The sequence below is a fragment of the Phyllostomus discolor genome, chromosome 12 (genome assembly GCF_004126475.2).
Source record: "Phyllostomus discolor isolate MPI-MPIP mPhyDis1 chromosome 12, mPhyDis1.pri.v3, whole genome shotgun sequence".
NCBI lineage: Eukaryota > Metazoa > Chordata > Mammalia > Chiroptera > Phyllostomidae > Phyllostomus > Phyllostomus discolor.
Window position 1 is genome coordinate 33756495 of NC_040914.2, and position 1043833 is coordinate 34800327.

Consider the following 1043833-nt stretch of genomic DNA (forward strand, 5'->3'; position numbering starts at 1 on the left):
CTGAGTGATCTTCTGATAGGATGACACCGAGTTTCCATTTCGGTGATGTGTACCCAGAAAATGTAAATCCGAATTCACGGCAACCATGCCAAAAACGCTCATCCCCAAGCCTGCGCCTCCCGCTGGGCACGCGTGCATCACGTGGAGAGCAGGGCTGTGCTGGGTGGCCCTCCTGCGTGCGGAGGTCCTGAAATGGCAGCTTGTGGAGGAGTGGCAGCGACCAGACCACTGGAACTGAGATTGATTTTTGATTTGTCCTTTTTGAAGAGAGTGGATACTCCTTCAGTTATAATACGTGTGGTCAAGTGTCCGGGCCGTGAGCGCGAATGAGAAAAAGCTGGGTCCCGGATCCACTCAGGGCGCCTCCGATTTTGTGCCTTGATGGTTTTTAGAGTGCTCACCTTGGCGGTTCTCATTCACATGCATCATAAGACGCTGAAAATTAAAAAAAAAAATTAATTCAGCAATATGGGGAGAATAGCCAGAATCTCACAAGGCAAGAAGACAAAACAAAACAAAGCAAAACAAAACAAAAAACACAAGAGACCACATGCTCCGTGAGGGACACAGGCCGCCCTGGAAATGAGCACAATGCCTCAATGTGCCCCCTCCTTTCTCATGCGCTCCGCCCCACGGACAGCACGGAACGGGAAGCCTGGCGGCTGTACTTGACCCCGGTTCTTTGCCCAGCCGCCGGGCACCAATCCAGGGAGGAGACCTCACTGGCTGGGTCACCCCATCAGAGTCCCCCCCGGCTGTCCGGCCAGGGGTGGCGGTGGTGGTTGAGAGCCGTGCTGTCAGACAAGCGGGGGGCGGGGCGCGGGGAGCTCCCCGTGCGAGGCCACGCCTGCTGATGCCACGGCGCGTCCTGGGTGGGCAGAAGCAGGGCCGGAGGTGGTCCTGGTTCAGCCCCCTGCCCTTCCTTCCCCGACGTTCCGTGACACACCGCCGTGAACCTTCTCCGTTTTCCATCGACGTTGTTTTGCTTCCTGTTTGCCTGTTCATTGTAAGACTGATCGGGAAACCGCATCACCGCGCACGCAGAGGCTAGTGAGTTGCGATTATAAGGCAAACGCCCCAGTGGCAGCCACCCAGGTCAAGAAGCAGGTCCCGGTGGTCACCCCAAAAGCTCTCCCTCAAGCCCCGTGCAAACACAGCCCCTCCGCTCCCCCACTCGAAGGGTCACGGGGCTGATTTTTGTACCAGGCACGGCCTGGCCTTGCTTCACGGTTTCACCGTCCAGCAGTGGATCCCAGGTACTGTGGTGTCACGGTGTGTGTTTGGTCATCTTGCTCTGTTACTTCTCTGTTGGTCTGGAGACACAGTTCCAGCCCTTCCCCCTGCCCCCCACCCTCTGGACCTAGTTCGTCTGTTGGAGAGCCTGGGCTCTTTTCCCTGTGGAGGTTTCTCCTGCTCAGATTTCAGACTCACTGTGCAACTCAGCAGGTTGCCCTGCCCTGTTCTCTGCACACTGGCCACTGGGCCCCGAGCCCCTTGAGACTCGGGTCCAGTCCCTTCGACGGGACCACAGGTGCATCATGGCCTTTCACCAGGAGGCACATGCTGGCCAATTGCTGTCGCCAGGGAATCCCAGCCCCCAGGTCTCTTCCCTGAGTGTTAGAACTCGCTAGTATGCTGTTTGGTCCCTTTGTTTTCACTGGTCCTTTTACATTTGTTAGGCAGTGTTTGGGGGCCCAGGATGTGGTCTCTCATGGTGGGCGTTCGTTCTGTGCACACCTGAGGGTCCGTGCATTCTGGCGCTGCGGGAACAGGTACTCCGCCCTTCTCGGTACTGTGCAGCTGACAGGTGCCGCTGCTGGGTCCGCCCACTTCCTCTCCGGCTCTCTGCCCACCGCACAGGTCAGGGACCGAGGGGGATCGCAGAAGTCTCCAGCTGCAGCAGTGGGGTCTCTGTCTCTCCCTGTAGTTCGAGCCGTCCCTGCCTCCTGCATTTTCACTCTGTCCTCAGGCGCGTGCACACAAAGCGTTGGCCCTTGGTGACTCGATCTCTTTATCGCGATGTGATGCCTCTGTTATTGGTACAGAAGTCTGCTCTGTCCGAAACGGATGTCGCTGCCCCAGCTTTCCTCCAATTAGCGTTAGCGTGGTGTATCTCTCCCTGTCCACTTATATTTAATTTCTCTGTCTGTATATTTAAAATTCGGGTTTTCGTAGATAACACACAATCAGTGTTGGTTTTGATCTGCTGCTGTATTGTCTTTTAACCGGTGTATTGACATTTAATGTGATTACTGACATCGTTGGATTAATACATGCCATATTTGTCATGTTTTTCTACTTATTGTCTTGCTTTTATTTCTGTTTTCTGTCTTTTTCTGCCTCCTCCACTTTTGGTTGAGCATTCCATACACTTCAATACTCTTCCCTTAGCTTATCGATTATATTTCTTTTTGAACGTTGTTTAGCAGCTGTGCTGGGCTTTGCAATATGCATTTGTGAGCAATCCCTTGCACCCACAATGCACCATGTTCTCTGCCGTCCACTCCACGTAGACTCCGGAAACCGGCGGCATCGCCTGCTGGTCTCCCCCAGAGGCCAAGCAGACACCAACACACACCAGACGCGCTGCAAAATCACTGGTTCAGTGTCAAGGTCACGGCAGTGCCCGGCATGCAGCAGGGACTGAAAAGGTCGGCAGTCGGTTGTCACTGGGCTCATTCTCATCCAGGAGGGCGTGAGGAACCCGAGCGCCGCTGACCGTCACTCCACACGAAGATGGGGACCGAGCCCAGGCTAGCGCGTCACAGTGTGAAAGAGCAGGCAGACCACCGGAGAGGATGCCCAGATGGACAAGGGGCTGTCTGGAGACCCGCTCCCTGTGTCTGTCCCGGTGCAGACCTCAGCACTGATGGCCCCTGTCCTCACACACGTTCCCTCAAAGTCCCAGTCCCCCCACCTGCTGAGTCTCCGCCCAGAGCACCTGGGGGACCCGAGGGCTGGCCGCAGCGACCCTGTCACAGGCCAGACCGCTGTCACTGTCTCAGGTGGCACGGCCCCCCGTGCACCGGCCCTTCGCCCTCCTGTCTTAGAATGCACATGTTTAGGGCCTGACCTACAAGTTCAGAAATCAGACAACTACTTTTAAATGTAAACGTAAGAAAAAATCCAGTTTTCTCGTAGCCCTGGCCAGGTGGCTCGGTTGGTTGGAGCATTGTCCTGGACGCTGAAAAGCTGTGGGTTGGATCCCTGCTCAGGGCATGTGTGGGAGGCGACCAATCGATCTTTCTCCCTTTCTCTCCTTTCCTGTCTCTCTCTGTAAAATCAATAAAACTATATCCTCAGGTGAGATTTAAAAAAAAAGTTTTCTGAGGTTTCTGACCCCGGTGTTTATGGCCACCAGTGCAGTCACCAGGAGCACCCTGGGGCTACAGTGACTCTGGGGACGTGGGTCCTTCCAGCGGAACCATGTGAAGGCGCCGAGTGGCAACAGCGAGCTGCAGATGCAACGTGAGGTTTAACTCTGCACATGCCCAAGCTGGTTGTGCCCAGACACGCCAGCCCCCGTCCTGGCTCTCTGCCAGAGTCGCCATCACGGGCCCCACAAGGCCAAAGGCAGCCATGTGCAGAGAGGTGCAGCTCCTGGGCTCAGAGGTCAGCAGGGTCACCAGGGCCACCTCCGTGAGGGGGTGTGGGGTTCCATGGAGGAGAGGGCGCCACACGGGGCCTGCAGAAGACGGTCCTGGCACACATCCCTGGCTGCCCCTCAGGCTGTGTTTCAGAAACGGGAAGAAAATACATATGTTATGGCACCGAAAAACAAAATAGCATCGGCGTGTTGGGAATTTTCAGGGACCTGGGGAAGGCAGAACAATGCACAGCGGGACGCTGTCCTGGGCCCCAGGATCAAGCGGTGTGGGCGCTGAGGATGGGCAGGACCGGGCCGTGAGCGTGTGGGCCCCCACACAGCGGCACCTGTGCCAGCTGGGCCCTCCCGCCTGTGCTCTCCTGGGGACTCAGGAGGGTCTCTCTCTGGGTCGCTGCCTTTAGGTAGAAGAGTCTCAGACATTGCAGATCCCGGAGCCCCTTCCCGTCCTGTCCCTCTCGGGGGGCGATGACAGAGGCCAGAAGATGGGTGTCCCAGCTGCCAGTGGGAAACGAGAAAAGTCCTGATTTAAAACATTAGGGAGGAAAGTGCCGAACAGCCCAGTTAGGGGTTTTGCTCTCTGACCCCTGAGAGCACCGGGAAACCGTAGACGGCGTGTGAGTGCCCTTGCACCATCGGTCCCTGCTCATCTCTGCCTTTTCAAACCCTCCGAGCTTTGAATGAACTGCCCCTTCTGTTTGTACAGAGGTGCGGATTCCTGGCTCACCCCTGCATGCGCACCCCGTCTCCATAGGGAGTTCCATCCCAGGGAGCCCACATGTGACAGGCGAGGGTCCCTCTGGCTGTTGAACTGGGTGACTGGCGCCATTTCCCTGGACAGAGAGAGCTCGCCACCTGGTGGCTGCATCAGGAGCTGGTCACACTCAGCCAGGCCACGACCCTCAGGCAGCGGGCTGGGTTCAAGGTGCTGGAACACGGAGGGCCCTGTGCCTGCTGGGAGATGAGCAATCACAGCATGTCCCTGGTCGTGGAGTTGGGTTCCGGCGCCGTCCCAGGGCTGGGCCTGCACAGCTGGGTGTGCCGTGGCTCCCGCAGGCCCCATGAGCTCGAGAAGGGTGGGCACCCTTCATCCACAGCTTCCAGAGGGCACGGCCGCCCTCTGGAACACATGTCTCGTGCATGACAGGGACATGTGCTGGGTGGATGGGCAGGAACAGTGAGCACACAGAGTGGGACACACAGTGCCCGGTGCTCAGTGCCAGGGATGCAGCGTGGGGCCGGGCGCACAGGCCAGGCACGAGGCAGGAGCTGGGCACAGATGCCAGGCACAGGACGCTGGGCACACAGTGCTGCTTTGAGGAAGGAACTGGGAGCACCCTCAGCCCAGGGCACCCCTGTCTCTCTGCTCCCCGACCCTGAGCAGCCGGGCTGCAGATAGGGGCCTGGGTGTCACCACTGCTGCTGCTGCCGCCGCAGAGCCCAGAACACCCAGCGCAGCTCCCCTGTGGGTGTCTGAGAGCCTCACCTTCAGGCCCCGTGACGGACGGCGGAGGTGCTGAGCCCTTCACTGCAGCACAACCCTGCCATGCACGGCATGTCTGCACAGGGCCCCTGAACCCCACGCTGGGCCGGTTTCCCCGTAAGCATCTTGGAAGCGGTTTAGGAGACGTCCTGACCACCTGGAAGCGATCGTGTCGGTCGCACCAGGCCACCATGAAGCAACCAGGTCACTTCTCCGTGACCCGTGCCTGGCCCACTGTTCCTGTGAGTGAGCGTGAGCATCTCTTCACTGGTGACGGCCACCGTCAGTCACACGTGTGTCATCTCAGCGTTTCATACCCTCTGAGACCGCCGTGTGAGCCAGCAGTGTGCACTCTGGGTGTTGATGAGCACAGCGTAGTACCCAGGTGGGTTTTCTCTTCCCTGGGGTTTTCTTCATGACCTTTCCTTTTCCCTGCATTCTCTATTGTGAGAATCCAGTGTGCGGTACACACAACATGCTGGGTTAACTGGCTGTGTAATCAGTGAGGCTCGCAGTGCACAGAAAGCTACCCGTTGTTAAGCTAGATTTCAGCTGGGCAGGGCTCAGCCCCCAAACTCGGTGTTGCTCAAGGGTCCCCGGCACCTCACCTGATATTTTTTGTCCTTGGTATTTTGGGCATGGCTTCCTAGAATGCCGGGTCAGAGGACAAGGCATCTGTGACTTGACTAGTTATTGCCGATTCTCTCCATCGGGCGGCGGCGGCACTTTGGGTCTCCACCAGCGATGTTGGAACGTGACACGTATGATGGCCGTAAGCAGGGTAGGTCGGGGTGGGATCGGCGGGGGCTCCTAGGGCTTCACTGACGTTCTGCGCACTAGCTCTTCTCCTGTCTTAAAGCCAAGAAAGCCAGACACCAACTCCCCTCCGGCCTCTCTGCCTCCCCCTTCACCATCCCTCCTTCCACCCCTGTTAACTCCGCGGGACTTGAAGACAAGCAGTTTGAACCTTTAGCCATTAGGTGGCGCTACAAAACAATCTTTTAAAGCTCAGTGACTTTGACCTTCTTCCCCGAGGCGATTTCTCCTCTTCCTGAAGGAAAAGATATTTAGTCCAAATAAATATTGAAAATCACAGCTCCAGAAACTGGCAAAGGTGGTAGCATCTTCATAATTAATCAAAAAATTAATACTATACTGATTCAAAGGCAGGTGATGGTTTGCCCTTCAGGACACCCCAGGCACCCTGGCAGGGGAAAACCGGTGCTTGTAACCGCGAAAGCCAGGAGCACACGAGGGGCCCGTGCCCTTTGAGCAGCTCCCTTCCTGGCCGTGGCCCCTCCCTGCTCACCCCCCTCGGTGTCAGAATAGCAACAAGACTCTCCGCACTGGAGGGAAACCGGAGCGAAGCCGGAAGTGTAGAGAGTACACCCAGGTCCGGCGCCCTTACCCAGTGTCCGTTCCCAGTCCTGCGTCTGCCGCCCCCTGAGCTTGTACCATCAACCTTGGGGCGCGATTCTGCATAATTTTATGTATTCGATCACTTGTCCTGAGGAAGTTCTGCTGGGTTCACTGGGACGGGGGCAGGGCTTGGGGGAACGCTGGATTCATCCCTACTGGCTGCGAGGCTGCGGAGTCCAGCTGCCCACACCCCCGGTCCCTGACCAGCCCCTCCAGGACCAGGAGCAACTTTGCCTTGAGGCTCGGACAAGGCATATTGCAGGGGCAAGACATACTCACCTGTCCAGTGACAGTCCAAGGAGTGTCACCCCCGGAGATGCTGAGTGGCCGGCAGGGTGCTGAGAGGGTGAGGGTGAGAAATTGAATCTTATCTAAATCTTTTGTTGTAGCAGGCTCCCCTGACCCCCACCCCATGGATGAGGGGAGCTCCACCTCATTATTGCCAGGGAACCCCACTTGGCCTCTCTCAACACCCAGGGGAGCAGGGCTCCTCGTTTCTGCTGGGCCAGAGTGGCAGTTTCAGCTCCCCACCCTGCCTGCGGATACCACCTGGCGGAGGGAGGCAGGGTACTTGGTTACGGCTCCCCCTTGTGGCCTCTACTGGCACTGCAGGGGACCCGGCCTCCAGGCGCTGGTCAGGGATCAGCCCTGGCCTTCCACTTGGCTTTCTCCGACACCGCCCAAGTGTTGGGGCGCAGGGGGTCCTCTGGTTACAGCTTGGGACAGGGGGTAGTCCAGGCTCAGCAGTAGGCCGGTGCTATTGGGGCTCAGTGGCGTTTGGCTGAAGGAGGGCGGTTGTTGTCTAAACATTTCCTGTCTCACGAGGCTGCTGCCCTCCCGGTTCTCTGGGTCCAGAAAGCAGGTTGGGGATTTCGTTCGATTCTTCGTCTGTGTTTTGTCTGCGCCTTCCTGTTGGCGTCATCCGGTTCCCCACTTCTCCAGCGCTCAGTAGGGGGTACTTGGGGCAAAAAGAAAAGTCCAAGGAACTGACCACCATCTTGTTCCCCCAGACCCAAGGCCCCCACAGACCTGTCTTCCTCCCTCCACCTTTACAGTGCCCTTCTGCTAGTTTATATACAGTGCTGGGAATTTTTAGCTGCGCTTAGTGGGAGGAATAGGGAAAAAGCACATCTACTCCATCTTTCTGGAAGCAGACGCTTCTGTGTTGTATTTTCATTCAGTTCATTGTATTTTTTAAATTTTTTGATGCTTTTTGAGCCACGCACTGATTAGAAGTGTATTATTGGTTTCCAAGTGTTTAGAGATTTTCCTGTTACTTTTTTTCATTACAGATTCCCAGTTTGAATCCGCTGTGGCCATAGAAAAAACTTCTGTGTGATTTCCACTGTTTGACCTTGGTTGGAGTTTGGTGGGTGGCCCACGAGATGGGCTGCGTTGGTAAATGTACCGCGGATGCTTTAAGAAAGGTCTGTTCTGCTGGCACTGGGCGGAACGTTCTCCAAATGTTGATTCGATCCTGGATCCTGCTGGTTGATGCAGACATTCTGTCAGTTGTTGAGAGAGGAGCCTTGAGGTGTCCAGCCATGACTGCGTTCATTTCTCCTTTCGATTTGGTCGGGTTTTTTCTCCACCTGTTTTGGAGCTCTGTTGTTTGGTGCCTACCTATTTAGTATCATTACGCCTTCTTGATGGATTGAATCTTTTATCATTTTGTAATGTCCACCCCCATCCCTGGTAATTATCTTTACCCTAAAGTCTGCTCTATGTGATAATGGATTCACTTCAGTCTTGTTCTGATTAGTGTTTACAACTGATCTGTTTTCCCATCACTTTCGTTCAGTCTACAGCATTATATTTGAACTGAGGTTTTTTTGTGTTTTTTTTTTTTGTAGTTGGTATATAGTTAGGTCACTTTTTTAAAAAATGTATTGATCTCTCTTTTTAAATTTATATATTTAAACCATGTATATTTAATGTAATTACTGATATTTAGGGCTTACATCTACTGATTTATTTTTGTTCTTTCTTTATTCCCCTTGTTTATTTGTTTCTCTGTTTTTATCCTGCCTTCCTATGGGTGACTTGAACATTATTTAGAACTCCATTTTGATTTTTCTCTAATTTTTTAAAATTTAAAAAAAAATCCTCACCCAGGGATATACGTGAGAGAGAGAAAGAAAGAGAAACCCCGATGTGAGAGAGAAGCATTGACTGGTTGCCTCTCACAGGCTCCCTGACTGGGGATCGAACCCACAACTTAAGTATGTGCCCTGACCGGGAATCAAACCTGCAACCTTTCGATGTATAGAACAATGCTCCAACCAACTGAGCCACCTGCCAAAGGCATGATTTTTCTATACTTTTTGAGTGTATCTCATATAGATGCCTCTTTGGTTGCCAGATGTTACACCCCAGCGTAGATGTTCAATAACAAACAGGAGGAAATGTCAGCAGGTATATGCTTCCGATTCCTCATGACCATGAGTGACTTGGCCCTTTACTCCCACTGTTATCTTGATTGGCAGGATGGTCCCTGAGAAAGGCTGTATCCCCCGCTTGGCGAGAAGACTCAGGTTTTGTGTGGCGGTCAGCATCCTGAGCTGCATGCGCTTCTGAGGGAAGCAGCTCTCCTTCCCTGGCCACTGTCCACCTCACTGGGCTCTTTCTTCCATGTGTGGACCCAGAGTCCTCCCTCACCGTGTCATCTAGGCAGGGTGCTGGCCCCAGTGGAGGCCTCAGGTTTCCGTGTTCAAACTGCCAAGCCGACAGGAACCATGTGGTTTCCGTGGGAAATACCAGCATTGGCTTTCCTGCGGCTGGAAGGAAATTAGCATCGTGGTGTCGTAATGCCACCGCGAGTACCAGATCAATTCTGGTGTGCCACACTGCCTGCAGGCAGCAGGCAAACTCTGTCCAGATCAGACCGACGGCCCAGCACAGCCGGCCTGGTGCTTTGTAATCCGCACGGTGACAGAAGGAAGGAGCAAAGATTTGTGGAGCTCTGCTCTTCTCAGCGGAGAACAGGAAGGAACGGACGCAGTGTGTTTTGTTTGTTTGCGTGTTTGTTCAGACACATTCTGGACAAACCGCAAAGGAATCCAGTTTTTGTGAGCTCGGAAAATATTTTCTAGCTGTTGGTGCTGGTTTTCCTAAAACGTGTAAGAGACGGGGTGGAACAGGATGGCAGTTCAAAACTTCTCCATAGAGTGTACATTTTACAGAATGCTATGACTCATCCTGTCGACTTTGTTAAAAATCAAACTGGTTGTTTTTTTTTTTAAACGTGTGGGAGAAGGAGTCAGCATCTGTCACTAGAAAAAAAGCGTCAGAAAAATAGAATAGGAAGGATCGATGGAGCAGCACAGCCAGGCTGAACATTTAGAAACACCCAGGCATTACGTCTTTTTTATAAACCAGGGGCCGTGAGACGCAAGCCACCAGGCATTTCAAGAAAACCCAGCAGCGGCCAAGGCAGCCAGCAGGTCCTGCTGTAGGTGCTGCTTACGGTGTGCCGTTCCTTGCAGGATTATCAGAACTCGGGGGGAAGCCCTGAACACATAGGGGAAACACTTACACATAGGGGAAGGGCTTCCTAATAAATGAGTCAAGATATCGCGACATTCTGATCCTTTGCATTGGGGTTATCGGTCCCCTTGTAACCAAGGTCTGCAAATCCTAGTGGTTAGAACCCAGCAGCCACCCCTGGTGCTGGTGAACGTGTGGCTTGAGGGGACAGGGCAGGATCAGCCAACCCGCCTACTGTGCGGCCTCAGCCGAGACGGCTCTTTGGGGGCTGGGGCTCTTCGGGGGCTGAGACAGGGGCCTCTTTCCGGAGCACGTGGCTGCAGAGTGATGGCGGCTGTCAGTGACTTTGCTTAACCAGGGCCTGGCTGGGGAGCTTCGGCTCTTTCCTCACGCTTCCCCCAGCAGCGCCCCCTGCAGGTGAGTGGGAAGCACATTGAATAAGCCTTTCCGCACGGTGACCCGCTGCACTCGTCTAAATCTTCCGCGGTGGGATAAAACACCGGGCTCTCTTCCCAGAGGTCTTTGCTGCTTCTCTCCCGTCGGGCTGTGCCCGGAGAGATGGACACATCCCCAGCTGTGGTCTCATAAGCCCTGCTGGGAGAGGGGTTTTCATTGCATGTTGCTATGTTTCACACATCTCTGCCGCACAGCAAGAGTGCTCTTGGAGCGCAATGTCTGTGTGGTGTGTGCGTGTCCCTGGATACCTCAGTGTGCAAAACGCATTGGATACTGCATAGAAACGTTTGAAGTAGGTAAACAAGGATGAAGGGACACAGGAAAGGAAGAGTGAAGGATGGAATAATGTGCTACCATCTAAAGAAATTCCCAAGCCAGAAAACTGGCATTGTTTTTATCTGTCTATTTTTCCACCTCGCCCCCCCTCCTCCCTCCCCTTCTGTAACCATCACCTTGTTCTCTGTACTTATGAGTCTGTTTCTGTTTTGTTCACTTGTTTAACCTGTTCTTAGATTCCACGCATAAGTGTGCTTTCGATTCCACAGACAGCGATTGTCTTCCTCTGACTCATTTTAAATGGGCATTTTGTTTAGCGTCACCCACCCGAACGCCAAATCCTGGCCATTCCAGGTTCTGCTCTATCGTCCAATCTGTTTACACGTCTCCACTCTCCGGCCGGTGTCCCCAGCCTCGGTCTTCTCATTGAGCATCCAGCCTCTGGTCTCACATCCGGAACCAGCCTCAGGGAGCTGGATGAAACGGAGATCTCATGGTTTTCCTTTCCTGCTGAAACTCCCTCATCCGCTGCCCTTGGGCCTCCGGGTAAAGCTTCACCCTGTGGCTGTGGCCCCCAAGGCGGTCTGCAGTCTCGCGGTCCCGATGGTCCATCTCATCGCTGGCGTGGGCACTTCCTGCCCCAGGCATTCAGCCATACCTTCTCCGTGACTTTCCTGGGGCTCTTGTACAAACGGCCAAAATGGCGAGGCTTAAAACCACGTAGATTTATGACCTCAGTTCAGAAGGCCAGGACTCCATGACTGAGGTGTCCGCAGGGCTGGCTGCCGCTGGAAGCTCCGAGGGAGAGTCCACTCCAATGCCTGGAGGCTGCTGGCCATGCTTGACTCTCCTTGGCTTGCAGCTATGCCACTGCAGTCTCTGCCTCCACCCTCACATGCCTTCTGCCCTGGTGTGGGTCTGCTGGTCTCTTTGGCTCCCTCCCCAGATAAGGATGCCCGTCATGGGAGTTGGGGTCCACCCTGATACAGTGGGGCCTCGTCTTATATCACAACCAATGATACCCATAAAGCCTCTGTTTCCAAACAAGGTCACTTCTGAGCTGCTGGATGCATGTGCACTTTGGCAGATACTGTTCACACCGCTGCGCTTTCTTTTCACCTAAGAGATTATGTTCACTCCGCCTTCAGGTTATTTCCATTAGTGATTCGCTCCCTTATTCCTTTTGGCCTTCAGCTTTTTTTTTTTTTTTCACTTCTATTCATCCTCCAGATTCTACTTGTTTTAGAGTGGATTTTCCTGCTCTGATCATTCATTGTACGGTCAGCTTCGCTGGGCCACAAAGTGCCCAGATAGATGGTCAAACAGCGTCCTGTGGAAGTGTCTCTGGATGAGGTTCATACTTGCACTGGTAGACCAAGTAAAGCAGAGGGCCCTCCCTAAGGGAGGTGGGCCTCACCTCATCAGTTGAAGGCCTGAGTAGCGCAAACAGGCTGGCCTTCTCTCTAGTGAGAGGGAGCTCCTCCTGCAGGACCACCTGGGGCTGGCACATCAGTCTGTTCCCTGTCTTCAGACTTGAGCTGAAGCGTCAGGTCTTGGAACCACACCGTTGGATCTCCTGGGTCTCCAGCTTGCCTACTGCAGATGTCGGGACTTACAGCCTTCATAATTGTGTGAGTCAACTCCTTGTAATAGATGGACATATAGACATAGACATAGATTATATGGAGATATAGATATATAGATTATAGCTATAGGCATATCTTTTATTGGTCCCATTTCTCTGGAGAGACCTGACTAATCCACCTGAGAAAAGTCTTTCTAGCCCTGGCTGGTGTAGCTCAGTGGATTGAGCACGGGCTTGTGAACCAAAGTGTTGCAGGTTCGATTCCCAGTCAGGGCACATTCCTGGGTTGCAGGCCATAACCCTCAGCAACTGCACATTGATGTTTCTCTCTCTCTCTCTCTTCCTCCCTTCCCTCTCCAAAAATAAATAAATAAATAAAATCTTTAAAACAAAGTCTTTCTTACTCCCCAGAATTGCCTGGGTGTCCTTTCTGAGGACAGATCTGTCCTGAGAGAAGCTCGCATCCTACGCTGTCACTCTGACCGCGGTCACCCTCCAGACTGTGAGTTCCTGCCTGTGGTGACTTTCTCAGTCACTGTCGTATCTGCAGTTCTCAGTGCCACCTGTACGCACTTAATAAAGGTTTCTTTTTAATATGACGGGCTGGGCATGTGGAACAGTTCTCCCAGCCCACCCTTCTAAAAGTTAACAAGTGTAAAAAGCACTTTATACAAGTGTACGAAAGCAGGAATGTTTGCTAGTTCTGTTGGTAATAATAAAATAGGTAATTTTTGGATTGGTACTTTTGCTGAAGAAAAACTATAAGAAAAATATATATTTTTTATTTTGCACTGTAAGAAAAATTTTATATATTTTTTATCTTGCATCATAAGAAAAATTTTATATATTTATATCTATGCTTCTCGAGGCTTCTGCCTCTGGGAGGATAGTGTGCACACACTTTTCCAGCCCTTCCCACTGAGTACAACTTCAAACCCCGGACTTTCCATGTTGGGCAAACATAAGGAGGCCCGGAAAAGCGGAGAGAAAGAGCATGTATTTGGAACCTCAGGCTCAAGAGAACAACGTGATTGCGAATCCTCCAAGACTTTTTTAAGCCTCGTCTATCCAAGGTCTGGAGCTAAAAGAAAAAGGTGGCAACCCCAAAACACCAAAAGGTGAACAGAGAAAAAATACAACAAATAGCCAAGGGTTTGGGAAAGAACCCGCCTAGCAAGGCAGAGAAGTCTGAGATAGCCATCACTCAACTCCAGGCGAAGGCTAAGGAGGAAGCTGCAGGCTGCCCAGGTCCACACCGGTAAAGGCGGGGGTGCGGAGTCTAGACTTCCCCAGGCTGCGCGAGGTGCGCAAGTTTGGGACTTGCCCCTGCCCCCGGGGGTGTCCATGGAGGCTTCCTGGGGGAGGGGGGCACAGGGAGGAGGCACACACCCCTGCTACCCTATGGGGTTTCCGTGGAGGCCAGTCAGGGAGCCGGAAATCCTGTCTCAGGGGTGAGGAGCCTCTGCCTCCGGGAGTGTTCGCCGAGGCCAAGTACAGGGCTGGGACTGCCCCGCCCACCGGCTGCGGCAGGGCCAATCCCCGCCCTTCCTCTGCCGACGCTGTCCATCAATCAAAGCCTTCTAAAACTGACATGCGAATGAGACCTAGCCTCTCATCGTACCCACAATGTTTAGTTTTCAATAAAAAAAAAAAAAACAGTTATACCAAGAATCAGAAAAATAGAAACTTGAGTGGCAAGTGACAACCAATACATGCTAACGCTTACAAAACAGATGTTAAGATTACCTGACAAAGATCTTAAGGCAGGTGTCATACTAATGCTTCAACGAACACTTCCAACATGACTGAAACAAAACAAAACAAAATAAAATAAGTAAAATAAAATAATAAATAAAATAAAAAATAAAGTATAGAATTAGGATGTGTCAGCAAATAGAAGCTATGACAGAGAACCAAACGATATTTAGCAAACAAAAATGCGATACCCAGGTGAGAAAGACACGACTCAGGAGGCAGACCCAACACCAGACCAGAGCGAGCAGAAGCAAGAGCTGGCAAATTTGAAGACTGGCCTGAGCCTGGCTCGTCTCTGGCACAAACTGTATCAAGTCAGTTCTGCCACACGTTTCCCCACACCTTACCCTGGGCGTCCCTGTGAGTGACCTCCCATCCGCTGCCCCCACCCCGCTCCTGGCTGTGGACTGTGACCGCCTTGTCTCATTGAGTCCATGGTGGTCAGCCCTATACCGACCACAGGTGTCCCGATAAAGCCTGCCTTACCGTTTTGTCACGTGTCACGACTGGTTTTCTGTGACAACTGAAACTGGGACCTAGGTCAGACCCCGGACCGGTGCGGGCTTTCACTCTCTGCACCTGTCTGCCCCTCGCTGAGGGGTGTCCCCTGAATGTAGGAGCAGGGTGGGTGCCCGCTGTCATAGAGCCACGGCGACGGCCAAAGGGATCCCAACAGGATGGAGCAGCAACGGTCCAGCCTCATGGATGCCACCTGGGCCGGCCAGGTGAGCACGCAGCCCCCCAGGCTCCTTGGTTCAGTACCCTCCTGCCTGGTCCAGCACTGCGCCCTTGGAAGGAAAAACCTAACCTCTTGCTACATCCGCCCCTCCCCCTCCCCCACCCCAGCTGTGCAGAGAGGACGCTCAGCAGGCGGAGGGCTGAAGACAGGATCACACTCAGAGCTCTGTCTGCAGAGTGGGGACCTCTCCCCGGCACCTCCGCCCCTGGAGAGGAAACATGCTTTGAGGCTGGTCCTCAGGGGCGTCTCCAGGGGCTTGGAGCTGGCTTGTCCAGGCCGGAACAGTGCACGGTGGGGCTGAGCGAGCCGGAGAATTAAGCTTTATTAGAGAAATCTTAGAGAAATGTCCCGAAGCAGATGAGTCATCCAAACACCCCCACTCACAGCTACTCTAACTTAGCTTCGCCCCCAAACATCACAACACAGAAACCGTTATCCCTGCCAATGTCCATGGTTTTCTTTTAATTGCTTTTCTAATAATCTGTTAAGTGCTTGCTGTGTGCCAGGAATGGGGCTGAGTCCCTGACGTAGCGAGTCCCGGACGAGCCGGGAAAGGCGCTGGTGTTGCCCTCCGCTGCCGGCCTCCTAGCCCTGGCCGGAGGGAGCGCAGGTAGACCCGGCTCAGCCCGCAGCTTCCGCCGCCTTCCTCCGGCCCCCTCACCACTCCTGCCCCCGCGTCCCGGCTCCTGTCATCTCCTGCTCAGACCGCCTTCCTCCTGGAGCTCACCCGAGCTCTGCCTGCACGGGGGGGGGGGGGGGGGGGGGGGGGGGGGGGGGGGGGGCGGCACCTCAAGCCCCCCCCCCCCAGCCCCATGAAACCTTCTTGGAGTCCAGCCAGAGGCGTGTCTGCCTTCTTCTGAGTGCAGCCGCCACAGCCTGGACTGGCCGTTTGGGCTCGGCCTCCCCGGCCGGTTGCGACCAAGTTCAACGGCCACGCTCACTGGGAGCTTGTTTCCCAGTCCCCGGGAGGTGCAGCGCGGCGCTGGGCGGGCAGACACTCGGCAACACAACACGGAGGCGCGGCGGGAGCAAGGCGCTGGGACTCGGGCCTTGGACGCTCACCAGCGGGCTCCCTGCAGAGGGCCGAGGCCTCATATGCAGCAGCCATGTGCCGTGGGAAGCGTTTCCTGGGGGAGGGCTTAGTAAAAGCCAGAAGACGCCTTTGATATCCACAATTGTGTCAATATTAAAAGTAAAAAAAATACATAATAGCGTCTGCAGGGTGTGAATGCTTTTCTATTCACGTTTTGTCTTTTCATCAAGCCATCTGCTTGCATGATCGCCGCAGACGCCCACGAGCAACCCTCGCGGCGAACCACACTGCTGGCTAGTCTGCCCTGCTTCTCGGGAAAGATCAAGCGGAAGGAGGCCTGCCGCCCTTGCCCGGTTCCTGGACGCCTTTGAGGCTGTTCTGTGATGTACCGGGAGATGCTCCGCCGTCACGCGGCTGGCTGGGACCCTCAGCGCTGCCGCCCTCTCCTCGGTCCGCACCCCTGGCCTCGCCGAGGCCTCTGGGTCCTGCGTCCACCTGCCCCGCGGGCGTTCCTGCCTCACTGGGTTACGGCGACAAATCTGTGAGCCCCGGAAATTCCCCGGGAAGTTGCCATAGAAACGGCCGCTGTGGGTGTGCAGGAGGCTGCGGGTGGCTCTCACGGGACCTGTGCGGTCCCCGAGGGCGGAGGACAAAGCCACCCTGCTCCTGTTCCATGTGTGTGTCCGGGCTCGCGGAGCCCTGTCACTGATGCTCAGAGCTCGTGGAGCCGAGGCCCGCAGGGCCACCAGATGTCCCGGGTGTCGGGGATGACTCACAGCCACAGACGGAGGGAGCGCCACCAGCCCACAGCCCCTCCAGCAGGTTGGCGTGTGGGTGGCAGGAGCCTGCCCCCTGCCTGGCTTTTGGCTGGTAACCCCGACCTCCCGCCTCCCCACAAAGACTGCCAGTCTTTGCCTCTCCGAGCGGTCGGCCGCAGCAACCTCAGACTCAGTGGAGACTCACTGCAGCTCAGGGCAGGTCAGCAGCCTCCGCCCCGCCGCCCAGACCTGCTCCGTGAGGGGGACAGAGGAGCCTCCCACGTGCAGACCCCCAGATGAGCTCCCACCTCCTTGCTGCAAGCCCTCCGCCGTCCTCTCTGCAGAGGCTGCACCATGCGTGACCCACACGGTGACCCGAGGTGCTGTCTGCCACCCCGCCCGGAGATCCCCCAGCCTGCTGCAGCCAGGAGCCCTGCGGAGCGAGGGGCACGCAGGCGCCCCCTGGACGTGCAGTTCCAGGGCAGGTTGAGGACCCGCGGCCTCAGGGCCCACCCGTGAGAACCTCGCCGCAGAGGGGCCCCGGGGTGGGCGGGGCCAGCGGCTGCCTGCCCGCCTCCCCCGGCACTCGGGGCCAGGGATCCCACGTGTTGACAAAGGACCGGATTTTCACAGGGCTGCCAGTGACACGTTCTCTTTTCGCACAGTTCTTAAAATAAATCTTGCTGAAGGGAGGGTTTCACAGTGGAGAAGTGACAGATATATCCTGTTCTACATAAGATGACTAATAGCCCACAAATGTTCCCAAGAAGCATCAGCTGGGGGGAGTCAGAGACAGAAGAGGCCCCGGAGACGCGGGGCCTGGCGGCCAGGGTGAGGAACGGGAGGCCGGGCACGTGCGGAGTCTGAAGTTCCGCTTACCCGCCTGCGTACCAAGCACCCAGGGCGGGGGAGAGTTTGTGCCGGGGAGGGGCGGGCTCCGAGTGTAAGGACGGGCTTGTCCCCTGTTCCATGGGGGCACCCTAGGGGGTCACGACACAAGTGAGTATAGTGCTGGGCAGAATGGGAAGAAATAACCAAAAGACCGCCAGAATTCTGGAGGGCTGCGTCCCCTACTCTAATGGGGGGAAGACAGGGCCAGGAGGCAAGTTCTGGAAAGGGGTCACTGCAGCTGATAGTTTCTGAGATGGAACAAATCAGTAGTATATTCAGGAGAATCTAGGTGGTGTTTTTTTTTTTTTTAAGGCAAATAGAAATCAAGTTTTAAAAGGAAGAAAGCCTGCCTGTCTGAACATTACTTAAAAGATTGAAAATTGAGAGAGAAATTTGAAAAAGAATAAATATGTCATGCAAGATTGCAAATCCATGTCTTTGGGAAATAACTAATGAATTAATGTATTTTTTTAAAAGATTTTATTTATTTTTAGAGAGGGTAGAAGGGAAGAAGACAGGGAGACAAACATCAATGTGTAGTTGCCTCTCGTGCGCCCCCTACTGGGGACCTGGCCTGTAACCCAGGCACATGGCCTGACTGGGAATCGAACCTGTGACCCTTTGATTTGCGGACTGGCACTCAGTCCACTGAGCCACACCAGCCAGGGCAAATTAATGTATTTCTTTATAAAAGAAAAGAGTCAGACTGGACCTGGGTTCAGCAACCTCAGTGTTTGAGTTCTGGCTAAGAAAGGATTCAGAGCCAAGGCTCTAACTGTAAGAGATTGTTTACTTAGGAAGTCACAGAGTCAGAAAAAGTGAGTGGCAGAAGGGATGGGCTCAGGAAACAAGTTATAGATCCCCCCAAAAGGGGGGGAGGGTCCTAGAGCTTAGGAGAGGAGATGGTAATGGCGATGTTAGTGTGTTAACTAAGAGACAGTTATAAATATGTCCAAAGACCTAAGGGAAACTACGTTTAAGAATAGAGGGAATCCCTGGCTGGTTCTCAGCTGTTTGGAGCGTCATCCTGCACACCAAAAAGTTGTGGGTTTGATTCCTGATCAGGGCACATGCCTGGGTATCGGGTTCAGTCCTGGGAGGGGCGCATGTGAGAGGCAACCGATTGTTCTTTCTCCCTCCCATTAATGTTCTCTCTTTGTGTTTCTCTCTCTGTCTAAAATCAATAAACATATCCTCAGGTGAGGCTATAAAAAGAATAGAGGGAAAAGTATGATGGCTTATCAAATAGATAATATAAATAAAAGACACAGAAATTATGTAAAAAAGAACCAGATGGTGATTTCAGAGTTGGAAAGCATAGCATCTTTGAACTGGCAGAAGAAACAATAAGACACTTGAGATTATACAAAGATAATTTGTGGATAAATTGAACACAGCCCTAGAGAAGAATCGAAAGGGGGCATAAAAGTAGTGGAAGGAACAGTAGCCCCCAACATCCCAAATTCGCCTTAGAAGAAAAGTTTAACAAACTCTAAGATGAACTCCAAAGGTTCACACCTAGACCAACCACCATCACACCTTCTGAAAGGGAATGTCTTGACAACTGTGAGGGAGAAATGATTCATCACGCACAGGAAAAGCACAATTAGATGAACAGCCCATTCTGAGGAGAATTCTCATCAGAAACGACGGAGTCTAGAAAGCAGTGGAATGACGTATTCAAAGCACCGAAAGAAGCAGAAGCCGACGTGAATGTGAAGTAAAGACATTCCAGATGAACAGTGACAGGAGATGTGCGTGGAAGATCTGTCTCAGAAGAAACACACACACACGTACACACGCGTGTGTACACACAATCCTTCAGGCTGAAGAGAAATGATCTCAGAGAATGACTTGAATCCATGTGAAGAAATAAAAGCCCAGGTAAAGGTAATTACATAGGGAAATAGAGATGACAGCATAAATACACCCCTTTCTTGTTTTATTTCATTCACCTTTGTATAAAAATGATTTTAACTGTACTGATTGTTGAATGTTAACATATGTGGATGTGGATGTAATATAAATGGTAATTACACAGAGGGAAGGAAATGGAGTTTTATGAGAAAAAAATTTATATTTTACCGCATGTTAATATTGATCTCAAGTAGATTGTGAAAAAATTGAGATGTATGTTGAACCCCCATAAAAAGGAGACCCTAAAAATAGAGTAAAACCGACAAAGGTATAACAAAGGAATGAAAATGGTACAATAGAAAGTATCTACTTAATGCCAAAAGTGCAATAAAGAAGCGCCAGAGGAAATTTTTAAAAAGACGAGACACAAAAATTAAGCAGCATAGCAGAAGATGTAAATGCAATCATACCAGTGATTACGTGGAATGGAACGGCGGTTATCAGCGAGAAAAGCACCGACAAGCGGCGGAGAGGGTGTGGGGAAGGAGCTGCTGGTGGGGATGCAGATGGGGGTGGGGCGGGGGCAGCCGCTGTGGAAGAGTCTGGAGGTTCCTCAGACAGTCACGAACAGAGCTACCCTATCGCCCAGCAATCCCTCTTCTGGGTGTCCCCCCCAAAACTTTGAGACCGTTTACATGTGAAGACCCACGCACCGCTGCATTCACTGCGGCATTGCTCGCGGTGGCCAGCATGTGGACACAACCGAAGGGCCCGGCCAGGAAGGCGTGGCTCATGTGACGCGCAATGGAACATCACCCAAGTCTGCAGGGCTCCTGCCTAAGGATAGAGGGTCGCGACGGAAAGCGCTTCAGGACACAGGCATTATTTTAAAATAAGTCTCCAGGGAAATGCCCTCCCCCCGCCACCACCAAAAAAAGACATGAGATGTATAAACAAGGACAGGAGAGCAAATTCTGGCCTCCATCGCCCACAGCGGCAGCGAACAGTAACTGCCATCTAACTCCCTACCAGATGGACACAAAACTTCACAGCAGGGTCTGCTCACCCCAGTTCTTTTTGCCCAGTACCTCATGCCTGACTTTCAACAAAAAAATTACATGGCCCAGGAAAGGGTCGGGCCAGACCCCCCACCCCCAGCCTGCTGATGACCCCGTCAGGCCAGTTTCCAACCAGCTGGACTGCCTATGACTCAGTCGTGCCTCTCGCTTTGTAGCCGGAGGCCCAATCAAAACTCTCTCCCACCTTGTATCACAGACACCTGGCGCCAGTGGCCAGACTGACCCTGTATCTGGGGAGAGCCCGGCCCTTTACCTAATCTGTTGTCTCAGCTCACATCCTGGAGCCCTGAGGCACCCCGCCTGGAAGAACACAAGGCTAACCCCTCCCCTATCCTGTCACAAACCCCACTCCTGCCTCCCCCCCCCCGCCCCCCCCATGCAGCCCACCACTCAGCACAGCATGCAATAAAGGCACTGGGATCAGATCACCTGGTTCCTCCCACCTCTATTTCTCACACATTTCTAACAGCCTACTAAAGAAAAAAAAGCAGTATAAAGAGACAGAGCAAGCACCAGACCCCGATTCAGATGTGGTGGAGATTTTGTCATTGTCAGAACAAGAATTTAAAACAACTATAATGCATATGCTAAGGGAGCTAATGGAAAAGGCAGGCAACAGGGAGGAGCAGGTAAGTGATACAACCAGAGAGGTGCAAACTCCCAGAAAAAATAAAACAGGAGTGCTGGAGATGGAGACACGGAAACAGAAATAAAAAATGCTTTTGTTGGGCTCATCGGTAGACTGGATGTGGCTAAGAAGAAAATCAGTGAATTCTTGGAAATAATAGGAACTTCTAAAACTGAAGTTCAAACAGAGAAGGGAGATTTAAAAGATGAAATAGAACACCCATGAATTTTTGGACAATTACCAAAGGGTATATAATAAATGCATAAGGGGAAATATCAGAAGGAGAATAAAGAGATAAAAACGCAGAATTTTGAAGCGATGACTGTCTTTTCCAAAATTAAACACAAAAGGCAAACCACAGTTCTAGGGAGCTCAGAGAACAAAAATAAATAAATACCAAAAAAATCTATACCTAGGCATTTTGTATTCAAACTGCAGGAAATTGAAAATAATCTTGAAAAGGTGTCACAAAAAAACTTACCTATGGAGGAGCGAGGAGTGAGGGAATTAACATCAGAAATGTCTTCAGAAACCATCAGAGCAAGAAGAGAGTGGAGCGAACTCTTAAAATTGTTGAAAGATAATTAACCAAGAATTCTGTGCCCCGTGAAATTATCCTTCAAAAAAAGGTGTGAGGAGAAATAAAGACTTTCTCAGGGAAGCAGAAATGGAAGGAATTTATAGACTTGCCTTTAAAAAGTGTTGAAAGAAAGTCCTCAGAGAGAAGAAAGTGTTATAGTGAGAAATTCTGAACCACATTAAGAAGGGAAAGTACATTAGAGAAATGAATGAGGGAAAATAATTCATTGTTTACAATGGCTAAACCATTATTAACTTTTGTGTATCTAGCTTGAATCCATCAATGGCTAACCTGAACTCTCTTAACAGTTATAAATGTATCATCTTTATATTCTGTTGGATTTTTTATTTAGCAAATAAACTTGCCTATGAATAGCATCAGTTTTACTTCCAAACTATATAACTATTCTTTTTCTTTTCTTATTGCATTTGCTAAGATCTCTAGGGCATTGTTAAATTCTTGTTTGGTCCTGAATGTAAAGGACTACTTCTGAAATTTAGCCACTAGGTATAGTGCTTGTGCTCATTTTTATTATAAAATAATACTCTGACATACTATCAATTTTATTACCTAAGTCAGGATAACATGCCTACTATTCTAATAAACTTTTATCAGAAATTCCATTTCACATACTTCAAAAACTATTAAAATAAAGAAATCTTTTGTTCTTGTCATCTTTTAGTGCAGTAAGTTACACTAATCAATGTTTTCAGGTTCAGTCATTTCTGGGATGAACCCTGTATTATCATAATGTGAGTTTTTTCTTCGTATTACTGGATCTAAATGAAATTAGTATTCTACCTTTGTCAGGTTTTGGAACCTGGGTAATATTAATCTCATGATTTGATTTAGTCACCTTTGCTCCTGCATGTATTCTATGGAGTAATTTAATTAAAATGATGAACATTTGTTATCTGAACGTTCAGCAAAGCCCCCTTGAAACACCGTAAGCCTTGGGCACTTTGGGAGAGAATATAGGAAAGGCCTGGATTCAATTTCTTTAATGCTAATTAAATTATTCAAATTTCCTATTTTTTTTTTTATTGTTAGTGGCCAGTTTGGTAATTTACATATTTTCTGGGAAGCAACACATTTTATTTAATTTTTCAAGGGGGATGGTAAAACAGTATGCTTAATTTTCTCTTAAGATGTGGCTAATTAATGTTAATATTATTTATTGGTACCTTTTCTCTTTCACCCGATGAATCTTCCCAGTGTCTGGTCTTTCGGGGGTCCTTTCCGGCACAGCCAGCTCTCAGTTTGGCCGGCCATGCCCACGGCATCCTCGAGTCCTCATTTGGTGGTATCTGGGCGTTCCTTCGCTTTCCGTGCAATGACTCTCTTCTCAGAGTCATTGTTTTGAAAACCTAGTTCAATCGTGGTCAACGTTTCTTCTGTTCTAATGGACCCACTTAAAGTTGAATTTTCCCCTTAATTACCATGTTAGCAGCATCCCTCGGTACCGACCTTCTGCCATTCTTTACCCATCCCTAATATGTGTTTTATGGCCTCCCCGCTCCTGAATTATTCAGCAATGCGTTGTTTTCATTTCCAAAGGAATACGGCATGGGGGCTATGTTTTATGGTTGATTTTTGGTTTTGAATAGTTATTAGATATTATTATCTGATCTCCATGAAGTAGATTACCTGGCGTTCATTGAAGTTTCCCCTGTGCTCTAGTACCTTCTGACTTGGGTGAAATTCTGTGTCATCTTTACTGGGGTACAGGGTGATACGCACAGTAATTCACACTTGCTGGTTATGCTGTTCAACATTGTTTCTTCCGGTTCTTTGAAAATATTTGTAACAGTTGCGTTGAGGATTGACATCCGGCCCCCCTAAGAAACAGTTTCTTCTTCTGTGTTTATGGGTAACTTTCCTGTTTCTTTGCAAGGCTCCTCATCTTTCCGTTGCAAATTGGGCACTTGAAGGAATATGCGGTATCCACTCTGCATCCTGAGCCCACCTCTCTCTGGGGTGGCGGTTTCTGCCTTGTAAATTTTTCTCCTGAGTGACAAGTGACAGGAATTTGTCTGGATCGATTCTCTAGGTAGTCTCCCCACCCCCAGAGTGTGCAGCCGATGATGTCTCTGCCCAGGTTGGTTTGTTTTAATTCTTGTTTCAGTTTCTAACTGTGGCCTCCTAAGGATGCCCCCTTGGTCAGCATCACTTAGGGAATCAAAGCCCATGACTGACCGGAAGTTCATGCTGAAATGTCTAGACCCAGTGAGGCTGACAGTGTGTGTGTGGGTTGGGGGGCTTCACTTCCCACCTGGCATTCTCATTTCTCCTCCAAGAGTCCCGCTCGGCTGGAGGGGAGCGAACACCCTGGGTTCTGCTTGGTCTCTCTAGAGCCGCTGGGTGGGGGCACCATGGGGACCAGAAAGCTGCCTGTCCCACACCCTCAGGGACCCACGTCGGAGGTCCAGTGGGTGACACGTCTGTCTTTATGAGCCTGAGCCCTGTGTGAGACCTCGCAGAGACGACAAAGGCAGGGTTGCGGTGCTTGCTCTAAGGCGGGCAGGGGAAGGCCACTGAGGTCTCTGGCTCTCAAGGAGCCTCTGGGAACAGAGGCTAGGCAGACCTCCCTCAGTAGGATCTCAGACTGGAGCAGTCCGGGCGGGGAGACTGGAGAAACCCCTGGATGCTTACGCCCAGGAGAGCGAATTACATGGAAAATGTGTCTTCTTCTCAAGAGGGACTCAAGGTGCTGGGAGAGCGGATCGGCACCTGCTTTCTCCCTCCCCACCCCTCCCTGCAAAACGCGTGTGCAAGCTCCTGCATGCTCACGGGCATGGACACACACACACACCCATACACTCACATGCACACACTCCACACTGATGGGCTGTTTTCCACTTCAGGTGCATCTATCAGCTTCCGATAAACACACTTGGCATCTATTTTTGGATCCTCGCCCTGATGAAAGGAATGCCAAAGGCTTCGCAGCCAATTACCGCGCTCGAGATAAATGCGTGCATTTATTCATCCTCGATAGCGATGATTAAGAGGGAGCTCATTTCACCGTAGCCTAGCAGATGTTTAAAATACAAATGAACTGATGGCAATAAAGACTACCTTTCTCGCCCAGCCCAGTCTGAGAAAAGTGCTAACCTAGAGCAGGCTTGCCGCTCCTGTGAGCAGGAAATCTCTCTTCGGTCCCTTCCCACGCTGGGAGGAGGCGATAAAGCAGGTACCAGACAGATACCACTCAGAGCAGGGGCCGGGCCCACCCTTTTTATCTGAGGAGCCCGAACCCCAAACCTATTCTCCATTCTGGGCCCCCCTTTCCCTAATGGTTCGTTCCCCACTGCGGTTCCATTAGGTGCATTTGGCATTTATTTCTCTGCAGCAGAAGGAATAGATTCATCCCGAAAAGACTTCACTAAATAAATCAACTTTCAAAGTTCTCTACTAAGAGATGAATTTTGAGCAGCGATGGGTAGTTATGGACATATGTGCCTGTAGCCTTACCCCTGTCGAGGCCTGTTGGCAATTCCCAGAGCACTCAGCACCAAAAAGTCTTCCTTTTGGTTTTTTGTTTGTTTGTTTGTTTGTTTATTTTTAGAGAAGGAAGGGAGGGGGAGAGAGAGAGAGAGAGAGAGACATCAACATGCAGTTGCTGGGTGACATGGCCTGCAACCCAGGAATGTGCCCTGACTAGGAATTGAACCTGCGACACTTTGGTTCACAGTCCGTGCTCAATCCACTGAGCTATGCCAGCCAGGGCTTTTTTTTGTGATTTTAAAAAATATTTTATTTATTGTTCTTGGAGAGGGGAAGGGTTAGGAGAGAGAGAGAGATGGAGAGAGGAGAGAGAGAGAAACATCGATTTGTTGTTCCCCTTACTGATACATTCATTGGTTGATTCCTGTACGTGCCCTGACCCGGGATCAAACCCACAACCTTGGCATATCAGGACAGCCCTCTAGCTCACTGAGCTGCCCAGCCAAGGCAAGTTCTCCTTTAGTGGTGCCCTGATCGTCTATTTGACGTAGGTCTGAGTGAGCAGCCCAGTCTCCTGGGTGCTGTGTGTTGCTTTGCAGGTGGCTGGCGGTCTAGCAGGCTGGTCCATCCTGCCTGGGCAAGCAGCATCCTCACCACACCCATGAAGTGTCCTCACAGCAGAGCCTGGGCACAGTCCAGTGTCAGAAATGTGCACTTTTAAATGGAAATAGAAACTGCACTCACCCTCGGCCTCAGCATTAATGTTTCGAGGACACAGGGTTTGAGCCTTTCTCAGTGGCTGAGTGACCCGGGAGGCCTTTGGGGGTCCTCGAGGCTCCAGCAGGGCCGTCCTCACATCGTGCTGTCGGGGGCCCCATTCTGGAAACCTCACTTCCCGCAGCCAGTAGGCTCTCCCTGACTCCGGTTTCCCTGTGCCTGGGCCCTGCAGTGCTCCGGAAGACTCTCAGAGAGAGGAAGGTAATGAAAGGCCATGGACAAAATCCTTAATGTGTGCGTATGATGCAGCCAAAACATTCCCATATTGTGGCCATGAAAGGTGGTGTTGGAGCTCCTTCTTTTCCTTTCTCTCCTTTGCAAACCATCATGAATAATGGACTTTGCCATCAACTCCATCATCAAGGAGAGAACACGGGAGGAGGTCAGTTAGTTAGACGGTTGTCCCGATGTGCCAAGGTTGTGAGTTTGATCCCCAGTCAGGGCACATACAGGAATCAACCGGTGAATGCATCAATAAGTGGAATGACAAACCAATGTTTCTCTCTTTCTCCCTCTCTCAGTTTTTACACACATATATCTGTTTGTTGAATAGTATTTCATTATAAATTAAATTAAGTGAGTGCCTTTTAATTACAATGCAAAATCAGGAGCACATCAAGTCCATGCAGCAAAACAATTCTAACACCGATGGAAAGTTCTGGCTTCTCCTTGTTTAGACCCCAGCTACTGTCTGGCCCATTCTTCAAGCTGCTCTGGAAGCAGAGGCACCCTGCCCGCTGTGCAAACCTACAGGAACCCCATGCTCCTGCGAAAGTGGGCAGCCCAGTGTTGGAACCAGACACAGCACATACACAGCCTGTCAGGCCTGCTCGGTGCAGACCACAACCCGAGTGGCTGCTGATTACCATACCCATAACGTAGCTCCTTCGAGCAAAAAACTGGAACCTCCCCCACGATCTTATCTTTTCAGAGATCTCCATTTTAAGAGCCTTTTGAGCTTACATTCTATCTTCTCCACTTCTCTGCTGTGCTAGAAATTCATTGATGTCACTGGCAGACGGACACATGTCCTCTTTTGGAATTAGCTTAGGGCCGAGGAGAGGGGCAGGCCTGGGAGCCCTTTGCTGGGGGGCAGCCAAAAGCTCACTTGCTTCACTTCCCCCTGAGATGCACCTCTCCCTGAGATGCATTTCCTCCTCACACACCCGCTCTCGCTCTGTGGTTTCTCTTTGCACATCTCAAGCTCCTCAGTTCCCGAACAATGGCCTCCTTGTGGTGTCCGGGCTGGGAGCAGCCCTGCGCCGGAACAGCCAAACCAAACATAAGGGAGCTACCGCTTGCTTGAGGAGCCACGGGGCAAAGTGAGACTGTTCGTCTAATTCACCTTGAACTACAACTGGCCCACAGAGTGGAGGAGGGATGGGGGTGGTGGGAACCGTGGTGGGAGCACGTCTGCAAACCTGGGTGCCTTCAGGGATGACATCAGACTCCAGGGTTTTACCGGCTTCAGCTTCGGCCAGTAAGGTGGGCCTGCGGAGGCGGGCCTCCCCACAGCCCAGGGCCCAGGGGAGAATATTCAGGGCAGAGGCCTGAGTCTCCCAAAGCAGAGAGAGGGTCGCTGGGGGCGGAGCCGGAGTCTGCTCAGAGGAAGGAAGCCTGCTATTGGGGAAGGGAGAGATACAAGGAACAGAAAGTGAGATCCCTAAGGAAGCCCACACAAATTGGGTTTTGACCAAGGTGCAAGGATGATTCAGTGCAGAAAGGGTAGAATTTTCAATGACGGTGTTAGAAAAATTAGATATCTATGTGGCACCTTGTCCCAAGCTTCACGCCTATTATGAAAATTAACTCAGGGAGGTCTAGATATAAAATGGAAAGCTATAAAACTTTTCAAAGAAACCATAAAAATGATATTTGTGGACTGGAGTTAGGCAGGGAGTACTTGCATATGTCACCCCCGCAAAAAAAGTGGGCTATAAAATAAAATTTTAAAAAAAATTATCAATAGGACCATCAAAATTTAACAGGTTTGCTTTATGAAAGAAACTCTTAACACAGTGACTGGACAGGCTACAGAATGGCAGAAAAAAATTGCAAATTACATATACGATAAAAGAACTTGTATTCAGAATATATAAAGAACCCCCAAAACTCAACAGTAAGAAAATGGCCCCATAAACATGACATTAAGACATGAACAGAACATTCACCAAAAACAACGTAAGCGTGGCAGATAAGCCCGGGAATAGAGGGTCCACACCACACTCCGGGGGGAAATGTGCACTACACCCCAGTGAGAGGGAGACTTCCGGTTTGAGCCCCATGTGGAAAGAGCTCATGGGTCATACCTCTCTTCACAATACGCAAAGCCGGGCACATGGAAACACCATGACTTTCCCTGCACCCATCAGAGAATGGAGGCTGCGGGACAAATTGCCACCCGGAAATCTGCAAAGACGGGTGACTCTGGAGAGTCACACGGAGACCTGCTGACCTGGCACAGCTGTGGGAGTCAGACACGGGTGGGGACACGGCAGTGGTCACTTTGACAAGTGACCAGTGGCTGAGTGTGAGCTGGCTGGGAAGTGAGGAACGCCTGGGGCCTGATCTTGGGAGAACCCCAACATGCCCAGGGGTATCACCTCCAAGGACCCTGCCAGGTTCTCACGGCGAAGATCCCAGGAAGGCCAACCCTTGTGAAGGTCACAGGGCAGAGACGCGTGACCGCCCAACAGGCTGATGTAATTGGAAAGTTACATGACATGCCCCTCTGCCACGCCTGCCCACCACCCCAGGGAGGGTCAGGACACTAACAGTGGGTGACAGACAGAGGGTCGCCCAATGCAGACGCTCTATGAGGAAAAGGAGAGGCGTCAGGAAGGGCTGAAGTTGAGAGAGGAGACCCAAACAAGGACAATAGAGAGGACGAAGCCCCTGGGACCCACGGCTTCCACGGATGTTACACGAAGCCCAGGTCTCAGCCAGATGAACGTCAGTCCTCACGCTACTCGTACGAGTTCCTGCTGCCCAGTCCAGTGCACATGGGTTTCAACAAGAAGTTACAAGAGATAAAAAAAAAATGCAGTCTAAAGAGGCAAATCAAGCAGCGGAACAAACCCAGGTATGGTAGAGATTTTGGAATTGTAAGACCAAGAATTTAAAAGCATTACAATTAATGTGTTAAGCGCTCCATACAGTTAGTTTATGTAGCAACCCGGCTCAGCTACAAGATGCAGTTGTTCAGTTACATACTAACATAGGTGGTTTCATGAAGGTGTTTCCTAGATGTAGCTACTATGAACGATCAGTTCACTTTAAGTAAAGGGTGTTTTCCTTAATCATGTGGGCAGGCCTCCTCCGATCAACTCAAAGGCCTTCACAGCAAGATTGAAATTTCCCCCAAAAAGGAGAAATTCTGCCCAGGACCACGGCACCAGCCCTCACCGCTGAGCTCCAGCCTGCAGGCCTGCAGGGCCACACTATGGACACAGACTTGCCAGCCCGACCGCCTGGCCGAGTCCTTGAACTAAACCCATCTATCCATCTCCCATCTACTTCTCTGATGAACCCAGCCACACACACTTCTCCTAAGAACCCGAACTGACATAGTCTCTGGTGGAAAAACACGTGGGTAATGTAAGCAGAGAATGGAAGTTCTAAGAAAAAACAGCAGGCGTGCTAGAAATAAAACACGCTGAACACTCGGTAAGAGAGGCGAGGGATGGGTGGCAGGTTCCCAGTGAGCTCAGTGTGGCTGAGGAAACGTCACAATAGAGGTGATTGCAGGTGAATTTCCAAATCTGCAATGCAAAAAGAAAACAATAAAGGAAAATGTACAGAACGTCCGAGAATTGTGGGATAATTTTAAGATTGGTAACAAATGTGTATTGGGAGTACCAGGAGTCAAAGGCAGTGAGAGAAGGGTGGAATCAGTACTTGGATAATGGCTGAGAACTTTCCAAAATTAATAACAGACACCAGAGCACGGATCCCTGTAGCTCCAAGAACAACAAACAGGATAAAACACAACAAAATTATACCTGAGTGTATCATATTTAAATTTCAAAGTTCAGAAAAAGAGAACACCTGGAAGGAAGTCAAACCAGGGGCCAGTGGTGGGGTTAGGGAGTTACCTACAGAGGGGAAAAAAGATAAAGGGTAAGAATTGTAGCAGATTTCTCATCAGATAGCACATAAGCAAGAAGAGAATGGAGTGAAATACTTAAGGGTTGAAAAACCAAAATACCCAACCTGGAATTCTATACCCAGCAAAATTAGCCTTCCAAAGGGAAGGAGAACTGAAGACTTTCTCAGGCAAACAAAAGCTGAGGCAATTCACCATCAGACCTGTCCTTCCAGAAATGTTAACAGATTTTCTTCAGCCCTGGCTGGTGTAGCTCAAGCCTGGCTTGAGCGTGGGCTGCAAACCAAAGGTCACTGGTTCAATTCCCAGTCAGGACATATGCCTAGGTTGCAGGCCAGATTGCCAGTGTGGACCACGTGAGAGGCAACCACACATTCATGTTTCTGTCCCTCTCTTTCTCCCTCCCTTGCCCTCTCTCTAAAAATAAATAAATAAAACCTTAATAAAAAGATTTTCTTCAGATAGGAGATGATATAGGTCAAAAACTGGGATCTAAACAAAGAAGGGAAGAGTGTTGGATAAGGAATGAATGAAGGTAAAATAAAATGTTTTGCCTTCATTGAACTACAAGGTACCTGTTTGTTTAAAGCAATTAATAGTGACAAGGTATTGGGAGATTATGACAATGTCACAAGGAGTGGGAGAAGGGATGGGGAACCGCACTCACTGTGAAGCTAAGTAGCATTATTTGAAGGTGGGCATAATTAATGAAGAATGTATACCATACACTCTAGAACAACCACTGAAAATGCTTAGAAGAAATACAGCTAATACTTTGAAAGAAGATAAAGTGGGATAACAAAAACACTCAAAACCAGAGAGGAAAGAAAAATATGCCACGGGCAACAGATTGGAAGCAGATACAAACGTGGTTGATGGTAATCTGAATAGAGCAGTAATTGTGTTGAATGTGAATTGTCTAAACATATCAATGAAAAGATACTGCCAGAGTCAGTAACAAAACAAGACCCAACTGTATCTTGTCTGCTGGTAGCTCACATGAATTTTGAAGTCTCTGCTTAGTTAAAAGTAAAGGCATGGAGAGAGATATACCGTGTTGAACTCCACCAACAGAAAATCGGGAGTGGCTAAACCAGGAGTGGCTGAATGAATCAGACAAAACAGCCTTGAGAACAAGGGGAATCGTCGGGGGCTGAAGGTGGGAGAACTAGATGATAAACAGACCAACTCCCCAGGAAGACGACACAATTCTAATCATGCTAGTGAGGCAAAAGCTGATCAGCTGAAAAAAAGAAACAGACAATCCACCATCACAGTCAGGGACTTCCACACTCCTCTCTCATAACCGGCAGCCCGAGGAGGCAGCAAATCAGGACAGCACGACCACCTTGGTCTAACCGATAATTATAGAGCATCCTGTCCAAAGACAGCGCAACGCGTGTTCTTCTCAACCATGCACGAAACGCTCACCAACCCAGACCATATGCTGGGCCGTAAAGCACTTCTTATCCAGTGAAAAATAGAAACCGCACCAAGCATGTCCTTAAACCACAACTGAACTGACCTAGAAATAAAGAAGAGAAAGCTGAAAATCCCCATTTATCTGGAGACTAAACAATATATTTCTTTTTTAAAAGATTTTATTTATTTATTCTTAGAGGGGCAGGGAGGGAGAAAGAGAGGGAGGGAAACATCAATGGGTGGTTGCCTCTCGCACGCCCCCCCACAGGGGAGCCAGCCTACAACCCAGGCATGTGCCCTGACTGGGAATCGAACTGGTGACCCTTTGGTTCAGAGGCTGGGATTCAATCCACTGAGCCACACCAGCCAGGGCTAAATGATATATTTCTAAATAATACTTTAATCAAAAAGGAAATGTCAAGAGTAATTAAAATACATGGGACAAAATGAAAATATAGCCCTAAAATTTGTAGTATGTAGAGAGAGCAAAGCTTAGAGGGAAATTTTAGCATTAAATGGAGAAGAAGAAAAATGAAAGATCATCCACTCGGCTTCCACGTTAGTATACTAGAAAAAGAAGAACAATTTAGCCTAAAGCAAGTAGAAAGAAATACTAAAAATTAGAGAAGAAACAAATAAAATTGAAAACAGGAAAATAATAGAGAAAAGTAACAAACCCAAAAGCTGGTTCTTTGGCAAAGAATCATTAAAATTGAGAAAATCATACCAGAGCAACCAAGAAAAACATATTGGACATGGTTTACTAATTTCAGAACTGAAAGATTTATCCTTCCTGATTTCATAGACATTAAAAGGATACCGTGATAAGGCATCACAACCCTGGTCAGGAGGCTCAGTTGGTTGAAGCATCATCTCTTACACCCGTAAGGCTGTGGGTTCAATTCCTGGTCAGGGCACAGACAAGAATCAATCAATGAATGCATAAATAAGTGGAACAAAAAATCTCTCAAATTAATAAATAAAATGTTTTAAATACCAGCTTCACACTGGAAGAAAATATTTGCAAGATACATATTATATAAAATACTTCTATCCAAAATATATAAACAAGTCTTAAAACTCAACCAGAAGAAAACAGGGGGGGAAAAAAACAATGAAAAAAATGAGCCCAAGGTGTGAACAGACACCTCAGCAAAGAAGATCAACAGATAGCAATGAGAATGTGAAAAGATGCTCGATCTTCTTTTTAATTAGGGAACTGAAAACTAAAACAACAATGAAATATCATTACACACCCATGAGAATGTCTAAAATAAAACATATGTCGTGTGTTGCAAACACCCAGTGCTGGCAAGAATGCAGGAAAGCAGGACCTCCATACATTGCTGGTGGCTAGGAAAATAATGGAGACATTCTAGAAAACTGTTCGCAGGTTCCTGTGAAGTTTAAACAATTTTACCTTGAGACCTAGCCATGGCACTCGAGGGTATTTACCCAACTGATTTGAAGATTTTTGTCTATGCAAAGCCCTGTGCACAAATGTTTATAGAATATCTAGCCACGATCATCCAAAACCGGAAACCACCCGAATAACCTTCAGTGAGTGGATAAACAAAATGTGGATAATGGGAGGGTACCCCACAATAAAATGAACCACTGCTATATGCAACATGAATGAAACTCAGAGACGTGTGGCAGGGGAATAAAGCCAGTCCCAAAATGTAGGATATTGCAGAATTCCATGAAGATGATGTTCTCAAAAGGATACAAACACAGCGTTGGAGAGCATACCAGTGGCCACCATATCTCAGGCGGTGATCGGGTTTGGGGCGAGTGTGATTATGGAGTTCCAGGGGGTTCTTTTGAGAGATGCACCCTGATGTCTCTCCCGCGTGCTGGTGGTCACAGGAATCCAAACACGTGTTTAAAAAAACTCACAGGGCTGTACATTTAAAAAGGTCACCTTTACTACATATTAAGAAGTCAAATAACTTACTAAATTGTATTACACATATGTAATGTTTAAAACCTTGCAAATGTCCTTAGTTAGGATTCGCATAGTGATTGTTAAGAAACCCACGAGGATGGCGTTAGTTATCTGAAATACAAAGTACCGTTTGCAGTAGGGGGGCGTGGTTACACAGAGAGGCAGAAGCGAGCGTAGGCAGAAAACAGTGGGCAGCCCCTGACATCAGCCAGGGGAACCATGCGAAGTGGTGGCGTGAAAAAGTATTAAGAGAAAGGCAAGCAATGGACGAGGGTCGGAGAAGCGGTTTAAGAGGCAGAAGCACCAACTCTGGATTAGATGTGATGCGTTGGCCCGGAGCAGGGCTTAGAAATGGAGCCGAGACAGCATGGGTGGGAGAAAGTTTGGGACGCTCAGGAAGGGCGAGTGAGCGGGGAGGAAGAAACGAGGAAGGTAGACGCAAACAGTGCGAGGCAGGCTGTTCACGCGGCGCCTCCCGCTGGCTCCCAGGCGGGTGCCCAGGGGCAAGGGGAAGGGCGAGCGTGGGAGCGCGGGTGCGGGGCGCGGGCTCAGGGGCGCCGTGCGCTCTCCCGGGTCCCACCGCGAGCACGCGCGCTCCGAGGCCGGCGAGGCCGGGCGGGGGTGCGGCGTGAGGCGCGCACGTCCGCGGGAGGCGGGGGCGCGGCTGAGGCCGGTGACGTCAGGCGAGGGCGCGCGCCGAGCGGCAGAGGGCGGAGCCGGGAGGCGGGCACTGCGCGCGGCCGCGGGCGGAGCGGACCGGCGCGAGGGGCGGAGCGGCGCGCGGGAGGAGGCGGGGGAGGAGAGGCCCCCGGGACCGCGAGCGGCAGCTGGGGAGGGGGCCGCGGAGCCGGAGCGCGAGCGAAACAGCTGATCTGATTTTCCTTTAAAGAGAGAGAAAATGGAAGTCGGGTAGCGGCGACTGCGGCGCTGCGGACTGGCGGAGCGGAGCGGCGCGCGCGGCAGGTGAGACGGCGCTGGCCGCGGTGCTGACGGCGGCGGCGGGGTCGGGGCCGCGGACCAGGCAGGTGCTCCGTGGGAGCGCGGGCGCCGGGTCCCTCCGTGGGGAGGTGGCGAAGCGGGTGGGCGAAGAGGCCGGGTGGCCCTGGAGCGGCGAGGGCGCGGGGGCGCAGGGGGCGCGGGGGTCGTGGGCTCCGCGCAGGGCTCGCAGGCGCGTCTGCATTGCGGGCTCCGCTCTGGACCCCGCGGGCTCCGTGGCCACCGGCTCCGGCCCGGAGAGGCGCACGTCTCCCAGGCAGGGTGCGGCGCTCGCGCTGGATCGGGGCCGGTGTCTCCTCCGGGCCGCTTAGCTGTCCGCACTGGAACGTGATGACAGGCATGGGGGCACCGGCCCTTCGGTCGGTGTGGACGCGCCGGGGGTCCCGCGGCGTCGGCCGACTCCCAAGCACGGCCCGGCCCAGCCCCGGAGCAGCGCGTGAGGCCGCTAGCCGGGCGCCCGGGCTGTGGCTGCGTGGGTCCCCGCGGTCCGAAGCTCCGCTCGTTCGCTCCGCTGGGTCTGGCTGGACAGCAGGCAAACCCTTAATGCAATTTGGCTATGGACCCGGAGGCCTTCCCTAGTATCTTCTCACTGGAGGGGAAAAATTGCATCTGCCGAGCTTTAAGTGCTCCTTTAAATTTGGGAAATGTCAGTGATGTCATCATTAACAAAAACTTTCCTTCATTGGACACGACCGCTCGAGTGCACCCTCCTCCCCGTGTGGCTTTTGCAGCCGTTCGAGCGTCTTTGCAATCAACCGGATTTGCCTTTGCTCCCAGAACTCAAGCCCCTCGCACAAGTGAAACGGTTCTTATTTCCACTGGTTTGAGAATTTATCGATTGGAGTGTGGCTGCAGGGGAAAAAAAAACTTGTAAGATCCGGTGGGTCTGGGAATTGCTTCGTCCACGGCACCAGGACCCAGGCAAAGTCATGCCTGGCCCTTATGTGCCTCGTGGATGCCTTATCTTTGTAAATGAGCGTGAGTCGTGAGCCGGAGACAAATTTTAAAGCTGTTCTGTTTGACGTGGCAGGCGATGTGTCAGGAAAAGGTGGGCCGTGCCGCCTAAATCTTCACAGGCCTCGGTGAGAAGCTGCAGCTCTCCTTCCTTCTCCATCACCCTCCCCCACTCCGGGAGGTGTCGGGGAGCGGCCCGCCCTGCAGACAGGGGAGGCAGCTTTGCTGGGGTCCTCCTGGGCTTTCATTTCCTTACCTTCGTAGCTGTGTGTCCCGCCAGCCACTGAGACAGACTCAATCCCCAGAGAGGGCGGAGAGAGGGCAGAGGCTGGAGACGCCCCCCACCCCCCCCCACCCCCCACAGCACACCAGGTCCTGGGGAATTGGCCCCTCAGTGCGAGCAGCGTGCCGTCTCCGCTATGTTTGCGAGCATTCCATTAGTGCCCACTATCATGGGAAGAAAACAGAGTAAGTTCCCAAGACAGCTGGAATACCTACTTAAGCCTATCCTATCGAAAGGATATTCAATAAGGGACAAAAGTATTGACATTTTGGCATTTAATAATTAATGACTCCCTCTAATTGGTTAAAATATGCATGCCCTCAGTTATGAGTGTATGGTGTCGGGTCTGTAAGGAATGCAATATACCACATGCCCCGCAGAAGTTAGAGCCTGCTCAGGAACACGACACTCGTGAACCCCGGGTGGGTGTGAAGGAAGCAGGGAGGCTGTGGTCTGCGTCAGCCCGTGGGGACACCCAGGACAGAAGCCACTGCCTCACGGAGTCTTGCCAGGTGTGGTTCTCAGCCTGGGTTCCATGTGGCAGGTGTCCCCTGAGGAAGTAACTGTGAGGTGAGGCCCTCGGCCCTAGTGGGCGCCGGCACTGGAGTCGTGGGGACTCGGGGCTGTCTGTCGTCACCCTGTGGGGAAGGGGAGAGGCGGCACCTCCCGCTGCAGCAAGCGGGGCCTCCAGGGCGCCACACCTCTTAGAGGTGCCAAAGTTATTTATAACGGGCAAGGCGGCGTGAGGCAGGGGGCCTTGCGGCAGAATTGTCTCCGACGTGCGCGTTTGTGGTGACTTTGTCCCACTGTGTATAATTGCTTTAAAACTTGAGCTCCTGAGTCACAGCTGAGATGTTCCTGCCACTGAGTATGAAAATTGGTTTTTAAGGCTCTGGATTGTGAGCCCTTTAGCAATTGAGTCTGTGGAAGCACTCTGGCCGCATCCATTTCGGTTTTCACCTGTGAACTTGTGGAAATGCTTGCCGTGATGTTTTCGATTTAACTCACTGTAGTGCTTGTGAAAATACAGAGGCAGTGTTCCCACTAGATTTTTAGATGTCCTTCACTTACTTCCTAAAGCACTTCAAACACCATCACTTTAAAACCTCTTCACACCTTTTTTTGTGCTTAGAGGATTGTGTCTTCCGTTTCTGAGAAGCCAACATTGCCTCAGCCTTTCTTTTCCTTCCCTCTGGACCTTAAGGTCATGCCTTTCCTTCTTGTCTTAGGCCCAGAGAAGAAAGGCTGAGTCAGCTCCCGCGGGCCGGCAGGGGGCGTGCTAAACGCAGCTGGTGGGGCTCCTACCTGAGCCACCTGGGGAGGGACCGTCGGGTTGGGGGGGAGTGTGTGTGTGCAGGTGTGCGCGCTTGCTTGCTTGCTTGTTCCCTCTGTGCCTTCGTGTGCCCGTCGCCCAAGGGATGAAACTGATAGAAGCACGGCCACCCACCTGAGTAGCCAGAGGTGTGGCTCCCTGTCTTGGGAGAGGGGCGGTTGCTTGTAGGGGCGGTTGGTTGTAGCGTGGAGATGCCGGGCCTCCCGGACCGCGGAAGGGGCAGTGCTGGCTGCGGAGGGAGAGTGCGCGCCTTGGCCTAGTGGGAGCGCATCTTGGTCCTGGTAAGGCCCAACAGTGCCAGGGCCCTAGGGGTCTGCTTGTGGTTTGACTCCTACGGACTTACACCCTCTCGACTCAGTGTCAGTTCCCGGCCTCAGGGTGTCTCTGATGGAGACAAGCAAGTGCTTAATCCCTGTGTGGCTCTTTCTGCCAAAGGAAATGAAAACACAGGGAAAGAGGCAACTGTGCCTGCCACCTCGATGCATTTGATCTGACCGTAGGTATGCGCCTGCAGCGAGTTGCCTCCGGGGCTTCTCCTCGCGGGCACTGAGCCTGGGGAGAGGGGGTCCTCCGTGAAGGGTCCCTCTGCTGAGCTGGGACGGGTGTTTCCTGGGGTGTGGGTGGTCACGCAGCCTGGGGATGTGGTCTGAACATCAGACTCCTCTCTCTTCGCCGTGGAGCCTGCACGCTGCAGGGAAACCGTCCCACCCAGCAGCGCAATAATTTTCCTCCTAGTTACTCTGTCGGAAATGCATGAAATGCCAAATGATCGATTTCAAGAGGGCAAATGGGAATAATGTGGGGTTGTTGTGTTGGGGTTTTTTTTTTTTTTTTTTCAGTTTGGTGCTTCACTTGGAGCACTTTAAATGGCTACAGGGGAAGGTGCCACTAGATTTAAAAAAAAAAAAAACAGGTGGCCCCGGGTCCTCCAGAAGATGTCCTTCCCTGGGGGTGACCCCAGACCATGCTGGTCAGAGGGAATCCTGGGAGCCTCAGGCACTTGCACAGAAGCCAGGCGTGCTGGCTCCTTTGTGTAATACATGTAACTGGAAAAATATTTACCCTTGAAAGTTGGGAGTGGAGTTTTGTCCGCTGTGGAGCCAGACCAAGGATAAGGTGGCCTTTGCCGACCAGATGGAGTGGGCGAGGGATGAAGCACCTTCACCACGCTTTGGGGGCAGGGTTTCTTGGTATCCGTGGTGATGGACCGGAGACTCGGGTTGAAAATAAGTCTTTTAGCCCTGGCTGGCGTAGCTCAGCGGATTGAGTGCGGGCTGCAAACCAAAGTGTCGCAGGTTTGATTCCCAGTCAGGCCACATACCGGGGTTGCAGGCCATGGCCCCCAGCAACCGCACATTGATGTTTCTCTCTCTCTTTCTCTTTCTCCCTCCCTTCCCTCTCTAAAAATAAATAAATAAAATCTTTAAAAAAAAAGAAAAGAAAAGAAGTCTTTAAATTCTGAGCTTGAGAGGGGGGTGCCGCCCTACAACCTGCACGTGGCGAGGAGGCAAGTTTAGCCGGCTGGTTTGCATGTGGCGTCTCTGGACCAGGGGAGGGGGGGAAGGGGTGGGTGAAGACTGGGGTGGGAAAGGAGCTGACCCTGTGTGTTTGCTCCTCCTTCAGCTATCACTGGTCTCCCTGGACAAGGTCTGGCCCTGTCCTGCTCTGGGCTCCTTGTGGGGAAAGGAGAGCGGTGGCCTCCCAGGTCCCCGAGGCCTGATCTAGTCAAATTGCACAACACTGCAAGACTCTAGCCCCTGTCCGTGGAGATTGCCGCTGTCCACCCTCTCACGTTCCGAGGGGGCCAGTGGGCCTGCATGCTCCAGCCAGTTCCTAGTGCGTCTCTCCTGGTTTAAGCTGCTCAGTGCGCAGTGAACACGCTCATTTTCTGAGTTTGGAGGGTGTTGAGTGTCTCCTTCCCAGGGAACACTTTCTCGTTTGAGCTGGGTTTCCTCTTACATAATATTCCTTGTAACTACAATGGAAATGTGGTGTCTGAATGAATATACATAAGTAAGATGCTGTATTGACTTTTATGAAGTGTAACAGCAGAACCTTTCAAAGCCATTTCCTTTAGTGCTCTGCATTTCATTCGATGATTTTATTAGATTACTGCATTTCCACGTGGTGCTGGGGATTGGTGTGAACGCCCCCACCCTGGGGGGGATCAGACTGTTTCTCAGTCGCTGAGATGGGAGTTTGGGAACTCGGCCCAGGGAAGGCGGCTGCTCGGAGCGGGAGCAGTGTCCTGGCTGCTGCCCCTGCCAGCCTGGGCTGAGATACCTCTGAGAACCTCTGAGAAGACCCCAACTCTGCCGTCCTGGCGCTGACACCCCACGATTTACCCAGATCATCATCTCTGTACTTCCATTTTAGGAGCTGTCTATGACCTGGGCTCTCCTGTTCCTTTCCTTTTCTTTCTTTCTTTTTATTGATTTAGAGAATGAAAGCAAAAGAGAGAGAGAGAGAGAGACAGAGAGAGGGAGAGAGAGACATTAATTTGCTGTTCCACTTACTGAAGCATTCATTGGTTGATTCCCGTATGTGCCTGACTGAGGATCGAACCCACAACCTTGGTGTATTGGGAGGATGCTCTAACCCAGTGAGCTACCTGGCCAGGGCTCCTGTTTCTTAAATTAAGCTCAGGGTGGGCGTGGCATGTTCTTCTTGTGGAAGAGACCTCACATGGCCGTGTCCTAGGACACCGCCAGCTGGCGCTGCCTTCCACCGCCCGCCCCCACCCTGAAAGCTGAGTCAGCACCTTTTTATCTTGGGGGTTCCAAGACCAGAGCTACCATCCGTTTCCCCGATATTTCCCTAATGATGATTTCAAGCTTGGACAGAAATGTGTATTATTGAAGTGTAGGCAATACATTTGCACATGGAATTCTTCACGCCTTTAAATAAAGATCAGCCTCCACGATACACATAGTTAACTTTTCCTCTTTAAATTTTATAAATCGGAATATTGGTTTCTTCCAGTCTTCTGAACAGCATCACACTGTGTCTTGAAGGAACCACCACTGACCAGTAAAAATAAGTGGGACGTGTCACCAGCCGAAGAGGACGGGGTGACCAGCTCCGAGACCTTAGGCGCAGCCGGGGATTCCCTGGGGAGCACGTGTTCTCCGCCCTCCCGCAGGCCTGGGGGAGGGGCGTGCCTGCGTGCGTGCGTGCAGTGAGCGCTCTGACTCTGAGAGAGATGGGTCGTCCCCACGAAAGGAGTCCAAGACCAAGCCTGTCTCCTCGCCACCAGCCCCATTCTATGCCCTCCTCCCTGTCACTAGATGGGTCGATAGTTTGCACTTGTAACTCAGGGGCAGCCCGGATGGACCTCCTTGGGCGTTTCTGGCAGAGAAAGAAGATGGTCTAGGGAAGAAGGATGGATGACTTTCTGTGGCTTAGTGGTTCTTGTGATGTATCTAGACTCCTTAGCCAAGTACTTTTTTTTTAAGGATGTGCCTCTAAATCCGCGTGGACCACAGACTCCTGAGAACAGGGCCGCATCTCCTACATGATGGTGCCACTGCTGGTCACGCGAGTGGCAGCCCCGGGGGGCTCCCTGTGTGGGATGGTGATGCAACACATTTGCTCTCTCGCTGGAGTTGATGAAAGATCAGTTGTTCCCACGGGCGACTTGGGGGATGGGGGAGACGGGGGAGCACAGTGACCCAGTGGTGGGGCCCTGCCATCTGTGGGACGCTCCCCCGCAGGGCCTGCTGGCCTTCTCACAGAGCATCCCATCCGTGGGTGCTGAGCCCACAGGGCACCCGTCGTCCTTGGCACTGACTGCGGGGAAGGGTGCAGGGGTCTCGGTGCCGCCTCAGGCAGGTGTGAGGCGAGCCCACGCACCTGCAAGCATGTGGCTCGTTTGCAGGCCCTGCCGCGTATCAGGCTGAGAGGGAGCTCCCCGGCCGTCCACAGGAGCCGGCACCGGGGTGCACAGTTACTGGCAGGCAGGTCGGGAGGCGGGGTCTCTGGGGCAAGCGGCCGGAACTTGCTCGTCAGGTTGTAGTGCATGCGCGCCTCTCGATTAGCTTGTCCAGTGTGTCTGTCCATAGCACCGATGGCGAACTGAGCCCGTGGGACCACGTGGCTGGGCACGAAGTTGGCCCTGGATGGTCAGGCACTGTGTGTGCTGCCAGTCAGCCACGTCCCCCGGGTCACCTGCCGGCGCTGGGCGAGCTGGCAGGGCTTCCCTGTGTCTCTACTACCGAGGCTGACTTGCCGTACCCTGCCCGCAGTCCGGCAGGCGGTGAGCTCAGAAACTCGGCCTGATGCGGGTGTCTCCCAGGGGCCCCCTGGGAGGGGTCGGCACAGGCACGATTCCACTGCTCAGCATGGGGGGTCTACTAGTCCAAGGGCCGTGCGTCCTTGCATTGAAATTCGACCCCTCTGTGTCTGCGGTGACGGAGGGCCAGGCCAGGAACACGGGGGAGCACCCACGTGTGGCCGTGCTGTGCCCCGTGGAGGAGGGGCCGGGCCTGCCGGGGACACAGGTCCCAGCCCAGAGGGGTGGGCCCCTTCCTGACTCTGGCCCTCACTTCCGGCGCACCCTCTAATTAGCGGTGTCTCTGGGCCACACTGGAAGAAGAAGAGTTGTCTTGGGCCACGCATTCAGTACCCTGCAACACGTAATCACAGAAAAAAAAAATCTCATCAGGTTTTAAGTGAGTTGGCAGTTTTGTGTTGGGCCACGCTCCTAGCCATCACGGGACACCCCTGCCTTGGTCTTAACTTCACGTGTGAAACACGGACACGTAGCTGCCTGACCCCTGGCGTTCCATCTTACCCCGTGGGTAAGACCTGTCCTAGGGGTCTGCACAGAATAACCCCTTCGTTTCCTCCAAGTGCCAGCTGGTCGTCTCTGAGGGAGAACAGTGAGCACAACTGAGGTGTCTCTGGAAGATACCTGCGCGCATCTCCCTGGTGGAGGAGAGCACAGTGGCGTCCCCGGGGTTTGTCATTAGAGACGAGTCCTTCGGGGGATGTCACTCCTCCTGACGGTTGGGCTCCTGGAGGAAAAGTCCTCATTGCCCTCGGAGGGACCTGGCGCAGCCCAGACGCTGCACGTGTGTGTGCTAAATGCACTGAATAGTCCTGCGGGACTTACATGAGAGACTGAGTTATTCTTCCCAGACTTGGTCAGCTCCCAGGAGTTCACACTAGTGTGGTAGGGAGTTCAGTTTCCGTGACATCTGAAACCTGTCCAAGCGTCAGCCCCGAGTTTGCTAGTGTGCAAGGTAAACGAAACCCGGACTGGGTGGTGGATCACAGTCATGGGACTTGGTTGTCCTGCAGCCCAGGGCACGTCATAGTCTCGCAGTTCATCACACACGTCCCTGGCCCCGTCCACCCAGGGCACGTTGTAGCTTCTCAGTTCCGTTACACACATCTCTACATCAGTCCAGTCCCTGCACGCAGTCTTAGAGACTACCAGCTACATCTGCTTCCTAGACAAAGTATTGCCTACTAGGTATGTGTAAAGATTTTATTTATTTCTTTATAGAAAGGAAGGAAGGGAGAGAGAGAGGGAGAGAAACATCGATCAGTTACCCCTGGTGCACCCCTGTCTGGGGACCGTCTGCAACCCCGGCATGTGCTCTGACCGGGAATCAAACCAGTGACCTTTCGCTTTGGGGGACGACACCCAACCCACTGAGCCACAGCAGTCAGGGCTGCACACACATTGTTTTCTTTTGTTTTGTTTTTAAAGATTTTATTTATTTATTTTTAGAGAGGGAAGGGAGGGAGAAAGAGAGAGAGAGAGGAACATCAATGTGCGGTGCTGGGAGCCGTGGCCTGCAACCCAGGCATGTACCCTGACTGGGAATCGAGCCTGCGATGCTTTGGTTCACAGCCCGTGCTCAATCCACTGAGCTATGCCAACCAGGGCTAGGGCTGCACACACATTGTTAAAAGCTCTTCTCCCTGCCTCCCTTCTCCCCGTCTGGGTTTGGAGAGGGGTCTGGAAGAAGGAAGCTTTCTGCGCTGTCCGCACTGTCCAGCGAGGGGTGTGGGATCTCGGGGTCTCCCTCCACATGCCGACAACATGGCCAAGACGGAACTGTCCACTCGGTACCCTGCCCTCGAGCCCCCTACGAGACCTGACCCATGGGCTCACCTGTATGCTCTACGGTGCCCCCACCCCCCATCTGCCACTGAGTGAGATTCCTCCTCACTTACCTGCAACGGCGGGAGAGTAAGCTCCACCCAGCGTCTGTAACAGAGGGAACATGGTGCCACCGTGAGTGCAGGCCAGTCCCCCTGGTGCTGAGTGGGAAACAGCTTTCTGGAGAAAGTGCTGCTGGGAAATCGTTCTGTTTAGTAATTGAGCTTCTCTGTCGTTCTCATCTTTCAATATCCTCAGTCCTGCAGAAGTTGCGTGGGAAGGAGCAGGACCCCTGCCCCGCAGTGATGAAGCAAGGGCTGTAGGTCGGACGCTGCACTCCCAGCGGGAAAGGTCTTGCTCAGAATGCAGAGCTGCGGCCCTCGCTGCCCCAGCCCCTCCTGGCTCTGGGGGCACTGGCTACCCTGTGGGGAGCAGAGGGAGGTGCCAGGCACTGAGAAAAGGGGTGCGGTCAAGAATTAACCCTCTGTGGTACAGGAGGTGCCCAGGGCACCAGAGAGAGGGAAAGGCAGGTGTTTTTAAGGGTACAGTGGAACATTCTAGAATCGAACCTGGCCCCCTCACACACACCTCCCCCGACTCCGGAGCCGTGCAGGTCACAGCTTTCCTGACAGGGAGGAAGAGCAGCTGATGTTTTCTGAGCAGGAGGCCGCCTGGCCGCCTCCTCCTCCGGTCCAAGCCCACGGAGCTGCCAAGCCTACTGAGGGCAGGACCCTTACTTGCTGCTGTGGCCCCAGAATCCTGGGGGCATTTCACGAGACGGTGGAGAAGGGCATGAGGAAGCACCCCAGGAATGAACATCCAGCTGCCCCAGCAACAGGGGCTTGGCGGGGGTCAGGCCCCCCCTGGCCCAGCCCATCTTGCGGGGGGTGGCGGGGGACAGCACCCCCCACAGCCCAGCTTCCGTTTCCTCATCCGGCCGCCGGCTGCCCTGTGCAAACTGAACAAGAGGACACAAAGGGAAGACACTATATTTTCTCAACATTTTCATTGCAGTTACTTCTCCAAAGTAACCACCAAGACCCCAGGAGGAAAGGGCGGGAGAGCAGAAGTCACTTGCAGACATGCAGAATGGGGCAAGAGGCTGCTGGGAGATGCTCTGTGGCTCCCAGGGAAGGGACCCCCTGATGTGTGTTGCTGGCCCGAGGTGGGTGCCGGACTTGCGGGCTGCAAGCAGGCAGGGGCAGCCGTAATCAGGCGGTGGGCCGTTCCTGCAGGGCTGCGGGGGCATAAGGCCGCCCCCCACCCTCCCATGGTTACTGTTCCCCCCAGATCCCTGGGCGGCTGGGACTTGGGGGGGCCTGTTCTTGACCCCTCTGCTCATCCTGAGTGTTGCCAGGCCCTCAGTCCAGCTGGACCCTCGCTCTCAGGGAGCTGAGTGGACGGGGTCTGCGTTAGGCCTCCCCTCGACTGCCCAGTGGCCTCGCACTGGGTCTCCCTAGCCACTCCCGGGGGGCCCCGTGTCCCAGCGTGCTCTGCATCCAGTGTGCACAGAAGGCACTGTGGACACTGAGTGTCTGCAGATCAGCCTCTGGGTGCCCCGGCGGGCCTGGGCGGCACAGCTCCAGCCCTGGGCCCCTGGGGGTAGGGGGTCCTGGGACAGGCTGTGCTTTAGGCACACCAGGTTCAGCTCCCGCTGGGGCTGCCCCCTGTGGTGAGCCCCTGGCGATATCAGGACATCTTGGAGCCCCAGTGTCCCTGTGAGTGACACCTGCCTCACAGGTGAGCATGTCCACGGCACCTGTGGCTCCCTCCCCCCACCCCCGCTTGTCTTTCCCTCACACAGAACCCAGACCCCCGGGCTTTTGTTCCTTCCCAGCAGGGCTGGGGCGAGGCCTATCCCATCTCTGGGGTCTTGGGACACGGGCGAAGGGTCTCGCTGCTCTGAGCCTCCACGTCATCCTCACAGAACGTGGGTGACACCAGGCGTCGTGTTGTGGTTTGTGTCCACCTCTGGTGTGGCCAGGGCTGGTCCCATCTGCCCTCTCACAGGTGACCTCAGTGCCATGGTCCCTCAGCCTCGGTGCGGATTTGAATGGATTCCAAGGCTGGTGCAGGGTCCTAGCCTTTGTCCGCTGTTCCTGCAGACTCCCCCGGGGCTTCCTCCCAAAGCCCTCCTTCATTCTCCAGCTGCCCGCTGTGGAGCGTGTTTGTTTGGGTCTCCTGTTCTCTTCCTGCGTGGCTCAGGGCATCAACCTGGAGAATTCCCGCACGCTTCAAAACGTCACTTGAAAATTAAAAAAATTAAAATTCTGCTGCCTGACGGCCCTGTCTGTGGGGATGTCACAGCAGTAACGGGAAAGGAAAGTACGCAGCAGGGGGAGGACCTGGTGGCCCCTGCCCCTCCCCCGTGCCCACGCCGCCTTCCCCTGCTCCTTGCCCTGTGATTTTTGTCACGTTTGACAGGGTCGGCGTTTTGCTAAGGGGTGGGGGTCAGGGTGGGGGGAAGCTGAGCGGGCGTGTCCTTGATTCACATCTGTGGTCTCGAACCCAGCTTCTCCAAATGCATTTCCTGTGATCAGCAGGGCTGCAACACCCCCCCCCCCACCCCGGGTTTTGGCGTGGAAGTCGGGCATGGCCGGTGTTCCCATCTGGGGTTTGCTGCCTGCCTTCCTCCCTGTAGGAGGCCAAGCCCACAGGCCAGGGTCATGTCCCCGTGAGTTGTCACATCAGGGCCAGGCCACTCCTCCCAGCAGAGTCCATCTCTCCCTGGGGGTCAGCCGGTGGGCACTGGCTGGCTGGGCCTGTTCTGATGAAATGGGTCTCCTGGAAGGAATTATATTTCCTTCTAGATCTCAGCAGCTTCTCACTGTTTCGGGGGCTTTCAAAGAGCGTGTGGAGGAGGCAACCATTCACCAGAAGCGGCTGGTGAGTGGTGGGTGGCCGTGTGGACACCGAGGGATCTGGGGACTCCACGTGCTCTGAGAAACAGGTCGGCCTTCTGCCTCTGAGCTGGGCACTGGTTCGCATCTGCGGCTTCGAGGTTCCTCTTCCGAGCAGAGTTGTTGTTTTGCTCCAGAACACTTTTTCACAAAGGCCCTTCTGTTGGATTAGATGAGCTATTGTGTTAGAAATTGGGCATCGCCCAGGCCCCCAGCCCCCAGCCGGCACAGCAGCCTGGGGACAGAGGCAGGCAGGTACCACGCGGGACCTCTGGCCCGGGGCCCCCTCGGCCGCCAAGGCCTGATCCCTGCCCCCACCGGTCCCGCCAGCCTCAGGCTGACCGACCGCCAGTATCTCGGAAATCTCTGTGGCCTTTTAGACGTTAATCAATGAAACCCTGAATGAGCATTTCCCGCTTTGGTCACTGACGAATATTAAATGGATGCCATCACCCCTCTGCAGAAAGCGCAGCCAGCACTGACGCCCTGTGTCCTACCGACGCTACCTCATTTGCAATCCCTCAGCTGCCCCGTGAAGCAGGCACCGCTGTTCAGGCGGCCGGGGCAGGGGGCATGCTGGCTGCCAGGTGTGGGTCTCACGAAGCCCAAGCCGTCTTCCCAAACACCCCATCAGTCCTTGACCTGCCAAAGGCAAGCACTTACTTTGTCGGCTGAGCTGAGGCTGGTGGACGTTTTGCATTTCCTTCCACATGCCTCGTGTGTGCAAACGTATTGGCCCAAACGGTGTTTTGGAACAGCTTACTTGCAGGGATCTGAGTGTACTTGTTTGTTTTAAACACGCAGCCCTGGCTGATGTAGCTCTGTAGATTGAGCACAGGCCTGGGAACCAAAGGGTCCCTGGTTCGATTCCCAGTCAGGGCACATGCCTGGGTTGCAGGCCAGGTCCCCAGTAGGGGGCACACAAGAGGCAACTGATCAATGTGTGGCAACCACACATTGATGTTTCTCTCCCTCTCTTTCTCCCTCCCTTCCCCTCGCTCCAAAAATAAATGAATAAAATCTTTAAAAAATAATAAAATAAACATGCAGTTTTCACTAGTTACATGTGTACCACCCTCAGTTTTGCAGAGTTTCTTGGACTTTCAGAGACCATCGCAACTCACAGGTAGGACGTAGAAGGAGAGGAAGGAGAGCTGGGGAGGATTGCGGCCCAGCCTGGCCCTCTGCGGGCTGTCCTGGGGGCAGCTCATTCAGCCTTTGGGCCTGCAGTGCCTGCCAGCCAGGTTGCTTAGCCGGGAAATCCACCCGGCACTACCAGGCAGGAAGCTGAAGTCCCGGAGTAGCTTTCTTCTTTGTCTGCCGGCCTGTCTGTAGGGTCCACAGGGGCTGTCAGTTATGGTGGAGCAGGGCTCAGCCCCACATCCCCGCAGACAGGAAGTCGGCGCACCCAGGTCTCGGTGGAAATGATACCACCACCACCGTGCTACAGCAAGTGTGAGAAACGGGTAAAATCCAGCTGGTGTTAGGGAAGGACTACATCTGGGGTCACCTGTGCAGCAAGACGTGTGCGCCCTTGGAGAGTGCGGCCTCTGGAAGCTTCTCTGGGTACCGCGAAGGCACCAGAATGAGCCGCCCCCACCCAGAACGTCTGGCGTCAGTTCCAGGACCCGAGCAGCGGCCAGCGCGCCAGGATCGCCTGTTCCCATTTCCCACTTTCCTTTGCTTTTGCAGCTGCTCCTTTATCGGCCCCGCGGTCCTGCGCGCATGCGCATGCGTTTCAGCATGGTCTCACGGTGTGCTTTCTGCTCGCTCCCTGTACTGTCCACGCATCCTGCTCGGCTCCCTCGGGGCTGCCTTTCGCTGGGCTCCTCTGCCCTTCAGCCAAGCCACCTGGGGAATCCACTAGAAAACCCAGCCACTGGGGGTTCGATGCCCGTGATTACACTATTCATTTCCTCTAATGCTCTTTATTTTTCGTTATCTTTGGTCTTCTTTAAAGTGTCATCCTGATCACTCAGGGCTTTGATCTCTTTTTTTTAAAAAAATGCTTGAATTCATCACGTAAAACTCTATGTTATCGTCTGTGAGAAATAATCGGTGACTGGAGTGTAGGGGTGGGGGTGGGAGTTGCTGGTCCCCCTGCTGCTGGTGGCTGGGTCCCCAGGCCCCTATTCTTGGGGGGTCGCTGCTTTTGTGTTTTCTCACTTGATGGCAGCCTCCCCTTGGGCTTGGCCCCCGGGCGGGTGCACCTGGCCAGTGAAGTTGCACTGGCTTCTGTCGGGTGCCCAGGGTGCTGTGAGCAGAGGGCCACCTTGCGTGTCCCCTCTTGGGTGGGTGGTTTTGGAGACTGGGGGAGGCTGTCTGAGCTGTGGGCCCTCTGAGCCTGGGCCCACTCTCTGCGTGCCGGGCGGGGCTTTGCGGGGCTTTGCACAGGACAGGGGGGCCAGTGGCAGTGGGTGGACCTGTTGACGTGGGGAGGGAGGGCTCGCTCTGGAGTGGGGAACAGCTCGGAATGTGGAGCCAATGAAGGGCAGGGCAGCGGCCAGCACGTGTGTGGGCGGCCTGGGGGTGTGCAGGGAGAAGCCCCCCGGCGGAGGGCCCAGATGCAGCCGGGGCAGCCGTGGGCCCGTTGGGAGCTCTGTTGGCTGTGCAGAGACAGCGGACTGGCCAGCCCCTCACCACCGAGAGTGCTGTGCTTTCCGGACGTTTACCTGTACGGTTCTTTCAATGATATCCCCACGACAGAAAATACTCAGCACTGGGTGTGGACGAGCGTGTGCCTCGGGGGATGGGTGCTGAGTCCTAGGGGGCGGGGGAAGGGAGGGAGGCGGTCGGCTCCCCGCAGGTGGAACACACCCGAGCCTGTTCTGTGGCTGAGACCTACAGGCCTTTCTTTCACAGTGAGCTTAGCTATCCAAAACTTTTTTTAAAAAGCACAGAACATTTTGGAGTATTACCTACTCCAAACAGTTCCAAACTGGGGGACCGTTACTTAAAGTTCAGGGTTAGGTACCCCATCCCCCCAGGCAACCTGGTCTTCGCTGCCTACCCTGCCCTCCCTAGCGCCCAAGAGCCTCCCCACCCCCTTCTTGCCCCCTCCCCTGCAACACCGTTTCTGGTGTCCCTTCTGGAAGCCCTTCTCTGCTCGCCCCTCCCTCACTGCGACTTCAGCCCTGTCCTCACATCACAGAGTGTGTGGTCCCCCGGGAACTCCACAGCCAGGTCCTAGCTCTCCAAGGGCGGGCTCTGAGTCTTCCCACATTCACGCCTCTCACCCCTGGGCTGCCTCCCCTGACATGACTTTGTTGACGTGATGGAGACACTGGCAGAACTCGTTAGATTCCCAGAGGAAGATCTACGGCCATACCACCCCGAACGCGCCCTATCTCATCTGGTCTCGGAAGCTAAGCAGGGTCGGGCCTGGTTGGGACATGAGTGGGAGATTTCCAGAGGAAGGGACTTACCTGTGTTGCAACCCCGTGCACTCTGGCACCCCCAGAAAGCCTTGCACTAACATCCCCCCCAAACACACACACTCACAGAAAGGAGACTTGGGAGTCTGCAGTCATTTTATCACTTCCCCGGAGGGTAGTTCTCGTTACCAAGTCACCGTGATGTGGGGTCATCTGTGATGTGGGGTTGTCTCGAGTACCCCCTTGTCCTGGTAACAAAGCGTGGAGCGTCATCAGTGGCACCCCTAGCCGGGGAGGGCACCTGTGGGGCTCTGCGATGTGTCGCCCAGCCCCTGTGTTCATGTCTGTCACACACTTGGCGTCGGGCATGTGGGTGCCAGGGTCGCACTCCTGGCCCCGCTCTCCTGCGTGCAGGGAATGAGGTGCGCTTGCCTCGTGGCCCCCGAGTTTATTCCTGGAAGCGAGCTGAAGCAGCCATGCGTTTATGTGAAAGGTCCCCAAGGGTCCCCTCTTACACCTTGACCTTCCTCTACAGTCCGGTGCACCTCTGGCTGGCCCTGACATGCAGCCCCACCCCCTGGGAAGGAGCCCAGGGGGGGCAGCCCCGCTGGGCACCCTGTGCTTTGGCACAGCCTGCGGGGTAGACGGGGGTCTTCCCTGCTCCCCCAGCCAAGGGCCAGCAGGTGTCTCTGGGCACTGCCCTGGCTCTGCCTCTACACTTGACCATCTACTAAATCGTGCTGCCCTTGGCTCTGTGTCCTCCCAGTCACTCGACAGAGGTGGCTTCTGCACATGTCCTTCCTCATGAAAGTGGCAAATGCCCTTTAGGAAAGTCCCCCCCGGATCGGACGCAATCAGGGGCCCAAAGACCGCCCCATCTGGCTTGTTTCCCTCCCCGTCTGGCGTGGTTTCTCGAGCCTTTTCCACGTTATTAAATGTCCTTCCTCAGCCGAGGTTTCTGCGGCCGCGCAGCACTGCACGGGCTGAATGTGCTGCAGCCGCTGGACTGAGTATTGATCGTGGGTTCCCCGAGGGCCGGGTGGGTGCCCTGTGGGTGTGCCCCAGGCCAGCCGGGTGGCTGCTGGAAGCTCAGCGTGGAGGCCACGGAAGACGAGAGGGCCGTGGCTTTGCCCGTGGTTGGGGTTTCTCTCCCTCTCTGACCCTGTCCTTCGGGGTGTTACTCTGCAATTTTCCTCGGAGCTATCACCTGCTCTTCCAGCTTCCTTCTCCTCATCGGGGATGGCGTGTACAGAGTTTGTGACTCCATGTCCTTCCACCACAGGAAACCAAACCGCAGTCTGGGCCCCAGACGGCAGCCTGGCCCCTTGTGGCGTGGTGAGAAGGCCAGGCCCGCGTGGGGACCGAGGCTGCAGGGCAGTGGGACGACATCGGACTGGAGACCCGGGGCAGGGCCTCTGCAGCTCCTCACCTGTGTCCTCAGGCCTCGCCTTCCAGCGCCCCAGGCGTTAACTATGACACGCATCTGGTCAGCGTCTGGGATCGCCGGGCTGAGTCGGGCACCTAAACTGTCTCCCGGAACGCAGTGGATCTGGGGTTTTCTCCGGCTCTACCCTGGCCTGAGTCAGGAGCCACGCGTGAACCGGGGAAGCGGCGGTGCCTTTCCCAGCTTCCCCAGCCCTAAGTAGGTCAGGGTTTGTCACAGTTTTGACGAGATCACAGGTGAGTCACCGTACATTTGGAGAGTCACGCATCTTGCGGGCATTTGCAGTCTGGTTAAATGGCATGCCTTAGTGCCCAGCAGGCTGTCCTGCGGCCCCTCTGCCCCCCGACGCAGGGCACAGCCCCGGCTGGAAATGGCCTTTGGGAGAGACTCACCCTTGAGGCCGGCTGGGGATACCCGCCCTCTGACCCATTTGAGTGACAGGGAAGCCACGTCCCGGGGGTGGCCTGAGGGAGCCATCCCCTCTCCCTGATGCTTTTCCTAAGAGCATAACCTCGCAGAGAAAGGTGCACAGCATAAGGGCGCAGCTTGATAAGTGTCCACGGTGACCCCACTGTGCAGCCCATACCCAGGTCAGGCGCAGAGCATGCTTGGATCCCACCCGGGGACTCTGCCGTGACCTCCCGCCCACAGACTGGGAGACCTGTCTGCACTGCCCACCACCCTCGGGAGCCACCCACGTGCATGTGGCTCCTTCCTCTCCCCGTGATGCTGGCAGGGCCCGTCCAGGTCCTTGCGTGTGGTTTCGGCTCGTTAGCTCTGCATGTTGACAGGCATTCATGTGGTTCCCAGTCTCTTGGGAGCCGTGTGGCTGTGGAACTTTCGGGTGCATGTCCTGCGGGTGCACACCCAGCAGCGGGGTGGCTGGGCCATGCAGATTCAGACCTGCGGCTCAGGAGGTGCCTGAGTGGCCCACCCATGCGCACTCCCTCCCAGCAGGTGGAAGCCAGGCCGAGGTGTTTCAGGGAGAGTAAACAGAGCGTGCTCTGGGTCAGGGGAGTGTCTAAAAGCCCTTCAGGAAGGAATTGTTCTCAGAAACCTCAGGGGACAGAACAGGTCTTTCCAGAGGCCAATCCTGCAGTTGAACAGGGGATTTCATCCCAGCGTCTGCTTGTGTGGGCCAGGTGGCTTTTTCTCACTATGCTCAGGTGATGCCAGCCCCCCACGGAGCCTGTGAGGGGAGGGCGTGAGGGCAGGGCTCCCACAGCTGGGCAGAGGCAGAGGGGACCCCCAGGTTGTCACTGTGCGCTTGTCACATGTGCCGCAGGCTGTGTTACATTAATAAAGGCGTGCCCCAAGGGATGGCCCTCGGGTGCCAAGCTCCCGACATATCGCCTCTCACACCCTCTGAGATGCGGGAGCAAGGACCACTTTACCCCCTTGTCTCAGGTGACAAAACTCAAGTTCAAGGTAAGTACCTGGCCTGTGTCTCCTGGCCACAAACCAACAGCCTCGACAGCCCCATCCCCTGTTTGCCAAGCAGATGCATTGCATTGAAGCTGGTGGTTTGTTCTGAGGGATTAGGAATTGGTTGACAGAAGTGACCAGCTCCTTTGCCTCTGGGGGGGTTTCCCTTAACCACCTCTCACCTACACAGGTGACAGGTAGAAGGCAGCAGGAGGGGCTATGGCCCAGGGTCCTTCCCACCTGAAACTGACCCAGCCCGGGGAGTCCCTCTGACGTGCTTGTCTGTCTGGACGGATTCGAAAACATTATTATAGGAAATTCGGGTAACGGGACGTCATTGTTCAAATAACATGAACTCTAATTCTTCAAAAAGACCATTTGGGCCGCAGTGTAGGCTGTAATGTTCCCTGTTCTTGTTGGTATTTCCTGAAACCCGAGCGTTAACCTAAAAAGCATATTTTCCAAAGCTACTGATGTCCATTACAGGGAAAAAATAGACCAAACAACAATTTGGTTCACCACACAGAATTGGTGTCATTACGGGGAGTTCGATGGAGCCCCAAGGGCTCTGGGCTCCCTTTAATAGTTCTGGTAGAAGACGCACTTCCCGGCGCTTGGACGGCGAGCTCTGGGCCTCGGCGCTCTGATAGCCTGTAACGTTAGTTCAGAAACGACTGCCTGTGTCTCGAGGTCGTCCGTGGGGACTACCAGCTACAACAGGTTACGTTTATTATCAGAAGAGATTTTATTTTGTGCAGAGGTGAGTTCCAGCCCGACCAAGTTAAAGAGCTGAAAGCAAGTCACAAAAAATGGCAACAATAACAACAAGAACAAAACCCTAAGCGTATTTTTTTATTATTATTTTTAATCCTCCCCCAAGGATATGTTTATTGGTTTTAGAGAGAGAGGAAGGGAGAGGGAGAGAGGGAAACATCATTGTGTCGGAGAAACATTGGTCGATTGCCTTTTCGTATGTGACCCGACTGACCGGGAACTGAACCCACAAGCTCTCTGTGCACAGGACGACGCTCCAACCAGCTGAGCCACCTGGCCAGCGCCTAAGTTCAGTGTTTAAGCAAATACAGCCACTTGCTAACAATGAAGTCTTTATAGTGTACAAAAATTAATGTGTTTAGCTCTGGCTGGTGTAGCTCAGTGGATTGAGCAAGAGATGTGAACCACAGGGTCATCGGTTCAATTCCCAGTGAGGACACATGCCTGGGTTGTGGGCCAGGTCCCCAGTAGGGGGCGCGCAAGAGGCAGCCACACATTGATGTTTCTCTTTCTCTCTCCCTTCCCCCTCTCTAAAAATAAATAAATAAAATCTTTTTAAAAAATTAATGTATTTTGTATTAAAATTCACTTTCTGAGGAGATCCCTTACAGTATCTCCCAGGAAAAGGACCGAGATATTTAATGTGGTTTAAGAATCTCAGCCTCCAGGGGAGGGCTTCCATCCCAAGTCAGCCCCAAGCGTGGCGAGCACACCTGGCATGTCCCACTGGGGAGGAGGCGCCCGCCTTGCCATGTGCCAGCCTCAAGCCCCACACCTGCCGGCACACACGTCCGAGCAGAGGCTGCCTCTGTGGACGGCTGTGTCTGCTGCTTCCACTGCATCAGAGCCCGGAATCAGGGGGCACGGCCTTTGGAGATCAAATTAGCATCTCATGCTGGTGGTCAGTGCCAGCCGCCTCTGGCTCACCGTTTGCAGCGACAGCTCAGTGCACGTTCGCCTTGGTCCCTGTGGCTCGCCCATCCGGCATGGTGACCAGCAGAGAGGGTTTGAAGAGGGTAAAACCAGTCCACACTTCCTTAACAGCTGCCAGACACAGCAAGCAGATATACCGGATGCCTGTTAGAGTTGAATTTCAGCTAAATAACGGGCAATGTTTTAGCACAGGACACACTTACAGAAATCCTTTGTTGTTTATCTGAAATTCAGATGTGACCAGACGTCCTATATTTTGTCTGACAAGCCTCGCTTGCTAAATTTCTTTTTCTCTGCTTTGAACCCGGCCCATTTTCACTGAAGTCAAAAACAAAAGTTATAAAGCATGTCCAGTTGTGTTGCAATTGTTTTATTTAGGGTGAGAGAGTGGCGTGAACGTGGCGGCAGGGCTTGTGATATTTCATCTTTCCTTCTTGTGCAGGCGCCTTCGGAGGGGTGTGCAGCCCCAGGTGGGGGTCCCACCCCTCCCGGAACTGGCCTGGGCCTGAACCCCGATGCCCACTCACACTTCCTGTTTGCAAGCATCACATGTCAGTCACCTTCACCTTGCCGGTGTCTAATTATTCCAAAAGGTTCTTGCTCATCCACAGCCACACCTCACGCCTGCCTGTGATGAGCCTTTTAGGATGCTGCCTAAATTAATGTGCCTACACTCCAGATACCCCTTATTTTTTACATACTTCAGGGGTCAGGTAGACAAGTAGAAACAGGTTTTACCTACCACATTCTTTGCTTAAATGGCCCACCGCGGTGAGCTTTGTTCTGGCATCGTCTGTGGTGCCTGGGTTAGGTGGCTGGCTAAAGGAGATGGAACAGGACTTCCCTGTCACCCACCCCCCAGATCTCAGACATCAGCACGGGGAGCCTGCCTGGGAGAGGGCTCCTAGTGGTCGTGCTGCCCTCCTTCTCTCTCTTCACGGCAGCCTGGGGCCTCTGAGCCAGCCCCCTCTTCTGTTCCCTTTCACTTTCATTCTGTTCCATGCAGCCAGTAAAACCATACTGTGAACTCGAATCACCTTGCTGTGGATACCGTTCTTACATTGTTAGAATTTGTTTCAACCAAGGAAGGCAATGAATGCCCTGACTCTTGTTGGTGTTATTGGCTGGTTTTAGGGCACCCGAGGCCATTAGAATGACCAGTCCACTGCGACAAAGCCTAGGAGTCTGACTTGTGTGAGAGCCAAATAGCCTTTCACGCCAAGTCTGAAAAAAACGTTGTAGCGGATTCACCAGCCGCTAAAACGGAGGCTGTCTGTGGCCCTCCTGTTTCATTTGTGAGATCCCAAAGAATGTGGGGCTCTGGGTAGGGATGAGTTGGGGAGCCCCCTGCCCCAAAAGCAAAGAGGCAGCTTCTAGGGTCATTTCCTGCATGCCTTGTGAAAACTGAACTCTTCCACTTTGTGATCAGTTCTCAGGTTTCCACAGTTTCCGACTATACTCACTTAAAATATCAGGTGAAATGTTTTTTGTGCCCTAGCTAGACAGCTCAGGTGGTTAAGAGCATCCTCCCCGTACACCAAGGCTACGGGTTCAATCCCCGGTCAGGGCACATATAAGAATCACCAGTGAATGCATCAATAAGTGGAACAACAAATTGATGTTTCTTTCTTTCCCTTCCTCTGCCTCTCTAAAATCAGTTTTTAAAATCCCTAATAGCTCACATTATTCTCATTAAAAATTTTTTTGTGATGGGCTATTTTATTTACTCAAAATACAGATGGAAGAGATTTGATGATTGTTAATATCTCTGGAAATTCTGAGGCTATTTAAGTCTGGCCTGGCTCTACAAGTACCAGGAAATTGTAAACGTACCATTTTGGTATTGACCGTAATGTTTTTATTGGTTAATGTGCATATATATATATATATATATATATATTTGCTAAGAATTGTTCTTTCAGGGCTCAGAATGAATATTTTCCTAAATTTTGATGCTATTAGAGCAAGGAAAAAAATTGCTGCAATTCTATTACCATTTTGGGGGATGCTTCTGCAGCTGTTAAATTGGAATAAAGATTTTTTAGATATAAATTTCTTCTTTTGTAAGTATTTCTCTTTCTTGACTTTAATGCTTGCACATAAAAAATCTCTTTGGGCCCTGGCAAGTGTGGCTCAGTGGGTCAGAGCATCATCCCATAGATCAAAATGTCACAGGTTCAGTTCCCGGTCAGGGCACATACCTAGGTTGTAGGTTCAATCCCCAGTCAGGGGGCCTGTGAGAGGCAACTGATCAATGTTTCCCTCTCATATGGACTTATCTCTCTCTCTCTCTCTCTCTCTCTCTCTCTCTCTCTCAACAATGGGGGGAAAATGCCCTCGGGTGAGGATTTAAAAAAGAAAAAGTGGACCTCTCTGGAGCTTGAGGCACCGCCCATTCCTTCCTGTGGAAAGTTCTGTTTCAGGTGCCACACCCCGACCCTCCTCAGGTTTGTCCAACTCCCCACCCCCCAACACCAGTGGAGAAGGAGCACCTCAGGGAGGTCCAGATTTCTCAGCCCACAGCCCACCTTTCGTACTGAAGTGAACTGAAACACATACCTTCTAAGCGTACTTTTAGATGAGCCCTGAGCAATAATACACGTGCCCGTGTCATCCGAACTCACACCGACCATGCACCAGGAAGTGCTCACGTCCTGACCTAGAACTTCCTGTGACGGGAACCGGGCACGCCCCACTCTTTGACACTCACCCCAGCGTTGCTGTGACCATCGCTGGTGATGCTTTATCAGGGGCTCGTTCTTGGCTTTGCTGTCCACATCCCACCCATGTCTCCCTTATTGCTGATCCTCTGGGCTGTGCCCAGGTGGGGCTCTCGGGAGTAAGGCTGCCGTGGACATTGCTATGCAAGGCTTTCTGTGGGCAGACGCTTCCATCTCTCATAGAGTAACGCCCAGGAATGGAATTACTGGGTCACGGGGCAACTTTGTAAAAGACCATGAGAGCATTTTATACTCCTGCCCACAAGGACAAGGGTTCTGGGTGTACCACATGCGGCAGTTGGTATCATCAGCTTTATGTCTCTTTAAGGCATTCCAGTGGGCGTGTAGTGGTATGTCCCCATAGTTATATTATTGTTCAATCCTCCCCTGAGGGTACGTTTTTATTGATTTTAGAGAGGGAGGAAGGGGGAGAGAGAGAAAGAGAGACAGAGACATTAATCAGTTTCTCCTGTATGCACCCCTACTGGGGACTTAACCTGAAACCTAGGTATGTGCCCTCCCTGGGAATCGAACCTGCAACCATTTGGTGCACAGGACAACACTGCAACCAACTGAGCCCCCAGCCAGGGCATATGATTATACTTTTAGTTTGCATTTCCCTGGTGACTGATGGTGCTGAAGTGTCTGTCCAGATCTCTTATTCACTTTTTACTAGGCCACTGGTCTTTATGTTATGGAGTTGCAGTTGTGACTTTTGATATGCAGAATTTAAGAAGTTTTTATAATGTTAACTTATCATTTTTCATGTATAATTATTATTTTCTGTGTCATTTAAAAAAATGTTTGCCCAAGCCATGAAGATATTGTCCTATATTTCTTCTCTTTTTTAAAAAGGTTTTATTTATTTATTTTTAGAGAGAGGGGAAAGGAAGGAGGAAGAGAGGGAGAGAAACATCAAAGTGTGGTTGCCTCTCTCATGCCCCCTACTGGGGACCTGGCCCACAACCCAGGCATGTGCCCTGACTGGGAATTGAACTGGCATTCACAGGCCAGCACTCAATCCCCTGAGCCACCAGCCAGGGCTCTATTTCTTCTTGAAGTTTTACAGTTAAGCTTTTACACTGAGGTTTGTGATTTGTCTTGAACCAACTTTGAGTGTGGAGTGAGGCAGTGGTTGAAGTTCACTTCCTTCCCATGCCGGCATCCGATATCCCAGCACCGTTTGGTGGAAAGACCATCCTATCCGTGTGGCATTGTCAGGGCACCTTGGCCAAAAATCCAGTGCTCAAGTAGGCGGGCGTCTCTTTCCAAGCTGTTTATTCCGTTCCGCTGACCGGTCTGTCTGTTGTCATAACAGGGTCACCCCACCTTGCTCACTGCACCACCTGTACAGCGACACCCCAAACTCCAGTCTGTCTCAGGTCTGCGGCTGCGCTCCGTTGTGAAACAGCAGCTAATACTAATCCTGTGTGTTCACGCGCTCCATCCTCATGCATGAACTAGGGAGGCCGTCCCCTGAGTGCCGCGGAGGACGTGCGCGTTGCCGCGGAGGACGTGCGCGTCGCCTTCGGCGCCCCCACGGGCACACACGGGACATGCCCGGTCAGCGTCTGCCTCCCTGGGTGCGTCTGCGGGCGGCTCACCCCCACTCTGAGGTGCAGGCGGCAGCGCGGCAGTGGGGACAGCAGGATGAAGTCACTCCAATCACAATCTTTGGTTCTGTGGCAGAGGACAAACTAAGCGGCCCTCTCCTTAGTTCCCGTCTTGACCTTGGCTTTCATTTCTCGGCATCCTCCCATCTTTTCAAGTCTCATCGGTGAAGAACATAGTCCCCCTCGAGGTCGTGGTCAGGCACAGGGGCATCAAGGCGTGTGAAGGCACTTTGTGGGATCTAAAACGTTAAACGAGCACAGGTCGCCCCCGTGTCCCATTGGGAATGCAGGCAGTCAGCAGCAGGGGGGTTGCTGTTTCATGTGAGTGGCTGACATCATCGATCTGGCGTCTATTTGGTTGTTTTCGCCATCCTTAAAGTCACCGCTTCCCTCAGGGTCTGCTCCAGGACCCGCGTTGGCGTCCCTGCTGGTGTTTGCTTCACGCTTGCTGGGCAGCACAGTCAAAGCCATTCGCTACAAGTGTTTGCAGACTTGAAGACCCAGCTCTTGTCCTCCTGCAGGTTTTGATTTAAGACCCCCAAGCAAGGCGGGCCGAACAAGAACCAGCAAGTGAGAAGTGCAGACCCAGGCCTGAGTCACTGCTGGAGGTGGCCGGCTGTCCTCTCTGGAGCCATCTGTGCCTGGAGGGACAGGTCTGTAATGTCTCTTAGTCCTCTACCCCCAAGCAAGTGCGAGAGCCCCAGGCGTGGGGTGGCATGGGTGGGGAGGAGAATGAAGACAGGGGCAAGAAGCAGGTCCCTGGAGGCAGAGGTCATGGGGGTCACTGTGAGCCACAGCAGTGGCTTTGAGGACAACCTCAGCCTGCGTGTGTCCATCTCAGCCCTTCCCTGTCGGCTTAGATTCCGCTCCCAAGCAGATTCCTTCCACCAGGCTGTCGGGCCCTGCGCCACAGCTGTGGTGGGGGTCTCCTGCCCCACCCCAGGATGTTGCAGAGACGGGATCCTGGGAACCGAAAGGGTGTGGCCTGCATGTGCGAACGCCAGGGGGCGCTGGCCCCCACAGGGGTCCTCCAAGGCCCGCAGGCTCTGGCCTGCCTGCCTGCCTGCCTGACGCTTACCACCAGCTTGCGTACCTGGCTGCGACAGTGGGGATCATCAGGCCCCCTTGGGGTGACGTGCGGACTTGCGGCATCCTCAGTTTACTTGATGGTGTCCATCCCCTGGAGCTGTCACCCTGCAGGGGCAGAAGCCTAGGGAAGTAAGAGTGAAGATGGCGGGAGCCTGCCTTCATCTGCTCAGGGTGTCATTTCCGGAACAGAACTGGCACGGACGAGGGAGCCTCCCCTTACTGGGCCGCTGACGCTGCCTGAGGAGTTGCTGGAGCCAAAGGGCACGCCCCGCCCACCCCGGGGACTGTGGGGGACTGGGGGGGACTGCGCTCACTGGAGGGGATGGGGGAGACTTCCTGCCTCCAGACTCAACTCGCAGGCCTGCCGGCTGCTGTCTCCCAGCGTGCCGTGCTCCCTGGCCCACGCCAGTCATTCACTGCTGGTCTCTGGTTTTGTCCATCTGGCTCATTTGTTGGTGCAATCATGTATTCATTTAATGGACATTTACTGAGCATGTGCTATGGACCAGGGACAGCCAGTGTGAAGTAAATGAGCCCCTTCTCTGCTGGGGTACAGCCACTTCCACGCCACAGGCCTCGCTCCACAGAGGGGAGCGTGCCCTGCCCTGTCGCATTGTATGCAACCTGGCTCCTGGCTTAGGAGCCTGTCAGGGGCCTGTCTCCAGCAGCCTCAGACAATAGATGCCTGGTTATTCGCCACCCCACGCCTGGGGCCTGAAACATGGAGACAGGTTCCCAGGACAGAAGGAAGTACGGGCGGGTGAGAAAATAGTCCAGACAAATTTCAGTCAAGGTCTTACACGTTCTCAGCTTAATCCAACCCGCCCCCCCCCAACACCACCCTCCACCCTGTCTACTCCACACTATTTCTTGATCAATAGCTGGTTTCATTCAGAGGTGACACAGACCATGAAAACACTAGCATCTGAGTGCACTGGAAATAGATCAAGACAAAGAAGAATAGTCAAAAGACTGAGGCAGCCCTGGCTGGTGTAGCTCAGTAGACTGAGTGCCGGCCTGCAGACCAAAGAGCCGCCAGTTCGATTCCCAATCAGGGCACATGCCTGGGTTGCGGGTCAGGTCCCTAGTAGGGGGCACGCAAGAGGCAACCACACATGGATGTTTCTATCCCTCTCTTTCTCCCTCCCTTTCCCTCTCTCTAAAAATAAATAAGACTGAGGAAGAAGCTGGACCCTTCAGAGACCAGCTCGGGACTTTAGAAAAGTATGTTTCCATTCTGTCCAAGAAAATGCTGGAAATAGGATCTCTCCACAGCAGAATCTGAGCCCAGAGAAGAGATTCAGAGGAGCGAGCCAGACAGAAGAAAACGAGGGCCAAGCCGACCGACTTCAGGGGGAAAGCTCACGGTGGAAGGAAAAAATGATACCGACACAAAGACCAGTTCAGAAGCCACCAAGCAGGAAGCCTCATTGGGAAGCTGTCGCTGTGGACAGGCTGGAGGCAACGTCACCAAAGGAACCGGCTGTCACTACAATTTGATTTCCTAAGAAAGAGTCGTAGGAAAAAAGAAAAAACTGAAGTATAAGAAAAAGAAAACTGTATAAAAATATCCAGGCCAGACTTTGTCATCCAAAAGGCATTTTGCATTTAGGTAAGCATCACAAAGACAGCCAGAAAGGGTTGTCTCTGCCTTACCCCGTGCACAAAAATCAACTCAAAATGAATTAAAGTCTTGAATGGAAGGCCCCAAGCCATAAAACTCCAAGAAGAAAATATAGGGTGTGAACTCCTGGGCATCGGTCTTGACCATGATTTTTTAGATGTGACCCTGAAAACAGAGACAACAAAAGTAAAACTAAGCCCGTGGGATGACGTTAAAACCGAAAGCTTCCTCCCAGCAAAGGAAACGCGAACGAAATGTAAGGGCGACCTTTGGGAGGGGAGAGCGTAGTTTCAAATCGCATATCCCATAAGGGGCTCATGTCCAAAATATTTCATACACACTACTCTATAGCCAAAAAAAAAAAAAAGAAAAGCATTACAAAACAGGTGGAGAAGCTGAATAGACATTTGTCCAAAGAGGACATCCCGCTGGCCAGCAGGTGCAGGAAAAGGCCCTCAGCCTCACTAGGCATCAGGGAAATGCGAATCAAAACCACAGCGAGACGTCATCACCTCACACCTGTCAGAACGGCCACCGTCAAAGAGACGAGAGGTAACAAGTGCTGGCGAGGACAATGATAAAGGGGACCCTCATGCACTGGTGGGTCCCCGAAAAATGAAAAATGGATCTGTCGTTGAGTATACCCAGCCATTCCACTGCTGGGTGTTTACCCAGAGGGAATGAAAATGGGATCTTGAAGTGTCATCCCCACACCCACGTTCATTACTGCCTCCTTCGCAGAAGCCAGGACTCGGAAACAAACGACCCATGTGCCTGTCGGCAGAGGAAAGGGTGAGGAAGACGTGGTGCGTGCACACGCAGGTAGGGCCGAGTACTGGTGACCGCCTGCCTTTCTTGGTGGCCCTCGCCTGGCACAAGGAGAGGGTTGGATGCGGGTGGCACCTCGAGGGGCCCACCTCTGCCACGCTGCGCTTTCTGAAACGTGCTGAGAGATTCCGAGTGGAGCAGTCGACGCCCCGATGTTTTCTGATGCAGCCCAACTGCCCGCTGAGCGTGAAGACAGAGACAGCGGACAGGTATCCCCACGCGTGCCAGAAATCAGACCACTGAGCAGCCGGGGCCCTGGTGGGAAAGGGTTTTCAATGAAACTACGGAATGTCAAAACTCCAGCCAAAACAGAGTGCATGGAAGTACAGCACTGGGTAGAAGATGGATGGTGAGCCTGAAATCCATTCCAATATAAAAATAAGGAAGGGAGCCCTGGCTGGCGAAGTTCAGTGGATTGAGCGTGAGCTGCGAACCGAAGCATCGCAGGTTCGATTCCCAGTCAGGGCACATGCCTGGGTTGCAGGCCACAGCCCCCAGCAACCGCACATTGATGTTTCTCTCTCTCTTTCTCCCTCCCTTCCCTCTCTAAAAATAAATAAATAAAATTTAAAAAAAATAAGGAAGGTGGGCCACCTGTGTGCACGAGAGTGGTGGCCCGTGGTATGAATGATGTGACCCCACAAAGAGTACTGTGACCTGGGGGACTCACTGGGCAGGGGAGGGGGGAAGTCATGCAAATCGACGAAGTTTTCCTCTTTCTTAGCAGCAGAGTTTTGTGTCACCACGTTGAAAATGCCGACTTAAAAAACGAGGGCTCCCCCTTCGAGGCGTCTCATAGTACTTGTGTCACCTTTAGAGCAGCCTTCTGGGACACCGTCTCCAACAGTGAAGGGGCGTTTCTCAGAACTTCAGTAGTTTTTGTCCCTTCGCTGTCTTACTGTCACGTCTCTCCTTCCCTCCCTTTGTCCTTAATGAAAAACGCTGCCAACCCAACCCCGCCAGCGCATGCTGTTGTCAGGGAGTGGGGACACCTGGCGAGCTGGCTCCCGGAAAGGTGAGGAGCGTTGCTATGGAAACGAAGCAGGTGAAGGGGTGCAGACTCTGAGGTGAGATGTGGCTGAGGAGGGCCTTGGGTGGGTGGGTGGGGGTGCTGGGCTGCGGCCAGGCTGCCAGGCTGGAGGCAGCGGACCAGGGCGCAGGCGGCAGGCTCCGGAGCAGCGAGGACAGGTTCCGGAGACAGGGAGCAAAGGCCTGGTTCTGGCGTCCTGCTGGGTTGGCACTCGAGCAGATGTCATGTCTACTGCATCACCCCGTCCCCACGGGACTCTCCGTACCTTGGACTGTGTCTCAGGTTTTTCTGTTTTGTTTTGTTTCGTTTTTGCCTACCTCACCAGCTTTGAGGACCGTTCAGAAGATGCTCAGTGAATGTGCAAAGCTAGATGAATGGATGAATGAATGAATGGATGGATGAATGGGTGGACGGATGAATGAATAAATGAATAGAGAAGTGAAGGAAGGAATGGATTTTTTGAGGGTTTCAGGTTAATGACATAGCACCGTTTACCCCATGAGCTGCTTTTTATGTTTAAGTTTAGTATTTACAAAGCAGACGGCCATTTGGAAACTATGCAGTGGACGTTTTCTTAGCACATGACTCAGGCTGCTGGTGAACACCCAGGAGCAGCCAGTGTGGCATTCTGGTGCCCTCCCTCAAACTGCGAGAACTTGCCCTCTAGGCGGTTGGGGTTCTAAGGTGCCTGTGCCATCAGAGAAATCAAATGTGGCTCAAACTCATGGCCAGTGGCTCAAGCTGGACACCTGCAAAGAGCTGCCACCACCGCCAGTGTCACAGCTGCCCCAGCAGAGGGTGTTGGGAGGGGCGTTTCCACGTTGTGTGGAGATGGGCCCCTCCAGGCTTGGGGAGGCAGTCGAAAGACTGGGAGGCCCTGTGCCAGCCTCCGGTTAGGGACCCAGAGCAGATGCTGGGGCCAGCCAGCCACAGACAGGCCTCCAGAGTCGGGCGGCTCGGAGGACCCACAGGCTCAGCACAGACTCGGGGAGGCCGGCCCGTCTCGCAGCGCTGCTGTGTAACAAATGCACGGCCCCTGTGCGCTCGGGTGTGAACCTTCCCCACTCAGGGAACACAGATGGAACTCAGCGTAGTTTGTAAAAATCTGTTTTCGTAAACGTTAGGGCCCATCTTTACATTTTGGTGTGACCGAGGCTGAGACGTGGCCGTCCATCAGGGTCACAGCAGCCCTGCCTTCACACGTGCCCCCGGCAGGGCTGCCTCCCGCGCCGCTGGTGGGGGTGGGCCCCAGGATTTGTTGAGTGGGAGGGGGCGTGTCACCTCCAGGCTGTGACATGCTCCGTGTATGGACATGAGCACCGTTCCAAGGGTGGGGGGCTGCCCCATCAGCCTACAGCCCGGAGTGGGGGGCCACGGAGCACAGCTGACCCACAGTGACCGCACAGCCAGAGAGAGAAACCAGACTGGAGGGCTGGATGCTCCCCCCGCTCACTTGCTTCTCTCTCCCCCTGGCAAGCTGCTCCCAGACTGATCCTGTGGCTTCGAATCAAGGTGATATAACCGCCCCCCCCGAAGTTGCTCCCCAGTGTTCCCGGTTCAGGAAGCCTCCAGGCTGAGCGTGGGTTTTCCAGAAGGCCACACATGCAGCAGCACCTTGAAAATCAGAAAGCTCTGATTCCCCAGTGTCACTGGGGAAGCCAGAGGGCTCCCATGTAAGCGGCACGATGCTAAAACACACGCCACTGGGAAATAAAAGAAGGTCCTTTGCTCCAACGAGTTCGGGAAATGCTACGCACTCGAGTTTGTGTGAGGGTTTCCTGATTGTGTGGAGACGTCCTGACCACCTGGAGGTGATCGTGTCGGTCACACCAGGCCACCATGAAGCGACCGGGTCGCTGCTTCTCCGTGACCCGTGTCCGTCCCATTGTTCCTGTGAGTGAGCATGAGCGTCTCTTCACTGGTGACAGCCACCGTCAGTCACACGTGTGTCATCTCAGTGTTTTGTACCTTCTGAGACCGCCGTGTGAGCCAGCAGTGTGCACTCCGGGGGCTGATGAGCGCAGCATAGTACCCAGATGGGTTTTCTCTCCCTGAGGGCTTTCTTCATGACCTTTCCTTTCCCCTGCGTTCTCTATTGTGAGAATCCAGTGTGCGGTACACACAACACAACAGAATGTGCGTTAACTATTTGTGTTATCGGTAAGGCTCGTGGGCAATCGGCTATTAGTCATTGAATGTGGGGAGGCAAAGTTATACGTGGATTCTCAACTGTGTGGGGTCAGCACCCCGAGCACCGCATTGCTCCAAGGTCAAGTCTAGTTCCTTTCCCACCGAAAGCCCTGGGGCTGGGCCCCAGCATCACTCCCAGCGTCACTCACAGGCTGCCTCCCGTGGGCCACCTGTCCCGTGGTCCACCAGTCCCACACACACACAGTCCCCTCCCACACACACAGTACACCACACACACACACACAAAGTACACACAGGTCCTCAGGCTGCTCTCCAGGCCTGTACCCCCCCAGCACTGTGGGAAGGGGCGTCACCCACTCAGAGGACCCACTGAAGTCCTTTGCCCACCCATCAGTGCCCATAGCTGCTGTTGGGGCTCCTATTTGTTGGGTTTTGGCCTGTCTCCCCCACCGGAACACTGGCTCCAGGCAGGTGCTGTTGCCCATCGGCCCCTGGAAAGGCCGGAGCAGGCTTGTCGTTGGAATGAATGAGTGAGCAAGTGAGTGAGCGAGTGAGTGAGTGGGTGAGGCCACGGGCAGCAGAAGCACGCTGCCTCGTCCAGGGCAGGCGCAGTGTGCGCCGGCTGGGCCTGGCTGCTGCAGGCGGGCCCTGGCCGCTGACAGCACTGGGCAGGTGGCCGGCCCTCGCTGAGTCCCAGCGTCCTGGCTCTACAGTGAGGACAGTGCGGCCATTGTCCTGAGGGCAGATCTGGTGCCGCGTGGCTCAGATCAGTGCGGAGACTCTGGGTACGCCCACCGCTCCGCCTCTGTCCCCTGGTTCTCTGCGTGGGCACACGCAGTGTACCACACACACACACAGTACACCACACACAGTCCCCCCAACAAACAGTGTACGACACACACACAGTACACCACACACAGTCCCCCCAACAAACAGTGTACGACACACACACAGTACACCATACACAGTCACACATACACACAGTACACACAGTGTACCCCCCACACACACAGTACACCACACACAGCCCCCACACACACAGTGTATGACACACACAGCGTACCACACACACACACAGTACACCATACACAGTCACACACACACACAGTACACCATACACAGTCACACACACACACAGTACACCATACACAGTCACACACACACACAGTACACCATACACAGTCATACACACACATAGTACACCACACACAGCCCACACACACACAGTATACCACACACACAGTACACCGCATACATAGTCACACACACACCACCTAACACACAACATCCCACACACATACAGTACACCACACACACATTGTACTACACACACACACAGTGCACCACACACACACACAGTACATCACACACACAGTCCCACACACAGCCCCCCACATGGTGTACTACACACACAGTCACACACACACAGAGTCCACACACATACACACACACAGTACACGACACATACACTGTACCACACACACACAGTACACCACACACACAGCACCCACACACACACACAGTCCCCCCCACACACACACCCCATCTAACACACACACACACACACACCACCCCACAGACACACCCAGTCCATGGAAAGACCCGTTTCCCAAGCGTCTCTCACTCGGAATGCTCCTCTCGCGTCTGCGGCCCCGGCTGCAGCCAGCACTGTCTCTCCCTGGCCTGAAACACCATTATCTCTCCCACCAAATGCAATTTAAATTGCTCTTAATGGTGGGGACCGAGACAGGAGGTCAGACCCACGCGCCCCTCCGCCCCCCCGCAGGGCCTGCTCTGTGTCTAATGTGTGTCCAGCTGGCTCTGGCCCTCGCTCCTCACCAGGCTCCCCTCGGGCCCTGCCCTGGAGGCTGGCACAGGGCAGCTCACGGGTCCCCAGGCACGCCATGTGGGCTCGCGGCAGCATGGTCTGCGCCTGATTGGGTTGGGGCTTCCTCGTCGGGAGCCTCCGGGCCTCACCCCACTGGGTTCAGAGCCTCCTGGGCCCGGATGTCTGAGCCGGCTGACACCCCCGAGCGCAGGGAGGCTGGCCCTCAGGAGCTACGCCAGCAGGACAGTGAGTCCTCGGAGCTGCCGCCCCCCAAGGTCAGTCTGGAACCGGGTGGGATGTGGCTCATTTCAGCAGAACGTAGTCTCCGAAATGACACGCCCTGGCGAGGCGGCGGTGGTCTTCGTCTGTTCGGGCCCTCACTCCCCTGGGGGCTGAAGGTCCGAGATCAAGGTGCTGGCAAGGTGGCGTCTGCTGAGGCCTCTCTCCTTGGCTCGGAGACGGCCGCCTTCCCACCGCCTTCCCGTGGCCTCTCCTCGGGGCACGCGGCGGGAGCTAGCACAGTCTCCCGTGTCTCTGCCTCTCTGTATAAGGACACTAGTCTTGTCGGATCAGGGCCCCACCTCAGACCACACTGTACCTTCATTACCTCCCAAGGGCCCCCACAAGGTGAGCTCAAGGTCAGACCAGCATGCCATGTTTGGAGGGATTCCCTGCCTCTTGGAATGACCTTGACCTGGCTGCTGGATATGATTCCATGGAGAGGCCAGAAGGGGCTGGCTGGGAGGTCCTGGGTTTGTCACTTTACCCTTCCGAGGGTGTGTTCTGGTCTCAGAAAGGGCAGAACACACTCACCTAGGCAGCGGGTCCAGTCACTACACTGTGTGGAGGTCTTTAGTAGTTCAAACAATGCTCATACCCAGGAAAGGAATTATGATCGCTGTCATCACTGATAAATAAAAGTTCTCCAATGTGTATCAGTTAGGACTCTGTTCAGGTGTAAAGCAGAACACTAACCAATTAAGGGTTTGCTTTTCACATCTAAGAAGGTGTCCCAAGGTTCCTAGCTTTGGTTCAGAGGCTTCACCCATCAGTTGACATCTCTGTAATTCTCCAGGCTGCCTGGCCACAAGGTGGCTGCTGAAGCACCGGCCATCAAGTCCTAGCTCACGGTCTTGATTTCCTTTTCTTGGGATTGCAGTGGTTTCCTGAAAATCTGCCAGGGAGGTTTCTACTTAGGTTTAATTGGCCACACTGGGTCACGTGGCTAAAATACCACTAGTTTAAAGGGGTGCAGGGAAAGTGGGAAACAGAATTGGCTTTCACCAGTGGAGACCCATGGCCTGAGGCCAGGCATGTAAACCCACTGCCAGCACCCAACCAGGTTCTGACCCGAAGGCCGAGGAGGCCTGCGCACGTGGAAGGGCCCCGGGAGACCTGTGGCCGGGGTGCACCCGCCCGTGAGCGCTGGCCTCCAGGCCAGGAGTCGGCTGAGAGCTCGGCCACCCAACTTGTCAGGAGGCTCAGAGAAGGTCAAAGAAACCCCGGGCCTGGTTTTTGTCATCCGACAAGCACACATCTTCCCTCGGAAGTTGGAATATTTGTGATTCCCATTAGGGAATCAAATGCTTCCCTGCTGTTTCCTGGATGAACCCAGTTTCCAGGCAGCTCTCAGCCCCCCTGGCTCAGCCACAAGTACGTGCAGTTGTCCTGCTCCTTCCCTCAGCACCGCCCAGTGAGGGGACCCCACCCCGCTCAGGAAACCGGTGTCCCACGCTGAGATCCAGCCCCTAGTTCCCTGTGACCGAGTGGCGTCCAGCTCCGGGGAAGCAGGGCCCAGATGGCCCCAGCGTCCCTGGGAGACACAGGTGGCCACGTCTCCGAGCGCCATCAGTCGTGACTTTCAGCCCACAAGGTCTGACTGACTGGCCCTCCTTGGGTCTCCCCACCAGAGAAGTGCCCCAAGAGCCCTCTCCTTTGAGGCCCTCCTCTTGGAGAGCCGAAGGCCTCCCACGCACCGTGTGGCAGAACAAGGAGGCGGCTGGAGTCACAGGTCAGGGCTCTGGAGAGGCTGTGACTCAGAGCCACAGAGCTGCCGCCTCGGGGCTCCTGATGGGGTGGGGGGCACCCTCCAAGACCCGGACTCACCCCCAGAGTGAGTAGGCTGTGCCCTCCTGCTAGAAGCTTCGCTCCAAGCTCACCACCTGACTTTCTTCTTGGGCGCATTTCTCAGCAGCTGTACCCTCTGTGGCTGTGGCTGTGGCTGTGGCAGGGGAAGCAGCCAGGCCCTGCGGAGCCCAGTGACACATGGCTCAGTCACAGAGAGAGGCGCACCGGTCCCTCGAGTTCCGTCCACAGCGCACTCCTCACACTCAGCCCCGGAGACACGCCCCAGCCCGGGCACAGGCCTCCTGCCGTGCCCTCTCCCTCCCACACACCCACCACCCTCTGTCTGGCTCACGTGCCGAAGAGGGGGTCTCCACCCCCGCTGGCGGCTCCATGGGCAGCAGCGTCGTTTCATGCACCAAAAGGCTGCGGGTTCGATCCCCAGTTGGGGAGTGTGTGGAAGGGAACTGACTGGTGTTGCTTTCTCACAGTGATGTCCATCTGTCTGTCTGTCTGTCTCCCTCTCCCCTCTTCCTCTCTCTCTAAAATCAGTGGTTACATCCTCCAGTGAGGAGTTAAGAAAACAGGAGTTTCCAGAGCCATTTGTGCTCCAGCCGCACGGCCTCAGCTGCCCGGGCGGATCAGAGAGCAGTGCCGCTGGCCCCTGCGCAGAGAGCCGCCCGTGCCACCTAAGGGACGGCATTTGTTACAAACGGTGACAGAGCTCCCCCCCCCCCCCCGCCCCACCCCAGTGCTTGTCATAGAGACCCAGGCCTGCTGTACAGACAGCGTCTGTTAATCTTCCCGTCAACCTCACGAAGGAGGTCCTGCTCCCTCCTCCCCCCGCCACTGCACAGGCGGGAAGCTGAGGCACCGTGCAGCCGTGTCGCTGTCCCTGAGTCACACAGCTGACGAGCGCAGACCCAGACAGGGCGGGCGGACACGGTCCCGCACGGCTGTTCTCAGGTTGATTTGTTTTCTGTCTGTGCGCGGCTCTCATCTCGCTAACCCTGTTTGCAGGAGGAGGATACAGAGACGGCGGGTCCACTTTGGTGTCGCCGAGTTGATTTGTGCGAAAGCGACAGTGCTTCTACCCCCCATGGGTGTCGCACAGTGAGGGTGGACGTGCGGTGGGGGTCCAGGCAGTGTGGGCACCGGGTCCCAGGCCGCAGTGGGGACCAGTGTGACGGTCAGTACTGAGGGGAGGGCCCAGGACAGACCCGGGCGTGACTTGCCTCTGAAGATGGACATGTGGACATGGGCAGGCTAAAAACCATGTTTGCATGAGCGAGACTGCAAAACCTTGCCTTTCGGGGGAGGCAGCTGGCCACCAAGTGTGATCTCCCAACATCGGGGGGCCTCACAGGGCCACGGGTAGGGCACAGCTGTCAGCTCTGCATCGCCCCAACTCCAACCAACCCGAGCTGATCTGGGTCAGGGTTTTCCAGTTGCTGCTGCTTCACGACACACGACCCCCAGACTTTGCAGTTCATGCCACCTTTTGTATCACCCCCCGGTTCCAGACGGGGCTCATGGGTGGCCTGTCTCCGCTCCATGAAGTCCAGGAGCCCGGCTGGGCAGGTCTGCAGATGGAGTGCCAGGGCCATCGGAAGGCTCACTGCGGGGGCCCGGTTTTGGGGGCCCGGCTGTCGGAGGCGCGGAGACCAGCACTGCCAGCTGAGCGCCTCCACGTGGCCCCTCCACGTGGCCTGGCTCCCTGTCAGCGTGGAGGCCTCGGGTCCTGGTCACTTGGAGTCACAGAGCTCTAGGCACAGATTCCACCTGTGAGGACCTACCCTCGGAGCTCACATCGAGGCCGTCGGCTGGGTCCTATTCATCCTGAGGTCACAAGGCCACCGGGAATCAAGGACACACAACATAGACCCCCTCCTCTCGGCGGGTGGGGTGGCAGGAGAGCAACCATAATGGGGACGTCGCTGTGACACTAGAAATGCCTCCTCCTGTTCAAAACTGCAATTTGCCGCCAGGGGTGCTGTCAACTGTCACCACGCGAGAGGCCAGTGTATAACCTTGTTTTTTAAGCTTGCCATGAAAAATGTGCATGCTGAGGACATGCAGAGTATCCTGTGGTCCAGGCGCCTTCCCCTGGAATGCTCACAGGAGATGCTGGCGTCTCAGAAGACGGGGCACGCAAGGACCTGCAGGGTGGTGGCTGGCATCTGCAGCCCCCCGGCCTGAGGCCGGCCCGCCTTCTGCAGAGGTACACTTGGCCTCGAACTTGGTGGGACACTCCTACAGGCTCCCTGGCCCTTCCTGCGACCCGAGAGGCCTTGCGAGGTGCTCTTCTGTGACTTTCTTAAGTCACCGGGAGGCCTGCGAGGAAGCCCTCGCTTCATCCCCTGTCCCAGGCCTGTGGCCGTCACCGCCCAGGACACAGAGAGCTGGGGCTCCAGAGTCACAGGCCCGGTTCACAGTCTCCCTCTCCGAGCTCCATGTGGCTCCCGCGGCATCTCCCCCGTCCCGGCGAGAGTCTCCGCCTGCAGTGGGGCTTGGTTTACCTTTCCTTCGCTTGTGAGTTTAATTCAGGGATTGAATCCACGGTGGGTTGATGTACGCATTTCCAGAAGACGGCTAACTGTTTCTTCGCATTTCAGAAGCCGCCTTTAGAACATGTATCAAAATGAAAGCCAGGAGCTGCTTTGCTTTGCATGTTAAGTGCTCATGTGTGTGTTATTAGAAGTGAGGAAAACAGCGGGAAGTCTCGTGGGGCAAACTAAACTGACGCAAGGAAGCTTTGTTTTTAAGTGATTCCATAAAGCAGAGGGACAGATATGCAGGAGGAGTCCTTTTAATTACAGCTACCCCAGGTTGCCTGCATCTGCCACGGTTGTTCCATCACGCCAGGCGCCCCTGCCGCTCTGCCCTGGCTGGGCTGGGGTACACCAGGCGCCCCTGCCGCTCTGCCTGGCTGGGCTGGAGTGACCCCAGTGCAGCACTAAGAGGACTTCAAGGATGCTATCCCCGCCCATCTTGGCAGGAAGACCAGCTTGGAGAGTGTGAATTCCAAGCCCTCATCCTCCTTTCCCACTGTGTCTCTGCATTGCAGCCCCACCTCCACGTCCCCTCCATGACCCTCTCAACTACTCCCCTGGACCCCCACTGTGGTCCAGGGGAAGGGCTCTGGGGGCCAGAGGGTGACAGCGACCACTGGGATGGGTGTCCCCGAAGCTTCCCCAGGAGCCCAAGTCTGTGCTCTGGAAAGTGTGACGCTGCACTGAGGGTGCTTTTTGGAGCCTCAGACCCAATCACACATCTGTTTTATTTAATACAGAGGCCGGGCAAGGAGCGGCACACCTCCCCTACCTGCTTCTTGTACACATAGGGACGGCCCACAGTTTTCCTCATAGGATAAACGCTACCTATGTGACATATTTTTACAAATACTTTATTTTATTTTATTTTATTTTATTTTATTTTATTTTAATTCCATCACCATGAATCCCCACCAGGCTCCTTTCCACCCCCATTGCCCCCACCCCTGCAGTGACCATACTCTTGTCCGTGTCCATGAGTTTCTCTCTCTCTCTCTCTCTCTCTCTCTCTCTCTCTTCGCTCAATCCCTCCACGCCTCCCAGCCTGCCCAGCCCATAGCTGTCGGCCTGCTCTCTGGGAGTCTGTCTCTATTTTGCTTATTAGTTCAGTTTGCTTATTAGATTCCACATGTGAATGAAATCATGTGGCATTCGTCTTTCTCTGACTGGCGTATTTCACCCGGCAGAATGTTCTCCAGGTCCCTCCATATAACCGGCCTTTTTTTTTTTTTTTTTCAGAATACATTAAAAAATGCACATGCCCCAGAGGGCACTGAGGGTCATTTTGCTTCATATAAAATGCATTTTTCATCGTTGATTGTGAGTTTTAAAAGCGTGAAAAGCCTTGAATCCATGGAAAGGTGAGGTGGGCACCACTTCTTAAGGAGGGTCTCTGGAGACCCCCGGGGAAGGAGAGAGGGGTGAGAGGGTCCCCCAGCCTCCTCAGTCACCCACACCCTGCCCTGTGCTGGGGAGAACCAGCCCACCTGACCCACGCCGTCCTTCCCAAGGTGGTCCAGGCAGCCGCACCCTGTGGGTACAGCTGGGGCTGTCAGACTCTGAGCGCCACCCACCAGAAAGTGCTCCAAGCTGGGGCATCAGGTGCCAGAGGAGCCCTGGCCGCCAGCTGCTTTGAACAGTGGCGAGCGGAGGAAGGGCTGTGCAGGGCGCTCAGGCCCAGCCCGCTCCAGCCTGAGAGTAGGTGCACGCCTGTGTGTGCCGGCATGTCCGTGCATGGATGTGTGTGTGCCTCCCCACTTGTGTGAGCACATGTGTGTGTGTGTCTTGGCTTTTAAATTTCCAGAGTGGCCGGACTGGCCGGGACGCTTCTCCTGGGAACGTCGACCTTCTCTGCCTCCCCATGCACACTGTCCCACCACGGACACGGCCCCTGTGCCATGCGGTTAGGAAGTCGGTTTGTCGCTGTCCCGGTACACCTCGGAGGGACGTGCTCCAGGGAATACGCTGCAGCTTCGCCCGGGGTGGGGCGTGTGCATGGGGAGGCCAGAGAAGGCCTGCCCAGGGCCGAGGCCCCAGCACTCGGCTGCAGCTCCAGGCAGCGGGCAGCAGCTGTATGAGTGGCAGTGTCACCTGTCTGTGTCCACTCCGGTGCGCGTTTTTCCCCGGAAACGTTCTTCAGTTGGTTTTCAATTTTTTAACCTCTAATATTAATTGTGGGAATCCTGGGCTACAGTGAAACTTTTAATGCACCACTGCTGGGGTGCAAACAACCCCCTTGACAGCCGAGATGCTCCCCGCCCACACCCACCCCTCCCTGCAGCACGTCCCTGTCCCGCTGCCCATTGTGAGGCCCCTCCCAGGGCAGGCCTCATCCCTGAGTCACGGTCTGTCCTTAGCACTGAGCTCGGGAGTGGTGTGCCCCGCTCAGAGAATCACACTGAGCTGCTTAGGAAATCAGCTTGCACCCTGGCCGGGTGGCTCAGTGGGTGGAGCGCCGCCCGTAAACTGAAAGGTCGCAGGTTCGATTCCTAGTCAGGGCACGTGCCTGCGTTGAGGGTTCAATCCCTGGTTGGGGCACATATGGGAGGCAACCAATCGATGTTTCTCTCTGTCCCTCTCTGTCCCTACCTCTTGGTGGAAAAGCCCTGAAAAAAAAAATGTCCTCAGGTGAGGATAGAGAGGTCTGTTTCCACCCAGCTTCCCTCCCAGAGTCTGCACAGCCAACCACGCCGCCTTCCAGCCTCTGTACACGTCGTCCTCTCGGGGAAGCTGTGCAGGTTTTGTGGGGTTTATTTTTTACCCTTTAAAACACTTAAATTCTTTTAATCTTTAAATCACAGTTGATATACACTATGGCATCACTTTCAGGTGTACCATGTTGTAACCAGACATTTGTACAACTTCCGCAGGGACCCCTCCCCCCCAAGTTCATGGGCACCCGTCTGCACTGTGCTTGGTTGCCACAGCATTACCGACTGAGATGTTTGGTTTTGGACCTGCTGTCCCTCACCCCACCCCTCCTGCCCGGTACCCCCAGTCCTCTGTTTTATCTGCAGCATTTTTTTAAGATTTTTTAAAAATTTTTATTTATTTATTTTTAGAGAGAAAAGGGAGGGAGAAAGAGACAGAGAGAGAAACATCAATGTGTGGTTGCTGGGGGCCATGGCCTGCAACCCAGGCATGTGCCCTGACTGGGAATCGAACCTGCGATGCTTTGGTTTGAAGCCTGTGCTCAATCCACTGAGCTACACCAGCCAGGGCTATCTGTAGCATTTAAAGGCTCATAGGCTGTTGTTTAATGAACTTATTTTTGTGCCAACTGTTCCCCTGCCTCCCCAGCTGATATGGGTCCCAGCGGCAGGGTCTGGCTGAAACGTTTCACTGCAAGCAAAGCGCCATCCGTTTAGCTTCCAGGCTGGCCTGGGTTCTACCCTCCTCCTCCTCAGCTCGCCGTGGTGGTAAAGTCTAAAGCAGAGGTGAAAACCAGGGCGGCAGAGGCTCCTGGGAGCAGGTGGGCAGCCGGGGTGCAGGCCAGCTGTAGAGCTGGTTAAGGAGGGCCGGCTGCAGCCCAGCGGACAGCCAGCAGCCTCGCTCAGCCTGTGCCCGGCCGGCCGCTGAGGGCCCCTGTGCTCCCCTGAGCTTCCTGCTGACGCCCAGTTTTCTGTGAGTCCAGGAGAGCCCCTGGGCCACCTTCAGCTGAGCTGGCACCTGTGTGACGCCAGCTCCAGGACTGCTCTGCGGGGTGTCCTGGGAAGGGCTTCCTCATAGCATATGGCTCTCAGGGCTCATCTCTTTGGGGGGTGGGGGGAGAGAGAGAGACAGAGAGAGAGCGCAATGTGAGAACTATGGACCAGCTGCCTCCTGTACGCGCCCCTACCAGACATCCAGGGATCGGAAAGTTAGCAGGGATCAAACCAAAAACCTTTTCACTTCTGGGACGATGCTCTAACCAGCTGAGCCACCCGGCCCCGGGCTGGTTCATCTCTGAATAGCTGTGTTTTGCGTCTTTCCACCTACTGGGCTATCGCTCTCGTTTCCACTTATCAGTGGCTGATAATCCGTTCTTTTCATTGCTGGTTTTTGAGGTGCAGGCAGTCGAGCTTTGACGGACTGTGGGTTGCTCCTCCCACCTCCCCCTGCCGTGTACTAGTGCTGCCAGCAGCTGGGCTGCAGAGGTGGGTGCCGGGCTCGAGATACACGCATCGGACCGGAAGTCAGTCCGGACTTCGAGTCCCGGCTCTTCTTCCTTGAGACGGTTCTAATGCCGTCTGTTCTCAGAGCCTTCATGATGCTATTTGGCTCTTTCCAGCACATGCACTCCCTAGCAGCAGGTCCGGGACTTGGGCAGTGGTTCATTCTGCATCGTTAATACTGTAGCTCTCGAAGTCCACACTGTGCTCTTCCGGGTGCTCTGGGCATGCGCGACTTGGGGTTGAGCCGGCAGTTCATACATAGATCATGTTCTGGGGCCACGCTCTTGTGCACCTCCTCTTTACCACCTTCCTGACCCCGTCTGGGTCTCGGCCCCGTCAGGGTCCTCTGATCAGAAAGGCGGGGCTTTAGGATCTCCGCACTGCTTTGCACATCCCCTAACTTCACCTGTGTCTGAGGTCAAGTGCAAGGGCGGGGGGAGGGGACAGGTCATAGAAAGAAGCAATGAGTATCTGCTCCAAACCCTGAGACCCCAGCCACGGTATCTCAGAGAGCAGGGCCGCCCTCCTGGAGACGTTAGGTGGGCGCCTGGACCGCCCCCTTGGATTTTACTGTTATTTTCTTTTTTAAAAAAAATTGTGGAGCTGTCATTCACATGGCGTAAAATTAATGCATTTATTCACAGATTTGTGCCATCAGCAACACGAAAGAAAGCCCATACCTCTTAGCAGTAACGCCCTAGTTGCCCAGTTCCATTCATCTGTTTTTTGGTTTTTATACATTTACCTACTCTGGACATTTCGTATGAATAGAACCATGTAATATATTGCCTGTTATGCCTAGCTTATTTCACGTAGAATAATGTTTCTATGGCTCATTGATATGTGGCATGTATCAGTGCTTCAGTCCTTTTATTGCTGATAACATTTCATTGTATGGCTGTACTATGTATTTATCTATGAATCAGTTTGTGGATGTTTGGATATTTCTACCTTTGGCTATTATGAATAATCCTGCTGTGGAAATTCACATTGAGTATGTTTTTATCTCCCTTGGGTTTGTATAGGATTGCTGGATCACTTGGCAACTCTGTGTTTAACCTTCTGAGGAACCACTAAACTGTTTTCCGAAAGGGCTGTATCGTGTTACATTCTCACCAGCGGTGTATAAGGGTTCCAATTTCTCCTCGTCCTTATCAACATTTGTCACCATGTCTTTTGTGTTATAGGCAGCCTAGTAAGTGCGAGGTGGTATCTCATAGTAGTCTGCATTTGTATTTCCATAATGACTGGTGATACTGAGTATCTGTGTGTGTGTGTGTTTGTTGGCCATTTGTATATGTTCTTTGGTGAAGGGTCTATTCAAATGATTTACTATTTCTTGCTAATTATTTGTCTTTTTATTATCGAGCAGCAAAGGTTGTTTATATGTTCTGGATATAAGCCCCTCGTCAGATACATGATTTACAAATATTCTCCTCCATTTCATGGGTTGTCTTTTCACATTCTTTATGGTGTCCTCTGAATCAAAAACACTTTTAATTTTGATGAAGTTCAATTTATCTGATTTTTTTTGGTTGCTTGTGTTTTTAGGATTGCACATTAAAAATATATATATTGCCTAGCCATGGCTAGGTGGCTCAGTTGGTTGGAGTATCACCCCATACACCAAGAGGTTGCAGGTTCAATTCCTGGTCAGGGCACAGTTGTGGATTTAATCCCAGGTCGGGGAGTGTATGGGAGACAACCGATTGATGTTTCTCTCTCATATCAATGTTTCTCTCTCTCTCCCCTTTCCCCTCTTTCTAAAATCAATAACCATGTCCTCAGGTGAGAATTTTTTTTAAATTGCCTAACCCAGATCACAACAGTTTACTCCTACATTTTCTCCAAAGAATTTTTTAGTATTATTCCTTGCTTTCAGGAAATCCATGCTCCATTTCAGGTTAATTTTTGTGAGCAGTGTGAGGCCGGGATCCAAGCTTATTCTTTGGATGTTGTCATCCATTGCCCAACCCTTGTTAGTTGAAAAGAGTTTTTCCTCCACAGAATTGTCTTAACACCCTTGTCAAAAATCAGTTCCCCACAAATGTAAGGGTTTATGCAAATACAATACTATCCTAATATTTGTGGTAAAATTTAAAATCAGTAAATGTGAGCTCTCTCTTTTTTCAAGTTTGTTTTGGCTATTCCCAGTCTCTTGAACTTCCGTATTAATCTCGCGATCAGCTTATCAGCTTCTGCAGAAAGCCAGTCGGGGTTCAGATGGACACTGCCGTGAATCTGTGCATCCATTCGAGCGATCTTACGCTCTCCGCAATGTCACACCTTTCAATCTGAAAGCCTGTGATGGCCGAGAGCAGCGCTGGAAGCTAGAAGACAATGGATGGATGACTTTGACGTATTTAATGCAAATCTAAAATTCCATTCCCATCATGAGCATCTTTACAAAGTGAAGAGAAAAGAAGTGAGCATTCGGTGACAGAGAATGTAGATAGATCTTCAAAGTTCGTTGCTGCCAAGGAGCGCGACAAAGGAGTGGCTGCTGGAGGAGGTGGGAAGCCTGGGTGTGGGGGGCGCACTGTGAAAGGGTGATCGAATAGAGAAGGAGAAGTCTACGGGTGACTGGAGGTGCAGTCACCTCCCGAAGGGGAAGAGGGTAGGTAGTACAGGGTGGCCGTGTGAGGGAAAAGTGAAGGGTAAGGGTATCAGGCTGGCGAGTGCGTGGTGGGGAGACCGGGAGGTCCTCCGCAGACCACAGTGTGAGGCAGGTGGCAAGGTCCCCGGGTGAGCCTGGGGGCGGGGAGAGGTTGTTGGAGATTTGACGGGAAATTGAAAAGCAGGAGCTAGTCATCCTGGAGAACGGGAACACGAGTTCTGCAAGGAAATAGAACCATTCGGCAGTTTTGAGTGCGTTTTGGAAGTACGGGCTATAAATCTGAAGAGTCCAATTGTCAGGGCTACAGGACGATTTCCCAGCAATGTTCCGATACTTCAGCACCAGCGTGGATTGAGTGGGTGGCGGGGAGGGAAGCCGGGGGGCGGGGTGCTGACACTGCTTGTAAAAGCACGGCTGTCTGTAGGCTGGGCAGTCAGGGGAGCAGGGACTCAAGGAGGAGGATGAAGGACAAAAGGCGACAGGATCAGCAGGTTGGCGGTCCTGACAAGTGGCAGGCACTTGGGTGCACGTGGCCACTGGGTGCCATGCAGAAATTACGAGTGCCCCTCAGGCTGGGAGCCCACTGTGGAATGAGTGGTACTTGACTCCTGCTGCTCATCAGGTCTCCCAGGGAACATTTAACAATATGTGTGGGCTCCAGCCACACTGGTTCAGAATCTCTGGACACTGGTGTCTTTTTTTTAAGCCCAGATGACTAGCATATGCTGATGGAGCCGGTCACCACTATAGCAGGGCCTGGGGAGGTGGGGGACCTCTGGACCAGAGGGGCAGATAAATGCCCAGCCCCTGGCAGCTCCACATTTGAAGAAGCCACAGAGACCCCATTTTTGGGAGGTGGGAGCTGGTGACAGCCTGCTAAGATTGAAGACCCATTTGAAGAGAAATAGAGCCACGATAGTATCAGGGTTTTAAAATAGCTGGAGCAGCCCTGGCTGAGTGGCTCAGTCAGTTAGAGCATCGTCCCAGTACACCAAGGTTGTGGGTTCAATCCCCGGTCAGAGCACATATAAGAGTCAACCAATGAATGCATCAATATGTGAAACAACAAATCAATTGATAAACATTTAAATACGAAATACCTGGAGCAGTGATTTCCAATTTTTCAAAAATCTAAATACAGCTGTGGCTGGTGTGGCTCAGTGGATTGAGTACTGGCCTGTGAACTAAAGTGTCACCAGTTTGATTCCCAGTCAGGGCACATGCCTGGGTTGTAGGCTGGCTCCCCTGTGGGGTCCTGTGAGAGGCAACCACACATTAATGTCTCCCTCTCTCTCTCTTTCCCTCTCTCTCTCCTGCCTTCTTGCACTTCTCTAAAAATAAATAAATAAAATCTTTAAAAAAACCACAAAAGTAAAACCAAAAATCTAAATACCAAGACAGTATCTCAGAATCACAGGGGGTGAAGCCCAGGCTAAACTGGGCCTCCTAACATCTCCCCAGATAATTCAATTGTTTACTCAGAAGCCTTGTGGGAAGGGCCGCAACTTTCTAAATTTAGATGAGGGACACTGGCCACGGTGCCAGTTGGAAAGAGAGGCCATGATCTCTGTCGGGGCCACGCTGAGCTGCAGGTGGCCGAGCTCCATCAGGCAGCGGCACCACCAAAGAGGCCGTTAGCCCCAGCTCTGGCGCTCGGGAGAGAAGACCGGAACCGAAGCAAGAACACTCTCCAAGTCTGCGAGAATTGTCGGTTGCTGCCTATTTTTAGAACACATGAGTTGTGTGACGTTCCATTGAAGTGTCCCATCTTTGTAAAGCCACATACCTGCACCCTTCTCTGAGCAGCATTTATATAACCAGAGAGAGGACACGGGCAGTTCTGGGGCAGATGCAGGATGCTTGTGAAACACAGTCCTCAGAGCGAGCACATCAGGGAGCTCGTAGAGCCGTCTGACTGTACATTCTGACTCCACAGAGTCGGGGCCCAGGGCAGTCAGAGACTCGGGTCCCACGGAAGTCAGTGCTGAGTCAGACTGGCCAGCTGGCGCAGCGGCCCCATCCCGGGCCACGTGCATGGGCAGGAAGCGAGCTGTTGTTTCCTGTTTTGGTGTGTGTGTGTGTGTGTGTGTGTGTGTGGTTTTATTTTTCTGTCCAACAAACACATTGGCATTTCTCTTTATCCAAATGATGCTCTGCCGTTTGCACATTTCTAGACAGATTTCAGAGGAAGTTGCTACATTGAAGTAGTTTTTGAACTTGACAACGTGACCTTTGGGGCCCCTCAGTCCCGTTTGATGATTTACCCACATGGGAAGTGAACAGAGACCTGCATTTCTGGATTTATAGAAAATGAAAGTCTGAAGTGTGTATTTATGTGGGTTCCATTAAAAGACTTCCGAGCACGTGGCGGTGTGGGCGTTTGCAGTGTGTCCGGCGAGCATCTGGCCATCATTCTGGGGTCAGGCACATGGATGACCCCCCCCCCAAGGGTCATCAGGGGGTCAGCTGTGTTTGTAGTAACTGTTCCACATCCTCATATGTATGGGCTATGTCTTTACATCATAGAGGCTCAAAGCAGGCTAAGAATTAGTTTCAAAACCTTCCTCATTCAATGCCAATGCATCACATAAAATGATATTTTGCCAGACTGTGGCAACGTGTAAGTGCATGCAGACTCTGAGTTGACATGTGGCGGTGACTTTCAGTGTATGCCTAGGGGCAGAGGCTGTCTCTTTGGGGCCGGGGAACATGGCACGATCAATCCCAGGGACATGTTGAAACAGGCCGGCAATGCCTGGAGGCTGGGTCCCCAAACTCCATCTTGCATTACTGGTTAGTCTGTTTCTGGCTCATGTTCCTATGTATCCCCCGGGTTGTTTGAAATGAGATCGCAAGTGTCCCCAGGACCACGGCATGTTCCAGCGCAGCAGGGACAGTTGTCTAAGATGTTTTTATTGTTATTCTATGACAGTTATGTTCTCTTATTCCATCTCCTCCATAACCCTGTAAGGAAGGTGTCATTTCTATCCCCCACTTGCAGAAGTAGAAGTCAAAGAACGTGCCCAGGCTTTGGTGCGGAAGAATTGGAACCCTGGCCATAGCGGCGCCAAGTTGAGTCACAGAGTTCAGCACCTGGGACAGTGCCTGAGGATTCAGCACCTGGGACAGTGCCCGGAGGTGCCTCCTTCCTCAGCTGGCTCCTAGGCCGGAGCTGCGGGTGGGGTGTGGGCGGGGAAGATGATATCTCGGTGAGCTTCCCTTTGCAGCGACAAAGGCACGAGGGTGAAGACCCTCCCTTAGATGCCCCCTCTGTCTCCTACCTCTGCTCCGTCGTCCTCTGTTCCGGCATGACAGCTGCTCCTTGAGGCGAGCAGTACCCCCACCCACCTGCCTTGCTACCTGGCTGTCGGCCTGTCACCCACTGGCCCGGGGACAGAGCGAAGCCCTCCCTGGGCAGAACACAAGCGAGCGGGTCAGACCAAAGCTTGAGGATAAAGAAGCATTTGGATGAAAACATCCTTCTCACTCGAACATTTCTGTGGCACTGAAGACCAGTGCTGTTGCTTAGAGACTCCAGATCTTAGGTTTTCCTTTAACTGATGCCTCACATCCAAGACTGACTTATAGGGGAGGCCCAGTTGCCTGTCCGTGCCCTGTAGCATTCTAGCCCGCCTTCAGAGGGAACAAGAGCCTCCCTCTTACTCTGGGGCTCGGGAACCATCGGGCGAATCGGAAGCAAATACGCCACATGTTGCCTCTCATATCATCTGAGTTGTGATTTCTTCTTACGCTCTCGGGAGATGTGTTGTCTTCTGTTTTTCACAGCAGTTCACTCCTGCCGGATTTGTTTGCTTTTACTTACATTTTGAACATGTAACTCTAGAAAATATTAAATATCAATAAATATACTCAGAGTAGGATAAAGAATTCCCACGTACCCCCCACCCAGCTTCTATAATCACCGAGTTATGGCCAGCTGTGTCTCATCTATACCTGTGTTATCCCTTCCTGTATCTACTGCTACCCCAAGCCCCTGTATTCTTTTTTAAGATTTTATCTATTTTTAGAGAAAGGGGAAGAGAGGGAGAAAGAGAGGGAGAGAACGTCAATGTGTGGTTGCCCTTGCATGCCCCCTACTGGGGACCTGGCCCACAACCCAGGCATGTGCTCTGGCTGGGAATCGAACCCACAACCCTTTGGTTCACAGGCTGGCACTCAATCCACTGAGCCACACCAGCCAGGGCCCTGTATTCTTCTGAAGCAAAGCCTACGACTTCTTCACAAGGGTGTGTTAAGTGTTCTAAGTGTACGGGGATTTGCTAGTTATCTGCCTAACCTAACTCTAGTATGGCCAGAGAACATCTTCTCTGGGTGCTTTAATCCTTTGAATTTTGGGTGGGGGGGGACATGCTTCACATCCCAAAATACGATAAATATTTTTGTCAGTGTTCCATGTACACCGAAAATATTTTGTAGTTGTCAGCTCCTGGGAGCGTCGTTCTGTTTGTCCTTTAGGTAAAGTGTGTCAGTGACTTGTTCTCACCTTCTGTGTCCCTGCTGTTACTGTGTGTGACTTCGTTACTGTGAACCGGTCCTCTCCACCCCTCGCGGAGGCCCTTGCTCTCGAAGTCTGACATTGATCCAGCTGCAGCGGTTTCCTGCTGATTGTAATTTGCATGGTGAATTCCTTACCTGCCTTTTTCATTTTGTCTTTCCTGTGTCTTTACATGGTGGACACCCTCTCTGAAACAGCGCGTTGTTGACTTTTCTTAGTCTGCCTGCCAATGTATGGCTTTTCACGGGAGCAGCTGGTATCTTTGCATTTAATTTAATTAGTGGCACATTTAGGTTGAATCCACCCATCTCATCCTGGGCTTGCTGCTTGTCTCACATCTGCTTTCCTCCCCTCTTGTTTATTGCCTCCCTCCGGATCCCTTTTAAAATCGGTCTTTTGAGCGACGTCGAGAATTCTGCCACTTCTCACCACCCCCACCGCTGCCATCCTCGCCGCCCCGGCCGGCCCCTCCTTCCTCGGGAGAAGCCAGGGGCCTCCCGACTCATCTCTCCGCTCCACTCTTCCTCCCACGCCCCACCCACCCTCAGACCATCTGCTCCGAAGCAGCAGCAGCCAAAGCCGGCTCCTTACCGCGGAAGCTCCCTCCTGTCACGCCGAGGCTCGGGAGGCTGCACAGCCTTTCCTGTCTTACAGAGAGTGGCTGTGGGCACCACAGGGGTCCCCTGACCTCATGGGGGTCTCAGCTCTGACCGGCCCAGACACACTCGCTCACCTGCAGCCTTCCTGGGGGGGAGAGACACCCACACCCTGGCCACGGGCCGCTCACCACGCACCCCTTCCACACCCTTGCTCCAGAACCACGCTCCCAGGGCGGCTCACCCACCCTGGCTGTCCCCCGTAACAGGTCCCCAAACACCTGCTCTGCCCCCCTTCTGGCCCTGTGCCCGTCCTGTCCCCCACGAAGTGCACTCCTTATGGTGCCCCGTGCGCTTGTCTCCCTGCTGCCATCAGACGGAAGCCCCAGGAGGAGCCGGCCTGCTGTATTCACAGACCGCCCCACCGACCTGCCACCCAGGCCTGCCCCACCGCCAGCACTCAGGGGTGCGAGCCATCAAAGCGAGGGGTGTCTTTCTTCCCCCCACAGCTGCTTGGAAGTCAGATGCTCTGCGCCTCTTGTTTCAGTGTTGCCGTGGAAGTGACAACATGCACCTCTGACGAATCAGAGTCTGAAGTGAGATGTGCCACACTCTGGGCTTCCTCCTGGAGCGCACAGTGGCCGGCGAACCCTTGAAGATAGTCCTTTTACTGAAGTTTTTTTCATGGTGCTGTTTTGTTGTTTGTTTGTAGAGAGGTTTCTTTGTGTGTGTGTGTGTGTGTGTGTGTGTGTGTGTGTTAGAAAGGTTCCCTGCAGGGGTGACACATCAGTCGTTCTGGGAGGGAATCGAGTGCCACATTTTCCCCGTTAGGCCGGATGGCAGAGTGTGACTGACAGACGGGACCTGGAACTGTCTCCTTTTAGACATCAGCCTGCCCGCAGGCCTGCTAATCCCCCCCGCGTTTATGTCATTCCACCCTCCCTCCGCCAGCGCCCGCAGGCGGGCCAGCCAGCCAGCACGTAAGGGAAGCAGAGCTCAGACAAATCATCCGAGGGCCACAGGTTCGCAGCCCGCAGGGCGGGGAGTCAGAATGCGGCTGCGGTAGGCGGAGCTGTGACAGACGGGCCAGGGGGTGCCGGAGGCCACCGGTGCTGCAGTTTGCATAGATTTATAGCAACAGGAGCACAACACGTACATAGATACCCAAAGGAAAACACAGCAAGGGTGGGGCTGAAAGCTAAAGTTTCCTAGGAGAAGGAGCGCCAGGAAAAAACACTTAGAGGTGAGGAACACAAAGAGAGACAAGAGGCGGGCATCGGGGTGAATCCACCGGTACCAACGCCGGGCTCTCCACGGTACCGCGCAGGGCCATCAGCTGCCCTTACAGCGCCCCCAAGCGTACAGTTCCGGTACGTTTGTCTGATGCGCTGCGGGTATTTGCACTGAAACTCTTTTAGGTAACTAGACATGGGTGCTGACAGTGGCCTCAATGCAGAGAGTGTGAGTGAGTAAGACAGAGAGCTCAGGGCGAGGCCCTCGGGCAATGATGGTGTCACTTCCAGATGGCACAGCCAGGGAGGAGCCGGCAGGGTTGAGAAGGCGCTGCGTTGCCACAGCGCCCAGGCGCAGTGCTGGCCTGGGAGAACCGTGGCGCCGGGCCAGCCTGGCCAGGCGGGCACAGCCGGTGGTGCAGGCTGAGGAAGGCTTGGGAGGAAGTTCGGGTTTTATTTCAGTGCACTGAGAAGCCACGGATGGGTTTCAAGCAGGGAATGCCGTGATATAATTTGCCTCCTTTAAAGATCTTTCCGGCTCTGTGGAGGGATCGGTTTGCCGATGTGAGTAACAGCGTTCACACCACGTGAAGGGACCCGTAGCATCCTAGCAAATGCCCAGCCACATGCCAGTAAGGCTGTCTTCAAAAACGTGTGTAGACGGGAGTTGGATTGGAAAAGTCCTTTATGAGCCTGTTTATTAGCTTTACATAAAGGGCGTTCACAGTTCATAGAATTATATTGCTCATCCTTTTCACTGGGGTATATCACACACCTGCAGAGAAACACCCGTCGATGTCCACACAGCCTTCTGAGTTTTAAAAATGCAAACATTGCTATGAAATACCTCCCATGCGTCTTGTGCCCATGGAGACATACGTGGTGGGCACACACCATGTACTGAAACGCCTGGTCATCAGGCATCATGTGTATGATCGGTGCCAAGATCCTGCCAAGCAATTTTCTCAAGTCGTTGAGCCAGTTACGTGCTCGCCAGCCTCGGAGGAAGGCTGCACTCGCTGCCCGTCCCCGCCGACACCCGGTACTTTCTGTTTCAGTGAGTGCAGACACTCAGAGCGATACGAGTCGGGCTTTGCTGTGATTTCTCTGATAACTACTGAGGTTCTGAAACTTTTTTTGATCCTTGGCCTTTCAGCTGTCCTCCTATGAAGTATGTGTTCAGATGGCTTTCCATGTTTCTATTGGATTAGCTATTTTCCCTTTCACCCTCACCCAAGGACATACATATTGATTTTAGAGAGAGAGGAAGGGAGGGAGAGAAGCATCGATCAGTTGCCTCTCATACATGCCCTGACTGGGGATCGAACCCACAACCCAGGCATGTGCCCCAACCAGGAATCGAACCAGAACCCTTCCGTTTGTGGGATGCTGCTCCAACCCACTGAGCTACACCGGCCAGGCCTGATCAGCCAATTCTTATTAAGGGTTTCTGCATGTATTCTGGTATGGGGTGCAAAGAGTGACTTCCTCCCACTCTCCGAAGTTCTTCTGGTTGGGATAATAGTCAAATGAATATGACAGGGACCGATAAAGCATTCAAATTTAATATGTAAGCACGTGCAGGATGTCACAAGACTATGAGACCCGGGCACAGAACAGGCAGTTGAAGCTTTTATGCCACTTTGAGCTAAGGAGAAGGGCCTTCGAAAGGCAAGGGGACAATTCACGTGGTCGTAGAAAAGCAAATGTCTGGTAAGCAAGTGCTTGCTGGGCCGCCCTTGACCACGGGACACAGAGAGGGGTTTACATATGCAGCCTCATCAGACCCCCGCCCCCCATCCACCCCTCCAAGTTCATGTTAAACCACTGTCTTCTGTGATGGCAGGTCCCTTCCCGGAGCAGGTCCTCCGTCTAAATGACCTTTAGGCAGTGGGGGAAAGGTCAGCGTTTTCTCCTGAGTCTTTCACTTCTTCACACTAACCAGCTTCAAATAATTACTATCTCAAGGCAGCATGTTGGGAGAGGGGGCTGTAGACTCTGGTCCCCCTCACTGGGTGCTAGCCCTTTTTTGATTTGATGGATTTCGATGATCTTTTCTCTCTCTGCCATTCGCCTTTTCACTGCCTGACTGATGCTTTCCCAGCAAAAAGATGTTCTTGATGGCTACTTCGCCTGTGTTTCCGGTTGGCAGTTGGGGTGTCCTATTTCAGAAGTCTCTGTCCAACTCCACTTCAGGGAGATGTCCCTCCGCGTAGCTTCCTGGAGGCTTTCTCATTTCGCCTTTCCCACTCAGAGATGCCATCAGCCTGGAGTTGGGGCTCCCGTATGCGCCGTGAGGGAGGGGACACATAGGTCCGGGTGGCCACCCCTCGACCCGGTGCGCCTGCTGTGGAAACACATCCTCTCTCAAATGCTCTGCCATGGCGCTTAGTCAAACACGGTGTCCTTTGGAAAAGCCACGCGCAGCAGGGTGTCCGCATTGAAATTTAGACGCAGGTGCTGCCGCCCAAAGGGGGCGCCAGACCAACGCACACAGTGACCATGGCAACAAGCAGGGATCACTCCGCTGGTGTTTGGACGCCCCTGGTCGGGCTAGAAGGGAAGGGATTGTGTGTGGGAGGAGAAGGATTCTGTGATGATGTTTTTGAAAAGGCCACTCCATTGCCGCTGTCAGCGCCTCTTTGTAATGGGCTAATGGGCGGAGGGGGGGGGGGGGGCGCTCCGCCTCTCACCCAGGACATTGAGGAACTAGGTGCCGTGTCCTAGCCGGGAGTTTATCTGGGCATCTAGGAGGCGGGGAAACGGGCCAGGGCCCACCCCTCAGGACTGTCAGGGTGGGGTGCATGAGTCATGTTGGGCCCTGTCATTGGGCCACTGGAGGGGCAGAGGGACCCCAGCAGCAGGAAGCCAGAGAGGTGCACGAGGCTCCTAAGGAGGCTGGAATTGCCAAAAATGACCACACAGACAGGCGTTCAGCCCCAAGGGTCCCAGAAGCTGCAAGTGAGTCACCCTGTGGCAGGGATCTTCCAGGAATTAGAAGACCGCCCACAAGGGCTAGTGACCCTCAGCATCAGCCGGGCCTGGGCACAAGGCCACATGTGGAGTGCCCTCGGGCCCAGCTGCCCTCCTCCTGCCTCCACACAGCAACACATGCCCAGCCTCACCCTTTTGAGGTGGATGGGGAGGTTCCCACCCACTGGGCTGGGGGTGCAAGGACACCACCTGCGAGATGATGGCAGAAGGGCTGGGCTGTGGGTTGGCACCAGGGACAGAGTGTGTTCCATTGATGCTGCGGTTGCTTTTGTAAGTCAGGCTCCCATCTGGTGGGAGGCACTGCCCTTCTGAGTCCGCCCAACTGAAAAAATTTTAAAGAAGTCGGAGGGAGACAAACATAAAGTCGCCCTTTGATTGTGGGAATCTGCACCTGGGCAGAGAGCTCCCGACCCGGCCCCACTCTGGGCAGAGATGCCTGATGGTGGGGGCCCATCACACCTGCGTGGGGTGCTGTCTCCCGCAGACCCAGAAGCGCCTCCCGGGATGGGGGCCCTTCCTTGAGCCCCAGGGGTATAGCTGTGCCTCTTTGCTGCATCCTTGTAGGAACTCCAGCAACCTTTGCTGAGGAAATGGAGAAAGACAATGACCTTGGGCTGAAGGAGGGAGGAGAAGTGCCCTTACCGACCACTCTGACCTTACCCACTAGGAAAGCCTCGAATGCACACGATGCGTCTCAACCTCAGACAACCAGCAAAGCACATCCCTTCCCCCTCATTTCCTCTGTGTCTGATGTGGGTTGTTCTCCTCTGTTACTGGAACCTCAGTGCAAACCCTGGACCTGGCTCTCCAGCGCAACCCCCGGGGGGCTAGGCAGCTTTGGTAGGAAGAGCATCTTGCTGTAAGAGGGGTGAGAAGCCTTGCACCTTCCCGAGTTTGTATTTTTCCATTTTTCGAGGCTTCTGAGGCGTTTTAGATAGCATCATGCCACAGAGGATTTATTCCTGCTAGAGAGTCGGGTGCTTCAAGGTGACTTATACAGGTGAGGCTTGCAGGATGATGGTGAGCGGCGATAAGAAGTAAGGAAGGCGAGAGAGAGAGGGAGGAGAGGGAAGGAAACCCATTTGGAGCAGGGGATTGAAGACCAGGGCAGGCGGTTTAAAGTGCAAGGAGGAGAGTCAGCCGCCTGCTCACAGCGGCACGTCCCAGCAGGAGGCTCTGCATGACCTTCGGGAGCTGCTCCCAGGGGACGGGCTGAGGGCTGAGGTGGGACGTGTAGACGGAGTCAGAACAGCACCCTGGTCTACGGCCCAGAGGGCTGACCAAGAGCCTGCAGCCCAGTACACGTCCCCTCTCGGCCCAGGGCCTGCGGGACAGCCAGCCTTTGTGATCCCTCACACCTTGTCACAATGGACAGTCCCCATTACTGGTTAGGGGGTCCTGGCTGGGCAGCTCAGTTGAGTAGAACATCATCCCGATACACCAAGGTTGCAGGTTCGATCCCCCATCAGGGCACATACAAGAATCAACCAATGAATGCATGAATAAGTGGAACAAATCAATTTCCCCCTCTCTCTCTCTGCCTCCCCAAATTAATCAGTTAATTACTAAGAAAGCGTAGAGACTCAGAAAACCCAGCAGCCCGTGACTGGTGGGGAAAGTCAAGCTTTCGGAGGTGCCCATCTCATCACCAACTCATTCTCATTCTCCGTCAGCCCTGCTCACGTCGACGCTGCCGGCCTGTGTGTGACGCTGTCTGAGTCACCGGCAGGATGGAGTGGACGAGTGCCCAGTGTCCCCAGACTCCGGCCCGGACTCGGCACAGCCCCGCCTGGCTGCCGGGGCTGCTGGGCGCGCCCTGCGGGCTGTGTCTGCTGACTCAGTTCTTATATGAGATGTGAGGTCGACTTTTTTTCTTTGTTTTGTTTGGAGTTTTTGTTGATGGGGATCCAATTTGCAAAGGATCTCCCTTTGTTGCAAAGGTTGCCCTTCCCCTGTTGAATTACTTTACCAGCTTTGTCACAAGTAAGTTGGCCAGTGCTCCCTTTGGCAGCCCAGATGCTAAGACAGAAGCGAGGCAGAGGAAATCACTGCGCAGGGACGATGTGCGGACCCGTGGAGTGTGCGTGCTTCTCGATGCTGCGGAATCATATACTGGGAACAGAGAACATGACAAACTTTGTTGTGTATATCTTACCACAGTTTTTGTCAAGCTTACTAATGTAATTTCACAACCACCACTGAATGGCACACTGTAAACAGATTAATTGTATGGCATATGGATTACATTTCAATGAGGCTGTTACACAATGCAGCCAAAGCAGAAACAAACTCACTTGGCAATATCGTGAAGATCTAGCTCTGGATTCTCTATTCTGTGACTTTGATGTGTGCAGCCATGTAATAAGCTGTAGTTATATAAAATCTTAAATTCAGAGTGATTAATCCACCTTACTTTTTTTAAAAAAATTATTTATTTTTAGAGAGGGAAAGGCAGAGAGAAAGAGAGGGAGAGAAACAGCAATGTGTGCTTACTTCTCGAGCGCCCCCTACTGGGGTCCTGGCCTGCAACCCAGGCATGTGCCCTGACTGGGAATCGAACCGGCGACCCTTTGGTTCGAAGGCTCGCTCTCAATCCACTGAGCCACAGCAGCCACGGTGATAACTTTTAATATACTGTATTACTTAGATGTTGGTATTAAGGTAATACTGGCCTCATACACTTAATTGAAAAATTACCTCCTTCAGTTTTCTGGGAGAGCTTTTGTAGAATCGTTATTCATTCTTCCTTAAACACGTGGTTGCATTCTTCAAAATTCTTTGTGAATAAAGTGAGCCTGGAGATGTCTCTTTGGGGAGAGTGGAGATTACAGATTATATTTCTGTATTGAATAGTCGTAGGAATAGTCCCGTAATCTGCTTCCCACCGACTGAGTTCCGGCAGTGTGCACCCTTCCAGGATGCGGTCCCTTTCCTCCGAGTGACCCAGTTTGCGAGTCAGAGCCGTTTGTCATATTTCCTTGCCGTGCTCTCGGTGTCGGAGAATCTGTAACTGCTTCCTCTTTCGATCCTGTCGTAGGTAATTCACATCCTCTCTTTCCTTCTTTCTCAGTCTTGCCGGAGGTTTGTCCATTTCATTCACGTTTTCACAAAACCAGCTTTTTGTTCTATTGATTTTCTCTGTTGTGGTGCTGTTTCCGATTTCATTGGTTTCTGCTCTTGTCTTTGTTGTTTCCTTCCTTTCGTTGCCTGCGGGCTGATTTAGCTCGATTCATGAAGTGTGAGCGTGGGTTATCGATTGGAGGCTTTTACTCTTTCCTAGCGGAAGCATTCAGTGCCGTAAAACTTCCTCTCCGCTGTGCTTTACCCACGTCCCACAAACTTGGATGTGTTCTGTTTTTGTTTCCTTTCCCTTCTATATATACATATATTTTTTTAATTTCCCTTGAGATCTCCTTTTTGACCTGTGGATTACTGAGAAGTGTGTTGTTCAGTTTGCAGGTGATGGCAGATTTCCCTCCCGTCTTCCCCTCCCCCTTTGCTCTCTCTGTCTCCCCCTCCCCCTCCTGAAGATCCTCACCCCGATGCTGCTGCCTTCTGCCTGGGTTCTGATGGGCCTCCTCCCACCATCCCTGAGAACCAGAGGGTAATTCTTTCCTCTGCTTTTTAAAAAAAATTATTATTATTATCATTTTTATCCTGACTCAAGGACATGCTTAAAGAGAGGGGAAGGGAGGGAAACCGAGAAGGAGAGAAACATCAATCAGTTGCCTCTCTCTCACACCCTGACTGGGAACCGAACCTGCAACCCAGGTATGTGCCCTGACCAGGAATCGAACCCATAACCTTGCCGTGTACAGGGTGATGCTCCAGCCAACTCTGCCACACCAGCCAGGGCTCCTCTACATTTTCACTTCCTAATTCATCCTCCCTGACCTTCCTCCCCACCTGGCCCTCTGGCCCAGAAAGAGCACAGGACACCGGTGCCTGTCGTCACCTCCCTCCCTCACTTTCTCTCTCCCGGAGTCACCAGGAACGACGGGCTCTCCATTGGTCAGGCGTGAAGTCTTAAGCTCACCCTGTCCCTGCAAGGCGGTGCGATTCCCGACCTCATCGCCTACCCAGGTCTCTCTCAAAGAGCCTTCAAAAGCTCCACGACTGGAACTCAGAACACTGCCTAACTGCTCTTTCCACCTGCCCTGAGCCTGGATTTCAGGGCCACGGTCCTCCGAAGAGGGTGGTGCGGCTGCCCCACGCGTGCGCTGAGCCCACCGCCCCCCTGCGGCTGGCGCTGGACCATTCACAGGGCCGGGCGGGGTGGGCGGGGCCTGCTCTTGGTAGCTTTTCTTCTGTGTAAGTCTGTAAGACACGATTTTAACAGTGTGATTCACAGGGGGTGTGCATTTCACTGTTGTGTACATGCTGACACACCCATCGCCGATTCACCCTCCCACCGGCCATGTGCGAGGGGCACATCTTCCTGCACCCCTGGAGGTGGGAGATTTAAGTTTTATGAATCTCCTCAGATTCAAAAGCGAAAGCGTTTCAGTTTGCCTTGTATTTGTTTGATTGATGTGGGGGGCTGGGGGGTGCGTTTCTCCTTCCGTCAGCAGCTGTCCCCGCTGCTTCTTTGACCAGCAAGCATGGCTTTTCCCACGGCCCTCCCTCTGGTCCCTTTTTCTCTGGAGTGACCGAGCACTGGTCCGCAGACAGCACTGCATTCCTTCAACAGCTGCAGCGTGATGGTTTGGCTTATGTGTATTATGAAATGATCGTCGCAGTAAGTTTAGTTAACAACCCACCATCTCTTATAGGTATAAAAAAAAAAGGAGAGAAGTGCCTTTATTTTCTCGTGGTGAGAACCCTCAGGATTCGCTCTCTTCCCAGCTTTCACACACACCCCTCGGCCGTGTTCACTGAGGGCATCATGCGGGGCGTGGCATCCCGGCGCCCACTGAGGTCACAGCCAGGAGTCTGTGGCTGCGGCCCCCCTGCTCCCGGTCCCCCTCCTCCCAGCCACACCTCTGCCAACCACAAATCTCATCTCTGTTTTCTGTGAATTTGTGTGTCTTGTTCTGTTTGGTTTGATTATTTTAGAGTCCACCTAGAAGGGCGTTCACACAGCATGTGTCTTTCTCTGTCTGATTTAGCTTACTTAGCATAACACCCCCAATCCAGCCCTGTTGCCACACATGGTGGGATTGCCTTATTTTTCATGGCTGCGTAATATCCCGCCGTGCATGTGCGCAAACACCCACACACCACCGCATCTTCATCCATGGATTTGAGGGTGGAACTCAGGTCATTTCCAAGTCCTGGCTGTGGGCAATAACGCTGCTATGAATTTGGGGGCGCAGATATCTGTCCAACAGAGTGTTTTCACTTCCTTCGGACATATTTGCGGGAATGGGATGGCTGTATCGTAGGGTCGCTCCAGTTCTGATTTTTTTGAGAAGCCTCCACGCTGTTTCCCACCGTGGCTGCACCCGCTTACAATTATGACTGTCTTTCTTTATCAGCTGTGTAAGCTGTTCGTCCATCGGGAAGTTTAATTTGCAGCTGAAGCGTTGGAAATGACTTTTCCCAGTCTCTCTCTTTTTTTAAAGATTTTATTTATTTATTTATTTATTTATTTATTTATTTATTTATTTTTTAGAGAGGGAAGGGAGGGAGATAGAGAGAGAAAAAAAAACATCAATGTGCGGTTGCTGGGTGTCATGGCCTGAACCCAGGTATGTACCCTGACTGGGAATCGAACCTGCGACACTTTGGTTTGCAACCTGCACTCAATCCACTGAGCTATGCCAGCCAGGGCTTCCCAGTCTCTTTTTATTTTGTGTATGTATATTGGTATTTTTCCGTGGGCATGCATACTGAAAGCAACAAGTATAAAAAGGATGCATTTATAATATACAACAATCTAAATAACGGAGCAGTATACTAATTTCCCTGGTGGGGAAACTAAACTGAAGGACATCCATCCTCTTGGAGTTAGGTACGTGCAGGCAGGGTTCATTGCGCTGCCCTTGGCCTTACCGAGCTTTGCAGAGACTGTTTCATCAGCGTCCAGGCAGGACCCTCCACTGGCAAAAAGGCTGCGACTTGCTGACGGCCCAGGTGATGGCTAGCATGGTTTAGCAACCAAGTGATTTTAAGGAAGGTATGCACATTTGCAGACATGATTCTACTGCACATTTAGTGGACTCTAGCATGGCATAAACAGAACTCTTACATACACTGTAAAACAAAACAAAAAAAATGGTATGACTCTCTGTATTGTGCTATTTACCTTATTTCTGTGGTCTGGCACCGACCCTGAGATATTGCCAAGGATGCCTGCACGTACAGTACGTACAGTTTCCTGGGTTCTTGTTTTCACTGAGCCCAGATTCACAAACATCAGCAAGAAATGCTTGAAAAAGACTAGTAAGACCAAAGGTATATAGACAAGAGAGTCCATAGCCTTGGCACCAAAATGAAAAATCAAATAAAATTCGCTGAAAGAAAATGGAGATTTCACAAACAGCTTGACTGGTGGATGTATTTTAACTGAACGAGAAAGCGTGGGATCTTTAGTAAGTATCTTGTCTTAATCAATACCATTGAAATAAACTAAAACTAGATGCCAGCAATATGGCATATAAATGAGTTGGTTCCAGGTGGGTGTTAAATCTGAATGTGGGGGGGCAGGAATCAGATTATACAAATATCAGAGTAAGTTTCAAAGACCACCCAGGGAGGCCCTCTTCAGTGAGGCGGCAACCCCAGGATGACAAGAGACAAGATTAGCCATTTGGCTACCTGGCTGTCCCTTAGCGTATTTCCTTTGGGTCTTTTCTATAAGCACATGCATTCTTTTTATGGCAGTTTTGTAGTTTTATTTGACCATGGGCAGTTCGTTCTCATCCACATCAACTGTTTGTAGATTTTTTTAAGTGGTGGCAGGTATGTAGGTGATCAGTGTACAGAGCTCATTCAGTGAATCTTCACCCTGGTTATGTTTTCTGGACAACCTCACCTGGACAGGGTATGGGGCATTCCTTATTTTATATATAAGGTACTAAACAAGACACAGCTGAAATAAAATGACCCCAAAAAGGTGAAAACATAAAGGCATAGACCTGGCTGGGTAGCTCACTGGATTGAGCTCAGGCCTATGAAGCAAAGGGTCACAGGTTTGATTCCCAGTCAGGGCACATGTCTGGGTTGTGGGCCAGGTCCCCAGTAGGGGGCGTGCAAGGGGAAACCACACATTGATGTTTCTTGCCCTCTCTCCTTCCCTTCCCCTCTCTCTAAAAATGGAATAAAATATTTTTAAAAAACAAAACATAAAACAAAGGTATAGCCACAACCGTGACAAGCAGTAGTAAAAAGAAAGGGAAGAGACAACACATGTGGCAGACAGAGTCCAGTTCAAGGTGGGAAGGGGTACAGAAGAGCGAGATACTGTGCGCTGATGAGAGAGCCTGACCTCCAACCAGAGAGCGCGATCCCACTCACTTTGGAACGTTGCAGGCCCCTGCCCCCCGCCCTGCCCCCACCGCACCCGGCTGTGCTCAGGGAGGCTGTGGTTCATCTGTCTGGGAGGGAGGTGTCGGCTGGAGGTCTGCAGCCCTCAGCCACTTTGGAGGGTGGGACAGGCTCTACCGTTGCAGCCTCAGGGCACAGGGCCGACAGGTGTGTGCCACAGGTGCAGGCGGGAACCTCAGGTGTGGTCATGCAGGGGAGCAGCCCAGTGCCCCCACGGGGTGTGTGCGGTCTGCGCAGCGTGCACGCGTGTGACCGGACTTCCTCCTGTTAGCCAGGCGCTCGGCCCTGCTAGCTCAAGCCCCACATGGCCGGCAGGGGAGGGACCTCGGGAGTCAGGACGCTGTTCCTGATGCTCCAGGGCGCTCCCCACTGGGACACGGAGGGGCACTGTCCTGGACAGCGGGGCGGCCCCCAGTGCCCTCCGGCTCCCCACGGTGGAGCACAGCACACCCCACGGGGACCAAGGCACGCCATCGCCCTGGACTCTGTTCCCTGCAACCATGGCAGGTCCAGGTGGGTGCTCTGGGTGCCACGGCTGAGATGAGGAGTGGCCCGGACTCTGAGACCCCACATGGGCGGCCCCAGCGGGGTGTGTGGCAGGCGGTCAGAGTCAGGGTTCCAGCCACCTGCACCCAGCAGCTAGCACATTCTCTCCCCGCCATCGCCTCCCTCAGTGACACTGATGAGACTTTTCCCGCTGATCCTAACCGAGCCCCCCACCCGCCACCCCTGACGCCTGTGTCTGTTCAAAATTACAGGAGAGGGTGGGGTCATGCATTAGGGAAGGAGATTCTGGGGTTTGGGATCCACTCTCAAGACCATCATAAGTCGCTATTAAATAGTTAAAATCATTTAGGAATTTCCAAGGTTAATGTTTAGAGCTAAAGTATAAAAAAATGAACTCTTCAAATGGAGCTATTAAGTTGTCACTTTCAAGAAAATGTGAACCTTCTCTTTCGTTCTGGTGGCCTTTTCCAGAATTCTCGGGCCGGCGTCTCACACCTTCCACCGGGCGACCATGGGCCACGTCCAGCAGGGGCACAGTGGTGCAGGCCGGGACGCCTGACAGCCCCAAGCCTCTGGGAAGTCGCCTCATCTGAACGTAAGTGGACGACAGAACAGATGATACGGTTGTGCAACGCAGCCTGTTCACCGCCATGTGTCAAGGCTCCAGCCCCCAGGTCCGCCCAAGGCAGAGGCCACGGCTCCCTGGGGTGGCGTCCCTGGCCTGCAACACAGGAGCAGCCGTGGATTCTGGAAACAGGAAGGAAGGAAGGAAGGAAGGAAGGAACATGACTGGGAGAGGAGAGATAAATGATCATTTATTGAGGCTCTATTCTTTGTCAATCAATGTGTCAGGGTAGAGGCAGAGAGACAGGTGGGCCGGTAGGTAAAAATTAGATGGACAGAAAGATGGACTGCGACGTGAGAGAGACACAGACACACAGATAGAAGGAGCAAGGAAGGAGGAGAATAGATACAGATGGATGGGTGGAGGGATGGATGGATGGACAGACAAAGGCAGATCGCCAGGTAGCTACTCTGACAGACAAAGAGGTTGAAAGATTGATATACACACAGACAATAGCAAGACAGACAGAAAACAAGACAGACAGACACAGACACAAAACAGGGAAAAGGGACGGAGAATGACAGTGAGAAAAGCAGATATTAATACCAATAGTGAGCTAGACAAACATACAATCAGATGGATGGACAGCCAGACAGACCAGAAAGAAAGATAGGCGGGCAGGTAGGCAGGCAAGCAGGAAGGTGAGCAGGCAGAGATGCAGGTAGTAGAACTAGAAAGGGGGAGATAAAAATGGACTAGATGATAGATAGTAGATTATATTTTTATTTGGCTTTAGCTAAGTTTAACAAAATTCTAAGAAAGACAGGGTATAGTCCCCACGTGTAGGTGAGGAAGTAGAGTGAAAGGGGTCAAGTGACTTCCCGAAGCCTGGGGCTCCATCACCTGAGGACACGGCAGGGAGTCAGCTGTCACACGCCAGGAGCGGGCCCTCCCCGGACCCGAGTCCTCGGCCCCTCCACCTCAGACTTTCAGCCCCACTGCCGTGGGCAAGAAGCTTCCAGTCTGTGGGGTTGTGTTGTAGCAACGCGAGCAGAGCCAGATAAGCCTTGAAAAGAAAAGAAGCCCTGGCAGGCACTGCACCACCCAGAGGAGGCGTGAAGACTCTGTGCAGAGCTGGAAAAGCCAGTCACGAAGGGACAAATGTGATGTGCTCCCCTCCTAAGAGGCTGCCAGAGCTGTCTGGCCCAGACCCAGAGGGCAGGAGGGTGGGTGCGGGGGGGGAGGGGGCAGGGGCAGGGGAGGGATGGGAGACCGTGCTGAGTGGGGATGGCGATTCGCTTTGGGAGGCTGAGAAAGTTCTGGGAACGGATGGCGGGGATGGCTGTACAGCAGTCTGCATGCACTTGGTGCCACTGTATTGTGCACCGAAAAAAGTTAAAACGGCACATTGCATGTTGGGTATATGTTACCACAGGTTTTACACACGTGTTGGCATGGCGTTTCGTGGTACAGCTCAGTGGCGAGGGCCACAGCTCTGTACTGTGACAGAGACACTCGCTGAAATATGTTTGCTAAAATGAGGACAGTTGAAACACCCTGCCCACCTCACAGAGCCCCCTGGAGGAAGGAGCTGGTGGCCGGCTGGGGGGCAGGGGTCTGTGGGCAGCCGTGTGCCGGGGGCGGTGGGCTCTGCCCCCGTGTAGCCTCCTGTCACGAGAAGCCAAGCCTTCGGCCTCTGTCCAGGGGTGCGGAGAATAACGCGTTTTCATTCTCTGATGTGCCCCCAGGTGGACGTGACCCAAGGAGAGGCTCCTGGCAGACACCCTGGTGCGTGGAGAGAAGGAAGAAGGCAGTCTCCTAGTTGGTGCCTCTAACATCAGGTCCAGCAACATTCTTTTTTTTTTAAAGATTTTATGTATTTATTTTTAGAGAGGGAAAGGGAGGGAGAGAGGGAGAGAAACATCAGTGTGTGGTTGCCTCTTGAGTGCCTCCTACTGGGCACCTGGCCTGCAACCCAGGCATGTGCCCTGACTGGGAATCAAACCGGCCACCCTTTGGTTCACAGTCCAGTGCTCAATCCACTGAGCCACACCAGCCAGGGCCAGTAACATTCTTATTTTCTAGCCACCCTGAGCAGCCATGACCCCCAAGTAGGAACCTGGTGCAGGACGGTGCATGAACAATGAACATCTCGCAGGTCACCGACCTCCCCAGCTGGTTCCTGTCCCCAACACCTGCCCTCCCTGTCTCACCCAGGCACAGATGGGCTCTGAGAGGTTAGCTAGCATGTCTCAGCTCATCAGAGTGGCAGCTCTGGGCTGCGATGACACCAGCATCCTGGCTCTGAAGCAGGAGCGACAGCCCAAGGGTTATCTCGAAAGAAAAGGGCAGGACCCTCGTGAATAGGATGGATTTAAATCCCCCCTGCAGCACCTAAATTAACTACATAGTTACTTCGCACCAGTGTAAGCTGTCTGTCATCTGGACTGGGCTCTGCACGCTCTGTAAAGGTCCAGATGGTAAACATTTGGGGATCTCTGGGCCTCATGGCATCTGTTCTAACTGCTCCGCTCAGCTGCATGCAAAGGTGAGAAGCAATATGTAAATAAGGGGGCGTGGCTGTGTCCAGTATGACTTCGGTTACAAAAGCAGATGCCACCAATCTGCGCCCTTACCTCTGCAAACACAGGGACACATTTGCACTTTCTCAGCCATGACCGATGTCCACCAGTGGCCAGCCAAGTGCTAGGTCACCGGTGGGTCACCCTCCCCACCCTGCGCTGGGTTCTCCTCCCTGGCCATCGGCTGGACAGCCTGTGACCTGACGGCAGGATGCCTGTCATATCTTTCCAGCCGGGATTGTCCGGCCCGGGACATGGGGCATCCTTGTGAGTCTTGTCAGATGGTTGGGCTGTGACTAGGACAATTCTCGGAGAGATGGCAGACAGGGCATCCTGGTCCGTGGCAGTGCGGCATTTCAGCCGACTCGGGGCTGACAGACGGCGAGCCTTCCCTAGGAGCTGTGGGCGGGCTCACCGATGAAAGTGAACTGGGGCAGAGCGGGCAGCGCACGTACTCTGTAGCCGAGGTCCATGCCTATGCAGCCAGGAGAGGGTTAGAAACCCCGTGGCCCATAACAAACCGCTCCAAATGTGCTCAGATGTTGATTTTTTAAGAAAATCTGGTCCACCTTTTCCATGGGCCACCATTGGAATCGACAGAATGTCGGGTCAGATGTGCTGGACTTGGTCACAGCGCTGCAGACGAATGTTTGACTTTGACTTCTAGCCCTTGGTGTCTCACAGGGAGAATCAGGCAGTTGTCCCAAACCAGCTCAAAAGCATGTCACAGCAAGCCAAAGGGGCCTCTCCCGCCCCTGGGTCTCTGCCAGGTCCCGCCCCCACCCCGGGCGCACCGTGACCTCTGCCTCTCTGGTCCTCCCTGCAGATGGATGGTTTCTAGCCTGCTCCCCAACCCCACCTCGGCCGAGTGTTGGGCGGCCCTTCTACATGGTCATATGACTCTTGATATGGACGCGGTCCTGTCCGACTTTGTTCGGTCCACGGGGGCAGAACCTGGTCTGGCCAGAGACCTGCTGGAAGGTAAGCGTCCCCCTCGTCCCCACGCCGCCCTCCTCGGAGCCACCCCAGTGACAAAGGATACGATTCCTGTCACCTGACAACAGGGTGGCACTTGGGCTCTTCAAAAAGTAAAGGAAGTCATGGGGGATGACATTATTTTTGTTATTCTTGACTTCATGTTGGGATCCCTCAGCTCTCTGCAGGAAAAGGGCAGAAGGCACTAACCCGGCTGTGCTTTGTGTTAGCATGGAGAGATAAGGAGTCAAAACTGAGCAGTGATGACTTTTTTAGAGAAAATGTATTCAGTGGAGCAGAAATTAGAACATTCCAGAAACACTTTTTTGGAAACTTATGTTGCTCACCTCTATCTTAACTGAGACGAAAATACTTTAGGCCGAAGTTTTTGGTTGGGGGGAAAAACCCAGTAACCAGTGAAAAAGAAGGCAATAATTCACAAGAAAAAGAAGGTAATAATTCACAAAGAGAAGGTAATAATAATTCACAAGTAAGGCAAAATTATTCATCCTTGAGCTTTTGGAGTCAATATCATTTGCTACATGAAAATGTGCACATCTGTATGTAGATTACTCAGCTATAATCACAATGGACTAAAGATCAAAGTTTAATTCCTGTCCCCATCTCTTAAATGGATTTATTTTATGTAGTTTTGAAATGGTTTTTTTTTTAATGGCAAAGAGAGGCGCTGAGAAGAGCCAGTTACAACTTCTCAGGACAATGAAATGCATAAAAAGAAAAAAAAATGTTTCATGATTGCTCTTCACTTCAGACCTATAAACTGTCATTCGTGGAATGATTTACTCCTCGGCCAAGCATTTTAAGTCACAACGATTCCTTCATTCTCTGAGGAAAAGTCTGAATCATCGTGCTTGTGTGTGGACCGTGGAGGTAGCTGTTCAACCCCACTGAAAATCAGGAGCCACCCAGGATTCTGAGAAAACAGCAGCGAGAATAGCACAGTCATCACATTTCCCTGAACCTCCCAGAATTTCAAACAAACTCGGGGCTAAGCAGGTGCTTAGAGACTGCCGGTGAGGCATGGGAATCAAAGTCAGGTCCTCACGTCCTAAGCATCCCACTGCGTGGTGCTTCCCCAACAGCATCCCCGGCCCTTCTCATTCTCAGTGCATGTGGGCACGCGGGTTCGGAATGCGTTGGCGGTTAAGGGTGGGGTCTGGTCCGGACTCCAATATGCACCTGCTCTGAGACACAGAGCAAATTATTTTACTTCTCTTAACCTGTTTTTTTTTTTCCTGTATCTCGAGCCTCGCCCACCTTCCAGGGGGTTAAAAAACCAAAGTTCATTCCCATAAACTGGAAAATCAAATTGGTCTTACCGAGATCCATGAATCAGGCAACATCCCCTCTAGGATCGTGCTTTGGGGGTCCAGGCTAAGAACCTTTGTACAACTCAGGTCGTGAAGATTTCGTCCCACGTGGTCTCTTTAAAAGCTTTGTACTTTGGTGTCTTACACTTAGATCTCTGGCCGACTTTGAGGTGATTTTGTTAGAACAGGTAAGATTCGGGTCAAGGTTCATGTTAATACATGTAGGGCGGGGCCAGAGTTGTGAGTTCATGAGACACAGAGTTCATTCTTGTGTTATTATTGTCTCATTATTGTATTATTTTTCCATGCGGACAACTTTAAACCTGCTCTGCCCTCCCCTTCCATCTATATGTCCCATCAGCACCATTTGTTGAATATATTATTGCTCCTTCTTTCAAGGGCCTTTGTTCATTGGTCAGAAACCAACCGAGTATGTATCTGTGGGGATCCAGTTCTTGATGTGGGTTCCGTTCCATTGGTCCGTATGCTCATTGCTTTGCTGGTACTACACCATCTTCATGACTGTAGCTTTGTGGTGTGTCTTAAAACCAGTTAGTGTGATTCTCCCAACGCTCTTCTTTTTCAACTGTTCTGTTTCCTGTGCCTTTCTGTATAAACTTGAGGATCAGCTTACCTGTATCTGTAAAATTGTGTGTTGAGATTTAGATTGAAAATATGTTAAATTTACAAATAAATCATAGCCGTGTTTTGTTTTCTTGTCTGTGAAGTCAGTACAGCCATACTTTCCATTTCTTAAGGGCTTTTGTGAGTTCCTTCTCAAGCAGTTTATAGTTTTTTGCATGTAGATCCTATACACGGTGTGTTGGATTCATAGCTCTGGGATTTTTTGAGCTATTATAAATAGCATTATTTTTAAATTTTAGTTTCTACTTGTTCATTGCTAGTACAGAGAAATGTAATTCATGATTTTTCTGTGTTGCCCATGTACCCCGACATCTCGCTAAACTCGATCATTTATTTGTTGTGTGGGGGCCGTGTGCATATATAACCACATGCATGCATGTGTGTGCATTTCCTGGGATTTTCCACACAGACAATCATGTTTTCTGTGGATATGGGGAGTTTTAGTTCTCCTTTTTTAATATGTATGGCTTTTATTTTTCTTGACTTATTGCATTGGCTAGGACTTCACTAAGAGATTGACTGGGACAGTGAAAGTGAACGTCTCTGCCTTTTTCCTGACCTGGGGGAGGTATCTGGTTTCTCACCGCTGTGTAGGACATGAGCCGTAGGTTTTTGTAGGTGCCCTTTCTAAGGAAGAGAAAATTTCCTTCTGTTCCTGGTTTATTGAGAGATTTATCACAAATACATATGAAGTTTGTCAAATGCACTTTCTACCTCAATTGATATAATCAAGTATTTTTTCTTCTTTAAACTGCTAATACAAAAATTACATTGATTGCTTTCTAATAATAAACCTGCCTTCAGCCACTATTTATTTAAATTTTTTCTCCTCCTTCTGGGACTCAGATGACATGCCTTCCACAGGTTGGTACTGTCTTACAGGTTCCTACACACTGTTCACCTTCTTCTTCACTCTCCTCTCTGTGTGTTGCTCAGACTGGGTAATCTCTACTGATCTATTTATAAACGTAGGGACTCCTCCCTTTGTCCTCTCTGTTCTGTCGTTGACCCCACCCACTGAGTTTTTTACTCTGGTTCTTGAATTTTTTTTTCATTTCTAACATTTCCACATGCTTCTTCTTCATCTCTTCTGTTTCTCTGCTGAGACTTTCTATATTTGTCAAGAGTGTTCTCTCGTACATGTTGGGAAAGATTTAGAGTAACTGCTTTAAGTTAAGTCTTCGTCAGATAATCCCACTATCACTTTCATCCCAGCATTGCTGTGAAGATTCCTCTGGTTTTTGGATGCCGAGGGAATTTGGATTGTATCCGAAACACTTTGAATATGATGTTTTGAGACTGGTGGCTATTTAAATCTTCCGGCAAAGACTGTTATTTTTGCTCTAGACAGTAACTGCCCCTGTTGGGTTCAGACCCCAAGCTCCATGTTCCCCGAAACCTCTGTGGTCTGTGGTTCCCAGGCGGGGGCCTCCCATGAGCACCACCCAGTGGCTGGGCTGGGGCCTGCGCGGTGGTCAGTCCCATCATTCACTCCTCCAAGCCTCTACTATCTGTTCAGGGTCCGAGCCACCCATGAGCAGCCCGAGTCCATGAACAATGTTAAGGGGTTGGGTTCCCAAACTCCTGTCTCTACGAAGCCCCCTCAGTAGCTCCGGGTCTCGGAGATGCAGCCCTCAGCCTGCAGTGGCTGCGTTGACCCCGGGCCGCTGCACCGTCCAACCTGGCCACGCCCAGCTGGAGCCGAGCAGCCCGGACCTGGAGAGAGAGAAGCAGCAGCGTGGCTCACCCCCGGGGACCACAGCCCCTCTGCAGGGGGATCAAAGTTCCCCTGCCTCTCGGTTTTAATTTCCTGCCTCCACAGAACTGCTGGAGGTCTGGGACCCTAGAGAACTGGAAAAAAAAATGCTTAACAGATAAAAGATAGATGCGGCCACTCGACACTCTCTCTGGACACCGAGCCTGGCAGCTTCTCCCGGAGCAGACGCTCGTGTCTGTGCACGGTCAGGGAGACGGGAAAGGAAAAGCGATCCTTGCCACCAGTTCTGTGGCACTTGGAATCGTGGTCTTGCTCCCCCAGTGCCTGCTCACGGTTATTTTTCTCGGTCCCAGGAGCTGCCCCCTGCGTTCAGGCTGGGTGGGGCAGATGCTTTCTTTCCGTGGGAGCCGGGGTGGAGTGTCCTTACTCGGCACTACACAGCCGGGAACCCACCCTCCGCTTTCACCAGCAGGAGACCCCGCTGACACGTGTACGGTGGGCCCTGTCGGTTGCCACAGTTACCTGGGTCAGGATTTTGCTAAAAGCCAGCGTTTCAAAGAATGAAATTTTGTCCTCATGACCTTTCTAAGCGTAACCAAAAATCGCAATGATCCCAGAAGGGAGGTGAGAGGTATGAGGGCCCTCTCCGTGCTGGTTTTTAGGCTTTTTATGAGTGTTTTAAGTAGTTTACTGAATTCGAAAGGAAACGTTCCATGCTTTAAACTCAGCGTTTATATACAAAGTGTATGTGTTTGCATACAATGACGGGAAGGACCGCACAGCGGCAAGGGACCAGAGGGGAGCCTGGGCAGATGAAGGCCCTGGCTGAAGAGGCGGGGCAGCAGGACACAGAGAGGCGATGACCGAGCCGGTGGACCCCGGTCTGCCCCCAGGGGAGCAGGGGTGGAGGCAGAGTGCCCCACAGCCCTGCAGCCTTTGTGCTGGACGACCTGACGCTTTAATGTGCTTCTCTTATTCCCCGAGACGGTACCAAAACGCTTCTGTGGTGTCTTTGCTCCTGACCATGGAGGAAAAAAATGTGGTTACATTGTAAATGATGCCATGCTGCCATGCAACTATCATGATCGACAGATTCAAGTCTGCCCTAGAAAAAGGCAGAAAGAAAGGGATAGACCAAAGGAAGCTGTTCGGGTATACCTCACCCCTTCAAAGCCTCACCCTGCTCTCTGCAGCAAGCAGTTCCGCCTCTCATTAGTCAGCACGGTTTTTCCCTGCCATTCGAAGGGGACATCACCGGGACAGGCTACGATTTCTTTCGCTCTTTCAGATTCAAGCAAGGGGTTGAATTCTTTGTCTTCCAAACAGGCTGGTGTGAGGCCTGATTCACTCAGGGGCAGGGTGGGGTGCCTGGTCGCTCCCGAGAGGAGTCAGGAGATCCAGCCTCACAGTAGCTTCCGTGGTGCTGCGAACACTCTGCTGCAATGCTGGGTCCCAGGCCCCTGCTGGGCGCTCCTGCGGGCCCCTCACCCAGTGCGGGGCCGGAGCCCTGAAGTCCGCCTCCAACCGAGGCCGTGGCACCGAGTCCCTCCCGAGTGTCTGGTTTTCCCATATGGAGCTAAAAAAAAAAAAAAAAGGCTCTGAGCAAAATTAGGGAATTCTTTTTATTCACTTTGTGACTTCCCTTTTTGGTCCTCCCCAGAGGAAGCTCAACAGCTTGATTTCTGAAAGGGGCATGATAATTAGGAATGTCACGTATGGGTGTGTGTGTGTGTGTGTTAACCTGAAGGCTATGGGTTATAGCCTGGATATAACCACACATTTCGGGTGCACAACTGCCGTGGTGGTGAAATTCAATGCTTAGAGGTTATGTGTGAAGTCACTGCATCCCTCTGAAAACAGAGACCTAGTGTTGGAAAGTTCATCGGTCAAATGCTGACGAGAAACCCTCCTTTGCACACTTATGTTCTACAGCGAGGCTGTCTCACGTGCCTTAACGCTGTCCTCTCTCGTCACTCCTTGTCCGCAGGCAAAAACTGGGACCTGACAGCCGCTCTGAGTGACTATGAGCAGCTGCGACAGGTGCACACAGCCAACCTGCCGCATGTGTTCAACGAGGGCAGGTGCCCCAAGCAGCCGGAGCGAGAGCCAGCGCAGCCCGGGCACAAGGTGGAGCGGCCCTGCCTGCAGAGACAGGACGACATCGCCCAAGGTACGGTCGCAGGGTCCCCTGGGCCAGCATGCCGCATTCTACGGGGGGGCTGGGGACACGAACAGTGGCCTCCCGGTGGCCGGCAAGTCCGGCTCGTCACTCCTCACGCTAAGCTGACGCGTCCTCGGAAAAGCAGGAGAGTCGGCCTGGGGGATGACAGGCCGGCCTTCCTCTGTGAACCCTGGGTTTCCCAGGCCCATGGTCTCGAGTTCCTTCAGTTCTTCCCCAAGCCATTCGGTCTCCCCATCTGTTCAGCACTGGCATTTACTGTCCCCTTTGCTCACAGGCTCCATTCTTCTCTGCATTCCACAAGTAAGATCGGCCCATTGTGACAAAGGACACAATGCAAAGATGTGGAAAGCAAATCATTTCCATCTTCCCACCACCCCCGCCCCGGTCTCACGAGAGCCCCGACCAGCGATCGGCCCCGGCCGCCTTCCCCTGCGCCTCTCTCCGTGCGTGCAGAACTCCGACACCACCGCGGAAGCAGACGCTCACTGCACTTTGCAAATAGCCCCTTTCTCTGACCAAAGAAAGAATCATGCACCTGTTCTCCGAGTAGTTGACTCCACAGTGTGCCATAATTTTTATTTCTTTTTATTCATTTTTATGGTATTTTTTTCATTCCCATCTGTGCATACAGTGACTTTTAAACCACTCCTTTAGGAATGGTTATTCTGTCTTTTTTCTTGGCTTTTGTAGTGGTTGCATGTTTTTTGACTCTGCAAGCAAGGCTAAAATAAACTTTCCTGCCGTAGTCTGGCCAGCCAGGGCTTTCACCTCCACAGAGCGGCGTTCCCAACGGGGTTTGCTCTGCCGGCACGGGGATTTTTCATCTAATAATTTAAGGAATGACTTCCCAAACACAGTTCTGCTCGCCACGTGTGAAACGGGGTGTTGTTCTTCCTTCTTGCCCTCGCGATGGTTTTATGCTGCTTGTTTCAACGTCCACTTGTCCTCTGCTCACTAGCCACTTGGGTTTCCCCTTCTGCTGCGCGCTTGGTCACACACGTGGCTTGTTTTTCTACAGATGCATTTGCCTTTTTCTGATCAATTTGTAGCATTCAAGCTTCCTTCTATTCTTGTAAAGATTTTATTTATTTATCTTTAAAGAGAAGGGAAAGTAGAGAGAAAGAGGGAAAGTGAAACATCAATGTGTGTTTGCCTCTCCTGCGCCCCCTACTGGGGACCTGGCTAGTGACCCAGGCATGTGCCCTGACTGGGAATCGAACCTGTGACCCTTTGGTTCTCAGGCTGGCGCTCAATCCACTGAGTTACACAATTCAGAGCTATTTTTTATTTAAATTATGTTTTATTGTTTAGGCTATTACAGTTGTCCCAATTTTTCTCCCTTTGCCCCCCTCCACTCAGCAACCCCCAACTCCCTTGGGCCATCTCCACACCACGTCCATGTCCATGGGTCATACATACACGTTCTTAGGCTACTCCCTTCCCTTTCTGTCAGGCAGTCTCCCCTCCCCCTCCCCTCTGACCGCTGTCAGTCTGCTCCCTGTGTCCATGCCTCTGGTGCCGTTTTGCTGGTTCGTTTCTTTGGTTCATTAGATTCCACAATTAAGTGAGATCATATGGTATTTGTCTTTCTCTGACTGCAAACTTCATTCTGTTGTATACACAACACAATTCAGCCTGTAGTTCATGATGTATTGTGTGTGTGTGTGTGTCTGTGTGTGTGTCGTCCCACTGTGTGGTGGGCCTTACAACCTTATTCGCAGACTACTCTGCTGCACAAAATGTTTGCACCTCTGTGCATCGGGGCTGGTGGGCGTCTGCTCGTGCCTTAGCTGGTCTCCTGGGCTACAGAATCACTGGCATATTTTCCTGTATTTGTGTTTCAGTTTTGTCCTTAGGTCTTTTAACTGATCTGAAATTTTTATAAGTAGTTGCTCAGGGTCTAGGTTTGCCTCTTCTGGATCAAGAGTGAGTTACTCTAGCACTAAAGATTGCTTTTCCCATTGAGTGAAAATGCCAACTTGGCTATATGTTAAATTGCCAAATAGAGCCCTGGCCGGGTAGCTCAGCTGGTTAGAGCATCACACGCATACCCCAAGGCTGCGGGTTCAATCTCCAGTTAGGACACACACAAGAATCAACCCATGAACGTGTAAATAAGTGGGACAACAAATTCCCAAATGCATCTGGATCTGTCCCTGGACTCTGCCCGTCTGTGTAGCTGCCCGTCTTGTTCTGCTTAACTGAAGCAGTTTCCTATAGTATTTCTCTCAGCTTAGGCCAACTCCCTTGGAAAAGATTCTTTCCCAAAAATCTTTCACTATTTTGGGGTACTTATTCCGCCATATAAGCCTCAGAGTTAGAATTCCAATTGCCATTGGATCGGGTTTTTATTTTATTTTAGAATAATTTGCATATTGTAATACTGTGTTCCTGTGTCAGAACGCCACGTGCACCTCTCTGTTTACGCAGATTCCATTTAGACTTTCAGCCTCGAGAAGAGTAACTCATTTTGTGCATCTTCATCTTTTATCTAGCCATTACACAAATTTTCTTATTAATACCTCTCTCGCTAATTCTCTTATTAAGACTATTCACATCGCTGGGGCCCTGTAAATGTATCATCACAGCATCTGCAGTAATTTAAGATTCTCAGTATTTACACAGTCAAGTCCATCTGCCTCCTGCTGCCCCGGGTGACCCCCCTGAACTGTTGGGAGTGACCGTTGTCCTTCCGTCTGTCCGCCCAGCCCCCTTAGCCCAGCTGTGCCTGAACCTCTGTCTCCCCCCCCCCCCCCCCCCCCCCGCAGAGAAGCGCCTGTCGCGTGGCATCTCGCACGCCAGCTCCGCCATCGTCTCCCTGGCCCGGTCCCACGTGGCGGGCGAGTGCAGCAGCGAGCAGTTCCCCCTGGAGATGCCCATCTACACCTTCCAGCTGCCCGACCTGAGCGTGTACAGCGAGGACTTCCGGAGCTTCATCGAGCGGGACCTGATCGAGCAGGCCACCATGGTGGCTTTGGAGCAGGCGGGTGAGTGGCGGCTGCCCCGGGCCCCAGGCCCCCGAGGCTCAGGGACCCAGCGAGACTTCCCAGAGGGACTCTGGGTGCTGGGACCAGCCGCCTGCTTTGGAGGCAGGCTCTGCACCAGCCCAGCGCTGGCCGCTCTGGACATAGGGGTGCTGAGGTCTCCTGAATTTTCGCTGTTCCCGTACCCTGCCACACCCACCCATAGAAAACTCTGTGATGCTGCTCCTCCTGGCTTTTCCAGCCGCCAGGGGAGCTCAGCACACACAGACCAAGGACTTTGAGAAGAATGGGGACCTACTGCGCGTCCTGCGCACGCGCACAGGTCATGTGACTTCCCGAGGTTCAGTCTCCCGTCTGCGAAGGTGGGAAGATGGGGGCCAGCCTGGTGGGGCTGAGCGCTCAGTGGCCCACCCGTGTAGCTAACAGTCTCTTGCCCTCCCCAGCCTCCGCTCTCCTCCTCCTCCCCCAACATCCTGACAAGGAAGGGGTACAGGGAGCAAGCCCAACTGTTCTCCTTTGGGTAAAATAATTTGTGCAAAACCGACGTCTAAAACAGAGGGCGGTTCGCCCTGAGACACACAGCACACCCGTCTCTCTCTCTCGGAGTTGTTCGCATTATAAATCCTGACAACATCACGTGGCAGGGGGTGGGGGCGTCTCAGACACACACGAGGAAGACCGTGCATCCCCTGGGGGGTCCCCCAAGTCAGCCTCGGTGGCGGGGGGCTGTCAGTGTATGTGGGGAGCAGAGGGGGAGCCTCTGGCTGAGCCCAGGGAGAGAGGGGGTGTGAGGCCTGCAGCCAGCGAGTGCTGCCCTGTGGGGGGTGGGGCGCAGGCACAGCTGGAATTGCCCGGCACTCCCGCTGCTGCCTCTGGAGACCAGAGAGGGGGATCTCGTGGTGCTATGCTCTTGACCTTGGTGGGCAGACCAGTCCTTCCCTACCAGCCCTGCCAGGGAAGAAAACTAGGGAGATGAGGGGACCCCCGTGAGGGGGCAGTCAGCAGAGGAACAGGCAAGGTGGAAGGACACCAGCAAAGGACAGTCACGCCTGGAACTGGCCCCGTGGGGACATTGCCACTCTGGGGCTTCAAAAAGGGGCAAAAGGCCAGGGCTGTGGGGGAGCAGTGGGAGTGACCGGAGGTAGCTAGATAACCCAGGTAGACCCAAGTGCTGCTGGGAGGGGCCAGGGTGGGAGGGGCACGACCCCAAGAATGTCCCCATGCACACAGAGCCCTGTGCCAGGGGCAGGCGTGGGGGCGGTGGAGAGGCCAGAAGGGCAGGCAGAGTCTGGGGCCTAGAGACTGTTATAAAGTTGCCGGCCCATGGTATGCATGAGTCTGGGGTTCCGGAGCAGCCTGGGCAGTGTGGGGTGACTCCCTGGCAGCCATGAGCTCCTCATGGGGCCTCCCAGCAGGCTCCCCACCCCCACCCTGACACAGCAGCAGTGAGCAGTCAAGCCAAGGGTCACAATCCTGTGGTGGAGGCAGGGGACATGCAGAGACACACACAAGGCACGGGGGTGCCCAGAGGAGGGGGGCCCATGGCCCTGGGTGGGTGGGGTCTCTCCAAGAGGGTCACCTTCAGGGAAAGAAGTCACGTGTCTTTCTCACAGGGAATGGTCGTGTTTTATTTCCTCTTCCCTCCAAGAGCCTGAGTGGGTGACAGGCAGAATGGCACCTTATTTTAAACCATGTGGCAACCATATGTTACCAAAGCTCGAGCTCCCGGCCCCATGATCACATGCGAATCAGAAGAAAAGGCGGGGTGACTAAGAGCTCCTCCCCAGGAGCCCGCCAGCCTCCCTTCGGGTCCGTCTCATTTCTCATCTTCTCCTTGGCGGGAGCTCAGGTTTCTGCTTGTCGTCTAAATATTCTCAGCACCAGTTTCCACGTCTTTTCCCAGCTTCTCAGGGGCCTCGTTGGGCAGGGAGCTGGAACGACCACCTTCCCAAAGACAGGCCCTGGAGCTCTGAACTGTGTCCCCTGCCACGCTGCTTGCTCCCATGAGGAATGCCTCACCTCGGGCATTCCATTCTGGGCTCGGCTACAGATGTCAGAATGGCCCTGGGCCATTCAGGCTCTCGGAGGCCTCAGGGTGCTGGGCTGTCCTCCCAGGGTGGGCACCCAATCACAGCCCCAGGGTGCTCCACAGCCAACTCAGGCCACTGAGCCTTGTGGACCCTGCCCCCGACCCCGACCCCGCCCTACCCCCGCCATATCATCAGGTGTTGTGATCATTATACAGTTACCTTCCAACCGCGGCTGCGTGTGTAGGCTGGACTGAGACTTCGGAAATGATAAATTCCCCTCAAGAAATCTGAATGAGAGAAAGAAATGCTTGGGGAAGATGCGCTGGTTAAAACGGCACTAACTCACAGGCCTAGAGAGACTCACTAGGTGTGCGCCATCCCTTGCAGAGGAAAGGTGGCATTTGGCCGCGCCACTGAGTTTTAACCCCGCGCGGGGCTCCTCTCCTGGGCTGCAACCACTTCTGTTTTTACATTTTTACGACAGTTTGTTTGAGCCGAGCTGATGGCATGTGCTGGGGAGCAAGATCACAAGTGCTTCCTCTTTTTAGTTTTTTTTCCAACTTTTGTCTTTTAACAAATGCATTTCTTTTCTCAGTGTAACCCCTGTTGGGCTCTCTTTGACACAGGGGATTTCTCCCCTTACAAGCCTGCTGTTAAGTCCAGTGGGTATTTTTAAATCACTTTTTCTACTGGTTTGAAAGTTATACACTCTTTCCATTTCTGAGAGGTTCCCCCCGAAAATAGAAAATGCATATGAAGCACATTTCAACTTAATACCTGAGCCTACCCCCAGACAATACAGGGACCCTCATCTATTTAATTTCGCTCGCCTTTCCCTCCTGATTTATGTTGTCATTTATTTTAGCTCTGTACTTTCGATCAAGTCAGACATTATTACTATTTAACACAGATGATGTTCATACAGATGTATGAACACATACATTTACCAGTTTTGTTTCTCCTCATTTCTTCCCATACATCAGACCCTCCTTCTGTTTGAAGTTCATCTTTTACAGTTCCCTTGGGTGAGTCTTCCTGATTTTACTGTCTCAATTTTTTTTAAGATTGTATTTATTTTATTTTTAGAAAGAGGGGCAGGGAAAGAGAAAGAGAGGGAGAGAAACATCAATGTGTGGTTGGCTCTCATGCACCCCCTACTGGGGACCTGGCCAGCAACCCAGGCATGTGCCCTGACTGGGAATCGAACCTGCAACCCTGTGGTTCGAAGGCTGGCACTCAACCCACTGAGCCACACTGGTCAGGGCTCTGGTAGAATTTGGTTTTGTTTCTATTCCTCTGCTGAGCTCTGTCTAGAAGAGTCCAGTTTCCCTCTCGATTTCTTTGCCAGTATGACAATTTTTTCTAACCCTCTCTCTCAGGGGGTAGTTTTTGAGAGTCTAAACTATATGTGGAGGGGAAAGGGATCCCCGGTTCCGATGTCCCACATCACACGTTCTCGGGGCCTTTTTTGTTGTTTCCTGGGAGGAACAGGAGAGAGCAGGAACTCACACGGGGTCAGTGTGGAGACTGAGGCGGAGGAATAAGCCCTGTGCACAACCCCAGTCCTTCAGCATTGAATAGTAGAAACGATCCCTCTGTGTCCACGTTACATGAAGGGAAAGCTATAAACTCCTGAGGGTGTCCCTGTGGGCAGGGGGCACTGAAAGGGAATTTCAATGTGCTCTCTAGTTTTGGGGGATTTTTTTACATTGAAAGGAACCAGCCGAAGCGACTATGACAGAGGGGTGACATTTGCTTGGTGTTACATTATAAGGCTCTGGATCCAACTTAAATCTTACATTTTGGTACGCTTTGTCTGACAGCTGGCTGTTAGGTGCAGGGAGTGGGGGCACTGACCCGTACCTGCCAGACGGAGGCGGAATGACGGGTTTCCCACTCCGCCTGTGGACAAAGGTTGTAGAATGATTGGCACTGCTGGGCGGGGCGGGGGGCGTGGCCTCATCACCCTCAGACCCCTGCGGTGCACTCTCGGTTGCTAGGCCTGGCTCTGCCCTCAGCCCCTCTGATACCGCCTGGCAGAGGGGGCCCGGGCCAGGAGGGACTCCCTGCAGCCTGGCAAGGACAGAAGTCTCTGGTCCCCACTCGGCCTTTGCAGGAGTGGCGATAGGGTTCCAGCTTTTCTGTGCTGTTTGGCCAGAATCAAGCAGGTTCCATCTAAGCCGTTACTGCCTGGCTACGCTGCCCCTTTTCGTGGAGTTCTGTTTGTCTGCCCTCATGGGCATTTGGGAGTTTCTAGCTTCTACAGTATCTGGCCTGAGATTTGTGCAGCAAAGAGAAACTCCAGCCCTGACCCGTGTGGCTCAGTGGGTTGTAGCATCGTCCGGCAAAGCAAAAAGTCACTGGTTCAATTCCCGGTCAGAGCACATGCCTGGGTTTCGGGCCAGGGCCTGGGGTTGGGCACCAAGAAGCCGTTGATTGGTATTTCTCTCCCTCTCTTTCTCCCTCCCTTGCCCTCTCTCTAAAAATAAATAAATAAAATATTTTAGAAGAAGAAGAAAGAAAGAAAGAAAAGAAACTCCAGGGAGCACGCCACCCACAAACTGCTCAGGCCCCGAGGTTCCCGCCCAGGCTGACTTCTCCCCACTGCTCAGTCTCCTGCACCCTTTTTTTTTAAAGATTTTATTTATTTATTTTTAGAGAGGGGAAGGGAGGGAGAAAGAGAGAGAGAGAGAATCAATGTGTGGTTGCCTCTCACATGGTCCCCACTGGGGACCTGACCTGCAACCCAGGCATGTGCCCTGACTGGGAATCGAACCTGCGATGCTTTGGTTCGCAGCCCACGCTCAATCCACTGAGCTACGCCAGCCAGGGCTCCTGTACCCTTTTATACACACTGCCCGAGATGTTTAGTTGCGCCGAGTTGAGAGAACAGGGGAAACTATGTCCATCTTACCAGAAAGGGCCGTCCCAAGACGTGTGAACGAGATTTATCCCGACTCCACCTAAGTAGCTGTAACGGCTGGGTGTATGAAATCAAACGCAAACCATACTTTCAAAGGTGTATGTGCATCAACAAAGAAGGGTGATTCAAGGAAAAAATAACTCTCAGGAGGGGGAACTGTGTGGAAGGCAATGACACACGAGAAATTTTACATTTTGTATAAAGTACGTCCCCAGCTCCAGAGAGAGAAGGCTTTGGGGTTGAGTTGTTTGACCCTCTTGCTAATCAATGGGAGGATATGACCATCTGGTTTCTCGGAAAGAAAAGAAAGTCTACATGTTATTTAAGAAAACGTAGCCGTAATGCTCTGCCTGCCCCCTGAGGTTCCCAAACGCCCCCCAGAAAGCCGCCCGCTGATGCCTGTGCTGACTTCGCAAACCCACGGCGGCCCTGCCCGCCGAGGGACTGTCCTGAAGTGACCTTCCGTTCCAGGTCGCCTGAACTGGTGGTCTGCCGTGTGCACGAGCTGCAAGCGGCTCCTTCCTCTGGCCACGACGGGGGACGGAAACTGCCTTCTCCATGCTGCCTCACTGGGTAAGCTCCACGGCGGCATAGATGGAGGGTGGTTGTGCCCCAGGCCTGCTCTGGGTGTCAGGAAAGGACAGACACATACTGAGTAGAGCCACACGCTTCACTATCATCTGGAAGAGTTCCCAGCAATCCCAGCTCTCCTTGTCAAGCACCGGCAGGCTTGGGGGAGGGGTGGGCATAGAAAACACATGAGAAAAAGCCTATCACAATAGAAGGAGGCCTGGGTGGGGCTGCAGGGATGGGGAATAGCAATGGTGATCTAGAGAAATCCAAGGGGACTTCCTGGAGGAGGTGACTTTTTTGTTTTGGGTTTTTTTTTTTTACTGAGACTTGAAGAACTTGGAAGAGTATAAACAAGGGCAGTCCAGGCAGGGAGGCCACATTGGCAGGAATTCACAGGGCACACGGAGACAGGGCTGAGCTCAGTCAGGCTCACACAGGAAGTCTGGGGAGCAGCACACGAAATTGGATAGGTTTGGGGCCACTATACCAACTGCAGTCGATGCACTTGCACTGACAGACAGACAGACAAAGGCGCTGCAGGATAATCCACACCGTCAGAATACACAGGGGAGAGGTCGGCGGCCTCTTCTGGCAGAGGTGTGAGCTTCCTGGTCTCCAAGAGCCACACCAGCAGGCGCACACAATGACACCCCGGCCAGAAGCTCAGGGATCCCTTGCAGGCCCAGCCGTACATGTACAAGGGCCAATCAGTGTTGACAGGCAGTGCTGGCTGTGCCAGGGATGCTGGCGTCAGGGCTGGTTGTACCCAGCAGTCCTGAAGTGCAGCATCTCTCTCTCTGAGGACAGGGGCCCTCAGACAGGAAGAGCGTCCTTGTTGGTCAGACTCACCTGCCCAGGTAACCACGGGCCCCAGAACCTCCCATCACCTGTAGACAGGCCTGTTCAGCAGGAGGAGGCTGCAATGACACCTGAGAAGACTCAGAGGGGACACTCGGGGTCTGGAGGGGCTGTGGGAGTCTCAGGGGAGCAGGGGCGCCAGGACCGGGGGAGCAGCCCACATCCCCTGGGCTTCCGGGGGGCGGTGCTCTGGGGAGGCTAAGGCACCACCTACCTGCTCAGTTCCCACTCAGAACCAACCCACCTCTATCTGCCTGCTGCCGTTGTAAAGGGATTCCACACTCATCGTGGGAACAGCAAACAAAATGCAAAAATCAACACCCCCACCGCTCGGCAACGGCCACCGTTACCATGTTGCTCTACCGCCTAATAGTCTTTTTTCCATCTTTCCAGTGGAATTACAATCACTCTGTGTTCACAGCTTGGAACCACATTTTCCCCTTAAAATTCTATTGTGCCTTTCCCATATTCTCATTCTTCAAAAACATGTGGTATTTCATCCTAATGTATTCACATCCTCCTGCTAGGGGGCCCGTTTCCCTTTGTCCCGCACAAAACCCGGGGAAAGAACATAAACAGAAACGTCCCCTCTGTGTCCACCCTCGGCCTCGCTGCCGAGTCCCAGGTGGGTGGGTGGGCCGATGCCTTTGTCCTTCAGCAGCCACAGCGTGCGCAGGCCCTGTCCCCAGCAGCAGCCCGGGGGCCACACGCTGCTGCGGTGTGACCTTGTCTGACCTGTCCCCATCACCCTCCCCGCCTGGGGAGCAGGCTGCCTCCCAGGCCCACGCCGCGTGCAGGGTGTCCGCTCTGCTCCTTGGGAGGCTCCGCCAGGCCGGGGCTGCAGGCTGGCCCCAGAGGAAGCCGAGGTCTGACTATGAACCTAACTCGGCGTCCTACACGAGCCATGTCACCCACCTGTCCCCACAGGCTACCTCGGTCCCTAACCCGACACTTGCACGGTGGACGTTAAGTCCCTCAAAGTAAACCTGAGGGACCGAGAGTGTCTGGTCAAGGGTCCGGGAGAGGCCTCACCCGATGTCACTCGCTTTTGTTTCGCTGAGAAGGGGACGTGCTGCTTCATCACCCTGCTCTCCAGGACAGGGAACATCAGGACAAGGGCCGAGGGCTGCTGGGGGCTGGGCGCGAGAACTGCGGGGGGCCGAGGAGTCAGCTGTGGGTGGGCAGACTTGGGAGGTCCGCCCAAAAGGCGCGGGGGCCTGAGTCACCTCCCATGCGCCCCTCACCCTCAGTCCCGTCTCTTCTGCCCTGCCCCCCCCCCCCCCCCCCCCCGCAGGGATGTGGGGCTTCCACGACCGGGACCTGGTGTTGCGGAAAGCTCTCTACACCATGATGAGGACGGGGGCCGAGAGGGAGGCCCTGAAGCGGCGGTGGAGGTGGCAGCAGACGCAGCAGAACAAGGAGGTGGGTACCTGCCTGCACGCCCAGGCGGGGGGGACCCCCACCAGGCGCAACTGGGGGCCCCAGGGAGTCTGGATGGAGCCCCGCCCCAAGGCCGAGTCCACCTGGGAGGTCTGGCAAAGGAGCTCAGACCCCAGCGCCCAGCGACCATGCGTCCACAGGACGCATGGCTTATGAAAACCCACCACCTTCACCCGCAAAGGTCACCCATGTCAGGTCCCTCTGGGCGGTGGCGTGAAGGTCAGGTGCAGCCACAGGGGGGCGCCACCCAGCCCACAGCCCCAGCCCCATGTGCACTCAGTCAGAGACTCCTGGTCGTCCTGGCCACGTGAACATGGGCACTCGGCTGTGGCTGGAAGGAGGACCTGCCGGCCATCTGATGGGAGTCCTGCAGATTTCCCAGTGGTTGGCCCAGGCCCGGTGTTGTATGGGGCGCCCCTGGGGATGACCCTCAGTGCTGGGTGCACGGCCAACAGCATGGAAATCAGAGATGGAGGGCTCAGGAACATATCACCCATAGCAAACGGCGGACAGGCCACTAACGGGCGTGCCCGGCCTGGGTCCCGCCGGGGGGCTCGCACCAAGCCGGGAGGCTGACTCAGCCGGGGAGGGTGCGGGGCCCCGAGCCTGACCCCGCGCCCCCTGTGCCAGTCAGGGCTGGTGTACACGGAGGAGGAGTGGGAGCGGGAGTGGACGGAGCTGCTGAAGCTGGCCTCCAGCGAGCCGCGCACGCACTTCAGCAAGAACAGCGGCACGAGCGGGGGGTGAGTGCCGCCCCAGCCCCTCGGGGGTGGTGTCGGGGAGCATGGGGCCTCCCTGGGATCAGGGACACGGGAACTCCGGCCTCTGGGTGGTCAATCCAACTCGGGGACACAGGGCAGGGCTGTGGGCCATGGCCAGGCGCCTTCTAGACACTCGGGGGGTGCGCCCCGCCCCACACATGCCTGTCGCCCCGAGCTCCACTCACTGTCCCCCCGCCCCGTGTTCCTCAGACCTCGTCACACCACATCACAGGCGTCGGCAGGGAGGGCCCCTGGGACTCAGCCGGGCTCTGGATGTGGCACGCGGCCATGGCCCTGCCCACTCACCGGGCCCTGGCACCTCAGGCTGCCCAATGTCAGGGTTGTCCCAACTAAATATCTCATGTCTGGCTTGGAGCAGGCACCTAGAGAGCAGAAGCTGGTGCAGCGAGCCCAGCGTCTCCCTGAGGGGCCCCAGGCAGGCCAGGGGCGTTCCCGGCAGAGAGGGGGTGCCATGGTGCCGGCATGGCCAACAGCTCAGGGGGCCAGGAGCTCGTCTCTGCAGACTCAGCTGGAACGCCCCAGTGCTGGAACGGGTGTGGCCAGAGGGCGGCCTTTGGGTTGAACCTTTTTTTAAAATTTTTGTTTTATTGATTTTTAGAGAGGGGGGGAAGGTGGGGAGAAGAGAGAGAAACTGAGAGAGCAACATCTCTGCTTTGTTGTTCTACTAATTGATGCATTCACTGGTGGATTCTCGTAAGTGCCCTGACCGGGGATCGAACCTGCGACCTTGGCGTATCAGGACGATGCTCTAACCAGCTGAGCTGCCCGGCCAGGGCTGGTTTATACGTTTTGAAGCTGAGGCCCAAGTTGTCGACCCTGGATGACGTCTCAGCTGACCGCAGGAGAGCATGAGTTCCGACACCGAGGAGCCCCCAGAAATGACAGGTGCCCGAGGACAGCCGCGGCCTGCAGTGTGGCCTGGCTGGCTCCCGGGCCTTCCCTCGGAGGAATTAAAGTCCTTGGCCTTGGGCTGGGTGTGCAGGGCTGTGCCCCCCACCCCGTCACCCCACCCCATACTCTCAAGCAGGGTCATACCTGCTGCCTCCCGCCCCCGCCCCCAGGCCTCAAAGACTTCCATCGGTTCATTCTGAGTAACCACCCCCCCCCCCAACACACACACACACCAGAACGCCCGGGAGAAAGCCTGGTGCCACCCAGGACAGCGCTGCGGGTGCACGGAGGCCCCAGCGCGCTGTGAGCATGAGCTCCCTCTAGCCTCTTGATGTTTCCTTCCCTTTGGGGTGCCTGGTTGTGGGGGGCACTAAGGCTGCAGCCCTCTGCCCACATGTCATGGCATCTCAGCGACAGCAGCCCGTGGAGCCTGCTCTCTCCCGGAGCCGGGGACTCGATACAAGGGCAGGGGCTGGGGACCATCCGTCCGAGCAGCCTGGGGTGGACAACCAGCCGTGTCCCTGCCCTCCTGCTCTGGGGACTGAAATCCAGCCAGGCAGCCTTCTCACCGCCCTCTCCCATGGGGGCAGGGATTTAGGAAGCCCCTCAGACTTTGGTGGCCAGGATCCCCACCGACCCATGGGAGGTACCCGGGCTTACCAGCGTGCCCTGACCGGTGAGGCTTCCAGAGATGTGCTAGGACCACAAGGGAGCCTCCCTCCCTCCAGCCCCTGCTGCGTGCTTGCTCGTCACCCCAGGGAGCCGGCCCCCACAGTCTGCTCGCTCCACGTGGGCTGCTTCTGCCTCCAGCAGGGCCCCCTCTGCTGAGACCACCCCCCAGACTGGGGGCCTGTGCGTTCGTCCTCAGCAGGGTGTGGGAGGCAGGCGGCCTCAGGGGCGGGGGTCCTGCCGGCCAGGGTCCGTGGAGGAAGGTGTCCTGTCTTCAAGCCCCGCCCCCTTTCAACCAGCGCAGTGACAGCGCCCCCTTGCTTTGCCCTGCCCGCAGCGCGGACAACCCTGAGGACCCGGTGTACGAGAGCCTCGAGGAGTTCCATGTCTTCGTGCTGGCCCACATCCTGAGGAGGCCCATCGTCGTGGTGGCCGATACGATGCTGCGGGACTCGGGCGGGGAAGGTGGGTTTGCACAGAGTGAAACAGACGAAAGCGCAGAGTCCTCGCGGAGGGAGACCCGCAGGCAGGGCGGAGCGCCCAGGAGGCCAGCGGCCTTGCTCTGCGTGGACCAGGGTCGTGTCACTTCTCCCCATGTCTCCCCCACGCAGCTCGCTCACGCCCCCTCCCGGAGGACAGGGCGATGGCCCTGGGCCCTGCGTTCACCCAGCGTGTGGCCAGGTCACGCCTGGCCCAGTGAGGACAGTGACTAAACCCGGGGTGCTCCTGCTCCCCGCCTGCGCCCCCACCTGTCCAGCTAGTGCGGGCCTGGCACCAGGGCCCTCGGCCTCTCCCGGCACCTCCCGCCCCACTCAGGCTGCTGCATTAAAGAGCAAAGAGGGAGACAGAAAGCCAGCAGTCAGCCGGCAGCACTGGGGCGGGAAAGACAGGAAGGGCTGCCCCCAGCACCTACTTCCACAGTCCCTCCCCGTGAGCCTCTCCCTCGGCCCTCACCGCAGCCCACCCCAAGCCCAACCCTGGGGTGGCCACTGCCCTTTCGCCAGACAGACAGGAAGCTGAAGCCCCCCCCCCCCCCACCACCACCACCAGCACAGGGCCTGGGAGGAACGGGTCCGCCCGGCCCCACCAGCTCCACGCGCCCTCGCCCTTGTTTGTGTCCGCAGCCTTCGCGCCCATCCCGTTTGGCGGGATTTACCTGCCGTTGGAGGTGCCTCCCAACAGGTGCCACTGCTCGCCTCTGGTTCTCGCCTACGACCAAGCGCACTTTTCTGCCCTCGTGTCCATGGAGCAGAGAGACCAGCAAAGGGAACAAGGTAGGATGCCCACCGCCTCCGCAGCAGGAGACGGACAGCGCTCGGGGGCGGGGTGGGCGCAGCAGGCGCGGCCAGCGGACCAGGAACCTCCCTGGGAAGCACGCCGTGCGCATGCGCACTCAGCAGCGACGAGTTGTGCACGGAACTACCATAGATGCGCGTAAAGGTCGTCACTGAAAATAACAACATTCACGGGGGCGGGGGAGGGGCAAGGCTCGGCTCAGTGATTGTGTGTGAAACACCTTGGCGTCCGGGTTTTAGGGACCAAGAGATGTGAGCGTCCCTGCCTTGGGGGGTCCTTACCCCCTTGAGAGGGGCACAGGCCGCCCCTGTATCGGGCAGGGTGCGCCGCCCCAGGTAGGCATGAGCTCCATCCAGGAGGGGAGCGATTATTCCGATTCAGAAGAACAGACAGACAAGCAGACGCAACAGAGAAGCAGCGTAGAGGTGGTTGCGGAGGCCGTCCGCGATGTCCAGAGACTGGTTCCAGGGGCCAGAGCTGGCTGAGCCCAGCAAGGGGCTGCTGAGGGGGTGTGGCCTGCGTGGCTGCCTGAGCCAGGCACCCTGTGACCTCCCAGCGTGTCCGTCTGTCTGTCAGCAGGCACAGCAGCACTTACTACCTGGGTGCGGAGCCCTTCCTCCTTGTCCCCCTCCCCCCTCCCTCTCCCCCCTTCTGTCCCTTTCCTCCCTACCTGCCCAGTGTCCCCATGGGGCCCCTCCTCATTTGACATGCTCAAGGACCTCACCCCTTCATTATAGAGTGATAGTCCCTGGGACCGGCCTCCGGGCAACCAGCGACCTGGGCGTCCCTTAGGTCAGGCAAGGTGACACTTAAAATTAACCCTGAGTGTCTCCTGGGAGCAGTCCGTCGGGTTCTGTGTCCTCCCCCTGGGCCACCCTCTTTCTTCGCCGATTTGGTAACAACTTGAGCTGAGCTCTCACCGGTGCCCCGCTGAGCCCGCCCTGACTGAGGTCATGTCCATCTCCCCTCGGCTGGCTGGTTGCCTTGTGACGTCAGCGCTCGGAGGGTCACCGGGGATTCGTGCACATGCAGGTCGTCTGGCCTCTACTGGTGGTTGTCGTGATAGTTCAGCACTCTCCCAGCCCGTCACATCCCCAAGCAGAAACCAGAAATCTCCACTCTTTGTCTGGAAAAGGAGCACTTGCAATGTGCCCAGACTAGTTTCAGATGGGCCTGTATATTTCCTGGTTAAAAGATAGGAGCCTTTCCAAATTTAAAAAAAAAAAAAATGAGCTCTGGACGGTGTGGCTTCATTGGTTGCATTGGTTGGAGTGTCGTCCCGTAAACCGAAAGGTCGCCAGTTCAATTCCTGCTCAGGGCACATGCCTGGGTTGCAGGTTCGATCCGCAACGACTGAGCGATGTTTCTCTCTCACATAGATGCTTCTCTCCCTCTATCTCTCCCTCCCTTCTCCTCCCTAAAAAAGTGAAACTAATATAACCAATGTAAGATTGTATACCAGCTATACTTACACTAAAAAGTTTGCAATCATATTTAGAAAGGCATCTGCTATGCCCAAGTTTTGCCAGCAGAGGGCGAGCTACCGCCTCACCTCTTAGCAGAGAGGCCCAGTATCCCGTGGGGAACAGTGGGTGTGTGCTGGGAGAGGTAGAGGCAGAGGCCCCCGCAGCTGCCCTTGCTGGCGGGAAGGACTGTTGTGGAAGCCTCCCTCGTGTGTCCTGTGGCCCCAGCCCTCAGCACCAGCTGCACTGCACCCTCAGCGGAAAAGACGCCTGACTTGAGCCTGCAGGTGTCTCTCGTGCTTGCCTTGCTCAGCTCCTGGCCTTCCCCTCCCTGAGATCCAGGCTGCGAGGCTGCGGGGACCCACTAGGGTGTCAGGGCCTGGCCCCTTAGGTGACTGCCATCTTCTGCTCAGTGTGTGGGGGAGGGGGGGCAGCCCAGGAGGCCATGGTAGGGAGGTGAGGCTGAGGGGTGCATCTCCTCCAAGGGAGAGGTCAGGACCCCACCCCTGCCATCCTCAGCAGGCACACAATTGAGGGGAGCGGGGAGGCCACCCACCCCTAACCACATGGCACAGCGTGTCTGCTCGCGCTCCAGGGGGCACCTCTTCTGCCCTCCGTGCTGGGGGCTGCCAACCGCTCCCCTGGCAAGGGGGTGGACAGCAGGGCCCAGACTGCCCGGGGAGGGGCCCTCAGAAACTACTTTGGACAGATTATTGCTCTAGAACAACCGTTTCCAGATTTCCCTGCTTTTAAGAACCAGGAGGGGTGCTTGCTTACAATGTATGTGGTCCTTGGGTCCTTTTCCTGGACACTGGTCTGGCCATCTGGGGGGGGGGGGGTGGCATCAGGGCCTTTGCCCAGGCTTCCTGAGCTGCCCTAGCAAGTGCCCGGGGAGGGGACCTCTATGGCCCTTAACCCCCCCTGAGGGTGGGGAGCCAGGCCAACACCCCCGCCCCCCACCCCACCCCCAGCCCGACCCGGTGATGCATGGACCCACCGACCACCTCCTGGGAGGCCAGTCAGAGCCAGCCAGCAGCCCAGGAAGGGCCATGTGCGTGGCGGCCAGATCAAGGCAGCCCCAGCCACCCGGGGCCTCCCAGCCGGAGCTCAGCGCTGCCGGGTCCAGCCGCATTGAACGGGGAAGACCCAAGCAAAGCCGTTCCCTTTTCACGGGTGACGGTGCGGGGCTGCGGGCGACTGGCGCTCCCGTTTCCTCCTGAGCAACAGCGGAGGGCAGCGCTGAGTCAGTCTGATGGGAACTGAAGGGGCGTTGAGACCTCCGTTCTGCTTGTTTGCCTTTGTTCTTGGGCCGGCTTGTGCCCCAACTCAAGGGAAGGGGAGCGGCCCCTGGCTCAGGGCCGGCCCCTGCAGAGAGGGGAGTGAGGAGGGGGAGGAGGCGGCAGGCCCGGGGCAGGAGTGGAGCTCGGGGGCTCCCTGGCCCCACCGGCTCGTGGTGCCCAAGGAGAGCAGCCTGCAGGAAGCAAGCGCCGTGCGCCTGGCCCAGGGGAGGGCAGGAGAGGGGCCGCCCAGTGTGGTGCTTGGCCTCGGAGCAGGGCGAGAGAGGCACAGCCTCCGCCCAGGACTGGCGGCCTCAGCCCGCTTCCCTTCCGTGCGGGGCAGCTGCTGCATCGGCCTCCCAGGCGGGTGGGGCAGCAGGGCTGGGCGGAGGCCCCAGGACTACAGGCTGCACCGCAAGAGGGCGCGCCGGCTTTCTGCCTGCGCCCGGGCGGGCTCCCTGCGGCGCGGTCCCCACCGGACAGACACAGACGTGGACTCGGAGCCAGGAAGCCCTCCCCAGCCGGAGCCGCAGCTGGCGGGGCCCCAGCCCCTGGCTGTGCTGCTCCAAGGGGGGCCCCGTGGGGGAGGGGGGTCTGTCTGCCCCACTTCCTGCCCTGGCGGAGGTCCCTGCTCCCTGACAACGGGAGTGCAGCGCACGTGTCGCCAGGGAGCGGCCCTCACTGGGTCCCGCGGCTCCTCGCAGATCCCAGGCAAAGCTGCACGCACCCTGCTCCGCCCCAGCCTTTTTCTTGGGGGTCAACACTCACCCCAGCTTCGGGGCGGTTCGGAACTGTTCCTGAGGAATCTGTCCCTCCCCCTGCTCCCCGCCCCCACCCCGTCTGTCTGTCTCCACTGGGTCTCCACCCACCTGTCACCTCCGCCCAGGTCCCCGCCCCGCCCGCCTCCCACGGCCTGCTGCTGTTCACCCTGCCGGGCGCTGGGCGCTCCCTGACACGCGGTGACGTGTCCCTCCCGGCTCATCCTGCGCCGACAGGCACGTGCGCCCCTGCAGGCGGGGACGGGGCCCACAGCCGGCAGCTCCCTGTGGGCAGCCACCACCGCGGAGCCCCGCACTGACGCGGCCACGAATGAAACCACACGGGGCGCCCCGGCAGCCTGGGACCGTCTCCGGGAGGAAAGGGCAGGGCCGGGCACCGGGCCACCCCGACCTGCTGGGCGGCCTTGCACAGGGCGCTGAGCCCACCGGGGTCTTTCCTCGGAAGGAGCAGAAACAGTGACCGCGTTTTCCCGTCTGCTGACAGACCCGAACCCTCCGAGGAGTCCCGGCGACGGCTGCGACTCTCCCCTCCAAATCCACCCCAAGTCACGAAATCCCCCTCGGCAGTGGCACACGCGTGTCTGTGTGAAGGGTTTGTCACTCCTGCTGAGGGATTCTTTTTTCTCCCGATTCCTCCCAGGAGAGGAATAAACACGCCCCCTCGGAAAACAAACCGAGGGCAAGCCGCAACACGAACTATCTCGTGGAGATCGGGACACCGTGTGCCCCGGGGGAAAGGAATTCATTACGAGCCACGTGCGGGCGGGCGCGGGGGTTCCGTGGTCTCGACGCTCCTCCTGGCGCAGGTGTCGCGCGGGTCCCCGTGGGTTTCCTTAACCTCTGAGTTCCCGCCCCTGCTCCCCCTCCCCCCAGGGGGGCTGCTCAGGAGGTTTCCATGGGCCACCTGGCACCACGCCTGTCTCTTCCGTTCCAGCCGTGATCCCGCTGACGGACTCCGAGCACAGGCTGCTGCCGCTGCACTTCGCGGTGGACCCCGGCAAGGACTGGGAGTGGGGCAAAGACGACAAGGACAACGCCCGGCTGGCCCAGTAAGCCCCCGCCCCGCCGCCCCGCCGCCCCTCCCCCAGCGCTAGCCCCTGCCCCAGTGCCCGCCCCTGCCCCTGCCGGTGGCCCGCCGAGGGCCGGCGGGTCTCACCGGCGGCTTCTTTCTGCAGCCTCATCCTGTCACTGGAGGCCAAGCTGAACCTCCTGCACAGCTACATGAACGTGACGTGGATCCGGATCCCCTCGGAGACCCGGGTGAGCTCGGCGCCCGGGAACGCGACGGGCGCCTCGCCGGAACAAGGGGGCCCAGCCCCGCTCCCGCCCCGGGTCCCAACCCTGCATGCAGCCTGGCCCCGAGGCTCCGGGGTCCTCATGGCTCCGGGGTCCTCGTGGCTCCGAGGTCCCCCTGCCTGTGTGCGCGGGGATGCACCTTCCTGCCTGGGGCTCTTGCCCCCTGTTTTCTCCAGGAGAGGGGTAAACGCACCCGCTGAAAGCAAACCGCGAGCAAGTCAGACGCACAACCGATCTCCCAGGAGATCGGAACAGCCTGAGCCGCCGCCGCCACTGCGGCCGCGCGGAGTTAGTTATGAGCCACGTGCGGCCCCTGGAAAAGCCAGGCGCCCGCGCTGCGGCCCTCGGCGCCTCTCCACCTCGCCCCTTGCTTCCCGATGCAAAGACCTGACAGCCGTTTGGTCTGCCCAGTGGTGAATTCCCAGAGAAAGGCAATTGTGTTTTGTGCTATTTTTTTTTTTAATGTGGAAGCTCACAAATCATGGGCCCTCCCCAGACATGGCTGTACTTGGCCGTGAAGTGGGCCCCATGTGGAAGGCGGAGTCAGACCCAGCGCTTTCAGGCTGCAGCCTCTGCTGGTCCAGGCCAAACCGATGTCCCACCGATGTCCCAGGGTGCTGATGGCGCGAGCCACGGCCAGTGCCTGCCCTGCAGGTGCCCTGGGCTGTGGAAGTTCCTTCCCAGCACCCAGGAGGAGGGGGTGACGGCAGCAGCTGTAGACCCAGAATCGAGCAGCCCTTGGGCTATGACACAGGTCCCTTCTGTAGTGAGTAGGCCCCGGGCCCGACCTTGGAGACATCAGACGTCAGATGTGGGGCCCGGGGCAGACAGCACTGGCCCTGCCAGCCTTCCAGTGCTTAGACCAGGGCGCCTTGCTTGCTGCACCCCCAGTGGGGGCCACCAGCACTAAGCACCCCCCTTCTACCCTCGGAGTGAGACCCCCAGGCCCCAGACAGGATGGGAGGGGAGCAGTGAGGGCCGGCTCCACCACCCTCAGCCTCAGAGACCTGGCTACAGGAGGGCCGCCCCTCTCTCAGACCTGCTCTGTTGGGGGGGGAGCAAAAATAAATGGGGAGCAATGGTCCTTCTCCCAGGCCGCACCCCCGGAGCCAGGAAAGCCAGGAGCGCTGGTTCCCGCACACCCGCCTGCGGGCGTGAGGTCTCCACCCGGCAATGCCCGGCAGAGTTCCCCCCTCACCGGGGAAGGAGCGTCTGAAAGGCAGCGGGTGGTGCCACCCCACCTGGGCACCCACTCTCCTCCTCTCCAAGGCTCCCACCTACCCCGGGCTCCGGCCCGGCCACGTGTCCACACGCTGGCTGCCCGTGGGCCTCCTCCAGGGCCCCCTCGGGGATGCTTCCTCCCCGCTCCGAGCCTGGCTGCACCCAGATGCCTTTCCGGGGAAAGGCACCGTCTTCCCTGTTGAGCCCAGGTCCAAGTTCAAAAGCCTTCTCAACTCAGCTCTCCACCCGCTTGTCTGAGAAAGAGCCCCTCAAGCCACTGGGCATCGCTGAGCGGGGGGGACGTTTGTCCCAAGCCCCAGAGAATGAGGTTCTGAGGGCAAGGTGTCAGCCCCCTTCCTGGAGGGAACAGGAAAGATGCCGTGGTGGGAGGGACACCTACTGGTGCAGGTGAAGTGTCACCCTCACAGGAAGGCCTCTGTCTGCACAAAGAGGGTGGCCTGGGACCCGCTGCCCTGGTGTCTCTCGGGCAGCAGCGTGGCCAAGGCTGCAAGGCCAGAGTCTGGGCGGGGAACCCTCTCAAGTGTGCAGAAGCTCTGGGGCTCCGAGCCAGGGGGGTACCTTGCCCAAAGCAACCGGCTCAGGGTTCCAGGCTACCAGCGGCCTGAGTTCTCTCAAGAGGCCATCAGGCTCCCACCGGGACTGGGAGAGGAGGGCCGCAGCGGAGCAGCGCAGGGCAGGGCGGGGTGAGTCTTCGCGACCCCGCATGGCAACAGCTCCCTTCTGATCCCCCTCCCTCCCCGCCCTCCCTGTCCCCTGACAGGCCCCTCTGGCGCAGCCAGAATCGCCAACGGCCTCCGCAGGGGAGGACGTGCAGTCCCTGGCGGACTCCCTGGACTCGGACCGCGACTCGGTGTGCAGCAACTCCAACAGCAATAACGGCAAGAGCGGCAAGGACAAGGACAAGGAGAAGCAGCGCAAGGAGAAGGACAAGACGCGCGCGGACTCTGTGGCCAACAAGCTGGGCAGCTTCAGCAAGACGCTGGGCATCAAGCTGAAGAAAAACATGGGCGGCCTGGGAGGCCTGGTGCACGGCAAGATGGGCCGCGCCAACTCCGCCAACGGCAAGAACGGCGACGCGCCCGAGCGCGCCAAGGACAAGAAGGCCAAGTCGCGGAAGGGCAGCAAAGAGGAGTCGGGCGCGTCGGCGAGCACGTCGCCGTCGGAGAAGACCACGCCGTCGCCCACGGACAAGGCGGTGGGTGCGTCGCCGGCGGACAAGGGCGGCGGGCCGCGGGGCGACTCCTGGAAGTACAGCACGGACGTGAAGCTGAGCCTCAACATCCTGCGCGCCGCCATGCAGGGCGAGCGCAAGTTCATCTTCGCCGGCCTGCTGCTCACCAGCCACCGGCACCAGTTCCACGAGGAGATGATCGGCTACTATCTGACCAGCGCGCAGGAGCGCTTCAGTGCGGAGCAGGAGCAGCGGCGCCGTGACGCCGCCACCGCGGCCGCCGCGGCCGCCGCTGCCACGGCCAAGCGGCCACCACGCAGGCCTGAGGCTGAGGGCGCACCAGGCTCCGAGCGCGCCTCCCCGGGCCCTCCGGCCGGGCCACCCACGCAGCTGGTGCTCAAGTTCAAGGAGCGCCCGAGCCCAGGTCCAGCGGCGGGTACGCGGGCGGCACGGGCAGCGGCGGGCGGTTCAGCCTCCCCAGGCCCGGGTGGCGGGGGTGCGCGGCGCGCTGGTGCCAGCGGACCGGCCCCCGGGCGCAGCCCCCCGGCGCGCCAGAGCATCATCCACGTGCAGACAGCGGGCGCGCGGGACGAGGCGTGCGCTCCGGCCGTGGGCGCACTGCGGCCGTGCGCCACGTACCCGCAGCAGAACCGCTCGCTGTCGTCACAGAGCTACAGCCCGGCACGTGCCGCCGCCCTGCGCACGGTCAACACGGTGGAGTCGCTGGCGCGCGCCGTGCCCGGAGCCCTGGTGAGCGCAGCAGGGGCGGCCGGCGCGGCCGAGCCCAAGTCGCAGACCTACACCAACGGCTTCGGGGCCACGCGCGACGGCTTGGAGTTTGCCGACGCCGACGTGCCGGCCACGCGCTGGAACGGTGAGTGTGGCCGTGGCGGGCCGGGCCCCGCGCAGCGGCGCTGCCAGCGCGAGAACTGCGCCTTCTACGGGCGCGCCGAGACGGAGCACTTCTGCTCCTACTGCTACCGCGAGGAGCTGCGGCGGCGGCGCGAGGCGCGCGGGGCCCGGCCCTGAGCCGCACGCCCAGCGGCTCGCCTAGGAAAGGACTGCTTTCCATTCTGTCGGTGTCTTTTTTTACGTGCCCTGGTCACTCGGAAGGCCGGCGACCCCTGTGTCAGTGCCGTGTGCGTGTTCGGTCTAACGTTCCTACTGGTGCCTGAACACTGACGCCACTCAGGTAGTAGAAGGATAGGAGACAAGTCATACCGTCGGCAGTGGGTGTGCTAGCTAGCGTCTGCCTCGTTCCGTGGAATCTCATAGCCATTGCAAGAGTATTTTTGTTCCGAAATAAAGAAATTTGCAGCCCTTTGTTTTTAGAAGGGAGTGTTTTACATGCTTTTTTTCCCCCTCCCCCTAACCCAGCGACTGACCTCTTCCGTGCAGCGGTCCCCCGTGTGTGCGCTCGGTACCACCCAGGACGACGGCGGCGGCCCCTCTGCCGTGGGCGCCACCTGCTTCCCCTCCCGGGTCCCTGGAGGAGGGGAGGCACGTGGCCTCCCGCTGACTCCCTGGTGGTCCCTGAGGCCCGTTAGGAACACACACGGCTCCATCTCCATACGCAAAGCCGCCTCCCAGAGCGCCCCCTCCACCCCGCCTTGAGCGACTCTCACACTGCCATCCAAGCCGCGGGCGTCGGTAGGCCGGGCACCGGACAACCTACCTCGCAGGGCGCAGTGAGGGGTAGCGACCGCCCCGATGCCGGGCAGCTCCAGTGACAGCAGCTTTCCAAAGACACCTGGGGCCCACACCGCAAAGTCCTGAACTCCCTAATCCGAGCCGCCCCTATACGAGCAAAGATGCCAGCCTGCTCACACTTCTCCTTTGAAGGCACTTCCGACTGTGGACTGTCGCCACAGGGCCCCCAGGAAGTGGTGACCGGTGCCAGCCCTCCCCCCCCTGCGAGAGGTGAGGAATTGACCCTTTGGTCACTGTGTAAGCCCCCCCTAGGCTGCTTCCAAACCCAGCTGCGCCTCTTTCCGAAGGGGAGGAAGCCCACCCCGACCCCACCCGCATCTGTCTGGGTTCAGCCAGGTACAGGGGCGCCACACGCCCATCGGGGGTCCCCTCCACAGGCCGGGGACCACCCTGCCGGTGACCCCATCCCACACGGAGGGGGGGGGGCAGCCCCCTCCCTGAGCGGTCTCTCTTTTTGGTGCCTCCTACATTTCTTGAGGAAAAACAAAATGTGTCCTTAGCCACCCCGTTTTGCGCAGCAATAGGCAGCCTCTCCTTTCCAAGATTACCTCCGGAGATCACGGTTCTGGGTCCAGGGCACGGACGGGTTAACCCCGCCTCGCTGAGGAGCGCGCTGGTTTCCAAGGGAACGCGGAGAAGATGGGGCAAATCCTCGCTAGCAAAAGAGTAACCTAAACCCCCAGAGGAGAGCCTTAGGGGCGCCCCGAATGACCCCCAAACAGGAGGAAGCGCCCAGCTCCGCTGAGCGCACGCCCCCGGGAAGGGCCGCGAGCAGAACATCTCTCTCTTCACCGGAGCTCCTCCCACGGAAGGGCGCTCCCTCCCGGGACACAAAGAGCAGCAAAAAATAATAAATAATAATAATAATTATTATATATATATATATACACATGGGGAGGGGAATTTTTTTACTTGTTTGAAGAATTATAATAAACTAATTTGAGTATCTCCTGTGAGTAATTGCTTTTTGTTTCTTATTCATTCCACAGCGCGCGGCGTTTTTCGGTGACTCATTCCCGTTTTGCATAAGCACTTCCTGAAACCAAGAAAAATTATTTATGAAATAGAATCTCTTAAGAAACGGCGTGGAAGGTTTACTTTTCATGCCGAACGATGCTTCCTATGTGTGGTCATTACCAACATGCACGTCCCTGATGCCGCGGGGGTTTCTTTTGTTACGCAGAACAACAAAAAAAGAGTCCTTTGAGAAAAAAAAAAAAAAGCCTCTCATCGAGAAGGCCTGTGGCACAGCTTTGGGGGCTGGCTGTTCGCATGGCGCTTTGCCACCCAAAGCCGCGGGGCCGCAAGCGGTGTTGCTTCGCATGCAGGCGCTGCCCACGCCCCTCATCCTTGGAAGGCCGGAGCCGCCGACCTCGCAGCACGGAGCTGCGCATTCCGGGGCCAGACCCGTCCGCGCACAACGCCAAAGAGGCGTAGAGTAAATGCTTGCTCGTTTTTAATTTTTTTTAAATGTAAAAGCAGCCAACCAGAAATTTCCAAAACTAGCTGTGCAAATATTGTATCTTTCTCGTGCTGAAAAAAAAAACGAACAGGTTTTTTAAGTAGGTAAATTGAGAATAAAGTCTGTTCAGTGTAATAAGAGAGGAAACCCTCCAAAATCAGGCGGTGCCATTTGTAGGTATCAGCAAACAATGGTCGCCTGGCTGATCGATTGCCTTAAACGTCAATGTCACCTCCACTCGGACCTTGTCTTACAGGAGTGTGGTAAATAAGAACCACAGAAGCAGCCACTGGCTACCCCGTAGGCTCCGCCTGCTCTGTGGGCTCCTCCCATCCCACAGGCCCCGCCTACTTTGTGGGCTCCTCCCACCATGTGGGCTCCTCCCATCCACAATCAGCTTCCACCCGGTGGGAGGTCCCTGACTGCTCAGCGTGGTCCCCAATTGGCTCCACGTACCAGGGCACCCCTGGGTACTGCTCCTAGCTGATGCGCTAGGACTCAGTCCACTTGTTTACAAAGAGCTGCTGCTTCCTTTTGTGAGGGGTCTGGGTCTGTCTTCTCTCCAACAAGTATTAATGCGTGAGAAAGCCCGCGGTTCTGATAGGTCACAAGTCCCCTGTAGGAATAGCCCCCTCCCTGTGGCTTGGAAACCCCCTGTAGACTGGTCCCTGGCCAGGGGTCTCCTGGACCAAATTAGTTATCAGGCTGGGCAGGAATTAGTAGAAACTGCGTTGTTTACATGTGGGCCAAGAGGCTCCCCCCCCCCCCCCAATGTCCTCCTGTGACTTGGGGACCCTTTGTGGAGCGGGGGAGGGGAAGTGGATTGTGGGTGCTGGAGAACAGAAAGGAAACCAGTCCCAGTCCAGAAAGGTCACGAGCCTCACCTTCTGGCACATTCTGGACTATGCTGTGTGGCCGGCCCTGCAGGTGGCCAACCTTCCTGGAATCTGATCTGGCCACACGTCCCTGCCCAGGAAGGTCGGATGTCTCCAAGGGTGGCAGCAAGTTCCCGAAGGAGCCCAGGTACCTCTAACCCTGAGTGGAGATTACCCACATAACTTAGTTCCCATTTCCTGAGTATAAGACTTATTTTAATTCTATGTTATTAGAGAAAGGTGTTTTTAAGTGTATGCGGTCTGTAGGTTTTACGCTACATTATGCTGAAATTTTATAAGCCAAGTTGAAACTGTACGATAGAAATTATTTTTCTATAACTTTCAGAAGATGCCACAGAGCGCTATTTTGTGCCCTGACCTTGTCACAGCGCTGTCCCCTCAGAAAGGTGACTTTTGGGCGGTTGGGGCTGCTTTGCGGGCTCGTGGGGTTGACCTGCTTTTTGCTATTTGTTCAGATCCCCCCGGGACTCGAGAACGTGTAAGTGTCTTTTCTTTCTTCATGGAGAGCACAATTTCTTTATCAGTCACGGATTTCTGTACTACACCCCTTCCTCATCAATGAATACTTTATATCCACCAAGGTCCTGTAGACTTTCCCTCACTGGAGAAGCTCTGAAACGTTTGAGTCTGTTCCCTTACAAAGCTGCTGTTTTCCAAAGTGATTGAACTGACTAATTCCAGTAGCCACCACAGGGCTCTCCACGCCCCCAGGGACACACCTCTGGGTGTGAACATCCCAGAGCCGCACCCACCGTGGCTCTGGGGTGGGACCCTGGGTACCCGGCCCTCACCACCTCCCATCCCCCACCCCCAAGCATCCACAAGATTATTTTGCAAGCTGCTTCACAAAAAGAAACGGGACCAACCAAACACCAGGCGTGGCAAGAGTAGGATTCCAGTCGTTCGTATGGAAAAGAACACAAGAAGAAATAACAATACAAGAATCAACTGTTTTGTGTGCTCACAGCTGGAAACCTACTTTTCCCCACCCTCTATCACCCTTGCTAGTTCAGAAACAAGGGCTGTAACTGCTGGTGGGGGGGCGTCTGTCTGAGGGAGGACGAGGGTTTTGCCAAACCCCCGTGTGTGAGTTCTGCGCTCCGTGATCCCAGGAGCCCCGCAGCTGGAGGGGACGGCAGCCACCCACACTCGGGGCGTCTTCCTTTGCGACGGGCGCCCTTCCTCCTCAGTATAGTGTGGGCTTTCACAAATGGAGTTCCTCCAGGGTCCCCCCCCCCGCCCCCCCCCCGCCCCCTTTGAAATTCTTCTGATACACTGAGAAGAAAGCAGGCTCCCGCGGCTGAGCCAGCCCTGCCTCGTCAGGACTCAGCGGCAGAGGTGGCCTGGTTCTACTGTCGCCAGAGGGCAGGCGCACCACCGGGGACAGGGCCCAGCAGAGGCGGTGGCACACTTGGCACCAGGAAGCAGCCCCCTCCTTCCAAAAAGCCTGAACGTGGTGGGTCTGCGGGGTCCTCTGAGCACTGCCCTCCGTTCAGGCCTGCCTGTAGATTCCCCTTTCTGCTCCGAGTGGCCGGTTCCGAGGTGCCGTCCCGGGCGGCGGTGAGAGGCAGACACACTCAGCTTCCTTCCCAGTTCATCCACGCCCTCCCCGCCCCACGCCCAGGCCGCAGCGTGTTTCAGAGCCACGCTGACCTGGGGCTGGCCAGGCAGGGCCATCCCTGCAGGCAGGATGGCAAGGGCCCCCCATTCGCCCCAGCAGGCCCCCCAGGCAGTATGGAGGGCTTCCAGGGCACGAGCTTTGGAAGATTGTTATGACGGTTGCAAGAGGCATCCAAAATGCTCTTTTAGTAGGGGCTCAGGCTGGGGCTTCCGTCCCCCAAAGCAGCCTTCACTCCCACTCTGCACCTGGCAGAGGAGAGATGGGGGGACAGCCTGCAAGGGACCCTCAGGGACAACTGGGTGTGTCGTCTGTGTGGCATGAACACAGGTCACCTGACGATCCAGCCGGACGCGCACACACACGCCCTGGCACACACACACGCGCACACACTCCCGGGCACAGCACGGAAGCACGGAGCTCCCTCCGGGCTCGGCCTGCAGGGTCGCAGTTGCTGTTCGCTGAGCACAGCCGTGCGTTCATATGGGCCTTTTCACTGTTTGGTCTTGTACAAAGTAGTAGTAGTAATAATAATAATAATAAATTAAAGTAGCAAAGGATTTAAAAAGGCATTTCTTCAAAAATAGAGGTTTTCCACGAACCCATACTAGGTATATATAAAGTGATACCCTTTGCCTATACTTTTTAAAAAGATTTTATTTATTTTTAGAGAGCGGGGAAGGGAGGGAGAGAGAGAGAAACATCAATCCGTTGCCTCCTGTACGCACCTCGACCTGGGACTGAACCCACAACCCGGGCATGTGTCCTGACTGGGAATCGAATCAGCAACCTTGCGCTTTGTGAACCGACATCCAACTGACTAGGCTGCCCAGCCAGGGCCATGAGTCACCTTGTAACTTTGCTTATAGGAATGTATTCACTTTGTTCCTTTAAACAGGCATTTGGCCTCTGGGAGTCGATGGCTATTGTTGCTCTGTTTCCTTTCTTTTTCTTTTATTGGTTCATGTGGCTGCTTTGGGGATGACACACCTATACGTGGCTTTGTGTTTCAACTTACTTGATGACAGTGGACCACGGAGAACATGTAGGCAAAGGGGGTCATAAATCAAAAGCTCTTTTCCATTCTGACTCCGTGCAAATACTGCCCCCGACCTTGGAGGCGGAGCCCGTTGGGAGACCCGTCTGTGGTGGTTGTAGAGTGTTACAGCACTAAAGCCAGTGTTTGAAATACATAGCATCGCTTCCATGGTGGGGGACTTCCAGGAGTGACGGCTGAACAATTTATAGAAAACTGTTGTAATACTTTCTTTTATGCAAGAGGATTTCAAGTCCAAATAGCTCCATCATCTGTAACACTTGGCTTCTCTGTCACTCGATCCACAGGGAAACTGATGAAATTAACACATTTGGCCCTGGCTGGTGTGGCTCAGTGGACTGAGCGCTGGCTTAGGAACCAAAGAGTCACTGGTTCGATTCCCAGTCACAGCCCATGCCTGGGTTGTGGGCCAGGTCCCCAGTAGGGGGCACCGGAGAGGCAGCCACACACTGGCTCTCCCTCTCTTTCTCCCTCTCTTTCTCCCTCTCTTCCCCCTCTAAAAATAAAATCTTTAAAAAATAAAATAAAATTTACTGTGAAAAGAAGAAATTAACACATTTGTAAGTATTTGATGGACTTTTCACTCGTGGATTGGCTGTGGATTTCCACTCATGCAGGTTAATCTGTGGAGGAGCTGCACTTGTCCGTAACAAAGGTAAGAGGCTCTCTCAGGGGGCTGAGGGTGTCATCCTGGGCCACAGGCCTGTCTCAAGCAGGTGACGCAACCAGGACTTGGTCACAACCGTGCGGAGCGCCTACCCCCAGGGCATCACCCTGCTGGGCACCACATGTGTCACCCCCCATCGGGGATGTGCTGAGCGTTGTGGAATTCAACTCATGCAAAAATTCAACTCGGCTTAGACGCCGAGGTTCCCATTATGTAGAAAAGAAAAGTCAAGTTTAGGGAGGAAAGTGGCAGAACCGAGGTTCCCGCTCCGGTTTGCCTGACGTCCCAGCCTGTGCCCCCGGCTGCAGGGGCAGCTCAGAGCCTGGTGGGAGTCCACACAGTGGTCTTCGTGTCCTCAACAGGACGTGGGGTAAACTAGCCCCGCTGGGCCTTGCTGGGGGGTGGGGCCTTGCGGGGGGCGGTGCCTTGCTGGGGGCGGGGCCTCTGCACAGTCCTCGGCGACGCGTCTTGACGCATCCGCCACCTTCCGTGTCTGGACCTGCTGGCCTTCTGCTCTGGAAATTGTGACGCTGTTCTTAGTCCTTTCAGGACGGGCAGAGAATCCCGCAGAAAACACCGAATGCTCCGTTGGAAGCTTTGAAAGGTGCTTTTAACGGCTGGATAAGGTCGTGGCCGGAACCTGGCATCTAGAGCCAGAAAATCTGGCCCCTGAATGGCAATGACCTTGACAACGGCATCTCACCTCCCCAGGCCCCAATTTTCTGTAAAGTTTCAGCATATTCTGTGAGCCATGGCCCAGGTCGAGGGATCCATGTATCAGCAGAAGTCACACCAGTTATTGTAACAGATTTAATCTGGGGTCCTGGTCGGGCGGGTATGAGAAGCTCACCAGAAGGAGCAGAGAAGTCACCCGCAGGCGTCGCCTGGGGGAGGCAGGGTGGGAACTAAGCCAGGAGGGGTTGTTAACCGCCCCCAGACTTCATTCCAGAAGGGCCTGAAACCTCGCGAGTCCTTGTCTCGGCTGCGCGAGTTCACTCGTATTTGGGGACATGGAAATCAACAAAGGCACCTCAAAGAGTCCCCTGGATTGCAAACTGACCCCTTGGCCCCTGTGTGTAAAAGCTTGTAGCCTGTAGCCAGTAGCTTGAGGAGCCGCAAGTAGAGACGCTTTTTCCCGAGGAACTAAGACCTGCAAACCCGACTGCTGGCTCGGGGTCTCTGTTAGGAAGACAACGGTGTGAGAGCCCCTTCCATCCAGGCCTAACCTTGCGGCGTCCCAGACGGCGTGCTGCGGCCACGGAGAGTCACCACCAGATGGCGCTGGCTGAGCCCGATCAGAACCGCCATCCGGGAGACACAGAAGGCTCTCGGCCTTCCCGGGTGCGGCCTGCCGGCGGGCCTCCTCCCTAGCTCGCCCTGCGCGGGGCTGCTCTCCAGCGAGGCCCCGCCAGCTGCTGCTGGGTCTGCGGGTGCGGCAGGGGAGAGCTCGGCACGCACCATGCGCTCACCGGGAAACCGGGGTTCTTCATCCAAAGCCACACAAAGGACAGCGACTCCAGGAATGGTGGTTTGGGGCAGAAGCACCGTACTCAGGAAAAGCAAATCAAGACCCATCCCAGGGGGGAAGATGGCTTCCCAAGTCATGGAAGAGGCCCGGTGGGACAGCCAACCACTGGGGTCCCCAGGATGAGCCACCCGCCAGGCTCCGTGCGCGTCTCTGCTGCCCAAGGCCACTCAGGCTCAGCCGTGGCAGTCTGTGGGCTGACCTCCGAGACTGGAAATTCGCAGGGGTGCGCACGCCCACAGACCCCAGCCCTGCAACCGGGGTCTCTTTGTCCTGGGGCATGTGGGGCAAACACCGGCCTGACATCCTGGCCCTGCCCTATCAAGAATCATGAGTATAGCACTGGCCGGGGGCTCACTTGGTTGATTCCCAGTTGGGGCACATGCCTGGGTTGTGGGCCAGGTCCTCCGTAGGGGGCGCACGAGAGGCAACCACACATTGATGTTTCTCTCCCTCTCTTTCTCCCTCCATTCTCCTTTAAAAATAAATAAATAAAATCTTTTTTAAAAAAGGAAAAACAGCCCATAGGTTGCCTTCCAAATCTAGAAAGTGTCTGCGGGTCTCAGGCCTCTTTTACAGATGTAATGATGGATCCTTCGCTCATTTGGTGGTCCCGAAATTCTCCACTGCCCCCTGCCACCCCTACAGCAACTCCACCTACGTGGCCCAGATTCTACGTGAGAATCTGGGTTTTCTGCCACTGGCGTCTCACTGAGACCTCACGGTCAGCACAATGACATCGGGGGCCCAGGACGCAGTTAACTGATAATTGCTAAAATTCTACAGTCGCGACGGCATTAATTCTGCCCTTCACACTCAATCCAGTTCGAGACCACTTGTGTTTTTTCTGTTTGCCTACTGGGGTGAAGGGTAGAAAAACCGCTGCCTCCGGAGGGACAGACGGGTGGGGCAGCAGGGGAGTCAATGTCAGCCCAGTGCTGCCCCCTGGTGGTCAGGCCGCTGCACTGGGCCTGAGGCTGAGGGAAGCGGGTGCAGGACAAAACGGTGGTAGGCACTGTCCCCCCGAGGCTCCCCTCTCCTTAGATGTCAGGAGTGTGTCAGAAAATCCATGACAGCACTTTCAATGTTTTATTCTCATACGGGGGCGAAGGGGGCACTCAGTAACCTTGACTTTAGCAAACCGACGATTTAATTCGTTCAAATCTAATAACAAGTTGATTTTGTAGTTCTAAGTTTTTTGCAGTTAGAGATCACTTGAAACTTGTAACCTATTGCAGTGCACCCAACAACCATTGCCTCATAAGGTTGGGCTTAACACTGCGTTTATTATAAAGTAAAGCCCATGTGGCTGGTGTGGCTCAGTGGATTCAGTGCCAGCCTGTGAACTGGTTGCCGGTTCGATTCCTGGCCAGGGCACCTGCCTGAGTTACGGACCAGGTCCCCAGTAGGGAACTCGAGAGAGGCAACCACACATCGATGTTTGGCTCCCTCTTTCTCCCTCCCCCTCTCTCTAAAAAGAAATAAAATCTTTAAAAATTTTTAAATAAAATAAAATAAAGCCCAGAAGGTTTGCCACCAACATGCCATATGTGGCAACACCCAATCCATACATTTCCCTGCTGAAAAAATGCAAATGGAGAATGATACCAAACACATCGACTTCAAAAACAACTTTCTTTTAAAATAATCAACTCTATTAGATTTTTTTTTTCTGTACCAGGTTTTTAACAAATTCTTTTCTGGGTGCCTCAGCACTGCCCCCATCAAGAGTATTTCTACCAAAGAGAAATGAAACAGAGACTTTACCGACACATAAGGCTCAGCTGATTGGACGCGTCCCACAAAGGAAAATGTCTCGGGTTCAATTCCCAGTCAAGGCACAGGCCTGGGCTGTGGGTTCGGTCCCTGGATGCGGCACAGATGAGAGGCAACAGATCAATGTTTCTCTCTCACATTGATGTTTCTCCCTCCTTTCCCCTCTGTCTAAAAAGAAAATCTTAAAAAAAATTTTTTTTTAATTTATTTTTAGAGAGAAGGAAAAGAAGAAAGAGAGGGAGAGAAACATCAATGTGTGGTTGCCTCTTGCATGCCCCCTACCGGGAACCTGGCCCACAACCCAGGCATGTGCCCTGACTGGGAATCATCAATCAATGAATGCATCAGTAAGTGGAACAACAAATTGATGATTCTCTCTCTCCTTTCCTCTCTCTTTAAAATCAGTCAATGGACACATAAAATGTAAATGAAATAGAGGAGAAAAATATCAAGCCTGGATAAATAAAATTAAGGCCTGTTCTATAGGACAGACTCTTCACCCTGCAGGACCCCGCAGACCTCAGATTGGGGGTGGGGGGAGTGTTGGGGGGGATTGGAGGGGCTGAATTCTCCTCCAAGATGTTGACCTCTGAGCCTCTCTTGAGCCTGGGCTCTTCCTCCACTTGAGGTTGCGTGTAAATTAGACCCTGCTGACAGGCCCTTGGAGTCCCTGGTGCCAACTCGTCCCCTAAATGGGCCCTCCATCTGATTTAACTGCTGAGTCATTGGGGGTGACTTGGACTGTGCCAATTTCTCATTGTGCGCCTCTGTCTCCCAGTCTCAGATCCCTCCAGGGCACAGAATGACCCAACACAGCGTGGCTCCGCGGGCCGGCGGAGCCAGCGCCACCCGCAGAGAGGGCCCAAGCTGGCCCAACACAGAGGAAGGTTTCTGGGCAGCAAGTGTCTTGCAAACAGCGCCCCCTGCTGGGCGCCTGCAGAAATGCAGACTCATGAGCAAAACAAATATTAGTCTTAAGCCACCGTGTTTGGGGCGGTTTGCTGCACAGTCCTAGTGCCTGGGAAGGTGCCTTAAAGATGGAACTGAAGACCGGTAAGTCTAAATCTCCTGCTGGGACGTATGTTACACTTGGCTACAAAGGGGGCTGTTAGGATAATAATGTGTACCTCTGGAGTGGTTGTCAGGATAGAAACTGTGTGTCGCGTGGTTGGAAAGGACCCTGCAAATAGTAGGTGTTTTAGCACCAAAACTGTCTCGGCCAGGGCTCTCCAGGACAGGTGAGTGATCGGCAAGCGTTGTCACCTGGGCACTAGCTGCTCTGGAACCATTAAGAAGGCACCCGCGTGTGGCCGAGACCAACCTCAGTGCTACTGTGCTGCGGTCCCTTGCTTTTTCTTTCACTCGTGCATCTCTTTAAAAAATAAAATTAAAGGTTCTCTTTTGCCATCTGGTCTCCAGCCAACTTCCAAGTTTGAAGATAGGTTCTGAGCCAAGGGGAGATGGGGTGCTTCCGGGCCCGCGCTGCGGGGAAGCGGTGCGAGGCGGGAGGCGCGCGCTGGGTGGGCGGGGACTGCAGGATGATGCCCTGCGCCCTAGGAGTGGGGTGGGGTGTCCCTCCCTCCCCCCTCCATGTTGGCCAGCAGGGGCTGCTCTCCCTGGAAGGTCACCGCGACCTCATCCTCGCTGTGACCCGAGCTTTCCAATTGCTCCGCGGGGGCAGTTCCTGAGTCCCGGCTCCCTAAGCAGCAAGGGACAGTGGGGTCAGCACCCGCCACCCCTCCTGCTGCCTGTGGGGAGAGCCGCGCCTCTCCCTGGAGGGATGACTGCGTGGGCGGGGGACTTCAGGGAGCCCTCTGGGGCATTCGCCCCCCCCCCACACACACACACATCCACACAAAGACCGGGAGAGGTGTCCTGGTCCTGAGTGAGTCACCCAGGGGCGTAAGGTATCAGAGTTCTGCTGAAACTGGGTTTTCCGCTGGCGAAAGCCCCCAGGCGTGGGCCAGGGTGGCCCCCAGACCTGTCTGTCCTCCAGGAGCCCCCAGGCTGCTGGGAGGCAGAGGGGTCAGAAGTGATTCTGAGATGAAGTAGGAATGCCCTGAGGGTCTAGTCTGGGTCCTGAAGATGAGTAAAGGCCCTCTGGGAGCTGGAATTCCAGCCCAGGTAAAGGGATTGGTGTAGCTGCCTAGATGCACTGGGGACCAAGGCCCCATCCAGCTGGGGACAGGACCACAAATGTTCAAGACAGCCAAGGCCCAGAGGAGTGGCCCCAGGAAGAAGCTCAGTTTGATTAGAGTTTACAGATTAAAGAATGGTGGGCAAGGTTAGCCCACATCGGCCATTCACACATTAGACAAAATTAGTGCCCATGTCAGCCATTCACACCTTAGCTAAAATTAGCACCCTCATCAGCCAGCCCAGGCATGCTTGATAGAGAAGGCAGGCGGGGGTCCAGAGCCCAAGGGACTGAGAGGGTGAGCAAGCCTGTTTTTGCCAAGCTCTAGTTGTCGGGCACCCGGCTACAGTGATTGGCTTCCCCAAACCCCAGAGTCTGACCCCAACACAGGCTGTTTCCCCCCACACACACGGAACACTGCAGATCCAGGTGACTCAGGGAAGCCATTGATGCAGTGGCCCTGGCTATTCTAGCTGTTTCCACGGAGACCTTTTGCCTGCCCATCATGATCGGGAAAGAGAGGGCCTGCAGAACCGAGCTGGCCAAAAAATGCCCCCCACCCTGCCGGATGTGACCCTTCTGATCACAGTTCACTGCCAGAACCAGGTCTGTGACCCCACTATGAGAACCCGGAGGTGGCCTCTCCCACCAGCCTGGGAGCAGGGAGAGCCAAGATGGGGTTGGTCCTAGAAATTTCCATCAGCAAAGGGCCTGAACCGCCCTCCCCCCACCCCGCCCAGGGCCAGCTCTGCCCAGCCTGTCTGCTTTGGCGGGAGGCTGGCTCGTTGCCCAAGGCCATGCCCTGGTCACCTGGCAACTACACAGCCACACAGCCTCCCGATGGGTTAGAAGTCACATGAAGGAAGTGCGGGGTGAATCCACCGGCACACAAGTCACCCCATCCCTGTGGGGTCCGAGTTAGAAACCCTTGCCCTGGGGCCGCAGAGAATTTAGCGTGGGAGGGGACTGTGCGCCCGATTTCCCCTTTCCTCCACCGTCACAGGATGGCGCGCGTGACCAGGGCTGGCCAGAGCTCCGTGTCCCAGCCACCGGGACCTGTGCAGGATGACCCAAGGCAGGGGCCAGTCGGAGTGGCCTCGGGGACTTCAGGATTTTGTCCTGAGCTCTCTGCTCTGGAGGCTGTCTAAACGTGGAGCTGTTTTCCTGGCTGGGTAGCTCAGTTGGTTGAAGTATCATCTGGTAGACCAAAGGGTCATGGGTTCGATTCCCAGTCAGGGCACATACCTAGGCTGTGGGTTCAATCTCCTGTCAGGGCACATACAGGAGGCAGCTGATCAATGTTTCTTTCTCACGTCAACATTTCTGTCTCTCCCTGTCTACCCCTCTCTTTAAAATCAGTGAGCATGTTCTCGGGCGAGGATAAAATAATAATGATAATAATAATTATTATTATTATTATTAAAAACTTAGAGCTGTTGATGGTTAGCTTACCACCAAGGGGGGGGAGCTGGCCTAGAAGGAAGTCAAAGGGGGAGAACAAAATAGAATTATGGACAGAGAGAGGAGTTAACTATGGATACAATTTGAGTTCCTAGATCGAACTATGCCTGAAGCCAGCTACCCAGTCTCACAGCCAGTATTTTTCCACTTTCTCTTTAAGCCTGACCTGCATGTTCAAGCAATTACAAATGAAACACTGCAGAGCAATACAATTACTTAAAGGGCTTCTTGCTGCAAACCCCAGCCCAGAATTCTTCAAAGTGGAGCCGTCCCACCGGGATCCCTCCTTCCGCCACACCTAGGACCTGATGGGCCCCTGTCTCCTCAGGCCAACCTGTTAGCGACAAAAACAAGCTATCTGACCTCGGTGTGGGAGCGAGAGAGGCACAGGCCTTCCTCTGGGGGCTGTGTCTCCCCCCCCCCCACTTCCCTCTCCAGCCCAATCTTCCTCTTTCCCTTGAATCTCATGTCTTGTGGCTCCAGAGGTCAGGATGTGACAAACAGGAGGTGGCCTCAGGACTGCTAGAGATGTGGGGTGCACAGGGGGCAGCGGCATGGGCCCCCCCTGCTTCCTGCAGAGGGCACCTGGTGACCCCGGCAGGGCAAGGATGCCAGAGGGGGTTGGGGAGCCAGCCTGTGGGGGACAGACACCTTCCGCCCCGACTCTGGGTAGAAGGGGGTTTCCTAGAGGTCCACATGAGCTCACTGCCCGCCCACACGAGGGTTTGCAGTCCCCACACGGCACGCACAGCTTCTCTCTACAGGCTGTGGCCCCCTGGCCCACTCTCCACTGCCTGGTGGACCATCCTCGTGCCCTCCCCGGACACCTCCTGCAGCCTCCAACCCGCCCCCAGCCCCCCCAGCCCCTGCAGACTTTAAGTGGAAAGGCCCAAGGTCAAAGACAGAGGGCGGCCAGATAAAATTCAGGATGCGTGCTTACACGAAAAATTCACTCGTGGCTTCTGTGAAGTTCAGATATAATGGGGCGTCTTTATTTTCATTTCCTAACCCTGACGCCCCCTTGGGGGAGGAAGTCCAGCAGGGGGGAGGGCTGAGGTGGAAAGGGGGATCCCAGGGTGTGTCTTGTACTGGCTCTTTCTGGGGGTGCACCACTGCCTGCCCCCCACTCCACTAACTCTGGGGCGCTGAGCAGCTCTGAGGCCAGGAGCAACCCTTCCCTCTCTGGGGGGTTCTCTAGGTGGCTGCAGGGGACCCTCTGACCAGCACCCCAAGATCCTGCCTTGTGCCAGGCAGCCACGCAGGGAAAGGACCCCACAAAACCTCACATCAGCCCTGATGTCAGGGTGGGGGTGGGCACTACACTGCAGGAAGGATCTCTAACCCGGGCCAGTGACTGTCCCCATGGAAAGATGACCAAATTTACCCCCCACCCCGGCCCTTGCCACACTCCACCAGAGGGTCCAAGGGAAGACCCGTCCCCCTGGGAAGCAGGGCTGGTGACCCCCAGCCTGGCTGAGCTGGGCTGCACCCCACACCCCCAGCCCCACCTCCCCCCACAGGAGGCCGGCCTGAGGGGGGCTCGGAGCCAAAGCCCCGCAGCCTGGACAGTGGCATGGGGTATTTTCTCCTCACTGCCCCAGGGGACCCGCGGCACAGTGACCATCAGAACGGGCTCCTCGGGTTTTCCCAGAGGGGCAACATGGTCCCCGACATGAAATAGGGCACCCTGCCCCCAACTGGAGGAGCTGGCCACAGCCCAGGGCCTTTCCTCTCTGAGCCACAGGTCCCCCGGCCCCTGCCCAGGTCACAGCCCCACCTTCCGTTTCTCCACCAGCTGTGCCCCCAGGTGCACCTGGCCCGGGGGGCGGGGTCACCAGGCCTGCAGTCCCTGCATGAATTAAACACAGGCACCTGCACCCCCGCCCCTGCCCCAAAGGCTTCGAGATAACCTCCATCCTCGAGCTGTGAATGGAGCCGGCCATGTGCCCATTATCATCGCGATCACTCGTGTGACCTCGAGTTCCTCCCCCCGGGGACCCCCAAACCGCTTTGCCCCTTGAGTAACCCGGGGTCCAGGGCTCGGCTGGGTGGAGAGCAGGCACCGGCACCCAAGACCGGCTGCGGGACCCCCAGGGCCGCACACGTGACTGCTTCCTTTCCAGTGCCAGCGTGACCTCGCACTGGGGCCCCGGAAGGTGTGGACACAGGCTCAGCCACAGGAGATGGGTGGCGTGTGGCCGCTCGCTCCTTGTCCGGCATGTCACAGGTAGACACGTATGTAGTATTCGTCTCTAGGCGCGCGCACATAAACACACAGAAAATCTGAGTGCGTCACACACAGGCTGAGCGTTTTTCGTGAAAATTGTTATAGATATACGTGTGCATATACTGTTCTAGATCTATGTATGTTGGCGTGTGCACGCACCCGAACCTATACGTGTGTGTGTGTGTGGGGCTGGCATGTAAACCGTGTCTTCCGTGAGTCACAGCCCAACAGACGGAGAAACCCTCTCGCACGCTGTTTACCTAAAGAGGAAGAAAAACTAACATGGCCAAAGGTCCCCTGGTGTCTCAGGAAACAGGCTCTGACGGCCGAGGGGTGGAGACGCGGCCCTGGCCGGCCACCAGCACCGGAGGGCGTGTGGCTGTTACTGCCTGTGTGCATCCAGGAAAGAGCTGGGACATTGTGGGGGGTGGGGGGGGTGCTCAGGGGACCTTGGCACGTCCCCAGCACCCTCTGCACCCTCCACCTGCCTTCCGTGCCTCTGTTTGGAGATTAACCCCGATATTGTCACCCGTGACGAAGGGCCCTACTTGTGTCACTAAGGAGACCTCCCTTCCCACTCCTACAGCCCGGGATTTTGAAGTCGCAGAGAAAACCCAAGTCACCCCTGTATCTTGTGTGATCTCCAAGGCCCCTCCAAACAGCCCCGCCCTCGAGCCTCCAACCCCCAAAGAAACAAAACACAGACAGAAACTTAAAAGAAGCAACAACACTCACACCGACCCGCCCACTCCCCCGAGCGTGCATGAGATACCCACAGGAAGGAAGTGGCCTGGTGATTCAAAGAGGCAGAGCCCAGAGGTCTCCAGGAAAAGGGATATTTTCCAGCAAGTCCGCCCCGACTGTGGTTTTGAGCAAGATTGCAGACGGAGCCCCGGCCAGCCTCCCCCGGCCCGACCCACTTCCAGCACTTGTGCCGTCTGCTGTCCAGCCCGGCAAACACTCCCCCGCCCCCCCCTGCCCCCCGGCCCCGGTCAGCCAGGCCCAGCTGTGGTCCCACAGGGATGCATGGGTGGGCGGCTGCCCAGTCTGCAGGGAAGGCACCGACCTCCAGAGCTCGGACGCGCGGGGTGTTCCAGCAACTGACTCAGCGGCAGACCTGTTTCTGATCTCTGCCCAGAGCTGGCCTTGGAGGCCCCCGGCGGGTCCAGCTCTGTGCAACCAGGGCAGCCCCGAGCACATCACTCCCTAACTCAGAAGTCCCTCCCGGGTTCTGTCACCCCTGATGGCTTATCCACATGGGACCCGGCTCGGAACCCACCACCCCCTGCCAGCAGCCGCCAGCCCCCCAAGTCCAGGTGAGGCCCTGTGTTTGCAGCTCCCCTGGTCTGTGCCATTGGTGCCCTGCCCTTCCTCCCCGTCCTCCGGCCAAGCCCAGCCCGCCCCCAGGGCGCAGTGGAGGGCCACCTCCCCCGCACGTGGTCCCACCTCCCCCACGCTGTCACTGACCCGTCCCTGCGCGTCCTCCCCATCTGCACAATGGGTACGATCCGAGTTCCCGGACGAGGCAGTAATGGGTCAGAGCACTGAGCTGGGACACGGTTCCACTGGCTCCGCCAGCATCATGGCCACTGAGTACCAGTGCCCACCACGAGAACAGGCCTTTGTGCCCTGCTCCACGGTTACGTCTCTTGTGTAAGACTAGCTGGTCCTCCCACCCCCCGCACCCCATCTTCCCTCAGTGCTAATAGAATCTTCCCTGTATACAGCAGGGGCTCAACAAAGGAATGTGATTGCTGTGTCTCCTGGTGGTCTGAGTGTGGCCAGCAGCACCCCACCCAAGGGCCAGGAGCAGCAGGGGGCAGCTGGCCGAAGCTGCCAGGGACTTGTCTGGGACCGATGTCCCCCCAGCACCGGAGCCCAAGATGATAGCACTGTTTGGCCCAGAGCCAGGCCAGGGCAGGGCTGCGTCCTGACCCAGAGCTCAGCGAGACCTTGCCAGCGGAGCGCCCGGTCTGGTGTGCCTTTGAGGTGACCTCCCCTGGACCTTCAGAGGCTCTGTTGTTCAAGCCACAGGCTGGACGGGTGTCCCAGGTCCGGACTTGCAGCAGAAAGAAGCCGAGACCAGGCGCCAGACCCGGCTGCGCCCACCTGGAGCAGGGTAGGGAGTGGCCAACGGCAGGCTGACGCCATGGAAGATTCTCTCCCGCCACTCACCGCCCCCGGGCAGAGGCAGCGAGGGAAAGGGATGGAGCCCCACCCCATGCCCCCCTGCCTTGTGCTCAGGCGGAGGGACACCCAGTGAGGACGGTGGTGTCGGCCTGGCAAGGGGTGACTGGGCCTCCTTTGTGGTCTAAGGAGACCTGTGGCCCAGACACATGGACAGATGGAAAGAAGGGGCAGGATCCTGGGACACGATCTGGGCCCTGTCCTGTGTCATGGGAGCACTGAGTCACAAGAAGCCAGGCCACCTCCAGCAGTGAGGCCAGACCGTCAGTCCCCTGGGTTCTACACAAACAGTCCTGATGAAGCCCAGAGAGGAAGGGGCTGTCCAAGTGGGTCATTTGCATATTCTGTTTATTTGCATATCTGCTCATTTGAATATTCTGCTGAAGTTGCTTAGATTTTCTGTGCATAGGCAGAGAGGCTCCTGTTCTTTGGTCAAGCAGACACATTCCCTGAGGCTTTCTGGCTTTTCCCAAACAAAGGCCAGTTCCAGGTCATGGGCCTGCGAAAGACAGAGGCCTGCGGGAGCCAGGTGGGGGCACACCGGCCAGGCTGGCCTGGTCCCTGGTCCCTGACAGAGGTGTTAGGAAGGTCAATGTTGGCGGGGTGAGCCCAGGACACCAGTGTTCAAGGCGGTGACCACAGCTCCCGCTGCTCCCTGCCGTCCCACTCCCTCCCCTCACCGATCCAGGACACCACGCCCCGAATCCTCGATGTTTCTTTCATTCCTACCTGATGCGGATCCTGCTGACATGGCCCCCACTTTAAAACCGACCGTATCAGCGCCCCCTGCCACCAGGACGGCGCAGCAGAAGCAGGTGCCCCCCCCCCCCCAAGCTGTGACAGTCTGAGCAGCACAGGAAACAGTAGGACGTCAAGTGAGGGTGTGGTCAAACTGTGGGTCCTGGGACTCGGATTCGCTGAGCCCTGCAGCAGCCCCTCATGGCCTGAAAGCAGGCCAGGAACCTGGGGGAATAAAGAAGGCTCCCCAGGCCTGGCTGGTGTAGCTCAGTGGATTGAGTGTGGGCTGCGAACCAAAGTGTCGCAGGTTCGATTCCCAGTCAGGGCACATGCCTGGGTTGCAGGCCAGGTCCCCAGTAGGGGGCGCACAAGAGGCAGCCACACACTGGAGTTTCTCTCCCTCCCTTCCCCTTCTGTCTAAAAATAAATAAATAAAATCTTTTTTTAAAAGGTCAATAAACATATCCTTGGGTGAGGGTATAAAAAAAGAAGCACATCCCCCCTCCCAAAAGATCAAAGGACTTCTAAATCCCTTAATGGCATTTAAAAGTCAGCTCAAGAATACATATGTATAAGAAAAAAAACACCAAGCACCCAACATGGTCACATTCCCAATACCTGGCAGCCAGTTCAAATGTCCTTGTGCCTTGTACACAAAGCAGCAGGGAGACACGTCCCCACAGAGGACTGGGCCTGGCCCAGCTAGCTGGCACAGTGGCCGTGTCTGCCCAGGAAGCCCTGATAAGCCAGCAGGGGTCAGCAGGGGCCTCCTCTGCCTGGCCCGAGGGCCGCGCAGGACACAGGGACCAGGCAGGCAGGGAGAAGAAGGGAGAGCTGATGAAATCCTCAAAAGAACCAGGAAAAAAAAAGTCTCAACTCCACACCCCACTCCAGGGACCCTCTTTTTTTAGCAAAACTACATGAAAGGGTTTTCATGCCTGCTCTCATTTCTTCCTCCTTTCTATTTTTTTCTCTTTATTGAGTAATCTCCTAGATATCCCAAACAATGTTGAAAATAGAAACACTCAGCTCAGCAGGTTACTGTAAAGCAAAGCCCCATGTAGCTACCTCTCAGGTGCTTCCCAGTCACACGCCCCCCCTCCCTGTCCCCTCCAAGGGTCTCTGTCACCTGACAGCCTGGCCAGCATGTCCTTGAACTGCTTTGTAGTTTGTCTCATAAAACAACATCCTTCGAGGATAAAGGCGAGGCCCTGGCTGGCGTGGCTCAGTGGATTGAGCTCTGACCTGTGAACCATAAGGGTCGCCGGTTCGATTCCCAGTCAGGGCACATGCCTGGGCTGTGGGCCAGGTCCCCAGTAGGGGGCATGGGAAAGGCAACCACACATTGATGTTTCTCTCCTTCTCTTTCTCCCTCTCTTCCCTCCTCTTTAAAAATAAATAAATTAAATTTTTTAAAAGGATAAGGGCCAGAGCTGCATGTCTGTCTAATACATGGAACCATGTAACATTTGCTCCTTCAGCTTAATTTTTTTTATTGATTTGAGAAACATTGGTTTGTTGTTCCACTTATTCATGCATTTGTTGGTTGATTCTTATACGTGCCCTGACTAGGGATCAAACCTGCAACCTTGGTGTATCAGGACAACGCTGTAACCACTGAGCAAGCCGGCCAGGACCTTCAACTTACTAACGTGGACTATCTCATAGCAGATTCCCTGACACTGAGTCTTTTGCACGTTCCCGGTCCAGCACCTCTTCTCACCGCGGTGTGACTTAGTGCCCCAGCTTGGGGACACCCTTATTTTCCTTTGCCTGCAGGTCCATTTTTGTGTGATCTTAGTACCTGCTCAGAAAAAGCCCACGGGAGGTTAACTGGCAGAACCCTTTTTCCTATTAAAGAAGTTATTTCTTTTCTGCATCGTCAAGTCCAAGGAATTTTCCCTCCTGCCGGAAGGAAGTCTATTTCCTCTAAGACACCATGGCCACGGGGCAGGCTCCTCCCTCTCCAGGCAGCCCTCAGGATTTTCTCCTGTTTCCCCTAAATATGCAGGTCAGAGGGCCCTCTTTCAATCATGAAGTAACTCAAGAATTTTTTTAAAATCCTCACCTGGGGATATGTCTATTGATTTTAGAGAGGAAGGGGGAGAGGGAGAGAGAGACAGAGACATTGGCTGGTTGCCTTCCATACGCACCGGGGCAGGGCACCAAACCTGCAACCTAGGTATGTGCCCTGACTGGGGATCGAACCAACAACCTTTTGGTGCATGGGACGACACTCCAACCAACTTAGCCACCAACCAGGGCTAACTCAGGAATTTTTCATTGTAAACCCTCCCCGCTGCCGTGTTTAGGTCTGCGATGATTCCCGCCACCGTCTCACAATTTCCCACTGTGATCCACAGAATAAGCCCCGCCCCCATCCCGACAATGGCCACGCCCTGATTCCTGCAACCTGTGAACGGGTTGGTTTACACATAAAAGGGGGCTTTGGGGATGTGATTAAGTGAAGGATCTTAAGATGGGCCTCTTCGTGGGTTGTCCGATGTTGTCACAAGGGCCTTCCTAAGAGGGAGGTGGTGGGGTCGCAGTCAGAGGAGGGGATGTGACTGGTGAGGGAGGGAGAGAGCGAGGCGACGGTGGGAGCAGGGGTCGCGGTCAGGGAGTGGCTAGGAGACGCTGACAGCTGTCCTGGGAGATGGGGGAAGGGCCGCCAGCCCGGGAATGCCGGCAGCCTCTGGAATCCAGAGAGGACCAGGAGAGGGTCTCATCCAGAGCCTCCGGGGGTCGCCTGCCCTGCGGATACCTGGATTTCAGGCCTTCCGACCTCCTGACAATTATTCCGTGTCCTGGTAAGTCACTACGTTGGTTTCGTCCGCAGCAGTGGGGACCGATGCACGCACGTACCTTCCGTTTTCTCCCTGCTCTCGCCTTCTCCTAAAGACACATTCGGTCGCCCTGCGCTGACGCTACCGCGCATCTTTCCCCTCCCGTCCTTCGTATCTTTCCCCTCCCGTCCTTCGTCTTGTCTGCACGGGAAGGTTCCCTCACTCCGTTTTCCAAGGCTTTCCTGATCGCTTTCCACCGGCCCGTGTTCATCTCTATGAGGAGTTTTCCTTCCTTTCGCTTCCCGTTTCTGTTTTGTGAACGCGACCCCCACCCCAAATACCCCTGGGGTGTTCATTTCGGATTTCGGGGCCCCCTTGCTGCCTTGACAAGCTGCATCTTCTCGGGACGGCTGTCACCTTGGTTCACCGGGGCGCCTCCCCGCGGAGGCAGTGACTTCGCCTCGGCCGCCTGTGGACACGTCCGAACGAAAGGCCAGACCAGACCAAGGGCTGCAGACGGCTGGCAGAGGCTCGCGCTGTGGTTCCCGGGCCTGTTTACTCAGCAGGCCTTGCCTTTTCCTGGGAAGGCTGGCGTGGGTCCTGTGCACACGGTGACTCAGAGAGGCCGGCAGCCTGCGCTAGCGAGTGCCCGGCCTCCTCGCCCCACGAAAACACCCAACTAATGAGGGCTTTGCGCACGTGGCTCGCTTCCAAGTGCAAACGCAGCACCCGCCGGCCCCGCGGTGGAGCCAGGCCGACCGCCCACCTGCTGTTCAATGGACAACCCGTCTGCCAACCCCCCTCCCCCACCCCAGAAAGGCCTTGACCTTCTCCTGTTCTCCAGCTTCAGAATCAGAGCTCATGGCCTCTCGGGAGACCAGGGGAGCTAACACTTCACCTGCACACGGACAGGGCTGCAGTCTGCCTGGCCTTGGTGCATAAACCAGTAAGGACATGCCTGGCTCTTATCTTCTGGAGGCCCCTACAAGGCGCCTGGGCCCACCCGTACCCCCATCCTGTTCTCGGGTCTGCTGACAGTTCTGCTGTGTGGTGGCCTCTGTAGGGGTTGGAGAGAGAGGGAAGTAAAAGGGGTACTTGCTGTGCCCTCTAACCACCTGGCTGGGAGCCACCCCAGTGTGGCGGGAAGTCCCAGGCACACGTGGTCGTCACCAGAGTCGTGTGCAGAGTCGTGTGCGGAGGCCACTTCCCTGTCAAGGCCGGGGTCCTCCTGCCGGCAAACTGCCTTAGCTCAGCTTCGGTGCCCCATCCAGTGAGATCACCTGTAACGACAGGCTAACTTTCCACATGAGAAACGTACCTGACTGCACATTTCCCAGGAGGGGTACATACGCTAGGACGGTCTTTGGCTGCGGGTAAAAGATACTCGAAAACAAGAAGGACTTCAACAAGACAGCAGTGAGAGGAAGAAGTCCGGGTCTGCTAGGGAGGCTAGAGCATGTCGGGGCTCAGGGTGCAGCCATCCTGGGCTCTGCTGTGTGTGGCTTCCATTCCCAAAATCGCCTCATGGCCCAAGATGGCAGCTTGGGCTCCGGACATCAAGACCATATTCCATCCCTGGCTGGGTAGTCAGTTGGTTAGAGCATTGTCCCTATATGCCAAGGTTGTAGGTTTAAACCCCTGTCGGGAGGCATGCAAGAGACAACCAATTGATGTTTCTCCAGTCCCCAGGACTATGGGAGATAAACTTCTGTTGTTCCTAAGCCTGTTTTGTTATAGCAGCCAGAATGGACAGAAACACCCTTTCTGGGCTGTCGAGACCTGTGCACTTTTTCTCAGTCTGGAGAGAAGAACTATAGGGCCAGAGTTCAAGGTCCCTTATTTGCTAGAAACTCAGTTTCATTACAGTCTTTTCTATTTTTTATTTATTGATTTTAAGGAGAGAGAGAGAAGAAGGAAGAGAGAGAAAGGGAGATGAATTTATTGTTCCACTTATGCATTCATTGGCTTCTTGTATGTGCCCTGACTGGGAATCGAACCTGCAACCTTGATGTGTGGGGATGATATTCTAACTACCTGGCCGGTGCCATTGCAGCCTTTGGTTTTAAATCCATTGCCCAGACCAGCATGACAGCTCTTGCCCCAAACTGGTTCAGAGCAGAGGAACCTCTGCACCCAAATCAGGGGTGTCAGCGGCTGGATCTGCCCCCTCACTTTGTGGGGGCTCAGGGGAGATCGTCCATTTGAATCAGCAACAGCGCTGCTGAGCAAAGTAAATGGAGAACAGCGGTCTTGTTTCCCAAGACCTTCGTATAAGCCTGTCCTTCCTGCCACCCGAGTTCCTGCTGTGTCCCTCGGGACCTGCGCCCCGCACATTGGTGCTGCTGGGACCAGTTATGCTCAGAGGGCGGCTAGGAGAGACAGAACCGGGGAGGACCCCCGCCTGCCCCTCCAGCCCGGACCTGTCTGCCGCTTTAGCATCTCGAGCCTGGATAAGCCCCACGCGAGGCTGTTGGCTGAGCCGATAGCCCGCACATCCCCGGGGAGGGCCAGCGGAGACAGAATCCCAGACTAAGGAGCTGAGGAACCCAGCGCTCGCTGAGTCCTGAGACGCCGTGCCAGGCGCCACCCTGGCCTCCTGCGGCAGCCGCTGCTGGGAGACAGCTCCGCAGCCGCGGTGGCAGCGTGAGAGCGTGACAGCGTGACAGCGTGACAGCGTGACAGCGTGGGCGCGGTGCCTGCGCAAGGGCAGGGCCCTGCTGCAGATGGGGCCTTGGAGGCGCGGTCCCCTCTCCGCCTGCACGAAGCCTGCGCTCCTGCCTCTCGGGGCCTCGGGGCCTCGGTGTCTGGGGCCACGTGGGGGATGAGGCCTGCAGTCTCGGCCCAGCCTCGTCTCCATGGTGAATGAATGAGGCGGGGCTGGTTTCAGTTCCGCCACCCCCTCTCCGCAGCGCCTCTGTGGGCAGGTCCCCGCTAGGCTCCCTGCCACGTCAACGTCCGCCTCTCGGAATCCCCCGCAGGGACAAGCACCTGGGGGGACAGGGTCCAGAGGCTGGGGAGCAGCGTCCAGAATTGGAACCCAGTGTCTGTGGCTCAGAGGCCAGAGTCTGTGTCTGAACCGAAAGGGTGTCCCCGCCCCCCAGGGGGAGACACTGGCCCTGCCCACCCGCCTTCCCCTTCTCCTCCGAGCAGAGTGCCTTTTCCGCAGTCAGAGACCAAAGGATTTCTCCTGACACGCGGCTCTGAGCACCCCCCCTGCACACAGGCAGGGCTGCGTCCCCTCCTCCCGAGTCCAGGCAGGGTGCCCCCCGGGGGTCCGAGCTGCTATCTGACTTCTGAGGCTGGGTCACAGCTGAAGAGACAGCGTCCTCCTGGCTCTCTGGGGACAGTCCCCTTGGAGGCACCGCCATCCTGCTGTCAGGAAGCCAGAGACGCACACAGGCCACCAGGTGACGTGTGACGAGGGGAGTGTGCAGAGGACTCCGGCCCCAAGCCCGGGGTCCCCGAAGCCTTGGGGACCTCCCAGGGAGGCCCCGGCGGCCTGGGCTGATTATGGTGATCCTGTACTCCTGTCGCTGGGGAACTGCCAAGGGGTTGAGGAGCTCTGTACCCGAGAGGAGGGGAAAAGACCAAATATATTTCTTATTGCACCCCAGAGCCAGTCACCCCAATTCAAGAAGCCCCCCCGGGGCCTGCCATACTGGCTGCACACCTGCTCCTCCTCCAGAACCCCTCCCCCCTCCGGGCCTTGTCTCTGCCTGGAAACTCCTCGCCCAGGCGGCTGCACATCTCATTAACGTTATTCATTCATTCATTCATTCCTCACCCAAAGGCCTTTGTTCATTGCTTTTTAGAGACAGGGGAAGGGAGAGAGAGAGACAAAAATATTGGTGCAAGAGAGAAGCATCCACTGGTTGCCGCCTATATACGCCCCGACGGGGGATTGTTAGTTCCTGGACCGGGGACCCTACAGGCCTGGATCAGGGACCAAACCTGCAATGCAGGCGTGTGCCCCGACTGGGAATCGAACCCACAGACTTTCAGTTCCAGGATATGCTCCAACCAACTGAACCTCGCTGTCAGCTACTCAAGAAGAGCTTCCCAATCAACGTTTAAACCTGCAGACCACTCCCCACGTGGGGTCTCCTGCCCCTCGCTGCTGTTTCTCACAATCACTGCCAGACACACACGCGTGTGCGTGCTCACATGCGTTGACTGTCCCTCCCCCCGCCGCCGCAAGGACAGCAGAGCCCCAGGTGAGGGCGGGGCTCCCTTTGCGTCAGCTCCGCTGCCCCGCCCCGCAGGGCGTGCCCTCTCCAACGAGGAATGAACGCCAGGCAGAGCGTGAGGATGGCCGGAGAGGGTGGGCCCCGCGCCTGGAAGGCCGGAGGAAATGGCTAGGGACTCTTAGGCAAGCCTGGGGACCGAGTCATCCGCCCCCCGGGGTGAGCCCGGTGGAAAGCCCCATGGTGCAGGGAGGAAGCACAGCAGGAAGGTCCTGGAAGCTGGCAAGAGTCTTCAGCTAAGGGGCCTTGGAAAAGGCAAGGCCCTGAGAGGCAGGACTCAGTGCAGCGGAAGCTGAGAGGCCAGCGGAAGCCGAGAGCCCAGCGCCAGGCTCTGAGCGTCTCCCTGCCCCGCTGCGGGGCAGGACTCACCTGAGGCAGGTCAGGCACGGGCGCCACGTGGGCACAGAGATTCCTGCGCCACACGTCCTGCCTCAGTGGCTGGTGCCCCTCGGGCCTGCAGCGACCCCACCCTGGCACCTCCGCCCGACGCGAGCCAGCTCTGATTCAGGCGGCACCTCGGCCTCGGGCCCGGCCCAGGGTTCTTGGCATGCTCGGCTGGGTCTGGGCATAGAGGCGGCAGGCCTGGGCCTGGACCAGAGCAGTGGGTGTCCTGGAAGCCCCAGGCCTAGCACCTGCGTGAGTGGGAGGGAATTATTTGATTGCTTGGCACAGGGGACCCCAGAAAATGCGGGGTGCATAGAACCTGCTAGGGGAGTTTTTCCCGTTTCCTCAGGAGCTGAGGGGCCCCTTCTGTTCCCAGAAGGAGCCCAGCACCCCTCAGATGGGCTCTGGGCAAGCTGGTGGTCCAGGCGCTCTCTCCGAGAGGCACTGAACCCTCCAGGGCCTCCATGAGAGCCCCAACCGGGGATCGAACCTGCAACCCTTTGGCATTCTGGATGATGCTCCAACCCACTGACCTGCCCAGCCAGGGGCGTAACTTCTTTACTGAAAGGTTTTCTCACCAGCCCTGTTCATTGTTCTTGTGCATCTCATTAACACACCTTCGAAATGACAGAATACCACCTCTCTCCCAGACCCCTGAAAGGTGGAACCACCCTCCAAGGAGCACAACATCTAGTTTGGAAATCTTGACTCCACACTCGCTGGAGAACAGCAGGGTCCCCACCCCCACCTGGAGCCCCAGCCCCGTCGGGAGACCTGCCCGGGCAAAGGCCGTATCCCACAGATCTTGCAAATTACTGGGTAGCCCTCGGCACGGAGCCTCAGCACCGACCGTGTGCGGCGGGCACCTTGTGAGGTTAATCACGGGCTCCTCCGCCCACCGATACCGTGCCCAACGCCAGATAAACTCTGGGTTGGCCCAGAGAGCGGCTCCCAGGTGCTGTTTGCCTTGGGAGGGGAGTTTGGAGAAGGTGATGGGGAAAACTATGGGGTGGGGGGCCCCTGAAAGAGCAGAGGAGCCTGCAGACCCCACACCAGCTCCCCCAGACTCTGCCCCCCCATCCTCCTCTGTAAAGTTCATCCCCAGCCCCCACCCGTCACACGATGCCCTAGGGACTGCTGGTTCTGGGTTTGGGTGACAATGACATTAAAGCTGCCACTGATAAAACTGGCTTCCCCCTGCACGCTGATCAGCTCATTTCATCCTTGAAACAAACCCTTTTCACAGGTAGGGAAACTGAGGCCCGGGGATTTTCAGCGACTTGCTGCAGCTAGGAGGGCTGGGAACCAAGAAGTGGCCCCGGTCCCTAAAGGGGAGCCAGGCCCGGGAACTTCCCAGGACAAGCTTGTGGGCGGTGGTGCTAACCCCAGCGCCTCTCCCTGAGGGCTGGGCTCCAAAGCAGTGGGGGCTCTCGGCTGGCAGCCCCTGTGACCAGTCCCTGGGGAGGGAAGAGCGCTTGCCCGGGGCCCTGGGGAGTCACAGCGCAGGGTAGGCTGGTGGGCGGATCCGCTGCTTCCCGCCCCGAGAGACGCTCTGCCCGCCCAGGCCCCGCCCACCCCGTCCTGCCCCTGCCCCTCTGCCCTCCCAGGGGTGCCTCACTCACCCCCATCCATGTGTCCATTTCAAGGTGCAGGGAGACGACCCCTGGGGACGTCCCCACCACCACAACGTCAAAGGGAATGCAAGCTGGGGAGCCCGGAGGATGGGTGCGCTGCTGTGCCTGCGGAGGGGCCCTGCTGGCTGACACAGGGACAAAGGCAGGGAAAGACAACGGGTCCCTCTCTTGGGGGGCCACCGGGAGTCACTCAGAAACTCGGAGTCCTTTCTCGAGGTCCCCGTGTCTCCAACACCTCATGCCCCCCACCCCCCGCCCTCCACCAGGCCTGGGGTTCTTTAAGACAAAAAGGGAGCCCATCAAGTTCTAGGTTGGACCCACGGGCTTCACGGCCTGATCCGCCTCCTTTGGCTCCTCCCCTCTTTGTTAAATGAACGGGGGAGAGGATGCAGACCGGCTCCACTGCATCATCCTCAGAGTGGAGGCGGGTGGCCCAGGAAACCCCCAGGCACAGGTCAGAAGCTCTGGGGGTCTGGGCAGCTCCAGTGTGAGGCCTCCAGAGTGTTCCTCTCCCACCCAGGGATGAGACCCCCACCACCGAGTCCCGCCTGACCCAGCAGCCCCTGCAGCTTCCCTGCCCTGACAGCTTCTCCGGGGCCCCTCCCAGCCCTTGTGTCTAGAATCCACGCCCTGGCGGCTGTCTGGAACTCCTGCTGCTGTCCGCTTGCTCGCTAAGTCTCAGTGTCTGATGGGATTGGCTTGCAGGGAGCTCAAGGGACAGATGCCCCTCCCGGTCTCCCAGCTGGAAACCCTTGCCCCACGGACATCACCTGCTGGTCGGGTGGGTCACAGAAGTGCCTCAGTGCCTGGTTTCCTCTCTCCGGAGGCAGTGCCCAGCAACTGAGTGGGGACCGAATAGGGCACTCTGCAGTACTGGCCTGCCTGAGAGAGAGATGGTGTGGCTGGCGGTGCTGGTAGCAACATCGGACCTCAATCCTTGGGTTCGGGGCAAAGAAAGACTTCAGAGCCAAGAGCTCCAGTTATAAGAGAAAATTCATTTCGAAAGGCACAGAGGTAGTAGAAGCCAGCTGGGCTGGGCTGCATGGGCTCAGGAAAAAAGTTACAGGAGCAGAAGGGTCCTCGGAGCTCAGGAGAGGGGAGGGTGGAGGTAATGCACCTGGGGGGGGGCGGTTGGCAGAGAAGGGGGGAAAAGAGACCGGCAGGTATGCTCCGGGGTGAGAGCAACTTGGGTCCCTTTCCTTGAGGGTTTTAAAGGCTGAGAGTTTAGGGGAGGTCTTAGGGGAGGGTCATAGTAGACCACTCATCAGCTTTCTGCCGCTGTGCCAAAATGAGATTCATTCCCCCCTCGACTTCACTGGCCTTGGGCATGGTTAGTACAAATGGAGCTTGCTGGATTTCCGTTGTTGTCTCTCTCCCTGAGCAGGGCCATTGACACCGTCCAGCCCCTGGCTTGGGAGCCCTCCCCTGCCCTCGGTCAGGGAAGCAGAGTTTTGCCATTCACTGGATGGCTGTAATCGCTGGGCTATTTAACTCTCGGCTGTTTCCCTACTCCACTTGTCCCCGCTCGGTAGGAACAGGAAGACCACGGAGATGGGGGAACTGGCTGTTACTGTGAGTGGCTGTCACTGTGGGGTGCCCAGTCCTGTTCTCCAAGAAGCTGCTGTTCCCTGCCTGGGTGCCCTGCCTGGTTCGTGTTAACAGGGATTCCCTTTCATGGCTCAATCCGGCCACTGCCCAGCAGTGGGGGGAGGGGGGTGTGCTCACTGGGTCTCCCCACAGCCAGGACAAGCCTGCACAACAGAGCTGGGTTCCATGGGGTACAAGAGCCCGCGGGGGCTGCTTCCCCCTAGTCCCCAAATCCCAGGCCCATGCCACCTCACCCAGCTCAGCCACCAGCAGAACACATCTGGCTGGTGTGGCTCAGTGGGTTGAGCACCAGCCTGTGAACCAAAGAGTCACCGGTTCGATTCCCAGTCGGGGCATATGCCTGGGTCGTGGGCCAGGTCCCCAGTAGGGGGCGTGTGAGAGGCAACCACACATTGATGTTTCTCTCCCTCTCTTTCTCCCTCCCTTCCCCTCTCTCTAAAAATAAATAAATAAAATATTTAAAGAAGAAGAAGGAGGAGGAGGAGGAGGAGCCTGTTCCATCCAGCCCAGGGAGCAGACCAGAAGGAAAAAAGAAAGAGAAACACCAGGATAACCCCAACGGACAGAAAAAAATAAAAGATAAGAAGATTCCATGACTCTACCTTCAACTAATAAGAAGCAAAAAAAGGGAGAGAACGTGGAGAGAGGAAAATCAGCAACAAAATATTACAACATTTCCAGCCTTTGAGAGACAGGGAGTCCTCAGGTTGTTACAGGGTGCAGCCAAGAGGGGGGGGGCCCAAATAGGCATTTGAAATGGGGTCCAGAACTTAAGGTGTCCAGGAGATTTTGGGATGTCTCCATCCCCCCACCCCAGGGTGTGGGTTGGGGGAAGGGACAAATGAAGCAGGGCCATTGAGAGCTGTTTTGCATAGCAACAGCCTTGCAGCTAACCTCTGGGTTGGTCATTTAGCATATCTATAGCCTTTGGCTGGTTGCATAGATATGTTAAGTAGCTGTGATCAGCTCTAAGCCAGGGGAATGGAAGTAACTTCCCCACCCAGATGTAACTGGGGGGGGGTGGGTCCCCTGCATTACAGCGCCTGCATGGGAGCTCAGAGAGGATTGGCTCCAGGACATGGGGCCACACCTGCCCAGACTCATGATGGCAGCCCAGTAAAGCTGGAAGGATACGAGTTCTGGCATGTGAAGCCGAGTGTGGGAGGAGTCGGAAATGAGGCTGCAGAGGAAGATTGGCCTCGAGGATTTAAACACGGACACAGCAGCCATTGAGGGAAAAACCATGCGGCCTTGACGGAGTGGAGACTCCTGCAGCCCTGAGAGAGGGAGAACCACGCAGCAGCCCTGGAGGTGAGAACCATGCAGTTTTGGCAGAGTGGGGACTCTCCCTTCCGGCAGCCCTGAGAGAGAGGACCACGTGCCTGGCAGAGTGGGGACCCCCACAGCTTTAGAAGGGGGAACCACCACCTGGTTTTAGCAGAGATCCTGGTGACTCAGCTGAGGGTGCCGGGAATCCAGGGAGGTCTCCCAGTCGAGATGGAGTTCTAACTGGGAAGAACCAGAAGACTACCTAAGTCATGGACTTCTATTTCCTTTCCTGAGATACGGTACTCTGGACTGGGCAAAGGGGGAAGGAAGGACTGTGTGTTGGTGGGTGTTTTAAGGGACTTTGGGATTTTGGTGAAGACATTAGGTCACTACTTTAAGTTAGTATAGCATTCAATAAACATTTCCTTTCCTTTTCACGAATCTCTGGCATTGAGAGACATCTTTCCTCTGGCAGCGGACATAGCGGACCCGGGGCCTTCTTTCAATAATAGTATATTATCCCAGGCCCCCCTTGTTGTGTGTTCTGTAACAAGGTGGAAGGGCTCCTAGAACACACATTGAGGGGAAAATGGCCCGCCCTTACAGGGGGGCTGCATTGGTCGGAACATCCTCCGTATGCCAAAAGTTGAGGGTTCGACCCCCGGTTGGGGGCGAGTCCAGGGAGGAGCACGAAACTGTGAGATGTTCCTCACATTGGTGTTTCTCCCCCCCCCCCCCCGCCCTCTCTCTCCAAAAAAATCAGTTAAGACTTGGGTGAGGATAAAAAAATATTTGCATGAACCTGCAGCCCAACAGGGAATGGGAAAAGGTTGCAAGCTTTCAAAGATGATTAAAAGCAAACTGTCAGCTGCCGAGAAGTGAGAACCGCAGAGATGTCAGCCTGCCCATCAGTAGGACGGACGTGAGGCCCTGGGGGAGTCCTGTTGAACCTGGTTTTCTGTGCTTGGCTGAATCACCCACCAAGGGTGGGGCAGAATAAAGACGTTGTCACACCTTCAAGGACTCAAAAACATAGACGCAGCCTCAAGAACGTAACTTTCTTGAACGGTTACTTAAGGATGTATTCCAGCAAAGTGAGAGAAGAAACTAAAAAAGAGAAAGACATGGCATTTGGACTGTAGACTGACCCTCCCGGGGCCAACAAAGGGAGTCGCAGGGAGACAAGGGAGCAAGGAGCTCCGTCTGGTGGCAGCAGGGAGGGGGTGGGAGGAGGTTTGGGGACAACACGGTGGCAACATTGAGGCTATCAGCTTGTTAAAGAGAAGGAAGAAAGGCACAACGACAGAGAAAAAAATGTGTATCGTAAAACTACGTTTCACATCTAAAGCCAAGGGCAGTGAGGTTTGACTTTCAGCTACTAATGGGGTGTAAAATGTGTTCAACCAACTGGGGCTTGATGCTGAGACTTCTCCTCCCGGAGTGGCCCACAGAAAGGGAAGTGTCCCCTAGCCCAGGGCCTCGGTGACACGTCACTGTGGGTGCTGAGAGCCCAGCTTCAGTGGAGGGTCCCACTGCGGCATCTCGGGGACCCGCCTTTCCTCCAGACCCAGTCTGCAGGCCTGAACCCTCAGAGGGGACCTGCGGGACACCCCCTGCCAGGTGAAGGCAGGTCACAGGGACTGGAGTTAATGATTCACCTTCCCTATGAGGAAGCTGGTACATTTTGTCAGACGCTCATAAATCACAACAATGGGAGGATGAACTAAGCGAGTGCTACATTGAGGCCTAAGGGCATAAGTAACCCAGCTATTTAAAGACAGTGGTGGTCAAGAAAGGGGTGGGACTTGGGTGGGCCTCAGGGCTGGGAGGGGGAGGAGATATTATTTTATCGGTCGATCTTGCAGTATCATTTGATTTTTTAACCTGGTTCCCACGTATCACTGAGATTTCAAAATTCGTTAAGGGTTTAAAAATGAAACCACAGATGAGGAATTCGTTGCAAAGTCCTTGAACGTTATCACTCCACGTAAAGCAAAGTAAACATGTCTGGGCTGCTTTCCTTTGTCCAGCATTTTCACTGGGTCTTTCTCCCTCCCTTTTACCACCATCCCCAAATGTATGCACAGTGTCCTCCTCTTACTCTGTTGTGGGTACCACCCCTGCCTCCAGGGAGCAGAGCAGGAGACAGGGGCCCGGGTGTCATCGCTCCCTGAGGGGCTTTGCCCCCATCCCCTCCCCTCGGGCCAGTTCTATTTTTATTTTTTGTCTTTGCTCAGGCTAGGTTCCAGTCGGTGGCCATGCTCCGGGATTCGGATTCGCATCCTCTGGCCACGCCCCTCTGTCGGGAGCCAAACTCCGTGCAGACAGGGACCACCCACAGCCATCCCAGCATGCTTCGGGCTGCCCAGATGCCACGCAGGGGTCCCGTCCGCGGATGTGGTCTGGCATTCCCCACCTACAGCAGCTGCACAGAAAGCAAAATGCCAGCCCCGAGGCTCCCACTCCCTAGCAGGGCCAGGGGGAGCCCCTGGGCCCCCTCCTTCCTGGAGTGTGGCGGGTTTGTGCTCTCTTAGCCCAGGTTCACGCACCAACGACTGGTCTTCCTAGAGTGGGATTCCCTTGACCTTGACCGCGGCTGGCAGAGAGCCGCAGGGTTCGCTGCTCTGGGCGTCCGGTGTGCTGGGCGTCCCTCTCCCTCCGGAGGCTGCTTCTGGTCAGCAAGAGCAAGAAACAGACCAAGAGGGGGAGTAGCTCCCGCTCCCTGGAACCAGCATCCAGTACCTATTCTCCAAACGCAAGATTGGACCAATGAGCAGCCCTTGGTGGCCGGTGTGAGTGCGGAGACTCCTCTCAGCAGAAGCCTGTTGAATCTGCAGCCACGTGGGTATTCGCTGATACTCACCCGTTGCTCGTGAAGAACTGATGCATTCACTGCATGTGACGTTGGGAATAAATAACTGTGATGACAAGGACAGGGGTGGAGACGCAGGTTCCGCCACCCAGCACAGCCTCACCAGGAAGACGGATTGCTTGAGTATTTCCTTCCTGGTCCGTGACTGGGGGAGGGGGGGGTCTCTCGAGGTCTCGGGAACCCCCTGGTTCCTGAGTTGGGGCTGTCTGAAGGCCAGGCCGGCGGGCTGCGGCAGGAACACGCACCCTCTTTGAAGCCTCACCATCGACGTAGTCACAACGGTCACACCCTGCTGTTTGTTTTTTTCCATCGGTGTTTGAACCCTCTGGGCCCCTGTCAGGCTGGCCTGGCTGTGGGCCGTGGCTTCCAAGGGATGTAGAAGCCACTCCCAGTGGCTGCCCCGGGGACACCCTCGGACCAGGAGGACCTCCAAGTGTCTGGGCATCAAAAGGGCGTGGGTTTGAAAGGGTGTGCTTGCAGGCATATCCATTCAGCCCTGGGCTTGGGTGCATGGCCCTCGTCCTCATCTAGGGTAAGAAAACACGCCTGTATCATCAAGGGTCTTCGATCCAGCGCGATGCCTTCTGGTGTTGTTACTAGTTTGCATTTCTGCATAGTAAAGACATGACCTGCTGCCCTGGCCGGGTGGCTCAGTGGGTTGGAGCGTCGTCCCATAAAATGCTGTGGGTTTGATCTCTGCTCTCGAGGCGCATCCGGGAGGCAGCTGATCGATATTTCTCTCTCTCTGTCTCTCTCCCTGTCTCTTTTCCCCTCCTTCCTTCCTCTCAAATCAATAGACATATCCTTGGGTGAGAACTATTTTAAAAAAAACAAACACAAAAAAGCGACATGACCTCCCGGCATAGCAAAGGCCAGTGGAACGTGCTGAACCATGAGTCCATTTCTCCCTGTGAGTCCATTTCATCAGAGAGGACTCTCACCCGGGGACCCCCACAGTCTCAGACTCAGGTCTCACTGGAGGACAGGTCACCAGCCCCCCCCCCCCCAGGGGAATGAGGGCGGACTGGCTGGTCATGACCCATCATCGGGGAAAGGAGAGAGCGGGCTACCCAAAATCAAAATAGGCCTCCAACAGAGAGAAAGACACAGGAGACACCAGCCATGTTGCTCTTAGGGGCGGGGCCAAGAGGGAGGTCCTGGCTCTGTGTCACAGTGCACCCTTGGCTGGGCCACCCCGCAGCCCCATTCTGTGCTTTGGGGCCAAGGCCCTGGGAACCCTGGACAAGGAGAAGGAACCACTGACAGAGACTCAGGGGGAGTCAGGCCCCAGGCGCTGGGCAGACCCCAGCAGGAGCCCAGATTGAGCAGCCTGGGTGAGAGGTCCCCTCTCGCTGGACAGCTCTGTGCTCGCTCCTGTCCCCGTGTCCCCACCCCCCACCCCCACCCGGTGCCTGGCCAGGCTCCCACTGCGAGGAGTCAGGTGCAAGCCTGCAGAGCCCGGGCCAGGAGGCAGGCGGCGGGGCACGGCCAGCGGCCACACACCACCCACCCTCAGCCGTCACATGCCTGCCCGCCGGGCGGAGGCCCACAATGCAGCTTTGTGCAGCAGCTGGCTCCGAGCTCTCACGTGTCTGGGGCAGCCCCGGCTGGCCGGCGGTGCCAGCCCTGGAGGCCAGAGATGCCAGGCTGGGGCGGGGGGTGCGCCCCGCCCAGCCCTCCGGGCCCTGGGCCAGGCACTCTCCAGGAAACACCTGGACGGGGCCGGGACGAGGGGAGAGGGCAGCCTTCCGCAGAGGCCTGGCCATCGGTCCCCCGGCTAGCAGGGCCTGCAGCTGGCCTGGCGCCACCAGGCCACGCAGCCTGCTGCGGGGCTCCCAACAAAGCCCCTAGGCTCAGGTAAAGTGAGAAAATCAGGGCAGTCCTGGCCTGGTGGCTTGGTCTGTTGGAGTGTCGTCCTGCACACCAAAAGGTTGTGGGTTCGATTCCCGTCAGGGCACATACCTGGATTTCGGGTTCAGTGCCCAGTCGGGGCACATACGGGAGGCAGCTCATTGATGTTTCTCTCTCCCTGTCTCTCAGTCAAATCAATAGATATATCCTCAGGTGAGGATTTAGGGAGAAAGAGGGAGAAAGAGACAGAGACAGAGAGAGAGAGAGAGAGACAGCCTGGTCAATTTCTATCAAGCCAAATGTATTTTTTTAATGTGACTTTTCTCAGATGTGAAAACATCCTGCTTACATGAAAGGACACTATGGTAGACGGAAGTCTTTGTGACCATGCCCTTCATTCACGGAATGAAAGCCTGGCAACTCTATTTTCATCTCATAAAACAGGTTCAGGTGCATGACGCCTGAATGCTGACACCGCGGTGCTGGCCGGGCCAGCCGGGCCTCAGCCGTGAGCAGCTGGGGAGCCGGGGAGGCCCTGGGGCGTGAAGCTGCAACATTTCCAGCAGCTGGCTCTGGGGTTCAGGTGGGGGGCCCTCTGTGGCCTGGGGACACTGTCCCCTCTCGACCAGAAAGAGCCTGGACTGAGTCACCAAGCAAGGCTGGGCAGAGAGGAAGTCCCGCCTTCCTTGGCCTCCAGAATGCAGCCTACGTGGGGCAAGGTCTGTGAGCCGAGCCAGAGTCAGGGACCCAGGTGTCCAGCCGGGCCTTCGGGAGCACCCCCTGTGACCCTGGGCCAGAGGACCCATCCTCGGTTCTTGCCTTGGGGACTGAGCCAGGTGCTGCTAGGCCCTGAGCAGCTGCCTGAGCGTCCTTTTTAATTAGACCATCGGGAAGAAGGGACGTGCTTCCCACCTGAGCAACCCAGCCTGGGTGTGAGAGAAACAGCTGTCCCTCCTCCAGTGGACACCTACCATCCCCTGCCCAGTGGGGTGCCCACCCTGTGTGCATGGGAGGGGACAGCCCACATGCTACAGCCCCCCAGCTGTGGGGTCATCCTGGGAGCTTGCAGCCATGTGGGTCTACGGGGACTCAAGGGACCTCTGAGCCCATCGGGATGGGCTCTTGATCAGGCCGGAAGCTGGTCCCCACGGATGGGGCCACCTGGAGGGAGGGTCCGGAGCTCGGACTTTTCCCGAAAGGCCCAGCAGACAAAGTGCTTGTTATTCGCTGAAGTGTGCAGGGAACCGAGCAGGGCCACGTGTGCGTTGGTTCTTCTTTCCGTCAAATGTCCTCGAAGACGGGATGCTCTCCGACACGTTTGTCCACTTGTGACGTGGGATTTGTCGTACGTTTTAAGAATGCTTTTATTGATTTTAGAGAGGGCAGAAGGAAGGAGAGATAGAGAGAGAAAGAGAGAGGTTTGTTGTTCCACTTATGGATGCACTCATTGGTTGCTTCTTGCATGTGCCCTGAGTGGGGATCGAACCTGCAACCTTGGCGTATCAGGGGTGATGCTCCAGCCAACTGAGCTACCTCAGCTGGGAAGCCTCCAGCACCTGGTCCCTTCACAAGGACAAAGTCAGAAGCACAGAGACCCTGAGGCCCTCAGGGTCTTGGAGGAAGGTGGGATCCGAGGAGGGGTAAAGAGACCGGGAAATGGAGGAGATTCCCCGGGAGTGGCTGGGCCTGCCGCGCTGTGCGCCTCTCGCTGAGCAGGGCCCTGAGCGCACGCACCCCCAGGATCTCAGACAGAGCCCCGAGGCCCAGGGAGGTGGAGAGCTTGTCCCAAAAGCCACAGTGTGCCCACAGGAGCGCCCTGAAAGGCAGTGCCTGGGGTGGAAGAAACCATCTTTCAACAGGTTCAACCTAAAATAGAGTCTAATATGTAAATGAGAGATGCTGGATTTCTCACAATGTTTCTGCCGTTAGGCTGGGCCAGACCATCCTGGTTCCACAGGGTTTTTTGTTTTGTTTTTGTTTGTTTGGAATTTTACATGAGGAAGAGACCACACCCCGAACTCGGCTGTGGCAGCCTGGTGCCCTGAGCCGGGCCCAAGGGAATCACGGTGTCCAGGGGCGGGGGGCTGTTGCCCACAGCCCAGAGCCCGCCCCTTGCAGGCCTCCGGGGCTGGGAGACAGCTGTGGGGGGTCTGACTCCGCCGGGGGGCGTGCACTGGGGCAGGGGCTCCAAGCTCCTGAAAAACCTTGCTACTCAAAACCATGCCCCCGCCCCGCCCCCCAAATCCCTCCGCAGGAGATAAAACTCTTCCTGCGGCGATTAGTGACGGATTCGCTTCGCTAGCACAGGGCTCTGCTAAAGGCCGAGGAACCCCGTTCACGCTGAGCGGAGGTCTCACGCGTTTCTCCAGACTCCCTCCCCACAAACAACTGAGAGCGCAGGACACCCACGAGGGCATCTTACAAAACCACCTGCAGAAAAACAAACAAACAACAAATAAAACAAAAAAACTGAAACAAGCCCAAGAAGAGTTTTTTTAAAAAGGTGCCGCCTGCACAAATGTCCTTATATCTGGAACGCCCTAATCCCTAATACTCCTGTATTTATTTTTTTAAAAGGTGCTTTAAGGTGGTCACTGTTGATCTCGAGTGGGGTCCGCCCTCCCTGCTTCCCTCCAGCACAGACTTTCAGAAGGAAGCCGCAGAGGGCCCCGAGCTGGGTCCCTCCTCGCAACAGCCCCTGGCCCTCATCTGAGTGGGGGCGGGGGGTGGCCGGGAGCTTGAGGTCCCAGGAGTGGGGGACAGATGCAGAGGTCCCTACTGGGGCTGATGAGCAGGTTTGGGGTGTTGGCAGGATAGGGGGAACCTTCAGAAAGAAGGAGGTTTAGACGGCAGCTCTTTGAGACCCCTCTCCTCCATGAGGACCCCAATATCCTGGCCTGCTCCTGAACCCTGTTTGACCTTCAAGGCCATTCTCGGGGGCAATGGAGCCCCGTGGGCCCTGGGCCGATTGGGGTCACTGAAACCAGAGCTCAAAGGTCATGTGCTGCCCTTCCCAAGTGGGGTCAGGCCTGGGAGGTGCCGAGTGACGCTATACTGTCCCCCAAGAGGTTGGCTTCAGGTCCTGTGGCAAGGCCAGGAGTCCAGGGGGTCCCCTCCTGGAGTGACTGGTCGGTAGAATGACTCTGCAACCAGTTTCGAAACCGGAAGGGCTGGGGTGGGGGTGGGGCTTGGAAAGCAGGTGGAGAGCGGCAGGTGGGACTCACACCTGCCTTCAAGCGCGGGCCCCCGAGGGCAGCAAGGCGGGGCCGCCCTCCCGCCCAAAGGAAATGCAATCCGCCTTCTTCGTCTTCCCAGGTCATTATTTATTTATCGGGAAGATGCTTCAGTGACAGACATTCAGGGCTGCACAGAGCCATCCGTAATGGGGACAAGGAAAGGACAAAGCTGGCCCTCTGCTGTGCCCGCTCTGCAGCGTGTGACCTCCACCTTTTTCTCACCCGATCTCTCCCACTGACAGGCACCGAGGCTCGGAGGCACCCCAGGTCAGACACCCATTTTACAGGTGGGGAGACTGAGGCCGGGGAGTCGCTGTGCCCACCTGCACACCCAGGGCTCCGGAGGTGCCACCCCAAGGCCGCCCTGCTGGGGCCCCGCAGCCTCCTCCTTGGCTCTGGACGCCACCCACCTTCTGAAAATTACAGCTGCCAGCTGTTGCCATGGTGACTGGTTGTGTTATTCCATCCCTGGAGAGCTGCGTGTCAAGGAGCCCCAAACGGTCCTTTTCTGTGGGAGACAATTTCCACCTCCAGGTGTGTGAATGTGATAGCTGGCACCCTGGCCCCCGAACACGGCCCCGCTTGGCACACGCTCCCTGCGCCCTGGGGCCCCCGGGGTCCCGTGGTGCTGGGTCCCCATAGGGGCACGGGCTTGGCTGCACAGGAAGTAGTTCCGCCCTCCCCGCCCCCTGCAGTGCAGTCGGTCCCCGGGACTGGTGCGCGCGAGCACCTTCCTTCTGCTTTCTGCCGACCAGTGCTGTGCCTTGAACAGACGGCCCGTAACCTCATTGACCGGCCCGTGCAGGTGGACACTGAAGCCACGTCCAGGCCTCACGGCTACAGACAAATCTACAAAGAAGCACCTTCGCCTGGCCCATGCGCGAATATTTACGGGATCCATTGCTAGAAGTGGCGTGCCTGGGAAATGGGTGTTTGCATTTCTGAGTTTCACAGACGAGGAAATGGAGGCTCAGAGCAGCTTGGGAATTGGCCAAATCACCGTCCAGGCCAGTGGACAGTGGGGCTGGAAGGGCCCCTGAGCATGTTGGTCCTGGGCACAGGCCCGTCTCTCTGGTCACACAAGCCCAGGAGCCCTTGGACGGGTCCTCGGCCACCAGCCAGTGTCCACCTGGCACCGGCCACCACACGTTGGGGCCTCAGCACACACAGTCCCTCTGCCCCTGAGGCTGTTCACCGCAGGTGCCGTCTCCAGCCCTGGGGGCTCAGAGGGCCCCTCCCAGCTGCCTGCCTCATGCTTCCTGGTCAGCTGCACGATTTGAGGTGACATCTGTCCGCCTCTGGTTCTCTCCTTTGGTCCTGCCACCGCCTGGCTGAACTGAGAGGCCCCCACAGCCAGATCCCTGCCGGGCCTGGAGCGGGGCTGTGCCCAGGAAGCCCGGCTAGGCCAGCCGAGGGTGACAGTGTCTACCGGCCTGGCCAGCTCTGGGGACTGGGCACCGCCCATCGTGGGAGGCCCTGCGCTATTTGCATCATAAAACGATTAGCAGGCGAGGGCAACACGCTGGGAGCCGCCCCTTCGTTTGCATAACAAAAGCCATCACCCAAAGCCTCCAGGCCACCGCTCCCGGTAGCTTTGTTGAGGTACCTTTGTTGAGTCACGGTAACACTCCCACAAGCTTTGAGAACTGTGCTCCAGCGCTGGTCAGCCCCAGCTCCAGAGCCACCCTGGCTGACAAAAGCCACATTGTGGGGCGGGTGGCAGCTGCCAGCCTCTGCTCCCTGAACTGGCCCCCAGGAGCCTCGAGGCTCCACTGGGCAAACTCTGTATTAGGGACATGGCCAAGGCCAGGGGACAGGTCTCACCCAGAACCAGGACCAAGGGACAGACCTGACCTCCCCTGGTGAAACGAGGTCTCCAGGTCACCTGGTGACTACTACCAGTGACCCTGAACTTGAAGAAGAAAAGAAAACCGCCGTGGTACACACCCCTGCCACGTGGTAGACACCATACCTACACGGGAGCACTCCATTACTGGATGCTCCACTGACGGCAGGTTCCCCACACTTTAAAAGTGGGGAGGCAGGCTCAGAGAGGTTGATTAGCTGGCCCAGCGTCACACAGCAGAGCCAAGGTTTGAAGGACTCATCCCTTCGGGGTACGCTCCTCTCAGCCATCCCTGAGGCTCCTCCCTGTCCTTCCTGTCTCCTTCTCTGAGCTTCTCGACCTTCTCTGTCCCTCTGTCGTCGCCCCTCCTTCCCTGTGCCACTCAGCTGCCGGGCCAGCAAGCCCACTCCCTCTGCACGTGACCCTCTGCCCTTATCCAGCCCCTTGGGGCCGCCTCTGCCACTGTACCCCAAATGCCCTTCGGTCCTGGTCGGGCCCACAAACTCCCGTCCACCCACCCCGCTTCTGCACTCACCTCACCTGCCCTGCATGCTCCACACGACTCTCACAGGGCTCTGCTGCCTCGACTCTGCTCAAGGTGTGGTGTCCCATGTCCATCTGCATTTTGGGGGGATGCTCAGTCCTCACCCTGGAAGCCACAGCTCAGTGCCTCCAGTCAGAGGGCGTCCATGGAGCAAGATGCACTTCACTGCACTCCAAATAAGGATGGTTACTGGGGTTCGGGGGGTGGGGGGGGGGACGTCAAACTCTGTGTGTGTCCTGTAGGCTGCAGATGCAAATGCACCCCCGTACCTGCAGGGAGGGGCCTGTGAGGCCTTGCCTGATGCACAGTGCAGGGGAACCTCGGGGACAGGGCGTCCCCTTGGGTGGAAAGAGCACCCCCAAAGGACCAGTTACCGCCCAGGGTCCCCTGGGGTGAGCAGACAGTGCCTGGGACCGGAAAACAGGCGTGTGCAAAGGGGTTCCCTCAAAGCCAGGGCCTGCTCCCGAGGGACACAGCCAGTCCACAGAAACCCCTGGGGAGGGTCCCTCCTTCTCTCTCCGGTGATTTCCTGCTGGGGCTCCCCATTGCCCCAAACCACCCGGAAACTGTGAAAGTCCGGGCAGGCTGTGATGCCCAGTGAGCACCGTGGAGGGGGGACCCAGTGTGGCCAGTGCTGCCCCCTATGAAAGCCAGGCCCCAGCACAAACTAGAGGACAAGGTCAAGGTCATGGGAAAGGTAACACCCATGGCTGGGCTGGGCTGGGGCCTGGGAAAGAGAAATGGGTCACCTTGATCAAGCTCACAGTGACCTTGAAAATCCCATACGCAACCTGGGCTCTAGCAGACAAGCCAGCAACCTGCCCGGGAGAGCCCCGGAATACCTCAGAGTCAGGCTGCAGGTGTGGCCTTCGGTATGCTCCACCCTCTGCCCCTCCTACCAGGAAAGTAAAAAAAAACAAAACAAAACCAAAAACATGCTTTGCGCATGCTCGTTGGCTAGGTGTCCGACGGACCATCACAGGGTGATGGGAACTGGAATGAGTCCCCGACTGTCCCAAGCTGACAAACGACCTGAGTTAGCAGGACCGGCCCGTCATGAGACGCTAGGGGTGGGCCACACGGGGGCGTGCCCAGCCCCTGCCCCTTCGGAGGGCCTGCCCAGGGTCACCCACCAGACCCCACGCTGACCACGCGGAGGGCCCTAGCGGCTTCCAGGGGGAACCATTTCTGCACTTTTGGGAAATGACTTCTGGTCCCAGATGGCGGCCTCTGGGGTGCTCGCGGGTTCCCGGTCCTGTGATCTAACGTGAATTCCTTTTCAACCCCTCCCTTCCTTTTCCTCGGAGGAACACTTATTTTTTTTTTTTCCTCCCAGAATACCAATAGCCCGGGTGGTGCTTGCTTCTCTCCGCTCCACACAGGAAGGAAGCTTCATCCCAAGCGCCAAAACCAAACACCAAACCCGGAGGCCCCAGCGCCAAGAGGCTGGGCTAGAAAGAACCCGTTCACACGGCATCTGGAAAGTGCTTCCCAGCAACAACAAAATCGGGACTTAGAGCTACTGGCTCTCCCGACATCCTGCTCTACACAGAAGCCCAGAAAGTCAGCGGAACAGGAGGAGGGAGTGACCGATGGCTGGCCCCCTGAAGGCAATGATGGACACGGTGTGCACGTGAATGGGGAGACCCAGCAGGGCGTTTCCAGCCTCCCTTCGGGGGATTTGATGACGCCTAACTGACATTCTCAGGGGCTCGCTTCAGAGCAAACGAAAGTACTGCTCCATCGATATCCTATCAGCTAATCTGCCCCACCCGCCCCGCCCACCCCGCCCATCCCGCCCATCCCCCCTGTGCTAAATTCTACCTGCAACTAGCCAGGAATTCCAGGGGGTCTTGATTCTCCCTCTCAGCAATCCTTCCAATCCCATTAACACAATTACTCATTAGTCCCAGGAGAGCCTGGAATGGCCCGACCTGGCTCTTATTTAATTGATTTGATAAATCCCCACATTAATTAGTTAGCTTCCTGTAGGCGGAGGGTGAGGCACCGTGGAGAGGCTGAGGGGACTTGGGCGGAGACTCTGGACTCTGCATCTTTTTCTGCCTGGTCTCGGGGTCTTCCTGAGGTCAGGGTTCTTTGCTGGAACCTGAGAAGGCATGGTGGCCCCTTCCGGCAGGGCTGAGGTCTGAAGGATTCCCCAAGGGTGGGGGTTGCTGTGATCGACCTGGCCTGGTCCAGGATCTCGGTGAATCAAAAGGATGGAACACAGCCTTTGAGCCTGCACCCCCACCCAGGGAAAGGATTATAGTCACAGGGGCAGAACACGAACCCTTGTGGGGGAGGGGATGTGCCACAGAAGGGACAATTTTATCACCCAGAGTGGACAGACCCCCCAAAGGGTCACAGAGGCGGGTGGGGTCCCCTGTCAGTTGTCACATTTGGAGAGGGAGCCGTCTGCCTCATCCAGGCAGGAAGGGACCACCCATCCCCTTAACGTGTCTCCCTCGGGTGCTCGTGGCAGACCCTGTAAATGCCTCTCCGGCCTCTGGCTGGAACGGATGGTCTCGGAAGCCTTGCTGGCTTTAACCTTTTCCCGGGCAGATGTGCACCAGAGGTGAAATCAGCTGTCCGCACGCAGGGCCACCACCGGGAGACGGACCCAGAGACGAGAGCGTGCCGCCCCACCCCCGAGTCACACGACGGAGAAGGGCTCACTCTCTCCGTTCACACATGGAACCACCAGCGCCCGTGACGGAGGCTTCGATCAGAAGTCCACCCCACATCCGGTTCTGAAATGGCCAGCAGCCACCCACCTGAGGGTCCCAGCCCTCTTGGGTGCGAACAGTTTTCTCTGCTATTGTGACTGAGTCAGGAGACAGGTAGAAGCAGGTGAGGGAGACTCGGGGGGCTTCCAGGGACCCTGGGCTCAGAGCTGGTGCCCTGCAGCCTGGCTGCCACCAGGAGGCCAAGCCCAGAGAGCACCACCAGAGAAGAAAGCACAACCTCCTTTCCAGCCCCCCATCCCCTCCAACCCCTGGTACCAGTTAAAGTAGGCTCAGTTCCAGTAACAAGCAGCCCCTGGTGGACTGTCGCTCGCACCCAGGGACTGTTTGAGGCAGTGCTCTGGGCCAGATTTCTGCATCCCAGCCTCTCTGGTCTGGTGGCTTCGACATCCCCTAGGACTTTGTTGCCACGAGCACCCAGCTGGCAGACAGAGAAAGAGAACATTTAGGGTAAACGAAGACCCACTCCCTTAAAAGCCCACAGCTCCTCCTCAGTTCATATTCCCAGGCCGGGAACTCGGTCAGTCACGTGGTCACGTTTAACGACCAGCTACGTGGACAGTGTGGTCGGTCAGTCGTCACTATGGAAATGGGGGTGGACTTGGTTGGTATCTGAGTCCATTCAGGCCGCTTGAAGAGAAGACCACAGACTGGGTGGTTTATAAACAACAGGCGTTTATTCCTCACAGTTCTGGGGGCTGGAAGTTCAAGATCAAAGTGTCAGCTGACTCAGTGCCCAGTGAGGGCAGCTTCCTGCTCCGAGTTGGCTGCTGCCTTCTTGCTGTCTCCTCACGTGGCAGAAGGGGCCCGGAGCTCTGTGGGGTCTCCTTTATAATAAGGGTGCTAATCCCACTCACGAGGGCTGTAGCCTCCTGACCTAATTATCTGCTAATGACTCCCCCCTGCTAATACCAAACACACTGCTCAGCCCCCAGAGGGTACACGTTCCTGATGCCCTGCCCCCACTCCCACCCCAGTGCCGCCAAGGAGGACACTGGCAGTGGGAGAACCTGCCAAGGGTGGGGAGGGTCCCATAGGACGGTGGACTGGCCAGGACTTACCAGGCAGCAGGACCGGGATTATTTAAGAACACTCTCGCCCTGGCCAGTGTGGCCCACCTGGTTGCAGCGTCCTCCTGTGTCATAGGTGGAAAGGTCGCTGCTTTGATTCCTGGTCAGGACCCGTACCCAGGCTGTGGTTTGATCCTCCTCCGTTGGGTCGTGTGCGAGAAGGGAACAAATCGGCATTTCTCTCACGTTGATGCCTCTCTCTCTCTCTCTCTCTCTCTCCCCGCCCCCCCACCCCTCTCTCAAAACAATGGAAAAAAAATGTCTTCAGGAAAAATGTTCTCAGGTGGGGATTTAAAAAAAAAGAAGAAAAAAAAATTTTTTTTTATTTCAATCATTGTTCAAGTACAGTTTTCTCCCCCCTACTCCCGTTCCAGCCCCTCCACCCAACCCTCCCCCCAAGAAAAATTAATAAATTTAAAAAAAAAAGAACACTCTCACTCCAGGACTGGGGGCAATCCTGCCCAGCGGGGTTTCAGGGTTGCTATGGCCACTGTACGGCCAGCCCCCCACCTCTGAATAGGGCTATTATGTCATTCTGTCTCATCCACCATCATGCCTGGGGGTGGGGTGCAATGGGGCCGGGGCCGGGGGTGCAGACCACCGTCTGTAGGTCATCGGTCTCTAGACCAAGAACCACTGAGGGGGGAGAGACCACGGAGCCTCCTGCAGAGAGGTCCCGAACCTGTCATTTTTACCCAACCTCTTCTTCGCCTGTCTCTGACCAACACGTCCAGGTTGCACAGGCCCACAAGAGTGGGTCGGGCCCACTGGGGGAGGGGACAGTGTATTTTGTGTGTGGGACACACACCTAAGTGACAGCTCCGGTCACTACTTCCCTGTCCCTCTGCCAGGGTGGCTGACCAGCTCCCAGGGGTGTCCATCCGGCAGCCCTTGGGCCGTATGTGGCCGAATGCAAAATAGTAAATTTACTTAAAACGTGATGAGATTTTTTTTGTGGTTATGTGTTGCCATGTATTGAATGAGTGACCCAAGATAACTCTTCTTCTTCCAGTGTGGCTCAGAGACGCCCAAAGGTTGGACTCCCCTGGTAGACAGAGGCCGCCCGGTCAGCCTGGGTGCCTCCCTGTGGACGGACTGCAGGACCGAAAAGCAACCACTGGGTTTTGCCGGTTGCGCGTGCGCAGCCTGACCCAGCTCCTCCTAGAGTCTGTCCAGTCCACCTTCTGGAGGAGTGTCTCTGTGCAGCTTCTGACCGGCCCCGGCCTGGCCCAGGGGCCCTCGGCTGCCTCTCCCCTCCCTGCTGGGTGGCACGTCTGCTTCCTGGACCACCCGCCTTGCCCTTTCTGGGTGAACGTCTTCATTCTGGCGAGGCATCATCTCTGGTAGCTTCGCACCAGGAGGAAGGATGCGTGGAAGGTAAATTTTCTGACCCCTCGTGGGTTTAAAAATACCATTGACCCTTGAACAACACAGGGGTAGGGGTGCTGACCCCCTGCACAGTTGATATTTAAACAAATATTTTTTCCTCCTCACCCAAGATCGTGCTTATTGATTTTAGAAAGGAGGGAAGGGGTGGGAAGAGAGACAGGGAGAGAACCATTGAGGTGAGAAACACCAATTGACTGCCTCTTGCCCGTGCCCTGAATGGGATACAACTGCAACCCGGGCATGTGCCCTGCCCGCGAATTGAACCCCAAACCCTTCAGTGTATGGGACAATGCTCCAGTCCACACTGGCCAAGGGCTGACTCACACATATTTTGTACATTATAAGTATTACATACTATATTCTTACAATAAAGCAAGCTAGCGAAAGACCATGTTATTAAGAAAATCATAAGGAAGCCCTGGCTAGTGTGGCCCAGTGGATTGAGCATCAGCCTGCCAACTAAAAGGTCGCCGGTTCGATTCCCAGTCGGGGCACATGCCTGGGTTGCCAGCCAGGGCTCCAGTAGGGGCCGCGTGCACACAAGGCAGCCGGTCTTCGAAGTCCCAACCTGTGTTGTTCAGGAGTCACTGGAACTTGGTTTCTGCTTTGGCTGGCTGAAGACTGATGAGTTATTTTCCCGAGGGCCTCCCAAGGCTTTGCTCTTTGCCTTTTAACTTCTGCCTGTGGCTGTGGGGAAGCCCACGAGCCGTTCTGACTCCTCCCTCTCTCTGTGCGACCTGCTTCTAAGGCCAGGACACTTTGTCCCCGTTATTCCGAACTTCGGGCTATGTTTCTGCTTTGTGCTGGGCTCTGTCCCTGGTCCTTCTAACACATGTTCCTCAGTTGGGGAGACTTTTCTTGGGTTCATTCACTCACGATCACTGCCCCCTGCCCCCCGCCATGTTTTATGGTCACTCCTTTGGAGGTTCTGTTATCTGATCAGTGGCCTTTCTGACGGTTCTCTAAGTTTTATCCCCCCCCCCCATTTCCCATTTTGGGGCTTTCATTGTTGTTCTGCTTTCACAGAGATGTCCATGACTTTATCTTCCAACCCCTCACTTCAGGGCTTTCAATTTTGTTTTTTCAGGGTTTAAAAATGTTTTGGTGACCCCCCCTTTCAATTTCCAAGGATGCTGTTTGTTTGTTCTTTGAATTTCTTCATAGAACATCCTGTCTTCATGGGTTGCCTTATCTCCTGAAATGTCTTCCATAACATTATTGATAATTATGGCGATGGGTATTTTCTCCGCCCTTCAACAATGTAATGGGGCTTTAGATTTCACGCCAGGTCAGCTGTGGCTGCCTGTGACAGGCAGATTAGAAGCCCCATTCACATGCTGGGGGCTCGTTAACGGTGGCCTCCCCTCCTGGGGCAATCGTGCTGATTACTGGGGCGGCTGCCTGGACCAGAGTGTGGCGGTGTTCTCCTTGGCCTGGTCTGAGGGCTCAGGGAACATCCTTCCCCGGCTGTCTGCACTCTGAAATCCCAGAAAGGATACTGGGGAGGGGGGAGTGTGGTCTCAGCGTCCAATAGCGATACACTCATCTAATCTCTCTCTTCCTATTGGTGCCTCTGCCCTTAATTGTGTCTCCCAGCCCCAGACTCCCTTTTACCTTATTTATTTATTTATAGAGAGGGGAAGGGAGGGAGAGAAACATCAATGTGTGGTTGCCTTTTGTGCGCCCCCTACTGGGGACCTGGCCTACAACCCAGGCAGGTGCCCTGACTGGGAGTTGAACCGGCAACCCTCTGGTTCAAAGGCCAGGGCTCAATCCACTGAGCCACACCAGCCAGGGCCGATTGTTCTTATTTTAGCCCCCCATTTGCACCCACACCCAGAGTTACCTCGAGCCACGGTTCGTGAGCTTTCTCGAGATGAGAACAGAGTTCGTTCTTGGCTTTTCTTCCTGGCTACCATTGCAGGATTCCGCTTTCTCGGTTCTGCTAAGTAGTTTAGCTTCAAAAATCGTGTCGTGGTTAGCCCTCCCCCACCACCATCCCCCCCTTGCCCATTTCTGCTTCACAACAAACAAACTGATGGGTTGTTTCAGAAGCAGTGGGAGGCGACACCAGCTCTCCCCACCTTCCCCGGGAACCTCAGCCGCCTTTCCAGTCCAGCCTCTTTCCCCCCGCAGAGGTACCTCCTCTGATCTTCCCTGCCCTGCTGTTGTTTACTCTGCTCCTTCCCTCTGACACTGGATCCCCACCCACCCTCACACACGCACAAGCCACCTCTCTCAAAACCCTACTGAGCAAGGAGACCAGGGGTACCCAAAGCTCTCGAGGGATTTTCTCTGGGAAAGAGCGTGTCGGCTGGCAGGCACTGCCACCCGGGTTTGGGGTCACGGCTGCCAGGCCTGAGGACACGAGACCTGTAGGAACTCCACAGCAGTCATCGGATGCTGGAGAAATGAGCCAAGGCGCTGAGTTTTGCATCCAGAATGTCACGGGCACGGCAGTGGGGGTGGGGTGTGTGTGTGAGGTGGTCCCACCCTTGGCCCAGGTCGGCCTCCCTTCCTCGCCCAGGGCAAGTGTCTTGCTGGTGCCGAGAAGAGTGTGCACTCACAGAGTGTGTGCTGGTGGGGGTGCCCCAGCAGGGGTCACAGAGAAGGAGGAGAAATGCGGCACCTCCAAGACGGGGCAGAATCCTGCTGCCAGGTGGAGAGGGACCTGGAGGGGCTGGGGGGCCGGCAGGTAAGTCAGTGTAGGGCCCGCTCCATCCACAACCAAGGGATGGACTGTGACATGTGGCGGGCCCGGAGGAACATTCTGCATCGTTAACACAAGTCTCTTAAATGTCACCGACACAGTCTACCTGGGAGGAGAAGGATGACCTCCTGCCGAGGCGAGACCATCTCAGCAGGACCTGACCCAGCCGGCGGGTCCATAGCCCACCCCAGCTCGGCGGGCTACGGAGCCTCCTCAGAGGGCCCCGGCTTGTTCCATGAGGGGATTTTCGCGTTTTAGGTGCTCAGACGTCCACGTCAGTTCACAGTTCACCATAACACGCAACCCAGAGAATGCCCCTTACACTTTCTCCTTGGTTACCTGGAAAACAAGTTTTTGGTTTTTGTTTCTGCCCAGCCCCCAAGCGGAGAAATGCCTGATCCAAATTTTTGCTCCCTCTTCTCCGGTCCGCAGGGAGCGAGTGCCAGGGCGGGCCCCCTCCAGGCCTCCTGGAGGGCCGCTAACCTTAAAGGCAAATAAATATTCCAGGGCTGCAGACCCCGGCCTCAGCTCCCTGGCTCTGGGGCTGCGGGCGAGGATCCCGAAAGGCAGAAGGAAGTTGTGCACCGGCCACTCCGGTGATGGCACAGACTCGGAGGAGAAAGGCGAGGAAGGAGGGGGGTGGGGGAGAGTGCGGGCGCCGCTGAGAGGCGAGGGCGAGCTGGCGGGGCCCGGGTGGGAAGACGGGAGCCGGGCGCCGCCGAGCATTTCCTTCGGGAGGTTCGACAGTGGGCGGGTGGGGCGCGGTGGGCGGGGTCCTCGCAGCTGGCAGCGTTTGAAGCCGCCCCGACCGCGGTGGGAGAGGGGCAGCCTAGAGAAGTTGGCAGCGGGCCTGGGGCGGGGAGGGGGAGGAAGGGGCCCCGCGTTCCCTGAACAGCGCGCCGGCCGCCCAGCACGTAGTCCACTCCTGCGAGCCCGGAGCGGCGGCGGTGGGCACGACACCCACGCCGCCAGCTTAACCGCCAGCCCCGGGCCCGTCTGCCTCTCCGGTTGACCCACGCTCAAGGGCAGCGCGGCCCTCACTGGGTCCCCGGCCGCTTGGGGGCCAGCCCGGGAAGCTCGGGGCGCCTCCCCGCGGGAGCGGCCCCGCCCCAGCCGTGACCGCGCTGCCGGCCCGCACGCGCCGAGGGTCGGGAGCTCAGCAAGGGAAGAGCATGAAGGGGGAAGGGGGACCAGCGGCCTGAGTCTCCGGGTGCGGCCCTCCAGGAGCCGGGCTGTGGTGGGTGCGGCGGCAGTCGTTCCGCCCCCAGGCGCGGCCGACAGCCCAGCACTCGGCCGGAGCGGACACGCCTCCTCGCGGTGCAAACCTCGCAGTGGAGGGGAGAGAGGAGCGGAGGCGAGCCCTGGGGAGGCGCACCCACCCTCGGCGCCCCTCGCGGGAGGGGCTGGAGGGACAAAGGGGCGCCCTCCCCGGCGCTCGCCTCCACACCGTGGTTCCAGGCTGTCACAGTACAAAAGGTCTGGCAGGAAAATACCCCGCGGGGTCCCCGCGGCGGGGGAGGGCTGGCAGCGGCCCCGCCCCGGCCCACCGCCTTCGGGCGACGTGCGTCAGCGTGCCCGACTCGCAGCTTTAATTTCCGCCCCTCCTCCAGCCCAGGGAGGGGGCACGCCCATTGTCGCGCGCAGTCCCCGAGGCGGAGTAGGCTCCTCTTGCGGTCCGGATTGGTCCGGCCGCGGACCCACGGACCAATGGGGCCTGCGTCTGACCTTGGTTACGCCCCCCTCTCCAGGCGCGCGCGCGCGACCTCTCTATCTTGCGGGTGCGCGCTCCAGGATCCCCGCCCCCTCCGCGCGCGCAGCTCCCCGCGGCGGCCGCCGCCTGTAACCTGCGCCTCCAGGATGTGGCTGGGGGCTGACGTCGGGTCCAGATGTGGCCCCGGCCCCGCCCACCCCCGGGGCCGGTCCGCCCACACCGAGCCGCGGCGCGCACGGCGACTGTCCCGCCTGCCACAATGCGCGGCGAGGCTGCGGCCGGGACTTGGCGCGGTCGTCCCTAACGTCGCCGCTCGGCATCCTTAGGACAGGCCACCCCTGACGCCGTACCGGGACCCCACTGGTTTGCGCCACCAGCCCATGCGCTCACTCTTCGGTGCCCCGCCGGGCGGGCGCCTCGTGGACGCGGAGCCGCGCGGGTGACGGCAGAGGCGGCTGCGCGCCCAGCCCAGCCCGCGGAGAGGGCACGCCGCGCCCCCGCCCCCCCGCCCGCTCTCCGGAGGCTGTGGGTGCGGATGCACCGCTGACGACTCGCAGCGACTAGCAGCGCCGCCGGCACGCCGGCCGGAGCCCGCAGCATGGCAGCCGCCGCCTATGTGGACCACTTCGCCGCCGAGTGCCTCGTGTCCATGTCGAGCCGCGCGGTAGTGCACGGGCCGAGGGAGGGGCCGGAGCCTGGACCCGAGGGCGCGGCCGCCGCTGTCGCCGCCACGCTGCCCCACGTCGAGGATCGCCGCGACGGCAAGGACAGCGCCTCGCTCTTCGTGGTGGCGCGGATCCTGGCGGACCTAAACCAGCAAGCACCGGCGCCCGCCCCGGCGGAGCGCAGAGAGGGCGCCGCGGCCCGGAAGGCGAGGACCCCCTGCCGTCTGCCGCCCGCGTCTCCCCCGGTCCCCGAGCCCGCCTCCCCCGGCGGCGAAGCCGCGGCGGCCGCGCCCCTCAGCCCCGCGTGGAGCGAGCCCGAGCCCGAGGCGGCGTTGGAGGCAGACCGGGAGCCGGGGCCCGCGGGGAGCGGCGAGCCCGGCCTCAGACAAAGGGGTCGGCGGGGCCGAAGTCGCTCCGACCTCGAGTCCCCACAGAGAAAGCACAAGTGCCACTACGCGGGCTGCGAGAAAGTTTACGGGAAATCCTCACACCTCAAGGCGCACCTGAGAACTCACACAGGTCAGTGGGGCGGCCCGGGCACCCGGAGCGCGCGGACAGGGGCCAGTGCCAGCCACCGGGCCACGCCCCCGGGCCGCCGGCCGGGCTCTAGGGCGGTCGGGCGGGGAACGGTCGGGGCCTCGCCCCTTCCCCCGTCACTGGGTCCTGTGGTCGGCCCCGCGCGCCGCGCGAGGCGGGTCCCTGCGCTGGGAGCCGGCACCCGCCAAGCGACCGCGCCCCCGCCGGGCACGCCCCCTCCCGGGGCGCTCTCAGGCGGGGCCGCGGGGGCGGATGTCGTCATCTGGGTTGGGGGCGGGGACCCCGCCCAGACCCGGGGACGGCGCGGGCAGGTGCGGGCGAGCTCGGTGGGGGCCGCGGGGGCCGATCGGAGAGATGGGCGGCCGCGGCACCCCGGAGCCGCGAGGGAGGGGGTGCCCTCGCCGCGGTCCCTCCCTCGCCGCCCCCGCGCGCTCTCGGGAGGGGCGGGGCCGGCAGGGCTAGGCGCGCGGCGGGCGAAGTTCACGCGGGGACAGCGCTCCCTCTAGCCACTCGGCACATTCTTCGCTCTCCTCTTCCTGTAATTTTTACAGCGCTCTAAGGTTTAATTTGTCGAAACCAGAGCTTGCGGCGGCGGACGCGGGGGGCGGTCCTGGTTCCCTGTCCGCGGCTCTTTGTGGGAGCCTCGCCTATCCGGCCAGCGGGGGCACGCCCGACCCAAGGGGCTCCTTGGTGGGGCCGCGCTTTCTCTAGAAAGGAGTGCCCTGCCCCCCTGCTTGTCCGTCTGCGCAGCCGGCTTCCCGGCCCTGCACTCACCTGCCCGGGTCGGATGCGGGCGCCGGGCACCTGCACCGGGGCGGCAGGCGGGAGCCGGCGGCCTGGGGTCCGTGCACCGCCGCCCGCCCTACGACCCAGGGGCGTCACTTCCCATCCCGCGGGCCCTGGACCTGCTAGTTGATTCGTCTGTGGTTGGTCGTTTCTTAAACACAAAAGTGGGAGGAGAAAAAAACATTTTAATAAATGGCAACCTTCTACCCCCGTTTGGTTTGAGAATCCTGTATTTCCTCTGAGCTCACGTGAACCCTCCGATGTCACTTAACTCTTCCATATTTGGGGCAAGTTAAAAAATCCCTACACTTACGATGTTCCCTTGTTACCAAAGATTTAGTCTTCTCATTTGTGAAACAGTGCCCAAGATGACTGAAAAACTGGTTTAAAAATTGCAGCCTTCTCTCGATTAAATTGGTACTGAGCGCATCCGAGATCTGCAGGCGTCCAGGACCGGGGATCTCGGAAGAGCCTTCCCCTCAGAGGGCTGCCCCCGAGTCTCTGGACCCGACGCCCCAAACCGCGTGGCAGGTGGTGGAGTCCAGGGCGAAGGAGGACATTTCTCGGCATTCTGAGTCAGAATTCAGGGTGTGTGGACCGAGGTGGGGGCTGGGATTCGTGAAGGGGTGTTGGTTCAGGTTGGGGACGTCACTGCGATGGTGGGTGTGACCATGAGGGCGGGACCCCGCTAGGTAACGCGGCCCACGGACCCCAAGCCTCGGGCGCGGGGCGAGCGCCTGGGGCGTGGTTGGGGCTGAGGACGGCTTTGGGGGGCGAGGCCCCTGCTGAGCTAGGGACTTGGTGATTAGGAAATCTTTTTGCGCGCAAATTCACTGTGGCCTCCCGCGGGGCCGCTGGGTTCCAGAACTGGGGAGGGGCTGAGGGGCGGGGCCGGCGGGGCTGCGGGTCTTCAAGCGGAGGATGGCTTCGGAGTTGGCTGCCCTCAGCCCCCGCCGGCGTCCAGGCTTTGTTTGGCTAGACGATTGGAACAGGGCGCCAGGAACCCGCACCTCTCCAAGTGGGCTGGGAGTCAGAGTCTAGTTCGTTTCTTGGGGGTGCCTGGAAACCCAAGGTGGGAGGGAGAGGAGGGAACCGACGCCGCAGGGAGCCGGCCCCACCCTTCAGGTGTGCAGAAACTCCAGTCCCCACCCCGCGCGCAGCGGCGGAACTCCACGTCGGGAGCGCACAGGTTCCCGGTGGGGCCCTTGGCAGTGCACCTTCCCAGGTCTCGGAGACCGACCTTCATCCGAACCAAGGGGCTGCCTCCCGCCTGGGGCACCTGCAGAAGTGGAAGCCGGTTTCCAGCCCTAGCTCAGGAGTGCCACGCACTCCTAACTGGTGTTCAGAGGAGGCAGAGGCTGGCCGCAGAAAGGAGAGGACAGACCAGCTGGCTGCAGGGGGTGGCCGAGAGGCCGAGCCACTCAGGGAAGACAGGAGCAGCGGACCCCGCCACCTCGGAGTCGGGGATTTGGCTTGTGGGCCGCCAGTAGCGTTCTGGGGGAGGGGAGGTCTCTGTAGGCAGTGGTTTAGGTCATGCCCGGCCGTTCTACTCCACGAGGGACCCCCCAGCCCCATAGCAATCTTATGACGGGGGGATGAATTGCAAAACCACTTTCGCTAAGACGCCTGATAAAACAAAAACACGAATGTCTTTGGAACTGAAGCAACTTTGTGTGTGGTTGATGCCGAGGTCCCAAGCCCAGGCCTGGGAAGTCTGCTAAGCCTGGCTGTGGGGAGTAGCAAGACCAGGAGCAGATTTGCCTGGAGGCTGGAGGGCTTTGCTGCAAAAATTCAGAGACTTGTAGAGAAGGAAAGGCCGGGACCCTGGCAGGGCAGACCTGTCCCCCTGAGCTCCCTAGGCCCTGTATCCGGAGACCCCTGCTTGTGGTCTGGAGTGGTGGACCCCCAGCCGAATGGCCACGGAGCCCTTCTTGGCAGAGACTCGACCTCTGCATTTCTCCCTGTCCGTCTCCACAAAGAATTGTTTTCAGGATGCCTCTGTGCCTGTTTCCCCTCCGTTGCCAGGGCACCAAAACATACATCCCCTTGCACGCTGCCCACCTCAGCAGCTCTGGGGGGGGGCGGGTCTGGCCGGAAAGACAGCTCCCCCCCTGCCCTGCGGGCAGACCCTCAGACACCGTCTTGGTCACCTGCCTCGTTTGGGGTTTGGGGTGGGGGCGGGAAGCAGAGTAAAGTTGCATTCTCTCAGCCATTTCCTGTTCGAGTTTGGGTGGAGTCCGTCTGAAACTCGTCTTTACCCACTGAGTGAGGGGTTCCATCGTGACAGGGGTGGCCGGGGCAGGGTATTGAGGCCACCCCACCCCCCCCGACACACACACAAGCCCGCAGGACCCCTCGCAGCAGCCTCGGAAAGGCAGCCCGTCAGAGTGCAGGGTGAGGGTGGGATCTCTCGCTCGCGGGGCAGAGCCGGGCTGGCCAGGGGCCAGCACTTTGTCTGGGGCACATCCAGGCCGCCGGCTCCCGCCCCTCTCCCACACGGTCCCAGGCTGCCGGCGGCCCCGTTGTGAAACTCTTCAAACAATGCAGAAGTGTGCGGACAGAGTGTGCAAGTCTTCCCCTCCCCTGGCCTACCACTGCGCCCCGTGTCAGCCTGACTCCTTCCAGACCTCCCGATGGGTTTGCTTGCATGGGGGTGCCTCCACGTGGGCATTTGCAAACTCCTTGTCATGGTGGCTCAGTGGGTTAAAGCGTCGTCCCATACACTGAAAGGTTGCAGGTTCGATCCCCAGTCCGGGTGTGTATGGGAGGCAACCAATCGATACTTCTCTCTTTTCCTTCCTCTCTCTCTAAAAAGCAATGGAAAAATGTCTTCTAGTGAGGATTAAAACAACAACAACAACAACAACAAAATAAAACACTTGTGTAGGACCCTAGCAAACACATTTCTGTCTTCGCCTTCTGTGTGTTTGCTTAATGAGGCACTGGCTCCCTTTTTCCTGGCTGTATAGTGCTCCGAGGGGCGGCTAGGGGGCTCTATTGTAACTACGCAGCCTCTCTTACTGTTGAAAGTATGGCCATATTGCCTTTCTCTGTAAGCCTGGGCACAGTGGACTTGGTGTACCTCCTGTCATTTCTGTAGGACTGAGACCTGGTGGTGTTGACAGTAGTGTCGAGAGCATTTAAAAAGACACATGAACCCTGGCTGGTGTGGCTCAGTGGGTTGAGCTTGGGCTGGGAACCAAAAAGAGTTGCCGGTTTGATTCCCAGTCAGGGCCCATGCCTGGGTTGCAGGCCAAATCCCCAGTAGCAGGCACGTGAGAGGCAACCACACATTGATGTTTCTCTCCCTTTTACGCTCCCTTCCCCTAAAATAAATAAATAAAATCTAAAAGAAAAGACTCATGGCTTTTTTTTTTAAGGAAATAGATGTTCTTTGTCTCCCCACTGCTGAGGCTCCGGCGGCGTCGCGGCCTCTCCCACTTTTTAAACTTCTCCGGGTTCTCATTCGAGCGTTTGAGAGCATCAAGCGGCACCAACCAAACGGCTCTCCACCCGTTCCTCTCTCAGGCCTCACGACCTGCTGTCCTGCCGGCTTTTCTTGGCTTCCCCTGGGCCCAGCCCTGGTGAGGGCTCCGCCCCCGCAGCAGTTCGGGGTGGCGGCCCCCCTCCCAACCCCCGCACAGCTGGCACAGGGCAGGGCCTGGTGAGACAGCTCTCTCCACCCCTCCCCCTCCCCCCTGGCTGAAAGCGGGGCTGGGGTACAGGGGAGCAGTTCACTTCTTAACAGTGAGCACCGGGTATCAGGGGACTGTTAAGGTGTGTCCCGTTTGTGCTTTAAGAAGGCCGTGACAAATAGTTTTTTAAATAAAAATTGGTAGAATGACAAACTCAGCTCTTTCCGTCGGTCATATGCCATGCGTCCATACTGCCTGCTGGGGACCAGGCTTTGTTCTGTGGACATGGTTTATACCAAGCCCTTCAGTCCCACCCCCAGGGCCCTAGGGAATAGGCACCCTTCTTTTTGTTTATTTATTTATTTAGAGAGAGGGGAAGGGAGGGAGAGAAACATAAACGTGTGGTTGCCTCTCACATGGCCCCCACTGGGGACCTGGCCTGCAACCCAGGCATATGCCCTGACAGGGAATCGAACCTGCGACTCTTTGGTTCGCAGCCCTCGCTCAATGCACTGAGCTACACCAGCGAGGGCACCCTTCTTATTCCTAGTTTTCCAATAAGGATGCTGAAGCTCAGATGGGTTAAGAAATATGCCCAAGGTCACACAACAGATGAGGCGGGAGCTGGGATTTGTGCCTGGGCAGCTACACGTCTGGGTTTCGGTGCATCCACTGTGCCTTCCCGCCACACCTGTGTTCCAGGTGCGCAAGGCCTGTATTAGCAGCCTGCGTGTCCCCAGCCCTCTGCCTCCCCTGCAGGTTTCTATTACGTCCGACATACGATGGAGGGAATGACAGTACAGCGGACACTCGTAGACTCTTCTCGATCCCTCAGTGAATGTCGGGTCACTCTTTCCTCCTCGTCCTCCTTCTCTCTAAACACTGTGCTTTCTGCCTTCCCCGCCTCTCCTCTCTCTTTAAATATTACGTATTTTCCAATCCACAGTCCACACCCCGTTTCCCTGACGACCCCCAAGTGAGCCATGCAGGATCCAGGACCCACTTAATCACACGTTGCATTGGGTCCCCCTCTCTTCTCATTCCATTTAATCTGGAATAGTCGGTCCTTCCTCTTTCGTTGCGTTGGCCTTTGAGGGATCCAGGACAGTTGTCTCACAGAATGTCCCACAGCCTGGACGAGTCTGATCGTTTTTTCACAACTAGGTCCAGTTCAAACAGTCTGGGGTCAAAAGCACCACAGGGACACCGCCATATCCCTTCCATGCCCGGTGGCGGCAGGGACAGGACACGTGGGGCCGGTCGGCCCGTGGCTGGATCACGTGGCGAAGGTGGCGTCTGCCAGGTTTCTCCACTCAGAAGTCACACTCTCCTCTTGGCGATTAATGAGTAACTTGTGGGGTGACACTCGGAGGCCGTGTGTGGCTTTTGGAGGGCCGGGGTGCTTCTGCGCCAGGGGCGGTGCCCTCGGTAGGTGCTGCGTCTGTTCTGTGGATATTCCGCTTCCGTCCGGCCCACCCGGGGGACCTCTGCTTCCTCTCCCACCTGCACGTACCGGGCCCGGGGCTGGGTTTTCCACATCCTGCTGGTGGGAATCTCCTTGAAGTCAAGGGCGAGTCTGAGGTGTCCCCTCCCCCAAACCAACGCGACAGACACCCTCATTTCACTGCAGATGAAAGTGTTTCCGGGGTGGTGTTTACAGGCAGCTGGGAAGGCAGGCTGGGTGTGCGCCTGCTCAGCCCACCCAGGCGCTGGCCCTGTGGCCACAGGTGACCGTCTCCCAGGCCTGGGTGGGGCCCGCAGCCCGTGACACCAGAAAGATCCTGGTGGGTCTTTTCATGTTTTCCCAGGAAAAAAAAAAAAAACCCTTGGTCTAAACCCACACACCTGAGCCTGTTTTTCTTCCCCTCCGCAGCCCCAGTTGGGATTATTTTCTCGAAACTTCAACTTCCCGTCACGATGGTAATAAACTTCTGAGTGTTCTCTCCCGCTTGGCAGTTGGGAGGCGGCCGCCGGGCTGGGACTGGGGTGGGGCGGGTGCGGGCGGGCGCCGGCGGGCAGCGCTCCGGGTCACTATACTGGAGGCTGGGGTGCTAACGTTTTACTCCGTTGGCAGTAACCTGACACCGGGCACTTCACCTAAGACAGGAATCCTCGCCCAACCCAAAGCTCCGCCATCCGGGCACTCACGCCCACGCACACGTGGTGTCTTCTCGCTCACGGTTGTGGCTGAACCGAACACGCACACCTGGAACGTGCCTGTGGGGACTCCGAGACTTCCGGGTCTTTTGTTCTGCTTTAGATCTTAGGGTCCACCCTGGGCTCCCCCCCCCCACCAGCTCAGTGTGGTGTGTCTCCCACCTGCTCCTGGTCCCCTCCTGATCCGGCCCGGGTGCCCTCCTTGCTCACTGCTGGGCGTAGTGAGCGTGGGGGGAGGGGCGCAGCTTCGACATCATTCTGCACAAGCGAAACAGCGACCACACGGGCGGGGGGCTTTCCTTTGGGGGTGTGTCTGTGTTGGGGGCCCCGTGTGTCCTTCTCCTTGTTGAAGTTCACCCCACGAACACACTTGCTAACCAGGAACTTGGCCACACTCTGTGGCCGTTGGCCAGGCTGTCCCAAGGTGACCTGCTTGCAAAAGCGCTGAGGCCTGACGCCTCAGATTAAATGTGCCCGTGCCGCTGCCACCGGGGTGTGGCCTCCCTGCACAGGCAGGGGACCCGTGGTTCCCCAGCACAGTGCACAGACCTGCCCCCTCAGGGCCTGGGGTGCATCGTGAAGAGCTTTCAGGGTCTGTGCCTGGGCTGGTCTCCTGTCTCAGAAAGGAGCAGGGGCGTGGAAGGAGGCTAGGTGGGCTCGCAGGAGCCCAGGGGGCTTCCTGCCTTCCACCCAGGGCCTCCATGCAGACGTGCAGGGGGTCAGCCAGCAAGGCGATGGCTGGGCAGCCCGGTGGGTGGTCCAGGGCCCAGGATGGGGCCTCCTCACCCACGTAGGTTAAACAGCCCTGAGGTCCTTCCCCTCTGTAGCTGCAGGACCTAACCCCGAAAATTCCTCCTCTGAGACTCTCCACTTGTGTCCAACTCTGTCTTATTGCATACATGCTCATTAAAAAAAAAAGGATAAAGAACTGGGTTTAGGGCTAGAGAGAGAAGCTAAAGTTAATGGCTGATCGAGAGTACAGGGTTTTGCAAGGAGGTCTTGGGAAAGAGAGGAAACAGAAGAGGCGCGCTTGAACCTCAGCCCTTGGCCCGTTCGGAGGGAGGAGCCGAGGCCCAGGGCCCCAGGCGTGTCCTTGGCACGGAGTGATGTTTTGCCTGGGCCGTTGGCGGGTGAGTGGCCCCAAAGCCACGTCCGGGACGGAGGACAGCGTCTGGGAGCTGGGAGTTGGCACCGTGAGTGCCCCCCTGGCATCCTAGCAGTAACCGACCCCAACACACTTTCGCCGAAGGGGAGGATTAAATGTGAATTCGTTACCCAGTTGCCGCTGATACTGATCTCCGCTGTGTGAGAAGCAGCAGGCAGTGTGGTCACTCAGCAGGCCCTAGTTTACGCGCCCTGGCCGTCTGCTTCCCTGACTCACTGCCCAGCGTCCTCTTCCCACCCCGGTCCTCTCCCGCCCAGAGGCTGGGTAGCCCACGGCCGGGCGGGTGGGGCCTGGGCCGTGTCTGCGCCTGTCCAGGCCCAGCAGGCCTGCGTGCTCCTTGCAGGCCCGCAGTCTGAGGTCTGCTTGCGTGGCCAGTGCCATTTCCTAAAATTACCTCGCCGCTCGGCCTCGGGCACCAGGGGGTTTTCTGGGAAGGGCAGATGGCCACCTTTCATCACCGGGAAATGCAGTTTCACCGTCTGCCCTAAGTGTGAGTGTGTGTGCACGCACGTGGTCAGCCACCCGCCGGAGCTCAGGACGGTTGCTGCTTTGGATGGCAGCCAGCCACAGGCGTCTGGCCAGGTGGCACAGAGATGTCGTTTCTGTACGACCCCCCGTGGGGCTGGCGACCCGGCTGAGCACAAAGGAGCTGGGTGTGTCCAGCTGCGCCGGCCAGGCTGGCCTTCAGGGTGGAGCGGGGACCCAGGGCAGAGCTGGGGGCGCACATTCCTTGTCCCCAGTGAGGCCAGGCCTCCTGCCCCAGACCAGGGCAGCAGTGTGGTGTGGGGTAGGGCCCTGGCCAGGGAGAGACCTAGCTGAGCTTTTGTTTGCTCAGCTGAGGGTTCAGCTTGATGCACCCTCCCCCCTCCCCCTTCCGCCCCTTCTCCTCCTCCCCCTCTTCCTCCTTCCTCCCCCTCCTCTTCTTCCTCCTCTCTTCTACCCCTCCCCCTCTCTTTCCTCCTCCTCCCCTTCCTGGCACTCTGGGAGCTCAGCACGCTTTTTTTTTCAACCTGCCTTCAGGGTGTCGAGCCCTCAGGACCAGCCTGGGGTGGGCCCTCTGGGAGCCCGTGACGACACCTCTCCTTTGTGCTGCAGCCCGGGCTGAGCCCGGGAGACCCGGCGGGGGCGGGGCGGCTTCCTCCTTGGGGGATGCCCTGGCAGCCTGCCCGCGGGGTGCTGGATGGCGGAGGCGGCCTGGTGGCTGTTCCTGGTCAGCCAGCATCCTCCTCCCACGGAGCAGAAGGAGAGGTAAACATTGGGTCACCTTGGCAACCGACAGAGCCGGGGCTGCAAGCGCTGGTGGCAAGCGAAGTTCTCATTGTGTTGAGTTTCTGGGATGGGGTTCTATTTTCATTTTTTTTAAAAATTAGCCAGAGCGGCTGTGGTACCGAAATGCCTGACCCAGTTCCTAGAATTTCTTAATACACATTTATAGTTCCCGCAGGAGGGGTGTGTCTTCCCTTCCCACGATTCATTGACGTGTTCTCTCAAACTGTGGCAAGACCCTGGTGGGCAGGGCGGGGCCGCACAGAGGGTCCTCATGCTGACCCCTAGCACCAGGTGGGAGCGTGGGCCAGGGCACAGGTGTAAACACACCCGTCCAGGATCAGATTGGCTTTGAGGTTACGCCCCGTGGGAAATGTGCAGGAGGTGCCTCTTTTATCTGGCGGGGTTCAGGTCCCCATAACTGGAGCTCTGGAAGTCGTCTGGCCAGCAGGTCTGTCTGAGGCCAAAGGGCGCTCTCCCTACCTGGGGCTCATCCTCCTGGGAGGCCAAGGTGGCAACTCATTTTACACCTCCATACAAGGTGACACGTCGCTGTGCTCGCTGTCAAACGGAAAGCTCCTGTGGGCAGCTCGAGCTGGCCGTGCCCTCCGCCTGCCGCCGCCCTGGCAGCCACCACAGGGAGAGGGCCCCAACCTGAGAGGGGACCAGGCCAGGCGGGCGTGGTGGCACCTGTGAGTGGGTGCCTTGGAGTTTAGCCTGCAGGTCCCCACTCAGGCCTTTCCCGTCCCCTGGGGTGTCCCTGGGCTTCCCGGCTCTGTTCACCTGTACGTTACCTGGTACAGAGCCACCTGTACCAGAAAGCTGACTTCATGCATTTTATCACCGGCAGCGCTGACCAGGCAGCCCTGGTGGGGGTGGGGCGATGGGGAGGTGGGGTTGTCCTTTAAGGGGCTCTGCAGAGTGACAGCCAGGCCTATATCAGGGTCCTGTCTTCCTCGTGGGTGTGCGGGGCCCCTTGGGTCCCTTCCCTTCCTCCACAGGGACAGGCCGCAGCAGCACACGTTGGGGGCAGGGTTGCCTCTTGGGCCCACCCTCCCGGCCACCACCACATGCTCCTGTGTGGCCAGCGCCTTCCTGCTGCAGCTCTGCCCCTGCTGTGTGGCAGGGCCCGCCTCCCATCACGGAAGGGAGTGCCCACACCTGTGGCCTTCATTTTGGGAGGAGTCCCTGGTGTCCCTTGTTCACGGGCTAGGCCTCCCAGCCTGCCCGGGTTTTCCCAGCAAGCACTAGGCAGCCTCCTTGTCCTCCGGCCTCCCTTCCGAAGGAACCCCTGTCAAGGATGGATATAGAATTCGATTCTGTGTGTGTGCGTGTGTGTGTGACTTTACTTTTACGTGGACGAGGACCCCTGGCTCGGAGGGAGCACCCCGTGAGCCCGGCTCCTGGTTCTCACCTGCAACGCAGCTCCGAGCCTGCTGACCGCTGATAGACAGGAGCGTGCGCATGCGCAGTGCGTGTGACATGATGCGCTCATGGCGGGCAATGCGTGTGTGTGTCGTATGTGGGGGTGATATATACATGTGATGTGTGTGTGCGCATGTGTCTGTGGGTGGTGCGCGTGTCTGGGTGTCTCACCTGCTGCGGCAGAACCCCACCCACGGCGGGATTGCTCAGGGGCGCCTGAATGAACAGACATTTTGGCTGCCTTCTCTTTTGAAAAGAAACAGGCGGCTCACAGCTCCTGGGTTTTTTTCTCTCCAACGATCAGAGCGAGTTCCTTTAGAAAGTCACAGAGGTAGTAGAAGCGAGCCAGCCGGCTGGGCTGCGTGGGCTCAGGAAACAAGTTACAGAAGCAGAAGAAGGACCCTTGGAGCTCAGGAGAGGGAAGGGCCGAGCTAACGCGCCTGGGGGGAGGCGGAGGGGAAGGAAAGGCGTGGGCGTGCAGCTAGAACAGCTTTCCTGAGGCAGGTGCTGGCTCAGGCCTGGGGGCCTTCCCAGAGCCGCCCTGCAGCTTGGCGGGCACGTGGGGGGTGACTTCACAGGCAGCGTGGCCCCAGCAGTGGCCTCGCCTCTGCTCCCCGAGTCGGGTCTGCAGAGAGGCCCGTCTAGGGAGGTGCAGGGAGGAGAGGACGAAGCTGGAGCCCGCGCAGCCCGCAGTGCCGCCGCTGCGAGGTGCCAGAGCGTCTGGTTGCTATGGAGACCCTCTGCCTGCCGCTGCGCTCAGACCGCGGTGGTGGCGGTGGGCCCGTCCCAGGTGAGCCTCCTTTGTTACCAGGTACCTCGGCCTCCCAGGGACCAGCCAGTTATACTTGACCAGACTCTAAACAGCAGAAGCTGCCGAAATGGAACCTGGAGATGAAAGACTCCAAGGGGACTGGTCCCCAGGTCGTGCCACCTTCCTGAGGTGACAAGGGTAGCTCTTCCTCCTCCTCCCCTGTGGCTCTCAAGTGGCTGTGCCAGTCCTGCTCGGTGACTCCATGCAAAATGGAAGAGCTTCCTTTTTTCTAAAGATTTTATTTATTTAGTTAGTTATTTGCGAGGGAAGGGAGGGAGAGAAACGCCAATGTGTGGTTGCCTCTCGCACATCCCCTACTGGGAACCTGGCCCGCAACCCAGGCGTGTGCCCTGACTGGGAATCGAACCAGCGACCCTTGGGTTCACATCTCACACCAGCCAAGGATGGAAGGACTTTCTGAGTCCAGGTGTGGTCTGGGTTGAACCAGAAGCCTGCAGTCTTCCAGGGAGGGTTCCACGCCCCGCTCCCCTGCTCCCCCGCTCCCCCACTCCCCGACTCCCCTCGCCCCCGCAGGGAGGCCCAGGTGCCATGGCGGTTCAGTCACCAGGGCCCTCTTCAGCTGAGACCCACGGGGATCCCGTCTGCAGGAAACTAGCTTGGGCTGCCCCCTCGTGCCACTGTCAGAGCGCCTTCTCGTGGGCAGCCCAGGACACCCCCCGGCCCCGCCCCCGCCGCTGCTCAGGACTTCATTTGCTGTTTTACAACTTCCTGGGGCTTCTCTGGCGTCAGCACGCCTTCTGTGTCCAGTTTGCAGGACTCACGGCTTTCCTGAGCGTTGGGCCACGTGTGGATTCTCCCCGCCCCCGACGTTTCTTTCTTTCTGGGGGTGTCCTGTTTGCTGAGCATTGTTCACCCCCGGGGAAGCAGGACAGTGTCCCCCCCTCCAGGCTGGCTGGTCGCCCGCCAGGCACTCTGTACCCCTCTCTGCTTGCCCTTCACCTCCCTCTTAAAGTGCGTGGCATCAGGGCGCATCCTGCAGGGTCCAAGTGCGGGTTTTGAACGAAGGAAAGAGCTGTGGGCATCTGTTCTGAGACCCCCTCCCCCCCCACAGCTCTGAGTTTGGGCACCCGCTGGCCGGTCTCTCTCTCTCTCTCTCTCTCTCTCTCTCTCTCTCCTGGGACCGATTGTTCCAGAGGACGATTCTGAACTTCCAGGCTTTTGAGGCCCACACGTCCTCCCGGGGACTGGCCCCTTTGCTGGGACGGAGGAGGACACCGAGGCCTTCGTTGCTCTGGGCTCTGTCCCTGTGGCCTTGCAGGTTTTCCTCCTTTTCTGCTCCGAGGGCCTAGGGCATGAGAGACTTCTGACCTGGCAGGCTGGGGGCGGCCCCATGTGGATGCCCTTTGGACACCCCCAGCTTTTCCCACAAGCCCCCGGGAGCCCACCTTCAGGGAGCTCACCCGTGCGGAGAAGGCGAGGGGGCCTGAGGGGTGTGCGCCCTCGGTGGGGCCCCGAGCAGGAAGGCGCTTCGGCCAGCAGGGGACCCGGGTGCTGTGGCCCCTGGCAGAGCCATGCGCCTGCCCGTCTGTGCCAGCAGCCCCCTGGGCCCCAGGAACGCAGGCTGGGTTTCACATGTTAGGGGCAATTCCAACCACAGAAAATGAATCAGGAACATTTTCTGCTTTGCTGGCCCACCCTGGGCTGGGCCCTGGGCATGCACCCCAGGATTTGGGGGGTTCCCAGTGGGGACGATGGAACCTGGTGAAGGCCAGGCTGGCCCAGGGACGCCACTGTGGACTCCTAGGCACAGAATTAGCACCCTGGGGTCCAGGTTCCTGCGTGGCGCCTGCCCTCGGTCTCCCTGGAGGGCCGGCCGGCCCCCCCCCCATCTAGGGCCCCCGCCACCGAGCTCTGGGTCCGCACGTGGTTGGCTGGCTGTAGTGGCTCTTCTTTGGGAAATACCCAGCCACCGTCCTCTCCGCCTCCACTTTTCCTGTGGGCCCGTCTTCGTGTCACAGTGCGGTTGGTGTCTCCCCTGCCAGGGGCACAGGGCCACCCACGCCTGCTCGGGAAATACTGGTTTCTGCACCAAGGGCTGGCTCCCTGGGGTGACGGTGGCCTTGGGAGACGCTCCCCTCTCCAGTCTATGAGTGTTCGTGCCCCCCCCCACACATTCGTGGGCTGTGATCTGAACGCCCAGTGTGATGTGTTGGGAGGCGGGGCCTGGGGGAGGCAACTAGGGGGTGGGTCTCATGATGGGATTAGTGCCCTTATGAAAGGTCCCAGAGAGTCCCCTCCCCCTCATCGTCCTCCAAGTGAGGACACAGAGATAGGGCTCCGGCCCTGAGCCAGGAAGAGCGCCCGACCACGGCAGCGCCTTAATCTTGGACTTTCCATCCTGCAGAGCTGGGCGGGAGAAATGCCTGCCGCCTGTCAGATACGCCGTCGGTGGGACGGGGGACAGGCTGAGCTGACTAGGACGGTCCCCCACCATGCTGGGCAGACAGCCCCCATCACCTCCCAACGCCTTCACGTTGGCCTGTGGTGCCTTTGTCGTCAGGGGCCTGTGGGTCCCTCCACTCCATGGTGGGGCTCCCACCCCCACCTTACCTGGGCAGACAAGGCCGCCCCAGGCCCGTCCCTGCAGCAGGGCCGGGGGCTGTCAGCAGAGGGGGTCCCGAGGGTCCTCATTGCTGCCGTCACCGGCACTCTCAGGCCAGGGCCGCAGCTCGGACCTGTGCGTGCGCCCACCCCGCTGGCAGGTGTGCTGGGGAGCAAGCGGGGAGGCCGGAACGGGAGCTAGAAGCGACGGCAGCTCGGATACTTGCTAGACGTGGCCACTCAGTGCCCTGGCTGGTGGCCTTTGCCTTTGGCAGTGGCCTGCTGGTGCCCTCGTGATGACTTGAGGCTGTCCCAGGGCCTGGACCCCTGGTGTCCCTGAGCCTTGGGGGCTGCCTGGCCGGGGGCCCCCAGCTGCCCGTGCCACCCCCGGCACCCCAGCCCCCCCAGGAGCCTCCCCAGGAGGCGGCAGCGCGTGGTCCCAGCGGCTCACTTCCGGGCCTTCTTTCCTCCTTCAGAGGCGCCAGCTGCAGCTGGAAGAAGAAATGAAAACACCACCTGCGCCTCAGACACTTTCAGTTTTAGAGTCCGAGCCGTTGGGCCCAGACGCACCCCTCACCCACCGCGCTGCACCCTCACCGCCCGGGGTGGGGGCCTGGTCAGGTCCCAGGCTTCTGAAGTCAGGGCAGCGCCACCTGGAACAGCAGCCTGGGTGGAACAGCAGGGGACAGGGCTCCCAGCCCTGTAGGTGGGAGTGATGGAGGGCGGGGCAGGCCAGGTTAGCTGGGCAAGGGGTTGGGGTTGGAACACCTTTGGCATTGGCAGGCGACCCCGCAGGCTTCTGAGGAGAAGGCTGCTGTGGCCAAGTCCAGGGGCCGCCTGGGAGGCCAGGGCCACCAAGGCAACCAGCTTCTATGCGGAGACTGCGCAGTACTGCCTGGCGGTTGGGAAGTGCCACTCCTGGTGCCTGTGGGTGGGGAGAGGGGAAGGGGGTCTTAGCAAAGCTGTGAGCCAGATTCAGGGTGGGGGGGTGCATGGGGGCAGAGGGGGCAAGTCTGGGAACGGGAGGAGTGAGCCACAGAAGCAAGCAGGCACCCTCCACCCTCCTTCCCTCGGTCTGCGCTGAGGCGACAGGGGACCCCAGGCTCCACCTGTGTCAGCCCCGCTGTGGTGCACTCTGGGAGGAGAAGCGCCTTGCATGGCACACACCCGCACTTGCTGTTCTTGAAAAGGGGCCCGTTCGCTGCAGACAATCTGGGAAAGATACAAAAGCTCCGAGAAGAGATGAATTGTCACCCACGTCACTGAGAACACGGATGAGTGGTTCTGTTCTCCCCTCCGTGAAGCGTGGCTCCCCCACGCCCGGCCCCAGGAAGCCCTCCCGGGGCCCACACCGCTGTGGCTAGCCGGGCCTGTGGCCCCGCACGGGCCCTGGCTGCTGCTGCTGGCATTGCGTTGAGCGTCGTCCGGGGCTTGGCGTCCTCCCCGAACTGCAGGGCAAGGGGTGGGGTGGGGTGGGGTGCCATGTCCTCGGCAGGCAACACCCCCATTCATAGGCACCCTTTGTCACCTCTGCCAGGAGGGTCACATCTGGGGGAGTCCTGGACCCCGTGGAAATGCCGCCCAGTGCCCCCCAGTGGGTGACCTGCCCATCCGGCTCCCGACTGGAGCGCTATTTCCCCAGAGCCCGGATGGACGGACAGCAGCCATCCTGCCCGGTGGCCCAACCCTTGTGGGAAGCGTGGGCCCTGTTGGGTCGCAGTGGCAGCAGCAGGGTCTCATGGGGTGGACGTGGCCGGCCAGGGGGCCAGGGATCCAGAGCCTGCTCAGCTCGTGCCTGACCCTGTGCCCACGTCCGGGCTCTGGCCAAGTGTGGGCACAGTCCTCGCCTGCTCGGCCGCCTCACCGCGCCATGTGGGCATGCTCAGAAATGGGTCCCCGCCAGGCCTGTGCTGCCGTCTCTGCCCCCTGTACCCGCCGGCAGGACAAGGGTCAGGCTCAGGGGCTTTCAGGTTCCCGAGGTGGCTCTGGGCCCGGAGGCCGCCCTGGGGTTCAGAGTTTCCAGCACCCCTCCTGCCAGTGTGGAGCTGGGCGTGCGTTCACGAAAAGCGGATGACTTCAGATGTCCCTGGCACGCCCCGTAGAGCCAGACAGCAGAACAAGGGACCGGCCACACACCCGTGGCCGCACCGGAAGCTGTCGGAGAGGCCCTTGCAGAAGTTGTGAACGTGACCTTGGGTGTGGTGGCCCTTCCCCGCCAGGTGAAGCCCTGCAGAGAACTCGCCGCCCTCCCAGGCCTCAGAGTGCGGCTCAGCACGCAGTCTGGGTATGAATAAGCCTGGCGTGGAAGTCACAGGCTGGGAAGGGGAGGGTCTGCCCCAGCCACCGTGGGCCCCCCTCCGCACGGGTCCCACGTGGTCTGCTGTCCTCGGCGGGGCAGGTCTGTGCCTCTCAGGCCAGACGTCAGGGGAAGCGGGCAGAGTTCCCGGTGAGGGCACCCCCCTTAGCTGGTGTCTCCAGGGAACCGTGTCCCCCAGCGTGTGGGGCAGAAGAAACGCGACCCGGGGCTTGGTGCTGTGCACCTGTTGCAGGCACGCGGTGCTTGGAGGACGCGGTTTGGTGTGTCAGGTGGCTTGGGTCTGGGTACAGAGCCAGGACCCAGAACCCTAGCCGCCCCACTGCCCAGCTGCTTCTGGGCTACGGCCACTGTGAATAGGCAAGGGGCCTAGCTTGTTGTGACCTTTCTGGAAGAACATTTCTTTTTCAAACATTGATTCCAGAGAGAAGGGAAGGGAGGGAGAAAGGGAGGGAGAGAGAGAAACATTGATCGACCACTTCTCGCACGCACCCTGTTTGGGGACCAAACCCACAACCTAGACATGTGCCCTGCCCAGGAATCGAACCCGAGACTTTTCAGTGTGCGGGACAAGGCCCAACCCACCGAGCCACGTCGGCCAGGGCTCAGCCTATTCGAAACACGTTGGTGTTTTTTAGCAGCTAATTTTCTTTTCTGATTTCACGCCTGCTGTATTCGCAAGCACATCCCTGATGGCTGACGGGGTGCGTGTGCACACAGAACTCGGGGCCACCCCACACAAGTCGGTCTGCGTGCTCTGCGTCTCCCGACCGGCCGGCACACTCCAGCAGGGTCACAGGCGACCGGCCGTCCGACCTGGCTCCTCCTGTCTCTGGCGTCCTGGCCAGGCCCTGCTGTCAGGCGCCTGTGGCTCCTGCAGGGACGTGCTCTTCTGAAGCAGCCTGTGGCCGACAGCAGGCAGTCAGGAGACCAGCCGTCCCCGTGAGGTTCACAGCGCAGCGCCTGGGAGCAGCAGCCAGGGCAGGCACGCTCCGGGGCACAGGGCCTTCCAGAGAGGGGGGAGGGGCGTGTCACGCAGCAACCATGCAGGAGGGCACCCGGCTCCGCATTCTGCAGGGGGGGGGGGGGGGGGCGGGTATTAGATGTCCCGGGGCTTGGCAGTGAACCCAGGTCGCCAACTGAGTCAAGTTTACATACTAAAGGACCCAGACCGGCTCTTACCCCAGGACCCTCGGACTCCCCTCTCGTACCCTCACATCTGGACCCTCAGGGCTCAACCTCGAATGAACCTCAGATGCCTGGGGGGTCCCCTAGTCCAGAGGACAGTGAGGTTTTATCATTGCAGTGCCCAGCCCGGGGATGTGGGGCGGCCACGAGAGCTCTTCTTATCTTCAGGGCTGGGGTCACGCCCAGAAGTCCCCACCCTTCAATGGGGACTCCGATGTCCTCAGGGGACCTTCGGCACCCCCTGAAGGGCGAGGACAGTGAAGGGCAGCCCTGGACTCCCACACTGTGTCCGTCCATCGCCCCTGGGGGCCAGTGGCTGGCGGGGCCCCAGTCAGAGCTTCCTGGAGATGTCCTCTAGAGCTGAGACCACCACCAGCAGGACAGTGTCCTGCGCCTGCCAGCAGGAGGCCAGTCACACACCCAGTCACAGCAGACTGCTGCAGCCCCGCCTGGCCTGGTGGGGGCCGGGGGCCCACCGCCCGAGGTGCTGCGGGACTGGAGACATTAATGCTCAGGTGTGGGGGTGTCCTGTGGTGGGGCTCCAGCTCCTGCCCCCCGCTGGAAGGGCCTCTGGGCACCTGCTCTGTCCTGGGGACAGGAGCCCCATCCTCAGGGCTGGGGCCTCTGCCCTTCCGGGCCCTTGTGTGCTTTGGTGGAAGGCCGCACGCATTAAGTAAGCCCTCGTGTCCCAAAGCCAAGCTGGCCTCCCTGGGAGTGAGCAGAGGACCCAGGTCCCAGGCTGTGGCGTCAAGACAGAATCCCAAGAGCCCTGGGTGGCTGCCTGGAGGCCGTCGGGGAGGGCAGCCCATCCGACTGCCCGACCACCCAACCACGGGGCGGTGAAGAGGCCAGGGACCACCTTTCCCTTATCAGTCAGCAGCCAGCCAGAGACCGGCCTGCCCTGCCTCCCTGGGCCCCGGGCCCTCGCCTTCCAGCCCCACCTCCCTGCTGGGGTCAGGGCTCCCAGCCCGTGGGTGGGCTTCCCGAGGGGGAGGCGGGGCTGCAGAGGGTGGCAGTGGGGAGCAGGCTCAGGGTGTCTCCACGGGCGCTGGTTGTACGACCCTGCATGTCCCAGCCCTCAGTGGGGCGATTTCCCGATCTACCCCTTGAGGCGGTTTCACTGGGTCGTGTTAAAAGGCAAGTGCCCGTGGCCCCAGAGCGGGGACCTGCAGCCTGGGTCACATGATCGCATGGTGCAGGGACAGGGGCCGGCCCAGGGAAGGGCGTCCATGCCGGCCTAGGGCCTGGGGAGCCCTCCGTAACCTAAGCTGTCGATGCCCTTCCCACCCTCAGAGGGAAACAGCAGGGAGTCCCCAAGGAGGGTCCTGGGCTGACGAAGCCCCTGCCATCTGGCCGGCCCGGGGTCTGGCCTGGTCCGGGCAGGGGGTCGGGCTGCTTCCAGATTTGTTTTCATTTTCAATTCCCTTTATTGCTCAAACCACCTCGGCGGGGCAGAAAACAAACCGTTGTCCTCAGCTGACCTCAGATTCCTGGCCTCCATTGTTTGCCTTTGGCTAATTTTAGCCCCGATCGTTTCCACCCTTCCCTTCCCCCCAGAGGGAGACACAGACCCAGAATAGCTTCCCGGAAGGGGCCAGAGTTCCCATAGTGATGGGGGGGGGGGCGGGTTGGGCCTGGCCGACAGCGGGGACCCCCAGCCCCTCGCTCTCCCTGAGGACACTGTGTGGGGACGGTGTTCACGTGTGGGTGAAAACAGGGATTTCTCTCTCAGTGTCTGTTTCTCCTTTTACACAGAAACCAGGCTGCTTCTGGGGAAAAAAACACCCCCTCCACCCCGCCTGGCTCGCTCACCCCTGGGAAATGGGAACTCCCCAGAGCTCCCAGACTCCAGGAGCAAGTGGACATGCGTAGTCTGGGGGGTCAGACGTGGCGCTTGGCCGCAGGGAGGCCCAGGAGGCAGCGCCAGGCAGGAGGGCCCAGGCCAGGCCTGCCCGCAGCCCAGCGCACATTCTGCCCTCCTGGGGCTGACGCAGGGCCTGCGTGGACGAGCTGGGGACGGACGTCCAGGGAGCTGGGCCTGCGGGCAGGGGGACAGCCAGGGACCCATAACCGGGGGGGTCGGTGATCGGGAGGTAATCCCTGCACCGTATCATTTTATCCATTAATATTTCAGCTCTTCACATTAAAAAAAAAGATTTTATTTCTACTTTTAGAGAGGGAAGAAAATATCGATGTGAGAGAGAAACATTGATTGGTTGCACACCCCCCAAGGAGGGGTCTTGTACACCCCCAAGCGGGCACTGGGCCTGCAACCTAGGCATGTATGTGCTCTGATCAGGAATAGAACCCACAACCTGTGCCAAGCAACACCCTACCCACTGAGCTACACCCCGGTCAGGGCTGCACCCCGCATGTTTAAACCAAAGCCCGATGTGTCTGATGCTAGAACAGCACCCGTTCACCGTGGACTCGAGAACACCAGAGCCTGACGTCACCCCGTAGTCCAGGGGGTTAGACCTGAGGAGCGGCCCCACCTCCCTGTCCCGGAACCTCAGGCCACCCGCCTGTTGGTGGCGGGGAGAGGGCACCCAGGAAACAACCGTCTGTCTGTGTTGAGTGTTCCGGACACAGACATTCACTAAACCAAACCCCATGCCAACAAAAGCAATCGAAAGTGCTACTGTCTTTGCCACTGGGGACATGGGGGGAGGGGTACGGGGGTGGGGGGGACACTCCCAGAGAGAGGAGGAGACAGCTGGTTCCCCCGCACACCTGCAGGGGCCACTTCCCAATGGGGTGGCGCGGGAGCTTCGTGGTTCTCTGAGCAGAGGCCGGGCTGCTGAGAACGCGGCAGAACACACCCCATTCTGGGGGTGATCTAAAAATTTGCGTCTGTCGCCCGCGAGGGCCAAGGCCTGAGTCATTCTGTACGCTTTGTTGGGGTGCACAGGTGCCCCTCGGGGCCGCCTCCCGTTCCCAGCCGCCTCTCTCGGTGGTTACTGTCCGTGTTTCCGCTGCAGGGCGGGCTCTGGGCTTCCCACGGTGGCCGGTGAGAAGCGGGCCCCACCCCCGCCGTGTCACCTGCGCCCCGACGGCCAGAGTGGGAGACTGGGGAGTCGGTGTGCCCCGAGTTTTGAGAGCCGAGCAGGGCCTCGTACATGCTGCTTGTGGGTGACCAGGGTGTCATACGTGTCTTGGCCTTAGTGGCCATTTTTGCTCGGTGTCCTCGGCAGTCTTGTCCCCTGACTTGTCCCCATGCCCCACAACCGTGTGGCTTTCTGCTCAGAGTGGCCTGTACAGTGTCGTCTGGGGGTGGACGTCCTCTCTCCCTCTTACAGCCGCCGCACACTGGTTGTCAGGGCTGCCCTCCTGCCGTTCGGGTCCCCGTTCCCGGGGCCTGCACCTGTGCTGCTCGGTGGAGCCTGGAGAGAGGGGGGAGGGGCAGGAGGCGTTTCCGTGAGACTCACGTGTCAGGAAGGGCCTCATGCTGCGCCAGTGTCAGGCCACAGGTCTCGGGCACTGGACGCGCGACGCTGCTGCCCAAGAGGGGGCGCTGTCCTGACTCCTGGGCATCGCTGCCCCTCACGCTCTCTGCTCGTGAACTCTGGGGCTGCTGGCTCTCTCCCCGGCTTTGGGCGCCTGGTGCTCGGGTGTGGCCACGCGTGCCCTGGGCCCCCGGGACCCGTTCTTGCACGTGCTGCCGCCTTCTGGGTCCTCAGGACCGCCTGAGTCCCTTGGGTTTGGAGGTGGAGCTATTGGCCTAATTCTCCTGTCTTGCCACTTCCTTCCCAGCATCCGTTTGTCCGTCTTCTTGCTCCGTTTTCTGTGAGACCTTCTCAAGGACCCCCCGTCCGACCCAGAAATGGAGGTTCCGACCTCTGCCATGTCCACAGCAGTGTCCTCACTTTGAGGATGAGTGGCAGCTCCTGCACAGAGGCCAGGAGCTGGGCGGGGCCCCCAGCCCTCCGCCCTTGCCTGGGGGCGCCGTCCTGGCTGCGGCACCCGGAGAGCCAGGTGGGACGCCGCGGCTGCCGCACCACAGAGCGGGCGAGCCGCTCCTGGAGCCCCCGTTCCGCCCACGTCTGGGTTCCCCCATCAAGAGCCCGCAGCTCATTAGCCTGCTCCGACAGGACACGGGTCTTGGGCAGGTCCCAGAAAGGCAGGCCGCTGTCAGGGGGGCAGAGAGTGGCTGGTGTGGCTGCTGCTTCTGTAACGGCCGTTCAGGTGCCCCGAGCCCACCACTCCACCCCACAGCCACGGGATCCCAAGCCATCGGGGGTCACGCTGTGCCGGGCAACATGGCTTGCTTCTTTACTTCCTCTGCCATCCTTCTAAGTTCTAGCTTCCAAATTACTATCATCAACTCCTTCCCCTTCCCTTTTAAAATGTTGGAAGTTCCATTTATTTTATTATTATTATTGTTTAATGCATTGGGGTGACATTGGTCAATAAGATTATATAGGTTTCAGGTGTATAATTCTATAACCCATCATGTATATATTGTAATGTTCATCACCCAAAGTCAAGTCTCCTTGGAGCTGTGTTTTTTTAAAATTTATTATTAGAAAGAAGGGGAGGGAGAGAGAAAGAAAAGGAGAAAAACATCGATGTGCAAGAGAAACATCCATCAGCTCCTCCCTGCATTCCCCCAGCCAGGGACCTGGCCCACAGTCCAGGCATGTGCCCCGACCTGTCATTGGACCACTGACCTTTTGGTTTGAAGGACAATGCCCAGCCCCCTGAGCCACACCAGCCAGGGCTGGAGCCGTACTCTTGAAGTAACTGAAGGCAGCGCTCAAGAAGGAGAAAGAAGAGGGTCTAAATGTTTAGGGGTAGGTTCTATCCTCCATTTACAGGTCCCGACATGGATAGTCCAGGGCTGGTGTGACGCCACCAGAGACCAGGGCATCTTTTCTCTTCCTGCTCAGTCACTGTTGGAGCGTGGGTTCGGCCACACTTTCCACCCTGTCATTGGTGACAACTGCTGCTCCTACAACATTAGGACACACTCCAGGCAGGAAGACGATGGGGTGAAAGGCAAAGGGAACATGGCCCTCTTTATTGTGAAAATACACCCAGCGGCTTATCCAGAACTCACTGGCTGGAATCAATTCACAAAACCAATCCTAGCTGCAAGGGAGTCGGGTAGAGAGCGCTTTTACTTGGTGCATCACTGCTGCAAACTCAAGTCATGTTCTCCAGGCCCAGAAGATGTTGAGAATGGGTCCTGGGCCAATGGTCACTGAGCTGTCACAGCCACAGTCTCCAGGTGGAGCACTCCCAGGTGCTTGTCCTCCCGGTGGGCAATCAGGGAACAGGCTAGTTGTCAAAGGGGGTGACTCTGAGACAGGGCTCCCAAAGCATTTGAGGACTTTCTCCAGCATTGATTTTCCCAATCAGTGAGACCGCATTAGCCATTCACACTAAGAAGTATTGACTTGTGACTCAGAAATAAGCTATGTGGTCATGGCTGTAGCGACCACAAATGGTGAGTGAAATGGGTTTTCTGTGATCCGTTGTCTGAACTATGGCTGCACCTCCTTGCGCCCCTCTTGGCTGCGACAGTTGCCTGGACTTGCCCCATTTTCCATGACCTCAATCGTTTGGAGGGGTATGTTGTAGAAAGTCCCTCCATTTGCAATCGTCTGATGTTTCCCTCCTGATTAGACTGGGTTTACGGCTATTTGGGAAAAATAGCACAGAGGTGAAGTTCCTGCCTTGTCACATTGTATGTCAGTGGCAGAATGTCTGCGTGACTTACCACTGATATTTCTTTTGAGGTCAGGGACTCTGTCAGGCCTGCTCCAGTGTTCCCATGACTCCACCCCATCACTTTGTGAGTTTTTTGTGTGTGCCCTTCCTAACTTTCTGGCATTACAAGATGCTTCAGGCTCATCATATATTTACCCTACTCTAGTTCTCACATCCGCCATGTCTCCCAGGACCCCTGTTTCCTTTTACTGGGACATGGTATTTAGGAACCAAGATCTGGGTACCGTGTGTGTGCCCCTGGGTTGTTGCTGCTTCCAGCGCCCCCCCAGGGGACAGAGCCCGGAGCCTTGCCTGCATCCCAGCCCGTGTATACACACACATCCCTGTCCCTCTGCGTGACCGGAACTAAGCATGAGTTCAAAGGGGGTCTCAGACTCTGGGGAGGCCCCCCAGGAAGGGCTCCTGCTCCCCCCGTACTGGTCTGTAACCTCCTCTCCGCCAGTGACCGAAGTGCCCGCCATCTACTCCGCTTTCACTGGTTTGTGCAGCCCCAGCGCATGTGTGAAGCGGTTTGGGGATCTCTTACCCACACTCTCGTGAGAAACGAGGACAGTTGCTTTGGTCTGCAGGCTTCCCGTGTCCAGTCAAAACCTCGTCTTCCCAGATTACTTAGGTCAGCTCCTCTTCCCTGTTCCCTCCCGAGACGCTATGTCATGCATTCGCGGTGTGGTCAGAGCCGGCTGTCACAGCCCACATTCCATCCCGGGATCCCACAGCCTCCTTTACATGTTACAACTCTGCCTACGTGGAAGTGCACTTTTTGCAATGCACACTTCTGGGGGTTCTGAGAATTGCACCACATCCCTGTCCCCACCACCACAGGACCAGGCAGAACAGTCCCAACATCCTGAGATTCCTCCTGGTGGCCAGCCACTGTCCAATCCCCCAGCCCCTACCGCCTGTGACACGCTTTCTGTCCTGACATTTTGCCTTCGGCAGAATGTCACACGAAGAGAATCACACAATATATAGACTTTGTGTCTAGCTTCTTTGACTCAGCAAAATGCCTTTAAGATCCGTTGATTTGTGTGTGTATGTGTGTGTGTGTGTGTGTGTGAGAATCAATAGCTCCTTCCTTTTTGTTGTTGAATCTATTCCACTGGATAAGCACACCCCAATGTACTTATCTATTCACCTGTACAAAGTGCTTGCTGCCAGCTTTTGCTGATTGTGAATAAAGCTGCTGCAAACATTTGTGGGTGGCCCGTCAGCACACCCAGGAAAGGCCCAGGACTGGGACTGCTGGGCTGAACAGTGAGTCTGTGTTTGACTTTCTAAGAAACTGCCAGACTATCCTATAAAAGGACTACACTGCACTGCAGTCTCACCAGCAAGGAGTAGGCATTCCACTTGCTCTGTCAACACTTAATACTGTCAGCTTTTTGGATTTTAGCCACTCTCATCATCAGTGTGTAGTGCCTCTCATTGTTCCACTTTGCGTTCCCAATGACGCAAGATGTTGAATATCTTTGCACAGAGCTGTCTGCCATCTGCGCATCTTTTTTTTGGTTGACTTCAGATCTTTCGTTCATGTTGGCAATTGCATGTTCGAGTATTGCTGAGATGTAAGAGTTCTTTGTGTAGTCTGGAGACAAGTTGCCTTTGCTTTTGATCAGACTCAAATGAAGAACATGGTGATCAAGTGAATAGACCCAGATCTTTCATTCATCATGGATTCCAAACCCATGTCCTTGCCGCTCCTTGGAGTTTGAGAAAATCTCTGAAAATGCAAACTGACACGTCACCCCCGAGCAGCCGGCAGCTGTCAGGGCTGCGTGCAGATCAGGGGCCCCCAGAACGGGGTTGTGATGGCAGGCGTGCTGACTCCCGAAGCAGGGCACCACCCCCTTCGAGATCGCAGAGAAAAGGAGCGCGGAGGCTTCCTGGGATCCCTCCGCCCGGCTCAGGGAAAGTGCGGCACAGTCCCTCTGGAGGTCATCAGCGATGCGACCGGCCGAGTAGAGAGGGCAGAAATGGAAACACCTGCTCTGCTCAAGGACCCTGGCACAGGACAGGCAGGCTAGGGGTCCGGAAGCTCTAGGTGGTGGGACCCCGTGTCCCCTGCCCCGCCGCCCGCGTGTCCTTTCAGGGACTGTGGGGTGTGTGAGTGGGGATGTATTTTTGGCAAGGGAGGGGGCCCTTGCCTGGCATCAACCGTGGGTATTTTATTATCGCCCTTTTAAAAGGGGGCCTCGGGAATGGAAATTTTCCAGTGTGTTTTGTAACCCTCCGCAAAAGGCTGGGAAGCACCTTTTATGAAATCCCTGGCACGTGGTCCTCGCCACCTTTCCCGGCACGTGCGCCCACGCCTGTGAGTGAGTGCCGCCCGGAGGCCGGAGCTCAGCTCAGCGGCGCCCGGGTGCCCCGGAGGCCAGCCCGGTCTGCAAGCGGGGGTCTGGGGGACCCTGTCACGGTCCTGCCATAGAATTTTGCACTGTGCACACACACATGTGTGTGGTCACACATAACTCTGTGAGCTAGCGTTTGCGTTCTTAAGAAGCACGTTGGTGGCAAAGAGTAGCAGTGTGGAGGGGACCCTCACACACACACCCGTGTCCCCAAGGCCCCTGCTGGGTCTGCTCCCTGCAGTCCTAGCTCGCACATGTCCCCTGTGCATGGGGACGCTGGGGCTCTCCCGCGTGCAGGTCTGCTTCTCCTGCGCTCAGGTGAGTGGGGCAACCTGGAAGGGGGCTCCTGTCCATGGCTTCAGAGCGCCTTGGAGAGAGCGAGCCTCCACGTGCATCCTCCCCTGGTCTACCCGCCCACCCAGCCCACGAGGTGTGGTGTCAGTGACGTAGGGGGTGATGCCAAGGAGCGCTGAGTCCCCCGAACTCCGCCTTGAGGTCCTGGGAGAAGGAGGCAGGGCGCACCGGACCGGTAAGACACAGCAAAGCTGTCAAGGAAGGTGACACTCCAGCCCCAGGGTTTGTGGTGGCAGGAGAGGGGATGCTGAACGACACCTGCTTTTCTCCCAGGTTGGTGTCCCCAGGGTCTGCTTCCTTAGCAACCCGTTTTAGGCGGGGCCAGAGAAGGGCATAGCGACAGGGCGTGAGGAGGAAGGGGTGCTCCTGGAGAGGCGGCGGCAGGTCTGGCCGGGCCGGCGATGGGAAAGGGACCAGCTTCTGTGCCCTGAGCCTCAAAGGCCCCCTGGGGCACCTGTCGTTCTGCCGGGAAGAGTGGATTCGCTCAGGGGGGCGGGGCCGGGTGCAGAGGGTGGCCTGTGGCTGGGACACAGCCGGGCCTGAGGCAGGCTCGCTGAGGGGCCAGCCCCCAGCCCACAGCCCCAGCAGCCTGCGCTCTGCAAGCGGTTTCATAAATGCACTGATTTTCCCAGAACACATGTCGCTCCAAGTGGCCAGGGCCAGCCGGCAGCAGGCCGGCCTGGAGAACGGGCTGCTGGGAGAGAGCACAGGGGCTCCCCAAGTGTCGGGAGCCTGTCTCCCACCCTCATCGACTGTCCAGAGAAGTTGGTCAGTGACTACCTTTTTTTTTTTTTTGACAAACATCCTTAAAAACCGAAGGCATCTCAGGACTACAGTGAAACTATCGCACTTGCTCATATTTTTTTTAAAAAAAGGATTTATTTATTTACTTTTAGAGAGAGGGGAAGGGAAGGAAAGAGAGAGGGAGAGAAACATCAGTGTGTGGCTGCCTCTTGCGTGCCCCCAACTGGGGACCTGGCCTAGCCTGCAACCCAGGCATGTACTCTGACTGGGAATCGAACCAGCGACCTTTTGGGTCACAGGCCAGCATTCAATCCAGAGCCATACCAGCCAAGGCTAGGACTTGCTCATTTTGATGTGCACTTACGTGCTTTGTGAGGCCAGCCCCGGAAAGGACATTGCTGTGCTGTGTTCTGTGTCAAAACTCACGACATTGTTTCCCGAGGGAAACACAGGCTTCAGCTTTGCACACCTGGAGTGGCCGTAGGTGCTGGGCTTCGAGCAAGCCCCCGCCCCCACGGGCCACGCCTTAGCTCTCTGGCTTTACGTGCGCAGCCTCGGGGCCCTCAGGCCTTCTCACCCGCAGGGCCTCTTGCAAAAGGGCCATCCGGCTCCTTCCACACGGCAGGTGTGGCTGCAAGGGACTGGCGGCTGCCTGCCCGGGGCCCCACGGGCAGATGGGGGGGCTGCTGGTCCTTCCTGGGGAGCAGAGGCTGCAGGGTGCTCATGGGGGACCTCAGGGTGCATGTTGGGGGTGGCACCTCTCCGCACGGAGCGTGCTGGGCCACAGTGACCTCATCATGAAACTGGCTGGTTTCGCTGCGGCACCCGTCTCTGGGACATTAGTGGCTGAGGTCAGCTGGGGCAGCTTGTCGCCGGAGCAGTGCCTGCCCCCACGTGTGACCTTGGCCGGGTCATGTGCACTTGCCCACCACAGGCCCCCGTCCCTGAGACGGCTTCTGTCTTTCACCTTCCTGCCCCAGCCTGGTGGAGACACACGGGCTGGCACGTGGCCCACCCGAAGCCGCACACCTGTGCAGCTGTGTGTCTGCAGACGTCCGTGCGTCTGTGCTGCGACTGAGCAGTCCCCTGAGGCGCACCCAGGAGGCGGAGGGGAGAGGGCAGGAGGAGGAGGAGGAGGAAGTGAGGACTGGGGGAGGGGAGACACAGGAAGCGGAAGTGGGACAGATGGTTGCCAAAGGCTCTACAGAGGGGCCCCTTCCTTTGTTGCCCAGAGAGCCGGGCGCCCTGGGGTGCAGGGCAAGGCAGGTGTCAGCAGGCAGGGGGTCTGGCCGCTGTGCTCTGTGCCCTCTCCCAGGGGGCTCAGCTGACCTCCAAGGGTTTTGCTCCTCTGGGGGAGGGCACTGTGTGGGCGGCCCCAGGTTGGCTAGGGGCTTTTTTAGGTCGAGGGGCAGGCTGGCTTCCCTGTGAGTCTCTGTGGACCTGCCCAGGTGGCCTCCAGAGACTGGGGCCACCGCAGCTTCAAGCTGGGCGATCTCACCCCGGGGAGGAAGAGCCCGCAGCCGAAGGGACACCTGTCTCATCCCCCCCTCCCCCGCCCAGGTCACATGAGCAGGAGGGCGGACACAGCGATTTCTCTGACAAGAGCCCCGGTATTCAGGAGGGTATTCAGGAGCCCGAAGGGGCCTCCAACAACATAATTACAACCCTGAGCCCTGCTGCTGTTCAAATTCTTCTCCGGTGCCTTTCAAATGGAAAGCACCCTGCAGCAAAACCATCTGCAGCATGACCCAGGGGCTCCTGAGCCCTGGCATGCCGCCCCTGGGGCGCCCGGGAGGGCAGGTCGGCCTTCGCTGCTATTTCTGAGTTTCTCCTGCTCCAGGGAACCGCCATGCCCTTCTGAGCAGAGCGTCCTTTAAGGGAGCTGCGGGTGGGAGTCTTCGAGGCAGCACGCGGCCTGAGGGGGCCTCCCTGCCCCCTTGCTCCCTGCTCTGAAACCGGCAGTCTTTGCGGCTGGCTTTTCCTGGTTTGCTGTGGGCATTTGTTTTTCATTTTTGGGGGATGGGTAGATACGTTCGTGTGTTCCGAAACCCAAGAGGTTTCAGTAGCTTTCCAAGGAGAGTTTTCCCCATGCCCCTTGTCCTCCACGCACCCAGCTGTGTGATCACAGATAAATCTTTGTGTGTTTTTTTTTAATTTTATTGATTGATTTTAGAGAGAGAAAGGGAGAAAGAGAGAGAGAGAGAAACCTCAATTTGTGTATCTACTTATCTATGCATTTATTGATTGATTCTTGTGTGTGCCCTGACCGGGAATCGAACCAGCAATGTTGGCATATCGGGATGATGCTCTAACCAACTGAGCTGCCTGGCCAGGGTCCTGTTCCCCTTTCTCAGGGATCTTCCTAGAGGGTCTTTCTGCATGCAACGTGCATGTGTGTGCACACACGTGCACTCACCATTCATCTACTCCAGTTCAGAAAGAACTCATTCTGCCTTCTGTCCCATGACACGGGTGTTCCGTATCTCATTTAACGGGCCTCAGCGGAAGGACACGAGTTCTCCGGAGGCTTTGGCCGCATCCAATCATCAGGCACTTGTCTCATTTTGCAGGTGTGCAGGTGTGTTTGTAGTATAGTTCCCCAGAGTTGAGTTGTGGTGCCCAAGGGTGCGAATGCTTGTCATTTTGGTAGAGGCCGTGGCAGTTTGTCCTTCCGTCAGCAAACTGTGGGCCTGCCGGTCCCCACAGCCTCCCCACCCCGAGAGGTAACGAGTGGGATTTCGGCCAGGTGGCATTTGCACTGGGTTACAGATGGTTGAGATCCAGTATCTTTTCAGCTGTCTGATCGTCCTCTGCATTTTCTTTTTCTGAATGATCAGTTACAGCCTTTGCCCATTTTTCTGTTGGGTGTTGGTTTTTCCTTCTAATTTCTGTGAGTGCTCGCTATATTGGACATCAACCCTTTGTCCTACAAGCTGCAAATTCCCCCACCCCCCAGTAATAAGCCTTTGTTTATGGTGACTCTGTCTATGGAGAAGTATTTTACACGTTTGTAGTCTGATGTATAATTTTGTAGTCAAATGTATCAGTCTCTTTATCAGAGAAGTACTTTATACTTTTGGAGTTGAATGTATCTCTTTATCAGAGAAGTATTTTATACTTTTGTAGTCAAATGTATCAATTTCTTCATCAGAGAAGTACTTTATACTTTTGTAGTCAAATGTATCAGTCTCTTTATCAGAGAAGTAGTTTATACTTTTGTAGTCAATGTGTCAATCACTTCATCAGAGAAGTAGTTTATACTTTCATAGTCAAATGTATCAATCTCTTCATTAATGGCTTTTTGGACTTGACCATCTCTGCATTACAAATGAATGGTCTCACGTTTTCTTCCAGGACATGGGTGGTTTCATTCTTCCACTGAAATCTTTGACATGATTAGACTTCATCCTGGCGTAGGGGTGTGAAGCATGGGCCTTCCTTGGCCCTCACACCTTTTCTGGATGTCCCTCCCTTCCCGGATGAGCTGTCACTTTGTGCTAAACCGCGTCCCCACTGCTCTGCTCCCCTGGCTAGTTATCAGACTGTGTGACAATATGTTGACTATCTGGTAACCCCATCCCGCCCCCGCCTCCGCCCCCGCCCCACCCGGCCCCATCATTCTTCTTTCTCAGAGTTCCTCTGGCTCTTTGTTTGTTTCCTTTTCTGCATGAATTTTAGGACGAGGTGGTCCTCTTGCAAAACCAAGCAAAGCAACAACAGCCGTGCGTCCTTTAAAACTGTGCCGTGCGCCCACTGGAGACGCGCGCGTGGGCGGAAGGTGGGTCTTCTCGGTTAGTCTGCGCCCCGAGGCCGTGTGCAGCATCTCCAGCCAGGCGCCCCCGCCCTTCATGTTCCGCCAGCTCCGGCTTGTGCAACAGCGTAAAGGAACTTGTGATCAGCCACACACCCGCGCCCACAACAGCAGATGGGCCGGCCCCAGGGCGCGGGCCGTTCGGGCAAAGATGAGCGCCGCCTGGCGTGGGTCCCGACCGGGCACCAGTGGGGCCCACCGTGGTCGTGGGGACACCAGCGGGGGCGCGCACGCACACAGGCACGGCTCTGGAGCCCGGCTGGTGAGAGCAGGGTCTCCTGTGAGCATGCGCGTTCTCTCATTCATTCTTACGGGGAGACAACAAGCCCTGAGGCTGTCGGCATGAGTGGGGGCGGGGTGGGCTTCTTTACCTGCCTTCTAGGGCCACCTGCGTCCCTCTGGCCCTCACCTGCATGACGGTGGGAGACGTGGCCTCTGGGCCCTGTCAACCCCGTGGACACATATAAACAAACCACTGGTATTTTTAGTGAGAGGTAGAACGGCCGGATGGCCCCCTAGAGAACGCAGGCAGGCCCCTCCCCCCACAGCACAGGCCTCCCCTCGGACCCCCGCAGCTGCTGTGGGCCTGGGGTGCCCTGGAGGCTGGCAGGTGATCAACCCCAGTGGGTTGGCGGTCTGCCCCCTAACGCCCCAGCAGCGGGGGCGAGCGGATTTGTGGTGTGAAGAGCAGGGCCGTCCTGAGGTTGGGAGATGGAAGTGGCCCCGCGCCAGCGGCCACCAACCAGAGCCACCTATTGATGAATGAAGCCCAGTTGCTGGCGGTGAGTGGCCAGGGCCTGGGCGCTGGGCCTGGGAGCCCCAGGGGAAGCGTTCTCTTGGGAGGCCGGGCTCTTCGCCTCCCTCTGACTCTGAGCAGCCCCTCCCCCGGCCCCCCCCACATGCACCCAGACCCCCTGTGCTCCCTGAGGCCCGGTCATGTGATCAGGGCACCCCTGTTAAGCTGATGGGTCCATTTGCTCTTCTCCGGGGGAGGGGGGAGGGCACAGGGCAGAGATCAGGCTCCTGTGTCCCCTTCCTCCCCGCTCCCTCCCGGGGGGCTAAGGACCCAACAGCCCCAGGCAGCAAAGGCCTGCAGCGGGGTCTGGCAGAAAAGGCCCGAGACTGCCCGCCAGAGGCTCCCAGGCGGAAAAGAACCGCAGGGGTGGCTCCTGCTGGTGCCGCTGCAGCCAGGGGGGCCCCTCAGCAGCAGGGGCTGCTGGTTTGGCTGGCGGGACACAGCGGTTGAGGTGACCACTGGGAGCAGGCAGGCCCGTGGGACAGGAGGGGGCGTCTCCCCACGGCCGAGGCTGGGGCTGAGCCCAGGTTTGAGCTGGAAGCTGCCACTCGGAGCTCTATTGCACCTGCTGCAGGCGGGGACGGGGCCGCCCGGGTGCCAACTGGGAGGCTCCGCGGGAGGCGGAGGAGACGCCCCGCACTCCCAGCCCGGCCCCTGGGCTGCTCCTCGCAGGGAACACGCCGTCCAGCCCAGCCTGCGGCTTGGGCAACGGAGGGCCTGGGACACCCTGTTCCCTGATAAGATGAGGCAATCGCTCTCTGCTGCCTAGCCAGGGCACCGGGGACATTTATGTAACCCCGCCCCACGCCCTGGGCCCTCTGCCACCAGGTCCCCCAGCTACGCGCTGTGCTGTGCACCCCGCCCTCTGCTGTCCCCTCTCCCGACACCCCGCCTCCCCAGCACCCTGCCCCCACTGTGCTCCCGGGTCCCTGCATGTCCCCATCCTGCACTGACCAGTCACCACCCCTCCCCCACGGCCCTCATTCCTGCTTCCAGTCAGTCACCCACCAGCTTCTCCACCCCCCACCCCTGCAAGGCCTGGCCCCTCCCCCAGCCCCTGGGTCCCCAAGGCCCCCTCCTCCACCCTGCCTCCCCCTCCCTGTGCACCCAGCACCCCACAAGATGTGAACTCGGCCCCTTTTCCTGTCACCCAGTCCCCCACAAGCCCCCACAGCATCCCATCCCACAGCCCCTCGCACAAACGGCCCCTCCTCCTGACAGAGGGGGCTTCCGCATGGAGGGGGCTGCTCACATTTAAGATCTGGGTGCCATCGAGGGCAGGCAGTGCTCCCTTCGGGGTCCTGGAGTAATCAGGGAGGGCCAGGGTCACTCCTGGGGGGACCGCGCTGTCCCTGTGGTAGTCCTGTGGGGCTGACACTGGCCCCCCACCTCGGCGCCCCCCCGTCCTGCACCAGGGAGGGGGCAGGTGCGGAATCTGAGCTCAGCACGGAGGAAGCTGTTCAGTCCATCAGGCGGACTTTCTGCAAGACCCCCACCCACTCCGGGGGGCACCTCCCCCCAGCGCCATGCACTCAGCCCAGCACCCCGGGTGGGTCCCCAGAGGCAGGGTGTTGTGAGTGAGGTCTAGGGACACCTGTCCGTCCCTGAGACCGTCCCCGGGGCCTCGAGGTGAAAACTGTTTTCCCAACAGCATCATCGGTCCTTCTTTCTCTCCAAACAGTACCATGGAATATTCCAGAGGCTCCAGGCGGCACGGTGACGTCCCTGGAACGAGGGCTGGAGTTTACATGTGTTTCCGTTTGAATCAGTGGGCATCCGCCTCCTGGCCAGTGCTGCGAGGCCCTCGCCTCTGGGGGTGTGAGGAGCGCTGCCCCCCCCACCCCCAGGCTGCCGTTCCCTTCCCGGCAGCCTCCCGGGTGCCACCGGAGTGTCCCCACCCAGAGGCCGGCCCGGCCAGGCCCTGGCGCGGCTCCACGCCAGCGGGAACCACAACTTCCAAATGTCTCGCCCAGCGGCCTGTGGGCCGGTGTACAGGCCGTCTCCCTTCAGGGACAGGCGGACCGAGTATGCCGACCAGACCCGGGCGGACCTTGTCTGTCTGTCTGTCTGCGTCACGACCATGGCCCCGGCACCAAGCTTCGGGTTTGTGCCCAAAGTGCTGAGCAGCCGAGGAGGCCCGGGCAGGCCAGGAGCTGCGTGCTGGTGCGAGGGGCCACGGGCTCTGCCCACCTCCCACGCCCGGCCGGCAGCTCGGAGCCTGTCCGGAATTAACACCCCCCCACTCCGAGTGCCCCCCAGGGGTATAAGCAGAAGGATTCCTGAGGAAAGGAGAAAGGGCTTGTTAGGAAGCGAGGGTGAGTCTGAATTTGGTGGTGCCTCTTTCATCCAAGCTGAGAAAAAGACCTAGTTGGTGGGGATAATGGACAGGAGAAACAGTAATAAGCAACATGTTCTGGAGTCAGCGCTTGGTGTTTGCCGGGTGCAGGACCACGGGCTGGTGGTGGCCCTCAGGGAAAGGGTGGGCACAGCGTCCAATCCCTGTGGCTGCTGGGAGTGGCAACAGAAAGGGGCCCTTTCGCCCTGTTGGTGGGGGGGGGGTGGCAGGAGGCTGCAATCGAGGTGTCGGCGGTGCTAGGCCCTTCCGGAGGCTCTGAGCGGGAAGGCGTCGCCTGCTTGCGCCCAGCTTCCTGTGGTCGTGGCCACTGTCTGTGTTTCTCCCTCCTCATTGGGTGGCTCTCTCTTCTAAGCACACCAGTGACCTGTACCTTAGTTATATCTGCAAAGGTTTTTCTTTTACGTATATATTTTTAATCCTCACCCAAGGATATGTTTATTGATTTGAGACAGAGAAAGGAAAGAAGGGAGAGAGAGAAAAAAAAAAAGATTGATATGAGAGAGAAACATGAATTGGTTGCCTCCCATACACGCCCCAACAGGGGATCGAACCCACAACCTAGGCATGTGCCCTGAGCGGGAATTGAACCCGCAACGTTTTGGTGTATGGGATGAGGTTCCAACCAACTGAGCCACCCGGCCAGGGCTGCCAAGACCCGTTTGCCACAGAAGGACACATTCAGAGGTTTCAAGCATCTGGACTTGGATGTACTTCGTGGGGGCGCTATTGAGGCACCACCGGCAATGAGGCGCTTGTCTGAGGCCACGCCCATCCACGTACCGTGGACCCGGGCCGAGCCTCCTCTGTCGCTCTTGGCGCACCGAACTCGCGCACTCAGCACCTGGTCGCAGGAAATCGTGCTTCCGAACGTGGACCTTTCCAAGCATAATAACAAATGTACGTTGTGATTTTCCGAGAGTGGAATCAGCCTGCAGCTGATTTCTCAGACGTTTTTGTTGACAAGACTCCCCTCACCCCTTCCTGGGGCCCATTAGCAATGTATTCAGTTCTGATGTTTCTTTGAACACGGTTTGGGGAACTCTGCCTAGATATTTAAAGAATTCTATTTAAACATCCTTCTTTTCACTGCTATCAAGGCAGTACATGCCTACGATTTTTTTTTAAAAGACGCATAACACAGAAGCGCTTATAACAACAACAAAAATCCTGTTCTTAATCCAGCCTTATTCTCAAGAGACCAGCACTGCCCTGATTTGTGTTATCTCTTTCAATTTTTGTTACTTCCATACACAAGCTAAAGACTCCTACCTCTTCCCTCGACTCCGCCCGTGAGTGGATGGATGTCGTCTGAATTCTTTGGTTGATCATCCCTGTAACCGGAACCTCATGTAGAGATTTCCTTCGGGCACATGTGTGTGTGAGCCACTCCATTTCCCTGAAATCCACATTCTCTGCTGGGGTCATGAGTCAGCTGCGTGGGCCTCGGCTCGAAGACACAACCATTCCAAACACTGACAACTAGGTTACGGCACATGTGACCGAGACCGCATTAAGTAAGATCCCTTCCCCGGGCCGGGGCCTGCCCCTTCTGCCTCCCCGTGGGGCTGTTGTGAGGAATAAAAAAAATCATAGAAAAAGCCCCTAGAACAGAGTGTGGCTCAGAGCGCTCACTGATTGCTCATAAGCACATGGCCCTTTAGTTGCTTCATACGCCACAGTGGTCTCGCAAGGCTTCTGTTTCTCCTGGAGTTTCTAAGAGCCTTTTTTCCCCCTCCTTTTCACCAGAGGGGACCTGAAATGTATTCAGCCTCACGGTCTTACTCACCGGGGCATGGGGCTCTTGCCGTGTGTGTCCTGGCCCTCTGCTCCAATGCCCCCCCCACCCTGGGCTCTACCTCACTCTTGTCCTGAGACACCCCCCTCACCTCCATTGTTCACTCACTCCTCTAGCTTGTTTTTTTTTTCCTCATTTATACTGAAGTGTGAGAGGTTGGCTTGGAAGGTCCTCATCTCTCATCCAGCATGACTTAGGAACAACCCCCATGTATCTGTTGTCCCAGCTCTGTCCCCTCATATGTCCTATGGTGCCTTTAGTCCTGTCCTCGCCCCTTTTTTTTTCGATCATTTACTCACTGCCTTCTGTTATCTGTGGCACCCCCAGGGTCGATTCCCCGTGACTCTGAACTGTTAGCTTCCACTGTGTGTAACAATCACAAATCTTTGGGAAATGCTTTCCTAGCTATTTCCACCCCCTCCCCCACCCACACCCTCCCCCCCCCACAAACATAAAATCAACAAGGACAAGCAAATAACAGCCACCCACAGCCCTCGACTTCAGCGTGACCAGGCGGACCGTGCGGGCGCCATGTTTTCTAGAGCTCTTTTTCTGTCCTTTCTTTTCTGGGATATTTTCTTGAGTGCATTTCCAGCTTTTCCATGGAATTTGTGTTTGGGCAAAGACACTCTGCATTTCTAAACACTATTTTTTTTTTCCTATGGACTTCCTTTTTATGGCCTCCTGCTTGCTGCAGGCATCGAGTTTTGTCTGTAGTTGCTCCGAGAGTGTGCGTCAGGAACGTTAGGCTCATGTTCTCTTCTGTTTGCTGGCTTCCGTCTTCTTCTGCTGGAGGTGGTGGTTTTGTGGCTCTCGGCCTTTCCCTTCCCTTGCAGGCCGCTGGTTTTCCTCGGCGGTCTAGCCGGCCTTGGGCATCTGCTTATATTTAAGTTTGCTGGGCAATTTCGGGGCGGGAGGCGTGGATATGCTCAGCCGGGCACAGGTGGTCCGGCCTCAAGGACATGTGGTAGCTGGGGGGGGGGGCACGGTGGCTGTGTGGCCACCTCAGTGTCAGAAGGGCTGCACCCTGGGGGTGCCAGGCCCCCCTGCTGGCTCTTCCTGAGCAGTTGGTGGCATCCAGGCTTCGGAAGGTGCCTGGGTAAATGGAGGCCTGGCTCTCACGATGAGCAAGGACTATGGGGAGGGGTGAGGTGTTGGCCACGGCTGACCTTGGCTCCCTCCCTCTGCCAGGGTGTCCTGAGTGGCCACCCTTGTCTGGAACCCCGCTCAGCTCTGCAGGAGCCTGTTAGTTTCCCGTCCTGTTGGCCATACTGGGGCCTCTGTGACCAGGAGCAGGCCGCTGTCGGAGCCTGTGGAGCTGAACCAGACGCTCAGGCCTGGGAACTCACCTGGGCAGACGCCCTCATGCCACATCCGAGGGGCAGGGCTGGGGCTGAGGAGGGTGCCAGGGTCTGTCCGCAGGCCCTGCAGGGGTTCAAGGCTAGCAGAGGGCAATGGGACTCCCCCGGGGGTCCCAGCCCTCCTGGGGTCTCCACCCTTCCCAGCCTGTGTTCCCGGCAGGTGGGGGACAGCAGACTGCACAGACCGGTGGTGGCGGCCCTGCTGTGTACTTATAGGGCCACTGCCAGGGCTCCAGGTTCTTGCTGCCACCGCGGTTTGATCCTGGGAGAGCTCCGCTGGCCTCCCCAGGTGCGCGCGGCAGGGCACAGGCAAGCGCACCTCTGGCTTGATGGATTTGTCATGCCCTGGTGGGGATGGGGCACAGACAGAAAGGGTGCATTGCCGCTGGGTGGGGGCGGCCAGGCTGCGGAGGGGCGTGTCCTGAGGTCGCGTGGTCTGCACCCCTCCTGACGCTGTGCTCATGTCGCCCACAGGTGAGAGGCCCTTCGCCTGCAGCTGGCCGGACTGCAGCAAGAAGTTCGCGCGCTCGGACGAGCTGGCGCGGCACTACCGCACGCACACGGGCGAGAAGAAGTTCAGCTGCCCCATCTGCGACAAGCGCTTCATGCGCAGTGACCACCTGACCAAGCACGCGCGCCGCCACGCCAACTTCCACCCCGGCATGCTGCAGCGGCGCGGCGGGGGCTCGCGCACCGGCTCGCTCAGCGACTACAGCCGCTCCGACGCCAGCAGCCCCACCATCAGCCCGGCCAGCTCGCCCTGAGCGCCCCCCGCCCCTCCGGCGGCGGCCCGTGTCCCCGAGTCCCCCAGCAGCAGCACAGCCCCCACCCCTGCACCCCACCACCCCACCGGCCGCTCTCGGCCCCTCCCCCACTACAGCCATGAACCCACGCTCTCGTCTCCCCTGTGACCCCCGTTTTGTCCTTTCGTAATCAGAATGCGATGAAGTCAACCACACCCCCCTCCCCGATTTTCTTCACCTCAGGTGTCAAACTCAATTTGTAAAAAAAAAACAATTTAAAAAAAAACAACAAAAACAAAAACACCACCCACAAGTTGCACAATGGACATACCCACGAAGGTGAGTCAGCGGTGTGAAAGCCATTCTCAGGGATGGACACGGTCCCCAGGCCCGGTGAGGACGCCCCTCCCTGCCGCCTTACTCTGTACATAGATTTGCACTCTGGAGCTCTCCGGGGCTCGCTCGGGGACACTCTGGGGACACCGCAGGGGGAGCCGCGCCCGTGGAGCTCCGCATCCAGCCTGCGGGTCCGGCCACCGGCCACTTGGGAGCGGATGCGGTCACGGACACTTGTGCTTCCAGGGCAGGTGTCCAAGCGGGGACCCGAGTGCCCCTCTGGCTGCCACCGCCCAGCCTCCAGCCACGGCCCCAGCGGCCAGCCGGGCTCAGGACTTACACGGGTCACGGGTCAGAGGATGCCTTAAGCCGAGCCGGGCGAAGGAGCACACTGCCCCCCCCCCCCACCCCGGGGGACCACCTTCCTGTCCCTGGCCTCTCCGGCGACCTGGGAGCAGAGGTTGAGAGACCACCGCACCACCGACGTCCATTGCGCCAGCAGCGAGACCACCCCCGGCCCTCAGCCTGCCCCAGGGACGTGCCCCAAACGCGGACGCCCGCTCCTCGGTGCCCCTGCAGAAGGCACTGGGGACCCGGGAGTCCCGGTGTTCTGCAAGGACGTCCCAAACCGTCGTCAGTGCATCCACACCTTCGTTTGGACCGGCGGCTGAAACTGCCCAGCTGCCTCGCCTGAGGCTCTGTGGGGGCGGGGCGGGGCATGTAGCCACGCCCCGTGCCTCACCGGGACTGGACCCCCAGCTGGACGCCAGAGCGCCCCGACCCCGGACTCTCCGAGAGTGGCGAAGCAGGTGTCACGTGACACTCGGACATCCGGGACCTCACATGGCTTCCTCCCCAGGGGGACAGCAGCCGAGAAGTTGCAGGACCGCTGTTGCCGCGTCCCCAGCTCAGAGGGCGCGCCTCCGCCTTGTCCCGGATCTCTGCGTCCCCCGGACTCCTCCCATCCCCTCCTGCTTCTCCTGCCTTGCCTGGGAGGCCCCAGCCCACGGCTGCCAGCCTGCCAGCCTGCTCCCGCTGGAGAGGACAGCAGAGGCCCCCGGGGCTGTGTGGCGCAGACCCCCGGCCTGGGCTGGCTCGGGTTGCGAGCCCCGGTGGGTCAGAGAGGCTGGCCTCTGCCCGGGTCTCCTCTGCAGACAGCCGTTCTGCGGCGCCGCCGGGCAGACTCGGGGCGTGTAAATACAAGCTCCCAGGACAGTGTGTGTGTGTGCGTGTGTGTGTACGTGTGCATTGGGCCGGGGGTGTGGGTTTGAGGCGGACGTGAGGTAGCTTCCAGAGACCTCTGCCCTTTTTGATGAGGAGGAGTGACCCTTGGGATCTCAGAGGGCCATGGATGGGCTTCCTGGGCCCAGAGTGCCTTGGTTGTGGCCACCCAGCCTCCGCCCCACCCTCTGGGTGCGGGGTGCGGCGCAGAGAACCCCAGCGACCCGGGCCTGGCTGGTGCGCACAGCCCCTGGCCGCTCCAGAGGGGACGGGCACCCTCTGCCCACAGCGACGCCGAGGGTGGCAGCCTGCCGTTTGCAGCAGCCTGGGTGCCTGCGTCAGCTACCGTGTGTCAGCTGGGGTTGGCCGGCGGCGTGGTGGCAGCCTCTGAGTAGCATGGTAGGTACCAAGTTGGGACCCCCGCGTTCCCGCTGGGGGCGGAGCTGCGGGGGCAGCCCCTCGCAGGCCGCTGCTGGGCTCTGTTTGGGCCCCGTGGCAGCCCCACTGGCCACGGATCCGGGAGAGAGAGTGGACTCTACGGGGTGGGGGGCGGGGCCTGGACGGAAGCTCGCCCCGGTACCTGGGGCGTGAGGTCTTCGTCCCCAGTTCCAAAGCGAGGCCCGGCAGGGCCCCGGAAGTCCCTCCCAAAGTTGTTTCTGTGTGAGGCCGAGAGAGCCACACTCTGAATACATTTCATGTCTCAGGAACTCACATTCCAGGTTCAGGAATTTTATTCCAAAGTCCTTTGGTGCGCTTACCCCAGTCCCCGGGGGCCCCGAGCGCGGGGGCTGCCCCTGGTGTACCGCCCCGGCTCGGGGCGGCCGGTTTGCGACCCGTCCATCTGCGCACAGGGAGGGGGAGAGGACTCCAGACCCAGTCATCTTGGAATAAAAGAAGAGCTGGTTTGTTTTCGAGGTGGGGCGGGGGGTGGGGGAGGGAGAGCGGGCATTTGCTGTTTCCAAAGAGAGCACTTAATTTAATTTTTTTCCTCCAAATGACCCAGGGCTGTTCCGTCTGATGGATGGAAGGGTAACATTGCCTTAAAACAGAAATATGCAGGCGTTGACTATTTTTGGCAAATGAGAGTGTCTTCATTCCCAAAGTGGCTCTGGCCCTAATGGCAGGGTGTGGCCCTGGCCTGGGAGCTGGGGCATCGGGAGGGAATCCCGCCAGGAACCCGGGGCTGGGGCTCCCTTTGAAGGGCGGGGAGGGAGGGGGGGGAAGCCATGAATCTCAGGCCAGGTTCAAGGACGCTCCCTGGCATCACTGCATCAGGAAACAGGGGGTACACGTGGAGGAGGGGGTGGGCCTGGGAGCTGCCCTGGCTCCGGCCCCGGGGGAGGACCCTCTGAGAACAGGCTGCATTGTCACTGAAGATGTTGAATCTTTTCCCCGGCCTGGGTCTCTTCCAGGGTTTTTTTCGTCTTTATGGTTGAGGGCCATGCTTGCCGGCTCCAGTGTGACGGCGGAACCTGTCAGACTCCTAGAAGTAACAGTGCAAACCTTTATTTCCGTGTCTGGGTCCGGGTCACGGGGGCAGAGAGCTCCAAAAGAAGTTTGTCTGAGCGGAGGGAAGCTCCCCTCCGAAAGGGCCGCAAAGTGACCCTGGACCCAGCCACCGGGGGCTCGTGTCCCGAATGAAAATGTCCCTTTTTGTCTCAGCCATATCAGGGGGACTGCTGCCTGTCCACCTGTGCCCACCGAACCTTCCTGCAGCCATCCGGAGACACGGCACACCCAGCCGCCGCCACAGAGGGCCCTGGGGTGCTCGGCCATTGGTCGCTACGCGGGAGCGGGCAGTGGTAGCCTGGTCTTCAGGCGTCCCACCTGCATCCTGCCACACCCCTACCCATGTCACTTGAGGGGCAGGACCCCCACCCTCAGAGGGTGAGGCCACCCTCTGAGGCCTCACACTGGGCAGGGGCTGGAATCACCATGGTGCTGCCTCCAGGTGCGAGCATCAGCATCCCCGTGCCCCAGCACAAACCCGTGGTGGGTGATGGGTGGGGGCTGGGGGGTGCATAGACAGCCAGGCCAACTGCAGGCCTCAGCGCGTTTGCTGGGACGTGCAGGAAAACCTGTGGTCTCCAGGGAAGCCGGCGGCCGGTCTCCTGTTCCCCCGGCCACAGTGTGCAGGAGGCCCCGCCTCCTTTCTCGCCAGAGCAGGAGCTCCGCGGGCTGCACGGGGTCACAGCGCTCGCAGGGACTTCAGTCTCCGCGTGGGCGAGCAGGGAGCCGCCCACCAGGAAACCGTGGCCAAAGCAATGGCCCACTTCTGGTTTTGGCTGTGTTTTTCAAGGCTGCCCGACTTGGTTTTGTTTAAAAGCAGTTTTAGAAAGTCATCCGGTCAAAAGACCCCAGTGCCGGAAGAGCAACAGGGTCCGATGTATGGGTCCCATCCCACAGCCAGTTAGAAGCGCTTTGCCCGTCACCCAGGCCTTTTGCCACCCGAAGGTTCCATGGGCGATTTTGGTGACCACGTTTTCCAAAGCGGGCGACGCGGATGTGGGCCGAGGGTTGGTGAATCCGGCGGGGCCCTGGGCAGAACCAGGCCCTTCGCCGATGTCCTGATGCAGAGGCTAGCTTTCCAAGGTTCGTCCCAGACACCTTCCAGAGGATTTTGTATCAGAACTTGGATGCGCGATCCGGCTTACTCTTGATGAATGCCTGGATGCTCTTAGGGAGAGCCCCTCCCCACCCCTCCCCGCTGTTCAGTGTCTGATCGGCTGGAAGAGTTGGGTTTGGTGGAAAGTGTGAGCCCTGGGGGGGGGGGGGGCCACACCCAGTTTCTACTGACCCCCTGTTGTGATGTGGGACTCACATGGTGGCCCCCGGCCCCAACCCAGCCTCTCCTCACCTCCTGAAGCTTTAAAACCTTACTGCTTTTGTTTAAGGATGAACGGGGAGGGTGGGGGAGGGGTGGGCACCGAAATCAGACGGGGCAAGGCGAGGGCCGCTGGAGCAGCTCGGTCCCAGGGCTTGGGGCGTCTTCCTAGGGACGCATGGACAGCACACGCTCATTCGCAAACCAAGCGTGTGAGCCGAACCCTTGCAGAGCCCCCGCAGCTCTGCCTGCTGGCTGCGCCTCCCACTCAGCAGGGCTGAGTGTGGCCCAGACCCCTGGGGGTGTGGCGTCCATTCCTGGGTCAGGGAACCTGCCTCGGGGGTGTGAGTTGGGAGACTCGGCTCCCTGCCCGCCCCCCGGAGAGTCTCCCCGTGCCAGGTGCCGAGGACTCCAGGGCGCAACGGCGTGGGCGCGGCCCCCGTCCGGAGCAGCAGTGCATTGCAGGCGCGGGGCTTGCTGGGGCTCCCGCGTGGCCGGGAATTGTTTGTGTGGGTATGTCGGGCGCATGCGCGGGGGTCTCAGCGGGGCGCCCCCCCTCCGACCCACCACACAAGCGACCCCCTTCCCCGTCCAAAGCCATTGGTGGAGTGTCTGTGGAATCGTGCGCCGAACGTCCGAGGCCGAATCCGAGGGTCCAAGACCATTTCCACAGAGCACGCGTTTTCCCTTTTCCGTAAGAACCTTCTTTTCTGTTGCTAACCAGCACCTCACCACGCTCCCCAAGGCCGCCCCGTTCATCCTTCCCCGGATCACTACAGTGAAGTATTGCCGTTGTACAGTCCCCACTCTGGCCTCGGCTTGCTCGGATTCCACTTTGTATGTATTTTGTATGCCATAGATTCTATATTGTAATGATGTCCTATGCAAAAGGAAAAAAAAAAATTAACTGAATTGTACATTTGATCGTTTTAACGTGTATGCATGTTTAGTGACGTTTACATTTTGAAATAAAATTTATGATTCATTATTATACTTTGCCGGAGCGGATTGCTTTGCGGGGAGGGCCTCGCGCAGGCTCTTGGGGGGACAGCGTGGGGGCGGGGGGGGGGGGTAGCCAGAAATGGACCCAATTGTACGTAATAGGTCAGGAGGTCAGAACCGTCCTGGAACATTTGCGGAGGGAAGGCCTGGCTGGCTGGCCACCTCCCAGACCTGTTGGCTTACTCCCACCCCTACCCATGTCCCTCCCCCCAGATAAAAGCTGAACCGCACAAACCCATCTCCAAGGGCCCTGAGAAAAAATGTGGATGTTCTGGGAGGCTGCGATGGCAGGTTCGCACACAGGGGTGGCGCTTGTCCCTAGCACTCCTCATAAGCACCGAACTTTCCCTCCCCAGTGGGTCCCTGGGGCTTCTGAAAGTCAGAGGGGCCACTCTGTCCCTCACCCAGATGCCTGCCCCCCTCACCCTGCCACCCAGAGTCCAGAGGGTGACCCGTTGCAGCCACTGCAGTCCCCAAGGGTGTTGATCCCAAAGCACACTGCTGCAGGGGCCCGCCCAGCACTCAGGGGACAGGTCCGGGGGTCCTGGGGAGCAGCGAAGCTCGTGTTGACACCGGGGCCCAGGTAAGTCTCCTGTGATCGTGACGTGGCCACCCCCGGCTGCTCGCCAGAGCAGGGCGTGTCCAGCACGGGCAGTGGGAAGAGGAGGACGTGGGTGACGGGGTCCAGCCCGAGGCCCGTGCCCACCACAGATCAGACGGAAGGGGCAGGCATCATCCCCCGCAGCCAGCTGCGACCCAGGGCTGCATCGGGGACAGGCCGTGCTGCTCACACGATTGCCGGTGCTCAGAGGGAATGTAGACAGAGAAGCTGAGAGAGAAGACACACCCCGAGGCTTACGGTGCAGAGGCTGCCTTTGTCTGTCCTTGCGCCGCCTGTCAGGAGATGGTTTGTCTCCTGCTGCTCATCCACCCTGAACCTGGGTCTTGGTTACTTGCAGCCGAAAGCACTTGGAACCTAGCCACGTTCCCTGCAAAGTCTCCCCACTGTCGGGACCCACCCTCTCAGTCTTGCCCCCCTTACCCCCCTGCAATATGTCCCTGCAGGGTGGAAGCCACCTCTTATCATCCCTGCGCCCTGCCCTGCCCGCCTCTGCCCGCTCCGCGCTGGCTACAGGCCAGCCGCATCCACTGGTGTTGGACAGAATTTGCTGAAACAGAGCATTGCTTGTAAAACATCCAGGGGCGAACCTGCCTGCTTTGTTGGGAAACGCCCTTCAGCTCCACGTAGTATTCAATTTCTGAACAAGGAAAACATTTTCCCCCCTAGAGATTAATTAACAGCTTGTATCTCAGGCCCGCTGTGCAAAGATCTAACTATTTACAAAAACTGAGACTTTTTCATAAGTTACGGGCAAACTGATGTGGCGGCAACACCTAACCAGGCCGGTGTCAGGGCAGCTGAAGTCTTGGAGTGAATATTTCCTCACATCCCCACGGAAGCATGAGCACTCCCGGTCATGGGCTGCTTCCGTCAAGGTGTCACTTAAAATCCACTATGTCTGCGTTATTGATGGTCTAAAATCCAATGTTCTTTTTTTCTTATTTTTAATGACATATATATATTTTTTAAAGATTTATTTATTTATTTTTAGAGAGGGAAGGGAGGGGGAAAGAGAGAGAGAAAGAAACATGAATGTGTGGTTGCTGGGGGCCGTGGCCTGCAACCCAGGCATGTGCCCTGGCTGGGAATCGAACCTGTGATACTTTGGTTCGCAGCCTGCGCTCAATCCACTGAGCTACGCCAGCCAGGGCTTAATGATATATTTTATTGATTATGCTATTACAGTTGTCCCATTTCCCTCCCTTTATTCCCCTCTGCCCTGCACAGCCCCTCCTACCCACACCCCCCACCCCACCCCTGCTTTAATTCATGTCCATGGGTCATACATGGACCTTCTTTGGCTTCTACATTTCCTATGCTATTTCTACCCTGCCCCTATCTCCTCCCTACCATCTATGCTACTTATTCTCTGTATCTTTCCCCCGCTCTCTCCCCCTCCCACTCCCCTGCTGATAACTCTCCACGTGATCTCCAGCTCTGTGGTTCCGTTTCTGTTCTAGTTGTTTGCTTAGTTTGTTTTTGTCTTAGGTGTGGTTGTTAATAACTGTGAGTTTGTTGTCATTCTAAAATCCAATGTTCTGAATTCTGAAAACCATCCCCCCCCCGCCCCCGTCGGGGGCTTCCGATAAAGTGTCGTGGGACTCTGTTAGGGAAAAAGAGCTTTCTAGTTCACTTTATTTCCACCCCCCCCCTTTATTTTGGGCTGCCAAGAAGGTCAAATTTAAATAATTAAACTTATTCACGGTAGCTAGCCTCCGTCTAAAATGTCTTAGCACAATTACCCTGACTTCTTTATAACTTCCCTTTAACATATAACCAATGCATGCAATGTAGCTTTCTGGAATTGGTGTCTTTTGTTTTACTTCATCTGCTTCACGTTGTTCTCGCTTTTTATTGTTATGGGTTGATTGGTTTTAGAGAGAGACAGTTACCTATGAAGTCTTGGGTCGCCCTCGGAGCTGCGTAGGCAGGGTTCTGACCTTTAGCAACACACCGAGGGCTTGGACGATTGAGCTCAGAGGTAGACAGTTAGCAGACCGGTTTGTGGAGGCTGCAGGCAGGGGCAGAGCAGAGTCACACAGCGTTGCAAAGCCTTTGAGCCCCGAACTGACTTCGGAGCCACAGCCCACACAGAAGAGAGGTCAGAACTCAGCCCCCGAGTGAACCTAACCAGGTCAGTGGTTTGCTGAAATGAAAACATCAGCATCCTCTTGAGGATTTCAGCAACACAGAAGCTCGTGACAGAGTATTCAAAGGGTTTGGGCCCTCATGCAAAATGCCTTATATTTGAAAAGCCAGGAAAGTCTCAACCAGTGAGGAAAAGGCAATCAAAAGACACCAACTCTGAGCCCTGACCGATGTGGCTCAGTGGGTCGGTCATCATGCTGCGAAGCAAAGAGTCGCTGGTTCGATTCTCCGTCAGGAGCCTGGGTTTCGGGTTTGGTCCCTGGTCAGGGCATGTACGAGAGACAAATGGATTGATGTTTCTCTCTCTCTCTTTCTCCCTTCCTTCTCCTCTCTCTAAAAATAAAGAAATAAACTCTTTAAAAAAGGATCCCAACGTTAGAATTATCAAAGACGCAAAGCAGCTGCTATATAACCAGGCTTCGATAAGCAAGGGGAAACACCACTGTGATGAAAAGGAAGATGGAAAATTCTAGCAAATAAATAAACAAACAGAAACTATGGATAAAACAAAGGAACATTTTTAGAATTAAAAGCTACAATAAGCAAAATCAAAAGGTCACCGGAGGGACTCAGTATCACACGGCAGAGCAGAGGGAGAAGCCAGGAAACTCAAGGGCGGAGCGTCGGAAAGAATCCCGAGTGAAGTTCTCTTTCCGAGTCGAGAGAACTGGTTGGTCGGCATTTTATCCGTCATTTTTGCATCTCTAGTGTGAAGGGGTGTTTATCTCTATTTTTCTTTTTCTCGTGATGACTTCGGTCTTGGAATCAGAGTAATGCCGGCTGAGTCCTCACGGGATAAGCTGGGAGATGCATTCACTTCTGTGTTTTGAACGAGTTTGCGAAGGATTGCTGTTACTGTTCTTTAAACCTTGGGAGAATTCCTTGGTGAGGCCATGTGGTCCTGGGATTTTCTTTGTGGACTGTTTTTTTTTTTTTAATTATTTATTTTTATTAAAATTCAGTCTCTTCTCTTTTTTTTAAGATTTTATTTATTTATTTTTAGAGAGGGAAGGGAGGGAGAAAGAGAGAGAGAGAGAGAAACATCAATGTGCGGTTGCTGGAGGCTGTGGCCTGCAACCCAGGCATGTGCCCTGACTGGGAATTGAACCTGCAATGCTTTGGTTTGCAGCCCGCGCTCAATCCACTGAGCCACGCCAGCCAGGGCTCTTCTCTCGTTATAGGTAAGTTTATACAGTTTCTCTATTCCTTCTTGCATTTCTCCTTGTATTAGTTTCAGTGCTTCGGGGTTTTCTAGAAGCTTGCCTATTTCATCTGGAATGTTTAATTCGTCGGTATACACTGGTTTCTCATCCTTTCCATTTCCATAAGGTTGGTAGTAATGTCTCCTTTTTAGTTCCTGATTTACTCATTTCAGTCCGCTTTCTCTTTTCTTTCTTCTTTCTTTTTCTTTTCTCCTTCTTCTTTTGTATTCTTTTGGTCAGCCTATCCAAAAGTGTGTTGCTTGCTTTTTTTGATCTTTTCAAGAACTGACTTGCACTTTTCTGTATTGTTTTTATGTTCTCTATTTCATGCATTTCAGCTTGCATCTTTATTATTTCTTCCTCTGATTTGAGTTTAGTTTTCTCTACTTTTCTCAGTTTCTTAAGGTAAAAATTTCGGGGTTTTGAGATCTTTCTTTGCATTTAAAAAAATTTTATTTATTGATTTTAGGGAGCGAGGTAGAGAGGAAAAAGAGAGAAACATCCATTTGTTGTAAGCCAACAGAGGAGATATAAATGGAATATTTAAAAATATGTAATTTTAAAAAATCAGGAAAATAGAAGAAAGGAGCAAATGGATTAAAAAAGGTAAATAGTGAGGTGGTATATTTAAAGCCAACCATATCAATAATTAAAAAAAAGAAATAAACTAAATTTAAAGGCAGAGAATGCTGTAAATTTAAAATAAACCCAAAGTATGTTATCACTAAGAAATATACCTTTAATATAAATCTCAAAAAGATGAGCAGTAAAAGGACTGAAAAATATGTATCATGCAAACACTAATCACAGATAACATGAATTGCTTCATTAATATCATATAAAGTAAACTTTAAGAAAAGGAACATTACTAGAAATGAGGAGGATTTCATATTAATAAAAGTACCATTCACCAAAAAGACACAATCATTTGCTCTGAACTGAACTGTGTTCCCCCCATGTGACTGTATTTATAAGAAGAAGAACAGCCCTGGCTGGTGTGTGGCTCAGTGGATTGAGTGCCATTCTGTGAGCCAAAAGGTCACCAGTTCAATTCCCAGTCAGGGCACATGCCTGGGTTGCAGGCCAGGTCCCCAGTAGGGGGCACACGAGAGGCAACCACACATTGATGTTTCTCTCCCTCTCTTTCTCCCTCCCTTTCCCTCCCTAGAAATGAAACCCTTAAAAATAAATAAAAGAAGAGGACGAGACGACAGAGTTCTCTCTGTCTTCCTTCGTGTGCTCAGAGGGAAAACCAGACGAGCGTGCGGTAAGAAGGCACCGTCTGCAAGCCAAGGAGGGAGGTTCTGCCAGAAACCAAGCCCTGTTGGACCTTCATCTTGGACTTTTCCGCCTCCAGATTAAATTTCGGTCCTTTCCGCCACCCCATCTACGGTCTTTGTTACAGCAGCCCAAGCTGACTAAAACGCCATCTGAAATGCATGTGCACATAATACAAGAGCTTCAAAATACACACGGCCAAACTCGTAAAACTGAAGAGAGAAGCGAACAGATCCATTATTACAGTGTGAGATATCCACACACGACACACAGAAAATCCGTAAGGACGCAGAAGACTCGAACGACCCCATCACCCTACTGGACCCAGCTGTCACTCAATGGCACCGCTGTAGAAGGCACAGCGTGTTCATGGGCATGTGACACGTTTGTGAGAACAGAACAAATGCTGGGTCGGAAACTAGATCTTAATACATTTGAAAGGGTTTGCAGATACAAGGAACGCCCTCTGACGCATTCCTAGAATGGAATGACAGTGAATACATAACCTATCAGCCCTGACTGGTTAGCTCAGTGGGTTAAAGCATCAGCCTCATATGCCAAGGTTGCGAGGCTGCAGGTTCGATCCCTGGTCAGGGTGCATATAAGAATCAAGGAGTGGATGTATCAGTAAGTGGAACAACAAGTCAATCTCTCTCTTTTTCTTCGAATCAATTTCAAAAAATAATAATAATAACAAAATAACCTATCCAAAATCTTAGGATACAATTGAAGAGGGTTTAGGGGGAAACTCATGGCTTTAAATGCTTATATCATCAGAAGGGAGACAGGTGGGTGATGGCCGAGTTCGGTGGCACTTTGGGAGAGGTGTGAGGACAGCCTGTCAGGGGCAGTGAGGCAGAGAAAGAGATCAGGGTCCCGAGGAGACAGACGGAGCCAGAGACACAACGGGAGCACTGGGGTGGGGGCCTGAGCCCCTCAAGTGCCAGAGAATTCTCTGGACGGCAGTTTCCGCCTGAACGTGGGGTTAGTGATGCTGTCTGGCGTCTGGTGCCACCCAAATGCGGAGAACTGCCTGAGCGTCAGTTTGGCCGAGTCCAGGGGAGAGAGATTAGATCCCATGGCCGGGTGGGTGGGCGGCTGAGACCTGGGGGTGCAGAGGGGCTCGGGCCCCAGCCCGAAGGCTGCTTGAGTCCCCCCAGCCTCCCTCATGGTGCTGGCGGCCCCCACTCCCCCGTTCTGGGCTCTGGCAGGGGAATCTGAATAATGGATGCCCGCTCTAGCATTTCACCCAATTGTCATGGAGCAAGGAACACAAGCCCAGTGTGCGGCCGGCCCGGCCTGGACAAAGGGCTGTTTTCATCGCCCCCTGTCCCCAGGCCTCAGGTCTGTGTGGCTCTGTCCCCAGCACATGATCAGTGACAATTGTCCTGTGTTCTCCCGCCCTCCCCGGGGGGCCCCGGGAGGGATTATCCTGGAGGCGGCTCCCCCAGGATGGTGGGGGGAGGACTGCCTTGCCTCCCTGCCACCCCACGCCGTGGCGTGTGTCATCGGGAGTCCGTGCCCAGCTGTTGCTGGGGACCCGCTTGGCGCTGCCTGCTCCCTCTGCAGAGAGCTGCCTGGAGACCTCTATAAATACAGGACTCTCACCCAAACAAACAGGGAAGATGGGTCCCCAGGGGCCTTCCAGGGAGCTCCATGTGCTAGGGGCGGGGAGGAGGCCACGGGGAAGGGGGCGGGGGACACCCTGGGGACTCCCAGAGCTCCAGGCACACAATGGAGAGCCCAACCCTGTTTGGATGCCTGGTGCCGGGAGGAGGAGAAAACACAATAAATGCACTGCGAGCACACGGCTCCCCGAGCGGGGCACAGGTGACCGGGACCCCCTCTGAGCTGGCACCCGGGGCCCTGACAGCATGTCTAGGCCGCGGCGGGGACTGCACGGGAGTGTCGGCGCCAACCCTGTCCCCGTCGGAACGGCAGGAAGAGGACTGGCGGGACAGGATGTGGCTGTGTTCCCTGAAAGGTTTCCCATCTGCTGCATCGTGGAAAAATCACTGAAATCCTCGGTTGGCTCCAGGGAGCTGCCGCCGCCGCCCTCCCCGGTGACCAGGTCTGGGACCTGGAATCACTTGAGGTCTCTGGGCTCAGAGCAGCTGCCACGGTTCGGGGCGTGACATCGGCCACCCATCGGGAGGGGTCACCTCTTGGATCCCTGCGAAGAGTGGGGTCAGGAGCGGTTGGCAGTCCCATCAGGTGGACAGCGGCCTGCGTTTGTCCAGCATGGCTGGGACTGTCTGGGCATTTCATAAGCGGACAATTCACATACTCAAAATTCCGAGTACAAATGGCTTCTCCTCCGGGCTTGTTGCAGACCGGGTTAGTAGCGTGGGGGTTGGTCTGAAAAACAGGATAAAAGTCACTCCTGCCCTGAGGATGTGGCTCTGTGGGTTGGGCATTGTCCCCAAAACTGAGAGGTCTTGGGTTCGATTCCCGGTCAGGGCACAGGCCTGGGTTGTGGGTTCGGTTCCCGGAGGAAACATATATCAGAAGCAACCGATCAACGTTTCTCTCTCACATCGATGTTTCTCTCCCTCTCTTTCTCTTCCCCTTCCCTCTCTCTAAGTAAAGACATGGATAAATAAAATCTTTTAAAAGAAAATAACTGAGAATTTAAAAACAAAAGCAGTCACTGGTGCCAGAGTGAGGGAGGGAGCCTGCAGAGGGGACACACACATGCTGAGACCACAGGAAGGGTGCAGGGGTTGCTAGCGGCGGCTCGGGACACCAGGTCCGAGGGCGGGGGGGATGGGAAGGGGTGTCAATAAGGGTCACCACCTGTGTGTCTGAGGACAGGGCACCCAGAGCGAGTGGGAGTGGGGCGGGCACTGTCCCAGGCCTGGGTGGACAAGGGACCTCTGTGCAGATCCGCCAGGCAAACCCCAGAGGGGGTCCGAGGGTAAGACCTGGGTGGGAGTGTGGAATGTGAGGCCCGCCCATGTAGCAATTTCTGGTTGACCGGAAGTCCTCCTCAAGGCCAGGTCTCAGGGCACGGACCCTGTGGGCAGCGGCCTGGCTGAACCCAACCTGCACAGCAGCCCCCAGTTTAGACCCCTGAGCCAGCCCAATGGCCTGGGGCCTGCTTCTGACCCTGAGACTTCCGTGGAGCCCCGGGGCTCATGTTCTGGGGGATCCTCTGTTGCTGGCCCAGCTTCGTCCCTGCTGCCTGAACGTGTCCACCTCGGAAGCCCAGCCCCTGTCCTCCACACGCCCTTGAGGGATGTCCCCAAACAGGCGAGCTCACTCACCTGCAGACACTCAGGCTGGGCGTGGGAGCCCCAGGCTCTCAGCCTTGCCCCCCCATCCCCCACCCCCACCCTGCAGGTGGCTCAGGAGACAGCTATCTCACCCCATGCAGGCCCTCGGGTCCCTCCTTCCACCCCAGGGCTCACCCGGGGCGGATTCCAGAAGCAGGTGATAGAGTAATGAGAATGCTTCCACCTGGCTCCTTTGGGAAGAGACCAGGAGGTGGGGGAGCCCATGGGGCCTCCTCCTGCACCTACAGGCCAGTCTGACCTCCAGACCTCACATCTCTGAGGAACTGGGGTGACGAGGCCAACTGAGGGGCCCCTCCCCTGCCCCTTTGCCACCTGCTCTGGGACCTCCTGATGGGACCCCTCACTGGCAGGAGGCGTGAGAAAGTGGGGAAGGCTGCAACCTTGGCAGCCCTGGGACCAGTGTGTCCCTTGGTCCCCCGCATCCTGCCTTGGGGATGCTCTCGGGAAGGCTCCTCCCGGGTGTGCTGGGCGCAGAGAGAATTAGGAGTGGAAACTCTGTGGCCCTCCCATGCCTGGCCCGTGGGGACACTGGAGGGGACCAACCTCCCGTCTCAGGGCTGGGGGCATGTCTGCTAGGGTCTCACAGCCATCAGGAGCCACGAGGGACCCGGCAGAGGGGGGCCCAGGGCAGGTCTGCAAGCCTCCTGCACGGAGGGAGGGCCCCAAGCCCCAGCACACCTTTCTGTGGCTTGTTTGACAAAGACAGCCTCAGGAATTTTGTGTCCAGAGGAACAGGATGGAAACCCCCTGAGGCCCGTGTTCCTTAATAACAGCTTTTGTTTTGTTACGTGTGGTGTAAGTGCATTTGTCCAGAAGGCTTGGGGGATGGAGAAGGGGCGTGTGCGGACCTGTTTTCTTAGCTCTGTCCGGGATACTGAGATCCAGAGCTAGAGAGAACATTCCAGATCACTGGGCCGGAGGAGCCGCAAGGCCTGAGTGGCCCTGGAGAGAATGGGCCTGGGAGATGGAGAGAGTATATCACCCCCCCACACACACACACTTTTCTCGGGAGGCTCCCCAGCCTGGGCAGCCCTCAGGGCAAAATTAGGGTCCTTGGGGGGAGTTGCAGGGACCTTGCATGGGTACAAAGGACACCGCTGTGGCCCCAGAGCTGCTAGGGGGACAGGACTCTCCGCAGAGGAGGGCGACCCGCATGACCACCAGGGCGGCGGTCTGGAGTTCTCTCCCATCCTGCGAGCACAGGCTTTGGGGCTGTGGGACCCTCTGTCGCATCTCCTCTAAGGTACCTGGATCTGATTGGAGCTCAGCACAACAGCCTGGCCCCCCTCGAGGGATCTGGGTGGGACCGCCCGGCTGACCACCTGGTCTGAGGCTCCCTGGCCTCATCCCCAGGGACGCTGGGCAACTCCCGTAAACCAAAGCCTCTTGATTTGGAAAATGGAGCCCAGCCTGCCCGTAGCCCCGGGGTTTGAGGAGGAAGGCGGATGCACCCTCAGCTGCTGCTGCTGCTGCTCCGGAGGCCCCGCTGGCCTGAGCGGAGATTCCCAGGGCCCAGGAGGGCAGGGCCTCCGAGCCCAGGCAGGCCCCGCCGAGCAGCAGAACGCTTGGGCCCCGGGGCCGTCTGATAAGGCTCGTGGCTGGTGGCCAGGACAGGTCAGAGCAGCAGGCAAGCTCCTGTGGAGACGGATCCTGCCCCTCCGGAACCCAGCGGGGCCTCCTCCCCTGGCAGCGGGACCAGCCTGTGGCCCGTCTGAGGAACAGAGGACCCTCCCTCACCCAAGTCTTGCTCGCTGAGCCCCAGCCCCTCCACCAGACCAGTGCAGGGAGAGTGGGGCCTTGAGGCTCAGCTGCATGAGCAGGCAGCCCTCACCCCTACCCAGACCTTCCCTAGCACTGCAGGCAGGCCCTTCTCTTCTTCTCGTTGCCAGGATCAGGCCCACCTTCCGCAGGGGCTCCCTAAAGGCTGCCCTGGGCAGCCCCGAGCCCACACTCCTCGGCTTGGCAGCTGCGCCTCTGACCACCTGGCTCTGCCCACCCTTCCCCAGCCCCCGGTGCTGGTGGGGGTTCGTATCCACCGAACGGGTCAAGCCCCGGAAGGGCATGGCCAGCTCCGGGCCCCCTGTGGCCACAGAGAGTGAGGCGTCCAGCCCAGTCTAGAAGCATCTTCCCTGCCTCTCTGCAATGACCAGCACAGGCTGTGCCCAGGGGAACATCTGAGACATCTGTTTGCCATGCCCAGATGGTGACCGTCTAGCAGGGACAGCGCCCCCTGGAGGGGAGGAGCCACAGCTACAGCCTCAGCAGCAGGGGACAGCCTGTCCTTGACGGTGCTCACCCAGGCTCCACTCGCTCTGCTGGACTGGCCGGGGGGTGTCCAGCCTGTGGCCCACGGGCCTCATGCAGCCTGGGCCAGCTGTGAATGTGGCACAACACAAAGTTGTAAACGGACTTAAAACATTGTGAGGTTTTTTTGCGGGATTACGTGTCCCAGTGTATTCAGTGTGCGGCCCAAGACAACCCCTCTTCTTCCAGGGTGGCCCAGAGACGCCATAAGGTGGGACAGCCCCGGAAGCCACCATCCCCATCCATAGGGACGGCAGGCTCCCAGTGCCCCCTCTGCAAACCCCAGCGTGGTCCCCAGGACGACCACCATACCAGCCCCTCAAGTTCCTGACTGGCAGCTCTCAGCAGAAAGATTGTCCCAGTCCCAACCGGGCCATGGGCCCCAGTCGGAAGTCCCTTCTCTGCCCCCAGATGTAAGCTGTCCCTCCCAGGGATTCCAGGGAGCTCTCAGCGGTGCAAAGGTTCAGGGCATTCCCACTCCCCTGCAAGTCCCAGGGGACGGTGGGCAGATGCCTCGCTCTAGCCGCCGCCTGTGACATAGTCCCCCTCTGAGCTGGTCCAGGAGGTAGGGGGCTACCTCCCTGGTGGGCACAGCACCAGTTTCTACATCCAGCAGAGAAAGGGGCTGTGGTTTGTAGACATGAGACTTGAGTGTGGTAACACAGACACCAGCACCGCCAGGGTGGGTTCGTGTGAGAGGGAGGGACGGCCCCACATGGGGGGAGGGGCGCATCTGTGGGCGTGTGTGGGTGTGAGCGTGCATGTGTGTGGATGGGTGTGTGTGTGCACATATAGGTGTCTGGGGGTGTGCCTGTGTGCACTGAGCATGTGCCAGGGTGCACGTGTGTGCACGGCGCAGCGTCTGCAGGGCAGCGGGCCCTGGGGCTCGGGGATCTGGGCGGGGCTGGGTGAGCAGGTGCACAGGCAGGCAGCAGCGTGGGAACCCGGACAGTTGGTCTGGCGGCAGCTGAGCGGTGGAGGGACAGGAGGGGGGGCCCTCGGGGCTGGGGCTTTCTGTTCCGGGAAGGCCTGGGTTGGCCGCCTGAGCCTGGCATGGAGGCTGGGCCCTAAACATGCCCCTAACGCCCACCCCAGAGTGGCCCCAGATCCCTGAAATGTTGCCTTCTGAGGGGAGCAGAATGGGCGGGGCTCTGGAGGGAGGATAGCGCTGAGGGCTGACCTGGGAGGAGGGCAGGAGAGCCGGGCCCCTGGACCTCCTAGGGAGACCCATAGTTCTCCGGGGTGAAATCCAGGGGCCCCACCCAGAACTGCAGGCACGAGGCTCGCTCCTCTGATGGAAGAGGCAGCTCCGTTTCAGACCCCCTGACTCCTGGACACGCCCTCTGCGATGGCCTCGCGGGCTCCGCCACGAGGTCTGTCCTGTCTCCTTGGTGACTCAGCTCCGCTCTCGGTGGGAGCCACAGCTCGGGTCCTTCGTGCACCGAGAACCCCGTGGTGAAACAGCCACTCGGGGCTGGGGGTGCTGCTGCTCTGTCCCTGTACCCCAGCTCCGGGTCTGCATATCAGGGCCAATGTCCCCTCAGCTGGGGGGGACAGTGGCCTCAGGCCAGGGACCAGAACACAGATGACCAGGGTGGCAAGAGCCCAAATCCCGCTCTCCCTTAGCATATGACTCTCTTCCTCTGGTGGGGGTGGGGGTGGGGGGGTGGGGACTCAAAGTCTCCCCCAGGCTAACCTCCTTCTTGCCTTTAACACAAAGAACCTGCCGTGCAGGCAGCCGGTGGGGGCTGAGCCCTCCGAGCAGCTGCTACATCTCCGAGTGTTTTTCTCTTCTTGCGGTTTCTCCTCGGGGTTAGGCAATGTTTCACTTCTTGTCACAACGACCAATCCAGTAGGTCTCTCGCAATGTCAGCAGGGTCTGAGGTCTGATCGGCGGGGGGTTGGGGGCTGGGAGGGGCCCCAGCCTCCGGGCCCCTGGGATCCTTCTTTGTCTGACGGTGAAGGAATCAGCCGCCGCAGTGTTCCCGGAAGGCGCCTGGGTGTGGGGGCGAGCAAGGGTGGCCGGGGAGTGCTCTAGTAAGATTAGGGCAGGGTGATGCCCTGGGAGAGACATTTATCACCCATCACACTGCGCTGGTGTCTTGCCACAGAAGGTGCTGGGCTCTGGGTGGGCACCCCCTCTGGCTTGGGCAGGGCTGGGGACCCCAGTGTCCCAGCCTCCTGGAAGTCAGCCCCACCCTGGTGTCCCTGCCCTGTCTTTTCACCCCCGTCACCCTGCAGGACTCCAGTGTCTCTGCTGAGGGCCACCAGGCGGTCCCTCCAGGTGCCAGGGGCTCACCACCTGCCGGCTCACCTCTGAGACTCAGAAGGTCACGGTGCAGTGGGACCAGAGCCCGGGGCTGAGGACTCTGGCCTTGAACCCCGAAAAGGCTGCCCTGAGCTCCTGCCCTGCAGCTAGCCCAGGCAGGCTCCCCACCTGGGGACGATGCCGTCTTTGCCCGAAAGCTGCCCTTGGCCGGGGTCTGGGGCTTTCACACGGGCTCCCTGGGGCTCCACCCCACAGGCCACCACAGAGGCCCCTGGGTCCCTGATCCTCCTGTCCCCCAGGCTGACACACCCTGCCTGGCTGCGGGCTGGGGGGCCAGCCGCACTGAGTTTGTCCCCAGCCTGCCACCTGCCTCCCAGGTGTTGTTCAGGTGGTGTGCCTTCACTCACTGGGACTTACACCATCCCCACCACCCTGACAGTGTGGTCACACCTGTGACCCTAACCACAGTCTCCGGGGAAGGCTCTGCTCTCCGGCCAGGAGCAGAACAAGGCGACTGGCCAGCCCACCCCCTCTCTTCCTCCGTGACCTTGGGCTTCATCGGGAGCCATCGCCTGCAAAGGAAGGCCCAGAGGATGCTCTGAACCCCCATCCCATCTGCCTTCTGACCTGTTGCTACGTGAGAAAAGCAAGGCTTTGTGCCCCCTCTGTGGGACATGTGTCCCCTCCGGCTGGACACACCCCTCCCTGTGAGGGCCTCGCAAAGCCCCTTGGTCATCCGCCCTGTCATCTTCTCCAGCCAGAGACTTCCCAGGGGATGAGAGAAGGGACAGGCCAGGCCCTGCAGGTGGGACTCTAACCGGCCAGAGTGACAGGACTCCCTGCTCCCTGCAGCTGAGAGCCCCCCTCCCCCAGGGTCCCACATGGGACACCAAAGGCTTCTCCTCCCTGCTACGCTCAGAGTCCCCCCTAGTGCTCAATCAAAGGGGGAGGGTGACCTGAGAGCAGCCAGAGACTGTCCTGTGGGCTTCCTGAAGCTGCCACCACTCCGTCCCTAGGTGGCCCCAGGCTCAGGACCTCAGAGCCACGCTCTCTCTCCTTCTCAAAGCCAGAAGAGCCAGGGTGCTATCCCCAGGGTTCTCCCTCTGGGTCCTAACTAAGCTCATAACTAAATGCAAGCCTCACCCCACTGCATATTTCCTACAGACAGCCATAGAAAGGGGGCAAGGAACTACTCCAGCTGACCTCAAAGGTACCAGCGTCATCCTCCCACCCCATGGCGGGGCCCTCCTGGGGGGACCCATCTGGGCCACAGTGCAGGGAGCCCGGCCCCCGGGCCGTGACTGGGGGCCGGGAGTGGGAACAAGGACAGGCCAGCTCAGGAACGTGCAACCACCATTGGGTTTCGGTTCAGCCAGCGTTTGCGGAACCCTGGTCTCAGGCCAGGACGGGGCCTGGGAAGATGCTGAGAGGGACAGGGCCTCAAGCCGCAAGACCCATCCGCAGCTTGCTGGCTAGGTGAAAAAGGCAAGGGTGAGACTCTCAGGGCCGAAGAAGCCTCATTCTGCAGCGGGGACAGTGGCGGCATCCTGAGGGCAGGGAGGTGGGCAGGGCAAGGGAGGAGTCTGAGCTGATGCATCACACACACTTTCAGCCGAAAGTGACAAGCTAAGGCCAGAGGCTCTGGAAGACGGTGTCAGTAGTGGTGGCAGCCTTGGAAGGCAGAAAGACCATGGCCTTCGAGGGCCTGTGAATATGGGCCCAGCTCCAGGCAAAAGATCCAGATGTAGTCGGAACCTGGAGATCGCAGCTGCCTTCGAAGGCAGAAAGGCAATCCCAGGTTTTCGTGTCCACTGGGGGAGCGATGGCCCGGGTACGATAAGACATGTTGTGAAATCAGACATTTCCACGGTCTCCGGGTCTTCACGCTCAGCCCAGATTTTCTGAAGTGAGAGAAATTCTGTAAAAAAAAAAAAAAAGTCAATGCGTGATTTGCGTAATTGAGTTCTTGTGCAAATACCGTATTTTTAGGACTGTAAGATGCACTGGACTGCTCTGGCTGGCGTAGCTCAGTGGATTGAGCATGGGCTGCAAACCAAAGTGTCACAGGTTCGATTCCCAGTCAGGGTACATGCCTGGGTTGCAGGCCATGGCCCCCAGCAACTGCACATTGATATATCTCTCTCCCTCTCCCTCCCTTCCCTCTCTAAAAATAAATAAATAAAATCTTAAAAAAAAAAAAAGATGCACTGGACCATAAGATGCACCTAGGTTTTAGAGGAGGAAAATAGGAAAAAAATTTTTGAAGCAAAAAATGTGGTTAAATATTTAATAACCTGAGACCCTGCTCCACCGCTGCCCCCCCCAACAGCGAGCCAGTAAGCTACATTTGGACTATAAGACGCACCCCCTGTTTCCTCCCAACTTTGGGGGGAAAGTGCGTCTTATAGTCTGAAATATACGGTAACCAATTCTAGTTGGCTTTATAGGAAAGAGGAACTTAGAGCAAGAAAATCAAGCTGGCTGGTGTTTCTCAGAGCCTGAGGGCCAGGTGTGGAGTGTGGGGGGACAGGGACCCGGAATGCAGCATTCCAGGATGCAGGGTCCCCTCTGCTCTCCCCAGGGGTCCCTCTGCACCGGCCTGGAACAATGACAGCGACACTGTGGAAAATGACAGCCAGGGGCTGCTGAGTGGCCTCATGAAAGGAGGCAGCAGCTGGCTTTATCCAGAGTGAGTGACCCAAGAGAGGCTAAGTGAGGAGGAAGCCACGGTGCCTTTTACGACCTCGTCCCCAGAGTCACAACAGTGATTCTGTGTTTGTCACCTTCCGCTCCTCAGCTGCAGGTCTCGAAGCTCAGCTCACGCTCCGGAGAGGGGATTCGCAATGGAAACAACACAGCGGATAGAAAGAAGGAGCTCCTACCCTTCGTGACGGCATGCATGGAGCTGGGGAGCATTATGCTGAGTGAAATAAGCCAGTCGTGCAAGACAAATACCCTATGATCTCACCTATAAGTGGGACCTAATCAACAAAACAAACAAGCGAGCAGAATAGAATGAGAGACATGGAAATAAAGAACAAAGGGACGGTGACCAGAGGGGTGGGGGAGGGAGACAATGGGGGAAAGGAGAAGGAACTAGTCAAAACATGTATGAATGACCTGTGGACATGGACAGCAGTGTGGGGATGGCCGGTGGGAATGGGGGGGGGGTGTTGGGCAGAGAAGGGCAAAGGGGTTAAAATTGGGACAATTTAAAAAACCTTAAAAAAAAAGAGGGGATTCGGGTGAGGCAGCGTGATGGGAAGAAGAGCAAAGAATCAGTGGCCACATTTTAGGTCCGTTCTCAGTGGACGCGGGGACCAAGCGAGTGGGTCCTGGACCCATCGCCAAAAAGGCCTGCGATCTTAAACCAGTCAGTCACTTATTTCCTGGGCTTCCCCGTGTCTCTGCGATTTGGAGACGACGATGTTGTCATCTGTCTCAGGGCCAGTGGCTTTGGAATCAAATTTCTGCCTCACCTCTCGCCGAGCCTCAGTTTCCCCATCGGCCTCATCATCTCCCTCCCGGGATGGTGGTCAAATGGACTGACACAGACACACGCAAGAGGTGGGCTTGGCTGAGCCCCGACTGAGGAAGTCTGGAGGCATCCGTTTGCCGGGGAAGCCGAGGGGTGTGCAAGACACTCGGTGTGTCGCCAGCCGGCAAAGAACAAGCCCTCTGTCACCTGCACATCTGTGACCCACAGGAAGTGACATCCACCTTCACTGCTCTCTCCAGCCCAGTGACATTCTGGGGACCTGTCCCAGACTTGGCACCTGGAGGAAGTATTCAGCTCCTCCCTTGATTAAAACCATCCTCTCAGACCAAGGCCAAGAGCACCTGCCCCGTGCCTACCCTGAATGCTTGGTATTATGGGAGCTCCCTTTAGCTTGGGGGCCACTGTGGAAGCCACCTGGGAGGGGGTGCAAGGAGACCAGAGTCCCACCTTCGGGGAGAATGCTCAGCGCAGGCTTGCACGTTCCAGGCTGAGAAGGAATCTTCCGTGGCATCATGTGAAGTTTGAAAAGCTTCCTAGTAACATACCAGCTGGAAATCAATTTTTAACCCAGTCTGTCTGGGCACACGATCTGGGAAGGCTCAGAGTTCTCTCAGGAAAGGAAGCCAATGTTACAGGCAGAAGCAGTGTCTCTTGGGGGAAAGTAGACAGGCAACCATCTAGGGCAGCGATTTTCTTTTCTCTCTCTTTTTTAAAAGGCTTTATTTCTTTATTTTTAGAGAGAGGGGAAAGGAGGGAGAAAGCAAGGGAGAGAAACATCAATGTGTGGTTGCCTCTTGCAGGCCCCCTACTGGGGACCTGGCCCACAACCCAGGCATGTGCCCCGACTGGGAATCGAACTGGAGACCCTTTGGATGTCAGGTCGGCACTCAATCTACTGAGTCACACAAGCAGGGGCTTGTCTTTTTTTTTTTTATTTAATTTATTTATTTTTAGAGAGAAAAAAGAGGGAGAAAGAGAGAGAGAGAGAGAGAAACATCAATGTGCGGTTGCTGGGGGCCATGGCCTGCAACCCAGGCATGTGCCCTGACTGGGAATCCAACCTGTGATGCTTTGGTTTGCAGCCCAAGCTCAATCTACTCAGCGACACTAGCCAGGTGTTGTCTTATTTTAAATTTGATAATCTAAGGGAAAAGAGGTTGGTGCCCCTGACTACATGTTTTAAAAATTTGCGTGGCATACCAGTTGAAAATCTCTGGTCTAGGGTACTGCTCCATATACACCACCAAACAGGCCAAGGATGGATTTGCATTCAGATGTTCACCATCGGATGAATGGATAAACACAATGTGGTATATCCATATAATGGAATATTATTTGGCCGTGAAAAGGAATGAGGTGCTGACACGTGAACCTTCCACTTGCATACAATGTCCAGTATTCTGGCCACTCCAGAGAGCAGTAGAGTCAGGGTTGCCAGGGGCTGGTGGAAGGGGTGACTTGAGACTGACTGCTGATTGGTGCAACATTTCTTTTGGAAAAGGAGGAAAAGGCCCCAGTTTAGTTCATCGATGGATCAGCTCCGGCTGTCAGGGAGAGACAGAGAGGGACAGCAAGTGCACCATGGCCCCATGCAGGGGTGCCTGCCATCGTCCCCACCTGGTGACTGTGAAAATCTCCCTTATGGGCAGAGCGTCATGCAATGCTCCTCTTTGCTCTGGGGCTGCTGGAGCTCCGGGGCATAAACGAGGCTTACTTATGTGCACGGCAAGCACAGGGCCACTGCCCAGGCTGCACACATTGCTGAAACCCTCCCAGCCCAGAGGCAAGCGCGTTCTAGAGTCCAGTGCACGCATGCCCTGCTCCCCACTGGGTCACTGAGCTTGATCAGGTCCCCTTTGTTCTACGCACACACACATTTTCAACCTGCCAGCAGTGGCCCCGCCCAGCAGTGGCCCCACCCACCGTGGCCCTGCGGCCAGGATGAAATGTCCCAATTGCACTACCTGCCATTCTGGATTCCATCCCCACACTCACCGGGTCTCTGTCTGACCCTGCAGACATGCCTGTAATTCAGAGCCCAGGAAGGGGCGCTCTGGACGGGGAACCCACCAGAAACCAGCATACTGGTATCTAAGTTAGGTACTTAAGCCCACGTGAGTATGAGTGTGAGGGTGCCTGGGAAGTAGGCCTTCCGGTCCCAGCAGGAGTCCTGGAACTGGGATCCAGCCTTGGGTCCTGAGTCTTCTGGAAAGCTCTTGGTGGGGCCAGGGGTACACCCAGCTGCCCTCAACCAGGCCTCCTGCCCCATGTGGCGTCTGTGTGGCCCTCTGTTGCTGGCTGCAACTGAGCCTTTTTTTTTTAAATCAATATTTTAGAGAGAGCGAGCACGTGCATTGATAGCTTCTTGCATGTGCCCTGACCGGGGATCGAACCCACAACCTTGGCGCATCAAGGCATCACTCTATCCAACCAAGCTACGCAGCCAGGGCCTGCAATGGAGCCTTCACTTGCCCTCCCGTCCCCCTCCCGCTGCCCCAGAGACAAAGCCCAGCGGGAACACCAGCTAATGAAAGGACCCGCCGCCACGCCGGGCCACAGGGCACGGGCAGGCCGTGCGGACGGGAAAAACACACATGGATCGGGGGCGTTGCGGATACAGTACAGATTATTTTTAGCAAATTGTTCTGACTCAGTGAAAAACCTGAAAGATAGTGTTGATAATCATGCTTATTATAGTGGCACAGATGGCGCTGCTATAATTAGATGCCTGTTTCTGGGCGATTCTGCTGGGCCTGGAGAAGACACCTTGCCTGGCTCAGAGAGGCGTCGCTGACGGTTGTCTGTATGTGGGAACTCAGGGCTCCATCCATCCCTCGCGACCCTGAAGAGCATTCGAGAGAAAAAGCAAATGCTGCACGCGTCTCTCCAGCTAATGTGAGCCTGAGCAGAAATGAGGGGTTCTGGTTGTCTCTCTCGTTCTCTGATCCTGGCAACAACCAGGAATTATCCCCTCTTGCCTGCCTTTCCCCTCCGAGGGGCTTCCTGAGTCCTCCCCCCCCCCCAACCAAGCCCAGCTCCCTCCAATGTCATGTCACCCTGCACTTTTCTTCCGTATCAGTGCTTTTCATCTGCTGTGGTGAATTTATCTGTGGGACACCCGGACTGATATCAGACCCTCTCAGCCAGGGCTCACTGCACAGGCCAGGCCTGTGGCCGGCACGGGGCCCATCTCTGTGCACTTTTCATCTGACAGTTAATAAAATCTGCCCAACTCACCTCGAAGAGATATCGTGAGACTTTAATACGGAAGATGCAAGTAAGGTCAGAAGACTGAATTAGTGACGCAGATGTGAACGGGTGATTGTAGGAGGATTATTAGGGCAGAGGCAGGAGAGGGTGAGAACTGCAGTTCCGCTAGGAGCTTGAGTTCCTGGGGGCAGACATCTCCTTCGAGACCACAGCCCAAAGCCAAGCGTCCCACACAGTCAGCGCCCCATCAAGGCATCTCCCATCACCACCCATGGAAGCAGCCCCTGAGAAGGCCCCAGTGATCCTGCCTCCCGGTGGAGAATCCCACACAGGGACCAATAGAACCCGGCAGAAAGGGGGGCGTGGCCTTTCTGAGATTAGGTCATAAAAGGTACTGCGGCTTCTTTCTTGGCTGAGCTCTTTGTCTCTGGCTGTGTCTGTGTCTCTGTTTGTCTGTCTCTCTCTGCAATCACTTGCTCTGGGAGAAGCCAGGTGTGAGCAGCCATTGGGAGACACCCACGTGCTGCAGAACTGAAGCCTCCCAGCAACAGCCACGTGGGCAAACCCAAGAGCCGATCCTCCAGCCATGCCTAACAGCAACCCCATGAGTGATCTTGAACCACAGCAGCCAGGTAGGCGGCTCCCAGGTTCCTGGCCTTCAGAAACTATGTGCGGGGACACGCGTGTGCTGTTTCAAGCTGTTCTGTTTCGTGGTCATCTGGGACGCAGCAGCGGGTAGCTCATGCTCCAGCCAGCTGCCTCTCTGCCTCCTGGATCTGCTGAGTCAGGGCTGGGAGCTCCGTCTTCCTCACGGCTGCTTCCAGATGCCCGCCCACCTTTCTGAAACTTTTCTGAGGTCTTCAACACCCCCCCACATGTCCCTGAAGACCAGCCCTCCAGTCTTGGGCCAGGAAAAGTCACCAACGGGGCCAACGTGGACCGTGACAGAGGAAAAGGCAAGGCCACAGGGACCAGGTCTGACAGAAGCCAGAGCGTCTCATAGTTCTGACCTCTGCCTAAACAGGAAGCTGGACCTTGCTCCCCCTCCTCCCCCACTGGCTCAGCCTCATGTCCTAAGAAGGAGGAGGTCTCCCTCAAACTCTTCTCCCCTGCATCCTTCTGACCCCATTGCAAAGAAGCCACGCCCTGACGTACATTCTCCCAATTGCCATTCTCATCCTTAAACCTTCGACTGCGTCATACCCCGCCTCACACACAACCCCCAGCTTGTACAGTTTCCTCTTTTCCCTCACACTTTCAGCTTCCCTGATGGCGCACCTTGGTGCGGGGCTTTGAAACCGGGGGTGTGCTGGCGCTTGATGAGCTTTTTCCATTTGGAAGCTCGCACCCTTGGACGGGCAGTTTTCTCGTTTTATTTCTTTGGACCTTTCGTCCTCATTATTTTCTCTGGTCTGTGCTTTTGGAATGCCGATCATCTGGACCGACCTTTTCATTGCTGTTTCTCTGTTAGTATCAACGTCTGGTTTGTTTGTTGCTTTTTTCCTATAGATTTCCTTTCTTTGAAGTGTTTTGTTTATTGATTGGTTTTAGCTGGGAGAGAGACACACACAGAGAAACACTGATTCATTGTTGACCCCTTCATGCATTCATTGGTTGCTTCTTGTATGTGCCCTGACCGGGGATCGAACTGGCAACCTTGGCAACTTCCCTCACGTATTCAGAGATCCTCGGCAACCCGCTCAGAGCCGGAAGGCTGCACTACAGTGCTCTTTGAAGGCTGGGCAGGGCTGGGGGCTTTAGACTGGCAGGTGAGGCAACGCCTTTGTGGGACGACCCACCTATGGGAGCATTTTTAGGTCTCTTCTTTTGCAACAAGCTCCCTGCTGGCATCCTACCAGTGAGGGGTGGGGGCAGGGCTGTAGCAGTTTTCTTAAGTTAGTGTAAAGTCTTCCTTCTTACACCCCAACCCTTTTCAGTCCCGAACCTCACCCCTGCCGCCTGCTGCCCCCGGGGTCCCTGAGCCCACCTCAGCCCCCCACCCCTGCCTGCAATCCTCTCTAATTTCTCCCAAGAAGAAACCTCCTTGCTGGTCTGGGGGCTGCGGTGGAGGGAGCCTGGGGTCCCACCGGTTTTCTAGACAGAGTTTGGATCAACCCTTCTGTTTTTACCTCCACCCCTCCCCCTTGGATTGCCCAGGCTCCTAGGTTCCACGGAAGGAACCAATGGGTCTGATTCCTGGGAGTGGACCCTCCATCTCCCATCCCCCTGACAGGTCCTCAGCCTTTCTCCCCTCTGTCCCGCCCTCTCTTGTCTCAATCTACTCATCAGAGAAATGGAGGCGACAGTGTTTGCACCCTGGGGCTGCTGTGAGGACGAAAGGAGCTCATGGGGGCACCGGCACCATCAGGTGAGCTCTGTCCCCAACTGGGGTTCAGCGTGTCCCCCACAAGCCGAGGGGGGCGTGTGCTGCTCGTGCTGAGTGTGCAGAGCCAGGGAAAGCCATCCCCAGCTGAGCACGCCCCCGAGGGAGGGCCGCAGGCACTCAGCTGGCCCACGGCCTCCCCCACGGCTCTGCTCAGCCGCCTGCCTTCACACCCACGGACAGAAATGCGCACAGACGCAAGACAACGGTGGCAGTCACAGGCGGTGTCAGCTGAGACCTGTGCTGATGACAGACGGCGGATGGCAGCTGGAAAGAGGGATGAGCGGGCTCTGAGCCACCTGCCCACCTAGTTTCCAAATGACTTGCACCCACCTTCGAAACCGGGTCGGCCTTAGTCGAATAGTCAGCAGACTGGCGAGGGTGGGAGCTCCCCGTGCAGGGGAAGAGGCGTCTCACTGAGCATCTTTCTGCTCCGTGCTGTTGGGGGCTTAATCCTTGGGCCCCTCGAGGGGCCTCCCTTGGGCGGCTCCTGGGAGAGAGTAGGTGCAGGTGACAAGAAAAACCAGTGGCGGGGGCTGCCGTGACCCAGGCTGCCTCACCCCCTGCCACTGGCCAAGGCTGTCGGGGCAGGAGGACTTGCTCGGAGCCTCGCACACCCTGAGTCCAGACAGACCATGGACTGCATGGCCGGACATGTGGACAGGGCTCCGCAGGGCCTGGGTGTTCCCACTGCTGCGTCCTGCGTGGTGACATAGTCCCAGTGGGCACACACATGTCAGGGGACCATGGAGCTGTGGGGCTTTTGGTTGGGTGATCTGGGTGCTGCCAGAGGTTTATTTAGAAAAATGTAAACCTAACGTACATCCTATAGTAGGGAAAAAGCATTCGATAGTCATAGTCCTCTCCTTCTATGGGGACAGTACGGTGGGGCTACAGGGCCCTTAGCTTCCCATTTGGGGGGAGGAGAGCAGGGCACAGGAGGCAGAAATGGGGTAGAGGATGGGAATCTAAGGGAGGGAGCACCTCCAGCCAGCAACAATCACAAGTGGAGCTGGGACACCCTGGCCGGTGTGGGTCAGTGGGTTGGAGTGTTAGCCCCTAACTGAAAGGTCACTGGTTCGATTCCCAGTCAGGACACATGCCTGGGCTGTGGGTCCTGTCCATGGTGGGGCCGCATGAAGGAGGCACCTGATTGATTTTTCTTCTCTTTCTCTCTCACACCAATGTTTCTCTCTCTCTCCACAATCTCTCTCCCCCTTGAATGAGAAAAAAATAAACCTTTGAGAAAAAAATAAACCTTTAAGAAAAAAGACAGAAGGGTTAATTTCATGCTCATGCCGTGCCATACTTTATATAATTCCTATTACTGTTAGTAGTATTTAAATTGCTTCCACCCCATGAGGACCACACTCAGCGTTCCCATGAGTCTTGGTGAGAAACGTCCTTACTCACACATGTGTGTGAGTTTGCCATGGGACGAACTGTTCATGTGGGGTCGCCATGCTTTGTGACCAAGACAGATGTGCCTCGCTTCCTCCACGGAGCTTGTCACATGGGCACAGCTGTTATCCGAGGCTGGGACTCTGCCAGCCCGACAGGTGTGAAACAAAGCGTCGCTGATGTTTCCAGTTTGCACGTCTCTTATTGTGAGCGAGATCAGGCATATTTTCAGATAAGCAGAAGCCTTTTCATTTACTAGGACGGATTTCTATCCACTGCCCCTTTTCCGATTGAGTCAGATTTTTTTCTTACTGATGTCTCTCAGCCCTTAGCCCGTGACATCAATTGCCTATATTATTATGCACATAACACTATTCTCACGGGCAGAAATATGCCTTGTTCACTGGGTTGACCTCAGGATAATTCCATTCTTCAGGATGTGCTACAATTTTATTCTCAGTTTATCATAGGCCTTTTTACTTTAATCAGGATGTTCTCTGCCGTGGGGAAACGTTTGGCTCTTAACTGACAGAAGAAATCAATTATGTTGTTTATGGCCTTGGGGGGTTTGCAACATAATAAAACAAATCGTTCCTCTCCCCAAGATTACAATGTGTTTTTTTCTAGAGATTTGACTGATTTAATTCTCACAGTGGTGCTTCGCAGGTTCTCTCTTGGGGAGATTTAAGGGTGTCTTGTGCCGCTTGGATGTACCTGCGCCAACAGGTCCTGATGCACCCCCTGTCCTTCTGGGGGATGCTCTAGGGTTTCAGGTAAGAAGCAAAATTGGCCCTGGCTGGTGTAGCTAAGTGGACTGAGCTCAGGCCTATGAATCAAAGGGTCACAGGTTCAATTCCCAGTCAGGGCACATGCTTGGGTTGCGGGCCAGGTGCCCAGTAGGGGGTGCACAAGAGGCAACCACACATTGGTGTGTCTCTCCCTCTCTTTTTCTCTCACTTCCCCCTCTCTAAAAATAATAAAATCTTAAAAAAAAAAAAGTGAAATTGTATGTGTTAACCCCTCAAAGTGAGTTGCTTCCTCCTCTCCTTGATACATGTGGTTCCTTGTAACTGTCACCGCAGAAGTGCCCACTTGCACAGGGGGACCTTGTACTGGGTCACCAGCCCACTAGCCCTCCCCGAGGCCCCGGCGGCGGGGTGCGGGGGGAGGGTGGGGGGGGGGCCAGGGCAGCCCGCAGGTGTCCTGCCCATTCTCTGGGGGCCCAGCAAAGGGTTCCCATTCAGGTCAGGAAGTGGTTGCCTCTTTCAAGGCTGCCTGAAATTATTTCAGCTGCACGGAGGCATTTCAAAGTCAGACCAAATAAACATTTGCATCTAAAAAAAGGCAAAACAGGGTCACTGGACATGAGAAGAAAGGCTTCCCGGATCTGGAGGGCGTGGCCAGACTTTCCAGAGAAGCTGAGGAGGGTTTCCTTGGGCTCTGTGCTTTTACAAAGGCAGAGACTATTTCCTTTCCTTTCTTTTCTTTCTTTCTTTCTCTCTTTCTTTCTTCCTCTCTTTCTTTCTCTCTTTCTTTCTTTCTTTCTTTCTCTCTTTCTTTCTTTCTCTGTCTTTATTTCTAGACTCTATTTATTTACTTTTAATTTTTAATATATTTTATTGATTATGCTATTACAGTTGTCCCATTTCCCCGCTTCACTCCCCTCCACCCTGCACACCCTCTTCCACCCACATCCCCCCCTTTAGTTCATGTCCATGTGTCATAAGTGCTTTAGCTTCTCCATTTCCCATACTGTTCTTGCCCTCTTATTCCCTGTACCTTTTCCCCCTCTGTCCCCCACCACTCCTCTGTTGCTAACCCTCCATTTCTGTGGCTCTGTTTCTGTTCTAGTTGTTTGCTTAGTTTTTTTTCTGTTTTTGTTTTAGGTGCGGTTGTTAATTATTGTAAGTTTGCTGTTGTTTTACTGTACTTGTTTTTCATCTTCTTTTTCTTAGATAAATTCCCTTAATATTTCATGTCATAAGGGCTTGGTGATGATGAACTCCTTTAACTTGACCTTATCTGAGAAGCACTTTATCTGCCCTTCCATTCTAAATGAAAGCTTTGCTGGATAGAGCAATCTGGGATGGAGGTCCTTGCCTTTCATGACTTTGAACACTTCTTTCTAGCCCCTCCTTGCCTGTAAGGTCTCTTTTGAGAAATCAGCTGAGAGTCTTATGGGAACTCCTTTATAGGTAACTGTCTCCTTATCTCTTGCTGTTTTTAAGACTCTCTCCTTATCTTTAGTCTTGGCTAAGGTAATTATAATGTGCCTTGGTGTGTTCTTCCTTGGGTCCAACTTCTTTGGGGCTCTCTGAGCTTCCTGGACTTCCTGGAAGTCTATTTCCTTTGCCAGAATGGGAAAGTTCTCCTTTATTATTTGTTCAAATAACTTTTCCACTTGTTGCTCTTCCTCTTCTCCTACTGGTACCCCTATAATTCAGATGTTGGAATGTTTAAAGATGTCCTGGAGGTTCCTAAGCCTCTCCTCATTTTTTTGAATTCTTGTTTCTTCATTTTTTTCTGACTGGATGTTTCTTTCTTCCTTCTGGTCCCCACTATTGATTTGAGTCCCAGTTTTCTTCCCATCACTATTGGTTCCCTGTGCATTTTCCTTCATTTCACTTAGCGTAGCCTTCATTTTTCATTATAATTTTTGACCAAATTCACCCAGTTCTGTGAGCATCCTGATCACCAGTGTTTTGAACTATGCATCTGATAGGTTGGCTATCTCCTCATCACTTAGTTATATTTTTTTCTGGAGCTTTGATATGTTCTTTCATTTGGGCCATTTTTTTTTTTGTCTTCACTCACCTGTTATGTAGTGAGGGGCAGAGCCTTAGGTGTTCACCTGGGTGGGGCAAGCCACGTCACTGGGCTGTGATGCTGTATGTGGGGCAGGGGTCCGAGAGGGAACAATGGCGCTTGCTCTGCTCTCTGCTGGATTTTAGTCACTTCCCTTGCTTCCCCCAGGCAAACTGGGCCCTTCTGGTGCTGGTCCCTATGTGGGTGGGTTTGTGCACATCCTGGGACCCTGTGGGTCTCTCCAGTGAACTCTCCCGTGAGGCTGGGAGTTTCTCCCGCTGCCACCTCAACCCCCACAGGTGTTTCCAAATGGTGTTTTGAGGCTTTATTTCCCCACACTGGGACCCTGGGTTTCACAGTCTGTCTCGCTCCCCAGTTTCGCCTGGTTTATCTGCGCGTGAATGTGGGACCATTGGGTCTGCCAGCCACCTTGCCTGCCAGCGCCCATTTGCAGTCCGCTGCTCCACTGGGTCCACCAGCTGCTGCCTTGTGCACCCGGGGTCCACCAGCCACTGCTTTGCCATGACCCCTTTCCGCCCAGCCACCCAACTCCGTCCTTCCTATCGGTCTGGATGAATATGTCTACTTTAACTCCTTGGTTGTCGGACTTCCACACAGTTCAGTTTTCTGTAGGTACTGGTTCTTTTTTGTTGGTTCTTCTGGTTCTTCTTCTAAATTGTTGTCCTTATTTTGGTTGTGCGAGGAGGCACAGTGTGTCTACCTACGCCTCCATCTTGGCCAGAAGTCTATTTATTTACTTTTAGAGAGAGGGGAAGGGAGGGAGAAAAAGAGGGAGAGAAACATCAATGTGTGAGAGGTACATTGATCGGTTGCCTCTTGTGCACCCCCTACTGGGGACCTGGCCTGTAACCCAGGCATGTATCCTGACTGGGAATCAAACTGGCAACCTTTTGGTACCGTTTGCAAGCCTGCACTCAACCCTCTGGGCCACACCTGCCAGAGCAGGAACTATTTTCTCCTAAGTAAGATGTGACCTGCCCCAGCCAGATGGTTCAGTTGGCTAGAGCATTGTCCTGATATACCAAGCGACAAGGTTGCGGGTTCCATTCCCAGTCAGGGCACACACAAGAAGCAATCAATGAATGCACAAATAAATGGAACAACATATCAATGTTCCTCTTTCTCTCAAATCAATAAAGTGAAAAAAACTTTTTTTAAAAAAGTGAGTCGACCTAAATTTCCCTCCATGCTTTGTCCCATTGTCCCCTGTTGCTACCAGACCCAATCTTTAAGGGGCTTCCTTTTCCTGAGAAGGTGACCATGATACGCTGGATGTCATCAACCCGTGCGGCCCAAGGCAGGGGTGGAGGTGATGTTTTCCAACCTCCAAGGCCACCCACAGCCTCCCCCACTGGGTCCCCAGGTGTCCCCTCCTCCTCCGACTCTCCTTGGCTCCCTCCCTCTTCACCCTGGGCCCGGTGCCCAGGACACACAAGCCTGCTCTTCCCAAAGGGCATGGAATGGAGCACAGGGAGGCACCGTCGCATCTCAATGAAGCCCGAAGTGGGGTCATTGGCGAGAACATTCCGTGCTGTCTCCTGGCCACGTGGCTGCATTTCCACCAACCACAGAGCTCCTGGATGACACTGACCGCATGCCGCCCGGCCCTCAGAGCTGCCCTGTCTCTCAGGAAGGCCCATACAAACACCAGCTCTTCTTCCCGCCCTTCGGAGGCTCCGCCACCAGGGGCCCCGCTCACCCATTCACGTATTCATTCACTCAACCATGTTTGACCTTGGGCTCGAGATTGGCTGATGAAACAGATCCGGGTACTTCTCCACCCCCAAATCCTCTGAAATAGCAGACTAAATACCAAAATAACATAAAATAACACCACGTAGGTGCCAGCAGCAGACCAGAACATTGGAGAATATCTGGAAGACGGAAAGCAAATGAGATCCAATTCCTAGCAAAACCCAATAGGGCTGAGAAACCCAGAATGCCCTGCAGGTGAGGGGCCACCCTAAAAACCCCCGGCCTGGAAATAAGAGGAATGGAGAAGAAATGGGTCCAGAGACACTGATGGGGAGTTACTTAAAGGGCTACCCAAGCAGCAGAGGCAGTGCCCTGCTTGCCCCCCGGGATGCAATCAGAGTGTAGCTTTAAAACTAGAGACAGAGTAGCAAGGGGTGTGGCCAGAAAGAGAAGCAGCACCTGGCCAGGTAGCTGCAACCTAAATGAAAGACAGGGTGTCCCCACGTCAGAGGCCCACGAGGGTGCTCTGCCCTTGAACACCCCCATCGGTCTCCATGAGCCCCAGTGCCCCCAGGGTGTGAGGGTTGCTGGGACCCAAGTGGAGAGCCCCTACCAGAAACGAAGTTTACTCGTGTTCAAGAAATTCTCCACACCCACGCGTGATGGGTCAAGTCCAAGGGTTCCCAAACATGATGCACTGCCCACCCCTTTACCCTCTTAAAAATGCTGGCAGGCCTAAGGAGCTTTTTCTGTTAGATTTTTAAAAATTTTTATCTCGTAAATCCTCACCCAAGGATATGTTTTCATTGATTTGAGAGAGCAAGAGACACATCGATGTGAGAGAAAAACATGGATCCGTGGCCTCTGGCACGTGTCCTGACTGGGGATCGAACCCGCGACCCAGGTATGTGCCCTGAGAATCAAACCTACAACCTTTTGGCGTACAGGATGACGCTCCAACCGACTCAGCTGCCACCTGGCTGGGGCCCAGAGAGCTTTTATTTATACAGTGAAACCTACCAATATTTACTGCAACACAAGCTAACATGGGGAACAATTTTAAATGTTTGCATTTATTTTAAAATGATAATCAAGCCCGTCCTTGTTTACACAAATACCATTCATGAAAATAGCTATCCTTTTCTAAAAATAGCTCGTTTAGTAAGAAGAGTGACAACACTTTTTTTTTTTTTTTTAAACCTTGCCAATGTCTGGCTTACCAGACAGCTGGCTTGTCACATCTGCTTCTATTTCGATCTGCGACACTGTCCCACGTCACGCAGACTCCGGAAAACTCTGTTAAACAAGCGCGAGAGGAAAACGTCCTTGACTCCGTGGACTCTCTGATAGAGTCTCAAGAACCTGGGGGGGTCCACAGACCGCAGTTCGAGAACCACAGTCCTGACAGGCAGGTATAGACGGGATCAGACAACCGAGAATCCTCATACATCTGGGAGGAAACCAACAGCTGGCCAAGGGAGAACAAGACAGAACCCTGAAGAAACCAGGGTAATAATGCAGGAATCCTGAGAAGACATCATAATAAGTATAGTTACTATCCTGGCCCTGGCTGGTGTGGCTCAGTGAACTGGGCGCAGGTCTGCAAACCAAAGGGTCACTGGTTCAATTCCCAGTCAGGGCATGTGCCTGGGTTTTGGGCCAGGTCCCCAGTTGGGGGCATGTGAGGGGCAACCACACACTGATGTTTCTCTCCCTCTCTCTCCCTCCCTCCCCTTCTCTTAAAAAAAATAATAAATAAAGTCTTTTTAAAAAGTAGTTAGTATCCTGGGAGCAGCTGGATGGGATTTTATGTGGGAAGGGGCTCCAACAATCTTGAGGGTGGTCGAAGAGCAGGTCGGGAAAATGAGCAGGCATCTCTCCGCTAGCTTCCCCAGACTGACGGCAGCAGAAGCTTGCTCAGGCAATGGCTGCCAGGGCACACGGTGCCACAGCGGAACAGGCCACACCCAGGCGATGCCGCTAGCACCATCCCCTCACACCATCTTCTAGAGCCAGCTCTGGCTGCCCAGGACCCTGGATTCTGTGCTCCGAAAAGGAAGAGGCCCACCACACCAGCTCCAGGGCTGGGGTGGGCCTCTTCCCCTTGTTTGGGGTGCCCCTCATCCCCACCCCCCCGCCTGAGGGGCACCGAGGGTGTGTGTGTGTGTGCCTGTTAAGTGCAGAGCAAGACCGCACTGTTTCACAGGGTTGGCTGCTATCTGGAAATCTCAAATGCTCAGAGCTGACAGTTCCTTGCCTGGGCCTTCCATCTGTGCAGAAAAGAACATGCCCTTCGCAGAACAGCGATCTGCGGAACTGGATGCATAGGAAGGTGCAAAAGTAACAACTGTGTTCACTCACAGGCTCTGGAGCCAGGCTGCAGTCCTGCCTTGGCGGCTGTGTGATCCTGGGCAGGCTGCTTGACCTCTCTGTGCTCAGAGAGGCTTTGCTGAGCAAGAGGATGACAATCAATAGAACTCACAGAGGTTTGTAAGGAGGCTATGAGCTAATACACAAAAGGGGCTCACAGCGGCGGCCATTGGGTGTACCGCACTGCCTGCTGGGCCTGCTTACAGCAGCCGGATCCGGTTTGCGTGCCCAGCAAGTCCACGTGCGACCGTGTCTGGCCCTGTGAGCCCAGAACTGTGTGCACGTCACCCCGGGGCTCTCCCAGGTCCCCGGTGAGACGCAGACAGTGTGAGAACTCTGGGTGACAGGCAGTGGTCACCCCCCCATCTCCATCCCCCACCCCGCCACCTCCTGTGCTCCACCAGGTCGTGGGGCCAGAAGTCCCCCAGCAGACACAGCCATTCGTGAACAATGGTCTCATCTGCCAATGCACAGCCTTGGGGAAGGGCCAGGGCCCATTAACCTAGCCCAGTGGGAACAGAACAGCGGCCTTGGCTGGTGGAGGGACGCGGGGCCTGATGACGGAGTGTGGGGCCGAGGCGGGGGTCAGACACAAGAGGGGGTCTTGGCAGCAGCTCGGCCCTGGACCCCTTAGGCCTGGGAGGCAGATGCACCCTTCACCCATTTCAGCCTCAGCTCTGGGGCTGGCCTAGGGCCCAGGAAAGGGGCAGGGTGCGGTCTCCGTCTCCCTCCCGCCCCTCTGTCTTCCGCCCCCTCCTCCGGCCCCTCCCCCCTCGCCTTTCTTTCTCCCCATCTGTCCTCCCTCCCTCCCCCTTTCTCTGTCGCCTGTTCCCCTCCCCCTCCATTTGTCCTCTCCCCGGTCCCCGCCCCGGAAGCCGAGGTCCCCACCCCGGGTGGCCGCTGTGGGGGGTCGTGGGTAGCCCGCAGTCCCTTGGGTGGGCCCTCCGGAGCAGGCACCTGCCGGATGGCATTGCTTCCCCGGCCTGGGGCTGGCCCAGCTGCAGGGAAAGTGGGTCAGCATGGGGCGCGGTGGCCGCCGCTAGGCTCCGGGAGGGGCCCCGCGCCTCCCTGGGCGCGGGAGCGGGAACCGGCGGTGTCCCGTGTTGGCCACGCTCAGTACCCCCGCCCTGCCCCCGAGCCTGCCAGTGGGGCCCTGAGCGGGGACCCTCGGGGCCACGGGGACGCGGGCTCCGGACCCTGCTCCCCCTGCTTTTCCTGCACTCCCGCCACGCCCCACTCTCCAGCTCGGCCGGGGTGGCGCCCTCCTCCCGGACGGCGTGACCACCCCTCCCTGCCCCCTAGTGTCAGCCAAGGCCTCCGCACCCCACAGCCCCAGCCCGGATCGCCAGCATTTCTCCGACAGCCTGGCTGGGTCGCCAACCCCAGAGCACTGCCGCTGTCCCCAGCCCTCACCTGTGCGGCCCTCCAGCCTCTCTGCTCCTGTTCTGTCCTGCCGGCAGCACACCTGACAGCTGACCCTCTGCCACCTGTGCCCACCTGACACCCTAGGAGGCTCCTGGGGGCTGTCCCCAGTCCCTGCACATCCTGGAGCCAAGACTGGTCCAGGGAACATGGAAGTCAACTCCTAGGGCCCGCCCCCCAAGCAGTGCCGGGGCTGGGCTGTGTGTTGTCCAGGCTTTGCCCCTTGTGCCCATGAACTACACAGGGGCCCCCCACGGGGCTCTGCTGTCTCCTCTCACACTCTGACCTCTCCTGCTTTGGAGCTCCTGCTGGAGCCGGGCTTTCCTTTTAGAAAGCCTTACGCCTCGGCCACCTGACCAGGGGTTCACGTCATCCCAGAAGCTGCCAGGGCCTGTTCCCAGGGCACTCGTGCATTGCCTGGCTCCTGGCCACCGCGCCGTCTGAATCCTTCAGGGAGGCGGTCGCGAGCACTGGGCCTGAGCTGAGCTTCTTGTCTGGGAAGCAGGAGGCTGAGGGGAGAGGGTGGGTCCAGTCGGCCCCGGACCCCGGTTTGAGAAGGGTGTGCCAGGGAGCCTGCCTGCACAGCTGCACGGTTCCTGCGTGCCCTCGTGTGCCCTGATCAGTGGACACCGCACGTGGGAGCCTGGGGCGGCCCCTCCGCTGGTCTAAACGCAGGTCCCAGGAGTCTGATTGGGCAGAGTTTGGTCCCAAGTTGGAAGCCCCGCCCCCTGGGCGTACAGAAGGGCCGACATTAGCTCATGCCTGTCCATGTGGCTACTCAAAAGGACAGTGGGTCCCTTGGAAGCCTCCCGCGAAGAGAAGGGAAAAGGGAAGCCAGAGTTGGGAGAAGAAAGGGGTAAAGAGTGACCTTTCTCGGCATCCAGGTTTCCGGTGGGTCAGAGCTGCAGACCAAGGGGTCATCCCTTGCCCCCAGGGAACAGGGAACAGACCATTCCAAGTGGGCCCTTGGCCGACCAGCACCCAGGTCAGCCAAGCATGGGTGCTCGAAGCCATAAGAATCTGAAACCCACCGGGCCTGGGACTCCCAACCTCCTCACCATCCCACCCGCAGACCCCTTGTGAAAACTTCACACATTCAATAAATGGTAATTAAATAAGACAAAGCTGTGTGACTTCAGAGTGTGGCCCTCAGGGAGAACTGGGGCCTCCCCCACACCCCCAGGATACATCCAGGTACTGCACACCCACAGAGATGGATGCGGACACCCCATCTGTCCCAGAAGCGAAGGCTGCCAGTCCCTGTCACTTCCTACCCTCGGTGACAGCGAGGGCCTCACCAAGCCCAGCAAGCTGGTTCCACCGCTCCAGGACAGCAACGAAATCCACAAGCACAAACACAGGCCTCCGTAAACACCACTCGAGAGAAACCAGGCCCTGCCCTCGTGGTTGTGAGAAGCATTTCCATGCGGGTGAGCTCTGTTTGTATTTGACTCTTTTGGTCCCGGGCCCGGTTATCACCTGCTAGAATCTTCCTCTCCCCCCCCCCCCCCCCCCCCCCCCCCCCCCCGTAAACTCGGGCTGAGTTCTAAGGTTCAGAAGTTTCAGGGAAACCAATGTTGGATAATAAGACCTGTAAGGTTCTTTTTTCTTTGTCATTGTTGTTTTTTGTTGTTGTTTTTTTCCATGAAGTAACTCTCCTTTCATGTCTGTTTATGGTCGGGCGCAGCCTGTGGCTTTAGCGTAGCAAGTTCTGATGCAGAGATGCCCGGCTCAGCCCCGGGGCGATAGACGAATAATTGCAAGGTTTAATTTTCCCGTGGGATGATTCATGAAAGCTTTGCCCCTTTTGTGTGCGTGGGAAAGAGGCAACGCTAACACATTGGAAGGTGAAACCTTCCTGGCGCTGGCTCCCTGACAAGGGGTGCTGCACCTCACCCCCAGCCCTCGGCCGCCCTGCCATGGTTACCGCGCATCTTTGAAAACAGAACAAGCTTCGGGCGCCGGCACCGGGGCGTGGAGGCAGGTGTTCCCAGCATGCCCCACAGAGGTGGCAGGACCGATGTTCCTGCCCCCAAACCAGGCCCACGACACATCCGAACAAGTGAAGATCGTGTGTCATCCGAGGTCTCATCGTGACTCATGTCTTGGATCTGCCACAAGGATTTTTCCAAGTAAGAAAAAGGAGAAAACTTCCTACCTGAACTGCTCCGCGTGGGCAACCTTCCTGCCTCTAACCACGTGTAGGGGATGGAAAGGGCCTGGCCCAGGAGAGGGAGCCTGTGCAGTAATGAACTTGACTATGACTTGGCCGTGCAATGTTGCAGAATTCACTGTCCTCCTCTGGGTCTCCGTTGCTTTACATAGACAGAAGAATAATTTCCTTCCTTCCTTCTTTCCTTCCTCCTTCCCTCCTTCCTTTTGCTTTCATTTTTTATTGTGGAAATTTTCTGTTTCAAGTACAACCAAACGTAGAGAAAAATAGTATACTCAACGAGCTTTCACATACTCCTCACCAGCTTTAATAATTATTATCATCTGCTTCATCTTGTTCATCTGTAACTCCACTCACCTCACTCCTGGGCTGCTGCTTCTTTTTTAATCTTCACCCGAAGACATGTTTCTTGATTTTAGAGAGAAAGGAAGGGAGGAAGAGGGAGAGAAACATCATTCCGTTGCCTCTTGTAGGCATCCCAAGGGACCGAACCCACAACCTAGGTACACGCCCTGACGGGGAATCGAACCTGTGACCTTTTTAGTTTATAGGACAACACTCTTATCTACTGAGCCACATCAGCCAGGCCCCCTGGCTGTTTTCGAAACAAACCCCTAAACATCAGTAAGTTCATCTGTAAATACTCCAGATTCCTAGCCCTTATCTATTGCTGTTGTCTGGTTACCGGACACAGTTTGGGCTGGGACCAGCTGCACGGCTCCTCTGCAGGCTCAGTCCGGCTCTCTCACGCAGAGGTAGTTAGCTGGCGACTTCGTGGGGGCTGGACAGTCTCCACGGCCTCCCTCCCAGGTCTGGCAGTTGACCAGGGGGCCTCAGCTCTCCACCGACCTCACCAGCAGGCTAGCTGGGGCTTGCTCCCACGGTGCTGGCATTCCGCGGTTCCCAGCGGTGAGGGAGGGCGCGCCCCGCCGTGCAAAGGCTTCGCAAGCCTCCGCTTGCGCTTGCGTCTCCTTTGCTGACGTCCCTGGTGCCAAAAACGAGTCCTGTAGCCACGCCCAGAGCCCATGGAGGAGGGTGATAGAAAGGTACGAGGACTTCAAAACCGCGTGCCTAATTCACTGGGAGGCCATTACTGCCGCAATCTACCCCAAGAGTCCATTCCTAAAACGTAAGCTCCCCTTTTGTATTTTTAATTTTTTTTTCAATGACCGCTTACACTTAATATTGTTTTGTATTAGTTTCAGGTGTGCAGCATGGTGGTTAGACAATCATACATTTCACAAAGCGTTTCCCCTGCTATTTCCCGTAGCCCCGCCTGGCCCCATACAGAGTTATTACGATATAACTGTATTTCCCGAGCTGTACATTACACCCCCACGACTACTCCGTAACTCACCATCTGTACTCCTCAATCCCTCCCCTTCTGCACCCAGACCCCCAGCCCCCTCCGGCAACCGTCCTTCTGTCCTCTGTGCCTACGAGTCCGTTTCTGTTTTGTTTGTTTATATTATTCTTTAGATTCTACATCTAGTGAAATCATACAATGTTTGTCATTCTCTGACTGACTGATTTTACTCAGCAGCATGCCCTCTAGATCCATCCATGCTGTGGCACGTGCTAAGATTTCCTTGTTTTTTAGGGCAAGTCGTCCCCCACCCCCCACCCCCGCAGCTTTGGGACATAATCACACACGTCCGTGATCACGGCCACAAAGTGGACTACCACCCCTGAGCACGGAGAAGGAGAGAGGGTGGCGGCAGGTTCCCCATTTCTAATCAGCAAAGGGGAGGGGACTTACGGAAACATGGGCAGCCTAACCACGCCCCTCGCTTCGGTCTGAGCAGCCACGCCCCTTTATGATTTTATTGTCGTTTCTGGGGTCCCCGGGTCAGCCCCACGAGGGCTTCCCTGACTCTCTCGGTCTCTGGCGCTGTCACTGGTGCAATGACTGACGTACGTGGACAGATGTGAACAAAGCCAACTCCATCTCCGGCCCCGGGTTTCAGTTCCTCCTTGAGGCCTCACGCTGCAACCTTTGACCCACCTGCCTGTCCTTAGCGAGCCCGTCAAAGCCCTCCAGATATGGTTACCTGTGTTCCTTAAAATGCAGCCGTAAATATTTGTGTTAACAACAGCAGAGGTGGCCTCCCGGCAACCGAGATAAATATCGATGACAGTGTTGATTAGAAACAATTATCTATCACAAGACCTGCAGGAGGGATGGCCCCTGGCGCCGCGACCACATTCTTGGTCCCTTCGTTCTGTCAATCACTAGTGCTTGAGTTACACTCTTCAGAAGGTACAGTAGGAGGGGTCTGTGGTGCCAAGAACAACCTGTGTGGGATTGCTGGGTCGTCTCTCTGCTCCCACCCTCCGTTTTTTTTTTAAAGTAAATGACCCTACATTGTTATAGTCTATGGAGCTGCCTGCATTATTCTTTTTTTTCCCCTAAAGGAGGATATTTTTTATTATTGATTTGAGAGAGAGAGAGAGAGAGAGAAACATCAGTCCACTGCCTCCTGCAGGTGCCCTGACCCGGGATCCAACCCAGGACCTAGGTAGGTGCCCTGATAGGGAATCAAACCCACGGCCTTCTGGTGCCTGGGATGACGCTCCAACCAACTGAGCCACGGGGCCAGGGCAACTGCATCATCTTTTAATCTGAAGATAGCTTTTCATCATGGTGGTTGTTTCCCTTGCCCCACCACCAGACAAGTAATAAGGATCTGAAGTCTTTATGAGCAAGTTCAGTTGAAATACACACTTTCCCTGAATGGCACATGGGAATCAGTCTCTAAATTAAACCGCACTGTCTTGGGTCTTCATAGCCATGTAGCTGGGGTGGATCCAGATTTTGTGGGGCCTGAAGATGATACAGTTGGAAGACCCCTTTAAGAATGTAGTGTTTTGTAAGTACAAAATTAGGTATACAAGTGAATATTTAAAACAAACAAACAAACAAAAAATAAACCACAGCCAATTCCAAATTTTAAAGAACTGAAGAATACCATAAACATTATAAATCCCAAAATATAACTTTTATTAATTAAATGTCTACATAATTATAATACCTGTTTCCCTATTTGTTGTCTAGACTCTCTGATCACATTTGTTTTAAAGATTTTATTTCCTATTTATTTTTAGAGACAGGGGGAGGGGGAGAGAAAGAGAGGGAGAAAAACATCTATGAGGAAGAGAAACATTGATCGGTTGCTTCTTGCATGCACCCCAACAGGGACCCAGACCCACAACCTAGGCATGTACCCTGACCAGGAATTGAACCCACAACTTTTGCTTTGCAGGACAATGCCCAGTTTACTAAGACACACCAGCCAGGGCGATCACATTTTTATATGGCTGCTCTGTTGTCATATTTCCTATAATATGTACAAAAGACAGTTGGGCCACAGAGGTCAGCAGACTTCTGTAAAGGACCAAACAGTAAATGTGTTGGAACCTCTGACACAACTCATCAACTTTGCCATTGCAGCACCAAAGCGGCCCCAGACCACACATAAACAGTGAGCATGGTTGTGTTCCAATAAAACTTTATTTATAAAAACAGATACCGACAAGGTGGTAGAACAGGAGGCCCCAGACTTTGTTCTGCCACAGACATAAGGACTTAATGACAGTTTTTCGAGAACTCCAGAAACCAGTTAGGAAGCCGCAGCACCCTAGGCATATCATCCTGATATGCCAAGGTTGTGGGTTCGATTCCCAGTCAGGGCATATGCCAGACTCAACCAAGGAATGCATCAATAAGTGGAACAACAAATCGATGTTTCTGTCTGTCTGTCTGTCTCTAAAGCAATGAGAACAGTTGCACTGAAACCAGTAAGAAAAGCCATTTCCACGAAACCACATTGACCCCACGCCCAAGCGGGCACAGCTCACTATCAAAACAAAAGCGCCCAACACACAGCTTCTCTCTTGGGAGGGAAAGAGAAGACTGAAACAAGGGGGACTGGTTGGGTCTTGCTTGACTCACAATGCTGACGGGACCAGCACACCTCACACGCCCCAAAGCTCGGCAGTTTATTTTAGCTCCCGAGAGCCTGCAGTACTACAGCCAGACACCAGAGGGAGCAAGACTACAAGCTCTTGAAAAAGAAACCGGCAAACCTATTGAAAGAGGGAATCACACACACAAACCCAGAAAGGGCGCGTCCTTACAAAGGATTTGGAAGGCCCTCAGAATCCTTAGTCAGGGTTATTGGTGAGGGTCTTCCCCTGTACCACGCAACCCCTAAAGACTGGGAGCCCTGACTGGTCTTCCAAATGCACAAAACACGATAGACTAAAGCAAGGCATGCGAAGAAACCAGGAAGCATGACCCAATCAAAGGAGCAAAATAAATCTCTAGAAACTGATCCTAAAAGAAAAAAACAAACAAACCCAGAGATCTATGAATTACCTGACAAACATTCAAAATAATCCTCTTAAACCCAATGCAGAAGTCAGGCAAACAGCTAAACAAAATCGGGAGAACCGTGCATGAATGAAATGAGAATATCAACACAGAAACAATGAAGAGGAACCAACCGGAAATTTTGGAGCTGAAGAATAAAATAACTGGGTTGAACATTTTTCCCTAGAGGGAATCGACAACAGACTTGGTCAAGAAGAAGAGAGAATTAGCGAGCTTAAAAAAACAGGCCATTTGAAATGACAGAGTCAGTCTATGGCCATACCACCGTGAACGCCCCCGATCTCGTCTGAAATTACAGAGTCAAAGGAAGGAAAAGAAAGAAGAATGAAGGGAAGTGAGCAAAGCCTAAAGGACCTACAGGACACCATGGAGTGGACTAGTATCCACACTGGGGGAGCCCGGGAGAAGAAGAGGGAAAGCAAGTGGCAGAGGGCTTATTAGACAAAGTAATGGCCAGCCCTGGCCGGGTGCTCAGTTGGTTGGAGTGCCGGCCCCTATATCAAAAGGTTGTGGGTTCGATCCCTGGTTGGTGAGTGTGTGAGAGGCAACGGATCAATGTTTCCCGTTCATATCGATGAAAGTTTCTCTTTCTCTCCTCCTTTCTCTAAAAATCAGTGAATATATCCTCAAGTGAGGATTTTTTAAAAATAAAAAATAATAATAATAATGGCCCAAACTTTCCAGATCTGAGGTAGAAAATGAACATTTCAATTCAAGAATCTCAAAAGACTCTAACTAGGATAAATCAAAGAGGTCTACACCGAGGCACATCATAATCAAACTGTGGAAAGTAAGAGACAAAGAGAGAATCTGAAAAGCAGCAAGAAGAAGGGGGTTCATCCCATACAAGGGAATGCCCCCAAAATGGCCATCGGATTTCCCAGCAGAAGCAGAACAAGTAGGAGGCAGTGGGATGACCTGTCCAAAGTGCCTCCGAGACGGGGACCTGGGAAAGGCCATCAGAGAGTGGGTACCCTCCTCCAGGGACCTCGGCGCCAGGACCCGGGGAGATCACCACCCAGGGAGATCCTTCCCTGCTGCTGCCCCCTGAGGATGCTGGGAAGGCTGACACCTGGGTGTTCGGTTCACTGAGGGCTGGCGCTCTTGAGTTGGCCCAAGGAGAGGGTTCTAGAAGAAAAGATGGGAGAGGGGTGGAAGTGACTAGAAGGCAGAGAAGAGCTTGGGGAGTGAGTGCAGCTCTCTGACGGGTCTTTCTTACGTGTCTCTGCAAGACGTGACACCAGCTTCCCTGCCCTCCGTGAAGTCGGGGAGACAGGCCCCTGCCCCCCGTTTTGCAGAATGAGCCTGTGCTTGAATGTTTGGGAAGATGTGATAAAGTACCAGGGATGATTCGAGCCCTGAGATCACCCATGGGTGGCTCCTAACATGGAGACCCTGTTATAAAATGCTCATGAGAAGCATGTGGCCTCTTGACGTCACCGGGTCCCATCAGAAGCAGGAGCACGTGTCGGGGGCGAATGAGAAGTGAGTTCAGTGGGGGATATGCCTGAGCCCTCAGAGCAAGGCCACCTGCCGCTGGTCCCATGACACAGGGGCAGGTGGGTGGCCAGATGGGCCGTGGGGACAACTAAGCCCCCCTGCCCTCTCGGGTTGCTCTCCGGGGACAGGTGATCACCTCTAGCTTCTATGTGAGGGCTCAGTTCTGACCTGGCCCCACACGCTTGCCTTTAATCCTGACTTAGGGCACTCCAAACCTCAGGACGCTTAAGCCTGGGAGTGGGCCAGAGTAATAACATTTGGGCTTAGTGTGAAGTTAATTCGTGCTACTCTTTGGGACCTGGAGACACGCAGCAAATACCAATTTCTAATGGCATGTTTGGTGACCTGGAGATGTCACGATCCCTTTTTTGCAAGACACTCCCAGGCCATTTGCTGCTAGAAGTAGCCTGCTCCCAGTCTGAGGAAGAACTTTCCTGAAGAACTCCCCCCTGGACCTTGACCTTTCTCTGGGTGCTGCCACCTTTGGTTTTTCTTTCATCATTTGTCCCAAACCAGCAAACACTTTCTGCATCCTGACAACTAATGTGTCCACTTGTAAGGGACAGACGGAAAGAGAGAGGAAGAAGGAGAGAGACGGAGAGGCAGAAAGAGAAAACAACAGACAGAGAGAAGGACACAGAGAGGAAGAGGTGAGGCAGACGCATCAGGGGCAAAATCAGCATCTTTAGTGAAAATCAGGAGTAGGGGGGCCTCCTGTGGATGCCAGACATGACGAACCCACAGCCGAGCAACGTACCCTCCCGAGGTCAGACATGGCTGATCAATCACCGAACTCTTTATCTTTGATAGACCTTTACCTTGACCTTGGCCTTGACTCAGCAGAGCAGGGAGAGCTGAAACCTAACTTCCTTCAGCAGGAAGTTAGCGACACCAGGCTGAACTGCCCCTGCTGACCCCAGAAAAGTCTACTTTTTGGAGGCATTGAAAGCCCTGGGGGAAATATGAAAGCAGGAATAGTTGCAAGTCAGCCTAACAAGCCGTTAGTTGAATCTCCAGAGCATGACATTCACCACCAGGTGACTTCCCTCGCCTGTTCTGGAGGAGTGCAAAGTGTGCTGTGCAGGGAGGTCAAATTATGAGGCCTCTGGGTGTGGGAGCACCAGCCATGGCTAAGGAAAAGGGTCCCTTCTGAAAATAGGATGCAGAAATGCCCAGAACAGGGTCCCCTCACACAGCTCTGGGAACCTTGGCAGCCACACTTTATTTATAAAATAAAAATTTTATTTTTATTTATACATATAAATAAATTTTATTTATATATTTATATATTTAAATTTTATTTGTATATAAATTGTACACACACACACACACGTATAGCCCTGACCGGTGTGGCTCAGTGGGTTGGGCGCCACCCTGCAAACCAAATGGTGGCTGGTTTAATTCCCAGTCAGGGCTCATGCCTGGGTTGGGGGCATGCGAGAGGCAACTGATCGATATTTCTTCTCTCATACTGATGTTTCTCGCCCTCTCTTTCTCTCTCCCTTCCCCCCTCTCTAAAAATCAATGCATAAAATTAAATATATATATAGATGCTGCCCCCCCCCCCAACAGACCGGGCCAATGCCAGAGCCCCATCCCTGGCCTCACCAGCCAGGCCCACTCTCAGAGAGCCTACTCTTCAAAAGAAAGTTTCAGGAGACCCCCTAACAGTGGGCACCAGGGAGCTCAGAGGCCCACCGTGGAGGCTGTCTGCCCTGGAGAGGTGCCTCCGCCAAGACCCAAATCCTCCCACTTGACCACCCTGGGCAGCCACCACTTTCTCAAAGTAGATTTACCTTCAATCTCCATTTGTTAAATCTGCCCCCCTATAAACCTTCGGGGGGTGGAGGGATTAAGGCTGATTACAGATGTTATAGAAGGACCGGAGCCGGGTGAGCAGCGGGAGCCGGCCCCGGAGGTCAGCCCAGCTCCTCCTGGGCCCTGTCCCAGGCTCCCTGCCCCAGGCTCACCCGGCCCAAGGGGCCGCCCCTGGGGGGGTCTGTTTCTCCCCACCCAGGGGTGCAGGAGGCTGGGTCATGGGTCCCCAGCGGAAAATGAGCAGCTCCTTCAAACGGGGCTCGCTCAAGAGCTCCACGTCCGGGTCGCAGAAGGTGAGTGAGCTTTGCTGGGCGGCCTGCGGGCGCAGGGACAGAAAGACAGAGGGACTCTGGTCTCCAGCTCTACGGAGCGGGAGTGCCCACCGTGGGCTCCCGACCTCCACAGACTGTGGGGGTGGGGGTGGGGGTGGGGTGTTATTTGTTCAGAGCCGCGGCTTCCCGGCCCCTTCTTGGGAGATGGTCCCCCTTTCCTGCCGTTGTGAGCAGCACTGGTCACCGCCTGCCTGCGGCCACCTTCACAGACAAAGCTCATGGCCCACACCGGCCCCGTTCGGGGGCGTGAGCGCGTCAGATCCTCTGACCACGCGGCACACCCACCCCTAGAAGTTCTGGGCTTTGGCGCTTGATGATTCCGCCACCTTAGCAGTCTGCCACCCGGCCCTTGGCTCACTCTTCCTTCTCTCTCACGTGGTTGGGGGGGGCACCACGTGGGTTTTCTTTGCAAGACCCTCGGTGAGGATCTGAACCACCTTGGAGCACCTGCGGAGGGTCAGGCGGCTGCTAAGACTCAGAGCCAATCGTGGGGAAGGCGCCCTGACGGCCCTGCCCCGTCCCCCACAACCCCAGGCAGGGTCTTGCAAAAACGTGAGCTGGTTTGAAGCCTACGCTTGCTGTTCCCGATGCTGCGGTTTATGACCCTCTGAGCACAGGGAGTCTGGACAGGCCTCACCCTTCTGCCTTGACTGCCGCTGGGTTCCGGGAGGGAGGGAGGGGGGAGGGCCGAGTCACAAGGGGCCTCTGGACACTCCCTCGCTGAGTGAGCCTCCTGGGCTCGGTGGGGTGTCTCTGCTCCTCCCACTGCGTGTGTAGGAGGTGGCGCAGGAGTGGAAGCAGGAACCCGCCCTGTGAAGACAGAGGCGATGCTCTGTCCCTCACTGAGCCCCCACGGCATGCGGGGCAGTGCTGCAGCCGCCGCGGACCCAGCCGGGCAGCAGCGCGGAGCCGGCCATTCATCCGGGCTGCAGACAGAGGGCTGACGTGGGGCCATGTGTCCCGCACCTTGCGTGTATATATAGAATGCGTGTGCCTACCTAGGGTTTTCTCGCTGTTTGCTTCCAAAGATGAGATCCCAACCTTTCTCTGTGTTTGGGGCCTAGACAGTTTACGATTCTCAGAACCAGCCCAAGCCCTTCATGTGAGGAAACTGAGATTCTGAAAGGACGGACCTGCTGAACTCGGGGGCGGGGGGGGGGGGGGGGGGGGGGGGGGCTGCCCTGCCCACGAGGGGTTGCTCAGCACAGAGCCACAGGGTCCCCTGCCTTCGCTCTTCCCAGACAGCCACGTGGCTCCCTGCGTCCCTCACTCAGGCCACACCCATCTGAAACAAGCCCCTCCCACTGTCCCATTCCTTTTTACTTCCCTCATTGCAGAGATCACCACTTTATACGATGAATCTGCCTGTTAATTCATCCTCAGTGCCCCTAGACCGACAGCCCCAGGGACCAGGGTTTGGTCCGCTTCTGTCTGCTAGCACGGAAGAATGCACGAGTGATCCCCGGTCCCAGGGGCGAGCTGGGATGCAGATGAGGCCTGGGACAGGCTGGGCCTGCACGCGGCACTCGCTGGTGTCATCTTTGTTCATTTTCCATATAGCAGCCTGATTCCCACGGTCTCCTATACCCTGGTGGTTGGAGACTATCTGAGTAACAAAACCAGCGCGATGCACCTGCACTGGGGTTCGCTGGCCCCTGGCAGACGCTGGGAAGTCTGCAGCCGGGAGGGGCGCTGTAACCGCCACGAGCCAGGCCCTCTGAAGTAAACGTGCTTTGCAATTATCGGGGATCATGGCTACTAGCAAAGGGGCATGGCTGGAGGTTTGTGGGGGCGGGGAGGGGGGTGTTCATTTTGCTGAGTAACCACGGACCACTCAGGCAGGATTAGGGCGCTCTGAGCAGCAAGTAAGAGAAATGGACGGACTGGGCAGGTGCCAGATGGCACGGAAGAGCAGATCAGCAAGGCTGAGCAGAGAAGTCGCCTGCTAGGGCTGCTCCGCCGAGCCGCCTGCGCCCCGGCTGCACCACGCCGCGCAATCCCGGGCAGGGGGTGAGGGCGCTGTCCGGGGTAATCCGCGCGATGGCCCGGGACGTGGGGCGGCAGCTGGTGGGGCTAATGCTTCTTAATATCTGCTTTCATGTGATTAATGCCTGTGGATAAACCCTGGAACCCGGGAGAGCAGGCCGGAGCGCTAAGCCTGCCAAGAGCATCGCTTTGGGTTATGCTGGGATCGGAGAGGCATTTTAGCGATTTACATTTTGGGGACAGGCCATCATTTTAGAGTGTAGGGTGAGTATTAACGAGATGGACTAAACTCCTGGGGAGCCCAGGCAGGAGGATAGGACAGAGATGGGACGAGCCTGGGGTTGGGGTGTGAAAGTCACTGGGGCCATGAGTGTCCACACACACACACACACACACACACACTCACCTCCCCTGGGCGCCCACCCTCTCTCCCTCCCCCTCCCCCTCCAGGCAACACCAGACACCCTGAGTTTTCTGCCACTTTTCTCTGTGGGCTCTGTTGCTACCCTCCTTCACACACGTCTTTATTCCTTTTTGTCCCTATGCTCCTAATAAGAGACACTGCTAACCTGTTAGGTTGAACCATTCAAAAACTGCCATTTGTGGAGGTCCAAAACAGTGGAATAACCTTGCTGTGGATTTTTAAGAAGTTGGCAAACTGCTGGAGGGCAGATTGGTTTTGGAGCGGCCAGGCGGGGGCAGCAGAGAGCTGAGCCGGCTGCACTCCGGGCGCGCTAGGTGGGCTGCAGGCAGAGAAAGCCCAGAGCGAGGCTTATGGGGTCTTTTCACCGGATAACACAAAGCGGAGAGAACCACAGTCCCCAGAACCTGTTACTTGGACACAGCTGAAGAGTAAAAGCACAGGATGTGACAACTGTACTAATAGTTCTTGCGATAAGCTCTTTTTCCCCTTGTAGGCTGGCTTATCCCCTGGGCAGTGCCTCTGGACCAGATTCCCTCCTCCACCCCACCCCTGCCAGCGCTCCACCTCAGTCCACAGTCCAGAGGTGACCTCCTGGCCCAAAGCAGCATGCCCCTAACTGGGAAGTGAACCCGCAACCCAGGCACGTGCCCTGAACGGGAATCAAACCCACGATCTTTCGGTTGTACCAACCATACCGCTCCAACCCACTGAGCCACACCCGCCAGGGCTCAAGAACACAGACAGCTTAAAGGAAGAAAAGGTCAGGTTGACTTCTATGTAATTGGACCCACATTTTGGGAGACTGGCCATCCATCCAGAGTTAAGATTGAAGAAGCATTACCACAGGGTTTGGAATTTGGAAGTCCCCTGCTCGGTCCCACCAGAGGGCAGAATGTCACGTTCAGACTTTTGTGGATTCCAGCGCAGTGACTCACTGAGGCTTCTTATGAGCAAATTAACAAGATGTCAGGAATTTGGTGAGAAGAAAAACCAGCTCCGATAATGCTCTCTCCTTGGAACTTCCAGAAGCTTCAGCAGACCAGGCTACTGCCCTCCTTTGGACAGACTTGCCACATCAGTTTTTTTTTTCTTCTTTTTTCTTTTTTTTAAAGAGATTTTTAGAGAGAAAGAGAAACATTGATTTGTTGTTTTACTTATTGATGCATTCATTGGTTGATTCTTGCATGTGCCCTGACCCGGGATCGAACCCACAACCTTGCAACCTTGGTGCATCGGGACGATGCCCTAGCCAACTGAACTACCGGGCCAAGGCAACCAGTTCTTGACATTCATACTGCGGCAGGACTCCTACAAAGTTTTCACACAACCGATCGTTTCCATCTCAAAGTCACTGGTTCTATTTTCATTGCAGAGATTATTCTGGAAACTGAAAAACATTCCATGTTTGGCAGGGGTTTTTTCTCCCATGTGCTTGTTCTCCTAGCCCGAGTCATCTGCCAACATTGCAACATAAGGCCCTGCGGAGCCCGAACCCTCCACGATGACCAGCGATGAGCCACGTTACTAGCTCCTGCTCCGGCCAGCCTGCGGCCTTGTGCTGTAGAACAGGGCAGTGTGGAAACGCTGATGTAAGAACGTCTAAACCTACAGAGAATTTTCACGAGGGTTTACAGGCGCCCGGCTGGTGCCATGCCAGGAAGCGAGATTTCAAATGCTCCAGAGAATGGCTGTGTTTTGCTTTCTTGTGTGAGTTTGAAATGAAGGAGAGAACTCAGGAAGAGATGCAAAGGAGGAAGAAAGGGTGGGGTGGAGGGGAATCCTACGCCTGCAGTTTACAAGATCACCAAGGTCACGAGCTCCCTTGAGGGAGCTTGAACAAAGGTGCCTTATCGAATTTGCACTGAGTCAGCAGATAAGGCTTTGGTTAAGGCCTAGAGAAACTTTTCACTTGTAGAAGTTCTACGCCTGGGGCGTGACCACCCACCGTGCGTTACCTGCCCAGTTAAGAATTTTTGATCAGATCACCCTGTGGGGTTACTTCCCCTCACTGGGCTGGTCGGGTTTATCACAGAGCCCCTTTTCCTTCGCCAAAGGCTGCTGCCAATATGAAATCATGGATGGGGCTGGGCACCCGTGGGAGAGCCACCAAGGGAATGATGGAAATGCTGTTTGGCCACCTTGGCCCCCGACGGTCACCAGGCACACCCTCTAGCTTTCAGACGGAGGAGAGAGTTTCCCACGCCTGTGTTCCAAATGGCTGAGCATGCTACCGGCCCCCGGTGAAAAAACCTACTTTGTTTTTCTGTCACTAAGGGAGGGAATTACAGAGAAATAGAGGCTGAGTCTGCGGTGAGTAAAGGCACTGATAGACTCGTAGGTGTCTGCCTCATCTACTTTTCCATTTTGTCATTTTTATGATTATCTTTGACCGCTAGAGCAAAGATTTTAAATTCCTCTCTGGCCTTCTTCATTTGTGAAGGCATTGTTTAATGAAATAAGAGTTTAATTTACAAACATATACATATGTATATATTTAAATCTTTACCCAAGGATATGTTTATTGATTTTATATAGAGAGAAGGGGTAAGGGAAGGAGGGGAGAGGCAGGGGGTGAGATGTGAGGGGGAAAGATAGAGAGAGAAAGAGAGAGAGAGAGAGAAACATCAACTGGTTACCTCCTCTTTGCACCCTGAAGCCACAACCTTTTTTTAATGCACAGAATAACGCTCCATCCAAACAAGTCACCCGCCTGACCAGGGGACCAAAAGAGTATTTTTAATTTACATCTTCCACCTCTTTGTTTCAGAGATCCTGCAAATTGAGTCATTCCTAAGTCAATGGCACTTTGTTTTCAAATGTATGCAGTTTGCTGTGGTTCTAAATTGGAATTGGAATGATCAGTATAAGCTGATCATGGTGAATTGTCCTGTATATGTTATATATTATTATATTATATATGATTACTGTGTTATTATGTATGTGCACATGCAGATACATAATCACATAGTTTTGCCCCCTGCAAAGGCCTGAAAACAATTCCATTCAGAAGCAATTCCATTCAGAAGCAGATACTGATTTATTCTTTTTCTTCTTTTTTAAAGATTTTATTTATTTATTTGTAGAGAGGGGAGAGGGGAGAGAAAGAAAGGGAGAGAAACATCCATGTGTGGTTGCTTTTAATGAGCCCCCCACCAGGCACCTGACCTGCAACCCAGGCACGTGCCTTGACAGGGAATTGAACCAGTGACCCTTTGGTTCGCAGGCCTACGCTCAGTCCACTGAGCCACACCAGCCAGGGCCAGGTACTGGTTTCTAAAGACCGTTGCCCACCCACAGGAACCCAGGCTCCTCAGAGAAACGGCTGAGAAATATCCAGGTCTAGGGCAAGAAATGTACCAGATAAACCCAAAACATCCTTTCGTGGCAGACAGCAAGGCAGTGCTGAGACACCTGGTGGCATGCCAGGAGGATGCTATTCGGGGCACTTTGGGCAACCGTGAGAAAAATCACTGCTTTGGATGGAAAGGCATCACGTGTGTGTCAGCCCATGAATCCACACTGCCACTCGGAAACCCAGAAATGCAGGAACCGCCTTGGGATGACATGTGACGAGGCAAGGGAACCACTTTATAAGGCAAAGTTTCACTTTATAGGTGAATGCCAGCTCATACATGAAGAAGGATGTGTTCGTTGAATTTAGAGAGAGAGGAAGGGAGGGAGCAAGGGACACAGACATCCATGTGAGAAACTTCCATCAGTTGCCTCCCGTACACGCCCTGACCGGGAATCAAACCTGTCAAGTTTTGGTGTGGGGAGACCTGACTGCCCCTCCCCACCACAGAGTGTCATATAGAGGAGAATTTCAGAGTTGGGGGTTTTTCTCTCCTGCTAGTCACTGAGAGCCGGGATGACCGTGTGTGTTGCTACACAGAGTGCCCAGCACGGCAGGCTGGGGGGGCTGTGGCTGTGGGTCCCGCAGGCTGCTTGCTGGTGGAGCGCGGGCAGCAGGAGCTCAAAGCACCCAGAGGCGGGAATCAAGAGTCAGGTGGGACTCATGAGGAATGCACTCGCTCTTCACCTTGCCCTCTGGCCCAGCCTCGGGCGCCTTGGAAAAGGATCAATGGAGATTACTATCAAGACTTTGGCCTTCCCGCCCAGAATAGGGGCTTCTGAAGGACGGATTATGTTCAATTGTCTCAATTATGCAAACCGCGCTGACATTTCCAGCAGGGGAAAGGAGGAGGGGGCGGGTCACTTCAAAGGCGAAGTCCCAGCTCCCCCTTCTCCCTCAGATCCCAAGGCAGCTTTCATGGGAAGCCACGTGGGGCCTGGCTTTCCTTCTGTGGCCTGGGAGGCGGGTCACAGGGCCATGTCCTCACTGGGATCACAAGGGCCGGTCACAGGCTCTCACATGCTACACACGTGGACTCCTCTTAAGGAGAGGGGCCTCCCCGGCCGGCTTCCTGCCTAAGCCAAGGAGGAGGCCACGCTGCACCCTCCAAGCTCCACCACCGTGGCAGGTAAGCTCAGGTATGGCTCTGCAGACTGAGGCCTCTGGCTCCTCACCTGCTCAGGCCAGCTGGACAGGGCCCTCTGGGGCTGGCCAGTGGATCCATGCACAGCCAAGAGGATGCTAGGATGATTCCCCAAGGGGACACGCTCTGGGAGCTGGGCTGCTGCTGGGCTCCAGTAAGCTGAGGCTCCCTCAGGGCTCCTAACTGCCCTTCTGCAGGGCCTGGCCCGCTGGCCTGTGCTCCTCAGCATCTCCCTCCGTGCCTTTGCTCCCTGGGCGGTGTGAGTGCCTGAGAAGCCTAGAAAACTCAGAAGTGCTTAGGGAGGGAGGCGTTCATACCTGTCTGTCTTGACCAGCTGATCCTTTTTAACTATGAATTAAAACCTGAGGACCCCGGCCAATGTGGCTCCGTTGGCTGGAGCACAGTCCTGTAACCAAAAGGTTGCAGGTTTGATCCCTTGGCCTAGGTGCTTATGGAAGCCACCAATCACTATTTCTCTCTCTCTCTCCCTTCCTCACTCTTTGGAAGCAATAAAAAATGTCTTTGGGGGAGGATAAAAAAAAAAAAAACTCAGGGAGGCCTGGCTGGTGGTTCAGTTGGTTGGAGCATCATCCCGGGCATGGAAAAGTCACTGGTTTGATCCCCAATCCGGACACATGCTTGGGTTGTGGGTTTGGTCCCTGGTCAGGGCGTGTCCAGGAGGCAACCTATTGATGCCCCTCTCCCCCTCTTTCTTGCCCTTCCTCTCCCTCTAAAATCAATAAACATATCCTCAGGTGAAGATTCAAAAAAAAAAAAAAAAGACAGGTTATGCCACACGGGGTCACGAAGGGGAGTCCAGCTTCCCTGTCACTGCCGGTGGGAGAGGGGACTGGTTTTTAGAAGGAAGTTCAGGAATACATGCCAAAGTCAAGAAATTCCACGTCTCGGGGTCCACGGTAGGTCAAGCATTCACCCAGGCTGTTTACTGCTGGGAGACGCAGGGCACCGTGTGAGCGTCCGATGTGGAGTCCTGGCGGCATAGATTTCGGGCCAGCTGCAGGACGAGCAAACTATAACGTGTGACTTCTATAAAGGCAGAGACTGTATAACGGCAACACGTAGGAGGCCGTGTTTTTCATCTGACACATGCAGTCTACTCCTAGACCAAAGCCTAAAATACTTTGGAATGCTACCCGTTACTGTTTTAGGCTAATTTCTGAGGACGTTTCTTCTTTTTCTTCTTCTTCTTCTTCTCCTTCTTTCACTTGAATAATTTTCTATAACCAGCACATTTTCTTTTTGTTACCAGAAATTATATCTTTTTTTAAAACCTTATGCAAAAAAAAAGTTAGCAGAAATAGCAGGGGTAGGGGAGAAAGAAAATATTTATAGGAATTGTTCAGGATTGACCGGGAGCAGAGACAGGAATGAAGGAGGGTACGGTGGGGAGAAGACAAGACAAATTTGCTCTTTCTGAGTGACAGACTTAGGGAGGAATTAGGGCAAGGGGACCAGCCTTTCTAGGGGCAGACTTAAATAATATGGGTTTGATTTTTACGGAAGGATTGTCTCCTGGAATGTTCACCAAATAACATTTTGCAAACCAACAGCAGTTTGAACTTTTTTATTTGTTGATTTTAGAGAGAGAGGAAGAGGGAGGGAGAGAGAGAAACATCAGTGTGTTGTTCCTCTTACTGATGCACTCCTTGGTTGAGTCCTGTATGTGTCCTGACTGGGACTCGAACCCACAACCTTGGTGTATCAGGTCGATGCTCTAACCCACTGAGCTACTCGGCCAGGGCCAACAGCAATTTTAATTCACAGCATTTGCAGTGGTATTTGTATCACAAATCAACCACTCCCTGCGGTGTATTTTAGACCCCAGAACATCAGTAGCAGCAGACAATGTTAAAGGTGTTATCGGTCAGTTGCTGGGCCAAGTGTAGCATTTGGTTGGGTCTGGCTCTTTGCAGCCTCATGTCTTTGCTTTGCGAAGTGAATCGGGACCGGCGACGGAAAGACACGGGGGCGTGTTCCGTGGCTAGTCATCTTCCTTCTGCACCCAGTGAACACAAAGCACATTTTCTATTAATTTATAATCCTCTGGGGGTATTAGATATTTTTAGAAAATTCTCTGGTGCTTTGGTTGAAAATGTTTCCAAGATGTTCTATAATGTGTGTGTGTGTGTGTGTGTGTGTGTGTGTGTGTGTAAATTCTGGACCTGGGAGAGTAGAAGGCTTCACCCAGGGGAATAAGGGGTCCAGTCCCCGCCCCCCAATGCCTTTCATGCCCTGGACCTGAATAGGGTTCAGTGACTTAACGCGTACCGTTGTAGCCAGTCGCGTTGTAGTGCGGAGGGATCTGAGCGGTGGACACCCGCCAGGACCCTCTCCTCCCAGCTCTGATATTACGCTTTGGTCCATGGAACCCCGACCTACACGCATAGGCTGCTGTCAACAGCACCAGCTGGAATTTATCCTGCTGTTTCCTAGAAACCGTGTCTTCCATTGATATCCAGTTGGGGGAAAATGCCTTTACAATGCTAAGGAAATAAGCTAACGGCAGCCCACCGAGCTCTCCGCCCCCGCAGCTTCGGTCTTCTTGATGCTGCGTGTCTCTCCTCCCTGCTCCCGCCCTGCTTCTGACTCCCACCCCACCTGGTGTGTCCCCCCTACCCCCATAAACACAGCGAGGACAGCACGTCCTGTATTCTTGTTCTCCAAGGGCTGATTATGTTTGATATGCCCCAAGGTAAAAGGTAAGGCTGAACTGGCAGGTGGCCTCTCTCCACTGGCACCGCAGACGCCATCTCCCGTGGCAGAGCTAGCTGCATTCAGGAAAGTAGATGCAGAGCCCCAGCTGGTGTGGCTTAGTGGATTGAGTGTGGACCTGCGAACCAAACAACCACAGGTTCGATTCCCAGTCAGGGTACATGCCTGGGTTGTGGACCAGGTCCCCAGTAGGGGGCACACAAGAGGCAACCACACATGGATGTTTCTCCCTCTTTCTCCCTCCTTACTCTCTCTCTAAAAATAAATAAATAAAATCTTTAAAAAACAGTAAATGCAGGTAAGTGAAATCAATTCTATAACTTAATTTGATATTTTTAAAATATTTCAACGTGCACTCAATGTAAAAAACTAAGTAATGAGATATTTCATGTGCTTTTTTATAGTAAGTCTTCAAAACCCTGCCAAATGCGTTTTGTTGGTTTTTTTTTTTCTTAATCTTCACCCGAGGACATTTTTCTATTGCCTCTAGAAAGAGAGGAAGAGGGAGAAACATTGATGTGAGAGAGTAGCTTTGATCCTTCGCCTCTGCTGTGAGCCCGGACTGGGGATTGAACCCGTAATCTCTTGGTTATGGGATGGCATTTGAGCCACGCCAGCCAGGGCCCAAATGCGGTTTTTTGAAGCCTTTGTTAGGGCAAGAAGCAGTTTTCCGGCTTAGCCTTACGCCCCCAGATCAGGTGCGTTCTGACTGGCCCATGTCAGGGCCTCAAAAGATGCATGTTAGCCAGCACATTCCAGGCCTGCGCATATCAAGGTTTGCTCTGGTAAAGCCGGGTCATGCAGAAACATCTCACTACAAGTCATTTTTTTCAACTAATAATAGACGTAGTCACCCTTTAGAAGCTGTAGTTCTATTTTAGTCTTTTAAATAGCTGCAGAGCAGGGTGATTTGCTACATGGTAATTGTTTCAACCAGTCCGTCCCCCGCCCCCTCATGTAGACAAATGGGAGGTTTCCACTTTTTCACTTAGTTCAAAATATACAGCAACAGGCCTCCATGCGTTGCCTGTAAGTGGAAAAGAATTTGCAGACAGATGGGTGGGAGTGGAAGTGCCCAGCCGCCTCCAAAGACGAGCAGCTGGGAGGGCGGGACAAAGGCAGCCAAATCTCAGCCATGCGGGCCACCAACTAGCCTTGGGGTTTGATTTAGATCTCGGGCTCCTTTGAGGTGAAATCGAAGGATTGTGCTAGATGCCGTCCTTGTGTGTGTGTTTAAATTGCTTCGAGAGGGAGAGAGATTTGTTGATCCACTTACGTACTCATTCATTGGCTGATTCTTGCATGTGCCCTGACCGGGGATCAAACCAGCAACCATGGCATGTTGGGGCAATGTTCTAACCAACCGAGCTACTCAGCCAGGGCTGTCCTTGGCCCTTAAATAAAATGATGTGTGGCTAGATTGGTGGCGGTTGCAGCCCCTCCCTCCGGTGGACTGATCGGCAGGCAGTTGAGGGCCACCTGCATCCTGCTGAGCTTCATCATACACCTGGGTTTGCCCCACTGCCCTCCCGAAGGTGGGTCGGTGGCCCCAGCAGACATCACAGTTTTGCAGTTTTCAACATATATACGTCTTTCCCCTCCTTGGTGAACCTTAGGTGTGTGGTGTCGGACTCGATTTGTGCGTTTATGACTGGCCTATTTCATGTGTGGGCCCTGGAGGTCTTGCCTCTCAATGGTAAAAAAAAAAAAAAATCAAGGAGCAAATATTGAAGATGCAGTAGCCTCAGCCCTGCTCACTACTTGGGAGGCTGGCTGAGCTATATAATTAAATAGTATAGTATCTGGATGGCTCTGAAGTGGCCGTCCTGCTTTTTTTTTGTTTTGCCTTTTTTCCTCTTCTAATTGGCTCTTAGCCCTTGCTCGGGGCTAATCACCACCCTGCATTCTACCCAAAGGTCAGCAGCCCCTCACTCACGGGGAGGTCAGAGGTCATCCTGGCAGGCCCCAGCGCTGAGCAGTAGTGCCACCTTGAATTAAGACATTCTCTTAGGTGGTTTGACTACATCAAGAAGATCAGCCCCCAAACAAGTAGGCCCGTGTGTAGTTTTAACAACAAAACCCAGATAATTCTGGCAAAATGCATGTACTGAATTCTGAAAGGCCTTTATCTCGGTCCGTTTGCACTGCTGTTAAGAGAATAGCGTAGACTGGGTGATGTATGCACAACATACTTTTAAAAAAAAGATTTTGTTTATTAATTTTTAAAGAGAGGGGAAGGGAAGGAGAGAAACAATGTGTGGTTGCCTCTCGCACGCCCCCTATTGGGGACCTGGCCCGTAACCCTGGCACTGAGGACCTGTGCCCTGACTAGGAATCAAACTGGCGACCCTCTGGTTCGCAGGCCCGCACTCAGTCCACTGGGCTATACCAGCCAGGGCTGAACAAATGTATTTCTCACTATTCTGGAAGCTGGAAGTCCAAGATCGAGGAGCTGGGACGTTTGGTGTCTGGTGACAGCAGCTTCCTGGTTCACGCGTGGCCACTTCCTTCCGGTGCCACCGTGTGGTGGAGCGGGTGAGGGGACTCCTGGGGAGTCCCTTTGGGAGACCGAGGACCACGTGGCTTTGGGGTGCTCCCTTTTGTCACGTGGCTTAGGAAGCAGGAGAGACTTTGCCCGGAAGAAAAGGGTGAAAGGACTCCTGCTGGTGGGCCATAAGAAGGTGCCACATGACTTTGAATTAACTGGAGATCATGGCAGTGATGGTTCCGGGAGCCTGAATCACGGACTTCTACTTCTTTTCCTGAGACACGGTACCCCAGAGTAGGGCAGAAGGAGAAGGAAGGACTGTGTGTGTCTGTGGGTGTCCTAAAGGACTTTAATATTTTAATGAAGACATTAAGTCACTAGTCTAAGTCTGTATGGCTTTAAATAAATATTTCCTTTCCTTTTCACAAATCTCTGGCATTGAGAGATGTCTTTCCTTTGGTGACTGGCATAGCGAACCTAGTGGGGTGTCCTTTCGGTAATAGTATATCATACACCCCCCTTGGGTCTGTTCTGTAACACCCTCACGTTGGGGGTTAGGATTTCAACATATGAATTTGGGGGGACCCAGCCACTCAGTCCATCGCAACTTTATTTCTACAAATGTAGAAAAAATACGATCTTTTTTTTTGTAATTGTGAAGGGCAGCCAAACCGCTGTCCCCAGCCTGGGGCTCCCTGTCCTTTTTGTTACGTGAGTGGCCAGGTGCTGCCCCAGCCCCCGCAGGTGTGGACAGCAGACAAGCAAGGGAAGATCCAGGTGTGTGGGGACCCGCAGCCACCTGCCGCTGTGCGGGACGTCAGCCAGAGTTCCCCGTCCCCAGGGCGTTCCAGAGAAGCCAGAGGCCAAGATGCCAGCCCACACCCCTGCCTTCGTGAATAACAGCAGTGGTTCTCAGGACAGGGTCAAACCCATTCCCCGTGTGGGCTGCCTGCCACCGCAGGATGATGGGTGTGAGGCGTCTGCTCGAAATAGACGCATGAGACAAGTGGCTTCTTTTGGCTAAACTGGTCCACAGTCATTTCGCTGTGGGCTTTGCTGTTAATTTTGGCCCTAGAAACAAGGCCACTGAGTAAACAGAGACTTGCCCAGCAGGGAACCAGCTGTTAAGTTAGGAAGCCACTTCCCCAGGGCGGCAACTGCCCAGACCCAAAGCCACGCCCATTGTCCGGGCCCCGCCCACCTCTCTTCCCTCCCCCTTCCCTGTCACCCCATCCCAGCCCGGGCCTTCCCCCGCCCCCTCGCTGACTCCTTGCGGCACCCCCTCCCTCCTGCACCCCCTACTGGTAGGACCACCTCCAATCTGTGTGGACAGTTTCCAGAAGGCCAAGTTCTCCTGACTCCTCGTGGCTCTCAGTCACAGGACGCTTCTCCCAGGATTTGATGCTGGCTATCTCCACCCCCCGCCCACCCCCACCCCCGCCCCCGCCCGGGGCCCTTCCTTCTGAATCTACAAAATAACCTCGGGGAATAACAGGGCAAGGAGCATGTGGGTGACCCCCGCCCAGACTGCGCAGAGGTTAACGGGTCATGTTTGAAGCAGATGCTTCTTTTTTCCTTTCTTAAAAAAGTAAAAAAAGATCTGGCAGCTCCAGTGCCCATGGTTTTCAATGCAGTGCCCTCTGACCTCCCTCCACAACCTGGCGTGGCCCCTCCAGGACACTCGGTCCTGGGCAGAGGGGCCGTGGAGGTGCCCGTGACCCTGTCTGTGTCTGTCCTCACCTCCTGGCCTTTGTTCCGCTACGCTGTCCTCTGCTCCTCAGGACTCAGTTCCCAGCCACCTTTCTCTTTTTCTATGTAGTCTCTCATCAGCAATCCTATTGATTTCAATGTGGAGGTGGGGGAGAGAGACAAGACAGACAGACATCACTTGTCTCCTATACATGCCCTGGTCAAACCCACAACCTAGGTATGTGCCCTGACCGGGAATCGAACCCATAACCTCTTCATACACAGGAGAAGAGTCCAAGCAACTGAGCCACCAGGCCAGGGTGATTCTCACGACTTTAGATGTTACTTATATATTGAGTCCTGAACATGTGCCACTAGCTGCGAGGAGGTGCCTCCGCTGTACCTGTACTTCCTGCAGGCACCTGCAGCCTCTCGTCCACTGCTGAGGGCCTGACTTTCCTCCCCACACCTGGTCCTGAGCTGCCCCACCTCCACCCACTGCAGCCCCAGCCACCCAGTTCTGCCAGCCAGAAACCCAAAGGTCATTACTGGGGTCCTCCCTTTGCTCCGTCGTCATGGGCATCAGGTCCCCAGCCAGCCCCTCTGCCCCCACCAAATCCCTCCCATCTGCTCCCCCACCTCATCTCCACCATGCCAGCCCACACCTCCAACATCTCCACCCAGGCCACACGCCAGTCTCCCTGCCTGCTTCCGCTTTGTCCCCCCTCACAAGTGCACAGAGTCCCCTGCAGTTACAAGGCCCGAAGTCCCCGCAGAGGGTGGCGCGCCGGCCTTGCCAGCATCCCACATTCCAGCCCCAGGCTCCTCCGCCCACTGGGTGACCTCCCTTCGGCTCTGTGTGCAGGGCCAAGGGACAGGCGGCTGTAGGCGTGTTTGATAAGTGCTGAGCGGTCTTGGCAATGCTGCCGTTAGGCCGTTTATTCCATGAGTGAGTCTTTGTGGACACAGGGCCCCCTCCTTTCTGCCAGGCACCCCTGGAGACACTGGGGATACAGCAGAGAACTGAAGGGGGCTGCTGTGGCTTTTGTGGGAGGAGAGAGGGGGGAAGTGGGGGACAGTAGAATGAAGTGTGTGAAGGACAGGAAGCCAGGATGGGGGTGAGAACCACCCTAAAGAGGGGACATTTGATGGGAGACTGGAACCCTGTGAGGGCATGATGTATAAACAAGAGTGCCTCTTATTTATCTCTCTCTTATCTATCCTCGGAAGATTCTAGAACATCTTGGGAGACCCAGCGGTAACTTGGAATTCTGAACTGAGGATATTCCTCTTAAGGAAACTTAAAAAAAAATCAATCGTTAATACCAAAGCAAAGTGCTTTTCTCCCCCAGGGAAATTGTGTTAGTCACACGCTCGCTTTTTCATTAGAAAAAAATAATGGGTTTTTGAAGAAGCAGAGAGAAGGCGCCGGGGCGGGGGCCGGGGGGGGGGCCTGGAGGGGGCTGGAGCCGCCAGCTGCTGCACTTGCCAGGGGGGCCACCAGTTGGGGCTGGCGCTAGGCACTCCATGAAGCCCCCTCCGTGTTTGGGGACAGAAGCCAGTGCCCCTAGGGGTCTCAGCTGGACAAGGAGACCGGGGCCAGCCTGTGACGGTGGCATTTAAAAGCTGCCTGCAGCAGAATAGACATTAATAACACGAGAGGCGCGTCACTGTTTTCCAAGCTCTTCACCCACCTCAGAGTGTTAAATGCTGTCGGACAGGTGGCGCTTCCCCCTTTTGAGGATGTGGGACCTGAGCCCAGCTGCTCAGGAGCCGGACAAGCATTTCTCATTTCCACACGGTTTCCTGGGAGGTGCCCACCTGCAGGTTTCTTAATGAAAGGGGGGGCTGGGAGGAAGGACTAATAAGGCAGGTAGAGAGGGCGTGGCCTAGAGCAGGAGCAGAGGGAGGAACCTACAAAGGGCCAGTGGGAGGGGCCTAGAGCAGGAAGGGGGGGCGGGACCTACAAAGGGGCAGTGGGAGGGGCCTAGAGTAGGAGCAGAGGGAGGGACCTAGAAGGGGGCAGTGGGAGGGGCCTAGAGCAGAAGCTGGGTAAGGGGAGGGAAAGGCAGGGCTCAGACAGTGGAGCCCAGAAATGGACGGCCATTCCACCATCCTGTCTCTATAGCTTCTGGAACCATTCCCAGTCTTGCCTTGAATTCGTGGCCTTAACCTTTTTGAAGGGTACAGATTCGTTCTTTTGTAGAATGCCCCTCCATTTGGACTGTCTGAGGTGTCCCCCTGGTCAGGTTGAGGCCATGCATTTTTGGCATTTTTGTCCAAGGGATTTTATTGGGAGGCTCATGGTGGACATTGGTCCCGTTCCTGGGGATGCTTACGTTGTTTTAGGCGGCGCTCAGCAGCAGGCTCCACTGCCAAGCTGCTGATGTCCCTTTTGGGATCACTGAGTGTCTGTGGGAGATACTCTGAGATCAGGTGAGTGTACTCTTACCCTTCAAACTTTCCCCCATTCCTTTCAGTGTTCATGAAAGATTCTCCACGGTTGCCAAACGGTGGTTTTCTCATCATTCCTTCTGCATTCCGTGCCTGACTTCCCCTGGGGAGAAAGAGTTCAGCCTGTGTTTTGATGTACGGATTTCTATGGGTGTGGACTCATGGGTCCTGACTTCAGCTGAAGGGTTGTGGTTCTTTACCGTGATCATTTATTTTCATGCTCAAGGGATCCCCAATAAGGCCGGTGGGAGCCCCTTCAAAGTGGCCCTGTGTCCTTTTGATAAGTCTCCACGTCAAGAGAAAACAAAACCCAAAAACACCTCCTTACTCTCTGGCCCAGCAAGACGTTCTGGGCTCTTCTCACCCCTCCCCTGCCTCTGTCCTAGGTTCATTTCTGCCTGGCTCCTGTTCATGGAGAATGACCTTCCGGCACTGGTATCGTTGTTGCTGGAGTGTCGTTGCTGCCGGCCCCATCTGTGGGTAGGGCCAGGGGATCTATGCATGCACACGAATTTGGACTTACGTGGCTGTGCAAGGCACACACGTGACACCCATGATCCCAGGGTCCCCATATGCACGCCTGTCTATGCAGTTTGGGGACACATTGTTATGTTCAGCAATCGATAACTAACACAATATGTTATATACACCACGTGTACGTGTATATGGGTGTGGAGAGAGGGACCACACGCACCTGTATCTCTTTTTATATCTATCCTGTATCTCTACATATTACAAGCCCTGTGTTCCTACAGATAATTTTATTAGGATTCATTCTAAACCCCACTCCTTCACTTTCACCATGAAAAAAGTTACTTACTTTTTTTAGACAGAGGGGAAAGGAGGGAGAAAGAGAGGGAGAAAAACATCAATGCGAGAAAGATCGATCAGTTGCCCCCCCCATAGGGGCCCCAACCTCGGGCCGAACCCACAACCTGGGCATGTGTCCTGACCCGGAATTGAACCAGCGACCCTTGGCTTTGCCGGTTGAGGCCCAACTCACTGAGCCACACCAGTCAGGATGGCTTCAACTGTTTGTAACCTCCTGTCTTCAACAGTGAGAAAACCCCAGCTCCCGTCATCCACAGTATATTGATTTATGTGTTCAGTCTTGGACTACGAGACTGCAATCTTATGTCTCTGAAGAAGTAGCCTTTTCAAGGAAGTTCAATGTTGATTCAGAGTTCTTGTCTTTGGTCAAAGGCATATAGTCCAAATACTTTGAACTTTGTTTTCCCCTCCCTCCCGCCAAAAATAAAAAAGGATGCCCTCCCAGCTTTTCTGGGAAGTGAGGAGTGAAATGCAAAAGGGCAAGCACATTTTCTTCCCAGACAGAAAATGCCCTGATTGCTAGAACATTCTGTAAAGAAGGGCTGGGCAGGGGCTTCAGAGGCTCACAGTTCTGTCCCCGCCCCCCCCCCGCCCCCCCTCCGCTGGGCTGACGGCTGCTCTTTCTCTCTCAGGAAATTATTTGGAGAGAAAAGGGTATGGTGTCGCTTTTCGAAGGCCCCGGGGAAGGTTTCAAATTATAATCATTCCTGTTATGCAAAAGGAAGCCAAGTGACTGGCTGACTCTGAGGTCTCCCCAGAAAGGCCGGGTCTGGGTGGGGCTCATGGGGTCTTCCGGAAGGATGAGAACCCGGCTTGGACCATGTGTGCATGCTGGGACTGGGGCCAGGACTGTCTGAGGGGAAGAGAGGTGGCTTCTGTCTTTGCCATGGCCTCATTGGGAAGGGTCTCTGTGACACTAGGTCTCCACTCCCACTGTCCTTAGAGGAGGCACCCGTGGAGACAAGGCAGACCCAGACCTGCACTGCCGCCCAGGTGGGTGGGGACAGCAGGCAGGCGTCTACTCAGATGCTATTGGGTAAACTTCCTGTAAATCACATATTCACTTGACCCAAGTAAAAGGATGAACTCTGAGGACAGCTCGGGAAGACGTGGGCCTAATTTCCACTCCTTTCTCTTCCAGGGACAGAAAGCTTGGATAGAAAAAACCTTTTGCAAGCGAGAGTGTATCTTTGTCATTCCCAGCACGAAAGACCCGAACAGGTAAACTGGGAGCCATAATTGAGACGTCATCCGAACCCACATTTGTCCACCAGTTACCAGCAACTATTCTTTTTTATTTATTTATTTATTTTTTTAGAGAGGGAAGGGAGGGAGAAAGAAAGAGAGAGAGAGAAACATCAATGTGCAGTTGCTGGGGGCTGTGGCCTGCAACCCAGGCATGTGCCCTGACTGGGAATCGAACCTGTGATGCTTTGGTTCGCAGCCCGCGCTCAACCCACTGAGCTACACCAGCCAGGGCTGCAACTATTCTTATATATATATATATATATATATATATATTTTTTTTTTTTTTTTAATCCTCACTCGAGGGTATATTCCTTGATTTTAGAGAAAGAGGAAGGGAGAGAGAAACTTTCATCAGTTGCCTCCCATATATGCCCCAACTGGGGATCAAACCTGCAACCTAGGGATGCGCCCTGACTGGGAATCGAACCCACAACCTTTTGGTGCACAGGATGACACTCCAGCCCACTGAGCCACCTGGCCAGAGCACCAGCAACTGTTCTTCTAGTGTCTGGGCTAGGGGAGCCAAGAAGGATGGCCAGGATCCATCCTCACGGGAGTCATTAGCCAGGGAGTTACTGGGGCCTTAACAGAGTAAGTTCCGCTGTTAAGATACAAATAGGCCACTATCCGCCATATTGGCCTCTCACCCAGATGTGAACCCTCACACCCAGGTGGGCCCTCGGTCTCTTAGTGAGCTCTTGACATATTTCCAGGGAACGTCATTAGAGTTCCACAATGTTATTCTGAGGATGCATTACAGAATTGTATGCCTGAAACCTACGTCATCTTAAACATATTAGTTGCTTTTACTCTTCTTTGCTTTCAGATGTTGCTGTGGCCAGCTCACCAACCTGCATATCCCCCCTCTGCCCAGTGCGACATCCGGCAAAAATGGGGAGGAGAACAAAGAGGTGGAGAGTCAGCCCGAGAAATGGTCAGTGGGCAAACACACGCAGAGCTACCCGACAGATTCCTATGGGACGCTCGAGTTCCAGGGTGGCGGATACTTCAATAAAGCCATGGTGAGAGAGGGCTGAGCCCCGGGCCTCCCAGAATCCCAGGGGGCAGGTGCCTGGGTCTTCTTTCAGGGGTACAGCTGTCTTCCTAGATAGTTCATGGCAAAGGCACATAATAGAGTTGCACGCTCAGCGTTTAATCTGTTTTTTTTTTAAATTTTATTTTATTCATTGTTCAAGTAGAGTTTTCTGTCCCATTACTCCAGCCCACCCACACATCCCTCCCCACCTCCTTCCCATGTCCACCCCCCCTAGTTTTTGTCCATGTGTCCTTTATATTTGTTCCTGTGAACCCTTCCCATTGTCCCCTGAAATTCCCTCTTCTCTCCCCTCTGGTCTCTGTCAGCCTGTCCTCTATTTCGGCGTCTTTGACTATATGTTGATTGTTTCTTTGTTTTGTTGTTTAGGTTCTTGTTAAAGGTGAGATCATATGGTGTTTGTCTTTCACTGCCTGGCTTGTTTTGCTTAGCATAATGCTTTCCAGCTCCATCCATGCTGTTGCAAAGGGTAGGAGCTCCTTCTTTTTTTCTATTAATCTTTTTTCATTGATTGATTTTAGAGAGAGAGGGGGAGGAAGAAACATCAATTTTTCGTTCCACCCGTCCATGCATTCGTTGGTTGATTCTTGTATGTGCCCTGGCCAGGGACTGAACCTACAACCTTGGTGTGTCAGGAAGATGCTCCAACCCGCTGAGCTCCGCAGCCAGGACTCGCTCGGCGTTTTAGCCGTGAGAGTCATAAACGGCCCACTGTTACAAAGAATGTGCAATGTCCGTAAATCCATACCAAGTTCGTGAGTCCGAGGGTCACGCTTGAGCCCAGTTCTGCAGGCTTACTCATCATTCCATCTCCGGTGAAGAGAGAGAAATTGCATTCTTTGCTTTTTGGTGTCGTCTGCATTTTGTTTTGTTTCTTTTGTCTGTGTGGACCTCCAACCCGCCCACAGTGGGTTAGGAGCTGGAAACATTCCCCCGAAGTCCGTCTGCAGCCTCCCCAGCCTGCACTTGGCTGGACAAGGACAGCACGGACTTTCACACTGGCACGTGAACAGGGAGGCCCCGCCTTTCCGATGAGCCTCGCTGGAGAGGGGAGGCGCCCACACTGCAATCCCTGTGGGCACACCCCGAATAATGCACCCACATGCCCAACTACATATTGGCATGGGACGAAGAAGCAGTGCATAGGGGCCAAGGCCTTAACCTCCTCTTCACCTTGAGGGGAAGGTCAAGTCCATTGGCTAACGCCAATGATCCCCACTCCCATCTCCCACTCAATGTGGCCCGTAGGCCGCTGTTTTAACAACATCCTGTCCAACCTCTAGGCGCCTGGTTCTAGGTGAGCCAGCTTTGGAGTTGAATCCTTCAAGATTAGTGTTGCCAGGTAAAATACAGACACCCAGTTACATCTGAATTTCAGATGAACGATGGATAACTTTTTTAGTATAAGTATGTTCCAAATCTTGCACGAAGCATGCTTATACTAAAACATAATTTGTTGTTCATATAAAATTCAAATTTGGCCCTGGCTGGTGTGGCTCATGGGACTGAGTGCCGGCCTACAAACCAAAGGGTTGCAGGTTCGATTCTCAGTGAGGGCACATGCCTGGGTTGCAGGCCAGGTCTCCAGTTGGGGGCACGAGAGAGGCAACCACACACTGATGTTTCTCTCCCATTCTTTTCCCCTCACTTCCTTCTCTCTAAAAAGAAATACTTAAATTCTCTAACATAAAAATAAAATTCAAGTTTGGGCGGCCTGTCATTTGCTTGCTAAATCTGGCAACCTTTCCGAAGTTTCCTTCCATCGCTTGGCCACAGGCTCACACAGAGGCCCCAGAACCTGAGGGACAGAAAGCCAGACAGCTCTTGCTTGGACAGGCACTGTGGCCTCGTCCCGCTGTGACACGGGAGGCCAAACCGAGGCCGGGCGCTGAGCGTCACGCACACTCTCTTGCAGTACATCCGCGTGTCCTATGACACCAAGCCCGATGCGCTGCTGCATCTCATGGTGAGAGACTGGCAGCTGGAGCTGCCCAAGCTCCTGATATCTGTGCACGGAGGCCTCCAGAACTTTGAGATGCAGCCCAAGCTGAAGCAGGTGTTCGGGAGAGGACTGATCAAGGCCGCCATGACCACCGGGGCCTGGATCTTCACAGGGGGCGTCAGCACCGGTAAGAGCAGATCCGGAACTCCTGGTCCCCAAAGAGCTTTGCGGGTCATTGAGACTGGAAAACAAAAGGGTTTGCATCTTGGTCATAGTTAGGACAGGAGTGAAGTCTTTATTCAGTAGCTTGTTGGGTTTTTTAAAATTTTGGTGTGATCATTGTGATGGTCAACATTTCCGGTACCCACCATGCATGCCGTTCCTTGAATGGAGCCCTGTACGAACCTCGTTTTCATTGAGGTTCTTGACTGTCCTGTCTCTAGCACATGGAGCAGGAAAGCGAGGCAGAGAGAGGCAGAAGGACATGCCGGGCAGTGTGGCTGTGAACTTTAGCTGAACGCAGCCAAGGACTGCCAAAAAGACCCAGTGACTTCCCTGCTTGGAGACCTGTAAAGGGAATCCCTTCACAGCCAGTTCGGTTTTGGTTTTGTTGAGTTTCGAGAAAGAGGAAGGGAGACAGAAACATCCATTAGTTGCCTCTTGTACGCTCCCCAAATGGCGGTTGAATCCACAACTAGGCATGTGCCCTGACTGAGGATCGAACCCACAACCTTTTAGTGTACGGGATAATGCTCCAAGCAACTAAGCCACCCGGCCAGGGCCAGGGTACTTTCTCTTAGAGATGAAGATCATTATCTCTCAATGATGTGCCGTGGGGAAAGGAGTGGCTCAGAGAAGGGGGTCCCTGAAGTTCACAAACAGTGAGATGCTGGGAGGTAAAGGACCTAAAACATGTGACTTCTGGCTGCTCCCAGGTGTCATCAGCCACGTCGGGGATGCCTTGAAAGACCACTCCTCCAAGTCCAGAGGCCGGGTCTGTGCTATAGGAATCGCTCCCTGGGGCATCGTGGAGAATAAGGAAGACCTGGTCGGAAAGGATGTAAGGGTTTTCCCCTCAGACATGGGCAATTTGTCAAAATCAGTCTTTATTTTGAGGTCATTGTAGATTCCCTTCTCCCTCCGGAATAAGAAAGAGAGGTCCCATATACCCTTTCCCGAAAGGGTACATCTTGCAAAACTATGGCCCAATCCCACGATCAGGATCTTGACGTACATGCAATCAAGGTACACAGGTGGCTTGTCACCCCTCCCCACGCCCTGCCCCATGTTGCCCTTGGACATCCACACCAAACTCCCTCCCACCCCCTGGTAACCGCCATCTGCCCCTACCTCTAATTTCATCACTTCAAAAATGGCATGTCAGCGGGTCACGCGGCATGCAACCTTTGAGGACTGGCTTTTTCACTCCACAATAATCCTCTGGAGACCCGGATCGTATGCGTATATCAGCAATTTGTGGTTTTCCATTGGCTCTTACCAATAAACCTGCCGTAAATGTTTTATAGACAGGACTTGGCGCTAACGTAAGTTTTTATTTCTCTGCGATTGATGATGCCCCAGAGTGCAATTTCTGGGTTGCTATTATCCAAAATACTTTAATTGTTTCTCACTTAAGATAGACATTTGCAAACACAAAAAAATCGTTCCTTTGAGAGACTAAGAAAGGGTAAGAAAGAAACCTCGCAGTTAGAGGGAGTGCTTGCTTTGTGTGAACGCATGCTCACCTCCTATGCTGGTGCCCCGCTCTGATTTGCACTGTGCATTTTGCCAGGTGACGCGAGCCTACCAGACCATGTCCAATCCCCTCAGTAAGCTCTCCGTGCTCAACAGTTCCCACACCCACTTCATCCTGGCCGACAACGGCACCCTGGGCAAGTACGGCGCTGAGGGGAAGCTCCGGAGGCAGCTGGAAAAGCACATCTCTCTGCAGAAGATCAACACCAGTAAGTTCTGGCGAAGGCCAAGGCCAGTGGGCTGCCTGAGGGGAACTGGCCCCCCCCCCAGGGTATTTAAAGCCTTAATCTTGGTTTCTGGTAGAGCAGTGGAAGATGGCCTGCCTTGAGCCTCTTCCTGAGCCACCTGCAAAGCGCACCCCACTGAGCTGTGTCCCGAGGCTTTGCCCCAAGATCAGCCAGGAGGGTTGATGCAAGTAACAGCTCTGCAGCGGTTGCCATGGTGACGGCAACTGTCTGCCATGTTGGCACATGGTTCCAGTTCCCTAGAGTTGCTGTAGTTATCTTTTTAACACTTGAACAAAAACCATGTCTCCAAGACTTAGTATGGTTCAATTGAGGGATTGAATAGCTCCAGCTCTGGTCTGTCAGCCAGACCAAGGCTGGCCAGGGTTCACATGCCTGGGGGAGAATGCTGAGGTCAAGTTAGAGGGGAAGGAGCGGTCCTCAACCAGACACAGTGATAACAACAACCCGTTAGAGTGAACATAACCAACGTAACCTCTTGGAACATGCTCCTACTCCAGTGACCTTTATAGTTGAGCAGCACCTTTTAGTGATTTAGTAGATCACCAAAAAGTGATCTTCGAGAGTATTTTGTCTTTACCACGACTGGTGTGATTTTTGTGAACAAAACCTGGAATTGATCATTAGGAAGCACAATTAAAGGGGCCGTCTTCACAGTGATTAGAGGGGAGAGGGCCAGCTACACAAAGTTGTGGATTTCCAGGGATCCGCTCTCCATTGATAAATTGGCTGGTGACTGAATTTTTTGTTCCCTCGTGTTCTCATTTTTCTGGACTTGTGAGTTTCACACCGCCCAGCTTCGCCTGGCCACGTGACCGGTGGGCTTCCCTTTGTCATCCTTTGCCTAGGGCTCTGAGTGGGGCAGGGACAGCAAAGGGGGGCTCAGCTGTCGCCTCTCACAGCACGGAGCTTCAGGGAGTCCAGCCTAAACCACGAAGAATGCATTCCGCTCCATTTCTGGAAATGGAGGGGATTCGGCCACCGCATTCCCGGATGTCTGAAATGCTAAGCCTTGCTTGGGTTGGGGACCTCAGAGACAGGGTCCGGGTCATCTTGGTCCATTTTTCCAGTTTCTCTCGGGCAGGGCCAGGCCCAAAGCGGGCCCTCACACACCCGTTTGCTGAACTGAACTTAACTGAGACTATTCTGGTAGGAGTTGTTCAAAACACAGTGAACTTCCTGCCTGTAGAAAGGCGACACAGAAGCAAACCAGAAGCCCTGAATCCCCCCACTTGAAATTCTTAGCGCCTGCTCTGGCCGCCCCCAGCGTGGCTCAGTTGGTTGTCCTGCAAAATGAAAGGTCGCCGTTTGGTTCCTGGTCTGGGCACCCCTGAGCCTGGGCTGCAGGTTCAATCCCCCGTGAGAGGCAACCAATCGATGTTTCTCTCCCTTTCTCCCTCCCTCCCTCTCTCTAAACAATAAATAAATAAATATTTTTTAAAAAAGAAATTCTTAGATCTCCTAACATGTGCAGGCAGAATGTCATCCAGAGGCCTCCCAAACAGTGAGCCTGAGGACACTTCTTCCACGTGGCACTGGTGGATGGCAATCAGATGAGTCCCACGACGTCTGGTGAGAGGTGCTCAGAATACAAGGTCACGGCCAGGCTGGGGTAAAACTTTGAACAAGGCATATGTGTCTCTGCTGCCCTTCCATCGCTCCAGCCCCAGGTTTTTGGACCCTCCTGCTGCCTCCGGCTTCCCAGAGCCCACCCGCCCTGCTGGCTCTGACACCCATGTCCGCTGGCTCCTCCCTTGTCCCTGGAGAGCCCTGTGGTCTGCTGGAGATGGGGGAGGACGCTCAAGGGCTATCGTCGGTCCATGGGTTTGCTCTCCCTGGACTCACTGCCTGTTTCAGAGGCTGGAGGCAGCAACACCTACAGAACTGACCACACCAACAAGCCACTTAAGGTTTACAAAGTACTTGGATGTCCAAACAGTTTATTATACTTGTATTTGATACCCCTTTAGGAGACAAAGGGGGCACGGTGATGATACACCTTTAACATATGTTCCCGTAGGGCCCGTGGCGGCTTGGTCATATGAGTAGTGCATGAGGCCAGGAGGGTAAACTGAGCTCTTTTATTGTTGGTCCAGTGCCTTTCACTGTCATTCCTGTTATTATTTTAGCAATTTTATTTATTTAATTTTAGAGAAAGGAGAAGGGAGGGAAAAAGAGAAGGAGCAGTCGCCTCTCATAGGCACCCCCAACTGGGGGCCAAACCTGCAACCCAGGCACGTGCGCTGACCGGGAATTGAACCTGTGGCCTTTCGCTTTGCGAGACAATGCCCAACCGGCTGAGCTACACCTGCAGGGGCCACTCTGTCAGACCCTGGGGCAGGGCAGCAAGGGAGGCCTTTTTCCAGCTGAGAGAACCTTCTGGTGTCTCTCCCCTTGAAGCAGCCTGCGTGCCAGCTGGGCTGTGCAGGGAGCTCCATCCCCCACCCCCCACGCCCGGCCCAGCAGGGGATTCTGAAAGGCCGTGGTTTTAAGTCTCTGTTTTTTCCAACGCGGCCACGATGCGGGGTTTGAATGCAAGAAGGAAAACCACCGCCATTGGGTCTCTCAGTGAGCATGCGCACCCGCCGCCCCATCCGTCCGGCTGCCAGTCTGTAATCTGGGGCGTTCAGACCAGCAGCGGCGGGTGCCGGGTCACGGGCTTGGGGCCTGAGGGCGAGCGCGGTGTGTGTTGCAGGGCTGGGCCAGGGCGTGCCCGTCGTGGGCCTCGTGGTGGAGGGCGGCCCTAACGTCTTCTCCATCGTCCTGGAGTACCTCCGCGAGGAGCCTCCGGTCCCCGTGGTGGTCTGCGACGGCAGTGGACGCGCCTCGGACATCCTGTCTTTCGCGCACAAATACTCGACGGAAGGAGGGTAGGATTTCCGACCTCTCCCCAGGGGTAGGGGTTGTAGCTGCCTTGCTGGGTGAGGCCGAGAAGAAAAACCTTAGCCATTCCAAAAACATAAAATACGGAAGATGCATGCGATGCTCCCGTTTCCTGAGGTCGCCAGGAGAAGGAGCCCTCAAGACCTGCGAGGTTTCTTACAGAATTCCTTCTCTGGGGGACACGCTGTCTCCCAGCTTCGTCTTCCCTTATAAGGTTTGCAACAAGCCGGGAATGCAGGATGAGTGTGAACGCAGTTTCACACTCAGCTTCCTCTTCGTCTGCTGTCCTGGGATCCCCTCCAATGGAAAAGTTTCCAACCAAAGGCACCAGATGGACCTGGAGACGTCAGATTGATTCCCGCTCACCCGCCTAACTTACGCTGTCTTCCTCTCTTTGGCGTTTCCTTTAAACAGGGTCATAAATGAGTCCCTCAGGGACCAGCTCCTGGTCACCATGCAGAAAACATTTAATTACAGCAAGACCCAGTCGCTTCAGCTGTTCGCAATTATAATGGAGTGCATGAAGAAGAAAGAGCTCGTAAGTGTCTTGGAAATATTTCCGAGCCAGCTCCGCTGAGAGAATCGTGTTTCCTTCCTAATTCTGCCCATGTGTGCGTGACGGGGTTGTTCACGTCCCAGCTCAGCTTTTCCAAAAGACGGTGTACAAATCCACACCAAACCGGCTGTCATGTCCACGGGACGGCAGCTGCGTGAGCTCTCCCGGTCAAGCGACCCGGGTGCGTTCAGACCTCGGTTGAGGTTAGGTGATGTCACACTACGTCACTCCAACGCTAAGGTGCGCGACATTAATCGGATCTAAAGATCTGAGGACCGACACATACACCACTCTTTTAGGTGAGCTTGTAAAATCCTGTCCCATCACTTTCCAAATACAGTACAGGCATACCTCACGGACAGCATGGGTTCGGTTCCAGGCCATCGCAACAAAGCGAGCTGTAATCGTTTTGCTGCTGGAGGATCTTACCTTCAATTCGTTTAACAAAAAAAAAAAAAAAAAAAAAAAAAAAAAAAAAAAAAAAAAAAGCAGTATCTGTGAAGTGCAATAGAGCAAAGTGCAGTGAAACGAGATGTGCCTGTAATTATTTCCCACACCTTGCCTCCTTAATGATTCTTGTAAGGGATAGGCACCCTCATTGCATGCACAAGGTAGCCTCTTCAAAATTCTACAAATTTCTTATAAATACAGGCATACTTCAGAGATATTGAAGGTTGGGTTTCAGACCACTATGGTAAAGCAAATATTGCAATAAAATCAATTTTCCCCAATGCATAATAAAAGTTCCGTTCATACTATATTGACACATCTATTAAATGTGCAATAGCAGTATGTCTAAAAAAATCAATGTGCACGCTTCAATTCAAAAATACTTAATTGCTAACAAATGCTAACCATCATCCAAGGCATCTGCAAGCTGTCTGTCATCATTTAGCTGGTGGAAGGTCTTGCCTTCAATTTGTAAGCTCGATACCTATAAAACACAATAAGATGAGGTAGGCCCAGGCTGGTATGGCTCAGTGGATTGAACGCCGGCCTGTGAACTATAAGGTCGCTAGTTCGATTCCTGGTCAGGACACATGCCTGGGTTGCGGGCTGGGTCCCAATAGGGGGCCCACCAGAGACGGCCTCACACTGACCTTTCTCTTCCTCTCTTCCTCTCTCTTTAAAAATAAGTAAAAATCTTTTTTAAAAAAATGAGGCAGGATTGTATATCAAATCTGAGTAGAAATGATTTTGTCATCTCTCACAGCAATTTCGATATTGGCATGTAGAACCTCAATGAGCAGATGGGGTCATAAAATCCAGGCAAGGGCTCAGAGTCGGGACGAGGAATGCTATCACTTCTGGAAGCCAGACGACCTGGGTTTAAAACGGTTTTGCTCTCAGCATCATTGCGTGTTAGTCCCTGTGATCCTTTTAAAAAAAAATCAGCCTGCCCTGGCCAGGTTGTTCAATTGGTTGGAGCATTGTCCATTGCACCAAAAGTTTACGGGTTCGATTCCTAGTCAGGGCGCAAATGGGAGACAACTGATCCAAATCTCTCTCACATTGATGTTTCTCTCTCTCTCTTTCTCTCTCCCCCCTTTCTCTCTCTGAAAAAGTCGATAAACATATCCTTGGTTGAGGATTAAAAAGACAACCCAATTCCCCCCTTGTATTCAACTTTTTAAAAAAAATTTATTTATCTTTAGAGGGGAAGGGAGGGAGAGAGAGAGAGAGAAACATCAATGTGTGGCTCCCCTCATGCGCCCTCCCCCCCCCACCCAGCGCCCAGTGGAAACCCAGGCATGTGCCCCGCCTGGGAATCGAACCGGTGACCCTCCGGTTTGCAAGCCCGCACTCAATCCACTGAGCCACACCAGCCAGGGCTCAACATCTCTTTTACTCAGTGTTTTCACGATCCACCTGTTTCCAGGTCACTGTGTTTAGAATGGGAGCCGAGGGGCAGCAGGACATGGAGATGGCGATTTTAACTGCCCTGCTGAAAGGTGAGCTGTGGGGAGATGGCGCCTCCTGTTCTTTCAAGAAATCCGTCCCTTTCCCCTGTTGGTGGCGGAGCGCCGAGCCAGCCAGCTGCTTAGATTCATCTCAGTGGGAAGCCAAGGTAGAACGACAGGGGTCCTAGATAGGGACGCTGTCAGCCACGGACCATGACAGCTGAAGTCAGAACCAGTTTCCATCTGCAACCCGTTCATGGAAACCCGTTCAGGGTTTCCACTCACAAAGGGTAAACACTAAATGGGTTTCCCTCCCGCACCCCAATCACTGCACCCTGCAGTGTCTTGTCCAATACCCCTGCTCCTCTCCTAATGCCAGGCTGGCTGCAACCTGACCACTCCTGGGGTGGCTTGGGGGCAGGGACCTCCTGCCTGCCTCTTGGCTCTGCTGGGACAATGACAAACAGCAGGAGAGAGGAGAGGGCGTCATCAGCCCGGCTGTGCTGGGCTGGTTCTCTGAACGGCTGCATGGTAGTGCTCTCCTGGGCTGCCCTCACCTCCAGCCTGGGGACGCAGCCCACTGGCCTGTCCAGGTGGAGGCCTGACAGTCCCAAGTCCAGATAAGGGTCCTAGAGTCCCTGGGTTGCCTCCAGCCTCCTCCAGGGCAGCCCCTTGAGAAGATGGAGTTCTTAGCTTTGGGCCCCGGGTGGTCACTCCTGGGCACAAGAGAAGGCAGCGATGCTGAGTTCTAGCCCCGCACCCTGGGTGGTCCAGGCCCGGAGAGAATTGCCTGCTTTCTTGCCTTTCCAGGAACAAACGCGTCAGCTCCGGACCAGCTGAGCCTGGCGCTGGCTTGGAACCGCGTGGACATAGCGAGAAGCCAGATCTTTGTCTTTGGGCCCCATTGGCCGGTGAAACTGTTTTCTGATTCATATCGTTTCTCCTGACTTTGTCCAGATGCTTTTGTCCTGTGCTCCCCTTGTGACCCCTCTGGGTCTCAGTAAATGATTTGGGGCGTTCTGATGATTCAACGCTTGATCCTCTAGGATTCTTAGGAGACATTGTTGTTATTTAACATCAAAGAAGCTGGAGGAAGTTAGAGCTACCAGCACTAATCACAGACTCAAACCAGTGCTCTTGAAGAAATTGTCACTAAATATTTTAGCATGGCAGGTGAAAGTGGGTTTTACCCTCTTATTTATTTTAAAGATCATATTTATTTATTTCTAGATAGAAGGGAAATGAGGGAGAAAGAGAGGGAGAGGAACATCTATTGGTTCCTTTCTTGCACGCCCCCAACTGGGGACCTGGCCTGCAACCCAGGCATGTGCCCTGACCAGGAATTGAACCAGCAATCTCTCAGTTTAAAGGCCAGCACTCAGTCCACTGAGCCACACCAGCCCCGCCAAAGTTTTTACCCTTTTAAACAAAAGAGAAAAATAGCTCCTTAAAATTAAATACAATGATTGCACCGAGGGCATGGAGCCCCGAGGACCCTGTGTAAGTGTACTCACGTTCGCACGAGTACATGGTACATGTGTGTGTTAACGTTCACGTGTGTGCATGTGTGTATCTTCCCCATTCTGCTTGCTGTGGATGCAGCCCCTGGGCAGCCTAGCTCCCCCGGTGGAGAGCAAGGTCATGGAGAAGGACAAGAAGCCGCCCACGGCAACCACTAAGGGTGGCAGAGGGAAAGGAAAAGGCAAGAAGAAAGGGAAGGTGAAAGAGGAGGTGGAGGAAGAGACCGACCCCCGGAAGATTGAGCTGCTGAACTGGGTATGTGGGGGGTCTCTGGTCCCGTGTCTCAGGGTTGGCTCCAGCCCCACCTGGGGCCCTGGCTCCCAGGAGGCCACAGGAAGGCATTGACGAGATTGCAGCTGTGTCACCTGTGCTGGGGTGCAGCTGTCAGGTTGTCACAGACATTCCTGCTTTGGGGGCATAAAGCCACTGACAGAGGAGGCTGGGTCAGTCATCAGGCTCAACAGCAGGTCTCTCTGCCCCGCAGATGCGTGGGTGCTCGAGGCAGGAGAACACGGGCAAGGCCCCAGCTGCAACCAAACAAGACGCGAGGCCTGGGACTGGGTGCAGGGGAGTCTGACAGGACCCACCTCCAGCCTCGTCACTGCCGGGACACAGGCCAGACAGGGCTCTGGGCCTCTGCAGGGACAGGTGGCTGGCACAGTCACTGCCGCTCACCCTGGTGGCACACTGCACGCCCTCTCGGTCCTGCCCGGCTGCCACACAGGGGACTTTAAGTCAAGGAAACAAACTCTGCCCGGCAAGCCTTCCCATGGTACCCAGGGCTGCAGGCGCTGTCACACTTGAGGACAGAGACGTAAATGCTAAATGATGGTAAATAGAATAGTGCCATCTACCACCTCAGAAACCGTTGTTTGTGGAGGTGGGAGCTTGGAGATTCTAGGGCTGATCGCAGTTTTATTTCGAAAAGAATGCAACTCGTGTGGTTTCCTCTCTCCTGTTTATATTACGAGAAAAGCGAATAAACCATCTTAATTAAAAACAAACTGGAAACTAGAGAGGGCAGTGGCAGTTTGGCTGTAATGTTGCATCATCTTCAGCTTATTTTTAAAAAGGAGAGAATCACTCCTTTTTCTCACTATTTTTTAAAAAGATTTTATTTATTTATTGTTAGAGAAAGGGAGAGAGGGAGAGAAACATCCATATGCCGTTGCCTCTCAAGCGCCCCCTACTGGGGACCTGGCCCAACACCCAGGCATGTGCCGGGACTGGGAATCGAACTGGCGACCCTTTGGCTCTCAGGCTGGCACTCAATCCACTGAGCCAGAGCCTTTTCCCCTTTTTATCGAACTTGAATGGCTGGTCTGACATATACCAGCAGGCCAAACTGATGGGAAAGGGGAGGGGAAATGGGTGTGTTTACTGATGACAGAGAGCAGAGAGAGCCCCGTTCAGAAAGCTCTAGAATCTGGGGTCAGAGTACACGTTGGGGGATGTTTCCAACCTGCCTCCTGCCTCGTGTCCCCCCGAGAGGACACTCCCAGGCTCCCCTCCTCCCTCACGCAGGTGAACGCTTTGGAACAGGCCATGCTGGATGCTTTGGTCTTGGATCGTGTGGATTTTGTGAAGCTCCTGATTGAAAACGGAGTCAACATGCAGCACTTTCTCACCATCCCGAGGCTGGAGGAGCTTTACAATACCGTGAGTGGCCAGGAGGGGGCGCCAAGGGGAGCCCTGGGCGCCCCGATTGCTGGTGCATGGTACCCAGAGGAGCCTGGAAGTATTGAAAAACCATTTCAGTGGGAGGGTCCCCATTGCATGGCAGGCAGGTATCCTTCCTATTTATTTATTGTTTTTGTAGTTTTTAAAACCCCAGGGTAGGCTTTGGCTCCAAGCTGAAGAGGAAACCATAGTTAACATGGCTGAACGCTTGCCTTTCAGAGACTGGGCCCACCAAACACTCTGCATCTGCTGGTCCGGGACGTTAAAAAGGTCGGACTGCCGTTTCGTTATCCTTCCCTATGGGCATCTTTCCATAATGTATTCTTTAAAAATGTATTTTCCGATTAGAGTTGACAAACAGCATTGTATTAATTTCGGGGGTACAATATAGTGATTAGGCATTAGTATCCCTTACAGACTGACCCCAGCCCCCCAAATCCAGTGCTCGCCCGACCCTGTACAGAGTTATGGCAGTATCATTGGCTCTATTCCCTGCGCTGTGTTTTACAATCCCGTGACTGTTTTTCTGATTTGGACTGCTCAAGAACACATGTTACAGAACAACTTCTAATTTCTAAAATGTATGCTCCTCTTATTGGCGGCCTAAGAAATAACCCCTCTCTTCATGAAAAGAATTCATTTACAATAATAAAAAAAAAAAAGCATCTTTTTTAAGTCTGATGCTCCTCTCACAGGATAGGCTGAAAGAGTGGTGAGGGGCGGGCCCCACGGCCAAGGCCAGGGCGCTGGTCAGCCAGAGGAGGGCTCGCCTACAGCTGCCCCCGCCCCCTTCTGTCCCTGCCGCCCCGCGCTCTATGTCTGCGTTAAGACCTGCCACTCTGCCTCTTTCTCGAAGTACCGTGAGGACATGCCTCTGTCACTCTGTGTGTTCTGGGGAGCGAAGCAGTTGTCCTTGTCCCTCTCTGTTCCCTCTTTGGGAAGTGACATCTGTTCCCCGCTTCCCACGGCTATGAAGTAGAACAGTCTATATGTTTGGGGGACCCCCTCCGCTCACCCTCCAGCCCTGGTCTTTCTCGAGTCATGCGGCCACAGGCTAAAGCAATGAATGGGGTTGACGTCGGAAGTGATTCATTCCACTAGAATGCCGCAGTCCCTGGCGTGCTAAGGGTGCCGTGTGCATTCATATTCTCAGCCAGAGAAGCTAACTCAGATGAGGGAACAGAGGAGAGACTCCCCAATACTCTGGTCACGTGTCATGCAAAAGTCTAGTGGTAACAGCAGGAGATACTCGTTGGACCCTGCCCCCTCCCCACCTCCCGATTGCAGCAGGTCGTTTGTGGGTTCAGGTCCTTACTGAAATCTGGGAGCACCCCAGAAAGTCACAGGTCACCACGGGAAACTGCCTCTGGAGATGCCAGATCCCGGGGGATAGTCCCTCCACCCACAGCCTCCCGTGGAGCCTGCCTCCCTGTTACCCGTGAAATGTGGGCTCCAGCCCCTGGAAGTGGGCTGCTGCCCTGCAAACAGCTAGCAAAGCCCCTTCTCCACAAAACCCATCTGCTTGGACAAGGGAGGGTCACCCAGGCGCACGATTCACTGCTTTCCGCTGCAGGCCATTCTGCCTAAGTCCAGTCTCTCCAACTAGACTTCTCACTCTTCTCCCTGGGAAGGTTTACTCATTTTCTAAAGTACGGCAGAGTCACATGGCGATAGGCTTAGTGCCCTTTGGTGCCCCGTTGTGACCCTAGCGCCTGAGCAGGGACCAGGGATGACTCTGCGTGCCTGAGGGGTGGGGGATGATGTCTGAGCTTCTCGCAGGGCCTGAGACTCGGCCTCTTGTCTTGCAGGGCAACCTGCCGCCCGATTACCACATCAGCCTCATCGACATAGGGCTGGTGCTGGAGTACCTCATGGGGGGTGCCTACCGCTGCAACTACACGCGCAAGAGCTTCCGGACCCTGTACAACAACCTGTTTGGGCCCAAGAGGGTAGGGCTGAGTGACCGCGTGTGGTGCTGGGTGGTCTTGGAGTCGCGGGGGCTTCCTTGTCACCTTTCCCAATAACTCAGCCTGTTCAGAGTCGAGCTCCTCACCCCGTCCCCAAGCACGGCGGCCCTTCCTCCTGCAGGGACTCGGGTGTGAGGCCTCACTGTCCCTGCAGACGCCCAGGCTTCACCTGGGGCCACTGGCCTTTATCCTTAATGAGTGGAGACGCTCAGGCCCACCAAGGGGCGGGGGACCCCTTTGCATCTGCCCGCCCTTTGTTGCTGCCCTCTTTATCCAACGGCTGTGGGGACCTACTTCTTCCAAAGCAAGGGTCGGCTCAGTGGCTCGCCCCCTGCTTAGAGGCTCTCAGGGCTCCTCTCAGCCTGAGGATTCACTGCCAAGGTCGTTGTCCCGGCATCCAAGGCTCTGACAGGCTGACCGTCATCCCCATCCTGTCATGGGGGACCACGACCTCTGCCAAAATCAAACTGTATGGCCATGGTGGCTGGGTCTCCCCTGCAACCCCCCCGCACCCCAATCAAAATTCTTCACTTAGCACAAGCCCAATGCAAATAGCCCTTGGCCTGCACTTGGACCCCGCGGCACGGTACCCGCATTTCTGTGAGTGAACTTCTCTGGTTCCGGCTGGAACAAGAGTCACGTGTCTGCACACCTTTCCCCTCAGCTGAGCTCACGGAAGCCGAGCTTCCCTATTAAGGCATTTCCTTTCCTTGGCCATCGTCCTCAATTGTTGATCTGTTATTATGTCTCTTGTGAATTCTCCTGCTCCAGTCCCACTAACATCGGCTATCTGACCAAATTGTTATTTTTTCTCTCCCCTTTCACCATGCAGCCTAAAGCTCTCAAACTCCTGGGAATGGAGGTGAGTCGGGTTTGTTTTCCGCAGTTTATGGTATCTTGGTTGAATATGCGTGCCGTCTTCGTTTTGTGTTTGCTTAACACAAAATGAGTTTGTTTTCCTTGAGTCAATCCAGTACACTATACACACCAAATTTGCTTCGATGATTCTGTCAGACTATGTCAAGTAATCGTAGATGTTTTGAAAAGTTAGATGTTACCGAATTCATTTTCTAGAACTAGGAAGACCATGGTTTCAAAAGCAGACAAAGATCAAACCAAAAACCTTGGAGAATAATGGCACTTATATACACAAAAATAATAAATAAGCCCAAAATGCATTCGATGGAATATTGTTAAAGTCACAAACAAGTAATTAAAGTCTTCTAAGAATGCAAATATGTTTTAATGTTAATAAGTCTTTAATAGATTGCCTCATATCAATAAGTTAAAGCAGAAAAACAGTGTGACATGATCATTTTTCGATGGATGGTGAAGAATTAAAAAAAAACTAAAAATACAGCTGCTGTATGATCCAGCAATATGACTTCAGGGTCTTTATCTGAAGAAAACAAAACCACTAATTTGAAAAGATAAATGCACCCCTAAGTTCATTGTAGTGTTATTTATCATAGCCAAGATATGCAAGCAACCTAGGTGTCCATTGATGGGTGAATGGATAAAGAAGAAGTGGTATAGCTCTGGCCAGGTAGTTCAGTTGGTTAGAGTGTCATCCCGATACACCAAGGTTGTGGGTTCGATCCCTGGTCAGGGCACATACAAGAAACAACCAATGAATGCATCAGTAAGTGGAATAACAAGTCAATGTTGCCCTCTTTCTCTTTCCCGCTCTCTCCCAAAAATCAATCAATAAAAATGGAAGAAGCTGTGGTATATATATATATATATACGCACACACACACACACACACACAATGAAATATTACTCAGTCACAAAAAGGAATGAAATCTTGCCATGTGGGACAGCACAGATGGACCTAGAGGGTATTATGCTAAGTGCAATAAACTACACAAAGAAAAATACCATATGATTTCACTTCTAGTTGGAATCTCAAAAAACCGACATGAATGAGCAAGCAAAACAGAAATAGACCCACAGATCAGAAGAATGAGCTGATGGTGGCCAAGGGAGGGGGTGGGGGGTGCATGAATACAAAGAAAAAATTTGTAGAATAGTTTCCTTAACTTTTTTTTAAATTAGTTTACTAGAAGCAGACCACCAAAATAAAATAAATGAGAATAAACATACTTCCTGATGTGATTGACATACATGGAAAGCTTATAGGAAGAGGAAATCCATCACCGAGCAGTGGACCACTGGGGTCCTTTCTATTAAAATCAAGAACAAGATAAGGTAGCCTGTTATTGTTCACATCAGAGTTATTCCCATTAGCTCTTCACAGTCTTCTGGAAACTGTACCGCCTAAAGAATTCATATTTTAAAAAATACCTTAGAAGGGGAGGAAATAATTATCAGCAAAAAATATGTTATATCTAGAAAACCCAGGAAAATCCACTAAAAATTTCTGTGACATTAGGACAAAAGTACTCAGAAGTACGCTTAAGAAGGAACCTTAAGAACAGAGCACATAGACACAAAAGTATTTGAGTAGGGGGTGCAGGCTGTCTCTGGCTCTCAAGCTTTCCTTCCTCAAGGATGCCTGGGTGATCGTGCCGCAGCTGCCTGCATTGCCTGAGACCCCTAGGTAGGGCAGCCACCCACAAGAGACCATGTAATAACGAGATTTGAAGATATAAAAAGAATAAACTAGCCCTGGCTGGTATGGCTCAGTGGATTGAGCCCTGGCCTGTGAACCAAAGGGTTGCCGGTTCGATTCCTAGCCAGGGCACCTGCCTTGGGTGCATGAGAGGCAACCACACATTGATGTTTCTCTCCCTCTCTCTCTCCCTCCATTCCCCTTTCTCTAAAAAAACTGAAGTAAAATCTTTTTTAAAAAAGAATAAACTAGAGGGATGGCAAGACAACAACAAAAATCTTTTGTGGAAGAAAAGTAATATTTCACTCAAAGAATCTAGAAACATCCCTGCCTCCCGCATGAGCATGTCCTCCAGGAGAAGAAAGAAAACAAACCACCTCAACCTTCAGCAACTGACCCTGATCAGTTGGCAACTATCAACCGTGAGGCAAGTCCACCCACCAGCCAAAAGATTAAGGCTCGCTGAAGGCTCAGATGAGACTAGCATTTTTTGGCAATAAAGTATTTCTCATTAAGTGGTCTGGAATTGAACTTGCCATAGGTCCAAGGTATGCCTGTCTAAGATGCCAACGTTTGCATCCAGTGTCAGAATGCATCTTAATCTGAGTACAGCTGGTAGTAGTATTTATTTGCTGTGGAAATGAATACATATTGAAATGCAATGCAATGGTAATTTAGAAGAAAAAAATACTGGCCTTGACATAAAGTTCTTTGCACATAAAAATATTTAAATGAATGGGAGAAAGGCCATGTCACAGAGTACTGAAACTGAGTATGGTAAAGGCTCTTTTCACATGAATTCCTGTACGTCGCATCCCCATTTCTGGGTGGTTTCGGGGTAGGTGGTTTTGGTTCTGTGTTCACAATTAAGGCAGACCTTTAGCATGGTGGATTGTGGTCGCTGGAGTTGTGGTCCTATATGGGATATGGTATGCAGCTTTCCGTAACTTTCTGTTCTTTCAAAACCTTTGAGTCACGTCGGGTTTGTCTGTTGGGTGAAGTTGTGGTAGCGCTCGCCTCTAAAAATAGCCTGGTCTCAGCCCTGTTTGGGGAGCTGCCTTTCACTACTTCTAAAATAACTTGCATGATATGGGTCAATTCGGGCTTTCTATTTCCTAGAGTTAACTTCGGTCATTTATATTTTCTTTCTTTTTTAAGATTTTATTTACTTATTTTTAGAGAGGGAAGGAAGGGAGAAAGAGAGAGAGAGAGAAACATCAATGTGCGGTTGCTGGGGGCGGTGGCCTGCAACCCAGGCATGTGCCCTGACTGGGAATTGAACCTGCGACACTTTGGTTCGCAGCCCGCTCTCAATTCACTGAGCTACACCAGCCAGGGGCTATATTTTCCTGGAAAACAGTGGTTTCATCTAGACCTTCAAGTTCATTGATGTAAAGTCTTACATAGTATTTTAATTTTTTAATTGATTTTAGAGAGAGAGAAAGAGAGAGAAACATCGATTTGTTTTTCCACTTATTTATGAATTCAGTGGTTGATTCTTGTATGTGTCCTGACCGGGAATCGAATCCACAACCTTGGTGTATCGGGATGATGCTCTAACCACCTAAGCAGCCTGACTAGGACCCATAGTATTCTAACTTCTTGATGTCTTCAATATCTTTAGCTGTGTGCCATTCCTTGTTTCAATTTTTCAAAATTTATATTTTCTCTTTTTTTCTTAAGCATATTTGCCTATGTATCTGGCATGTTTGCCTTATCGAACAACTTTCTTTATCCTGTCTTCTATTTTAATAGTATCTGCTTTCATTTCCCTTCACATCTTCCATATGTTTCCTGTAGATATCATACTGTTTTAACTGACTCAGTTTGAAATTGAGGTTTGCTCCTTTTCTGTCTTCCCCGTGTTCCAACAAATGTACTAAAAGTATAATTTTTCTCTGAGCATTGTTTTCATGGCATCCCACAGGTTTGGGTAAATAAAACCTTCATTGCCATCATTTCTAAGTATTTGTAACTGCCTCTTTCATCCAAGAGTTGTTTATAAGCGTATTTTAATGTTTCTAGGTACAGACTTTTATTGTTGTCATTATCCCACTGTTGTTCATTTCTAATTTTATTCCTTGAATGGAGACTAACAGGAAATCACTGAGATATAAAATCTCAGAGCAACTAGGGTTTAATGCCTGGTTGAATTTTGTTAATGATTCACGTGTGTGGAAAACAAATGTGTATTCTATGTTTGTTAGGTCCAGTTCTTATGCTTACCTGTCTGATCAAACTTGGTCATTATGTTATTCCATTTGCTTCTGTATTTACTAAGTTTTTCAAGTTCATTTCTTTTTTTAAAAAGGATTTTATTGACTTAATTTTAGAGAGAGGAGAACGGAGGGAGAAAAGGAGAGAAACATCAGTGTGTAAGAGATACACCAATCAGTTGTCTCTTACATGCCCCCTACTGAGGACCTGGCCCACAACCCAGGATGTGCCCTGACTGGGAATTGAACTGGTGACCTTTCAGTTCTCAGGCTGGGGCTCAATCCACTGAGCCACACTAGCCAGGGCTCAAGTTCATTTCTAAGTGAGCTGTGTTTAGAGACATACTGTGATTTTGGACATGTTCATTCCTCTTTCTATTTCCATGTCCTGTTTTTTGTTGTTTTCTCTGGTTGTTTCTCTTGTTCTTGTTTATTGTGGGAGTTCTCTGCATTTTAGGGAAGTGAAGCCCTTGTTTGTAATCTCTCTGTAGTGATCTTAAAATCATTTTAAGAGCATTTGCATACAATTAATATTTTTATAATATTCATAATGTTCTATATTATTGAAAGGTAGGCTTAAACAGCCTTCTGTTTTACATTTCATTAGCTGTTGATGAATTTTTACTTGATTTAATATGTTCTTGAAAATAAAGCTAAGTTTATTTTAAAATTTCTATTATGTCAATTTTTAACCTACATTGATCAACTTTCTCAAAATTACTGTGTAGTTTTACTGTGACAAAATAAAAAAATTATTCCTTGGCTGTTGTGGCTCAGTGGATTGAGTGCTGGCCTGAGAACCAAAGGGTCTCTGGTTTGATTCCCAGTCAGAGCACATGCTTGGGTTGTGGGCCAGGGCCCCAGTAGGGGGCGTGCAAGAGGTAACCACACATTTTTCCTCTCCCTTTCTTCCTCCCTTACCCTCTCTCTAAAAATAAATAAAATCTTTTAAATCAATTATAAAATGAGGACACAAACTTTGAAATCAGAGGCAAGATATGATAGTTTCAATAAAAATGTTATAACCTATTATGGGATTATTAAAAGGGGAGCCGTGCTGAACACTATGGGACAAGGATTGAGGAGCTGGGCTCCCCCCAACTCTGGCCACACCAGCGGGGTCACTGTGGGCAGGTTCTCCAGTCTTTTGACCACAAATTCCTCATCTGAGGAAACAAAGAAATTCACAGCCTCTCAAGAGTAAGAATAAAAGTGGATAACTGAGAAAAAAAATAAAAGTAGATAATTGATGGGAACGTGTTTGCAGAAGAACAAATATCTTTTTTTTAAAGATATTATTTGTTTATTCTTAGAGAGAGGGGAAGGGAGGGAGAAAGAGAGGGAGAGAAACATCCATGTGTTAGAAAAATATCAATTGGTTGCTTGTTGCCTGTGGGACCGAAACCCAGAGATGCGCCCTGACAGGGAATCGAACCAGTGACCCTTCACTTTGCGAGATGATACCCAACCCACTGAGCCACATTGTTCAGGGCCAAATATCATTGTTAATATTCCATTGAGTACTGAAGTCTTAGCTTGGGACAGTCTAGGCCCCACGTATTTCCGTGCTGCTTCCATGCTCCCCTCCCCAGTTCTCTCAGTGGCACGCACATTTCTTTCCTATCCTGCCCCACTTTAAGGACCATCCCTCACAACCCCGTTGGGAAGTGAGAAACAATGGCATTCCATTTGGAACCCACGCACCCAAAGGCAAAGCTGCTTCTGAGTGAACCGTTCGTGCCCCTAACACACCGGCAGGGAAACCGAAGACGTTTCTCCCTATCCCCGTTCACATTTCTCTGGTGGACCCCTGGTGCCGCTACGTCTGCAAAGCAGAATGGCTCTTGGAAGAGTTTCTTGAGGACAGAAACTGTGGGCTTTCATCTCTCCCACCCACGGTGCTTTTTGTGTTTCAGTGTGTTCTTGTTGTTCTTGTTTTATTTTTGTAGCATCGCCTCGGTGTTTAAAACACCAATGTGTTCCATTCATTCATGCACTCATTGGTTGATTCTTGTATGGGCCCTGGCCGGGGATCGAACCTGCAACCCTGGCGTGGTGGGTGTTTAAAAAAAAACACTGCCAACACAGGGGCGCAAGTTCTTTAAACGGCAGTATGCATTTGCGGTCATTCTTACGGTTTGCTTCTCGTAATAGCCACGGGCATCTTTTCAGAAGAATTCATGCGCCGAGCGGAAACCCCAGATGTCCCTAAGAAGGGTTTTCCTTTTCCGCGTCATCTGCCCATGCCTATGGCAGAACCATGGACCGTGTGCTTGTGCCCCCCTCAGGATGACGAGCCTCCGGCCAAAGGGAAGAAGAAGAAAAAGAAGAAGAAGGAGGAGGAGATCGACATTGATGTGGATGACCCAGCCGTGAGCCGCTTCCAGTACCCCTTCCACGAGCTGATGGTGTGGGCCGTGCTGATGAAGCGCCAGAAGATGGCCGTCTTCCTGTGGCAGCGGGGCGAGGAGAGCATGGCCAAGGCCCTGGTGGCCTGCAAGCTCTACAAGTCCATGGCACACGAGTCCTCCGAGAGCGAGCTGGTGGACGACATCTCCCAGGATCTGGACAACAACTCCAAGTGAGCGTCGGGAGGGGACGGGGGGCTCTTGTCCCGAGTGCCTGTCCCCTGGTGGGGCAGGGTGGCGCCCGTGTTTCTCCCTTGGGCACAATGATGTTTAGAGCTCGTGCGTGAATCCCTATGTCCAGCATGTGGAGGGTTTTCCTTCGGCCTCTCGGAGGTGTTTCTCGACTGTCATTTTTTGTTGGTTGGTTGGTTTTTCAATCCTCCCCCAATGATATGATTTGATTGCTTTTAGGGAGAGGAAGGAAGGGGGAGAGAGAAACATCGATTGCCTCTTGCTTCCACTGGGGTCCCCTTTCAGTGCCCACCTGTCCCCTCCCTAAAAGGGTAGCCACTCCTCTGAGCTCTAATCCCTTTGCATCCTTTCTAATCTGCATGAGAGCACGTGAGGGAGTGGCTTTGTCTTCTCATCTCTGTGTTTCTGGGACCCAAGCGGCAAATCTGGGCTCCACCTAAAGCTCCAGATACAGCGAGAACAGCACCCTCCACAACATGACCGAGCACAGAGCCCCAGCCCCGGTGATTCCCCTCTGGGGATGTACCCCCATGCACTTTAGGGTTTGTCATGGCTCTGTGTTGTCCCTGTGGCCAAGGCTCTCTCACCAAGAACCTGTGGCCGCTGTGGGTTCAGCCCCTGTTCTGTCTCTTTCCGTCCAGAGACTTCGGGCAGCTGGCGGTGGAGCTGCTGGACCAGTCCTACAAGCAGGATGAACAGGTGGCCATGAAGCTGCTCACATATGAGCTGAAAAACTGGAGCAACTCGACCTGCCTGAAGCTGGCCGTGGCGGCCAAGCACCGGGACTTCATCGCCCACACCTGCAGCCAGATGCTGCTGACCGACATGTGGATGGGGAGGCTGCGGATGAGGAAGAACCCCGGCCTCAAGGTGCGTGTGACGTGCCGGCAGGCTGGGAGGGACACTGTCACAGGGATCAGTGACACCCGGGAGCCCTTATTGTGCACCTGGCTGAGTTGAGCGCTTACTGTGGGTGGTTTCGTTTACTCCTCCGAGCAACCCTGTGAGGGAGATGCCGTGCCAACCCTTGTCCTGCCCGTGGAGAGACTGAAAAGTCAAGATTTAAAAAGTGGAGACTTGAGTAGGATCTGAGTTAGTAAGTCCAGGACCTGACCCAGGCAGGCACACGCCAGAGTCCGACCTGATCACTGGGCCTGGCTTACAGAGCTTGGCAGCCGCTGAGACAAAAATAACAAGGTTTTCACCCCTGGCTGGGTGGCTTGGGTATTTGCATCAATATCCTGTACACCGAAAGGTTACAGGTTCAATCCCCAGTCAGAGTGCATACAAGAGGCAAGCGATGGATGTTTCTCACATCAATGCTTCTCTCTCTCAAATCAATAAACATGTCCTCGAGTGAAAATTTTTTTTAAAATGTTCTCAGTGGTGGGAAAGGTTAGGAGAATCGACGTAGCTGAAAAATCTTTTTCTCGCCACCCACAGGTCATCATGGGGATTCTTCTCCCACCCACCATCCTGTTCTTGGAATTCCGCACCTACGATGACTTCTCCTACCAAACGTCCAAGGAGAATGAAGACGGCAAAGAAAAGGAGGAGGAACCTGGGGTCAGTGCTACCCTGGCCCACATAAGCATCCGCTGGCTCTGGTTTTCAAAATCATTGAGGTTTCTCTCACCGTGAATTTAGAAGCTGCAATCATTGAAGACATATTTGGGGGGGGATTTTTAATAATTCTTTATTGTTAAAGGCACCTGTCTGTGAAATAGTGTGGGGGCGTGGTGCATTTCCCACCTAGCCAGCCACCCGCCTGCCACCCGTGTGTTCCAGGACTCGAACGCGGACGCCGGCTCAAGGAAGGGCGATGAGGAGAATGAGCACAAAAAGCAAAGGACTGTCCCCATCGGGACAAGGATCTGTGAATTCTACAACGCTCCCATTGTCAAGTTCTGGTTCTACACAGTAAGGCCCCCCTTCTCACTGGTCCTGTCGCCTGTTTGGGGACAATTAGATAGGATAGGATAGAGACAAACGTCAAGGCTGGGAGGAGATGGGACTTCAGGTAAGGAGCACACGCACCTGAAATGTACGTGTTATAGACAAGTGCTACCTTGGAAAATCTAGTTTTTTTTTAATGTTACATTTTGGATTTTTTAAAAAGATTTTATTTATTTATTTTTAGAGAGGGAAGGGAGGGAGAAAGAGAGAGAGAGAGAAACATCGATGTGTGGTTGCTGGGGGCTGTGGCCTGCAACCCAGGCGTGTGCCCTGACTGGGAATCGAACCTGCGATGCTTTGGTTAGCAGCCCGCGCTCAATCCACTGAGCCACACCAGCCAGGGCTTAGTTTCTTTTTAAAAAGGAAAAAGATCAAGGCTTTTACGAGGTGCTTAAAATTCACTGAATTACAATGAATTGGGAGAACGAAACGGGTGCTAATCCAGATCCTTACCTAGAACTGGATCTAGCTCTCTCGCCCTCGTATATGTGTGCGTAAGCAGGAAACGTACCAAATACAACACTCCGTAAACCAACATCGCCCCATTCTATTTGCTTAAGACTAAGACGTGTTTCGATGTCTTTGGTCAGACAGACTTAGCAAGGAATACTTCCGTTTAAACGCAAACGAGGATGGCTAGTGACGGGAAAGCAAGCCCACCAATGGGGGTCTTGCAGGAAGTGGGCGGGGCTGCTGCCAGAGTGTGGCTGGACTTTGATTGGTGACTCCCCGGGGGAGGGAGCACACCGAGGCCTCTCCTCTCTGCGGTGCACGCTGCGCTGACCAGCTTGGCCACGCCCTGTCCTCTGGCCCCTTTGGTGGCCACTCCAGGAGTCTGGCCCACCGGGAAAGAGGGCAGCCCCAGCCTTGCCCCTGTCGGTGGTTCTGCAGGTGGGCAGAAAAGAGGACAGAGGAACAGGAGCAGAGATTGGAAGGCCCTGGGGGAAATGGTCCAGCTGCAGGTGGTCACAGCAGGGGAGGCAGTGCGTGGTGGCTCCCACAACCACGCGGGAGGGACGAGACCACTCACAAAGGCCCGAGCACCAAGCCACACCCACTCCAGGCGCTGTAGCTTCTTTAGGGAGCCGGCACCAGCAGGCCATGGGTGTGGGATGCTGGGTCCCTGGCCATCGATCCAGCCATGGCTGGGGTGAGCTGGTGACCAGGGCTCTGGGACATGGCACCTGGGGAGGGGGCTGCCCAGGGACTCAGACCAGGTGCGGGCCTCGATACACAACCTTCCCACAGCCACAGGGAGTGACGTTCCCAAAGCCTCCGTCACCCATGTGTTCTGGTCAGAAGCAGCTGAGGACCAGGGGTGTCCCTGGCCCGCAGGAGAGCTCAGATGCCGCTGAAGAGGGCAGGGCCAGGAGGCCAGGGAGTCCCAGTCCAGGCTTCCTAATGTTGGGGCTCTTCCCAGTGCCAGCAACTGCTGCCTATGAATGTGGGGGAGGGGCCGCAGGTTGAGTAGCTTCCCACGGGACAAAAGCAGGTGCATTTGAGAACTCTGCCTCCACTCCTCCTGCACAGAATAGATGATGGATGCAAGGAGCGAACCTGCATCCTGGTCAAATTTATACAAAAAAAAAAAAAGGACTGCCTAATCCAAATACACAATGGCTAGCCACGCCCCACCCCCAAGACTTCAGAAGGGGCCTGTGCCAGGTGGGGCAATGAACTTCAGACCACTCCCCTGAATCTCGTCCCTCACGCCCACCTTTTGTCTTGCCACAAAGACAGGGATGCTGTTGCCAGTGCAAATTGAGGGGACCCGGGACAGCGCTGTGTGCCTGAGCGGACAGCTCATTGTCTTCCCTTCGATCCTCCTACACCCGTTCAGTCAGTCCGCAGGGAAAGCTTCGAGAGGGAAATCTGAGAGGCAGGGAGGAGCCAGTCACACTGTCCAGTTTCCAGGAATGTAGAAGCCACACCAGTAAACTATTAACAGTTTCCCCGTTTATCATCACTTTGGGCAATGCCCTGATTTCCCCACAAGGGTGAGTGTCGCACAAATCCATCTTCACTTAGATAGCGACATGTCAGTGCCCACGTCGTGCGGAAGCACAGACGGCCGCCCGCCCGCCTCAAGGTCTCCCCCCGCCCTGGGGACGTGGATGGAAGGGCCCCTCGAAATGAGTCAGCCCCGTCGGAAACGCAGATTGGCTTTACGAGATGCGTCAGGCGGAAACCATGCTTCCGAGCTTCCTTCCACAGCGGGCTGTCTCCCCCAGGGCTGCTCACGGGCTTTTTGTTTCTCTGTCTTCCTGTCGCTCAGATCTCGTACCTGGGCTACCTGCTGCTATTCAACTATGTCATCCTGGTGCGCATGGACCGCTGGCCCTGCCTCCAGGAGTGGGTCGTCATTGCCTACATCGTGACCCTGGCGTTAGAGAAAATCCGAGAGGCGAGTGCTCATTCAGCCTGCCCCCGCCCCACCACCCCCGCTTCAGCCCAGAGGGAGCTTCTCATTGCAAGACCGCATCCTGCAAACCCTAAGTGCCGAGGGGGTTTCCTTTGGTGGGGGCGCCGCCACCCCAGGTTTACTCCATTGCCTTGGCTCAGTTGGAGCATCGTTTTGTACACCAAAAATTTGCAGGTTCCATTCCCTGTCTGGACACATACTTAGGTTGTTAAACCGTAAAATCCCTTCTCTGCTGGGTCATAAATAGTCACCATGCCTTCCCACCCTGGTGTTCCTGAGACCTACCCAGAGTCCCCATCAGTAATGGGGTGCTACCTGTCACCCCAGTACCCCACCTACAGCACAGCTTATCGGTGTCCCTGGGGATAGCTCTGTGTGCACCAGCTGCAATGCCGGTTGTTACATATTTGCAAGTTTACTCGGGGAGGAAGTAGTGATTTTTAATCAGTGATTTTCAAAGGGTAAGAACTGAGTAGGGGGAAATCATGGTGAACTTCCCCCCTGCCCTGCACGACTTCTCCTATCTAAACTGCAAAGGAATTCTGGCAAGTAAAAATCCCCTGGCCCAGGCCTGCCTGCTCCACTGGGTGGCTTGCCCTTCCACGGGACCACGAGGGTACAGCTGCTCTCCAGAGCCGTTTCCTCCGGGAGCGTCAGCTGACAGGCGCGAGTCCAGAGAATTAGAAAAGAGAAGGAGAGGCAGCTGCTTTAGCTACAGCCAGAGGATATAACTTAGAAGGCATTTCCTGAGAGCTTGCGAAACACTGACTCTAGGAATCCAGAGGATTCCGTGGAATTTCCCTTTCTAGATATCTCTGTCTGCCTGAGTCCAGTGGCGTTTGCAGGTCCCGAGCAGGAAGGGGAACCAGATGCCCCGGGAGGTTCCGCTGCTCCCAAGGTCTGCCTGAGATTCTGAGGGGAGACTTCCCGCCCAATACTCCCTGCTCACTGTGCCTTGGCCCGGCTTTCAGATCCTCATGTCGGAACCAGGCAAACTCAGCCAGAAAATCAAAGTGTGGCTTCAGGAGTACTGGAACATCACCGATCTTGTGGCCATCTCCGTGTTCATGATCGGGGCCGTCCTCCGCCTGCAGAAGCAGCCGTACATGGGCTATGGCCGCGTCATCTACTGTGTGGACATCATCTTCTGGTACATCCGCGTCCTGGACATCTTCGGTGTCAACAAGTACCTGGGGCCCTACGTGATGATGATCGGAAAGATGGTTCGTACCGGCACCCCGTGAGCGGTGCGAGACACTGTGGCTGTGGTTTGGATATGAGGCTGGGTGTCCTTTGGTCTTTCCTTTGCAGTTGGTTTCTTATGGGAAATGTTTTTTGCTTTAAGATGCCTAGTTCTCCTACATGTTAGCAACTTAAAATCCAGCCCTGGCTGGGGTGGCTCAGTGGCTGAGTGCCGGCCTGCAAGTCAAAGGGTCGCTGGTTCGATTCCCAGTCAGGGCACATGCCTGGGTTGCAGGCCGAGTCTCCAGTAGGGGGCGCATGAGAGGCAACCACACACTGATCTTCCTTTCCCTCTTTCTCCCTCCCTCCCCCTCTCTAAATAAATAAATAGTCTTAAAAAAATAACTTAAAATCCAGTTGACAGACACGAATCAAGGGCCAACTGTATGCATGTGCACACACCCCAATACGCTGACCAATAACCTTCTAACATGCCATCGAAGCCAGGGACAAAGGGGACCCAGGGTCATTCCCCGCCTGTATTCCAGACAATCTTCGGCCCACGAGCCCTGGCCTGGAACAGACACAGGCTATTTGTGGGATTAGGTCAACCCAAATCCTTGGCAACTGCTCCTCCAGAACAGGCCATAGAGTCTGAAACTAAGACTGACTCAGTAGATTTTTCCTTGCCTCCCCTAAAATAGCGTCAGCAGTAGGACTGGTTCCAGAAGGAAGGAAGTCTCCTAAGTTTAGGAATAATTATATCGCAAGCGGTTTGAAGCAAAAGGATATATAATCCCGCTTATCCAGACAAGGACCTTGATCTTCAGGGATGTTCCAAATTAGGAATTATACCAGTTCAGTACCCAGCAACCAGAGTGTGGCTCACTGTAACTACTCCACACTTGAATAATGAACGGAACACATACCAGCGTGTGTTCTCAATTCATTTTCTTGTTACCTACCTCCTTAGAGATCTCTTCCTCCGACTCCTTAGCCTTCCTTTCAAATGCACACATTTCCCCCTAAGCCTTTCCTTCCTCATTTACGGTTGAAGTGACTAGAAGAATATTTGTTTATAGGCAACAAGAGAAGCGAAAAAGAGAGGAAGATAGTGATGTTGTAGAATAAGACGTGTGCGTTGCGGGAAGGAGAAAAACAGCCCGTGGGTGGGATGGAGAGAAAGCAAGGAGACTTTCTTCACCCTAATTAGCACTGATGAAGCCTTTGGGGAGGGCAACAAACAGCACGGGCCCTGTGAACTTGACCCGTGAGTGTAAACAACAAGAGACTCATTTTCTTTCCACTCAGATGATTGACATGCTGTACTTTGTGGTCATAATGCTGGTCGTGCTGATGAGTTTCGGGGTAGCCCGGCAGGCCATTTTGCACCCGGACGAGGAGCCTTCCTGGAAACTGGCCCGAAACATCTTCTACATGCCTTACTGGATGATTTACGGAGAGGTGTTTGCGGACCAGATAGACCGTAAGAATAGAATTCATAGTAAGATTCTCTTCCCTGCTTCTGAGGCAGATGATCAGACCCGGATTAACAGAAGAGCGTGTGTTAATTCGGGCACAAAGTAGTTTTTGTGTTCTGCCATAGACATCACATGGTTTTCTGAAGACAGAAATGTAGATTATGAAAGGTAGATTTCTGAGCTATTGATCATTCCTTTTACTCTAAAACTATCGACTGGAACTTTGAGTCTCATGGCCCTTTGGCTGGACATGGGGACCGTCCTAGACTGTGCCTGTAGTTCCAGTCCCAGTGTCCTACAGTGTCACTGGCCTGATCTCTTTCTTCCTCCAGAGAGAGCTGGCAGCAGCCTTCTGGCAGAATGAGACAGTGAGCCTGACAGGGTGCTGGTGTCCCATGTCACCCTCTTCGTCGAGCCACCAATGCTCTTTTTCCACGTGGGCATCAGCTTCTTCTTTACTAGTGCAGTGCTGGTTTTTAAGTTTGGGGCAATAACCTGGTTGCTAGCAGAGGAAGTGAGCCGTGATGCTGCGGGGATTTCTGGGGGATGCAGGCCCCAGCTCCTCCCCAGGTTGAGCTGGTCATCACAGGGAAGGGGAGCTCACGTGTCCCTGTACCCGGACGGTGATTGAGGCTCTTTAGGTGAGCTGTCCTGTCAGCGCCAAAACTTGCACCTGCAAGTTTGCGGTATCATAAAGCATCAGATATGATAGCAGGTCTGCGGTTTCCAGTGTTCCCCCTCTGGGGAATAGGTTTTTAAAAAAATTTTTATTGCTCTGGCTGGTGTGGCTCAGGGGATTGAACGTCGGCCTGCGAACCAAAGAGTAGCCGGTTTGATTCCCAGGCAGGGCACATGCCTGGGTTGTGGGCCAGATGCCCAGTAGGGGGCGCACAGGAGGCAACCACACATTGATGTTTCTCTCCCTCTTTTTCTCCTTCCCTCCTCCTCTGTCTAAAAACAGATTAATCAAATCTTTACAAAAGTTTTTATTGAATTTATTGGGGTAACATTGGTTCATCAAATTATATAGGTTTCAGGTATACGATTCTATAACATATCATCTGTACACTGTATTGTGTGTTCACCACCCCGAGTCAAGTCTCCTTCCCTTACGATTGGGGAGAGAAGGTTTTGAACATCCTCCCCTCGTATGAAACGCAAGACTGTCAGTCTAATCACCTACAGCCACTAGGCCAAACTGATAAATGGTCCACACAATGCCTCCACCCACCTTTTATAATCTGGTTCAGGACATGTTATTATCACAACTACCTCAAAGTCAATTATAGGTAAGCCAGAACCAAAAAAAAAATCTAATTTGATCTCAAAGACTTTTAGCTAGCTAAACACAAAAGAAAACCTTAAACATAAACGCTAAAAGTCCCTGGATCTGGACATAATTTGTAGCATTTTTATTGGTGTTTTTCCATTCAGTTGGGACATGGGAGAAGGTGGAGGAAAACTGGAAGCTACACTACTTTCAGTCACACGATTCATGTAGGTTTCGGGTTCCTGATCTGAGTGTTACATGTTACATGTATACATGTATACATGAACGGAATACATATCAGCGTGTGTTCTCAATTCATTATTTTGTTACCTACCTCCTTAGAGATCTCTTCCTCCAACTCCTTAGCCTTCCTTTCAAATGCACACATTTCCCCATAAGCCTTTCCTTCCTCACTTACAGTTGAAGTGACTAGAATATTTGTTTATGGGCAACGAGAGAAGCGAAAAAGAGAGGAAGATGCATGGATTTGTGCCCGGGAGGTGTTTGTGTTGGGTTGTAGCAGGTCCCTTCTTGGTTAACCTGTCCAGTGAAATGATCATCTGCCACTTGCCTCATGTGTGTCTCACAGTATCTTTAACTTCTGAGCTTCTGCTATTGCTTATACACATGGTGAAACAAAGATTCATGAGCTATACACACATTTCCTAGAATGGGTAATGCGTACAATTCTAAATGGATCGCTGTTTCTAAGTGCGAATCTATAACCCCCAAGCTCGAAGGTTTTGCATGTCTTGTGTTGCTAATCATTTTACTTTTCTCTCAGCTGTGCTCTTATTTTCTTTCCTCCTTTCCTGTCGCAACGAACAAACAAAACCCTGCTTCTTGATCGCTATGTAGTCTACGCCATGGAAATCAATCGTAAGTTTATGCAGAACTGAGGACTGTAGCCCGTGAAATGTGTATATGAATCAGGCTCTTCCTTAGCTAATTCCTGATAGTCTTCCCCTCAGTGCAAATACTTCTCTGGTCTTCTCATGTGAATACCTTTTTATTTAAAAAAGTTTTAAGTGAATTAGCCTAGCTTATTCTTACTTTTTAAAAGATTTTATACATTGCCCTGGCTGGTGTGGCTCAGTAGATTGAGCACTGACCTGCAAACCAGAAGATTGCCAGTTTGATTCCCAGTCAGGGCACATGCCTCGGTTGCAGGCCAGGTCTCCAGTAGGGGGCGCGCGAGAGGCAACTGACAGATGTCTCTCTCACACATCTTTAAGATTTTATTTATTTTCAGAAAGCAGGGAAAGGAGGGGGAAAGAGAGGGAGAGAAACGTCGATGTGAGAGAGAAACATTAGTTGGCTGTCTCTCGAACCCACCCCCCCAACCAGGGACCAGACCACAACCCAGAAATGTGCCCTGACCGGGAATGGAACCCACACCTTTCAGCCGTAGGCTAGTGTTCAATCCGCTGAGCCACCCCAGCCAGGGCTCGTGTCAATATTTTTTAAAACTGCAAAGAAGTAAGAAGTACATAGACTATAAATTGATGGAAATTGCTTCACTCATCACTGTTGGGATCTTCCTGTCTTTTCTCCGGGAGATAAGGTTCCATTTGATCAAAGTGGTATTTCACATGAGCAGGGAGAGACAAGATTGTTTTTCAAATATGGCACCAGAACAGCCAACTGAGGGATATGGGAGTAGAGGGAGCCTTACCTCCTACCCCAGAACAAAATTATTTCCCAGTTTAATCATGAGTGAAACCAAGGAGACAACATAAGCTGACATTAAATAATGAGAAGACACAATACCTTTCTTATGGGTAATAGTAAAGAAGAAAACCACAGAGATAGATTTAGCTGCTTAAAAATGAACAACTTCTCTATGTGAGAAATACAGTCAAGAAAGGGGAAAATGTTTACAAACACGGCAAGTTAACAAGGACTATATCTCAGTTCAGAAAGGAGTTCCTTATCTTCATAGAATTGATAGTTTTCACAGAAGAAAAATCACAGCAGAAAAGAAATAGGTCATCTCGTAGCCTATGGAAGAATAATACATGTTATTCTTTTCATTCCATGGGAAAAGCAAGCGCAGAAAGAGAAAGTTTGGTGTTTTTTTTTTTTTTGCAGCTCCCTGTGGGGATAACCAGTATGATGAGGAAGGCAGGCGGCTCCCTCCCTGCATCCCGGGCGCCTGGCTGACCCCAGCCATTATGGCGTGCTACCTGCTGGTGGCCAACATCCTGCTGGTAAACCTGCTCATCGCGGTCTTTAAGTACGTGTCGAGGCCGATGGCTATGCCCTTGTTATTGATGGCTTTATAGATCCTCATTTTCATCCGAACGCTCCCAGGCTGCCATGCATACGCACAGAATTTCACCGGGGCTTGGAAAAGGGTCGAATTTCTGCAGTCTTTTTTTTTGTTCCACCTTAATCAGCCTTAATGCATTCATAAATCAAGGGTTGATTTGAAATGCACTGAAATTTCATCTCAGTTATTATTGTAACACTCAAGATGTTTCAATCTCAAGAAAATATTTTCTTAGATGAAAGTCCCCTGAGGGAGAGAAGGTTTGATTCAGTTGTGCCTTTCATTCATTATCAGAGGCATGGAAAACAAGGTTAACTTCATAAGCTGTGACAATTGCTGTAACATTACATAAAATGTTTCCTTTATCATTGACAGAACAGTAAATAAAATGAAAAAATGGCTCAAATTGAAAATCAGGTTTCTTATAGAACTTGACCATTTTGGCATGATGTACTGAGTATGTGATTATGCTTAATAAATGTTGAAAAAAACTATTGTAGCTTCTAAGATGAAAAATAAGGAGGGAAAAATCCATGACAGAAATATAGAATCTTAGCACCGACCAGGGCATTGGAGAGAATTCAATTCAGGCACCAGAATTGGTGAGAAAGTACAGGTCACGAGAGATTAACTGGCTTCTCTGAGGTCCCCATGTTGGTAGAAAACAAGCTAGATCATGATTCCAACTCCTAACAATTGTGCTTTTACTTCATCCCACTGGAAACGAAAGGACAAAGATGGTACCTACCCAATATCCAAAATAACATATCTTGGATCAAATAAGTTCAGTAAGTAAGCCATTCAGTTACCGAAAATAAAGTAGTCTGAGATGGAAGTTTAACTATTTCAAAATGCTTAGTTGAAGCCCTGGCTGGCATAGCTCAGTAGATTGAGTGCGGACTGCGAACCAAAGCATCACAGGTTCAATTCCCAGTCAGGGCACATGCCTGGGTTGCAGGCCATGGCCCCCAGCAACCACACATTGGTGTTTCTCTTTCTTTCTCTTTCTCCCTCCCTTCCCTCTCTAAAATAAATAAATAAATAAAATCTAAAAAAAAATGCTTAGTTGAATGGCTCATACCTTTAAATACATGGAATAAAATTTTTTGAGCATGTGAGTTTGTAGATGGCAGTGTGATTTTTCAAGAAAGCAGTAGGGGTGATTTCAATATCCTTTTTTTGTTGTATTTTAAAAAATATTTTATTTATTTATTTTTAGAAAGAGGAGAAGAAAGGGAGAAAGAGAAGGAAAGAAACATCAGTGTGTGGTTGCCTCTCACACATCACCAACTGGGGACCTGGCCTGCACCCCAGGCATGTGCCCTGACTGGGAATTGAACCAGTGACCCTTTGGTTCACCGGCTGGCACTCAGTCCACTGAGCCACACCAGCCAGGGCTTCGATAGTCTCAACTAGTATTTATATGAATAAAATGCCTTTGAGTGTAAATGATCTTCACGATGATGGATAGACGTAAAGACAGGGTTATCTGGGAATTAGAGCTAGGGGGCCCTCCAAGGCCATTTCACTGTGTCTTATCATTTCAATGTGACTCCAATTGCTGTGGAAAATCACATAAAAACTAACGTGACTAACTAAAAATGTGTTTTTTTAAAAGCAACACCTTCTTTGAAGTGAAGTCCATATCCAATCAAGTATGGAAATTCCAGCGGTATCAGCTGATCATGACATTTCACGACCGGCCAGTCCTGCCTCCACCGATGATCATTTTAAGTCACATCTACATAATCGTCATGCGTCTGAGTGGTCGCTTCAGGAAGAAGAGAGAAGGGGACCAAGAGGAGCAGGACCGCGGACTGAGTACGTGCGCCACTCTCGTTTCTGTCCAGGGCTAACTTCACAAGGGTTTTCCGGAGGGGACACCCTCACGGAAAACTCATTAAACCCCTTAGATGTGTGAGAGCGCGACACTCTCACCTAACTGCTATCCTTTGTACAGCGCTTGTTACTTCGTGATGATTTTTATTCTAGTTTCATTTATGTATCGGTAATTACGCAAAGCCCACTCAAAACAAGATGAGAAATTGAGTTCTTGAAAGTAACTCCTCTGTGGTCGAATCAGTGTTCCTTTCAAAATGTTTCTATGTGCTGCACTTAAAGATCGTGGGAAAAACATACAGTACCCTTGACTCTACCCACGTGCAAAAGGTTTCCCAGAAAATCATGCTTAGGTTCACTTTCCGAATAGCTGCAATTGTGTGTGTGTGTGTGTTAGAAAGTGAGCTGTTGTGCTCCATTGGGAAGATGATCATCGCTGATTGCCAGCTCTTCTGATATAACGGGCAATCGGGAGAGTCGGGAAAACTGAGCGCAGTGAGGTTGGGCTGTGAAATTCACAATGACGCGCGGAGATTGAGTCTTCACGGCTATCGCGAGATCTCACTCGGCGAACCCTATCCTCACAGAGCTGTTTCTCAGTGAGGAGGAGCTGAAGAGGTTGCACGAGTTCGAGGAGCAGTGCGTGCAGGAGCACTTCCAGGAGAAGGAGGATGAGCAGCAGTCATCCAGTGACGAGCGCATCCGTGTCACCTGCGAGAGGTGCGCCCCACGCGTTGCCCACTCAGGGCCTCGGGTTGGCGGGTGCCTCCGCCCCACTCTGGGAGGATGGGGTGCCAAAGTCCATTTAAACATGCATTCCCAGTCGTATGGTTTATTCAGACTTTCTGGGGTTTTTTTCTACGTGTTTCCTAGGGGATGGTTGTGTGTTGTATATAGAACTGAAGGATGAATTTATGAGCAATAGTCTAGGCTCGCGCCAAACCAAAAAAGCCCTGACTTTCTTGGCGCCCCCTGCACAAGAGCCTTTTGCTACAAGACCTAGGATCTATGGCCAGAACAGTCAGCCGCAGGGCTGGGTGGCTTCTCCAGAAGCCACCTTTCTCCTCGCTCCAGCCGTGTGGTTGTCTTGACCAAGGGTAGTGCCCCCTTAAGAGCTGACCTCCCCTGCCTTGTGGCCTTCCTGCCCGCCCCCCAACACTTTGTCCACCCTCCTGGAGCAGAGGGGAAGGCTCCCCTCCTCTATGCTCCCCGGAGACCAGGAACTGCAGGAGGGGCACAGGTGCCTGTCCCCCAAAGAGGGTGGAAACCTCTAAACAAGGGTCGAGTCTGTGTTTCAGACCCTTTTACATCCGGGATCTCAGCGGAATCACCAGCATCCGGGTGGGGATGCTTAACAAATGCAGAATGAATGCATGCATGGGTGTGTGAATCAATGAATGGGCAAATAAAGGCAGGGCAGGAGGGACAGGAGGTGGGGCGTTTTCCTCAACTTTATTGTGTAGCGCTTGTGGCGACTGGCAAAGAGCGACCAGCAAAGGGTAGACAGGAACAAGAAACCTGCACAATGTACATTTTTTTAATCACCTAATTTTTGAGACTATGACTTTAAAGCAATGTAAGCTTGGTAAAGATCGAGATCATTGATTCAAAAATAAATTGTTCCCGAGAGTTTAACCAACAATGGGCGTAGAAGGAGCGTAGAGGAGATGAGCCTAAGGAGACTCTCTAGTCATCTTTATGTCCTCGGGCACTCAGAGTTCAAGTTTCCTCTTACAGACACACATGTTTACCGGTAAGCAGCAAAACCTGGTAGGGCTTTGAAAGAATATTTCAGTGCAGTTCCCAGTCAAGGGCCCCCAAGTCTCAGGACAGTGACTCTTCCTCAATCCCAGCAGCTGCTGGTCTCTGGCCTCTCTCGCCTCCTAGAACTAGTCACCTTGTAATCCAGCCCACCAAACGCCGGGGTTACCTGCCCCCACTTTCGGCCTTAATGAGGTACATGTTCCATAAAATGTTCACAGTGGTGACTGAGCTTTTAAAATATACCCACTATGCCTGGGCTCGTGTGGCTTAGTGAATTGAGCACCAGCCTGTGAACCAAAGGGTCACTGGTTCAATTCCCAGTCAGGGCACATGCCTGGGTTGTGGGCCGGGTCCCCAGTAGGGGGTGTGCAAGTAGTAACAGCACATTGATGCTTCTCTCCCTCGCTTTCTCCTTCCCTCCCCCCTCTCTAAAAATAAATAAATAAAATCTTTAAAAAAGATCTACCAACTATTTCTCCATAGGAAGATGATGTACGCCCATCTTGACGATCGGAAATTTCCACTTTGCAATTAGACATTAACTTGGATTTAGTCACAGCCAGTCGTGTACCATGGAAATTGTGTTTTGTTTCACTCCGCTGCTTCCCCTTCTCCCTCCCCCAAGCATTGTTTGAATTTTTGCCATTCTTGGACTGGGGCTCCAGGAATGCGGTTATCAGGCTGGCTACCACATTGCGTTTCCCTCCAGGGGCTCTGTGCAATTGGAATCAATGTGCCCAGCAGTAAAAACAGGCTCCTTCCCGCTTCCCTTGGCCGACGCTGCTGCCACCAGGGATGGGAACGCCTTCCTGCCCCTCCTGTTCCCCTGCTCTGTGCTGAGTCACAGGTGAATACCCGAGACCAAAGAAGGTGGGGCCTGGGAAAAGCTAAACCGGCCGAGGAGCCAAGGAAACAAACTTAATCATTTTTCCCTAACTTTTGGTACCAGGGGTGACGTCTAAAATGGAACTTTTTTGAGTAGTCACAGGTTTCTGCCATTTCTGTCACTTTATATACTAGACGGTTTTCTTTTCTGAGTCACCATGTGCTGATTTTCCTGTTCTTCTTAGCTGTGTCATCTCCTGCACCATGGGGATCGCAGGGTCTGGTTAGGGGTGAGCGTCTGTGAAAGACGCTGCTGGCGTCAGGCCCGTCCTGGCCTCCCAGTTGTCTGGGCGCCTTTCCAAACCAGGACAAACGATTTGCATGACTCCGTCTTGCAAATGTGTTCACACAAGAAATTACACACTTGTCGTACTCCTCCATGCAGGGTGTTCCTCTGTGCAAGATGCTCCTCGGCACAAGATTCTCCTCAGGGCAGGCTGCTCCTCAGTGCACGGTGGTCTCCATGTAGGGTGCTCCATGACTGTGCAGGAACCAAATTCACAGTTTTCCCCCAATGCTTGCAGAGTTATGTACAACATTCTAACAATTGAACCATTTCTTTTTTTTTATTATTTTTTTTAAATTTTTATTTATTTATTTTTAGGGAGAGAAGGGAGGGAGGGAGGGAGAGAGAGAGAGAGAGAGAGAGAGAGATCAATGTGCGGTTGCTGGGGGTTATGGCCTGCAACCCAGGAATGTACCCTGGCTGGGAATAGAACCTGGGACACTTTGGTTCCCAGCCCGTGCTCAATCCACTGAGCTACGCCAGCCGGGGAACCATTTCTTTTTATCACATGATGTCGGCCCTTTGTCAGATCCAACACATAACCCTTCAACAGCAAATTTCCAACATGACTCAGGTTTTCGTTGACCCCACACCGGGCTGCAGCAGCACGCTCAACCCAAAGCCCCACCCAGCGTGCCACCTAGTGTGCTCGGGCACTGTGGTCGTGGCTCCCTGGGAAACGTGGGCTTGCTCCTGTGCCCTGGGCCCTGCCAGCGGCACCGCCAGCCATCTCCATCAGCAAATCATTGTGACACCCCTCTCTTCTTCACTGACGGTCAAGGTTTGTTTACTTCCCCACCCCCACGGTAGTACAAGCTACCCCTGCTTTTCACGCGGGTCCCTGAAGCTGCCCCCTGTCTGAGCTCCCCGGGGTTCTTTTCTGCCATTTCCATCCATTCCACACTCAGTGGACTCTGCCCGGAACTCCGGTCTGGCTGGTGTGTCTTCATTGCCTCAGGGCATGGCTCCCTCCCTGCCACAGGGACTTTCCTCATCCTTTGGATCTCTGTTCAAATGCCAGTTCCTTATGGAAGACTGACCCCCTCACACCTGAGACCAATCCGGGGAGCCTTGCACACCTCCATATAGTAGGACCTGGGTTTTTTTTTCAATAATTGATGACTCGAAAGTGTGTCCCCTGATTTGAACGCGAATTTCCATTTGGTTCCCTCCTGGAGTACCAAACAGGATGTCCCTCTGGGTTCCAAGCTTTGGTTTTGCTCCTAGGAACAAGGAGCAGTTTCAATATGCAAATGAGTCTGCTACCCGTAATTGTCAGGAAGAACCCTTACTGTCAGCAACACTGAAACAATTGTTCTTGTTGTCAGGTGTTGTCTGTTTGGAAGAGATAGCATCAGATAACCAAGAGGGCTGGTCAGAGGAGAACATTTTACAAATTCCTTCTGTCCGCACACTCAAGGTCATGTTCTGGCCTCATTGGACCGGTTAATAAATCAGGAATGTGGATCCTTATCAATGAGCGCTTGAAGGCCATTTCTGTGACTGTCTCTCAGATCCACTGTTAAGCTCGTCATTGTGTTTTTGCTTTGTTTTGTGAGGCTGGACACCCCCCGTTAGGGGTTCCCAGGTTCAAGAGCAATTGAGTCGGAAAGAATCTTTTCCGACATCAATTTGTCAGAGCTTCAACTTCCTGTCCTCAGACAATGAAACCCAGGGAGTTTTCCTTTTTTTCTTGGCTTGAAAGAAGCTTAGCCCCAAACTCAAAATGTAATGATAACGAGTATAGTATTGTAGGTTTGGGGAGTGTGTGGAGGACAGTGCCTCCTTATTATGTCTTCCCTCTTTTACTCTTTCATATCTTCTATTCCACTTACAAAAATGTCACTTTATGTGTGTGGTGTTTCAAAGTATGCAGGCTGCATTTGAAATGCAATTGGTCCTGAACAGAAGGCGATACGGGTCTTAGAGTAGCCAGCCCTATAACGGCAGCTTCCGATTTCCCCCAAACCTTTTGGGTTCGGTGGTTTCTTGTCAGATCTGTGGATCTGGGTTAAGGTCTTGGGAAGTCTGCTCTCAGCTCGGTAGGTAATCAGCTATCTGTGGCCTTGAGACCTTATAGGACAGTCCCTTCCCCAGTGACCAGGAGGGGAAGATACTGGTAACAGAGACTCTTACGAAAAAGATGACAAGGAAAGAAATGAGGTAGCAACCGGGGCGGGGGGGTGGGGCTTGAAAGAGACATCAGTCTTAGAAAGGAGATGGGTGATTCCTTGGACGTAGAGAAGGTGGTAGAAAGATGCAGGGATAGGGGAGACATTTGGGAAGATCCCATCTGAACATCTTGATTTGATTTTATTTTTTAGAGAGGGAAAGAAACATCGATGTCTGAGAGAAACATTGATTGGCTGCCTCTTGCAGGCCCCCAACCGGTGACCTGGCCTTCAACCCAGGCATGTGGCCAGACTGGGATTCGAACTGGAGACCTTTCAGTTCATAGGCTGGTGCTCAACCCACTGAGGCACACCAGCCAGGGCGGAATGTTTTCATCTTGTAAACTAACAGGGGTCAGGGTTGCCTGGATGATGGAGGATGGGTGGGATTCAATGGGGAACTTTTCATGTGCTTAGTAAATGACACTCTTGTCCCTTACCCGACTTGGAGAGGCAATTTAGGGATAGATGCAGATATCAGATACAGATTTTTTTTAAAATACGTTTTATTAGTAATAAACATTGTGTTAGAGGAAGTGGTGCCGTTCTTGCCAAACACACACCCTAGAATTAGACATACCCACTCAGCGACCGGTAGTGGGGACCACCACGGGCCTCCCTTCTCCTGGCAGGGGTCAGCTTCCCCCACCGAGCTTATCACATGAACAGGACGGAGTGACAGCCCATGCAGCGTGCAGGCAACTGGCTCCCAAAGAGAGTGACAAAAGCATGCTGGTGTCCTGGCCCCCAAGCCCCACCCAGAATATCAATTCTCCTCAAGGATAAATAAAAGACTGAAGTGAGGACAGGAGTTTTACAGGAACCGGAAGTCCAGAAACACAGGAAGAACACTGGGATCGGGGAAAGAGTACCGGCCGGCAACCTCACGGGCTTGAAAGCAGTAGGGAGGATTCGAACTCACCTTTAGGGGGAATGTGGTAGGACGGGAACCAACCAAAATGAGATAACATGGCTTTGTATTGGGCCAAGTCAGTGTGGCTTCTGTGACCTTCATCCCAAGGGCAAGGATGCAGAAAGTGAAGGGTGTGCGAGGCATAGCATCCCAAGCACCGAGCGGTGGGGACACCATAGGCCAGTGAGTGTCTGAAAGCGGCGGCATGAACCCAACACGTTGCCTGCAGGCACCAGCTGTCCCTGCCCAGCCCCAGAGCCCTGGCGGTGCTAAATGAAGGGCTAGGGATCACCCCCATCACATCAGATGGAAGGGAGAGGGAACCCAGGCTATGAATAAGAGCTTCGCTGAGTGACCGACCACAGAGTCTGGCCCGAACAGAAGGTGGAACTGAGCCAGAAAGGGGGAATGATTGACACGCTGACCCGAATCCCAGAAGCCAAGGGGGCCTGAAGCGTGGCCGTGGCCGTGTATATAAACGATCCACCACAGAGAGCTAGAGGGCTTTCTATTCTTTTAGTAACTACCCAGTATTTTGCTTATTCAAGAGAATGAGAAAGGCAGGAGACGGAAGACTTCAGCTGTGTTCTTTGTGTAGTCTTTCTCCCGTGAAAACTCTGTAGGTAAGCACAGGCGGGCTCTACCCTGGGCGTTCTCCCTGCAATTACGAAACTTAAAAGGCAGCCCGGTAGGAAGAAGTCCGTGGGGATTAAAATAGCTGGATGTAAAATTTGGACTGGATTAGACAACGTTATGATCTCTAGACCTGGAGTAAAATTACAGGGCAGGAATGGTCTTAGAACTCAGTGGAGGATACCATGGGGTCTTGAGACCTGGGTTTCATCAAGTAGAAACTGGACCCAGTGGCTCCACTAACATTATGTTTTTATGTGAACACCCAGCTCTTTCATTAAGGGAATGTTCCCAGGTAATTTATGAGCTGCCTCGCAGGCGAAGGGTGCTGGTTGCGCATGAAAAGCTGACTGCGTATGAAGCAAGTTTTAATAACCGGTTTACTACCGAACTCCCAGTACTAAGCTCTGTCCTTAGGAAAGACACACGGGGACTCTTACCATGAGAACATGAACTTGGGCCTTATGTTTAATAGGTAAGAGTTCTTGAAAGTGCAATGAAGTTATGCCATTCTTTTGCGGATTAACACAAATTTCCCCAAATTGATATATTATGGTACCTATTATTGGAATAAAATGGAAAATGTTATTTACAATGCTACAATGAAACTGCATGTTAGTTAAACTACTTTAAGGTTTAACTAATAGGCATACTGAGACCCAGCTAAAAGGCTGTGTGGATTTGCAATGATTCTGACTTCATATGGTTATGCCATTTTGCACCTGTAGAACTTTTACAGTTCGCAGAGTGCTTTTATTTACACAATTTCATTTAATTCTCACAACATTATCATGCCGCCATTGTTGTGGAAGCATAGGTCTGAGCAGATTAATTCAAGTCCCAGATTTCTGATCGAAAAGGAGCTCCAGGGAACTAGACATACCAGGGAAACTGTAGAGACAGGGGACGCTTGGAAAAGGAATCCCAGCTCTGGCTGTTGTGGCTCAGTGGATTGAGTGCCAGCCTGTGAACCAAAGGGTCGCTGGTTCGATTCCTGGTCAGGGCATAAGCCTGGATCATGGGCCAGGTCCCCAGTAGGGGGCGCGCGAGAGGCAACTACACATTGATGTTTCTCTCCCTCACTTTCTCCTTCCCTTCCCCTCTCTCTAAAAGTAAATAAATGAAATCTTTAAAAAAAAAGAAAAAAGAAAAGGAACTCCATAAAGTCGTTTAGAAACTACAGAACTCACCCCCAACCTGAGTGCACTCAAGTGTATGTGGGGGGTATCTCCTCCTTATTAGCATACCAAACTCCTTGAGGGAGATGAAGCGAACAAAAAGTGGTCAAGGAAGAAACTCTGGAATTTCACCCCTTCATAATAGAAATAGCAAAACTGGCCCCAAAATTTAAAAAAGCATTCAAGATCAACTTTTTTGGAAATCTGGAAACCAGCCCATGACTTGTAGCAGTCTGTGGAGTGTTTATTCAAGAGACGTGGCTGGGGCTTGTTGCATTGCTGTTGCTTTTTGTTTTCTGGAAAGTGAGTTTAAAGCATTTAAACTAACCCAGTCTCACCCCCCGCCCCCGCCCTTGCACTGCCAGCTCACTGGTAGCCCCCAACATAAGCGCCAGAATTCCTAGTACCAGTGGAAGCAGAAAGGACCTCATCCCCAAAGAATTATAATTCTTTGTCCTATCCCGCCTGATGGCTCCCTGAAAGACTGGCTCCAAAGACTAGTCTTAATTTCCCCTGACTTGGAACTGGCCCAGGGCCAAAACTGATAGCTTTGGGGCATGGAGGTGGCGGTGCCAAATGTTTCAGCTCCTGCCCCCTTCTGTGATAGATTCCAGCACTGGGCCACACAACCGACTAACCAAAAAGTTTGGGTGGAAAGGCTGATAAATGTCAAGATGTATATAGGGCTTTTAAAAAGCTGTGGTACCCTGGCTGGTGTGGCTCAGTGGACTGAGCACTGACCTCAATCTGGTGGGTTACCTGTTCGATTCCCAGTCAGGGCACATGCCTGGGTTGTAGGCCAGGTCCCCAGTAGGGGTCGCACGAGAGGCAACCACATGTTGATGTTTCTCTCCCTCTCTTTCTCCATCCCTTCCCCTCACTCTAAAAATAAATAAATTTAATTTAATTAAAAAGAAAGAAAGATGTTTGTTTTAAAAAAAAAAGGCTAGGTTCACAGAAAAAACTTGTATGTGTTCATAGCCACACCTTTCAGACTTGCCAAAAATGCTGGAAATAACCCAAATGTCCTTCAACAGATGCTGTGGTGCATGCATGCCATGTGCCTCCTCAGCAATAAAAAGGGTTGAAGGATAGGTCCATGCAACGACTTGTGTGAATGTCAAAGACGTTCTGCTGAAAGTAGCCAGGCTCCAAAGGCTAACCACTGTGCAATTCCATTTATTTAACATCCTCAAAAAAGATAGGATGGTGCGGATGGAGAACTGGTCCCTGGTTGCTAGGACTGGGGCGGGCAGGGGCGTCACCATACACATAGAGCAGGGAGAAGTCTGGGGACTGATGGAATGACTTTGGATCCCGGTCGTGACGTTGGTTATAGAAACCTGTACAAGGGTTAAAAGTCCTCAAACTGGACACCAAAAGAAAAAATAGCCCACGGACTGTGTGATCATTTTAACTAGAAAGACGGTGTATCAGAAAGAGGTCTTTAAGAGGGGACCCATCTTATTTCTTGGCAAATCACTTTGGACCTAGAATACTTGAGCTTGGCTTGTTGTGCTGTGTGGAGAAATTGTTTGCCCTGTTGAAAGGAGAACTGATTAGGGAGCCAAAAACTCAGAAAGCCCCTTTCTCCTGACTTGTTTTCCTGCCACTCCCTGTGCAAACAGATCAAATGAGTGACTTGTGCAATTGTCACCCAGATAGCCAGCCCGTCTCTCCCCATCTGCAATGGAAATCACTTCCTGTACGGATGTCGAGGTTTGAGAAGCTTGTTGTAAGTCATTGTGGGAAGTCACAAAACGTGGCTAGCGTAAGGAATGCGTCCTTTCTGTCCAGCGTTTCAGAAGCACATGATTGTAAACTCATTTTTCTTTCTCCTTTCGCACATCTTGTAAAAACTCAGTACAACTTGCTTCCATTTGGCACGGCCATCTAAAACGGGCTTGGGAGAAGCATCTTTTATCGTTTTTCTTATCCTAAGCTGCACCATGAAGCATTGTCTTTTCCACAGCTTCAACTAAGGGAGGGGCCGTGGTAACAAAAGATTTAATACACCTAAGGTGCCCTGGCCAGTGTGGTGCAGTTGGTCCGGCAACGTCCTGCAAACCAAAGGGTCGCGGGTTCGATTCCTGGTCAGGGCACATGCACGAGGCAACATATCAATGTTTCTCTCACACATCTGTAATTCTCTCCCTCCTTTTCTCCCTCGCTCTCCTCTCTCTAGAATCAATAAAAAGAAAAAAAAATTTAAAGGCACCAAAAGAGTGGCCCTACCACAGGGCCTGGCAACTTATTCCCTACAGCAGGGGGGAGCTTAGAGAGTGTAAGGGGGGCTAAGGAATCACATGGCTTGAAGGTTTCTTCCTGTGTGAGCGGCTGCCAAAGCCAGCATCTGGATTAGGTAATACAGGGAAAAAATCGGTGGGGAATTACAGAACACTTGAGAGGGAAGATATGCATCTCTATTTTCCCAGCCGATTTGTTTAGGAAAGTTTGCATGACTGCACGACTTATCTCTGAATGTAGTGTTTGTTTAAAAAAATTCTCAAGTTTGATTGTTACAGAGGCCACGTGGATTGTAACACAGAGGGAATCATTGAGGGCGATAGATTTGAAGTGAGCGAGGAGGCATGATATTAACAGAGAAAGCCAAGTCTTTCTCAAAGTCCCGGACAATGAGAAGTGACAGGCCCTTCTGTTGGTCCCCGCAATGCCAGAGCAGAGTGAGAACCCTTTAGAATCTGTCTTGTCTCTGGCCGGAAACCCTTAAAAGGTGAATTTGGTGAATTTGATCCTCCTGGTTGCAAACTTCCTTCCTGCTCAAATAATGTGGTTTCCTCTGGGGCATAAACAGTTCTCTCCCCATGAAAAGAGTTAAGAATAGAAGCTGGAGACCCTCCCACGTGTCAGAGGGCAGCTATCAGCGTGACCACGGAAACAGCACATTAGCAAAAGCAGTCAGTTCTGGGAGAATGTGAGGCAGGTGGCTGCAGAAACAGCAAGCGTGAGGAGCCCTCAGGAGACCATGGTCAGGCAGGGAGCAGGAACTTCATGCAATGGAGACTCGTGGGGCCCCGGCCAGGTGGCTCAGTTGGTTAGAGCATCATCCCTATACGCCAAGGTTGCAGGTTCAATCCCTGGTCACAGCACATACAAGAAGCAACCATAAGGGGAACAACAAAGCAACATTTCTCTCTCGCTCTCTCTCAAATCAATAAAATGAAAAAAAAATTTAAAGCAGCAGGCAATAGGAAGTGGCTAAAAGAGGTAAGCAAGAACAGGGGAGGGAGTTTATAAGGCTTTATAGGGAGGGTAGCAAAGCCCTACCAGGTGACCCTCGAGATTGCCTGCACAGGAGGGCGTAAGAAACCGATACATGACACAATCAGACAAGGTTCTTGCCTTCACGTAGGGATGGTCCTGCTGGAACAGACTGCCACCCTGCCCAGTTGAGAGGCCCCAGGATCTCCTGGGCCCCAGGGACAAATTCAACTTTTAGAGGCAGTCCTGGGCCCTGAGCATAACCTGCTGCCTGTTAGAGCTAAATTTCATGAATGCATTGAAAGAATTCATAGTGTACATATTCTTGAGATATAAAATGTAGTCTACACCAGAAGCTTGCAGTTCAGGCCACAGGATGGTTTCATCGGCTATTCCCTGATCTTCCGGGAGTTTAAAAAGAAATCTGCACTGGCCGGGGTGGCTCTGTGGGTTGGGCATTGTCCAGAAGAGCAAAAGGTCGCCGGTTCGAATCCCAGTCAGGGGGCAACTGACTGAAGTTTCTCCCTCACATCGATGTTTCTCTCCCTCTCTTTCTCCCTCCCTTCCCCTCTCTCTAAAAATAAATAAAATCTTTTAAAAAGAGAAATCTAACAGCAGATATTTATAATCTGCCATGATCTCCGTCTTACAACCCCATCAGGGAAATACTAGTGATGAATATAATGAGCAATTTAAAGTTACTGGTCTCCTTCACACAATTAAATGACCTCATGTGCCTTAAGTAAACCATCTGATGACCCGAACTTAATTATTAACCATTTATTTTCTGCCCTGGCTGGTGTAGCTCCGTGGATTGAGTGCGGACTACAAACCAAAGGGTCGCTGGTTCGATTCCCAGTCAGGGCACATGCCTGGGTTATGGGCCAGGTTTCTAGTGGGAGCCACGTGAGAGGCAACCACATGTGATGTTTCTCTTCTTCTCTTCCTCCCTCCTTTCCCCTCTCTCTAAGAAAGAAAGAAAGAAAGAAAGAAAGAAAGAAAGAAAGAAAAAGAAAGAAAAGAAACCAATTTATTTTCTGAATTCCCTGAACTTCAAATAAGGACATTAATATATTTGATTCGTCATCCTAACAATTCCTTGCCCACAGCCATAGCCAGAGGTGGAAACCCTGAGGGCTCGTGCCTTCCTTTGTGATCAGAGGTGACATGAGGTAGCAGCTGAGGGACAGAAGCCAGAGACAAGGCTGGGCCTGCCCCCCCCTCCATGCCCCCAAATCCTAGCGCCACTGCTGATTGGCTGTGTGGCCTTGGGCAAGTCACCACACTCCCTGTGCCTACCTCACAGAGCTGTAGTGAGGATTATACCAGCCCAGAAGCGTCCCTCAGCAAGTCCTCATCAATAATCCATAAGGCACTCGGAGCAGCCAATGGTAAACAGCACTGTGTGTGCTAGGTGTATTTTAAAATTATTTTATGCTCCTAACGGTAATTTGTAGCATCTTGGTTAGGCGTGTATGAAGTTCAAAAATAGGCCCAAGGAGCTCCACGATTCCCAAAAGACTGTAAAATCAGGTAACAGCACAATCATGGTTTTTTTTTAAATTTAGTATTTGGTTTCTCTCAGTGGAATAAACGTATCCTTTTGCTTTCGCCAGAGTTGAAAATATGTCGATGAGGCTGCAAGAGATCAATGAACGGGAGCAGTTCATGAAGACGTCCCTGCAGACGGTGGACCTCCGACTGACTCAGCTGGAGGAATTATCGAGCAGGATGGTCACGGCGCTGGAACAGCTCGCGGGGGCGGACAAGTGGGAGCTGATGCCGCCGCGGTCCCGCGCTTCTTCCGAATGCGAGGCGACTCACCTTCTGCGGCAGAGCAGCGTGCACAGCGCCGACAGCTGCGGCACGAGCAGGTTGCACTTGTTCGCCGAGGAGCTGGTGTGTGAGGACGCGTCTCTGTCCATGCCGCCGGGGACAGGCTTGCGGCAGAAAGCGCGCTCCTTCCGCGTGAGGGAAGAGAAGGACCTGAAAATGCCCCTGATCGCTGCAGAGCGCCAGGGCAGCCTTCGCCTCTTACCCAGCACGAGCGCCCCGGCGACCCGCGAGGGCAGTCGGCTGGCGTTAGCCAGCGTCAAGCACGCTTCAGAGCCAAAGTTAGGCCCAGAAATCGGGATTTCGGAAGGCGACCCAAGGCAGGCCGACTCTGAAAGAGGAGAAACTATTTCCCCAGGTCCAAAGCAAACGGAGGTCATGCCTGGATTGAATAAATCCGATGCCCCGAACACTCAGCTGACAGTGGGGACAGCGCAGATAGAAGGCACTGTTTCCTGTCCCCTGGAAGACACGAAGGTGACACGCTGTCCCCCCGACGAAACGTTCGAGGCTTGTCAAACTGTGGAGTCCAGAAGTTTTGTGTATTCCCACGGGACAAAGCTGGTCAGCGGGCTGAACAACTGGTGTGCGGAGTACAGCTCCATCATGGATCGAGCCTGTCCCTCCAGGGGGCAGCAGTGGACGACCGAGTGGAAATACGAAGTTCAGAAGATCACGCGGTCTCGCAGCACCGATATCCCCTATGCCGTGTCGGAAGCCGCGATGCAGGCGGAGCTCAGAGACCCATCCACGGATCCCGAAGACGATAGCTGCGTTCCCACGAGGGTCCCTCGAATCTCTCGCTTGTCGCTCGCCGTCACGGAGAGAACGGAAACAGGGAACTTACTGGCTGTGAAACCTGACCAAACTTTGGGCTTTGCATCTTCAAGGTCAAAAAGTTTACACGGCCACCCTAGGAATGCTAAAGCTGTTCAGGGCAGGTTAGACAGATCTGGACATGCCAGCAGCGTCAGTAACCTGGGAGTCGCGTCTGGAGTCAAAACGGAGACGCAGAAGGTTAAGCAAGAGAAAACTTCCACGGAAACTGAGTGCTGATGTGTTTGGTTTGCCTGATGTTCAAATCAGAGCCACTGAGGAGTTCCATCTCGGATCCTCGGTTTCTGAAAACGTTTTCATCAGGCGCATTTGGCCATTTGGACTTGTGATTAAAATGGAATGCACTAAACTTAAAGGAGTATTTTGTTAGCATCTGTCAGTAAGCTTACTTCTTGTTTTTTTTTTTTTTAGTTGGATTAGGATCAAATGAAAGTGATGATACTCCAATAGAGGTTAATTACTTAATCAGTATACAAGAATCTTTCACTTTCAGCAACAACAACAAGAAAGAATCTACAGTCTCACCCTGGCTGGTGTGGCTCAGTGGATTGAGTGCCAGCCTGCAAACTAAAGGGTTGCTGGTTCAATTCCCAGTCAGAGCACATGCCTGGCTTGCTGGCTGGATCCCCATTAGGGGGGGTGGGAGAAGCAACCACACATTGATGTGTCTCTCCCTCTTTTTCTCTCTCCCTTCCCCTCTGTCTAGAAATAAATTAATAAAATCTTAAAAGAAACAACAACAAAGAACCTACAGTCTCTATATCTGAGGGCCCCCAAATAGCCAAGGAGATACTTCTGGGTGCCACTAATTGGTTACTTAAGGAGTAAGGAATTATGTAAGAGGGAGAAAATAAAGAGAAAGCAAAAGTGTAAAAAAGGAGGGGTGAAGGAGAAAAAAATAAAATTATGAGCTAATATATAATTATATTAATTATAATTTTATGAGCATAAAATTATGAAGAAGTAGAAAGGAGCCATGAACACCACATGTTTTGCTGGGGTTCTGTTTTACATGTTATTGTTTTGAAATTACACAGCAGGCCCTGGCTGGTGTGCCTCAGTAGATTGAGCACCAGCCTGCGAACCAAAGGGTCACTGGTTTGATTCCCAGTCAGGGCACATGCCTGGGTTGCCAGCCAGGTCCCCAGTAGGGTGCGTGCAAGGGGCAACCACACACTGATGTTTCTTTCCCTCTCTTTCCTTCTCTAAAAATAAATAAATGAAATTAAAAAAAAATTACACAGTGAAAGAAAATACAGGATTATATCAAAGATCACACTGTTAATACTTGAGGGTGACCAAGAGTTTTGTCAATGTGTGAAAAGAAAGGAGCCAGTATTTTCTTATCATCCTATAGTCCTTGGGAGCAAACACAAATCAGTAGTACCTCCATGCACACAATGGCTCGTGCAAAGTTGTGGCTGGAACATAAAGGGCACGAGTTCTCGGTCAGAACTGTCGAGAACCGCAGAGGCTGTTCACGGCCGAGCACGGAAGGGGTCGTGCTTCACTCTGTAAGTTCAAAGGCTCCCCCTCCTCCCCCACAAGTAACCACTGTCCTTTTGTAGTGAAGACTTCTTGGCTGTAAAACTATGACTCCAGCACTGGGCAGCTTAAAGCACCGATTTTATTTGCTCATGGACTCTGCAGGTCAGGAATTCGGACTAGGCACAGTGGAAATGCCCCTGATTGGTAGCCTTGGCTGATTTGCATGGTGTAAAGGCTCCTACGATGGCCAGTTCCAAGCTATCTGCTTGGCATCTGAATGTGGAGCTGGGGAAAGATACCCCACTGCTTGCTTCTGCAAGCCGGCACTCACTGGCTGCCGAGACTCCATGGTGTTTGAACTGGGGCGACCGAGTATTTGGAGGTGGAGGCTGGAATCCTCCAGTAGCGTCTTCCCTCACGTGTGGGCTGTGGGCTGGAATGGGACTCTCAACGAGAGCTGTCATCCATGAGGACACAGGAGCACGGCCTCTCCGGGTGGCCTGGGCTCCCTCACACTACAACAGTGTCCAAGAAATCACATCTCTTACATAGCAGTTCAATCTTCCAAAACTGAGTGCCCCAGTGTACAAGGACAAAATGCCATTGTTCATGTCCTGGCATCAGAAGTCACGCAGAGGTACTTAGATGGCATCGCCTGGCTGCGGATGAGTCACTGAGGCCAGCTAGATTCTAAGGGAGGGGTCCTATATGGGAGGAGTGTTAGCAATTTTGCAGACGCGTTTTTAAATGGCCACACTTAACTTTCGTCAAGGTTTTGCTGCCTGACTGCTCCTCATCACTATAGTTTCATCTCACTCCTTGTTTACACTTACTGACCCGCCCCCACCCCCACCCCCACCCCCACCCCCACCCCCAAAACCCTTTCTCCTCCTTAATCTGTTGAAGAACATCCGCCATTTTGTCTTGCAAAGTTTGTCAGAGTTTAAATTTTCCTGGCTGGCTCCCCATGGGCAGTTTAGCACGCTGCACTGTTCTTGCACGTTGGCAGAAGAATTCGGAGGCTTATTTATTCCGGCTTAGGTTCAAACCCTTTGCCAAGGCTACCTGGGTGATGTTGCTTCTTTCACTACGAGGCACGTTCGCCTACTCATCTGTCTCTTTGTGACGTCAGCAGCTGGCGATATGCAATGCCTAGGTCTCTTAATTCATAGGAGGCTGCAAATTGCAATACTTTAATCCTATTCTTTCTTTTATTAGTTAGAATATGAGATGATTCCTTTCACCTCCTACCTGGTTACAGAGTGATACATTCACACTGTACATACAGCAGGGACAACGATGGATTTTTCCCATTTACTTGACAATTTTCAGGATAATTAATTGGTTTTCGCTCATCTAAGTAATATATATGGTATATCTATTTGATGCATATGGTGCATGTATATGATACTCACGTATTCATTTTTTATATATTTCTACCCACAATGAAAATGCCATGAAAGTAGGAACTTTGTCTTCTCAATGACCTGAATAGTTTTTAGCACAAGGCCAGCATTCAATACAAATTTGCTAACTCATTGAATGAATGTATAAAGTACCTAGGACCTAGTAGGTAGTTGAGAAATGCTAGCTCTTTTCCTCTTGGGAAAAGGGAATTATCTTCAGGGAATGCCACTATCCCCCATGATAGAAGAACCAAGGATGGAAAGAGGGTCAGAAAAACAGGAGGAAGAGGACAAAATAGTGACATTAGAGCCAAAAGAATGGATAGCCAGCTACCCCGGAAACACGGGATGGTCAAACAGGTCAGGACTGACAAGAGGCTGTACGACTAGCTTTAGGGACTAGCTTTAGGGATGGCGTTGCGTCCTCCCAAAATTCTTATGTTGAAACCCTGACTGCAGTGAGACTATTTTTGGAGATAGCGCCTTTAGGTTAAATGAGGTCATAAAGGTTGGGGACCCAACCCAATGTGATTCATGCCTTTATCAGAAGACAGGAGAGCGCTCTCCAGCATTCACGAGCTTGCCCCCTCCCCTCTCCCCATCAGCCATGTGTGGACACAGCCTCTGAGCCGGCACCAGTAACCTGCCTTGACCTTGGACTTCCAGCCACCAGAACTGTGAGAAATCAACTTCCATTGTTTTAGCCACCCAGCCTGTGGTATTTTTGTGATGGCATCCCAAGCAAACTAACACAACTGGGTATCTGGATCTGTCATCAAAATTAGGGTGAAATTCACAACACATCTGGAAATCAGAGTTTTCCCACTTTGCAATCACGTGGTCCCGTGTTATAGTTATAGAGTCTAGGGAAACCTCCATGGGGAAAACTAAATCACAGAGTCAGTTATTGGCAACTAAAGAACACCCACATATTGCTGAAGAGTGTTGATAAAAATCCATTTTTTCCAGTTTTCTTGAGATATAATTGACATACATTCCTGCATAAGTTTAAGGTGCATGGCATTAGGATTTTTCACTTACATAGGTTGTGAAATGATGACAATAGGTTTAGTTTGCACCCACCATCTCAGATGGATACAATACAAAGAGGCAAAAAATTTTTTTCCTTGTAATGAGAACCCTTAGGCTATACTCTTATCAACTTTCATGTATGCCATACAGCAGTGTAAACTTAGTCATCACGTTGTACATTACATTCCCAGTATTTACTTATTCCAATTATATGCTGAAAGTTCGTACCTTTCAGCCACATTTCTCCAATCCCCCACCCACCCCACCCCCAACCTGGTAACCACAAACCTGGTCTTTCTCTGTTTGTTTTTTTGTTTTGTTTTGTTTCATCTACTTAATGTAGAGAAATCACGAAGTAATCATACAAGAAGTTTTTAAATGTATTTGCACAATAGTATTTTTAACACCTATAACCCAGTGGACTTTACATGTCAACACACAGTTGTGGTTCAGGAGCAAAAGGGAATCATGTATCACTCAAACAAGTTAACTAGAACGATCAGTGGAGGGCTGAATCCAGGATACTTCTGGGGGAGGGGGGAATAAGCAATATTTGAAATCTGTAAGTTTTTAAATATTCCCTTTAGCAACACTTGCCACTCTGATTCGTAGGGCCACACTGCAGCTTCCTTGTGACATTATGAAATGGATCAGGGTTGTCTTCTTCAAAGCCTAAGAAGGGTCTAGTCTCAACGAAAAGGTTCACGGAAATGTAACACCATCAGCCTTCTTCCACCAAAGGCTGCTCCAGGTCAGAAATACATGAGCTTCAGAAATTTGTTAAGAGTTTCAGGAACACTGAAGTGCGTCTGTCCTTTGCAATGAATGGGCAGATTATTTGGTCCATTGCCTGTGGAAGCCCCTACTCTGCTAGGGCTTTTGATCACTTAGCCGCTGCTCACTTACATCCTTACATGCAAGGAACAAAAAGAAAAGAAAGGAGGTAACTCGCTTAATACCTTTTTTCTACATTAAAGTTCAATAAGGAGGGTAGAAGTAAACAAACGAAATCGAGGGGTCAGGGTAGGCTGCCAATGTCATCAGTCAGCAGTGACCACGGCCCCCCAAGTGTGGGCATCCCGGGGAAATGGGCCGTCAGCTCGGCGGGCAGGACATCCCGGTCCCGAAGCTCCGCGCGGAGATACCATTCAGGTGGTGGAAGACAGTCTCGCCTCGGTGAGGGACATCTAAAGGGGCTTTATATGCGGTACCAACCGCGGTGAACGTCTGAGGAGGGTCACCACCGACGGCACCTGTTCCCTTTCATAGAGTGGGTCCCTCACGAGCTGGGCCACACCAGGGCACCAGAGTCCCTTCCCTCCCCCCAGGCTCCTCCTGAGGACTTCAAACAAGGATCGCGCCAGCTGCATGACTAACGAGCAATAGTCAAGAGAGCTGTCCTAGGAAAAGACGGACAGTCGCGACAGAGGATGTCTTGAGCCAACGTCCACGGTCAAAGGCCAACGCCCCCTTGTTCCGTGTCCCCGCGGGCCGCCGTAGGTCCCTGGGGGGTGGGGGGGAGGTTGCCTGATTCCTGCGGGCCACCGTAGGTCCCTGGGGGCCGCCATGACCCCCGTGGGCCGCCGTAAGGGCGCCCTTCTCAGTTTATGCTCCCAAGATGGCTACCGGGCAGTGCTCCCCCCGGCGCTCTCTCTGAGGAGGTCTCGGCGGCGAGTGTGGGGCGCAAACTCTGCGTTCCGGCGCCAGCGCGGCCTAGAGGCGGGGAGCGGCCGGCCGGCGCTGCGCGCTCCGTCTTGGGGCGGGGCGACAGGCCCCTTCCGGGGATGGGCTCCGGCGTCCGAGTCGGACCGACTCGGCCCTGGCTCCTCCCCGCTCGGGCGGGCGCTCCGCGGTGTCCCCGCCCGCCAGTCCGCCCGGCCCGGCTGGCGGCAGACGGGCCCTGGGCAGCCGCACGGGGAGCTGTAAGCCCGCGGGCGTCGGGAGGCGTCTGCACTGCCGCTGGCCCGCGGCGGGTCCCGGGCTGCTACCCGGCCGGGGTGAAAAGGCAGCGGCACCATGTTCTCCCTCAAGCCGCCCAGACCCACGTTCAAGTCCTACCTCCTGCCGCCGCCCCAGGTAAACAACCCCCTTCCAGCGAGCGACCCTGTCCTCGAAGATTCCGGGTAGCCGCCGGGCCGGCCCGCGGGAGCGGGGGAATCCGGGAGGCCATCGCCGTCCCCCTGTCCCCAGCCGCGCGGCTGCCCCCACTGGCTCGGCAAAAACTTCTAAAACTCCGCCGCAGCCATTCTGTGCCCAGTGACCTGCCGTCCGTAGTTTTGTCGTGTGACGAGACTCAAGGGAGCGTCCGGAGCTGGGTTTGTTAGCCCGGCGACGGTCCGCACCGCGACCGCCAGTGTGATTGCGTCGCTTGTGGGCACCTGGTAGAGGAGGATACCTGTCTGTCATTAGGCAGTTTTACTATTTTATTGTCAAACTCCCGAGCCGATAGTGAGCCGATCTTAAAAAGAACTCGGTAAAAATGTGAAAGAATGTAAGGGCCGGGGATGGGGGCGGATCTATGTCTGTCGCATATGTCATCCCTTAGAACACAAAGTTTGCTTTAGTATCTCATGGGGAGGAAAAGTTTTTATTCTGATTTATTTTGCTCGTGTATTTCAGACTGACGATAAGATTAATTCGGAACCGAAGATTAAAAAACTGGAACCAGTCCTTTTGCCAGGTAAACGTAATGGGTTTGGGTCCAATGTTATACCTCTGACTAGTACCATGTGAGCAACTTTCCTCCTCTTTTAGCTTTAAACTTTATCCAGTCAAAAATCTAACCAGTGAGGGAGGAAAAAAAGAAAAAGAAAAAGAAAAAGAATAATTTGCTTACAATTAAACATTAGAAAGTAATAATTGATATTTGTCTTTGCAAATGTAAGCATCATAGAAAATTGTCAAGAATGTGACCACCTGCTTTCCTGTCTCCTGAAGTGTTTTTATTTTTAAAGATTTTATTTGTTTGTTTGTTTATAGAGGGGAAGGAAAGGGAAGTGGGAAATAGCAATGTATGTTTGCCTCTAGAGCGCCCCCTGCTGGGGACCTGGCCTGCAACCCAGGTGTGTGCCCTGACTGGGAATCGAACAGGCAACGCTTTGGTTTGCAGCCAGCTCTTAATCCACTGAGCCACACCAGCCAGGGCTCAGAGTGTTTTTTTTTTTTTTTTTTTTTTTTTTTTTTTAGATTTTATTTATTTATTTTTAGGGAGGGAAGGAAGGGGGGAGAGAGAGAGGGAGAGAGGGAGAGAGGGAGAGAGAAACAGAAACATCAATGTACAGTTGCTGGGGGTTATGGCCTGCAACCCAGGAATGTACCCTGGCTGGGAATCGAACCTGGGACACTTTGGTTCCCAGCCCGCGCTCAATCCACTGAGCTACGCCAGCCAGGGCTCAGAGTGGTGTTTTTTTTTTTTTTTTTTCCATTTTATTTTATTTTATTCATTGTTCAAGTACAGTTTTCTCCCTTTTACTCCCAATCCAGCCCACTCCCCCAGATTGTTTTTAAAATGCCCTCCAGTTGTTTAGGTTGTGAAAGCTTCTCTGCCCTTCTTGTCTGTCTGCAGCTTTATGAGTTGATGACCAGTAGTCGGATCATCATTTCAATAGTGTGAAGAGCCCTTTCCATGGTGGCAGGGTCTCTGTGCCAGTAACAAAGCTTAGGGAACTTTGCATCTCCTACTTGGCAAATGTCAGCTGTATTTGCAAGTTTACTTGTTTCCCTTTAGAAAGGCGAGGCACTTCCCAACAGAGGAGCTGTTGACGTGTGGGGGCCCCTGGTTCCTCGCTGCAGGGGCTGTTCTGTGCGGTGTAGGACATGCATGACATATCGGGCCTTTACCTGCTAGATGCTGGGGGTGCCCCCCTCCCTGCTCCTGGTGGCGACACCCAGCGCATCGCCAGCATTGACGGAATGACTTTTTCATTTTCCTCTCAGGGGAGAAGAGCTGGGTTAGAACAAAGGGTGCTTTAGAGAATCTTGGAGATGGACGTAGGCATTGGCAGGAGATAGTAGTTTGTTTTTAAAGTATGTGAGCTCTTTGATTGGTATTTTGAATTGTATAATAATTAGGAAAAGTCCGTTGTTCACTGCAACTGTTGGGGGAAGTAGCCAGATGCTTAGGAGAGCCCGGTCTAAGCCCGAAATACAGTCAGACACCAGTTTGTATGGCTCCGGTGACGTTTAAAAATCTTAGTCGCTGCTCCATACTAAATCGAGTGAAATGATTCAACTCGTATTGTAGTCATTGAATAAATATGGAACCTTTAAACTTAGTGCTTTAAAATGTGAAATGTTAAATAGGAGCAAAACACCAACCGTTAAAACCATCAACCGTGGTGGAGACTCACAATTTAAAGTTGTTTTAAACTTTAGTATGGGAGTTAGTTAAAATTTGTTGTCTTGATTTTGTTCTTGCTTTTCACCCAGACCGTGTGTGCTAAATCACCCTTTGTGCGCTCTCAGAGCGAACACTAGAACTACTCGGTAACCTTTGCTCCCCGTGTTTGTGGGGTTTTAGGCTTAGTCACCCCAGGCGTGGGCCAGCGTACGGCAACCAGTGATCCTCTGCTGAGCCCTTGAACTTCGGCTTCATTTACTTTGAACAGCCCGCTCTCAGGCTTTGGTTGTCCCCTTCCGATGCTGTGATTTGACACTAGTCAACAACATGGTCTGAGCTGCAGGTACAGTGCTTGATTTTTAGAAACAGGCTTTTATATTGGATTGGATTGGGAAAGTGTCAATATCAATCAGCCTGCAGAACTTTTCACTGAAGGGTCATCCATGCTGTGAAACTAACTAAAAACTTGCCTTTCTACAAAAAAGGCAGAGTTTTCTAGGGAAGATGTAAGCTTACTTCCTAACCGTGAGTGGGTCACTTGTCCTAGAAATCACAGCTGAGTCTGGATCTTCTGGCCCGTGTTAATTTTTTACACTGGGCCTGCATTTGCATACACAGCGGCGCTGGCACCCTGCCTTATGTTTGCGCTTAACCTGTTCCTTACAGAGGGGTGAGCCAGCCCTGAGTTAGTGTGTTTGCCACCATCTCATCCTCCTTTCCCCATGCTCCCTGCCAGGCTCTCTGTTCCCGTCTGTGCCCATCCTGTCACCTCTCTGACTGCCATGGGAAGCTCCTTTGCTCCCCCTTTGCTCTGCAGCCGCTGCCCCGCCCATGAGATCTGGAACACAAGTGCAAGTGAGCAAAGCCTTGGCGATCTGGCCTTCTCCAGTCAGAAACCAGGGGACAACTTGGGCAGGTCGCCTGTGGCTTTACATGGGCGCACAGAACAAGGAGTCATTGTTCCGAGACATAGCATTGCATGCTATGCTTTGGCGTGATGCCTTCGGTTCAAGGATATCCTACTTCAGTTGCCCACAGTTTGAACTTGTAATTCAATAAGCAGACGAAAATTAGAACACAAAATCAATTGTTTATTTGCGTGCTCAGTTACAGAGTGCTCTGTCGGAACTTAACAACTCAAATTTCAAATGATCCTCATCTCTTATGAAGCAGAGAAAACAGAAGAAACTAATAATTTAATTTACATTGTGCTCATAATTTTCAACTTGCCTGGTTCATGAAACTCCGTAAGGTGGAGATTGTACCTAATTCAGCCTTGTGGCTCCGGTGCCTAGCGCAGTCTGCACTGAGGTGCCGAGTGAGCGGAAGACCTCCTCAGACCATCTGCTTAAGTCGCCGCCGTAGCGGTGCGCACGTGTGTGCCCACTCCCAGACCACGCTCAGCTGGAGCCGTAGAGGAAGAGTGTCATTTTATGCCAGCGCGTCTCTGCCCTTCCTCAGAGCCACGCTGCTCGAGAAAATTATAGCCGAGCCTGGCATTGAAGTGCAGCACCCAGTGAGCACCACTAGCTTTGCCTAGGCTTTCTCTTCATCTCCCATCGTTTCGTGACTTGCGTTGTTTTGATGATTGTGTCACAGATGCATAAAATTGCCCCAGTCCCTTTGAAAGCAGGGTGAGTGGGTGTGTTGGGCATGTTTGTCGCAGCAAGTATTGCTAGGTTATGCTCGTGTCTTTTGTTTTGTAGCTGCAGGTCAGTGCAGTAAGCATGTGGGCGTACTGGGTGCCTGGCTGTGTGCTGAATGGGGAAGTGCTGGACGAGGTGTGTGCCCAGGTCACGCAGCAGGACCTCGTGCAAACCACGCTGCCTGCAGAGAGGGTAGAAGGTTGGGGTCAGGGGTTCCCGGGTCCAGCCTGGGCCTGGCTGGCATCAGTCAGAGCTGGATGAAGGCTCGGCCAGCCCTTGGTCAAATGGAGAAAAATAGGAAAAATGCAGCTTTCTCTTCTGTCGAGCTCAACTGATTTGATGTGAAGGATTGTGTTTTATTCTGAAGTTATGTCCTTCCAACTTGTTTAGTGTAGGTAGGTTCTTTTGTTAAAAGATAGTAATAGTAGCTGCGGCTTTCTAAAAAGTTTTTTTTTTAAAACTTTATTTTATTTTTAGAGAGGAAGGGAAGGAGAAAGAGAGGGGGAGAAACATCAATGTGTGGTTGCCTCTTGCACGCCCCCTACTGGGGACCTGGCCTGCAACCCAGGCATGTGCCCTGCCTGGGAATTGAACCAGTGACCCTTTCCTTTGCAGGCCCATGCTCAGTCCATTGAATTATACCAGCCAGGGCTTTCTAAAAAGTTTTTAAGTTATCAAAATAAAAGATTAAGAGATCTGTTGGTTTCCTGAATAATTTTTGTAGTTTACCTGATTTGTGGAATCTGACCCTGGAAACCACTCAGTTAAATTATTATAATATTATAGGTATAGTTTAGCATGAGTTACTTTGGGTGCCTGGGAGTCTCCACTGTCTTCTGAAAAGTGTACCCTCCCTTGTTTAACAAATTGTCCTTCCCCTTCTCTGTCCAGCCTTGCGTTGTAGTGTGGCCACCCGCCCCCAGCCCCCAAGCCTGGACACAGGTTTGCCTGGGGCACGTTCCCAGTGGTACTACGGGCTGCCTTTGTGGTAGCCCTGCCAGTGGCTGTCGACCCAAAGGGTCTGTGCAGGACAGTGAGGTCGTATCGAGGGAGGCAGGGACCCACATCGAGGGCTGCATTTTCCTCAGGTCTCGCCAACGCAAAGCACAGATTGCTGCTTTTTACTGAGCTACTTCTTAGGCAGGTTTCTGACCTTTTCCACTAAGATCTTTACGTGGCACGTAGCCTACTGGTCACTCCTTGTAACAACCCCATCAGGTAGGTAGGTAGCAGTTGTCTCATTTGACAGAGCAGTGACTGGAGTTGCAGAGGGTAAGCGGCGCAGTGTCTTGCCACTAGGAAGGGCAGAACGGCAGCCCTGAGCCCCCTCCCAGGCCGTGCCTGTAACCACCAAGCAGCAGGGCCTTCCTGACTGCACAGGTGGCCTTGGGCCACAGAGTCACGCTTTGGAACTGGGTGGTGTGGATGGGATGTCAGCCTAGGTGCACCAGTGAGGTAGAAAGAGCTCGGCCCTTGGCTCTGTCCTTTCCACGGCAGTGACACATTTTGCCCCAGCTTAAGGAGCACTTGCAGACCATTTCGACTGCTAGAAAGTGGAATGTCTTTGCAGGCAGGGCACTTCCTGTTGCTGGTGGAGCTGAAGCAGAGGCTGGTGGAGTGCCAAGCGGCTTTGTCACAAGGATGTGAAATTCTCTTCTGACCCTGGGACCTGATCTTGGAGGGGGGTACGGGGCAGGGCGTGGCGAGGAAGCCTTGAGGTGCTGTGGCTGACAGTGAGTGAGCCTGCGGTAATCCTTCAGCAGGTACCGAGTGAGTGAGTGAGTGAGTGTGAGGTCCTGCTTCTGGCAGAGGAGCCCAAAGCTGGAAAAGATGGGCGCCTGCCCTGGACCATTCCAGTTCTCTGGGGAAACGCTGCAGGAGAGGAAGGCAGAGGTGCTGAGGGCTGCGAGGAAGGTCACCGCAGCCAGCTGTGGGGGAAGGACTCCCACTCTGCGTCTGGAGCACCTGCCGAGCCTCAGCCCCTGTGGTCAGGCTGCGAGTCAGCTCCACTGGTTCCCTCTTCCCGTCTGCGGGACCAGCAGCATCTTCATTGCTGGGGTTCACTGTTCAGTTGACAGTGAGTGCACTGATTGTCAGCGTCTTCTGTGATCAGATCAGAGAAGCATTCGAACACAGGGCCCTCTGGAAAATGGAAACACAGGTTGTTGGGTTGCTGCCGTGTATATTTTTTGCATGTTCATCACACGGGTGGGCCGTTTACACACTGCTTTTGTTTTCGGCCTCACTGGAAGTCCTGCTTCCTCACCTGGATTGCACACCCTTTAGGTAAAGACTTCCTTTGCTGGATGATTCAGGTTGTTTGATACCTTTTTTTGTAGCTAGGCTTTAGAGATGATTGGGGACTGATTTTGTAGTATTTTGAATCACAGATGCAGATACCTTGCTTTAGGAAGAGCAAAGGACTTGGAACTGTGAACATTGCAACCAACTGCAGGATCCTAGGGTTAGGTTCGTACCTCCTCCTGGGGCTGTCGGTTTGGAGCTCTCCGCCTCCCGGGCGGTTGCCGCGGGAGTGTGGGCCAGCGTTCTGTGACCCCCTCCCTCCCTCCCGAGCGTCAGTCCGCCTGGGCCTTGCAGCACCTACTCAGACACTGGCCGTGAGCCTCCGTGAGTAAAAGCCTGCTTAAACAGGGCCAAGTTCAACTCTTGAACCTCTCTAATTTGCTGACTCTCCACCCTGCTGACCTCTGCACTGTTTCTCTGTACAGGAGTCCCCCCTAATCTGGTTCTGCTTTCCACAGTTTCAGTTACCCATGGTCAGCCATAGTCTCATACTACACAGAACAGTCCAGAAATGAACAGTTCACGATTCATAAATTTTAAATTGTGCACTGGTCTGAATGGCACGATGAAGTCTCTTGCTGTCCTGCTCCGTCCCTCCTGGGATGTGAATCAGCTCTTTGTTCAGCGTCCTCACGCTGTGTCACTTAGCCGTTTAGAGGATTCTTTTGTTTTGTTTTGTTTTGTTTGTTTAATTGATTTGAGAGAGAGAGGAAGGGGGAGAGAAGGAGAAGAGAAAGACAGCCACTTATTCATGCATTCATTGGCTGATTCTTGTATGTGCCCTGACTGGGATCGAACCCGCAGCCCGGGTTCATTGGATGATGCTCCAGCCAGTTGAGCTCCCTTGCCAGGGTGAGCATTGTTTTGAGGCTGTCATTGGAACCTTTGTGAAGTGGTAGGTGTTCCGGGGGCTTGTCCACAAACAGGTTCTGTCTGTTTCTGTGAAAGGTTTTTAAACTGACAGAAACAGACAATGTAGTTCAGTATCCTAACTTTTAACTTTTAGTTTCTTGTTTTATTTTTTCATCTTCCCTTTTAACTCTAAGTGTTATCACCAACTAAGTTATAATTTGAATGCAGAGGGAAATCTGATTTGGATTTATGGAATATATTTAAAATAAATAGATTGCATGTTTAACTTTGAGGTTAAAGCTGAACTCTTTCTCATTCCTTACAAAATCAATCAAAAACATTGGTTTGGGGGATCTAGCTGCATGTTAATAACATAGAAGCATTCCATCACATATGCCCTGAAAGAGAAGGAGGTGTTCATTTCTTCTCCAGAGTTCCTTCCAGTGAGGAGAGGCCGAGCATGCTGACCTGGGCACAGCCTCTCTGACTGTGCTGTCCATTGCAGGCGTCAGAGCCCGTCGTGCTGCAGTGTTTGTCTCTTATGCCAGGGCAGGAGGCCTGGTTGACGCTTGCCGTTGGGAGGGTGAGGGTGCTCACGGCTCTGGGGAGCCTTCGGTGTTCCCTCTTACTGTTATCATCGAGAAACGCTCCCTCTTAGTCACACAGCGACCGCTGACATTTCAGCATGCAGTTGCAGCTCACACAATGCTGTTGTTCTTTTTTTAAAGGAGAAATTGTTGTAAACGAAGTCAATTTTGTGAGAAAATGCATTGCCACAGACACCAGTCAGTACGATTTATGGGGAAAGCTGATCTGCACCAACTTCAAAATCTCCTTCATCACAGACGACCCGATGCCACTGCAGGTGCGTTGGTCTGCGTGCTGCTTCCTTGTGTCACGGCTCCTGACTCTGGAAGGAAGTTAGGGCTCGTATGACCATCTCGGGGTTATTGGGAAAAGAATTAACGTGAACGTAACTTTGTGTTTCAGAAATTCCACTTCAGAAACCTCCTTCTTGGTGAACACGATGTCCCGTTAACGTGCATTGAGCAGATCGTCACAGGTACATATCATGCTTTCCTCCGTGCATAAAGCCGACACTACTCCCCTGGAAGAACTGTGTGCAGATAATTCAGATGCTTGGGTTGGAATTTTATTTCTGTAGGTTTTTTTCCTTTTTTTGCAGTCCTAAGAACATTACTAAAAGAGATCAAGAAATTGTTTTAAAATGGAGATACAGAATTTATAGCTTTTTATATTTTCTAGTACTTGTTCTCTTCAGATGAAAATTGTAACCGTAAAATGTATTCAGAGGGTGGTGGTTGGTGTGCAAAGAATCATGTGAAATAACTAAAAGCGAAGTTAGAACTGGTCCTCCAAAGCTCTAGGAGTCACAGACAGACACATGCGTGAGTCCAGCAAAGCAGCGCTCAAGGGGAGGGGCGGCCTTCCAGTGGTTGTTACTCAGGCTTGGTTCGAGTTTTAAAGAGTGAGGAACAAGAAGGAATTTTTTCACATTTTAATCTTTTTTCATGTTTTCTTTTTTAGTAAATGACCATAAGAGGAAGCAGAAAGTCCTAGGCCCCAACCAGAAACTGAAGTTTAATCCAACGGAGTTGATTATTTACTGTAAAGATTTCAGAATTGTCAGATTTCGCTTTGACGAGTCAGGTCCTGAAAGTGCCAAAAAGGTAACACTTTTTTCTGGTTCAGCTTTGTCAGGTTCTGGGTTTTGCATTATGCTTACCAATTTCAGTTCTCTGTGGTAGTTCTGATTTCTCAGTTGCTTAGAATTTTTTTTTTTTTAGGGGAGGCTGTCACATATGTTAATAGAACTATTTCCTTGGATTAGTTTATGGCTGCTTTAAAATATTCTATATAATTTTCTTATCAGCTCCTAAAATATTAAAAAGTATCATGTGGAGACTAGTATTTTTTTTACATTAAGATTATTTAATAAAGAGATTGAAAAGATGGAGCTATATTATGAGTTTTGGTAGGACCTTTAATTTAGTACCTCAGCACTTTACCACTAAACTTTATCAGCAAACTAAGAGGTAGACTTAGTCATATAAGGGTTAGGCAGATGAAGAGTAAGGGGAGGGGCCTAGTGAGCAGTAGTGTTTCAAAGAAATCTTAGTGGGTTCACCTGAGTGACATTCCACAGGGGCAGCCAAAAGCTAGGGGCTTTTTAATTGGCTTGTCTCCCCTCTCGTCCCCTGCCTTCCAGGGGAACATTTGTTGCCTATTCATGGAGTCAGAATCAAGGGCAGAAATCCCCACTTCAGATCCACGTTTTGACCTCTGCAGAGGAGGGAAGCTGGTGGACCCAGTGCCTCCGCATGTCTGGTCCGTAGTGCAGCAGATGTGGAGAGTAATAACAGAGCTCCTGGAGAAGCCTGCTCCTGTCTGCAGAGAAGAGAGGGACAGTGTTGTAGTGAGGCAGGAAGTCGCTTTCTCAAAAGTGAGGTAGCTTTGGCCCCACCAGAAACTGGGTGTATTTGTTTTCCGTGAACAGTAGACTCACTGCAATAAATTTTCTGTTGTTATCAGAAGTTGTTGTCAGAATGGTCTTAAGGCAGCTGCCTACATATCTACTTTGGTCAGGAGATGGTAGATTTATTTTTAGAGCTAGAATCAACAGTTTCTTCACAGGAAGACAGCAAGCATGAGATGAATATCTGAAAACATATGACAACTTGGACTAGATTGTCCAGCACAGGGGTCTGTGGCTAAAAGTTTTCACACGAAGTCCGTGAATCCACGTGTCAGCTTGCTACGTTACTGAAAGTCCAGCTGGGTAACTCTGAAGGCCCCTTTTAGCTGTTCAGGTCTGCAGTTTGTTTTTTTGGCATTTTACTAATTTAAGATGCCTAGTCTCATATAGAAAGGCTTTATATTAGTTAGGTGGTAAACGCTGTGTAAAATATTCTAGCCAAGTTACTTTTTTAAAAATTTTATTTATTTATTTTTAGAGAGGGGGGAAGGGAGAGAGAAAGAGAGGGAGAGAAACATCAATGTGTGGTTGCCTCTTGCATGCCCACTACTGGGGACCTGGCCTGCAACCCAGGCATGTGCCCTGACTGGGAATCGAACCAGTGACCCTTTGGTTCGCAGGCTGGTGCTCAATCCACTGAGCCACGCCCATCAGGGCCAAGTTACTTTCTTGACCTTAAATACATGTAGTAATTTAATCGAGTAAAACATTAAGAATCTCTGTGAAAACTCTGACTTCAGAATGTGTAGCATCTCAGGGACAGGGACAGCACAGAACCTAGGAAACGGAGTTGGAACAGAGATTTCTTACATAAGAACTTGATGCAGTGGGTTCATATTCCCAGAAAGTTGACATCTCTCCCAATCGCCTACATTTTTCAGATGACACTATTTCAGCAATTGGAAATCATCATAATTTGGCTTGGTTCTCGAGCCATCTAGATGACTTGGTGTGAGACAGTGGGCTAAGTGAGTTGAGAAAATAAAGCATGAACACGTGAAAATTAAAGGAACAGTATAGAGTGGCAACATAAAAGATGTTCCCTCACAATTGGTCAGTTGCCAAATGAGTGACACAGAGTAAATGCCCTGGAAAGTCAGGCTGTCCTTTGCCTGCTGCGCTGCTTCTCGGTGGCCAGGGGCCCCATTGAACTGTGTGCACAGACCAGCCTGGTTCCACTTGTTGTGCCCTCTCTTCCCAAGACCAGGCTTCTGGCGCGAATCCTTTCCCCACTGTCTGAAAATATAAAAAGCGTGTCACCGCAGACCCAAAAGAAATACTGTTTTTGTTTTTTGTACAGTCATAGGCGGGACATGCAGGGAATATATAGGCAATAAGAATATAAATAGAACAGTTTTCCCCTGGTTTACAAGTCTTCAAACACAGAGGGTCACATCACATGTGGCTGCCAAAGCTTAATTCTTTGTGAGTTAAAGGCAAAATTCTAGCATTCTTCTATTTCAAGGGGAAGTTTTCATCTAAAATTAGGTGACAAGTTGGGAAGCTACAGATTGATTTTATCTCCTTGAAACTTTGAATGCTAAGTTCTCTCTGGAAATGCTTTGACTTTAAAAGTTGTTTTAAAATGACCAGATGCATGTTCAGCGTTCTCTGGTGGGTGAACTGTTGATTAGCTTTGAAATACTGAAAGCCTTTACATTTCTGTTTGAAATATGAAATCCTAAAATGCTAAACTGATTCCCATGTTCTTAGACATTGAGGGAAAGCCTTCTGTGGTCTAGCTGGCGGCCCAAAATTGTGCTAAGACAAAACGAGACGCCTTCACCCTCCTGGCCCCGGGCGGTGACAGGCACAGAAGAAGGACACTGGGAGAGGCCGGGGTGGGATTGGACAGTGCAGAGCTGGACAGCTAGTGTCAAAGCAGCTGGGAGCCACCATTTCATTTTGAAGAGCCCTTGCTCGCAGCAGGATAAAAAATTGTTTTTAACGATTTATCACTCGTAGTACATACGTCACTTTATGTATGTGTAGAGATGGTCAGTGGGACGCATAGCCTTCGCTTCTTCATTTTACTCTCCCATGAGCTGGCCGTGAATCGCCTGCCTAGGCACACGTGCCACAAGCGAAAATTCAGCTCTTCTCCTCGGAGGCAGTTGGCCTCCCCTGGCCTGTCGTTTTTGCCCTGAGTCGGAGACTGACTTCTCGGTGGCTTTCAGACCGCAGACGTCCAGGAAGGCGGTTTGCTTTCCGTGCCAGGACTTGGTGAGGGTCGGCCTGCTCCTGGGCTGCCCTCCAGCTGGTCTGAGAGGGGAAGCCGCCACCCGTGGGTGCTCCGGTCTCTGCCCAGACAAGAACGTCCGTCTGCCTTGGTCCGAAAATCACTCCCCCACAATAAAGTATCTACCATCATTTAATGTTTGTAGTACCAAGGTTTTCTTCATTTCCCCTGATAGCCAGGGCACGCAAACTATTTCACAGGCAGTTTTTAAAGATGTAGAGTTTTTCTAAAAATTTTGAAGCTTAGGGAGTATGTTACAAAATTAGAATAAATTTGTGTGAAAGAGACCTACTTTTTAAGGTGATGGGAGCTAGGAATGTGGACGGAGGCTGTTAAAATAGTGAGCATGAAAAAGCTCAGCAAAGAGGACTCCTGGCCCGCTGTCTCTCCCCAGAGTACCCCAAGCCAGCAACCCGAACGCAGCCCAGATAACACAAGTTGGATGGGCTTTGCCTGCATGCCCGGAGATACCTCGTACCCTGGTGCCACGAGCAGATACCCACACTTGTAATTCCTCTGCCGAACAACCAGTTCAGGTTGTGCCCCCTTCCCCCAGGGCAGCCACCTGCATGTGATCAGCCAATGAGTCCCAGCTCCGCATCGGAACTTGCGTGCTGTCAGGCATGCCCTTCGCCCCCCAGCTGGCAGAGAAGCGTGTTGTGCTGTGGTTGAGGGCTCGTAGAAGCGGGCTCCCCCGGGTTGTGCCCAGCAGCTAGCTTTTGTTTGGTTTTGCTTTAAGGCCCTACAAAACGTTCTGTAACCCGTGATATATGACTGACTTTTGTGAGGACAAGGCCTGTGACTGCTTTCTAAAAGTCTTACAGGGGGTAATACAGCATTACCAGCCTGCAGCGTTTTCCTTACATTAGTGACTGATTTTGCCAATGAGTGTTTTTAGTGTAGCTGCTGGTAAGCACACAGCACCTCCAGAAGGCTACTGAGAGACGGCCGGGACAGAGGGGTCTCCAGGCCTTTCCTTGGCTCCGCCCAGACAGTGCCCCTGGTCTGTCTCTACATTACTAACCCGCTCCCTCCTTCCCTCTCTGTAGCGCTTCATCGCCCTTCCCTCTGGACTTCCCTTCTCCGGTAGCGCTCAGAGTGATCTAACTTAGTATGGTTTTTCTTATTTCTCTTATTATCATCTGTCCTCCCCACTAGAATGTAAGCTTCATGAGGTCAGGCGTTTGTTCCTGTTGGCTGCAGCAGAATGAATGAGAGGCGTGGCACCTGCCCTGGATAAATTGGACATGATGGAAGGGCAATAACCCCTGTGCCTTACTTTTTATTGACACTCATAACTGCTACGGGAATATCTTGGCAGTACAGCTACCCGAGTGCAGTTCGCCTAAGGAACACATTATACCGGGGTGCTGTTGTACAGGGACAACAGGGAACGGTGAGACGCCTCGGTCTTGGAAGCCTGTCAGGGATTAGAGTCAGATGGAGGCGACAGGTTCACAGAGAGCCTGGTGGGCTGAGCGGTGGGGAAGGACTTCCCGAGCAGAGTGTGGCAGAGATGATGGCCGGGGCCGGGTCAGACAGAACATGTGCAGGGACACTGAGGGGCTGGTGGGAGGGTGGGGGCGTCTGGGGTGGGGAGCCAGTGTGTGCAGAATCAAGAGGAAGATTGAATTTGTTATGGAGGCATCTGGGAGCCACAGCTAATTATCCGGAGAGCAGACTGGTTGGTCAGAATCGCATCTTTGCAAGGGAGTTCTTAGTGTTGTGGGTTTGTTTCAGAATGTAGGGAAGCCCACAGAGATGCCGTCAGGTGAGTGTGGCTGCAGGCTGTGGCTGTGGCAGTGCAGGGAAATGGGGCAGAAATGAAAAATGACCTTGAGGAAAGTACGACAGAGCTTATACACCCCACACGGGGCCCAGAGGACAAGGAGGCGGTAAGACTGTGTCCGGGTGCAGCTTTTGGCCGCTGCTGCAGAACTGCTGGCGGGGAGACTGCCAGGCAGGGCGGGGCGGGGCGGGGGCCAAGGTGGGGGCCCCCAGAGCAGGCTCTCCAGCAGGCGTTGAGGGAGAGAAAAACGACATGATTTCAGGAAGTTTGTCGCTGTTGTTTTTAGTCAAAACTAAAACTAATGATAACTGATGTCTTCTCAGCTGTATATTTTAGAAAGGCAGGAAACATTACTCTTTAGAAGGCTTTTTAGTTGTATTTTAAACAGGAAGCTAATATGTACCTACTAGTTAATAGAATTTGCATCAACCCACCCCAGACTAACAATTAACAACTTTCCTTGCTTGCTTGCTGTCAAAAGTATATCATACTGGCTTCATGCTCTTCCTTCTAAATGATACTTAATCTTTTTCAGTAAGATTTTCTGTATTCTCTCCTTGCATATGTCCTAAGTTTCTTTTTTCTTCTTGCTCACTTAAGACTGCTTCCTGCCACCATCCAGTCCAGGGCTGTGTCGGCACAGGGCATTCTGTCCAGCAGCAGTTGAGAGTAGGAAGAACCAGACTGCGCATGTGGAACTCCTGCAGGGCCACGCGTGCATTGAGACTGTTAACTCCCATCGTGGCCGTGGATACTGTCTTCACAATGCAGGGGCGCCACCCGAGGCCCAGAGAGAGGAGTTGGCCCCCACAGGTCCTGTGGCTGGTGCTGGGCGGAGCGAGGCGGTGCTGTGAGGTTCAAAAGCCGGCGCCTTCCACCCCAGGCCTGTGTTGGCCCGTTTTACTGAAACGCGCAGTTTTGTTTTTTATGTGCTTCTTTGAGCTACCCGTGCATTTTGGAGTTTCTCACTCATTTTTAAAATCTTTTTGTGATTGTGGATTTTCTATTAAGGCTGTGTTATTTTTGATTCATGAGGTATGAACATTACATTTTCATGCCTTCCATTATGCCGCCCAGATTGCTGGTGTTAGGGTATTGCAGTCCACCAAAAGTGCAAGTTTTTTCTCTTTTGTTTTTAGGAGTAGATGTGTCACTGCCTTTTGGGAGAATGCCTCTGTAGTTTTCAAGTGTCATTTATTTGAATAAAATTACTTGCCTGTTAAAATTCAACTCAGCAAACACTCACTGAATACTTTCCACCTACTCACTGAGGATTGAACAATGTCTTAAGGGCACGACAGTGAGTGAGACACCTGGCCTTGAGGAGCTCTTTCACCTTCTAGGTCAGCAGGAAAATGTGTAGATAAGGGTCTGTAACCACTGCCCCGAGACGCTCCCAGTAACCAAGGCCTGATTGTGCATTTCATTTAACTGAGTGTGTTAACGTCAAATTCTAAATGTAGAATTTTTCCTAGGTATGCCTTGCAATAGCTCATTATTCCCAGCCAACAGACCTCCAGCTACTCTTTGCATTTGAATATGTTGGGAAAAAATACCACAATTCAGGTAAATATGAAAATATTCAATATTGTCACTAACTTTACATTGTGTACGTTTTATGTTATGTTTCTCAGAAGCCCCCTACCGCCTGGGCAATAGTGATTGTGGAGTTGTTAGCATCACGGCCGTGAGAGAGGCGCGGGCCCTGTGCACTGAGGGAGACAGCACTTGTCGGCTGTTTCCTCCGAGGGGGCCGGGGAGACCCCGTGAGCAGTCGCGGGCACAGGGGCCGTGCAGTGTCTCCCTGCCGTCCTTGGCGTGTGTGTTCTGATGAAAGAAGCGTTCTCCCCCGTTTGGTTGGTAGCTTGAGTTAATCCTACCTGTTAAGAAAAGTGGTAGACAGTGAAGATATTTGAAAGGCATGATCTTTTTTGACAAAGTGTGATTCCATGCAAAAGCGGAAGAGGTTAAACTCTGTAGGGGACTTCATTAAGACGGTCAGATGGTGACTTCACACTTTGGGGTAAGACTGGTGGAAGGAAGAAGAGCGCTTGTCCAGAGGACAGGTGTGTTCGAGGCAGATTTTACAGACGTGAAAGAGTTCTGCCACATATCTGTGTCAGCAGTGACATGATCAAGGACAATGCCAGGTGCTCCTGTAACTCTTGCATTCTTTTTCTATACTAATGTAATTGGAATCAGCCACTTTTAAAAACCTTGTAAAAGGATAGAGGGTAAATGAAGAGGTCATGGCTTGTATTAGCCCCTTGTGGGTCGGTGACCGCATGTCAGCTCGCTCACCGAGTCATGTGGTCTTCCCACTCTGCACGGGAGAAAAGTAAATCAGCTACATGTTTAGAGTGAAAGATCCATTCATCCAGCGTGGTCTGGAGGGGACCTTATAAATTATTCATTGTACGGGTCTTTCCATTCTGTTCCCTCCGAACATATGGTGGCAATTTACATACTCTGTAGAATGCAAGTATGTGGCAGGGTCGCTCCAGTATAAGTGCACTGGAGTGCAGGAGCAGTGTGCAGCGTCCGCAGATGCATGAGGCAGGCGCCAGTGTGGCTTCACCGCTTTGAAAGACACTTGTGCAGTGTCCTTCATAGATGGTATGTGAAGGTCACGGCACTGTGTGGGAGTTGTACCACATGGTTTTGGTAACTTAGTTCTTCTTACTGAAATACAACTAACTGCAACCTAGATTTGAGCGATAGTTGAATTTTAAAGTTTACTTACTTCTTAATGTAAAGAAAATGCACTTCCTGTCCTGCCCTGCCAGTTAGAGGAGCATTCCTTTGCGTCATCAGTGAGCTGTGGACTGTGATCATCAGGGTTGTTGTCAAGGACAGGAGCTAAAATGAGTTTCAAGTGCTGCAGGAGTTGTAGGAGAGTCTGATTCCCGCTTAAGTTTCTCAATGGTCCAGACCAGTTCTTGATGCCCCTTTTTTCTGTTCGAAATGGTTGAGTCCAGGGTAACGCTCTGTGCTTCCCACAGTAGCGCAGTGCCTGGAGCTCAGCACACACAGCCAGCCTTACTGCGCACCAGGTGAGCTGACTCCTGCTTCGGTTACTTTTCCCAGGTTTCCCCCTCCGTCCTTGTAGACATGTCTGTGTTAACAGTTTGTTTATTCAACCCATACTCTCCTGCTGCATTTTCTCTCTCTCTCTTTTTAAAGATTTCTTTATTTTTAGAGAGAGGGGAAGAGAGGGAGAGAAACATCCATCTGCGGTTGTTGCCTCTTGTGCGGCCCCTTCTGGGGATCTGGCCCACAACCCAGGCAGGTGCTCTGACTGGGAATTGAACCGGTGACACTTTGGTTCACAGACCAGCGCTCAATCCACTGAGCCACACCAGCCAGGACTGCATTTTCTTATGTGCATCTGTTGGTTCTGTGTCTGCTTTTGTATACCTTGTTGATGAAATTGACAAGTAATACTTAAAATATTCAGGAGCACTTTATATTACATCCTTTAGACTCCTCCACCTTTGACAGTACTTCATAAACATAACACTTGGCCAAGGGTTTGTTACGGTTCCTCATTGGGTAGCAGCCTTCAATATCCTTCCGTGCTGTTGCAGAAGCACACGCTGCATCTTTAAGATCAAAAGAAGCCTGAGATTTCCACACACTGCATTGACATCTTGACTCATTGGCTGGATTAAAGAAGTCCTTTTTGCAGGCAGGGAGGTGACAAAGCTGTCTCCACACATAAGACCTGAACTTAGAGAAGGTCCCATGCAATTACGGAGGAAAGGAATCTTGTAGATGGCCCTGGGCCTTCCGAGGTTTTCTTCTCAGAAACTCAGCATCTCGCGTGAGTGACAAACCATCTCTGAGAAGCTCTGCAGTCACTCGGGTGCTTCTGCAAGGTGGCTGGAGTTCAGGAACAGCCGCTGCGAGGCACAGCCCTCCAGGTCCTTCCCATCACATCACAGGGGGGGCCGGTGTGGAGAACAGGGCTCCTTTTGTTCCCTTTGAACTTGAAAGAAACCACAAGGACTCTGTTTTCATCAGTCAGGTTATTCTTGGGCAGACAATGTCCAGAAAGCACAGGCTCATCTTTGTTAGAAAATTGATAAAATGTCAGATACGCTCCTGCAGAAAATCTCACGAAGCAACCCGCAGCCTCAGTGCTGGCAGCCCCAGTCACAGCAGACCTCGTGCCGGGACACAATGGGGTGCATGCTGAAGTCAGCAGGTCGACTCACAGCAGAAAGTGCACGTTTTCAGTGACGTTTATTTTGTTAGGTAAATTTGTGTGCATTTTATTAACACAGGTCTTGATACCAGGTTTTCCTTGTGATGCTTATTTGGAAGCCACTTACAGAGCACACAGTGCATTTGAAGCAGTGCTCGCCAGTTCTTTTCAGATTCGCAGTGCAGCTGTAAACGTCATGATGGGTGCAGGCTAGTAGTTCCTCGCCGGCCACATGCCCCTGGAGGGGCTCTGGGAAGCATGGCCACACTGGCTCCGCCCCGGCCTGCAGGTCCCCGTCTCCTGTTGGAGCCACTGAGCTGGCGCTCCTCTGTCAGACTTCTTAGTGACTGCCGTCTGTTTCTTGCCTCCTTCACATCTGATTTCTGCGGCACCACCACGGTGGCAGGCTTTCATCTCACACGTGCGCTGCTTTTGTTGTCTGTGCTGTGGCCTGCGGCCATTCTAAATGGGAGAGGGGCCTCTCCGAGGTCATCTCTGCACAGTCTTGGGCAGACTTCTGAACTGTGCCACAAAAGGGAGCCAAGGCCAGGAGCACCCGGACTCAGGGTTCACTGTTAGTTGGCTGAGGAGCTGTGTCCTCAAACCTGTCGGCCCACTGTGAGGGGACTCAGATCTTCGTGAGGTGAGCAGCTCCACCGGCCTGCTGCCGCGACCCCTGTGAGCAATGTGGGTCTGATCCGTCTGTGGGGCGGGCCGCAGGCCTCGTCAGGCCTTTGGGGGTTTCTGGAGGATATTCCAGTTTCCAGACTCTGTAACGCCGGGCCGAGGGTCAGCTACACGTTCTATATAAGGTCTCACCGAAGAAGGTGCAGAACCTGAAAAAGACCTGGTCCTGGTGCTTGAGAGGCGGACAGGTTTTGAACCAGTGAAATCAATAAAATAGCAAAAACTGCAGGATCCTGTAGGTCCTTGCCCTTCACAAACAGCAGTGTGTTCCCAGCCTAGCTCGCTGAAGTCTGTAACTTCAAAACCCCGAAGAGTGTTCCGTTTCAGACCCTCAGCTAGGAGCGTGCTGCCAGGCTAGTCACGGTGCCTTCAGAAGTCTTGCACGCGTGCTCTGCACTTGTGGTGGTGGTTGTCTGCTTGTGCGGCGAGGACGGCTGGCACAGTGTCAAGTGGTCACGGTGACGGCGGGCCTCGTCTGTGCCTGGCTTTAGTGAGGGTGACGTGTGCTCTGGGTTTCTGATAAATCCCCTGGTCAAGTTAAGGAAATTCCCTTCTATTCTGATTTCCCAAAGTTTTTGTTTTAAATCATGAACAGGGGTTAAACTCTGTCAGTTGTTTTTCTGCACTTACAAGCTAATCACAGGGTTTCTTCCCCTTTAATTTGGTCATGTGATGAATGACTTAGGTTTCCTGACATTGACTGTCTTTCTGTGGGTGTGGTCCTCTGGACCATGTGTTACAGAGTGGGCCTTGCCTGGGGTTCCGTGAAGGGTCTGTGTCCTGGAGAGGTCACGACTCCTGAAGCTCCTTCCCGTCTTGTTACCCTAAAGGAGGCTGTGGGGGGAGGGCAGGGGAGACTCCAGGATTTGTGCTTAGAGTTAGCACTTTAATTTTAACAAGTTCTGCCAAACTCAGAGTCACTGGGTAATTAGTTTTATTTAATTTTAATTTCAGTTTACATAGCCCAAGGAGCTAGTGGTTACTGTTGGGGGCAGCGCAGACCAAGAGTCCAGGCCCAGCTAACTTTCCAGCCCCTCACGTGCCATCCCTCACACACCCAGCGTCCTCACTCGCTGACGCTGTGTAGTCACGTGTGTCGATCATGCTCTGCCTGCCCAGCAAGCCTGCCCTCTCCTCACCAGCCCCCCGGCAGCGTCTGGCTCATTCCCCAGGACTCTGTGCAGACGGGTCAGGTCGTGAGACCTTTCCTGCCCCCGCCTCGGTCTCCCCAGTGAGCTGGGCCTTCTGCTGCCGCCCTGTCATCCCACCTGTGCCTCCAGCACCCTGCGACCAGTGTCGGTGCTAGACATCAGGTCTGAGCTGTGCTTTCCCGTTCAGGCCTCAGCGCCGTAGGGTCTCAGAAAACACCTGTCCTGCACTGGGTGCTAATGACCAGTGTTGGCGTGGGTGTGGCTGATTCATAGGGCAGTGGAGGGTGTTTCGTGGCTGCAGGGGGCAGTGGGGGTCAGGGAATAACAAGACGTCAAGGTCAGATCAGTTCTGTGAGGGAAGCCATGTAGGTTTGGTTGATTTGGTTGGAAAAGGAGCACGATCAGAAGTTTGGGACAATGGTGCAGCATCGTGAAAGCATGTTTTCCGGGAAGTGGTCACGTGGCAAGTTTGGGCAGTTTTGGGTGCAGCACAGCAGCGTGCCAGGGATGCAGCTGGGAGACCTGCCACAGCTGCAGCCCTCACAGCAAGATACTGGGCCGGGAGAGACATGCCATCTGTCACCCAGATGGGCAGGGTGGATGAAGCCGAGTGTTGGGACACCTTTGTACCTTGGGAGTCCCTCTGCAGGCTCTCCCGAGGCTGCGGGGGTGCTCCCCAGGGAGAGAGGGCTCCTCGCTGTGGAACTTCAAGTCCAGGCACTTTGCACTGAAATTCCAAATGGACTGGCGCTCCGGTGGAGTATAAGGAGTCCCTGTGAGCTTGTCCAAGGAAAACCACGTACCCTGGAAGACAAGAGTTTTATAATGAGCCATAGGAAAGGGTCGGGAGGTCACTATTAGCACGGCAGTGGGTTTGATGGCTTAAGAACAGATGTCTGTTGGATGCATCTATTTTTCCAGGTGAAGTGTGGAGAAAATGAGCAGCGACTTGGGTTCTCCACAGTTTAGGACGGGGGGCAGGGGGCGGGGGGAGGTGAGGGCAGCTCGAGGATGGCTTCCGTAGACCAGCAGGGGTACAAGTCGGTGGACGTGAAGGAGAAAAGACACAGCGAGGAAGCTTGGGCAGTGGCCATCATTCCTCACTGGGGAGGGGGGTCAGTAAAAGGGAGCAGGGACGGTCTTCTGAGCCCAGCGCGCCTGTGTAGGTTGGAAGGTGTCGGAACAGAACCTGGCAGGGGTGGACAGCCAAAGGGTGCCACAGGAGTTGGGGAAGGGGTGAGGACAGGAGGGCCTGAGGTGTCCTGAGAGAGAAGGGCCGCCACTTGGGCAGGATGGCTGGGAAAAGGACGATGGTCCAGGAGAGACTAAGGGACCAGCAGGGAGGAGGCGCCGCCTCTGTGGGGACTGGCGAGAGGAGGCACTGAGAAGGGATGCTGTGTCACTGTTAAAAACAGCTAACCAGATTGCTCTTTCTTGTAGCCAACAAAGTTAATGGGGTGCCCACGGGAGGCGGCGGTGGAGCTGGAGGGGGCGGCAGCCAGAAAACCCCGCTGTTCGAGACCTACTCCGACTGGGACCGAGAGATCAAGAGGACGGGCGCCGCCGGGTGGAGAGTCTGCTCCATCAACGAGGGCTACATGGTCTCCACGTGGTGAGTCCAGGGGCGCAGCACCGTGCGCAGCCGGGAGGGACCCCTCAGGAGTGACGGTCACACTGCTGTCTCTGGTGACTTTCAGGCTGCGGTGGGTGGCCCGTTTGTCTTTAATGCTGCCTTCACGCATGGTTCGTGTGGGAGGAGAGGGCTCTCTGAACATGACGACAGCGCCCGTGTCCACCGGCAAACTGGCAGTCCTCCCGCACTGCCGTTGCTCATGCAGTCGGTGTCTGTGTGTGTCTGTGCCTTGTAAAGGCCTCTTGTCCTCCGTTTGTTCAGGCCGGGAACACGGTGAACTCGTCTGGCGTGACTCTTGGGCCTTTTTGTGGATGACAGGCTCCTCCCACCCTCTTTCTTACTAGCCCTTTGTTTGGTGACGGAGCCGGGCCACTTGTGCTGTGGAGTTTTCCACACTCAGGGTGGTGCCGTTTTTGTGCCAGCGCTGCCCTCCAGCGTGCTCCTCTGCCTGCAGCGCTTCCTGTAGGCCGTTAGCCGGCCCCGGGGCTCCCTGGCTGCGGCTCAGGGTTTTGGGAAGAACGCCTCGGTGGGCGGTGCCATGCACCTGCTGCTGTGTCGCTGGGTCCGGCATCTCTGGGTTGCTGAGGGACAGGGCCCGGTGGCGGGTGGCCCGGTCCTGCGCTACAGAGGTCCCTCCTGGGGCTGTCGCTGCCCCTGGTTTTCTTCAGCGGTGATGGCCAGTGCTGTCGGTCAGGCGCTCACTCTGCCATCCCTCCGGCAGACCTCCCTCCCGTCAGCTTGTTAGGGCCCGGGAGCACAGCTGTGCTTGGACAGCACGGGGCTTCGGGCACCAAAGCCCACAGAATCGGGAACCCACCTACACCTTTCAGCTCCCCACACTTAGCCACTGATAGCCTGCCTGACCAGAAGCCTCACTGATAACTTAACCGGTCTGTTGAGATGCATTTCATATGTTACATGTATCATGAACTGCATTAAAGTAAGCTGGAGAAAAGAGAATACTACTGAGAAAGGCATAAGGAAGAGACGGTATTCTTCCTTCTACTGTATTCCATCTACTGCAGTCACTGAAAAACCCCCAATGTAAGTGGACCCCTGCAGGTCAAACTGTGTTGCTCATAGGTCTATGGTATGTGTTTGCCCTTCTCCCTTCACCTGACCAGTTGTAAGATCAGTGAGCGGATTCCCGAGAATCCTCCTAAGGTGACTGGGAAATTGTTTTCAAATCTGTGTGTTTACATCACTGAGTGGTCACGGGCTTGGGGCATGCCCTGTCTTAAGACCATGAGAGCCTTCAGTGGCTCTAGCAGAGAAGCAGTGTTTGGGAGCAAAGCACTGCCCCGCTGCTGCCGGCTGATCGGCACCAGGCACTTCCCGGGGTGCAGTTCTGGGAGGTGTCTGGAGCCTGCAGTTTGGGTCTCCTGCCGCCCCTTGACTTTGGACTTCATGGCCAGCATGCTCTGGTATGTTACGTGTTGAGAAGCACCTGGCTGAGGCTGGCTGGGCCTGCCTGTCCACCTGCCCGGTCATGGCAGGGGAAGAGAGAGAGGAGGTGGGTGTCTTAAGGTGCACTGAGCAGCCCACTAATAACTGCTGTCCAATCAGGGCCCTGGAGCCTGCCTGTTCTGGCGAATGGGGAAGGGTAGAAGAGGGAGATAAGAAGGAGCGAAAGCTTCTCAGTAGGTTCCAGGGTTTTCGTTTTGTGTGCCTTTCATCTCCTTACCTGTCACCTGTCGGGGGAACAGGGTGGAACTGTTTTTCAGAAATTGCAATCATGCTTGATTGCTAGTCATCAAGGAAACATTTCAAATGTTTCCCTTGGATTTTCCCTTGCTGTAAATACAAATTTCGTGGTGACTGGCCACGTCATACTGTTTCAGACTGAGCCATCTGGGGTCATCAAGGTCTTCCACAGTGCACACTGAGTGGCCGCTAAGTGGGGCGCACGTTGAATGGGGATCCGCGTGTGTCACTGTGTGGGCGTCTGCGGGGCAGACTCACCCTGCCTGAAGCTCGGGACCCTGACCCTGTGATGTGTTTGTCCCTCCAGCCTTCCCGAGTACTTTGTCGTGCCAAGTTCCCTGGCAGACCAAGACCTGAAGACCTTCTCCCACTCTTTTGTCGGGAGGAGGATGCCAGTAAGTACCCTCTGTTGGTTTCTTGAACACCGGGGCTCATTTTCCCACCCAGTTCCGTAAAGGCTCTGCTTCCGTCCTAGCTCTGGTGCTGGAGCCACGCCAACGGCAGCGCGCTTGTGCGGATGGCCCTCATAAAGGACGCGCTGCAGCAGAGGAAGGTCGACCAGAGGTGAGCGGGGCGTGGGCTTCCTCCTCCCTTGGGCCTGTCAGTCGTCAGCAATAAGCACAGCAAGTCCCTGAGTCGCTGAGACGAGTGGGCAGTGGCCCGGTCTTGACAGTTCGCACTGCATGTTCAGTGTGAGAATTACCGTTTTGAAAAGAATGGGAATGTGTTAAAATTACCAGGTAAGTGATACTGGCCTGGCTGGTGTGGCTCAGTGGATTGAGCATGGGCTGCAAACCAGAGGGTCACCGGTTTGATTCCCAGTCGGGCCACATGCCTGGGTTTCGGGCCAGGTCCTCAGTGGAGGGTGTATGAGAGGCAACCACACATTGATGTTTTTCTCCCTCTCTTTCTCCCTCCCTTCTCTTCTCTCTAAACATAAATAAGTAAAACCTTAAAAAAACATGTAAGTGATACTGAATATAATTTTATTCTGTGGCTTATAAGATACTGAGGCCCTTGTGTTGCTGAGATCTTGCTGTAATGTTGCTTTAAACATGCTTCCAGATTGCAGCGATGTCCAGTTGAGAAGCTTCAGGATCAATCAGACTTTTCTGTAATTACAATATTTTGCCGTGTATAATGTGCACATTTTTGCCCAAATTTTTGAGGGAAAAATAAGAATGCACATTATACATGAGTATAATGATGGCATACCATTGGTATAAGAATCCCATGTGTAGCATCCACAAAAACCTGGGTGCACATATACATGGCAGAATACAATATGCTGCCTTAGGTCACTCAAGCAGGAGGCATTTCTTAGTCCTCCTCACAGTGGTGGACAGCCCTGTGGTCGTCTCTCCTCGCAGAGCCCCTGCCCCCGGGGCTCAGTGCCCGGGGCCGGCCCGCCTCCGTCTGCATGTGTTACTTTGTGGAGTGTCAGAGGCCACTTCCTCTTCCCTTTCTGTATTTCCTTCCTCCAGAAGCTCACCCATGGCTTGTGGCTTTAGTGACCATCAAATTACATTTCTGTCTGCAGTCTAAATTCATATCTCCCATGTCGAGGTCTCACAGGTCCTTTAAACTCACTGTGACCAGGAGCAGGATCCAGGACTTGGCCGCCTGGCCCTCTCCCCGCCTGCTCTTCAGAAACCTGGGGGCCGTTCCCGATGCCTTCCTCTCTCACCTGCCTTCCCTGTGTCCAGGCAGCCATCCAATTCTGTCATTTCACTTTTCAGAAATCTTAAAAACACGTATGGCTGCCCAGCAGCACCTGTCCTAGTGTGGTGGAGGGCACCCTCACTTCTTTCACCTTGTCTGGGGCCGCGCCCCGTCCCTCCTGTGCTCCAGCCACCTCAGACTTCCCTGGTCTCCGTCTTCTGACCATTGCCTGTGCGCCTGAGCTCTTCCCTGTCCCGGGCTGCCCTCTTCCTGCCCACCCTCAGGCACTCTCCCCGCCCACTCGGGACTCACCGATCCTTTACGCCCCAGTGCAGCCATCACCTTCGAGGATAAGCCCTCCCTCACCGCCCACGTCAGATCTGGCCTCAAGTCACGTGCTATAGCTCTTCCCATTTTTAACTGTGTGTGTGAAAGTTTGGTTACCGCCTGTCTTTCTGATTAGACTGTAAGCTCCATGCGGTGAAGGGACCATGTCTGTTTTCACACCATTGTCTATTCAGCACCCAGGAAACACCTACGATACTATGTATTCGGTACTTGCTAAGTAAAGGAAGAGCAAGGGACAGATCTTAGAAAAGAGGCCTGGAGAGCCTCAGAGATTGTACGTCGCAGCCCTTTCTCAGTGCAGCCGGATCTGAGGGTTTCCCACGGTGCCGTAGCTAAGAAAGGCATGTTTGCTGAAGCAGGTGACTCTCAAGTGACCCGTTAGCTTTCCAGAGAGGCTGGTGACTGCAGTTTGCACACAAGTCTGTATTGCCTGGTGGATTTTAATTTCACTTGACTCACACTGGAAATGATCATGTCCACATACTCCAGGCCTTATTTTCGCTAGTATGCCTGCTGATTAAGTAAGTGCTCTTACAGACTGTAGTTTATTAAGCTAAGATGTATTTTAATTCCTTTCGTTTTTCCAGCTATCCTATTCTTCATAACTAGGACAGCTTCCTTTTGTTGTCCAGCCCTATCTGCACCCTTTTACCCTCAGACCCGTCGTGTCAGCCCCGCTGGCCTTCTTCCTGGTTCCCCACCAGCTAAGCTGTGTCCTACCACAGGCCCTTGGCCCCTGCTGTCCCTCTGCCTGGAACACTTTCTCCGGGTCCGTGCATGGCTCCTGGTCGTCTGGGGTTTGGCTTCTGTGCCAGCTACACAGAGGAGCCTAATCCGACATGGGGCCTGAATTAGCCTGTACACCACCCTCCTCGTCCTCGAATTACAGCACCCATGGCATTGCCACCGTCTGCTACTTTCCCATTTCCCCAGACCCCCAGCCAGGAGGTGAACCCCTGAAGGCAGAGGCCTGTTCTGTCTTGTTCATCTGTCTGGCCCCAACTTGTGGAGTGGTGTTTTGGCTTATGGTAAGTGTTCAAGAAAAGTATGCGGAATAAGTGATTAAATAGTGATGAAAGGGTTTTGTCTTCCTTAGGGTTTGTAATGCAATAACAAAGAGTCATCCACAGAGAAGTGATGTTTACAAATCAGATTTGGATAAGACACTGCCCAATATCCAAGAAATACAAGCGGCCTTTGTAAAACTGAAACAACTGTGTGTTAATGGTAATTTCATTTTTATTTTATATATACGTATGTAGTGAGTGGGGGTACAGCATTGTATGAGGTATGTTAGGGAAAGTGGTATTCTTTAAAAACATAATAATAGATATATTTAAATAGAAGCTCATTGAAATATTTGTACAGGTTATTACTGTATGAGGTCAGAAGCCCTTAGAAATTAGAGTTCAAACAAATGCTTTCTGTTTAGGAAGGGAAATGAACCAAAGAAACCGAGTTTGAGTCAGGAAAGGAGTAGCAGGATGCTTTCAGATAGGAGCAGCTCGCTGCCTTCCAGACAGACTGAGACCTGAACACGCAGCTGCCCTTGAGAGCGTGGTCTGGCAGAGGCTCGTGCGGTCGTGCAGGCCCAGACTTCGGTAGCCCTGTCCGAGCAGACGCTCGTCAGGTGCTTCCGCTGTGCCCCAGAGGGATGGGCTGCGTAAGTGGCTCAGGGGAAGTGTGCGCAGAGCGAGCCCCTGAGCCACCCGGGAGCCCAGAGCAGCAGCTGTCACCGTGGGTCTGGGTCAGTGTGACGCAGCTGGGGGGCGGGAACACAGTGACACGGATGGTTCTCGGCCCTTCAGTCAGGTGTGATTGAAGCATGGGGTTTGCGAGGCGACAGGCACCTTGACGGGAGCCAGGGCACGACCGGGCAGGGCAGCCTGACAAGAGGGCGCCCTCATCCCTGCTGTGGTCAGCAGCCAAGGCCACCTAAACATGTGCAGGGAGGTCAAGGTCACGGTGAGGAAGCCAAGAGTAGGGGCCAGCGTCAGGGCCTGGGCTGATCGCGACCGCTTAGGACATGGAGGGGGTTGGTCTTGCCCCGAGATTTCCCTGGAAGAGCCAGAGAGAAGGTGGAGCCCCAGAGAACACTTTTTTTCAAAACAGGATTGTAACCTGTCCTCTTAAAATGTTCATAGAATTGAATGAAAGTGCCTGACACTTCCTTAAAGCCAGCTTTTAGATATTGAAAACTGATGTAGCACTTAATTCCAATGCTGATGGTGTAAAATTAAGCTTAAAAAGCCTGAGAATGTGCCGTATGTGTCTGCATAATTAAATGTATATATGGTTACACATTCACTACAGAGCCTTTTGAAGAAACGGAAGAGAAGTGGTTGTCTTCACTGGAAAGTGCGCGGTGGCTAGAATATGTAAGGTTCGTACCCCCGTGTTCCCGTTTGTCTGAACTTCACACTTGGAACTGCAGACCCACAGCGGGCGCAGAAACTGCGCAGAGAGCCCGCACTCTGCACCCAGCTTCCCTGGGCGGCGCCCCATGTGACCAGCTGTGTGGGAGGTGACCGAGCTGCGGTCTGCGGGCCGTGTTCACACTCTCCCAGGCCCACGTGCCTGTGCGCGCGTGGTCCTGTGTGGCTTTGTCACGGCAGGCTCCTGTGGTCAATGCTACCATCAGCACGCAGCTCCACCAGCCCAAGGCCGCCTCCGCTGCCACTTAGAGTCACCCTGCCCCGTCCCTGTCGCCTGGCACCCAGCTGGGCTCTCCTCCTTCTCAGCGGTTTGGTCCTTCACGTGTGTTCTCTAAGTCTCCTTCCTCTTCGCAAGAGGTCGATGAACTTCCCTGATCTAAAATTCCCTGATGTAAACATCACACGGGTCTCTGTTGGGCAGTCATGTAAATACTGGAGAAACTCATAAACGTTACTGAGAATACAGATGTGTACAGTGCAGGGTTAGAGTTCTCCAGTTTCAGTACTTTTAAAAAATCTTTGTTGTGCCAGTATAATTTTTAACAGTACTTTTTTTTTTTTCAGGACATTCCTGAAACATTCAGCAGAACTCGTGTACACGCTAGAGAGCAAGCGCATCTCTGTGGTCCTCCAAGGTAATTCATTACCGAGAACACTGGACACCAGCCAGTGGGGGCACTGTTGTGTCCATTCACGTCAGCTTATTGACTCTTGGCCCTCTCTAACGTGCGACACTACCCGGTTCACTCTCCAGATCCCTCACACTGCTGGGGTAAGACAGGGGCACAGAGGCTGCACACAGGAGAGCAGGAAGGAGCCAGTTGACTGCCAAGTACTTAATCTGCCCCCCTCCCTCGGGGGAAGGGGGCTAGCAGTCCTCAGTGGGATCGTACACAGCATTGCTCTTGGCCAAGGAGCCCTTCTCTCTAACCATGTAATGTTTTCTTTTCTTTTCTTTTCTTCCCTTTCTTTTTCTAAAGATCTTATTTATTTTTAGAGAGAGAGGAAGGGAGGGAGAGAGGGGAAGAGAAACATCAGTGTGTGGTTGCCTCTCATGCGCCCCCTACTGGGGACCTGGCCTGCAACCCAGGCATGTGCCCTGACTGGGAATTGAACCAGCGACCCTTTGCTTCACAGGCTGGCACTCAATCCACTGAGCCACACCAGCCAGGGTACCATCTCTCTAATTCATGCAGATCTTAGTGTAGATGCCTCTGGCTCGTGCCAGAGTGTGCCATCAAGAAACGGTTAGCTGTCAAGAAATTGACTAACTCAAACAGCCAGTAGTGTGAACTTTGTCTAATGTTTGGTAGAAAAAATTGCAATATAAAATCTTCCAGCTAAGCAAAGGATAATTATATTTTAAATAACTTTATAGATAATAGAATGTCTAAGCCTAGAGGTGAAATTTGATAAACCGTGAACTACCTATTAATGTAATAAATTCATACTGCATAGGATATGAATATACTATGCTGCCGAAGCTTACAGAAGTATTTTTCCCGACTCTCAAATGTAAATGACTTTAGTAAGGTAAAAATATTTAAAACCCTTGGGGGAGGGAAAGAGCAGTGGTGCAGTCTTCCACGTAATGGTTAACGCATGCAGTCCGTGTGTATCGACTCGCGAGCGCGTGCGGAGCCCAGCGGCGGAGCGACCGCTCCTCTCTCGGCCCCGGGCTGCTGTTGCCCACCGCGCACGAGGCCCTCCTCAGCACGTCTCTGCTGTGTTTGCGGTGGCAGTGGGAGTGGCCCACCCGCTCCGACGCTGTCTCCCAGAAAGGGTTCTCTGAAGCGTGCTGAGGTATAGTTTATGTGGTATAAAATACACCTGTTCTGAGTGTAGACGTCAGTGATCTTAAGTAAATAGACCGTTCTAGAAATTTTCTGTTATCCCCAAAAGAGCCGTCGTGTCTCAGCTCTGGGCAACCACTACCCTCTGGATTCTGGGTTTGCTTTTTCTGGATCTTGCCTGTGAGTGGTCTTTTGCCTCTGGCTTCTTGCACTTCCTTATTTTTGAAGTTCAGTCATGTAGCACGTGTTGGCAGCTTGTTCTTTTTTTATTTCTGAGCGGTGTTCCGTTTGTAGAGGCCATGTTATCCTGGGATTTCAATAGGGGTGTCCAAATTTGCCCATCGGTGAAGTCGGGGAGAATGCCACCTTCACAGCGTTGAGTCTGCCAGCCCATGAAAGGACTGCCTCTGGGTTTATTTGGATTTTCTTTCATTTTGTGAGCGAGGTTTCATAGTTTTTAGCATACAGATCTTGTGTGTGTGTTTTATTTCTTACACTGTTGTCAGTCCAGTTGTCTTTCTCATTTTATTTTCATGTTTACAACCTGCGCACTGAGATGGGTGCTGTGGGTAGACTTCCTGTGGCCTCACTGAGCTCACGTGTGAGGTTCAGGTGACTGTTTCGTCGGGTCCGTAGGGTCGTTACACTCACGGTCACGTCCGTGGATGTGGTCATTGCAGTTTCCGTTCTCACCCAGGCGGCCTTGGCTCTCTCACCTGATTCCCCCGCCAGGGTCTCTGGTACAGGGTAGGACAGCAGTGGCCGGAGCAAGCAGCCTGGTCTTGATCCTGATCTCCCGAGGAAGTGCCTGGTCTCTCACTGATAAGGACGATCTCAGTTGTAGGTTTTGTAGCCTCCTGTTAGAGACTGAAGTCGCCTTCTGTTCCTGGTCCACTGAGAGCTGTTACCCAGCACAGACATCAGACTGGCGTCACACAGGTGCTTTCTGTGCGTGTAGGGAGATGATCGTGTAGTTTCTTTTCTTTTCTTTTTTTTTTTTTAAGATTTTATTTATTTATTTATTTTTAGAGAGAGAAGGGAGGGAGATAAAGAAACATCAATGTACAGTTGCTGGGGGTCATGGCCTGCAACCCAGGCATGTACCCTGACTGGGAATCGAACCTGTGACACTTTGGTTCACAGCCTGTGCTCAATCCACTGAGCTACGCCAGCCAGGGCGATGATCCTGTAGTTTCCGTCCTTTCTTATCAATATGGTGTGTCAGTTGGATTGTCAGGTGTTAAGCCCGATTTGCATTCCTCAGATAAATTCTCTCATTCCTGGGGTACTTTGGTTTGCTGATATTTTGTTGTTGGTGACTTTTACGTTGAAGCATAAGGGATGGATATCGGTTAATAGTTTTCTTCTGATCTGCTTGGCTGGCTTTGAGAGCCAGGTGTGACCGGCCGCGTTGAAAAGGGCACCAGCTGTCAGAGATGGTGGGGAGCCATTTGCCACCTTTTCGGACGATGGTGGACAGTCCCACCCCTCTCGCTCACCGTGCGGAGTTGTCGGGACGGAGGGCTACCTAGTGTTTAGTGTCCTTGACAGAACAGGCAGCAGGGACTCGCGGAAGAGCTCCACCACCCGCCGTGGAGATGAGACACTGTGAGGGTCGTGCTGCCCGTGTCTGGAAAGTGTTCCCCTGTGAAAGGCCATCTCCCACCGGACACGAGTTTAGCTGATGTGAAAGTCCAGTGTTTTAGAGTTGCTAGTGTCCTCACGGGGGTCATTCTGAAGGCACAGAACACAGAATCGTCCACTCTCCCTCTCCCTCCCTTGCAGCCCTTCTCGGTGTGGTCCTCATTCTCCTTCCATTTCATTGACAGAGGAGGAGGGAAGAGACTTGAGCTGCGTTGTCGCTTCTCTCGTCCAAGTGATGCTGGACCCCCACTTCAGGACAATCCCCGGGTTCCAGAGTCTCATCCAGAAGGAGTGGGTCATGGCCGGGTATCAGTTCCTGGACAGGTGCAACCACTTGAAGAGATCGGAGAAGGAGGTAACACAGCTCAGCGCCCGCTGCTGGTCCGGGGGTGTGCAGAGACGTGCCTTCGGGGAAGGGACAGGGGGCTTTTTAAGTTCTGGCGCTAGCACAGCATCTCTCCTTAGCCCAGGCCTGCGTCCAGTGGACAGCACACTGGTGAGGACTGTTGTGGCTGTGTGGGCAAAATCTGAAGAATCGTCTATTCATTTCTCTAAGTTGAAAACTACTTGAAGAAATGCAATAATTTTTTTTTTTTGCAAAGTAGATAACAAGCACATTAGATATTTTGAAAAATCCTTTTTGGACCATCCCACATTTGTATAGTGGGGCACCCGAGAAGAACGGAGTGTTCACTGCAGACTCACTCTGCACCCGGCTGCAGCTCCAGGCGGGCGCTTTTTCGTCTGCTAGAGAAACCCTCCAGGCTGCTGTGGCCACCTGGACCTGTCCAGGGTGATGCAGCTGCCCGGGGACACGGCGTGAAAGAGAATGGGGTGTTTGGAGGGACGTTCTCAGAGCAGCTGGGGGTCAGTGGCAGCCTTGGATCCCTAGTTATGCTGCAAGCTGCCAGGCAAGGACCTCATCACCAGGGTTGTTCAGAGCAGGCATGGTGTGTGGCCTGTGGCATCTTGCATTTTGTGACAAACGCTAGGACTCCTCAGGATGCGCCAGGCAGGTTGCAGTAGCTGTTGTCGGCTCTTGTACATGGGGACATAGCTGGGACCCTATGATTGGTGATGCCAGCTGTTTGCTAGAACTCAGGGAAGTTTCTGAAATCTGAGCCTGCAGGGTCAACCAGAAACTAATCCCAGAAGTAGTTTCTTGGTTTTGGGTGGTCTTTTTATGTTCTAAAGAACTGTCCAGAACTGTGTAAGCAAGACTTACACATATTTCGCTGTCCCTGTTTATACAGTGACAAACTGTTCATTTCACTTTCAACTCTGCCTGCTTCTCAGGCAGATGAGGGTTGTGATGTTTATCATGTCACACGTTCCTTGCAGGTTTGACAGAAGCTGTGTTCATTCACACGTCCTTAGCTCAGCTTAGGGGCCAGACGCTTCGGCTCGGGCGTTTTGTTAGTAATTTCTTCCCCAGCCTCAGCAATGGGTTTGGAAGGAGAGGTGTGAGAGGGAGGACGCATCGAGTGACCCCGTTTCTGCTCCTGCTCGCCAGTCTCCGTTGTTCCTGCTGTTCCTGGACGCCACGTGGCAGCTGCTGCAGCAGCACCCGGCTGCCTTCGAGTTCTCGGAGACCTACCTGGCCGTGCTGGGCGACAGCACCCGCATCTCGCTGTTCGGCACCTTCCTGTTCAACTCCCCGCACCAGCGGGTGAAGCAGAGCACGGTGAGCGGCGTCATGGCTGCGGCTGCGTGGTTTTCACAGCTTGGATGAGACGGGGTTGGAGGACGGCTGGCCGCGTGTGTGCAGTTCAGTGGAGCCTCGGTTCTTGAGCGTGATTTGCTGTGGGATGCTGTTCTAGAAGCAGTTTGTTCAAGATGGGAGATGTCTGAGAACCGAGGTTGGACCGTATGTACTTAGAACAATTTTGACTGCCGCTTTAAGCGGTAATGAATGAATTTCCTGAATGAATTAAGGACGTAATCTAAGAGTTTCATTTTTATGAGTATTTCATGTATTTTCTCTGATGTAAGTGTTTTTAACCATCGTAAATATCGTGCTTTCACATTACATTTGTATTTTCACCCTTGGGCTGTCCGAAGGGCCATCAGAGGCGCTGGGTCACTAGGGTAGAAGCTGCACTGGCAGGATTCTGTGTCTGTGCAAGTTGTGTGCAGAAGCAGTCTCCGAGGTGGCACGTGGGGCCCGGTGCTGGACTGACAGCGAGGCGGTCGCATGTCACCCACAGCATGGTGCTGCCTGGCTTTGCTGTGCCGGGAAGACTGGGTTAGTAGGTCAGCCGGTCACGAGGCTGCACGAGCCAGAGCGTGGGTGGGGGCAGGCTCCTGGGAGCAAGGGCCAGCCTCAGTGCCGGGGTCTTCATGGTCTCAGCCAAATACGAGGGCCGTGGGGAGTGGATTCCTTCTTTCTGCTCCTGGGCTCTGGTCCAGACCCTGAGGTCAGTCACTGGATAGGTGGCGAGTGGCTCTCCACTAGGACAGGAGGTGTGAGGTGGATGGCAGCAGCTCCACCCAAAGATGGTTTTGCTGCTTCGCTTACCAAGTTCTGTACCTAACAGGTAACTGCATAAATGTGTGGTCACGTGCTTCACAAGGAAGATGCCGCTGTTGTGAAATAACTTGGACATTTGTGGTGTCGCGTTTGTGAAACCTGAGTTCTTATAATAGCATCCTCATGGCCAGAGGGCCCAGCCTCCTTCCGTCTTCAGGAGGAGTGTGCTCGCTCGCACAGGCTGAGAAGTGTCCTCTGGCCCGAGGGGCCAAGGGCGCCGGTTCTCGGGAAGGAGAGCCTGCCGCTCCATGGGCTGGCGCTGCTGTGGTTCTGAAATTTTAACTTGTGTGATGACAGATGGCTCATCCAAAACCAGGAATTCATGTGAGAGAATCTTTACTTCAGCATCTTTTCACAAAGGTTCAACATTTTTATTTTGCAGGAATTTGCCATAAGCAAAAATATCCAGTTGGGTGATGAAAAGGGTTTGAAGTTCCCCTCGGTCTGGGACTGGTCTCTCCAGTTCACAGCGAAGGACCGCACGCTCTTCCACAACCCCCTGTACATCGGAAGGAGCATGCCCCGTGTGCAGAATGGCTCAGTGAAGCCTTTCAAACGGACCAAGGTAAAGGCCCACCTGGTACTCGCTCACACGCCCAGGAACATCTCGCTCAGAACACAGCATATTGAAAGTGAAGCCCCTTCCGCTGACGACACCGCCAGTGCAGGCTTTGAGGACCCTGTACTCTCTAGAGGACTTGACCGTTCTCTGCTTTTCCTTCTTGGCACTGAGGCCCGTGAAGCCCTGGGCAGTGTCGAGAGTCAGCGGATCACAGCTGTGACCTGGGAGGTGCCTTTCCTGAAACCTATCCACTCGGCCTCCTGTTCCTTCTGGAATCAGCCAGCGCAGATTTTTTTCTAAGCCAGAAGTCTTAGAAATCTGCACTTAGGCCAGTCGATGGGGAAATAGGATATATTGCCCCCCACCCCCATGCAGGCTAGTGGGGTCAAGGTGTGGAAAAGCTAAACTTAAGTGGAGGAGGGTTGGAGTAAGCCCTACAAGGGCAGGGACACAGTGTCTTTCTGGTGGAACTCCCCAGACCCCATAACCCCGAGTTCATGTTTGCCACCGCACCTGCGCCGTCTTTCTGAAAAGGGCCGCCCGGGACGGTAATGCTCACCTCTCTCTCCTGTGCAGAAAAACTACAGCTCCACCCTGAGAGGAGTGCCGGCCTCCTTCAAGAACGGGATCCTCGGTGACCAAGAGGCCCTTCCGAGGAGGAACTCACTAATATTGAAAGTGAAGCCAGACCCCCCACCGCGGGCCGACGGCCAGGACGCCGGCATGGAGCAGTTCTTCCGAGAGTGGCTCTCCAAACCGGCCGACCTGCATGGCGTCCTCCTGCCGCACGTGTCGGGGATGCACGTGAAGCTGTGGAAACTGTGCTACTTCCGCTGGGTCCCCGAGGCCCAGATCAGCCGCGGGGGCTTCATCACCGCCTTCCACAAGCTCTCGCTGCTGGCCGACGAGGTGGACGTACTCAGCAGGACGCTGCGGCAGCACCGGGCTGGCCCCCTGGAGGCCTGCTACGCGGAGCTGGACCAGAGTAGGATGTACTTCCGGGCCAGTGGCCCCCACGACACCTCGGGGACGCCAGAGTTCCTCTCCTCCTCGTTTCCCTTCTCCCCCGTCGGCAATCTGTGCAGACGGAGCATTTCAGGAACGCCATTAAGCAAATTTTTAAGTGGGGCCAAAATATGGTTATCTACTGAGACGCTAGCAAACGAAGACTGAAACAGAGTGTTTTCTGTCTGGAGGGAAGCTAGACGCTTTTTCCTCGGAATTAGAACTGCTCACCTAGGCATTTGAGGTTCTAATAACTTTATATGTAAGAACCATTGAAATTTGCACTAATGTTTAAAAACATGTTCAATTATGCTTCCTTCACTCTTTAGAAGATAGGCGTGGATTTCGGTTTTGATGTCCTTTCCCTGTCATGGTAGGTCTGGTGCACTTTGAGGGGATGTGCAGGCAGACACGCCCACACCTTGTTACTGTGATCAGACTCACTGGGGTCTGTCTGCACCCCTTGTTCCTGCTGCCTTCAGGAGGCTCCCGATCCTCAGGCTAGCGACCCAAAGAAGCCCCTGTTAGAAGCGCTGAGCAATCAGGGCTGGGCATTTTTCCAAGAAGCACGGATAAGCCCCCCACAGGCAGTAGTAGGTATCTGTGTATCTTTCTGGTCACCTCCTGTTGTCTCTGATCGAACCCGTCTGAGGGTTCAGTGTTCCCACGCCATAATTTATTTGTGATCACTTTGGGACCGCAAATCACTGTGTCTTAAAATCCTGAGTTTGCTCTTAACTTCTTAGGACTAACTTTCCGGTGATGTGCACTGTTAACTTGAAAAGCATTTGCTGTAGATAGCATAATTAAACTTGGAAGTGCCTTTGACAGTAATATTAAGATATGAGAAACACAGTGAAATATAATTTGTTTTTAAAATTAGGGAGTTAAGCTCCCCTACCCCCTACATATTGAAAACAGGCTCTTCACACTGAGTTCATACCAATAGCCAGGAGTGCCCAAAGCCATGTTTGCATCCCCCCGAAAGTCTGCGAGGGCACAGCAGGCCTGTGGGTGGTGGGCTGCCCAGGCTCTGGGGGGCCACCTGCACCGAGCCCGCCCCCTTGAAGAGGGCTTTCCCCTCCGTATCTTCAGTGCCGCTGGCTGTTGCTGGCACTCTCCCTGGGAAACAATCAGTGAGGCCACGAGTCAGGTCACCTGCCCTGAAGTCCCTCCTCCCAGAGAGTGCTCAGTGCTCAGGAGGAGAGAACCAGAGAAATGAAAACACGCTCGGCCCTGGCTGGTGTGGCTCAGTGGATTCAGTGCTGGCCTGCGAACCGAGGGGTCGCCAGTTCGATTCCCAGTCAGGGCACAGGCCTGGGTTGTGGGCTAGGCCAGGTCCTTGGTGTGTGTGTGTGAGAGACAACCACACATGGATACTTCTGTCCTCCTCTTTCTCCCTTTTTCTAGGGATGAATAAATAAAATCTTTAAAAAACAAACAAAAAACCCCCCACCCTCTCAAAGCCCCATCATTTTAATAAATAGCAAGAGCCCCCTGTCCCCCCCCACCCCGATACTGATACAGCAGTATCGAGAGGAGGCTGAGCAGCAGAAGGGTGGGTCGTCTTGGTCAGGAATGCCCTGGTTTTGCAGCCGTGTGCGGGAGCCACAGCTGCGGCGTCAGAGCGTAACCTGCGGTGCTGGCGTGCAGCCCTCCCCCAGCATCCCTCGCTCCCTGCATGAAGGATGGACGTTGTGCCACTGCTCTTACCTGGTTTCTTAAACTGCCATCCTGCACTTCGAAGAAAATTTCATAGTCATGTCTCGTTAGCTTATTTCCCTCTCTAAACCAAGTGTTTTACCTGCCTTTGTAGTGACTAGCTGTTCCTTTTTGAATCGTTTGCCTTTACGTTGATAATGCCTCTGGACTTGAAGGGCTCCTATGCAGTGTCTCAGAGGACTCCCCTTGTGGAGGAACTCGGGGTTCCTCCCACGCGTCGCCTAGAACAATAAGGGCTCTCTCCAGCTGTTACAAATAGCACCGTTGCCATCGAACATTTTATAGTCCTTTGCGGAATCCTGTCCCAGACCCCCTGGAACGCCGCAGCCGGTTTCCTGCCACTGAACCTGTGCTGTTCATCCTCCTCCCGTTTTCATCAGTTGCTGCTTTGTTGCAAACTGTTCCATGTTTGTTACTTTTGGAGCGGGTTGAGCATTTTTTTTTCTCTATAATTTTCTTCCCTTCACCCATTTATGGCAACTCCTTCAGTAATTTTTTTGATTTACAAGTTTAAAAACAATTAGGTACTATTAATACTGTTCTCAGATAGAAATTGTGCATATTTTTGTATGATAATCAAATGTAGTAAAAGATGGAGTTCCGTGTTACTTTGTGGGCGGTGGTTGTATCGTGATTACTGTGCCACAGTGGACTGTGCATAGTATGAAAAACAGCTGCCACAGCCTCAGTCCCAGCCACCGCAGAGCCGCCCGGCGTCCCCAGGAGCTCGCAGGACGTGGCGGTGACGAAGTCCCAGTGGGGTCACCGTGCTGCCCCAGAGCGAGCCTCCCTCTCGGTCCCAGACTCCCGTGAGCGAAGCCTGGCCCCGTGGGCACCAGACAGCTGGGACTTCCAGGACTGAGCTTAAAGATGTATAATGTCTTACTGTTATTTTATGATGGAAACCAACTTTAAAGCCAAAAATGTCTAACTTTATTTAAGAGAAGTATATTAATTTGTGCTCATGGAGGGTGAGCACGAACCATTCAGCACGTCCTCCAGCCAAGTCGGCCTGCTGTAGCAGTAACCTCAAGTAGCTCAACTTGACTTTGAGAGACAGCTAACACCTTTGTGCCTAAAATTGACTGTGACTTGAGTTACAAAGTAGGAGGGGCAGGAAGAAAGGTCTTGTTCAGCAGTGATGTGTGTGAAGGAAGTTCTGCCTCCTGCTCAATAAAATCCCAGTCGTCGGTTGGGGTCATTATCAGTGTGATGTCATCTGCGGGAACAGAGTGGTCCGAGAAGTGGGGGCTTGTCCTTGCAGCTGCCTGCGTGGGGGTCCCCTCTGCGCTCTGATTTCTAAAACAGAGGAGTGATCCTTGACCTTTTTAGCATCACTCCAGAACCGGCTGGAGTTACAGCCATGCAGGTGTTTGTGAATCATGGCCTCACCTGTCCTCACCTGTCCTTCCACCTCATCAACTAAAAAGCTAGGAGGGACACTTCCCTGAAGTCCCAGAATTGGTCTGTGGGGGCCTGGGACCCCAGGCCAACTCCCAGGCCCGCCATTGTGGTGACCAGCCTTCCTTACGCCTTCCCCAGCCCGAGGCTCCCAGCTGTGGGCACAGGAGCTCCGTCTGTCAGTGGCCTTGCCCACACAGAACATCACCCCAATCTAGTCTCTGGGGACGTCCCAGGAAGGATGAGAAGGGACACCTGCCTGTGATAGAGATCACTCACTCCTTGGGTGACACAGGCCTAAGCAATAAGAGCAGGCACTGACTGATGCACTAAGCAACTTGATGAGAATTTGCTTTTTAATTCTTAAAGAAATAAGAATTTGAACTGCTCATGCCCTTCTTGGATAATGGTAAAATGAGACAGGTTAACAGCTGGGTGAAGTAGAAGGGGAAACTTAGAATCTGTTTGCAGGCGTGCACGCTCCTTTTATAAAAGCTGTGCACAGTTTCATTTGTCAGGGGGTTCTCAGCTGGTTTGGTAAAAGTCTCCGGTTCCTAAAACGGCCACCCAAGTTGTCCCCTTTTTACAAAGTTCATTACTGCTGTGTGGAATCAAGGTGTGTGTATATTCAAGCCCATACCAAGTGTCCTCTCAGGTTTATTGCCGACAACCACAATGTCAAAAGGAAATGAAACATAATTGCACTGAAGCTTTTGAAAGTCCTAGGCCCACGGCTCTCAGTCGAGGCCTCTGCCCTTGGCTCCCACGGCGACCACGTGGCAGACCTCGACGTCCGCCCCCAGCTTCTGCAGCTCGTCCAGCCAGATCATCTGCTTCTGGGAAAGGCGGTCGTTGGGGCCCTTGACTTCCACCAGCTGGAAGGGCAGTTTTAGAACGATTAGCATCTCACGGAGACAGGACAGCCGTGCAAGTAAGCTAGTGTTCGCTGCGGTTCCTTACATGGTTCATTCTGTTGTACTGCACGGCTGTCAACATTGAAAACTTCTACTCTTAAAAAGACACTAGTAAGAAAACAAACAAGCCACAGACTGGGATGCAATATACCTGATAAAGGACAATACCCAGAGTTTGCTTTTTTTTTTTCTTCAATCTCAAAGCTCACCGATGAGAAAACAGCTCACCTACAGTGGACTGTGGGTGGCATGAGGCCAGGGAGGCATCGGGCCTACAACACGGGAGGTGCTTGCTCTCGGCAGCTTCAGAAATAGCGCCCAGTCCTCCTGGCCTCCTGGTGTGCAAGCCCCTACACCACACTGCCCTTGAGCGTGGGTTGTACCCAGTGACCTTCTAACAGCAGGACACAGCGAGCATGACGGCACATCACTCCCGAGATCAGGTGAGAAGGGACGGACTACCATCTTGCTCATGTGAGCGCCCTGTGGAAGGCAGGCCCACGCAGGGAGCCAGGGAGGCCTCCCCAGCCGCTGCAGGACCCTGGCCTTCACCTCAGTAGTTTTCTAGGTATTCGATCTCCCCAACAACCACACGAGACTTGGCTCAAGGGGGACCCGGGATGACGTCGCTGATCCAATTACAAACAGGACTTCCCATCCCAGCTCCACTGACCTTGAAGCGATGACTTTGGGAGTTCCACACCACCAGGTCGGGCAGGCCCCCTCGGCAGTGCCGGAAGTCCACAGCCAGGCGTCGGCACACGCCGCTCAGGATAGGGCCCCCCATGCAGGAAACCAGGTCCTGAACACAGAAACGCGGGTGACCAGCCCCTCCCTGGTGACCGTGGCCCTGAAATACTCCCAGTGACCATAAGGACGGGCTCAGTGGAATCCAACAGACGTGGGTCTGAGGGTGCCAGGTACGGTTTTGCTGTTTGCACCAGGACTCCAGAGCCGCCGGCTAAAATTCCCCCAGCAGCTCTGAGAAGTCAGTTTTCCTTTGCCAGTTCCCTCCCTTCTGCCAGCCAGGAAAACCCTGGGAGCAGGCGGGGAAGCAATTTGGAATAGGGCTGCACCGACTTACAGAGGCTTCAGCCACAGGGACAGGGACAGCATCCCCACTGCCAGGGGCCACAGGTCAGACGACAGGAAGCTGCCCACCACGGGGGAGGAGGCATGGTGGACTTGTATGCCTCGACATGTCCCCACCGACAGCTGGCATCTGGGCTGGGGCACTGTCCCATACATGCGCACACACCCAGATTCATGCATACGCGTACACGCACATCTGTGTGCGTGTGTCTGGCGTGCGGATTTTCACCTGAGCTTGCTCAAGGGAAGCGAAGCGATCCCAGCTGACTACGGAAGCCGCTCGGCCTGCCTGGGCCTGCCACACGTCCGCCACCCAGGCTCGCAGGCGCTCGGCAGGGGCACCGTGGATCTGCTGCAGCCTGGCCTCGATGGCCGGCTCCCGGCTGGCGAAGAAGCTGTCCGTGTGCAAGTCCAGCGGGAACGCCTGGCGAGACCCGAGCCATCAGAGAGACTGGTCAACACAGCTGGCGCATCTGGTTGAACTGGCACATTGTTTTTTCTCAAGGGGCGGGTGAAAAATATCTAACATAAAAGCAATTTATTCCACTGGTTTTTAGAGTAATAACATGGAAGGCGTTTTTAGGGGAATCAGTGGAACTCTTAGCAGGCACGTGTGACAGACGGCACCTGTGACAGCACCTGGCACACACCTGGACCCCGGCAGGTGCTCAAAAAGGTCGAAGCTACAGATACACTAACGTTGCAAATGGAATGTTGAAGGTCAATTCACCTTCAAGGCTCAAACTTGAAACGAGCACCATGACAAAAAGGCTGTGCCGGCAGGTTTGGCGGGGGGGCCACAGACACATGGCCCAGGTGGGTGTGGGTGACGGACAGACGGATGCACAGCCAGGACCCCGGAGCTCGGCCGGCTACCTGGTAGGCAGTTCTGAAGACATCCGGAATCCCGTCCATGAAGATGACGTCCCACAGGAGGAGGCCGAACAGCGTGCTGAAGGTGGACCCTTCCCCGTGAATCCCTGCGGCCAGACCACACACACACACACACACACACACACACACACAGGAAAAGTCAGGCACTTTCTTCTGGTCGGGAACCGCCACCACAACCCACCTCCTCGACTCGCAGGGAATCACAGAGCAACTGGGGATTCGAAGGCCACACTCATGCCGTCCCTAGCTCATTTGTTAATATTACGTGGCTTATCCACAGAAACAGCCTGGGAGCAAAACCCATGTCGCTGGCTTCTAACATCCCCCCCGAGTCCCTGCGCCACCGCCACTGAGCACTTTTCCCCACAGGCGTGAGGTGGTGGCTGAAACGTGGGCCGAACAGAGGAAGACGATCTCTAACAACCAGAGTCCGTCTCATTCCCTTCCCCACCCCTCCTGGTCAGCAGCGTCGTCCACTGGGGGGACAGGACGGGTGGACGACAGCTGACCAATGTCCCAGGGTGACCGGGAGGCCTGGAGACACGCCGTGCGCTGGTTACCTTGGTCGAAGCCGCTGCGTCTGTAATAGGCCAGCGCCAGCTCCTCCACGGAGCACAGCACGGTGGTGGGGGTGGCGGCCCCCCCAGCTTCCATCACAAACACGGACTTGCCCATACCGTGCTGCGGGCACAGCCGGCCCGTGATGGTCACCTGAGGTGGCGACAGGAGAGCGCCCATGAACCTGACTTTGGTGTCCCGAGGACACACCGTCTTACATGCCCCAAAGCCACTTTTCTTAGCAGAGCTCAAGGCTGCGTGACCTGCACTGTGGCACCTGCGAGGAGGTGGCCGGGTCACTGCCCCGGCCCCGGGGAACACGTGGACCCCCAGAGCCGCTCTCCACGCGCCCTGACTGAGAAGGCGAAACTGGCAAAGGCTGTGAGCTTCTGACCTGGGATTTTTCCAGAAAGTCGCTCCACCCAGGTCATACACAAACCTGGCAGCCAGCCCAGCCCAAGTCGGGAGGACTGGGGTGAAGACAGGGAACAATGGCCAAGCCATGGTCCAATGTGAGTTCTGTTTTCTAAGTCTAAAAGAAGACGCAGCCCTGGCTGGTGTAGCTCAGTGGATTGAGCGTGGGCTGCAAACCAAAGTATCGCAGGTTCGATTCCCAGTCAGGGCACATGCCTGGGTTGCAGGCCACGGCCCCCAGCAACCGCACATTGATGTTTCTCTCTCTCTGTCCTTCTCCCTCCCTTCCCTCTCTAAAAATAAATAAAATCTTTTTTAAAAATTAAAAAAAAGAAGAAGAAGAAGAAGACACACACTCCAAACCATCCTGGGCTGTCTTCACTCAGGACGGAACCCGAAAGACAAGACTCACGTGTTTCACATCCTGCACGATGATTTCCGGCAGCCGGCGGAAGAGGTGCCTATACTTCTGACAGCTCGGGGATTCTCTCAGGCGCACGGCTCTCTGGTACAGGGAAAGGCGGTGCCCTGTTCTCACCTCGGGATCCGCCAGCCCTGCGGCGATGCACTTGATAGCCTAGCAAAGAAGGAGGTCCCGCATCAGAGTCCAGAAAGCCCAGGATGCATCCAGGGAATTCATGTGACGGGAAACTCTGCTGTTGGTGAGTGACTGAGTTTTTCTCATTAGCAGTGAGCCAAATAGCCCTTGTAGAGATGAAGACTATTCCTGAGGTGTCATTGTGATACTCTGCGTGCGCAGGTGAGTCACGCTGCTCCCTGACTACAAACATCTGGAGCACCAGGGACCAGGCTCCTGACCTGACCTCCCAGTTACCTCTCAGCTGCCACTCCCTCATGGAGACCCAGCAAGTCCAGGACACCCTGGAGCATGGGCCCCAGGAGATGATGGGAGAGCCAGACCGGGCTCAGTGGTTCTCGGGGCATCACCTGGGGGCTGTGAGAGACACAGGTGTCCCCGCCCCTGAGCCACAGAGGGAGCACCTCCAGGGCAGGGCCCAGGTGTGTGACCACTTAGGGGCTCCTAGGTGAGTCTCATCCAGAGCTGTCCAGGCTTCTCACTCAGGGAGAAGCTTAGGTTTGCAAGAGCTAAAATGCATTTCCTACGGTTATTCAGACTTGGACCAATAAACCCACTGAAACCCCCCAGCTAGGATGACGGTCATCAGGCAACAGGAAGCAGTGAGTGCTGGGAACAAAGGGGGTGGAACTGGAGCCCTTGTGCACTGCTGGCAGAAATGTAAAAATAGGCCCTGGCTGGCATAGCTCAGTGGATTGAGCGCGGGCTGCGAACCAAAGCATCGCAGGTTCAATTCCCAGTCAGGGCACATGCCTGGGTTGCAAGCCACGGCCCCCAGCAATGGCACATTGATGTTTCTCTCTTTCTCCCTTCCTTCCCTCTCTAAAAATAAATAAATAAGAAATGTAAAAATGATTCAAATGCTGTGGAAAAAAGTTGGGGGCTTCCTCGAAAAGCTAAACATGGAACCACCCTAGGACCCAGCCATCCCCCATGTGGGGTATTTTCCAACAGAGACTCGCACTCGCTGTGTCCTCAGCAGCGTCATTCACAACCGCCACAAGGCGGGAACAACCCAAGTGTTCGCCGACAGGTGGGAGAAAATGTGATCCAGAAAATGGAATAGGACTCAGCCTTGAAGAGGAGGGAGATGCTGGCACGTGCCACCGAGGGAGGGACCTGGAGGACACTGTCCCCGGTGGAACAGGGCAGCGACAAAAGGACAGACACTGTGTGAGTCCATTGATGTGAAGTACCTGGGACAGGCCAAGTGACGGGAACAGAGGTTAGATCAGAGGGCACGAGGGGCTGGGGGTAGGAGGGGGTGGGGTAACGGCTTAATGGGTGCAGGGGTTCTGTTGGGGGGGACGAAAACGGGAAATAGAGGCGATGCTGTCACATCGTTATGAGTGTGATTAAGGCCACTGAACTGTACACTTAGAGACTGTGCCAGTGGCAGGCTTTATTTATGTGATGTACATTTTACTATAAAATATAAAGTAAAAAAAGAAAACCACCCTGAAAAATCCACCAAGGGTCAGGCCATCAGCAGTGGAATGGTCAAAAGGAATCGAGGATGAGGCACTGGCAGGAGCCAGGCCGGTGGGGGCCTGGCCGCAGGCAGGGGACAGCGGGGCCACCCACCTTGGCCTGGCCTGGCCGGCGGGCACCAGCCAGTTCCAGGACTGATGTTGAGAACGCCAGGAGTGGTAAGGGGAATGATGAAGATGGTGAGGGTGGCGAGGAAGAGCTTTGGAAAACGGCTAAAAGGAACCGAGATTTTCCATCCATCTCCCAAATAAGCTTTGTCGCTCCTCTCCCTCTGGGAATGGAAGTACACACTCCCATCAGCAGAGTGGGGGGTGGGGCAGCGAGGGGACGCTGCCCGCTTGTTTGAACCCCTATTCCCACGAAAGGAAGCAGCAGCCTGCACACAGCCTCTCTGAACGTCTGCCCGTGGGCTGGCAGGTGCCCTCTGTGGCTGTTCCAGCCACGTGACCACAGTGCGGGAAGGAGACACCAGCCCCACCCTCCTCCCGGACGGCGGAGAGCGGCTTCCCCGGCCCGACCTCCTCCGGCTCACAAGGCACCTCTTCAGCTGAGGGCGGTGAAAACAGCCCGCCGTGTCTCCACACCCAAGGTCAATGTCTCCACCCCTGCATCACCCCGACTCCGGGAACGAGCTCCTGGGGAAAACAGAAGCCCTCAGAAGCACCGTGCGTGGCCAGGGCGAGGCCAGCCCGAGGACGGGTGGGAGGACTCAGCAGCCACACACACAAAGGGCCACTGTTTGCCGCCCGGGCTCAGCTGCAGAGGCCCCGTGCCGCCGGCCCCAGGGAGTCCCCAACGGAGAAGGTGGCCTGTGCAGCAGCCAAGTGCAGTAGCTCACAGGGGGACAGAGCTACTCATCAGTAGCTGCCATGAGCAGCTACTTCCTTCAGCAGCCTCACACCCGGAGGCCCCTGAGCAACCAATAAACAAAACCTCCATTCCCAGAACGGAAGCCCCTTCCTGGAAAGCCCCTGCTGAGGGCGCAGCTGTCAACTCTCCTGGCCCCTCGCCCCCTCCCCTGCCGGGTTAATTCCTGAATCCCAGCACAGGTCCCGCTGCCAGCCCTGATTTGCCAACTGCTCCCACATCAGTGAGCACAGGACAAAAGTCTCCTGCCTTCCCTGCCACGCTTGTGGTAGCGACCTCATTCTTTCTTTTCTTTTTAATGTTCATTGGTTTTAGAGAAACAGAGAGACAGAGAGAAACACTGATGTGAGAAACATCAACTGGTTGCCTCCCATACGTGCCCTGACAGCATTGAACTTGCAACCCAGGCACGTGCCCTGCCTGGGAATTGAACCCCAGACCTTTTGGTGTATGGGACAACACTCCAACCCCCCGGCCTAGAGCGCGACCTTGCTATGTCTTTTAGGGAAAACACGGAGAAAAGGAGGTTAAACGATGAATGTCCTAGTGACATGTAAATGTTTAAGGTGGCAACACGCTGCTAGACTTTTCCAGTTTATGAAAAGTGCAAATGGCACAACTCAGGCGTGCGCAGCAACTGATTACCGACCGGTTCCAGGCGTTTCAAGTGCTGGTGCAGGTTGAGAGCCAGCCGGTCCCACCAGCGGCCTCTGCTGTCGGGACAGTAGATCTTCTGGGCCAGAAGGTCCTCGAGTTCCTTGACCGCTTCCTGTGGCAACAACAAAGGAAACCCGTGAGGCTCACATGTGCCAGAAAAACAAGTGAGATTGGCAACGTGTTTACAAAGCACAGCTTCCCCTTTTGCTGTCAGGCCATGGCCACGGCCACCCCCTGGAGGGGCCTGAGCTCCCTGAGGTGTCCCCGTGGGTGCATGGCATTCTTGCAGATAAGTCACCGACACGGGGCCACGTGGGATCAAGTTCCAGGCAGCCAAGCCCCACCGGCTCCCAGGAGCCCTTGCAGATCCTGAGGCCAGTGCAGTGAGAAATTTGGGGTGGGCAGGACATCTTCACAGGGGCGCTTTCTGGTCTAAATTTGCACAAATCGCTCAGTCATTCTTAATCTGTTGTCCGTGGGTCTCTCTGCAACATCTCCTGACTGCCCTAAGAAAAAATGCACAAACCCCATGTACACATAATTGCGGGGTCCAGAGTCCCCAAAACTCTTCCCGTGGACCCTCCCGATTCAGGGACCCAGGTCAAGAACCCAGCTTTGGCAAATCCTCTGTAAAAAAACCATTTTCCAAAACAGAACATGGAACGTAACAGAGGTTAACTTGCGCGATCTCACAGAGTTCAGTGCAAGAAAGGATATGACCAAATTTCGGCTTTGTGATGATAAATTACCTCCAGACAGTCTGTGACAGCTGTGAGGGGGACAGAGAGCCTGCGGGAGACCGCCCCAGGGCCACCCGGCGCTCCGGAGGGGCTCAGTCGCAGGGACTGTGACTGGGCTCCGTGTGGGGCCGTGTCCGGGACCCTCAGGCCAGCTCCCAGCACAGCGGGCCGCCCAGCCACGGCCCTGCTGACCCAGCAGACGGCGGGCCGCCCACTTTAAGTGTCTGTGGAAACTGTCGACAGCCGGGTGGGCTCCGCCCCCACCCACGCACCGCTGAACTGTCCCGAAAGGCTGGATGGAAATCTGCGTTCTCACCTTGTACATGTGGAGCCTCTGCAGGATTTCGACGGCCCGAGAGAGAATTCTTGTGTAAACCCACCCGACAGTGAAGCACCGCAGGAAGAGTGGTAAGTTCTCGTGGTATCTGAAATGAATGTGGACACACCCATGGTTTGGAGTTTGGTTTATTTATTGTGAGGCAATCCTGAGCAGTGACAAAGCAGACTGAGTGCCTACCTTTTAAAAAAAGTTATTATTTAAAAATATTTTTCTTATTAGTTGGCACTATTACAGATGTCCCCATTCCCCACCCCCTTTGCCCACCTCCACCCAGCCCCTGCACCCCCACCCCCGTCCCTCTGGCCATCCCCACACCATTGTCTGTGTCCGTGGGTCACACATACACGTTCTGTGGCTAACCCTTCACCTGCTTTCATCCAGCCCCCCTCAAGCCCCCTCCCCTCAGACAGCTGTCCGTCTTTTCCCTGTGTCCATGCCTCTGGTTCGACTGTGTTCCTCTATTCTTTCTTTTTTTTTTTTTTAAGATTTTATTTTTTCACTTTCAGAGAGAGGTGAAGAGGAGGAGAATGAGAGGAAGTTGATTATCAATGTGTGGTTGCCTCTCGAGTGCCCTGTACCAGGGACCTGGCCCGCAACCCTGACTGGGAATCAAACCGGCGACCCCTTGGTTCGCAGCCCACACTCAGTCCACTGAGCTACACCAGCCAGGGCTATTTCTGTATGAACTTTAAGTCCTAAATGTCTTCCCAGAAGACATATTTCACAGTATGGCCTGATTTTTCTCATGGCTGTGTAACAATAAGGGAAACATTTCTCAAATATGGAATACCTTTAACATCAAACCAGAAAAGGGGAAGGCTCAGGCACCATGACCTTGAACTCTGGAAGTAAGTGTTCAACTCCATTTCCCTTTTCAGGATAACACCTGTCTTTGAACTCCCATGGAGAGAGCCCGTCTGGCACACTCCCCACAACGTCTGCCGGAGGCTGGGTCCCCCCAACCTGTTAAATTCAACGTCAGCTCACCGATACTCAGGGGAGCCAGCACGCCCAGACGGCCAGGGACAGCCAGCCCACTGCTGGCTCCCCTGAGTGTCTGGTGCTCAGGGACCTGAATTACAGCGAGTCCCCCTCAAACGTGCAGACGCCCCCTCCCTTTCAGACAGCAGCGCGACTGCGCCAAGCAACCAGGAGCCTCACCTCCACAGCGGGTCTGACCGCAGGACCAAAGGAGCAAGTGCTCCGTGAAGAAAACGACCTAAAACCCCCCCACCATCTCACCTCAGGGAAGGGTGGTTTTTCAGGGTGTCCCAGTCCCTCTTGGCGCGCTGAGACAGCTCATTCGCTGCTTCCCAGTTCCCGCTGACCATGGCGGCGGAGATGTCACTCAGCGTGTGGGCGGCGGCTGCGTACCTGCAGGGACAACTGTCCTCAGGTCAGTCCAGTCTAACGTCACTTACATAGCTAGGCCCTTTGAGTTTTCATTGTTTTTACTATTTACAGCATACCATATTTTGCTGTGTATAAGGCGCCCCGCGTATAATGCATACCCACGTTTTTGTGTGCATTATATACAGGATTATCATACCTATGATGATACCCACAGTCTGTCATCATCATACTCACGTATACTGTGCATCCTTACTTTTCCCTCAGAAGATTTGGGCAAAAATAGTGCACATTATACACGGCAAAATATGGTAGCTACTTTCTACAAAGAATATGGTTTATTTTTTTTCTCCATAGGCCCACCCCCAACTTTTGAACTTGGTGACTCCATGGTCCTATCAATCACTGAATTGAAAGGTGATCTTTAGCTATAATAGTAATAATGGCAATTATACTAACTAAGATATAAGAAGCTACCCCCAGAGGCCAGGCCCTAAGCTCTTCACAGGTACCCACATGCGTATGTAGGAATATACTACTATTCTCCCCATTTTACAGGTGAGGAAACCGAGGCAGAGCAGTTTTACAGTTCAATAGTATAGAGGCTGGAACTTGGCTCCTGAGCACAGCGTCTCACAAAAGCAAAAAGTATAAAGTGAGTAAAAATGAAAAGATAAAAAGACACACAGCAGCTAAAAACAGGGTAAAAGGAAGTGTTAGAAGATTCTCCAAAAAACATTGCTCCAGCTGAACTAAGGCAAAATGGGTTGAAGTCAGCTTTTATTGGCATTACTTTGATTCAATGATTTATTTTGAATGAATGTGCTAGGCAATATTTCAACGACTTTCCTAAAATCAAATAGAATCAAGTTCAATTCACTGGAGTCATATACCTTAAATCGAGACTCAGAAGTGACATTTTAGGGGGTCCAAATTTGTCTTCTAAAAGGTACATTTTTAGGAAATGCAATTTTTTTTCCTCTAATAACTATACCATGTTTATCAAAACCTACTTTTGCCAGTCAAACCAAACATTCACTAAATCCATGTACCAGAATAGGTGAAAATTTCCAACCTAACACATCCACGGGTCTGGTAGAAGCACAGAAGTTGGTATCAGCGTTATCTGAAGCATCCTTACTAGGAAAACACTCATCTTCAATCTTGTTCATGCTGACAACATATTCCCAAGGCAGGTTCGTGCAAATGTCTCCACTTTCAAAACTGCTCCCTGCCAAAAGCTATTTGGGAACATAAGCCAGGAGAAACATTTGTAGCTCTGACCCAAAACTCATCGGTTTTGGCAAGTGTAACTGAGCACATTTCTACACTCTCCTGAGAGTCTCGGATATGTGGACACATGGGGCAGAAAGATAACCAACAACAACAACAAAAAAAACCTTTTGACTAGGAACTTAAGTTTCTACTGTGGCTGAAAAAAAAAGCGTTTTATAGAAGATTAAGAATACACGGCTCTGGCTGCAAGCGAACACGATCTGACCTGATGAGGTCGTCTCGGTCCTGGAAGATTCGGGTCTCCCGACGGACTGTGTACTGAGGGAACGCCACACGGCCCAGGTTGACCAGCAGCACGGTGCAGAGCTGGCCCTGGCCCCCGCAGGGAGCCTCCTCCTCCTCCAGGGAGTCGGTCAGGGAGAAGAGCAGCAGGACCCGGGAGAAGATGGCCCGGGGGCCTTGACACAGCCTCAGCGAGGGTCCGGCCGAGGCCTTGGCTCTGAGAAACAGACCATCGAGAAATCAATCACTTTCCGCTTTTCATCATCTGGGTATCAGATCTGACCAATGGTTTTCAGGAGAAGTTGCATATGAAGACGGACTGATTATACTTCAATGCAAAGTTTCCAAAAATAAGAATTTGGATAGTCTCCTTTTAATCCTGCAAGAACACTAGTTCTAACTGCATTTTTCCTGAATAACAAAATACTAGAATCGACCAAAGGCCTATGGTCTGCATTCCCTCACCTCCCACTTTTCCTTGGTCCTAGAGATCACTATGGTATCACAAGAACTGTGATTAATCAAACAAAAAAACGAATCCAGGCTACCAGAAAGAAGATTCATCTGCCTTCTCGACCTAATTGCAAATGAAATCGGCAATTACATTTTGAAAGCAGGTCTCATCTATTATAAGCTAATAGATTATTAGCTTATATCAATACCCTATCAATATTTTAAACGTTTGCACTGTCATGAGCCAACAAAACCTTTTTAAAATCACTGCTCCGATGGCAGGTGGCTTCTTGCCCCAAGTGCAGACGGACGGCTGTCTGGCCAATTTGAGCAGAGCGTCCACCAGCTGCTGTTTCTGTGCACTGGGGTTCACCACGTGGAAGGTCTTCGCCAGCGTTTTCAGTTCGGGAGCAGAAAGGAGTTCAAGCGCTTCAGGGAGTTCTTGCAACTCAGATTCTGAAACGGGTTTAAAAGAAATGGTTTTCAAGAGCTCGAGCAAATTCTCTAGCCGCAGAGGAACCTGGCTTTGGCTTGATTTGCTTGTTTCAGTCTGGACCGATCGGCAACTCAAACCCAAAACTCTCATTTGTCATCCTCCTTATCCTCGGGTTTCCAGTGCCAAACTGTGCTGGGTCAGGGAGCCGGGCACTTGGTGCTTCTGATAAGACAACTGAAGTTACCTGCTGTTTGCAAAGGCTTCAATCAACTCAACAATTCCTGAGGCAATCTCCTTAGAAACTCTAAGCTGGGCGCTGCGTGGGGGGTAGATGAAGTTTTTAGAGGCGATGTTAGCATCAAACAGACCAGCTTTATTCTATCATAAAGTGAGGAATCTGAGCAAGGACATAAGGAGGTGCCAGCTGGATGGAGACAGCAGAGGAGGGCGAAGCGGAACGTTTGGTGGCACGCACCCACATACCTGTCCTACGTGGCTTGGTGGCCCTAACCACGTGACAGACAGGAAGACAAAAGGAGACACTCTTTCATGATCCTAGTTTTTTTTTTTAATTCTTTTTTAGGATTGTATTTATTTAGACAGAGGGGAAGGGAGGAAGAAAGAGAGGGAGAGAAACTTCAATGTGTGGTTGCCTCTCATGCACCCCCTACTGGGAACCTGGCCTGCAACCCGGGCATGGGCCCTGACTGGGAATCGAACCAGCGACCATTTGATTTGCAGGCCAGCGCTCAATCCACCAAGCCATACCACCCAGGGCAATCCTAGTTGTCTTAATCCTGAAGGCAAAGAACAGCTCTAACGTCACATGAATAATTCAGTGTCCTAAGATTAAAAACTCAACTTAATAAAAAACACACAGTTATTGCTTATCAGGCACCAACCAGGAAATGGCACCACACTGATGATATCATTATTCTGCACCACGTTCATTCCTCGTGTCCTATTTTCATTTTGTGTTTCCTCCGACGAATCATACCTGTGTGCAGAAAGCCAGCTCGCTGCAGCTCTCCAACCACGGGAGTTAAGTCAGAGGCGATCTCTTCATACTCCAATTTACTCATCTTAATCCAGCCGAACTTACGTTGGAAAAGTCTTACATATAACTTCTGACCACTCTCTGCAATCAGGTTAAGAAAAACAGGGGGAAATGTTATCTTTCTTCTCTAAAACAACATACAAACATCATTTACTCCTTAAAACTGAGATAAAATGAACTGTATTAGAAATACATATACACTTCCTCAACTTATGTTCCAAGAAAAATCTTTGCTTCCTGTGGAAGATGTAATTTATTTGAAATAGAAAGTCCCATCCTGGCTGGCGTGGCTCAGTGGACTGAGCACCTCCTTGCAAACCAAAGGGTCACCAGTTTGATTCCCAGTCAGGGCACATGCCTGAGTTGCAGGCCAGGTCCCCAGTAGGGGGCCATGTGAGAGGCAACCACACAATGATGTTTCTCTCCCTTTCTTTCTCCTTCCCTTCCCCTCTGTCTAAACATAAATGGATAATTTAAAAAGTCCCCATGGGGATGTCTCCTTGTCACATGTGCTTGTCACCAAAGGACAGGAAGATCCCCAGGATGGACAGTTCTGCCACTTGTGAATTGTATGAATATTGCTGTGCCTTACTGAAACCTCGTTTTCTCTTCTATACGGAGGGGCTGGTGGAAAGCAATAACCCCCCCTTCCCAAAGTTGGTGGAAAGATTAAACAAGATGACGTAGACCATTTTAAATGGTCTGGAAGCCATTTAAAAAGTTCCAATGTGGGTAATGATTATTGATCACTTCAGAACTTCTAAGCACCACAATGCCATTTTCTTGCCACTCTTTCCCCTTGCTCAGAGAAGCCCTACCAGGATTTGCAGTTATTTTGTTCTTTACTTTCGGTCTAATAGGCATCATTCCATTTGTGGGTGAAAATAATTTCAACCTGGCTGGGTACCTAGCTCAGTTGGTTAGAGTGTCGTCCTGATACACGAAGGCTGTGGGTTCAATCCCCAGTCAGGGTGCATACAAGAATTAACCAGTGAATGCATGAGTAAGTGGAACAACAAATCAATCTCTCTCTCTCTCTCTCAAATCAATAAATTAAAGAAAAAATGCTACCTTTGGTAGGGTGTAGCCTCTCTCTCTCTCTGTGATCTCAGCCAAGCTACTTAACCTGTTTGGTCTCAGTTTCCCTGTTACCCAGATAATCATGGAATTTCTGTCAACTCTAACATAATAAAACTATATTTTTAAAATGTTCAATATATTGCCCTGGCTGGCGTAGCTCAGTGGATTGAGCTCGGGCTGCGAACTGAAGTGTCGTGGGTTTGATTCCCAGTCAGGGCACATGCCTGGTTTGCAGGCGATGACCCCCGGCAGCTGCACATTGATGTTTCTCTCTCTCTCTATCTCCCTCCCTTCCCTCTCTAAAAAATAAATAAATAAATAAAATCTTTTAAAAAAATGTTCAATATATTTTTTTCCCTAAAGAAGCCAAAGCAATTCGCAGTAGCTGCTTTCCCACACGGATGGCAAATGAGTCGCCATGGAGAGCAACACACAAAGATGCACAGAACTCGCACGGGGGAACCTGGTCCTATTGCCCAATCAGAGGGAAGCACAGAGCCACCAGCTACTCAAGCAAGTGTTTGTACAAATGCAACCAGCATTCAACCAAAGATGCAACTGCTCTGGATAGAACAGTCCGTGTGGTATCACGTCCATGGTCTGCTGAGAACAGCACAAGGAGAGAAGGCAGCTCGATGGATCCGAAAGCAGCTGTGCCCAGTGTGGCTCACATGGTAAGAATATAGGGATTTCCACCCTGGCTGGGTGGCCTGGTTGGAGCATCTTCCTGTGCACCAAAAGGTTGCAGGTTCGATCCCCAGTTGGGGTGCGTATGGGAGGCAACCAATCGGTGTTTCTCATATTGATGTTTCTCTCTCCCTTCCTCTCTAAAATCAATGAACATATTTTTAAAAAATTTTTTAAAATATAAGGAATTCTGAAATAATTCCACTGTGTGTGAATTTAAAGCAAAACCTTTCATTTTATCATTAGTCGTCATGTTCACAATTTTGCTAATGTGCTGAGGAGTCAGCCCTGGCTCCCCATCTCCCAAGGTCAGCGTGTCCTCCAAGCAAGCTTTTCCTGCCTCGGGAGGGACCCAGTTCCATCACGCCGCCATGGCCCTTTGGGTAAGCAGTGCAGCTGTCACAAGGGTGGCTTTTGTTCCAGACCTGCTCCTCTGGCTCGGAGCCCCCACTGGCTGCCAAGGAACCCAGGCACAGCCTAGTATTTTTCAATGGACCAATTTAGCTTGTAAGTTTCCACTTCCTCCACACCCAGACTTTAAAAGGCTGAGTCCGGGAACCCAAAATATTGTTGGGGGCGGGAAATAGGCCTCCACACACCTCGGTGTGTTTTTTCCTGTATTTTTTTTGGCTTTCAATTTTGAGGAAAGGCTGTGCAGAAACCAGACCTAACCATAACCCAGATGACATGCTCAAAATAAGTGTAAAGTATGATTTTCTAAGTTGCACTGGGTTTTTTTTAATCTAGAAAAGGTGGTACAATGACCAAACACATCATTAGGTAAAACAAAACCCATTTCACTGAAGACTAATGGATAGAAACAAGAGTTAACTTCCCATTGCATCTCATTAATGTTATAACGAAAAGATGTTGAATTAAACAACATTGTTTGAGAGTCTGCTATGAAACATATAAAGGCATGATACTGCAGGCGCAGACATCACGGGCACAAAACCTCGTCTCTTTTCCATACACATCCTCCCCCAGGGGAACCTCCTACAAGGCTGACTCCTGGGAGGAGTCCCAGATGATTCTCAAAACCACACTGACTCCTTGTGGCCACCAGATTATTACCCAGTCCATTACCGCTCAAACCAGGACAGCAAATGGGAACCCAAAAGTTGCAAGGAGAGAGGCTTAAGATACCTGATAACTGATAAAATTTAGTCACAATCCCCTTGTCGTGTTCGTCGAAGAGCATCCTATCATCTTCATTCTCAAGTACGGCTCCCAGCACCACAAGGAAACTCCGAAGGTAGTAAGGATGGCTCGAGGGTGCCGGAACTGTTTGACCATCATGACCGTCACAGCCTGACCCCTGCTCCAAGGGAACTCCGCAAGCGACTTCATTCATGAAGCCACTGTCACCTTCCAGAGGGCATCTGGGGATGTCACTCCCCTTAGAAGCATCGTGTGTAGAACTATGAGATGGTGCCTCCCGATCTGACACCTGTGGTGTAGCTTCCGCAGCCACAGTCATTGTGGCTTCAACATCCGCTTCGCGTTTTTCAACACCTGCGCCCTGCACTTGACTGATACTCTCCTGCTTGGCAAGACTGGCCTGCGAAGCAGACTGCAGTCTACTCCCCAGAGTTAATTCTGGTGCTGACATCACAGGAGCATTATCTGAGAAAGCAGGAGTGAGGGTTGACCTCCCACATTCCCGCGTGGAGGTTTGGTTTTCTGCATCTATTAACGTAGCGCCTTCTACAGTACTTTCAGTGTTTTGTTCCGTAAGAGAATCACAGGTAAATAGGTTTTCCTTTTGAGAACTGTTTTCCAACATCTGATCCTTGTCCTCGGTCTCTGAACAGTTAACCGTCCTAACCCCCGGGGCTGAGGAACTCTGTGGAGTATGATTGGCAAACTCCTCATTCTTCTCTATTGATCTTTTTGCCTTTATGTATTTTCTGGACAGTTTAGATGACAGGCTTCCCAAAGGAATGACCTTGACATGACGAGGACTCAGCTCATCTTGATTTTTACACGCCTCGTTATCGTTACTTTTAAAGTAGGGACTCGTCTGCTTTTTTACGCCCGGTTTTGCTGAATCCGTTTGGTCAAGGGTTAAATTTGTCTTTAACGGTGACGACTTCTGTGGTGTTACATCCTCTACGGCAGTGTTGGTTATATCTACGGTGGACACGTGGGAATTCGTTACGCCACCATGCCCGGGGTCAGCTGGAGTGACATCACTGGGGTCAGCACACATTTCATCAAGGTGCCGGTTTAGGTCATACCTGGGCACCATTTTACTACAAATGGGACACGCGAGTCTAGCAGGCGGTGCATTGTTAAAACACAAAACAATGGACTTAGATTCATTCTTTTTAGTTCTGTTCGTTGATAAACTCCTACGGAGTCTTTTATTCGAAGGCGATTTCCCTCCTGGCATCATGAGTGTTAGAAAAGCTGGAGGCTTCAAGTAATGAAACAAAGGATGTCACTGGGGAAAGACAGCGATGGTTTGCTCTTACTTCCCTGCCTTGAACAAAAAAGCGGGCTCCTATGGAACCTCATGGTATTCGTTTCGTCGCTTTCTTCTTTCTGCAAAATGGAACACATGCAGACCAAAAACGTTTTATGCATTCAAAACAGGGTAAAAGAAAGCTCTAAGCGTGCGCTGGCAGCATCTCTTGCTTCACGAAAAACTCCGGGCTGGGGACCGGGGACCAAGGCTCCACGTGCAACCTCAGTGTGACCTCAGCCCTAAAATGACAGCCCTGGCCTTGGCAGGGAGCATCGCTAAGAACTCGCTTTAAGATCTAGAATTACCCGTTCTTAAAAAGGGACAATTTGACTACTCCAGGCCCTTTTTAGAGACCATTGCACCGGTAAGCATTTCCGGGAAAGAGTGGCCACCTGCGAGACCCCCCCGCCCCGGGTCGTCCCCACTGCAGCTGTGGCCACCGAACTGGGTCGCGGAGGGAGACCGGCTGTCCCCTTGGGGCTGCACCCACCAGCGATGCACACCTGGGGCTCCGCTACGGAGCCCGGACCACCCACCCTTCAGCCGCCTCCCTCCCTCCGGGCCCACTGCCTCGCGCCGGCCGTCCCCCGCCCTCCCGGCTCCGCCCCGCCCGACCCAGACCCGCGACCCCGGCCCGGCGACCCCGACCCGGCGACCCCTTGCCTCTCACCCGGCTTGGCGCGCCAGGCATGCCCAGCCGATCTCCGCGTCTCGGCTCGCACAGGCTCGTCCAGAGGAGGCCCGAATGATCGATCTCCACGCCCCCTCCACGCTGAAGGCGTCCCTCCTCCCAGCGCGGTGGAGCGGAGAGGAACCCGGCGGGGCGGACAAGCACCTGTTTCGCGTCACACCTGGCGGAGGCGACCGCAGGTGCTCCCCGGCACGTGCATTCGGCCGGCACGAGTGGAGCTCCTTGGTGGAGCGGTCGCGGCAAAGTGACGTGACCTCCCGGGAGAAGACACAGGTATGAACTCTACCCAACCAGTGCTGCTGGCTAGCTTCCCGCGGGACGTCCTGTTGGCGCCTTGATACAGTAGATGTAAATAACCTCAAGAGCAAAGGGATACTAAAACGGAGTCAAGGGCAGCAGTCCCCTCTTATTCCCGGGGTACGGCCCAGGACCCCAGCACATGCCGGAAACCGTGGGTAGCAGCGAACGCTGTATAATGTTTTTTCGTGTAAATATATATCTGATTTTAATTAATGGAAGTTAATAATATCGAACAATAGAACGATAACAATATACTGTAATAAGAGTTACGTGCTGTGATCTCTCTTTTTCTTTGATAACCGAGACAGCTCCTAATTAACTTAGGGCCTGGAGCTTCTACTGAGTACAAAGGCATGATTCACGCAGGGGCGGGGCTGAGCAGGTCCTGGCGAAATTTTATCAAGTTACACAGAATGGCAGGCAATTTAAAAACTTATGAATTATTTCTGGAATTTTCCATAACATTTTTGGGCTGTGTTTGACCACCAGTAACTAAAATGGTGGGAAGTGAAACCGCAAATAATGAGGACTCCTGTAATTAGGGAGTGGTGAGTTTGGGGTGTTTATCAGTTTTGTTTTTAATATAGTTTAATACTGAGGTTATATGATTTATAATAATGGCTATGTTTAACTGAAAAATTCAAGTTCATCGGTCAGCTCTTGGGCACTGAGACCAGCAGCTTCCAGTATCCCCAAGAATGACCAGAAGGTAAGCTGAGTGCAGGGGACCTGGGCTTATTGTCCTTTGTCACTGCCTGCAACAGGGGCTGGCACTGTGTAACTAATTACTTCATAAATGTGTGTTGCACGGATGCGTGAATAAGTGAACAAACCCAAGAGAAGAGACACAAAGAGGGAATTCATCAACACATATGCACCGAGTGCCTCCCTCGTGTTAGAAAATGTTCTCAATGCTGACAATGTGGCAGTGCACGGAGGAACAGGGGTGAGGTGGGGGAAGATAGAGGAAACCCCCCCAAATTAAATTCTGTAGAGAATTAAAAGATGAAGACTTAGAAGGGAAATAAACCCAAGGGAGGGCAGGGATGCAGGTTACAATCTGAAAGCATGGGAAGGAGGAAGGCCCTCACTGTGCAGGTGACATTAGAGCAGACCTGGAGGTAAGGCAGCGACTAGTCCAGGGAAGGACATTGCAGAAGAAACAGCGGCAGGGAGCGGGGCGTGTACCTGAGGCAGGAGCTCACAGGGCAAGTCTAAGATCACCAAGGCCAGGAAAAGTCTCTCCCCCTCGTAGAGCCTGCAGGAGTGTCCAGCCTGTGACCCACATGCAGCCCAGGATGGCTATGAAGGCGGCCCAACACAAATTCGTAAATTTACCTAAAATGTCAAGACTTTTTATGATTACATGTCACAATGCACTTAATGTGTGGCCCAGAGACGCCAAAAGGTTGGCGTTTCCACCCAAAGCGTCCTAGGAGATGCTATCAGACAAAAGGCAAGTGTTCCCTGGACAGGGATGCTGGAGCTATGAGCTCCTGACCGTCATGCTTTCTTCCTAGTGTGTTCACCTTCTGTCCTGTTTTTAAAGATTTATTTATTTTTAGAGAGAGGGGAAGGGAGGGAGAGAAACATCAGTGTGTGGTTGCCTCTTGCACACCCACTCCTGGGGACCCGACCTGCAACCCAGGCATGTGTCCTGACTGGGATTCGAACCAGCGACCCTTTGGTTAGCAGGCAGGTGCTCAATCCACTGAGCCCCACCAGCCTATCCTGTTTGGACCACACCTGTCCTCTGCACAGCTGCCTGTGGACAGCACTTGATGCCCTGGGCGATGAGGTCATTTCCCAAGGGGAAAGGTGTCCAGCGCGTGCACGAGGATCCCGCTATTTTGCGAAAGGGTGATGGGGCAGTGGAGGGAGAAGAGAATCAAGACCCTAGAGCGTGAGCGTCTCTGCCAGGACAGCTGGCTGGGACAGGGTGGCTCCTGCCTGCTGGCCCGCGGCCCATGCTGGCTTTCACGTGGGCTCAGTGTGGGAAGGGCGGTGCCAGGGGTTCCTGCTTTGTGGCCAGAAAACATAGGACAAGGCTCTCCCCTGGCTGTTTGGAGTCCATCTCCTCACGCCATGGGATTCTCAAGTATCCACCATCCAGGCCCAGGAAAGTTCCCAAAGTCTTTATTTATAAAACAGAACCCTGGCAGGAATATAAACTTGTACATTCATATTTACATCACAGTCAATGTCTATTACAGCTTCAATTTATGGACAGAAATGTCCTGTCTTTTCTTCTTTTTCTTTTCTGTCTTCTTGGCGTCACTGATCTGCATTTTCACTTGATCTTGTAATTGAGAAAAGAATGCTTGAGATGACTTCAAGGCTTTGTCCTTACCTTCGTCCTGCAATGGAAAATGACATGTGCTTACAGGTGAAAACCCCCAATGAGGATGACAGCATTCTGTCAAAGTGTATCAGGGGTGCCCCACCCATGGCCCCGGAGCTGCGTGCGGCCCAGGAGGGCTATGAATGCGTCCCAACACAAAATCATCAATTTACTTAAAACCCTTTTTTTTTTTTTGCTCATCAGTTTTTGTTAGCGTTTGTCTATTTAACGTGTGGCCCAAGACAGCCCTTCCCCTTCCAGTGTGGCCCAGACACGCCAAAAGGCTGGACACCCCTGGCCGAGGAGATTGTGAAAAATCCAGCCGGTTGGCAGAGAGATACCTACTCGCTCTGGGCTGCCACAGTGTTTTGTCATTTATGGGAGGAGGGAGGAGAAAAACTTTGCTGTGAGGACCCGAGAGTGTAGGGCTGTACCACCAGTGGGCGGTGTCAGTGGCTCTGTTATTCCAGGGGACAGCCAGTCACCTACCTCTCGCCTCACCACCCGCTCCTCCCCAGGGCCCCGCCAGCTGGGATCCCCACGGCCCCATGGGTGGCGGGTCCCCGCCCACAGCCTCACCTTCAACAGTGAAGCCCGGCCAGCTCTGGTCAGCTGCTTCAACTTCTCAGCAGCGACGGCCTTGCTGTATTTCCCTGCCTGGTCCGGGTTGCTCTGTTCCAGGAGTTTCTTCCGCTTTTCCTTCTCCTTTATTTTCATATGCTTCCTCTGTTTCTTTTTCCTCCTTTCTCGCTTCCTGTCTGTCGCTGTTTTCTCAGCAGCGGTTTTTATATCTCCAGCTTTATTTTTCTCCTATTAAAAAAGAACCACCAACACACTGTACTAGTTAGTCTAATGCAGGGGTGTCAAACTCATTTTTACCGGGGGCCACATCAGCCTCGCAATTGCCTTCAAAGGGCCGAATGTGATTTTAGGACTGTGTAAATGTAACTACGCCTTAACAGTTAAGTGAGAGCTCGGCGCTGCCATCAGGGAGAAACAAGGTGGAGGGCCAGATTCGGCCCGAGGGCCTGGTGTTTGCCACCTGTGTGGTCTAACGTCTCAGGAGGAAACACCGGTGGCAAAGCCAGCCCCTGCGGCGCCCAGACCCCAGCCCGAGATCCATGTGCATACCCAGGGCCCCTTGATGCTCAGCGCTGAGGACAGCCACTGGACTGGCCACAGGGACCCTGGAGACCAGAGGAAATCTACCCAGAGAGCTGCTGTTGTCTCTCGTTCCGTGCTCACGAGGCAGCACCTGCCTGCACTCCACATGTCCAGCCTCTTCCCATATCCAGATGCTCTGTTCTAGACCCTGACTCCACTACTGACGTGCACTGAGTGGATAATAAGGAGAAAGCACTGCTGTTCCAAGACTGCTAATGGTATATAAGCTTTAAACGCAATCTGTCTGAAACCTAACACGGCTAGCATTCAAAGGGATTAGAACAAGACACTGACATTGGACATTTGCCAACAGCTTTAACCGTAATTTGTAATAACTCGCACGCCCGCATCTCACAATGATACCTGATTATAGGAGCCTGGTGTTGAATAGTATATACGCTGATAACATCATTTGATTGTACTCAGAGACGGCTGACGTACATCAGAGCAAAGACTCCACACTCAAGGAAAATGACATGGAATGGAGATCCGGCTGCCAACAACTCCCGTATCAACGGGCATTTAGCGTGTTGATGCTGGTGTGTTTAGCGTGTTTAGCGTGTAGTTAGTCGGCACAGGCTCCATACCTTGACCTCCTCCGGCGCCAGCAGGGCCGCGTCGCTGACGCTCACTGGGGCGACCTCCTCCATGGTTATGGCCGGCAGATTCGACACGACTTTGATCTCGGGGACGGGCTAGGAGAGAGACAGTCCAGTGCACAGAAGTCAGACACAGTCCTCACAGAAGAAACTGGAGGTGCGAACCTATCGATTTAGAGTCTAACACGTAGGATACTCTGGGGGATTGTTTAAAACTCGAGCCGTGTTGACAGGGAGACTCTGAGGCTCACGGGGTGACGGCCGTGTTGGTGGCAGCACCCTCAAAACCTGAGTGTTTCAGGGGCTGTGTCCGCTCTGCGCCTGGAGCACCCATGCCTACGCTTTTGCATGGCGTTTCTGCTGTGTTCAAACACCAGCTCTGTCCTCTGTCATGAAACTGTTTCCATCTCCATGTCTGCCTACACCCTCAGCGTTATCCACAGCTTAACAGAACCTGTGGGTTTCCGTAACGTTACCTTGCCCTTGGTTACGGGAAGAAAAAGCCCCCTCTAAGAACTACATGGAAAGAGACGCACGGAAAAGGCTCACGGGAACAGGAGTCCAAAGGCGTTACTCGGTCCGCTTCCATTTCCCTGCTACAGGAAACGGACGTCTGCAGACGGACACCCAATCCGGGGCCCGGCCCGCCAACGCTCGGAAAGGGACGGAGACCCCGCGCGCCCGGGCTCCACGCAACCGCGTTCCCGCACTGACCGGTTTGGGGGTGAAATGGAAGTTCGAGAGGGCGTCCAGCTTTAAGAAGAGGGAGTCCATCATCTTCTGGATCTCCACGTGCTCGGGGTTTTCTTCTTCTTCTCTCTTCTCCTTGGGAAACAAGTTCAACAATGTCAGCCTAAGCGGTTTGAGGTCCGATCACGGAACCACGCGCTCTGTGAAGGCTGATGAGGGGCCTCCCCCATGTCTCGCCTTCAAGGCTTTGGCCCCAAAGAGCCTCCCGGGCGGCAGTAAGGTGATCGATACCACAAGGGCACAGCGCCCACCCAGGAAGACCTGTGACGTGTGCCCAGGAGCTGCAGCAGCCACTGCCTCCAGCACGTGGGACTGACAACCCCGTTGGCATTCACATCCGCCAGGCACTAAGCCATTCCCATGAGGGCGGCTACGGAGGCAGAAGCAAGGTAACAAGTGCCAATGGGGAGTTGGAGAAGACGGAACCCTTGTGCACTGCTGGTGAGAAAGTGAGATGGTCCCGTCACCATGGAAACGAGCTGGCAACTCCTTGAGAGAGAATTGCCATCTGACCAGCACTTCCGTACCCAAGAGAACTAAAAACAGGCACTCAAATAACACGTGTACTCCTATGTTCAGGGCACTATTCGCAATAACCCCAAATAGAAGGAGCCCAAATGCTCGTCAAACTGAAGACCAGATAAAGAAAAAGTGTGGTATGTACACGTGGCGGAATAGTATTCAGCCATAAAAAGGAAATGATGTAACACATGCCACAATCTTACAGCATTACAGCGAACAAACTGTCAGACAGAGATGAAAGGTCACACAACATATGGTTCCATCTGCGTGAGATGTCTCGGACAGGTAAATCCAAGCCTGGTGGTCCCAGGGGCTGGGCACAGGGAGGGGTGGGCAGCAGCTGCTTATGGGGTGTGCGGTTTTACTTCAGGGGTGGCAGAGATGTTTGGGGACCAGAGAGAGACAGTGTGCGTGAACACTGTGCGTGGAATGCCCCTGCATCGCTCCCTTTAAAACGATTGCCTTCACGTTATGTGAATTGTTCACTTTCAAATGGTTATGTCACTTTGGTTTAAAAAATAAAAACTGAGGTGTTAATGTAGACTTTGTAAAATTATCCAAACAGCCACTTGAATTGCAGGGGCTGACTTGCTTTTACTTACACGTAATTTGTGACTTACTCTGATTACTCAAATGGAAAGAAATTGCCGGCCGTTTTCATTTTACTGAGGGGAAAAGGCAAACTTTATACTTTTCTTCCTCCTCTGTCCAAAATGCTGCTTCTGGGTCTGTGTCCGGCGTCCGGCACTGGAGCTCAAGTGCCAGCCACATGCACGCACACGCCTGCTGCTGTTCCTACTGTGTTAGCCTCAGTCACACTTAATCCTAAACGTGTCCCTTTGCCTCGCGCAGGTGAATCACACACGACACAGTCTTTGCCTGAATATGCATCACACAGACAACTAAGCATAAAGGTTCACTTGCGAGCTGCTCCCCACCCTCTTGCCCATGACCTTGAGTTTGGTTCCAGACCACGGGAAATACTGCCCACTGGGCTCGGCCCAACCCTTAAAGGCACAGGTCCGGGATGGGCCTCAGTGAGGTCCGCACTCGAAGGGCTGCGAACTGGCTGTGCACTCCCGAGGTACAATCGAACGTTTACAGGGCTGGTACTAGCTGCCTGGCAGACACTTAACCTCCTTTTTAACTCTTACAGTTACCAACTCCTTTCTGTCTCTGTGGAACCTCCTCCAAGGAGCCAGGTGACATTCGATGAGCATCTCCCAAGGCCGTGCATGCACCCTTCCAGCACCACCTTGGGAGGCAGAGCGGCCAGGAAGAATTTCACCTCCCACCTCCCCTGTTCTCCCCCGTCCCACTGATGCCGAGGGCACTGTCCACTCTCGCGGCGTAAGAGGCAGCAGTGAACAAAGTCTGGCAGGATCTTCTACAGCTTTTGCAGAATAAAAACGCCACCTCATCCCCAAGCACACATCAACCCCAGTCCCATTAAATCCAACGTAAAGGAATCATTCACAATTATTACACTGGGAGTATATTCTTGGAAATAGGTCTTTGTTCTATTTAACCAGAGATGATTTTTTTTACGAATTTAAGTAAAAAACAAAAACCATAACTACCCACGGGACCCAAACATGGGAATGGAGTCGCAGATAACCCTATAAAACCCACCCGCCACGTCTCCCATGTGAGTGAGGAAGGGGGCAGAGCCGAGGTCACAGCTGCTGGGAAGTCACGTAGTTGTGAGGTGTCAGGGGAGCACTGCTCCAGGCAGAACCACGCCCCACGCCGCCACTCAGTGGGAGCCTTCCCTCCCCCTCTCCCGAGCTTGCTCAGTCTCCGCTCACAGCTCACACAAGACGAGGTCAACCAGGAACACGAGCTGTCTGCATTTGCTCACTCTGACCGTCCCAGAACTGCTTCTCGAATGTCTCCTTAAACCACGGCCTCGCCTCAGGGGCTGCCTTACCTGGTGGAGCTTGATGTACTCCTGCTCGTAAATCTCAGCGAGGCTCAGCTTGCTCTTCTCGTGGTCCAGCGTCAGCCGCTTTTTGTACTCGTACGCCTCCTCCTTAGGTTTCTCTTTCCGCACCACGTCGTCCCACGCCTGGAGTGTGAAAGGCAGGTGGAACGTGAATTCAGGAAAATCTGTCATTTCCTTCTAGGCTCGCTTAAGAACCTGCCTCTGGAGTATCTAGTCTCGTCCCAGACGGAGCCAGCTGCCGCAGCGAGAAAGTGATTTTCAGCCCTGAAGTGACTGTTCCAGTCACAGAGAGTAAGTGTCGTGCAGAGCAAAGAGGACGTCACTCAAGTGGCCTTTGTTGTTTTTGTTTTAAGCATGTCTCCCTCTCCTGGTTACCAGTGTTCATTCCCTGTCTCCCCTGCATGATTTATTTAAAAGTCAAGATCAAGTCTGTCTCGTCTCATTTCAGATTTAAAGGTACTCTGCTCAGCCCACTCACCAGACCCTCCTGTTCTAGGCAAGCACCGCTCACACAACCTGAGGCCGTCTCTCATGTGTGTTACACAGCCCGAGCTGTATGCTAAGTGTACAGAAGAAGGTCAATTCTTGCTTATGTATTTATTTAAGATTTTATTTATTTATTTTTAGAAAGAGAAGGGAGGGAGGAAGAAAGGGAGAGAAACATCAATGTGTGGTTGCCTCTCGTACACCCCCTACTGGGGACCTGGCCTGCAACCCAAGCATGTGCCCTGACTGGGAATCGAACCAGTGACCCTTTGGGTCCCAGGCCCATGCTCAGTCCACTGAGCCACACCAGCCAGGGTGCAAGAAGGTCAATTCTTAACAGCTCTTTCCTACGTTAACGTTTGATTTAAAAAACAAAAACAAAAACAAAAAACAGACCCTTTGTTTGTCACACTGGATACTGTGCCCAGAGCAAGGGTTCTGGGTGTGACCACATCGAGTCAGACACCAGCCACCACCTAGCAGGCTGGCAAGGTGCAAGGGACGCTGGCACCGGCCCTGGCTGCCCCTTCCCCTCTGGCACACACCCGTATTTCCGGGGCACCCGTGGAGGCAGCGCCTCACACAACAAAGCTGAGGATGCCTGTAGCATAGACGCAGGGCTTTGAAATGAACTGACATACAACTTCTATGAAAACAGTTATTCCTACTCCCCAAATACTCTCATAGTATTTCTGAAAATTCCTGTAAATTTCAGGCGAGGTTCAGTTGCATTCTTACTGACCTGGTCTCTGATCCTCTGCTTAATGATGTTTTCTAGCTGAAGGGTGGTCTCCTCCGTGATCACAGGAGCTAGAGGCAACAAAACATGTTCTCACTGGGAGATAGGACCGAGGCCGGCGTTTCGAAAAGGGTTGGGGAGGGTCCCTGAACCAGCAGCACAGGCCCCTGGGGGCCACTGGAAAGGTGAATTCTCAGGCCCCACCCCACACCCTGAAGCAGAGTTAGCGGGGGGCTCCCCTCTGTGCTCACTGGCCTTCTGATGCTGTCTCCAATCGCAGGACCACGAAACTACAGCCCGAATGGTAGTCAGTGCTGACACTTTTATCCGAGCACCTGGGGAATTCCGCCCCCTCCCATCCTCTCCAGCAGTGGATACAATGGAAATTCATGTTGACTTCACGGTGCCAGAGAGGGTGCGATGAGGTGATCAGGTGTCCTGGCCAGCTCACAAAGTAATCAGTGGACAATGACAGCAGGCACTGCAAATGGATCACTAGCAAAACTTGGACTGTGGCCCTGGCCCTGTAGCTCAGTGGAGTGAGCACAGGCCTGAAAACCAAAGGGTCAGGGGTTCGATCCCCAGTCAGGGCACACGCCTGGGTTGTGGGCCAGGTCCCCAGTAGGGGGCACGCGCGAGGCAACCACACAGTGATATTTCTTTCCCTCTCTTTCTCCTTCCCTTTCCCTTTCTCTAAAAGAAAAAAATATCTGACTGTGCACTATTCATTAGGCACCGTTAGTGCTTCAGTAATTCTTGGGCGGGCTGACGTTGTAGCTGTACAGGAGAATGTCCTCCTTCTGGGAAGAGCCAGGTGGAAGTACCTGGGAGTGCAGTGTCACGACACTGGCAACTTGCTTTCAAAGGATTGTGGGAAAAAATGCACACACACAGCACACATACAACATGGGGACAGGCAGCAAGCCGAGGTGCATGGCAAACACTTCTTCACTGTGCTGTTTCTTCCACCCCTCTGTTTGTCAGCAAGACTTTAAAATAAAAACTCGGGGGAAGAGAAACACTCGTCCCAGGCTTTCTTGTGAAGCAGACCCCCGGGGGAAAGCGCGGCAGGGACCGGGCGGAGCCCGGCGCACCCACCCATGCGGACAGCGTGGTCGAAGTGCAGCGTCTCCTCCAGAAGGCTGTTCTCCGGCCGCTTCTGTGCCGTCACTTCCCCCTGCAGCTGCCAGGGCTTTTTTTCCAACAGCTCTTTTTCTAACAATGCAATTTTTTCATTCATCTGAGAAAGGAACCAAAGGAGTTATTGCACTTTTAGGAAACAGAACCTGCTGTCCAGTTGAGTAGAGGCACCTAGTATTTTTAGAAGTGGGAAAGAAATATACTGTTTCTCAACACAAGTCTGGCATCCCTGACCCCCTCGTGCTGTGCCGGGAGTGACTCCCCTACTCCTGTCGCCTGCGGTGGGGCAAGGACCTCTCTTCCCCACCAATGGGAAATGTCAAGTCTGTAATATACTAACCCCACCCCCTGACGTATGTGTCTATTTCTGCACCCTACTAGTCAAATGAGCTCTCTATGTACAAGCCACTAACAACTTTAATTATTAGAGTGTTCCAAGATGAAGTCATGTTTGTTATCACATGAGTATCCGACAGAGCCTGACGCTGTGACTCCACACCCCAATCCAAGGGACCTCTAAGTGCTGAAAGACATTATAACGACCATGGAGCGTATGGAACACCAGCCTTCTCGGCCCCCTCACTGACTTCTCTTCTTTTCCCTAGTAGCTTTTCAGTTCATTGGCCGGGTTTTTCTGATACTATCTGCAAATATGAATGCATTCATTTCCATTTTGCGTCCCTTTTATCTTTTTCTTTTGTAGTTGCATTGGCTAACGCTTCTAAAGGAATGTTAAGTAACAGTGGTCATAGGCTTCATTTTGTCTCATTATTTTAAAGGGATGTTTCTAAAATTTTACCACTAAGCATGCAGGCACCTTTTGCCTAGATGTATTTGTATCCCCCTAGGAGTGAAAAAAAATCAGAAATGGACACTGAATTTTATCTAATGTCTTTTGGACATATATGGAGCTGACCATATGGTTTTTCTCCTTACCTGTTACAATCCAGAACTGAATGAATAGATTTCCTAATCCTGAATCACGGGGATGAGGCCCACGTAGGTGTGGTAGCACTTCTCTTTCACTGTGCTATTTTGGATTTTTGCATCACTATTCATACATGAGGCTGTTTGTGTGTGTGTTTTAATGTTCCCTTTGTCAGGTCTGGATACTCATGTTATAATACCTTCACAAGAAAAGAGTTTGTAAGCTTCACTCTGTACATGTGGGAATTGATGAAACAGCATTAAACTATCTATTTCTTAAAGGTCTGATGTAGTTCCACAGCAAAACTAAACTTGCTTTTCTTTCTTCTTGTAGTGGGAGGGAAGGACACAAACTCAATGAAAAATGCCTTATTTTCTTTCACAGTGCTTTTCTTTTTATTCCTTTATACTTCCACTCTCTTCTGAAGACACTCTGACAATCCTAGATTTAACTCAGATTCTTGTTTCTTAAATAACTCTCTTGATATCCTTGGTATCTTTGGCTATTTGCCTATACTCATTTCTAAGTATCTGATATGATTTTAAGATGGTTAAGCGATAGAGCCAACGAATTGGAGCCTGACTACATTATTTTCAAAGGACACATCATTGGTCTGAAATCACATGACATGGGAAAAATTCGTATCGACTTCAGAGGATGAGTTTGAGATGGTGGTCATTAAAATTCAGTTTACACAGCACCCACAAAAGCCACCTGCAGAGCCCCTCAGAGAAATACCCAGCATCCGTAAGAGCATCTACCGACAGTTACAAGGAGGGGTTCCCAGGACAGCTGATTCGGAAAGACGTGCCACAGGTGTGAGGACAGCCGGGACAGGGAGAGAAGCAGGGTTTTGTAGAGGCGCCATCCACTGAAAGCCACAGGCTGGGGTAGGCAGCACCGGCTGTCCGAAATCAGCTGCGTTCCCCACGGGCAGCTCCCTAGTGAGCTGTACCGAGCAGCAAGGTGTGTGTGTGTGTGTGTGTGTGTGTGTGTGTGTGAGTGATGGACAATTACGCATTCTACCAAGAAAAACGGAGTACATTAGTAGTCTGCAAGTTCCCCAGTCACAGAAGCATATTAACAAATTCCTTAAATTCCTACTTGTTACCTTTTCCTGCCTTTTTTCAAAAGAGGATTTCACTTCAGCAGAATCTTTCTGCGCAGTTAAGATTTTTGTGTCTTCCATGTCCTCATTGTCTGGCAAAGCAAAGGTCACTCTTTTCGAGGTTTCTTTATGTGGTTTGTCGTCTTCAGCTTCTTCAAGGTCATTATCTTCATCCCTGTAGTGTCGAAACACGCATAACAGGAAACACACCACTTTTCAACAGGAAAAGGAGAGGAAACAGATTCTCTAGTAATTAAAGCTCTCTTCTGTATAGCTGATGCAACTAAATATTCTGAGCTTCTAAAGTCATCCAGTTATTAAAGACCAACAGAAGGAATTATTTAGGTGAAATGGAACAGAAGTATGCAACATAAAGAAAGTCAATTACTATCAACCTATAATGCAATGTTACCTCGCACATAACAACAGGGTATTTTTAGGGGCATGAAAAACAAATCAAAGCTCGTGTACTAAAGGTTTGAGTGCTACTGGTAGAGATGTTTTATCTTTATTAGGTGATTTCCCATGTCTGTTTATGATGACTTTTTTTTCATATTTATTGTTGAAAATGTTTTCATTGTTGTTCCATTATATTTGTCCCTATTTTCCCCCCATGCTCTCCCCTGCCCTGGCCCCCCTACCCCATGTTCAATCTTCCCCACTGTTGTCCTTGTCCATGGGTCCTTCATACATGTTCCTTGATTCAACCTTTCCCCTTCTTGCCCCCGTTATAAGTTCACTTTCTTCTGTCCATCTTGAGACTACGTGATCTTAGAGAATCTAACTTGTTAGGATGTGGCTGGGCAGCTTCAACTACAGGTAAAGGAGCACTGAAAAAACTCACGATTCTGACACGCTGTCTCCTCCTTCTTCGGCAACTTCTTCTTCTTCTTCCTCGGAACCCGGTTCTTCATCATGAGCACTTGCTGTGTCCTCATCGCTTTCAACCGGATCGAAGAAATCTTTGTATTTCAGGTTCCTGGAACTTTTACCTGACTAAAACAAAAAGACTTTTAAAGCTTTTAATTAAGGACAAGAAGATGCATTAAGTTGTGCTTATATGTGCATTTAAGTACTGTATAGGGAAGATCAACCAATAATAACACCACTGTAAATCCCTGAGAACTACTAGACCATAACAAACTGGAAGTCTGGATTCTTTGTCTGATTAGATAGAGTGCCATATTATTCTTTTTAAAACAAAATTTAAAGGTTTTATTTATTTATTTTTAGAGGAGGGAGAAAGAGAGAGACAGGGAACCATCCATGTGTGGTTGCCTCTCTCATGCGCCCCCTATTTGGGACCTGGCCTGCAACCTAGGCATGTGCCCTGACTGGGAATTGAACCAGTGACCTTTTGGTTCACAGGTTCACGGTCAATCCACTGAGCCACGCCAACCAGAGCCCTATCTCTAAATCTTCTAACTAAAATTATTTCCAAAATATCCCTGCCTAAATAAAGTATACAACTGTCTTCCTTTCACTATCATTTCTAGTGCTAGGTGAAAATACACATTTCAAGGAATACTCTGAATGTCTCTAACAAGTGTGATTGTGGTTCTTAAGCTACAAGTGTTCTGTGCTAAAGAAATGACGGCTTTGGTTTAATTTTTCCAGTCAATTCCTTTTAACTGATCTAAATATTTCTCTTACGCCCTGGCGAGTTTTGAAGTATTTTAACCTTTTCTCAAAAAACAAAACAAAACAAACAGAACAAAATATAACTTGAAATGGTAAAAAGTACCCTTTCTTGCCCTGGACAGTGGGGCTCACTTGGTTGGAGCATCATCCCATAAACCAAAAGGCTGTGGGTTCGATCCCTGGTCAGGGCACGTACCTGGGTTGCAGGTTCAGTCCCTAGACAGGGTGTGAGCCGGAGGCAACGGATCGATGTTTCTCTCCTATTGGTGTCTCTCTTTCTATCAATCTCTCTCCCTCCCCCTCTTTCTAAAAGTCAGTAACATATCCTCTGGTGAGGATTAAAAAAAAAAAAAAAAGACTCCTTCTCTCCTTTCCCAAAACTTTACCTTAAGTTTTTGTGTCTGGCTTCCAAACAGCCCTCCCTCATCTTCATCCGAGTCAACATCTTCAAATAAATCAATCTCTTCCTCCTCAGCATCGTCTTTTCGCTCCTCTTCTTTCTCCATGTTTTCTAAAAAGGTCTCCATTTCGGACAGTTTGAAGAACTTATCATCCACTATGGACTTTTCTCTGGGTTTCCTGGGCACTCTGTTTTGCATCTTGCTCTGCTGTTCCAACTTGCCAATGTCAAAGTCAAGATCGGAATCCTCATCGCTGAAAACTGGGCTTTCCTGCAGACCACGTTTGCTGGGGCGTTTGGCTGTCTCCTCCCCTTCTGGCTCATCACCACTCAGGTCTGACCCTTCCTCCTCCTCCTCCTGCACGTGCCGTTCTAGGTCCTCCTGGCCGTCAGCTTCCATCTCTGAGCCGTCCCCTTGGTCCTCCTGCTCTTCACTCTCTGGGAGAAGACTGATGTCTTCATCGTTGAGGGCTTCGCTCACTGCATTCTCAAAGTACTGTAAGGCCGGCCCGTTCTGCAGCTCCAGCTGCTGCCAAATCTGCTCGTCATCAAACTTGTCTATCACCAGTTTCTGTAAAGGGCTTCCTCGGACCCTGCCATTCTCTAGGATTTTGTTAAAGTCATAGAGTACTTTCGTTAAAGAAGTGAAGTTTGATGCCAATTCATCTTGAATCCTATAAAGGGGGTTGGGGAGGAAGTTAGATGAGACTTACATTTGTAGGTAATAATTTCACAGCACTTTGAAATTAAAAGGAAAAAAAAACACCCAACTCTTGTGCAAAATCAAATTTTAATGAAATGTCAATTTTATCTATGGATTCTGGTCCCCAGGAGTGGGCAATCTTGCTGATGAGCCACCGTAACATATAAAAGTATCAACTAAGTATTTATGAATCTGCTGTAGGATTTTAGGCAGGGAATCTGTTACAGATCAATTTGCCTTGACTTACATGATGAACCTCAGTCTTAAATTCTCAACTCTGATATTAAATGCCACTCCTGCTTTGGCACAGGTGGACAGAATACCTCTCTGAGGCTGTGACATCTGAGACGAGACCTACACAGAGGGAGGCAGTCTTACTAAGATCTCTTAGAAAGTCTTACAAAGATTCTAGGCAGAAGAAACTACAAGAATAAATTTCCTGCCCTGGCTGGTGTGGCTCAGTGGATTGAGCTCTGGTCTGCAAACCAAAGGATTGGGGGTTTCATTCCCAGTCAGGGCACATGCCTGGGTTGCAGGCCTGATCCCCATTAGGGGACACTCAAGAGGCAACCACACATGGATGTTTCTCTCCCGCTCTTTCTCCGCCCCCCCCATTCCCCTCTGTCTAAAATAAATAAATAAAATCTTTTAAAAAAAGAATAAATTTCCTAAGATGGACATGCACTTGTTGAGTCTGAGGAACAGAAAGGTCAGCATGGCTGGAGTGTGGCAAAGGAGGCGGAAAGTAAGGTTAGAGACATAGGTAGGTGCTGAATCTGGTAGGGCTCGGGGTTACGAATTTGCCATTTTAAGTGTAAAGAGAAGCCATCCAAAGGTTTTAAGCAGAGGAGTAAAATGATCTAACGTATGCTTTGGAGAGATGGCTTATGGAGGAAAAGGAATGAAAATAGGGGGATTAGGAGGTTGGTGCAGCCTCGTCTGCAAAGAATGAGGAAGTATACTGAGATTAGAGCAATGGATACACTAAGTAGTCAGGTTTAGAATAAGGCTGGGAGATAGAACTAACGGGATTTGCTAATGAATGAGATGTAGAATTAAGAGAGGTACATACAGGAAGTAGCTAAGTTTATGTCTGGAAAGACAGAGGTGCCATTGATGGAGACAGAGAAGGCAGGTGAGAACAAGGGGAAAGAATTTCAGGGAGGGCTGAGTCTAGGGGAGTAAACAGAAGCGATGGTTCATTTCGAGCACCTTACACTTGAGATGTTGAGAGTACATAGGGGCTGAAGGTGCTGTGCGCCTGGAGCTGAAGGAAGAGGTGAGGTTTGAATTGTAAATGTGAGCCACACTTTCATAGATCGCATTTTAAGTCCTCCAACAAAATACAAAAACTTATGCTTGGAAGAGAGAGGAAAGGCAGTCCTACTTCTCCAGCTCAGTCGCGGGGGTGGATAGACAGACAAGCGACATGTTAATACTTTATCAATAAAGTATGATGATGCATAAGTAAGCACCGAGATCTCTGGAAACACAAGGGAGAAAGCAACCAACCGGGCGTGCGGCGGTGTGTGTGTGTAGAGGGGCAGGGAGTGCGTAAGCCTCTGGGCGTTATAACTGGGCTTTGATTTCAGCAGCACACGACTGAGAGATCCGCACTGTACAACTTTTAAGAGTTTTGTTAGGCTACCGGTGCGTAAACGATCTGAAATCTGGGGAAAAGAGATTTACGCTTCCCTTTACCTTACCCCTAGTCCAGATGACAGAGGCCCGCAGCCCGCACCCACGTGAGATCTGGGCCGATCCCGAGCCCAGGCTCCGTGCACTTACGTAAGCAAGCACTCCGGCCGGCCTGTGTTTTTGCCCACTTCGTCCAGACACCGCTTCAGGGTTCGCTGACGCCAGACCCGCTGGGCCATGGCTGTCTAAAACTCCGCACCCGGCGCCGCATGCGAAGGAAAAAGGATGCCCGGAAACGTGTCACAAACACGCGCCTCGCGCATCCAGGAGCTCAGAGGCGAAAGTAACGCGACGCACTTGTTCCGGGCCCGCCCCTAGCCTCAGCCAATGGTGGCGCGAGGACCTTCAGCGGCCAGCACAGGGGGTGGAGCGCGAAGCTGAAAACGATTAGTCAGCTCGTGTGTCTTCGGAACTTTCTCCAAACATTCTATTTTGTGTTCCAGAAGAGCCCACAGTGGGTGACGAGTCCTCCTTTTAAGTGTCTGCTTTAGATGCATTAAGATTCAGTACTGAGAATAGCGAGCCCGTCCCCAGCACCCGGCAGAACCCTGCAACACCCGCCACGCCCCCCTTGTCTCCTCTGCCCCGCCCCTCTGCCCCGCCCCTCCGCTCCGCCCCTCCGCTCCGCCCCTCAACTCCGCCTCCGGCCACGTTGCCCCGCCCCTCGGCCGAGCTCCTGGCCCGTCAGGACGCACGTCGGGATTTAGCCTGCCGCTTCCCAAGATGGCGCGCGTGCTGAAGGCGGCCACAGTGGTGGTGGCGTCTGCGAGCGTAGGAGGTGAATACCCCGCGCCCTCGGGGCTCGCCGTGGGGTGGGACGCAGGGGACAGAAAGCCCGGGGCTGCAGGAGTTGGGGGGTGGCCGGAGCGCCTAGGTGTACTGCGCTCTTCCCCTGGAGACGTGCTCTGTGGCCGCTGTCAGCACCTGTAGGCAGAAGGTATCTCCCGGGTACGCCTCAGGTTAGCGGGGTGGGCGGCGGGGGTCCTAGTTCTCTGGGAGTCTCACAGCCACCCTGGGAAGGGTGTGCAGTTGAGGTTGTCCCTTTTTCTATGAAGCCCCGGAGAGGCTAGGAAACCTGCCCATGGGTACAGCCCCGTGGCCGGGACAGAAGTGAATGGCAGAGGGACAGTGAGTTTCTTTTTTGGCGCACCTTAAGAAACGGGAGAAACCAAAAAGAAGGGCCAGTCCCGTAAAAAACGTAAGCTGAACTCCAAGCATTTCCACCACCCGCTGGGAGCACTTGAAGGTCAGTTGTGGAAAGAGGCGGGTGTTCTCCCCACCTGCGCTAATATAGTTATTTTCTTGTATGTGATCAGGAAAGATCAAAGCAGACACATTTGTTAGCTTCCTTGAGTTATCCACATCTCCATTAAAAAAATCAAATAACAAGGCTGCCTAGAATCAGTGATGACAGAAACTCAGGTTTTCTGACTCTGCAGCCCACCCCTTTCTCCCCATTCCCGCTTTTTCTTCTCTTCCTCATTAGAGGGCAGCTCTTTCTCTTCATCTGGAATTCCCTGTTAGGAAGGATAGTGCCAAGAGGTAGTGTCTCTGAGTTACTCCCGAGCATTTGCAGTAAACCCTTCCACTCAGCGCCTTCAGAACATGTTTTCGGGGGTGAACTTTTAAGGTCAGATTCCTCTCTGCACCCCACTTCTGAAACTTACCGCTCTGCGCACCCTCTGAAGTCTGGTCGTTTATTGATCACTAGTGGCCAGGGCGAAGTGGTGGGCCACCTACAGAGGAGTGTGGGAGAATAGCCTCATCACGTTATCTGTTTAAGGAGGTGATACGTCTACATGAAACAATACAATAACAACTGTGAGGACAGCTTGTTAAAATGAATGTCAGATTAACAAGTGATACTCAAGTTCTGCTAATAACATGCCCTCCTGGACCCTCTCTCCTCTCCCTGGTAAAGTACAAGTCAGTATCTGATCTTACACCTTTGCAAGGAAAAAAAAAGCAGCTGTTTGCAAAAATCAAATAACAAAAAAACTCATAAAAGAGTCATCTCATTATCTCTCAAAAGCCATCTCTTACTTAGCAAGTAGGTATTGCTCAGGGAACAAATGATATTCAAAATTGAGGATCAAAAGAATGGTGAACAATATCAGAGGGATGAGGAAATTAAACATAATGGTTTAATAACATGAACTTCTATCCGTGTCAGACAGACCAGGGCTTGAGGCCCAGCTTTGCCACCTAGTGTGAGTTTGAAGCAAATTACTTAATCAGGCCTATTTCCCTGGCCTCTAAATGGGAAGAATACTGCTGTCTGATTTGTAGAGTTATTGAGATGATTAAAGGGCTCACTAGACTATTGCTACTATTTTATGCCGTAAGGACTCATGGGCAGAGCTGGGCTGCCTCGTGATCCACTCTCGCTTTAGAATTTGTGATTTAATAGGTTGCTTGGGCAAGATTGCGGCCTTAGGCAAGAGTGCATAGAAGTATGTTGCATAACTAACACTGAAACTAGCCCATGGGTCTCCACTAGGAAGATGAGGTCAAATCAGGGAGAGGTCAGGCAAGAGGGTTCTGTCCCCCACGGATTCTGGATTCCAGCAGGAGGGAGAATGCTCTGACACGGAGGCGTGTCTGCGTTGGGGACGACAGCCAGTTTATAGGTTTTGGAAGGCAGAATTGTTACACATACAGTTTCTACTCTTACAGGATACTAAAAGGAGTTGCCAAGTCAACACAATAGTCCTGGGCAGTGTAAGGGAGTTACCATAAACAACTAATTTTAACTTGGAAAAATTATAAGTCGTGTATCGAAATGCACAAAGAACCCTGGGCTTGTAATGCCCCCCCAGCAACATTATTCCACCTGGACGTAGGTAGTCGCTGAATATGGAAATATCACCCAGCAGGCCCCAGATCAGAGCCCCCCCAGTACCATTCTCTAGAGTGCAAGGGGAGTAGTCTCGGCATGAAGGGCAGCAAATCGTGGAGCGACAAAACGCTGTGGTGGATACAGCAGCGCTCCTGGGGCCAAAGGCAGGCAATGTTTGGCTGTTGAATGGGATGTTCATCTTAAGTACCACCACGTACAGGATAGGTACGTAGTCAGCTTTTCCTTTACAAGAATAAAATGTGAGATACTTCCATTTATAGAGGAGTTACTTTGCAACCTTTCTAAAAGTGCTAATGATAAGCCTTGGAGTTTGTCCTGCACTATGTTTGCGCCAGGCCCTTTTCTAAGCCCTTCACGTGTATTCATTTCAGTCTAACGTCAGTGCTGGGAGGTGGGCATGGTCTTCCCATATGAGAAGATGAAGGCACAGAAAGGGTCAATGACCAGCCCGTGTCACACTGCTAACAGTGGGGCTGAGATCTGCACCGGGGCGGCCTAGCGCCAGAGCCCACATCCCTACCCATAGGTACTTACCCATAGAACCTGAGGGTGAACGTGTAAGTAATCATCGGAACATGAGAGAAGCATTGTGTATGTGTATTTTTAGAAAGACTTTTATTAGGGATTTCACCCTTCACCCATAGGCTTTTATCGCGATTTTATTAAAGGGTAGTCACATAATGTGAAAAATAACCATTTTAAAATGTACAATTTAGCAGCATTTGTCCCATTCGCTGTGTCGTACAACCGTCACGTTTATTTAGTTCCAAGACATTTTCATCAGCACCTGGGGAAATCCCATCCCAAAACCAAGGTCACTCCCTATTCCCCACTCCCTCCAGCCCTCGGCAACCCCCGACTTGCTTCTTGGTCTCCATGGAGTCACCTGGTCTGGACATGGCATATAAGTGAGGTCGAACAATGGATGACCCTTTCTGTCCAGCTTCTGTCACTTAGAATAATGTTCTCAAGGTTCACCCATGCTACAGCGAGTATCAGCACTGCATATCCGTTGTTAGGATCATATTACACTGTACAGAATGAATAACATCCCATTGATTGATTCTCGGGAATAGCGCTGCTGTGAATATTTACGTACAAGTTTTTGTTTGAGTCCTTGTTACCGGTGAACTTGGATGGCTGGGAGTGGAATTTCTGGGTCATATGGTCATTCTGTATTTCACTGTTTGAGGAATTGCCCACCTGCTCCATGCCCACCCTAGTATTTTACATCCTTACCAGCAATGCACAAGGGTTCCGGTTTCTCCACATCCTCATCAACACCTTTTTTGTGGGTGTGAAGTGGTACCTCGTTGTGATTTTGATTTGCTTTTCCCTAGTGGCCAATGACGCTGAGTATCCATTGTGTACTTTTGGGCCATTTTTGTACCCCTAACCCTTCATTTTCAAGAAGCTGAATGAGTGAATTCTCACCAGCATCACTGTATTTATTTTTGTCCTCTTCCTACAACATAGGCTTTAGGAACCGAATAAAACCAATAGAGGGATATTTCCTCTCTCAAACTAGTTTACATTTCTAGAGATAAGATAAACCTCTACAGCTATAGTCTTGACTTCTACATTATATAAAGGTGCTATTTATTTTCCTAACCCATTACAAAGATTTCATGTTCTGTTAAAAGGAAAAAAAAAAAAAAACAGCCGTTCCAGGAAACTGCTTCCTCTTCTCCATCTCCAAATGATAAGGGAGTTTTGGAGAAAGTCAGATGACAGTGAGGCTTCCAGTTTTTGAATGTCCCTAGAGTGAACTGGTGCAAATTGGTGTCGTGTATAAAATGTCACCTTCACTTGGACATCTCGTCTGTCCCTCTGACATTTCTGTGTGCCCCAGTGCTGATAACAGACGCCTGCCCGGGCCCCCCCCCCCCCCCCAGTTGCCCCGCGTCTGCAGCGATAACACCGGAGGAGCGTTCAGAAACACCGAGTCAGTATTTGACTTACCCTCCAAATTTTACAGAGCAGATGACTGATTAATGTGCGTGTTCCTCTAAGTGCAGAGTTTTTAATACAAATGCATTCCGTGCTGAGCTTCCATTGCAGCCGGTGCACAGAGGAGAGGCGCAGGGAGAGAAGGGACAGGCAGTTAGACCAGCGGTTTTGCCGGTGGTTCACATTTTGAAAGTTCTCTGCCTCCATGACTTGGAGATAGTTTCTTGGTCTCCACAGATAACCTTGCGTGCCCATCAACTAGTAAACAGTCGTTGTACGTCATGACCAATAAGAGGGACTGAATTTATTGTGCACCTGTTGTATGTCTGGCACTGTGCTTTATTTTATACCAAATGTCTCATTCTCACAACAGACCAGCAAGGCAGAGGTTTAGTAGGTAGTATCTGTATTTTACAACTGAAATGAAATACAGTGGAATAGAAAATATGAGAGCACATCACCTCTAGTGAAGACTAGGTATTCTTTTTACCAAGTTCACTTTCAGTTGTACAATTATGTGTGTGTGTACTGGGTTGGAATACACTTGAATTTCATGATAATGCAGGGAGTGCACAGAAGAGGGCTGTGCTTGCCTACTGATCATGGGAACCTTTAGATTGTTCAGTAATCAATCACACAGGCTGGAGCCTGGCAGGAGACCACGCCAGGCTGGCTTCCGCCTTCTACTGATTTAACGGCGTGCCAGGTTCGTTGAGCAGAGCACCCCGAGCTGGGTATCAATCCCAGGGGATGGCCCTAAACCAATGCCCATTGTACCTGGGTATCCAGTCTCATAATCCTGTGTGGGGTCCACTCTACTCACAGAGCAGGAGCAACTCCAGTGGCGGGCGTCAGTCCCCATGGCCAGCAGGGCTCTGTCAGTGGCGAGCACAGGACAGTTTGCATGCCCCCACCTCGCGACATAGCTGAAAGAGCCTTGTCCCCTCCCCTCAGAAGACAGATGTAGCTGTGGGTTGGCTGTAGGATGCCACGCTGTCTCCAGAGACAAAGGGGCATTCATGGAGCCTGAAAGAGTAAGCAATGTTCCCAGCACCAGGTGGTGGGCCTGGCGCAGCTGGGTGGGCTGCACATCTCCGTAAGGACGCGCTGCAGGCCTGGGGTCTGTCCCGTGTGCCTTAGTGGGGGTCAGAGACTGTGTGCATGGGACAGCCTCTCCCAACAGGGTTTACGGCCTTCACTAAAATCGAGGAGTGTCACTTCGGTTTCCTTGTGATCAAAAATCTCAGTAAGGGGGAATTAATTTTTTGTCAGCTGAAGCACCATGGTACTAGGTACTGTTTAAACTGTTTTGCATTAACAGCTAAAAATCTATTATTTAAAATGTGCTCTTCAGTTTGCCATTTCTTACTTTTTTATCAAATGATGCAAGGCTGTATTCAGACGTTGTACATGAGTATAACTTCCATTCCGGGTGAATCTGGCTCCTGAAGTCCAGAGTTTAGGGACAGAGGAAACGGAGTTATAAAATAGAGAATACACGGTAGGCATCTTCAGTGTCCCAGTGAAAGAGGTTTCTTTGCATTCAGAAGTGGTTCAGCTTCTAATCCTTCAAGATTATAAAAAAATAATTTTTAAAAATCTGGTGTCAGCGGAAAGTCTCATTGGTTTAACGATCCTCTTGATCTTTGCATCTTTCCCCCCAACAGTGAGATGCTTTGCCGGGTTGATAGTCATTCCAATAAAATGCACAGTGAGAAGTGCTGTCAGGTCACGGCTTTAATGAACTTACTGCAGGTGGTAACACAAAGGATCGGTCATATAGACGGGGAGGAAAATTGCTTGTTCTCATCAGTAAATGTGCTACTTCACTATCATGTTCAAACTCACCCTTTGTGAAATGCAGAGAATAGCAAAGAATCCTCAGTAATAGCAGCTACCCCTTACGTGTTCTCAGTAAATATAAGCTGTTATGAAAAATGGCATTCTTTGTTCTGAATCTAAATAGCTCAGAATTAGCTTTTTAATTTCAGACAGTTATTTCAGAACGGAGTGAGTAATTTTACAGTTTGGCCATTTATCTCCCCTGATCTAATTTCAGTCATTGAAAAGACTAGGTATGTAAATGATTTCTATGTTGATTATTTATGTCATTAACAAAACACTTTCAGAAGTGCATTCATCTCAAAAAGAAGGATCTCAATGACCGCTCTGTTTTTCAGCGCTTTTCCCCAGACTCCAGGCTCCAGTTCCAGTGGTCCGGGCTCTGTCCACCCTGCAGTCCCCACCTCAGGTGGCGCGTGCTGTGTGGAGCCTGGGGCGACTGAATCACGTGGCCATAGCCGTGCCCGACCTGGACAAGGCCAGGGCCTTTTACCGGGACGTTCTGGGGGCCCAGGTCAGCGAGGCTGTCCCTCTGCCCGACCACGGAGTGTCCGTGGTTTTTGTCAACCTCAGAAACACCAAGATGGAGCTGCTCCATCCACTGGGAAGTAACAGCCCGATCTCCGGGTTTCTGCAGAAGAACAAGGCTGGAGGCATGCATCACGTGTGCATCGAGGTATTTCCTTTACTTGAATGCTTGCTGCTTTTAATTTCTTGTTCACAAAATGTCTTATTTTTTTGAGATTATATATAGTTACTGTCATCAGAAACTTGTATTAAGTGCTTCTGTTTTAAAGTTTTTTTTTAAGTTTTCTTTATTTTTTAGAGGGGGGAAGGGAGGGAGAAAGAGAGGGAGAGAAACATCAATGTGTGGTTGCCTCTCACTCGCCCCCTACTGGGGACCTGGCCCCACAACCCAGGCATGTGTCTTGACTGGGAATCAAACCAGCGACCCTTTGGTTTGCAGGCCCATGCTTAATCCACTGAGCCACACCAGCCAGGGTTGAAACTTGTATTAAGTTCTTTAAGGGGAACAGTTACTATTGGTCCTACTCAAAGATGGATTCACAGATATGTATTCTCTTTTCCTCTAGACAACTGCAAAAAATAATAATGTAGTTTATGGAATCTGGATTCCATAGGCACCAAAGTTGGCCGAAGTACATCTGAGTTTTGACTGCAGTATTTGTTCATTGTGTACAACCCCCAGTATAACGGAAACACGACTGCTGTCACTCTCACAAGGCAATTAGGAGAAGCAACTAAAAGGGCTTTTATAAAGTAAGAATTCCCCTATACATGCTAAGTATTTGTGAAATTATTTCCCACCCTTAAAATTCCATTAGCTTGTTTCTTACTACAAAGGCAGCACATTTTCCGTTACTGACCCTTGCATCTGCCAACAATTCCTGAAGAAAACGTGAAATGTTTGACAAGCACTTTCTCATCAGAGAGCCTTTATCTGTAGATGTTCCCGTCCAGATAGCTGCCTTTCGGAACAGAGTATCAGCTATAGCAATTATGCTTTAATTTCAATTCTTTGGATGGGATGAAGGACACAGTTCATGGTTAGCTTCATTCCTAATCCAGACGAGAGGAGTGTTGGATTCTAGGATTTTCGTAGTCCACATTGCAGACAGATCTGAGAGCCCACACTGTGTGTGTCCTTGACCGTGCCCTTGGGTTCGGCGATGAATGGGACACGGGCCCTGCCCACAGGGAGGAGGGCCTCGCTCAGTGCCCCGAGATAAGCACGTGTCTCCTTTGTCCTACCAACGAGGGGAAGATGGGTTGCTGCCGGCAGGCTGAGGAGGTGGGGAGGCACCTGTTCAGGAATCCCCCAGGTGGGCAGGAGGAGGATGCGCTGCCAGGTGGCAGGACGAGTGTGTGGGACAGGCACCGAGTTGTTATGAGGACCACCGTCAGGCCCTCTGGCATGCGTGAGGTACAGTGTTTTCCCGACTCTCAGAGCCACCGTGTGAGGGCACCGCTCTCCCTGAGTGGCAGGCGAGGGAGCTGCGACACGGAGCATCTTGCCCAGGGTCCCCTCCGCAGGGAGTGCCGAGGCTGGGGTTCAGGCCCAGAATCGTTCCAATCCCAGAGTCCGCGCACTGTTAGCCACAGTGCCAGAGGGTTGGCACCGTGTGAGCTGAGTTTCAAACCTGGGCCAGGGGATCCGTGAGATGTTTGGCAGGGGAACTAGCCAGGCCCCATGTTGAACCTTCATCCCTTCCTTAGGAGGTTTGTTCCGGATGCAAGTCTTTATTGCAGTGGACCCGAGGGTTTGTCTGAGACCCCCCAGGATGACAAGCAGGTCCCCAGCCTTTGAATCCACTCCTCCATGTCCCACACGGCACTGTCTGCGTTCGACATCAGAGCCCAGGCCTTCAAAGGAGCCGATGCGAGTTAGAAGTTCACTCAAGTTGAGAGTGGTGCAAGTTCAGTACTGTGCAATGAGTTTGGAAGGAGAGCCTGGGGGAAGCAAAAGTGTGTATCTGTATGAAGTGGAGGCCGGCCCCAGGAGAAGGCGTGAAGTGAGTGGTTGGTGGCCACGTCAGTGTGTCACTGCCCATCGTTGTCCTCCGCTGCCCGTAGACAGCCGAGTGGCTCCCCCAGGAGTTCAGGCAGATTTTACTGTTATGCCCTCGGTCTGAGAGCGAGCTGTCCCAGGCGCCGGGCAGCCCTGTCGTCGTAGCTCCCGGTGCCTGGGGCTGCGGGCCGGCTGCTGTGGGCGCTGGGGATGGGTAGCTGCGGAGAGGACAGCGTCCAGTCCTGCCGCACTTGTGCCCTCAGGCCCTGCGTGTCCCACCGAGCATCCAGGTGACGTGTGCGCCCTCACGCCCTGCATTCCCACGAAGGGTGAGAAGTGACGGACCTCAACGAAGCCTGTGAGGCACCCAAGGTCAGCATCCTAACAGTGCAGGTTCGAACACAGGGAACGGAAGGCCAGTAAAGCTGACGGGAAGATTCATGTACCCACCGGTTCTGCCAAACACCGCTCCCTGGTTGCCAGAGAAACGGGAAAGTGCACACTGCGAAAAGTGGCTGCAGCCTCTCTCATCCCCTCCCCTCTCTTTTCTCTCCTTCCCACACAGTTCCAACCCAAGACTCAGGGAGGGCAGAGCCCAGGCCTGTGCACGCTGCAGGGGAGAGCTGGGGGAGCTCCGCATGGGCTGTTGGCTCTCGGGCGGGGGCACAGGGCTTCCCCACGCCGGCGCTGCTGGCCCTGGGGGAGGCTGGATGGCCGGTGCAGGGCATCAGAGTCTGAGCAGGGCGGGCTGGCGGGTTGGCGGGCTTTACCCCCAAGGTGGCCAGGCGTGGGGTGTCTGTGAGGAGGCATCTGCAGGGGGTCCGCCCAGTGCAGGCAGTTGGAGCCCAAGCTCACTGAGGGAGGGGGCCTCCGTGTGCTGGCAGTGGGGAGCGGGTGGAGCGTGGGAGCCTGTGCCAGTGAGTGTACGTGTGTGTGTGTGTGTGTGTGTGTGTATGGGTGTGCACCCCGCAGGGGCGGGGCGGGGCTGCACCGAGGGAGGTTTATCGAAGGAGGCAGCTCCTGGTGCCAGAGAAACGGGCTGCAAGTGCAGAGAGGAAGTCGGATTTCATCTCGCAGTGACCCGTGCTGGCCCAGGCTGCTGGGGGCGAGCGTGTGATGGAAACGGTATTTCAGAAATGAGAGAGGAAAAGTGTGGAGAAACAGCAGCAGTTGTCACAGTTTTATTTTCTGGGCAGTCACGTAACAGGTGACTCACGTTCTTGTTCACGCTCTTGTGTGTGTTATGGATCTTTCCTCACTGAGCATATGTTCCCCGGGAAGGGAGAGTTACATAACTTTAAGGTAGAAGGCCAGCGAGGCGGCTTATCTCCTGTGTGCTGGGAGATGGCCGTTCTTCAGTCAGGAAGGCAGAACACTCTGCTTTCCAAAAAATCCCGTTCTCTTTTCGGCTTTACAGTCAACCCTAGGGAAGGGCTAAGCTCCACGAGGCGTCTGTGTACCGCCAGTTCCCAGGTGTGGGGCTTTTCTAGAAAGGTAACATTTCCAGAGAACAAAGCAGAAAACGCAGGCAGTGTGATAAAGGTTGACACTTTCTGTGTTATTAACTGAAGAAAAACTTGGCGATGTCCATCTCCTGCTAACATCGCTTTGTACATGAAAGGGCATTTTATCACCAGGAAAAAGGAAAGCAGAGGAAAATGTAAGGTTTGGAAGAACGAAGGTCAGACAGAGTACAGTGGTCACGCCCCTGGAGAGGAGAATGATGGTCAGTGGCGGTCAAGGGTTACTTCGCTCTCCTTGTCTGTTTAAATGTTCATGCCCTGCGTGATTTAAAAATTCTTTTCAAGTGGAAAGACTGAATCCAGACTGACTCTGGGAAAGTGGAGAAAGAGGTCCCTGTCCACAGAGTCGAAGTCATTATCTCGAGGTGCAGAGAGGTGCACGGTTGGGAGGAACCCCACTGCTCTGGAAAGATGGGGACAGACAGCCGTCCAATGGCGGCAGGAGGGGACCGTGCTCACAGGCCGGGCAGGGCTCAGCAGAGCGTGCAAGCAGAAAAATGTTGCTTGAAGAAATCATAGTTGGTTTACAGTAACACTTCGTGTCCTCGTCGGGTTTTTGATCAGTTTTAGAATCCAGTATATATCCAGTCCTTGGTTCTTTGAACTAAGACTGTACAAATGTGGGCATTTGTCAAATGTGTGTATTGGGTGCGACTGTTCTGAGTGCTGTGAGGTCACTGCACTCCAGGGTGGTCTGCGGCTGCCCTGGAGCACGGCTCTCTGTTCCTGTTTCCCTCTGTCCCGTCCAGCGGGGCTCCCGGGCTCAGAGGGTGGTTTCCCAAGGCAGAGGGGCGTCATTTTCCCACTGGAATGCAAAGACACATTTGCTGCTTTCCTAGGCTGCCAATGAATGTGAAGAAAACAAATGATTTAGAAGACAGTTGCAAAATTAGACGTGTTTGGATTTTTTAGAATGGAAAACCACATTTTGGTTACAGCTTGCTAGTGATTTGCATGTAAATGAAGTTTTAATTTTAAAAGTACCAACCAGGTAGTTTGGCAGGTGGGAGGTCTGGGGGTCGGGGACACACTGACATTCTTTGAGTACCTACGGTAAACCCATTTACCTCCTTTTAATCTCCTGCCCATTTATATACGGCAGGCCCCCCTCCCTGTTACTGATGGGGAGCCCAGGCTCTCGGGGGGAAAAACAGTGTGCACAGTGTCACTGATCGTACCCACGGAAGGAAACATCACAGAACGTGGCATGTGGTATTCAGGCTGTAAGGAGACACGGCTGCGGGCGGTGAAGATGCCTACGCACCGCGGGTGCTCACCTGGGAAAACGGAGTGACAGCTCCTCCTTCTCTTACTCTGGTGACGGTTTAAGAGCGGCTCCCCTGGGGGCGGAGCAGACGGGGCACCGGACCTTGCACCTTGCGGGGCTCCTGCTGAGCCTCGTGCCGCTGCCGCTCCCTGCCCTTGTGATCTCCAGCGTGTTCTCCTCTCCCCCTTCTCTCAAGGTGGACAACATCAATGCGGCCGTGGCGGATTTGAAGGAGAAGAAGATCCGGAGCCTAAGTGAAGGGACCCAAATAGGAGCGCACGGGAAACCGGTGATTTTCCTGCACCCTAAGGACTGTGGGGGAGTCCTCGTGGAACTGGAGCAGGCCTGACCTGCGCCTGCAGGGGCCGAGCCCCCGGCCTGGGGGGTTCGCACGCACTCGACGCACTCGGTGTGGCGTCCTTCACTCCTCTGTTACGTCACAGTTAAAACGGAGTCACAGAAAGGGGTTCGGAAAATTATTTATATGTCCCCCCACATATCCACATGTATATCTGTTGATCACTTTAGGCTATCTTCCAATTTGGAGAAACTTTTGAGCACTCAATACCTGAGGAATACTGCTAAAAATTATGTTCATAGTAATAAATTATTTTTCTTCTAAAATGGGACAATGATGGACAGAACATTGGCGGTGTGAAAGGGTGTGTGTGTGTGTGTGTGTGTGTGTGAGTGGGGGGGGAATGAGGCGAGATGGGCACATGGAGGATTAGGGTCCCAAAGGCTTTGCTGTTCTGGAACAGTCATGTTCACACGTTCCGCAGGGCGGGCGTGCGGGCTGGAAAGCACGGGACGCACAAATAGGAAGCGCTGTAGGGGACCTGCCGCGTGACCTGTGGGTTGTGTAGAGAGCGGAACTCTTTTTTAAGGCAGCAGAGACGGAGAGGCAGTGACCTCGTAGAGTTAGCTCTCATTCAGGCGCCAGAACACGACCGGTCCCGAAGGAATGTTCAGAGTAAATAGAGCCCATTGCTGAGGAGCTTATGGTCCGGCTGGGAAAACGACTTCGGGAAATAAATGTAAATACCCACAGAAACACGTGAATGAGCTGAAAAGAAAAGGGAAAGGAATGTAGCTCTCACAGGACGGGCCTAGAGGCCTCTCAGGTCTTCGGTCAGACTTTCACATATGGTAGAAACAAGTATCAGATGAATCTGAAGAATTGCGGATGGATGGGTGTGTGGGATGCACAGCACGTGGGACAGTGGCTAACATCTGAAATTCACGGGTGGCTGGATGTCAAGTGGGTGAGTAGGTGTGTCTGTGCTGAGCTTATTGCTATGGAAGCAGCTGAGCCACTCGGCCAGGGCTGTGCTAAGCGTGTTAAACTCAGCCAATCTGTGAAGTGAGATTGGACACTGACACTAACCCACATTATGAGTGAGGAAATAGCTCGGACAAAAACCCACTTCTGCCTGGGCTGCCTGGACCGTTCCCTTGTGCTACGTCTGCTCCCGAGGAGGAGACAGCTGCTTGTTTTAGGGGAACCTGTGCCTGTTCGGGGCAGAGTCTGGATCTGCCCTCCTCCAGGTATCTGAACCCAGGGTTCTGTGCTGTGTTTGAGGTGGCTGTGGGCGTGCAAGCCGCAGGACAAGAACGGGACCGGAAGTGGTCTTCTGGCAGACAGGAAGATCATGTCTTAGAAAGTAACCTTGGAGTCCGGGGTAGGAGAGTAGATTTTCTTCTTCTGTGTCTCTCCGCCAACACATCTTCCACGGCACCGTTCTCAGGGCCCTTGAAGCTGCCCTAAAATCGGGGAGCTGAGGGCTTTCATGGCCTCGTATGTCCTCTTTGGTCAGGTGACAATGGTCAGTGCCCAGTGACATTAACGACAGGTTTCTGTGGCTCCGGGTGACCCACAGATGGGACACCGGGTTCCCAGAATCCACAGGGTGTGAATGTGGGTGGCACCACCCGCTGAGTTCAAAGCCAGGGTGGCTGTTAGTTCTCAGTTGGACAAGTATTTTACTTTTATATACGTATTCCTTTTTTAAAAAGATTTTATTTATTTATTTTTAGACAGAGGGGAAGGGAGAGACAGAGGGAGAAAGAGAGGGAGAGAAACATCAGTGTGTGGTTGCCTCTCACATGGCCCCCACTTGGGACCTGGCCTGCAACCCAGGCATGTGCCCTGACTGGGAATCGAACCAGCGACCCTTTGGTTCACAGCCCACGCTCAATCCACCGAGCCATACCAGCCAGAGCTATATGCATATTCTATACGGAAAGCTACCTCTTGGTTTTAATTCAAATCATAGTTGTTAAAAAGCCAAAATCTATTGTACATTTTTATAAATGGAAAGCATTGGTCTTTGTGAGAGAGGAAGGCTGCCGTGTGTTTTACTGAGAGCAATGCCAAGCAGTCCTCCTGCGGACTGGAGATAAGGAGAGAAGGGCTTCCCTCTGCCAGGCATGCAGGCAAAGCCCGCTGGCAGCGGCTGTGGCACGAGTCCTCTCCTGAGGATAAACCAAGAGGTGGGCACAGATGCACGGCGAGGGGGTCGTCCCTGTCCTCCCATCGAGGTGACCGGAACAGAGAGGGAGGCTCCAAGTGGGGAACAGGGATGTGAGTGGAATTTACTAGCGAGGAACTTAACTGTTTGCAGCAGGGCCATGTGAACGGGACAAGGGTGATGGGTTGGGGGTAGCGAGAAAGGGTGCCCGGGCAGCTGAGCAGGTGGAACCTGCACCCCTTCCCAGAGCTGGCCGCACCCCCAGCTGTGTGTGCAGGGCCCTGGGTCCCGTTTGTTCCCGCTGCTGCGCAGGAAAGGAACTCTCTTTGCCATCCTTCCCTCTCCATCAAACACATCTGCCAGGGCCAGCCTTTGAGGTCTGCCTGGTGCCATCCTGAATGAGTACCATGCAGTTCCGGCTTGTGCGTCCGTGTCTCTGGGTTTGGTTACTGTGGGTTTATTCCTGCGAGAGGGCCACTTGTGTGTGCCCACATGGGTGTTGGAGCTGCTGGGCTGGGAGACGGCTCAGTGTAAATGCCACTTCTGTGCCTGTCGGCAGGGAGTGGTCGGCTCAGTCAGTACCCAGTGTCACCAGCCCGCTGGATGCGACTGCAGCCAAAGACCCTGGGAAGATGAACTTGAACCTTTCCTTTGTTTCGGGTTTTGAATGCATCTTCTACAACGTTGTGTCATTCGAGGGCAGCACTGTACCTGAACGTATGTTACAGGACGCACATAACTCGGCAGAGTGAGAGAGACTGGGAAAGTCATGACACATGGAGGTTTGGGGCACGATCGTAGAGTAACCCCCCTCATCCGTTCCTGCTCGGTTTCCACAGGTCAGCCAATGTCTATGTCTGGTCTCGTGAGCAGCCGAACAACCCACGAACACAGCCACTTACAACTCTCGTGGGTTCTAGGAGATAAAGCCTCGCCCATCATCCAGGACACGCAGGTTTTCCTAGTAGTGAGACGTGAGAGGAATTTCCCTCAGGTTGTCACAAAGCAAGGACATGTCCTCAACAGCTTCCCCGTAACAGGTAAGGAGCCCGTGCGTCAGGATCACCCAGAGGGGGCACAGCACAGGTTTCCGGGCGCTGCTCCTGAGAGCTCCCAAGTGTGCAGCCCTGGGGTGACCCCTGGGAATTGTCCTCTCAGAGCAGGGACCAGGCGGTGCCACTGTCGCTGGAGAGGGGGGGGACGCAATGTCAGAATCACCGCCCTAGACAGACACGCGGGCAACCGCTCCTCCCTTTCGGTGTCGTCCGCAGACCCGGCCTGTGAAGCGTCAGAGCCAGGGACTGCCTGACCGGCTCTCTGATTTCTCGGGTTTGTCGATGGGGCTCACAGCCCGGAGTCTGAGAGGAGTGCCAGGGACCCCAGGGGCCGTGGGGTGGAAAATGACACAGATCGTCACGGCGGCATCTGTCCCATGTGGCTGGTATTTGGCGGTGAAGTTCTTTTTTTTTCTCCGAGGAGAGATAGACCTATAACTGTAAACATCACCACATCCCCCCCGCCCTGTTGGCCGTGACTGCCCCCTCCACCTGAAATAGCGGACTCAGAGCTGGGTGGGACCCACGCAGCTGCCCTGAGAACGTCAACATTGCGTACCTCGGGTTAGAAGGCCGCTCAGAAGCAAGAACCTGAAGTTCAGGGGCCTCACCTGGCTCCACAGGCCCCATGGGAAGGAGCTGTTTTCAGGGAGCCCTCTCCACTGGCATCATTTGGGGGAGTTATTGAAGTGACTGCATCCGGGCCAAACCCGGCCCCAGGCGCCTGCGGCCTCTGCCACCCATCCCCGGGCACATGGCCCCTCGGCGCACTGCAGGGCGCAGAGAGCCGGTCCGTGTTTCGCGCTCGGGGCCTGAGCCAGCTCTGCACATGCCTGGTTTACCGGCTTGGCGTCTTAAACGTGTGAAATCCCAAATATGTGTTAACAACGTGAAACCCCTTAAAGGAGGAGAAGTAAGGCACAGTGTGTAGTTAGTGCGGGAAGTTCGTGGTTGTCATGGCGACGGTGGGACACGTATGTGCTCTTTGCCCACACACCTGCCTCAGTGAGGGGCCCCTTCTTTCCCCAAGTGGCACGAGCCGGAGATGAAGTTGAATCCTGACACAGCCTCTGCTCCACCGGCCGACCCCCCCAAGTGCGAGTGTGCACGCGCGCGCACACACACTCACACTCACAGCCGTCACAGAGGCCTCTTTGTTTAGGCTTCCCAGGAGCTCGGTCCATCTGCCGCTGTCCCCCGCCTTGGCCAGCTCCCTGCGCCCACTCCTCCCACTCGCAGCTCCGCCTTGGCAGCCAGACGTGTGCATGTGTTCCGTGCGTGGTGGTCATTTTCCACAGCACGCGGGTCGTCGTGTCAGCGGCCACTAAACGTGTCAGTGGAACCTCAGCAGTGTAAATAATCCGGGGGGGGGAGGGGAGCTGCAGGCCTCGCGGAGACACCGTTCCCCGATCAGCGTGGCTGACACGAGACACCGTCCGTCTGGGGGAAGCCGGCCGGGGCTTCCAGCGGACTGCCGCATGAATCCGGAGCTCTCCCGGGCCACGCCATCGCCCGGCGGCTGGGCAGTTCCCTATCAAGGTCATACGTCTGCCTATTTCAGACCCAATTTCAGAAATGTGTCCTGGAGGGTGGAGTATGGGGGAAGGGTAGTTATTGCTCCGTTGTTGGTGACAGTGAATGGTTGGAAGTACCCTAAAGGTCAACGATAGGGGAGAGGTCGTTATGTGTGAGGGGGCACTCATATCATGGGATTCAGTACAGCCGTGAGAAACGCCGCAGTGCTCCCTGTGCAGGCGTAGGATGTTCTTTAAGATACGTGATCACGGGAGAAAAGGAAGCAGCCCGTGGCGTGTGAGCCAGCGTGCGTCCAGTTGTATGCATGTGAGGTGTTCCTGGGCAGGCACACCCGAGACAGGTGAGGTGAGCCGTGGCGAGGGTGTTGCGGGTCTGTGGGGACCTTCCCCTCTGTCCCCGGGTGTCCCGTTACAATTTCAAACCATGTCACTGTGTTACCCACTCAAGAAGTAACTACGTAAAAACCGGTAAGATGCGTTACCTCGGCTCCCACGACACTAAGCCTGGTGCTTAGCAGCTCTTTGGTGCTCGCTGAATGAATGAAAGAAACGTGCGTCCCCTGAGGCGTGCGCTCTGTGTTGGCTCCCTGTGGCTGTGCGGCGAGGCACCCTCAACCTGGCGGCTGGAGTCCGTGCAGTGTCCCCTGGTGTCTGTGGGTCAGGGCTCTGGCATGGCCTGCTGGGAGTCTCCGGGTCGTCTCCTGTGACCTTGTACTTCAGCTGCACTCCGGAGCTGCAGTTACCCGAAGCCTCGGTGAGCCTGGGCAGTCTGCTTGCTTGCAGGTTCACGCGAGTGGATTCGGCAGTGACCTCACCTGGGTTCCTCACCACGTGGCACCCGCACAGGCTGGCTGAGGGTGTCCTCCTGGCAGGGCAGTCGGAGGGCCGAGAGGGAAGGAGAACAGGAGAGAGCATCCTTGGGGGAAGCGAGTCCTGTCTGGTAACCCAGTCTCAGCAGTGACGTCCCCGCACCAGACTGCTGCTGCTTCCGCTCACTGGACATCAGTCGGTGAGTCCAGCTCACACTCACAGGGAGGGGACCCCATCGGGCATGGGCCAGGAAGGGTGGGCCACGGGGGCCTTGAGAGCCCCCCCGCCGCAGTTCCAGTGGCTTGACTGGTTGCTCGGTAGGACGAAGTCTCAGGAGGCCTGGCCAGCCGGCTGCCCGTACCTCCCCGCCCCTGCAGCCTCCTCTGCACGAGCCTTCCTTCGGTTCCTCAAACATGCCTGCTCTGAGGCCTTAGCATGTGCTGTTCCCCTGCCTGGAATGCTGGCCCCAGTGTCAGGGGAGAAAAATACACCCCCCCCCCCGTGAGCTTTCATGGCACCATGTGCCCTCCCTTGTGTTTAATCGGTGCCTTCCCTCCACGTGATGGTTGCATTCCCGCCTGCCTCTCCCGGGAAGCTCCGAGAGGGAGGGGTGAGTGTGTGTGTTCACTCTTCACTCCCCCGGGTCTCCTGCCGCTGACTCCCACTGGGCAAACCTCGGGGGCCGCCAGAGGCCTGGGGGGCCGCAGACACCGTCCGCAGAGGTCAGCTCGCTGGGCTCAGAGCAGGACGGTGGTAGGAGGCGGCGTCTGGAGGGGCCAGCGAGGAGGCAGTCCGCCCAGCCGACACTGCCTCAGCCTCCCATCCGTGGTCCGGACGAAGGCGTCTCATCGGCCCCACGTCACTGCAGGGTCAAGGCAGCTCGGTCACAGTCAAGTCACTTGCTCCCTAAAACACTCACCAGCTTCGTCTGCGCACGGACGCGAGGGGAAAGGGGGCGGGAACACAGAGAGCAGCCAGCTGCCAGGGCCTGCTGTTCTGCTCGGTCTGGACACACATCTGGGCTGTCTCTCGCCGCAGCTGGCGCCGCAGCTGCACCGGAGTCATTACGAGACTAAGTGTGTGACGGTCTGCTGTCAGTTTCCAGGGTGCACATGCCATCTACTAAAGAGGCAGAGCACGCGGGCCTGTGACAGGCGTCCCCCCCGCCGCACCGGCCCCTTCCCGGTCTCCGGCGCTGGCTGCCCTCCACCGTTCTCTTGTCTGCTGCCCTTGGCCCTTCCTCCCATTGGTGTGGTGGCCCTCACCCTGTCGGTCACCGAGGGGCCACCCGTGTCTACTCCAGTGACACGTTCCGGAACGGGGAATCCCTGCAGGGCTGGTCGCGGGTGCGGGAGGCCCGCTGTGTCCCAGGGCTGGGTCCCAGCTCCACGCCCCTGACAGCCCTTTGGTTGAGCACGGCGGCGTCCCCTTTTCTCAGAACTTTCCAGACCCTTCCAAAGCATTAACGTGACCTCACAGCCGACATCCGGAAGTCTCCACAAGGTCTTGGCCTTGCCCCTTCCCCGGTTCACACATGACGCCTAGCAAACGGCCCGTGGCCCCACTAGGGGAGAGTCCGGGGCAGAGTCACGGCACATGTTTGAGGCCATGCTGCAGCATGGTCCTCGGGACACTCGGCCTCCCCGCCCATCAGGGGACCCTGGGGGCCAGGGATGGCTTCCGTCTGGACACTTGGCCGCTACTCATTTCATTCTTCAAGGTCCTTTAGCCACTGCCCAAGGTCACCACTGTCCTCTTGCTGTGACAGCAAGCAGCCCCCCCCCCCCTTGTTTATGGCGGTTCAGTACTGCCGCTTGGGGTCTGCCATCGCAGAGCTGCAGTCCCCCACGGGCCCCAGGGACCTCCGCAGCAGGGGTGTCGCCCACCTTCAGGCCTGGCCGGCAGAGGACAGCGAGCACAGCGTCCCTGAGCCACAGAGAAGGCTGGTCACCTTAGACACGGCATGGAGGGCCGGTCCCACAAGCCGGGACCAGACTCCGGCTCCTCCGACAGACCCAGGCTTCGGGGCTTCCGGCTCTATCTGAGTCCGTCCAGACGTCGCACTGCCAACCTCAGGGTCTTCCTCCTCTCCAGGCCGTGTGCACGCCGGATGCGATGGTCAAGCCTTTGCCTTCCACTGACACTGTTCTTCTGCACCTTGAAATGTGTCTTAAATATCTTCCATGTGTTCGTGTGGTCAGTCAACCGATCTTCACAGAGGGCTCCCTCTGGGCGGGGTGCTGTAGGGGGCGGTAGGGGGTGGGGAGGGGAAGAGGGGGAGAGAGAAGGAGAGAGAGAGAGAGGGAGGGAGAACAGTGAATCAGATGCTCGTGCAGACAAAGAATTGCAAACCCCATGAAAAGTCACGAAGGAAAATGCTAGAATAGCATTTCCGAGCAGCCCCGTGGGGTCGGCAGCGGGGGATGGGGGTGGTGGGTGAGGCTTTTCTGGGGAGTGAAGGGCAGGAGAAGGGAGGCAGCCAAGAAGCTGGAGCCCATGTCAAGGAGGGGTGTGGGCCCCCGCCAGGACGCCTGGCATCTCCTGCCCCCAGAGGCTCAGCACCCGGTGTGTGGGAGGGGCCACGAGCCTGTGCCCCCACAAAGGCTGGGCTTTCTGCCGGGAGCTTCTCTGAGAAAGCAAAAAAAAAACAAAAAACAGAGACAGAGTCCAGCCAGAGCGAAAGCAACCCTCTGCAAAGAAACAATGCCTTCTCAGCGTCCCTTCTCTGGAAACTGTGAGGCGGCTTCCCGGAGCCTCTGCCTTCTGCATGCAGTGCTCTAGGAATGTTTCCAAGACAGCCTGACAGGCCCAGGACAGGGGCCAGGAGCCAGCGTGGGACTGGAGGGGGCGGGGGGGGGCTTTAGGGGGAGGCAACCGGTCGAGGAGGCCTCAGGAGCAGTGGGGTGGGCCCCAGGCAGAAGGGTCCAGAATGGCTTCCCTACAGCCCTTCTCACTGGGGGCGCATCTGTCAGCCTCCTTGTCCCGAGTGCCGGCGTCAGGGTTTGTCCATCTGTCCATCAGCAATGCCATTCTCCAGGGCTCGCCCAGAGGAGCGGGAGCTCGGGGGTGCCGTGGAGGAGGAGCCCTGAAGCAGCAGCCCCCGCCCACCTCCGGCAGGCCCAGTGTTTGCACTTGGACGAGGGACGGGTCAGCTCTGGGCCTGGGGCTGGGGGGGAGGGGCAGGGCCTGGGCATCACCAGGGAACCTCGCAGGTGCCACTCTGTGATCGGGGTGGCTGTGAGGAAGACCCTGCCTCCCACCAAACGGACCCAGAAGCCGGGGTCACAGCCCTGCCGCTGACTGGTTCTGTTTTCTCGTATCATAGCAGTGTGCCAATGCTCCTTTTCCTTTGTTTGAAGTCGTTCCCTGCTTGTGATGAACGGTTATATGCTTACAAGATTTTTCTCATGTAAATAAATGGGATTAGAAGATACCACATCAGGGTTGCTCCATCTTGGCCCTGCTGACGGCTTGGCTTGGCCAGATCGCTTGGCGTGTGGGGACTGGCCTTCCTATGCACTGTAGGATGCTTAGCGGCGTCCCTGGTCTCTAGCCACTAGACGCCACAAGCATCAGCCCTGTCCGTGACAACTGAAAGGGGCTCCAGACATCGCCAGACCTTGCAGAGTGGCCTGGGTGAGGCCCCAAGTTCTGATGTGGGAAACGTGGTTAATCTGGTGTAAATCCAGTCCAGCAGGACCAGAGAAAGGGGAGGGGGCTCTGAGCTGGGGGGGCAGGTCATTCAGCCCGGGGTCCTTAAAGCCATCACCTGAGTCCAGGCAGTGTCGAAGGTCCCTGCAGAGCCCAGTGCCACATGTTGCAAAGCGCTCCCTGCATCATCCCCTCCCTCACCATCAACCCCCTCCCCCCGCCCTGTGATGCTGTGGCTCAGGCCCAGTGAGGTCCACGCCCCCCTAGACACTCAGTCCAGTTGCGGAAGGCATCGCCCCAAAAACCTCTCCGAGCCTCTGCCTCCACGGGCTTTATGCATTCAACCCTTTTCGTTTTATATTCAGTTCTCTAAGTTCCTTCTGAAATGCGCTTCCAAGGTTTTGGAGGCGACCACGGGAGACTGTTTCTGGGATGGAAGGAGGCCCCGTGACAATAAATGCCACTGCTCTTTCTGGAATCTGGTGGCTGTGTTTCTCCCTGCCCTTACTGGTGCTGGTGACAACACAGAAATCGAGGTTCTTGCTGTCTTCCTGCCCCCTGGCTCTTCAGGTTACAAGGGGGTGCAGGAACTCAATTCAAACAGACTTAAACATTGGTCTGGGGCCCTGGCTGGGTGGTTCAGGTGGTTGGAGCATCGTGACAATTTGCCAAGGTGGCTGGTTCGATCCCTGGTCAGGGCACAGATAAGCGATGAGCAATGAATGCATAGATAAGCAGAATAGCACACCAGTCTCTCAAATTAATTAAACAATGACAACAACCACCGCCTAGCTGCAGGGAAATCAGGCACGGCTGGATCCAGGACTGCCACCCTCAGCCCTGCTGGCCTGTAGCTGAGCCCCGCTCTCCAGCAGGCCCTCCTTCACCATGGGCTCTGGCAGCCCCAGGCTTGACCTTACTGCTTCCAGTCTCAGTGCAAAGTGGGCCCCCCTCACAATACTGCAGTAAAAAAAACAACAACAATAAATGGTCTTTGCTTTTTAGGAAGGAATTTTGCTTCCCAGGCACCAAAGGCATTTCCACACTGCATGTCTGTGTCTCCTGAAGTAAAGCCCCAGGCTGTGGAAGTACCTAAGAGTGTGAGAACCAGTTAGTGAGCTCCCCCACAGACTTACGTCCTGAAGGTAAGAGAGTCAGAGACCACCATGCGGTGGCGTACGCCCCATCTCTTCCCGTGCCTCCTAGGCCTTGGGGACTTTGGAGGCTGACTTCCTCACTTGCCCCCGAAGCCTTGCCCTGGCTTGTGCTGTGCTGGGACCAGAGTTCAGACGGGGCCCCAGGCTTGTGGGTCAGGGCACTTGTAACTACACAGGATGGAGGGTGAGGGTTCACCTGCTTGGAATTATCAAGATCGGTGAGCAGTGAGACCCCTCGGGGCTTGTGCCAAGCAGCAGCTCTACAGGAGAGGAGCCGTTCTGCCTTCTGCAGAAAGAGCACAATGTCTTTGTCCATCAAACGCACTTACATGCTCAGCCTAGGAGTGAAAGAAAGTTAATATTCTGCCGTTCAGTTTTGTAAGGGAAAGTCTCCCAGCCTATAAGGCAGAGCATTAATCTTATTCTGTGTATAAGGAAGGCATGCATTATTTTTTTCAAACTAACCTACCGTGAGCGCTGAGGAATTGATAAGTTCTTGGCTTCCCTGGACACATGCCTTGCCGGAAGTCTGGCCTGGAACTCCTCTGGGCTTAAGAGGATTGGCACCGTGCCTGCAATTCACAGGCATCGCCACCAGGTGGCGATAGGGCAGCACAGCCTTGTGGTTCCTTCCACCCCGTGGTCACAAGGGTGTCCCCTGTGTTCTCCCAGGCAGTCTGTATTTTTTTCCCCTGCGGAAAAAGAGCAAATATTTCCGTGGTCTGTTTCTCCCCAAAGAGTCAAGGACCAGGGTTATGAGTGATCATTTAAAGTTTTTTCTTCGGCATAGATAATACATATTTCAAAATGTGACCACATGCAAACGTGCGTCTGCTCACTCTGTGGTTTTACACACTCGTTGGCACATGACTTCCGTCTGCTCCTCGTTCTCTGGTTGACAGCACATCTTCGAGAACATTCCACGTCAACCCCACGGTCCCCCACTTCCTCCTTTTATGACGGCGTACTAGTCTGGTTGTGTCCCCACGTTTTTAGTGTCATAATTTTCTTGCTAGGGATAAGGAGGGACATCTTTTTGGGTGTTGAAAAGTCATTTGTGTTTCCTGTGAACCGTCAGCTCCTTACCTTGGGCCTGTTTTTTGCCCACCATTGTTGTTTTTCTCCTGCTCTATTTCTAGATGCTATTGACACGTGGGGGAATGAACTACTGGGGATGGGAGTCGCAGATACTCTGTTCTTGGTTTGTTGTTGACTTTGCTTATGGCGATGGTTGCCATGGCATTTTTCTGAAGCCACATTTGGCAATCTTCAAAAAAAATTTTTTTAATATTTTATTTATTTCTAGAGAGAGGGAAAGAGAGGGAGAACGAGAGGGAAAGAAACATCAATGTGTGGTTGCTTCTTACACGTCCCCCAACTGGGGACCTGGACCACAACTCGGGCAAGTTCCCTGACCGGGAATCGAACCCGCCAGCTCTGGTGCATGGGACAGTGCTCCAACCAACTAAGCTGCCCGGCCAGGGCTGGCCGTCTTTCACGCTGTGGCTTTCAGCTTTGCAGAATCCCGAGAAAGCCTTGTGCCACCCCGAGAGTCTTTAAAAATTCGCAGAATAGTGATGGTTTGAGCCCACCAGATTTAGGAGATCTGATTGCAGCTGGGCAGGCCCGTGCCTGGGGCCCTGGGGCCTGGAGACCTGAGCCACCATTGCTCCTGCTTGTGGGATGGGGGCCCAGAGCTGCCCGAGGGCAGCGCTCTCCTGAGGCCGTTGAAGGGAAGTGCACAGAACTGGCAGCTTGTCCACACCCACGGACACGCGGACCCCTGTGGGGTCTGACCACGCTGGATGAGGCGGGAGGACGAGAGTGTCTGGGCCCCACACTGAAACTGGACGGCCACCGAGTCGCTTCGTTGTTGCTCTCTGGCCACGGGTCTTCGGAGAAAGCTTGGGCGAGAGAAGAGGAGACAAAGTTGAATGTTTTGTGGGCTGGGTGACGAGCCTCAGGGCCGAGGTGGGAGCGGGTGGGGCACCTGCCCCTGTCCGGCCTCTGGGCCCTGTCCTTGCCGTCTCCGTTTGGCATTTGGGTTGCAAAGCGGGCCCACCAGGACCAGTCCACCAATGGGAGGGTCAGGGCCTGTGGATCGGTGTGAGTGGTTTTTGGTTTTTTGTTTTGGATGGGGGCGTGAGGGGGCTGAGGAGTGGGAAGGATCCCCAGAGCCCAAGGCCACAAGAAGTCCACACCGAGTCTGCCACAGTCCGGCTTAGGGTGCAGCTGTTCCGGCCAAGCCCCCACCCACGGCCTCCAGGCCTCAGCTCTGCCTTCCTGCCACAGGAGGAGGGGCCCCCCTCACCCCACCCAGGCCTCCCTTTTTGTGGCACTCCCCCCCAACCCCCACAGCTGCACCACGATGGGAGAACAAAATGCAAATAATCTGGACTGGGGGAGGAGGCACCTGAGCCCCACTCTGGGCAGACAAGGACCCCTAGGCAGTGCGCTTCTGGGGGGGGAACCCACTGGTGACCACATCGGCAGGCCGTGGGGCTGAATGAAAGGGCAAGAGGGGTCAAAGGTGACACCAGCGTCTGTCTTCAGCATGACCTTCAAGGGCTTCCAGGGGCGTTGTTTGCACTGTGTGGGGTGGATCACCGACTCTCCCGGGGTGTGTGTGGGTCTCAGGAAGAGGACGTGGTTAGCGCCCTCTCCATTCAGGACGGGAGGGACAGAAAGGCCTGGTGTGAGGCCCTGCGGTAGGGGGAGGTCAGCAGCGAGGACCAAGGCAGCAAAGGGTACTAGTAATGGTGATGGGTGGGACCGGAGACAGGGAGGGAAGACCTGGAATGCAATCCCCCGACACCGGGATACTACGGGTAGGGGATCCTCCCCTCGCAGATGGGGCTTTCTGAAGCTGCAGTCCCCGAGGGCTTCTCGTTGGAACTCCCCACTTGTCTCACGGCACCGCACAGAGCCGAGCAGGGCGCGGTCGCCACGGCCCCTTCTCGCTGCACGCGCTCCCGAACCGCCAGGGGGCAGCGCAGCGCGCGGGGCTGGGTGCGGGCACAGCAGTGCCTGCCGTCGCCGGCTCTACGCGCCAGAGGACCAGACCCTCAGGCTCCGGATCCGGCAGGTCCGGGGCGCGCCCGGGAATCTGTGTGCTCCTCAGGCCCCGGACGGTTGGGCTCCGCAGCTTCCAGAGCCTAGGCTGGCCCAGGTCCCCGAGATCAGCCCCGCAGGACCCGGCCCCAGGTGCGCCCCCCCGCCCCCACCGTGCGACCGATTGTCCCGGCGCCGGGCTCGCGGGGAGGGGGCTGGGCACCACTGCATCTTTGTCCTCCGTTTCTTTACGCCGAGCGGGTGGTCCGCCAGCATTTTCTGATCGGTGTCCCGGGCGGGGGGCGGCGGCAGAGGCCGGTGCGGGGCGCACGGCAGAGGCGGCCCTGCGTGCTGCACGCCGCGTCCAGGGCGCGCCCGCCGCTATCCAGTTTCCCGGGCTCGTCAGCAGGCGCGGTGTGCGGCGCGGCGCGGGCGCTCACAAAGGGCTGCGGCGGCGGCGGCGGCCTCGCGGACCGAGCCGGTGGGGGCGGCCGAACAACCGCGCAGCCCTGTGCCCGGGCCAGGTAAGCGGGGGCCCCGACTGTAGCCTGGGGCGCGGGCGGGCGGGCGTTGGGGGTGCCGGGGTGAGGGGAGCGGTTGCCGCGGCCCCAGTGCAGTCCTCCGGACCTGGCGTGGCTGCGGAGAGTGCAAGCAGGCGCCCTGGGGGATGGGGACGAGGACCGGCGCCCCCTGGGCCGAGCCGGCGTCTCGCGCATCCTGGGGGACTCCGCGGCAAGGGGCGACCCCGCGCGGACGAGGGGCGCTGGCCGCCGGCGACTATTCGCTCGGGTTCCGCGCGGCTGGGGTCCCTAGTGCCAGCGGCGGCCCCGCAGGGCTCTGGCACCAAGTCCCCTTTCCGGATGGCTACTCCCGAGTTTGGGGGTTCGCTTCGGGGTTCTCTGGCTCCCGGGAAGCCGAGCTCTGATCTTCCCCCCCTCCACCTTTTTCCTTTTTAATGAGGCCCAGCGGGAAAAACTCCTCAATTAAAAATTCCGCACACCTGGTCCTCCGGGCCTCCGGCGCGGGCCCGGGGCGCGGCGGGGTCCTGCCGGGGTCCTGCCGGTTGGCCTGGCTTCTTCCCGCTGCTGCCGGGAGATCGGAGCTCTGACGGTCCAGGCCAACGTCCAGCTCCTCCCCCCCACCCCGCGACCGCGAGCTGGACTTCGCGTCGGGCGGCGGGCCAGTGTGCCAAGGCTGGGGTGGACTGGTCCCGGCGCTCAGGGGTTCTGGGGGGCTCCGGCAGGTGACCGACCTCCCCGAGTTTCCCTGAGAGTGGAGGCTGAGATGGACCCCGCTAGTCTGAACTTAGTATTTACTTGCAGGAGGAAGACTTCATTTTTTTTTTTCACATCTGCTGAGATTTGGCCTTTCGGGGACCAGATTCAAATCTGTGGCTGAGCCCCCTCCCCCATGGCCTTGCTGACGGCGAGGCACCCCAAACTGGGGCGTCTCCTTCCAGGGCTGGGGCCTGTGAACTGAGCATTCTCTGGCCTCTGCAGCCCCCCCTTCCCCTCGCCACCCCCCTCCTGGGATTTCTTTTCTCTTGCTCTTGGAGAAAGGACAGTTGCTTTAGAAATCGTGACCTGCAGGCTTTGAGGGTGCACGGGAAACATGTTTTCCCCAGACACACTTGGAGCTGCCCTGCAGGTGCCGGAGCTGGTGGGCGGCCCCATCATGGTTCAGCCTTCTGCTAGTGGGCCCCCTTTCCCCGGCCCCTGAGGTGAGGTGAGGGTGAGGTGAGGCTGGTGGGGGTGCAGTGGGGCGCTTCCCCTCCTCTCCTGGGCCGTCCACCAGGAAGGGGCAAGGCCTGGTTCCCTGCTCCAGAGCTGCTGGGGCAGCCTGCCCTGTGTCCTCACTTCCTGGGTGGCTGGAGAGGGCCCCTGGGTGGTGAGAGACCCAGCGTTGTCCAGGGCATTAGGGAGCGAGTCGGAGCTGGCGGGGGTCTGGGCAATGGTCCTAGCGGTGGGGCACCCTGAGAGTCTTCTGTGGGAGCCTGTCTCTCTGCTTCCTAGTCTTTTTTTTCCGGGAGCACAGTTGTGCTTTTCCATGTCCAGGGTCCCGGGTCTCTGTGTGGGGGACTGAGTGTGGGCTGGACCAGATGGTGGGGTGGGGCGTGTGCGTGTGTGGGCCTGAGCAGTGAGGTGGGTGCTGGCCGGAGGGCCGGGCGGGTGACAGCCCCCTTCTTACTGTCTCCCACCTGCGCTCGCTGCCTCGGACCCCTCAAGCCCAACACGTGGGCCATCCTCTTGTTCTCAGGGCTGCCCCTTGCAGTGCTTCGAACCCTTAAACATACACATGGATCCGTTTCCCAGGAATAATCGGTGGGGCCGGGTTGTGAAACGAAGCCACATAAATAATCCAGTTTGCCAACCAAGTGAAGACGTGCTCGATAAAAATAAAAGATAATTGTGAAAGGCACCAGTCGCACCCTGGGGAGCTGACGGCGCTCTGAGACACCTCGATTTTTCCTAGACACAGCCGAGGAGTGCAGAGGGCACCCCCGCCCACGGGGAGGCTGCCGCCCTGCTGGGCTCGGCAGGAGCCAGGCGACCGACAGTGAGGCTTGTCTGGGGGGCCGGGGCAGGAAGAGCCCGGATGCACAGCCCCCCACCCCAGGCCTCAGCCCCTCCCCAGCTCCCGCCCTTGTCTTTGCTTTTGCATGCCTGACCTGACAACCACAGGTGAGGGAGGGTCCCCGGTGGCCCCAGGATCCAAAGACCTGGAGAAAGCTTTATTGTCCGGGCGAGTCCCACAGGGCAGGGCGGGACAGAGGCCCTGCACACATCAGGGCACTTCCAAAACAAATGGTGGATGCCCGTGTGCTTTGCCTGGTGTCCCGGACTTAGAGAAGCAGAGAGAGTGGGAGACACGGCCTTGACCTTGCTGGGTGGCTGCGACAAACGGGGACGTGTGGGGACTGGCGGGAAGCGGTGGAGGCACTGTCATCAGCTCCGTCCCGACGTGGGTCACGTTCGAGATGACTGCTCACCAGAAGGTGGCCCCGGTGCCCGGCTGCGGGTGGCTGGGCCCAGTGCCCGCGGTGGGGAGGATTTCTGGCCCCTCCCTGTCCCTGAGGCCCCCGCCCACCACCTGGGCCGGGTCCAGCTGGTACCTCAGAGCAGCCTGCTGGCACAGGCTGAGTCAGCTGTCGTGGGCGCAGTCTTCTCTCTCCTGTCCTGCCGCCAGCCCTCCACTGGGTCCCTGTCCTCTCTCAGATGCACTCGGGAGCCAGGGGAGGACAGGGACCTCAAGGTCACACAGCCTGTGGGGCGTGAGAGTTCCCCTAGGACTTGGGAACCCTCCATATTGGTGGGGTGCTGTTGCCGTGTGATTTAGGATTTCTGTCCCAGTGGTGGGATTTCCCAGGTGCCACCGCGGGGCTGCCCAGTGGCAGGTGGGATCCAGGCCAGGCCCGCTGTCCCTTGCTCAAGCCTTCAGTGCCTATTCCATACCTACATTCCTCAGCCTGATTTTTGCCATTCCCTCCCTCTGTCCTCAGCCGTGGTCCCTCCGAGCTGTCCAGGCCCCGGACAGGCTGGCTTACTGCTCAGGCTTGCCCCGAGTTGTCCCACCCCATCCCCACCTGCCACTGTGGCCCCGGGGCCTTCATGCCCACCCGTGATGACCCCAGCTGAACGTGGGCTCTTTCCCTCTTCTCCCCAGGCCCTCCCACTGGCCAGGCTCACGCTGACCTCAGGGCCTTTGCACCTGCTGCGTCTGCCTCCTGGCACGTGCCTGGGCCAGATGTCCCCCTGGCTTTCTCCCTCACCCACTTGGGTTCTCTGTTTGCAGGCCAGCTTCCAGATCAGGCGACGGAAATTAGCATCTTTTCCCCCTTCCTTGTGAATCCTACTTTCTGTTTCTTCGTAGGACTTAGCATGCAATTGTTATATAGACGCCATCCTTGTTTGTTTATGGTCTGTCTCTTCCTGAGCCAAGGTAAGGACGTCGCTCACCCCTGTATCCCTGGCCGCCAGAACGGTGCCTGGCCCCTCGTGCGCCCTCAGTGCCACGTGCCGGGTGAAGGAAGGAAGCAAGCCCCAGGAATGTGGTTGTTCCTTCCTGTGAGACTGTGCCTCCCCGCTCCTCCTTCCCTGGGTCCCCAAGCCGGAACTGAGTCGGATTCACATTTGGAATCCCTCCTAGAACCGGAGCTCAGTGGGCAGGCCGGGAGGAAATTGTCCAGCTGAGGTCATTCATCCCGCAGGCCAGAAGACAAGCTGGACAGGGTGGTGGTCCAATGCAAGGAGTGGGCATGCCGATTCTTCACAGAAATTCCCTTTTTGGGTCCTCGGTCACTGAGACTGCCCGCAGTCCGGCTGTCCCCACTGTCGGAGCCCGCTCCGCGTTGTCCCTGCAGTCACCTGGGGCACGGATGCGCTGGGCACGAGGCACCCTCTTGCCCAGGTTCCCTTCCTCCTCCATCTGGATGTTTCTAAACTGGTCTTGTACCTTCTGTCACACCCGGCGCCTCAAGGCTCCCAGCCACTCTGCCTGTCCCCGGTTGCCAGCCTTTCCTTCCCGGCGCCTCCCCCGCCCCACTCCGCCGCCTGAGCACCGGCCTTGCCGGGGAGGGTGCAGCAACGGTTTCTGAGGGCGAAAGGCGCTGCCAGTCAGGCGCAGAGGGCGCATTTGGAGTAACAAGAGCTCCGTGCGGACCTGGTACTGCCACTCCCCCTGGGCCCTTGGGCCAGTGGCTGGCTTTGGAGACCCCCTCCTCAGCATCTGCCATCCTACATTGTCCCTCCTGCCACTGTCACTTAGAGGCAGAAACCAAACGCAGCATCCAATGGACACGAAATAATAGTTCTGATGGCCGGGGTGGGGCGTCCCTCCGGTGGTGCCCGTGTGGCCTCGGACCTGTTGTGGCCTCTCCCGTCTCTCTGGGAGTTTGACGGGGCAGGTTTGCTCGCTACAACTGCAGCCTGGCACGGAACATGGAGTCGGCACTGTGTGAGCTCGGCGTGCTAACCTAACCTCAGGCGCCGTTTCGAGTCGGAAGGGTCAGAATGCAGAGGGACCAGCGCGCGGTCGGGATCCCTGCGCCTGTGGACTGTGGCCATATTTGTATCTCGTGGTTTTTCTGAAAATGGAAATGCCCCTGATGTTCAAAGGAGGCTTCAGATGGAGGAACCCGCCGGAATCAGCTACTCGCTGTCGGGCGCTTTCATGTGTGGAGTCGTGGTCCCCCGTGTTCTACCGCCAAACCCGAGAGGCGTGAGGACACGGGGACCAGGCGTCTGGCACTCGTCCCAGGTCGCAGAGCATGCCGGGACTTCAGGAAAGCACAGGGGTTTTGGTCCACAAGGGGGCAGGGCCCAAGGCGCACGCGCTCTGACGTTCTCTGCGGCCCCAGCATGGTGCTGGGGCCTCATTTGCATCAGATTTGTTTATAAACTGGGTACCAGTGGGGGGGGGGCAAGGCACGTGACAAGGACTTAGGACCACTCGTGTGACTCGTCCAGGGGTTCGTTTTCAGCACGTGTCCGAGAGCCCGAGAGCTGGTGACCAGGGACGTCAGCACTGGGCGGTGGGTGGAGAGTAATGGACGTGCCCCAGATGATCAGGGGACCCTTTGTGGGGGCGGCGCGGGGGCTTGCGAGCGGACACTGCCAGCAGGTCTGTAAGGTGTTCTCCTGTTCCACCGGAGCTAACTTCGATCCTTTGCGCTTTCTGTCGCAGAATCAACTGCGCAAAGAGACAGGAGGCTCTGAAGTGCTCAGGGTCTTGTGGTGGACAAACCCCGTTAGTAAATAGCCAGCGATTATTAGGTCGATACTGGCATTTAGGGTTTTCAGCTGGGACACGGACTTCCGTCTGGCGCATGTGTATATATACGTGTTGCAGCTCTAACTGTGGATTTCTCTGAACTGTGTCACGCATCGCTAATTTAATCTGAAAAGTAACGCGTGGTTTTCCCCAGTTGGTTTGCCTCTCGGTCGCCTCGGAAAACCCATTGTTCCCGACACGGGAGCCCCGCTGACTGAGCGAACACGTGTGTTGAGGAATGATGGATTGCTCCGTCGTCCTGGCAGCAACCGTGTGCCTCGTTCAGGGAAAACGCAGCTTACGCTTCTCCGTGTCTGGGTGGAACAAGCAACCTGTGCGCTCCAGTGTCTGTCCCTGCATCCCGGGGCTGGCCACAGCTGTCCCGGGTGGGGTGGAGGGCCTGTTCAGGGATCGCATGTGGGTTTCTCCCTAACTTTCGAGGCCTCCGATGCCGGCTGCTACCTTGGGTGCCCTAGCTGGTCCTGGCTGGTGACAGCCGCAGCGGGTGGCCGACTGCTGGCTGATGGATCCTGACCACCGGTCCTCGAGCCACCTGCCTGGCCTGCCTGCTCCCTGGAGGCCCCGAGGCAGGGGTGCAGCAGCTACCCCTGCAAGGAACCTCAGGAGCTGCAGTGCCTTTCTCTGGGTGCGTGGACGGCGAGGATTCTGCCTGTGGCTTTTCTTGGCGTGGAGGGAGCGTGCCCACGTAGGACAGACTGTGCCATCTGCTCCCGTCTTGGGGGCCGACTTGGGGCTGTTCCTTGGGTGGGGAGCTCTGAGAACAGGCGCCCCTCTGGACCAGGAACTTCTGGTGGTGTCTCTCCTTTGGGCTTGAACTGACTTTTGGTTTTCCATTCATTGCATTTCATCACGAATGGTTTTCTGCTTGCTCATGGCCGGTCTGTGCTGCGTCAGCAGTGACGGCAGGGCGGCTGCCATGGCGTGGCACCCAGAGGGAGAGGCACTGACGGCGGGGAGCCACCTCGGGGCCCTGAGTGTGGCAGCACCCTCCCGCCCCTTGCTGCGGGAGCCCCTGCCTTGACTCTGTGTACTGTCCTTCTGCCCACCGGGGAGGGTGGCTCATCTAGTGGTGGGGATGTTGCTGTCTGGGCCCCCAGTGACAGCCCCTCACCCCATCCTGGGCATTCACCTCGCAGGTTTCTGCTGTGCAGGGCCTCTGCAATGCCAGTGCTGGGGCTGGTGCCTGTGCCCTGCACTATAGTACCCCCAGGCCCCTTTGCTTTTCCAGGAGCTTATCCACCCACCCACCCATCCACCCACCTACCCACCCATCCACCCACCTACCCACCCACCCATACACTCACCCACCCACCCACCTACCCACCCATCCACCCACCCATCTACCCATCCAGCCATCCATCCATCCACCCACCCAGCCGTCCACCCTACAGGTCTCTCCTGACCCCTATATAGAACTGGGCAAGGTCAGGAGAGAGGGGCCCTCTGAGAACGTGGGATGGCATCAGAGCCCGATTCTGGCTCAGGGTCCAGCCCCCACCCCCCAGCAAAGCAGCAGCCAGAAGGTGTGAGGGTCCCAGCACGGGTGGGGGTGGGGGTGGGGACCCTGTCCTGGAAGAGTGGGTGCAGTGCCCTGGGGGCAGAGGGGCCGCCCGGAGCGAGTGGGGCACACAGGAGCAGGGCTGAGGGTTCGGCAGCAGGAGTACGTGGCTTGTGCAGGTCAGAGCTGGAGACGGGGGCGACCATTAGGGCCCCGGGCCCTTGGTGGCCCTGGGGGAGCCACTGCTGGGGCAGGGAGCCGAGCAGTAGGGTGATGAAGGCGTGCGGTGCCCAGCGACCTCCAGGGGAGTGTTTTCCATGAACGAGCTCCCGAGCCAGTTGGAGGTGGGAGAGGAATGCGGGGAGGATGTGCTGGGGTCTCCAGGTGAGATACATGAGGAGGGACAGAGCAAGGGACCAGGCAGGTGAGCCGCTATAGGGGGCGCCTGGAGGGCCTTTGGGGGGTGCGTGCAGTTCATTGTGGGGGACAGGAGGGGAGGAGGGCGCAGCGATGCCCCCCTCCCCCCACCCCACCCTCCGCGAGGCCCTGGGCCCCGGGAGGAGGCGGCAGCTGCCAGCCACTGAGTTGCCGCCTCGCTAGTGCGGACGTTTAATTTTACCCTTTAGAGATTTACAGGCTTTTTGATTAAATTGCCATACTTCTCCTACAAGAACGACACAATCCATGACAAACCATAAATCACGTTATTAATTTGCTCATGTGGCGTTAACCTCTGCGGCTCCGCTGACTTACTCCGCCGACTCCCTCCGCAGGAGGACGGTGGCTGCGGAGCCCGAGAACCTGGTTTCCGGTTGTCGGTGGGCGGGGAGGCTGGAGGGACACGGGTCGAGGTGGCCGTGCTGCCCTCCAGGTGGCCGTCCTCGACCTTTCTGGGTGGGCTGGCCCTCCTTACAAGGGTCACTCCTGGTGGCAGTCTAGCCCTTGACTCCTGGCTGGCTGTGCAGAGGGCAGAGGTCACGGGGAAAGGGGGGCGGCCAGAGGCTCCTCCTGGCCTGGGCCGTCTTAGGGACCCGGCGAGGATGGCTGTGGTTTTCCGAGAGTTGGAAGGGCCCACCTGGGACGCAGCCTTACCTGAAGCCCCCCAGCTTGGAGCACCCCTGTGGCCCAGGGTCCCAGGTTTGCTGCGGTGTTTGCACAGGAAACCAACTGGGGGGGGGGGGGGGGGCGGGGAGCTGGCGCGGAGTTTCCGAGACTTCTCAATGACACGCAGGCCAGAGTGGGGCTGACAAGTCAGATTGTCCACCTCCCGTGCTGGGGGCACTGGGGCGCTGGCCTGGGGGCTAGGGCACAATATCGTCGTTTCCTGGTGATTCCACCCAGGGATGGATGCCACGCCCCCTGTCCCCAAACCCCCCTTCTGCTGGCGTGCACTGCCCTCCCAAAGGCATCGGCTACCCGGAGAATCCCAGGAGAAGCCGCGGAATTCTGCAGCCCCCGGAGGACACTTGTCCTCCTTTTGCAGAAACAATGAATTCATGGGTTCGCTCTGTTGAGCTGCATGGAATTTTTAAAATTCCTCTGGTTGAAGAACCTAAAATGGATCAGTCAATTCTCTTAAATTGGACTTTTAAGCAAGTTCTTGGGGGAAAAAATGGACTGTCTTTTGTGTGTGGAAGCAGATTCCGTGGGAACCTTTTGGTAGTGAATTTCAGAGGGCTTGTTGGTTTAGTTTCCATGTCAGCACCTGAGTCTTAAAAACCCAAATGGGCCCTGGCAGGTGTGGCTCAGTGGATTGAAAATGGGCCTGTGAACCAAAGGGTCGCCGGTTCGATTCCCAGTCAGGGCCCCTGCCTGGGTTGTGGGCAAGGTCCCCAGTAGGGCGTGCTTGAGAGGCAACCACACATTGATGTTTCTCTCCCTCTTACTCTCTTCCCCTCTCTAAAATAAGTAAATGACATCTTAAAAAAAAACAAATTGGGGGGGCATCAGGCAGGTGACCCACCTTTTTCTGACAGGACCTCTCTCTCCAGGCCAGCAAACAAGGTAAACATCCTTCCTCACCTGAAGATGCTGAAAGATGTCAGAAGAATGGAATGAAACACGCATGATTTTGAATGTTTTTGGGGGGTGTATGCTGTCTGCTGGGATGTAGAGTTTGCAGGTATTGTTTCACTATGGAACAGTAGAAGAGCTAATCATGAGAATAAGAGGTATGCCATCTATTTTTAAAATACAGGTGACCCTTGAAACACTCAGGGCTTAGAGGCACCGACGCCCCGTGCAGTTAAAAATCTCCATGTGACTTTGACTCCCCTAAGAACTTAACTCCTAACGGTGCTCATAGCCTACTGCTGACTGCACGTCTTACCGATAACACAGACAGCCAATGATTACATAGTATACGTGTTAGATACTGTGATCTTAACCGTAAAGTCAGACAAAGGGAAGAAAATGCTACTAAAAATCCTAAGAAGAGAAATTACATTTACAGTACACATTGAAAGAAGTCCGTGTGTAAGTCGACCCATGCCATGCAAACCCATGTGTGCCAGGGTCGCTGTGTTGCCTCCCAGCATGTTTCTGGTCTTGGAGTTTGGGCTGAGAAGGACCCCAGCCTCACCGATGGGCAGGCGTCTGATGTGCTTGAGATCTCGGATTCCTTGGGCTCTGCTTCCACATGAAACAGATTGTTTTAAATGAAAACCATTTCTGGTTATAAAGCAGTCATTGTAAAAAGCCCAATTTTATAGAAATAATATAGAAAATGAAAGGGTTCCCTCCACCCCCATTCAACCCTTGCAAAGACCATTGTTAACAGTTTGGTTCCTACCATTTCTCCTTCTTTTTTAAAAAAGATTTTATTTCTTTTTAGAGAGAGGGGAAGGGGGAGAAAGGGGAAAGGAGGGAGAGAATGTAGGAGAGAAACACTGATGTGAGAGAGATATATTGATCGGTTGCTTCTCATGCACCCCCTGTTGGTGATCTGGCCCACAACCCAGGCATATGCCCCAACTGGGAATCGAACCGGCGACCCTTTGGTTCACAGGCCAGCCCTCAATGCACTGAGCCACACCAGCCAGGGCCAAATATGTGGAATTTTTGATGTCGTCCAATCTCTCGGGCTCTTCTCTGATAGCCCCTGAATTTTGTCTCTTACTCAGAAAAAGAACTTCCCTACCCTAAGTGTATATAAATACTCCCCTGTATAAATATGTCATTTCTTCTAAATATTGATCATTTAGATTTTTTACATCTTTTATTCATCTAGAGTTTACTTTTGGGTAGGGCATGAACTGGATATATAAATTTTTTGAGATGAACATTCAGTTTTCCAACATGATTTATAAATAACCCATCTTCATCTCTGTTTTGAGATGCCATGTTGGTTATCGATCAAGCTGTTTGGTGTCTTGGGTTATTTCTACCATGATTCTGGACTCTCAATTCGAATTTGCTGGTGCATTCTGGTGCAAACATCTGCTTAAATTACTCTGGCTTTTTGTTACACTTTGTTCTCTTGTAGGGTCACTACCTCTTCCCAGTTGTCCTTTTTCATTTTTTTCTAGCATTTCTCCTCTATTTCTTTGACTAGATAAACTTTAGAATAAGCCAGGTTCATCCCGAAATCTAACTGGGATTGTGATTGGGATAGTTCTCGAGGTTTCTTTGAGGGAGAGGAGACATTTCTGGGTTTTCTCCTTCTCTGGGTGTTGGATTTACTCAGAGGGCCTTTGCATCTTTCAGCCGTCATTTATGGCTTTGCTCACACGTTCGCTCGGTACGAGTCCTGTGAGATTTAGGGCTGGGTATCTCATAGCTCCGGTGGCTTTTGTCGTGGGGTTGTCCCGCCTCCTGCCTCCTTTCCTACCTGAGGGTGGCTGATAGAGCTGTGGACTTCTCAGTTCTAGCCCGTCTAGCCCATGCACTGACAACTCTCGGTTGGTTTAAATGGCTTGCTAGTCCTTTCTCTTGGATTTTCTAACTGGGGGCTCATTTGCCAATGCATTGTGCCTCGCCTAAACTGGCGGGGACCCAAGAAATAGTGGTGGCTGTGCGGGTGCATGGGCAGGGGGTGGGGGCTGAGGGAGAGAGGGTGGGGTGGGGCTTGGAGGGTGCAGCCCTGATTCTCAGCTCCCCTCTGCAGGGGGTTTGAGCCCCACAGGTGACTCAGAAGCTGGGTGGTTCAGTAAGGTGGCTTCCAGCAGGAGGGCGTGGATCTTGGACAAATTTCCACCAGGACCCCTTGGCCTGGGGCAGGCCCTGGAACCTGTGATGCCAGTCACCTTTAGGAGGTGAGTGGGGGTGCGTGGGGAGGGGACCCCCCACACCCCTGTGTTCGAGCCATCAAAGACAGGGTTTCCTGTCTTTCATGTTCTCACCTTGGCCTTGGCCGGTGGCACCCTGCAGACCAGCGGTAGGGAGTTGCTTTGTGAGATTCCTAAGTTATTTGCACGTCATTGGGCTTTTGCATCATTTCCTACAGGTAGGATCTTTGCAGAGGCGCCCAACCTACAGGCTGCATGCAGCCCAGAATGGCTGTGAATGCCACCCAACACAACACTGAAAAGTTACTTAAAACGAGGTGTGTGTGTGTGTGTGTGTTTGTGTGTGTGTGATTACGTGTTGAAGTGTATTTAATGTGTGGTCCAAGACAACTCTTCTTCCAGTGTGGCCCACGGATGCCAAAAGGTTGGACACTCCTGGTAGGGCATGGTAGCTCTCAGTACCTGCTAATGAGGTGTTTGGGACGATGGGTGTTATTTTTCTCCTTTTATGTGGTAAACCTGCCACCTGGTGCCTTGAGGATGGTCACCCCGTGCTTAGCACTTTGGGGGCCGGCAGGTGCCGGGCGGATTAAGCTTGTGATGGGGCTGGAGCTAAGGGGTGACGGGACCCCATGCTGCCCCCTGGCGGCGGGCCGGGGCGGGGGTCCGACTCTCCCAGTGAGATCCGGGCCCAGCAGGTGAGCGTCTGACCGGGAGGCGGGGAGCCTGGGCATTTTGATTTTTACCCTCATCACACCTGCCGGGAACACGTTCCCAGGTGAGGTCCCTAGTCTCGCGTTTCTGGCCCGGCTCAGGCTCGCTTCCTGCGCTCACAGGAAGTGACTCCTCGGTGCCACACAGAGATGGTGGGTGCCAGGGCCCTGAGGGTGTGGCGTCTGACCCCGGGCTGGGGGTTGGGGGGCCCCATTTCTTGAGAAGGGTGTGTTTGCTGGCCACTAGGCATGACTTCTGTTTCGTTGGGGTCCGTCCTTCCAGCTGGGACGGCTCCTGGAATGTGTATTCTCGGTGATGGAAAGGGGCGCGGACAGCTTTTTGCAACGGTGGCTTTGTCAGGTGCCCCTGAACCAGGGAGGTGGCGCCCTCAACCCCCGCGGGAACCCAGTGAGCAAGGCCTGCCTGAGGACTCGTGGCGGCATTCTGTCTTGCCGCAGGGTTCGAATCTGTCGGGTAAGTTCTGGGCTTCCTGGTGCGGGTCGGGCCTAGTTCCTGCGCACGGTTTTCTGGGGGTCCGTGCAGGATGTGCACCTTCAAACCCGTCTGACTCTCGGCTGCAGACCGAGGGCGGCGTTGAGAACGGGCTGCTGTTTATAGAGCTCCTAACGGGGGGTGGTTTTTGTTTCGAATGTGCCAACTGTGCCGGCGTTTCACTTCCTTCGGGTGACTGCGCGCAGTGGCCCGCTTTTTTGGCGTTTAATGGAAAATCTGTAGCCGAAACCTGCTTTCCAGCCCGACCCCCCCCCCCCCGTCCCCCGCCCCCCTGACCTCCACCCCGTGGCCTGGGCGGATCCCAGCTCACCTCCGAGGCCACCTGCATGCGGGGGGTGGGGGGCGGGGGAGCTGGGGCAGCCGCAGCCCACTCAGGGCGCACGTGGCTTTGATTAGCCTGCGGTCTGTCCACACGTGTGTTGCATTCTGGGTGGAGTTGTTCAGCTGTCAGTCTTCGGCAGGGGCGAGGCAGAGCGGCACTGACGGGCCTTGCCGCGGCCAGAGATGCTGGGAAAACAGGAGGCACGAGGGCTTTTCTCGCCCGTGGAGAACGCAGGCGAAGGGGTTTTCAGTCCCCGGCCCTTGGACTGTGCGGCGAACACCTCCCCAGCACACCTCTAGGTTAGTTGTTTGGCTAAGAGAACCCCCGCTGTCTTTCTTTAAAAAAAGAGACTATTTTTAGAGTGGGTTTTGGTTCACAGCCAAATTGAAAGGCCAGTACAGAGCGTTCCCATACCTCCCCGTCCCCAGCGCATGCGCAGCTTCCCCCATTAACTACAGCCCCCTTGGGGACAATGGTTCCAGTGGGTGCATCGCGTCGGCACACCACGGTCACCCCAGGTCCATCCCATTAACGTTTGCTCTTGGGGTTGCACGTTCCATGGGTTCCAGCAAACGTGCACTGGCATGCACGCACCATCCCAGTACCAGGGAGCCGAACAGAGTAGTCTCACCCCTAGCCACCCTCTGGGCCCACCGCTCGCGCCCTGCCCCCGCTCCTGGCCGCCAGTGATCTTTGCGCGTCTCCACAGCTTTGCCTTGTGCACAGCATTGTATAGTTGGAATCAAACAGGAAGTAGCTTTTTCTGATCAGCTTCTTGCACTTTGTATTGGGTTGGCCAAAAAGTCTGTGTGGTTTTTCCTTAAATTAAAGACACATTTTTCATGGCCACCAATGACTTTTTTGATTGGGATATTTGGAGTATGTCTGCTATCTCCCGCTGTTGGCTTCTGGTGGGGAGAGGCCAGGGGTGCTGCGAAACACCTTCCCATGCATCAGACAGCCCCACGGCACAGAATTATTTGGCAAAAATGTCAACAGTATCGAGAAGCTTCGAAAACCACTTTAGACACACTCCATCAGTCACAGCACCTTCTCCACACACTGCACAAATCTTTTTTTTTTTGCATTTCTGTTGTGTTTTTGCCTTTCTTGAAATAGTAAAGCATAATATGCCAAAAATGGTGTGTATCTTCTTCCATCTTCAATGTTAAAATGGTAATTTGTTTTTTAAATGCATGCTGATGTGACAGCTGTCACACACAATCTAACAAAATTGTTTGGAAAGAAGTTAAAGACAGCAGAGCACTATTAGAGCCATCGTACGGAAAAAGCTGAACGCAGTTTTCAGCTGACCGAATATGACGCATTCCGGGACTTTACGTGGCTTGATAACTCATTTATTTTTATTGCTGAATAAGATTCCATTGTCTGGATGGACCAGAGTTTGTGTATCCATAACCCACCTGGGGACATCCTGGTTGCTTCCAGGTTTCAGCGGTATGAATAAAGCGGTGATAAGCACCTGCGTGCAGGTGTTGGTGTGGACGTACATTTTTGGCTCCTTTGGGTGAATACTGATGAGCGTGGGCCCTGGGATAAGAATGTTTGGTTTTGTAAGAAGCTTGAAACTGCCCTCCAGCCCTGGCTGGTGTGGCTCAGTGGGTTGAGCGTGGGCCTGCGAACCAAAGGGTCACTGGTTCGATTCCCAGTCAGGGCACATGCCTGGGTTGCAGGCCAGGTCCCCAGTAGGGGGCATAGGAGAGGCAACCACACATTGATGTTTCTCTCCCTTTCTTCCTCCTTTCTCCTCTGTCTAAAAATAAATAAAACCTTAAAAAAATTAACTTCCCTCCAGACGGCTGTACTGTTTTGTAGAGCTCCTGTGGCTCCACATTCACGTCTGCCTGTGGTGTGGTCGGGGCCCAGGTTTTGGCCATTCCTACCGGTGGGTGGTGGAACTGCACTGTTTCAGTTTGCGTTTCTCTGGGGACAGATGAAGTGGAACACCTTTTCATACTCACTCACCATTAGCATGTCTTTCCTGGTGAGATGTCTGTTCATGTCTTCGGCCCGTGTTAGAATCAAGTTGCCTGCTTTCTCATTGTCGAATTTTATGTGTTCTTTGTATATTTTTGGTAATGGTTCTTTGTCAGACGTGTCTCTTGTAAATGTTTTGTCAGTCATGTCATTCTTTGGACCTTGTCTTTTGCAAAGCAGACACTTAATTTTCAGGAAGTCAAGCTTGTTTTTTCTTGTATGGATTGTGCCTTTGGTGTTGTATCTAAAAAAGTCCTCGTCTGCCCTGGCCAGGTGGGTCAGTTGGTTGGAGTGCCCTCCCATACACCAAAAAAGCTCGTGGGCTCGATCCCTGGTCTGGGCACATACCTAGGTTGTGGGTTCGATCCCCAGTCAGGGCACCCACATATGGGAGGCAACCGATTGATGTTTCTCTCTTTCTCTGTCTCTTTTTCTCTTTCTCCCTCCTCCTTCCCCTTCCTCCTTTTCTCTCCTTCCCCTCTCCCCCCTTCCTCTCTCTCTTAAAAAAAAATCAGAACATATCCTCGGGTGAGGATTAAAAAAAAAGTCCTTGCCAAACATATGGCCCCCTAGATTTTCTCCTTTGTTATTTTCTAGGAGTTTTATAGCTTTGTGTCTGACATTTAGGTCTGATCCACTTTGAGTTACGTTTTTTGTGACGTCTGTGTCTGGATTCCTTATTTTGCACATGGATGTTCAGTTGTTCCAGCACCGTTTGTTGAGAAGACCATCTTTCTTTCCTCCATTGTATTTGCCTTTGCTTTGTTGTCAAGATCAGTTGAGCCCCGGCCAGGCGGCTCAGTTTGTTGGAGTGTCGTCCTGTGCACCAAAGGGTTGCAGGTTCAATTCCCCGTCAGGGCACATACCTAGGTTGCAGATTCAATCCCTGGTCAGCATGCATATGGGAGGCAACCAGTCGATGTTTTTTCCTGACATTGATGTTTCTCTGTCTCTCTTTCTCCGTCTCTCTCCCTCTTTCTCTAAAATCAATAAAAATATATACTGGTACTCAGGCAAAGATTTAAACGGAAGGATCAGTTGACTATTATTACATGGGTCTATTTCTGGGCTCTCTATTCCGTTTCATTGATTAATCTGTCTCTTCTTTCACTGATACTGCGCTCCTCGAGTAGCATTGGGGCTTCACTGTGAGTCTCCCAGTCAGATAGGGCCAGTCCTCCAGACTCATTCTTCTATTTCGTGTGCTCCACAGTCTTCTGTCCCAGTTGCTGCAACAGTCTGCTTTCATAGTTGTCAAAACCACGGCTGGTTCCAGCCCTGGCTGGTGTGGCTCAGTGGGTTGAATATTGGCCCACGAGCCAAGGACCACCGGTTCGATTCCCAGTCAGGGCAAGTGCCTGGGGTGTGGCTCAGATTCCCAGTTGCTGAGGGCAGGGGCGTGTGAAAGGCAACCACACATTGATGGTTCTCTCCCTCTCTTTCTTCCTGTCTTTCCCTCTCTCTGAAAATAAAAACAAAAATCTACAGCTGGTTCCAAAAATGTCATCCTTGGAAATCCTGTGTATCCATGAAGCAATTTCTCTTTTCTTACATAGCTGCATCCATTTGAAAGTTTATATCGATCCTAATAGTGTATCTGCTTGAGATATTTTGCATTCAATGAAATGGGCTTGATATGTGACATTATTTAAAAATTCAAATATTTAGAGTTCCGAGGCTCATGGGTCTTGATTTGGGGGGAATGTCCTACTTTCATAAATGTGATTCTTTTCCCCAAAAGGAAGGTCACTAAATGAATCACTCACGTTTTCTGGTCTTTCAGTAAGAAGCATTGATTAATTGTGTTGAGAAGAGACCCACTAGCTGCTGTGGTTTTCAAGGTGACTTCGCGTGACTACCTCTGAGACGCAAGGTTCTCTGGGCACCACTCCAGGGTTTGGTGTTGGGACCTTAGGGCACTGAGGGCTGATCTGGGAGGGAGGGACCCTTGAGCGGAACAGTTTGGGCTCCGCTGGCTGCCTTCCGCTCCTGAGCCAGGGCGGCCGGATCCCCGAGAAGGACAACGGCAGTTAGGTCTTGTTGGGGAGGACGGACACAGCCACCAGCCCTGGAGCTTGTGGCGTCCCCTGAGCAGAGGCGAGAGCGCCACGCTGGCCCGGCAGCTCACACGGGGTCGTGCGGCCGCAGGGCAGGGATGAGATGCACTGGCCCAGGCTCCTCTGTGGGGTCAGGGGAGGCGTTTGACCCCAACAGTTTGGGGTAAGGACAGTCACTTGTTCTTCTTGCAGCTGCACATGGATTCTCCTTTGTCCATTTAGTAGCACTCTTAAAATACATCTTTGCTCGAGCCATTTGGAAGCGTTTCACATTTAACCAGAGCAAAGGTAGCTGCCAAGATGGTCCCACACCCACCCCGATGCTGTGGCCTTGGGGCCCATCCCCTCGGCTGTCCCGAGCCGATCTAGAAGGGTTTGCGCTTCTCACTGGAAAGAAGCTGTGAGCCAGTGCAGGCTACAGATTCACATTCACTTCGGCGGCCGTGGCCCAAAGGTGGATGTCAAGGCTTCCTTGCTCGACGCCGTTCCGAGAGAAATGATGAGGCTTCCCCTGAATTGCTGGCTCCTGAAGGATTAGTGAAGTGGGGCCATATTGGCTTTTTTAAGATTTTATTTATTTATTAGAGAGCTGGGGAGGGAGGGAGAGAGAGGCAGAGAAACATTGATCGGTTGCCTCTTTTGAACCCCCTGCTGGGGACCCAGCCTGCAACCCAGGCATATGCCCTAACTGGGAATCAAACTGGCAACCTTTCAGTTTGTGGGATGGTGCCCAACCCACCGAGCCACATCAGTCACAGGGGCCCATATTGTTCTAAGAGATTTCAAGACCATCCTCTTTGGAAATCCTACATAGCAAGGAAGTGATTTGATTTTCTCTTTTCAGGCCTCTGAGCTGTGTCTGTTTGAATTTTTTGCTTCATACCCATTCCCCGTCGTCATGCATTGGCCTGGGCTGTTTTGAATTCTGTTAGAACAGGCTGGATGTGAAGTGATTCTAAAGACTTTTTATTGGCATTTGGAAGACCAGGAAGGGTTCCCAGTGCTGGTATTTGGGTCATGGCCATGCCACTGTGCATCCATTTGTCACTGCAAGGGAGGCTATTTTTGGGAAGGGCCCGACAAGAGACTTCCTGTTTCTGAGAGTCTGCTAGGGACCCGGAGGCGTGGGTCACTCAGAGATCTGTCCTTCTGCGCGTTAGAACCCGGAATGGGGGTGCCGTGACTTCCCTGATGTGCGGATTTGGCATTGCGGGGGACTGACCGGCCTCCCCTTTTCATTCAGGATTGATTGGCTTTGTAAGGAAAATTCTGGCACCACGTCCAGTTCTAGAGACATGTCCTCAAGGTGGGGGTGTCCTAAAAAGGCCCAAGTTCCAGCTGCTGGCCACATGATGTGGGCAGGCAGGAGTGGGGGAGGGTGCCTTCTGGCACCCGCCCCAGGCCGACCCTCTGCTCCAGGCTCCCTGCAGACGGGAGCCCGATTTCCGCCTTCTCAGAAAATCAGCACCTCCGAGCGTCCCAGCATGTGGGCGTTGCCATAAATTATTGAACTCCGTTCCTGTTTATGGGCACTTAGATTGCTCCCAGTGTTTAAAAATATTGCCACAGTGAAATCCTCACACAGACACCCTTTATTTCATAGGTACGTGATCATCCTGGAAATGGCATTGTTGGGTAAAAGGGTGTGCATTTAAATTTTTTTTTTTTAGATTTTATTTATTCTTAGGGAGAGAAACATGGCTGTGTGAGAGAAACATCCACCAATAGCCTTCCGCACGTGGGCCTGCCTGCAACCCAGGCTTGTGCCCTGACCAGGAGTCCAAGGGTGACCTTTTGCTTTTTGGGGTGACGCCCAACCGACTGAGCCACGCTGGTCGGGGTGCGCTTTTTAAATGTTTTGATAGAGTATGATGACTTGCTTTTCTGAAAGGCTTCCTTGGGACTCCGCCTAAAAAGAAATTTTTTAAAAAGGAGAAAGCTACTGAAAATGTAATGCATCACCAACAGCCAAACAGGGTGGCACTCCCTGGGGCCAGCAGCTGTGAAATGTGGCAGCCTAGAGGCCAAGGACCCCACCCGAGGGTGACGTGGTTTCTAGGGTGTCCTGAGCTGTGTGCTTGGCCCCCACCCCCTACCCAGAAGAGCAGTCCTGAGAACAGAAGGTGATGGAACAAACCCTGAGAGCTTACTAGCGCCCCTCGATTTGGAGCGAGGCCGACTGTGATGGCGGGTGTGGGAAGGATGCGCCTGGGGCCCAGCGGCCCTCCCCAACTCAGGAGGAGAACGGGTCCTCTGCAGCTGCTGCCTGGGGTCTGTTTGCACTGCATGCTGGGAGAATCCCTTGGCTCCATCGGCCACTTCAGCAGGCGGCTCCTCAGTTGTGTCCAGACTCGTGTCAGGCTCTCTGAATATCAAGGACCGTGTTTTCAAAAATTAATAGGTTTAATTTTTCTCAGCAATTTTCCGTTACCTTTTTATAGGACTGCACAAGTGTCTGTTGAGTGTTGATCGAACGTGCCTGCCTTCACAGAGCTTACCTTCCAGGGAGGGAGTCGGATGATAACCAAGATAAATAAACAATATGCCCCGTGTTAGGCGGTGGCAAGTGCCACAGAGAAGCACCCGCCTGGGGAGGAGGCCAAGAAAGGCGGTGGGCAGGGTGGCGGCTCTAGGTAGGGGGTTCAGGGGGGCGAGGGATGAGCGGGGAGGGATGAGCCGTGTTGGGGAGGGGAAGGCGGGAACCAAGTGGACCGCGAGGGGGATGGCCCGTGCAAAGGCCCTGGGGCAACACCTGTGGGGTGTCCTTGTGTTTGGGGGTAGTGAGAGAGGTCAGGAGGGGAGGGGCTGGACTGCGACAGGATAGGGAGAAGGGGATGGGTGGGGCCTACACCCCAGTATCTCGGTGCTCTCATCCTTCTCTGAGGAAAGGAAACTGAGGCATGGGTAGGTTCCCTAGTCTTTCCAGGCTGTACGAGGCCGAGCCAGGGTGGGAGCCAGGGTGCCTCTCTGTGGTCTGCACAAAGATCCAGGGTGGCGCCCTCTGTGGGCTGAGCACTGGCGCCCCCATGCGTCAGGGAGGAGGCAGTGTCACTCGCACTCCCGGTGGCTCTCCCTGTGCATCCACGCGCGCACATGCTCTCCCTTTGAAAGGGCCTCGTTTAGCATCTTTTGTCAGCTCTCCCCCATGTATAGCGCACAGGATTGTAAGATATAAAATTCAAATGACGGCAGGCCCTTCATCTCCTGTTGCAGTTTGCTGCTTTGGAAAAAACAAGTTGGGAACACACCTCGGAGAACGGACAAGTTTCATTTCCGGTCAGCGCAGATGGGGCCTGAAATATTAACGCCCCAGGTTCCCCTCATCGTTCTCCAAAAGGGTTGGAGAAATACATCCCCACGCGTGAGCCCCAGATCCTCAGTCACCTGTGCCGGCCGCCCTTCCGGAATAAACGCGGGGGAGGGGAGGCTCACGATCCGCTCGGGACTCTGCTTTTCACAATGTTTGGTGGCTCTGCAGAACCTTGCAGTTCCGGTCCTGGAGCTCCGAGCTCCCTTTGAGAGTTACCGCACAGGCTCGTGTCTCCTTTACTTTTGAGGGATCATTTTGCTGGGTAGAGAATGCTAGGTTGGTGGTTTTTAGTGTAGCTTCCGTGGTCACCCCGCTGATGCCTCACCGACGCCTCTCTCGTTCCAGAGTCCGAAAGATTTAAGCGCTGCTGAAGCTCGCGCGGGCACGCACGCCTGCCGCCAAGGCCAGGACCGTCCTGCGGATGGCCGAGAGTCCTCTGGGGCCTGGAGATTCGGGGTGAGTCGGGCCTGTGGCGGTCACCGAGTGCCTCAGCCAATGTGCCACTTACCTGTGCATCTCGGCCCCGTCTGAAAGGGGGGGGTGGGGGGACCAGCGGTGCGTTCTGCCGACCCTACCTCTCTCTAGCAAAAGTCTAAGTGCGGCTGCACTGATGTTTTCCCACCGTTTTCTGTTTTTTTTTTGTTGTTTTTTTTTTTTTTTTTTTTACAAATCACCTTTGTTTTGGGGAGAAGGATAGAAAGGACTTCAGGGTAAACAACCACACACAATGTACACGTGCTTCCTGAGACCCAGGCCCGCGATCGCCCTGTGTGCAATGCCTTGTGTTGCCCTCTGAGCTTTCCCTTGTTTCTCCCACTCGCTTCAGGCTGCAATTGTTCTTCATCTTCTTTCCTGACGCAGAAGCACGGGTTATTGATTTTCGATCTTCTCTCCTAATCGAGACATTTAATGCTACACGTTTCTCTCTCAGCATGGCTTTTGCTCCATTTTGGCAAGTGGGATTTTCATTTTCATTTCGTTCAAAATTTAAAAAAAAAAAAAATCTTCACATGCTGTCTTCTTTATAGGCGCGCGGGTTATTTGGAATTAACGCTGTTTGGTTTCCCAATCGTCAGGGATTTCCCCTATCTGCCTGGTATTGATTTTTAGCTTCATTCTGTCCCGGGCTTGTGTTTCTATTTTTAAGAAACTGAAGGAGCGCTCCGTGGCCCCAGCTGTGGTCTGAGTGCTGTGTCCTGCCCCCACCCCATTCCAGGGTTGACATCCTGGGCCCCGGGGAGGGTGGTGTTCGCTCAGGAGGCTGAGTCCACACAATGAAATCAGCTGCCTTATGGAAGAGCTTCCCCAGCCCCGGCCCCGAGCTCCCTAGCGCCCCCTGCCACATGAGGGCACACACAGGAATGTCAGTGAGACTGTCCCATGGCTCTCAGACAAGGTTCTGGTCACATGCTCCCCCCAGGCAGCTGGCCTTTGTCACGGAGGAGGCTCTGGTGTGCTTCTCAGTGGCGACTGTCACCTCCCTCTGCCAGAGCCAAGAGCAGACGTCAGACATCTGTGGTCCCTCGGATTTCGGGGGAGTGGGGTTGGCCTGTAAACTCAGTTCACAAAAAGCCACGGTGTTCAGTCCGCCCAGCTTTGTCCCACCTCATGGGTGGTGGGATGGCATCCAGGCTCTCGACACGTGAGCGGTGACGCCCAGGCCTTCCCCTGCTCTGGTCCCCTGTCCCCCCTGGCATCATGTTCTCTGTCTGGCGGTTCCCTCAGTGGTGCCCTCTCTTCCCCGTGAGAACGTGAACTCCAGGACACTAGAACCCCATCCGCCTGCCCCCCTGTCACCCCCAAACCCAGAACAGTGCCTGGCATGCTCCAAGAGCGAACAGACCGAAAGAGAGAGACAGCCAGGCCAAGCTACCTGGTTGCAGGCGGCCAGCACTGCTCTGGAGGTTTTCTCTCCTGCTCTGTGGTGGCGGTGACTGGGAAGCACAGGGGAGCGGACGTGCCTGGGGGGGTTCCCGGGTGTCTTCTCAGGACAGAGAAATAGCCCACTGCTGCCCCTGGAGATGCCCGATGGTGATGCTTGCTCGCCTCTCCCAGGGGCCAATGGCGTGTCTTTCAAGGCCTCCCTGGCCAGCACAGGAGCACACGGGCTCCCTATGGCCATGTCTCAGCTGCCGGCTTTGTGGCACCCCCCTCCCCCGTTGATGACCTTGAACCCCACCCCTTCACCGCCATTCCCCACGCTGTGTTTCTGGGGTTGCCTTCTCGGGCCCTCCGCCTGCCAAGAAAAGCGAGAGCGCCCCATTTTCCTTGTCTCATTGGCGCTCCCATCACTAGTGCCAATTTTCACGCACAGATTTCCAAACCGTCAGCCATCTGTCCTGCTCTTAATGACAAATGTCACGGATGTTATTTTCCTGGCGCTGTCGGCGGAAGGGGGAAACTGTTTTTCGAAAGTCCACGGTTCTTGTGCGAGGAAGTGTGACTGGCCGCCCACTCCCAAACATGAAGCTGCGTTCATAGCAGTTACTTTGCGAGAAGGGGGGGGGGGGGCGCCAGCCTGCTTGGGTCTATGCAGAAAGAAGCTGGGTGAAGGCAGCAGCAGCAGGAGCTGACACTGAGGCCCAGAGGCTGGTCCCCACCTGTCCCAGGGGCCTCCACCCTGCCAGTGCAGCGTGAGGCTGCACCGGGGTCTAGGCCACCCCTTCAGGCTGGTCACGTTTGGGGGCTGTTTTCTACCTTTTGAAGCTTGTGAGGCTGGTGTGGGCTAGTGCTGAGCTGTCGGTACCAGGGGGTCTGGAGTCGCTGCTCCGGAGGTGAGACGAGGCCCTCTGTCCCTTCTGATGGGCCCAGCCCCCCCCCAAAGAAAGGCCCCCTGTCACTTTCTCCTGTTCTTATGTGGGCTGGTCTTATGTGGGTGGGTGGGTGGCGTCAGTCACTGGAGGAAGTGGGTGCTCTGGGGCAGCAGGACAGGTCCTGCTGAACCTCCTGTCCCACAGCCCGTGGCCTCTGGGTGGGGGGGGGGGGGTAGAGGGACAGCGCATCTGTGTCATTCCGGAGCTCCCGGGCTCCCGAGGAGGCCCAGGAACGGTTGGTGACAGGGTGGCGGCTGCTGAGTCAGAGTGGACATCATGCCTCCGTCCAGGAAAGCAGGGCCAATGCAGGGTGGGACCTTGCGTCCTTGTCCCCGAGCTGGCGCTGGTGCCAAGGGGTCAAAACCTCCCCTCACTTTCCAGGCAGCACTGCCCCTTCAGGAGGCCGCCCAGGAAGCGCTCCCGTTTTGCAGAGCTGGGGCGGGGGGTGACGACGGTTGGCGCAGCGTGCTGAGGGCGCTCCGCGTGCCGCAGGGGCCCACCGCTTCTCTCGGTTCCTGGAGCTCGGTGGCCTCTGAGGGTTCATCGGGACGTTGCCGTCTGCATTTGGCTTGGAGATGAAAGCGCTTTATGTTTATTCAAATTAGGAGTAATTTAAAATTACAATTTTCATCTTAATTGTATGTACTTGAGGATCCCACTTAAGTCTCTGGAAATAATTGCAGAGTAATATTTTGGGAAGTTCTACGAAAATGCACAGATGTTGCAGCGGAGGAAGGTTCCCGTGGGTGAGCCGCAGCCCCGACGGAGAGGGCGTCCGGGACAGGTGCGCCTTCCCGCCCCCGCCCAGCTCTGGGCACGGGGCCCCTTTCAACACCTCCCTTCCAGGGCGGGTGCTGCCAGGTCCCAGGAAACGGAGGTCGCACAGTCACTGCGGCACCACCAGTCTCTCTGCTCTGGTGCGGCATCTGCAGGGAGGCAGGGGAGTAAGGGAGGTGGGAGTAGCTGGGGAGGGGCCATGTTGGCAGGTTTCTGGAGGTTGCCCTGGTAGGGATGGGAGGCTGGGCTGGCAGACAGGGCAGCAGGTTCTCCAGGAGCTTTTCTGCAACCTGCAGCTCCCAGTGGGCCTGGGGGTCCTGCACAGCCCATAGAGCAGAGGGCACCGGCTTCTGTGTCCCTGCGAGGGCGCAGGCTCTGTGCCCAGAATTTGTGGGCATGGTGGGGGGCTGACTCATTGCAGAGGGGTTTAAACTCGGAGGGTTGCCCTCCCTGGGCACATCCCGGAGGAGTGCCGAGGGCCCCTTCCCTGCTCACGCACAAGACATGGGTGCCGGCCAGCCACTGGGTGGCCATGGGGCCTTGACCAGTGCGCCCTGGGACCTGGTAGCCCAGAGGGAGGGTCCCAAGGGGCTTTGTTGCCTCCCAGCTGTCAGTCCCAGGCGGTCCCCGCTGTCCCCTCCCTCCTGCCATCCTGCACAGCAGCTGAAGGGAGCCCGGGAAGAGGGGAGACCCTCAGCCTGCTTCCCAGGAAGGACCTGTGGGCTGCTGCTTGTGTCTTCCCGGGCCAGGGCCGTGACTCCCAGTGACGGAAGTGCTTGTGTCTTGAATTCGTGGCTCCATCACTCAGCCACACCCTCGACCCAGCTCAGGGGAGCCACGGCTGCACATCCCGGAGTAGAGAGGAAAAGCTGGACGAGCACTTTGCAGAGCAGGACAAACAAAACACTTGGAAGGTCAAAGGAGTATGTTTAGGTATGCAAAAAAATACGCCTGGACGCCCAGTTTAGGGAATCAGACGCACGGTTCACATCACCATGAACTTCCCGCTCAGCTCCGTAAAATGCACTGAAGCGCAGTTACTGTTTATTACTTGAGGGCACGTTCTGAAAGCTTTGCTCTGTGTCTTCGCCTAAATGATACTGTTTTGCATGTTGTCAGGCTCTATAAAAACCATCTTTTACTGTGTTCCTGCAACTTGAGTTTTCATTAACTGAGAACTTTTCCCTGCGTTTATCTTCTCAGCAATCCCGAGGAAGGCAAGAGTAACTATTTCTGTCGTTTGGATAGAGAACAGGAGGACTTACAGCAATAATGCGATTTTTTTTTCCTTAAAGGTTTTATTTATTTTTAGAGAGAGGGGAAGGGCGGCAGAAAGAGAAGGAAAGAAACATCCATATGTGGCTGCCTCTTGCGCACCCCCAACTGGGGACCTGGCTTGCAACCCAGGCACGTGTCCTGACCGGGAATCGAACTGGCGACCTTTAGGTTTTCAGGACAGTGACCAACAGTCAGGACTGATTTTTTTCCCCTAACTTCAAGGAGCTAACCAAAAAGGGCTCTAATTTGCCATCTTCAGAGCCCCAGTCCATGTGAACAGTGAGGTTTATTAGGGATGGGAAGACGGAACTGGTCTCTCGGTCACTTCTGCCCCTGTCCCCCCCTCCCTTCGCGGGGAGTCCCAGAGGCCTCCGTCCTGCTTGGCGGTCTGCAGGATCTTGGTAGGGCGAGGCCTCCTGCGGCTGGCTCAGGCCCCGCCCCCTTCACGCCCCGCCCTCCAGCATCTGTGCCCACATCCTCCACGCTCCCCCTGAGACTGGAAATAACACCCCCTGCTCACAGCCTCCCCCACCGCCGTTCCGCGGCAGATGCCACCCCTGGAGCCGCTCTCTGCGCCCAGCACCACTTCCCGCTCCAGCTGGGCCCTTTCCTGCACAGTCACGGACGGCACGTTTCTCTCCAGCTGAGGAAAGTGGGGAATGGTTCTTGCTCCCCTCTCCTCCTCCGCTGCTGGCTTTTTTTTTTTTTTTTAAATCTTTGCTGTACAACTTCTGCAAAGAGATGTCACTGCTGGTTCCTCCAGCTCCTCCCGTCCCGTTTGCTCTGAAACCTGCTTCACTTTGGTGAGCCTTTGGCCCCTCCTCAGACACCCTCCTCAGCAAGGTCACTGAGCACCTGCAGGGTGTCTGAGCCAGCAGTCAGGTCTTGGCACCCCCCTCCCGCCCCTCGCACTTGACCCATCCGAACATGTGTCTGCTGGCTTCCCCAGGAAATGCTTCTGCCCTTACCTAGGATTTCCCTTCCACGTCACTCGCACCCCTCAGGGACCTGTGATTGCTGGCTTGTCCCCAAGGTCAGTTCGGGGACCTCTTCTCCATGTGAGCCACGCCCACGCCCTTGTTGATCTCCATTCTCGTCTCATTACATCCGCCCATCCATATGCTGAGGGTCCCAAATGTATATCAGCACAGACGTCTTTCCCGAGCGCCAGACTTGTGTGTCGAACTGCCCACGGGATGCCCCCTCCCCGGAGGTCTGATGGACGTCCCCGTGCTTCCGGTGCCAAGCCGTCCCCTCCCAGGCCCCTCCCAGCACTGGTTTCCCGACTCATTAAATGCCAGCCACATCCCTCAGCTGCCTGGACCGGACTCTGAGTCAGCCACCTGCGCCGCCTGCCCTTTCCCCCTTGGATGTCTCATCAACACCCGTCCCCCCCCCAATGTCCTGCTTCTACCCTGACCCCACCCCTTCCCACCCAGGCCTGTGTCCACTCAGCAGCTTTAACACTTAAGTCGCGCCTCCGTCCCAACCCCCCAACACCCTGTCTCTCTTACAGTACAAGCTGGAAGCCCCTGGGCTTCATCCGTTAACTCTGGCCTGCTCATTGACTCTGGCCTGCGCCCCCTAGCGGGGACGCCTGAAAGCTTGGGGGCTCTACAGGCCTCATTCAGCTCCAGGATCCCGGTTGGCACACGGCGTGCAGAGCCGCTCTCGCACGGCCCGGCCCGGCTGGCACAATGGCAAGCTACCCTCGAGGGCAGTCCGGCCCTCGCTGGCCTCGCCCTGGTCCTGGCCGCACCTGGACAAAGCCAGGTCGCTTCTTGCTCCATCTGCTCTAATGTCACAACGCCCAAACCTATCCAGGCCTCGGCTGCTTGTGGATGTCCACACGGAGCGGTCCCTCACACTGGCCCCCACACTGGCGTGCACGTGGACACTGTGTGGTTGCCGGGTTTCCCGCAGAGCGAGCCTGCCGGAGCCCCAGCCGCCCCACCCGGCACCCCATGGTGGGCTCAGCCCCCCGGGCCGTCCTGACTTTGCTTACCTGTGCGGCCGTGTCGCAGTGACTAGAGAGCCTAGCGTTGCAGGTCTTTGTAGGACATCTCGATTTTAAAAGCACGTTAAAACATACATTTCCCTTAAAAAGCACATTTCACTTCACTACCTAGGAGGAAGATACATTGTAGATCTCGAACAGAAGTTTCAGGACACCGTTTTTATACTCGCTAGAGCTGACGCATTCTGTACAGGGTCCGACTTCATTGCGAAAGTTCTGGTCGCTGCCCAGTAAATGCACCTCATGATTCACCTGCAGGTCCCTGGCAGCCTGTGGGCCGTGGCTCCCCTGCCTGCTACAGGTGACACTACTACCCAGGCTGGAGAGAGCCCCCGTCTAGCTCAGGTCACACAGTGCACCTGCCGAGGAGCCCAGACCGCGGCCCCGACCTCTGATTTCCATCCTGTGGCTTTTTTTGGCTCATAATCAGTTTGGATGATGGTGCCAGTGTGGCTTCTTTAAGCTGCCCCAGGGGGAACGGCAGCTGGAGAAAAACGGCATGGCAGCCGCCCACCGGCCCTATTTAGGGAAACGCACCTTTTCTGGGACGAGCTCTCCTGGGTAATTGAGAGGGTCTAAGAAGCTGGTTGCATAGTCACTGATTCAACTGCAGATGACAATGAATAAAACATAAAATAGGCGATTCCGTCTGCAGAAGCAGGTGAGCTATTTGAGGGAGCAAGTATATTCCCCGAGGAGACACCCAGGGGCCTCGGGAGGCGCCAGCCCTAGCAGAGGCAGGAGCGGCTCCCTGGCGGTGCCCCAGGGGCAGAGCTGCAGTGCGGGGGAGGGGCCACGGCCGCCCACCCGCTAGGCGGGCTGTCCCCAGGCTGGGAGGGAGCACCGCGGGGCTTGGCCCATGTCCTCTCTGCACCAAACCGTCCCCAGGCCTGTGCTCCTGCTGTCCCGCAGGCGGGAGTTAGAGGAGCTGAGATGGTGTGGGAGCCTGTGAAAGCCATCTGTAGACTGTTTTTTTCTTAAAGATTTTATTTATTTATTTTGAAAGAGAGGGGAAGGGAGGGAGGGAGAGAGAGAGGGGGGGGGAGAGAGAAACGTCAGTGTGTGGTCGCCTCTCGTGTGCCCCCTACTGGGGACCTGGCCCACAACTCAGGCCTGTGCCCTGACTGGGAATCGAACTGGCGACCCTTTGATACATAGGCCAGCACTCAATCCACTGAGCTACACCGGCCAGGGCTACCTTGCATTTTCCTAATGACTAATAACATCAGACATCTTCCCACAGGATTATTTGCCATCTGTGTATCCTCTTAAGTGAAATACCTTTTGTGCCTTTTACACATTTTCCAATTAAATTTTTTTTGTTAATCTGAGGGTTCTCACGTATTCTAATTGCATGTCCTTTTGTTGGGTATATAATTCACAAATGTTTTCTCCCTGCCTGGAATTTGTCTTTCCTTTCTCTGGACATGACCTTCGTCAGACAGAAGCTTTTAATTTCCACGAGGTGCAATTTATCAGCTTTTTGTGAATACGCTTTTGGTGTCAAGGATAAGAACTCTTTGCCAAAACCTGTGTTTCAAAGTTCTATGATTTTTTTCTAAAAGTTTTAGGTTTTATATTTAAGTCCATGATACATTTTGAGTTAATTTTGATGTTAGGTGTGAGGCTTAGGTCAAAGTTAATTATTACTTTTTTTTTTTTTTTTTGCCTGTAGATGTTCAAATGCTCAGCACCGTTTATTGAAAAAGCTCTATCCCCCATCCACAGAATTGTTTTTGGTCCTTTGTCAAAAATTAGTTGGGCATATTTGCGTGCATCGATTTTCCTGCGTTCTCTATTGTGTTGCATTGATCTGTGTGTTTATTTCTCTGCCAATTCCACACTCTTTTTATAAAAAAAAAATCCTCACTTGAGGATGTTTGTTGATTTTTTTAGAGAGAGGAAGGGAAGGAGGGAGGGGGCAGTGGGGGGGGGGAGGGGGGAGAGAGAGAGGGAGAGAGAGAGGGAGAGAGAGAGAGAGATAGAGAGAGAAACATCCATGTGAGAGAGAAACATCGATCAGTTGCCTCCCGTACGTGCCCTGACCAGGGATCGAACCTGCAGCCTTTTGGTGTGCGGGATGATGCTCCGACCCACTGAGCCACCCGGCCAGGGCCCCCCAAGGCTCTTGATTACTTTAAATGTACAGCGATTATGCCTTCATATCAGGCAGAGTGCTTTCTCCCACTTTATTCTTCTGTTCCAAAAATATTCGGATACCATAGGGCTTCCATCTTTTCCCGTTAATTTTAGAATGCTTGTCTGTAGTCACCAAGAAAACCTGGCTTCTGGAAAACCGTCGTGACTGATTAATTGGCCTGGAAGGCACTTAAAGATCCCCTGACCCAGAGGGCTGCCTTCTCGTTCAGAAATACCCGCCGTCTCTGTCGTGCGCTCCGGTGATCTGGGCCTCACCCCACCCCCAGATCCTCGGAGCCCCACGAGCTCCTGGGAGGGTCCTGTTCTCTCATGCCCAGTTTCGGGGCCTCGCACGGCGGTGTGCTTGCTTTCCAGCTTTTCCCGACACGCTCTCCTCCAGAGTCTCCTCTCGCCGACTGGAAACACCCAGACTTGACTTGGACTTTTCCCACGGAGGCTGGTGTGGGGTGTGGACGCCCCAGGGTCTGCGGTGCTGGAACGGGTGGGCCCTAGGAGGGCTGTTCCCTCAGTGACTTTCTCCCCCAGCAGCACGTGGAGAAGCCACATGTCACCCTGGGTGGGCTGGTGGGGCCTGGCCTGGGGCCAGCTTTGGGGCAGCTGAGCTCCTTCACCCCCCAGGTGGGGGACAGCCCTCCAGGATTCCCAAGACAGAATCCTGCATCCTACTGGGAGCCCCATGGCTGGGGGGATGTGGGCCCAGGGCACTCGTAGGAAGGGGCCCCACTCCAGGCCAGGGTCTGAGCGGTGTGCAGAGGCCCCTGGACACCCGGGCACCCACCTCCCACTGGGTTGCTGAGCCTGCTCTCAGAGGCGCGGCATTTGGGGAGAGCAGGCAGGCTGTCCTCGGGCCAGAGCCTGGCTGCTGCGTCATGGGTGCACGGGTGGCCGTGTGGGGGTGCAGGCTCAGAGAACGGGACCCTTCCTGGGTGCCGGTGCTGGGCCTGGGCCTGGGGTGTTCCCTCTGAGGGGCTGACCATGAGCAGGAGACAGGTGTGGGCATCACCGGGGATCTGTGCTGGGGGCGTGGTGGAGAGCAAGTAGGTAGTTTCAGGCTTGGTAACCAGAGCTGGCCTGCATCTGCCATGCAGAACCTGCCAGTGCCACATTGTGCCCCAGCGCAGCCCCTCACTGTCCCCCTCACACAGGGGGACATGAGGCCCAGGTCTGCTGAGTCCTGAATCAGCGTCCCCGGCTGGCCTCCCGGCGTGGCCTCTGGCCGTGGTTTCCACCCTAGGGCGTCAGCTGTTGTCCTGAAAGCCGGGGAGGGGCTGAGGAGGCCGTGGGGGCCCAGCACAGGGTGGGGACACTCTGGTCACAGCACGCAGACAGAGGCGGGGCTCAGGCTGGGTCTTGGGCTCAGAAGCCCTGGAGAGTGGGAGGGGCCCTGGGATTGTGGTGGCCACTGCGGCGGGGGCGCTGAGGGACAGGGTGACTTTGGGATCGTGTGTGAGCTGGGGCTCGACTGGCCAGGAGAGGAGGAGGCGGCAGAGGGAGGCCCTCGGGCATCCTGGTCGTGGGTGGCTGAGCACAGCCTCCCGGTCCACATCCCGCCTTGCACAGTGGCAGCCGAGGATGGTTGGGCACGGGCTTCTGCCGCCCCTGCACCACTAACACTGTCCCACTGTCCCCTCCCCACTCATGTTCATCCCCACCCTCCCCCTCCTGCCCTCGAGGGCCAGCGGAGAGCTGTGGTCTCGGCAGTCCTTTTCCCAAGAAGTCAAGGTCAAAAGGAGGATGCTAAAAGGGTGGCTTACGCTCCCCTGTCACCTCAAACGGTGTTGTTATTTGTTGTTTTTTTTTTCAAGGAGAGCAAGCCCTGGCTGGGTGACCCAGTTGCTTGGCATTTTGTGCCGCACACCAAAAGGTTGGGGGTTCAATTCCCAGCCAGGGCACGTGCCTAGGTTTCATGTTTGATCCCCTGCCAGGGTGTGTGTAGGAGGCAACCAATACATGTTTCTCTTGCACATCAGTGTCCTCCTCTCTCACTCTCTCTCTCTCTCTCAAATCTATGAGCATGTCCTAGGGGGGAGGATATTTAAAAAGAAAAAGGAAACTGCGCTTGGAATACGTCAGGCATCACTGTCGCTTCTGAGGTCACTGCAGGGCAAGAAAAGTGATTGTTTCCATTAAGTTGGATGTGGGACACAGTCCTTTCTGAGCGAGTAAACGGAGGCCCGCAGCTCACGTGGTGATATTCTGGGTGTCGGCTCTTAAAGAGGATTGAAACTAAGTTGTCTTAACCGTCAACGGTTCCGTGGGGCTTCTTCAGGGCTGACAGAGGTCGGCTCGGCCGGACCTCCCTGGGTCCCAGACTCGGGTCAGCGGACTTGGGCCAGCTCACCTACCTCTAAGAACTGGAAGGCGCCCTTGCCGTTTCTGGAACCCGCAGGAAACAGACAGGCGGGTGGACAGACACACGGACGTGGTGTGGACCAGGCCCTGGCTCCCAGGCAGCCCCACCCTTGCCCGATGGCCTCGGGGCGGGAAGGGCAGTGCAGGGGTGGGCCACCCTGGGGCTGCTGCGCCCCACCTGGCCCCACACCCACCCGCCTGCCAGGCCCACCAGGACGGCCTCTCTGCCACAGGCCCACGCTGCCTGAGCCCCAAAAGTCTCCCTCGTTCCGTGGGTAACTGGAGTTGGTCCCTGCGTCCCCGAGGGGAGCAGCCACCCCCAGTCACCCACAGGGGTGACACGTAGGCCTGTCCTGTGTGTCCCCGTCTCACTGTCCACCATTTGGGGCGGCCAGCCAGGCTGTTGACCTGAACCAGGTCTTTTGGATTAAATTTTTACCTTAAAATATTTGCTCTACATGGGAAGGTAACCAGAATAATACGTACCCACAACCTGCTCAAGGTGGAGACGGTTACTGCCTCGGTTCTCCTCCTGTGTGACTCGGTGGTAGAAAACAGTCAACATTTATGATCTTGTGCATAGATCTGCTGGGTGAGGGGTCCTGGAGCAACTCTGAGGGATGATCCTGGCCAGGGCTGGGGCCGAGACCCAGGCCAGGGCCACCATCGGCTGAGGGCAAGGCCGGGGGTTGGAGGGACCACGTGGAGATGGGCTTCCCAGTGCTGTTGGCAGGGGCCTCTGCGGCGCCTGCGCCAAGTGCGCTCTCCGTGGTGCTGACCGAGCATCCGCATGAGGCGGCCGCAGTGGCTTGTGTGACCCGCTCCCCCCAGTCCCACCTCGCCACTTCCGTCTTACCCTGTCGCCTACAATCACGTTGCTGCGTCCAGCCCACCACCCAGGAGAGGGGGGCGTCCACCTCCACGTTTTGAAGGCAGCGTCCGAGAACTTGTGGACGCGTTTTAAGGTTTTTCTTATTCACTGATTTCAGAGGGCCACCAAGGTGGACAGCATCCGTGCCACATGTTCTGTGATGGGTGCTGCTTCACAGAGGGGCCCTTCGGTCCTCCCAGCGCCACTGTGAGGCCGTGGAACCCCCATTTCGTAGATGGGGACACTGGGGCACCGGCAAGTCACTCAGGCCGCACAGGAAGTGCAGGAGCCGGCGTGCGACCCCGACGCTCGGTCAGCACCGCGGAGAGCTCCACACGCTGGGCGCCTAGGCTGTGCTGGTGGAGAGCGGGGAAAGACGTTTACAATAATACACGCGCCACAGGAAGGCTCGGACTGATACATAAGGAGATCCAACAATGGCATGAAGGGTATGAGGTGGTCATGCGTAGACTAATAAGTACATGGAAGAAAGGGGGGCGTGCCTTACTATCCCCACTTGGGAAAATGATTCGGCCGCTTCCAGTAAGTTTGAGGAGGTGTGTGCGCTGTCCCTAACAGTTCTGACCCTTGACACATGTTCTGGGCACCTCTGGCTCTCGGCCACATACAGACACACACAGGTGCCCCTCATGGCCTTGGTTGTGGCGGCGAGAAGCTGGGAACCGTGGGAACCCCCAGCGATGGAACGCAGCAGCTGTGTGGTCCTGCAGAGAAACAGCACCCAGAGGTGAAAAGGTCCCAGCTGCAGCTGGGTGTTCACACGCGTAAATCTCACAAGGGTAACACGAGGGGGGAAAGGGCAAGTTTTGGAAAAGCACATGCAGTTCGATATCACCGGCACTGTTGCAGAAGTAACGGGTGCAGGCAAACCCACAAGCACGGCGAGTTACAAACACGCCGAACCACAGCCAGAGTTACCCGTGTGGCGGGGGTGGGGGGGGACAAGGGGTGCGGTCCGCCAGGGGCTTCGACTCCCCTGGGAGTTGTGAGGGTGTCAAACGCGTCCGTAGGCACTGGCTGGGTAGCTCGGTTGGTTGAGGCATCATCCTGATGCACCAAGGTTGGGGGTTCGATCCCCAGTCAGGGCACAAACAAGAATCAACCAATGGGTACGTCAGTAAGTGCGGAGACCTACGTCCTTATTTTCCAGCCTGGAGATGGATACAGATGGGGAGATTATTCCCCAAATGACCGTGCATCACCAGAAGAGCAGGCCCTGGGTGTGGGGGGGTGTTGAGAGGGACAGGGGACGTGACCTGGCCCCCGATGCCTCCCGAGTGGGGGGTGGGGGGTTGGGGACGTGTCCTCCTGGGCAGGAGGTGTGGCCGGGCCATCTCGGCTGGGAAAAGCCCCATGTTCCGAGCCCTGTTTGCCTTTCTGGGTTAGGCAGGGAGGGAGCAGACCTGTGAGGTGGGGAGACCCCAGGGGACCCCAAAGGGCCTTTTCCTGTCTCTGAGTTCACGTAGAGACACAGGCCGTCAAACCCACGCAGCCCTGCTGGAACCAAGGGGTCTCGAGAGGCCGGGAGAGGGCGCTGCAGCCCAGAAAAATCCTTTTTTTCTTTGGAGAGAATGAAAAGTGGTGCTGGGCCCGGGTGGTACTGCCCTTGGCCTTGAGTTACACTTCTGCTGCCGCCTCCATTGCCTCAGGGAAATTGGAGACAGACGCGCTTGCCAAGAATGCTAATAGAGGGCGGAGGACAGGGACCCAGAGCCCCGATTCCCCTGCTGGCCACCAGGGGCGCTGTGGGATGCCTGCCGATACACAGACACGTCAGGGCCGCGTGTGAACTGAGCTCAGAGGTGGGCCTGGAAGAGCGTTGTGTAGGGGGCGGCGCTCTGCTGTCCTCCCAGAGCGGGCCGAGGACTCCGTGCGTTTGCAGGGGGCTTCCGAAGCGTGGGGGTTGCTGGGGCTACAGATGAACGGGACTCTGTCCTTCCAGGGGACCTACAGATGGAGGGTCCCAGGGAGCAGCAGGCAGGCCTCACAGGGCAGGGGAGCCTGCCACGCCCACAGACCGGCTCGGGGCTCTGGAGGACGAGGGAGGAGCTGGACTCCTGGGCAGGTGGGTGTGCTTGTGAGCGCTGGGAGGTCCAAGCTTCCGGGCTGGTCCCTGCTGCCCTGCTTGGTCATGGCCGCCCGGAGCTCTGGACAGTTGCCCAGAGAGGACAGTGTCTTTTGGTCTGACCCGCTGGAGCCTGCGGGCGGAGGACGCATCTGAACCTGCAAGAATTTGTATGAGTTCGCTTGAGCCAAACTGTTTGCCGGGAAGCAAAACAGCTCAGTGGGTTGAGAACATGCCCCAGAGACCAGGAGTTCTGCACCTGATTCCACACGTCAGAGTTGAAGGGGACGGCGGAAGGGGTTACGTGAAACTGGTGATGGGGGAGGGGGGCGGGAGAGAGCAAAGCGGGAAGCCTCTGAGATTGGGGGAGAGGTAAAGCGGGCGCACAGGGCCTCTCTCATGTGGGTGGGTGCAGGACCGTTGACAGTTGGCGTCTCCAGCACGTAGAGATGGTGTGCGGGGGACCAGGTGACAGCGAGGGGCCCCGTGGTCTCCGCTCTGTGGGGAGGCTGTGCCCTAAGGGGTCTGGGAAAAGGAGATTCCCCTGACATTGCAAAGGCGTGTTACCGTGTTAGCACAGATGCAAAAAGACAGTAGCCAGGCTCGCTTAAGGTAAAGGTTGAGTCCTTGCCGGTGTGGCTCAGCGGGATTGGGCGTCCTGCAAACCAAAAGGTCGCAGGTTCGATTCCCAGGCAGGGCATATGCTTGCCTGGGTTGTGGGTTCAGTCCTGGTTGAGGCGCATGCAAAATGCAACCGATCGATGTTTCTCTCCCCTCTCCCTAAAAATAAAATAAAATCTTAAAAAAATAAAAGGTGAAGATTGACCACTGTCAGGGGAGATACGGGCCTAGACAGGGCTCTCTGCCATGACTCTGGCTTTAGGTAGGAAGTTTTCATGTCAGACGGTCTTGTGCGGTTCCCTTGGTCCCTGAGTTGGTGAGGCCGCCGCCCAGGCCTGCCTTGAGCTGGTCGGGTCTGGCCCATGGCCCCACTTGCAGCCACAGGGTCCCAGCGCTGACTTGTGCCCGAGGGAGGAGTTGAGGTTTCATCTCCTGGCTCCCCAGGTAGCAGCATTCTTGTCCCTGGATGCAACATTTGGCATCTGCACTGCGCCAGTGTGGGTGTCGGGGGACTCCCCCAAATTCCGTAGTTAAAAACTCCTGCTGGAAACGTCTGTCCAGGGACACAAGAGTGATTGTCGGGCTCTGCTTGGCAGGTGACAACCCAGAGTCTGTTGTGTGCCTGGGCCGATCACTGACACGCTGCCGGGCCCTGTGACGTGGGCCCAGATGAAGGTGGACTTCCCGACAGGCACAGCTGTGTGTGAGGTGCTCTCTGCTGTTGTTCCCGGCAAATGAGCCCCCGGGTTTGAAAGGAGCCCCAGATTCCTCCCTGACTTACTTGTCTTCAGGCGAGTGGGGGGCAGAAGAGATTCTGGGGTGTGATATTTAAGACCAGTGAGTCCCTCCCTTCTTTTATTTTTTAAAGATTTTGTTTATTTTTAGAGAGAGGGAGGGAGGAAGAGAGGGAGAGAAACATCAATGTGTGGTTGCCTCTTGTGTGCCCCCTACTGGGGACCTGGTCTGCAACCCAGGCTTGTGCCCTGACTGGGAATTGAACCAGTGACCTTTTGGTTCGCAGGTCAGCACTCAGTCCACTGAGCTACCCTAGCTGGAGTCCCCCTTCTTGCACTGCCCCAGGCTTCCTGTTCTTCTGCTGCTGAGCCCTGTGAACCCCTGCTCCAGCCCTCGGCCTGACCTTGAACCCTCCAGTCCACTGGCCTGTCCCTCCAGCAGGCGTTGGCAAAGCACTCTCTGTCTGAGAGAAGTGTGGGTCCCCACAGCCTCTCCTGTGTTCTCTTCGTGAAACCGCCTGGTCCGAGAGGCAGGGTGGGCTGCGAACCTGGACAAACCTGGACGGGGCAGGAGAGGGGCCCTGCCCTTCCCTTCTCCCTCTCCCGCACCCCCTCCAGCCCCCAGCGGTGCACCCTCCTCTGTCTGAATGTGTCCCCAGACACCGACTCTGTCAACCAGTGGGGTCAGGCTTTGTCCTGGGGACATGAATATTCATGAGGACTTGGAGGCGCTTTGTTGAAACGCTGGGTAGCCTCTCCCCCCTCTGCCTCCCTTTATTGACTCAAGGCGGTGTCCTCAGGCAGTAATCTCGCATGAGCGAATGGCCAGAGCAACAATTTAACGGTTTGTATTCGGGTGATTCCGGGCCACCCCGTTGGAATTGTCCTCCGCTCACCTCTGCAAAGTGGTGCGCTTACTCGTGAAGGAGGTCTCTGTGCACCTGTGCCCCTTCCGGGACACCAGTAACTTTCTCTCTTTGTTCTGTTTTATTCCAGAGAGATTCCATCCCCGGGAGGCCTTCCCCGACAGCCCCGAGCCACGCGGCGTCTTCGGTGAGAAATGCAAGCCTCGCCTGGCGTGAGGAATGGGATTTTTGTTTTGTTTGTTTGTTTTCTGGAGCGACACTGCCCTTCAGGTGGGCGGGGCGGTCCCCACCGTTATTTCCTGGGAAGCCGTGTGTGTGTGTGCGCACTTCAGGGCTTGCCTGACCGCTCGCTGGGCGTCTGAGGCCGGGGTTGGATCCTCAGCCGAGGGCCCGGTGAGCCCTGGGCACCCCAGCACCCCAGGATGACAGCAACATCCCCCCACCCCTCCTCCTTACCCCACTGCTTCTGCAGATCAGTCTCCTCCCTGAATTCGTGTTGGTGTCATCCCACCCAGGTTCCTATATCAAAAGCAGGTCCCTGTCTCCAGCGGTAGGTGCCAGTGGACGCCTCTCACTAACAAATTCCGGCCGCATTGTCAGTGTGCCGGAAGTCCACCACTGAGAAGTGACTGGGGCCCTGAGCGGAAGGTGGTGACTTTGGTTAAAAGCTTTCCTGCGCTTCTCAGGGATGAGGGGCGGCCCGTGTGGCTGCCACCCTGTGGGTGAGGCTGCACCGTAACCCCGTTGCACCGACCCACCTTCAGTGTTTGGCTTTTCCTCCTGCCCCGGGAGGGCCTGCGGGAGCAGATGTGTGCGGGTCTCTGCAGACGGCAGAGAGCCCCGTCCAGAGGAGACCGGCGGGGGGTGGGTCGGGACTGCAGATGAATGGATCCATTCCTTCTTGGGCCAGAGACACCCCGGCAGCTTGGTGGTGGGCCAGTGCGGACTGTGGGCATTTGAGGAAGAAGTGAGAAGGCCTGGCCAGGTGCCCGGAGCAGGCTGGAGCTTCTGACGCGGCCCGTGGGTTCTTCTGCATCCGGGGGAGGAAGCGTGGTGGATTGGAAGGGGGGACAGTGGGCAGCGGTCATCTGTTTCACTAGCTGGTTCCGAGTCTCTGCTGTGTCCAGGTGGCCGCCCGCACTCACTGTGCCGTGCCCGGGTTGGCATGCCCTGCCAGCACACCGGGCAGTGGCCTTGTCACAGATGTCCTGGGTGGGTTCTGGGTGGCTTTGGGGTCCAGGGCACACGCATGAGGCCCTGGAGAGATGTCAAGCAGCCAGCCCCGCGCAAGGCAGGATCCACAAGAATTGGTGATTTCTGATGCATTCAGGCAAAAGTATAAAGGAGCGTTTTCCGGTCATCAGTTTTTGAAGTTAGTGAATTTATTTCCGTGCTCTCCGGAAGGCCTTTCCATCCCGTCTGATTCTGTTTCGAGTCGTGAACATCTTTCGGCCTCAAGTGCATCAACCAGCCTCGGCGGTGGAAACGCTCACGCGTTCCGGGGGGTCCTGGGAAGGGAGGGGGTTCTCTTGCAAGCGGCAGGAAGGCAGGCTGGTGAGGGAGCCGCCCCTCGTGGGCAGCGGTCTCACTGGGGACAGTGCAGTTCTGGTGCCCGGGGAGCCCGGGCTCACACTGCCACCCCGAACCTCCCACCGCCCTGAAGTCGACCTCTCCACGTTGTCCCCGAGGGGACCAGGGAGTGCTGAGATCTGGAGCGTGTGCCCGGTGTCCCTCCCGGGGGGCGTCGCATATGGCCAGCAGTGGTGTCCACACAGCCCTCATCATCAGGGCTGTGGGGTTGATTCCTTGTCCGAGGATTTCTCTCCCCCTTGAGAGACAAAGCTCATGGGCCGCCCTCGTTGGGGGCCCCCCCAGGACACTGAAGCCACGCTGCAGCCTGGCCGGCACCTCCCTGCCTGACCGCTGGGCTCTCGGAGGGCCGTGTGCACACCTGCCCGTGAGCCAGCCTGCGCGGCCTCTGGTCTGGGGCCTCGAGTGTGGGTGTGCGGGACAGGGCATCTGTGGTCACCCCGGGGCCCTGGCTGCTTGCAGTTCTGGAAGGCCGCTTGTGGCGTCTGAAGTGGGGCTTGTGATGTTTTGGGGGGTGGTTGTGAGAACGAACCACATGGTGAGTGAGACGTGTACAGCCCGCCGTAGCGCCCCCAAACCATTAGTTCCCTTCCTCGGAGGAGGAGGAGACAGGACGTGAAGCTGGCCGTTGAGGTTTGCATCCGGACGTGGTGCCTGTGGTTGCAAATGCTGGAAAGTCCCTGCTCTGCTGCCTAAGTTTTTTTCCCTCGGTTGCACATTAGGAGAGAAAAAACTCACCACCGACACCTTTTGTTTTGTTTTGTGTTTTTTTTTGTTACAAAAAGAAAATGTGTTAAGAAAATAGCCCCACAAGCTGCTACTAGGCAGAGCCCGGCCTCGTTGGTGTGATTCAAGGGAAGGAGGTCAGCCGTTCCCGGATGCGGCTTTTTATGAATGGCGTTCAGACCTAATTAATTCCCTCCCGTTCTGAGTAGCGGCGACAGGAGTGTCGGAGCCGGCATTCTCACGCCGGGTCCCATGGGGTCCCAGGAGGGGCCCGTGGGCCCAGGAGCCCATGTGCGGCTCAGGCCGGGACCCATGGTCCGTATGAGAGTCTGGAGCCCCCTGGGAGAGGCCGCGGGAAGTTCTGCAGGGGAGTGACCCAGCTACGGCTCACCCATCATCTTCTGAACCTATTCAACCTCTTCTCTTATTTACTGATTTTTAGAGAGAGAGAGAGAGACAGAGAGATCTGTTTGTTGTTTCACTCGCTGATGCACTCACTCATTGGTTGCGTCCTGCATGTGCCCTGACGGGGGATCGAACCCATGACCTTGCTGCAGCAGGACAGCGCTCTAACCACTGAGCAACCCGCCCAGGGCCCATGCTGCGTTTCACCACACGTGCTCCTGGAACCCGAGGAGATGCCGACTGAAGTCGGAAAGATTCTTGTACCGTAGCTGGTACGAGGGCTGGTTGCTAAGCAACGTGCATGGCAACCCTGGGTCTCCCAGGGCGATGCTGCTGGGGTCTCCGCTTGGCCGAGTGCACAGCAGAGGGTCCTTCCCATGCCGTCTAGGGCTGCTACAGGCCCACTCCTTTCTTGCATGACAAGCCACTTAATGTCTGTCAGTCACTGGGCACATTTCCAGGGGAGGACCCCCAGACAGCCCCGAGGCCCCGCCCTGCTTTGCTGGGAAAGTGGCTTTGCCACCTGATGCCTCTGTGGTTTCGTCCAATGAAGGATGGCAGGAGGGACCAGGGAGCTGCGTTCCGTGGGGCAGAGTTCAGTTGTGCAGGGGAGGAGCCGTCTGGGTTTGGATAATGGCGATGGCGGCACAGTGGAATGTCCATCCTGGTGCCCAGACTGGACACTTGTCAAAGTTCAAATGGTCACTTTTTAAAAAAAATACTTGTTTTTAGAGAGAGGGGAGGGGAGGGAGAAAGAGAGGGAGAGAAACATCAGTGTGTGGTTGCTTCTCACACGCCCCCTACTGAGGACCTGGCCCGCAGCCTAGGCATGTGCCCTGACTGGGGATCGAACCGGCAACCCTTTGCTTTGTGGGATGATGCCCATCCTGCTGAGCCGCACTGCCCGGGGCGGGATGGCCACTTCTATGTTGTGTGTCTTTCACCACAATTGCACAGGGAGGGAACCTGGCTCCGTGCCCAGCAGTGGACCCCAAAGGGCGTTGCAGGAAGCCCAGGGCCAGGCGCGGGGACGGCCCTCACCTGTGGGCTCTGCCGCTGTTCTTCCTCGGAGCCCTGAGTGCAGCCCTCCCGCCGTTCCGGGACGCAGTTTCAGGTCTCTCCTCTCTCTCACCGCTGTCTGGGTGTCACTGTCACCGGGCCTGGGTCCCCCTGCTGCTTAGTCCTGGGCGGGTGGGCAGCTGTTCTCTGGTGGTTTGAGCAGGACAGAATGTGTGTGTGTGTGTGTGTGTGTGTGAATGTGTGTGTAAGCGTGTGAAAATGTGTGACTGAGGGTTCATATATCTGAGTCTGGGTTTGTGTGTGGTGTATGTACACATGAGAGTGGTGTGTGTGTGTAGGAGAAGATGGCTAGACCTTATTTCCAGAAGCAAGGCTGTCAAAAATGACCCCCACCTGGCGACCCTCCCCAAGTGGCCTTGACCCCAGGGGCCCTGGGAAGCCCAGCTCACAGACATCAGGGCCGTGCTCCCTGGCCGGGCAGCTCACTTAGAGCGTCATTGACCCGATGCGCCCAGGTTGCGGGTTCAATCCCTGGCCAGGGCACCTGCAAGAATCAGCCAGCAGACGCATTACTAAGGGAACAGCACATCCGTGTCTCTCCCTCCCCTGCCCCCGCCCCCTCTCTCAGTGAATGAGCGAGAGAAGCAGGCAGGGCAGTGCTGGTGGGGCCTGGACAGCAGGCAGGGCTCCGGCTGCAAATGGAATCCGAGGACAAACACTGACCCAGGGGGCCCTGGCCGCACTGTGGTGCCAGCTCAGGCCTCTGCCCAGTCAGGTCCCCTCCCTGCAGGGACCAGCCCCACCTGCTGACAGAGTGGAGGACAGAGGGCGGGGCCGAGGGGCTCCTCTGTGCGAAGCCTCGTATTGGATGCTCGGGTCCCGGGGGGTGGGCGTGTGGTGGGCACCTCAGTGAGCACAGCTGGCCGGCTCGGAAGCGGTCATGACCAACCCCGTCCCACCCACGGGTGCAAGCGCAGAAGCTCCGCCTGCCCCTCGTCCTGGCCACCGACGGCTGAAGTTGGTCATTCAGTTCTATTCTGGGGGACACGTGGGCGGGATCTCTGGCTTTAATTCTCATTTCACCGAAGACTAATAATGTTCTGTGTCCCTTTTGGATATTTTTATTGTCCTTTTGGTCTTTTTTGTGTTGGGTTCTTGGCGCTTTGAACAGTCTCTTTACGTATTCGGTTCCCAGGATGTGGGCTCGATGGACATGTCGCCCATGTTTTCCTGCCTCTTTGCTCACCCTGGGAGGCGGCCTTTGATCAGGAGGAGCCTGGCTTGTGCCTCTTTCCTTCCACGTGGTTGCGCCTGGCGCCCTGTTTGGGGGCCCTTTCCCAGCCCGCGTCGCCTTCTCCCGCGCCAGCTTCTCCCGCTCCACTGTGCGAGTGTCGCGTCTGGGCCTGCCGTCCACGTGGTGTGGGGTTTGTGCGGACGGCGTCACTCACACGCCAAGACTCGTTTTCCTTTATTTAAATTGTTTTGTTTGGTTTTGTTTTATTCCGTCACCATGTGTCCCCTCACACCGCCTTCTGCCTCCGCCCGCCCACCCCCCCTCTGCAGTCACCGCACCGCCCTCTGTGCCCGTGAGTTCTGTCTCCTTTTTGCTGTTTTTGATCAGTTCCGCCACAACCCCCGCAGCGCCCCCCCAGAGCTGTCAGCCTGCTCTCTATCTAGGAGTCTGTCTCTGTTTCACTCCTGGTTCAGTGTGTTCACTAGGTTCTGCATACCAGTGAGATCACATGGTCTTTGTCTGTCTCTGACGGGCTTGTTTCACTCAGCATGATGTTCTCCAGGTCCCTCCGTGCTGTTGCAAAGGGTGACATTTTCTTTTTCTTTTCTTTTTTTAAAGATTTTGTTTATTTATTTTTAGAGAGGGAAGGGGTAGAGAGAGAGAGAGAGATATCAATGTGCAGTTGCTGGGGGCCGTGGCCTGCAACCCAGGCATGTGCCCTGACTGGGAATCGAACCTGCGACACTTTGGTTCGCAGCCCGCGCTCAATCCACTGAGCTATGCCAGCCAGGGCAAAGGGTGACATTTTCTTCCCTTTTGCGGCTGAGCGGTGCTCCGCCATGTGAACGTCCCGTAGCTGTCCCATCCCCTCCTCCCCCGGCGGGCACTCGGGCTGCTTCCAGATCGCGCCTGTTGTAAATACCGCGGCGGCGGACACAGGGGCACGTTTATTCTTTTGAGCTGGTGTTTGGGGTTCCTTCAGACACACTCCCAGAAGTGGGATCGCTGGTCATAAGGCAGATCCATCTGTAATTTTTCGAGGTAACTCTATACGGCTGTCCGTGATTATTTTAGCTGGCCCTGTGCCGTTCGTTTCCCGTCTGCTTTCCATAGCCGAAGGTCTGGTTCCGTGTTTGCAGCTGGCCTCCTGCCTGCCCCCCCCCCCCGCCCCCCTGCCCCGTGATGGAGGTTCCAGTATTCAAGTCACCTTGTGTACCCGAGCCACACCCGGCTGGTGATGGGATACAATATGTTTGTATAGCTTGTTGGATTCGGTCATTTTTCAGTAGTTTCTTTGCACCTCTGTTTCAAGTTGATTGGCCTGTGATTTCATCTTCGTTGAATGTCCAAGTCTGGTTCCGGCACCGAGATGACGGCGGCCATTCAGAGTGCGTCGGGGGGGCGGGGCGCGGCCTCTCCCTCCACGCTCCCCAGGAGGCTTGGGGTGGCACCGGTACTGGCTTTTCGTCCGTTCATTTGCTTCAGGGTCTGGAAGAATTCCCGTGGGAAGCCTCGGAGGTGTGAAGTTAGTCGAGAAGAAGGTGTGTAATTAGAGATTTAGTTTCCTTAGGAGATACAGAACCACTTGGATTTTTACATTTCTTCTAGAGTCAGTTTTGCTAAGACTGTATTTCAGTAATTTGGTCACCTCATAAAAATGATCACAACGATTAGCATTAAATTCGTAATATCCATTCTTGTCTTTTGCACGTGGCGGCCCCTTTTGCTTTCTGATGTTGTAATTAAACCGAAGGATCGTTCCTCTCCTGCCCCCATTTTCCTGTCCGGCTGGAGATGTCTAATGTTAATTTCCCCCAAGAATCAACATTCAAGTGTGTTGATTTCTTTCGATTATGCATTTTTCCTGTTTTTTTTTTCCTCTGCCCTTGCCGTTCTTATTTGCTTCCTGCAGCTTTGTTTGGGTTTCATTTGCTGTTCTTTTCAAATTACTTGCGAGTGACCGGCTCTCCAGAATGCTCCTTTTCCCAGCCTGGTCTTCTAATGAAGGAACGGGAGGTTAAACATTTCCTTGTAGGCCTGCTTTGGCTGTCATACACTTTTTATAAGAATTGGGATTTAAAAAAAAACTCCATAACATTTACCGTGCTCACCATTTTCGAGTGTACACGTCAGCAGCGCTAACGAGATTCGCCTGGCTGGGAAGCCCTCCCCCAGGACCGTTTCTCCTCGCAAACCGGAAACTCTGTCCCCCTTAAACAGCCCCACCCCCTGCCCCAGCCCCCGGCAGCCAGCACCGCACAGCAGGTGGGGAGGGGCAGATGTGGCACCTGCCCGAGGGGGGTCGGTAGGGTCGTGTTACGCGTGCAGCCGTGTGTAATGTTAACTTGGACACTTCCCCTGAGATGGGCGGTGGCGTGCTCGAGCGTGACGTCGGCGTGTTGCAGAATGACGTGCCAGTGGTTTTGGGATGAAAGACTTTGTCATCCAAGGGGGCCCCGCCCCTTCCAGCCGCCCGAGTGGGCGGTGTCTCTGTTCCCCATCTCCAACGCACACCTTCATCGGTCGTTCTCTCCCTCGAGTGGCGTTAGAATCTTCCTCAACTCCGTGTGCGGCAGAAAAAGCGAGTGTTTGATTGTGGGGTGGAGGCCTGCGCGGTGGCTCTCCCGTGTGACCCCCCTCCCCGTTCTGGCCCCGTGGGCAGGCCCTGCCCCCGCCCCGGTGTCCCGCCCGGAGCCCCTTCCTCCGTGAGGCCGCTCCCCTGGGGCCTGAGCGTGAACCAGGTCTGAACTTACCAAGGGCCTTCGGTCTTCCTCTTTAACAGGAGGGCCCTCTCTCTTCTACCCCGAGTGCCCGGTTTCCTGTAATTCTGCGCACCCTCCAGGGGTGTGGCTGTGTTCCGGGGGTCCGCCTCTGTGGCTGGATCTCACCCGCGGAGGGGCCTGAGGGGCCAGGGGCTCAGCACCAGTCTCCGTGTGGTGCTCGGTCGGAGGGTCCCTGCCAAATGTCCACCCTCAGCGAGTGCTGCTCCATTTGGGGTGAGGGGGACGGAGAGACCTCGTGCACCGGGGAGGGTGGGGCGCATCCTGCCGGGGACAGGGAGCGCGTGGTGGCCTTCGAGGGTCCCCGGGTTTAGGCTCGGGAGAAGTGGAGCGTCTCCTCCTGGGTCTTCATCGTGTCTTCTGAAAAAAAGCTGCTCTTTGGTGTTGAGACACACTCCCTGACCCTTTGACCGGTTTCCTGGTCACTAAGGCCACCCACACATGGGGCGGGGGCTGGTCGGTACCACCCGCTGCGTCCCCCTCCCCCTCCGCCCCCAGTGTCCCCCCCTCTCTCTGCAGCCTGGCCCTGCCTTGTTCCCCACGGACAGCGGGGGCGGGACGCTGCATTGCGTGCACAGAGGCGCGCTCTTACCGGGACTCCGAAACACCACGGTTGGGTCCCTGTGGCTTTGTTGGGTGCTGACGTTCTTCTCTCCGTCCTTCCTCCCGCAGCGGCTGCCTCCCGGTGACGATGGCTGCGTGAGCGTCCGCCATGGCCAACCGCAAGCGGCAGAGCACAGCGAGCAGCATGCTGGAGCACCGCGCGCGGCCGGGCCCCGGGCCCCACGGGCAGGAGCCCGAGAGCCAGGACGCGGAGCTGCCGCTGGAGGCCTACGCGCCTCCGGGCCTGGACCTGGCCGCCCTGCGGCCCGAGAGCCCCGCCCCCCTGGCGCAGGACGGCCTGGCGCACAGCCCGGACGGGGACTCCAGCTCCGACTACGTGAACAACACCTCGGAGGAGGAGGACTACGATGAGGGCCTCCCCGAGGAGGAGGAGGGCGTCACCTACTACATCCGCTACTGCCCAGAGGACGACAGCTACCTGGAGGGCGTGGACTGTGACGCGGATGCATACCTGGCCCGTGGCGCACGCCCCCTGGACACGGATGAGTGCCAGGAGGCGGTGGAGGAGGAGTGGACGGACTCGGCCAGCCCGCACCCCTGCGGCCGTCTCCCGGTCCCCGAGGACGAGGCCTCCGAGTTGGGGGCCGCGGACCAGGAGGACGGCTTGCCCTACGGCCCCGGCGAGGAGGCCTACCAGGACTACTACGCCCCGGAGGCCAACGGGAACGCGGGCGGCGTGTCTCCCTGCCGCCCGAGGCGCGGCGCCGGCGACTCGGAGGACCAGGAGGAGGACATCGACCAGATCGTGGCCGAGATCAAGATGAGCCTCAGCATGAGCAGTATCGCCAGCGCCGGGGAGGCCAGCCCCGAGCACGCGCCGGTGCGAGGCCCGGAGCCGGGGCCCGGGGCTCCCTCGGAGGCCTGCCGGCCCGGGGAGGCCAGCCGGGGCCCCAGCAGACACGAGGGGAGGCCCAAGTCGCTCAACCTGCCCCCTGAAGCCAAGCTCCCTGGGGACGCCCAGAGAGGCTTCAAGACCAAGCCCAGGACCCCTGAGGAGAGGCCACAGTGGCCCCCAGAGCAGGTAGGACTCCGGCTGTCCCCAGGGAGGGGGTGGGCCCCGCCCAGGGCACAGAATGTTCTGACACGGCCCACTGTCCCAGACGTGTTCTCAGTTCCACACATGTTCTGTTTCATGCACACATGTGCGTTCTGGTCATGCAGGGTCACCCCTCCGGGGTGTCAGTACACTTCGGGAAAGACTCCTCAGGGGGCTGATCAGTAGCCCATGCTGCCCAAAGGTGCCCCCCGCCCCCTGGGAAGGGATCCAGTCCCCAGCCCGCTGTCCCAGACCTGCCCATGGTGCGGGGTGGTCCCTGAGACCGCCTCTCCCACCAGGCGGCTCCTCAGGCCAGCAGGACGTGGGTGAGGGAGTGCGTTTCCCAGGGGCCGTTCCACCTGGGCGGGAGCGTGGCGTGTGGCGGGCGGTTAGCTGCATGTGACCGTGTGGAAAGCAGCGCCATGAAGGGGTGACAGGGTCCGGGAGAAGCTGTGCCTGCCGGTGAGTCTGACGGCGTTGAGCTGAGCCCTACTTTTTAATCACACCAAAGTCCAGTGCATTTTCTCATAAACACACCGGAAAGCTGCGCCTCTCAGACCCGTGTGAAGAGATGTCCACGCGGCTGTTTCCGTGGGCCCCCGCACACGAGCTGCTCTCACGGCGTCTGGAAGCCTCGTTGTGCGTGTGGTTCCCCAGGAGAGCGTGTGTGTTTGAAAAACCCAGAGAAAGAGCTAGTGTTTGGGAGACGAGGCGTCTTGGTGTCCTGTTAGATTTTCGGTCCAGGCATTCGATGCCTTCGGTTCTTTCGAAAGGCTGTTAAGCGTAAATTGTCGTTTGTGGCAATTCTGCATGTGCTGTGGCCCGTGGGGTGTTGGGGGCTCCCCCCAGGGGCAGGCAGCTCGGGGACCATGGGCTTTAGGGCCAGAACACTGCCGGGCCCCTGCAGGGTTGGGCGGAGCCGGGCAGGTCCCCTGGCAGTGACGATGGGGCCCCAGGGTTGACGTGGCTGCCTGAGGCGGGTGGCGCCCTGCTCCGTGCTGTAACCAGCAGTTTCCATGACGGAGTCCTTGTGAAGAGAGAAGGGTCCTCAGAGCGCAGTGCGGAGCGGGTAGGCCGTTCTCCGGCTTCCCTCGAGCCAGACGCCGACAGGAATGAAGGGCGCAGGACTCCGGTGTGGAGGCGCCGGGATGGGTGGGAGTGAGTGAACGGGGGTGGGGGGGATGCAGTTTCCAAGGGCCGACAGAGGTGGGGGGATGTCCTGGGCCATCGCTGAGAATTCAGGAGGGGGTCCCTTCTTCCAGAAGGGCCACCAAGTGGGAGAGCAGGTGCCTTCGGCTCCTAAATTCTGTCGCCTTGAAGCAAATGTTCTGATCCAGCTCCCGGAAGGGTGGTTCGGGCTGGTCAGCTCTTGCAGAGCTTTTTGGTTCTATTCGCTCCTTCATTCGCAAGTCCCTCCCTCGAGGGGAGAGCCTGGCAGTGTCTGGGCCAGGGCGGGCCAGGCCCCCAGTGTGTGCGACCGAAGCCTCTTCTGAGGGCGCTGGCCTGCCTGGGCCCTCACGTCCCACAAACCCGGGGGGCTCTTTGGAGTCTGACCCAGAAGAGCCTCTGACCACAGGCCTCATCTCCAAAGCAAGGTTACCTGACACAGGAAGCACCCTGGGGTGCGTGCTGGTTCCCGGCTTCACGCCACAACCGGCCTTCCTGAACGGAACCCCTTCCCTCCCCTGGTAGAACTGTCCAGGCCTTGGGCAGGTGCCCCGAGTCCTGTGCCTGCCTTTCCATCCCCACCGCTGTCTGCACGGTGAGTGTGGCACTGCCAAGAGTGACGGCTGCTGTTAAAACAAACAACAACAACAAAAAAAACACCTGATCCTGGCCAGTGTGGCTCCATTGGCTGGAGCGTCTTCTCCTGCACCAAAAGGTCGCAGGTTCGATTCCCGGTCAGGGCACATGCTTAGGTTGTGGGTTTGGTCCCTGGTCGGGAAGCAACCAACCAATGTCTCTCTCTCCCCTGGTCCTTCCTCTCTATCAAAACAGCAGTGGGTGTGTCTTCAGGGGAGGATAAAAAAAAAAGAGTCACGTCACCGATATTTCCGAGTACTCTCAGTTCTCTCCGTGGTCCCCGCCACCCCACAGCTGGCCCTTCCCCTTTCCCAGCGTCCCTCTGCCCCCACAGCCCCAAGAATAAAGGACGCTGTTGCTGTCATTGCCCTGCAGACGTTGCTCTGCCACCTAGCTCCCCATGCACCACGTGGTTTTTGTGACTCCCTGACCGTGGGGCATTCTGCTCAGCCGCATGGGCGGCAGCGACTGGTCACCTGTCTGTGCGCATGCTCACCTGGGCACACAGGTGTGGAGAGCGTGTCCTCTCCCACGGAAGCTGTGCTCGCCCACGGCCGTGGGAAACGTCCACGTTGAGTTGGCATTTTTGCATCCAGCTCTGTGGTCCCCTGCTAGCCGGCCCCCAGGTGCTGAGCGTGGACGGAAGACCCTGGCCTGGAGTGGGTCCCCAGGCTCTGAGACGTGCTTTGGGGGCCTGGCCGGTCATCGGGCGCCTGCATTGTGGGGGGTTCACCAAGCGGTGCCCTCCTGCCCCTGGGGGCGCTAGTAACAGCATGTCTGTCCAGCACCAACAACCCCAGTCCTGCAGGTCGGCGGCTGTGTGTCCGGCTCCAGCAAGGCCTGGACTGGTCCTTTCGGAGGCGGCCTGTCTCGTGCTCCCCTGTGGTGCCCGCCTCGAGGTGAGGCCCTCTGAGAGTGCCCGCTCAGCGTCTGCGGTTCTCCCTCCCGGTGGGTGCGTGTCGCTTCAGGCCTCGGCAAGTCCAAGGTCCGCGCCCCAGGGGGTCAGCCGCACGTCCGGCTCCAGAACAGTCGAAAGCATTTGATGTTCCTGATGTTCGGGTGGCCCATTGTGTGTTTGGATTATTTGGGGTTTTCGTGGTTTCCGCTTGTTCTTGGCCCCACCCAGTGCTTTTCAGAAAGAGCCCGCTGACGATAGAAAACCAAAGAAAAATCAATGCATCGTGGCCGCCTTCACACACCAGCAAAAGTGCAGTGGGACCCAGGCTCTCCTGGGTCCTGGATGCTGTGCAAGGTGCTGCCCTCGCCTGGAGCTCGCTCCCACCGCCCCGCAGAGCCGCCCCCTCCCCTCCCCCTCCCCCACCAGATTGGTGCCTGCTGCCTCCAGGCCCTGGGGCTGCATGGCCGGGAGTGGCACAGGCCCCGCATGGCAAGCCCTGTGCTGGGGGCAACGGACACAGCAGGGGCTCCCCGTCTGGTGGGGCGGAACGGCGCCTGGGGGGGCCACGAGGGCCGGGCCAGCCTCCAGGGACGGGCTGCAGCGTGGGGGATAAGGGAGATGCTCTGGGGCTCTGAGCGGGGCTTCGCGTACTCAGCCGACCAGGCGGGACGTGGTGCAGGGCGCACGCGTGTCCTCTGCACGGAGCGGGGTGGGGTGGGATCGGGCCGGGGGCTCTGTGGGAGAGCGTGTGGCAGGTGAGGGACCCGGGGTGAGGCTGGAGATGGGAGAGGAACGGAGGAGGGGCGTCGGCAGGAGGGGCAGGGACGTCAGGAAGGCCATGTGCAGCCAGGTGGTTTCGGGGAGACCCTGCGGGGCGGCTCTGGGGGGTCGCAAGGGCAGGGGTCCATATGTGGGAGCAGGAGGGACAGCACGACAGCACCTGTGGGGACAGGTGGGGGGACCAGGCAGAGGCTGCCCCCACACGAGCCCTGGGGGCCAGAGCCACAGGGGGCTGACAGAGCCCATGAGTCACAGGAGGTTCCCCACCGAGTGTGGGGCTCCGGGGGAGGGTTTTTAGGAAACACCCCTGTTCGGGAAGAGAGACCACGTTGCCGAGGGCGAGACTCAGAGATGCGTCATGCCCGTGTGGCTTGCTCACCCGACCTGTGACACTGTGGCGATGGCAGGCAGCGGGTCTGCACCCCAAAGCACGGAGGCCGAAGTCCAGGCTGGTCAGGGGCTCAGGAGGACTCGAGCCTGAGGTGCCAGGAGGCTGCCCAGGAGCTGCCAGCCCCGCCTCAGCCAATCCCAGGGCGGTCCGTCCGCACGGCTGAGGGTGGACCCAGAACCCGCCAGGGCCTGGTCTGCTGGTCGGTGCTGCAGTCGCTGTCACGGAAGAAAGGCTGGGCCTTTTCCACCTGAGCCCCCTCCAGGGCCTGGACTGTGGGGGCTGGAGGATGTTTGGACGGGGCTCGTGGGAGCCCGTTGCCTGGCTCTGCGGGGTCAGCAGGGAGTGCTCGGGCTGGGCTGGTGTCCGGTCCAGGCCTGCATCTGGTCGCTGTTCAGTTTAAGAGGCATTTCCAGAGAAGGCGGCGTGCCGCTGTCCGTGGTGCTGACATGCCGCTGTCCCTGGTGCTGACGCGCGGTCAGGTCCACCGCAAGGTTGCCCCCTTGCCCTGCTCTGCGTGCCGGCCAGTGAGCCTGAGCTCGAGCTTGGACGTGGGGTGCCGCTCGGCAGACAGCTTGGGGAACAAGGTCGGGTTGTGTGGGGGATGTCGCTGTGCGCGTGCGCGTGTGTGTGTGTGGCGGGGTGGGGGGTGCCCATGGGCCCTCCTCCGTCTGCCTTCACTGGCCCCAGCGCTTGCTAAGGCCTCTCTGATGCCCCTGGGGCCTGGTGGCCCAGTCTGGCACTCCCCACCTGCACCCCGGCTCTCCTGCCCGCCGCCCCCAGAGCAGCCAGCAAGAGACACCTGTTCCTGACTCCCCGCCCAGCCCGGCTGGGTCTTATGGCTCCTGATGGTCAGGCACAGCGACACAAACAACCCCCCCCCACCCCGAGAGTCCCCACCGGGTGGGCTCACACTGGGCCCCCCCTCCCTGGCCGGCCGCCCAGGGTTCCGGGGCTTTGGGGCACCGCCCCTGCACGTCCTGTTGCAGTCATGGAAACGGATCCCCTTCCTTGCCGCGGTCCAGTCCCTGCCACGTCCCTTCCCTCACTCATTTGTCCGTCCATTCAGTCGGTCATTGGAACCCTGGTGCACAAAAGCTAGCACAAGACGTAGGAAAGGGAGCCTTCCAGAGGGGAGGGGCGACCCAGCTGCTCACCAGCCCAAAACGTGCTCCGGAGCCAGGACACGGGCGGCTCAGGGCACCTCCTGCTGCTCGAAACTCGCACATCTGCTGCCTCGCACCTTCCTCGGGGTTCGTCCCCACTCCCCTCTCCCTTCTGAGCACCAGGAAGGATGGAAAAGAGCAAGTGGGTCCAAGTGGTTCCAACCCATTGACACCGGGCACTTTGGCCCACGTTCATAGCTCATGGCCTGGTTTGGTTTTGTTTTTGTTTGGTTTTTTGCTGTGTTGTGTTTCTGGTGTCTGTGGGATTTGTGCTGCAGCTAGTGATAAAGCACGAAAGAAAGGCTCTTAGATGAAACAGAGTTTCACCCGTCCTCTAAAAGGACGGAGCTCTGGCCTGTGCCCCAGCCTGGAGGAAGCTTGCAGACGCCCCGGGAGGCAGACCCTGCGGAGTGCGCTGTGGGCGGTGTCCAGGGCCGTGGAACCTTCGTCCGAGATGCCCAGAGCCCCAGGTCCACGCGGCTCCTAACCGTGTGAATTTCAGAGGCTGTGCCCCAGGCACCAAGCCCTCCGTCCCTCCCCCAGGGATGAGAATTAGAGCGGTAGATGGGGTCCCCCCGGGGTGGAGCAGCACAAGCCCACCCCCTGCCTCTTCGGAAACAACCCTGGATCTTCAGCCTGAGCCGTGGTTGTCATGGTGATGAGTGGTCCAGAGGGAGTGCAAGGAGATGCCGACAGGGAGGGAAGCGTGGGGCTGGCAGGCGTTTGGGGCCAGTGGCCTTGCGACCCTGTGTGGCCCCGGAAGGGGCACCTGTGCCATTTACTGCATGGGCACGCGCGCCAGGGGAGCAGCCGCCCTTGCGTGGCCTCTTCCCTGGTGCGTCCGGCCGCCCCAATGAGAATCTTCTGTCGCCGTGTCTGATGCCACTTACATGAGGCTTCTCCAGTGGTTAGATTGGTGGAGACGCCGTGGGTGGGGCAGGAGAGGGAGTTCGAGTCGGAGAGGATGGCGTTTCAGCTCCGCTGGACGAACAGAGTGTGGAGTCGGACAGCGGCGCTGGTTGTGGGGCCGCGTGCACGCACGTGGTGCTGGGGACCGTGCGCTTTAATGTGATGCAGGTGGCAGAGGTTATGTGACGAGTGTTTTAGCACAGCCAAAAACAACACATTAATGAAACTAGAAAATAGGACTGAAATAATATTTTAGAATGAAAGGTGGGTATGCGTCTTGAGAGAAAAGGCTGACTAACCGCCCCTGCAAACGCGCCCCCGCCCCCGCATGTAGAGGTGCGCACCGGCGCGCACCTGCGGCTCTCGGGATCGCGTCCCCTCACACTCTGGGTCTTGCTCCGAGGCCTGCGTTCCCGACGTCGGGAGCACCGTCCTCATCTTGCGCTTCCCCGTTTCCAGGTCTGCAACGGCTCCGAGCAGCCCCGGAAGCAGCAGCGCTCCGACCTCAACGGGCCCGCGGACAACAACAACCTCCCGGAGGTAACTGCGCAGGGAGGAGCGTTCCAGCCCCAGGGACCGGGCCCGGGGTGGGGCTGCCCGCTTGTCCAGTGCCTTCGGGCCGGCGGGCGGGTGGGGTCCAGCCCAACTGGGTGTCCCCGCAGTGGGAGGAGGCGGCGGCGAGGGCGGCTGGCATGCCGGTGCGGGCTTGTACCACACGTGTTCACGGGTAGGGGGGTTGTCGGCATCCCTAGACTGAACTGAAGTTCATTCTCCCCATTGTCTGACATGCTCTAAACCCCGGGTTTTTTCTGCCGTGGTACTGCCCACATGGGGGGCCAGGCGATTGTCGGGGGACTGCCCTGTGCCTTAGGGGTGCTTAGGGGCCTCTCTGTGTCTGACCACTGGATGCCAGTAGCAGCCCCTCCTCAAGTTGCGACAATGCCGGGTGTCCCCTTGGGGAGAAAGCCATCCTAGTTGGGAAGGAACCCTGTTCTTCCCAACAACATGAGTTTACGAAACAACCCCGTACAGACAAACACGGCCACGGCGGAGGCTGCTCCGGAAGTAGTAAGGCGGTTTGGGTGAGGTTGTGCGACCCCAATGCAGCGCCGATGGCCCTGTGGGGTGGTGTCTGGTCCCCTCTGTCTTGTTCTGACAGACGGGCCTGGCAGCTCTCACGCCCCCCCCTCCCGGCCCCCCAGCGGGAGAGCCTTTGGGTTGGATGGCCTCTGGGTGCCCTTCTGTCAGCGACATGTTCATCTGAGGGTCCCCAGGGGTTAGATGATGGCCTTTCGTCCCCACAATTAACTTACTAATCCTCACCCCAGGCTTTGGTTTCCTGGGTTTTTAGAGAGAGGAAGCAGTAAGAGGGAGAGAGAAACAATGATCGGTTGCCTCCCATACACGCCCTGACCAGGCATTGAACCCACAAACTTTTGGTGCATGGAATGACACTCCAAACCACTGAGCAACCCGACCAGGACGCTCTCTACTTAAGTTTTATGCATAATTATGGACACTGGTTTTCCCTGGGCAGCAGGTTCCCCACCTGCCCTCCTGCCCATCACAGTGCGGGATGAGACTTCCCGGGGAGTCTGGTGGCTGGGGGCGCGGCCTCGAGCTGTGCCGCTCGCCTCAGCCTGGCTCGCAGGCCGCCCGCTCACACCTGTCGTTTCTCTCCTGACAGACGAAGAAGGTGGCCTCCTTCCCCAGTTTTGTGGCTGGTAAGTGACTTTGTTTTCTCTCCCCAGGGGGAGGGGCGGGGAGAGGCGGGGCAGCTGAACTTTCTGTCAAGGCAAATGATACTGTTGGTTTTTCGGGGGCCGGGGGTGGGGGCAGGTTCCCCTGCAAAGCCCGTGTGGAGAGCGCACCTCGGAGGTGGGGACGGCGCCGCCCAGAGTCGAGGTCCCTGCGCATTTGCTGCCGTGACCGCCGCCGAATCCCCTCTCGGGGGTGTGTCAGGGGGGTCCGGTTAGTCAGAGACGGCCCACCGGGTAGGCCACGCCCTCCGATTACTCCGCTGCCCAGGGCTCACACAGGCCGCCGAGGGTTGGACTGATGGACTGAAACGTGTCTGCAGGAGCAGCCAGCTACGACCCCACGCACTTCTGATGAGGGTGGACGCCGTAGGTCTGAGTGCGGGCTGTTCCTCTGGTTTTCGGCTCTTCCTTTCCCTCCACCCTCCTGTCCTGTCTGTTTGGAAGAGGTTATTGTTGCAACTCAACATTTATTTAAAGCCAAACGGATTGACCCATTCTGTATCAACTTGGGGGGCATGGAGCGTGCTTGCTGGGCTTTGGGGTGTGCCAGGCAGCCTTGGGGGGCTTCACAGGAGGTTCCCCGATTCCATGGTGAAGAGTCCCCTACGTAGGGTCTCTCTCTCGGCCAGAAAGGTGCCTCCTGCCCTTGTGACTGCGTCACCGCAGACAAGGTCACCTTGGTTCTTTCAATAAGCCGGTCATTCATTTTATGGAGGTAAATGGATCTGCAGAAACTGCAGACCTTTGTCACCCCGTTTTTTGTTTTTTTAACCTCGCAGCAGTGCGTGTCCTGTGGTCCCCACCCCCGCCCCTGGGAACCCTCAGCCCGCCTTCCTCCATCCTCGGGGCCCGTTTCTGTTCCGTGGTGTCCGTGCACTGGTTGTGGGTTGTTCTTAGACTCCCCGTGTGGGTGAGATCACCCAGTGTTTGTCTTTGTCTGACTGACTTCACTCCACGTGGTGCCCCCTCGGGCCACCGTGCTGTTGGGGATGCAAGATTCCATTCTTTCTTGGGGCAGGTAACGCCCCTGCGAGTGTGAGTGAGTGAGTGAGTGTGTGTGTGTGTGTGTGTGACTCCTTCCTTCATTCCCCTGCGGGCGCTCACCCTCCACTGTCACTGGTAGTGCTACAGTGGGCCCTGGGCTGCGTCCGCCGTTCTGAGTGCATGTTTCTGTGTTTTGATAAATACCCAGAAGTGGCGTGGGCTGGGGTATGTGGTGGCTCTGTTTGACTTTGTGAAGACCCCCGTACTGTTTTCCGTGGCTGCTCTAATCTGTAATCCCGCCAGCCGTGCACAGAAGTTCCCCGTTCCCCACGTCCTGGTCAGCACCTGTCTGGGGGTTTACGGATGGTGGCCACTCTGAGGGGTGGGAGGTGACAGCTCAGCGTGGTTTTAATCTGCGTCCCCTGATGATCAGTGACGTGGAGCGTGTTTTCACGGGTCTGTTGGCTGTCCGTGTGTCCCGTCTGAAGGAGCATCTACTCGGGCCCTCTGTCCATTTTTAAATGGGTTTGCCTGTTGGGTTTTTATGTTTTGCATTAAGCTGTGTTTTGAATACTACCCCTCGTGCGATGTTTCATGTGCAAACATCTCCCCTTCAGTGGCTGTCTTTTCATTTGGGGTGGTTTCATTTCACCGATGGTTTTCTTTGCTGTACATAAACTTTTCAGTTTGACGCAGTCCCCCTGGTTATTGTTTATTTCCCTTGTCCAAGGAGGCCTACCAAAAGGATACGGCTGAGTGTGATGTCAAAGAAAAGCGTTTTCGTCCACTTTGAGTTTACTTTTGTGTGCGGAGTGGGAAAGTGGTACGGTCCGTCCTTCCCTCCCCCCTCTCTCTCTCTTCTTGCTTGCGTGCATCTGACCAGCTCTCTCCGCACCGCACACAGAAGAGACCCTCTCCATCCCCCGTGTGTTCTTGCCCCCTCTGCCGCAGGGGAACTGACCCCAGAAGCAGGTTCAGTCTCGGGCTGTCTGTCCCATGGGCCTGTGCATCTGTCTGTGCCGGGACCCTGGCCTGGGGATGACTGTGGCCCTGTAGTGAGTACACACCAAAGTGGCTCTTCTTTTCCGCAAATACGGCGTGCGAGCCCGTCTGTAGCGCTCCACTGGGCATGAATAGGCTGAGACGAGTCTTAAAATAGTGGCTTTTATTCCCTGGTAGGGGTTTGTTAAGGTTTCTATGGCTCGTGTTTGGGTCAAGACAAGAATGAAAAGTGAATTCGACCCTGGAAGTCTCCTTGTCTCTCTGTGCGTCCCGTGGAGGAAGCCACTGCAAGACATCTTGTGAATCATTCCAGAAATTTCCTGGACACGTACAGGCCTACATACAAACCTTTTGCTTAGACTAGACATCGACTTGGCCTCGGGGGTGTGCACCTCGCTTTTTCATTTCTCAGTAGATCTTGGAGACGACACATTGACCACCCCCTCCCCCCCCAATCGTTTCCGTGACCGAGTAGGGTCCCGGGACAGGGACGAGTGATGGGGGTAATTAGTCTGCAGTGAGAGCCGTGGTGAGCGGCCTCGCGGATGTGTCTTTGCGCTCAGGGACGCGTCCTGTTAGAGACCGGATAGGCCGGCAGCAGCCGACTCAGACCCAGCTGGGCTGCTGGCTCCAGAGCAGGGGGCGGGGCGGGGCAGGTCCCGCCCTCGGTCTGTCTCAGTCCGGCTCCCCCAAGCCCTGCGCCTTCCACCCGCTGGGCCTTCGCCCCGGCGGACCGGTGACCAGCCGGGTCTCGTTCCCTCCAGGTGCCCGGCTCCCGTCGGGGGTGAAGCCAGACTCCTCACTGCACGTTTGCTCGCGGTTTGCGGTTCTCTTCCTGGGTGGTGTCGGTTTCCTCTCCTCTGTCGGGTTTTGGTTTTTCATACTGACTTGTGCTACTCTTTCCATAGAAAGGGAATGAGCACTTTGGTGTTTTTTGCTAACATTTTCCTCAGGTTACTGTTGTCTTTTTTTTTTGGGGGGGGGGGGGGTACATTTTCTGTCTTGCTGAATGTTTTACGTAGTCACATAGACTTGTCTTTTTTCCCTGAGTTTTTGAGGGTAGTGTGACCGTCATGCTTCTAAGATTTATTTCCTTAAATCCTTGTCTGAGGCCAAGGCTTATTGATTTTACAGAGTGGGGGAGGGAAAGAGAGAGAGAGAAACATCAATCAGTTGTCCCCCATGCGCACCCCCCTCCCCCACTGGGGGTCCCACCCACAACCCAGGCCCGCACCCTGCCCGGGACGGAATCCTTTTGGTTCTCAGGACGACGCTCCAACCAACCGAGCCACACCAGCCAGGGAAGATTATTTTTGGAAATAAACCTTTATTCTAGAACTCATGTGATTTTATTTTAAATTTACGTAACTGTTTGATTTATGTGGAATCTGTAGTCGCCTGCACCTAGGTCTGTTTCTGGCCTTGTTGCCCCGATGCGCCCGCTCAGGGCCCGGGCCCAGGCCGCCGGGGTCTTACAGGGACCTCAGTGCCCCCGTGTGGCCGCCCACCCTCACCACACCGCCCTGCTCACAGTGGCCCCGGGGCCCCGAGTGTAGTTATTTTTTTCTAGAAATTTTAGAATCAGCTTACCTAGTTACACAATAAAAATTCCTGTTGTTGTTTTATTTCATGCCATTTTATTTCTGTTCAGTTTATTTCATTGTATTTTGCGCGCGCCATGCATTACCATGTCGACGCAGGAGAAAGCACCTGCGTGACTGTATACAATGTTCCATCCCCAAAGGGACTTCGCTCTCCATTTATTCTGGGTTTGTAATCACTCAAATTTTATTCATAAAAATTCAGCTTCTACGTTGTCAGGTTATTCCTTGCAGTTTTATCCTTTTCATTGCTTTTGTAAACCTTATTATTTTTGTTTTATTCTATTTTTCTAACTTGTTGCTATTTGTAACTCCAAAGAAAGCTATTGGGGTTTTTTTATATATTAAATTTGAAACCACTGCCTTCATGAGTTCTTATTTTTTAAATGGATGTTTAGTTATTTCCTTGTTTTTTTTTTTTTTAGGGAAACAAACATATTTATTCTATTTCTCCACGACTAAGAATGGTTTGTGCTGTTCCCCGTCTTGCTGTCTGTTCTGCCTTCCTCCTCTGTACTTGGATCAGGTAGCGTGCGAGGAACGGTGTGACACATAACAGACAAGAGTGACATTAAAAAGTGACAGGTTTTTGAAGGACCCACCCATTTAATTACATCATAAACAACCTCAAGCATATGCAAAAGGATACGTGACTAATAGACTGTGTTTAAGGTTAACGCACGGATACATACTGGCCCTTTCTCAGGACCACACATAGTTTTGACGTTTGTCCCAGACCCTCGTTCTTGAGCACAGGGCCATAATCCCCCGCCTTTGTGTTAATCTACAAATCACACAGCGGCCTCAGAGTAACCGTCCCAACACCTGAGCACACCTGACTGCAGGTGCCGCGGAAGATCGGGCGGCCCTGACCTCGGCCTTTGGCCTGCAGCCCACGAGGGCGGACCCTCAGACCACCGTGCGCTCCGAGATCGTCTGAACTAGTTCTCCGCCATGTGGGCTCGCCCAGCCTGGATGCGCCTCTAGATTCACTGTCCTTTCAGTGCCTTTGACCTTCGGTGTGCGGCTCCGTGAACCGCGTGGCTCTGGAGTGAGGCCCCCGTGGCCGCACGTGCAGCGACGTCTCCTCCTTCCCACTGTGGGCGATCGGTTTTGGCGTTTCCCACGTTTGTTTTCTAAGCCCGTCTTCTCCTTTCTTAGGCAGACGGGATCGAATTAGACGTCCTTGTCTCTGTCTCGGGTTTGTTCTTAATATGAAATCCCGGAGATTAGACGCAAGGCCCACACGGGCAGTGTATGCAGGTCCCGCCCTGGGTGGTGGCCGGTCCCCAGTGGGAGACTGGGGCAGTTCCCAGGTTTTGTCCCCGCAGTGAGCAGCCGCCGGCGTCTTCCTGTTTGTGCCGGTGTTGTGCTCCCTCTGCTCCCCGCCTTCCCCCCGAAAGCCCATGCGCAGGGCCTGCTGTGGGCAGCCTGTGCACGGTACCAAGTCTGACTTCAACTCCGTGTGATTGCTTCTCTCCCGCCCGGCAGCCAGGGGCTTTGCTGGCCCGTGGGGTGTCAGAAGCCCATGCTGGGACTGTCAGACCCTTTCCACAGGCGGTGGGTGGCTCAGCCAGCCCATCCTGCAGACCTGGGCACAGCCTCTCGCTGGGGACCATCCTGTGGGTCTACATGTCCAGACAGCGTCTTCTCTCTCCTGTCAGCCTTTCAGTGTCACCAGTAACGGGGGGCTTCTCTGAGGTGCGGCTTGTGGCGGCATGGGGGGGCGGGCTGCTGTGTGGGGCAGATGGGGCCCTTTCAGGGCCCAGAGACCACGCTCCGGGGCTATGGGTAGCAGGCCCCCCACCTGAGGGCCCGTTTCTCAGCCCTGACATCCCCCCTCCTGCGCCCTCTGCCCCTTCTAGTCCCCCTCCCCAGGGCCAGCTCTTGTGCCGATCTGGTGGCGTCTGAGGCGTGTGGCCTCCATGCTCCTCTGGCCTCGCCTCCAGATCAGCCGCCACCAGCCGCCCCCTTCTCCGGGTCACACCGAGGCCCCTCTGCGTGCTGGGCCCTCCCCCACCTCGGGCATCTTCTCCCTCCCGTCTCACCCACTTCCCCTCCGCTGGCTCTGAGCACGTCTGTCCTGTCCTGGGTCTGTCCACAACTCCCAGGCTCTCCTTAACCAGAGTTTGGGAGCGGCTGCTCCAGTGTCCACACCTCCCCTCGCCCCCAACCCCTCAGTTCACCGGCCAGCTTCTGCCTGGCCTCCTCCAATGGCTCTCCAAGGTCATGACTGGCTTCCTTGTCACCCTGCCCGGAAAACACGAGGGCTCTCTGTTCTCCTGCTGGCAGCTGGGGGTGTCCCCTGTGCTGAGGCTCTGCTCTCCTGACCGCTCTCTGTCCCCTCCGTCTGTCTCCTGGCTTCTGGGCTGCGAGTTCGCTGCCCTCTGCCTGCCTGTGGGGTGGCGCTGCTCCGCAGGGCTGGTCCTGGGCCCCCACTTGCCCTGGGCTCCCGCCTGCCCTGATGATTCCACCCTGTCTGCAGCCCCACTGGGCGCCACACCCCGTGCATTCGGGCTCCCAAGTCTGGCTGCCTGCCCAGCTGCTTTCGGAGGACTCCCGGCTCCTGCAGCTGAACCTGCCCGGAATCCCCGCCCCCAGCTCTGCCCTCTCACTGGGTGCCTCCCCCCCGTGAGCAGCAGCTCCCTTGTCCAGTCCTGATTCCCTGCCCTCTTGGTCCTCGCCTGGCACTGCCTCTGGTCTTCTGGTCCCGTTGAGAGCATCCAGCCTGTCATGCCTCGCAGGTGTCATCACTGTCACCATCACCATCATCATCGCCACCCCACCACTTGCCAGGACCCTGCAGCAGCCTCCCAGCTGCTCCCCTTCCTTGCTCTCTGCTGTCTGCCTCTCTGTAGCCAGAGTCGCTTTCTGAAGCCAGTGTGGTCGGGCCACTTCCCTGACCCACACCCCGCAGGGACAGCGCTGGCGTGGCCCCAGGGCCCTCACATCTGGCTGCTGCTTTGTCTGTGGCCTCGGCCCCTTGTGGCTGCCGGCCTACGCCCACCCAGGCGTGTGCATCTTCTGTGGCTCACCTACAGCTCTGTGCTCCCCGTGACCCCAGGGCCTTTGTGCCCGCTCCTGCCTCAGCCCGGAAAGCCCTCCTGCTCCCTCTTGTGGCTTGTTGGCTCCTGTGCACCCTGCAGACCTCAGCCCAAAGGGCAGCCGAGCGGCACCTCCTGAGGGCAGGCGTCCTGGTCGCTCCTTCCCCGGCACGGTGCCCTTCCTGGGGTTCACCAACGGCCACCCTGGTACTTGCACTCGGCCCTGGGGGGCCGGCCTCAGCCTGTGAGCTCTGCGTTTTACCTGGAGCACCACCCGTGGGGGGGGGGCTCCGAACCGCGCAGTCCCTGCACTGGCGAGGGTGATCCTGGGCGGAGCCACCGACACAACTCGGGCTGTCCTTGCGGGCGCAGTTGGGACACGGAGGCCTGCCCCATGGGCTGGAGGACTGGGCGGAAGGAACTGGGTGGGGCTATGCTTGGATACCCTTCCGGTGCATGCCACACTCCCTTGTGCAGCCCCGGGAGAAGCAGGCACTGGTCTCGGGGCTCATGAGACCCCCCCCCCCCCCCCCCGCCAGAACAATCATTGGAGCCTCTGTCCACACCCACCTTCAGGGGTGGCAGGGGCGGGGCTCCACACACTGCTCTGGGGGCCCCCACCCCTTCCCCATGCAGTCGAGAGTCTGCAGGCCTCAGGTGCTCAGCCAAAGGCTCCACAGGGAGGGTCCGGGTGCCTTATTCTTCCCACAGACACATCCCCCTCATGCCCGTGCGAGTATGAATGTCCTCGCAAGGAAACAAAAAGGAGGGACCACCCTCTGGGGAGACCGTGTCTCTCTCAATCCTCCGTCTTTGATCCTTTGTCCTCCTGAGCCCCGCTGGCGGTCCCAGCTCGGGGACAGCTCACGAGCTGAGCCCAGTGAGAACAGTTTATGCTCTAAAGGGCCGGCCGGCTGCTTTCATGCAGTGACAGAGCCGTTTGATTTTTGCTTCCGCCTTTGTGACCGCGGCTGAGGGCTGTGTCTGCGGGACCCCGCCGCCCTCCCCCCACCCCATCGGCTGCCCTGCTGTTCTCAGCCTCCTGGTTTCCTTCCCTGACATGGGGGGGGCGCCAGGTTTGCTGGGCAGGCTGGGGCGCTGCGGGGCCCCCTTTGCAGGATGGCTTCCTGTTGGAGAAAGAGCAAGACGGGAATGACAAGCGCCCCCTGGAGGAGGGCTGACTGCTGGGTGCAGGTGTAGCAAAGCCCTGACCCCTCACTTGAGTCTCCCCAGGGAGCAGCTGCCTGTGGGTGCGGGGTGGGCACCCTCTGCCCACACGAGTCCGTGTCCCCAGCTGGGCCCAGACCTGGGGAGGCTCCCTGCAGGGCTCACGGGGCCCGGCCGGACTAAATCTACTCGGGAATGGGGACTGCAACAGGAACAGGGACCTCAGGAGGGGCCAGTGAGCTGACCCAGGGGCTGGCAGATGGCAAGTTCAAAGACAGCAGCCTTGGCAGGTGGAGGTTGATCGGAAGGGAAGGCCTCGCCCCCACCCCAGGGACTGGGGGCTCATGGGGTGCCATGCCAGCCTGCACTCCCCAGATAGGCCATGGGGACGCTTGCCAAGGCCTGGTTCTGGTGCCGGCTAAAGGCTGCTGGGACCACCAGGCCTTTCCTGCAAAGTGACGCCATCTACTGGTCAGTAGCAGTCACTGCAGGGAGGAAGTGACTGGCCCCTCCACAGGTGACTGCTGGCAGATGACAGACCCCGGGAGCCAAACTGGACCGGGGCTGCAGGGGGGGTGGGGGGGCATAGGGAGGGGTTCCTTCTGCTCTGTGCTCCCAGCCCTGCTCAGCCGGGGGTGTGTCTGTCACCTCTAGAGCGAGGACCGAGGCACAATCGCTGTGGTGACTGCGTCCACGCGTCCGCAGAGCCCGAGACGGTTCCCATCCGTCCCTCACAGAAAAGCCCGCTGACCCCTCGCGGCAGCAGCCTGTCCAGTGCGGAGCCACTCACCGCGGCTGGCTGTTTGCATGTACATGAGTTAATTATGCATGAAGTTCAGAAGTTCAGTTCGTTCGTTGCTCTGGCCACAGTTCAGGCGCCCAAAGCTGTGTGTGACCTGTGGTCCCATGCGGAACAGCGCAGAGATGGGACATTCCCTGTTGTAGCAGAAAGTTCCGGAGACTGCGCGGGCGTGGAGGCATCGGGTGGGACCGGCACCGCGTGCACCGGCTGCTCCTGGGGTGCAGAGGATGGCAGGACCCAGAGGGCTCCGGGCCGGCAGGAGCCCCGAGAGCAGAGGCAGAGAAGGCTCTGGAAGAATCAGAGGGTGACAGGCAGTTTCTGTCACCATCCTGAGTTCTAGAGGGTTCCAGGGAAGGCTCAGGAATGCTGCCGTGTCGGGGAACGGGAGCCCCTGGCTGTCGCCTCGGAGGTGGCAGAGCCGCCTGGGCTCCAGAAATGTCCTCTTGACGGAGTTTGTGCACAGTTTTCTGACCCGAGGGCTGGCTGCGCCGCGGGCCGTGCAGCCGCCCGCCGCCCTCCTCCGTCCTGCGGGTAGAGGCTGACCACGCCCCTTCAGTTCCAGGGCCCTGCGAGCCAGAGGACCTCATCGACGGGATCATCTTCGCAGCCAACTACCTGGGGTCCACCCAGCTGCTCTCGGAGCGGAACCCTTCCAAAAACATCCGGATGATGCAGGCGCAGGAGGCCGTCAGCCGGGTCAAGGTAGGGGCGGGGCGGGGCCAGTGCCCGGCCATCTCAGACCTACCGCCGTCTGCGGGAAAGCCCGAGGCGCCCGGAGAGGCTGGGGTGGGCTTTGGCCTCAAGCAGGAGGGCCCTGGGCTGGGGCCACGGGGCAACTCGCTCCATAATGAGGAACTGCCCCGACCCCCACAAGAAAGGATGCTGGGAGGCGTGCCGGTACAACATGGTACACCGGGTTCGAGTCCCGGTCCGACAGCCTGGGCCCTTAGCGCCTGTTGAGGTGCCGCCCGTGGAAAGGGAGACAGACGTCACCTTTCATATCACTTCGTGACCTCCAGGAAACGGGGGCCTACTGGAGCTCTGGGTGCGGCCGGGCTTCTGGCCAAGCCTGCGAAGGTCGTGGGGTCGGGGCGAGGGGTGCGGTGGACTGCGGTTGCTGCCCCACTGTGGGGTGACGAACTGAACTGTGTCAGCCCCTCTCCTGCCCTCCCTGTAGACACGACCTCTCGTAAGGGAGGGGAAGGGATGTGGCGCCTGAGCCCACCAGAGGGCAGCACTGAGCCCGCCCGCGGGGCCAGCCACTCGGCCCTGTCCTCAGTCCCGCCCCGGCCCCGCAGACCAGGGGGTCGGCCCGGGGCTCGGGCGCTGGAGGGATGTGAGGGGGCCTCTCCGTGGCGTGCTTGCCCGCGGAGGGGCTGGCTGCTCACCTTTCCCCGGGCTGAGGTCTGAGCCCTGGGGTGTGGACCCCAGAGCTGCCGCCCCCTCCCCCTCCTGGCACCCACGTGTTTGTCTTTGTTTTCTCTCTTGCACGCTGCTCAGAGGATGCAGAAAGCTGCTAAAATCAAGAAGAAAGCGGTGTGTAGGCCTGCGGGCCTTCCTGTGTTTCTGTGGCTTGTGCTGGGCGGGGGCGGGGGCGGGGCGGGCTCCCTCGGAAGCAGGTACCGTGTCGAAGGGCGTTCCCTCCACCCTTGTGGGTAAACGCTAGACTTTCGAGTGAAACCACACTTTTTCTTTTAAACCCTCCGCTGACGGAAGAATGCAATCACGGCCCCTTTGTCTTTCTCATCTTCCTTTGAGGCTCCGAGTGCCGGAATGTGCTGGAACGTGGTTAATGTGGCGATGTTACTGTTTTGCATAGGCGTTTTTAAGTGTGGCATTTGCCTGGGCCTCCTGCAGAGAGTTAATTAAATTGTTCCGATATTTAAAGACTCATTAAGTTTAATTTACTAAATCTGGTGGATGAGAGGTTCAGTTCTCCCAGGAGACGCCGTCTCCAGTGAAAATCTCCGGAGCCCGGACAGACTTTCAGAAAGCTGGCCGACCTTCCCTCCCGCTTTTGCAAGCCTGGTCATGCGGTCAAGGCCGGGCGCCTTCTCACTGCCCCCCACGCACACCCGCCCCCTGTACTGGAAGTAGCAAGTGCCCTGTGGGAGAAGGCTCCCAGCTCCGGCTTCTGGCTTGAACAGCAAGCCAAGATGTCTGGGGGGGTGGCCAGAGGACCCTATCCAGGGCTCCCTTTGCTCTGCGGGGACATTTCTGTCCCAGTGCGGCAGGTCTGGGTGCAGGCAGACCAGGCTCCGAACAGCCTCAGCTGCAAGGCCGGCCCATCTCCCCCGTGAAGGGCTGGCTGTCCCTCTTCCAGGCAGGGAGGTGCTCTAGTTCATTGCCAAGGACCCCTTTTCTGATCTGCCCACAGCTGGCCAAGCAAATGACCACGGGAGGTGCTCCCTGAGCCCAGGGCCCCCAGCAGAGTGCCCACCCCCCAGGCGCACTGGTGACTCTTGGGTCACGGTCCCCACCCACAGACATGCCCACCCCATTGTCTGGACCCCTCTGTAGGATCCGCTCTGTCCCGGCAGGGCGTGTGACCGTGACCTGGCCCGGTCCCTGTCGTCAGGCAGGGCTTAGCTTCCCACAGTTGCTCCCCAGTTTGAGTGCAGGTCACGTTTCCCCCGGAACCGTCAGGACAACGGAAAACCAGAGTCCCCCTGCCCCTTCTCCCCTTCCGTCCTGACCTGCTTTTCACCAAGAAGGATCTGGGTTACAATGGCATGAGATAACCTTTAAAAGCATCTGGATGCGGAGCGTAACCCAGTCTGTAAGACCAGGGAGAAAGGAACCCTCCGCAGTCCCTGGTTTCCACGGGCATGTTGTGGATGCTCTCGTCTTTAGAGCCGTGTAAGAGCAGTGCCACCCCGTGGCGAGCCCAACGGCCCGGAAGACTTTCCCCCCCGAACACAGCGGAAACGCGGATCTGTCACGGTGGCAGGGGGCTGCAGCCTGCCACCCGCCAGACTTGAGGAATTGCTGGGAGGGGCCTTTCTGAGTCCAGATTTGCCAGCGAGAAATTAAGTCGCAGCTTCTCGCTCTCTGGAAGCGGGAGATGCAGCACTGCGGGCCCCCGGGTGACCACAAAGAACGGTTCCCCCCCATCGCAAACCAAAGGCGCTCGAGTGGCATCAGCGCCCTGAGGTAGTAATCAGGGTCCCCCAGATGTGCCGACCAGTGAGGGGCTGTCGGGCTTGGGCGGGGCCCGAGTCTTCCCCAGGCTGCTGGGACTTTTCCTGTGCTGGTACGGACGGCCACATGGTGAGCGTACTCCAGGAGGTGACAGAGCGGGGTCCCTTGTGTGACAGCGTCTTCCGGCCTGTTCCGAGTCCCTAGGAGGGCCACATGCAGCCCGGGTGGGGGGCTGGCTTCCCTGAGGGTGTTCGGAAGGCGGGGACCAAGCCGGCTCTCGGGGCGTGGGCATGACTGGCTGCTTCCATTGGCAGGAAATGCTGACGTTGGAATGCAACTTCTTTGAAAACGTCTCCCCCATATCCCGGGGATACGCAGAATCCCAGATCCGGGGCTCGGAGCCCGGGGGTGCAGAGCATGCCTCTGCTGAATCTGTCCGGTTTCGGGGGGCGGAGAGACTGCCCTCTGGCCGCTATAGCGCAGGCCCTGGGCACCGGGTCCCCCTCCTGCTTGGCTCCCACCCGCCGTCCCTCCTCCCTCCTCCTCCGGCTCCCCGCCTCCCGAGCTCTCTCTCGGTGGAGTGCACGCCGAGGCGCTCGCACCGGCTCCCCGAGGGCTGCCCCACACCGCGTGTCCCCATAGGGGTGCTCGGCAGTGCCGGCCCTGTCGGGCTGTGTTCAAGCTGGGGCTCCTGGTCCGTGACCATGTCCACTGTCCGTCCTTAGAACTCTGAGGGGGACGCGCAGACCCTGACCGAGGTGGACCTCTTCATCTCCACCCAGCGGATCAAGGTGTTGAATGCGGACACACAGGTGAGTGTGTGGAGGCCGCTGTCGGGATGTGTGCAGTGGCCTCCCGACGCCCCACGTGGGCGCTAGGGCCGGGTCCGGCTGCGGGGTGGGGTGCGTGCGGGGGGGCTGGGGTGGAGGCCGGCCGGGCAGTCGAGTGCTGTGGCCCAGCTGCCCCTTGGAAGTGTCGGGCCACCTCTGGGCGAGGGCCACTGCCAGCCGCGAGCATGTCCAGGGGAGTTGCTGCAGGAAGGTGGTTTGACAGCTTCGCGGCACCGGCCCAGGGGCCGGGGAGGGGACAGGGGTCAGGGCAGAGCAGGGGCTGGCGGCCACCTTGGTAGGAGCCATGTTGTTCCACTGTTGTGTTGGTGGGTGGCCCTGCTGGCGGGTGGCCCTGCTGGTAGGTGGGCAGCGTCCTCCTGTGAGGACAGTGGCCTGCCATTGGCCTGAGCTGGGTGGGTCCTGGAGAAGAAGCGCATTCCCGACACCCGGAGATGGATTCGGGCACCTCTCGTGGTGGCCAGGGATCGTGAGGTGCGGAAGAGCCTCCCCCCGCCCGACTGTCTGGTTCTGGTGTCCTGTCCTGAAATGTGGGCCCTGTGGCCACAACGCCCCCCCCCCTCCCCCCATAGCCTTGGCCAGAGAACAACCCCGCACCGTGGAGACAGACGCGGAGCAGTGCTCGCTGCAAAGACGGGTCCTCGAGGCGGGAAGGGGCCTGGGGGCTGCAGAAACACCGGCTGCCTTTTGTGGGCTGGGGACAAAGGCGTGACAGACTGAGTGATTAGTTTCCCAGCGCCGAGGCCGGGCGGCCGCCTGGTCGGTGGGGGGCGGGGTGAGGTGTTGGAGGACAAAAGCCATTGGCTGACGCCCCCCCCCACCCGGAAGGACTGAGTGGGAGTCCAGTGCCATGGTGTCCCCTGGCCGTGCCCAGGCAGCCTGGGCGCACTTGAAGGACGTGCCCATGCGCAGCACCGGCCTTGAGGCGTCCCCTCCACTCGCCGGCGGTCCGGGCCAGGCACACGCCTTGCGGGGAGGGGACCCTCTCCCACAACCACAGGTGGCCTCTGCTTGGGTGGGGACCGGCTTCTCTGTGGGGCAGGCACCCCTGCTCCTGACGACGGGCCCCTGCCCAGCACCCTGCTCCAGGGGCGTCCCCTCGGGAGCTGTGAACTAAGGCCGCGGTCCTCAGCCTGGGGCGGCTCATCCACCCAGGGGGTCTCGCAAGGGCTGGAGGTCTCTGTGGGTGTCATATCGTGAGGAGGTGGTGGTGCCCCTGACTTCTCGGGGGCAGAGGCTGGGGATGCTGCTCAGCCGCCACAGTGCGCGGGGCAGAGGTTCACATCCAGAGTGGTCCGGCCGCCCCTCACCTCCCCGGCAGCCGGGTGGGAGCCCCCTAGCGGCGCGCTCCCTGACGCGGACCCCGCCCCCACCCGGCAGGAAACCATGATGGACCACGCCCTGCGCACCATCTCCTACATCGCGGACATCGGCAACATCGTGGTGCTGATGGCCCGGCGCCGCATGCCGCGCTCGGCCTCGCAGGACTGCATCGAGACCACGCCCGGCGCGCAGGAGGGGAAGAAGCAGTACAAGATGGTGTGCCACGTGTTCGAGTCCGAGGACGTGAGTCGCTGCACCGGCGCGGTGGGCGGGGCGGGGGCGCCCTGCCCACACAGGGGACCCACAGGGCTCCGGGACCGGGGAGTCTCTGGAGGCGTGGCCAGCGGGGTGGCGGTTTTCTAGCTCTGAGTTGGCGGAGGGCGGGAGCACGGCTTTACGTCGCGTCCTGACGCCAGTTCGTCGGGCGCTGGGTCTGGGCTGGACCGCGGTCAGACGTGCGGGACAGCCACGGGCAGAGACACCCCCACACGCCTCTTCCCTCCTAACGCGGCGCAGCCGCAGCTCACTTTGCTGCTGTTGGGACACGGGACGTGATGTTGGCACCTGCCCGGCCACCATGTCTAGCTCTGCTTTTGCTCCAGGTCACTTTGCGTCCTGGCGCAAGGAAAAGCTATTCCGAAGTTTAAAAGGCTGTAGACTCGCTTAGGGACCAGAAGGCCTTGCACGCCTGGAATGGGGGCGGGGGGGAGGGGGTCTTTCTGGGCCTGGAGGCGGCACAGGGACAGAGAGGGTGCTATAGCCGGTCCCTGCGCTGGCCCCGCAGGCGGACCCGCCTGAGGACCCCGGGAGGCCACTGCGGTTCAGATCGCTCTCCCTCCTCTGCGGACACGCGGGAAGGGCGTTCTTGCTCGCGCCCGGACTGGAGTTGGCACTGCGGGGGAGGTGTGTGTGAGGGCAGGGCGGGCACAGGCTGTCACCAGTCTGCTTGCTGGGACACTGACGTCACCAGAATCGCTCTGAGGCTGCGTCCTGTGTACAGAAGTTTAAACACAGACCCCTGGTTCGCCCACCCATCCCCTCCCCCACATGCGGGTGTCGGACACTGGACTGCGCTTTGCTGTGGCTCTGGGCTGGGGGGCAGCATAGAGACCTGGCCGGGAGGGGCTGCGGGATGCCCCCACGCCAAGGGTGCGAGCCGGGTACACTGCTGCTGCTGTGGGTCAGCTTGGGGGGGACAAGGCTGAGAACTGGGGGGGTGTGCGTCCTTGTTCCTGAAGGAGCGAGAGAATGCCCCCATTGGGGTGTGAGGGGCGAGAATGTGGGACCCAGCTGGCCTGAAACCTGTGACAGCAGATGGGACACTTGGGGGAAATGGGGGACAGCATTGAGGGCCCTGGCAGGGCTCTTCCAGCCTCAGTTTCCCCTCCAGGCCAGGGGAGGGGAAGGGCGCAGGTGACCTCCCTGCAGGAGGCCACCTCTCGGGCTGTGCAAGGTCCCCACCTGCTGGGGCCAGGCTCCGGGCTCTGGCTGGGAGCTGGGGGCAGGGGAGCCCCTGGGTGGCAGGGTTCTGTGTGTCCCACCCCGGTCCCGGGGAGGGAGCCGATGGCATGTGCAGCCATGCTCGGGCTCCTGGGCTGCCCCCCCCCCTCCCCGGGGGCCCTGGTGTGGTGGCTTCGCTGTCTGCAGGAGCCTCCTGGGGTGGGGCTGGCTGTGCCGGCAGGACCCAAGGCAGGGTCCGAGGACAGTGGGAGCCGTACTCCCACCCACCTGGGGCACAGGGGCGGCACTCCCAGACTGCCCTTCACAGCCGGGACACCTCAGTCGGTGTAGACGGGCCCATGGCCCAGATTGCCGCCAGCCCTGTGACCCCAGGGAGGCAGGGCTGGTCCTGGCCTCCGGGTCCCTGCTCCGCCCTCCCCAAGGCCCTGTTCTCAGTGTCTGTAGGGACTTGGCGGTTCTCAGATGCATGCAGGCTGTGGTCCCCGGGTGCTGGCCCTATCAGGGCAGCGACGTCAAAATGCTGGTCTGGGGAGGGAGCCGGGCGAGTCCCCCCCATGTTCGGGGTCCGCTCAGGGAGGCAGGGCCATCCACCACAGGGCCTGTGCAGGGCCCGAGCACCTGCCACGCCGTGTGGGGTCCCATCCCGAGTTGTCACCGGTGTTTGGGCCCTGCTCCCCCGGGGTTTGCTAGGGGTGCCCATGCAGGGGCCCCCTTGGTGGCACTGGGGAGGTGGGTGCAGGTAGACTGGAGTTGCTGGGTGAGAGGCGGCCCCACTGGGGGCCAAGAGGCCACCGAGAGTCCCCTGCTGTCACAGGCTTCACAGCCGTGCGGGCCCTCAGCTTGCGCCTCCCGCCGGCCTCTGCACGCCTGCGGCGACGGTCGGTGTTGGACACGAGGCAGCGTCCACACCTGTGGTCCCGCTGACGCAGAGCGACTTGCCCGTGGGGCCCCCACTGGCCTCAGCCTCGCGGGAGGACGGACCGGCGGTCGGGCAGCTGCCCGTGTGCAGGCTCCCGGAGAACCCAGGTCCCATGTACTTCCAGAGGAGAGGGGTGCAGAGCAGGGACAGGGCGGTCGAGAGGGAAGCGGCACCACACTGATGTCCGGCACATGACGTATCATCTCTGCAGGCTTTATTCGACTCTGTGCTTTGTCCAGGAGCCTCTGGGGCTCAGAGCAGCTCCGGGGGGCCCTGGCAGGTGCAGGCCTTGGATGGTCCCCCCGGGAAGCGGTGTTGGTGGGAAGGTGGCTTTCCCCCACAGAGGGTCCTGGCTCGTCTCCTGGGGGCTGCGCAGGCTCACGTGTGCACCGTGCACCCCGGGCCGCGGGGCCCGGCTCCATGCCTGCCGCTGAGGGTGCCCCCGCCCGCAGGCCCAGCTGATCGCCCAGTCCATCGGCCAGGCCTTCAGCGTGGCCTACCAGGAGTTCCTGCGGGCCAACGGCATCAACCCCGAGGACCTGAGCCAGAAGGAGTACAGCGACATCATCAGCACCCAGGAGATGTACAACGACGACCTCGTGCACTTCTCCAACTCCGAGAACTGCAAGGAGGTGAGCCGGGCCCGGGTGCGGCAGAAGCTGGGGCGCGAGCAGGCCGCGGTGGCAGGAACCCCCCCCAGCCCCCCATCTCCGCTGCAGGCTGAGCTGCTGCCCGACCTGCCTCGCCTCTCGCTCCTGCCTGGGGAGGGAGCACTTGTGTGTGAAATGAGGTGTTGCTGCAACAATCAAGCTGATTACGATCAGCCTTAATGACCTTGAAAATGCGCCTGCCAGCGCTGGCTGTGCACCCGGGGGAGGTTTCTGAGCAGCACGGGAGGCAGCTCGCAGCGGAGAACGGGGTGCTCTGCTGGTAGTGGGGGCCCCCGGGGGGTCTGCTGAGGCGGAGGAGCTCAAGCCCTGGGGTGGGGGTGCGCATGCGCCCCGGCGCTGTGGGATGGGTGGGTGGGGGGTGACCCTGCTGAATGCGTGAAAGGGGCCCGGCTTCTCGTCGGGTGGCCTGGGCGGCTCCAAGAATGTGACTCTGGGAGCCGAGGGGAGGGAGGACATCCCCGGATGCTTGCAGGCCGGGTCTGTGGACACGCCCTCGTGGGTCTGGGGCCCGTGTGGGGCGGGCAGCAGTCTGTGCCTGGCTCACCCGCCGCCTCCTCACAGCTGCAGCTGGAGAAGCTCAAGGGTGAGATCCTGGGCGTGGTGGTGGTGGAGTCCGGCTGGGGCTCCATCCTGCCCACCGTCATCCTGGCCAACATGATGAACGGCGGCCCGGCCGCCCGCTCCGGGAAGCTGAGCATCGGCGACCAGATCATGTCCATCAACGGCACCAGCCTGGTGGGGCTGCCCCTGGCCACCTGCCAGGGCATCATCAAGGTAGGCCCCTGCGCCCCGCCCTCCACTACGCAGGTCGGAGAAGGCCCTGGGATGCCCAGACCTGGGGGGCATGTTCAATCTGCTCGGGACTTTCCTGGGAGCTCTGGGTCCCCATGTGGGTCCGGGAGGTAGGCTCTCAGCGAGAGGGTCACACTGAGGGTCTGACCTGTGAGCCTGCAGCTGTAGACCCCGTGGAAGGTCAGTGGAGGGGGCACAGGCTGGTGGCCCCGGGGCTTTGGCACCTGGTCACTCAGTCTCACGGAGCCTGGGCAGGGGGTGGGTGGACAGGGGGCCCCGGAGGGCTGAGCATGGTGGGCTCCCCCGTGGTCCCCACCCCACTGCAGCCTTGGTGCCAGAGCCTGGCCCCGTGAGCTGGCCCATGGGTAGTCTTATGGACAGTGGTGCTAGAGGCTCAGGTGGCCGAGGTTCCAGGGCACTTGGTCACCACTCCTCCAGGGGTCACGCTCGGCCTGCAGAGCAAGCAGAAGCTGCAGCCTGGGGGAGCCGTGGCACCTGACCCCTCCCCCGACCCCAGGCTGCAGCTGACCACGTCTCAGTATGGACACCAGGTGTTCACTGAGCCACGTGACCCTGTCCCCACCCCACAGCCAGCACTGGGCCATCACTGGGGGACTTGGTGGATGGGGGTGCTGCCCCAGGGGACCCCGGTGCTGGGGCAGGTTGTGCGTGGTGTCACAGGCCTCGGCCAGCTCTGTCCCCTGAGCTCACCTGGAGCTCCTGTCCCTACGCTCACAGGGTCTGAAAAACCAGACGCAGGTGAAGCTCAACATCGTCAGCTGCCCACCGGTCACCACGGTCCTCATCAAGCGGCCAGACCTCAAGTACCAGCTGGGCTTCAGCGTGCAGAATGGAATTGTGAGTCCGCGCTCTGGCCTCGGCCGCCTCCACGCTGGGGTCTGGTGCAGGGCGGCAGGCTCCCCCTCGGTCGCCACAGCAGGACACACACGGCCAGTGGTGGCATCAGGCGTCCATGCACTCATTCGTGTGCCGTCGCGCCCGACTGTTCAGACCCGAACTTGAGGCTCCGTGCCGGGCGCTGAGGGGCTGGAGGGCTTCCCGGAGGAGGTCGCCTGGGACTTGATCCGAAATCCTTTGGACCTGCCCCCAAATCCGAGCCTGCTGCTCAGGCCAGGGCACTATAGTCTGGAGTTCCCAGTTTCACTGCCCTGCGCTGGGCCAGGGTTCCGGGAGGCCCCCGAGGGTAGGGACACAGAGATGGAGCTGGGAGAGGCGCAGGGCGAGGGCTGCAGGCCCGTCTGTCCCTCTCGGTCAGCACGCACTGGCTGATGTGACAGGCGGCCCCCATTTCCACACGCCTCTGGCCATGGTGGGCCCCACTGTGTTTCCTGGAGGCCAGCGTGGCTAGGCCCCAGGCTCCTCTGCCGGGGACGTAGGTCCAGTCAGGGAGTGACATCGTCTGTCACCGTTGCACGGGGAGGTGAAGTCACCTGTCTCGAGGCTCCCGGCAGCAAGGGACAGGGCCAGGACTGGCCCTGGGGACAACGCCCGCCGGCTGTCATCAGACACTCGTGCGCCGGTCAGGGTGTCAGCAGGCAGGCAGGCGCGGGTGCACTGGCTTTGGGGACAGCACTGGGGCCTCCCCGGCCAGCCAGTCTCTCCTCCCGCTGAGCCCACAGGGACCACGGACCACGCTGCGCCACACAGCCAGGCTCCCCCGAGTCCCTGGGAGAGGCTGCTGACGTCTGAGTTAGTCTGGCTCACGTGCCTTTTCCACTTCTGGCTCCACTGCACGCAGCCCACGAGGCATGCATTCGAGGACAGGCCCTGGGGGGCCCAGCTCTCGCCGCTTCTCTCTCCCCATAGCACCACCCAGGCGGGAGGGCGTCCCCAGCCAGTAGATAATACCTTCGTTCTGAGAGGGGCGCCCTATATCATTAGGGCCCTGTGGCCCCGCCACACAGTCCCGCCCCCCAACTCCAGCTGGGGAGCGGGGGTGACGGGAGGTGGCTGTGATGGGTGGCGGGAGTCTCCGAGGGGACGGCGAGCTGACCTGACAGTCTACTTCTTAGATCTGCAGCCTCATGCGGGGAGGCATCGCCGAGCGAGGGGGCGTCCGTGTCGGCCACCGCATCATCGAGATCAACGGGCAGAGTGTGGTGGCCACGGCCCACGAGAAGATCGTGCAGGCGCTGTCCAACTCGGTCGGCGAGGTGAGGCTCTGGGCCCCTCAGTCCAAGGGGTCACCTCGGTGCGGACCACGGTGGGTGCTCCTTCCCTCTCGCGGGAACCCCTCAGGGAGGGGCTGGCACACCCGCAGGCGGTGGGACCGGGGGAGGTGGCAGGGAGGCAGGGATCACAGCGCGCCTCTCGTTGCCGGCAGATCCACATGAAGACCATGCCCGCCGCCATGTTCCGGCTCCTCACGGGCCAGGAGACCCCGCTGTACATCTAGGTCCCACGGAGCAGGGGCCGGACCTGCCCCCGCAGCCCACCTGAGGCGGCTGGCTCCCCGAGGGGCGCCCTCGCCCCCCCTTTTCCTGACACGAGGGGCGCGTCTGTCCGAGGAGCGTCGCAGGAGCCCGTCTCCACGGAGCAGCCCAGGATCTCGCCAAGTTCCGCCCCTTTTCTCCTCGCGGCTGACCAGGTGTGTGGGTCCCTCTGTGGCGTGGCGTGTCTGTGCTCCCCGGAGCTGGGCCGGGGGTGCCCCACGGCCCCTGGAAGGGCTGCTGGTGCCGCTGCCACGCCCGCGGGAGCGAGGGCGCAGTGACTGAGGTTCCGGGCTGCGACCGTGTGGAACTTGGAGGAAGGAGCCGCTCCTGGGTCACACAGGGTGACAGCCACGGTACTGCATCGCTGTCGCTCCTGAGATACCACTGCAGGGTCCACTTGGCATTCCGACAGGCCGCTCTTCGGACTTGAGGGTCTCCGGGTGGCCCTCACCCACCTGCCCTCTGGCCCCTCCTGGGCACGCCCCACCTCCAGGGACATGGGGGCGGCCCTCTACCCACACACACACTCTCGCGTCACCCCCAAACACACAGCCCTCCGCCACTCCCGGGCGCCAGTATTGGAGCGCGTGCAGGTCGCCGCCGCCAGCCTAGCACGGCCCCACAGGGCAGTGCACGCGGACACCACGCTGCCCGGGTCTCCGCCCTGGCCCCGGCCTGGGAGATACACTGTGACTAAGAAGCCTTACCACCCTGAAGCGCTAGGACCCCCGTGTCCCAGGACGACCCGTGTGTTGCATGCAGCCGCCCTCGGGAGACTCGCTCACGTCACTAATAAACGCGAACTCACGACGAGGAGCCGTCTGCCTGGCTGGTGTGTCCACAGACAGGGAGGGGGCGCTCCCGGCGGCAGGCTGGTCCTGGTGACGGGGCCCAGACCGGCCCACCAGTGTCCCGGGAGAGAGACAGGCTGCCGACCAGCTGCACTCGGGGTGCCCCGGGTGAAATGGACCCCCCCGAGTGCTGCGTGTGTGTGTGTGTGGGTGCGTGGAACAGTCGGACCACCGTCACCGGCGGTCTCCCTACCTGCAGGTCTGGGCAGCCTCTGAGCGCCAGGGGCATCTATGGCTCTTGCATAGCTTATCTCGGTCCGGGGTCACCTGGCGAGGGGCAGGGCTGAGTGTGAGCTGGGGGCCTCGGGTGCCTGCAGGCAGCCGCACTCCCTGCTGTGGTGCCCCCCCCAGGAGGTGGGGGTCCCACGCAACCACACACGCTAGACAGTCCACGTTTGAGAGCTGGGAGGCAGGCGTGCAGGGGCAGCTGCACGCCTGCCCTCCCCGCCCCGGGGCCCGGCTCCCCTGCAGGGCCCACGGGCACTGAGCCGCCGTGTCTGCCCCACTGAGACCTCAGAGACACGGGGGCCGGAGAGAGTTTTTATTAAAACACCAACCATTGTGAAAACACCTTGAGGTACATTAAATAAATACAACCTTCCAGTGTACCGATGGGCCTCCTGGGGCTTGGAAACCATTGCCTGTAAATTGTGCCTCGACAGCAGCATCTCTGAAGCGATACGGCAGGGGAGGGGCAGACGTTCGTTTGAAAGGAGCGTTCCGTGACTCGGTTTCTCCCAGGCAGGGAACCCACACCGCAGTGGCCAGCAGTAGTGGGGGGACCTGAGGCCCTGGTGGAGGGGGTGTCCCCGCCCCCAGTCGGCCACACTGAGGGGCCCAGAGTGCCCCTGCCAGAGCGTCTGCCCGTCCCCAGGCCAGGGTCATGGGAGGGGGCGGCGAGAGCACCCAGGCTTATGTAGACAGGGGTCCCTGTGGGTGGGGGTCAGCCATTCCTTGGCTCTGGCTCCCAGTGCCTCTGAGCAGAGCAGGGCCGAGGGTTCCAGAGCCGGTGAGTGGGGTCCTGGCCCGTTCTCGGGGGCTCTGACTGCACCCCTCTTCCCAGGACCTTTCCCAGAAGTCTGGGCCCTGGGGCCATGAGGGATCCTGGCTGGGGGAGCCCAGCTGTGTCAGCGCAAACCCAGACCTGAGTGGAGGGCTGTGGGCGGGGCCCCCAGAGGGGCTGGGAGCGTGGGCTTTGGGCCAGACACCTGCTTTGCCTTTAAGGGGCAGTGGGGGCGGAGGGCAGAGGAGGAGGGAGAAGCAGCAAATGACAGCACCAGGCCAATCTCCCAGGGGTCCCCTCACCCAGGTGCTCAGTAGGGACACGTGTGCTGGGGCGCGCCCGAGAGGTGGGGGTAAGGGTGGGAGGGGTCAGGGCTGGCCGCCGAGCACACAGCCCCCGGGGGCCCGGTCCAGGAACCCTGGGACACCGGAGGCACTGGACAGGGCCTCCCCCAAGGCCAGGGCGTCGGCCGCTGCCGGCAGACCTCAGGGGACGCCCCTTGGAAACGTCACCAAGTAACTCTGCAGCCGAGGGACTGGCTTTGGGGGACTTGAAAAGCCCTCCACTGAGGAAAATTAGAGAACAGACTCCCCGTGTCATACTCTCAGTAAAGTGTCCCGTGTTGTATCTGAATAAAGTGCTCTGAAGTTTACCTCCGGGCCACCTGTCTGGTTGTCGTCAGAAGGCGGGACCCACGGCTCCGGCTCTCCTGCCCCTGGGCGGTGGCGACAGGTCAGTCCGAGCGCCCACCGCTGAGGGCGTAGCGGCGTCCTTCCTGCCTCCTTGGTCCCTGGCGCCACGGGGGGCTCGGCGTCCCCTCCTCAGCTTCCGAGGACACAGACACGGACACCAAGCACAGCGGGCGCCGGCCAGCCCTCCTCCTGCCAGGGCTTGTCGCCTTGTCCTTCCAAGGGGCCACTGGCTGCAGCAGAGGTCCAGGTGCTGGTGGCGGCTGTTGTGGGTGGCGCAGCTGCAGGTGTGCCCCTGGCTGCAGAAAGTGCTCCAGGGCCACCGCTGGGCAGTGGCTGCCACTAGTGCTGCCGAAGTGCCCAAGTTCAAGGTGCCCGAGCTGCCGGCCAGGGGAGGCTGGGCCTGCCTGCTCCCGCAGACCCAACCTGGTAGGTGTGTGCGCATGAAGACACGGCCGGGCCCCCAGAGACCCACTTTCTAAGGAGACGCACAGGTCAGGGAGACGAGGCCTCGTCCCCCGGACGCCAAGAAAACCCGGAAAGCGGGCTTCTCACCAGGGCTCTCGATTCTGAATTCAGTGATGTGCATCCGCTCTGTAGCACTTGAGCCAGTTAGTGCAGAGGGCGCCAGAGAGGGAGGCACCCCCCAAGGGTCTCCACAAAACCCTCACCACACCCGTCTGCTGCCCGGCCACAACAGGCCCTCCGTACGCTGGTGGGCAGTGCATGGGCCCAGCGCAGACATAAAGCTGAGGACCCAGGGAGAACAGCGCACGGGAACACAGCCTTGTCACTGGATGTCACCACCGTCCCCTTAACACCACGGCAAATGGGGGTCGGGGGTGAAGGGAGTCTGGGTTCCATGGCCCTGGGTTTGAAAACAGTGTCCCCATTCCGTGACTGTCACCTGCCACCAGGTTCTTGTGCAAAGTGCCGCCTGCTTGACAACCATAGAGTCCACGAGGGACAGGAGAGGGTCCTCCTGCTCTGCGTCACCTCCAGGAAGACAACTGAGAGCGGGAGCAGCAGCCCCCGAGCCACCCCGAGGCCCCCGGCCTCTCCCCACACGCGCACTGGTTTCCAGCAAGGCCGGTCTGCTGCCCGCCTCTCCGAGGCCCCGTCTAGACTGGTGACCGCTTCACACCCGGTCCAGAGCAGCCACGTGGACGGTGGCAGTCCTCGGACGTGACCGCCGCGTGCCGCGTCTCCGGGGGGAGGACGTGGCTGGCGTGTTCCAAAAACTTAGCCACCACTGAGACCCTGGTGTCTGCATGGGCTGTGCCATCCGCCGAGCATGGCCGCTCTTTGGAGACCACCCGTGAGGCCTCCGGCACCACGTGCTGCTGGCTTTTCCAGGCATCTGGCTCCAGGGGAGGCGCAGGCCGGTGCTGACGGGCATAGGCAGGCGCGACAGAGCGAGACCGGGAAACTAAAAGCCAAGGGAAAAGATAAAAACCTGAAAACGGCCCAAACCTAAACAGCACACAAGGCAACCATTCAATAAAGTCTAAAAAGCTGATGCAAGCATGCTGGGATTTTGGGTCCTGGGTTGGTGACAGGGACGTCCGTGCTTCCTGTGTCCCCTCTGTCCCCCCTGGGGCCTGGCCCCTCTCAGTGCTGAGCTAAGATGGCATTGAACTAGGGGGCTGCAGCTTCCTGGAGCTGGACAGATGGGAGAAGGGCCATGCAGGGTGGGGTCCCCCTCCTGACCCCTCTCTGCTAGAATCTTCGAGCTCACGGGGGGCGGGGGTCCCTCTCGACCTTCCTGGCTCTGTGCCCTTCGCCCTTGTTGGTCTGATGGGGTCTGTAGACAAGTCTGCCCGCGCACAGCGGGCAGATCCGAGGGCCCCTCCCAGCGCCCACCAGGCCAAGGGCCCACGGACGAGCGCTGGTCTCCGCTTTCCCAGGGGCAGCCAGTGGCGGGCAGGCGGCGGCCCACTCGCCAAAACCAGATCAAAGCCCGACTCGCCCCGTTTCTGGTCGCACGAGAGAAGCGCTTGCTGGGTGGGCTGTGCATTTCTGGGTGGCAGCCAGCCAGCCCGACCGCTGGGCATGACACACTGACACCCCGCATGTGGGGGCCAACCGCCCTCAGGGCAGAGCTTCACAAGCACACACGGCAGAACGTGTGGCCGCATGCGTGTGACGTCACAGCCTCTGGTGCGTCCCGCGCGGACAGGGGACGGGGCTAGTGGGGCCCTGCTTCTGGTCAACGCTGTGAGGAGCTGGATAACTACGCGTCCCCCCCAATATCCCTGCCGCCCCGATTCGCAGCAGCCATCACGCTGTTTTAGAAAAGAAGCGTCTCACCGGTCCCCAGAGCAGCCGGAGACGGTCCTGCGTCAGGGTCCTGGCTGCGGCAGGCATCGTCTTCGACACAGAGCACGCGGCGCACGCCCAGAAGGGAAGAGGGAATTCCGGGTCACGCCACACTCAGCCTCCCGAGGCCGAGATGTGCACTTGCGACGCCAGCCCAGCAGAGGGCGCCCCGCCACGGGGCAGGCAGCGCGGCTGAGACGGGCTTGGCCGGCCCACTCGGGGCACGGCGCAGCAGGCCGGGGCCACAAAGCAGCCAGGACCTGTCATGGGACACCACTCGAGTCTGGGGGCCTCCCGGGGCCTCGGGGGACACAAGCCTTTGCCGTGCGGAACACTAACCATCCCACTGGCAACAGTGTGGGGTGGTGGACGCAGAGGTGGCGCTGAGACAACCTGTCACCATATCACCTCTTCTCACCATCCCTGACACGTCCTGGTTTGAGGACATGAATGTCACCAAGAGGGGTAGACCAAAGAGCCGTCAGGGCCACAGAGCAGGGCTCCACGTGCGTGGGGCCTTCCCGCCTCTCCGGGAGTGAACCTGGTCTCCAGTCTGCTCGGGGGGGCGGGGCCTGGACCAGAGCGCCAGAGGGGCGGGGCTTCTCTGTGGGAGCTGCGAAGCTGGGGAGTTGAAGGGGGCGGGTCCTGGCAGACAGGACTGCCGGCCTGGGGAGCCCGCAGGGGCAACAGCAAGCGTGTCCAGACCGTGACTAACTTCCGCGGGCTCCCGACCCCTTTCAGGAACACGATTTACCGGGGTCCTACGCCATCCAGGGTTCAGGGGGGCAAGACAGCCCCTCAGGTGAGGCTGGTCCAGCACCCACAGGACCTCCCCTGGGGTCATTTACTTCCACGTTGTGACAAAGTCCCAAGACCAAGTCCCATGGCAAAGGCCACCAATCACAGCAAACACACGGCCATTTTCTCCACCCACAGCAGCCACCCAGGACCAGGTGTGGGCTCTCCAACCTCAGGTGCGCAAGAACCCCCCACCCCTGCACCGCATAGCCCTGGCGTGGTGCAAAATACGAATTCCTGGGACTTGGAGCACAGGGACTTCGGGGCCACGCCCTACAGCCCCACAGGGACACTGCACACTCCATGGTTCCAACCCCAGCTAGGCTGATGGCCACGCATAGCCTGGCCCCCTGCCCTTTCTGGGCCCCAGGTGGGTGTGCCCCTGGAGGCTCATGTTGGGGCCTGGCTCCCCCACCCCGTGGGCCCATCACCCCCAACTTCCCACCTCCCTTCCAGGGACAGAGCAGCTGGGGCCCCAGCAGACTGCCCACCTGCCTTGGGGACCGAGAACATCAGACCGTGGTCTCAGTGTGGCCCCTGGGCAGAGCCCCCAGGGCCAGGCCTCAACTCTTGGGGGTCATTGAGGCCTGAAGCATCCAGGGCAGAGCCAGACGCATGCTAGGGACACGGGTGGGCGGTGTCAGCCATACCTGCTGCCCGGGACGAGCATGAGGTGGGGTCGCTGGTGGAGCGGGTCACGCGACTAGCACCCAGACGTGCCCGTGCACCCCGGTCAGGGCCTTCGGGGCATGCAAGGCTGGGGTGGGGGGCTGGTGGCGGGGCACCCGCAGGGCCATCAGGGGACAGGTGGCTTGGGTCTGGTGCGGTGACACCCTCGGATACTGGGAGGCTCGTGCTGTTGGCAGTCGCTGAAAGACAAGGGACACCAAATCGGCACTGGCCCGGGTGACCACAGTGCCACCCAGTGCGGGGATGGAGCCCCATGCCCCTCGGGGCAGAGGGTGAAGAACACGTGGAGCCCTCCTCGGGACACACCCGGTAACGGGGGTGGGGGGGACACTGAGCAGGGCAACAGGTGCCCCGTGGTACAGGAAGGTTGGGGGACCAGACCGTCCCCCAAGAGTCATTCCGGGAGGCGTGTGGGTGGGACTACACAGTCCACGGTGACTAGAAGTTACACCCCAGACACGGCCCTACCCAGGCAGCCCCTGGCAGCCCCCGAGTTCAGACGGCAGGGCAATAGGATGCTGGGCAAATAGGGCCGGTGCACAGAAAGGTGGGGGCGCCAGGGGTCCCAGCCAGGCCTGGTGGCCATGGAGCCTATGCCCTAAGCCCCCCACGGGGGTGCAGCCTTGGTCAGCAGGTGGGGCCGGCTGCCCACCTGCCTGCCTGCCCGCCCACCCCGGGGATGCCTGCCTGGTGCTCCAAGCTGAAGGGCCGGCGGCCTCAGCAGGCTGGGAATGTGGCAGCACCGCAGACCCCCTAGAGACCCTGCAAGCGGACCTGGCTGGCAGGGCTCGGACAGGCCCGCAGGGAATTCGGATGCTGCTGACTGTGGGAGCACCGCTGTCCGCCTGTGACGATGCATGGGCCAGGTCTCACCCCCCACTCTCCGGGGCAGCACCCGGGGAAGGCGAGGACAGACCCTGAGTCTGTTTGAACAAGATCCCCAGCAAACCTGCTCACCCGTTAGGGCCCAAGCAGGTGTCCCCAATCCCGTTCTCTCTGCCCCACCCACTGTCCGCCCTGGCCCCTCGCAGCAGATGCTGCGGACAGAACAGGGAAGGGAACGGCCATGTGGAAACTTAGAAAGGTGACCCAGAGGTCTGATACATGTGCGCAGACAAAAATTCTTCAGGATGGTCAGTCCCCTCCTAAAACACCGCACGAACAGGAGGAGGAGATCTACAGACACAGATGCACCACCTCGGGTGGAGAGAGCCTTTGTAAGCGCCAGAAACTACACAGGAAAAGCGTAATGACTTCAACGAGGACAAAGACGGGGACCTGGGTACGGCCAGCGCATCCTGGGGGCCAGGCACGTGCACACTGGGCATGTTCGGAAAAGTGTTACTCTCGCACAAACTCTCACATCTCTGTTTAATGAATAATTTTTTTAAAAAAATATATCAAGAAGAAACTGCAGGAGTAAAAAATGGACCAAAAACTGACATATGAAAAGTGCTCAAACTTTAAGTAGAGTGTATGTCTGTATACGTGCACCCAGGTTAAAAACCAAAGTTTGCCCTGGCTGGGTGGCTCAATGGGTTGCAGCGCCATCCCATGCACCAGAAGGTTGTGGGTTTGGTCCCTGGTCAGGGTGTGTATGGGAAGCAACCGGTCAATGTTTCTGTCTGTCTTTCTCTACCCCCCCCCCCCCGCCCCGATTTCTCTCTTTAAAAATAATAAACATATCCTTGGGTGAGGTTTAAAAACAATTTTTTTAAAAATTCAACTGGGAACATTCTGAGACCTCGCTGGCCACGTTTCACCAGTGGGAACTCGGGGGTTCACGTGGCTCACAGAAAGGCGGCAGCGACCTCCGTGCTCGAGAGAGTCAGACCCGGACCTAGCGGAGCAGCGGGAGGAGGAGGCGTCCTGTGAAGAAGACTGTCAACTTACTACTCCCAACGCTGACGGGCATGCTTACCTCGGGCGCTGCAGCCTCCCATGGTGCCTGGGTGCCGGGGGCTGGTCTCGGCGCCCTGCTGGTCGGTGCTCGGGAGCTGGGGGAAGAGGCAGAGGCGATGAGCGGTGAGCGGGAGTGGGCCTCAGAGCTCAGCTCCCGGGGAAATGCTGAGAGACGGGCACTGAGCTCTCCCCTCCTCCCCTAAAGGCGCGGAGTGTGCGGCTGAGGATGCGCCTTCTCCAAACCTTGTTCAACCAGTGCACGCCCGTTCCAGGGCCCTGTGCACCCTCAGCCCCTCGCCTTCCAAGTAAGGGCGTTGTTTGGGGGCCGCACAGCGTCTTCCAGAGTGACCACAGGCAGGAGGTGGGACAATCCCCGTCCTCAGTCATAACCCTCTCCTCTCAACCACTGTCCCCTCTGGCTCCCGCTCCTGGAAGCAGGTGGCCGCAAGAGAGGAGGCACAGTGATGGCCTCGTCACACTCGGGGCCACCATGGTCGGGACCCAACGTGGGTACCTCACAGTCTTGGCCCCATTGGGTGTCCAAGTCACCCAGCACTCGCGTGGGCTGCCTGCTCCCTGGGTCTCTGCCCCAAGGCCCCCCCTCCCTCGCTGAGCTGCGGCTCTGTGTCCAAGTTCAAAGGGTGGCGGGGAGTGGTTTCTGGGTTAAACGTAGCCCCTTGGCAGCCAGTCAAGGTGCTCTGGCAGCTCCCTCCTCCAGTGAGTGGGCCCCTTAAGCCCAGAGAGGCTGCAGGAACACGAGGGGCCTGTCCTCGCCTCTGCTCAAAAAAAAAAAAAAAGCTCAATCCCCATGCTATTCTGGGCCCAGTCTGGGGACACTCGTGCAGGCCGTGAGTTCTGGGGGATGGCCGGGGAAGGCCGGTGGCCAGCGGTGCCTGCTGCCTCCTCTCCCGCCGCTTCCAGGGGCCCGCTCACCGGCACTGGCACCGGCACCGGCCCCGGCCCGGGGTCTGTCTCCACCTCTCCTTTGGCTCCCAGGGTACCGCCGTCCGAGGCAGGCGTGACCATGTCCCCCAGCGCCCGAGGGGGAGAACCGCCTAAAATGATCCCAATCCCACAGGTAACACTGCACGAGCACTGGTCTCCCTTTTTACCGGAACCGCTCCGTGCCAATAGTGGATTCGTGCCAAGAGCCAATTCTGGAAATCTCTGCCAACAGTGCCCTGCAAATCCCCCCAGAAGAGAACAGCGCCCTGAGCTCTGTTTCCCTTCCATGGACGCTCCCACAGCTCACCTCCTTTTGACTTTATTGATTGATCAATTGATTTTTGCAGGGGAGGGTAGTGACTTCAACAACCGCTACCCCAGAGAAAGCTCCTGGTAATAAAGCGACAGGAAGAGAACAAGAGGAATGCCCAGCGGGCCGGGCCGGGAGGACACGGGCTGTGTTTCAGGTTTGGCGAGCAGGCCCCTGGCTCCCGGCCCAGGGTGGTTTTGGGAGGAGACCGCCCGGCTCCCGGGGGCGCGTCCCAGCAGCTCCGGCAAGGAGGGTGAGAGCGAGGGTTTCGTTTGAACTTGGCCTTCCCCGATGTCCAAAGCCACGGAGTCACGCAAAAGCCGGGGGAGAAACAGCTATTTGGTTCATCCAGCATTTTTGATGAAATATAAAGGCAGGGGACGTGGTGGAGAAAAAAATACCCACTTCTGTGGCCCAGAATTTAAGCTGAAACTTCAGTTTTGCAACAGAAGCTCAGGATGGAGCTCTGGCAGGAGGGGGGTGACGGGCTGTTGAGGAGAGAGGCCCCCCTGCTTTCCCAGACGGCACTATCTCGATCAGTTACTGTGACTAAAACGTCCACTGGGCCCTGGCTGGGTGGCTCAGTGGGCTGCAGCGTCGTCCGTGCACCAAAAGGTTTCAGGTTCAATCCCCGGTCAGGGCGGGTTCAGGAGGCAACTGAGCGATGTTTTCTCTGTCAGATTAATATTTCTCTCTCTCTCCCTTCTGCTCTGAAGTCAATAAATACATGCTCATGTGGGGGTTTGAAAAAAACAAAAGCCGACTGGCACTGAGATAAGTGAGCCAAGCTCTCCTCCCCGCTTCTCTCAGGAAGCTACCTGGCCGTGACCCCCTGCACGGACGTTCTGCCCACAGGGCGGGACCCCTCTTGTAGACGCAGACATCGCTGAGGCTTCCGGAGGCGCAGTCCCTACAGCGGGCGTGTAAGCCCTTCCACACCCTGGGCGGGGGGGGGGGGGGGGGGGGGGGGGGGCGGGCAGCACCTCCCCGGGGGTGGCTGGGCAAAGGGCGAGCACTGCCACCCATCCCCTGGGTCCTGGATCTCAAAGGGCAGCGACAGGGGTGACGAGGGAGGCTCTGGGCTGGGTCTGCGGCCAGCACCACTCCCTGGAGGTGACCCCCTGGAGGTGACCCGGGAGGGGACGGGGGGTCAGAAGCGCTCCCCGGCTGCTGGGAAGCCCGAAGGCGTGCATGCCTGGGCCCCGGGGACCTCGCTGGCGGCCGCCGGGTTGCTGCCGTCTGCCTGGTGTCCGGCCCGACCTGGCCCCGCTCTCAGTGTCTCCTCGGCCCCCCACACACGCCTCTGTGCAGCCTGACCGCTGTGCTCGCCGCCCTTGAGGCCGCCCGGAGGGCCACCTGCACGGCCCTGACTGCCCTGTCCTGTGCTGGCTGCCATGGGACGCTCCCAGGCGTCCGCGTTTCTCTGCCCTGGCCGGCGCCCTTGATATTCAGCAATGACCGTGACGATGATGAGCGTGCCAGAGGCAGGCAAGTGACATTGGTGACTCGGAGCCCACGATGTACTGCGTCCCAAACACCTTGCTCCCTCCCTGCTTCACAGATGAGGCTCCGCCCACTTACCCCCCCCCCCCCCCCCCCCCCGCGGGCTGGGCACACCAGGCCAAGGGCAGGGCCACGGATCCCTTTCCACCAGGTGACCATGATGACATGGAGCCAGGCCAGTCCAGAGTCCCCTGGGTGCCCGTGGCCTGAGCCCCACGGTTGGAACCTGTGCCAGCAACGTCTGGGCAGTACCCCCAAACACGGGCTGGCGTGAACCCCGGACCCGCCTGCAGGGGGCCACGGAGAAGAGGCACAAATATCGGGGCGGGTCCCCAGGCTGCTGGAACCTCTGCAGGTTCCGCTGTGCAGGCCGTGGCCTCCTGGGCGCAGGGAGCCGGCGGGTCCTCTCACCTGGCTGGCTGGGGCCGGGCCCACCACGGCCTCATAGGGCGGTGGGAGCTCCGCGGGGTAGAGCAGGCCCGGGCTGTGGATGGCCATGTCGTACAAGGCGCTGAACGGAGAGGGGGCGAAGTCCAGGTGCAGGCCCCTGTGGAGGCGGAGGCGAAGGGTGGTCAGTCTGGGGGAAGGGGTGCAGGCGCCCTGCACAGCGCCTCTCTCGCAGCCGTCAGCACAAGGCTGGCTCCTCAGCCCCCTCCTCACACCCCCACCGAGTTTGGGAAAGAAAAGCCCAGTTCACTGGACAGCGTTAGCTTTTGTTTTCTGGAAAGACGGCACCGTGTTTGGTCAACCCGATGGCCCCATCCATTCAAATGAAAATGACCCTGCAGCTGATTCTATCTTTCATTAAAATTTGCACGTTACGGTCATTCAGTAGCGGTTGTGGGTTTCTTTCCTAAGAGAACAGCGGAGCCGCTGCTTGCTGGCTGGCTGGGTTTCTGTTTCGTGAGTCTGCAAAGACGCCGACAGAAACTTCTATCTGAGCCGAGGGTCCCTTCCCGGGCCCTGCTCTGTTCTCCAGGCAAATGCGCTTTCGTGGCCCTGGCCGGTGTGGCTCGGTTGGTTGGAGCATCGTCCCACAAACTGAAAGGTCGTGGGTTCGATTCCCAGTCAGGGCGCGTGCCTGGGTTGTGGGTTTGATCCCTGGTCTGGGGGTGTACCAGAGGCAACCGATTGATACTTCCCACTCACACCCATGTTTCTCTCTCACTTCCTCTCTAATCAGTAAGCATGTCCTCAGGTGAGGATGAGAAAAAAAAAAAAACATGCTTTCGTAGCTTGCTTTCCTGTTCTCCACTGAAAATGGCAAGACCTTTGCCACTTCTCTCTCCCCCAAAGGGTATTTCCTGGCCCCCCTCACGTGGCGCAGGCATGTGGCAAGGCGGACAGACGCACCTGTGGGCCTCGGCCGTGGGTGTGCAGGTGTACTCGGGAGGGTAGTAGGGGGGCGGGGGCAGAGGCGGGATGAACTCCTCGAAGTCCAGGGTCTGGTGGAGGACAGTGCCGTGCGGGGTCGCGCAGGCCGGGCTGGTGGAGAGCGCCCTCTGCGGCAGGAACTGTGGGGGGGACAGAGAGAGTCAGTTACCGGGGACACCTCGTGCGGCTTGTGACTAACGGTGCTAATGGAGCATACGCTTTAATTTGGAACTTGCGTAATTTAAGCAGTCAGGCCCCGGTGGCTAAACACACATTTTAAAATGATGGCTCCGTGGGGAAGGCCTCGGCATCGGAGCCTCTGTGTGCTTCGCTTCCCACGCTGGGATGCAGGAGCCTCTTGTCTGAGGGGAAGCACAGCCCCGGGGGGGCCTGGATTCCACTCCCACCGCTGAATCTGACACTGTCAGAGCCCGTGGGCCGAAGGTGTCTCGTGTCCACGGTTTAAGACAGGACTGCCGCCCTGACCTTGAGTGGCTCAGAGGGCTGGGCATCATGTCACAAACCCCAAGGTCACAGGTTCGATTCCCAGTCAGGACACAGGCCTGAGTCACGGGTTCGGTCCCCGGTTGGGGCACTCGCAAGAGGCAACGGATCGATATTTCTCTCTCACATCAATGTTTCTCAATCCCTCTCTTTTCCACTCCGTTCCCCTTCCAGTCTTGCTTGAAATAAATCAGATCTTTAAAAAGGAAGAGAAAAAAGACAGCACCTCCTACAGAGTGGTCATGAGAAAACACCAGAAGTTCAGTGTGGTCGTCTCCGTCACCTCCCAAATTCCCCACCCGAAGTGAAATCAATTCGGGAAATGCCACCTACCCCACCCATCCCCCCCACCGCCCCCTGAGCCTCGCAGCATCCACTAGTGTGTACTCAAGGCCCTGAGCAGGCCTACGCCAAAAACCCCGCTCAGGGGCTACCCCAGCAACAGCACGTTTCCCAGATACTTCATCACACGTCCCTTTGGGCACGCGGTGCCCATAATACTTTGCATTTCCAGGGGATCCGCACACTTTGTAAAGCTCTGCTTGGAGGGAAAAGGATCCTTCGTGTGCTCCGGAATGTTCCACGGGGGGCAACCCTAAAACGGAGACGCCGCTGCTTGAGGAGCAAACCGAGGTCAAAAGCAAACCGAAGGAACGCCGTCTCTGTCCAGTTTTCCGTATCCGCTCCTCGAACGCACGGATCGATAACTGTTTCTCTCTGCACCCTCTGGTCTCGGCTCCCCAGAGGTTAGCTGGTGCCTGAGACTCCCTGCAGGTCCAATCCATAGGTCACTGTGAGTGATTACAGGTGTGAGGAGGCCCCGGGCCATGGGGGACCTCCTGCTGCCCAGGGGGCGAGGCAAGGCCTCCGGGTCAACAGCATCGGATGGAACAAGTGCAGTCCCATGCAGGCACACTGAACTCCTCCAGCGTCGTGCGCGGGACACAGGGGCCCAGCCAGGTTCACGAGGAAGGTGCCATTTGAACGGGAGTAAAGATCGGTGGGACTCCAGGGGGATGGCTGGCGGGCCTGTGCTCTGGGCGCAAGCAGGACTGGGGAGCTGGGGAGAGACGTGTTGAAGCAAAGCACATGTGCATACGGCTCCAAAGGTGCATCCCTAACTCTGGGGGCCCTGGGGAGCCAGCGAGGGTTCCGGAGCTGGGGGAGCTGCGCTGTTAAAGCTGGGTGGTGGGAAGGGCCCTCTGGGTGGCGTGGCCTGGCGTCCACAGAGGTTGGCGGGTTGAATGCTTATTTATGCGCGAGTGGGGCTGAGGTCTCGGTTCTGAATACGATCAACTGCTAGGGCATGGAGAAAGGGTGGTGGCCTGTGTCTCAACGAGGGGCACACCAGGCTGAGATGGCTCCTGAGGGTCTTCTGTGCACCCAGAGCACGTCTGGGCGTCTGCTGCTACTCCGACCCACAGCTCTGTTTGTTTAATTGTCTGACACAGCCACGTGCTGAGGGCACCGGGAACGTAGCGCTACAGTCCTCCGCCTGGAAAGCAGGTAGCCCCCGCGCTCCTCACACAAAGCAGAGCAGGCAGCGCGAGGCCAGACGCCTTGAAGGTCCAATTGGGAACTGGGCTGCACTGGGCTACCAGAAACGGGAAGAGTCACCGGCGTGCTCCAGTGCGACACGCGGAAGCGGAAAGGCCGCCCCGAGAAAGGTCCGGTTCCCCCAGAAACGAGGGGGCGGAGCGTTGTCACCCGAGCGGGAAGAGTGCCGATGGTCCCCTTAGCGGGTTGAAACCAGCCAGAGCCGCCGCCCACCGGGGGCTTTTAGAGGTTAAGCGACGGGCCCTGCTTCTGCTCTACACGGCGGGTCACCTTCCCGGTGGTGTGCTGGTCCCACCTTTGTGGAGGCGTCTCAGGCTTGGTTTGTTCTGTACTGAGCCTTTCACTCTGGCTTCTCAGCCCGCCCGGTGGGAACCTGCAAGCTACATCTGACAGCCCCCTCTCCCCGTGCCCTACCACCATCTGTGTCCGTTTAGCCAGGCAGACTCTGTCTGGAAGCCCCAGATCACCAGCCCCGCACTGTACTCAGGGACCCTGGGGCTGGAGGTCTGCACACGGCATTTCCCGACTCCCTTGCAGCTGGCTTCCTGTTAGGTCCTGCCAGCAGGGGGCGCTAGAGGGAGTCTGGAAGGCAGTGGGGGGCATGGCGTTCCTCCCCAACTTTTCCCCTTCTGTCCTCCCAACCCCAAAGGATGGGTGGTAGCTGCTTCCCCAGTAGCTCAGCGCTGTGTAACCTCAGGCCTGCACCCGGGTAACCAGCTCCCCACAGTAACTGTGCTGGAGTCCCAGGGGCCTCAACCCAATGGCTGGGGTCTGTCTGTGTTGTACCCTCTTCGTGTTCCCAGGGCCCAGCCTGCTGCTGCGGGCACAGCAGGTGCCCAGTGAGCACCAGCTCCCCAGCAGAACGCCCCCTCCCCACCAAAGCCCCTGCTGTGCCTCCCTGCCTGGGTCTTTGCCTTTCGAGTTCAGCCTCCGGCCCCCAGTCTCCCAGCAGAGCTATTTTTAGAGCAGTCCCTCACTGGAAAACCTTCCACGAGACCTCGGCTCCCGGAATCCCATCGGTCTCCCAGTTCCCGCTGACCAGCCTGTGCTGAGAAACGTCTCCTCTGCTCTTTGAAGCATCATCCCCAAGTGCCAAACACACCTTGTTCCTCCTCCCAGATCCCCCCCACCCCCTGCCCCCCAGCCCTGCACGGAACACCCTTCCAGAGGTGCCACGCCGTGCGCTCCCCAGCCTCACACCCACACGCCCACCACCAGGCAGGGGCCCGAGGCTGCATTTGGGTGTGATGGCTAAAAAATAAGCCTCTGAATCATGGCTTCTTGCCCAGCTGGCTCTGCCTGCCCTGGGCCATCTGTCAGAGCCTCGTGTGACCCCTGCAGTGACCAGGGACGCCTGTGTCTGGCCAATGGAGCATCATTCCTGCCCTGTCCTCGTCATCTGAGAAAGGGAGGTGTGAATTCAAGACCCTGCTGGGAGAAGCCCCTTCTCACGCGCCTGCCCTGGAAAGGAGGAAACCCCAGCTTAAGTGTCCGCTGCCCTCCACGCGCATCCGGGACCGGGCTGGGGGTCTGATGGGACCTGGGGCCATCTGGCTGCGACAGCTCCCCGAGGCCCAGTTAACAGCGTCTGTACAATGCCATCCCATCGGGACAGTGCAGAGTCTGGGGTCTGAGGGGCAGCGTGCAGAGGTCAGCGGCCCTCAGGCCAGGTCTCAAGGCCCTGCCTGACCGCTGAGGGCCCGCAGGACCGAGAGTGCATTACTGACCCCTGACCCCACCCAGGCCTGATGGGGTCACACTGAGAAACAGCACTTAGCAGTCAGGCACTCAGACGGCAATGAAGTGAGACGCAGACAAAGGACCATGCAATGTCTGTCATCTCTCCCCTTCCCTGCCTCCATCTCCTGCCCCGGGGGCATGGAGCAGGACAGGGGTCTAGAGACAAGGGGCTGGAATTTCCAGGAACGCCTTTGAGTTCCGGGCAGCCCGCTCTCTGCCAGCCCCAAGTCGGGCCCTGGCCTCCTTTTCCACCCCGCTCCAGGCCCCTGACCGGCGGCTGCCTCTCCGGTTCACTGGGGAACAGAGTGTGAATTCTCCCCACGTTAGCGCCTTTGAGATTTTCTGTAATAAATGCAGGGGGAAACCCCTTCCTGTAGTCCCCGAGCCTTGGAGGGCATTGGTGGGACTATGTCCACAGGGGGTTTCTCAACCTCTTGTTGCCCACCCACCGATGAGCCCGCCAGGAGCCCTGCTGCTTCCCAGTCCTGCCGCCACCCCCAGGCCAGCACCGTGCCACCTGGGGCTGCGTCTCCAAGCCAGTGAGAGTTACCACTGGAATTCATAACCATCTAGGAGTGCAGACAGGACAACCTGCTTGATCTGTGAGAGCCACGTGGCGTGTTCTGGAAAGACCCTTTAAAAGAGGGCAGCTCAGCAGACACCGCTGCACGGCAGCCGTCACGGAGCGGAGGAGAACCCCAGACAACCAAGAGGAGAGCAGGGCGTCTCACTGCACTTGGAGGGAACAGGACCTGGTGCGGTTTCTCTGAAGTCTATGCAAGAAATGCAGCCCGGTGCACCAGGCGGCCGGCAATCAAAGGGAAGACTGGGCCTCTTGACCAGAAGACAGGTGGACACGGGCTCACGTGCATATTTAAAGCCAACAGAAGATGTCCGTGCTGTGGACACATCACTGTGATGACCGTCTGCTGTGATTAGCTTTCTGGGCTCACCAGCCCCCAGCGGCCGCCGTCTGATAGGTGAGCAGCACCCACCGCCCAGAGACCCTTCTGTTGGGCCCAACCGCACGGAAGGAAGACCCGGCCTCCATCGGGGGCTGGGCTGGCACTGGGGTGAACTTGGGAGGTGAAGATACGGGTGAACTTGACTGACACTGAGGCTGCTGGGGTGGGGGGGTAGGATAACATCCCTCCCTGACTCCTAACTAGCTCTGTGCACATGACCTCGTCTGTGAAAGGCACAGAGTCCCGCCTGCCTTTTCAGAAAGGGTTCTGGTTCACAAAGCGTACAACAAGAAGCAAGAACGCAAATGACGACACTGAACATGAACTTCACAAGCCGGTACCCGACAGCAGCGAAGGTTCGGCGGGCCATGTGCCGTGGCTGCGGGTCAAGTGAGTGTGGAAGAAAACAGTTTGATGAGAGAAAAAAGGAAAAATGAGATTATACGTAAGAAATAAAACTAAAGATAGGAGACAACAGGCCCTTTGGATCTAAACGCTTTCTCCCCTTAGCTACACCAATAAACTGAATTTTACCACCAGCTCGCCCTTGGCTGTGACGTCCAAACATATTAGAGTGACCACCTTTCTAAACTCTGCCAGCGGGCGTAACGTGGTGCACCTCACGTACCCACAACATTCTTTACGTGAGCTGCACAAAGGGTTCACCCCAAGGTGCTGACCCGCAGGAAGGGGAGGGGAACTCGGGTCCTTCCCACACAGGCTCGGCCCTGAGCTGTGAGACACCACGTTGCGTCTGCAGCGGGCAGCTCCCGGGGCCTCTCGTGCGTGCGCCGCGCCGGGAAGACGTTCCCTGACTTCCCGTCTCTGTGCGTGCAGAGCGGAGCTGAAACTTGACGGTACTCACGGCGATGTGTGTCCAGAAAACCCCTAGACTGTTCTCAAGTTTTCACCCCGACCCCTTGCACTTGCCTTGCCCCCGATCTCGACTGACAGTGACAGACTCGGTGACACTCTTTGCCCGAGTCTTTCCCGAGCGCTCCGTTCTGTTGCGGTAGAAATTGATCACCTTTCTGGACTCATCCTTCCTGGGTTTACACGGAATATGCACTTAGAATCCGAATACCACTGGCAAGAACTGATTTGGCGACAGACAGACGGGTCTCCTGGACGGCTTGTGACCAGACTGCTGAGACGGTGAGCCATGGGGGCTTCTAGCAGGGGACGGTGTTGAGGGCGGGGGCGGTGGGTCACACGGGCAGGTAGAACCGTGGCCACCTGGCCCATGGACCCACCATGGCAGGGTTAGGAGAACTGCGACCACCTTCACAAGGCCCTTGCCAGAGCGCCACCGGCAGCGGCATGGCCAGCACCCAAAGCCAAAGCCAGGGAACAGCGCCCTGGAGGAACCTTTGCTCACACTATGCCCTGGAGAAAATGACCCACGTGAGGCCTCGGGGAGCAGGGCCGCCGGCTCGCTGCTGCTGAGGGGCTGCCTCCCGGGAAACCCGAGTGTCCACAGAGAGAGAGGCAGCCCAGTGATGCGCCACGTCTCCGTGAGGGTGCGGCGCAGCAGTGAAAACCTCTCTCTACACAGGGACCCCGAGGGGGTCTGTGATCAGTGCGGCCTGTGAAATCAAGTCACAGAGTAACAGGCACGGTGCGCTCCCGTTCTGGCTGAAAGGAAGGAAGAAAGGGGAGGAGGGAGGGAGAGGTGGAGGGAGGGGAGGAAGGAAGGCGGACCATTTAGACGTGTTAGTCACGAAATCTCAGAAATCAGGAAACGCAGGGGAGGGGTCGTGGCAGAGTTTCCTTAGAAAAACGGGACGGGAGAAGGGAGACCATTAACTTTATCTTTGTGTATCGCTGTGTTTTCCTTGTTTCACTGATTGTATATTACTTCTGTAATTAAAGAGTCTAATGAAACGAAGTAAGGAAATGAAAGTAAGTACATCTCAATAAAGCTGGGTGGGAAAAAAAAAAAAGGAAATGTTTTTAATTAAAAAGAGCTTCTCAGGCATCTTTATGAGCCACTCAGTCCCGGGTCCCAACCCTCAGGGCTGTGACCGTGATGCCGTCAGCTGTCCCACTTCTGGGGTGCAGCCTGGGAGGCCAGCCCCGCCCCTGACCCATGTGGTACACGGCGACTCCACGCGGCCCCCACGCCTGCGCAAAGCCCCACCACACCTACTGTCTCATGCGTCCTCTCAGCGGCTCTGGGAGGACTGCGCAGCATCAACGGTCTTTTTAGAGCCAAGGAAACTGGCACAGATAGGCAGTGATGTGCTCAAGGTCACGCCCCCGGTCCCATTCGGGGCCATGGTCAATGTCACCAGTTCTCTCTTGTATCCCCTGTGGCTCTGCAGGTCGGCAGTGCAGCCAGGCCCTTAGAGCCCTGCCTGTCCCATGGCCCAAGGTCACAAAAAGGGAGAGGGACTCGCCAGCAGAAATCTCATTGATTTCTACTTCCAGGCCAGCGTTTAGCGAACTATGTATTTATTTATTTATTTAATTTATAAAGATTATATTTATTTTTAGAGATTTTATTTATTTATTTTTAGAGAGGGGAAGGGAGGGAGAAAGAGAGGGAGAGAAACATCAATATGTGGTTGCCTCTTGCATGCCCCCTACTGGGGACCTGGCCCGAAACCCAGGCATGCACCCTGACTGGGAATCGAACCCGTGACCCTTTGGTTCACAGGCTGGCACTCAACCCACTGAGCCACACCAGCCACAGCTAACTTATCAAGCATTTAGCAATGAAACAAGCTGCGGCTCTGAAGCCGCTGTTGTAATGACGACACACGATGCTCTACTCCCACATAGTGCTTCACAGTCGATGACCAACACCGGGGACCACGGCGTGCACCGTCATCACTGCAGTGGCCCAATGACAAACTGACACTGCCTCCATGTCAAAGAGCAAACTAGGTCACACTTATGGGGTGCTCGCCAGGTATCCCCTTAGGTCTGCATCATAGCTGAGGAAACGGGTTCTGGGAGTCACCTGCCCTGTGAGTCACCTGCCTCACAGGACGAGTGGGACTCTGACCCAATGCAGCTGGCTTCAGACCCACGCTTCCGGGCCCAAAGGACCCAGACTCCGTTATAATTGTATCCGCTATTCTAGCTGCGACAGCCTTTCTCCTTCCTAAGCTGGCGATTTCCACGTTAAAGCTTCAAACCTGGGAGTGCAAATTTGTAGCGCTTTCGACGCTCCGAGTTTGGCAAACTGACGTGACATTTACAGATAGACAGTAAAACCCATGGAGGTGGAGAGACCGCGTGGCGGTTAACCTTTCCCCACACTATGCAATGGAGAAAAGCCCGTGGGAGGCCTCGGGGAGCAAGGCCGCCGGCTCACTGCTGCTGAGGGGCTGCTCAACGAGACGCCTCTCGGAAAACCGGAGCCCGCAGCGAGGCCGGCCCAGCAGGGAAGGCTGTGCGGTATGCGCTGTGCACAAACAGAATCAGTGAGGTTTCAACGTCTCGGTAATGACGCCCGCGCCCAGCCCCCACGGCCCCGAATCTCGATGAACTGACGTAGTGCCACCAGGTGGATGAGAAAGAACACACAGTACAGGCGACTACAAGAGCAGCTGGCTTTTTCTTTCATGAGATGCAGGAAACATTGGAGGGGGAGGCTGGGGAGGTCCTGAAGGGCAAGTCCAGAGAGACAGAGACGGAGAAAGAGACAGAGATGAAGAGAGACAGAGAGAGAAATAGAGACACAGACAGAGAGACAGACAGGCAGAGATGCAGAGGGCGAGAGAATCCCTACCCCTAGCATCACAGAACACTCTCTCTCCATCAATTCTCCTTATTGTGCCGGCTCTGGTGGCAACACACTGAACAGGGGGCTGTGCCCGTCATTGCTGAGGTAACAAAGGGCCCTCTTCAGTTGTTGAGCGTGTGTTTACAAACGTGTACTGGGAAGACTGTGCCCCATGGGCAGCCTCTTTGCGACCCTGGAAGACCCTGACAGGAGGGTCAAAGGGTGGCTGACCAGCTAGCAGCCTGCTGCTGGGGTGTGAGCTCAGGGTTAAGGAGCGTCTCCAAAGAGCACAAGTGAGCAGTTTCTTGGCTTGAGAAGCCTTCATCTTCAGAACAGCCTTCCTGTAATAGAGGGGCACTGCGGCTGAGGAAGGGGCCTTGCCCTGGAGGTACGGAGGCCGGAAGACGTCTGGGCCTGCAGGGCTGTCGCTACAATTAGGGCACACACCCAAGGGCGGGGCTCTGTCAACAAGAAGCTCCCACAACACCTCAAATAAATACATCACGGCACTAAACGTGCTAGTTCTCTGCAGCGTGACGGGACCTCGCAGCGTCTCCCAGCACCAGGGGCTCAGGGCGGCCGAGCTGCGCATGCTCGGGAGGGAAGGGGCCACTCACCATCTGCAGGACGTCGGAGGAGACCATCTGCATGCAGCACATGGCCGTGGCCAACGCGCACACGATGGTGGAGAGGATGTTGAGGGCGCACACGCTGAAGAGGAGGTCCTGGGAGAAAAGACGCGGGAGGGAGATGGTCAGCCTCGTCGTGACGACCCAGACGGCAGATCCCTGGCGTTTCTGTCAAGGTCCAGAATCAGTCTGCCAATTGCCTCCACGTCATGGAGGTTTGGTTTGGTGATTTTTTTTTTTTTTTTTCATCAAAACTGGCCTTTCCATGCCTGGGTAGCGAAACCTCCACAGAAGCCCAAGCACAGGGATGGGAGAGCTTCTGGGTTGATGCACCTGGGACCCTGGGGAGAGGAGAGCCTAGAGGGTTCACGGAAACCCTGCCCCTTTCCCCATGCCCCGCCCCTTCCTGCACACTCCGCCCTTCCCATGCTCCGCGCCTCCCCATGCTCCACCCCTTTTCCATTAGGTGGGGCCCAGGCATCTCTTCCATCTGGTTCCTAAATTACAGCCGTTTATAAAAACTCAATAATCTATTGACTAGTATGTAAAACAAAAACCAAAAAACTGTCCTTAATACAGAACCATTTTTTCCCTACAGTGCTAATCAAATTCTTCTTAGACCCTAAATTATGTATTTTACAATTTTGGTAATTATTAGGCAGACACTAAGAAAACCTCGAAATGGCCATTATTTAAGGAGGCGGGCAATCTTTATGAATCACAAAACATAACTGAAAATTTGGTAAGTATTCATAAAATGCCACGTTTTTAAAAATGGAACTTTCTATCTTGAGACCACAGAAGATCCACATGCAGTTGTAAGGAATAATCCAGGGAGACCCTCTGCACCCCCAGCTCACTGCCCCCCACCCCCTGGATGGAAACACCTCGCAAACCATGACTCCGGGGTCACAGCCAGGACGGACAATAATGTAGTCAAGAGATGAAGTATTTCCATCACCACAAGGACCTCCCACACACACTCTGTTGCCTTTTCCAGATGCCCCTACCTGTCTCTCTGTTCCCCACCCAATGTCTCTCCCCAACCCTGTCCGCCGTGAGTTTGTCTCCATTTTTAGAATGTGTCATCTCAAGAATGGCAGGTGGACTCAGACAGCACATAACCTTCCAGAATTAGATGTCTTCACTCAGCGAATTCCCTCAAGATTCCTCCAAGTTTTTGCAAAGTGCATCCCTTTTCTTTGCTGAGTAGTATTCCATGGCGTTGATACACCCTGCAGTGTAATCATTCACCAGTTGAACATCTGGACATTTTTTTTTTTTACAGTTTGGGTTTATTACAAATAAAGCTGCCATGAACATTTGTTTACAGGTCTTTGTGTGACCGTAACTTTTTATTTCTCTGGGATAAATGTCCATGGGCACCACTGCTGGCTCCTGTGGGAGCTCACGCTTAGTTTTATAAGAAACTGCCGAATTACTGAACAATAAAAATTTTTTTTAAAAAAACCTGCCAAATTGTTTTCCAGAGTGGTGGAACCATTTTATATTCCTGCCGGCAATGTGTGGCTGACCCAAACTTTCCGAATCCTTGCCAGCATTTGGTGTACCTTTTAAAAAATATTTTTTATTTTATTTTATTTTATTTTATCTTATTTTTATTTTATAGAAAGGGAAGGGAAGGAGAAAGAGAGAGGGAGAGAAACACTGATGTGAGAGAGACACATCAATTGGTCCCCTCTTGCACACCCCCCAATCAGGGATCGAACCCACAACCCAGGCTTGTGCCCTCACTGGGGATGGAACCTGAGACCTGTCACTTTGTGGGACGACGGCTGACCCACCGAGCCACACTGGTCAGGGCAGCGTGCCTGCTTTATGGCCCCGTGATGTTAGCCACGGGCCCTGGACCGTGCCCTGACACTCTGCGTGGGAAGAGGCAGTCTGCCATGGCCCCGAGCGTGCCGGCTACTCTGGCTGGATGTGCCCAGGACTGGGGTGTGCCTTGTCTGCCCCTCCCCTCGCCCATTTCCCAGGGCTGGGTTTGCAACCACGAGCAACCTTGAGGAAGCAGGTACCATCTCCGCAGACAACGTGCAGTCTCACTGCAAAGCCGAGGCTCCCCAGGCTCGGCGTCGCCACCTGGGAGCAGCCCAGCACACGCGCAGGCACAGGCGCCCCGAGGAGCCCTCCGCACCCTCCCCTGGGATGTGAAGGGCCTGGGGAACTTGCTCAGACCAACGTGACGCTCTGGCTAGTGCTGCTTCCGGATGTAAGGAAAAGTCTTTGGTCTCTGAACCAGGAGCCTCGTGCCTTCGGCCAGGGAAGCCACCATCAACTGGAACAGGCTAGTCCGTTAGCTTCAGAGCAGGGAAACACGCTCGGACTCCACACTGTGCCAGCCAGTGTGTTTCCTTCTCCAGCTTGAGCAGCCACGCAGGGCAGACACCCAGTTTCATGCTCTTCTCGCTAGTAGACTGTAATCTCACTCAACACAAGTAATGGGTAAATATCTGTCTGAAAATTTATAAAATATTCCACTGTTGCCCTGGCCAGGTGGCTCGGTTGGTTGGAGCATTGTCCTGTACACCAAAAGGCTGTGGGTTCAACTCCTGGTCAGGGCACAGGCCTAGGATGTGGGTTCAAGCCCTGGTCGGGGCATGTACGGGAGGCAACTGATCAATGTTTCTCTCTCGCATTGATGTTTCTTTCTCTGTCTCAAAATCAAGAAGCATCTCCTTGGGTGAGGATAAAAAGAAATATTTCATTGTTCTCTTCCGCCTTTTAAATTCAGACTAGAAAGAGATGATGTGCTTAATTTCCTCATTTTCCAGCCACACACAGAGAACAGTCCACCATCGCCTTTAAACGAAGGACGAAGGAGCCCATGAGCGAGACTCTGCAAGAACTCTGAGCAGGCGTTCTGGTCGGCAGTGGGACCGGCGTGTGTGTTTGGTCTGTGACTTCTGTTTTTTTTTTTTTTTTAATCACATTTCTCGAGTGACGAGCGCTGCTTCCTGGAACAGATTCCAGGCCGTGCACTCTGTCTCTGCAGAAAGCCGCTCTTGCCCACGGAGGGCTCTGCAGCTGACCTGCTGATCCTACGAAAGGAGCTAGAACGAGGCTGTCCTGTGGGGAAGGTTCGTGAATCGCAGAGGAATCTGTGGAGGCTGTCATTTCAAGACGCAAACGCCCCACTTAAGATCTCTGCAAATGTAAGTCCATCTGGGCCTTCCTTTGAAGTCTCGGGCGCCAGAAATCACCCAAACACTATCACAAGAGGACTGCTTCTCCGACAAGTGCACTTTTAACGTTTGATGGCACTCTGAACTTTGAGAAGGACCCACGAGGAGATTAACTCTCTCTCCACAGCGGTGCAGACTGGGCCTCACCGGGTCAGCTGGCCTGCCCTCTGGAGCGGCAGCGCTTAGCCTGCAGCTGATGGGTGTAAATTGCCTAAACTATAATTCGTACAAATAATCGTAATTCATAGGCTACATATTTTCTTACTGTTCCATTAGGTTGTTTGCTTTTTTTTTTTTTTTAATCCTCTTCTGAGGACATGCTGGCCGATTTGAGAGAGGGGGGGAAGGGAGGGAGAAAGAGCAGGACAGAGGAGACACATCGGTGGGAGAGAGAACTATCAACTGGCTGCCTCTCGCATGCGCCCCGACCAGGGACCGGACCCATGACCTTCCGGTGTACGGGACAGCTCTCCAACCAACTGAGCAAGACTGGCCAGGGCCAGTTCCATCCAGTCTTTTAAGATCAAGAAACTATTTGCCCCCAGTGCAGAACTCAGCACGCCATGACTCCTGGGAAGCCACAGAGAAGTGGGGTGGGGACTGGGGCACAGACCATTGTGGCTCTGAGTAAGCGGGGAGACAGGATGGAGCTGACCCCGTGGGAATCAACCGCACCGGCCACAGCGACACCATGCAAGAGCCGAAGCATCACCTGGATCCGGGGCAGGCAGGACAGCCCCACCCCCGACTTCTACCCCCCTCTCTCCACCTGCCCTTGCCCCAGAGGGACCAGGCCCATGGGGGAGGGGACAGAAGTGCCCCGGACCTCCCCCCCCGCAGATGGAGGGACGGAAAGGGGAAAAGCGGAACCGAGGCCCCTCCCCCGGGAAGGAAGCACCGAAACTACACGTGGACGCAGCTTTGAGTGGGACAAATGTCAAGAGCTGAAAGTGACCAGAAGGTCAGAGACACAGCCCGAGCAGCATCCTTAAGGAAGGAGAAGTGCCCCGTGCAGCCGGCAGCAGCGATGGAGGGACACCAAGGACTCAGGGCACAGAGGCGCGGGGCCCCACGCCTACGAAGGAAGAGTGAGGAGTGGCCGGGAGGAGGAGACTGGGTGCTTATGAAAGGTCTGCAGCCCTGGCGGGTGTGGCTCAGTGGACTGAACTCTGGCCTGCAAACTGAAAGGTCGCTGGTTCGATTCCCAGTCGGGGCACATGCCTGGGTTGTGGGCCAGGTCCCCAGTAGGGGGCATGTGAGAGGCAACCACACACTGATGTTTCTCTCCCTCTCTTTCTCCCTCCTTCCCCCATGCTCCAAATATAAATAAAATCTTTTTAAAAAATTAAGAAGAAAGGTCTCCAGTGCTCCAACCCAATCAGTCACTGGTGAGAATAACAGTGGGCCATGAACTGTTTTCTCTGTTTTCACATGGAATAATTTGTATTAAATTTTTTTTTTGGTACTCCTCACCCGAGGACATGTTTACTGATTTTTTTTAGAGGGACGGAGGAGAAAGAGAGAGAAACATCTGTTGGTTGCCTTCTGTATGCACCACAACTGGGGATCGAACCTGCAACCTTTGGGTGCACGGGACAACACCCCGACCAACTGAGCCACTTGGCCAGGGCAGAAATTTTTTTTGGAAAGACAAAACCCGGCGACTGTGCAGCTTTAAGACACTGAGAAACCAGTGGCGACCCAGAGTGGGAAGGGGCCCTCACACGGTGCTATGGGGACGTTCGCTCACTTAACTGCCGTTGGCTCCCATGACTGTGCCTTGTCTCAGACCAGCACGGTCCCTGAGCAGAGAGCGGTGCAGGGTCTCCACTCACAGAGCCACCCCTCATGCACCTCCTTTGCATGGGGACCAAATGGCAACTTGGCCTGAGCCTGCTTGAAAGAAAATCAGAATCGAAGGAACCGACTGGCGGGCCCTGTAAACCGGCACAGTCGCAGGCCAGGGACCACAAGGGACTTCAGGAACTGGATCCAAACAGCAAGTGACTGCCCTGTTGGTATTTACTGATGTGGCTTTGATTATGCGGGGCTGCCCCTGATGAGTCATCAATCCAGCCGCTGCATGGCACCCCTCTTGTCCAGCCCCAGGGGCAGTGGCTGCCCAGACGGCCTGGGGGTGCCCACCTGCGCAGACGGAGGTGGGCCAGTAAGGGCGCTGCAGGGATGAGCCCCCAGACGGCCCACAGCCCCTTTCTCCCCAGGAGAGCTGGCGCCTGCTTGACCTTCCAGGTTTCCGTGGTAGCGAGGGCGGGGGAGGGGGGTGTAAGGGGAACATGGGGTGCAGGGTGGGGGTGCCCCCCAACGTCATTCAGTCACTCACAGAAACACAACTAACATTGAAGAGCTCGGATTCCCAACCAACCCCAAGGGCTCCTTCCCTGGCACAGCGTCCACGAGACACAAAGTGTGGGTAATTCCTAACTTCAGACGGAAAGCAGGCACGGAGTAGTTCTCACCAGAGGGCTGGAGCCTCGAATCAGACCATGAAGAGACCGATGAGCATGCTTTGGCAGTCGACCCAAAAGAGCAAGCAAGGGAACGGAACCCCAGGGTCACGCCCCCCTGCGCCCTCTTCTACAAAGCGTCGGGAGCATTTACGCGCTACAGGAAGGGGCTGCCCTGGAGATCTGCCCCACGGAGGAGCAGTGTGTGTGTGTGTGTGTGTGTGTGTGTGTGTCCCCTGAGTTTTAACACCGAGAAGCATCGCCAGGTCCCCCGTTATTGCGGGGACCGCGTGGCTCAAATAAGTTTAAGAGCAATGATTCCGTTAAAACGTCCTCACCCCTAATTATCGGAAAACCAGCGAGTGAGGCACTTGGATCTGTGGAAATCTCAGAGGCACTGGCGTCGAACCCATCAGCTGAAGTTATATCGCAACCAACTACCCGCAAATCTAAGGAAGGACAGACGCCCCTGTGGACAGACACGAGGACCTGCCCACCTGGGGCAGACGTGGTCAGACACCAGCTCTAGGGGCCGAGGTGGACGACGTGCAAGTCCCTGCGGGTGATGGGGCGGAGACACGGAGGGGGGAGGGAGAACCAGAGGGAATGCTGGGAGTTAAAAGCACAGCCGCAGAGAGGAAGCGTGTCTGTGATGGGCTCGTCCGCAGACTTGACTCTGCTGGGGGAAAATGACCAAGGGCGGTTCGTCTTTGAATGCAAGGCTGGTTCACCACTCAAAAGTGATCGGTGGGCTTCCCCGGGCCAGGAGACCAAAGGAGGAAAAGCCGGATGAGTATCTGAGCGCAGGGGAAACTACTCTGACAAACCAGACAGCCCTGGACGGCCCTTCACGACAGAAACCGCCGGGAAACCAGGACCAGGAGTGCGGCCCATGGCTCCATCCGCGTGAGTCTGCAGAGCTGTGAGGTTCCCGGGGAGGGAGGGGGTTGTCAGACGACTTTAGGGGGTAGCGGCTGCACTCTCAGTACAATGACCTGTTGTCTGGTTGTGCTTTCACACATGGAGAGAGGTCGTCCCGCTGAGCACGTGACTCCAGGTTGTCGGAATGAGAGCTCGGGGTGAGCACTGCTGCCAATGTCCCCACCCCCGGAGGGCAGGAGGGCGGGGTGGGCCCGGGGCACTGCCTGTGAGCAGGCCTAGGGTGCGGGAGGGCCGGAAACCAAGGCTGTGGGACATCAGGAACCAGCTTGCATGGAAGAGAGTGGGCTACTGCGTGCTGCTCTCTGGGGTCCTCTGACCCTGCCGGGCCCAACTCCGGTGGGCTGCTGGGGCCACTGAGTTTGGGCCGCTCCTCCCTGCGAGACAAGGCAGGGCACCCACTGTCCCCCGGGATTTCAAGCACGTTCTCTGCCTCTGTACGTCACTGCCGGTTCGCCAACGGGTCTCACAGCACGCTGGAGTGAGCACGGAGCTCACCGGGACCGAGCTGTCACCCTTGCCAGTCACGCCGATGGAGGACCTGCCCCACGCACCCAGGGACAGAGGGCAGCCCTGTCCTCCTCTCTCCCCAGACTCCAGGGCGGCTCTCTGGGGGCTCCAGTCCCCCCCACACACTGCGTTCCCTACACACGTACCACAGAGCTCCAGACACGTGACTGCAGCCACATCGTCTTTAAAAAAGTGGAGTGTACCGACATTCAGGGAAAAGAGAAAAATTGGGTCCACTGTTCACACGCATTGTTAAACAGTTTTGATTTCCAGGAGTTAACAAGAGAAACACTCGCAGAAAGAGAAAGAAAGGAACAATACAAACCATTTCCTGTTGCATTAGAAAAATCAAAGAAACCAAAAAGAAAAATAAGTTAAGAAAATTTTGAAAAATCAGATGCCGTCCATAAGACTCGGTTGCCAGGGGAAACCGTACCACTTCCGTTTCCAGATTTTTTTGAAAAGGCAGAATCCACAGCCTCCTGCTCCCAGCTGGCGGGGCAGCGAAAACGTGAGACAGGCGGTGGACTCCACCTCACCCACATCTGCAGGGCCTTTCCCGTCCATTCAGAGCCCACTCCACACACGTCAGGGGCGGGACAGCGGCGTGGGAAAAATGGGAAAACCAGACCCAGCAAAAACAATACCCTGAGAGTGAGAAATCAACACCCCTGCAGAAATGCTCCCTGGAGAGAGATTCCCGCCCCCCACCCAAAGGAACAGTGCATGAATCAGATCTCCCCCTCCCCCCCACATCTGGGGGGGCGGGGAACATGCGCGGGGGCGGGGCCTGTGCCGTCACCTTGAGGGTCAGCCGCACGGCGTTGCAGTCCTCCCGCAGCGGGTTCAGCTTCAGCGTCTCCCCCAGGTTGCTGCAGCCAGCCGACTGGTGCTGCGTCTCGCAGCAGACGCACACCTCCACGCTGTCAAACTTAATCTGGACAGAGGAACACAGAGCTCACAGTTACAACGGCGTTCCGCCCCGGCGGGTACCCGTGAGCCGCGCAGGGACACACAGGTGCCCGCGCCTCAGCTCAAGGCATCCCGATGCAGTGCACGTCGTGAAGCCAAAGTGACTTGTGTCATCGTTGCTGTCGACAACGCCATGGGAAACACCGGGAGGAATGCCTCCAAGTTCCTGTTTTAACAGCAATTGATACAAAAGAAAAATCAGTCGATGGGAAGAAACCTAAGCTGGACTGTTGTACGAGATTACAGATGCATCACAGAAAGAGATCAAGGTCCAGGAACAGAGAATCCCCCACGCAGAGAGGCCCACGGGATGTGTTATCCTGGCTCTGTGCCCTGGCACATTCTGCTTCCGGGGTCAGCCAGCTCCCGCCCCGCAGCACCGCCCGTCAAACTCCTGTCCATCCCGGAGGCTTTGTCCGGCTCTCCCTCTCCGGGGCTGCCTGCCTCCCCTCTGAGCCCTGCTTCTGTGGGAGACTTTTGCTCTCTCCGGCAGCATTTCTGCGTGCCCCCTGGGTCTCCCGAGGGTGGCCACCACATCTCGGTATTCACACTGTCAACGAGCTGTAGGCATTTGAAAATGCTAAAGAAATAAAAGTGCCATGAGAAATTTAAAGCCATGCAAAGATGAAAAGAAATGCAATTCAGGCCCTGGCTGGTGTGGCTCAGTGGATTGGGCACTGGCCTATGAACCAAAGTGTTGCCGGTTCGATTCCCAGTCAGGGCACTTGCCTGGGTTGTAGGCCAGGTCTCCAGTAGGGGGCACTGGAGGGGCAACCACACAATGATGTTTCTCTCCCCTTTCTCCTTCCCTTCCCCTTTGGTTCGAAGGCCTGCACTCAAGCCACTGAGCTACCAGCCAGGCTCGTTCTTGCATGTTTAAATGTCGGTCACCTTCAAAGCACTCTCCATTTGATACAACACACCTATTGAGACAGTTTTGCCCACTGCTCAAAAGTTTTGAACTCATCAATTTTAAGTCTTTTAGTGCTTTTGGTGCTTTTTGTTTCACCTCTTCCACATCGGCAAATGGTTTCGCTTTGAGGACTTTTTCATGCAGGGAAACAAAAAGTCACTCAGGGTAAGTTCGGGTGAACAGGGAAGGTGGGGCAGGAGCATCAGCCCATTTCTGGTCAGAAACTACTGAGCACTCAGCGCAGGGTGGGCAAGCACACTCGTACATCACCCATCATGAAATGAGCAAACGTGTTCAGTCTTCAAAAAACATTCACTCAAGCCGAATGCAGCCTCTCACAACAATGCCAGCTGGTGGTGCACTGATCCAGATGGGTTCCTGGAACACTCACCTAGATGGGGAAGCCTGCCCTACAAGGGGCTTGCCCTCCAGAAGATAATTCCAGTATTTTGGGGGTTCCCCCCACCCCTTTTATACCTCATTTTTGCTCTTTAATTTAACTTCCTAAAATCATTCTGATTTTATTTCTGCATTTCTACATGTTTTAGAGTAAGTGGGGGGTGGGCACCGCAGTCTGAGGAAGAGAAGTGTACGAGCTGGAGGCCGAGCACGGGGAGGTGGGCCTGCACAGGCAGCGGGGTTCTGGGGGCAGAGCCTACAGACTGGATCAGCAGGGCCAGCTGCAGGCTGGGCTGGGCCTCAGCCCAGGGCTGAGGACGGGGCTTCTCTCAAAGCAGTTCTGAGATAGGACCTGGGCCACCTCGCCTCTCCTGGCTGTGCAGCCCCCCACACTTGGCCATCCTGAAGACTCTGTGAGCTCCCTGGGGTCCTAGGGTCATGCGTTCTAAGGGAAAGCTACCTCGAGTTGGGTTTCCTCACAGCTGAGAACCCTGCCTGGACTGGGGGGCATGCCGACTGCTCCCCCAAGAAAAGCTGCGGTCCTAGACAGGCCAGTCCTTCCCGGGGAACACACCTGTGGGCCGGTATTCCCGCCACAACGCCAACAGAGTAGATGGCACTGGACAAAAATCTTTTAAAGAAGCTATGGAAGAATAAGTTACTACTATTCAGAAAATTTGAAAATGAGTAATATTGGGAGGAGTAGATGCCTTAACCGATGTTGAATTTATTTTCAAGGTGCTTAAACAAAACATTAAGTGGATGGTCTTGGCTGAGTGGTTTAATTGGTTGGAGTGTCATCCCGGACAACCAAGGAATGTGGGCTGATTCCAGGTCAGGGCACAGGCTTGGGCTGCGGGTTCAGTCCCCGTTTGGAGTGCAGATGGGAGGCGACCCTTCGATGTTTCTCTCTCTCTGTCCCTTCCTGTCTCTCTAAAATCAGTAACTATATCCTTATGTGATGATTAAAAAACACATTATGTTAATGGTTTGAAAATAGCTGAAGAGTTCACTGAGATAGGACAGCTTCAGAAACCAAACCAATAATCTGCAGGAACCTAGTAAATGAAAAATACAGCATTTCAATTCAGTAGGAGAGAGTTTACATTAAAAGGGGGGGTAGCAAAATAGGGTATTCATCTATGATTGTCTCCAGGCATATAAGAATAAAATATATTTGACCAAGACTCTAAATAAAAACAGTAAAAATACAGGAAAATGAAAAAGAATGGTTGCATAAACGTGGAATGTGGAGTTCTCTCAAAATCTCGGAAGCGGTAAAGTCTCAGAACAAAAGACCAAGCAGGACGGTGTCTCCAGCCAGCCAGGCCCGAGGCTGGAGCTGTCAGGAGACACGCCTTTCTCATGAGGCCTCTACGCTTCCTGCTGGGGGTCTGCAGCTCAGGGCGTGCTCTTAGGAGATAGACAAAAAGTTAACGTCTGCCTAGCAGCATTAGGCATGAAGGGATGAGAAAAGAGAAGAACATGCAAATAATAACTTTGTGCCAGTGAATCTGAACACCTGGGAAGAAAAACAGATGATTTTCTATGAAAATAGGAAGTAATAAAACTAGCAATGCAAAAAAACAAAACAAAACAAAACAAAAACCAGGTTTACAAAACTATGAATAGACTACAAACCATAGAAAGACTCTTACCAGCCAGCAGCTGGGGACACTGAGGTGGCCTAAGCTACCTGCCCTCGCCTTGAGATCCACAGAGGGGGTGAAGTCCCCCACCCATCAGTGACTCCACTGAAGAGCCCCGGGGGCAGAGTCCCAGGCCCTGGTTCTGGGGCCTGCCCCGGGGCCGAGCTCGTGCTGGGCAACCAGCATGCACACAGTGGGGATTCCCTGCCCAGAAGGACGCGCCCCGGACGGCCCTCCAAGGAGGCTCCTCCGGCTTCCAGGCTGATCAGCTCATCAAAAGCAGCCACGAGAAAAGCACAGAAAGGCCGTTTTCCTTTCCTTCTTCCCACGGGACTACATTAGCACATGGGAGCCCAGTTACCCTCGGGCAAGTTCACGTCTCACATCGCCCAGGGCGAGCAGCCAGGGCTGGGTCACGTCCCCGGACTCTGGACCTGGGAGGGCTGCTCTTGGCTGCAGGGGGTCCCTTCCTTCCTCTCATCTGTTGGACAAAGCCCAGCTCTCCTTACGTAGTCTGCTCTCCCATTCCTCAAAACACGCAAGGAATTGTCTCAGACGGTCACGCCTGGCCCTTGGAATTAACGAAGAAAGGACCCAGTGTAAATGGCAAGCCCGCCTCCCCGGGGGGTGGGGGGAAGGAGGAGAGAGACTGCACTGGGCTGGAAAGCACAGCCGATCACGTCCCATAACCCTTCAGTGACCCGGGCAAACAGACATCCAAATAAATCTTCCCCCTCAGTATTTCACTGAACTGGTCATTAATTCGAAGAAAAAGTCTGGAAACCTCCGGATGAGTTCTCTGACCCCAACGTCTCGGTGTGCGGGAGGGCTGACAGATTTATTTCGGGGATGGCTCTCAGGCGTCCGGGGCGCCAGGAACGACGCAGCCAAGCTTTGCAAATGAAGCTGCTGTCATTTTTCACGGGTCTCGTCGGGGCATTTCACAGCCAGGCGCCCCTCTTATTTATGGCCCATCAGCCTGTCCAGGAGTGAGAAGGGCTGACACGACAGGAAGAGGGGGTGCCCCCGAGGCTCTAACTACAGCACAAATGAGACAGACGGGTGACCTCTGGGAGTTCCCAAAGGCAGGCAGCTGGGAGGCTGGACTGGGAGGGAGGGGGGCAGGGTGGGGCGGGGAGGAGGGGGAGCTCAGAGGGTTGGACAGCGAATCCCAGGGATGCCCAGCGGGCATTCTGTCCCTGAGGGTCACTAACTGGCCGAGACACAGAGGAAGCAAGGCACGGGGGACAGAGTACTTTACGGGGTGGCCGTCACCTACAGAGTGACCCACGACAAGCCACAGGACCTCTCCGGGCTTCAGGTTCCCGGGGTCAGGGTGAGGGCATCAGACGAAGTTAAGGAAGTCAACACAGTGCAAATGCTGCTCGTTGTTAGTGTTCTTTTATCATCTTGACTGTGAAATGGGTTTGTAAAAACTCGCCACTCTTTTCGAATTCATCGAGGGTTCTATCACTGTGATGGATCTTCTCCTTCATCCCGTGACACCAGATGAATCGGCGTGTCCGGTCCAGTCCAGGCCCATCCAGAGGGACCCTTCTGTCCCGCAGGGTGCCTGCCAGCGTGATCCTAAAACATGCATGGGCCCCAAGGAGGGGGGCACTCGAGACCCCAGAACACCAGTGATGGGTCTACACCACCACGATGCTGAAAACATCATGCTGAGTGACAGACATGAGACATGAAAGGCCACACAATGTACGACGCCATTCCCACGCAGAGTCTAGAACACAGAGGACCTCCAGAGACAGGGAGGGGGTCTGTGGGTGATGGGGTGGAGGGGGGATGGGGACCCGACACCTGAAGGTGATGGGGTTTCCTCCTCGGGGATGGAAAGTCCCAAGATGAACTGTGATGACTGTATGCATCGGGGAAGGTGTTAAAAATGACTGAACTGCACACTTAAAACATTTGAGTAGTATGGTGGATGGATTACACCTCAAAAAAGACTTAAAAAAAAAAAGAACAATTGCAAGCACGTGGGGATTACCGACTAACAGTTTTAAGGGTTGCGACCTCTTCAATGTTCTGCCAGGTATTTACTCTAACACAGGAAGTCTGGGACCAATGACCTCTACCTCCACCGCAGTGGCCTCCTGACTCAGACACTGGCCCGCGGTGTCCACGGCATTGTGGCTGAGATACGAGACAAATCCACACGGACGACCGAGGCTGTGGAGGAAAAGGGACGGCGCGGCTTCTCTCACGGGGAGAGCACCGAGACCCTTGCCTTGAGAAGCTTTTATTGGATTCAAGTTGCACAGGAATACAGGGTGTATACGTAAAGCTCATTAATCATTGTCAGGCAGTAAGGATCAAACAATAGGTAACATACAAAGAACTCTGAGAGCTTATTCTGAGTCAGGGTCAGACAGTTAAATGGCCATAAAACTTTGGGGAACAAACTCCCTTCCTGCTTGGACCCTTATCATCTAATTGAGAGCATTCTAAACAAAGCAGGTTTCACAGGATTTTACACATTCTTTCTTAGGTCTGATCACCTGGGGAACCCGCCCTTTCCAGCACAGGGCGGCACCCACCACCAGCATTGTTTCAGGCTTAAGTCAGGCAGGGGAAGTAAGGCAGCCAAGAGATTAGGAGACTTCTCGCAGACAGAATGAGGACTCAGGCTGTGTCAAAGCCAAGGGGCGAGGGTCCATCACCCCCTTTTGCTGTAGCCCCCAATTCCTTCCCTGGGGGCCCCCATGATCATGTCTGTCTTAGGTCATCCCTCCCTTGAGGGATCTTACCCGTCACTGGCTAACTGATCAAGCATTGGGGGCCAGGCAGGGTGAAGTGAAAGAGGCAGAGGCGGTGCCCCTGCCAGAGAGATAAGCTTTGTCTCCTTACAGCAGCCTGAAACCAGGCAGGGTGGTCCCCAAAGTTCCCAAAAGCCTCCCCTGAGGTCTTGCTGGGAGCCCAGCATTAGGGGGCTCTCTGAGCTGGGGGGCAGTGGGCCACCCCCACCCTTCCCCAGCATCCGAATCCATTGGCAACGGCAGCTCCTGCATCCCAACCCTTTCCCAGCCCCTCAAGCTCTTCCGTACTCTGGGACACTAGGGGCTGGGTGCCTGTGTGTGACCGGAGAGGCACTGGGTCACCTCCAGGCTTGGGGATGCACCAGGCAGTCACTGGGTGGGGGGGTTACCATGGCTTCCCCACCAAGCCTGTGTGCCAACCCCTCCTGACTTGGTCCCCCCACAACCGGCCCTGGTGTCCAAGCCCCAGAAGGAAAGCTTCAGTTGAGCTGATCCTTGGCTGGGGCTGGGGGGAGGGGAAGAAATCCATCCTGACCCAGCTGTGACCCCGCCCCCTAAAAATACAGTAACATCTAAGTCTTGGCTGTATTTCTTGATTGAACAATATTTGACAGAAAACACTGTGCAGGTTTACAGTTCACAAACTGTGTCAGTTTTCTGATATGTCCGGAACTGGGCCTCGGCCAGTCGCCGCCATGTCCTCCCACCATCCCTGCCGCAGCCCCCTCCACACTCCAGGATGCTGTGGCTGGATTCGGCGTTCCCGTGCGTTGGATTCCAGTCATGTGAGGCCTGGCTGATACTCATGTAAGAGGAAAGGACCCTTTAACGAGGAAGCCAGCCAGGACACCCGTTGGTTTAGAACGTTTTCTCTGAGAGATAAGAAGATAATTGGTAATGGATTTCTTACCGATTTTTATTTCCTGGGAAACATGGATTTTAAAAAACTTCATTGGATTTGAACTTTCCACCTTTAAGCTGGCCTTTTTTTTTTTTTTTTTTTTTTTTGGTTTGGCTCTCCATCCCTTTCCTTCTATTTGACTCTGTCACAGCGGCTTGGCAGTCACGACTGTTCTGTGTCTCCCCATTCCTCTCTCCGGGCACTTGAGCGCATCAGAACACAGGCGTGCGTGTGGGAGAGCTTCGCGTTGCCGAGGGGAGCACACAGGTGCAGCGCTGCTTTAATTCCGCTCCGAAACGGGCTTCCCGGGTCGACGGGCGACGCCCATCAAAGAAAAACCCCCTTCAAGCCCCAAATTGGCTGAGAAGCTAGGGTTCTGTTTTGTGTGTGTACAAAACATCTAAGGGAAAAGTTATCTGCTTCAAAAACTAGATCTTTTAGTAGAGCATTTGTTACGTCAATTATACATGTAAGCCTGTAACCTCCCCTGATCTTTGTGTGTGTGTGTGGGGGGGAGGATAATAAATGCTTTCCATTTATGGCGTCAGAGATTTCACCCTGTTTCAGTCTCTGGTATCACTGCATTCTTTCTATTTGCTCATTTTGCCACTGTGTCTGCAACAGATGCTCAAATTAATTGTGGAGCAGTAAATCTATCAGAGGAACAGGCTTTTCATCTCCATCATGCACGTGCCATCCCGAGAGAGAGAGAATCTAAGGAGCGCGGGGACGTGAAGGTGCCAAGGGCGACATTCCTGCCAGGGAGGGCACTGGCAGGTGAGAAGGCCAAGGCCAAGGCCACGGGTCCTCTTCACAGGGCATGGGGACTGGCCCTACAGTCTTGGGAGCGTTTATGAGACCTTTTTGTTCAAGTGACACGTTCGAGGGCAGCGTGCGCTGGTAAGCTGGCAGCGCTGGCAGCAGCCTCCCCGATGGGTATGACAATGAGGTGGCTCTCCTCGAGACAGTCTTGTCCCCCGAGAGGCAGGCAGCTAGCAGGCTAGGAAGACTCCTCTTCTGGACCCACACGGGCAGGCTCTGCCTTCCTCTCCTGAGATTCCTCTGCTTTAATTATGCAGATGTGCATTTTTAGGCCAGACTCTGAAATTTCATTACTTTGTACTATAATCAAAGCTGGAAAAAAAAAAAAACCCTTTAAAAAAGCCAAGCAGAGCTCTACACGGCTGGCAGGAATAAGAGAAAATCGTGCCGGGTAGCAGGAAGATGAAGGGCCAGTCGCATCGTCCTTCAGGGAGACCCAAGCAAGCACGCTGGCCCCGCAGCTGTGCTCAGAGTAACAAAAAGATTGGAAAAAAGCCTACGTGAGGTTCCAGGCGCAAACTAACTTGGGGAATGGTGTTTTAAAAAATTAAACAGGCCTCTCTCCTGAATGACTCTTCAGGTGCGTCACAGGCCAGTGCAGGGTGTTGTCGCTCTCCCAGAAGCTGAAGGACCACAACCTTCCTCCCCTCTTCCCCTCCCCCTCGGTCCTTTCTAGCCTCACATCCCTTCGCATCTGGCAGGACTAATGCTCAGGAGCAGCGCCCAGAGGGGTGGGGAGGGATTCGGCAATCCTTGCAGGGTCCCCTTTGCCCTCCCCGCCCCCAGTTTTTAGGGGCAGCCCAGTGGACCCCCCACCCCCTAAGGCTCAGCCCCACTCTGCAGCATTGAGGTGCCGTTTGCAGGTGCAAATGCCTGCCGAGGAGTAGATGCTCCCTCCTAGAACACAACACACACATCAGCCAATAAACTACAACTTCTTACTATTTTTTTTTTCCTGGTCTCTAATCTAATCTAAGAGACTGTGACAGCCTGGTGACCTTCACAACGATACGTGAAAGAATGTTACCCATGGCGGCCTGGTGTGTTTCTGGGTAAAACTGAACACACTAGAGCGCTAGGCCCCCTGCTCGGCCCTTGAGAAATGATCGATTTCAGAACCGCGAGAATGTCCACTGGGGGGCGGTGATCGGATGAGCACTGAGGGAGGAAGGACCTGGGCGGGGCTGGCCAGTGGTCAGTCACCCCTGGGCTAATGGACACATTTGGTATTTTTACTTTCTTTTAATCTTGGGGATAAAAGAGGGGACAATCACACAAAAAAACCTCAGTTCCTAGCTTTGTTTGAATAGGTTCCAGGCTCACGAGGCCTTCGCGAGGAGCTGCTCCCTCAAAGCAAGGCCTTGGGGCTCGAGTGAGTTTGAGGCTGGCTCCGCCCTCCGCAGTGCACGGGTTCGTTTTCTCCCCTCTGGGAGGTGAGGCGTCCTCCTCCGGCTTTCCATCTTCCGAGGCGTGGACCCCACTCCAGCCCCGTCATTTCATGCCCACTCCTTGTGTTCTTGCGAGTTTGCTCCCTCTATAAATGGGCCTTTCCTGGCATGCCAGTGGGGTCCTGGGGGACACAGACCCAGGTACAGCTGAAGCAGCTACGTGTTACTGCGCTACTAAAACCCTGGGTCAAGGGCCGGTTTTTCAAGGGCCACTTTTCCTTCTAGAGACCCCCCTCCAAGCAGATTTTAAAGCTCTGTTCAATACAAAGTGGGCCCAGCAGGCCGGGAGGCAGAGGGTACAGAAAGGTCACCTGAAAGGCTGGGCCTAGAGACAGTCCCCAGGTCCCTCCCCAGCCTCACCAATCCACACCCTGCACAGCTCCGCAGGAGGAAGGCAGGCCTTCCAGGGAGGGCACACACAGCTGATGGAGGGTGAGGAGGGGGGAGGTCCCCCAGGATGAAGGGAAGCCTGGAGCTGCTGCCCACTCCCGGCTCCCTCCCTGCTGTCCCCAGGCACAGGCGGCCCTAGCCCTTGGCTCAGGAGACAGGAGAAGTCCAGCCCAAAAGGGAACAAGCTGATGCGCATGGACAACAGGGGTTTCCTGAGGAGTAGGGGCCCCTAGATGGGAGTCTACGATGTGGGGGAAACGACGGCGAGCCTTCAAGTCCCTGTTAAACTTCTGTGACTGGATGTGGGAAGTCGGGTGGCGAATCAGTTCTCCCCGCTGCCTACCCAGGTGGATGTGCCGTGAGGAGCAAACAGCACCTGACAGGCGACCAGAGACTGCAGAGATGGCAAGACGTGGTTGAGTGTCCCAACCACGAAGTCGCATCCACAGAACCCCCAGGGGACAGCACGGTGGTGTCCCTGGGAGGCAGGTGACGAGTCCAGGGGACAGAAGTCTGAGGGATGGGGGACTACAGGGTCCAGGGAGACCGAGGGACACAGGCAAGCGCTGACACTGTGAGGTCCCCACCTGTAGGGCTCTGGTTCCCTGTGGCCTTCCTCGAGGCCCAGTCCCTGCTGCTCTGCTCCTGAAACCCTCTCCCTCCGCTGTTCACAGGGCCGCCTGCTTGCTCACGACACAGGTCCCATGCTGCTTGGAGCTCATCGCCCCTCCCTCGCTTCTGGCCCAGTCCCACTTCCTGTGGTCTGAAACCACCGCCTCCGCCTGTCTGTCACCCACGACCTCTCCTCCAGGAATACACACGAGCTGCACAGGAGGAAGGGTGGAGCCAGGGCTTCCAGGTCTCCTTCCTGACACGTTCCTGGCACCTAGAGCATGTCAGACGCGTGGCTCTGCCTCTGTACAAAGTGCAGTGAACCAATACATTTAAGAATGAATGAACGTACACGGGACTGAGAAATATGCATATGGACCCGTGGTTGGCTTTAAACACACCAATTTTCTAACTGGCTGGGTGTCTCTGTTGGAGCATCGTACCATACACCAAAAGGCTGTGGGCATTCGATCCCCAGCCAGGGCACATACCCTAGGTTACAGGTTCAAACCCCGGTGGGGGTGCTTATGGGAGGCAACCAACTGATGTTTCTGTTTCTCTTTCCCTCCCCCCTCCTACTTCCTCTCTGCCTAAAGTTAACAAGCATTTCCTTGATGAGGATTTTTCAGAAATACTGGATGTGGTTTTGCTGAGACTGTTTCCTTTGCTGGGAAACTCTGGGGTTTGGAACCAACGTTCAAACGGCAGCTTTAGCCATGAAACGTTTACCGATGACAATGGCAAATCCATGTGAAAATGAATCCGAACAGAATGGCATTTAGTATAAAGGGACAAATTCTGTGTGATCATGATAAACCACAAACAGCAGTTAAAACGCCAAATTGCCTACAAAGCCAAGAGAGGCCAGGACTCCCCTCGCTCCATGATGAGCAGAATAAAAGGCTACGTCGCTTGGCAACAACGGAAGCCGCGGTGAAGGGGATGAGCGACCCACAGACCAGCCTGGAGAGGGGCTGTGGGCCTCCAGCCGTGTTTCCCTTCATCTTTTAGCCAAGCGGTTCTGAGAGTCCAGCCCAGGGCCTTGTCCTCTTGTAATTCATTATTCATCCCAATGAAGCTAAATCAAGGTTGCCCTGGTGACAGTGGGACTCCTCTGAGGGCTGTGGTGACATAATTAGCGTTGGCTTGGTTACCAGATGCTTTCCATTCTGAGATCAGAGTGCTGGCCATCCATACGGCTACAAGCCTCAAGAAGAAATTCTAACAGGCTTTAGGAAGATGGAGGTAGTTACTAAATCTGCAACATGTGCATTCCCAGCGGATTTACGTGTGATGACCCAAAACGGGAGTTAGCTCAGGGGGCCTTCGGCAGGTCGGCGGTCAGACAAATGGTCACATGTAGGGACCATGCAATGCCACCCAACAATGAAAAGGAACAGACTGATAAACCCAGCAACTTGGATGGATCTCTACGGAATGATGCTCAATGAAAAAAAGCCAATTCCAAAGGGTTACAGACTGATTATTCCATTTGCGTAACTCCTTGGAAACGACAACATTCTGGAGACGGTGCACAGATTCGTGGTCATGGGAGCTGAGGTCAGGGTGGAAGGAAGGCGAGTGTGATGTTAACAGGATCAGCCGGAGGGGGGCCCGTGGCACTGACACAGTTCAGGCCTTCTGCTCAGGTGATAGGTACATGAACCTACGCAGGTGAGAAAAGTGCCCCGAACTTGGTGCACCCACTCACACAGGCAGACACGTCAAGTGAAAATGGGGCAATCTGGTTTAGGTGGGCTGGTCATATGTATCAAGGTCAATGTTGTGACTGTGACACTAACAACTTTGGGCAAATCTACAAGTGTCTCCGCAGAGTTTTCCATTTCAGGGGACTGGCCACAGGTGCCCAGATTCCACACTGTTTCTGGGTGTGTCTGGGAGGGCATTCGTCGGTGGCGTTGGCATTTCAGTCGGCTGACTCAGTGATTTGGATGGCCCTCCCCAAGGTGGTGGCAGCGTCCAATCCCCTGGGGGCCCGGATGGAACTAAGGTGAAGGAAGGAGGAATTCACCCCAAATCTCTTGCCTAGCCGTTGGGCTGGGCCACGGTATCTCCCCCTGCCCTCAGGCTGGGATGTGCGCCTTTGGCTTCCCTGGCTCCCAGGCCTCAGGCTCAGACTGAGCAAGGCCCGAGGCTATGCTGGGTCCCCAGCTTGCAGACGGCAGGACGTGGGACTTCTCAGCAGCCACGGTCACGTGAGCCAACTCCTCACATAAATTTCTTACACAGTTCTGTTTTCCTGGAGAACCCTAATATAACACATTATATTGTGTATAAGGATACAATAGACATAAACAACCTCAAGATCAGGGAAATAGTAAAATGTATGTTTAAAGAAAGAGGTACTGAGTTCTAATTATACATTACCTTTGTTTATAAAATAACGTATTTAACTAAGTTCTACAGTTGCATTTTTCACCATGTCCATAAGCAGGTCCCACGGCCTGGCCATTCCTGCTTCAGGAGATGCTGTGGCGCACCGCAGCGGGGAAGAGCCTCCTAAGAGAATCAGCAGCCCTTCCACGTCGCCCAGGTGAACTTGGAAACTCGGAGACGGTGGGGTTTAGAACTCCCAAGTACATTGACCCTTCTTCCTTTGCTACCAAATGCTTTTCTTTATCACCCATTCTCCTGGACCTACGGACAGCCCTTTGCTAAGCTGCTTTTAGGAAAAGGGCCGCACACTGGCCTCCTCTCCCCAGACAGCGGGCGCTGTGCTTGGGGGTCGCACACCAGGGAGAAAAGCAGATGAAACTCTCCGATCAGAAAGGGGCAGACAAGGAAGTAGCAGGTGGGGACCTGCTCTCCATCAAATCGCCTGCCCATGTGTCAGGTCCCCCGAGGCCACCCTTTTTCTGTTCTGGGGGACACAGGTACATAACATGCAGTGTGGGCGGAGACTAGAGAGATGCGCAATTAGCGTTCAGATCACAGGTACAGTGGGATCAAGGGCCAGCCAGGCGACCCAGCTGACGCGGATGAATCGCGCTGTCCCTGCAGGATGACGCATCTCAGGGGAAAGGATTTGGGGTCAGGAGAACACTGGTGTGCGCACGGGGACCCTCGACGTAAGCCACGTCGGTACGTACTTCACGGAAGACATTTCTCCAGTACATAAGCCACGTTGGTACGTACTTCACGGAAGACTTTTTTCCAGTGATGTGCCTGACGTGGCTGGACAGAAGAGCTCACATTTCTCAGAAAACTGCCTACTGTGTTCACCAACTTTTGTTGTGATGTCAAAGCCGTGGATCAGGTTCCCTTCAATTCTCTATTTCAAAAGAGGTATTCAAAGATGTGCTTTAACCAAAAATGAATGGGATATAGACTTTACCTCTACTGTCCAAGGCTTCTCCTTCATCTCCTTTGCTCTCTCTCCCTCTTTTTCTTTTACCCTCGCCTGAGGGCAGGTGTATTGACTTTAGAGCGAGGGGAAGGGAGGGAGAGAGGGGGCAAGAGAAACATGGATGGGAGAAATGTGGATCGGTTGGTTGCCTCCCGTATGCGCCCTGACCAGGACCGAACCCACGACCCAGGTACATGCCCTGATTGGGAATTGAAGCCGCAACTTTTTGGTTTACAGGACGATGCTCCAGCTGAGAAACACCGGCCAGAGCCATCTCCTTCTCTTTTAATTGTTAGCATAATTCTACAGTTCTAGTGTCATGTGAAACAAAAACTCCATGATTCATGGAGAGTGACAAGCACAGGGTGCAATCTGATACCAGCACCTGCCAGCTCCGCGACTTCGGGAAAGTTATGTGACCCTCAAGGTCTCCGCTTCCTCACCTGGAAGGTGGGTAACAGTCGGCCTGCCTCCGAGGCACAGTCGTCGGGAATAAATGAGAGAGCCTATGTCACATGCTCAGAACGAGCGCTCCCTGCAACTCTCCTCCATCACTCAGGGGACCAGAAACAGACAGGCCTATCTGCGCATGCGCGTGCATGAGCACGTAAGCACGTATGATAATGCCGGGAGAGCAGGCGCTGGCAGGCTGTGCTGTGACTGCTCCCCCTCTCCCCCCCTTTTTGTATGACAGTTACTTCTTGGGTTCCATTGCCAGGATAGAGGAGCTGATTCTTTCCTGTCCTGGCCAATCAGAACGCCGCCCTCTGGCTTCTGCGGACAGAGTGCGAACGAAGAGGTTAAGGACCACTGGGACGTTTCACGGCTGCAGACCTGCACACCGGTGAGGCTGGGACTCCTGCTACCGGAACATGGGACCCCTCTCCGGCTCAGGCCTCACACCCATGGCTTCCGAGCTTCACCTCTAGGCCTCGGATACCCTACAGGCCTGCCATCCTTCCAAGGAAAGCCTTCCGGAGCTGTTCATTATTGTACCTTGTCACCAAAGAATAATTCTTAATAATTCAGGTGGCATCTCAAATCACCAGGGAAGTACTGGGTTACTCAGGACATAGTTTTGGGAAAGCTAGCTACCCACTTCTTGTGTGTGCCGGAGGGAACTTAAATCCATCAAATGAATTCCAGAATATTAACAGAATTAACTATATGAAACAGCACATATAACTGGGGGAGATTACTGGGGTCACGTGATCTTGGGAAGGAGGAGATCTGGTGATTGGTTCCAAGGGACGCCCCCAAAGGAAAACGTTCATAGGTTTGAATACACAAAAATTAAAATTTTTCTTGGTCGAAAAGGTGAAAGATTTATACGATCTGAAGAGAAACCAGAGTATAGGTCAAAAAATAAAATAAAAAAAACAAATAACAATCCAGGACACATATTTGAGCGATATAAGCTGCAGGACTCAGAACCGTAATAAATAAAGAACTCTTACAAATCAATAAGATAAATTATGAAATCTAAAAATGGGTAAAGGTCCTAGTCAATTCACAGAAGAAAAAACGTAAAGGGTGCCTATGTATGTATATATATATTATACATAAATATAAAATTGTGTATATAAGTCGCCCCTTTCCTACCCTTTCATGCAGAGTAGGGAACAGGGAAGCAAGCCCTGAGGTAAAGGCCAGGAGGAGAGAGCCTTTCCAGACTGGGTGCTGGGCTTTCCTTGGGATCTGGACCCGCAGGCTTGTTGATTCATCTCCCCAATCACTCTGCCTCCCTCGCACTAGAAATAGAGGGTCAGAAAAAATGGCCAATCCCATGGACACGGCCAGAGTTTACCATATTTATAGCATTTAGTATTTTGGAAGCGAGAAGCTGATTAAGTTGCGGGTATGAGCAAGTCACCTTTTCTGATGGAGCTGGGGTTCCAAGTTGTGAGAATTCTTAGCAGTCTGGGGCATATACTGCACACACAGGACACTCTGTGTACATCATGCTGGGATGCAATCTGGTCAGTGTGGTCCAGGCCATACTGAACAGCAAATGACAAGATGAAGCTCTCACGGTTTGTTTTTGGAATTTGTAGCTGTTTCGGCACCGAAACTGGGCCAACTTATACTAGACCCGCTGGCTTTTGTAGGTAAGGGATGTCGAAGCAGCAGCTGCCTGTCTGGACCCAGGCAGCATGGCCCTGAGAAATGGAGGCCTGACCTGGCTACAGAAAAGCTTCAGTGAAATAGTGTACAGCCTCTCAGAAATGAGAGTCACAGGCTGAGCAAGTTCATGGGCGGCTGGGAAGGAAAAGCGTGGCTCTGAAAGGGAGCCCTGTGTCGTCTCCAAGATACAGAAACAGATGCTCATGTCCCCATACTCAGCAGCCAGTCCAACTAGACCCTTACCAAATGCGACCAGACATATGTCAATTTCTGCCCTGGCCGGATGCACGTATTACTTTACCAGGAGCTAAATCATGGTATGGAATGATGATTCCATGCAACAATTTTATGATCCCCTACAATGTACGTAGCACACTGTCTACAATTATCCTAGATCTAAAAGTTAATTCTCTTTTAACACTGAAATTCTGAGACCAAAATTGTTTTGATGCACTTATCTCATATATATATATATATATATATAGTGGTATATTGGCACTTAAAATCGACTTACAAAATTGATTTCTAAAAACCCAGGAGCGAAAAGTCAATGCAACAAATGCTAAAATAGGATCATTACTAAAGAGATTCCTTCTGCAACAGCACTACACTGTAATCCTTAGAAATATGCTATTGTACACTTGTACAAAATATGCTATTAATACACTTGTACAAAAGCTGTACAAGTGCCCATTTGTGAGAATTTTTAGGAGTCAACTTTAATTCCCTGAGCAACCATGAACTACCCGAATAAATCCAAGGATGCAATCAAATGATGTTCAAAATTACTTTCGTGCAAAATGAAAGCCTGTGACCTTCATCAAAAGGTTTGTGTTTCATTACTCACCAACTGACAGCCTTCTAGGGAGCTGACAAGCTGAGCGTTCTGACAGGAGAGGATAGAGCCGGCCAGATTCAGCATTACGCACACTGCAGAGAGCAGCATGAAAAAGGTGATCTGGAAGCAAACCAAAGAGAAAATTGATTATTCACCAGGAGAGGCTCCAAGGAAAAAGGGTTTGGCTGTTAAAAAAAAAATCCTCTCCATTGATCAAATGATTCCATGTGCAACCTGTTTTAAAGGAAAGCCTTGTTTCTCAAGACTTCAAAATCTTTTCCCTTAAATCAAATGAAAAAAAAAAAAAAAAGCCATTGTCTGTGACCAAGATTTGATCTGAAATCTATTGTAAAAATATTTTAGAAGCTAAACCTGAAAATACTATACATTACAGTCTCAAAATAGTTTGTCTCAAAAATAGCAACCTATAAATTACTAAAAAAAAAAAATCAATTGAAAGTTCATTTCTTAGAATGCCTTCGGTATTTTTATTTTTTGTTACTCAATTACAGTTGTCCCACTTTTTCCCCCTTTGCCCTCCTCCGCCCAGCCCACCCCGTACTCCAACAGTCAGTCCCCACAGCTGTCCATGTCCATGGGTCACTCATACATGTTCTTTGACAAATACCTACCCCTTTTTTCCATCATTATCCCCTGCCCCTTGCCCATCTGGTCAATGTGAGTCTGTTCCAAGTTTCCATGTCTCTGGTTCTATGTATTTCTTTTAAGATATTTTTTAATGGAAAATTTCATACCTACATTTTAAAGCCAGAGAGCTGCGTACTGAAGCCCCAGGTACCCATCAGCCACTCTCAATTAATCAACTCAGGATCAGCTGGGTTTCATTTACACCCACTACCCTCCAGGAATTTTTGCAGCAAATATCAATACTGTATGATTTCATTATTAAATATTTAAGTGTCTATTTCTAAAATAGCAACTTTTAAAAAACATACCCACTGTCAACTTTATAATTCATTAGCATCAAATATTCAGTTTTATATTTCTTTAATTACCTCAAAAACTGTTTCATACTCTGAACCAGGTTGCATCAGATATAAAGGAGTTCCGTACTGAACGTTAGATATTTTTAAATTTATGGGTGTTCCCCCTCCACTGTTCTTTTTTCTTCCTTGAAATTTGCTAAAGAAACCAGTTCAACTGTCAGTTTCCTGTGCCCTAAACTTTTCTAATTGTCCCCCACCATTTCATCTATCTTCATCCTCTGTATTTCCTGAAATTTAGTTAGGTCTAGAGACTTAATCAATGTAAGGTGCTACACACACACAAAAAAACACAGCCCATACAAAGTAGAACACGATGATTTTGACACATTAATATCCAATCATCTGTATGACAAAAATAAAGTGGAAATGTGAGAAGGCATTTGCAGTAGACGTAACAGAGGAATACACAGAACAAATCAGTGGGAAGGTCTAACAGATTTTTTAAAAACCTGATGGCAAAAAAAAAAAGAAAGAGAAAGAGCAGAAGATGCTTCATATCACTAGTAAGCAAGAGGTTCAAGTCAATACAATGGAGTGCCACTTCATACCCACACAATAGCCATAGAGGCCAAATTTGCTCAAGGTGCAGGCGGGCGGGTCAGTAAAAAGGACTCTAAAATGTGGGCAAGAGTGTAACTTAACGCACTCTCAAGAGCAACTGGGCAGGGAATGCCTCAAGTCTGCTGCTTGCTTCTGGCTGGAGAAACTCTCACCCAGGCCTATGAGCTGTATATGCCTGCAGATAGCAAAAGATTGGAAATGACCTGTCTAACCTTTAGGGGACGAATAAGCAAACCGTTCAACTTTCCCGCATGAAAGAACAATGAAAATGAATGAATTAGATCTACCTGGCTAAATCTCAAAAACAATGTCGAGTAAAACAGCATGTTGCAAAAGGATACGGTATAGGACCAATTTTTAAGTTGGAAATGCTCACAAACCACTACCATACAATGTTTGTGTGTATGTACATATAAAATATTAAATCACACAATAGTATGATATCCACCATCTTTAGACACCTCTGGGAGGGGTGAGAAGAAAAGGTTTAAGGGCTTGACCTGGCTCTGTAAAGTTTTTTATTTTAAAATCTGAAACAACATGGTAATTCACCAATAGTAAATTATTAACGCCTCTCTGAGAAAAGTGACACAACAGATAATGACATAACAGATAGTGGGTGCTGGGTTATGATTAACTTTCACCAGAAAGATGAAAATATACTAGCATTAGAACTCAGCAGAGGGGAGGGAAGGCAGGCAGTCAGCGAGGCAAGGGGGCCAGTAAGCAGGATGCTGAGCCAGAAAGAAAAGGCAAACAAGGAGGGCCTTTCTTCAAGAACCAGGTATATTCCACCGATTAAATAAATGCAGACTCTAACTCAACACAATTAAATAAAACCCAGTGACCTATCACACCCCTCTATCCCACCACATACCCACCACAGACTCTTCCAGAATATTTCGAGGTGAAGGTGTTGATCAAGCTCACATTATATTTTTTCATGGTTAATTTGCAATATCTTCCACCCCCCAAGCAATTACACTTACTCACCCACTGAATATTTATTTGCTGAATGCCTGTAAATAAAGTGTTCTGCCAGAACCTATGGAGGAACATAGGAGACCACGAGCTGTTTTCAGAAAACAGCTCGTGGTCTCCTGTGTTCCGCAGGTTCATTTAATCCATGCAATTATGATGTGGTTATTATTTTCCCCATTTCACAGACACAGTGAGATTCAGAGAGTGTACGACCTACCCCAAACCACCATGCTGACCTAGCACGGGCCACAGTTCAAATGCAGTGTGTCAACCTCAAAACTGAATACCCTTTTCACTACCCTACCGTGACCTCTCAAAGCTGGAGGGAGACCTAACATCTACCTTCCCCACTCTTCCTGTTTTATATGGGTTATACCCACCATATACATGAATTACGTTTTTTCATAAAACCATATAATAGACTAAGAGAATACTGTCATAACTTTTGAACCAGCGATTCTAATTCTAGGAATTATCTAAAGCAAGATAATGAAAGAAAACCTTTTAATTTTTTTCAACTGTTCCATACCAAAATAAATTTAATTATTTTTTTAAATTTAAGGAACAAAGTACCAACTAAAACCCTGGGCCAAGATGGAGGTGTAGGTAGACACACTGTGCCTCCTTGCACAACCCAAACAAGGACAACAACACATTTAAAAGCAAAAAGAACAACCAGAACTGACAGAAAATCGAACTGCATGGAAGTCTGACAACCAAGGAGTTAAAGAAGAAACATTCATGCAGACCTGTAGGAGGGGTGGAGACGGGCAGCCAGGTAGGTAGGACTCGCAGCAAGGAGGTGGCTGGAAGACCAGGGGGTCCCACATTCCTGTGCAGATAAACCGGGAGGAACAACTGGGGAGTGAGACAGACTGCGCAACTCAGGGTCCCAGCACGTGGAAATAAAGCCTCAAACCTCTAATTGAAAACACCTGTGGAGGTTGAGGCAGCTGGAGACACTCCCAGCCTCACAGGAGAGCTCATTGGAGAGGTCCGCAGGGTCCTAGAACATACACAAACCCACCCACCCAGAATCAGCACCAGGAGGGCCCGATTTGCTTGTGGGTAGCAGGGGAAGTGACTGAAAACCAGCAGAGAGGGGAGCAAGAGCAAGCAGCATTGTTCCCTCTTGGACCCCTCCCCCACATACAGCATCACAACCCTGCCCCGTGGGTTACCACGCCTTGAAGAACACCTAAGGCTCCTCCCCTTACTATGTAACAGGTGCGCCCAGACCCCCCCCCCCCAAAAAAAAGGCCCAAATGAAAGAACAGATCAAAGCCCCAGAAAAAAATACAACTAAGCCATGAAGAGACAGGCAACCTATCAAATGCACAGTTTAAAACACTGGTTATCAAGATGCTCCAGGAACTCACTGGGTACTTCAACAGCATAAAAAAGACCCAGGCAGCAATGAAGGTTGCATTATGTGAAATAAAGAAAAATCTACAGGGAACCAACAGTGATGGGCAGGACGGACATCAGGACTCAAATCAACAGTTTGGACCAGAAGGAAGAAAGAAACATTCAACCAGAACAGAATGAAGAAACAAGAGTTCAAAAAAAAAGTGAGGAGGGGCTTAGAAACCTTCAGGACATCTTTAAACATTCCAATATCCAAATCATAGGGGTACCAGAAGAGGAAGACCAAGAAATTGAAAACTTATTTGAACAAATAATGAAGGAGAACTTCCCCAATCTGGCAAAGGAAATAGACTTCCAGGAAGTCCAGGGAACTCAGATTCCCAAAGAAGTTAGACCCAAGGAGGAACACACCAAGGCACATCATAATTACATTAGCCAAGACTAAAGATAAGGAGAGAATCTTAAAAGCAGCAAGAGAAAAGGAGACAGTTACCTATAAAGGAGTTCCCATTAGACTGTCAGCTGATTTCTCAAAGGCAAGAAAGGTGGAAAGAAATATTTGAAGTAATGAAAGGTAAGGACCTACATCTAAGATTACTCTATCCAGCAAATCTTTCATTTAGAATGGAAGGGCAGATAAAGTGCTTCCCAGATAAGGTCAAGTTAAAGGAGTTCATCATCATCACCAAGCCCTTATTATATGAAATGTTAAAGGGACTAATCTAAGTAAAAGGTCAAAAATATGAACACTAAAATTACAACAAACTCACACCTATTAACAACCAAACCTAAAAAAAAAAAAAAAAGCAAACAACTAAAATAGGAATAGAATCACAGAAATGAGTATCACATGGGAAATTATTAGGGGGGAGTGGGGGACAGAGGGGGAAAAGGGACAGAGAATAAGTAGCATAGATGGTAGGTAGAAAATAGACAAGGAGAGGTTAAGAACAGTATAGGAAATGTAGAAACCAAAGAACTTTTATGTACAGCTCATGGACATGAACTAAAGGTGGGGGAATGTGGGTGGGAGAGGGTGTGCAGGGCAGAGGGGAATAAAGAGGGTAATGTGGGACAACTGTAATAGCATAATCAATAAAATATATTTACAAGATAAATATTATCCCTGCTCTGATAAAAAATAAAACCCTCCACACCAGGCACTGTGCCGGGAACTGTACATATACTTCTAGCTCCAACTGTCACGTGACCCCACCAGACAGGCATCATCAGGCCCCCTTACAGGTGGGGAACCGTCTGTAAGTGAGTTAAGTAACCTGCTGAAATTCCTGTGGCTAATTAGGTGGGGCCAGAATCTGAAGCCAGGTGACTACCTGCTTTCCAATTAGTTGGTCACTAAAGGTTTTAGCAACTTTCCTGTGACCCCCCCCCCCCCCCCCCGTCAGAGAAACATATTTTACATGAGGAACCAACCTGCATACACACATATATACGGAAGCAAAACTTCTACAAAACACAACTTACCTGAATATGCAGCATAAACTGCCTTTTTAAAAAAAACGCTGGTTTTGAGTCATGAAATTTCTCATGACTTATGATTTAAAAAATGCACAAGGCCTAATTCCTTCAAAGATACAGTATTTATTATAACTATAGTACAAAAAAAATCTAAATGTAACTACAAGGTTAACCACAGAGCTGAATAATTATGCATGTAAAAAAACTGTTATTTGGCTAAAACACAATTTTCTTCGAATGATGTATGTTTATATAGGTAAATAACATATAAAATAGTTGCGTTAAGACCAAAAAGGATATGAACAATTATATTTTTATTAAGTTATAAAGCTTTTTGGTTTTCCTTACAAACGGGGGTAGTTAAGAAGCCATGTAATAGCCACTTTTATTTTCTTGGCACCAAAGCACTTGACTGTGTCTTTTGTTCTGATCACGGTGCAGTTTTCCAATTAGTTCTATAAAGCTAGCCAAATTTTTACACCAAAAAACCCACACACACAGTAAAATAAAATAAATGCTCTCCTCGTATTTTTATAAGTGAAAATTGGGAACCAAATACTTTTTAACAGTAAAAAAAAATCAAAAAGTAAAAACCACACACGAAAGTTTGCAAACATGTCCGAAAGCTACACAGATGTACGCGTTACAGAAATGCGCTGCCTCCTGCCCACACCCCTCGAGGCCTGGGCTCTCAGACCCCTGCCCCGGGACTCCCCGGACTGTAAATTTCAAGAGGAGGAGGCCGGGGCGCTGGCCGCAGGTCTGGCCCGGTCCTCCTCATCTGCCAAAGCCTCGCAGTACTGGGCCGGCCAGTCCTTGGGGTCCTGGTTGTGGACCTTGGCCACGAACTTGAGCACCTTCATCTTGCTGGTCTCCAGGTTGGTCCGCGGGCCCCACTGCAGCTCGTAGTCCACCGGATCCGTGTGGGGTATCCGCCGGTACTCCAAGTAACGCTGCCGCACAAACTCTTCCGTAATGAGTTTCTTTGGGTCTCCGAAAATTAGGTGCTTCTTTGTGGGGTACACCCCGAGGCGACGCAGGAAGTCCCAGACTTCCGTCTCCTTGACGGTGTTGCCCTTCATGAAGATGAGCCCCAAGACGATCATGAGGAGGCCGGTGGTGGGCGTGCCCTGGTCGCCTCTCACCTCGGCGTCCTCCTCCACGGGCTCCAGGGTGTTGATCAGGATGTAGCTGTTGCTCTTGGGCTCCAGTTCCACCAACTTGTACCCGAACACGTACTCTAGGCGCTCGGCGGCCAGTCTGAGGAGGTTTGGAAACACATCTTTGTAGTCCCCGATGACGTGCTTCAGGATGTCGGACCGCTTGATGGGGATCTTCTTCTGGTCTTTGATCAGCAAGAACTGCACCAGCTCCGCCACCTTCAGCTCCAGCTGCTTCTGGGTCCTGGGCCCCACCGCGGGGCCAGCCTCGGCCCGGCGGGCGCCCTGCGACGAGGACCCGCGAGGCTCCTGCGAACCGTGGGCCCCCCGAGAGGTGCTCGGGGCCTCCTCGGCGACGCCGCTCCTCGAAGACCGGCTGTCGCCGCCGCGGCCCCAGTCCCGCTCGGCCTGCGAGCTGGGGCGGCCCCGGCTCCGTGGTTTCTGCAACATGATGCCAGCGGGGGAAGACCGGGGCGGACTTCAGCGGTCGAGCGGGGAGCCCTCAGTGACGGGAAGTGGCAACTAGACAGCGGCGCGCGGCGGGAATTGTGGGTCCGCGCCCGGTACGTCTGGGCGGGGCCACAAAGAGCGCGCATTGCGTCACAGAGACTGCGCGATGCGTCGGAGGCGGAGACTACGCGTTGCGTCAGGGGAGCGACGCGAGGCGTGCTCGGCGTCTCCGCGGTTGCCGCGCGTTCGCGCGCGTCTCTGCGGTTAACCGAGGTGGTACTTGTTAGGCTGGAATTAAAAGTGTCGCCTTGACCAAACCATGCCCGTGGAGGACAGGCGCCGAAACTCCTGAACAAATGTGCGGCTAAGTTCAGACCCAGGACAGTGTGATAGAGGACGAGTATCAGTAAGGTTAAAATCGGGAATGTTTTTAGATGGAGGGAACGCAATGAATGGGAGAAAAATAAGGTAGAGAGGAGGGCAAGAGCCTGAAAGTAGAGTGAAAGCACTTCCTTCTACACAGAGCTGGACGAACGTGAAGAAAAGACCTAGGGGACGCCCGGTTTGCTTTGCTTTGGCCACTCCCTCCCTTGCTCAAGTTTAAACCCTCCCAACCATTACCACCAGTTACCTTCTCATGCCACTAAGAGTCTATTACAAAGGAATGTCTGGTAAAGGCAGGCTTGGCTCGCTAACAGAACTTTTTCCCGTCTTTTCATTGTTTCGGTATTTATGTTTTTGCATTAAACTCCTATCAGCTAGACAACTGCAACCGAACCACCGCTTAAAGTACATTTCAGTGAAGTGTTTTTGCTTGGTCAAATGAGTTTATCTTTCGGAAAGCACCCGATCATGTAAACTGCCTTGGGCCCACAACCATAATTATTGCAGAAATGGGTAAGAAGGATGCTACAGAAACGCGCACTCAGGAGATTACCATTTAATGTTGGGCACTGCTGATCAAGTATTGCAATGATGTGGATCTCTTAAATTTCTTAATTTTTACTATGTCAGCCTTACAGATCGGTGAGAAAGAAACGGGTACCAAAGGGTATCATCTCTCATAGTCTCTCATATGTGTGCAGTTGTGTGTGTGTGTGTGTGTGTGTGTGTGTGTTTTAATTGTCAACTCGAATAGCCAGTATGAGCCATTTCATTAACCCAAACTATCTGGAATCTGCTATTATGCAGATCTTAGCAAATGTGTTCCTCTTCTATTTTCTGACTCGCAAAGAAGAAACTGAATTTCCCTGTCTTTTAAAGCTACCCAGAAAGTGGGTAAACTCTTTAATGAACCAAATCAAACTCAGTTCCTCTTTAATGCAAATATATTCAAAGGAAAGCAATTCAAGAACACATTATTTAAATAACAGCATCAAAACACAATCTTATTACAAATTTCATTAAATGTTAGTCGCCTAAGTTTTTGTTTGTAATTCAATATGAAAATGCAATCTTACAGTGGCACTAGAATTGCAATATGAAATGCAAGATGATATTCTATGTTATCATGCAAGTATGCTAGCTAAAATCTGGTAAACAATGAGTAATAACTTTCTGTTGTACACAAGATCTAACAGTATACCCCCAAGCATCAGTCTTTATGACAGAAGCCTACTAAGAAAAACAAATACATCATCACAACATTCATTTTTTTTCAATGAGAAAATGCATCTGCTTCAATTTACTTGCAAATTAGGATTTGGACTCAGGTTCAAAGAATGCTCCCGCAGTGAGAATTCTGTGAAAACTCCCCCTTTGAAGGATCAGTTAAAAAAAAAAAACCAGCAACCAGGAGATAACAGAGAAATGGAAAATAAGATGAAAGCCACTGCCCACCACTGGGCTGGTATTTCTGTGTTTTTTTCTTGCTGAGGTGTTCACTTAAATTACCACGCAGCCCCTGGGTCAAGCTACCCCCTGCAAGTGTGTGAATGAGAATCAGCAGTGTCTGTCAATGGCATCTTTAGCCAGACAGCCAATCGTCATACTGGACGCGGGTGAGAAACGGTAACAGTTTTAAGTCTCTAAACGCCTCTCTTCACTGTGTCCAGAAGAATGCGAGGGGAGACAATACAGACAGAAGCTGACCGTACTAGAATGAAGGTCAGGCATTGCATGGAGGAGTCATCCAGACACACAATCCACCTCAGGCAGACACACGAAGTCTTGGGTGTTTGGGAGAAAACTGTTGTGGTGATGATGTTAATAACAACAGGAACACTAATAATAATATAACTAACAATAGCTACTGATTATTACAAAGGGAACTGTGGGTTAGACCCTATTCTAAATGATCTTCATTTAATCCTCACAACAAACTTAGGAGACATGTGCACTCCTAAGGTTAGGAGACAAACCTTACTCCTTTCTGGTTCCAAATCAACGAAATAAGAGCCGGACTTCAGGGCACTAAGTGAGACAGGTTTGCCAAGTACCTAGTACAGGGCCGGGACACGGCAGTTGATAATGATTTGCTTCTTTCCAGGGGGGTTACGTTAAGGAAAGCATCTGAAGGCTCCACAAAGCTGTCTGTAGAAAGATGTTTACTGCAGTAAACCACATGAATAAACAAAAATCAGGGAAAAGTTTGAAAATAAATATATCATGGTATAAAGTTATCTTCTTTTAATTTTTATTTTACTTATTTATTTTTAGAGAGAGGGAAAGGAAAGAAAGAGGGAGAGAAACATCAATGTGTGGTTGCCTCTAGTGCTCCCCCTACTGGAGACCTGGCCTGCAAACCAGGCCTGTGCCCTGACTGGGAATTGAACCAGGGACCCTTTTTCGTCCGCAGCCCTCACTCAATCCACTGAGCTGCACCGGCCAGGGCTAAAGTTATCTTCTTTTAAAAATGAAATTCAATGTTTATTTTATCCTTTTGGAAGACAAATGAGAAAACATGTTTTCAACCACTGTTAACATCACGTTACACCCTGATGCCACAGTTATCCACAGGCAAATTTTCAGTAAATTCAGTGTGATTTGAATATGACATTTGTGACTTTTCGTTCAGCATGGAAAGTAATAAAGTGGTTAAAAAGAGAGAAACATTTTCAAACACATCATGTTAATGACCTTAACATTTTTATTACTAGACCCAAAAGAGAAAAATTAAACATTCTTTGAGGCACTCTGGCCAGGTAGCTCAGTGGGTTAGGGCATTTTCTGGGTACGCCAAGGTTGTGGGTTCGATCACCACTGGTCAGGACTCATACAAGAAGCCCCCAATGAGTGCACCAATAAGTGGAACAACAAATCAATGTTTCTCTCCCTCTTTTTCCCTCTCATCCCCTTCCCCTCTCAAATCAATGAATAAATTAAAATTTTTAAAAATTCTTTGAGGCAAACACTAAAACTAGTTAAGATTTCAAGTGCATTGAACAAAGAAATGCCTACGACCAATTAATTGCCCTTCAGATGTCTCTATGTAATTAATTGCTTTATCCCATCGCCTTGATCGCACATGCCTGCCGAGAAGCTCTAACTGTCTTTATTATCTACTGAATCCTCCTCTTCATTCCCTGGTATTTCTTGCAAAACTGAAGGAAGGTTTTATATTTTCTGACATTAACCTAGTGGGAGAAGCAAGGACTTCCTGGGAAGGAAAGCAATGATAAGACCACGCAGCCGCCATGTGTGAAGTGGCTTTGCTGCCTGCCCCGCGGAGCAGACCGGACAGCACGTGAACAAAGGGGTCAGAGGTCTGCAGGGAGCAGGTGCTCTCTGGGTGGGTGGATAGTAGGAAAAGAAATGCAGAGTTTATGTATATATATTGTATATACATACGCACATATATATTTTAACCTCACGGATATTTTTTTAAATTATTGATTCTAGAGACAGAGAAGGAAGAGGCAGGGAGAGGGGAGGGAGGAGGGAGAGCGAGAGAGAGGGAGAAACATCAACAATGGTCAGTTGCCTCTTGTATATGCCCCACCCAGGGATTGAACCCACAACCTAGGTATGTGCCCTGAGTGCGAATCAAACCCTCAACCTGTTGGTGCACAGGACTAAACTCCAAGCAACTGAGCCACCCATCCAGGGCCGTCCAGATATTTGAATGGTTACAATAAAATCCCTGTGTGAAAACTGTACTTCAACAACAATTAAAATAAAAATAAATAAATAAATCTCTGTGTCCACTCACTCGTAACAAAGACCCATTCTGGGGAAGTCCCAGATAAAGGGCTACCTAAAATGACATGCTGTCCTTGCTGAAAGAAGACTGATTAAGTGGCCACAGAGCTGTCCTTGGCTGGTGGAAGGGGGTGAGGAGGTGGGACTTAAAGACAGCTCTTCCCGAGTGAGCATGGCAGCCGCCTGACCTACAAGCCCAATCTTACTTAGACTCTCTTTTCTAGAAGTCAAAATCTGCCAATTACCCAGGGCCTTTGCCTTCTGGAAATCATTAAGATCTTTTAAGTTGTAAAATTACCAACACATAAAGTTTCAACAGTGGCCAATATGTTTCTTTTTATTTGCTTCGTTTTACCCCCTAGGAGATCCAGGTCGCCACTCTGCCTTGCTCTCCTGCATGCACATGATGCAGGCCAGCCACCTCGACTGGTTCAGCACTCTCTTAGGGGTTCGCATAGGGTCTCGTTGAGCTAATAAGCTGAGGGGTGGGAGCCCAGCCACCTCTGCCTTGCCTTGGAAATAGTCTGCCTCAGGGGGAAGCCACCTCGGAGGCGACTGAAGAGGCAGAAAACGGTTCTGATGCTGCCAGCTGAGTCCCTGGTTCCTCACTGCTTAGAGGTCGGGACACTGGGGCTGCCGGGTTTCCTGGAGCATCTATCTGCTGGTGACACGAGGTTTTGAACTTGGCTCTGTGATTCTTTGAAGTGACACAGCTCTGTGACTTCTAGGACACACAGAGGTCTCCACTTAAAACCACTCTGTGGCAATGAGTCTTCAACAGTGGCTGAATCTCTGGAGGAAATGGGGGCTCTGGCCATTCCTGCTGTTCCCTGGCTTCATGTAACGGAGGCATCCAATAGCCCTGGCCGGGTGGCTCAGTGAGCTGGAATGTCGTCCTGTGCACCAAAAAGGTCGCAGGTTCGATTTCTGGTCAGGGTACATCAATACCTAGGTTGTGGGTTCATCCCCGGTCCAGGCACATACAGGGGGGAACCAGTCGATGTTTCTTTCTCTCCATCCCCACCTCCTCTCCCTCTAGAAACAAAACAAAATTGACACTGTCCCCATCCCTACACCACCCCTGCCATATCTATTGTAAAAGGAGACAACGTGGTTGGCCAACCCAGTTGCCCCTCCCCCACAAGGGAAACCGGTCCACTCGGTCTGCTTCCGTCTCTTCCAGTCGATCTTCCACAGCCTGAAGGGGTCTACAGCGGTCCTGGCCACCAGCTGGCGCACACCGGCACCGGGGAAACCCCTGCCCAACAAAACGAGCCAGAGAAGCACGCTCACATGCCGCCACCTCAGAAGTGCAGGGGTTGGAAGGAAGGAGACAGCCAAACTCTAGAACAGATGGCCACTCTGGAGCAGAGCTGATAGAGGAAAACAGAAATAGGCTGTACAATAAAACACAGCGAGAACAGAAGGAGGCATTATTGCAGCACGACAGAATGCTTCTAGAGCAGAATAACGCTTTTTAAAGGGAACACGTTCGCAGAGGTACTGCAGCGGAGCACCGCCCCTGCTGAAAACCAAATCACTGTTTCAGGAGGCCCCGCTGAAGGCTGTGTCCCACAAGACGGGGACCAGAAGTTCGTGAAATAAAAGTCACAAGGGAAATAGCAACATATAAAGGGTGGAAGCAGGAGGCATCATTTGCAAATGATACAAGTTAGGGAATAAGAAAACATACGATACAGCGAAGAAACCACATCAAAGAAAAAGCAACACCAGGCCCCGGCCAGGTAGCTCAGTTGTTCCCGTGGTCCCCAAGAGGTCCAGGTTATGGGTTTGAGCATAGTCTCCCATGGGCCAAGGTTGTGGGTTTGATCCCCAGTCAGGGCACATACAAGAATCAACCAATAAGTGCATCGGTAAGTGGAACAACAAATCCATATTCTCTCTCTGTCCCTCTCTCTCCCCCTACCTTCCCTCCCTCCCTCTCTCTCTCTGAAATCAATGAAAAAAATAATAATAAAAGCAACTTGCGTCTTCCATTTGAAAGGGCTCTGAAATGGCAGAATTGACACGCAGCCTGGCAAAATTTCTGAATGTCAAGAAGGGAAAGAAAAATCATACAAGCTTCCAGACAAAAAAGAACAAGCTGTTTGCAGAAACAATCAGTTTAATGTCACATGTCTCCACGGCAATCCTGGAAACTAATGGACGAGGAAATAGCACTGAGTGAGCAGGAGAAGAAAAGAACCGCCATCCACGGATGTTCCCCCAGGGCGGGATATTATTATGTCCGTCCACAGGAGTGGATTATTGGATGTGCCGAGTGGCAAGCATCTCCCTGGGGGCCCAGTATATGCTTGCCCAAACCTGACTAAACAGGAACCCAAAGGGAGGCGGAGACAGTGTTGGGAGCAACTGTGAGGATGATCTTACAATGTTCATTTTTACACCTTAATGGGCAACGACAATGTAAATGTAAATCACACTATCATTGTTGCTAAGGATTTTTTAAAAAAGATCTTATTTTTAAGAGAAAAAGGAGAAAGAGAGGGAGGGAAATATTGATGTGAGAGAGAGACATCAATCGGTTGCCTCTGTTACAGACTCCCAACCAGGGACTAAACCCACAGCCCAAGCATGTGCCCTGACTGGGACTCGAACCGGCGAGCTTTTGCTTTGCGGAAAGATACCCAACCCACTGAGCCACACTGGTCAGGTTAGGATTCTTTTTTTTTTTTAAGACTCTTTTTATGTTTCATTTACATTAATTAGTTCTTTTTAAAAAAAGATTTTATTTATTTTTAGAGAGGGAAGGGAGGGAGAAAGAGAGAGAAAGAAACATCAATGTGGGGTTGCTGGGGGCCGTGACCTGCAACCCAGGCATGTGCCCTGAGTGGGAATCGAACCTGTGACACTTTGGTTCGCAGCCCGCGCTCAATCCACTGAGCTATGCCAGCCAGGGTTAGGATTCTTGAAATAGAAGAAAAACCTGGGTTCAGCCTGGACCCCGCCCATCTCAGCACCCCCAGGAACAGGGACAAAATGAGGGAGATGGAGTGAAAGAAAACTGGTCCCCAGGGTCTGTTCCAAGTGGGGTGAGGTTAAGGAGGCACTGCAAATTATTTAGGTTGGAGGGGGCGCTGTTTATCAAGCCCTGACCTCTCGGTCCTAATTCTACTGCTCTCCAGTGCCATAAGCTGCTTGCCTTCAGCTGGGTGCCCTCCTGTTGTATCCTTCCAATCAGAGGCATCAGGAGGGGGAGGGGGATGAGAAGTGGGGCAGGAGAAAGGCCTTGCTTGCTCTCTGCCATATGCTTGCGATTTCTACAGTGTGGCCCCAGCAACACCCCCGCCTGCCTCCAGCCTCTTCCACCACCAACGCTGTGCCCTCACAAAGGCAGGGACAAGAGCTAGGCACGCTCCCGCAGGTGTCAAAAGGACGACCAGAGAATCTCATACATGGCGTCTGCTGACACTTGAGAACAGATGAAACGGGCAACTTCTTAGAAAAGAGCAATCCAACGAAACCCCTGCAGGAAACACAGGAAGTGTGGGAGGCTACCGGATTGGTCACTCCCGACCTCCCCACAAAGGGAACCCCAGGCCCAAACACACCCCTGGTGGAGTCTCCCCAACACTTAACAGAAGTAACGCTGGCCTTAAATAAGTGCCTCTGGAAAAGAATGAAAGGGCCTACTCCCACTGTTTTATGACGAAAACCTAAGCGTAATATGAAAATCTGACACGGACGTTTTGGAAATGAAGATGCAGGCTGAACCCCTGAGCCTCTGACAGATGAAACCAGGAGACGCTGCACGAGGAAGGCGAGTTCGACCTGGGAAAGCAAGCTGGTGTAAGGTCAGTGGAGGGGATTCACGGTCTCCGCAGAAAGAACATTTCTCCAATGGTCATCTCAAAGGAGAAAGGACAGTAATAAGAAAAAACACAACATCTATCCATGATTTTTATTTTAAAAAATTTTAACTTTATTTTTTATTGTATTTTTGTTACAGAACAGACCTGTGGGTGGTGGGGGAGGGGGGCGGGCAAGATACTATTACCGAATGGGACCCCCTTTCTCCCAGGGTCCCCCTGCACTAAGTTCGTCTTGCCCACTGCCAGGCAATTATAGCTCTCAATGTCAGAGATTGGTGGAAAGGAATTATTTATTCAAAAGTTATATAGATTTAGGAGTAATGACTCAATGTCTTCATAATAATTCTAAAGTCCCTTAAAACACCCACAGACACACACAGTCCTTCCTCCCCCACTTTGCCCGGTATGGGGTACCATATCTCAGGGAGAAAAAAGAACTCCGTGGCTCTGGCAGCCCCCGGTTCTTCCCAGTAATCCGTGCTCTGATGGCGGGCCTCCTGAGCTTCCCAGCACCATCCACTGTGTCACTGCGATCTCCAGTTCTCAATCCAAACCCACGTGGCACCTTCTCCTGGCCCACCAGCAAGAGCCCTGTCACCCCTTTCCTTCCCCCAGTGTCTCTCCTGTATTCTTCCAAACTGCTGAGAGAGAGCTCTGCATCGCTGCTACATCTTGCTTTCCAGTTTCCTAAGCTGCATGGCGAAGGGAGCCCGAAAGCCGCTTGGTTCCGACTCTCACCAAAGCTGAGTGGTCCCCTAACTTTGCATGGCTGCTGAGTCTGGATTTAAATCTCAGCGCCAATCTTCCTCTGCAGCCCCATTTCTGACTCCTCCCACAATTGGCTACACCTGCCAGCATTCCCTTATTTTTTCCAGCTTTTCCGGGCTGCCATAGTAAGTCAGGGCAGGCGTGGCCCCATGGCGTGGAGCCAATCATCTCCAAGCTTTCACGCAGGCACTGTAATCAGGGGGAGCTACCTCCCAGTTGCATCCTGGGTGGAAGTCACTCCCCTCTCCCCAGCTCAAAGCAGGGCCACAGCTATTTAACGTATCCACGAAACCAGCCAAAAGTTACAGATCTGTTAAATGACCATTCCTGAGGTTATTTGCAAAACTGTGGCTATGCAGAACTGCTCTCAATGGCCCTGTTCCCTGTTCAGACGTGTGGGGGTGAGGATATCCTATATTTTTAATATTTCCTGGACACCCTGAGTTCTAGACCCTGTTATAAATTCCTATTTGGGCCCCCCCCACCGGCTGCACCATGTTACACTTCTCCATCACCACTTATTCCCCCCTTCTAACCTCCCTTCCTGCATTTCCATGCTTTTTAAAAACCCTAACCAAGAAAGAAACTTAGCAATCTCAAAACAGAAGGACACTGAAACAATCACTACAGAAATAGCTGCAGGAAATCTCACACTTTCTTATGAAATATTGAAAATGCTCCCTCTGAGATCAGGAATAAGACAAAGCAATCTGCTATCTGTCATTTTACTGGAGGTCCCAGCCAGGGCAATAAGAAAAAAGAAATACAAGTTAGAAAGACTGAAAAGAAAGAAAGAAAATTATCTTCCCCCCCCCCAACAAATGACATGATTTTATATGCAGAAAATCCAAAGGAATGTACCGATGAATCATGAAAATTAATAGGAGAATCTATCAAAGTAGTTAAATGCAAGGTCAGCAGACATAAGTCGGTTTTATTTCTATTTTATGACAAACCGAGAATGGAACTAAAATACACACCACATGTGCTACATTTCCCCAAAGACGGCTGTCCCACTGCCTCCCCTCCCACGTGTCCCACTGGACTGCAGCGTGGGTGGCTGCTTTGTGCCCCCAGAGGTCCGGATGACTTCTCCACCCCCTCAAACTCGGACTGATGTTGTGGCTTGCGTTGAGCAACAGAATGTAGAGAAGTGACATCCATGTCTTCTGCTTTTGTCCTGCTGGAGCAGACCCTTTCCTAGCGCTCTCCTTACTGTGTGCAGAAGCCCCGCCCCCCTTAGCCTGCAGCTACGTTCTGGATGTAAGAGTGAGGCCATGTGGACTGGCAGGCTTCCAATAGCTATCATCGGGGCCCCGTGACAGGGGGCACTCCAGGCAAGGGCAGCAGAAGTAGTATCTGCAGAATCATCAGGAGTAAGAAACTCTTGTTGTTCTAAGCCATTATGTTTTAAGGTGGCTTGTGGCAGAGCAACAGATAACTGACACACTATGCACAACCCGCCGAAACAATGATATACACACATGCGGATTCGACTGGAGTCTGATAAAGGACACGCAGTGCCTCTATTCGGAAAATGAGAAAGTGAAACCAGGCGAAAACACCAGGAAAAAAATTAAAAAATAGGAGAAAATGATAAAACGATAAACATTATGGAGAGACACTAAAGATGACCTAAATAAATATTCACAGACTGAAAGACACACACACTGGTAATAAGTATGTCAACTGCCTCTGTATTGATCTACAGCTTTTATAGAATCCCATCAAAAATTCCCACAGGATTTCTTTGTAAAATTTGACAAACTGCCTATAAGATTCATATGAGAATGCAAAAGGCCGTGAATAGCCAAACAATCGTGAAGAAGAATAGCAAAGTGCTTACCCTGTCGGATGCCAAGATCTACTACAAATTTATGGTCATTAAGGCAATTTGGTACTGACGCAAGAACAGACAGAAAGGACACAGAATCCAGGAAGTGACCCATTAATGCAGGAGGATGACACCACACCAACGCAGGAGGATGACATCATACCAATGTAGGAGGATGACATCATACCAATGTAGGAGGATGACATCACACCGATGCAGGAGGATGACTTCACACTGGCACAGGAGGATGACATCATGCCGCAGCGGGGAAAGGACTGTCCTTTGGATAAATGGCCCTGGGTCAAGTGGATATTCCCGTGGAAAAGGAAGACTTCATTTCCTGGTTATAAAAGTCAGTTCTCAATAAATTTATAGCTCTAGGTATGAAAGGGAAATAATAAAGCAACTTAAAGATAATGCAAGAGAAAAATCTGTGACCTTCAGGTAGCAAAACTTTTTTCTTAATCAAGATGCTGAAAGACCATTATGTATGCAAAGTGTGTATGTGGGTATATCTGCATATGTGTGTTATGTGTACACATACTACATATGTGTGTATTGTATGAATATGCATGTGTACATTGTGCGTGCACATATCTGACAAATTACAGATAACTTGGCAAAGGGCTCGTTTCCAGAATGTATAAAGAACTCTTGAAAACAAATGAGAAAAATGCATACAACACAAAGGAAAATGGGCAAGAGTTCTTATAGGTCTCCGACAGACAAGGGTATCTAAATTCCTAATAAAATATGAAACGGTGCTCACATTAATAATCAAGCAGGTGCAAAATACAACAGCGATGACACACCATGACTCGCCTGCCACGTGGCTGAAACGAAACGATGGCGACACGAGGTACAGGTGGTGTGGGGAAGGGGAGAAGCATTCTGACACTGCTGGGGATTATGGAAAGGGCAGGGCCACTGTGGAGAACTAACTGGCATTATCTGCTCAAAGTCCCTGATCCGCATCAGGTAAAAGCCAAAACCCTTAAAATCATCCACCAGCCTACACTCAAGGCAGCCCCTGAGCCACCTCTAATGTCACCGCCTCATGGGTCCCTCCCAGGTTCCCTCCAGCCATGCACCTCCTTGCTGCTTCTGGAGGGTGCCCAGCATGCCGCCACCCCAGGGCCTTTGCACTGGTGGTTCCTGCCACCTGGATGGGATGTTGCTTCCTGGGTGGGTGGTCACACGGCTCACTCACCTCCTTCAGGTCTCCAGCACAACAGAGTGCCTCTCACATTCTATTAAACAGCACCCCATTCCTCCTATTCCCCATGTCCTTCCCAGCTTCCTTTTATTATTATTATTATTATTATTATTATTATTATTATTATTATTAATTAGTTTAAGTCCTCACTTAGGGATATGTTTCTTGATTTTAGAGAGAGAGGAAGGGACAAAGAGGGAGAAGGATTGTCTGGTTGCCTCCCATATGCACCCCGACCAGGGATTCAACCCACAACCTAGGCATGTGCCCTGACAGGGGATTGAACCCACAACCTTCTGGTGCATGGGACGATGCTCCAACCAACTGAGCCTCCTGGCCATGGCCCAGTTTCCTTGTTTTTCACTGTAACACTTACCGGCATGTGCCAAGTGATTTATCTACCCACATTTCTATCTCCCTGAACTAGATAACGGTTTCGTGAGAATGTCTGTTTTGTTCATTGCTCTATCCCAGCACCCAGGACATTTCCTGCCACACAAAAGGAGCTCAAAAACATTCTGTTAAAGACTGACCACCTGAGAGACACCTGAAATGTTGACTGACATGCTCTGTGCTCAGCTGGAGCTGGTACACCGGCTTGCCTCAGTGGTGGGTGCCTCTGTGTCCTCAAACCTGTGCTATTTTTCACCTTAGCCATGGGTTTCTACATAAAGGACTCCCCTAGCCCCAGCCTGAGGATGCTTGACACCAGCAGCCAGTACTGTGGGAGCTGCAAGGAGTAGGTGGAGATGCAGACAGGGGCATGGCCTCCCCCTGCTCTCTCAGACTCTCCCTCAGCCCCACGTGACAGAGACAGCTGGTGGTCACAGAACAATCATGTGCATGTACGTCCCTACAGTTCCCGCATCCCTTGCAGATGGGAGGGACCATGTGGCTGCGTGTGGCAAATGGGCCAGTGAGCAGCTGGATTTTGTCACCTCTGGTCGGGGACACCGAGCAGTGGAGAGGCCTCCTGCAGCAAGTATATAGGAGACATTTGGCGAGCAACAAATGAACGGTGGCTGTGCGGAGCCATTGAAGTTTCAAGGTCTTTGTTACTGCGGCGTACACTACCTCGTCCTGACTCTTTTCCGTACGTCCTCACCTTCCTGCCTGAGCTGCAGCTGCCTTCTCTGCAGCTTCCTCTAACTTCTCGCTGGTTCCACCTCTGGGGGGCAAAGAAGGACAATTTCCTAAGTGCACAGTCTCAGCTGGGGATGCTGGTGGGTTGAACTACTTATCACACACCCTGGAAACCAGTCCTCTCATTTCGCCTGGCCCACATCCTGCCTTCAGAGACATCCAGTGCCTCTAATTTCTGAGACTTTCTCAGGCCATAATGTAAAAGTCAGCCTGGCCCCCCTCCATGCACCTCAGAACTCGGCAGAGGGGAGAAAGCAGAAAATTAAGCCAGCCGCCAGCCAATGACACACTGTCCATCCTTCGGAAATGCTGCCCACATTTCCCATCTGCTCGTTTCCTCTTTGTGAGTTGGAATTATTTTTATTCTTTTTTTAAAAAAGATTTTATTTATTTATTTTTAGTGAGGGAAGGGAGGGAGAAAGAGAGAGAGAGAGAGAAGCATCAATGTGCGGTTGCTGGGGGCTGTGGTCTGCAACCCAGGCATGTGCCCTGGCTGGGAATCGAACCTGTGACACTTTGGTTCGCAGTCCGCACTCAATCCACTGAGCTACGCCAGCCAGGGCTGAATTATTTTTATTCTTATACTTTCATTTTACCGGTGTTTCAGGAGGAAGGCTGATAAATGTATATTTATTGACTACTTATTTACTTTGAATATTTATTGTGTCCGTAATGTATATGATTATACTTAGTCACAAGACAAAAGGCAAACACATATTAAGTAAGTTTGTTCCAGGTTGTTCTCAAAATGATATCACGATTCATATTCTTCAATTTCTTTGACTCGACTACCACACTAAGAAATCATTACTTTCCTAAAAGGAATTTTTAAAAATATTTTATTATTTTTAGAAAGAGGAAGGGAAGGAGAAGGAGAGGGAGAGAAACATCAATGTGTGGCTGTCTTCCACATGCCCTGTACTAGGGACCTGGCCTGTAACTCAGACATGTGCCCTGACTGGGAATCGAACCGGTAACCCTTTGGATCGCAGGTCAGTGCTCAATCCACTGAGCCACACCAGCTGAACAGATCTTTATGGAAAATATAAAATGTACTCTTCTCTGTCCTCTGGCCAGCGATTCCTGCTTCTGTCCACCCTGCCCAGTCTCATCCTGTATTTTGTTTATGGGTATTCACATTTTTTTCTAAACTGCATAGTTTATTTTCCTTTTTTATTAATCCTATTTTTATTAATTCAAGTTTCTTTTGAAACCTATGTTCCTTAGAAACCTAATTTCTTTTGAAACCTAAAAGACGCAGACATGTCTTTTTTTTTTTAATCTCCCAATACCGTCCTCCACTTCCTCCTACCCCATCTCCTCCGGCAATCACCAAAGTGCTGTCCATGTCAATGAGTTTTCTTCTTTTTTCCTTTTCTTTTCTGCTTATGCTTTAAGATATGTTTTCTTAATTAAGAATAGCCAGAAGTCATCTGAGAAACACTCTCTAGAGTCTAAACTCAAAGATCAGTTTTGGTTGGAATTATCCCTGAGAAAAATTGAGCGTCTCCAAGCATTTGCCTGCCCTGACCAAAAAACAAACAAACAAACAAACAAACAAACAAAAAGCAAACCAAACCACAGTAACCTGTTCAGAAGACGTAACAAATCTAAAAACCCAAACTGACTGCACACAGACATGGACTCAATGGGGGATAATAACAACATTCAAAAGGGACTTTTTTTGCCTCCTTTTCAGCGAGGACTCAGCACCCCTGTTCCACAGGACAGCAAATGACACAGGCCCTGGCAGGGACCCCCTGGAGGGCCGGGTGGGTTTTGGCATCTCTCAGAGGTCTTGGGTGGAGTGGGGACAAGATGGGTCAAAGTCAAAGTAAGCCCCCCAACTCTGCTCAGATGGTCTGCCCTCCCAGGATAACCTAGAGTCAGGTCAGCTGGGGTCACTGGGTCACCCTCAGCTCATGAACCTAATGCAAGGGGCCCGGCAGACAAGCAGGCACCACAGGAAGCAATCCCGGTGCGATGCCTGTCTTAAGATGGTGGAAGGGCAGATAAAGTGCTTCTCTGATAAGGTCAAGTTGAAGGAGTTCATCATCACCAAGCCCTTATTCTATGACATGTTAAAGGGACTTATCTAAGAAAAAGAAGATAAAAAATATGAACAGTAAAATGACAGCAAGCTCAGTTAATAACAACCACACCTAAAACAAAAGCAAAAGCAAACTAAGCAAACAACTAGAACAGGAACAGAACCACAGAAATGGAGATCACATGGAGGGTTAGCAACAGGGGAGTGGGAGGAGCAGAGAGGGAGAAAAGGTACCGAGAATAAGTAGCATAGATGGTAGGTTGAAAATAGATAGGGGGAGGGTAAGAATACTTTGAGAAATTTAGAAGCTAAAGAACTTATAAGTATGACGCATCGACATGAACTAAAGGAGGGGAATGTGGGTGGGAGGGGGTGTGCAGGGTGGAGGGGAGTGAAGGGGGGAAAATGGGACAACTGTAACAGCATAATCAATAAAATAAAATTAAATTAAAAAAATAAAATAGTTCTATCACTGAAAAAAAATCGAGGCATTTGGAAATCAATGTGGTGTACTTGACTTGGGGAATAAATGGCTGGTAAAGTAGATAAGTAAACATCAAAATAGGGAAGATTCCAAGACAGAATGTTCTGGAATTGACAAGGCTCCCAGATTGCTCAAAGACACCAAAACCTCTCTTCTTCCTTCTGGGAAACACCCTACTTGCACCAGCCCCCTTTTTCCATTTTCTGTGATAGGCATTTAAAAGACTGGCAGAGGGAGGAAAAAGAAAAAAGAGATGTACTTATTTCTGGCAAGCAGGAGAGGGTTATAAATATGCCCATTCTGACACTATTATGAGAGCACTTCGTTAATTTCTCATTCATTTGAAGATCGAATATAAAGTAGCCTGGCTATGGATGCGCTTAAACTTTATCACCTTCCAGGAGAGTTCTTATTTGCCTTCAGTATAAGTGACCTGCGAATGCCCATTAACATAGCAAATTCTCATTTGCTGCCGTGTAAGTAAGCTGTGTGTCTTTTCAAACCCGAGCATCTGTATTTCCCCCGCCCCAGCCATATCCTCCTTTAAAATGTCGGTGAATGAGGACGTTGTATCTCAAATTCCAAAATGCAAAGATGGATGAAAAGCTCGTGGCGATACATTTAATACACTTTTGGATTTTTCTTTTTGTCTTGGTAATCAAATGCATTTCCTAAAATGGCTTTTCTCAATGTCCAAAAATAAATAAATAAATAAATAAATAAATAAATAAACAAACAAACTGCCTTTTAATTTTTCTTGTGGCGTCTTATCAGAAAACAAGCCTCCAGCAAAGCTTGTGTTATCTGAGGCATCTGCAGAGTGGAAACTGCGCCGACACCACACACACACACAGAAAGCTCGGGGAGAACGGACATGGGTTTACAGAGAAACACACAGTCAGACAGAGACGCAGGGCTGCCAAACTCCAGCCCCCATGGGGAGCTCTGGTTTCACAGACAATCACGCCACCCTCCGAGGCTCCAGACTTGAACGTGACCTTTAGCAGGAAAATTGTAGAACTCTGCACCCTTGCTGAGAGTTTTTCTGGCCATCTGGTCTACTATAAATAATAGTTAAGATCACAGAAAAGCAGACAGGGCAGGGAACGAAGTCCTCTGATTATCAGAAATTTGTGTTGCCGAGAACCTGGAGGGCCCATGTAAACGTTTTTCTGCCTTAGCAAAGAGAAAATACTGAGAGCCATCTAATCTTTGTTGGATGAAGTGAGAACTTTCTGTGCTTCGGGGAAGTCCCTCAAGATTAGCAATGATTTTTCTCAAGTTTTGTTAAATGAAGTACCTTTAAAATTTTTTATAGCAGTTATTTATTTCAGAGGTGGGCACCGCAAAGAAAAACTCCTTATGTAGTCCATAATCTTACCACCAACCCTCATCCCCCAAGAAACCTTCTGGTATTTTAAAACAAAAAGGAGTAGTAAGATGAAAAGATTCTAACTGTGCGGAAAAACACTAAATGAAAAGGGGAGGCCTCCTGAGTTGCCTGTAGTCCGACCAACACTTCCATCGTGGACAGTGTCTGCTGACACCGCGACTGTGTGTCCATGCAGGAATACTCGTCTATGTAGAAATTATTTTCCAACAGACAACAAAGGGGCATATTGGACTCTGTCCTGTACCTCAATCTTCCTCATAATAAATCTTGTGTTGGTTGATGGGTAAAACGCTCATCAAAAACATGTGTATATCAACAACATATGTATCTACAGCTCTGGCTGGGGTGGCTCAGTGGATTGGGCACTGGCCTGTGAACCGAAGGGCTGCCAGTTCGATTCCCAGTCAGGGCACATGCCTGGGTTGTGGGCCAGGTCCCCAGTAGGGGACGTGAAAGGCAACCACACATTGATGTTTCTCTCCCTCTCTTTCTCCTTCCTTTTCCCTACCTTTACAGAGAAGTAAATAAAATCTTTTTTTTTTAAAAAAAAGACGAAGGGCATAATCCTGCCTTTTCTATACACTGGAAGAGTTCATGTTCAATGGTACAATTTCTTCCTTCAGTGTTCAGTAGAATTCCCTGGTAAAATCAACTGGGCATGAGGTTTTCTTTCAGGGAAGGTACTTAATTATGATTCAACTTCTTTAATAATTAGTTGATTGAGCCCTGGCTGGGTGGCTCAGTTGGTTGAAGCATTGTCCCATACATCGGACGCGGTTGTGGGTTCGATCTCTGGTCCAGGCACATACTTGGGTTGTGAGTTTGATTCCTGGTTGGGGTGTGTATGGGAGGCAACCAATTGATGTTTCTGTTCCTGAATCTCTCTCTTTCTTTCACTTCCCCCCTCTTCCCCCGCCTCCTCTATTAAATGAACATATCCTTGGGTGAGGATTAAAAAATAATAATTAGTTCATTGAAATTTGGCATTTCTCTTGTGTCTGCTATGGTTGGTTGTATCTTTCAAAGCATTCCTCGCTTAAAATTTTCAAATGTATTGTCATAAACAGGTTGATAATACCCTCTCATTATCTTTCTAGTGCCTCTGTAAGGATCTTAAGTGATATCTCTTTTGCATTTCTGACATTAGTTATTTATGCCTTTGGCTGGCTTTCTTCATCAGTCTTATGATGAATGTATCAAATGGAAGTGTCAGCAACTCATCTTCTTTTGCCTTGATTCATCCCTCTCATTGCATGTTGAAGTCTCAGTTCATTCTTCTTTGTTCTTTATTATTTCTCTGTCCTCTTTTCTGGAGATTTAATTTGCGGTCCCCTTTCTCACGTCTCAAGATGAATTGTTGCTGTTAATTTTCAGCTTTGCTTCTTTTCTCTTGGATACTTTCAGAGCTATGAATTCCCTCGAAACACGGCGTTACTCGTGTGTCGTTAGTTTTGATATGATTGTTCCATTCGAGACATATTCTAATACAGGCTGACATTTCTTCGTTGATCCGTGGGTGATTTAGAAGTGCAGTACTTAATTTCCAAGCACAGGCGGGTCCTCTTACCTTTCGGTTTTATAGTTCTGGTGGAATTGCATTGTCCTCAGAGACCATACTCTCCCTCTCTCTCAAACCTTTGACATTTGTTGAAGCTTGATTCACTGCCCTGTGTGTGGTCCCCTTTTATACATGTCTCCCGTCTTTAGAAGCCTCACACTGCTGCATTCTTTCATGGTTTCATCACTAAATGTGCATCGCAAGACACTGCCGTTTATTCTTGATCCTTCAAAAAAATCTTAACGTCTGTTGGTCTCTTTCAACCTCTACCCCTCCTTTTGCCTTAGAGTGTACCTGTTGAAGAATCTCAGGCATTTCTTTCTTTTTTTAAAGATTTTATTTATTTATTTTTAGAGAGATGGGAAGGGAGGGAGGAAGAGAGGGAGAGAAACATCCATGTGAGAGAGATACAACAAGCAGTTGCCTTTTACATGTCCCCAAATGGGACCCCGGCAGGCAACCCAGGCATGTGCCCTGACTGGGAATTGAACCGGTGACCTTTTGGTTCACTCAATCCACTGAGCCGCACCAGGCAGGGTAAACCTCAGGCATTTCATATGACTTATAATCCCCTGTATGGACTCACTGACTGTTCATTTTGGTGCCATTCACAATGTTCATTTCTCCTGTGTATTTCTTGTAAATAAGCTACAGGACCTAGAGGCCTGACCGGGCTCAGTGTTTTTTCTCTTTGGCAAGACATCCTGTTGATATGTTCATTCACAAAAAGATATGTCCAGTCTGCCTGTCAGTGCCCAGCTTCCTTAATACACCGGAGGTTGCCAAGTGCTGATATTCTAATTTAATCATTTTGTCCTCATTTGTTAGCCTGAATTCTTTCATACAGAGATGGGACTACTCGTCTCCTCTGCTTGCTTATTTCCCTTTATTCTCTTCAAAAGAATCAATCGGTCCTCCAGCATCCTCTGGGGGTAGCAGCTCATTTTGTGTGTGTGTGTGCAGATCATTATGAACTCCTAGATCAAAACACACTGAACATGCTTCATTCCTCTGCGACTGTATTATTCTTTTTGATATACACGCTGTCTCAGTTTAGCTGGGGAAAGCTTACCATCTATCTTTTGTCGTGGTCTCTTTGGTCATTTTGGTTGTGGGAGACTTGTTCTCTAGTGAATTCATCTAGTAAGTTTTGAGTGTATGCTGGAAATCGTAAATGCAATGTTGAGTCTGAATTTTAGTTTTCTGCTTCAGAGAATGCTGACTTTTGTTCCGCCAGGCTGCTGATTTACTAGTGAATCAGCTCAACTCTTCCCAACTGGTTTTGGAGATTTATTATGATGCATCTACAGCAGAGGTTGGTCAACTTTTCCTCTATATGCAATATTTGAGGTTTGGTGGGTCACATATGGTCTCTGTGGCATGTATTTTTTCATCGCTATTTAAAAAAAATATTAACACTTTCAGCCCTGGTTGGGGACTCAGTTGGCTGGAGCCTCGTCTCAACACCAAAAGGTCATGGGTTCAATTCCCAGTCAGAGCACATACCTGGTTTGCAGGTTTGATCTCTGGTTGGGGTGTGTATGGGAAGCAGCCAATTGATGTTTCCTTTTCGCATTGCTGTTCTCTTCTCTGTCTCTCTCTTTCTCTACCCCCACCCCCTTCCATTCCTTCCTATCTCTCTAAAATCAATGAGTGTATTCTTGGGTGAAGATGTAAAAAATAAAAAACATAACACTTTCAAAACATAAAAATCATTCTTGGCTCATGAGTTATACAACACTCCCACCAACTGAGCCACACCAGCCAGGGCAGTTCTTTCCATTTTTGATAGTCTTAATTGTGAGAAATATACAAGTGTATGATAAAAAAACATTTTAAAACCAACGTTTTCAGCCACACAACTTTACAACTGAAACATACTTAAAGAATTGAATCCTGGGGGCAGCTGGAACAAAAACTTCCATAAGCTGCCCTGGCTAGTGTGGCTCGGTGGGTTGAGCATCATCCCACAAAGCTAAAGGTCGCTGGTTCAATTCCTGGTCAGGGCACATGCCTGGGTTGCAGGTTCTGTCACGTCAGGATGCGTGCACGGCAGGCAACCAATTGATCTTTCGCTCTCACATCAATGTTTATCTCCCTCCCTTTCCTTTTCTCTACAAATAAACAAAATCTTAAAAAAACACAAAACTTCCCAACTTTCCGTGGGCCCTCACCAAGCAGCTTTGGTTCAGGGCACCATCCTACTATGATGAGTACCAGACCTTGCTTCCTGCAGAGACCCAGGCCTGCACCGCCAGAACCAGCCTCTTTGGAGCGCCCTTCGTGGAGCCTGGGTGAGAAGAGTCCCCAGGCTACCTGCAGCCACCCGGAAAACCCACCGCTGGGACGTCAGTGCCCCACAGCACCCCGGCTGGGAAGATCTGAGTCAGCCAATCCTCTACTAATGGCGCTCTGGTGTTTTAAGCCACCCAGCCCGGGGGACTCCGTCACAGCAGCCCTAGGGAGCCAGTGCACTTCTGCCCCAGGTGTTGTCGTCATTGGCATCCACTAAACTCACGTCCTATTTTATGGCAAACGGACACCTTTGTAATACTGAGTATTCGTATCTATTGTCCCATTTTTTAAAAAAATCATGCTTAATGGTTTTCTGTAGAGCTTCAGAGTTCTTCCTTTCCTACAGGTTCATAATACTTCTTGTTAATTTTAGGACTAGGTATTTTACAGTCTTGCTATTTCAGGAAAAGGATCTCTTTTTATAACAGGAGAAGGCGCCTCCACAGCTTCCGCCCTCTCACGGCTCCGCCAGTGCGCGCGGGGAAGGGGGAGGCGCGGGAGCGCGCAGGGAGGCAGAGGCCGGCGTTTCAGGCCCGATCGCTGGGACCGGGAGCGCGCTGAGCCCCGTGTAGAATCCTAATAGTTCAAAGCTGTACAGTTCAGGTTACTTCGACTTGAAGGCACACCAGGAAGCTACAGGAATCACTACAGTGTGGTATCCACGAAGGGTAGACACAGATCATTGGAAGAGGAGAGCCTAGAATAACTTGCACACACACGTGACTGGTTGTCCTCTGCCAAAGCTGCCATGGCGATTCAGTAGAGAAGGAAACACGTTTCAAAACAAACAAAAAAAAAGTGCAGGAAAAAAACTAGGCGACTGAAAGCCAAAAGATATAAACCTCAAGGTACACATGACATCACATGCAAAAACTAACTCGTAATGTGCAGGGTATGGCACAAATAACGCCCCTTTTAAAATTACAAACTCTTTTATTACAAAATCATAAGCATGCCATTCTGTAACATGACAATATCACACTCAAGCACACCATAGGACACTTAAAGTGACATGTTCAAATTAAAACTATAAATTATCACGCCCATATTATTACCCTACCGACCACATGCATGCAGGCCTTACTTCTGCAGGACCCTGCATACAACTAAAAAACTCTCAGAAAAAAAAAACAGAGAATCTTCACAACCGTGGGTGAGGCAAAGAGTCCCATACTACATTACCAAAAGCATGATCCTTAAAAGAAAAGAAAATGTTAATTCCTTGGAAAAGAAATGATCGATACATAAATTTCTCCTCTGAGGAAGATAATGTTAAGAAAAGGAAAAAAAGCACAGATCTGGAGGAAATACTTTCAAATCACATAGTTGAGAAATGACTTATATCAAGAAAACGTCAAACTTCTCAAAATAAACCTCCGAGTATAAAAATGAGATAAAGCCACACAGGTAAGGACACAGATAAGAACACAGATGTCGGTGATGGGCAAAATATGCAAATTACAGCCACAAGGACACACTGCCACACACACTTACTCGCATGACAAAACAGAGTAAACTCATCGAGTCTGGGAAAGGAGATGGACCATTTGGAACAGTCAAACACTGCTAGTAAGAATGCAGAGCGGCCTAGCTGGCATAGCTCAGTGGATTGAGCGCGGGCTGCGAACCAAAGTGTCGCAGGTTCGATTCCCAGCCAGGGCACATACCTGGGTTGCAGGCCACGGCCCCCAGCAACCGCACATTGATGTTTCTCTCTCTCTCTCTCTCTTTCTCCCTCCCTTCCCTCTCTAAAAATTAATAAGTAAATCTTAAAAAAAAAAGAATGCAGAACAGTGCAACCATGGGCCAACCGTTCTGGCAATGTTTTACATGATTTAAGTAACCTTTACAGACAATCCAGAAACCCTACTCCCAGGTATGGAATCGGGAGAAGTGAAAATTTATGTCCATACAAAAACCCAAATATACATGTCTACAGAAACTGTATTCATCTTCACCCAAATGTGGAAATAATGTAGCATTTTTAGAAAGATTACAGCAGCACGGATGAGTATCACATGCACTCCATGAAATAATGGAGTCTCACGAGAGTTCATGCTGCATGAGTCCATTTAGATGGTGCTCTGGACGAGGGCAAACTATAAGAATGGAGAGAAGCTCATTTGTTTCCGAGTATTAGTAAGAAGGTCAACATTTGACTAGGAAAGGGCAACACAAGAGAATTTCTTTAGATGAAATTGTCTATATTCTGTCTGTAGTAGTGGAGGTTATGCTAATTCATGCATATGTTAAAATTCATGGAACTGTACACCAAGAAAAGGTGAATTTTACTGTATGTAAATTTAAAAATATTTTACATTCACTGCCACAGTTATAAAAATATTTGATATCTTGCCCTGGCCAGTGTGGCTCAGTGGGTTGGAGGGTCATCCCGTAGACTGAAAGGTTGTGGGTTTGATTCCCAGTCAGGGGAAATACCCAGGTGGTGAGTTCGAACCCTAGGCAGGGTACGTACAAAAAGGCAACCAATCAATATTTCTCTTTCATACTAATGTATGTCTCTCTCTCTCTCGCGCTGCCTGCCCTCTTCCTCTCTCTCCTGAAGAAATGAGAAAATATCCTTACAAGAGGATAAAAAGATTTTTGATATTCTGAGACACTCAAGACCCACAGTATCTGACCATCATTGTAGAACTGCATATTCCTGGATGGAACTGGAGAACACAATAACAATCTCAAGACAATAATATTTTCCCCATTTTTTTTTATGCAACAGGAAAGAAAAAAAGCTACTTAAATTCTTAACCTTTTAGCTTCTGAAAATGTAGCTTTATGATTTTAGGTGTCCTCACTGATTTTAGGGAGAAGATGCCAATCACCTGAAGGAACCGGCTCGTTGTTTTAGAAGAAGCGGCGGTCTCTCTCTTCTGGTGCTCGCACTAGAGAACAGAGCCCCTCCCTCCCGCAGTCTCACCTCCACTGCCGCTCACCATCTCCACTCATTTCAGGAGGAGGAAGCAAAGGAGAGTGAGGATCAGACTTTGGTGCCTAAAAATAGTTTGGGGTAGGGGGCCATTTCAGGAAGTGTGGTTGGGCGGTCAGGAGGCCTTTATGTAGAGCCACCATTTGCGCAGTGGCCTGCAAGAAGACAAGGAGAAAGGCGGGGAGGATCTCGTGAAAGGGCCTGGTGGGTGGGGAGAAGAGGGCACACCCAGGCTCTCAGGAAGGGCGGCAAGTGGGTGCCCAAGGAGGAGCAAGAAGGTGGGTGTGGCTAGTGCAGAGTGAGCGAATGGGAGGGGCCTTGGGGATGGGCAGGGGACAAATCCCGCAGAGCCTGGTAAGGCACGACGGGGCGCTCCAATGAATAACTAATAATAATTTACGAGACTAGCAGTCACAAGACACTTTTGAGTTGGGGAGTGATGTGATGTGACTTGGGTTCTTAAATGTTCACCAAGGCACCCACGGGACTCACTGGCTGAGGCTAGAGCAGAATTAGAGAGACAGCATCAGGGCTGCGCTGTTCCAGCTCGAGATCATGGTGCTTAGAGCTGGAAAGTCAAGGTGGGGATGAGGGAAGGTGGGGGCGGGGGGTGCTGGACATGTCCTGGAGGTGGAGCTGAGAGGGCTTGCTGATGGACCTCGCTGTGGGAAAGCGAAAGGGGGACAGGAACAGCTGTTCAGTTTTTGGCCTGGGCGACCAAGTAAACAAATGGCTGTACAGTGACCGAGACGGACATGGGTTGGGAGGAGCGGAATTGGTTGTGAAATGAAGTAACTGCGTTGGGTGCATTCCATGTGAGATGCCTACCAGACATTCAAATGGAGACTGCGGCCAGATACAGGAGGCTGGAGCCGGAGGAAGAGGGATTAGAGACGGGACTTCAGGAGAAGGGTCTGGTTGGAATCACGGCAGCGAGAGAACGTGGGTAAGGAAGAAAACTCAGGACTCGGCTCTGGAACACACTGCCCTTTAGGAGAAAACGCCAGCAGAGAGGCCGAGTTGGAGGCAGTGGCCTCTGCAAGATTACTGAGCTGGAAACCATGAGTCTGAGACTTGACATTGAACTTGGCAATGTGGTGATCATGGGGACCCAGGAAGAGTGCCAGGACGTCCAGGCAGCGTTGCAGGGACCCCGTGGGCTGCTGCCGGGACCGGTGTCGGCATTCCTTTGGGAGGGGAAGTGGTGTCCAGGCACAGCAATCTTGGGGACGGAGGACAGGAATAGATGTGCCGGGTTCCCCAAATACGGGATGCTGAGGTGCACGCCTGTTCACTTGACTAGGAAAGGGAGCGATGATTCTGTGTGGCTGGCAGACTTAAGAAGCCAAGATAATTATATTTATGGAGAAGAAAGAGGCATCATCTTTTCAAGGAAAAAGCTAAATATAACAGGTTCAGATTACCATGTGACACGTCCTGGCTTTAATTAACTCTCAGAATTCAGCACACTTCTAAAAAGATAGACTCTTCTTCCGATCACATGGAGAGCCTATTTTTTAGTACTCATCTCACGTTTCTTTCCCCAACAGCGAGTTCTATCAAGGGCCCTACGGCCAACAGGAAAAACTGACAAATGATCTTTTTTTATTTTTAAGTTCATTTGCCAAGAACCCAACTGTTCAAAGCAGCAGCTCTGGCCGGCTTTCTGTAACTAAATGAAAACAGTACATTTCACATGTGCCTCTCCACTAAAACCGTAACAGGACATTCTGTTCTTTCTTTTATACAAAAAAACAAAACAGGATGACCCCTGGCCGGTGTGGCTCAGTTGGTTGGAGCGTCATGTCGTAACAGAAAGGTTATGGGTTCGATCCCCCGTCAGGGCGCACAGAGGAGACAATGGATGCTTCTCTCTCGCATCAATGTTTCTCCCTCCCTCTTCCTCTCTCTCTGGAAAAAATGAGGAAGTGTCCTTGGGTGAAGATTAAAAAAAAAAAAAAAAAACTTGGATGATTACCTGATCCAGAAGAATAAAAATGCAAACAGCCACCATTCATAAGTTGATCATATTATTTTTGCACGTAAAATAGTCCAAGTCAACAGACGGGAGCCTTTGCCAGGGCTCAGCCTGCTGGGCCTTGCCCCTCCTGGGGGAGGAAAACAAGGCCGGCTGGCAGGCAGCAGCATCTCCAACAGGGAACAACACACCAATGTGAAGGTCGTCAGGGAGGAGTGGCACGCGTGGGAGCCCAGGGACACTGCTGACCGCGTGACATACAAGCGAGCCACAGCGCGGCAGGGTGTGTGGGCAAACAACCCGCCCCTCCAGCGAGCGCGCAAACAAACAGAACCAGAAGGACCGCGAGAACAGCGCTGGACGACAAGGACGGAAACAGAAGCTCCCCGAAGCACTTCACGGCACCCGAGGCCCTCATCAGAACACACATCCAATACCAGGGAGCCTGGGGGTGATAATCGGACGGATGGCGATTACAAGAGACTTGAGACGGAGCTGAGGAAAGCAATTCCGAAGTGAGAATTAAGCCCGCGCCGCGGCACATCTGACACATCATTTGGAAGCTGCGAGGAACCTTGGAGACAGGAGCGAAAATAACAGCAAAACCCCGGGGGGGGGGGGGGGGCTGCAATCGCCACAGGGATTCTCTGGAGGAAGAAGGGGACAGCAGCCAGATGACAAGGAAGGGGGTCTGGGGGTGGTGGTGGGGGGGGGCAGTTGGGAGTTTCTGTCCTTAGTTCTAGAAACCAGCGTGTCTCATCATGAAGGACACCCATATGAAGTTTACAATTAGGTTCCGTTTCACTCCGGTGCTGGCCCTCTGTTCCTTTCAAATTAAAAACAAAACAAAACCAAAAACGGTCGTTTAAAACACACATTCTGTAGCTCGAGTCTTTTATGACTACACCCATCAGGGGATTTCTGCATTTACGGCCGCGCCCTGTGAAATGCCTCCCATTTCTGGGTGGTGCAATTCTGTCAATACATTGCTTCCGTTGATGTAATTTTCCGTATCACTTGGTGCCCGAGAAATGCATTGTTTTGATGTTTAAAACTGTGATCTTTCCTGTAAAAGGAAGGACACGCACCCAACATTCCTTCAATAACTCGTACACCGAACACACCTAGCACACTGCACAGTATGTTACTCAGCGAAGAGAGTTCAGCCAAACCAAGACCTCGCCCAGCAGCAGATAAACCCAAGAAAGGCTGCAGCTTGGAGAAGACCAAGGTCGATCCAAATGACCCCCAGGATTCAGCAGTAAGTTCCCAGTCAAGGGCCGGGACAGTGTGTGTAGTCTGCACACTTATGTGGACAAGCATGCATGTGTGCCTGTAATTTTAAAAGGAAAGTATAAAGCCCAAACACACAAGTGGGGGTGGGGAAGAGAGGAAATAGAAACTGGTAAAGGGGGGGAGAGGACAACTAGAATCCTCCAAAAATACTCTACGGTATGGGTCTGACCTTGTAACAGCCAATGCTCTATGTAATCATGAAACAAAATGAGACCAAAACTTAAAATACACCCTGGCTGGTGTGGCTCAGTGGATTGAGCATGGGCCTGCGAACAAAGGGTCACTGGTTCGATTCCCAGTCGGGACACATACCTGGGTTGTGGGCTGGGTCCCCAGTAAGGGGGTGCTGAAGACGCTACCACACATTGATGTTTCTCTCCCTCTCTTTCTCCTTCCCTTCTCCTCTGTCTAAAAATAAATAAATAAAACTAAAAAAAAAAAAACCCTTAAAAATACATCCTGAAAACCAAGAGCAAAATGAAACAAGCTGGTGCACTCGGTTGCTGGCTTTAACCACAGACAGTGGTTTGTTTGTTTGTTATTAGATTTTATTTATTTATTTTTAGAGAGGGAAGGGAGGGGGAAAGAGAGAGAGAAACATCAATGTGTGGTTGCTGGGGGCTGTGGCCTGCAACCCAGGCATGTGCCCTGACTGGGAATTGAACCTGCGATGCTTTGGTTCGCAGCCCGCGCTCAATCCACTGAGCTACACCAGCCAGGGCTGGACAGTGGTTTTAAAGTGGCTGTAGTAAGCTCAGTAGCCACACCATGTCTGCCTAGTGGCAAGTATCCTAAAGCTCCACTGAGGGATATGTGGGCTCCAGCAGCCCCCTCATGGGGTCCGGGAAGGAGAAGTAGAAAGGGAGAAGAGGCGTAAGAGACGCAACGACCAAATGCAGAGAGAGGAGAGAGAGGAAGAGAGACACTGAGAGACACACAGACGCACTCAGAGAAATCCTAACGGGGCGATTTGATCAACAGGCAAACTGCAGGTATTTAGTCCACGGGACAATGGCATGGTGACTACAGTATTTTTTTTAAAGAATCCTTTCTTTTAGAGACACAGACTTTAGTATTTTGAAATAAAATGACATGATGTCCCAGGTTTGCTTGAATAACCTGGGGAAGCGGTGGGGGAGGGAAAATGTTGGTAAGACAAGAATGGGGGGTGGGGGCTGGGCTCGGTTGTAGCTGAGCGGCTGGGGCATGAAGGTCCAGTGCATTCATTCCCTTACTTTTGCACATGCTTCGAGTCTCCACGGGTAAAAGTTTTAAAAAGGACGAAAGACGTAGGTTCAGATCCCAGCTCTGCTCCTTAGTCATGTACCTAATTTTTTAAAATCTCTGGTGTTTGGGGAACCTCACTTTCTTCACTCTTCTTTTTTTTTTTTTAACTTTTCTTTTTCTTCCAGTTCCTTCCTTTTTGAGAGGACACCTACACCTAAGTCATAAGGCAAATTCACACTATGACAAAGGCCCAGCACATGTTCAGAACTGAACAAAAGCTAGTTCTTTATACTTATGCAAACACAAATCAAAGAAATACGTAAGTATTATTCAGTCAAATTACTGAAAATAGTTTGTTAAACACAAAATCAAGGTAAGACTACAAATGATGCTTTAAAGGACAAGAAAAAAATGAGGCATTTCAGTGTGATAATTACACAAAATGGCAATGTTACAATGAAAATAAATCTATGCCCAAGTGGATCCTTCACCTACTGTCAAACTCAAATACCAGATACAACAGAGTTGCCTTTTTTTTTTTTTTTTTAAGATTTTACCTATTTATTTACAGAGAGAGGAGAAGAGAGGGAGACAGAGAGGGAGAGAATGGTTGCCTCTCATGCGTCCCCTACTGGGGACCTGGCCTGCACCCCAGGCATGTGCCCTGACTGGGAATCGAACCAGTGACCTTTTGGTTTGCAGGCTGGCGCTCAGTCCACTGAGCCACACCAGCCTGGGCACAATGGAGTTATTCTGAGCAACATTCATAAAACTACATATAGTTACTTCCATATGTAACACTGAATTTGTGGGACCACAGATGTTATGCTGTCTCTTGTTCCTAAAACTTTGCTGACATATTCAATCTGCTGTTCCATAAAAAAACACACACAGTAATCAGAGTACGTTAATTATAAAGTCACAGGCAAAATACCGGTCCTTTTAAAACACCCTAGAAAAGAAGATCATTAAAAACGAAGAAATATTTTCATACAAATAGTCAGGGACAGACTTGAAAGCATTAGAAACTCAATCTGTATACCCTTGAGATTTACATTCAAAGACAATCAAATTTAAATCCACCACGTGTGCGAAATGGAACAAGACTCTCCCATTAAAATTACCATGACTGCTGGTTTGGTAAAACGTTTGTGCATTAGACAAACCAGCGGAAAATTCGATACTATGTAATTCCAGTAATGTTCCTGCCCAAAAAAAACACGGGTTTGACCACAGAACAAGGAGAGATGACGCTGTGGACTCCTGTGGGTCATCTGCGTTACCGCATCAGAAGCCACGCCCCCCACAGCGGCAGAAAGCATCGGCGCGGCAAAGCCCAGAAAAGCCACATGGGATGCAGGGAAGCATTTTCAGAACGAACCCCCCCAAAAGACCTGAGGTCAAGGGCAGATGAATAAACTGGTGACGTGATCAAACCAGAAACTGTCACACAATGACGTGTGTCACAGGCGTGGCTTTCCCACAGGGCCACCTGAGTCATTTTGATGAGTGAAATTCTTTTGAAAATGGGCACTCACTGAGTTCCCCGGACAGCACCCCCTGAACTTAGCTCTTGTAATTAACAAGCAACTCCGGAATCGAGGTGTGAATTTTCCTTGGCTCTTGACAGCTGTTCATTCACTGATGGCAAAATCCCAGCTACACACTTAATCATGTTCTATGGGTTGGCTTTAGCACAAGAGATGCAAACTGGTCATTTTTATTAGGTGGAAACCCATGTCTGCAAATGGAATGTTCTCTCTCCACGAACATGTACCGCCCGGTAGCCCTTCCCACTGCAAAACTGGTCTGAAAGAGATGCCCGTTTGCTAGAAATCACACTTAAATTTCAAACCTAAAATGGAACTGTATGTCCCCTAAAATACCTACCCCCCTTTTTTTGAAGCTATGAAAAGTAACAATGCCTCATTTCTACACCTGCTTTGTAGTCTCTAGCTGTTACAGAGCCCTGCATGGAGGTGCCAGAGGGCTCCCTCCGCTGCTGTGCGGATGCTGGAGACAGTCGCAAGTAGTAACGCAGCTGCCTGGTTCCTCCCTTTGAAATGAACGGAAGTATGAGAGACTGCGTGAGGGCTTCCACACCAGCCACAATTAGCATACGAAAGGTACCCTTCAAGTTCTGGAAACTGGCAAGACTTTAGAATCTCGGTGCCAGGAACCCGGAACAAAGAACGAAAAAGCATGTGTTTGTGACACCGTGCAGGTCTTCCAAATTCTAGTCACTCTGGCTTTCCCAGGGCCTCACGTTAGGGAAAGTGGAGCGGGAGCGAGGAGGCCTGGGCCAGACTGCTGCTTTAGAGCATCAACGAGCTGCCTTGGACAAGAAGCTCAGCCAGCCCAAGTTCCTTCTGCAGCCACACAAGGATGCTGAGATCGAATGAACTGCAAGATTGCTGGCTGAATCCGCAGCTCTCCCCTCTCATCACCGAGAACCAATTATTTGCTCAGTCACGCCTACAGAGTGAAATCTTCTTGAAAACCCTAAGCAGAGGGGTTTGGAGAGCATCCAGGTTGCTGAACACGTGCACCTTGAGAGGAAGGTGGTGGGGTTGGGGGGCAGAAACATTGGTATTTTGTAGTTTCTCTGACTTATGCATTCACTGGCTGATTCTTGTATGTGCCCCAACTGGGGGTCGAACCGGCAACTGTGGCGTATGGGTGTTACTGGACAGGGGCCCATCCCTGAGCAGGGCTGCCCAGGGCCACCTGTAGTGTATGTGGGTTCTTGACTTCATGCAGGAAAGATTTCACAGCACGAGTCCAGGTGGCTGTGAGGGTCCGTTTACTGAAGCTGGGGACAGTGAGACAGGGAGGGGCTTAGCGTGGAAGCAGCATCAGGAGAGCCCAGGCTGAGCTGCCCTCGCTCACTGGGACGTCAGAGAAGAGGGGACCTTGGGGACAGGCTCAGGGGTCAGCCTGGGACGAGCTGCCACTGCCCACTGCCTAGAGCATAGAAGACGCGTGCCTGTGAGGAAGACATGGGGGAAAGAGAGTGTAAAGGGGATGGGGGCTGCTCCCCAGAGGGAGTGCCTTCCGCCTTGGGGACCGTCTGCCCCTGGCTGTAAACTGCTCGGCCACTGTGTCCCGCTACCTGCCTCCGTTTCCCTATTCCACTTGCCAAGGAGTGTTCCTAGCTCCTCCCTGACCTGTCTTGCGGGGACCGCGCTCTCACGGACCGAGCTCCTCGGCCAGGCCTGAGCTGTGTCTTTGTATAATCAATGCGTGATCTAGTAAGTAAACTGTTCTCTTGAGCTCTGTGAGCAATTCTGGCAACTTCGCAAACTCGAAGAGGGGGCAGGGGGAACCCCTAATTTGTGACTGAATCGCACACAGGTTGTGAATAACCCAGGACCCACTACTCGAAGTGGGCCTCTGAAGTGGGGGGCTGAGTGGTTAGCCTGTGGGGTCCGCACTGACCCCGGGAAGTGTCGGGATGGAACTGAACTGCAGGACACCAGCTGGTGTCCAGAGGGGCGGGGCTGGCTGTGTGGGAACCCCTCCCCCCACATCTGGTGACCAGAGGTCCTGCACTGAGAGAGCAGAGAGAAACAGCAGTTTTCTTTTCACGTGCAAAAATATCTATAGGTATGAATACATGCATGTGTTAGTACACATACACATAGTTCCACGTGTTGTCAGTGAAAGCCCCTAGAAGCGCCAATCCCCAGAAGCAACAAGTGTACCCTATACCCCAATTTCGGTCCCTAACACTATTTTCCAATAAAAGGGCTCCTTGGAGAAACAGCTGCTTCTAGGCCTGGGGCAGGAAATACAGAAGACGACCCGGACCGTTGTGTAGTAACCAGAAAGTAAGGGACCGGACGGACATCACCTCACAATAACATTGTGAGCATGACGAGACCTGGGGGCTAACTAGAACAATTTTGGCAACATGATGAAGTAATATTGGACCATAACCCAAAGTACAAGAGAAATGCCCATGCGTTCATAGGGATATAAATAAATGACTGAATAGATACAGAGCTGAGCGAGAAGAGACAAGTCTCCTGTGCAGAAGAATTACAGTGGATTTACGGGGCTGGTCTGCCTTCATAAGATATAACCCCCCCCCTCCTTATGACTGGGCTGCGCGTGACAAGGGGACACTCCGGAAGCGGACGGTGTGAAGCTGAGAGAATGGGGCAGCTTTACAGAGGGGAACCCTACAGCGACTCAGCCCCGACAGTGCGAACCCTCGGTATCAAGTGGTGAACGAGGGCGGCGCTTTCCTCTCCGAAGCCACCGCCCCCCGGCTGCTGGGGGGGGGGGGGGGGAACCTTCAGACGAGTCGCAGGAGAGGGTCGCCCTGCGAAATACCCCTGCGGAGCCCTCGAAACCGTCAGGGTCACTGAAAACCAGGCCAGACGGAGAGACGGAGAGACGGAGAGACGGGCACAGGCGAGAGGCCCCTCATGCAGACGTGATGCCCGGAGGCAAGCTCTGGTCTCGAATGCAATCCCGGAGGGAAAGGACGTGGGTAAAAAACGGAGGAAATCTGAATAAGCCGGGGACTCGAACTCGTGAAAACGTATCAGGATTGGCTCGCTGATTATAAAAACAAAGCGCACGGTCTTCATGGAAGATGTTGGGAATTCTTTACCCCCCTCTGCCATTCTTCTGGGAGCCTAAGACTGCTCTCAAAGACGAACTTTATTTTAAGAATAGAAACCGCCATCACGAAGCAGCGTTGTCTCAGACAGCCACGCCCCACCGGACAGCCACGCCCCACTTTGGGGCGAGCGGCGTCTGTAAACAGTGTCTGTTGCTCGGGGGAACCCTGGGATGGTGTGCACACGACACGAGCACGCACGGGGCAGGCGGGTGAGCGTGAGCTGTCTGCGCTGGATCCAGTCCCCAAACGCAACGCCCCGGCCGCGGCGTGCGTGTTACACACAGGCAGGGTGCATGCTCGCTAGATGGAGGGAAAAAGAACCTTAGGGCGCAGGTTAAAGCGGGGGACGCTCGCTCTCTATAACGCTGACATACCCCAAGGGTTACTTTGTGACCTCTAGGCATGACCCCTGAACTGGGAACACGGAGTGGAAACACAGGTGTCCCCCCCCCCCCCCCGCCCCCCGTAGGGGCCAGCGACAGGGTTGTGATCGTGCACAGGCGGAATGCAGGCCGAGCCCCCCGCCCCCCATGTGGGAAAACCTCGTTCCTCCCCAGGTCCCGTCTTCCCACCCTCACCGCTCAGCGAACACAAGCACGGGAGCTTGGGGGCCGCCATGGCTGACAGTCCCCGCTCCACGGGAGAAAGCACCGAGGAACCGAGGGTCGGTCTTCCCAGCCGCTTGATCTGTGCCCTTCGCTTCCCTGTGGGGCTGCAAGCTCAGCTCCGGGGAAGGTCTAAGTAAGGGGAGACCCTGGAATACCTAGAACCACGATAGACTGTTCTGGAAAGAGCTTCTCCAACATTGTTATCTCTATTTTTCCATCATGATTAAGCGAATATGAAAACCTAAATTGCATTTTTGGGCAAATCTACTAAAAAAATACATCCTTATCATGCCCTGGCTGGGTAGCTAAGTTAGTTAGAACATTGTCCCGACACACCAAGGTTGCAGGTTCGATCCCCAGTCAGGGCACATACAAGATACAAGCAATGAGTGCATAGATAAGTGGAACAAAAAAATCAGTGTTTCTCTCTCGCGCTCATCAATAAAACAAAATAAGTGAAAGTGAGCAGAAAACTCCGAAAGAAAGATGCTATAAAAATTCCGAGAAAACACAATTAGAACTTAAGACTCCACTATAATTCTGCAGCTGTAACACTAGGTTTAAAATGCAAGATCCGTGGTTACCTCTAGACCAGAGACACTCAATTATTTATACTGATTATTTACAGGTAGCTCTTAATGGAAGTGGCCATCAAATGTTTTTAAGGAAGAAAACAAGGAATAAATTCTCATTTGGCCAAAGAGCTTTGGGTAGTACTGATGGGCTGACCTTCCGTTCAGCCTGTGACACTGCAATGAGCAAACAGAGCTGGTAAGAAGCCAGGCCGCTAACAGCCCCGCCCTGCACCACAAGGCTGCACTTACCTGCCGTGGTTAGAGACGCTAAGTGAGCGTGCTGCATTTTCCTAAAAACTCTCATGCTTGGATTTGACGTGTGAGTCTCTCCAAAACACATTCTAACTAGTGCACACGGACAAGGTAGGGTTCACGGCTAGAAATTGGGAAGAAGGTCAGAAAATGCCCCTGATAAGACCCGCTGGGGGGACATGAAGAATGACATTAAGAAAGGGTTGTTGTCTTGGCTGGTGTGGCTCAGCTGGTTGGAGCATTGTCCCATAGACCTAAAGTTTCCAGGTTTGATTCCTGGTCAGGACACATACCTAGATTTTGAATTCCATCCCTGGTCGGGGTGCCTATGGAAGGCCACCCGATTGATGCTTCTCTTTTGCACTGATATTTCTCTCTCTTTTCCTCTGTCCCTTCCCTCCTCTCTAAAAAAGCAATGAAAAAATGTGCTGGATGAGGATTAAAAGAGAGAAAGAAAGAGAGAGAGAAAGAAATGGCTGTCAATGTGATTCTGAGAAACCAGGAACCGTCTGGGAAAGTGGTCACAATCTGCCTTCGGAACAGAACCAGGATGAATATCAAAAAGCTGCAAGAAACAGGAAATGGAATCCTAACCTTGGACCTGAAGAACGTGGGCCCACCCAGGAACCTAGGAGGCACCTTGGCAGAGACCAGTGAAGAAGGAAGGGGGTTGGTGACTGTACCTTCAGCACTGTGCCCAGGGGGCCGCCTGGCCAGTGCCAGCTCTGCCCTGATGCAGGGCCCCCCCCCGGGGCACCTTACAGAAGCCCTTGCTCCCTCAGCTCACACCTCATGGGCATCATGGGTCGGGGTGCACGTGTGCAGGCAGCAGGCACAGTACCCCAGTCCCTCCTTCCTGATTAGTATCACTACTCTCCCACTTTCCCTGATATGATAACATTTTATCCCTTTTCTCTTATTCTCAAGGAGAAATCACCAAAGTCACTAGTTTTCAGAGGCTGGCCTCTGCTATGGGCTGACCTGCGTCCTCTTAAACTTCCGTCTCCTGGGGGCCTCACGCCCAGCCCACGTCATTCCCACTTCCGCAGGCCCCTCAGCAGGCGCATGGCAGAGCACTGCTCACAAGGAAGGTCTACCAGATGTCCGAGCCCAGGAGAAGTTCACCTAGAAGGCAACGACCTAACACTGCCACCACCCGCCCTCCCCCACCATCCCCGCAATGCCCAGGCTCTCCCACCGGTGCTGTGGTTCTCTTCCCAGCTCCCGCCCCGGCCTCTGGATCGGCATCCTAGACACGTCTTCCCAGGTCTTGGGGCAAAACGGCCAGGATTCACAGGTTGGGGGCTGTGCGCTGAAGTGCCGTTAGATTTCAGTTCTTCCGTTGTTAGGGAAAACTGTTTTCACTGTGCGAGGCAAGGGACATTGATTGGAGATTATGAATTTCCTGCAGCCTTCAGAGAACGGTGTTCTGTAGCTGTGAACGGCAAGCTGGCCAGGGCTCCCCGGATCGATCCGGAGCAACGTACAAAGTGTTAAGTGAAATCACAGAACTGAGATTGACTGTGGATCGTGGAAGTTCTCGTCTGTTTACAACATGATCAGAAAACAGGAATCCTTCCCAGTGGGTCTGTGTACTGTTGTGGCTGCAGGCTCACCAACCTCGGTTAGCCCAGGAGGGAGGGAGGCCAGGTCAGCGCCAGGGGGAGAGATGCCCGCCCCCTTCTGCAGACCCTCCCTGCTGTCCGGTCACAGGGAGACTGTGTTATGCTTGTAATTCACAGTGCAGGGACAGGGCACACAATGCAGAGAAATAAATGGCACCAGCACATGGCCAAAGAAGTCAGCGTCCACCTTCCCTATGGATTTCCAGACTTTGAGATCGACTCCGAGGGACAGCAGTTTCTGAGTTGAGACAAGTCGCAGCTCTGCCTCATGGAGGCTGTAGGCCAAGCTCTTCACATAGATTGACATTGTTTCTTTAAAAAAAAAAGATTCTATCTATTTATTCTTAGAGGGGAAGAGAGGGAGAAAGAGAGGGAGAGAAACTTCCATGTGTGGTTGCCTCTCCCACACCCCCTAGTGGAGACCTAACACACAACCCAGGCATGTGCCCTGACTGGGACTTGAACCCTCGACCCTTTGGTGTGCAGGCCAGCACTCAATCCACTGAGCCACACCAGCCAGGGCTGCACTCAGTGTCTCCAACTGCCCTGTGAGGCGTGCCATGGACTATGTCCTGTTACAGGTGGGGAACTGAGGCACACAGGGAGTGGCAATTTACTGGTCAATGGCAGAGGTGCGACTCTGACCCGGGGAAACCATGCTAAAAAACACGAGGTTGTGACACTTAATAGGTATCTGACTAATAGGCAAGTCGCTCCATTTTCAAGGGTCATCTTCCTTACCTGTCCCATGAGACTGAGAATTCTGAAAGGTGTTATGGGCACCTGTGTGCATGGGCACCTTGCCCACGCTGGCGCAGATGTGCTGCAGAACCAGGGATGCTGTTACTGCCACGGTTGAGCCGCCCGGACCCACAGGGAGGGAGCCAGCGCTGCTGGTGGCACCAAAGCGGCTGGCATGGGACGGCTTAGACAGAGAGGTCACGGCAAGTGCCACAGGTCCCCTGTGTCTCAAGAGTACAGGGAAGGTGGCTGTGAGCCGGGCGGGGCTTAGAATGGGAGATGGGGCCAGGAAAGCTGACGGGCATGACCTCACCGCTGGAGGCGGCAGTCCCCAGCCAGGGCCCTGGGCACAGAGGGGAGCCTGAGGCAGGGGAGGTGAGCGGCTGTTTCTTCCGGTCACTCCCTGTGGAAAACCGCCCCACCCCTCAGCTCCCCCCATGGTATCAGGCATCCATGCGACCGGGCTGACTCACAGCCCGGCTGCCGGCTCAGCACCGGCCCTGCGTCGCCAAACTGTCCGACTCGTGTTCTTAAAATAGACGCAAACTCTTCTTCTTTTCACACGCGTGCAAAACGGCCTGCCCTCCTCTGTCATGGCAAAATGAGGGGGTTCCAAAATATCGTTTTCCAAATAAAGCAACTGCGAGGGGCACAGCAAACGTTTGCCACTCACATCAGAATGTGGACGACTGAGTCCCAACAGACACTGCTCCCCGATGACTCAGCTTCCAACTTCCTGCTGCGTGCACCCCCATGGCCTCGGGGCCAGCAGCCAGCCCATCCCCGGTATTTGAGACCAGGTAGGGGTCTGCGGCAGTGATTCCAGGGCCGGCCTTAGCAGGACGGGCCCTCTCCTGTTTCTCCAGCTCTGTCCTGAGTCCATCCCCTGCAGAAACCTTGGGGCCAGGTGCCGCATTGCTGACTTACTCCAACGCTGCCCGAGGGCTCGGTCCAGCCCCAGTGTAGGGTCTGGGAGGGGGCCGGTGAGTGTCAAGCTCTTCCCAGAGGTGAAAGCAGGAAAGCAAAGGGGAAAACCAGGAAGGAAAATAAGAATGTGTTCTAGTGCGTGGGGAAGCGGAGAGGCGTGCATGGGGACTGAGCACGTGTGATGAGAGGGAGCCCCTCCAGGAACCAGCTCCCAGCTCTGGGACGTGGGGACGACCTCTGAGGCGAAGACAGGAAGGGGGAACGCAGGCCCTGCAATGCTCGGTCCTTCCCCCGCCATATGTCACCGGAATATTTCAGTCATTAGACCCGAACTAAATAGAGACGTAATTTACCAAATAATGTTTTAATGACAACGGCAGCGGCACCCAGCCGCGCTCTGATTTCTGCGCAAGTTCAAGATAAATGACAGCTCCGGACGCTGCGGAGAAAGATGTCTCATTAGGAAGATTTGCAAGTGGGAGGAACTGCCAGGGGAAGCCACGCAGACTCGGCGCTGCGAAGTCAGTCACGCGCCGCGGAGACGACACCGCTGCACAACAAACGGGCGGCAGAAAAGCCGGTCCTGGTGTTCATCCCCCCAACACGGATGGTGTCTGCCTCAGTCCTGCCCTGACTAAGGCAGGGAAGGCCATGTCTTTGCCATGGCCATGTCTTTGCCTTTATGTGTTTATTTCTTTAATCCCCGCCCGAGGATATGTGTATTGATTTTAGAGAGAGAGGAAGGGGGTGAGAGAGAGAAACATGCATCATTTGCCTCCCCTTCACATTCCGACCAGTGATGGAACCTACAGCCTTCCCGGTGTGCGGAAGATGCTCCCACCCACTGAGCCACCCGGCCAGCGGTCTTTCCCTTCAGATGCAGCCACGAGACCGATATTTTTTTGCCAAAAAAGATCCTGTTTTAACTGAGATTTTATGTATTTATTTTTAGAGAGGGGGAGAGAGGGAGAAAGAGAAGGGGAGAAATAAATATGGACGTGAGAGAGAAAGATCGATCAGGTGCCTCTCATCTGTGCCCTGACCAGGGACCGTACCTGCAACACAGGTGCGTGCTGGGAAAAAATACCTGTGGTGAGTGGCAGGGCATAAACGAAAACGCAATAAACCTTTATCTTTCTACATAACCGTTAACGAGCCTCTGAGTTGTGCTCGAATATTTTATTTTTTTTAAAAGATTTTATTTATTTATTTTTAGAGAGGGAAGGGAGGGAGAAAGAAAGAGAGAGAGAAACATCAATGTGCGGTTGCTGGGGGCCGTGGCCTGCAACCCAGGCATGTGCCCTGACTGGGAATCGAACCTGTGATGCTTTGGTTTGCAACCTGCGCTCAATCCACTGAGCTACGCCAACCAGGGCTGCTCAAATATTTTAACATAAGTCACCAAGATCATTCGGCATCTTAGCCCTTAAGACCCGCAGCTCAAATGTTTATCGACTGCAGTTGCAATGAAAAAAAAAATATCAGGCCAGAGGAGCAAAGGCCACGGGATGGGATGATGCGTAGCCGAGAGGGCCACTTGCAGCATTCCCCTTCGTCACAGACGGAGGTGGTGGCCCTGCTGAAGCCAGGTGGTCGGGCTGGGGCTGTATCCTTCCTACAGGGCTGGCTTCCCCGAGGTTCAGCGGGTCCTTGCCCTTGGTCTGAAAAACCTGCTCCCGCCAGGGAACGCCAGGAGGGCGTGAAATCCTGACCCGCGTCCCACGGTCGATGACAGGAAATGAGCAGGCCTGGTGTCACGTCCGCCCCACTGCAGACACCACACACGAGTGGGACTGTGCCGTCCTGAGGAACGCAGGGATCGACATGCACGGAACGGCTCAGTCGGGCTCGTGCCCAAGCTACACTGCACACACACACACACACACACACACACGAGCCTCGGCCGTGCACACGTGCATTGGGGCTCTGCGACTCAGCGAGCATGGTACCTGTTGGCAGGGCGCGCTGGCGGCCCAGGCTGTAAACTCACAGCACAAGTGACAGCACAAATTGGAAGCATCCCCCAGCTGCCAGGGACGGGAAGACAATGTTTCAGCTTCCACTAATATGACATGCTTCTCAGGGATAACACAATACATTCACAGCAAGGCAAATTGAGAGCGCGGCGTGCCGACCCAGAGTCAATGAACACGGGGCTGCTTTCCATTTCCCGCAGACACCAAAGACAATCTCACCCCCGGCCGTCGACATCTCAGAGGGCCCCCCCCCCCACCCCCGGTATCACGAAGTGCAACACTCGGAACGAAGCTATAGGTGATTTATTATTTTACACAACTTTTCAAATTAAGGGCATCGTGTCAGATGAAATAAGCCAGCCAGAGAAAGAATCTCATGAAGGAAATGAACTAACAAGCACAAGAGAGACAGACTCATAGACAGAAAAGGGTCAGGAGGCCTGGGGGAGGTGGAGGGATTGGCCGAAAATAAAAAAGAGAGAAAAACTCATGCACGCAGACAGCAGTGTGGGGACTGCCGGAGAGGAGTCGGGGTGGTGGGGGAGGTTACGGGGGACGAATGGTGATGGATGGAGACCTGACTTGGGGTGATACATACACAGTACAGGGTACTGATGACGTGTTGTGTGGAATCGTGCACCTGAACCCTATATAATTCTGTTAACCAGTGGCACCCCCATAAATTCAATGAGAGACCAAACTAACTTATTCATTTTACAAAATTAGGTGTGACGACAGAGTGTCTCTAGTTGATGAATTAAAAAACTGAGATTTAAGTATAGTACTTGATGTTATGGAGGTTAAGTAAAAAAGCGTACAGCTGCATTAGAAGACAGTCTAGCCTTGACCAGTGTGGCTCAGTTGGTGGGGCATCGTCCCACAAAGGTCACGGGTTCGATTCCTGGGCAGGGACTGTGCCTAGGTTGCAGGTTCAATTCCCTGTCAGGGCTTGTGTGAGAGTCAACTGATCAATGTTTCTCTCTCACAGTGATTTTTCTCTCTGTCTCTCTCTCCCTACCTTCCCCTCTCTCTAAAAATAAATACATTAAAAAAAAAAAGAAGAAAACAGTCTATCTTCTAGCAAATAAAAGGTCAACCCATAAATGGGTAAAGGTAATTAAGTTTTTAAAAAATGGTAATCCAGGCACATTACCTGGTGACATGGATGTAACCCCCAGAAAAAATTTAAATAAAATTATGAAATTTGAGCGTCTGAGGAATGGAGGTGGCAGGGGCAGAGGGACAGAGGACAGTGACCTTGCGGCCACCTGTTTGGGACCGGAGTTTACACCTCATTTCCTACTGAATCCTCTGCCTCTTACTTACTCACCTGTCGCAATTTAGAACATTCTGTCCCCTAAGCCTTTCTGGAATGCACACATGCCATCCATCTTCACCCAATCTGGGGCCCGACTGTTGCCTCTCTGATACATTTCTGAAGCAGCAAATATTGCTAATTCTACTATTTTTCTTGGCTGGGTATGTTTTCATTAGGTGCTTTGCTGTGTTTTACTTTTCAAATGTAAATCTTCAACCTATAGGGAACTTCCTTCCCCATCTTGTGTGTGGCACGTTATTCTCCCTCTTTTCTCTCCTGCAAGGCCAGCTGCACACCCGGCTTGGGGTGAAGAGCTGTCCATCCTGGTGGAACCAGTTTAAGTAACATCATTTCTGCCACGAACCAAATGCCGACACATGTGAGTCTGCTTCTGGGCTCTTTATTCTGTCCAGTGGGTCTGTGGGGCCCCCCTGTACTAGCACTGTGCCATTTGAAATATTATGGCTCCGTGATAAATCTCAAGACCTGGTACCTAAGTCCCACTTACTAGATCTACTTCAGAATGCGCATGGCTATTCTGGGATCTTTTACTCTTCTTCTGTATGCATTTTAGGAGGACCTTATGAAGGTTAGGGGAAAAAAATCCCCGAGGTTTTGGCAGGAATTGCATTTAGTGTAGGGGTTCATTTAGAAGGATGTCATTTTCCTCACACCCAGCTTACCGGCCTGGAATATGCTCTGTCTTCATTTAATTGAGATTTGTGTGTCCCCCTCAATGAAGGTCTTTTGTATATTTTATTACACTGAACTTTAACTTTTAATTAAAATTCTTAATTACAGTTTTAAATTGGTTTGTACATTTACTTGTAAAGGCTACTTGTTTTTTGTAACTTGGTCATATCTAATCTTCTTATGGGTTCTAACAGTCTGTGGGTTTTCCTAAATTTCCTACGGAGATAAACAGTTTGTGAATAATAATAACTATGGTTTTGTTTTCTTTTTTAATTCTCATACTCCTGATTTACTCTTTTCTTGGCTAATGGCGTTGGCTAGTGTCGCCAGGACAAAACGGAATAGCAGGAAGAACAGCAGGCCTTCCTGTCTTGCTCCCAATTTAATTCCAAACATTTACGAAGTTTAATACGGCATATGCCATGGACTTTCTGTGCACACAGCCTACCAGGATAAAGCAGTTTCTTCCTACCTGTGTTTTTTGCGGTTTGTTTTTATATTATGAAGTTGACTGAATGCTTCTGCAACATCTATTGAGAAAAATCATATGGCTTCTCATCTTTAATTTTTTAATATGGAGAATTGGTGGATTTTAAGTCAATCTGCTCTTTTTTCCTAAAATGAAATGTATTTAAGTTATAATACATTTTAATGTAAGTCTCTAGAATTGATTTTATGTGATTTTTTTTTTGCCATCTTGTTCATTAGTGAAACTGGCTTATAACTTTCTCTCCTCTAGTTTTTTTTATATCTAGTTTTGCTACTTGTTAAATCAGATTAAGAAAATAAGTCAAGTGGTATTCTCCTCTTTTTCTATTACTATTTCTTAAAGTGTCATTAAAATTCACCTGTATAAATAAGTCTGATGTCTGCCAGGAAACAGGGAGATTTTAGATCTGAGTTCTTTAATGCTTATTTCTCTATTTCAGTTTTCTATTTCTTCTTACATTAATTCTGGCTCCTTATATTATTTATGAAACCTAGCCATTTAACCTAAACTTTCCAATATATTTGCATAAGATTGCTACTTATATAAGGTCTCAAATCCCTTCTTTAGGTTATGTTCCTTTTTAATTCTTCTATTCATGTTCTCCATTTTATATTAATCTATAACAGAGATTAATGTACGTATAACTCTCCTCAAACAATTTTTGGTTTTTTGACTGTCAGGTTTCTTGGATTTTAATTTCATTACTCCTCTTTTAATCTTAAATTGGGGTTTTTTTTTGGTGAATTGATTACAAACAGGAATTTAAAGTTAATGCTGTTGTTTTTCAAGTTTGAAAATTAAACTCTGAAAAATGAAAAAACAAAAAAACAAAAAAACCTGGACACCCCCTTCCTGAAAAAGTTGTCAACCTTTACTACTATTCAGCAAGAGACAAGGAAACTCATCAGTATTTCATTTATTCAACCATCGTGACATCTTTAGGATGATCCCTATAATGATTTAAACACTGAGGGTGTGTGAGATAAAATCCCACTCCAAGAAGGATACAAATGCAGAATTTTAAAAAATATGATTAAGAAGATCAAGCAGCATCTAACACTCATTTCTTTGTTACTGAAAATGTGCCAGGCACCATTCTAAGTCTTCCACATGGACTTTAATCCTCAAATGATCTGCCACAGAAGGATGAAAGGTACCATTATCATTATTCCCATCTTATAGGTGAAAATCCCCAGGAAAGAAGAGGGTAACAGCTAGCAAGCAGTAGGCATATACCGCAAATCACTATTAATAGCAACGAGCACATTACGTGTAATCTTGTGTCTTTCATGGGAGTTTCGTTATGTTATTAACAGTTATCAAAGCAGATCAAGTGCTGTGATTATTCGTTTCATGACTCTTTTTCGTGCGTGTAAGATCACATTTTAAAGCCCCCTGGTTTCAGGAATGCAGGCATTCTCTGCTCCTGGCTGTCTTCGCCGCCTGCCTCCCCCACGTGGCCTCTCTCTGTCAGCCGTCAGATGTGTATCGTCAGCTCATTCATCATCTGACAGATTTACTCACTCGCTCATCATCTTGCCATTTACGAGCCTGTCCTTCTGCATCATCCTCCACACCCCAGCTGTCGCTCATTCCGACATGCCAGCTGCCTGCCAACCTTTGCCAGCCACACCAGCACTTTCCCTCGGCCGTTGCCGCTCTCTCAATGGGTCAGGTCATTTTATGCCTGTTTCCTTATTAACTGGCCTTTGCAGATTCCCTAGATCTTTTTTCTTCTCATTCCACTACAGTCATTTGGTTCATTTTCTTATTATCAGAGGAGATTACCCATCCCTTGTCATCTGACAGCTTTTCCCATCCCATTAGTCAGGAGGCATACGCTGGGTTCTAGCTCTTGTCTCACTAGATTAAACGCTTCCACGTTTGGCTCTGTGTTAAGTGGCTGAGGATTTGCACGAGGGTGACATTTAAATTAGCATGTATTCACTGAGGCACGTGGCTATCTGGAATAAAATGCCCATTTCCCTTTCCTAGGGAGGGAGACCTAGGATATCAACAGCACTTTGCGAAAGATCGCGTAGCAGCCTTTAGAAAGCGTGTTTTAAATATTTAATGCATTTCCTCTTACTGCACAAAAGTGGGGGTATGTGATCTCCCAGGTTGTTGAAAAAGACTCTTGAGTCTCCCGTGCACTGGTGCACGTGGCGGTGCGTGTATTTCAGAAGGCGAGACAGAACCAAGTTCCACACGCAAAAGGGAACTGGGCATGAAGAACACGCCCCTCCCCCACGTGAGCCCCTGAAGGGTCCTGCCTGGACAGGCTGTGTGTCTATGCATGTGTAACTGTGTACTGTCCATGCATGTATATATATGTAAGTATGTACGAGAATGTGAACGTTATAAATATTCCAGTTTTCCCCGTGAGTGATTTCTAGTTTCATACCACTGTGTTCAGAAAAAGTTCTTGGTATGCTTTCAATTTTCTTAAATCTTTTAAAACTTGCTTTGTTATATGCATATGATCGATTGTGGAGGTTGTTAGATTTGTGCTTGAGAAGAACGCGTCGTCTGCTGCTGACGGGCGGAATGTCATGTGTACATCTGGTAGGTGCCTTCGCTCTGAGTGAATCCGTTTGCTCTACGTTAGGTTTGTCTTGGTCTTTATGTATATGTTGGTTAGGTTCATTTGTACTTAATTCAAATCCAATGTTTCCCTGTTGATTTTCTGTCTGGATGATTGATTTATTGCTGAAAGTGCGGTTCTGCCCTGGCTGGTGTGGCTCAATGGATTGAGTGCCAGCCTGTGAACCCAAGGGTCACCGGTTCAGTTCCCAGTCAGGGCACATGTCTGGGTTGTGGGCCAGGTCCCCAGAAGGGGGCATTTAGGAGGCAACCACACATTGACGTATCTCTTCCTCTCTTTCTTCCTCCCTTCCCCTCTCTGTAAAAATAAGTAAATAAAATCTTTTTTTTTAAAGAAAGAAAGTAGGGTTCTAAGGTCCCCCACTATGACTATTGTATCGGTGCCAATTTCTCCATTCAGTTATGTTACAATTTGCTTAACATAGGTAGGTGCTCCATTGTTGGGTGCATACATATTTTCAATTGTCATATCCTCTTGATGAACTGACCCCTTTATTCAGACGTTGTCTCGTGACACTTCTTGACTTACAGAGTATTTTGTCTGATACAGTGTATAGCTACACTTTTCTCTCTTCTGGTTTCTCCTTACATGGGATGTTGTTTTCCAGCCCTTCCCTTTCAGCCTACGCGTGTCCTTAAAGGTGAAGTAAGTCACTTGTTGGCCTTATTGTTTATATAGTGGGTCTCACTTTATTATTCATTCATATATTCTATGCATTTTTAATAAAGATTTTACTTATTTTTAGGGAGAGGGGAAGAGAAACATCAATGTGTGGTTGCCTCTTGAGCGCCCCCTAATGGAGAGCCAGGACCACAACCCAGGCATGTGCCCCGACTGGGAATTAAACTGGTGATCCTCTGGTCCGCAGCCCACGCTCAATCCACTGAGCCACACCAGCCAGGGCTCACTCTACACCTTTTAATTGGACATTTTAATCTATTTACATTTACAGTGATTATCAATAGGTAAAAATGTACTAATGCCATCTCACTAGTTATTGTTTTTGGCTAATTTGTTGTTGTTGTTGTTCCCTTGTTCCTTTCCTCCTCCCTTGCTGTCTTCCTTGGTTCCTTTGCAAATTTTTTATTCTCCATAGTGGTATGCTTTGATGCCCTTCTCTTTGCTTTTGTGTATCTTTGCTTTTGCTTCGTGGTTCCCAGGAGGCTCACATAAAACATCTTACAAATATAGTAGCCTATTTTAAGCTGTTATCAACGTAATTTCAACCACATACAAAAACCCTATCCTAGCCCTGGCTGGCATAGCTCAGTGGATTGAGCGTGGGCTGCGAACCAAAGCATCGCAGGTTCGATTCCCAGTCAGGGCACATGCCTGGGTTGCAGGCCATGACCCCCAGCAACCGCACACTGATGTTTCTCTCTCTCTATCTCCCTCCCTTCCCTCTCTAAAAAAAATAATAAAATAAAATCTTAAAAAAAAAACCCTATCCTTTCACGCCTCCTCCCAGCATTTTGCTTCTGATGTCCCAATATACAACTTCTGTACTGTGCACCCGTAACGAATTACTAGCCTCGGTTATTTTTAATACTCTTGCCCTTTAGCCTTTATACCAGAGTTCAGTGATTAACACACCACCATAGTACAGTATCGGACTGTTCTTAACTTGACCGTACACTTGTTTCTGCCCATGTGTTTTATGTTTTCCTCTGTTTCCACGTGACTAGTGATTGCCATTTCATTACAGCTTGAAGACCTTCCTTCAGCATCTCTTACAAGGCAGGTCTAGTGGTGATAAACTCCCTTGGCTGTTGTCTGTCTAGGAAAATCCTCCCATTTCCTTTACTTCTTCTGAAGGATAGCCCGGCCAGGAAAAGTATTCTCGGTTGGCAGTTTTTTTCTTCTGGCCCTTTGACTGCATCACCCCGCTGTCCCCTGCCCTGCCCAGTTTCTGCTGAGAAATCTGCTTACGATGGTCTGTGGCAGTTTCCTTGTAGGTGAGAATTTTTTTCTCTTGCTGCTTTTAAAATTCTCTCTTTACCTTTGATTTTATTGGTTTAGATTTATTTTTAGAGACAGGGGAAAGGAGGGAGAAAGAGAGGAAGAGAATCGTCCATGTGCGAGAGAAACATTGATCAGTTGCCTCTTGCACGCACCCTGCCCGGGGACCTGGCCTGCAACCCAGGCATGTGCTCCTACCGGGAATCGAACCGGCGATGTTTCACTTTGTGGGATGATGCCCGACCCACTGAGCCATGCTGGTCGGGGTTCCATAATACATATCTGTTACTCACATAGCAGGTGGGTACATCAAGACCTGTGTTTGTCAACAATGCCACATGTGTGAGAAAGGCAGACCGTTTCATACCTTCTCCTGACATCAGTCTGCCAATAATCAATGTAATCGATTTGAAAATTTCTATTAGTCCTTAGATCATACTGTGCCTACACAGTGCTGTCTTAAATCAATTTCAATCCATTTTTCTATCAACTGTTAAACTGAATACAGCAAAATAACCAAATGTGATACCTTTGCACATACTTTTCACTCCTACTCAGAATTTTTGTATTTTAATAAAAATTGAAACCTATGATAATTTAATACACAGAAAATCAGGGTAAAAGAGGAAAGTTCCAATATTACCATTACTGCACAGCATAAAAGAATTCAGAGAGCAAAGACAGGGTCCATGAGTAATATGCTTCATTAAAAGAGGCTGGACATTTGAAAGAAAATCTGATAACTAATAGCCTATACGTTACAATGTTTAAAACCTGGATAAGTACAGGCGGTTCCTCAGAACAGCACATTAATTTCACTTTCAATTAGTGCAGTTCAGCATTTTAGTCTTATGACTTGTATGCTTGGTAATACTTTGAAAATGAACTGTGCCACAGACATGTACATCACATACTCCGGAGCCATAATAATTTTTCTAATGCTACATCTTTATAACAGTAATTGCCTTCCTTCTGAAAGAATACGCATTTTGAATCTAGAGACACTTCATTTATTACTTTTCTCATATTAGAGCTACCTCAGCGTATGAGATTTTTTTTTTTTTGGTCTTAACGACTTTTTTCTATTAGGAGCACATGAAGGCTCCAGGGCAAAGGAAGTGCATTAGGAAGGGAGGCATTTTCGAGGTGGCGGAAATTTCTAAGCCGGACGTCGGACCACTGTCTCGTCAAGAACAGACCACACAGGGAGAGCCACCGTGCCCTCTGAACGAGAGATGCCTTCGACACACCGTCACATGCAAGAGGCTATGAAATCTGCAAGACTCGTCGTGAATAAAGTGAGCTAAAGTGCCGACACAGCAAAACATATGCATGAAACACATCACCAGCCATCACACTTCTCAGTAAGGTTCTCAGTAAGGAGCCGTCCTGACCCTCCTCCCTGGTCGGCATCTGCCAACCACAGAAGCTTGCTTAAACCACTTGGACCATGAGACAGAAGGCCTTCCTTTTTTAAAAATTTTTTTTAAAATCTTCATCCAAGGATATGTTTCTTGATTTTAGAGAAAGGGGAAGGGAGAGAGAGAGAGAAACATCGATGTGAGAGAGAAACATCTATCGGATGCCTCTCGTACTGGGGATCTGGGGATACTGGGGAGCTCTGACTGGGGATTGAACCCACAACTTCCTGGTGTATGGGATGATGCTCCAACCAACTAAGCCACCTGGCCAGGGTGAGAAGATCTGCTTGCTCTGAGAGTAATCCCTCATTTCCAGACCATAAGCTCTGGTGATCAGGTCAGTGCTTGGACACAAGGAGGCCCTAGAGCCCCTTGGGGTCGAGGAGATGGCTACTGAAGCATCACCAGGAAGGGCTTCTCAGAAGCCACCCCACACACAGGCAGGGCTGCCGGGGCAGCCACCCACCTCCCAGTGCTGGCAGTGCGCAAGCACCGGTGGGAGAGGAGATTCAAGCACCAGTGGGTGTCTCAACCACCTCCACTCCTCGCTCCCCAGAACGTCTGCAGTTGGATTTACTCCCAGACCCTTGGACTTGGCGCTTTTCTTGCTTCTTGGATTTGCTTTATGTTGGTCCATGAGCCTACAAGGACGCCACTGAGCAGCCCACCTGCCCAAAGGCCGCCTGCCCAACAGGTAGGCTGATCCCTGTTCTCACCAGCAGTGGTGGTCTCTCCCCACTTCATCCGCAGTGCAAACAGGCCACCAAGCAGAGAGCAGGCCCTCTGCATGCAGGTGGACCCAGAGCGCCCTGTGCAAGCTCTGGCAAGTCCCGCCCTGGCAACCGCGACCAATGACATGTTGCTTCTAGAAGGGACATGCCCTTCACTTGCCTTGCAGGTCTGTCGTGAGCTGGTGTGTACAGATAGCAACGGGGCGGCACGTCTTCCCTTCACCTTTCTAAATAAAACACTGTGACCCAGCTCACTCCCTGACTCGCCAAGTTCTAACTAGCAGCTATTTCCTCTTATTATCTTCTATTGCCCTTTTAATACTTGGTGGCTGTTTAGGTTTTTTCCATCTCGGCCCACTTCCTCATCGGGATCCTACACTTCTCGAAAGCGCGACCACGCCTGGTGCTTCTTTGCTGCCACCTCATCACCCAGCTTGGGGCCTGGCGCGAGGTCTGATAGTTTTCTGGAGGACGACAGTGGCACCACGGGCTCTGAGCTTTACCGTGGGACCGTTGTGAGACCTACTATGTGCTGGCCACGCCCTTCACGTGTCCGGACAGACAGAACACACTGCAGGCTATGGGGCATGCTGCTGGGTCAGCGCAAGGATACACGCGTCAAGGTCACCCACTGAAGAGCCCCAGGAAACACATGAGCAAAGCACCCGTGACCAGTAGCCGGTGAGCTCTTCTCCCCTGGAAACGTCCTTCAGCTGCGCTGATGCCCACACCGGAGAGACTAAGGGGTTTGTCATAACCAAGGAACGCATCAGGGTTGGGGGTCCAGCACACGCAACGCGCCTCATGGTACGTGGACCAATGGGCGCAGATGAGGAGCAGACCACTCCAGCCGTACATGCAGACGCATGCGCAGAACAAGTGCACGCCCCCATCCAGAGGTGCGCAAGGGAAACACCTGTACAATGGACACCTGGGTGCTCCAGCAGCCTCCTGAGCGCCCCGAGATAACCTCACCCAAAGAGGCCTCACTGCCCTCTGGTCTCTTCCTCTCTACGGAGAGTCATTTTCCCCAGATGGGGCCAGGGGAGTAATTCACATTTTCTGAGAAGGTTCTCAACAGCCATTCAGAAGCAAGAACCAGGGAAAAGGCTATTACGGTCGGTTCCACGTACCATTCAAAGAAATGCATTTCATCCATTATGCTTTTAAGCACACGACGACCTCATTAGGTGTCTTGGTTTACCTTGGTTTTTAATCTTCTTATCCAAGCTCACTGACTTTTGAAAAGAAAATGTTTTTTTTTGTATTGAAATGATTGGGGTAACACTGGTTAATAAACCACGCAGGTTTCTTTGCTGTTGCTGTTGTTGAGTTTAGAGAGAGGGCAAGGGAGAGAGAGAGAAACAGTGATTTGTTGTTCTACTTATTTATGCATTCACTGATGGAAACTGCAGTGTTGGCATATCGGGACGATGCTCTAACCGAGTCACCTGCCCCGGGCCAACCACACAGGCTGCAAGTGTAGAATTCCGTAATTCATCATCCACACACCGCATCACGCGCTTACCACCCAGACTCAAGTCTCCTTCCCCCACCACGCATCCCCCCTGGGCCCCTGCCTGCTCCCCCAAACCTCCCCCTCCCCGCCACCCCACCCGGCAATCACCAAGCTGTTGTCTGTGTCTCCCCCCCAAAAAATAATGTCTTACTACATTTTCAATTAAATATAAGCCCGATGAGCCAACATAAAAGAATTGACACTTAGAAGCTGTGACTATAAATGACTGTCGTGTTGTAAGAAAAAGGGGTCTTTCATCAATGAGCATTTTCAGTTTCCCTGGGCCTTGAGTGGTTTCCCTATGTCATGTTTTAATTCATTCATTTTAGTCTCGATTCCTGGTTAAGCTCTCTTTCCCTGATGAAATTTAATATTGTTGGTGAATTGAAAGACAAGCATATTAGTCTATTTTTACATATGAGATGGGGGTTTTAGAAATTCAAGCTGCTTTCTTTGCAAAGAAAAATTCTGGCTTGTTTGTTTTCTTAATTTTTATTATATATTTATTGATTCCAGGGAGAAAGAGAGAGAGAGAAGCGTCAATAATTTGCCTCTCATACATGCCTTGACCGGGGACCAAACTTGCAACCCAGGCAACGTGCCCTGGCCGGGAATTGAACCCATGACGCTTCTGTTTCCAGGCTGAAGCCCCAACCCACTGAGCCACACAGGCCTGGGGCTCTGTGTGCGCACTCTCCTTTCTTGTCCTCGTCAGCACTTAATGAATGGAGCCTTCGTCTTCCATGCGCTCAAGCAAAAACACACTCTCTTGAAGAGAGGCCACATTCGTGGCTATAAGAAAGCCCCAGAGTAGATTTATAACGAATTTTCTGAATAAATAATGATGTCGAATACATTTACATGAAATATATTAACCTTTCACTCATCTCTATTTTTCAGTAGCGTATTGAGGTTCTGTTTGCGCTCCATTCATGGGCTTGACAGGAAGCCCTGCGGGCTCTCTGCGACTTGTATTAAAGGTTAAAGTGATTCAGAGTCCCCCCCCACCCCCCACAAAATATGGCCGACTAGATGAATGTGTAGTGAGACCAGGACCGGATTTCCGATGCCACGGCAGGAAATATATGTGAGCGCAAAAATTCTGAGACACTTTAAAAAAGAAGTTAATGTATGCGGCAGAAGATTTTTAGCTTCCTTCCATTGGAAACCGATCAGCATATCAATGAAGGGGGGGGAGAGGAAACCTGTCCCAGCCCAGGCCCTACCTAGTCCATTTGTCACAGATCCAACCCCTCGGCGTCTGCATAGGTCATCAAACACTGCCGTGGAGGGGGAAAAAAAAAACAAAACAGAAATAGCAGAATTCAAGCGGAATGGAAAAGCAATCAAAGCTGTTTTTTCCCCCCAATGGTTGTCTTCAGGTTTCCAATCAGGCTGACACTATGGTAAAAATCGGGCCTGATTTCTCCAAACTGGGGACTGAGTGTCAGGCACTTGTCCCCACCACTGCTGGGACAGCCCCAGTGACCTGAGCTGCAGGGGGCGGGGCATGTCCTCAGGGGTGCCCAGCACGGGGATCCTGGGGCTGCCTGCCTGCCTGGGTCCCTCAGGACGGCCCCTGCCCCATCCCAGACGTCTGCTGGAAAGAATTCAAAACTATGCAAGCCCCCTTGTTTGAGAAAAGGAAATAGAAAAACAAAAACTCTTCCCCTCTTTGGCTGCTTCTTATGAACAAGGAAACCAGGAAATAAATGGATTGGACGTAGAAGTGTTTTTTGTAGCCTGCACCTCCAAGGAAGCTGGACGTCTGCCTCAGTAAGCTACAGAAAGACGGCTTTTGTCTGTTTGTTTGTTTTGTTTTTGTTTTTGTTTTTGTTTTCCTGTTAATCCCCAGTAAGGCAGACTAGTACAATGATTAAGGCAGGGGCCCGGGAAGCCAGTTGGCCTGGGCCGGTGACCCACGCACCCTTTACCCCTCCACGTGTCCTCTGCCTCAGTCCCTCCTTTGGGTGTGAGGACAACAGAGGGACCCCACCAGGGTGTTGTGACAACTAAGTGTTAGCAGTTGCTCCTCCAGCCTGCCCACTCTCTCTCTCTCTCCCTTCGAGAGTGTGCTATCCCTTTAAGAAATCCTGTCACTGCCTCTTGGGGAAGAAAAAAAAACAAACAGTTAAACCTTGAGACTATTTCAAAAGGGCCTGGCAGTACGTACATTCGGGCTTGTCTGCATAGAAGCATTCTGCCGGGTACAGTGCGCACTTTTTGCCCAAAGTGTTGAGGCGGAAAAATAAGGGTGTGCATTATACATGGATAGTACTGAAATACCTGATATCTGTCCTTGTGTTTTGTAACTATTTCTTGTCCCATAATACGTTGAAAAACAAATGCTAAAATTCCTTTATAACACAAAAAACAAGCATCTAAATACAAACACATAAAAAATTAAAATGAAAGTGTTTTTTTTTTTCCTGAAAGTTTGGGCCAAAACCATGGGGCGGGGGGGCATTATACAGGGTAAGATACTGTAAACAGAACTGATGTGATAGCTCTGAGGCCATAGGTGTTGCAGTGACTCTGGTGGTTCTGGCAGGCAGGCAGGGTGCAGAAACACCAGCAGAGCCCTGGCTGGTGTGGCTCAGTGGGTTGAGCATCAGCCTGCAATCAAAAGGGTCACTGGTTCGATTCCCAGTCAGGGCACATGCCTGGGTTGCAGGCCAGATCCCCATAGGGGGCTCTCAAGATGCAACCACACACTGATGTTTCTCTCCCTCTCTCTTCTTCCCTCTCTCTCCCTTCCTGCCCCTCTCTAAAAATAAATAAATAAAATCTTCAAAAAAGTAAAATAAAAAGGAACACCCGCAGAGAGGTTAGGAGCCTGGGCTCTGAGGTTGTACTGTGGGGGTCCCCCCCGGGCTCTACCACAATTCCACTGCCACGCCTTGGACATGACGTCCAAACCCACCTCACAGACTGGCACTTAGAAGAGAGCTTGGAACTTGGAGAACAATCAATAAACGTCAGCAATCACCGTCGTCATTGCCATTGTCACCACCATCTGCGTGGCCCACACCCAGGGCCAGGTGCCTCTGAGCCTTCACAACGGACGATGATGTCGGAGAGAGAGGGAGGAAATGCAGCTTTGCCTGCAGGAAGATGAACCCAAGGGTGCCTTCCGGGGCCTCCTAGGAAGCCTGAGAAAGTCCCTCCAGTCAACAGGGACCCCCCAGTCCCACAGATCCCAAAGGCGGCCTTCATATCCCGGCAGAACCAATCTGGGTGCGGTGGGGGGCAGGGAAGTAGGAACTACAACACACATCCCCTCCCGGGCGGGGGGGGGGGGGGAACCACCAGCCACACCAACTGCCCACATCACCCACGTGGCACCTCTTCGGTAAGTGTGAGCAGAGTAACCACGGGTGGGCTGACCTCAGAGCACAACAAGTATCGCCAGTAAGGACGCGGGCGAACCAAGAGACCAGCTGACCTGGGGGTGGGAGGCGGGAACGCAGCTCAGAGAGGACACCTGACGTGCAAAAGGTTCCCATCCATGCCCTTGTGGGAGACCGCGCCTGTAACACGGGTGCTTCGAGGGCCTCGAACCCAGCGTCACGAAAGGGAGGAGATCAGAGAACAGCTGGGAGGCCACCGTCTGTCACCACGGAGACCTGAACAGAGGGGGCCCACAGCCCAGAGCCTCTACCCCCGCGGTGGCCTGGAAATGTCGTCAGCACAGCTGGACTGACCGGTCGTGGTGGAGGAGCCCTGCATAGCGCCAGACTGATGGCGACGGGCCTGCCCAGCAGAGGTCGTGGCACTCTCTGTGTGAGCTGGGGCAGGGGGACCTGGGCAGAAAGCTCTGTGTGTGCGGGGGAGGGCTTTGCCGACACACAGCCTGGATGGCAGACTGACACCGAGCGATGCTGAGATGCCAGATGGTCGTGGCATCTCACCACAGGGCAGGCGCTGGAACCGCCTGCAGGGGTGTCCAGCCCCCGCGGCCCACGTGTGGCCCAGGAGGGCTGTGAATGCCGCCCAACACGAAATCCTAAATTTACTCAAAACATGATGAGATTTTTTTTTTGCTTGTTTTCACTAGTGTTTGTGTATTTAATGTGTGGCCCCAACAACTCTTCCTCTTCCAGGGTGGCCCGGAGATGCCAAAAGGTCGGACAGACCGATTTCCATGATTAAAATACAAGCAACCACAGGATGTTTCGCTGGGTCTTTCCAGAAGTTACCTAATCGGAGCTACATAACCTGGTGCCTAGCAGGCGTGCGGCATCATACCGTGATGCCTTTTACAGTGTAATGTGAGGAAGACAGTGGTCTCAATCCCAGGAGACACCGAGCCTGTGGGGAAACGGCCACGGGAGTGTGAAAATACACCATCCTCACTGGCCCAGCTACCACTCGTCCCAGCACGCGGCCGGGCTCTGACGGAACACCGTGGGAGAGAAGTCACAGCGTCTCCCTCCCCTTCCTCCGTCTCTCCACTCACTCGCCAGGCTGGAGAGGGCAGCATCCTTCCCTGTCCTCATTGCACAGCCTGCTGCCTCCTTTCTCGTCCTCACTTGAGGATTTTTTTTTATTTTTCATTGCTTTTAGAGAGAGGGGAGGGGAGAGAGAGAAACACTGACGCAAAAGGGAAGCATGGATTGGTTGCCTCCCATATGTGCCTGGACCAGGGATCAGTGCCCAGACTGGGGACCGTATAAGTCTGGACCAGGCGTCACAGGTGCCCACACCCAGAATGGGGATCGAACCTGCAACCCAGGCATGTGCCCCGACTGGGAATCGAACCTGTGACCTTCCGGTTTGTGGGATGATGCCCAACTAAGTGAGTCACGCCGGCCAGAAAATTTCTATTTAAAAACATTTTTTAAGAGGGAAATTGCTCATCTGAGCTGACACGGTGTGGGAGAAGAGTCTTCCCAGAATTTATGCCCCCAACTCTCTTCTTGGTACCTGGAAGCTGTCACGGTGACTCACATAAAGCAGGAGGGATTTACAACCCGCGGGTCTGTGCTGTTTTCTATTTCCATTACTCTCTGGTCCGTGTCCTTATCTCCAGGTCTAATCACTTCAAGAAGAGATTTTAAATAATTGATCACTACAAAAGGAGGAAAAAGCCACGCCGTCTCTTTCACCATCCATCAGGGAACGGGAAAACCTCTCCCTTTAGTACCGACGCGGACACATAAATATATTAATGCAGACGCCGAGGAGGACACGCGGGTGAATCTACAGGCACGCGCCCGCCCGGGGTGCTGCTGGGAGGGAGCAGCCACATCCTCTGCCCAGGCCTCCCCAGCGTGAGGCCCGAGCAGGATGAGATAACCCATCCTCAGCGAAGGCACTGCTTTCCTCACCCCAGTAAACGCCACCCGCACCGAGCGGCACAGTCTCCAAAACACACACAAAGCTGACATCTCTTGACCTCTGTTCAGACACGTCCTGTGTGTGATCACCCGCAAGCGTATGTAGGTGCACGAATGTGTTCACGCATCTAGATGAATCGCTTGCATGTGCACCTATTAAAAGGCCTGTGTTCGCGGCACGTCCTCGTCCGAGGGCCCCCAGACGGGACAAATGGAAAGAAGGAGGCACACAAGGCCTTAGGCAAACCCCCAAGAGTCCCTCTGGGAAGTGGAACAGGCTTGGGGCTCATCCCTGATGGCACTTCCAGAGAGGCCCACTTTCCCCATCGTGCGGAGAAGCCGGGGTGCTCTGCCTTCGTCTCCACTGTGCTTCCCTCTGCAGCCAGAGCCCCATCCCAGGCAGCTGCAGAGGAGACCGGGTGCGACTTACCACGAGGGAGAGGGGTCTCTTCCAGGAGACGACACCAATGAGTCCAGACAGCAGCACCTGGAACGACAAACGGTAAGGGAAGGTGAGATGCCCAGAAGCCTTTGGCGACCAATCAAAACAGGATTGCTGCCAGGCCTCGGCACCCACACCTGAGCAGGTGATGAGGAGGAGCACAGGCCACCCCGATGCCCTCAGCCTGCAGCTCCCCAGGCTCCTTCGAGGTGAGTGCTCGGGCCCACACGCCCCTGTGCCACCAGGCCCTTACGCCACTCTGGCCCTGGAAGTTATCTGGCTGAATGATCTCAAAGTCACAGACAGCAGAGATATTCCCACCCACAGGTCACTGAGCCACCTGCCTTCTCTGCAGGGATGGGGACACAGGAGGCCCCCCTAGCCAGCCCACTAACACCTCCTGAGGTCATTCTCCAGCTCGCAGGCCAAACACGCACCTGCTCTCACCCTCCCCAACCTGGCCTCCCTCTCACCAGCTCTTCCTTCCACCCACAGCAGCCCCCTCCTCCTGGTCACTAGAACCCTGGGGACGGTCCCCTCGCCCTCACCCGACATCCCATCAGGCACCGTGCAGAGGAGGAGGAATAGGCCGTGGCTCCCCCCGCTGCAGGGCAATATTCCAGGAGGCCCTATCGTAAAGAACATCCTGGTGTTTTCAAGTGGGGTCTCCCCTGAACATAAATCACTCGGCTTTCCGTGGTGGATGCAGGCCAGTGGGTCGGGGACCAAACTTGAGGGACTTGGACACGTTTCCCTGGGAGGCCTGATGGACTCACCCCAGACCTGAAGGGAGCACATGCCACTGAACTGGCCCGCGAGGGCCCTTGGTGACAGACGCCACTCACCCTCAAACACGTCCACATGGACCCGTCGCCCCTGCCCCACCCAGCACTGCGCTGGTCTCCAAGGCTCCCCGGAAGCTCTGGACGATCTCTTATACCTTCACACCAAGGGCTTTCGAACCTAACTCACACAAAAGTGAAACAAAACAGAAACGGAAGAACCGAAGAGAGCTCAGCAGGGCTCCTTCCCCTCCAAGCACGCACACACGCATCCTTCCTCCACTGCACACGGACGTCCAAATGCAGTTGTCGCTGACACAAGGCACCTACGACCATCTTGCCCACCTCCCAAATCTCTTGCCATGGTGCCACGCCCCCTTGTATATTTCAGCTCCACCCCCCCCACCTCAGGGAAGTCAGTCCGTGTGTCTCTGAGCCAAGTCTCACTTGCTCTTCTTCTTCGATGCCCTTAAAACCTCTCTTCCCTTCTGTACCTCACACTTGACCTTCAGAAGAGATTCAATTATCATTTCTGCCCTGGAGACGCTGCTCGGCCTCTAGCTGTCTCTCATGTTGGCCACTTCCAAGTTTAGGAACTCAACTCTCCAGCCCCCACCCTTCTCCTGGCGAACTCCAAATTTCTGCCCATGACACCATCCTGCTCCGAGCTCCCCGTCCAGGCCAATGGGCCAGTCGTGGGTGAAACTGGCTCAGGCCTTCTCAGCATCTCTCCACGTGCCTGTTCCTCTCCATCCCCTCGGCCGAGCCAGGGCCCTCGCCTGCTCCCTCACCTCTGTCCCACCGTGGAAGGCGTCCTGGACACGCCAGCAGCCGAATCTCAGCTCCCCGGACTGACCACCTGGGCCCGCAAGAATTCAGCCCCCGACTTCCCACCAGCACCTCCCTAAACAATACTCCAGTGCATCCAGGCCACTTGGGGCAGCTGGGGTGACCTTGACCATGGAGAAGACCTGCATGAAAACCACTGCCTTTGTCCCTTAGAAGGCATCGAACTCCTGGAGGCTGTCTGTGCTCAGCATACCCCTTCCTGAATATCTCAGCATCCCGTCCTGGTACCCCAGCCCTCCTCCTTTCTCTCCCCTCAGACTAATGGCCCTGGCTCTGACGCCTCCATGTCCCCAGGAAAAGTCCTCCAAGGAGTGTCCTTTATGCTCCTTGCACACCAACACCGGCCTCGCTCAGACTGAGCCGGGGCGGACGGTGGGAAGGAAGACCTCCCAGGAAATGTCCATGCGCTGCCGTCTGCTTCTCCATGTCTAGCGCATGAAATGTGACCTTCTCTTCCAGACCCCTCGCTCACGAAGGGCCTGAGAGTGCGAGAATGCCCGGGGCCCCACCAAGTCCCTAAGCCGCCACCAGACCCCTGAAGCCACCTTCCGTGAGTTCACTCAGAACTCCGTGATCTCTCCTAAACTGAAGTTTATGAAACTATCAAAACTCCACAATGGCCCAGGCGCTTGTAACAGGGATGTCATTAGAAACCCACAAACCTCCAAAGAGCCGGCATTTTCTAAACGCGAAGGACGTTAATGTCACCGATTTTAGGCTGCGGGTCCGAATCCTTGACTTTCCCCGCCTTCACGACGAAGTCATTATTCAAGGAACCAACCCCCTGAAATCATGTTACTTCCAAGCAACGCGGGTGATTTGCCCGTTGAAGACAAGTGACACGTTTAAATATCAATAACTGTCATTGGCATTGCATCCAATCCCCTACACAAAGACACAGAAGCCCATCAAACTCAATGTGGCCTGCAGGTTCTCAGGTGACCCCTGACGACCCATGGCCTTGTACAAAGCCCCCCCCCCCTTCAGTGTGCATACGACGGGCTCCCTAGTGACACCTTCAAATGGCGCTGGCCCGCCAATGCCTTGAACGCAACCTTGTGAGACTCTAGCCAGTCGACCCCAATAAGCCACGTCCCCGACCCGAGAAAACCGCAAAATAATAGACGGGTGTTGTGTTAGGCTGTCAAGCTTGTGGCCGTTGCTACACTTTGATGAAAACGCATGGCTGTGGAATGGACCAATGCCTGCGTGCTTCCCAAACCCACCTGTTGGAGCCCTGACTCCGCCCCCTAGCCCACGTGACCGCATTGGGAGATGGGCGGTAAACTGGGATGGGAGGCGGGGCCATCACGAAGGGGTTGGCGGCCTTGCGGGAAGAGAAAGAGGAGGTGATCTTTGTCTCTGGCAACACACACCCTGTGGACGGGCCACGGGAGGACATGGCAAGGAGGTGACCGTCTGCACACCAGGAAGACGCCCTCCCCGAACAGGACCGAGGCCGCGCCCTGGCCTCAGCCTTCCAGCCTCCAGGACTGTGAGCAGAAACGCTGCTGTTTAAGCCGCCCAGGCGGTGATGCGCAGTCAGGGCAGCCCAAGAGGAGGAACCCACCGATGCATCCAGAACGGAACCCTAGCTTGCTGGCCCCAGAGATCCTCTCCTTCCCCGTGTCTGCCCGGACTTCCCCACCCCTCCGACCTAGTAACACCGGCACGGCTCTGAGTACAGAAATCCTTTTCAAAGCCCAGAGGCTGGTGCGCCTCCCCCGGGAGGACCCCGGCCCGATCCTGGCAACTAAGGGGAGCAGCGTGTGCCCTGCTCTGAAACGACCAGGTCTTAGTTTGTGCTATTTCTGCTCCAGTCCAGTGGCCAGGCCAGCCAGGATTTGCGGCCTGTGCTGACTTCTCGGCCATCCCACGGGTTCACCCTGGTCCCCACCTGCGAGGAGCCGAGAAATGGCCACACCCCACAAAACCTTTCTCCCGTTCCGTCTGCCAGGTCCGTTACTCAAAGTCCGCAGTTTGCAGAGAACTCGAGGAAACGGAAGGCAGTCGGAGAAGAGAAACATACAATGAAGTGGCTGGGGAAGAACAGCCAGAAAGAGCGGAAAAGGCTGACAGATGCTCGGAGGGAGGAGGCATCACTTTTCAAGCACCTGCGAGCTGTCCTGGGGGCAGCCGACTCACTGCTTTCTCCACTTGTCATCCGGCCTTAACAGAGACAGGAGGTGAAATTAGAAGTGAGGAAAGACTTCCCGCTCTGGCGGCTGATGCAGGGGGACCAGAGACGGCCGGGAAGCAGTGGCCTCTGTGGAGCCACAGGGCTGCCCTTTTCGGGGGTGCTGCTGGACACAGAGGCCTGAAACACATCAGCTCTTCGAACCTTCTCCTCTCCAACTAGAAAGTTCTTTCGCTGCCCCACGTCAAGAGTTTCCTTCAGCTCAGAGGCACTGTTTCAAGCAGGGAACCGTGTCCTTCAGAATGCAGGCTTGAGCGCGCTAATGACATTGCAGAGTTCCAGAAACATCTGGCAGGCGTGCCCGGTGGCTACAGGGGGAGCCGCTTGCCACCGAGAAGCCAGCATCTGGGGAAGGAATTACGGGTGCAAACATGCAGCAAAGAATAGTCTGAGCTTCCCGGATGAAAGAGTGTGGATCATCAGCCTGTGTCTCCCGAAAGCCTCTCACCCTGCAGACCTGCCCGTGTGCTCAATTCTTTGTCCCGTTTCAAGGAGTGGGCGACCCTCCTCCTTTATCCTGCATCGAATGTGTTTTCTCTCCATGTGTGGTTTTCTTTGTCCGGGGCTCCCTGGGGACCACGGCAGGGCTCACTCAGGCACTCGGGCCCTCCGTCCTCGGTGGCCTCGTTGGCTGCGCGCTGGGACACGCACAGCTCTGTGTGCCCACCTCCTTCCATCAGAACCATTCCCCGTGTGCCCCATGCCCTCCCAGTCGCTCAGGGCCAGCCTGGGGATCTGACGTCCTCCGAGAGGGGTTCCATCACAGGCTGTGCTCCCTCCTCAACCTCGGCACCTCCACCAGGACGGGCACCTGCCTTCTCAGCCTGCTCCCTCCGTGGGAGAAAAAGACCTCAATCGCTTCCGCATGCGTCGTCCAGGAACTAGACATCGGTGACAGAGACAGCCCCACAAGAGGCAGCAAAATTACTGAAATGTAAAATGTTTAGAAACACAGTTGACCCTGGAAGAACCCGGGTTTGAACTGTGTGGGTCCACTTATACGCTGGGTTTTTTCCAATAAACACTGTAAAAGTATTTTTTCTTCCTTACAATTTTCTTTTTCATCCTCACACAAGGACATGCTTATTGATTTTTGAAAAAGGGGAAGGGAGGGAGAGAGAAAACCATCAGTCAGTCACCTCTCACATGCACACTGACTGGGGACCGAACCTACAACCTATGTATGTGCTTTGACCGGGAATCGAACCTGCGACCTTTCAGTTTATAGGAGGACAGTCGACACAACTGAATCACACGGGCCAGGGCTGGTTTTTTAAATATTTTGACAAAATTCAGACTCTATTTTTTATGAAGAAAGAGCTCTCCATTTAACAGCACAAGGCAAAGATGATTATGACCACCCCTATTTAAAATTCCTCTGAAAACACTAGTGTGGGATGCAGAAGAAAGAGATGTCCCCACCACAGTCCCCACCCCAGTCCCTACCCTGTGTACATCCCCTGCAGAATCCCCGCCCCTCGAGTGTGGGCAGGGCTATGATGGATTTCAGTCCTGTGGTTCCCTCACGCTAAACGGTGAAGGTGAAGGGATGTTGCAGCTGTACCTAAGCCTCAAGTAGGTTTGTTTTCTGAGTTCATCCGAAGGATGATTCTCTTGCCCTATCTGCTGTGGCTCAGCTGGATGGACATCACCCTGCAAACAGGAAGGTCACGGGTTCAATTCCTGGTTAGCGTACATGCCTGGGTTACAGGCTTGGTCCCACATTGAGGCTCATACAACAGGCAACCAATAGATGTTTCTTTCCCTCTCTTTCTCCTTCTCTTTCCCTCTCTCAGAATCAATAAAGGAAAAAAATTACTAAAAGAAAAGGACAATTCTCCCATGTGGGCCTGGCCTCACTGGAGGAGCCCATTGGGTCTGGGCCCTTCCTTAAGTCAAAACCTTGAAGCCCAAGGAAGACAGTGCTGCAGACCTTGAAGGAGTAAGGTGCTGTGGTGTGAGAGAGTCTGTGGGCGCTGAGAGCTTCTCCGTAAAACAGGGACCTCAGCCGTATGACGACACCAATGCGCACCCCCACAGCCTGAGGGACCGTGGAAGCAGATCTTTCTCCTCTGCAGGAGGGAACAGCCCCCCCGCCCCCCACCCCCGTGATTGCAGCCTTTACGCCCAGAGCAGAGGACTGAGCTCACACATTCTGGTCTCCTGACCGGCGGAAACTGTGAGACAATAAATCTGCCATATTAAGCCTCTCTGCTCTGCAGTTTATTATGTGGCAACAGAAAACCATCACAGCTGGCTAATCAAATTAAACAAGATAAACAAAGGCATGTTTTCAGGATTGGAAAGAGCGGGCAAAGGTTATTGCCGCTGGAAAGTGATGCAATTATCAAAACTAGAAAACTCCAGGAAATTAGAGGAAAAGAATAAGTCATAAGGGAATTCGGTGTATCACCTGGCTACACGATACACATGTTCAAAAATTGTAACAGCAGTGGCATTCATTGAGCACCAAGGGTATGCCGGACACTTGGCTAAGGTTTTACACTTTAACCCTGGATAAACCCTCAATCTTGACAACCGTCAGAGGCCTGTGTGATCTGGGGGCCCCTGCACAGATGACAAATTGAGGCACAAAGGGCTGCAGTGGCTCGCCCACATCCCCTGCGAGCCGAGACTGGTTAGAAGAAGGAAGAAAATTAACGACCCCACTGACAACACCAAGCAAAAAGCAGAATGTCTTAGAACAGACAAGACGCAGAAGAGCAATATCAAGAAAATCTTAAGCATCTAGTGTAACAGATGTCATTATTAGATGCAAAAGAATTCTCTTTTTTAAATAGAAGGACCAAATTACTTTTAAAAGGGTAACTTTCTGTGCTCTTCATCTTTAATCTATTAAACGTGCTATGCTAATGCACTATGTGTGTATGATGTCGGGAATGACTTTGAACTCTGCAAACCGTCTGAACCGGTAGTGCCACAGTTGCTGAGAAGTCCAGCTCTCCATCAACGTGTCCTGTATAATTCTGAACCTGGGAAAGGACCTGGGTGGGTGTGCAACTCGAGGGAACTGCTCACGTTGGTCGGGCCCCTCCCAATGGCTGCCGTGAAGTCACGTGACGGGAGGTTCCACACCGCGGGGGAACGCTGTTCAGGCTGCACAAAAGGAAGAGAAGCAGCACAGGAAAAGCAGGCCGCAGCGGGGGTAACTCCCCTTGTGTTGAGTGAGCAACACAAATGCCAGCACAGAGGTGCATCAGGGAACCAGCACCGAAGCCCAAAGGGGATGATTACCTCTGGAGACTGGCATTCTGATTTCCAACTTGTACTTTTTTAATAAATTTTTTGTTGATTTTGGAGAGAGAAAGGAAAGGAGGCAGGGGTTGAGAAAGAGGGAGACAGAGAGATTAATCTGTTGTTCCACTCATGAACACATTCATTGGTTGATTGCTATATGTGCCCTGACCAGGGATTGAACCCACAACCTTGGCACATTGGGATGACACTCTAACCAGCTGAGCAACCCAGCCAAGGCTCCTCCTTGTACTTTTCCATTTCCCATGTTTTGCACAGAGAAGAGAAAACCTGTGGTTAAAACTCCAGCCCAGGAAAACAGGATCTGCCTTCTGAGGGGCCAGCATCTACATGTCAGTGGGAGAGGACTCCCTGCCACGGGAGGGAGAGGAGCTGGGGCCGGCCAGTCCCCACCTTGCCCTGGAGGGCGCATGGCTGCAGAACTGAGGTCACGGCTTCTGCAGGCCTGTGGCTGCCTGGCTGAGGGAGCAGGCAAGAAACACCAGAATCCCACACAGTGACGGGGCCCAAGGTATAGGTGGCCTGGTCTGCCCAGAAAGGTGCCGGCCAGGTGGCCCTGGTCAATTCCACAGGGGCTGCTGCTTCTGGCTGGAGAACAGTGAGGATGTAAGACATACACGCACGATTCAAAGCTGAAGTCCAGCCGACACCCACACATACGCACGAGCCTTCTGCCTGCTCCTCCTCTCCAGCCGCACGGGACAGGAAGCATCGAGCAGGCAGGTGTATCGCCCAGTCCAGGGAGGAAATGGTCCATAAACCACCGGCACGCCATTTTGATTCTCTCTTTTTTTTAGAAGTCTCCTCTTGGCACAATAAAAACAATGTATTTGTTGACACAGTACATTAATTCCATTAAAAGCACGTTAAGTGTAATGAAAAGCTATCAGAGAATAATTACGCCTGCGAATTCGCAGACCCGCATCAACTTTTAAATCCGCTGGAATTGCAATGGGAAGTGTACCTGTCAGGTAGACAAATGGCTCCTCCACTTCCAAATGATTATGAATAAAAGCCCATTGCACTCCTGTGATAAACCACACATTACTTATGCAAACTGTGTTCTTTAAAGGTGCCTTTGCCTGGGTTTTCCTGCAGCCTTTCTTGGAATTCCTGCCCTGAATTCACCAATATTCACAGTTACCCTTGGAGCGCCCTCTGCAGTCCAGACCTGGCCACTGCAGCCCACAGGCTGCCTTCCTCCTTGCCTGGTCCTTGAACTCAGCCATCCAGAGGGCCTCAGCATCCCACTCCTGGCTCTCCAGAACACCCTCCTGCCTTGGCTGCCCCCACCTGACCTCTGCAACTGCCCCTTAGCAGGAGCTCCCTCACCCCCCACCCCAAAGTCCCATCCCTTCCCCTCCCCCTCCACACACCATCTGCCTTAGGGGAGCTGGTTTCCTCCCGCCTGTCCATCCTTCAGTCTGCCCATCCTTCCGTCTGCATCTAAACCCCTCATCCCGGCCCTAGTGGAGACCTACAGGGAGCCTCGTCAGCAGGTCTGATTCCAATACGCACAACGGTGCTGCCACATCCCCTCGGCCAACCAGGATCCATCAGAGGCCCGCTGTTCCCACAGGTGTACTCATCAGACACCCAGAGCCCACCCTACCCTCCCTGACCCTGAGTCACTCTCAAATCCCACCTAAGGCAGGGGCATCCTACTGCCCAGCTCACATGGGGCCTTGTCCCCAGTCCCGAGCTTCCCCCCCCACCCCCGCTCCTCCCTGGCACCTCTCACCTACAGCAGGTGTCTGTCTGTACCTCTAACCTCACACCGCAGAATCACCTCGTTAAAATGCAAATCTGACCACATCACTCCCCCCACCCCACATTCTTCCCTTCTGCGCTTTCTTCTGCCCTGAGGGTAAGCCTCAAGTCTTTCAGGATCAGAGTGTCCCTGCCCACCTGTCCCCCTTCATCCAAGCCCAGCCATTGCCACTGCGGTGAGTCAGCTCCATCTCCCCTCCTCTTCATGGCTAATCACCCGGAAGCTCGGCCTCTAGGAGCTCCAGGACTCCAGGGTGAGGCTCTCAGGGCCCAGGCCCCTGCCTGTCTGCCCGCCACATGTCTTTCTCCCGCGGGTAGCCCTCACACTGACCGGGGGCCCAGGCCGCAGTGAGTTAACAAGTGATGTCGCCCGAAGGTCCAGGCGCAGCCGGACCAGCAGCCTGCTGCCCGCACGCACGCCCAGCTCTGCAGCCCCTCGGGGGCGGCCCGGCCAGGGGGTCAGCGTCCTGACTCTTTCCCCTTTCCTGTGTCACCAAAGCCATGCCAGTCCAATGCGTAAAAAAACCAGGAAAGTCAGAGAAGCCAAAGGAAGAAAATGAAACCACCCACTTTTCGCTACCTCTCCGATTTCTCTGTCTTAGATTGGATGGTGCCGGATTCTGTTTAAATAGGCGCCTCTAAAAATGGAGTCCCAGTGCTCTCCCTAGCCTGCCCTACACTGTGATGTCGCCTACTGTGACATCAAGCCCTGTAAGTGTCCATCACATCACTTTAAGGGCTGAGTGGCATCCCATTCATAAACTCGCCTTCACTGGTTTAAAGAGTCAGCAGCTGTTACTCTATAAGCCTTTGAAACCACGAACGTTAGAAGCAAAACATTTTCGAACAAGCGTATCCATGTACGAATACTTAATTTTTCCGACCTAAGCGATTCTTTTACATAATCTGACAAGCCGTTCTATTCCCTAGAGAGGCTGTCGGCTATAATTGTGGTTGTTTCTTCTAGTATTTACTTTCAAACTCAACTTGATGTTCCGACTGCTCCCGATGACAGCTGAGGATTTTCACTTCCCCGGCAGACCCCACCCCCACACCGGGCAGAGCCAAAGCCGCTCCGTTTCAAACCCCGCCCCCACACCGGAAAGCACCAACGCCGCAGCTTCTCACCCTTTCCCAAATCCCGGCAGTGTGGTTCTGCTATTTCAGCACCAAGGTCTGCACGGTGACGACCGCGTAAATTCTATCCAGAACAGAGCCACGCGGAGTGTTAGGATTACAGTGCCTTTAAAAATCACAGACAATATGTAACTGCCACTCACGTCCCCCGTCTCTCGAGTCTTCTGTGTCTTTGTTGTAAACTCACCCCGAGTCTTCTACACACCTGAGCCTCCTCCCACTGCGTCTGAGCAGTTTAAAGCCTCCCGTCTACTTCGGTTCTCTTGCATGTGTCCGCCACCGGCTCCTCTTCACCGGGCCACGCCCACGGCCTGGGCCACCGCGGCTTCCAGAAACTCCCCTCCACCCTGGACTCCCTTCCTCTGTCCCCTGAGTGGAACCACTGTGGTATTGTTGTTGTTTTGCTTTGTTTTTGTTTTTGTTTTTGTTTTTTGCTCCCATGTCTCTCTGGCTCCTTTTTCTCACAAATGTACTAGCAGACCATCCAGTAACTTTCAGAGAAAGGGCTCCTAGCAGGTAGAACTTTTGGGACTCTGCATGGCTGATATACAGGGGCAGAATTTCAAGGTTGTATCGAAAATGAATTCCCCTCCAGACTTTGTTAATGTGTCTGGTCTTCACAGCCTCTTCTTGAATCTATTATTTCAACATAGCTTCACGCCCACGCTCCCAGGCCAGCTCAGAGCTTCTCAAAGGCATTTACGTGGGGGAGCAGGTTCTTGTTCAAGCGGCATCTCTCGCCTACCCTGCTATCCGTTTCTCTGGATTTTGTCATTTAAATCCCTACACAAGCAGCTACGATTTCCAAAATACACCGCGCCCAGGCTCACCCATCACAGCCCCTACAGGTAGTGCTTGCCTACAAGCCATCTCCCCGCCTCTCCCCACCAGATTTGGTCTCAGCCTTTAAAACTTTGCCTAGACTTCCTGAAACGGTGTTGAAGGGCACCTGGTTAGCTTCATGGAATACAACTCAGGAGACAACTCGCAGCGTAAACTCGCAGGACGAGTATCTCCTTAGGCATCGGCAGCAAGGTGCACACTGTCTCCCCTTCCTCCAGACACAGAAACCAGGTCTCCGAGACGGGAACCAATCTGTTCAAGGAAGCGCCTCTTGTCCATTGTAGAGTCGACACTGGAAGCCTAACCGATTCCATGGAAGACTCAACACTGATAAACTGACAGGCTATATACCATAGAATCAAATGCACACTGAAGGGTCCTGGCCAGTGTGGCTCAGTGGGTTGGGCGTCGTCCTGCAAAGCAAAAGGTTGCCAGTTCGATTCCCAGTCGGGACCCATGCCTGGGTTGCATGTTTGGTCCCCAGTCGGGGTACATACAAGAAGCAACCAATGTATCTCACATTGATGTTTCTCTCCCTCTCTTTGACTTTCCCTTTCACTCTCTCTAAAAAATAAATAAAATCTTTAATTTGTGATTTTTAAAAAGCTTTTATTAGCCCTGGCTGGCGTAGCTCAGTGGATTGAGCGCAGGCTGGGAAACAAAGTGTCCCAGGTTCGATACCCAGCCAGGGTACATTCCTGGGTTGCAGGCCAGAACCCCCAGCAACCGCACATTGATGTTTCCCTCTCTCTCTCTCTCTCTCTCTCTCTCCCCCCTCCCTTCCATCTCTAAAAATAAATAAATAAAATCTTTTAAAAATCAGTCTAAAAAAAAGTAACACATTAAAAAAAAGCTTTTATTTATTTATTTTTAGACAGAGGGGAAGGGAGGGAGGGAAACAACAATGTGTGGTTGCCTCTTGTGCGCCCCCTGCTGGGGACCTGGCCCGCAACCCAGGCATGTGCCCTGGCTGGGAATCAAACTCGTGACCCTTTGGTTTGCACACCAGCACTCAACCACTGAGCCACACCAACCAGGGCTGAAAAATAAATAAAATCTTAAATAAAAATCCACACTGAAGATTGTTGTAAGTCTCCAGGCCCACATGCAGTAAGCTGAGTTAAAAAAAGAAACTTTTATGTGGGTAAAATATATAAGTAGTGTGTATTATCTTGCAAATAGAATTCAAACGTATTTTCCACATAAATCATCTCAAATCAAGATTTGATTTTCCCTAATAGCTGTGGTCTGAAAAGAATACTTTTGAACAGGAGCAAAAAGACACGTGCATTCACGGCTTCTTTAATTACATTTTCCGCAAAAATCTGCAGTTCTATTTTTAATATTTGATTACCCCATCAATAGAGCTACGTTCCACAAAAGCAATTACGTTTTGCTCAGCAAAAAACCAGAATGGAATAGTATGTGGCATACTAACAGCTGTAAGAATAGAGGCCATTTAGAACACTTTCGAGTAATGATTCAGACAACAGAGTCGGCATTTTCGGCAAACACTCTTTAAAGACATACCATCGCGGAGTCTGCTGCAAGGTTTATGTGATGCAGTACACAAACTAAAAACGCACAGGGAGCCCAGTATTTTATCAAAACATTAACGACAGGGTTCTGATCACACACTCCCATTCACCAGCTCGCTCCACGGCTGGAGCGGCATTGAACTTAATGTGCTTTCCTTTTCCTGAAGGGCTCTTGTCCCAACATCTACAGAGCAGTCAAGTGGAATCACTGAAATAGCACGGAAAAGGCACCCAGGTGGCAGCCTGCTGCTGTGACCCGGAGAGGCGACGCTCATCTGCTACATCACCACTCCCAGTCAAGTACATGTGAGACCCCAGGACCTTCCTTGATGCCGCTCTCCAGGCACCGTGACTTAGAACTTGTGTTGGCATGCCGTAGCTGCCCTGTGGGAAGGCCCCATACAGACGGGCTAGAGAAGATAGGGATGCAATCATGCTTGATTTCTGCTTCTAAAAGGCGGTTTATGGTTGTCCAGGGCTTCCACTTCCAGGCAGGATGAAGTAGCTAGCAGCACACCAGTGTTCTCATCAAGAACAACACAGCCTTGACCGGGTGGCTCAGTTGGTAGGAGCATCATCCCGTACACTTAAAAGTCACGGGTTCGATTCCCAGTCAAGGCACATTCCTGGGTTGTGGGTCCGGGCATGTACAGCAGGCAACTCATCGATGTTTCTCCCTCACCTTGATATTTCTTTTTCTTTCATCCCTTTCCCCTCTCTCTAAAATCAACAAAAACATATCCTTGGGTGGAAATTAAGAAAAGAAAGAGACAACCCAGAAGCCAGTACAGAGAGACCATCTTTTACTATTTAAAGAACAATCGAGAAGGGGGTGGGGCTAAAGTCCACTTACCCTGGCAGAATTACGTAGGTTTGTTCCCTGAAAAGGTTAAAACGCAAGGTCTGTGGTGTGGGGACCGGCTAGCAACAGGCCACACTACGCAGTGTAAGCCGAGAAAGCGCCTGTTGAAGCCACGCCCTCTGCCCCTGTGGCATCATTTTGGAAACAACTAACGTAAGATATGTGCCACTAAAACAAGGGAGCAAAGCCAGAAAGAGGAAAACCTGAAATCCAGAAAACGGGCAAACACAATTCCAAAGAAGATGGCAAAGGAAGCTTCCAGGACGACAGCTGTGTAACAGGCCTAGAGAGTCACCAACTCAAGGGAAGGGAATGAGGTGTCCTAGAGGACAAAGGGAACAGAGACATACCTGCTGAACCTGACTTTGTGCAAAACTGTACTGAGAGGCTACAGCCAGGAGCGGTATTGAATGGCTAACCACATGAAAAAGCAAGGCAAGTATCCACTCCAGGAAAACGAAAAGTAAGTTAGGCAGCAACCACAACATGCCACATAGTTCTTCCACAGTCATATTTGCATCCACGTGGGAGCGTAAACCCAAATACTAATTTAACTGAACTAGTAATACACTCTGTGTGGGGAGTGAAGAAAAGGGAAAGAGAGAAGACAGTGAAGTGAAAAGGTAAGTCCTTGTTGCCCTAAGAAGTCGCCTAAAATGATGTCTGAAAGTGATAAATGGAAAAGAGGAGGATTCGTACCCAATCAGAAATGTGAAGGTGTGGCAAGGGCCTGGGAAAAAGTACGAGTCAACGGCGTTGCCTCTGGGCCAGCTAGAGCAGGGAACACCTGGGTTTTCCTACTTCTAATTTGACTTTTTTTTAAATCCTCACTTGAGGATATATCCACTGATTTTAGAGAAAGAAGAAGCGGGAGAGGGAGAGACAGAATACGAAACAATGATCGGTTGCCTCCCATATGTTTCCAAATGGGACCAAACCCCAACCTAGGTATGTGCCCCGACTGGGAATCGAACCCACCACCTTTCAGTGTACAGTACAACACTCCAACCAACCCAACTACAGTAGGCAGGGCCCAGGGCCAATGTGACTTTTTTTGTTTGTTTGTTTAAACTATGCCCTTCTTTTATGAGATGACACAAAATTTGAAAAGAGGTATATACATATTTTTTCTTTTTAGTAACATAAAACTTTAAATGTTCAAACCATGTAAGTTAACACCAGCATCTATAATACCCCCTAAATTATGCCCAAATCCCCCAATTTCTCCAGTTTTCATGATACCGCAGAGAAAAGCAAACCTGATTTTTCTTCCCTCGAACACCAAAAGGATTAAGATCAGTTGATTTCCTCAATTATTATATTGTGAGCAATGTACTAAGTTACTGGATAGCAGCCAACACCATTCCAGATGCTGACCATGGCTGGCGTGAAGCCAGGGAAAAGACCTCAAAGTGAGGCCACGCCCACTGAGTGGCACCGAGCAAAGCACCTCCCACCTGGAAGCAGGACCCTCATCAACCTAACCTCTGCTCTCCTGCCTCTCGCTGGGTGTTTACACTCTTGTGACATTCTCAGGGGGGCTGCTAGGGCTGAGCTCAAGCCCCTGAACTACAGAGGGGAAAGAAACGTTCAATTCTTGTCTTTGGAAAGAAGAGGCGGCAGGGTGAGATCCAGGAGTTTAGAGGAAGAAAAGCCAGCAAGTTGGCGCATTATATCAGAGAAAAATAAGAAACTAAGATCCCTGGTGGCTGGAAAGCCGGAGAACTCTAGAGATTTCTAACGTTAAAGTTGGTGGCCCTTGGCGATGCAAGGGAAAGCCACCAGCCACTGCTGTCTCCCCTTACGACACCATTAGTAGATTTGTCTTTTGGATGTTCCCCAAAATATGCCTTCATATGGATAGACAGGGGTGGAGGGAAGGTGACAAGACTCTCAAAGGTTTTTTGAGTCCAAATAGGATTAGACAGGGCAGTGCGGAGACAACCCCCAAGTGTGGGGATTTGAGGGGACAGGCCTCGTCATCTGGGGAAATTAGGAAAAAATACGGAAAAGCTCAGGCCATTTTAGTAGGTCCCAGCCAGTCGTACCAGACCTTGGACGGAAACAGAGCTATGTAATCAAATGAATACTTCGGGGCTAGATGAGTGAGTGTGTCTTAGCATGTTCCCCGTAGGATACTAGTTTCTCAACAAACGCATATAAACAAGGGGTCCAGAGTCAATGGTGTCTGAATGCATGACACCACGCACCTTGCTCATGAAGAGGCGACGTGCACTTCAGAACAGCGAACCCTCTGAGAAGTTCTAGAGGGTTCAAAAATGTGACCTTAGAATCTTTTTTTAATGTAAAATACATATTCAACGGCTCGCAGAAGCAGCCCCTCCCTGCGCACGCCACAGGAAGTTCTGGTGCAGGAAATGACAGTGAGAATTCGCAGAGAGATATAAGGTAGAGTGGATTTTTTTTTTCCAAAATGGAAATAGCTCTGACTATATAAATAATACATATCCATGCTGCTAAAATTAGAGAATATGAAAGATTATAGAAAAGAAAGTGAAATGTACCCACACTACCACGGGCAGACAAAGACCAAAGGCGATATTCTAGTGTGTTTATCCCCAGCTCTTTTCCTATGCATAAAGTTCATATTAAAAAAAAAAAAGACTAGGTTCACGGGAAGGTTTTTCATTTAAAAATGTTTCGTGGACACCTATGGACAGCTATCTTCCAACAGTGGACACTCAGGCTGTCTCTAGATGCTCTTGGTCTCGGAAACCCTAGTAGACGCTGCAGGCAGCCTGGACAATGAGGAACCCACGTGCATTAATAACTGGGGTAACTGCTCCGTGAACTGTCGGTTTACTCGGTCTGCTGTTAGTTAACCACGAGGCAGACCGCAAAGCGGGCCGGTGCCCAACCCGGTGTCTCCGAAGCTCACAGGTGCGGTTCGAGTCCTGTCTTTCCAGCTCGAGCCTTTCTGAGAGCTGTTCTCTGCGGAGTCCCACCAAATCCTTCCCCAGTCCCTCCGTCACTCGTCGTCATCACAAGAATATCATCAGCCCTGGCTGGCGTAGCTCAGTGGATTGAGTGTGGGCTGTGAACCAAAGTGTTGCAGGTTTGATTCCCAGTCAGGGTACATGCCTGGGTTGCAGGCCATGACCCCCAGCAACCGCACATTGATGTGTGTGTGTCTCTCTCTCTTTCTCCTTCCCTTCCCTCTCTAAAACAAATAAATAAATAAAATCTTTAAAAGAATATCATCAAGTCTTGTTCGTGTCTGTGTCTCCAGGTAGCTGCTTGCCAACCAACTCATGTTCTTCCGGTGCAACCGACTCGGTGAAGTCTACGTCCACCATGGAAACCCGTTTAAGGTGTTTCCAAATACCTCTGAGGATGACCACACTTCAATCCGTAGTCTTAAACCCTCTTTATTCTGCTTCGAATTATATTTATAACACATTCTATTTGATCTTATGTTCATAGTCCTCCTCTCTTTTTCTTGGCCCTGTCCATATATATTTATTTCCATATGCCTCGGCCTGTTATTTTAAGCATGTTTTCTTGCTAAGTAGCATCTGACTGACTGCGGCTTTTGTCTCGGTCCGAGAGCACTGTCTTTTAGAATGGGAATGTAAGCAGCTTACTTACATTTATTGGGATGTAGCTAACATATCTGCTGTTTTCCCCTGCTGCCTTGTTTTTATGTTTGCTTACTATATTTTCCTGTCTTTTGTGTTTCTAATTTTCCTGTCTTTTGCTATTTTGGTCAGCTTTTCGACTGGCTCCTTCTTTTCTTTCTCTACTCACTTGAAAATTATATATCTCTTTTCTATACAAACTTTTAAATACCTATTTGGAATGATATACCTAACATGTATAAATCAACAACATATATACCTACAGCCCTGGCTGGTGTGGCTCGGTGGATTGAGCACCTGCCTATGAACCAAAGGGTCGCTGGTTCGATTCCCAGTCAGGGCATAGGCCTGAGTGGCAGGCCAGGTCCCCAGTAGGGGCCACATGAGAGGCAACCACACATTGATGTTTCTCTCCCTCTCTTTCTCCCTCCCTTCCCCCCCCATAAGTAAAGAAGTAAAGAAGTAAAATAACATATATACCTACAGGTTTCACACAAGATGGCAAGATTTTTCTGCTCCACCTTATCTCCCAGATTTTCTTGAAATACCACGTTATCGTCAACTAGTCAAACTTAACTTTACATTTTATTGCTTTGATTGCTTACTGCTGCATTATTTATACCAGTACTCCTCATTTCTTGATTTATTGTTATTGAAAAGGTTTTACATTTGGCTTATGCACGTCAAGTAATTTCTTCTTTCAGAAACGGAATGCAGAGACTTGGAATTATATTTCCAAAGATATCTATTGTTTGCTCAGTTACATGAACAAGCTTAGCAATCCCACATATATAGAAAGCCTAGAGAAATTTACTTCAATACTGTTTTCCTTCTAAAACAAATACATGTTGCCACATTATCTTCTAGCACTTAGTGTTGAGGGTTCTAGTATCAATCAAATCCTTCCGAACGTGGCTTTTTCCTCATTTAAGGCTTATCTGTGACTTTTTCATCACTGACATTCAGAAGATGTACCAGAATCCAGACTAAAATACCCACTATACGTCGACCCCATGCCTTGTGCATACCCTCTCTGTTCCTGGGTTTTTCCCCTATAATTCCCCTTCTCATCCAAAGCTGATCCCGCAGCGAGTCTTCGAATCCTCTCATCCAGCCCCACCCACGGTCGCACATCCACACTGTCTCTCTGCCTCCCCTGCATGTCCCAGTCTCTTCTTCTGCCACGTGACTTCCTCCTGGAACTCACAGAAGCCCTGGATCAGAGTTGTTTTTTTCATTTGGTCCCACTGCTCCGTCTCACTGGGTGCCGTTTGCTCCCATTGCCTTCTGCAGCAACGGGACGCTCACAGACGGGCCCCCTCTCGGGGACCTGGGTCAGACTCTCCGGGGTGGAGGCTCAGGCAGTCTGCCATTCTAGCCCCAGTCCCCATGGTTCCTATGACCAGCGGAGCAGGGGAGTCGTCCATTCTCGCATTCAAAAGTAGCTATAGGATAACGATTTGGGCCTGGAAAGCTTTGAGAATGGAAATATGAGAAGAACGACACTAGCACACGAAATGTGTATATAGATACTTATAAATACACCACAACCCTGGCTGCATAGCTAAATTGGTTAGGGCATCGTCCCAATACACCAAGGTCATGGGTTCGATTCCCAGTCAGGGCAAATACAGCAATCAACCACTGAATGCATCAGTAAGTGGAACAATAAACCAATGTCTGTCTGTCTATCTGTCTGTCCCTCTCCCTCCTTCTCTCTCCCTTCTTCCTTCCCTCCCTCTCTCTCTAAATAAGCAAAAATTATTTTAAAAAATATATACACAAAACAGAAATTTCTAGTTTGCTCTATCACATAGAGCCAAAGAACAAAAAAACCCCGCAGCACTCCTGAAGCATTAAGTTCCGCTCTGCCACCCCTGCTGGAGACCCACATGCCCACAGACTTTGCTCGGTCTTTCCTCATCCACTTCCAACAGACACCAAGTCAAAGCCCTTGTGGTTAATCCTGATCACTCAGTTCTGTTCCACCTCAGTACAGAAGGCTCTGCCTCTGACATATGTTGACTCTTCGGTGCTCAGTGCACGCGGCGTTTTTGAAGGGTTTGTTATTGTTTAGGAATTGAACCGCCAACCTTTTGGTTTGCAGGACATCAGCCAACCCACTGAGCTGCGCCAGTGAGGGCCCGAAGTCCTTGATTGTGGTCCCCAGCGCTCTGCCCTCTGCTTCCCTCCTCCCGCCTCCTTCTCTGACTCCCTGCCTCCTTCTTTTCCATCTGAGAACCTTGCAATGACAGAGCACACCCAGGTCATCCAGGAAGATGGCCCCATCTCAAAATTCTTAGTGTAATTGCACCCACAAAGCGCCTTTGGCTGTGTAAAGTAACACATTCGCAGGGGCCAGGGATTAGGAGGTGGCCATCTCCTAATCTCCAGGGACCTGCACCTTTAACCAGAACCACCAGAAAACCCAGCGACAAATACTGAACTAGACATCACCATGCGGGCACCAGAACGCATTGTCTGCAGCCTCTTTGCGTTGGAAGTGCAAAACCAACACCAAGAATAAGAAATTCATCATCACGTGAGCAGAATACTTTCTGGGTCATTACGATGGTAAAAGTACGGATACGCACCTAACCTACTTATTATATAAATTAACTTTCAAACAGAATATCAAGTGAGAAAACAAACATGTTTAAGGCTCGGTGGAGTAAAATAACAATCAAAGCCAAAACCTGGGATGTGATGTTCCTAGACTCCCTGGAAGTCTGAGCAGCTGACGAGAAGGGCCCTGTGGTTAGCTTTGTAAATTCCTGATCAGTTCTTTCCTGGGAAGCTTTTGGACAGCTAGAGTCTCACGCACCCCCCAAAATATTATTTCCATTTTTGAAAGCTTCGCTTCCCCAGTTTTCTTACGCTATTTTACCCAAAGCAAACTTTCTGCACTGCGTACACATGCGTGATTGGGAGACAGAATGTGGAACGGTCAGGGTCTTCAGTCCACGCCCGCGGTTCCCAAGGTGTCACTATTCACGTTGTAAAGAGCACCTGGAATGGACAGATTTTATGGCACGAGGGGCTCCTTATGCTGCCGTTCACCTGCTGATATAAAAGTTAGTGCGATGAACAGGTTAAGGAACAGCGTCACATTCAGAAACCATGAAAGGCAAAGACAGAGCCATCAGCCACCCCTAACGCTTGCCAAGTTCAAAGTTTTAAATACCGTCGTGGAGGGGGTGGTCAGCATGACGGGCAGCCACTTTCACTGCCCAGGGAGTCACGGAGCTTCACTGGGTCAGGGGCCCACGCTGAACTCGCGCTCGAAGGATGCACCCTGCTCTGTGTTCATGCTAACGGCCCAGGGGATGGGTCTCTCCGTCCCAGGCTTACAGTGTCAGCCTTAACTCCGGGGATTTGGGCGTCCCAGGTTAAAGCTGGGATATGCTGCCCTGACCAGTGTGGCTCATGGGTTGGGTCTCGTCCTGCAAAGGTCCTGAAAGGTCACTGGTTCGATTCCCAGTCAGGGCACATGCCTGGGTTGTGGGTTTGGTCCCCAGTTGGGGCATGTAGAAGAGGCAAGCAATTGATGTTTCTCTCCCTCTCTATATCTCTCCCCCCAACTAGCTCTCTAGAATCAATAAAAAGAACAAAAACTAACTAACTAAATAAATAAAGCTGGGATATGTGATTTATATGCATACTACATAGCACTTTTAAATATTGATTTGAGAGAGAAAGAAATTTGTTTCTCCACTTACTGATGCAGTCATTGGTTGATGATTCTTGTACGTGCCCTGACTGGGGATCGAACCTGTAACCCTGGCAATATCAGGATGACGCTCTAACCAACTGAACTACCTGGTCAGGGCCTCCACAGCACATTTAACCCATGGAAAATGTCACCTTCTTTGTTGGCTTCAGCCCTTCCTCCCCTCTGTCCTGATTCGGACGAGATCTGGTAGGAGAACAAATCAGTTTGTGATTGAAACCTACAGAGCGCAAAGGTCAGAAGCTGTATTTGCCGGGGTCTCCCCAGGAGTAACCAGGTAACAGCTTCAGAACAGGACTGACCAAAATACCCAATCCCATGACTGAGGGTGATGGGCAAAGGAAGAAGTCCTATTAAAGGAGCCAAAATGAGGGGTCACTGAAACCAGCAGGGTTGCTTCAGTCCCCCACACCTGGTAGAAGGAGGCCACAAACCCCCACCTGCACGGAAGTGGGACACAGACTTTCCAGTCCTATTTCACCTGCACTGTCTTTGACCCATAGAAGCCTGTGTTACAGACCCCAACTCCCACAGACACACTCTAAGGAGAAGTCAATTTGGAGGGAAAGTTGAGGAAATGTAGGGAGTGGGAACTTCCGCTGACCCCTCTGCCCAGGACCCAAGCCCACTGGAGACTTGGCGAAGGGCCACGGGGGAATCACAAAGATGGACATTGTGCCCAGGCTAACAGAGCACAGACAAAGGTGGCCCCTGATGTCCCTAGATCCAACTGATGACCAGGCCAAACCAATGGCAACCTGGAACTGACTTCCGGTGATCTCAACAACACAGGAAGTAGGGAGGGACAGGAAGTTTTTGTCCCCCGGAGGTCAGAGATACTAATTTGACAGTCTCCTTGACCGATGGCTCTTTCCCTGGCTGGCTCTGTCCATCAAGCAGGCCTCAGTTCAAAGGTCATCTGCTCAGAGAGACCTTCACAGAGCCCCCAGTCCAAAGCAGAGCCCACAGCCCTGTCTACTGCATTGCAGTTCGGTTTCTTCTTCAACACATTTCTCCATATGAAATGGCTTCCTTAACTGTTGCCTGTCCTCCTGCTCCAGAATGGACGCCAGCCAGGCAAGACCTGGTCTGTTGAGTCTGACACCAGGTATTGCCAGCTCCTATTGTAGGAGCAGGTGCTCAGACCATTATGAATGGATGGCATGGGTGGGTGGATGGATGGATGCATGGATGAAGACATGACGGAGGGAGGGAGGGATAGATAAATAGATGGCTGACTGGGTAGATGGAGGGGTGGATAGGTGGGTGGATGGATGGATGGACAGATGGATGGAAGAAGACATGGATGGAGGAATGATGAATCCATGCACGGGTGAGTGAGTGGGTGGACAGGTGGGTGAGTAGAGGGGGTGGGTGGGTGGGTGGGTGGATGGGATGGGAAGATCACTGGAAGGAAGAGAGGGAGGGGGGCTGGGAAGAAGGAAAACTGCGCAACTCACTCTGACCAGACCTACCTCCATGTTCCTGGAGTCCACCAGCTCCCCCCAAATACCCAAGGATCCACTCTGAGTCTGGGTGGACTGACACACGGACAGACGGGAAAACAAAATGCAACTGTACTAGAGGTCATTGGGGTCGCCCCTATTCCTCCTCTTCTGAGCTTGCACCCTCTCCAACATAATTCCAACATCCTTCCAATCCCCCTCTCTTGCTTCGGTTAGCCAAAGTGGCCTTCCACTGCTCACCCGTGCATCCGCCGCTTCCAGAGGTGTAAATACAGCTAAGGTGTAAAACAGCTAATTGGTGTAAATACAGCTAAGACTCACTGATGCGCACGATGGGCCTGAACTGTCCTTCACTCTTTCTGTCCATCTGCAGCTCCGTGTAACCACCACAAAGCTCTGAAGAGGAAGGCACTGTTACGACCTGGCGTTTGAAAGAGGAACGCCAGGTCTCAGTGGCCAGGAAGCCTGTGTTAAGGCCACACTGGGTGGGAGCAGTGGGTGAGGCGGGGTGTGAACTTGGGCCATCTGGGCCTAGCACCGGGGTCCTCCCCTCGGGCTATGCCACTCTGGCCCCTGCCGCTATGGTTTCGAAGTGCTGATGCAGTTCCATAAAGAAAGAATTCCACGTATCTTTTTGTTACGAACCTAAATTTTTATGGCATGGGTCTACTGGGGTGGGGGGGTCAACCTCTGCGTCACTCTGAACCATTTACAACCACTGACAGTTCGGGGAATCATTCCCCTAACAATATAATTTTACAACTCGCCCCAGAGAGATGTTTTACAGGCATGGATTTAATAGTAGCATAACCCACAAAATAAGTTATCTCATGGAAACCTCTCCCCCAAATTTATATCACATAAATAACCCTTTTTTTGTTGAAGTCATGTTAGACTGAAGCAAGTAGCCTCATCAGCTTGGTTCTCGTCTTACAATTCCTCGTCTTTCCAGGAGCAGGACAGAGAGAGCACGGCCCAGGAAAAAGCAATGCATGGGTTTAAAAGGAAAATAAACCCCATAAGCCTATTTTTACCCGAGGAGAAAAAAATACTTAATTACAATTTTTTTTATAAGGCCAAGGAGTGGGAGGTGGAAGCAGAGATCAACCCATCTCCTTTCACGCTCGGTCTCAGAATCCTCATTTTCTATTCCCCAAACTAATGAAATGAACACAAAACGGCTCTGATTAGGAAGTCTGAAATAATGGAAGCGGCGAGGCATTTGCATTTTCTTTCCATGCGAACAGATTTTTTTTTTTTTGCTAGTTAGAAAACCCATGAGAAATTGCAGGAGGGTTCACCCTTTGTGGCTCCCACGTGGCTCTCTGGCTGTGAACCTGCCACCTGCCTGCGACACGCCCCCTTTCCAGTGCGCGGGTGGAGGGGCTGGAGTCACCAGCAGAATCAGCGGCAGGTTTTCTCAGCGCCTCCTCGACCCTCGTTCCAAATGCAAGGCCCTCTGTCAGCTAAAGGTGGACTCCTGCGCATTCCCGCATACCGCCTCGATGGGAACTTTTTGAAATGAGAACCAAACACACATCCAGCCCCGGGTCTCGCCCCTCCCCTCCAATCCAAGGGCACTTGGCCCGGGGAGCCCCGCCCTCTGTCTGTCCAACCGCACAGGAGTCCGAGCCTGTGTTTTCGTTTTGTATTCCGGTTTGCTGGTTTGTGCTGCCCAGAATGCCGTTCGCCGGGTCCGCACGTCCCCAGGTCTCCGCTGAACCCTCACCTCCTCTGGGCAGTGGCCCCAGTGCCATCCTGTGGGTGTTGGCACCACGTTAGGTCATCTGCCTCGCGCCTGTGTGTGGTGTCCGGTCCAACCCTCCCCACCGTGACTGTGAGCCCCACTCAACTTGGGGCTCTGAGTCCCCGGCACACACAGGTCTCCGGGGACAGTGGGTGAGTGAGGCTGTGGGCGTCACACGCAGGACAGCAGCCCGGAAAGTAGGCTGGAAACAGCGTAACAGCTCACGCCTACTGGGGTCCCATATGTCCTGCTTTGTCCAGTCCTTCCCTCCCCTCCCCTCCCCTCCCTTCCGGGCTGCAGCCTCCCAAGACCCTGGGATGCACGCTGCAGCGGGGAGGCGCCCTCAGCGATCCCCACAGGCCAGGAATCAGGCTCCCAGACAGCTGGGCCACCACGGAACTCCTGCTTCCTGCCTCACACCTGGGTGTCTGTCCCACCGCTCACCCCTGCGGGTAACCCCTGCAGGTAACCCAGGTGTATTCACCCGCCCACCACCTGGGCACTGCACCCCAGGCTGGCCTCCGGCACAGCGCAGGAACATCCATCCTCCACCCCGATGAAGCTTCAGTGAGCAAGGACACCCTGTCTTATTCATACTGAACCCTGGCACACATGAGTCTCAGCCATGCCCACAGCTCCACGCCTGGCCCTCTCAGAGCCTGAGGTGCCCACCTGCCCCCCCCGCCCCCGCTCCTTTCTTAGGGTCCTGGCCCCTGGCCCCTGAGATCCCTCCCCCAATATCACTAGCACGGGCATCTAGTCCAGCCAGGAGCTTCCAGCCAGCCCCAGCGACCTGGGCCTCTACGTGACATTTCCACTACAGTGACTGACCAGAATCTAATGAGGAACTGAACCTGCCCCTGCCTTAAAGGGTCACAGGTGCCCCCTTCCTTTCTGATGTCCTTTTCTCCTTCAAACAGAGCATCCAAACTCTCCTCTGCCCTTTGAAATCCTAGACAGCAGAGGCGATTTGTCTGCATTCTCTTCTGACCCTTCGGGTTAATTCCCATGTCCACAGAGAACGGCCAGTTTATTTAATAATGTAAACGTAACACACACAGCGAGATTAAAAAAAAAATGCATTCTCTCAAATCAAGAGAAAATACTAAGTCCCAGAAAGGTCCTTTGATTCCAATTTGGCTCTTGGTGACCTCAAGCTCTGAGATCACCAGAGCTTGACCCCCACCCCACTCCCGGTGACAGGCTCTGCAGGCCCGCCCACAGCCCATCCCAGCAGCTGCTGGAGGTGAGGAGGAAGCTCCCCGTGTCCCCCCCCCCATCCCACTGCCCGTCCCCCGGGGGCTGGCGTTGAAGACACCAAAGGAATCTGTCACACAAAAGCCGGGGACTCCTCCCCAGGGAAAGGTCCAGCTCCCCTTGGAGCCCGAGGCCTATACGTCCTCCTCAAGTAACTACTGGGCCCCCCTCCCCCTTTCGTAAAGAATCAAACAGCAATCCCTGTACCTCGTGGCCTGAGCCACCGATCTTGTCACTCTGGCCCCACCCCCTGCCTTCTTCGTCATCACTAGACTTGTTCCTACTGGACATTCTGTTGTAGATTCATCTGATTTCTCGCTGTCTCTCCCAGGGAACGGGAGCTTCAGGCCGCACTGCCTAGAGAGAGGTGGCCCAGAAAACCTGCAGCATGAACCGAGGACCACGTGGTCGCTGTAGCTACGGCTCGAGTGTCATTTTAGCGGGTCCCTGATCTCTTAGGACATCTACAATGCCCGGCAGGCTTCCAGAGAGCTCCGCTGGGCTGCCTCGACGGCAGACTTCCGCAGCCTCTGAACAGCCAAACCTCTCCGGCTTCGCTGTTTCCGCCTGGGAAGAGACCGGTCGTCTGAGGTCGGTCTGGGACTCGTTAAGCCTTTTAAGAAGCTGATTCCCTGACACGGAGGTCAACACCGTACATTGTTTCCTTGGCTGTCCGAAACGGGCCTCACATAAGACATCGTATGATGGCTGGGTGTGGGGGTGATGAGACCCACGCTCTTGCCTTTCATCAATATCCCCTGTCCAGTGGCCCCCCCGAAATCCGCAGTTGGGTGATGGGCCGTGGAGAAGACCGGACGTCCCTGAACGGATCTGGTGCTACAGCAAGGTACCCGAGTGCACGCAAGACACCTCCACATGCTGCTGAACAAGACAGGCAGCCACGAAGGGAGCAGTTTCCCTCCCGTGGGTTCGACCTGAAGCGTAAGTGACCAAATTATTGGGTTGGCCAAAAAGTTCGTTCAGATTTTTCTGTACGGTGGCTCTAGTAGTGCTTAGCTGTCTTTAACTTCATTCAAAAACAACTGTTAGATTCGACTGTGACAGCTGTCGGATCGACATGCATTTTTTTTAAAAACCACCAAAATTGGTGAATATTTGTGCAGCCATTTTAACATTGAAGATGGAAGAAAATATGCAACGTCTCTGGTGTGTTGTGCTTTATTATTTCAGGGAAGGTAAAAACGCAACTGAAGTTATTTAAAAAAATGATTTGTGCGGTGCATGGAGAAGGTGCTATGGCTGATGGAACATGTCCAAAGTGGTTTGCGAAGTTTCTTGGCACTACTGACATTTGGCCAAATAATTCTTTACCGTGGGGCTGTCTGATGCATCGAAAGGTGTTTAGCAGCTCCCCTGGCCCCCACTAGGAGCCAATAGCAGGAGAAAGCCAACATACTCAAAATATCCCGAACAATAAAGTTATTGGTGCAAATGAAAAAGGTGTCTTTAACTTTGCGGAAAACTCCGAACAGACTTTTTGGCCAACCCAATACTTCTGACCTTACAGCTTGTTCCTTGACCATCAAGCTGAGGTTCGAGGACACGTGGGTGGTGGCCCAGCAAGATGCCACATTTGAGAAATGACACCTCCCACGGTGCGAAAGGCTTGTGTGGCAAATGAACACTTCAGAGTGGAATCCAGGTAAACGGTTCAACCAGCAGGAATGGGGAGGGGGAGGGGGCAGTCAGCGGACCTGTGTTTCTCAGAATGGGAATGGTGGGTCCTAGGGAGGCTCAGATGGGGCTGACGTTCAGAAACTGCTCTCAACTCCGTGATGCCTGCCTCCTGCCACCCTCGAGCTGCCGCCTGCCGGGGGCGCTGAACAGCCTGGTTCCATTCTTCCCCTGTTCTCCCAACTCACTCCACCCTGCTTCATGAACACGTGTCCCCCCGCCCCCCCGCCGCCTTTTTTTTTTTAAGAGAGAGAGGAAAGGAAGGATGGAGAGAGGGAGAGAAACATCAGTGTGGCTGCCTATTGTACACGCCCTGACCAGGGACTGAACCTGCAACCTAGGCATGTGCCCTGACCAGAAATCGAACCGGCGGCCTTCTGGTTTCCAGAACGATGCTCCAATCAATTGAGCCATGTCAGCCAGAGCTGTTTTCTCCTTTCAGTACTGTGATCCTTCCCCATTTCCCTTTTTGGGAAGATGACCTCTGTTTGGTATTGGCAGGGGTGGGGCTGGTTTATTTGTTTAATACAGTGATTTTTCTACCGTGATGCCGCAAGAATTTTTAAAACATGCAGTCCCTGACTCTTTTGTCCGGGGCACTGACCTCTTTTTCTCTTAGATGGTCAAGGTTAAAAATGGCAACAGCCAACACAACAGCCATCTGGTGTGAATGAATCAGAATGATACCTGTTTTTCTGTCAGATTGGCAAAAAACATAATCTATTTTTTGGTGCGCCGCAGAATTTCAGTGATTGGTTCATGTGTGCCGTGAGATGGAAGAAGTTGAAAATCGCTGCCCTAGAGAAATGAAAATGCGCTCACAGACAAACTTGTACATGAATGCTTATAGCAACGCTATTTGTGGTTGCTCCAAAAACGCTGGAAATAACTCCAATGTCCTTCAGCGGGTGAGTGGGCCAACTGTTACATTCCCGCGATGGAACTCTACTCAGTAAATAAAAGAAAGAAACCATTTTGCACAGTAACAATCTGGATGAATCTCCAAGGCATTATGCTGAGCAAAAAAAACCGAGTCCCCCAAGGCTGCATACTACAGCATCTCATTTGCATGCCTCTGCAAAGCTCTTTTTTCTGAGGACAGGAGCCCAAAGGTCTATATTTAAAGGGGGGGAAAAACGCCGTAATTGCGATGCGTGTGCAACTAACTATAAAACATACAAGTTAAACAAGTGAATGCTCGCATTCCAAAATAAGCGGATTATTTGGATTCTGAGAGATTAGTCACCGGTTGTGAATACGGAGGCAAATGAAGACGTGCCAAAGGGTCGTCCTGAAAACACAGCCTTCAGTCTGTCGCCAGCGGCCTGTTCTCGGAGTGACAGAAGAGGTGGTATTACATTCCCGCTCTGCTTTTGGTCGCGACTCACAATTTTGGAACTAAAGCTTGGGTCTGGATAATTAATAAAATCACCCCTTCCGCTCGCTCTTGAGTGTCATTCCTCTGGGTCGTACCCGCGCTCTCTGGTTGTAATCCTTTGCTGGAACCAGTGTCTCTGCGGCTCATCAGCCCTTCATGAGTGCCTGGCGGTTTCCGAGGAAGGCAGTTCCCTCTCCAGACCTCGGCTCGGGGTATTTTCCTGATGGCAGGAACTCGTGCCCTCATCTAGTAAACATTTAAAAGACTCTTTAGCAATCCCTGGCTGGTGTGGCTCAGTGGGTTGGGCTTGGTCCCGCAAACCAAAAGGTCGCCAGTTTGATTCCCAGTCAGGGCACATGTCTGGGTTGCAGGTTCGGCTCCCAGCCAAGGGGCAAACAGGAGGCAACCAATCAATGTTTCTCTCTCACATCAGTGTTTCTCTCCTTCTCTTTTCACTCTCCCTTCCCCTCTCTAAAATCAAAAGTAAAATTTAAAATATATATATATATATATTTAAAAGACTCTTTACCAGTTTGGTGGAAACCCCTCGCACTTGCAATAAAAAGAAAATAATTGTTTTTTTTTGTTTGTTTTTAATTTTTTGGTTGGGGCAGAAAGGTCTTTTGCTTTCTTTTTTTTTTTTTAAGATTTTATTTATTTATTTTTAGGGAGGGCAGGAAGAGAGAAAGAGAGAGAGAGAGAAACATCAATGTGCAGTTGCTGGGGGCCGTGGCCTGCAACCCAGGTATGTGGCCTGACTGGGAATCGAACCTGGGACACCTTCATTCGCAGCCTGCGCTCAATCCACTGAGCTACGCCAGCCAAGGCAAAAAGAATTGTGTTAATTGGCATTTCTCTGATTGCTTGTGAGGTGCAGCACCCTCCTGGCTATATGCCTTTCCTGCTGCTTCAGGGACTCACCCAGTGAGTGCATGGGAGTCTGCTGCACACGGTGCCTTCGGATGTGCGTGCCTGCCTACTGATTCATGACTGCTCTTAGTGCGATGGGGACGGACGGGCAGGGCGGCAGTGCGACGTCCTGACTCTCTGGTTCCGGTTCCAGAAGCGGCGTCACACACACACACACACACACACACACACACGACGCTAATGGATTGTGGTCGGCTGTATCCATCCTTCCCCTCATTGCACCTCCCACTGCAAGTGGGGTGTGGCGGCCCTTCCGCCGGGGATCCGACCCTGGCGCCCCTGCTTGCCATCTGGGGGACCCTCTCTCGGCCTCCTTTCCTTGAATAAAAGTGGAAGATAACGAGAGTGCGTTTACAGTTGCCCCCCCATCCAACCCCAATCCACGGGGGAGACGTTCTAAGACCCCCATGGATGCTTGAGACCTTGGGTAGCACTAAACCCTGTGTACACTACGTTTTTCCCTACACACACATACACCCATGATTAAGTTTCACTTACAAATTAGGAACAGTAAGAGACTGAGAGAAATAATCATAATGTGTAATTACAGCAACGCACTGTGACAGGAGTTATGGGACTGTGCCCGGGCTCCCTCTCTCCCTCTCTCCCTCTGTCTGACAGCGGATCTGGTGACCCAGCCGCCTGTGGAGTGAGTAACAGGCAGGAGGCGCAGACAGCGTGGAGATGCTGGCCAAGGGAGGATTCACGCCGCGAGCAGGACGGAGCAGGACAGCGACAGAGTCTACCATGCTACTCGGAATGGCACACAATGTATAACTTCTGAGTTATTTCTGGCTTTTTCCATTTAACATTTTCAGACCAGAGTTGGCTACGGGTAACAGAAACCGCAGGTCCCTGGCACCGCACGAACCAAACCCACGGAGAAGGGGAGATGCTGCCTGCACAAGGCTGGTGTGTGACAGGCAGCCTTGGCCCTGGCGCCCAAGGATGCCACCCCCTGGTCCAGCCGGCGGGGTCCGGGACCCTGCCCACAGCTGCCGTGTGAGCTTGGGCCCAAACCTCCCCATGGAGCCACGAGATGTCACATCCCTGATGGACACCTTCACCCGGGCCCCGACCAGAGACGAGACTCCTGACTCGCGGACACTGCGAGCGGATAAACGTTTGTGGTTCTAAGCTGCTAGTGAACAGGCTGACTGGCCACAAAGCAGGAGATAAGTAACACATGACATACGCAAAGTACTTAGCATAGCGATTATGGTAGGCTGTAAAGAACAGTCTAATACTCGGCCATTCCTCCCATGAAAAGCTGGCATCTTACCCCCACCCTGACCCTGGGCTGCTGTGTGACTTGCTTCCCCTGGGAGCGCAGAGACAAGCGGGACACAGGGGGAGAGCAACACGGAGCCCCCCAAGCCCCTTGCCCCACCTTGCAGGCATCCCCAAGGGGTGCACTTGAGGTAAGCCAAAGTCACGGGCACAGCCACCCCAGATCCGGGTCTGCCCTGTACCCGTCTCACAGTTATTTCAACAGTCCTAGCCAGAAATGCGCTTCCACGTAGAAGGACAAGTTCTCCACTGAGGGTGACACACTACGTGACAACGTGACACCATCTTTTCACAGGTCACGCTCTAGTTCATGGTCGGAGGGACGTGTGCCTCGGATCTGCAGGAGACAGTCCCTCGGTCCCACGAAGAGCACAGTCTGTCGCTGACCCCACTGGGTGTTTTCTCACTCTGCTCTTCGTCCGGTGAAGGGGACAGACCCAGACCTGGAGGCAGCTCACAGACGGGGTGCAGGATCACCAGGCGGTCTGGCACTTCCTGTTGCACTTCCTGTCACACCTTCCTGGATGCACAGCTGGAGAACCCACTGCCTCTCTCTCTGATGCACCACATCGATGGGGCTCCCGAGAAACTACCATCTCCCCCCCACACTGCCGCAGGCTCGGCCCACCTCCACCCTTCCCCGGCCAGAGTACCAGCCCCGGCCCCTCTGGGCAACCCAGTCATAGTTAGAGAATACAGTCTGGAAACAAACTGAGAAGCTGGGATGGGAGGGACAGGAACTTCAGCCCAGGAAACCTATCAAATTTCTGGTGCGACCCTCCTTGTGGGGAGGACACGGATTTTCTTCGGTCGCCTCACTGAGGGCAGACCTCTGTTCCCAGGGCCGCAGGGAGCTGGGCCAGCCCCACCAGGCCAAGGTGGGGTGCTTTTCACAAGGCAAGGGGCTAAGGACAGCCTCTTTCCTCAAGTGCCCATAGCTGCGGTGTTTTGATCAAAGCAGAAGGCATATGTTAGGTTTCGTGTGAATCACCGTGATGATTCGGGAGCTGGCATTCGGAAACGCCGACCTGGGCAAGCTGGCGAGACCAGGGCAGGGGGGGAAGCCAGGGGTCCCCACAGAGCCTTCCCTTCTGATCAGCCCTTGTTCAGCAACTCTCCCATCAGCACAGTTCATAACCCGTCACTTCCCTAGAGAAGGCAGTCCCCTTTGTTAGTACAAATGCTGCAACCTGCACCTGTGTTAATACGACCGTACAGCGTTCAAAGTCTCCAAGCGATCTGCTTCCTCGTTTCCACTGGAAGCACCCGAAGACAACTCTTTCATGCCGAGCGTTTCATTCCCAAAGTCTGAAACGACCTGTGTGTCCCTTCCTGTTCTGAAATGATCGTGACCGGCTAGGGTCAAGGCCTCAACATGGTTGGAGACATATGACAATTGCACAGAGATCGCTAGGATCGCCCTGAGCTTACAACGCAGACCGGGGAACCCAAGATGCTGGGCTGACCACCTTGAAAGGAAATGACCTCCATGCCGGCGTCCCGTGTTCAGGCCATGTCGTGAATGACCCCGAGAAGCCGGTCTCCGGTAAGTTCTAAATGGACAAGAAAAAAAAAAGCTTGCCAGCTGTCTGGCGATTTCCTGGTCACTGTCTCGTCCTCATTTAATGGGAGACTTTCGTGTGTGCCTCGCTGCCGGGCATTTCCGCACAGACGAGATTCTCTGAAGGCAGTAACGATCCCGACAACAGCTGGCTGGACTCTGTTTCTTCCTGTTTTCACGGACACGGCGCATGCCTGACACTGCCCTACGGTGGAAATTTATTGCCTGGTGCCGTGTGAGCTTCGTGATGAATGTGTTGTCACAGAGCACGTCGCTGACCAGCCTCTCTCTGCGTTTTGTGAACGCCGGGTTTATTTAACCCTGCTGCCACTGAAGGGTGTCGCCCCCACACAACAGTGGAAACTGGAAACTGCATTCTCGACCAAGGCTGATACCGACAGCAATGCCTCAGAACACGAGCTGGTTCTCAAACATGTTTCTGATGGTCCAAATGTCCCAATATGTTACCCCAAAGTGGGTCAATTATTCATTTGGTGACTTTTTAATTGTGGCACAATACATATATGCTATAAAATTTACCACTTTAATCATTTTTAGGGGGCGGGAGCGTTCGAAAACTGGGTGGTGGAGTTGGCCGTGCAATCACAAAATTTACTAAACCCATCAAGTCTTACACTTACGATAAGTGAATACTGTACTTTGTAAACCATAGCTCAATAAAACTGATAGATGATAGATAGATAGATAGATAATACATAGAAGTGGCCAAAATACCAAGACACCACTGACTGGCAAGTTTCCAATTTTTTTCCTGACACCCAGTGGGAGATGAGTCTGAGAAAAAGATGGGGCCAGTTACAAAAAAAATAAATAACAGCCATATTTGAGACCCAGCAAGCCCACTTCCGGGGGTACACCTAAAAGAACTGAAAATGGAAGTGGAATCTCAAATAGTCATTTGCATACCCACGTGCACAGCGGCATCACTCACACCAGTGGAAAGGCAGAAACCACCCAGGTGTCCATCCACAGACAAACGGATGAACAGAATGTGACCTACACATACAGTGGACTATTATTCAGCCTTTATTCTGACACGTGCTTCAACACGGATGGACGTGAGGCCGTTACGCTGAGTGAAATGAGGCAGTCACAAAAGGACGGATGCTGTACGAGGTTTCCCAAGTCATCAGATGCAGAGAGACTGAAAGCTGAGGGGAGGTCCAAGGACAAGGGAGGAGGGATGGAGGAGTTCGTGTTTAAGGAGGACAGAGTTTCAGTTCTGCAAGGTGAGAAAATCCTGGAGACGGATGGTGGTGATGGCTGTGTGACAGTGTGAACATGCTTAATGCCACCGAACTGTATGCTTAAAAATACTGGGGAGCCCTGACTGATGTGGCTCTGCAGAATGAGTGCCCGCCTGTGAACCAAAGGGTCACTGGTTCGATTCCCAGTGAGGGCACATGCCTGGGTTGCTGGGCCAGGTCCCCAGTAGGGGGCGCATGAGAGGCAGCCACACATTGATGTTTCTCTTTCTTTCTCCTTCCCTTCCCCTCTAAAAATAAGTCAATAAAATCTTTAAAAAATATGAAAAATTAAAAAAATATGAAATAAGTTAAACAAATGGGGGGGCAGGGTATAAATATGATCTGAAATGAAAATAAACTCTGTTTTATCGAGCCCTGGCTGGCGTAGCTCAGTGGATTGAGCGCGGGCTGGGAACCAAAGTGTCCCAGGTTCAATTCCCAGCCAGGGTACATCCCTGGGTTCCAGGCCATAACCCCCAGCAACCGCACATTGATGTTTCTCTCTCTCCGTCTCCCTCTCCCTCCCTGCCTTCCCTCTCTAAAAATAAATAAATAAAATCTTTAAGAAAACAAACAAACAAACTCTGTTTTATCAACATGTCCAAAATAGAACTTCTTTTTTCTTGGGGAAAAAAAAAAATAAAGATGGTGAGTTTGGTTATGGATATGTTACCACAATAAAAAAAATAAGATTTTTTTCACACACACACAAAGGAATAAAGCCAACAAGCCTAGCTAGCTGCCTCCGTGGACGTGGGTGTCCCCGGGGTCGAGGCGCCGTGCCCGGGGGGCAGAGCACGGACAGCCGTTTTCATTATCAGTCCCCCCACGCTCTGTGACTTCGGCCCTGTTGTATACGAGATGGATTTTTTAATATTAATTCTGAAACATAACGGGGAGCCTCGGGGATGAAAAGAAATGCCGACGGAGGAAGCCGTGCCTCAATAAGTCTGATGTCAATCACAGGCCAGATCCGCGGGGATTACCTGAGCTGAAGACTCTGGAAGGAAGTGCCGGGCCAACTTGTCTGGGTTTCTCTTTAATAAGGTTACTGCATCGGTGTCTTAGAGGGATGCTGAGCAGATGAGGGCCTTTATTTCAGCAATGTGCTAACCCATGGGGCAGGGCAAGCACCGGTTGGGTGGCCTTGGGGGGGCGGGGCTGGGGGGCTACGGCATGCAGCCTGCAGGGATCAGGGGCAGGTGACTAGTTCAAGGCCAGGAAGGGCTATGACACTGACACCGGGCCTGGGCCCTCCAAAGCCAGGACCAAACTGAGAAGAGACCATCTCAACAACAGGCTGGAACGCTCACTTTCAAATTGAACAGATGAATTTGTCTGTGTGACAAATGTTCTGCATTTTGGCACGGAAACTCACGAAATGCCATGAAGAGCAAGCAGACCATGGGGGACTGGGGGGGGGGGACGTCAGAGGCTTTAGGGGACCACCCCCCACCTACAGCGGTGGGCTCTGCTATGGGGGGCTGCCCAGAGCACAGTGAACACAGTCCCCCTGAGGTCCCTCGGCCCCCTTAAGCCCAGTGCTATGTCCAGAGGGATAAGACACTTAGAAGCCACCAGCTGAAAACCGGTGACAGGCCTTTGGATGTGCACAGTGGACCAAAGCTGTGCAGGGAACGGGGTGCAGAAGGGTCCCCCCACTTCAAGGGGCCTCCATGTGGGAAGGGGAGCTTGGGAACCTGGCTCTGCGGAAGAACCAGGGAAGTTGAGTCATGGCACAAAACTAAATCGGGGGCCCTGACTGGCGTGGCTCAGTGGGTGGGGCGTCATCCCACAAAGTGAAAGGTCATGGGTTCGATTCCTGATCAGGGCACATGCCTGGGTTGTGGGTTCCGTCCCCAGTCAGGGGTGCGTGTGAGAGGCAACTGATCAATGTTTCTCTCTTGCATCAATATTTCTCTCCTCCTCTTTCTCCCTCTCACCCTCTCTCTCTAAAAGTAAATGAATAAAGTCTTTAAAAAACAAACAAACAAGCTTAGATCTGGGTAAAGTTAGTTCTGTGAGCACTTCCCACACACACCCTGACCTCCCATACACACCCTGACCGGGGATCAAACTCATAACCTTTTGGTGTACAGGACAATGCTCCAACCCACTGAGCCACCCAGCCAGGGCGCATATTTACTCTTTAACTCCTTGATTCCTGAACTGATTGTCCACTATAATATAATTAAGCAATAAGCAAACCCAAAGAAAAGTTATTTCAAACAAACCATGAGTTCTTTATAGATGACAGTCATACTTCAATGGTTTTACATTTCAAAGAAAAATGCCATCCATTTCAAACAGAAATGAACCGCCTCACACTGACACCTAACTCTTTCAGAGAGGCCGGTGGGCTGCCCGACGGTTCCCGGAGTCAGCTCTTAGGTGTGTACCTGCTCCCTGTGTGTGGCGCAGGATCCGGGGTCACGAAGCCGGATGGGGCCCGGCCTGGCTCTGCCCGATACTGACGAAGGGCCTGGTTCGTTCGTTTGTCCAACAACTATTGACCAAGTATCAGCTCGGTGCCGGGCGCTGTTCTGTGTCCTGGAGCTTCTGCTATAACCCAGACCGATGCACAGTGGCTGTCAGGACTCCGGAGACACAGGTACTAAACAACCCAGGAGGAGACAGACAAGGCCGGCCCAGCGTGACCCATGGAACCAGGGGCAGGTGGCTGAGGGTTCCTCTAGGCTGCGAGTGCCGGAAGGGGAGCTCTGAGAAGGGAGGGCGGCTTGCAGGGAGGCCAGGGGCTGGCTATGTGAGGCTCAGGAGCTGTCGGTGGGAGGCAAAGACCCCCCGAGGCAGGAAGAAGCTGGTGTGAAGAGCAGGGCAAAGGGAGGGAGAGCCAGCCCTGCAGGGCTGGACTGCCAGGTGCAACAGAAAGACAGATGGCAGGGAGAGAGCACTCTCGAGGGAGCTAATGCAAGGGAACAGTGAGGGTTGATTTATGTCTCTGCGGCCATGGCTCGGGCTGCCAGGTGCAAGAGGTCCGCAGAGGGGCAGGTGGAGAAGACGCTGAGGGCCCCGGGGTGCAGAGCAGTAGCAGCAGGACGGGACAAGGGAGGCCAACTGGGTGCATCTGGCAGGCAGAGCCCAGGGTGGGGGTGGAGGAAAAGGGGGAATCCAGATGCCTTTTTGGTCTCTGAACCATGGACAAGTGGCGAAGCCATTTTTTGAAGATGCACCAAGAAGTGTCCTAGACACAGTTCAAGTCCAATCAGCTGCCAAGATGGTCGTTGTCAGACTCGTGGTCCATGCGTGTCCCACTCAACAGGGATGGGCGACGGCAGGACGACACCGTCACCATGGAGACTAAATGTCCTGAATAAAGCACGTCTGCCCCTCACCCCAGGTGTCACTTTCCGCAGCCAGTTGCCCACAGTCAACCAAGGCCCAAACATATCACTTGGAAACTTCCGGAAACGAACAATTCCTAAGCTCTAAATTGCACGCTGTTCTGAGCAGCGGGATGAAATCACGCCCCGCCCCGTCCGGGACTCGAACCACCCAGCATCACCGTGCTGCATGCGCTCCTGACTGCGGTCACCGCGTAGCCGTCTCGGCTACCAGACCCACCGCAGTGGTACCACGGCGCCTGGCCAGAAGGGGGCCCAAGGCGCACAGCGCGATGCCTGCGCCATTCACCTCCCTTCGCCTCCTCGCTGAGGCGCTTCCTCCTCGCTCGTCATCTCAACAACCAGGGTGACACGCCGCAGTGAGATATTTTGGGAGGCATCCCATTCCACGGTTTTCATCACTGTATATTGTTACCAGCGTGCTACTCAACTCAGGTGTTGTTAACCTCTTCCTGCGCCTCAGCCATGCATGAAACTCTATCCGAGGTAGGTTCGTAGGGGGTTGGCACTATCTGTGGTTTCAGGCAGCATCCGCGGGGAGTCTCGGAACATGTCCCCCGAGGACAGGGGTGGTGACGGTATGATCCTACTTGCGCGGAGGCAGCTAAATTGCTAAGGAGAGGACCCCGTGGGCATTCCCGCCCCAGTTACCGGCCCTTCCAGAGGCTGTGTCAGAGAAATGAAACGTAGGGACCGCACGGTGGGACGACCACATTGTCCCGTGTTCATCACGTCACTCCTTACAGGATCACCCACGTTGCCCTTAAGAGTTCAAGTTGAATGGCCAGAAACACAGCTGCCCAGCATACTCCACTTCCAGACTGCTCAATGTGAAGGGGGAGTCATTAGCTTTTTTCCTTTTAAGATTTTATTTATGTTTAGAGAAAGGGGAAGGGAGGGAGCAAAACATCAATGTGCGAGACAAACATCGATTGATTGCCTCTCGCAGGCCCCCTACTGGGGACCTGGCCTGCAACCCAGGCATGTGCCCTGACTAGGAATAGAACTGGGGAGCTTTCGATTGGCAGACTGGCACTCAATCCACTGAGCCATACCAGCCAGGGCTGGACTCACTAGATTTTAAATACATGCTGCTTGCTCCTGCTCCTGCCTCCTAACTCGGGGCACCCACATGCCTCTGTCCTGCGTCACCCCCTGCTCAACAAACCCCAACCACCTACCATGCCCGGCTCCAGCTTGTCTCCTCCTTCAAGTCTCCTTTGATTGCTCCTGCCTCCAAACCATTCACCTGTCCCCGTGCTGACGGAACCCCCACCTAGAGGACCCCACGTCACCCCAGACTGCTCATGGCTCCTTCTCATGAGTACAGATGGCACATGCCAGACAATACAAACAGCTCAGAAGCAAAGATCATTTCCCCAAAAAACCTAGGGACAGCGTTTCTAACTCGGGGAGCAACCCCCTCCCCCAATACTGACTGACTGGCAGGCGCTTACAAAATGGGGAAGCCATAAATACTCCTGAATGTATATTGAACATAACCAAGAAGTTCCAATCTGGCAATTATTCGTGTTACCAGCTGGTCCGTGAGGGGGGATCTAGCCGGCCGTGGTGGACCACCCATCACGCCCAGAGTGAGTGATTAATACAAGGGAAGACAGACAAGCCACGCAGGTGGGTGTTTGCACAGTCCATTAAACTAATTAGTGTGGCTTCAACCACATCTAAAGTTCTTTCCCCATTACTATTTGGGTGCATTTTTATTCAACTTCTGAACGTAATTTAAAAAATTTAGTCCTAATCATTACCCAATAAATACATTTTCTTTACCACTATATGATGATCAAATCTGTTTCTGGAAGTGTAAAAGGATAAAGGTTTTCTTACAGAACCCTAGTTTTCAGGGGTTACAGCAAAGATGTGTAAATATAATTTTAAAAAAAAAGAGTGCCTTCTGGAAACTCTGGCTCCTGTTGCAGCGCGGGTGAGCCTGGGAAACGCTGTGTTAAGTGCAACAAGCCAGTCACAAAGGACAACTCTGACTCCACTTCTCTGAGGCTCCTAGAGTTGTTGCGTTCTGTCCTAGAGACAGGACCGAGAATGGTGGCCGCCAGGGGCTGGGGGAGGGAATGACCGGGAGTTAGTGCTTCATGGGCGCGGAGTGGCAGCTAGGCACAATGCCCGGTGGGTGGACGGTGGGGGCGGCTGCACAGCGCGAATGCACGGAGGTCCCAGGTCTGTGCACTTGACCATGGTTAGGATGGCCAGTTTGCTCTGTGTATTTTACCATCATCAAAATTAAAAATAAAATAAAATAAAATAAAATAAAATAGAACTCTGGCCGGTGGCGCCATTGGTTGGAGCATTGTTGGTGCAACGAAAAGGTGGCGGGGTCCCCGCCCAAGTCAGGGCATGGGCAGGAGGCAACCAATCCATGTCCCTCTCTCTAGGAAAAAAAATCAATAAATATATCCTCGGATGAGATTTTTTAAAAATAAAAATTTTAAAAAGGTCTCCCAGTTCCCAAGGCTGCCTCCACCAGAAACCTTCTGGGAGGAGCCCAGCAAAGCCTCTAAAGCCTCTTCTGAGACCCCGCCCACGTGGGAGTCTCGGAAACCATCCGCCTCCAACCTCTCTGTGCGGCTGCCTTCTCTCCACCACCGGGAAGTGACGGGCTCTCCTCTTCCGAGATCAGTGCTCACGGGTGTCAGAAGTAAGAGCCAACACCACTGATGTTCTACGGGCGAGCAGCAGGAAGTCGATACTATGTATGCTTAGCACAGCTTTAAGAGCCCCAGAATGGATTTTTTTTTTAATCACTAAGACAAGCCTCAGACAAGAACCAAAGATTGGCGATGAACTCCACAAACCTTAACAAACACGCCACAGAAAACCACAGCGTGCCCGTGAACCCCAGCAGGAGAGGGCACAGCCGAATGGGGGTGGGGGCGGGGGGACCGAGGGGATGACGGAGGTGGCTGTGTTTCTGGTGTGGGGCCAAGCAGAGCCAGTGGACTGACTGGCCCCAACCCTGGGCCCCGCATGCCTGGTCCCGGGCTCCACTCCACTCGTGGGCAGGCGAACGGGCGGGTCCCTGGGTTTCATCTTGGAGCATTTTCCCCAGCTCCTCTGCAGACTCTGTCTCAAATCGCTGCCTCCCCCGCACATCCCCTTGCTGCAGACCACCTGTCACTGGGGCTGCCTGGTGCCTCTCCCTTCAGTCACGGCTGACATCGCCCGATGACAGTGTCAGAGCCCAGCTACACCTCAACGTCCTTCTCCATCCTTCCAGGACCTGCTGGAAGCCACTGTCAACTGATGAGTGACAGCACACAAGGTGACTGATGCAGGTGACTGTCCTGAACAGGGACGCATGAGACGGCCAGCTCAGTCAAGGAGACACAGGAGGGTGCTTTGCCTTCAAGATGTCTGAGATGAGACAATTCCTCCAAGATGTTGCTAACACTGAGAGGCTGACCTGTGGCTGCCTTTGGCCCTTGTCCTAGGTCATTTCATTGCTTCACTGCTAATTCATGTTCATTTCTGGACACCAAGTCAGCATTAGTAACTGCTGTCACTCATACGGTCACTCGACAAACACCCTGTTAGCAGCCACTGTTAGGCGTGATCTTATAGTGTCTTGACATACTGGCTGCTGTTGGTTGGCTCCCGGTGACTGCCGGCTGGAAGTCAAGCCACGGTGGGGTGGTGGGATTACTCTGCCTTTTCGCACCGAATCCGGAATCCACCAGGCAGAGCTCAACCCAAAGCAGTGGCTCTCGGTGGGAAAAGTCACGGGAACCCGGGGTGGCTCAGGGCCCTCCCCACAGGGCTCATCCTGAGACACATGCAGCATTGGAGAAGCAGACAGCAAAATGAAAGGTTGGCCTATGAGACGGAATATAATATTTGCAAAGTACGTGTCTGATCAGGGGTTAATCTCCGACATACATAAAGAACTCATCCAACTCCATGCCAAAAAAACAATCCCATTAAAACTGGGCAGAGCGTCCGAACTGACATTTGTCCAAAGAAGCCACACAGACAACCCCGACAGGGTCACGAAAAGGGGCTCAATGTCATTGACCATCAGGGAAATGCAAGTCCAAACCACAGTGAGACGTCATCTCCCACCTGTCAGAACGGCCACCATCAATACAGCCACAAACAACAAGTGCTGGCGAGGATGTGGAGAGAGGGGAACCCCCGTGCACTGCTGGTGAGAATGGCTAGTGATGCAAACACTATGGAAAACAGTATGGAGGTTCCCCAGAAAATTCAAAATAGATGTGATCCACAATTTCCATTTCGGGGTATTTGTCTAAAAAAAAATAAAAACACTAGCTCAAGCCCTGGCTGGCGTAGCTCAGTGGATTGAGTGCGGGCTGGGAACCAAAGTGTCCCAGGTTCGATTCCCAGCCAGGGTACATTCCTGGGTTGCAGGCCATAACCCCCAGCAACCACACATTGATGTTTCTCTCTCTCTCTGTCTCTGTCTCTCTCTCTCTCCCTCCCTTCCCTCTCTAAAAATAAATAAATAAAATCTTAAAAAAAAAAAAACACTAGCTCAGATATCTGCACCCCCATGTTCACCGCAGCATCATTTACAATTGCCAAGAGATGGAGGCAGCCCAGGTGTCCATCAAGAGACAACTGGATAATGGAGTTGTGGTGCAGATAGATGGACAAGGGACTATCACTCAGCCATAAGAACTCATGAAACCTTGCCGTTTGTGACAGCACTGATGGACCTGGCAGGTCTTGTGCTAAGGGAAGTTAAGTCAGAGAGAGAAAGGCAAGTACACGTGGTCTCACGCATATGTGGGGTTTAAAAACAAACAACAGCCAAGATCACGGATTCAAAGGGCAGACCAGCCGTTGCCAGAGGTGGCGGGTGGAGGTGGGTCAACATGTGTGAACCTCCAGCTACACAATAAATCCGTGGGGTGTGATGCACAGCACGCTGAGATGGTTGATACTCCACTGCATACTTGAAAGTTGCTGTAGAAGAGATCTTGAAAGTTCTCACATCAAGAAAAAAATTTGTAACTGCGAGTGGTGTCGGATGTTAACCAGATTAAGTGCAGTGATCACTTCGCACTATTTACAAGTATCCAATGCTTATGTTGTACTCCTGAAACTAATGCATTATAGGTCAGTCACACCTTAATTTAAAAAATAAATTAAAAAATAAACGACAGACAGGCAGTGTGGGGCGGGGTTGACAGGCCGGTGTTGACCGGCGGCGGCCTGCCTCTGCCGGAGTCCTCACCCGCAGGAGGCCAGCGCTGACTGCTGCTTCTGAGCATGGGGCTGGGACGGACAAGGCTCTCCGGCCAGTGCCAGGCTCACAGTAGGCGCCTGACCCCTGTGAGGTCTTCGGATGAGGGTTACGACCCCTGAACTGAGCAGGAAAACCCACAGGACCAGGCTGTCCGGCACCGCGCTGCGCTCCGCTCAGCTTCCCTGGCCACCTCCTGCACCAACTAGACACCCGCAGGGACGCGGAAGGACTGTCCACCCCCAGCTCTGCGGCTAGCAGTGCACTCCGAGATGGTCTGCGGCCAACTCCCGCGGAGGCAGCCAGCAAAGCAAAACCGCCAGGAGAGGAAGTGTGGGAGGCAAGGCGCTCAGCAGGGGCCACAGCAGGGAACTGACGCCCCCCCCCCCCCCCCCCCCCCCCCCGGGCCAGATGCAGCCCTGGATGTCCCAACAGGGAGTGAGGAGCAGAGCACCCGGGAAAGGAGGGCCCGCCCCAGACCCCCCAGGGGACAGGAGGCCGTCCCGGAACAGAATGGGAGTCCTGAGAGATCTGTTACGGCTGTGGATGCTCACCCTGGTTCCCCCACCCCTCGCGTCAGCCATTCGACCTCCCCAGGAAAACCGCGTCTCATGGAAGGAGGGCCGACCTGGTTAACCGGAATCCTATTTCACTTCTCAGGAACGTCCCTGCCTGAGTGTGCGCCTCTGTCCCCCGCCACATCGATATCTATCCTGGAGACAACCGCCTGTAAAGAAATACTCACAGACGAGATAATCACATTTGGGGAAATGGGACGGATCAGCAAATGAAAACAAATGAAACTTACAAAATGTCAGCAAGCAGGAGCCTGAATTCCGGGGATTTCAGGCACGCCCCTTTTAGACAGCAAATCACACTGTTGGGGTATAATGTGAGGTCTGTCATTTGTGTGACTCCAGTCTGTCATTCTGTTTATCCTGGAAATAATGAAACTGGTTATTTATATAATGGGTATTTTGATAAAGCATTGCGAGCATTTTATTACATGCTTCCAGACTCAGAAACCAATGAAGAGGTGAGTTCTCAGCCCATTCCTTCCACACACACACAAAAAGTCTGTGTTCACATTTGTTAGACTCGCAGTTTCCTTATTCTCAAAAGGTGTTCTTAGCTGTTATTTCTCCACCTCTTCACCAGCAATGGGTTTTACCACTTTTTTAACCTTTTTGACTTGAGAGAAAAAAATATCAATAACAACAATAGCAGTAGCAGCCGCTCTGCATGGACTGTTCACCATGGTTCAAGCATTGTGCTAACAAGTTTTGCATAAATTATCTGTTGACCTTCACAACAATCCAAAGAATCAGGGATTACTGGGCCCATTTGCAAGAAGAGGCTTGGAAAATTAACGACCTCAACATGCCACAGACCACATGCTCAGGGCTGTCGGGGGTGACGAAAGCTTAAATACTCAAAGTGTGGGGTGTCTGGAAAGCAGGGTGTCATCTTGTCATCAACTTCACCGACTCAATTCCCAGGAGTATTTTATCTGGACTCAACCCATATCTCATGTTTATTAGCCATTTCTATCTGTTTTTTATTTGTATGTTTGTTTGTTTTTGAGGCAGAGGGAGGGAGAAAACAGGGGAGAGAAACATCAGTGTGAGACAAAAACATCAATCCGTTCCCTTGACACATACCCCCCAACTGGGACCAAACCCAAAACCCAGGCATGACTATGCCCTGACTGGGAATCGAACCAGCGACCTTTCAATTTGCAGGACGATGCTTAACCAACTGAGTCACACTGGCCAGGGCTATTCTTTTTTTAACTGTTCATTCATTATACTTTTACTGATTTTCTGCTCACATGTTCATTTTTTTTTCATATTGTCAAATTCAACATTTTAAGCACTTGAATGCATTTCCTGTCATAGGCAATTTTTTTTTGCTCTGAGCTTTCCGTTTGTATTTAAATTTGTTGAAGTACCAGGAACACAATTAATAGCTAGCTGGGACCATTTCCCTTCATTTTCTTTTAATAGTTTCCTTTATTAAAATTTCCTTGAAAGCTGTTTTTTTTTTTTCTGATTCTCCCTTGGATACAAGTCCATTTAGTGTTTTGCTTATTCTTAAGAAAGTATGATGGTACCTTTTCATAAAAACATCAATTTCATAAGATTTCAAATGTATCAAGGCTGCACAAACATTTCTTACATCTAAATGCTTTTCTCTGAATTACATACTCCTCCTTTCAATATATTTTACTTCTTTCTCTGCGTTTTTGATAAGATTTTTCTTAAAACACGATTCTTCATTTTACGGGCCCTTTCGAAGCACAAGATGTTAGGTTTATTCATCAATTTTGTTGTGTTCCTGTCTCCTAATTTTGTTCCCTTTTTTTTTCCCCTTCCTTTTATCCTTACCCGAGAACATGCCTATTGATTTTAGAGAGAGGGGAAGGAAGGAAGGGAGAGAGGGAGGGAGAGAAACATCCATACGAGACAGTCACAGCATTCATTCGGCTGCTCACCCCCCCCGCACCACCCCGCCCGCCATGCAGGCTCTGACCAGCAACCGAACCTGCAGCCCAGGCACGTGCCCGGATGGGGAATCCAACCCACGGCCCTTTGGTATTTAGGACGAAGCTCCAACCAAGTGAGCCACGTGGGCCGGGGCCATTCCCTGATTTTTCATCTCCAATTGTAGCTGTACTCCTCCCTCCTCCTATTTTTACTTAGATGTGGATTATTGCATCTTTTTTTTTTGTTTTGGTCTAATTTATTCAACAGGCATATTTGATTCATTTTTTGCCATTTTTCTTGTTTCACCATAATAGCACTGAAACCGTACATTCCCCTCTGAGGACATATACAGGTGGGGCAAAAGTAGGTTTACACCTATTTGTATGGAAAATAACACAATAATAATAGTACACAAAAAAACACTGAGTTTGGCATACTTGCAACTGTAAACCTATTTTTGCCCACTGCTACATATACGTTTGATAGAGAGTATTATTGTTATTTGTTGTTTTTTAAATTTCATTCCCTATTTGGTGTTTATTATTTCCATGTATTTTATATTTACACTGCAAAGGAAAGCTTCCTAAAACAATATTGTTTTGTGTACTTTATATAAACAGTATGGTGCTATTTTTTAGTCTGAAATGTTTTTTTAAGATTTTGTTTATTTTCAGACAGAGTGGGAGGGAGGGAGAGAAACATTGATGTGTGAGAGAAGCATCAGTTGGTTGCTTCTTGCACGCCCCCAACCAAGGACCTGACCCACAACCCAGGCAGGTGCCCTGACTGGGAATTGAACCGGCGACCTTTCGGTTTGCAGGCCAGTGCCCAATCCACCAAGCCACACCAGCCAGGGCTGAAATCTCAGTTTTGATTTCCCCTTTCACCCAAGGGTAATAGGGCTTAATGGCTGTTGTTGTTTGTTCATTTTCACGTGTGGGTTTACCTCTTTAAAAAAGACAACCAGCCGTTCATCCCTTGATTCAATTCTAGCTTTATGTCAGGAGAGTCACAGACACACAATGTCTGTATGTTGGAATAAGCTGATGTTTTCCTTGCGACCTAGAACGTAATCAATTTTTAAATGGCTCATCAATACTTGAAATAAATGGGTATTTGTCTGCTGGAGGAATAGAACATGGCGTAGAGCCATTCAATCGTCCTTTGCTGTCGTAAGTCATTTACCCGCACTCATTTCATAGCATCTGGCAGAGACAGAAAGGCACACCCCTCTGCCCACGACTGTGCCTTTGTCCACTTCTCACTGTGTATTCAACAGTTTCTCTCTCATGTGTTTGAGGCTGCATTTTTGGTGAAGGATCGGGGCGACTTCATCTCCGTTGCAGAGTTCACCTTTGGCTCCCATGACGTAACCCTTTCCGCCCTTCCTGAGGCCCGCTGCCCTGACATCATGCTGGTCTTGCGCACCTGCGCCCACTAGGTTGGACCTTTCTTGGTCTCTTGCTTCCCCCCATGTCGCTGTTGAAAGCCAATGGCTCTGGCCAGCGCCTGCCTGTGTTTGCTGCATTTCTGGGCCCAGAGCTGAAAGGCAACTGAGGCCCGGATGTCATCTCCAGGGAGGAGAGGCCCAGGACCAGCTGCAGGGTCTGATGACCCCTGTCCTGTCACTGACCCATCAGTGGGGACCAGGACCTTGAAAGGCACACACCTGGAGAGCTGATGCGCATCCCACTAAAACCGCCCCTGAGATTCCCGCCTGCAGGAGAGAGATAAAAGCCTCAGGACACAGGGCCCAGCCAGCCTGTCCCTCTGGGGAGCAGCTCGCACCACCCTCTCCCCCCTCTCCTGCCCCCATGTCTTTCCTGGCAGGCTCGAGTCTCCTACATTCTAGGCAGTGGGCAGCGGCAGCTTGTCCCAGGCTGACCCCTGAGCCTGTCCCCAAGGCCCCCTGTTCTCTGACATCCCAGGGAGGGAGGGCAGCCCCGCCTGGGCTCTCCTGATGCAGCTTCCATGCTAAGCGCCTCCCTGTTTCACTGTCCCCAGCTTCAATAAATGCACCCTCATAGTCCAAAAATAAAAATAAAAAAACTTATCGAGACATGTTATTGTCTGACTAAATCTGTTGAGGAGTTTAAGCCATGAACGGCAGGCAAATCTACTCTATGTATTACACTCCTCTTTCTTCTGTCAACTTTCATACCTGATTTTTTTTTTTATTTCCCCAGATTCGCCATTTGTAACAATGTTGACTTTCCTGTGTTTGCCTCTCCCCTGTTGGCTTTAGTCTGGGTGTGTCCTGGGAATGACCCCTCAACGTTGGTGCATGGTTTCCCCTACTCCTCACAGCAGCTGAGCCCAGGCCTGTGGGGGCCAGGATGGGCCACTGGGACTCCCTCTGGACGTCTGCTTTAGCAGAATGGAAGGACCTGAGCGCCCCAGCCGCAGCATTCCAGAAGACGGTGGGCAGGGCCTGGGTTCTGTCTGGGCTCCGCACCTGCCTGTCCAGCCCGGGGGTGGGGGGGGGGGGGCAGGGCACAGAGGATTGGTCTCCAGCTGGAAGCACAGCCCCTATTGCCTGTCCCCTGCCTTATCCAGGGGCTCCCCGTGGGTGCTGGGAGGCTGTAGCGTTAGGGCACATGGTAGGCTAAATTCTGCTGGTTGGCCTCAGTGGGCTACCTTCGGTGACCCCCAAAGCATTTCGGGCAGGACCCGGACCATCAGAACACAGGAAAGGACAAGAAGACTTCAGTGAGCGAGAAATAATCCGGTGCACTTCAGAATCCAGCAATCTTACTGTCCTGGGACCAGGCAGGCTCACTGCTCACTCGGATTTAAAGTTAGCACAGCCCTGGCTGGGTGGCTCAGTTGTGTGGAGCACTGTCCTATACACGCAAAGGTTGCGGGTTCAATTCCCGTGAGGGCACATACCTGGGCTGTGCATTCAACCCCTTGTTGGGGTGCTTACAGGAGGAAACCCAATCAATGTTTCTCTTCCTCTTCCCTCCTCTCTCTCTAAAATCGATAAACATACCCTCAGATGAGGAGTGAAAAAAATAAAATGAGCGCAAAAAGGTAATGAACGAGATCGGAATTTGGGCCCCAGGAAGGAACCCAATGGCCAACGTGTTCCCTCAGTCTCTCCCCGAGGGGAGACGCCTATGGCAAGGACGGGGCCGGAAATGCCCCCTGGGGGCAAGAGGCAGGTGGGTGTCTCGTTTTTCCCCCAGGGCACAGGCCATACAACCACCCCTGAGGGCTGAGGAGGGGCAACCGGGACCCTCACACACCGCCAGAGGGAGGGGACATGAAGACACTGGGACACTGTCACTAAGCAGGACGAGTGCACGCCTGCACACCCTGTGCCCGGAGGTTCCACCGCCTCGCACACTCCTTCCAAACGGGGGCTCGTGTTCACCCGAGTCCACCCATGAGCATGCCACAGGCGGCACCAACCTGAACCAGAAACCCCACAGACACCCACCCTCAGCAGCCTAGTAAATAAATACGACAGGGTTGCCCCACAGCGAGGGACACGGACGAACCACAGCCCCGCCCCACATGGCGAACGCATTTCTATCTCACACACCGCTCCACGGGGAAAAGCAGACGCTAACTAACACGTTCTCCCCGTTTCCATTTCTAGGAATCTCAGAAACCAGCAAGACTGACCTAGGATGCCAGAAATCAGAACAAGGGCTAACAGAAGGGGGGCTCCCGGGGACGGCGTGAGGGTCTGCGTCTCGATCTGGGCGCTGCCTCTGCAGAGACGTTCGTCTTGTGAAGAACACACCCAACAGCCGGCACCGTTCTCCGCGTGTGTGTTAGACTTCCACAGAAGTTCAACAAATAACGATAACAATAATAATGAAGGTTAGGAGAGACTCTGTTGCTAGGAGACCAGGAAGCCAGGATTCTGGCTGTGGTTGTCGGCCCTGGGAGCTCAGGGAACGCACAGGCTCTCAAGTCTAGAAACGTCTCAGGGGTTCTCAGGGCCAGAAGACCCCCGGCCTGGCCCATAGTGGCCTCAGTCACCCGACACCTGCCAATCGCCAACCTGAGGGCCACAGGACGTGGCTGAGAGGCATCCAGGAGGGACTCGGCCTGCCCATCTCAGACGTGTCTGTGGAGAGCGCTCCCTGCAGGCAGGGCTGAGGCTGCTGAGAACCCAGCCCACACCCAGAGCTGGGGAGATGCACGGCTGTGCCCTCCCTGGGGAGGGGGTGGGCACACTTCCGGCAGGTACGGACATTCTTTTTTTTTTTTAACCCTCATCTGAGGATATTCTGTTCATTGCTTTTAGAAAGAGGAAGAGAGAGAGAGAACCATCGACTGGTTGCCTCCCGTACACACCCTGACTGGGGATCGAGCCCACAACCTAGGTAGGTGTCCTGACCAGGAACGGAACCCACAACCTTTTGCGGTACAGGACAACGCTCCAACCAACTGAGCCACACGGGCCAGGGTGTTACGGACACTCTGAAGGTGCACACTGGGAAGAACGGACGGTGTGAACCTCAGGCGGCCAAAAAGGGAGATCTCTTTGAAACACCCGTTTCTACCGCGCTGGATCCTTCCTCTTCTTCGGCAAAGCCGTCCGCTTCCTCTGCACTGTCCAACGAAACCTCAGTCCACCGTCGCGTGGAATTAACAGTGTCCTGGTTGCCGCTTAAAAAAAAATAGTATATTTTCCCCAACACAATAGATCAAAAATATTATTTCAGTGTGTACACGATATAAAAAATTACGAATGAGATTTGTACACTTCTTAGGCACACCACGGCTCTGAGCTCGGGCAGGTGCTTTACGCACATAGTGCATCTCAATGTACGGTTTCGGTTTCACAGTTCATCCAGGGACATAACCAAACAAGTGTCAAAAATGTATATGTAAGGCCCTGGCTGGTGTGGCTCAATGGATTGAGCATTGGCCTGTGAACCAAAGGATCCCCAGTTCGATTCCCAGTCTAGGACTCATGCCTGGGCTGCCGGCTAGGTCCCCAGTAAAGGGGCTCATGAGAGGCAGCCACACACTGATGTTTCTCTCCCTTTCTTTCTCCACCCCTTCCCCTCTCTAAAACTAAATAAATACAATCTTTTTTTAAAATGTATATGTAAGAATGTATCTGGGGAAATAAGCAGGCGAGTATTGAAAATGTACATACAAGAATGTTCACTATAATAATAATCAAACAAACAAAAAGTAGAAACATAAACACACACACTGAGAAATAACCAGGTGTCCAGCCCTAAGGGTTCTGCAAGGGAAGACAGCAGGACCAAAATGGAGTCACTTCTGCTAAGCCCCACGTCAGCAAACGGAGACCAAATTACATTTCCATCTCTGTCATAAATAGAATCTTCAACCAGCCAATCAGGAGTCACCTGCTCAGCACTAGCGAGGCCACCTGCCTGACAGACCGCTGCCACCCCCTAAGGAAAGTGACCTTGAAATTCACCAAACTGCTTTCGTGCCCAGGAAAACATCCTTAGGCCTGCCCTCTCCTGCCGACGAAGGTCTTTCACGGTACAGCCCCCCGGAGCTCCTTCCTGCCGGCCAGACTGGATTCTGCCCAATTCACGAGCCCCCACATAAGATCCTTAACGTTGACTCCACTGGATTTTGTTTTTTAACAGTTGCCTTTGGCACATCTGGACATCTGACACTCAGCGTTCCTCCCGCTCCGAGTGGACAGCCTCTGGGCGGTGCGGGGAGGCCATGCGGCTGGATGGGCTACACCGACCGGGACTGAACCTGTCAGAGCTGATACTTCCCAGGCCACCCCAACTTCCCAGGGTGGGGGGTGTGAGTGGGACCCAGACAATCCCCCAGCTGCAGTGTGTCAGCTGGGCGACTTGGAAGGGAGCCAAGGACCCCAGCGCACCATGCCAAGGAGGCGAGGTGCCCCAAAGGCCTGATGAGGACGTGCCCAACGCAGGGGTCCCACAAGGAGCCAAGGGGAGCTGAGTCGCCCAGGCCCAGGGGACCAATCTACACTCGGCCCCTGCCTAGCCTTGGGCATGGGGGCCAGCAGTGGGACAGCAACAAGCAGGTGGAGAAGGGGTGCTGCCTTGGGGGTCCTCAGCACCCAAGGACACCGTGTCGGGCCCCTGCTCCCTACCTCCAGCAAGGCCAGAGGGCCAAAGTGTCCCCACAACCTAATACCCTTCTGGGCAGGAGCCTGCAGGGAGGTGGGAGGCTGCTGAGAACTCTGAGGAACTCAACAGTCCCCGCGGGGCCATTTTCAAACCCCGTCCTGCCTCAGCCTCCCCGGGGGGACTCGTTCAAATGCAGACCCTGACTGCACCTGTGTGGGTGAGGCCCCAGCCCCTGCATTTCTAGCAGATTCCCACAAAAGGGAGACAATCCCAGTCTACCGGCCGGAGACACTCTTGAAAGCCGCAAGAAGTGACTCATCGCAGGTCGGTGATCCACAAAAACATTACCGGTTGATTTCTTATCAAAAACCATGAAGGCCAGAAGGCCATGGGATGAGGTTTTTTTTAAGTGCTGGAAAAAGAAAAAAAAAATCTGTTAACTAAAAACTGTATATAGCCTACAAAACTATCCTTCAAAATAAGAAGGAGAAATTAAGAGCCACATTGTGTATGATTCCAACCATTTGAAACATCCAGAGCGGATGCAGAGGGACCGACGGCCGATTGGCGGTTTCCGGGGCCGGGGGCGGGGCAACGGGAAGAATGTGCTTATTTATTGGCAGGTGCGGCGCCTCCCCTTGCTGGGCGGCGACAGTGAATGTACTCAATGCCCAAGAACTGTTCACTTCAAAATGGTTAATTTTAGGCTATGTGAATTTCACCTGAAAAAAAAAAAAAAGTAACCATTGGAAATAACATTCCGGGGGCTTCGGAAAGCCTGACGGACGTTTCCAGGCCCCAGTCTCAGCAGAGGCCCCACAGACGGGCCTCTGTTCACCCCCCTCCTGAGTCACCTGCCGGCCCGTGAGCAAGTCTGCGAGGAGGATGCTGGTCTAAGGTAATACGCTCGCTGGGGGTTTCAGAAAGACAAAAAGCCACACGATGTACCCGTATTCTGCCGCGTATAATGTGCTCCTGTGTATAATGCACACCCACATTTTGGGCCCTAACCTTCAGGAAAAAAAAAATCTTTCATTTTAATGCTTTAATTTTTTTATCTCTTTATATTTAGATACTTGATTATTGTACTATAAAGACATTTTAGCATTTATTTTTGAACATATTATGGTCCAAGGAATTTTATGTAACGAATAATTACCAAACACGAGAACAGACACAAGGTGTTTCGTGTGTGACCCATGTGTGAAAGGCATCTTTATTTTTCCCTCAACGATCTGGGCACAAAGTGTGCATTGTATGTGGCAAAATAGGGTAAATGACCCTCTATGAAGATCAAAACAGTCCAGGATAATTAGTGGAGGTCTTCTGAAACTTTGCAATCCCCTTAAATATGCTGAAAGTAAATGCTTCTGGGTTATTGGAAGACCACGCCATTGAGCAGTGGCGTCCACAAGCACCCCGCACTGCAGAGCCACAAAAACCTGCCCCTGGAGGAAAGGCAGGGGGAGGGAGAGCTGCACACATGGTCGGGATCAGCGTTCTAGGAACTTGACACACCACCAAAAGCTCACGGAGACCCAGGGGGCTGTCTATGCAGTAACAATGACAATGGCCATGAGAATGGGGAGCTTTGGGCCACCCCTCACTCCCCCAAGGTGGCCTTGCACAGAACAGAAAGGAGACCTTTCACACACACACACACACACACACACACACACAAAAGCCGTTATTTCTCCTGCCACATCCTGGGAGGCTGTCTGGAAGACCAGATCAAAAGGCTATTTTTAGCTCCTCTGCCTGGGGGGTCTCCCAAGCTAAAGCCACTCTCCAGGGATGCTTGTTCCAACATTCCTAGACGGGCACTTCATTCTCCCACTTCCTGCGGTGATGTGTAACAGTTTGGGCAAACGACACACTACCCAGAAAGCTCCGAACCAAAGGCTGGGGGAAGAGATGTCGCAGGATTTTCGAAAGGTTTTGGAAGTCTTCCTGGGGACACTTTGTGCTCACAGCTGTCTGCCCTCGCAAGGAAAACCTGAGAAGGCGCTAAGCTCTCACTCTGGGCTGACCTCGGGGCTCTGCACGAGCAGGGGATGAAGGCTGGTCAGAGTCCCCAGCCGTCTGGCTGGCTCCTGGAGGTGTTCCCCGGCCTGCACGCACAGTCCCTTGGCAAAGGCTGGGAGGCTGTCTTGGTTGCAGGTATTTAAGGAAACTGACATGCCAGTGACCACACACAGTAAGAAATAAGAAGTGTCACAAAATGTGTTCAGAAAAATGACAAAACAAAGAATGACTGTAACAAGTAGCTACCACAACAAACCCCGGCAGGAGGGGAGGATATGATTTGCAGTTATGACGTGACAACATGAAACACTGTCCACTCTTCAGTGCAAACATATGAGGTATGGAGAGAGAAACAAGGTATAGCCCAAGCCAGAAAAAAGTTGATTAAAACAAAACAACAAAAACCTGTGTCTGACGAAGCACAGACCTTGAACTTACTAGACAAAGACTTTAAATAAGCTATTTTAAATGTGAAGCACTAAAGGAAACCCATGACTAAAAACAAAACAAACAAACAAAAAAAACAAAGTAAAGGGGCCTGGTGGGTGTGGCTCAGTGGAATGAGCGCCAGTCTGCAAACCAAAGGGTTCGCAATTCGATTCCCAGTCAAGGCACATGCCTGGGTTGCGGGCCAGGTCCCCAGTAGGGGGCGCGTGAGAGGCAACCACACACTGATGTTTCTCTCCCTCTCTTTCTCCCTTCCCTTCTCTCTAAAGATAAATAAAATCTTTAAAAAAACTAAAAGTAGTAGAACAATGTCTCATCACACAGATAATACACTAAAGGTAGAAAATATAAAAGGAAATTAATGTAAATTCTGAAACCGAAAAGTACACCAATGTTCACAGCAACATGCTTCATACAGCAAAGAAGTGGGGACAACATGAATGTCTATGAGCTGACAAGTGGTTAAACAAAGTGCAGAATGTCCACGGAATGGAATGTCATTTGCTATTGAAAAGGAAGGATATCTTGTTTCACGCTGTGACATCGATGAACCCTGATAACACCATGCTACATAACAGAAGCGGGACATGGAAGGCACCTATTGTATGATTCCATTTATACGTAACGTCCAGAACAGGGAAAATCCACAGGAACAGGAAGTAGATTACTGATCGCTTGTGGCTGGAAGGAGGGAACATCAGAGGCGACTGCTAATAGTTACGGGATTCTTTTTGGAGTCGTAGAAATGTTCTGGGATTGGAGAGCAGTGATGAATGCACAGCACTGGAATGCACTGAAAATCACCGCATCGTACACGGTGAAAGGGTGACTGTTGTGTTATGTAAATAACACTTCAACGATAAAACACAAGATCATTTTAATCAGCCGTGCTAGAGGGAAGAAATTAAATATCTCTGAGAATCGAGAGAAAACAAAATGACAATCGTTGTCCTATGATTAGACAGCGGAAGAGTATATGGCAACACAATATAGGAAAAAATGTTGAAATATGTATCACAGAGGCATCTGGCAATTCTTTTAATTTTTTTCAAGTGTTATTTTTCTGGATTGCATAATGTCTTTGGTACATTTTAAGCATGTTTTAAGTTTATAACTTGAGAGTTATTTTCTCCTTCTGAATAAATATCCACTTTCGTAACTGAATTTGTACGTATAATGTATTCTTCTTGTTAAAAGATCTGGAAGCACTGGGTCCCACAGAACAGGGACAGGAAGTGGAGAACAGTGACTCGTCTCGGCCTCTAGGGGGAGCACAGACAGATGAACCACCGCCCAGTTGTGGCTCATCCGAACCACCGGATGAACAACTTGGGGGTTTTAGTGGGGATCCAGTGCCCACTACCCACGACCCAGGCCTTCTATATCTGGGTACAGGCTCTGCTGAGTCAGTTCACCACCACACACGCTTCAGGCCCCCAAAACTATCATTTGTCTTGGAATCAACAAACACAGAGCACCTAACAAGCCTGTGCTTACTGCTTTAAAAGACAGAGAGGAATGGAAACATTTTCAGCTTAGGAGAGGACAAAAGCAAGCCTAGGTAATCACACCCAGCAATAACACCAACATTCCCCCTCTGCCTGTCGCAATGATCACCCCTGCTGCTCTGGGCTGAATGGTGTTCCTCCCCCCTGCCCCAGGGAAATTCACTTGTTGAAGCCACACCCCCCAATGTGATGATATTAGAGGGTGACTGGGGTTAGACAAGGTCAAGAGGGTGGAGCCCCATTGTGGGATTAGCGCCCTCCTCAGAAGAGGAAGAGACCATGCTCTCTCTCCCTCCCTCTCCCCACCCCCATCACATGGGCACAAAGCAGGAAGGTAGCCATCAGCAAGCCAGGAACGCAAGCTGACGGCGGGCTCCCCAGCCTTGGCTTTCCAGCCCCCAGGGCTGTGAGGAAGAAATGCGTGTGGCGTAAGCCCCACCCTCCCATCCGTGGTATTCTGTATGCCCCCCCCCCAACTGACTGGTATGCCTGCCGCCCTCCGTGATAACTGCACCAGGTCACGCATGCACCCACCCACCCACCACGGGGAAACTCTCAGCACTGTAAACCACTGCTGATCTCCGTACTGCCGAAATTTCGCCCAGAAGCAGCGAGCCCCCGTGTTTTATAAGAGCTACAGGAGACAGCCAGCCAAGAACTGTCTTTTCTCTGAGCTATGAAGTCAGGTTCTCTAAAAAGTCAGCCTCTTTTCATCTGCGGTGAGATTTTCTTTCCAGACCCCTCTTGAAACCTTTCCTTCTGTGTGATGTCTTAGCCTCAAGTACCGAACCTCACAGAAAAGCTGTTTTCCATCCGCTGCCGGGTTTCAGATCTGCTCTCGTGACCTTTGAAAAGGGCAAATGGAGGAGCCTCGGGCCACCTGCTCTGAATCTCACAGCAGCACAGGAGCCAACTGACACACCGGGTTAGGATACACGGTCCCTGGTACCCCGGGGCCACACGTGACAGATGTCTCTGCCAAAGTAAACACACAGGCTGAAACTTCGAAATGTGAAGCCATGAACCTGGAGGCGCTCTGCCCGAAAAGGGATAGGAAACCTCAGGGTTCCACAGAACCTCGTCTGAAAACCACTGATCTCTATTACCATCAGGCAAGAGCCAATCAGAATGCAGGGTTTCCCCTCTGCAAAAGCCAGGCCTCCTCCACCTTGTCCACGGGGTGCAGGGTAGAGGGGCGGCTGGAGTACACCCGGAGTGACGTGCACGCCGGTGACACTACAGGGAAATGGCGTGACACAGCTTGAGGATGTGGGGTGAACAGGCAATTCTCACTTGAGGGACACTTGTACTACGTTCATTCAGAAACAGTGAATACCGGGTCCAGTTCACACACCAACAACGTACCTTCCATCCCTGGCCATCTGTCCCTGTCCCACAAGCCGTCATCCTCCACGGACACAGATCCTCAGCCTCACACACAGCCACCCCCAGGAGCACCTCCAGTCCCCGTTCGGGTCTCTGGGGAGCGGCTGCGCTGAGACCTGGGGCACGGTTATGTAACCGACACATTTATCCAGGGCCTGCTTGGGGCCCAGCGCTGGTCTGGACAAACGGTGAACTAAACAATCTCACCCCTCTGGGGTATACGTTCGAGGCGGAAGGGCTCCTGGATAAGTAAGGTAAGCACATGAGAGAGTCATCACTGCTCCAGGGGGAAGGAAAAAAGCAACAACACAGCACCACAGAGGCTGGGGGAGGAGGCACAGAGTGATGGAGAAAGTCTAGGTTTGTTTTTTTGTTTGTTTGTTTTTTTGTCCTCACCTGAGTTCACGCTTATTGGTTTTAGAGAGTGGGGAAGGGAGGGAGGGAAGGAGGGAGGGAAAGAAACAGCAATGTGGGAGGGAAACATTGAGTGGTTGCCTTTTGTACACACCCCAACTGGGGACCAAACCTGCAATCTAGACACATGCCATGACTGGGAATCGAACCCACGATCTTTTGGTCTACAGGTGGATGCTCCAATCAAGTGACCCACACTGGCCGGGGCAAGTTTTGTTGGGGTTGTTTTTGTTATTTTTTAAAATAGTGGTAAAGAACACATAAAATTTACCATCCAAACCATTTTCAAGTGTCCACAGTTCAATAGTGTTAACTTTATATATTGTTGTAGGACTTTTTCATTTTGCAAAACTTAAACTCTGTACCCACCGAACTGGCCCTTGCTCACCGGACCCCCCAGCCTGGGAATCGTATCCTCCTTTCTGTCTCTCTGACCTTGACTGATGCAGGGACCTCCTACGTGGCAGAATCATCCAGTATTTGTCCTTCTGTGACTGGCTTACTTCAGTCAGCATGTCACCAGGGTTCATCCAGAACGGCCTTCCTTTTTTAAAGCTGCATAATACTCCACTGTATGGACTTATCACATTTTCTTTACCCACTCATCTGTCAGGGGGCACTTAGGATGCTCCACCTCTTGGCTATTCTGAATAACGCTGCCATGACCACGGGGAGCAGACACCCCCTCGGACCCTGTTCTGGGGAAGGTGTGGCTTCAACACAGCAGCCAAGGCGGTTCTTATGGAGACGTTGGTATCTCAGGAAAGACTTGGAGGGACAGAGAAAGAGGGAGCTGTGAGAACACCTGAGGGCAGGGTGCAGGGTGTGGGGCGGGGCGGGCCAGGGCCAAGGTGAGAGCTAGGAGCTTCCTGGTGCAGTGGGAAGACCACCAGGAGGCCTGAGAGCCTGGGGGGAGGGGCGCGAGTGAGCCCAAGCACACCAGTGAGGTGACCTGAGGTCGGAGTGGGCAGATCACACAGTGAGGAAGGGGGCGGAGCACTGTGGAACTTGAGCAGCAGTGACCTGCTGATCTGGATATTTTTAAAGTTTTCCTTATCAGTTTGAGAGGGAAAGAAAAAGAGAGAGAAATGTTGGTTTGTTCTTCCACTCACTGATGCATTCATTGGCAGATTCCTGTATGAGCCCTGACCAGGGATTGAACCCGCAACCTTGGGCAACACTCTGATCAACTGTGCTACCTGGCCAGGGCGAATGTCTGTTTTCAAGGAGGTGAGTGGGGAGTGTGGAGGAGGTCCTGCACTCATCAGACGACAATGACTGGGGCTTGGGCCCACAGTGGCAGGGGAAGAAGGAGGACTTCCTGTTCCCACGATGGAGCGACTGACTCAGACACAGGCACAGAGCCTGGTGCACAGCCTGCACCAGGTGCAGTCCCCACCAGCCGGGGCAGGGAGTGGTCAGACACAGCGCCGGGTCAGGGGCGCTCACTGATGCATGCCCCCCTCCCTCCTGCCCCTCTTCAGCCACCTTTCTCAGGCATTCACACCTTCTCTTTCCTCCGCCCACTTTAGCTTCATTCCTGCCCCTGGGTTATCAGTAGCCGTACCACCCACACCTGCATTTTCAGAACGACCCCCACGGACATCTGCGAACTCAAAGCCTCTCTTTTCAGAGGCTGGGTCTCTTCAGGGCCCAGGGCTGTGAGGGGCAGAGGGCACTGAAGGAGTAAGGGATGCCAGGGCAAAGCTACACACACGAGCAGGTGGCCGCACACCGTCCCAGGCACCTGTCATCCCCCCCGCCTACCCCAGAGATACCTCCTCCTCATTTCCGCCTGCCACCCTGGAGGGCCATGCCCTCCAAGGGGGCCCCGCCACCCTGGTCTCCGGGGACAGAAGGACACCCCCTTGGAACTGTGGGGTCAGCGTGAAAACCCACCTCACGGGCTTCATTCAGAGTTCTGGGAAGAAAAGTCTGACACCTGCTTCGGGGCTCCTAGGAATTCACAGTGAAGAAGGGCCTTCCTGAAGTCTTCAAGGAACACAACATGACCCACTCGACTGACTGTCCTGCGAGTGCAGACAGAGCTGCAGGACAGCCCGCCAGACGGCGCAGAGGGCCCTGGCCTGCTGACCACAGCTCCCGGCTGCGGGCCAGGGAGCCCGCACCCCGACGGTAAGATTCGCTGTGGGGAGCATGTATCACGAATGCTAACGAGGACTGCTTAAAAGAGCATCTGGTGTTCTACTCGACCTCAGAGAACTGTGCACCCCCAAAGCCAATGCATTCAAACCCAACCACAAGCAGAAAGGAAAGAGACAGGAATAAGTCTCCCCTTTTTGAACAGACTCCTTCTTCAGTCATGAATTGGAAGAGAGTTTTGCAACTCAAAAAACAAACAAAAAAATGAATTTAGCAGAGACTGATTCCAAAAGTGAGCTCATCCCCTCCACATTTATTAAATCCAAGTGCTTCCAGTGGGCAGGGTCAAGGTGCTCAAGCAGGGCAAAGGCCCGTTCTGAGTACCAAAGTACAAGAATTAATTGTTTAAACTTGGATGCCAATGGTAACATTAGAAATCCATGTACCTGATATAATGCTACACTGTGGCGGTGGGGGGGAGTATTCTTACAGATAAAATGGAAAGACCCTTGCAAACATCTCAATCACCTGATAAAAGAAGAAAAGGGGTCACCACTCAGTTATTACAGGGACAGGGTCCCTCTTCCAAAACCGAGGGTGCCCCTCGGGCTCCTAGGAGGTGGTGTCTCCCTTAAGCAGCCTCTGTCTCCCCCAAACAGTCCCTCCAGCTCCCACTGACACACTCCGGGCTCCAGGGCAGCCCCAGACCAGGGGCCACCCCCTCTAGCAGCTGCCCAAACAGAGCCAAAGGACAGCAACTCCACTGTCAGCAAGCTCCTCTGCTCTCCCTCCAGCCTGCTGGCTTCCAGTCCCACCCCAGTCTCTGTCCCGTCTGTCAGTCTAACAGCCCCAGGGAGCCCCCACAGCCCCAGCCTCGCACATGCTCTTCCACCCCTCCCATCGGGCTGCGTCACCAGCCTTCCACAATGGTCACCAGCAATCTCTGTGTTGGGAAATCCGAAAGACACATTGCTATTCCCCCTCCCCTTTCTTTTTAATCCTCATTCAGGGATATGTTTAATTGATTTAAGAGAGGACAGCGAGCAGGTAGAAAGAAACAGAGAGACAGACACTAAGAAACATCGATTGGTTCACTCCCGCACGTAACCCTACCAGAGATCAAACCTGCCACCTAGGTATGCACCCTGGCTGGGAATCGAACCTGCAACCTTTTGGTACACTAGTGTACGGGACGATGCTCCAACCCACTGAGCAACCGGGCCAGAGCTGCAATACTATTCTTTTGCTCAACTTCTCAGATGCCATCAACGCAGTTGCACACACACACCTTCTGGTCTTATTTTCCGCTCTCAACCTCCTTAATGCCCCATTCTCCTGCTTCGTCCTGATCTGGCCACACCCGGTTGGTTCCTTCGCTGGCTCAGCCTGTTCTCGTGCCTATTAAATATTAGGATCCCCCAGGGGCACAGGCAGAGCCTTTCACTGCTCCTTCTCTCTTTCTGCCCATTTCTACCCCTGCTCCCACAGGCATCTGCTCACCTGCTTTCTCCAAGGCCACATTTCCTGGCTCTCAGGACACTTCTGATTGGCCCGTGAGAACTGAGGAAATGATGCATTAAAAAGAAGGTTCTGTGGGAAAGCCAGCTTGACAAACACCGCTTCCCACAACCCTCTTCTCAACGCCCTAGTAGACAAACAAACATGCCTACGACACCCTTAGGAAAACAGCACTTGACTTGCAGGTAGTTCCAAGGGCACCTGCTTCACCTCCTCACCCAGGGGCGGATTCAGAGAAGTGCCAACAGGGGGTCTGCAGACCCATTGGCCTTGCATCCTCAGTTCTTCACGGGCTATGGAGAAGCTGATGAACGGCGCAGTCCTCACGCTGACCAGAGTGGCTCAGGGGGTCAGCGCCTCATTCCGCAAAGGGAAAGGTTGTTGGTTCGATTCCCAGTCAGGGCACATGCTTGGGTTGCAGGTTTGGTTCCCAGTCAGGGCGTACAAGAGGCAACTGATCAATGTCTCTCTCTCATATCAATGTTTGTCTCCCCCTTTCTCCGTCCCGTCTCTTCCCTCTAAAAATAAGTAAAAGTCTTTTTTCCAAAAACAGTGCAGTCCTCTCCTCTCAAAAACACATAAGCTTCTGTACATAATTTTAGCAGTCCACCTCTCAAGCTCATTCCCTGGCCTGTGGACTCAAGCTCAGCCCCCAGACTATGGGTTCTTAAAGACCCCTCTTGACTCACAGTAACCTCTGACCTTAACCTCTGACCTCTCAGCCTTCCCAGGGTCACTAAGGAGACAACAAAGGAGGTCTGATGCCATGACAGAGTGCATCGTGGCTGAAGACCCTCAGCCCACTGATCAGCTTGTAGGAACTCAGATCCATGCACTGAACACACATTTACCGAGTCTACATTCTAGGTGCCGTCCTAGCTGGAGAGGACAGATGCCACGAGCCCCGCCCTTGGGGCACAGGGAGCCCAGTGAGAGGTCAGCCTTGACATTGGGGGGCCAGTAGTATCATCTTTACAGCATCTGACATTCTAGTTCCTAAAAGTCCCATCAAGACTCAGAAACGCCTCCTTTGGAATAAGAAGCTACAGTCTCAATGTCAAGGGCTACCAAAAAAAAAAAAAAAAAAGGATGAGTTAGAAGAGCAGCCACATGTCCTTCTAAGTCAGTGAAGCGATGCTCAGCCTCCCGCTGTGGTGGAAATCTAGCCTCTGTTACTACCCAAGTGACAGCCACACGCTCCTGCCGAGCATGCCTACAGTCACCACCATATGGCACGATGGCCCAGTGCCCACTTCAGAGATGAGGAGCCAGTCTCAAATGGTAAAGGACCCAAAAATAAAGATGTCAAAACAGAGCTCTGAGAGCGTGCCAAACGGTACTTCCGCAGCAAACACATCTTCTGATGGCGAAGCAGGTCCAAAGGTCCCCTTGCAGGGAACTGTGACTCTCGGAAGTTGGAGAACTAGTTCCACAATGACGCTTCTGTGCCAGAGCTCTTTGGTAATGCACTTCATAACCCATCTCTGCATTTGAAAATTACATTTTGTTTCAAATAGCAAAAAAAAAAAGGAATTGTCTAAACTCCATCCATAGGATGGTTACATAGATTATGTTCATAAATAGAGCACTATGTAGCCATTAAAAATAACTGGGTATGCCCTGTCTGGTGTGGCTCAGGGGATTGAGCGCCAGCGTGCAAACCAAAGGATCTCGAGTTTGATTCCCAGTCAGGGCACATGTCTGGGTTGCGGGCCAGGTCCCCAGTAGGGGGCGTGTGAGAGGGAACTACGTGCTAATGTTTCTCTCCCTCTCTTGCTACCTTTCCCTGTCTCTAAAAATAAATCAATAAAATATTTTTAAAAATATTTTTAAAAAATATTTTGGGTAAAACATATTATTCAAGTGATGTGGACTGTTGTGTCTGCTCACAACTCCAGTTTTATCAATTCTTGTTTATCCCGTGGGGTTCTCCTTGGAACTTGCAATTATACTCTTTCAACCCCCACCCTGGCCGCTGCGATTGATTCGGGGAGAGAAATCATGCTAAGAAACAAATGCATTACCATCTCCCCAGGTTTTCCAGCTAGAAGGCAAAAGCCTCTTGCGTGTCCAGTTACACATTGTGGCCTTGCGAAAGCCTCGGGGGCAGCAGTCCATACGAATGTGGGCTATGTGCTTGTGCACATGCGCAAAAAGTGGTCCCCAAGGGGTGCGCGCGCGTGCTTGTGCACATGCGCAAAAAGCTGTCCCGGTGGGGTGGGGTGCGTGTGCGCGTGCACATGCGCACAAAGCTGTCCTGGTGCAGACACGGGAAGACGAACCTCACCCGGTTTCTCATAGAGTGGAAAGCAAACAGAGGAAGTTCCACTTCATCGTGAAGTTCCAAAGAAGTGTTAGGATTATTGGTGCTATTTTCCTTTCTCTTCTGTAGGTAGCAGACGAAAGCAACGGCAGCACAGTCTCTCACCGACAACCCCCTGAGTTGCATATTCCATGGCTACAGTTATGACTCAGCTATTTGGAACGGGAAACGCATTTTTCCAGAGAAACCACGTGCTATCAATAGCTGAGGTTCAAACCCAAGCCAAACCCGTAGACGCTTATTTAAACCGTAGTTTACTTTTGGGAAGTCACGTTTTGGTTCAAGTCCTTCCTATGTGCCAGACAAGATGTCTTCCAAAGACACTGACTCACTTAGTTCTCAAAACAATTACCGATGGGGTTTTATTTCCTAAAAATCTAGCTGGGAATCTGCCCAGCTAGATTTCCTCATCACCAGACACTCACCCACCGCTCTGCCTTTCCCAACTTAAGAACCCCAAGGGGAAGAGCGAGCAGGGGTCCCTTCCGGTAGAGCCACCGCTGGGCCCGCCACCACCTCTGTCATCTGCGCAGAAACACTCGCCGCCATTAAACCCCGCCCCGTCAATCCCTGAAGCTGGGCTCCACTCCCACCCACCCGTCTCCCACCTCCCCACCCAGCTCCCACCCTCCACGCCCCCTCCCACCAGCTTCTGCCCCCCACTGCTCCCACCGATTTGTCCTGGTGTCTGTCCTTGCCAAACGCAGTGCATACATTTCCGTCCTCTGGTGTGCTGGCCTCTCAGCGGTGTGGGGCCCTGCTGGTCACTCCCTGCCTAGGCTCCTGGGACACGTCTCTCTTCTCCTCCCACTTCTTGGCCGTCTCCTCCGCCCTCTTCTGTCCTCATTTCCTCTTCCGGTTTCCCTTAAAACACCCTTGTTCTCTGGAGCTTTGCCACCAGCCATGAGTCCTGCTCATTACATGCGCTATTTTTTAAAAATTTTTATTTATTTATTTTTAAAGATAGGGGAAGAGAGGAAGAAAGGCAGGGAAAGAAGCATCCATGTGTGGTTGCCTCTCACGCACCCCCTAGTGAGGACCTGGCTTGCGATCCAGGCATGTGCTCTGACTGGGAATCGAACCAGTGACGCTTTGGTTCACCATTGGGCATTCAATCCCCTGAGCCACACCAGCTGGGGCAACACATGTGCTTTTCTTGGGTAACTGCATCTACTTCCTCAGCCTGAGCCACCACCTCTGAGGTAAAAGTTCCCAAACCTTCATCTAGAGGATGTACCAAGAAAGACCCACGTGGTCTCCCCAGGGGCTCAGCCATCTCAACTCTAATGCTCCCACACTGAATTCAACATGCATTCCCAGCCATTCTTCCCAGCTTGGCTCCCAGCCCAGCAAGAAGGGCCCCACGATCCTCCCTGTGCCAGACAACTTCCGAGTTCCTTCCTGCACATCCTTTTATGACAGGAGATTGCCCCCAAGCCCAGAATTTATTTATAAAAAATTGTGTATTTATTCTTCCATGTTTAAACTTCAGCCACCTTCAAAGGACTCTCCATTTGATGCGATACACCTATTGAGACTTTTATGCACTGCTCAAAACAGCTTTTGAAGTCATTGACTGATGCCTTTTAGTGCTTTTGCCATTTTTTTTGTTTTTCCACTTCCACATCGGCAAAATATTTCCCTGTGAGCTTTTTCATCCAGGGAAACAAAAAAAAAAAAAGTCACTTGAGGTAAGATCGGGTAAATAGGGAGGGTGGGGCATGGGGTTTCATGCTGTTTCTGGTCCAAAACTGCTGAACACTACGTGCAGGGTGGGCAGGTGCACATGCAAATCACCCATCATGAAATGGGAAAACGCCTTGAAAGAGTCCTCAAAAAAAAAGTCACTGAAGCTGAACGCAGCCTCTCACAACAATGCCAGCTGGTGCACTGATACAAATGGGGAGAGGGGAGCAGGCAGTCTCTCCTGCCACTGATTCATTCAAGGAACCCGTTTTAAATGCCTGTGCTCTCTTCCAGCAGGGCTCTCTCAGCCATTGCGGACTCTGAAATGGACCAGGGAGATGTGAAGCAGTTCAGAGTTTCATCCTGGAAGCACTGAATACTTGAAAAGTGGGCCAGCCCTGGCTGGTGTGGCTCGGTGGATTAAGTGCTGGCCTGTGAACCAAAGGGTCGCTGGTTCGATTCTCAGTCAGGGCACATGCCTGGGTTGCAGGCAAGGTCCCCAGTAGGGGGCGTGTGAGAGGCAACCACACATAGATGTTTCTCTCCCTCTCTTTCTCCCTTCCTTCCCTTTTCTCTGTCTTAAAAAGAGAGAGAGGGAGGAAGAGAGGAAAGGAGGGAGGGAGGGAGGGAGGGCGGCAGTCTACCTTGATGAGAGCCTGGGAGGTCCAGCAGACTCCTGGCCTGACCTCCAAGTTCAAGTTCAAGTTCCAGAGCTCTGGAACTTGAAAAAAAGCAGGGCAAGGGCTGAGGGATCCGGTGGCTCTCTGAAGTGTCCCCTTTTTAACGGTTATCCTATAGTATGCAGAGCGCTTTTGAATTCATTTCACTACACTGTGACCTGAAGAAAATAATTTATTCAGAAAGCTCCGCTGGTAAACAAAAGGCTCAAGGAATGATCTGTGTTTACTGCAGCTTGCCAGTTCACTTTCAGTGCCTTCTGCGGGAATAAAATGTAGGTATGTGAAAAGGAGACAGTGCTTCCCGACCCGTGGTATTCACGGCTGAGATACACGACTGAAAAATTCGCCAGATGATTTAGGCATCGATTCAGAATCGTGGGCCGAAAACATGGTCATACCTTCCCGCTGGCAGACGCACAAAACTGCTTCCTCCCACGCACTTGTTTCAGCGGCCACAACACCGGCTGTTCCCGAGAGAAGCTGCCGAGGCGAGCTGACTGCTGGTCACTGATGTGCCAAACGGCATCACCAGCTCACCGAAAACTAGAACCTCACTTCGACAAATGGGCTGCCCAAATGAAGTTAGCTGAACCAATGCTTTAACCTCAGTCTCAATTTCGTTCCTTACTGATTTGAGAGAGAGAGAGAGAGAGAGAGAGAAACACTGATCAGTTGCCTCCCATATGCGACCCGACGAAGGATTGAACCTATAACCTAGGTACAAGTATGTGCCCTGACTAGGAATTGAACCTTCAACCTTTTGGTGTATGGGACAACGCTCCAACCAACTGAGCCACCTGGCCAGGGCCCTACATCTCAATTTTTAAAACTTCCTGTTTTTACTGTACTAGCCAAAACCAGATTTTGATTATTTTAACAAAAAATCACCTGTTCGATTCCCAGTCAGGGCACATGCCTGGGTTGCAAGCCATGTCCCCAGCAGGGGGTGCACTAGAGGCAACCACACACTGATGTTTCACTCCCCCTCTTTCTCCCTTCTATCCCCTCTCTCTCTAAAAATAAATAAATAAAATATATATTTTTAAGATTTTATCCACTTATTTTTAGAGAGGAAAGGGAGCGGGAAAGAAGAGAGAGAGAGAAACATCAATGTGCGGTTGCTGGGGGCCGTGGCCTGCAACCTAGGTATGTGGCCTGACTGGGAATTGAACCTGCAACACTAAATAAAATCTCCTTAAAAAAAAAAAAAAGAAAAAACTTGGGGAGGAAAAAAAGGAGACACCACCCATGGAATTTATCCCTACTAGATTTAAAGCCTACAAAGTCCAAGATCTCCTCCCAAATTAAAAGCAATTCTGACTGAAATACTACGTATCAAATATAAATCTCACTGGCATTTCACAGAAAATAAATACACGGCATTCGAGAGAAGGGCCAAGATTGGAACCAAGATTCTCAGCTATTCCACTGAAACTCAGTTATACAACTACCAGCCGGGACAGCAGATCCTTCCATGATGCTCCGGTCCTTGTGGACAAGAGGGGCTTCACACGTGCTGAATGTGTGGCCTGGGCACTGTGGATGGACCACATCAGTGAATTCTCTCTGACTTTGGACTTCCCACAGGACCGGCTCCGTATCACCACTCAGTCGCAGAAAATGAGGCTAGGTGGCTCACTCAAGGCTGCCTGGGGAAGGAAAATCCAGCCAGGTCTAAAGAGGGCTCCAGCCCAGGCTGGGTGGCTCAGATGGTTGGAGTGTTGTCTCATAGACTGCAAGGCCATGGGTTCGGATCCCAGTCAGGGCATGTACCCAGGTTGTGGGTTCGAGTCCCAGCTGGGGCACGTGCAGGAGGCAACCAATCAATGTTTTCTCTCACATCAATGTTTCTCTCCCTCTCTCTCTCTCTTTCCCTTTCTCTCTTTCTAAAGGCAATGAAACAGTATCTTCGGGTGAAGATTAAGAATAATAATAATAAAGAGGCCTCCATTCTTGCTTGTGTTCCCAAATCCACAGCACACCAAACTTCAACCGACCTGTTGAAGTTTTCTTTATATCATAAATTACAAATTTTAACCAACCTGTCTACGTTTTCTTATATCATAAATATTACGTGATTTGGTCTTAGGAACTTGAGGAGAAGATAGCTTCCATTTTCCTTTCAAAGTTACCTAGTGGGGAAAAAGAATGCCATGTTTGACTTTGGGTGGAAGAATTTTAAATCCAGCCTCATAACCAGTTATTCATCTCAGGCTTAGAAAAGAAAAACATTTGCTTTTTTTGACTCTGTAATCTGTCTTTAAATTTTGTAATGAAGGTGACCAAGAAGGTTGGTTTGATTCTATTACCAAAGTAGTCTAAATTTTTCTCTTTCTTTTTTTATATTATGCAAATGTCCTGTAAATGGTGGTTAACTTTAATTAGAGGTGTTTACAAAACACACTTGATTAAACATAACTTCTACATTTTTAAATTTTATTTTATGTTTACTTTATATAAATTTATATTTTTATTAAAATGTTTTATTCTGTACATTTAAATATTAAAAAATTGATGGATGGTCCTCTAAGGGGCTTATTAATTTTACAAAATACAGGAATACCAGAGAAAGAAGAATCAAAACACTCTCCTAGTCAGATAAGTAGGTATTAGAGTAAGGACATTTGCACATTCAGTGCTAACTGGCACGTGGAACAAAATAACTCACGGTTAGTAATCAATTTCATACAGACAGGAAATGGAATAGGGGTGCCAGGGGCCGGGGGCAGGAAGAATCAGGGGTCACCATGTAAAGGGTCTGGAGTGTCAGTTTTGCAAGATGAGAAGACTTCCGGAGGTTGGCCACAGGACCGTGCCCATGGATTTAACACTACTGAGGCGTACCCACAAGTGGTGACGATGATACATTTTATGGTGCATGTATTTTACCACAATTATAAAATTTAAATAAAATTTCAAATTTAAAAAAATCTACTGTTAGCTAGGACGGACCACTGGTCGTCGGGAAGAGCCTGCTCCAGAGTCGGCTCTGGTGAGGGAACACCTTCGCCACAATTACTCGTCAGTCCCCAGGCAAGTCAGCCGCTCTTCACTGGCACGAGGTGTTATGTCGGCAGCGAAGCAGAAGGGGGCAGCACTGAACGCGGCTCTGAGTTTCCTTCAGTCCAACAGGTGCGTTTCTTCAAGTGCCTAGGGTCCTGACCTTGAGGGGCCTCAGACGAGCAATGTCAAAAGAAACCTGTGGCCAAGCAGGGGTGTAAACTGAGAAACGGGCAGGATTGCCTGAGCAGGTATCAACCAGGCAGGAAGGTTAGGAAGGTTCCCAGGGACACGTCTGCATGGGCGGGGGGGGGCCTGCATTTGAACTTGAACATCTACCTGTCCCATCAAATGTCTTCAAAAACGCTACACTATGATATGTACCGAAAACTAACCGCTATTATGTGGACAGAAGGCTGCTCTTCCCATGGCTCAGTTGCACAATGAAAAATAAGCCACAAGCACCAAATCTTCTGGACAGATCGGAATATAACCGATGTCAGGACAGGCTGATGAGACTGACCGATACACTGTAACAGTTCTCTGTCCAAAGTTCCAGCGGACTCTCCTGAACGGCTGCTTAATCTCCGCAGATACATAATGCAAAGCGGAAAAAGTCGAATTCAGAGACGAACCACAGAGAAAACGCAGCTACCCGGTAAGTTTCAATGCGCCTTGACATTACGCTGTCAGTCCTAAAAGGGCATAAAAGGTCAAGACCATGAGCATGGATATGACAAGTATCCTGAAGAAGGCTGCCAACGCAATCCTCGACAGCCAAGAGAGATTAGAGAAAAAACTGCACTGTGAGTGAGAAGAGAGTCTAAGACTCAAACAGAGGGGCCAAAGAAGAAATCTGTCCAGGGATAAAATAACTACCTCTGGTTGGACATTTTATGGAAGGTTAGGGTTATTATAGTATTTCTTTTTACCAGAAAGATGATGCTTAATAGAAGGAGGTCTTCATAATAGAGGTTTTATTCTCAAGTAATTTATTATGTGCCGGGCCAACTCACTTATGGCACAATGACTTGTAAAGGCCACCTGCTCCCTCAATTTTTATTATGAACCCAGTGCAAACTCTTCTGATAAAGGTAAAAGACACTTTTTTAAATTAGTCAAGTATGGGCACTGTAAATTCAATGGAATATTCCTAATAAACAACTGAAAACGTCTCGCAATATAAATGCTAAATAGATCCTAAGCACTGTTTAACATGTTCAAGATTGTTGCCTCTGGCGTGGCTCAGTGGATTGAGCACTGGCCTGCGAACTGAAAGGTCACTGGTCTGATTCCCGGTGAGGGCACATGCCTGGGTTGGGTTGCAGCCCAGCTCCCCAGCTGGAGGCCTTTGAAAGGCAACCAATGCGTGTATCTCTTGTACATGTCTCTCTCCTTCTCTTTCTCTCTCCCTTCTGCTTTCTCTAAAAATAAATAAAATCTTAAAAAAAAAAAGATTGTAGATTGTTGCTTCCTTGTTCTTGCCATAGATGAACTGCCCTTAAAAAGCTAACATCTGAAGACTTTCTGGGACTTTAAAACCACTAGACTGTAAGCACACTGCAATTTCAAACAAGATTCAAAATCTTCTCTGTCTCTCGGTGCATCTGTCTTTCTCCAAGGCCCAACCCCTAGCAGGTTCATTCAGTCATTCAGGCAGCAAATGTCCCTCCTAAGTGCCTCACCCATGCTGCCAGAAGGGATCTGAAACACCTTGCTTCCTGAGCCCCTTTTTACAGCCGAGGAAACTGAGCTCAAAGGGAGTAAGTGACCGGCCCCAGTCGCAGAGCGAGTACAAGGAGAAATCATAGGAGTGACTAAGTTTCTCCAGCTCCAGCGTGATGCCTTCCCCACCCTGAGTGCCTCCGCCTCCACGCTCCCCCCAGCACAGAATGCTACCGCGGCAGGTATTTTTGTCACAGGGGTGGTTCAAACATCCCCCCCTCCCCACCTCTGGGGAATGTCCCCCCAGCCTTCCTTGCAGCTAGGGCTTAGGCTGGTGATGGCCATGCCAGCCAGGGAGTCGTGGGCCATGCCAGCCAGGGAGCCGTGTGACACGCTGGGCGGCAGTGGGGGGAGGCAGAGTCCACAGCATCGGGTCCCCAGGAAGCGGAGGGTGGCTGTGCTGCGCTGGTGGCTGCAGAGCCGCCTCCGTTTGTCATGGCCCAGAGCTGCCAGGGTCTCCGCCTCGGCCCGGCCACCTGGGGTTTTGTAACATTAGCTAAACTGGACTGTTCTCTGCCACGAAGCGCCCTGGCTGGTACCCCACCTGTGCACTTTATACCCTCATACACTGGGCGGCAATGCCTGGGAGCTGTATTCCAGGTAAACGGAGACCGGTCCTTTTTTATGACTGAGACAGCGCTGGGCCTGCTGTGCGTTTACCAACCTGTACTGAATTGTCAAGTGCCTCCTTACTTTAAAGAAAATAAATATTAAGGAGGTGGCACGGTAGGAACCAACGCTGAAATATCCTTTCTCCAAAACCTAACAGCAAAGCTGCGCAGCAGGACCGAGTGTCCCCCGGCTCTACCCTCCTGGGAGGCAGGAAGCGAAGGGGAAGAAAATAAAATCTCACACAAGGTCCCAACTTAGAGAGGGGCCTGGACGGCAGCTGCCTGCAGAGAAAGAGGAGGGTTTCTGCCAACATCTCCATTCCGGGTCCCCCCCCCCCCCCCCCCCCCGCCCCGAGACAGAGACGAGGCAGCCACTCCTGCCGGGGACAATGGGCCCGGAACCACACACAGAACCAGGACTCACCCCTGGTCTCGGGGAAGGAGGGACCGGGGTGCTGCTGGCCGGCACGCAGACAGGTGCGTGTCCGGAGCTCCCCAAAAGCTAACAGGGGTCACTATACCCACCCGCCCCCTGGGGTGAGACAGCAGGGCTTCCCCAAGGACGGAGAGTCATCCCTTCCCCAGGCAACGTCCTCAGCGGGGTGCCCACGGCACAAGGACAGTGTGGCCTGCGGGCCAGGAGGAGAGCCTGTCCTGGCCTTTGCCCTGAGGGCCACGGTCCCTCCTTCCACGGCCGCCACCCCGGACCCCTGCTCTGCCAGCGCCGAGGGCCGCCCACGAGGCTTGAACACACCGATGATAGGAAAGGAGTAGGTAGGAGTCCTTAGTCGCCGTCACAGGCTTCGTGCCATGCTCTTTGCTCTGATAAAACCATAAGATCCAGGACTTCTTGGCCTTTGCATAATTCAACCTCAAAATTTCCTGATAAAAGGCTTAAGTATGAAGCAAAAAAACAAAACAAAACTATCTTTTGCATACTCAATTTAAGTAAACTACTAATGTTCGAAGTCCATTTGCTTTTGAACAAGTCTTTCAAAATGAACCTGAGACAGAAAGGTTCCAAAGGTGTCTTCCTGGGGGTCAACGTGGCAGGGAGGGCAGGTGGTGGGGTTGGAGTAGGGGGCATGGGTTTCATGTTCGGGACCAGGGGAGCGGGTGATGGGTTCAGGATGGGGGGGCGGGGGGGTGGGGGGCAGTGGGTGACCAGGTGGGGTGTGGAACTGAGGCCTGGGACAACCAGTGTCATCAGTGAGTAAGACGTATTCATAAACATTTATACCCCACACCACACAAAGGTAAAATACATAAAACAGCGTCTGAGAAATACAAGAATTCAAGAAAATAAAACAGAGGGATGATTTTAACGCACCTGCCAAACCCTGTAATATATTACACAGACAAAACAATAAATAAAATAGTAAAAGATTTAAACCTGAAAAACTGAACCACATACTGATGTCTTTAAAAAACCATTAAATGATGAGGAGTAGAAATTTCACAGCCACACTCACCAGCCGTCATCAAATGAAATGAGCAGTCAGTACAATAATGCCACCCAACCTCCACCTCTCAGAAAGGACCACAGACTGATTAAGAAACATTCCTCCACGGAACCCCAGGATCAAAGAAAAAAATAAAACTAACATTATGGCCCTGACCAGTGCGGCTCAGTGGGTTGGGCAGCCTCCCACAAAGCAAAAGGTCACCGGTTCAGTTCCCGGTCAGGGCACAGGCCTGGGTTGTGGGTTGGTCCCCAGTCAGGGAGCGTGTGGGAGGCAATCCATCAATGTTTCTCTCCCTCTCTTTCTCCCTTCCCTCCCCCCTGTCTCTAAAAATAAAAATAAAATCTTAAAGAAAAAGCAAACTATAAACATCCAAAAATTAATGAAAGTGGGAGAACTCCATATAGAAATATATGTGCTACAAATATACCTACCCGCAGAATAAAACTTTAACTGTACACTTGCCTTTATTATTTAAAAAATATGACTATATATTAAATACACAACTGAAAAATCCGTGAAACCAAAGAAAATAAAACCAAATAAAGCAGGGGTGTAGCAGGGATCAAAAGTGAAAATTGATGAAGTAGAAATTGTTATAATAGGAAGCAAGGGACAATTTTTAAGGAGAAAAAAACATATAAGACAGAAAATCAAAACTTGCTGAAGGAGACAAGTTAAATAACATGTAAGACAACGAATGGTCACTGAGGATCTAGCATTTAGAATGACTCCAGGTTCACAGATGAGCTTTCTGACTTACAGAGCACACACCCTCCCTCTGCTAGTGCGCAGAGAAATATGGAAAGCTCACCAATTTCTGTTTGAATCCTCACCCGAGGACAATGCTTCTTGATTTGAGAGAGCGAGGAAGGAAGGAAGGAAGGAAGGAAGGAAGGAAGGAAGGAAAGAGGGAGGGAAGGAGGGAGGGAAGGAGGGAGGAGGGGGAGAAGGGCAGGAGGCAGGGAGAGAGAGAGAAAAGCAAAACATTGATTGGTAGCCTCCTGTACTTGCCCCTACCAGAGATGTAACTCAAAACCTAGGTATCACCCTGACCAGGAATCGAACCCACTCCTTTTGGTGCATCGAACAATGCTCCTACCAACTGAGCCACCTGGCCAGGGCAGGAAAGCTCACCAAACTAGTTTACAAAGCCAGCACAACCCAGGTCTTCCTAAAGATAGTGTATGCTTGTGTGCATGCATGAACACAGACTCCAGGCCAACTGTTCTGCGGCTGGGGAAGCGAAAATCCTCACACCCTAGCACGTGGTTCCGGCAGCAGGTTCAAAGAATGTGATAAGCATGTTTCCAAAGATCCAAGGATAATTCAACCCGAGGAAATCTATCAACCTCTTTCAGCACGTCAGTTACCAAAACAGAACAACCAAGAGATTCTGTACATGAATGGCTGCAGACATCTGCAAGATTCAGCAGTCGGGTCTTGTAAGGATTCTCAACAGAAGGCAACTGCCTGATTAAAGCACATGGAATTGTTCCTAATTTGAAGACTGGCCTGGAAAGCTGGTGGGGAAATGGTCATGGAGAACATCTGGGGGACGGCTCACAGCATTTGAATACGGACCGTGGATAATGCTGTGTCGATCTTCATCTCCTGACTTTTATCGTTGCCCCGTTTATGTCATGCCCCCGGATTTGGGAAGTACTTCGGTGTGAGAGGCCAAGGGGCAACAGGTCTGCACGGCACCCAAAAGCGATTCAGAAAAAATACATGGATGGATGCATCTGTCGGTCAACCCACCGATCAGTTTAGGAACCTGGAAATGATAAAGGGAAGGGAAGGGCTGGTGAACGTGGTTTAAGGAGAAATGAGATTCTTTGCATTTGTCTCGCGACTTTTCTGCACGTTGGAAATGACAGCAGAGTTGAAGTCATCAAAATGATCTATTAAGAAATGAAAGCGAACATCAGATGAAAGCAATGAAATTAAAGCTATTCCCAATAAAATCAAGAGCTAGACAGCACCATCTCCCTTCACACTATCTCTCAACACTGAGGTTTCAAATAAGGAAAAGGAATAAGAATATGAGACAAATATTGAGATGTGAAGAGTATTGACTCTAAAGAAACAAAACTATTTGTCGACAATGGGAATATAGATACGGAAAGCAGATACATTTACTTAAAAATGGAGGAAATGAGCCCTGCCTGGTGTGGCTCAGTGGACTGACCAGCAGCCTACGAACCAAAGGGTTGTGGGTTCGATTCCCAGTCAGGGCACATGCCTGGGTTAGGGCCAGGTCCTCTGTAAGGAGCACGTGTGAGAGGCAACCACACATTGATGTTTCTCTCCCTCTCTTTCTCCCTCCCCTCCCCTCTCTCTAAAAACACGTAAGTACAATCTGCTAAACATTTTAAAAATAAGAATGGAGTAAATGAGACAGTTTCTAAGTAAGGGAGAAACAAGCGAAAGTCAGTAGTTTCTTTGTACAGACGTAGTAAGTACTCAAGAAGGGGAAAGTTCCTGAAGAAGAGGACACGAAGCTACACAATGCAACCTGGATACCTTGAACCAGAAAGGTACGGCCCGAGCCTTGGCCGGGCGGCTCCATTGGTTGGAGCATCCTCCAGTACACCAAATGGTTTGGGGTTCGATTCCCGGTCAGGGCACATACAGGAAGCAGCCAACTGATGTTTCTCTCTCTCTCCCCCACTTCCTCTCTCTCTCAGATCAATACAGACATCATCGGGTGAGAACTGAACAAAAATAAAGGCACAGACAAGAGTCTTATGACGAAACCTGAGAACACTTTATCCATTCAAGTAGTTACTATTCATGCTGAAAATGCTCATCAGGAGATCCAGAATATGGACACACAGCACTCTCGTATACCGTGAATAGGAAGGATCATATGAAGTCTACCTTGTCTCAAAAGAGGAAGCCCTGTGTTCTGTTTATTCAAATTTGCCCGGTATGGGGTTTTCAGTCCTTTCCTTTTCGGCCTTTCTAAATCTCTTCATTTTAGGCCTATCTCTGGATCTTGCCTGGTTAGTCAACCTGAAACGCTTTTTTTAAAACTAGGTTAATTCAGCCCATTTGCATATTAATACTGTCTATACGACTGGCATCAGCTTTGCCAGGGTTTTAACTGTATATTTAAAACACTGAGGCACAAAATAAAAAGAATAAAGAATCATGAAACACGGATGCACAGCCCTGACCGGATCAGTGGGTTAGGTGTCATCCCTCAGACCCAAAGGTCACCGGTTCAATTCCCAGTCAGGGCACATGCCTGAGTTGTGGGCCAAGTCCCAATCTGGGTGCATGCAGGAGGCAACCAATCAGTGTTTCTCACACACATCGATGTTTCCCTCCTTTCTCCCTCCCTTCCCCCTCTCTAAAAATAAATAAATTTTTAAAAATTAAAAAAAAAACCCCACACACAGACACAAACCCCTTTAGAATGCAGGCTGCTGTGTGCTCGCTCGTCCTCTCTGCCCCCCTTCTCTAGGTACGTGGGAAGGGCTCTGGTGCTAGTTACTACTTTTACATTATTACCTTATATAACCGCCTTAGCAACCTCTTCTTTCAGACAGTTACTTGTTACTATGAGCAATAACACAATTACCTGGTGTGACTGCTTCTTCCTCCCTCCCTTGCATTATCCTGTGTCCAGCTTCACAGGCTCAGATAAGCTTGCCCTTCCTCTGCTCGCTCGGTCCGTGTCAAGACATCCAGTTTCGCCGCTCCCTCACACCCACGGCACAGCCACAGAGCGTGCTGGACTCTGCCCTCGTCTCCTCCCATTTCTTTTCAGCTGCATAATTCTGTGGAACCAGAACATGTAACACTTATGCGTCCATTTGCCCTCCTCCTCCCCTGCCTTAGCACTATCATTTGGAGATAAATCTACTCATGGTGCAGCCCGGGAACTTAGGAAAAACTTCACCACTTATCTCCTAGTTCTTTGAAGTTCATTCTCTAGTAAACTCCTAAGAAAGGGCTCCTGGGGGGGGGGGTACAATAATCCTAGAGTTCTTTCAAACTCAAAATCAGTGTCCTTTACATGGAAAGGGTGATGGTCTGGACACAGGACTCTTGCTCACTCAGTAACCACATTAAAAACAATGAAGCTCCAGCCCTGGCTGGTGCAGCTCAGTAGATTGAGTGCCGACCTGTGAACCAAAGGGTCACCGGTTCGATTCCCAGTCAGGGCACATGCCTGGGTCGCAGGCCAGGTTCCCAGCAGGGGGCACATGAGAGGCAACCACACATTGATATTTCTCTCCTTCTCTTCCTCCCTCCCTTCCCCTCTCTAAAAATAAAATCTTTTTAAAAAGAAATGGTAAATACAATGTGGACTATTCTTCCACAACGGAGTTCTTTAAAGCAAAAGCACAATGCCATCTGAGTTTTCAATATAGGTAGACGGGATACATGAAATAAATTATATGAGATATAACACATAAAACAACTACAACATAAGTAAGGGACATAACTGGTGATGAGCTTTCTATATCCCACCGGAAGTGGTAAAACAATGATTCCGTGTAGACAGTGAAAAGTTAAGGATATGCACTGTAATCTGTGGAGGAACAACTAAAAATACTGCACAAAGAACTACAGTTAAAAACACGAGACATGAATTAAAAGGCAGTGATTAGATAAGATTCCAAATAAACCGAAACAAAGCAGGAAAGGGGAAACAGAACAACAACATGAGGAGGGAACAAAAAGGAAAAAAGGTAGATTTAACTTAAAACATATCGGTAATTGCATTCAATGTATCAATAGAGACTGGCGGAGCAGGTCTTTGTACAAAAAGACCCAACTATGTACTATCTACGAGGAACTCATCACAGTGATTAGAGTGAGTTAAGAGCATGGGAAGCACTTTGAATATGAAGGAGATACACCGTCGAACAATAACCAAAGCAAAGTCAGAATGGCTATTTTAATATCAGACGAATTAGACGTCAGAGCAAAAGAGAAAAGTGATCGGGGATAAAAAGAGACATGATGTAATAATAAATGTGCCCATTCACTATAAAAATATATATAACTACGTACGGTGACTAACGTCAACCAGAGTCACCGTGTCCACCCCTCGACAACACACACAAACACCGAATCACCGCTGAACACCTGAAACTGACATAATGTTGTATGTCAGTTACACCTCCACTAACAAAAAAGGGTAAAACGGAATGGCGTCCCAAAGCAGAACCATACATAGATTTGTCTGAAGGCAAATAAACTGAGGGTGTTTTTTTCATCCCATGTGCAAAATCGATTCTGAATGAATTAAAATCTGAGTATAAAAAAAACGCAGGGAAAACACTGGAAGTAGATTTAAAAGAATCTTTATGAAGCCCTGGCTGGCATAGCTCAGTGGATTGAGCGTGGGCTGCAAACCAAAGCATCGCAGGTTCAATTCCCAGTCAGGGTACATACCTGGGTTGCAGGCCATGGCCCCCAGCAACTGCACATTGATGTTCCTCTCTCTCTCTCTTTCTCCCTCCCTTCCCTCTCTAAAAATAAATAAATAAAATCTTTTTTTTAAAAGTAAACAAAATGAGCACATTTGTTAAAAAAAAAAAAAAAGAATTTTTAATGGGACCTCCATAGGGACAAACCTCTAAACTGTAAAAGAGTACAGAAAACACTCTAAAGTTTGGCCAGGTGGCCAAAGACAGCAAAAACTAAGCCGATTTAGAAGTGTAAAACTGCAAGAAAATATTTGCAACACAGACGTAGCTGTGACACTTCAGATCCAATGAAAACAATGAAGTATTTGTCTTCCGTCAGAAAGAGGAAAACCTGAAGGACAGCTAACATCCTCTGCTGGGGAGCGGGCGCACAAGGGCACTCTCGTAGCGCGTAGGAGTGGCCGCAGCGCCATGTGGAATTAGCACATTGAAACCTAAGGACATCCCAGATTTGAACCACACTCTGACTAGCAATTCCACTCTGGGGAATTTTACGCCCAGAAAACAAGCACCAGCATCTGAGGCTGGAGAAGCGGCATTGTTTGTAGAAACACAGAACCGATACAATCGGAATATTCCCAGGAGGGGAATACATGAATATGTTATAATAACAATTCATACCATGGACTCTCACACAGTCATTAAAAATAATGGGAATAATAATCATAGTGGGTTACAGTGGGGAATATCTCTTCTATTCTAAATAGAACAGAAGTCACCGAGTAAGGGGTGTGGTGTCCTCTTCGTTCTAAATTGTTTTTAAAAAAACATATTCCATGTATACGTAAATTCTAACATGTTTTTATTATAAAGGGAAGTGTGGATCGCAGCGAACACTCGAGTGACACAGGTGACCTCTGGGCACAGAATCAGGGTGGAAGGCACTTGTCCCTGTGAGTTTGTGTGTACATGTCTTTGATTTTTGTGATTGCGACAGGCACTTGTTGCTTTTGAACTATGAAAAAACCCACTGGCAGTTGCATTTAAAGGAAAAAGATACACTGACACAAACTCACACAGGCACACATACCCCTAACGCCAGTGTCAGTGTCGCTATCAGCAGGTGAACCCGGCAATGTGAAAAAAGCCCCGTGTGCCGGCCTCGGATGTCCTGGGCATTAGAAACATTGTCAAAGGAAAATCATGACGCTGCTTCTTTAAAGGAGAACCACGCAAGATTGTTCTCCGCCCTGCTCTGTTAACTTTCCAGTCTGCCAGCAGAACCGTCACCGCTCCAGAGGGGTCAGGCTTTCAGCCCCGGCGGCCCTGGCGTGAGTCCTAGCTGGATGGCAGCTCAGGCCAGGGACCCCATTGGAAGGGGGTCCTCCGGTGACCGAAACAGCAGCTGTCCCCAACTCTGCCAAGGTTTCCCCCCCATTCCTCAGTCTTCCTCAACTTCCCTAAGGTAACGCCTCCCCAAGTTTCTCTCTGACTCTGCCCCTTTCCACATGCGTTTTGCACTGTCCCTAAGAAACTGGGGGTGTGACCTCCTTGCAGAGGCTGTACCTTGGACCCTGTCCCACTGGGATTGATCCAGTCCCCTTCTGCCTGCCTGGGGTGGGCAGTCAAGCCCGATGGTTAGGAGTACAGCCTGTCAAACCGGCGCAACGGAATTCCAATCTGACACCAGCCGCTTCGGAGCTGAGTGACCTGGGGCAAGTGTGAGGGCAATTTTCTGTGTCCCCTTGACTGGGCTGCGTGGGTAGATGGTGAGACATTATTTTGAGTGTGTGTGGGAGGGTCCCCCGGGAAAGAGATTAGCACCTGCATCAGTTGACTGGGTCAAGAAGGTCACCCTAGCCCTGGTTGGTGTGGCTCAGTGGACTGAGTGCTGGCCTGTGAACCAGAGGGTCGGTGGTTCAATTCCCAGTCGGGGCACACGCCTGGGTTGTGGGCCAGATCCCCAGTAGGGGGCGCGTGAGAGGCAACCACACATTGGTGTTTCTCTCCATCTATTTCTCTCTCCTTCCCCATCTCTAAAAATAAATAAATAATTTTTAATGCAAAGTGTTCTTTTTTTTTAAAGATTTTTTATTTATTTCTTTTTAGGAAGGGAACAGAGGGAGAAATAGAGAGAGAGAAACATCAATGTGTGGTTGCTGGGGGCCATGGCCTGCAACCCAGGCATGTGTCCTGACTGGGAATCAAACCTGCGACACTTTGGTTCGCAGCCCACGCTCAATCCAATGAGCTACACCAGCCAGGGCTAATAAATTTTTAAAAAGGAGAAGAAGGTGGTCCTCAGCAGCGCGGGCTGGCACCACCCAATCCTTCGAGGGCGTGACTCGAAGTAAACATAGAAGAGCAAATCCCCTCTCCGATGGAGCGGGGACACCCGTCTCCTCCTGCCTTGGGACACCCCGGCTCCCGGTTCTCAGCCCGGGACTTACACCCCCGGCCCTCTAGCTGGTGGGCCTCTGGCCGTGAGCCTCGCTCCACGCCAGCTTCCTGGGTCCCCAGCCTGCAGATGGCAGAGGGCGGGACCTCCCGCTGCCCTGTGACCCCAGGCCTCTCCTCTCTCCCCTGTGACATGCACACAGGTGTATACATTCCTCAGGTTGTTTGTATGGAGAACCCCAACTTACAGGAACTACTTAACCCCTCGGCAGCATAACATATTCCACAGAAGATGCCAAGACTTCTCGGGGCCTAGGCCCAGCGCTGACACCACCGCGAGTGTTCATGAAACGTCCCCAGGAGCGCGAGCACCAGGAACCGCCGAGGAAATGGGCAGCTACCCCATCTAGGCCCTGAACCCCACAGAGCAGGGCTGGTTGTGAAGCCGGCCACCCTGGCCACCATCCTTACGTGAAACATCTCCTTCCCAGGTGGTGTCCCGGTGTCCAGGCGCAGCGGCCGGTGTTACCACTCACAGCCACATGCGGACCTGAAAACATGTCCCGACCGCACTGGAACCAACCCCTACCTCTGAGAAGGGCAGAGACAATCAATACTCGGGGGAAAAATGGTGTTTGCTGGTATGAAAGGATTTTAAAGGAGCCCGTGGCAAATCCAGTTTGAAAAATGAAGAAAGGCCCTGGGGAAAGTGAAAGGAAAGGCAGGGGCCTGGGAGGTGGCCTGAGGGCAGACTGGACCTGAAATCTCTAACGGGCCAGCAGAGTCCTGGTCAGGCAGCTCCTTTGGTTGCGGCTTTGTCCCTTGCACCGAAAGGTGGTGGGTTCGATCCCCAGTCCGGGCTCGAACGGGAGGCAACAACAACAATATTTTTCACATCGATGTTTCTCTCTGCCTTCCTCTCTCTCTCTAAAAGTGAACCAACATATCCTCGAGTGAGGACTTTTTAAGAGTTGGGTTGCTTTTTTTTAAAGGTAAGCAGAGTCTTCTGTGTTCATTGCTGTTCCTCAAAGCCCTGAGGCACGTCCGCGAAGAGCACACGTTTATGGAATCACTCTCAACCACCGGAAGCCAGAACTGATTTCCACCAACAGCTGCTGAAAGTACTAACATTGGGAATGCCAGTCGCATTCTCGTTTCACGTATTTCTTTTAAGTCTTTAGAACGAAATGGAGCGAATGTACATTTCCCCACAGGAACAGCCTCCCTACGGTGTCCAATGCACGCTTTCCCTTTCAGGTTTATCATCAAAAGGCAGTCCTTGGGGAGCCCCGAACCCTCGGCTGAGGGCCAGTGGGGGGGGCACAGCAGCCGGGAAGTGCCCCTAGCCAGCCTGCCCCCTGGAGGCGGGTTCCAGCGGCCACAAACCTCGGCGCCCACGAGGCGGACCACACGAAAACAAGACATACTAAATCGTGCCCAAACCCGAGCAACAGATGTGTGAAGACCAGAGAGTGGCGGGTCCGAATGCCTGCCTCCGGCCTCCCCTCCCGGATCCGGACGCGCACAGCCGAGGGCGCTCTCCCTCTGAGTCTCCTCCTCCTCCGCCGCCACCGCCGCGCGAGCCTCTCCCCGCGGGTCTGCGATCCGCCCGGAAAACCACCGCCCCCATCAGGCTGACCCGCCACACCTAGGTCGATCCGCGCGCCCGAGGGTCCGTGGGGCTCCGATCTCCTTCTAAAAGGCACGCAATGGACTCGGAGAACAAAGGCCAGCGGCGCCAAAGACAGGCAGCACCCCCCCGGCAAGGCCGGGGCAGAGTGTTTAACACGCAAAACTCCAGAACGAAGAGCAAACACTCGGCGCCGAGGCCGGGGCTGCATCTCCCGAGGCGCCGAGTCGGCACGGACTGAGCGCGCCGGGAAGCCCGCGAGGACGGAAGGGCCCCAAACGCGGGGACGGAGGTCGCGAGTTCGCGGGCGCGCCCGTCTAGAAATACCCGCGCCGCGTCTCTCCGTCCCGTTTGCACGGGTCCGATCCTTTTAACACGGGAGGGAGAGCAACTTTCACCAAAAGGCTCTAAATGGCAAAACACTTAACTGGTGGGGGCCTTCAGTGAATGGAGGAGATTCCCGGTGGGTTTCTCCCGCGGACGTTCGGCCGTCGCAAGCTTCTCCGAGGTGGGGTCCGCAGCCTGAAACCCGCCGCCCTGGTGGTCTCCGCGCACACGCCCCCGCCGCCGCTGCGGGGCGGCTGCCCGGTCCCGCCGCCCGCGGAGCCCGCAGTCCCGACGGACGCGGGAAACGCGAAGTCCCCGCCGCCGAGTCGGTGAGCGGCCGCCGCGGGACGGGGGGGAGGGGGGCTGCGGCGGGTCCCCGCGCCCTCAGCAACCCCCGGGCGAGGCGCACGCGGGGCCACAGCCCCGGACCCGGTTCACACCACCCCCCACCCCGCCCCGGTCTCGGCCGCTCGGCTGGCGCGGCGGGTCCCCGGTCCCCAGCGCGCAGGGTCCCCGAGGGTCCAGCCGCCGACCCACGCGCGCCCGATGCCCACCGTCTCCCGGCGGAGGGCGGGCGCCCGGCTTGTTCCTCTAAGAAAAGTAACTGCGGGATCAGCGACAGGGACGGGAAAGGACGCCTCGACAGACGCGACGGGGGTCCCCGGAGTTGCTGCGCCCAGAGTTGTGAAGTCGCCCGCCCGGCCGCGACACTCACCGAGAAGCCGGCCCAGAAGGGGCAGGAGTGGCGGACGCGGGCCGAGGTGGTGAGCGCCAGCGCGGCGAAGCTGACGGCCACGATGAGGCAGCCGAGCGCCATCTGCGTGGCCCCGAGCGCCAGCACTATGCGGGAGCGGCCGGGGCACTGGCGCAGGCGGGACAGGCTGCGGGGCAGCGCGGCGGGGCGCGGCGCACGGGGACCGCCGGCCGGAGGCATCGCGCCCGCGCCCGCACGCCTCGCCCCGCTCCCGCCGGCCGGCGCCGCCTCTCCTCACAGAGGGTCTGAAGCAACTTGCGCCGGGCGCGGGGACGGGGACGGCCTCCCTGCGGGCCCCGGGGGCTGCGGCGGCCGCTCACCGGGAACCGGCTGGGCCGGGCGGGGAGCCGCGCGCCCGCAGCCCCTGCTGGCGCCCGTGTCCATGCCGCCGCCGCCGCCGCCGCCGCCGCTCCGCAGGGCCGCCCGCCGCGCGGCGCTGCGCTGCGCCTTCTCCCGCCCGCCCGCGCGCTCCCCGGCCCGAGCGCGGGCGCGAGCCCCGCCGTCCCCGGGCGCGAGCCCTGCCGCTGCGCGCTGCGCCAGCCCCGTGCGGGCGGGGAGCGGATGGGCGCAGGTGCGGCGGCGGTGGCGGCGGGTCCGAGGCTCCGAGTGGGCGCTGCAGGCGGATCAAGGGCGAGAGCGGGGCAGCCTGCGCGGCCGGCGGCGCTGGAGGGGCCTGGGAGCTGGGCCCGCGGGCGGAGCCGGAGGCCGGCCCAGGAGGGGCGCGCGCATTTGGGGCGGGGGCCTGGGGGAGACCGCGGGGGCCTGGCGGGCAGCGCAGGTGAGGGCAATTCCCACGCGCTCTGCTCCAGGTGTGGAGGCGCACCCTCTCCAACGCGTAGCCCGGAGGTCGGCGCTGCCGCAGCTCCCCGGCGTCCGGGCCTGCCCCTGGGCGCCGGGCCCTGAAGGACGCTGCTCCGAAGCCTCCCCGAGTGCACCACGACGTCTCTCACCCACCTGTCACTGGCAGGGCTCTGGATGCAAGCAAAAAGTTTGGGCCTAAGACGAGTGGCCAGGATAAGGCTTTAAATACCTGCTTATCGGCTTCCTTGGAATGCCAGGAGAGCTTGCAAGCTCTGAGGGCCATATTTCGCCTTGGGGCGGGGTGGGTGAGACGACTGTGAGACGGCCGTGCGGGAAAGGCCGTGTGGACCCCCGCAGAGACCCCGGAGTGTTAGGAAGTCGGAGGGATGAGACACGAGGTGACAAAGTTCGTGGCGCTGTTGCGGGGAAATGGCGGGCTCTCCGTCCGCAGCCCGTGGCAGATCTCTGACAGCGCCCGGGGTGGGTGAGAAACACTGCAGCCTCCGGGGGCTTGAAACCCCCCCGTTAGAGATATGGATTCCTTGGGGGCTTGGAGAGCCTCTATTAAAATGCAAATTCCTCTGGAAGGGGCGATAGCTCAAGCCTCTATCAGCCAACACCTTGGCGGGGATGGGATTTATTTTCCAATTTAATGGGATGGCCGAGGGAGGCACGGGGGGGTGAGGAATTCCGCAGATAAAGTGGCTGACCTCGAAAGGCTGGCCGGAGGCCAAGGCCTCTTTCTCCTCCGGTTCGTCTCTACAACGTGGCCGAGCCCCTCCCCGGCGCCACTTAGAGCACAGATTTCCTGGAGGCGCTTTCCCTCTAGAAATCTGCAGGGCAGCGAGGAGGAGGACCTGCCTGCCAGGAAGTTGTTCCCCTTGTGGTTACCTGGTTGGTTCACTCATTCATTCATTCATTTGCACCTCCAACAAAAGATCACAAAGGGCTGTCTGAGCACCGGGTACTCTTTCAGCTGTTATGAAAAATAGGAAGGTGCCTCCGAAAATTACACGGAGAATTTACTATATGACCTCTGTGATCCAGCAGTGGCACTTCCGAGTTTGTGCCCCAAAGGTAGAGGGACTCAAAGAGATATCTGCATCCCCATGCACTTGTAGCATCATTCACAACAGCCAAAGTGTGGACATAGCCCAGGTGTGCATCAGTGGATGAGTGGATAAACAGGATGCGGTGTGGTAAAAAGGTGGGAAATTCGGACACAGCATGCTGAGCGAAACCCGTCGCAAAGGGACAGGAGGCACTAGTGACTTTCGCAGACACAAGAAGGCCCCCGCGGGTGGCCAGGGGCTGCAGGAAGCGGCGTGGGGAGCTGGTGCTGGAGGCAGACGATGGGCGAGTTCTGTGGGTGGATGACGACGATGACGATGGTTGCACAGTGGGACCGTCCTGAATGCCACGCCACACGATTACTAAACACTGGAAAACGGTTTTCCGGTGGAAATTTTTAATCTTCTATTTTACCGCAGTGAGAAAAATACACAATGAAACACCACTTCCCATCCACTAGGATGACTGTAACAAATTATTTTTAAGAGCCTGCAAATGCCAAGTGATGGCAAGGATGCAGATAAACTGGACTCCTGTTCCATGCGGGTGGGAGTGTAAATGGTGCAGATGGAAAACAGTCCAGCTGTTCCTCCAAACTAAGTACAGAAGCATCCCATGGCCCAGCCATGCCACTTCCAGTGTCCTCTGGTCCCCTCCACCAGCTCCCAGGCCTTTGTTCACATGGTTGTACATGGATATCTGGAAGCATCGCAGGTATCTCTGGACTTTGACAGAGAATAAACGTGTATGAAAACTTGGACTTGCCCTGACTGGTGTAGCTCGCTTGACAAACCAAAGGGTCACCGGTTCGATTCCCAGTCAGGGCACATGCCTGGGTTGCAGGTCAGGTCCCCGGTTAAGGGTGTTTGAGAGGCAACCCATCCTTGTTTCTCTCTCACGTTGATGTTTCTCTCCAGCTCTGTCTCCTTCCCTTCCCCTCTCTAAAAATAAAGAAAATCTTAAAAAAAAAACAACAAAAAAAACGAACTTGGACTTGTCTTTGTCCCTTGGGTAATAAATTGTGTATCCCATTGCCACCTGGGAATCAATTTAACTGAGGAGGTGAAAGGCTACATTGGAAATCATAAAACATCGCTGAAAGAAATGAAAGAAAACCTAAATAAATGCAAAGACACCATGTTCATGGATAAGAAGACTTAATATTAAGGTGTCAGTAGGCAAAGTGTTCTACACTTAATTCGAGGACAATTCAATGAAGAAACATAAGAAACCTAATTTTTAAACATCATCACCTTAGGATGTTTCGTTGATTTTTAGAGAGAGGGAAACATTGATGTGAGAGAGACATCAGTCGGTAGCCTCCCATATGTTCCCTGACCGGGGATCGAACCTGCAAACTTCTGGTGCACGGGACAACGCTCCAACTCACAGAGCCACCCCACCAAGGTGGAAGAGATCTCATTTTGACAGGCGTTAATACTTACCGTGGTAGTTTATAGGTTCTGTGGTGACATGTGAATAAGACTGTGATGATAGAGAAGCATTTTGGAACCACTAAGGTGCTTTGTGAGTGCTGGGTGACATGATTCTGTTAATAACGAGCTCCTTCCAGACAGAAACCGCTTTATCCATGCCCGCAATCCCGTAATGCACCTGATGGAGTCCTAAGCAGGATGTGGGCTCCAATTACTATCCAGTCAATTGAATTCTCCATCTTATACTCTCTGTTAGAATTGAAGTTTTCAATACTTCTGAGCTACTGATGAGAATTTTGCGAGAGGCCCCTGAGAAACAATAATTGCTCAGGGGAGGCATGAGGCTAAGAAGCAAGTTCCACTTAAACCCACTCGACTAGCAGTACCGTTACATCAGGTTCCCAGAAACACGTATGTAATAATTTCATTAGACTAAGCAGTTATGCACATTCACACACACTGACGCAAACGTGATTATACAGGGGAAAAAAAATGTTTGGCCTTTAGGGAAAATGTATGAAAATTATGAGTCAAGCCACGTGAGAGTTGATCATGCTCATCCATCAACTGCACAGAAAAGAACGGAGCAGAATTTATCATTCGGTTTTGAAGGATGAGAGTCACCTTCAACCGGAAGTCCTTGAATAGCTTCTTTTTTTTTTTTTTTAAAGTAAGAAATGAAAGGAAAACACTTTGCTCACGGATAAGTGGGACGTCTCTGGGAAAATAAGCATTAGTGTCGATTACATGCTGGTCCTCACTCTTCCCAGCATCAGCGTGCTGCTGAGATGTAAAATTCTTAGGGGTTATGCTGGCCTCTCTCCTGCAGGTGAGCCGTGTGCGGTACGCAAGTCACAGGGGGGCCTGGACCATGCAGCCAACCCGTCTTCCCTCCCTGAGCCCGCCGACATCTCCCCCAGGCCCCCTGCTCCAGCCAAACCCCGGCCTTCGCTTTCTGAGCTTCTGCACATTAGTGGGTCATTCCCGCTGAGCGCGACCTACTTCAACCCCTGTGCAAACTTTACACAAATGCACTAAAATTAGTGGTGGTGGTTGCACAGCTCTGCGAACACACTAGAAACTACTGAATGGCACACTTCCCAAGGGTGAATTTTGTGGTATGTTCTGTTTCAATAAAGCTGTGATATTTAAAAAGACCCAGTGAGTATTAGAAAGAGTGTAGTATGTACCGGTTACATACTACGCTATAAATAGTTGTGTTCCTTCAAAATTCTTTTGTTGGAACCGAATCCCTAATGTGATTGATATTTGGAGGTGGGGTCTCTGGGAGGCCCCTCCCCTCGTGAACGGGATTAGTACCCTTCTAAAGGGGACCCAGAGCGCTGTGCCCTTCTGCCAGCTGAGGAGACAGTGAGAAGAGGGCCATCTACGAACTGCGTAGCTACCCTCACCAGACACTGAATCTGCTCGCACCTCCCTCTCGGACTTCCAGCCCCCAGAACCGTCAGAATTATATAAATGTCTGTGGTTTAGAAGCTGCCTAGTCTGCCGTGTTGGACTCTAGCAGCCGGAACGGACTAAGGCCTCGTCTCACAATGTATATTATAACACGACTGTCTTTCAAATCGGAGGCTGAATGCGGAGAGCAAATGCTGCTTTTGGTGATTAATTGGCCGTAGTAGTAGTATTCATGTTCTGATAATTCATGTTATTATCACAAGGCTCTTGGATGCATAATAGCAGAGTAAGCAAACAAGGAATTATGGGATATTCTAAATCTGTCATCCCGCCTGTCCCGGAGAATCAGGATTCTCAGTATAGAAGAAAGGAGTTGGAGATGTAACATGGGCCAGGTTACAGGAAAATCCCATGGTTCTGGCTCTGAATTGGAAATAGCAGTATGAACTCCTGTGATAGTTTCTCTACCTGTGTAGGGATGTGTGTGTTTCTTACCTCTGTGCACTGAAAAAAAGACTAAAACAAACAAGTAGCAAGGAACATCCTTAGGGCCCCAATTAATGGTCTTGATATACCATGTCTCAGAATAAGAAACGTGTATTTCCAGGTTGGACCGAATCGGATAGCAGCATGCTGTGAGACCACTAGAGCAGCGCGGGCAGATGCGGGAGCCAGTGTTAGGTGCTCCTCCTTGCCTCACTGGTGTGTCAGTAAGGATGCTCTGTACAATGCGCCAGACCTAGCACCTGTGTTTAAATCCGTAGGTTCCTAAGGGTACTTAAAAAATAAAGCTCATCACCCTGGCTGGTGTGGTTCAGTGGGCTGAGTGCCGGCCTGTGAACCAAAGGGTCACTGGTTCTATTCCCAGTCAGGGCACCTGCCTGGGTTGTAGCCCAGGTCCCCAGGAGAAGGCGTGTGAAAGGCAACCACACACTGATGTTTCTCTCCCTCTCTGTCTCCCTCCCTTCCCTTCTCTCTAAAAATAAATAACATTTTTCTTAAAAAAAAAAAAAAAAAAGCTCATTGATTGTCCTCAGAAGATGAGAGGAAAACAATTCATCACTTTGAACACTGGCAAATGGCAAGCACATAATTAGGCATTTATCTTGTCTTTTCTATATGGAGTGTGTGTACCACTGGGTAACCAGACACTGGGTGGGGGGAGGCGTCATTGTATAACAATATCCCCACCAATAGTTGAACAAGAAATACTGAATTAAAGTACCACTATTTTGCAACTCAGAAGGAATTAATAGAGGGACTGACAGCTGCTGACATCAGAAAAAGAGGGAGGCTTGTCCGGGTGGCTCAGATGGTCAGAGTGTCATCCCGTATACCAAGAGGTTATGGGTTCGAGTCCTGGTCAGGGCACACATGGGAGGCAACTGATCAACGTGTCTCTCTCTCTCTCTCCCCCTTCCTCTCTCTCTAAAATCAAGAAACATATCCTCTGATGAGGATTGAAAAAAAAAAGTGAAGACAGGACCTGGTAGGCTTCCTGATGAAACACAACATCGCCCATATCCTGTGAAGGGGTCTCAGCCTGACTCCCATCCAACCTCTGGACCCAGCTGCCGATTTGCAGAAAACTCTGAAGACAGATTCACCGTGTTCAACGGCACCAAGGGACTTAGCAAAAACCGAGACTGCCAGATGGCCTAGGTTCTTCAACAGACCAACTGGAGAGAAAAGAAAGGGATAGAGGGAAGACCTACAGAATAAGAGATCAGAGGGCCTGGCTGGGTTGCTCAGTTGGTTGGAGCATCGTCCCGATACATCAGGATGGCGGGTTCGATCCCCAGTCAGAGCACATACATGAATCAACCAATGAATGCATCAGCAAGTGGAACAACAAATTGATGTTTCTTTCTCTCCCCAACCCTCTAAAATCAATCAATTTTCTTAAAAGAGATTTGAAAGACACACTTTTTTTAAATGGGCAAGAATAACTACAGTGTCAAGGGATAAACACCAGAGTGATAAAACTATAAAGAACTGAAAAGCAGCGATTACTCAAAGTCAGACGGTGGTGAACTGCAGGAGAAGCGGCTGCTACTGCGGCAGGCACAGACAAGGGATTCTGGGGTAGCTGGCCAAGTTCACCTTCTTGACCTTGGGGACTAATTCCAAGGCCATTCACCTTGTAATAATTTATCTAGCTGTCCACTTGATTTGTGTGGATTTGTAGATGTTTCGCTTTACCTTAAGGTTCTAAAAATCTCTCCCCCGAAAGTGTGATTGTTTACAATTTCTGATGAAAGCCTCACATTTGTGGCCTGTCCACGTTCGCCAAGACAGTCCCGTGCCGGGGCTCTGGGGCCTGCATTTGGGAACAAGTTCTCCAGCAGCTCAGTACTGTGTCTGACATCGCAGAACGAAGACGTGTGTGCTGTTCTGGACCGTGCTCCTGGATGACTTCATCCATCATCTTGGACAAGTGGCTGCTTTTGACAAGCCAGCCCTCTGTGTGATGAGCAGAAACCGAGGCTAGAACACCTATTCAGCTGCCTCTCCACAACCTTCTCAGATGCTGACATATATCGCCTGCCCGCTGTGGATTTATCACGATTGGGATGTCAATGCGATTCCTTCCGGACTTAATCTACAGATTAGCCGAAACAGGCAGCCGTGATGTGGGAAATGGGGGAAGACAGTAGGCTGGGATTCCAACCACCTGTCTCGACCAGCAAGTCTTCCCAGCTACGGGGGCGGAGCGCAGGGGCAGGCCTGTTCACGTTCCTGCATCCGGCGCCTCCGGTGGGAAGCGGCGTGATCCACGGGTTGACTGCGCAGCTCCACTCAGGCGATGGATGAAAGAGCAAGCTCTACAACTGACGCAGCTCACATGCCACCCATTTCTTTCTCTGTGTCATCACCTATGACTTCTTAACGGCTGGCGTGACAGCTCGGCCCCATCAAACACAAAAATGACCCGAAGACCTCAATGTCCCTGAATGTCCTTGCAGCCAGGCCACTAGGAAGGGGAGAATCGGAGAGGTCCAGTCTTGAAACCTGAGGGTCTCAGGGAGTGTCGGAGCCATTGGTACCCAGAGTGTCGTGCTGTGGCCCTTCTGAGGAGCCAGGGGTTCGAGGCCAGCTCCAACAGCTGCCTGCGGACCAGGGAGGAGGACAAGCCGGCAAGACTCTACCCGCTTCCCCACACCCTCCGGAGCAGTCTGCGTTTCCCGATCTACTCCTTGGTGCCCTGAGAGTTTATTTTGCAGGTTCAGAAAAAAAAAATCGACAAGAGAAACAAACCTGTTCTAATTCTTGTGTGGCAGGTGGGAATAAAGACCCAGGAAACGTAAGAGACCTGTCCGATGTCTTTCAACCAGAGACAGGCAGGTTCCACACCTCTGTCCTCTCCAAGTCTCTCTGGGGCGTCTTCTGGATAAAAAACAGAACCAGCAGCTGAGCACCCGGCATGCTCGTCACCTGTGTAAGGACGTCCCATCAAGGGGGCACAGCGAACGGGGGTGGGTCTGCACATTTTGCACCTTCTGCTCGGCACAATAGTGCAGTGTGGGCTGACCTCAGCCCTGGCTGCAAGGAGAATCAACTCCGAGCACCAAGTCTCATGCTTTTGTCCTGTGACCCCTTGCAAAGTGCCCCGCCCCCCAGCCCCATTCTGTCACACCTCAGCTCTGCTGGGGAGACTGCAGGGAGTGAGTTTCAATACCCACAGACTTGTGGGTAGTCAGACTTGTGGGTGGCCAGTGAATTTTCCCAATCTGCTGCATCCTCCACAGTAGGTATGACTGGAAACTGTAGTAGCTCATCCAGGCCACTAGGGTACCTACTTAGGAAATGACTTCCTCAGCAACATGGAGTAAATTACCGCGTTAATTTAGTAAAAGTAGGCTACGCTTTGGCAAATGGGTGTTTTGGGGCAGTGGCATCTTTTGCTGAGCCGAATTTAGTGAGTGATATCCTGGTGACCCAGAATCCTAATGCCCCTTCTATGGATACATGGGGCTGTGAAAAGCGCAAAGCTTGCATGTAAAAAAAAAAACAAAAACAAAACAAAAAAAAAACCCCAAGACTCAGTTGAATTATAATTTTTGGAGACAGGAGACCAAGGATTTTTAGGAGGTCAAACTTGCCCTCCCTGTATTCTTGACGGATGACTGCTTAAACCAATACAGCTGCACGTGTAAATGTCTCTGGAATTGCATACAAGATCCAGAACATTCCACAGCCTCCCAACTTTCAGGAAAGATCAACTTGGAGGAGAGGAAGAAGGACATTTTTGCGTGTTGCTACTCCAGGACATTTAAAGATAACACACAAACGGTTTAAGGGATCCAAATAGTCATAAACACGCAGATAAGAAGACTGACTTTATAAATGTGCCGAACGTAAATTCTTGTTAATATGCAAGGAACGCCCCAGGGGACCTATAATGTGATTCTCCTCAGAAGTTGAACAAACTGCTGTGTAAATTATTAGCTTTAATACTTTCTACATTAATCTTATACATTAATTAAATCTTCAGTTGGTACTTTTTGTTCTCTTGGCAATCTCCCTTAGTCACTATTAAATAAAATGTTGTTTCTCTTCCTAAAAACACCCTCTGAAAAAAAATCTTTCATAAATGTTGTAATCCACCAAAAGATTCGAGAAAAATCTGTCTCTGCTGAGAGACACTGTAGCAAATCAATTCCTTCTAAGAGAATTTATGTTCTTGAAATCAGTATCTAACTAGTTTTTTAATTTTCCTTTGAAGGTACAGGGGTGAGTGGAGGTGGAAAAGGGGATGGGGGGTAAATGGTGATGGAAAAAAACGCAGTGAAATAAAAAAAGAATCCGCCAATGAATGCAACCATAAGTGGAACAACATATCGATGTTTGTCTTCTCTACCTCTCTCTCTAAAATCAATCCACTGATTGATCAATACAACACCCACTTATTACCTCACAGTATGTAGGTCAGAAGCCCCGCTGGCTCAGCTGGGACACTGCTCAGGGCCCCACGGGCTGGCACCAGAGGGCCGGCCGGGCTGGGTTTTCACCTGAAGGCACGAAGAAAGAATCCACTTTCTGAGCTCACACAGGAAGCTGGCAGGATTCAGTCCCATGTGGTTGTAGGACTGACATTCCAGGCTCCTTTCTGGTTCTGGGCCAGGGGCCGGGGGCCACCACATCCCTGCATATGTGGCCCTCTCCACCTTCCACCAACGATGGCACCTAAATTCTTCTCACTCACATAATTTTTTTTTAAAACCTTCACTTGAGGATATGTTCGTTGATTTGCGAGACAGAGAGGAAGAAACATTGATGTGAGAAACATCAATCAGTTCCCTTCCGTACGTGCCCTGACCGGGAATCGAACCCACAACCTTTTGGTTATGGGACAATGCTCCAACCAACTGAGCCACCCGGCCAAGGCGCAAATGTTCTTTCTAAATGAGCAAGGTCATTACCACTGAGGTTATGCAGTGACTACACAAAACTGTGTAAGAGCAGGGGTAACCTTCCACCCAAAGCTGGGGCAGCCCAAGTGGTGGAACTTGAAGTCATTACAAGCCTCAGTGTCAAAGAGTAACGGTTAGGGCACAAAGGATAAGGGTCAGAGCAATAACAAAATAATAAATGAGGCATGCCTGTCGTGAACAAATTCTATCAGTGTTCCTTTGGATTTCTTGTTGATAAATAGTGTTAACAGTCTTGTGGGTAAACGGTTTTTAAAATACCTTATTTTTATCCTTTGCCATAAGAATCTCATGATTGTAATTATTCTAAAGCATTAATATTTAAATAATTGAGTGTGGTTGTGATTGCAGCATTTTTTTTTTTTTTGCTGATTTGTAAAGAATTCTTTGTTTAGTGAAAATTAGCAATCAAGTCCAAAAATGTTCTTAGGTGTTAATTGAGGGAGGAAATTAAAAGTCCATTCAGAAGAACACAGAGAATTATACCCTTTGGGAAGAAGAAACTTGATGTCATAGAATTCAGATGCTTTCCCTGCGGTTTAATCTAGCTGATCTAACTTGTCTGAGATCATGCTTTAACACTGGACTGCAGCCCGGACCAGGAAGGCTCAGTGGACTGGGCACTATCATCCCACAAAGCAAAAGGTTGTGGGTTCAATGCCCAGTCAGGGCACATGCCTGGGTTGCGGGCCAAGTCTTCCACTGGGGGCATGCGAGAGGCATCAATTTTTTTTTTTTTTTTTTTTTTTTTGCACAGGAGGCATTTTTTGATGTTTCTCTCCTTCTCCTCCTTCCCTCCCCTACTCTCCAAAAATAAATAAATAAAACCTTAAAAAAGGAACAAAATAAAACCTGAGTATAAATGACAGAGGACCGTGTAATATTAGGGTGCGTATTTGACTCCAGCAGGACGCATAATGAGCCACAAGCATCTGCAGATTTCCAAGAGTCTAAGGTTGCAAGGCACAGGAGTCGTAAAACCACTCGTGGCTTAGCGTCTCCATTTTCCTGTTCATGGTTACGTTCAGGGACATTTTTAATTGCGTGTGAAAAGTATCGCCCAATGGAATAAACTGATCTTATCCACCTGAACGTAAGTGTGATCAGTGACACACTCATCAACCTTGGAAACACTCGTGTTTTCATTTATTCCTTATCCTCACCTGAGGACGTGCTTATTGATTTTGAGAGAGCGGGGAAGGGAGGGTGGGGGAGAGACATGGGTCAAACCCACAACCCAGGCAGGCCTGTGCCCTGACCGGGAATCGAACCCACGACTTCCTGTTTACGGGACAATCGCCAGAAGAAACTGCCCGACCCCATGTCCTCTCTCATTTTCCACATGGTCGTGGCTTGTCCTCCCGCACTGAGCTCCGCACGAGGAGTTCTCAGTAAGCAGAGCCTCGTTCAGTAGTAAGAACAAACACAGCAGCTTCAATGCCCAAAACGCCACTTCCAGAGCAGCTGCCAAGCGCTTTCCATCTAGCCGAAATGCAAGTATTGCTCAAGCACCTGGGGATCAAGTACCTTCTTTATTTTTATCCTCACCCAAGGGCATTTCTTCATTGCTTTTAGAGAGGAGAGAGAGAGAGACAGAAAACGTTCATTGGTTGCCTCTCATACACACCCCGACTGGGGATTGAACCCGCAAACTTTGGTTTGCAAGATGATGCTCCCACCAACTGAGCCACTCAGCTGGGGCCTGGGTGTCTCCCTTCCCTAACCACCACTCTCCTACAGGGTGGCACAGAGCGCCCTCTCTAGGGAGCACAGAGCATCCGTTTGGGACTCCCTTGCTTTCAGGCTGGAGATGCTGGAGACCCTCGGGTGGACACTCACACCCCTCTGACCCCACCTCACGGGAGAAAAACTGGGTTGTGTTGTCAGGCTGTCGCCAAAGTCCTGTCTGCAGAGCTGCAGAGACGAGCCATGTCAACGCTGGGTCCCACGAGCTGGCCAGGTTCTCTCCCTGCTCAAGCGGCGCACCGGCCACCAGGCCCGCCTTCCCTTGCACAGGCTGCACACCCCCTGTCCTTTGGGTCAAAGGACCCGTTCTGCATGTTTGAAGGTTCGAGACAGTCCATCTGCGTGATGCAAGTACAGACATATGCGTTTAAGGAACGTGAGGAACACATTTCAATCATCTTTTGAGAGGAAACAGAAGTTGTTTTTGTACTTGGATGTCTAATCAGCATTTTATTTATTTATTTTTAAGGATTTTATTCACTTATTTTTAGAGAGGGGGGAAGGGAGGGAGAAAGAGAAGGAGAGAAATATCAATATGTGGTTGCTTCTCACTTGGCTCCCCTGAGGACCTAGCCCACAACCCAGGCATCTGCCCTGACTGGGAATTGAACCGGCGACCCTTGGTTCTCAGGCCAGCACTGAACCCACTGAGCCACACCAGCCAGCGCTCCCTATGGTATTTTCAACTATTATATGCCTTTGGCCATCCCAAACGATAATGGCAGCTGTTGAAATGAGACTCTCTACCCATGCAGCTAAAAACTGTCCAGATAAGCAAAACCACCCACTGGCAGAGAAAGAAGAAAATAGCTAAAAATAAGAGCTTGGCTGAAACAAGACTGCTCCATACTAATAATGTGGCAGAAAAAAAAAAAAGGTGTGATTTCTTAAAGAAACTGCCCATCATTCTATGAATAGAAGAGGGAGCAACTGAGCTACAAAATCAGGCCCCCCCCACAGACACCTCCCCGCCTCCATCCATCCGGGTCATCTACGGGCAGGAAAACGCAACATAAATAAACAAGGACAATAACCAAAGGAGCCCGACACCCACATCAAGTTACAATAAAACTAAAACAGAAAAGGAGAACCAAACGCTTTTGGCCACGTTGGCAAATAGTGTGGCAGTCCCTTAAAAGACTGGACGTAGAATTACCATATAACCCAGCAATTTTACTTCTGGGTATGCACTCAAGGGAAATGAAAACACGCACCCGTGCAAACACCGGTACCTGGATGTTCACAGAGGTGTTACTTTATAAAAGCCAGGAAGTGGAAGCAACGCCAACGGGCGTTAACTGGTGAATGGGTAAACAAGACGTGGCACATATCTACACATGGAAGGCTATTTGGCAGTAAGTAGGAATGAAAGACTAATTCATACTAGGGTGTGGATGAACCTCATACACAGGATGCTGAGTGAGAGAAGCCAGTCACAAAGACCATATATTGCATGATTCCATTGATCAGACGTGTCCAGAAGAGGCAAACGCACAGAGATAAAAAGTAGTTACATTAGCGCTTGTCAGGGGCTGGTCGGGAGAGGAATGGGCAGCAATCGCTAATGGATGTGGGCTTATTCTTATTCTGAGGGTGACGGAAATGTTCTGCAGTAAGACAATGGTGCTGTTTGCACAGCCTGACTATGCAAACCACCGCTGAAGAGCATACCTTACAAATACATGTTGTCACCTGCGAATACGGTGTGAAAAAACAGTTGGAAAAGACCTTTAATTTACTTACAAAGAAAAACATGTTTGGGTAAAAACCCACCCGAACAAATACAACCGCTGTGTCTACCTCTTGGCTGCAAACCCACCTCTTTGCCTCTGCTTTATTAAAGGTCAGGCCCTGTTTCTGGATGTGGTGCAGAAATAAGGGAGTTTAAGTTGTAATTTCCGTAACAATAGTGAAAGCTTATACAGCGGGTGGGTCAAGTACTTACTTCACTCACATTTTATCCTTTACATTTCCACAAACCAAACATTTCGAATGGTTATAGTCTTGTCCCAGTAATTTAATTTCTAAAAATTTATCTCAAGAAGGACTAGAAGACACACTTCATAAAACTGAGAAAAAGCTTACTTACTTAACGGCATGGCGTTCGGTGAATCATGACGCGTCCACAGGAAGGCACCCCGGGTGCCGAATGCTGGCTTAGGACTGTGTTTAATATCTCAGAAAACCGTGGAAGATCCGAAGTGGGAAGCGTCGTTACGTTCCCGTTGTCATAAAAATGGACATAAAGCAGGCTCAGTGGAGATAAAAAAGACTCAACAGAGATACACGAAAATATTAACTGCGGTATCTGGGGATGGGGAAGTAGATGCACGGATTTTCCTTGTTGATGCTTTTACTCAATTAAAGTGTTGTATTTTGTAATTAAAAAATAAAAAGCTCTTTTCAAAGACAAAGAAAAAACAAAGTGTTACCCAGCATGCACACGTATTGTGGATTTCAGGGCCAAGCTGCTGGAGCCGGGAACAGTCAGGTTCCACACCCCACGCCCATGGTGGCTGCAGAGGCCCGGGCTGCAGATGGTGGGAGGAGCCGGCCCCATGGAGGCCCCTCAGAGGCTGGCGGGTGTTGGGCACCTGCCACCCCAGCTCTGGGGCTCAGGCTTTCCAGGGAGTGAAACAGCTTTACTTACACGTACACTCACACTCACTCCCACGTGCTGCCGCAAACCAGCTTTGGCCCGCCCTGCAGGAGGGCACGCACTGCTTTTCAGTGGGGCTCCCCACGGACTCCAGCTCCCTCCAACCGCACAGGAGTTGGAGGCTCTGGCGAACTCTCGTAGGATCCCTTCAGGAGGCCAGCAGGTACTGACTGGTGCCTAAGGGCTCGCTCAGCTGTCCAAGGTTTATCCAGGAGCAACCCTTGGCGGGTTCCTTCCGGGCTCCTGCAGAAGGGACGGGACACTGCCCCGTGCCCCACCCAGCTGACCCAGCCTGGGAAGGGGCTGCACAGAGAAGGCATCGTTTCCCGATCGTCTCATTCCCGAGTGCGCTGACTTCAGCAATGTGTCACTCACCCATCCCCTATTCCCATCAACAGCACAGCCCTGGCTGCACCTGGGAGGTACTGTCTGCAGAACCGGGAGCTGAACCCCATGATGCCTGGTGGGCACGAACCGCTTTGCTGACAGCCATACCCCAGCCCATCCCAGGGTACATGGGACACACAGAGTCATCGTAAGCTGCCTTGCAGATGCCACTCAAAGTCACACCAGCTCTGCTGTCGACAAGGGGGCTGACAGCATCTACTTGTGACAGGCCTGACACGTGGGTTTTCAATGTCTTATTTTGAAGCAATTTTAACCCAGGTTAAATGCAGCTTGTCAAATTCAACTTCGAGTCAGAAGCCCGGGCTGGGGCCGCAGCTGAGAGTGAGGATGGCAGTCGGGCTGGCAGGCAAAGGAGAGGGGATGTAGGTGACAGGGAAAGGGGGCCTGAGTGCCCAGGCAGGGCTCCAGAGCTGAGCCTGCTCTGCTGCAAGAACAGGGGCCCTGAGCTTGGATGCACCAAGGACTTGCTGGGGAGCACAGAATGGGGCCTCTAGCATCAATTCCCAGCCATTGGCTTGTTTGGGGAAGACCCACCGAGTCCTCAGGGTGGAGGGACAGGTCGTCAACGCAGGATTTGGGTCTTCACAGGGACACAGGATGCCCCTTTAAAACTGAGTATGCCCTTGACCTCCCTTCCCCTCCACTAGCTAGATGAAGTTGCTAGACTGGGTGTCTCTGTGTTAGAAGCCAAATGAAATGACCCCGCCCCGAACGAAGAGTACCAGGGAGCCCTCTCTAAGAGAGTTAAGAAACTGATAGTAGGAAATGGTGGGGCCCCCCCGCAGGGGCCTGCGGAAGGGGTCTGCCAGGCACTGAGGATGCTCAGTGGCTTCCTGCCCATGAAAGGCTGGCATGGGGGGGGGCAGTCTCTGTTCGCAGCAGTGCGGCTTTGGTCTGCTTTGCTCTTCAACACCCCCCACCCCCCCGTTTCATCTGGGCCTCTAGTAGGAAAATAGACCTTTTCACCCACAACCTGGTTCCAGACCCGAGTCCACGCTCTCATCCTTCGGGGGCACCTGGCTCGGTTTGGATGGGTGATCCCAGGGGAGGAGCCCACCACTTCAGGGCCCGGGAACCCGAGACCCCCCCCCCCCCTTCACAGGCAGCGCCTGGAATCCCTGGGAAGTCCATCTTCCTTCAATGTCACCCACAGCACGGCCGCCGTGGCTTCGTGAGACCTCACCACTGTCCCCAAACAGCACCCACTACTTAAGGTCTTTTTTTTTTCGGAGGAAACCAGTCATCAGCTTTTCAAAGGGCTCACTGATCACCCCACCAGGTTCAAAGGAGAGAAACTGAAGAACAACACTGCTGCATCCTTTCTTTCCCCCTTAAACGTCAGACCACGTGGGAAACCCCAGTTCCAGAAAGGCTGCACCAAGCAGTTTCCTGGCTACTTGATCAGAGTTCCATCAGATGTTGCCACGCGCACCTTGGAAGGCACGACACTAAGGGAATGAACAGAGTAAAACCTTTGCAAATCACATCCCTGACAATGGATCTGATTATACACAACGGCTCTCCAAATAGTAGGAAAAGCCCATGGTAAAAAAAACGAGGAAAGACTTGAACACCAACGAAGAGATACGGATGGCAAGGGAGTGAAAAGATGCTCAGTGGTGCGAGCCACTAGGGAGACGCACGTCACGGCCATCACGAGCCCACGGGGCGGTAGGGAGACGCCACTAGTGGGGCGCTGGACCCTCAAGGGCGGCCGAGCGAAGTTTAAAGGTACCCCGGGGAGCAGGTGGCGCTTTCCTACCAAGCCAGCCACCCCTCCCCATCCAAACTGGTAATCCTACTCCGGTGTTTATCAGGTGAAACAAAAAGGCAAGTTCACACAAAAACTTGGAAGTGAGTATTTACGGTGGCTTTTTTTCATAATGTCCAGAGCCTGGGAACGACCCCGAAGGTCCCCAGCTGGGGGATAGGGACACTGTGACACAGATGCAGTCACAGTGTGTCTGTCTGTACCTTAATAAAATGAAACAAAGCACACTAGGGCACAGGTGGCAAACATAAGGCCCGTGGGCTGAATCCGGCCCTCCACCCTGTTTTATCCTGCCCGGCACCTTGCTTCTACCCGGCGGCAGCAGCTCCGAGCTCTCGCTCACCTGTTAAGAAGGAGTTACATGTATACAGCCCTAAAATGACATTCGGCCCTTTGAAGGCAACCTCAAGGCTGAAGGGGTCCCCGGGAAAAATGAGTTGGACGCCCTTGCACTAGATCGAAGTTGACCTTACAGCCATGTTAACAGGGGTGGCAGTTAAGTAAACGTGGCAACCGCGCTGGAATAGTTATCACCGTTAAAAATCACTTTCTTCCTCCCAAAGCGGCGACATGAGAAAAAGCCCATGTCCATGCTCTAAGGCAAGAGCAAGATACAGAACACACAAACTGGTCCTAAGGAGTGAACACCCCCCCCCCCCCCCCGACGAACACACGCACGTTTACAGACACTGTGGGACGCCTTCGCCCATCCGCAGGCTTCTCCTCTTGCGCTGAGTCCAGGCTCCTGTGACTGGCCCTGCCCACCGGACAGGACGCACCTGCCACGGACACACACACTCCACAGGCGCCCCACCAGGCCTGGCGTGGGCGGGTTCATGGAGTTGCACAAAACCAGAAGTAGTGGGCAAACAGACCAAACCAGCGCTTTATTTTAAAAAGTTTTTATTCTGCAGATTTAGAAATTTGAGAATTTTTTTAATAACCGCAAAAGAAATTCAGTCACACCTAATGATTAACAGAATGTAGTGGTGTATTATCCAATCAGAAGTCGTGCTGATGTGCCATAATAAATTGTCTATTAGTAAAAAAATACACTTTAGGGCACAGCATTGTATCACAAATTACAGTAGGGATATTTTGCAAGAATTTAATCAAACTAGAGAATTCTGAGTAACTTTATCTTTTAAATGCAGCACTTAAAAATGTAACAACTCTGTGCATTCTTTTTCTTAAAAAAATGACCTTGTGTGTGTCATAAAAATGCTGCGTTATTGCTGCAGAGGTCAAAGTTCAAGGCTCAAGAGGTACAGGAGAGAATACAAAGGTAGCCTTAAGAAACTTGGTTTTGTTTATGTATAAAAAAGGTAAAGTTTATAAAAGTTAATTTACAAACCAAGAACAAAAGTGGTATGCACGCATTATGTACAAGCATCCTTAAAACATCAAAATTTTCAAATGCGTAGCCAAAAAAAACAAAACCACAACTGCCTGTTGCCAAAAAAGGAAAAAAAAAAAAAAGATAGGAAAAAGCAGTTACCTAAATCACACCATTATTTCCGTCTGGGCGATCACACATTTCTGAAACCACCAAATCCACAATCTACTCAACCTGTTTCATGATTCAGTATCTGGATGCGCACAAAAGCCATAAAAACTTAGTGATACATAGAGAGAACGACCTAAGAGTTAAAAACAGGAGGGTAAGGCATTCCTGCTGGTTAGTATGTCTGGTGACACGGTTAATTTATAGAGAGATCCAGAGAGGCCACGGAGCCAGTCCCGCGCTTTGGTGTCCTTCCCTAGGAAAAATGTGTTTTCACATACAATCAGTAATTGTCTTCACTTGATCCCCCCACCCCCGCCCCAAAGCTGTAAATTCCCCTTGCTGTACATTTCTGTTAAATCCACTACTCTGGTTATATATTCCAGGTGCATTTTTAAAATGTGTGCATATTGCCTCATGCATAACAACATAAAGTATGGACGCCAGGCCAGGGCCACGACGGAGTGGAAGCAGTGTACTTTGGAAAGAACAGGACTCAAATGCACCCCCTTCACTGGCTGGTATTTTAACGGAAATCAATTATGTGAAGTTAAGCAGTGACCGTAAAAAAAGTACAGTAATCATTATGTAGCAAAATGTCTTTGAACCTTGCACCAATACCAACAGTCCTTCGGGCACAAACACGCAGGTCACGGCACGCCGTCTGCCCACGTCTCAGGAGCGTGTGCCCGCATCTTCATCAGTTCGAACAAAATGCTTAATAACAACAAACCGCAGATCGAGTCTAAGGAGAGCACAATACTTGATGGGGGGTCCGTGTAGGTTTAGTAAGTTTACCCCAGTTCACATGATTGAATCACGTTCCCACAGGCTAGGAATTAAAAGTGGTCGATCAGGACAGAAACGCAGTTTGCTCCGACAAGGTAATTGGGGTCTCCAGGAAGACACTTGTTTTGCCAGGTCTTAGGGTCACCTGTGAGGGAAAGAAGTTCACATCATTTATAGTCACTGGCTGCAATGCTTTGTAACCACGAGGCAAAGATAAATACACATATTTAGGTACCATTTTCTTCTACTTCTTTATCATTTTGCACTGACATCCCAACTCTACGTGCTAGATGATGACTAGAATTAGTGGGGCACTCACACGGTAAGGCATTAAAACACCGAATCATTACACTGTAACCTGAAACTATTTATAACTAATGTAATATTGTATACAACTTGACTGAAAACAATGAACTCCTAAGTGCTGTATGTCAATGAAGAACCACTGGAATCTAAGGATTCAGAACTTTCAGATTTCCCTTTCAGTATATTTTCACGTTCATGCTTTTTCAGAAGATGAAGAAAGCGTAGGGTCCACGTGCCACGTCCACGTGGACGACTCCAGCTTGCCCGAGCCTGCCTCATTATCAACAGAATCCTCCTTTCACTTTCCAAAGTCTGGACGATAATTTATATGATCGCCCATTTCAGCTGAGCGTGAGGACACATTTCTCACACTCTACTACAGACCAACAAGTGAAAGACCTTCCCCCCCCCCCCCCCAAAAAAAAAATCAGTAATCTGGACCATCCTGGCAGCCAAACTCCAGGTGGAGCCGTGTGGCCAAGGCCGACGCTGCGAGCCTGTGGCAGGGCCTGGGAGTGGCAGTGCTGGCGGTCTGACACCCGCAGCTGGAGCACAGAGTCCCGGGAGGGGGACACTGCCTGCGACAAGGCCAGGATGGCTGTGTGTCGCTGGTTTCCAAGGTTAAGTGGCTTTGAAAGCGGCTCACTTCTGCTTCCCTAACAGCATCAGCTCTCAACCAGGAGCTCGGGACAATGGCTGGAGGTGACTCAACTTGTCACAGCTAGCAGCCAGTGAGTGGACGCCGGGGAGGCCACTAAGCATCACACAATGCACAGGGATAGTCCTCGCAACAAAGAATTCTCTGGCCAAAATGTCAACAGGGCCAAGGGTGGGAAACCCGCCCCCAGCAGGTCGCAAGCCACCTGAGTGACACCTGAGTGGCACCCGGCTCAGCAAGAAGCCAGAGTTTTGCGGATCCCACTTCTCAGATACATGTGGGCTCACACAACACTATAGATAACACACTCTTTGGGCAATGAGCTGGAGCTATAACTCCTTGGAAGTAAATTAAAAACCTTATCTTTAGGCTCAAGTTTTCTAATAGCCTAATTTGTACTGGATTAAGTTAGTAGTTATCAAAACCTACCCTTGACTTCTTGAACAGAATTTAGAGTAGCGAACTATTCTACAGCCACATGGCATTTCATAACGGTACATTCCCCTTCTGGGTGAATATGCTCAGATTCAAAACAACTTCTTCCTGTGTTAATCTAATAAAGTAACTCATGTTTTGTGGCATAAAACACTGGGGTAACAAATGGAAGAATCACTTAGGCTTCATATAATAGCTTAAAAAAAAAACCCCACTAACAAACAAGTGGCCACCACAGACGGGGATCTGAAGGACCCTCGCCCTAATTTGGCTTAGAGGACAATCAGAGCTCATGCTACAGCTCGACTTTCAGAATGTGCTTTAAACACCATTGTATTAACTCACTAATTCAAACTAATAAAATGTTTCTCAGTGGAGTCCCTGAGGAAATAGCTTTTCTATCAAGTGTGTTAAAATTAATTCTTCCCAGAAAATGGAGTTACTTGTGAATACATACTTATATAATCTTTTGTCTTGCATAGGATTAAAATATTCTCCTATAATCTTTACACTATAAAACCCTACTTCCTAGTGCCTCACCCCTGGATTTACCAAAAATTCAGAAGCGGGATTATAAATTCATATTTTTCTGTATCAGTTCAATTAGAGCGATCCATGGCACAGGCAGCTCCCACTGGTCACTGCACAGCCGGCCCCAGGAAGCAGGAGATGTGAAAGTGCAACAGAAGCTTTGATATTACGATCTGAAGGACAAAAAGCCACGTGGAAACAGCGTGGACAACAGAAGTGATTTAGGATTTTGCATTGGAAACCCGGGGCCGAGTGCAAGCACAGTGGAAGGTCTTTTGTCTTTCAAGCTGCCCTGGGACAGACAGACTTTGTAGGCTGAAATATTAAACAGCAACCAATAACAGAAATGAATCAAATCATTGTAGCAAGAAGGCGGAAATGCTTGTGTATGGAGGCAGTGTCGATTCTCTCATTGCGCCACAACTGCGACAGAAGAAACGCGTGTGTCAGCCTTCGGCCACACCCTCAAGTGTGAGAGGCAGAAATGCCGCCCTCCCTGTCCGTTCACCGCTCGAGTACACGCAGCACAGAGGGGTGTCCGCAGGGACCGAGATGCCCACGGCCGCAAGGACAGAGGCAGAGGGCTGCTCCCCGCACAGGGAGCTCCACCAGCCCAGGGACTAATCAACGACAGCACCCAGAGCCCCCAAAGGACAGAGTGAAGACAGCATACCCGACGAGGAGTCGGATGATTTTAGAGCAAAAGACCAACCGTCAGGAGTCATGGACGCACAGTGTGGTAGGCGCAGCTCCACGGGCTTCAGGAACTTGAGGCCGTGGGGCCCACACATCACCAGTGGGCTCAGCAGGGTCTCACCTGGAAGCAGGGAGGGGAGGGGCAGGGTTAGATGGTGTCTTCCTTCCCCAGCACTTCACCTGTGGCAGAACTGACGCAGAAAAACGGAAAGGACGCCACGTGTATAGTGTTAAATTTCCTCGCAGCCACTTGAGCCCACCCTATCCCCAAATCATGCCGACGTGCCATCAGTACACTGCACCTGGGAGACCCGGGCCTGGGGCACTGCTAGCACGCTGTACTTCAAAACGGTCCCATTTCACGTAGCCACAGAGCTGGGGACACATGCATGAGACCGCAGGTTCTGACAGCGTAAGGTACCGCCAGGCGCACTTCCTATACATGTTACTTACATCTCAGGTTTCTGAAGCTACAGGCTTGGTTTACGGGGTCGTCCAGGGCCAACATACATTAGCATTCTGGCAAAATGTGAGCAGGTGAACCAAAGCAAGGCAGGGAAGCACCACTTGCAGCTTCTGAAGGAAGTCGTGGCACGGGCCACCGTGTCACTCTGACCGGTGTGGGCAGACAGGGAAACCCCAGCAGCCCCGAGTTCCGTAAGGAGCTCCGAAACACGGGCCGTCGTGCCTGACAGGGGCCCTGCATGCCTCTGTTGAGGTTTCCCTAGTGCTGGGTCTGGGCCGGTGAGTCAGACCTGCCCCGAGAAGCTTACATTCCACAGGCACAGAGCAAGGCCAGACTCGGTGGGTGGCACCTGGCCCCTCTCTGGAGATGGAAGGGATGAACAACTCACAAAGCTGGGGATGTCGGCTAGAACTGCCCGGCACACTGGAGGAGGGGCAGTCAACGGCCCACCCCCGGCCACTCTCAGGCAGGAAGTGAAGCACACTGTGGGGAAGGGCCAGGGAGCTCACCTCCACCTCCCCAGCCTTCCTGCGGGATCCCCACCACGTGCCACCATCAAGTGCCCCCCCCCCCCCCCCCCCCCCCCCCGCTGCAGTGCTCTGTGTGGCCAGCAGGCATGCAGAAACGGGGTCTGGGTGGTCCGCTCAGCAGAGCCCGACGAGAGCTCACTGGCCGCCCACACCCCGAAGACACGGACACCGTTACCTTTCTCCTTATCAAGAGGTGGCAGGATGCTGTTGTCCCGGCAGACCTTGAAGTAGATCTCCTGCTCCACGCCCTCTGGGATGGCCCCCTGCGGGATGATGATGCTCACGCCCGTCTCTATGGAGCTCAGCACCCCGCCGTTGCTGTTGAACACGCCTCGGGCCGTGGCCACCACCGTGTGACCGTCCTCGTCGTCGTCCTCCTCCACCGCCGAAGGGCTGAGGGTGCAGAAACGCCCCGTGAGCAGACTCCCGGCACGACACAGGCACGCTCGACCACTGTAACCGGTGGCGCCATTGTGTTTTCCCTTCTCCATCTGATCACCGAGTTATTGGAGCTTCTCCACCAAAATGCACAGAGCCGGATCCGGTGCTCACCCGACTACTACAGCTCACGGGTAAGGAGCAGCACATTTAATGTCCACACAACCGGTGTTTGGAAGGACAGGACGGCAAGCCACGGTTCCCTCTTAGCATTACACGAGAAAATGGTGCACCTCACAACCGACGGCACCCGAGGCCTCATAAAACCTACTCATTAGGTAACGAACCCCGGGGACCTGATGAGTGCACACTGTGGCCTCTCCCTAGCACCTGAGGCCCACACGCCCTTGCTGGCAAAGAGGCACGGCTGCCACGGTTCCATGAGGTGATGAAGATCAAGCACCCACAGAAAGTAGCACGTTAACAAAGAAAACCAAGGGCAAGGGGGATATGTATGGTAGCATGGGCACTTCGGCAGTGGAGATTTTTGAGATTCACTGAGGTGAAACTGTGAGCCAGGACCTAACAGGGAGCAGAAGATGGACGGATAAGATCGAGGTCCACAAGGACAGGACAACTCTGCTCCTGCACTACCAGGGCATCAGGGACAGGCACCCACACCCGAGGGAGCGCTTGCCCCCAGGCCCCCTCCTGGGAGGGAGGCAGCCCGGCTTAGGGAGCAGGCCACGGGCTCCTGGCTTTGGGTCCTGCCTGCGAGTGCCTCTGCTCGGTCAGTGGGTCTGGGGCTGCGGCGAGCTCGAGTGTGGCCGCTGGGCCTGGTCCACACCACGGATGACAGCACAGAGGGGAGTTGCAGAGTGGGGCTCCTCACAGGAGGGAGGGTACCCTCTCTCTCGTCTGCTGAGACGGCCGACTCCCTAAGACTCTAAAACAGGTGCTGTTGCTTAACAACCACTTTGAGCTTATTATACCTTCATTTCTATTTAACATCAGTGCTGAATACACAGTGGATGAGGAGCACAGACGCTTGTGTTTTTGAGGTCAGAGGTCACGGGAAGCCATGGGTGTTAAGAGTATGGCCTGGGGCTGGAGGACCAGGGCCCAGGTCTAGGCTCCCTGAACCCTGGCTCTGTGACCTTGGGCAAACTGCAGTGTCACTCAACCTGAGTGCCTGGTAAAACAGGGCTAATGACAACACCCACTGACCACACAGGACCCTCAGCTTCATTATCCTACTGGGGTCGTCCTGGACCTCTTGTAGGACCTACGCATCAGCATTTGTGGTCAACAGTGTTCAGTTTAAAGTCTGAGTAAAAGCTGAGTCAAAGTCAACTCCCCAACCAGAGAAACCACACTGACTCACGTCAGACAGATCACAAGGCCAAGAGCAAGGCACAACCCTCTTACCTCACAGGAACGGCCTTCGGCCCCGAGCCGACGTTGTTTATTTGGTACTTGGGCTTGTCTGCGTGGAGGGAGAAGGCCTCGACGCCGCCGTCGAACTCAGGGGGCGGTGCGGAACTGTGCGTTTTCACGAGGACTTTCGGAGAAGAGGGGACTTTTGAAGACAAGTCGGGCTTGTGTGCAGTCTCACTGGGCAGAAGGTTGTGACTGAACTTAGGGCTTTCAAACTTGCGCTCAAATGGCCGCGCGGAACTTGTGTATGGTTTGGGGGTGAATCGGTTGTATGTTGGGGCGACTGGTTTCTGAGTCTGCTCAGTTCCGTTCACTGGCGCTTTCTCTGGGAAACTTTTCTGGGGGTAGAAAGTGGACTGAGCGGGATCCTCTCGGTTCGGTGCTCTGAACATTGCTGGCTTATTCTGAGACGGAGGTGGGTCTGGTTTGGACACTAAAGAATTCTGAAAATCCAATGACACTAAATTACCTGGAAAGAAAAAAGAACATATAAGCCTTTTTAAAACTTCTTAAAAGGAGATCTTACAGGCCATCTGACGTCTCCTCATCTTGACTTGCCCTGGTGCAGAAGTCAAGGCCTAGTTCAGGGCCGCCACAGTCGGAGGGCAGCTCGTGAGCACTGGTGGCTGTGTGACGCTGAGGGCCCGGCAGGTGGCTGGGACACATGGTGCTGTCAGTGCACCCCGCTGCCTTGGGATCAGGGCCACGCTGCTGAGGGTCCTGGCCCCTCTCTAATGTCCATAACCAATTAGAAGCAGAATGAAAAATATGGCTATGTTAAAAAAATCAGTACTGAAAACTCACCATAATTAGAGTCATGAGAAAAGCCACAGTTTGAGAGAAGCTATTAATAACAACATGTAATGGATAAAGAATTAAGACCCAAAACCCATGAATACCTAAGAAAGACGCAGCCTAACAGGAAGATGGACAAAGACACGAACAGAAATGAAAACCAGAATGCCTAGTACTCATGTAACAAGACCCTCACCCTCGCTAGGAATTAGGAAAATGCAAGCCCCAAACAAAGAAACATGAAAAACCATTTCACACTCATTAGATTAGTGAAACTTAAGTCTGGTAGTGGCCAGGGTTGGCAAGATGCAGAACAGCAAGAATTTCCACGTCCTGGGTGGGAGTGTGAAACAGTCCCAACTGGACTGCAGGAAGTAATTAAGGAGAAAAGACCATCCATGCTCTACGAGTTCTTTCAGAAAAGAGCAAAAGAGGGAACAATGCCCTTGCTGTCTTATGAACCCGCACAACCTTGATACCAAAATCAGGCAAGGACATTGCAAGAAAAGAAAATTACAAACCCAAATTCCTCAGGAATGCTGTAATGTAATTTACTCCATTAACAAAATAAAGGAGAAAAATCTTATGAGCCTCTTATTACAGGCAGAAAAAGCATTTCACAAAATGATTTCAGCAAATAAGGACTAGAAAGGAACATCCTAAACTGAATAAAAAGGAAGCTATGAAAAACCACAAGAAACCCACGGCTGACACCATAAAAGTGAAACAGTGAATCCTTTTCTCTCCGAGACAAGCAGCAAAGATGTCTGCTTTCATGACTTCTACTCAACATAAATAAATAAATAAATGAATGAATGGCGTACACACTGGAAAGTAAGAAATGAAACTTCATCTGCAGAGGTGACAGTGTGTAAAGAAACCCTAAGGTGAAGTTATGTAAATCTACAACTACGGCTTGTCTGGTTGAGACTCAGCCTAGAATCTGACTCCTATATAAATAGCAGAAGTACTGTTTGTTTCGTGGTAGCAAACTGTCAACAGAAGGATAAATTGCTGTATATTCTGGGGGTAGAATATAGCTTATTTATTTTGGGGGAGGGGTTGTGGGGGGAAAGACCAAGTAAGAACAGGGGTGTCGGGAGGTGGAGGGGGCAGTTTTCATTTCAGGGAGTGTGATGAAAGGCAGAGATCCCAAGGTAGTTCCAGGAGGCAGCAGGGTCAGAACAAGGGGTTACCGACGGAACAGGTGGCCTCCATGAGCCTGAAGCAGACGGAAGAGTTCTGTGAAGGGGGTACCGCTGCAAGAGGCCAAGAGAAGGATGAGGGGAGGAGAGAGGAAGAGGAGCTGGGCCCCGGCCCAGGAGGAGGGTCAGCACGGACAAGGGAGATGGCTAGTGCTCGGAGAGACATGGGGGAGAGTGCACAGGCCAACGTGCAGCACCACGGCTATTACGATGAACACCCTGGGGCTCTGTTGCCCACCCTGAGGTTCTGCTACAGGACATACATGCCAAAGGCAAGGAGCAAGGGACACATGTTAGGTGAAGCTTTATATCTTTCCTGTCACGTGTGAAGAGGGAGCAAACAATAACTTTTACAACACCATTCAAGTATTCAGATCAGACATACTGGAAAACACTGCTTCCAGAAACTGAGCTATGCTAATAAACCAGTAAAATCTATTCGGCAAAGGATTGTCCAATACAATGCTCACAGTTGTAAATACAAGTGATGCACTTTTAGCAAAATCCTTAGTTTTCTTTGTTCCCAACCTAATGGTTTTATGTATTATGTATGATACGAAAAACTATCAGAAACAAGAACTTAAGTTTGTAAGTATTACTCCACGACCGAGGTGACGCCAACCTCCGAGGGCCCTACCTTCCCCGTGGGCTCCCTTCGCATGTGTGTGCAGCAGGGAGCTGGCAGCGGGCAGGGCAGGCTGGGAGTACTGCGCAGGCAGCGGGGGCGGTGGGGGCGTGGCCTGGCTGGGGTCGTAGCGTTTCTCACCAAAGGGCCTATCCACGGCGTCCGCCTCAGTAGACTTGCCCCTGTGGAAAAAGGAAGACAAGGCCAAACCCTGAAAACGGATTCTCGCTGACAAAGCAAGTTCTCATTCTCTATGTATCTCCAAGTCTTTTTCTTTAGTCCAGAAATCTCACAATTTAGTCTTATCATATGGGTAGCTCCTCTACCAAACTAGGCAAACAAATTCAACCATTCGTCAACACAAGAGATGCAGAGACAGCACAGATACTTTGAGAATATCAGGAAAACATCCAGAGATGGCAACCGAAAGGCAGATGAAATTCTGGGTATACTTGTAATAGTTAACTGTGTTGTTCACAATTTAAGAAGGTCTTGCAAATATTTTGGATAATACTTTATGGCCCAAATGGTCCTTAGGTTCACCGCTGATTTCGTCTGTAAGGTGCCAAGGCGTGGCTCCTGGCTCCCTCAGAGCACCAGACAGGATGTCGGACGGGGTCGGCCAGGGCTCCTAGTAAAGGGCTGGACAGTGAACGGCTGTGGCTCGTGGGGCCGACAGGTCTCAGCCGCAGCTACTGAAACTCTGCCCAAGAGCAGCCAGGGACCATGTGGAAACAAAGGAGCATGGCTGTCGGGACCACCAAAGAATGGACAGCTTCCACTTTACAGTATGCCCTGGAGGCACCAGGCCCATTCTCTATTAACAACAGCTAGGGGAGCAGACATGCTTCATTGTTCAAAGCTTACTGAAGTCCAGCTGGGCCATGCTTGCGTATTCTCTCACAGTGCCAATCGTTCATACAGGACGTGAGGTGCACACACAGGAAACCGTGGAAATAGACCCACAATTGCAACACTGCCATCTAGCCCTTTGCAGAGAGCCAGGCCGCACCGGCTTTATGTGCACGAACGGTGACACGGACATGTGGAAGGGCCTCGCACAGGAGACCTTCGCTGAGGAAGTCTGGCTTTATCATGAGCTTTGACACTGAGCTGTTATCTCGCTTCCCACACCCAGACTGAGCATTTGAAGACAACGTTCCAATCCGGAAGTGCACATAATGCCAACGACACGGCGAGAGACACCTCACGTAACAGCCTCACACGAATGCCAGTCTTACCACTTGATGCTCCTTCTCAAGTAGTCATAGCTAGTGTAAGAGCCCAGAAATCTAGGCGACGGCAAAGTGAGCGCAACAGAAAAATGAAAGAAAACGGTCAATCTAACTAAGAAACTTGCAGCAAATGCGACTCAAATGTCATTGCAAAATATCAACCAAAAGACAGGCACCCACCACTTCAAAATAACTTGACCCATAAATGAAACTATCCCTACCTCCATTTAGCTAGGGAAAGGACCAGTAAACTCAGTTAACTTGGGTCCTGCCCCACCCCCACCTGGTCTAACTGGTGTTCTGAGTGCTGGTCCACTGCCCCCTCTGCCCACTGCTGCTGCATCTGCTAGTGCTGACCCAGGAATGAACCCAGTGAAGGAACAGCACTCAGGATAACTGGCACATTCTGAGTAAGTGAGGATGAGATGCTCTTTTAAAAGTAAATGGCTGCCCTGGCTGGCATGGCTCAGTGGACTGAATGCTGACCTATGAACCAAAAGGTCAGTGGTTCGATTCCCAGTCAGGGCACAGGCCTGGGTTGTGGGCCAGGTCCCCAGTAGGGGGGTGTGAGAGAGGTAATTGATAAACACATCTCTCACACACTGGTGTTTCTCTCCCTGTCTTTCTCCCTCCCTCTCTAAAAATTAAAAAAAGAAAGATTAAGGGCTGGGGAAAAGAGATCCCTGAAGTGAAAACAAAGGAAGAAGTGACAGGTTCACAGACCCCCAGCAGGGAAAGGAGAAACGGGCAGTGGGAACGTGCTCCCCTCTGAAACGCACTCCAGTTCCCACGCACGTACCCTTGTTCCGCAAGACTGGACCCACCACCAGCCCTCAGGGCGGGGGGAGCCTACCTGCAGAGTTGCTGTGCTTGGATGTCACAGCTTCTCTCATCTGGTGTCACACACACACAAAAAAAACAACCCTATGCTACTCCTACACTTAGTTCCTAAAAAGCTGGAAACTACCAATGTTTGTTTTAAGGCCTGGAAGTCCCACAGCAACCTGGCCCTGGAGAGAAAGGGGTCCGAGCATCAGAACCCGCAGCTGCCCTGGAGGAGCTGACACCATCTGTGGGCCAGCACGTGCGCCCAGGCCCGGCCTGGGCTCCGGGGGGCCCTGACCTGCTTGGAGACGCTCTCTCCCAGCGTTCCTGCTTCCAGCCCGGCTCTCCACACTGTAAGGCAGGGCAGTGTCTGCTGGCTTTCTGGGGCGCCTGTCCTGTGCCAACAGAGACTTCTCCGCTCTCTAGCTCCCACCACTGGGGGTGTGCTTTTAAGATGAATATAAGCATATACTGTCCAAGAGATAACTTGGCTGTTTTGCTTTAGGAAATAAAGGCCTGTAGGCAAAATGCTGGTAACGGTAAATAGTCTTGAGGTGCAGGACAAAGGCAATCCCATGTGCTAAACCATTTTCCTATTGTTCAGGTTGTACTAATTGGCCAGAAGAGCAGCAGCGACAGCAGAGAACCCGCCCGAGACCTGCACTCCGCTCCGATTCTCCTCGCGGTTAAACGCTGACGCGCGCAGCACAGCTGAGGAGGAGGAAGCGCACACCAGTGCCCATCTCGCCCTACTCTCTCCCTTCGTGCTGGGAGCCCCTGCCCTGCTGGCGTGCAGCTAGTGGTGGCTGACAGGCCAGGGCACCTCGCCCTGCGCCGAGCCCCGTTCACTCGGTGAACTGTCCCTGAGCCCCCGGCCACCAAACCTGCTGTGACAGTTTCCCATCACAGACGCCTGGAGTCTTCTTCCTGGAACACCAAATGAACACACAGCCAAAAACGCCTTGCTAACTGACTTTCTGGCAAACCTTTTTAGACCTAAATGTATTTCTTAATGGTATATGGTATTTACCAAGTAAGTAAAAGGATAAATAAAATCTCTCTCCTTAAACTCCACTCCCCGGACCCTCTTCTGACAGGAATGAACGTGTTGAACGAGTTAAGCGGAAACAGTGGCAACAAGCACACCCTCCTACCTTACCAAAGGGGAGCTCCGGAGGCTCAGGGCCGAGCTCGCCTCGCTCTGCACGTTCGGGACACACCAGCGTTTCCCTAGCGTGGCGTGAGGGGAGTCTCACGCCCCCGGCCTGAGCCTGCGTGCACAGGACAGAACCCCAGCACCGCAGGGGTGCATGTGCGTTGTCATGAACTGCTCCCTCTGTGGACGAGGCCTTAGAAGGATGACAGTGCAGGAACGGTTTTAAATCCTCACTTCCAGGGATGTCTCAGGAAAAAGGGGCCGGTGACAGCTTGTTGATGTGTCCCCTTGGCCCCGCTGGACTACACACAGTCACAGAGTCGTTTGAACACTAACGCAGTGGCAACACTAATGCCACCAGGAAGGGAAGTTCCTGAAGGGAACTTCAGACGTAAGGCCTCGAGTCAGTTTTTTAAGTTAATTAAAGAGATGGGCTCTTACTTGACAGGGAACTCGGGCGTCCGTGAGCTCAGATGCTGATCCCCTCCTTCCTCCAGCCCCAGGGACTGTCCCCCGACTCCACGTCTGTCCTCCGTTCTTGGGGGCTGCTTTAGTGGATGCATGAACCCACCTGTGCCTCTGAGGGCTCACCCCCTGTTCTCAGCACCAAGCTCTCTGTCGCTCGGGGCTCAACCAGGGAGACAGAAGCAGCAGAGACAGGGACCCACGCAGGCGCACATGCGTCTGTGCCCTGACAAAACCCGCAAGGAAGAACCACCAACCAAAAACCCAAGAGATGAGTAAACAGAACGAAGGAAAAGGGAACGCGAAAGGAAAGGAAAGACTGGGGGTCAAAAATGGGGGTCCAGTACCAGCTCTGTGCGTCATGTTACCTCACGGAGCTCGGCTTCCCTGTGTGTAGAACTGGACAAGAGAGCTCTGAAGTGCCCCCAAGATCCAACAATAAAAAAAGGCAAGCTCTCTCTCTCCTTGAAAAAATATAACTTTATTCTCTTCCCTCCAACAATGTTGCCTCAGTACATCCGTTTTTATGCCAAAAAAAAAAAAATTAAAACATAAAAAAAAAGAGCCAGCATTAACTGCGCTGCACAGAAGGGAGAAAGGATTACGATTCACCTAAAAACCAGGGTCTTCATTTTATTCTCTTATTTCAGGTTTCGCCATCTTTCCCTAATGCAAAAACTCGCTCTATCTGCTACCAGAGCTTAAGAACAAACTCCAAACTCGTCCTAGAGCTAGAAGTACGCAGTGCTAACCTGCCAGAGTCTACAGAAAGTGTAAAGTACACTTAAATATTTCCTTCAAAATATACTGAACTTCAAGAAATCAATTCCTCTTTACCCAAACCTTTCTGTGCCATCTTGTTTTCAAAAGGGGAGGTGCCTGGAGAAACAACTCACTTCGAAGAGTAACTGGACAGGTTTGGTGGAGGCTGAGAAGGAAGCGGCTTGGCCGGCTCGGAGAGGTGGCCGGCAGGCATGTGCGCGGGAGGCTTGTTGTCAAAACCCCTCCGGTCGAAGTAGGAGAGCTGTTTTCGGTAATACTCCTCATCTTCCTCGGGGTCATAATGGTTCGCCCGAACGATATCTTCGGGGGGCTTCGGCTGAGGTTTCTGGGGTTCTGGGATCCTGACAAGGAACGGCAAACAGAACAGCTTTTTCAGTGCCGATTTCACAAGGAAAGGGGACTCTACGAATCGTTTACCTCGACCCTCCCGAGCTGCGACTGCTCAGGACCCGGCCAAGGAGCACAACCGTCAAAATGGACACTTGAACTCTGTCTTCACCCGCTGTGCGCAAAAGGCAGCCCTCTTCCAGCCCGTGAGTTCACGGCCACAATCCAGTGAGCTCAGTAACTATCTGGTTGGAGGCCTCACAGCAGGCTACAAGCAGTTAGTCAGAAGAGAAGAGGAAGTAGACTCCACCCAGGGAAGACCTTCTCAAAGTACATACACCAATCGTGGCGACAAGTAATAACCGAGAGAGTTTAACAACTTTTTAAAAAAGACTTTTTAGGAACTTTCATCTGAGATCAAGGAATGATCCTCACATAAGGACACAGCTCTGTACAGTCTGAAGTTCCAGAGAGCACAGGAAGCAGAGGAGAAAGTACATCATTAAGCACGCTAGTACACTGTTACTTACATTCTGTTTAGGACACCTCAGAAACTTTGCATCAAAACAAATGAACTTAACTAGGTTTTACACCAAAAAAAGAGGTGAGCGTCAGTTCTTACGAGTTTATTTTATGTGACACAGATCACATGCTAATGAGACTGGCCAAAGGAGACACCACAGCAGTTCACATTTTGGTGAGAAACACCCCCGTCGTCAAAAACAGAGGACAGTGTCTATGTGCGAGTTCCTCTTTGTCACAGGCACAAATGTCAGCACGTAAACACAGGAGTGAGGCGGGCGCCCGTCTCCACACCCAGCCTTGGGAGCAGTGCTGAGGCCCCCGGGGAGAGCGCAGCGGACCAGGCCTCTCTCCCCGGCCCCACCCTGTCCTGCAGGTGCCCCCGTGCAGCTTCTGCCTCCCTCCCCTCGTGGTGCCCCCACAGCAAGCTCATAGCATGTGCTCACTAAACAATGAATGTGTTACTTTCACCAATCTGGGCTGTTTCCTTACCTCTCAAAACTGAGAGTTTGTATGTCTGAAAACACTTTTAAAACTAAAAAACATGATGCAAATATTAAGGCTTTAAAATTCCCATTTGAATGATCTGCTGGAAAAATGTGTTTTCACAACACTGGTTCCCCAAAGCCACAACGTAGGCCTGTCCCAGACGCGTAACACGGACAGGCCTTCCTTTCTCTCCCGCAGGGCCACCGTGCCATTGGGAAGGCCGGCAGTTTTCACATGAGGACGGGCACCCTGAGAGGCTTGCCCGCTGACCGAGAGGGGTGGACTCCTGGCCAGCCTCATCCCACTCACATCACCAAGGGTACCCACCTGTACAGGGTCTTGTCGTGGTCACTGAACTGGCTCTGGGAAGTGGCTTTAGGGCCAATGATGGGAGCGCCTGGAGGTTTGGATGCTACCTCTGGAGGCTGCAAAATAAGACAAACACACCACAGGGACAGCATTACCAAGCAGGCTGCACGAGGGGTGGGGGGCGAGGGGGGTGTGCTGGGAAGCATTTAGAAATGCCCGTCACCAAATATGCCAGGCACCCTGGGCAAGGAGGCCCCAGTCACAGTTACCTTAAAGCTGGCCGTGTGGTTTTCGTCCTTCCTGCTCTCCAACGACTGAGACCTTTTGTTTTCAAACATCTTCACCCTGGTAAGCACGGACTGGGGTTTCATGGCTGGGTCTTCCTCCTCTTCGGTCAAAGTGGGAGGTGGAGGCAGTGGCTTGGTAGAGGACGGGGGCACTTCCGGCTTGTGCTGAGATGGGGGCATCAGAGGAGGGACCCCCGCAGCACCATGGACAGGCTCGTACTGGCCTGCTGTAGGGGGAAACCCCTGTGCCGGAACCTGCTCGTAACTCCGTGGGTACTGGTCGTAATACTGCTTGGGCTCGGACGCCTTGGGGCCTGCAGGAGCGTAGGGCTGCGCCTCCGGCCTGTATCTGCCGTGCACGTCATATCCAAGAGCGGCCGGCTCCTCGTGTCGGAGGGTGGAGGTTCGCGGGGGCTGGTCGTAGCGCGGCCTGCTGTCATAGGGCAGGGGACCTGGTTCTTCAAACCGTGGGAAATACCCTCGCTCTGAGGACTCTTCGGGGTGCGGCCTGGAGTCCAAGTCTCGAGAGTGCTGAGCGTCAAAAGGCGGCCGAGGCTGGTAGGGCTGTTTCTCGTCATAGTACGACCAGTGCTCTTCATACGCAGGGACGCGCTCTTCAAAGCGCAGGCGGTGGTCAAAGTGCCGAGAAAACTGGTCTGTGTAGCTGGAGGAGTCGTATCTGTACGTGGGCTGCTCGAGGTCTCTGCTGGCTTGCTTCTCCAGGTAGTGGGGCTGTGGCTCATAGCTCAGGCTAGGCTCCTTGTCCGGCCTCTGCCCTGGGTGACCAACCACCGGCTGCTTCAGAACATGGTTCTGCCTTATCATGTCCTCGGGATAGGGGTCCTTTCTGTACACCTGTGTAACAAGTCCACAGGTAAGTACGCAGTCTTGGTTCTAATTTGGGTCTATTTTAATAGACAAAACTATGGTTTAATATGTAAAAACGATTACGTTCTACCATTTATTACCAGGACAGAAAGAGATTAGTGGAGAAAGCCAGTTTACACGAAAGCTCAAAATTTACAATGCAGGTAAGGGCTTTTATGTTCTAGCATGTGCTAAATGAAAAGGGAGTGAAAAGCAATTATTCAGTTTAGTTGAACACTACTAATGCACTAAAACACTGATTCCCCTTGATTCGCACACTGAAAATAAAAATCAGAAAGAAAATTAACAGAAGCAATTTATAAAACATAAAAATGTCTACGATGGGTATCGATGACATCGTAAGGAAATCTGGTAGATACAGAAAATCCCAAAATAAAAATAACAGAAATATGAAGCAAAACCCCAATTAAAAGGCCTGTTTCCGAATCATGTGTATGCCACCAGAAGCCATGCAAACTACGAGACGCAGACGCTCTGTGCCGACGGCAAGCGCTCTGGTGTGCACGCCCACGGGGACACAGCAGAGGGACAGCGGCGGGGGCCCAGGCGACCGTGGGCCGGCGGGCGGGGAGCGCGAGGGCGGCGCTGCAGCACAGGTACCTGTGGCGGGTCTGCGCGCGGCGGCAGTGCGGCTCCGCGGTCTCCCGGCACTGCGTGGGCCGCCTCGGCACCCGGTGCTCTGGGAGGGTCGGCCTGTGCTGAGTGAGAGGCGGGGGGAGCAGGGGCGGGCTCCTCCAGTCTGACATGAGTTAATGTTACGTGAGGGGCAACGGCAGAGGCTGATGGTGCTGGGTTTGTTTCAGGCGAAAGGTAGGGGACTGGAGATGAGGCTTCTGCTTTCTGTGAAGTGTTTAAAATATTTTAAATGCTGTTTCATTTACCACTAACTTCCCACCTCTGCTTATCATGGTTGGTAAACATACATTTTAAGTGTGCAGAATGATGAAACTATGACTTTAGGTCCTACGTTTCTAGAAAATTCAGTATACTGCTGTGTAAGAGGAACACACAGAGTTTAGAGTTAAGTCCTTGGTGGTCTCATCGCAAAATTAAAAGTTAATTCTTAATCTGGAGAAAGGACAGAATGTATTCTTTAGCTAGACCGCCACTCTAAAATTCCGTAACGCACCTCTAACTACAGAACGCTGGGCGCTTGCTGCTTACCTGTTGAGAGGCTGTTTTAAATCCGGGGGAGTCTAGTCTATGGATGGGCTGTGGCTGCGCTTGTGGTGAGTAAGGAGGGTGTGTCTGGCTTTCGTGGTGCACTCCAGAGGGGTCCTCTCTCACAGGCTCAGAGGACCTCGTAATGGCAGACTCCGGGGGAGTCCCCACCTCATCGTTAAGGGTTTCGTCTAGTTCTTGATCAGTGTAGGCCCCGCCTTCTGTATCTGTGTCTTCATAGTCAGAGGTGTGTCTACTGTCCGTGCTATACATTGAGTATTCACTACCTGGGGCTGACAGGTAGGACAGACGGTCGTCATGCAAATCAAGGTCATCGCTTGTCGCACCATCCGCCTGGGTCAAATAAAAGTAAATTGAAAAATTTATTCGGCAGTTCTGTAAGAGATGGCCCTTCTTTACAAGGAAGATGGAACAGGGTATTGCTCTGTGAAGAAATCACCTAGTTCTCGAAGCTTCTGCGGAGGAAAGGTCGAGAAGATTGTACAAGCACACATGCAGACACACAGAGCGGCCTCGGAGACCCGCGGGCCGGGGACGAACCAAGCGCCGGCTGGCAGGTCGGGACCCAGCGGGGCTCTGGGGCCCAGCCCGGAAGACAGTGAGGCGATCCCGGCACCACGCGGGGTCATGAAACCTACAGTCGCCGGCCTGTCTGCCCACAGCCAGGCAAGGAGGCAGTCAAACCAAGCGCACAGGAACAAGGACACACTGACAGAGCACGCACAGGAGGACAGCCATGAAAAGAAATGCCCCGGTTCACGCTGGGGAAGAGCTGAAGCTTTGGTCAAATGCAATGGAAAAGCGTCGCCTCCGTGCTGGCTGCCACCCTGACAGGGTCCTTCTGCTACTTGTCAAAGATGCTGCAGCCCACGGAAGGCGAGAGGAAGGCAGTTACGCTTCTCTTTCACAAGTAATCGAGAGCCGAGTCCGCGTGTCCCAGTCTTCGCCATCTTCAGAGCGGGCCAGAGAGAAGGGGGAGCACTGCAGGGGAGGGGAGCAAAGAGCTGCGCCGACAGGCTGGTGCTGCGCACTGATCTAGAACTAGCGCCTGGGTGGGACAGCATGGTCCCCCGAGACCCTACCGGGCACAGTGTCCCATCAGGCACGAGAGCTGAAGGATGTGGAGCCCAGAATTCAGACAGTCTTTCCTCCATGTCAGCATGGACTGAAGGACAAAGAGAAGACTGGAGCCACCTGAATGGGGCTTCCCATCAGTCCCACGCTTGCTGTGTGAGAGCAGGACCCTGACCATGTGGAAGGGAAGGCCGGGCTGCGTCAGGCCTCCCGCAGGCTCTGATTTGCACCCGCTGGGCTGGGACAGTGCGAGTCCAGGCCACAGCAGAGCATGTCCCCTGAGATCTCCATGGCTCTGACTCCGAGATGCTGCTGCACAAGAGAAGCCCTGCTGTCTGCTGGGGTCTTTACCTTGCAGGGTTCTGGGGGGCTGCTGCCCAGCAGGCAGCCAGGGTAGTAGTTAAGGCATGGGGAAGAGTAGCTCGGAACTCACCAGTGCACTTGGCTCTTGCCCTGGTATGAGGTGCAGAAGCGCGCAAGAACCACAGGTCGCTGTGGACCGGGAGATGGCCTACGCCTACATGTTAAGAAAGTTTCAGGATGACTTTTCTTGGTTTAGTGGGGATCATACAAGACTGCACCAGACCGTGCACACAGGAACTCTTCCTAGGCACTAATTAGATCAAAGCAGTTAGCTCAGGAAAGTCAACGTGAAATGAAGTGGTTTTAGTTGAAAAATCTTTTCAGGTAAAATACACTTGACTGAAAGAGGGTGGCAGAAATTAAGCTCGATTTAAATTATAACAACTTTTTCTGACTTATAAAACACGTTTTATCCTTATAATAAATAACCTACTTTCCTCACGTAAAAAGTTGGGAGACTTAGACCTTTACTTTACATCTAAGCCAAGAAAGGAAACATCATCTCAAAGAGAAATGATAAATAAAAAAGATTTGAGGATTTAAAAAACCTCTCAGGTAGGCAGGCAGTAGGCTTTGCGCTTTTACGAGCCAACTTCACATCGGGAATCGCCAGCGCGGGCTGTGGGCAGGCTGCCTGACAGAGGGTGCGGACGGAGCTGTGCTGCTGCGGGAGAGCAGCGCGGAGCGGGCTGCGGAGCGCAGTGGCTGGCGTGTACCCACCCTCATCTCCCTCTCAGGTGTCCCAGCTGATGTGTCAGCTATTCAGAGTGCGCTGACAGGTCTCATATGCACAGTTCCCCCACCCCCGGAGTGCTGACGAGAACCAGGGTTCTGGCGCTTTGCCGAGGGCGGGAGGAGCAGACGCCACCTCTAGGTGTCACAGCATCTGTGCCTGCAGCGGCTGTGTGCGTTGGGGACAAGGGGACGGTGGCTCTGAGCATGCATCATGCACCGTCAGAGCACCTGTACCCACAGCCAGGCAGAGGACAAAGGGGTCATGCGGGGGCAAAACACAACAAAAACCAAGCCAACAAAGAAATGTGAAGAACAAAATAAAAAAGCAGACATTCTCAATCTCCCCTAGCAACCGAAACATATTAATATTGTACTGATCTCAAGGTAAAAGTAAAATCAAAAGGTTCATTCAAATGTCACCTTCAAGGAACCTATTAACTGTCCCCCCAAATGAACACACTTTCCCATGAAAGATGGCTCCCAAGCCACAAGAAGGGACAGTAGAAATTAGATATTTTAGAGCTGGTCATCTGGACACAAATAAGCTAAAAGTTTAAAGCCAAAAGGACGTACTGCTTTGTCCAACATTTCCTTGGCTACGTTGTAAGAATGTTAACAGGTGCTGAGTGAAGAAATAAAACCCACAGGTGAGGACGTGTCCACCTGGAGCACGCTGGGGAGACCGTGCTCCTGTCAAGGGCTGCAGTGGCAGGCCCCGCCCTGCCTGCAGCACCCCCTCTCTCCTCACGGCAGGCCCTGAACTTATCGGCTGAGGACAGCATTTTGGGAACTACTCACCTAGTACAGGTGACTCCCCTCCTTGTCAGAGGAGGAACCTGAAGCCAGGTTCAAAGTCACTCCCCAGGCAGACAGGGGCCAAGCCAGAACTCAACCCTGCTCCTTCCATTAAAGTTCAAGAGCTCTCTTAAGGGAACACCACTGAAGTGGTCATTCGATAGTTGGGAAAATTTCGGAGGATCCTGCTATCAAAAGCAACTCCCATAAGCCCTGCATACGAATTATAAAAACCTCACTAATCAGAAAACAAAGTAACTCACAAATCTCTGATCAGCCGTATAATTTAGTAAAGCAGTTTAAACAGCAACAGGAAATCTCTCACCTTTCCCTCGGAGACCCACACCAGCTGGTTCTGCTGCTGCTGAATCGCGTCTTTCAGGGCGCCGTACCACCCGTCGTTCATCGAGTTTAAGTTGATGGTAGCTGCAAACGAGTGAGCAACAGCGCTTTACAGTTCGCACGCTGCCCAGAGGCCAAGCTCGCTGAGCCCTGCCAGGGCTCTGCCGCCAGTGCTGGGCGACATGGAAGACGGTGTTTGAGGACACAAAACTGAAATTTCTATCGAGCATAAAACATTTGCTTTCAATCCAGGCCAAGGTTACGTAAGTTTTCGTACTGGGACAGCACAACGTTGGTGTCTACAGACCGCTGCCCAGACACTGAGGCTGAAAAAAGGCCTTTTAAATACTCACTTGTAAAAAGATGGTGATTATTTTTACGCAGTTTATGAGACCGCTCATACAACTTCCTGGCGCTTTTCCGAGACTCTGGACATAACCTCATTCTCATCGTCTTTACACCCTGCTTAGAATCGGGGTTAAGGAACACCACAATTGGGTACCACTGAGCGTAATTCAGACGATCAACTGCATTTGGTGTTACATCTAATAACGCGTGTTTGTCCTGGAGACAGAAGGAAGAAGAAATAAGGAGGTAAGACACACCTAATTAAGAATCATCGCAGGACAAGTCACAGCCTGAACTGCATCCCCGTGCAGCGGACCTTCACATGCGCTCCGGGGTCTCAGGAGCACACGCCAGACATCAGTGCTCAAAAGGCAATTCAATCACAACTGCTAGCCCAAATCAGAAAAAGACAAACAGGTAACTGGCTCACTTTTAAGATAGCCCTGGGGCTGTGTTTGATTAGATCAGTGATTTTCAACCTTTTTCATCTCATGGCACAAACTGATTACTAAAATTCTGCAGTACACCAAAGAATATATTTTTTGCTGATCTGACAAAAAGTAAGCATAATTTTGATTTATTCACACCAGACAGCTACTGTTATGTTGACTGCTGTCATTTTTTATGTGTCAATCTAAGGAAAAAGAGGTCATGCAATATAAAGAGAGCCTATTAATATATATGAATATTTTAACTTTTTTGTGGTAATCAAAAAATCACCTTTTGATGCATGTACTACTAGCCCTTGAAAGTGGTTATTAACAGCTTGCGGTATGGCATACCAGTGATAATTTTAGAAAAAAACTACTTTCCACTTTCAAATTAAACAAACCTCATCCCACTAAAAAACAGAACATTTACAGCTCATAATGAAACAGGTCAGTGTTTAGTAACTCACCTGGTCTATGATTTGCTTTATTGTATGAAGGCGAATAATGCCCGAGCTGCGCTGGTCCGTCCCGGCATCGCGTGGTTCACTCTCTGTTCACGAGGTCAGGACAAAGACAAACATGCGAGTTCCACTGGTTAGATCAGAGTTTCTCCATGACTGTGCTTTACCGACACTTGGGCTATGTAATGCTCACTGGGGGAAGCCCTGTGTGCTGTGGCCTGTTTCGCAGCAGTTCTGGCCCCCACCTCCCTTTTGCTCCCACTGTGACAACAGAAATGTCCCCAGATGGCCAAATGTCCCCAACTGGGGCAGAAATGTCCTGAATGAGAACCACTGGGTTGAACTCGATGCTTCCCAATGATGCCCGGGATTTGGAGAAGGTAGGTGAGGCACGTGACTCAGGCACAAAATTTAATGGGGTTCCCCCCAAGACCTCAGTAATCATGGAGTATTTGGATACAGTAAGTTCAAAAAAATCAAAATTAATTCTCTATAATAAACAACATATCAAAATTTCAAAGAAAATCTGGAAATGAAACTTGAATAAAAAAAAATTTAAGACTGTCACTTGGCTAACAGAGATCATCAATTATGGCAATTATCTCAATTAAAAATGAGATTAAAAAAGATTTATAAAATAATATTAAGCTTCCTTCCATTAAAGCCAGGAAAATGAAATTATATTCTGTGTTTCATATAAATAAAATAAAATAGACTTACAATAATGAGTTTTAATATGAGTATTATTCATGTTTTACAAAAACTTTCAATCTACTTAGCTGTTCTAGAAAAAGAAATTAACCATTAGAAAAATGCAAAAATGTGTATACAGAAATGCATTTTGTTTCTTTTGCCTAGGGCTCTAATATGGCTTGACACAGCTCTGCTTCCAAACCTTTCCCACACTGTGCACACATGAGGAAACGCCAGCGTCTGTAGGGCAGACTGAGATGCACCGAGATAAGCCTTTCCTGGCCGCAGCCCCCAGCCCCAGCAGGCTGAGTCCAACACCCCGGCAGGCCCATGACCCATTGGTGATAATGCTACCGAGGACTGGCTGGGCAGTCCAGGGTTAGGGCAAACGGGGAGCAGAGAAAGCTGCTCACGTGTTCATGTTGGCACCTGTCCCTCCCTGCTGGTACATCACATGCCCCCTGAAGCTTGAGCTGATGTGGAACCTAGAATCTCAGAGGTCCAATTTACATGAATTTCTTCACTAAAAAGGCACAGCAATGTTTGTGACTCTGGTGACAAGCAAAGTGTGAAAGGAAAATCAGATCAACAAAGGCAGCCATTTGAAAGGACAGAGGTCACACTGCATGGTGAGGGGAGTGATTCTAGGCAAGGAGACTATGGTGAGACCAAGGTACACCTGCAAGGAGGGCGGAGCCTCCTATCTGGCAGACATACAAGAATACAGGGGAGAGATCAGCTGGGAGTTTGGGCTGGAGAAAATCTATGAATTCCTAAACTCAAGGACTCTCTTAGATCCAAAGATGATGAATATAACTAAGCCATCTGAACCCCTTTTCTAAGAGCCTGGCTGAGGAATAAAACAAATTAGACCAATCAATTTCCCCTCAAGGGAGAGCTCTGTAAATCTTCACACTCGCTTTCCCTACACGTAAAAACCCGACATCTGGTCACAGGTGAGGTTACCACCTACTTCAGGCAAAACATCATCTACAAACCATGGCCAAGAGGAACTGCGTGGGGAATGAGAAAGAAACATTTTCTAACTTGCTCAAATTTTACCATTATTTGTTTGCAAATCTTCTGAATTTCAGACAATCAACACACTCATTCAATCTTACCAGCAACCAAATGAAAAGGAGCTCAACAAGGCAACATTCTGATTCTCGGAACTAGTGCTCACGGGTTTAAAACAGTGCAGCGGGAACAGGCCCGCCCCTCCGGGGTGCAGTAACACCACACACAGCAGCAGCCAGAAAACATGCACGTCCTATGGCTCACCCCTTCCTGTCTGTGGGAATTGTCAGGAAAAGCATCACCAACATGGGAAAATCTACCCTTTGGAAGTCAAATCCTTCGGAAAACAAGGCAAAGTACACCGAGCAAATAAAACATGGGCAGCTTTCTACACCCTTTGTGATAACATAAATTTAAAACAAACTATACAAACAACAGAAGGCTGACCACACCATATATTAATTGCAGGATAATAAAATATGATTAAGAAGGAAAACGGTACAAACTTTTTAAAACAGTATATATACAACTTCAAAAAATAGGTCTACAAAGGGCGGGAAGGATGGAAGAAAATACAATAGGGTAAAATTTAGGGCAATGGTAATTTATGTCAAAATTAATTTTTTAGCTTCTCCAAATACAGAGCAATACTCCATAATTAGAAAATAAGTTTAGGCTTTTACATGTAATTTATGCAATGTAAGTTATATATAAGTTTTTACATATAATTTATGTAAGCCAAAGTGGTCATACAGAAGTTTGCATACTTAAACCACCATAATAGCCAAACTATGCAAAACTACGAAAGAATGTGTAGGCAAAGCACTTAAAGCACTTCATGCTCAAATGTTTGCACTTCTCACTTACTATAAATGTCTGCAACAACAAATGATAGCACGAATCATGCTTTTATTGCCCTTTTTAAATATTTGAATATTTCTGTTAGCTTAATGGCCGCAAGCACTGGGCTGGGGCCAGAAGGGCTGGGTTCAAAGCCGAGTCCCGTGGCTCAAGGGCCGGGCGTTGCCAGGGAAGGCTAGACCAAGTGGTGGGTGGCGTCCCACTGTATCCCTGAGGGCTCAGGCTGCTCCCCCTCGGCAGGAGTACTCATCCAGGAGGGATTCTGTCAGGGCTAAACAGCATCGTCTGCTGGGCAGTTTTCTTATAAAGCCCAGAGCTTCGGAAATAGGAACTCATTATTAAAGGCAATTGGACGAATGAGGACCCAGTCACTCGGGTTTCCCTCCAAGTTAAATAAAATGGAGTAAACTGCAGTTTCTCTTACATCAAGTGCTACCTCCCTTAAGTGAATGGGTCAGACCTGTCCTTCAGAGGAGTAACTAGCAGAGAAACCCCTTCCCCTCCCCATCAGTCAGCTCTGAAGCTACTCACTCGCAATCTGATAAACGTCTGGCTCTTCTCGGGCCAGCTTTTCTCTGGCCACGTCAGCTATGGGTCCGAAGATGGTCACGGGCCTCAGAAACCCAGCTGGGGAGAAATGCAAAGAGAAGGAGCACAGTTTACACCTTTTCTTTCTCAGGCACGCCGACACTAAAGGGTATTAGGTTAGTCTGTAGAAGACAAACCACCTTCTCGAAGAACGACTCTCTCATAGGCCGGAAACTTCGTCTGAACTGGCTGAGCTGACAGATCCTCTCTGCTTTTCCGGAGGTTTCTCTTGGAGCTGCGAAGACCTCGGAATCTCCAGAAGTCAGCGCGGTCTCCTCCTGCGGTTTTTGGGAGGGTGTACTGCACACTGGCTAACTGCTCAGCTCTGGACAGGAGGAGATAAAAAGAAAACACAGGTACTTTAAGAACACAAAATGGAAAAAGACCCACGAAGAACGAGATGGCAAAATTCTGGACAGAACCTCCCATGTAGTTTACATCTTAATGATGGAACTACAATAGAGGATGCTGGAAAACAATTATAGCTGCGACAAATACAATGAAATCTAATTCTTTACATTACCCAAACTTCCCAGTGGGACAGATATCCGTACCTGTTCTTGTTAGGGATGATGCCTCGCTCTACCTCCTTGTGGTTTTTGCCGATTCGAATCGCCAGCCAGGAGCCCAGTTTTCCATTGTACAAGGTGTCCACGACGCGGAACACCTCTCCTTTGTTAAAACTAAGTCCATAGGGAGATTCCTTCTCATATTCAAAGTGGGTTCTAATGTAGAAAGAATCTCCTACATCTGACTCTACGATGCGACGATAAACTACAAAGAATCCAGAGAAAAACAACATTATCAATAGCTGGTGGGGTAAGAAATTAACCTGAAGAGGACCCGTGACATGAGGCCACTGTCGGCGGTGTTACTGACAACAGCTGCAAGAGCGGCCGGCAAACGCTGCACTGCTGGGCACGGCACTGTGCCGAGTGCTCTGCCTCAGGTACGTCACTGTGACCTCATGGAATGCAAACTCCCCAGCACCGCCACTTTGCCCGACAGACTGATGCACAGCCGGATCAACAGCTTGTCCAAAGTCACACATGCTTTCTATTTGAACCACCTTATTTAAAGGCACAGAGATACAGGTATCCCATTTTCTAAACGAGCTGCTCCCAGGTGAGGGGCAGTGTTGCCCACCCCCAAAGGGGGTGTGTGTTTCCTGATGGCTGTAACTGCGGGTGTTGGGAGGAGGGTGTGGGCGCTACTGGCATCTAGTGGGTAGAGCCCACGGATCCTTCTAAACGTCCTGCAATGCACAGAGCAGCCCCACAGCAACAAACTGTTTCACCCAAAGCATCAACGCTGGGAGGGTGAGGAACACTGTCGTGAATGAACAGTGCGCCTCTGCTTAATCACAGAGAGGATCCGGCATTCTCTTGAATTAATGCCACAAGCATCAGAGAGTACAGCCTGGAAAACACCAGCACAAAAATCGGAAGCTGCCCATACACACTGCTGTGCGGTTCTGACGGCTGATAAACAGATGGGACTCTCCCATGCCTGCACTGGGCTGGACAGCACCCCACCTCGTCACAAAGCCACGGCAGCTGGGCGGTCCCCACTGCTGTGCTGTGCTAGTCAGCACGGTCAGGTTGTGAGCCCCTAGGGACTTACAATAAATACACTCCCTGTGAGATGAGCAAAGTCATTTGTCCCTCAACAATGACTGACTTATTTAAAAGAGCTGAAATTAAGGCCCTGGCTGGCGTAGCTCAGTGGATTGAGCGCGGGCTGGGAACCAAAGTGTCGCAGGTTCGATTCCCAGCCAGGGTACATGCATGGGTTGCAGGCCATAACCCCCAGCAACTGCACATTGATGTTTCTCTCTTTCTCTCTATCTCTCTCTCTTCCCTTTCTAAAAATAAATTAAAAAATTTAAAAAAAAAGAGCTGAAATTAAAATCCCTACTTAAGTCCCCAAACTTCTTTCTATAGGCTTATTTCCACCCTGTCCTGGCAGTCGCTCACCGTCCTTCTTCTTCTGGGCCAGTATGGTCACCTCCTCGCCCTTCGGGAGGTCGAGCAGGAAGAGGACGGCCTCCTCTCTTATGATGTTTGTGAAGTCCACGTTGTTTACCTGTTGAAACGCATTTCACAGATTACCGAAATAGCTGTCCCCACGGGAAACAAAGACTCTCAGCGTTCACCTAACTTAAAAATACCACAACGCCAAGAGCGTAAAATGTATTTTACTTTAAAGAAAAGAATATACTATAATTCAGAACAAGCAGAAACCAAGTAAACAAACTGAGTAAAGGTGTAAATGCATCTCAAGAGTAGTCACCATGCATCCTGACATTCAAGACTGCCCACCGAAAACTCTAACCCATTTAGACCAAAAGACGACTTCTAATTCCAAGTATTTGTTATCACTGGGAAATCTCTGGCTTTAACATTTAAAATTCCAAGTTCTGTAAATGTGAAAGAATCCTACTTTGCTAGTCTCTGCAGAAGCAATGAAAAGGAAACCAGATGGAGGGAGCTAGTATGTGCACCTCGGCACCTCCGAAAGAGCACCTGTCAACACACAGAAAGAGCACCGAGTGGACAGCCACTTGTACCAGAAGCTCTGAAGGACCGACAGGGACTTGTCCACATGTCAGGGGCGAATGTATGCATAAGTGCAGGTGCATGTGCTGCTTTTCATCTTCTGGAAGTTTCCCACATTTAGGAAAAAGTCAACATGCACTGCTTTTATGACCCCAAATAAAAAGACGATTAAGAACTATTTTAAAAACGATGCATGCCCTGATTCCCTCGAGTGTAGAAGAATCATCAGAGAAGGTAGGAAAAGAATTGGAAAAATTAGGAGGACCAGAATGGCAGAGTCAGGGAGTCCAAGGAAGAAAAGCACTTCAAGAAGGGTAACTTAAGACCTTCAAAGTGCAGCAAAGAAATAAGGACAGTGAGGGCTGTGGCTGACATTAGGTCTCTGACTGCTTGTTCAGTGGTAGTCAGGGTGGAAGCCAGGCTATGCAACGGTGTGACAGCGCTGGCTGGAAAGAAAGTGGGGGAGGGACTGAAAGTTCAACAGTCAAAGGAGAGACATAGCATGGTGGAGGAGAGATGAAGAACCAGCAGAGGGAGAGAGAAACACACCTCAGCAAGACTGGGCCGGGAGACCACACCCAGGATGCAGGCAGGAAGCCGCGAGAAGAGAAGGGCAACGACCAGGTGAGGATGAGAAGAAACAGAGCAGATACAGAAACGCACACTTGACAGATTTGACCTTCTGAATGAAATGGCTTACCAACCAAGAGTTAGGCTATTGTAGAGAGAGAAGAGAGAGGTAAAGAGAGAGGTAAAGAGAGAGGTAACATGTTCGCATGTTACTGGCCACATGGCCACGAAAACGGAAGCAAGGAAAAAGCCCCCACAGGTAGGCTTGCATCTCATTGGGGCTCTTCTGATGAGCGTGGGGCATGAAGCCTCAGAGCCAGGGCAACCCCGCCTCCTGCGCCTGAGCCCTCAGCAGGGTACATGGGGAGGGCCCTCCCCAGAGCTGTGTGGACAACTGCCACAACCATGCAACCATGCGGGGGGGGGGGGGGGGGCAGCGGGGGGAGCAACACCTGACTACTGGCCTACTGATAACCAGTGGCTCAGGGCGGAGTCCTGCCGGCCTCAATGCTCAAATGAACTACAAAAGATGCATATCACAGGGCTCTAGGGCTTACTTCGTTTTGTAGGTTCTGTACCACCAATGACTAAAATGAGACCCAAGCATCACACTGTGTAGTAACACAAACATAGCAATTTTAAGAGCAAACGTGGGGACAGGAAGTGACAATCCCAGCACACCCAAGACCTGATCGATTCTTAATCTGAATGTGTCAGCAGTTCAGGAGACTGCCACGTAGGTTACGCTCTACTTACTGTCGTAGGTTTGCTATGTGAGGACCTTTTTTGCAGGCCGAAGTATTGAGACCCATGTGAGTCAGTGTGCGGACATACCCTGAGAATTTGATCACCCTCTTCTAAGCCTTCTTTGGCTGCAGGGCTATCTTCTAGAACGCCAGCTACAAATATTCCGACATCATTTCCACCAGCCAGCCGCAAACCCACACTATCTCCTTTTCTGAATTTTACCAATTTCATGCTGGGCCTGTTGAAACAAATATCTCGTTTGAAACAGTTGACAGATGCACGAGGAGCTCTAGCAAAGGGCTGCAATGGAAACCACATTCAGACTGGAACAAAGGGCCATCATCTCTGTGCTTTCCCACACACCACCGGTTTGCTGGGTACAATGGAGTTTAGCATCAGAATTCCAAATCAGATTTAATTGCATTTTCTTTATTTTCTGATTAACAGAGTAAGTTTCAAACTATCCAAGTTTGATGGGCAAGCACTGCTTTACACACTCATTTCTAAAGTTACTTGATAGGAACAGTGTTGGCCAATGTTTCCCAATACAGGGTGCATTCCCAACAGCTAAAACCACTCCCATTTTTTAACGGTCCCAATTCATACCATATCATCTCTACTGAGTAACTGAGAGGTACTGCGTTTTACAGGTAGAGCCTGAAGCATGAGCTGCTGCAAATGTCCCCAATACCAGGGAGTAGGACCCAGGCTCCACGCACTGTGATCTCCGCAGCCAACAGACAGGGGAGTGGAGACTTCACAGCCTATGGACGCTCTCAGCTGGCCACAAACAGCACGTACTTGGCAGCCCTCTGCATCTGCAGTGAATGCCTGGTCATCGCTCGGCGTTCCCGGGTTAGCCCCGTGTTCAGTCTCCACCCCTCTGTTGCTAGAGGCAGTGGGAAGGAAGTGATGCACGCACGGCCCTCTCTAACTGGTGTGGGCTCAAAGGCCTCTGACACCCCTATGACCCAGCACTGAAGGATGCTTTAGGAGCACGGCTGGGCAGAAGCAGGCCCCAATTTTAAATTTCCGAGGGTAATTAATTACAAATTACATACATAACTACAAACTACCCTTCTAGGTTCCATAACTGTCCCACATTTTTCTGCCTATTTTGACGTGAAGTATAGAAAAAGTCCCTTTCCTCTTCATTCAGTAAGTGACAATGAGCTAATTATTAGAAACTAACAGAATCTAACTAGAAAAACAACCCCTCCCCTGAAATGAAATGAATGAATGAATGGGCTGAGGAAAGAGAAGTCTAGTCCTTCAACCCCATGCAGACCACCTCAGCTTTCAGAACTGAGAAGGCATCCACAATCGGTGTCCTCATCTGGCCTCTTATCAGCTGGACACGACCCCCTGCGGCTGTTGCTATGATGCCATCACTCACTTCTCCAGGCTGGTGGTACCTGGTCTTATTGTGAAGCGTGCGGGGCCCTTGGCCATGAGGCTGTCCTTGCTTTCCAGCGAGCCAAGAGCTCATCATAACAGACTCATCTTCCTTATGACCTAAGCCCCCGGAAATTCTCTTCTAACACAGACCCATCTACTGTGCCTCAAAGAGCAAACAGGCGCACTGCAGCCTGCCCCCTCCCGCACAACCTGGCCGTGAAAAACCACTGTTTGAGGACCGCTTTAGGCTCAGCCTCACAGTGTTGTGTCGGGTCCCTCTTACCAGAGAGGCGACAGAAAACTAACTTGATAATCACGATGGTTTGAATCTGGCTATACAGTTTACATCTCAATCCCATCATCCATAAACTATAAAGCAATACAAGGTGTAGAACATAAAACACCTAGAGATGCCAACTAATCTGGAAGGGGCTCTCAACCGGCTGTGACTTTGCTCCCACGAAACGTCTGACAGTGCCTGGAGACGTTCTGGTTGTCACAACTGGGAGTGGTGGGTGCTACTGTCAGTTAGAGGCCAGGGACGCCACTGAACAGGCCACAATAAACGGTTCTCTGGACAAAATGTGAATAAGGGAAATGGAGAAGCACTAGGGTTTTTGTTTTGTTTTTAACGCTAGGGCCACAGAAAGCTTGTGAAAAATCTGATGTCTGAAGAGACAACAATTTTACAATTTTTTAACTAATGACCTAAAAACAAGGTAGGAGATGGTGATAAGAAAAAAGTAACATCTAGGAAGCTTCCTTGTTGTTCTTTAACTTCTGATTCTATCATATAAATAGATTTTTAAGCCTCCTAATCATAGTATTAATGGTATACAGTATTTTTAAAAGTATATGAACACGGTTTGGAACTGAACTCTCACTTTAAATAACACTTAACGCTGCGAGAGAAGACAACATGAGTTTAAAACCACATTACCGAAGAATCCCATCCTCATGGGTGGAATTGGGCAGGACACCGTCAGACGGACTGACTGGTAGATCCACATCCGGCTGTCCAACCTGAGCATACACAGGCTTCGGTTCTGGAAGAAAGAAAATTTAAATTGCGTAGAAGTCATTTATTACAAAATGGAATAATAATGTAAGCAACCAGTGCAGTAAACAAACAAAAGTATCTACAAAACACGTGCGTCCAGAGAACCTGATACGGAACATATACGCTATATGTGTTTGGTTGTCAATTCTAGTGCCTTTATAACAAGTATGTGTGTTACACAATCACCTGTGACTTCCACAGAAACAGCTGTTCTGAAAAATGGTCTCAAAAATGTATTCCTTTTCTAAAAAATATTTTATTTATTTTTAGAAAGAAGGGAAGGGGGGGAGAGAGAGGGAGAGAAACATCAATGTGTGGTTGCCTCTCGCGAGCGCCCTACTGGGGTCCCAGCCCACATCCTCGGCATCTGCCTGGACTGGGAACCGAACAGGCGAACCTCTGGTTTGCAGGCCGACGCTCAACCCACTGAGCCACACCAGCCAGGGCTGAAAAATGTATTTTTGAGAAGAATAACAGAAGAATAAGAATGTGTGGGAACCTACATTTCAGTTAAGGCTGTCAAAGCAGACTTCTTTCTTCCCTGTGGTAAAATTTATTTCCAAATATCCACATTCCCGCCACTGAACATGCAGATCAAAAAGAAGGTTAGAGAAACGGAACAGACAGTAGAACCAAAGTCTCCAAGCCTTTCAAGCAGTCAAATCTTGAAACCTTACAGGTTCTCATGTCTGATCTCATACACAGAACCACAAGTGTTCATGACACTTTCAGTAAGCAAGTAACTTAAATTTTTTTCTGAAACCATGAACAATTTCTACCTCAAAAAGAAAAGTCCATGCTTACTGACCCATGCCAACCTTCCACCCATGAAGAAAATGCCGAATGTCCAATACAAAAGAATTCAAACACAGGCAGCAGTAGGTGCAATGATAATATAATAGCAGTGTTAGCACTAGCAGCATCTTTTACATCTCCCATAAATCCCACGAGTACTTTAGTCTGAGTGAAAATGCCTTTGGACTCAGTATCTTGAGGGCTCACCTGGAATAGTGGGTGCTTGCTTCTCATTTCTTTCCACTACGACTTCCTCCACTGCCTTAGGCACATGGTCATCCGCATGTTTGACAGGAGTTGACGCAGTCCCGGGTTTAGAAGCTCGCTCCTCCTCTCTGCTCCGGAGACTACACATTCAGAAAATGAAAAAATCATAAGCCTGAAGATGGGTGTGAAAATCATTTGTAGGAGAACTTTAGAAAAAATGACGCGGGACTCGCTGTAACAGTTCAAAACAGTATTACAGACTGGTCATTAAAACTAGAGCGGTGCTGCCAGAGAAGCAGAAAAACAGATCGATGTGACAAACAGGAAACGAAGAAGTTCACCCAGAGCAGCAGCTGACTGGAACGGCAGTGTAGAACTGCCGGGAAGAACGCACTGCCTTTCACCGCGTTAGGACAACTGTCCACCAACTCGAGAAATTAGATCTCTGTGTCCACTAGTGACAAAAATATAAATTCATTTCAGATGGCATTAAGTCCTACACAAATAAATTTTTAGAAATTTATATCATTGAAAATAAAGAACTTCAAAAGAAAGACTCAATGAATGCACAAAAGCTATGATGCACCATCAAAGGTGATTACATAAAAAGTTAAAATGCATGCAAATAATTGGTAAAGATATATGTATTGGGTTAAACCAAATGAAATGAGGTTTTTAGTGCAAATAGCTGAATATCAGCAATTGCATAGTTTGACTTAACAACATACAAGGATTCGATATTTAAAACACATAAAAATCTGTAAGTCAGTTTAAAAGACACAACTGATGGGAAGATGAGGAAGCACTAGAAAGAACGGGTGCACAGACAGACAACACATGTGCGCATGGGCTTGGCCTCAGGAGCAACTAGGGAAATGCCGGTTAAAATCACTAGACTCATCTTGTCACTCCCGAGAGCTTTCACGTGACATCAACGGCAGCGAAACACATGGAGAAGCAGGAACTCACACAAGGAGGGTGAAAACCAGTGTAAATATGTGTAACTGTGCAAGGGTCAATTGGCAGCTATTTATCAAAACAAGAAACACAAACATGCAGCAACCTGTAATTAATTCCACTTCTAGGTTTATCCTAGAGAAATGCATATATTTCTATGACCTTTACAGAAATAGTTACATGGCTATCAGTTCTATTAGCAACAAACAAAATAATTAAAACTAAATCTCCATCAAAAGGTCCCCCCCCAAAATATAAAAGTTGAGCCAAGGAAATCCATACACTTTTTTTAAAGAGGCCAATAAACATACCTCAAATAAAAATATAAATCAAGCCCTGGCTGGTGTGGCTCAGTGGATGGAGCACAGGCCTGAAAACCAAAGGGTCACTGGTTCGATTCCCAGTCAGGGCACATGCCTGGGTTGCGGGCCAGGCCCCCAGTTGGGAGCATGCGAGAGGAGGCAAACCTACACTAGTGTTTCTCTTCCTCTCTTTCTCCCTCCTTTCCCCTCTAAAAATAAATAAAATCTTTTTAAAAATATTAATCAAGATCTACAATTTAAAAAGGTATCAGGTATGGAAGGTTTTACAGCCAAGACTTCCAACCTCTGAAAAACAAAGTATTTTGTATTTCTCCTAGTATCATTGATCACAGGAAAATATAGAAAAGTCTCTAGTTCAATTTTAAACACTTCGTATTATGGAAAGTTCCAAACACACAAAGCAACACAGAACAGTATCACAAAAACGTATGTACCTATCTTTAAAAATTTTCAACATTCTGTCAATCAGCAATTCAATCTGAAGCTAACAGAACCCTAACACCCCAACCTTGACAGTGACAACACAAAAGGGAAAACAGGTATTTTAAAGCAGGAATGGGGAAAAGTCCTAAGCAACATAATACCTAAGGGAATATAACAACGATTCAAAAACTATTGTACTGTGACCACAGCAGAGTTATTTCAGGACTTTGTGGCTCCTTCAACATCAGGAATCAATCGCAAAATTTATTATTACATCCAAATCTTAAAAAAAAATTTAGTGTCAGTAAAACAGGCATGTGAAAAGTTTAAGTCATTCCTAATAAAAAACATAAATAAAGCAAGCCAGCAATGCCAACGGTCATGAGACTGTTTTCCAGAACCAAGAGCCAGCACTGCACGAGAGAGGGAAACGCCGGGTGCGCTCACGCTGAAGCCAGGAACGGCGCAGCGCGGCCTGCCCGCAGCAGGTGTTCACCACCACGGTGACGACTCAGGTGACATGACCAGGAGACAACAGGCCTGAAGTACCAGGGGGGAACTTCAGTGAGTATGAAAGAATACTAGAAAAGTACTTGAATTAAGAGAGTATTACTTAATTTTAAAAAACCAAGTTTTTCTCAGTACCCTCAACAACCAAATAAAAATGGAAAAAAAATATGCCAGCAACAATACCATCACAAATCATATAATTTCTAGATAAAATCTGGACAATTTTAGATTGGGGGAGGTTACCTGAAATAAGCAAGATAAAAATTGAGAGGTCACAAAAGAAAGATAAAAATAGTTCACTAGATCCAATGTTAACTGCACAAGATACCATGAGGACATATTTGCAACACACTCGCAAAAAGAGCTACCACTAACTGGTGAACAAACAAAAAAGAACAGCCCAGCAGAAAAATGAGCGACAGAAACAGACAAGCACTGGACTGAGGAAGCGAGCCAATGAAGGGTCCGGGACCCTTCATTGCCGTGGAAAGGTGCTCGGCTCCACGCGTAGTCAGGGGGGAAACCGTCAGGTTAGAGTAAGGAGATGATGCCGTGCAACCATCAGATTGGTAAACAAGGAATTCTGAGAAACAAGTCATCTGGAGTTTCAAGTATTTGGAAGAGTAATCCAGTACAATATTATCCAGGAAAATGTTCAAGTTAACACCAACACCCTCTTTGATGACTTCAGAAATTTTTTAAAAGGGCCTGTCTATAAGTTCACGGACAAGGATGATTATGCAACGTTGTCTCCATGGGCAAAGACCTAAAAATGGCCTTTCCAAATCATGGGATGTTTCTCACCAAAAGAATAAGCAGGAAGATGATCACCTTGCACTGCTGAGCAGAGCCTGACCTTTTTAATTAGTAAAACACACACACACACACACACACACACACACAAACTCTGCATGTGATGCTGTTTAAGTTTGTCTGAGGGTGAAGAAAGGCTTAACTCAAGAGCAGCGAGAACTGGTGATTTGACCTATTTTCACAAGCACACATTGCTCTTTAATTGAACATAAAATCTAAAATAGTAAAGTAAGTTACGAGTGTGCACAGGGACATGAAAACGGCTCCAGGACACGACGTGAAGCAGCACAACTACAACTACACACACCGTGCCACGCCCTAAAGTATGAAAGAAAACCCACCCCAGAGCAGGCTGACACGCGTGCACACTCATGCCCCCACGTGCAACGCCCTACATGAATACAACCAAGCCAGCAACAGCAGCCCAGCAGAATTTTAGATTTATCTCTGATATTGCTACTTTTATAAAAGACTACTTACATGTTACTTACAAAGATCAAAACAACTTAGATGCTTAAAGAATAAAATATTTTATAACAACGTTGACTTTAAAGTAATAGTATTTTTAAGTGGAACTGTGTTACTTTAAACAAATAATCTGGTTCTTTTCAGGCACACTATTAGCAATCTCTTATCAGGAAAAAGTTTCTTCTCTGCCACCTTCCTGAGAACAAAACATAAACACTTTTTATAGTTTCTATTTTCATATTCATTAACTGCTCTGGGACGCATGCTCTAATTTTAAATTGCATTGACTAAATGAGCAGCACGTATGAGTAGAAGTTTTTTAGGAAAAAACTCTAAAAGCCAAGATATTTTCCAGTTCAGATCAGAATGTACGACTTTTAAATGATACGAGGTCAAAAATTTTAGCCACTGCTTACCTAATAAGCTCACATACAATCAGTCTAAGAATAAACAAGTACAATTAAACTTTATCCCCAAACTGGCCTCAAAATATAAAGGGCAGGATAAAACAGTATATTCTCCTGGCTGGCACAGCTCAGTGGATTGAGCTCGGGCTGCGAACCAAAGCGTCGCAGGTTCGATTCCCAGCCAGGGTACATGCTTGGGTTGCAGGCCATAACCCCCAGCAACCGCACATTGATGTCTGTCTGTCTGTCTGTCTGTCTCTCTCCCTCCCTTCCCTCTCTAAAAATAAATAAATAAATCTTTAAAACAAAAACAAAACAGTATATTCTCCCTGCAGTCTGTGTGTCAAAAAATGCAAATGCTATTTATACCTATGAACATTTTGAAGAGAATGAGATTAAAGAATTACATAATTTTAACAGTTCAACAGATCTCTGCTGCCCTGCAACCAGGAGACTAAACTATATAAAGACCCCAAAACAAGCATTTCAATTTATTTTTTTCTTACCTGCAATTAAAAAAGTAACACTCTAAATTTAAAACGTGACCAACATTAGTTGACAACCGCATTTCAAGAATGTAGGGTCAGTTATAAAGTTTTAATCTGAATGTCCTCCACACGATGACCAGTGTCACTTGTGGGACAACGCAGCTCTGGCCCACACCCCACAAACCCTGCCAGCACTTGCATCTCCGACTCATTTTCATACCATGCTGCCTTTCACCTTTTTTTCCATGTCATACAATTATTGTAACTTAGCATTTCAGATGATGGAACTCACATCATTCTGTTAAAAATTTTCATACAATTAATACTTGAAACACCAGTGATGTTTTAGTGCATTTCTGTTATCTACCAAAAGATGGAGGCATTATGCAGCCATACACGCAGGCCCAGAGCTGCGCTATTGACAGAATTATGAAGCACGTCACTTACATAATTTGAAATATTCTAGGAGCCCTATCAGCCCTTCGTGTTCTTCACACAGGCACAAGGGGGCTCTGAAACAGTGCTGGTGAAACACGAAACAACCATCAAGGTGCACGGAAAATCAGTATAACTGTTCTCTCTACACATACATTGTTTTTTACTTTAAACACAAAACTGTTTTAACATTCCAGACCAGGGCTTGGCAAACTCCACCCACTGCTGCCACCTCTTCATCATGTTCCTGCAGGACGGGCTCCAATAAAACTTTATTTGCAGAACTCGGCAGCGGGCTGGAAGTGGGCTGCAGGCTGGGGTTGGCCAGCAACAGCGAGGGTGTGCTGCTCAGCGGGTGGCAATGACAAACAAGCTCCTGTGTTTCTCTCCGACCTCTGTCCACATAACTGTTGCTCTCTAAGAACATCACACGAAGCGACGTAAGTAGGTCATGACAACAATGGGACGCTTTGTGGACTTTTGTCCCTGAAGGTTAAATGGCAGTTAGCCGTCACTTTCCTTCTCTCTCTACACCAGTAAGGTCACAGGCCCGAAAAGCCTGAGGTTTTAATCGTGGCACCAATCTCTCCCATGAACTACACCACCCTGGACTTTACCGCTGTGCCACAGCCTGAGTTCACCTGCAGACAGGAGGAAATCTTACAAGTATTAGGTACTGGCAGATGTGAAAGGTCACTCCTCCTCCAAGTGATAACAGCAGCTAACACCTGGGTCAGGCATTGCAATGACTCATTTAATTCTTGCGACTCTGTGGTGCACGGCCACGCGTACTTCCCGGCCAATGGGAGGGCGAAAGCGCCCTGAACGAAAGTTTCAACGCCCTGAAAGCAGGCACGGCAGGCGGGCCTCCGACCAGGCAGTCCAGCTCTGACACCCAAGGACATCGGCACACTCCACTGCCTCTGACGAAGTGAAGGTGTTATCCTCCACACAGACCCGCATGGCCTGGGAACACACAGAAACCTAGAAAGAGATTTTTACCAAGCCAGACCTCTTTACGGTCTAAACTGAAGCTTCTCTCACAGAGGGCAAGTCACTTTGTATCACTTCTATAAAAAGGGAATTAACTAGCGTTTAGAAAACGAAGACACCCGCACAAACAAAACAACAAAAAGTGAAAACCTGTGTGACGGTCCTGCAGTGTTTTTTATACCAGGATCTTCCTGTTCTCGATGCAGGGCGCCCCGAAAATGAAAACATCAACTACGTGGATGTGGACTTCCACGCTAACTTGGGGAGAAATGCACCCTTAAAGCAACTGGCACTATTTTCATCCTGTCTACAGGAAGGCGACTGCATTTTCAGGACTTAAGTCCCCAACGTGAAGGTGTGGGAAGAATACAGAGACTGCTGGTCCTCGGCAGCGGCAGTACTCTCTTTCCTGCAGCGCATGCCACGCGCTCTAATCAGAAGTTCCCAAACCTGGAAGCGCACGGAAGAGGATGACACCAGAAACTTAAAGACAGAGGCAAGTGTCCCTTGCCTGTGTGTCAGATAAACTGAGGACGGGGCCCAGGATTTTGCATTTTTATTAAAGAACTGCAGGTAACTAGTGTCACCCATAAGAATACTTGAGGTTCCCAAGAGAAGTAAAACATCCTACTATAATATGAGAAAAGTTGATTATTTTAAAAAACCTCTTTAGCCTTCAAGTAGATGTTCCAGTTGCCAAGTGTTTAGGAAAGCTAAATGAGAAGGAAATGTTGAGATCAAGAAGAACTTTCTAAGATTTAGAACTTGCTTACGATAAAAACAAGTGGCCAAATTTCTGATGAGTATTTCTTTCTTTCTTTCTTTTTTTTTCCATACAGGAAATTCCTGCCCAAACTGCTGGAAGCCAGCATGGCTCCCGGGGGAGAGAAACACACAGGGCCGGGGCCGCCGCCCGAGGCACCAAGGGCCCCGGCCCCACCGCTGGGTCTGTGCTGTGGCAGCCAGAGCTGGGCAGCTAATGCAGAGCCCTGCAGCAGTCCATGTCAATCGACTCGACAAAAAGCCACTTTTGCATGTAACACACTGTACTTTGAAAGAAAATCATTAAAACCAGAAAACAGAAATCAGGGTTAATGTGATTTGTGAATCTAAAATTTGAAGTGTGGAGAAAATCAGCTTCACGCACACTGAAACACAGCAGTGTACGGCGACTGTGCCACTGCGGTTCCCGACAATCTTAAAGATACAGTAGGCACCTCTGCTTCCTCCATTTACCGCTCCCTCACCTTCTGGCCTCCTCACCCCGAGGTCTGGTCCTCGGCCTTCTCCCCACCCTGTTTCTCCCAGCACGGTGAGTGACGTGGCCTGGGGTGACACCTCTATGCAGGTAAGTCCCCCACCACCAACTCTAATCCTAAACTGGTCCGCTCTGCACTCGAATTTCCAAGTGCCTCCAGAAGATCCCCACGTGGGCTCCTGTCAAACCACAGGTCCGCAGGAGGCCTACGCAGCCCTGGGGTGCCCAGAAACTGTGTAAAACGCTCCACGTATGTGTGTGCACGTGCACTTTCTGGAGATAAGGGTCGCCACTCTCTTCGGACTCGAAAATGTGTGTGTGGCCCCAAAGACAACACCAGCTCAGGTAAGCCACGTGCTACCAGCACAGCAGACCCTTGGGCATGAACACCGCTGTATTCTTGAAAGGGAAAACAGCGTCCAGGTTCATCCGCTAGTCAAGGACCCCCGCTACAGTGAACATTCCTGAGCAGTAAAGCACGGAAGCTCACTGCCCTCTCTAATGCAATGGGTCGGCAAAGTGCAGCTGGAGGCCAGCTTGTTATCAAGAAAGCTTTACCGGAACACAGCCATGCCTGCTCATTTCTGTACTGTCTCCGGTTACTTCTGCGCTACAAGGACAGAGCTGACTAGTGACAAGAGAGAGTATGGTTCACGTGCCCAAAATATTTACTATTTGGTCCTTTCAGGAAAAGTCTGACTTCTTTCCCTAGATAGGAAATACCCACACTGATAAAGAAAAACAGACGTAATCTCCAAAAGAAAATAACCAGAAGGAAACCTACCCTCGCAGCTTTATTTGTCAGCAAGACCAGAAACATGTGCCAAGCCCCCAGAACCCCTTCGCTGTGGCCCGAGGGTGTGATTACCTGCCACTGCTGGGCCGCTGCGGAGAATGAGAATGCCGGGAGCGGTCGGAGGGCTCCGCCCGCTGGTCCGGGGATCGTGACCGACTGTGACGGGGAGGCCTGTCATGCGACCGCCCAGAATGATCTGATGCCAGTGACTGAATTTCTGAAATGTCTGTGAAATGAAGTAAAAGAGTGCCATTTATTTTCCGACGAGTAATAAAATATTCTGTAAGTCATTACTCCAATGAAAATGGAGATAAGCAGCTAAATATAATTCCATGGAAAATGGTTGATTAAAGCAGTAACTTCACCGGCCACTGATCAACAGTGATGTGCTGTCCGCAGGAAAACATCTGTGTTGTGACAACGCGGATAGACCTTGAAGGCATTCGTTAAGTGAAATAAGTAAGTCGGACAAAGACAAATACTATCCAACCTCACTTACACGTAGACTCTTAAAAACAAACCCCAAGAAACACAGAGAAAAAGAGACGAGATGTGTGGTTACCAGTGCTGGGGGCAGGAGCAGGGAGAAATGGAGGACGGTGGTCAGAAGCCTCTGCAAACCTCCAGCTAGAAGGTAAGTCACTACAAGGGGTGTCCCTGTGCGACACAGTGACTGCGGATAACCCCACCGAATGACACACAGGAACTTCTCAGATGGCAGCTCCGAGAGTTCCCTTTACAAGGAGAAACCTTTTTCTTTTCTTTTTATTGGATCTAGAGGATCATGGATGTTAACATATTGTGGGAATCATGTCACAATATACACAAATCAAATCATCATGCCATATACCTTAAACTTATTCAGTGACACGTGCTTATTATTTCTCAATAAAACTGGAAAGAGCGAAATTAACCACACACGTTTGTAATTCTTGGATTTTGAGGGTGGCTTGCATGCAGAGAACCAGTTCACTCCAGCACGTCCAGTCTGCTGGCACTGTAAGGAGGGGTCCCTTTCAGGGCCCCGCCCCCCCGAACAGCACTCACCATCTCTCTCGGAGGCGTTGGCAGAGTGGACGCTGTCGGACAGGTCAGGGACGTTCAGCAGGGTAGCCCGCTCGTCTCTCTGAACCACCATTTTTAACTTGCCCTTTGACCTCTCTATCAATGTCTTCGCGTCTGTCAGTGACATGTTTTCTGTCACGGTACCATTTATCTGCAACAGAAAAGGAAGTACAGGCTGACAGTGTATGACACAAACATGGATGCTCATGTAAGTCTATTGTGAACAGGTACAGCTACACTACTTCCTGGCTCGCTGTGAAACACAATGCATTCTCTTCACACTTCCCGGTATTATCGAAGTCCTCCTCCTTTCTGAAATACTCAAATCTTTACTGCACTTTCTCTGCCAGAAAGCCCAAACTAGCACCCACCGTCCCTCCCCCCAAAGCCTGTCACTTTCCATTAGTTAAAAGTAAATTAATGAAGTCAACATTTCGAAAGTATCTAGAGCAGCTGTCAGAGCCACTTACTGTGTAAGAAACGTATCCACAAAGCAGCTCCTACTAGTGACTGATATAAATCTGCGGCCATTAATTCTCTCGGGATGGCTCTGAGCCAGAGAGAAAGGCATCAGTGGTGACAGAGACAGATGGACCGGGGCAAGTTACCCAGCCCCCAACACGGATTTTTAGGTCTTTTTGGAAAATTGCTTCAAACGTCAGCAGAAGCTCTATGGTCCTGCTAGAACGTGTTTTCTGTTTCAGTTCATTAAAACTCAAGAATAAGAGCGTATACCTTCAGTACAACATCGCCTTCCTGGATATTGCCGTCTCTTGCTGCCAAACTATCTTGTGAAATCTCCTTTACAAATATATGGCTGGCCAACCGAAGACCGTATTCTGAAATAACACATTTAAATGTCCTTAGTGTAACATCCTAAGCACTTCAACAGAGCTGCAGGACGAACAGTCACGGCCGGAAGAGCTCTGAAGTACAACCCGTGACGAGGTCATTCTCAGCCGCCCGCAGAGACGCCGCTCCCTCCCATCACCAGCGCGCCTGCGGTCTGCGGTGTCCTGGGAAAAGCCGAGGGCCAGCACTCGGCTCCACAAGACTGACATGCCGTGCTCCGCTCTCCTGACTGAGGGCAACCCCCAAAGAGAAGGCCATTTCCGTCCGACCAGCTTCTCAGAAACTTTAATGACTATAATTCTAAAAAGTGCTCTGGACAAACTCTGGAAAGGTGGACGACTCTGGTGCTGACCGGCATTACCAAGCACAGACCGTTTGTGTTTCCCAGCTCCTACGGCAGAAGTCTTCCCTTCCGCCCCTAGACCCCCACAGCACCAGGGCGACCCCCAGCCAGGGGGCGCTGGGCTGCAGTTAGAAATGCCACTCCTTTCCCTCTGACGACCCACCAAACAGCCCACAGTGAGGCCACAGTGGCTGCACCCGTGGGTGAGGGCGCTGGTCGGAGTTGAGGAAACTACCAGGAGAATCCAGAAAACTCTCCAGAACGATGACTGCAACCTAACGTCAACAGGAAAAGGACGTGTCCCGTCTGCCCGGAGGGAGAAGAGGACTCCTGAGTCTCACCACATTTAAAACAGAACAAAAACCAAGATTGGAAATAAGAAACCTTTTAATATGAGGTAAGAGACCTGCTACTCAAACTCATGGAAGTTCCACCAGGTAGTTCAACTTACAGGAAATATACACAGAGTGCTCACAGCAGGGAAAGAATCAGTGAGAGAAAAGGATTTTCTGGGGGATCCAGGCAACCGACCACACGCTTTAGAAATAAATGGCTGTTATTCCACAGAGGAGTACGGAAAAGACTGTCCATATTCAAGATTTAAAAGTTATAAATGATCAATACAGAGATGACTCCCAAACACTCCTTATCTATTAGTTTTTTCAGTTATTCCAAGTACTCCCTTGGGTAAATATGGAACTGTGCTAAAACACAGCAAATGAGCGAGACAACAGCTACACCTTGGCGAGGTCCACGGTCAGCAGGGGGAGATGTCAGCACAGCAATTAGCAGTGTGGGGGGTGGGCAGCACAGGGCTCCAGGGAAGGCCCCCCACGGAGGACTGCTGTCCTCAAGCCGAAACTGTACCTGAGAGACACTCAAGGGGAAATACACCAAACCTGGAGACTGAGGTGCATGTGTGTGCATGCAGCATGTGCTGTGGCATGTGTGTGTGGTGGGGAGGTGGTAAGACATATGTGTATAAACAAATGCGCCAGAAGACACGAAAGAAAGCCTTAGGTCTGCTGAAGTCACAGGGCAGGGCAGCTGCGACTGAGAAGTCACGAGAGGGGGGTGGGGAGGGAGAGAGGGGGAGATATGAAAGAAGAATTGCAGAGAATATCGCCTTTGTGGGCGAGTCTGCAGAACCCACTAAAAGGGATCCAGAGACTACTTTATGAGACAGGACGAACCCACCAAAGAGATGATGGTGCTCAGCACACGGACGTGCTACCTATGTGAGACGCCAGATATGTCCGTTAACTTGATTGTGGTGATCATTTCCTAAGGTACATGTACACCATCACGTTGTGCACCTTGAGATATACAATGTTATAATTTACATGCAATGTCCATTAAGCCTCAATAAAGCTGGAAGAAAAGAGAGGACACTAGCTTGGATGAGGGTGGTGGTGGAGGAAAGACACAGAGGCAGGGCAGTTCATAGTTAAGAGTGGTGTTCAGCCCTGGCTGGCGTAGCTCAGTGGATTGAGCGCGGGCTGCGAACCAGGCATCGCAGGTTCGATTCCAAGTCAGGGCACATGCCTAGGTTGCAGGCCATGGCCTCCAGCAACCGCACATTGGTTTTGTGTGTGTGTGTGTCCCCCTTTAAAAAATAAATAAATAAAATCTTAAAAAAAAAAAAAAGAGTGGTGTTTAGGAAGCCGGGACGTTATTAACTGGACGTAGGACAGTGAGGAGAAATGTCAAGAATAACTACCACGTCACCTGCGACGGGCTTGAGACACCGGGGAACGAGAAATGTATTTAGTGGAATGCTTCATAGGAAAGACTAAGACACACTGTAAGAGGGAGATGTGCGGAGTCCGGGGACCTACGCAGACACCTGGAAGATGCAACTGGCAGTCAGCCGGCTCACAGGGCACACACACAGGCTCGGGCTGCAGAAGTCCCATGTTGCTGTTCTCAGAAGCTAAGCTAGAAATGGCTCAGATGAAACTGCCTACAGAGGCTCTGTTAAGTGGAGAAGACTCTAGAACAGAAATCTAAAAACATTAAAGGGTAGGATGAGGCGAATGAGCCTGCCAAGGATACAGAAAAAGGGAGGACCCCAAAAGGATGCCGTATCACAGAAACCAAGAGAAGACATTATTTCAAAAACCAAGGAGCGGTGAGTGTACAACATGACTGAAAAGGCAAGTGAAGTAAACACTGACCATTTCCACTGGTTTAGCGCGAACAGTTTAGGGAAGAGCACAGAACAGACCCAGAGAGGGGCACAGACCCAGAGAGGGGTGCAGAGGGAGTGTGAGATGCAGAGTGTGACTGCGGAGCCCACTGCAGAGGCGGGTCGGGGAGCAAGCACTAGGAAGGGGTGTATCAGGGTCTGGCAAGCCAGATCAAGGTGAGCCTTTGAGTACTCTTGCTCTAACACCTTGCCGTCAGAATGGTCAGTCATGAACGCTTTCCTGCACTGGCCAGATGTGCCCACAGCAGGAAGAGGCCACAAGTCATGCATTTCTAGCAAACGTGACTGAAGGGAGGCAGCTGGCCTTCACTCCTGCTTTTTTTGAGACCTGCATTATAGAGAAATGCCCAATAAGGGGCTCCTTCCCCCCAATCTCTCTCCATTTAAAAACACCTGCCACCCACCCCACCTCCAATACACAAGATTTCTCGCCAGGGTTCTGCTACTACTTAGCTCATCCTAACAACTAAGTAAAACACTGCCTTTCAACTTGGTCACAGTGTGATCTTTCTTGTTAGCCTGATCTGTACTTGGCTGTTCTAAGCACAAGAAATCCAAAGTCCAACCATGGACAATCCATCTGAAGTACTATCTGCTACAACAAAACGCTTCTAGAAGAGAAAAGGGGGATTTCTGAAGCCTGACGTAGCAGGAGCTGCCTCACAGCAGCAGGACACGAGAACGAGGGAACAAAAGGCAACGAAAGCAGACTCGACGGAAGGACGGCGTCCACTGAAGCCAGCGCTCAGCTTTCCCCGTGCAAACGATCACCAAGTTGGGGGAGAATACCTTCATTCTTCCGGGACTTCACCAGCGTGACTTTGGTGGGCTTGGCAGGCTGGCTGGACGCCACAGACCGCCTGTCAGAGCGCGGGGACAGACTCCTCTCCCTACTCGCGCTTCTGTCCCTCGCCCAGCTCTTCTCGCTCCTTCTGTTGCCCAGCCCCCCACGGCCACTCCGTGGGTCGTGTGCCTCCTCATCATAACTGTCTTCTTCATTCTCGGATGCTGGTTCAGGGTCAGGACGACTGACAGGTATCTGAACTTTCTTCTTCCTTCGAATGGTCTACAGGTAAAAGCAGATTATAAAAGAAGCTAATAGGTTTGCATATCATAGGAGCCTTCAGGTCCTAAGAGAAAGGGAAATTACATTTTTCTGGTGCCATTTAATTAAACCAATTATAAATCAGAGATATAGTGCACTATTACGACAAATAACTAAGGAACACATTCCTGTAATGGTTGGGTTTTCTTCTCTCCAAATCAATAGGGCTGCTGAAGAACCAAATTTGGAATGGTGGACTGAATGAAGTCCTTACTTTAATTAATCCAGAAAGATCTTCCAGATGCAATTTCACAAGCTTGAAGGAAAACTAATAATTATTGGTGGTCTCCATAAAAAAATGCGGCATTATACTCCCAACACCGAAAATAGACTGCAACTGCTACCAAACCACAGCAAACTTGCAAGCCCAACTTGATTTTTTAAAAATCTGAGAATCCTCGGTATCGGAGCCCATGATGGTCCTGCTGGACCTCCACGAGACCCTTTTATTTCTACCTCCACACTCACATTGGACCTAGTGCGCTGGAGCTAACACCCCATCACACCGCACCAACAAGAACTGCTGTCAGTCCTGCATCCCTCCAGGCTGTGATTTCTGGTCTCCGTGTCAATGACTTCTTCAGGTTTTCTTTCCTCAATGACTCCAGTAACTGGATCAATTTTCCCTATCCACATATTTCCTTCACTTTCTGTAGTTCAAGGTCTACATGCATGACTTCCTGATTAAGTGGCCTCCCGTGCCCGGTCTGCATTTGGCCTCCTCACACTGAGCCACGCCGGATGTCATCAGGGGTCTCTGAGACCTTGGGTACCACTCCTTGTCTTTCACTTCTGACACCTTCGCCTCCTGACACCCTTCCCTGTCGATCTCATTTCTGATCCCTTCGTCCCCTCCTGTTCTCTCAGCCCATCAATCCCCCTCCTGGTTTCACCGCCTCCCACGGTGGCAGGTGACGTCACATGCAGTATTTAAATGGCTTCCTCCTGACCCTCAGTCACCTGCCACGACAAACTCCAGTCCTCAACTACCTTCCTGCTCAGATGGCTGCATTTCCACACTTTTCTGATCAGCTCCTCTACAAACTCACTGTACTGGACAGGATTCCCCATACCCCGAAACGCCGAGCTCTTTTGTTTCCCCCCTCCAAATACTCAGCAGACACACCCCACATGGACAACGCACCCAAGAAAATTGTATTTCTACACCCCAGACTTCCCCGTAGAAATGATGATGTAGGACATTAGGTCTAAAACCTGTAGTGCACTTGGAATGGTACGTAAGTCCATGTAAAAAGGATCTGGGGCAGCTCAAAGGATGGATTTTCCTCTCCATCAGCTGGAAAGGTAGAACTCTGGAAGCATGGCCAAGTATTTTTTACTCTGGGGGAGGGCCACAGGAAGGTTGGGTAGAGGGGTGTTTTAATCAGTAGAGAACAGCTGTTTATCTCTACACTGGGAGAGACTGGATCACGTCATTAATTTATGTTAAGTTTTCACTGTCATATGATGTGTAGAATAAAACCCCAGGGTGGCCTTTCATTGTAAGATTTCTTTCTTAACTTATCCCTGGCCCTCACCAGAACCTCAAGGTCCTCAGAGATGGGTTTTGGTTTTTGCAGTTCTGAGTAACCAGCTTCGCCTTCCCCTCCCTGGCCTACTAATCTTTCTTCTTCCCTGTGCTCTTACAGTATAATGGTGGTTTGTTGATATAATTATTTTTTATAAGCTTAGAGCCCTTTGGGCATTAAGCTCAGTAAATGATTTCTTTTCCATTGAACTAAAATGTTAGTACTTCTTCACTAATATAACTACCATAAATATGCTTAATTTTGTTTTAATGATAGGTGAAGATAGAAATAGATATTGCTTATAACACAGTGAGCATGTGTAACTTTTACTAAAATTCTAAACATACTAAAAATCATTACAAAGCAAATAAACGGGCCCAACACCTTCCTTGAGATGACTCATCTCTGTGAATGCGTTGGTGTGCATGCATGTGGCGGCGCAGCAGCTCACTGGGCTGCACGCACTGCCCACGCCAGTCGTGGCGGGCGTCTCGGGGTCCAGTCTTCAGAGTAACTTCTCGGGAATGGCTTTGCACAGTCGGAGGGTGTGAATGACTATTGATGTGTGGAATGCCAGATGGCCCTTCAGAAAACCAGTAGGGCATTTAGAGTCTAACTTCATCAACACCCTTTCATCTTTGCCAAGCTGACAGACTAAGCATAATATGCAAATCAAATAGTTTAAAATTGCAAGTGAGTTTGATCATCTCATAGTGTATACATCGCCCATTTGTGTTTCTTCACTGATTCGTATCCTTTGCACTTATATTGTGAAGATCGGCATACCGGAGTGCTGTTTTGTTAGCCTTTTGTTTGTCCAGGAGATATCCAGTCATGTGACATGAAAAAGAGACATTCATTGAAGAAGATACAAAATACAAGAAACACTGTACATAGGACAATGACACCTCAGTCCCCTTCGAAGTAGGCAGCTTGGGGCCTCACGGTTCTCCCAATCACCATCAGCTGCCCCCTCCTATTTTCCTGAATCTCATCAATGGTCTGAAATCTCTGCCCTTCCAAAGGTGATTTTAGTTTTGGGAAAAGCCAGAAGTGGCAGGGCACCAAATATGAGCTGTAGGGGGGGGCCGAGTCACCTCAGTGATTTGATGTTCAAATCACCGCACGAGATGTGCACAAGATGTGATGCATGAGCGGGTGTGCTGTCGTGATGAAGCTGCCGATATCCGGCTGCCCGTAACCGTGGCCTTCTGCATCATCTGAACAGTCTCCATGGAGGAATGTTCAAACTTCATGTAAATCTGATGCAGATTCGCTGCTCTCCTCACTCAGTCACGTTGACTGCAACGGCCACACGGCACAACCCCCCACTCAATGGCATGTTCCGCCCCCACTAAGTAGTGCAGTGAAGTCGTCAGTGTTCACACACGTGCATTCCAGTCCACTCTCCTTGGCTGCCAGGCTACATCCTTGTCACGCAAATTGTTCTCATTTATATTAACAATGGCTGGACTTTCACTGGACAAACCTCACGTACTTGCATGGGTATTTTGCCTGTTTGATTTTGTGGGTGTGTATAAGTTGTCTGTGGTCATTTTTTGTTTTTCGTATCATTTTGTTTGAAATGGAGTTTTTTTTAATTTTTATGTTGTCCGGTCACTTTCACTTATTTGGTCCTACCTTTGGTATTATGTTCACAAAAGCATTTACCTCAATAGATTATGAAAGCACATACCCTGTATTTTATTCTAGTAATTGCATTGCACTGTTTTATCTTACACTGATTCTTTAATTCAAATAAACTGTTTTGAGGTAGGTATTTTTTTCCCTAAAATTTGTTTCAAAATTTTAAGTGTTAACATCAAGCATCACTGCCACGCCCGTTAAATAGGACAGTGACAGTATGGGGGACGCTCACAGCCGCACACACAGGGAGAACACCCAATTTACCTAAGCTGCTCGCCTCGGAATGCGTAGCCACCGTCTGAAAACACTGTGAGTCATGATGATAATTCAAGGATCAGCAGCTAAACTCAAGAAAGCTAAAGCTTATTTGATTTATAGAAATTAGCAGTTTGCTTCTGTAAATACTAAGCTCATGTTACAAAACTGCTGAGAACCTCTACCAACCACTAGCCAGTCTGCGTGTGCACTGCAGTTTGAAAATCGCACTGATGGTGTAAAAATGCGAGCACACGAGGCTGTGCGAATGTGCCCGACGGGATGTCTGTCACTTGGAACGCACTGACTGAACACGGGCTCCACTGGGGTGTGAGAAACGCGGCACCCATGCTGGGTGGCACCCTGCACAGACGAGAGGCCCCCAACTGCGGGGCACAGTCTCAGGCAACACCACTGCTTGCCCGCCAACAACTCCCACAGGTCAAAGCACAAGGCACTCCCTTCTCTCCCTCCAGCCTCTCCTCTCTGCTGGGCTCTGAGTGTCTGCTGGGAAGTCGAAGGTCATCAGTAGACAAGGCAGGCCAACCACCTAGCCGCCAGCCTCCTCCTGCTCTGTGCACCAGAGCCAAGGCCACAACAGGGCCTCACTCAGTCCCTTCAGAGGCCACACGGGGCAGAAATGGGGACGAGCAAAGTGGGCGAAGCAGCTACCATGCTTCTGACTGTGGACGGCGTTTTAAATAGGACCTTTACATCGCATCCACCTACTTTACTTCTGTCTGGAAGCCAACATCAAGAGCTAATTGAACTTCTTTTCCCTTACTTAAAGAGAAAATTCTCAGAGAAATACTAAGCAGAAGAGCCTACCTACAGACTGAAACAATGTCATCAAGCACATCCTGAAAAACTCCACGAAGAAACCCTTACCACTCCCCCTCCCATCGAACTGCCGCTCAGGTGGCAGTATGCGAAACACAGTTTATTCTCATCTCATTCTTTATTAATTATTGCATCACTTCCCATACGAACTGTAAGCCTCCTTTTCCCCGCCCTTTATATTTCAAACAGGCTACATGCCAGGATTCACTCCAACTTAAGGACCTAAAGAGAAGGAAACCTGAAGCCATAGAGGCAAGTAACCACTCAGCCTCTCCTTTTTCAACTGAAAAAATCCTGGTATCTGAACTTTGAGAAAATAAACACACCAGTGACAAAACACATCGCCAGTATCAGAAAAAAAAATTCTTATAAAGATAGCTAACTTCAGAACTCCTGGTCCAGATTTCACTTTCTTACAGAGGAACAATATAGCCAACACCAGGCACATTACCGACAACAGAGTTGGCACCTTTACTGAATCAGAGGTAGAGGAGACTTACAATTTTTGCATTCTTCCCACTTTTCCTTAGTTGCTGAACAGCAAAAGCATGTTCAACGTTATCCATTGAAACTCCATTAACCATTGCAACACGGTCATTTTCCCTAAGGAAAGAAGTCACAGAAACAACACGTTAGAGAGAAACATACAGATAAATTTGTAAAGATATTTTCAGTGTGTGTACTTCTAAAAAATATTCCAATTATGGGCTAATTAATCTATTTGTCTTCAGATCAAAGATGAAATGTCTATTTACTTTCGGATCTCCCACAAGCACGTTTAGCAAGTAACTAACCACAGATCACTGATTTTTTAAAATCATTAATGTTTCCCCAAAGGACTGAACAGGTACCACGATACACAAAGTAACTCTGGCGGTACAAGAACAAGGCGTAAGTGACACTGTATCATAAAGCTGAAAGTGGTTTTCTCCACTCAACATAATAAACACTCTCTTTCCAAGTTCCTTTTAACCTTTCTGATGCTACTCTTACATTTTTGCTAATAATGTATCTTTGCCTCTTTTTATTTGATAGTCTTACTGAACAACACGGGCAGAACTCTAGACGAGGCACTCCTAAAGGCTAGATTCTACCCCAAACTGAGTAAGGGTGCTCTTGTCCCCATCTTTCTTTTGACAGGGACCTTCTTTGTATGGTAAGTACTCTAACTTCCCACTCAGGGTCAAGGTAGAATAGACATGCATGAATGTCAAGGCCTCCTCAGGCAGTCATGAAACGAACAGCGTGCCAGCGGCCTCCCCCAGCTGCCCCGGGGGACGACACCCACTTACTGCAGCTGCCCCTCGGCCGGGCCCCCTTTCAGCACGTCGGATATGACGATCGAGGTTTCCCCGCTCTGAAAATGGGGGTTATCTCTTCCACCGGATATTGCGATTCCAAATCCAAATCCAGGAGCCTAGAGCAATAATTATAGTAAAATGTTACTGTTAAGAAAAATAACTTCATTACATCATACTCTGCAAACTACAAACACTGAAATGGAAACACAACAACCTCGTTACATCCGTGATGCACACACTCACCTGTAAGACTACACGACGGAATGACCTATCCTGGTTCGGAAATGCATGTCTCTGATAAAGTAAATGGCACGAGACAACAGTAAAAACTGCCAATCACATGAATGTTCTTGAAGAACTAACATATATTTTAAAGTTCTGAACACCGAAATGCCGAGCTGTAGCTCTGATGATCAGAAGGGTTCCTGAGGGGCCTGGCAGTGCCCCAATGTGATCCACACACACACAGGCCACTAACACACAGAGTGACGGCCTTCACTCGAGCACACAGCGGTGCCACTTTACACAGTAAAACACCAACAGCTGTGGAAATCGGGTACCATTTCAATTTCCTTCAATTACACCAAAATCTTTTTAGAAGTCGTATGCTATAATGTTTTATGCACATTGTGTACAACAGAAAGAATACAGTAATCATATCAAACATTTTAAAGTATATTTTCAATTAAAAATAATAATAAAATATTTACTTCTGAATGAATTGAAAATCTTTACCAGAACTGACAGCCCTGCAACTGAAAAAATTCCAAAGTATTTCCACGTTATTCCTAATCTCAAAGAAATCCACACCATCCCCTGGAATAAAATGAAGAATTCAGAGTAGTCTAAAGAAACACCAACTTCCCCGGAAGCACTAAGCCAGATAAGCTTTTTCTACGGTGTACTCTACGCATGCCAAGGCACCTGAGGACAAAGGCCATCTAGTCGACAACAGAGGAGACCTCGCCCAAAGGGGACTGGGTGTGGGTCACAACCTTCACTTCCACCCTAAAGCCTAATGAAGTGACAAAAGAAAAAAACTCTTCTTAAAGAAGAAAACCAGCAATTTCGCTCCTGCATGCCCAAGAAAAATGGAAGCGTGTATCTACACAAACACACCCACATGTTCACAGCAGCAGCATTTACAGTAGCCCCACAGTAGAAATAACCCAAATGTTCACCAACTGATGAATGGATAAATAAAATGTGGTATGTTATTACAATGGAATATTATTTCCAATAAAAAATGGAGTACTAATACGTGCTATGCAATACACAAACCTTGACAACATGCTATGTGAAAGAAGCCAGTCATAAAAGACTGTATGTAGGGTAACTCAATTCAGATGAAATGTCCAGAAAAGAAAGGTCTACAGACAGAGCAGACAGAATGAAACTAGACCGCTATCCTACACCACACAAAAATTAACTCAACGTGGACTAAAGGCTTGAATGCAGGACCTGAAACCATAAAACGTATCGAAGAAAGCTTAGGCACTAAGCTCTCTGATACTAGTCTTAGCAACGTTCTTATAGCAAAGGAGACAAAAAGAAAGTAAACAAATGGAAGTTTACCCAACTAAAGATTCTGCATGGCAAAGGAAATCATCAATAAAATGAAATGACAACCTACTAAGTGGAAAAAGACGTTTCCAAATAATACATATGATAAGGAGTTAATATCCAAAATACATATTTTTAAAAAAACTTCATACAACTCCACAACAAAAAAAAACCTGATCAGAACAATGGCTGAGGATCTGAATAGACATCTTCCCAAAGACGACACAGAAATGGCCAACAGGCACATCAAAAGATGTTCAACATTATTAATTACTAGGGAAATGCAAATCAAAACTACAGTGAGTTTTCACTTTGCACCTATTAAAATGGCTGTTACCAAAAAGACAAGAAACAAGTGCTGGTGAGGATGTGCAGAAAAGGGAACCCTTGTGCACTGTGGGTGGGACTGCAAACTGGTGCAGCCACCAAGGAAAACAATTAAGGAGATTCCGCAAAAGATTAAGAACAGAACTATCATATGATCCAGCAATGCCAGTTCTGAATAGCCAAAGAATTTAAAAACACTAATTAAAATGCTATACGTACCCCTGTGTTCACAGCAGCAGCACTATTCACAATGGCCAAAATATGACAACAACCTAAGTGCCTATCGAGGGATGAATGGGTAAAGAAGAACACACACACACACACACACACACACAATGGAACACTATACTCAGCCATAAAATAAAAGACAAAACCTTGCCATTTGTGATAACGCAGACAGACCTCGAGGGTATTATGATAAGGAAATAAGCCTGATGGAGAAAGACATACTGTATGATTTCACTCGTATGTGGAATATTAAAACAAAAACAAACTCACAGATGTAGACAACAGACTGCTTTTTTATCAGAGGGGGAGGGGTGGAGCGAGGTCACCACGGGGGAAGGGGGTCAACTGCATGGGGGCGGATGGAAACCAGACCTTGGGTGGTGAGCACACGGTAGTGTATACAAATGTGGAATTACAATGTTGTACACCTGACACTTATATAATGTTGTGAACCAACATTACTGCAATAAAAATAAACAAAAGACAATGAAACAATTTACCAAGGCCACATGAGATGTTGAAACTCATACTTGGAGAAATTCCAACTGAAAGTGCACAGAGAACGGTAAGAATCAAAGCCAGGCAACACCTTCCGCTGGGGTGCTGCAGAGAAGTGGGTGCTCGCACAGCCTGCAGATGGGCTCGGAAGGGCCTACAATTCTTCGGGAGAGAAATCTGGCAACACCTAACAAAATCACTACACTCACCTTTAGACAGTATAACCTGAAGATACACATCTCTAACGATATGAAAACCCACATGCACACAATTTATTGCAGACTGTCTGTCAGTGCAGATACTGGGGAAAAAAACCTAAATGCCCATAGTCGTGGACAAGGGGACTGTTTTTTGCGTTCTTTTGCTTTTTGAGGCTGCTGGGCTACTCTTTCACTCTGTACACGGGTATACTGTGCACTTACGTCTGGCCCAGATCACTGCCTCATGCTGCTCCAGCACTGAGTGGGGTGCATAATCTGCTGAATCAGTGTTTGCCACAGCTCGTTTAGCGACTGACTACCCGGGAAGCCTGGTTTCCCACCCTGGCTGCAGAGAACTATCGCTGCGGAAGGGTTTCAGAAACGCTTGCTGTCTGAACCCCTGCCCCATACCCACTAAGCTGGTGACTGTCACAGGCACCCAGGGCCCAGAGCTCCAGCCTTAAATGTCGTGTGAACGGCAAGCAGGGCAGTGACCAAAACTTCAAAGGGTCCAACGACTCCACATTCCCCCACCCCTCAGGCTTTGTCTGGCCCCTGCAGACCACTGCTCACCTCTGCCGCACTACGGTTTCCCCTCCACCACATCTGAAGAGTTCTTCTGAAACCCACCGGACCCTGTCACTCCACTGCCCAGAGATCCAAAATCCCTGTGTCAATACCCTGAAACAGAACTCCAACTTGCTCCCTAGCACCCTTCTTTGCTCTCAACAACCTTAAGTCCAGATCCCTGCTTAAGCAGCCCCTGCAATATATCAAACTATGCTTTTGTGTCCTCTCTGCCTAGGACGTCATTAGCACCTCATCAGTCTCGCAAGCTTCAGCTCAGCCTTCAAATTCCAGGTTCAATGTCATCTCATTCATAAAACCATCCCAGCTTTCCTGCAAGCTCCCAGAGCGCATGTACACACTTCGGCCACCTGACACACAGCACTGCTGATAAAGCAGCCTGGGGTGAAGGCTGCACTAGGGAAGGATTCACGTATTATCTATGTTTTCCAATAGGCACATCCCTCCCTGCATGTGGGGGCCCCATACAAGTGCTTCATTAATGTCAGTGAACTAAAAAACAAGTATTTCACTTTAATTCAATTCCCCTTTATAGAGAGTTGCCTTTTTTAAAACGAACATTAATTTAAGCATCAAACACAGACTTCTGGAAAAATCTGCAACCATGGTAGTAGCACGGATTTGGAACTTTCCTGAATTCCCAATAAAGACAAGCAGGGCAACCACACAACAAACCAAACCACCGTGGCCGTTTACAACATAGTCAGGTAAACGGGGTGTCCCCTCCAGGTGCAAGATGCAAGCAGGTGGGGACAAACCAACTAACCAGAGACTTGAGGAAAGCCCTAAGGTGTCTCACACACCCAAGACCTGAGACCTGAGAACCCCAAACAACCGGTCTTCCCTGGGAAGAAGGGCAGGACACCCTGGGAAGGGCAGCTGAACTGGGAGGGGCTGTGCCCGCTCCAACGGCAGGGGAGAAGGAGGAGCCAGCAGGGTGACCCCGGGGAGTCCTCTTGTGGCCCCGCCAGGCCCTCCCAGCATGGGCCCCACAGAGGACGCACTGCTGGCAGGCGATGCACTTCAGCGGGACCAGAACAGCAGGGGCAATGTGAAGAGAGGAAAGTCCAGATAAAGTGTACACAGGGCACAGAGAGAGCCAGTGTCAGAAAGCAGAGGTATGACTTGTAGCATACACATGAACACACACACACACACACACACGCACGCACACCCACTAGGAAACTAAGCCAATTTCCAAAAACTCAAAGAAACTAATTTCACATAAAAATAAGCAGAGTATCAGGATCAAATCCCTTACAAAATTACTATGAAAATAATGAGGGCTGGAATAATTTCCTTATAGAAAATGAAAGCATACTGGAATGAGTGCTCAAAAAAAAAAAAAAAAGGGAACAAAACTGTTACTATTACAAAACAAACTAAAAGGCGTAAGAAAATATACAAGACATGAAACAACATAAACAAGAATTGTAAAAACTCAGAAATGAGGTGACGGAATTCAAGAGCTACTAGAAACGTTAAAAAGTGAGTTCTGACGGGACACGAGACCAAGCAGGCAAACAAGATACAACACATGGATAGTGGGAGTCTCTAAAAAACAAGACCATGAGAAGAGAAAAAATAAACAGTAAAAACTGTAACTAAAAAAATAAAGACAAAATACCAGTAAAACCTATAATTAGAAAATAAAAACTTTACCAATGTTTTTAACTGAAATTACACCGTGCTCTAAGGACACTCATCTCTATAGCTGCCTGTTATCCGAGACGTCAGTTCACAGGGACTAACACCAAGATATATTCAAATAACATGACTAGGTTTTTAAGAAAAAGATTTTTCTGACATCTAGGCAAAAGACCTTTTAACATATAAAGAAAAGAAACTTAGATTATCGTTGCATCTGGGTAGCAACATGTTATGCCAAAGATGATATAGAGATACTCGAGGGAAACAGTGAGCCAGGACTTTGTATCCAGTAGAACTGACCTTCAAATACAAAAGGACACAGATAAACTAGTAAACACGCGAGGAGACAGAGGATACTGTTTTCATGGGCCCTTCCTATGGAATCTAATCAAGGATGACATTCTGACAATCAAAGTGACAAGGGACACAGGTGAGGACTGGTGATAAGCATTCAGTATATTCTTACTTATGGCAGTAAGATGAAATAGGAGTTAGGGTGAGAGAATTACAGTGTGATAGCTGTATCATAGAGATACAGTAAAGCCATTTTTTTAAATGGGTAGAGGGACAGGAACAGCATGTGTAAAAAATTTTTAATGCTGTTTCCAGAAATCAAGACAGAGTGGTGGAGTTATCACCACGTTGAGGCCATTGGAGGCTCTGCACTGGACTTACTGGAAGACTAAGGTGGCGCCTTCCCAGGGAATTTTCAACAGACATGCAAAATATTCTATTTTTTCCTCATGTATCTTGACCACACAAATTTTTAAATGTGTCAAAAGATAGTCAGTTTTTCTATGTTTCCATGAGATGTCCCAGACAATGCTTATTGTTATGGAGGTGTGTGTGTGTGGGGGGGGGGGGGGGGGGGGGTTAAAAGCCCTATGAGCCCTAGCTGGCGTAGCTCAGTGGATTGAGCGCGGGCTGAGAACCAAAGTGTCACAGGTTCAATTCCTAGTCAGGGCACATGCCTGGGTTGCAGGCCATGACCCCCAGCAACCGCACACTGATGTTTCTCTCTCTCTATCTCCCTCCCTTCTTCCTCTCTAAAAAATAAATAAAATCTTAAAAAAAAAAAAGCCACACAATATGACCGTGTTTGCTTGTACACACACGCACATACTATACGGTTGTAGCTTCTGAACAGAGGGAAGAACATCAAAGGATTTCCTTTCACAGTGTTCTCCTTTCTGAGACTGTAAGAGCCATGAGCAGCAGTGACCTCTGTGTTTGCATCTCTGCCTGGGAGTGAGCTGAGTTTATGGCAAACGAGAGACGCGTGGACTCTGCAGCACGGGAATGTGACTGGTCTCACCAGAGACGCGCTGCAATTGTGAAGCGTGCGTCAGCTTTGTAAGACTCTATGGGGGAAAGGTAGAGTACATCGATTTTTAAATACTCACCAAATGCTGAAAACAGTATTTTGGATATACCAAGGCCAATAAATAAGATCTACTGTAAAATTAATTTCACCTGTATTTCATTTTTTAATGTGAAGGCCAGACAACTGTGACTTGCATGTGTGCTCCGCACTGTATTGCTACTGGACAATGCTGCCACAGAGACCTCCTAAGACAGAGACCTCCTAAGACTGACCATGCTGACCAGAGTGGCCTGTAGGAAATGACGTTTTATCGGGTTTTAACCAAGCACTAAGCAGGAAGGGGATGTCACAATGATTGAGATTTCTGACGCTGGAGCCAGGGTGGACAACCACCTAGTATACAGAGCCCCGGCGCTGAGGCCCCACGGAGAGAGCAGAGTCCACAAGGCAGGCTCTGCCTGTGTTTGCTCTCTGATGGAATTCCAGGGCCTGTAACATCGCTTGGCACACACTGGAGCACCAGAAAATTACTTAGCCTTGAAGAATGAATAGGATTTCTGTAGTTTCTAATATTCTAACATGAGGAAAGTGTCCTCTGGGAATGCAAACAGAATACTGAAGCAAATCGTATTATTTATTATTCTTGATGATTAATAGCAGAAAATGTTCAGTGCTAATCCACAGACTTTTTATACCCTTAAAAATGAAGTTACCTCCACCTTAAGTGTAACTGACCATCCAGGTCAAAGAATATGGATTTGTGCTTATTTGGCAACACGTGGTATCTATACCACAGGTCACTGCCGAAAGAATATAGCCTCGAATTATCTCCCTCGCTCACTACTGTTACCAAAAGCCCACTCGGTTGACTCAAAGAGAATGCCTTTCACATTCCCGTCAGTGTTTCTCCAAAATCTGATGCCAGCGGTCATGGCCTCCCATTTCAAAGTAAAACATTTCTTAAAATCAATGTTAGGGGCCCCAACCCAGACCAAGTGAGTCAACTGGGGGTGACCCGGATGATTCCTTTGTACAATAAAACTGCTCTGCATCAGTGGTCAGAAGCCACAGCCTCTAGGCCAAATCGGGCTGGCTGCCCATTTTTGTAAATAAAGTTTTATTGGAACATAGCCATACCATTTTTTTTGTCTATTGTCCGTGGCTGCTTTTGTAATACAACTGCAGAGTTGCAGCGCAGTGAGAGATTTAGCCTGCAAAGCCTGAAATACTATCAGCAGGCTCTCGACAGCCCAAGTTTGCTGACAATGCTCTAACTGAGCTAACTTTTATTCTGGATCAACTGAGAACACCAAAGGACTGTGCTGCAGCCTCAGAGAATGAAGTCAAATGAATTCTGGTTTGACAGACAAGTCTCTCAGCTTGCTCTGACAGGGAGGGCTATTTTCAAAACCCCTCAAAACCATTTCCTGGAGGGATGGCTGCGGAGGACTTCCCCTCTGCCCCCGACTCCCTCTGATGAGGCCCAGAGGCAGCACAGCTCTGTGCCCAGCACAGCTCTGTGCCCGGCACAGCGGTTAACTGTCTAAGGACAACAGCGTTGTGAATGGCACACTCGCCTCATCCCATGTATCTCCTGACAACACTCTCGGGGCTGGCACCCTTCTCGTGGCAAAAGGAGACTGAAGCTCTGGAAGAGGCCGGCTACGAGTCAACTCACACTGACCTTCTGGATAGGAACTCTCAGACCTGCCTGAGTATCATCCCTACTATGTATGAGGTGTGACACTTAACACACATTCAGAAAATCAGGTGCTGTTCTCTCAGCATCCAAGATATTTTCCTGCTTTACTTAAGCTAATGATCTATAGCAAATACACAATTTTCCCATACCTGAATTCCTAACAAACCAAGGCACAACAGTAGAAAGGAGAAACATTTCGCCTGATGTGTCTTATTTTGCCTATTTAAAAACTAAAAGGTACTAGGAAAAAACAAATGCAATGTGATGATAACACCTACGATCTCCAGAGAATGATCTGGCTTCTACCTTATGAAATTACAAAAAAGAACAATTCAAATCCAATGTCAGCAGAAAAAAAATACTACAGTAAGAGCAGAAATCAATTAAATAGAACACAAAACAAAAAATATTAATGAAAACAAAAGCTGCTACTTTGAAAAGATCCATCAAAATTGTTAAACTGCGAGCCAGACAAACCAAGAAATAAAAGACACAAATTAAAGAAAAAACAAAACACCCTCATTGCAGATCAATAGCAGTAAAATAAGGGAACACTGTTAACAATTTTATGTTCACAAATGAAATGAAAGAAACAAACACTCTGAAAGATACAAACTATCAAAGCTACCCAAAAAAAAAACCTAACAAAAGAAACACATAAATGAATACTTCCATTTAACATCAAAGAACTTGAATTTACACTTAAAAGCCTTCCCACAAAGAAGACTCCAGGACCAGATGGCTGGCTACACTGATGAACCCAGGGAACATTAAGGAAGAAATAACATCAACTGCACACATGAGAGGAAGGAATGCTTCCCAACTGCTTGCTAGTAGCTAGTGGCTAGCAGCTTTCCCTGACGCCAAAACCGGATAAAAACAATACTCGAAAAAAGTACTGACCAGTGTTATTTATGAGCATAGAAACAAACACCTTCAAAACACATCAGCAAATCAATCCAGCAATATATAAAATGGATGCTACATCACAACCAAGAGGAATTTATCTTGGGAATGCAAGGCTATTCAACACTTAAAACGCAAGGAAATGACCATACCGATACACTAAGAAGAAAAGTTATGATAACCTCATTTCTTTTATTTTTTTAAGGTTTTATTTATTTATTTTTAGAGAGAGGGGAAGGGAGGGAGAAAGAGAGGGAGAGAAACATCAGCATGTGGTTGCCTCTCACGTGGCTCCTACTGGGGACCTGGGTCCACAACCCAGGCACGTGCCCTGACTGGGAATTGAACCACAGACTCTTTGGTTCAGAGGCTGGTGCTCAATCCACTGAGCTACACAAGCCAAGGCAACTTGCCCATTTCTAAAGGGAAGGAGGCAGGCCAGGACTCAAGGGCAGGGTGGACAAAGCTCTTACTCTTACCCAGCTTGCTGCTATTTGCTCTGTGCCCATCTGTAAGTGTTTAAGCAATAGCTCAGGGTCTACATGTTTCAAATCAACAAGTATCTTTTAAGATTTTATTACCCACACGACCTGGTTTACTTTAAATCACAAGCCTACGATGCATGTGTATGTACTCAGAAAGGCTGAAACAGTTTACAATTTATACAACATACAGTGTCTTTTATCTGATCACTCCGAATTTTTAAAATAACTTCAATTTCTTCACGCAGGAATGAAAACAGCAAATATACAAATAACCACAACAAAAAGGATATTTGAAAAAGTAATCATGTTCGCTTCTGACCTTAATAAGAATTTATTGCAAGTCTAATTTTAAACAAAGGAATATAGAAAAGTTTTTCCCCTTTCTTTGGGCTTCCTGACATCTGGCTTTCCTCTATTGTTTCCAAAAGCTGCCGATATCCTGAGTTACACACGGATTATTTACTGCAGCAGAAACTCACCCTGTGAAGCGTCACCGTGTGCTGTTCCCATATAGCGGTTTCCTCCATTGCTGTGCTCTGATAAAGGAAAAGAAAAACAAGTCACTTATCTTTTAAGAAAATGTCTTTAATAAAGCGAGCGAGAACATCTAGAGAACAATTTAGCACATTAACATTCACACTATTATATTAGGTACTCCGAAAAGAGCTTAATAATTATGGAAGGGTTTTTTTGTTGTTTGCTTTTGCTGTAAGAGACAGGAAACTACACACAGGAACTTCCTTTGTTTTTAACTTAATTTGGACAGATGCCGCTCTGTTCCTTCCTTGCCAGCTAAAATCAGTATTCCAGCTAATTCTGCAAATTTATATTTAACATGAGGTAGAAAAGAATAAAACTTGGAATAATATCATCTGAAAATATCTATTGACACAAAACATTTCGAAGCATTCCTTACACAGTGCAAAGAAAAGGAGAAAGTCAAATACCTCTGAACTCAGCAATTATAAATATCCATGTTACAGGAAACAAGATGGGACCGTTTGATAGGCTTGGTCAATGGCTGCTTACATATCACAGTTAAACGCTATTGGCCCACCTAGTTAAGGTTATACTACAAAACTGTCTTCAAGCTTTTTTTTCTAGGGTGGAAAAACAGCTTTTCTAGTATACTATTACACACACACATCCACACATGAAACAAAAAAAGAAAAACAAACAGACAACTCCATAAAAACTCCCCAAGAATCACCATAAAGTAAGAGCAATACAAGCTCCAATGAAGGTCCTACTCAAACCACTGTGTAGAGTTCAGGTTCATCTACAGTCAAGAAACTCTTACTAGAGAGGGAAATAAATTACTACCCAAGAGATGAGCACTAAAGAATTCAAAATAAATTTCTTATAAATTGCATTATGCTCTTGGAGGCTTTAAGTAATTCAGCCCCTCTTACTGCTACCCCTTTATGGAACTGGGGCTCCTAAAAATAATGCACGGATAAACAGCTTCTTTAAAGGCCTTTGCCTAGGCAACCAAAGGTGGGGGGGAGGGGAGAATGCTGAGCACAGAGTTCTGTTGTGACTGCCCACTTCACAAGCGCCAGCTGTTTTCCATCACACCCTGTCATCAGCATCACCGGAACGTGCCCATCAAGGTGCCAGGGGCCCATTTCTCCATTCCCACAGCAACTTTAATCGAAGATTAATGCTACTTTAGAAAATGAACCCCTACGAAGAAAGCCTGCTTCCCTAAACTCAAAGCAACTAGATTAACTTTCCTGCCCAATGAATAAGAGAGGGAGAGAAAGGATCTCTCTGTTCACTCCCACAGATAAGAACTGCCAAGCTTACCAGCGTTTTGTTTCAACCTTCCAATCGAGTGCAGCAGGCCTCCCTTTAATGAGACCTCTGCTGGAAACAGGGCTGTTCTGTTTTGTTTTAACAAAAATTGACCAGGATTTAATGTATTAAAAGAAAACCCCTCCATCGGTGTGAAGCAATGATGATGTAAGTAATTCTGCTGACAAGCATTAGGAGTTCTCCTAAAAAACACTCATGATCACAGTATCTGCCCTAAGTGCCCGTCTGCCCGACCCTCACTGACATCGTGAAGACACAGCTGCTCGCACAGCCCCAGCTCCTCTCTCCCTGACCCCTCTCCAACCGCAGCACTGCCTCAGGCCTTTTCAATCCCCTTCCCATCGGTGAGAACTGAAGGACCCGCATGCAGGCAAAGGCCTGGACAGCCTCCGCTCAGGTACGAAAGGGTTCACCACTCTCCATGTGGTTTTAATGAGCACAGTTTTCCATTTTGTGAGAGAATATCGATCAATGGGGAAACTGACTTAATGTTAATTCTGTGGAACAGCTTATAGGTTGTCAGCCTCACTCAGTTGAAACACGAGTGGGGAAGGTAAGGCTGAAAGGACGGATGGAATGCTGACAGTGATCACATCCGAGTGAAGGGATCGCGGGTGACGATTCTTCATTAGTTCTTTTATCTCTGGGCTCTCCTTTCATCATTCCCAATCTCAACGCAGTGCCAAAGTCTTTTAAGCCACATTTACCAAATCCTGTCTGAAGCTTCAGATATCTATTTTTAACTTAGCTTTTAGGAAAACCAAATATCTAAGAAGACTGTTTTATAGTTAATTAGAAAAGACATTTAATCTACTGTTACCAAGGGATTTACTATATTCTTCCAATTATAAGACACCCCCCCCTCCAAATTTGGGAGGAATAATGGTTGTTAATGCTGCTGTTGAGTTCTGTTTACATTTACATTGGTGAAATATTATGTTATTTATGTTATTAAATATTTTACCCCATTTTTTGCTTCAAATTTTTCCCCTATTTTCCTCCTCTAAAACCTAGCTACGTCTTATGGTCTGAAAAATACATACAGTAAGGTCTTACAGTGCAAACTTTAAGGGGAGTACCGCAAGAGAAACTTCCACTGTTTTGTTGGTATAAGATAAGGGGAAAAATAAAAATATTAAAACAATTCTTCTCAGCATTCCAATCAAAATAGGTTTCTTCTTTGGAGGGATTAGAAAAGCACACATCTCAACTAACCCAACAGCTTCCCCAAAAAGGGTAATGAAATGCAATGCCTCACTTCTCTGTGCAGGCCAGGCCTAGTCTTCTCAGCTTGGTTTACCAGATGGGGGGCTATGCATAGGCAGGCAACAGAGAATGAAACATCAGAGAGGTAGGCAGGCAGGCTCTTGACCAGCACACTAAACCAAGTGAATCCACAATATAAATGAGTATTATGCCTTGCCAATACTTATCACTTAAAAAAAAGAAGAAAATGTATTCCTAGGTTAAACAATAAACCATGTCATCTCTCTTCACTCTCCAGCCCTCGGTTTCCTTCAGTAGAAAAAGCGGCAAAATTCTACCCACGGTTGTTTGTAAACCCAGCAGACCCCAAGGAGTCCTGAACACACTGAGGGATGACGGGATGGGCGGACACACCGATGTATAATATGCAAATGCAGTAAAATAGAAGAAGAAAATCTCAGTTGTCAGGACTCAAGGTTATTCATTGTAAAATTCTCTCAACTCTGCTATACTCAAGAACAACCGCCATAAACTGGGGAGGGGTGAAGGGGAAGGAGCTTCTTACAATACATCACTCAGAAACAGAAGGCTAAAACAGAGAGAAAATGCGCACCCGTGAATTTATCAGCACTCTTTTCGTGAGCACTACATAAAGACAAAAGGAGAAGGGGGCTTCCTTTGGAAGATCTAAACAAGGGGCATCTGGGGTGCAGCAATGGAAATGGGGGTGGGGTGGTGAGAATCTTTTCACTATGAACCCTTTTGCAGTTTTCATCAAGTTCATCTATTATCTATTAAAATAAATAATTTTTAGAACGCCCTTATTGCAAACTTGCTTGCCATTTTTCTCATGACCAAGCTAGTGTTCTTCCCCCCCCCCCCAAAAAAAAAGCAGAATGCATAATTGTATGACTTGGACCAAGACCTTCCAGAAATCTATACTTCTCAGTCCCCGAACGTTCAGGTTTGTGGGAGACCAAGGAAAAAGTGTGATTCCTACAGCGGGATTCCAGCACTATCCCTCCTCAGTAACTCTGAAAAATGCTGTTCAACAGAAAATGAGCTAGATCAGAAACAGCAAGACCAGAGCCCACACCTGCCATTAACCACTAGACAGGTGACCCCAGTTGTCCTCACTATCAAGTTAGGGAACTGGATGAGATTTTTCTCAAATGAAAACGTCCTGTGGCTCCAAAATGCCATCAGACCGCAATTCCAGCTGTAGTTAGACCCCACAGGCCCTGACTCTGTACACAGTGACGCACCCCGGAAGGCATCGAGACATCGTGCGGTCTGTGACTACTGGGACCTCAGCCCTGTGTCCATTTCTCTGTCGGCACCAACGGACTAGAATCACAATTTCTGAAGAAGCAAAAAGCTGCATTTCAGAATCTACCAAGAGCTTCTTTGGTTTCTTTGTTCCAAGCTCCAGCTGGCAAAGATACTACTCAGATCGCCAACTCGGAAGGGCTTCCTGCCAAAACTTCAGATCCCCATTCTAGGCAGTTTCACTGTCTTTTAGGGCGGACGACAAATCAAATGGAGAAAAGACTGGAGAACAGAAACTGAAAACACAGGGTGAACCTATAATTGGAAGAAGGTCAAATAAAAAATAAAATAAATACAGCTAGTGTTCTCCAAATAATCTTAGCACGTAAGAAAAACTTTATACATTATCTAAATATATAAGCAGCCAGTTAAATTTTACTATCCTTATGGCTATAATAATAAAAGAATTCATTCATTCACTCAACAAACATTTACCAGACATGCTAAGTGCTATGGAGACAAAACGAGGTCCCCCCTCCTCCTTCTGGCCCGAGGAGGCTTGGAACAATACATAAATGGTTTGTGCGCGGCACTGTCCTGGGGGATGGGAGGACTCCGTGTGCTGCAATGATCAGAGGCTGAGTCTCTGAGGAAGCAACACTGGAGTTCAGGCTTGAAGGGTGATCGGGAAAAAGCACGGAAAAGTGGTTTTGGAGGAAGAGAAACAGTGTGTCAGCAAGGTTATGGATGTTGCATACAAAACTGACTTTGATATGGCCGCCAAGCTCCATTGGTGGACTAGGGAAAGGGCAGAAAGAGAAGCTGCCCAAGCACCATCACGACAGGTACAGTAATGCTACAGACTTGAAACTCCAGGGGAAATCACTAGGGCATGTGAGGCGATCAAATGATACAGCCAGAACTCCTGAAGGCCGCTGTGTGGAAGCTGGTTTTGTAGCAGGGAGATCAGTTAAAAGTTTAAGTGAAAAGGGGGAGGAGTCAAAGAGGGCTGGTTTCTGAACTAGGGGACTGAAGGAAAAAGCAGAAACAAGATTACAAATTCAGTTTAACATCCTTAATTTAAGGTGCCCATCGAACAACTGGCAAGGAGTAACAGGCAATAGGCAGGAAGATCAAGACCAAGATTGGAGTAAATAAGGACCCAGAAGTAATCAACAAAGTAGTATTAAACCCAAGAGAAAAGATCCAATTACCCAAGGACCAAGATGACAGATATTTTACAGGGAAAAAAGGAGGAACCAAACTAGTTTGAGAAGGAGCAGCCAATGAGAATACAAGGTAAGCAACGGAGGATACAGGAAAGCGCAAGTTTGAGGAGTAACAGGATTAACGCAGCCTCAAGTAAACATCAATGACAAAAACATTAACCTCAGAGAGGAGACCCACCGCCTTCGCCAAAGCATCAAGGTAAACATCATCAGTAACAAGTCACACCAACATCGTGAACCCCATGACAGGCTACACCAAGGCCACAGCATGGTTTCCCAAAATGCATCACCTATTCCAACAAGGAGAGAACATCTGATAAACTAAATCGAGCTGCATTCCACAAAATGATCAATCAATTCTCTCCTAAACTGCAAAGGTCATAAAAGACAGAGAGAAGACTTGAGGGTCTGTGACAGATTCAGACACCAAAAAAAAAAAAAAAAAAAAGAAGAAGACCAATTCAATGCAATGTGGAATCCTCAAACAGAAGAAAGGAAAACTGGCATAATCTGAATACAGTCTGCAGTGTAGTTATTGTGGTACTGATGTTCACTTCTTATTCTCAATAATTGTTCTATGGTTATGTAAAATGTAAGGGGAGTGAGAAGAGGGATATATGACCACTCTGAAATTTTTGCAACTTTTCTCGAAGGCTGTGATTTATTCAAGATTAGGGGTTTTTTAAAATCCTTTCAGTTTAAATAATAATATGTATGAAAAATCATGAGACTTACACATCAAAGCACTCAATGAAAAACGGACCAAATCTGTAGACTCACCAGGCCATATTTCTTCACTACTGGCCTCCTTTCTTCACCTTAAATCATAAAACTAGTTTAAACAAATCATGACATACCTAAGTAAAAAGGTGACAAGCTATGTGTCAACTGCGGAGTTCACTTAGGTGCTCCCATCAGGTTGGGGACTCCCCCTTGGTGCCAAGCCCAGCCACCTTGAGGCTGACAATCTTACTGCTCAGGTGGCAGCAGTAATGGGTCAGGTTCAATGGTAAGTGTGCTGATTTTAATTCACGCCACTTAGGCATTACAATTGTTGATTAGGAATTTCCCATCCACAAACAAAGAAAAAACATCCTTTATTTTCATGTAAAACTGAGCTGTTTAAGTAACATGACAGATGATACCTATCCAACACAGTACCCTAGAAGAAAAGATGGGCTAAGAGGCCGAAGACACAAGTGTCAAAAGAGGCTATGAGCACAGCCACTAAACCCGTGGGGAAAGCACTCAAATTCACTACTCGGCAGGGGAGTACAAACTCATAGGAGGGACTAGAAATTATTTGTCTAGGAAAGACCCACACCAAGACAGCTGCTAGCAAGACGCCAGGTCACTGGGCCACTTCCCCAGGAGCTGCTGGCTGGCTGCTCCAGCAGCCTCCTTCCCTTGCAGAAAAAGAACACACAGCTAGTCCTGCAGATGCACTGGGATCTTCTGGGAGTTTCTGGGCTGAATTTAAGCTTTAAACTCATCTGCTACCAGGAAGTGAGTAACCAAGTAAAAAAGGTAACTCTGGTCTAGGAGGGATGTCAGATATTAAGCAAATATCCAGCAAACAAACTAGCAGAAGCTGTAAGTGCTATAGAGGGAAATTCTGGGGAGCTCACAGCAGAGTTCTGATATAGTCTCTGGCTTCAGGGCAGGGTTCTCAAGGAAAAGAACTGGACAGGGGCTAGGTGAAGGAGGGACAAGCTTTCCAGGTAGATAAAACAGCATATGCAAAAGCCCCAGGGTACTGACATGCTTCTCTTGTTCATTCAAACAATATTTGAGTTTACTAAATGCCAGACCCTGTGTTTAGCTCTGCAAATAAGAGGACACAATCAGTTTGACCTTGTCCTCAAGGGGGCTATAGTCTAGCAGAACTGGATGACCAAAAAATTTCACAACCAAGTGCATAATAACAGGCTTAAATACTACAAAAAAGAAAGAAAGAAAGAAAAACGGTGCCACGAGGGAGGCTCAAAGAGGAAGCTGGCAGGAAAGGCAGGATCTGGTAGGAACAACAGCAAGGACAGCACAGTTTGGGAACAGGGAGTACGAAGGAGAAAGGCGCAAGGGGAGGCTGGGGGCAGGCAGAGGCCAAGTAATCCAGTAGGAGAGCTCAGTGACCACATTATGGATTTTGGTCCTTCACTCCTAAAGGCAATAAGGACCTTACCAGTTTTAGGATGAGTTGGGGTGCAGGGGGGAGGGGACACTAATCAAAAGTGGATTTTGAAAAGATCATTTTAGAAAAACAGATTGTAAGTGGGGAGAAGGGGTATGATACTTCTTAGGAGGCTGTTACAGGAAAACAGAGATTATAATGGATTATAGTGGTGTGTATGTGCGTGTGTGTTGGGGGAGGGGGCTGTAACATTAGGAAGTACAGATGGAATAAGCAGAAAGACAGAAGGTGCTCAGGAGGTAAAAACTGAACAGAATTTGCTAATCATTCACCACACAGGATGGATACCCCAAACTGGGCCAGGTGCGCTGGATTTGGCATAGTCTTTAACCTCTACTCCCCAACCCAGCAGACTACACACTGTCTCTCTTCTTTAATGCTATAGCCATTTTTAAAAACTAAGGAGTTCAAGGGTCTTCTGAAACCACAGCATACCTTGTTGGGCTGGGACTCCTCACCTACAGGCTGACATTTGTCCAATATCCAATAAATACATAAATACAGACACACACAAATCAGATGTTTGTACAAGTGTGCACACATGCAAACACAGCTCCTATATGCCTCTTCTCTGGTATTAGGATGGGCCTCACTTAAATATTTTTAAGAGATACGGCTAATGTAATGGCTTACGAGGTGCTGGGAACTGAGCCAGAGCCCAGCCACCCTGAGAGGGGTGCTGTTCCCTTTCAGATAAGAAAACAGCTATTAAGTGGTGGCCGCAACATTCAGAGTCCAGAGCCCAAAGTCATAAAGTAATACAGACTGAGGACTCCTCGACAATCGTTTTTTAGTACTTTTGTCACCTGACCTCCCTCCGTGCAGGACCCAGTCTGCTGCAGGTCCCTCTCCTGGAACTTCCCCTCGCTGACCTTTCTCTGTGCCACTACCCTCAGCCTACATTCAAATGAAGAACTTGCGGTCAGGAAAACACCAGTCAGAGACCGCCACCAGGTGGGAAAGTGTGGCTACAGGACATACAATCAACCAGTTTTTGTCCAAGAAGATACGAGGAAAATCAGGAAGAAAAATGATCCCAAAGAAAAGCAAGCAAAAGACTTGAACAGGCCATAAATATAAAAAGTTGCTCATCTCGTCAAAGAAATTTGAATTAGAACTGCAGTGAGATTATACGATGGACCCCCTGTGAGGGCTGACATTACAGCCATTGATACCGAGTGCTGGTACAACGCAGGGCAGCAGAAACTCCTTCACAGAGGGTGAAGAGTGTAAGAGGTACGGCCTCTTTGGAAAAGACGCTACCTACTAAGACTGAAGACACATTAAGCAATCCAGTAGCAATGCCGTCCCTAAATACATAAACACATGCGATGTTCACCAAGAGGCACCTGCAAGTCTTCGGGGAAGCAGTATTCTTAACATCCAGCCTTAGGAGAGAACCCAAGTGCCCATCCCGGCAGACTGAGTCCACTGGCACAGTCCTGCAACACCGGACAGCAATGCAGCTGATATGCAACAACACAGGAATCTTAAAAACCAAGTCAGAACAGTGGCTGCCTTGGGGGAGGAAAGGTGTTAACAACAGGACAGTGGCCTTAGCATTTAGCAGGGTGATGTTATTGGGAAGAGGCAAGTGGTGCGGGAAGCTTCTGAGACGATGGCAATATTCTGTTTGGCCTGGATCATGTTTACATGGGTGTTCGCTTTATAGTAACTCATTCAAGTACGTTTGTTTTGTGTACTTTTATACAGATACTGCATTTCACAATGAAAAGACAGAAAAGAATGAAACCAGCTGACAGCATTTAAGTCGAGGTAATTTACATAAAAATCCGGATTGACAGCCTGCTTGAAAAAACTGGCAGATCTGGCCTGTCTTCCTCCTGGCCAATGATCAGCTGGAGTTGAGCAACAGCCACTTCCTCCAGCCCAGCTTGTGCTCTCTGACCGCCAGGGCACTCTCTCCGCACTTTATGATTCATGCTGTCGGGCTGGTCGAAGACGCACCCAACCCCATTCCACAGGCAGCTCCCCAACACTCCTTTAGAACACAAGCCCATCTAGGCATGTGCACATGGGAATGATGAAGCGTGTGAGCAGGAGCAAGTGAACTGAACCTCAGATTCCTCACTGATTAAATAGAGATACCAGTAGTACCTAACAGAGGGGACATTAAATGAAATGACACACAAAACACTTAGCTTAGTGCTTGTCACAGAACCAGTGTCCAGTATCATGGGGCCATTACTTATTACTGACACATTTCTCATTTTTACAATGAGAGCTTGAATCTCTCTGCCATGGGCACCCTATTCTGATTGTACAGGCACTACAGCATCAAAATACAGGTTTGTTTGTTTAAATATTCTAACACTCAGCACTGTTAAAAACAAAAACCACCGGTAAATAAATCTTCCAAAGCTCCTTTACGTGCCACAAAGGGAAAGATTTCCCACAATTATATTTTGAAAAGTAGACTTGTTTTCACTGATTTTTTTTGTCCAACGCACGTATTTTGTCTGATTGTGGCTTTTACTGGTCTGATCAGTCAAATAACATGGACGCATACAGATGATGGACTTTAAGACCTTAGTCATAAACCGCCCTCAAAACTAAAACCGGCTGTTCAAGGTGAACACCGGAAGCAGCATACTACCTTTCACACAGTCCTTAGTACCCCCAACAACTAACGAACATGCTTCATCTACTCCTGCCCCTCAGACAGAGGCACACCAGCATTTCCTCCCCAAACCGCAGAAGCCTAATTCAAACTATTTTTTCCCAGCCAGTCTGGCAGTAAGCCCTCATACAATGGATTACTGGGAATTTCATCCCTGGATACAATGAAAACGAATGAACTATAGCTACCCACAACATCAATCATATAAACACAATGCTCAGCCAAAGCAGCCATACACAACAGAACCCACGCTGCACGGTTCCATTTGTGCAAAGTTCCCAGGCAAAACTACAGTGCTTATGGAATGCATAATTAAGTGGTGAAATTGTAAAGAAAAGCTACAAAGTGGGCACCGCAGAAAACAAGATCGTTGCCATCTTTGGGGGAAGGACACAATCTAGAACTGGCACGGTATGGAGCCTGGCATTCGGCGTCACGTACAGCATTCCACCTGTTGCTCTCCGTGTGCACCATGAAAATGTGCCAGGAGTGCAGACGCGTGTACGCTGCTCTATCTCCAGCACCTGAAATGGTGCCTGGTACGTACCAGGTTTGCAATAAATATCCGTTGAGGAAAAACTCCAAACTGTTAGGCATTTCACAGCTTGTTACACCCTAAGTAAACAGTGAACGGCTAGCAGACTGTACATTTTCCACACCAGTTTATTCAAGGAGTTATTAATTATGTAAGTAAATTCTAATTTCTCCATAGTTCTTAATCTTTTCTCCTATGGAGATCCTTTTACAAAACGTGGGTTTATCCAGATTTAATTAAAGCACTTTTAACAAAAAAAAATGCAGAAAATCAACTCTTACAGCAAGCCCAAGGTTTAGCTGTAATCACACCACTTTCCCAACCACAAGTCACCAGCATGCAGTGCTATTAAGGAGGACCATAATCATGTTCATATTCATTTTTCATGAGTAAGCAACGCAAATCCTTGGATCTTAAAGGGAAATCACACATTTCACAACTGACTGTTATAGTATACAGCATTGAAAACTGCAAGCTTCTACAGAGCAGGGATCTAGAAAATGTGCTCCATTCGTGTTTGCTGAGCTAACCAAAAAAATTAGTCACTACTGATATCCTTCTAGATTTGATAATTATGTCCTGAATTAAGAGAGATAATCATAAAATAAGTTGAATTCAGTCACCGGAAATGGTAAAACCCTGCATGGGTGTCCAACCTTTTGATGTCTCTGGGCCACACTGGAAGAGGAGTTGTCTTGGGCCACATACTAAATACACTGTGGCACGTAATCACATAAAAAAATCTCTGAATGTTTTAAGTAACTTTACGATTTTGTGTCGGGCCACAGGTGGACACCCCTGCCAGATTACTACTGACAATTCCAAGAGAGTGAAAAAACTCTTAAGATAACCAAGAAAAAAAATGAACTTTCACTCCTTGGGAATGTACACTATTAAAAAAGCAAACAAAACAAAGAAATTTCAGCAAATTAATAAAGGTACGTGTGCTAATCTTATGCCCTGATAAATGCCCATAGAAAGTACTGTTAGCACCTGTTTCCACCTCCCTTCTGGGCATGAGAAACCAGAATGACTGAGGTCTTTCATCAGTCAACTCACTTGCCAACATTCTCCTAGTGAGAGCAGGTGGTTCCAATACAGTAACTGACAGGTGTAATTCACACTCGTAAGAACTCATCTTTGGACGCATCCCGAAGTCAAGGGCCACGTGAGATTCAGTACTTAACACAACATATACAGCAGCCAGGGCATTGTTATTGAATCTCAAATGGTGAGTTTTATGGTAAAAATTTTAGCAACATTGGTTTTCTGATGTTTTAAAGTAGTGCTTCTGTGGTGTAGTTGATCATTCAGAGTCAATTATTTTCATCCACTTTTAGGATGTAAAATGAAATTTCCTACCCACGTGCTCACCACACCCTTCTCATTATTAAGAATTTATCTGTTTAAGAAGGAATGGAAATAAAGCACCTGGCTAACCCATAAAGGAGCAACCTGAAGCCACCCTTCTCTGCAATAAATAAATGAAGAAGCACTCTAGGTCAGAGAAGGCAAAAGGCCTATTTTTATTGCTGCCCTATACTGCAAATACTGTTCTGAAACATGCCAATTTGAGGTCAATTTAAAAATCGGTAAACTATCCTAATGTCTCTCTCTTCCTAAAAGATTCGAAATTGTTAAACTAGTAAGTTTTAAGATTGTCTTTCAAAATTCAGAGATTCAAAGTATGTTCCAGTCAAATATTTCAGAACTATTATACTAGACATAAACTATCTTTTAACCTTATTTAGCATTTGATCAAGAACTCCAGAATTAAAAAATCACTTTGCTCAGTCCCCTCACTTGTCCTCGGTCACTCCAGTGCTCGGTCAGTGCTCAATACTGGGTCCCTGTGTGCCTGAGCACGTGACCCTGGGGCGAGGGGCGCAGGGCCGTCAGGGGTGGGTGGCAGGCACTACACATGAAGGGACAGCCAGACTCACAGTCTTTCAGAAGACTGAACTTCAATCATGTCAGGGTTATGTCCAAAAATATAATGTAATTCATTACACTTCCCGATTTTTCACCAAAATTATTATTTTTAAAGCCAATTTCCTTGGCAGCATAGTGATCTGTCTTATTTATACTCGGTTTTATTCTTAGAACTGTACTGAGTTTACATTTGGTCTCTAAATAGAAAAAAAGATTAAAGAGCAAGTAAAAGTCAGAGCCAGTGCATTGTTTCCAGGACTGAAAAAATGAGTGAAACTACTGTAATCTTTGTCCTTCAAACCAAACAGGAAACAGTACTATATACGCTGTATTACAGCCTCCGAGTCACAGATTGCTTTCAACCTCCTCATTTGTTGGTGTAGATGGCTGACCTCCTCTACCGCTTGCTGAGAGCATTCAGTGGGCAGCATGATCTCCCTTGAACGTGAAATAAAGGTCCGCAAGTCCCTAACATGAAAACATCAGTCTTCAGAAAGACAGGAAGGAATGGGGGGTAGGGGGCACAGTCTTTCCTAACTCTGCAGTACAATCTGCACCACCACACAACCTGGGGAGAAGGCCGTGTGTGACCTGAAAAGCAGCTAGCTGTCCAACAGAGCTGTCCTCAAACAAACTTTAGCGTTGTAAATGTGGTCAGGATAGTCAGCCAAGAAGAGTGCAAGTTCCAGTTTCAATCATGAATGCCTAAAATTCAAAAGAGGCTACCATAAGTTAAAAGCCTTTTGCCTTAAATACTATAGGAATAGTTCTAGTGCAAAGTAATTATTGTACAAACACAACAGGTCCAGAAAAATGCACTACAGTAAAGCCTGTTGAAGGTGGAAGCCCATTACATAAAGCACAGTGAGTTTTTAGTTTACCTTTAAAGCAACATGAAACAAATAGACACTGATCAGTAACTACCAGAATAAAAGCTACATTACAACAGCCACTCAGGACACAATTCCTACCTGTAAAGAGTAATTTTCAATTACTGTTGGTTATTTACTTAGCTACCATATTTTGCCATGTATAAAGAGCACATTTTTCCCTAAGTTTTTGAGAGAAAAATAGGGACACTCATTATACTTGGGTGTAATGATTCTCTACCATGAATGGGGATAGTATGTATAATGCACACAAAACATGGGCACATATTATATATAGCAAAACATGTAATATCTACAGTTATCTTTCAAATGTTCAGCTATTTTAAAAAAAATCCACTGTGCCTTAGTTGACACAATAAATAGATTCCTAAGAAGTAGTGTAAATAATTTCCATACTAAACTACACTAGAATTTTACAGGTAATCACAGGGAAAAAGATATGGTCCCTGAGACATAATGAAAACATTTAAGCAGAAAATCTAGTAAGCACATATAACAGTACAATTTTAAATTTAATTGCTTCCGCCACAGTGAAACAGCTTGAAAATCCAGAAGCCACTACAACTTCCTTCAGCCACTTTCCATGATTCAACCAATGAAAATGTCCCTAATAATTGTTCATATCATTTTCTCATGTAATTATTTAACAATTCTCCGGTGAGACAGAGAACCACCCTCAGGTTCCTGATGTCAACTGTTGAGTAATTTTATGCCAGGGACACTGGTAATGGTGCTCACAAAGTCGGGCGTGTATCACGCACATGAGAACAGTTTCCTTTATTACTTCTTAAGTTATTTATGTACAGAGGAGCCCTTTCCAACCCGCGTATATATTTTTTAAAAGTGACTATACTGTCTTCTAAGTACTCTATGATTTGCCCTTTTCCAAATTTCATTTCCTTTTTTTTTTTTTTTTTTGGCCTGAGGCATAAACCCAGACAAAACAAAACAAAAAAAAGTTAACCAAAAGTCCCAGTACTGTTTACTAAATAACCTATCCTTTCTCTAATCTACGTTATTTTAACCATATATCCCTGCTTTTCCTTGTTGCTGGCTAAATGAATTTGGGTATGTTACTTTCGTATCTGTTTCAGTTTCCCCATCCATAAAGTGGGAATAACAGCATCGCTCCCTCCATGGGCTACCCCGAGAATTACATGGTTCATTCGTGGTAAGCTCTCAGAACAATACCTGACGCGCAGGAAGCGCTGACAACCACAATCACTAGAAGCTCATAAACACACAGACGTTTCTGGACCCTTTGGTTCCACTGCCTGCTGCTGAACTGACAGACTGCTTTCAATTACTCTGAATTATAACTCATTAGGTTCTGATAGGACCTTCTTTCAAAATTCCCTGACTATCCTTCATTTATTTTATCAGATAAACTTTCTCATCCATATATCAAGTTTTCTATAAGGCAACACTGAAATTCTTTCTGAAATTGTATTACATTCATACATCACCTCAGGGAAAACTGGTATATTCTACAATAGCGACTTTTCCCATCCAGCGAGTATATCATCTCATCTCATTTATTCAGGGTTTATTTTATGACCTTCTTTAAAATTCAGGTAATTTACCACTAATTGTTATATTTATTCCTAGGTTACAACCTTTTTGGAGAAAAATGTACTGGTATTTATCAGAACTTTAAATGCACATACCCTCTGACCCAGGAATTCCATTTTAAAAAACTAGACATATAACATACAATGTAAGTACACAAATACAAAAACATTATGCTACTTACTACACTAGCGAAATCCTGGGAACAAGTTAGGCAGAGCTGATACACAGCATATTCCCGGGACAGAAAGCTATTCAACCATCACAAAGAACACAGCCTCACAGGTATTAGCTTAGAGGAGAGTTCTACAAACCATCAGGCAAAAAATAAAACAGCAGGCTGCCGAATTAATGTCATATTTTTTTAACTGAGGGTGAGGTTAACAAAAGCATCACATGTAAAGTATTAAGTACCAAAGCTTGTCTCTCCGTAAGCACTTGAATCACCTTAAAAAATTAAATGTGACTTGAAAACAGAGGGTTGAATATTATTCCCTTTCACCTATTTTTCTATGGCCTGCTTTGCTCTACGTAAGATTTCGCAAAGGCCTCATAATACATCATTCAAAATAACAAGCTTTTTCACTCACATTTTCCTCATAAATATTTAAGAACACAAATGCCCTTAATATAATATTTACCTCATGATGCTTTTCATTATGGCATAAAACCTCAATACCATAATGCAGGAGGAAAAGTATTACTCCTTCTAAATCATCTTACTATGGCAATCCATCAAAAACTTAACTTCTCTCCAGTCTTGAAATCACCTTTTTAGAAGTGTGCTGTCTTGGCCACCAAGTGAGGGAGATCACACTTCAGGAACAAAGTGACGTTCTGTGTCACAGGCAAACAAAGCCTGTCTTCCTAGCAAAGGAAGCCCCAGAAAAGGGAAATAATATGCGCCTACTTTAAAATCAAACCAAAATGTTGCTCTTTTTTTAAAAGCCACTGGATCAAGTTTTACCTTTAGGTTGTTTTTCCAGCAACGTAAAGTCAAAAAAAATACAAATTCAAGTCTTTTAAGAGACTACTGCATTCCTTAAAAGAATTCACTTGTATTCACCACTAAACAGAACCACTCTCAGGGGGAGCATGCCTGCTCCCAGGTCCTACCAGTAAACAGTTCAAACAGAAAAATAAACATAAAAACCGCAACCTGCTTAAGTACTTCAAAAATGATTCAAGTAATGGGTTTTTAAAGGGCGAGATTTTTTACTCTTCGCATTTCTGTATTACTCTAATTCCTAAAAAGGACAAAGGCTACTTTATGATGATAAAGATTTAAAATCTGCAAAAGTAGAGGGTTTTCACTGACTTTTAGAACTTCGACTTTTTGATGTAATATACAAGTAGGTTTCAAAGCATTGAGAAAACGACTTAACACTTCAAAGCACATAGGAAATCTGATAGGAAATAGTGCTTTTTTGCTGAACCCACAGATCTTGGTTAATGCTCATTTTTAAGAGTTCCTCTCATTGTCCACTTGTAGGGGCACTTCGTATTACTTTCGAAAAGTTTAATTCAAGTTAAACTATTAAAAAGTGTTAAGGGGGTTGGCTTTTTTTTTTCAATGTTGCCTTAAATAAATAATACAGGGTGGAAAAAAATATCCAACCTACTACACAAGCTGAGTGTTTTACTGTATCAATGTCTTATCGCTGGCTCGCGCATTCCACGAAGAGTGACATCAGATCGAAACTACAAGGTTTCGCCGGGACCAACCACTCCTCCAGATACAGCAGCCACCGGCTAAGCTGGAGGTGGCACCCCAAGCCCCGAACCCCGGCCCACCGCAGGCTCACATCCCGGGCCGTGCGACCCACTCCCGACGCCGAGTTTCCCGGCGCAGGACCTGTTGCGCGTCCCCGCCGGCCGCGAGCCAGAGCCAGGCGCCGACGCCGGCAGCGATGCACCTGCCCGGGACGGCGGCTTTGCGCGCCAGCAGCCACCCCCCGCTCAGGCCCGCGCGGTCGCTGCCTGCACGGCCGACCCGCCGCCGCCGCCCCCGGGCAGCCGCCGGCGAGGAGGAGGGCGGGGCGCGGGCCCGACGCCGGCGGGCGGCCGCGCTCGCTCGGGATGCGCCCTGGCGGCCGCGGAGGCGCTCACCTTGGCGGCCGCGGCTCTGGCAGACATCTTGTCTCTCTCCGGCGCCGCGCGAGGCTCCTCGAACCCCAAACACCGTGCCCCGAGCCCGCCGGCTCCTCACGCCACAGCCCAGATAAACATCTCCCGGGAGCGAGCGGGGCTGGGGGCGGGGGAGGCCGGACAGGCCCAGCCCACGGGGAGGGGACTCAACTCGGACAAAAGTCCGGGGAACGCCCGCCTGCCCGCCCCGCCCGGGTCTTCTCCAAGGGGCGCGCCCGGCCGGCGCCTCCCTCCGAGTGTGGCCACTCGCTCGTCCTCCCGAAGCTTTCGCTGCCCGGCCACGTCGGCCTCGCCCACTCGCCCCTCGGCAGCACCGGGGGCCTCCGGCCGTCCACGTAGCCCGCCCGGCGGCTCCTCGGAAGCCGTGTTCAGCACGTAACTTCCCTGGAACGAGTCGCGGAGAAGGGACTCGGCTTCTGAGAGAAGAGCCGGCGCCGGTAACTGCAAGCAGCCACGCAAACCTGCCGGCCTGGCCCGGCCCGGCCCACTGAGCATGCCCAGCTGGGTGGGGGCGGGGCCACGGTGGGGGCGGGGCGAGGCGAGCGGCCCGGGCCCGCTTCCTCCCGGGATGCGACCCCCGTTGCGGAAGGAAGACGTTTCCGAAGTAACTTGTAAGGCTGAGTTTCCGCTGGCGGGGGAGTCTTCCTGTTTGTTTTCGTAAGGGGTCTGGCGGAAATCGCCCCCTAAGAGAGCAAGCTCCTGTGCCCACTCCCTTTTGATTTTTATTCAACTTGCCCACTTTGTCCTCCACGAGCCACGCTGGATTAGCCCCACGCAGGAGGACAGCTCCTGCAAATACCTGACCATCCTTCCTTAACCTGGCAGATGACGGTGGTCACAGTTGCACCACGTGCTTGGGCCCTGCTGCCCCACTGAAGGCAGAACGCGTTTTTTTCTGTAAAGGACGTCGGGGCTTTCATCTCTTGATGAGCTCCTATCAAGGTCAAAAATAGTTGCACTCGTTCTCAACAAACCGACTGACCTAACTAAAACTGGTAACGAGGTCACGGGCACTCCGGCCAAGCACTCTGAGAAATACCCAAGAGACCCTGTGGTATCTTGGCTCACCCACATTAGGCCTCAAGATATAGCCAAAGTCTCCTTCTCCAGCCCAACTAGCCAGATCTTACAAATATTTTTTTGGCATCAAAAATGCTGACATTCTTAGGGGCGAGTTGAAGGGATCTGGCTGCCTTGCAAATTCCAAACCCAGTTCCTCCAGCTCATCCTGGGCAGAGAAGTATGCAAGAAACAATATCCTACACTTTGTAACGCTCTCCACACGTGTCAGAAATTCTTAGTAACATTAAATGATAACATCCTTAAAATACCTAGCACAGAACCACAAAAGGTACACGAAAGTGGAAAAAAATCATAAACATAGTTTTAATCGATGGTTTTCTCTTTAGAATTCAATGGCATGAAAAGATCAAAGCTAACCAATAACTATCTGTATATCATACATCGATATCAGTTAAGATTTTCAAAGTACCATATATTTTGTAACTCGAATTAAAACTCGAAGCTACCTGACCTAGAAAAAAGCATTCTGCAAATCAAAGCCTTCTTTTTTTTTTCTTTTCCCCCTTGCATAAAAATGGTTAAAATCACTTTTTAAAAAAAAGTCATGTGTGTAATTTTTGGTTTTAGACAAAGTTTTTCTTATAAGAACTCATTAAAATTTCCTTATGAGCAAATGCTGTTTTTTAAAATAAATTTGGGAGACTTTTATTTTAAAAGGTAGGTATGGAAGCCCTTTTACGCTATCTTTATTATCTTATCATAATAAGATGTGCAGTTGGCATAACCTGCCTAGACTTGGGTGTACTTGCTGCCTTTCCTAGCACCTAAACCAGAGACATTATCTACAAATCCATGGAAACCTTTCCTTTTTTTCTCATTTGTCATTTTCCATCAAGTCTCATGTATATAATTTAAACACTAGATTGCACTGATTTGCCAAAGATCTACTATATTTAGTTATAGTTTTATAGTTTTTTACTTTTGCCATAGTTGAAAAAACTACGCAATACCACTTGCAATGATGAAAGCAAGCCAAAAATTCCAATTTGAGAATACTAAGATATAAAAATTACATTAATAAAAATATTTCGCTGAATAATATCCTTTTTAAATTTTTCATTGGTATTTGCATCTAAATTAAACTGGAAAATGTATGTTTTATGTATCTCCTTTGTTCTGAAGAGAAAGTTTTTATCATTTGGAAAAAATGGTAGAACACTGTTGTCAAAAACTAAAAACACAGCTCCATTCCTTCGGTTTATTTTGGGGAGATGCTTTCATAAAAAGTGGCAAGCCTTGCCCTGACTGGTGTGGCTCGGTGGATTGGGTGTCCTGCAAACCAAAAATTGCCAGTTTGATTCCCAGTCACAGCACATGCCTGGCTTGCAGGCCAGGTCTCTGGTTGGCGGTTTCTCTCACACATCAATATTTCTCTCCTTTTCTTTCTCCCTTCCTGCCTCTCTCTCTCCAAATAAATAAATAAAATCTTTTTTTGAAGTAGCAAGCATAAACCATAATCTCAGATTATGCCCCTTTAGAAACAAAGAGTTTATCCACTGAACACCAAAAAAAAAGTTCAAGCCCTGGCTGGCGTAGCTCAATGGATTGAGCTCGGGCTGTGAACCAAAGTGTCGTAGGTTCGATTCCCTGTCAGGGCACATGCCTGGGTTGCAGGCCACCGCCCCCAGCAACCGCACATTGATGTTTCTCTCTCTCTCTTTCTCCCTCCCTTCCCTCTCTAAAAATAAATAAATAAAATCTTTAAAAAAAAAGTTCAAATGATACCGCAATTTTAATGCGTACATATGGAAGTGGTCATAGCTCCTCTGGACTTCCAAATGGGACAAAACACAGCAAATTTGAGATTCTCATCCTGAGTTAAAATAAAGTTTAACCAAGAATCTCTTTCAATTGCACAGCTTTATCTTATCTGATCATTTAATGCAAACTGAACGGGAAGCTAAAAACCACAACACTCAAAAAACAACTTCCTGTGGGATTTTTGGTGTCTGCGGCTCGGAACGGAAAAAAAAAACAAACACCACTGTGTGTGCAAAATCTCTGTCTCGGAATGAACCATTTATTAAACAGCCTTGACCAAATGAGCAATTAGATGCACACCCACATTTTATATGTTTTATGTTTTACATGTATATGTTTCCATTACCAAAAATATCCCTAGAAAAGCAGACTTACAGTATTTCCAGTACAAGTTATGAGTTTATGCATGCAGTGCAAAGGGGAAGTACAGTACTGTGGTAGAACATGAGACCATCTGGATTATATTACAGAAAAGAGAATATATACAAAATACTAGAATGAAGAGAACTTTATCAAGGCATTATAACAAAAAAAAAGTAATACTAATTTCACTCTTTGCCATCATTTTAAAAATTCTATCACTCAGAACCAAGATGGCGGCAGAGTAGATGGAAGTTAAAAATTCTACAAATTGATTCAGAGTTTTCCTCTGCCAATAAAGTCACATAACATTAAAGAAGGAAGATCTTTTCAAGGTACAGACACACAGGGAATATATTTCCAGATCAGTTTCTATATATTTATTTACACATATGTATTGGGAGGGGAGAGATGTCCAGATAAACAGGAATATATGCTTTCAAAACACAAATAGACTATATTATTTTACAATTATTTTTTCACACTATATTTCTGTCTCGGAGGTTATGTTAAACAATGAAAATCTACCTTGTCATTTGAAAATCTCCAGCTAGTACTCCATAAAATGGATGCACTGTCGTTTAAGATGATTTCGATGTTATAATGTTACAATAAAAATACTTATTTGTGCCTTCCTTGTGCACGTGTGCAAGTATTTCTCTAGGAGAGATATCCAAAAAGGAATTTGGGGAGGTGAGGTCCATGCTTATTGAAAATAAACATTTTTTAACTGATACTATCAACTTGCTCTCCAAGAATACCAGGTCAACTTACCCTGGTTCCCCGCACAAACAAACGCTTGATAACATCAGTTTGCTACACTTTCCCGCAGAGGGTAGATAAAACTAGTATGTCACATGCCTGCTTAGTTCTTTTCCCCTTTTTTCTGTTAGGCTATTTCTCTCTCTGATTTGCTGAAATTCTTTAAGTACCTTTTTGTGTTGAATGCATCATCAGTCTTTTCAGTTGGCTCTGTGTGTATGTGTTAAATGAAATTTACTTTGGCATAATTTGAGCTTTGCAGAAAAGTTGCAAACGTAGTACAAAAAGTTCCTGAATACCCTTCACCCAGCTTTCCCTAAAGTTAACATCCTACATGGTAACTATGGTAGAGTTTGTTAAAAACAAACAAAAAAAACCCCAACCCTAACATTGTTACAATATTATCTAAACTGCTTCAAGTTCTGCCAAATTTTAAGTCTAATTTCTCTAATATTCTTCTAGTTTTGCCAATTCCTCCTCCTTTCCAACTCTTATGAAAACTATTGTGCACGTGTTAATATTGTACCTCTAGACTTTTCTGAAGTTCACTTTTGTGAGCATGAATATGAATGAGGAAGAGTGTAAATCACCAAATCCAGGGGACACCTGGACTTTGGCAGGTCTTACTATGTTCCATTACTTATTTCCTAAAACTCATCTCTGTGGAAGGGCTTCTGTGGATATTTTCTCAGCCTCAGACAGTAAGTGGAGATCGGAAGAGATCTATCAACCCCAGTATAGTTTGGAAATTGTTGTCCCAGATGACAGACAGCACCATGCTCATTGGATGAGGAAGAGAGACAGCCAGACAGAGACAGAGAGACACAGATTGAGAGAATGAGATGGATTCCTTAAACATTGAATGGTCCAGTCCTTGAAACTATGTTTGCTTTTCTTTTTACAATGTTTGTGCATCGGTGTGTGTATTTGTGATAAAATATTTACATAATAGCCTTTTAAAATAAACAAAATATAGAAAAGCTAGTAAAACTTCATTTAAAAAGAAATATATATTTAAAGTCATTTTTAAAGGGAGTGAAATAAATATATATGCATTTTATAGGTATATGTATTTTATATACATATGTATATGTATTTTATATGTATATTTTTATATATATTTGGAAAAAAGAAACATCGGAAGAACAACTAAGAACACACAACATGAGTTACCTTTAGAAGAGGAAGAGGACATTGATAATATAACACTTTTCTAGATATATCCCATGATACAGTGTTCAATTAGCAATAATTGCGCCTTGGATAAACCTTATTGGCTACGATATTGCCACTGTGCAAAGCTACCCATGATACAGTTTTGACTTTGGACACATAAAAATGCTTTACAAGTTTTTTAAAAAAATAAATGAAATGAAGGAAAAGAGGCAATCTGTAAAACCTGAAAACAAGGCAAGAAAATATACAGTAATTTTGTGACCTCATGCACAGAGTAAAGAATTATTTCCACAAAGTGCTTTAACTATATGTTCTTAGTAAAAATATATTCTAAGAAAAATAGCAGTGCAAATCTTAAATTTCATTCAGTAGTCTGTTAGTAATGACAACACCATTATTACTTTGAAATTGTTACATATATGTATGTGTATATTTATTAAATATAAATTGTTGCATATTCACTAGTCTAATAACTGATATATAATGATTAGCTGTTATATATGTGTATTAACAAATATATTGGTATATTTAATATATATTAGTATTAACATGTATATTAGCAATATTACATTATATATAAAAGTTTCAAAGTTACATATAAATAGAACAATTTCAAAGTAATGATGTTAATATTACATATAAGTATTTATAGTATATGCTAATAATGCTGATGTTATAAGTTTTTATACTAGCTATATATTAGTTAATACAGCAACACATATTGATGTATGTTAACATTGTTAAGAACCAAGATTTCCCATTTAAGAGAAAAGAGAAAACGGTATAAAAATCAAAGAAGATAAAATTTTGCAATTCTAATCCAAGCTTAAAAAATCAGTAATTTTTCAAAGAAACTCTAAGAAAAGGAAATATATGGAAATAGATGTTTTAGCTCTGTGTATCTGTGTGTGTGTTTGAGATAAAACATTTATAATGATAGTCTTTTAAAACAAAACATAGAAAAGTTAGTGAAACTCCACTTAAAAAAGTAAAAACATTCTTATATTTAAAATAATTTTTAAAGGCAACAAAATATAAACGTATTTGCAAAAGAAACACTGGACAAACAAATAAGAATGAATAATAGGGGTTACATGGAAAAGGACTGGAAATAATGAAAATAGCAATGAGCATGTCCAGTTCCCATATGGTAATTTCCAGCCAGGAATGGAGCAAGAAATACACGGACTCACCCTGGGATATCTTGTGCGAGAGCAAGGACATTTTCAAACAACAATGGATCAAAACGTACAGGAGCCGACAAGCAGTTTCACATTGGCCGAAGACGAAACTCTTTGAGCCTCAAAAATGTAGTTGATTAAAACCCACTGAATATCTAAAACCCGTGAATTAATAATAATAACAAAAAAAGAGAGAGTAAGCAAGAGAACCCCAAGACAACTATCTATTGAACAGTCCTGCACATAACCTGGGTACCAACTCCTCCTTCTGCAAGCTACGGATCAGAAGCACACAATACACAGCTTCCGGCAGAAGGGAGGCCTGCTGGAGTGTGGCTGGTAGGATAAGAACAGGGGTGCAACGATGTACAGTTTTAATTTGAACATTTCACCTGAAATGTCCTAGGGTGTGCTTGAGCGTGATATTGTTAGGTTACAGAATGACACGCTGATGATTTAGTAATAATAACAGGGGCACTATTTGTGCCGGACCCTGTATTTTGTAGGAACTCTACTGCAGGTAACTAAATCACTCGTGGATGAGAGAGAGGTTCTCATCCCAGAACTGCAGCTAACAAATCTGGGAGGAACCAGCGAAGGAGGCAATCACCATCTCGTAACACTTACCAAAATAACAGACTCGGGCAGGGATCAACCCATTGATCGGAGTTGCTGTCAGGAGCAGACAAGCAAACATTTATGTGATGTAGTCGGAAGCACACGGCGCTGCCTACGAGGGTTGCCAGCCCCCAAAGCGGCCCGTGAATGAAACCAGAGTCTGGGACTAACTTTCGTGAACAGAGAAACCCAGCAGGTGAAGATGGACGTTCAATGGCCCCACAAAGAAGCGAATGGACAAATACAGAGTGTGGGAGGTTCTACACGGGAACACTGACCCAGTTTTCAAACCAAGTCAACAGAAAAGAGAAAAAGAAAAGAAAAGCGAGTCGGGACAGCTACGGACGTTATGTGGATGGCTTCCTTTTCGACTCTATTGTGAAAGGACATTTTTGCAATGACTGGGGAACCTGAATTATGGACTGAGCGTTAGATGAAGTCACGATGTGATAATGGCACTGGGGCTACCTCAGGGAGGCATCTGTTTTTAAAAGATGTGTAACTAAAACAGATGGAATTGAAATAGCGAGATGTTTGGGACTTGCTTTCAAATATCCTAGCAAAGAAAAAACCCCTAAAAAACAGAGGCAACAAATGCAGTGAAATGCAGTGAAAATTGGTGCATCCAGGTGATGGGCCTCTGGGAGATTCATTGTGTTATTCTGCCTACTTCGGGGTATGTCTGAATGTTGGTGCACATTTGAAATTTTTTATCATAAAAACGAATGTTCCTGTTCACGAAAGCAGGTAGACTGTAAATGCCTGTCAGGAACTCTTGCCGCCCTGTCTGGATGTCCCATTGCAATGGGACACTGCAGAACTCTGAGACCACCACGGGGAGAAGCCCAGACTAGCCTATGCTGGAGAGGTCACACGGAGAGGAAATGAAACGCTCAGGCTGGAAGTTGGCCAGTCCTCAGACATCCGAGTGCGGGAATTCTAGACCCTCTGGTCCCAGCCAAGCCACAAACGGACTGCACCTGCATGCAGGAGCCTGGGCAAGGCCAGCCAAAAGGCCACTCAGCTGATCCGAGTCCAAACCGCCAGCCCACAAAGATCCTGATTGACTTTTAAGTACTGGGGTGGTCTGTTATGTAGCCAAGGGCAAACTGATACAGAGCTGAAACTATAGGAGTACTACAGAAACATACAAGCTTTTTAGCAATGCGGGGTATGGCCTGCATGCAGTATGGGCATCTGAATGGGAATTCCACATCCCTGGGGAAAATGGTACATGTGAAAACCGCTCTAAAGGGAATGGAGGCTTAGGCTGCCCTGTGGTACAGTTGGTTGGAGCATCTTCCCATAAACTGAAAGGTTGCGGGTTCGATTCCTGGACAGGGCCCATACCTAGGCTGTGGTAGACATGAAGTCTTGTGGCTGAGCCCAAGGCTGGTGCAGCAGAAACTGGGACCCCAGGGAGTCCCTGGGGTGGGGAGAGGGGTGCATTGTTGATGCCCCACCCCCCACACTCCTGCCTTCTCCTTTGGACAGGGCAACTCGAAGGGCTGCAAAAAAGCCTCAGGTTCATTAGCATCCTATCCAACGCTGAAATAAATGTTCTCTTTGGTCAACAAAGTGTGGACACAGATGGTGAAAACATCAAACAGAACGTGCTGGAATAATCTGGGAACCGTCTTCAGGGGCAGAAGTTTTCTCATGGACACAGCAGAAAGGGGGTTCCATGGGGGGCTGATGTGGGGGAGGGTAGAGGGGTGGGTTAAATTCTAAGACCCTTTCTAGCCATAACCTCCAGTGATCTGAATAGCCAAAGCTGGTGATCTTTCTCGTCCCTGACATTATGAGGCCAGTGTGGGATGTGGTTATTTGTAGACCTTACAGACTTTGGAAAGCTACATAGGATAAAACTGTGTTCTTTGTTTCTCTGAAAAGCCCTAATTTTAAATGTGATTAATACTTCTACTGGAGATGGCGTGTTACATAAAAAACGAAAAGCCGCATACAGGCTGGGCGCGTTAAAAAAAAACAAACATAAAAACCCAGTTAAGCTTCAATCTGTGCGCGCACAAGTGTGTGTTTTCAAAGGGTGTGGTTTCCTGACTCTGGATTGTGTGGAAACATTTTCCCAAAGCCAAGTTCACTTCTCCAATATCTTGAACACAGAAAGAAACTGGTGCCCAAAATAGCAGAAAACATGATATTCTACCCACATAATCAATGCAAGTCAACTAAGAAATGTGCTAATCACCCCAAAGAGGTCTCGTCTTAATTCTTTTTTTAGAGGTAGGCTGCGTAGTCGGCCGGACTGGAAATGGAGCAACACGGCATCAGTTTCGCTCACTCGTTCACTCATTCATCTGTCATCTGTTCAACATGCATTTATATTATCTCGTACTATGTGCCAGAAACCATGTCTTTTAAATTTTTTTTCAGGTTTGTTTTTTCAACATCATACTCCTTTACTCTCCCCCCGCCTCCTGCCTTGGGTAGGTGTGAGCATCATGCGTACCCCAAAGGGCTATGGGTTTGGCCTGAGGTCAGGGCGTTGTGTAGAGGGCAAATGATCAATGTTTCTCTCTCACATTGATCTCTCTCTCTCTCTCTCTCTCTCTCTCTCTCTTTCTCTCTGTCAGAAAACAATAAACATATCCTTGGGTGAGAATTTTAAAGGAGAAGATACTGAACACGTGGTACTAAAAGCAAACCGTTCTCTTGCTAAGGGAACAGCACAACCCACGTGGGTCAGCGCCTCCCACGGTGGGGTCTCGAGGCATACACAGACACAGGAGCAGATCGGTATTCCTCCCATCCCCACCCCACCTCGCGGGAAAAGAGGGCCGCACCGACTTGTGCTTCTCCCACTATTGTTACAAGAAGTTACTCATAGGATGCCCAGCTTTCCGAGAGTCAGCCCAGGACACGGCAATAACACGGCAATAATAATGTGACACGTAAGTAACTATACACGTGTTACTGTTTTTTAACATAAAAAAAGAGGAGCATAGGAAAATTCGATGTTACTCTGTGCTATTTCCCTTTCTGTTACACAAGTGTTATTGTTGAAACAACCACAATAGGACTAGTTAACAGTGGCAATCAGCAGTGATTACTAGTTGGACTACGTAAACAACGTGTGAGGGAAATACAGTATTTTTAAAATATGTTTATTGATTTTAGAGAGAGAGGAAGGGAGAGAGAGAGAGAGAGACAGAAGCATCGACGCAAGAGAGAAAGATTGACTGGCTGCCTCCCATACGTGCCCCAACCAGGGATCGAACCCGCAACCTAGGTATGTGCCCTGACTGGGAATTGGACCCTCCACCTTTTGGTGTAGGGGACAATGCTCTAACCAACTGAGCCGCATCGGCCAGGGCCAGGATATTTTTACTCTTTCCTTTCCCTTCTAGTAATACTTCTCTGAACTGCCTGCAGCCCATTAGCCGTCCCTCCGTTCTTGATGTGGTGGCAAACTGAACACCATCGTAGGCAACATTCACCTTGACTGGCAGCTCTGCCCTTCTGCAGCCACTGATCCCTAGTGGCAGCCCAGGGGGATGACGTTAACCTAAGTATCCTCTCCACAAAAGCATCTGAGCATGGAATACTTACCATTTTATTCACTAGCAAGAGCGGGTTTCTAGACTTATGGGAACATCCCCACCTGTCCAAAAAGCTCCATCTGCTTGGTATCTTCAGGCTCGTTGTTAATCGGGTTGTTGACATCTCTAAAGACTTCCTATGGGCTATGCACGTCTAAAACACCCACGGTTCTACAAGACTTTGTGTCCTGAAATAACTATTCATTCACAAGAAATTGCAGAGAAATATACAGGGACGTCCCTTGCTCCCTCCACCCAGCCGCCCGAAATCAGCTTCTTATACAACTCGAGTACAATACGGAAACCAAGACACGGACACTGGGACAATGCAAAGACCGTATTCAGATGTCACTGGTGACACGTGCACTTGTGCATGCATGCCTGTGCACACGTGTGTACGTGTGTAGCTCTGCAGCTTACCACAGTGCAGTCCTGAAAGCCACCAGCACCACTGACAAGAACCTTGCCAGGCCTCCCTCCTGCTCTTTCTTCATAGTCACAGCCACCTCTCTCCCCAGTCCCCAACCCCTGGCAACTGCTACCATATTTTTCAGACTAGAAGACACACTCCCCCTGAAATTTGGGAGGAAAAGGGGGGTGCGTCTTATAGTATGAATGTAGCTTACGTGGCTCACTGCGGGGGGGTGTGGCAGTAGAGTGGGGTCACAGGTTATTAAATATTTTACCACATTTTTTGCTTCACAAATTTTTTTCCTAGTTTCCTCCTCTAAAACCTAGGTGCATCTTATGGTTCTAAAAATATGGTAATCCGTTCTCCAACACTACAATTCTATTACTTTGCAAATATTACATATTTGGAATCATACAGTGTATAACCTTTTTGCACAATTTCTTTGAGATTTATTTCCATGAGCTGTTGCACCCCCTAACAATGGCCCCTTCCTTTTCACGGCTGAGTAGTATTCCTTGGTGTAGATGTTAACACAATGTAACCATCACCCACTGGACGCCACCGGAGTAGGTCCCAGTCGGTGCTTATCATCACAAAAACTGCTGTGACTATTTGTGTGTAAACCCTTGCATGAAAATAACTCTCCATGCCTCTGGGACTAATGCCCAAGAATCCAAACGCTGAGCCCTATCGTAAATCCATTTTAGTTTTGAAAGGAACTGCCAAGCTGCTTTCCAGAATAGCTGCATGTTTGCATTCCTACCAGCAATGTGTGGGCGACCCAGCGTCTCTGCATCCTGGGCAGCATTTGGCGCTACCGGATCCCTGTTTCGTGTCAGCCATTCTGACAGGCGTGGGGTGATGTCTCGTGGTTCTAATGTGCATTTCTCTCCTGGCTAATGATGCTGGACAGCGTTTCAGGTGCTTATTCGACACCTGTATGTCGTGTTCAGGCACATGTCTATGTCTTTGGTCTATTTTCTAATAGGACATTTTTTTTTTACTATTGAGTTTTGACAGTTCTTTATAGAGTCTACATACAAGGACTTTGTTGACTATGTGCCTTGCAAATATTTTTTTCTGATTTATGTAGCTTGTCTTTTCATCCTTTCAACAGGCTTTTTCCCAGAGAAAAGGTGGTTAATTTTGGTGAGTTCCGATTTATCAATTTTGCCTCATATGGACTGCATTTTTGGAGTCAAGTCTAAGAGCTCTTAGATCAGTCCTAAGTCCTGAAGAGTTTCTCTTATGTTCTTTTTTTTTAATGTTTTATTTATTTTCAGAGAGAGAGGAAGGGAGGGAGAAAGAGAGGCAGGGAAACATGGATATGAGAGAGCAACATTGATGAGTTGCCTCTTGCACACAACCCATCCTGGGATCGAACCCACAACCTAAGCACAGTCCCTACCAGGAATTGAACGGGTGACCCTTTTCTTTGTGGGACAACGCCCAACCCACTGAGCCACACTGGCTAGGGCTCTTATGTGCTTTTCTAGAAGGTCTATAGCTTTATATGTAAGTTTGTCTCTCATTTTTTTAAACATCAAATAGAGAAGTTAAACCTTTCTTTTCCAGGGAAAATAGTTTGAAAGCAATGGTGTAACTTGAGTTCACGAGATCAAAGTTTTACTGACAGGAGAAAGTCCTATTGAATGCAGTTACCCTTTTGTGATGAGTTTTTGACAATCTGAAGTAATCATTTAAGGGAAAAAAAGAGTCATTTTCTCACCCTATGAGTTTTCCCCACAACCCCGACAGCACATTAAACCACTCACGTATGTCGCCTCACACAGAGGCTATCGTGGTCTCATCAAAGATCATGAAACAGACCTGGCTGGCGTAGCTCAGTGGATTGAGCACGGGCTGCGAACCAAAGCATCGCAGGTTCGATTCCTAGTCAGGGCACATGCCTGGGTTGCAGGCCATGGCCTCCAGCAACCGCACATTGATGTTTCTCTCTCTCTCTCTCTTTCTCTCTCCCTTCCCTGTCTAAAAATAAGTAAATAAAATCTTAAAAAAAAAAGATCACAAAACAGTTTTGAAGAGACAGCAGAGAAACACCTGTTTCACTGTGCTTCTTTTCTCCATTCTCATCCTGCACTACATGTATTTCCACATCAGAGAAGGACACAGCTCTTGTCCCGCGCTTTGAAAACACGATGCGATGCCAGGCCCGCACTTGAAGAGCATTTCATGGCTAACAACAGCAATGGCGCCATCTTGCAGGCCAAGGGGCCAAGGAGGCTTTCTCCTCCCACATCCGTAACTTCAAACATCTCATTCGTGTCCAACTAAAACCTGACCCAACGCTTGCATTCCAAAAGCCTCACAGTCCCAGCAAACAAGTCAAGCTCCTTTCCGAGAGCATCGTGGATGAGGTGTGCGGGATTCAGCGGCTAAGATCATTTTCCGTTTCTTTAGGAAGAAGTTTACAGACTGAATGGAATTTCCCAAATTGACATTGCCCTGACTTCCAAATCCACAGAGACATAAGAGGAGTGGGGGACAGCATTTCAACAATCTTACCCCACTTTTTTTTCCGGAGATTTCATGAAAATCTTCAATAAAAATCCAGATGATCTGCAAGGTCAGTTTCCGAATCAAAATACCTAGTCGCTGGGCAGAACACGCTGGTTGCCTTGACCTGACCTGTCACTGGACAGACGGCAGGACTGCTGACCAGGTGACAGAGTCAACTCTGTGGCCACCCACCGGGGACAACACACCCAGTGTCACACCTCCCGTTTGCCCCCAGGCACTTCCCTGCAACCTGAGTCAGGAAACGCAACCTGAGTCAGTTTCACAGAGCAATGGGGGGACCAAAGCATCATGCTTCCAGGTGGTATGCCCAAGGTCAAGGTCAGTCTGTGGAAGCTATTTTCCACTGGGTCTTGGTGTCATTTTAAGGGTGAGAAGATTTTTTTAAAGATTTTATTTATTTTTAGAGAGGGGAACAGAGGGAGAAGAGAGGGAGAGAAACATCAGTGTGTGATTGCCTCTTATGTACCCCCTACTAGGGACCTGGCCCGAAACCCAGGCATGTGCCCTGACTGGGAATTGAACCGGCGACCCTTTGATTCCCAAGCTGGCACTCCATCCACTGAGCCACACCAGCCAGGACAAGGGTGAAAATTCTTTTGATAGACTTAGAGGTACGTGCCTATTTCGGCCCAATGTACTGAGATTCAGTCTCCATATGAGCTTCCGCACCGCCTTCTCCACACTCCATCCCAATTTCTGTTCTGTGTATGATGGACGATTATGCTCTATTTTGGTCATTTACCTCCCCACTCCAGTTGCACGCAGCCTCCTACCTGCCATGACAAGGTCACGGTCACTTCGCCTCCTTTTCCACGGGGTCTGGGCCAGGCCAGCATGGCTATTCTCACTGTTTCCGTGCCCATGGTCTGAATTCGTAGGCAACACGAGCAGAAGATGCACGAGGCGAACATTTTGACTCTCCTGGTATGCAGCACAACCGTTAGCCAACAGGCCCCGTCAGAGCTGGATTCTGGACGCTCGGGCTGACAACGCCCTTAATTACACACTGACGTCTCCTGACGCAACAACAGAGGATCATTTCTGTGGCTTGCAAATCACAGGCACCATCAGCGGCCCAGGTCAACAGACGGTGACTACAGAGGTAACCGCTGATACAGTGTCCATAAGATGCTAATTGGGGGGGGAGGGCACTTTATGGGGTTTGGTTCTTCTCCCCCCACAACCTTCAGGACCCACTGCCAGAAGCCAGCTCTCTCTGTGTCTCAGGGAGTGGCTTTCTGGGACACGGGCTTGTCCTTGCTAGAATCGTTCGTAAATGATTCTTCACTAGATGCCATTCACGACGTGAGGCGTTTGGAATACAAGAAAGGACGAAAGAAGGTCACCGTGCTCAAAGAATCTACGGTCTAGAGAAGGAGACAAAATAAGAGGTAAGCACCAGAGAGCAAGCACAAGGAAGGGACGAGGAAGCTGAGAAGAGAGGGGGCTCCCTACCCTGGGCTGGGGCCTTGGGGAAGGCGTCCCTGGGAGATGGCGTGGTGGGATGTAGATGGTAGAAATCTGAAATAGAAAAGAATGGCCCTGACCTGTGTAGCTCAGTGGGCTGGGTGTCACCCTGCAAAGTGAAGGGTCGCCGGTTCGATTCCCAGTCAGGGTGCGTGCCTGGGTTGCAGGTTCAGGCAGCTGATCGATATTTCTTTGCCTCTCTTTCTCCCCGCCTTCCCCTCCCTCTACAAATAGATAAATAAAACCTTAAAAAAATAGACACTAGATAAGAGATCCTGTATTTCAAAGTCCTTGAAGTAAATTTCAAAGGGTACCCCCCATTAGTGGGCGGCTCCTCCGAAAACAGGGCACTGGCATTTCCCATGAGCATCAAGAAGACCCCACAAAGAGGGAGAGAGTGTGACAGCTTGAGGGTGACGAGAAGGAGAGGCAAGCCTGACCCCTCCCCACTAGCCTGGAAGGCCAGACTTTGAACCTGAGGGTCAGGGGCTGAGCCCAGCGTTCTGACGCAGTCTGGGCCAGGCTGAAACGGAGTCTGGCTCGTTCAAGACAAAAAAGCTGACCAAGCAGAAGGGGCGGGGGGAAATATTTCAGCAAAAATATTTAACCCGCCAAAAATAATTTATACTTGCGTGCAAACAACCTGCTGATTGAAAACGATTCTTAACTACTCATTAAAAGGAGACCCATCCTTCAGGATGTATACTTTGCCACACTCAGGTACCACTTAATTGGAGCTGCAGTATAAGCAAAATATAAAAAGGGTGCATTCCTCTATATGCTATAATTTTACTTTCTGGCTAATTCTAACTTGCCCTGGGTCCAACGAGTCTAACTAACCTGGCCAGTTCTGTTGTGGATAAGCTGTAAAGCCCTGACCTGTCTCTCAACTTTCTAGCCAGAAGCAGCAGGTTTAGTAAAACCTCAAAATTTTATTTTTTAAAGATTTTATTTATTTATTTTTAGACAGAGGAGAAGGGTGATAGAAAGAGAAGGAGAGAAACGCCAATGTGTGGTTGCCTCTCACATGCCCCTACTGGGGGCCTGACCCACAACCCGGACAAGTACCCTGACTGGGAATCGAACCAGCGACCCTTTCATTCACAGTCCCGAGCTCAATCCACTGAGCTATATCAGCCAAGGCAAAATCTCAAAATTTTAAAAAACTCAAACATAGCCCTTCTTTTCCTTTACTGATTTCAAATGACCGTGAGCTGTTGGGAAAGCAATATTTATCACCAAAAATACAATCTTGACCATAACAAAATGTGATTAAAAATCAAACTGAAATCTGTGGTCTCTGTCTTATAATGCCTTGAATGCACTACACATAATAAAGGTTTATCTGGGGCTTCTGAAGTCCTAAGACCCATAAGGATTCCTGTAACTGGACATTTCTGGTAAACTTTTTTTTTTTTTTAAATTTTTAAAGTGTTTATTGATGAGAGAGAGAGAGCAAGAGAAAGAGAAAGCTCATTTGGTTGCCTCCCGTATGTGATCCAGCTGGGGACTGAACCCACAACCCAGGAATGTGCCCTGACTGGGAATCAAACCCGTGACTTTCTGGTGTATGGGATGCCACTCTCAGCAACTGAGCCACACAGGCCAGGGCCCTCCTGGTAAATTTGAACTGGGAAGCTCAAGTTAGGGTTTCTGTTGTGGCTTTCAGAGAGGACTGAAAAGCTGAGCGAGTGCCAGCTTCCAGGAAGAAGTACAAAAGGAATACTAAATGCGTGATCGGAAGTGCAAATTTCTGGCAAAGAAATGAGGAAGAGCCCTTTTGCTGTTCCCTTAACACCTGGGCCCACAGCAACCAGAAGAATGAGTTTGCTTAAGTTACACATTTTTCTCTGTGTGTGAAAAGGAAATTTACTTCTGAAATGCTAAACTGGGGGTTTCAGACAAGCAAAGCTCCATAATTATCCTGGCTTTCCTAGCTACACGTTGTCTACACGTGGACTAATTGCCTCACATTTCTGAGACTCAGTTTTCTCACCGATAAAAATGACGGGAAGCACTGATTTTTATAAGTCGGTGCCATGAGGAAGGATTAAATGAGCCCAGTAAACATCTACTCATTTTTTTTGCTGTATGATTCTTTGATTCCTTTTTAACTTCAAGCTGATGTTTGCTGTGTATTGGTGCTATTTTTATTTTGAAAAGTCAAAAGAGTTAAGCGGCCATTCTGAAGGTGACAGGAGTTATTTTCTAGACCAGACGCAGTGATTGAGTGCCTCCTACGCTGGGAACTTTGCAGGTAAGAGCAGACAAAAGACCCTCCCCACGTGCAGCTTCTACTGTCATGGAGAAAGACAGAAGCAAATAAAATAAAGAAAAATAGGTAAATGTTAGATGGTAATAAGTGCTAGGGAAAAACGTCAAGTGAAAAAAAAGTAGGGACTCGGTGGGGAAGGCAGGGGCAGTTCAGTTTGTGGACTCAGAAAGGGCTCATTAAGAAGGGGACATCTTAGCACCCTGGCTGGCATAGCTCAGTGGATTGAGCTCGGGCTGCGAACCAAAGTGTTGCAGGTTCGATTCCCAGTCAGGGTACATGTCTGGGTTGCAGGCCACAGCCCCCAGCAACTGCACATTGATGTTTCTCTCTCTCTCTCTCTCTCTCTCTTTCTCCTTCCCTTCCCTCTCTAAAAGTAAATAAATAAAATCTTTAATATAAAAAAAAGAAGGGGGCATCTTGCCGTGGCCAGGTGGCTCGATGGGTTGGAGCATCATGCCATACACCGAAAGGTCCCTGCTTGGGGCACCTATGGGAGGCAGCCAATTGATGTTTCTCTTTCACATACGTGTTTCTCTCTTTCTCTGTCTGTCTCTGTCTCTCTCTCTCCTTCCTTCCATCTCTCTCTAAAATCAATAAACATATCCTTGGGTGAGGATTTTTTAAAAAATGCAACATCTGGACACAGGCAATGAGCCATACGCTCATCTGGAGAAGACTTTCCAGACAGAAGAGTCAGCAATGCAAGGTCTCTGAGACGGGAGAGGACTGGGTGTGTCTGAGGAACTGGGGCAACGTGACAGCCACAGGGAGCAGGTCAAGGAAGTGAGGAGCCGTGGGCGGTGGGCAGGGCACACTGAGCCTCTTCCTGTATTTGATGGAGCGTCACCGGAGCAGTCTGAATGGGGAGTGAAACTGTTTGAATGGGAACACTACTGCTGTGCAGACAAAGAAGCGAGAGAGTCAAGGTGGAGCAGGGAGGCCTGTCAGGAGGCACCTACGGTGGCCTAGGGCCAAGGTCAGGGTGGCCAGGACCAGGCAACACTGGTGGAGGGGCTCTCTGTGCGTCCCCCACAAATTCTAAAGGGAGAGCCCACAGGAGGTGCTGATAGATTAGATGCAGGGTCCAGAGAAAGAGGGTGGTGAAGAAAAATGATAAGACCTTTTTTTTTCATTAAAAAATACTCTTATTGATTTTAGAGAAAAACAAAGGAAGAGAGAAACATTGACCTGAGAGAGAAACACCGATTGGTTGTTTTCCATACGAGCCCCGACCGGTGGTCGAACCCACAACCGTGTGGTGCACTGGACAATGCTCCAACCACCTGAGCCACACCGGCCAGGGCAAAAATGCTAAGATTTTTGATCTGAGCTACTGAAAGGATGGAACAACCCTCAAAGAAGATCATCCACACTATGAGAAAGGAAGCTTTGGGGGCTGAGTCAAGAGCTAGTCTGGGGCCTGTTCCATGTAAGGCACGTGCAAGACATTCAGGCAGAGATGCCAAGAAGGCAGCTGGAAAGGTACAGCTGGACCCAGGAAAGAGGTCCAGGTTGGATGTAGTAAAAAGAATCAATGTGAGATGGTGGGTCCTCAGTGGAAGATGCCAGAGGCGGGTGAGCTCACCGAGGTGTGGAGGAAGGGCAGAGGAGAGACCCAAGACCTCACCTGGCGGCACAACGACCTGTAGAGGTCGGGGAGGAGCAGAGGTGGGTGAGCACGGTCAGCCAAGTTAGGAAAACCTTTGAGAGAGAAGGAATCACTTGACGATGAGCTACATCTATGCTGTTTTTAGGCCAAGAAGCTACGAACAGAATGGATCCTGTCAACCCCTCAACAAAAGAATTCGTGAAACCAGTTTCTCACGTTCCCATCGGTCTTACCATGAAACAGGAGCGTGTACATGTGTGTTTGTCTGCGATCCTACGTCTCACTGAGATGGCACTAAAGACGGGGAAGTTATAAACACACAGGGACAAAGAGATGGTACTGGTCAGGATGTGTCACCTTCCTCTCCTTCTCCCTTAAACTGTAAACAGATCCCGGAATCCATTCAGAGATGGATTTTCCAGCTCCCTCTGATCTTCCCAGAAAGTGCAGAAGAACAGAAGCCCCAGGGACAGTGAAGGAAATGCAGAAACGTCCCTGGGACTGCCGCGGGCCTGTCAGGAGGTGACAATCTGGGCAGGTAACAAGAATAGATAGGTCCAAGGGGACACGAAACTAAAGACCAAGAACTACATTCAAACAAAAAGCGTGATGATCTACTGGTAACTGTTCGTCACCACAAGGCAGCAGCGTCTGACACGGCCCGTCACATCTGGAAGGCTCTGGGTCCATAACTAACTTGTGCTCTCATTCACAGGCTTGATGCCAGAGCCCTGATGGAATGAAACACTGATCGGGTCAACCTGGGCAAAAGGGGAAAATGAGGAGCAGAGGGAGTGAAAGGGAATAAAAAGACCATTTCCCCGCACTCGGTGCAGACAGGTGTTAAACAGGTAAATGGGAACAACAGGATTTAAAGAGCCAGGGTTCACTCACGTCAGACCTAGAAAGAGGTGCAAGGAGGGGGAAAAGGGGTTAAGTGTCTGAAAACATACAAATGCCTAATTCACAAAAGGCTTTTTAAGGACATTAGTAAATGTGTTTTGAGCACTTCTACAGGCAGAGCGACATGCCACTGAAACACGATGCGTAGCGCAGCTGACCCTGGAGCAGTACGGGGTTGAACGGCGCATGTCCACGCAAAAGCAGATTTTTTTTGATACACATGCCGTCGGCTCTCTCCGTTTCCCTGGATTTCGCTCCCGCAGACTCAATCAACTGTGGTTCAAAATGAGTATTTTCAACCCTGGGTTCGGAATCCATGGTGATCTAATAGGCCACTTTAGGGACTTGAGCATCAAAAATGTTGGCATCCGTGAGGTGAACTGAAACCCCACCCCCACCTACTGTGGCTATCAAGGGACTGCAGTGAAATTTGGGGCGAGTCAAGGTATCTGTGGATTTTCATTTGGGCAGGGGGTCCAGGGCCCCAACCCTCAGGTCGCTCAGGTTGGTCCCCTGTAGTGATCTGCTGCTACATAACAAAGCTTAGTGACCTCAGACGACGTGTGAATTACCTCACGCAGTGTGTCAAGGTCAGGAGCCCCGTGAGCAGCTTAGCTGAATGGTTCTGGCTCAGGGGCTGTCATGATGGGGCAGTCAAGGTGTGGACCAGGGCTGCGGTCATCTGGAGACTGGACAGGGCTGGCAGATTCACCCTCGAGGGACCTCCACTCCCCACCAGGTGGACGGCTGCATAGGGCGGCTTCCACGCCCTCGTGACTTGGGGTATATTATACTCTGATCTGTAAAGTATTTCCATCGGGGAAACCAGAGGAGGTATAAAAGAGATTTCTCTGTATGGATTCCTACAAATAAAACATACTCTTATTATGTAAAATCACAATACATTTTTCACCATAAAGGCATAAAGAGAAAGAGAAATATGCCCTTTAAATGAGGCTCTGTTTTTTCCCCTCCAGCTTCAGATTTAACACAATGGCTGTGCCATAAAAATTGAATAAGAGGAACTGATACCCCGTGGTTACTTATCCACACATCAAAACTAAAATAAATACTGGTGCCTCTAAAAAAATTCAAAGCCGTATAAAATGTGCTTTTACGAGGCTGCTGAAGGCGCTTGTTTTCAGGATCAGGAAAGCAATTTCCTTTTATTAAAACCCAAACCTTCCGGGAAAATATTCTTTGAGAATGACTTACACAGTGTTGCTCTGCCTTACGGGATCCAGAGACGACAGGGTGTGTTTCTCACAAAAGAGATGCACAACACACGGAGGGAGCGACAATGCCCCTGCATTTGGGGGGCAGAGGGTCGCTGCCCCCCAACTACACCACCAGTAGGTTCCCAGGATTCACGCATAGGAAACCTGACCCCTCAATCGGGGTACAGAACACATGGAAAAATGGCAGGACCATTCTCTCGCCACGCTGTTTGCAAAGCAAATCACATCATTCCTCGGAACGTATGTGTTTTGCCAAACTCTAACTCCACTTGCGAAATGTAATATTCTTTATACACAGAAAATTTGGAAACACAGAAATCTACCAATACAGGTGTCCAAAAGGTGCAAAGAAGAAAGACAGTCAGTGTGAGGGTAACGGCAGGGTGGCTTCTGCGGGAGGAGCAGCGGGGGCCCCCAATGCGGTGTCTCCATATCCCAGTCCCCAAAACCTGTGAATGTGACCTTCTCTGGAACAGGGGCCTTTCCAGATGTAAGTTAAGGATTCTGAGGCGGAAGGACATCCTAGCTTACGCCAGTGGGCCCTAAGTCCAAAGACAAGTGTCCTTAAAAGAGGTAGGCAGGGGGAGGTCTGACAGGCAAAACAGAAGGGGAGGAGAAGACGTAGGCAAAGATCAGAGAGAAGACGCCGCTAGCCAAGGAATGCCGGCAGCCAGCCAACACTGAGAGAGATGAGGACTGGCTTCTCCCTGGGCCTCCCGGAGGGAATGCGGCCCTGCCAGAGCTGGGACTTCGAGCCTCCAAAACTCAGATAACTTGTGACGGCAGCCACAGTAAGCGAACACGTGCCCTTTATACAGGAATGCAACCCACACACCTGCCAGTCAGAGCAAAGCGTGAAAACCACTGTCTCCGAAATTCAGGTGGAAATAGATCTTAAAAATACTTCAGGACATGAGCTGTCCAGAATCTAGCTTATGTCACCATGAGACTTCCACACTACTTTTCAATCTAGAATGAATAAGAAACAACCAACCAAAGACACTGAGCAGACAAAAAAAAAGCTTTGAAACAATTAATTTTAATCCTTCAATAAATAATTCCTTTCATTAATAGGCATTATGCAAAGAATGAGAATAAAACGGATGAATATGAGTTGAAACTGTTATCTTTACTAGATACCAGAAACACTAGTTTAAAATATAATAGATAGCTCTGGCTGGTATGGCTTATTGGATTGAGTGCCAGCCTGCAAACCGAAGGGTCGCCGGATTGATTCCCAGTCAGGGCACATACATAGGTTGTGGGCCAGGTCCCCAGTAGGGGGTGCATGACAGGCAACCACATATTGATGTTTCTTTCCCTTTCTCTTTCCCTTCCCCCTCCCTAAAAATAAATAAATAAAATCTTTAAAAAATAAAGTAAAATAATAAAATATAGTTGATAAACACTGCATTTATGAAAGCATGAAAATATGGAACATAGTACCAAGGAATAATTTAAACTAACTATACAGTCAAAGAAACACAACAATTATTTTATTAAATAATCTTTTTATCATTTATTAAATTTTATTTTTATTCAAGAAGACTGGAATAAGTGGGACATGCCCAGTTTATTGGTTGAAAGACTATATATTGTAAGATGCAAGTTAGTCTCAAGTTTGACACAATGCTTTTAAAAATATTGTTTATTAATGCCCCTTTTCCATTTTCTCTGTTTTCTGGTGTCCTTTTCTCTCTAAGCAAACTTACTAGATATGGCGGATAATAACTCCTTTTCTGTTTTAATTATTGCAAATATTTTCTCAGCTCCTTTGTCTTTTTTATAGTATAAAAAATTTGGCACAGTCAGATTTAGCAATGTGGGGGGTCCTTGTTCAATTGCATTTACAAGTCCTCTTTTCTCCCCCCCACACTCCCCCCGCCCCCGCCTGTCAATTTCCTCTTCTACATCCTTCTGGCTTATTGCTTGGTTAATTTTTAACATCTTGAAACAGGCCAAGGAAGCATGAGTACATTTCATAAAAATGTGAATTGATGCATTTAATATTGGATGTTAACTGTAATCGAAAGCAAATTATTATAAATAATTTTTTAAAGATTTTATTTATTTATTTTTAGAGAGGGAAGGGAGGGAGAAAGAGAGAGAGAGAAACATCAATGTGAGGTTGCTGGGCGCTGTGGTGTACAACCCAGGAATGTGCCTGACTGGGAATTGAACCTGCGATGCTTTGATTCACAGTCTGCGCTCAATCCACTGAGCTACGCCAGCCAGGGCATAAATAATTTTTTTAATTGTTAAGTTCAATAACTTTCAAGTGGCTTCAACTGTCCATAATTAGTCATTTCCTGACATCTTCCTGTGACAAAGATTTCATACATAAGTAGTCTATACATAATGATACAGGGTTTTCAGCACTTATCTTTTCAGTCTTTTCGGTTCTCAGAGCCTTTAGAAGCTTGCCATCAGTTAAGAAGTGGGAGCGTCCAAGTCCCTTCTACAACTAAGGAAAAAGGAAGCGGAGGTTAAATGACTCACCCCTGGTCTTGGGGGGACGACAGCCAGGCCTGGAAAGCAGCACCCCCTGACTTCGGGGTTTTGTCCCATGTTAACAGTGTGGGGTTGGGACCCCAGTCGACTGGCTCACACTCTGATCCTCGGTTTCCTCATCGATAACATGTAACCAGACCTGCCCTTTGGGGTTACGTGGAGGGCTAGAAATGGCACAGCCTCGTCACACAAACCCCGGAACCCGAGAGACCGTTAGTGAATGGTGGGGATCGTGATGCTGCACCACTCCTGAGTCAGCGTTACACCCAACGGAGTTCCTCGTTGTACTTATTTTCCACTTAAAACAGCTGAGTGAAGTTCACTGCCATTAGGCATGAAAGTGTGTCTTATTATAAAATGCTCTTTTTAAAAACATTGATTTGAGAGAGAGAGAGGAAGGGAGAGGGGGAGAGAGAAACATCACTTTGTCGTTCTGCTTACTGATTCATTCATGGGTTGATTCTTGCATGTGCCCTGACCGGGAATCGAACCCACAACCTTGGTGCATTAGGATAATGCTCTAACCAACTGAACTACCTGGCCAGAGCCATAACATACTCTTTTCAGAGGAGTATATCATATTCTCAGTCCTAGCCTACTTTGCTGAATTTGGTTATAATCCTCATTATATATTGCATATTTTTATCATATCATTGTAAAATAACATAATTTTAAAAATCTAATAGGACGGGAGGGTGAAGGTAGAAAGGGGGAATAAATGGTGATGGAAACAAACAAACAAACAAAATCTAACGTGATAGGAATATATGTTAACATCAGAAGAAACAAAAATACAATGTAATCATTTTATAGTCAAGGTTATTAGGCAAAACAGCCTCAGGAAGTGTCAAAAGGCTGTGCTTATAACACACGGGACTATATTACGCTGCACTGCAATTTAAAGACACTTTGCAACACACACGCAGGCAGGAAATTCTGTTGAAAGGGTCATGAGATGATGGACATGATTCATCTGCTGTCACTATTACAAATTACCCTAAACTATAAAACACTCTGTGTTCAGTTAGTGGCTCTCACTAAATGTTGCTTCATTTCCCAGATTACTATTATTAGAAAATGTTCGGTCATCAACAAGGGTTTCATTTTTCGTTAATGTTCAAATCGCCAATGTTCATGCCTCTCCCCTCCCCACTCCTGCCGCCCGCCGGTGTCCCAGTACGAACATCCCCGTTTCAGATGGAAACAAAAACACACAAGTAGCGGTCCCTCTCGTTTCCATAGGAGCAGGTGGAAAGATTCTGAAAGTGTGGAAAACGGCTTCAAAGTACAGGGGATGAATGCAAAGCTGAGACACGCGTGCAGAGTTCACGCCACAACACGACGCAAGGGCCGATGAAAATTCAAACGGCCTCACGGCCAGCATGGTACTTCAACGTCCATCCTTGGGGTTAGGGCATCAGTTACGCCAACATCCCAGCACACCCGCACGTCAGGAGAAACCAATAAGAAGCTATGCAGCGGACTGTTGGATTTTTTTAATCGTTTTTTTTCCTACAGATTTTTAAAAATTGATTTTCCAATGATACGACTAGCGTGCATGATTCTATCAGTTTCAGGTGCACAACATAGTGATTAGACCTTCACGTACCTTCTGACGCATACGTCCAGCGCCCGCCAGGCACCACAGGTAGTTACGACGACACTACTGACTGTATTCCCTGGGCTGTACCTCGCATCCCTGTGACAACTTCTGTAACTGGCCATTTGGACTGTGAGGTTTTCAAGGTAAAAATGAGGAAAGGCGGCACTGATCTGAAGCCCTCCCATGAAGCTCAGCTCCCACCGCAGACCCAAGAGGAAGACCAGGTTGCCGTTCCACGACCTTGTTCTCAGGTCTCGGTGGACCATCGAATTTAAAAAGCGAACAATTTTGTCCTGCACATTTCTCCCTGTGTTGAGGATTACATGAATTTTATGGTTGATGTTTAGTTTTACAATGATTTTGTGTCCAGCGAGGAAATATCTCAGTGGGGCAAAATCAATTACAGTGTTATTGCAAACATGTCTGGGCCGCCGATGAATGAAGCTTCCGGCCCACGTGTCTCATGGGCAGGTGCCTTGTCTCATCCTGCTCCGCCCTCCGCCCTGCCGGGGCGCTGTCGCAGATACGACCCCTGTGAAGGTGACCGGGAATTTATACCCGCATCGACGTCCTCGCTCCCGGACCAGCCCCGGGACTTGCTGCGCCCTATGCTCTGACCTCAGCAGGGATGCTGCTTCCTCTCACACTCCCTGGGAGTCCTGGCGCCCACGTCACTGTCCTGCACCTCCCTGCCTGCCTTCTGTTACCTGGCTCCACACAGAACAATGACATGATGGTCACCTCCGTGTCCCAGTCCTACTCCTAGTGGTCCACAGGCACCCTCGGACTTGCACAGCGGTGCTGAGGTACCGAGAGAACACGTCACACGTGCCTTAGGGTGACGCAAGCATGCCAACTGTTAGTTGCGGCTCTCGGTTTATAAGATCGCAAGAGGCTTGCCGGTGAGCGACAGCGGCCCTCCAGTTCTACTGAATCTGAATCACAATAGGAGAATAGAAGATGTCATGTGGGTATTTTCATTTTTTTAAGTCCTTGCCCAAGGATATGTTTTTATTGATTTCAGAGAAAGAGGAAGGGGGAGATAGAGATCAAGATATATTTATATATATATAGAGAGAGAGAGAGAGAAAGAAACAGTGATTCGAGAAATGGTGATCGGTTGCCTCCTGTATGTGCCCTGACCGAGGATCGAACCTGCAACCCTCTAGTGTGCAGAATGACACTCCAACCAACTGAGTCACCCGGCCAGGGCCAGAGTTTCTTTTAAACGACAGGCTTTGACTTCCGAAGTCATCCAGAGATTCTGGGGCAAGTCAGAGACATGGTGTCTAGTCTGATTTGTCTCAAACTGAAAACTCTCCAATGATTCCTCTCTCTGCACATTGAAAAAGACATGTGCTAGTTCCGAGTAATAACTTTGCCTTCTTCTGAACGTTGTTTACCCAAGTCCTTCTTTTGGAGTGTAAGTTCCTTCAAAATAAACAAATGAACAAAACTGAAACAGAAACACAGACAGCAAACTGCTGGCTGCCAGAGGGGAGGCGGTTGGGGGCTGGGGGAAGGAGGGGAAGGGATTAAAAAGTGCAGGCTGGTAGTTACGGAAGAGTCATAGGGATGTGAAGTACCACACAGGGAATACAGTCCATAATATTGTAGTAATTCCGTACGGGGCCAGGTGGGTGCCGGGAATATCACAGGGGCACGCTATGCGAAGTAGACGATCTTCTAACACTAGGCCACAGGCGGCAAACACCAGGCCCGCCAGCTGAATCCGGCCTTCCACCTGGTTTTATCCGGCCCGGCACCATGTTTCTACCTGGCGGCAGCACGGAGCTCTTGCTTAACTGTTAAGAAATAACTGTGTGCATACAGTCCTAAAATTATATTTGACCCTTTGAAGGCAACCGTGAAGCTGATGTGGCCCCCCCATGAAAATGAGTTTGACACCCCTGCGCAACTAGGCTGAAACCCAGGCAAAATGATGCTCATGTGAACAGAAGGTGAGTTCCTGGAGAGCAGAGACGGTGCGATTCGCTAGGTTCAGTAACCGGGGAGATGAACCAGGTCCCGGCCCATAGGAGGCGGTTATTACAGGGGGGCGGTACCCATTCCCTACCGTCCAGACCGTTACCAGAACCTCTTTCTCAGCTCCCCCTCCCATCGGGCCCCGGGGCCAGGTTCCACTCCACGGGGCTCTCACCCAAACTAGAGGGACACAGAGAGAGGACAGAGGAACCTGGGATCTGACCCATAAGCTGACCTATGAGGTGCTTTCTCACCTGCAGATGCTTTGCATTGGCACCCACTTCCCTTTGACTGGGTCCCGAGCGGTAAACATGTGCAGGCTGTTTATTGTTCCTCTTAACTTTTTGTTTTTATAAACACCGGTGTTCTGTTTGTAAATCTGTTTCTAAAATTAAAAACATGTACGCACTATAATAAGCAAACATTCACTTAAATGCAGAAGGCTTGAAAGAGCCGCCTTCTCTCCTTCCCTGGGAGCCCCCCACTCCAACTCCATGAGGCGAAGGTTCTGGAAACCACGAAGGTTCAGGCGAGCCAAGCTCTTCTGAGTGTGCTTGAGTTGGAATCAACAAGTGAATTTTTGGTTCTGGCTTCACAGATCAACGCCAATCCCTCTTCGAAGACAAGGGTTACTCCATTCTGCAGTCACCGAACTTGCGAATGCCGAGAAGCTATGAAAGAGCCTTATTTTTCCTATGCACCCCAATGTTCATAGCAGCACAATTTACAATAGCCAAGTGCTGGAAGCAACCTAGGTGCCCATCAGTAAATGAATGGATCAAAAAACTATGGTACATTTACACAATGGAATTCCATGCAGTAGAAAGAAAGGAGCTCCTACCCTTTGCAACAGCTTGGATGGAGCTGGAAAACATTACGCTAACTGATATAAGCCAGGCAGTGAAGTCAAATACCATATGACCTCATCATTAACAGGAACCTAATCAACAAAACAAACAAGCAAGCAAAGTATAGTCAAAGACACTGGAATTGAGGACAGGCTGACAGTGACTAGAGGGGAGAGGGGAGGGAATTTCAGGGGAGAATGGGAAGGGTTTACAGAAACAAATATAAAGGACACATGGACAAAAACTGGGGTGGGGTGGAAATGGGAGGAAGATGGGGAGGTATGGGTGGGTGGGCTGGAATGGGAGTAAAGGACAGAAAAATGTACTTGAACAATGATTAAAATAAAATTAAAAAAAAAGAAAGAGTGAGTCTTATTTGAAAGCCCACGTGCATGGGGGAGTGAAGCAGGTAATCCTTACAAATCTTGGTGTGAATTCTGCAGTGGACGCATGCCATCTTATCGAAATATTTTGTTCTGCCACGCCCAGGGTGACCTCGAAATCCAGTGTTCCCAAAAGCACGGAATGCAGCCTCCTGTGACTTCGGAGTGACTTTTACGTAGAGAGGAAGGGGCGGTGTCCGTAACAATTGGGGGTGGGAGAGGGGGGCTTTTAGAATATGATCACGTGCACAAGACGTGCATGTTTTATTTGTAAAAATTATTTTAATATATGCTTATGAAATAAATGAATTAACACGCATAAATATGACAAATATCTGGAAACCGCTCACGTGTTCCCTGAAGGAGTATTCACACCTGCAGCAAGGCAGCAAGGAGGGCTGGTAACGACATCACACTCCTGACAATGTCCCGTGCAAGGGCAGAGCTAGATGTCATCACCAATACCAAACAGTAAATGCACTTGGCCCTTAAGAGCCTTAACAGCTGCTGGAGAAAGAGCTGATACAATAGAAAGAGGTATAAATGCAGAAAAGCAGTGAATTAAAAAGACGAACAGGAAAGCTAAATAGAAAAAAGCGGAGTGTTGGAGAGAAACACATATCCAGTCCTCTTCAGATCAATTTCAGCCGCCAGGCCCTGTGCTAGGAGCTGGGGACACCAGATATTTCCCAAAAGGAGCCTGCTGCCCTTGACCGGGAATCAGACAGAAATAAATTCCCAAACAGCAGCTGCGGAAGCAGACATTCACCCTTCACACTTTTGGAAAAAAAGGAAGGCTAGAAACGACATAAACGTTGATGTAGATACAGCTTTAAGCTTTTCTTCTCCTTTCAGAGATCTGACACTTTCCCCCTTTCAAAAATAGCAGCGTATTAATTCTCTGTTAAATCTTCTCTTCGAAATGTGCGCTGATGTCTGGCATGACTCCACCCCCGGGGCCACTGAGTCCTGTCCCCCACATCCCTCCCTGCCTCTTGGGGCGACACCCCCCAACACTTCAACACATTTTCCATCACCGATTTAGCATCAGCTTAAGTCATGAACTATATTTAGAGCGTGCCTTCACCCTCAGTGAAATAGAAAGGTTGGTGCGACGGGTGTGTTTTATTTATGAAGAAAAAGTGTCCGTTGTGCCTAAATGCATCGCTTCTGTACTTGAACGTGGCTTTGACGGGCACGGGGCGGCACACCCCCCCCCCCCCCCCCCCCCCCCCCCCCCCCCCCCGGCACTAGCCGGCAAACAAACACGCGGCATTCTTCATCTTATTATGGGAACTCCCCACACGGTATGCCGTGCGGAATTTGTGTGGGATCTTATTGACTACATTACAAAGCCATCCTTAGCGCACATTATATGCAGCGGGCGGGGCTGGGGGGAACAGGCTGTTTTTATGTAAGTCAAATGTCAGGTCAGAAAACAGGGCTCTGGAATGTCTGGCAAGCACTCCGGTGTTTCTGATCTACTGAAAAACAGAATCTGCCTTTTACAACAACACAGTCCCTGGCTGGAACTAAGGCGTGTGGACCGAGTTGAGTCAGACCCTCCATGGTCTTTCTCTGGGGGGGGGGGGCTCCCTCATGGGGGACAGCCTGGGAGGCAGTGGGGGTCCCAGGAGCACGGGGCCCTGAGGAGCCACTGTCAGGGGCGCTGAGCCCCCCGGGAAATGGGGAACGTTCAAGTGCATCACCATGCAGCCCGTTTTCTTCAGTGGATGGTCACAGGTACTGGGCATCGTGTGGCTTCTGAGTCCCCCGTGTTTCCCTGCAGTCACCACGGAGCTGAACATCCTTATAACAGAGAAGACATGGATGTCCTACAGCAAATGTCAAAGCTGGACGGTCATTTCTGACTGGCACTGGAGGCCCCTGGACACAGGAATGGCCACGTCAGATTTGTTGCCTGCGGCCGGTTTCAGAACGGAGTCATTTAACTATACAAGCAAATGGCACCTGATGAGCAAGACACCGGTCTCTGTGACAGTCATCAGAAAGTGACAAGGGTGACATGGAAGCCTGTCTGTCCCAATGTCAAAGCCGGCAAGCCTGGAAGCAGGTCACCTGCCTGACTCTCCCATCCCCCACATGGCCCACGTCAGGGGTGAGAGTGGGTTTCTCTTGCCACCATGCGGAGTTTTGAATGCAGTTCTCTGCTCTTTCCACAGGCTGTGATATCCCCTCAAAAATGGTCTCAGTATGTAAAAAATGTGTTTTAAAGACATTTTTAAGAAGAATTAGCAGAGGATTAGCATGCAATCGCTCCTAAATCCCTCTTGGTAATTTCCCAGGCATTCAGGGTAACTGGTCAGTTACAAGGTTGCTCATTCTGCTCCGAGGAGGCAGGAAGGCTCAGGGTAAAATGCCCTATGAAATCTCCAGGAGCTCCAACGCCGGCCCGTGTGTGTGCGTGTGTGTGTGTGTGTAGACAGAGGGTGGGGGGAGTGCTCCGTCACAAGGCTAAGCTGGCTGTGCCAGCACGAGGTCGGGGCCCATAGGCTCTCTGGTCAAGCCTCCAGCCAAGCTCATAGCAACATGTGATCAGGCTGGTGGAAATGAGAGTGAGAAAGAAACAATCACATCAGGAGAATGAACGCAGCTATGCACGTCAGTATGGGCATGCGGTTCCCAATATGTGCTGAAAAAGTGAACCCCCTAAGCCAAGGAACCCCAGGGGTTTTCGATCCTCCTTTACAAACTGGCTCTGAAGACAAAAGAGGAAGATTTGGTTCCTGCTACCAAACTTGGCAAAACTTTGGAAAGAGGTTGTTAGCAAGGAAAAACATCTGAAAAAAAGACTCATCAGTAGCAACTAGCCCTAGCAGATAATAGTACAGATTACGAAGCTGCAGTATCAAAACAGGTTGGTATTGGAGAAGAAATAAACAAGCCAGATAAGTGGATCATAATAAAGGATTAAAATGCCTAGGGGAATTTAACTTACTGGAAAGGTACATGGTGGTGAAGGTGTATTATATTGCTATACAGGTGGCATTTCAAGAGAAGAGATTACTCAATAAAAGTGTTTAGTGCAAGTAGGTAGCTTCATCTCCAAAAAACAAAGCCAGGTTCCTCTCATCCCTCACACCAAAATTAATTTCAAAGTTTCCAAACGTAAAAGGATCTAAGTTTATAAACGTAAAAAACTAAGCCACGAGAGAAAGCGTGGAGGAAGAGTAACTATGTGGATTATCTTAAAAGTGGGAGGGACGCAGTAACTTTCTATGCAGGACACAACACTCAAAATCAAACAATAAATAAGGAAAACATTTGCCACACAGACACGAAGAGCTCACTTCCCTAGTTTAGAAAGTGCTCGTACAAACAAATAAAAAATAAACAAACCTACAGAATAGGGAAAGCACACGGAACACTCACAGGAGCAGAAACAGAAATCTCCAAAACAAAACAAAAACCACTAAGAAGATGCTCCACTTCACATGCACTGCAAGAGGTAAAATCGAAGAAGCAACTAGACTGTTCGTTCTCCCCATCACAGTGCAAACCCTGGGGGGCGGGGCCGGGGGTAACTCACCGGGATGCTACTGAGGGAGGCGTGTGTAAGATAAAACATTTCTGAGGCATCTGGCCATGTTGATCAAAAGTCAGAAAGCTCGTATCTCAGCAATCTCCGGACCACAGAGAATTTGCCCTATAAACATACTCCCAGGATCAGAACTTCCGCTCTGAAGGCAAGGTTGCACAAGGGGCAGTGCTATCTCCAGATCATCATCACTCAGGATGTCATCACGTCCAGCCCTCCCTGACAGTGCCCGGGACCCGCACCCATGGTCCCCAAGCTGTCACATCAACCATATAGACATCGAATGATTATAAAGCTCACCGCAGGGCACTGCGGACGTGGGTGTTCCTCCCTAGGCTCGAGCATCTTTAATGATGTCCTATACAATATTTACATAGCCCAGAGCAGGCTTGCTGAATGAATGAACCCGTGAATGAACGCATGTGTAAATGAGGTTACTCAGCGAACTGGAAATGCCACTGGGCAGATTAGAGATGGAAACAGAGCTGAAAGGTTAAAGACAGCGAGATAAAAATCTGACAATACTTCTTGAATACATTTAACATGTCTTCTGTGTAAAGGTTACTTTTATAATAAGTAGGCAGAAGAATCTGAGGATACCTAGTAATGCCGCGATGAATGTTACAAATGTAGCAGGTTGGGTTAGATGTGATCCAAGGGGAGACAGAAGCTGGAGGGCCCCCGCTTGCTGAATAGCTGTGTTCCCGTAAACAGCCAGGCTGGGTTTACTGGGCCCCAGGGAGAGTCTCCGGAATGAACAGAGAAAATGCCTCTGTAGCTGGAGCCCGGCCCGCTCCCGCTCGCAGCTGAATGCCGACCCACAGCGGGAGAAAAAGCCTCGCCCTCCAGACTTCACATAACGTGCCTGATGGACTCCTGTCAGGGAACTGTCTGTCCCTCGCAGGGAGATGTGCAGAGGCCAAGATTCTGTGCCCCTAAGACGTCCCACGGGCAGGCGGGTGGGCTGGAGGCAACGATTTCACATTGAGGGCGAAGGTGAAGACAAGGGTAAGGAAGGATGGGGCAAGGAATGCAATGAGCGCCCCTCGTGACTGATATATTCGCACAAAGGGAGGAAGCGAAGGTCGCGAGCGTGTATGAGAACCCTGTCCAGGGTCACGCGGGACCACGCGGGCTTCCCTCCTCCGGCTGGGTCTCCTCCCGGAGCGCCGCTGGGCTGGCAGGAGGAGGCACTTCCAAGAGCGCTGCTCTGAATACCCTGCACTGTTTCCACCGGACAAAGAGGACTCCTCTGAGGGAGGAGACACTGGGCCCTCATTGAGAGCTGGTCATCGGAGCCTGCCTGCAACTCCAGGGTCACTCACCCAGCTTTTGGGTCTCTTCCCGCACAGTTCTTGAAGAAGTTTGCAAAATGAGAAAGGAGGGCAGCCCTGGCCAGGTGGCTCAGGTGATTGGAGCGTTGACCCGTACACCAAAAGGGTTGCAGGTTCAATTCCCAGTCAGGGCGCGTACCTAGGTTGTGAGTTCGATCCCCGGTTGAGGCACACTGGGGCCCTGATTGGGGCACCTAAAGGAAGCAACCAATCAAAAGTTCTCACGTCGATGTCAATGTCTGTCTCTGCCTCTCCCTTCCTCCCTCCCTCTCTCCCTAAAATCCATTTTTTACAAAGCATGTCCTCCTTTGAGGTTTAAAAAAACACACACAGAAAACGAGGGCAAAGAAGTACTTCAGATACTGTGACAGGAATGGTAGAATCAGAAGACTGACTAAAGTACAAAATATTACAGAATGTGGAAATGTGTGTAGTTGGTTCCCTAGCTAGTGGAGCAAAGCGCTGAAGATGACCCCACAGCCTTTCCCCATCGCTGCAGAGGGACCCGGTGTCGCCCCTCCCCTGGAACACCGTACGCAAAGCTGAGCTGACTCGGGAGACTGAAGTCGTAAGAAGCCCTATACTTGCCACCTGAGGCTCTTGGAATGCTGCCACGGGAGAAGCCACATGCCCGGGCGGGGAGAGAGAGAGAGATGACAGCCTGCCGCTGGCCCTGCCCCACGCGTCCCCCCAAGCACCAACCCAACAGGCACTGGGACACATGGCCCAGAGAGTGCTGACACGCACCCAGGCCAAACACCACCCAACTGCACCCCATGAGACACCCTAGTGAGGAACCTCAGAGAACCAAGTGATGGGAAGAAAACTGGGACTCAAATTAATGGAGTGGACCAGAAGGAAGAAAGAAAGAACCAAACAGAAAAGAATGAAGAAATAAGAATTCAAAAAAATAAGAGGCTTAGGAACCTCCAGGACATCTTTAAATGTTCCAACATCCAAATTATAGGGGTACCAGAAGGAGAAGAGGAAGAGCAACAAGTGGAAACTTATTTGAACAAATAATAAAGGAGAACTCCCCCAATCTGGCAAAGGAAATAGACTTCCAGGAAGTCCAGGAAACTCAGAGTCCCAAAGAAGTTGGACCCAAGGAGGAATACACCAAGGCACATCATAATTACATTAGCCAAGATAAAAATGAAGGAGAGAATCCTAGAAGCAGCAAGAGATAAGGAGACAGTTACCTACAAAGGAGTTCCCATCAGACTGTCAGCTGATTTCTCAAGAGACCTTCCAGTCAAGAAGGGGCTGGAAAGAAGTATTCCAAGTCATGAAAGGCAAGGACCTCCATCCAAGATTGCTCTATCCAGCAAAGCTTTCATTTAGAATGGAAGGGCAGATAAAGTGCTTCTCAGATAAGGTCAAGTTCAAGGAGTTCATCATCACCAAGCCCTTATTGTATGAAATGTTAAATGGACTTATCTAAGAAAAAGAAGATTAAAAAATACGAACAGTAAAATAACAGCAAATTCACAATTATTAACAACCACACCTAAAACAAAAACAAACTAAGCAAACAACTATAACAGGAACAGAACCACAGAAACGGAGATCACATGGAGGGTTAGCAAGAGGGGAGTGGGAGGAGGAGAGAGGGGGAAAAGGTACAGAGAATAAGTAGCATAGATGGTAAGGAGAAAATAGACACAGGGAGGGCAAGAATAGTATGGGAAATGTAGAAGCTAAAGAACTTATGACACATGGACATGAACTAAAGGAGGGTAATGTGGGTGGGAGGGGTGTGCAGGGGGGAGGGGAGTGAAGGGGGAAAACGAACAACTGTAATAGCATAATCAATAAAATATATTTAAAAAATAATAATTTCGTGTAAAGCAATAATAGATGCAAAAGAGTTTAGGAGACTCAGCTTAACATTTGACTCCAGGACATGAAATGGAGGATGATAGCTTCGTTAGACTCAAAGTTATGCAACAGAGCAGACATTAAATATGAAATGTCCCTCACCCCAGCCGGGTAGCTCAGTTGGTTAGAGCATCGTTTCGATATACTGACCAAGGTTGTGGGTTCGATCCCCAGTCAGGGCACATACAAAAATCAACCAATGGATACATGCATAAGTGGAACAACAAATTGATGTTTCTCTCTCTCCCTTTTTCTCTATCAAAAAAAAAATCAATAATATAAAACAAATGACCCTCACGCCCTCATTACCAATGTCAACAATAAAGACTTTCTGGTAATGCCTGGAGATTTAGAGACACTAATAACCTTTCTAAAAATGACTTTGTGACTTTCATTGTAAATTGATTCGCTCAATGGACTGCAGACTCGGCCAGGAGCCACGAGACATCACGCACAGAAGAGGGAGAGGGCCAACATTCACCTTGTGAGTAGGGCTAAGTTCCGAAGAGACTTAGAACAACTGTGTCCACCTGTGTAGCACAGAGAGGCCTCTAAATGCCCTTCCCAATGTCAGAGTCATTGGTATAGTCGTTATGAGGCATCCTGAAACATTAGAAAAAAGCCCTGACTGGTGTGGCTCAGTGGGTTGGGCGTTGTCCTACAAACCAAAAGGTTGCCAGTTCGATTCCCGGTCAGGGCACATGCCTGGGTTGCAGGCCACGTCCTTGGTTGGGGGTGTGCGAGAGGCGACCAATTGATGGTGTTTCTCTTGTACACCATCATCATCATTGTTGTTTTAAATTCTTTTTATTATTATTTTTTTAGTAGTACATTTTATTATATTTAGTGTTTAAGTAACATGAAGAGCTAAGGTTTGTATGGTTTTAAATTCTTTTAAATTGGCTGTTTCAAAGAACTGATTTCATGTACAACATTAATGTTGTTTTTCTCCCTTCCCCTCTCTCTAAAAATAAATATATAAATATTTTCTAAAAGTTAAAAAAAAAACCTGCTGGATCAGTTCGGTGGAGGATGTTTCTGAGACTAGAAACAGTTCAATAGACCCAAGATTTGAGCCACTGGCCGCTTCCGCCTCTGACCTCCGTGATGACGTCACTGCCCGGCCCGGCCTTCCTAGGAACCCCTTTGATCCTTCCTTCCCGAGATGTCTGGAAGGAAAGAGTATGAAGACGCCCAAAGCACTTAAGTTCTTTTAAATTGGTTGTTTCAAAGAACTGATTTCATTAATGAAAAAAAAAAAAAAGCTTCCACTTAAGCTCCAGGACTATTGCTCCTGCTGGAAAAGAATGTCTAACAACCAGGCTTTCCGGGCTCACGTGCAGAGACCTCTGCTCGGTCGCACGCAGCCTGCATCCACCGCCAGCCTGTCATTTCCGCCGACTGTTGTCAGAGGAATTTAACTTGGAATCTAATAAAGTGAGAGCTTTCTTCCAATCTCTAGGCTTGCCTGGGACCTGGAGCAAGGCGGGCTGTTTCTTGCAGCCTCGGGCGGAATGCGTGGGTTCGCGGGCAGGGGTCTCCGGGAGGGGCTTGGTGCCCGTCCTGTGCAGGACGCTCAGAGAATGCGTGGAATGCAGAGGGCTCTTTGCCTCGGAGTTGTTTAAACTCTCTTCAAACACCTACACTCACTCCCCCTTTGCAGGGGAACTTTGTGTCATGATGGAGGCATATGGTTATAAAACGAATGGAATCTCAAACTTGCCTTCCACTACTGTTTCCTGACCTCCCTCCACAGGCAACGTTTTAGCAATGGCATGGTGTTTTTCCCCCCTTTTTCATCCTGAGATCATGTATTCTACCAATGCCATTGAAAGCAATGACCAAAGGACAAAGGGGGAAAAAAAGATATTTTGAGGAAGGGTTTCATTTTTGGATTAAATTATGAGGATAGGGCTTTTTGCTTAAAAAAGGAAGGAAGGAATGAAGAGATAGAAAGAGAGAGAGACAGAGAGGGAGAAAGAAAGAAAAAGAAAGAAAGAGAGAGAGAGAGAGAGAGAGAGAGAGAGAGAGAGAGAGAGAGAAAAAAAGAAAGAAAGAAAGAAAGAAAGAAAGAAAGAAAAGAAAGAAAGAAAGAAAGAAAGAAAGAAAGGAGAAAGAGAAAGAAGGGAGGAAGACGGAAAAAAAAGAAAGGGAGAGAAAAAAAGAGTGAGTCCTGGCCAGTGTGGCTCAGTCCATTGGAGCATCATCCCATAACTGAAAGGTTGCGGGTTCAATTCCCGGTCAGGGCACATGCCTAGGTTGCAGGTTCAATCCCCAGACAGGGTGCTTACAGAAGGCAAACAATCGATGTTTCTCTCTCACATCGGTGTTTCCTTTCCTTTCCTCCTTCCCTTCCTCTCTCTCTAGAGGCCATGAAGGGATGTCCTCGGGTGAGGATAAAAAAAAGAGAGAGAGAGAGAAAAGAAAAAAGAAATAAACAAAGAAAAAAAGAGATGCTTTTCAATGAATGGTAACTTTTTACAAATGTTTGAGAATTTGTGGATATAGTCTATTCATAAAGTTTTGACGGCACAAGTTTATGAACATACATGTAAATTACACATCCAGCCACAGTCCACTACCACGATGCTAGAAATAGAATGAATACATGACTATGGAAACTTCTGGCAGGTAGGATGTCCAGGGAAAGTCTTGAGTCTGAAAGCCGTATTAGGGCATCCCACCAAAGCAAGGACGTTCTATCGATTGCTTTTGTCTGGTAGACAAGTTTAAGGCACACCTATTTCTACTAAATTATGAGGCAGATGCTTCTTGTTTGTATTTGTTGTTATACTGAACTCATCACGAGAAACACAAATTCCACATCTTTTGGGAGAAAGTGGCTTTACAAGCACACATCTATAATGTCCTAAGAGTCCTTTTAAAACAGAGCTGAGACGCTATAGAGATCACCTTGGTCAATGGTCCTCAGGAGATGCCCGCTGGACCACCCTGGGTGCATCTGACCTGCAGGTGCTGGTTCCACCCCGGGCCTGGCAAACCTCGGACAGCAAAGCCTGGGCATCTGCAAATGTTACCAGGCTCCTTATTTCATTCTTCTGACCCTAACTGTGGAGAACCCCTGTTTTCCTGCCTCTGCTTTCCAAACACAGAAACTCTACCCCAGGCCGTCTGAGTTCACAGTGGCAATGCAAGTGAGCTCGCGGTAAGCGCCACAGACCTGGGCTAACTGGAGGGAGCGAAGAATTAGATAAGCCCCTGGACGTTGCTTCTGGTTCAGGTAATCCAGACTTCACAGGGGAAGTGTTACAGGGTGCAACCAAGAAGGGGGCCCCAAAAAGGGATTTGGAATAGGGTCCAGAACTCAAGGTGTCCAGGAAATATTAGGATGTCCTCACCCCTGCCCCACCACAGGTGTGAGTTGGGGGAAGGAACAAATGGAGCAGGGCCATTGAGAGCTGTTACGCATAGCAACAGCTTTGCAGCTAACCTCTGGCATGGTCATTTAACACATCTATAACCTTTAACTGGTTACATAGATATGTTAAATAGCTGTGGCCATGCTCTGAGCCAGGGGAATGAAAGTAACTTCCACACCAACATGTAACTGGGGGGCAGGTCCCCCAAGTCACAGTGCCTGCGTGGGAGCTTGGAGATGATTGGCCCCATGACATGGGGCCACACCTGCCCAGGCTCACAATGGCAGCCCAGTAAAGCTGGAAGGATATGAGAGTGCTGGCAAGTGTAGCCAATTGTGGGAGGAGTCGGAAATGGGGCTGCAGAGGAAGATTGGTGCAGGGATTTAAACCAAGACTAGGAAGCCATTGGAGGGAGAACACCGTGGCTTTCCCAGAGTGGGGCCTCTCACAGTCATTGTACAGAGAGGACCACGTGACTGTGGCACTGCAGAGAACCATGTGGCTGTGGCAATAGAAAAGAGAGCCATGCAGCTTTGCCAGAGTGGGGACCCCCACAGCTTTAGAAGGGGGAACCAGCACCCAGCTTTAGCAGAGATCCGGCGACACAGCTAATGGTGCTGGGAACCGAGGGAGGCCTACCAGCCAACACGGATTACTGGGAAGAACCGGGGGCTGCCTGAACCATGGACTTCTATTTCTTTTCCTGAGATATGGTACCCCAGACTGGGCAAAGGGGGAAGGAAGGACTGTGTGTGTTTGTGGATGTTTTAAGGGACTTTGAGATTTTGATGAAGACTTTAAGGTCACTACTTTAAGTCTCTACAGCATTAAATAAACATTTCCTTCCCTTTTCACGAATCTCTGGCATTGAGAGATGTCTTTTTTTTTTCCTATTTTTTTTTAATTTTAATCATTGTTCAAGTACAGTTTTCTCCCTTTTACTCCCATTCCAGCCCACCCACCCAACCCTCCCCACTTCCCTCCCATTACCACCCTCCCCCTAGTTTTTGTCCATGTGTCCTTTAAATTTGTTCCTGAGAGATGTCTTTCCTGTAAGGCGGTGGACATAACGAGCCCGGTAGGGGGTCCTTTCGGTAATAGTATACCACCTTTTGGCCCCCTTTTGTTTCTGTAACAGAAGGGGGCTGGGCTAGCAACCCACAGCAAGGGCCTGGGAGGAGCTCACCTACGCCCCATTCACTACCAAGAATGGACTTCAAAGGCCTCCATGGCCGGGGCTGCAGCCTGCAAAGGTGCTGCTATGTGCTGAATGCTCGCTATGGGCCGAAAAGGTGCCGGGGAAGAAACCAGATCCTCCAGATGCCGACCTGGGCCTGATGCGACTGCTTTATCCGACTCCTCACACGCTCCTCTGTTGAAGATCTGCATCCTGCCCGTTCTCCCAACCCCCAAGTTTTGATAGGAAACCCCAGCATTCACTCGTGTCTTATACGTCATTCTTAGAGCTGGGAGCCAAGGCTCAGAGGGGGCTGGCCTCATCCCTGGAGTCATAGAGGGAGGGAGTGGCCACAACCAGGCTTGGACCTAGATATCCTAACACTCAAGCCAGTGCTGCTCTCATTGCAAAGTTCTCTTTAAGGACAAGCTTGTAAGGCTGTGGGCGGGGCTCTGGGTCCAGGCGGGGTTCCCTCTGCTCCGCCCCTCCCCCACTCCTTTATCAGAAAACATCCCAGGGATGCTAAGGAGGGTCCTGCCTCTGTAATCTTGAAAACAACAACAGCAGCACAAACTGATTCACAATCTGCTTTGCTTTTCTGCCTTCGGCGAGTAAATTTAAAAGAAGTGTGTGGGGGAGGGGGGCAGGGAGGGTGGGGAAAAAACGGAAGAACTGACCTAGAATTGTCAGCCTTTAATTTTGGCATCTAAGAACATTTGGGACAAAAGCATTTCATGCAAAAATAGGTAAGCCACTATTTCAGTAAAGAGCAATTCTTTAAGTACAATGAATTCAGATTACAAAAAGCACATTTTACACCAAGGTCAGGCGGCTCAGTGGATTGGAACAAGGTCCCGTACACCAAAAGGTCATGAGTTCAATCCCCGGTCAGGGTGTGTATGGGAGGCAACCACCAATGTTTCTCTCTCTCTCTTTCTCTCCCCCTTCCACTCTCTCTAAAATCAACAAACATATCCTCTGGTGAGGATTCTTTAAAAAAAGATATTTTACCAATTTAAAAAAAGTTATTGTGCCTTGGACTAGTAAAAATTGCATCGTGTAGCCGGATCCGTGCTACAGCTGGCCCTCTGCGGCTTTCGCATCCATGGACTCCAACAGCTGTGAATGGAAAATATTTTGGGCAAAGAAATCCCAGAAGGTTAACAAGGAGCAAAACTTGAGTTTGCCACGCAACAAGCACTAACGCTGAATTCACACGAATAAAGGGTCACACCCTGCTGTAGCCCACAGGCAAATACAGATTATATGCAAATTCTATACGTGGGACCTGAGCATCCATGAATTCTGGTCCCCGTGGGGGTCTTGGAACCAGTCACCTATGTGTACTGAGAAACAAGTGTACTTGAAAACAATTTCAGCCTGAGAAACATAACCTATAGCTCAGAGAGTCAAAAAAAAAAAAAAAGCAAAAAAAAAGCAGGGAAAAGAGGCTTGTAAAGAGGAAAGAAAGAATGCTTTTTAAAGACATTTCAAAAGCATAAATTCCACTAGATAATTTTAGATTTGAAAACCCCTCATCAACTGTAATCCAGGCTTTGCCTGGTCCTTGAGCCAAGAGAACCAGGCTGGATGAGACGCCGACTCGGCAATACTGTTTGCACAAATGCATGCAAACCTCAGGGTACAGGAAAGCCAGGCTGCGTCGGACAGGCTGCTGAATGAAGGTCCTCTGGAGTGTCTCTGCAAGACAGAGCAAATCCTGCCACTGTCCTCATTCCTCATGCCATCCTTATTGACTTATTTTTTAAATATTTTATTTATTTATCTGTTTTTAGAGAGGGAGGGAGAAAGAAAGGGAGAGAAACATCAATGTGTGGTTGCCACTCAAGCGCCCCCTACTGGGGACCTGGCCCACAACCCAGGCATGGGCCCTGACTGGGAATCGAACCAATGACCCTTTAGTTCACAGGCCGGCACTCAATCCACTGAGCCACGCCAGCCAGGGCCCATTTTTATTGATTTAAAAATTCAGTATTTTATCATTTAAATGTTTTTTGCTATTTTCAAAATCTTCAGGAAATTCTGGCTCGTGCTAAAAGACATGAGGCAGAAACCAAAACCTAAATATTAAAAAGGAAGATACTACAATGTTTCATGTGTTTCTTTTGAGATGATGTGTTTATGTGAATCAAATAGAAAATGACTAGATCGAACATAAAAGTGAGTGAATGCAAAATACACAAAATAAAAATAGCAGGTATAGCCCTGGCTGGATGGCTCAGTGGGTTGGAGCATCATCTCATACACTGAAAAGTCATGGGTTCGATCCCTGGTCAGAGCACCTATGGAAGGCAGCTGATCAAAAAATACTATGAAAAAGGCATCAAACCACAAACCACAAAATAAGGAGTAACACTCGTGTGAGAAGTAATTTTAAATCTTTGTGATGAACACGAAAAGCAAGGTCTGAACAGATGCACAGTCCATCCCCTGGGCTTGACCAGGATGTCTGAACAATTTTAATTGGCCAGCTTTTCCCAAATAATTTGTGAAGTCACCAAAGGTGTTTCAAAGCTCATCCTCAAAGGACAAACAGGCAAGAACTACAGAGAAAATGTGCGGAAGAAGAAACCGAGGGGGTGGGGGGTAGGCGGGAGCCCCATCAGTGCCACGTTATTTACACAGTTGGCACTGCTGACCCCAGACAAGCAGAACGACAGACCGGAGCAGGCGACCCACAAATAAAACCTGCGCGTACGAAGCCAATGATTGCAAACTGATCAAATACAATGAGGGAAGGGTTGTGGTAGCAATTCAGATGGAAAAAAAATGTCCCCCTCGCCCAATGCCAAGCACTCAAAACAATTTCCATATGTTATTATGGAAGAGAGTTTACAGCAAAAAAAAAAAATTTTTTTTCTTTTTTTTTCAGATTTTTTTTATTTTAATCATTGTTCAAGTACAGTTTTCTCCCTTTTACTCCCAACCCAGCACCACCCCCCCTTTTTTTTTTCAAAGTTAGAACTATAGAGAGGCTATTTAAGAACTTCTGGAAAAGAAAGAGCAGACTGGAAAAAACGTAGTTTAAAATGATCACCAAAAAACTCTATCTGTCCAATAATCAGGGCTGCAACATTTGTACTGGATGTGCTGGTACCCTGTCAACTAGGACAAACTTATGGGAAAGCAGTTTGGCAACACATGTGACTGGGACCTTGAATACACCCACAGCCATGACCCAGCAATTCCACTTCTGGGAGTCCAGCCTAAGGAAACAATCTCACGTAATAAATACTCTCTGTGCACAAAGATGCTCATCACCGTGAAAGAAAAATTGGAGACAATCTAAAAACGCATTAAAGAACAGTGACATAAACTATGCAGACTTTTAAAATGATGCTTAGAAACAATGGATAACAGCAGTTTTTTTATAATATGTTAAAGGAAAAAATCAAGATACTAATTGCATAGTCAGTGAGGAATATGACTATTTTTTAACTGTAGATTTTTATATAAAATGTTAAAATATTTCATTACAATAGTTATTAAAACACCCAAATCTGTGTGTGTGTGTGTGATTACGGGTATAGTAGTGTTTACATATATAAGGTGTATATATTTTTACATATGTATTATATATTTTTAAAAATATTTTACTCACTTATTTTTAGAGAGAGGGAAAGGGAGAAAGAAAGAGGGAGAGAAACATCAGTGTGTGGTTGCCTCTCATGCACCCCTCACTGGAGACCTGGCCTGCAACACAGGCATGTGCCCCGACTGGGAATCGAACCAGTAACCCTCTGGTTTGCAGGCCAGTGCTCAGTCCACTGAGCCACACCAGCCAGGGCCCATGTAGTGTGTTTAATATTTTAGAAAACCTGTGAGAATGTTCTTATCGTCTGCAAGCTGAAAGGTGCACCAGAAACTTACTGTGTGTAAATACTGTTATGTTTGTGTTAACTCGATTTCAAAGGTAGAACTATAGATAGGCTATAGTTCTACCTATAGCTTAGATAGATAGAACTATATCTATCTAATTAAACTTATAAGTATATATACTATACTTATAAGTATAGTATATATACTATACTTATAAGTTTAATTTATTAGATTTTGTTTAAGGATTTTATTTCTATTGGGATTGTAAGTTTGCCTTTCAGATATTTCATATGATTTAAAATATATATATGAAACCTATAAATGCAGTTTAAAATGTCTGAGGGAAATCCAACTAAAAGTAAACAATGGCTTACTTTATGCAACATTATTAGGTTCATTAATGAAATAACAAGCTTTGTAAACTGAAAAGGAAAAATTAGCTTTTAAATAAAAGTATAACTCCCATAAACTGATCATTATTATTTGAAAAAAATATTTTATCCTCACTGGAGGACATTTTTTTCTAACTGCTTTTAGAGAGGAAGGGAGAGAGAGAAACATCAATGTGAGAAAGAAGCATCGATTGGTGGCCTAGTTGTACACGCCTGGACCAGGGATCAAACCCGTGACCTCCACCCAGCTGAGCTACACTGGCCAGGGCCAGTTATTATTTTTAAACACAAGAATGACAATAGTTCTTTGTAAGGACAGCAGGCCCTCTTGGACCTTGTGACCTATCATTACTGCTAGCCACAGCCTCTCTTGCAGGCGCCGCACCCAGGGGAGACTTGCATGTGAACGCACAACAGGCCCTCGTCCCTCCCACTTCAAGGTCACGCTTCGGAAGTCATTTCACCCTCCGGAGAGAGCCAGTACCACAGGGCATTATCAAGTCATAGTTATTTTACTAAAGATTCGAGGGGAAATGGTTAGCAGAATGCATACTTTTTCCACCTAGCAAAAAAAAAAAAAAAAGGAATTTCTTCCATTAGATATCTCCTTTCTTCTGCTCCAAAGTTCTCTTTCCGCCACCTTCCTTATTTCTGTTTTCCTCTCTCCCACCACCTGTCTGAAGATGCAGTTCTGACCCTCGGCTGCATAGTGAGCCAGACTGCAGCCATGCACCCCGAAAACCTGAACCCCCTGCCCCGAGAGTTGGACTCTGCCCAACCAAACTCAGAGGATAGGTTCCTACTGACAAGAAAATGAGATTTTTCTCCTATCATTTAATTTTTTTCATCTCACCCGAGGATATTTTTTTTCATTGTTTTGAGAGAGAGAGAAACACTGATGTGAGAGAGAAACATCAGCTGGCTGCCTTCTAGTATGTGTCCCAACTAGGAATTGAACCCACAGCCTGGGTATATGCCCTGACCGGAACCAAATCTATGACCTTTAGGTCTGTGTGATGACGCTCCCACCAATGGAGCTGCACCAGCCAGGGCTCTCCTAGTGCTTAAAACAAAATGATTGTTATAAGCCTTGTGAAGCAAAATGACTCAGAGAAGGGTGAACCTGAAGAAAAACTTTTTATCTTCTCCCAAGCTTATATGAAGTGCAAGATAAATATTTTCCAAAGGCACAAAACACGCCTGCCACAAATTTAATATCCAGTCTTCTTCCATGACCATAAATGTACTTACATCGTATAATTTTTACCTCAAAGGGCCTCCTTGCTAAGGCAGTAAAGATTAAAAGCCTTACTCACTGAGAAATTATGAAGTGTTCAATGTTACACGTTCAATCTACCAAGTCTTAAAATACTAGAAAAATCAGAAAATGTCCTGGACCATCTTCAAGATCCTCGTCCTTTCTTTCCAGAGCTCAGAGCAGCAGCTCCGAGGGGGCTTCCGTGAGCAGCAGCCGCCTCGGCAGAAGTTGCATTTGGGTCTGTTATGATTTCCAAGCCTTTGTTTCTGCCGGCAGTGCGGTGGCTTCCATGGAAGGCTGGGTCTGGTGACATTGAGGACACTGTGCCAGGACATCGTCATTGACGTCTGTGGTGTCGATGAGCACTCGGCAGCTCAGCTGTTGACAGGTGCCGCTGGGGACGTATCGATGACATACAGAAGGGCAGCTATGATATAGCAGATGTTTACACTTCAAATGCTGAGAGTCAGTGAGGACTGACCAAGGTTGCCCGGTCTGAGCCACTGGGCAAGGCTCCTCTCTGCCGAGCTAAAGATTTTGGGTTGCCTGCTTCTGCCGTGGCCAGGCTACTAGTGGTCTGCTGGGGGCGTTAAGCCACACAGTGGTCTCCAGAAAAGAAGGGACAGCTGCTCCTGCCTTGGAGAGGCTGCTTCTCCCTTCGGAGCAGCCCATCTCACCTGCCAACACCGCCGCCATTGCCCGCTAGCTCCTGTCCCAGCGGCGAGGGACCGAAGTCAGCAGCTGATGCTTCAGCTAGAAGGAAGGACTCTACCAAGAACCAGCTCAAAGAAGGGTACACCTCAACTACATCTGAACTGTAGACCTGGCTGGTGCAGCTCAGTGGACTGAGTGCGGGCCTGCAAAGCAAAGGGTCATGAGTTCGATTCCCAGTCAGGGCACGTGGCTGGGTTGCGGGCCAGCTCCCTAGTTGGGGGTGTGAGAGAGGCAACTGACCGATGTGTATCTCACAGATCAATGTCTCTCTCCTCCTTCTCCCTCCCTTCCTCTCTGTCTAAATATAAATAAGTAGGATCTTTAAAAAAATAAATTTGAACATTATGTGCTCACTTCCCCTTTGCCTGGGACAATAGTGTAACTAGTCCATCACCGGTTTAGAGTGTGTTATTATTTTTTGTTTGGTTGGTTTTAAACATTTTATTTATTTATCGAGGGGAAGGGAGGGAGAAAGAGAGAGAGAGAGAGAGAGAGAGAGAGAGAAACATCAATGATCAATGTGTGGTTGCCTCTCGTGAACCTGGCCTGCACCCCAGGCATGTGCCCTGACTGGGAATCGAACTGGTGATCCTTTGGTTCGCAGGCCGGCACTCAATCCATTGAGCCACACCAGCCAGGGCTGGAGTATGTTATTCTTTATCGGCTTGTTAAGAGATATGATCCTGTATGCCACTGGCTTAGAAAATATTATTATTATAAATGGTAATTCCCGCAGTGAACCTGTGTTAAATACATTACTGGCAAAGACCGTCTCTGGGCATAATTTGCTGCAAGCGAAACAGTAGATCATAGCAATGGGAAGCTCCTTTGTGGAAATTTCACTTAAAAAAAAATAACAAAGACCCGTATTAGTAGTAGGCAACCTGAGGATGAAATAGCTTGCTCTACAAGAGGGAGGCGGAGCTGGGACGGAAGTGCTGGGGGCAGCCCCGTTCTTTATCAATTGTTTGTTCTCTCGGAGCTGAGTGTGGGGCCTAAAATAACCAGAGCAGATTTCCGCAGAGCTGAAATCGTTGGAGGCTTCAGTGTCCTTAGGGCCTGGTCTGACAGTGTTTGGATTAACAGGAGGGAGGGAGGGAGGGAAGCTGCTGATTGTCCCGCAGGCAGTTAGGACTCAGGCTTGAGTTCCACGGTGACCGGAAGCCCCTGAAGGCAGCTGAGTGACCAGATGCATTGGAAAACATTGTTCTGAAGGGCAGGCCTTCAAACTGAAAGGTTGCCAGTTCGATTCCCAGTCACAGCACATGCCAGTTGGGGGCGCACGAGAGGCAGCTGATGGATGCAGCTCTCATGCATCAATGTTTCTCTCCTCTTTCTCCTTCCTTTCCCCTCTCTCTAAAAAATAAATAAGATAAATAGCCTACCTAACTTCCTAGGGCTGCTAAAATGACACACTGAGAAACACAAAAAAGAACTGTTCTGGCAGCTGGGCTGCGATCAGACTGGTGGGGTCCGGGGAAAGCACGACGAGGTTCCTGCATGATCCAGGCAAGGAGCAAGGGTGACTCGGACCACACAGGCAGCGGAAGACGCAGTGAGAGGTGATCGGGTGCAAGGCACAGGCGGAGGAGAAGACACAAAACGGAAGAGGAAGACCGAGTTGCATCTCCTCCCGTTTTCATAAATGAAAGTAAATTGGAGACTGTTTGATGAGTGAAATCAAACCATCCCAGGGAAAGATCGGTAAGGGCTACAATGTACAAGACAAGAAATACATTTCAAAAGACTTCCACACCACTAGTAATTACAGAAATGCAATACCAGCAAAAAAAAGGATGCTCCCCCTCCTCTCCCCCACCCCTGCTGATTGGAAAAGAAATTGAAAGGTAATTGCAGTGGGTTAAATGGTCACCCCCACAATTCACGTCCACCAGGAACCTCAGAATGGGTCCTTGCTTGGGAACAGGGCCTTTGCAGATGGAATTAGTTCCAATGAGGATGGAGGACATGTGGCCAACTGAGGCAAGGACATCCAAGGAGTGCCAGCGTCTGCCCGCAGGTGAGAAGCAGCAAGGGATCCTGCCCTACAGCATTTGGAAGGAACACGGCCCTGCCAGCAGCTGACTTCAGACCTCTGATCGCCAGAATCTGAGGAAACTGACGTTGCTGTCTGTAAGCCACTGAGTCTGCGGTTACTCACTACGGCAGGCCTGGGGAGCTAACATTATTATATTGTATTGTATTGTACTGTATTATACTATATTATACTGTACTGTACTATACTACACTATATTATATTATATTGCATTATATTACATGACATGACATGTAATATAACATGACATGACATTGCATTGCATTATGTTACATTACATTGCATTACATGACATTGCATGACATGACATGATGTGACATGACATGACATGATGTGACATGAGTGGGAGGCAGGCACTTTCAGTCCCTGTCGGCAGAAGCATAAATTAGTAGTATAACCTTTGGGAAAGTTGATTTTGAAATGCTTACCACAGTTCTAAGTTACCAGGTCTTTTGACCCAGCCGTTCCAATTTGAGAAATTTATATTAAAGAGATCATTAGGAATGTGTGTAAAGGGTTAAAAGGAAGAATGTTCCTCCTCGGGTTAAAATGGCAAAGAATCTAAATGTTCAGACACTGGAAGCCAGTCTAGTAAACTACGGTGTTAAACTTACAACAAAATACCAGGTAGCTATTAAAACTAGTCTAGACTGAACGAGAGAGTTTGGTAGTTTCATAGAAAACTAAGCATATTCTTAACATAAAATGTGACAGTCACACTCCTTAGTATCTACCCAAATGAGAAGAAAAGTTATGCCCACACAAAAACCTGGGTAGGGATGGTTACAGCAGCTTTTCTCATTACTCACCAAAACTCAGGAAGCAACCAAAATATCCTTCAATGTGTGAATGGATGAATACCCTATGGTCCATCCAGATGAAGGATTATTACCGTCAAAAATAAAACGAAAGGAGGTACAAAGCCACAGAAAGACACAGAGGAGCTGATCTGAGAGCAGCTACATGTGGTGTGATTCCTACCATACGACCTCCTGGAAGCGGCAAAGTGAGGGAGACGGTGAAAACAGATCAGTGGGTGCCACGGGCCCAGGGGGACAGGGATTAACAGGCAGAGCACAGGACATCTTTTAGAGAGGACACGCCCTACCGTACAGGCGCCCAAGCCCACGGAATGCAGAATATAGAGGGGACCCTCATGTCAACTCTGGACCTCGGGTAATGGCGATGTGCCAATGCAGGGCCATCGGTTGGGACACACGTGTGACTTTGCTGTGGACAAAGACACCGGCAGGAGGGATGTGGTGTGGGGTGGGGGGGGACAGGGGACACACGGGAACCCTTTGCACTTTCTCCTCAATTTCACCGTGAACCCCAAACTGCTCGGACAAACAAACTATGTTCATTCCTTAAAAATCCAGAAGGGAACCAATGATCTTGGCAAGAATATTGCAAATATGCGATGTATTGTTAAATGAAGAAGCAGAGTATAAAAACCATCTACAGTATGATTCTAACCTTTTAAAAAAGGGACCCGTATATTCGCCTGCTATCAGATATAGCGCAGAAAACACTAAAATATTAATATTGGTGACCTCTGAGTGCTGGGATTATGTGTAATTTTTATGTTTTTCTCTGTGACTTCTTGTATTCTCCAAAATGTCTACGATAAACATGTATTTCTTTTGTAAACAGGAATGTAGAGTGAATGTCATTTAAAGGTCATAACAAATGCAAGGGTCCGACAAACTAAACATTAATTTGAGAAACAACAAACCTCTTCAACTAAGCTCTCAATGCCAGATCTTTTGTGTTTTGAACTTACCCATCACATTCCTGTTCATGGCCATTGTAACTCTCTCTTTTTTTTAACTAAATATTTTATGTATGTATTTCTAGAGAGAGTGGAAGGGAGGGAGAAAGAGGAGGAGAGAAACATCAGTGTGTGGTTGCCTCTCACACGTCCTCCATTGGAGACCTGGCCTGCAACCCGGGCATCTGCCCTGACTGGGAATCGAACTAGCAACCGTTTGGTTCACCCACTGTAACTTGCTTGATTCTTCCCAAGTTTCCCCCAGGTTTCTCAACCTCCTTTTCTTCCTCTTCTTCTTTTTCTTCCTCCTCCTTTCCCTCCTCCCCCTCCCCCTTTTCCACCTTCTTCTAACTAAGCAACCTGCCTACTTACTCAGGAATGCTGAAATTCATCTAATATGAACAACCTTGAATTCCCCTGCTTGCACAACAAAGTTTCCTGGAATTTTCACTCACTGTATTTTCCATTCCTCTTATCATTTACTGCTCTTAAAAAAATTAAAAAGAACTGAGAACAAAAGTGCTCTTGAAAACTAACAACAAGCGGAAAGCTCAACAGAGATGTGGAAGATAAAGTTGTGAAATTATCTCAAAAAGCAGAAGGAGGTGGGACATAGGAAAGAAAAAGAGAAAGAAAGATCAGGTCCTGGCCAGGTATCTCAGTTGGTTAGAGTATGGTCCCCATATGCCACTGTTGCAGGTTCGATCTCCGGTCAGGGCACATACAAGAGTCAACCGATGAATGCATAAATCAGTAGAACAACGAATTGATATCTCTCTCTTTCTCTTCCTCTTTCTAAAATCAATGAATAAAAAAAAAATACTCTTTAAATGAAAAGATCGGTCCAAGGGATCCAACTGGAGAAGCAGAAAACACCACTAAACAATTTCCCAAAATTTGAAAGACAGTTTCCAGTTCCAAGTTCCTACTGGAAGTTCCAAGTGCCCATCACAATAAGACAAACCAACAAACTAACAGAAAATAAAACTCACTCCGTTGCCTTTCAGAACACAAGGGATAAAGAACATTTCCTACAAGTTTCCAAAGAGGACGAGGAACAAGAGCATATAAGGGACTGAGCACCAGATGCCATCGGATTTAGTGACCACGTGGGTGCTAGAAGACAAATACGTAATGCCTGCAGAATCAGGACAAACTAATTCCAACCTAGAACACTACACCCAACAACGCGACCCAGTGGGCTGGTGCCACTTTCTCAGACACTCCGTGAATCTCCCTGGACGCCATTACCGCTGCTGCTGATGGCCTAGCAGGCAACCGTCCTTCTCAATTGCTATCAAACCCCGATTTCACCCCTATGGCAGGTGATCTGTTTTGAAGGAGGTGAGCGTCAGCTCCAGGAGGCTGCATCCTTCTGAGAACTCGGCCATGGTCATTCCGCTCCCTTTGCTGTGGCCTGGGAGGTGAAGTCAGTTGGCGAAGAGGTTTTGAAAAAAAAGGGGCTTCCTGGCCACTGGAAAAAGTGGTTCATTTTTTGCTTCTAGATCATGTTGTCTGCACATGACGTCCGAAACAGGACGGTGACCTTGCAGAGAGCCCATGAGGCCAAACCCTCACGCCAAGGCTCAAGGAGTGGAAATTTGGCAGACCGGGAGTTTGACAATATCCCTAAGCCTGCCCTGTACCATCCTGACTCCAACCTATCTGATGGAGCAAATGTCCATCCTGTTTTAAGTCACTTCCGGCTGGAGAAAGCATCATGGACTGATGCAAACCCCTTCCCAGCAAGCTAATGGCCTCCACTGGCCTCACGAGAACCAAGAAGTGGGAGAAGAAAAGGAAACTTCTGGAATGACAGGGAAAGCGCACGTGAGGAAAGCAGCTGTGGAGAGGCCCAGAGAACAATGCATCCAGGCCGGAAGAAGGTCCCCAGGGCAAACCGACAGACGTAATAAGGGTTGTGATTACACACACACAAAAATCACTTTAAGGAGGACTCCGTAATTTTCTTCAACAGTTTAGGGAGACAATTACAGACACACAGAAAATTAGGCAAAGTAAAAAAAAAAACGAGGTGCTTTTTAAGTCCAAGGAAAATACAAATTTGCACAAGAAAGGAAGCATGGTCACAATGCACCATGTGGCTCAGCAGGAAAAGAATATTGACAGAGGCACGGTAAATAAACTCAGAATCTTGGGGAGGAAGGGCAGTGGGGGGCAGAGAGAGCGAGGGGCGAGTGGGCTGCCTCGTCCTGTTCCATGACAGGAAGTCACTGCCAACAGCTAAGGCGGACACATGGGGATCTGGCAGAGCCGGCGTGCTGTCTAGCAACATGGAAGCTATTCCCGAGGAAAAGCTAAGGCCTGGAGACATTACTGTCCTGTAATAAGGACTTGTCGGTCTTTGCCCCAGGTTTCTGGCTGGGAGCTCCTAAAACCCGTAGAGTAGAGTTCCCCGATAATGGCAGGGTTGCCTTTGCTATGCTAATGAGGTAACCCCCGGGTGGGCTTCAGGATGGGGGCAGGGCACCAGGATGACGAACCCAGGGACTAGAGGGTGGGATTTTCAGCTGCCCCACCTGCACCGAGGGGAGGAATTGGGGCTAAAGGTTGAGTTCAAGCTCGTGGCCAATGGTGTGATTCATCACGTTTCCATAATGAAGCCCCAGTAAAGACTGGGGAGCCTCCTGGTTGGCAAAGGCAAGGACCAGTCGGGAGGGTGACGCGCCGGCTCCACTCAGAGCAGGCGCAGAAGCTCCGTGCTCTCATCTCTGCGCGCTCAGCACGTACTCCTGACGTATGTCTGCTGATGTAAGTCTATTCTGTAGAGTTTCAGTACAGTGCTTTCCAGAGTTCCGTGCATTGTTCTAGCAAGTGAGCAGACCTGGGGGCATCTGGAGACCCCCTGATTTATAGCCATGTGGTCAGAAGGTCAGCTGCCGTCGGAAGTGAAGGAAGCCTTGTTGGGGTCCACGCCTTGTAGCTTGTGGGGTCTGCCCTCATTCTCAGCGGTCAGTGACCGAGTGGACTTGAGTGATACCCAGGGACGGCTGGGACAGAAGAGTTACTTCGCTCAATTAATTTTTCAAGGGAAAAAAGAGTAAACCTCAAGATCTTAATCACTGAAGGATTCGGTGGCCCAGGACTCAAGGTCCACCCGAGGGTGGAGGGCCTCAGTGTGAGAGCACCGCAGGGTGGCCAGTGAGGGCTCCTGGCATGGAACACCCTGGAGGCGGGGGCTGGAGGCTGGGGCTGGAGGCCTTGCTTCCACAGAGGATGCAGAAAAGGAGGCTTCTGGGGATTTTTCTATGAAAATGTTATCCTGAAACCCTGGCCAGGTGGCTCAGTTAGTTGGAGAGTCATCCCTTGTTATCAAAAGGTTGTGGGTTCAACGCCCGAGCAGGACACAGACCTGGGTTGTGGGTTCGATCCCCTGTCAGGGCACATGCGGGAGAGAACTGATTGATGGTACTCTCTCTCCCCTGCTCCCCACTTCTCCTCTCTCTAAAATCAATAAACGCATCCTTGGGTGAGGATTAAAATAAATGAATGCACGAATAAAAAATACAATGTTATCCTCAAGAAAGAAGGTTTCGATCCAGGAAGACTGTCAACGTGGACAAGTCATTTAATTCTACACCCTTGAGAACAAGTTAACTGGTTTCCTAGGGCTGAAGTGGCCGAAGGCAGAGTGAAAGAGCCATGCTTGTCCTCAGTATCCCGTGTACCCCAGGGCTTCCTTCCTCCCGCCCAGAGGCACACCAGCAATTGTCAGAGCCAAACCCACTGAGGGCCGCCTCTCCAGGTGACTCTCCCCCTGCTGCTGCAGAACCCCCCTTCCCCCGCTGATTCTCTAAGAAGCACCAGCGACTGCTTTAGATAGGTGTGAACCTTTTGAAAGAGAGGGATGGATGACTTGAAAATGCTCCCCAAACCGACTCACAGACCGACGGCTTAGATGCCTGCATCCTGAGGACATCTGGGAGCAAGACCTGTCCCCGGGCAAACAAGGACCTGCCGATGTTCTGAGGACACCAGGCAGCCTCCATTCGTGCGAAGTCCTAATGAGGCAGGAGATAGTCAGGAAGGAAACTCCAGAGGCCCCGCAGGGCTGAGGTAGAAAACATCTATCCATGACAAAGACCCCCTAAGACGGGTTGTTCCTGTTTTCTGGGATAACTCTGAATCATGGAACGCGCCTGTGTGCTACCCGTGATTCATTATAATATCATTATAATGAAATAACATTGTGGGACTCCCTTCTCCAGTAGCCAATCAAGAAAATCATGGGAAACCACACAGGCGCAGTAGCTTTGACATCCAACTCCTTGTACCTGCGCAGGAAAAGCCCGCCAAAGACTGGTGAGAGGGCTTCTGCCCTATAAGAATAGAATCCCCCCAGCCCACTCCCATGTCCTGTGGAGTGTACTATCACTTAATAAATCTTCCCTCTTTCTTTATGCTATAAACTTTGTGTGTTCGGTTCAATTCTTTGTCCAGGTAAGAACCTGGTTACCTGTGCACACCTGTGACACTAAGGGGAGTTGAGGACCCCCGTCTGCCCAGTGCGGCGTCTCTGTCCACTGGTACCAAACTGACGACCACAGATCAGAGTCCAGTCCCCTTTCGGGGCCAGCCAGGACCTGAGGAAGGTCTGGACTTTCGGGGAGCCCACCTATGGGGGCCGCTGCAGCTGGGAGAAGCGGAACGGGAAGTGAGCTCTTCATTTTAAGCATCCTGCAAGTCTCCATCATCGAGCTCGGTCACAGCAGTTGCTGGAACCATCCAGAGGCATGCTCCATGAAAGGCCGGCATATCTGAATGGACATCAGAAAACTCTCTCAAAGGCAACGTGATATTTGTTTATTTGTACTAGTAAGAAAAAAAAAAGCCCCACTGGAGAAAACGCCTTATCTGGAAAAACAATGTGAACTTTTGCTCACCTCCCCCAATCTAAATTGACATCTAACACGCAAACACAATGGCAGGCCAGGGAGCTAGAGCCTTTCCTACGAGGACGTGTTAGAATGTCCAAGAAACCGGAGAAGAAATAAATACAGTACTTGTTTTCTGTGTACACTCACTTTCTCTTGAACATCAAAGCCTGCTCATGTTGTTGAAACCTCCAGTGGAAAGGCTGACTGGGCTACAGCAACCCCACCCAAGTTCATTGTTACAATACCTGAATCCTTGCCAAAGCGTTTGGCCTATCGCGAGGAAGTCCCAGCCACAGCCCTGTTTTGAACGCTTCCACCCCTCCCTTGACCTTTGCCCTTCTAAAACTATTTTCTGGTATCATGTTTACTTCTATGTTTTTCAATGCTGTTTTTGAACAAGCCTACCACCTGCACGAGGCGGGTCGGTCCGTGGTGTTTGGTCAAAGCTGGAAGTATATATAGTGTTGTAGCTCTGACAAGCCCGCTGATCATCGTACTAGGGACAAAGATGAGTTTGTGAACCAGCTCTTGTCAGCGCTGACATGAGCCATGACTGACACCAACCCCCATTCCGATAGCTCTGCAGGCTGCAGACTTCTCGCCTGCTCTCCTGAAAATAGCTCACTCTGATGACCCCACGGGCAGACCCCAGCCCAGGGGTCATCGATTCTGTGCAAAAGGGTAAATTGAAAGAGAGTGGGGGGTTAGCAAAGGTGGAATGAAATGAGTCCTAAGAGACAGAGAAAGGGAAGCCCTCGTGTGTGTGGTTAAGAGGGACTCTGGGGACCCAGTGCTAGTGGCTGGTGGCACTGACAGCTCCAGGTAATTCTGTTGCGTTCAGAGCACGGGAGGCCAGGAAGTAGGGCCCTGATGATGGTGAAGGTGGGCCCCGCCCGGGTAGCTCTGTTGGTTAAAGTGTCGTCCTGATACCCCAAGGTTGTAGGTTCGATCCCCATCAGGGTACATACAACAATCAACCAATGAATGTGTAAATAAATGGAACAACAACAATTCTCTCTCTCTTTCCCTCAAGTCATTTTATATATATAAACTAAAAAATTTTTAAAAAGTGGTGAAGAGAAAGTCACATTCTCCCTCTTCAGTGTGTTAGCGGCAGGAAACCAGCTGGGATGCCGTGGAGCCAGCAGTGGCCTCCTGCCTCCCAGAGGCTGTCCAAAAGCTGCAGGTCTGACCTATGACCGCAGGGTCGCTCTGGGGATCACTGTGTTGCACCCCAGGAGGCCAAGCACGGGTTGTGCAAAGTAAGGAAGATCTCTGGGCACACAAAAGGAAATCTCCCAGCGGGTGACCCACGCCACCCTGACCCCTGAGTCAAGGTGAGCGCCACCATGCGGACTGATTTCATGAGATCTGACCCTGGCAACCTGAGTGCGGTGACCGGGGGCGCTACCTTGGCCAGGACTGGCGTGGCCACCAACAGAGAGAGACACAGATCGCGTGAAAGACGCCCACGGCCAGCAGCTCTACCACCCAGCTCTCCAACATCACAGCAAAGGCAACAAACCGTGGATTTCCTGTCCCCCTGCAAAGGGGACCCGCCTCACTCTCGCGGAAGAGAGGGACAGGAGGCTGGCGGCCGGCGGTGGCAGAAATGAGCTCCCGCTGATGCGACTGGAAGAGCCTTTCTACGTAAAGATAATGCCGCATGAAAAAAAAAGGTTAAGAATGACAGAGTGAATGTTCACATGGCACTGTGACGGGAACAGCAGGTCAGCAGACAACAGACTGCGGCCACAAGACCCTTTACGGAGACGGCATTTCTGGATGTGCAATGAAGGAGCTGGCGAGAGTGGGAGAAGGGGAGTTTCCTGGAGACGGGCAAGCACAGGGAGGAGGGAAAGGGGAGAGGACCAGAACGGGTATCATTACACTGGGGGGGAAAAAAAAAGATTTCACTTCAAAGAAATGAATACTTAACCTTTGCACCTGAGCCACTCTTCGCTGGAGATTTCCCCCCATTTTTATGAGCCAAAGTATTTCTGGCTAAAGACGGAGAGATCAGATCCGCTACAGAGGACCCTGCTTGCATATCAAAATAAAAAGCAGATGAGAAAACAATCCTCAAAGTCCTTCTCCGAGGGATGCCACTCCTTGCAGGCCTGCTTTCCACAGTCTTTGTTTTCCATGGTATTTTTTTTCCATTTCCATTTATCCCCACCTCTACCCACCCCCATCGCCACCCCACTCAGTCACTACACTCTTGTCCTTACCCATGAGTCCTTCCTCTCTCTTTCCTTTTTATGTTCGGTCGCTCCACCTCCCAACCCCTCCATAGTCTCCACAGGACTAGGAAACCTCAGGAGGATGATAGCGACCTCACTCACAGAAGCAATGGGCTGAACGTAGAGGCTGGAGGTGCCAGGCCAGACAGTGTTAATTTTTTTTAAATGTACAAAACATTTCATGTAGCTTCAGGTTTTTACACGTTAGCATTGCCACGTACCAGTGTGGGTTACCCCTTAAACGAAGAGAGTGTCACCTCTCATGTTTTTATGTACATACCGTGAATTGTGGAACCGGTTTCTATTTCTTTAGCCCACATTTGTTCAGCAGAGGCTTACGGTTTGTTTTTTTGTTTTTGTTTTTTTTTGACTTGTCCCCTTCTCCCTCCCCACATCTCTGCAGTTACAACAGTGACTGATGCACAGCGGGTACAGTTCGTTCTCCACCCGGATCCCGTGGCAGGGTCTGAGCCTCGCCCTCGGAGCTCCGGAGGCAGCGGGTCCTGGGCGGGCCCAGGATTCTGCATCCCCTCCCGCCAGGTTCCCACTACTGCCGATTCCGGGCTGGCGCTCTGAGCGCCCGCTGGGTCACCTGGTCACCTTTGCTGAAGTCTTTTTTTTTACCACCATGCAGCTGGGTGAACAGGCAGGGGTTTGTGTTTGTTTGTTTGTTTGTTTGTTTAGTACATGTGAAGGAAAATGCAGATCTAAGGGCCCAAAATCCACTTTGGCCTGCGTGTCCCAGGAGTGAGGCTCAATGCAACCAGACACAGGAGCCAAGCAAAAGAGAAGGGGGCAGGAGGACGGAGGGGGCGGTGGGAAGAGAGGGGCAGAGGAAGGATGGCTTTGGGGAGGGCAGAGTGCTGCAAAGACGTGCTTTCTCTTACCCCTCGGGTCCTTGAACGCCCCCAAAATGGATGAAAAGCTGTGGGTCTGTCTATGTGTACTTTTTCCTGCTAAGATCCACCGCTGTCATCAGACTCTCCAGGGAGGTAGGTGTGTGCTCTTCCGCTCTCAGCCAGGTTGCCCGGGCACAGGACAAAAGCGAGGGCAGAGCTGACCCGCAGGCACCTAGACACACTGGAGACCCTCCCTGCTTCTGCTCTGGGTTAACCAGAATGCCACTGCCTGCCCACCCCCACATGCCTCCAGAAGATGGAGACCTTCCAGGGGTCCAAGGCTGCTGGTCCCTCCGAGGCTCCTACTGAACTGTCTGGCCATCCCTACTTTTAAGGGCCTCCCCTGCCCTCAGATTCTCACGCAGACCAGGCTGGAGGAGGATGTTCTGTAGCGAGCCGTCCCCTGCTCCGTGTGACCCACCTGCAGAGGGCCTGGGAGCCAAATAGCTGTGCCATAGCCTCCGGGAAGCCTGGAGCGAGCCGCCTGGCAGAAGGCCAGGGAGACTGCGCTCCACAAACAGGTATGAGCAGCCACGTACTGTGCTGGGGTCAGAAACACAAAGATGCGGGGGCTCTCCGCAGGGTCAGGCTCAGCCTCCTGGGAGCAGCCCTGTAACAAAGAATCCAACCACTGGGGGCAGGGGCAGGGCGCACGGAGGGCAGGGAAGGCGGCTCCAGGGAGCTGGTGGCAGGAGCATGGAGTTGAGAGGGACTGAGACAGGGAATCTTCCTGGAAGAGCACCCAAGGCCCATATCTAACGAAATAGCAAGATGCTCTTCCCTGGATTCCACCCCCCAACCCTGCCAGGTCTGCTACCCCTCTCCAGCCCCGCAGGGAAGCACTCGCAGCCCCTGGAGACTACAGCCTTCGGGGCTTCTCCCCAATCCCACAACACACGCACGCAAGCACAGCATGCCTGCACGCAGGCACACGTGCACACAAGTGGATAGACACATGCACACACCACATACACAAAGCACACACATGCAAAGCACATGCATGAACGCACACGGATAGACACGTGCCTATGTACATACACATGCACGCACACACACACATGCGCACACACTTCCGCTCTCACTAATTGAGCCCCATGAACCATGCGCCCTGAGCCACTGGCCTGTCCGCTTGGCACTTGTTACTGCGTCGGATGGATACGCGCAAGAAGAAGAGAGCGACGACTGCTCCGGCAGCGCCGGTCGAAGGCGAATGGCTAAAAAAGGTGCTGCCAGATTTGGTGCAGGAGAGACACGCTGTACAAAGGAGGACGAGGAATTATTAAAAGGCACGAAGACTCTTCTCCCCGGATGACCCAGGTCTTTCCACGCTGCAGAAGCCCGACTGCAGGGCGGCTGTGGCTGATGGAAGGGTCAAGAGGTCGCGCTGAGCAAATCCACGTCGGAGAAAAGGCCCGGGACCTCCATCCAAACACCGGAAAACAACGTGCGTGGGTATGTACTTCACCGGTAAAATACAAAATGTATAAGGGGGCATATGGGTCAGTTCTTTCTGATTCTCTGCTTTCCTGTTTTTGTGACTTACTGGCCAACTACCATAGGAATGAACCAAAACCCTAGGAATGTTCCAGTTTCTCTTCTAATGGGTTTAACCAGCACAGTTATCACGCCCACGATCACCCAGCGTCACCCCACATCACCCCAGGAGCTGGGCTCCCTTTCAACCTCGAGATCTGCCCGCAGCTCTGTTACCGGGCTGTATCGGAGGTGATTCACGAACCACATGGTCTCACACGCTGGGACGTGCATTCGGCTTTATTTGATAAAAACCGAATTTTATATGAAGGTTTAAATCTTCACCCCGGCCACATCTTCCTTCGACCTGTCTGATTAGATTTCACGTAACTCAGGCAAGGAATTATGGGCTGACTAAATATATGAAATACTCGAATATTATAGTGCCTGTTATAATTTGGATTCCAGATGCAGAATTTTAAATATTGAGGATCAGCTCAAAACTTTTAAAATTCATGTTTGAACACAAAATACTTGGTTATTCATCTTGTTTTGGCAGACTTCAATTTGAGGTACTATAGTTAGACAAACACTGAAGCTGTTACTACTAAAATTGAATCTGATAAAAAGCCTGTCATTTTATTGAATAATTGCCCTGTTCGTGGATTTTTCCTGAAAAACGTATTCAGTGCAATTGAAAAAAAATTAATGCAATGGAAGAAAATGTCTTCAGTTGAAGAAGCCATTTTTTTTTAAAAACTGATGCTTTAAAATTTGTTATAAAGATTATAGCCCTGGCTGGCATAGCTCAGTGGATTGAGTGCAGGCTGCAAACCAGGCATCACAGGTTCGATTCCCAGTCAGGGCACATGCCTAGGTTGCAGGCCATGGCCCCCAGCAACCGCACATTGATGTTTCTCTCTCTCTCTCTCTCTTTCTCCCTCCCTTCCCTCTATGGAAATGAATGAATAAAATCTTTAAAAAATAGAATTAAAAAAAACAAGATGAAAATAAAAGTACTCTGAATTTTAAAAAAATTTGTTATAAAGACTATGGCTGGGTAGCTGTTCTGTATCTCTTTCTCCACACTGTGTTACAATAACAGGAGTTTATTATTCACTGTGCCGCCAGCATATCTGGGAGATCTCAGGAGCACTATGAAACTCTCTGGACTTGCACTTGGTCTCTATACAGAGGATTGAATGAAACAGAGCAACTCGAGAAGCCAGAACTGGGTTTCCCGAATGGGTAGTGCAGCTGCCTTACGTTAAATCCCCTGGAGGCCGACAAGCTTTGCCCTTAATTTAAAAGAAAAAAAATGGTACTATTAAAAGTACATTGACTTTGTGGGATAGGCAGCCAAGATGGAAACTACCAGAGCGTTGTGAATTTCACACGCATACACACGTGTTATAATACAAGTTCATTTTCCACGGAGCCTCCAGGTCTTGCCTGGGTTTAGCCGTCAGCTCTGACCTCCCCGAGTGTGAGCAAAACGGTACATAGTGACACACACGGGCATTTCCCTTCCAGCCCTGTCTTAACCCACCCTTCCAAGTGCCACTCCACACATGCACACAAGTACACACACAGACACACATGCCAAGAGCCCACAGACACACTGACACGTGCACATACATGCAAAGAACTTCCCCACACCAATATCTTACAGTACATAGTTACAGTTTCAATTTAGCCATAAGATATCAATTTCTTTGGACAGCTTTGGAAGTATTCTTCGACCCTCTTTAGATGAACTGACAAAAAGATAAGATACTTAGGACTGAGCTCTTCAAAGTTTTCGTTACAGTTGCTGTTTTCTACTTCCTTTGAGAAATACCTCGTCCTGGCAGGACGTGGAGCTGGGCCACCTCCGCTGGAAACGAAAGGACAGTGCCCCGATGCAGCCTGGCCCTCGCCGAAGCCAGGGTTGAGGGGGGGACCCCACATCTGGGCCACAGCTCCCGGGCAGTGGCTGCATCGATGTGAACAGTCCCATCAACTGAAATGAGCACTCAGCTTCCATCCGTACGTGAGAGGATTAAACAGATGAAAGCGGCCTATCCATAATGATAAGGTTACAATGATTTAAAATACCTGTACTCACTTCTAATTAAAAAGCAGATCTTACATACACGTCGTCTCCTATACTTCCTGAATCACTGCCAAAAGATAGAAAGGCCCGAGGAAGCAAGTCCAAGAGACGGGAGACGGCAGCCCACATCGGCAGAGGAAGGGAGTGGTTACCAACATCTTGCTCTGAGGGTCAGAAAAGGCTCCCTGCTCGGGGACACAGGAACCAACCACAGAGGGCCAGGGTGGGGGGGCGGGGCTGCCAACAGGGGCATCCCCAGGGCTGCTCCCCAGCACCCCCAGCCTGCACGAAGACCCTCAGTGAAAGTGCTGGCTTGCTCAAGGGCTTCCGATCTGCTCATTAGTGGCCCATTTGTCATAGACACTGATACCTAAGGATCAGAAAACATTTCAGGAAAAACTCTCCAACTTTAAAGACAGAAACCAAGAAAAAGAGAGAAAAAAAGTCTTAAAAAATTTTAAATGGTATGTATAATTGTTTAGAAGAGTTGTACTGAAAGAAATTGAACACTGCAGACAAAAGACAGTCCAACATTAAACAACCAGCATTCCCAGAGAGGAGAGAGGAAAGGTGTTTATTGAAGAAACACCACCTATCTTCTCAAAATCAGAAAACACTCATTTCCACATTCCAAGAACTCCTAGGTACGCGGCGAAGATGAACACAGGAAGCGCAACACAGAGAAATTTCACCAGGAACAGAGAGGAGACGTTTGAAGCTTTCCGGGGAAAGGGCAGGTGACATGAGGGTCATGGGGGCTGAGGAAAAGGAACAGCGGCCCCGGTCCCAAGGGCGACACTCCTGGCTGGGCGGGAGGAAGCCATGGTTTTCAACTCTGGAGAAAAACACTTTTCAAGCTAGAATTTTACACCCATGCAAACCATCCACGAGGAAAGATGCAAACAGGGTCTCTGTAAGAGAGGGGCGAAGAAGCCAGCTGGCCCAGAGAACGGGGGTCTGAGCAGGGTACAGGGGGTTCTCATGTGCGTGGTCTCCACTCCCTGTGGCGCTGTTTCTCACTCATTCATTTTTTTAAGAGAGGAAGAGGAGAGGACAGAGAGAGAGTGAGAGAAACATTGATGTGTTTCTCCAGTTATTGAAGCACTCACTGGTTGGTTTGCTTTTTCTATGTGCCCTGACCGGGAATCGAACCTGCAGCTCTGGTGTATCAGGGCGATGCTCTAACCTACTGAGCTACCAGGCCAGGGCTTGCTCATTCATTCTTTCCACTGGCTACTGTGTGCCAAGCACTGGGGACACAGCGGTGGATAAAATAGAGCCCCTGTCCTTGCGGAGCTTTCATTCTAAGGGGGGTTAGGGGGGAAAAGAAACAGGCAGGCACATCCTGTTGGGGAAAGTGCCGAGGAAAATAAGCAGGGCAAGAGGTAAGCGAGGCCAACCCAGAGGAGTTCTGATTGGGAGAGAACGAAGGTGACCGTGGGGGTCCCAGTGCAGTGTGCAACAGGGCCCTGAGGGGTTCTGGGGGAAGAAAAACCAGGCAAAGGGACTTGAGGACCACCCTGTGTCACCCGGCCTGGCCTCTGGGCTGGCATTCTCCAAGGACAAGGTGTTCCACTTACTCCCTGAATCTCTTCAGGCTCCTCGGGGGGACGACTGTGCCCCAGCGGCAGCGCTGGGCAGCCCCGGTCACCACATCGCTGCTGCCCTCCCCTCCTCCCCAGCGGAGGGGCACCGTACACGGGCGATGGGACCCCAGACAGACAGAAAAGATGCGAGCTGTTGAATGCTAACATGGCAAGTCCAGGCCCCAAACCGGTCCAGGCAGACACGTCACCTTATCCTTCTTCAGCCCTAGCCCTAGAGAGGCATCCGTCCCCTTCTCTGGCCGATGTGGAAACTGAGGCACCGTGAGCAAAGGGACGTGGCCCGGGGTCACGGATCACCCGGGTGACAGAGCCCAGCTGGAACTCGGGCATTTCAGGGACCACTCAGCACCAGCTGTGAGAATGTTTTTCCCCTTACTCTTCATTTTCTCCACGCAAGTGAGGAGTCAGGCTTACGCTGTGAGCGGTTCACGAGAACAGAAGACCTTTTAATTCAGCGTTTCACGAAACGGGAGCCTAGCCCTCCTGGAACTTCTTGAGCTGTCTGTCATCGTCTAGCTAGGGAAAGGGACCGGTACCAGAGCCAGGCTACACTTCCTTGGCCTCGGATTAGACACAGCTACCATTCAGGAAAGAAATGCAAACTAAAAGGTCAAACCAAGTCAACCTGGAACAAGAAAGATGTTTCAATGGCTGAGTTACCAGCATCGCTACTGCCTCCCATCTGGAATACGCCCCCGGAGCCTCCCATCCCCAACATCGCACCTTCCTGTACCTGACGCAGGCTGCAGGTAGGTCCTGAGCGCGGAGGAATGTCTGCGTCTGCAGGGCGGGACCGTGCAGAGGCGCGGGGTGGGAGGAGCGGCTGCCGCCTGCCCGCGTGTGGCGTCAGCAGCTGCGGCCCTGAGACAGCTGCTGAGGAGGGAAATGTAGGGGTGGCCCTGTCTCCCCGAGCTGACTCAGCTGACTCAGGCGTTCACTCGTCACGTGCAACCTGAAGCCAGACCACTTCTCAGCCAGACGGAAATCACGGCGCCTTTCTCTAGTATTTAACAGCTTAGAGATACGCTCCCGTTTAATCCTCAAAACTTCAGGAGAGAAAGAAGCGCACCACGGTGTGCCATTTACTCGACGTGAGTCGAAAATGGATGGATGTGCATGCGTGGATGGGTGGGTGGATGAGTGAATGGATGGGTGGGCTGGTGGCCAGGTGGACGGATGGATGGATGGATGAACTAATAAAGACACAAGTGGGTGAACAGAAACATAAGTGATAAAACAAAGAAAAATGATCAAGGTAGAGTTATGCATTGGGTATGAGTATTCACTGAAACATTCTCCCAGTTTTGTTATATTTCAAAAATGTTTCATCATAAAACATGGCCGGCTCTCCCATCATCCTGGATGGTTTCAGCATCTGTGTGAATGGTGTACTCTACCAGCCACATCAAGCCTCCTGCCCCTGGGTACACACGAGGCGCCCTCACCTCCTAGACTTGACCCCCCCCCAGAACAGCGCTGCTGCCCTGAAGAAGCGCTGTGTCATCAGACCAAACTCCCCGCATTGCAGCTCCTGTCCCCACGGGTGCTGAGGGCCTGACTCCACCCCCCAGGATGGCTTAGTTACTCTCATTTGCATGGAGCACATCTTTCAACAGCTTAAATGTTTTAAGTACAAAATATTTCCAATACACTCAAAAGCAGAAAGAGCTGTATAACAACTCATCCCTCAGACTTAACAGTATCAAGATTTTGACAGATTTGTTTCATGATCCCATTTTTCTTCTCATTTTTTTCCACAGAAATACTTTCAAGAAACTGTCAGTTCTTCAATGGCCTCTTTAAAAAATGTAGAGTTTCAAAAACATAAAACCAAAAGGTAATTACCACACACAACAAAATTAAAAATAACTTCCTGGTATCATGGAATACTTAGTCCATGATAAAAATGTCTTGGCTGTCTGAAAAATGTCTTTTTTACCCCAGCTGCCTTTAATCTAGATGCAAACAAGAGTCCATGTAACTACAACCTCTGGTTGTTGCTCTGGCCAGTGTGGCTTGGCTGGGCGTTGTCCCATAAACCAGAAGGTCACTGGTTCGATTCCCGGTCAGGGTGCATGCCTGGGTTGCGGGTTCAGTCCCAGTCAGAGCATTGGGGCACGTGCGAGAGGTAACCAATCACTGTTTTGCTCTCACGTTGATGTTTCTCTCCCCACCCCTCACAAAAACAAAAACATAAAACAACTTTCCCTGACGAGTTACAGTTATTTGCGTACCTGTACTACAGTTGATACACAGGCAGGATAAGTGCATAATTCTTTCCTTTTAATTGCTAACTTTCAGAGTAAGACTAGGAGCCTCGTTCCAAATTTATCCAATAGGGTCCAATGAGTTGTTTGTTTGGCTTTTTCTCTCCTTTAAAGTACACTTATACTCGTAGGTTTTTACATATTCTTTGTGTTCCTATGAATTGCAATTTTACGTGTGTGATTCTCAAACTGTCCCATCATTGGCCCAACGCCGGTCCCCTCAGGCTGGCCCCTGTGTCTGTGGACATGACCCCCGGAGGCTCTGGTAACGTCTTAGCCTTCCAGCCTAGTGACGTGTTCCAGGCTCACGCTGAGTCATTCCCGCCCCCAGCCCAGCGCGGGCCATTCCTCCGAGGAGCCCCGATTAGACGCTCCAGCCTACATGCTAGAATGTTCCCCGCCAGCGTCATCACTGCTTCTAGAACCGTTCTGTGGGCAGAGCCAGGAAAGTGGGCTTTCTTTTTCAATTAAAAGCATCAGCTCGTACCGATTTAATTTCCAATTAAAACGGAACATGAGAGGGTTTTCCCTTAATATTGGCCTTTTATTTTCACTCTTAATTTCTAGTTTTATTCAGAAAACGTGGATTTATTTCTACTTTTCAAAATTATTTGAGATTTTTTTTTTACAATCAACTAACATAAGTTCAGCTGGTACCAATGGTCTACATGTGCTTGATATCGAGATGCAGTGAGGTACAGTCTCAATATCGGGGGCACACTGTTAATAGTTATCTACAGTCCTGCTTATTGATTATGTATTGAGGCATCTCTATCCTTATTAACTCTGTCTCAGTTAATACTTTTTTTGGCCTCAATTCCACTTTGTCTCATATCGAGACTTTCTCTCTGGAAGTATTTTACTGGTACATCTTTCCCAAGCCTTTATTTCTAATACTTCTCAACCACCTTAAATGTGTCTTCACACAGCACAGAGCGAGATTCCGCTACGGGAGAGTCTTTAACTTTTAATAGTCACTTGGGCCTATTTTCATTTATCAATGTGACTGATTTGTGTACTCATGTACATGATGGGGTCCACATTTTGGGTTCTTTTCTGGTATTACTTTAAGTAGTTATAAAGTTTTCTATTTCTGTTTTACCAACTTCTTCACACTAATACCTTTAAGAAAATTCCTAGTCATCTCTTTTTTTAAGATCATTTATTTATTTATTTTTAGAGAAGGGAAGGGAGGGAGAGAGGGAGAGAAACATCCATGTGTGGTTGCCTCCTGAGCACCCCCTACTGGGGACCTGGCCTGCAACCCAGGCATGTGCTCTGACTGGGAATCGAACCAGTGACTCCTTGGTTCGCAGGCGGGTGATCAATCCACTGAATCACATCAATCAGAGCCCTAGTCATCTCTTTATCCAGCTATTATTTATGAGCTTCACAACTGGAAAATTCCAGAATTACTATTCAGAGCCAGAAATACTTCTGATTCCAAAAATGAGCTCTTTCACTAAGACCACTCATGGTAAAATAATGTATGAATAAGAAGGGAGGTTTTATAGGGAGAATGAAACTTCTCCCTCTTTCCAAAGAAGGGAAAGGAGGAAATTAAGAAAAATGAAGAAAGGAGTTGGCAGAGTCAGAAAAAGAAACCATAAAGAAATATGCACATAAAGGAAATTCATGCACAGGTCACCAAAAGTTGCAGTCCATTAATTTGGTATTTAGTAATTTTGGTTTATAACTTAATAGATTAACAGATTAACCCTTAGGCTAGACGTAAACATTACATTTTGTAGAGGGCCACGCTTTGTAAGTTTCTAGGAAAACCTTCACTTAGCAGTTTAGAGGCTTCTATAATTAGTTAAAGTAAAACGAAATAATTGGTGTGAAACGCAAGGGTTCGCTCAGTGGAGAAACGTCTAATTGAGGGTTGTGAGTGCCTTGCATCTCAAGGAGAATAAATATTTTGAAGAGTAACACTGAAGGTGGCATTTTTCAAATAAAGTAAACGGTTATTAAAAGCCACAAGGAAAAGTGGTGGAAAGAAAATGGTAGTCACAGAACGAAGACAAAGACAATGAAATAATAAACAGGTTAACAGTAGACTAATGATAGTTAACAGTAGTAAAAGGTACCATTAACATTTTCATCAAACTTGCCGTGGCTGGTGTGGTTCAGTGGACTGAGTACCACTGTACTGTGAACTAAGGGGTCACCAGTTCAATTCCCAGTCGGGGCACATGCCTGGGTTGCGGGCCAGGTCCCCAGTTGGGGGCGAATGAGAGGCAACCACACATTGATGTTTTTCTCCCTCTGCTTGTCCCTCCCTTCCCCTCTCTCTAAAAAAGAAATAAACTTTGTGCCACCATAAATTCATGGTCGTTGTTCCCCATTGGGCTGTCCACACTTTCTCTCACCACAGGCCTTTCTGCTGATGCAACCCGAGTGCTCCCCTCGGCGGAAACAAGGAAAGATGCATTAAACCACGCTGTAGCCTGGATGAACCCTGAACACCTCGTGCTACATGAAAGAGGATGGTCACAAAGGACCAATTCATGTACGATGCCATTTACACGAAATGCCCAGAAGCAGCTCATCGGTAGGAACAGAAATCTGATTATCGGGCTGTGTAAGGCTGAGGCTGGGGTTGAAGGGTGGGATTAGGAAGGGCTGGCTCAAGAGAGTGGGGTTTGGGGGAGGTAATCAATATAGTCTAAAACTGATTGTGATGATGGATGCACAATGCTGTAAATATACTACAAGCCACTGGATGGTCCATTGTAAATCAGTAAAGTGTATGGCATGTGGATTATATCTCAGTGAAGGTATTAAAAATATAAAAAGCTCTCCAATATGCTGAATATATTTGTTTGCATGCCCCTTTTGCCCCCTGAAAGCTAAACATGCCTTATTTGATTATTCTAATATGTGTGGGAGGTGCACCGTGTGCGTGCAACAAGCCAGCTCTACGCTCACCCATCACTCCGCCTTCCCAGAAGGCCATCCGACAAGGCATGCCCACAGCTAATATAGCACTTCTTATCCACTGATTCAGATGTTACCTTCATGAAATCTACCATAAGGAAATACAAACTTAAGAGATTTACACTCAAAAGTGACAATCTTTTCATTGGGACTAATGCAAGTGATCTACATATTTAAGAAGCAGAGAATCAATAAACTATGGTAGCTCCATATAAGGAGTAGCAAAAAACCATCAAAATGTCTTCCAAGAATGCAGACCATCATGAAAGTTGATCATGATCTATATACACTGAAAAAAGCAGAACACGGTCCTGGCTGGTGTGGCTCAGTGCATTGAGTGCTGGCCTGGGAACCAAAGGGTTGCCAGTTCGATTCCCAGTCGGGGCACACACCTGGGTTGCTGGCCAGGTCCCCAGTAGGGGGCACGCGAGAAGCAACCACACATTGATGTTTCTCTTCCTCTCCCTCTCCCCTTCCCTCTCTCTAGAAATAACAAAACACAAAAAGAAAAAGCAGGACACAAAGTATATATACAGTATGATCCAATTATGAACATTAAACAAACCTACAACATGGATGTGGGGAAATCCATTGCTTTCTCCAAATACCATCCCCTTCCCTGAGAGCCACCGTGTCAGTAGAATTTGACCACACCGCCCCGCCCCAGACAGGAACATCAGGCACGGCATGGGCACTCACACTGCCTTTCCCACAAATGGACAATCCCAACTATTCCATTCAACCTGGCTGTCCCCCCCCCCCCCCCCCCCCCCCCCCGCAAAACTGAAGCGATCTGACCCCCCCTCCCCCGCCCCGCCGAGGGCTCTGGCAGCCCAAAGCTATCTGAGGAATGCTCTCTGCGTGCTGGCCCACGGGGGCAGCTCCGACCCCTCGCCGACACTCAGCGCACCTAAATCCCGTCATCCTTAGCTTCGCTGGAATGCAGGGGCAGGAGGCCTCCCTCGCGGCACCGCGCCAGCTGTAAACAGCAAAGCTAATCCCTTGGGAACACAGCTGGCTGGTGTCGCCCTGTGCCAGCAGCTCCCTGTGGCACCTTGTGTAACCTGCTCCAACCACCGCAAGTCATCCGAGGGCTGGTTCTGCTATGCGAACAATTAGAGTGCTGGCCGGTCCAAAGGGTCTGATCACTTGTCAAAAGCATGACGCATAGGCGTGGCTGCTGGTCCTAGTCACCACTGTCTGCTGCATTTCCTGGGGACTCAGAAGGTCAAGCACTTCCTGGGCAGGGTGTGCCACTCCGGGCTCCCTTGGTCTTCCTTCTGTCCTGGAACAGAGATGACTCCAACTGCGGGAACAGCAAGAAGGGCCGGAAGTTGCGAAGGGGAGTCTTCTCAAGCTGAATGTTCTCAGCCTCCCCGGAGCTGAGTGCCCTTCTCTGAGGAGAGGGGGTGGGCACCTACCGACGCCGGCAAGCCAGCCACAGGCACGTGGGGAGGGAAAGGGGGCAGCTGTGTCTCGCACACCGAAAGGTTGCGGGTTTGATTCCCAGTCGGGGCTCATATGGAATGCTACGGATCAATGTTTCTCACGTCATGTTTGTGTCTCTCTCTCTAAAGTCAACAACCACATCCATGGGTGAGGATGAAAAACAAGCAAACAAAAGATGCCAAGTGGCTGCTGCGGACATAATAATTATAACCTCTAAGCTGTGGCACATCTCAAGAGCCCGGGAAAGTATTCCTACACACACACACACACACACACACACACACACTTCTTGCATGTAATGTACTTGGAGAAATCTGTCACATGGAGCCAGCAGGCCTCCACAATCCACACCAGGTCAGCTTCAGATGCATTCCCCTTCAACTCCTCTGATGGGCACGTCTACCTTTTTACAGTTTTATTGAGGCATAGTCCACGTGCCATAAAATTCGCCCATGTGAAGGGTAAAGTTCAGTGGTTTATATCACTGACAGGCAGGTCTTATACAGCATAGAGAGGGATATAAAAAATAAATGAGTGTCCTCTGTTCGCACCACGTTGTCACCCTCCCCTCCTCTATTGTGTTTTCTCAGGACCCGATTTAGCCCAGGGCCACCTTTAGCCACTCATCAGCACCTCCTGGTGGCCAGCAAGCCTGGCAGGGAGCCCTGAACCAGGCTCACTACGCCCTGACCCCAAACCGCTCCCACCCCCGTGAAACTGAAGCAAGCCGTGAGCCCAGAATATGCAGTCTTAATGAAAACGAAAGAAACAAGGGCAAAAAGGAGGTGAAAAGAAATAAAAAATCATTTTTGTATACTTTTAAAATACCAAAGGCAAGTTGGAAGTTTATAAGTACAACCTGAGATTTTTTTAAAAAGACTTTGGTTGCACCATCTTTCTCCTTATTCCCACAAATAACCAAACTCCCACAAACAACCACACGGACCCATCTGATGGTAAAGAGCTCCCTGGGACAGGAATGCATCTGTATGTGCGGTAAACAGTGCATGACCCAAAAGAATGAAACCCCTGGAAAAAGCAGGGCAATTACAAAGCACAGAGAAACGTGACAGAAATATATCCAAACACACTGTGAATCACGGTAAGTATAAATGAATGAAACGTGCCCATTTAGCTGGAGGCCAGTTTAGATTGTGTAAAAAGAAAAACAACCCCCACGAAATGCACTGGAGACACACACTTCTACAGAGAGGTTAAGAACAAGAAGAGGACAAGACATATCTATGGGAGGAATCTGCATTCTGAGAATGGCAGACCAGGTCATTCACACCAAGCCTCCCTCCGATCATAACTCGGGGGAAGTAGGGGGACATTTTCTTAAAGGCATCATGGAATCAAAACTGCCAAGCCAAATCCTGGCAGAACACAGGCTGAGCCAGACACGGGGTGGGGGGCTGCTTGCCCCTGGGGGTGTCCTCAGACTCTGAAGAGTGTTTCTGAGCAGCGCCGTTATTCGAAATTGGAGTCCCAGGCCCACCAAAATCAGGGAGCCCGGTGAAGCCCCCTTAATTCCGGGCTGGAATTCTGAAGTGAGAGTGGGTCATTCAAGCCATGACGCCCGTCCATCGGGGGGAGACTTAGGAAAGTTAGGAACATGGACTTGGGAGGTTGTCCTTAGAGCTACAAAGTGGAGAATCCCTCTCGGACAAAGAGCCTGCAGGAGGAAAATAACATGAGCACGAAGTGTTGGGAGAAGGACCGTATTAAGACGCTGCGTAAAGAACTCTTCAAAAAAAAAAAAAAAAAAGAAGAGAAGGTATTACCAGAGAGGAAGGAGGAGTCAGGATATTGTGGATGACTTCTGAGAAGGGTGTGATATTATGGAACAGTATGAAAACTGCCAAACTCCACAAAGACACTAAGGAGAATGAGGGCAAAGGAAAGGCAAGCACGAGGGCTGTGGAGAAGATATCAGATCACAGGGATGCAAAGAAAATAGGAGGCGAAGCCCTGGCTGGTGTGGCTCAGTGGATTGAGCGCTGGGCCTTCGAACCAAAGGGTCGGCAGTTCGATTCCCAGTCAGGGCACATGCCTGGGTTGTGGGCAGGTCCCCAGTAGGGGGTGCACAAGAGGCAACCACATATTGATGTTTCCCTTCTCCTCTGTCTAAAAATCAATTTAAAAAGCATTTGAAAAAAAAAAAGAAAATAGGAGATAAAGACATGAGTGTGAGTGTGTGTGTACGTACCATGCATTCAACAAATGAAAAGGAAAGAGAAGTCGACCAATCAGAGGGAGTTGTTTTTTTTTCCCCCTAAGGGAGCAGAAATCTGTCCAGCTCTAGGGGGAGAACCCAATATATAGAAGTGACCGAAGAGGGTGAAGAGAGCGGGGAAGGAGAATGCAGGGGCCTGGAGGCAGTGGGAGGGGACGGGATTGGGAATGGGAAGCCCAGCTCATGGCTGGATCACACACGGAAGGAAAAAACACGTCAGGACACAGATATTTCAAGTTGATGATGATAATGAGAAGAGGAACCTCAATGATTACAGTACCGACATCTGGCAGGGGGCAGACATTCTACTTAAATCAAGAGGCATCTAGTGTCGCAGGTTCGATTTCCAGTCAGGGCACATGCCTGGGTTGCAGGCCATGACCCCCAGCAACCGCGCATTGATGTTTCTCTCTGTCTATCTCCCTCACTTCCCTCTCTAAAAATAAATAAATAAAATCTTTTTTTTTTTAAAAGAGGCATCCATGTTAGCCCTGGCCATGTAGCCCGGGTGGTTAGAGCATCATCCCCATATGCCAAGGTTGCGGGTTTGATCCCCGATCAGGGCACATACAAGAAGGAACCAATGAATGCATCAATAAGTGGAACAACAAATCAATGTTTCTCTCTATATAAAAAATCAGTAAGTAAAAATTAAACAAAAGAAGTATCTCTATTAAACTATCCAAGAACTTACCAGAAACGAAAAACAAAAAAATCCCTCATTATATCTTTGCTTCCACTCACCCCTGGCACGGGAACCAAGACCAGCCTTTGAGTGAAACTTCCTAAAAGCTGACACTACAGGGACTTTTTAAAACTAGATCGCCACTCACACAGACAACGGACAAGCTCTTGTTTCCTGAAAAGAAGGAAAACACCGATTCGTTTTGCTATTATTTTTTTGATAGCACGAGTGTCGGCCCGCCCTATAGGGGAACGCTCCCCGGCATGAACATCCATCCTGCCCTGTGAGGTGGGTGCGGAAGTGCTATTTTAAGACACAGAATGAAAAGCAAACAGCTCAAGGTGCTTCCACCCAACCCAGCCCACGTCTCCCTAAACCCCTGAGATTAAACCAGGAATGTGATGATTCACAGCCAAGTGCATAAAGCTCTACGGAGGCTTCCCCCGGTGGGTGACAGAGCAGGAGGGCTGGGCTGTCGCTGTGATCTTTCCAGTTCCTTCCACATCTAAGCCACCATCCCCTCCTGGCCCATTCAAAGCCAGCCCCACCTTGCAGGACGCCCAGTGAAAAGGCTAATGTCGACATCCTCACACCATAAACCCAGAAAACTGGAGGAACCAGACTGCCTGCTGACCTCTTTAATGTAAGTCTCCTTCAAAAGAGACCTCCAGTTTATGAGGAATAAAGACCTTAAGAAGAATGTTTACCTTCTAAGCACAGGCATAACTATGCACACAACTGCGACGTTCAGATCGTCTAAACTGGCTTTGAACTTCAACTACAAACGTTTATTAGAGGCAGAAAGGGAACCAGCTTTGTTGTAAGCGGTGCGGGAAGGGCTCATGGGGTTTGAGGAAGTAAAGCTTGCAAAGATTTTCATGTGGCTGTGGCTTCGCAAAAACACTCAACGATTCCGGGTTCCAAAGAGCTGGTATCTTCCTGTGGGTTAAAATAGATTAGTCAGTGAAGGGTGGGAGGCGCTGACGTAATACCAGCGCACGGCCAAAAGGGAAACGGAGAATGATTACTCTCAGAATGATCTGGAGAAGCACTGTCAGAAATGACGTCACAGTGAAATTTCTAGACCCACACGCTTCCTCATTCCACGGATGTTTCTCCTGTTTGCTCACCGGAACCCTCTGCCCTTTGGCACACCCCCCCGTGACCCCGTGGACTTCCGAGGTATCGTCACATCTAGGATTTCACTCTCCAGTGGGTTCCCATGCCTCCCCAAACCGTGCCTTTTCTCTTCCTTCAGGGTTTCCTTATTTTCCACTTCTTGAATTCCATTCCATTCTAAATGTTTTCCGTTTGCCTTCTGAACTTTGTAGACTCACTACCCTCTGTTCCAGGGATTCACAGTGACTCTCTGACCCCTGTCTCTTTCAGCAAGGACTGTCGGGCATGTCCCTGAAGTTCTTATGTCTCCGGTGACATGCTGGTGGCTTTGCTGGGTCCTCCCAGAGCTGAAGAAATAGTGACCAGGGAAGGGCAGTCAGGAGTTGCTGGGACTCTAAGGCTTGCTTCACACCCACGGTTGTCCCAAACGACTTCGACATGTCTGGCTTTACTAGTGCTGGAGTGACCTCATGACCTTGACCCTCACTCCCGAAGCCACACTGGACAGCTTCCTGAACCCCCAGCATCCAGCCAATGCTCTTGAATTCTGCACTGAGCCCCCAGTCTCCCCTGGCCCTTCTGATGGCACCTCCTTACTCCTGGATCTGGTCCCCATGGGTCATCATTTCAAGTAACCCCTCACCTGGAATGTGAGCTCTGCCCTCCCCTCACATCCAGCCAGCCCCGTGTGCGGCTGCCACCCCCAGGCCCCAGTACAGATGTGGGCTGGAGGTCTGCGGGCCCCCCAACCTTGCCTGGCAGCCCCTGCTCGTGTCCCCAGTCATTTCCCCATCCATTTGTCTTCGGTGGCAATGCCACATCATCCCCTCTCTTCTCTAATCTTAATCCTCCCCCCCAGAATATGTTTATTCATCTGAGGGAGAGAAACATCAGCGTGAGAGAGGAACATTGATCGGCCGCCTCCTGTACCTGCCCGGACCAACCTTTTGATGCAGGGGACGATGCTCCAACCTATTGAACCACTTGGCCACGGCCATGTCATCACCTCTCTTTAGAATCCTCACCTCCCTCTTCCTCAGCTGGCAATCCTGATGCCCACTTAGAACACGAAACCACCTCCCAACCCCAAACTCACCTCTAAATGCAACCACTCATTTCCTCCTCTTGGGGCAGCAGGAGAGGCAGGCATTCTCCCCACCCTAGTGCGTTGCATTCCATCTGTCCCTCCTCATCCCACCCCTCCACAGCATCCTCCACCCAGGCCCCTCCTCCTCTGGTATCTGCAAAGGCGTCCCGTAGCCATAGAGACGCACTCAAAACTCCACCAGTAAAAAAAAATGGCGTCTATTGAGAATCACAAACTTCTAAAGAGGATGTTTAACATGCCACCAAATACTAAGCACAGTGGTCCCCTCAGTCTTCATTATATTAATTTCTATTGTTTGCCCTCTGCCTCCCTGGTTCAGCTTATGGTAGACATTGATGTTCATCCTGCTGCTTCGGCTCCAGCAGTTTCCGAAGCCGCTCTGGCCTCGCCTCCAGCCTTCCACAGTCCGGACCTCAAGGGCTACCCTCTGGCTCTGCAAACGGAGTCTTTCTTCCTCATGTCTGCAGCTGTGGCCGCTCATCTCTTGGCTTAGTTTCCGTTTGTGCTCTAGGGATCTTCCGGGACTGCAGTGCGACCCTCGACACCAACTTACAGGACTCACGTCAAGCAGCGCCTGACAAAAGACCACTCCTCTCCCTACCCCGAGGGTCCCGGCCTCACCCTAGCCCAGGGTCACTCCCAAGTTCCCACAGAGGCCACGCAGGAGCGGAATATAAACACTGTCTCCAGACCGCTCTCCCCAGGGCTGACGGTGTCCAGCCGGAGTTGGTCAAGTTTCCTACGACACCGCCCCCAGGACCGCCCCCTGGACCCCGGCTGCCCAGGGGAAGTCCAGCTGGGGTCCCTTCGCCCCCAGCTCCCATGTTTCTGGTTTCCTCTCACTGTCTACTGACCTCTAACCGCTGGCCCATCCCATCGAGGGGCCAAGCCCCCTGCTGTCATAGGCACTTCAGTCCGTGTGCTACTCAGTTCAGGCTAGGAGGAGTGTTGTGGCCACATTCTGAAGTCTGCACAGCTGCTTCAGTGCACCACTGTCACGGACTCGGTGACACTTCATAACGACACATCATACATAGTGTAACGTGAATGCTACACGCTTTACACTCAGAGGGGAGCGCCATTTTAAGAGTTTGCCCCAAGTACAGAACTGGTGAAACTGTTCAACGAATCCAAAACAAAGAAAAAAGCCCCGGGCAGGTGGCTCAGTTGGTTGGCGCGTCATCCCGTACACCAAATGGTTGTGGGTTCGATTCCCAGTCAGGGCTCGTACGGGAGGCAACCAATTGTTTCTCTCTCGCATCAATGTTTCTCTCTCTCTCCCCCTTCCCTCTCTCTCTCTAAAAATCAAATGAAATATATCCTCAGGTGAGGATTTTAAAAAAATGAAAACGAAGAAAGAAAGGCTAATGTCAAGTAGTGATATATGGGAAGATCGAATCTTCACAACAAAGACTTCGGCACACTAGGCTTGCAGATAGATTGGTACCTACTGGACCAATATATCTTGGCTTTCTTATTTTACATCACCCAAACAAAGGAATTAAAATTATGTTAAAAATGATCCAAAACAAATCTGAGAAAGCCCAGAAGAAAAACGGCAGTAAACACAGACACTGTATCTTCTGAAATGAATACCAAGAAAAAAGTGGCACTCTGGGACCAATGGCTCTAAAGCAACTGTCCTGTGAATACACCATAGAGTGATACTTCACAGCTTCAAAAAGCAGTTATTAGATGCCCACTGGCCCATTATGTGCAAAGGGAACACCAAGTATACAACCTTAAACAGACAACACGGAGCCAGGCAAAGATATAAATGACACGTTTAACACAATCATCGACTGAAGAGTAAATCAAGCAGGGCAGCAAGGGTCTTGAGAACTCTGTAGCTCCCAATAAAGTTGTGTTTTCATCTTTTTATTTTTTGCCTTGGTCCAAAATATACCCGGGTATGAGAAAGAACAAAGGAAAAGATGGCTCCTTTACCAGAAAGAAATCGAATGATCAGATGCTAAATCTAATGCTACACGAAAACAAAACTGAATTAAAATACGACCTGGCCTCAAAGTCCGGCTTTCCAATCTTATTAAACTGTACTAACATTTTCAAGGGAGGAAATAAACATTTAAACTGTTTAAAATTAAATAGTCCATTTAAACATCCTGCTGTGAACACAAATCACACGGCGTTCCTGTTTTAGTTGACATATAAAAAAATTCACAGTGATCTGGGAGCCAAAGGTTAAACAGGTTTTAAAGATGCAAACAGTAGTAATAAGAATATACTGAATTATGTAATTTCCCCCAAAATAAATTTTCATGCCAGAATAGTCTAAAAGTGCCAGTGATGATGAGTTACCTGAATAAAACGCAGTGACTCAAAGCATGTACTTAGAGCAAAAAAAAGTAAAATAATTTTAAAACTAGTCTGTGGTTCTCACTATCTAAAGACAGTGACTCTTTCCAAATTTAATACACACTAGAGAGTAAAGAAACAACGTTAATACATGCTCACCAAGCCGGCCCACATTACATTAAAATGTGGCAGTGAACATCAAAACGACCCATCCCTATGGAGCAAGTTTTTTTAAAAGATTTTATTTATTTATTTTTGGAGAGGGAAGGGAGGGAGAAAGGGAGAGAGAGAAACATCAATGTGCGGTTGCTGGGGGCCATGGCCTGCAACCCAGGCATGTGCCCTGACTGGGAATCGAACCTGCGATGCTTTGGTTGGCAGCCCGCACTCAATCCACTGAGCTACGCCAGCCAGGGCAGCAAGTTTTAAAGAATTCACCTGGGCTGCTCTGCCAAAACTCAGTGACAAAAGCGTGACTTCTTCCTGACCGCACAGAAGTCCTGAGAAATAGAGGGACTTTCACTTTTCATCCCAAGGGATAAAAAACAGAGCTACTGGTGTCGTCGTATTAGTAATCTGCCAACTATCAAAGCTCTGAACATATACAGCACCTTTCCCCATTTTATTTCTTTTTATTTTCCAATTCCAGTCGATATCCAATGTAATTCTGTATCAGTTTCAGGGCTGTAGCATAGTGGTGAGACAATCACAAACTTTACAAAGTGATCCCCCTGATAATTCTAGTACCTACCGGGTACCATATATAGTAATAACAATATTATTGACTGGATTCCCTGTGCTGTACTTTACACCCCCACAACTATTTTGTAAACTTCTTAATCTGTTTCCCTTTTGCACCCACAAACCACCTCTGAATTAGCACAGGATGGCTGGGAATTCCACTCTGTCTGAAGTAGCATCTCTCTAAAGATCAACAGTTTGCAGCAACTCAAACAACCAAAAGGGGAAAGGTGTTTCCATTCCCATTTCCACGTGAAACTCCGTGGCTCATAAATTTAAGTAGTGATGTGATGGGCGAGAAGCAAGAAAGAAAAGTTTTTTTAACCCCAAGGACGCAGCCGGAGGCCCCGCCAGGCTGTCGACAGGCACTGGCTGGGGAGTCCTGCCCCCATGTGGCCACTGATCTGCTGCGGAGCCAGCCACCTGCCCCGGGGGCATGGGGAGAAGATTGAGGTCTGAAATAATCCTGTGAAACGCCCACCTCTGGCTGGTAAAAAGATCCAGGGTGAAGCCTTCAAAGCAGAAGCTCTGTCTTTCCCAGGCTCATGTCCCAGACAATAGAACGAACAAGCAGTAACTTCAGGAGAGCAAAACCATCGCTGTATCTGCACACACATCTTACTGAGTGCACGTGCCACGTGGCTTTGGCGAACAGACACGTTCAAGTCCAGAGATGACGCTCACGCCCCATTAAACGATGGCTTCCTGGTTCACCATTATATTTTGCTGGTAATGCTTCACTATATGCAACTTTTTAGTTAATATTAAAATTGGACATACAGGTTACACACAGCTTTCTTTGGTACTGGGGCAAACTTAGGCACTTTGGGCTTTTGGTATTCCTCTCTGCCTGGTACTCACACTGAGAACTGGACCCCGCCCCTCCAGCCCTGCCCGGGGCTCTCTCCTGGGAAGCTCTGGTCTCTCTGATTCCCACCCTACTCACATCCCAAGGCAGAGTCTTCAGCTGCCAAGCGCGGCCCAGCAGTGGCCGCCGCCCAAGCCTGTGCTGTCCCCTGACCCCAGGGCCAGGCAGGCACTCAGCAGCCCTGAAGGTGACAGCTAGCTCCAAGATCTATCCCTGCAAACAGAGCCGTTGCCCAAGGCCGTCAGCACCTCGCAGGCGGGGGCGTGCAGACCAAGGGGCCACAGAGGAGGCTGGGACTCACGACAGCACCTAAATCGCCTTCTGAGGAGTGAGCCTCCCCCATGCAAAGGCTGCAAAGTCATTCTGAGGCGACACTAACGCAACGGTGTGGTCCCTCAGGCCCACCAAAGCCAGCACGAGGAGCTGGCATCCCCGCTGTGAGTAGCCCTCCTCCTCCTCTTGCCCACCCTGGATGCACAGTCGGCCCCTGACTACAAGATGTGGGGGCTTCCCCTAAACAGAAAGTGTGAGATACAACTGAGGCACAATCCAAAATTTCCGCTTTCCATTCTAATGCTCGGGAGCCACAGGATAACCAGACGCATTAGAATGCTTTCGCTTAGACCAGCAGGGACGGAACGGCGTCCACTTCAAACACAACCACCGCCCAATTTCTACGCACACTTGCAACGAGACGTGCGTGTGCACACGGACACCAGCACACTACGGAATCTGTTAGGCTTCCCGGAGGTGAATCTGTTGAACGATAGCACGTAAGTCAAACCATTCGGTTCAACAAGTGAGAAGTGATGAAATGATACAAGGTCATTTCGGAGAAGCTAAAGCAGATCTGTTTTAGATGAAAAAGAATTCTTTCCATAAATGTACTCCTTTGGCACACATGAAAACGTTCTATCTTTTTATTTCTATGTTGGCAACCTTCTACGGTCTGCCTGCCCGCCCGCCCCATAGCCAATGTCACCAACCACCTTCAAATGTCCCCTCCACCCCTCCCCGTCCCCACTCGTCACCATAAGCAGAGCACCCGAGGGTGAGTTCCGCTGCCATGTGCCCCGTTCATAGATTGGGGGTGGGGGTGACTGAGAGAACTGTCAGAACCGTGGCACTAGCCCTGCAGATTCCAGGCAGTGACGGCTGTCTCTGCCCTGGAAAATTACGTTACTCCTCCTCTCGAGATAAGAGAGAAAGGACAAGATAAACTCTACTTCTCACTCCTCAAATGAGCTGCTTGGACCGCATGGGCGGGTCCGAGATGCCTTTGCCTTCCCTGAACTATCTGGAGCCCCAAGCATCTGTGGGTTACAGGCGCCCTTGTCCCAGTGTTAGTCCTGTTAGTTCACAAAACCATCAAATGCAATGGGGTGGGTCCCGCCAACTTTCTGGTGGAAAGAACAGATAAAGGCAGAGCTCCAGGGCTCAGAACAGCCCGTCCTTTCCTGCCACACCCTTAGGAGTGCCCAGACCCCACTCCATTCCCTCCTCCCCTCCCTCCAGCTGACAGTGCTCTCCCCACTTTTTCCCAACAGACTCAGGCCTGTGTTTTTGTTTCTGGTGAGTGAACTCCTGCCTACCATCAGCCTCCCGACAAGCAGTTGCTTGTGAAAAGAAACTCGGAAGAGGTTAAGAGACGCCGGCAGAGGTCCAAGATGAAGACAAAATTCTGAGCAGCAAATCAATCCAAAAAGTCTTAGATAAAGAAGGAGGCTGACAATATTCCCCAGCATAGAGTACTTGGCCCCGGTCAGGTGGCTCGGTGGGTTGGAGCGTCGTCCTATAACCAAAAGGTTGTAGGTTCGATTCCCGGTCAGGGCACATGCCTGGGTTACAGGTTCCATCCCTGGTCAGGGCACATATAGGAAGCAATCAATCAATGCTTCTCTCTCACATTGGTGTTTCCCTTTCCTTTCCTGTCTCCCTTCCTCTCTCTCTAAAAGCAGTGAAAAAATGTCCTTGGCTGAGGATTAAAAAAAAAAAAAAGAATAGAATACATGTAGCCACAGTTAATAACCATTAAAAAAACTAGGGTCTTTGCCAGGCTGTCTCTAAGAGTCCCTTAGAAACACCTGGGCAGTCACAGTGTCATGAAGAAGGCAGCCACGAAAGGCAAAGCATCTCCTGCTACCCGGTTGTCAACTGGCAAATGACAACCAACTGGCCCCTGGAAGCACTGCAGTTAATTTTACAAACACCCAGATTCTTCTGTTCCGCAGAAGAGCTTCAGAGCGCTACCTGAGAGTCCCCTTGAGCCTCGGGAAATTAAGGAGGGTGGTCATTCTGATGGAGCCCCGCACCCAACAGCAGTGCGTAGCCCCGTGTAGCAGTGATATGCAGGCCATAGCACCTGCAGGTGTCCTGTCCAGGGATGGGGCCAGGTACCTGGCGACTAGTGGGGGTAGGTCCTACCGGGAACACGTGACCTAAGGCTGGTCACGAGGTCGCACTGGGGGCCCTAGGTGGAGGTCGAGGAGGAGACAGGACACCGGAAAGCGATGTAGGTTGCCGGATGGGGTCCTGGCCCCAGGAGGGAAAAAGAGACACAATGTCGGGATGGTGGTAAAGGTTGAATGGGAGCCTGGACTGGGAGCTACTGTCACCTCGGAGCTGGCTTCCTGACTTGGCGATGTGGCGGCTGGGCCGAGAACGCCCTTGTTTGGGGGAGCTAAACCCTGCGCAGTTTCGGGGTCATGGGCAGCAGAAGATGAATGACAATGAGTGCAAACACACAGCACACATTACACATATCTAGACAGAGGGCAACGGAGCGAATGCAGTGACGTTACCAGCTGGGAAATTGGGGACAGCAGGGTTCTGGGGGTTCTGGGCACTATTCTTACAACTTTGCCTTAAGTTTGAAAATATTTCAAAACAATATTTTAAAATTCTTCCTATTGGTCATTCTAGTATTTTAAAAAAGATTTTATTTATTTATTTTTAGACAGAGGAGAAGGGAGGGAGAGAAACATCATTGTGCAGTTGCCTCTCATGTGCTCCCTACTGGGGACCTGGCCCGCACCCCAGGATTGTGCCCTGACTGGGAATCGAACTGATGACCCTTTGGTTCACAGGCCAGTGCTCAATTCACTGAGCCACACCAGCCGGGGCATCACTCTAGTACTTTTTTCACCTTCTCTTTCCCTGCATCCGACAAAGCCTCCCAGCCAAAGACCACCAGAACACACCTGCAGCTCACCAGGGTCAGATGTATTCCCGTGCGGCAGCGAGTGACAAAGCTTTCCACAGGGAACCGTGGGGAACCACGGGGCGTCTTCATGGTGGGGCAGGAGGAAAGGGTATGCACGGAGCCTGGGGGCAAGAGTTAATCTCAGCGAAGACTGGTCAGAACTGCAAGCTGGGGAGTTGCTGGAACAGTGGCAGCAACAGAGCCTGAGGAGTTACCGGTAGACCAGTTGGTCCGCAGTCTTCTCTAGGAACCTACAGGTCTGTGCCAACTGCAGTAGAGTCTGGACATAGTTTACGGTGGGCACGACAGCATGGCCCAGCGGTGTTCACCTGTTATGCAAATCAGGGCACATTTTGCAAGTGGTGGTTTCTGTTTCCATTTCCAAGAACCGCCCCCCATCCCCGCCACAACCTACCTGCAAGCCAGGCCATGTATTCACTGCATCAAATCCTTTCATTCACTCAACAAGTGTTTGTTCTGAAGAAAGGCTTGGGTTTTCTAGGCAGTAACACATCTCCACAACAGACTGGACCACATCCCCGTAACAGGCCGGTCCAGCCCCGACCCTGCCTGGGAAGATTTTACCACGTATTTCTGGGACACTGTCTCCAGAACCGAGGGAGATGGGATGCGTTCCAGGCCCCCTCAGGAAACTGTGCTGTCAATCAAGGATGCTGCAGGGTTCGCAACGCGCGGACTAGAAAGCCTATCCCACTTCATTCCCACAGAGAGGGCTGAAACAATCGCCTCCCGCCAGGAGGGCCGAGGCGGCAGTCCGATGCCAGGGACCTGAGCCAAGGGTCTCAGCTGGAACCTGAGGCTTCTTGGCCAGAAGTGGAGACCCGAAAACCACAGCAAGCGGACGTCTTGTTCCACTCGCTCTGTTTTTCCAAAAGCAAGAAAAAGTGTGTGTGTTTTTAGGCAAAGTTAAAAGGGAAAAGTAAGCCGATATATCAACGTTATTGTTGATTCTGCCAATGTGAGATTTTAAACTGAGGAGAGTATACACTCAGTTTGAGTCTTTCTGTTGGAAGGTTTTGCATTTCCTTTGGCAGTCAAAGGCAATCATACATTTCATTAACATTTTTACAAATTTTCAAAAACAGTGCATAATATGGCAAATTTTTCAGTCTTTTTGGGGTGAGAAGAATGTTGATAAAGAGATACCAATGGTGGGTGAGCTATTTCCTAAAGGGGAAGAAGGGTTACATCTTCCTGTAGGATTGGAAGTCATTATAGATGCTTTACATTACCCCTGCTTTAGACTTTGTGGGTAAGGTTTTAAAATTTGGTTTTCCACAATTATATTACGAAGTCAACTGCATTTGAGAACCAGCTGAAATAATGTCGCTCTAGTTCTGGGACACTGAGCACCTCTTACCTCCCATGAAACCCTTTTCTAATCCACATTTTCAAAAGAGCTCAGCTTTTCCTTCTTATAGAAAGGAACATAGGATTTTAAAAGTGGAGAGGGAAAGTCCTTGTTGAACCCTATGCCAAAGATGCTACCCGCCCCTGTGTGTGGGGTATTATAGTATAATTGTCACAGCCTACGGGAGAAAGCAGGAGTAGCCAAGCCTTCCGTTTATTTTGTATTGCTTGGAAAATCAGTTTATTGGCTTTCTAAAAATGGAAGAAGCTCATTGTAAACATTTCTAACGCTCTAAAAATGATCCAAGGGTGTAATAAACATAAATTGCTGCACCACCAGCTATGACTGGGAAAACCTGGGAGAGAAAATAAAGTCAAATTGCAGAAAACCCCAATTCACTGCAGAAAATGGATTTCATGAATACATTCCTCTTCCTGACAGAGAGCTGGGACGTCAGCACGCCCAAGTGCGTGGCCTTCGATGCTTTTCTTCAGAAGGCAGAACACCAACATCGCAAACAAGGGTCGTAAAGCTGAGTGAACAGTTACGTCAGCCCAGGACTCCTCCCAGCCATCCACCTTCTGTCCTTCTGTAACCTGAACTTGACCTCTCTTTTAACCTCAATGTCCAATTGCCTTCCCTCCAGGGCTGCTAAGGCATTCCACTTTTGAGATGGAGTCCAATGGGACAGGTCATCAAAAAGAAGAAATTAACTCTGCATAATAATCTTTAAACATTCATCACAATAAAAAAGACAACTCCATTCCCCAACTTTTCCTCGCAGCTGAAACAATGTCGTTCTAGTTCTGGGACACTGAAGGCAACCTTACATGAAGTAAAGCTTTTTTTCCCATTATATTAAAAAAGAATTTAACCTCTTCCCTCAACCACAGTGATTCCGTTTGATCAAGTAAATATATCCTAATGACATGCCACATGAATTATTTACCTGATTACGCGTCAGTAATACCAGTGTTGATCATCATATAAAAGAATCTGATAAAATTTCATATTCCAACAAACAATTCAAATGTTTCTCCATATCTCACTTTTGAAAAGCAATTCACTTTATTTTAAACTATACTTCTATTTTCTTTAGTCGCTTTAAGTATTCAATCTACTTAGCAAGCATTTACTACTTTTTACTTTCTCTTTTCAATTATTGCTTAAATGTCCTCAGGGAGGTCACATTTCAGTTTCCTATGTCTTATGCCACAAAATGCAGGTAAGCACACTTTTAAATAAAATAACTGAGTGAAACCATTTCACTGAAAAGAATTACTAAAATTTTAAAAATTGCAAGGTAAAAACTAGAGTATCCACATTGACTGAACTTTTGTTTTCATCAATTGCACATCAAAGGTACAGAAGTCACGCTCTCCAAAAAAATAAATAAATAAAGACTTCAGTGTCACACTTTGTCACCACCTTTTCAGATTGTGTCAGCACTCATATATCTGGTCTACCAAATATTCAAAACCTTCATTGATTTGCCATTGAACCCCACAACACATAAACGTGAACAAAACCTTCTCACAGCAAAGAAAGTTCTAGTATTCCCTTCATGGTACTGTGCTGTCGCTTATGGCCTAGGACAATATGATTAACAGGAAATAATAGTGGGGACTGAAAGTGCCCGAGTTCCTCCAGAAACATGCAGGAATTGATCACATATCCACAAGAAAACCTGTCACTTATCCTGGAAAAACTTAACGCCACTAATAGTAGTCACTTAGAATGGAAGGAAACCATTCTAAGTCAGTCAAGTAAATCGGCATTAAGTAAATTGGGATCTGCCCTAATAACAGCCAATATTACGTTATATATTATATTATGCATTATATTATTATACTATATTACGTTATAATATTACAATATATCGTACTACAAATTTATTCCACTGAACTTAATTCAGTTGTGGTCGTAGAGTTCTGGAAACATTTCTTTATCTTGCTCAGTCTTTGAATCCGAATCGCCACCATGAACCATTTATTAGAAATGAACCATATGGCTGCCAGTGAGCAGGGTATGCTGGCGGGTGACCTATTAGATAAACCGGTTTTTACTGAACAGAATGCTTGCAGCAGAACGAGTCTGTTGCATTTCTGTGAAAATTAAAAAATGGACGCTTTCGCGCTCTTCGAGAAAACGAGAGAAGTGCGGAAGGGCCCTACTCACGGTGAGCTCGCAGAAGTCCAGGCTGTCCAGGCTCTTGCTGCGGTGCAGCCGCCCTTTGATCCGTCTCAGCGAAGGTTTGCCTTGGCTGCCGCTGGCAGTAGCACCATTGGGGTTTTCCGAGGACGGCGTGACCCTGGAAGAAGGGGGGAGACTTTCAACAGGCAGCTTTATCGGGGACACACTTCTTTTTTTAATTTTTTTTAATTTTAATCACTGTCCAAGTACAGTTTTCTCCCTTTTGCTCCCATTCCAGCCCACCCACCCAACCCTTCCCACTTCCCTCCCATTACCACCCTCCCCCTAGTTTTTGTCCATGTGTCCTTTACATTTGTTCCTGTAAACCCTTCCCATTGTCCCCTGAAATTCCCTCTTCTCTCCCCTCTGGTCACTGTCAGCCTGTCCTCTATTTCAGTGTCTTTGGTTATATTTTACTTGTTTCTTTGTTTTGTTGATTAGGTTCCTGTTAAAGGTGAGATCATATGGTATTTGTCTTTCACTGCCTGGCTTGTTTCACTTAGCATAATGCTTTCCAGCTCCATCCAAGCTGTTGCAAAGGGTAGGAGCTCCTTCTTTCTCTCTGCTGCATAGAATTCCATTGTGTAAATGTACCATAGTTTCTTGATCCATTCATTTACTGATGGGCACCTAGGTTACTTCTAACACTTAGCTATTGTAAATTGTGCTGCTATGAACATCGGGGTGCAAAGGTTCTTTTGTATTGGTGTTTTAGGGTTCTTAGAATTTAGTCCCAGCAGTGGAATTGCTGGGTCAAAAGGCAGATCCATTTTTAGTTTTCTGAGAAAGTTCCAGAGACACACTTCCTAAGTGGGTACTCAAAGAGAGCTTTCAAAATGTCACATTCCCGCCCTGGCTTGGTGGCTCACTTGGTTGGAGCATCCTCCCGTTCTCCAAAAGGTTGTGGGTTCCATTCCCGGTCAGGGCGCATACCAGAAGCAACTAATCAATGTTTCTAACATCGATATTTTTCTCTCACCTGCATACATTCTCTCTCTTTCTCTTTCTCACCCCCTCCCTTCTTGCTTTCTCTCTCCAAAATCAATGAAAAACATGTCCTCAGGTGGGGGTTAAAAAATAAATAAATAAAAATAAAAATGTCCCATTCCCGCCCTGGCTGGTGTAGCTCAATGGATTGAGCTGGGGCTGTGAACCACAGGGTCACAGGTTCGATTCCCAGTCGGGGCACATGCCTGGGTTGCGAGCCAGGTCCTCAATGGGGGCCACACGAGAGGCAACCACACACTGATGTTTCTCTCGCTCTCTTTTTCCGTCCCTTCCCCTCTCTAAAAATAAATAAATAAAATCTTTAAAAAAAAGTTACATTCCATGTCAACCAACAAGCTAAGCGTCATGGTGCAAATACAGTCTATCAGATACCCTTCCTGAATATTCCTTAGCAGCTTGTTAGTTTAGAAATCTTTCTTGACGGAGTTCAAAGGTTCCAATATCGAGGTTCACAAACAGACAACTCTGTAAGCATCCAAGAAGCAATGAGGGCTGGCCTGAGGTTGCCTAGGTAACTAGGAGGCATCTACTTCCCTGCGGGTAGTTAGTAATCGGTTGCTCAGCCTGGCGCCTGGCACCTGGCACCCCAGGGCAAGGCAGGCATCATGGTGTGCAGCCACACTCTTCAGGATGCTTTTGGTAAGCGTGAAAACTGAAGCATGATGGTCGACACAATTTAGCATTAATTCGGAAAATACAGATAAGAAGCAGCAATCATTTAAGCCACCTCCAGAATGCACACTGGGACACGTGTTCATTCATACACACACACACACACACACACACTCAGAACTGTCCCGTGTTTTCCTGTTTCTGTGCCACAGCTGGCAGCAGCCTTAGAACCAGGTGCCCTGGGGACCCGGGTGGAAACTGCCCTGTGGGTTATGGTTCATGTGGATTACTGTCTTAGATGATGAAGAGTATAAAGTACAGGGGCTGGTTCGTAAGCGTGTGGTTTATGAACGTCAGTTTCCTTATTTTATAGTCAGATCTCCTATTTGTCATCCATTCCAAGTTCATGTATTTATCTGCCTTCAAGACCTACTCAGTTTGTCTACCTAAATTGTTGTCTGAAGGAATAGAGCAGGTCTCTCGTGGCTTGGAGAGGACACACAGGATGGGCTATTAGCAAAATAAAATTGATTTGCATAATGAGATTAAATCATAAAATAGATTGGTTTAGGTACAGCTGCCATTTAAAAGTTTATCTTCCTATACAGAACATTTGACGAGTGTAGAAAGATACAGAAATGAAAAGTCAAAACTTCCCTCTTCTCCATCCCAAATCCCCATCCCTTTTCCTAAGAGAAAACCACCACTAACGATTCTCCGAAAAGCCTTCTAGATAAATGTTCATCTGTGTATGTGTTACCCTCCTTTTGAAATTCTTTAGCAGAGTGACCAAATGGTTAGTAGCGTCCTCACCTTATCTTTTCACTCAATGACAGATCTTGAAACTCTCCCCCTAGTAACCCATATAGATTCCATGCATTCTTTTTCATGGTTACACAGGATTCCCTAGTGCAGGGGCGTCGAAATCATTTTCCCGGGAGCCACATCAGCCTCACACTTGCCCTCAAAGGGCCCAATGTCATTTTAGGACTGTATACATGTGACTACTCCTTCACAGGTAAGTGAGAGCTCGGCACTGCCGCCGGGTAGAAGCAAGGCGCCAGGCGGGATAAAACAAGGCGGAGGGCCGGACTCAGCCCACAGGCCTTGTGTTTGCCACCTGTGTCCTAGTGTGTTTGTACCACCATTTATTTAACCGCCCCCTCCCGATGGGCATCAGTTTAGTCTTCTCATGGTGGCTGTCAAAGCGACGCCCAGCTTTGACAACATCGTCGGGTACAAACACGCTGTTTACTTAGCGAACGTTCCCAGAAGTGAAACGCAGGGTTTTCCAGAGGTTTCTAGATGTTGGCTAAGTACTGCCTTCCCAAAAGGCCTTCCCGATTTCCACTTCCATCAGGAGTACATAAGAATGTTCAGGGTGGGGGGGACCCCTAAACACAAGGACAATTATTATATATCCTTTTATTACTTCATACATCAACTTCCCTGTCTGTCGTGTTTGTCTTGCCGAATCGCCCATTTCTATAAAATGATAGTTTCCCGACATGAACATGGATTTGTCAGCTGATCTTCATATGTCATTAGCTTTTCCTCTCTGTATTTCAAACCGGGTTTATTAGATGGCTTGATGTTAATAACTCGTGTTTTCATTGGAATGTAACCTTTTATCATATGAAAAGTCTCTATGCCAAGGAAAGATCTTGCTTCAGATGCTACTTTGCCTGACAATTCTCTCTGTGTACAATTTTATACTCATCTTTTCCTGGCTTACCTCTTTCTGTGCTTGGATTTTCAACCTTTCTGAATGTCTGTCTCATTCTCTTCTTTTCACTGTACTTTTTACTCTTAGTAACCAGCCCGTGGCTGGGTTACTGTTCCTTTTCACCCAACCTGAGAATCACTACTTCTTGAGAAGAACCACATCCATACCAAATGTACTGTGTGTACTGATATGCTGACATTTATTTCTGCCATCTTGTTTCATGGGCTTTGTTTTTTAAATTTAAATGCATTGTTTTTTTCCTGCATTTTTAGTACAATGCAGTTTATACTAAACTGAGTTTCAGTGTCCCCGCCCATCCCTGAATTTTTTCCCCCTTTCAATTAGTAATGTGCCCTGAGGGGCTAATTAATGTTCAATTTAGAAATTCCTAGCCCTGGCTGGCGTAGCTCAGCGGATTGAGCACGGGCTGCAAACTAAAGAGTTGCAGGTTCAATTCCCAGTCAGGGCACATGACTGAGTTGCAGGCCATGACCCCTGGCAACCGCACATTGATGTTTCTCTCTTTCTCCCCCCCTTACCTCTCTAAAAATAAATAAATAAAATCTTTAAGAAAAAGAAATTCCTTATGAGATTTAAAAAAAACACATTTAAGAAAGTCTATATATCAATTGCTATTTTGGGTGTGTTTATGTAAATAATCAGGCCAAATTGGACAACTCTAAGTCTAGCTAACTGACTACACACACACATATGTAATTCTATGTATATGCACGCATACATATATGTATGCGTGCATATATGCTTTAAACTCATCATTTTCTGGGAACACCGAGAGCTCATAGGTATTCTTGTCTCCTCTTCCACGAGCAAAGACATCAACATGCCTTTGTTTCCCTTCTTTCCCGGCACCATTGCATCCCTTTTCGAAGTTCAATCCCTTCTGGGAAACAGTTTCAAGGTCTCTTAATTTTTCTTTCATAGTTTTTAAACATGTTTTAAATTTATTGGTTGATCTTAAAGAGAGAGAGGAGGGCAGGGGGAGAGAAACATTGATCTGTTGTTCCACTTATTGACTCATTTATTGGTTGATTCTTGTATGTGCCCTGACCGGGGATCGAACCTACAACCTTGGTGCATCAGGATGATGTTTCAACTGACTGAGTTACCCAGCCCAGGCCTAAAGCATGCATATATATTTATTTTATTTTATTTTACTTTATTTTATTTATTTTATTTATTTATTTTTTTATTTTTTTTTAGAGAGAGAGGAAGGGAGAAAGAGAAACATCAATGTGTGGTTGCCACTCGAGCGCCCTCTACTAGGCACCTGGCCTGCAACCCAGGTATGTGCCCTGATTGGGGATTGAACTAGTGACCCCTTGGTTCATAGGCCGGAGCTCAATCCACTGGGCCACACCAGCCAGAGCTATATATATATTGTTTTAATCCCAAACTACCACTGTTCCCAACCTGATGGTGTGGGTCTGAACTGAGTAACTCAAACTTTGGGGATTATCCTCCAAATATTTAGGACTCTGGCCTCTGATGACAGGGAAACAATGTTAGCAGCTGAGGAATAAGCATCTTGGATATTTTCCCTTGAACTCTGGGGAAATCAATATTTAGCTTTCAATGAGGTTTTTCTTTTCCAAATTCTCAGTTCCATTCCATCATCCCTACTGGGGGCGACTGGGGAGAAAATCTGCCTCTCTCCGCCGCCTTCATAACCGCTGTGACGTTTTCACTTGTGGGTGGGGCTGACGTGCTTGACAGGGAGGAGCCCCGGGTTCATCCTCTCGTTTTGCTTATAACTCAGGACCCTCGGCTCACGGCCTTTTTTGACCACGGCTCCCTTAGGACAAACACCTCCCAAGCTCATCTCCCTTGCCCATTTCTAATTTTGAATGGGGGGGGGGGGTAAAAAACCACAAGCATAACAGAGAATAGGGCAAAAAAATCATCAGGATGGGAAAAGCAAGGCAGTTCCACAAGAACAAAACTCCCAACAAAAGGAAGACTTAATAATCCTTCTATATTAATTTTGAAATGATCGGCAATTGGCAGCCGTGATCAAACCAAGAGAACACTCGTGAGTGAGAACAAACCTTCTCCCCCCACCCCCCAACCGGGGGAATCCCAGACACCGGCGTGAGAGGAGGGGCCCAGGGCCACAGCTAAGCACAGCCAAGCGCTGGCTTTAGAGTGATGCCCAGTCTTTCCACAGGAAACTTCAGCAAAATCTAGCAAAATGCTCGTTTTTGTTTATAAGCATAAGGCTTCAGAATCCTTAACGGCTCACTTCATACGTTAATATTAACTGTCCTTTTGTTGGACTTACAATGACAAGTGTAACTGCCTGTAAGTTGCTCATCAAAGAAACCAAGAAAGGACTTGGCTCTTAGAGCCACTTCCATGCCATCCGGGGTGTTCTGTGACCCATGGGTGGGCCTCGGACCACCGCTGAAAAACCTACTTTCTCCGTGACACATGCCAGGCACTTTGAACCTATGCTCTAGACCATGTCCCTGCCCAAATGCCCTTTTAACCCCAGCAACTGGCATAAAACCTGCTGTGTGGCCTCATCTGCCAAACTGGTGAAACACAGCACCTATCTCACAGCGGGGCTACAGGTTAAATGAGAGGCTGCGTGTAAAGCACTTTTACCCAGAGGCCCTCCGGGTCATTTGCGCAATGAATGGCAGGCAGCTCGTGCGATTTCCCAAATCTGATTACTGGGTGGGTGACTGACTCCCTGAATGAATGGATGGATACTGCATGGCCTTCAACAGTTACTGCATCAAGATAACCCGGAGGCATGGGTTTGGAAGGAAATGAAATAGCAGCCCCTTTCCCCCTAAGATCGGTATAAACACTCCTAAAAGCACTCAGTGCAATAATCAATGCTCTGGGCAACAGTAAGATGATTATGAGAAGATTTTTTGCATTTCACAGAAGAGAGACAAGAGTAACTATTACGTGGGCCTCGAAATGGCTGAACAGCAGGGAGTCGGCTTCGGTGTCTGCAGTGGGTTGAGGGGCGGCCCTCCTCCCCACACGTCCGCACCCCAGGGACTGCTGGATGTGACCTTGCAGCTGTAACTCACTTAAGGATCCCAAGAGGAGATCATCCTGGATTACACAGGTCGGCCTGAAATCCAATGACAAGCATCCCTGTAGGAGGCAGAGGAGAAGACACGGACACAGAGACAAAGCCACGTGAAGATGCAGAGAAAGACTGGGCTGATGGGGCCACAAGGAGTCACCAAAAACCAGGGGAGTGAGGATCCTCCTCTAGGCAGCGGGCCCCAGCCTTTTTGGCATCAGGGACCGGATTTATGGAAGACAGTTTTTCCATGGACCAGAGTCAGGAGGATGGTTTCAGAATGACTCAAGAGCATCACATACAAGCTCACCTCCTGCTATGCAGCCCCATTCCTACCCGGCCTGGACAGGAACCAGCCTGTGGCCCAGAGGCTAGGGACCCCTGCTCTCTAGAACCTTCGAGGAAGCCTGGCCCTGTTGACATCTGTAATTCAGACAGACTTTCAGCCTCCAGAAGTGCAGGAGAGTGAATTTCTGTTCTTTTAAGCCACCGGGTTTGTGGTAATGTATTATGGCAGCAATAGGAAATACTGCTTCTATCTATCACCAGCAATTACAGGAGGCAATACCCACCCCTGCTTCTCCACCAAAGGAGGGCGGCAGGTCCAGGTAACAGGACTAAGTTCCAGGTTCTTAAACAGTAATGACGCAAACACACCTACGTCTGAAGTTTCTTGGAGAAGAGACAAGGAGAAGAAGGTTTCTACAGGCTCCACTGATGTGAGTCTGGTTGTTTGTCTGTCCTGGTTCCCACCTGAATGGGTCTGCAAGCATAATAAGGATCTGCAGAGCCATTCAGGACTGAAAGATACTGCCCCAAGCAAAGCTGATGAGCACGCTGGATAGAAGCACTGGATGGTCCAACCCTACCCTTTCCTTACACGGGCATAACCTTTGCAAGCACACAGTCTCTCTACACAGACGGCAATAACTGAAAGAGTGAGAAACACAGACAGAGAGCATGCCCATGTTCAAAACCATCATCACGTAAATCTTCCTAGAAGCCATGACCCATGGCCCTCGTATGCCCTTGCACCTTGTAAACCGCATCTTGTAAACGGCCATAAGCTGGTGCGCTCCACGTGCTGACAAGCACGGCTGATTTCCACCATCGGTTCCCACCCACTGCTCTAGAGTCAGAACCCATGTCCTCGCATCTTCTACTCAAACGACAGTGTCGTCCACCTCAAATGCTCCACGGGCAGTTGCTATGACACTGGAGGAATAAAATGGTATCTAGATAAAAATTCCAAAGGACATACGGCATAGATTAATCAGGCAGCACCATATTCTCCAACTTCACAAAGAAGCGCCCCCCCCTCCCCTCCACGCAGAGTTTTTGCAGAGGATGCTTTTGGCTTTGCCACTGTAGAAACTAGACTCCCATGAGCCACTTCGCGCCACGTGGAGTGGAAACTCAGAAACGCTCGTTTGAGATGGTTGTTAATACTGGCCCCCGCTCACTGCCTGCCTCGAATGTGGATCCCGAGAGTGCAAGAGTTACCTGGATTTTACCAGCGTGTGCTCTCTCTTCACAAACTCTGCGCTGGGGAACGCGTTCAGCACGCCACTGAGGAAGAAGGACAAACTTTGTTTCCTGACTTTGCAACCAACTGCTGCTAAGAGTCACACCTAAGAGCGCCTCAAACACTAGTCCCACTTCTTCCTTTTGAAATTTAACTTCAGGAAAAGAGATGGCCTCAACCACCTTCTTTTCCCCCTTATGCACTACAAAGAATTCATTTTCTTCAACGTGTCTTTTGAGAACCTATGTGCAAGACACTCATTGCAGGAGACCTAGTCACGAACAAAAACCAGGCAAAAGCCCGGCTGCCCTACAACTTACATTCTGGTGGGGTGATTACACGAAAATTAAGGGAAATACGTAGTGTGTTAGATATGGTAAGTGCTCAGAAGAAACATGGGGTGGGGGATACAATGGTTAGGACTGACCTCTTTTTTCCCCTCAGTCTACACTCTGAAAAGTCTTCTTCAAATGTTACTGCTCAGCTATAGCTTCATAATAGTGACATCTTCCACCATTTGCCTAAATCTTCTTCCATGGACATTTCTTAAAAAAAAAAGATTTTATTTATTTATTTATTTATATTTTTAAGATGTTTTATTTCTTTTCAGAGAGAGGGGAAGGGAAGGAGAAAGAGAGGGAGAGAAACATCAATGTGCCGTTGCCTCTCAAGCGCCCCCTACTGGGGACCTGGCCCACAACCCGGGCATGAGCCCTGACTGGGAGTTGAACCTTGAGAGACACTCCGTGCACATTTCTTAATTCAATGACTGTCAACTTTTAGTAGCCTACTCTTCGATGTGTTGTCACTTGCTGTCCATCAAGTGAAACTACATTTTTCAGAATAAACTTCCTTTCAAACACATGGAGAAGGGACACAGGGAGGAAAACACCGATATTTAACTAAACACCTATTATTCGGCCCAGCAGAACGGCAGGCACTTTGTGCTCATTCTCTCAGTCGATCCGCCTGTGACCCCGCCAGCTGGATAACATCGTTCTCATTTTACAGAGGAACAAACAGATACTCCAGGAACTTGCTTAAGGTCACACAGTACGTGGCAGAGCTGAAACTTGAACTTTGCAGCCCATGTAGTTTGGTGTCACCCCCAAAATGCCCCACTATTGGGATTTTTTTTTTACTCCTCTCTTTCGTGGCTGCTCCGTCTCATAGTCCTTGACTCATTTTTCCGTTTTATCTTATATAGCAGAAATTACTTTTCTCTAATGCCTAAAAGCAGCCTCACTTCCTTTTCTCTAACGCCTTGAAATTCGAGTACGCTCCATGGAATGGAATGAAACTCCTCTGAACTACAGTGACCATCGATTTTAAAATTCCAATGACCCCTGAGCACCAAGATTACTGGCATCTTTTTTTTTTTTTTCTAGAAAGATGACTACATTGCTTGGCTACTCCTTTTGTAAGAGAACCTCACACCTAAGTCTCCAGTCGAGGGAATGCCCAGGCAGCCCCCTGGGATTCCACACGACACCTAAATGCTGGTAAAATGCAATGCAATGGGAGAGAGAATCAACTGTGTAAACCAGATCTGGGTAACTTCCAGGCATTTTCCTTTAAGAGCATCCTTTCGGCTTTCCCCCAACAACAGTTTCCAGGTCGGAGGAAGTGGGACGCAGGCAGATGAGATCCAGTCCCCGGTAACGCGGTTTTAACCTGGCAACCTGCCCCCTGACCCGGGAAGCGGCTCGCCCCTCCCTGTGTCCCACCAGCAGACGGGCGTGAAGAAATAATGGAAAGCGCATGCGGTAATCACACAGGGGTCGCTGTCCCCGAGAAAGCCTCGGGAGGGAGAAGGTGCCCGGGGGCCCTGGGCCGGCCGCCGGGTCCCTCCCTCCCTCCCCGCAACGCGCCGCTCGCTGGCTCGCTCGCTCTGTGTGTAGCGGGTCACCTCCAGGGTCGCGGCCGAAAATGCCCAAGAGAGAGCCCGGCCCCTGGGCCCGGCGATGGCTGCAGCGCCCCGCGTCCGCGCCCCGCCCCGCGGGGGGTCGCCGCGCCCGCAGCGCCCGCCGCGCTCACCACAGCTTCCTCTTGAGCGGCAGGAGGCTGCCGCGGTTGGAGGGGGTGACGCCGATGGCCATTTGCAGCACCGTCAGGTATTTCTGGTACTTCATCTTGTCCCCGCTCCGCTCGCGCGCCGGGCCCCGCCGCCGCCGCCGGCGCCGCAGACACAGCCTCTCCAGGCGCCGCATAGATCAGCTCTGGGCCATGCGCCGCCGCCGCCGCCGCTGCTCCCGCTGCTCCCGCCGCCGCGGCCGTGCGTGGCCCGGGCTCCCGCTCCTGCCGCCGCCGTCGCCGTGCGTGCCCGGCCGCTCTCGCCGCCGCTGTGCGTGCCCGGCCGCTCCCGCCTGCACCGCCCCCTCCGCCACCGCCCCAGCGGGGCGCACCCCGCGCGCCACGCGGACCTGGCACCTGCGGGTTTGTCAGGCGCATAACCCGAGGCGAGGGGCGAGCCCGGCCGGGTGCCACCCCCCCCCCCCACACACACCCACCCCCCGCAGCCGCCCCGCCCCAGCCCCCGGCCCCGTGGGCCTCGGTTTCCCGCCAGAGCTCATTGTCAGCCAGTTTTAACTTCCAAGAGAATCCCAACGGTAGGCGTCCAGAGCAGAAAAAAACCCCCCGTATAATTACCATCTAGTGGTTTGTGACCATCATTTGTGTTTTCTAGCCGAACATGTTTGGAGATTTTATATGTATGTAAAATGCATATACATAAAATACGTGTATATGCTACATCTTGTATATATGTGTGTACATATACATGTATATGCGCACATATACACATGTATGTATGCACACACACACATATGCCCACATACACACAGTCCTCCCTTGCACGGTAGTTTGGGAGTATGGAAATGACCATGAACCATGCAAAAATATCTTGATAATCAATAGGAAAAATTAAGATTATTTCATGACCTTTAAAAACATTGCCCAGACATTCCAAGCTCTCTTCACTGATAGTTATAAATGTATAGGGAAACGGGGGGGGGGGGGGGGGAGGAATAGTAAAGCGAATCACTGAATATCATGTAATTGAAAACATTACAAACATTTGAAAATTCGAGCGTCTTATTTCTTCATAAGAAAAACATCGAGTACCTTGAACAGCGGCCTGGGGAATATAGTCAATAATATTGTAATAACTGTGGATAGTACTGCATAGGGGCTAGACTTATTGCGGGAGGAGGGGGATCACTTTATAAGTTATAAAAATGTCTAACCACTATGCTGTACCCTTGAAGCTAATTTAATACTGAATGTCAACTGTAACTGAAACAAAAAAGAGCGGCTTGCTGAATGGCGTTTGTCTTCTAGTGGGATTGGTACATGTGAAGACAGCATCATTCCTGGGCCTTGGCAAAGCATCGTGTTGGGGTCCCTGTCCACATTTCATCCCCTGCCCTTGCACTGCCAGGAAATGCATCCCGAGTCCTTTAAGGTGACGTCCTCTGGGACGTCCTCCTGGTTTTCTGTCACAGCCACTTTCCTCATTCAGGTTTGCATCCGTGAGTTCCCTGGCCGCAGCGCGAGCGTCTCTGCAAAGGCGGCGAAGTCAATGTTCCCGCGGTTACTTTCTGTTGGTTTTTCATAACGCCAGTTACATCTTGTTCAAAACTCACTCTCCTGCCTATCTTTATCATTGTTGTTTATTTGTGTCCTGCTACACTTTTATCCTGGAAGGCCGGTTGCCTCTTTCAGTTGCCCATTTTTTATGCAATGCTCTGGGGGTTGTTCCTGGGAAGACTGGCGCGCCAACACTGGCTCTACTGTCGTCAGTAACTAAACCAAATCACAGATGCTCAGAGACGGATGGGGACAGGCTTCAAAGAAGTGCTGTCGTTTGTCACTGATCACGAGGCACATGTTGTTTACGTGGTGATTTGTGGCCTAAAGAACCAGTGTCGTGTTGATAGTAAATGCATTGGTACTATACGCATTTCCATGCAGTTAATATGCCACAGTCACTGAAATTGGAACCGTATTGTTGAGCAACAGGTACTGTGTAACTAAATGATGACAGGTGAACCTGCAAAGCAAAGGCAGCCTGTTGGCATTTATACAACCATCCCCTGTTATCCTCAGGGTGTGCCCCGAACCCTGGATAGTCCTGAACCCTGTATATACTGATTTTCCCTTACACATTCATACCCAGGATAAAGCTTAATTTATAAATTAGGCAATTTCACCGATAGAAGATTCATTGTTGCTGTAGGTCTCAGCAGCCTCAGGCTGAACAGAGGAGGGATTAGGAATGTCCTGCAGCTGGGTGATGAGCGCTAGACTCCCTTCCCCTGGAGCAACTCCAGACGTTGGCAACCTCAGGCCAGGGCCTGATAGATCCTCCCACCAGGAACGCCAGCAACTTTTGGGTTAAATCCATACATTTATTCACTGTGACCATGAAAACATTGTTTAGTCCTGCTCTTGGTGTGGTCCCATGATGACATTTCCTTTCTCCTAAGCTTTTGATTTTACCTGGAGTTACCATTGCCTTGTTGTTGTCTTCAACTTTTTAAATTTTATTAACATCCATGGATAAGTGTTCTTGCATCGCAACAGTCACGTGACATGCCGGGCAACACAGTTTTCCACGCACTCAGACTGGACAGAGATTCGACTCATTTCGGTTTCTTTTTTCCCCGGACCCGCCCCCCTGGAGTCCTCCTCCTGGCTGCTCCAGTCTGTACCAATTTCCTCCCTATGCTTGTGCTCCAAGGTTGTCTTGAGTATTCTCCTTGCTTCTCCCCTGGGTTGGGACCTCACATTCTGAATCTACTGTTTTCTTTCTTAGTTTATTTATTTCCCCGTTTTGACAGATAATCTCTTCCAATAACCACCTGAGGAAGAATACATAAGACCTAGTTATTTTGACACCTTGCATATCGGATAAGCCATGATTTTACCATCCCTTGGATTTATTGTTTCATTGAGCAGAGAATTCTAGGTTGCCGCTAATTTGACTGAAATGTTAAGTCTTTGCTCCAGTGTCTCCCAGATTCCAGTGTTGCTCTTAGGAAATCGGTGCACTCTGTGCTCTGAGGACATTGTTCACTTGTCTGATTGTCCTGCTCTTCGGAAGTTTTCTGTTCCTCCCCACGGTTCTAACACTTCATGATGAGAAATCGTCTCCATGTTATAAAAGCAGGAACTTAATGTACGAAGAACCCGGGGCTTCCAGGGAGCGCTGGGGTGTGCGCTTGCTGACGCCCTGCCTTGGCGGGATCGATCAGAGGCGGGGCAATGCATTCTGGCTCCTGGCAGTTCCGACGTGAAGCTGTTCAACGATCACTTAATGGAAGTAACAGCTGTCGTACTGCTGTGTTAGCTTCCTTCCACTGACGTGAGACGAGGGATTCTTTGATGGGAATGCTCGTTGGTAAAATGCTCCTAATGACATCCTTAGGAGTTTCGGGCTTTAGTGGTTCTTACTCCTACATCCAGCTGGATTACATAGAAAACAGTTAGAAAGGATTATCCATCGTTATCAATTACCAAAGATAATTATCATTATCAATACTTAGCTCCCTCTCAAGGAAGTATACTATTTTATTCTTCTCTTTCACAGACTCGATGGCTTTTTTCCCTAAGTTCGCTTAGTGTAAAATCTGCACACCTCCTCTCCTCCAGGAAGCTCTCCGAGATTGAGCCTTACTGCCAGCTGTTTTCCAATCCTTCTCACTTTCTGTCTTACATCCTTATTGGAGATGGGCATGTCCCAGCTCCTTCCAAGAAGTCTGTATGATCCATTTATCAGATCCCTACAATGCTTTTCCAGTTCTTACACATAGTAGGTGCTGAGCAAAGGTTTTTACCTTATGAGCCCTGGCCGGGTGGTTCAGTTGGTTGGAGCATCACTCCATGCACAAAAAAAAAAAAAAAAAAAAAAAAGGCTGCAGGTTTGATTTCCTGTCAGGGCACATACCTAGGTTTTGAGTTCGATCCCCGGCTGGGGCATGTATGGGAGGCAACCGATCAATGTTTCTCTCTCATGGATGTTCCTCTCTCTCTCTCATCAGTCCACATAACCCCGAGTGAGGATTTAAAAAAAGTTTGCCTTATGAATGAACCGACCTTCCATTTCATATATAATAAACATCCAGAATTTTAGGATGTATCCGTTAGAAAGGACGCTGGTGCTAGTATCAAGAATGTGTAATAAGGGCTTAAAATATGAAACCATTTTTTCCTCCCGTGTAAAACAGTCATTAACCTGCCAGCCCGGGGTTGGTGAGGGGGTTCCACCAAATCATGAGAGGCTCAGGCACTTTTTACTTTCTGCTCTGCAGTCTTCAGCACCTTGTTTCCGTCTTCAGGGTCACAATGTGGCTGCCAGAGCTCCAGCCGGCTTGTCAGCATTTTAGGAAAATAGAAAGGGAAAGATAAGGCGCCAAATGCGCCCTTTTCTCATCCAAGTCAGTCCCCTTTAAAGAGAGTTTCAGAAAACACCAGCCAAGGCTTCTACTTAGATTTTTGTTGAATACTTAGTTGCCAGAGAGGCTAGGAAGCAAAAATGTTTTAGCTTGGCCCACACTCCCCCGGGACAAAATTTGAGTCGTGTTCCTAAGGAAGAAGGGGAGAGAAGACATGGGGTAAGCAGCCTCCAATCTTTGCCATAAAGATTCTTCCTCATTCATCAGTCAGTAAGATAATATTTTTTTTACAAGTGTTACCTGTTTCTTCAAGATTTTAAAATTTCTCTTCGAAGGCTCTAGGTAATTGATTGAAATGGTCCAGACTCTGGCTTCCGCATCCAGGGCTTTAATGTAACACAGTCCTCGCGGTACTCTCCCCTCATCAGATGTGCCCCGCTTGCTTTGCCTGTGTCTCTCAGGAGGTATGACACCATCTGGTGTTTACCACCCTTGACCCAGAGCCACAGCTGGCGTCATCAGACGCATCAAGAGGTGGGAAGGGACAGGGTCAGCAGTGAGTCAGTGACACAAATCACTGGGCAGTTAAAAACCCCTTGGTTATCACGTTTGCTCCCTACACCGTAAACTATCCATCGCAGGATTCTGATAAAATTCTGTGACATTAACTATCAGCAGTTAGAGGCTCCCAGTGTGGGTCTCATGGTCAGATGGTTGATATGAAGGATGACATTTCAAGAAGATAACCAGAGAGGTGGGTAAAGAAACAGGTATTGCCCTGGCTGGCATAGCTCAGTGGACTGAACTTGGGCTGTGAACCAAAGCATCACAGGTTCGATTCCCAGTCAGGGCACATGCCTGGGTTGCAGGCCATGGCCCCCAGCAACCGCACATTGATGTTTCTCTCTCTCTCTTTCTCTCTCCCTCCCTCCCCTCTCTAAAAATAAATAAATAAAATAAAATAAATAAACAGGTATCATGTGCTCATTCTTAGCCTATCATCACCTATTTATTAATTCTTCCTAAAAATAATTTAGGATAACTGAGGTACAAGAGACTGAAGATAATAACTGATCGATTTAGTCACCTATTTCATTCGGTGAAAGATTGTTAAACGCATACTGTTTGCCAGGCATTGTGCCAGGTGCTACAGATTTGAATGAGCATTGTTTAGATGGAGGCATGTCAGAGGTAAAAAGATGTGTTGGTGGTGATCCTGGACCAGAGGGAAACAGGGATGAGGAATCACTTTCCACAGACGGAAAATCCCAGAAAGCCGCCAAGAACATTCGTAGCAGAAATGAAGTTTGGACACTTCGTAATTGTCTGTAAGCCACACAACATTAAATTAGAAATTCTTGAAAGACTCAGGCATAGATTGTCAATATGAGATTTTAACATGTGTACATTAGAGCCCTGGCTGGTGTGGCTCATTGGATTAAGCACTGGCCTGCTACCCAAAGAGTCTCTGGTTCAAGTCCCAGTCAGGGCACATGCCTGGGTTGCAAGCCAGGTCCCCAGTAGGGGGCGCCCGAGAGGCAACCACACATTGATATTTCTCTCCTCTTTCTCTTTCCCTTCCTGTCTCTCTAAAAGTAAATAAATAAAATCTTTAAAAAATAAATTCTTTAAGAAAGTATGTATATATTAGGCAATCTTGATGACTAAAGAGAAGAAATAGAATAAGTGGTTTACATAGTATAATACAGAAATAAGGTGTCCTAGATAGTCAACTATTCTGCTTGAAAGATAAGAAAGAAGTTTTATCAGTTTACAGGCTCAACATGCCATTGAAAATTCTTAGCCTTCTTGCAGAAATTGACACAAGACATTACAGAAAATGAAATTTAAAACTGAGACCCAGAAAACGGTCATTAATTTAAGAGCAGGTCATTTGGGGGTGGAGGGGGAGTAGGAACCACTGGATTTGCAAAAATTGAAGTTGATTCATTTCAGTGGATTTATTGATACAATCAGTCACATCTCAGCTCAGAGCCATGAATTTGGAAACCGCCACAGCAGACGAAGCTTGCCCATACGACGCCCAGTCCAGCATTGCTCGGGGCCTGCGCCTTATGGCTCTCGGGCAGTTTCCCTTGAACCTCAGGCCTTTGTTCCAAGCTTTTGACCTTGGACCATCGGTTGGTCTGACCTGCTTGTGTTGTTCTCCTTATTTGGGTGAATAATTTATAATCTCCAAAACCCGGTGTCCTCTTATGTAAGTTGTATTTAAATAGAACGCTTATGATGTGCTGTACATACTCCTTTAATTTTGTAAATGATTTTTGAAAGGCTCAAAGGGATTTTAGGTACAAAATTTAAAAGGCTGATTTAGATTGACCAGAGCGGTTTATATACTTAGGAAGATTTTGTTGCTTCCATTTGTAATGCTCCTTTGGTGTTTTTGAAATGTTTGAGCCAGTCGATTACATTTAAATTGTACTTTGAAACAGCCAAGGGAATTTGATTAAATATATAAATATGTTAAATACACGAATTAACTGAAAGAACAACAGTGAAAATGATTCTTATTTTGTTTAAATCTGTAACACTTATCAGCGAAATAGGAGAGCTCTCAGTTAAGCTTATTTGTCCAAGGAAAACAAAAATTTTACCTTTGTAGCTGTCATAATATAATATGGATCGAAACAAGAAATACAAGGATTCCTTTCTCTGCACAAGAGCTCACTAGGGCAGTGAAACCACAAAACTCAATTAACCAATGACAAAGGTGAAACAGGCTGCTGGGTGGCCATGGGCCAATCATTGGGCTGTGGGAGGATCTGCGTCCCTAGCTCCATGGCCCCGCCCCCCCCCCCCCCCCCCCCCCCCCCCCCCCCCCCCCCCGCCTCCCATCCATACAGACACACAGGGCAGGCGGAAGAAGAACGCGGGAGGCCTAATCCCCGTAGACCGACCAACTGCCAGGGGAGGGGACCTGGGCGAGAGCTGGGATCAGAGCAAAAAGACCAGCAGGGTTTAAGACAACTCCCAAAATGTTTACATCAGACAGCAAGGGGACGTAGAGTATAGATCACTGAAATACTCCGTGGCCAGAATAAAAAGCCCCTCACTTTGCTGAGTGGGGAGCTTCCAGGCTGCCCACCCTCACTGCACCCACTGCCCTCAAAACTGTGGGGGAACACCCTTGTCCTCTAGAGCAGAGTCCACACTCAGGCTACCTAGGGACCTTTTCTAATCATCCATTCATAAAAACGAACCACCCTGGATGAAAATCAGCAGCATTAAGAAGACCAAGGTGATGAGCCCTGACCGGTGTGGCTTGGTGGGTTGGGCATCATCCTGCAAACCAAAAGGTCACTGGTTGGATTCCCGGTCAGGGCACATGCCTGGGTGACAGGTTTGGTCCCCCACTGGGGCACGTGCGAGAGACAACCGCTGTTTCTCTCTCACATTGACGTTTCTCTCCCTCTCTCCCAAATGAGCAAGAGTGTCCTCGAGTGAGGATTAGAATAAGTTAAAAAGATCTCTCTGTCTTGACCTAGGAGGGAAATTGCTGCATCATGAGAAGCACATATCTCCACACCTGACGAAAAGGTCCAAGTCAGTCCGTCCTTGATGGGGCGAGACAGCGCTTGTTGACAGTCTGACGATTATGATACGATACCTCATTGTGGTTTTCACCTGCATTTTCCTGATTATTAGTAGAATTGAGGCTTTCCTGTTTCCCCCTTTGTGAATTGCCTGTCTCATAATCTTTTTATTGCATTGTTTTTTCCTTATTGATATACATATACATATATATCCTGAATTAATCTCTGGAGGTTGTATGCATTGCAAATGTTATTGCCTAGCTTATACCAACTGTTCACTAATATTGGTGTGCTTTTTGATGAGTTGAAATTTTATAATTCCATGTAGTTCCATCTATTCCTCGCCCCCTCTGTCATTTGTACTTAGTTTCTGAAATATCAAGAACCATTCTGGCCACTTTTCCACAGCTTTGCCTAATGACAATGCGTTTTTGTATCTATGGCTGCAAATATGTCAAAATTACAAATATGCAAATATGCCTTATACAGCTCTCACTCGCTTTAAATATTGTAATTAAAATAGTAAGTTTAAAATAAGCACTCTGGCCAGTGGTTTAAAAAAGTTTTGCTAGTCCCTGACTGGCATAGCTCAGTGGATTGAGCGCAGGCTGCGAACCAAAGCATCACAGGTTCGATTCCCAGTCAGGGCACATGCCTGGGTTGCAGGCCACGGCCCCCAGCAACCTCACATTGATGTTTCTCTCTCTCTCTCTCTTTCTCCTTCCCTTCCCTCTCTAAAAATAAATAAATAAAATCTTTTTAAAAAAAGTTTTGCTCCCGTTCGGCATCTATGCAGTTCTTTAGCTGCTAAAGTCAGTGGCTGAGGGAAGCAATTGTCAGCGCTCGTGGGCGGTGAGCTCGGAGACTCTCGGCTCTTCTTCCGTCCCATCCCATTGTTGTTCTTCATAGCAGATATTTATCTCAGTTTTAGATTTTTCTTTATAATCTTAACTTAAAAAGCCTAAAATAGCACCAAGTGTCATGGGGAGTGGTGTCAGGTTCTCAGCCCTTGATCCTTTTTAATGATCTCTACTTTAGCCATCAACATTATGATCTTAACTCTAATCGGAACAGTTGCTTTTACTTAACGCTATCCAAAAGTAATGGGGAAAAGAAATAGAGTCCTGCCCTCCTGCCCTGGCTGGTGTGGCTCAGTGGATTGAGTGCCGGCCTGAGAACCAAAGGGTCACTGGTTCGATTCCCAGTTGGGGTACATGCCTGGGTTTCAGGCCAGGTCCCCAGTAGGGGGCACACGAGAGGCAACCACACATTGATGTTTCCCTCTCTTTCTTCCTCTCTTCCCCTCTAAGATAAATAAAATCTTTAAAAAGAAGAATAGAGTCCCAATTATCCATACCTACCTCTGCCTTCTTAGGAAGGCAGCATAATTCATATAAGTGAAGAAAGAAATCTTTCTGTGGTTTTCTTCTTCAAACATAGACTAGTGGGAGAGAGAGAAGGGAGAGAGACAAGACCAGTTTGGCAGAGTCCTTGGATAGTCAAATAGGGCCCATTCTCCATAGGAATGGGTAGAGATTTGGCAATGGAGGACAGAGAAGGAGCAAGAAGGGAAGAGAGTTCAATAGTTTTGGTGGAAAGATGGAGACTGGGCTGGTAGATGTGGTAAAGAAATTTTTTTTTAAGATTTTATTTATTTATTTTTAGAAAGAGAAATAGAGGGAGAGAAACACTGATGCATGAGAGAGACCGACCAGTTGCCTCTTGCATGCCCCCCGCAGGGGCCTGGCTGGCAACCCAGGCATGTGCCCTGACTGGGAATCAAACCGATGACCCACTGGTTGGCAGGCATGCACTCAATCGACTGAGCCACAGCAGTCAGTGCAGGGAACTTCTTAAGAACACGATTGGAGATTCAAGGCGACCGCACCTCGTAGAGTCTGCTGCATGTGCCTGTGCCGGTGTGAACAATGCTATTTGGGCGTGGAAATGTATGTTTTATGTGTTTTCATTTTCTTTGGATAAATACCTAGAAGTGGGGTCCTGGATCACATGGCAGTTCTGGCTTTAAATTCTTGAGGACCCTCTGCAGGGGCCGCACCAATTTACATCCCCACCAACAGTGTGCAACGGTTCCTTTTTCTCCGAGTCCTCTTCAACACTTGTTATCTCTTGGTTTGGTGGTTTTTGTTTTTGTTTTTGATGATAATCATCTCCTTGATGATTAGTGACATTGAGCACCTTCTCATATGTCTGGCTGTCCTCTTTGGAAAAATGGCTATTCAGATCTTCTGACATTTCTTAATCCGATTGTTTCAATTTCCTGTTTTTGAGTTGAATGAGTTTTTTATATGTTTTGGATATTAACCATTTATCAGATACACAATTTGAAGTGATTTCCCCCCGCCATCGGGTAGGTCGCCTGCACTTTCAATATTTTGCCTGGAATCTCTCTGGTGAAGCCATTTTGTAAAAGGGCACACAGGGTGGGGCAGGTTGGTGTGACTGTCTTCAGAAAGAGCTTACCTCTCAGACAGACACACGGAGATCGAGAGGCCGTCTCTAGGTCACAATCCAACAATGAAGCAAATGCTCAAGCTCCACCCTTCGCTCCCTGGCTCATCAACCCAAGTGACACCAGAAGGCAGTTACAGCAATAACGAGCCGACCCAAGACTGCTTTTGCAAGAATCCTGTCTGTGTGTGCTTGGGCATTTTGAGAGACAGAACCTCCTAGAAGGCAACCTGTTCCATTGTTGAACAAGTCTCAATTGTAGAAAAGTCTTCCGTTTGGGAAGCTGAAGCTGCCTTCTCCCTCCTGAAAACGGCTGACCACATTCAGAGCTGGATATTTTAAGATTTTGGATTTAGATATTTTAAGATAGGCTACTTGACTCAAGGCTCAACACCTCCCAACTTCTTGTCTATCCGAAGTCATGATGTCAGAAACAAGGGTTGATGGGTATACTGTTTAATTTATAGATTGAATTCTGCCCAGCACGGTATGTTTAAGAAAAGAGGAAAGTATGTAATAGATTATTGAAAGTTTTAAAATATCTGAAGAACCCTGGCCGGGTAGCTCCATTAGTTAGAGCGTCATCCCAATATGCCAGGAGGGAGGGTTCGATTCCCAGTCAGGGGACATACAAGAATTAACCAGGGCATGCATAAGTAAGTGGAACAACAAATTTGTCTCTCTTTCCCTTCCTCTCTAAAATCAATTAAAAAAAAATTTAATATCTGATGATGCAAATAAGTCAGCTGATTAGTGTAAGTGTATTAAATATTTGGCTGGCTTAACCACTTGGTTTGATCTTGTGGAAATCCAGTGCTTGAACTTGATCTTGCCCTGACTTTTTCGTAACTTATTCACTGTTTGCCAAAACCATTGTCTAAATGTAGCATTTTCTATAGTTGGCTTTCAGCGGCTGGTGCAAAGGGGGAAGCAGTAACAGACAAATTCTGAGAATAGCAGAAGGCAAAGCATCCTGTTATGTCATGACGGACCCTCCAAATTTGCCCAGATCCAACAAAGTCTGTACTTTGTGCACCGAAATGAAAACCAGGGAGCAAATGCGCATGCGTGGTGGAAGGATCATTTCTCCCTGTGGTTTGGCACTTCTGTCAGAAGGTGCCTCAGACCCCAATTTAGGCTGAAGTTTTTCCTAGTCGGGAAAGGCGGCTATAAAAAGATAAGACTCGCCCTGGCTGGCATAGCTCAGTGGATTGAGTGCGGGCTGCAAACCAAAGCATCGCAGGTTGGATTCCCAGTCAGGGCACATGCCTGGATTGCAGGCCACGGCCCCCAGCAACCACACATTGATATCTCTCTCTCTCTCTTTCTCCCTCCCTTCCCTCTCTAAAAATAAATAAATAAAATCTAAAAAAAAAAGATAAGACTCATGAAAAGCTATGACCAATACAAAGAGCAAGGACTTAATCACAGCCTTATCAACCCACAACGAGGGATCACGAACAGCCTTAATCGCGTCTTAATAAGACAACAACCGCAAATTTTCCTGACAGTTTTTTGGTGCCAACATTTTGTTGTCTGGCCTCCAAGGAACTAGCTCCCTCACAGAGTGAGAAAGTTTTAAAATGTGGGTTTGTTTTATATATAAAAATACATTTGAGGAGAAACGAAAGGCGTACTGTATCTCGCCATACAGTTAAGAACTTTAAAAATACTCATTAGCACATACTGTTTTTTAAAACATTAAAATAAGTGAGACAGTTGCTTTGAATTTATGAAAAATAGCACATATATAATTAATGACTTTTTAAAGGTTTTTCCAGGCCTAATAAAAAGGCTATATATAGAAAAAAATGAATTTGTAAGGATGAAAAAATAATGTAGACTATTGTCAGATCAAAAATAGTCCTTTGCACGCATTTAGCCTGAGGGTAGTTCCAGATAGTTCTCTATAATGACCTTTCATCTTTAATGCCTAAATAGCATGAGAAAATCTTCAAAACGACAGAAATCAAGTGGATCCTGGTGGAACACAAAAAGAGTAAGAAAAACAAAATTTTCCTAAATCTATACCAGAGAAGATTGTTGGGACTACAGAAATCTTTTCAAAATTGGATTCTGAAACTCGATCGTGATGATGGTTATAGAACAATGTAAGTAGACTAAATGCCTCTGAATTGTATACGTTCAGATAGTTAAAATGGAAAGTTTCGTTGTATGTATTTACTACAATTTAAAAATGAGATTTTAAAAAAATCTCCATCATTCACTTTAAGTACTCCTAGAAAATCTACTTTGCTGGGAACCTGCGATCTGGGATTTAAAGGAAAACAGGACAAATCCGGGTCGAATTTGCAGGGTTGCCCATTGTTTTCTCTGTGGACAACCTGCAAAATATTTGCTAATGCCCGGGCAAGCTAGGAGTTGGGCCGGCAGGACCAACCAAGAAGTGATGGACGCTCGGGCCCAGGCAGACTCACACCCAGGGGTCTTTGCACATTCAGCTGGTCTGACTTCACTGCTGAGCCAGCTGCAGACAGGAGCAGGCAGGTGCCCAGGCGGCTGGCGCTCACAGTGTCTGGCAGAGTCAGCTGATGGTGACCTCGGGTGGCACAAATGGCCTTTTATGCCAGAGCCCTGCTGGCCGCCCGGAGACACAATCCCCCATTCTTTTGTTCCCTTTTGACATTTGTGGTCTTGGGACCTTTTGGATTTGTGCTGCTGCAAGTGACAGAAAATAGGGGTGGGTGAATATTATCGTAGGGTTTTCTTTAGAGGAGGAAAAGACTCCCGGTGAAGAATAAAACAGTGGCGACACGTGGGAAGGGCGGTCGACACCAGGCAGGGGCACCCGTGAGCAAATGATTCCAGCTTTTGTTCTGAAATGTGGGTGGACCAGGCACCACGCCAGGCTGTCATGGGCGATATTGGACTGTCGAAGACTAATAAGATCCCCCCGTATTCTGGCTTCCTCGTAATTACAAGACAACTTTAGTCACAGGGAAGCAGTGCAAATCTGGAGGGTTTATACAAACCGGGGTCCAAATCGTTTATGCCTCCAAGGATGAGAAAGTCTAACTGCAAGAAACTGTGCCAAGGTTGTCCAGGGTACTGATGAGTTCATTGGTTGCCTCTTGTATGTGCCCCGACTGGGGATCAAACCTGCAACCTTGGCGTATTGGGATAATGCTCTAACTAACTGAGCTACTACTCAGCCAGGGCCTATGACTTTCTTAATAACATTTCATTTTCTCGATCTTACTTCATCATGAGAATAATGGTATATAAAATATGTATAACATGCAAAATACATGTCAATTGGTAAGGCTTTCAGTCACTAGTAGGCTATGAGTCGTTAAGTTTTGGGAGGAATCGAAAGTTATACATGGATGTGACTGAGCTGAGCTCTGAGGCTGCTGGATTTATGGTAGAACCTGTGGGCTCTGGAACCATTTCTGCGGGGCCGACGGTCCCAGCTCCCTTATTTCACCAGCTGAGGAGGGCCTTTAAGATCGTGCCCTCCATGCCCTGCTTTGGCCCTCTGCAGCCTGGCCTCACCCCATGACCATGGACTCAAAGGAGACACAGCGTCTCCCAGCTCAGGGCCATGCTGGTGGGGGCTGGAAAGCCCCCTGCCTGACCACTGGGCTCCGTGCTCTCAAGTAGGCGGGGCTACCTCCTATTGGCTAGGGGCACCCACTGAAGCAGCTCCTTGCAGATCGCGCGCATTATGTACCCCTGCATGCCGGAGCCTCCCGAGGGATGCTCAGCACCTGCACCAGGCTGGTGTAGAAGCCTCTTGATACCACCCTTCAGAGAGAGGAGGAGGTAGGCTTGTCTGTTACATCTCCGCTGGGAGAGCCTCCTCCTTCCAGACTGAAGAAAGCCCCGAGGTCCGGCAGAGGCTGATGGAAGGACTCCCTTCTCTCTTCACTTCTGGAGGTGGTTTGAGCTACCAGTCAGGTCTAGCCTGTTAGAATGGCGGCTACCAGAATGCAGCAATTCACGATAGCCTGGCTGTCGAAACTAGTATCTAGCCAGAGAGGGCAATTACTCCTGTCCGCCCCGGGGCGATAAGCCTCTTGATTCTCCTTTGCAATCAAAGAAGTTGAAATGAAACATGGTTAATGGATAAAATGCATTGGTTTTGTATTTGTCAAATACTGCTTTCTTTACAACTGCTTTACAGGGTCCAAGGCCAAGCAACAAAGAAATGTATAATCCAGTGGTTGTAGTGGATAAAGAGAACCACTATTAAGAACGAGCTTTCTGCCCTGGCTGGTGTGGCTCAGTGGACTGAGTGCCAGCCTGCGAAGCAGAGGGTCACCGGTTTGAATCCCGCCTCCCCAGTTCCCCAACGCAAGAGACAACCAATGGATGTTTCTCTCACACATCAATGTTTCTCTCCCTCTCTATCTCCCTTCCTTACCCCATCTCTAAAAATAAATAAGCAAACATTGAAAAGAAAAGAACAGGCTTTCCAAATCATAAGTTGGGTATTAATCATAGTTTGAATATTGCCCGGATGGTTGACTATAACTGTGCACCTGAAATGCTGGCTGTGACTTGCGTGTGAACTTGTTTTTGCCCAATAGTCCCCTCCCCTCTGCCCCACCTCCCACAATGCATTTCTGTTGACCCTCCAAAAAGAAAATGAGAAGTTGAATGTGGGGACATGTGCCTCGGGTTCTAGGACACAGTGTAACTTCCGGAGCACTGAGCCAGCAAACCGGCGGTTTAGCCTTCACGCTCCTGACAGCTGTTTCTTTCTTTCAATGTAATTTCACAGAAAAATATCCCGAAGGGATGCGCTGCCCCAGATCTATCAGAAAACATATTTAAAGGATTCTGTAGTTTTATAATGCAAAAAACTAACACCAAATAATCCTATCATCAAAGGGTTAGTTACCGTTTCAGCCATGGTTTATCCAGAAGCAGGCGAAGGGGTGTTGAAAGCACCCACAGGTACTTTGCAGGGACTTAAGGAAATGACACCTGGCAAGGACTGAGAGATGTTTCTCAATCCAGCTGCTCCTCGACTTACAAGTGGGGTCACACCCCAATACATCCATCATAAGTTGAAAATATCCCAAGTCGAAAACGCATTTGATATACCTAGACTACCAATGTCATAGGTTAGCCTGGCAGACTCTCTGCCACATGTGGGCAACGACCTTGGAGTTTCATCCCAAGCGTCGTTCATTGCCTTCCTCTTCTTGTCACCAGAAGCAGCAGGGGACACTGGGTTCATAGACGTGACGGGATGCGAAGACACCAAACTCGCTGTCCAAATGCATTATGGCTCTTAGGAGCCCGCTACTCCTGGCTCTCTCACACCTGCATGCACTCTCGAATCTATTTTGAAATCTGACTTATGAATTGAATGACAAATCCCCAGTGTATGCTTAAAGACAGTGTATTACAGAAACACTACGACCCAGCAAGGCTTAATTTAAAATGAAAGAACCCTTGATTAGGAACTCCATTCATTATTAATTAAGAGTGAAAGCTTTATGGTTATCTTAATCAATTCTATGAAGCCATTTGAAAAATTCAATTACATTACTGAAAAGACTTTCAAACACTAGTGTAGCCGAAAGAATGATTTATTATTTTAATAGCTAGTGCCAGGATGTGTTTAATGACGCAAACGGTCTCTCTGTTTTGGAAAATATTTTGATTGGAGGGCGGAGCCCCGCGGGGGTGGTTGGTCCTGGAACCCCCACGAGGAAACAGTGACACCACATGGCATGAAAACTAAACAGAAGTTTAGGGAAAGGGGGAAGAGATGGGGGAGGGGAAGCAGAATGGGGCGTGTGGTTGAGCAAACTCGGTAGAAGCTTAAGACTTCTGCAGAAATTTGTTGGTGAAAAATTCCCCCCTGACGAGTTGATCAAGGTACTTTTTAGAAAAAAATATCCATACCCAAGGATATGCTTTCATTTGAGAGAGAGAGAGAGAAAAACATCAATCATCTGCCTTTTGTGTGTGCCCTGACCTGGAATGGACCTGAACTCACAACCTAGGTATGTGCTCTGACCGGGGATGAACCCACAAGCTTCTGACAATGCTCCAACCATCTGAGCCACCCAGACAGGGCTGATCAAAGGACTTCAAGAACAAGGCATATCTGATGTTCCATTTATAGTTGGTGTTGCAGCAGGAAAGCTCCAGCTCTCCGCTGAACCCTATGGAAAGGTCTGCTCTGCGTGACGGACTTGGGGGAAACCAGAGAGAGAGAGGGTAGGCTGACTTCCTCACGGAGCTGATGGAGCAGAGAGAAGAGCAGGGTACGGACTGGGTGACCAGGGAGATCAGACATCGGCCAGAGCACGGAATCAGGAATGGTCCCCAGAGCCCACGAAAATCTCGGAAAGGGTGTTGGTCTTCCCCTCAAGTGTATGATGGGGATTCAAGTCAATTTTTTGGTAAATCTCAAAGGACTGGGTCAGCTCAACTGATAATAGGCAGCATGATAAGAATATCTGTGATCTGTTTGTGATTCTTAAGATTGTTGTCTCTTAAGATACACAAGTACATGCAAATTTAGAGTACCAATTTCAGGTGGATTCAAGATTACAGTTCCACAATGAGAATCTATAAGAAAAAAAATGGGTAAATATTTTTTATACTCTTTCATAGGGAAGAAGCTTCTAAGGACAGCATCAGACTTGAGAAATCAAGTAGGGCCCTGGCCAGTGTGGCTCAGTTTGTTGGAGTTTTGTTCCTTAACCAAAAGGTTGCAGGTTCGATTCCCGGTCAGGGCACATAGCTAGGTTGTAGGTTCAATCCCCGGTTGGAGTGAGTATAATCTGAGGTCCAGGCACTTACAGGAGGCAACAAATTGATGCTTCTATCTCACATTTCTCCCTTTCTCTCTCCCTTCCTCTCTCAAAGCAATGAAAAAATGTCTTTGGGTGAGAATAAAGAAAAAATAGAAAAGGATGGAAAGAAGGAAGGAAGGAAGGAAGGAAGGAAGGAAGGAAGGAAGGAAGGAAGGGAGGGAAATGGCTCAATCCAAGTGCATAAAAACTAAGTTTTGCGCAGAAAAAGAAAGCTATAATAAAAGCTACAAAAAATAAATGGAGACAAAATATTTGTGATGCATGATGAGCCATGACTAAGTGTTTCTCATAAGCAAACGACTGTTCTAAGTTGGAAAGAAAGGAATAAAGACCTCAATAGAAAAAAATAAGTAAGCATCTCACCAGAAAAGATGTAGAAAGCTCGTACAAACCCAGGTCAGGAACACCACCTCCTTCTTAGGTAAGAGATGAAAACTGGGAACAAAATGGCGGACTCCAGGATTTTAAGAATTCACGGGGGCATCTCCAGTGATGGCAGGGATGTGGAGAAACAGGCCCTCTCTCGTGTGTTATTTATTGGAAAATACATATCAGGATGATCTTTTTGGAGGATGAACGTGCACTAGCTCCTTCGGGCCGGATACGGTGCTCACAAGGGTATGCAGAGGGGTGGGATTAGCCTCGGTGTGGGGAGGTAGGACAGCGGTGTGGTCAGGATCTCGGGCTCTGGAACCAGACAGCCAGGGGTCAGATTTCACCTTAGCAACTTACTTTCCTACCTGCACCCCATCTGGAAGTGCAGATAATGCCATTTTTACTTCATAGAGCCGTTGTGAAGATTAGATATACTTATATGTGTCAGAAGAATGCTTAGCATGTGGCTAAGAATGCTTATAGTAGCTCAGTGGGCTACCACGTTCCATTCAAGGAAATGGAGCAAACCTCCCTTTGACCGGGAGGTCCCTGCCCGCTCCATTACATCCTAGTATGTCACTTGATCAGGATTGTAGCTGGGACTAAGCCAAGTGATGGTTTCAAATACAGGTATTCTGGGCAATGGTGGCCACTGAGGGCTTGAATTGGGCCGATGGACTAGCTGAGAAGTTTGCTGGCTCTCCAGGAAAAAAAAAGTATTTTTCTTTTGAGGTGGCAATAGAAAGGACTCTTTCTCTCTTCCTCTGGATACCGCTATGTGGGGAAGTGAGAATGAGGCAGATGCTTTAAGCATGGCCCTGGAGGACCTGGAGTGCCTGGATGAAACCAGTCCTGAAGGTGGCTCTGTTGCTGTCTTTCCAGGCATAGAATGGAGGGGTGACGTCACTTTTAGCAGTCTAGGGTGAGGTCAAGAGGCAGTGACATGGGGCCTGTAATTTTACATGGGAAGCCATTTCAAATGCAAGTCTGGGGTGGTCTCCAGGTGTTTTTGGTCTACGACAGTAAAATCACCTCTCTGATGTACGGTGCACTAGGCTTTAGAAAGTACTCTCCTGTTCAGATCTCACATGAGAGTGACTACGAGGCAGGGCCTGTGCCCCACTGCACAAGTGAGGGAAGGACAACTCAGCAGGGCTGAGTGCTCGTTCAAGGTCACGTGTCTGGTGAGACACAGGCTTGTTTCCACATCCAGGTTACTCTCCCCGACTTTGCTCCAAAGCCCAGGCTACTCTGACTCCAGGCATTCCCCACAAAACACATACTGAGTGCCCCGCTGTCCTCCAGGGACCTCTAGATGGTCAGAAAGGAGGAAAGAGGCAGGAAGATCCTCACTGGGATACTATGGCGGTCGCTGAGGCTGCTGCCTCCACGGCGATCTGACCTCTGACCTCTGACCCTGCCCAGGACCTTGCATCACATCCTCAAGAGTCAGTGTGAACCCAACATGCCAGCCTCCAGGGTAGCACATCTCGGGGAATCTGGCGGTAGAATCCCCCAGGTGAATAGTAAGGAGCTATGCCTGAGGCTTCTGCCGTCCCCAAAACTCTGGTGACCAGTATATTGGATACTCGTTAGTGACTGCCTCTTGCTGGAAATTTTTTTTTTCTTTTTTCTCGTCGTGATTCAATTCATCTAAAAACAATTCAATCCTAAAGGGGAGAGAAGAGCTGGCAAAGGGGTCAGGGAGCTGACCACGATCAAAAGCTGGAGGGAAAAGGCTGTGAGAGGCGCAAGGTCCTCAGTTGCAAGTGTAGGTAGTCACAGCTTCAGCGGAGCACACGCAAGGGTCATTTGGATGTGTGCTGGGTGTGGCACACACCCTTTTGCTTCCACATCAGCCCAGGTTTGCCACCAGGGTGTGGTCGTCTTTTTTAGTTTCATTCGAGGTTCATTTGTGCATCTTAAAAACACAGAATGGGTTTCAGAAAGTGCGAATCTACTTGAACCAATGGAGAAAAGGTTTTCTCAGGCTCTGCAAGATGAAGCTGTGGAATTCACAACAGTTTTAATTATAACGCATTAGAGAAACACAATAAGCAGCTCTTTGCTCTGAGGTCGAAAGCTCTGTCTATTTTTATCTCCAGGCAAATAACACATCGGGAGCAAAAGTGGCTATGTTATGAGTGGATTATTGCATCCCGCATCAGCGGCTTCTCTGGCAGGACTTTGTACTCTATGATAAAGAATGTCATTTATATGACGATATTCGTGTTAACAACCTGAACAAAAATAGTAAGATTTTTTTTTAGAAGAAATTTTCTTCCCACAGGCAAAGAAAGGGTAAATACATTACAAGCGCTGGTCTGTACATATTATAGAATATTATGCAGCCCTGAAAAAGGAGGCAATGCTGGCGTGTGCTACAACATGGATGATGAAACTTGAGAGTATTATGCCAAGTGAAAGAAGCCAGTCACAAAAGGACATATACTAGCCCTGGCGGGAGAACTCTGGTGGTTGGAGTAGAGTCTCAATGCACCAGAGTTGTGGGTTCGATCCGCGGTCAGGGCATATACAAACAACCAATGAATGCATGAATAAGTGGCACAACAAATCAATGTTTGTCTCTCTCTCTAAAATTAATTTAAAAACATTTTGAAAGCATACATACTGTATGATTGCACTTATATGAGGTACTTAGAGTAGTCAAATTCGTCGACAGAAAGTAGGATGGTTGTTTTCACCGACAGGAGAGGAGGGGATGGAGAGGGAGTGTTTCTTGGATCCAGAGGTTCCGTTTTGCAAGAGGAGAACAGTCTGGACATGCGCGGTCGCGGTGGCTGTACAACGTTATAGATGGATTCAACACCACTGCACGGTACACTTAAAATCGGCAAAGACGGTTAACTTAGTCCTGTGCGTTTTACGCTCTCAAATGCACCTCCCCTCACCTTTTTGTTTCTGCTTTACGGTTTTACCTTTCATGTTTAGGTATCAAATCCAACAGGACTTGGCCTTTTTCACGCAGTGTGAGGGAGGGATTGAACTCCAGGCTTTCCATTTCCCAAGCCTGTTTCCAGGCCTTTGCTGCTAACTCACCCATGTCTTCCTTGCTGGTCCCGGGCGCCGGCTCTCTCCTGTACCCGCCCCTTGCGGACGGATCCAGCTCCTTGCGCGTCCTCCGCCAGAACCAGAGTGTGACCGCTGAGACTTGCGGTGTGACTTCGCGTGGACGGACTGCCCTACATCCCCTCCTCGTTCTTCGTCTGCCAAATCCTCATGGCTGTTCGTGGACCTTACTCACCTGGATGCATTTTTCACAACCCAGTTTTTCGGTTCCTCCAACTACAGAGAGAAAATCAGCAATCTCTCACTCGCCAAAGACTCTCCTGGAATTTTACAATTGTGTGTGTATGGGGCAAGCTCTGAGGTCAACTTTTGAACCTAGGGATGAAACTCCAAGAGTTAACAGATTTACAGTCCATTCCGTGGGGATCTGATCAGGCTGTAAAGACTCGCTGCCAAAGCGCTTCTTCGCCTTCGGAGGCTCCTACGGCGGGCAGTGTGTTGCCATGGTAACGGTTACTTTTAGTTAGTACTTTTTATAGATGAAAGTGTTACACCCTGGAGTCTCTTCTTGTAAATGAACAAACCTACAGACAGTGTGGTGCTTCATTTGATGTGGATAGTGAATGGCACAGAGCCAGACTGAAGCCACCAGACATGGGCCATTTTTAGCAGTTCTATTGGATGGGGACATGCCCTGTTACCAGAAATATCACATTTTCATCAAAAGGTTTGACAAAATACAAGTTAACCCCTTGTATCCACTGAAATGTGTCAATAATTAATAAACTGTGACCCTGGCCAGGTAGCCCAGTGGGTTAGAGTGTTGTCTTAATACATCAAGGTTGCGGGTTCAATCCCAGGTCAGGGCACATACAAGAAGCAACCAAAGAATGCATCAGTAAGTGGAGCAACAAATCAATGTCTCCCCTCCCCCACCCTCCCCCGTCTTTCTCTCCTTTTCTCTCTCTAAAACTCAATAAATAAAAATTAAAATAAATAAATAAACGGCGGCAGAAATGCACGTATCCATCAGGAGTTTGCACACATTACTTTGTTTTCTACCTTGGAGCAAAATCCCCAGCTCCTGTGAAGAACCCGAAGACCTGGAGAGCACCGTGTCTCGTGAATGGATGGAGGAGATGCCACTGGGCACTGTGGGTTGGAGGAGCACACAGCCTGGGTCTGGTCTTGGCTCTGACCTTTACTAACTATATAGTCTTGACCTTCAGTTTCCTCCACCAGAACATGGAGATTATCATATTTACTTTGTCGAGCAAATGCATCTTCAGTTAGTGGCACCTATGGTTACACATATGACTAGGCAACGATTTCAAGTCAATAGTAAAGGCCAAAGGGGGTGGAAACATCCACTTTAAAAGCGTCAAGGGACCCTGGCTGTCGTGGCGCAGTGGATTGAGCACTGGCCTGCAAACCAAAGGGTCACCGGTTCGATTCCCAGTCAGGGCACATGCCTGGGTTGCCCCCACTGGGGGAGCACACAAGAGGCAACCACACATAGATGTTTCTCTCCTTCTCTCTCCCTCCCTTCCTCTCTCTCTCTCTAAAAATAAATAGAATTTTAAAATTAAAAGTAAATTGTTAAAGTGCTGAGGGAAGTCAGCACCTCCGTGGCTGCAAGGCATCAGGGAGGAGACGGGGCCCCTCTGCTTCCACACACAGAAGGAAAAGGAACACACACAAGATCGCAGCAGGGCTGCACATCTGGGCAGGGGCACCAGGGGGCATTGTTGGGTGGGGATTGGTCAGTGAGAGACAGTGAGGCCAGAGGCCCCACATGCGGGCGGAGAGTGACATGGTGATAAGAAGAATTGTAGAGGAAAGGTCCAGGGAAACAGAGGCACGCGGAGACAGCATGAGGGCTGCCCTTGCCCCCGGCTTGAGGAGAGAAGGGCTTGAACTGAAGGATCTGGAGAGTAAGATAAGATACAAATCTCAAAGCCATACAGGGAAGGCCTCCTCCAGGGACGCGGGGATTAGCTGTGCTGGAAACAGAAAGAGCAGGCGGAGCCAAACCCTGTCTGGAAGGCTTTGATCTTTTCTGATAAACGGTTGTTTCAAGCCACAGCAACGATGGCAACAACACGTGCTTGGAATAGCTGCCCTGCATGCCCTTTTGGAAACAGCGTTTCCAAACACAATGAGGAACACGATCTCTCTGGGCTCCCACCAGAGGTGAGTGAGACAGAGCGGGCAGACGGTCCAGCCCTGTCCAAAACAGGTAGCGACCATTGCGAGAAAACTTACATACGCAATCGAGGCGAAACAATTTCTGGGATTTATTCCGTCTCAAAAAATACATAAATATCTCCAAGCGGCTTCTTTGCCGATGTGGTTCAACATCATGGACAAGGTCAGTTTCATCGGTTGGTGCTCTGGGAATCCAGAAGAAACTGCTGAAAAGTGGACATTCCCCAAAGGGGTCCCCGAGAATGCTCGGGGTCAGACCTGGCTGTCCAGAGGACAGAGCCATTAGTGTTCGATGACATTAAGTATACAGGTCCTCGCGTGGTCACAGCGGGACACTTCCTCACCTAGGTCTCCAGCCTGCCGTCTCTCCTGAGCTCTTCCACGGCTCCTACGGCTGCTGGTCACGGCCCTGGATGCTGTTCCTCACGCCCACCGGGATGCAGCTCAGCTCCCCCCTGACTCTCCCATTGTGGTCCATGATATTCCCTCTCCTCCAGCCCCTAGTGTGACAGGCAGCTTCCCACGTGGCCCCCAGGAACCCCCACCTCCCAGTGCTCACACCCTTGCGTAGTCCCTGCCCCCTGTGTGTACGGGATGGACACAATGACTTGATATGAATGAGTAAGATAAAGTAAAGGTAATGGGATGTCACTTCCGCGATTAGGTTATAAAAGGCCGAGACTCCGTCTTTTTTATACACGCTCGCCTTGGATTCATCTCCCATGTTTGTTTGTTTGTTTTTTCTGATAAAGCAAGCTGGAGACACCCACATGGCAAGAAACGGGGGTGGGGGGCAGCCGACAAGTCACCTGCCAGTGAGGAGTCGAGAGCCTCATTCTCACCTCTCCAGAGGAACTGAGTCCTGCCCACAGCCACACGAGTGAGCTGGGCAGTGGATCCTGCTCCCATCAAACCTTCAGATGAGACTACAGCCCTGCCCAGCTGCTCAGTTGCAGCCTTTTGAGAGACCGAGCCTGGGTTCCTGACCCACAGGTGATGCCAGGTAATGTGTTGGGGTAAGTAAGGCGTGAGATAATTTCTTATGCAGCCATGGAGGACTAATATGGCCATAGTCCAACACTTGGAGTTACCTCTAATCCTACTGATTATAATAAAGCACCTGCGAGTTCTCCCACCCTTTCCAAAGCCCTGAAATGTATGGTCTTCTGGAATCCGAGGGGAGGTGGTGGGCTTTTTAGGGAGGGAGAAGTTGCTCAATATATGCCTCCAGGTACTCTGTCCCCTGCTGGACATCTGTTCCTCAGTCTCCCCCTGCTCCAGCTTTTTGCTGGAAGAAAACACTCTCTCTGCTCTTCTTCCATGCACTTGCTATGTTCCAGAACTCGACTTCAGTCCAGACTACAGTCTTCCACGATCTTGACCTGGATTCCAACCCCAGAGCCTGACTGCTGGGTTTCTGTGCCTGGCCCAGCCCCCAGACCCTTCCCCCCACTGCCGCCTTTGATGCTGGGTTTGCAGTGTTCCTGACCTTGCATTGCACCCACACAAGTCCAAACGGCCTCGGCAGCCCTGCAGGACAGTTCAGTTCCCTCTCCTAGCCTTTCAAGGGCAGGTCCTAAGCAACCACTTCGGGGCCCCGGCCCGGCTGGGCACACTCTCTGAGAGGCCGGCGCCAAGTTTTGAGCTGGTGGTTCCTATCTTTCCAGGGGCTGTGGGATGGGACCGTGAGCATGCCAGTTCTCCAAAGGGAGATATGACTGCAAGAGCTCCAAGTGGAGTTTGGCAACAGGCAGGGATGACTCACGAAAAAGCAGGGGGAGGGGGAGGCAATGTGGCAATGGAGAATCGGCTCACAGCCCCTCTCAGCAATGATGGAGGAGGCAGTAGACTCAGAGCCGGAAACACAGAGTAAAACATCCTCTTACTGGCTGCCAAGGAGTGCCCTCAATGGACACCCATCTGCCTGCCCAGCCTCCTCCCCATCTCGAGCCCTCTGCTCCCACCAATTTTCAGTCCAGAATTCTTTCCTTTAGAAAATATTTATGGAACAGGCCCTGGCCTGTGTGGCTCAGTTGGCCGGAGCATTGTCCTATAACTGAAAGGCTGCAGGTTCGATTCCCAGACCAGGCATGTATGGGAGGCAACTGATCAATGTGTCTCTCTCTCTCTCCCCCTTCCTTGCTCTCTCTCTAAAAGCAATGAAAAAATGTCCTCGAGTGAAGATAAAAATAAATAAAAATTAAAAAACATTTATTAAATGAATGAACCTCACAGACAATACGTGAAGCAAAAGAGTCTGGACTCTAAAATGTAAGTACTGTGTGGTTCATTTCAATGACATTTTAGAACAAGCAAAATTCATCTAGTGGGGAAAAAAATTGTATTAGTGGCCTCGGTGGTGAAGGGTTGCTGGGAAGAGAGATTCAGAGTAAGTGGGTTCCCTAAGCGTACACACTTGTCAACATTGAACAGCCAATTCTGTCATAATGTCATCTCGATATATGTAATTTTTACCTCCAGTAAAACCCCCCAAAATTAATGACTGAGAGAAGGTCAGGGAATGGGTTGAATTACAGAAGCAGAAATGGCAGAATGTCGGCAATTACTGAAGCTGGTAATTGGTACACAGGGGTTCATTACATGAGTCTTTTTTTAAAAGACTTTATTTATTTATTATATTTTAAAAAAATATTCTATTTATTTTTTTAGGGAGAGGAAAAGGGAGGGAGGGAAACATCGATCAGTTGCCTCTCACATGTCTCTGACCAGGGACCTGGCCCGCAACCCAGGCACGTACCCTGACTGGGAATCGAACCAGCGAACTTTTGGTTCCCCAGCCAGCCCTCAAGCCACTGAGCCACACCAGCCAGGGCTCCTTTATTTATTTTTAGAGACGGGCAGGGAGAAATAGAGGGACAGAAACATCGGTGTAAGAGAGGAACATCCACCGGTTGCCTCTCACACACCCCCCTTCCGTTCCTCTAAACCTGTGCAAATCCCACTCACGATTCGGCAGCGTGACTCAGAACAGGACCCAAGGAGATGAGGACCCTGTCTCAGCAGGTAAATCAACTTACTGTGTCTTTCAGTGAGAATGTCCTGGTAGGTTATTCTCATGAGGAGAATGTTGGCAGGGCTAAACATTGTGCTAAGTGACATGGTGGATTTACGCTCTGGTTCAAGTTTGATGCTTGGACCAACAGCCAGTCCTGGGACCAGCACTCAGGCAGTGGCTCCTGAGAGCCACCTGGGGAGCATCCCGATTGGCTAACTCAGAATCCTTGGGGGCGGGGCCAGAATCCCTGGTGGGCGGGGCTCACCGGTGATGGATGTCATGTCTTCCAGGAAGCCTTCTCTGTGCTGGCTGGCTCACGGAGAGCTTTCTTTTATCCAACCCGCTCAGCCTTGGTGACTTCCACTCTGCCGGCTAGCGTTTTGGCGCCTTATACTGATCACACTTGCTGGGTCCATGCTTGGTTTCTTCAGCGAGGATGTGTGGATATGTGTTCTTGAGCGTAGAAACCATCCTTTTACTTTGCATTCCTCACAACACTTAGCATCGCGGTGCTCAGTGAACATGCGCTCAACATTTTTATTTAGAAAACAATGGACTACTTCCTTATTAATAGTGGGCTGTATTCTTTAATTTAATATATTCATTTAATTATACATTCTTTAACATAGATATTCCTATGGCCTGAATGTGTGCCCCCCAGAACCCATATGTTGAAATCCTAACCCCTTGGGATGGGATTGGAAGGTGGGGTTTTTTGGAAGGAGCTTAGGTCCAAGGCTGGGGCATTCAGGATGGGATCAGTGACCTTGTAAAGGGGACCCTAGAGGGGTCCCCCACCCCTTCTGTCCTCTGAGGATGTAACAGGGTACAGCTAAGAGGGGGCCCCAAACAGGGATTTGTAACAGAGTCCAGAAAAGTTTGGAGATGATTGGCTCCACACCACAGGGCCACACCTGCCCAGAGTGCTGGCATCTGTGGCCAATTGTGGGAGGAGCCGGAAATGAGGCTGCAGAGGAAGATTGGCACTGGGATTTAAATGGAGGCGCGACAGCCATTTGGCATCTCTCTTTTGGGGACCATGCAACTTTGGTGAGAGTCAGGACCACGAGACTTCGGAAGTGCTCCCTTTTGCCACATGGAGGGTGCTAAGAGGACTGTGTGCATTTGTGGGGAACTTTAGTTTGTGTTATTTCAAAGAAATAGTAAATTCCTTTCCTTTTCACTGATCTCTGATATTAAGAGACGTCATTCCTCAGGTGGTGGGCAAAACGAACCCAGTAAGTGGGGAGGAACCCCTGGAGAAAAAGGGGGGTCCTTTATATCATTCAGCACCACCCCCTGTCTGCTCTGTAACAAGGACACAGAGTGAAGACAGCCATCCATGAACGAGGTAGCAGGTCTCAGCAGACGCCAAGTCCATCAGCACTATGATCTTGGACTTCTTAGCCTCCAGAACAGTGAGAACTAAATGTGTGATGTTCACAAAGCTTCCCATTTATGGCATTTTGTTTTAACAGCCTCAGTGGACTAGGACATATATATCTATACTTATAAATGTACCAAGAATTACTTTTCGAGGTACTACACTAAAGGTTTGTAACTGGGATGAGTTCTTTTATGAAGGAAGTATTTTTTAAATGTATAGTCCTGGCTGGCGTGGCTCAGTGGATTGAGCACTGGCCTGCAAACCAAAGGGTCGCCAGTTCGATTCCCAATCAGGGCACATGCCTGGGTTGTGGGCCAGGTCCCTGGTTGGGTGTGCGTGAGAGGCAACCGATGGATGTATCTCTTGCACATTGATGTTTCTCTGCTCTTCTTTCTCCCTTCCTCCCCCTCTCTCTAAAAATAAACAAATAAAATGTTTTTTTAAAAAGATATAAACTTATACTTTTCAGTTATTTAATGTTGTTTTACCAATTCAATGTATTTCCTCTTTAATAGATTCTAAGTCTATTATTCTTCAGAGATTCTATATTTATTATTTGTGCTATCTGACCTCCTGTAAATCATTCAAAGGCTGGGATGGCTGTAGGGGAAACATTAATTCTTAGGAGGTTCCTGGAAGTGGTTCTGACACACGCCACCGCCATTCTTACCAGCCGACCGCCGGCGAGAGGGGAACTCGAGCTGCGGGCTCCGAATCAGCATCAGAGTGACCTTCATGCGGGATGGCGCGGAACGTTTTTTTCCCCAGTGAAATATGGAAAAATTTAGCAGCAGAGAGTGAGCTTGGCCTCAAATGCTCCCTGAAGGGAGACCACGACGTTCTCCTGGGTGACAGCCCGGTACAAATGCCCGCTGGGGAAGCTGCCAGAAACTGCACTGCTCTGATTAGACAGGGCATTAAGCAGAGCCGGGCCCGCTGCAACCACCGAGATAAAGATGGTCCCAGCCTTGGATTCGCCCTATCTCCCCGAAACATTCTCCTCATGCAAGACTTAGCAATGGAAATAAACAACAGCTTCAGCTGTTACCTGCATGTATCATGAAAGGTGGCGAAATTTGGGTTTTCGTTCATGGGGTTTTTTTTTTGTCCTTTTAATTGCTCCGTTGGCCATGAAAGCCATTATTTGCATTCCTTTATGATACTAAGTGTGAAGGTACCTATGAAAGCAAACGGAGAATTAGTGTCACCTCTCAGAAGCCCCCGTTTCATTGAACCTGAAGAGCTTTCTTCTGCAGGCAATTTTGTTCTGAATGGAAGGCCTTCATCCCTTCCTAAAGCGGTGATTGAACAGGCTCAAGTTCGGAGAGGAGTCGGCAGCACTCATGGGAGTGGCAAGAATGCATTAACGGTGATGTATTCCTTGAAGAAAAACAATCACTGTCAAGTTCAAACAATGTGCCATTTCATCACTACTTCATGGTATCATCCAGGGGAGATAGATCTCCATGTTTGCATTAAGTGAGGATTGTGGTTTATCTTAGCCAGGGACTGGCAACGCCACCTCCATCACACACCCTGTGAGTGTACACTGTCGAAGGGTGAAAGGAGAAAGGTATCGTTTGTCATTCGCAATTCGTTTGATAAAGTGAGCTATGGTAGGGAAAGGAAGCATTAGGAGCCCATACGCGCTCATGTTACATTTTTGAATGTTCCTAGCTCTCAGCTGTGGATTCTTGATAAGTCGTGTTTCAGGATATTGAACTAGAACTGTGCTTACGCTTTTCCAAAATCATTACAGCCGTGTGCTTGGGGTTATACCATGGGGTTTGGGGTTTTTCTTAGTCTGAACAATTATAGTTGGTGTTGCAGTAAATGCAACCTGGAAAAATAAACACTTTGAACTTGGTAGGTGGTGTTGGAACACAGTTATCTTTATTTAATGAGGTTAATGGAGGGTGGAGAAAATCATTTTTCAGGGGAATTGTTTCTACTCTGATGGCCAGGGGGCAGAGTTGAGAATGTTACAGGTAATTTGGGAATGTTTAGATCACCTACAGATGTGAAAAGGCATTTACACTCAGTTTACCAATATTTTTAATGGTAAGCATGTTTTCAGACTTATCAGTCTGACTGTAGCTTAAACATAGACAAGATTCAATGTGAGTCTTTTTTCTTGTTTCAAGTATTGTTTTTCTAAAATTTTAATTTTTAGATAGAGAGAGAGGAAGGGGAAAGACAGAGACACAGAGAGAGAGAGAAAGGGGGAAAGAGAAACATCGATTTGTTGTTCCATTTATCTATGCATTCATTGATTGACTCTTTTTTTTAAATTTTTTATTTATTTATTTTTAGAGAGAGAGGAAGGGAGGGAGAAAGACAAGCAGAGAAACATGGATCTGCAAGAGATACATCCATCAATTGCCTCTCCACGCCCCCAGCTGGGGACCTGGCCTGCAACTCAGGCATGTGCCCTGACTGGGAATCGAACCAGCAACACTTTGGTTCACAGGCTGGCACTCAATCCTCTGAGCCACACCAATCAGAGCCATTGGTTGATTTTTGTATGTGCCCTGACTGGGGATCGAACCTGCAACTTTGGTGTATCAGGACGACACTCTAACCAATAGAGCTGCCTGGCCAGGGCCAAGTATTGTTTTATAAAAGTGATGTTGATTGGCTTGGCATGGGTAAACCTAACAATTTAATCTGCCAAATGCCATATCTCAACCATAAAGAGTCTGAAGAATAAGTGTTAATGTCTAGGCCAGAAATTATTTTTTAAAAATTCACAGTGTATCTATTCCATTTTGATTACTGAATTAACAAATCTTTTTTAAAAACTTTCAGCCCTGACTGGTGTGGCTCAGTGGGTTGGGCATCCTCCCACAAGGTGAAAGGTTGCAGGTTCCATTCCTGGCCAGGGCACATGCCTGGGTTGTAGGTTCGGTCCCAGTGGGGCGTGTGTGGGAGGCAACTGATGGATGTTTCTCTCTCACATCAATGTTTCTCTCCCTCTCTTGCTCCCTGCCTTCCTCTCTCTTTAAAAATAAATAAAATCTTTATAACAAAGTAAAGAAAACCTTCATATGTACTATGGCCATATGATTTATTCCATATGAGTTATTGTACATGAGAGAAGGTCTCCCTTTCAACTCACCGAGAACAACAAGGAGAAGGGGAGAAGAAACAGAAATGGCCTCTTTGTCCTGGCAGGTCCTGTCCTGGGAAGGTCTGTGACCAACAGGCACCTGACCTCAGCCAGGTGAACAGGGCTCCCGGAACAGCACGCTCTCCATGCAGAGCCCCCACTCCCAAGCCACCAACCCGGCCCCAGCCAGAGCGCCGGCCTCCTGGTCCTGCAGGAGGACCCGCCAGTGCCGGCACCCAAGGCCACCCAGGCCGGGCTCGGGGACTTCTGGGAGCTTTGCCCTGAGACTCTGTGTCTGCCCTCACAGTCAGAAAAGGGACAGACAGCAGGCCTCGGACTTTCTGAGTGAATGACTCCGATAATGTCCCCTAAGTACATATTCATATTAAGAAGCCCGAGAAATGGCAAAATCAATTATGCACCCTCATGCAAAACACTAACTGTTGGCTGTACACTTTTCTACTATGCTTACTAATGATCGTGACTTATTTAGAAGCAAGCCCTAAGCAAATTCAAGAGAATGGATGGTGTATATTTTTCATGCCTTTTAGAGGCAGGGAGGACATTGAATGGAGTGGGGACCATTTGGATGGTTGTTTTGAGTTCTTGGTTTACTCAAATCCTTCCTGTTGGCTCTGGCTGGTGTAGCTCAGTGGATTGAGCTCGGGCTGCGAACCAAAGTGCCGCAGGTTCAATTCCCAGTCAGGGTACATACCTGGGTTGCAGGCCATGACCCCCAGCAACCACACATTGATGTTTCTCTCTCTATCTCCCTCCCTTCCCTCTCTAAAAATAAATAAATAAAATCTTTAAAAAAAAATCCTTCCTGTTAGAGAGTCTGTACCTGAAAGAAATGGCCACAGGAGGCTACCATAATTCATGGTTTTTTGCTTCTTTTTTTTTTTCTTTACCGGAGGACATGCTTAGTGATTTTAGAGAGAGAGGAAGGGAGGAAGAGAGAGAAAGAGAGAAACATCGATGTGAGAGAGAAACATGGGTTGGTTGCTGGGGATCCAAACCACCACCCAGCATGTGCCCTGATTGGGAATCAAACCAGTGACCTTGCGGTTTAGGGGATGGTGCTCCAACCACCTGAGCCACACTGACCAGCGTAGTTCAATGTTTCTTCTAGCTCATAAAACATGTAATTTGGGAGACAAAAAAGCAGGTGAAGGCCACTCCTATCGGGGCCACTCCAGAACATGCCACAGTAGGGGAAGCGCAGCACAACCCTTATCCCTAGCCAGACTTTAGAGTTTCACGACCAACGCGCACAGTTATCTGAGACACTGTAAATGCGCCCATCTGGGGCCCCGACAAAGAACAAAGGCTAAACACAGTCAGGCACACACTTCAACAGCATCAACTGCCTGTGACAAAAGGCCGCTGTCCAAGGACCGTTCTTTGTACACTGTGGGACAAGCCAGGAAGTCACCAGTGGTTTGGGCACGACTCGGAAGATACGGTATCAGCAAAACGCCGTGTGCACAGCCAGAGGATACAGTGAACCGAGAGCCACGAGGGGAGGAAAACAACAGAAAGGAAAATGGGGGCTTTTCAAAGATGGTCAACACACAGATTGTTCACGTACTTGTTAAATAACTGAAGACCTCGTTCTTGACCTTGACCTTCAGTCTTAGGGTCACTGCTGGGTTCGGGCTGAGCACCAGCTCCCGCTTTTCCTTCTGCAGCGGAGACGTCTCGTAAGGTCCTGTGTGTTTGCTCTGCGGTATAATATAAACAGATGTCACAGTTCTGGTAAGAAGCTCGCCCGCTGCCTCTTCTCTCCAGTTACATGTTGCTGGAGATTTGGCTATTCTGACTTGTATATAGAAGGATGAAAGTTATTTAGTTCAGCCCTGGCTGGCATAGCTCAGTGGATTGAGCGTGGGCTGTGAACCAAAGCATCGTAGGTTCTATTCCCAATCAGGGCACATGCCCGGGTTGCAGGCCACGGCCCCCAGCAACTGCACATTGATGTCTCTCTCTCTCTCTCTTTCTCCCTCCCTTCCCTCTCTAAAAATAAATAAATAAAATCTTTTAAAAAAAGACACTCGAGTTCTGTTTAAAAAAAAAAAAGAAAGTTATTTAGTTCATATTTATCAAGACAAATATCCATTGGCTCATGGAAAAAATGGATCCTGCGCTGGCTGACTAGCTCAGTTGGTTAGAGCATTGTCCCAATATGTCAAGGTTGTGGGTTCGATCCCTGGTCAGGGCACATACAAGAAGCAGCCAATGAATGCATCAGTAAGTGGAGCAACAGCCCTGGCTGGCGTAGGTCAGTGGATTGAGCATGGGCTGTGAACCATAGGGTCACAGGTTCGATTCCCAGTCAGGGCACATGCCTGAGCTGCGGGCCAGGTCCCCAGTGGGAGCCACTATGTCTGCTTACTCACTTTTAAAAATTAAAGGAATGAACAAACTAAAAAAAAAAGTGGAACAACAGATCAGTTAGTTCTCTCCTTCCCTGTGTCTCTAAAATCAATAAATACATTTTTAAAAGGGATTTTAAAAAAAAGAAACCTCTTATAAACATGCATTTTCACCTATTCAACTTTTTCAGTGGATGGACTGTTTTACTGAACATTATGGGGTTGTAGTATGGGAAGGTTTATGATAAGACTGTAATTCACAACTCCCCTAAAAAACGCAGGATAGTTTTTCCATGGAAACAAATCGAAAATACTTGTAACTGGTGTAAAGTGGGGGCCCTTCTGGTTCCGTCTCAGAGGAACTTTGTGGCCCCATGAAGACCGACAACCAAACACAGCTTCTAAAGAGCTCAAATTGTTTCCAGCGTTCTCACAGGCTGCAGTGGGCACCCGCGTACGCAGGCAGCGGCATCACAGACAGGGACCCCCTTCTTTTGCCTCAGTCCCTGTCCCTCCCGAGGCTGTCCCAGGACCTCTGCCACCGTCGTTTCCCCCAAACCCTCCCCCGAGTCCAGCTCTGTGTTGCTTTTCTCTCCCCCACCCCTCTCCCCACTCCTCATGTCTTCCTTATATTGGCCAACTGCAACCTTCTCTTAGCAGGAGAGAACCCCTTCTCTCTAGAAGGAAGGAGCTAGGGAAATTGGGATATTCATCACAGGGCTCCCTTTGGAAGGCTAGGAGAAGGGAAACAGAGGAGAAGACTTCTGTGCTGATATTTTAAAATAGCTTTATCCTATATCATGCAGACCTATATATAATGCACATATATGTTCTATATAATGCACATACCATAAGATTCATCCTTTGGAAGTAATACAGTTCAGTGGTTTTTAGTCGAATCATGGACATACTCAACAATCACACTGTCTAATTTCAGGCCCCTGGACCCCATTCCCCCCACTTCCAGCCCTGGGCAGCCACAGTCTACTTCCTGTCTCTGTGGATTCATCTATTCTGAACTTTCCATAGGAAGGGAATCATACCACATGTGGCATTTTGTGACTGGCTTCTCTCTTAGCATAAGGTTTTCAAAGTTCATCCATGCTGTAGCATGTATCTGGTTTCCATCCCTTTTTTTTTCTTTTTTTTTAAAAAGATTTTATTTATTTATTTTTAGAGAGAGAGGAAGGGAGTGAGAAAGAGAAAGAGAGAAATATCAATGTGTGGTTGCCTCTTGCATGCCCCCTACTGGGGACCTGGCCTGCAATCCAGGCATGTGCCCTGACTGGGAATCGAACCGGTGACCCTTTGGTTCTCAGGCCAGCACTCAATCCACTGAGCCACACCAGCCAGGGCGCCATTTCTTTTTATGGCTTAATAATGTTCCATTGTTGGGCATCTGGGTGGTTTCTACTTGTTGGCTCTTAGGTATGAGTTGTGCAGTCATGAACACTTTGCCAGGTTTTTGTGTGGACATATGTTTTCATCTCTTTTGGATGTATCCCTAGGAGTGGAGTTGCTGGGTCATGTGGTAGCTCTTAACCTTCTAAGGAACCGTGATCATAACTAAAATTGTCCCCCAGCTTGTCTTGGAGGTCAAGTAAGGTTTTATCTGGCGTCAGCAACACTTCTTTCTTTTTTTTTAAGAATATTTATTTATTTCATTTCTTGATTTTTAGAGAGAGAGAGAGGAAATATCAATTTGTTGTTCCACTTATTGATGCATTCATTGACTGCTTCGTGTATGTGCCCTGACTGGGGATCGAACCCGCAGCCTTAGTGTATTGGGATGATACTCTAACCAACCAAGCTACCCAGCCAGGGCCCAGCATTAACTTCTGGATCATGAGGTTTTTAGAGCGAAGCGTTGGATATTTTTGTTAAAATTAAAATGCATGCTGTGTGGAAGCTCATTATTACTGCAGCTGGGACACCCGGTATTTGATCAGAGACCCTCAAGGAAGCTTACTACTTTCCAGAGCCAACTAGGTCCTTACCTTGGTAATAAAGAAAGAAGCAGGTGAGCAGGTAAGGGCAGAATTCCTCCAGGTGAGAACAAAAAGCACAGAAAGCCTTCGGACCTTTGGAGCAAAGCTTCAGAAGAAAAGACTCCACTCTCTCTCCATAGCAGTCCCGGGACATGACGTCACGGTACTCCCGCAAGGAGAACACGCCCTCGTACACCAACGCTGGGAGCACCTCACTCACATTGAATTCCCTCAGTATCTTCTCTTTGTAAGTCCCGGGTATTTCCGTGAGCTGCCTGCGCCTCTTCTTCTTCTCTCTCTGTGCCGCGAACTCACAGCCGTAGAACCAGGTCCTGGCCCCTCTCTCGACCATCTGGGCTCGGGGAGAGCCGGTGCAAGCCCTCCCCGCTGGGCCGCGCTGCTCTGGGGCTCCGTCTGCGCCACATGGACACCTGCAGGCGGACTCACCCGCCCTCTGGAAGAACTACGTATCTGCCGGGAGAGCGGGGGCCTGGGATTAGACCTGAGGTGCTGACCGTCGCGGCCTAAGAGGATTGCGCTGTATTCCTTAGTCCCTCGCGGCAGTTAGATTCAAAAGACGAAGGACAGACGCCAGCTGTTGAAATTCTTCCTTGGATTCCCAGATGATCGTTGTCCCAGGCTCCTCCTTGCCTTCCCCCAGATGCTGGTTTTCAATGTTATGCACGCAGCACACGCATAGTCTATACTGAGTGGTATCATCACAGTGGTGGGGGCTGTACAGTATCAGGCTCTGTGTCTGTTTCTTCCTGTCACCATAGTTTGGGCTTAGACGCAGCCTTGGGGGAAAGCTAGGGATGGTAGAAGTAGCCAAAGTCAGGGGTGGCAAAATAATGTTTAGGTTTTGTGTTTTTTTTAAAGATTTTATTTACTTATTTTTAGAGAGGGGAAAGGAGGGAGAAAGAGAGGGAAACATCAAAGTGTGGTTGCCACTTACTTGCATGCCCCCTACTGGGGACCTGGCATGCAACCCAGGAATTGGCCCTGGCGGGAATTGAACCGGCAACTCTGGTTTGCAGGCCAATGCTCAATCCACTGAGCCTCTCCAGCCAGGTATGTATTTATTTTTAGAGAGAAGGGAAGGGAGGGAAAAAGAGAGGGAGAGAAGCATTGCTGTGAGAGAGAAACATTGATCGGTTGCCTCTTGTATGCGCCCTGACCAAGGATTGAACCTGCACCCCAGGCATGTGTCCTGACTGGGAATCGAACCGGTGACCTTTCACTTTGCAGGAGGGCTCCCAACCCACTGAGCCACACTGGTCAGAGCCAGTGCTGGTTACGTGATTCAGCTGCCTACTGGACCCCTCTCCTCTGATCTGGCCCTGGTGTCCACTTAATGAAGCAGATTAGAGGGAAGGATGATCCCTGGCTCGGGGATGGGGCGGGGCTTCTACCACGAGCAATGCCTTACCGTGGATCGCATGAATATAACATGATACCTCCAAGCCAGCCTCCATGGCCATCTGCCCAGGATGTCCCAGGCTCTGGAGTAACCTCAGGACACTCCACGGCTGGGTCTGCAAGTGATCAGCCCTGTCCCCCAGGTACCCTCTCTCCTGTTCCTCTCCAGGTGCCCATGTGAGCAAATGATGGCATCAGGGTCCTTCTGCCACCCATGCCATATATGTCTCCCCTCTGGGAGCCACCCTAAGACTGTGTGTGGGTAGACAGGAATGGTTTAACTAAGCCCAAGTATGTCTTCCTTTTTCCCAGTTAGGAAACTAACAAAAAGATCTGTGGCTATTGAAATACTCTTGCCTGTTGGGTTTATAGAAACAATTAGATATTTTTCTATGCCTTGGGGTGGAAAATGTATTCTTCAGAAATCAAAACTCCCTTGGGGTGGTTGGGAGGCTGGAACCGGGAGAGAAAACTTTTCCTGCCTTTGCTTCTGACTTCGCATGAGACCGTGAGAAAATAACTTTAGACCACCATTGTCCTTGGAGGTGTGACACCTGGAGGCCAATTCCTGGAGATAGCAAAGGACTCGCCTGCAAGCGTGACCTTCAGATGCAACCCAGCCAATCCAGAGCCCATCTCCCAACCATCTCTTTCATCAGGGTCTCACACTCCAGGCCACCATCCCTCCTCCCGAATCACCCCACCGTCAGGCACCAGCCAGCCAGGGACAGCCTGGAGACCCCCAGAGCCTGCCAAAATGCCAACTAGCCGATCCTAAGCCTGCTTACCCTGCCTTGCCTGTTTATTACTACGGAAACTAAAATAAAGGCTCAGACGTGTCTTCCTCTCACTTCCTGGACCCCCTCCTCTTGGGAACTGGGAATAACAATCTTTTCATAGGCAGCAGCCGCCTGATCTGTTGGCCTCAACATATGTGCAGAGCAATACACCTACGTTGTAGAACATCCACTGAAAGCACACACCCGGGACTGGGCTGTGACAATATTGGGAAGTGCTTTGAGCCTCGTGAAAAACCGGATGGGCAGTCCTAGAATCCCCACTGCTTCCCTCTGCACCAGCCCTGTGGGTCCTTGGGGCTGCGCATCGAAAATTCTGAAGGAAATAGTGCCACCTTGTGGTATTGTGTAGTATTTCAGTCCACATTTTTTCTATCCTTTTTCTTTTTTTAAAGATTTTTTTAAAATTTCTTTTTTTAGAGAAAGGAAGGGAGAAACATCGCTGTGTGAAAGATACGTACATCAGTTGCCTCTCGCTGGCTCCCAACTGGGGGCCCGGCCTGCAACCCAGACATGTGCCCTGACTGAGAATCAAACCGGCAACCCTTTGGTTCACTCAGGCCAGCACTCAGTCCACTGAGCCACACCAGCCAGGGCTCTTTTTTTCATAGACATTTTCAGAGTAGTTTCAGGTTCACATAGAAAAGTTTAGCAGAATGCGCAGCAGATCCTCAAATGACGTCATTTCATTCAATGTCATTTTCCCACAACGTTGATGAGACGCCATAGGAACCAAACTCTTCTTCGTACCAAGTAGCCTACGGTATAGCTGCTGTGGTTATCCCGAAATGCCATGGTTCACGTTATTATGTAAAGGGGAAAAAGCCAGACAAAAGAAGTAATTCTGTATGATTTCATTTACAGAAATCTCTAGACAATGAAAACTAACTCATAGTGACAGAAAACAGACCAGTGGTTGTTTGTGGGTTGGAGGTGGGGGCCCAAGAAAGACAAACTGCCAAGAAGCCAGAGGAAACTTGTGGGGCACCTACATGGGGCCCCCTGACCTGATTGACCCACGACAATACAAAGGTCACTGCAGAATGGGAGGAGTAGAAATCAGGGGACAGAAGGTTGAGAAGTGACTGAGTCTCTGTCACTGTCCAGAAGCTTCCTGGGGAAGGGTATGAGAAAGAGACAGTGGTTTTAGTGCCATACTTTATGGAACCTCCTCCCAGGAGCTGTTTGTGATTCCAGTTCCCTTAATGCAAATAACTTTGGAACTCCAAAGGCATTTGTTAACTGTATCTCATCACATGACACATCCAATTCTATTTTACCAAGGTTGAAATGTACCATCATTTAAGTTGCAAAGACACTGGCCTCAGCTATTCTGAGTTTGAAGCTCAGCTCTGTCATGCAGTGGCTGTGTGACTTTTGTCCATTTACTTAGCCTCTCTGTGCTCCAGTGTCTTCATCTAAAAATAGGTGTAAGAGTATCTCCTGTTATAAGTATTATCGTTAATATTTGTAAAGAGCTTGGAACATTCTCAGTTTGCCATATTCTGACCCCTAAGAATGTTAATAGAATCATTTTTCATTCCCACTACAGGAAGGTTTGTGCTCAAGGTTATGAGGGATACCAAAGACATATGTGGGTGGCATTTGCCCCAGCCTCAAGGAACACTATAGCAACTGCCGGTCAGACTTAAAATTTTGTCGAGTTCTTCTGTATAGCCTGGCCCAGCAGCCTCCAGCCTCTGCTCTTGGTCAGCCTCAGCATGAAGGCCAAGGAGGCTGATTCTCAGCAGCCACTTTTACAACGTTGATGTAAGTTGCAAGAATAGCGAAAGCCAGAATTCTGGAGGGTTAAGACAGGCGCCGTACTGCGAAATCGAGACATATGATTTTCACAAGATTCTGGACGATTTTTGTTTCAGCCGAGGAATGGAGACAAGTTTAGGGCCTGAGAGTACCTTGAGCTTATTCAGGCCCCTCACCACTCTCCGGGCCGAAGCCACCGCGGGATCCCACACTCGGTAGCCCCTACTCCTATAGTGTGCTCAGCCTGGGCCCCGCCCCTGCAGTGTGCTGGCCCAGTAGCCCCGCCTCCTCAGTGTCCATTGCCCCGCCCCTGCAGTGTACAAACCCGCAGTCCCGCCTCGACCCGCCTCCCCATAGCCACGCCCCTACAGTTTACACCCCAGCCCCGCCTCTCCGTAGCCCCGCCCCCGCAGTGTATGTAGCCGCAGCCCCGCCTCCCTGTAGCCCCGCCCCTGCGGTGTACGTAACGGCGGTCACGCTTCTCCCAGCGGCCGGCGCCCCGCAGCCGGTCCGTAGTAGCTGCGCTGCCCGATGAGTGGCCGCGGCCGCTCCCTACCACCCAGCGCTGCGTCGCTGGGCGAGGGAGGCGGGTGCCATGGCGACTGAGGCCCTGTCGGCGGAGACGGTGGCTTTGCGCCTGCAGCGGCAGGAGGAGGACATCACCTGGCTGTGGGAGGAGGTCCTGCGCCTGAGGGAAGAGCTGTTGAACGCGCCCGACCGGTGCCTGGCCGAGGGGCCATGTCTCACGCGGGATGTGGCGCAGCTCCGGGCCGAGAACCGCGACCTGCGCTACCGCCTGCACCGCCTGCGGGCGTGCCTTGCGGAGGAACTGAGCCACCAAGTGAAGCTGGAGAAGGCGACGCGGGCGGCAGCGGCGGCTGCGGCGCAGGACGAGGCCGGGCGCGTGGCTCCCGGCGCTCAGGTAGCGGAGCATGGGGACTCCTGGGGAGGGACCCGGTGGGACGCCACCTAGGCCTCGGGCGGCACTGCGACCCGCGACGTGCCCGCGCAGCGTTTTTCTCGGGAATGACAGGGGCAGGTGCGGGCGGCGCCCGGGGGGGTGTGCGGGGCCCGGTCCCGCCCAGACCCTGCGGCGTGCCCTGCTCTCAGGTTCCCTCCTGCGGAACCGCGGAGTGGCCTGGACACCGCGGAGTCCCTGCCTTTGCAGCAATCGCCAGACTGACTCCATGGTGCACCTGCTCAGCTTTTCCGTTAAATTGCCGCCACACATTTTCTTCAGTAGCAGAAATAGCATTTTCCATTGGTTGGAAGGAAAAAAAAAGCTGGCGCGTTTAAAGTTCTGTTCTTTCCTTGGGCAGGAGGACGGTAGCTACATAGGTGAACATTCCCTCTAAGGATGGCAGTTCTGAGCTAGTTAGAACAGGTGGTGGGTGGGGTTTTGTGTTGAGATCTGTATATTTAACATCATTATTTAATACGGGATTTTACTGTTTTAGTTCATTGAAGGATACATTATCTTCCTGTAACGTGATGCATTTCCTGAGTTCTGAAGGCTTTTTTAGACCATGGGATCTTTTTCAGTCCTTTCCCAAGGAAAACCACGGTAAAAAAAAAAAATCATGAAATAATGTGATTGAAGTCTCTGGTGGCAGCTACAGAACCATTTTCCAGTGACTTTAAAATACATTAAATATGTTAAAGTGTGTTGCCTGTTCTGAGCAAGAATATATGGAAATGCACAGGCAGGAAAGGCCAAACCTCAGAAAACACCTTGCCCGTTGGGGGTTGTAGGTGGTTCTCAGGACACCCCAGCTATGAGTCTCTAAATGCGGGGGGGGGGGGGCACTTGCTGCCTGCTGGCATGTCCCCCTCCTCTCTCAAGTTTCCGATGTGTTGCTCTGTCTTGTCATTGGTGTGAGTTGTTTACAATTTCCCTTTATTTCTCAGCCTCTTGCTAGTCAAAACCAAGAAAAGGACATTAAAAAGAAGGAAGAGGAACCTGACAGTGAGGTGAGTTGTTGCTGTGGAAATAATGTACAAGACTACGTGGCATTGAAATATGCTCATACAGTTAATACCTCGGGTTTTTCTGTTAAAAAAAAAACATAATTCCTAATCAAATTGCCATTCGGGACACAGTAGTGTATTTAAAGCTTTGCATTCTTTAGATTTAAGAAGTCTTAACTTGGAGATGAGCTAGCCCTGCAGCTGTGAACTGCTCCTTAGTCTGTATATGTTGAGACGGTTGAGCTCTTCCTTTGTGTTAAGTAAACTGGCCTTTGTTAGGAGTGAAGGGAGACTCCATAGCCTTAAAGGGCTGAGTCTAGTTGAAGATTTTAGACAACAACAGGCGGAACAGCTGGAGAGCAAGGTCAGCTGGTGTATAAGCACTGAATTATGTGACTCCTCATCCATGGGTATTGAACATGGGGAAGGGACATACCAGTGGGCGCAGTTGTTAGTGGGCCTGGGCTTGGAGCTAGACCATAAGAGCTGAGAAGGAGGTAAGAGGAGCCTTCTGAAGGAGGGCGGGATTGGAGGGATAGTAGAGACTGGCACCGGGCACGGCCTGTGGCATGCTGAGAAGGGGGCGGGACTTACATAATGCTGAGCTGTTGGTAAAAAAGTGTGCTGTGCATGTTAACCTTAGTGTCCGCTAATGATTTTTTAGGTGAAAAATCCACCAAATTTCATAAAGGAACGGTTGAAGCTTTTTGAAGTATTGAAGAAAGATCATCAGCTGTTATTTGCCACTCATGAAAAAAAGGAGGACACAAGCAATGGGATCACAGTAAGAGTGGCTGACGGGAGAACAGTAGAAGGGGAAGTCTGGAAGACAACGCCTTACCAAGTGGCTGCTGGCATCAGGTAAACCATAGTTTGGAGAAGCTGTCAGTATCGAGTATTGTAAGCCAGGGCTTGATGAAACGTGTTCTTGGGGACTATTCAAATCTTTCCTTCTTACTCATTGACTAGATCAGATGAAATCAGTTATTTTTTTTTTACCCCCTGTCTTCTGATGAGGCCATTTAAATGAGTAATCAAATATCAGAGCACAATCTCATCCTCTTAGAACATCCAGATTTTAGGGTTTTCGTAAAAGCGTAGAGTAGAGGAAAATAGAGTAGAATTCTTGACAGGCTGCATGACTTGACTTGGTTCATTGCCAAGGTTTGAGTTTTTGCAGGTTTTTAGCTGGACTCAGGGTCAGGAGACGTAACTCAAGCCAGTGTTCCACCAGTAGCTGATGTCGGATAGCTCGATGGACCAACTTGGGCAGCTCCTGAAAGCTTTGCAAGCCTGTTTCCTTGCATCTTCTTTGAAATAATAATACTTTCCCCATTTACCTTATGAGGTTGTAAATAGTCAATGAAATAGTATATACGAAAATACTCTGAAAACTGAAGTGTCTCTGGGAATGTACAAAAGGCTTATTAATTGTAGATTGAAGATGTTTGTGTTAGGCTTATTATCAGCCTGAATAAGTACTTTGACCTTCCTGGAATTTAAATACATTAGTGAAGGTGTGTTGTTTGGACTAACGTTAATTCCCAGCGTTGAGTACAGAAGTTGTGACTCCAAACCACCGTGTAAATAAGCACCTGCTATTTTACCAGCAGACTTTGCATCAATGGAAATGCTTCGATTTCCCTCGAAAGCCATGGTTAAGGTCATATTTCTTTTTTGGCCTGTGTCACATCATGTACCCTGAAGGCTGTTCCCAGCCCATTGCTGTATTTTCCAGGAGAGGTGGATCCATGTGCTAGAGAAAAATAGGTTTTGAGGCAAAAGTAACTTTATGTTCACTGATAAAGAGTCAGGTTGCAAGTCCTGCAGAGGCATTGCGGGAGTGTCTAAAAATAACACTGTCCAAGACCAAAGGACGGGCAAAGCAGTGGTCCTCATCATTTTGCTATCAGACAGCAGAGCTCCGGACCAAAATCCTAGAATGGGATATCGAGACACATTTTAAGGATAGATGAACATTATAACCCACCCTGATTATTTGTCACGAACCTCTGTGGATTAAACAACGTAGCTTCAGGTCGACTTTACTGTGCTTTTCCAAGCTGACAGATCAAATAGGCAGAACTTAAGGTTACGTGTGTTTGAACAACAACACTGTGAACTAGACTTGGGGACTGCTCACCGGTCTCTGTGTTCTGCAGGTAGAGATGGCACCTGTCTCTCGGCCCCTGTGGCCAGTCTTTGCACTCCTCAGAATCTTAACAAAATGCAGGAACATGCAGTTCGTGTGCTGTGGGTAAAACGGCCATCAGGCATGTACTCAGTAACCAGGTGAAATGACAGCAGAGCAAACAGAACGTTGAAGAAAAGCCTCTTCAAAATAACTCAGGTGAAAGGAAATAAAAACAAACACAGAATTCTTAGGAAATACTTCTAATGAGGAGAATACATGTCCAGACGTATGGACTGTATCCAAAGTGGTGACCAGACACAGATTTGTAGTACAGAAGGCTTTTATTTTAGAATAAGAAAGGCTAGAAAGAAACAGACTAAGAATTCAACTCAGACAGTTAGAAAAAGAACAATTAAGGAGGAAACTCTAGGGAAGAGTATTTACTGAAAAACAGGTAGAATAAATAAAGATCCAGTGTGGTGGCCAGCTATAAAAAAAAGTTTAGAAATAATAGCTTTATTAAAGTATGCTGCTTGCCCCCTTGGTTAACAGAGAGTTGGTTGCATAGGTAATTATCCCTGCTCATTTACTATGCTGTAGGTGGTTACCGTTTACAGATGATGAAAGAATATTGCTAATTACTCAAAGAGAAGGATGTTGTAGATCAGGGGAAAAGTGGTTGAACTGGTTATACTCCCTCCTAAGGAGGTTTAGCACAGATTTTAGGAAGTTACTTTAGAGATATGCACTAAACATTTGCTGCCTCAATCCAGGGTGAGGGAGTTTTAGCAAAAGCAAGTCTCAAAGCAGCCTAGGTACAATGTAGGCCTGGTTCCCTACAAGAGAACCTATCCATGGGCGTGGGTCCTGTTTGCCAACCTCGCTTCCCACTGGCCTTTCCGAGTGGGGGCTGGGCTACATTTCCCACACCACTCGGAACAGTCCCCTGTAGAAGTAGGTTCCCAAATAATGCATAGAACGATACTGCTGAGAGTGCGTTTGTATTGGTGTACATAATTGATCCAAAATCATAGAAGGACGTACAGCTAGTGGACATGCAGTCATTTCTGGGTGGAGGGACTGAGGACGCTGTTCTTTTTTTGGTTCTTTTCTGTGCTTTCCAGGCTTCTTAACATGTTATTTTTGTCCATTTTTGAACAGTAAATTTTATTTAAACAATAATGCACAAAAAAGATTAACATCTAGATAGGGAATAGGCAAAGGACATGGGCAGCTCATAGAAGTAAAACTGGCCAATAAACATTTCCTTGAGTTAATCAAATAAATCAAATTAAAATAATTTCCAACATGATATTGGCCATGATTTAAAAAACCTTCTGAGACACGTGGAAGTGGTGCACTCAGATAGTCGGTTCAGAAACCTTTCAGAGGCTCATGTCTTTTGACCTAGCAATTCCACATCCGCGGGCTTGTCCCAGAAAACGGTCCCAGAGGCCACCGAGCCGCCTGTGCAGAGGCGTCTGCGCAGGAGTGGAAGCTTTCTTAACGACTGTGCCGCTTCTGGGCTTGGCTGGAAGTCTGTCTGTTGGCAGGGCTGGGAGAAAGCGGGCTCTAAAATTTCCATGGCAACCATGCTTTTTAAAAAGTGTGTGTGTGTGTGTGTGTGTGTGTGTGTAAAGGAGGGGTAGGATGTACCGGAATGTTATGAGTACTTACCTCTGGGTGCGAAGATGTGTATGTGATCTTTGTTTCATTCTCTCTTCCAAGTTCATTACAGTGAACATATATTCCTCTTGTACTTAAAAGAAATGTTACAGAATAAAAAACTGATCTGTCCCAGTGGTTTGCACTGGTACTTTCTATCCTCTTGGGAAAAAAAAAAGGAAACAAGCCCCTAGGAATTATTTCAATCCTTTGTTTTAGCGAATCATTCTAGCCCAGGATAAGGTTAACTGCCGAGTGGCTTTTCTCTCACTAGTCAAGAACTGGCTGAAAGCACAGTGATAGCCAAGGTCAATGGCGAACTGTGGGACTTGGACCGTCCGCTGGAGGGGGACTGCACTCTGGATCTGCTGACGTTTGATGATGAGGAAGCCCAAGCTGTGAGTATGGGACACCTAGCCACCAGGCTCGGGCTGCTTTTGTTGGAACAACATGTACGGAGCCCCATTCGGAGTCAAGAATGATGCCTTTTGTGGCCCCGTAAGGTTTAAAATGCGTATATTGCTGTTCCATAGTACTTCATAAGTGTTTATGGAATGATCATGCACAAATACATACATACCAGGTTTTTCAAGTAGCTTGTATTTATCATGTCTCAGAATAATTTTTTCCTAAAGTGTAATCATTAAATCAATGTGTATTTGAAATGGATTTAAAAAGACTTAAAGGTGGATCTACTTTATAGTTTAATATGTGTAGGAGAATTTAAAAAATGATCAAGACTCAAATACTCTTTAATTACATGTAATGGTCTAAAATAGATTCCACATGTTCATGTAGCTCTCTGGTAAACATGGCCAGCTTAACGTGGGATTCTCCGGTCAGGTGGTCCACTACCTGCATAAACCTAACCTATGACTAGCTGAAGTTAAACCTATGATTAGCTGAACTGTGTGTGATGCTTATGCTAAATATCTTGATTTATTATTCCAAAGTATAAGAATGCTGTTATAATTACTTTCTCTTTAAAACATGCAGAGCATAACCATTAATACATTATTAACGAAGCCATTTTCAAAAGTGACTCAGAAAGCAGTTTTTAAGGGGAGTAAGTAGCTTTATCGTATTATTTAGTGTTTCTCAGTGGTCCTTAGCAGCTGTCACCTAACTGCATCCCAGGTGTTGTCAAATGCTACCTATTCCCTCAGTCAGCTGACCAGTATCTGAGGCGCTGGGCACATGTGTCGGACCCTGTGGGGCCCCAGTGGACGAAGCGTGGAGCCCCACCTCGGGGCGATTTCACCCCGGGGGGAGGAGGCAGTAAACAAGAGAACCAACAGCCGGAGCTTTCAGAGAGTGTCGGTCTTGGGAGAAAGTCCAGCAGGAGCTGGAACGGAGCGCAGGCGTGACAGACTCTGTGACCGTCTCCTGAGGGCATCAGCCAGCCCTGCCCTCGGCGATGCCAACCCGCTCCATGCCCTCCTTCCCTGGCTCCCCTTCAACGGTGGCTCCTAAACTCTTTGAATCCGTTAGGTGTTTGATGGCGGGGGATGGGGAAACCTGCCGAATTTCACGTGCCATGGAGGCGTCGGCGTCTTTGGAGTTCTTTTCCTCTTTGAGTTCAATGACATCATGAGAAAGACAACATTGCTTCTCATGGTCACGGTGGGGCGCCTGGCTTCCCATTGTGGGGCTTCCATAAATGTGTGTGGCCGTCGGTGAAAGGGACAAGAAACCCAGCCCCTGACAGGCATTGTCTCCTTAAGTCCCAGGTACCCTGGCAAAGGTTGAAAAACTGCGTTCTACAGTGGAAGCCACTGGGCCTCAGAATGGCTAAGTCGCTTTTCCAAGACCCTGATGCTTCTGTTAGTGTGATTTGGCAACAGAGATTTTGTTGTTGCTCCTGGATTCTGTTTCCCTGTTACGATGGACCCATTAATGAGATTTTGAACATCAACCAAGTTATGAATATTGAGCGCATGTCCATTGAGCGCATGTCCATGAGAGAGAAACCCTATAGGAAAACAATTCTAGAAAGCTCAGATCTCCAAAATGATAAATGAATGATTTTGTAAAAGCATTTTCTGCTTTACTGAAAAATTCATGTCTCTTATACAGCAGACACGTAGACTCTCATTTTAAAAGATGACCCTATTTATAAGAATATTTAGTGCGTAATGCATCATATGAAAGAAGTACTTTGGCCCTCTAGATAAATTCATGTGCAAAATTGCAGTAAAAAAATATTCCCGTAAAGTTGATAAAGACGCACACGAGAAACAAGGGATGTTTTATGAAGTGACACAGCTTTCAAGTTTAAAGCAGAATAGGTACTCCCTGTTGTACTGCTCAGTAACAGACTATACGCAGGCACACACACATTCTACTTGAAAGCTTCGGTGAAATCCCAGGAGCCGTCAGGGGCACGCAGCTCTGTGATGGAGGACACAGAAGATACATACTGGGAAGGACGAACAACAAACAGAAACTTACGTAAGAGCTGGAGCTGCCTGTTCTGCAATGTGGGTGCAGTCATGGTCCGGGGCCTCTCCCCGTGGGTGGTGGCCCGAACCTGGGCGCCCCCTCTGGTTTCCAGGACGCCCCCATCTCCCCTCCCATCCTGCGTACTTTCTCAGCCGAGCTGACAGTTAAGACTCCTTTCTTTTAATATTCTCCGTGGCAAACCTCTGGCTCCTTCTGTCCTCTTGCTGGCTGCTGCTTCTTCATCCGCCTCCAAACGTTAGGAAGTCCCCAGTGCTCGGCACCAGCCCCCTTCTGGCCTTCTCCTGTCCTGAGCTGTCACGTCCCCTGGTCAGCAGCTTCCTCTCTGCTCTCTGGAGCGACACAGCCCTCTGTCTTGCATACGCTGCTGCCCACAGGGTGTCTCCACCTAGACGTCATACAAGCAGTGTCAGTTCAGCGGGTTAAAATCAACTTTGAACCCCAGACTTCAGACCCAGGTGCTCAGCCCAGGGTCCTGGAGGCTGTGCGTGACAGCTTCCCGCCCCTCAGCCCCAGTCCCCGCCCCTCAGCTCCAGTCCCGCCCCTCAACCCCAGTCCCCGCCCCTCAGCCCCAGTCCCCGCCCCTCAGCTCCAGTCTCCGATTGCTCGGCCATGTTACTGTCACAGTGCCCACTGGGCCTGTCCACCACCTCTGTCCAGGCGCACTGCCCAGGGGGTTGTCCCCCCCACCCCATGCCTCCTGGAAATCCATTCTGGTCCTGCTACCAAAGGACGTTTTAAAACGTAAATTGAGCCATTTCCTTTCTGCTTAAACCCTGTACTGTGTCCTATTGCATTCAGAATAAAGTCTAAATTCTCCCCCAAGGCCCTGCCCCAGTAACTGGCCCTTTCTGCCCTCTCCAGCCTTTCTCCAGTCACTCTGTCCCCGCCCCTGCGTGGTACCCCCACAGGCCTTCCCGGGGCCCATTGGTGGGGGGCTGGCACTGCCGTCTGTCATTCCAGTGCCCGGTCCCTCTCCCAGGGACTCCTGTCTGTCTGCGGTTGTGACTTGTGTCTTTCGGTCTCGTATCGCTAACACAGTGTTCGCACAATGGCTATCTGAGCGTGGACAGGGCATCGAAGAGGAGATGTGACCGATGCTGGGCGGCAGCCTGTCACCCCGACACCCACCAAAGCAGAGGGCTCTGCCCCGAGGACTGACCGTGTGGGCGTGTCTGCAGATCACGTCTGGCCACTGCCCTGGCCGGGGTGGTACAGGGTCTGCCCAACGAGCTCGCTCCCTCTGCTCTGACTTATTTTATCAAATAACTTTCTCATCGTGATTTGTTTCCTCTTGAGGAAAAGGACTTGATTATCTTGTTCCTTTGGCGTCTCTATTTATTTGGTGACCGGTCAGTTTTAGTGTGTCCCCAAGCCGTGGATTCCTTGGGAATTCAAAACCAAGTCAACCTTCTGAACTTGTCGCACCCATGACCCGCCCTCGGACTACAGTGAATTAGCTACCCGTTCCCTGCCTGGGGTCTCTGCAGCCAGGGGGCGCTCACTCCCTGGCGACGCCCTTTTCTCCAGCGCCGTCTCCAGAGGTCCTCAGTCCCACGCTGGCCAGCACACGAACACCGCAGCCACGTGGATGCCACGTTCCATGAACAGCAGCAGTGTTTTGCATGAGCAGCCACTTCGGCCCGCTCTCTCCGCTTCCGGCTCGGGGGCCGCGCCTGGGCCGGGGGAGGGGAGCCAGGTTTCCGAGTGGCCGCCTGGGCCGAGAGCAGCAGTTTCACACCAGAAACAAGCAGGCGGACAGTCCTGGTGGCGTCGAGGGGAGGGCTCAGAAAAACAGTCCCTTCTCTGTGGGCACCAGAGGTCTGTTTCCTTCCAAACAGACGCGGCCCTGTGTCCCGTTGTTCATCCCCTTAAAAACTCACCCACTCGCAAACTGGGTCCATCAGCCCTTTCCATGCGCTCACTCTGACAGCCGGGGGCCATGTCCTGTGTCCGCAGGTGTACTGGCACTCTAGTGCCCACGTCCTCGGGGAGGCCATGGAGCTGTACTACGGGGGCCACCTGTGTTACGGGCCGCCCATCGAGAATGGATTTTACTATGACATGTTCGTCGAGGACAGGTAATGCCCCTGAACAGTCCCTTCCTGAACGCGTGTGTTTTTAGCTCCGTGTTTTGTGATGGCTCCCTATTAGTGTGGTGGCTGTATATGTTCAATAATATGATTATAGCTTGGTTAATCAGTTTTTGAAAAAAAAATTGTAAGGAGTTTAGATGCAAAGGTAGCTTCTTAAATGTTTTTCTTTTCCTAGAAGGAAGCGACATGCTCTTTATCTAATCTGGGACTTGGTAAGAGGGGCGTACTAGTGAAGACCAGAATCTCAAGGTCAACCCCTGGGAAATAGTTCAGGTTTTCTCCGTGATAACTGAGGGCACTGTCTACCTTGGGCAGACGCCTCCCACGGGTGAAGACCAGAGGGGTGGTTCACGGGGGCCTCACCTTCAGAGCTCTGTGCTGGAGGGCCTCAGCGTCAGGCCCAGCCCCTCCTTCCCCGGACTCCTCAGACATAGCTCTGCAGGGCACCGCCGGCTGCCAGAACTGAAGTCCAGGGGTCCTTCCAGTCCCCCTGCTCCCCCACCACCCCAGCACCCAGGCCTCAGTCCAGCTCTGCCCATTGGATCTCCTAAGTAGATCCCCCACCTGCCTCTCCTCTCTCCTCCTCTCTCCTCCCTTCGTGTACAGCCAGCACGTCTCTTGCCTGGACAACTAACGGCACATTTCGCCTCTCCCTTTCACCTCCACGCTGTTCAGCTCATCTCCCCAAGCGAGCCTCTAGTCCTCTGTAGCTCCTGCTGAGGGGCTCCTGCAGCGTCATCTCCTGTCACCCCCACCCCAGGACCCATTCCTCCCACAAAACCTTGGCTGCCTGCTGTGTGCTCTGTGCCGGGTGCTGGTGACGGAGCAGTGAGCACACCAGTGTTGCTGGAGGAGCCTACAGCCTGGTGGGGGGAGACACACAGTAGACCGATAGCCACCTCCCACCAGGTGGTGACCGGAGGTGTGAAGGACAGACGCCAGGGGTGGGCAGGTCTGTGTGCCGTGACAGGCAGGTGGCTGGGAAACAGGACGTGACACTGAAGCAGGCCAGGACGAGGGAGCGAGCTCTTGAGCTACTGGGGGGATATTTATGGGCCTCCGGGGACAGAGGCTCGGTGAGACAGCCCGGGCGTGGGAACACGTGCATCTTGTTTGAGGAGCGACAGGGAAGCCCGTGTGGCCAGCAGGGGTGAGCGTGCAGCGGGGGGCGGGGGCGAGTGAGAAGGGCAGTCAGCCGAGGCCTGGCAGGAGCCGATGGCCCCCGTGGGCATCCTGCCCCCACACCTCATTCTCACTCTCACTGAGCTGTCTCCCACCCTGGACCCCACGGTCAGTGAGCGCAGGGACGTGGTGAGCACCAGAGTCCACGCTTTTGCATTCGCGCCGGATAGAACCCTGTGAAGGGTGACAAGGACAGCGCAGAAGTAGCGCAGGCCCCGCCGCAGACACCGAGGGCGGATCGCTCCGTCTACGCACACGCCTCTCGCCCTCTCCGAGCAGTGGGAGTGTCTGCCTTCTGACCAGTGCTTTGGCCTCTCTGAAGTCCCGGGGCCCCAGACTCCAACTCCCTCCATCGAGGAAGCACGTCCACGAGTGGCAGAGGCTGCGGGGCCAGGGGCCAGGCAGCGGAGCCCGCCCGGCGTCTGAGGGTCGGTGCTGATTCTCGCCCGCTCTGCCTTTCAGAGCCGTGTCCAGCTCGGAGCTGTCGGCGCTGGAGGCCCTCTGCGAGGCCATCGTCAGGGAGGAGCAGCCCTTTGAGAGGCTGGAGGTCAGCAAGGACGTCCTCCTGGACATGTTCAAGGTGATTTCTGGGAGCTGTTTGCCATCAGACAACCTGGGGCTGGGGGTGTTAAAAATAATCAACATAGACAAGTTTTTTTGTTTTTGTTTTTGTTTTGCAAATAATTGGCTGTCGTCACCATATTGTTCCAAACAGTTGGTTGTCACCAGTCACTTCAGGTCCATTTTGTACTATTTCTTGAAATTTTTAATGCAGATGTAGGGAGGTAAAGGGCCAGATGAATAGTTTTTTTCATAAGTGTGTTCGTAAATCTGGTTAATTCTGAGCATTGTTAATATTTGGACTCCTGAATTCAATGATATTTAAAATACCATATATATTTTTCGCTTTTTTTTCCCTTGAGGGTTTTCTTTCTAATTTTTCTTTTATTTTTTAGATTTTAGTCTAGGGTAACCTGTGTAAAACTTCAACTTTTTTTATATATTGTTTTGACCAATGTACTTAAATATATTATTTTCTCTTTTTTGTTTTTTTTTGTTTAAATATATTCTTAATTTTATCTTTTAAATCATATGTATCAGAAATGTCATGTAATTTGAAAGCACAATATTGTTAGTTTTGTGGGCTTGTATTAAAAAAATAGATCTGGGCTCTGGCTGGTGTGGCTCAGTGGACTGAGTGCCAACCTGTGAACCAAAGGGTTGCTGGTTCGATTCCCAGTCAAGGCACATGCCTGGGTTGTAGGCCAGGTTCCCAGTAGGGGGCACACAAGAGGCAACCACACATTGATGTTTCTCTCCCATTCTTTCTCCCTTTCTTCCCCCTCTCTAAAAATAAACAAAATATTTTAAAAATAAATAAACAAATAAATAGATTTGAGGTTTGGTAAAAGTGATAGCCACTCTTTTGTGTGTGTGTGTGTGATAAAATATCCAAAATATACAATTTCCCATTTTAACCATTTTTAAGTGTGCCATTCTGCGGCAATAAATACGTTCACACTGTCCCACCGTCTCCACCATCCACCTCCAGAGCTATTTTATCTTCCCCAGCTGAGACCCTAAACCCACCAAACACTAACTTTCCATTCCCTCGACCTCTCTTTCTGTGTTATGAATTTTACTACTCTGAGAAGCTTGCATAAGTGGAATAATATAATGTTTGTTATTTTTGTGACTGGCTGTTTTACTCAGCCCCAGGTCCTCCCGGTTCACCCATGTTGTAGCACATGTCAGAATTTTTTCCTTTTTCGAGGCTGAATAATATTCCATCAATGCATAACACTATATTTCATTGATTCATTCGTTAGTGGACCCTTGAGTTGCTCCCGCCTTTTTCATGTTGTTAAAAACGGTGCTATGAACATGGTGTGCAAGTACCTGTTCAAGTCCCTGCTTTCGGCTCTTCTGGGTGTATGCCCAGATACGGGATTGCTGAATTATATACAGATTCTGTTTTGTGTTTTGGGCCAACGCCATACTGCTTGCCACAGCACCTGCGCCATTCCACATTCCCACCGGCAGTGCACGGGTGTTCGGTTTCTCCACATACTTGTCAGCACTTACTTTCTGCTTCTTTGTTTGTTTTTTGCTAGTAGCTGTGCTAATGGGTGTGATATATGTAGTATCTCATTGTGGTTTTGCTCGGCATGTCTGTAATACCTAGTCATGGTAAACATCTTCTCTTGTCCTTACTGACCACTTACATATCTCGTGTGGGGAAGTGTCTGTTCAAGCCCTTTTCCCATTTTGAAATGGGTGGTGGTTTTCTGTTGTGGAGTTGCAGTTCTTTATATATTTTGGATATTAATTCTATATTAGAAATGTGATTTGCACTTTTCTCCCATTCTCTGGGCTGACAACTAAACTCAGTCAAACCGTTGCAAAGAAAAGTGTGTGGATTTGAACATACCAGTATGAAACAGTTGAGTCCTGCAAATCTGTTTTTTTTTTCTTTCCAACAGCTACCTTCTCTGAGTAGTTATTTAACATAAGGCGGCGGCACCGTGGTAGTAGTGACAAAGGCAACAAAGAGAGGAAAAGTCTCTGTTACGTGTTTGAATGGGATGATAGGATCATTTGATATAAACTCTGTTTTTACACAAACTAATGTAGCTGTTTCCACAGAATTGTATGCATTTCATGTAATTAACATTGGGATCTTCTAGAACACTGCTGTCCAAATAGAAATACAATGTGATCCACAAATCGGAGCCACATACGTGATCTTACATTTTCTGGTAGCCTGTTTTAAAAGTAAAAGAAAGGTGAAGTTGATTTTTATAACATTTTATTTAACTCAGTATTATCAGACTATCACTTCACCATGTAAGCAACATAAAAAAGTAACAACACAGTTCTAAGCTGCAAGCTCTCGGTATCCCTGGGGCCCAACACCCAGGGCACATGCACACCCATTCAGTGTTTGTTGGAGAAAGTAAATTTTTTTTCCTACTTAAACATTTTATGTAATAATATATAAATCTATTTTCCTTTGCAGTACAATAAGTTTAAATGCCGCATTTTGAATGAGAAGGTTAACACTCCAACTACCACCATTTACAGGTAAAGTGTGTGTAAATTTTAAAACTGCTCAGTGTGTAAAATTTTTTAAAAGATTTTATTTATTTATTTTTAGAGAGAGGGGAAGGGAGGGAGAAAGAGAGGGAGAGAAACATCCATGTGTGGTTGCCTCTCGTGTGCCCCCTACTGGGGACCTGGCCCGCAACCCAGGCATGTGCCCTGACTGGGAATCGAACTGGTGACCTTTTGGTTCGCAGGCCAGGGCTCAATACACTGAGCTACACCAGCCAGGGCTCAGTGCGTAAATTTTAAAACTGTTAACTTGAAGGTGTTAGCGGGACAAGCAGTTTATCTTTGGGTGGCTGTTTATCTCTAAATTTGCATATTGACATACCACTTTAGTTAGGGGCTCTGAAATGTTATCACCAAAGAGAAGTTATTATTTTCTTATTTGTATTCATCAGAATGATACTGAAACCCAAATTTTGCTTTCTGAGTGTGAGCTGTTACACAGCATCTTGTTCTCTGTGGGTGAGACAGTGTTCAGCCAGGGCCTTACATTTTGGGGGGCTGTTGGGAAAAGACTTCCTGTTTCAGCCCCCCCCCCCATTCTCACTGAGGTGGCAGTGGGAGTGGCCACCTCCCCACGCAGGGGCTCTCTGCCGCTTGCCATACTTACTCCCCACCACCCAGTGGGTGCCAAAAGCATCAACCTTCCTGCCTTAGCTGGATGTTCACAGTGAAACGATTCAATTCACTGAGCCATACCAGCCAGTGAAACAAACAGAAAATGAGGGAAACCAAAGGCGAAGCAATGATACAAAGAGGCAAGTGAAAGCTGCACACTGGTAAACATCGGACTCCTGAGCCCCTTTCCATTCATCCGCCTTTTCAGCTGCCTTAAGGATTTGCCTCCCCACTTCTGTGAGCTATGGCCTGTGGCTGCTGCTGTGAGCAGAGTCCGGGGTTCGAGCTGGGGTTCACTCTCACCTTGTACATATTGTGGGTTTGGTGAAGTGTGATCTTAAGGTGAGGTGTCGAGTTGATGCACTTCGTGTGCATTTCGGATGACTTTGGTTTTGGAATTTTTGATTATGCAACAATGGGCGGCTTTTAAGAGCCTTGGGATATCACAGTTCCGAGCGGTATCTCTGTATGGTTTTCTTTTTCCAGAAGAGTCTGTAGCTTTTGAATCTGGGCAAAGAGGGGAAGACTGAAATCTGAGGCTAGATGAATCATCTTTCTCCTTTACCATAAATTAAAACTTAATTTAAGCTGCCCCTAAGTGAAAAATTGCCCCCACAATATAAAATCAGGGAAAATCCTTCACTAAAACATGCGAGAATGTGGTTCATGATGGGTAATCTGAAAAACCATAACTGTGTGTGGGCGTGTCTTCACTGTTCCATTATAGGTGCGGCTCTCTAGTTGACCTGTGTAAAGGCCCCCATGTGAGACACACTGGGAAAATTAAAACCATAAAAATTTTCAAGGTAAGGACTTACTACTTTTAATATAGCAAACTTAACGTAGACTAAATAATTAGGGATTTCAATCATATCTTTTATAATGTGAACATCATGTTATTTTTAAAAACGCTTTATTATTTGATTTTTACATGGGCTCCTAAAAATAATTTTTTAAACAAATTTGATAATTAGGATATTACAGACAACATTTTTAAAAAGATTTTATCCAGTTTATTTCCAGAGAGAGAGAAAGGGAGAAAGAGAGGAAGAGAAACATCATTGTGTGGTTGCCTCTTGTGCACCCCCTCCTGGGGACCTGGCCCACAACCCAGGTGTGTGCCCTGACTGGGACTCGAACCAGCGACCCTTGGTTCACAAGCCAGCGTTCAATTCACTGAGCCACACCAGCAGGGCACATACAGCTTTTGATTATCATTTAATCTGACTCTAAGTGTTATAATGCATTTCTCTTCCATTTGCTATTTAGTGATATTGTGGTTTTCTTGAATCACCCTGATGTGAGCAAGAACATTTATGTGCATATAGAACATGCCCTGTAGGAAAAAAGCCAAGGCCAAAGGGGACAGGGTGGCAGAACGGAGAAAGCATTGCCCTGGGAATCGAGAGGCACGAGGCTGACTTGTAGACCTGACCTTGACTTCCTCCCACGTACACAAGCGCTGTTGGCAGCTCAGTCGTTCACCATGAGCCGCGGCCCTGCCCGGCCGAGCTTCCCTTCCTGTCTGCTCTTCCTCCGCTGCTCCCCCGTGGCCATCACGGCTGCTGTGTGGCGTTCCCGTCTGTCCACCATCTCTCACTTTCCCTTCCGAGAACCCACGGCACACTCTTTCCGTAACTGGCCGCTGGATTTAGACTGGGCAGGAGTCGTTAGAACCCGTTCAAGATCCTTTACTGGAAAATGGGAACATAGTTAAGACTGATTTAATTGATGACAGAATGTCCGACACGCTCAGTGAGACATGGCTTGGTGTTTAGAATTCCTGCACGTACTGGGAGGGCAATCCCGAAATGGAAACCCTGCAGCGGGTCTACGGGATTTCCTTTCCCGATAACGAGAGGATGCGAGCCTGGGAAAAGCTGCAGGAGGAAGCCAAGAGCCGAGATCACAGGAAGATCGGGAAGGTAGGCCGGGCGTCCCCGTCCCTGCCGGGGTGCCACCTGCCCTGGTTGGCTTACGATGATGTCTCCAAACTAAATTGCTTGAAAAATAGTATTTCGTCTCCCATGTTCTACTTTGCTGGCACTCACAGTTTGTGATTGAGTTCTTTCCTGCTGACACCCCAGGGCCTTCTAACCTCTTTCCTCCCTGTATCTCTTATCAGACTGAAAACATTACCCCTTGTCTCATTTGTATCATGATGTAAAAAAATAACAATTTAAGGGTTTTATTTATTTATTTTTAGAGAGGGGAAGAGAGGGAGAAAGAGAGGGAGAGAAACAGCAATGTGTGGTTGCCTCTCATGCGCCCCCTACTGGGGACCTGGCCCACAACCCAGGCATGTGCCCTGACTAGGAATCAAACTGGCGACCCTTTGGTTTGCAGGCCGGTGCTCCATCCACTGAGCCCCACCAGTCAGGGCAAATAACATTGTTTTTCGAAACTTGTGCATACTTTGAGAACATGCTGTGGATTTGGGAATTCACAGTGAAATTTGAAATCCAGTTCCTGTTTTACTCTAGGATCAGGAGCTTTTCTTCTTCCATGACCTGAGTCCCGGAAGCTGTTTTTTCCTGCCCAGAGGAGCCTTCATTTATAACACCCTCATGGATTTCATACGCGTAAGTGAATTGCTGGAAGGTTTTATTCTTATTCAAATGCATTTTGTATTTCACTGTTTCCCTTCATAGTAAAATGGTCAAGCATTTCCATTCACTTTATTTTAGTATCATTAAGAATTTTGAGCCTAGCAGAGAAATACCGGATTGTGCCTTTTAATAAAAGCATTGAGATGAATTGTATTTTCCCCAAATTAAGTGCATTCTTGTATTGTATTAATGCCATTGGTGTGCGTGTAAGTTTCTGGAGCGCACACAGCACAGAGGTGAGCATGAGGCAGACGCACCGTGGAGCTCCTAGTGACAGTAGGGAAGGAAGGTGGTCCTGTCAGGTCCAGGGTGCTGACCAGTGAAGCATCGCTTCCCAGAATGCGGCCCGTGGGGTGCTGCTGCTCCGCCACCGTCTGTGGTGGTTTGGCAGCTCCAGGGCAAAGAGCGGGAAGACCGCTCTGAAAAATACTAGTCCTCTGGCCAAGTTCATAGATTACTAAGTCTCCGATAGGACTGTGTGCTGTAAGTACTGTTCACATGTGCTCCATGTGGACTACTGGGGTTACATTTCCTTTCCTTTTTAAAAACAATTTTATTTATTTATTTTTAGAGAGAGGGGAAGGGAGGGAGAGAGAGAGGGAGGAAGAGACGTTACGCTGAGAGAGTAACATTGATCGAGTCCCTGTCACACGTGCCCTGACCGGGGACCAAACCTGAACCCAGGCCTGCACCCTGACCAGGAATCGAACCTGAGACCTCCTGGTTTGTGAGGGGACGCCCAACCCCCTGAGCCACACCGTCGAGGCTACATTTCCTTTCTCGTGCTCCTCTTGTCTGTCTTGCAATCCGTGATCACCTAACACTTTCATTGGCCCCGTTTTCTAAGCGCCTGTCTCTAATTGGTCCTCACCTTCCTGTCAGGACTCCTGACACTCCTCGCAGCATCTTCTGGTGATTTGGGTAGTAAATTTTTTTTCCCAAATTTGATCTTCTCACTGCAGAATTATCTCTTAAGACTTCTTTTCATCATCATCCTGGTTTCCCCCTCCATCTCTTTTCTGTGCTGATTCTCTTCTTTCCTGATCCCTCTTCCCCGCTTCTCTCTCCCTCATCTGGGGAAACGCTTTCCCCAAGAACCTCCTGGGAAAAAGGGTCCGTGGCATGATGTGCTGGTTACTCTCTGAGTCACCTGTCTCTTTTTCTTCCACTTCTTTTCTCAAGTGATGCCCCAGGAGCTGCACTCTGTGGACTTGCCCCCCTGGGCTCATACCTTCGTAGGGATTGGCCATGTGAAGCCATCATAGATCAGAGAGCAGAGCGGCGAGACTTGAAGAGTCACTGCATATTATTGGAGACATGTGCACGTGGTGATGGTGCGCTGTCTCTGCTTGAACTCTAGGTGGGGGGCGGAGTGTGCAGAGAGTAAACAGAAGCCTCCGTTGGTGGCCTTCAAGGAGTCTCTTCTCTCTTATAGATGCAGGACAGACCTGGCTGATGGTCAGGCCCAAGGTCTGATCATGTGAATTGCAGAGGTGTGCAGCCATTTAAGTACGCAGCCCCCAAGGTCTCTTATGCTAAGGTAAGGGCACAGGTAGGCAGGACGGGGCCCCGAGTCTTGGAACGGGAATGTTTGGCAGACAGAGATGAGGCGGGTGACTTGGAACTCCCAGATACCCTTGTCTGAAAAAATTGGCCTTTCTGTGCAACACACACACACAGACACAAATGTTATAGGGACTCGAACTATTTCTTTCCTTGGTTTTCTGTTACATGGTCTTGCCTCTTCCCATACGTAGTCTTTTGTTATTAATATGCTAGGTGTTGCATACAGAAATAACTAGAGACGCTCTTGGGTCAAAAAGTGCAGGACAGTTAGGATTCAGTTCTGTTCTCCCTGGGCCCTGGTTCCACCCTTCAAATCCCCTTGTCTTCTTAGAGGAAGTGCCCCGGGCATACGGCTGAGTGGCTTTCTCGGTGTTCTCAGTGCAGGGTGTCTGTGTGAACATCAGCTTTCATTCTACTTGGGTGAATACCGAGGAGCATGACCTCAGTGTCACAGGGTGAGCTTGAGTTTCCAGGGAGATGCGAGCCGTCTTCTGAAGGGACCGTCCTTTCCTGTTCCTGCCAGCGGTGTGGACGGGCTCCTTCGGTGAAAGTCCCCAGGCTCACTGTTTCCCCTGCTGGGGTCTGATCTGCCTGACGATGCGCTGGCGCCGGCTGGGACGTGGGGTGGGGAGGACGGTAGCCCCCTCACTCCTCCGCTCGTAACCCACTTGGAGAGTTTTTACCGCCTGCTCCCACACCTTTGGATTCCGTGCATTTCCACACTGAACTTGTCTTCGCAGACACTTAGTGTCTCAAAATCTTGACCTTCTGTGCCGGGATGGTCCTGACAGGTGAGCCAAGGGTTTAACTGAAGAGCGACTGGTGAAGGAAGTATTTACAGAGGTGTGGGCCTGGGTAAGGGAACTCACAGGGGCCGGTCCTGAACCCAGGGATTCCCAACGCAGGTCCCCCTCCCCCTCCACCAGAGGAGGCGAGAAGGAATCATGTTACCTGAACCCAGAGAGAGCTGAAGCCTTGGGAGAGGCTGCTGGATAGAAACTGTACGAGCTCACAGTGCAGGACACAATAAACCCAGAGCGAGGGAGGAGTGGGGGAAGGGAATAAATACACTGACCTCTGTCTTCTGCCGCCCTCTGGCTGCCTTCAGAACCTACCTCTCCTTGGTCAAACTCAACCGCAAGTCAGAAGGCAGGAAAGCCGGGTGGTATCCTCCACAGAAGTTCCGTTGTGGGGACACAGAGCAGGGCTCAGAGGACAGGAAAGTGGGTCAGGACAGGGCAGGGCAGGACAGGAGGTGGCCCATGAGAGGAACCAGCACAGCTCCCCACCTTTGGTGACTCAGAGTCAGCTTTGGTCCTTTGCTTGGAGGGAGACATTTGTTTGTTCACCCCAGGACCGTCAGCCAGCGTGTCACCATGTGGGGTGGGGTCAGCTCGATGCCATTGGGAACCCAAGCTGTGACATTAGCCACCATGGTGCCCTGCGTCCATGCAGGCAGGGAAGAATGTTTAATGCAGCAGGTCCGGCCCCAGCCCGTGGAAATGGGTGCGAGTGGGCAAGTCAGAGCTGCCGCTGCCTCCCACCACCTTCTCCACCACTTCCACCCCCTCCACCCCCTCCACCTCCTCCACATGCCCCTTTCCCTGCCGGCACCTCAGACGGGCAGGGCTCTCCCTGGCGGGTCTGCTGGTTTCCCAGGGCGTCTAAGGAAGTGCCATAAACTGAGTGGCCCTGAGTCCCAGGGAGGTATTGCCTCAAAGTTCTGGGGGCCAGACGTGGGGAGGGAAGGGGCCGGCAGAGCCACGCCCCATCTGGAACCTGGGAGGGAAGGGGCCCCTCTTTGTGCTTCTCTCGAGAGGGGTGGTGGGTCAGCTAAGGTTGGTGCGGTTGGTGCGCCCTGGCTTGTCAGGGCCTCGCTCCGGGCTCCGCCTTCACACAGCCTTCTCCCGTGTGTCTTCACGTCACCTCTCCTCCACGTGTGTCGTCTGTCGGTCTATCTCTCCCCAAATTTCCTTTCTGTAGGGGCATCGCTCCCATTGGAGCGGGACTCATCTAACAACCTCCTCTTAACTCAGTCACCTTGCCAAAGCCTCTGTGTCCAAGGAAGGCCCCACTCTGGGGTCCTGTGGGCTGGGACTCCAGCCTATCTTTTTGGGGGGATACAATTCCACCCCTAGTAGTGGGTTGCCCACACCTTCTTCCCAAAGGACCCGAGTTCTCAGTGATCCTGCCTGGCGGGGGTTGCGAGGGTTCATGGAAATGCCCGAGGCTCCCCGCTGCATTCCCGGCGGAGTCCTCCTCACTCCACTGTAGCTGTGCACTGCCTTCCTCTGTAACTGGGGTCAGTCCTCCCGGCCAGGGAGTCAGGCATTCTCTGCCTGTTGGCTCGGTAGCCTAGGGGTCCCCGTCCCCAAATGGGCTCAGCTTCCAACGGAGATGTGTCTGGTTTTTTTTTGTTGTTGTTTGTTTGTAAAAGCATTCTTTCCTTGGGCACCAAGGCCCATTACTGAAAGAGATTCTAAAGCTTTAGAGATAAAGAAAATATTCTAAAAGTTTCCAGAGAGAAAAAGCCAAAGACATAGCACTGGGTAGCAGAACGGCAATGAAATTTCCAGTGAAAATGCTAAAAAACAGAAGACAGGACCAATGCCTGAAAAATGCGGGCCCCAGAAACTCTGTCAGCCAGAAGTGGGCCTGTGTCCCGCCCCGCCCCTGCGGCTCCAGCTTGCCCAGGTCCGCCGAGGCCCAGAGTACGTCACCTTCCTCTCCTCTGCTTTCTCTTTGGCTCTGTGGACTTAGGCTTTTATAAATATCTCAATTCCTGATTTCCAGAGAATTCAAGCATTCTATACTGCGTACTATTGCGCAATATAAAGTAAATATACATAACATGAAAATTCTACTGAGCATGCGTTAATCTTCTTTCACGATGCTGGAAGGACCACGCCTGCAGCTGAGGGCATGTTCATCCTCAGTGGATACGGACCGCCCTGAGTGTCAGACACCGGCTCACGGCCTGACTTTGCCTGGCTCTGTGGTCTGCTCTCGCCGGTGTAATGAGATTCAAGTGCGTTTCCTTGCAGGAGGAGTACCACCGCCGTCACTTCACGGAGGTGCTGTCCCCCACCGTGTACAACAGCAAGCTCTGGGAGGCCTCGGGCCACTGGCAGCATTACAGCGAGAACATGTTCGCCTTCGATGTGGAGAAGGACACCTTCGCCCTGAAGCCCATGAACTGTCCGGGGCACTGGTGAGCACTGCACGTCACGCAGACCTTTGCACGGGAGTGCGGGGCCCACTCCCTCACAACGAGCTTTCAGTGTTGTTCTGTGTTTTGGTTTGGGGAGTTAAGTGATTCCTTTGACCTGAAGGATGCTGGTTACTAGTCATCTTTGCCAAGTTATTTCACTCTGGAGAGTGAGTTTCCTGTTTAAGAAATGGTTGATCTTTGGCAGGTGTGCAGTGTTAGCTGGAAACCATTTAATTTTTTTGTGCTTCATAGAGGTAATATTATGTACCAATCTTTTTTTTGTTTTAAGTTTATTTATTTATTTTTAGAGAGAGGGGAAGGGAGGGAGAAAGAGAGGGAGAGAAACATCAGTGTGTGGTTGCTTCTCGTGTGCCCCCTACTGGGGACTTAGCCCTCAACTCAGGCCTGTGCCCTGACTGGGAATCAAACCAGCAGCCCTTTGGATCGAAGTCCAGTGCTCAATCCACTGAGCCAGACCAGCCAGGGCTATGTATGAATTTTTATAAATTATTACAGTATTTCTCTTCATAGTCATAATACACTTCAAATACATGCATTTGCCAAACATTTTGCTCTTACATGTTGTTTGGATTGATTATAAGACCAGTGAGATTGTAATGAATGGGCAACTGGGTTTCATTGATTCCGAGATAACTTTTCCTCCCACATTTCGATGTCTCTGACATTGAGATGCACCTATGATTGGGGCATCTTAGCACTATATTGTAATTTAATGAATGGGTTATTTTTATTCTTCGTGGTGCACAAAGTAACGGCACATCTTTCACTCAGTGTTGTCTTAGACTCTCTGCAAAAATACAATTATCATAAAGTTGGTATGCAAATTAAACTTGTAAGACAAGCCAGTTGTACAACTAGGAGTGAGCAGACACGATTCTCCATGCCAGAAACAAAATTCAGTTATTGTAGTTTTGCATCATCGACATAACACAGTTTCAAGTAAGTTGACTGTAGAAGGTACCTATTGAAACAAACCTCTGAACACTGAAGAAAACTTTGTCCTTTTCAGTAGATGCTGGAAGAAGTTCAGCTTTATGCTGGCAGCATGTAAACAATATTCACGTACCTTTAGTTGCTTGAAAACTGGCAGGTAAATGGTCTATAACCTCTCTTTTTAAGCAGAAGGGGGAGGTCTACCTAGTGCTTTGCATTCTCTAAAACACTTGCGTTAACAACTTCTTAACTCAGGTTCCCATGAGGTGCCACTTGAAGCTGTAGCCTGTGGTTTCAGCTCTAATTCTGAGGAAGGCCGAGTGGAAGCAGAGAACGTAACTTTATATTTTTACACCTCTGAATAAAAAAGTCAGACATCAGTGGCTTAGTGGGGAGCGGGCACAGGGGCCGCTGGAGTGCTTTCTGCAGAAGGGAAGCCATGAACTTGACGGAGAGCGTCAGCCACAGTGCTTGGTGCTAGAAACACAGAGGGGACTAAGGCAGCCTCAGGGAGCAGAGCGGGGCAGGGACGAGGTACAGAGAGCCAGTTTTTAAAAAGTAAGACCAATGTCAAAATAATCACCTGTTCCAGGTCCCCCTGGAGCCCAAGGGAAGCCTAGCCAGCCCTGTCTGGGGAAGGCTCCACCCATGAGGTAGCCTTTGAAATGAATTGTAAAGGGCGAGTGGAAATTCACTGGGGGAATGGGAATAGGGATTTCTGGTTCTTAGGGCACTGTAGTGATGCAAGTTCACGGTTCAGTAATTCACAGGAGAAGAAACGTTCTTAAAACTTGTGATCTAAGAAGCAGGGTAAAGCGTTTACAAATCTTGAGGTGTAACTGTAATTTGTTAGTATTTAGTTACTTAATCCTTCCCGTGCTGAGTGAAAGCTGTGTGTTTATTGCCTCTTCTCCAGTCTAATGTTTGCCCATCGTCCACGGTCCTGGAGGGAAATGCCTGTCAGATTCGCCGATTTTGGAGTTCTCCACAGGAACGAGCTGTCTGGGACGCTAAGTGGCCTGACCCGAGTCAGGCGCTTCCAGCAGGATGACGCGCACATCTTCTGCACGGCCGAGCAGGTGAGCCGCCGTGCAGGTGAGCAGCCGGGGGTGCGGGAGTCTGTGTCTTGCTCTGGTCCCCGAGTCTCACGGCGTCTCTCAGTCCTTCAGAGTTGCTGAAATAAGGAGTCTGGTCTAGTCCCTGAGGCCTCGCTCAGCTCTGACACCCTGTCACTGTCTGATTTAGATGTGCAGATGAGTAATCTCTTCCAGTGATACTTATTGTTTTTCTTATAAGCTTCCTCCAGTTTTGTTAAATGCATTAAGTCTAATATCTCAGGAACTTTGGATGTTTTTGTTTTTCAATATTGCATAGAAGTTAGACTTTACTTTTTTGCAGGTTTTCACATTAATTCAAATTAAAATTGTCACTCAAAGGGTACTATCCAACAATTTGACCTAATCGACATTTATAAAACGCTCCAACCAATAAGAGTACACGCCCTCTGAAAGTGCACAGGGAACAGTCACTACGATAGACAATATTCCGGGCCGTACAACAAGGCCGAATGAATTTAAAAGGGTTCCGTGCATGCAAAGTGTGCGTTCTGGCCACAGTGGGAGTAAATTAGAAGTCGGTAACAGAGAGTTATCTGGAGAATCCCCAAATATTCGGTGAGTAAATAACACACTTCTAAACAACCCATATGTCCAAGAAGAAATCAAAGGGGACTTGGAAAATATTGCGTACCACATGAAGGGGAACAGAAAGCCAGCACACGCAGATCTGTGGGAGTCACTAACACGGCCCTGGAGGGGCGTATGTGGCACTGAGTTCCTACATTAGGACAGACGAGTGTTCCAGATCAGGACCTAAGCCTCCACTTAATAAATTAAAAATAGAAGAGCACATTACAGTAGAAGTAAGCAGAAGGAAGAAAAGAATAACATCAGCAATAATGAAATCGGAAAAAAAACAATACAAAATATCAGTAAAAAACAAAAATTGATTCTCTGAGACCAATAAAAATGCATAAACCTTTCATCAGACTGATCACAGAAAACAGAAAAGACGTGAATTAAAAATATGAGGAATGAGAGAAGCGAGATCACTGCAGAATCTATAAATGTTGAAAGGATAATAAGCCAATGCTATGAACAACTTGATGCCAATAAATTTATTTTTTTATTTTTATTTTTTTAAAGATTTTATTTCTTTATTTTTAGAGAGGGAAGGGAGGGAGAAAGAGGGAGAGAGAGAAACATCAATGTGCAGTTGCTGGGGGCCACGGCCTGCAACTCAGGTATGTGGCCTGACTGGGAATCAAACTGATGCCAATAAATTTAATGACTTAGATGAAATGGACAGCTTCCTTGGAGGTATTTCCATATTTCTTACTGTCTTGGGTCAATTTTGCCTTTTCACCCCCCTGATCGAGAGGTGGCAGTCTATATTATTGACTGAGACTTTTCCTCTTTCATAGTAAACACGCTTCGTGCTGCATATTTACCGTTTAGCACTGTCATTGCTCTGTGACTTTTAATGTTGTGCTCTTCTTTTCACTCTGCTCGGTGTGTTTTTAATTTCTCTTACGATTTCCTCTTGAACCCACGGCTTATTTAAAAGTGTGTTCAGTTTACAAGTGTTTGGATATTTTCCTCTTATCTTTCTGTTATTGATTTCTAGTTTAATTCCACTGTGGTAGAAAAACCCACTTGGTATGACTTCAACTTATAAAAATGTGGTTGAAGTATGTTTAGGTGGCCCAGGATATGGCCCACTTTGGTGTGCGTGTTTTGTGGACACTCGAACAGCCGTGTGTTCTGCTGTTGTCAGGTGGAGTGTTTTCTTTTTTAAGTTTAATGTATTTATTTTTAGAGGGGGGAAGAAAGGGAGAAAGAGAAAAAGAGGAACATCAATGTGTGGTTGCCTCTCACATGGCCCCAACTGGGGACCTGGCCCATAACCCAGGCATGTGCCCAGACTGGGAATCGAACCAGCAACACTTTGGTTCGCAGGCTTGTGCTCAGTCCACTGAGCCACACCAGCCAGGGCCAGGTGGAGTGTTTTCTAAACAACAGTGAGACCCTGGTGGTCAGTGGGGTGTGGGGTTCGCCCGCCTCCTCACTGGTTTTCTGTGTAGTTGTCCCGCAATTGCTGAGAGAGGGGCGATGGAGTCTCCACCCACACTGTGGATCTGTCTGTCTCCCCTTTCAATTCTATCAGCTCCTTCTGCCTGTATTTCACAGCCCTGACATCTCAGGACACAAGGCCTGCGTGCAGACGCCAATCACACTTCCCTCTTCTAGCAGTGAGCATGGGGATGATGAAGTTAAAAACAGTGTCATTCACAATCACTTGAAATAAAAGTAGTACTTAGGTGGGAATCTAACAAAATATGCAGAGGACGTGTGTGATACAAGCTGCAGCATGCCGATGGGAGAAAGCCCAGGCACCCGCTCATTAGCCATTTCCAGAACTGGCTCCTCTTCCTTCCCACACCGCTGCGCCCTCCTTCCGGGGCACCGGCCTCGCCCGGGCAGCCTTCGCTTTTCACCCCTGTCCAGTTCATCGTCAGCCCTATTGATAGCTCTCCCTAGACATGTGATTAGTTCCTGAATAATGTCATGCATTCCCGCATGCTCCGCATCCAGCGCAGGGCTTAAGGGGGGTGACCACTGTCAGTCAGTCAGTCACTGAAAGGACAGCTGCCCTGCAAATGCATCAGACTCCCTGCATTCCTGACACTTCTCACTGGTTCAGGCCACCATCACCGCGCTCCTGAAATCCCACCGGCTTCCTTAGGGGCCCCTCTTCTACCCTTGCCGGTCCATTTCCCACACTTCGGAAGGACCAGTTGGGTCGTGTTGGTCTCCTTTAAAAAAAAACGAAACCCCACTGATTCCTCCACTGCTCTCAGGCTGAAGCACGCAGACTTTCCCCTGGTTCCAAAGGCAGTTTTCCCTGGCTCCCACCCGCCTCCTGCCTGGTCACCTCTCACTGTCCCCTTGTTCTCCCCCTTTTCCATCACGCAGGGCCTGGTCCCAGGGCAGCGCCCTGTGGCTTCCCTGTCTTTTGAGCCTCCCCACTCAGCACTGCCTCTGCCCTGGAGCGCCTGCCCGTCCCCTGCCCAGCTGGGGGTGGGGGGGACCGTGCCCTGTCCTGCTGCTGCAGAAGCGTGGCCACTGCTTCCTCTGGGCAGGCAGGCGCCCCTCCCCTTTCGAGTGGCTCAGCCAGGGTGAGGCGCCCTTGCCTGCTCCTTTGTCCACCCCGGCACCAGGCTGGGCCCTGGCAGCCTGCGCATGCCTGGCACGTGCTGCGCATTCCATGAACACGCAAGTGAGGGACGGACAGACAGCCCACACTGTGTTGTTAGCTGTACTCCACAGTGAGAATGTGCTTTATTTCTATTCGATGTGAACGATGTTTTCTTTTAAATGCCATAATGGATTTACTTTGGTGTTCTATTTAAAATATTTTCTTTGCTCCTATTTCAGATCGAAGAGGAAATAAAGGGCTGTTTGCAGTTTTTGCAATCTGTGTACTCCACCTTTGGCTTCTCCTTTCAGTTAAGCTTGTCCACGAGGCCCGACAACTTCTTAGGAGAGGTGGCACTGTGGGACGAAGCTGAAAAGGTAGGAGGGACAGAGTGCTTCCCATCCGTTTTTGTGGCCAGGGACGGCGCCCGAGTGTCCGCAGTCACCGAGTGTGAAGAGGCAGTGGAATTCTGAATGGGACGTTCTGGGGTAAAGATGCCAGTTGTAGGACGTGGTTACCAGTTCTCTTCATAATGATGATAACTGCAATACCATACATTTGTTTCACAATTTAAAGTTTATATCAGGGTTTGCTTATACTCTTTTTTTTGAGGATTTTATTTATTTACCTTTAGAGAGGGAAAGGGAGGGAGAAAGAGAGGGAGAGAAACATCAATGTGTGGTTGCCTCTTGTGTGCCCCCTACTGGGGACTTGGCCCACAACCCAGGCCTGTGCTCTGACTGGAATTGAACCCGTGACCCTTTGGTTCTCAGGCTGGGTCTCAATCCACTGAGCCACACCAGCCAGGGCTATTTATACTCTTTTCAGTGCCAGTCACTAATGATAACCAGTGTCGTCATTTTTAAAGAAGCACTTTGGCTTCTGCTTCAGCAGCCCTGGTCTGCCCTGTCCCCCTGGAACCGGTGTAAATCCCTCAGCTCCCTGGAGCTGCATCTGTGAGCCCCACCCCAAACCTCCCCTGTGCCCCACCTTTGCAGAGTTGCAGTGACTCATTGAGATCCCTAACAACACTGCAGCCCCATGGCCACACCAGTCCAAGCCAATGGACATGTCTGAGCCCAGCTCATGCACAAGCGAGGCCTCCAGTGCTATTGGGGGCCAAAGCCTTGGTGTACTTGGCAAAGGCGGACAGACAGACAGCAGGGGAGAAATGAGCCCTTGATCTCTCCTTCACCAGGTTCTGGGCAGCATCCACCATCAAGGCCTGTGAAGTGGGTGGTTCAGGCCCCCCTCACACCTACACTTGCTCCCCCCGCCCCCCACCTAAACCAAGAGCTGTCTCAGGCTTCCCTGGCTACCCCTACCGGGCCTTGCTCTCCCTGTGTCCTCAGACGCCCTCAACAAGCAGCAACCTCTGCCCTATGCTGTTCCCCCAGACCTGGCCCCTGTGGGGCCTTTAATTCCCTGAGAGCCCCCAGATCCTTTCCATGACCTAGGTGTCTGTTGTCACAGGGCTTGTTGTCCCTGTGAACATGTGTGCGTGTCTCTTCTTCTTTCAAAGACAGAGGAGAGGGAGGACGTGCATCCATGGTGCTGGCCTTCACTGTTCCTAAGGAGGAGGGAAGCTGCTTCCCCGGGCCCCCAGCCAGCACCAGCTCCCGGCCCACCCTGACCAAGGGCCCTGGGACCCCAGGAGTCAGCATGCTTGGACCCTGCTTCCGCCCGAGACACCACCATGTTGGACTTCCTGTTGGGCCCTTTGTTCCCCCGTGTCAGCCCCTTTGTGGGCATCCGTGTATCTGGGGATGGCAGGGATTTGCATGGCATTTTGGTTGGCATATCAGTGTTCTGGCCAGGGACGTGCATCCCCAAGAACCTGTATTCACAGGGAGTAGCAGCAGATTGAAAGACCCTTTTATTCTGAGTACTTCTGTGTACACCAGCCACCCTCGGCGTAAGGATCTCTGTAAAGCTCAACTGAAAAGAACCTCTGTGGTTTAGGCTGAAGACCAGAGTGGGCCTCCTGCTCCCACACCCTATCAATCCCCCACCCCATCGACGTGAGCAGATGGGGAGGAAATGCCAGAGAGGTGCCCCGCCCCCTTGGTCCTCTCATCCACCTAACGCAGAGCAGAGGCGGCAGCCAGATCAAGTGTTTCATGCCTTTGATGTGAGGAGGGCCACCAACAAGAGCTGCCTGGGAACTGTCACCAGGAGATGGGGGCTGAGAAGTATGTCCTGCCTTGGCCCAAGGGCCTCAGCGTCCCTCTGGAGCAGTTTAGTAACTTACCTTCTCTTCCCACCACATAATAAGTGGTGTGTGTTTATTAACTACCATCTTAATCATCTCTATGTGGTCATCACTCAGTAGTTTATCGAATGCAAAAGAAGCTCAATAAACATATGTTGAACTAAAATAGAATGTACTTAAGATTCATAAGAGCTTCCTTTCCTGAGCCAGTGACAAAAAGGATGAAATGTACAGGGCAGTAAACGTTTCCAATGTTCTCATCTCTTTTAAAAAACAGCAGCTGCAGAAGAGCCTCGTGGACTTTGGAAGGCCCTGGAAGGTGAGCCCCGGAGATGGAGCCTTTTACGGCCCTAAAGTGAGTTGACCACGTGCTTCAGAAAGCGTGCGGTTTAAAAAAAGAACGGACACTGTGTCTAAGCAAATGTCGCTTCCTTTGCAGATCGATATAAAAATCAAGGACGCCCTTGGCAGGTCGCACCAGTGTGCTACCATCCAGCTGGACTTCCAACTGCCCATCCGATTCAACCTCACCTACGTGAGGTGAGTGACCGGCTGTGACGCGTGTGCGGAACTTGTATCCGGGCTCTCTGTCATGGCTGAGTTTTCAGAGTCCTTTATGTGTTCTACATATAAGCCCTTCGATGCGTACACGATTTGCAAATATTTTCTCCTAATCTGTGGCTCCTTTTATTTATTTATTTTTTTCATTTTTTTATAGTGCCTTCACTTTCCCTTTAATCTCGCGTTTTTTATTTCAACGATGTCTAATTTACATAGTTTTTCTTGTATGGATCATATTTTTGGCTCATGACTACAAATGCTTTGCCTAAGCACGGGTAGTGAAGATTTCTTCTCTGCTTTATCTTAGAGGTTTCCGAGTATTAAGCTTTGTGTTTCGATCTAAGGTCCATTTTGAGTTAGCTTTTGTCTGAGAAGTTTAGGGCAGAGTTCACTGGTGACATCGAGGTGCCTGATTGTCCGTCCTATGTCTAATCACTGGTTGTAGAGGGCAGCCCTTCTCCATCGACTCACCGCTGTACCTTTATCAAAAATCGGTGAGTATTTCTGTGGGTCTCTTCCTAGATGTGCGGTTCTGTCTCCCTGACCCACTGATCGCCCCTTCGTGAGTGCCATGCCGTTTGGAGTACCGCAGCTGTGTAGTCGGTCTTAAAGTGAGATGACGTGAATGCTCTGTTCTTTTACAGAATTGTTTGCTGCTGCTGCTGCTTCTTTTGCTTCTAACACATCTACAAAAGTTCCTGGTTGGAATTTGGAATTTTTATTGGCATTTAATTGGATCTAGAGATCAATTTGGATAGATTTTCCTTAACTGTATTTGCATCTTCCCATCCTTGAGCTTCTTTGATTTCTTTCATCAGCTTTTGTAGATTTCAACATCCAAGTCCTCTGTACATGTCTCGTTAGAGTTATTCCTAAGTATTTCATTTGAGCAAAGCAACTGTGAATGGTATTGTATTTCTAACTTTGGCATTCATGTGTTCATTGCTGCTATTGAGAATACGACCAATTTTTTATGTTGGTGTTGTATCCTGAGACTTTGCTGAACTTACTAGTTCTAGGAGGGTTTTTTTGTCTTTGTAAAAATTTGAGGATTTTCTCTGCAGACAGTTAAGCCATCTGCAGATAGGCATGTTTATTTCTTGTCTGTTTGCCTCTTGTTACCGTCCCTTGCCCGTGGCTCTGGCTGGAGCTCCCAGTACCGTGTGGAGCAAGCTGGATGGGAGCGGACATGGTTACTGCATTCTCGGTCTCAGGAAAACAGACAGTCGTTCACCCGAGTCCAGTGTCACCCACGGGTCTTTGTTCACGCTGTGTGTCAGGTCAAGGGAGTCCTCCTCTCTCCCAGGCTTTCTGAGGGTTTTAAAAATCACAGACGGGTGTTGAGTTCTGTCCCATTCTTTTACTGCATCAATTGGTGTGACCCTGTGGTTCATTCTTTAGCCTGCTCACCCGATGGATCACATTAAGAACGCTGCACCTTGCACGGCTGGGGTGAAATCCCACCTGGCCAGGCACTGTTTGGATGTGTGCTGGATTCAGTCTCCTAACAGTTGGTTGAGAACTTTTGCGTGTGTGTTCACGGGGGACATTGGTTTGGAGTTTTCTTGTCTTTGTCTAGTTTTAGTGTCCGGGTGACGCTGGCCTCATAAAATGAGTTGGGAAGCAGTCCTGTCTCTCCTGTTTCTGGAAGGGATTGTGCTGCTGGGTGGGAGGAGCTGCTATCTGCACGTGCTGTTTGGAATTCTGGGAGGAAAATTCGCCTTCTTCACATGTTTGTTTCTCCAATTGTTTATTTCTATCAGTATAGGCTTGTGAATATCAATTTCATACTTTGGGTTATAATAAAATAGAATACTTTAAAGTTTTTCTCGCCCAAATCGTGCCATTGGTAATTCTTTTGTGTCGGCTCCTGTGTCCCTTTTAAATGCTCCATCCTTTCTCTTTCTTTATGTAAAGAAAAAATTAGCATGCCTTTGCCCACTGGCACTGTGAGATGCTGCAGGCTCATTTGCATCTTCCCTGACCCAGCTTTTGAGTCAGCCATCTTTCCAGTGAGAAACGGGATTTTTAGAACTGAAAACTATGATAAATGTAATGTTGGAGGATAATACATAGAAATCAAGATCTGGACCCCGGGGAGACCTACCTGGCTTTTTCCTGTTTTATAAAAGATATTTATAATTAGAAGAAAACTTTATTTCTTAAAATTTTTTTTAATTTATTGATTTGAGAGAGAGAGAGAGAGAGAGGAGGGGAGTGAAAGGGAGAGAGAAGGAAACAGAGAGAAAAACAATGCTTTGTTGTTGTTCCACTTACTGATGCATTCACTGGTTGATTCTTGTATGTGCCCTGACCGGGGATTGAACCTGCAACCTTGGTGTATTGGGACGACATTCCAACCAACTGAAATAAAAATTTATTTCATGAAATGAAATTAGAAAAATTTATTTCTAATAAAGATCACATGGTATGCTAAAAGATTTAAGAGGAAGCCATTGCTTTACATAGTTTAGGAGAGTAACTCTTTTTTTTTTAAAAGATTTTATTTATTTCTAGAGAGGGAAGGGAGGGAAAAAGAGAGAGAGAGAGAAACATCAATGTGCGGTTGCTGGGGGCCGTGGCCTGACTGGGAATCGAACCTGCGACACTTTGGTTCGCAGCCTGCGCTCTATCCACTGAGCTACGCCAGCCAGGGTGAGAGTAACTCTTTAAAGTAAGAAGCTTCCTGAATCTTAAAAAAACACTTCAATGTGTAATTTTTATTTTTTCAGCAAGGAAGGGGACGATAAGAAGAACCCTGTGATCATTCATCGGGCCATTTTGGGCTCGGTGGAAAGAATGATAGCCATTCTGTCTGAAAACTACGGGGGGAAATGGTAAGTGACGGAGAAAAGAAAATCCATCTCTTTTTCTTAAAACTCATGTCTGAAGATCAAATTAATCAAACATGAAAGATTGGGTGGCTCCTGCCTTATGATTAGCAAGGGTCCGCACAGCAAGTACAAAAATCTCGTCATGGCTGCCAAGCCGGAAAACAAGGGCAGGCAGGCATGGAAGCTCCCTTACCTCTCGGGGAGCTCAGCAGCGTTGCACGGTCATCCTCTCGCTGCGGCGAGCCCTGCACAGTCTATGACTGGAAAACACGAGGCCCATGCTCCCAGGGTCCCACCTCTCGCCCACCTGCCATCCCACCTTCAACCCATGTTTGTACCTCTTGGGGCACCAGGCGACCTTGGACTGTGGAGGAAACCCTGGTCTGCACATGGCCCTGAGCAGTGCATTGGGACGAATCCAGAGAGAACTGCTGTAGCCCAGCCCCCTCGGGGACGAAGTGGGGAAGGCAGATATCCGTAGGCGCAGGAGTCTGAGGGGTGCATCCTGTAGTCCACCGGGCCTGGAGGGAAGATGGCCGGGTGTGGAGGGGCGCTGGAGCGCGGGCTTCGCTTGCTGCTGTGGCTGCAGGGTCAGAGACTGGGAAGTCATTGGACTGGAAAATAGAGGACAGTAGGTTTGCGGGAGAGGATTGGGGATGATGGCTCCGAATGGCCACCGGTGGTGGGATTGCCCACCCAGTGGCCCCACTGTGAGGACATTTTCCGCATTGAAATGCGAGGGGCTGATTCTGTGATGAGCAGCTTCCTTCTCCCTCTAGTGGTGGCTCAGTGACCAATGACCAGCGTGGCCCCTAGGACAAGTGTGATGTGCTCAGCAATTCGGACCCCACCCAGTTCCACCCTCCAGGCCCCTCCTGAAGGCTCCCTCTGCCTCCTGTGTGATGGGCCCTGATCCCTGACATGCCACTGTAACCCCGAGGGGACAGCCACCTCTCTCGTGGCGGTGGATAACTTCGTGTCCCTTTCGCTGTGTGAGGGCCAGTGATGTGTCCTCACTGGAAAAGACACGCACTCTGATTTGCTTTGCTCTTCCTCTCTGCCACGCCTCCAGCAGGGCCCCACGCAGATTCCACCGAGCCCAGCCCCTCTCAGAAGCATGCGGTCCTTGTGACCAGGAAAGTGATTTTGTAGCAAAAGGAGGGCACCGGGCTGGCATGGTGGGGCTCAGCAGTGTGCTTATGGGGTGATTAGCCTCTCCACCCAGCTGCCAGCCCCCGCTTCCCTCCCCTTCCTATCAAAATGCCCAGTACAGCCTTTTACCTCCTAATATGGTCTGATTTACTGCCACACTGCTCTGGAAGCTGCTCTCTTACAGCCCTTACTTTAAATAAATCTTGGGTTGTTTTTTAATCATGTAATAAGTGGTCATTCTGGAAAGACGTATTTTTACATATTTTTCAGGCCTCTCTGGCTGTCTCCTCGTCAAGTAATGGTCATCCCCGTGGGGCCAACTTGTGAAAAATACGCACTTCAGGTAAAACCAGAGATGCTTAAAGTACCTAATCATCCTGGCACCCAGTGTAGGAAGGACATTGACTTGCAATGTGCTCATGCCTTAAAGCGCTGCCTCACTGGCACGTGTACTTAGCAGCAACGTTTTCAGTGATGGCACCACCTGGATCGTGCCTGTGCTGTGTCAGAACCACCACCTTTCTTAATGCTTTCGAGAAATTGGTATTTTAAAACTTCTCCCATTTATTTCTTTTCCATCAGGGAAAAATCCTTATACTATCTATTGCAATGTAACAAATGACCCCAAAACTTAGCAGCTTAGAATAACAAACATCTATTGGCTTAGAGTTTCTGAAAGTCAGGATCTGGGAGCAGCTTGGCTGCATGGTGCTGGCTCAGGGCGCCCATGAGGCTGCAGGGGGTGCCAGCCGCCTGGGCCGCAGCCCCCAGGCCCACTCCCAACTTCAGAGGCCCCCGCAGCGGTGGCCTGAATGTGCTCCCCACGTGGCAGCCGGTTTCCCCCAGAGCGAGTGATCTGAAGGAGCTGAGGGGTGAAGGTGCTTTGTCATCTCAGGGGTGACTTGCTGTCGCTCCCACCCGTCTCTATGGTCACGTAGACCCAGCTGGTACAGGGTGGGGGCACCACGCCAGGGCGTGGCTGCCCTAATGTAATAACTCGGCATTTTATGTCCTTACAGGTGTCCAGTGCCTTTTCTGAAGAAGGATTCATGGCCGACGTTGATTTGGATCACAGTTGTACGCTAAATAAGAAAATCCGAAATGCACAGCTGGCTCAGTATAACTTTATTTTGGGTAATTTAAATTTATATCTCTCCTCCTAAATGCTCGCTGTTTGCACTTTAGCTCCAAAAGCTGAAATAAAGAACATGGGGTGACTGACGCCCTGATTATACCAGGTATCAGTTTAAGTGTTGAATCACTTATACACAAGATTCCACAGTGTGATGGTTGGCGCTCCAGACTCTGAATTACTTACACATGAAGCAGAGTGTGTGGTGGTCTGGGAAGGCTGTTCCTCTGTGTTCTGTTCTTTGCTGGGAGAACAGTTGCAGAGCTTCCTGTGGATCCTGTGGTCTAACAACACCAGCACAAATTAATGTGTCAGACGAACAGTGGGGAAAATATGAAAATTATCTCATCAGTTGAATTACATTTTTACCATTTCAGCTATCTTCCAGGCTGAAAATCTTCTCCTTTGCTTTTCTGGTTTATTAGAAGTCTTTAGGATTAAACTAATCTGTGGACAAGGTTCCAGATTTATGATGATCCAAAGAAAAGAATTAAGTGAAAAAAATGCCCTGTGGGCATGTGACAAATTGAATGCAGAAACTAAAATTTTGACTTTAAAAATTATTTGAAAGCAAGAGAAACTGATACTGCTTTGCCTGCAGGCATGAGATTAGCTCCTGTAAATTGAAAGTTTCGGTAGAGGGCAAAATAAATATGCATAGAACTTTCCTGTCAACAATTTGTCATCGAAAGGTTGGAGTCTGTAGTAGGCGTGGTGATGCTCTGATCAGGCTTCTGGTGGTGACAGAGGTTTCGTGTAGCTTAGACAGAGATGGAATTTGTTGGACGGGCACTGGAGTGTCCATCCACGCGGAACGTAGAATTTAACAGCCAAACCACTAGAAGAGTGACTGGATGGAGGCGTGTAACTCTTCCCGGGGCTGTCTCTCCCCATTCTGGTCCCTGTTCTGCTCCGGTCCATCATGCTTCTCTTGGATTTTTACTTTACTCCCCCTCACCCGATGACCAAGTTCTTTCTTCCAGATGGCAAGGAATGGGGTGGCAGATCCCTTTGTCATCTCACAGTATGGGTCACTGGAGAGAACACATATTTTTTTAGGCTACACTGCAGAAAACTCTGGTTGGCTGGTTGAGACACCCCCAATGCACCAGGGGATGTAGCCAGGGTATCCATAAGTAAGAGCTCTCCGAATCCCTGTGCACCCCAAGACCATAGGAGACCATAGTAGTTCTCTCAGGTGGACAAGAGGTAGGATTAGAAGCTGTTCCTTCTCTCAAGAAACTAGTGGCCGTCAGATGGGTGTTTAGTGATTAATAAATACTGAAGAAACACTCAATAAGACACCTGTCATGTGACTACTCACTTAATATTTCATAAACTGCTGACTTAAAATGTTATGTCTGTTTCTTTTCCACAGTGGTTGGAGAAAAGGAAAAAGCAAATAATGCTGTAAATGTTCGAACAAGGGACAACAAAATTCATGGAGAGGTTGCACTCACTGCTGCCATTGATAAACTGAAGAATCTCAAGACGTCACGTATTCTTAATGCTGAGGAAGAATTTTGAAGTCCTTCCTTGTACTCCTTTCCGTGTAACCCTGTTTTGAACCCCGAAAATGCTTATTTCTTAATTACTGTTAGTGCCTCTTCTGGGAGCTTTAGACCTGCTGACAGTCAGTCCCTGATGGGTGCAGTGGGAGAGGAGACGATGAATGAGTAGCTGATACGGACAAAGTTTAATTCGCTAATGTGTTTGAGAGTGGTAAGAGGACAAGCTCGGGAAGTATTCAATTTCCCAAATGTCTTGAGAGACTTAAGTGGGAAAAGGTTATTCACTGAAAAAGGGAAGTACTAGGACAAGATGCGTGTGTGATAAAAGATAGATTTCAAATAAAAGCCTGCAAAGCTTTTTTGGAATATGGCAGGAAATCTTATTTTCTAACAACATTATGTTGTCAATTGTTTCACCCGAGTTCACACTGAAACTTTATCTCCAAAATTGGAGTCATTACTTAATTTGCTTTAACTAAGCAAGAACTGCAAGAGAAACTGTACTCAATATTGGATTATTGATAAAGGACTCAACTCGTATTCAGCGTCGTGGAAGTCTGCTGCAGTTTGCACTGTAATTTTAGAGTTGCTGTTTTAATGATTCTAATGAACACCTAAGCTTTGTTCATCTTTAGAAAATACCAATTTCCGAATAAAATGCATCATAGTGTTTCAGCTATGGGTTTATACCAAAATATCTGCCTCCCTAGAGTTAAATGACCTTTTTGATGTGAAAATGACGGTCCACTGCTCTATGTACTCAAATGGATTTCTGACTTTAAGAGTACCTCACTACTCAGAACAGAATTAATGGGCTTTATACCAATAGAGAATTTAGCTACCAGTCATTAGTAGTCATTTTTGTGTTTATTTGGCTATGTACTATGGAATGCAAAATAAATTTAGGATATGTTCTCTCAACACACATATCATTTAGTTTCTTAAACAGTTGGTAAACAAAACAGTATTATCTATCAGACCTCATAGTGCTATAAGGTGCAGACTATATAATTTTCAAGCTAATATTTATTGAGGCCAAGCACTACTTGATATCTTTATTTTTTTCATTCACCAAACAAGCTAGTGAAGGAGTGGGGAGTCAGAAGCCGCCCCTCTGAAACCCTCCCCACCCCCCCCATGATCTTGGAACGGGTGGGTGGGAAGAGCGTGTCAATCGCTCAGGACAAAGAACGCTGCTAGAAATAAGTGCAGACTTCTGTGTGAGTGTGCAGGAAGCCTGCGGCGTGGGGCACCTCTCTCCTCCCCACGGCTGGCCTCCAGGGAGGGGCCCATGCTTGAACCCTCACCTTATAGCAGGGCTCTTGCCCCAGTGCCCAGGAGCCTGAAGACCTGCTGGCTATACTTAATGTCCAGTCTCTCCCGGTCTTAGAGGAACTTTTGTAAGTAGCGTGTCCTGAAGGAGGCGGCCAGGGGAACCAGGGCAGGCTGGGGAGAAACGAGAGCTGGGCACTGACTGTGCCAGCCCCAGGACCGCAGGGCCACCTGGCACGCCTGGAGGGGCTTCCCAGTTTGGGCCAGTTTCTTCATATGTAAACAAGACCATTTTGGTATGAAATTAAATGTAACGTCATCAAAATCTTCGCACAGGACCTAGCACATAGTAGCGGTTTTTCTCCAAACATACCTATCCAGCCACATGTAAACGTTGGCCAACTCTCCTATGTGCCCGTCTCTGTCTTCAGTCACTTCAGGTGTGCATTTCTGCCCCGGATGACCTTTCCCGGTCTCCAGCCGTGGAAGGCGGGGTGAGCGGCATGTCCGCGAGCTTGGGCAGCGCTTGGAAACGCAGCCAACGGGCTGCATCTCGAATGGCCGTCTCCACCCTAGCTGAGCTTCCGGACCTGGTGCCGCAAAGCCCCTGCGCCCTGGGTTTCCCGGGGACTGGGGTGGGGTGGGGGCGGGAATTGTACCTGGCTCCGCCCCCTTCGTGCCTCCGCCCCTCGGAAGAACTGTCGCCCGCCGCCCGGAAGTGCGTCGCGCCGGCAAGATGGCGGCTGCGGTTGGCTGCTTGGGGGCTGTGGCCCGCTTTAGCCGTGTGCTCCTCTTCCTCTCACAGTTTTATATCTTGTCGGGCGGTGGTGAGTTCAAGGCCGAGAGCTGCTCTGGGTCTGGCTGGGTGGCAGGGATCCCCGGGATCTGCAGGAAGCGTCCAAGAGGCTGGGACGCTGAGAGCCGGGCGGAGGGGTGGCGGGGCGCTGCAGCTCAAGTCGGGCGCGCCCTGGCCGCGGGTCTGGGGCCGCGCCTCCGCGCGGGTACCCTGGAGCTGCCAATTGAGCCACGGAGTCCAGGGCCTGCGGGTTCGGGGTGGGCGGAGCGCGACCTGCGCCGCGGGACAGATCCCGACACCACGCTTTTGTTCCCTAGTTGACCCTGGATATAAGTGGGTGTCGACCCTGTGGGCATTTCATTCTTTGTTTTTTCTGGGCAGTGGAGCTGTGAGATTCTCACAAGCAGTTATTGCGTGACGTCGACCCTGCCTGTGAATCACACGCCAAGATGTTCATATCCCAGGATAACATGTTTCTCTAATTGTAGGATCCTTAAATTTAGAGCATTCGCAGCCGCTGGCTCAGTCAATAAGGGACCCGGGCCCAACACGTACTTTCACAGTAGTTCCCAGGGCAGCAGGTACTAGTTGTTTTCTATTCTAGTAAATGTGTACTTCTATCTAGCGGGTTAGCCCTCTCTTTTTTGGATTAAGATCTCTTTTAGCATATGAAATCACTTTCCCTTTTTTTGAATACTTTATTGTATTTTGGATTACATGAATTAAGAGCAGATAGGTATCTTCTGTAGGCAGCTGCTTTTTCGATACCTTTTGGCAGTCCCACACTCTTCATTTCCATCTTTTTATTTCTATTATTTTTTCACTCCATCAAGATAACCCTCAACCGGTACTTCTTTCCCTTCGGGAAATTTCTTCTGCTTCTTAGCCGCTGTTCCTGGTGTTGGGGATTAAAGGCACCCCCAATGCAGTTTGAAATGGAAGGATCACAGGGGGACCGGTGGAGATGTGGAGTCTACTTCCCGGTTGTGCTCCTGGGAGTTTGAACAAATTATTCACACATTTGGGCTTTGGTTTTCTCACCATTAAGGTGCTGGGGTTCTCTTGGCCCTCTGGGTCCTCTTGGCTTTGTGATTCTAAGTGTCCCATCTTCCAGCCTTAATAGTCGCAGGAACAGAAGAAAAGGAAAATGTTATTTTCTAGCGTTGCCCACCTGCTACAATGACTTAAAGACAGACCAGCTTTAAATGAGTATTAGTGTGTTTTGCCAAGTTTAACCTTTGTTTCTACAGCTTCCTCCCTTTAGAAGTATTTGGTGGATCATAATTTGGATGTAAGAGGCAACACAGCAGCATACTTGAATTTAAAACATAGATTTTTTTTAAATAGTGAAAATGTGAGAATTTTCTACCCTTTTGGACCTTTTTGAAAGTTTCTCAAAGCAAAACAAAAAGCTTCTCTTCCTCCTAAGAATATTTGCAATTTTGATCCTCTCTCAACTGATAGAAATACACTGTACTCCTGGCTAAGCTGGCTAGGGGAAAAACCTGCAACCCCCTGAACAAGTTGTTAATATAGAAAACTGTTTTGAACTCTTGGTAGTATAAAACTGTAAATGCGGTCAGCAAATTAGGGCTTATTGAAGGAGCAGTGTGCAGTAATGGCAGCGAACAGTTCAAGGATCACTGGGTTCGTTTCCAAATTAGGGAGTTCAAGTGAAAAGAACATCCGATTGGAAACTTGAGGGACTGGGATTTTTGTTCCAGTTTGCTGCCCCCTCTGTGATCTTGAACAAACCCCACCACCCCTAAGTCTTAGTTTTTTTCATCTGGTAGCATGGTAGAGTTTTTGAGGCACTAATTTACACCTAGCATTAAATATACATTTTATATATATATAGGCACCTTTGAGTTTCATGGTCATCAAGTACTTTTTCCTCCGCTGCGGAGCTCTCCGTGAAGTCCCACTGCTGGCTGGTGGCAGGGCTCTGTCTGAGCGGCAGGTGTCTGGCTCCAGCTCTGCTGTTGCTCTTCCAGTGTCGTATCTCCTTGCTAGTGCTCACACCCTGTGTATCTTTAGAAAATCGTTTCTCTTTTGTCACTATTGTAAGAGAATGAGCCTCTGTCTCACTCCGCCCAGAAAGCACCGACATGCCCCCTCCGTACGTGATGAAGTGCCCCAGCAACGGTCCGTGCAGCCGCCTCCCCGCAGACTGTATCGAGTGCAGGACGAACGCCTCCTGTGTCTACGGGAAGCCCGCTGCTTTCGACTGCACGGTCAAGCCATTTGTTACCTGCGTTGTGAGTACTGTACCTTAACTTGCCCTGAATAAGCTCCTGGCAAACCTGGCGTTATCAGGCGTGCCTAGGCTTGAGGGGGGGGAGGGATTCTGAAAGAAAGCGCCTGCATTTTGTAAGTAATATTTTAGGATTCAAGTCAACTCTGTCCCAAGACCGGAGCCTCCCTTTCCAAATGAGGTTTGGTCGCAAGGGTTGAGATGGGAATTTTTGGATGTATGGAGAAGTTGGAACAACTCTCAGCCTTCCTGCAGAAAGTGGGACATGGGAAAAGCTCGAGTGCACAGACTTGCCCGTTAGAGACCACCCTGCCGTGGTCGGCGTTTCTGGCAGAGGCTCTAGGGACGCCCGCTTCGGAGCTGCTTGCCCTGGGCTCCTGGTGGAATGGCAGACTGCAGGCAGCCTCGGCCCGCTGGATGGGAACAGCCCAGGGAGACGTGGGCACCACACTTTCCAGCAAGCGGGCCAGGTGGCCGTTGCCCACGCATTGAGGGGTGCCGTTCGAGCACCTCCGTGAGGCAGAGTAGCAGGGGGTGGTGTTGCCAGGCCTGGCCATGTGATTTATTCATCTCTCTCGTTACATGCGGAAAGGGGCCCAGAACAGCTTTTCCTGGTGTCTCCTAGGAGCTCTCTTTTTTTGGGAAATGGTTGAGGGTGACAACAGTTTCCGCACTGTGCCTTTTGCAGATTTCCTTTGCCAGGAGCAGAGTCCCCCCAGCCCTCCCGTATTTTTTGGAACTTGGCCTGCAAAGGGGTGGGTCGGAAAGTTCTCTCTGCCCCCAGGCCTTTGCTAGAGCTCTCCTGATGTCTAGGATCGGGGAGGGAGTGTGGAGGCTTTGCTCCAAAGGGGAAATGCTACTTCGTGGGCACAGCGTCTAAATGTAGTTTTTATAAACTTAAGGGTTTGCCGTTTCCATATATTGATGTTACCTATCGGCGCGCACTGTAACATGGCGCTAATTGCCAGGCGGGCTTCACGGCCACCCAGGAATTACCCGTCCATGTTTGTTGCTGTGTCTTAAATAGACTTTCCTCCCCGCCGACCTAATGGCTGGACCCATTGGGAGGCTTCTGCAGTGATGCGTGTTGTGAGGCTGGCACATCGGAGGCACTTAGCGAAAATGGGAGAACTTGCTGCCTGAGGGGAGCATTTGCAGAAATAGCTTCCTGTGTTTGCCTCAGCTTCTTCGACATTCGTCACCCCAAACTGGCCATTGAGCAAGACAGGGTGCTCCATTTCTTCCTTCTTTAGGTGTTGCAAACCCTAGCAGTTTCATTTAGTGGGAAATAGCAGAGGAGAAGACAAACAACGAAAGGCTGAGAGATTACAGAGCTTGGGTGGGTTTCTGAACTCCCAGGTCAAGGTCCCTGGTTGGGGTCCCCACCCTGGGCTGCAATGGGCCCCAGGTGGGGTTCTTCCTCCCCTGCAGGCCCTTCGTCTCACCTGCACCCTGTACCCGTCAGGAATAGGGAGCCCTCTAAAGTAGCAGGTGCCTGTCCTCAGGGGTGGGATTTGAACTCTGCCCCAAGAGGGTCTGGTGGACGTGCCTCCTCCAGGAGGGCAGCAGTGAAATACGTGAATTGACTGTCAAGAGCCAGAGGTCCTAGGACCGCTGTTGCCAGGTGGTCCGGGACAAGCTGCGCTTTCTTATGTGTCACGTGGCAGTCTCCAGGGTCCCTTCTCGGTGAGTGAGTTAGCCTTTCAGGAGGAAATGATCTGTGGCCGTCAGGTGCACGCATGCAGATGCTCTCTCCCTCGTGCTGCACTCAGGCCCGCCGTCCTCACCTCCCTCTCACTTTGAACTTCAGATTAAGGGAAAGAAGTAAACTCCCCAGTCCTTCTCCATGCACACTGCGAGGGACTCACAGACCAGGGGACTCTCCCCTGGGGGACACCAGTCAAGGGCATATTGTATAAGGACCCGGTTACGTGTATATGGAGACATAAGTGTGGAAACCCTGCAACCCCTCCCGTGTGAGATCGCTGCTGTTCTAGCGGCAGTAGCTGATGTCTGCCCAGTGACGTCTGCCGGTACCAAGCTCGGCAGGAGGGGTGCCCTGTGTGACTGGCTAGTGTCCCCGCAGCAGGTGCAGTGCCTTCGGGTGGGTCTGTTTGTCAGTAGGACAGCTATGTCACAGAGGGGAGGTAACAGATCTTCTTCCTCCAGACCAGCTTCTGAAGGGGTCTGTGCTTCTCTGTGGTAAGAAGGATCCCATAAATGTTGGGCTGCCTGGGCAGCTATCAGGAAAAACGTGGAATCCCTGTCTTGTCCAAAATAAATTACAGATAGGTCAAATAGTTAATGTGGGGGGGGTGGGGGGAAGAAGCCGCAAAGTACTAGAGCAAGCATGAGCTATGTCTTGTTAAAAATCTCAAGATAGGGCCCTGGCTCGTGTGGCACAGTGGATTGAATTGCCAGCCTGCAAACCAAAGAGTCGTTGGTTCTGCTTCTGTAAATTTATATTACAGAATTAAAAGATGAAATGAGATTAAAAGTGGGTCTTGTTTTGGAGAGGTGACAGGAGTTCTTTTTTTTGTAATTTCCAAATGTGCAATTTATAGAGAACACGTGCTACTTTTATAAGCAGAAAACACAGTAATGACTTCTAAAGTTGAAACGAAAAAGTCTGGTCTCAGAAGCGGAGGGCCAGCAGTGAACCCCTGTTGAGTCTGTACGTGTGGTTGTCAGTGGGCAGACTTTTGGGGCTGCCTGTGAGGGAGCAGCAGTAGTGGCCTGGACAGGGTGCAGGTGACATCCGGGGAGGTTTGGGACTGGCCGCCCTGTGTGCGGTTCTTCTAGGAGCATTAGCCGGGGGATGGGGTCCGGGATTCTACTCCTGACTTGCAGTTCAGTGACCTTGAACACATGTCCTCCTCCCTCCTTCCAGCTGTGTGTGACTCCCTGGCTTTATAAAAGAAACTTTCTTCTTTCCTGTACAAAAGTACGCATGCTTTTTCAAAAAGATTAAAAATTTTTGTTTTTTGTTTTTAGAGAGAAGGTAAGGGAGGGAGAAAGAGTGAGAGAAACTCAGCATGTGATTGCCTCTCGAGCTCCCCCTACTGGGGACCTGGCCCACAACCCAGGCATGTGCCCTGACTGGGAATCAAACCAGCAACTCCTTAGTTAGCAGGCCTGCACTCAATCCACTGAGCTATACCAGCAGCCAGGACAGAAAGTACACATGCGTAATGTTATGTAATAATATTACAAATTTAGCAAGGTACAAGTGATAGCCTAATCTTACCACCCTAAAATAACCTTTATGGTTTTGATATGAATTCCTCTAGGTACTTTTTTTCCTTGGGTATACATTTTTGGGTGTGAATTCTTATGAGCATAGGATCACTCATTTGTTTTGCGTATGTAATGGTTTGGTACCTGTTTCCATGCCACTTCCTGCCAGATCATCAAGTATGTTACAGACTTGTGCCGTACGACTTGTTTCCTTTTCTTGACACGTTAATGAGCTGCCACTCCATTGCCGATGGTGAGTTCTGTGTCCTTTGCTCCCTAGGATCAGGACTTCAGGTCCCAAAAGAACTTCGTCATCAACATGACCTGCAGGTTCTGCTGGCAGCTCCCGGAGACCGAGTACGAGTGCTCCAACTCTACCGCCTGCATGACGGTGTCCTGTCCCCGGCAGCGCTACACCGCCAACTGCACGGTGCGGGACCACGTGCACTGCCTGGGTGAGTCCCGCGGGTACCGCACAGGGGGGCAGCACGACGGTTTGTGCTCCGAGTTCGCTCACAGGGCTGGAATCAGAGAGTCGAAAATTAAGTTTAAATTACGTTGTCAGGAGCATTCATCGGCACTGTGCAGTTATGCCTCCATTGTAAACTCAGTGAACTAAAACAGAAATCCAGAAAATTTGCCATGTGCTTATCTTTTCAAATGTTATATCTGGTAAAACAAGAACTCTGTCAGGTATGAAGTCTGACATACTGTAATTGACTTTCATCTACCTAACGACTAACGCAGCGCTTTCCTTACGTCCTTCAGAGGTTCCCGCCCCTTTGAACTTTGGTCTCATCCCACTCCCTTCTCTTTACATTAGGGGGCTGTCCCATCTGTGCCGGAGATACAGTGTGAGGTGGTGTTACTCCGAGGCGCAGGCGGTAGCACTGGATAGAACACTAGTCAGTGGAGGGTCTTCCGGGACTCTTTCCCTTGCAGCATTCTGGCGCTAGGATTCATCCGCCCGCCTTCACTCACTTTTTTTTTTTCTGAATAATGATCGTTGGTAAGAGCGTGTCATTGTTCATTCATTCTGCCCTGTCTTTGGATTCGTCGTATTTTTGGTTCTTACAGGTTGTGTGACTGTTAAAAGTTTTCGTCCGTGGCTCCTGGCTGCTCGCGGGCAGGACCCGGTCAGGCTCGTGCGGTCTGCCTAGCATGCGCCGTCTTCCAGAAGGTTCTCAGCTCCCACCCCGCAGGCTGCGTAACTCAGTTCCTGATGACCCACCCTCGTGCGCTCCCATACTTGCTGTCCCTGGTTTGTCTGTTTTCTGAAAGGTTCCGAAGCGTTCTTTTATGTGTTGGATGCTAACGTTTTGACGTCCCTAAAATCCTCTCCCTGGTTTTTAACTCCCCCCCACCCCACCCCCGGTTTGTTTTTGGTGTCTTTTGACGATTGGAACTTGAAATTTGAGCTGGTTGAAGGTTGTTAGTGTTTCCTAGCTAGCCCCTTTTGGTTGTAAGAAATCTTTTCTTACTCCAGGCTCGTGGAAATACTCTTTTTCTTTTTCTTTTTCCTTTTCTTTTCTTTCCTTTCCTTTCCTTTTCCTTTCCTTTCCTTTCCTTTCCTTTCCTTTCCTTTCCTTTCCTTTCCTTTCCTTTCCTTTTCCCTTTCCTTTCCTTTTCCCTTTCCTTTCTTTTCTTTTTTCTTTTTGAACCTGTGAGTGGGACCTCTCATGTAGGTCTGTGATCCACCACAGCAGGCTGTGGTCTGTGGGGTGAGGCGGGTCCAGGCTCTTCCCACACGGACAGGCAGTACTCCCCGGACCCTTTGTTCCGTGGACGCGCTTCCATGCATGTGGGTGGGCTCCCCCCCTGACTGCCGGCTCCAGCAGCACTCTGGCATCTCCACCCTCCTGCTTCTGGTCTTGAGAGCCAGCGGGGCATTCCCCAGTCTTCACGCTGCAGCCTTCACCTGACCGGTGTCCACGTTCAGTCTGCACTTAGAGACGGTAGCGCTCTCTGTTTTCACCCTTTACTCTGGGGAACACTATTGTAAGCGGGATGTGCTTTGTAGGTTTTTACTTACAAGACCTCTGGTTATAGGTAAGGCTCCGTGTACGAGTACTTTTTTGAAGATTTTTTATTTATTTACATTTAGAGAGAGGAGAAGGGAGGGAGAAAGAGAAGGAGAGAAACATCAATGTGTGGTTGCCTGTGGCACGCCCCTCTCTAGGGACCTGGCTCGCAGCCCAGGCATGTGCCCCAATCGGGAATTGAACCGAGGACCCTTTGGTTTGTAGGCTGGCACTCAGTCCCCTGAGCCACACCGGCCAGGGCTGTGTAAGAGTATTTTCATACCCACGTTTCTAATAGAGCGCTTTCTCTTTTTTAAAGGTAACCGGACTTTCCCGAAAATGCTGTACTGCAACTGGACTGGAGGTTACAAGTGGTCCACGGCCCTGGCGCTGAGGTGAGCATTGTCACTGAGTAGCTGACGGCGCCATTTGGATTTTGTTGGGATGAGTGGCTTCTTCCAGAGGTTGAGCTCAGATGAGGTCCTCCTCCACTCAGATCCTCCCACGGGTCCGACAGACCCGAGGACACAGAGCGGTGGGAGTTCCTTAGGTGATCAGACCAGCACCTTTACGGGCTTTAATGGCAGGAAGTTGGCTTTTCTCCCAAGAGGCCTGCCCATGACTCAACTGAGTCATGGTTACACATCACGAGAACCGGCCTGAGTTTCCCATTGTGAACATACCATGAGTCAGAAAATACCGTATAGTATTTCAAGTTCCATGTTTTACCGTGTATAACGTGCACCTGAGGTCTCGTGCGCATTATACACAAGGTTGTTATGCCCGTGGCGTGTCATCGTCATACCCACGTATAGTGCACGTCCTTATTTTCCCCTCAAAAACTTGGGCAAGAAAGTGCGCGTTATACATGGCAAAGTATGGTAGGTAGCTTTATGATGTGTATTTGAATTTTAGTAACTTCTTTATTTTAAGAAGTAATGTATGCATAATACCAAACTCTGGAAAAAGTGAAAATGACAAAGAAATTAAAAGTCACCTCGAATTCCACCATCCAGAAATAATTATGGACTTAGAATTTTTACCTAGAAATGTGCTTGAATTTTTTTTAACTTTCCCACAGTTTGGGGGGAGGGTTGTGCCCATTCTTCCCAGTAGAGGGAAGCACAGGAGGGAGCTGGCGAAGGGTTCGCTAACTAAAAAGCTGTGCCGTTGGGGGAGCGGGGGGCAAAGGGGCAGAGTCAGAGCCTGAGCCCCCATGGCCTGCAGAGAGCCCTGGGGCAGGGGTTCTCAGCCTGGTCACTGTTGGCATCGGGGCCCAGGGATTCTTTGTTGGGGGCGCGCCCTGAGCATAGTAGGATGTTCAACAGCATCTGCAGACTCTCCCTACTAGACGTCAGTAGCTTCTCCTGCCCGGCAAATACGGCCGGGTGTCCCCGTGTGGAGAATGTCACTTAAAGTCAGCCCTTGGCGTACGCAGACCCCCACCAGGGATTGGAAATACACATTTGGTGCTGTGACACGTGAAATAATCCTTGTCTCTTGACAGAGAGTTAGGGTCATTAGAGAGCCTTTCCCGGGTGTGACTGAGCGGTGTTATGGGGTCACCCCCGGCTGTGGGCAGTCGGGGGGCGTCTGGTGGATTCCAGTCCTGTTTGGTGTTACAGCATCACCCTCGGCGGGTTCGGAGCCGACCGCTTCTACCTGGGCCAGTGGAGAGAAGGCCTCGGCAAGCTCTTCAGCTTCGGGGGCCTGGGCATATGGACGCTGATAGACGTGCTGCTGATCGGCGTCGGCTACGTGGGCCCGGCGGACGGCTCTCTGTACATTTAGCTGCAGTCATGCAATTCAGAGAGGAGCAGCACTCAGAGGAAGTCCTTCTGCCTGTAGGGGTCGGTGTGTCATGAGTGGTGCATTTGTGTGTTTTTAATGTACAGCATCTGTACTTTGCCTGCCTTGATGAAGGTCAAATTAAAAAAAAAAAAGCAAAACAAAACACTGAACAATGCTAATCTGGAATTTGGTTTTATTTGCCTTAAATGTATTTTTTTTTCTGTGAAAAAATTTAAACTTACTTAAACTAGAGGCACAAACTCCACAGTGTTTGGAAATCGATTTCATTCCTCTGACTTTAGTTTTCTGTTGCTTAAGTCAAAGTGTCTCACTCCGATCTCGGCCCAGATGTGACCTGGCTCGAAAGCTGCTCAGCTTCGACTGCGGAAGGCGGGCAGCGCGTTTAGCCTGCAGCTAAATAGAGTCACCTCCCTGCACTCGCTGCTCTGTGAGTCCGGCAGTGTCAAGGACGTGGTCTGGTCTTTCTGTGTCACTTTCAAGTAAACTGTCAAACTTTCGTGTCTAGTTGCTGTGGTTTGAATTTTATTAGCAATGGAAAAGGTTGTAAGAATACTGAAAAGTGAATAAAATTATAACTTGCTTTAAGAAACATTGTAGACTGGTTTTCTGTATTAAAAGATCATCTTGAGCAAGAGGGGTAAAGTGTTTCTTTTTTAGGGCAGGACTCTGTGCCGACAGAGGCACAGTTGGCCCTTACAACACGGGGTTAGGGTGCCGATCCCCGAGTCATCAAAAGCCCACGTGTGAGTAGCATCAGCCCTGCAGGTGCGGGGGTTCCCAGTGCGGGTCGGAAGGCCAGCTGACCCTGGAACAGCACAGGTTTGAGCTGCGTGGGTTTAAGTCTGCGCGGGCGTGAACCTGCAGAGTGCAAGCCTTTGCTCCGCAGTCACTGCGGTCAGAGCTGGCTGGTCCGTGGACGTGCTGTGAAGTGCTCCCTGTGTTTTAGGATGAGGAATGTTTTTGAGTCTCTAGATCCTTTTTTTGGAAAGAAAAACCATTATTCATCCAAAATGGGTTTTGCAGAGGTTTCCTTTGAAACATGACAACGCTTAGCATTTTCCTTTCAAATTGGGCATCTGTTAATAGAAGATTTAACCAGCCAGGCAGATCTAGAAGCTATAAGATATTTTTTTAGAATATCTCCATAAATCTCATGGAACAAAACCACATTTTTTTTTTCACCTGATTATAAATTACGGTTTACCTGAACAGGGACTTGATACCTCACCATTTGAGATCTGCCAAGGTCTTTTGATGTAACTGAGTAGCAGTTCCAGCTCCGGCCACTAGGTGGCGCTTGCCCTATACGTTGCTTTCCCATTACGTTTCCACACAGCCAATTTCGAAGTGCTTTTCCTCCGAATGTGAGCAGGGCACCTGGCGCGCCAGTGCTTCGGGTTTGCACGGCCCTCTCTTCTCCAGGGCAGATGCTTTCTTACCCTGCACGGGTACGTGCCGCTTGGTGCGGCAGGCATTGCTTTCAACGCGGACCTGTTCCTGCAAGGAAGCAGCCCCTTCGCTGCGTTTAACAGCGTTTTCTCTGGACTTGCCTCCATAGTTAGCCCTGCGCAGAAGCGAGTCTCCACAGTGGCCGCGTGGAGCTACCACGTGAGGAGGAGCCTGGGAAGCGGGGGAAGCTTCTGGCCGTGCACCACTCATGGAGGAAGTTGGTAGCAGCCTTGACACCAGACCGCCTTAATCATGGCCTTGGGGTCTGAGTTAGATACTGAAGCCCCAGCGTTTGGGAGGGGAAAGCCAAAAGATTCTGAATCCGCAAAAGAAGATGAATGCATGAATTTGTTCCCCATTCCTAAAAACCCTTCACAAGGGGACACTAGCCTTTGGGATGTAAAGCGTGTGAGTGAATCAAGGAGGCTTGTGGCGGGGGATTTGATGGAGCTGGTGGCCTCGGGGATTTCCAAATACCATTCAAACCAATTTATGAATGATGAACTCCTACGTGAGCCTCTAAAAGAAAGTATTTACACTCAAAAGACACCAGAAGGTGTGTGTGATCTCTCTAGCAAATTCCACGGGCCTCTGCATACAGCAGAATGTCACGTGTGTGTCTGCCCTGTGGGGGGCTCTGTTCCTGTGAGCTCTGACGAGGGGCTGTTTGCTAGGGGACTCTCCACCGGTGGGGGAGCGTGTCAGGCCCCAGCCTCTCGTTGGATCTGGAAATTCAGAATTGGTCCCTGTAGCGTGCCCTACGTCACCTCTTCATCTTCAGAATCTGCGCCTGCTTCGTCTGCGCCATTCCGCTTGCCCCGTAGTTCCTCCCGGGTTGGTGCGGTATTGTGTATTTCTAGCCCCGCTGCCCCCAGCGTCCCCCGCGCACTGTCTCGTACACGGTGGCTCATCTATTTGCTGAGCGAGTTAATGTCACGGTGTCTTGGAAGGACCGAAGCACCCGAGTGGAACTCGGGGAACGCAGCGGAGGTGGCTACAGGGAGGTGATACAAAGAAATTGGCTTCGCGTCAGCGTGGGCCATAGCGCGGCGTTCACCGGGTTCCCGCAAGTTGCTGAGAAGCAGCTCTGGTTCACGGTGCTTAGAAAAAGAGATTCTTAAAAGATCTTATGCTTCAAGATGTAAAAATGCCTTCTCTGTGCCACACGGCACAGAGAAGGCATTTCCCTGTGCTTTTTAAAAATACTTTCTGCCAGAATTGCATTTGTTTTTTGGCACAGCACCCTCGGAGCATCTTACACATGATTTTAATTCACGCACAGTGATGGGTGGAAAGCAGACTGTCTATGGCAGCTTTTCAAAGGCAGCAGGAGAGCTTACAGTGGGGGCTTGCTTCACCCCCCTTAACCTTCCCCTCTGGCTGGGCTGTAGCTGATGATGTCACCTTCAATGGGGTGAAGAGTCACAGGGACCTCAGAGGGCATGTGAGTTCAGTTATAGGCAAATGGGGTATAAACTCTCAGATCTGAAGCATTGGAATTGTCTTCTAACACTTTTATGCAAACTAAGGAATCTTTTATTGACATGCTCGGACGTAACTAAGGCTCCGTGAGAGCAAGACTGGTGTTCACTGCTATAGCCCAGCTCTGAGAGCCCTGCCAGGCACACAGTAGCCATCTGGTGAATGAATGAATGAATGAATGAATGATGGATGGATGGAGGAGACCCTCCAGGCCTAAGCTAAACACCTAAAACTATGGCCAGGAGTTTTTTTGGGTAAAATGGTAAGAGTACAGCTGGATCACATCTTCCTTTCCAAATACTTAATGACATGAAAGTAATGTAGGCAAAACTGGCACCTCCCTCCCCCTCAAAACAAACAAAAAACACGGCGGAGCAAAAAAGGAAACCGACTACCAAATGTCAAAAACATCCAAACATGGTAAGAGAAGAAAAATAGTGCTTGCATGGGCAAGGCCGTTCCTGGTGAATCAGCAAAATCCAGGAACCCTCAGGCGCAAGAGAAACACCAGCGACAGGGAGAGGGGGTAGCTTCGTGCTTTCCCTGTTGCTGCAGGGGAGGAGGCCTCGGAGAGGCAGGCGAACACCAATTCCCTGATGCATGTGTGTGGGAGGGGGAGGGCCGCCCCATGCTGAGCCAGAGAAAGGGTCCACAGCCCAAGATGACCCCCCTGGGTTATGAGATCCACTCCCTAACCAGGGGAAGGGAACGTTAGTTGGCATTGAGAAAAATCTCGGTAAAGAGACCCAAGTATTCTTGAAAAGATAGTCCCTTCTGAGTTCTTCCCTGCCTCATCCTGGCTGTCAGGCTACTGAACATTGAATACAACATAAAACGCAACTTTCAAACTGCTTAGAGAGAAAAAATAAGTAGTAGTAAGTTTATTCACATGATTATCACAAAGTGGCCCACGCTACACAGAACACAAAACATGGTACTTCACACCCACCAGATCGACTATAATAAAATGACAGACCACAGCTGGCATCAGTGAGGAGGTGGAAAACTTGGGACCCTCACCCCGTAATATCCCTTGTTCTGAAGTCCACTTACTCTGATACTAGTGTAACCCCACTTTTGCTTTATGACTGTTTGCTTGATATATCTTTTCCACCCTTTTACTTTTTTATCTCTCTAAATCCTCCCCTGAGGGCATGCTCATTGATTTCTAGAGAGAGGGGAAGGGAAGAAGAGAGAGGGAGAGAACCATCAATGTGACAGAGAACATTTATTGGTCGTCTCTGGTACGCTCCCTGACTGAGACTGAACCCTCAACTTAGGCGTGTGTCCTGACTGGGGATCGAACTCATGACTTTTCAGTTTACAGGATGACGCTCCAACCATCTGAGCCACAGCAGCCAGGGTCCTACACTTTTAATTTTATAACCTATCTATGTCTTTATATTTACACTGAATTTATTTTAGACAGCACATATTGAGTCTTGGTTTCTTACCTAATTGGATTGGCTCTGCCTTTTAATTGGGAATTTTTCACCATTTACATTTAATGTCACTAGTGCTGAGGTTAGATATAAATCTACTATCTTGTTAGTTGTTTTCTATATGTTACATCTGTTCCTGCTCTTTTTCCTTTTTTTCCTGCCTCCTTTTGGGTTAGTTGAAATCATTTTTTTAAAACGATTTTCAGTATTTTTTTTTCCAGAAACTTTTTTTCAGCCCCATACACTTTCCTTTCTTCTGAGACTCAAATGATACAAATGTTAGATTTTTTATGTTATTGTCCCACAGTTTCCTGAAGCACTATTTTTTATTCTTTAGTCTTTTTTTCTCAGTCGTTCAGATTGGAAATTTCTATTGATCCCTCCTTGAGTTCACTGGTTCTTCCTTTCCTCTCTCATCTTCAATTAACTACTGAGCCTGTCCACTGAGTTTTCGATTTCAGTTCTTATGCTTTTAGTTATATTGCTTGCCTTTGGTTCCTTTTTATATCTTCCATTTATTTGCTAAGATTTTTCAAAATTATTTATTTTTAGAGAAAGGGGAAGGGAAGGAGAAAGAGAGGGAGAGGGTCATCAATGTGTGGTTGCCTCTCATGCACCCCCTACTGGGGACCTGGCCTGCAATCCAGGCATGTGCCCTGACTGGGAATCGAACCAGTGGCCCTTTGGTTCACAGGCTGGCGCTCAATCCACTGAGCCACATTGTTACAGAACAACAAGGGGGGGCCTGAGACAATATACTATTACCCAAAAGAAACACCCCAGGTTCGTTATGTCCGCCGCCAGAGGAAAGACATCTCTCAATGCCCGAGATTCGTGAAAAGGAAAGGAAATGTTTAATGCTATACAAACTTAAAGTAGTGACCTAGTGTCTTCATCAAAATCCCAAAGTCCCTTAAAACACCCACAAACACACACAGTCCTTCCTTCCCCCCTTTGCCCAGTCTGGGGTACCGTATCTCAGGAAAAGAAATAGAAGTCCTTGGCTCAGGCAGGCCCTCGTTCTTCCCAGTAATCCGTGCTCGGCTGATAGGCCTCCCTCAGTTCCCGGCACCATCAGCTGTGTCGCCGGGATCTCTGCTAAAGCCGGGTGGTGGTTCCCCCTTCTAAAGCTATGGGGTCCCCACTCTGGTAAAGCCATGTGGTTCTCTCTCCACTGTCCCAGCCACGTGGTCCTCTCTGCCCAGTGGCCGCAAGGGTCTCCACTCAGCCAAAACCGTGTGGTTCTCCCCCTGCACTGGCTGTGGTCCTCTCTCTGCGCTGCCACAGCCATGTGGTTCCTTCTCCGCAATGACTGTGAGGAGGGGGGTCGCCACTCTGCTAAAGACCAAGTGGTTCTCTCCCTGCACAATGGTTGCTGAGTCTGGGTTTAAATCCCCGCGCCAATCTTCCTCTGCAGCCCCATTTCCGACTCCTCCTACAATCAGTTACGCCTGCCAGCATTCCTGTGTTCTTCCAGCTTTACTGAGCTGCCATCATGAGTCTGGGCAGGCATGGCCCCATGTCATGGAGCCAATCTTCTCCAAGCTCCCACTCAGGTGCTGTGACTCGGGGGACCTGCCCCCCAGTTACATCTCGGTGGGGAAGTTACTTCCACCCCCCTGGCTCAGAGCATGGCCACAGCTATTTAACATATGTATGCAACCAATTAAAGGTTATAGATATGTTAAATGACTACACCAGAGGCTAGCTGCAAGGCTGTTGCTTTGCAAAACAGCTCTGAATGGCCCTGCTCCACGTGTCCCTTCCCCCAACCTACACCTGGGGCGGGGGTGGGGGTGAGGACATCCTAATATTTCCTGAACCCCCTGAGTTCTGGACCCCATTCCAAATCCCTATTTGGGCCCCCCCTCTTGGCGGCACCCTGTTACAACATCAGCCACAGCAAGATTTTTAATTGTTTGAAGAGTGTTCATCATTGCTCAGGGAAGCGTTTTTACGATTGCTGCTTTGAAATCCCCATCAGATAATCCAACACCTGAATCACCGCACTGTTGGCGGCTTGACTTGTCTTTTCTCATTCAAGTTGTGGTTGCCCTAGTTCTTGGTATGGCAACTGTTTTATTTATTATTATTAATTTCATCCTGGGCATTTGGGGTATTGTGTGGTGAGACCCGCTTGATCTTTTTTCTCCTTTTTGAATCCTTCTGTTCGGAGGTAGTGTGCAGGTCTGTGTTAGGTTAGCCTTTCTGCTGGGCTTCCTGGTGCCCTGTGTGGGGAGGGATTTGGTGCTGGTCTCTGAGTATCTCAGACCTTCGCCCCTAGGAGGGGCGGGTCCAGGGAAGGGGTGGGGCTTCGCGTCGCTCCTCCAACCGCAGCTGGTCTCTCCCTGCACATGCGCAGGCCCATCCCTCCCCACTTCCACGGCTGGTCCTGCTATTTCTCTTCCGAGCTCTCAGAGATCTCGTGCATGATTTCGGACTTACTGTGTCTCGATTCCTCAGCTATTCCAAACTTGCACCCTGACCCACACTTGACCTCTCTAATGATTCGCTAAAATCTCAGCCAGTGCCTTCATACCTCTGGGTGGCCGCCTGTTTCTCCTTGTCTCTGCCAAAGGGCAGTTAGGTTGTGTGTGGGGCTCATTTCTCCGCAGGCGGGCAGCTTCTTCGGAATTCAGGACACCGCACTCTTGGCAGCTTGGTGGCTGCTCTGCCACCTGGGGTCTGTGACAGACTCGGGGAAAATGATAGCTTTCGTAGACCAGATTTTTCTCATTGTTCTGTGCAGCTTTCTCCATCCTACATGGATGCAGAAATGCGATGTTTTAAATCACAATTACTAACTGACTTTCATTTGCCTGCAGCCATCCATCAAGAACATTACATGAACTTTTTTTTTTCAAATGACTTTAGAGTCTTCCATATTTAAGAGTCTGCCATATTTAAAAGCTAAAAAGCTGTGAATGATCTTCTTATTTTGTAACCTAATAACCAAGGTCATAAAGGAATCTCACAGTTAAAGGTCTCGCCTTTGAAAAAAAAGGAGGAGAAAGTTAACATTTTTCTCTTTCCTTTGGAAGTTCTTGAATTAGCTTTTGAATGTGCATTCTGAGCTCTCTCCAACCAGTCAGAGCAGCGTCTCCTGTGGATTCTAAGAGGCCAGAGAGTCTGATTTCTTCTTCCTGTGCGTTAGGTCTGTCTGTCCGGCCTTGTTAGGTCTGCAGGGTGGGCATCATGAGAGGACATCTTTGTGGTTACTTATGTTCTGATGGCTGTGCAACAGATGACCTCCAAACTTGGTGGCGTGAAACAATCACTCATTTTCACAGACGCTGTGGGTCAGAGATTTAGACAGGGCACAGCAGAATGGTTTGTTCGCGCTCCATCCTACCTGTGGTCACAGCTGGAAGACTCAGAGGGCAGGGGCCAGAGTCACCTGAAGGGTCCCCGGGAGCCTTTCCCTGTGGTCTCTCCACATGGGTCAGCCTTGGGCTCCCTGACAACGTGGTGGTTGGCTGCCTGGGAGCTGGCCTGCCCGGTCTCACCTCACTCCGGAAGTCATGCAGCATCACCTCTACCACAGTCTACTAATCAAACCCGCTACAAAGGCCGAGTCAAGTTCAGGGGGAACAGACATGAGCTCCACCTCTCCTTGGGGGAGAAGGAAGATCCAGGAAGAGCATATGACACTAGAAACATTGCAGAAAACACAGTCTACATTTAATCTCCAAAGTCCTTCAAGAGATGGAGAAAGAGGGGGTGGAGGGGGAAAGGGGGTTCAAGGGTGCTGACTGCAGTGTCCTGTGAAGCCCCTTCAGGGCACCCCTGAACTTTCCAGCTCCTGTGTCCCTGAGACTAGGATGGGACAGTTTTCGATTATTCTTTGGTTTGCAATATTGACGAGAGTCTCTGTCTAAAAAAAGTTTCTATGCTAAGGCTCTGTCAGCCCTGTGTTCCCTTTAAGGTCATGCCGATTGGCTTGTTAAACGGCTTTGCATTTCCTGGCCCCGCTGCCTCCGGCGGGCTGGTTGAAGGAGGTCGGAAAAGCCCGGAGCGCATCTGCTGAGCACGAGCCGGAATTCGTCACCCACCTTTTTCCTTTCTGACAGGGGATTTGGGGAACCTTCTAGGCTGACGATTTTAGAATTCGAATTGAGTTTGGAGGTCTCTTCGTGGCAAGCGAAGTGTAAACCATTGGATGTCCAGGGTTTCTTTTTCTGATTGTGTCCAGATGCCCATCCAATAACAACCCTGTACTGCGTCCAAAGTTACCCCAAGTGGCCATTCGGACTTCAAGTTGTCCTTGGTGAAATAAGGTCATTTACACGCGTTAGACGTGTAACGTGGAAACACGAAGTAAGCAGGCCTTCAGCCTCGTGGGGTGTAGACTCGGACTGGGGCGATCCCCCAGGAACTGTGGTGCTAGGCGGAACAGCGCAGCTACCATCCGTTGTCTCCAAACCCGGCCCGGAGCCGGCTGTGCTCAGCTGAGAAGCCAAGAGCCGCGCTCTTCTCTGCCGCCTCCATCTCGGGGCCCCTCATCTGTGAGAACTCTACAGGGAGGGCACAGGTGTCGCCCTTGCAGCTGGCTCCGGGAGGGGCCGGCTGGGTCTCTACCCGCCCTCTCCCTGCAGGCAGCTACTTACAGGCGGACAGCATTTGTTCATTCGCTGAAGGGCCTTAGAGAAATGTTCGGAGCTCGGACCCAGAGGTGCACTTGTCACTGCAGGCACTGTGGCCTCCAACGGATGGTGACTCAAGGGGTGTCGGGTGCACGCAATCGCCAAGTCAGGGGCCCGGACTGTGGGACCGACAGTCTCTGCTCACTCCCGGTGACCTAAGAACCGGGAACACTTCCGTTGCCGGAAAAGGTAAGCGTATTCGCCGACTGCAGCGACGACTACGACGGAGGGACTTCTTTCCTGATGCCTCCGAACCCTCCGCGGTCCTGACCCTTCTTCGAGTTGCCGTAACTGTGCACTCACTGCACCAGATTCTTGGTCGTGTGTGGACGAGTCCTGATGCTTTGAGAACGGCTACAGCCTCCGCTCCCTGGGCAAAGCCGGCCTCGGCCACGCCGCCCGGTCTTCTGAGCTGCCAGCCGTGGCCACGCCTCCTCTTCCCTCGCGTCCCCAGCCCTGCGCCTCGATGGTGTTTCCTGCAGATGCCTATCCCAGTTACCCCGGAGTTTGCGCTTTTCTGTCTCTCCTCTGCCTTCCAGCTGCCGCTGTGCACCTCCTCTTGCTGGATGCCCCCAGGGGGTCTCTGGGTGTTGGGTTTTCTGGCCTGGACCCTGGGAAGCACTACTGTCGAAGGAGTTCTGTCTTCCTTCCTTTCTCCGGCTGGAACAGGGAGGCAGTGGCCTCCATGACAGAGCCACTCACGGAAGGCCTGCAGGGCAGAAAGCCCCCTCCCCCCCCAGCTCTGCCCTAACACAGGGCTGTGCCTAGCGGCCACTGCCACTCCCTCCCAACTGTCCTGCTCCCGTGTCTGTTGAAGAGGGGACCGCTGATGTCCCGGGTGTGCAAGGAATCCCTCGAGGAAGGAAATAACTCAGCTAATTTTTCATCTAATAAATAATCACTTTGTGAACAGGTAATGAAACCAGACATTTGAAAGTCACTGCTGGTTCGTGGCACTCACGTGGGGCCACAGGTTGCAGACATGGTCCAGTGGACCAGCTGTCAGTCACTCTGCCCCCGATGTGACAGACATGGGGGGACAGTTAGGCTCGACGAGGAGGCAGGCAGCAAGCTGGTGACAAGCTTAGTCTCCAGAGCTCTGGAATACGTCCACACGACCTCTGTCCACTCAAGCCTCAGTTTCTTCATCTGTAAAGTGGGGGCGTTATTAGTTGTTACCTCACTGGGTCGATGTGGGCACCGAATGAGATGATCTGTGTAAATCAGTGTAATACACTATCTCCTCTTGCACGTGTACACATCACCCACTCTGATTTACACACGGAAAGCGCAAGCTTTGTGTTCTACTGCTCTCCGTGCCGGTGGCCTGTGCCTGTTCTCGGCAGCTTGTCACCTGGGGGTGGCCGTCACTGCAGCGTTTGGGCTTTAGTTTTGCAGCTCTGGGCACTCAGTCCAACTGAAGTCACTAATGGGGAAGAGAGGGCTGGACAGCCCACCCAGGAGACTCATAGAAAAGGAACCGTGCTCAGCACTGGAGACAGTGGCCTGCCCCCTGCTGGTGGTGGGCAAAGGCTGCCTGGTGGGCACGGGTGCAGGCACAGGGTGGCAAGCCCTTCGTGCAATGTGGCCGACCGGTAACTCCAAGAGGCTGGGGCATCTCGAGGGCCACGGTGTGAAGACGGTGCCAGAGCTCAAAGATCCCCCCCCCACACAGCACAGACCTGCTGCCTGGGGTGCGGTGGGTTCTGACCCCCAGCTCCCCGGGGCTACAAGACAGGTACGTGTTCCAGTTTCCCTGAACCCCGACTCCCACCCTCTCCCCGCTTCTTCAGACTCTAAGTTCATTGGCTGACGATGCCATTGACTACGTGTCAGCTCAGCCCCAGCATTTCAGTGGGTAATCATGGTGTTAACCTGGCCATTTCACTGTTATTGATCCCCATGGGCCTTGTAAGTTCGCTCCAGCCATGCGCTGGGCGGGAGGCTCTGAGATGCGGTAACCCGGAGCGGCTTTCTGTTGGGACCTCCTGCTCACACTCACTGCTGACATCCTCCCGATGGCGGTCCCCGGGGAGACCCCTGTTCCGCAGGCAGGCCACCAGGCACCAGAGGAAAAATAAACTACGTTCGGAACGCTGTGGTTAAGGATGAAATGGTTTCTGACACAGTGTTAATTTGTGAGTCTGAGTGATCGCGGTTATCTGGGAAAATTAGATTTCGGCGTTTCCTGCCAGGGCTGGATGAATGAGGTGTCACCTCGGTGAACTCACTCCTTCATCAACATCTCCTTTACGGCGTGTGATCGGCGCCCGATGGACCCACCGTGCCCCGGGCCGTTTATCTTGCAATTAGCACGTCTGTCCATTTCTACAAATGGCGCATCCTCTTGTGGGGCACAGGGCAAGGGGCCACCGCCTCCCCCTGTGTCATCACTGAGGCACGCTCACGCACGCTTACACACTCAGTCACATGCATGCACACTCACCACGCCACTCCCAGGTTGTGAGTTACGTGTTGTTGTGTCTGCCTCATCGTGACGGACGGGACACACCGGTCTCTAGACCCTGCTCACCGTGGGGGCAGTGGCCATGGGGGAAGCTCATAAAGGGCAGGGAAGGAGCGGGCGGCGTGTGGGGGAGTCTTTAAATGAGAGCCGATCGCTGATGGGATGGAGGTCCTGGTGTTCTTTTCTGAGCAGGTTGGGGTGACTTAGGGGCGCTCTGGTGTCACACACGGGGCATCTGATCCCACACTCTGACGGTGACTGGACAGGGGCAGGGCCCCTGAGTCTTGCCCACCCTGGCTCTTGGAGGTGCTTGCTACACTGGGGGCACCCCGGCTCATGTCTCTCCGCCAGGCGAGCATCACAAGTCCAGGCGAGCCACGTTCGGCTCCTGTCCCGTGTCATCAGCTCTCAGAAACTTTCAGAGAGGAAGAGGCAGACAGCTGACAGACAATATTAGATTAGTTTCAGGAGTACAATGGAGTGGGTAGACATTGTAACTTCCCAAGTGACCGCCCCCCATCCAAGTAAGTCTGGCCCCATTGGACCCCAGACATAGTTATCTCGAGGTTATTGACTGCATTGACCTGTGAGATGGACACAAGGGGCAGGTGCATGCCGGGTGCGTACCAGGTGCTAGACCCGCCTGTGACTCAGCGATGCTCTGTAGATGCAAAGGGCCGGCCACGTGGGTGGAGGCCTGTGACCAGGCTCCCTGGACACAGGTGCATGCACCCTGGGCCGGCCGGCCTGTCGGCTGGAAGCTTTCTTGGGCTGGGTCAGACTTCAGGAGCTGTTTGTCGGGGGGTGGGGGGAAGGGGTAACCTGAAGGAGGGGTCTTTGGTGGAGGTCTGGGAGAAAGGGGTGTAGGGCCGGGGGCGGTGGGGGGAGTGAGTGAGTGAGGGAGAGAACAGGGGACCGGGAGAGGCCTGGTGGGTGTGGCTGAGGAGGGTGTCGGAGTCATCGTCTCAGAGAAGAGCCTGTTCCGAGAGACCCCGCTCTGGGCACCGGTTTTGCGTTTGCCAGAGGAAAACCTCTTGAGGAATAATATAATGTGAGGCTTCGCCAAGGCCTCCTTGCCTAGACCTGGGGCGCTGGCCGGGGCAGGAAGGCAGGCGTAGGGAGGGAATGAGCCTGTGGGTGACGGTCCGCTGGGGCAGGAAGGGAAGGCCGGCAGTCCGGCGGAGAAGGTCAGGCCGTCTGCCCGGTGCCCTGCGGGCTGGATCCTGGGCCAGGGGAACCGCTGCCTCACATCCGTCCATGTCGGCTCTTGGGTCCTTGGAGGCACTCAGCATTGCCTCCCACGTTTACGTCCTCGAATCTCTCTGTGGGGACTTCCACCTTAATCGTGGGGGATGTTGGTTCTCTGCACACTGTCCCATGAGGCTGTTCCTCATGCTGACCCCCGCCCCCTATTGTCCCCCACCCCCGCCCTGCCGTGAAGGGCCCCAAGGCAGAGCGCAGCCCCAGGCCATCATTAGCATGGGTCCCAGGAGGCCCGGGGCCTTGACCCAGCCTGTCTGTGAGGAGGGAGGGGAGGCTCTCTCCCCATCGACACTCAACTTTGCCCCAGAAGGCGGCGGGGGGGGGGGGGGGGGGGGGGGGCTTTTACCCCTGGGGAGGGATGGTCCCCTCTGGGTTTTCTTACGCAGACTTCGGTTCCCAGGAGAGTAGCGAAGGCAGGCATTCTGGCCTGCCTGCGTTTCGTCTTCTCCGAGCAAAGGCCTTGCTCTCCGACGGCGGCCCGGCACACATGCACTGCCCTCTGCGCTCGCCTCGCCCTTCGCATCTCTTCCTTCAACTGTTCGGGTATTCTTCAATATCCTCTGTGGTCTAGTAAGAAAATGGTTTTCCCACACTTTGTGAGTTTTTTAAGCCAACGATCAAACACAAATAGAAAGACATCAGAGCCCCCTTTCTGTAGCCATTTGGCCAGAAGTACAGACAGCTTGGGCCAGCAGCCGGTGTGTGAAGTCGGGGGTCTGGTGGGGCTGCATCCTCGGCCGGTGGGACCTGACGCTGTTTCCAGGGAGACTGTCGGGATTCACGGCAGGACGCCCCACTGGCTTCTGCCAGAGAGCTGTGGCACTGCTTGGTGTGGAAAGCCCACGGATTGCGTGACCAAGAATGTCACAGGTGAAGCAGTGAGAGTAGAGGAAGAAAAATGAGGAGGTTTTTTTTTTTTGTTTTTCTTGGCAATTTCTCATAGTAGAAAGAGAAGAGGGTGAAGTCCAGCCGGGCCCGTCCTTAAGAGGTGGGAGCAATGACTGCGGAGCCTGGGGGGCAGCTGAGAGCCTGCAAGTGTGTTTCACGGTGTAGGAGGGAGAGACCAGCTGGGTCCCGTGTCACATGATGGGTCACACCAGGTGAGGACTTGAGTTTGGGAGTGGCCATGGGGGTCTGTAGCAGGGCGTGAGGGGAGGGAAGCCAGCCAGAGGAGCTCAGGACACACTGCCTGAGAGGCCCGGTGGATGCTGCTTGCTTTCTAGAGCTGGGCAGCTTCGCTGGCCCCAGGTGCCAAGCGTGGCAGCGGGAGGGGACGGGACACAGAGCCTTCTACATTCGGAGAAGTAAGTCCGTGTGTGTGTCTGGTGGAAATGCCAGCAGAAGGACATGAACGACGCAGGGGAGGAAGAGGAAGTGCCGGTGCGTCTGTGGGCTGGGGAGTGGGCAGGGTCTGGCCCTGAGCAGATGGCGGGCCTCAGCAGGACAAACAGACGGAGGCTGGGGTTTGCACAGAGGTGGGCAGGTGGGGGGTGGGGGATGGGAGGCAGGGACTTGCAGGAGCCCTTTTCTGACTGTCTGCTGATGCCCCGGACTGGGAAGCCGGGCTGTCCCTGCAGCCACCGAGTCCTGGAGAAGCCCAGAGGGCACCATGAATTGACCTGTAAAAGGAGATGCCCAGGGCCCACGTCGAGTCAGGACTCAGAACACACACGGTCGCCTTCCTCTCCTCTGCGTCACAGCAATTCCACGGGGCACGCTGGGTGTCCCAGCCTGCGGTCCCGCACGTGGACTGCAGGGGCTGACCGGCACACCGGATGGAAAAATGGAACGGCTCCGGAACATCCAGTCTCGTAATTTCCAGACAAGACGCGAGGTGGGCGTCCAGCCTCTGTCACGGATGACACACAACACGTGTCCTTCCCCTTAGAAGCGAATGATGCCACATCACAAGCAGACCACGTGGAATGCCCGAGCCAGCCACGTCTTTCCTGCCGCCTCTGTCCACGGGAGTCTCTCGTTGTGGTCTTTGGATGTGAAATGACCGCTATTATTGTCCATCTCGGGGACATGGGGCTTCCCATACTGGCCCGCAGAACCAAAGCTGGAGGACCACCTGTCGAAATGTCCTTTCATGTTGTGATCCTCTAGCACGACGCACGCAGATGTGGGAGCCAAAAGAACACCTTCATTGGTATTCTGCGACTGCTCTGTGGGTGAGGGCAGAAGAGCCCGTTGGGTATAAATCACATCCTCAGGTTTTTAAACTCCCCTCCTTTCTTCACAAAGGGGGTGGGATGTAACATTCACCGGAGGTTGAGATTTCCTGAGGTTGCAGCCATGTGGCCTCTAAGCTGGAGACGGCCGTTCACGGTGCCCAAGGGTGACACCAGCTCTGCTCCCTCCTCATACACCAGCTGGGGGCCCGCCAAAGTCCGAGGCCCTCCCTCCTTAGCAAATGCAGCCTGAGGGCCGCTGTGCTCCCCTTTGGGGGTCCAGGCACCAGTGTGTCACCCCGTGGCTCTGGGAGTCCCGCCTCACTACCGTCTGTGCCTGGGACCCTGAGGGTTCCTGTCGGGTGGTGGGTGGGGTGGACACAGTCCCTGGGGATGGGACCCTGCAGACACGTCCACAGCCCCCCACATCGCGAACCCCGACTTCCTCCTACCCTGAAACGCTTTTCTAGCTTTTGTTTTTTCCTTTTTGGCTGATGATTTCCTAATGGCTTTTTCTGTCGAGAGAAGCCAAAGATAAATGAAGCCTTCCCTCGGGGCTGTTGATTAAAATTTGATTTTCTTAGTTGGTTTAGGAAAGTTATTTTCGGCCTCACAACTTGTCCTTAATGAAACATCATGGAAAGTTCTGGATCCTCTCTCCCCTTTGGGGGAAACGTTTGTCAAGGGTGCGTCCTTTGTGAGCCGCAAGATGTCACGGCGTTTCAGGTTCCCCCGTGCTGGGGCCCACCTGAAACAGTCTCCCGGGCGATGGTGTTTGTTATCCAGTCAGTCACCGGTATCTTCCTGTCACCTGCCAGGTGTATCCACACAGTGGGCAGTGGCACATTTTTGGAAGTCATTCCTGTACCAGACAATGTCCAGTGACTTGACTGTGTCCTGAGCTGGCTATGAATTGCAGGAATATATCCCACTCCACTCAGGTGCAATATATCCCCGGCTCAGTCCTCCTCATCACATCTGCAGCCACCCTGGAAGTGCACAGCCATCCCAGAGTCACCTGCTACGAGGGGACAGACGGCGGAGGGACAGTGGAGTTAGAAACACAGCGTCGTCATAACCAATTACAGTTCAAATCGCTGATTCTTGCACATCTTATACACAGTGCAAGCAGGTAGCCACTGCCGAGGACTCAGAAGGACCCACACAATCAGGGTCCAGATGTGCAGGATGGCTGAGCTTCCAATAATGATGATGATAGTGGTGACTTAGTCTCAGATGTGTGTAAGGGCCGAGCCACAAAAACTGGTCGTCAGTCTCCCCAAATCCTCAGTCAGTTGCCTTAACATTTCCATGGGCTTTACACCCTTGTGCCGCCTCCCAGCTCTACAGTAGATTTAGGGTCGGTTCTGTCCTGCAGGGTCTCTTCAGAAGCAAAGCCGTGTAACTCGGTCTTGGAACTGTGCAGAAATTTTAAAGGGTGTCTTCTTTGTGCTGTGATAAATCAACTTGGGCTCCCGATCCCGGGCAAAGAAAAAATCACATCTAAGAATGCAAATTGTCTAGGAAGGTGGTCAAAACACACTTCTCTTTCTGTCACTAAGCCCAGTTAAAACACTGGACATTATGTATTAAATAATACAGGAAGCCTCCTGAAGCTTGAAAGGAAAAGGCAGACTGGCTGGGGGCCTCAGGGCCCAAGGAGCAACATGGTAATGAGTTCCCGGAAAAAGGGAGCAACCTAGAAACACCAGTGAGTGTGAACACAGAGGGTCCCCCACAAAAGCCGCTCTTACTGACGAACCAGGAAGGGAGTTGCCTCGCAAGACAGAAAACTCACAGTCAGGAACTGCTCCGATCCAGCCAAACACCCCAGAAAAGCCACAGCAGCACCCCCATCCATCCACGCAGGGGAGCCTGGACTCCCGTCCCTGCAGATGGCACAGCCAAGACTCCAGCGTCCCCGGTGGCGCGGTGCCAGGGAAGCCTGAGCGGGTTGCGGGGTCTGTGGGGAGGGATTTGTCCTGACAATTCCAGATGGGGCTGCCATGCAAGTGTGTACCGGTTATTTGGTGAACGCTCCACACAGGTGTGGAAAACCTTTAAAAGTGGGATTCCAAGCCAGCAGGACGGGCAGTGGCCTGGCCCTTCATCCTGGTTCTGTCGCAAGCCAGTCAGGCGACTGCAAGCAGTTGTCAGTTGCTTTGGGCAGCAAGTAACAGAATATAGTCCCATCCCGTGCAATAAATGAGTTATTATCCAATCCCACAGAGAGCCGGGCGGCTGGGAGTGGCCTGGTGGATCCATGCCTCTGAGTTGGCCATTCTGAGTCTCTCCGGTCTGAGATGGGTGTGGCAACTCAGCAGCACCGCCTCAGGCCACGTGTCCAAAGTCAGAACAAAGGGGACAGCAAAAAGGGAACTGTTCCTCCCTTGCCCTTCTCTGATTGGGAAGGGAAATCGTCCCACAGTTTCCTAGCCAGCCTCTTCTCCTACTTCATTGGCTGGAGCTGGTCCCGTGACCCTCTCTACCACCAATCCCTGGCCGAGGGTCTCACGATTCATTCCTTGTTGCTGGGCGCGTTGCCATCCAGAAACGACGGGAGTCCTGTTAGAAGGGAAGAATGCAAGAGAGCTGTTGGGTGGGCGGGCAGCGGGTCAGCCGTAGTGAGAAGTTGGCCCCCGCCCAGTGGAATGTTCTGGACCTTCTGGGTGAAAGGTCCACGCCGCCTCTGGTGTTCTTCCTGCAGTCTTAGAGAAGCTGATCATGCGAGCAGGGGTCTTGTGGGCAGCCCTCGCCATGCCTGGCTCCTTGTCCATCCAGCGGAAGGAGAATGGTTATCTCAGCAAGAACGGGACATCCCAGGCAAGAGCATCCCAGGTGTTTGCTGCACCACCTGCATCTCTAAGACTCACAGATGTCCTCTGGCGTCCTCAGAACTTTTCTGTGGCCATAACGGGCCTGCAAGGTGGCCTGAAACTCTGTAATGGATGAGCCTTCATGAGATTAGCAGAAATAAGGACGAGACGAGCCAATTGTCGGCCAGTATACCTTCGCTCCCCATCTCACTCGAAATCCTTGAGACATTCTTCATCCGTTCCCTGGGGAGCTGGAAAATGACCAGACTCCTCTGCACGCGTGTGGTTAAATATAAGAGCCCAGTAAATTTCCCCTGCAATTTAGGGGACCCTATCTGGTTGGCTGTCTTGGTCAGCTTTAGGATATTGGTTTGAAAAAGGGTCATAAATTTTGTTTTCAATTTTGTTGCTGTGGCTTTTATACTCTGATATGCCCCTGCAGACTTGCTAAGCCTGACGGTCAGGTTCAGAGAGAGATGGGTACCAGGAGAAGAGTCCTCCACCCCAGGAGGGGATTTTCGGCCTCAGAAAGAATCCTCCTCTCTCTTTGTGGTTGTCCAGCTATTTGGGAGTTTAAATTATGGTGTAGGATTGAAGGTGCATGGATTTTGTCTGACCAGCTCTTCAGGAGACTGGCATTTCTTCTTTCATTTGGGGCTCACCCCCATTTCTGGTTACAGTGGTTGGCATATGACTCAGATACAGCCAATCAGGGAACTCCATCCCTCTGGAATGGGGAGGGTCAACTGAAGCTGGCCAATGATACCCTTCACTGGAGTTGCTGGGCAACAGGCTGCCGGTTCCCTGGATCCAGCTATGCCTGAAGCCAGATGCTCCCACAGAAGCCCCTGTTACACAGTCCATGAGCTCCCCTCTTGCCCCACTTTTAAACAGAAGCTGTTTTGAGTGGGAATTCTGTCTCCTGTAGCTGAAGGAGTCCTGAATGATACATAGCCTTTGGGATAGTTGGGAAGTCCAGGCTATGCATCCGCTGTTCCCCAGGACACCGGCATTGCGCCGCCGTCTGCTTTGGAGACACGTGGGGACACACAGGGAAGCCAGAGATGGGACAAAGGTAGAGCACCTGACCATCCCGAATCCGTATTTCCCTCGGCCACAGAAAGGAGAGACAGTGAAGGGACGACACCACGGCAGCCCTACCCAAGGAGACTGTCCGGCACGGGGAGCTGGGGAGACCTCAGACTTGTTCAGATGACAGAGCGGAAAGACACTGAGGAGAAAGGGCCCAGGAGAGAAGGAAGATTCCTGACGGTAGGGGAAGGCTCATCCAGTCAAAGAGGAAGGAAGGGCTCGTGGAAGGGTGTGGACGCACCGAGGGCGAGCGGCCGAGGGTGCAGGGGGGTCAGCTAGAAGCTGGAACAGGCCAATGAAGGCGAGTGGCCCCATCTGTCCCTGGAATGACACTTGCCCTTCTCTCCTCATTGCTGGCTCACAGACCCACTATGGGGCCTCGACAAGCCCAGCCATCCGTGGCTTGAATAAAGCAGCCCTCACATGATTGGGAATGAAAACGGTCTCGCTTGCTGTGCTCCTAAGATTCATTATAGATTATTAAGTGGGTCTGTCTTTTTCCTTCTGTTGTTAATTATTATTTTTTGTTCGATGAATTTCCACTAGCTGATTTTTGGAAACGTCTTCAGCAGGGCAGGTCACGGCAAGCAGAAATGGCATTGCTCCTTGGTCGTCTTTGTTTTTCCCCATGCGCTGCTGCCCTGGGGGAGGTGTGGGGGGGGGGACGGGGTCAGGGACCAGCAGAGTGGGGACGCAGCTGGGGTGGGGGGCTGCTCTGCCTCTGGAGGGGGCAGCCAGAGGCTGTGTGGTGAGGGACCACAGCGGAGAAAGCCCAGGCTGCCCGTCGTCCTAACCCTTGTCACCCACCCCACTGGGTGGCGTCTTGGTCGGGATGTCTTTCCCGGTCCCAGTATTATAAAAATATTCTTGTGCTTTCCTCCGAGTCTTCCCTGCTTTTGACGTTCCCATTTAGATCTTTAATCTACCTACAATTTCCTTTGGGGGGGTGGTGTGTGAAGTCAGGATCCAAGTTAATTTTTTTTTTCCTCCAAAACTTCCGAGCACTATTTATCGATCCATTTTCCTCACTGTTGTTATTCAGCATTGGAAACCTATGCATGAGACTAACTTAGATTTATACATAATGTAATTAACTCGCATCCGCACGTAACGTAATTAACTTACATCTGTTGTGATGAACTTACAAGGGGAAGATGCATATTCATCCTACATTTCTGAAGTTTGAACGTTGACACCCAGCCTGATGGAAGTCAAGACAATAATGACACAAGGGAACATTTTCAACCTCGAAAAACCAGCTGTAGCGACACCGGCCCATCAGCTGTGATAAATGCCGCACACGAATGCGAGATATTAAAAGTAGGGGCCATGGCTGGGGCCGAGGGTTTATAGGAACTCCCTGTCCTCCCTGCTCATTTTTTCCCCCATAGCCTTCCAACTGCTCAAAAACAAACAAACAAACATCAGAACACAAGCCACAGCAAACATGCTAGGAGGTACTGGCGGAACCTGTCAGCGTCCCCCAGTCAGATCAGACCAGGACGTTGAGACGAGGGAAGCATCTCGCGTGTTTCCGTCCTCGCTCCAGCAGCCCGGGTCCCGGTTTCCCCGCTCCTTCCTCTGGGGGATGGGGACCTGGCGCCTCCGCTCACGCCCAGTTCTGTCTGCGCAGGCGCATCTCTGCTGCTCTCCCACAGTCCGTCCGTCAGGCGGAGAAAGCTTCTCTGCAGCTCGGTCTGCAGCCGGAGGCTCAAAGGTGGAAGTGAGCAGGCGAGAAAAAGCCAAGTGGCTATGACTCCGGCCACATGTCTGCGTCCCTGCTGAGCCAGGTCACGTGCCAGAGTGACGTCTCCGCTTGACGGGTTGGTCACCGGCATCTCGGGTCACGCAAAGAGAGTTTCGTGTGGGCTGCGTTTTCCTGCCGCCCCTGGCTCAACATCAGGGTTCTGTTTTGGTTTGGTTCATATTTGGATCCTATCTTTCACGTCCAGTTGGTTTTTCTCTCCGAGGGAAGAAGCATCCGCCTTGTTCAACAAATGGCTCCAGTGTCCAGCTTTCTAGAGACTTCTCTTTGGCCTAGAATCCATTCTATTCTCCTTCTTGATTCTCACTCAAATCTTACTCTAAGTCGAAGATTTTACTTATTTATTTTTAGAGAGAGGGGAAGGGAGGGAGAAAGAGAGGGAGAGAAACATCGATGTGAAAGAGAAACATCCATCAGTTGCTTCTCATACGGGCCCCCAACCGGAGACTAAACCCGGGCACATGTCCTGACTGGGAATCGAACCCATAACCTTGTGGTGAACAGGGTGACACTCCAGCCAGCTGAGCCACACTGGCCTGGACATAGCTTCCTTCCTTTCAATGGCTGAATAATATTCCATTGTATGGAAACAGCACATCTTGATAGACATCCAGGTGGCTTTCACTTCTGGGCTGTTTTGAAAGTGCTGCTCTGAAACCCATGGGCAGGTTCTCACACGGACACCGAGCCTACTGGCTGCAGACGGCCCAGACCTCTAGGGGTAGCTCCTGGAGCCGCTGAGGGCCGAAGTGTAAACGTGGCCGTGAGGCTTCCCATTCATCCGTGAGACAAGGTCAGACGGTGCTCCCAGCATCCATCTGAGAAAGGCCACGCCAAGCTTCCCCAGTTTCTGCAACCCCGGGTATTTCTGGCAAAGACAAATAGGCGGGTAAGGCTTCTATTACAGCATGAGAGCCGTTGCTTCCTATATACCCAGTTCCAAGACCTCTGCACAAGGCCGCTGAACTCAAGGTCATCACTCAGCACATGACAGAGAACTCACAGCTCCAGAATCCTGCCATTAGGATGCTTCTCGAGTCTGGAGAAAATTGAAAAAATCTTCTGCAGCTACTGTTACTTCAAACGCTGATTCATTTCCTGTTTGGCCAACTCTGTGAAACGCCATCTATCTCCCAAAGACACGCCGGGAGGGAAACACCTCGTCTCGGTTTTCCGTGATTTGCCTACAACAAAGTCCAGGTTCCTTTCTTCTGCGCGGATGAAAGCTTTTGACTCCCCTCTGAGTGCATTTTCAGTAGCTCCTGAACCATGAATGACCACCCCTTCCGGCCTGTGGCTGATCTCCTTTCTTTTTTTCCCCTCACCGGAAGACAATTTTTCATTTCTATTTGAGAGAGGGGGAGGGGAAGAGAGAGAAACGCCATGTGAGAAACAGCAATCAGTCACCCTCTCGTATACACCCTGACTGGGGATCGAACTCGCAACCCAGGCACGTGCCAGGACCAGAATGTAACCTGCAACCCTTCAGTCTGTGGGACAAGGCTCCAGCCAATCGAGCCGCACCAGCCAGGGTGCTGACCTCCTGGGCATCTGGCAGGAGCCCAGAGGCAAGCTCCTCCCTGTTGTCTGCACTGCTTGCCAGAGGCACCTCAGGAGGCGGGGCCACGGCTCCAGCGGTCTGCCCCCCATTCCAGCAGCACCCCCCACCCCCACCCCCCCTGCCCCGCCCCGCTGTGGTAAGTATCTCCTCTCCTGACGGTTGCTCCAGACTACTCCCATGCATTGTTTAAAGAAATAAAACGTCTCTGTTGGAGTGTGCCTTGGGGGAAGAAGCAGAACTTCTTTCAACAGAAGCTTTCTGGCCTGTTAGATGCGTGCGTGCAGCCTGAGTGAAGGGCGGTGTGGAACACCGAGGGGTGAGCGATGCAGGGGTGCGGAAGAACGAGGGTTCAGCCGAACACACCTTCCCCAGATCAGGTCTGTGAGCGTGGTCGTAAATTTAAAAAAAAAATGGGATGAAGTTGAGTTCTCTTTTTCCCCCCCTGTTGTTTCTGGCCAAGTCAGACGCTCTGAAACCTTCGCCACCTCCAGAGAGGCTGTGAGGTGATGGTGAGACGAGACCAGCATCAAGTAATGTGACTCCTATTTCCGGTCCTGTTATTGTCTGTGTGAGTTTGAGGGACACTCTGGGCTGCGTGTCCTCAGGATTCAAGGAGAACATTAGAACCGATCTTCTAATTGAGTTGTTTTGGGTTTTTTTGTTTGTTTGTTTTTTTCCCCTGGCTGGAGTAGCTCAGTGGATTGAACACAGGGTCTGTGAACCCAAGGGTCACCAGTTCCATTCCCAGTCAGGGCACATGCCTGGGTTTCGGGCAAGGTCCCCAATAGGGGGCGCAGGAGAGGCAACCACACGTTGATGTTTCACTCCCTCTTTTTCTCTTTCCCTTTCCTTCTCTCTAAGAATAAATACATAATATTTAAAAAAAATTTTAAAGTATTTTTATTTTAAATGTTTTTATCTTCCACCTCTTATCAGATGAAATGTCAACTATTTAATGTTCCCCACACTTTTCCTATTCTACAAAAATGGACTTGCAGATGTCTTACCAGAGCAGGGACTACCAAGAGAGCTGCCTGACAATGGAGACATCTATTATTTGGATAAAAGAATTTTTCAATCCATTTCAAAGTTGTTGTTTTTTTAAACAGACAATTTGCATAATCAATTTGGCTACCCTATTGATTAAAGCTGTTTTTTTCTTTTTTCTTTTTTTTTTTTTGTGAGTGACACCTAGTTAAACCTTCAGCAAAGGAATCTTTTTTTTTTAAGATTTTAGTTATTTTTCTAGAGCAAGGAAGGGAGGGAGAAAGAGAGGGAGAGAAACATCAGTGTGTGGTTGCCTCTCATGTGCCCCCTACTGGGAACCTGGCCTGCAACCCAGGCTTGTGCCCTGACTGGGAATTGAACCGGCGACCCTTTGGTTCGCAAGCCGGCACTCCATTCACTGAGCGACACCAGCCAGGGCACAAGGAATCTATTGTTGTCATGTGTATAAATTAGGATTCTTAGTTGCAGATGACAGAATACTCTGCAGTTTAGGAGAAAGGAACTTGTTACAGCATATTGTGTGTTTGATAGGTTTTCTGGGCAGTCCAGGATCCAAGCTTGGATTCTGCAGCCAGGATCGATGCCTGAGTAGACCACACACCTTGTCTCCTGAAAACCCCACTGCGTGACAGCCGTCCCTGCCCACAGCTTCCGGCTGGGACTACAGACCCTCTACCTCAGATACTCAGGAGGGCCCGGCACCCGGTCCTCTGCTTGGAGGTCTGATCTCTCTCCCTGAGGGCGTCCACCACCCTGGGGTGCTTACTTTCAACCTCCCAGTGTCCTGCACGTGTGTGTGTGCCTGGTAGGTCACAGGTGCAATCTTTGCTGCAAGGGAGTCTGGGAAACATGGACTCTAGCTTTGTACCTTTTCGATCCCCGGACAGGAGTTTGGGGTGGAGGGCGAGGGCTCCCACCTGCAGGGCCTGCCGCAGCAGCGTCCTGAGGCATTCCATCCAGCGGAAGCCCGGAGCTGGGTCTCGGGAACAGAGCTGGCCTTGGCCTCCGACGGGAAGTGAGAACACTCTCCCATCCCCGTGTTTCCTCTGCTCCCCTCTGCCCACTGCTGCCTTGGACAACAGCTTCCAGGAGCCTCTGAGTTTTTCGTCCTTGAGTCCAGGCCCCAGAGGGGTGTAAGTCCTAGCACCAGCCTGGACAGGAAAGCGATGGGCTGTCCCAGCAGGGACAGGAGTGGGGCCACAGGGCATCAAACAGCCATTCATTTGGAAGCAAGAGCAACAACCAAAAAAGTTCAGGAAAGGAGACTAGTGTGGGGAGAGTGGGTGGGATAGTGTGGGTAAACTGGACCGTATCGAGGGGACAAGAATTCCAGCTGAAGCAGCTTCACCCCCTCAGCTCTTGCTGGCTGTGTCTCGCTCCGTCCTTGCTGCTGGCTTTCTTAGCCTAGGCGCACTGTCTGTCCTTCTGTGTGAGAGTCTCTGGGAGCAAAGCAGGGTGGCAATCACGAAGCAGCAGGGCAGGGCAAGCGGAGCCCTAGCCCCCGTGTCCCCCAGAGACGCGCTATTGGGCCAGGCCCTCCAGTCCTCCGTCTCCCGGTCTGTGACCTGGCCTGGCGACAGCCGTTCTACAGACGGTGGGATTCAGACGGGAGATAAGTGGGCCCTTGCCACGGCATCCCGAGATGGCCCCCAAGCCCCGCTGGGAAAACAGCAGTGAGTGCACCCGATCAAGCAAAAAGAATTAAAAAGAGCGCTACCAGATGACACAGCAATTCCTCCTCTGGGTATTTGCCTGAAGAAATCCGAAACACTGATTTGAAAAGATACATGTATTTCTATGTTTGTTGTAGTGTTTGCAGCAGCCAAGGCTTGGAAACAAGTGCCCATCGACACACAGCTGGATACAAGAGAACTGGTCCATAGGCACAATGGCATATTACTCAGCCAGAAAAAGAAGCTTAGCATTTGCAACTGCATGGCTGGACCTGGAGGGCATTGTGCCAGCTCAAGTGAGTCAGTCAGACAGACAGTGTGTGATGTCCCTGGTGTGTGGAATCCCCGAAACAAGATAAACGGATAAAGCAAACAGAAACAGACTCGCAGCTACAGAGAAGCGACGGAGGGCTCCCAGATGGGAGGGGGGTCATGGGACAGCGTGAAAACGGGGAGGGGCTGAGCAGTGCAGATTGGCGGTGACCAAGTCTTCGCGGGGACGTGAAATACAGCACAGCGAACCTAGCCCATAATATCGTTATTACGGTGTATGGGGCCAGGTGGTACTCGACGTATCAGGGGCTCGCTTCACACATTATATGAATGCCTAACCACTGTGTCGTGCACCTGGAGCTAATCTAATATTGAATGTCAACTGTAATTGAAAAGTGTTTTTCAAAGGGGCTGGGGGGTGCGGGTTGTACCTGAGAGCTACAAACTGGGACAGTATGGAGAGGGTAGAACAGCGCCCCCTGGTGGAGGACTCGTCCCCACTGAACGACAGCTTCCTTCCCACCAACCCCCATTCTACTTCCTGTCTCCGTAATTTTGACCACTGCTCGGGGTAGCTTAGGAAGGTGGAACTGCACGGGATTTGTCCCAGGTCACTAACTTTTAGCCTTTTCACTTTGCTTGCCTATCCATTGCTCTATAGCTTTGCCTGTATCTCATTGGTTTGTTCTGTATTAATTACCCTTTAATTCAGGTTATTTCCCTCTTGGACCCCAGGGTTATTTAGAAGCACATTAACGACTGTAGAATCATCTGAGGGTTTCCAGTCACTGGTTTCCATCCTGATTCTACTGTGGAGAGAGAATACAGGGTTCCCGCGATTGGAAATACAAGATAATCGTGGAGTCCCAGAAGCGGGTCGAACGTGGCCAGTCCCACCTGCAGATAGAAAGAGAGGGCATCCCGCCAGTGGGGTGCGCAGTTCTGCATACGCCTGCTGGATTGTTTGTTGAATGTGTTATTCCAGGTTGTGCATGGTTACCAGCTTTTATTTTTTAGGGGGGATCAACTGGCTTTTTTCAGTTACTGAGAGAGGTGTGCTAATTACCAGGTATAATGGTGGATTAATCTGGGTTTTTTTTTTTTTAATTTTTGTTTTGTCAACTTATGCCTCACAGCTCTGGGGCTCATTTAGAGTCATTGTGTCTTCCTGGTGGATTGATCTTTGGTCTTTATGAAATGTCACACAATGTCCTCAAAACATCACTGTTGTTTTGTGCGGTCGGTCAGTCTTTATTTATCCGCATCCTTCCTGTTTGTCCTCCTTCTCTCCTGTGTGTCTGTGCTTCCGTCTGGGACAGCTTCCTTCTGCCTAAAGGACTCTTAATGGTCTCTTTAAATATATATATATAATCTTTATTATATTTTTCCCATTACTTTAGTTTCCTCCTGCTCCCCACCCCCTTCATGGTCTCTGTAACACTACTTCTCTGGTGAAACATTCTCTGAGTTTTCACTTGTCTGAAACTGTCTGCAATTGACCTTCCTCTTTGAAGGGTTTCCTTTCTGACACGGGATTCCAGGTTGGCAGAAATCTACTTCTGGTGCCCCAAGAATTCTGCTCGGCCCGTCAGCTTCTCTGTCCCTGCTCCCTGCTCAGCCTCTCAGCCTCAGCCACAGCTTGGGAACTGGCCGAAGCGTCAAGAGAGAAAGAGGCACCAACGGTGAGGCTCATCTCCTGTGCTCCCTTCTCCCCAGGACCCCGGCCCTTCAAGTTCCCCCTGCCCTGGGGGCACCCCAAGGCCTCCAAGAGAGCGTTTCACAGATTTTCGTCCAGCTTTTCCCGTTGCTCTCAATGGCGGGTTTGGAGACAAGCTGGTCCTGCACTGTTGGAAGAATAAATTGGTTGGCCTGTCTTTGAGGCTTTAAGAATATTGCCCAAAGCCCCCCAGGATGGCAGCAGCAGCCTTTGCTCTTAGCTGTGGACAGAAAGCCTGTTTCTCCACATCTCACTGAGCATGGGGGTCACCATCCGGACCAGCGACCCCTTATCTTTGTGCCTTAGCAATGTGCTACCTTTAGAATTGTGAGGTTGTAAATGTTATTGTTTGGCCCCTAGTGAGGTGGAGCCTGTTCCTTCTGCTTATTGGCCCCTTGTGTCTACTGAACAGACTGTTCCCAGGGGCAGCCCCAACCTGGGCCATCTGCAGTGACCACTGGCGACCAGACCCGATGGGTGGCCATTGGAAAGCCGTCAATGCGTTGATGGACAGCAGCCCCTCCGTCTCCAGTTCACCCAGCGACTGGGTCAGTGAACGCATCTCCTGGCCATCGGTGGCCACCACTTCCTGAGGACTCCATGCCTTGGTAAGTGACAGCAGCCACCCCAATATAAACCTGGGGGACCCAGTGACATCCGGACTGCAGAGACGGCGTCCTGACGGGGGAAGTGCCAGACCCTGCAGGGCTGAGGACTCTGCAGTGAACGCAGCGGTTGAAGGAACAGGGTCAGCCCTGGGAACCCAGGAGGATGAGGAGTGAGCCGGCTCGGTGTGGGTGGCCTGCTGCATTCCCGCCATTCTGCTAACTTTCCTGGGACTGGGACCTCCGGGGGCAAAAGGGAGGGCTGCTCCTATAGGCTCACTACGACCTGATGGCGTCATCTTCGCTGGGGGGAAGCATTCACACCTGGGCCCATTGGAAGGGTTTGCTTTCTAGAGAATGTCCTTGGGCACACGTGTCTCCATGGCTGTGTGTACTTGGGCATTTAATTCGTCCTTTTTAAAATAAGGGGGCGGGTCCAAGTGTTCTTCTCACAGGAGGGGAGAAAGAAACCTTCCCGTCTTTCTCAGTCCCGAGGCCAGTCGCTCTGGGTCCCCTCGAGGTCCCAGAGGGGGCAGTCCTGGGGCCACATTCGGGCAGCCACAGTGGGAGGTGCGGGGAGGGATTTTCAGAAGGACCGCACCCCCAGGGCTCCTCCCCCCATACATTCATCCAGTGTGTCACTGGGGGACCATGCTTGGGGACCGGAGACTCTGTGCACGGTCCAGCCTCCCCTCCAGTTCTGAATGGGCTTTTATGGCAGAGCCCAGGTCCAGGGCTTTTTTCAAAGGCGCCCTGCAGCTGTCCGCGGCTGCGCGCAAACACGCCAGCCTTCCTCCGACCCTGACCCAGCGCCAGGCGCTCCGCCGCCGGGGGAGGCTATAGTAGCAGCTACACCGGGCGTGAGTGGCACCCATGAATAACTGCATCTGGTAGGGGGAAGGACAGGTGAGCCGCAGGAAGGTATTTGTTTAGGAAGAGGAACAGGGAACTCATTCTGCCTCCGGATATTCCCAAGGATGCCCCGCACGGTCCTGCGGGAAATGCCCTGTGAGTTTCTCACCTCCCTGCCACGGTTCCTTACTTTCAACGTGAATGCAGGCGGCTCGCAGGGGCCCCGCTCTGCGCGTGTCTCTTGAACACTTTTTCCCCATTGTTGTTGGGGGACCGGCCTTCGCTGCTGACTCCTCCCCACCCACACCTGCACACACGGGTGGGCGGCTGTGACACAGCGGGTGGGGGAGGGGCGGGCCTCCAGCCTCCGTGGCCGGTCCTCCTGGGGCAGCACAGAAGCCGTGGTCGCAGTCACTGGGACAGATGTGGGGCGCGGCTGGAGATCGTCTGACCCTCAGCATTTCCCTTCTTCAACCAGGCTCTCCCGTTCCTGCGCTGGAGACGTGGAGAATGTCCCGTGGCCCCCTCAGTCACCCTGCAGGAGGGCCACTTAGAGCACGGGCTGGCTGGGGTGGGGGAGGTGGCATGGATGGGGAGCCGTAAAGTGACCTTTGATGTCAAGTGAGTGCTCCATCCAAGCCCTCCGGCCTTCCGGTGCCACCCGCGCAGCCTCCAGAGCGGGCCCCGCCCCGTTTCCCAGGGAAGCGGACATGAACTTGAACTTGCGGGCTTGGGTCACGGCCAGAACCCCCATCCTCGGGACTTGGGACACTGACTGCTGCTGGCCCAGCGCTGCGGGCTCCAGGGACACCAGGGCCACGCGGGAACACGGAGGCCACCTGTCGTCACCTCCAGATCTCTTCCCGTGTAGAGCGGAGTGAGGACACGCGGCTCTGGCTGCAGGAGAACGGCGCTTTGGCATGGGGTGTGGGCTCAGGCCCCGCCTCCCCCGGCCGCGTCACTCCACCCCCACCCCCACGCCCCCGCACCTTGTGCCTCTGCTGTCTCTCCCCTCCAGGGACAACGGCGGCCCTGACCTCCCTGTGAGCACGCAGCGAACGTGAGGAAGGGGCCCCGGCCTGCGCGGTAAGCGCTCAGTGGAGGTCAGCGGCTGATATATTCGCCTTCTCCTAATAAGTGTGAGGAGCATGGCGCAGCAGAGGAGGGAAACCGAGCGCAAGGGGGTGAGGTCCCGGGGGCAGCCCAGCAGGGAGGGCCCCCACCCTCTCCAGAGGCCTGGTAACCTGGATGGAGACTCCTCAGAGGCCTCCGGGCTGCCTCCGGTAGGATTTAGCCACTCGTGGCACCGTGTGACTCTTGCCCGCCCATCAGCAGCACCCATTCCACACCCTGCGTCCCTCCCTTGCCCTCCCCCACCCCTGGAACAAGGGTGGCATGAGCCCTGCCAGGCAGTGGGCACTGAGCTGGGCTGGCAGACAGCGGCACTGGCCAGCAGGGCCCCATCCTGGCCAAGACATCCCGGAAGGGAGACAGACGGCAGCAGACAGATAGACAGGTCATCTCAGAGTGTGGGAAGAGCCATGAGAATGGTAAGCAGGACAATAAAGAGGACACCAGGGCCCATGATGGGGGGGCCACTCTGGCCTGAGTGTTATTATTCCACGACCAGGGGTGCGCCGACCCCACTGTATCTGTGTCAAAGTCAGCTGGCCTCAACCTGGCCATTTGCGTTCCTAAAACTCAAAGTGCAGGCGCTCGTGTGAATGCTTGCATACTGTTCTCAGGCACAGCAGGCCCTTGAGGTGAGGCCCCTAATTAACTTGATTCTAGAGAGGTGTCTGGAGAGGAGAGGTTTGGGCAGGAACGCATTCTTGGCCCAGGAGGCACCCCGCCCACCGCCTCCACACGTGCAGGCCCTCGCAGGCCCCTCCGTGGAAGGCTGATGGCCGGCGAACACACACAGGTGCAGATGCAGCTTCTCCTGCAGCGGCTGCGCGGCCTCCCCTCTGCCGGAGCTCACCTGCCCCTCTCGCCCTCCCACGGACCTGCCCTGGAGCCCAGGGTTGGGGGGGGGGCAATACGGCTCCAGGGACCTGGCCCAGCGCACCCGACCGTAGGCTGCTGCCCCGTTCCCCTTTGAGAAGTTCCCCCGCATTGTTTTAGCTTTGTTTTCATAATGTGGAAGATGCCAGCGTGTTGCCGAACATCGGAAAAGGTGGGGAAACTGTAAGAGAAGAGCAGCTCTGATCGCCGTATTCCGATGTGGAGAGCTTCCCCCCCTCCCCCGTTACCCCCACGCACAGCAGACGTTTCTGGTTCTGGCGGCCGCGGCTGTGATCTGGAGGTTCTGGCCCCCTCAGATTCGCATGCCGAAACCTAACCCGACCCCCAGTGGGATGGTGTTAGGAGGCGGGGCTTTGGGGGCTGATTAGGTCAGGGGGGTGCAGGCCTTAGGAATGGGATTCTCGCCCCCATCAGAGGCGCCTCAGGGTGCTCCCTCGCCCCTCCCACTTTTCGAGGATGGCAGGCAGGTGCCGTGGGTGAACCGGGGAACCCTCACTAGATGCTGAATCTGCTGGCATCTTGGACTCGGCCCCCCCAGCCTCCAAAGCTGTAAGAAATAAACATTTGTTGTTTATCAGCCACACAGTTTTGGTGTCATTCGTTCATTGGTAGTATTTGTTGCAGCAGCCTGAAGAGACAGGAACTGCTGTGTAACGAAACGGCCGTGTAGCTCAGTGGCATAAAACAACCATTTGTTACTCCGTGGGTCAGGAACGGGACTGGGGCCGGGCACAGGGGGCGGCTTGCCTCTGCTCCATGACGTCTGGGGCCTTAGCTGCAAGGCCAGAAGGCTGGGCACTGGGAAGCCAGCTGAAATTTCCTCCCTCAGGGCCGGAGGTTGGTGCTGGCCGTTGTCGGCTCCTTCAAGGGCCAAGGCTTCCTCACAGCATGGCGGCCGGGCTAGACGGCACGTGTTCTGAGAGACGGAGAGACCTTGGGTGACCTGCCAGGTGACTGCAGCTCCTCTGACCTGGCCTCAGGGGTCAGATGGCCTCACTTCCAGTGCCTACGAGTAGTGGAAGCCGTCAGAAAGGCCTGCCAAGTTCAAGGACAGGTGAGAGGGACTGCAACTCTGGATCCGATATGGAAGAGCATGCAGACCAGAAATACTGCTGTGGCCAGTTTGAGAAAAGGCAACCTGCCACCATTACATTTAACAAAGTATTTCCGTGCTACACATACAGTTTTGCAGACGAGTTTGCTGCTTTTGCATTGAGGGGTAGCATTCCAATTGGTGAAGGGATCTGAGCTCAGGGGTGCAGCTCAGGGCTTCAGGTGCAAGCTCCCACGGACCCACCACCCGGTCAGGACAGAGCACGTCCCAGCAGCAGGAAGGTCCCAGCAGCAGGAAGGTCCCAGCATCCCTCATCCTCTATCCCGACATCTGCCACCAAAGGGAGAGCCTTCTCAGCCTGCATCTCTCCTAAATGTATTGTCCATGGATTCCCGCGCCAGTCTTCACTCCGGATAGCTTCCTGGCCCACATGTTTATGGAAATACCATAATTTGTTTAGCCAATAGCCTGGCCTGCACTTGAGGGGTCCTCCAAGGGCCGACGAGGAAAATCGAGCCATTCTGGGCGAGGGCCTCCCTGTCAAGTGCGTCTTTAGGCCTCTGGCCTGCCTCGAGGGCACAGCCAGTGCCTCCAGCCCAGCCCTGGACTTCTGGGGGGGCCTTCATGGAGCAACCAGACAGCACCGGTTAGGAGCAGAGTGGGGGCCCCTCGGCCATGTGGGGTGACCGTCCTCCGTTGTCCCTGTCACCATTGGAGCGTCATCCCTGACGTGTGAACCACACGCCCCAGAACGGGAGCATACGGGGCGGGCAAACGTGGGTGTGTAGTTGTTCCTATGGAAAATAATGCAGTAATTAATGATCCATAATAATGCAGAAGTCTATTCGGTGTTTGGCATGCTCACACCTGGAAACCTACTTCTGTGCCCACGCCCACCCCCGTGCATCATGCTGTGCCTCGCTGTCCCCCTGCGCATGTGCCCTGCTGTGCTCTGCCTGCCCTCTGCGGGTGGCGTCCCTGCCTGCCCGAGGCACTTGCGGGACGCTCAGGCCCAAACAGCCTTTGCAATGGAGTAGCGGCATCAGCTTGCTTTGCAGGCTCCGAGTGGCTCCTGCGCGAGGGTCCTCTTGCTCGTCCACACTCCTCTGAGGAGGCGGAAGGGAGAGGAGGGGAGAGGAGGGGAGGGGAGGGCCCCAGACGAGGGGGCGGAGGGGAGGTGGGCTGGAGGGCAGGGGGGACCACTGTTCAGGTTTTGCCGGGAGGGAAGCTCGGGGGAATGGGGCCGTGTGTCAGCCCCTTCAGGGTCACCAATAAGGACACCGGCAGCCCAGGTGCCAACACAGGATGCCGACTGTCTGCTGGTCGCTTTTGCTAAGGAAAAAGAAATTCTAAAAATATTTGCACTGACTTGGCAAAAAAGAAAAAAGAGTTTCTCTTTTGTGTCTCCCGTTTGGAGCTACATTCCTCATTTGCACTCGAGTTGGAATTCCTTTTTTAACAAGTGTAACTTGGAGCGGATGCGATCCATGAAGGCCGAGGCCAAGACTGGAGAAAACGTGGTGTACTCGGAAGACGCTAAAGGAGAAGACAGAAAGAGTGGAAAGACAGCCCCCCTTTCCTCACGTCAAGGACATTCAAGGCAGCCCCTCAGATGTGCCCCTACCGGTCGCCGGGCTCCCCTGGGGGTGAGAATGGAGGGTGCGGGCTGAGGGACGCTGCCATGGGACACAGGAACAGCCCACGTGAGGCAGGGCCCAGGTGGCTCTGGGATGGAGACCAGCAGCCCCGCCCACAGCCATGTAGGGGGAGAGGTGCGGTCGGGCCCTGCAGGGTGAGGGGCCCGTGGAAGCTGGGCACCATCTGACCAGCCTTCCTCAGACACCCCCTCCCAGCCACCACCCTCTGCTCCCCCAGAGCTGGGGGACTGTGATCCTGAAAGCCCACCTCCCCCCAAGGCCACCGACACCTGTGACTTTGAGGAACATTCTGGTGGAGCAACAGCAGGTGAAGGTGGTTGGCAGTCCCTCTGTAGTTGTAGGGCTCATCCCTCCCTCTCACCAGCCCCTGCAGGAGGGACACAGACTCTCCCCACTCCCCAGCACCCGTCCCCGAATGGGGTGGCGCACTGCCCAGGGGAGCAGCAGCCACAGGCCAAAGGCAGGTAGAAATCCAAGACCGGCAGCCTCTCCTCTGTGGAGACCACACCCCGAACCTCGGTCAGCCCATGGAGCGGGGTTTTCAGGCAGATCCAGGACTTAAACGGAGTGCAAGGGAAGGCGGTCATACCATAAAGCAGAGACAAGGAGCCGTAAAAAGGACCCATGAGGGCGCACGGGGGTGTGGGAGCAGGAGAACGGTCCAACGGTGGGAGCCTCACGCAGGTGTTCCGGGCAGGATGCCTGGTGTGGGGATGGGCTGGCATCCTCGGCATCTGTCAAGGGGAAGGGGTGAGTCCCCTGCATGATGGTGGGGGTCGGGGGGGCTGAGAGATGCCCACACGGACCAGGAATTTATCTTAAACCACAGTGCTGAGGGAAAGGAAGGAGCTAAACCAGACCCATGGAGTGATATGGTTTATGCAGGTGAAACAGAGAACAGTGCTGTGTGCCGGTGGGCGAACGGACACCAGAGTGTGGCCTGTCCACACAAGGGGGTGGTGTTCAGCCTCTAAGAGGTGGGAAACCCGACACGCGCTACAGCAGGGGTGAATCCTGAGAGATTGAGCTCAGTGCACTGAGCCAGTCCCAGAGGATAAGTCTTTGAGGCTCCTAAAGGAGTCATGTTCACAGACACAGACAGTAGAATGACCGGTGCCAGGGGCCAGGGACAGGGACTTAGTGTTTAATGTGGACACAGTTTCCGTTTGGGGAGATGAGACAGTCCCGGAGGTGGGTGGTGGTGATGGCTGTATGACAATGTGGCTGTACTTAGTGCCGCTGAACTGTATGCTTAACAGTGGTTAAGATGGGCCCTGGCTGGTGTGGCTCAGTGGACTGAGCGCCAACCTGAGAACCAAAGGGTTGCCGGTTCGATTCCCAGTCAGGGCACATGCCTGGGTTGTGGGCCAGGTCCCCAGTAGTGGGCGCAACCACACACTGATGTTTCTCTCCCTCTCTTTCTCCTTCCCTTCCCCTCTGTCTAAAGATAAATGAGTAAAATCTTTTTTTTTAATGGTTCAGAAGGGCCTTATCAGGGTAGCTCAGTTGGCTGGAGCGCCGTCCTGCTGCGCCAGGGTTTGAGGCATGCACAGCAATCAACCAATGAATGAGTAAGTGGAACAAAAAGTTGATATCTCTCTCTCTTCCTCTCCCCAAAATCAGTAAGTTTAAAAAATGTTAATGGTTAAGGTGGTAAATGTTATGTCAGGTATACAAGTATTTTGCCACAAGAAAAAATTTTAAAGATTTAGTATAGCTAAACCATAACCTCCCCAAACAGTGGGGGTTATACGTGGGCACCCACAAATAAGTGAACACACAGCAAATGTACTAGGATGTTTGGGCATCAAAAGGAATAAACAGGCAGTGAGTCCCGGGCTGCCACGCAGGGAGACGGTTGTCCTCTGTCCAGTCCAGAGATGCGCCCACGTCCTCGCCAGGGAGGGCGCAGCTGCGGGGTGGGGGTGGCTCCCACGCACCCCTTCTGAGCTTCAGTTCCCACGGGTGCCTTTACTGCAGCCTGGTGGGGTCCCCTTCTCTTCTGCCCGGAGCCAGGTGCCAGCCACACCCACAGCTCGCGCCAGCCTCCCCGGCCACGTGGCCACACACCTGCTCCATGCCCAGGACCACGGACAGCGCATGCAGCCTCCTCCAGGCTGGCTGGGAGGCTGGCGGGGCGCCCATGTGGGAGGTGCTCAGGGTGCTTCCGTGGAGACTGACCTAGAGAAGGGGGGACCTCTCTTCACCTGGGAAAATGACCACGTTTCTCATTTGGGAACCCCGAACCTGACAGGGTAAACCTCACCCCAAAACTCAGGAGCCCAAGAATCACCACGTCCTCAATTTGCCAAGGATGCAACTGGGTTTTTATTTCAAACCTTGATTCTGCCTGGTGACTGGGCTCAGCTGGGGACAGGGCCGCCCCGAGGGAACCACTCAGCTAAGCCCGGGGACCATTGCTCCTGGGAGCTGTGCGGCCTGGCCTGCTGGCCCTGACCCGGCCTTCAGGAAAGAGAGGTGGAAAAACTTTTTGGCCCTGGCCAGGTGGGTCTATTGGCTGGAGCGTCATCCCCTACACCAAAAAGTTGCGGGTTTGATTCCTTGTCGGGGGCGTGCACAGGAGGCAACAGACTAACGTTTCTCCCTCACTTTCGGTGTTTCTCTCTCTCCCCCTCCCCTTCTAAAATCAATAAACATATCCTCGGGCGAGGATTTAAAAAAAGAAAAACTGTTTGTGTGTAGCAGCTACCACGGGAGTTTGCTGCAAACCTTCCAGGCCTGCGGTCCCGTTTCCAACCCCCTGTGACAGGCAGACGGGGTGCCGCCCGCCCTTCCTGAGCACGCTGCCAAATCTGGGTTGATGTGTGCGATCTGTGGAACAACAGGGTCCGTCAGGACGCCCAAGCAGGAGGGGCAGTGAGGAGGCCGGGGGAGAGGCCGGAGCAGGGCCTTCCTGCAACAGGCCTGGGTGGTGCAGACCAACGGCAGTGCCGGGGCAGGAGGGGTCCTCCCCAAGAGCAGAGCAGTGCTGGGTAATCGCTGGGCGAGGCATCTATTCAGGGCAGCGATCCCTGGTCGGGTGGCTCCGTTGGTTGGAGCATCGTCCCATGCACCAAAAGGTTGTGGGTTCGATCCCTGGTTGGGGCGCATACAGGAGCCAACCAGTCTAGGTTTCTCTCTCTCTCCCTTTCTCTCTCTCTCAAATCAATGTAAACATGTCTTTGGGTGAGGATTTAAAAAAAAGAAAGGTAGCAGAGTGGCTGGAGAATCACTTTGGGAAAATGGTCAGGAACTCAGAGTCACTGGGTGGCCGTAACCTCAGCCCACGCCCCAGGCCAGGACTCGTGGTCGGGATGCGGTTGGCGCTGTGCACCCTGCTGCTCCCTCGGGCCCAGGGCGCTGGCCTGGCCACCCAGACACCTGGTGATGGAGGACAGCACCCCTGACACCTGCGGGGCACCCGACGGCTGACCTTGCTCCTTCTCCCACGGGCCAGGGAAGCAGGTCTCACCTCCCACCTGGATGGCCGATTCCCCTGAAGAGAGAGGCCACTCATGTGCTGGGCGAATCTGAAATAAGAATTGCCCATAAAAATGACCAAGTGACCCCTCAGTTCCCGGGGGTGTCTCTAGGCCCGCAGCCCCTCCTTTGCCAGGACAGAAGCATTGCTGACTGTTGGAGTGTTGTGTGGGGTTTTGTTTAAATATATTTTTTAAAGACTTTATTTATTTATTTCTAGAGAGGGAAGGGAGGGAGAAAGAGAGAGAGAGAAACATCAATGTGCGGTTGCCGGGGGTCATGGCCTGCAACCCAGGCATGTGCCCTGACTGGGAATCGAACCTGTGACACTTTGGTTCGCAGCCCGCGCTCAATCCACTGAGCTACGCCAGCCAGGTGAAGGGTTGTGTGGGGTTTTTTAAATTAGCTTCCAGTGTTCTTTCAGATGTCTTGTTTTCAGAGTTATGCTGGGAGCACACACACACACACACAAACATTCTTCAAGAACCTTCGACAGCCTCATGCTGCTTGTCCTCAGAATATAAAAAGATACTTAGGTTCTGAAGCCCAGGGCTCACTATCTACCCCAGTACTGGCTCTACTGAACTGAAAATTATTTTTACCGAGGATTGACTTGCCAGGCCCCAATTCTCGGACAGATTCCACACAGTGGGACCCTGTTCGGCGCTTTTGTCCTGTATAACGCACGGCCAGGTGTGAGGTCAACGCTGGGACAGCTGCCTGCAAGTCAAGGTCACCAGCGGTTTGGGCGGGATGGATGCTGACCAGCTGGGAGGTGCTGGGGTTCCGGGTCTGTGGTCGGGGCCACTGCACTGTCTGTGTCCTGGACGGTGACACGGGGAGAGAGATTCCTAGGGCCACATTCGGTTTCCCCCCACGGCACCCTGGAGACCGGTGTCTGAATTCAAGACGGCAGCGCGCCCTGGCCTTGAACTAGAAATTCACATCCAGTGGAACTCAGCAGCACCCCCAGTATGGGGAGGGGCTCCAGGAGGCCCGTGTGGGTGGGCGTTGAGGGAATAAGGTGAGGTGAGGGGGTCGGCCCTCACTCCTAGCAGGATTTATGCAGACTAGGTAACGCCAGTCAGGGTCACCCAGGCATGCGCGGCAAGTGGAAGCTGTCACGAAACAGACTCCGGTCTTGCTTGCCTATTTTCCCCCCGTCTCTGGGGACCAGTCTGTCTCGGTGTCCCTGCGTGCCCAGTGCGAGCTGGAGGGCTTTCAAACAAGCTTGCGACTCTTCCCACAAGTTAGAGCTGTCAGCAGCCACCACCCCCCCGCCCCAGGGACGCTGCTGGGGGCCAGGAGGACACCCAGCCAGGGGCTGCAGGATGCAGCTGCCCCAGTGCGGCCGGGCGGACTGGCTGGGAGCCACCTCCCAGGCCCAGCTGTGGGGCTGCGCTTCCTGCAAACCAGGATTCCGATTCTGATTCCGGAGCGGGGCTGCCAAGCCCATGACCCGTGTTTATCGTTTTTACCGAACCCCTGGGATGGCTGGGAGCCTCCCCACCCTTGTGGCCTCGAGGTCTAGGGCTGCTGTGATCTGGAAACACCAGCAGCTGCCGGTCCCATAACGACCCCCCCCAGCACCCCGCCCCCAGCTCTGAGCAATCTGGGATGTTTGCTCATCGGTCCCGTAAACAGTTGCTTTCCCAGTGTTAAATATTAACAGCAAGCTGCCTCCACAGCCGCTCGCCGCGCATCTGCTTTAAATATTTAAGTAATCGCCGCTCTGTCCCTAAGTGACTGGCTCTGGCTGCTCTGTGACGGCCCCTGCCTCCCGGGCTACGCGGTGGTGACAAGCCGAGGGGAGCACCTGCTCATGGTTGCAAGACACCTCCTGGGACCCGGACCCCCGAGCTCGGTGTCCCCACACAGTGTGTCGACGACATGTGCCAGAGGCCACGCGCTCTCATCTGGGGATGGCGGAGAGCCAACAGTGTGCACACAGGGGACAGAGGTGCGGGGGGGTGGGGCGGCCCTCCGTGCACGCCAGCTGCAGACAGGGTCCAAAGATCCGGCTGTCACACGATGTGGAAAAGGATCCGTGAGCCCGAAAGCAAATGGGCAGACAGGCAGGGAGGAGAGAGGCAGAGCTGAGGCTCAGAGCACTGCTGGAGGCTGGCTTTCTGGGGGCAAGCAGGGCTGGGGGCCATCCTGCCCTGACCCCCGGAGCGGCACAGGCTGTGAGCTGGCAGGCTTGGGGTGGGAGGCGAGCAGCATGACAATGGCCTGACCGGCTGGAAGTCTGTCTAGGGTCCGTTGGCCTCCCTGCCCCCTGAAGACACCAGAGCGGTTACAACCTTGGGCCCAAAATAGGCTTCTTTTGTAGAGAAATCAAACACACTTTACCAAGAAGAATGAGATGGGCAATGTGGACTGATTTGCTCAAAAGGTGAGCTTCTCAAAATGTGTTTCCCCACCGGCAGCATCAGCATCACCCGGGGAATGTGTCAGAAAGGCAAATTCTGCCCTGGCTGGTGTGGCTCAGTGGATTGAGCGCCAGCCTGCAAACCAAGGGGTTGCCGCTGGTTTGATTCCCAGTCAGGGCACATGCCGTTGTGGGCCAGGTCCCCAGTAGGGGGTGCACTAGAGGCCACACATTGATGTTTAAAAAAAATGCAAATTCTCAGGCCTACCTCAGACCTGAATGAGGAGCTCTTCATACCCATGTGTTAGTAAGCCCCCCGGGGAGGCTCAGAGGCCGAGAGGAAGTACTTTTAGGGCCACTGAGTAAAATTCTCTCTCTCTCTCTCATCCTCAGCAAGGGTATTGCTTTCATTTTTTTTTAGAGAGGGAGGAAGGCAGAGAGAGAAATAGCAATGCAAGAGAGAAGCTTCGACTGGTTGCCTCCTGTACACACCCCGGCAGGGATCAATCCACAGCCTAGGTATGGGCCCTGACCGGGAATCGAACCCGCGATCTCTCAGTTGTGAGATGATGTGCCAACCCACTGAGCCGCATCCGCCCGGGGAAACTTCTCATTTTTCATTAGTGCAGAATCCGTAGGCATTGTTTAAAGATGCCAAATCGGGTGAAGATATGAGCATATCACCCAGAGTTGTGCCGGTGGATAAATGGGCTGTTGCAGAGCTGTGTCACTGCCATCATCGGGCGGAGTCCCCAGAGGGGGGGTGGCTGTCCCCTCACCACTGGACAGTTTTTCATCCTTTGCCATTTGCTTCCGAAAGTATCTCCAGGAGTTTTTATGTTTCCTTGAGCTACAGGAGCTTGCCAGGGAAGGTTCTGGGCCCGTTTGTCTTCTGGTAACTAGCTCGAGGCCGTGCACATCCTCACAGATGAAATGCTTTCGTTTAGCTCGTCCAATGTGCACTCCGGGCCAGAGGTACGTCTGCTTCCCTTCCCGTTGCTCGGGCAGGACGGGGAGCCAGGGTGCAGCCCCTGATGTCCACGGGGGGTGCTGTTGCCGAGGCCTGTGGCTACTCTGCAGGCCGAGGCCACGTGTGCATTGGGGGTGCCCCCAGCAGCCAGACTCAGGACTAAGGACACGAGACAGGACAAGGGGCCACTGCCCAGGACTGGCCTCCCTGGTGGCCCACAGCCGTGTGACTCTGGGCACATTTCTCCCCTTCTGAGTGTCCGTTTCCCAGTCCAGTGGGGGTCCACGGTGCCACATCCTCCATGGGGACTTACGGGGCAGTGGCTGCCTCCCCCACTCTATCCTTGGGGGTGTCCTTAAGCCCCCACCTTTGCTGGGACCTGGCAGTGGGTCTCTGCCTCCTCCTGCCTCCAGGTCCTGCTGGCCCAGACTGGCAGGTGCCCATGTGGTCATCTGGCATGTGAGCCCCGGCCGGTCCACTGGCATCTCCACCACGTGGCACGTCACGGGCCTTCCTCAGCACATACTTTGCTGTCGGCGTTTCCTGCCCGGCTTCAACTCCTGACCTCGCTCTAACTTCAGGTCCTGGCCTGATCCTTCCAGCCCTGTGTCTACCCACCTTGGCTTCTGTAGGGGCCAGGAAGTGGCCCACAGGAGCCTTACCACAAAGAAGGGGCTGGATAACACAGGAAAAGTGATGGCAACTTTGGTCCTTAGCAAGCACTTCCAGTGTGCCAGATATTGCCCTAGGCCTTCTACATAAGTTAACTCGTTCACTCCTCCTAACAACCCCGTTTTATCTCCTTCCTATAGCTGAGGCCATTGAGGAACAGAGAGGTAAAGTGACTTGCCCAAGGTCACACAGCAGGGAAGGGCAAAGAAGGGATTTGAGTTCAGGCTCCAGAGGCTGGGCTTTTCACTGCTGTCCTTGAGTGTTGCCGGTGACCTTGACATACAGTGAAGACAAGTTCCATTAGATGCTCTGATGCCCAGCATCCAGAGAATACAGACAATGCTTAGGCCTGGCTAGTTAAATCGTATCATCTGTGTTCATTCCCTAGGGCCACTGGAACCAAGCACCACAAACTGTGTTGCTTAGAACAACAGAAATTTGTCAGCTCCCAGTGCTGGAGGCCGATGGTGCAAAACCAAGTTGTCTGCAGGACCGTGCTCTTAGGGGCTTCTTCCAGCACTTGACTCTCTGCCTCCCTCGTCCGCTGGTGTGCTCCCGGGGTGCGTCTCCATCTCCTCGTCTTCTTCTTTTCTCCTAGGAGTTTCATGGGTTCAGGGCTTACTTTTAAATCTCATTGCATTTATTTGTCTTAAGGTTTCATTTATTTATTTTTGGAGAGAGGAACAAGGAGGGAGAAAGAGAGGGAGAGAGACATCTATTGGTTGCCTCTTGAGCGCTCCCTACTGGGGAACCTGGCTGGCAACCCAGGCATGTACCCTGACTGGGAATCAAACCCGAGACCCTTGGGTTCGAGGGCTGGTGCTCAAGCCACTGAGCCACACCAGCCAGAGCTCTGTCACCTCTTCTTGTAAGAGCAGGCGTCATCAGGCCCCCCAAGTGCAGCACGGCCTCATCTTGCCCTGATCGCATCGGCAAAGGCCCCACTTCCAAAGAAGGTCATGGTCACAGGACCGGGGGTGAGACTAAGTCACTGCACAGTGCAGACGTCTCTGTGCCGAGGCTTCTGTGCGTGCTAACTAACCATTTGTAGAAGATGCAGCAATATACCGCCTCCAGCGCATGAGCCACCTTCTTAGAGAAGTCCTGTTTTCCTCCCAAGCTTTTCATGTGTGACCCAAGCCAGCACAGGCCCACCGCGGCACCTTGACCGGGAGCCTGGAGCGGACAGACTCGGCGGTGACATCACTGGCTGGTTCCGCCGCCCAGCCGCATCGCGGCAACGAAGAGGGTCGGCCTCGCGCGTGAGCTGCCCGAGGTCACGCAGCAAGTCCCGGCGCAGCGCCTGTTTTCTTCACCGAGTGGCCCATGCGGGGGAGGGTGACGGGCTGCAGTCAGAGCCCCCAAGCCCATCTCTCAGGGGTGGTGGCGGCACCCACACCACTGTCGTTGACGGCTCGGGGATCACGGCGCCTGGTGGCTGGCGGCAGATGGAGACACATAACAGACGCTGCTGCCTCCGCCCAGCGTCTCCTCCCTGGCCCAGTCCTTTCCACCAGGGTCTGCTCTCTCGCGGGCTCTGCCCTCCCACCCCCCACCCACCGTCTCAGAGGCTCTGCCTCGACTCCCTGTCACTCCTACCCTGTCTTCCCACCACGCCTCCCCGCACCCCACCGACCCTGTCCGGGGGGCGGGGGGGGTGGCGCTGAACGGGGTCCTCATCATGTGTGGGTCTTGCATCCTCAACTCAAATACGTTGGCCCAAAGTTGCACCTGGATGACTGCATTCAGTTCTGGAATTTCAGGCCCCATTGGGAACATAGGTAAAAAAAAGACCCCGGGGAGGGGTCAGCCCTGGAGGGCGCAGGCAGTGGAGACTCATGGGATACTGGTGGGGGGCGGTGGCTGCTAATGGGTCTGGACCTGGGCGCTGTTTATAGGGTTGGAGTCAGTCTGTAAAACGTCCTCAGACTGTGTCCAGCAGGTGCGTGCACTCTTCGGGAAATGTATAACACGTCAGCAAAAACCATGCACGGTCAGCAGAGGTGGGGGCGGGGCGAACGGGTGGAGGGGGTCAGAGGGCGCCAACTCCCAGTGGTGAAATCAGTAAGTTGCAGGGATGCAGCGTACAGCCTGTACGGCGGCCGTAGTTCCGAGCGCCGTTCTGCCGGCTTGAATGTTGCTGAGACAGTAGCTCTTCACCGTCCTCGCCACAAGAAAGACAAAGTTTGCGACTCTGTGCGGTGATGGCCGTCAGGCAGACTTTTCATAGTGACCACGTTGCTGTCTATACAGATGTCAGATCGTTACCTCGTGCACCAGAAACTAACACAACGGTGCTGATCAGCCCCATCTCTGTTTTTAACCAGCGTTCCGGTTTCAATGAAGGGAACCCCCAGAGCGCCTGTGCTCTGGTGAATGCAGAGAATGAGGTCTTACCTACCACCCACTGTGTCCATCTGGAGCATTTTCCTCGGAGCCCCCGGTCCCAGCCCCTCTTTGAAGGGTCCCCACGTCCGTGTGCCAGGGAGGCCTGGTGGCGGTCCCTGAAGGGACCCGTGGGGACCTGGGTGCCTGTGCCGTTGTCCTTGCCTCCATCCCCCGAGCTGCCCTCGGGGACTGTTGCAGGACCCCCCCTCCTGCCTGTCTGTGGCTCCGGCATTCCCATGTGGGTGGTGTGGTGGGTGTTTGCGGGGGGGGGGGGGGGGGGGCGGGGAAGGCCCGGGCAGTGGGACACTGGTCCCTCAAACACGGCAATGCTGGTACCCATCCCCAGTTTAACGAAGGGAATTCAAACCACAGCGACCACCCTGAGAAACGACCCGACCCCTTGTCTCCTGCCAGACGCTCTGCTCGAACCGGAGCCTGGATCCGCCCCAAGAAGGATAAACTCCCCATTAATGGTAATAACATTTTGCACTTGGTCTAGTAAAAATATTTTGAATACAGGAGAGGCGAGGATATGAGTGTTTGCTCGGCGCTATTTATCAGGAAATGCTTCTGCTGGTTTATTATGTTAGGGCTTTGTACACAGAAACTTTCCTTTCTCCCCTCTCACCACCGGGGCCGTTTTTCTTGCTGGGGGCTGCATCCCCGGTTTCACAGGAAGTTGCCGCACACGTTCAGATGGGATGTTTTGAGAACCTGTCTCCAACTGGCGGCAGACGGAACCGCTGAAGGTGCGGAGTTGTAGAACGTTCTCTTTGACAGATATTTTTGCCCTGGAAATTACATCTCTGTCTCCGTGAAACAGGGAATTGAAAAGCACCAAGTCCAATGGTGATGAAGGGGGTGGGTGTAGGGGGGGTGAATGGTGATGGCAAAAATACAATAAAAAAAAGGCACAAATCCAGGAGATTGCACTGTGTCGACGCTCACCCATCTTTGCATCCCTGGCAGTTCAGTGATACATGGGAAAGAAGGATTTTTTAATAATTGGAGGGTGGATCTGAGGAATTACTTGGAGTGCCATCCAGACATAATTTACGGGAGCAGGTGAGAGTCTGGGAAACGCAAAGAGAGCATCTGTATTCTCTCCTCGCTGACACGGGAGGAAGAAGACTTTTTCATGCGGCACGGGAGCTGTCTTTCTGCAGTAATTATGACGAGTTTTCTCGAAGAGCTTTCATCTCCGCGGGGGGGCCGTGGGTCTGCTGTGTGATCCGTCACCGGTGAGGACTCTCTGGCATCAATAAAGCGACAGTTCGGGCAGACCGGTCGGAGCGACGCTCGCGCCTGTCCGAGCAACAGGTCCCTTGGCTGGGGGTGGCGGCGTCCGGCCGCAGCAGCGCCGGGCCGCGGACAGCGTGCGGTTCGCAGGATAGGATCGTCCCGGGGCCAATGTGCTCAGCCTGTAACTCGGTTTAATTCCGAGACGCGGCCTCAGGTTGCTTGTTGGGCCTACGATGCGGTAACTCAGGATTCTGTTCGGAGTCACAAATCTTGCTGCAGCAAAATTGGCCTCGCTCAGATCCCTCCCCAGGGACCACGCCCGCTCCCCCCCCACCGCCCACACACGCAGGACCGCGGACGGGAAGTTCGAGCAGCTCAGACGCGTGGCACCAACTGGCTCAAAAAGTTGAAAGGTTGGCTGACACCTACTTGGATATTTCTCTAAGTTAAAAAAAAAACAATTATGTGTTTATTCTGCAGAAGCTTAAGGGCTCAGAAAAGTACAGGAAAACAGACTTCTGGGTTAAGATGGTGGATTTTGCAAATGGATTTTCCCTTTTCCTCCAAATCCCAGTAAAGAGGTACAAAATGAAAAAGCCTCCCAAAACAGGAAGGAGGGGGTACAGAGGGGGTTATAGGCCAACGAGACATGGAGCTGGACCCAGGGAGAGGGCAGAGCAGAGGGCAGAGGTGACAGACGGGACAGACCCAGGGGCTCCCAGGGGACTGCGGGGACAATGGCTTACAACATAGCGGGGACCAACCCTCCCAACAGGACACGGGGAGTGCAGGAGGGCCTGAAAAGGATGTTTAATGAAAACTTCATTAACACAACTGTCCTGCCCATCAGTCCCTTCCCTGAATCTGTCCCCACCTTCACAGGGAGAGGACCGACAGCCTCCCTCTGGAACGGAAGCAAAGGTCGCCCAGGAAAACCCGAGACAGGAAACATGGGGACTGAACAAGCAGAAGCAGAGAGAGAGAGAGAAAGAGAGGGAGAGAGAGAGAGAAAAAAAAGGGAGAGAAAGAGGGAGGGAGGGGGGAGAGAGAGGAGCAACCCAGAAGGAAGAGAAACAGTATGACCAGCAGAAGGAGTTGCAGTTGAAATCTCATACATGAGTGTGTCCACCAAACAGGGCTGCTGGACTTCCATGTCACTGATAGTGCAACCAGAAATATCGTCCCCCTGGAAACAATGAATATCTGGACAACATAGATGGAAGTGACCTTCAGACACCAGACGTCAGGCATCATGGGGGTAGATGGCTGAGGGAGGGGAATTAGGAGAAGGGAACCCTCAGGGTGCCGTCCGGTTTTGGCTCAGGGAAGGGGATCCGGGCAGGCCTGGCAGCCTCTCTTAGGGGAGGAGACAGAGGTGGGAGCCAGCAAGGCTGGGGTGGCCTGGTTCCCTGGACAGAAGACTGGAGGAGAGAGCCCTGATTGTTCCATTCCCCCGGCACCTTCAGCTGGGCACAGACAAGTGCATGCCTGGGAGGCCAGAGAACAAACCACCCAAAAAAGAGCAGAGGGAGCAACTGCAGGGCTTACTTGGGGCGGGGAAGAGTTCACATGGTCACCAGCCAGAGGGAAAGACCTCGTGGTTTGCAGGGACATAGGCAGAGACCTCAAGTGGGCACAGCCTTAGTGGGAGCCCACCAACCTCGGGTTCAAGCTTGGCCTGCTGCAGCCCAGCAAGGCTGGGACGAACCTTAAAAATATCGAACTGTTTCCAAGTAATTTAACCGCATCCAAGAGCAGCACGGAAGAGTATTTATACAAATAGAAAACATCGATTAGCCAATACAATGAAATGCACGGTCTCTGGGATCGAGTAAAATGTTACCAAGCATGCAAGGAAATAATGAGACGTCAATACGAGAAAACCCGGGAATGACCAGGAGGATGGAATGAGTTATTACCACCACGTTCCCTGTGCTCCCGGAGACACTGGGTTAGACAATGAAGGCGTAGGAGGGAACCAACCCAAAATTCTAGATGTGGAAAAGACACCGCGTGAAACTAACAGCATAGTAGGCACTGAAGAAGAACAGCTTAGAAACGTAACAAAAGAAATAACTCAAATGAAACACAGAGAGAAGAAAGACAGAAGAGACAAAAACCTGGACAGAGCATCAGTGAGCTGAGGGACAGTGGGAAGTGGGCTGCCATGCGTGTCATTAGGACCCCAGGAGGAGTGGGTGGGGTGCAGTGGGGGTACGAGACAGAAAAAAAATACTTAAAGAAACATTGCCCAAAGCATCCCCAGATTTGGTGAAAATTATAAACCGACTGATCTAAGAAACTCCATGAACTCTGTTATAAGAAACATAAAGAAAACGACACCAAGGCACATATAATCAAATAGCTTGAAATCAGAGATAAAGAAAAAATTAAGAGCATCCAGGAAAAAACAAGTTGCATTGAGAGAAAAGTGATCGAGACTTCTTATTGGCAACAGAGCCAACGGGAAGACGAGAGGAACACATTTAAGTACTGAAAGGGGAAAAAACTGTCAAACTGGAATTCGATACCTGGCGAGTATCGCTCGGAAGACAAAGGGTAAATACATACCAAAGCAGAAAGAATTTATCTCCAGCAGACATATACAACAAGAATGATTAAAAGAAATCATAGACACAGAAGGAAAATGACATTAGATTCAAATCCGGATCTGCCCAGAGGAATGAGGCGGACCCTATATGATGATAGGTATGTGAATATATGAGACTTCTTTTTTCTTGGTTTGAAAAAACTTTAATGTTCACCCTGACCGGGTGGCTCAGTGGGTTGGAGCATCATCCCGTGCACCAAAAGGGTGTGGGTTCGATTCCCGGTCAGGGCACTCACCCAGGTTGCTGGTTCCATCCCCAGTCAGGGGGCATACAGGCGACAACCGATGGGTGTTTCTCTCTCACACTGATGTTTCTTTCTCTCTCTCTCCCCCTTCCTCTCTCTCTAAAATCAACATTAACATATCCTTGGCTGAGGATTAAAAAAATGGGGGCGGGGGGGTGTTTAAATCTTTCTTTCCTAACCAATATAATGCAACAACACTGAAGGGGTGCCCCTTGCCCAACCAGGTTCTAGAAGACTGTGACGTCATCTTGTTAACAGACTCCCTCCCTCACTGGCTTTGACACAGCGAGTCCCCATATTGGAGATGCCCACCTGGCCAGGAACTAAGAGACTCTGGTCAATAGGCAGCAAAGCACAGAGGCCCTCAATCCAGCAACCCTGGAGGAACCAGATCCTTCTGACAGCCAGAGACGTGAGTTTGGCAGCGGATCCTTCCTCAGTGAGCCTTCCGGCGAACCCTCCGGTCTGCTGGCCCACACCTCGATCGCGCTCACTCAGTGAAACTGTACTTGGCTGCCTGCGCCACAGACATTTGGAGATGCGGAACGTGTGTTTGTAAGGCAGCAGTTGTGGGGTCGATGGTTATGCAGTAATAGATTGTGAATGCCGGCGGTTTCTTAAAGAGTTCAACACATTTACCATATGGTATGGCCATTCTCCTCTTAGGTATTTTTTTAAAAGATTTTATTTATTCATTTGTTTTTCGAGAGAAGGGAAGGGAGGGAAAAAGGCGGTGGGAGAGAAACATCCATAGGCAAGAGAAACATGGATCAGTTGCCTCTCATAGGCGCCCCAATGGGGACCAGCCCACAACCCGGGCATGTGTCCTGACCGGGAATCAAACCAGTGACCTGTCGTTTTGCAGGATGATGCCCAACCAACTGAGCCACACGGGTCAGAGCTCTTAGGTATTTATTGACCCAAGAGAAAGGAAAGTATGCATTCACATAACGTCTTGCACCTGACTGCTCAAGAGAAGCTTATGGCAGAGAAGCTCATGGCAGCTTTCTCTGTAATAGCTCCAAGCCAAAACAACCCAGAACACGTATCAGCAGATAAACAGATAAACAAACTGTGGTGTAGGCCATACACAATGGAATGCATGCAGCAGTGAAAAAGAATGAATTGCTGGTGCATGGGACGTGAGTGAATCTGAACGTCATTATGCCAAGCGAGAGAAGCCCAACGAAACCAGAGTACGTTCTGTATGATTCTATTTATATAAAGTCCTAGGAAGTGCAAACTGGTCTACAGTGACGGGACTTTCCCCTCATCACGTGACCATTGTAGACTGGCGGTCGTGTTCACTGGTCTACAGTGGTCACGTGATGAGGGGAAGCAGGAAGGGAGGGTGGGAAGGATGATGAAAAGTCTGAGAAAATGTGGGCATGGTGGTGGGGATGGTTTCACAGGCTTATCTGTATGTCAGATCATCACACTGTGCACTTTATTTTTTTTTAAGATTTTATTTATTTATTTTTAGAGAGAGGGGAAGGGAGGGAGAAAGACAGGGAGAGAAACATCAATGTGTGGTTGCCTCTCACGTGACTCCCACTGGGGAGCAGGCATGTGGCTTGGCTGGGAATCGAACCGGCGACCCTTTGATTTGCAGCCCGTACTCAATCCACTGAGCTATACCAGCCGGGGTACACTGTACACTTCCAATGTGGATAATTACGTCTCAATTATACATCAATAAGTATAAAAGATTGATATAGAAAGACTGATAAAAGATTGCCACAGAAAGGAAAACTTAGGAAACAAAACATATTTTTGGAACTTAAAAGAAAAAGTAGAAGTGTGAAATTTAGTAGCAGCCTAGAGAGAAAGCTGAGGAAATCGCACGATAATCAGAACAATTCCAACAAAGGAAGGGAAAATAGAAGCTACAGAGTGAGAAAATTAAACTAGACAGACGGTAGAAGGGCTTACATAATAGAACTCACACACAAAAAATAAGGAGAACAAAAATGCAGGGGGAGCATTTTACCTCAGAAACAATTCAAGAAAATTTCCCGGACACAAAGGACCTCGATTTCTAGAGTCCGTGTTGCACCAAGTGCCCGGCACATGGATGAAAGCAAAGCCACACCAAACACGCCAGGGAAAAGTTTCAAAACACTGGGGACAAAGACAAGGTCCCAAAGCTCCCGGAGAGAAAGAATACAGGTCACGTAGAAAAGGTCTCATGTTACGTTCACCGTAGACTCCTTGACAGCAATGCTGAAAGCTCTGTGATCGGGGAGCGGGGTGCTCAAATTTCCACCGAAAATGACTCCCACCTCGGAATCCAATATCCTCGCCAGACTCGCCACTGGCTGTTAGGATAGAATAAAGACGATTAATTTCCTGACATGCTGTATCTCAGAAAAAAAATTTTAAAAATGCTCCTCTTTTCTTTCTCAGGAAGGATATTTTCTGTTGAAGAATGAGGGGATGTATCAGTGATAGGTACATAAAAAAATAAACCTAACAAGTGGAAAAAAAGCATGGACTCCAGTAGGGGGGAAAACTGTATAAGAAAAGAAAAGAATAATGATGTATATAATATTGACAGAGTCATAATAGTATAAATGCTAGATATTGATTTGTCCAAAAAGTATACCGTTCTATTAGAAGCATGGGAAGGAAGAGAAATATATTTAAGGGTGTGGAAGTGGAATAAGAAAGCTGAAACTTCATTGTCCATTGCCTGAAGTAAATATATTATATTCAAGACAAACAAAAAAGTCAATAAATGGGAAGTTAAGCATGCTTCGTGGAAATATGGAGGCAACTACCAGAAGAATAAAACCCTTGAAAGTAGTTCCAGGATGTGGGGGCAAAACTGCTAACTTCATTGTAAGACTGCAAGACTATTTAATTTTTTAAAGCATGCGAATGTGCAACTCGGATCAAAACTAAAAGAATAAAGATACAACAGAGGAGAGTTTCCCAGAACTGAAGACAAATAGTTATTTCTAGACTAAAAGACCAAGTTCCAAGGAGGGCAAAGAAGAAAAGACTCACGCCGTGATACAGACTCAGGGTATCGCGGACCATCAACCTACAGAAGCTTCCAGGAGAAAAGAAGAATTCCCCTTAAAAGAGCAAAAATGATACTGGCCTCGGGCATCCTATCAGGACCACTGGATTCTAGAAGAAAAACATCTGGGAAATGTCATTTATAACCCAATATTCTATTCGAGGAAAACTTACACATGGGAGCAAAATAGGGTTTCCCATTGATAAGTACTCAGAAAACTTATCTCCAAAGTGCTATTTCTGTCACTGTAGGATATCTTCCAGTAAAACGCTTCCAAAAAAGAGTATGATTAACCAGTTTGATAATTATGAAGATCTTGCAAAGCTGTGTTTCTTTTACTGATATGGAAAACGTTAAGGCAATTAAAAATCCCAAGAAAAATATAAAGCAAGGTAAGAAACTCACGTCTGTGTCAACTATGAAGGGAACAAAGACGGGACATGGATGTCTCTACCAACCCTTCGTGTGGCTTGTGGTTAACGACCCTGGACCCACAGAGAAGGAAATAAAATCCTAACGTACCAGATTGACCTGGAGGGGTTAATATTTGCAAAGTCATGAGGAAGAAACCTGGTGGTTTTTAAGAACCAACCTGTGCACAAAGCGTGAAAGAAAGGTGTATGTAAAAGGATCCGCTCTGACCATGCAAAAAGACCTCAAGGTACAGTTGGGAGAAATCAGTACGTTATCTGAAAGTAGCAGAACAAGCAAGGAGATTTTGGCGTGAGGTTGAAAGCTACAAAGGTAATCTGCAGAAAAAGTACACATAGTCACGGTCAGAATTGAGGGGAGCGTAGTAGGGCTAGTTAGCTAAAGCTTTGTGTCTCCTCGCCAGGAGTCCATAGGTGGTGCCGAAGTTCAATGTTAAGACAGAGGCACAAGCAGGCCACTGAGATTCAGGAGGCAAAGCACCAGAAGAGCCAACTGCAGAAATGGTCGGAGGCACTTGCTCCCAGGTCTGCGGGTGGGAAAAGGAAGTAGAGTGGGCGGCTTGCTTTTCACTATATTGTATGCCTCCTTCTACCGCGCATGCTCAGAAGAAGCATTTTGAAATGCTTTAAATGGGTAAAATAAAACTCGGAATTGTGAAGACAGCCACGTCCTGAGAACTGGATATGGAAACGTGTTGACAGGGAAAATTCTCAGACAGTTAGGGCACGAGGGTATTCCGCACCGGTCATCCGTCTGTCACCAGGCTCCAGGGCGGTGGCCTTGCCGGGGGAGGGGTGAGTCACCAGTGACCGTCCCTTCCTCATCACTACGTCCTGCCCCACAGTTCACAAAGAGCTTACAGTGGGCGTAACGCGCTGTTTTGAGGGCTGCAGGGCGTGTGCCGGAGGGTCTGAGTTACCAATCCAAACGGCCAAGTTATTTTTGTACAGTGTGTCTCAGAAGACCTAAAAACAGGATGAGTGTAAGTGACAGGCCATTATTGTGAGCTTTAGTGACAAAGCCAGCCGCCAGCCGGGACCCTCAGTTCTGATGGGACTCTGTCGTAACCTTGGTCACAGTGAGAATCCCTGGGTGCTGGTCCTATCTGAGGGGCATATGAGGGGACCCAGTTCAGCTCAGGGGGCTTGGAGAGCCTTTCTGGTTCTTGTTCATAGCACACCCTGGTCACCTCTGGGTCACAGCAGACAGGCCCCCTACTGAGTTGGCCGGGACTGACCATGTGGCAGGTACCAACGGAGTCCCATTCTCCGAGGTTGCCCAGCAGAACCTCCCGGGGACCGTGTCTACCAGCCCAGATCTGAGCGGCAGGGGCCCCTGGTGCGTGGCTACAGGCCCCCAGAGTGACCTGACCCCCTACACTCACACCTGGCCGGGGAGCCCGGGGACCCCCACATTTCGGCATCAGTGAATGCTCTGACCTTTAAATCAAGTCTGGTGTTCCCAGGTGATGGTAGAACCCCATGACCGCTACCTGTCTCATGTGGAAAGGATCCTCACCTGGCCAGAAATGCATTTTCAGTGCCATTGGCTTCTCCATGGACACTTAGAATTCTACCACGATTGCATGTTTTTTAGTCTTAACGACCACGTGGATATGCCTCCCTTTGGGGCTGTGGGTCGAACCCTTCACCCAGCATCGGTGGGAAAAGCTCCGAGGGAAGCGTATTTGCATGGAGGTCAAGTGCGTGGCTGCATCACAAATGAGAAGCCACATCACCTGCATGCAAAGCATGCCGGGGAGGTAAAAGCAGAATCGTGGCTGTGTGAGAAGTATTGGGAGCAAGATGGGCTATAAATACTCCATCTACCTGCTGGCCTGTCACTCCCTGACATGACACTCCCGAACTGTGGAACTGCTCTGGGGACACTTGAGATGACCCACCCTGTCTGAGTTTGGTCCATGTCCCCAGTGCCTGTCATTGGCAGGGAGCTGCCCCTCTAGCATGATGGAGCTGGGGGGCGGTGGGGAGACCCTCACCGCAAACCAGCTCAGCCGGAGAAGCGCTACTATGATGAGCTGGTGGCAGAAGTTTGTGACATTTCAATACCTCTCTGCTTTCTCACGCGTTCATTGGGGGACAGCCTCTAACTATCTCCTCTCCCTCGATCCATGATTCTTCTCTGAGCCAAAGCGCAGAGCAATCCGGCGCAGCAAGAATCCTGGGCCCGCAGAACGCAGGTACAGCCAGCTTCCCTGTCAACTCGACAAAGTGTAGATCCGTCAAAACTTGCGGTTAGCCATGTGTTACCGGGTCCGGCGGATGTAGATGACCAATTAGGAGACAACTCGATAAAATACTCTGTCCATTAACCCCTGGCTCAGACAGCGCTGGGACTGCTTACGGCCCAGACGCTCTTGGCCTAGACGGTGTTATTATTCTGCCGCCCCTCAGAAGGGCTCATTAGCATAGAACTACAGTGAGGAACAGTCCTTAGCCTGGCCGTTCCCCCCTTTACCTTCACAAAGTGATATTTGGCACTAGAAGACGGCACTGCCGTTTTCTCCACTGTTCTGGGCTCCTCTTCGCCAGGGCCCGTGAGCGTCCCCAAGGCCTCCCGCCTGGAGTCTGAGCTTCCCCTCGCCTGGAATTGTCCTCCTTCCCACCCCCACCCCCGTGCAGAGCGTGAGCCTTACCCTGGGCGCTGCGGAGCGGATCTGTTCTTACCTGTTCCCTCCACACAGAGCTGGAGAAGTTCACGGGCATCTAGTCTCACAGGGCGGAAAGCCTATACCGGCTGGGAACTCATAGAGAGGACTGTTGTTAGGAAGGCATTGGTGGGGTTGGCGGCGGGGGGTGGGGGCAGGGGGGCGGGCATGCAGTCACCAGAAAACGGAGGAAAAACAAAATTGAAAGCCAAGGAGGACAGATTAGATGTTAAGGAAACGGCCAAACGGGAAGAAATAGGAATGATTGCAGGGGACGGGGCTGTGGGGGGTGCCTCTGACTTGGACAGTTGTCCGTTTTGTTGAGGCGTCTGGCGTGTTGCGGGCGGGGAAGGACGCGCAAGGAGGGGCGGGGCTAGCTCAGCAAACTGCCGCGTTGGTGTTGGGGCACCCCGGCCTGGCCCCTCTCACCGCAACTTTGAAACCAAACCCTTAGCCCGGCACTTCTTTTTAAAATGTTAGCAACGCACCGCCCTCTGCAGTTCCGTCAGGAGCCTTTGACCCCCGGGTAGAGTTTCCAGATTTAGCAAATAACGATATAGGACTGCCAGGTAAGTGTGAGTTTCAGAAACATAACCAATCGAGTTACTCGAATCTTTGTCGCGTCAGAAAGGGCATACGTCCCCAGATGCGATTAGAGCTTATAAAGCTTGCGTGGGTAGGTGTGGCAGCGGGGTGAGGCGACTCCAGCAGGCAATGGGCGGGAAGCTGCGGACCCTGCCAGGCCCCTGCAGCTGGCCGGCCTGCCACAGGGAGGGCGCAGTGATTGACAGGAGGGTTCGTTCCTGCCAGGGAGAGAATGGCTTGTAAGTCACAGCCCGCTGAGCCAGCTTCCAGTGCGTCTAATTTAGACTTGCTTTTTTGTAGATCGTAATAAATCGACTTATCACCAGTGCTGACATAACATGCTCGTTTTTAAGTGCGCCATAATTTTTATCTCTAAGAGGATATTCATATTTGATGGAGGAGCTCACAGACATCTGAATGCTGCCCCAGAGAGAAGGCTTCGTCATTTTTTTTTAAGAAGGTATAATTCAATTTCCAAATGCCACTGGCCTGTCTTCCAAACAGCCACTGGGGGCAGAGATGTTTCTAGACCCTCCATAACCAGAGTGACTTTTCCGTCAGCAGGGTGACATCAAAAGGATAAAAGCGGGACCCTTTTAATTTTTCTAATCTTCATCTGAGGACTTTTTTTTTTGTCTTTTAGACAGAGAGAGAGAGAGAGATGTGAGAAAGAAATATCAATCATTTGCCTCCTCTATACACCCTGACTGGGGATCGAACCTGCAACCTAGGTATGTGCCCTGACCAGGAACTGAACCTACAACCTTTTGCTGTGTGGGAATGACACTGCAACCCACTGAGCCACCTGGCCAGGGCACAAGACACTTGTAACGGTTTGATTCCTGGCTCCGTCAGAAAGTATCCTGAACCATGAAGCCAAACCCTTAGCCCAGCACCCCCTTTTGCAATATGAATGCTCCAGCACCCTCCCCAGTTCCAGCGCGAGCCTTTGACCACCGTGTAGGGGTTCCAGATTTAGTAAATCCAAATACAGGGCAGCCAGGTAAGGGTGCGTTTCAGATAAATAACAAGTCATGTTATATAAGTATATCCCAACTTCAATTTGTCTTCATTGTTTACCAGATATTCCAGTTTAATGAGGCTCCTAGTGTTTACCCGGCAGCCCCACACCCCAGCCCTTCAACCGCCCGTGAAGGGACCTGCCCCCAGCCTCACGGAGGCACACACCTGCAGGTGTGGGCACGTGACTGCCTCGGGAAGAAGGCAACCAGCGAGTTGTTGCATCCTTGGGCTCTCCATCCCAAAGGACCAGCTTTGCCACCACCCACGGTCCTCCCTTGCTGGAGTCCCCCCGCTGATAGGGAGGTCTGGGGAGGGACACCGGCAGAGAGTCAGGGCGTGGCCTGGGTTAGGAGCCCGCCTTGGAAGCTCCGGGAGGGCCTCCGTGGGCTGGCAGGCTTAGGCTGTTTCTCTCGTTCCACCTGTCTCCTCTAGGGGGCAGCAGTGAGGCCTGCCCCTGTTCCTGCTGACCCGAGACTAGAACAGCGGGAGAGTTCTACCTCCCCTCACCTCAGGGCCTCTCCCACCTTGACGTTCATCCATGGACGTCCCTCGCCGTCTGGCAGGAAGAGCCAGGGACCTGTGGGTGCTCCTCGGCTTCCTCCCTCCGCCTCTTGTCTTCTGCCTTTGCAGCTGCCCCCCTGCCCCGGCTGGAGCCCCCATTGCACCTCACAGGGGTCGGAAGCTCTGCACAAGGCCCTTCTGTCCGCTGAGTCTTGTCTCTTTCATCTGCAAAACAGGGGACATGATAGGCTCGGCTCAGCCTGGTTTGTTTTATTCCTTGACTTGTTTTATTCAGGTGTAGCTGGTGTATAACATTACATGAGTTTCGGGCGTACCAAATAGTGGTTTGACGTTTTTATACCTTGCCGTGGGAACACCCCCACTGATGCTAGTCCTCATCTGTCACCGTGGAAACTCATCACGGTGACACACAGGTACAGGAAGGCCTTGTGGGGGCGGGGAGGGCCTCAGTTAATGTGTTTCTCTTTCTCAGCTCCTTCTTTCCTTCCTTCCTTCCTTCCTTCCTTCCTTCCTTCCCTTCCTCTCTTCCTCCTTCCCTCCCTCCCTCCTCCCCTTCCTGATTCCCTGCATCTCATTAGGCATGCATCTAGGTCTGGGACATGGAAAGTCTCCTTGGGGGGAATTGCAGGCTGACCCCAGGGCACACACACACACACACACACACACACACACAAATGCTTCTAGCACCCTCTGTGCTTACTAGTAACAGTCAGATATCGCTCAACCTCTGGCCTCATAATAATAGCCTTTACATAATAGTGTCTGAGTGCAGGGCACAAGTCAGAGCGCTTATCTGTGACTCACCTCCATGAGGCCCAGAGAGGTTAATTGACTTGCCCAAGGTCACACAGCTAGAAAGCAGCAGAGCCCCAACGAGAACACAGATGGTCATTCTATAGCTCTGCTCTGACCACAGGGCACTGCTGCCTCTGGTGTCCCTGCCTGAGCCATTGGGGTCCCCTCAGGCCACGTCCTGCCTTCCTGCCCATTCCAGGCCCAGAGCATCATCCCTTCCCGTCCAGTTGCCTCGTGACCCGGCCCTTGCCCTATGCTGCGGCCAGAGAGGTGCGGCTCCCTGGCTGTGAGAGAGAAGGCTCCCCAGGGGGGAGGGCTGAATTAGGTTTTCTTCTTAACGATGCTGACCCCCTGTGACCCGTGAAGGCGCTGTGCTCAGGCGGGAGCGAGAGATGCTTTATGGGGCTGTTTTCTAATGGGAGATCAATGTTACAGGAGGCCGGGAGAAAGGGTTCACGGAGAAAGCCAGAGAGTCAGGGAGCTGGGCCCCATGCCGGTGAAGGGACCCTGACAGAAAATCGCTGGGGCTGCAGAGGTGGTCCTGGGTCACCGGATCGGCAACCTTTTACGAACGACCATATCAAAGGGCAAAAGTCTCGGGGGAGCTCCAACGGGCCGGGAGGAATTGGGGGCATGACTCGGGCAGCCCTGGGGCTTCCACTGGGCCTGGTTCTTGGAGGAAAAGAGTGGGGTGGGGGGCTTGTTGGGGCCCCGGATCGTGCAGCCCTGTCTCTCCGGGGAGGATTTGGGCAGCGCCGGGGATTTGGAAGTGTTTAGACTATAAATAGCGAGGAGTGTATAAAAAGCCTCAGGTGGAAGACCTAAATCCGCCAGACGTCGATCCAAGCTCAGTGCCAGGAATCATTCGGGGTTTAGGAACGTGGACGCGTACCTGGCTGGGCGCGGGGCCCCGCTCCCCCTGCTCACCTGTCCCCATGGCTCCTGCCAGCCCCTGCCAAACCAGGGACCCATGTCTCAGCACCATCCCTGCCCCGTCAGGGTGACCTCACTCACCGTCCTCACAGAGGTGCATTTAAAGTCTCATCTACGGGGAAGCGATCAGAGGCAGAGGGGGACTAAGTGACCTCTCCAAAGTGACCCAAGTGACAGGCAGCAAGTGCTGGGCTGGATTCCACACTCAGCCCAGAGCCCACGCCCCTAACCACTGCCCCACCCTGTCTCAGAGACCCCAGGGAGGCAGCCCTGCAGGAAGTTACTCGAAAATCGCAGAAAATCATCACCCATGTGGAAAGGGATGCAGGGGCTCAGGGGGACCTTGTGGCGGGCCGTTCAGTGCAGGACCCAGACCCAGGCCTTGCTGCCCTGGGCCCCCTGTCCGCTCCTGGCTGCAGGATCTTTACACTCGGCTCTTCCGCGTGTGACTCTTGTAGGAAAACCGTCCCTTACTATTAAGGGGATCATAACCCCCAAAGAGGACTATTTATGTGTATAGCTGGTGCTCACATGTATAAAAGAAAACAGTCTAAGGCTCTGATGGGGTTTTTTTTAACTGATCGGATTCCCTTCATGGCCCTGCCCACCCACGCCGACTAGCCCATCCCTCCTCCAGGTACTGGGAGAGGCTGGTGTAGGACAATAGCTGATCCCAGTTCTGTCTTGTTTAAACAGGGGGACAGCAAGACCCCCGGGCCTGAGGCTTCATCGTACCAGTGAGGAAAGGGGCCCCGGGGAGCCCTGTGAGGTCAAGGGTCACAGCTGAGACCCAGCCTGGGCGTTGGCCTCCGAGATGGGCGGGAGAGACTCCTGACCGTGACCGGACTTCCCTGTGGAGCAATTCTGCCGAGGGGCAGAGAGGGAGAGGGCTGGGGCGAGGTCGGGCAGCTTTGGGGTCAGGAAGGCTTCCCAGAGGAGGCGCCCCGAGGCGTGGGCCTGCCCGGTGAATCTGAGCACGGGAGAGAGGAGTGGAGAAAGGCAAGCCGGGGAGGAAGTGGCGAGAGGCAAGCTGCCCAGGCCGGAATGGCCAGTGCTTCTGGGAACGGCTGTGCGTGCGAGCGTGCGTGCGGCCCCACAGAGGGACAGGACGAGCAAGAAAGACAGCCCCGGCTTGTTGCGGGCTGGGAGAGCTGCACCCCCGAGCTCGGTCTCCACCCTGTCGGCTGCAAGGACTCGGAGGGTGGGTGAGGGGCGGGGGCCAGGCAGACCACGTGGAGAGCTCCGGGGGACCTCGGCTGGGAGGGCCGCTGGAGGGATGCGGAGGGCCTGGTGGGTCAGGGAGGCAGCCAGCATGGGTCGCTCTGGGTCTGAGACGCCAGAGAGAGCCGAGGTGCTGAGTAAAAAGAGCTGAGGATGTGGAGCCAGGTGTGGCCTCCTGAAGACGGAGAAAGGCAGCAGCAGGGACGGGTGTGAGAGCCACCAAGGCCAGGCCGGTTGGAGCCGTGGCCTGGGCGTGTCCCTCCTCGGCTTCCCCTCCTCCTGCAGGGGCTCAGGAAGCTGCCACAGCCCGTCCCCTGGCCGTCCCTCCGGCCCCCTCTTCGGCTGCCTTCCCCTCATGGCCCCTGCGCCTCTGCCTCTCCCCCAGCTCTCTCACTACACCACCTCCCCCTGCCCCAGGGCCCTTGCACATGCTGGCCCCCCTGCTGGGTGCTCCACGGGAGCCAGGTAACACCTTCATAACCCACCCAGAGGAGGAGAAGCCTGCGTGAGTCCCGGATCATCCCTTCACCTCCCGTCTCAGCTCCTCCATGGTCTGTGTCACCAGCTCCCCACACTGTAAGGACTGGCTGTGGCCCCCCGGGGTGGTGTGGTGGAAGGGAGGGGGGGCCCTCAGAAGGAGCAACCACCGGGGCTGGACCAGCAGGAAACCAGGATGGGGTGTGTGCGTGTGTGCACGTGTGTGTGCACATGTGTGTGTGTGTGTCCTGGAGTCCACATGAGGAGCTGCTTCGAGGACAGGAGAGGCTCCTGAGGGGAGGACTGGCCCCCAGATTTAGCACCTGGGGGAAGGGGGTATGCTGCTGGTGACAGGGCTGAGAGCAGTGGGGGCAGTCAGGGGCGATGGGATTGAAGCAGGGGTTGAGGGGGAGCAGGAGGGAAACTGAGCCGGTGAGTGGGGACAGGTGTGGGGAGGGGCTTTGTCTGGCCCCAAAGGGAAGGAGGGAAGGGGGAGGGTGGCTGGAGAGAGGGCTCTCTTAAGCTGGTGGGAATGAGGGTGTCATGGCAAGTGCACGGTGAGTCACAGGAGGGACTCGCTCGAGTGACTGAAGTGGACCACAGGGCTGGGAAGGACGTCCCGGACAGGCGCGCCCCTCCACTACCCAGGGGGCCAGAGCGGGGCTCTCCGAGGGAGGGTGGGGTGGGGGAGGGGCGCGAGTGGAGAAAGCAGGGAGGAGGAAAGAAGGGCGCAGAGAGCCTGGGCTTCCATGGGGCCACAGAGGGGAATGAGGACAACTGTCAGGGGGAAACCCAGGGTGGTCTTGCTCCTTCAACGCCAGGTGCCCAGTCGCTGGGGAGTTGGGTCCAGAGTGACCGTCAGGTGAAGAGTGACGTGATGTGACCTCTTCCAGGTCCTTGGCAGGGACGGTGGAGCGAAGGGGTGAGGCGGCTGTGCTCTGGTGGAAGTTCTGCTGAGCGGAGGGATCCGGGATCCGAGGGACTAGCGGGCGGGGTTTCGGAGAATCCCTGAGCAAGATCCCACCGCGGAGGGAGGGACTCTCTAGGGATCTGAGCGACAGGGGAGGGGCGGCTTTGGAAAGGTGCAGGGGGACAGAGGAGTGAGGTGGTCGTGCCTTCGGGCCTCCGTTTCCCTGGGAGCAGAGAGAAATGACAGGGGCGCGGCTGCGGCTGCGGGGACTTCCCAACCGGAGCCCCAGCAGCCAGCTCCTCCCCCGGCCCCGCCTCGCCACGGAGACGCGCTTCCCCCATCACCCATCCCTGCACTCCGTCTCCAAAGCAGTTCTGAGACCCGACTGTCCCCCGGCTCCTCTGCCCTCCAGCCTGTGACCGCCAAGCTCCCTGGATCCCGCTGGCTGCCTCCCTCCATTTGCCACGACCAGGAGGGGGCCCAGCTCCCCATTTCCTCTCCCCGGGGAAGCCGGCTTTGGCAATGGATCTGAAACTCCTCCTGGACCGTGATGTCTTCACACAGGAGTCAGACCCAGGTCCTCCTGCCCGGGCCTTGGAGTGGAAGGGCAGGGGTGGGGGTGGCGGTCCGGGACACAGCTGCTTAAGGCTGTGTTTATTTCACTTATTTAATTTCCAGAGTGTATTCCTTCTGAATATTTGTGCTTTTCTCCTCCTCCCCCTCCTCCTCCTCCTCCCCCCATCTGGCCCTTTCTTCCTACCCCCCTTCCTTTCAATAAATATTCATTTGCAGCCTGCTGTGCCCCTAATAGACTCTACATGAAGGTGATAAATAGAAAGGGAGAGGAGTAGCTCCTGACCCGGTGTGGCTCAGTGGGTTGGGTGTCCTACTACAAACCAAAGGGTCGCAGGTTCGATTCCTGGTCAGGCCACATGCTTGGGTTGCAGGGCCCAGGCCTCACTGGAGTGTGTTTCTCTCTCTTTCTCTCTCCCTCTCCTCCCCTCTCTCTAAAATAAATAACCTCCCCCCTTTAAAAAGGGGTGGGGGAGACCTGCTGAGGGCTTCCCGGAGCTGCCCCTTGCTAACAGAACTCTGATTTTTTCTCCATTTGGAGCAGTAATGTGCTCGGGGAGTGTTTCCCCAGGAGAAAACCCAGCACTGACAAGAAACCTACCCGGGTGACCCCGGTCGGTGGTCAGTGGTGACTTAGTGGAGGGGCGGACCTGGGGCCCAGTTCCAGCCAGTGGGGCCGGAGAGGAGACGGGCTGGGGGTTCCGGGCATCCCTCCCCTGAGGAGACCAGAGCCAGTCATCACTGCCTACCCGCCCTCCCTGGGAAGCCTCCTTGCTGGCTAGGCGAGGCTCCAATCTGCAGCAGCTCCCTGGGTGTGTGAGGAAACGGAGAAGCAGAGAGTGGGCGGGAGTGGAGTGGGCTTCCAGCCGCTGTGTGCCCTCCCCCGCCCCAGATGGTCAGACTTCCCCGCCACCGCCAAAAGGAGTCCGGCCCCGTGTGGATCCGGGTCTGCACAGAGGAGACAGGACGCATGGGCATTCCCACAGGGCGGCAGGCAGGGCCCAGAGCAGCATGGGGAGGACCCCTGGCCCGCCAACGCTGGAGGGGGCAGCTGTGGGTGGGCTTGTGGAGGGAAACGGAGAGAGTTGGGGACCCCTGGTTTGTAGAAGCCCCTGGCCGGGGTAAAGGTTTCCCTGGAACCGGGTGGAAGGCCTCCCCTCATCTCAGGGCTACGTCCCTGGGCTACGTGTGGCCTTTGCCTCAGCACCTCCAGCCCCCCAAGTGGGGGACCCTATGCTAGTGGGAGGGACCGTCTCCTCTAAGGAATGTCCCTCCTGGGAGTCCCACGGGACACTGGGCCTCTGAACACCACGTGGCCCAAAGCATCCAGGTGTGTGCTTCCAATGGGAAGGTGGCATTTGAGAATTCACGCCGACCAGGCCACGGAAGAGTCTTTCTTTGCTTCGCCAAGATGCCTGCAGATTTTCATGAAAAACATCGGACTCCCTGTACCTTTGCCGTAGGGTGGTCATAGATGCTCCAAGAAAAAAGCTCAGCTACCTCTGAGGGAGTTCAGCGGGTATCTTTGCTGCCGTCTGTCTTGAAGGCACTAACACCACACGGCAGCGGATCTGGGGTGCCCTTCGTCGGAAGAGGCATTGGTACTCTATGTTTTACTGAGAAAGGGAGGATGCCCAAGCCGGGGAGCTCAGAGGGGGCCACTCCATGAAGCCGCACCACTGACGGGCTATGCTGTCAGTGTAGGAGGGCGAGAGAGACGGACCCGCAGGGAACTCTCTGGTCTCTGCCTTGGCCCCGGTGGAAGGAGGGACGAGTGTCCCGCACTGATTCTTTGCACCACAAACGGGGGCTCAGTCTGGGGCCACACGACCCAGGTGACCCCGAGGGATCTCTGGAACTCAGTCTCCGTCTAGACCCCCGGTGTCTGCAAAGTGCACCAGCTCTGAGACATCCCCCGATTTCAGGCATGTTAACGTGTGAAAAAATGTGCAAGTCGGCGTGGCTGGACTGAAGGTTTATATGTCTCGTCTATGGGGGGGGGGGAGAGGGCGGCAGAGGGGGCACCCTTGCTCATTCCATCCCACTGGAGGGCACCCCCTGGAGGCCCAGGGGCAGCTGCAGTCACTGCTGTCATCCTTGTTGAGCACTCACTCAGCGCCAGGCTCCAGGCAAGGGGCTTCTCCCGCATGGGGTCCTGCCGGCCTCACACTGTGCCCCTGCTCCATCACCGCAACTGCCAGCGGAGGACACTGGGGCAGCTTCCCTGAGGTGGCACATGAGCAGGAGAGTGAAGCTGGGCTTTCACTCTGGCTCTTCTCCTATCCCCTGAAGGTGGTGCCTGTCAGACATCCGGGGAGGGACACCCCCGGCCCACCGAACGCAGTGCATTTCCCCAAACTCATTTTTCAGTAACGTGCCCACACGGAAGCAGTTTCTGGATCAGATTCTGTGTCCATACACCCCAGGGGGGCCGGGTGACGTCCTCTGCTATCTGGTGGTCCTGGTGGTCCTGGGCAAACCTGGGCATGATCCTGTCCTCGCTGGGCATGGGGACGCGAAGTTCAATAGCCTCCTCCCAGCTCGTGATTCGGGAAGATGCCAGTAGAGATGGCACATCTCTGTATTCATGTTTTCTGCAACTTCTGCCACATGAGCAAGCTCCTAGCACCTTCCTGGTCCTCCGGCCTAGGGGTGCAGCCCACCCCATCCCTGAAGGGCCATCCGGAGAGCTAGGGCACGTGTGCGTAGCCAGCCCCTCCCTGCAGGGAGAGGAGCCAGCTTTTATTACCGATCCTATCACAACGCAAAGGGCTGGCACTTCTGTGATTGAGCTACTGCTGTCCAACCGTGTAAATCAATGGCAAACCCCCCCACCCCCGGGGGAGATGATTTAACGTAGGATGTTCATTTTGGGAAGCCGGTCTTTCTACAACATTAAAGCCGAGCTATCGCCTGGGTACTTCCATGATAAATGGAAAGTTTAGCCCAAAAGGACCAGATCTGTTAATAAAATAAATTCAGATCCCTCCCAATAAAAATGTGGATGCATTTTAGTCTTCTCTCAGGCCAGTGGGCCGAATCCCTTTACCTACTAAATTGCAATAGAAAAACCCTTATCTGCTTGTCACATTCGCCGCTGTCGGGGGGGGGGGGGGGAGGGGGCGGATACCCTCTGGGAGG

The 1043833-nt window shown here is 51.9% G+C and overlaps 13 protein-coding genes and 2 non-coding genes across 38 annotated transcripts; 9 read left to right on the forward strand and 6 right to left on the reverse strand.

Moving 5' to 3' along the window:
• The first annotated feature begins 95927 nt into the window (after positions 1 to 95927).
• On the forward strand, positions 95928 to 128476 carry OTUD7A (OTU deubiquitinase 7A). Of its 2 annotated transcripts, XM_036012927.1 has the most exons (13): positions 95928 to 96054; positions 97773 to 97865; positions 99433 to 99587; positions 105262 to 105444; positions 108225 to 108443; positions 113865 to 113966; positions 116119 to 116246; positions 116895 to 117007; positions 118944 to 119071; positions 119731 to 119880; positions 124356 to 124470; positions 124597 to 124681; positions 126720 to 128159. In XM_036012927.1, exons 3-13 carry the CDS (start codon positions 99437 to 99439, stop codon positions 128157 to 128159), a joined length of 2814 nt encoding a protein of 937 aa, XP_035868820.1. In that variant the 5' UTR covers positions 95928 to 96054; positions 97773 to 97865; positions 99433 to 99436. The 2 variants fall into 2 exon arrangements, with proteins under 2 accessions (XP_035868820.1, XP_035868821.1); XM_036012928.1 differs by lacking the exons at positions 95928 to 96054; positions 97773 to 97865 and having other exon boundaries at positions 99437 to 99587; positions 126720 to 128476.
• A 50120-nt stretch (positions 128477 to 178596) lies between these two features.
• Positions 178597 to 217354, forward strand: KLF13 (Kruppel like factor 13). Its single transcript, XM_028502369.2, has 2 exons — positions 178597 to 179673; positions 216773 to 217354. The coding sequence occupies exons 1-2, from the start codon at positions 179088 to 179090 to the stop codon at positions 217060 to 217062; spliced, it is 876 nt and encodes a 291-aa protein (XP_028358170.1). The 5' UTR covers positions 178597 to 179087; the 3' UTR covers positions 217063 to 217354.
• A 46994-nt stretch (positions 217355 to 264348) lies between these two features.
• TRPM1 (transient receptor potential cation channel subfamily M member 1) lies at positions 264349 to 332461 on the forward strand. 6 transcript variants are annotated; one of them, XM_036012930.1, is made up of 27 exons: positions 264350 to 264526; positions 282808 to 282887; positions 283741 to 283936; positions 285884 to 286097; positions 286846 to 286970; positions 287703 to 287874; positions 290606 to 290780; positions 291208 to 291331; positions 293229 to 293301; positions 294061 to 294161; positions 294853 to 295026; positions 296296 to 296430; positions 296671 to 296721; positions 298260 to 298400; positions 299251 to 299280; positions 305498 to 305790; positions 306451 to 306679; positions 307253 to 307375; positions 307598 to 307729; positions 310041 to 310169; positions 311159 to 311410; positions 312681 to 312855; positions 314979 to 314999; positions 316212 to 316356; positions 318011 to 318213; positions 318819 to 318951; positions 330900 to 332172. In XM_036012930.1, the coding sequence occupies exons 1-27, from the start codon at positions 264452 to 264454 to the stop codon at positions 332170 to 332172; spliced, it is 4974 nt and encodes a 1657-aa protein (XP_035868823.1). In that variant the 5' UTR covers positions 264350 to 264451. The 6 variants fall into 6 exon arrangements, with proteins under 6 accessions (XP_035868826.1, XP_035868823.1, XP_035868825.1 ...); XM_036012929.1 differs by having other exon boundaries at positions 264452 to 264526; positions 312681 to 312873; positions 330900 to 332461; XM_036012932.1 differs by lacking the exon at positions 314979 to 314999 and having other exon boundaries at positions 330900 to 332461.
• A 5297-nt stretch (positions 332462 to 337758) lies between these two features.
• Positions 337759 to 375824, forward strand: MTMR10 (myotubularin related protein 10). Its single transcript, XM_028502404.2, has 16 exons — positions 337759 to 337955; positions 338499 to 338559; positions 345749 to 345885; positions 346011 to 346083; positions 346569 to 346711; positions 353021 to 353111; positions 359031 to 359202; positions 361235 to 361322; positions 361403 to 361491; positions 364034 to 364164; positions 365251 to 365320; positions 365937 to 366007; positions 368995 to 369164; positions 370323 to 370493; positions 371722 to 371904; positions 372478 to 375824. The coding sequence occupies exons 1-16, from the start codon at positions 337896 to 337898 to the stop codon at positions 373072 to 373074; spliced, it is 2307 nt and encodes a 768-aa protein (XP_028358205.1). The 5' UTR covers positions 337759 to 337895; the 3' UTR covers positions 373075 to 375824.
• Positions 369505 to 369629, forward strand: LOC114488712. The gene has a single exon (XR_003683823.1). It is a non-coding gene; the product is annotated as a small nucleolar RNA SNORA77 (small nucleolar RNA).
• Positions 375825 to 376668: 844 nt separating the features above from the next.
• Positions 376669 to 394413, reverse strand: FAN1 (FANCD2 and FANCI associated nuclease 1). 4 transcript variants are annotated; one of them, XM_028502315.2, is made up of 14 exons: positions 394316 to 394413; positions 392322 to 393722; positions 389349 to 389489; positions 388170 to 388371; positions 387446 to 387679; positions 385837 to 385968; positions 384571 to 384679; positions 383507 to 383626; positions 380314 to 380478; positions 379490 to 379640; positions 378912 to 379015; positions 378265 to 378459; positions 377617 to 377745; positions 376669 to 376904 (listed from the first exon to the last, which is right to left on the reverse strand). In XM_028502315.2, the coding sequence occupies exons 2-14, from the start codon at positions 393571 to 393573 to the stop codon at positions 376767 to 376769; spliced, it is 3072 nt and encodes a 1023-aa protein (XP_028358116.1). In that variant the 5' UTR covers positions 393574 to 393722; positions 394316 to 394413; the 3' UTR covers positions 376669 to 376766. The 4 variants fall into 4 exon arrangements, with proteins under 4 accessions (XP_028358116.1, XP_035868829.1, XP_035868831.1 ...); XM_036012936.1 differs by lacking the exon at positions 394316 to 394413 and adding an exon at positions 394136 to 394243; XM_036012938.1 differs by lacking the exons at positions 389349 to 389489; positions 394316 to 394413 and adding an exon at positions 394136 to 394243.
• A 2341-nt stretch (positions 394414 to 396754) lies between these two features.
• Positions 396755 to 411073, reverse strand: MPHOSPH10 (M-phase phosphoprotein 10). The gene is made up of 11 exons (XM_028502318.2): positions 410891 to 411073; positions 408386 to 409073; positions 407203 to 407354; positions 406362 to 406533; positions 404281 to 404422; positions 403186 to 403253; positions 401943 to 402080; positions 399455 to 399565; positions 398729 to 398836; positions 397557 to 397787; positions 396755 to 396993 (listed from the first exon to the last, which is right to left on the reverse strand). The coding sequence occupies exons 1-11, from the start codon at positions 410977 to 410979 to the stop codon at positions 396844 to 396846; spliced, it is 2049 nt and encodes a 682-aa protein (XP_028358119.1). The 5' UTR covers positions 410980 to 411073; the 3' UTR covers positions 396755 to 396843.
• Positions 411074 to 411440: 367 nt separating this feature from the next.
• On the forward strand, positions 411441 to 423399 carry MCEE (methylmalonyl-CoA epimerase). Its single transcript, XM_028502411.2, has 3 exons — positions 411441 to 411578; positions 417791 to 418128; positions 422969 to 423399. Exons 1-3 carry the CDS (start codon positions 411524 to 411526, stop codon positions 423119 to 423121), a joined length of 546 nt encoding a protein of 181 aa, XP_028358212.1. The 5' UTR covers positions 411441 to 411523; the 3' UTR covers positions 423122 to 423399.
• Positions 423400 to 436443: 13044 nt separating this feature from the next.
• On the forward strand, positions 436444 to 521548 carry APBA2 (amyloid beta precursor protein binding family A member 2). 5 transcript variants are annotated; one of them, XM_028502247.2, is made up of 15 exons: positions 436444 to 436655; positions 457276 to 457386; positions 481933 to 482905; positions 489324 to 489404; positions 490552 to 490588; positions 499781 to 499926; positions 500725 to 500760; positions 503091 to 503177; positions 504594 to 504779; positions 507369 to 507548; positions 508149 to 508361; positions 509118 to 509237; positions 510413 to 510553; positions 510724 to 510802; positions 521533 to 521548. In XM_028502247.2, the coding sequence occupies exons 3-14, from the start codon at positions 481973 to 481975 to the stop codon at positions 510793 to 510795; spliced, it is 2232 nt and encodes a 743-aa protein (XP_028358048.1). In that variant the 5' UTR covers positions 436444 to 436655; positions 457276 to 457386; positions 481933 to 481972; the 3' UTR covers positions 510796 to 510802; positions 521533 to 521548. The 5 variants fall into 5 exon arrangements, with proteins under 5 accessions (XP_028358048.1, XP_035868834.1, XP_035868832.1 ...); XM_036012941.1 differs by lacking the exon at positions 521533 to 521548 and adding an exon at positions 473636 to 473692 and having other exon boundaries at positions 510724 to 510943; XM_036012939.1 differs by lacking the exon at positions 521533 to 521548 and having other exon boundaries at positions 510724 to 510943.
• Positions 514097 to 701795, reverse strand: FAM189A1 (family with sequence similarity 189 member A1). Its single transcript, XM_036012942.1, has 11 exons — positions 701365 to 701795; positions 619684 to 619740; positions 556686 to 556796; positions 540267 to 540401; positions 532333 to 532440; positions 523196 to 523356; positions 522254 to 522389; positions 519104 to 519179; positions 517143 to 517361; positions 515686 to 515745; positions 514097 to 514804 (listed from the first exon to the last, which is right to left on the reverse strand). The coding sequence occupies exons 1-11, from the start codon at positions 701581 to 701583 to the stop codon at positions 514497 to 514499; spliced, it is 1590 nt and encodes a 529-aa protein (XP_035868835.1). The 5' UTR covers positions 701584 to 701795; the 3' UTR covers positions 514097 to 514496.
• Positions 562176 to 563780, reverse strand: NSMCE3 (NSE3 homolog, SMC5-SMC6 complex component). Its single transcript, XM_028502257.2, has one exon. The coding sequence runs from the start codon at positions 563680 to 563682 to the stop codon at positions 562801 to 562803; it is 882 nt and encodes a 293-aa protein (XP_028358058.1). The 5' UTR covers positions 563683 to 563780; the 3' UTR covers positions 562176 to 562800.
• A 17237-nt stretch (positions 701796 to 719032) lies between the features above and the next one.
• Positions 719033 to 928386, reverse strand: TJP1 (tight junction protein 1). Of its 9 annotated transcripts, none has more exons than XM_036012945.1 (30): positions 927935 to 928385; positions 925154 to 925286; positions 883264 to 883396; positions 780980 to 781036; positions 771021 to 771145; positions 770229 to 770331; positions 765142 to 765418; positions 761684 to 761787; positions 760931 to 761099; positions 759956 to 760109; positions 752013 to 752152; positions 750891 to 750996; positions 748640 to 748790; positions 746654 to 746762; positions 745232 to 745451; positions 744818 to 745002; positions 744621 to 744716; positions 741525 to 741607; positions 740632 to 740842; positions 740262 to 740362; positions 736952 to 737302; positions 736388 to 736627; positions 734882 to 735754; positions 734631 to 734728; positions 733079 to 733306; positions 728514 to 728683; positions 725868 to 726345; positions 724237 to 724454; positions 723103 to 723186; positions 719033 to 720584 (listed from the first exon to the last, which is right to left on the reverse strand). In XM_036012945.1, exons 1-30 carry the CDS (start codon positions 928275 to 928277, stop codon positions 720490 to 720492), a joined length of 5835 nt encoding a protein of 1944 aa, XP_035868838.1. In that variant the 5' UTR covers positions 928278 to 928385; the 3' UTR covers positions 719033 to 720489. The 9 variants fall into 9 exon arrangements, with proteins under 9 accessions (XP_035868838.1, XP_035868837.1, XP_035868836.1 ...); XM_036012944.1 differs by having other exon boundaries at positions 723082 to 723186; XM_036012943.1 differs by having other exon boundaries at positions 723043 to 723186.
• On the reverse strand, positions 803055 to 803197 carry LOC114488701. The gene has a single exon (XR_003683814.1). It is a non-coding gene; the product is annotated as a U4 spliceosomal RNA (small nuclear RNA).
• A 3983-nt stretch (positions 928387 to 932369) lies between the features above and the next one.
• TARS3 (threonyl-tRNA synthetase 3) lies at positions 932370 to 970086 on the forward strand. 2 transcript variants are annotated; one of them, XM_028502333.2, is made up of 19 exons: positions 932370 to 932827; positions 933814 to 933876; positions 934538 to 934734; positions 937947 to 938070; positions 942092 to 942213; positions 943873 to 943990; positions 946430 to 946494; positions 947867 to 947945; positions 948918 to 949064; positions 949623 to 949721; positions 954359 to 954525; positions 956396 to 956558; positions 959976 to 960113; positions 962226 to 962303; positions 962388 to 962488; positions 965242 to 965346; positions 966766 to 966838; positions 967515 to 967629; positions 969006 to 970086. In XM_028502333.2, the coding sequence occupies exons 1-19, from the start codon at positions 932501 to 932503 to the stop codon at positions 969152 to 969154; spliced, it is 2430 nt and encodes an 809-aa protein (XP_028358134.1). In that variant the 5' UTR covers positions 932370 to 932500; the 3' UTR covers positions 969155 to 970086. The 2 variants fall into 2 exon arrangements, 1 of the variants encoding a protein (XP_028358134.1); XR_004900217.1 differs by lacking the exons at positions 967515 to 967629; positions 969006 to 970086 and having other exon boundaries at positions 932397 to 932827; positions 965246 to 965346.
• Positions 970087 to 971082: 996 nt separating this feature from the next.
• On the forward strand, positions 971083 to 980666 carry TM2D3 (TM2 domain containing 3). 2 transcript variants are annotated; one of them, XM_028502331.2, is made up of 6 exons: positions 971108 to 971237; positions 971695 to 971787; positions 973304 to 973464; positions 976978 to 977152; positions 979038 to 979113; positions 980344 to 980666. In XM_028502331.2, the coding sequence occupies exons 1-6, from the start codon at positions 971147 to 971149 to the stop codon at positions 980507 to 980509; spliced, it is 762 nt and encodes a 253-aa protein (XP_028358132.1). In that variant the 5' UTR covers positions 971108 to 971146; the 3' UTR covers positions 980510 to 980666. The 2 variants fall into 2 exon arrangements, with proteins under 2 accessions (XP_028358133.1, XP_028358132.1); XM_028502332.2 differs by lacking the exon at positions 971695 to 971787 and having other exon boundaries at positions 971083 to 971237.
• The last annotated feature ends 63167 nt before the right edge of the window (positions 980667 to 1043833 follow it).

What these genes read in the sequence shown, in the direction of transcription:
- OTUD7A (XM_036012927.1), top strand. Translation starts at nt 99,437, where the DNA reads ATGGTTTCTAGCCTGCTCCCCAACCCCACCTCGGCCGAGTGTTGGGCG. An exon ending in ACAGGACGACATCGCCCAAG is followed by an intron (nt 105,445 to 108,224) that starts GTACGGTCGCAG and finishes CCCCCCCCGCAG; the next exon opens with AGAAGCGCCTGTCGCGTGGC. An exon ending in AGACGCAGCAGAACAAGGAG is followed by an intron (nt 116,247 to 116,894) that starts GTGGGTACCTGC and finishes CCCCTGTGCCAG; the next exon opens with TCAGGGCTGGTGTACACGGA.
- KLF13 (XM_028502369.2), top strand. Translation starts at nt 179,088, where the DNA reads ATGGCAGCCGCCGCCTATGTGGACCACTTCGCCGCCGAGTGCCTCGTG. An exon ending in GCACCTGAGAACTCACACAG is followed by an intron (nt 179,674 to 216,772) that starts GTCAGTGGGGCG and finishes TGTCGCCCACAG; the next exon opens with GTGAGAGGCCCTTCGCCTGC.
- TRPM1 (XM_036012929.1), top strand. Translation starts at nt 264,452, where the DNA reads ATGGGTCCCCAGCGGAAAATGAGCAGCTCCTTCAAACGGGGCTCGCTC. An exon ending in AGCACGAAAGACCCGAACAG is followed by an intron (nt 282,888 to 283,740) that starts GTAAACTGGGAG and finishes CTTTGCTTTCAG; the next exon opens with ATGTTGCTGTGGCCAGCTCA. An exon ending in CCGTAAGAATAGAATTCATA is followed by an intron (nt 312,874 to 314,978) that starts GTAAGATTCTCT and finishes ATCGCTATGTAG; the next exon opens with TCTACGCCATGGAAATCAAT.
- MTMR10 (XM_028502404.2), top strand. Translation starts at nt 337,896, where the DNA reads ATGTTCTCCCTCAAGCCGCCCAGACCCACGTTCAAGTCCTACCTCCTG. An exon ending in GGAACCAGTCCTTTTGCCAG is followed by an intron (nt 338,560 to 345,748) that starts GTAAACGTAATG and finishes CTTTTTTTAAAG; the next exon opens with GAGAAATTGTTGTAAACGAA. An exon ending in TGAAGAGATCGGAGAAGGAG is followed by an intron (nt 369,165 to 370,322) that starts GTAACACAGCTC and finishes CCTGCTCGCCAG; the next exon opens with TCTCCGTTGTTCCTGCTGTT.
- FAN1 (XM_028502315.2), bottom strand. Translation starts at nt 393,573, where the DNA reads ATGATGCCAGGAGGGAAATCGCCTTCGAATAAAAGACTCCGTAGGAGT. An exon ending in AAAAACCACCCTTCCCTGAG is followed by an intron (nt 384,680 to 385,836) that starts GTGAGATGGTGG and finishes CATTCATTTCAG; the next exon opens with ATACCACGAGAACTTACCAC. An exon ending in ACGCAGCGGCTTCGACCAAG is followed by an intron (nt 379,016 to 379,489) that starts GTAACCAGCGCA and finishes GTCTGGCCGCAG; the next exon opens with GGATTCACGGGGAAGGGTCC.
- MPHOSPH10 (XM_028502318.2), bottom strand. Translation starts at nt 410,979, where the DNA reads ATGGCCCAGCGGGTCTGGCGTCAGCGAACCCTGAAGCGGTGTCTGGAC. An exon ending in GCCAGACACAAAAACTTAAG is followed by an intron (nt 407,355 to 408,385) that starts GTAAAGTTTTGG and finishes TTTTTGTTTTAG; the next exon opens with TCAGGTAAAAGTTCCAGGAA. An exon ending in TCCATTTCACCCCCAAACCG is followed by an intron (nt 398,837 to 399,454) that starts GTCAGTGCGGGA and finishes TCTCTCTCCTAG; the next exon opens with CCCGTCCCCGAGATCAAAGT.
- MCEE (XM_028502411.2), top strand. Translation starts at nt 411,524, where the DNA reads ATGGCGCGCGTGCTGAAGGCGGCCACAGTGGTGGTGGCGTCTGCGAGC. An exon ending in GGCGTCTGCGAGCGTAGGAG is followed by an intron (nt 411,579 to 417,790) that starts GTGAATACCCCG and finishes TCTGTTTTTCAG; the next exon opens with CGCTTTTCCCCAGACTCCAG. An exon ending in TGCATCACGTGTGCATCGAG is followed by an intron (nt 418,129 to 422,968) that starts GTATTTCCTTTA and finishes CCTTCTCTCAAG; the next exon opens with GTGGACAACATCAATGCGGC.
- APBA2 (XM_028502247.2), top strand. Translation starts at nt 481,973, where the DNA reads ATGGCCAACCGCAAGCGGCAGAGCACAGCGAGCAGCATGCTGGAGCAC. An exon ending in ACGTGTTCGAGTCCGAGGAC is followed by an intron (nt 504,780 to 507,368) that starts GTGAGTCGCTGC and finishes CCCCGCCCGCAG; the next exon opens with GCCCAGCTGATCGCCCAGTC. An exon ending in CCTGCCAGGGCATCATCAAG is followed by an intron (nt 508,362 to 509,117) that starts GTAGGCCCCTGC and finishes CTACGCTCACAG; the next exon opens with GGTCTGAAAAACCAGACGCA.
- NSMCE3 (XM_028502257.2), bottom strand. Translation starts at nt 563,682, where the DNA reads ATGTTGCAGAAACCACGGAGCCGGGGCCGCCCCAGCTCGCAGGCCGAG.
- FAM189A1 (XM_036012942.1), bottom strand. Translation starts at nt 701,583, where the DNA reads ATGCCTCCGGCCGGCGGTCCCCGTGCGCCGCGCCCCGCCGCGCTGCCC. An exon ending in CCCACGGCCGAGGCCCACAG is followed by an intron (nt 522,390 to 523,195) that starts GTGCGTCTGTCC and finishes CCGCCTCCACAG; the next exon opens with GGGCCTGCACCTGGACTTCG. An exon ending in TCCGGCTGCTCTGGGGACCG is followed by an intron (nt 514,805 to 515,685) that starts GTGAGACGCTTC and finishes CTTGGCTTTTAG; the next exon opens with TTTCCCGGTCTCGCTCTGTC.
- TJP1 (XM_036012943.1), bottom strand. Translation starts at nt 928,277, where the DNA reads ATGGTCGAGAGAGGGGCCAGGACCTGGTTCTACGGCTGTGAGTTCGCG. An exon ending in CTTCTTTCTTTATTACCAAG is followed by an intron (nt 925,287 to 927,934) that starts GTAAGGACCTAG and finishes ATTATACCGCAG; the next exon opens with AGCAAACACACAGGACCTTA. An exon ending in CGCGCGCAGACCCGCCACAG is followed by an intron (nt 735,755 to 736,387) that starts GTACCTGTGCTG and finishes CTTGTTACACAG; the next exon opens with GTGTACAGAAAGGACCCCTA.
- TARS3 (XM_028502333.2), top strand. Translation starts at nt 932,501, where the DNA reads ATGGCGACTGAGGCCCTGTCGGCGGAGACGGTGGCTTTGCGCCTGCAG. An exon ending in AAGAGGAACCTGACAGTGAG is followed by an intron (nt 933,877 to 934,537) that starts GTGAGTTGTTGC and finishes ATGATTTTTTAG; the next exon opens with GTGAAAAATCCACCAAATTT. An exon ending in ATGAACTGTCCGGGGCACTG is followed by an intron (nt 954,526 to 956,395) that starts GTGAGCACTGCA and finishes CCTCTTCTCCAG; the next exon opens with TCTAATGTTTGCCCATCGTC.
- TM2D3 (XM_028502331.2), top strand. Translation starts at nt 971,147, where the DNA reads ATGGCGGCTGCGGTTGGCTGCTTGGGGGCTGTGGCCCGCTTTAGCCGT. An exon ending in TTATATCTTGTCGGGCGGTG is followed by an intron (nt 971,238 to 971,694) that starts GTGAGTTCAAGG and finishes CTCTAATTGTAG; the next exon opens with GATCCTTAAATTTAGAGCAT. An exon ending in AGTAGTTCCCAGGGCAGCAG is followed by an intron (nt 971,788 to 973,303) that starts GTACTAGTTGTT and finishes CACTCCGCCCAG; the next exon opens with AAAGCACCGACATGCCCCCT.